This window comes from Schistocerca nitens, chromosome 1 (assembly GCF_023898315.1).
Source record: "Schistocerca nitens isolate TAMUIC-IGC-003100 chromosome 1, iqSchNite1.1, whole genome shotgun sequence".
NCBI lineage: Eukaryota > Metazoa > Arthropoda > Insecta > Orthoptera > Acrididae > Schistocerca > Schistocerca nitens.
The window spans coordinates 26,317,756-27,471,188 of record NC_064614.1 but is presented as its reverse complement, the minus strand read 5'-3'; the positions used below and the strand labels follow the sequence as shown (position 1 = coordinate 27,471,188).

At 43.0% G+C, this 1,153,433-nt stretch overlaps 1 protein-coding gene and 4 non-coding genes across 5 annotated transcripts; 3 read left to right on the top strand and 2 right to left on the bottom strand.

Annotated features, from left to right (window-relative positions):
* Positions 1-279,325: 279,325 nt before the first annotated feature.
* Positions 279,326-966,646, top strand: LOC126258469 (Down syndrome cell adhesion molecule-like protein Dscam2). Its single transcript, XM_049955646.1, has 5 exons — positions 279,326-279,403; positions 480,120-480,300; positions 556,057-556,199; positions 883,128-883,289; positions 966,597-966,646. The coding sequence occupies exons 1-5, from the start codon at positions 279,328-279,330 to the stop codon at positions 966,644-966,646; spliced, it is 612 nt and encodes a 203-aa protein (XP_049811603.1). The 5' UTR covers positions 279,326-279,327.
* On the top strand, positions 404,964-405,038 carry Trnas-cga (transfer RNA serine (anticodon CGA)). The gene has a single exon. It is a non-coding gene; the product is annotated as a tRNA-Ser (tRNA).
* Positions 573,593-573,667, bottom strand: Trnat-ugu (transfer RNA threonine (anticodon UGU)). The gene has a single exon. It is a non-coding gene; the product is annotated as a tRNA-Thr (tRNA).
* Trnat-ugu (transfer RNA threonine (anticodon UGU)) lies at positions 790,668-790,742 on the top strand. Its single transcript has one exon. It is a non-coding gene; the product is annotated as a tRNA-Thr (tRNA).
* On the bottom strand, positions 824,041-824,115 carry Trnas-cga (transfer RNA serine (anticodon CGA)). Its single transcript has one exon. It is a non-coding gene; the product is annotated as a tRNA-Ser (tRNA).
* Positions 966,647-1,153,433: the final 186,787 nt, after the last annotated feature.

Genomic DNA, 1,153,433 nt, shown 5'->3' with positions numbered 1-1,153,433 from the left:
GAAAATTATGAAGGTACTGTGACAAACAGTGTTGAACAACAATAATTTTTTTCTCGTGTTTATCATGGCGACCAAATCATAGTCACTTCTTAAATGATCTTCATTGAGCTTGAGTCCACAGCTGCGAACACTTAATGATTTGATACCGCCTGCAGCTGTCATCTTTTCTTTAGTTGTGAATTATTCTACAATTTCGGTGTCAGACCATTTTCATGTCTCTGTGCAATATTACAACATAGTTGTCTCTACACACATTCAAATATAATGTGTGCAAAGAATCCTGTTTCACTATGTGCTGTGCTGAATATTTTTTTTTTTTTTACAGAAAATAGCACAAGAGCGAAATTGTGCAACAGCACACAAATAAAGAAAAATGATTGCTGCTGGCTGTATTAGATCTTTGAAAAATTCTTGAAGTACGCCAATTACCATAATTTAATTTTTCACTGCCCTATTCACTCTCTAAATACAATAAAATATTTATTTCCTTCTTGTTGAATTACTATGAAAGTACAAGAATTCTTCGTGTTATTACACAGTTTACCGTCTTCTTTCATTTGTTTATCATCTGTTTTAGTCTCCTTTGTAAGTTTTTTAGCCAAGGTAAGAATGTTTTAATGTTGAGGCAACCACAACTGGCGACGAAATTTATGCGTTATCACTGTAACAAGCTGGGGAAAAAATCTGTAGTTGGCCAGTAACGATATAAATCGGTAATTGCCTGTACTGAATCGTACATGTGGCTGAATATGTAATCAGCACTGACTTTTCAACAGATTCTGTATCTCTTCACAGCCATTAGACTATCCCTCACAAAATTAGTCCGATTGCTGGTTAAATACTAACGGCCTTTAAATTCCCGATGACTACAATTTTTATTTCAAAACCATTAATGTAGTGTTGTAATTTATGTCTTAGAAGTAACAATATAAAAAGAATGTTTTCCACCGTTTTGTTTTCCGAGGGGTTGGAGGGAGGGTGTTGGAGAGTAGCACATACTGGTTTATTCATAAGTACTTTCAGGGTCTTACAAGACAACTGTTCTAAAACTACAAGACATGCTGAGAACAGGAATACACACCAATGGATGGGGCATCTGTCCACGTTTGTAACTGACAATAAAAGATGCTCAATACAACCTTCGGTTGTGATGTGGCAAGCATCAATTCGTGGCTGAAAATCGTTCACATGATATTGCCGGGAAGGTGCGACGGCAGCCCGCTTTGCGAATCTGGTAGTTGGGATGCCTGTTTGCAGGTGGGAACTAATTAGACGTGACGTTGGGGAGACGAAGGTTAACAATGAGACTTTACAACACAACGTACACGAAACTCTGATTATAAAATTTCTGATAACCATTAGTAGGCTTCCATTTACCAGTGGCTAATAACAAGTAGTATGTAGCACTTCTTTAGTGACCGACTGTGGGAACGTAGGTCCCGATGGTAGTCAAAAGGTGAAATGTAAAAAAGAAATATATTTATAAAAAATTCAGTATTAAAAAGTGTAGCTTTTCTTCCAATTAAAACTTGGTGCGAAAGTAATTTACATCTGCTACTTACTAAGGTCGTTTCTCTGAAGGACAAGTTGTGCGATGGCAGAACTGATTTCTCACGTTTTAGATGTATGTAACTGTTGTTACTGGCGTACCTTCGCATCCCACTTGCGTGTCAGTACGCAAAAAAGCTCGTCGCAGAATGTTAAATCGTCTGGTGCCATAGTAATACCGGGTGATCAAAAAGTCAGTATGAATTTGAAAACTGAATAAATCACGGAATAATATAGATAGAAAGGTGCAAATTGACACACATGCTTGGAATGACACGGGGTTTTATAAGAACCAAAATAATACAAACGTTCAAAAAATGTCTGACAGATGGCGGTTCATCTGATCAGAATAGCAATAATTAGCATAACAAAGTAAGACAAAGCAAAGATGATGTTCTTTACAGGAAATGCTCAATATGTCCACCATCATTCGTCAACAATAGCTGTAGTCGAGGAATAATGTTGTGAACAGCGCTGTAAAGCATGTCCGGAGTTATGCTGAGGCATTGGCGTCGGATGTTGTCTTTCAGCATCCCTAGAGATGTGGGTCGATCACGATGCACTTGCCACTTCAGGTAACCCCAAAGCCAATAATCGCACGGATTGAGGTCTGGGGACCTGGGAGGCCAAGCATGACGAAAGTGGCGGCTGAGCACACGATCATCACCAAATAATGCGCGAAAGAGATCTTTCACGTTTTAGCAATATGGGGTGGAGCGCCATACTGCATAAACATCGTACGTTCCAGCAGGTGTTTATCAGCCAGGCTCGGGATGATGCCATTCTGTAACATATCGGCGTACCTCTCATCCGTCATGGTAGCAGGTTTGCTTTCCAGCGCCATCTGCCGGACATTTTGTGAACTTTGTTTTTTTTTTTTTTTTGGTTCTAATAAAACCCCATGCATGTGTGTCAATTTTTACCTTTCTATTTACATTATTCCGTGGTTTATTAAGTTTTCAAATTTATACTGACTTTTTGATCACCCTGTATATGCAGATATGTGTTTATAATCTTTTGCATGTCGACGGATCCAAAGGGCGGAAAGTTTTGCCTTTGCCCAGTAAGAGCCGGAGGAATGAAATAAAAACACAAAAATGATCGAAAGGCCTGGTCATATCACTCTTTTCCTTAAATTTTTGTTCAAATTCCGCTCGTGTTTCCTTAACACACTACTGTTCATGTCGCTGATTGTGTCCAGCACTCAGTAGTGGGGAAGTCAAAACAAAGGGCGGCAGACTGTTTCCAGGAGTGAACCCCAGATGCCCTCCATTAGCCGTGACGACTGACGGCTCTGCTAACGCAGCTGTCGCGTGTCGGTCGGATCTGAGCGGCGTTTCTCACGCCCTATCTGTGGCGGCATCCGCGTTGGCTAGCGTGAGCGCGCGCGCCCAAGTTTTCAACCGCAGTCACGCTATCTGCTGGCGCTAGCAAGCCGTCTTCCGTTTCCTCCATTGTCTCTTCCCATTAACTCACCGTGTGGATCGTTTCTCTCGGTGGAAAACGTTTCGTTGATACCCATCACCAAGATACCTGAATTTAGTTTACTCAAACGGTTTCAGCACAGTAGAACGCCTCACGACGCAATTACTCCAGACTAGCAGCAACAAAGGAAAAGAGATGCATACATCTGAAGTTTCATGGTCCATTTTAAGCCGTTACGTTGGCCATATATTCTTGTTTCACTATCATGACTGACGAGCATCACCGTTAATACGTTTTGGCAGAGCGGTTCTAGGCGCTTTCAGTCCGGTACTGCTACGGTCGCATGTTCGAATCCAGCCTCGGGCATGGATGTGTGTGATGTCCTTAGGTTAGTTAGGCTTACGTAGTTCTAAGTCCAGGGGACTGATGACCTCACATGTTAAGTCCCATAGTGCTCAGAGCCATTTGAACCAATACGTCAACTACGAGGGTCGGTCAAAAAGTAATGCCTCCCATTTTTTTTTCTACTTAAAGAAATTAAGTTAAGTGAAAAATTTGAATTAGGCGCCATTCCTCAAACCTTCTTCTGCAATCCACTGCAGTAGTAACTTTCTGTGTCAACAGGTGGCAGCACAGCAGAAGTTTGTAAGATGGCCGACATCGATGTTCGTTTGAGACAGCGTTGTGTGATTGAATTCTTGAATGCAGAAGGTGAAACGCCCATACGCATTCATGAAAGACTGAAGAAGGTGTATGGTGTTGTGACAGTGGATGTCAGCACTGTTAGACGATGGGTTCGTCGTTGTAAGGAAGCTGAAGGGCAAACACCGTTGACTGACGAAAAGCGGAGCGGCAGGCCGGTGAGTGCAGTGACTCCACACAACATTCAGCAAGTTGATGACATCATTCGTGGTGACCGTCGGGTGACTGCAGATGAAGTGTGTCGCATTATTTCTCTTAGTAAAGGCAGTGTGATCACGATTATTAAACAATTGGGGTACTCAAAAGTTTGTGCACGGTGGGTTCCAAGAATGTTAACCGATCAGAATAAAGAGGCAAGGAAAACAATAGCCTCCCAACACTTGCAGCGCTTCCGTTTGGAGGGAGATGAGTTTCTGAAAAAAATTGTGACCGGGGACGAAACATGGGTGCATTTTTTTGAACCCGAATCAAAGAGGCAGTCAATGGAGTGGCGTCACACAAGCTCGCCGAGGAAGAAAAAATTCAAAACTGTGCGATCGGCAGGGAAAGTTATGGCAACAGTTTTCTGGGATACAGAGGGTGTGATTCTGGTTGATTTTTTGGAGCAGGGATGCACAATAAATTCTGTTCAATACGTCACAACCCTCAAACAACTTAAAGCACGTCTTCAGCGAGTTCGCCCAACAAAATCAATGGCAGATGTTCTTCTTTTGCATGACAATGCAAGACCACACACCAGTCGTCACACCTCTGACGAGATTGTCAAAATTGGATGGGAAGTTTTGCCTCATCCCCCATACAGCCCTGAGCTGGCACCATCAGACTTCCATCTGTTCGGGCCACTAAAAGAAGCTCATCGTGGGATTCATTTTGAAGATGAGGAGGCCGTCAAAACATCCGTGCGTCAATGGCTTAGGAAGCAGAGCTGTGATTTTTACCGTGCTGGGATACATGCCCTTGTTCAAAGATGGACCAAAACTGTAGAGATGGGCGGAGATTACATTGAAAAATGACAAAATGATCCTCAATGTTGTGGTTTTCAACCTATGTAATTGCTTTTAAATTTCCTGACAATTAAACGTAGAAAAAAAATAGGAGGCATTACTTTTTGACTGACCCTCGTAGAATATGAGAACGTCTGTTTCTACACTGCCTGATAGAAAAAAGAGAAGTCCCCAGAAATGGAAGAGGAAACGAGACGAAGCTTCCTTATTTGAGAGGGCATGTGATATTACTCCAGCTTACAGTGTCGAGTCAAATTTAAAAAGAAATTGGCAATGTGAGCCTAGTATGACGTTGCACTCCCTCTGTCGTGGATGGATGTACTGACTAGTTTGGGAACGACATGATGAACCCGTTATATCCTCTCCTAAGACGAAATGGCCCGCAATTATTGTAACTGGTCCTTGATATCCTATATACTGGCACTTCGTGGAAGCTGACGTCAAGAAATGGTTCAAATGGCTCTAAGCACTATGGGACTTAACATCTGAGGTCATCAGTCCCCTAGAACTTAGCACTACTTAAACCTAACTAACCTAAGGACATCACACACATCAATGCCCGAGGTAGGATTCGAACCTGCGACCGTAGCAATCGCGCGGTTCCAGATTGAAGCGCCTAGAACCGCTCGGCCACACCGCCCGGCAAGCTGACGTCCTACATGGTCCCACACATGTGCAACTTGGGCCAGATAAGAGGTTCTTGCTGGCAGCGGGTACACCTCACAAGGGAACCTCCCCATCGCACCCCCCCCCCCCCCCCGCCAGATTTAGTTATAACTTGGCACAGTGGATAGGCCTTGAAAAACTGAACACAGATCAATCGAGAAAACAGGAAGAAGTTGTGTGGAACTATGAAAAAAAATAGTACAATATACAAACTGAGTAGTCCACGCTAAGATAGGCAACGTCAAGGACAGTGGAAGTCAAGGAGCGCCGTGGTCCAGTGGTTAGCGTGAGTAGCTGCGGACCGGGAGGTCCTTGGTTCAAGTCTTCCGTCGACTTATAATTTTATTTTCGCAAAGTTATGATCTGTACGTTCGTTCATTGACGTCTCTGTTCACTGTAATAAGTTTAGTGTCTGTGGTTTGCGACCGCACCGCAAAACCGTGCGATTAGTAGACGAAAGGACGAGCCTCTCCAATGGGAACAGAAAACATTTGATCGCAAGGTCATAGGTGAACCGATTCCTCCACAGGAAAATACGTCTGATATATTCTATACGACACTGGTGACGGCATGTGCGTCACATGACAGGAATATGTTTTCGACCCACCTAACTTGTACACTTGGCGAATGGGTAAAAAGATTCTTCTACCTTGCCCGATTTAGGTTTTCTTGTGGATGTGATAATCACTCCCAAAAAAGTGATGAAAACATAAGAGTCTGACACAAACTGAAAATAAAAAATTAAAATTTTCACTTGGTGGAAGACTTGAACCGAGGACTTCTCGTCCGCAGCTGCGCACGCTAACCACGGGACCACGGCGCTACTAAACTCTAATTGGCCTTGATGTTGCCTATCTTGCCTATGGACTACTCAGTTTGTATATTTTGCTTATTTTTTCATAGTTCCACACAACTTCTTCCTGTTTTCTCGATTGATCTGTGTTCAGTTTTTCAAGGTCTTTCCACTGTGCCAACTTATAACTAAATCTGAGGGGGGTGCGATGGGGAGGTTCCCTTGTCAGTATCACGCTATTCATAGAGATAGGTGCCGCGTGTGAATGCGCATTGTCCTGTTGGAAAATGGCACCTCGATGCTGTCGGAATGAGAGGTAACACATGAGGGAGCAGCATGTCCGGGACGGACGGTTGTGACGTCATAGATACCACACTCAGTACGAGCCATGACCTGAAGCCATACCTGGTGGCTCCCTAAACTATGACGCCAAGAGTAAGCCGTTGTGCCTCTGCAAAACATTAGAGGAGGGAGTCCGCTCCCAAGGTCACTGTCTTACTCGCCAACTATGGTCATCCGAAGTAGTGCAGAGCCACGATTCATGGCTCAACAAAATGTGAAATCATTCGACATCACACCAAAAGCAGTCGTTTGTTGTATGGTGTTAACAGTAGCCTGTGGTGATGGATGACACAGAATGTTGGTTCAAATGGCTCTAAGCACTATGGGACTTAACATCTGAGGTCATCAGTCCCCTAGACTTAGAAATACCTAAACCTAACTGAGGTAAGGACATAACACACATCCACGCCCGAGGCAGGATTCGGACCTCCGACCGCAGCAGCAGCGCGGTTCCGGACTGAAGCGCCTAGAACCGCTCGGCCACAGCGGCCGGCACACAGAATGTTGCAGGGAGTCCATCTTTACTTGCTCTCGGATGGCAGACGTAGGTGTCAAGGGGTTACGATGTGCATGGTGTACTGTGTTGTGATGCTCACTTGCCCTGGTTAGAGAGGGTCGACCGAAACCTTGACGATACGATTGCTTGTCCTCCTGTTCCCATGCAATGCAGCATCGAGTCGCTGTCCGATCCGAACGTCCCACAAATCTCTATACTGCACGATTCTACCAGCCAGCCAAATGCATACCTACAATGTGCTCCCTTCCAAACATGGTCAGGTGCCAATGACGCTGTTTCGAACGAGAACGCTGCACCCGTGTGTTCTCAGTGATTGCTCAATATCTGACGCTGTTCGTGCCTCATACACCCTGCCAGACTTGATAACAACGCTAAACATGAAACACAGTGAGGCTTTATGATGGCTTTTCTACCTGTCACAGAGAACTGCAACTCTCAGAATTTACATAACCGCCGATGGTACGTATGTGTACGGCGATACGTTTGTGCCCGACGATTTCCTTTGGATGCATCCACGATGTCAGCCTTCTTCAAAGACGCAGGAATTATTGAGATTAAACGAAATCCTGTGAAGAAATTACCCATTCACCTCAAGATTTTCGTTAAAAACTGTAGCTTTGTATCACAGTGACTTATTCACGATGTAAAAAAAATTAGAGACATATATTTTAACACTTTATATTTAAATGGTAACAATTATTGAACTGTATGAAAAGAAACATAAATTAGTTTCAAACTACGGCGTGTACACGCTTTATTCAACGTGTAAAGGTCACTACAGATATTCGGTTATGACATGTTCGATATGCCTGCCATCACTGGCGAGGATGGGTGGCAGACGAATAGCGAAATCCTGCATGACCCACTGAAGTGTCAGAACATCTACGTTGTCGATGACCTAAGTGGCCGTTTTTACTTGAGAAATAGTTTTCGGGTTATTGTTGTACACTTTGTCTTTAATATAGCTCTACAAAAAGGAGTCGCATATGTTCAGATCCGGAGAGTGTGGCGGGCAATCGAAGCCCATACCAGTGGCCTCTGGGTACCCCAGAGGTTGACTGCGGTCCCCAAAGTGCTCCTCCAGGATATCAAACACTCTCCCGCTTTTATGGGGGTCGAGCTCCGTTTTCCATGAAACACATCTTGTAGAAATCAGGGTTACTTTGGATAACGGGGATGAAATCATGTTCGAAAATCTTCATGTACGTTTCGTAGTCACGGTGCCATCAACGAATATCAAATGGTTTAAATGGGTCTGAGCGTAATGGGACTTAACATCTGAGGTCATCATGTAACACTACGCTCGGGCGCACGATACTCCTTAAAGCCTGTACTATAGTAAGTTGACGGGCTTCACCTTAAGAGAAAGGATTTTTGTATAGACATTGACCGCGTGTACCTGGATGGAGGCAAATCAGACTTACACCCACTCAGTAATAACAATGGTACGTCAAGCAAGTCCGAAATGCAACTACACGTCAGGACGGACAAGAAACAACACAGAAGATGTTACCAATTTGTTAATAATACGGTCGCCAGCCTAATTAGGCATTAACTGAGTTTCTTCCCAGTACAAGTTGATGTACGTTCGAGTATAACAACACGTAGTAACACTGCATAATATGGTAAATTTTAGAACCAGAAAATCTACTGAACTGATAATTTCACTTTCTGTACCAATATGGATAAACCATAAATACACTACATTACACTATTATGTTTACTACGAAACTTCGTACTGCCTATTGGTTCAAATGGCTCTGAGCACTATGCGACTCAACTGCTGTGGTCATAAGTCCCCTAGAACTTAGAACTACTTAAACCTAACTAACCTAAGGACAGCACACAACACCCAGCCATCACGAGGCAGAGAAAATCCCTGACCCCGCCGAGAATCGAACCCGGGAACCCGGGCGTGGGAAGCGAGAACGCTACCGCACGGCCACGAGATGCGGGCGTACTGCCTATTGATCTGATTAAAATCGGGCATAGGTTACCCTAGAAATAGCACTTTCGAAACACACACACAATGTCAATTTTGATAAATGTAAAACACTGATAAATTTTGGTTTTTGTATTGGCTTTAACTTTGCTGACCTAATCAGTTTAGAACACTTCAGAATTCAAATGAATAAGAAAGAGGGGGGGGGGGGGGGGACCCTGAAACTGTTACGATCACTGTATGAAAACAATTAATTTATTGAAATCGTTAAGCTCTCAAAATTTCCACTATATGAGTTACTACTCTTTTTAGCTTATTTCCTGCTCATTTAATTACCATTATATCTGCCTCAAAATAATTAAACTTCATTACTAAACCAATTTTAAATTATCTTCCCACTTTGTCAGACCTTTGTTATTTACCTATAGATTCATTAACAAAACAGTTCTTTAAACATCATTCTAACATAGCTAGGTCTGCAAGTAATTATTATTAAACTTTAAATCTTCATCTCGGGATACTCGGATTGCACAACATGTGGAAAGGACCCTGTCTAGGTTAGTTGTGAGGATAATTAAATGATAGGACAGTTCTGGTAAAATTTAAGTTGTTATTGAACAGTATGGAACAAAAGTAACACTGGTCCACACGAATACAGTACTAAAAATTAAACCTGTTCGTATCGATGCGGCGGTCGGCAGGCAGCGAGATGGCGAGGCACAGGGCACACATACAATCACAGCAATGGCTCTTGATGTATCGGCACTTTGCTTCTTCTTAGCGTCGCAATTCTTTTCCAATTAGTGCCTATGGAATTTTGCCATGCGTCGGGAGGGCACATCCGAGGCTCAATGAAACTACGTCTTCCAGGTAGCGCCTCCTCGATCCAGAACGTGTGGGTCAGACCAATGCCCAACTCCGGCTACTACTGCTGAGCCCGTTATGCCGTGCAGCGCCCGTCTGCATTTTCCCGCGCTCGCCTGCCATCCACCTTTTACCGCTCCCCTACAGACAGGGTATTCACCAAAGGTTTTGCATTTTACATATCCCAATACATTGCCTACGTATGGACCAGACACACAGTTACAACTTTAACATCTTACAACAAATTCAACGTTTCTTACATTTCAATTCTGTTACAATATTGTTTAACATTTGACATAAACATTAATATTCACATCGAAATTTGTTTACAGTTTTCTTAACACAATGACATGAAAAGAAAAGAAATGAAATCAGAATATCGATTACACTAATTTATCGAAAATCAGAAGAAAAAAAATTATATGTACAATAGTACAGCGTTGTACAGTCCCCTAGAACATAGAACTACTTAAACCTAACTAATCTAAGGACATGACGCACATACACGCCCGAGTCAGGATTCGAACCTGCGGCCGTGGCAGTTGCGCGGTTCCGGACTGAAGCGCCTACAACCGCTCGGCCACTGCGGCCGGCCAACGAATATCGCACCGATTATTTCGTGACTGGACATTGCATACCTCTCGATCGGGAATTGCGGATTCTCAGTCCTCAAATGCACCAGTTTTGCTTATTGACGAATCCAGCAAAATGAAAATCAAACGATACAGCGCATACTAATTCCCGTCATGCCCTGCGGCCAACAGTGCAATTTGAACGTCCTAACGCAAAACGTTCAGAAATTATGACGTTTTTATTTCATACAGTTCAATAATTGTCACCCTGTATTTGCCATTGTCCAGGCATACCTGGAAACCAGTTGTGCATTTCCTTTTATAGTTTATTTCGCATTTCTTAAAATAGTAAAGGAAAAACCACTGATGCTATTGACGAATAGAGACTAATATGTATTTCTCTCGTGTTATGTCACAGATAACACAGTTTATCGCATACGTTTTGCAACTTTACGTATTACTTCACTTATTGTTGCAGCAAAGTAACACATGCTGTAATTAACATTCTATGTGTAAGCATCTGATGCCGTCTACTTAATTAGTTTTAACTTACTGATTTACTGGTATATTTCGATACACAGTTTACTGGCCTTTAAATTTCATCTGTGTTACTGTCACATTTTGATGCACATTTTTAGTCATTTACCTTTAATGTAACGATGACATTTAAAACATCTTATTTAATAAAAGTTCTTGCCTCGTTTGCAAAGAAAGTAATCCTTGTCTATTTACTCGTCAATGCGAGCTGTCTTTGGTTATTGCTTACGTCGGCCAAATGGCGACCCACAATGAGCACTTGCAAACTCTGTCACGTACTTGTAACTCTGTTTCACACTAGTGCCCGATATCTCATCACTCAACTTCTGACACTGTTCACGTCCCTCTCACGTCCTACCAGGCCTGGTAAAACACTAAACACGAACTACAGTAATTCAGTAAAGTTTCCGCTCTAACTGTCACAGAGAACTGCAAGTCCAGTCATTTACATATTTGTCAATATTGGTACGTGTACCAAGTTACAGTGACAGCCGACGATGTTTGCCGTGTGCTTCACCTATTTTTGTCAATCGGCGTGTTTTTGTTACGTAGCCTCTCTGACACGGTCTTCACAGTGATTCCATGAGTAAAGATATAAATGCAGAAATCTCCAGTGAAAATATTAATAAATCACTAAGGCAGAAACGGTAAATTGACTGGAATTCTGGGCTGTGTGATACCGGATCATGGCCACTTTATTATCTCCGCCAGTAATTCGAATGTCACAAAAGCTTCCTTCTGTGACATTCCTTTATTTAGCAATGATTAAAGTCGGCTCTCCTCCTGCTAAGAAGCAGGGGTTCAATAAAGTTATCAAGGAGTTCCCGTAGGCAATTGTCGTTGCAATTTCAGAAATGTAATAGGATTTCGCAGCTGGTGAGCAGTAATCGCGGCCACAAATCTCTCGGCCGGGTTCGCTGCCCGTGGAGTTCATGGCGCGTGGCCAGACCGAATTAATGGTTTCAGTAAATTGTCCGGCTGGAAATGAGGCCTCCAAACTGTGAGCGCCCGAATTGTGGCTCACGTTCTCGGCGAGGTGGAGGGGTCAAAGTGCCGCACATTGCATGCTGAGGTGCTCAAGCCCAAATCGGTACACTAAGGTTTGCTGGATGTATCTTGCAGTAGCTAGTTTCCAATAGATACTTGTAGATTGCAAACTTATTTTACCTCAGAGCTAATTTTCTTGACGGTAGGAAAGTCTAAGCTTCCTATCAACAACTTATGCAACAAGGATTTGTAAGCATACATCATGAACAATTCCTAAATTTGTTACTAAATCTTGGTGTGTATGAATAAATTATGAATATGATCATCTTACCTAGCGTCCATTTCTTACTTCTACGTGTGTTCTGTGTGTGATTTAGCGCTACCATGTATCATATCTGGGAAGTCGTGTGTTGCACAAATACAGTCAAACATTCCAGTAAAATTCAATCTTCATTTTTATTCCATATAATTATTATATACTAATTTATTGTCTCTCTTCACAGGAATTTAGATGTCATAGAGCAATGTGCACAAATCGACCACGAGGTAGGCTTCGAAGATGTCAGATGACCAAGATCTGAGTTTGATGATACGATCTACACCTACATTTCTACTCCGCAAGCCACCCAACGGTGTGTGGCAGAGGGCACTTTACGCGCCACTGTCATTACCTCCCTTTCCTGTTCCAGTCGCGTATGGTTTGCGGGAAGAACGACTGTCGGAAAGCCTCTGTGCGCGCTCGAATCTCTCTAAATTTACGTTCGTAATCTCCTCTGGAGGTATATGTAGGGGGAAACAATATATTCGATACCTCATCCAGAAACGCACCCTTTCGAAACCTGGACAGCAAGCTACACCGCGATGCAGAGCGCCTCTCTTGCAGAGTCTGCCACTTGACTTTGCTAAACATCTCCGTAACGCTAACACGCTTACTAAATAACCCTGTGACGAAACACGCCGCTCTTTTTTGGATCTTCTCTATCTCCTCTGCCAACCCGACCTGGTACGGATCCCACACTGATGAGGAATACTCAAGTATAGGTCGAACGGGTGTTTTGTAAGCCACCTCCTTTGTTGATCTAAGGACTCTCCCAATGAATCTCAACCTGGCACCCGCCTTACCAACAATTAATTTTATATGATCATTCCACTTCAAATCGTTCCGCACGCATACTCCCAGATATTTTACAGAAGTAACTGCTACCAGTGTTTGTTCCGCTATCATATAATCATACAAAAAGGATCATTCTTTCTATGTATTCACAATATTCGCAATGCATTACATTTGTCTATGTTAAGGGTCAGTTGCCACTCCCTGTACCAATTGCCTATCCGCTGCAGATCTTCCTGCATTTCGCTGCAATTTTCTAATGCTGCAACTTCTCTGTGTACTACAGCATCATCCGCGAAAGCCGCATGGAACCTCCGACACTATCTACTAGGTCATTTATATATATTGTGAAAAGCAATGGGCCCGTACCACTCCCCTGTGGCACGCCAGAGATTACTTTAACGTCTGTAGACGTCTCTCCATTGAGAACAACATGCTGTGTTCTGTTTGCTAAAAACTCTTCAATCCAGCCACACAGCTGGTATGATATTCCGTAGGCTCTTACTTTGTTTATCAGGCGACAGTGCGGAACTGTATCACGAGTTTCCTACAGCGGTAGCGATCCATTTTTCACGCATAATATTTAGACCACTTGTAACGTTTAAAATAAATAGAATAATGGCAACGATCGAATACTATTAAAATGTTTACTTACCTATCTGTTACGCGGTAAGTTTCATAAAATACCGTACCGACCTTGCAGAAATGCCAGGTTATGAAGGTATGTCTTTTCTTTCCTAGCACCATAGACCATGGTTTGCTTACCTCGCATCATCTAATGGTGTTTCCTAGATCTTGTCCCGATGGCTTCTTCTACATATAGACCGTTCACCAAGGCATTGTTTAACATGTCAAATGTTTTTCGGTAATTCGGTACACTATTCCACCCAAAGCGTGTTGCGTTTGTTCACTTCTGATGCAAAACTTTTAGTTAGTTACTAAACACAATTTCTTTTCGCGGCATTGTCAACCGCGACAAATAATTATCGGCATCGTATTCTACTTCATCGTCCCGAAGCATTTTGCCCCGCTCTTACCTGGTAGAAGACTCGTAGTGAGTTACAGTAACAGTTTGGCCCCTGCTTATTCAGTGTACACTTCTGATTGGTCCATCGTCCTCCACCAACAACGACTAAGTTAAAACGATGCTCTTATTTACATTTTTACTTTAGTGAATGACGCTACGAACTTATTATTAACCTATCAGTCCAACGTATGTTGAAATTATGGCTGGAGGAGCATAGCAGAGTTCATATAATAAATATTAACGAACAACATTTTACTGCTCCGCTCCACACTCCGTTTGAATTTCCGGCTGTCTATAAGGTTCTCCAGCATGACGATGACCGCTAGAAGGCGCGTTCCCACGCTCTGAAACCACCTGCCGCGCAACTCAGTGCTCGTAAGTCTCTCCCTATCTTGACGCTACTGAGTGTTCTTGTCCGACTGATAGCAAGGAGAAGTAAGTTGAAAATGTAATGCGGGCGAAAAATGTGGTAGAGACGCCACATGGTGACACAGTTAAATTTTTCAGGAGTTACGTAGTCTCTGTGGAGTCTACTTCTGCGTGCTTTGTTTTATAGTCTCCGACTTTCAGGTTTTTCTTTCCGTTTTGTATTGAAACTACGACTGATTTTCGGCTTACGGCTGGCTGTATGCGGCCATCCACAACTACTTCTCCTGTTCCGACTTCTTCATCTCAGCTCTTACAGCAGATTTGTTCCTTTATTGTTGGATATTTTCCAAACACTGCTCATTGCCTTCTCGTACGGGTTTAGCCCTCTGTGATTTACACTAAGACCAAGGAAGTTATTTCCTCACATATAACCACTTGGCCTATCGTCCTGATCCTTCTAATCACAAGGTAACCTCCCCATCGCGCCCCCCCTCAGATTTAGTTATAAGTTGGCACAGTACATAGGCCTTGAAAAACTGAACACTGATCAATCGAGAAAACAGGAAGAAGTTGTGAGGAACTACGAAAAACAATAAGCAAAATACACAAACTGAGTAGTCCATGCGCAAGATAGGCAACATCAAGGATGGTTTGAGCTCAGGAGCGCCGTGGTCCCGTGGTTAGCGTGAGCAGCTGAAGAACGAGAGGTCCTTGGTTCAAGTCTTCCCTCAAGTGAAAAGTTTACTTTTTTTATTTTCAGACAATTATTATCTGTCTGTCCATCCGTCCGACGCGAGGTAACTGCGCCGTAGTATGGGGACGCTACACCTAAACAAACATCCAAACACGCGACGTCAGTCGACTACAGCGCACGGAAGAGAGAGTATTCCTGCTAACGAGGCTCCCTGGCTGGCAGTTGACTGTTCGCTACTTTGGACGAGAGTGCATTAAATACGTGAGATGTATTCCGTGGGCAATATGAATCCAGCAAATATAGCTCGCGACTTCAATAACAAGGTCAATGAATTTTTTCCGAACTGTAAGGCATCGGAAAGTTCCTTAAGGGATCGAACGATTGTCGAACATTTGTATGATTATTTCCTACTTTTGTAGGAAATACATGGAGATGGACGTCCTTTCGTCTACTAATCGCGTGGTTTTGCGGTGCGGTCGTAAAACACAGACACTAAACTTATTACAGTGGACAGAGACGTCAATGAAGGAACGGACAGATCATAACTTTGCGAAAATAAAGAAAGTATACTTTTCACTCGCTCATTCTCCTGTTGTATGTGGTTGGGATCCACTGACTGGTTGGAGGGGGTGAAATATGCGCCGAGTTGTACTGTACCAAACGCAGCTGTGATGGAATTATCTTAAATGCAATAGCACTCTGGTAGTTAAGCGCTTACACAGCAAACATATGCCTGCAAGTTTATTCTACTGTGGCTTATGATCTGCAAGTCATACCCAAACTTTCAACAAAGTATCACACGAACAGTAAGAAAAATAACAACAAACAAATCGTACGGCTTTATTTGTGTATCAGACTATGTTATGAAATAAATCAGTTAGGCAATCGGAAAATCTCTTCAGACTGTGAGCAGATTTTGAATGTGAGGAAGCAACAGCGACGTTGAAATGGATGCTCGGTTAAGGCAACTGATCTCAATAAACCCAGGATATGTGTTTAGATTCCGAAGCGAAACATTTCCTTTTTTCGCGCCATATTAATGTGACCGAAAGGTTACCTGTCAAGTGCATCATCGGCAGTAATCACTGACTGCCAAAATCATCGGACCCTTCGGGAATATACATGTCGAGGTATCATATGTAAGTGATCAATTTTGCAACATGAGGGTTAATGTATGCGCGAGATAAGGAATTGCAAATGTGGATTGCTGGTATATTAATAAGCGTTGTAACCGCAGAAATGTTGAATGCAAGCATCCAAAAGTGCCGGATAGTTTTTGGAGTGGAGTTCCATACCTGTTCAGTTGATCCGTCAATACAGGGACGTTTAATGTTGGTTGTGGAGGACACTGGAGTTGCCGTCCGATAACGTGCCATACGTGCCCGATTGGAGGCAGATCTGGTGGTCGAGCAGGCCACAGCAACACGTTGACACTCTGTAGAGCTTGTTGAGTTACAACAGCGGTATGTGGGCGAGCGTTATGCTGGAATACTGTTTATGAATAGCAGCACTAGAGGTCGATTTACTAGTTGACGTACACATTTGCTGTGAGGTTGTGTGGGATAACCGCGATAGTTCTCCTGCTGTCATACGAAATCGCCCCCCCCCCCCCCCCCCCGGACCTTAATTCCACGTGTAGGTTCAGTGTGTCTAGCTGCGCAGAGAGGTTGGTTGCAGGCATTCAACTGGCTCCTTCTAATCAACACACGGCCATCAATGGCACCGAAGCAGATCCGGGTTTCGATATCAAACACAACATACCTCTGCCCCTGCCCTTCAATGAGCTCTCGCTTCACATCACTGAAATCATAAATGCGGTGATATGGCGCCAATAGAATGCACGGTACAGGGCGTCAGGAATATGTTAGTTCAAGAACAGCTCCGAGCCAAACATTTCGTCGTGTCACTATGGTACCAAGTTCTCCTCAAATTGATGCCGCAGATGCAGTACTATGTGCCAGAGCCGTATTCCTAAAACGATGCTCTTCCCTCTCGGTAGTGCCACGTTGCCGTCTCGTGGTCGGTCTTCGTGAACACCGCTGCCAGCAATCAATGTCCAATTTCCCATAGTCCTATTAGGCGACCTCGTTCAAACTCAGTTTTCTTTACAAAATTGTTAAGGCTTTCGTGGCCACTTCATGGAACAATTCGAAGCACAGGCACTGGACTCGGCGACTTGCAAACCTAAGGTGTGGTACAGGTACGTCGATGATACTTTCGTGGTGTGGAGCCATGGTGAAGAACAGCTCGGTGACTTCCTAAGGCACTTGAACAGCCTCCATGCCAACATAACATGTACCATGAAAGTAGAAAAAGACAAGAAACTGCCATTTCTAGATGTGCTGGTCACAAGGGACGGCGAAAACCTGGGACACAGCGTGTATCGAAAACCGACACACACGGACCGATACCTGCACAAACTGTCAAACCACCACCCGAGCCAGAAAAGAGGCATGATTAGTAAGCTCGTAGCGAGAGCAGGACGAATATGTGAGCCGCAACACCTCAAACGAGACATGCAACACCTGGAAACTGTTCTGACGAGCAATGGGTACTCCACAAATTACATTAGAAGTGTAACAGAGCCAAACACTCGGCGAAGTAAGGAACCAGAAAAAGAAATGTCGGGTACGGCCTTTCTGCCATACATTCCCAGAGTGACGGACAGAATCGGCCGTATATTGCGCAAACATGGCGTAAAGACAATTTTCAAACCGACAAGGAAGATCAAAGAGTGTCTTAGATCGGCGAAGGAGAAAAGAGACCCACTTGCAACGTCGGGAATATACCGTATACCACGCACATGGGGAAAAGTTTATGTCGGAATGACTGGACGATCCATTAACACCAGGATCAAAAAGCATAAGCGACACCGCAGGTTGGGGCAGGTGGAGAAATCGGCCGTGGCAGAGCACGCACTGAATGAGACCGACCACGTAATAAAATTCGCCGACACGGAAGTTCTGGCTGTAGAGAAGCACTATCACACGCGCTTGTTTAGAGAAGCTGTAGAAATACAAAAACACGCGAACAGTTTCAACAAGAAAGAGGAAAGCCTTAAGGTAAACGGATCCTGGCTTCCCGTACTGCAGCGAACGACCGTCGCAGGTAGCAAGAGGAGTACCGCACCGGAAATGACCGCGGAGAAGCCCTCGGACGTTGGCGCGCCAGGTACATATAGTCTGCGGCCGCGAGCTCGGCTCCAGTTCACCACCGGCAATGGAGGGTGAAGCTTTGACAATGCCAGCCACTCGTGCTGGCGAAACGTCAGAAAAATCATTAGATGAACGTCGGCCGAAGAACCCGAGACAGAAGCCAATAGGCAGTTTGTCAGTTTTCTTTCTTTCTTGAGGCGTATGTCCAGCTTCAACGCGGGGTCGGCCGTGTTGTAAGTAGGCTGTTTAGGTTTCTATATTGGTAACGCCACATAGCGCTCTGTATGAAAATCACTGGCTGTGCTGTGTGCAGTCTCTGGGTGGTAGGCATTGTTGTAATATTCGCTATTGTAGTGTTGGGCAGTTGGATGTGAACAGCGCAGTTGGAGGTGAGCCGCCGGCAGTGGTGGATTGGGGAGAGAGATGGCGGAGCTTTGAGAGCGGATGATCTGGACGTGTGTCCGTCAGAAAAAGGAAATTTGTAAGACTGGATGTCATGAACTGCTATATGTATTATGACTTTTGAACACTATTAAGGTAAATACATTGTTTGTTCTCTATCAAAATCTTTCATTTGCTAACTATTCCTATCAGTAGTTAGTGCCTTCAGTAGTTTGAATCTTTTATTTAGCTGGCAGTAGTGGCGCTCGCTGTATTGCAGTAGTTCGAGCAATGAAGATTTTTTGTGAGGTGAGTGATTTGTGAAAGGTATAGGTGACTCCACTGGCTGGGACACGTCCACCGTATGGATCCTGACAGATTACCACGTGAAATGATGCTTGGAGAGATCTCTATAGCCAAAAGACCTGTAGGACGTCGTGTATTGAGGTTCAAGGACTCCTGTAAACGAGATATGGAGAGCTTTGGAATCGACACAAACAGATGGGAGGCACGGGCTAGCATGAGACCAGAGTGGCGTGATGATATATCATCTGGAATGTCGAAGCATGATGAAGGCTTGTTAGACAGATTAAGGCAGAAAAAGCTTCGTAATGCTACCACTGCTCCTGCCTCAGCAGCCAGATACACTTGTGACAATTGCGGCAACAGATGCCGTGCTGCCATTGGCTTGACAAGTCATACGAAAAAATGCAACGCATAAACACACACACACTGCAACAATCATCTACCAAGATGTCGTGGCCAGTATATAGGTTAATGTTAGTCAGGGGCATTCTTTTGTAGGGATTATTGAAAGTCAGCTTGCGTTGCGCTAAAAATATTGTGTGTCAGTTTAGTGTTGATCAGAACAGGTAAAGAGCGAAATGTCTGAGTACGTTGAGTTCTGCTCAGCTGTTTGAAAATCAAATAACGTACGAGGTTTTACAGCACAGTCATTCATTAATTTTTCTAAGGGGACGTTTCATAGTCTTATTGCGGATTTGGCAATGTTAGTTGCAGAGGGTGGACAGATATCCTTCCTACCGCCACCCCAAACCCCCGAGGACGTAAGTAATGTACCGCAGCTGTCTGTGTATAGTGTAATCCATGATATAGTGCTAACGTGTTAAAATGTGTGCGAGTCGTGTAACGGAGGCGGAACGTGGACCAGCCCGGGATTCACCTAGCGGGATTTGGAAAACCGCCTAAAACCACATCCAGGCTGGCCGGCATATCGGCCCTCGTCGTTAAGCCGCCGGGCGGATTCGATCCGGCGCGCCTACCCGAGTCCACGAAGCAGTGCATTAGCGCCCTCAGCTAACCTGGCGGGTGTTGTGCAAACTCAGTGAGGTGTTGATAATGGCTTCCTTGATGCCTTAAAGGCATTTTTGACTAACTTCAACTCACCACTTCGAATCTCAAAGGTAACTAATGTTCCTTGTAGTGGCTCCATTAACGCCATTGTTATGCAACTGGCGCGAAAATTGAATACACATCATCTTTGAAGTGGAGAAAGACTCCTGCCAACTTTCGTTTATGTTGCACAACTCCTTCTCGGTGTTGCGGTTTTTCTTCCATTAGTGTATTTGTCAGGGGAGTGCAGGAAATGTGCAAAAAATGGCTCTGAGCACTAAACTTCTGAGGTCATCAGTCCCCTAGAACTTAGAACTACTTAAACCTAACTAACCTAAGAACATCACACACGTCCATGCCCGAGGCAGGATTCGTACCTGCGACTGTAGCGGTCGCGCGGTTCCAGACTGTAGCGCTTAGAACCGTTCGGCCATCCCGGGCGGCCAGGAAATGTGAAGTCTGTAGATTAACAGTTGTTGTTGTTGTTGTTGTTGTTGTTGTTGTTGTGGTGGTCTTCAGTCCTGAGACTGGTTTGATGCAGCTCTCCATGCTACTCTATCCTGTGCAAGCTTCTTCATCTCCCAGTACCTACTGCAACCTACATCCTTCTGAATCTGCTGAGTGTATTGATCTCTTGGTCTCCCTCTACGATTTTTACCCTCCACGCTGCCCTCCAATGCTAAATTTGTGATCCCTTGATGCCTCAAAACATGTCCTACCAACCGATCCCTTCTTCTAGTCAAGTTGTGCCACAAACTTCTCTTCTCCCCAATCCTATTCAATACCTCCTCATTAGTTACGTGATCTACCTACCTTATCTTCAGCATTCTTCTGTAGCACTACATTTCGAAAGCTTCTATTTTCTTCTTGTCGAAACTGGTTATCGTCCATGTTTCACTTCCATACATGGCTACACTCCATACAAATAATTTTAGAAACGATTCCTGACACTTAAACCTATACTCGATGTTAACAAATTTCTCTTCTTCAGAAACGAATTCCTTGCCATTGCCAGTCTACATTTTATATCCTCTCTACTTCGACCATCATCAGTTATTTTACTCCCTAAATAGCAAAACTCCTTTACTACTTTAAGTGTCTCATTTCCTAATCTAATCCCCTCAGCATCACCCGATTTAATTTGACTACATTCCATTATCCTCGTTTTGCTTTTGTTGATGTTCATCTTATATCCTCCTTTCAAGACACTGTCCATTCCGTTCAACTGCTCTTCCAAGTCCTTTGCTGTCTCTGACAGAATTACAATGTCATCGGCGAACCTCAAAGTTTTTACTTCTTCTCCATGAATTTTAATACCTACTCCGAATTTTTCCTTTGTTTCCTTTACTGCTTGTTCAATATACAGATTGAATAACATCGGGGAGAGGCTACAACCCTGTCTCACTCCTTTCCCAACCACTGCTTCCCTTTCATGCCCATTGACTCTTATAACTGCCATCTGGTTTCTGTACAAATTGTAAATAGCCTTTCGCTCCCTGTATTTTACCCCTGCCACCTTCAGAATTTGAAAGAGAGTATTCCAGTTAACGTTGTCAAAAGCTTTCTCTAAGTCTACAAATGCTAAAAACGTAGGTTTGCCTTTTCTTATTCTTCTAAGATAAGTCGTAAGGTTAGTATTGCCTCACGTGTTCCAACATTTCTACGGAATCCAAACTGATTTTCCCCGAGGTTGGCTTCTACTAGTTTTTCCATTCGTCTGTAAAGAATTCGCGTTAGTATTTTGCAGCTGTGACTTATTAAACTGATAGTTCGGTAATTTTCACATCTGTCAACACCTGCTTTCTTTGGGATTGGAATTAGTATATTCTTCTTGAAGTCTGTGGGTATTTCGCCTGTCTCATACATCTTGCTCACCAGATGGTAGAGTTTTGTCATGAGTGGCTCTCCCAAGGCCATCAGTAGTTCGAATGGAATGTTGTCTACTCCCGGGGCCTTGTTTCGACTCAGGTCTTTCAGTGCTCTGTCAAACTCTTCACGCAGTATCATATCTCCCATTTCATTTTCATCTACATCCTCTTCCATTTCCATAATATTGTCCTCAAGTACATCGCCCTTGTATAAACCCTCTATATACTCCTTCCACCTTTCCGCCTTCCCTTATTTGCTTAGAACTGGGTTGCCATCTGAGCTCTTGATAGTCATACAAGTGGTTCTCTTCTCTCCAAAGGTCTCTTTAATTTTCCTGTAGGCAGTATCTATCTTACCCCTAGTGAGACAAGCCTCTACATCCTTACATTTGTCCTCTAGCCATCCCTGCTTAGCCATTTTGCACTTCCTGTCGATCTCATTTTTGAGACGTTTGTATTCCTTTTTGCCTGCTTCATTTACTGCATTTTTATATTTTCTCCTTTCATCAATTAAATTCAATATTTCTTCTGTTACCCAAGGATTTCTATTAGCCCTCGTCTTTTTACCTACTTGAGCCTCTGCTGCCTTCACTTCTTCATTCCTCAGAGCTACCCATTCTTCTTCTACTGTATTTCTTTCCCCCATTCCTGTCCATTGTTCCCTTATGCTCTCCCTGAAACTCTCTACAACCTCTGGTTCTTTCAGTTTATCCAGGTCCCATCTCCTTAAATTCCCACCTTTTGGCAGTTTCTTCAGTTTCAATCTGCAGTTCATAACCAATAGATTGTGGTCAGAATCCACATCTGCCCCTGGAAATGTCTTACAATTTAAAACCTGGTTCCTAAATCTCTGTCTTACCATCATATAATCTATCTGGTACCTTTTAGTATCTCCAGGATTCTTCCAGGTATACAACCTTCTTTTATGATTCTTGAACCAAGTGTTAGCTATGATTAAGTTATGCTCTGTGCAAAATTCTACAAGGCGGCATCCTCTTTCATTTCTTCCCCCCAATCCATATTCACCTACTATGTTTCCTTCTCTCCCTTTTCCTACTGACGAATTCCAGTAGGCACAAGGAAGTAATTAGTTGCTGGCAGTACAACAATTTCCGTCCGACCCTCTCCGTATACCTAGGCGCTGTCCTTAACTGCTGAATAATGTAATGGTAGCGAGACTTTCTACAAACTTATGTATTATTTTTTAGTTATATGTATTTGCATCATTAAAGTGCTGAAACGTTATTTCTTGGTTGTGTCGATTCTATTGTGCATATAGATCAAGCAGCAGTTTTATCAGACATATTGCCTTGAAGATACAACAACTCTTAATGAGATAAAATTATTTGTTTATATCAGATACAACTTCAGAGTGATAGAGGTGGCCGTAACTGTTCTCGGCTATCTTCAGATCTCGATTAGTTGGATACGGTACAACACGTTACGCTCGTCATCTGGAATGACTTTCGTCGTGGCGTATTACGTTGTAACCAATCAACTGAAATCTGAGAATGTGAAAGGACCAAAACCGTTTATGATCATCTGTATCATTCAGTAACTATGACTTGTTTAAATTATCTGTTTAAAACGTTTGGTGCTTTATAACTATGTCACAATCGGCACTAAATGGGCTTTTCAAACAGAAATAGATTTTACTATCACCGATGATACTAAATTCACTGACTAAATTTCATTCATTTCATGTTGGTTGACTGAGGCGCCGAAACGAGTGGAATCTAGGTCCTAGGACCTGCTTGCTACTTACCGTGTTAATTGATCAGTGCATTAGCCGTAGGACGTGAACGACAGACCATTGCTGTAAGAAGCGCCGTGCTGAGGTAGCACGTGCATCCGGCTCAGGAGGAACTGCTGAAGTTGATCGGTCAAGTCTCACCAGCAAGTGCTCTCCTTCCATCCTCCCCCCCCCCCCCCAACTTCCCTCCCTCCCTCGGCACTCGGAACTTGATGCTTCTAATGGATTAAACTAGTCCTCTAAGTAGCTCATAAAAACGAACTTCGGCCAGTGGACGTCGTCTCAGAGACAAGTTCGGCGACCACTTATCTGGGGCGTTACTTCGCCTCCATCCAACTACGTTCGTTGGCAGAGGTTCAACCTGAGACACAGCTTCGCCTATCTGTAAGAGCAATAAACAGAGTGCAGTTCTACTGGCCAATGGATTGCTGTGTGTATGTGGAAGCACGGTCGGGACGAGTGCGGAGGTCCAGTCTGAGAGAGATTTAAGCACAGCATGCGTGTGCGAGATCACACAGATTTAAATTTCAGTGCTATTAAAAAAAATAATGTGCTGAGGGTCACGCTGGGTGTAGGCTCAGATAATTTCTTTGAAAATTCATCTTTGCAGACCATGACGCTGTTCTTTCGAGAACTGTGTGTGCGCTGTGCAACTGAAACGTCCCCTTAGAAAAATTAAAAAAATGACAATGCTGGGAAACCTCTTACATTATTTGATTTACAAAAGCTGAGCAAAACTCAACGTACTCAGACAGTTTTCTCATTACTTATTATGATCATCACTAAACTGACACACAATATTTTAGTGCACCGCAATCTGACTTCCAATAATCCCTACAAGAGAATGGCCCTGACTAACAATCACCTTTACCTTTCATGAATCACTTACATGTCAGAAAACCTTCGTTACTCGAACTATTGCAATACAGCGAGCGCAAATACTGCCAGCAAAATAAAAGATTCTAACTACTGAAGGCATAGTTAGCAAGTGAAAGATTGTGATAGAGAACAAACAATGTATTTGCCTTAATAGTGTTCAGAAGATTATATATATATATATATATATATATATATATATATATATATATATATATATATATATATATCTCCCCACATCCACCACTGCTGGCGGTTCACCTCCAACTGGACAACGCTACGCGCTGTTCACATCCAACTGCCCAACACTACACAAGCGAATATTCCAACAGTGAGTCCAACCAGCCACAGACTGCACACAGAGCAGTCAGTGATTTTCATACAGAGCGCTGCGTTGCGTTTCCAACATAAAAACCTTAACAGCCTACTTACACAACATACTGCTCTGAGTGTGACGTATGTGTCTAGAATCTACAGCCGTCGTATTTCTGACGTTTATCGAGAGAAATGAGGGAGTAAAACAATGATGCCAAAGAGCTTACACTTCTAGAATAAAACTGAGGAGGCCGTTGAACTTAATGACATCGTCAGTAAACGCAACTCCATCGACAGTACGACATGCCCTCATTCCAGAGGAGACCTGTGGATCCTTGGGTTTTAACCAAGGATAATGACAGAAATTATGGCAGATAGAAACCGGCCAGGCTATTTTGCCTCTCAGTGCTTAGCAAATATTCGTGATGAAATTTCTTTTCCACGCACAGCTCTTAACTTTTGTGGATAATGCAGGAGGCGATGGACGCTCGACGGGAAGACAGCCATCTTCTTCCTGTCCGACTTCCGTGTTTTCAACAGGTGTTGTACAGCAGATTCATCTGATTTTTTTTCTTTAAATTACACTACTGGCCATTAAAATTGCTACACCACGAAGATGACGTACTACAGACGCGAAATTTAACCGACAGGAAGAAGAGACTGTGATATGCAAATGATTAGCTTTTCAGAGCATTCACACAAGGTTGGCACTGGTGGCGACACCTACGACGTGCTGACATGAAGAAAGTTTCCAACCGTTTTCTCATACACAAACAGCAGTTGACCGGCGTTGCCTGGTGAAACGTTATTGTGATGCCTCGTGTAAGGAGGAGAAATGCGTACCATCACGTTTCCGGCTTTGATAAAGGTCGGATTGTAGCCTATCGCGATTGCGGTTTATCGTATAGCGACATTGATGCTCGCATTAGTCGAGATCCAATGACTGTTAGCAGAAGATGGAAACGGTGGGTTCAGGAGGGTAATACGGAACGCCGTGCTGGATCCCAACGGCCTCGTATCACTAGCAGTCGAGATGACAGGCATCTTATCCGCATGGCTGTAACGGATCGTGCAGCCACGTCTCGATCCCTGAGTCAACAGATGAGGACATTTGCAAGACAACAACCATCTGCACGAACAGTTCGACGACGTTTGCAGCAGCATGGACTATCAGCTCGGAGACCATGGCTGCGGTTACCCTTGACGCTGCATCACAGACAGGAGCGCCTGCGATGGTGTACTCAACGACGAACCTGAGTGCACGAAAGGCAAAACGTGATTTTTTCGGATGAATCCAGGTTCTATTTACAGCATCATGATGGTCGCATCCGTGTTTGGCGACATCGCGGTGAACGCACATTGGAAGCGTGTATTCGTCATCGCCATACTGGCGCGTATCACCCGGCGTGATGGTATGGGGTGCCTTTGGTTACACGTATCGGTCATCTCTTGTTGCCACTGACGGCACTTTGAACAGTGGACGTTACATTTCAGATGTGTTACGACCCGTGGCTCGAACCTTCATTCAGCCGGCCGAAGTGGCCGTGCGGTTAAAGGCGCTGCAGTCTGGAACCGCAAGACCGCTACGGTCGCAGGTTCGAATCCTGCCTCGGGCATGGATGTGTGTGTTGTCCTTAGGTTAGTTAGGTTTAAGTAGTTCTAAGTTCTAGGGGACTTATGACCTCAGCAGTTGAGTCCCATAGTGCTCAGAGCCATTTTCCGTTGCCCAGTAGTCCATATTATGACGGTTTACGTTACCGCTGTTGGTGAATGACACTTCGTCGCTAAATAGCACGCGTGCAAAAAATCTCTCATCGTCCCGTAATTTCTGTTATGACCAGTGGCAGAACTGTACACGACGTTCAAAGTCGTCGCCATGCAGTTCCTGGTGCATAGAAATATGGTACGGGTGCAATCGATGTTGATGTAGCATTCTGAACACCGGCGTTTTTGAGATTCCCGATTCTCTTGCAATTTGTCTGCTACTGATGTACGGATTAGCCGCGAGAGCAACTAAAACACCTGCTTGGGCATCATCATTTGTTGCAGGTCGTGGTTGACGTTTCACATGTGGCTGAACACTTCCTGTTTCCTTGAATAACGTATCTATCCGGCGAACGGTCCGGACACTTGGATGATGTCGTCCAGGATACCGAGCAGCATACATAGCACACACCCGTTGGGCAATTTGATCACAATAGCCATACATCAACACGATATCGACCTTTCCCTTAATTGGTAAATGGTCCATTTTAACACGAGTAATGTATCGCGAAGCAAATACCGTCCGCACTGGTGGAATGTTACGTGATACCACGTACTTATACGTTTGTGACTATTCCAGCGCCATCTATCACAAAGCAAATAAGTGGTCCAACCCATAACATTCATATTTCTTTACGTACTACACGAATATGTAATAAAACTGGGGGTTCATATTTTTAAAAAACGCAGTTGATATCCGTTTGACCTATGGCAGTGCCATCTAGCGGCCTACCCATAGGGCCATCTGGTTTCCCCATTCAAGCTAGACAAGTTTCGTTCTTTGTAGTTTTTTCGTTTGACGCTTATTTCGTGAGATATCTGGCCCGGTCACGATCAATGGAGCACCCTGTATACAACGTACATGCGATCTAGTCCGTTTCACTGAAATAATTTCTGCAAAGAAGCCTCGTGCAAGACTTGCACATCCGCGCACCTCTCAAACAGTGAGGCCGGCCATCAACAATTTGAGGAGTGCAGCAGCCCATCGCAGCAGGCCGTCGAAAATTCACTGCCGAGCACTACAGTCTCGACACCGGGAAGGTGACGCCTTTTACGAAGAAGTCGCCAGTCATCTGTCGTTATCGGCTCGCTGCTTCAGACCTAGGGCAAGGGAATTTCCGGTTCTTTCAAACACTGCCGGCGGTTCGGCCGAGGGTCGGCCGGCTTACGTTGGCGCTGTGGGGAAGAACCGTGCTGCGGTGGTGAGTGCCGCCGGATCTAAGAAGGTGACGTGAAAGCGGCCACTGGCCACCGCCACCAAAGCCTCTCCAGCTTCCACCTCCTCCGTGGGAGCGGGGGAGCCGGCCAGGAACAAGTCGCCGTCGAAGGCGATGAAGGCGGCTGAGGTGCCGGCAAAGAAGCCAAAGCGCCGCGCCAAAGAAATAAGACGACGCTTCCTGGAGAAGGCCTGCCCCTCAATACCACCTCCCCGCCAAGAAGAAGAAATAAGGACTGACGAAGATTTCTGCTTGCTTTCTTGACTGTTTGTATTTTCTCCTTTTCCCCTTCGAGCGCAAAAAGCACGGAACAACGTGACCGTCTTAATGTACAAGGCCATTCAATAAGAATGCAAGACATTGTTTTCTCCCCCGGTGTCAGTTTAAAAAAATCTGGAATTCGTGGTGGAACATCGTAACTATTCCTGCTTCAGCCCATATGGTTTCATGAAGGTCCGACTCGTGGACGTTATATATAGCCTTCAAAATGGCGTCTCTAACGAAGGTGCGTTCCTAGCAGAGAGCTGTCATTGTTTTTCTAATGCCTGAAAATCAAAGCGTTGTAGTCATTCACACGCGCTCAGAGAATGCCACTAAAACCTGTCAGTGAACAAAAGCACGATGAGTCGTTGGACTAGGCGTCTGTCATTATCGTAGTAACGGCGTGCGTACCTGTTCGAACTCCCGCGTGCCGACCGGCCGCACAGATCTGTGGCTCCTGCAGTGTTGGAACGTGCAGACATTCTCAGTCGAGGTCGTCTTAGTATCAGAATAAACACGTCGCTGCTCAGCTGGACGTTTCTCTTGGTACTGCTGAGGCATTCGCGCACGAGCTGGAATACTTAAAGATCTGTGCTCGCTCGATTTATCGTCACCTAACAGAAGACTGTAGAGAACAAAGAAGATTATTTGTATGGAATTGCTTGCACGTTACGAGGCTGATCATCACATTTTTCTCGATTTTTCTCGATTCGCTTCGAATCGGGAACGAAACTGTCGTTCATGGAGTGCCGCCACACCACCTCTCCTCCGAAGAAGTTCAAAGCAGCACCTCCAGCCGGTAAACTCATTCACGCTATCCAGAATGAGATTTTCACTCTGCAGCGCAGTGTGCGCTGATATGAAACTTCCTGCCAGATTAAAACTGTGTGCCGGACCGACACTCGAACTCGGGACCTTTGCCTTTCGCGGGCAAGTGCTCTACCAACTGAGCTACCGAAGCACGACTCACGCCCCGTCCTCACAGCTTTACTTCTGCCAGTATCTCGTCTCCTACCTTCCAAACTTTACAGAAGCTCTCATGCGAAATTTGCAGAACTAGCACTCCTCAAAGAAAGGATATTGCGGAGACATGGCTTAGCCACAGCCTAGGGGATGTTTCCAGAATGAGATTTTCACTCTGCAGCGCAGTGGCATGTATCCGCAATATCCTTTCTTTCAGGAGTGCTAGTTCTGTAGGTTCGCAGGAGAGCTTCTGTTAAGTTTGGAAGGTAGGAGACGAGGCACTGGCAGAAGTAAAGCTGTGAGTCGTGCTTGGGTAGCTCAGTTCGTAGAACACTTGCCCGCGAAAGGCAAAGGTCCCGAGTTCGAGTGTCGGTCCGGCACACAGTTTTAATCTGCCAGGAAGTTTCATTCACGCTACTCTGGAACTCTAAGGGGATTGGAAATAGGAAATTTTTGGTAAGGACTGTGGGACCAAACTGCTGAGGACATCGGTCGCGGTCGCTAGGCCTACGCACTACTTAATCTAACTTACGCTACGGACAACACAACACACACACCCATGCCCGAGGGAGGACTCGAACCTCCGACGGGGGTAGCCGCGCGAACCGTAGCTAGGCGCCCAAGACCGCCTGGCTACCCTGTGCGGCTCTAAAGGGATTATTCTGTTTGATGTGCTCTCTCATGGTGCAACGACCCGCTCGGGAATGTACCATGTTACCCTCATGAAATTGAAGAAACGACTTCAGCCTGGTCGCCACCACAAAAATGTAAACTAACTTCTTTTCCGTGACAGCGCGAGGCCTCACACGATTCTGCCCACCCCAGAGGGGCTCGCAAAACTTCATTGGACTGTCCTTCCTCATGCCCCTCTACAGCCCCGATCTCGCCCCTTCCGGCGTCCATCTGTTTGGCTCAATGAAGGATGCATTCCGCGGGAAGCAGTGCGCGTATAATGGGAAGACTGATGACGCAACAAGACTTTGGCTCCGACGTCAACCAATAGAATGTTACCATGCAGGCATACAGTCCCTCCCAATAACGTGACGCAAAGGCGACCCACTGAACGCTGATTACGTTCAAAAACAGGGTTTTGTAGCCAGAAAAATGCAAACTAATATGATATATTTAAATCCTGAATAAAATCAACGTGCTTTCAGGAAAAATTTTTGTTTCGTTACTTATTGAACACACCTCATACGTGTACATCCACAGATCAAACAAAAGGAACGTTCCAGATCTCAATAAATTACTTTTTTCTAATTCTTAGTTCCTGAATTAAACATAAATAATTTATTGCAGTCTAGACACTATTTCTTGGAAAAACTCTAGTGTGAGATCGCTGTGTGTGGCAGAGGTTACTACTCGCAGATGTTGTTGTTGTTGTGGTCTTCAGTCCTGAGACTGGTTTGATGCAGCTCTCCATGCTACTCTATTCTGTGCAAGCTTCTTCATCTCCCAGTACCTACTGCAACCTACATCCTTCTGAATCTGCTTAGTGTATTCATCTCTTGGTCTCCCTCTACGATTTTTACCCTCCACACTGCCCTCAAATGCTAAATTTGTGATCCCTTGATGCCTCAAAACATGTCCTACCAACCGATCCCTTCTTCTAGTCAAGTTGTGCCACAAACTTCTCTTCTCCCCAATCCTATTCAATACCTCCTCATTAGTTACGTGATCTACCCACCTTATCTTCAGCATTCTTCTGTAGCACCACATTTCGAAAGCTTCTATTCTCTTCTTGTCCAAACTGGTTATCGTCCATGTTTCACTTCCATACATGGCTACACTCCACACAAATACTTTCAGAAACGACTTCCTGACACTTAAATCTATACTCGATGTTAACAAATTTCTCTTCTTCAGAAACGATTTCCTTGCCATTGCCAGTCTACATTTTATATCCTCTCTACTTCGACCATCATCAGTTATTTTACTCCCTAAATAGCAAAACTCCTTTACTACTTTAAGCATCTCAGTTCCTAATCTAATTCCCTCAGTATCACCCGACTTAATTCGAATACATTCCATTATCCTTGTTTTGCTATTGTTGATGTTCATCTTATATACTCCTTTCAAGACACTGCCCATTCCGTTCAACTGCTCTTCCAAGTCCTTTGCTGTCTCTGACAGAATTACAATGTCATCGGCGAACGTCAAAGTTTTTACTTCTTCTCCATGAATTTTAATACCTACTCCGAATTTTTCTTTTGTTTCGTTTACTGCTTGCTCAATATACAGATTGAATAACATCGGGGAGAGGTTACAACCCTGTCTCACTCCTTTCCCAACCACTGCTTCCCTTTCATGCCCCTCGACTCTTATAACTGCCATCTGGTTTCTGTACAAATTGTAAATATCCTCGCAGATACCACTATCGATTCTCTCCTCCCATTCGTAAATGGCTCTTGGGAAGAACGATTTCGGTAAACCTTCACTTAAGCTCTATTTTCTCAGATTTTCTCGTTCTGGTCGTTTCGCGAGATATTTATGGGAGAAAATAACTCGTTACCTACTCTTTCCGGAACGCACTTTCTCGGAATTCAAACAGTAAACCTCTCCGTCATGCACAACGTCGACCAATAGAATGATAGCATCTGGGCATACAGTCGTTCCCAGTAAGGTGACGCAAGGACGTCGCACTGAACGCACTGAACGCAGATTACAAACAGGGCTATGTAGCCAGAAAAGGCTAAAATGGTCTCAGGCCGACTAAGCTATTGCGTGACGAAACGTGCCGTTCTTCGGTGGTTTTAGTCGATCTGTTCTGGCAGTCCAGCCTTGTAAGTGACCCAGGCTGATGCTCAATGCTAACAAATTGGTAGAAAACGTGCTTTGAGAGCCTCTTTTTTCGCGGGTGAATTACATTCATTTAATGTTCATCTTATGAATCTCAGCCTGACGTCTGCTTTTCTTCTTTAATGTGTTCAATCCACTTTTCGTCGCTCTGTATGGTTTGTCGTAGTAATTTTATGGTCGTTAATGTTTCCAGTAGTTTAGCACAAATTGTATAGTGAAACTTTAGTACATTGTTTGGCCTTTTTATGTGTGCGCCTGTCGTGCGACTGGATACCCCCCTGAGGGAGTACCATAGTATTGTTTGGCAGTGAGTGTATGTCCAAGATTTTTACGTGAACGTACATTTAAAAAAAATGGATTACAAACAAAAAAATCAATGTAGTCGAAATGCTAATATCGCTTATGTTTGCGGATGATATGTTGTATTAATTTAGATCCGTTACTGGTTTCCGTTGGCAGCCGCAGGACACACACAATGTAAAGTAGAAGGTAATAGGCATATATAATTTAAACAACTACAAAATCCGATGTGACGTATTTCCTAACCTAAACATAACCTGTATTTATGTATTTCTAAAAAGTTAAAGAAAAACCTCATTGATGACGCCACACCCGTGGTAAAACATGTTTGCGTTTTAAAACAAATCAATAATTGGTGTACTTCCAAAAACGCGGATCCATCTTTAATCCATTATTGTTATCGCCGTTTTCAACTACATGTTTGTGTGAACTGGACTTGCGACTTGGACTGTACAGAATACGGTACATATTAGAGCTATCTTGTTAACAGCGCTATTATTCATAACAAATTGCTATACAGCAGTCACCAAACGTTTGTGTCGCAAACTTATCAGTGTTGCAACAGTAGGCGTACACACATTTTTCCGATATAGAATAAGAAGAAGAAGAATACAATCGGTAAAATCTGTGGTGGGCTTACCAGTATCAAGTAAATACAGTAATAAAATGCAATAAGTTAAGAACATGACCAATGTTATAAGGCAATAAAGGAAATAGTTAAGTGACAATAATTCTGACACGTACTTGTGGCGAATTTTAGATGAAAATATAATGACATACCTGACAACAAGCTTACAAATTTCACAAAAAATATAAAAATGATAAAACAAATAGGACAAGAAGCCAAATGAATGAAAACAGACTGTAGTAAGTAATCAGCGCCCTCTGTCGGAATGACCGCCAGAATGCCACGTAGGCGACAAGCGGGCAGAGAAACATAACCGCCAAAGGGGCCTTCCTATCCTGCGACACGCCGTTCCAGGAAAAGAATGACAAAATACTGTACCAGTCAATTAACAAGACTATATAGTTAATGAAATATATTATATAAGTAGAGAAGAGACAAGAAAACACAAGTGTGATACCCTCAATGTAAGAAATTATGTACACTACTGGTCATTAAAATTGCTACACCACGAATATGACGTGCTACAGACAAGAAATTTAACCGACAGGAAGAAGATGCTGTGATATGCAAATGATTAGCTTTTCAGAGCATTCACACGAGGTTGGCGCCGATGGCGACACCTACAACGTGCAGACATGAGGAAAGTTTCCAACCGATTTCTCATACACAAACACCAGTTGACCGGCGTTGCCTGGTGAAACGTTGTTGTGATGCCTCGTGTAAGGAGGAGAAATGCGTACCATCACGTTTCCGACTTTGATAAAGGTCGGATTGTAGCCTATCGCGATTGCGGTTTATCATATCGCGACATTGCTGCTCGCGTTTGTCAGGATCTAATGACTGTTAGCAGAATAGGGAATCGGTGGGTTCAGGAAGGTAATACGGAACGCCGTGCTGGATCCCAACGGCCTCGTATCACTAGCAGTCGAGATGACAGGCATCTTATCCGCATGGCTGTAACGGATCGTGCAGCCACGTCTCGATCCCTGAGTCAACAGGTGGGGACGTTTGCAAGGCAACAACCATCTGCACGAACAGTTTGACGACGTTTGCAACAGCATGGACTATCAGCTCGGAGACCGTGGCTGCGTTTACCCTTGACGCTGCATCACAGACAGGAGCGTCTGCGATGGTGTACTCAACGACGAAACTGGGTGCATGAATGGCAAAACGTCATTTTCTCGGATGAATCCAGGTTCTGTTTACAGCATCATGATGGTCACATCCGTGTTTGGCGACATCGTGGTGAACGCACATTGATAGCGTGTATTCGTCATCGTCATACTGGCGTATTTCCCGGCGTGATGGTATGGGGTGCATTGGTTACACGTCTCGGTCACCTCTTGTACGCATTGACGGCACTTTGAACAGTGAACGTTACATTTCAGATGTGTTACGACCCGTGGCTCGACCCTTCATTCGATCCCTGCGAAACCCTACATTTCAGCACGACCGCATGTTGCAGGTCCTGTACGGGCCTTTCTGGATACACAAAATGTTAGACTGCTGCTCTGGTCAGCACATTCTCTAGATCTCTCACAAATTGAAAATGTCTGGTCAATGGTGGCCGAGCAACTGGCTCGTCACAATACGCCAGTCACTACTCTTGATGAACTGTGGTATCGTGTTGAAGCTGCATGGGCAGCTGTACCTGTACACGTCATCCCAGCTCTGTTTGATTCAATGCCCAGGCGTATCAAGACCGTTATTACGGCCAGACGTGGTTGTTCTGCGTACTGATTTCTCAGGATCTACGTTCCTAAATTGCGTGAAAATGTAGTCATATGTCAGTAATAGTAGAATATATTTGTCCACTGAATACCCATTTATCATCTCCGTTTCTTCTTGGTGTAGCAGTTTTAATGACCAGCAGTGTAAATATGTATAGCAGTTCTACTTCCTCTGGACCACTGTTCTATTGGCGACCATGTTGAAATTTGTGCATTCCCACAGTGCCTTCTATTCACAATATGTAACATATTCCTTTACAAAGAGGCAGATTGTGTACAACGTGGAACGTGGTCGACCACGACCTAGTGCAACAGGATTATTCCGTCTGCTCAGTTTATGGAATCCAAACTCGCTGCTGCAATCCCGGCGTCGGAATTACGGAGCGAGTTTCGTGTTTCGGGGCGATACACGCCGCATTTATCACACGCAGCATTCGTGGAACAGTGTCGACGTGTTACTAAGATAGCAAAGCGCAATAAACGTATCGCGCCGATTCCGATTCGGGAACGCCCAGTATAATTAACGTCATTTTACAGATTTAATAATGCAGGCGGAGCGTTAAATCCGTAATGCGCTGTAATGTAGCGTGAATGTTCGATTAGAGCTCGTTTCGCAGTGGAGGCGCGCGCTCTTTGCTAAACGGACAAGCAACACGCAGGGTGCGATTGCACGCACTACTGCGCACGCATCACGCCCGGCAGCGTCACAGGACACACGCGCAGCACGCAACATGCAACACGCCACCGATTTGCAGCCGCCGGTTGTAACACGCAGTCAGTGACTTCCACGCCCTCTTTCATCTCTCATCCAAGCTCTGATGACGCTCAGACATTGTTCAAGAAATGCAAAGCGCTTCCATTGATCCTTCAAAGCATTAGGGTGTCACGGCTCCTATTCTTAAAAGTCAGTTTCTGATTTATTTAAAAGTCAATTGATGTTCCCTGATTCCAAGTGCTAAAAATTAACTAAGAATTTTTTCTCTGGTAGGTCTAAATCACAGCAATAAGAAGACCAATATTAAATTCGCAGGCAATATATCATGAAAAATATAATCGTTTCCAAGAGATTCTTTCTTTCTCTGAGTTTTGTAAAATAACAAAAGTATTTTGAATTTTACCTACTACTTGCTTTTCAGTTCACGAATTTATAGTTAATGCTGATGGACTGCTTTCAAATCTACCGATTTGTCCAATTTAGTACTTGTTGCAATCGTTGCAGCTAGCTTTATATAAACCCGGCTAGTAGTACTGAGTTATCGCGGTAGGAGTATTGCGATAGATTTACGTCTCATATTGCAGTGAATAGTACTTAGAATCAGAAAAACCGTTTTTTACTACGGTTTTGCAAAATGTTAAGCTAATCAAGTCAGTTACTTGCTCGATATATCGTAAGACGTATTGATTTTTGTTTCTTTCTCCTGCATTTATTAACGTTATCTCTCTCCCATTTATTTTATGGCTCTTATTTTTTATCTTTATACAGGGTGAAAAGTATTTAAACCGACAAATTCTGGGAGGTTGTAGGAGACATCAAAACAAATATTTTTCCCTAATGTCATTTTTTCCGATGATGATTATTTAAACCGGTGGATGCCGTGTAACGCTCTTCAGTTGTTAGAGGCCGTATTACGATTTGTTAGAGGGCGTATTACGCTCTTCAGTTGCAGGCAACTGCTGTCCATCAGTGTAGTAGTGCATTGTCTCTGTTTATTAATGGAGCGATACACTTGGAGTGAGTACACTGATATGGTTGGTGCGTACTACGTAGCGCACCACAACGGACGAGCTGCACAGCGGGCTTATCAACAACAATATCCTAATCCCCGTATCCTGCATCATACGACCTTTGCTGCTGTTTACCAACATCTGAGACCGGGTCATTTAGCAGATTACTTGGACAGGGACGCCGTCGCACAGTAAGAACGCTGCAAGTTGAGGAAACTGTCTTGCAGCATGTGGAGAGGGATCCTTCACTCAGCACTCGTGCAGTTGCACGTAACATGGGGACGAATCAGACGAATGTAAGAACAGTCCTTCGAGAGCAATTGTTACGTTCATTTCAGTTACAGCGTGTCCACAACCTGGAACCAGTTGATTATCCACCCAGAGCACAGTTTTCGCAGTGGTATCTGGAACGCTGTGAAATACATCCTACATTTCCATTCTCTGTGTTGTTTACCGATGAACCAACGTTCGGGAGTGATGGAGTCACCAACATGCACAGTTCGCATGTTTGGAGTGAGGATAACCCACATGCCTCAGTTACTAGCGCTCATCAAGTGCTGTTCTTCGTTAATGTGTGGGTCGGTGTTGTTGGGGACTGTTTAATTGGGTCGTACCTGATACCTAGTTGTTGTCTCTTGGTCATAAAAAAAATGGAAAAGTGTTTGTTGGTTTAATTGATTTGCCGCCAGAGAAATCTCCCTCTACCGGTTTAAATACTCCTCATAGAAAAAAATGACTTTAGGGAAAAATATTTGTTTTGATGTCTCCTACAACCTCCCAGAGTTTGTCGGTTTAAACACTTTTCACCCTGTAGATTTCATTAACTATTTCATGAATGTATCCTTTTTATGGCTATGTTTCAACGTATTCAGTTCTATTTCAGTATTCTAATTAGAGAGTATAAGCAAATTATTCTGTGTACCATGGCATGGAAAAATTCAACAGCAGCTCTAGGAGATTCAAAAAATTTTAAAGAAAATTGTGGAGCACTATAAAAATGTTAAATTCTTTCATAACATTGGAATATATTTGGAGTCTTATTTACGGTTTATTTCCTTTTCTTTGACCAGATACAACGGTCATAAAAAATTCTGAAAAGACAGCAGTTATTGTTTAGTTTCCTGTGCAGACCCATTGTTAGATGCCAAAAATGGAAATAACAATTGCAGTCGATGGCAGAACAATTGTCATTTCAATAATTTCTTATACCCTAAGCTGTTCTTAAATGTGGTGTACTGAACTGTCGACGTTTGTTAGATCTGGCAGTGCCCTGTTTTCCAGATCTCTGCGACGTTATCTTTCTACGAGATAGCGCTAGATAGCATATTTCACGTGCTGTACTGACCGTCCACGTCATAGACAGCGTTCGACTGCTTCCCTGACCAACATATTTTGCAGGTTGCTCACAAACTGTAAACAACTGGTCATAGGTTGTCCAGACCCACGTCACTACTCGACAACTTCTACGAGTAACTGGCTCTGGAATAAAGTTGAAATAGCGTGGAATCACGTCCCTGTATCTCGCATCCAAATCGACTTCATGCCCAGCCGAATTAGACCTGTCGGTGTTACCGTAAGTGTCAGCTGTGTGTATCTAAAGAAACACTCAAATGGCTTAAACATGTAGTCACATGTTCTTCTGTGTACACACAAGAAGTACTACATCTTTGTTTGCTGTCTTTCTGGCGTTGCAGTTTAAATGGCAGAATTCACTCACTTTGTCTCAAAAAAACGTCTTTCCGTGAAACATTGTTTGGGGAGTGGGAGAAAGACACTGTGAAACGCAGAGCTTTCAAATGGTTGTGACTTTCATCCCGGGTCACCAGAAAGGATCTCAGAAATGCGTCCAAACATTATATTTGTTGCCCTGATGAGCGCCGACATCAATTTTCCCGCGCGATGAGCTACGCAGACAGCTTCTCTCGTCCTCGTCTGAAAGTTACGCAACTAATGCCGACCATTTTCGGCTATATTGTGTGGAAAGCCATCTAGAGTTTCAGAAACCAGTGGTGTATCTCTAACCTCAAAACAATTAACCATATGTTTCCATAATAAATGGTGAGAGTTACCTGAATACATTGCAGCTCAACTGCAGAAAATGATCCGTATGATACACCACTGCACTAGTGTTTTTCATCTAAATCTCAATTTACTTCAAGTCTCCGCAACACGCAATACACTGAATATTCCAAAGAGAAAGAAAGATCCCTGAGACCACACGTATTTTCTGAGCCACCCTAATGTCATCATATTCTCGTAAGCTTACTGGCTCCGAAACAGAGGAAAACATAAACATGGGCGAAGTATAGAATTCTATCTTCCGATGTTCCTTCAATGATTAAAATTAAACTGTATGCCCTGTTTGAAATGCCATAGGACTGCTAAATTTAAATGTACTGAAATACGTGATTGCGGTGTAGATTGACCAATTTCAGCTGTAGCTATCAGCATTATTTAAACATGACGGGGTGTTTTGAATCCCAGATCCCTCTGTTCGTCCATTAGATCGAAAAGGCAACGGGTAATGGCAACCATGTTTAAGCCGTGTCTCTTTATTTCCGAAATACCTTCGTTACTTTCGCCGCTGTCATCTTGTTAACTTACGAAAAATCACACCAATTTGGTGTATCTAATCATTATATAGCAATTCGTTAATTGGGAGACACCATTTGATGCGCCGGAGATATCTCCCTCCCTGTACCCTGCAAGTACAACGCGGTTATCACTATTTTAAAAATTTATGAATGACCTAGTACATACTATCAAATGCTCCGAAAGGATGTTGGCAAATAATGCATATTCGGGAATTTTACAATGGTTGTGCTCACCTTGTTTTTCTGCAAACAACAAATTAGACAGTGTCCGATAAAGGAAACCCTGCACCAATACAATTTTAATTAAATAGCGTTTGATAATTTATTTGCAGTTGTTACTTTATGATTAACATTACATAACGGGCTATATGACGACTGAAGAAATAAATTGAAAAACAAAAAAGAATTAAAATGAAAGTTGTAGTATCAGGCATACCACACACGACATTAACTCTTCATTGACGGTGATTGTAGACCAGTCTAAGTCATCATGGCTTTTTGCTGGACCAGTGATGCACGCACTTTTTATTTAGCTGTCTTTCCTCTGAGACAGAACTTTCAACAGTAAAAATAACACTGCAGAAAGAGTTCTGGTTGGCGAGGATTCGCTGCTGTGCTCACTGACAAAACTCTACATCGTTCTGGAAATCATTTCTGTAGAATTCCTGATGAAATGTACATAATAAAGATGTAACCAGAATGCAATGTACATTGGTTTTAGGAAAGTCAGTCTTCTGTTCACGATGTCGTGTGCTCACATGTGGGCTCACTGCGACAGAAGAGAGAACAGTAACTTTAGCTGCTTCGTTTGTGCGAGTTCTTCCTACGATTGCATTTCATTGGGTTGAAACTTCCAATTTTATGAAGAGTCACAATAATACGGTTGGGAAGATGGGTTTCTGTCAGGAAAATGCTCTTCGTAGATTTCCTCCGCCTGAACAGCATTAAGCTTTGCTTCGACCACAATAAATGAAAAGTAGGGATGAAGCAATTTTTCATCAAAGATTCCATTTGCTGTGCGCAACAAATCGTTTAAAAGTACTACAGTACTGTACTACGTGTACCTGCATTGTAAATAGGAACGCATTATTGCAGTTACTGTTCCGCTAATTTATACTTTCCATAGGTTACCAGCATTTCTAACTTCTCTACATTGGTGTACATTATATTCAGTCATTCAACTGAACATTGTTGATTAAATGACTGGCATGCATTTCCCTTGTGTTTTCGTTTGTTTACTATCTAATCTAGGAAGTTGACGAGATATGTTACGTCAGGTACCTGCACTGCGTGGTATAACATGAGAGATAGTCAGTTTTACTTACCCGAATGGTACACTGTGCGTTTTTGTACAAGTATTAAGGAGAAAAAGTGGATAACCGAATACGAAGTACTAGGCACCATTCAAAAAAGGCTTACTGCTTTTCATATCTTCTTGAAGAACTAAAGAAAGGGGGTCATGTTGGTTAAGATCCGCCTGGTAGCCGAACCGTATCTGCTTTGTAACTTACAGCGTGTGTATGAGCGGTTGCGTAATGTTATTTCTGCATGGAATTCTCGTGTCTACAAATGATTAAACCGACGCTTCCATTGACGTCCTACTCTAGGGATTTCCATAAAACAAAGTATCGTGCTGTGGTTTTCCTTCACTTCAGATTAGCCCATCAAACCAGTCATTCCTATAGAGGTGCTACTAGAATGAATCACAGCAGGGACACCGTAAATGATTCATTCACAAAAACATGTAGAATGCCAAAAAGTTGTGTAAATGCCAGCGGCTAACTGCTAGGGCTGAAGTTACCTCTGTATAAGACACAGCACGAGCTACGATTCCTGTTTGTTCAGTAACCAGGAAAAGAAATTCGACTCTAGTATTCTTCCATAAAGAGGCAGTTCAATGTCTGTCAGACTCAACGCAGAGGTAAAGAATTGCCACTTAGTAGCGAAATGACTTCATACGCCCCTTGTGTCAAAAGCAACACTTCTCAGAATCTAACCGCCTGATTCTCTACTGTGACTCTCGCCAGTGAGGTCTCTAGGTCGATTCTGGGAGGGAAGTGTCTTCGATCGGTCCCTGCAGGTAAGTGACTCTCCGCACCATGCACCTGCTTCCTCCTGGAGACGCGGCACCTACATTTGCGCTCAGGCGACAGAGTCCGGCGGCCATTACAAAAACATTTCCTCTCACTATATGGGTCACGAATCTGCTAGCCAATCACCTGAACTTCGTACTCCTTTCAGAAGATTTTCTGGAAGTTTCCATGTCTTCTTCTACATCCTTAGCATCCCGCCAGTCAACGATGCGTCTATGCTTTGCTTTTCGGTGGAAAGCTTGTCCCCGCTTGAGAAGATCTCTTGGAGTTCACATTGCGACCATCGTCTGTGACCCTGCACATTCCTTCACACCAAAAGTGTGTGTTTTAGCCCTGTTCTGCCTCCCATACTCTTTCGCCAGGTGCACTATTCTAAAAATTCTTTTCGTCCCTGTTTCACTGTCCACGCTACGGGGTTTCTGCTGCTCTCTCTTAGGGCAGTAAATTTCTGGCCCTGTAGAACACAACTCTCTTCCCACCCCCTCTTCAGCCTGTGAGCGTACTGGTGTGTAGTATCTGTAAGTGGTTGTTCTTTGGAGGGCGACAATGCCCAATGGCTCAGAGAGTCGCAAGCAGAGGCAGTTGTTGAGAGGCTGTGGAAGGTGTAGGCTGTGTGAGCCAAAGGCGGTTGCGTATTGAAGGATTTATCTCTATGTTTAATAGTAGTGGCACACAGTTTCAATAATAGTGTGTCTATATTTGTGCAGTGTGATACAGGAAATAAATTAAATTTTACCAGTTCTTAATGCGTCTCCATCAGTTAGTACCACACCATTGCATTTAACAATGAACGAAGTCTCGATATACACGGTCAACTACAACAAGAGGATTGTAACATAGTAATCATTAATTAACCCATATAATCTCCTAAGGAAAAGGGAGCTTATAAGCCGGTAGCGGCTTTTAAGTAATGTGTAGCCCAAGTCACCCTTTCTGTCAGTGCCCAGCCGTAGTTAACTCCCAGACATGCAGTTCTACAGAAATTGTTATTACGTGTGTAAGTAGGCTGTTAGGTTTTTATGTTGGTAATGCCACACAGCGCTCTGTATGAAAATCGCTGACTGCGCTGTGTGCAGTCTGTGGCTGGTTGGACTCACTGTTGGAATATTCGCTTGTGTAGAGTTGGGCAGTTGGATGTGAACAACGCGTAGCGTTGTGCAGTTCGACGTGAGCCGCCAACAGTGGTGGATATTGGAACAGGGAACCCAGAGTTTTTAGCGGACGATCTGGACGTGTGTCCGTCAGAAAAAGGAAATTTGTTTAATTGGATGTCACAATATATATATATATATATATATATATATATATATATATATATATATATATATATATATAATGGTTTTTGAACGCTATTAAAGTAAATACATTTTTTGTTCTCTTTCAAAATCTTGCATTTGCTAACTGTGCCTATCAGTAGTTAGTGCCTTCAATAGTTAGAATCTTTTATTTAGCTGACAGTATTGGCGCTCCCTGTATTGCAGTAGTTCGAGTAACGAAGATTTTTGCGAAGTAAATGATTCATGAAAGGTATAAGTTATTGTTATATCAGGGGCATTGTTTTGTAGGGACTGTTAAAAGTCGACTGCGTTGCGTTAAAAATATTGTGTGTCAGTTTAGTGATGATCACAATAAGTAAGGAGAGAAATGTCTCATTACGTTCAAGTTTGTTCAGCTGTTTGAAAATCAAATAACGTAGATGTTTCCCAGCACAGTCATTTTTGCCGGCCGGTGTGGCCAAGCGGTTCTAGGCGCTTCAGTCTGGAACCGCTCGACTGCTACGGTCGCAGGTTCGAATCCTGCCTCGGGCATGGATGTGTGTGATGTCCTTACGTTAGTTAGGTTTAAGTAGTTCTAAGTTCTAGTTACTGTTATAAGTAGCATCCAAATCTAACAGTAGCTGAAAACTTTCAATCTAATCACGAAAACAATAGCGTAGTAAATAATAGTAGAATAATCCCCATAGTGGTGAAGGATTAAAGCATTAACCTGTAGAGTTAGAAAATAATAGCTGCACATTGCAAATTGTAATAGTTAAAAGTAGGACCTACTATGTATTTAGGTAGTAGCTTAATTTGTATAATAATAATGATTGAAGAAAGAAATTAAAAAAAAAAAAAATTCTATGGGACTGATGATCTCGGACGTTAAGTCCCATAGTGCTCAGAGCCATTTGAACCATTTTTGAACAGTCATTTTTAATTTTTCAAAGGGGACGTTTCACGTGGTGCTGCCCAGTATCAGACAAAGAAATGATTAATAATACGGTTGTACATTGTAAACACTGATCTAATATAAATGCGAATCGAAAATAATTTACAGAATATTAAATGTATAGTGGCGAAAACTTGCCGCCTTACAGCTCGATGCATTTCTTTTTATTTTGCATCTTGAGGAAAAAACCATTTACGAATGATCGAGATAAATGGGTCACCTTCTATATCCATACTGCATTGTATTATCACACAGAAAGTTACGTTTTAAATTAATGAAGTGCTTGTATGACCTCACAGAGAACAGGAAATACGTCTACACTGAACCACGTGTATCTAGTCGTTGGGCAGAGAGAGTATGCTATGAGAGGACTGTAGGTTTGGAAAGAATAGTGCAGAGCCGCGAATTTCTTTGTCGCCCTAATGGACGTGGTACTGTCATAGATTTACAGTATGTTTTGCTGTGTAGAGCAGGAACCTAACATAGTGCCGGGATCGCAGTTCCATAGAGCCAGTGCGGAACAAAAGGCGGTAGAAATGCGGGTCCCGGGGCCTTTATGGAGCGCGTTTCCCGTACTTGTAAAAGTGGATATGGCCGGGACGGAAGTGGAGTGCACAGTGCCGGCTCTGATTTACGACGACGGCGCGGGTCTGGCGATGGCGGCCATCGAGGCTGTTATCGGCTGAGGGCCGTAAAGGGCGTTTAGGGCGCGGCGGGCGCCCTGGCCCGGGCTGGGCGTTCTTTACGACGCGGCGGGGCTTAAAGTGCTGCCCGACACTGCCGGAATAAACAACGAATTCGGTTTCGTTACCGAGCACTGCAGTCCACCTAAATGGGCGCGCCTCTCTCCTGTGCACTTAGTGTATTTGCTCGCTTCTCACCCGAGAAGAAGCTGGCGTGATGTGGGCTCGTAACCTGTTCGGTTTCCACACAGTAGGTAACAGTACTAGACACTTCCAACGCAAGCTGCAGGAGCGCTCCCCGCAGTATCGGGCCAGATCGGGATTTATTTTGTCAGGGTTGCGAATTCGGGGATCGACTCCGTGCTGACTGGTCTAACCCGAACGTTACTTGCTGCACTCTTACCTGAAGGAACTGTTTCACTCATTTATTAAATGTGAAACTTCAACACTACGTTGGCAAAAGGATAAACAAGTATTCAAAATTACGAGGGCTCTCCAGAAAGTAAGTTACGATTAATCGCGAAATGAAAATCACAGTGAAAATCAGAAATGTTTCATTTGTAACAGTTAGCTACACCTTCAGCTACTTCTCTACGTAGTCGCCGTTCTGACTCAGACATTCGTCGTAGCGTTGTACCAACTTTCCAATACCCTCATCATAGAAAGCAGCCGCCAATGCTTTTCGCCAATTCTCTACGCTCGCCTAAAGCTCGTTGTCTGTGCCAAAATGTTGTCTTCATAGCCAGCGGTTCGTTTGAGCAGAGATGAAACTCAGTGGGAGACAATTACGGGCTGTATTGTGGGTAACCAAACATTTCCAATTGAAACGATGCAGGAACATCTTCATCGCCCCTGCAGAATGATGCTGAGAATTGTCTTGAAGAAGAAACCGCATGACAGTTATGTAATGTTGGTTGCATAGCTTCAGGGGAAAATTCTCACCAGGCCCTCGTACTTGGCGGGAGACACTATTTTCTATAACATCTTTACGCCCTCACTAAGAGCTCAGGAATGAAAAGAGCGACATAATTCTACCTAGAGTCATACTAGAGACACTGCCCAACACATCTTTGCAAAGCTTTATCGGATTTTCATAGTCGTTTCCATATCGCGACCGATCGTAACTTACTTTCTGGACAGCCCTCGTATTATTTGTTATTTTTATTATTTCAGCTACACTGACAATTTTGGTTACTGGGGGCTGGTTTCGAACATGTCCGTTCGTTATCGAACCATTACCGGTTATTAATCTTGTAGGACCGATAGAAGGAATGGCAAAGATCCAACGCGTTTTGTCACAGGATCGTGTAGCCAGTGCGAAAGCTTTGCAGAGATACTGAACACACCTTACAAGGGAGGTGATACGCATCAGGGAGAAGTATACTATGAGATTTGGAGAGATTATTTTTCCGGGAGAGTCGGAAAACATTACTTTCCCCCACACACATCTCGCGAAGCGACCACGACAAGAAAATTTGAGAAGTGAGAGCCAGTACACAGCCGTACTGACAAAGATTCTTCCCCCGCGTCATTCACCACTGTAACAGGGAAGAGCGGATTAGTTAGTGATACCACAAGTACCCTCATCCACACACCGTAAAGTGGCTTGCGGAATATTGATGTACACGTAGAACTATTCTGAAGGGATTAATACAATAACATTTGTGTTTTTCCAGTTACTCAGTATTAGAATGTACTATGTCTTAGTAGGTACTTACATATTTTTTAAACGTTTATTTATTGCTGGTTTGATAAAGCAGTTAATTTGTTGCCTAAAGTGCATTGTTTGTGTGGTGTCACCGCCTGACACCACACTTGCTAGGTGGTAGCCTTTAAATCGGCCGCGGTCCGTTAGTATACGTCGGACCCGCGTGTCGCCACTATCAGTGATTGCAGACCGAGCGCCGCCACACGTCAGGTCTAGAGAGACTTCCTAGCACTCGCCCCAGTTGTACAGCCGACTTTGCTAGCGATGGTTCACTGACAAATTACGCTCTCATTAGCCGAGACGATAGTTAGCATAGCCTTCAGCTACGTCATTTGCTACGACCTAGCTAGGCGCCATTATCATTTGCTATTTATCTTGTGATGCATGTACCGTCACACAGATGTTCACCAATTATGGATTAAAGTTAAGTATTCCAGAAGCTACGTACTATTTTTGCTACTATAAAGGCCTTGTCATTTTCCAGACCTCACGCCAGCCTGCATGAGCTTTAACGCGTGCCTTTCAGCTTCACCTCATAGTGGCTTGGCTGTCTTGCCAAGTCACAACAGTTTGTACATAATTTATCTGGGAAAAGAAGGAAGTTTCATCGGTTCATGGGATGTTTCGAGGCATGGCACCTGCAAGTGCTCGGCAGTGGAGAAATCCGAGAGGTTTCTCATCAGAAAGTCTCACGGGCAGCGATCGCGCGAGTAAGCACCCGAGAGGTCGTCAGAGAACTGAAGTGAACCCATAGGTCATCCTGAAGAAGGAAACAGAAAAGCAGGGCCACCGTTACGCTCCCGTTAACAGTGTGGGAAGTGGCCTGAATTTATTCACCCAGATATCTTTCCGCCAAGCATAAGGCGAGGGCTGGTTTTTTGTCATCCGTTCCTTAACAGAGAATACAAAAAATGATGGATGAGAAAATTCTGCACGAAGAGAGATGGAGATTTTCAGTTGTCACTGTGGCAAAACTTGCAATTCTCTCCCCTCCTAATATGTTTTTGAGGACCATTCAGCGACCGCTGGGAGAGTAGAGGAGTGGTTTCCTGGGCGAGCACACAGTGGCTGCTCATGTCTCGTCGTTGCAGACTTGCTGTTCGGTGCTCGGCTTCAGGTTGGTGCACCTTTAGCGACTTTGGAGTAAGTGTCGCGTTTAGCGTTTGCATTTCTGTTTGGATTGCGTAGCTCACAATTTGCGAGTCTGTTTCGCAACTTGTCCATTTTATCGTTATTTCATTAACATACTGGGACCGAGAGTTAACGCTGACCAGAATATGCGCATTTTAGATCATGAAAGCTACCTCTTTATTTCAAGGGTGTCTAGAAAGGGCAATGGATTAATTCCAATTGCTTTTCAGTGTAGAGAATTATTTCAATTTTTAGCGAGCGTGTTGGGTCTGATTCAAGAGACTGAGAAGGTCCAAAGAAGAGTTGCAAGATTCGTGACTGGTACATTTAGCCGCCGCGAGAGCGCTAAAAAATTCATAGAAAGTATTGGAACAAATAAACCATCGGTCACAAATATTAAGTCAAAATTGACCAGCTATCGACGCTACTTTGAGCCTCGTCTTCAGAATTAAACTCACTGTTCTAAAACATAAAAGGTTGCAACCCGTGTTCACTCAGGTACGAGCAGCCCTTAGCGGCTCGCCATTTTATCTTATTTACAACTTTTCATGACGTCGCCTTTCCGGCTTAGATTTTTTTTAGAATGTGACTTGTAAGTACTGCATCTCTTGCCAGTCAGTACACAATTTAGTTTATTAATGTCTTACATACCTTTCATGTTTTAGAACAGTTAGTTTCACTCTGAAGACAACGCTCACAGTAGCGTCGAAACCTGCTCAATTTCGACTTAATATTTGTGACAGAGAGCTTATTTGTTCTAATATAATTCTGACACGGTCACTGAACCTCAGCAGCTATGTTCAAAGTTTTATCTCATAGAAAGTCTGAAGTGGGACACACTTGCAGATAAACGACGCGCTAAGCGAAAGGGTCTGCTCACTAAATTCCGAAAACCGATCTTCGCCGAGGCTGTAGAGCATATATTGTTACCACCAAATTTCAAATCGCGCAATGATCACCACTCAAAGATTATGGAAATTAGAGCTCGTACTGAGGCTTTCAGACAGTCGTTTTTCCCTCGAGCGATACGCGAGTGGAATACAGCGGGGAGGGGGGGAGGGGGGGGGGGAAATATGACTCTGGCGCGAATTGTGGCCTCCGCCACACACCGCTTGGTGGCTATCGGAGTATATATGAAGATGTAGTGTAGGTGTAGATATCAACGGAAGTATTAAGATGTATTATTACTAGGCGGAGAAAATGATATTTAGACTGTTTTTTAATGGAAACAACGGCGAGGGTGATAACAGACAGGAATCTATTCCGATGAGGAAAAATCTGCAGGTGTGGGCAAAATGGATTTTTGAACTATTATGTGTTATGTGTTAACGGGTTCTGTACATTTTAGATGGAACATTTTTTTTAATTTCCTTTCGATATCCTCTGAAGGCACAATTAAGCTTCGTAATGACAGAAGAAGGGAAACAGGCAAACTAAGAACTCTGACGCGTGGTAACACGATATGCTACACGTCTATTCCACCCCAAGTTCTGCCAAATCAAGAGATTCCACCAGCCGAATGATGGCTGCGTCTGTGAATTGTGCAATGAACATTGTGAACGACGCAACGAAAAAAAAAAAAAACTGCAGAAAGAAGAGCACTGTCAATAATAAAACTAGGACTTGAGTAATATAACTCAGCTTTATTTTTGCATTGGTACTTGTGTTAGTGTTTGTATTTGCACAATGTGCAAATTTCCATTAATAATAATAAATTTAAATTAAACTATATAATTGCGTAGACCAGATATTTGTATGATCATGAAATACAGACAAGCATTTTATAAAACAACAGCGGCGCTAGGATTTTATTCCATAATACTGAACTTTAGCAAATAGTCACATGCATAAGAGCACCTCCTAGCGCTGTGAAAGGTTGTATGCCAGTAAGGCAGAGCGCCGGCCGGTTAGACCGTGCGGTTCTAGGCGATTCAGTCTGGAACCGTGTGACCGCTACGGTCGCAGGTTCGAATCCTGCCTCGGGCATGGATGTGTGTGATGTCCTTAGGTTAGTTAGGTTTAAGTAGTTCTAAGTTCTAGGGGACTGATGACCAGAGATGTTAAGTCGCATAGTGCTCAGAGCCATTTGAACCAAGTAAGGCAGAGCAGTAATAACTAGCATGGCTGAATACGAATGAACCTGGAGATGTAGGAAGACTAATTCAGCCTGAGCCTACAATTTTACAAGGGGAAAGGGTCATTTTAATGTACGTTGTGACATTCTTCACACGACTAACTAAGGTAGAAATTTAAATGTCTCGTCTATACTATTGCAGTACGTGTCTGCAAGTCAACCGGATTTCAACAGCCGTTAGAGCACGCTGCCTGCCAAACTCACGTACTCAACACGCGAAAGACTCAATATCCGTTTCTGTGCTTAGGTAGAATAATCCAACACAGTATTCAAGTGTTAAATTGATAGATTTCACACTGCTAAATGATAATGCAGTTTAAATGTCATTATCAACGGAATAAAAATTTAATTACATTCATATCATTAGAAAGGACCCAATAACTTTCACGATTAGCAGAAAGATATACGTTTCTCGTTTAGCACCTGTATAAAATTGGAGCGACGGTCACAGAGACCGCTGTTCCGCGAGCAAGAACCCACTCACGATTTATCTTAAAAAAAAAAAAAAGAAAGAAATTAAGCGGTTGCCTAAACAGAATCAAAATGTTTTGGGAGGAAATGATTGAATGAGAAAAGTTATTTCTAATTCTACTAATTTATTTGGTCTCAGTCACTATGATTTAAATTGAGCATGGTAATATTCGAATTTATGAAAACTGAACCTTCAGAGAGGGCATCTGAATGCTCTCTGGAAGACTGTAGATTCAGATGCAAATCACTTTCCAAAGTCTGTTCAACTGACAAAATGGGCATTTGCTGATCGGCTTTAACTCTCGATCCCAGTATGCTAATGAAATAACGATAAAATGCAGTCACAAGTTGCGAAACATACTCGCAAATTGTGAGCTACGCTATCCAAAGAGAAATGCAAACGCTAAACGCGACACTTACTCCAAAATCGCTAAAGGTGGACCAACCTGAAGCCGAGCACCGAACAGCAAGTCTGCAACGACGAGACATGGGCAGCCACTGTGTGCTCGCCCAGGAAACCACTCCTCTACTCTCGCAGCGATCGACGAGTGGCTGTACACCTCAGTCCTCAAAATCATATTAGGAAGGGAGAAAATTGCAAGTTTTGCGACAGTGACAACAGAAAATCTCCATCTCTCTTCGTGCAGAATTTTCTCATCCAGAAATTGTTGTATTCGCTCATAACGAACTAACGGGTGGCAAAAAAACCAGCCCTCGCCTTATGCTTGGCGGAAAGATATCTGGGTGCATAAATGCAGCCCACTTCCCACACTGTTAACGCGAACGTAACGCTGGCCTTGATTTTCTGCTTCCTTCTTCAGGATGACCTATACGCTCTGTTCAGTTCTCTTAGGACCTCACGGGCTCGTACAGCTTTTGTATCACTCTGGCTTAAGAGACACTCAAAGGGGCATACTCGCGCGGTCGCTGCCCGTGAGACTCTGATGAGAAACCTCTCGGATTTCTGCTTTTCTCAACCCACTGCTGAACACTTGCAGTTGCCATGCCTCGCAACATCTCATGAATCGAGGAAACGCCCTGATTTTCCATACAGAAAGATTATAACATTACAAAATAAAATGATTATATACAGGGTGAGTCACCTAACATTACCGCTGGATATATTTCGTAAACCACATCAAATACTGACGAATCGATTCCACAGACCGAACGTGAGGAGAGGGGCTAGTGTAATTGGTTAATACAAGCCATAAAAAAATGCACGGATGTATGTTTTTTAACACAAACCTACGTTTTTTTACACTGAACCCCGTTAGTTTTGTTAGCACATCTGACCATATAAACAAATACGTAATCAGTACCGTTTGTTGCATTGTAAGATGTTAATTACATCCGGAGATATTGTAACCTAAAGTTGACGCTTGAGTACCACTCCTCCGCTGTTCGATCGTGTGTATCGGAGAGCACCGAATTACGTAGGGATCCAAAGGGAACGGTGATGGACCTTAGGTACAGAAGAGACTGGTACAGCACATTACGTCCACATGCTAACACCTTTTTATTGGTCTTTTTCACTGACGCACATGTACATTACCATGAGGGGTGAGGTAAACGTACACACGTGGTTTACATTCCCTATGTTTACATTCCCTATGTTTTTAAAATAAATTTCAAATACTATCGATAATCCAGCGCTTCTGCTGATCTTGCATATGAGCAAGGAATAGCCAGATTAGCAGGAGTCGCAGGAATCTAGTCTTTTGCCTATCGTCCAATTCTGTATGTCCCTTAGTAACAGAATTTTCTAACCACCTTCCAGTTCCACAGCAATGGTTACTTATAAAGTAGAGAACTAACTTTACTTTATGAAATTTATGAAGCTGACGAATAGCAAGTTAATAATTCTATATAAAATATTTCATGTTCAACCTTTAAGAAAACTTAATGTTTTTTTTTTTTTTTTAAACTCCTACCACCTACTGCCAACATGAAAGTTGAAACGCCCAGTAGTGTGTGGTAGGAATCAGGTTGACTATCACTGGTCTAGCGTATTAACGGTGGGTGATTTAGAACGCCAGTTGCAGATCATTGAGGTGTCAAATCCAACTGTTGTCAAAAGGCAGTTGGGTATTTGTAGTTCGCTAAACTTGGAAGGTACGCATGGCACCCTGATGGTACCTCTGTTGTCACCTTGGAAGATGGGACTGAATGCTTCATATTCATCTTGCAGGTGCAGAAGAAAAGGCAACACGGAGAAAATTGAAATAAATGTCTTTTATTCCAAGATAATGTGATTGTTGAGCCCAAGTTAAGGTATGGAAACCGCATGCAGATCCTCTAGCAGCTGCCAGCCTGTTTCTCTGTTGTTGAGTCCATTAGAGAGTTGCAATTTGAAAAGCGGAAAGCGCTTTGGCTAGTCTGTTTTCATTCATGTATCTTTTACAGTGCAACTGGAGAAGAGTTGAGTTGCTGATTTCATTTTCTCTTTTTATTCTTCTTTAATCGACCATTGTGCTGTCTCTATTAATTTGCCTTTCTGTGTGACCTTTGGAAATGGGGAGTGCTGTGAATACAAGACAGATGAATTGTAGAGAGTCTAGGCGAAACTATCCCCTGAGAGCAGAAGCAATTTTTCGCAGAACTGTGGGGAAGGACAGCACCAGGTAAAGCCTGCTCGACTTGTTGAGCAGGTAGTCACATCACTGAGTGATGTACTAGTATGGGGGTTACTGTGTGGTGTACAGCATGAACCACTGTGGACGGCCATGATAAAAATATTTGTTCCAGAGGATTTCAGTGGGTGGTATGTTGAAGAATCGTTTTAAGAGAAATACTTCAGCAAATAAATATCTCCCAGGCTTCCAAAAAACGTGGAAAAACAGCTGTGACATTCTAAAGGTTCAGAGGTTGCAGCTGAATTGGCGACTAGTCTTGTGGATAGTTCAACATTTGTCAGGACCTGTAGTGTGAGGCTAGTTGGTGGTTGTGACAGGAAGAGACGTTTCACCTTTTCTTGGCAGGGTGTTTTGTTAAAGGAACAATTACGCCACTGGCACGCTGTAGTGACTTGAGATGATTGGTGATAGCGTTTCACTAGCTGGGAGAGGGGTGTAAGCAGTTTTTATGAACTTGAAAAGAGACATCATGGTGGGACTTGAAGGTAAATACTTTGGCGCTGTGCAGGCGTTGCACTCAACCGGGGGAGCCATCTGGGGTCCAATGTTGGCGTCCTCATTCGACTGATCATACCAACAAACTTCATGCTAGTGAGGTGCTGTGTCTTCACTCTGTTCATATAATGATAAAGATTATGGTTATTGTATCTTACATCCCTGCACATTAAGATGAGCGAAAGTTTGTAGTTCAGATCTTTGATAGGTTTCATTGTCTCATGTGCATCACCCCATCCTCAGATCTTTGGGATTTGGTTTCCTGATTCAAACAATCTACATATACATATACATATACATGGACATTCTGTAAATCACATTTAAGTGTCTGGCAGGAGTTCATTGAACCACCTTCACGATTCCCTATTATTCCAGTCTCCTATAGCCCGCGGAAAGAACGAACACCTGCATCTTTTCGTACGAGCTCTGATTTCCCTTATTTGTTCATAGTGATCGTTTCTCCCATAGTAGGTCAGCGTAAAAAATGTTATTGTATTTGGAGGAGAACGCTGGTGATTGGAATTTCGTGAGAAGATTGCTCTGCAATGAAAGACCCCTTTGTTCTAATTATGTCCATCCTAAGTCCTGTATTATTTCACTGACAGTCTTTCCACTACTTCGTGATAATACAAAAGGTGCTGCCCTTGTTTGAACTTTTTCGATGTCAATCCTATTTGGTAAGTATGTTAAAAGAAGATGGGCAAGCATAATGTAGGCGTTATCCTTAGTAGATCTGTTACATTTCCTGAGTGTTCTGTCAATAAAACGCAGCCTTTGGTTAGCCTTCCCCACAACATTTTCTGTGTGTTCCTCCCAAATTAAGTTGTTCGTAATTGTAATTCCTATGTATTTAATTGATTTTACGGTCTTAAGATTTTACTGATTTATTGTGTAACCGATGTATAACCGATTCCTTTTAGCACCCATGTGGATGGCCTCACACTTTTCGTTATTTAGGGTCACTTATCAATTTTGGCACCATACAGATATCTTTTCTAAATCGTTTTGCGATTTGTTTTGATCTTGTGATGACTTTATTAGTCGATAAACGACAGCGTCATCTGCAAACAACCGACGACGGCTGCTCACATTGTCTCCCAAATCGTTTATATAGATAAAGAACAGCAAAGAGCCTATAACACTACCTTGGGGAATGCCTGAAATCACTTCTGTTTTATTCGATGACTTTCCGTCAATCAGTCACTGTAATCGTCTTATAGCCACACTGTAATGCATTGCACAATGTCATATATGATAATATTAAGCATATACACTCCATTGAGTAACTTTGGTAACTGATAGTCTTAGTTCTGCAGTTTTCACATTTTCATAAATCTTTTGAACTTTTTGTAACTCCAGTTTTTTTCTAATAAACAATATATTTCATTTAAATCTTGCATTTATTATCACACTTAATCCATTTCACTGATAAATATTATCTACGATAATCCCAATCCCCATCCCAAAGAAAGCAGGTGTTGACAGATGTGAAAATTACCGAACTATCAGTTTAATAAGTCACAGCTGCAAAATACTAACACGAATTCTTTGCAGACGAATGGAAAAACTAATAGAAGCCAACCTCGGGGAAGATCAGTTTGGATTCCGTAGAAACACTGGAACACGTGAGGCAATACTGACCTTACGACTTATCTTAGAAGAAAGATTAAGGAAAGGCAAACCTACGTTTCTAGCATTTGTAGCCTTAGAGAAAGCTTTTGACAATGTTGACTGGAATACTCTCTTTCAAATTCTAAAGGTGGCAGGGGTAAAATACAGGGAGCGAAAGGCTATTTACAATTTGTACAGAAACGAGATGGCAGTTATAAGAGTCGAGGGACATGAAAGGGAAGCAGTGGTTGGGAAGGGAGTAAGACAGGTTTGTAGCCTCTCCCCGATGTTATTCAATCTGTATATTGAGCAAGCAGTAAAGGAAACAAAAGAAAAATTTTAAGTAGGTATTAAAGTCCATGGAGAAGAAATAAAAACGTTCAGGTTCGCCGATGTCGTAAATCTGTCAGAGACAGCAAAGGACTTGGAAGAGCAGTTGAATGGAATGGACAGTGTCTTGAAAGGAGGATATAAGATGAACATCAACAAAAGCAAAACGAGGATAATGGAATGTAGTCGAATTAAGTCGGGTGATGCTGAGGGAATTAGATTAGGAAATGAGACACTTACAGTAGTAAAGGAGTTTTGCTATTTGGGGAGCAAAATAACTGATGATGGTCGAAGTAGAGAGGATATAAAATGTAGACTGGCAATGGCAAGGAAAGCGTTTCTGAAGAAGAGAAATTTGTTAACATCGAGTATAGATTTAAGTGTCAGGAAGTCATTTCTGAAAGTATTTGTATGGAGTGTAGCCATGTACGGAAGTGAAGCATGGTCGATAAATAGTTTGGACAAGAAGAGAATAGAAGCTTTCGAAATGTGGTGCTACAGAAGAATGCTGAATATTAGATGGGTAGATCACATAACTAATGAGGAAGTACTGAATAGGATTGGGGAGAAGAGACGTTTGTGGCACAACTTGACCAGAAGACGGGACCGGTTGGTAGGACATGTTCTGAGGCATCAAGGGAACACCAATTTAGTATTGGAGGGCAGCGTGGAGGGTAAAAATCGTAGAGGGAGACCAAGAGATGAATACACTAAGCAGATTCAGAAGGATGTAGGTTGCAGTAGGTACTGGGAGATGAAGAAGCTTGCACAGGATAGAGTAGCATGGAGAGCTGCATCAAACCAGTCTCAGGACTGAAGACCACAACCACAACAACAACGATAATGATGGAAACTGAAGAAATTAATTAAAATCTGTGCCAGAGCCACGAACGTGCGGACACCCTTATTCGAGATGATCGACGGATCACAGTCAGTCACCTCGCTGCTGAACCTGTCTTCCTCGGTTGGTCTGCACACCCGAGAGCTCACAAAACTTCATTGAACTGTTCTTCCTTATCTATATTATAGCCTAGATCTCGCACCTTCCGTATTCCATATGTTTGCCCCAATGAAGGATGCACTTGACGGGAAGCAGTGCGTGGATGATGAGGAGGTTTTTTGATGAAGCAAGGTGTTGATTCCGACGTCGATCACTAGAATGGTACCACGCGGGCGTACGGGCCATCCCACTAAGGTGGCGTCGCACTGAACAGAGGTTATGTCAAAAAAGTGGGGGATAATGTGGTGTACTGGAATCCTGAGTAAAACCAATCTGCTTTCAGAGAAAAATGTGTTTTGTTAACTACTGAATACCCCTAATATTTGCAACGTAAGTACTTAAATGTAACTGAAAGTGTGCCGCTGGTCGAATGGTTGTCGTCCTATCACCGCCATCACTGAGGACTCGTGGAGGGCGACACCGTTTCCATGTTATGTGGCCTGCACTTGTGAATCCAAGCACCGTCCCCTTTCTTCATTGCGTTTCATCAGACCTAAATATTCCTTGACTTACGGACTCGAATATGCTTGCACCAAAAACATGTAGGCCAAGGGGAGTGGTGGTTCGTGTCGTGGACTGTGAAGGGGGGAAGGGGGGGGGGAATAAGGGAGAAAGACAGAAACTCGTCACAACAGGGGCCTCCAAACGCCATTGCATGGCAACAGAAGAGGTAATTTGTGCGCCCAGCAAGTGTTGATGGGCTTTACTGAAGGCGATACTTGCACAGTACAGGCATGACCAACTGGTATCTCTAAAGAATGCTTAGCTTTCAGATGTCGAATACATTAAACGTTCATCAAGACAACACAGAATTGCTTCCAAATAGGAAATTTCTCGGCGAGTGTATCTTGTAGCGCGAGAAAAGTGGATGCTTCAGAATATCGACGAAGGATATTAAAAAAGTAATTCGAATGGCGAGACGAAGAATTTGAACTGAGCAATCATAACTGCTTTTGAGGATGCTTCGGAATTATTAGTTCTAGTGGGGCACTTCAGTATTAGGTTTCATGAGAGATTCTTCGATGCTTCGCTTCATGAGAGGTACTCTCAGTTATGCGTAGCGTGACTCACTTGAATATCTCCTCACAGCTTGTGAGAGTCTTGTTACTAACGCCAGAGATCTGGATTGTAGTCAAAGAGGCAATGCTGCTCCCGGTTTGTTGACAACAGCCGCTTGTGAATGCCGTTGCGAGACCGCTGCACACATCACATACACCACTTGGCAAATGAAATGCACTTCATTACTGTCATAAAATATTCGTTTGCCCGTGTTTCGTTTGTCTCAAAGAAACAACTGAAACCTAGGAAATCGACACAGAGGATTGTTAATATGATCGGCTTCGTAACCTATTAATCTTCCCTAATTGTGTTTCTAAAGGTAACTGATATTTCAAAACTTGCGACATAGCGCGACTGGAGCAGTGACCAGAAAATGTAGAATACATTTCTATTATTTCACGTCTATGGTCACTAACTTGTAGCTCCTCAGACTATTGGTTTAGGTCAGCAATGACCATCTTCAGATCGCCGGCCGTTGGTGGCCGAGCGGTTCTGGCGCTACAGTCTGGAACCGCGCGACCGCTACGGTCGCAGGTTCGAATCCTGCCTCGGGCATGGATGTTTGTGTTGTCCTTAGGTTAGTTAGGTTTAAGTAGTTCTAAGTTCTAGGGGACTTATGACCTCAGCAGTTGAGTCCCATAGTGCTCAGAACCATTTGAACCATTTTTGAACCATCTTCAGATCTGCAGCAAAATATGGGAAAAACGTAAATAAATACAACTAATGGCTTAAACCAATAAAATAGACCATGATGAAAAGTATTACTGACATAATGTGAAAATTGTGAGCTTTAAATATGACGAGGCATACCTATTTTATAAGAAACAAGTCCTAATATACTGGAACCAATGTGGCATCGTCAAACACTAAACCCGAAATCAGCGCCAGCATCGTCACACATACACCTGTCAGCAGCGCTACAGTTCAAAACAAACTGCCGTACAGTAGCCACAAAATGTTTGCGTCACAAGCTCGCCAGTGTCGGTACCCTAGGCGTACACACATAACTGCGCGATGTAAAATAAAAATGGAGATACAATCAATAAAGTCTGTAGTGGGGTTATACGGTGTAAAACTCATTACAGTAATAAAACGCAATAAATTAAAACACGACAAAAGTCAGATTGCTTAAAAGGAAAATCTTAAGTGACAGTAATTGCGGTACGCTCTAGTGGCGATGTTTTAGAGAATGGTCTAAATAACAAACAGCTTCCAGAGTTCACAGAATAATATAAAAATTACAAAACAATTACGTAAAGAAGCCCAGCGCATGGAAACAGAGTGCAGCAAATAATGAGCGTCCTGATATTCACTGGTCCCAGAAAAGATCTTTTCTGCCGAAGCAAAACAATTCTTTTTCTTGGAATAATGTGTGTGTGAAATCTTATAGGACTTAACTGCTGAGGTCATCAGTCCCTAAGCTTACACACTACTTAACCTAAATTATCCTAAGGACAAACACACACAACCATGCCCGAGGGAGGATTCGAACCTCCGCCGGGACCTTTCTTGGAGTAGTGGTTCGTGTAATGCAACTAATGGCAGGCTATTTGTATTTTGAAAGTAAACACTTCACTTTAATCACATTCCCATAACAAAGTGAAGCAGTCCTTTTGCTATTCCTTGTTACAATAAAATGATATTTTTTTGTGATGGGCACAATTTACAAAAATTAACCAGAAAGTAAGACCTGTATAATTGCATCAACGCATCACAACGTAAAAAGACACACAACATCGAACTATCTAATTGCAACGCAATACATTTAGGGCTTCATTTGCGCATTACGTGCCAGAGGCGACAACACTGACCGTTTATGGAATGAACACGACAATTATCACACATTAGTTGATTTTCTTCCCAATCAGGTTGACTGTGACTCCAGAGAGCACCAAAATATTTGAGCCTTTTTATTCTAGACAGATAATTATATTAAGAAAATGGTGACCAATAAATGGAACATTAACAAAAAATGTGCAAAATTACGAAACATCTCTGAACAAGATATCACCATTGATTTTCCGTAGTTAACGTAAAGAGTGCAAAATTAATGTGTAGTGTACGCTCTTTCAGCGTGCTGCAAGTGAAAAATAGGTCCGCAGCTCGTCTTATAAATGAAATAAATGGTCGTAGCTTAGTCATAAGTTACATTGAGACGTATGTATTTCTATTTATTGATAGTGGCTAGATTCGGACACCTAGCATCCATTTTCAAACCATTCGTGTTGTAAGTGTGACAAATACAGGCGATAGCCCATGCACAGAAACTGCTTTTACAGTAATCAAAAAACAGCAAATTTCAAGACAATGGACGGACATTAGAGATCAAATCTATCCTATGTGATGTAAGTTTCCGTTGTTAAGTCTGCCATATACTGCTTTGATTACTGCAGGACCAGCTTCTGCACATAGGCTATCGCCTGTGTTTGTCATACAGCACGGATTGATTGAAAATGGACGCAATAGTCCGAAACTTCAAGAAATAAAAAGTACGTAAGGGAACTATTAACAGCTAATGCGGCTACCAGAAATTGTTTCAAAGACTTTAATACTTTTCTTGAAATTTAAAAAAATATTTCTATTATGTGTCTAAGCTGTTGATGCCCTACCCGTTAAATAATACGTTCTGTAACTACGTGCACCTGTCTTGCGACACTTTATGAAAAGCAGTACTGACCACATTTTTCCATACACTAAGTGCCGTTCGTTGCTCTAGCGAACTACGATAAACTGCTGCTACAAGGCGGCCAATTCTTTCGGACAATCTCTGTAGAGCCTTACAGATGTCTCATCTGGGCCTGATACCTTTCCACTACAAAGCGATATTAACTATTTTTCTGTTCCGCGATCAGCTATCTCAATATTTGTCATTTCGAAGGTCGTACAATGATTCAAAGGAGGTCATTTTCCGTTTCTGTACTATTATGATCACTGAGTGAGTGACTAGACGATTTCGAACCGTTTACCGATTTTACGTACGACGAAAACCTCTTAGGATTTTTCTTTTTCTTTTTAGATCGCGTGACGATGTTTTATTTCCAGTCAATGAAAGCTTCTCTCTTTGCTCCCCTTACACTCATTTTCGCTTCGTGCAGCTTTTGCCTGTCAGCTTCTTTTGAAACTGTGATGAAGCCCTCTTTCCTTAATTAGTAGTTTCCTAACACAACTATTAAACTACGGGGAGTGTTTCCCACCCTTTGAGACATTGTTGTGGACGTACTTAGCCTGTTAATCTACACGCAAATATTCAAGTTTTGCAATGCCGTGCACAGTTCACACCCTCTTTGAGTCGTTGGATGTGATTTACGACGTTGTTCACGCCACGCAGAACGAAGTACTCTCAAAGCAGCAGAACCTCTCTCATTGCATGCTGGTGCGTTATCACTTTAATGCGGCTGACAGCTACTGGTTTTACGGAAATTGCGTTTTCATTTTATATGCCGCAGTATTTCTCTGTTACGCACTTAGATGGTAATTTTTCTAAAACTGAGATAATTCAGTTTCCATTTTATCGCTGATACGCTGCGATTCACACCATATCGTCCATGAAATCAGATTTTCTATAAATGAAAACGCTTTAAATTCCATTGAATTTTAGTTCAGTCCATGTATTGGAAACTGCACTTCAGTCAAATATTTTATGTGATTACTCAATTTTTGTTTCGCAGTCGTAAATGGTGGAACACGCTCTGCCTCAAATAATACATGCAAAATATAGCTCAATTTGCTGGCTGTTGTGAGCACCACAGTGCATTAGTAGTTATCCAACTCTTGATTGTGTTTCCATCTAGGGGCTACTGTGCTGAACGTGAAAAAATTCAATACAGAACTGCAGAGGCAACAGAAAGCACTGTGACTACTCACGTTGACTGGCATGTACGCAATGCGACTGTAACATCACTGTTTCGTGTCCTATACCAATTTCCATCGTTGTGCATACATAGGAAAAGAAATCCACTACTGTACAGTTACACTATTGATGACAGACAGCTGGAGAGAGCGTCTGCCGTAAAATATCTACGCGTAACTATCCAGAGTGACCTTAAGTGGAATGACCACATAAAACAGATAGTGGGAAAAGCAGATACCAGCTTGAGATTCACCGGAAGAATCTTTTTTTTTTTGCAACCTACGTCCTCAATTATTTGCTTGACGTATTCCAATCTCTGTCTTCCTCTACAGTTTTTGCCCTCTACAGCTCCCTCTAGTACCATGGAAGTCATTCCCTCGTGTCTTAGCAGATATCCTATCATCCTGTCCCTTCTCCTTATCAGTTTTTTCCACATATTCCTTTCCTCTCCGATTCTGCGTAGAACCTCCTCATTCCCTACCTTACCAGTCCACCTAATTTTCAACATTCGTCTGTAGCACCACATCTCAAATGCTTCGATTCTCTTCTGTTCCGGTTTTCCCACAGTCCATGTTTCACTATCATACAACGCTGTACTCCAGACGTACATCCTCAGAAATTTCTTCCTCAAATTAAGGCCGATATTTGATATTAGTAGACTTCTCTTGGCCAGAAATGCCTTTTTTGCCATAGCGAGTCTGCTTTTGATGTCCTTCTTGCTCCGTCCGTCATTCGTTATTTTACTGCCTAGGTAGCAGAATTCCTTAACTTCATTGACTTCGTGACCATCAATCCTGATGTTAAGTTTCTCGCTGTTCTCATTTCTACTACTTCTCATTACATTCGTCTTTCTCCGATTTACTCTCAAACCATACTGTGTACTCATTAGACTGTTCATTCCGTTCAGCAGACCATTTAATTCTTCTTCAATTTCACTCAGGATAGCAATGTCATCAGCGAATCGTATCATTGATATCCTTTCGCCTTGTATTTTAATTGCACTCCTGGACCTTTCTTTTATTACTATCATTGCTTCGTCGATGTACAGATTGAAGAGTAGGGGCGAAAGGCTACAGCCTTGTCTTACACCCTTCTTAATACGAGCACTTCATTCTTGATCGTCCACTCTTGTTATTCCCTCTTGGTTGTTGTACATATTGTATATGACCCGTCTCTCCCTACAGCTTACCCCTACTTTTTTCAGAATCTCGAACAGCTTGCACGATTTTATATTGTCGAACGCTTTTTCCAGGTCGACAAATCCTATGAAAGTGTCTTGATTTTTCTTTAGCCTTGCTTCCATTATTAGCCGTAACGTCAGAATTGCCTCTCTCGTCCCTTTACTTTTCCTAAAGCCAAACTGATCGTCACCTAGCGCATTCTCAATTTTCTTTTCCAGTCTTCTGTATATTATTCTTGTAAGCAGCTTCGATGCATGAGCTGTTAAGCTGATTGTGCGATAATTCTCGCACTTGTCAGCTCTTGCCGTTTTCGGAATTGTGTGGATGATGTTTTTTCGAAAGTCAGATGGTATGTACCTATCTTTTCCTTCCCAACTTCTGTGATGGCCCTTTTCAGAGATGTCCATTCCTCTTCAACCGTATTGCCTACTGCGCTGTTCCTTATTGCTGTATCTATAGCGTTAGAGAACTTCAAACGTATCTCGTCATTCCTTAGTACTTCCGTATCCCACTTCTTTGCGTATTGATTCTTCCTGACTAATGTCTTGAACTTCAGCCTACTCTTCATCACTACTATATTGTGATCTGAGTCTATATATGCTCCTGGGTACGCCTTACAATCCAGTATCTGATTTCGGAATCTCTGTCTGACCATGATGTAATCTAATTGCAATCTTCCCGTATCTCCCGGCCTTTTCCAAGTATACCTCCTCCTCTTGTGATTTTTGAACAGGGTATTCACTATTACTAGCTGAAACTTGTTACAGAACTCAATTAGTCTTTCTCCTCTTTCATTCCTTGTCCCAAACCCATATTCTCCTGTTACCTTTTCTTCTACTCCTTCCCCTACGACTGCATTCCAGTCGCCCATGACTTAGATTTTCGTCCCCCTTTACATACTGCATTGCCCTTTCAATATCCTCATACACTTTCTCTATCTGTTCATCTTCAGCTTGCGACGTCGGCATGTATACCTGAACTATCGTTGTCGGTGTTGGTCTGCTGTCGATTCTGATTAGAACAACCCGGTCACTGAACTGTTCACAGTAACACACCCTCTGCCCTACCTTCCTATTCATAACGAATCCTACACCTGTTATGCCATTTTCTGCTGCTGTTGATATTACCCGATACTCATCTGACCATAAATCCTTGTCTTCCTTCCACTTCACTTCACTGGCCCCTACTATATCTAGACTGAGCCTTTGCATTTCCCTTTTCAGATTATTAGTTTCCCTACCACGTTCAAGCTTCTGACATTCCACGCCCCGACTCGTAGAACGTTATCCTTTCGTTGATTATTCAATCTTTTTCTCATGGTAACGTCCCCCTTGGCAGTCCCCTCCCGGAGATCCGAATGGGGGACTATTCCGGAATCTTTTGCCAATGGAGAGATCATCATGATACTTCTTCAATTACAGGCCACATTTCCTGTGGATACACGTTACGTGTCTTTAATGCAGTGGTTTCCATTGCCTTCGGCATCCTCATGTCGTTGATCATTGCTGATTTTTCCGCCTTTAGGGGCAATTTCCCACCCCTAGGACAAGAGTGTGCCCTGAACCTTTATCCGCTCCTCCGCCCTCTTTGACAAGGCCGTTGGCAGAATGAGGCTGACTTCTTATGCCGGAAGTCTTCGGCCGCCAATGCTGATTATTTATCAAAATTTAGGCAGTGGCGGGGATCCAACCCGGGACCGAAGACGTTTTGATTATGAATCAAAGACGCTACCCCTAGACCACGGGTACTTTATCGGAAGAATCTTAAGGAAATGGAACTCATCCACGAAAGAAGTGGCTTATAAGGTGCTTGTTCGCCCGATTCTTGAGTGTTGTTTATGTATCTGGGATTCCTATTAGGTAGGACTGATGGAGAACATCCAACGAAGACAGGCGCGTTTCGTCACGGGATCGTTTAGCTGATGAGAGGGCGTTACGGAGATTGTAAACAAATTCCACTGGCAGACGTTACAAGAGAGGCATTGTGCAACACGGAGAGATTTACAATTGATATTTCGGGATAGCAGTTTTCTGGGGGAGTCGGACAACATATTACTTCCCCCCCCCCCCCCCCCCACATACATTCTGCGTATTGACCTATTGACCTCGAGTAGAAAACTCCAGAAATTAGAGCCAATATAGAGGCCTACCGATAGTCATTCTTCCTACGCACTATACGCGAGTGGAACAGGGTTGGAGGGATTAGATAGTGCGACCGAAAATACCCTCCGGCACTCACCAGTAGGTGGCTTGCGGAGTATCATGCAGATGTAGGTGTTTCAGACTTTCCAAGCAGTCTGAAGTAAGTCGTTCTTCTCATTACTAACTGCATCATTTTTAGTGCATGTACACTGTCAAGCGGCTGTGAGTATTAAGACACCATGTACTTTTGGTTGCATAACTCGAAGGGGTAACAGGAAACGGATGCCGTTATATCAACGAATAAAAGAAAATCTGGAACGTAGAAAGTTTCAGTTTACACCGAAGTCTGGAGTTGCTGCTGTGAAATGGCAGGACAAAAAAGCAGTTTGGTTGCTTTTTCTGATAAAAACGCAAAGGCCGTTGTACTTATTGGAAGGAAATGGAAAATGGTTGCAAGATAACTGTGTACTGTCCTGAAATAATATGCCATTGAAATGACAGAAAGGGAGGAGTCCACAGTTTCGGTCAGCTACGAGAGAGATACGTAATTGGCAGACCTGTAAAATGGTGGCATCGGCTATTTCATTTTTGTTGTTGTTGTTGTTATTGATTTAGATATTATGGTTCAAGCGGTTCAAATGGCTCTAAGCACTATGGGACTTAACATCTGAGGTCATCAGTCCCCTAGACTTAGAATTACTTAAACCGAGCTAACCTAAGGACAGTACACACATCCATGCCCGAGGCAGGATTCGAACCTGCGACCATAGCAGCAGCGCGGTTCCGGACTGACACGCCTAGAACCGCTCGGCCACAGCGGCCGGAGATTTAGTTATTATCAACACATACATATTTTATACGTCGAAAGTCAGATCCGATGTCCTTTCGTGTCAGATTAGCAAGACTACTGACTGATGTGTTGTCACCCAGAAGAAATATGGTGTCATTGACCACTTTCTTTCCAGCAATAAGGGTGCCAGATGATGTCTGACTAGTGCAATGGTTCCCAACCGTTGCTAATACAATCGTCCGTAAGTTTAATAAGATATTATGTAGTAACCTCTTCCCCCCCCCCCCCCCCCCCACAACACCACCACCATCACCACCGTCGTGAACATTAGCGTCTAACTGAAATTTACAATGAAAAAGAATTTTCTTTGAACAGTTTTATTTTTAAAATGAGGAGAGATAAATGATATTTACGAGGGAGTGCTCAAAAGTAATGCCTCCCAATTTTGTGTTCTGTTCTCAATATCGGCCGAGACATTACTTGTCATGTATACTACTCGGCCGACTTACCTACTTCGCTGACGCAAGTTACAACCCTCTGCCGCTAGAAACCTCTGAATGGTATCGTGTGACATGACGCTGTGTAACGAAATTATGTCGGTGCGTGAGGAACAGCAAGCTGTAATCGAGTTCTAGCCGCGCATGACGTGCCTTCAATTGAAATCCGTAGAAGAATGGAAGCTGTCTACCTTGATGAGTGTATCAAACTCAGCAATGTGCGACGATGTGTTGTTAGCGCTCGTAAGGCCGGTATTACACTATCAAATTTCTTTGTCCAATATCTTTGTCCAACATCTTTGTCAAAGATATTTGATAGTGTAATAGGGATCTTTGACAAATGTCGTCCAATATTTGATCAAATCTAGGCCGAGGCCGTATATTTGATCAAAGAAATCGCTTGTCTTCTGTTCACTGCAATGCGATATGTTACCACGGGGAGCGCTAGCATCGCTGCAGCGTTCTGTCGTCTGTAGTGTTTTTATAACCATTGCCGGGAAATGCAATTGGTGTGTGCCGACAACTACAGAATTAATAGAGATGTCTGAAGCTGATGAGGCGCTTTACAACGTGAGGCACCCTGAATACAAAATAGATTAAGAAGATTGGAAACCTAACCTAACCTAACATAACATAACATAACCCTCTCCTGTAGCAAGGAATCGGAGTGTTATAGTGAGCCTGTCTTCTGAAGATGTAGCAGTTCTTAAGTGAAAATTGTGCTTTGTGATATGAGGATACACTTCATTGAGCACATACAGAAATGTATGCTCATCCATTCTGAAGTAATTGATGTACGACTTGACGTCTTCCACTGTAAGCTCACGTAACAAGTTTTGTTGAATGCTTTTATCGTGTCGTCGTAAAACCCACGGCTTCACCCAGATTAGATTAGTTTTTCGTTCCATAGATCCGTGCTGAGGAGATCCTCGTGGATGTGGAACATGTCGATTTTTTTTAAGCTGAAATAAAAATACTAATAGTATGAATAAATACATCATTTGTTTCTATTAAAAATTTCGCCAATGGAGTAGAAGGAGTTGGCCAGTAGTAAGTCTTTCAGGCTCCTTTTAAACTGATCTTTATTTCTAACTAAATTTTTTATGTTTCCTGGCAAATTATTGAAGATGAGTGTTCCTGAGTAGTGGACCCCTTTTTGAACTAAAGTAAGTGCTTTTAAGTCCTTGTGCAGATCATTTTTGTTCCTGGTATTGTATGTATGAACTGAGTTGTTTGTTGGAAAAAGAGATATATTATTTACGACAAATTTTATTAAGAAGTAAATATACTGAGAGGCAGTAGTTAGTTTACCCAGTTCTTTGAAGAGGTTTCTGCAGGAGGTCCGTGAATTTACTCCACAAATAATACGCATTACACGCTTTTGGACCTTGAAAACTTTTGTTTGACTTGAAGATTTACCCCAAAATATTATCCCATATGACATTATGGAATGAAAGTACGCAAGCTTTATCATTTTTATGTTGCCTATGTCTGCTAACACTCGAATTGCAAATACAGATTTGTTAAGGCGTTTCTGCAGTTCTGTGCTGTGCTCCTCCCAACTGAATTTATTATCAAGTTGTAATCCCAGGACGTTTAAGACTGTCAACCTCGTATGTATGGTTCCATTTTCCCCCCCACTTCTTTTCCGCATGTGCACACAATGCAATTGGAGTACGTAGAACTGCTGCGGTTAATAATAAGTTGTTGTCAGCAATCTTGAACTTTGACGAAAAATTTGATGACAGTGTAATACCCCTTGTAGCGCTACGTCAAAGATCTTTGTCAAATATATTGGACGGAATATTGGATCACATCTTTGATCAAATCTTTGACAAAGAAATTTGATAGTGTAATACCGGCCTAACGAACGAAACTGTAGCGCTAATCTCAACCTGTGAGACAGAGCTCCGAGTTGGCGAACGCGTACGGCAACAGACGAGACTCATCAGAATCCTGTTGATCAACTCATCAGAGAAAATCGTCTCATAACACACACACACACACACACACAGCTCTCAGCTAAGTGTGGCGTATCACGATACCGTGTACAGGCCACCACCACTCCAGAGGTGCGGTACAGGAAACTGTGTGCACAGTGGATGCCTCGAATTCTCATTTTTCACTTGAAACAGAAGAGATTGGCCATATTTCAACAATTCCTTTTCCGTTTTGAGTATGAGAGCGACGGGTTAAAATGGTTCAAATGGTTCAAATGGCTCTGAGCACTATGGGACTCAACTACTGAGGTCATTAGTCCCCTAGAACTTAGAACTAGTTAAACCTAACTAACCTAAGGACATCACAAACATCCATGCCCGAGGCAGGATTCAAACCTGCCACCGGACTAAAGCGCCTAGAACCGCTCGGCCACAACGACTGGCACGACGGGTTCCTTACCAACACTTTGAAAGGTAATGAAACCTGGGTTCACCATTTTGACCCAGAAAACAAGAGAGCATCAAGGATTACGAACACCAAAAGAGTTCAAGAGCATGCCATCAGCCGGAAAAATCATGCTCACAGTGTTCATGAATGTTCAAGGTGTGGTTCCATTTGGACTTCATGCATAAATGCAGTAGCACAAACTCTTTAAGGTACAGCGCGACCCCCTGAAAACTGAAAGCACGGATACGAAGAGTTCGTTCACACATGGACCACCCTCTCCTTCACTCTGACGATGCCTAACCACACACAGGTGCTGCAACATCTGTAACAAACCTAGACCTTGGGTTCGTTATCGTCGATCATCCTCTATACAGTTCTCACTTTTCCCAATCCTATTCTTTAAAACTAAAAGGTCACCGTCCAGGATCTCACTTTCATAGTGATGAAGCGGTGCAAGCAGAGGTGCGGTTGCGGCCCCGTCAACAAAGTCGGATGTTCTACAGTGACGATATCAACCAACAACCTCTATTCGGCGGCATACTGTAAGTAGGCTGTTTAGGTTTTTATGTTGGTAACGCCATGTAGCGCTCTATATGAAAATCACTGGCTGTGCTGTGAGCAGTCTGTGGCTGGTTTGCATTGTTGTTTGCTATTGTAGTGTTGGGCAGCTGGATGTTATCAGCGCGTAGCGTTGCGCAGTTGGAGGTGAGCCGCCAGCAGTGGTGGATGTGGGGAGAGAGATGGCAGAGTTTTGAGAGCGGATGATCTGGACGTGTGTCCATCAGAGACAGTAAATTTGTAAGACTGGATGTCATGAACTGATTATATATATATATATATATATATATATATATATATATATATATATATATATATATATGTATGTATATATATGTTAGTGCCTTCAGTAGTTAGAACCTTTTATTTAGCTGGCAGTATTGGCGCTCGCTGTATTGCAGTAGTTCGAGTAATGAAGATTTTTGTGAGGTAAGTGATTCATAAAAGGTATAGGTTATTGTAAGTCTGGGGCATTCTTTTGTAGGGATTTTTGAAAGTCAGATTGCGTTGCGCTGAAAGTATTGTGTGTCAGTTTAAGCGCAGTCATGTATAATTGCTCAAAGGGGAAATTTCAGTACCAATTATTTTGTATGGTATTTACATGTAGAGTATACTTCTAGTTTGGTTTGTTGGTCTTCAAGTTTCTTTCGGGAGAGAATTTTTAGGTCTTTTATTGTACTGATACAGTGTTTATTATTGGGTTTAATCTGTTTGCTATTAATCAGCTGGTACAGTTTTATGACTGTACATTATTTTGTTTGTTAATAGTCAGTACTATTCGAGGTGATTTTGCAAGAGATGTCTAATAAATCTAACTTAGTGTGTTCTGTTGAAATAAAGAGAAAGTTCGCAACATGAATGATGTTCAATCTCCCTTTGGCCCTGTCTTTAATACGACGGATAGCCTGACTTAGATTTGTATATCACAATGTTTTTTGAGAAAACGTCATTGGTGGACAATATTTGTGATTTCTAAATCTTTCTACATGATTTTATATTGCAGTTAAAATATAATCACTAATGACAATGGGAATTATGCCATGGTGTAATGATGAGGCTTATGTTGGCTGATAATGGTCGTCGTCAATATGGAGGTAGAGGTGGAATGACAAGTACGACTATGAGGCGCTACGAAACCGCGGGTAGCGGCTAATGCTCGGTTAGGTAGAGGAAGGGATAGGGAGGAAAGTGGAGGGATGATGTGTGGTTGAGCGTCGTGACTATGGTTGGAACGAGGGACGTTATCTCGGGATGGATCTCATCGTCGATGAGTGGGAACTGGTTGAAACTGCGGCGGGAGATGATCGATAAGGCATGGTATATGGGTTAGTTTCGTAATGGGGTACCTGGGTTAACGATTAGCGGTAAGGTTTTTGGGAACTGGGACTGGGTCTTGTGGTTAGTGTGTTGGATCAAAATCTGCTCTCTGAAGAGAAGAAGAAAGATATAGAATAAATGGTATATGATGCGAGTTGAGAACGGTAATAGGCGTAGTACATTTCTTTCCAAGATTTTACGGGACTTGTGCAATTTAGAGGAGGAGGAAATACAGTCAATGTTATTATAAATGATGATGGGTTGTTTTGTGGACTGGCAAGACAGCCAATCCACTAGGACGGGAGGCCGAAGGGGACGCGTTTAAGCTCACGCAGGATGGCGTGAGGTCTGGAACAGGACAAGGTCTTTATAGTAGCAAAAATAGTACGTAGCTTCTGGAATACTTAACTTTAATCCATAATTGGTGAACATCGGTCTGACGGTACATGCATCACAAGATAAATAGCAATTGATAATGGCGCCTTGCTAGGTCGTAGCAAATAACGTAGCTGAAAGCTATGCTAACTATCGTCTCGGCAAATGAGAGCGTAATTTGTCTGTGAACCATCGCTAGCAAAGTCGGCTGTACAACTGGGGCGAGTGCTAGGAAGTCTCTCTAGACCTGCCGTGTGGCGGCGCTCGGTCTGCAATCACTGATAGTGGCGACACGCGGGTCTGACGTATACTAACGGACCGCGGCCGATTTAAAGGCTACCACCTAGCAAGTGTGGTGTCTGGCGGTGACACCACAGGTTGGAGGACAGATTTATAGTTGGTGTTAGTGGTACAAGGATGTAGGTGCAAGCAACGTGTAATGGCGCCTCTAACATGAATTTCGCATAACCATAGTACGTCCGATGTCAATCAGTATGTACATCAATATTTATCCACACTAAAAAGGTAGTAATATAAATTTCATGTAATATTACCGTTCAATGTGAAGTCCGTCAAATGGAAAAATCGCAAGTCGTACACTAGTTTTGTCACAGTACTAATAAACAACGTATTAAAAGATGTTGCTGTAACAATGGAAAAATACTCGTGGCTTGGTCAGCAGCATAAAATAAAACAGGATTCAGGTCAACGAAGTAATCGGCACAAAACTACCGTGAAAGTCCGAAGGCATAAAAAATCCTGTATCAAAACAAAAACAAATTACAGTAAAGACTACTGCATAATAAAATACTTGAACGTGGCTCAGTCACCAAGCGGCCGGCACGACGGGAACTAACAGACTATGAACGAGTAATGGCAGCTGGAGCTAGACGCATGGGACGTTCCACTTCGGAAATCGTTACGGAATTCAATACCCCCTGATCCACAGTGTCAAGAGTGTGCCGTTGTTGTTGTTGTGGTCTTCAGTCCTGAGACTGGTTTGATGCAGCTCTCCATGCTACTCTATCCTGTGCAAGCTTCTTCATCTCCCAGTACCTACTGCAACCTACATCCTTCTGAATCTGCTTAGTGTATGCATCTCTTGGTCTCCCCCTACGATTTTTACCCTCCACGCTGCCCTCCAATACTAAATTGGTGATCCCTTGATGCCTCAAAACATGTCCTACCAACCGATCCCTTCTTCTGGTCAAGTTGTGCCACAAACTCCTCTTCTCCCCAATCCGATTCAGTACCTCCTCATTAGTTATGTGATCTACCCATCTAATCTTCAGCATTCTTCTGTAGCACCACATTTCGAAAGCTTCTATTCTCTTCTTGTTCAAACTATTTATCGTCCATGTTTCACTTCCGTACATGGCTACACTCCATACAAATACTTTCAGAAACGACTTCCTGACACTTAAATCTATACTCGATGTTAACAAATTTCTCTTCTTCAGAAACGCTTTCCTTGCCATTGCCAGTCTACATTTTATATCCTCTCTACTTCGACCATCATCGGTTATTTTGCTCCCCAAATAGCAAAACTCCTTTACTACTTTAAGTGTCTCATTTCCTAATCTAATCCCCTCAGCATCACCCGACTTAATTCGACTACATTCCATTATCCTCGTTTTGCTTTTGTTGATGTTCATCTTATATCTTCCCTTCAAGACACCATCCATTCCGTTCAACTGCTCTTCCAAGTCCTTTGCTGTCTCTGACAGAATTACAATGTCATCGGCGAACCTCAAAGTTTTTATTTCTTCTCCATGGATTTTAATACCTACTCCGAATTTTTCTTTTGTTTCCTTCACTGCTTGCTCAATATACAGTTTGAATAACATCGGGGAGAGGCTACAACCCTGTCTTACTCCCTTCCCAACCACTGCTTCCCTTTCGTGTCCCTCGACTCTTATAACTGCCATATGGTTTCTGTACAAATTGTAAATAGCCTTTCGCTCCCTGTATTTTACCCCTGCCACCTTTAGAATTTGAAAGAGAGTATTCCAGTCAACATTGTCAAAAGCTTTCTCTAAGTCTACAAATGCTAGAAACGTAGGTTTGCCTTTCCTTAATCTTTCTTCTAAGATAAGTCGTAAGGTCAGTATTGCCTCACGTGTTCCAGTATTTCTACGGAATCCAAACTGATCTTCCCCGAGGTCGGCTTCTACCAGTTTTTCCATTCGTCTGTAAAGAATTCGCGTTAGTATTTTGCAGCTGTGGCTTATTAAACTGATTGTTCGGTAATTCTCACATCTGTCAACACCTGCTTACTTTGGGATTGGAATTATTATATTCTTCTTGAAGTCTGAGGGTATTTCGCCTGTTTCATACATCTTGCTCACCAGATGGTAGAGTTTTGTCAGGACTGGCTCTCCCAAGGCCGTCAGTAGTTCCAATGGAATGTTGTCTACTCCGGGGGCCTTGTTTCGACTCAGGTCTTTCAGTGCTCTGTCAAACTCTTCACGCAGTATAGTATCTCCCATTTGATCTTCATCTACATCCTCTTCCATTTCCATAATATTGTCCTCAAGTACATCGCCCTTGTATAGACCCTCTATATACTCCCTCCACCTTTCTGCTTTCCCTTCTCTGCTTAGAACTGGGTTTCCATCTGAGCTCTTGATGTTCATAGAAGTGGTTCTCTTCTCTCCAAAGGTCTCTTTAATTTTCCTGTAGGCAGTATCTATCTTACCCCTAGTGAGATAAGCCTCTACATCCTTACATTTGTCCTCTAGCCATCCCTGCTTAGCCATTTTGCACTTCCTGTCAATCTCATTTCTGAGACGTTTGTATTCCTTTTTGCCTGCTTCATTTACTGCATTTTTATATTTTCTCCTTTCATCAATTAAACTCAATATTTCTTCTGTTACCCAAGGATTTCTACTAGCCCTCGTCTTTTTACCTACTTTATCCTCTGCTGCCTTCACTACTTCATCCCTCAAAGCTACCCATTCTTCTTCTACTGTATTTCTTTCCCCCATTCCTGTCAATTGTTCCCTTATGCTCTCCCTGAAACTCTGTACAACCTCTGGTTCTTTCAGTTTATCCAGGTCCCATCTCCTTAAATTCCCACCTTTTTGCAGTTTCTTCAGTTTTAATCTACAGGTATAACCAATAGATTGTGGTCAGAGTCCACATCTGCCCCTGGAAATGTCTTACAATTTAAAACCTGGTTCCTAAATCTCTGTCTTACCATTATATAATCTATCTGATACCTTTTAGTATCTCCAGGGTTCTTCCATGTATACAACCTTCTATCATGATTCTTAAACCAAGTGTTAGCTATGATTAAGTTCTGCTCTGTGCAAAATTCTACCAGGCGGCTTCCTCTTTCATTTCTTAGCCCCAATCCATATTCACCTACTACGTTTCCTTCTCTCCCTTTTCCTACACTCGAATTCCAGTCACCCATGACTATTAAATTTTCGTCTCCCTTCACTATCTGAATAATTTCTTTTATTTCATCATACATTTCTTCAATTTCTTCGTCATCTGCAGAGCTAGTTGGCATATAAACTTGTACTACTGTAGTAGGTGTGGGCTTCGTATCTATCTTGGCCACAATAATGCGTTCACTAAGCTGTTTGTAGTAGCTTACCCGCGTTGCTATTTTCCTATTCATTATTAAACCTACTCCTGCATTACCCCTATTTGACTTTGTGTTTATAACCCTGTAGTCACCCGACCAGAAGTCTTGTTCCTCCCGCCACCGAACTTCACTAATTCCCACTATATCTAACTTTAACCTATCCATTTCCCTTTTCAAATTTTCTAACCTACCTGCCCGATTAAGGGACCTGACATTCCACGCTCCGATCCGTAGAACGCCAGTTTTCTTTCTCCTGATAACGACGTCCTCTTGAGTAGTCCCCGCCCGGAGATCCGAATGGGGGACTATTTTACCTCCGGAATATTTTACCCAAGAGGACGCCATCATCATTTAATCATACAGTAAAGCTGCATGCCCTCGGGAAAAATTACGGCCGTAGTTTCCCCTTGCTTTCAGCCGTTCGCAGTACCAGCACAGCAAGGCCGTTTTGGTTATTGTTACAAGGCCAGATCAGTCAATCATCCAGACTGTTGCCCTTGCAACTACTGAAAAGGCTGCTGCCCCTCTTCAGGAACCACACGTTTGTCTGGCCTCTCAACAGATACCCCTCCGTTGTGGTTGTACCTACGGTACGGCTATCTGTATCGCTGAGGCACGCAAGCCTCCCCACCAACGGCAAGGTCCATGGTTCATGGGGAGGGGAGAGTGTGCCGAGAATACGAAATTTCAGGCGTTACCTCTCACCACGGAAAACGACCGAGAGCAGCGGCGTTTGAATGGGGTTGTCAGTGCTAACACGCAAGCAGCACCGTGTGAAATAAACGCAGAAGTCAATCTTCGACGTACAGCGAACGTATTGGACAGGCCAGTGCGGCGAAATCTTGACTTAATGTGCTATGGCAGCTGACGACGGAGGCGAGTGTCTTTGCTAACACGACATCGCCTGCATGACCTGTCCTGGGCAGGTGAACATATCGGTTGGATCCTAGACTAATAAAATACCGTCGCTTGGGCCGATGAGTCCCGATTTCAGTCGGTAAGAGCTGATGGTAGGGTGCGATTTGCCACAGACCCTACGAAGCCATCGACCGAGGTTGTCAACAAGGCAGTACGCTAGCTGGTGGTGGCTCCATAACGGTACGGTCTGTGTTTACAAGGAATGAACTGGGTCCTGTGGTCCAACTGAGCCGATAATTGACTAGGACTGGTTATGTTAGGCTACTTGGAGCCCGTTTCCAGGCATTCGTGGACTTCATGTTTCGAAACAGGAATATAATTTTCATGACTGTCAATGAGCCATGTCAGCGGGCGATTACTCTGAAGAACGTTCTGTACAGTCTGAGTGAATGATTTGGCCATCCAGATCGACTACCGTGAATCCCATGGAACACTTATGGGACACCGAGCGAGGTGGCGCAGTGGTTAGCACACTGGACTCGCATTCGGGAGGACGACGGTTCAATCCCGTGTCCAGCCATCCTGATTTAGGTTTTTCGTGATTTCCCTAAATCGTTTCAGGCAAATGCCGGGATGGTTCCTTCGAAAGGGCACGGCCGATTTCCTTTCCAATCCTTCCTTAGCCTGAGCTTGCGCTTGTAACACTCCCTTATTATTTTTGGTGTATCCACTCGTTCGCGGATCTGAATAGCAGCCCGAATTAAGTAATTAATTCATATGACCGTGTACCTAATGGGGCTGGCAATCGGATTGGACTGCTCAGGAGATGTTACATTCCATATTGTCCTTCGCAAAATACTGTAATAATGAACTGTCTGTTGGCAAGAAGAACAACAACACAGCTTCGCTAATCAAGACCTATATTCGTATCAAAAACACCAAAAGAAGGAGACAGCCACTGCCTTTGTCATACACTGATAATAACGGCTAATCTCAGCACAGGTTTCTTCGTTATTCGTAATCGTCACACACAAAATCCAATCACTGTAATCCAACACTGCAATCCAAATAATGCCGGCGCGGTAGACGCGGAATCTCAATAACGGCACACAAATATCACTGAATCACTCTAATAATTATACTGTTTCATTTTCCCGTATAATACTAACACAAAGGGGTTAAACCGCGGCGATGGCCACTCCCTTTGTCGGTAATTCGTATCAACCACTGCTGGCTTCTGCACAGCTCTCTGCCCGCCTCGCGGGAACCCGTAACCCACACTGCTCAACTGACTCTCGCTCTCGCGACCCAACACACTATCGATAGTTGCCCTGTCGACCTGTGCTGATGCAAACGTAGTAGTAAGGGCCTGCGGACCCCTTACATCCCCGCCCTCGAAAACTTCTTTAGAGCCGCAGGCGAAAAAGAATCGGCAAGGGAATTAAACATTGCTACATTTGAACAAAGCACACAGTGTAAATAATTAATGAAATTACAATTCATCAAAATAATCCCTCGACTCCGGTAGTGGGCTGCCTCCACAATAATTCTTACAAAAGGTTATTACATCACATAAATATGGTATTGTCCAAATTACAATCTTTTATCAAGCAGCAATAGTCCTCTCTAGTCCAATATTGAATGAAACATATAACATATACACTCAAAAATCATTACTTAAACACATGACATATGAATTACTACACTACAAAATAGTTGTTACAGATTTTATACCTATTCTCAGATAATCTTCGATATGAAATATGCAATTCTAATTGTAATACATCACAAAACACAATGTAAATAAACCTTTCCTTTTTTCAAATGTTCGTTTAATAATTAAATGTTCTAAACATGTCCTACGCCACTACTTCAAGGAGCTTGAACGCTCTCAGTTCAGACATTGGCCCTAATCGAGTTCCTCTTCCTCATCTGGGCTATTTCTGCTCTCGTGTGAGTAGTACCTTTTTATGTTTTCCACATGCTCCTTACCATGCACTCTCTTTGTCCGTGCATATTCCAACTCCACAGTGTTAGGATGACCAATTTTTATAATTCTGTACGGTCCCTTATAAACGTGGTTAAACTTATGTATTTCAGAGTTTATTTTCTTTGATCTAGCATGAACCTTTACTAATACCAGGTCTCCCACTCGGTAAGTTATCGGTTTCACTAGCTTGTCGTGTCTTTCCTGTCTTTTCCTAGCCTTCTCCTTCATACTTAATTCCACCAGCTCCAATTTCCTTTCCCAGGTCAATGAACTTCCTGGTGGGTAGACTACCAACTCACAAAAATACTATCGGGTTCTTGATTGAGCAATACTTCACATGGTGCAAACCCTGTAGAATCATGTGGGAGGTGATTCTTAACCCGCTCAAATTCTTCCAGATATTCTTTCCATGAACCATGCTTCCTATGACAGTAGGTCCGGCACAAACGGTTCAATTCCTTCATTGTTCGTTCTGCTGGGTTAGAAGCTGGCCTATACCTAGAAATGGCGATTTGCTCTATTCCATGCTCATTCAGCATCCCTGTCCACTCCTTTGACCTGAACTGTGACCCATTATCACTCAAAATTCGCTTAGGAATACACACCTTTTGAAAATAGTCTTTCTCAAAATGGTTAATGATGGCTCTACTAGTAGCTTTCTTCAATGGGTAAAATTTTATGTACTTGGAAACCAGTTCTTCCACTACTAAGATTTGTGTGTAATTCCCTCGTGAGGCAGGAAGTGGCCCAAAGAGATCCACTGCAACTATGTCCTTAATTGCTGTTGGTACAATTGGATGCATATATCCTTTGTGCTGTACTGTAGTCGTTTTAGATTTCTGACAGGTGTCACATGTACACAGTATTTTACGTATACGCCTTCCCATGTTGTTGAATGCACAATCTAACTTCAACTTCTCCAGACACTTCTTCGGTCCATAATGTGCATTACTATAGTGCGTATACCAGATTAATTTTTCTACCACATGCTCAGGCACACAGAGTTTCCAGTTCTCCTCACTCTCCCTGTTTCTTTTATAAAGTATCCCATTGTGAATATAATAAAATGTGCGAATCCTTTCCTCTCCTGCACACCTGTATTTGTTTTTAATTGTCTTTAATTTCTCATCCTCGTTCTGTTCCCTACGCACATTCTTCAGGAACTTCCTTATGAATTCTTCATACTGTACTCCCCTCATCAGGTTAATTCTAACTCCTTCTCCTTCCGGCCTGTCCACCAACATTCCTCTTGAGTCAGCTGGTAATCTTGACAAAACATCAGGTATTATATGTGTTGCTCCTGGTTCATAAAGTATCTCGAAGTCATAGTCTTGTAATGCTAGGGCCCATCGCGTTAGTCTGCTATGCCTCAATTTGCTTGTAGTCAGAAATGTAAGGGCCTTATGGTCAGTCACGACTTTCACATGCCTCCCGGCCAAATAATACCGGAAACGCTTAAACCCCCACACAATTGCCAATGCTTCCCTTTCAGTAATCGAATATTTTCCCTCCCAAGCATTTAAACTTCTGCTACCGAACGCTATTGTTCTTACACTCTCACCATTTCCGCCCCGCTCTACTTGGTATAAATGTATTCCTAGTCCATAGTCAGAGCTGTCTGCTCCTAAATAAAAATCCTTGGAAAAATCCGGGTGGTACAATATATCTGCATTATATAGTGCTTGCTTGATATTCTCAAACTCGGTTTGGCACTCTGCATTCCAATGCCACGGCATCCTCGCCTTGGTCAATTCCCTCATACTCGGGGCATTAAGTACAGATCCTTTGACAAATTTTCTATAAAACTCACAAACCCCAAAGAATGCTCGCAACTGTTTCTTACCATGGGGGGTCGGAAAATTTCTAATAGCCTCCATTTTACTAGGATCAGGATAGATACCTTCCTCGGATATTATATGGCCCAGAAATTTTATCTTTGATTTGCCAAATTCCGACTTGTCCAGGTTTACAGTTACCCCTGCGGTTTCAAAAGCTGCCAAGATTGCATCCAGTCTATTTAAATGTTCTTCCCATGATTCGCTTGCTATCAAGAGGTCATCCACGTAGACGGTGACCCTCTTAAGTAACTCCTCGCCTAGTATTTTATCCATCGCCCTTATAAATTCAGACACTGACACATTTAGCCCAAATGGCAACACTCTAAATTGATAGCACCTTCCTCCATAAATAAATGCCGTATACTGGCGAGACTCTGTGGCCAATGGTATCTGCCAGTAACCAGCAGTCAAATCGATACTACTAAGCACCTTTGCTCCTCGGAATTTTTGAATCAGTTCTTCTATAGTCTCTGGTTTGTCCCTCTCCGGTTCGATGATTTTGTTCACTGTTCGTGCATCCAAAACTATCCTCACCTTTCCATCCTTTTTGTCAACGACAAATAGGGGGTTGTTGTATTGACTATTGGCCCTTTCTATAACACCAAGGTCCATCATTCTCTGTATTGCTTCATCTACTGCTCTTCGTTTCGCCTGGGGAATGGAATACTGTTTTATATTGAACGGTTTATGGTTCTTTATCTTTAGCTTACACTCCACCCCTTTCATGATACCTGGCCGTTGAGAAAATACTTTACAACGCCTGTATAATACTGTGGCTAATTTCTTCTTGGTCCTCTCATCTAGGTGTGTCATCTCCTCCAACTTTTTTCTGATCTTATCCTCTTTATGTCTATCCTCTCGTGCTAGTCCCTCAAGGTATATCAACTCTTCTTCTCCTAGTTCCTCTTCCCCGTATCTCGTGGTGGGTTCCTCTTCGTGACACAAATTTATCTTTTGAATTCTTCCTCTTCTTCGATTTCACTCCCCTCAGCAAACTTTAACCTCTTCTCTTCTCCCTTTCTTCCTTTGATCTGGATAGTACCTTCATCGAAACTCACTACTGCATCAACTTCATTCAACCAATCTATCCCTAAAATAATTGATGTGTTCAATCCGGCCACCACCAAAAATGTTGCTTCGTATTCTTCTCCCTCTATCTCGAAGGTAATCAACACTTGTTCTTTAATAGGTTTACTCCTTGCACCTAACGCGTTCACAATTCTTACTCCACTCACTGGGAAACTAGGCAAGCTAACATTTGCTTTTAGTATCTGTTCATATAACCTTTTGGATATTGCACACGCTTCACTTCCTGTATCGACTAATGCCTCGATATTCAGTCCACATAACTTGATCCCTATCATGGGTAGCCTGGGCTCTTTGGGAATCCCACTTCTCTCCTCCAGTAGATCTTCTCTTAGGTCTCCGCCATTGTCGTGTCTTAGTAGGTTTACCCTGGTCCTCGTAGCTCTCACTCCCGATCGGACCTCATCTGGAGTGTCATTCAGTTTTCCGGTCTCTCCACCTCTTCTATATGCACCGTGTCATTCATTCGCCTATCCCATCTTCTCTCATGATCTCTTGGTTCTTCGTTCCTTCTCCAATCATTTCTCCATTGACGTTCACCACCATGGTTCCTGTACCTATGACTACCACCTCTTCCTCTATAATTAGACGAATTACCAAAATGATTCCTTGGGTCATTACCTCCCCCTCGGTTTTGATCATTAGGTTGATTGTGTCCCTGTGATCGAACAGATTCTAACTGTTCCAGTATTTTCATCAAGGCCTCCCTATCTTCAATTAGGCTCCCGGATACAGTTTCTTGCATTCTCTGGCTCATTCTCCTTTTTATCGCTGATATCATTACGTCATCACTCAGTGGTTGTTCCAAGGTCTCGTTCAATTCCCACAAATGTTCGGCAAACTCTCTCAACGTTCCTCTCCATGTACTAAGTGACTTGCGATGGAGTAGGTCCTCAATTGCTGCACACTGATGGCTTTTGGACCAGTATTTTTTCAAGAATTCCTCTTCAAACTGATCATAACTAATAGTCCCTTCCTTCTTCCTGACTCCCCAAGTGAAGGCCTCACCTTCCATTCTATCTATTGCAAATTGAATCTTGTCTGAGTCCTTAAGATGTGCTGGGAAAACTCCTTTTAGCCATTTCATAAATATCATTGGGTGCAACCCTCCTTTCGGTCTAAATTTCTGCCCTGTATTACTTTGGATGCACCGATTATCACTGCTCATCAATGTAACGACCTTACCTCCCGCAATGGCTAAGGTGGCATTGCTAATTCGTTTATCCATTTCTTCCGTCTTGCTCTCCAATTGCTGCACTCCCTGTTGTAACTGCTTGACCTCCATTTCAACCCTCTTGTTATCCTCTTCTCTTTGCACGGCTATAGCATTTCTCAGATTGACAGCTAGTTGGTTTTGCCTATCTCCTATCCCCTTAACCGCATCATTGCATTGTTTCTGCATCTGCGTCACCTCGGCGATTCGATGATTGCAATTTGTTTCCACTTCGTTGATTCTTTCTCCCAATTCGGCTTTTGTTTCTTCAATATCGTCTTCTATCTTTTTTGCTAACTTTCCTTCCATCTTCTCCACGTCTCCCTGGACTTGGTCTATGCTCTTCTGTAGCTTCCTCTCTCTCTCGTCGATGTCCATCTTCAGTCGTTCTTGCAACTCCTGCATTTCCTTCTTCAAATTATATTCCATCTTCATTTGTGATGTTTTGATCTCTTGTAAATCTTCCTTTAGTGATTCTCTTGTTTCTTGCGAACTCTTCTCTAGTGATTCTCTGAGACCTTTCTCTAATAATTCTCGGGATATTCTTCCCTCTTCTCTAGTTTCTTGTAAATCTTCCTTTAGTGATTCCCTAGTTTCTTGTAAACCCTTCTCTAATGATGCGTTAGTTTCTTGTAAACCCTTTATTGATTCGTTAGTCTTCTTTATCAAGTCTACCAACATCGACCATCTATCGGCATCCTCTGAAACTGGCCTAGCTCTCGTCGTTGGTCCCGGTGTCTCGGGATAATTAGTTGAATGTGCTGATGGGCTTCCTAATGACAATCCACAATCACTGATTCCTGAATCATCTCTGTCCTCCTGTCCTGTCCCTTTCCTTTCAACTACTGCCTCACAAAACTGCTTATCTTCAGTAGACATGTTTGGTTTATTTTTAATGCACAGGCAAGTAATACAAAAATAACCTCTAATAACCCAAAACACTCCTAATTACCATGAAACTAATCAAACAGTACGTGCAATCCTTTCAGTTAATCCCCAAAATGATACAACATGCATGAGTACCGAACATCACAACTCTCAAAAACCTATTAATTTCCAATAACAATTTTCACATACACAGTTTATTTAAAAATGTTTTAAACAAGATAATCACAACACTCACAAAATCTATAAATGTAAAATCCCCAAAAACAATTACCCTTTAGACAGTGCAGTGTGCATAAATAAGTATGCTATATTTCAGAGTATGCTTCGCAAATTTTTTTCGGAAATTACCGCAATTTAGCACTTTTCCTAATGTAAATATCAGTTAAAAACTGTTTATTTATCGCGAATACTGCACACTGCAATTTACTGTTATGTCAACCAGTCGTCTTCACTCACCAACCGACGTTACCGCGAGTCGCGATGTTTTGACGTTCGAGGTGGGCGTGGCGCTGTATTGCCGCTGAAGCTCGCGTGAAGTTGAAGATCTGCTACAAGACGACGTAGTTCTCCGTCGGCCGCTCCGTGGCGCTGCAGGCGGGCGTAGTCCGTAGTTTAGCCGCTAGGTGCCAGGACTGCGCTCGGTGTTTCGAAGTCGCGTCGCTCGCCGTGGTGGGATGTCGTGTGAAATCACCTTGCGGACCGAAGCTCTTTGGTGCAACTGCTACACGGGTCTGCGTGACGTCACTCAATAATTGCGTCGCCACAACACATTGTCGTCAGCATAACAGTTTATGGGTCCACACGAAGCCGTCCGATTTTCACTGTTCAAAAAGCAATTTCAGTCGAAATACTACCACTAAACACTTTTTTAACAACTTTTGTGACGAAATCTTGGCTCGTTTCGCTATTTTACTGTTCACACGTGTCTTTCTTTAGTGTCCACTTTTCACAGTTTTTCGCGCGAATTTACGCATTTGCACTTTACAACACAGTTTATTGACACTATTGTTCTATTTAATATGGCAAGAAAAACAGTTTAGTCACAATCGTAATACATTATTACTTCGCATTGTTGAAAAATGCACTGTTCCTTGTCGCGATTTTAAGGTTTATGCACTGTCCCGATTCCACATTGAAAAATTAATTTTCTCGCGTTAAACAAGGTAAATTATGTATTGTTCTTTACTATTCGTCCGAAAATGGCACTCGTCCTTTCACAGTAAGCCAAGGGTGTAGCACTCCCTTATTACGAGGGCCGTTCAGAAAGTAACCTCCGGTTGATTTAAAAAAATACACCAAGTTAAATAAAAATATTTTAATATATACATCTTACAACTACATCTTTGCACTATTTTTCTACATAGTCTCCATAGCGATTGAGGCACTTATCGTATCTCTTCACAAGCTTTGAAATTCCTTCTGCATAAAAATCACCCGCTTGTGCCTGGAGCCAGCCTGTGACCGCATCTTTGAGTTCTTCGTCGTCATCAAACCGCTGTGACCCGAGCCATTTCTTCAAATGCATGAAGAGGTGATAATCACTTGGCGCCAGGTCTGGGCTGTAAGGTGGATGGTTGATAACGTCCCACTTGAAGGACTCAAGAAGGGCCGTTGTTCTGCGAGCAGAGTGAGGACGGGCGTTATCGTGCAAAAAAACGATACCGGATGTCAGCATACCACGGCGTTTGTTCTGTATAGCCCGTCGTAACTTTTTTATTGTTTCACAGTACACGTCTTGATTAATGGTCGTACCACGTTCCATGAATTCAACCAACAACACCCCTTTGGCATCCCAAAACACCGTTGCCATCAGTTTTCTGGCAGAAAAATCTTGCGAGGCTTTTCTTGGTTTGGTAGGCGAATTTGAATGTGCCCACATCTTTGATTGTTCTTTTGTCTCAGGGTTCACGTACTTAATCCAGGTTTCGTCACCGGTCACGATTCTGTTTAACAATGGTTCTCCTTCGTCCTCATAACGTGACAGAAAGTCTAATGCAGAGGCCATTCTTTGAGTTTTGTGGTGGTCGGTAAGAATTTTGGGCACCCATCGTGCACAGAACTTACGGTAACCCAATCTTGCTGTCACTATCTCGTACAAGAGAGTCTTAGAAATCTGTGGAAAACCAGTAGACAACTCCGACATTGAGAAACGTCGATTTTCACGAACTTTTGCATCAACTGTCTGAACGAGTTCGTCAGTCACCAATGATGGTCTAACACTCCTCTCTTCATCATGAACGTTTTCTCGTCCACTTTTAAATAAACGTACCCATTCACGGACAACTCCTTCACTCATAACTCTTGGTCCGTACACGGCACAAAGCTCACGATGAATAGCTGCTGCAGAATATCCTTTGGCTGTAAAAAACCTTATGACAGCACGCACTTCACATTTGGCGGGGTTTTCTATTGCAGCACACATTTCAAACTGCCACAAAAACTAAACTAGCGCAGGTACGACGTTCACTCGACCACGGCTTGATGCCGACTAACCTGTTGAGTGCGTGAACGCACAGATGGCGTCGCTACTCCCCCCACAACCCGCACTGTGACCAATCGGAGGTTACTTTCTGAACCGCCCTCGTATTTTTGGTGTATCCACTCGTTCGCGGATCTGAATAGCAGCCCGAATTAAGTAATTAATTCATATGACCGTGTACCTAATGGGGCTGGCAATCGGATTGGACTGCTCAGGAGATGTTACATTCCATATTGTCCTTCGCAAAATACTGTAATAATGTACTGTCTGGTGGCAAGAAGAACAACAAACACAGCTTCACTAATCAAGACCTATATTCATACCAAAAACACAAAGATAAGGAGACAGCCACTGCCTTCGTCAGTACACTGTTAATAACGGCTAATCTCAGCACAGGTTTCTTTCGCTATTCATAGTCGTCACACGCAAAATCCAATCACTGTAATCCAACACTGCAATCCAAATAATGCCGGCGCGGTAGACGCGGAATTTCAATAACGGCACACAAATATCACTGATAATCACTCTGTTAATTAAACTTTCTCACTTTCCCGTATAATACTAACACAAAGGGGTTAAACCGCGGCGATGGCCACTCCCTTTGTCGGTAATCTGCATTATTTCAACAACTGCTGGCTTCAGCCCAGCTCTCTGCCCGCCTCGCGGGAAACTCCAACACACACTGACTGACTCAACCGACTCTCGCTCTCGCGACCCAACACACTATCGATAGTTGCACTGTCGACCTGTGCAGATGCAAACTTAGTAGTAAGGGCCTGCGGACCCCTTACACGCTCCGTCTCTAATGACCTCGTTGTCGACGGGACGTTAAACACTAACCACCACCACCACTTATGGGACATGATCGAGCTGTCAGTTTGTGTAAAAAATCCTGCACCAGCAATACTTCCGCAGTTATGAACAGCTACAGATGCAGCATGGCTCAATATTTCTTCTGGGGACTGCTGCACTACGCCGGAAAAAAGGAGGTCCGACACGATCTCAGGAGTTATCCCATGATATTTGTCACCTCAGATTATAATCTACAGCGCACACTTAATTTCCTTATTCCTCTGTAATTTTGATGTAACGTTCTGTCCCTCAGTAACGAGAGGGGGGACAAGTAGCATGAGGTACAGTGTGCAGTGTTTGCTGTCCAATATGTGGCCGGTTGCGGGCTGCTAGAGGAGCTACGCATAGAGTGGCAGCGATGAATCGCTCTGGGAAGTTGGTGTGGGCGTGGTGAGCCGAGAGAGACGCTCTGCCGGCGATGAGCCCCCCTCACCCCCCCCCCCCCCCCATCACCCTGCGCCGTTCTCGCCGGCGAGGGCCCTGCGGTCTGCAGACAATCCCCCGGCGCTACAGGCGGTCTCCCGCCCTCGGCCTTTAGCCAAAGGCCGGCTCAGCTCAGACTGCCGGCTTGTGGTGGAGCGCGCCGTCCATGTGTGTGTGTGCCCTGAACCCCACCGCTGTGTACCTGCCCTCTCGGCTTCTGCGGCCATCATCCCGACAGCAACAGCGCAGCACAGACCTTGCCCCGGAAACTATCTCTGCCCAACTCGTGCTAGTATACTGACAAGGGAACCTCCCCATCGCACCCCCCTCAGATTTAGTTATAAGTTGGCACAGTGGATAGGCCTTGATAAACTGAACACAGATCAATTGAGAAAACAGGAAGAAGTTGCGTGGAACTGTGAAAAAATAAGCAAAATATACAAACTGAGTAGTCCATGGACCACATAGGCAACATCATGGACAATGTGAGCTCAGGAGCGCCGTGGTCTCGTGGTAGCGTGAGCAGCTGCAGAACGAAAGGTCCTTGGTTCAAGTCTTCCCTCCAGTGAGAATTTTACTTTCTTTATTTTTACATCGTTATTATCTGTCCGTTCGTTCATTGACGTCTCTGTTCACTGCAATAAGTTTAGTGTCTGTGTTTTGCGACCGCACTGGTAAACCGTGCGATTATTAGACGAAAGGACGTGCCTCTCCAATGGGAACCGAAAACATTTGATCGCAAGGTCATAGGTCAACCGATTCCTCCACAGGAAAACACATCTGATATATTCTATACGACACTGGTAACGGCATGTGCGTCACATGACAGGAATATGTTGTCGACCCACCTAACTTGTACACTTGGCGAATGGGTAAAAAGATTCTTCTACCTTGCCCCATTTAGGTTTTCTTGTGGAAGTGATAATCACTCCCAAAAAAGTGATGAAAACACAATAGTTTGTCACATACACTGAAAATAAAAAATTAAACTTTTCACTCGATGGAGGATTTGAACCAAGGACCTCTCGTTCCGCAGCTGCTCACGTTACCACGAGACCACGGCGCTCCTGTGTTCTTAGAGTCCTTGATGTCGCCTATCTTCCCATGAACTACTCAGTTTGTATATTTTGCTTATTTTTTCACAGTTCCACACAACTTCTTCCTGTTTTCTCAATTTATCTGTGTTCAGTTTTTCAAGGCCTATCCACTGTGCCAACTTATAACTAAATCTGAGGGGGGTGCGATGGGGAGGTTCCCTTGTGAGATGGATGGAAACTTCTGCCAAGCGACAAAGAAAAATTACTGCACCATCAACGTTGCTTGAACTGCAAAGACGCGTTATGTATTAAACACAAACTTCTCTTTGAAGAGTACAGTTCCTTCTCTAAATCCTCGCACAAGCGAAAAAATGGCTGACATCGAAATAAGTGTGCAAGGAATAGAAAAGCAACTGGAATCACTCAACAGAGGAAAGTCCATTGGACATCAAGGGAAACCAATTCGATTCTACACAGAGTACGCGAAAGAACTTCCCTCTCTTCTAACAGCCGTGTACCGCAAGCCTCTAGAGGAACGGAAAGTTCCAAATGATTGGAAAAGAGCACAGGTAGTCCCAGTCTTCAAGAAGGGTCGTCGAAAAGATGCGCAAAACTATAGACCTATATCACTGACGTCGATCTGTTGTAGAATTTTAGAACATGTTTTTTGCTCGCGTATCATGTCGTTTCTGGAAACCCCGAATCTACTCTGTAGGAATCAACATGGAATCCGGAAACAGCGATCGTGTGAGACCCAACTCGCTTTATTTGTTCATGAGACCCAGAAAATATTAGATACAGGCTCCCAGGTAGATGCTATTTTCCTTGACTTCCGGAAGGCGTTCGATACAGTTCCGCACTGTCGCCTGATAAACAAAGGAGGTGGCTTACAAAACACTCGTTCGACCTATACTTGAGTATTGCGCATGAGTGTGGGATCCGTACCAGATCGGGTTGACGGAGGAGATAGAGAAGATCCAAAGAAGAGCGGCGCGTTTCGTCACAGGGTTATTTGGTAACCGTGATAGCGTTACGGAAATGTTTAGCAAACTCAAGTGGCAGACTCTGCAAGAGAGGCGCTCTACATCGCGGGGTAGCTTGCTGTCCAGGTTTCGAGAGGGTGCGTTTCTGGATGAGGTATCGAATATATTGCTTCCTCGTACTTATACCTTCCGAGGAGATAACGAATATGAAATTAGAGAGATTCGAGCGCGCACAGAGGCTTTCTGGCAGTCGTTCTTCCCGCGAACCATACGCGACAGGAACAGAAAATGGAGGTAATGACAGTGACACGTAAAGTGCCCTCCGCCACACACCGTTGGGTGGCTTGTGGAGTATCAATGTAGATGTAGATGCAGAATGTTATTGGAAAATAAAGCTGATGTTGAAGAAAACAGTCTCAGACCTCTTACTGCGTCAATTGTGGGTGAAACCCCAAGCTTTTACGATTATTACCAACGTCTTTGTCAGGAGCAGTTGAAGAAAGCTTGAGATTGACTTAGAACTGACGCAGAAAAAAGTGCGAGAATACTTTATTCAAGAGGATCTCGAGATTAATTTCGTTCTGAAAACACTGTTATTAAACACTCCATCTCCTTGTCTTCTTATCCTTCTTATTTATAAAGATCAGAATATTCATCAATAGCAGAGGAATCATCATGATCTTCACCGTCAGTGGTCACAATCATAATGATCAATGATCCCCTTCTTCTTGTTCGTCCACTTCAAGGGATAGGGTCCTGTGTCAGGATTACTGTAGCCTTTATAACATTTTATTTTTGACGTTTTCGCACTTTATTCCCTAGTGTATCAAACATCATCTGACACTTAATTTACATCATTTTCAGTCTGGTAGCTTATGTCGCAGTTTGAGAAGTTCAAATGAGAGATTTGCTCTAGGCGATAACCGGCCAAAATGATGTAAGAAAAAACGTCTGTCGCATACTACAAGTGCATTTTCGAAGTTCATGCAGTCACACTTCAACAGCAAATGTGATGACGTTTTTACGCATTACTTCTTTACTACTGGCTGTATTAGCAACACAGTTTTCAAACAGTACCCACATGTACAACCGAATGTATCTGAAAAATAATATCATGGTAGAAACTTAGTTTAGGAGAGATGACGTCACAGACATTTAGACTAGTGTGAAAATAGTTCAAATGCAGCGCAGTGAAAGTTGAGCATCAGGCATGGTTACATCTTTACTACGAACTCTATTCGCAACGCAGTTTGCAGACAGTATCCATACAGAACACTGAAATGTGCCTGCAGAATTGTATCATTGTACGACACATAGTCCAGTTGGTGTGCTGAATGGCAGCTAAAAAGTGTGGAATAATGTAAGCTAATACGGATGGGTAGGAAGAACAAATCTGAAACGTTCGGCTACAGTATTACCAGTGTCCTGTTTGACACAGTCATGTCGTTTAAATGTCTGGGCGTAAAGTTGGAAAGCAATATGAAAGGTAACGAGCATTTGAGAGCTGTGGTACGGAAGGCGAATTGTCGACTTCAGTTGACTCGCAGGCTTTCAGGAAAGAATGGTTCACCTGTAAAGGAGACTGCATATAAGACGCTAGTGGACCTATTCTTGAGTACTGCTCGAGTGTTTTGGATATGTACCAGGTTGGACTGGACGAATACATCAAAGAAATTCATAAGCGGGCTGCTAGGTTAGTTACCGGCAGGTTCGAACAACATGTAAGTGTTATGGAGATGCTTCAGGAACTCAAATGTGAATCTCTGAAGAAAAGGTGACGTTCTTTTCGAGAATCACTATTGAGAAAATTTAGAAAACCAGCATTTGAAGCAACTGCGAAATGACTGCTGCTGGTATCATACATTGCTCTTAAGAACCACGAAGGTAAGATACGAAACATTATAGCTCATAAGGAGGCGTGTAGATGGTCGTTTTTCCTTCGCTGTATTCACAAGTAGAACAGGAAAGGAAATGACTATAGTGGCCGGCACGAAAATAGGGCTTCAAGGTCATCTCGCCTTCTTACAGCATTGCCAGTTTTTTTTAGTGATCATTTCAAATGTTATAAAAATTAAAAAAATATTGGGCAACTCTATTTTTAGTCTATAATATGATGGAGTACTTTACAAAAGAAAACATGCATCAGCTGCTAGGAAAAAAATGAAAACTAATGTTACAAAAAATTTTAGAATAAAATGATTTTTACTTCAATCTGTGTTAGTAACAGAATCACTAATGTAACTGGACTAAAACATATTAACATGCTCAAATTTTACAGATGTACAAGCTGCGTCTTTTATTTTGGAAACATAAAAGTATTCTGAGATAAAAGATAAAATATTATAAGAGGTGTGAAACTGTGCCGACTGCGTAGCGAAAAATGTAGTCGTTGACGAATTTTCGTTCTGTAGGACTGCGAAGAAACTCCCCGCGAGAAAGTTCTTAAAAAAACTACAAAATTATTTTTGGTAACATTTTAGACATCATTATTTCATCGTATCACGTACAGAAGCAAATTGCTTTCGCGATATTCCGTGCGCAGCAGCGCGAGCGTCGTTGTACGCCGTCGCCAAGAGTTTTGTTCGGACGACTCGCTTTAATAAGACCGAGAATATTCCCTACATCCCGAAAATATTTTACTGGCTGCTCATACATTTCCTTCGTCATTGCATCCATCTCCCAAAAAGCCAATATACGCTACGCAAAAGTAGTTGTAGTTATTTTGAAGCCAATATTTTCACTGACGTCGAGCAAAATAGTTGTTCGAAAGGTTTTGTGAAACCCAAGTTTTATCCAAATTTGCTGTAAGCCTATTATTCTCAGCACGCAGTACGTGCTTTGTACACAAAAATCTCGTTCTTACTATTGCAATGTCCCTGCCTTGTGTTGCAAATTTCGTCCATCATTACGAATTAAAAACCAAGTAGACGGAGAAGACAGTGCATAGAAGTGACTCACCAGAATAATCAGTTTTATCACGGAAGTTCCCCTGTATTTCTGTAACGGTTCAATACTATCCTCTGTCATACTAAACTAATACAATTGAACGTTCTAGCTCTTTGTAAAAGTCGTCAAACCTCATGGATTTCTGTGCTCTTCTCAGAAAATCAGAATAAGTACTGGGACTTTTCTCGTATTACAGCCGATACAGAAGCACCACAACGTTTTGTCATTTTATGAACTGCATTACCCTTACTACGAGACAGCCAGTAAATCCTTCTATGAAGAAAAGGAGTTAAATTTCAAATTTACAAGTAAATCGAATGCTGTAAGATTATATCCGAATGTTAAGACATTCGATACAGCTTTTCCTTGCAATGCTTCTGCATGTTTTTCGCACCTCTCCCAATCCTGTTGAGTAACATTGTCAAGAGCTTCGTGTGTTAGCTTCTCGACATCAGCAAGTTTAAAAGTAGTATTTCTTTTCGCTACTTATCTCTTCACTTGGGCCCATATCAGTACAATGGAATTATACTGGCAATGATACGGTGGTAGACGTACCAGATGGTGTCCAGTTTAGTTTGCCAGTTGGTCTAATTCGTAAGTCTTTTTGGCACCTACGATTTCTTGCTTGGACAGTAGTTGAGTCTTTATTTCATCGACTGAAAATGAAACATTCTTCCTCTTTAACCACTCCCTAGTATCTACCTTGCGCCAATTTGAACGTGGCAGCTTATCTATCTGAATGGAGTGGCAGCTTGCGTTATCCATCACGATAATTCACCCTTCTTCCAGAGCAGACAGCAGTCGAATAAACCCATTCTTAAAAACTTCTCCATTCATTTCTGAATGGTAATCGGATTGGCAAGAAGTTGTCCTAACACGAAAAACAAGTTTGGCCTCTGGTATGAAGCCTGTGGTTAATGAACCAGCGTGGGCGATGACTGATTGCCCACCTATACTAGTAGGCATTTTCAACCTCCGTTTCATTTGGAGTCGTGCCATATATACTTATTGGTGTGGTTCTATGAAACCAAAGTTTCATCCAAGTACACTACAGTCCTGGTGCCTTCAGCACGCAAGAAGGGCATTGTACGCAAATGCTTCGCTCTTGCTGCTGCAATGTCTCTGCGTTCCATTAAGAATTTCCGTCCCTCATTACACTCCCTGAGTCGGAAACCAAGGGAGCAGAGAAGACGAAGAACGGAGGTCTCTGAGCCCGAGTAATTAATTTTTTCACGGAGGTCAGTCTGTATTTTTTTATCCATTGGATATTCTCACCTATCGTAATATCCAAGTACAGTTCTACGCATGAGTTCTTTGTTAAAATCGTCAAAGTCGTTTGATTTCCGTTCACGTTCGTATCCCTTTTTTGGAGAATCGAAACACTCATTCATGTCTGGATATTCTGACAATGACACAGATTTCCTAATACGGCCTAAAGTTGACTTGGAGACACCAAACGCTTTAGCAGTAAGTTTATGAATTTGCGCAAAATTTAAGTTATTCCTTGCTTCTTCATTGTCGGGGAGATCAATAAAATACTTGAGTACATTCGACATGATAATTTTTGATAGTTTACGAATGGCTTTTCAGCCCTTTACACGCACCGACCGGAGGCGTACTACAAGTCAGCCGTTGCTCCTGCACTATTGTTCACCACCGTACACACATCAAAGCACCTTTCTACTAGAAGTTCATCAACTGAAGTATTTCTTCTGATACCCATGGTTTCTTGGCAGTTACCTTCTTTATACCTGTATTCCTCTTCCGACTTCGGCGACTGCCCTTTTCAGAGATGTCCATTCCTATTCAGCTGAACTGACTACTCAGCTGTTCCTTACCGTATTACCTATAGCCTCGAGAACTTCAAGAGTATTTGTCCATTCCTTAGTACTTCTGTATCCAACTTCATTACGCACTGATTCTTTCTAACACGTGTCCGCAGCTCGTGGTCGTGCGGCAGCGTTCTCGCTTCCCACGCCCGGGTTCCCGGGTTCGATTCCCGGCGGGGTCAGGGATTTTCTCTGCCTCGTGATGACTGGGTGTTGTGTGCTGTCCTTAGGTTAGTTAGGTTTAAGCAGTTCTAAGTTCTAGGGGACTGATGACCATAGATGTTAAGTCCCATAGTGCTCAGAGCCAGCCATTTTCTAACACGTCTCTTAAACCCCAGACTGCTCTTCATAATTATTAAATTCCGATCTGAGTCTATATCTACTCCTGGGTGTGCCTTCACAACCCAGTATCTATTTCGGAATATCTGCCTGACCGTGATGTAATTTAATTGAAATCGTCACCTAACTCCCGGCATTTTCCAAGTATTACCTTCTGTGATTCTTGAACAGAGTATTCGTTATTACTAGCAGAAGTTTATAATAGAGCTCAATTACTCTTTCTCCTCTCATTTTCTGTTCGTGTTGATATTATCTTTTACTCATGTGACCAGAAATCGTTGTCTTCTTTTCGCTCCAGTGACCACATTATATTTTGATTCAGCCTTTGCTTTTCTCTTCCCAGATTTTTAGCTTCCCTACCACGTTGAAACTTCTAACATTCTACGCCCCGATTGGTAGAATGTTATCCATTCCTTTGTTTTTCTATCTTTTGCTCATGGTCACCTCCCGTCTGGCTGTCCCCTCGCGGGGATCCGAATGGGGGGATTATTCCGGAATCTTTTGCCAGTTGAGAGATCATCATGACATTTTTTCAGTTACAGGCCACATGTCCTGTGGATACACATAGTGTTTCTTTAAAGGAGTGGTTTCGATTTGCTGCTGCGTCCTGATGCTCGTGATCGTTACTAATTCTTCCGCCTTTAGGAGAAGTTTTCCACCCCAAAGGCAAGAGTGTGCCTTGAGCCTCTATCGGATCCTCTGCCGTCTTTGACAGGGCTATTGGCGAATGAGGGTGACTTCTTATACTGGAAGTCTTCGGCTGCCAATACTGATTTTTATTCAAAATTTAAGCCGTGGCAGTGTTCGAACCCGGGAACTTTTTCGATTACTAATCAAATACGCTACCCCTACACCAGGGGTTTGTTAGAACATAGCCAACAAGTAACTCAGAACGTAGGGAGCAAATGATAATCGAAGATGAAGAGATTTTCACAACTGACGTGCGGCGGCGCGGTTCTTTCCGTCCCTTTACGATGGACCTGCACCTACCTGTGAACATTGTCTCAGCAGATCATCAGTAGGGAAGCCGAGCGAAACCCACTGTACTTCGACGTGAACCAGGCTGCAATTGAAGTCACTAATCTCCGTTTCGGGAGAAAGTTTTCACACGAAATTAGAGGTTCGAAATTTTGTCCTCAATTAATATACTCTGAAACTTAAGTGAACAAGTATCACTGCCAAGCCCGTGCTAGCCTTAACACAGTCACTCACAATCCCTTTCTCTCACGTTAGCAAGTTTATGGTGTTGCATTTCCCGAAAACGTAATAGCCACAAAAATACTGATTGTTTTCGATTGAGAATGCTCGACAAATATTAAGTCTGTCGGTACCAAATGCAATCACAGTTTTTAGCCACCGACCTGCTCAATACGCCACGCGGAATATAAGCCTTTTCTCGTCACAAAATTCACTTAAAAATTCCGAAATTCTACACACCCATCGGAATAATTATGCCGTCACTTTACCACACTTTTGATGTATGTAACACTGCTAGATCCGGCAACTTATCATTTCCATCGGAACTACACACGTCCGAAATATTTCATGGCTAGGCTCCGACTCCTCTCTAGAATACTCTAAGTCTTCTCTACCAGCAGAGAAAGGCGCACGAAGCATATTGCTTTACCATTGGTCAGTTTACTCAACAGCCAATAGCGAAACAACATTCTCCCGCGTCAGTCCGCGCTTTTCATCAATAACCAATGGCAAAATAGTAAACCTAACGACTGCACTTTTTACCGAAGTAATTATCTAATATGCTGAAGTTTTGCTTATGCATAAAGTTATTTACTATTGTTATTTATACCTGAATTAACTCTACTTTTACGATAAACTTACTTTACAAATCTATTCTACAAAAATCTCCTTTGTCCACATCCATACTTCTTCGAAATGTTCCCACACTAAATCCTACTACATAAGTTGTTAAACAATCATCTTCATATTAACCTTAAACCACACTCACGCATCATTTATACAGGGCTATTACAAATGATTGAAGCGATTTCATAAATTCACTGTAGCTCCATTCATTGACATATGATCACGACACACTACAGATACGTAGAAAAACTCATAAAGTTTTGTTCGGCTGAAGCCGCACTTCAGGTTTCTGCCGCCAGAGCGCTCGAGAGCGCAGTGATACAAAATGACGACAGGAGCCGAGAAAGCGTATGTCGTGCTTGAAATGCACTCACATCAGTCAGTCATAACAGTGCAACGACACTTCAGGACGAAGTTCAACAAAGAACCACCAACTGCTAACTCCATTCGGCGATGGCATGCGCAGTTTAAAGCTTCTGGATGTCTCTGTAAGGGGAAATCAACGGGTCGGCCTGCAGTGAGCGAAGAAACGGTTGAACGCGTGCGGGCAAGTTTCACGCGTCGCCGTGGAAGTCGACGAATAAAGCCAGCAGGGAGGTAAACGTGCCACAGCCGACGGTTTGGAAAATCTTACGGAAAAGGCTAAAGCAGAAGCATTTCTTAAACAGGAGATTGGAAAACCGATGGATCGGTCGTGGTGGAGATCATGATCAACAATTCATGTCATGGCCTCCACGCTCTCCCGACTTAACCCCATGCGATTTCTTTCTGTGGGGTTATGTGAAAGATTCAGTGTTTAAACCTCCTCTACCAAGAAACGTGCCAGAACTGCGAGCTCGCATCAACGATGCTTTCGAACTCATTGATGGGGACATGCTGCGCCGAGTGTGGGAGGAACTTGATTATCGGCTTGATGTCTGCCGAATCACTAAAGGGGCACATATCGAACATTTGTGAATGCCTAAAAAAACCTTTTGAGTTTTTCTATGTGTGTGCAAAGCATTGTGAAAATATCTCAAATAATAAAGTTATTGTAGAGCTGTGAAATCGCTTCAATCATTTGTAATAACCCCGTACTGCTGAAACACATTTATAACATTTTACCTACACAAAAAGATATAATAACACTTTATGAAAATACTAGAACAGTTTATGAAAAACATTCTAATACTTTAGGGCACTATAGTGGGCACAATCGAAACTAAAATCACAGTCCCCCTATCCAATATTGTCCTCTATCGGCTGATACATAAACTACGTGTGCGTCCAGTCTCGCATCACCATCTGTCGCTATCCAGCTCTGAGACACATCTCCCACTTAACCGCCTCCAAGGCAGGGTCGGTATACGGCGCTACGCCTGAAACGGATTAAGCCAGGATGCACGAAAAAAGTCTGGAGAACGTTTGACTCAAAAACACAAAATCTAAAAGGTATGAATAAATCAGTGTAGCCTAGAAACATACTCCTCGAGAGACTACAGGAATGCCACACTACAGTGTGCATTAGCGCCGGTGTACTGGTGCCCTCTGAGAAGCGGCCGACGACGTTTCAGCCTGGTGGCCGTTCCCATCCTCAGGAGCCTAGAGTAGAGCAGGGCTGAGACGAGGCGAGCTGCGCCCGGCGCGGCCGGAGAGAGGAGCCCCACTAAAAGCCTGCAGGAAGGAAGGGCAGCCAGCCAGGCACTCCACCAGGGTCGGGTCTGCACCGTCCCGCCCCTCTTCCTCCCCCGCTCTCCCTGAATTATTAAGGCCGTCGCAAATGCGTGGAAAAAGTGGGGGTGGGAACCACGGCTGAGAGTGGGCCGCGGCTGGGCTGTCGCCGGAAACACTCGCCCGCTTCGACTGCTGCTGCGCTGAGTGGAGCTAAGTGGGAAACCCTGCCCTGTGGTCGGAAGATAATACTTCAATCCGGTCCCTGGAACGGCACTGCGTGCGTTTGGTTTTATGTGTTCGCGCTAGCAAGGTAGGAAGAGAAAAGAGGCGAGATATAAATGGGTGAAGACGAGAGGAAGAGATTGAATTTCTTTCTTTTTTTCCAATCCATGATCACAGAAACTGTCTTCAGAATATCGATTTTGGTCATTGCTTCCCGTCTTCAGATATGCACCGAAATGGAAAACCAAATACCACTAATGGGAGGTCTACCTCTTGTAAACCATATTTACGTCAAAATGAAAACTACTGTTTACATTTAAAATTTGTACAGAGGGGCATGAAAGGGAAGCAGTGGTTGGGCAGGGAGTGAGACAGGCTTGTAGCCTCTCCCTGATGTTATTCAATCTGTATATTGAGCAAGTAGTAAAGGAAACAAAAGAAAAATTCGGAGTAGGTATGAAAATCCATGGAGAAGAAATAAAAACTTTGAGGTTTGCCGATGACTTTGTAATTCTGTGAGAGACAGCAAAGGACTTGGAAGAGCAGTTGAATGGAACGGACAGTGTCTTGAAAGGAGGATATAAGATGAACATCAACAATAGCAAAACAAGGATAATGGAATGTATTCGAATTAAGTCAGGTGATGCTGAGGGAATTAGATTAGGAAATGAGATGCTTAAAGTAGTAAAGGAGTTTTGCTATTTGGGGAGCAGAATAACTGATGATGGTCGGAGAAGATATAAAATGTAGACTGGCAATGGCAAGGAAAGCGTTTCTGAAGAACAGAAATTTGTTAATATCGAGAATAGAATTAAGTGTCATGAAGTATTTGTATGGAGTGTAGCCATTTATGGAAGTGAAACATGGACGATCAATAGTTTGGACAAGAAGAGAATAGAAGCTTTCGAAATGTGGTGCTACAGAAGAATGGTGAAGATTAGATGGGCAGATCACATAACTAACGAGGAGGTATTGAAGAGAATTGGGGGTCACAAATTTAGCATTGGATGGCATCGTGGAGGGTAAAAATCGTAGAGGGAGTCCAAGAGATGAATACACTAAGAAGGATGTAGGTTGCAGTAAGTACTAGGAGATGAAGAAGCTTGCACAGGATAGAGTGGCATGGAGAGCTGCATCAAACCAGTCTCAGGACTGAAGACCACAATAACAACAACAACATGTATACAGAATACTAGCTCCACTGCCCGGCGTTGCCCAGGATGTTTAATATCTGCTACACAAAGTGATTGGACCTGTACCCTTATTCATAGCGAATGCAAGGCGCATAGGAAACTGAAATCGCTTTAAATCGAATTGCATCTCATTGTGTTTTTGAAAATTCTTCTATTTTTTCAGCTCATTTCAAGTAGGGCTCTGTCTGAGCATGATTCGAGCTGTTAGAATAGTTTGCGTCGCAGTTCGGGAAATCTCGGGTTCTGTTCGATCTTTTGATGGGACCGTAATCTAGTGATTTCTTTTGGTACTCTATCCACGACCTGCTTAGCATTTGTATGGCACTGTGAATTTCAGTAATAAGACTTACTGTGAAACACGGACCAAAAGATGTTTTAGGGTATATGTCGTATATAAAAACTGTAACTAATCAGTAAATGTGTTTGCAGTCATATTTCTGCCAAATTCTCGAGCTTTCGCTCATCCTGCTATTTACTGACGTCTGATGATACTATCTCCAAGATAGTCCTGACTCAACTGTATTTGGTATCATGGGGATTGCGTGGATGATACTTGACTTATAAGGTATGACGTTATGTCTGCAGACTTTTGGACCCCAAATACCACCTTTAATAGTCGTTTGTTTGCCACTTTCCAATGTCTGATTCCCTATCCGATTTCTTCTTCTGTGACAGCATAGGAAACTTGCTCGTATTCGTAGAGACCTTCAGTGTATACCGTACTCTTTCCACCTATTCGCTCTCTTTGCTGCTTTTAACATCGCAATCCGGATTGCGCTCTTAATGTTTCCCCTTCTCTTTCAGTTTCATCGAAGACAGTTTATAGTTTTTTGTATCATTCCTTCTAACGAACATTTCTTTTATGATTGCTTCTCAAGCTTTTTGTAGCCATTTAAACTTGACTTTCCTGCACTTGCTATTATTTTCATTCGTAAGTGATTTAGATTGCTGTATTCCTGCCTCTGCTTGACTATTTTGGGAGTAAAGGAATGTTGAGTCTTCGACAGGCATACACAGAACAAATACTCTTCACCTTTCAGAAGAAATCCTTTGACGAGCTAGAGTACAAATACACCCACGAATACACACACACACACACACACACACACACACACACACACACACACACACACACATACACACACACAGATTCACACTGCCACACACATTCACATCTACGCACCTGCATTGTGCCGGCTGGACAGACAAAGCGGGGATGCGAGGTGCCGGGGCTAGCAGTGTATTTAACACTAAATTCTTCTAGAATCTACGTATGTAAATGATGCTCTAAGCCCCCCCCCCCCTATTCTAACTCCGACATTTGCTGTTGCACATGGATTAAAAATATACGTGAACTGACTGTAATCAACCCTGCAAGTGGAGTAGAATAGAGTTTGGCACCTGCAATAATTTAATTTGATAAATAAGTTAAATAAAGGAAGGTTTCATTAACGTAGTGAGAAATGATAGGGTTGCTCTACCGATTAACAGAATGAAAGTTCTGTCCAAAATAACAATATGATTTATTAAGACTAAACACAAAATAATAAACAAAAACACATGAAACATTTATAATACATCAAATTGGCTCAAATTGGATACTCAAACAAACGCTGTGAAGGTGAAGTTGTCCCTAAACTAGATTGTGAGGTTTATGACAAAGTGGTATGTGGAGCCAATTCCTCGCCACTCAAATCTTAAGAGAGACACACAGCTAACCCAACATTAATTGCTGCTACCCAAGACAGAACAAAGTTAGAAAAAGACGAACAGGCGCGCTCTGCTGAGCTCTGATTATCACCTAGGAAAATCCCTATCTGCCGGTGCTGCGGACATACATTACCAAACTGTCTTCTTAAATGCCAGAACACGATCTGGCGTACCGGAGGCGATGGCTGGTTGCTTCGACGTCCTGTCGTGGTGACGATAATGTCGCGAGTATAGCCCGAAACGAATTATCCTGGCCTGGTTGTTCCACACTAAAGACTTCCTAGCAATACAAATGCGCCTCTGAGGGAGACGAAGAAGGCTCGCCACACAATCACTGACGGTACAGTGATTGATTTTAACAAGCGAAGTCACACTGTAACTCTGATACAGTCAACTTTAGCCAAAACTGCTCAAGACAGACAACATAGGCCGCTTGTACGCAGAACGCTCAATTGCCAACTGTACTCGGAAAGTTACGTTGAAGTCGAAACTTCAGCAACTTCGTCAAATAGTTACAATTAAATAAAAGAATATTAGACAGCCAACAGAAGGCAGGCTGACCCGAGCAGCGAGAGCTCAGTCCTGTAACCTACTCCGACTGAAAGGCGAGAGCCGACTACACACAAGAGCACCCGTACAGGCCGAACACACAACATTCCCGCCCCCACGACAGTGGCCGTGGTTAAATGTTCCAATCAGCAACTCGAAAACCGGTGGAAAATTCCACTCTATTGCCGGAGCACTACCATTCCACCAATGGAGATTCTTGGCGCCAATTTCTGCGCTGATTTTGCTACGTCACGGAGCTATGCCCTGAGCAAGCCAATCACAGTTACTATTTTTCAGAAAGCGCGGGAATTTTCCCGCCACAACTGCCTGGGTACACAAGTCATTCCCACGATTCGCTGGTAGCCCGCCAGAAAGTGTTTTCGCTAAGTTTCTGCGAAGTAACGGAACCTCTAGCCCAGCCGCTACTTCAGGCCCCTGCGGGCGTGTCTCTTGACAATGTCGGCGTCTGGAAAGCATTCACTCGACTCCCTCACACCCGTCGGCTTAACCCTCTCGAGATCCGCAGAGCCCGCCTGTCACCGGACCACCTGGGTGACGAGAGACGCTGCGTGGGAAGTCCGCGTGTGAAGGAATAGCAACTTTTCACCGCATGCAATTAGAGACGAAAATCGTAAGATAGAAATATGAGAGGGGGCTCATGCCACCTCTCAGGGATTTCTAAAACATCTCGTCATTCGTCAATATTATTAAGTGGTGATGGAGTCTGTGTCTGTTCCTGGGTATGCCTTGGATCCAGAACCTGATTTTGGAGTCTCTGTCTCAGCGAGACGTAATCCAGCTGGAATATTCCAGTGTCTCCCGGGCTTTCCCAAGTGTTTCTCCTCTACCTATGGTCTCTGAACATCGTATTCGCTATTAAATTTACTGTAGTATTCAGTTATTCTGTAACGAAGTTCATATTCGTATATACGATTTTATAAGCTATTCTGAACAGAAGCACATATACAAGCCCTTGTGCTTTTCCTAAGGTGACCCATCATACTATAGATCAGTAATAACTCGTTTGTGGATAATAAAAGACGTCGATTCAGATGCAAATGGATCTAGTGATACCTGCAGTAATAATTACTTCCTGGTTGAAAGCTGTGGTTAGTGTCAGTACTACGATTTTAATTTGCATTAATTGAGAACAATTATCTTAATAATTAGTATTTTAAAACACTAATGATAAGTACTGGGAATGCTTTGCCTTAAACGCAGTCTCCTGTAAATAGAAGTGAAGGAAGATATTGTAAGGGCTAAGGACCCCGACCTCTTCTTCCTAGTTTCAAGCAGAATTAAACGTACGTTCTGTTTCCGTCATGTCAACTTTATATCTATAGTACAGTATTTCGTTTGCAGCGGCGAGAGTAAGTAATGTAAATACTGATAGCTGCCGCAAGGCAACATGCTGTCCTATGAAGCTTCCTGGCAGGTTAAAACTTTGAGCCGGACCGAGACTCGAACTTGGGACCTTTGCCTTACGCGATCAAGTGCTCTACCAACTGAGCTACCCAAGCACGACTCACGACCCGTCCCCACAGCTTTAATTCCGCCAGTACCTCGTCTCCTACCTTCCAAACTTCGCAGAAGCTATCCTGCGTCCTGCTGTCCTATGGTATTCCATCTGTTGGAATCTTACCATCATCGTCTATGTTTGTGCCTCACACACAAGATTAAATAACGTTTGGTAGAAAATGGATAAAGCGGGATTTGTCTTAGTTTTTTTGCAAGTGCTCAGTGTTTCGCTTGCTACAGTAGAAGTGTTGCACGTTGTTAAGATTTCACAATTTGATGAAATTCATCAATGAATTCAAGTGTAACTTTTAACACTATGGTGTATGTGACGACAACTTTTAACACTTCACAATGCTGCAGAAACGTTCCTCAGCACAGTTACAAACAATACGTTGCAGTAATCGTGACAACAAGTGAAACTACACTGCTGGCCACCGTAAATGCAACACCAAGAAAGACAAGCGGTAGCACAACAACATTTATTTTGTAGATAACTTGTTGACCAAGTATCAAATGATTACGTTTACAGACGTCTGTGACATGTCGTTCCTACCAGAATCAGTAGCCAGAGTAGCCGCCATTGTTGGAGATCACTGCTGCCACACTTCTCGGCATTGAGTCAAAGAGACGTTGGATGTGTTCCTGGGGTACAGCAGCCCAAACAGCTTCCACACGTTGCCAAAGATCATCTGGTGTGGCAGCTGGGGATGTAATTTGGGTCACTCGTTGAGCAACCATGGACCACATGTTTTCTATCGGCGAAAGATCCGGAGAGCGAGCCGGCCAGAGAAGCACTTCAATCTGGTTATTGACGAAGAACCTTTGGACAATACGTGCCACGTGTAGTCGCGCATTATCCTGTTGAAATATGGCTGTGGCCGAGCCGTGAAGGTAAGGAAGGACAACTGGCTCCAGCACCTCGGATATGTAGCGCCGGCTATTTAAAGTACCGGCAATGCGTACTAGAGGCGTGCGAGAGTAATATCCGATACCGCCCCATACCATAATACCCGGTGCAAGACCAGTGTGGCGGAGCATAATGCAGCTGTCCAGCATCCTCTCTCCACGGTGTATCCACACTCGAATCCGACCATCGTGGTGCTGCAGACAGAAGCGTGCCTCGTCAGTAAAGACAACGTCATTCCATTCTGCCGTCCACATCCGTCTGTCATCACACCATTGGCGACGGAGACGTCTGTGGTTCTACGTCAGTGGTAGACGAAGCAATGGACGTCTTGCGGACAGACCACTCTGCTGTAAACGGCGTCGAATGGTACGCGCAGACACTGGATGATGCGTTACAGACGCAATGTGCTGTGCTATGGTTCGGGATGTCACTGAGTGATCCGTCACTGCCATGCGCACAATTTGCCTATCAGCACGTGCAGTGGTGCACCGAGGTGAATGCGATCGACCACGTCGGTCCGTCGTACCCTCCTGCATCCAACGGTCACATATCCGCATTATAGTTGTTTGGTTTCGTCCAATACGACTAGCGATTTCTCTGTATGATAATCCACAATCTCGGTAAGCCACTATCCTTCATCTGTCAAACTTGGATACTTGATCAAACGATGTTTGCTGTTGTCTACGAGGCATAACTGATCGCCTTGTGAAACAACCACAAGGTAAACACACGTGCCGAACGCACACTCGTCGAAATCGCCAAGCCTTAAATGGCGCTATGAGGTGGCGCCACAGGCGCGCGTGATGTGCGTCTGCGCTGAAATTCTAATCAGTTGCATATCTCATCGCTGCAAACCCATGGTGTAAATTTCACTTGATTCGGATACTTCCTTCAGGGTGTTGCATTTACGGTGGCCAGCAGTGTATAAGTCAGGCTATATCAGGTCTCCAGTGTACCGAACAGGTTAAAATTAAAATGGTTTACAAAATTTTAGTATTATCCGACGACTGTAAATGATTTGTGGTAGTGGTGCGGAAGCAAAGGCATCAAACTAAATGGCGAGTAATCTTCCCGTGAATTACAGTCAGTATTTGTAAGCTCTACAAGGACAGTACAATTTGCAATTTTTGTTGCGTAGATGCTGACTGGTCAGAAGATAATAATATGACATATAGTTACAAGGACACAAGGGAACAGAGATTAATTTCTTTTTATTCCGCGAAAACGGAACTCTTTTAAAAGCGTTACAGGACTTTCTGAAACGGAAAAGAACTTTTGTTCACCTACATGTTATAAAAGCATATTTTCTTATCAGCAAAAGTAAAGACAAGCGAATGCCTGGAAAAATAAATTTGATCCGAACTGCAATGACCGTCCATCAACAATAGGTTACTCCAGTTTGCTGCATTAACTTGCGCGACCTTGTTGGTTACATCATTGACCGCTTCGGGCAAATGCTTGCATGTTTTTCGCGTTTCGTCAAATTCATCACAAATATTTTTGAAGTTAGTTTCAGTTTTATTGAATTTTCTATCAAGGTCGTCATGTATTTGTGTGGCGACTTTTTCTTGTATCTGATGGGCTATGGCGTTCAAATTTTCGTTTACTATTGTTGTTATATAATTTTGAATTTCAGTGGCCGCAGTTTGAAGTTTTCTATTTAAACTGTCAGTCTGAGTTTGGAGATTTGCGTCCAAACAGTCACATTTTGCAGTTTTGCATTTGAATTGTCAGTCACATTTTGCAGGCCGGCCAGAGTGGTCGAGCGGTTCTAGGCGCATCAGTTTGGAACAGCGCGGCCGCTTCGGTCGCAGGTTCGAATCCTGCCACTGGCATGGATGTGTGTGATGTCCTTAGGTTAGTTAGGTTTAAGTAGTTCTAAGTCCTAGGGGACTGATGACCTCAGCAGTTAAGTCCCATAGTGCTCAGAGCCATTTGAACCATTTGAACATTTTGCAGTTTTGCGTCTAAACTACCACTCATACTAGTTTAGATTTCAGTGACTGCAGTTTGCTGTTTTACATCTAAACTGTCTGTTACTTTTTTTCCACCTTCTATAAAGGTTGCATTGTGTGGTTCTTTTACCTTCCAAGGCGAAATTCCTACTTTTAGCCTACTTGAAGCGAGCAAAAAGGAATACAAACGTCTCAAAAACGAGATCGACAGGAAGTGCAAAATGGCTAAGCAGGGATGGCTAGAGGACAAATGTAAGGATGTAGAGGCTTGTCTCACTAGGGGTAAGATAGATACTGCCTACAGGAAAATTAAAGAGACCTATGAAGAGAAGAGAACCTCTTGCATGAATATCAAGAGCTCAGATGGCAACCCAGTTCTAAGCAAAGAAGGGAAGGCAGAAAGGTGGAAGGAGTATATAGAGGGTCAATACAAGGGCGATGTACTTGAGGAGAATATTATGGAAATGGAAGAGGATGTAGATGAAGATGAAATGGGAGATAAGATACTGCGTGAAGAGTTTGACAGAGCACTGAAAGACCTGAGTCGAAACAAGGCCCCGGGAGTAGACAACATTCCATTAGAACTACTGATGGCCTTGGGAGAGCCAGTCCTGACAAAACTCTACCATCTGGTGAGCAAGATGTATGAGACAGGCGAAATACCCACAGACATCAAGAAGAATATAATGATTCCAATCCCAAAGAAAGCAGGTGTTGACAGATGTGAAAATTACCGAACTATCAGTTTAATAAGTCACGGCAGCAAAATACTAACGCGAATTCTTTACAGACGAATGGAAAAACTGGTAGAAGCGGACCTCGGGGAAGATCAGTTTGGATTCCGTAGAAATGTTGGAACACGTGAGGCACTACTAACCTTACGACTTATCTTAGAGGAAAGATTAAGAAAAGGCAAACCTACGTTTCTAGCATTTGTAGACTTAGAGAAAGCTTTTGACAACGTTAACTGGAATACTCTCTTTCAAGTTCTGAAGGTGGCAGGGGTAAAATACAGGGAGCGAAAGGCTATTTACAATTTGTACAGAAACCAGATGGCAGTTATAAGAGTCGAGGGGCATGAAAGGGAAGCAGTGGTTGGGAAAGGAGTGAGTCAGGGTTGTAGCCTCTCCCTGATGTTATTGAATCTGTATATTGAGCAAGCAGTAAAGGAAACAAAAGAAAAATTCGGAGTAGGTATTAAAATTCATGGAGAAGAAGTAAAAACTTTGAGATTCGCCGATGACATTGTAATTCTGTCAGAGACAGCAAAGGACTTGGAAGAGCAGTTGAACGGAATGGACAGTGTCTTGAAAGGAGGATATAAGATGAGCATCAACAAAAGCAAAACGAGGATAATGGAATGTAGTCAAATTAAAACGGGTGATGCTGAGGGAATTAGATTAGGAAATGAGACACTTAAAGTAGTAAAGGAGTTTTGCTATTTAGGGAGCAAAATAACTGATGATGGTCGAAGTAGAGAGGATATAAAATGTAGACTGGCAATGGCAAGGAAATCGTTTCTGAAGAAGAGAAATTTGTTAACAACGAGTATAGATTTAAGTGTCAGGAAGTCGTTTCTGAAAGTATTTGTATGGAGTGTAGCCATGTATGGAAGTGAAACATGGACGATAACCAGTTTGGACAAGAAGAGAATAGAAGCTTTTGAAATGTGGTGCTTCAGAAGAATGCTGAAGATAAGGTGGGTAGATCACGTAACTAATGAGGAGGTATTGAATAGGATTGGGGCGAAGAGAAGTTTGTGGCACAACTTGACTAGAAGAAGGGATCGGTTGGTAGGACATGTTTTGAGGCATCAAGGGATCACAAATTTAGCATTCGAGGGCAGCGTGGATGGTAAAAATCGTAGAGGGAGACCAAGAGATCAATACACTAAGCAGATTGTGAAGGATGTAGGTTGCAGTAGGTACTGGGAGATGAAGAAGTTTGCACAGGATAGAGTAGCATGGAGAGCTGCATCAAACCAGTCTCTGGACTGAAGACCACAACAACAACAACAACAACAGCCTATTTGGTTTCAAATACATGTTATTCGGTTTCAGATGTCAACAAAACTTAGAAAATGAAATATTACGAAATATATAGACAGTAATTTACGTGCGTACCAGCTATTAGACTCTAGGCAATTTACGGAAACTGTCTGGCTCAGTGAAGGAAACCAATCGCCTTGACTGGGCGGATGACTCATTCTTATATTTTTCAAATAGTTCGTTAACTATGTATATTTATTACTTCTACTATAGCGCAAAAGCAAAAGATAATGTTCAAGCTACACTGGAAATATCTGTTAGAATTTTCCAGGATTTTATCACACATTCTCTTTTGGTGACTCATCGATAGCACACTTTCTCTAATACAACAAGTAACCAGTCCGCTGACTGCGAGGAAGTGCTACTATGAGTACTAGTTTTCCCAACAAATTGTCATGACTAATACAACAATCATCTTTCTTACGCAAATTCCATAAATTAAGCTATATTAACTATTACAATACGTAACAAAACTCCCATTATTCACTACACGTGCAACAGCTGCTCATTTCTGGGAAGTTCTTGCCGTGTCTCAGGCGAATATGGAAGACTCCAAGAGAGAGAGAGAGAGAGAGAGAGAGAGAGCGAGAGAGAGAGCACAAAAAAGTTCTTCAGAGGGTGTGGAAGCGAGCAGGGACACCTGTTGCGCTGGGAACATATTGCAGGGCGGTGACATACGCCGACTTCCGACAACTCCTGTCGAGAACGAGTTTTATTTAACCTGGTGCGCTAAAAAAAACGCCACTTAGCAAACAGTCGCGCCGCCAAACTGCCTGGAGAACCACACCAGTGTTTGACACCGACAGTCTGAAATGTAAAAGCCGTCACATACAAACTGCTAACAAAGGCGCTTCTGAAACGTGGAACAGTTATTAGGTTCCGCCGAATGGCTGGTACAAAACTTTCCGCGACGGCTATTCCGAATTAAATGAAGCTAATGTGAAAAACATTTTAATTCAGAACGTAATTTAAACTAATTCTCTCCCCTTTCAGACGGGATATATTACTCTCAGCCGCTCTGCTGTTTATAACGCCAGCCTCGTTTTATTGCTGCTCGTAATTGAATCTAATTTTCAGCTCTGTTCATCCGGACGTGTATCCTATGTTTCTCCGTTGATTACGTGCGCAGCCGTGTCGAAATTAGGAACTCGTGTGTCCTGTGCACCAATGTAGCTCATACTCATTGCGTTTTGCTGAGGGTAATGTGATACAAATGCGAATGTAGCCTTCTGTGTAGGCTGCACTGCGACACAGAAGAATGGAATTTCATTGGCAGTGAATGACCTGCGAGGGCTTATCTGCCGAAATGCAGAATTTAGAGACTCGCTGCTCAACTCACGGTGGATTTAATTCTGTGGAAACAATCTTGTTTCGCTATCACCCTGACGGTTTATTGTCATCGACAGAGGAATGTTCATCGGCTGTTACATTTGCCCGATTGCCTTGAGAATAACCTTTCATTGTGTGGAGGGAGACATTTTATTGCACCACTTACCACTATTTCAATTCCACTTGTTTCTAAACCCAGGAAGGTTGTCGCTGGCTCTTTTCGCTATGTTTTATTATTACTCGCGTAACAACAAATATATGAGATAAAATATGTTACTACGAAAAGAGGCCCGAAATACCTTTTAGTGATGCTGTGCTGTGACTTTCTTTGGATCATTAATTTTCAACAAAACAAAATATATTATGTTCTTATTATTCTGGATTTGGCTTTCTATTAAATGAACATTTTTTCGTTACTGTAACTCGCCATAAAGTTCAACATATCTTCCGTACTTTACAGTTATAGAAAAGATTCATGAAAATTATTTCGTTATCAATACTGATGTTACAGTACGCAATGATTGTACAACATCAAAATTTTGCAGTGGATTTTTGTTAACGGTAAGACCATGACTAACACGAGAACATGAGACTATTGACATAGAAAAAGATGTTTTTACTATAAGGTCTGCCAGACCAGAACTAGGCACAGCAAGATTTCTTTTGTGTTATGAAGGTAAATTATCATTTTGCACTGTTAATAATATATCATCCGCAGCCCGCGTGCACCTGTAAAACACATCATAAAATCTGCTGCTCTGCTCTGCAATTCCGAAAGCTAAAAGAAATAATTTTAGTTCACTATTACCTGCTCGCTTCTTTGCGGTATGATTGGTTTCATTTAACGCAGTTTGAATGCGCCGCGGCAGCGGCTCGTTCGTTCGTAGCGCAGCTCGGCACCACGAATAATATTTAAATAACTGAAAATGTCTTAAAGGGATGGGATAAAATACCAGGCAAGCTTATTACAAATCATAATGCAAGTTTTCACTAAGTAACTCTATTCAAAACATTTAAACAGATTAAATTATTACACAACTTTACAAATCAATGTCTAATGGCGTCCTTCTCTCAATCTTGACAAAAGAATGCTACGCAAGCGTACAATATAATGTCACAGGCTCCTACTCACGTAACTCCAAGAAGACGACAGAGAAATTAATGTTCGGTCATTACTATTTATACTACTCACATATTCTCATCTTTGATATTTAATAAGTATCGTCTGTGGCGGTTTCAGTACTCGCCGACATAGATATTACCTTTAAAAAAATCAGTACATAATTCTATACAAGAACAAAACATGACACATAATGCTTTCTCTTTATTACATAAAGCTCACACAATCGTTGTCCACGCAATTACCATCATCCAGTTCAATTATTCTTTTCTCCTTTCCTTTTTTTACCACATATAATATGTCCTTTACCAAGAGACTTTACAAGGTCCATTGCTTAAATACTTCTGTGCGCATCCTAATCAGTCCACCCCATCGGGGAGGGATATGTACTTACTTGTAATGGATTTCTAGATTCATCACTGAATGTTGGTTCATGAAAAAGCAAGACAGTTGGTGTCTCTCTTCAAGGTTGATCCACTCAACTTTGCAACATCTCCGTGACGCTGTACCATGTATGAAACAAATCTGTAACATTTCGTACTTCCTTGTATCTATACGTTCGATATTGTTGTTAGCCTTTTTAGGTACGGATCCCACACACAACTGAGCAACATCCAATGATAGGTCGCAAGAGTGTTTTTTAAGTGCTCCCCTTTCCAGATTTATTGTATTTTTTCAATAATCTACCAATGTGAAACAGTGAATCGTAGATTACCATCTGCTTTATGTTATGGTTTAAACAACGTGATCATTTATTTTAATATACATAAAAACCGTTAAACTCTGATGAGATATTCCATTTGTGATTGAGTGATAGCCATAGGACATCAATTTATTTTCGTTTCTGACGTGCACAAATTTACGTTTCTGAAAATTTAAAGTGATTTGACAATGTCTGTATCGCTTCGAAAGCTTATCAAGATTACTCCAACGTGACTGTGTCTCATTAAAGATAACTGCATCATCAGCGATAAGTCAGAAGTTATTTTTAAAATTGTGTGTCAGATGCTTGCGGATATTTTTATATTTGTCGATCGATGACTCTTCATCCAAAATAAAATGCAGCATCCTCCCTGCCAATAGTTCCTTAATCTAGACGCAAATTATGGTTGAGACGACATATGATCGTACTTTTATTATTAGGCTTGGTGTGGTACTTATTCAAATACACTTTCGTCCTGTGAAACCCACCCTCCCCTTCGCTCAATGTCACGACATACCAAACTCATACTGGCTTCGGATTATTGTACTATGTACCCCACAATTGTATTCACAGACTCTCTGTTGTCACTAAGCAGCGATTTTCGGGTATCCTATCAATAAATCGTAATGCCATTTGCTTCACGTATAGCTGCCTCTACGCGGTCGAAACATTTCTTATTGTTCACACTGACGTTTTACTCATAAATCCACAAGACATCATTGTTTCCCGAGGCTATAATTTTAAAGAAATTATTTATTAAACACTGTTGGTCACCGTATACCATGGGTGTGAAAGCTCCGCACGAACAGGCCTCGGAAAGCCCAACGGTACCGAAGGACCGCCGTCTCATCCTCAGACGAAGTGCCTCACTAGATACGGATATAGAGGGATATGTGGTCAGCACACCGCTCTTCCAGCTGCCATCAGTTTTCGTGACCACAGCTGCTACTTCCCAAACAGGGATCTCCACAGTTTGCCTCACAATGGTTGAGAGCATGCCGCTCTCCAACGGCGCTCGGCGGACGCCGATGGTCACCCATATAAGTGCTAGGGCACAATAACCCTTCACCAGCGGAAGGCATGACAAATAGACACCTAAGCCCCTTAAAGTAGGTGCAACTATATGAGTGACTTTTCAAAGCAAACAGAATTTGAGTATGGATTAAATTACGTGTTAAACAAAATCATGCAGTAAAAGCTGTAAAACAGAAAACAAAATTTAATACAATTTGCAACACCATTTAATTAAATTGAAAATATTTACAATTACTTGCCCTGAGAGATAGTGAGAAAGATCAAATAACACCCCCAATATATTTGAGTCTCGAGGCATGAACGTAAGGCTCGAGACGGATTGTGTCACATAAGCCAAACAAGACCTTACCTCAGAATCAGACAGGGCAATGGCGAGCAACTAACCAGTTTCTCCTTATTAATGGCCTCAAGAAACACCTTGAGGACCTTGCCAGGCAACGCTTCTAAAACGTAACAAAAACCAATGCATATTAAAAAATGAACATGTATTATACGAATAACACAGGTTAAGCACAAAAGAGCGGAAACTCGCATGATACTAGCATCCCGGAAGGGGAGAATATTAAGCAAATGTGACGTGGCCTGAAGTCCTTAGCTCAGTGAAATAATCTTAAACATACTACGAGGTCACTATGAAGGGCACTGATAACTTGCAGAGCAGCTTTTTTACTAATTATTTGCTTAGAACGACAAAGACCTTAACAGAACAATTACAAGTGGAAAACCTTGAGGCTATATTGAAACAAATACACACACAGTAACGGTAATGAAATGTAGCAGAGCAAAACGACGCAAGAGGAAGATAGAGGCGGCCCGCCCTAAGACCGCTAGCGGCATCAGCAACCGTGCGATTGATCGTCTCGCCAAATGCACGAGGAAACTGCAGATTCTCGCAGTAGGCACCAGGCGTCCAGTTTAATGCAGCATAAACCGACAGGAACGCCGCGGGCTGATCCACTTAGCCCATGAATGGAATGCGCCAGAAAAACATCGAGCCTTCTAGGTTCCCCATAGATCAACCCTCTACCGTAACGGTTCCCGCGTACAAGGCAACACACCGTCTAAATACAGGCACTGCCTCGTACCCCAGCAGCAGTCCCTTTCTCTCTCCGCCTCTGCCCGGATTGGACCAGTTTTCCAGTTTTCCAGTCGGTTCAGAGATCACTGTAAAACTCGCGACGTGGCGCTACCGCGCCATCTCGCGGCGCTCTAGAACGATGAAGTCACGCCATTAGGCCCCAAAGCAGCTACGGTTTTGTCCTGAATTTTGACCCCTTTAATAGACTTTTCCTTTATTTCCATCACTGTGCAATAGTAAAGCTGAGAGGCTACATCCCAGTCTTACACTATTTCTATTCCCAGCACTAGCTTCTTCGTCATCCATTCCTTCTTTTCTCTTGGTACTTGTTCATATTGTATAGTGTCCGCTTTTCTCTACCGTTTAAACCTATTTTTCTGAAAACTTAGGACATCTTGTACCATTTCACATTTTCGAACGCAGTTTTTAGACCGACAATTCCTTTGATTATGTCTTGAATTGTCTTAAGTCTTGGTTCATCTTGCACAACCTAAGTATTACCCCTCATGTACCTTTACCTTACCTAAAGCCAAACTGATCGTTCTGTAACAGGTCATAAATTTTATTTTCCATTTTCTGTACACAATTCTTCCCAGCAACTTGGATGCACTAGATTTTAAGCTGGTTGTCAGATAGTTTTCACCCTTATCTGTCCTTCTTATCTTGCCGACTGACCTGATGACAGTTATCCGAATGTCAGATGGCCTTCTCTAGCACTGCCACTTTATCGTGGCGAGGAGGTCTGTGCACCCTGCTATGACGCAGAGAGCTTCGCTGGCGGGTGCTTCAGCAAAGACGAACGGGAGCCCACCGTCCTGTGGAGACAATATTGATTAAAAGCAGGAGATACATCCATAGCCGTAGGCAGTAATCTAAGGCAGACAACCCCAAAAGAAGAATAGGTGTGCTGGGCACCTAAAATTGGCAGCCCCAATATCTGCCTAGCTACACTAACTACAGTTCGATGTCCTGTAAAGGAGAAATAGTATCACTCAGAATCTCGAGAAAGCAGAAGGCGCAACCGTCAAATTGAATACAACCTTGGCGTGCAACGCAAACGACTTGGAATAGACAGTGTGTTAAAATTCGCTACTTGGATTGCCCACCGTTTCAAAGATAAAGAAGCAAAACGGGATGTTAAATTAAATTCATAAAATATTGACTAGACCATAGCAACAAAAACCATGAAGATTCCAATGGGTCCTACAACAATACACAAGTACGACATGACCTGCAGTGGAGTCCCTCAAAAGGAAAGAGCCTGTGCTGGAGTTGTTATGCTTTAGAAAAACACTTTGACGCACAAAATGTACGTTCACACCCTCATCAATGAACGGGTAATTATCGTCGAAGTATTGATACGCAAGACGTTGTCTCTCGGTAACTGGAGATGGATGTTATGGTGTCTCTCAAGAAGTCTTCAACATTTTCAAAAGAACCCTACATAAGTTTTAAAAAAAGTTTATCTGTCGATTAAACTTATCTAGGGCCTACAATTATGAACAACTTAAACTGGAACCACCACACAGAATATGTTGCGGGAAAGGCGAACCAAAGAGGACGTAGAACACTCAAAAGATGCAACGAATATGTTACAGAGACTGTCCAAACTACGTTTCACCGTCCTTTTTCGAAGTATAGCTGCGCGGGACAGGTACCTTGCTTTAGAGGACTGACGGAAGATATCGAGAAAGTTCATGTTTTATTACTCTGGAATAGGTTGGAGAACGCCACATGCTAGGATATCTGCGCGCGTTAGCATGTCGCTTACAGGTTTTGGTGAGGCCTGCCGGCCCAGGATCGAATTCTCCTGGCGGATTAACGGCGATGGTCGCCGTGTCGACCAGCCAAAATGTGGTTCTTAGGCGGTTTTCCACGTCCCACCAGGTGAATATCGATCTGGTACCCACGATTCGTACGCATTTAGAAAACTTTCGCACACTTTCTTAGTGATAACACTAGACGTAGACAGCTGGGGTGCACAAATTCCATCTGGAGGGGGGCGGCGAAAGGGGTGCTGATGGTTCAAATGGCTCTGAGCACTATGGCACTTAACATCTGAGGTCATCAGTTGCCTAGAACTTAGAACTAATTAAACCTAACTAACCTAAGGACATCACACACATTCACGTCCGAGGCAGGATTCGAACCTGCGACCGTAGCGGTCGCTCGGTTCCAGACTGTAGCGCCTAGACCCTCTCGACCAGACCGGCCGGCAAGGGGTGCTGACAGAAAGGAGATCCGGCCACCCTTTACCGCTAATAAATATGTTTTCGGATGGGTCTGCCCTTAACAAAGCACAATTTTCTTTTTGATAAACGCGGACCCCATCTAAAAACATACGTATTGTTAAAGCAAACACGGAAAAAAGAGATTCAACCTCAAGATGATTACTTCACCAGTAACATTGCCAAAGCCATAAATACGTGTCGATTCCGCTTAGACATGGTATTATATCTCTTTAAAAAAAAATGTGTAACTAATATATTTTAGAGGAAACACTCTCGTAGTAAATTTTTTTGTCCTTTGATTTATCGTGATCTGTTACTGATTTTTAGTGAAGTTAGTTTTTACGTTTAGCTTTCAAAAAAAGACCAAAGAAATATATTAAGCAAAATTATGAATTTCGTAGGTTGCCAATTACGTATTATATCTGGTTTTATCGAGCGCCAGGCCCCCTGCAAATTACTGTAAATCCAATAGCGTAGTATTACTCAGCTCCAGTTCACTGTTCTGAAATTATTACTATCACAGAAAATAGATAAGTTTTAATAAAATTATTTCGCTGGATTCCTTCAATTAATCTCACTGAATATTTTTACATAAATTCTTCCGCTCCGGCTATCAGACATTGTGCTGTGAAAAAATATTTTTAAACGTACCGCGTAATGGCGGCTAATTGTTAACAGTCAGAGATCACTGTTACGCGCTCCGCAGCAGCTGGAAACATGCTAAATAATTTTCATTAAATATTCTTTTCATAAGTTAAATGTGGCGTGGGTTCTTGAAATAACACACGGAGATCACTTTATACTAATATATTCTTAGTAGGACACAGTTTACACCATTAAATATTTGCAATTACGTTACGACAGAAACAAATGCTAGCGCAGCAGAATAGCTTGCGTACCTTATTCCAGCTAACACCAGAACGAACAGAACAAAGCAGACTAGACAGAAGAATGAGCATTGCATTGTGTTTTATACTCTTACAAAGATAATAATACATCGTTTAATTACTTACACATTATAATCTCATACAATAAAAATAATGTCATTTCTGCATCTATCGATCTATATTGTATATTTTTACAGTTAGTGTTATTACCTTTCGCAGATAAAACGATGTTTGGAGTTCATTTTGAGTCACATACAGTCATTTTTATTTATGTTTCAGCTCGATAATGGTGCATATTGCAAAAGGGACACTACAATGGGATAAGGGCCACGAAGAAGAAGAATTACAGAGGAGGGAACGCCACGCGATTTGGGATGGCAATCATTAAAACAAAGAGGATTTTCGATGTGGCAAGACACTGCCACGAAATTCCAATTACCGGTCTTGCCTCCGAATACGAAAACATTCTCTTGATTGCAACCTCTTAAGGAGGAATGACCATCGTAATAAAATAAGATAGAGCTGGCGTGGACATATTAATTGTTCATTTTTTTACACGTACTATTCGAGCGCAAACATTCGGGAAATCGACTCAATGTGTTCTACGAACCCCGTGCCAAAGACTTACATGTGATTTCCAGATTAATGATGTAGGTACAGATATAGGATCTGCACAGGGACAGAGCAAACATTCTTGCACATTTTTGCACAGGTACTACCCGCAAATTTGTCCGTGCTGTCTGCGAAGCAATGTAAGGCAGTGTGCCTCGGGAGCACAGCTGGGAGATATCTCTGCTCCTCGGGCGCCAGCCGGCTCATCGCGTTGCAAAGTCCCCGCTGCACTGGGACCGTACGCTGATTTGCATTTTGCGGCGAGTCGCGCGTCTCTGCGGAATCACGTTGGCGAAACTCGTGGCAGGCGCCCGCCGACAGCTCCAGGGGACCCGGCGGCGCCGTTACACCAGGCTCACTGTGCGCTGCGCGCTGACAGGCAGCTGATGGGCTGGCAGCGACTCTGTGTGGCAGCGAACTGTGAGCTGGGAATGGGCGCCCGGGTCTCTGAAGGCTGGGGTGGGGGTCCAGGCATCACCATGGCAACATGCGCCCGTCGCCGGTGATCCTCTCCTGAATCCGACACCACTAGCGAAAATTACACTACTGGCTATTAAAATTGCTACACCAAGAAGAAATGCAGATGATAAATGGGTATTCATTGGACAAATATATTATACTAGAACTGACATGTTAATACATTTTCACGCAATTTCGGTGCATAGATCCTGAGAAATCAGTACCTACAACAACAACCTCTGGCCGTAATAACGGCCTTGATACGCCTGGGCATTGAGTCAAACAGAGCTTGAATGGCGTGTACAGGTACAGCTGCCCATGCAGCTTCGACACTATACCACAGATAATGAAGAGTAGAGAACTGGCGTATTGTGACGAGCCAGTTGCTCGGCCATCATTGACCAGACGTGTTTTCAATTGGTGAGAGATCTGGAGAATGTGCTGTCCAGGGCAGCAGTCGAACATTTTCTGTATCCAGAAAGGCCCGTACAGGACCAGCAACATGCGGTCGTTCATTATCATGCTCAAATGTAGGCCTTCGCAAGGATCTAATGAACGGTAGAGCCACGGGTCGTAACACATCTGATATGTAACGTCCACTGTTCAAAGTGCCGTCAGTGCGAACAAGGGGTGACCGAGACGTGTAACCAACAGCACCCCGTACCATCACGCCGGGTGATACGCCAGTATGGCGAGGACGAATACACGCTTCCAATGTGCGTTCACCGCAATGTCGCCAAACACGGGTGCGACCATCATGATGCTGTAAACAGAACCTGGATTCATCCGAAAAAATGTCGTTTTGCCATTCGTGCACTCAGGTTCGTTGTTGAGTACATCATCGCAGGCGCTACTGTCTGTGATGCAGCGTCAAGGGTAACCGCAGCCATGGTCTCCTAGCTGATAGTCCATGCTGCTGCAAACGTCGTCGAACTGTTCGTGCAAATGGTTGTTGTCTTGCAAACGTCCCCATCTGATGACTCAAGGATCGAGACGTGGCTGCACGATCCGTTACAGCCATGCGGATAAGATGCCTGTCATCTCGACTGCTAGTGAGACGAGGCCGTTGGGATACAGCACGGCGTTCCGTATTACCCTCCTGAACCCACCGATTCCATAATCTGCTAACAGTCATTGGATCTCGACCAACGTGAGCAGGAATGTCGCGATACGATAAAACGCAATCGCGATACCTTTATGAAAGTTGGAAACATGATGGGTCGCATTTCTCCTCCTTACACGAGGCATCACAACAACGTTTCACCAGGCAACGCCGGTCAACTGCTGTTTGTTACATGAGAAATCGGTTGGCTATTTTCCTCATGTCAGCACGTTATAGGTGTCGCCACCGGCGCCAACCTTGTGTGAATGCTCTGAAAAGCTAATCATTTGCATATCACAGCATCTTCTTCCTGTTGGTTAAATTTCGCGTGTGTAGCACGTCATCTTCGTGATGTAGACATTTTAATGGCCAGTGGTGTAGTACGTGTTTAAAGGGAAACATTTAGAAATCAGTAATGGAGTGAATGGCACATGATAAAGACTGGAATCGATGACTTTTTTAAAATTTCAAACAAAAAAACTATGGGTACTACAAACAAATACAAGGATCACAGGTTTTGTGGTGTCTGCCTTGCTTTCGATATAATCATCATCGGATAATGAGTATAAGAACTGGACCGAAATGACTCCATGTAATTCACATGTAGATGCTCTTCATATTTTGATTACGGTGTCATTTGGCATGCTTCTAAATTTCGTGACTCTATGGAACTCACACGTACGTCCTGTTCATACTTTGATTGTAGTTGTTGTTGTTGTTGTTGTGGTCTTCAGTCCAGAGACTGGTTCGATGCACCTCTCCATGCTACTCTATCCTGTGCAAGCTTCTTCATCTCCCAGTACCTACTGCAAACTATATCCTTCTGAATCTGCTTAGTGTATTCATCTCTTGGTCTCCCTCTTCGATTTTTACCTTCCGAGGTTCCCTCCTATACTAAATTCGTGATCCCTTGATGCCTCATAATATGTCCTACCAACCGATCCCTTCTTCTAGTCAAGTTCTCTTCTCCCCAATTCTGTTCAATACCTCCTCATTAGTTATGTGGCCTATATATTGACTATCTGGCGATAATGATATTGAAACGCGTTACTAAAGAAATTACTCAACGCAAAACCTCTGACTCCTGTAAATTTTTACAGTGTCCATAATAGGATTGTTTTTACGTTTGAAACTATTCAGAGTTGGCACTTACTTCTTAAATGACTCTGTCATAGCTAATAAAATTAATTAGCCGGCCGAAGTGGCCGTGCGGTTAAAGGCGCTGCAGTCTGGAACCGCAAGACCGCTACGGTCGCAGGTTCGAATCCTGCCTCGGGCATGGATGTTTGTGATGTCCTTAGGTTAGTTAGGTTTAACTAGTTCTAAGTTCTAGGGGACTAATGACCTCAGCAGTTGAGTCCCATAGTGCTTAGAGCCATTTTTTAAAAATTAATTACATGGTGCCGGCCTCTGTAGCCGGGAGGTTCTAGGCACTTCAAAAAATGGCTCTGAGCACTATGGGACTCAACTGCTGAGGTCATTAGTCCCCTAGAACTTAGAACTAGTTAAACCTAACTAACCTAAGGACATCACAAACATCCATGCCCGAGGCAGGATTCGAACCTGCGACCGTAGCGGTCTTGCGGTTCCAGACTGCAGCGCCTTTAACCGCACGGCCACGTCGGCCGGCTGGAACCGTGCTGCTGCTACGGCCGCAGGTTCGAATCCTGCCTTGGGCATGGATGTGTGTGATGTCCTTAGGTTAGTTAGGGTTAAGTAGTTCTAAGTCCAAGGGGCTGATGACCTCCGAAGTTAAGTCCCATAGTGCTTAGAGCCATTTGAACCATTTGATTACATGGTATCGGTGCACTATGAACGCAATCTGTGCATTTGACAGGCAGGGAAGGAAACAAAGGGGAGATTTCGAGAGGAATTTAATGTTCAGGGAGAAGAAATAAAAATATTTAAGCCTCAGTTAAAACTTCCGGGCAGCAAGGCCGTGCTCGATAGACAGGGTGGTCAGAAACAGTAAGAAAAGCTTGTATGGTTGTTTCAGGTAAGTTGGGGTCAGATACAACTGTTAAGAAAAAATAGATGTGGCACCAGTTTCAAATTAATTAGCACTTAAGGGAGCCAATCAGTCTGTTGTGTGCACAAATACGAGCGGCTCATCAGGGAACAATTAGTGTTAGTTCTTCTCATAGCGTAGATAATAGCGCACGACACTGTTCATCCTTTCGCTCGTCTTCCATCCTTACTACCATCCCATGTCTATTTTCTCTTGTTAGGTTTTACGAAACTAAATTAAGAACATGCTTGGCGACGCTGTATTTGCGTCTGCAGACGTCTGATTGGCTAAATTCGATGCTAATTAACTCGTAAACGGTGCAAAGTATTGAATTTTTTTTTTTTTGAACAAATTTGTCTCGTCACAGCTTGCCCTACATCATCCATAATAGCTTTTCAGACTGTTTCTGACCAGACTGTATGAAAGTATTTTCCTACGTTTCGTCTCTGCTGCGGGTGACATCTTCGGAGGTAAATTTTCGACTGCAAGTGCTCAAGGGTCCTTCGAATTTATAAAGGTGACGGGAGGGCACCATCACTCGTCATACAATCTGCATCACGTGACGTCTGATCTCTGACTGCGGGAGACATCTTCGGATGTTAAATTGCAACATACATCAAGTGCTCGAGGGTCCACCGAATTCATAGAACCCCGTAGTGGGCACGAGTATTCATCATACAATCGGCATCGCCTGATGAATGTTTGTATCCCGTATGGGGCTCTATAAATTCAAGGGCGTCTCGAGCAGGTAATGCAGATGCCGTTTTACCTCTGAAGACGTCTCCTGCAGTCGGAGACGAAATGTCAGGGAATATTTTTATATATCGCCACTCAGTCTGCGAACTCCGCTCATGAAATCCTACACTGTATGAAATTTTTGAAGGTTTGCCAATGATAGTGTATTTCTGTCAGTAACGACATAGAACTTGGAAGATCAGTTGAATAGTGTGTTGAAGAAAAGTTGAAAGACAATAAGAAGAATTTTAACAAAACAGAACAGTAATGGAATACAGTCGAATTAAATCTGGCGATAGTGATGGCATTAGATTAGGATATGTGACACCAATGAGCAGCATATAAGTTTTGCTATTTGCTCAGCAAAATAACTGACAATGGCTGGAGTTCGTATATACATATAAAACGCAAACAGAATATAACAATGAAAGCTGTTTCTAAAAAGCGGAGAAATTTGTTAACATCGAATATATATTTCAATGTTGTAAAGTCTTTAAAAAAATATTTGTCACAAATGAAATTTTACGTAGAAGCGAAACTAGGATGACAAGTGGCAGAGGCAAGAAGAGAGCAGAAGGTTTTAAAACGTAGCACTGCAGGAGAATGCTGGATCAGGTAGCTACTGAAGATATACTGGATCGAATGGGGGAAGTCACCGCAAATTGGGCAGAAAACAATTATAAGGCTTAACCTAAGGAAACAGGAGGATCCGGTCATAATTCACATCCTGTGACATCAACGACCGTCAATTTTAGGGAGGTGGGTGGGATGATCGAGGCTGGATTGGTACAAATGGATGTAGGTTGCAGTACCAATGCAAAGACGAAAAGGGTAGCGACTGATAGCTAATCGTGGAGACAAGTATCAAACTAGTCTTCGGAATGAGGACCACAGCAGTAACAACGCACAGAAATGCAGAACATGCACAGTAATATATGTGTTGCTTGTAATGAATATTTTTGGAAACCAAGGACTCGAATCAATACCTGATACTTATCCTGAGTAGTCGTTTACATTAACAATACGCTAGTGCTCCATTCTACACGTTCTCAAAAATCACTCTCTTACCCATTATGCCGCCACGTTACCAGGATAGCAAATGTTCTGATTAACGAGATGTGAACAGAACGGGACTTTTATTATCACTGTGTCCAAGAAAGGATCAGAAATAGCTGGAACGGAGGGGGAGGGACCAACTCATGTTAGTTTCCCGCGGAATGGCAAATTAGTTATGGGAATCCGTGAGACATGGCTCTGGAAATATTTTCTAATATCAATTGGATTTTCTGGATTGCTTCAAAGTGGAGGGGAGGGGATGTGGGTGTAGGCAGCTGCCCTTCCTTACAGCTCGCTGGCTACGCTCTTGACCATAACACTGTACTGCAGTGTATAAATGGATTAATTTTATGAAATTTAAGGCTCTCCTCAGCCACAATGTTGAAACAAACGAGTATTATACTTCAATTGGTCGGATGGAGGCGGTATTCCATCCTCCGACTTTTTAATGGACTATCAGTTTTGTGTTCAGCTTACCACTGACTCGAAACCATTGTACAAGCTGGCTGTTTTCGCGTAAGTATACTATTATCATTCTATATAAGACGGGAAGCATATTTGGTTCAGGTTCTGATTCCGATACAATATTTGCATTGTATTTCGACTGTAAACATAGCAGGGTTGAATGCTTGATGAGAAATAGTACGTATAATATTTTAACCCAAATCTAGCTATATTTAGCATTTTTACCAACAGTTTACCAAATGAAAATCAATACGAAGTATCGTAACATCCAAAGATTTATTAAGCCGTCAAACATATCCTACGAGCCTCAGAGATACTCTTTTCAAGGAAACAAGAACAATTTGGTCTCCTGTCTCAGCATCTATTTGACTTTTAACATCTATTTACTATTTTCATTGCAAAAATTATTCTAATTGCAAATATACTGCGAGATCTACAGATTTCAATTATTTATTCGCTACGGTTCTACACGATACGAGTATCTGAAGTGCAATTCAAATGAAGTTCAATGAATCACGAGCATGGCAGAAATGCATGCCGTACGCTAAGCGCATTTACAAATTAATAATTCGTATCTTTTTAATAATTCATGGAGAGCAGTTTTTATTTTGTGCGGGTGCAACTGATTAGAATTCAGTTACCCTTTATAAATAATTCATATCCATTAATGCCAAACGGCCTTTCCCTACACCTGACAAATTGTGTAGCCAGATATTTTTATTGGCGCTCCGGCAGCGGTACAGATTTTGGATTCAGCTCGCTTCTGTAACTGAAATTACACTTTACATTATGCATATTACTACTACTGTAAAATCCTCATACGGGGGAGCGAAAGATGTACGTCTTCAAGTAATAGGGATCACGTAAAGGGTATAGCAAGGAACAGCATGATAGAACAGTGAATAGCTACATCGGGTTAGGCCACTGGATCTCTATACTCGGCGAAAGTCGTTCCTATGGAAAAAAATTTAAAGTATATATCACACGACGACTTCTGAAAACGCATAAGGAATTTGTATCACTTATCAAAATATTTGTCCGACTAAGACAAGGAAACATGTGAGGTAAACAAAAGTCAACTGCTTGTTTTTCTGGGCATTAATCCAAATATGTGGCATTGGATAATGAGAGGAGCAGGCATTTCATAACACCTTCGAATTTTTAAACTAAGTAATGGCACGAAAACTGTGAAACTTGTGTCACTTCTCGAAGTAATCTTCCTACAGTCGTATACATTTTTTCCGACGTCGACGTCGACGTCGACGTCGTGAATCCATGGCAGCTGCGAACGCTTCATTGGGAATCTGGTTCAACCGCTGGAAAATCGCTGAAGCAATAGCATCACGGCTAGTGAATATGCGACCATGGAGAATTTTTTCTTCGTCGGAAACAGCCAGACTCGCAACGAATCAGGACATGTAAGCATGGAGCATGAGATCCCCTTCACAATTGTTGTCACGAATAAACTGCGACCGCAAATACGTCTAATGCGCCGGTGTGTTCTCATGGTGACAGAGCACACGAGCGTTCTTTTACGGTCAATTTTTAGCCAATGTTGGAAGGATCTCGTTTTTTGAAAACCTCTTGGTAGGTTGCACGTCACAGTAGTCCACTAAGGGACACTTTCATTGTTTGTGGTGGTGGTGAATGTATATGCTTCCATTGATCTGACTGGCGTTATAAGATTGAAAACCGATGTTCAAGTCCCATTCGTTTTCATAATACACTACAGGCCATTAAAATCGTTACACCAAAAAGAAATGCAGATGATAAACGGGTATTCATTGGACAAATATATTATACTAGAACTGACATGTGATTACATTTTCACACAATTTGGGTGCATAGATCCTGAGAAATCAGTACCCAGAACAACCACTTCTGGCCGTAATAACGGCCTTGTTACGCCTGGGCATTGAATCAAACGGAGCTTGAATGGCGTGTACAGGTACAGCTGCCCATGCAGCTTCAGCATGATACCACAGTTCATCAAGTGTACTGACTGGCGTATTGTGACGAGCCAGTTGCTCGGCCACCATTGACCAGACGTTTTCAATTGGTGAGAGATCTGGAGAATGTGCTTGCCAGGGCAGCAGTCCAACATTTTCTGTATCCAGAAAGGCCCGTACAGGACCAGCCACATGCGGTCGTGCATTATCTTGCTGAAATGTAGGGTTTCACAGGGATCGAATGCAATGTAGAGCCACGGGTATAACACATCTGTTCAAAGTGCCGTCAATGCAAACAAGAGGTGACCGAGACGTGTAACCAATGACACCTCATACCATCACGCCGTGTGATACGCCAGTATGGCGATGACGAATACACGCTTCCAATGTGCGTTCACCGCTATGTCGCCAAACACGGATGCGACCATCATGATGCTGTAAACAGAACCTGGATTCATTCGAAAAAATGACTCTTTGCCATTCGTGCACCGAGGTTAGTCGTTGAGTACACCATCGCGTTCGCTCCTGTCTGTGATACAGCGTCAAGGTAACCGCAGCCATAGTCTCCGAGCTGATAGTCCATGCTGCTGCAAACGTCGTCAAAGTGTTCGTGCAGATGGTTGTTGTCTTTCAAACGTCCCCATCTGTTGTCTCAGGGATAGAGACGTGGCTGCACGATCCGTTACAGCCATGCGGATAAGATGCCTATCATCTCGACTGCTAGTGATACGAGGCCGTTGGGATCCAGCATGGCGTTCCGTAGTACCCTGCTGAATGCACCGATTCCATGTTCTGATGACAGTCATTGGATCTCGACCAACGCGAGCAGCAATGTCGCCATACGATAAACCGTAATCGCGATAGGCTACAATCCGACCTTTATCAAAGTCGGTAACGTGATGGTACGCATTTCTCCTCCTTACACGAGGCATCACAACAACGTTTCACCAGTCAACGTCGGTCAACTGCTGTTTGTGTATGAGAAATCGGTTGGAAACTTTCTTCATGTCAGCACGTTGTAGGTGTCGCCACCGGCGCCAACCTTGTGTGAATGCTCTGAGAACCTAATCATTTACATATCACAGCATCTTGGTACTGCCGCAAAATTTTGTGTCTGTAGCACATCTTCGTGGTGTAGCAATTTTAATGGCCAGTAGTGTAGATAAAACGGAATACCATTCACGCCGTCTTCACGCGTCAACATCGCCTGGCAATATGCCACGCGCAGCCACTATCAGCGCCACTGCAAGTGTCGAAACCCCTCATCACTCATGTCTCTGCCACCAGGGTCTGTGTGCCCCACAGTGCTGCTCTCCCAAGCATCTCAGTAATTCTAAGGGGATGTCTTCCACTCCATGGACTTTGTCTCGACTTAGTTCTTTCAGTGGTCTCTGAAATACTTCTCGCAGTATCATATCTCCCAAATCACCTTCTACTTCCTCTTCACTTAGTACATTGTCTTATAGTTCACTTCCCTTGAAATGTCCTATATAGTCCTTTCATATTTCAGTTTTCCATTCTTTGCGTAGTACTGCTTTGCCATTTGAACTGCTGACATTCATGCAACTGATTGTCTTACCCCAAAGCTTTCTTTAATTTTCCTGTAGACAGCATCTATCTTTGCACTACTTATACAAGCTTCCACATCCTTCCATTTTTCCTCCCGCAAATGCAGTTTAGCCATTTTGCATTTACTGTCAATATCATTTTTCAGGCAACTTAATTCGTTTTTGACTGTTTCATTTGGTGGCTTTTTATAATTCCTCGTTTCATTTACTAAACTGAATTTCTACTACACTTCGTCTTTTTATCTATTTGATCTCCTGCTGTCTTCGTCTCTAAAAAGTGCCCATTCGTCTCCTACCATATTCCTTTTCCTTGTTTCAATCAATCATTGCTAACTCTGGTTTTTTCATTTTATCCAGGTCTCATCCCCATAATTTTATACCTTTACCCAATTTTTTTGGTTTTAATGTGTCCTTCTTACTTGACGCATACCATAACCTTATAAGCAAACAATGCTGAAATAGAAACAAGCTGTGTAATGTTTCTCTATGGACGGATTATACACTGTCCAGTTACATTAATGTGACTACCTGTCAAAAGCCTGAATAACGACCTTTTACATCGCAAACCACTTTGTGACCTGCTGGAAGTGAGTCAACAAGGTTCTGGAAGCTCTACCGACACTGAAGTGGAGCCATGCCAGTTCCAGCGGTGTGGCCAGCTGCGCTAAGTTTCTCGGTTGAGCACCAATGGGCGAGCAGTCCGGTGGAGATAGTCCCACAGATCCTCGATTAGGTTAAAATACGGGGAATCTGATGGAAAGAGGAGTAGGATAAACTCTCCCGTGTGCTCTTCGAACCACTCTGAGCTCTGTGACACGTTGTACTGTACGGCTGGTAAACGACATCGTGCTGAGGAAAAAGAAGCTGCACGTAGGTGTGGACGTGATCCCGAAGGATAGATGCATACTTGTTTTGATCCATTGTGCCTTCCAGCGACTAGGCCACCCAGGAAATGCAGTGTGACATGGAGCCTTCCAAACACTGTTGCAAGGTGTTTGCTGTCAAAACGTTTCACGTCGCACGTGCCAACGGCCATCAGTCCGATGGAGCCTAAAACACATGAGTCATCTTCCAGATGTGTCGCCACTCAGTGGACGTGTAGTTACGGTATTGGTGTTCAGACTCCAGCATTCATCGCCGAAGAACAGCAGCCCACATGAGTGTACGACCAGGCGCCTTGTGGAGAGGCCCATATGCAACGAAGTTCGCTGAACGGCGGTTGAGGAGCCACTGTTGATAGCCACATGGTTGATCCAGGTGGTCAGTTTCTCTACAGTCGCAACCCTATTGGCCTGTGCACACCTCCCCAGCCGTAGTTCACCCCTGCCTTGTGGTGCATCACAGATGCCCCGGCCCAAGTTTCGTGTAGTGCCGTTTTGCCATGCACGGTAATCCTTAACTATGGCGGCACGCTAACAGCTTTCAAACTTAGACGTTTCAGAAATGCTTCAATCCTTGGCGCGAAGGTCAATGATCATATTTTTGCGGACATCAGATAAATCACACCGTTTCTATGTTTCCATTTGAGGGCGAGGTCCCTGTTTATATTCGTATGCAACATAAGCGAGTCACTGATGCAGGTTTGTAAGCACTGATATGTACACAAGGTATTTGAGCAGTGTTGCGGCTCGTGTTGGTGCCGTTGGTAAGTTGGCATCTTGTAATAGGGACAGTGGCATGTTTTCTTCTTGTTTTTACTGGCGCCACTACGTTTGCTAGCGTTGTTTGTCCACGAAAGGCAGCAGCAGCGGTTATCGATATCTACACTCCTGGAAATTGAAATAAGAACACCGTGAATTCATTGTCCCACGAAGGGGAAACTTTATTGACACATTCCTGGGGTCAGATACATCACATGATCACACTGACAGAACCACAGGCACATAGACACAGGCAACAGAGCATGCACAATGTCGGTACTAGTACAGTGTATATCCACCTTTCGCAGCAATGCAGGCTGCTATTCTCCCATGGAGACGATCGTAGAGATGCTGGATGTAGTCCTGTGGAACGGCTTGCCATGCCATTTCCACCTGGCGCCTCAGTTGGACCAGCGTTCGTGCTGGACGTGCAGACCGCGTGAGACGACGCTTCATCCAGTCAAAAACATGCTCAATGGGGGACAGATCCGGAGATCTTGCTGGCCAGGGTAGTTGACTTACACCTTCTAGAGCACGTTGGGTGGCACGGGATACATGCGGACGTGCATTATCCTGTTGGAACAGCAAGTTCCCTTGCCGGTCTAGGAATGGTAGAACGATGGGTTCGATGACGGTTTGGATGTACCGTGCACTATTCAGCGTCCCCTCGACGATCACCAGTGGTGTACGGCCAGTGTAGGAGATCGCTCCCCACACCATGATGCCGGGTGTTGGCCCTGTGTGCCTCGGTCGTATGCAGTCCTGATTGTGGCGCTCACCTGCACGGCGCCAAACACGCATACGACCGTCATTGGCACCAAGGCAGAAGCGACTCTCATCGCTGAAGACGACACGTCTCCATTCGTCCCTCCATTCACGCCTGTCGCGACACCACTGGAGGCGGGCTGCACGATGTTGGGGCGTGAGCGGAAGACGGCCTAACGGTGTGCGGGACCGTAGCCCAGCTTCATGGAGACGGTTGCGAATGGTCCTCGCCGATACCCCAGGAGCAACAGTGTCCCTAATTTGCTGGGAAGTGGCGGTGCGGTCCCCTACGGCACTGCGTAGGATCCTACGGTCTTGGCGTGCATCCGTGCGTCGCTGCGGTCCGGTCCCAGGTCGACGGGCACGTGCACCTTCCGCCGACCACTGGCGACAACATCGATGTACTGTGGAGACCTCACGCCCCACGTGTTGAGCAATTCGGCGGTACGTCCACCCGGCCTCCCGCATGCCCACTATACGCCCTCGCTCAAAGTCCGTCAACTGCACATACGGTTCACGTCCACGCTGTCGCGGCATGCTACCAGTGTTAAAGACTGCGATGGAGTTCCGTATGCCACGGCAAACTGGCTGACATTGACGGCGGCGGTGCACAAATGCTGCGCAGCTAGCGCCATTCGACGGCCAACACCGCGGTTCCTGGTGTGTCCGCTGTGCCGTGCGTGTGATCATTGCTTGTACAGCCCTCTCGCAGTGTCCGGAGCAAGTATGGTGGGTCTGACACACCGGTGTCAATGTGTTCTTTTTTCCATTTCCAGGAGTGTATGTTTCCAATTGAGGGCGAGGTTCCTGTTTATATTCGTATGCAACATAAGCGAGTCACTGATGCAGGTTTGTAGGCACTGATATGTAGACAAGGTATCTGAGCCGTGTTGCGGCTCGTGTTGGTGCCGTTGGGAAGTTGGCACCTTGTAATAGGGATAGTGGCATGTTTTCTTCTTGTTTTTACTGGCGCCACTACGTTTGCTAGCGTTGTTTGTCCACGAAAGGCAGCAGCAGCGGTTATCGATATCTAGTACAGTGGTACTATCTTTGGAGAGACGTCACGTGTTTTCCGGATCAGTGTGTGTCAGGGAGTTCGGTTGGGATGTAGCAGCAGTGAGGTGCGGCAGCGCGGGGACATGCCAGGACCGCTGGTGGCACGCAGGCACTGCCAGATCCAGGGGCCGTAGTTGCGAGGGCCACAGCCTCATTGTGCACCGGCCCCAGGACGTTTGAGTCGAGTGAACATTAACCCAGTAGTGAAACCTCCACTATTTTGAGATCACGCCGTTTGTTCGCGTGTTGCTGCTCTCAGGGTCACTGAGACGAAGAGCAACGAGTAAGGTGTTTGGAGTTGGCGAAATTAATTAGCCATCCTGTACTGAAGATCAACCAGCGGTATTTTTCTGCCGCTAACGCCCATGTTACCTGCCCTGGAGGTTAGCGTATTTTCGCGGCAGTGTACATTTCCTCGCCTTGCCGCTGCATTCCGGTAAGGCATGCAGTTCGACAGCCTCCTTGAGTGTGGTTCTGATATTTTGTTTCTTTTGGACTACTTTGGTCGTAGTGGTTCCTTCCGCTTGTGGATGTTCTAAACACCGGATTCAGTGCTGTCTGCCGGTTCCGCCTTGCCTGCGTTATTCCATCGTTGTATTGGTTATCAGACTTTAGGTAGACTTTGCAAGAGTGTTGGTCTGCGTTTAAACTGTCACTAGTTTGAGTTGCCATCCAGTTAAGTGAATGTACCTCTTGGCTGCCTGTCTCATCGTTTACGAAGTTGACCGACTTTCCCAGGTGGATCCTTGGGGCACTGTCTGAGGCCCACTTCACTCTTGATTTCGTCAGATTGTGATGATTGTTTTTTTTTTTATTTTAATTTTGCATTATTACTATTTAGGCCTTCAGCCGACAAAGAGTTTGAATTTCTTGTTAATAAGGTCTTCAGTCGTGAGAGTAACTTGTCTTAAGAAATTTTAATTGGACAAAATATCTTAACACTGAAATGTTCATGATTGTTCTTTAAATATCTCTCGAAGAAGTTTAATTGCTTCTCAAAAATTTGCTGTTCAGGCCTTCAGCTGACAAATAATTTGAATTTCTTGTCAATAAGGCCTTCAGCTCTGAATGCAATTGGTCTCAAAAATGTTTAATTAGATATTTTCTCTTAAAAGTGAAATTTTGATGATTGTCTTTTTCAAAAATTGTTTAGTATCTCTTGGAGAAGTTTAACTGGTTCCTAAGAATTTGCTATCCAGGCCTTTAGCCGTCAATTTTTTTTTTTTTAGTTATTACTATTGGGGCCTTCAGCTGACAAACAATTTGAATTTCTGGTCAATAAAGCCTTCAGCCGTGAGTGCAACTTACTTAAGAATTTTATGATTAGACATTGTGTTTGAACAGTCAAATTTGATAATTGTTCCTTATTGTCAACTTTATTTGCAGTTGTTCCCAAGTAAAGTGTACATGAGTTTTTTTCTTTAAAAAAAGCCTGAGCAACCAACAGTAACTGATGACGGCCCCGCCCACACCGAATCCTGCCCTTTCCTAAGTATCAGGTCTCAGTGTTAGTGTGGGATTCATGTCTTCCCGATATGTGTGTGATAAGCGGAAATGTGGACTGTAGCGGCATTATTATCAGCAAATGGGTCTCATCCTCTGCGGGAGTCTCATGAGCAGCCGCCCTTAATTCCTGGTCTCTCCCTGTGCGATTATTACGCCTTCGGTCCCTTAAAAGAGGCCCTGAAGTGTCGGTCATTCCTGTCGGATGAGGATGTGCAGCAGGAAAAAAGAGACTTCTGCTCGCAACAGGACACGTTGTTTACCAGAAGGACATCTTCAGCGTGGTGCGTCGGTCAGATGATCGACTCAATATTCAAGGCGACTTTTTGCGATTGGCATACCGATTCTATCACGAAAAGCAAAACGAGGATGATGGAATGCAATCGAATGAACTCGGGTGATGCTGAGGGAATTAGATTAAGAAATGAGACACTTAAAGTAGTAAAGGAGTTTTGCTATTTGGGGAGCAAAATAATTGATTATGGTCGAAGTAGAGAAGATATAAAATGTAGACTGGAAATGGCAACGAAAGCGTTTCTGAAGAAGAGAAATTTGTTAACATCGAGTATAGATTTAAGTGTCAGGAAGTCGTTTCTGAAAGTATTTGTATGGAATGTAGCCATGTATGGAAGTGAAACATGGACGATAACCAGTTTGGACAAGAAGAGAATAGAAGCTTTCGAAATGTGGTGCTACAGAAGAATGCTGAAGATAAGGTGGGTAGATCACGTAACTATTGAGGAGGTATTGAATAGGATTGGGGAGAAGAGAAGTTTGTGGCACAACTTGACTAGAAGAAGGGATCGGTTGGTAGGACATGTTTTGAGGCATCAAAGGATCACCAATTTAGCAGTGGAGGACAACGTGGAGGGTAAAAATAGTAGAGGCCAAGAGATATATACACTAAGCAGATTCAGAAGGATGTAGGTTGCAGTAAATACTGGGAGATGAAGCAGCTTCCACAGGATAGAGTAGCATGGAGAGCTTCATCAAACCAGTCTCAGGACTGAAGACCACAACAACAACAACATACCGATTCTGAACTTTACGGCCTTCTAATGGAATTTTTTTGACCACCTCTTATAAATGACGCTACTTTTACGTACTTTGTGTGGTTTTGCCGGAATTCTAATAATTTGCATATCCGTTTTGGAGGTTGTTCCTTTCTGCCTTCATGGTCAACAGTGTATTTGTGATTTAAGTAGTTACAATGTTTTTACTTTGGAACATGACTGTCCATTAAAGTAAAGCTGACTCGCATCCGTTCCGCGCCAGTAGCGGCGTAGGCCGAGGGTTTATGCAGAGGGAGCTCTCACCCGCGGACCGCGCCGCTTAATGCTCGTTAACGGGCGGACCACGCGCGCAATTGGCGCAGCTCTGCGAGTGCGGCAGCTCCGCTCGGCACGCGGCGTCATAAGTCAGCGCTATCTGCCGCCAACAGGTCCCCCTGCGTGGCAGACGCGACCGCCATACCGGCCGGACCGAGAAAGCAGCGCCCAGAGGTAGGCCAACCCGCCGAACGCGTGCACTCTTCCTAACGCTCTCATGTTTCTTGTACTCTGCCTTGGACGATAACAGCTTAGGACAACGTACGCTTCTGTACACCAAAAGAGAACAGGATATATGTAGTTTTCGTTTCTTAAAGAAGCCTTTTCAAACACCAACCGATATGGTACACTGGGGTCCATTGTGTAATTTTATTTGTTTCTGATTCCTAAGGATCTGTCGAACCAGCTATACCTACGTATACATCCATACTGTGCAACCAATGTTATGGCGTGTGGCAGAGACTACGTAATATCGTCTGTAATGCCATGTGTCAAAATGAGTTTGTACACTTGTCCTAGCCGGCCGCGGTGGTCTCGCGGTTCTAGGCGCGCAGTCCGGAACCGTGCGACTGCTACGGTCGCAGGTTCGAATCCTGCCTCGGGCATGGATGTGTGTGATGTCCTTAGGTTAGTTAGGTTTAAGTAGTTCTAAGGTCTAGGGGACTGATGACCACAGCAGTTGAGTCCCATAGTGCTCAGAGCCATTTTGAACACTTGTCCTAGACAGCCGGCCAGAGTGACCGAGCGGTTCTAGGCGCTACAGTGTGTAACCGCGCGACCGTTACGGTAGCAGGTTCAAATCCTGCCTCGGGCATGTATGTGTGTGATTGTCCTTAGGTTAGTTAGGTTTAAGTCGTTCTAAGTTCTAGAGAACTGATGACCTCAGAAGTTAAGTCCCATAGTGCTCAGAGCCATTTGAACCATTTTGAAGATAGTAACAAAGCAGTCGGTAATGCCTGACATTTTGAGAGAAGGAGAAAGCCATTTTACGTAATTTTAAAGTTTCAAAAACCTTTCTAATTTCCTACTTTGAATGTATATATAGGTATGCGATCTATGCAATTAAAACATTTTTGAAAAAAGGCTAAATCAAAGAAATAAACAACACAATCTGTTACAGATTACAAACCACAGCAGTATTCACTCTTTACCATTAGTCTAATTTTATTCCTAGTTTATTTAATTTTTTGGAGTCCACTCGTAATAACTTATGACAAAAATAATTAATACGAATTTCTCTTTGTAATTGTAATATTAATCACTTTAATGTCTGGATGCCGTTAGAAAGTAAACGTGTAGGCAGTATTCACTTGTCTTCTCCAGTCCATATACTGACTGACCCAGCTAGTTACGAGAAACCCATCGTCCAAGGCGGACTCTGAACCACATCGCAATTTCACTTTTTCACATAATCTAATTATTTCCGGCGGTGGGAGAAATGATGAATCACAGAAAATAAACCATCGGGCACACTAAAGATTGAAACCAGGACATTTGATTTTGCAATCGTTTAATCAGTCATCGACTATTCCTTTTATTTTAAGCGCGTCTTCGTCTTCCTCTGTTTACCATTGTGATCTTCTTCGGTATGCAGCTCCAGCTGGAAACATATAGTATTCTCATGGCATCTTTTCTTTGTAAATTGACTCAGTATTAAGAAAACAGTCTTAATCGCGTATTTTATTCATTTAGTGCCGACCGGTTTCAGCCCATCGCAGGTGCCGTCTTCAGGGCGAACATATGGTCGACTGCTGGTGGCGTCACGATTAAGACTGTTTTCTTAATACTGAGTTAATTTATAAAAATCGCTGTTCCTCCACAACGATGTTGTCCAAACATCTTTGTAAACTGAGATGATGGTCCCGTTCCATGTTGGGAGCCCACTGCGTCACATCGAAAGTGCGCCGAGAACAATCACAACAGCATAAACTAATCCACATCGTTAAGGGGCTCCGGAAAGGCTCAAAATCATGAAAAGTTCAATTTTTACTTTTTTGCCTTTTCTGAATCTGCAGACTATTACCTTTTAATAGATATATAATTTATTCATTCCGAAGACTACAACTATTTTTAAATTTTTTTTGAAATGTGTTCTACATGGGCGTGACCCACTGTGGCGCTGTTAAACTGCTGTCAAATGGTGTTATTATTAACGTCCGTGTTCATCAGGTACATTTTAGTGATGTGAGATAAAGTATGTGTTGTGGCTAACCTGTGATGGTTCAATATATATCGCTGGTGTGATTGTCGATTGTTTCATGTTTATTTACTCTGTCGTTATCTCGAAAATATTCGTAATTAATTCTGTTTCTTGAGTCTCTGTTTTGTTGAAGTATAATAATGAGTAAAAGTAAAGTTATTAGAAATCCTCTGAAGATTTTTAAGAAAAGGAGAAATGTTGGAAAGCCAAAGGTATTTAGAAATATGGGAATGAAGATAGGTTCTAACATAGTACGAGCGATGCTTGCTTTAGACAAGGAACGCCTTCGGGCTGCAGACAGGGCTATAAAGAGTCTAGAGATACAAGCAAGAGTAAACAGGAGGAGGAACAAGAGGAAGCTGGAGGAGGAGTTTGCAGAGGATGAAGATAATCCATCCTATGGACCTGGAATGCACTAAAAAGTTAATCCAATCTTTGTCGCTCGATTCCCAAAACTTTTATTTTCTCATACTAATTACATGTTTTCTAAGGATCTTCCAAACATATTTGTTTCAAACTTTCAGTAAATGTTACACAGTACCTTCTGCATAATTTAACACAGCCTTTCCCCAAAAAACTGTATATTTTTGAATATATAAATAAAAAATTGCAAAAAAATGTTGTGAATTTTCATTACAATTGAAAAAAATCATCTTTAATAACTGAACTAAAATTTTGTAAAATCCCTGTGTTAAGTTGTAGCCCATATTCCAATAAATAATCTGTAAAAAGTTCAACTTCCTACCTCAAATACTTTGTGAGGAAAGATGTAATTTATAAGCGTTATTTTAACATTGCAAGTATTGGGCGTTCCGGAGCCCCTTAACAGCAAACATTCAAAATTAGAAAAACTAGTGGTGCATATTGCCGTTCTAACGGGATGACCATAGCTTCTACACCACAGCTGTACAGTGTAGCTCGCACATAAAAATTATTTATGTCGATTGTTTTAGTTATCCTGCAAAGAAAGCCGTCTACATCGCTTAATATGCAATGATGAACCAAAACATTATGATCACCTACTTAACAGCATCTTGCTCCAATTTTCGAGCACAATACAGCAGTGATTTTGTGTGGCATGAATTCGACAAGTTATCGGTACGATTCTGGAGGTATATGGCAGCAGAATTCTACAGATAGGTAACACACATCTCGGTAGTTTTTGGCATGGAGCTGGCGTCTGATAGCGTATTTCTTTGGGTTCAGATAAGGCGATTTCGATAGCCAAGGCATCAAAGAGAGTCCACAATCATGCTCCTTGAAACCACTGTGACAGGATTCTGGTCTCCTGACAAAGACAGTTATCCTGTTGGAAGATGCCACTGCCATTGAGCGTGAAGGTATGGAGGTGGTCGCCAGCAATATTCACGGCTGACATATAGGATCATATTGCCACTTCCGACCTACGTTCATTTCATTTGTTCTACTGCTCAATCTCTATGATCCTTCGTCCGCTGCAGTCTTAATTGACACTAGAGGCCGTCTGCTGTATAACATCTCCGCAGTGAACTGTGTGCTCTGAAACACTTGTGCCGGCACCATCACTGTACTCTGTCATAACATCTGCTATAGATTACTGCGTTTACGTCCAACAACTTGTCTTCTATTTGTCGTTTCAGGCTCCTTCAACTAATTTCCGTAGATGTTGACAGTGGCAGAATGCCCACAACAGAACAGCTTCCCCGTTTCCAGTATGTTCGCTCCCAGACGCTCGGACATTACAGTCTATGTCAGTGGATTGCCTTCATTTGCGGCCCACGTCGACGTCAGAATTATTTGCATTTCTTCTCTACTCCAGTTACGGAATTTCGCTACTGTGGCAGGCGCCCGTATCACCAACTGGCGACACTCAGTCTTGTGGTACGCAGAGGATGTGATATTTTCATTTATTCGGCTAGTACCATCATCAAATGAAAACTTTAAATGCATAAAATACTTTGTCAGTTTCACACCCCACGCTTTAGTCGGTCGTTAGCTACCTATTAACACCCTGCTGAGGCATAGGTTTTAACGCAACTGACACGGAAAGTTGTTTTGGGAGTAATATGTTTTGACTTCATGGTATCCATACCCGAAAAGTCGGATTAAATGGAAAATGGATACGACAAAATTTTGTACACGGCTGCACGTTCAGAGACCTTGAATTGTTATAATTGGAAGATAACAGCCCTCGGTCACTATTTTTAATGAATTAACCGGGTTTCGACACTGCTTGGAGTGTCTTCCTCACAATTTAAATCAAAGAATGGTCTATAACATGGTTATTATTGATTTAAATTCTGAGGAAGACACTCCTAGCAGTGTCGGAACCCGGTTAATTCGTTAAAAATAGTGACCGAGGGCTGTTTTCTTTCAATTATATATGGAGATGACTTTGTTCGTAGAATTTCTTCGCGACCGGGGACTCATTTAGGCAATATACAGTCCTGGAAACTGAAATAAGAACACCGTGAATTCATTGTCCCACGAAGGGGAAACTTTATTGACACATTCCTGGGGTCAGATACATCACATGATCACACTGACAGAACCACAGGCACATAGACACAGGCAACGGAGCATGCACAATGTCGGCACTAGTACAGTGTATATCCACCTTTCGCAGCAATGTAGGCTGCTATTCTCCCATTGAGACGATCGTAGAGATGCTGGATGTAGTCCTGTGGAACGGCTTGCCATGCCATTTCCACCTGGCGCCTCAGTTGGACCAGCGTTCGTGCTGGACGTGCAGACCGCGTGAGACGACGCTTCATCCAGTCCCAAACATGCTCAATGGGGGACAGATCCGGAGATCTTGCTGGCCAGGGTAGTTGACTTACACCTTCTAGAGAACGTTGGGTGGCACGGGATACATGCGGACGTGCATTGTCCTGTTGGAACAGCAAGTCCCCTTGCCGGTCTAGGAATGGTAGAACGATGGGTTCGATGACGGTTTGGATGTACCGTGCACTATTCAGTGTCCCCTCGACGATCACCAGTGGTGTACGGCCAGTGTAGGAGATCGCTCCCCACACCATGATGCCGGGTGTTGGCCCTGTGTGCCTCGGTCGTATGCAGTCCTGATTGTGGCGCTCACCTGCACGGCGCCAAACACGCATACGACCATCATTGGCACCAAGGCAGAAGCGACTCTCATCGCTGAAGACGACACGTCTCCATTCGTCCCTCCATTCACGCCTGTCGCGACACCACTGGAGGCGGGCTGCACGATGTTGGGGCGTGAGCGGAAGATGGCCTAACGGTGTGCGGGACCGTAGCGCAGCTTCATGGAGACGGTTGCGAATGGTCCTCGCCGATACCCCAGGAGCAACAGTGTCCCTAATTTGCTGGGAAGTGGCGGTGCGGTCCCCTACGGCACTGCGTAGGATCCTACGGTCTTGGCGTGCATCCGTGCGTCGCTGCGGTCCGGTCCCAGGTCGACGGGCACGTGCACCTTCCGCCGACCACTGGCGACAACATCGATGTACTGTGGAGACCTCACGCCCCACGTGTTGAGCAATTCGGCAGTACGTCCACCCGGCCTCCCGCATGCCCACTATACGCCCTCGCTCAAAGTCCGTCAACTGCACATACGGTTCACGTCCACGCTGTCGCGGCATGCTACCAGTGTTAAAGACTGCGATGGAGCTTCGTATGCCACGGCAAACTGGCTGACACTGACGGCGGCGGTGCACAAATGCTGCGCAGCTAGCGCCATTCGACGGCCAACACCGTGGTTCCTGGTGTGTACAATACGAAAGGAGTTGAATAAGTACTGCAACACATTTGGTCCTCAGCCAATTTCAACTGAAACATGCGGAATTTGCTGTGGGGAATCGTGGGATATTCCCGCTTCAGCCCCTACAGTTTCATGAAGTTCCAGTAGGCAGCGTAACTAATAGCCTTCAAAGTGGCGTTTGTAGCAGAGGTGCGTACCAAGCAAGGAGCTATCATTGAGTTTCTTTTGGTGGAAAACCGGAGCATCGTAGATATTCATAGGTGCTCCTGCAAATGTCTACGGAAACCTGGCAGTGAACAAAACCACGACGAGCCGTTCGACAAGGCGTCTGTCATCATCACAACAAGACATTCCATGTCACGTGTGCCGCCTGGCCGCACACAGCTGTGACTCCTGCAATGTTGGAACGTGCGGACACCCTCATTCGATATAACCGACGTCTCTGTTGGTAGTGGTGGCACACTCTTCTACCAGCTGGGGTAGTCAGAGGTGCGTGTGCGTTGGATTCCTCGGCTCCTACCCGCCTTCCGACATGCACCTTTTTGGTCCAATCATGGATGCACTGCGCGGGAAGCAGTATGTGGACTATGTGAATATTATTTATGCAGCAAGGCGTTGTCTCCTTTGTCAAATGGTTCAAACGGCTCTGAGCATTATGGGACTCAACTGCTGTGGTCATACGTCCCCTAGAACTTAGAACTACTTAAACCTAACTAACCTAAGGACATCACACACATCCATGCCCGAGGCAGGATTCGAACCTGCGACCGTAGTGGTCGTGCGGTTCCAGACTGTAGCGCCTTTAACCGCTCGGCCACTCCGGCCGGCGTCTCCGTTGTCAACCAGTTCTGACCCTCCCAGTAATATTGCGTAATCCTGTAGCATTGAATTGAGTTTATTTCGAAAAAAAGTGTTTTGTTGCCAAAAGAATGAGAAATAAAACCACCTTGCTTTCAGAACAAATGTGTTCCATTACCTATTGAACTGGCCTATTATAATCTTTTATTACAGTACTCGCCATTAAAATTGCTACAGAAAGAAGAAATGCAGATGATAAATGGGTATTCATTGGACAAATATATTATACTAGAACTGACATGTTAATACATTTTCACGCAATTTGGGTGCATGGATCCTGAGAAATCAGTACCCAGAACAACCACCTCTGGCCATAATAACGTCGTTGATACGCCTGGGCATTTACTCAAACAGAGCTTGGATGGCGTGTACAGATACAGCTGACCATGCAGCTTCAACACGATACCACAGTTCATCAAGAGTAGTGACTGGCGTATTGTGACGAGCCAGTTGCTCGGCCACCATTGACCAGACGTTTTGAATTGGTCAGAGATCTGGAGAATGTGCTGGGCATGGCAGCAGTCGAATTTTTTCTGTATCCAGAAAGGCCCGTACAGAACCTGCAACATGCGGTCGTGCATTATCCTGGTGAAATGTAGGGTTTTGCAGGGCTCGAATGAAGGGTAGAGCCACGGGTCGTAATACATCTGAAATGTAACGTCCACTGTTCAAAGTGCTGTCAATGCGAACAAGAGGTGACCGAGACGTGTAACCAATGGCACCCCATATCATCACGCCGGGTGATACGCCAGTATGGCGATGACAAATACACGCTTCCAATGTGCGTTCACCCCTATGTCGCCAAACACAGATGCGATCATTATAATGCTGTAAACAGAACCTGGATTCATCCGAAAAAATGACGTTTTGCCTTTCGTGCATCCAGGTAGTCGTTGAGTACACCATCGAAGGCGCTCCTGTCTGTGATGCAGCGTCAAGGGTAACCGCAGCCATGGTCTCCGAGCTGATAGTCCATGCTGCTGCAAACGTCGTCTAACTGTTCGTGCAGATGGTTGTTTTCTTGCAAACGTCACCATCTGTTGTCTCAGGGATAGAGACGTGGCTGCACGATCCGTTACAGCCATGCGGATAAGATGCCTGTCATCTCGACTGCTAGTGATACGAGGCCGTTGGGATCCAGCACGGCGTTCCGTGTTACCCTCCTGAACCCACCGATTCCATATTCTGCTAACAGTCATTGGATGTCGACCAATGAGAGCAGCAATGTCGCGATACGATAAACCGCAATCGCGATAGGCTACAATCTGATATTTATCAAAATCGGAAACGTGATGGTACGCATTTCTCCCCCTTACACGAGGCATCACAACAACGTTTCCCCAGGCAACGCCGGTGAACTGTTTGTGTATGAGAAATCGGTTGGAAACTTTCCTCGTACAGCAGGTTGTATGTGTCGCCGCCGGCGCCAACGTTGTGTGAAAGCTCTGAAAAGCTAATCATTTGCATATCACAGCATCTTCTTTCAGTCGGTTAAATTTCGCGTCTGTAGCACGTCATCTTCGTGGTGTAGCGATTTTAATGGCCAGTATGGTAACATATTTTTGTGAACTTCTGGCATCAGAGTCCTCGTTACTAGATTAACGTGTTGAATAGGTAGTGGATAGGCGTAAACTTTAGAATAGGAACAGATTCGTCTGCCTACTGATAAAAAGGAGGCAGTGTGCTTGACGGATTGTAATTTCTTTTGCGAGTGGGAACACAACGGTTCAGTGATGCCTCGGTGAAAAAGTGGTGACTGCGCTCTTCTTGCTGGTACTTCGCTGGCGCAGAACGGACCTCCTGGGAGAGAAATGACTCTCCGTATTGAGGCATATTGAGGCCCTCAGTGCTGCCTCGCGGCCCAAACTCGGAGCGAAGGACCCATAAATTCAGCGCGGTATCGGCCCTTCCCCGCTGGCACGGAGGTTGTTGCCAATACACTTCGTCTGACGAGAGCGCCGCGTCCTTCATCCTGGCAGGAAGCGAGACGAAACGGCGCACGAATGAAAAATGGATCCTGGGCACACAAACGAAACGACAGCTGCGGCGGGAAACCGCTGCCGACTGTCTTTTGCCAAGACGCAAGGCAGGGAAGAGGAACTAGATTTCCGCTAACACAGTACTGACGCACCTCCGATAGCAATAAGGTGCCTCCACGATACTTAGCTGTTACGAAAGGGGCGAATTCGAATTTGCTGTTACTGGGTTTTCTCTTTTGAAGCTAGTTAATTGCCAGGATGAGCATTACTGCAATGGGCATTAGATTCTAAAGCATCATGTTAGGGTGAAAAGCACTAAATAAATTACTTTTTCTCTCTTAACAACATGTGGGCAGGGTGGGTTCTTCCTTGGCTCAGGTATGAGGTACAATGAAACAGCATTTTTACATAACTTTTTTTGAAAGTGTTGTACAACGGTTTCCTTACTGGATGTTCTGGCTGGGAGAGCGGCAGCTGTGTCGTTTGCGAAGCCTTCTACTGCGGTAGCGGCGGCGTCTGATTACGCCTGGCGGTGTGTATCTCGTGTCGCCGTCTCGCCCAGTTGACTGGAGACGCGCCTCGTGCGGTGGCCCGTTTAATTATTGAGAACGAAGTCGTGCATCGGATGGTGATGCCTTGGATGTGGCGTCCCAGTGTTTCTCTTCTCTAAGCGGACGCGTGTGTCAGTGTTGTGAGTCGGCCAGCGGAGCGGCTCGGCGGGGGAAGGCCAGTGTCCCGGACTCGAACAACGGACTCCCACTTGCCAGTCCTCGGCTGTCAGATCTTCATCCCAGCTCACAGGTGACTGCTGATGTGAGGCCGTCTCCTTCCCGTCCTCACGAGTCAGCCGGGTACGTTACAATCAGTCTTCAAATACCTTTTAGTTCTTTCTTCTGGCGGCGAGGCTGCGGCTTGCTATTCCATCACAGCGGCGGACTTGGTGCTTCTGTGTACGACGGTTTTCTGCTCCGAAACTGAACTGAAAACTACTCCTCTTTCTTGTCGGGCCCACTGCGTCTCGCGTATTTATTCACTTCAGTTCACTGGAGGTGAACGACTTCACGGTCATTGCCTCTTCTGTCACGTTGAAAAGCTTCTCGAAGAATCTTCTTAACGTCGGTCATTGGCTCTTGGAATGTAGGTGGGGGCCTGTGATCACATGTGACGACTGAGAAACACGTGAGCCGGTCGGGCGATGCCCTGACGGCTGAATCGACAGGGCGTTGGCTTCTCCTGAACGTGTCGACTTGCAGGCGCCAGTCGTTGCCACTGCTGCTCTGCCCGCTGTTTGCCAGTGTGTAACTCTTCTAAACTAAACCAAGTTTTTCATTTATTTTCTAATTTTTACTTCACTTCACATTGATTTCGCTAATTTATTTACCTATCTTAAGTACCACTCAACAGTACAAAGTTGGTATCAATAAACTGCTGATAAATCCATTAACTTGAGATACACGTGAACCTGAAATCCGAAAATACCAATTGAGGAACTGCAGTACATTTGTCAACTACAGAACTACACACAGATGCAAGATATATATTTAAGGTTATAAAGTATATCAGTGGCGCTAACGTTAAAGTCCCAATATTTATGTGTACACAAGAACTGCAATTAGGGGTACGATAGCTAAAGCAGAAATGCTTAACGTTTTCAAACGCTCCTTCCCAAAGGAAAATCCAAGAGAACAGTCGCAGTTTATTTCCTGTACTGATGTTAGCGCCAGTGGTGCTGTGGAAGAAGTAAAATATTGCAACTGAACAAAGTTCCAGGGCCCAACGGAGTCGGATTCCGTACGGGGTTAGCGACTGCATTGCCCTGTCTTTCAGCAATACGCTACCGCAGATGCCGCGAACAAGAAATTGAGCTCAGTGGTTGGAAGGAAGCACAAGTCAAATTAGTCTAAAAGAAGGGCTCCAGAGATAATCCAGAAAAATACGGCCAGTGCCATCCCAATTCTTACATAGAATCTTAGAACATATTCTTAGCTCAAACATGACATTTCGAACATAATTACTTCTCGAATGAAATTTTCACTCTACAGCAGAGTGTGCGCTGATATGAAACTCCCTGGCAGATTAAAACTGTGTGCCGAACCGAGACTCGAACACAGTTTCAATGTGCCAGGAAGTTTCATATCAGCGCACACTCCGCTGTAGAGTGAAAATTTCATTCTAGAAACATTCCCTAGGCTGTGGCTAAGCCATGTCTCCGCAATATCCTTTCTTCCAGGAGTGCTAGTTCTGCATGGGTCGCAGGAGAGCTTCTGTGAAGTTTGGAAGATAGGAGACGAGGTACTGGTGGAATTAAAACTGTGAATATGGGGAGTGAGTCGTGCTTGGGTAGCTCAGTTGGTAGAACACTTGCCCGCGAAGGCAAAGGTCCTGAGTTGAAGCCTAGGTCCGGCACACAGTTTTAATCTTCCAGGACGTTTCATAATTACCTCTCCCCAATGACAACTAGCATGGATTCCAAAATAAAGTGGTCACGTGAAACCCAACTCAAACGTTTTTTCTGCAACACATCCTGAAAGCCATGAATCAAGGCAGTCTGGCAGATGGAGGATTTCGTGAGTTCCGAAAAGCGTGTGACTCAACACGACACCAAAGTATAATAACGAAAGCTCACTGTACTGAAGGAGACAACATGTTAACCTGGATGGAGAATCACCGACAGATGAGCAAATATCAGGCACGTCCAGAAATTAACAGTATTCAGTTGTTTAAAAATCTAGAAGGCAAAATATTTATGAAAATTTTTCAAATTCAATATGTACATCAAATACTGTGCGTCGACGTTGTCGCCTTCTTTCCTAATGCACTTTGTGAGAGCCGCGCAGGGTATCCGCGTGGTCTTCGGCGCTTTGCCACGGTTCGTACTGCTCCCCCCTCCCCCCCCCCCCCTCCCATTGAGTCCTCCCACGGGCATGGGTGTGTGTGTTGCGCTTAGCGTAAGTTAGTTTAAGTTAGAGTAAGTATTGAGTAAGCCTAGGGACTGATAACCTCAGCAGTTTGGTCCCATAGGAAGTTACCACCATTCATTCACTTTTTGAGCCAAGTAATGAGACCTCAACACCTTCTTCAGAAATGTCTTCTGCCGCCTCTGGGCCATTGTTTGAAAGCGCTCTGGACCTCATCATTGGCAGAAATATTTTCTCCACCCATCAACCCGCAAGCAACATCAGAGGATCAAAATCGGAGGGTGTCAGGTCAGGGCTGTTAGCTCGGAGGTTGATAATGTGCGAGCCGAATTAATCCAAAACGTGTGGGGACGTGGATTGTCAAGCAATAAGCACCCTCCCTTCGTTAACATGACCATTCTTTTGTTCTGTATTGTTCTCTGTAGATTTTTTGAGGAGGTTTCACAGCACCGCGCCGTTTTAATGATTATCCCCTAGGACAAAGCTTAAGAGACGAAAGTTCCTCTACGGACCCAAAAGATCTCGTGATTTTTCAAGTTGAAACACTTTTCTTTAAATTAGTTCTCTGATCGACTGGAGACAATCACACTTTAGGTGTCACTCCAGGAAGCAATTATTTAAGCTATTGCTCTGTCTCCAGACGTCAGTTCCAGCACGGAACTGCCACGTAAAGATAGCGACAGGATATCAAAGGCTACAACGCGGACGCCTCTACACGCTGCACGTCAGCGACTTCTTCAATGGAACGGTGTTGTGCCGGGAGGCATTCGTAAACTCTTCTTCACTATTTCTTCACCGCTTTGACAGTTTCGGTCCGAGTGCAGGTACCTTTTGCACAAACTTAGATAATTTCTCTGTTTCTGTCGTCGGGACTTCATCAGCGAAGTTCGACCACAAGAAATTCCAAGTGTTGTGATTCCGTTACAACTTTTGTACTTCATCCTCTGCCTAGGACTCCAAACTAACTTCTGGTTCTTGTACCAGAAATTAAACTGTTCAAGTAAGTGGGAAACTTTACAGTTCAGACTTTAATTTGATGAAACTTACGAACTTTAATTTTGTGGAAATCTGAGTTTTTCGGTTGTCGATCATTCACTTTAAGGGGATATTACTTTGTTTCTTTGGAAGTTATTGATTGTGTTACTTAGAGCCGGCGGCATCACCTGTGTCACATATATTCGCATTTAGTTTACAATAATTTTTTTTTTAATTGTGCGTCTAATATACTTTCGTGTGACATTTTCGTTGGAACGGGACAAATCAGCCCACCACTTCATTACACTCTTACTTAGACAATTTAGATTGACAAGTTCCGTTGCGATATAACTTACGTCACTGCTGTAAAAGGTTGATTTTACAGATTTACGTGCTATCCGCTTTCTGTCTCTGTATCAGTGTGGTACTGGAGAAGAATAGAAACGAAAAAAGGACAAAAAAAGTAAGAAAGTATGAATATCTGAAACCTGTTAGAAAAAAGGAATTGACTTTGAAAGATATCTTTTACAGAATCTATTGGTAAATACCATGACGCTAAAGAACATAAATTCAGAGAGGTAAGGAGAATTTGATCCATTAATTGTAAATATTTATTGATATTAAATATTGTAAATTGAAATAAGAAACTAACAGTCACCACAAACAGGATAGCAGAGCCACATTTAAACAGAGCTGTAGATGATAGCATTAATTCTTACTGGCAGAGTCCACTAAAGACCTCATCTGCCCTCACTCCTTACCTCAGTTAGTGTATTTTCCAACTAACCCACATTACAATTATTCCACATGTTCAGGTACCAAGGCTACTGAATTTCTGAAACAATAAACGTCATTGTTTCATGAATATTAGTTTTACTACCACCTTCATTGTGAAATTATGCTCTTGAAGAATATGCATAATTTCTGTTCCGAAAGACGGCTCCTGAAGTTGGCAAATAATTTTCTCGTGAGATGTGCAGCATTTATTTTCGACTGTCTATAACACTGTCTTGCCAGTCAAACACGCCTGTGAAAATCCCTGAAAAATTCTAACAGGCCCTCTTTTTGCATAGCTCGATGTCTCCATTAAATCTGGCATGGGTCTCCTGCTCTAGAGCAGTAATTCACGCATGAGTCTGCATGAAATGGGAAAATTCTAGGGTAAGGAAGTTCACTTTTGTTCAAGCCACAATTGTTACTTCACGTTTCCATACAATGTGTCGCATGAATGTTAGAAACTCACGAACTTGAGAAATATTCATATCATTTCGTCAATGATTTTGTAAAGTTCGGTACCTTATGCAAAAAGCCCTAACTTTCCTGGCTGAAAGTGAAGAAGATCTTGTAGTCCTGCTGAATAGAATGGATAAAGTTATGGGTAGAGAATATAATATGAGAATTAATAAAGCAAAAACAAAAGTAATGGCATGCGACAAAGAAGATCAAGTGAAAGCCCAAGTTCATGTAGGCAATGAACTGCTTGAACAAGTTGATAAATTTACTTATCTGGGCAGTAATATTACCAGGGATGGAAGGAGCAAGGCAGAAGTGAGAAGCAGAATAGCTCAAGCAAAGGCTGCTTTTAACAAGAACAAAAACATATTAACATCTAAGAGCATCAGCCTTGAAATCAGGAAAAGATTTTTGAAATCATATGTGTGGAGTGTGGCATGCTATGGGTGTGAAACATGGACTCTCGGGACAGAGGAAGACCAGAAGCTAAATTCTTTTGAAATGTGGTGCTATAGACGCTTGCTCAAAATAAAATGTATCGACAAGGTCACAAACGAAGTGGTTCTGGAAAGAGCAGGTGAGAAGAGAAGCTTCTGGAGTTCCATTGTTAAAAGAAGAGTGCAATTTACAGACCATCTATTAAGACATAAAGGACTCCTGAATGCAATCATAGAGGGATATGTCGAGGGAAAAAGACCAAGAGGAAGACCACGACTGAGGTACATGGATCAAATCGTGAAAGATGTGGGATGTAACACCTATAAAGAAATGAAGAGAAAAGCTGAAAGACGCAAAGAATGGAGACAAGCTGCCATTGTAGCTGTTGCAAACCAATCCTTGGATTGACCACTACAGAAGAAGAAGAAGAACGTAATAAATAAATTATTCAACGAATATCTTTGAAAGACACGGAGTGTGTTCGCTTTTCATTTATTTGTGTATTTGTTCTTACGATTTGTTGATGTACCTTTTGCAGAACGCAGGTAACATTGGCTCTTTAATAGTGCTGGTCTTTATGTGAGATGTGGCTCAAATTCAAAGATATAGTAGCAACAGCAATTGAGAGATTCATACCTCATAAACTGGTAAGAGATGGAACTGATTCCCCATGGTACACAAAACAGGTCCGAACGCTGTTGCAGAGGCAACGGAAAAAGCATGCGAAGTTCAGAAGAACGCGAAATCCCGAAGATTGGCTAAAATTTACAGACGCGCGAAATTTGGCACGGACTTCAATGCGAGATGCCTTTAATAGGTTCCACAACGAAACATTGTCTCGAAATTTGGTAGAAAATCCGAAGAAATTCTGGTCGTATGTAAAGTACACAAGCGGCAAGACGCAGTCAATACCTTCGCTGCGCAGTGTCGATGGCACTGTTACCGACTACTGTTCCGCTAAAGCGGAGTTATTGAACGCAATTTTCCGAAATTCCTTCACCAGGGAAGACGAATGGAATATTCCAGAATTTGAAACACAAACAGCTGCTAGCATGAGTTTCTTAGAAGTAGATACCTTAGGGGTTGCGAAGCAACTCAAATCGCTTGATACGGGCAAATCTTCAGGTCCAGATTGTATACCGATTAGGTTCCTTTCAGATTACGCTGGTACAATAGCTCCCTACTTAGCAATCATATACAACCGCTCGCTCACCGATAGATCTGTATCTACAGAAAGGAAAATTGCGCAGGTCGCACCAGTGTTTAAGAAGGGTAGTAGGAGTAATCCATCGAACTACAGACCTACATCATTGACGTCGGTTTGCAGTAGGGTTTTGGAGCATATACTGTATTCAAACATTATGAATCACCTCGAAGGGAACGATATATTGATACGTAATCAGCATGGCTTCAGAAAACATCGTTCTTGTGCAACGCAGCTAGCTCTTTATTCGCACGAAGTAATGGCCGCTATTGACAGGGGATCTCAAGTTGATTCCGTATTTCTAGATTTCCGGAAAGTTTTTGCACCGTTCCTCACAAGCGACTTCTAATCAAGCTGCGGGCCTACGGTGTATCGTCTCAGTTGTGCGACTGGATTCGTGATTTCCTGTCAGGAAGGTCGCAGTTCGTAGTAATAGACGGCAAATCATCGAGTAAAACTGAAGTGATATCAGGTGTTCCCCAGGGAAGCGTCCTGGGGCCTCTGTTGTTCCTGATCTATATAAATGACCTGGGTGACAATCTGAGCAGTTCTCTTAGGTTGTTCGCAGATGATGCTGTAATTTACCGTCTAGTAAGGTCATCCGAAGACCAGTATCAGTTGCAAAGCGATTTAGAAAAGATTGTTGTATGGTGTGGCAGGTGGCAGTTGGCGCTAAATAACGAAAAGTGTGAGGTGATCCACATGAGTTCCAAAAGAACTCCGTTGGAATTCGGTTACTCGATAAATAGTACAATTCTCAAGGCTGTCAGTTCAACTAAGTACCTGGGTGTAAAAATTACGAACAATTTCAGTTGGAAAGACCACATAGATAATATTGTGGGGAAGGCGAGCCAAAGGTTGCGTTTCATTGGCAGGACACTTAGAAGATGCAACAAGTCCACTAAAGAGACAGCTTACACTGCACTCGTTCGTCCTCTGTTAGAATATTGCTGCGCGGTATGGGATCCTTACCAGGTGAGATTGACCGAGGACATCGAAAGGGTGCAGAAAAGGGCAGCTCGTTTTGTATTATCACGTAACAGGGGAGAGAGTGTGGCAGATATGATATGCGAGTTGGGATGGAAGTCATTAAAGCAAAGAGGTTTTTCGTCGCGGCGAGATCTATTTACGAAATTTCAGTCACAAACTTTCTCTTCCGAATGCGAAAATATTTTGTTGAGCCCATCCTACAAAGGTAGGAATGATCATCAAAATAAAATAAGAAAAATCAGAGCTCGAACAGAAAGGTTTAGGTGTTCGTTTTTCCCGCGCGCTGTTTGGGAGAGGAATGGTAGAGAGATAGTATGATTGTGGTTCGATGAACCCTCTGCCAAGCACTTAAATGTGAATTGCAGAGTAATCATGTAGATGTAGATGTACTAAATTTCCCTTTTCCTCTTAATCTGTGCGGCATCAGCGGTGACGAATGAAAATGTGTGACAGACCGGGATTCCAACCCGGGATCTCCTGTTTACTAAGCAGTTGTGGTTTTCTTCTTTTTTCACAGAATGGAAACACTATGGAAACTACAACAGAAAGATCTATTTGCCACCACTACCTATGTCCTATGGAAAAAAAGAAAAAAGGAAACTGCACCTCTTCAGGCGTACCTAAACAAATTGCGTTAACAACTGCACCACCCGGACAAAGTGTTTACCACAACTTCTGCCGATTATCTCGACACACCCCTCGGCTGACCCACAATCCCACCTAGCGCCACCTATTTGCAGTTCCTGTCCATTCCTCGGTGCTCTATATTTAAGAGATTCCCGGAGTAGGTCGGACTCAATTGTGCATCAGCACTTACTAGGAAGGGCCAGCGGCCTTGCCGCATCGGCAACACCGTTTCCCGTCAGATCACCGAACTTAACCGCTGTTGGACTGAGCTAGCACTTGGATGGGTGACATCCGGTCTGCCGAGCGCTGTTGGAAAACGGGAAGCACTCAGCTCTTGTGAGGCAAACTGAGGAGCTACTTGACTGAGACGTAGCGGCTCCGGTCTCGGAAACTGAAATACGGTCGGGAGAGCGGTGTGCTGACCACATGCCCCTCCATATCCGCATCCAGTGACGCCTGTGGGCTGACGATGACATGATGGCCGGTCGGTACTGTTGGGCCTCCAAGAGCCTGTTCCGGAGGAGTCAGTCACTTACTAGGCAGGAGTCCCAGGTTCGAACCTCGGTCCAGCACACATTTTTACTCGTCGCCACTGATGCCGCACAAGTCTTGATGCAGCCTGCATCAATAATCCCTTCCCTTTTCTTTCATCCTCCTCCTCCTTCAGTTTGCACAATATGTTTCACAGCTGTGGTTTCCGCATGGTGTCTGTTCTTTCGGACATGTCCTAAGGAACAGACACTACACATTCATATATTTTCAGTGTTTAAACAACCAATAATGTTACATGATCCGATGATGAAAGCGTAGCTCTGCGAAACCGGTCACAGTACTAAAAAGAAATGACAATAAAATGTTGCAGGCTAATATGCCGTGGTTTCGTCCTAATTTTCGGAGGAAATTTTCAAGGGGGATCGTAGCTACTGTGAATGTCCGATTCATACTCTGGCTCCCTACTGACTACAAAATTCCTCTTTCACGTGCTTCTGCCAAATGGAGTTCAAATGGTTCAAATGGCTCTGAGCACTATGGGACTTAACTACTGAGGTCATCAGTCCCCTAGAACTTAGAACTACTTAAACCTAACTAACCTAAGGACATCACACACATCCATGCCCGAGGCAGGATTCGAACCTGCGACCGTAGCGGTCACGCGGTTCCAAACTGACGCGCTTAGAACCGCACGGCCACACCCAAATGGAGTGATGTCACATGATTTGAATGCGTGAGTGCAATTGGCCGTGGTTGACTGCCGTTGTCCGCTTTTGCTATCACCTTCCTATTGAAATTGCTGGGGTGTTTTACAATTTCCACTGCCTCTCTGTATAACCTTTCATGGTATCCACTTGTAGCTGCCGGTACTTGAGTCCTATCAGAATGAATGTGTGGCCCTCCGGCTGCAAAGCATATTTCGCAACAGCTGATCTGTCAATCTCCTCTCTTCTGCAAATACCCTTGTGTTGCTGTTTTTTTTACCGTTCTTTTTGTAGTACGCACCTACACCTCCCACAACTACACGGCATTCTATAAATTCCTGATTCTTTTTAGCGACTGGAAAGCGTCCTTGGACGATTTTAGGTGATGTTGTACCTTCCGGTTGGATTTGTTTATTACCGCGATGTTCCGCTTTTTAGAGATTTTTTTCTTTGCGGTCAGTAACGTCCTTAATGAAAGGGAGGAAAACTTCCGATTCACGGGCGCTTGAGCATCAATACGATTTCTACGCGGTGGTCTTAACGGTCTTTTCACCACAGGGAACGAATAACATCCTTCTGAAATGCACTGCTGAGATGTTTTAATTCTGCGTCAAGCAATGTCCTCCGCAGGAGGGGACGAAGCATTGGATTTTAAAGTGAAATCCATTCGACGACGGCATAATATCCCGGACCATTTAATTACTTGTGTTATTTCCGGCAGTGAAAATTTACATTTTAAAATGAAAAGAATTGCTAGCGATCTCAGCAAGCCTGATTCTTCAAGAATAACGTAACATTCTAACATTCAGACCGCCTCCAAGTTGACGCAGTGTCAGAGGTATACAACTTCATAAAAATTTTTGCATGCGCAAGAGGACATGACTTTAAACAATACCCCCACAGTTCGTAGTTTTAATTGTAAACAGCAAAAAAAAATTTTTAAATAACATTACATAAAATAACTATCACGATGAGCTCCATTTAACTTCAGAATCCCTGAGTCATAGATCATGTAACTTATAAAATGTATTTAATAACAAAAACAATTACATATTTTAAATTAAAGACAAAAGACTAATATACTGCCGCGCTGAGTGGCCGCGCGGTTTGAGTTGCCATGTCACGGACTGCGTGGTCCCTCCGGCCATAGGTTCGAGTCCTACCTCGGGCATGGGTGTGTGTGTTGATATTAGCATAAGTTAGTTTAAGTAGTGTATAAGACTAGGGACCGACGACTTTAGCAGTTTGGTCCCTTAGGAATTCACACACATTTGAACATTTTAACTAATATGCTACTTCCTGACCACCTCTGTCGTTCAGAATTTTGTACAACTGTAATACAGTAATCACCAGGTTACTAATGGGCCATGTCACACTCACGCACCACACCCTTAGCTGCCAAAAGCTCCATCAAAACTGACCAAAGGTCCTACTTAGCTGCACCCGTAATGACTACAGCCAAGTCCGAATGGAGACGGTACGGAACCGACCTAATTGATTTGCCCAAGCCGGCAATGGTGGCCGAGCGGTTCTAGGCGCTTCAGTCCGGATCCGCGCGACTGCTACGGTCGCAGTTTGGAATCCTGGACGTGTGTGATGTCCTTAGGTTAGTTAGGTTTAAGTAGTTCTAAGTTCTAGGAGACTGATGACCTCAGGTGTTAAGTCCCATAGTGCTCAGAGCCAGTGGAACCATTTTTTGACTTGCTCAAGTCTAAGAACCAGGAGTCTAAAAGCGAACCCTCGGAACACAATGTCAGTTCCAAGTCCACATCCACCAGAATGAAATACAGTCTACAATTAAGGACATCACAGTTGGCAACAGTGTGAACGTCCTGTTTGCATTGTACGAGGGTCACTCCAAAAGAAATGCAAACTAGCGGTTCTGGCGCTGCAGTCCGGAACCGCGGGACTGCTACGGTCGCAGGTTCGAATCCTGCCTCGGGCATGGGTGTGTGTGATGTCCTTAGGTTAGTTAGGTTTAAGTAGTTCTAAGTTCTAGGGGACTTATGACCTAAGATGTTGAGTCCCATAGTGCTCAGAGCCATTTGAACCATTTTTTAAATGCAAACTTTTTTTGTAGAAATACAGTTTTCATTCTGCATGTATGAAAGTTTTACAGTGTGTCGATACATCCTTCCCTCTTATTTTCAAACTTAGTTCGAGCTGTTCCCGTGAGTGACGCCGTCACAGCATGTGTTCGAGGTGGCTGCTACACCTGACGCTCGTAGAATCAACGTGCTGTCATAAAATTCCTGTGCTGTGAAAATGAGACAGTGGGAAACATTCACAAGAGGTTGAAAAAGGTGTATGGAGATGCTGCTGTCGATCGCAGTACAGTTAGCCGGTGGGCAACCAGGTTACGTAATGAAAGCAGGCACGGCAATATTGAGGATTGTCCTCGCAGCGGCAGGCCTCGTACTTTACACACTCCAGACAGTGTGCATAGATTTAACGAATTCGTGACTGCTGACAGACGCATCACAGTGAACGAATTGTCACGTTACGTTGGGGTAGGGGAAGGAAGTGTTTGCAGAATACTGAAAGTGTTGGCGTAAAAAAGGTTTGTGCGAGATCGGTTCCCAGGATGCTGGCAGTGGCCCACAAAGAAGCAAGAAAAACAGTACGCAGCGAACTTTTGGAACAGTACTAGAATGGTGGAGATGAATTCCTTGGAAGAATTGTGACAGGTGATGAAACATGGCTCCATCATTTTTCACCAGAGACGAAGAGGCAATCAATAGAGTGGTATCATGTAAATTCACACAAGAAAAAAATATTCAAAACCACGCATTCTGATGTAAAATTTACGGCTACGGTGTTTTTCGATTCCGAAGGACTCTTGCTTGTGGACATCATGCGAAGTGGAGCCACCATAAATTCTGATGCATATGTGACGACACTGAAGAAACTTCAAGCTCAACTGAGTCGTGTTCGACCACATCGGCAAAAGCAGGATGTTTTGCTGTTCCACGACAAGGCACAGCCACATGTCAGTTAAAAAACTATAGAAGCGTTCACAAAACTCGGATAGACAACACTGAAACACCCGCCTTACAATCCTGACCTGGCTCCATGTGACTATCATCTCTTTGGGAAACTGAAAGACTCTCTTCGTGGAACAAGGTTTGAAGATGACGACTCCCTCGTGCACGCTGCCAAGCAGTGCCTCCAACAGGTTGGTCCAGAATTTTACTGTACGGGTATACTGGCGCTGGTTCTAAGATGGCATAAGGCAGTTGAGAGGGATGGAAATTATGTGGAGAAAGGAATATATTGTTTCTAGAGGATGTATCTACACACTGAAAAACTTTCAAACATGTAGAATAAAAGATGGATAAAAAAAGTGTGCATTTCTTTTGGAGTGACCCCCGTATATTTTGTTGAGTAGACTACGTCTGTCAATAACACGTTCCCACCTGAAAATTCTAATATTCTTGTATTCTACAATAGATGCTCCAGTGTTACGTTGAGAGCCTCCATTTGGAACCTCTCAGCGCCGGGCGCTAATCCGAAATCCAGTACAGATGAGAACCAATTGTCTGCTGCAAGTACCGCTGTACACAGTCACGCCACTGCCTGGCCCCACTTCATGTACAGTAAAACCCCGGAAACACCGAGACCAACTCCTGCAGTCAGTTTACTATAACCTCGGGTGCATCCTATTCACAGGCTCACAACCGACTGCACTCATGACAGCTCCATCCTATCTGCTCTTCTCTGGCGCAGAGGGTGCACGACAGCACAGAGCCAAGAATAACAAGGCTCACATCAATGACAATGTGTCGCTTCCTGACACATTACGAGATGCTCATTCGCCATGTTTATCCGCACCATAATAGTTTGCTGAAATACGCTAATTTAACCTTTGTACGTAAAACAAAAAAGAAATTAAATACACTCCTGGAAATTGAAATAAGAACACCGTGAATTCATTGTCCCAGGAAGGGGAAACTTTATTGACACATTCCTGGGGTCAGATACATCACATGATCACACTGACAGAACCACAGGCACATAACACAGGCAACAGAGCATGCACAATGTCGGCACTAGTACAGTGTATATCCACCTTTCGCAGCAATGCAGGCTGCTATTCTCCCATGGAGACGATCGTAGAGATGCTGGATGTAGTCCTGTGGAACAGCTTGCCATGCCATTTCCACCTGGCGCCTCAGTTGGACCAGCGTTCGTGCTGGACGTGCAGACCGCGTGAGACGACGCTTCATCCAGTCCCAAACATGCTCAATGGGGGACAGATCCGGAGATCTTGCTGGCCAGGGTAGTTGACTTACACCTTCTAGAGCACGTTGGCTGGCACGGGATACATGCGGACGTGCATTGTGCTGTTGGAACAGCAAGTTCCCTTGCCGGTCTAGGAATGGTAGAACGATGGGTTCGATGACGGTTTGGATGTACCGTGCACTATTCAGTGTCCCCTCGACGATCACCAGTGGTGTACGGCCAGTGTAGGAGATCGCTCCCCACACCATGATGCCGGGTGTTGGCCCTGTGTGCCTTGGTCGTATGCAGTCCTGATTGTGGCGCTCACCTGCACTGCGCCAAACACGCATACGACCATCATTGGCACCAAGGCAGAAGCGACTCTCATCGCTGAAGACGACACGTCTCCATTCGTCCCTCCATTCACGCCTGTCGCGACACCACTGGAAGGGGGCTGTACGATGTTGGGGCGTGAGCGGAAGACGGCCTAACGGTGTGCGGGACCGTAGCCCAGCTTCATGGAGACGGTTGCGAATGGTCCTCGCCGATACCCCAGGAGCAACAGTGTCCCTAATTTGCTGGGAAGTGGCGGTGCGGTCCCCTACGGCACTGCGTAGGATCCTACGGTCTTGGCGTGCATCCGTGCGTCGCTGCGGTCCGGTCCCAGGTCGACGGGCACGTGCACCTTCCGCCGACCACTGGCGACAACATCGATGTACTGTGGAGACCTCACGCCCCAAGTGTTGAGCAATTCGGCGGTACGTCCACCCGGCCTCCCGCATGCCCACTATACGCCCACGCTCAAAGTCCGTCAACTGCCATACGGTTCACGTCCACGCTGTCGCGGCATGCTACCAGTGTTAAAGACTGCGATGGAGCTCCGTATGCCACGGCAAACTGGCTGACACTGACGGCGGCGGTGCACAAATGCTGCGCAGCTAGCGCCATTCGACGGCCAACACCGCGGTTCCTGGTGTGTCCGCTGTGCCGTGCGTGTGATCATTGCTTGTACAGCCCTCTCGCAGTGTCCGGAGCAAGTATGGTGGGCCTGACACACCGGTGTCAATGTGTTCTTTTTTCCATTTCCAGGAGTGTATTATACTTCATTTTTTCGTGGTAGTAAGCAAAACTTTACGACAATCTGCTGAAGCGCATGAACGACGTGGGAAGTGGAGCAATTCAATACGGTACTAAAGTGTGCGTCATTTATGACGGCGGCCGAGTTTAGGTTCGTTCTGCGCATCTGACGTTACAGAACACAGTCAGCCAATGAACAGAGAACGACATTGCCAAAGCTCGACTGCAGTGCAGAGCACAGACGAGTGTCTTCAGTTTTAGAAACTTTCAGTCATAAATAAATTGAAGCAATGTCTTGATAGCAGACTTTCTTTTAAAAAAAGTTTGGAAAAAGTATTCTTTATACCAATTGCTTCATATTCTATTAATTAATTAAACCAAACAAGCAATAAACCTCCTAATTCCGGCGATTGCAAGGAAAGATGTTTGTATCATTCTCACTAACCGCTTTTTCGCAATAAAGAACAGTGGTAATTGTTTATTTCCTATTGTACTTCGACGAAACGTGAATAATTCATAGCCATACCAACAGTGTTTGTCGGTATTTTGCGTGATATTTTAAAATTCTCCGGGAGCATTATTTAATGACGAGCTGCGTTAGCGTAATGGTTAAAGTGTATGGCTGCTAAGCGAAAGGTTTTGAGTTCAACCCTTGATCGGTGCTTAATACTTCTTTATTTAAAAACAATATCGCAGTGTCTTACTTCATGAATTTTATTCGTTTGAATGTAATTTTTTGAAATTTCTAGTGGCAACTAAAATCGACCATAGGGAAAGTATATGCTATGGACTTTTACCTCTGCAAACTCTTCAAAATTTCGTGCAATGGTTTACTACGTCTAATGCTGCACAATAACTACGTTGAACATCGAAACAAAATTAAGTCATTTATGGGGGGAAGGTATCATTCAAGAAGATGTGTAAAAATCAAATTTTTGGGCCAAATAGTGTTCGTGAAATCGAATGATAAAGTGTGTCAAAGCAGTCGAAACAGCATGTGTCTGCACAGGCGAGCAGTGCAATGATGACAAAATCGCGCACATCGCGGAATGCGGGGAGCACGTTGTGATGGTACTTGAATTACGTAACCATTATGGTACCTCATCTGAACCTCTCGATACCAGTAATATTCTACTGTTTTTCTGTTAACTACTTAACATATTTCTGAGACAACATTCAGATTTGATTTCATTTGTGATACATCGATATGTTTATATTGCAATGATAATATTCTTATATGTATTCTTTCTTTTGTCACTATGATCTGTGACGTACCTGTAACTCTGATTTTTGGGCGCGTAAGCGATAGTTAATTAGTTGTTAAGTTGTTAGAGAGTCGGACGTGGAAAAAGTCAAGTGTTGGACGTCATGTTGGAAAGACGCATAACATAGTCCGCCTATAAAATGTGAACTTTAACAGTGACTGTGAGAGAGATGTTTTCAAGTATGTTTTGTATTGTGAAGTGATGTTTGTGTGTCACGTGATATTGAAATTAAAAGGAAGTGTAACTTAAATTCGGAGTGCTGATTACTTTTTTACATCACCGTTGTCCTGCCAAAGTGTAATCTTCAAGAATGGTTTGTGAAGCGCATCTACAAAACTTTTGAATATAGCAGAATAAAACCTAGGCCTCTTTGCATCCGAGCTTGGAATCATAACCACCTAGATTTTCAACGATTGAGTCATGATTTCACGATGAGACCAGCGTGGGAAACACAAAAAGATGAGTGCCTAGTTTTCTGATTATTACATAAAATGACTTTATTAACTGTGCTCTAATGACACCTGCCACATAATATGACTGTTGTTGCCCGATAATGCAGTATTTAGCAGCGTGGTTCAAATGGCTCTGAGCACTATGGGACTTAGCATCTGTGGTCATCAGTCCCCTAGAACTTAGAACTACTTAAACCTAACTAACGTAAGGACATCACACACATCCATGCCCGAGGCAGGATTCGAACCTGCGACCGTAGCGGTCACGCGGTTCAAGACTGAAGCGCCTAGAACCGCACGGCCACACCGGCCGGCCTTTAGCAGCGTGAGCAACACCACAATCGTTATTAAAATTTTGACCTTTGTTTTGGTAAGGTTATTAGAACGTCTCTGTAGCAGCGGAAGGTTTAATGCGGTCGTGGTGGGTTTACTTCATAAACTGCGCGCTCTCCCCTAAACGTAAGTTTGCGAACTGTACTATGGCGCTGCTTCTCTTGGCGCGTACAACTGGCAACGCAGCAATCTCCCGCGTCTGGACGGGCATGCGCGAACCGCCAGGATAAAAGAATTGAACTATAGGAACTCTCCATATCAAGTCCTGCAAAATATCAATGTAAATTTTCCGCTATATTTGCAGTGCTTAGATGGCTCGTTTAATATGGGGGGGTGTTCCTGATATGGACTTCGGCGGAATTCTAAATACAAAGCAGGAACAGAGTGGTTTTATTTGGCGCGCGGCGCGGCCTGTATGGGAAGTCTCCCCCCCCCCCCTTCCCCACCCTTCGGGCCGACCGCACTGTGCGCTGTGGGCGCAACGCAGCGCAGCAGCTGTTCCGGACAGCGGCGCAGCTGCCACTAATGTATGCGGCTGGCTACACGCCCGTGGCCAGCACAGCTAATTCCAGGGGGCCAGCCGCTCTGCTCTGCGCTGTTCCCAAGATGCGGGAGTAGGGGCATTACGCTCCATTCGCTGGGGACGTGTCTCGGCACACTTTCCGTAACTCCAGTGAGGGATATTGCGACTAAAGAGGGCCGTCACCGGGATTGGTTAATCAACTGACTGTGGAGGTACCACTTCTGGAGTCCCACAAGGTTCAATATTGGGTCCACATTATTTCGCGTATCTGTAAACAGATCTAATACAGAAATGAAGATTAGTATTTTTTACAGACGTCAGTAGTAGTGTAACCAACCCAAAAATATATACGGCAACAGGAGAAAAGTACTAAATGTTATTCGAAAAGTATAATTGAGTACTTTTTCTGTAAACGGTCTCACTCTCAATTTCAAAAAGACGCAACATATCCAGTTCTGCACTGCTAGAGCTACTTGACCAACTGTAAGTCTAACACATTAAAAGAAAATAATAAGTAAGATGGATGCTTTAAAAAAAGTGGTTCAAATGGCTCTGAGCACTATGGGACTTAACATCTGAGGTCATGAGTCCCCTAGAACTTAGAACTACCTAAACCTAACTAAGCTAAGGACAGCACACACATCCATGCTCAAGTCAGGATTCGAACCTGCGACCGTAGCGGTCGCGCGGCTCCAGACTGAAGTGCCTAGAACCGCTCGGCCACACAGGCCGGCGATGCTTTAAAAGATATAGGTGTAAATATCGATCAGAATTTAAAATGAAAGAAATTGAGGTTGCCTCTTTTTTTTCTCCTAAGACAACTCAGTTCTGTTGAATTTCCATTTCTGATCATTGTAAATCTTGGGGATAGAAAAACCGCTTAAGGTAACATATTTTCATTGAATATTGTCGAATTAAATAATACTGTGTGATAACTCGTCTTTAAGAAAGATTTAAATTGCTTTGTAACGTGATGTAAGAATGACACTATTTATGGAATATTCCGTCGGTTCTTGGAAGAACATACGAGTCACTTGAATACGTGTTAATGTTCCACAATCATTTTTATTATATACTTACATGGATATACTTACATGGATAGAACAGACACCACATCGAAATAAGTATATATTTCTGGCAATAGCGGCCATGACCTTCTTCTTCTGTGCGGATGCACACATATTCCCCAAACTCTTGCGGGACTTGGTAAGAATGTCTTTCACGAGTAATGAGTGTGTTGGGGTGGGACACTATGAATGTAGTGTGTGGACATACAAGGTGAGAATGTGGGTCTCGCGGGAGGCGTGCGCGAGATAGTCACTGCAGTCGCGCTATCCTCTGTGTTCTCGGTGGCTCAGATGGATAGTGTCTGTCATGTAAGTAGCAGATCCCGGATTCGATTTCCGGTTGGGGCACACATTTGCACCTGTCCCCGTTGATATGTATCAACGCCCGTCAGCAGCTAAAGGTATTAATATAATTCTAACATCATATTTATTAGTTCGTTATGAATCGGCTTTCAGCTACTTAGGCCATCGTCAGATAAATTAATGTTGGACAGATATTCCACACAATTTCAGCGATGCAAAGCGCGAGCATGGTGAAATACCTAGAGAGACACTGATCAAATAAATCTTACATTAAAATATTTTCAAATATTAAAACTACGTCAGTGTGTAAAACAGAAAATGTGCTACAACTGAGTAATGGCACAGACCACTACGTCATATGGATAAATTGGTGAATGTGATGAACAGGCCTAATAAAGGGAGGGGGGAGGGGAAGAAAGACGTCGATTGAATGTGGGTATGAGACAGTTATAACAAGCTTATTACCTAATGGTGAGACGAATAATAACTGTGATGTCCTCCACAAAGGAACTAAAGTGAGAAAACTAACATTACTTGCAATTCTGACCATTAATAAACACCAATTAAAGAATCCAGACCTGGTCCTTTATGGCCAAACGCAGTTCCACTACTATCCTTATGAAAGTAGCAGCCAATTAATATTCCCCTCACCATTATCAAATAAGATTGTTATCACTGTTTCACACCCACATTCCATCGACGTCTTTCTTCCCCTCCCTTTATTCGCTCCTTTCATCACATTCACCAGTTTGTCCACATGACAAAGTGGCCTCTGCCATTACCGACTTGTAGCACATTTTTTATTTACACACTGACATACTTTTAATATTTGAATGTACTGCAATGTAAGATTTATCTGTTCAGTGTCTCTTTTTAGGTATTTCAACATGCTTGTGTTTTGTATCGATATGGTCACAAAATGTCACGAATGTTTGTGCAGTATTCTTCGTACAGCTATGAATTTTTGCTGACGTTGTGTGGACTATCTGTTCAGCGTTAAGTTATCTGACGATGGCCTAAGAAGCTGAAAGCCGGTTCATAACGAACTAATAAACATTACCGCGGAACATTAATACGTTGTATTCAAGTTGTCAATAACAATAGTATGTGGTGTTCGTTCACGGTCATTGTGCACGCATATTTTTTCGGATTTATGCATTGTGACCACTGCTTCACAATATAATCATTGCATCATTATTTTTCTCTTTGTATATAAACCAGTAGAATTCAAAAGAACAAATAATCCAAATAATTACAGTACCAGAAGGTGAAATGACGTTCAGTTCTCCATATTAAGGTTGTCCTTAGCACAAAACTTGTGCCGAATGCTGCCACCAACAATTTTGATCACTTACACGATGATATACAATCCGACATGCAGGAAAGTTAAATTTGTAAACAAAAAAGTCCAGTCTTTCTGTTCCTTAGACTAATTTCTATTAACGTCACATGGAGAAGGTGGTGCATAGAAATTACTAATTGACACCTGTATTTTAAAAAAACACTTGCAAATTATGAGCGTGCAGCTGTATTCACATATTAACGTGTAACATAAAAGTTCGTAAAGGGATTATTGAGTTGTTTTCAGTGAATTGTCTGTCTCTTTCTCTATTTCAAAAAGACACAATTCTGAACATCTAGAGGTACTGCATTTGTTCCACGACTTTACAATTACTCATACAACCCATTCATGAGATATAAGACTAAGCAACTAACAATTGTATTAAAATTTCCATTACGCGTTTCGGAGCGTTACAACTCCATTATCAGTTGGCTTTAAGTCTATCAATATGGATGTACTGCATGTACGACTTTCGTTATTCTGTGACAGTGCCTGGCAGCAGAAGAAACTTATGAAACTACTTTGGAACAAAACTCAAGCTTACGAAAGTACACCGATAACCCAGCCAAGGTTGCTAATTTCACTGTTACCTGTATGCGCTGTAACTGTTCATTTGCATTTCATAATACGTATAATTTTTGACAGGTTTTTTGTGTTTTTGGAAATACAATTTTGTCTATTCGGCACGATGATTTGAAAATGGGTCCCGTCCCGAAAGTATCATCGAGTAAGTAAGAAAAGCGGAATTTGCAACTTTGTCTGGTTTTTCGTTGTACTGATTAACAGAAGTTGCTGACCTGCAATGATTCCAGCGAGCTGGAAGTTTGTCAAACTTACGTGTACTTTTTAGGCAACGTCCTTGCCGCGGTGGATACACCGGTTCACGTCAGATCACCTAAGTTAAGTGCTGTCGGGCGTGGCCGGCACTTGGATGGGTGAATATCCGCGCCGACATGCACTGTTGCCATTTTTTTCGGGTGCACTCAGCTTCGTAATGGCAATTGAGGTGCTACTCGAGCGAATAGTAGCGGCTCCGGTCACAGAAAACTATCATAAAGACCGGGAGAGCGGCGTGCGGACCACACGTCCCTCCTATCCACATCCTCAGCTGGGAATGACACGGCGGTCAGATGGCCCCGATGGGCCACTTGTGGCCTGAAGACGGAGTGCTTCGCTTTTACGTGTACGTTTTAATTACGTAGACGAAGAGGAATACAAACATAAATATTTTCCAATGGCCACAGGCTCATTTTCATGTCGTGAGTTCAACATATAAACTTTCTGTACACTAAAATCAGAAAATATGCCAACAGTGACAACATTTTACGTAACTTTTTAATTAATATTATTATATTAAGTACGTATTTGTGTGTGTGTGTGTGTGTGTGTGTGTGTGTGTGTGCGCGCGCTCGAGCGCTGTGTCTGTGTGTGTCTGTGTGTGTGTGTGTGAGTGTGTGTGTGTGTGTGTGTGTGTGTGTGTGAGTGCGCGCATATATGAGAAAGAGACAGAGTTCGATTGTGACAGACCTGTAGGTGATAAAACATATCAATATACTGTATATGTATAAGGCAAAATTTGTCTATCCTGATGAAATTGTCTCTCTCTCTCTCTCTCTCTCTCTCTCACACACACACACACACGCACGCACACACAAACACACGAGCGCACACACACACACACACACACACAAACACACGAGCGCACACACACACACACACACACACACACACACACACACACACACACACACACACACTTATGATAAGTGTTCTCACTCGCTTCATCGTTTTATGTCTTGTGCCGAGTTGTACGTACAAGCAACATAATTATTTGTTGGGTGTATTCCACTCTCTGTCTTCTCATGTAGCTTCTACCCCTCTACACCTCCCTGACGTAACATGAAAGTTGTTGTTGCTGTTGTTGTGGTCTTCACTCCTGGGAGTGGTTTGATGCAGCTCTCCATGCTACACTATCCTGTGTAAGCTTCTTCATCTCCCAGTACTTACTGCAATCTACATCCTTCTGAATCTGCTTGATGTATTCATCTCTTGGCCTCCCTCTACGATATTTCCCCTCCACGCTGCAAAATACTAACACGAATTCTTTACAGACGAATGGAAAAACTGGTAGAAGCCGACCTCGGGGAAGATCAGTTTGAATTCCTTAGAAATATTGGAACACGTGAGGCAATACTGACCTTACGACTTATGTTAGAAGAAAGATTAAGGAAAGGCAAACCTACGTTTCTAGCATTTGTAGACTTAGAGAAAGCTTTTGACAATGTTGACTGGAATACTCTCTTTCAAATTCTAAAGGTGGCAGGGGTAAAATACAGCTAGCGAAAGGCTATTTAGAATTTGTACAGAAACCAGATGGTAGTTATAAGAGTCGAGGGGCATGAAAGGGAAGCAGCGGTTGGTAAGGAAGTGAGACAGGGCTGTAGCCTCTCCATGATGTTATTCAATCTGTATTAGAGATGGGGGATCCGCTCTTGAACTAATTCATAGAGTTCAATCTTTCAAAGGAGTGAACAATCAGTGATTCAGAAAAAAAGAACGGTAGCTCCAAACGTTTCCCAGGCAGAGAGAGAGAGAGAGAGAGAGAGAGAGAGAGAGAGAGAGAGACGGAGCATATCAGCAGCGCCTCTGCTGGTCAGAGCACAGTGCACGCCACACAACACAGCCAGCGCCGGCCTCTGCCCTGCTTCTACCTTGGCTGCCTGCATTGTGCAGTGCCCCATTGGATTTTGTGTTTCACATATGCCGTGCCGTCTCTGTGCGTCGTCTGCCGTGTGAACTGTGCAGTGTCTGGCGCAGCTTAACTTCGCATCGCACTCTGTCGGCGATCGTTTCAGTCGCACGTCCTGCCCTCTGGGCAGTTGATGCCAGCAACAGGACAGAGAGCCACCTAGCGGATAACATAGGAACTACTTGCAAAAACCTGCTCGCAAGGGAGCGGACGATTTGTCTCGGAGCGGGTGAGCTCCCCCCACCCTCGGAACTCGCCCGCTCAACGCTCACCCCACCGTCTCGACTCTAGCCAGAGCGTCGAGCAAAGCGACTCTGGTGTCACTCTGGTCTCTGCGGTCTCAGCTCACGCAGTAATACAGCTCGCGGCTCGACCTGCTCGACTCAGCGCCTCTGCATCGGAGTTTGTCCCCACTGGATATTGTTCTTCATAGTAATACCGCTATGTATATTACATTATTATGTTATGTATACATCAATTGTTTTTATTTTATTTTTATTTGTTTAAACTGATTAGATTAGGTTCCTGATGACTACTCTTACTATAGGATTTTTATTATGGACACTCGAATTTACGCTTTAATTACGAGCGAACCGATAAACGTATCGCAAAATGTGATACACCAATATTTTCCTTGTTTTATTCTGCGTAAGGCTATATGCAGCACTTTCGTTTTACAGTCAAATTTATATTTTTTTTTCTTATTCTGGTACGGATTTTGCGATTTTAGGCGTCTTCGAAAGGAAAAATATATGGCTTGCGATGTATTTGTATGAGGTTAATGAAATTTTAATACATTATAGCCAAATATATTGTTAATGTAAATCTCAAGTTACAACATTTTCCGATCACCCAAAAAACCACGCTAGTGCAAAATAAATCAATAATCAAAAACTTTGTCATATCGTGGAAATTTCAATAAACAATACAAAATTCTTACTCATTATCTATGTTACTTCAAAATAGGATCAAATAAGATCAAAATACAGGTATAGTACTGGAATAAACCAAGTTTAAAGGGCAATGTGCCTTTCATTTATTTTCTTTTGTAAATGAGTGGTGAGTCATGAAAAACAGCTAATTCATTTCAGGGAGTGAACAGTTATGATCCAATCTCTGAAAAGAACAGTTTTGCCCATCTCTAATCTGTATATGGAGCAAGCAGTAAAGGGAACGAAAGAAAAATTCGGAGTAGGTATTAAAATCCATGGAAAAGAAGTAAAAACTTTGAGGTTCGCCGATGACATTGTAATTCTGTCAGAGACAGCAAAGGACTTGGAAGAGCAGTTGAACGGAATGGACAGTGTCTTGAAAGAAGGATATAAGATGACATCAACAAAAGCAAAACGAGGATAATGGAATGTAATCGAATTAAGTCGGGTGATGATGAGGGAATTAGATTAGAAAATGAGACACTTAAAGTAGCAAAGGAGTTTTGCTATTTGGGGAGCAAAATAACTGATGATGGTCGAAGTAGAGAAGATGTAAAATGTAGACTGGCAATGGCAAGGAAACCGTTTCTGAAGAAGAGAAATTTGTTAGCATCGAGTATAGATTTAAATGTCAGGAAGTCGTTTCTGAAAGTGTTTGTATGGAGTGTAGCCATGTATGGAAGTGAAACATGGACGATAAATAGTTTGGACAAGAAGAGAATAGAAGCTTTCGAATGCTCAAGATTAGATGGGTAGATCACATAACTAATGAGGAGGTACTGAATAGGATTGGGGAAAAGAGGAGTTTGTGGCACAACTTGACAGGAAGAAGGGATCGGTTGCTAGGACATGTTCTGAGGCATCAAGGGATCATAAATTTTACATGAAAGTTATTGTTTGCTTTCTTAATACGTGTCCTGTCATTCAGTCCGTTCCTATTGTCAATGTTTTCATGTACCTCTCCTCACCGATTCTGCGAACTACCTCCCCATTCCTTATGTCATCATTGCACGTAATTTTCAACGTCTTTCTGTAGCACGACATATGAAACGCTTCGATCCTGTTCCTTTCCGGTTTCTTCACAGTCCGTGATTTGCCTCCATGAAATTTAGTGCTCAAGACGAACATTCTCGGCAATCTCTTCCTTCAGTATTCGATACTAGCAGCTTTTATTCAATGAGAAATGCCTACTTTGTCTATACTACTCGGCTTCTTACAACCACCTTGCTTGGTGCATAATACGTTGTTTTGCATCCATTTCTTCACTTTGCTCGATTTTGACACCTAGTTAGTCTCTAGTATTATTGGTGCTACTAGTGATTAATTTACTCTCAATCTCAACGAAAGTTGCCAGGAATCTGTGTTACCTTTATCCAGTGTGCCGACTGGGCTGTGTTGTTGCACGGAGTTGCACAGGCAGACAGAACATGCTGGCACACGTCACGTAAATAAAACACCTGCTGTCGTCGCTGCCTCGGGTGGGCTGTGGGACTCTGCTGTTTGCCGTGCAGGTCACACAGGGCGGCTGCCTCTGCATAACAAGGTGTGCGGTGTGCGGTGCGCTGTGTACAGTTCGTGTCGTCCCAGGAAATGAGGCCCTGCGGCCGACACCGCATGCGGCGGGTTGCGTGCCGCGTAGGCTACGGTTTGCTGGCGAGGACGCGAAGGTACTGCGTGCCGTGGTACGCTGCCACAGCCAGTGTCTGCACTGGCACCCACGCTGACGAGCTGCGACGTTATGACCACTGCCCACCACGACGCCGGACGCCGCCTGCAGGTGCTGCGGCAACGGGATGCCCAGGGAAAGTATGTAAGAGGGACAGGGGTGAACGAGAAAATCATTCTTGTGGTGATACGGACCGCAAATGGGGAAGTCCACTCACATAAGCTACTTTGACAGAGGGCAGACTGTTATGCCACTTGTACATACGGTCACTATCCACTTCCAAAGACCGTGCTTGATGGCTCGTAAGGGAAGTACCACGAAAAAATACGCCTCATTGATTAGTGTCCTGACGATAACATAACTATTTCTCGACTATGCGGTCCAAGCAGTAAGAATAACAAATATTGTTCACCCATAATTAAGTAATATTTTTCATGTATGTAAATAATCTATATCACTTTTCGCAATCTAAATTCCCTAATGAAATCTCCAAAAAAAATATGCTACAATTTCAGAATGGGATTATGTCCTCATCTTCTAGAATAGAACAAGAATCTAATATAGTAGCTCTGCAGAGAGTTAAACAGGCAGCTTCGAATATCTTTGGTGAATTGCCTAATAACGTAAAAGTCGAACCGACAGCGGAGGATATTTTGAAAGTAAAAATGGAAATCATATTCTCTCTTCTAATACTTCTACACTACAGAGAAATTAGCGCTTAAAAACCAGTAAATAGAAGATAAATATGTGTACATTTCTTATTAAACGGCAGGAAATTACATCGTTCACAGTGTCGTACACCAAAAGGTACATATTTTAAAAATTTAAAACGCTGTGGTATTTATTAATGTGTAATTGGTAAGCATATATAGAAAACCAAGTCATTTACACGTATAGGTAACAACCCGTGATATATTATTTTCGCAGAAATCGTAGCAATGACAGTGTCTAATTTTCACTGGCAAATTAGCCAACAACGAAACTCATTCGTTACTCAGCAAAGAGCGTGCACGCCGTCCTGTGACAAGAGCTCCCTTGTAAGAGATCATACGGTTTATGCCGGCTTGAGTGGCCGTGCGGTTCTAGGCACTGCAGTCTGGAACCGAGTGAGCGCTACGGTCGCAGGTTCGAATCCTGCCTCGGGCATGGATGTGTGTGATGTCCTTAGGTTAGTTAGGTTTAATTAGTTCTAAGCTCTAGGCGACTGATGACCTCAGAAGTTGAGTCGCATAGTGCTCAGAGCCATTTGAACTATTTGATACGGTTTATCGCACGCATCCAGTACACATAAACTCGTGCCCTGGAAATCTGTATCGGGATATAGGCTCTTATCGCTAGGAACATAAAAACAGCATGTGACCGTAAATGACATCAGAGTGGTCCTTTAACAGTAAATCGCGACGTACGATGACGTTTATAAAATATTGCAGGTGACTGAAAGCCAACAGCGTGAAGTTAAAGATGTACTCGCTGTATTCCACTGTAAATACTCTTGATAAGGCTTCTCTCTCTATACCTCGTGTGAATCGTTGCATCGATTAACAAAACTGTTATTTGGTGTTGTGAAAAACATCAGGATTCGAACAATGTGCGTGCGAAAGTGTATGTTTTCCACAGATGTAATCGACAAACACTCGATTTGGGCTGTATAGTCGCCGGCCTAGTGGCCGAGCGGTTCTAGGCGCTACAGTCTGGAACTGAGCGACTGCTACGGTCGCAGGTTCGAATCCTGCCTCGGGCATGGATGTGTGTGATATCCTTAGGTTAGTTAGGTTTAAGTAGTTCTAAGTTCTAGGGGACTGATGACCTCAGAAGTTAAGTGCCATAGTGCTCAGAGCCATTTTTTTGTTATGCCACTGGGCCTGGGAACGCACATCTCGAGAACTGGTTTGTGCTGCATTCCTATGCAAGGGCGTCCACGGAAGTTTGTCCAAGAGGGGTCAAGATTCAAAACTTGCTAGTTTTGGTGTACCTGATTCGGCGAGTTTGGAAACGAGTTGTACCATAAGAACAAAATTTGAATAGAAATACGTGAAACTTACTGTGTCTCATAAGATTGGGTAGATAAACAAACGGTGAGCATAAATCGATAGCACATCAAAGTAACTTTAAATGCGAACATTTTAACTTAAGCTTTACCGTGACTGTTATTGACATTAAATGAAACAACAATTTTACTGTTACCAGTCACTGTTTACTTATCTTCACGACGCGTTTCAAAGGTTTAAACCTCCATCATCAGCTGCATTTACATTTGTTAGTATAACATTTGTGTTTGTGTTGTGTTAAGATTTTTTCGAGGAACGTGTGACACTTTCTGGAGGAGAGACAAAACACTATTTCTGAACGTGGTTTTGGGTTACTTATGACAAAAAATTAAACGTATGTCTAACGGTAAACGTAAAATAAGTAAAACAGAGTACCTCCAGTGGTCACAGGTTCCTTTCACCGTCGTAACACATCCAATATATATTGTCAATTTGTGAACAAATATGGCACCTGGAAAGTACTGGGTATAAGGATCGTACAGCAGAAGAGAAAACATTATCACAAAGTGCAAAGAATGTACACCGTAACAACATTGTTACAGAATAAATTTTAAAGGATTTGGAGATGTTTACATTGGAGTCGATTACATGCGTTGGATTAATTACTTCAGGTTGTATATAAATCCGATTTTGACAAGTTGAAATAGCTTAAACTTCATACTCGATTATACAATTAGGTGAATTGTTACAAACTTTAAGTAAAATAATCATATTGGCTACAGTGGTAAAATTATACACAAATAACAGTTTCGGTTGGAATTCAGAGATATAAATGAAGGGCTGGAGGCAGAGGGAGATGAAGAGAAGGAGAAAGTGAGAGGGAGAGAGAGGTTGGAAAGAGTGTATGGGAGCAAACTTTACAAGGTAGGGGGTCTTAAGACTATATCTGTTACATGTATTATCTGCATAAGGATTAGGGTAACACATCGGTTAATGCTTTAAAATATGCAGATGGATGTACAGTTTGTGGCAGTAGTTGATGTACACACACACACACACACACAAATGTCATACTAACAAATTTAAACCCACCTGATGAAGGAGGTTTAAACCTTTGAAAAACGTCGTGGGGATAAATAGTGACTGGTAACAGCAAACTTGTTGTTTCATTTAGTATCAAAATAAATCTGTTTATGAATATGGGTGCCACGTTTTGTATTCTACGATTTGAAATTACATCTTCTTATAGTTAAATCAAAGGTGTCCAACGAGCTACGAAATAAGCTAAAAAATATTCACACGAATCAATTCCTCACACTGTCTTAATGCTAGGTTGAAGGTGGAGATGAAAAATATGAAATCTGAAGAAGAAGCCTAAAAGGCTAAAGTCACATTAATACCCCTCGAAGTGTCTGTAGAAGTTCACATCTGTTCACGTTAATAGATTTATTGCATTATTTCTGTCATTTCTATTTTTTAATGTCGACCGACTTTGTTACATCTGAATTCAATGTGAACTGAAAGCTATATTTTAGGATTGATTTGATGAAATATACGACTAGGTGAACGTGGTAAACTTAAAACCTTTCTCAAATATGCCGGTAAAATCAACTTTGAGCAGCGTACGACTGCACCACGGTAATCCTCGTCCCTCCAGTTTGTCACATTATTGTGCAGCCATACGAGTTGGAATGCAGAATTCATAGCTCTGTGACTGCAAGCAGTGCTGTGTTGTAGTCCATAGACTTTGATAAGATCCCAGTCCCGGAGAATTCACTACTATTTTCACCCTCTTCTACGGCAGAAAAAGGTATTTTCTTTGTTTGACTGATGCCACGTGGGATTAACATCTACAGTATAATCGGGCTGTTTTCTTCCGAGTCTGCAATGTTAAATCCTGCCGTTTAGTGGAGTCGTAGACAATAACTGCTAATAGTTCGAGATAATTGTGTAGCGAGAAAATTACAGGAGGGGGTAGATTAACGAGTAAGTGACAAGCCGTAGGAAGTCTACACCTCATCACAGAACGTGGAGATCGACAGCTCGTTCGTAGATTAGGTACTGATGTGTGGCAGATCTGACAACAATTCTAATGCAGGAGCAAGTGTGTCTGATCACACCGTTAATTGCACATTGTTCGACATGGGGATCCGCAGCAGACGACCCTTCCGTATTCCCAAGTTGACACAACTTTGTCGTTTTTCTATCTGTTGTTGACAGGAACAACATCTCGTTCCTAATTCCCTATTATATTAATTTAGTGGCTATACTTCTGTCAAATTTGCAACACTTAATATTCTCCATGTCGAGTGGTATGTCTAAGTTGGATTAGCCTGCAGTTTTCTGACGTTCTATCTCTTAGTTTCAAAACCGCTATTCGAAAACGTATCTTAATCCTTCACTCCGCTGCTTTGCACATCTGCAAGGTAGGTTACGAGGTTGATTTTCTCTGCTGTCGGTCAGAGTTTAAAATAGCCGATTGCTTTGCTTATTTGAACTGGCATAGCGGTAAGCGGATATTGATAAATGTGGCCACGTACAAACGGTTTTGAAGTATTTTATTAAACGTTTTTCCTGTATTTCTTGACCGAACCTGTAAATGAAAAAAATTATTGCTGGTCATTTATGAAAAGATCCGAATGACGCGTTACACATTTTTGAAAACATTATTGGGAAAAGTCGTCGATCACAGTATAATATTTGAAATTTACTTATAAAACCGTATAGATAGTCAGGCACTTTATTATAATGTGGCCGGTTTCGATCTGCTCATGGACAATGGCTGTGCATGAAGCAGGAACCGCTGAATGACGATAGTATAAAACATTGTCGGAATACTTGCCGCGTCGGTTCTGTGTTTTACACATAGCCCGGATGCACGGGGACGAACTAGTGAATTGCCGTCAAATTCGTAAGCTGCAATTAAAACCACAGCGCTATATGCTGTATTTTTAGCGGTATCATGACCTGTAAGTAGCGATAAAGCGCGATTCTGCGCTACCCATAGCCGGCCGAAGTCGCCGTGCGGTTAAAGGCGCTGCAGTCTGGAACCGCAAGACCGCTACGGTCGCAGGTTCGAATCCTGCCTCGGGCATGGATGTTTGTGATGTCCTTAGGTTAGTTAGGTTTAACTAGTTCTAAGTTCTAGGGGACTAATGACCTCAGCAGTTGAGTCCCATAGTGCTCAGAGCCATTTTTTGCGCTACCCATGATGATTATTTATTTCTAGTTTCCGCTACCAGTCACTTTTTTATTTTATGTTTAATCTAACACAATACAACGCATTTCGAATATTCCGTTCATCTTCAGGCGTATATATATATATATATATACAGAGAAATGTTACTTAAAAATAAACAGTCTTAAACTAGATTAATCTAGAACTCTTTGTCCATTGTTTGTTACTGTAGCGGCTGGTGTGGCATCTTGGGGAGAGAAGGGGGGCAGTGTATGGCTAGAAATCGAAATCAGTGAGGTCTACTGCTGGTTTTCTACCTTGTGGTTGACTATGTATGATATCACAGCCTGTATAGGATGCAGATAGATTTGCATCAGTTATGCCTTACGAAAATAGTGTGAAACGCTTTTATATGACAGTTGATCACTTACGATTTAATCATCTTGCTGCTTCACTTGCATCACTGGTGTAATGGCGGAGCTGTTGTTTGTCATTACACTATTGCACATTGTATACAATATCGGCTACAAGGAAGAAAACCACCAGAAACATCACTGATGTCTTCTGCTACAGTAACAAACAAAGGACAAAGAGATCTAGATTAATCTAGTTTAAGACTGTCTATTTTTAAGTAACATTTCTCTGTATGTATGTATGTATAAACGCCTGAAGATGAACGGAACATGTTCTAAACGCGTTGTATTATGTTAGATTAAACATAAAATAAAAAAGTGACTGGTAGCAGAAACTAGAAATAAATAATCATCCCGCACAGTCACGGTTCACAAACATAACCATTTCGGCTGAAAATAATAATAAATACCAATGTTGATGTCTGCGAGTATGGCGTCGGCCGACTCCAATTCTCTAGCGTCATCATGAGGGGAGCCATCACACGACTCCAATCATGTCTCACACTGATTGAGGGAACAATAATGGTACAATGATTCATCACGGACATTTGTTACCTCTTATGCGGCAGTATTGTAGTACCATTTTCCAACACGATAATGTTAGTCCACTCATGGCACGTGTCTATAAATCCTGTTGTGATGCTGAAGTACTCGCGTAGCCAACACGATCTCCAGATCCGTTCCCTATAGGACATGTGTGCGACTGTCTCGAACGTCAACTTCGTCCTGGCGCTTATATCCATTTTATGAATGACCATTTACGACAGTTGGCCCGCCTTACCTCAGGAGAGGAAAGATTATATTTATGAACCATTCCCAACCGAATCGGTGCATGCATGCAGGACACACCGGGTACAATGTCATACTGATAACGGGCCTTCTACTGTTAAGCAACCGGCCGTTGTGGCCGAGCGGTTCTAGGCGCTTCAGTCCGGAACCGCGCTGCTGCTACGGTCGCAGGTTCGAATCCTGCATCGGTCATGGATGTATGTGATGTCCTTAGGTTAGTTAGGTTTAAGTAGTTCTAAATCTAGGGGACTGATGACCTCAGATGTTCATTCCCATAGTGATCAGAGCCATTTGAACCATTTTTTACTGTTAAGCTCTTTGTAAATTTTACTCTATTGTGTAATCCTTGAAAAAAAAAAAGTTCCATATCATCTCATGCCGTGAAATATCATTCTGTTTCTTCCTCCCCTTTCAGGTGCTTCGCTTTTCATCTAAGGCAGTGTAAATTAATACTGAAAAAAAGTAGGGTGTTGTATCTCAGGTATTCACAACAGCAATTCGTGGACTAGGAAGCAGGAGTCAGACCAGGACAGCTGGGCACACTAAAGAATATGAACTAGGAATGCTATAACTGAATAATCAAACACATTTACTCATAGTGGGAGAAGCAAACGTGTAGAAATTAGCAAACATTTCCAATGTCTGAATAAATTCTTTTATCAGTTCAACAGCACACTATCTTTCCAGCTGCGCTGGTTCTCGCAGACGTAATATGACGTCCAGAAGGAGATTTTCACTCTGCAGCAGAGTGTGCGCTGTTACGAAACTTCCTGGCACATTAAAACTGCGTGCCGGACCGAGACTCGAACTCGGAATCTTTGCCTTTCGCGGGCAAGTGCTCACCATCTGAGCTGCGCAAGCACGACTCACGCCCGGTCCTCACAGCTTTACTTCTGCCAGTACCTCGTCTCCTACCTTCCAAACTTTACAGAAGCTCTCCTGCGAACCTTGCAGAACTAGCACTCCTGAAAGAAAAGATATTGCGGAGACATGGCTTAGCCACACAGCCTGGGGGATGTTTTCGGAATGAGATTTTCACTCTGCAGCGGAGTGTGCGCTGATATGAAACTTACTGGCAGATTAAAACTGTGTGCCGGACCGAGACTCGAACTCGGGATCTTTGCGTCTCGTGGGCAAGTGCTCACCATCTGAGCCCCGTCCTTGGAAGTTAGGAGACGATTTACTGGCAGAAGTGAAGCAGTGAGGACGAGGCGTGAGTCGTGCTTGGGTAGCTCAGATGGTGAGCACTTGCCCGCGAAAGGCAAAGGTCCCGAGTTTGAGACTCGGTCCGGCACGTAGTTTTAATCTGCCAGGAGGTTTCAGCTATGACGTCGGCAGCCACTGTCCGGTGGAGCTGAGCTTCTGAACTGACGAGACGATCTGGGTTGACGAACTGGACCCTCGAGTGCATTCGTCTGCTCCCTGTATGCCAGCGCCGGAGAGGGCGCTGGTGTAGTGCAGTCTTCCTGGAGAGGGGAGATGCGGCGTCTGATTTGTGTATTGTAGGAGCCCCGGTGGTTCCGGTCGCCTACGGTGGACTGGAGGCCGAGCGGTGACCTCTCCAGTTGTCAGAAAGCTAGGAAATGGCTGTAGAAGCGTCAGAAACGCCAAAGAAATATTATTAATTCATAACACCTGTATTCCTGCCGAGTACAGTGTGGCTTGGTGATATCAACGACCTTCCCCGAGTCCTCGCTGACTCGTAGCGATGACACCAGATCCGTGCCGCTTGCTAGCGCAGCGCCGCTTGCTGCGACGTAGCGGAGGAATGTCCTTACTTCGGCCGCGCGTGGCTGGCGGCGACCGGCTTGCGGCCGGCTCGGCTGCGGACAGCAAGCTGTTGCGCGTGGAATCTCTGGGTTGGAGTCCCGGCGCTGTCGGCACGAGAGGTGTTCTCGTAGTGCGGAGTGTACTCCATCCCGCCCCATCTTTTTCCCTGCTCCTCCTGGTGGCTCATCCGCAGTGGACGGGCGGAACGGGCTGCAGTCCCCCAGCGTCGTCGGCTCACCCGGTTGTGACGGCGGATGCACAGGGCCTAGGCCCCGCACGATCTCGACGACGGCTCACTGATGTGGTCAGCATTGGCGGCGAGCGAGTCTGCCGCGATGTCTGCTAATCCTGGGTCGATGATTGACAGCGGCAACAGAGAGGACCAGAGCTGGTACTGTCCCCTCACGTCTGCTGCTGGATGGGCCGCCCTTACTGCAACATCTCCTCAATAAAGATTAACATGTCGATCACCGAGCTGAGCGCTACGCGGCGACCCAGTACACACCTAACTGCAAGTCTAACTGCGAGTGCTCTGTTGCTATCAAAGCTGGCGTATTTAAAGGAAGCACGAGCGACGTCCTGACGTCATGCTCGTTTGCAATGAATGCATTCGTTCCACTTATACTGCTTATTCATCTGTCGTACTCACCCCTTAGGTGTTCTTGCGACAGAGTTACGTGTTGTTACGGCAGATTTACGCGAAGTTGTGAAATGCAGTACAGCTGACGCTATACCTCTGTCTCACACTCTACGAAAGTATCCGTCTAACACAAACCCGCGTGCTAAGCAATCCTCTCTCAGCTGTTGTGTGTAACCAGGCCATTGCCCCTGTGTGACGACACATTCTGATACATGCGCAGTCCTCTTAGCTCTTGGCTAACCTACTGCCTCTGCCTCTCGGCATAGGCAAAGGAACTTTGACAATATTCCACAACTTTTTACTACTCTGCGACACTACAGTACACTGCCAACATGGCGCCACCCCTCTGGGTCCGTAGACACTGACGTTCCCGCTGAGGACGGGGGGGGGGGGGGAGGGGCTTTTGACGGCCCGCGCATGAGTTGTCTGACGTCACATAGGAGGTGACGTGCGACTGCAAAAGTAAAACAAACAAAAAAATCACGAGAATATCAGCTACCGCGGCAGAAGGAATTGCTGAGTGGAGCCGCCGCCCAGGCTTTCAGGGTCAACATGTAGGGAGCAGAGGGGAAGAAAACCTCCTTGGCAGCTCTCGCGGTGTGCGGGTCAAGCCGTGGGGTGGGGGACAAGAGCTCTCCATTAGCGCCGCTGCTGACTGCTGCGGTCCCGCGCTCGCCCCGGCCCGGCTGGCTCACCGTAGGCTGGCAACGGTCCAGGCCGGCGCACCCCGCGTCTCTTCCGCGCTGCCTGCCGCTTGCCAACCCTGCCTCCACGGTATGCTAATACGCAGGTCCCGCCACTCTGCACGGAGCGTGCGCCACTTGACTCCCCTTGCTGCATCTCCGACGCGCGCTCGAAACCACGCTTTGCCCGGTTTCACGCGTAAGAGACCTCCGAATGCATCGAATTTGTGTTGACAGTTGTTGCAAACTGAAGATCTTTTCTTCCGTGCAACTTCTGTTTGATGTAAGATGATACATTTTCAATAGGATTGGCGTCAGGAGACTGTGAGGACCAATTCAGAACCTGAAAACCTCTCTGCTTATTCCAGTCGCTGCGAAGCTTGTTGCACTGCTTCAGATCATTGTCCCCTTGCAGTATGCACTCATCATTTTTGTTAATTAACAAACGTTTTGCAGTAGGCATCACACCTGTTTGATAAATCCTTCTGTGCGTTTTACCGGTAACCCCGTGGATACAATTAAGTGCCTCAATAAAGAATTCCAAGTAAACTAATACTTTATGGACATTGCATAAACGACCAAGACGTGCTCGAGTGGACTGCAAAAGAACTAAGGTGATATTTTTTACCAACTGTGTGTAGTGCCGACCACGCTGTTACTTAACAGGTTGTACAGTTGGCAAAATAATTAACTTTTTAACACCTACAATTTTCCCACGTTGTGACGCAGAAATGTGAAATTTAGTTCAAAGATCTTGAGGGTATTTTTGTTCTGTCGTTGCAACTACAAAAATGCATGATTTTTTCAGCAGACGCATTGAGCCTTATTAAGGTAAAGTATGACATTTCTACGGGGTCTTTGGGCAGAAATATGGTTAAATATGTTGCCAGCGAGACATCAGTAACCCACCTTACAGCTCTGTCCTTTTTTCGATTGCGCCGACACTTAGCTGTTTGAAGGTTCACCGGACCCGAAGATGAGTCACTGGACGACACGCCTTTGTACCGTTACAGAGGACAGTTGTAGAAATCTTTCAACTAAATTCTTCATTTGTGTGTCGATAGTGCCCGTAGTTGCTTTATAATTCTTGAGAGTATTTTTATTCTGTCGTTGCACCTACAAACATGCGTGATTTTTTTCAGCAGACGCGTTTCGCTCTATTAAGGTAAAGCATCATCAGTAGTCTGTAATTAAGTTATTTACATTTTTATTTGCTTTTAGGTCGAAAAAAAATTCGTTAAGAATAATACCTGCCATCCGAGACTTTTATGGACATGGAAGAGTTTACTTTCAACAAGATGGTACCCCAGCCCGCTATCAAAATCGTGTTAGGACGTATCTCGACGAAAATCTACCAGGAAGATGGATAGGCCGTAGAGGTACTGTGGAGTATCCGCCACGTTCCCCAAACTCCTCTGGACTTTTACCTGTGGGGAACACTAAAGGACGTCGTTTATCGACAAAAGCCAGGCACATTGGATGAACTTCGAGAATCCATCTACATTCATGTGCAAATATCCAACTGAACACGTTGCATTTCGGCGGCATCGTTCGTGTGTGGATGTTAATGGTGACCATTTCGAACACTTACAGTGATATCTTTAAGTTGTACTTTAAGCTACACTTTCGCCAAAAATGAGACAACTCCGTCAATTATTTTGCAAGTTATGGCCATTTAAACACTGGATACATTTTTTGGACCCCTCTGTACAAATCACTGTGCCTGTATTAACACGTTGCTCCATGTCTACACATTTGTAATATAAAATGTGTTATTAAATTAGCAGATCTTCTGATGACGTGGAACGTCCGAAACGCCTCATGAAAATAGAGGAGATTCATTAACTTCTAGTGACTACTTTTTGCGATTGACAGCTCTTTTAGAATCATAATAAAAATCATTTGAATCCAACTGCTTTCTGGTGTACTGTATCCTCTGTCACAGCTTGGTGAAACTGAAATAAGAAAATATTCTCTGGATCGATATAATGTCAAAACGTGGAATCGTATTCTGAGTTGTACTGTTGCTGTTCAGCTATTTCTTTTGTTACTGAACGACCCTCGTATCTCAAATTAACACACATACTCGAACTCAAACGTGGCAAGGCACTGCGCTCTTGATGACCATTCGTTTCTTGGCACTCCAGTCAGCTTTTTTATACAGAGACAACGTGGAAAAGTACCTGCTTCTCCTTCCTACCTTCCATCGTTAAGTTTGAAAGACGTCCGTTTATTTGAGTATATCTTTCATTGTTGTATAGCTACCAACTAGACTATATTATCATTTACATATTCCACCTTTACCGTTTTCTACTCGGACCAATGCCTATGAGAAGTGATTTGTGGCGTATTTGTTTCATTTTAATCCTAACTTTCGCTTTATGAACAGCAGACTCTCTTTCTTGAATACGCCCTGTCTTTCATATGAACCATTCTGTTACTTCGGATGTGTTTTTTTTCTGCTCTCTCCAAGCTTAGAAACGGAAGGCTGAACCATTGGACTGCACTGGACAAGGGAGGAAGGGAAGAACGGCGAAATCGAAGAAAAAGAAGAGACGATCTATCCAGCTGAATTTGTGGACATGTTTCTCCATTTGTTGACGTAAGTTTCGAAATCTTTTATGAGAGAATGACCGTTGAAATGACGAAGAAGGTCCTTTTGACAAGGGCGGATTGGGCCCGGAAATTAGAGCTGTGACTGGCCGGATGGTGCGCCAAAAAGTGGCTCCTCTGATGTGTGTAGTGGAGCGAACGTGCAGTTGAGCTAAAGGCTGGACACCTTGTAGATGCTGCTGGCCGATAGGAACTCGCTGTGTAGATGTAGCACGATACAATGATTGTTAGTTCGTGATCAGTGCTGGTTAGCAGTCCCTGTTGTTTCTACCAAACTCTTTGCGAATTGCTGAAGCTAAATTCTTTACATAACGCTATTGTAGGATGAACAGTGTGTTCGTCCTCTTGTTTCAATGACTGAAATTAGCGTCTATTTTTCTCTCTCACGGTATCGTTGTTCCGTGCAAATCAGAAACATGGCTTTCTCTCTTTTTATTTGCTCTCAGCAGTACTTATCTCTTTTACAGCATGCTGGACCATAAAAGCTTACAAAATCCTTTCCCTTGTTGTCATAGTTACGCAGCTGAACTTCCTCCTTGTAAAAAGTCTCTGTAATAAATCCAAAGGCTTAAAATTCAGTGCTTCCTTCATGTCTCCCATGTCATTTCCAGATGCATTTGGCAATGGATCATAATACACACACACACACACATATATATATATATATATATATATATATATATATATATATATATATATATATATGAGGCAGGTGTACACACACATTTATATATATATATATATATATATATATATATATATATATATATGTGTGTGTGTGTGTGTGTGTGTGTGTGCTTACACTAAAGACACAAAGAAACTGGTACACCTGTCTCATATCGTGTAGGGCCCCCGCGAACATGCAGAAGTGGCGCAACATCACGTGGCATGGACTCTACTGATGTCTGAAGTTGTGCTGGAGAGAACTGACGCCATGAATCCTGCAGGGCTGTCCACAAATCCGTAAGGGTACGAGGGGGTGGAGGTCTCTCCTGAACAGCAGGTTGCAAGGCATCCCAGATGTGCTCAATAACGTTAATGTCTGTTGAGTTTGGTGGCCAGCGGAAGTGTTTAAACTCAGAAGAGTATTCCTGGAGCCACTCTGTAACAATTATGGACGTTGTCCTGCTGGAATTGCCCAAGTCCGTCGGAATGCGTAATGGACTTGAATGGACGCAGGTGATCAGACAGGATGCTTACGTACGTGTCACCTGTCACAGTCGTATCTAGACGTATCGGGGCTCCAGTATTAATCTAACTGCGCACGCCTCACAACTATCAGAGAACCTCCACCAGCTTGGCTCAAATGGCTCTGAGCACTATGGGACTTAACTTCTGAGGTCATGAGTCCCCTAGAACTTATAACTACTTAAACCTAACTAACCTAAGGACATCACACACATCCACGCAGGAGGCAGGATTAGAACCTGCGACCGTAGCGTTCGCGCGGTTCGACTGTAGCGAGTAGAACCGCTCGGCCACTCCGACCGGTTCCACCAGCTTGTACAGTCCCCTGCTTACATGCAGGGACTATGGATTAGTAAGGTTGTCTCCATACCAGTACACTTCCATCCCCTCAATTAAATTTGAAACTAGATTCATACGACTAGGCAACATCTTTCCAGTCATCAACAATCCAATGTCGGTGTTGACGGGCCCAGGCGCGGCCTAAAACTTTGTGTCGTGCAGTCATCAAGAATACAACAGCGGGCCTTCGGCTCCGAAAGCTCATATCGATGATGTTTCCTTGAATGGTTCGCACGCTGACACTTTTTGATCGCCCAGCTTTGAAATCAGCAGCAGTTTGGGGAAGTGTTGCTTTTCTGTCACGTTGAACAATTCACTTCAGTCGTCGTTGGTCCCGTTCTTGCAATATCTGTTTCCGACCTCAGCGATGTCGGAGATCTGTTTTACCGGATTCCTGATATTCACGGTACACTCGTGAAATGGTCGTACGGGAAAATGGCCACTTCATCGCTACCTCGGAGATGCTGTGTCCCATCGCTCGTGCGCCGACTGTAACACCACGTCCAAACTCACTTAAATCTTGATGACCTGCCATTGTAGCAGCAGTAACCGATCTAACAACTGCACGAGACACTTGTTGTCTTATATAGTCGTTGCCGACCGTAGAGTCGTATTTTGCCTGTTTACATGTCTCTGTATTTGAATACGCATACCTACACCTGTTCCTTTGGCGCATATGGTTAAACATTGGGTTCGTCGATGTTGTGCTGCTTGTTCCCGTTGCATCAGGGTAAAGAAATTGTTCACTTGCCTTCAGTGCAGAAATTCCTCCTACTTGCCACGGGGCGGTAAATAAAGGAAGTGCGGTTGAAGAGTTCACACGAATGTGCATATACAAATGTTGGTTAAAAAATTTTATTGCAAATTTTGGCTCTCACGTAAGTCTCAGGGGATGATTTCTACACTTGGTGCATTAGTTATACTGATCCACACCCGCGCATTTGTTATAGTTTTTGAATTAATTATTCACTCAGACGTAAGTACAGTTTATGCTAGGCAACAAGAATTGGGCGATTATTATACTAAAATCAGTTATTCACGACACAGTTCAATCACTATTTATTGGCGTTGTTCTTTTCTTTCACACAATGAAATTAGCACTGGTGAGACGGTTTACGGTTTTACTTTAATAATAATTTGACTCCGAGCCTCCAATAGTAGTAATGTAGGCTGCTTTTTTTTTTCAGTCTACTGACTGGTTTGATGCGGCCCGCCACGAATTCCTTTCCTGTGCTAACCTCTTCATCTCAGAGTAGCACTTGCAACCTACGTCCTCAATTATTTGCTTCACGTATTCCAATCTCTGTCTTCCTCTACAGCTTTTGCCCTCTACGGCTCCCTCTAGTACCATGGAAGTCATTCCCTCATGTCTTAGCAGATGTCCTATCATCCTGTCCCTTCTCCTTATCAGTGTTTTCCACATATTCCTTTCCTCTCCTATTCTGCGTAGAACCTCCTCACTCCTTACTTTATCAGTCCACCTAATTTTCAATATTCGTCTATAGCACCACATCTCAAATGCTTCGATTCTCTTCTGTTCCGGTTTTCCCACAGTCCATAGTATAGAGTGTGACCTGGTAAAGATTGCGTCGGCATCGAGACACACCAGTGTCGAATTTGTATCTGTCCTGAGACGCCATGACCGGCCTCATTTGAACTCTTCTGTTGGGAGAGTTAATTTGGAGTTGGAACGGCTGCTTGGGTCGGGTGCGGGGGCTCATATTGGTGTGGTTCCTGTTGATTATCTCAGTAGGTGGGACTATACCAGGCACGGCCTACATCTCAACAGGAAAGGGAAGGGGAAACTGGCTGGGGTAATAGCAGGAAATTTAAGGGGGGGAGGCACTGCCATGAATGGTAAAATACCAGTGGTTACAGGTGTTGGAGCAGCACCTTTTTTAGGATAGGTAAGACAGAAAGATGTCAAGTTCTACGAGAGGTCAGGATTGAAACAAATCTTCAGTTTAGGAAAGAAATTAAACAGCACAATTCTAGCACATTGGATCACCAATCACAGCTATCAATTATAAATTTTCACCAATCACCAGAAATTTTATCTCCACCAAGTTGTATCTCAGTCCTAGGTAATTGCATTTATGAATTAAAGTCACCCAACCCAGTTGACATAATCTGCCTCTCTGAACACCGTGTGACCACTGGTATAGGAACTAGGCCTAAGCACAATGAGAAACTCAGACAGGAGAGTACTGCAAATGTTAGAATAAGGAAAGGTTCTCATAAAAGTATAATTAAAAATAATGTAAGTATATTTCATCAAAATATTGGGAGTTTAAAGAATAAAGTAGATGAGCTTCAAGTTTGTTTAGAAGATTTAGAAGCTGAGAATGAAATAGATATACTATGCCTGTCTGAGCATCACATTGTTACTGATATGGATAAGGTAAATGTAAGTGGATATAAGCTCTCTGCACATGTAATGAGAGAAAATATGGAGAAAGGAGGAGTTGCTATATATGTCAAAAGTTATCATTGTGCAAAAAGTATAGAAACAAAAAAGTTTTGTGTAGAGAAACATATAGAAGCATGTGCCTGTGAGCTTAAATTAAATAAAGGCACATTTATAATTGTAACTGTATATAGGTCCCCATCAGGAAATTTTCATCTATTTCTGAAAAATTTGGACTCCTTGTTGTGCTATCTGTCAGACAGGGGGGAAGCAAATTATTATTTGTGGGGACTTCAATGTAGATTCTCTGAAAGAGGGTAATAGGAAAAATGACCTTGAAGTATTACTCGGTTCTTTCAATTTGACACCCGTTATTGATTTTCCTACTCGGGTGGTAAAGGATAGCAGCTCACTGATAGATAACTTCTGTATAGACCAAGATAAGTTTAACCAGATAAATGCTCAGCCTGTTAAGAATGGTCTTTCTGATCATGGTGCACAGCTAGTTACAATATATGACATAGCTCCATTCAGCAATACTAAACAGTCCTCCAAAGTAGTACGTTCAGTCAACAATTTAACAATTGCAAATTTCAGGGAAAGCCTAAAGCAGTTAGACTGGGATGAGGTGTACCGTGAACCTGATGCCAATTTAAAATATAATTTATTTCATGACATTTTTGTAAATGCATTTGAAAACTGCTTCCCCAAGAAAATAGTTAAATATACTCGTAAGAAACCTTGTAACAAGCCATGGCTTACTAAGGGTATAAAAATATCTTGTAACCGGAAAAGGGAAATGTATCTGACAGCAAGAAAGAGTAGTGACCCAGAAACTATCAAAAATTATAAAAACTACTGTGTTATATTAAGAAAAGTTATTAAAAAATCCAGGAGTATGTGTATCATGTCTGAAATCAGCAACTCTGATAATAAAATTAAAACAATTTGGAATATTATTAAAAGAGAAACAGGTCAACCTAGAGCAGAGGAAGACAGTATTACCATCAAATTGAATGAAAACTTTACGAACAAAAAGTCAGAAGTGGAAAATATTTTTAATAATCATTTTCTAAATTTGGATATAGTAGGATCCAGGTGTTCATTAGAAGATGCTAGGCTGTTAATGGAAGAGGCCATACCTATGCAATTTGATACAATTGAAATCTCACCCACTTCTCCCTCTGAAATTAGGAAAATAATAAACTTGCTTAAAAGCAAAAACTCACATGGAATTGATGGCATTTCCAGCAAAATACTAAAAGCTTGTTCTCAACAGATAAGTAAGATTCTCAGCCACCTGTGTAATAGCTCTCTCGAACAGGGCATTTTCCCTGATAGACTTAAATATGCTATTGTTATACCTTTGCATAAAAAGGGGGATAGATCTGATGTCAACAATTACTGTCCAATCTCCCTTCTAACAGTTTTATCCAAAATTTTTGAGAAAGTAATGTATTCAAGAGTAGCTTCACATATCTGTAAAAATGAAGTACTAACAAAATGTCAGTTTGGTTTCCAGAAAGGTTTTTCAACAGAAAATGCCATATATGCTTTCACCAGTCAAATTTTGAAAGATCTGAATAACCGAACACCACCCATTGGGATTTTTTGTGATCTCTCAAAGGCTTTTGATTGTGTAAATCATGAACTTCTGCTAGACAAGCTCAAGTATTGTGGCATGAGTGGGACAGTGCACAAATGGTTTAATTCGTACCTAACTGGAAGAGTGCAGAAAGTAGAAATAAGTAGTTCTCGTAACATGCAAAGATCAGCACATTCCTCAAACTGGGGAACTATCAAGAATGGGGTTCCACAAGGGTCAGTCTTGGGTCCTTTGTTGTTCTTATTATATATTAATGACTTGCCATTCTATATTCATGAAGAGGCAAAGTTAGTTCTCTTAGCTGATGATACAAGTATAGTAATCACACCTGACAAACAAGAATTAACTGATGAAATTGTCAATACTGTCTTTCAGAAAATTACTAAGTGGTTCCTTGTAAACGGACTCTCACTGAATTTTGATAAGACACAGTACATACAGTTCCGTACAGTGAATGGTATGACGCCATTAATAAATATAGACCTTAATCAGAAGCATATAGCTAAGGTAGAATATTGCAAATTTTTAGGTGTGTCCATTGATGAGAGATTAAATTGGAAGAAACACATTGATGATCTGCTGAAACGTTTGAGTTCAGCTACTTATGCAATAAGGGTCATTGCAAATTTTGGTGATAAACATCTTAGTAAATTAGCTTACTACGCCTATTTTCACTCATTGCTTTCATATGGCATCATATTTTGGGGTAATTCATCACTGAGGAATAAAGTATTTATTGCACAAAAGCGTGTAATCAGAATAATAGCTGGAGTCCACCCAAGATCATCCTGCAGACATTTATTTAAGGATCTAGGGATATTCACAGTAGCTTCTCAGTATATATACTCTCTTATGAAATTTGTTATTAACAACCAAACCCAATTCAAAAGTAATAGCAGTGTGCATAACTACAATACTAGGAGAAAGGATGATCTTCACTATTCAAGATTAAATCTAACTTTGGCACAGAAAGGGGTGAATTATACTGGCACTAAAGTCTTTGGTCACTTACCAAATAGTATCAAAAGTCTGACAGATAACCAACAAGTATTTAAGAAGAAATTAAAAGAATTTCTGAATGACAACTCCTTCTACTCCATAGAGGAATTTTTAGATATAAATGAAGAAAAAAACAAAAAAATATAAAAAAATTAAAAAATAAAAATAAAAAATAAAGAAAAACAAAAAAACACAATAAAATAAAGTTGTTATATTAACTTAAGTATGTTGTTAAATTAACCTAATTATGTCATGTATTGGAAAATTCGACTCGTTCCACATCATTACGAAATATCGTATTCATGATCCATGGAACTAGTATTAATCTAATCTAATCTAATCTAATCTAACCATGTTTCACTACCATACAATGCTGTACTCCAGACGTACATCCTCAGAAATTTCTTCCTCAAATTAAGGCCGGTATTTGATATTAGCAGACTTCTCTTGGCCAGAAATGTCTTTTTTGCCATAGCGAGTCTGCTTTTGATGTCCTCCTTGCTCCGTCCGTCATTGGTTATTTTACTGCCTAGGTAGCAGAATTCCTTATTTTCATTGACTTCGTGACCATCATTCCTGATGTTAAGTTTCTCTCTGTTCTCATTTCTACTACTTCTCATTACCTTCGTCTTTCTCCGATTTACTCTCAAACCATACTGTGTACTCATTAGACTGTTCATTCCGTTCAGCAGATCATTTAATTCTTCTTCACTTTCACTCAGGATAGCAATGTCATCAGCGAATCGTATCATTGATATCCTTTCACCTTGTATTTTAATTCCACTCCTGAACCTTTCTTTTATTTCCATCATTGCTTCCTCGATGTACAGATTGAACAGTAGGGGCGAAAAGCTTCAGCCTTGTCTTACACACTTCTTAATACGAGCAGTTCGTTCTTGATCGTCCACTCTTATTATTCCCTCTTGGTTGTTGTACATATTGTATATGACCCGTCTCTCCCTATAGCTTACCCCTACATTTTTGAGAATCTCGAACAGCTTGCACCATTTTATATTGTCGAACGCTTTTTCCAGGTCGATAAATCCTATGAAAGTGTCTTGATTTTTCTTTAGCCTTGCTTCCATTATTAGCCGTAACGTAAGAATTGCCTCTCTCGTCCCTTTACTTTTCCTAAAGCCAAACTGATCGTCACCTAGCGCATTCTCAATTTTCTTTTCCATTCTTCTGTATATTATTCTTTTGAGCAGCTTCGATGCATGAGCTGTTAAGCTGATTGTGCGATAATTCTCGCACTTGTCAGCTCTTGCCGTCTTCGGAATTGTGTGGATGATGCTTTTCCGAAAGTCAGATGGTATGTCGCCAGACTCATATATTCTACACACCAACGTGAATAGTCGTTTTGTTGCCACTTCCCCCAATGCTATAATTACTAAACCAATTCGAACAGAACCACAAGTCCCTCTGTCCTTTTTGTTCTAACAGTTTCAGCGCGAAATCACAGTTCGCCATATGTAAACTTACGACGATGTATACCTCGTAAATTGTACTCACACAAATAATCGTAGCACTTCCAGTTCACCAAATATATGCTTGCACACTTGCACGCTTAAACAATACTCATTGTCGAAATAAATAAATCGGCTCGAAAAAGAATTCTCAAACGACCACATGGGCCACCCTCAAGTGGGACTCGCTCGCCACCCACCCTCCAAAACGACTGACCAACTACTGCCCATTGGTCAAGATGACCAGTTAAGGTTACAAATTTTGATACATACATCCCTCGACAGAAATAAGTGCACCATCGGAACCACACTAAAAAGTACATTCTATTTACTATGTAACATTAATTTCTAGGATTATTCTATCGCCCGTAAATCAAGTTTTAGGTTTTGCAAAATTTCGCCACTTAGTGCAAATTTGTTCGTTTACATCTGTGCTGGCACCGTTTTTATACGTAATCCATAGCGATCTACACATTGCGGTGCTCAAAATCTTCATATGTATAATGATTAATTAATTATGGGCGATAAATGTTAATAATAATTTGCAAACAATGAAAACTATTGCAAGTTAAGTGTACAGTATAACGTAACTAGTTTAAAATACGTGTGATGCCACCAAAGATATTATATAGTGCCGTTCTTTACGTCATGAATTTCCTATTGAATCTTATAAACAATTTTTTCTCAAACTTTGTTTATTGCTCTTTACGGGCTTAATTATTTATGAATCTTAACATATGACTACGGCACTCGACCCGCTATGTCGAAACGTTTTTAATGAGTGCTCGCTCATCCCTGTAAGTCGTTATTTACTGTTTTATTAATCTCTCAGTATTCGTGATACTAACCGATTTTGAGGTTACTATAACTTTTGCGTCTCGTGACTTGAAATAAATATCGATCTTTCAGAAGCTGCATATTGCCGACCACAATCCACTGCCGCATCGCTCTTCACCGTAAGTTACATAGTTTTCGCGTGATGCGCGAAAAACCAAACAATGCCCCAAGCTGCGGGCGACGTGGCCGCCCGGCGGCAGAGACCATCCCACCGACCGTTGCAAATCTTGCCCGGGCTCGCCACGCGCTTTTGCGAATCTCGCACCATGTAGCGTGCTCGCTCTCCACAAATCAATCCTTGTATACTAGAGACATTCATCTGGTAACGGGGGTTTGTACCGTCACATACTCTAACCAACCACGTTGCACTTTAGGGGTACGACACCTTCATCAGTGGACGTGACAAAGAGACAATGCGAATTAGTAGTTAAACGTATTCAAGCCCCATTTTTGTCTATTTTTCACCAAAAACACACTAGTATACCAACAGATCACTGCATGTTACCACAGCCGTACAACAACTGAAGCTCTAGGGCACCGATTTTGTTATCAGCTGCTGGAATGCTTTCGGTGTCGGCACAAGGATCGTGTGTTGTAGTCCGCCGAAGCAAAGACAGTGAACTTTTCGTTGCGAAAGAAGTCGCGATTTCGGCCCAGTGCTTGGCACTCGCCTCCTGGATGTCGCGCTGTCAGACATCAGCCTACCCCCTCTCCTCCCCGCCGCCTCATGAGACTTTGCCGGGTCGGTAGACGTGGCCGGAATTCCAGCGCGCTCGCTGCTAGATTAGACTCCGCCCTCATCAGGAGTTCTGCGCACATTCCGCAGCCGAGTCGCTACGCGTCGCTTCCCTGGCTGCCGTGCCGCGCCGCTCAGCCGCTTACTCACCGCGGCTGTCTCTGTTACGGATGGCGGCCGAGCCGTCCCTCAGAAGAAAGAAGCTCCACCGTACGCCGCTGCCTTGTTACGAGGATTTTTGTTTTAGAAAGTCAAAAGAAGCCCGGATCGTCTCGGATACTTTATCGGCAGACTCGAAGTTCCTCAAAAAGTTATCTCTTAGGGGTCTTGCTCGCTGGTGCTTCATTAAGCAAGATGACAGTGATAAATATTTGTCTACTGAGCGCCCGTCATTTTAAATTCTCCGACAAGCTGAAAACAACAGCTTCCAATGATTCCCAACGCTCGTGGTTTATACTAGAGTCGTCCTTTAAGTCGCAAAATTGAAAGAAAAGCATTTTTACAGAAATCATTTCAGTATAAGAACAGTCTTTTATTGAAATAATTCGAGACAGGTTACTGTAGCTCCCTGTCACTGTGGAATGGAATAATTTTTAGGCAAATCGTACCTAATATAAACGTTTTTAGGTTGGGCTCGACCGCTACCGTCTTGAATATCAACGGAAAATACAAGTGGCAGTAATCAGTCACATTCACTATATCGTATGTTCCATTTCGCGTTTCGGAGGATTATACAGCCATTATCAAGTGGGTTTGTATCATTTATTTACATGGCTATACGACGTTTGCCTTGCCTACGGCACAGACAGGCATACGAAAACAAAAAAAAAAAATATTTTAGTGTAGAGCTCGAAGTTAAGAGGATGTATTGATTACACAGGTGAACAGTAGTACAAATTCGAATACATGTGAGTGGTCACAGAATATTTTTTCAGTCGTATTTACATCACCTACTGTTCTCTACGGTAAGGAAGAAAGGCGTATTGAATTTGTCTCGTAATATGCCTTCTTTGCTTAGTGGTGTAAATGCCACTGACAAAGGAGCCTGTGGGCACTCAAAGGTATTTACATTTCTATTAGTGTTCGCCTGTGTAATCAAAACATCCACATAAGTTTGAGTTTGGTACTAAAACACACACACACACACACACACACACACACACACACACACACACACGCTAACACAAGTGCCACAGAGTACCTAAATGTCGTAGTAAATACAGTATATCCATGCCTTATAAACTGACAGTAATCCACTAATGTAATCCAACTGAATGTTTACACCCATTGTACGAGGGTTGGAACTTAAATAGTGGCAACTATTTATTCACAACCCATACAAAAGAGTTACATGTTTGCACTTGTTACTGTCCTTCAAAGTAGTCACCAGCGCTGTGTAGAAGGCGTTGCGAGTGATGTGGAAGGCGTAGTATACCGTTAACAGAGCCTGTTCTGTTGACGTTGCGAATGGAGCGGTCTGCTGCCTGTCGAATCTCTGGAACAGTTCTGAAGCGAATGCCACGAAGTGGTTCCTTCATCTTCGGAATCAAATCAAAACCACAAGGACTGAAGTGCAGGGAGTATGTTGGATGGTACAGTACTTCCCAGTCCCATCGACCGAACAGAGCAGCCACAGCTTGCGCTGTATGCGCCCGCGCATTGTCGTGCAAAATGATGGGTGGGTTGCGCAGAAAGTGTCGCCGCTTCTTCCTCAAAGCTGGTTGCAGGTGGTACTCCAAAAACGAACAGTAGTACTGTGCACTGGCAGTCATTCAATCGTGATCCAACTCCGTTGTTCCTGTTTCGAAAACATAGTGACACCGTTACGTTAGACCGCTCGCTCACAAATGAGAGTGTTTGCCTCGATTTTGCGCACGCCGGTGACGTGGCGAGTCCATTTGCTCGGAGATAAGGTATGTACAGGCTGTTTCAAAAATGACCGGTGTATTTGAAACGGCAATAAAAACTAAACGAGCAGCGATAGAAATACACCGTTTGTTGCAATATGCTTGGGACAACAGTACATTTTCAGGCGGACAAACTTTCGAAATTACAGTAGTTACAATTTTCAACAACAGATGGCGCTGCAAGTGATGTGAAAGATATAGAAGACAACGCAGTCTGTGGGTGCGCCATTCTGTACGTCGTCTTTCTGCTGTAAGCGTGTGCTGTTCACAACGTGCAAGTGTGCTGTAGACAACATGGTTTATTCCTTAGAACAGAGGATTTTTCTGGTGTTGGAATTCCACCGCCTAGAACACAGTGTTGTTGCAACAAGACAAAGTTTTCAACGGAGGTTTAATGTAACCAAAGGACCGAAAAGCGATACAATAAAGGATCTGTTTGAAAAATTTCAACGGACTGGGAACGTGACGGATGAACGTGCTGGAAAGGTAGGGCGACCGCGTACGGCAACCACAGAGGGCAACGCGCAGCTAGTGCAGCAGGTTATCCGACAGCGGCCTCGGGTTTCCGTTCGCCGTGTTGCAGCTGCGGTCCAAATGACGCCAACGTCCACGTATCGTCTCATGCGCCAGAGTTTACACCTCTATCCATACAAAATTCAAACGCGGCAACCCCTCAGCGCCGCTACCATTGCTGCACGAGAGACATTCGCTAACGATATAGTTCACAGGATTGATGACGGCGATATGCATGTGGGCAGCATTTGGTTTACTGACGAAGCTTATTTTTACCTGGACGGCTTCGTCAATAAACAGAACTGGCGCATATGGGGAACCGAAAAGCCCCATGTTGCAGTCCCATCGTCCCTGCATCCTCAAAAAGTACTGGTCTGGGCCGCCATTTCTTCCAAAGGAATCATTGGCCCATTTTTCAGATCCGAAACGATTACTGCATCACGCTATCTGGACATTCTTCGTGAATTTGTGGCGGTACAAACTGCCTTAGACGACACTGCGAACACCTCGTGGTTTATGCAAGATGGTGCCCGGCCACATCGCACGGCCGACGTCTTTAATTTCCTGAATGAATATTTCGATGATCGTGTGATTGCTTTGGGCTATCCGAAACATACAGGACGCGGCGTGGATTGGCCTCCCTATTCGCCAGACATGAACCCCTGTGACTTCTTTCTGTGGGGACACTTGAAAGACCAGGTGTACTGCCTGAATCCAGAAACAATTGAACAGCTGAAGCAGTACATCTCATCTGCATGTGAAGCCATTCCGCCAGACACGTTGTCAAAGGTTTCGGGTAATTTCATTCAGAGACTACGCCATATTATTGCTACGCATGGTGGATATGTGGAAAATATCGTACTATAGAGTTTCCCAGACCGCAGCGCCATCTGTTGTTGAAAATTGTAACTACTGTAATATCGAAAGTTTGTCTGCCTGAAAATGTACTGTTGTCCCAAGCATATTGCAACAAATGGTGTATTTCTATCACTGCTCGTTTAGTTTTTATTGCCGTTTCAAATATACCAGTCATTTTTGAAACACCCTGTATGTCAATAACGTGTGCTATCAGCGACAATAGTAGATTCCATTGCATAGTGTCTCCACAGCCAACCGATGGCAACTAACTGGTAGCTATATTGACCTAGGTTTCGACAGCTACCAGGGGTGTGTTCATCAGAATGAAATTCTGATAAATCGTAAACTTACATTGATACAAAGCAAGGGTCAGAGTTTAGAGCAACTATACTCAAAAGTTAAATGAAACGTTCTAGCCCTTTCCACGAGTGCCCAGCAGAGAACATCGGACTGTCAGAAGCACGCCGACAAAATTCTGCGTATCAGTTGTACACAGTCTTTCTTGGAGTTTGAGACTAAGTGACTGGTTATATTACTTGGCATTATTTCGAGTCCTGTCAATAACGTAGATTTGCAAATCCATGATTCCGATGGATGTACTTGTCTTGTAGTCATTTGTTGTACAGGGCTTCAGGCCCTCGGCTACGCAAAGATGTTTCAGGTGATCGTCTAGCGTTATAAATAACAAACACTTCGAATAATATTGGTTTATCAGTCTTCTAACCACAAAAATACATGGGATCGATTTACTAAATGACTGACTTGTCTTGCTCCCTCCGTGATTCAGTATTACGACTGTGGAACAGATACAGTTCTGACGCTAAGTGCTTTGGAAGTTTTTGCATTCTGACAGTTGAAGAGACACTGGCGCCCCTAGCAACAAGAATGCAACTTATCACTTATAGTCGTATATGTCATAAGATAGATGTTTGCTTGTAATTCTGTTTCTACTTAATTTACGAAACGCGTCCTAAGCGCCAGTAAAATAGCTTCTCCTTCTTCTTCTTCCTGCAGATTATCTCCTGTTCACGCCGCTTCTGTGCTCCCAGTCACCATCTTATTCTGTCTTGACTTTTTTTAACATTCACATTCCTTACTTCCATTGTCTCCTACACATCCTTTTATCAGTTGCGTCTTGGGCGACCTCTTCTCCTTTGTTGGGGTAGTGTCCACTGTAGTATCCTATTTGGTAACCTACCTTCATTCATGCTATTCCCATGGGGAAACAACATAAGCGGTTTTTGTTGGATGTCGTTACAGATATTTCATTTTCATCCTTTGTCAGATTACGTCATTTCTTATCCTGTCCATCCTAGTACAGCTCGACTTCCGACTTACTTGATTACGTCTCAGGCTTCTGCTCTGTTCAAAACTACGTTCCACAAACAGAATTAGTCTTATACAGTCTGTTTTTGGGTATCCTTATCTCTTTGTTCCACGAAACAGAGTTCATTACCCTTGCTAAACTCGTCTTTTTTTAATCCTATTAGTGATTTCATCACTGCCAGTTCCATGTTTATTAAGTAGTACCCCAAGATATTTCGCTTTCCACCTACAATTACTTCTCCATCAACCTCAAAACTATTTACTTTTTCCGTTCAAACAGCCAAGTGCTCACAGTTCTTCATGTTCATCTTCACGCCAACCTTATTCTATCCCTCTTCAAGCTTTCTTATGACATAGCTTATATCATCTTCATCTTCTACCACCAAAATCTTGCCATATGCAAAATATAGGCTAAATATCTTGCTGTCCTCTACTGTCACTCCCACAACCTGGCACTTTCCATGTCAAGTCTGCAGGATTGCTCCAAGATACAACTTAAAGAGTGTTGGTGACAGCTCACATCCCTGCCGCAGACGCTTATACATCACGAATTCCTCTGTCCAACTATTCCCAATCCTTACTCTCGTTGTGCTATTTTCGTAACGGCGTTTAGCAATATCTAGTCTAACACTATCTAACTTTTCCCTCAGTTTGTTTGATGGTATGTTACCGCATGCTTTCTCTAGATCAATCAATGCAACAAGCGTCTCTAGCCCAACATTTGTTTGTTTTTCATATAATTTATTGCGAAGACGTTGTCCATTACCGATCTACCACCTCGGTGTCCTGCTTGCTCTTCTTGCTGCTTATGCCTTGTTTCTTTTTCTACCAGATTTTTCAGTATCTTAGGGTAGAGTCTTCCAACGAAAAATATCACTGCCAATCTTCTATAATTATTTGGATTATTACATGTCTTCTTCTTATGCACCAGCCTTCGTAACATGTTTTCCATTCCGATGGAACATCTTCTCCATTTAATAGTCTTTCAAACAGCCTCCTTAGCGTCTCCAACAATTTTGGTAGCCGTGTTTTCCGAACAAGAAGGAAAGGTACTGGTTGTGAATATCTGTTGAAGTTCGCGCATTATTTCAGTGGAATGGACAGAAGCAGTAGGTCGAAAGCAGGATATCCGTCATTCTAAACAAACGGCGGTCTAGATATGTAGCCTCGAGGGAAGAAGTTAATGAAAGACTGATAAAGCTCAATCTTAGAGCTAGAACCAGTAATACAGCGATCGTGGGAGTGCATGCCCTTACTGAAAACTCGCCGTTGAAGGTAAAAGAAGATTTTGGAACAGATGCTGATAGAGTCTATAGACGCTGGGGCAAGTGATCATGAACTGATACTGGAAGGCTATTTTAACAGCAACGTAGGAAAACAGAGAAACAGAGAAGCTATTGGGATGTATGGGGAGGATATTACGAATGAGGAAATGGAAAAACATTGATGAATTTATTGGAGCAGTATGACTTACGAGTATTAAAATACCAAGAGACCTAACAACTCGGAAATATTAATAGAGCGAAAACTAATGGACGATATAAGTTACTGTGTATTCACAAAGATACTCTCGAAACTGCATACAACTGAAACTCATCCCTTGAAAGTAAGACAATATTAATACAGTATTACATCGATAAGGTTACATTTCTGTTGCTGACTGCTCTTGTGACTGCAGCTTTCTAAGTAACAATTTTTTACGAATTTGCTCATCATTGCACTTCATTCTACTTTAGAATTCAGAAATATGTGTTTAATGTAATTACTTCTTCAAAAGACGACTCTGTTCAAAACTTCTTAGGTTTGTGTCTGTGATGTAGCAACAAACGCGAAAGTGATTTCGTTTGAGTCGGGGAATATTTTATTATTAGTTCTGTTTCACTGTCACACCTGTAGGATAGTTTTCTACTACTATTGTGGTAGCTTACTGATACGTTAATAATGTATTTATTGTATTCCACAGCAGTTCCCTAATTTACGCATGCATAAACTGGATTGTTTCGAAGTGTAGGGAACTAAGTCTTATTGAACACTGTAGCTTCGGTCCTCTTCGCGCTGCCCACGCAGTGAATAATGAATATGAACTGGCGTATCGCGACTGTACGTATTAGACTGTGATATTACTATGTTCACTCTTGGCAAAAACGATGTAGTAACGTCTTGGAAACATACACACATCTTTCGTCTGCAGAAGCGTCTGAAAGATTCGCATTACAACTTCCCACGCAATGGCTGCTGCCAAAATAGATCCCCTAGGCTGCTGCTTATTTTTCTCCGGCTATAGGCACTCCCAAGGCACCAGACAAACCCTACATCAGAGCTACGACGTGTATCATGCCTCAAATTAAGTATCGTGTGAATTTATGATGACGGCTAATAATGCTGATGGTTCAGTGCATCCGAAAGACAGTAGAAAACACTCACGAATTGGCGGTTCTGGGCGCATTCAAATCATATTCGCAATGAACTGATAGAACGGATTTGAAAAATCCCAAAATAAAAAATAATTAACACAGGCTTACAACGAGGTGCATCAAACGATTCCCTTTGATCAGAGGGTTACAAAACTGTAATTGACTTTCGTCTGATCAAAGTATCATGAAAGTTATTCATTATAATCAAAACACTGTCTTTTAATTCAAACTATTCTTCAGAAGCGAGGTATTTTGAGATCCTGTTTCGACTGAAATACATTGACTTTATCAAAAGGAATTTGTAAAAAAAAAAGTCTAGCTTATGATGACCAATATTTTTGCATCAGGCTTTGCTGGATCAGTTGATGCTGTATCACTGAGAATAAAAGGTAGTTCTAAATTTTAGTACTTTTTAGTGACGCTGGAAGTGGTTTCTAAAAAGGGAAACAAATACGGAAACATTATCCACTTGACGAAAGCTAATAACTGTATGTAAAACGATCATACAGAGAAGCTGAAGCAGTTCAATGTAATAGCCGAAAGGGTCAGAAGCAACTCCTGTTTCGCAGAATTTGAGCTTTGAAGCACAGAGCAACTGAAGCAAATGATTTGGAATAAATCGTTTGGTCGTAATCGAAAAACACTTTTGTTTTAATGATTGCCACCCCAACTGGCGTATCACATCCATGACACTCTCCCCCTATTTAGTGATAACAAGCTGCTTCTTTGTTATAGTTGGTTCAACATTAAGGTATTTTGCAATAGTAAATAAATTTATATTCTTTTGTGACGGAATGTGTGTAATATGGACTCGGGACCGTTTTTATCTTGAATATTCAATGTCTTTTTTGCGTTACATTGAGACACTGGACCTTCTGACCAACGGATTAAACCAACATTCGACTTATAAGACTGGGGAAAGAAGGAAGTTCAGAAAATGTCATGAAAGAAAGTCGTGGACGAAGGTCATGACGCACAATTCTTTTCGGACAGGTGTAATGTTGGTCTCAGACTAGTATGCAGGACGAAATAAATGAGCCGGACGACGATCTGGACACTATGCTTGAAGCCAGTAGGCTATGTGCATTTTTTGTTCTGTGTACGTTCTTTGGTTCAAATACTTGGCTCGATGTTGAGGAGTTTTTTGTTCCTTGAGGACAAGAGTTTTGTCTCCAGTACAGCAGATGTTAGTCATACTTTAACTTCGGTTGATTTCTTTAAATCGAAGGCGATCAAAGGAATTTCTGGGTCTCAATAATCTCTGTTGTCCAATAAACATTAATGGTATTGAAGACTACTGTGAGAATATCTGAAAACGCCAAGAGCATCGTGAATGCCATTAATTAGAGAAAGATCGTTAAACAGATGCAAGCTGTCTAATGAATAATTTGTAAATTCGAAACCAGTAAACGTGTTTTTCCAATAACGTAAACCAAAACGATTGGCCTTTTAGGATATGTTACTCAAAATTTAAGGTATCCGCAATGATTTTAATGTAATATAATCTGTAAAAGCGGTATTATACTGCCAGTGTGTCATCGCCGGATGGTAAATTAGCTTCCGGAATTTTTCTTTCACTGTGTTTATTGGATTTCCCATAATTTTACCCAAGTTTTCAACAGTTAACCTTTGCGATGTGACCATACCTCACCACGAGGGAACCCAGACAAGCATTCTTGCAGTTCAGGTAGTATGTCGTAAGAGTTATGGAGGCCTGTTCCCATATCGATTTCATGTTCTCTAGAGCTAGATTTCGCGCAATGGTAGTGCAGATACACATTTATAGGTCATCAGCATGGGGAAGGAATTTTACATTGAGTTGTTTGCATTTGTTTCTAGTATTTATTACAGTTATTTCCTTTTGCGATGTTGATGATGTGTTGTATCGGAATAAACGGTAGTAGAAGAAACCATCAGCTTGTCATACGCTTAATTTGTTCTCAAAAGATTCAGAGTTTTGTTCTGTGTATTGTACTTTAGAGGCCTGGTTTGTTAAAAACGTATGAATTAAGTTAGCTGCTTTATCATACACGCTGTATTGTTTTATTACATTCCAAACCACACTGCTGTCAACCATTTATCATTTTGTCTTTGAGGAAGCCCTTGGTATTAACTGCAAGGTATTTTTATTACTTGCGGGTTTTCCGCAGTGCTTTTAACAGAGTTTGCAATAGTCGATTTATTTACACAATACGACTCCACGTTGGGGGAGGGTAGGGGTTGTACAATTACGTAGCGGGCTATTCTGTGGTTTTCTGGCTGGACGTGGAATGCACAAATAAAATATTAATTAATTAACACAAGCATTTGAGTGCGGCAGCTGCAATTATATATGTATAAAAATAGATGAGGTTTGCGCAGCAGCAGGAATGAAATACCGATACAGTATAATTACTTTTATTTCCCACGAATCATTAACTTCAGGCTGCTAAATTTTATTATGATTACCACTCTGTGAAAGCGGCGAACTTAGGCCCACAACTTTGATTAAAACTTTCTCATAATTAAATTTGTAGTTAGTAAACATCCTGGCATTTCTGTTAATAAGTATTGGAGTAATAATAGGAACAAATCATTAATCATCAGGACTTTTATTATGCCACGCAGCATAAACTTAAATATGTTGCACACTGTCTATTACATTTGTGGTGACTTTGAAATGTGTAATAAAAATCTGGGATTTATTTTTTAGATTAATAGCACCGTACTCTCCAGAGAGTTATATGAAATAATAGAAAACCTTTTACTTGCCTGTTAGACCCTATACATGATATTTGTATCGTTTTTCAGCGTAGCTATTGTAAACTTGTGTTAATTTGTGAAATATTTGAGTCTGAAGGTATAAGTCTCGTATTTGTGCCACTTATGAGTAATAAGATTAAAAATCATCAGCGGTCGTTTGACATTATTTGTTAGATAAAGGCATTCAACGGACATTTCCCTGAATTATAGTTTTCAGTTATACACACAGAGTCAGTCGCAAGAGACTTCCAATAATTACTCATCTCCCATTAGGCCGTCCCTTCTATCTTTTATGTCTTAAAATCCTACAGACAACATCTTTCGTGCATATACAATTCCAGTCACCTCCTCATAATACTGCTTGGAATAACATTGTACTCTTGTATTGCCTACGGAGATTGGCTGGAGAAATGGCAGAGGATGACGGTGGAGAAATGGGGACAGGCAGCTAGCAGTAAAGCCATTAGGAAGAGATTGCGCTCTGGTAGTTTAATTTTGAACGTTAAAAAGAAATTACGCCAACTGTCAGAGCAATGTGGAGCGTCCTGTAATTGAACGAGCAGCTAAGCTACAGCAGATTCCCCCAATTATCAAGAAGTCTAAATTATACAGAAATACATTTTCCTCAGCCAACGGTTAACAGCATCAATACATTTGTTGAAATGCGCGATGAACACAACGCTGTCTAATGTATCAGTTTATTCACGACAGGTTTCAGTCATAAGACGATTATCTCGGTGGAAACTATAATATACAAAGACAATATCACATGAAGTTTTTGCTTTTGTATGACATGAAGAACACTGCACGTCTTCAAACGCTTAAAAATGATATGTGGTCTGCGTTATAGTACTGACTTATACAACAAGTAGACAACTGATAACCCATATGAAACTTCATGGCAGATTAAAACTGTGTGCCCGACCGAGACCCGAACTCGGGACCTTTGCCTTTCGCGGGCAAGTGCTCTACCATCTTTTTTATTTATTTATTTATTCTTTTAATTTTCGTTTTAGTTCGTTGCATCTGCTCGGGGCGGACGTCGTAAGACATCCATTTAAGTTCGTTGTTGATCTGTTAACTCAGTTTTTTTTTTTTTTTTTTTTTTTTCCACAGAGGGCACGTTACCCTCTGACCGAACACGCTGAGCTACCGTTCCAGCTACCATCTGAGCTACCGAAGCACGACTCACGTCCGGTCCTCACAGCCTTACTTCTGCCAGTATCTCGTCTCCTACCTTCCAAACTATACAGAAGCTCTCCTGCGAACCTTGCAGAACTAGCACTCCTGAAAGAAAGGATAATGCGGAGGCATGGCTTAGCCACAGCCTGGGGTATGTTTCCAGAATGAGATTTTCACTCTGCAGCGGAGTGTGCGCTGATATGAAACTTCCTGGCAGATTAAAACTGTGTGCCCGACCGAGACTCGAACTCGGGACCTTTGCCTTTCGCGGGCAAGTGATCTACCATCTGAGCTACCGAAGCACGACTCACGCCCGGTCCTCACAGCTTTACTTCTGCCAAAGGTAGGAGACGAGATACTGGCAGAAGTAAAGCTGTGAGGACCGGGCGCGAGTCTTGCTCCGGTAGCTCAGATGGCAGAGCACTTGCCCGCGAAAGGCAAAGGTCCCGAGTTCGAGTCTCGGTCTTGCACACAGTTTTAATCTGCCAGGAAGTTTCATATCATCGCACACTCCTCTGCAGAGTGAAAATCTCATTCTGGAACTGAGAACCCAGATTACAAGTGCGATCTAAGAAGTCACTTGCAACCTGGATTGTCAGTATTCTAAATGCTGTTGTATGTCAGTGGTGCTACGCAGAGTACGTATCTTTTTTTACGTTTTTCAAGTCGTTCTTTGTTATAGACAGTGAAAGTGGTCTTATGACAGAAGCCGCTAGTGAATAAAATACACTACTGGCCATTAAAATTGCTACACCACGAAGATGACGTGCTACAGACGCGAAATTTAACCGACAGGAAGAAGATGCTGTGATACGCAAATGATTAGCTTTTCAGAGCATTCACACAAGGTTGGCGCCGGTGGCGACACCTACAACGTGCTGACATGAGGAAAGTTTCCAACCGATTTCTCATACACAAACAGCAGTTGACCGGCGTTGCCCGGTTTAACGTTGTTGTGAAGCCTCGTGTAAGGAGGAGAAATGCGTACCATCACGTTTCCGACTTTGATAAAGGTCGGATTGTACCCTATCGCGATTGCGGTTTATCGTATCGCGACATTGCTGCTCGCGTTGGTCGAGATCCAATGACTGTTAGAAGAATATGGGATCGGTGGGTTCAGGAGGGTAATACGGAACGCCGTGCTGGATCCAAACGGCCTCGTATCACTAGCAGTCGAGATGACAGGCATCTTATCCGCATGGCTGTAACGGATCGTGCAGTCACGTCTCGATCCCTAAGTCAACAGATGGGGACATTTGCAAGACAACAACCATCTGCACGAACAGTTCGACGACGTTTGCAGCAGCAAGGTTATCAACTCGGAGACCATGGCTGTGGTTACCCTTGACACTGCATCACAGACAGGAGCGCCTGCGATGGTGTACTCAACGACGAACCTGGGTGCACGAATGGCAAAACGTCATTTTTTCGGATGAATCCAGGTTCGGTTTACAGCATCATGATGGTCGCATCCGTGTTTGGCGACATCGCGGTGAACGCACATTGGAAGCGTGTAATCGTCATCGTCATACTGGCGTGTCGCCCGGCTTGATGGTATTTGTTAAATGGTTACACGTCTCGGTCACCTCTTGTTCGCATTGACGCCACTTTGAACAGTGTACGTGAAACGTCCCCTTTGAACAATTATACATGACTGTGCTTAAACTGTCACACAATATTTTTAGCGCAACGCAATCTGACTTTCAAAAATCCCTACAAAATGATGGCCCTGACTAACATTAACCTATGCGTTTCACAAATCGCTTACGTCACAAAAATCTTGGTTACTCGAACTACTGCAATACAGCGAGCGCCACTACTGCCAGCTAACTAAATGATTCAAACTACGGAAGGCACTAACTACTGATAGGCATAGTTAGCAAATGAAAGATTTTGATAGAGAACAAACAATGTATTTACCTTAATAGTCATAATATATATAGCAGTTCATGACATCCAGTCTTACAAATTTCAAAACTCCGCCATCTCTCTCCCCACATCCACCACTGCTGGCGGCTCGCCTCCAACTGCACAACGCTACGCGCTGTTCACATCCAGCTGCCCAACACTACAATGGCAGACAACAATGCAAACTAGCCACAGACTGCACACAGCACAGCCAGTGATTTTCATACAGAGCGCTACGTGGCGTTACCAATATAAAAACCTAAACAGCCTACTTACATACGTTACATTTCAGATGTGTTGCGACCCGTGGCTCTACCCTTCATTCGATCCCTGCGAAACCTTACGTTTCAGCAGGATAATTCACGACCGCATGTTGCAGGTCCCGTACGGGCCTTTCTGGATACAGAAAATGTTCGACTGTTGCCCTGGCCAGCAAATTCTCCAGCTCTCTCACCAACTGAAAACGTTTGGTCGACGTGGCCGAACAACTGGCTCGTCACAATGCGTCAGTCACTACTCTTGATGAACTGTGGTATCGTGTTGAAGCTGCATGGGCAGCTGTATCTGTACACCCCATCCAAGCTCTGTTTGACTCAATGCCCAGGCGTTCAAATGGTTCAAATGGCTCTGAGCACTATGCGACTTAACTTCTGAGGTCATTAGTCGCCTAGAACTTAGAACTAATTAAACCTAACTAACCTAAGGACATCACACACATCCATGCCCGAGGCAGGATTCGAACCTGCGACCGTAGCGGTCACGCGGTTCCAGACTGAAGCGCCTTTAACCGCACGGCCACACCGGCCGGCAATGCCCAGGCGTATCAACGCCGTTATTACGACCAGAGGTGGTTGTTGTGGATACTGATTTCTCAGGATCTATGGACCCAAATTGCGTGAAAATGTAATCACATGTCAGTTCAAATATAATATATTTGTCCAATGAATACCCGTTTATCATCTGCATTTCTTCTTGGTGTAGCAATTTTAATGGCCAGTAGTGTAATATACAAGACAGCATTGTGTTTATCTCGCATTTTAACAATTACACACAAAAATTAAGAAGAAAACGGCTTTTCTGTTAGGTAGCACTCATCGGCGCCTTGTACCGACGAGGCGACACGCCTCCATTGATCCACGCTCCAGTCTCGTTGATTCCGCTCCCGCTGCAATCGTTGGGTCAACATGGAAACTCGTGAGGGTCGTCTACGGGGGAATAACCTTGTTCAACAATGCGCGCCGAAAGTAGCGCTGCGAAAAACTTTTGCATGCACCAGAATTGTATTCTGTCGTCAAAAGCAACCCTTTCTATTTATGCTCTGGACAGTAAAACACGAACAGCCAAACAGCCTCACTTATTCTCAGTTGCCGGACCGTAACAACCTTCCCCTTCTTAGTCTTTTATGTCAGTGGATTTTCTCTTTCTCAGTCACTGTAGTGGGTAGAATGTCTCCCCATTAAACTCTGCTCCACGTCACGTGGCCTCAGCGTCAGCAAGTGACGAAGAGTCTCGCGTTGGGCAGTGGTCTTCACTTTTTGGATCGTCGGAGTGTTGCGACAAATACTGACCCAAGCATTTACAAAGTTAAACAACGCTCTGTCTGGAGATGCCTGTATTTCTGTGCTGAGTTCATTGTACTCATTTACGTTGGTAATATAGCCAGTTTCCATTAATGATATAGCAGTTTCCGAATTTCAGCTCTTCGGTCCGTTACAACACACTGTGGCTGTCCATTGTACTGGCTGCCTGTTGTGCCACTGATCCGTTGAACGTCCATCTGAAGAGGCCTTATCATCATCCTGCTTGCCTGATATTTCTCATAATTAGAGATAACGAGGAGCGGTCTATAATTACACTGAAAAAAATTGAACAACGAAGCTCGCATTCAGTACTATTTTCCCCTGACGACCTGCTTCAACAGTCGAGGCGGTCATCTTCTGATCTTTAAAGAAGATGTTGTTATATGTCCTGTTGCATTATTATTGTATCACACATGTCATCATGACATTATAGTGGATAGTCTGTAGCACACTCCACACAGTCCGTTAAAAACAAAAGTTGTGTCACAAATAGAAACAATTCACTTACGCAGCCTCGTGTGTAACTACACGATTTTTAGCTGCATTGTTTTTATTTGCGACGCACATGTTTATTTTCAACAAACACGTGTAGAATGTGCTACATACTATCCAATGTAATGTTAACATGGCATATGCGATACGGTATTAATGGAACAGGATGCATAACACCAACTTTTTTTCTTAACATCAGAAAACAAAAGCCTTAACTTCAGAAACCGATCACGAGCGAATAGTACTGAATGCGATATTGGCTATTAAATTTTCAGTGTAATCACAGATCTTGGCTGTTAAATTTTCTTCATTCTGCTTGCACCAAGTGTGTTATCCAACAGCTAAGCCCATAGTTGGTGATTGCACGCCACCTCTATGCCGCTGTGTCTGCTCTGGCTTGGTAACCACACACACACACTCACACACACACACACACACATATACACGCACGTCACGATTCTCATCTTTTCCTTTGGTAGTTTTGAGCCTTTCTGCTATAGAGGGGTTTCCTTCCAATCCCCCACTTATCTCCTCCAACCCCCTTCCTTCTACCGAAGATGGACTTCGCCCTCTTGTTGTTGTTGTGATCTTCACTCCAAAGACTGGTTTGAGGCAGCTCTCCATGCTACTCTATCCTGTGTGACCGTCTTCATCTCCGAGTACCCACTGAAACCTACACCCTTCTGAGTCTGCTTGCTGTATTCATCTTCCGGTATCTCTCTACGATTTTTACCATCCACACTTCTTTCCAATACGAAATTGGTGATACCGTGATGCCTCAGTTTTCTTTTGCTCAAGTTGTGCCAAAAATTTCTTGTCTCACAGATTCTGTTCAGTATCTCCTCATTATTTACGTGCTCGACCCATCTAATGTTCAAAAGTCTGTACCGTCACATTTCAAACGCTTCTGTTCTCTTTCTGTTTAAGCTATTTATTGCTCATGTTTCACTTCCGTACGTGGCCACACTCCACACAAATATCGTAAGTAAAGACTTCCTAACATTTAAATCAATATTCCATGTCAACAAATTTCTCTTCTTCAGAAATTCTTTTCTTACCATTGCCAGTCTATATATTTTACCCTCTCTACTTCGCCCATCATCAGTTATTTCGTTCCTAAATAGCAAAACTCGTCCACTACTTTAAGTGTCTCGCTCCCTAATGCCCATAGCATCACCTGACTTAATTCGATTACATTCCAGTTTCCACGTTTTGCTTTTGTTAACATTCTTCTTACATTCTCCTTTCAAGACATTCTCCTTTCCGTTCAACTTCTCTTCCAGGTCCTTTGCTATCTCTGACAGAATTACAATGTCATCGGCAAACCGCAAAGTTTTTATATCTTCTCCATTGATTTTAATTCCTACTCCAATTTTTTCTTTTGTTTCCTTTACTGCTTGCTCAATGTACAGATTGAATAACATCGGGGATAGGCTACAACCCTGTCTCACTCCCTTCCAAACCACTGCTTCCCTCTCATACCCCTCGACTCTTATTACTGCCGTCTGCTTTCTGTACAAGTTGTAAATAGCCTGTTGCTCCCTGCTACGCTCATAATTTCAAAGAGAGTATTCCAGTCAAAAAAGTCAAAAGCTTTCTCTATGTCTACAAATGCTATATACGTAGGTTCGTGTTCTCATAACATACCTTCTAAGACAAGTTGTAGGGTCAGTATTGCCGTGCGAGTTCTACATTTCTACGGAGTCCAACTGATCTTCCCCAAAGTAGGTTTCGCTCAGTTTTTACATTCTTCTGTAAGAAATTCGTGTTAGTATTCTACTACCATGGCTTATTAAACTAATAGTTCCATAATTTTCACACTTTTGAGCTATCGCTTTCTTCTCGCAGTATCATATCTCCTGTCTCATCTTCATCTACGTTCACTTCCCATTGTAATATGTTGCATTCATCTCCCTTGTGTAGACCCAATATGTACTGCTTCCACACCCACACCACTTCAGCTTTCCCTTCTTTGCCAAGGACTGGTTTCCCATCTGAGCTCTTGACATTCATACACTTGCCTTTCTTTACCCCAAAGGCCTGTTTAATTTTACTGTAGGTGGTATACCTCTCCCCTACTGAAATATGCTTCTAAATTCTTACATTTGTCCTCTAGCTAATCCTGCTTAGCCATTTTCAAGTTTTTTAAACGTTTGTATTCCCTTTCACCTGCTTCATATGCTGCATTTTTTAAATTTTCTCCTTTCTTGTGTTATCCAAGGATTTCCAGTAGTCCTTGTCTCTTTACCACTTCGATTCTCTGCTGTTCCTTTCCCCTTTACTAGTCATCTGCTGCCAAATACTCCCTCTGAAACTCCTAATAACCTCTGGTTCTTTGAACTTATCCAGGTCCCATCTCCTTAATTTCCTAACTTTTTGCAATTTCGTCCTCTTATTAATCTTAAAATCATCTTTGAGACGATTTTATTTCCTCACTCAAAAAGTATCCTGTACAAAAATGCCATTATTTTAGAATTCATTATAAATTTGCAGTTGTATAGTCATTTACAAATCATAAGATAAAACAATAAATTTTTGTCATAGGAGTATAGCGTACAGTTGTAACACAAAGGCATCTGTCCATTTTTATAAACTGCTCACATCTCTCCCACTTTTATTCCAACCTTAGCTGCATATTGCACTTCAGTCTCTTTCCTCATTTTTCTTCGCATGTCTACTAATAATTCGCAGAATGCATTCTCATACTGCTGGTCGATAATCGCTCTGCATCCCTCAGCTTCTGAGTGGTTTTCTCCGATTCTTCTGTAACCTCCTTATTTCTTACCATATTTGTCCACCTAGTTTTCAATATTGTCCAATAGCTTCACATCTCAGTCTCTTCCTAACACTCGCTTTTGTTTTAGTTTGTATACTACGTGTTCCCCAATTTTAATAAGTTTATCGATATCGTGATTTCTGCCGCTTTTCTCTCTGTCCGTATTTTGTGCTTAGTGGGCTGCAGTTTTCATTTTATAATTCTTCCCACTTAAATTACGGACAAAAATGACATCAGCGAATCTCTCCTTTGATATCGTTCCGTACTGAATTTTAATTAACCTTACCAGGCAACGGTCTTGTCACTGTGGTACCCCTGTTCCCATCAGATCTTCGAAGTTAATCGCTGCAGAGGTTGGACAGCACTTGGATGGATGACCATCCTGTCTGCAGAGCGCTATTGGCAAGCGGGGTACCGTTGTGAGGCAAATTGAGGAGCTACTTAATTGAGAAGTAGCGGCTCCGGTCACGAAAACTGACAATGACCGTGAGTCCGGTGGGCTAACCACACGGCCCTCCAAATCCGCATGAAGTGACGCCTAAAGACTAAAGACGATACAATGGTCTTCCGACACCTTTCGGACGATGTTTGATTTTTTTCCCATCTTACCAAACTTACTTTTTATTTCGTCACGCTTTTTTCTATCTATAGCCTGGGCAGTAGCGGTGAAGAACTGCAGCCCTGCTTTACACTCTTTTTAATCCAGAACTTCTCTCTTACTTTTTCATTCTTACCGTTCCCTCTTGTTTCTTGCAAATACTGTAAAATACGTATGTTTCCCTACAGCTTATACGCATCCTATTAGGATTTCGAACAAAAAATGGTTCAAATGACTCTGAGCACTATGTGACTTAACTTCTGAGGTCATCAGTCAACTAGAACTTAGAACTACTTAAACCTAATTAACCTAAGAGCATCACACACATCCATGCCCGAGGCAGGATTCGAACCTGCGACCGTAGCGGTTGCTCGGCTCCAGACTGTAGCGCCTAGAACCGCACGGCCACTCCGGCCGGCGATTTCGAACATCTTGACCATTTTAGTTTGTAATGGTTCTTTATTTACGTGACCATTACGGCACTCCAACCCCAGTTCTCGATACCAATAATCTCGTACTACTTTTCTGCGAAGTAACAAACATATTTTCGTGACAATATTCACATTTGGTTTTATTACTGTATAGGTACTCCGATGTATCGATATATTACAGAGATATGGTTCTTGTGTGTATTCATTTCTGTGAGACTGTCATAATCTTTGACTTACTTGGTCGGCCGGTGTGGCCGTGCGGTTCTAGGCGCTTCAGTCTGGAACCGCGTGGCCGCTACGGTCACAGGTTCGAATCCTGTCTCAGGCATGGATGTGTGTGATGTCCTTAGGTTAGTTAGGTTTAGGTAGTTCTAAGTTCTAGGGGACTGATGACCAGAGATGTTAAGTCCCATAGTGTTCAGAGCCATTTCAACCATTTGACTTACTTGTAACAGTTTTGGCGCGAATGTGCACAGAGCAGTCTTTGTTTCACTTTGCAGAAGTTAAGCTGTTATTTCACTTTGTAAAAGAACAGTCAAGTCTTGTGTTTGGTTAAAGTGGAAATTAAATATATGAAGATTGATACGAAACTGTTATCTTGATGATTTGGCCAGTAAGAAGAAGTATCTGTGAATTAACAAGAAGTTTAATAAAAATATGGATCGTGAACGCCAAGTCAAATATTATTTCTACCATAGCATTGTTCTGATCTGGGATTGTTTGATCATTAAGAACTTCCTCAAAAACGCATTTGTTAGGTCTTCAAATATTGCTAAAATACAGATCTGGACCTTCTAGCAGTCGAAGTGCAATCACCCTAGAATCAACAAGATGAGCCATAACAACTTCGACGAAATCTACATGGGAATCCATTCAAGATAAGTGCCAAAATTAATGACTTTTTTTACAGTGACTTCATTATTTCCATTCTGACGATACCATGCACAGTCAATAACTTTGTTGTTACCCGATAAAGCGAACATATGCTGCGTGAGTAACATTATTAATCTGATTTCTAACCTACTTTGCAAGTGGTGGTATTGTTAGAAGTTGTCGCACGTTCTGTCGAAGCCGACAAATCCTATGAAGGGAACTACACGAGACAGAATCAAGTAACGGGTCATTAAGACAGGGCCACCAATTGCGATGGTATAGGTGGTTTTCTGCGAGGACACCCTCGAATTTCAACGGCAGCAGCCTCGTTGGCACGCCAGAGGGAGGGTTTTCCCCGTCTCCACTCCCTCCACCTCCCCTCCTCCTACCCTTCCCCCACCACTCTCTCCATTCCTCCCACCCCCTCCCATCCACCCACCCACCAACTCCCACGCAATCAGACAGACTTCATTACGGCCGTAACACGATAGCGGCCCTCCAACCTTAATGCATTAGCGACACTGCCACGCCTCTTGGCCCTGCTCATTTACAAAATTTTTCCTTAATTAAATTTGAAAGTTTATTCGCGACGGGAATTTCAATGAGGATCAATTTGGCGTCACAAATACTTTTCGAGAGGTTTGCCGAGCGCAGGCTGTCGCTCCCACGCCATTTCGGCAGGGATTCGTGTTCACCGGTGACACGACACTTCCATTTGCGCGGAAAACATGCCTCGCAAGGGTTTGTGAAAAGTCTGTTGGGAATTTCAATGGTTGTTTGTGCGTCTCTCACAACCAGGAAGAAAGTGTTTTTCAAAGACATTTTCAATTCCTGCTTGAGTAACACCTCCGCACCCATCCATCATCCATTCACACACACACACACACACACACACACACACATACAAAGTGAATCACTCACAAGTGCACCCTTTTTATATCGATAACTATTTAATAGATCGAAAGGAAGCTTTTGGCATTTTATAGTATGCAGAGGGAGGTATTCAACCAAATATGATTTTTTTAATGGAGTGATATACTTTTTTCTCGGCATTAGATAGTAACGCTTGTTAACATTAACGTTGAAACTTTTCGCTGAAGTATCCGAGAAATAAGTTAAAAGTAAAAGGCAAGGAGGCTGGGAAGGGCTGCCGCGATGTAACGTGATGTCGATAAGGACAAAGGCTAAAATGAGAATGTAAATGAAAAACTACATGATTAAAACTCAGTTTCACTACAATGCCGTAGAAGAATTTGCACTGAGGAACAATAAGTTTCTGAATTTCAAAGGGAAAGCATAATTGAAAAAGGGGACTTTCTGGCTCAGATCGCATCTTTGCTGTATTTGTATCGCACACTGAAAGACAAACGGCCACGATACAGCATCAGACAGGGAGAGGTGATTTTGCGACATGTCACTGTTCGACCTCACGTCGCAATACTCATCAAAAGATACTTGGAAACTTCGAAATGGGAAGTTTCCCCACCCGCCGTATTCTCCAGATACTGCTCCCTCTGACCACCACCTTTTTGAATGAACGGCACACGGCTTGGCTGACAGCATTTCAGATCACGTGAACAAGTGCAAAATTGGATCGATTCATGGATCTTCTCAAAAGACGCCCAGTTCTTCCGCCGCGAGCCTTTCATGCTATTGGAAAGCAGGGCGAAAGTAGTAGCTAGTGGTGGCCAATAAATCGTAAATTTGTTTGTAATTTTTTCACTATAGAGCTTCGAACTTCGAGGAAAAATTCCGGAAGCGAAGTTGTAAACCTAAAAAGTTTCCCCAACTCCGCTGCCAGGAAATAGGCATGAGGATCCCTAGCGGCGAAAGTCACTGGAAAATTATACATTTTCGGGGAGTTCCATCTTTCACGGCACGAAACGATGAGATGAGTATCGTATTAGGTTATATACCGTTTCAACAGATGCAATACGCACGGTGGAATTGAAAACATTGTGTTTGGGTAAGCTACGCTGTGCATATGTGCTTCTGCGACCTTAATCATTACAAGAATAGAGTGCGACGTAGAACTGCACTTGAGACGATTATATATTATATGAATATTGAAGGAATGACGATGTCGGAGTTGTGACCAAAGACGTTGTGTAAGAAATAGCAAGACATCTAAAGTTAATAAAGATCCCTTCCTCCATTTGGAATTTTCTGTAGATACACTTAAATCAAAATGAAACCATCCAGACGAGACGGACATCACTATTGCAAAGTTGTGCAAATGAGGAAGCTATCCAAAGCATACAGTGCGGCGCTAACGGTGAAAATAGAAAATTTAAAATGTATTTAGCTAAGAGCTTCATGTCCGAAAGCTGGAGATAACAAACGTCCCAAATCGCAAATAACAGGAAGAACTGTGCACTTTGGAACACAATGTAGATACTGTAAGGACGATAAATATAAATCTCCATTTGCCAAACGAAAACGCCACGTGTTCTCCAGTTTCAATTCCGACTATAATGCACCACCCATTAGGCAATCTTCTCTGCATCCTGGTCTCCGTTAAGACCCGTGAATTGTTCTGAGGTCATTCGTAGGTGGTCGAAGTAAATTGTAGCTGTCTACACTCTTAAAAATGACGCTGTTAATCTATTTTAATATGTTAATAGAGGTCCTCAGTTCCAGAACACAGTAGTTCAGTGATACACCGCGCAACAGAATTAAAGGAACACCTTATCGAAACTCTATAACTGCCTCAAACTGCGACGCATTATTTGAAATTTGGCTCAAATCTGCCTACAACATTCCTCTGATGGTGCATAGGCATGGCGCCCTGTGACGTCATCCTCGGGCTCGACGATGCTTTGAATGATAAAGCATGTACGAAGGCAAAAAAAAAGAAAAAACGCCAATGCGTGGACATTCAAGTGAGATGTATGGTGGGTTAATTATGTCACACTGGCGCTAAGTTTTACCACAATTCTACTCAAGGCCACGACGTGTCGCATAATGAGAAGGTCGTCACAGCCCTTCCTACACACACAATGAAGCGCCAAAGAATCTGGTACAGGAACGCATATTCAAATATAGAGATATGTAAACATGCTGAATATGGCGCTGACCGAGCGAGGTGGCACAGTGGGACTGGACTAGCATTCGAGAGAACGACGGTTCAATCGCCATCCGGATTTAGGTTTTCCGTGATTTCCCTAAACCGGTTCAGGCAAATGCCGGGATGGTTCCTTTGAAAGGGCACGGCCGACTTCGTATCCCATCCTTCCCTACTCCGATGAGACCGATGGCTTCGCTGTTTGGTCTCTTCCACCAAATCAATCAGCCAATACGACGCCGCTGTCGGCAACGATTATATAACACAACAAGTGTCTGGCGCAGTTGTTAGATCGGTTACTGCTGCTACAATGCAGGCTATCAAGATTTAAGTGAGTTTGAACGTCGTGTTACAGTCGACACACGATTGATGGAACACAGGATCTTGTCAGAAGCGATGAAGTAGGGATTTTCCAAAACGACCATTTCAGGAGTGTACCGTGTATATCAGGAATAAGATAAAACATCAATTTTCCAACATCGCTGTGGCCGGAAAAAGATCCTGCAAGAACGAGATCAACGACGACTAAAGAGAAACGTTCAACGTGACACAAGTGTAACACTTCCGCAAATTATTGGAGGTATCAATGCTGGGCCATCAACAAGTATGAGCTTGCGAACCATTCAATGAAACATCATCGATATGTACCCCTGATGACTGTACGACACAAAGCTTTACGGCTCGCCTGGGCCCGTCAACTCAGACATTGGACTGTTGAAGACTGGAAAGATGATGCCTGGTCGGACAAGTTTCTCTTCAAATTGTATCGAGGGGATGGACGTGTACGGGTATGGAGAAAACCTCATGAATTCATGGGCCCTGCACGTCAGCAGGGGATTATTCAAGCTGGTGGAGGCTCTGTAATGGCGTGGTGCGTGTGCAGATGGAGTGATATGGGACCCCTGACACAACTAGACACGACTCTGACATGTGACACGTACGTAAGCATCCTGTCTGATCATCTATATCCATTAATGTCAATTGTGCATTGTGATTCCAGCAGGAAAATGTGACACCCCATACGTCCAGAACTGCTACCGAGTGGCTCCAGAAACACACTTCTGGGTTTAAATACTTCCGCTAGCCACAAACTCCCCAGACATGAACATTATCGGGGATGCCTTGCAACGCGCTGTTCAAAAGAGAGTTCCACTCCCTCATACTCTTCAGACGTTAGTCGAGTCCATGTCACGTCGTCAGGTGGAATTTCTGCGTGCAGGTGTTCCAATTTCTTTCGCTCTTCAGTGTATTTCACGCCTTCCTTTGACGTCTCTGCTGTGGAAGTCAGAACCCCGACCCCCGGAATTGAAATCACGAGATTTTCTTTATGGGTAGCTCAGGAATACGTTTGAGACGCACCACCGCTCGAATCGAAACGAAACGCCCGCAGCGAGTGGCTTAAAGGACTTTGTTGAAACCACCCATTTCATGGGAGCATTTATTCCACCACATTTCACGGTCGAAAACGACAGTTCGCAGTGCGATGAGCAACAGGATATCTTGGAAATCTTTGACACTACTGAAGCTCTCGGACGTTTCAGCCCTTCTCTAAAGACGTAATACGTCTGCATCCCCATTGAACATGGTCGTACCCCATTGGGGTGCAACGCGACCGCAATTTTTGCTCTCCTTTACATGTTGGAACCACTGGGGACCATTCAAAACCATTCGACGAAATCTGAACGTGATTCGAAGCAGCACTGGGTACTTTTAGTTTTCAACCCTCCCTTTTCCGCCCTTGTGTGGCGTAATAATGCGGGATTGTAATATTAATATCGACAAGAATGTGAGAGGAAAGTATCCTTCTAAGACTCCACTGTAGATAGTTCTTTTTTCCTTTGTGTGAAGTACAGCAGTAAGATGGCTAGTCAGTCACTTAGATAACTTGTTACATGCTCCACGGATCATTTCGCAAGCTAGATCGTAATGATGTGGAAAGAGTCATTTTACATTCACATCGCAAATAATCTGTGCAAATGGTTACATTCTGAACATTTTAAAGTATCTATTCTTTAATTTTTTTACTATTTTTGTAACATTATACAAACAAAAAAATTCGTGGATGTGAGTAATTCATACCACTTATAATACGTTTCAGTAACAGAGATTCTTCTATTGATAGAAGGCGTTGTCAAGGAGAAACGTTCTGAGATTGTTTTCAAATTTTGCTGTCTGTCAGTAATTTATATGGAAATGTAATGAGCGATCGGCGTCAGTGGCCGCGAAGCGCCTTACGGGGCAAGTAATTTATATCATAGGGTAAGGTATTAAAACTTTCTGTTGCAGGATTGTGCCCTTCTTTTTTCTGCTGAAGACAGCCTTAATGTGTGGTACAAATGTCATTTTTCCTTCTGGTATTGTACTTACGTACATCAGCGTTCGTTCTGAACTGTAGTGGATTGTTTACAAAAACGTCATGTGGGAATAAATATACTGTGAAGCAGTAGTCAGACTGCCCAACTCCTTAGATATCTACAAGATGATAGTGGGTGAGCTCCACATTTTATTCTTATAGCACGTTTTCGTGCAATGTAGACTTTCCTTCTTAAAGATGAGTTTCCCAGAGCATTGTTCCAGAGAAGGAAAATATCCAAATATGTCTGCTTACTGATTTATCTCTCCCCAATGATTGTAAGCGCAGATGTGGCTGAACTAAGTTGTTCTAGTAGTTCCGAAATGTGCTTCTGCCAATTTAAATTCTCATCAATATGGACAGTTAAGAATTTTGAAGTTTCCATCCTATATACTATTTTCTTACCATGTGTTACACTTATCATTGGTATGCTACAACTAGATGTTACTGAATTGAATACGTTGTGTCTTTTTGAAATTGAGGGCGAGATCATTAATCGAAAATCCAATGATATTTTTAAGAACTTTGCTTACCATTTCTTCTGTCATCTGCAAAATGAACGAATCCTCCATGTTGTATATTAGACGGAAGACCATTTACATAGATAAGGAACAACAGGGAACCTAAGGGTGAGGCTTGGGGACCCCATGTGTGATTACTCTACAGTCAGACTTGTGTCTATATTGGCTGAAATAATGAGTGCAGCTGTCAGCGTTCTTTTATTAGATAAGTCTGTCCATTGGATGGCTATGCCATCAGTCCCATAAAATGTTAATTTTTCTACAAGAATACTGTGATTCTTACCGTCAAAAGTCTTAGGTAGGTCGCAGAAAATAACTAACGGCGCTATTTTATAATTTGATGCTTCTCCTAATGCTTGTGATTTCTGGTGATTGAACATGTTAATGACATACTCAGTAGAGCAATCCTGAAATACAAACACTGATCTTCTTAGGACATTATTTTTGCTAAAGTGACATACTGCTTTAGAATATTTCACCTACTCGTAAATTTAGGAAAATGGTGTAAAAACTGGAACAGTTCGGTAGTTATTGACATCTCTTAGAAAAAGATAAGTTACCAGTACAAAACTAATAACCAGGGCCCTAGATTTAGCATTTGACTGCATTAAAAAATACACTTCTGTGTCAGTTAATTACCGATCACTGACTTAGATATGCAGGGTGAGTCACCTAACGTTACCGCTGGATATATTTCGTAAACCACATCAAATAATGACCAACCGATTCCACAGACCGAACGTGAAGATAGGGGCTAGTGTAATTGTTTAATACAAACCATACAAAAATGCACGGAAGTACGTTTTTTAACACAAAGCTACGTTTTCTTAAATGGAACCACGTTAGTTTTGTTAGCACACCTGAACATATAAACAAATACGTAATCAGTGCCGTTTGTTGCATTGTAAAATGTTAATTACATCCGGAGATATTGTAACCTAAAGTTGACGCTTGAGTACCACTCCTCCGCTGTTCGATCGTGTGTATCGGAGAGCACTGCAACATACATCGCGTTTCTACAGAATGATCTGCCAACGTTTCTCGAAAATGTTCCACTGGAAACGCGTCGACGTATGTGGTATCAGCATGATGGTGCACCTGCACATTCCGCAATTAACACTAGGCTGACCCTTGACAGGATGTTCGACGGGCGTTTCGTAGGACGTGGATGACGCATAAATTGGCCAGCCCGTTCTCCTGATCTTACACCTCTGGACTTCTTTCTGTGGGGTACGTTAAAGGAGAATGTGTACCGTGATGTGCCTACAACCCCAGAGGATATGAAACAACGTATTGTGGCAGCCTGCGGCGACATTACACCAGATGTACTGCGGCGTGTACGACATTCATTACGCCAGAGGTTCCAATTGTATGCAGCAAATCATGGCCACCACATTGAACATCTATTCGCCTGACATGTCGGGACACACTCTATTCCACTCCGTAATTGAAAATGGAAACCACGTGTGTACATGTACCTCACCCCTCATGGTAATGTACATGTGCGTCAGTCAAAAAGACCAATAAAAAGGTGTTAGCATGTGGACGTAATGTGCTGTTCCAGTCTCTTCTGTACCTAAGGCCATCACCGTTCCCTTTGGATCCCTACGTAATTCGGTGCTCTCCGATACACACGATCGAACAGCGGAGGAGTGGTACTCAAGCACCAACTTTAGGTTACAATATCTCCGGATGTAATTAACATTTTACAATGCAACAAACGGCACTGATTACGTATTTGTTTATATGTTCAGATGTGCTAACAAAACTAACGGGGTTCCACTTTAAAAAACGTAGGTTTGTGTTAAAAAACATACTTCCGTGCATTTTTTATGGTTTGTATTAAACAATTACACTAGCCCCTCTCCTCACGTTCGGTCTGTGGAATCGGTTCGTCAGTATTTGATGTTGTTTACGAAATACATCCAGCGCTAACGTTAGGTGATTCACCCTGTATATACAACAGATTTTCATCGGGGAGTTGCTTTGGGAAGGTGTGGGCGTGAGGTTTTCTGCTGGAAGTGGCTGGAGGTACAGATCATGTAGACAGTCAGTCTGTTGCCAGAACTCTTTATTAATGGTCGTACAAGAATGTAGACAGATAGTAGACGGTGGGCGATGACGAGCCAGCTGGTAGCACGTTAGGCAGTCGAGCCTAGTAGTACACTTTTTTTTTTTCACTGCTGCTACTCTTTGTAATAACCCGCCATCTTTATACATAAGACGGGTCCTTTCTAGCCAATGGGCTGGTCTCTTAGCCGACACACAGAGCGCTACAACCATACTCTGTGTGTCGTTGCCTGTGTCCCACCAACGTGGAGGTGGACCACTATGCCCTCTTTCTAAGTATAGATTGCAGCCATAAATACTTATTACAAAATAAATATACATAGATTTAACAAATTATAATTCTAAAGTTTAAAGTTAGTGTAAGTTAAGATATTGTATGAAATTAAAGAGTGGTTAAAGATTATGTCTTAAACATGCAGGAGTATATTGATAAAATTTTGTTTAAGTTAACTATACATACAGTTACTGTTCATTTGTCAAGAATGCAGACTTTCAATTGAGACAGACTTATTTTGTGTTCATATTAATTTGCTTCTTCTATATGACCAATCAAACTTTACCAATATTTGATTATAGGAATATAAAACTTAGGATTAAAGATATCATATGTAGCTCGTTGTTTTACATGCATTTAACACGTTAAAACCGTACCTATCTAGAATGTGATAACATAAAACTTGCTATTGACATAAATATTAACATTGAAATTGTTGTCAGTCACTAGCTTACATTTCTCAAAAACAAGTTAAAAGCTTAAAATATTATATGTTCATATTAATTGCTTCTTCTATATGACCAATCGAACTTTACCAATATTTGATTATAGGAATATAAAACTTAGGATTAAAGATATCATATGTAGCTCGTTGTTTTACATGCATTTAACACGTTAAAACCTTACCTATCTAGGATGTGATAACATAAAACTTGCCATTGACATAAATATTGACATTTAAATTGTTGTCAGTCACTAGCTACATTTCTCAAAAACAAGTTAAAAGCTTAAAATATTACTACTACGTCAATTCGTAAAACTTACAGTTAGTCAGTCATAAAACTTGCAATTAGTGCTTCATATCTGTAGTTTCTATTTATGCCGTCAGAGCATTATAACTTTACAATTCTTGGTATGCACATCGTGTTAGCTCTCATCCGTGCTGTCTCCCTCTGTTTCCTCGCTGTCACTGTCGTCCAGGAGTGTCTGTCGTTGCTGTGGCCGAATCTGCGCAGGTAGGCGTTGTCTGTCTCTTCTGTACTCTTCCTTAAGGGCTCTCGAGACTCTGTCTGCCATTTCACTGATTAGCTTCCATTTATCGGGGTCCCGCAGCGCTTGCTTCACATCGTCTTGTAGCAGTTGTAATGCCTCACCAGGTTCATGTCTATTGCGCTGGAGAACAACATGCTCTGGTGTACCCACGTTTCCGCATATGCAATTGGCATCTCTGTCCCGATGTATACGATTAAAGTACGTTGGGTACGGTCCGTGACCCGTAAGGAAGTGCATCATGCCTACGCCTGGATCAGCATGTCTCATTTTCAGGCGCTCTAGTACAACCCGAGTGATGAAGATCGAACTGCAGGTTCGACTGCGGTTGCGGGCAGCGGCCGTTGCTGGAATGTCCTCGAGGCTTGGCTTGGGCCATGGACGCGGCGGCCACGTGCCGACGGTCTCGGCCTGAATCAGTCAGACGGCGGTTGCTGCCCCACAGCTCGGAGGCGGAGCACGTAGTTGCGTCATAAGTACAGTGACGGCTCGTACGGGCTCTGCTTCACAGTGGTGGACAGCTATGCCGATGATAACGGTCTGTTCCTGGCGGTTTAAGTATACCAACACTCTTGCGTCTAGTTAGCGCAAGGGCCATGCCTCTGTGTCGCCTGCAAACTTCTGGAGGCAAGGTCGGTGATCGAGATGTGGCGGCTGTTACGTGGCAGTCTGTCAAACTGCGCAGGTGTCGGCAGCTGCCGTATTGCAGTATCAGCAAGTGCGTTGTCCGGCGGGCGGGCCGTGACTGGTCTGATGCGGCCTGCCGCGAACTCCTCTCCTGTGACAATGTCTTGATCACAGAGTAGCCTACAACCTACGTCCTCAATTATTTGCTGGACGTATTCCAGTTTCTGTCTTCCCCTGTAGTTTTTACCCTTTCCAGTTCCCTCCAGTATCATGGTAGTTATTCCCTGCCGTGTTAACATATGTCCTATCACCCTGTCCCTTCGTCGTCAGTGTTTTCCGCATATTCCTGAAATCCCTGGGCTAGCAGGACAGAGCGGATGCGGCTATATTTATGGAAAGTGTCCAAAACAAGTTACTGTCAAACTTCCTGGCAGATTAAAACTGTGTGCCCGACCGAGACTCGAACTCGGGACCTTTGCCTTTCGCGGGCAAATGCTCTACCAACTGAGCTACCGAAGCACGACTCACGCCCGGTACTCACAGCTTTGCTTCTGCCAGTACCTCGTCTCCTACCTTCCAAACTTTACAGAAGCTCTCCTGCGATCCTTGCAGAACTAGCACTCCTGAAAGAAAGGATATTGCGGAGACATGGCTTAGCCACAGTTTCATATCAGCGCACACTCCGCTGCAGAGTGAAAATCTCATTCTGGAAACATCCCCCAGGCTGTGGCTAAGACATATCTCCGCAATATCCTTTCTTTCAGGAGTGCTAGTTCTGCAAGGATCGCAGGAGAGCTTCTGTAAAGTTTAGAAGGTAGGAGACGAGGTACTGGCAGAAGTACAGCTGTGAGTACCAGGCGTGAGTCGTGCTTCGGTAGCTCAGTTGGTAGAGCACTTGCCCGCGAAAGACAAAGGTCCTGAGTTCGAGTCTCGGTCGGGCACACAGTTTTAATCTGCCAGGAAGTTTCATATCAGCGCACACTCCGCTGCAGAGTGAAAATCTCATTCAAGTTACTGTCAGTTGCATTCAACATATAAACTTTATTTCTTAAAACACACAATCACACAAGCAAGAATCAAAACTCTCAAGGTTTTAACGAAAGACTTTCTTTGATTTAATTTAGATCGGCTGAAGGTCACATGGAAAATCCAAGGCACAAGGATTAAATAACCAGTTGAGGTACAGGAGTTCTTTTGGAGATACCACTTCTTAGAAAAATTTTTTTTATCATCAAATAAAAAGCCTGAAAGCCTTAACTCAAATTTTTTCCCATAGAACTCGGTTGAAGGCCTCACATGAATCAAGAACAGTGTTGAGGCTTAAGGCCGAGACAAAGATTTTCAACTCCTGATTTGAAGAGGCTGAAAACTCGACTGACGGCCACATACCAAACAAGAAAGAATTTTTTAAGTCTTAAGGCCTAAGAGAAAAAGGATTTCAATTTTAATAAGCTAAAACTCGGCTCAAGGCCAAACAGAGTACTTAAGGGGCTCCGGAAAGGCTCAAAATCATGAAAAGTTCAATTTTTACTTTTTTGCGTTTTCTGAATCTGCAGACTATTACCTTTTAATAGATATTTTTAAATTTTTTTTGAAATGTGTTCTACATGTGCGTGACCCACTGTGGCGCTGTTAAACTGCTGTCAAATGGTGTTATTATTAACATCCGTGTTCATCAGGTACATTTTAGTGATGTGAGATAAAGTATGTGTTGTGGCTAACGTGTGATGGTTCAATATATATCGCTGGTGTGATTGTCGATTGTTTCATGTTTATTTACTCTGTCGTTATCTCGAAAATATTCGTAATTAATTCTGTTTCTTGAGTCTCTGTTTTGTTGAAGTATAATAATGAGTAAAAGTAAAGTTATTAGAAATCCTCTGAAGGCTTTTAAGAAAAGGAGAAATGTTGGAAAGGCAAAGGTATTTAGAAATATGGGAATGAAGATAGGTTCTAACATGGTACGAGCGATGCTTGCTTTAGACAAGGAACGCCGTCGGGCTGCAGACAGGGCTGTAAAGAGTCTAGAAATACAAGCAAGAGCAAACAGGAGGAGGAACAAGAGGAAGCTGGAGGAGGAGTTTGCAGAGGATGAAGATAATCCATCCTATGGACCTGGAATGCACTAAAAAGTTAATCCAATCTTTGTCGCTCGATTCCCAAAACTTTTATTTTCTCATACTAATTACATGTTTTCTAAGGATCTTCCAAACATATTTGTTTCAAACTTTCAGTAAATGTTACACAGTACCTTCTGCATAATTTAACACAGCCTTTCCCCAAAAAACTGTATATTTTTGAATATATAAATAAAAAATTGCAAAAAAATGTTGTGAATTTTCATTACAATTGAAAAAAATCATCTTTAATAACTGAACTAAAATTTTGTAAAATCCCTGTGTTAAGTTGTAGCCCATATTCCAATAAATAATCTGTAAAAAGTTCAACTTCCTACCTCAAATACTTTGTGAGGAAAGATGTAATTTATAAGCGTAATTTTAACATTGCAAGTATGGGGCGTTCCGGAGCCCCTTAAGACTAAAAAGAAAATCACTATATAAAACACAAGGAGCTGCGCTCAGAGGGTAACACTAACGCGCGTTCAGGTGAGACAGGCAGCCAGACCGACAACCTCTTAATCGGAAGGCAACCCAACCGAGAGCCAGCCGACAAACCAACCAACAAGATCAGTTCTGCTCCACCCGACCAGCAAAACGACAACAAGATGTCAACAGCACAACGTTCTGTATACAGGTGCCCCTATACAGCCAAGTCAGAATAAACGCCCAAAACTACCAACAACGCTTCAGCTGTCGAACTACACGCCGTGCTGGACAGTATCAACACGAGGAAGAAAATACACTGCCAAAAACTACGTCAACGACCAGGGCAGGTCACCGGAACGTCAGCAGCCACAAGGCAGAATATACCGCTGGTACACTTCTTTAGTGAGGGATTGAATTAAATTCGTTGTTACTCGTGGGAATCTCTCAGAAAGCGCTAACCATGATCAAACGAAGAGATGTGATAGCAGTTGAGGCTTGATAGTAGATTAACTGAGCACTCAACTTTAATGTCCAGGATCGGTGGGTGACGAACTTCGTAAGCCTCACAAGAAGTGCCTCACAACTCCAAGCACGCGTGCACGCCGCCAGCAGCTCCGGCCTGATCACGCGCCATGGAGACTTCCCCGCTGCTCTGCCCCAAGCGACCGACTGCCACACACCGCACAGCCGGAAAATATCTCCGCCACACCAAAGATAGTACAGCAGTACTAGTATCGATACACGCTGCTGCTGCCACTTATGGAGAGAAAACAGCAACTTTACGGTGGTAACAGACGAAAAAATGACATCACAAGACTACAACCAATGATCAAGGTATGACGAAAGCCAGCCATGGCTCAATTCCTTTGCCCTTCGATTGTACAGAGGACCTTCTCATCATTTACCTTATCACCAAATTCTCAACATTCTTCTGTAGCACCACATCTGAAATGCTTCAATTATCTTCCATTTCTCCAACAGTCCAACTCACACTACCATGCAATGCTGTTCTTCACATGCATATTCACACAAAAATTTTCCCCAAATTCTGACCTACGTCTGATAGTAGTAGACTTCCCTCAATGAAGAAAGCATATTTGTCAGTGCTTGTCTGCTTTTTAAGTCCCTGCTGCGTCCGTCATCCTCATGTACTTCGTGATACCCAATTCTGATGTTAAGATTCTTGCTGTTCTCGTTTCAGTTACTTCTCATTACTTTCATCTTCCTTCGATTTCCTCTCAATCCATTTTCTGTACCCAGCAGACTGCTCATTTCATTCGACACATCGTGTAATTCTTCTTCAATTTCACAGGGGATAGCAACGTCATCTACCATCTGCTGAGCAGATGTATGAGACAGGCGAAATACCCTCAGACTTCAAGAAGAATATAATAATTCCAATCCCAAAGAAAGCAGGTGTTGACAGATGTGAAAATTACCGAACTATCAGTTTAATAAGTCACAGCTGCAAAATACTAACGCGAATTCTTTACAGACGAATGGAAAAACTAGTAGAAGCCAACCTTGGGGAAGATCAGTTTGGATTCCGTAGAAATATTGGAACACGTGAGGCAATACTGACCTTAAGACTTATCTTAGAAGAAAGATTAAGAAAAGGCAAACCTACGTTTCTAGCATTTGTAGACTTAGAGAAAGCTTTTGACAATGTTAACTGGAATACTCTCTTTCAAATTCTGAAGGTGGCAGGGGTAAAATACAGGGAGCGAAAGGCTATTTACAATTTGTACAGAAACCAGATGGCAGTTATAAGAGTCGAGGGGCATGAAAGGGAAGCGGTGGTTGGGAAGGGAGTGAGAGAGGGTTGTAGCCTCTCCCCGATGTTATTCAATCTGTATATTGAGCAAGCAGTGGGGGAAACAAAAGAAAAATTCGGAGTAGGTATTAAAATTCATGGAGAAGAAGTAAAAACTTTGAGGTTCGCCGATGACATTGTAATTCTGTCAGAGACAGCAAAGGACTTGGAAGAGCAGTTGAACGGAATGGACAGTGTCTTGAAAGGAGGATATAAGATGAAAACAAAAGCAAAACGAGGATAATGGAATGTAGTCAAATTAAATCGGGTGATGCTGAGGCAATTAGATTAGGAAATGATACACTTAAAGTAGTAAAGGAGTTTTGCTATTTAGGGACTAAAATAACTGACGATGGTCGAAGTAGAGAGGATATAAAATGTAGACTGGCAATGGCAAGGAAATCATTTCTGAAGAAGAGAAATTTGTTAACGTCGAGTATAGATTTAATTGTCAGGAAGTCGTTCCTGAAAGTATTTGTATGGAGTGTAGCCATGTATGGAAGTGAAACATGGACGATAAATAGCTTGGACAAGAAGAGAATAGAAGCTTTCGAAATGTGGTGCTACAGAAGAATGCTGAAGATAAGGTGGGTAGATCACGTAACTAATGAGGAGGTATTGAATAGGATTGGGGAGAAGAGAAGTTTGTGGCACAATTTGACTAGAAGAAGGGATCGGTTGGTAGGACATGTTTTGAGGCATCAAGGGATCACAAATTTAGCATTGGAGGGCAGCGTGGAGGGTAAAAATCGTAGAGGGAGACCAAGAGATGAATACACTTAGCAGATTCAGAAGGATGTAGGTTGCAATAGGTATTGGGAGATGAAGAAGCTTGCACAGGATAGAGCAGCATGGAGAGCTGCATCAAACCAGTCTCAGGACTGAAGACCACAACAACAACAACAGCAACGTCATCTGCAAATTGTTAACATTGATAACGGTTAATGTTAAATTTTAATCCCACTCTTTGTCGTTTCTTCTATTTCTATCATTGCTTCTTCGATGTACAGACTGAACAGTAGGGGAGAAAGACTACATCCCTGTCTTACACCCTTTTTAATCCGTGCACTTCGTTCTTTTCCGTCCAATGTTAATGTCCGCTAATGACTCTCGTACGTATTGTCTATTACCCGTCTTGTCTTATAGCTCACCCCTCCTTTCCAAGAATATCGAACACCTTGCCCCACTGCCGAACGCTTTCTTCAGGTCTACAAATCCTCAGAAAGTATCTTGATTTTCATCAGGTTGCCCTCCATGGGGTGGGTGCACGCAACGACTGTGGTTATATTGGGTTAGATAGAGCAGCAATCAGTCGTAGAATTAGGTTGCTTTAATATGACATTTATAGTCACAACGCAGATCAGATTTCGACCTGTGTCAGAACTGGTACCTTTATCTTTCCTAAAGAGAAATTCATCGTCATGTACCACATTCTCAATCTTCGTTTCCATTTTTGTGTACACTATTATTATCAGTAACTTGTATATATGATCTGTTAAACTGATTGTGCGATAATTCTCGCAATTGTCGTTGCTTGCTATATTGAGATTCGCGTGAATGATGTTTTTTTTTTCGAAAGTGAGATGGTATATCGCCAGACTCATCCATTATACATATCAACGTCAACAGTCGTTTTGTTGCCGCTTCCTCTAATGGTTTTATGAATTCCGATGGGATGTTATCTATCCCTTCTGCTTTCTTTGATAAGTCTTCCAGAGCTCTTCTAAATTCTAATATTGGATCCCGTATCTCTTCCCTATCGACTCCTGTTTCTTCTTCTACCACGTCAACGGACGAGTCTTCCCTTCATAGGACTCTCGATGTACTCTACCACCTATCCGATCTCTCATCGGCATTAATAGTGGAATTCCCGTTGAACTCTTAGCTCTCTAAAAGTCTTTAACGAATATTAAAGAAAACTCCACTAGTCCCAGTGCAGCTGTATGTCTGTCAGTACAGAATGTCCTAATTTTCATGCTCCTTCCAAGGTAAAGGCGAGTTCATCTCTCAAGTGATTGTTTCGCACCCTGACCACCTTCACACGAGGTTCGCAGATACCGTATTTCGCACAACACGAGGCTGGGTGGTGGTCCAGGCGTCTTTTAAAAGGCTACGTGCCACTAATAAATTTTTCAGAATTATTAATGGAAGGGCTTTTTTATGCGCTTTGTCACTCTTATCCCACCACACAGTTTCAGATCAACTGTCCTAGTTTCACGGTTGAAATTAATACTTTAGCGTTGAATAAAAAAGAACGTATGTAATTCCAAAGTTACAAGCTTTATGCAAAATGTACCATTAGTTCGTTGTTATCGATTGAGCTGACATCGTGTCTTTTTTCAGTCACGAATTCAAACGAGTTTATTTTTGTTCCTTTAAATTTCGGTAGTGCAGCCGCAAAAATTCCCGCTGTGCGCCAGAGAAAGTTAGCGGAACAATCACTACGCAGGGAAAATATGAAGACGTTCGTGTTTATTCCTTTTCTTTTGTATTGATTTCAAAGAAACTGATGTGAACTCAGTCAGTACCACTAAAGCTGCCACAACTTGCCTTTTAGGAACGAAAATGGTGATTTGGCACTCGTAAAACGATTAAACTGAAGTCTACACTTTTGTCGGCGTGTTGGTAGCCATCTACGAACCTAGTATTCCAGTGCTGGTTTCAAGAAACGAGTTTCTCAGCTTAGTGACTCCGTCTAAAGTAGGATTTAGGATTAATCTTAGATATCACCACTAGAATTCCATTTAGTCATCAGCTTCTGAACACTATTTTCGGCATTGTTGAATATCGGGAACTGTTCACGAACATTTTAACGAGTCTTCTTAAATTACCAATTACGGTTGTAACCTTGAAGTGTACAGTTTCATTCACAGAAGACGCTACACTTAAAACTAAGTCAGAGAGGGACGAAAAGACACACAGAACTTTCTCTAGAAATATGCAGCATTGGAAATTGTGACAAATCTACATCTATATCTACTCCAATTCACTGCTAGCCAAAATTATTGTCCATGAGGAAGGGTACCTTGTACTACTCGTAAACAGATCCGGTTAAAAATGAAACTTCCTGGCAGATTAAAACTGTGTGCCGGACCGAGACTCGAACTCAGGACCTTTGGAAAGCAGGAGATGAGGTGCTGGCGGAAGTACAGCTGTGTGAACGGGGCGTTAGTCGTGCTTGGGTAGCTCAGATGGTAGAGCACTTGCCCGCGAAAGGCGAAGGTCCTGAGTTCGAATCTCGGTCCGGCACACAGTTTTAATCTGCCAGGAAGTTTCATATCAACGCACACTCCGCTGCAGAGTGAAAATCTCATTCCGGGTTAAAAATGACTGCCAATATGCCTCGATACGAGCCCTAAATTATCTTAACTTGTTTACGCGGTGCTTATTCGAAATGTACGTTTGCGGCAGTAGTATCATTCTGGAAACAGCAGCAAATGCCGGTTTTCTATATATATATATATTCCCAACAGTGGTAATGGTAGAAGCTGAAACAATGAATTAAAATTCGCGCACGGCCAGAAATTCAACCCAGGTCTCGTACTTACGAGGCAGACGTGCTAACTACTGCACCACCGTCTCATTGTGGCTACCACCCCTGCATGGACTACTCTAGTCCACTGTCCTCCCTAACACAAACTTCAATTCACACTTTCAGCCAATTTTCCCTTTTTACTGGGTGACAGTTATTGAACTAAAATATAAAATAAAATTGTCATAACTTCTGAACGGTTTGCGTTAGGACATTCGAACACCACGATTGGCAGCGGGGCATCATGGGAACTAGTATGCACACGCGCACGCGCTTTGTTACTTGGTTTAGCGACGAAGCCCAATTTCATCTGGATGGGTTCGTCAATAAGGAAAATTGTCTCGTTTGGGGGACTGAGAATCCGCATTTCGCGATCGAGAAGTCTCTTCACCCTCAAGGGGTGACTGTGTGGCGTGCACTGCCCAGTCGAGGAGTAATCGGTGCGATATTCCTTCATGGCACGGTGACTACCGTACGGTAAGTGAAGGTTTTGGAAGGTGATTTCATCCCTATTATCCAAAGTGACCCTAATTTCGACAAGATGTGGTTCATGCAAGACCGCTCGACCCCATCGAAGCAAGAAAGTGTTTGATGTCCTGGAGGAGCGCTTTGGGGACCGCATTCTGGCTCTGGGGTACCCAGAGGCCACTGGCATGGGCCTCAATTGGCCGCCATATTCTCCTGATCTGAAAGCATGTGACTCCATTTTGTGGGGCTATATTAAACACCTGGTGTACAGCAGTAACCCAAAAACCATTGATGAGCTCAAAGCAGCCATTCAGAAGGTCATCGACAGCATCGATTGTCTGACACTTCAGCTGGTGATGCAGAATTTCGCTGCGGAATTTCGTCTGCTCCATATCATCGTCATTGATGACATGAATATCGAACATGTAATAATCTAAATCCGAATATCTGTAGTGACTTTTACATGATGAAGAAAATGTGTGAAAGTCGTAGTTTGTAATTAATTTACATTTTTTTGTACACCTCAATAAGTGCCACCCTCTAACTCGCCAGTACTGCCGAGACTCTCCGACATTGGAATAGCACCCAAACTTTGTACGCAATAGGGAAATCCTGCCTGTACCTCAGATGTAAATTGTCTACTGACCTGATGGAATTTCATTTTCCAGGAGGCGATTTAAGAAGGAGAAAATTGGATGTGCAGTGTGAACTGAAGTTTGTATTACAGAGAGCATTGCACCGAGAAAGACCGTGCGCCTGTGGTAGCAACAGTGTTATTGTGGTATAGTGCTTAGTACATCTTCCTAACAAAAATGACACAAATTTTAATTCATTGCTTCAACTTCTTTCCTTATTGAAGATTAAGTTTAGACTCATGTGTCACCAGGAAAATCTCATTCCTTTGTCAATAGCGTTCGCGAAACAATGTCGTCCAACCTCCACGGATCAATCACTACCATCACATAGTTGGATGATGTGATGAACGGGAAACACTAAAACAACAGCGTGCTGCTTGTAGAGAGCAGCGACAACGTAGCTTGGACGTATTGTCTTACTACACTTCTGGCCATTAAAATTGCTATACCACGAAGATGACGTGCTACAGACGCGAAATTTAACCGACAGGAAGAAGACGCCCTGATATGATAATGATTAGCTTTTAAGAGCATTTACACAAGGTTGGAGCCGGTGGGGCCACCTAGAACACGCTAACATGAGGAAAGTTTCCAACCGATTTCTCATACACAAACAGCAGTTGACAGGCGTTGCCTGGTGAAACGTTGTTGTGATGCCTCGTGTAAGGAGGAGAAATGCGTACCATCAAGTTTCCGACTTTGATAAAGGTCGGATTGTACCCTATCGCGATTGCGATTATCGTATCGCAACATTGCTGCTCCCGTTGGTCGAGATGCAATGACTGTTAGCAGAATATGGAATCGGTGGGTTCAGGAGGGTAATACGGAACGCCGTGCTGGATCGCAACGGCCTCGTATCACTAGCAGTCGAGATGAAAGGCATCTAATCTGTACGGCTGTAACGGATCGTGCAGCCACGTCTCGATCCCTCAGTCAACAGATGGGGACGTTTGCAAGACAACAACCATCTGCACGAACAGTTCGACGACGTTTGCAGCAGCATGGACTATGAGCTCGGAGACCAAGGCTGCGGTTGCCCTTGACGCTGCATCAGAGACAGGAGCGCCTGCGATGGTGTACTCAACGTCGAACCTGGCTCCACGAATGGCAAAACGTCATTTTTTCGGATGAATCCGGGTTCTGTTTACAGCATCATGATGGTCGCATCCGTGTTTGGCGACACCGCGGTGAACGTACATTGGAAGCGTGTATTCGTCATCGCCAAACTGGCGTATCACCCGGCGTGATGGTATGGCGTGCCATTGGTCACACGTCTCGGTCACCTATTGTTCGCATTGACGGCACTTTGAACACTGGACGTTACATTTCAGATGTGTTACGACCCATGGCTCTACCCTTCATTTGATCCCTGCGAAGCCGTACATTTCAGCAGGATAATGCACGACCGCATGTTGGAGGTTCTGTACGAGCCCTTCTGGATACAGAAAATGTTCGACTGCAGCCCTGGCCAGCACATTCTCCAGATCTGGTCAATGGTGGCCGAGCAACTGGCTCGTCACAATACGCCAGTCACTATTGCTGAACTGTGGTATCGTGTTGAATCTGCATGGGCAGCTGTACCTGTACACGCCATCCGAGCTCTGTTTGACTCAATGCCCAGGCGTATCAAGGCCGTTATTACGGCCAGAGGTGGTCGTTCTGTATACTGTTCTCTCAGGATCTATGCACCCAAACTGCGTGAAAATGTAATCACAAGTCAGTTCCAGTCTGATATATTTGTCCAATGAATACCCGTTTATCATCTGTATTTGTTATTTGTGTAGCAATTTTAATGGCGAGTAGTGTACCAACGGTAGTTTTGATCATAACCTGAGATTTACAGACATCTGTAGATATTCGATTCGAGTCTGGTTCACCTGTCAGCATCCTGCACCTAGAAGGGGTTAAGCTGCACGCATTTAACGACGAATATTGCAGCTGACGTCACTTCTCGTTTCCACAAGGTTCGACAGCCGTTTCGGATGGGCATACGTGACGTCTGACGCATGGGTGGGTCGGAGAATTCTATCGGCGATATGGGGTGCGTGCTCCGATACTGCAGTCGATGGGCGCAGTCGATATTAACGAGAGAGGATAGGACGGCCCAGTGCTTTCGGTTGGGGGGGGGGGGGAGGGGGTAGTGGGCGCCTGGCCCGCGGGCACGTCTGCTTGTTAATGCCGGGACTGGGTACGGCGCCAGGCCGCACGTCGTTAGCACACAGCTCCGATGGCAGAGGCGGGATTGATTTCTCCCGCTCTGGGTCCCGGCGACCGCAGAACACAAGCCCTGCTGCGCGGCGGTCGGGCCTACGTGACGGACCCCACGGCGTTCTGGAGGTTGTTAATGCCGTTCTATCTGTCGTGTGTCGAGGGGGAAAAGTTAGAACTCCGGGCGGTGTGGCTTCTACTGCGACATGCATGATCCTCAGGCCTCTGCATCGGGCACGTCAATGAGTGGTTTGTGCCATCACTGTACATTCTCTTCCTCAATGGAGCCGGCCGCAGTGGCCGAGCTGTTCAAGGTGCTACAGTCTGGAACCGCGTGACCGCTGCGGTCGCAGGTTCGAATCCTTCCTCGGGCATGGATGTGTGTCATGTCCCTAGGTTACTTAGGTTTATGTTGTTCTAACTCCTAGGGGACTGATGACCTCAGAAGTTAATCCCATAGTGCTCAGAGCCATTTGAACCTCAATGGAGAAAGGAAATATAACTGCATTAAATCTCTGTACGTTCCAGAACATTACACTGGACAGCGAGTGATGAAAAGGAAGTTGCATTCGATGTGTCCCCCTTGCACAAAACGTTCCCAGTCACATACGTTGGATGAGTTCCAGTCTGTCTTCTTTTGTCTTCCTCTCCTTTCTTCTTGCAGTATGTTTCAAATGTTCCTTTCTTCACCGCTTTTGCCGATCACCTCCTCATGCATCATCTTATCAGTACATATAACTTTTAACTTCCTCCTACAGTATCCAATCTCAGACGCTTCGATTCTCCTTTTCCCGGTTGTCCCACAGTCTATGAATTACTGCCATACAATGCTGACCTCGAATCGTACTGTCTCAGAAATTTGTTCCTCATACTAAACACAACGATTTAATATTAGTAGAATTTTTTGGAGGGGAATGCCTCCTTTGCCTGTGCTAGTCTGATTTTTTGTCTTCACCTTGCTTTGTCCGTCATCTATTACGCTACTGGCCATTAAAATTGCTACACCAAGAAGAAATACAGATAATAAGCGGGTATTCATTGGATATATATATTATACTAGAACTCACATGTGATTACATTTTTACGCAATGTGGGTGCATAGATCCTGAGAAATCAGTACCCATATCAACCACCTCTGGCCGTAATAACGGCCTTGATATGCCTGGGCATTGAGTCAAACAGAGCTTGGATGACGTGTACAGGTACAGCTGTCCATGCATCTTCAACACAATGCCACAGTTCATCAAGAGTAGTGACTGGCGTATTGTGACGAGCCAGTTGCTCAGCCACCATTGACCACACGTTTTCAGTTGGTGATAGATCTGGAAAATGTGCTGGCCAGGGCTGCAGTCGAACATTTTCTGTATCCAGAAAGGCCCGTACAGGACCTGCAACATGAGGTCGTGAATTATCCTCTAAAATGTAGGGCTTCGCAGGGATCGAATGAAGGGTAGAGCCACGGGTCGTAACACATCTGAAATGTAACGTACACTGTTTAAAGTGCCGTCAATGCGAACAAGAGGTGACCGAGACGTGTAACCAATGGCATCCCGTACGACCACGCTGGGTGATACGCCAGTATGGCGATGACGAATACACGCTTCCAATGTGCGTTCACCGCGATGTCGCGAATCACGGATGCGACCATCATGATGCTGTAAACAGAACCTGGATTCTTCTGAAAAAATGACGTTTGGCCATTCGTGCACCCACATTCGTCGCTGAGTACAAAATCGCAGGCACTTCTGTCTGTGATGCAGCATCAAGGGTAACCGCACCCATGGTCTCCGAGCTGATAGACCATACTGCTGCAAACGACGTCGAACTGTTTTTGGAGATGGTTGTTGTCTTACAAACGTCCCCACCTGTTGAGTCAGGTATCGAGACGTGGCTGCGAGATCCGTTACAGCCATGCGGATAAGATGCCTGTCATCTCGACTGCTAGTGATACAAGGCCGTTTGGATCCAGCACGGCGTTCCGTATTACCCTCCTGAACCCAGCGATTCCATATTGTGTTAAGTCATTGGATCTCGACCAACGAGAGCAGCAATGTCGCAATACTACAAACCACAATCGCGATAGGCTACAATGCGACCTTTATCAAAGTCGGAAACGTGATGGTACGCATTTCTCCTCCTTACACGAGGCATCACAATAACGTTTCACCAGACAACCGCTTCCAACTGCTGTTTGTGTATGAGAAATCGGTTGGAAACTTTCCTCATGTGAGCACGTTGTAAGTGTCGCCACCGGCGCCAACGTTGTGTGAATGCTCTATAAAACTAATCATTTGCATATCACAGCTGCTGTTGGTTAAATTTTGCGCCTGTAGCACGTCAACTTCGTGGTGTATTAATTTTAATGGAAAGCAGTGTACATTACTTCAATGACAGCAGAATTCCTTAACTTTGTCTACTTCGTGGATTGCCGCTAATCATTTCTGTTACTCCTCGTTACCTTCGTCTCTCTCCCGCTTACACTCATTCCATATTCTGTACGCATTTAACCATTTAGGGCCGTACTGTTTAGGTTGTCGTTCGCCTCCATAGCTAAGGTTGTGTGGCGGACTTGGCTTCGATTCCCCAGTCGGGTCGTAGATTTTATCTGCCTTTGGGATGGGTGTTGTGTGGTACTCATCATCTTCGAAACGCAAGCCACCGGGGTGGCGTCAAATTAAAAGAGTTCCACTAGGCGGCCAGAAACACCATGAGGCAATACCATCATCACATTAGACTGTGGATTTCATTCAGAAAGTTCTACAATTATTAATTTTTGCTGAAGATGACAAAGTGATCAGCGAATCTTATAGTTAATATCCTTTCACATTTAATTTTAATCCCACTCTTTAACTTGTCTTCTGTCTTTGACGTATAAACTGAGAAGCAGGATGGAATAGCTGTATCCCTGTTTCACACCCTTTTTAATACTGACCATTCTTATTGTTCCCTCTTCATTTCTGCACACGTCGTATATTACCTGTCATACACTGCAGCTCACTCCGATTTTCCTAAGAATTTCGAACATTGCTAGCGTTCTACAATGTCGAATTTTTTTTCCAAGATCGGGAATTGCTACGAACGTTTGCTGATTTGTTTTAAGTCTCGCTCCCATCGTCAATCGCAACGTCAGAACAGCCTCCCTGGTGCCCTTACCTTTCCGAAAGCCAAACTGATCATGAAACAGATCGTCAATTTTCTTTTCAATGTTAGGGCTACTAATTTTATGAATACACAAATCGTTTCAAAATTATCAGTTGTTTTGAGAACAGTACATTGTCTACATTAATGATTATAAGAATGTAGGATTAATTCAGCTTCTGTATCGAAGCTAAAATTTTATTGTGGCCCATGTGGCTGACGGTAACTGCTCTAGTGGCAGGAGCTTACATGCTCGATAACTCTCCAGTTCGCTATTCATAGTGCGTAGACTCAAGATGGCGACATCCCAAAACAGAAACCCGTTTTACGTTCGCCATTTCAACAGATGAATTTCATATGTTTAAATTTCTTCAGTAAATTTTCGTTAGTTGCTCCTCTCATTATACTTTCGCATATACATAAGAAAAATATTCAACGTTGTGCTACTGCCTATTTTATTTTTGTCTTTCAAACTTGTTTTGGTCCGCCTGCATAGCTGAGTGGTCGGCGCTTCTAACCGCCATGAGGAGGACCCTGGTTCGATTCTCGGGTGGTACCAGGGATTTTTCTTGATGTGAAGACTGAAACACAGTGCACTCCGCTTCGTGATGCCAGTTGAGGAGCTGCGTGAGCGAACAGTAGCGGCTCCAGGCTCCGTAAACCGACAAGGGGCGGGAGTGCGGCGTGTTACCTCCACGCCACTCCACACCATACCACAGCAGTCTATCGGTATCGATGAGCCTGCAAGGGCATGTGGACCGAGTCTATCAAACGTTTTGCCTATTCATACTACCTATATATGTATATATATGCTCTATAATACAAAGATAGTTATTTATTTATACATATTTTGCTGGAGGTTTGTAGTGACTCCTGCCAGCTCATTTACAACTTCCACTATTTACAAATGTGTGTTGGTGGTAATTTTTTCCTTTTTTTTTTTTTTTACTTAAACTGATGTTTATGTCCATTTCGTTTATCCACAGGATCTTTATGTTGTAGATGCACGTAATACAGGTTTGCAATTGATAGATCACATTTAAGTATTTAGGAATCAGCATGTGTTTCGTAAAAGATGATCGTGTGAAACCCAGCTCGCGCTATTCGTCCACGAGACTCAGAGGGCCGTAGACACGGGCTCCCAGGTAGATGCCGTGTTTCTTGATTTCCGCAAGGTGTTTGATACAGTTCCCCACAGTCGTTTAATGAACAAAGTAAGAGCATATGGACTATCAGACCAATTGTGTGATTGGATTGAAGAGTTCCTAGATAACAGAACGCAGTATCTCATTCTCAATGGAGAGAAGTCTTCTGAAGTAATAGTGATTTCAAGTGTGCCGCAGGGGAGTGTCGTAGGACCGTTGCTATTCACAATATACATAAAAGAACTTGTGGATGATATCCGAAGTTCACTGAGGCTTTTTGCGGATTATGCTGTGGTACATCGAGAGGTTGTAACAATGGCAAATTTTACTGAAATGCAGGAGGATCTGCAACGAATTGACGCATGGTGCAGGGAATGGCAATTGAATCTCAACGCAGACAAGTGTAATGTGCTGCGAATACATAGAAAGACAGATCCCTTATCATTTAGCTACAATTTAGCAGGTCGGCAACTGGAAGCAGTTAATTCCATAAATTATCTGGGAGTACGCATTAGGGGTAATTTAAAATGGAATGATCATATAAAATTAATCGTCCGTAAAGCAGATGCCACACTGAGATTCATTGGAAGAATCCTAAGGAAATACAGTCCGAAAACAAAGGAATTAGGTTGCAGTACATTTGTTCGCCCACTGCTTGAATACTGCTCACCGGTGTGGGATCCGTAGCAGATAGGGTTGATAGAACAGATAGAGAAGATCCAAAGGAGAGCAGCGCGCTTCGTTACAGTATCATTCAGTAAGCGCGAAAGCGTTACAGAGATGACAGATAAACTCCAGTGGAAGACTCTGCAGGAGAGACGCTCAGTAGCTCGGTACGGGAATTTGTTGAACTTTCGACAACATACTTTCACTGAGGAGTCAAGCAGTATATTGCTCCCTCCTACGTATATCTCGTGAAGAAACCATAAGGATAAAATCAGAGAGATTAGAGCCCACACAGAGGGATACCGACGATCTTTCTTTCCACGAACAATACGAGACTGGAATAGGAGGGAGAAACGATAGAGGTACTCAAGGTACCCTCCGCCACACACCGTCAGGTGGCTTGCGGAATATGGATGTAGATGTAGATGTAGAAGTATTTAACTGGACTTCATACCCTCCCCTTTTCTTGAAATAAAACATTGTCCGTCATGGACTGTAAAATTTTCCGTTTATTTGCTGCTACTGGCCAGTTTCGACTGTAAAGACATTATCAAAAACATACACAGTCTCTCTATGCAAAATGCCTCAGGAGACGTGTCGCGTAAATAAACATATCAATAGTGCTTATTTGGAACCACACATCAACACTGGCATGAACGGTGCCGTTTTTGTAATATGTGGAATAACAACGTGCATTGCAGCTTAAGGACGAATTTGGCAACCACTCACTAAATAACCAAAACTTATAATAAATGAACCTCAATTTATAGACTCACTACGTCGGTGTACGTATTGATATAACGAGTATGTAAGTTCCTCCGATCTATAAGAGATACTCTAGAGACGACAGAGTTGGAAATGACGGCATGCGCAAGAAATTAAACGTATGCTAAAGGAAGGGCGCATAAGAAACGTTTACGCGCTCGTCTCACTCGTTTGTCTCTCAGAAGTCTACCTTTGAAAAGATGTAGGTCTACAGGTAAGAGTGATTGCAGAAGACTATGATGCGCTAATTAGCCTAAACTTTGAATTGAGAAATGATAAAACAATGGTATACGCTGTCTACGATAGTTTCTATTTCCCTTTGTGCAGGCGTATTCACTCCAGCGCGTTTAAAACCTCTTCGCTTCTCGTCAGCCCAGGAGTTTCGCAGAGACGCCGCACCTTCAAAGCGACGACCCTGATGAGATTCCTTTGTAGTGGCCCGAGTATGTGGGAGCTAGGTCCGGCTGGTGCCCTGGACGAGTAAAGGCTTCACATCCAATTTCTACGGTGTCATACGTGATATCCGCACTCGAATTTCGCTTTGCGTTATCGTGCGAAAGCGCTGAGGTCTCTGCAGAGTGAATTAGGTAAAGGTGTGTTTTAAGTGCCTTTCGGGTACTGATGTGTTTCATGGAAACACCTTCGCATGAGATATATAGTTAGATTTGCTATTGGACTGCATAGAGAACGCAGCACATTATTCACAGTTGCGAGCCACTCACAGACACATAAATGTGATCCACGTATTCCAGGAAAATGTTGTAGGGTAATTATTGTTCATGTTATAAACTGCAATCTCAGATCGGGCCAAAGTAAAACGGGCAAGTGTGTGGATGTACTAGCAGACAAAAACTGTGAACATTCAGTTATATCTTGGCAAAATATCTGCTCGCTACTGAGGCTCACCACTAGTTATAAATGTGCAGAAATCTTAAGTAGTGGACATCAAATTGCAAAATTCTTTGGCTGTAAAATTAATGGGTCACAGATGGAGTCAGTCATCATAGAAATATTTAGGTATATGGCTTATGTATTTGTTATTTTAATTAATTTGCGGTAAGATACTATGGGACCAAACTGATTAGGTCATCAGTTCCTAGGCCTACACATTACTTAACCTAACTTAAACTAGCTTACGCTAAGTACAACACACACACACACACACACCTATGCCTGAGGAAGAACTCGAACGTCCGACGGAGGTAGCCACACGAACCGTTACAAGGCGCTTCTAGACCATGCGGCTACCCTGCGCGGCTAGTTATAGGCTAATTCAATGATATTGGTAGTTTGCAGTTATCCTATAAATCGGATTTCTTTTCTAAAGAGATGTAGAGACCAGATCAAAAAATTGTTCTAGTGTGTGGGATGCATGTCATGTGGAATTTTAGGACTAAACCAGCGACCACTCCAAACACATCTGGGAACGGAGGGGTGTCGAATGGTTGCCTGGCTACAGGCGCCAAGAACTACTGCGAACGTTGCCTCACCGCAGGTACGTTTCAAATTCTCAATAAAGGGGGGTAAGACAGAGATTTAGGAACCAGGTTTTAAATTGTAAGACATTTCCAGGGGCAGATGTGGACTCTGACCACAATCTATTGGTTATGAACTGCATATTAAAATTGAAGAAACTGCAAAAAGGTGGGAATTTAAGGAGATGGGACCTGGATAAACTGACTAAACCAGAGGTTGTATAGAGTTTCAGGGAGAGCATAAGGGAACAATTAACAGCAGTGGGGGGAAGAAGTACAGTAGAAGAACAATGGGTAGCTCTGAGCGATGGAGTAGTGAAGGCAGCAGAGGATCAGGTAGGTAAAAAGATGAGGGCTAGAAGAAATCCTTGGGTAACAGAAGAAATATTGAATTTAATTGAGGAAAGGAGGAAACATAAATTCGCAGTAAATGAAGCAGGCAAAAAGGAATACAAACGTCTCAAAACCGAGACTGACAGGAAGTGCAAAATGGCTAAGCAGGGATGGCTAGAGGATAAATGTAAGGATGTAGAGGCTTATCTCACTAGGGGGAAGATAGATACTGCCTACAGGAAAATTAAAGAGACCTTTGGAGAAAAGAGAACCACTTATCTTAGCAGAAAGATTAAGGAAAGACAAACCTACGTTTCTAGCATTTGTAGACTTAGAGAAAGCTTTTGACAATGTTGACTGGAATACTCTCTTTCAAATTCTAAAGCTGGCAGGGGTAAAATACAGGGAGAGAAAGGCTATTTACAATTTGTACAGAAAGCAGATGGCAGTTATAAGAGTCAAGGGACATGAAATGGAAGCAGTGGTTGCGAAGGGAGTGAGACAGGGTTGTAGCCTCTCCCCAATGTTATTCAATCTGTATATTGAGCAAGCAGTAAAGGAAACAAAAGAAAAATTCGGAGTAGGTGTTAAAGTCCATGGAGAAGAAATAAAAACTTTGAGGTTCACCGATGACATTGTAATTCTGTCAGAGACAGCAAAGGACTTGGAAGAGCAGTTGAACGGAATGGACACTGTCTTGAAAGGAGATATAAGATGAACATCAACAAAAGCAAAACGAGGATAATGGAATGTAGTCGAATTAAGTCGGGTGATGCTGAGGGAATTAGATTAGGAAATGCGACACTTAAAGTAGTAAAGGAGTTTTGCTATTTGGGAGCAAAATAACTGATGATGGTCGAAGTAGAGAGGATATCAAATGTAGACTGGCAATGGCAAGGAAAGCGTTCCTGAAAAGAGAAATTTGTTAACATTGAGTATAGATTTAAGTATCAGGAAGTCGTTTCTGAAAGTATTTGTATGGAATGTAGCCATGTATGGAAGTGAAACATGGACGATAAATAGTTTGGACAGGAAGAGAATAGAAGCTTTCGAAATGTGGTGCTACAGAAGAATGCTGAAGATTAGATGGGTAGATCACATAATTAATGAGGAGGTATTGAACAGAACTGAGGAGAAGAGGAGTTTGTGGCACAACTTGACGAGAAAAAGGGACCGATTGGTAGGACATGTTCTGGGGCATCAAGGGATCACAAATTTAGCATTGGAGGGCAGTGTGGAGGGTAAAAATCGTAGAGGGAGACCAAGAGATGTATACACAAAACAGATTCAGAAGGATGTAGGTTGCAGTAGGTACTGGGAGATGAAGAAACTTGTACAGGATAGGGTAGCATGGAGAGCAGCATCAAACCAGTCTCAGAACTGAAGACCACAACAACAACAACAACAATAAAGGGGGGTTGGAACCTCCTAGGCTGCTGTCGATCTGGGGGTCCTAGAGGAAGCATTTGCCATTTTATTGGCGCATATGTCAATATCGCACTGTCCCCCCCCCTCCCCCCCCTCCCCCCCCCTACCCGACACACACACAAACACACCCGGTGATCACACAGCTGGAAGGCGCGGAACAGGAGGGCTGAAAATGTATAAGCACATTTTGCTGCATCGAAAGACGTTCAGATTTCGTCAAATGGTTTCAGTTTGTAAACGAGAGTAAAAGATGTGATCGTATTCGACCCAAAAGGGTGCGATGATGTTAAAAGGGGATTCAGCTCCACAGTGTCCTTAGAGAAGGGCTGAAAAGTTCGAGGCGCGTCAGCAGTGTCAAAGATTGCCAAGTACGTCGTCTTGCCGCCCTTCCCATTACGAACTTCCATAATTGACCTCGAAATGTATGGGAAACAACACCCGAAGCTAAGGCGTGGTTCCATTCCCATATTTAATACCACCAGCTGAGAATTTTTCGTGTCGAATCGGAGCGCCAGTGAGTCTGAGTGTTTAGTGTAAGTCATCCACATCAAAACCGCGTGATTTCAACACTGGGTATCGCCGTTTTGACCTCCATCACAGAGGCGTCAAAAGAAGGGGTGAAGGGCATGTGATGGCCTTCCCATCGTGTGACACGTTCTCTTTGGTGTTGGGCAGAATGTGATGAATTTTGGTGCAAATGTCAAATCATTAACCCACCGTATATGACACTTCAGCTTATGAGGTCAGGCCTTTTTTCACATGTGTCAACACTTTGCTGCCTGATTCGTTGTCGAGATAGAGGGCAACGTCGCAGGACGCTACGTTTTTGCACCATTACAGAGGAAGACTTTAGGCAGCTTCGAGCCAAATTTCAAACTGCTGCGTAGCAGTGGGAGACAATTATGAGCTTTGATAAAGTGGTCCTCTAATTCTGTTGCGCAGTGTATAAACGAATCAGAATATTACGAACCAAGGTCATCTTCCAGCAGTGATAGCGCCCGTTTTGTTGCTGACTATCGAATTTTGCTTTAACAGTACTGATGTTAGGGTCGTTCATTCGTGTAAGCAAAAATCGTACGTCACTGAAGTTGTTAATTTCGATTTTCCTTTCATCTGTATTCCTTTGAAAGAGATTTTAACTGCAGATAAATTTTACCTCTCAAAACACTTGATAAACTGAACAGGCAAGAAACAACCACCTGATTTCCGATATAGTACAGCGTGAGTCCAACCTCCACCGATAAATTTTCGGTGGTTTTCGTATGGGACCCGTGGTCAGACGTCGCTCCTTACAATGCAATAATGTAATTAATGGCCAGCCGGGGTGGCCGAGCGGTTCTAGGCGCTTCAGTCTGGAACCGCGCGACCGCTACGGTCGCAGGTTCGAATCCTGGCTCGGGCATGGATGTGTGTGATGTCCTTAGGTTAGTTAGATTTAAGTAGTTCTAGGATACTGATGACCCTATAAGTTAAGTCCCATAGTGCTCAGAGCCATTTGAACCATTTTTACATCCAGCAGATCATGTAATTCTTCTTCACTTTTACTCAAGATAGGAATGTCATCAGCGAATCGTATCATTGACATCCTTCTACACTGAATTTTAGCTCCACTCCTGAACCTTCTTTTATTTCCATTCATTTCATTGCTTCTTCGATGTACAGATGCGAGAGTAGATGCGAAAGATTACATCGCTATCTTAAACCCTTTTTAATCCGAGCACTTCGTTGTTGGTCGTCCACCCTCATTATTCGCTCTTGGCTCTTGTACATATCGTATATTACTCTCACCCCTATTTTCCTCAGCATATCTAACATTTTGCATCATTTTAGATTGTCGAACGCTTTGTCCAGGTCGATAAGTTCTATGAACGTGTCTTGATTCTTCTTTAGTATTTCTTCCGTTATCTGATTGCTTTTATGCGGCCCGCCACAAATCCTTCTCCTGTGCCAGCCTCTTCATCTCAGAGTAGCATCTGCAACGCACGCGCTCAATTTTTTCCTGGATGTATTCCCATCTCCCTCTACGGTTTTTGCCCTTTACAACTCCCTCTAGTAGTATGGAAGGCAGTCCTGATTCTTAATAGATATCCTATCATCCTGTCCCTTCTCCTTATCAGTGTCTTCCACAAATACCTTTGCTCTCCGATTTTGCGCAGAACTTCCTCATTCCTTACCTTATTAGTGAACCTAATACTTTAGCACCACATCTGAAATGCTTGGATTGTCTTCTGTTCCGGTTGTCCCACAGTCCGTGTTTCACTACCATACAATGCTGTACTCCGGACGTACATTCTCAGAAATTTCTTCCTCAAGTTAAGGTCTATGTTTGGTACTAGTAGACTTCTTTTGGCCAGGAATGCCCTTTTTGCCATTGTTAGTCTACTTTTGATGTCCTCCTTTCTCAGTCCACATTTGGTTATTTCACTGCCTAGGTATCTGAATTCCTTAACTTCATCTACTTCGTGGTCATCAGTCCTGATGCCAAGTTTCTCGCTGTTGTCACTTCTGCTACTTCTCATTACTTTAGTCTTTCTTCTTTTTACTCTCAATCCATATTCTGTACTCAGTACATTGTTCATTCGATCCAGCAGATCATGTAAATCTTCTGCACTTTCACTCAGGATACCAATGTTATCAACGAATAGTACCATTGATATCCTTCCGACCCCATCTTTTATTTCCATTATTGCTTCTTCGATGTACAGATTGAACATTAGGAACGAAAGACTACATCCGTGTCTTACACCCTTCGTAATCCGAGTACTTCTTTCTTGGTCTTCCACTCCTATTATTCCCTATTGTCGTTTGTAAGTATTATATATTACACTTCTCTCCCTACATCTTACACGTATTTTCCTCAGAATATCGAACGTCTTACAATATCTGACATTGTGAAACGCTTTCTTCAAGTCGACGAATTCTATGAACGTGTCTTGATTTTTCTTCAGTCTTTCTTCCATATAAACCTCAACGTCAGAATTGCCTCTCTGATGCCTTTACCTTTCCTAAAGCCAAACTGGTCGCCACACAATACATCCTCAATTTTATTTACATTCTTCTGCATATTATTCTTGACAGCAATTTGGATCCATGAGCCGTTAAGCTGATTGTGCAATAATTCCCCACCTGCCAGCTCTTGTAGTCTTTGGAACTTTCTGGGTGATATTTTTCCGAAAGACCAATGGTAAGTCGCCAGACTCATACATTCTACACACCAACGTGAAAAGTCGTTTTTTTTTGCCATTTCCCCCAATGACTATAGAAATTCTGCTGGAAAGTCATCTATCCCTTATGCATTATTTGATCTTAAGTCCTCCAAAGCTATTTTAAATTCTGATTGTAATACTGGATCCACTATCTCTTCTAAATCGGCTCCTGTTTCTTCTTCTACCACAACAGTCCAATCTTTCCCTTCACAGAGGCCTTCAGTGCATTCTTTCCACGTTTCCGCTCTGTCTTCTGCATTTAACAGTGGACTCCCCGTTGCACTCTAAATGTTATATTGAGTTTCCTGTATGCTGAATCAGTCTTTCCGACAGTCGTCTCTTTTTCTATTTCTTCACATTTTTCCTGCAGCCATATAGTCTCAACTTCCTTCACTTGCAATTTATTTCACTTTTCAGCGATTTGTACTTCTGTATTCCTGAATTCCCTTAAAATTTTTGTACTTCCTTCTTTCATCGATCGTCTGAAGTATTTCTTCTGTTTCCCATGGCGTCTTCGCATGTACTTCCTATACACCTATATTTTTCCTTTACCTTATTACCAAAACATTCAGACAGTATCACTGAATCACATCTGAAATTTTATTGGTGGAATTCAGCTTTATTGTTTATATAACTTTTTTTAGCCGGTCGGTTTGGCCGAGCGGTTCTAGGCGCTTCAGTCTGGAACCGCGAGACCGCTACGGTCGCAGGTTCGAATCTTGCCTCGGGCATGGATGTGTGTGATGTCCTTAGCTTAGTTAGGTTTAAGTAGTTCTAAGTTCTAGGGGACTGATGACCTCAGATGTTAAGTCCCATTGTGCTCAGGGCCATTTGAACCATTTTTTTATTATTTTTTTTGTACGTTGGCCAGAACTCTCGTCAAACAGGATTTAGCTGTTTACAGTTACCTGGCGTTATTAAATCGGTGAACACATAACAACTGCAAATCTGCCATTTTCCGTTCTATTAGTACCTAGATAAAAGTTTATTCTCCTTAGACTTGGGAGAATTTATGTAAGATCACCGTAACGTTCGCGTACTTGTTCCGTCCCTTTAATGGTAGTCGTATTTAATGTCCCCTGTTAATTGTATCTTCATGACGTATGTCATAAGTGAAGTTCTTGGCAGCAGAAGAGTTACACGCTGCCTCTTATTATCCCTTAAGACACTGTGCATCAATGTAACTAATTTATTTGTCCTCTACATCTACATCTACATCTATACTCCGCGAGCCACCTTACGGTGTGTGGCGGAGGGTACTTATTGTACCACTATCTGATCCCCCCTTCCCTGTTCCATTCACGAATTGTGCGTGGGAAGAACGACTGCTTGTAAGTCTCCGTATTTGCTCTAATTTCTCGGATCTTTTCGTTGTGATCATTACGCGAGATATATGTGGGCGGTAGTAATATGTTGCCCATCTCTTCCCGGAATGTGCTCTCTCGTAATTTCGATAGTAAACCTCTCCGTATTGCGTAACGCCTTTCTTGAAGTGTCCGCCACTGGAGCTTGTTCAGCATCTCCGTAACGCTCTCGCGCTGACTAAATGTCCCCATGACGAATCGCGCTGCTTTTCGCTGGATCATGTCTATCTCTTCTATTAATCCAACCTAGTAAGGGTCCCATACTGATGAGCAATACTCAAGAATCGGACGAACAAGCGTTTTGTAACCTACTTCTTTCGTCGATGAGTCACATTTTCTTAGAATTCTTCCTATGAATCTCAACCTGGCGCCTGCTTTTCCCACTATTTGTTTTATGTGATCATTCCACTTCAGATCGCTCCGGATAGTAACTCCTAAGTATTTTACGGTCGTTACCGCTTCCAATGATTTACCACCTATGGCATAATCGTACTGGAATGGATTTCTGCCCCTATGTATGCGCATTATATTACATTTATCTACGTTTAGGGAAAGCTGCCAGCTGTCGCACCATTCATTAATCCTCTGCAGGTCTTCCTGGAGTACGTACGAGTCTTCTGATGTTGCTACTTTCTTGTAGACAACCGTGTCATCTGCAAATAGCCTCACGGAGCTACCGATGTTGTCAACTAAGTCATTTACGTATATTGTAAACAATAAAGGTCCTATCCTATGGGCGATAACTGGAAAATAGATCAGCCCATTTTATTTAGATACTGCTTATGTCTTTCGACGCGCTCTGCTGACTCTCCCACTTTTCACCTCGCACCACGTGGTATCTGCTTCGTAGCCTGTAAACTGTAACTGTTATCATATGAAATTTATGAATGAAGTACGCTGCTGTGCATAATGCAAAACACTTTTGGCAGACATCGCAATCTATGCTGATGCTCGTGCAGTATCAACGATAAGTCATAAAACACATACAATTGTCATCACAACACCGCTAACAAGGCGTAGGAGCTTCTTCGCCTGACTTCGTCTACATAAATATAGAAGACCTAAAGGTCTGATGATGAACATTTAAAATATGTCGAAACCCACTCATGACTTCTAAATACTGTTCGTAAGCTTTCATGGTCGACTGGGTGTTTATTGCCTTTAAGGGCCTTCTATTAAAACTGACTTTGCATGAATCTTGGTGTCTTAATAGCGAACTGCTTTTAACATAATTACATTTATGCAAACATCCAGCACATCCTGTACGCGGATATACACCGACGTAATGGAACTTCTCCTAACGGAAAAGCGTTTAATAAACAGGATCAGAGAGTAGAGTGTTGATACCGACGAAAATGCCAGAACAGCAACATTCTTCTTACACTCACTTGAAGCACATTTGATATTACTTCCGTTTATGTATATTAATCTCGTTTCAGGATAAACTGTTGCGTCCTGGCTTACAGAAAATTTTCAGTATAAAGGAAACCTACTAACGTAATTTCCTTGGAATTTGTCTATGTGGTATTGAATCAAAAGCTTCTCGAAAACCAAGAAACATCGGATCTACTTTCTATTCATTCTATCCATAGCACTGATGGCATTATATGTGAATAGCGCCTTTGCGTTTCGCATGATTGATGTTTCCTAAACCCATGCCCACATCCAAAGAGAAAATATTCAAATACGCGTATTATAAACTAGTCGTTACTATGCGGAGAGGTAACGAACAAGCGCAGATTCAATTTGGAGTGGAGGGAGGAAGAATCATTAGTCTTCTGACTGAACTGATGTGATTCCTCTCCGTTGTCAACATCTTCGTATCACAGTATCTCTTGCATATAATGTCCTCAATTACTTGTTCGACATATTCCAATATTTGTCTTCCCATACAGTTTTCAACCACTAAAAGTCCGAAGGAAGCTATTTCTTGAATTCGTAGAATATTCTGTGCCTTTTTCTTGCCATTGCTTTTCGCATGTTGCACTCCTCACTGATTCTGCAAAGAAAGTCATCATTTCTTATTTTATAAGTTCAACTGTTTTTCAACATTTTTCTATAAGAACCACATCTCAGACGCTGCTGTTGTCGACACTTACAATTTTCCCACAGTCAGTGATGGAAAATCATGCAATGCTGTACTCCCAACAAATATTCTGAAAAGTTTCTTCCTCATACGACGGCTGACGCTTGATACCACAAGTAGTAGGCTTCTTTTGGCCACGAATCCTTCTTTGTATACACTAGTATGCCTTTTTATGTCCTCCATGCTTCGGGCATCGATTTCCTTCAAAATATTAGATTTCCTTAGTTTACTTCTGGTCACCAGTTTCGATGTTACTTTTAGCTCTAATCTCTTTCCCGAAAATCCTGATTACATTCGCCTTCCTTCGGTTTGCTCTCTACCCATTCCTTTTAACAAATCTTGGAACTCTTCCTCACTTTTACTAAGGATAGAAAAGTCGTCGACGAATGTATACAATTATCAGTTTCGATTGTTAAGCCGGCTCTTGAAATGTCTTTTATTTTTAATATTGCATCTTCAGTATATAAACTGAGTAGTAGGAGTCAAAAACTACATCCCAGTCTTCTACCTTTTCTTATCAAAGCGTGCCCTTCTTGCTACTCCATTCTTATTGTGCTTTCTCGGTTTTTGTACACAATGTATATTAATTGTATTTCCCAACAGCCTACATCTATTTGTATTGATATTCTCTAACATCTCGCGCCATTTACAATGTCGAATGCTTTTTCCTGGTCGTTAAATCTTATTATCATATCTTGATTTTTCTTAGGTCTTGCTACCAATACTAGGCACAACGTCACAATGCTTCTGAGACTGTTATATCGACTACATCGGACTATGAATCTTACAGATATGTTCCCTACAACGCAAATTGTTTAATATGCTGACTGCCGGCACGAGCGCCTAACAGGTAGGCACGCCGGCAGCCTGCGGCGTAGCGCTGGTAGTCGGCCCCGCAGGGGACAAGGGCGCTCAGCTCAGCACAAGCGGCACTGCAATTAGAGAGCTAGCGGGCAGCGCGGACAACGGCCGGGGATCGATGTTTAAATACCTGCCGATGGCGGCCGAGCGTGAGTGTGGGCCGCTGAATGGGCGCGCGCACAAAGGCGACGCCGGCGTACGTGGCCGGCACCGTGCGCGCCCATTGTGCCCTCGGCGGTGGTTCTGGCGGCTGCGCAAAAAATGCGCTAATGCCGCCTGCGGCGGCAGCCACGCTACATTTGCGCTTTTACAATAGTTAGCCCGGCAGCGCGGGGCGCCTTTGTTCCCATCACCTCGTTGTTTGCTCCTGCGTCGGCTTAACGGATCGCTTCAGTTGTTACCTCCACGGATTCCGGTCTTTAGACGATACTTCCGATATTTCGGTGACGTGTCAGTGGATATCCTTACAACTGAACTTATTTTCAATGAAATATGACGTTTACAACTTGGAGTATTGGACCTATGTCGTTACTACTTTTCTATTGACGTATCTACAGTGTTGGATGGATTTAAATCAGTTTACAAGTTTCGACTCTTACAATCATTAGATCCAAAATACGACGCGTATTCGGAAAGTAAGGTCCGATTAGGTGCGAAATGGAAACCAATGTGAAAATCGGATGGGACTTTGCACAAATGTGTTGGGCAGTGTCTTTAGTGAGCCTGTCGAACGCTTCACGTCGTTCTTTCAGTTCAGAGCGCAAAGTGATCACGTAGAAATACCTAAAGCAACAATGAGTCCCGCCATGTATCTGGTTGTGGTGAGAGATTTCATATGGAGCTATGCAGCCCACATAACATGAATGTCATGCATTTCTTTCTTCAAGACAATTTTCGGCCGTATTCTGCAGGGGCAATGAAGACGCTCCTATAACGTTTTCGATGGAAAGTGTTTGATCCGTGGTTCATTTCTGCTCGCATTAACCGCTGGCTGCAAAGACAACATTTTTGCTCAAACAACGAAAGGCAGACCAGCGAAGAGAATTGGTGGAAATTGCAGGCGGCTGCTTTCTGAGACTAGGGTACTGGAAAGTTTGTAAAACGCCACGACAAGTCTCTAAGTTGCACTATTAAGGGAGGTAGCTGGAAGGTGTGGCTAACTGTTGCACATAATATTTTCTTTTTATTTTCACTGTGAATTTCGTTTCGTGATAGATCGTACCTTACTGTCCGAACAGCCCTCGTATACGGTAAAAATTGCGGAATTACTAGTTTTTACAGTTAATGGCAACTTAAGATTATGTCATCATACGATCAGAATTATAAAGAATCGAAGATAACAAATATAAATTAGCTACATTTTACAATTTAAATAACTTTATATTTTATCAATGAAAGCGTCTTCTATCATCGTTTAATTTGGTCGTCATTAAAAATTTTATTTGTTAACCCACCATGAGCATAGCCCATCGTTACATAATTACTTTCAGAACGAGTTGAATACCTGCCAGAACAGAATATGGACCTATGTAACGTTGCTAATTTTTTATGCCTGATGATGCCTACAAAGCAGAAAAAAGTAATTAATATTAATAAAATATTTCGTGACCAAGACACTGATTTTAAATAACCTGATCAACGATGGCCTCAGGAGGTATAAAAGGCCTCATGTACCAATGTGTTAAATCATTTTCTTTGATTTTCGGATGAATACTTAAGCAAATCATTTTTTAACACGTATATGTGTTACTAGTGATTACATTAAACGGTAATGAAAGACGTGTTAAGCGTACACATAATGGTCACAAGCTACCTGAGCCACTTTATGTCACAACTGAAGCTTTGTATTTTGTCATTTCTGTATTTTTAGGTTCGATTATGTTACATAAAAGCTGAAAGCGGCTAACTGTTGCAAACTCATTCGATGAAACCAAGACAATCACAAATCACAAAAGTTGCTTCCACTTTGTTTCCTCACAAGTAGCGATGTAGAACATTCAAAAAAAATTACGAAAGTCGTTTTCAGGAGGAGCCGAGTTGGAATTCCCGTCCAAGTATTCCGATTTCAATGACAATAGAAAAACAGCCTCTGGCAGTAGTAATGGGCGACACTACACCTGAGCGAACTTTTTTTCCCTCCCGTTGACCACAGCCAACCGGTACAGTGTCGCTCTACATGTTGTTGTGGACCTACTGAGGTACGTCGGAAGATGAGACACGAATTCTTGAAGTCGATCATGTAATAAAACTTATAAAACCATAACTCCAGCCCGAAGCCATTTTACTTATTATTATTATTATTGCTAAATGCACCTGTGTTCCTAACATGCACTACGAGGACTAATGAAGCCATACTACAGCTATATTGTTCCCAGAGCCTATTTAGCCATTGCTTCATGTGTAATGGTCCTGTAGCGTAATATCTGGGTGGAATGAAGATCAAGCTGGTGGTTGTTCCGTCGTGGCCTAATTTTACAAAGAATTTATTAAACATAAAATGCTGTTCTTGACAGCAGAGTATCGAGAACAAAGTTTACCCTCACCCAATACAGTCCTTGGAAGCAGGCTTCAACAGTGGAATAAAAAATTAAATTACCTTTAGCACAAAGAAAACAAAATTCAAGTAGACTTGACGCCAGCAGGTAGAATCGGGGCAACAACAGTTTAAAATAATAGTTTACAATAAGTGCATCTTCGTTACTACTCGCAGAAGTTTTTCTCTTAAACATTTGAGTCGAAATATGACCTAGCGTTTCCGTACGAGCAGACTCAGTCATGTCCATCCGTGGTGGTTCTGTTGTTTCTGATGGTGAATCCGCAGATGCTTCCGCTGGGTGTTTCATCGACGTAGTTTCAAGACTCGGCTTCAGCGCATCGCCCATCGCGTCACCTCCGTTGCGGACGTCTCTAAGTTGGTTATTGGAAACTGTCCGACCGCGATTGCAATGTCTCTTTGAGGGTCGGATTGTTTACCAGTTGTTGCCTCGAGAACGCTAGTCTCATCTGTGCTATAATCTTCAGTTATACCAGTGGAATGGGCGTGACTATCAGGAAATGGGTCAGTATTTCCCGTTTCTAAAGCAGCCTGACTCGTTCCACGTACTCCTAATGGCGGAGAGAGACGTTCGACTGAAGCACTTAGAACACGATTTCTGTGTTCAGGCTTATTGGTTACAGTCTAGGGATCATTAACAACAAGTGAATTACTTTCAGCTGCTGCGGAATTGTTTGCTACCTGTTCACTGCTGATTCCTGCTACGAGGTCTGAAAATACAGGTTTACGCTTAGTGAGGTTCAGTTCAAGACGGAACTTTGGTGTGGGGCAGTCTTGTTTGACGTGATCTGTTTCACTACATGCGAAGTATGCAGGTACATGCCCCATGTATGCACGTACGCCTGATAGCCCCCAATACTCGTTACCGACGGGACCGGTTGTTTGATTCCATTTTGCTAGATATGGCGGGGGAAAGAATAAAAATCGGCCCAGACCTCGTTCAGAATTACACGAACGTTTCCTTAAGGCTGCAATTTGAGTTGTATGACCTGGTTTGGAACCTTGATGAGGATGTTAAAGACACGCACATTTGTGAAGATGTCTTCGACTAGACTAGCTGTAAACTTAGCGATAGAGGCTGTTGCTAATAGTAACGCACAGTGACTAGTACACTGATAGATTGCTCGCTCCTACACTAAGTTAGGCCAGATTTTGAAATAGTAAATCGACCCGTTTGTTTACAGCTGCACATTGTCTACTTGATCACTTGTTAGTTTCATACGTGTAGTTAGTTATCCATCTCTGGATTTAGAGAGCTGCTGGCCGCTCGTTCTACTTGTCGAATTCTAGTTTCACGGTATTCTTCAGAGGGAAAATTGCTGTTGTTGTTTATACTCTATACTTTTCACGTGCAGCACCGATTGCAAGCGACTTGTATACAGTGGCTGCAGCGTGCACAAGAAAACACCACTTGTCTGACCGCTTCGAACGCCGGAGCGGATCTGACCCCACTGAAGTTCTCCTGTGAATTTTGCAAGACTGGCTCTACCGTAGGAAAAGATATTGCGGAGATCGTGCTAAGCCAGAGTCTGGGGGATGTTACCAGAGGGAAATTTTCACTATACAACTTTGCAGATTAAAAATGTAAGCAAGACTAAGTCTCGAACTCGGGCCATTGTCGTTTCGCAACTTTTTTTTCTGTATTTGGATCCGACTGCCTTTTCAGAAATTTGTAGATAGTGCAAAGATTAACAAACCGGAGTGTGTGGACGTTACAATTTCCTTGTTAGGCTTCATTTAAGTAACTTGGCTGAGATTTATGAGATGGCAGTTATATGATTAGGCATTTGAATGGACACTTCGCTTTAACTTACCTCAAGACTTTGATAGTTTTATTAGCTAAATGTAGCTAAAAGGTGTTGTGTGACATGACGGCAAGTCAAATCTATGCCTGTTAAGCTAATGCAAATATGAAGTACCTGCTTTTAACACCCAAATTAAGTGACCTCGATATCGCTAAGAGAATGGGCCGTAATTTCATTAATTACCAATTTATGATGAGTCCCAATTAATTAAAAACAGTAATTTCGGTTATGGGTAAACCTAGTAAAATTTTCTATATGTCTTCTCAATAATACTTGGGAACAGAAGTAACGTTAACTAATCTATATTCCATTTCTTCATATAGGGCTCATCATCTACGTAAATAAAAATGTAAATGTATGTTTGTTCGATGTAGTATATCTCCGAAAGTTCTGCACCGTTTGTTTTGAATTTCTGACAAAGCTAAATTCGAATACGAGAGTGCTTTGATAATTTACTGGAGAGTCATATGGTATATAATAGACTTGGCCGCTATTTCTATGTTTCCATACAGTGTAACGATACGTGGAACTGTTTCAGTGTTTCGGAACGGCTGCGGTTCACTGTTTCGAAACAGTGGTGTTTCATTCCGCCCCTGTCTTGGATAACCGGACCAGATTCGATCTCGAGCCAGACACAGAAACTGTATCGTTGTTTCAAAGTAAGGCTGTTTCAGTCCACCTGTGCTTGGAACGGACTTATTGTATCGAAACAGTGATGTTTCATTCCGCTCTGTGTCGGACGAGATTCGGACTCGGCACAGGTACTGAAACACAACATACCACTTCGTGAAACACTTTCAAGAGTGTCGAAATCTTTTTGACAAGCAATATCATGAAGCTTAGGATATCCGAAATTAAAGCTTCGTTTCTATCTGACTGTCCTGTTCCGAAATGGCGTAACATCTGCTTTGTTTATTTATTTGCCTGTAGACAACTGTTGTGTTGTAATAATAAACACTAACCAAACAATAAAACAACGCATACTATTCATATTGAAAATAATAAATATGTGAAAATCATTCAGTTAAATTACACTTTTTTTATAACATACGTTTTTCTGGTCATGTACACTAATCATATTAAGAAACGCAAGTAAGCCTACAACATTTTGAATAAAAAAAGGCGTAGAGTGACAGTTTTTAGACATATACATAAATTTGATGTAGGTATAATTGCAAGCAATCTGTTTGACATATCACTAATAGTGTAATGGTGAACAGGAAGGGCTGGGAACCATGGTGAATTTATAGTAACGGTTCTAAACACCTTGAAAGACAAAACTTTTTTCTGTTATATCTTGTTATTTATTCGAATTATTTGGCATTATTTGTGAGTCTATAGTCACTGTGCCTATTATCCAGAATGATTCCCTTTGTGTGCATGGAAATTAGCAAGATGGGTATATTACCTGTACAAACGGAATGTGGGAATCCCAGTAGCATATCCGTTGTTTCTGCAGTTTGCTCCCACCTGCGGTTCCGTTCGTGGTGGTTCTTCTGTCTTCAGCTATGGCTGTCCTCAGCCAATTGAAAAGTATGAAAGTCACACGACACGAAAGCAGCGCATTTGGTTCAGGAAATACGAAACTGCCAAGACGCCTAAGTGATAGTTTCATACTTTCTCCTATATGATTAGCGCTCTCGCACCTCATTTATGTTTATATGGACATACTTATACAGTAGACATTGAAGATGATAAAATGTGTAGGTTTACTAGATTACAAAACACAAACTGTTTCACTGTTTCGAAACAGCGTATCGAAACATTGAAACGTCCCCTTTTGAACAATTATATATGACTGTGCTTAAACTGACACACAATATTTTTAGCGCAACGCAATCTTTCAACAATCCCTACAAAAGAATGGCCCTGACTAACATTAACCTATACCTTTCACAAATCACTTACCTCACAAAAATCTTCGTTACTCGAACTACTGCAATACAGCGAGCGCCACTACTGCCAGCTAAATAAAAGATTAAAACTACGGAAGGCACTAACTACTGATAGCCGTAGTAAGCAAATGAAAAATTTTTATAGAGATCAAACACTGTATTTACCTTAATAGTGTTGAAAAATCATAATATACATAGGAGTTCATGATATCCAGTATTACAAATTTCAAAACTCCGCCATTTCTCTCCCCACATCCACCACTGCTGGCGGCTCACCTCCAATTGCGCAACGCTACGCGCTGTTCACATCCAGCTGCCGCTGCCCAACACTACAATGGCAGACAACAATGCAAACTAGCCACAGACTGCACACAGCACATACAGAGCGCTACGTGGCGTTACCAGTAAGAAAACCTAAACAGCCTACCTACAACATTACATTGCACTGTTTCATTTGATTCGAAACAGTTACGTGTTTCAATTTGCCCATCTCTAGTATATAAATATATTCGAGTATATATTATATATAAAGAGGATAATTTGTTAGAAAAAATCTCATTTTCGTTTGTTCAAAATCTTAAATCTCCGAAAGTTATTCACGGATTCCTTCGAAATTTTGACATAACATCGCATTCGGATACACGAGTTTTCTTATGTACCTACGGGGAGCGCCGTATGTTATATAATTATATATATATTACATACATATTAAAAATGTTTTATATGTAACACATATAGTTATATACTATTTGGCACTCCAACGCGTACATAAAAACACCTGCGTATTCGAAAGCAACGTTGTGTCCAAATTTCAAAGGAATAGCTGAACAAGTTTAGGAGATTTACGATTTTGTTGAAACGAACATCTACACAACAACATTAAACAAAAAACATGAGATATTTGCTAACGATGTATCATCTTTATATATAATACATATATCTTTATCACCAGATGGCCGGCCGTTGTGGCCGAGTGGTTCTAGGCGCTTCAGTCTGGAACCGCCCGGCCGCTACGGTCGCAGGTTCGAATCCTGCTTCTCGCATGGATGTGTGTGATGTCCTTAGGTTAGTTAGGCTTAAGTAGCTCTAAATTCTAGGGGACAGATGACATCAGATGTTAAGTCCCATAGTGCTCAGAGCCATTTGAACTTTTTTTGTACACCATATGGCGCTTCAGCAAGTATGTAAGAAATGGGATCGTATTCGCATGCAACGTTGTGTCAACATTTCAAAGCAATCGGTCAAGAACTTTACGAGATCTACGACTATGTGCAAACGAACATTTACATCTACACAAGTAAAAATATAAATTTTCGCGTGTTAGAAATCTTAAATCTCCGAAATTTCTTCATCGATTGCTTCGAAATTATTACCCAACATTGCATTCGAACTTGGGCGTTTTTGATTTACCTGTTTTTCAAATATGTGTTACACGTACGTAACTATGTAATATATAAATGGGAACTGTTATTACCAAAAATCTCGAAAAGTTCCAGAGAAGTTTACTTTAAATATTTATCCAATACTCTTATGAATGTTTGGAAGGATGTAGACTATGTAATAAGCAGTGAACATTGTTAGGAAACGGAAAAGTTGTATTCATAGGAGATAGACATAGAGGTGGAGATATGGAGGTAGAAAGTGTAAAGAAGGAGATGGGTAGAGAGAGGGGGCAGGAAAAGAAGGGGAGAGAGGAGGAGGACAAGATGGACACAGAAATAGGGAAGGAGCTGATAGGCAGAGAGAGAGGGGAGCAGGAGGAAGAGGAGAGCGAGGAGGTTAGAGAAAGTTTGGAGGTGTGATGAACAATGCGATGGGAAAGGAGGAGGAGCAGATCAGTGTGAGTGGCAAAGGATATTAGGACTTATTTCCATTCCCTATACATATCAGAAACCTATGCTTTCTATTTATTTATTTATTTGTTTAACTAGACTGACCTATAGCAACCCGTGGCGAGAAACAGCTAGTACTATTTATATAATCATTCGCATCTACTTTCCAAGAACGCATATATTTCCTCAGGCATCTCTTTTCTAGCGTGTTTTCCGTCTTATGGGGCCGCCGTTTAAGCTATTTGTCAAATTTTCTTTTGACTTTGTGTTCGGATGTCCTTCCTGTCACCACAGGCGTAATCTAACCTAAGGGAATGTGCGCCATCTGTCTGTCAATCGAGTGAACTCTGTTCTGTGTGTATCGTATTTTCAGTGTTTATCATATTTTTTTCTGAGGTCGACCCAGCCAGCCTTTGCCCAGACAAGAATTGTTAACGTAAGTTTAGTAAACGTCCCTAGAATATAAGGTTCTTGAAATTGGGAAAACGTAAGCCTGGGTTATTATGTTGTTTTCTATAAGTGATTGTATAACAATCCATTTTGGTAGGAAACCCAGAAAACTGTGGAAAACTGTCTAAAACACACACTCAGTCTGGCCAATATATCACACTAACAATCGTTAATCCGTCGCGTGGCTTTTTTCTCGGTCTGGCTCACCTCCGTGTCTGACGGCACACACTGAGTTAAGTCATAGTATACTATCTGTAGGGGCTAAATGTAACCAGCGAATCGAAGACATGCCTACTACATAATTTGGTCCATAATATGGGACTAAGCTTTCTAAGTAAACTGACCATCGGGAGATGTTTCCATTACTCCCCTTTTACATGTTTTATTAGCAGTGTCGAATTCCAAGGTGAAATACGAAAGTATTTAAGTCCAAGTCATTGCCAAGTTATTGATACATTGTGTTTAACAGGAAATTGTTGGCGTAGATTTTAACGGTTTCTGTGACAATTTATCGTAGAGGAAGATAATTTTAGCCATATCACATTGCTATCTGAACACATTTTCACACTGGGAACAATACAGTTTGGTACCTAAACTTATATGTCCATAACTAGTCCACCAACCATCTGGCTACCACAAACTGTAATTTATTCTTTAACGCAAAAAATGTTTCTCCGTTGTTCTCGAATGTAATAACAAGATTTATTGCAACGCATCCAGTTTATGACAAGCGAGACGTCGATGCAGCGATTGTTCCTAACCAACGGCTCTTGACTGACGGAATATTTTCTTATATTTTCATACGTCCAAATGAGCAAATAGCACCCTATCTACATACATCGGATGAGGATGAATATAAATAATGATGATATAAATATATAAATTATCTAGTTGTTAATAAACAAAATGTTTAAAGTGGTAAATGGTGTTTTTGAATATGATATCGTTCGAGATATATTTGTTAGCCGGATGCAGGGTGACCAGACCATGTGTTATCACCGTGTCTGAGCTTAATTCACTTTGTTTTGTCGATATTGAACCAACATTTGGGGTATTTTCTGCTTTTTTTTATTTTAGAAAAACGTCTGGAGTCGTCTGAAATTAAATAAAAAATAGATTGCTATATCTACTTTATAGCATCTCTTGGATACATATACCAAATTAATGAGAATAAAACAAATTTTCATGACGTGATACCGAGCGAGGTGGCGCAGTGGTTAGACACTGGACTCGCATTCGGGAGGACGACGGTTCAATCCCGCGTCCGGCCATCCTGATTTAGGTTTTCCGTGATTTCCCTAAATCGCTCCAGGCAAATGCCGGGATGGTTCCTTTCAAAGGGCACGGCCGACTTCCTTCCCCATCCATCCCTAATCTGATGAGACCGATGACCTCGCTGTCTGGTCTCCTTCCCCCAACAAACCAACCATGACGTGATAATTAAATGAGACTAGTTAGCAAGAGAAAAAATTTAATTAACGTGACAAATGAAATATTTTAAACTTTGGGTAGGTTACAGAAGAATTTAAGTTATGTTACAAAAAAATGCATTTAAAATTACAGTGAAATTCCAGGCTACTGCCAAGAATATTTGAAATAAAATGAACGCAAACTGCATTTTCATAGTACATTGGAACGTTACCGCAGAAAATTTCAAAATAAGGAGCTGCCGTAAAACAGGTGATGCCATAGAACAATGCGCTGTTTTTATAATTTGCAGCCGGTGAGCATTTCGCGCTGAAACTCACTGAACGGGTCGATGTTTCCACTGCCCTATGGGATGCTGGATGGTATGAAGTCTTGCAGTTCTACCGAATCTGTTTCTCAAAACGTCTCTCTTAACCTCGGCATTCGCTGGAGAGCCGACCTGTCATTTTTCTCTTCTCACCTTCCGAGAAGTGTGGGCTGTTTGAGATCCAGCCCATTATAGCGTTCTGGTTATTTTGAGAGAGCTACCAAGTGCGCTGTTAATGTGGAAAAGTTTTTCCCACATAAAAATAAATGGGAGGTGATTACCAGTTCGGGCATTTGGTAGCAATCAAATCAGATCTAACGGAAACTTGAGTGAGAAACTGGGTGATTTTTTATTTCTTTTTTTGTTTATTTATTTATAGGACATTGGCGCAACGTCTGGTGATCAGGGATTTATGCCAACAACCCTCTCCTCCATTTGCCGACCAAATACTGGTAGCGAAACTTTTTTCCACCAACAGAACTCGATCCGGCTTACCACCAGCTCGAGCGTCACCGCAAAAGCGTGCGTTAGCGACCACGGCCAAGGAGACGGGTAAAACAATGCGGTTGGAACTACAGGTATTTTAATTTTTTAGTGAGACGCTGTTGTCCATTGATCCCAGACAGAAATTAATATATGTGTGTGAGTGTGTGTGTTTGTGTGTGTGTATGTACCGTATAGGTATGTGGGTGTGTGTCCTGTTTAATATCTCTAAAGCTTTATAGAGGACATTGTTGGTAAAGACAGCGGTAGGCAGAGGTCATTACACTGGACTCGCATTCGGGAGGACGACGGTTCAATCCCGCGTCCGGCCATCCTGATTTAGGTTTTCCGTGGTTTCCCTAAATCACTCCAGGCAAATGCCGGGCTCGTTCCTTTGAAAGGACACGGCCGACTTCCTTCCTCGTCCTTCCCTAATCTGACGAGAACGATGACCTCGCTGTTTGGTCTCTTCCCCCAATCAACCCACAGAGGTGATGTTAGTGTTCAATAAAAAATATAACAGGTAGTGTCTTACAGTTTTAAAGTCACGACATGATATTTCATAAAATTACAACAGGTTTCTACATTTTTGTTAGATTTGTCATCTCCTTCTCAGAATTATATGTTTCAATTTACAAAATTTCCTTTCTTGTTTCCTTTTTTTTTTTTTTCGTCACATTTAAAATTAATATCACGTCTCAGACAACTAAAGCGGTACACTTTTCCTAAACTTTTCTCGTACGTTATTATTCTCAATCTGACTGAATTCATCCGTTTCAATGCCTTCATCATTGTCTTATTCGCAGATATAGTTAAGTAGTATATTGCATTTTGGCTCAATCTACATACTGCTTTTTGTAAAATGACTATTTTACCTGTATAATTAAATGACTGTCAGCGTATAATACTTTAATGATATGGTACATGCTATTTGCATTTCATCTTTCCAGTTCATAGCTAGGATGTTAATATACAAATTAAATAAAGTATGCAATAGGTTACACCCTTTTGAATGCCTTGGTTCATTAAAATTTGATCCGACATTGTCGTACCTGAACTTAAGTACTTTCGTGTTTACATACAGACACTTTAGGAAATCAATAAGGTGTTTAGAAAAATATTTTATTTCTAATACTTTCCACAAAAGGGTCCTTTTTCCCTGTTAAAAGTTTTATCGTAATCGATGAAACGATAAATGCGTTTCTAAACAGAATTCCCGAAATTGTTTAATAATTTTTATTACTATAATTAATATAAACTATATTAAACTGATTTCCCAGCAATAGTTTGCTAGTTTTAGCAATGTTCCCGTAATTTTATATCCGGCGTTTGCTAAATTTAGTCCTGTATAATTTCCGGTGTCTTTCCTGTTGCCTTTAAAAAAAAAATACAGAAATAACTGTGACTGCGTTCCACTCTTCAGTTACGGAAAAGTTCTTGCAGTACTTATTTAAAAATGGAGAAAACTAAATTCTGAAATGATGCTTCCATGTGTCTCTGACACAATAATGTCCCTTCAAAATTTTTCCTTCATTCATATAACTTACTGTCATATTTGTCTTGACCGTAACTAATTCGTTAATCAAATACAATTTTATAATATGGGTAGCTACAGACGTTGACATTCGTGGTGAACCGAACTCGAGTAAACCTCAAAAAGCTGTTAAGTAATGATATATTAACGATGGTTTACATGCGTTGAAGCAGCAGCTTAAAGTTGTTCTACATACACTATGTGATCAAAAGTATCCGGACAACCGTAAAACCTTCGCTTTTCATATTAGGTGCGTTTTGCTGTCACCTACTGCCAGGTACTCCATATCAGTGACCTGAGTAGTCATCAGACATCGTGAGAGTGCAGAATGGGGCGCTCCGCGGAACTCACGGACCTCGAACGCGGTCACGTGATTCGGTGTCACTAGTGTTATACGTCTGTACGCTAGATTTCCAAACTCCTAAAGATCCCTAGGTCCACTGTTTCCAATGTGATAGTGAAGTGAAAACGAGAAAGAGTCACGCACATCACAAAATCGTACAGGCCGACCTCGTCTGTTGACTGACAGAGACCACCGACAGTTCAAGAGGTTCGTAATGTGTAATAGGCAGACATCTATCCGACCACTCAGGAATTCCAAACTGCATCAGAATCCATTGCAAGTGCTATGACAGTTAGGCGGCAGGTGAGAAAACTTGGATTTCATGTTCGAGCGGCTGCTCATAAGCCACATATCACGCTGGTAAATACCAAACGACGCCTCGCTTGGTGTAAGGAGCCTAAACATTGGACTATTGAATAGTGGAAAAACGTGTGCAGTGACGAATCACGGTACACAATGTGGCAATCCGATGGCAGGGTGCGGGTATGGCGAATTCCCGGTGAACGTCATCTACCAGCATGTGTAGTGCCAACAGTAAAATTCGGAGGCGATGATGTTATTGGTGTGGTGGTGTTTTTCATGGAATGGGGCACGCACCCCATGTTGTTTCGCGTGGCAGTATCACAACAAAGGCCTACATTGATGTTTTAACCGCCTTCTTGCTTCCCACTGTTGAAGAGCAAATTGGGGATGGCGACTACATCTTTCAGCATGATTGAGCACGTGTTCATAATGCACGGCCTATGTCGGAATGGTTACACGACAATAACATCCCTTTAATAGACTGGCCTGCACAGAGTCCTGACGTGAATCCTACAGAACACCTTTGGGATGTTTTGGAACACCGACTTCGTGCCAGGCCTCACCGACCCACATCGATACCTCTCATCAGTGCAGCACTCCGTGAAGAATGGGCTGCCATTCCCCAAGAAACCTTCCAGCACCTGACTGAACGTATTCCTGCGAGAGTTGTTAAGGATGGGTCAACACCGTATTACCGATGGAGGGCGCAACGAAGTCATTTTCTGACAGGTGTCCGGATACTTTTGATCACACAGTGTATGAAAGAAATCATACTTATATTCTATATACTAGAAAATTGATTAATTACAGACAGTAAAAGAAAACCTAATTAAAATTACTTACAGTGATGTCAGATAGGATACGGACACGACAGCAATTATAATTGTCACGTAATCCAGCCCCTTAAATCAAACCCATGTATCATCACTTTTTTAACAGCTGTCTTCCGTTTATTCAGGTTCATTTTACCATAGGTTTGTTTAATTTCCTGATGCCACTGGCCATATTCAAGAGTACTCGATTTAGAACGATAAAGAGTAACTCGACAATGTCATCGATACAAATCAGAAGTGCAAACCGAATTTGACCCGACCAACGACAGAAACGCATCAGCAATATATTAAAATAATTGTAGCAAAGACAAAGATTCAATTCAATTACGTAAGTACACCTATGACCACAGCATCTCATACTGCACTCATGCAATATGTTTTCCATCCCCTTACCTACATCAAGTTTACCTCTCTCTCCGGAGGAGCGTTGAATACTTGATGGCTCATGGCCTACCTGCCTCCACTGGTACTGGTGCGCACTCGCATCATGCGTGCCACCTTTCATTTGACTTCCCTCCAGCTTTTCTCTGCCTAACACTACTACATATTTACCGACGATTAACACTAAACAATGAGGAGCTGAAACATTTCGATAAAACATTATGCACTCGGGAGAGAATATCGTTTCGCACACGTAACTCGGCAAGGAAAATATGCAGGGTGAACCAAAAGTCCGTCGACAAACTTTCACAGGTTTTTCAGAATTGCCCCGAGCTCTGGAGGCTCATTACAGAGCTATTGCATTTGTTTTGGTTTCTTGTCCCAGTTGGCATCGTATATGTATTACATCGAAAACAGTGCACAAGAGCGCAAATGTCGACGGTATGCAGCATGTGTTTGGCTTCCACTTGCTGACGGTCCCCACCTGTTGACAACAGTAATGCCCCCCTTTATGTCCTCCCCTCAAGTTCGCATTCAATGCCGCTCGTTTCTGTCTAGGGTTTTGTTTTCCGGCTGTGTTGGTTTTGCATCAGCAGTGATACGGAGCAGTACTGTGGATTAGTATACTGATTAAGACTTGGCCGATACGCACCTCGTTTACGTTCACAGAAGGCTTACGTGAGGCGTTTCCGCACCAACAGCAAGCACACAACAGTGCTGCTGCGTCTGTTCACCTGTATCTACGAGAAATTGCATTCTTCGTTATTAGAATGGAAGATACTGCCCATGTAATGTATTCCAGAACACCCTGTATGCAAGAGAACGTCTTATATGCTATTAGCGACAATCCTACCTCGTGCGATGCACGAGCTCTGAACACAAGCTAATGAACTGTTTTGAGAGTCTTCCACGAAAAGGAGCTGCACGCTTGTTATACGCAGAATGTGCACCCTTTTCAGCTAACGGATTTCCCATTTCTAACGGCGTTTGAAAATTGGTTGCTACAGCAAGTTTCTGCGTATATAAACAATACGCAATACGCACGAACATGGATTACACTTAAATGTTCCACCTGGTAACACAAACAAATAATCAGGAATAGTTGCTGCCTTCAGAGGGAGTCTCTTTGAACAGCTGTGCAAAATAATTTGTGCACCTACACCCTTCACGGTGTTAATAACAATATTATCGACTGCTTTATACACTGTCGGGCGCGAACGCCTTCTCCTCCTATAATAACGCCTCATTTTTTTGTGTGAGCGGTCCAATGCTGTTCCACGAACAGCTGCACGATGACTGACACTTTTTTACCAAATTAATTACTTATATAGGAAAGTCCCTGCTTCTCGATGTACGCGCAGCGGACTTAGAATTTTCGCCGTCAGCCAGTTGTGCGTTATCCCGCACGACCGTATAGTCTTAATAAAATAATAAAAAAAAACTACACATTCATCTTGCCAAAAGCCGAGAAGCGATTCTCTTTAATGTTTTATCTCTCAGGGGCACTCTGGGATGTTCTCTGTGTGAGCCTTGGTCTCAGTGATTACGTAACCGCTTATCTCTGTCTGGCCGTTACATCGTCACACCAGCAGAGCACGAGGTTACACGCTCGTGCGGGATAACGCACCACTGGTCGACAGCGAACATTCTAAGTCCGCTGCGCGTACATCGAGAACCAGGGGCTCGAGGAGGTAACAGTTTTTCCTATGTACACTATGTGATCAAAAGTATCCGGATATACCTAAACTTTATGTTTTTCATCTTAAGTGCATTGTGCTGCCTCCTACTGTCAGGTACTCCATATCAGCGACCTCAGTAGTCATTAGACATCGTGAGAGAGCAGAATGGGGCGCTCCGCGGAACACACGGACATTGAAAGTGGTCAGGCGATTGTGTGTCACTTGTGTCATACGTCTGTTAGCGAGAGTACCACACTCATAGACATCCGTAAGTCCACTGTTTCCGTTGTGATAGTGCAGTGGAAACGTGAAGGTACACGTACAGCGCAAAAGGGTACAGGCCGACCTCATCTGTTGACTGAGACCGCCGACAACTGAAGAGGGTCGTAATGTGTAGTAGGAAGACCATTGCACTGGAATTCCTAACTGCATCATTATCCGCTGCAAGTACTATGAAACTTAGGCGGGAGGAGAGAAAACTTGGATTTTATAGTCGAGCGGCTGCTCATACGCCACACTCATGCAAATAAATGCCAGATGACGCCTCGCTTGGTGTAAGCAGCGTAAACATTGGACGATCGAACAGTGGAAAAACGTTGTGTGGAGTGACGAATCATGGTACACATTGTGGCGATCCGATGGCAGGGTGTGGGTATGGCGAATGTCCGGTTGAAAGTCATCTGCCAGCGTGTGTAGTGCCAACAGAAAAATTTAGAGGCGGTGGTGTTACGGTGTGGTCGTGTTTTTCATGGAGGGTGCTTGCACCCCTTATTGTTTTGCGTGGCTCTGTCACGACACAAGCCTACATTGATGTTTTAAGCACCTTCTCGTTTCCCATTGTTGAAGAGCAATTCGGAGACTGCGATTGAATCTTTCAACACGATCGAGTACCTTTTCATAATGCACGGCCTGTGGTGCAGTGGTTACACGACAATAACATCCCTGTAATGGACTGGCCTGCACAGAGTCCTGACCTGAATCCTATCGAACACTTTTGAGATGTTTTGGAACGCCAATTTCGTGCCAGGCCTAATGGTGGGCCAACACCATACTGAATTCCATCATTTCGGATGGAGGGTGCCACTAAGTTGTTATTTTCGGCCAGGTGTCCGGATACTTTTGATCACATACTAAGTATTGAATTTGGTAAGAAGGCGTCATTCTTTGTGCAACCCCTCGTGCAACAGCACTGAAGCGCTGACACAGAAAAAGCCGCGTTATTACAGGAGGAGAAGGCGTTCGCGCCCGACAGTGTATAAAGCAGTCGATAATATTGTTATTAACACCGCGAACGGTGTGGATGCACAAGTTATTTTGCACAGCTGTTCAAAGAGACTCTCTTTGAAGGCAGCAACTATTCCTGATCATTTGTTTGTGTTGCCAGGGGGAACAATTCAGTATAATATCTGTTCGTGCGTATTGCGTATTGTTTATATACGCAATGCCCAAGCAGGATCTTGCTGTAGCAATCAATTTGCTGACGCCGTTAGAAATGGGAAATCCGTTAGCTGAAATGGGTGCATCTTCTGAGAGTAATAAGGGTGCAGTTGTTGTTCATGGAGGACTCTCGAAACAGTTTATTAGCTTGTGTTTAGAGCTCGTGCATCGCTCCGACTATTAGACGCACGATTGTCGCTACATCTACATCTACATCGCTAATAGCATATAACACATTCTCTTCCATACAGGATGTTCTAGAATACATCACGTAGCCAGTATTTTCCATTCTGACACGGAAGGATGTACCTGTCAAGTCGACAGTGTTTTTGATCCGATGACGGCGTATTCCACCTGGGAGACAAGAAATGTATTGATAACGGTTTATATGTCCGCCAACACGTAGCGTAGTTGCATAGCTACCACAGCGCAGTCTGTCTCTACCCTTTAAGAAGGAATTCTCACAGCCACGAGTCTCGGCGTTTTGCAAACGTGTGAAGCAAATAGGCAATCGTGCGACGGAGGTGCAGTCGTGCATCCTACTGACAAACGAGCGAGTTTAAAAGGGATCAAACTGTGACCTCCCAGGTGATGGGATTATCCTTTCGGAGAATTGCCACACAAGTTGGATGTGCTGCGTCAGTTGTGCAATGACGCTGGTATCAGTGGTCACGCGAACATCCTCACACTCGTAGCTGAAGTTCTAGATGCCCGTGGAGCACAAATGTCCCCCAGGATCGTCATGTAGTTATGGCTGCAGTGGCATGCAGGACAGCTACCACAGCACAGAGAAGAAGGCTTGTGGGCCCAGACGTCTGAACGATATTGCAAACCGATTATTAGCAGTAGGAGTACTGTAATAATGTCGTGTGACAAGGGCCTCCCGTCGGGTAGACCGTTCGTCGGGCGCAAGTCTTTCGATTTGACGCCACTTCGGCGACTTGCGCGTCGATAGGTATGAAATGATGATGATTAAGACAACACAACAACCAGTCCCTGAGCGGAGAAAATCTCCGACCCAGCCGGGAATCGCACCCGAGCCCTTTGGATTGATTGGATTGACATTCTGTCGCACTGACAACGTTTTGTGTGTGTGTGTGTGTGTGTGTGTGTGTGTGTGTGTGTGTGTGTGTGTGAGTGTGTGTGAGATGGATCCGGTAGTGGGCTGGCGGAGGCAAGGTGGGCAGGGGTCGCGACCCGAGGCCTGGCCACGATGTCTCCTCCCTCCCATTCTGGGGATGTGATGTGGTACAAAGGATGCAGTTGGTGTATTGTTGTGATTTTTTTTAAATTTCATTTATTCATTTATTTTTTATTTTTTTTTAAATATAATTTTTTTTAAACAGTAAGGAGCTGAAAACTAGTAAATGCACTGGTTGCGTCGAGTTGGGGACGCACATAACTAAAACCATGCTAATAGTTGTAGAAAAAGGCATAAAGAAAGAGAGCAAAGTGCGGGGCGAAGGAAACCATGAAACAAAACTGAAGGGTGGAATACATACCACTATTAACCAGTGCTACATCTTGCACCGGATGGGAAACAAAAACGGCGAAGACCTTTTCGCACTAGGGACAAAAAGAGGAAATGGGGCAAATACTGCTACAGAGTGTGAGGGTTCACAACGAAACTCTCCATCTGCTGTATCATCTAGGTATGACTTCTCGTAATGAAGAAAGTAGATCCCACGTTGTACCGTGAAGTGTTCTATCATCGTCTTGTAATTTTAGCTTCTCTTACCAGTGATGTTCCAGCTACGTGGAGGGTCGTGGAACGCACTCCACAAAAAAATTGGAAAAATATTGTCGATACTTTGGGTTACGGAGGATCTTGCAATGTCGTTCCTGCAAATAGTTACAAAAGTCTAAAGTGTCCTTCGTGCCGTCTTGAAACAAATAATGCAATGCATGTCCACGAAACCACGTCATTGCATTAGTTTTAGTGCATGGATAATACGTCTCATCCGGGATAAGATAGTCTTGGGGTCGATATGATTCGGCGTTACCCGAAGGAAGTATGCTGACATTTGCCTCACTAAGTGCCACACTGCCGTAGACTCGCCACAGCTAAGACGGTGTTCATCGTCGTCTTGAACGCCACAGCTCGTGCACGTGGGTGAGTCTACCACGTGGATCGCATGTAGCCTTGATCTGGTCACCTGCTTACCGTTGACAGTGATATACCACATCGCCGTGACGTCAGTGTCCAGTGTTACGTGGTGAATTGTCCTCCACACTACTCGCCAGTTGACGTTCGGGTGCTTCCTCTCCACGACGTTATCGGGTCGTCCACGTTGCAGGACCCTATAAACCCGTCTTTGCCGTCGCCAGTTGAGTCGCTGGTAAGGCAAGTCGAACGTAAGTGAGTTCGAGGTAAAAGACACCGATGTAGAAGAGCGAGGAGGCGACGTGGTGTATCGGCACAGGTGGCAGCAGGGAGGGCGGTGCTAGTTCTTCTATTAACAAACTGGTCAGACTGTCCGGACGGCGGTGCCATAGTTTGACTAATGTGCTCACAAATAGGGCGACCGCTCTGTCATGAACGTGATAAAGGCCAAGCCCTCCCCGATCCGGGGGGAAGGGTGAGAGTCTCATATTTGATCTTGAAAAGCATTCCTGAACTCACGAAGGACCCAAAAGCCGCAAGTATACGGCGAGCTAACATCACCGGTATAGGTAATATCTGGGCGATGTGCGGAATGCGTGACGCTAAATGTGTGTTGACATACTGGGTCCTTTGGACAATGTCCAGGGCTCGTAGGCGGTTGTTGGCAATGCCAGTCCGAGCATTCCGTAAAAGCCGTCGAAAGTTGTGAGCAGCGGTCCGTCGTATATCGTCTGTAAAGTCAATGCCGAGACATTTCAAACTATCTCTGAGCTGTAAGGGGGTGACACTGTTGTCAGACAATCCGACCCCGCTGTTCATCGCCTCCGATTTTGCGACGTTGATACGACTACCAGTGGCCATGCCATATTTCGCTATCCAATTCAGTTCGCTAGCGGTGTCGTCACCGTTGCGGATGACAATCACCAGGTCGTCAGCGTACGCTTTACATCGGAAAGTGTGGCCTCGTAACGTCATACCCGTTAGTCGTTGGCGCAGGCCGCAGAGGAGTGGTTCCATGGCCACAGCGTAAAGTAAAGTGGACAGAGGGCAGCCTTGGCGTATCGATCGAGAAATGGTGAGGGGCTGCGAAGGTCGGCCGTTGACGATCACCTTGGACGTCGCGCGCCACGGAGTAGTCGCATGACGACAGTGACGAATGGCTGTGGGTACCGCATATGTTGGAGGACCGCTTCCAAATAGTCGTGGTCCACTCGGTCGAAAACTTGACTAAAATCGATTGCCGCCAGTGCACCCTTCAGACGACATGCCCTCGCCAGTGAGATCAAGTCACGATATTCACTGAGTGCTGTTTGAATATTATTGTCGCCTCCTAATGACGTTTGATCGGGTGAGTTAACATTTCGTAAGGTCTGGCGCCGCCAACAGTCGAGAAAAGATCTTAAAATCGCAGTTCAATAACGTCAACGGGCGGTGGTCCTGCAGTCGTGAGCCACCGGACGATATGTGAATAGGAATAATCATCCCTTCCACAAGGGCCGCAGGGAACGGCACGTCCGGGGATAGTAGTCCACCACAGATGTCCGTCCATCGGGAGGCTAATAAATATTGAAAAGTCCAGTAAAATTCCAAGGGGAGGCCATCAGGACCCGGAGACTTGTTGACAGCTCCTTTTCTAATGGCGTCTAATTTCGTCCATCAAGGCCGCTTCCATTGCCGGGGTGACGGTGCCGTAAATCGTCTGAGAGACGTCCTCCAGTGCTGTCGGATCAGGGGCCTGAGCGCAATAGAGTTGGGAATAATGATTGTAGAACGCTGTGTTTATGTCTTGTTGCGTGGTGAGGCGACGACCGTCCTCCGTGTCGATGAAGCGTATCAGCGCTCGTTGGCGTCGTTTACGTTCACGAAGGACGTGGAACATTGACGGGCGTTCGCTCGGAATCCGATCCTGCGTCCTCGAGCGGATGACTACCCCCTCTCGGTGGCGTCGCATATGAGCGAGGATCTGAGCCTTAGCACGGTGGGCCGCCGTTTGTCGTTCCGGAGACGGCGCCATAGCATCGCTGTCGCGCAGGATCCGGAAGTAAAAGTCGAGTGTATGTCTTCGCCAAGTAGCGTGGTCGCGACCGTAGGTTATCAACGTTCGCCTCAGTGCCGGTTTGGCGCAGTCCAACCACCAGCGGATCGTTGCGGGATATGCACGGAGTCGATTTTCACTCGAATGCCACGTATCCTCAACGGCGTGGCGGCAATCCGGGTACGACAGGTGTGCGATTTTTAATTTCCACGGGCTGAGGCTTCTCCACACTTGTTGCCGCCGCAGGGTGACGGCACAAATGTAAGCTGAGTGGTCCGAGAATGTTGCAGGCCAGAGTTCCGCATCCTGTGTTCCAGCGGCGAGAGAGCGTGAGACATAAATCCGGTCGATACGACTGGAAGAGTGACTCGTGAAGTGCGTGAATCCCGGTCGGTGGCCGTGAAGATGTTCCCAAGTGTCCACCATCTGCAGGTCTCGAATTAGCGTCTCGAGTTCCGGGCACGGATTATGTCGTGGGAATTGGTCTCTGGGTGCCAGTACGCAATTGTAGTCACCTCCAAACACAAGGTGGTCGTGGCGGTCTTGGAAGAGCGGGGCGACGTCTTCCGCAAAGAATCGTGAACGTTCGCGACGTTTGTCCGTCCCGCAAGGTGCGTAGATATTGATAAGGCGGACACCCAGTACTGTGAGTGCCATTCCTCTTGCCCCTGGCAGAAACAGGATATCGTCCGCCACTATCCCTTCATGAAGAAGTACAGCGACACCGCTGCCTGTTGGGGAAGCTGGAGAGACGCAAGCATCGTAACCGTACATGCCTGGGAAGTCGTCGACGTACAATTCCTGGAGAAGGGCTATATCGATGGAAGCAGAGTTCAACATATCCTGAAGCAAGGATAACTTAGCGCGCGTCCGTATAGTGTTGATGTTTATAGTTGCAACGCGATAAGTTTGAGGTCTATCCATAGCATCCGTGTTGGCCATCAGTACCCAGTAAGGCTGTCTCGTCACTGTAACTGACGGCGGGAAAGGATCAACACTGGTGGGGTAAGTTTCCACCCGCGTCTTCCGACGCGATGGCCAAGGAGTGTTCCTCACAGCCGTCCGCCCAGTCGCCATGAAACACCAACGGCTGTTGGTGGCTGTTAGTGGCTGCTGCGGCACTCGGCGCTGACTCCATCGTCTCTGCTGGCTGGGAATCGGCAGCGGCTGTCTGCTTGTGATAGTGCTGTTCTGTGGGTTCGGAGGGGCTGAAGCCGTCACCAAGGCGATCTGTTGAGTTTGATGTTACAGCGGTCTCTGTACCGCCGGTACCGTCGTCGGAATTTCCACAGTCCATGTCAGACGATCGCTGCAAAGACTCGTCCGATGGAGCACGCCGCCGTCTCTTGTGTTTTCGCGGGGAACGCTGTTTACGGCTGGCTCTGAGCACTATGGGACTCAACTGCTGAGGTCATTAGTCCCCTAGAACTTAGAACTAGTTAAACCTAACTAACCTAAGGACATCACAAACATCCATGCCCGAGGCAGGATTCGAACCTGCGACCGTAGCGGTCCTGCGGTTCCAGACTGCAGCGCCTTTAACCGCACGGCCACAACGGCCGGCTGCTGTTTACGGACGTGCGTTTCAGTATCTGAATGTGGGTGGATTTCTTCAGCTGCTCCGGTGTCTGGAAGAAAAGCCGCTGTCGGCACAACCCGTGGGTCAATGTCCATCCTGGCATCCACGCCTTCTTGCAAGGTCGGTCGGTGATTAACTTCAGGTGCGGGCGCCGTTGTAGAGGCCGGATCCTGTACTGCAGAATCCATCATGGTCTCGCTATCGTTGGCGGCTATCGGACTAATGTGGTCAGCATCGGAAAGGGTTGCTGCCCGTGTAACTTCGGCGTAATTGAGAGGAAGGGTCGTCACCGTAGAAGGAGTCATAGATTCACCTGTCGGGATTTGAGTAAGCCGTCGTCGGAGACAATCCGACCGGACGTGCCCTTCTTGGCCACAACCAGAGCAAGTGCGTGGCTGACCGTCATACATAATGATCGCTCTACATCCGCCGATGACAAGATATGACGGAACATGTTTGGTCAGTTCAATTTTAATCTGTCGTACCCCGTTAAGAACGGGGTACGTTGTAAAGGTGGTCCATTTTTCGGCCATATGGCTGATAAGTCTGCCGTAGGACTGGAAAGCCGCGGTGACTACGTCCGGTGATACTTCGAAAGGGAGTTCGAAGACGTGTATCGTACGGAGGCCAAGCTCCGCGTGATCGATAGAGACTGCCCGAATATGGCCATCAGAATGTTTGCATTTAAGATCGTTCGCATGTGCGCGCACGATTCTGTTGCACACCTCGTCACTTACTAGCTTGACGTAGACAACACTGCTCGTAATAGAGAGATGGATACCAATTATGTCTCGCGGTTCAATTTTAACGTCGTCACGTAGAAAACGTTCCGCTTCAAAAGCTCGCGGTCGTGCATGATCGGGTTGAAAACTGATCTTGATGGTGGTTTGTCTGTATGAATGTGCGATGTTGCGTCGGTAGTGATGGACTCTAAACTAGCGGCGACGAAGTAGTAAACAACTACGGGCACTCGCGACCGCGCGGACGGGACGTAAACAAGACGTCCTCGCCACAGCGCCGCGGAAAGCAGACTCAGCCGCTCAGCTACCGGGGACTGGCGTACTGACACGCACACCTTAGCCCGCCTTCCACTTACGCCACAGCATCGACATGCATTTCTCGACTGATGCCGTCAAGGCATCACTTGGAAGATGTAACGGCGCACCGTGGCCTTCAGCCATGTAATCAGATTCTGGCCTGACGAAAGAGATGGTCGGTAGTGTGTACGACGTAGCTCTGATGATTGTTGTCTCGTAGACTGCATTCATCCAAGACACACTGCTCTCACCCCAGGCCTTATCGTCCAAGGTACCTTTGGTTTTTCTGAGGTAACGCTTGCCAGCGCTCGGTACGTAGAAGATGTGGTTAGGTTCGTTCTTTTGCCGTTATTGCAACAGGAAGCTGTTGTTCAAGCAGGATAATCTAGCACACACACACACACACACACACACACACACACTGCCAGTGAAATTCACCGTGCTCTACAAGCCGTGCAGCAACTTCCATGACTAGCACGACCTCCGAACTTGTCTCCAGTCAGCCGGCCGGTGTGGCCGAGCGGTTCTAGGCGCTTCAGTCGGTCGCAGGTTCGAATCCTGCCTCGGCCATGGATGTGTGTGATGTCCTTAGGTTTAAGTAGCTCTAAGTTGTAGGGGACTGATAACCTCAGATGTTAACTCCCATAGTGCTCAGAGCCATTTGAACCACTTGTGTCCACTCGAGCACATGTTTGATATGACGGGACGAGAAATCATTGTAACTCAACTACGTGAGCAGGTCGAGCAAGCGTGGCGTAACGTATTCCAGGAGAGAATTCGCCCTCTGTGTGACTGACCCGCTTCAGTCTGGAACCGCGTGACCGCTACGGTCGCAGGTTCGAATCCTGCCTCGGGCATGGATGTGTGTGATGTCCTTAGGTTAGTTAGGTTTAAGTAGTTCTAAGTTCTAGGGGACTGATGACCACAGATGTTAAGTCCCATAGTGCTCATAGCCATTTGAACCATTTTGACTGACTGGATACCGGAGTCAGCACCTACATTGCCGCCCGTGGAGGCTACACCACGTACTAAATGGGTGTCTCAAATTGGAAATTTGTGGTAAGCTCTTATGGGATCAAACGGCTGAGGTCATTGGCCCCTAAGCTTACGCACTACTTAATCTACACTACTGGCCGTTAAAATTGCTACACCACGAAGATCACGAGCTTCAGACGCGAAATTTAACCGACAGGAAGAAGATGCTGTGATATGCAAATGATTAGCTTTTCAGAGCATTCACACAAGGTTGGCGCCTTTGGCTACACCTACAACGTGCTGACATGAGGAAAGTTTCCAACCGATTCCTCATACACAAACAGCAGTTGACCGGCGTTGCCTGGTGAAACGTTGTTGTGATGCCTCGTGTAAGGAGGAGAAATGCGTACCATCACGTTTCCGACTTTGATAAAGGTCGGGTTGTAGCCTTTCGCGATAGCGGTTTATCGTATCGCGACATTGCTGCTCGCGTTGGCCGAGATCCAATGACTGTTAGCAGAATACAGAATCGGTGAGTTCAGTAGGGTAATACGGAACGCCGTGCTGGATCCCAACGGCCTCCTATCTCTAGCAGTCGAAATGACAGGCATCTTATCCGCATGGCTGTAACGGATCGTACAGCCACGACTCGATCCATGAGTCAACAGATGGGGACGTTTGCAATACAACAACCATCTGTACGAACAGTTCGACGACGTTTGCAACAGCATGGACTATCAGCTCGGAGACCATGGCAGCGGTTACCCTTGACGCTGCATCACAGACAGGAGCGCCTGCGATGGTGTACTCAACGGCGAACCTGGGTGACGAATGGTAAAACGTCATTTTTTCGGATGAATCCAGATTCTGTTTACAGCATCATGATGGTCGCACCCGTGTTTGGCGACATCGCGGTGAACGCACATTGTAAGCGTGTATTCATCATCGCCATACTGGTGTATAACCCGGCGTGATGGTATGGCGTGCCATTAGTTACACGTCTCGCTCACCTCTTGCTCGCATTGACGGCACTATGAACAGTGGACGTTACATTTCAGATGTGTTACGACCTGTGGCTCTACCCTTCATTCGATCCCTGCGAAACCCTACATTTGAGCAGGATAATGCACGACCGCATGTTGCAGGTCCTGTACGGGCCTTTCTGGATACAGAAAATGTTCGACTGCTGCCATGGTCAGCATATCCTTTAGATCTCTCACCAACTGAAAAGTCTGGTCAATGGTGGCCGAGCAATTGGCTCGTCACAATAAGCCAGTCGCTACTCTTGATGAACTGTGGTATCGTGTTGAAGCTGCATGGGCAGCTGTACCTGTAGACGCCATCCAAGCTCTGTTTGACTCAATGCCCAGACGTATCAAGGCCGTTGTTACGGCCAGAGGTGGTTGTTCTGGGTGCTGACGTCTCAGGAGCTATGCACCCAAAATGCGTGAAAATGTAATCACATGTAAGTTCTAGTATAATATATTTGTCCAATGAATACCTGTTTATCATCTGCATTTCTTATTGGTGTAGCAATTTTAATGGCCAGTAGTGCATAATAGGGCTGAGCTGGAAATACAAACCCATGTCCGCTAATAAGGCCGTCGAATTCGCTTGATCTGACCCGATGGAACACAAACGACGCACTACTGGGCACTAGGATTGCGTCAGCTAACGACCGGTCAGTTATTTACAAGAATTTCGTGACCTGGGCTTAGGAGTCTGGGGCCACATTGCATATCTCTGGAGAGTTACCTTAGACTTGTCTAATCGATGCCACACGGAATTATATTGCTTTTCGATGGAGGTAGTAATGTTTTGGCTCGTAAGTGCATTCACGTATCCTCGAGCGTTCAAATCCAAATTTCATTTACAGATTTTAATTATGAAAAAATACGCGAATATTTTTGTATCATTCGAATACAGTTAAGATGTGTTCTGTGTGTTATTGTAGACGAATAGCTACTCCGTTACGACTGTTCTGTTGTCCACATTTCCCCGTACCAGAACGCAACAGGTACCAGCTTTGTGAATGTACTTGTCGCTCCAGTGTAGCCGCATTTTCTGTGCCTTAATTGGAACGGATATAAATCAATAACACAATAAAATAAACATGGTACATATGCTTGAGTTTATTTATTTGTACAGGGGCTTTTAGAGCGACATGGATTGCTCTCACGTAATGCGTTCTTGTGAAATGACCTACGTTCCCTCTTTGCTCTTCGCTTTATTGTTTTATTTCGCTTTAGCCGTGCCGCGGAAGACGTAGATAAACAAATGTTTTACGAGCGCAGAACGCTGGAGTGGAATAAAAAAATAAAAAAGATAAAAAAACAGGAAATTACACGCTAACATCCCGTCGCAGAAAAGTTAACATAGCAAATGTGGAACATCCTACATTAAAAATTTAAACCCGCTAATTAGCGCATTATTTATTAATGGCAGAAGAAATAATAAAACCGAGCAGTACAAACATGGACGGCCGCGTTAAAAATACACGGCGGAACGAGCCCGAATGTACTCGTACAGCTGCCACGGTGAGGCAACTTGACCAGGAGTGCGTGCGTTCTCAGCTCTCCCAAAAACACACACACACACACACAAGTGTTTTTTCTGCCTTTGACGGTAGCTTCATATTTCAGACTACTTTCTTCATATAATATTTAATTTCAGTATTTTCTAACGTCCCGGCAACAGCGACGTAGCCCGATGTTATGGACAGGTTCTGTCTTATTGTTAGTATGGTAAAATAAATTGGTCGTTCACCATCGTAATGTGCCACAGTTCACTTGGAGAGCTCTCTACAGTGCAGGGAATATGTACTCAATGTGTCTCACGCACTGTTTCGATTATACAGGGTGCGTCAAAAAAATGTATACACACTTTGAACTGTCATAGACAATTTATTTCCCGTTCTACAAGGTTGAATATCTATGACAAAGTAATGTTATGTTTCTTCAACGTGTGGCACCAGTGGCAAGGAAGTAACTGCAACATGGAAAACGTGCGTTTGAGCTTTGAAGCGCGGAAGCAGATAACTAAGTGGTACTGGAAGTTTGAGAATGTAGCTGCGGTTCGAAGACAGTGGAGAAGTGAGTTGGTACAGAACCACCTTCAAGTTTAACAATTACACGTCTACGAGACAAATTCGAAATTCGTGGAACAGTGTGTGATGTGCATAAAGGTCGATCAGGGCGACCTCGTACAGCTACAAGTGATGATGCCACAACTGCGGTCTTGGAACTGTTTCAGCGTTCGCCTCAAAAATCTTCAAGGCAAGCGGCACGTGAGAGTAATGTAAGTGCTAGTAGTGTGCGACGCATTCTGAAGAAAGGCAAGTTTCGTGTGTACATTCCAAGGCAGGTGACGACGATCCAGATCGAAGGTTAGAATTTTGTGGGTTCAGGAGATGGTGAGACGTTAACCAGGATTTATGGGTAGCATAGTTTGGTCGGATGAAGCCCAATTCAAACTGAATGGAACTGTCAATAGGCACAACTGTGTGTACTGGGCTGAAGATAATCCTCACATTACAGTTGAAAAGGCTGTCAATTTGCCTGGTGTAAATGTGTGGTGTGGTTTGTCTGCAAGGGGACTCATTGGGCCTTTCCGCTATGAAGGTACTGTTACTGGAGAAACGTACCTAACAATGCTTGCTGACTCCATATTCCCTGCCATTCCTGCATTATACGGTAATGATGAGTTTTATTTCGAACAAGATGGCACCCCGCCGCACTATCATAGGGACGTACGAGCATACCTGGATCACAATGTGCCAGGCCAGTGGATAGGACGCAGGGGACCAATCGAGTTTCCTGCACGCTCTCCAGACCTCACGCCGCTGGGTTTCTTCTTATGGGGCACAGTAAAAGATGAGGTGCACAAACGTAAACCACGTAACCTGGACACACTTTGGAATGAGATTCAGGCGGTGTGCGCAGAAATCTCATTGGACACTTTGGTACGATGTACGGAATCAGTGGTGATTCGTACTCAGAAATGTATTGATGCTGAAGGCCACCAGTTTGAATTAATCACATTTGCGAAGTACATCAATTGGACTGATTTCCAGAAATTTAACATTGTAGAACGGGAAATAAATTTTCTATGTCGCATCAAAGTGTGTATACATTTTTTGACGCACCCTGTATTTTTCGAAACACTGTGCCTCAGTTTTTGTAGATGATACACATTTTAGGCTGGAACTGGTGAAGGGTGTGTATAAAACTGGAATACTCCGAATTAGAAAATTTTCTGACACCATCATACTTTCTGCGACACAAGCAAATCATCTGTTAGAAAGAATAGGGCAGGATATAAAGACGTTTATCTTAAAATTAAACAAAACTATTATAACTAATAGCGATGAATCATTACCATAAAGAAATACGAAGTATGTACTAAAGGTAACGGCTGTTCGGTCATAAAAAAGTATCTTCGTTGATAAAAGACTTTACTGGCAATTTTAGATTTCTACAAACATACTTCAGTTCCTTATTCAGTCACCACTAACGTCTAGGTAATTTTATTAGAACTGAAAAACCTTCTTCCACTTCTCTGTATGCAAATGAACCAAACAGGTGTGGAGTCCGTTCTTTTGGAGATGCATGTCTGAAAGAACAGACACCATTACGTCGATCCTCAACCGTATAGACAACGAAAGAAACTGCCGAGTTTTTCTGCCACAGGACATTGAAATACTGAATGGCGACGAAAATTTGTGTGAGAACGGGATGCGAACCCGGATTAATGCATTAAAACAAGCGTTCAGTGCATAGTGCTGTGGAACGTGGAAAAAACCGCAAATTGGCGTTCATAAGAAGAAGAACAACATCAAAAATGCAACAGGAGCGTAATATGTAAGAAACTGTCCACGCAACCTGCCACTGATGATGCCTTGCAGAAAATAAAGGCGAAACGCGTATGGCATTAAAATTGTGTTTTATTCAGTTGCTGTCAGACGGTCCATAAGTAAAAATTATCAATATACCGTAATATTACACGCAACTGAGGAAGACAGGACTAAAAAAGTTGAAGATGTCAAGTAAGTGGCAGTTAGTAACCAAATATTCGCAACTTTCTCGCAGACACTCTGAATCGAACTCACGTTGAACGCAGCGTTTTTGTTTATCTCCAGCATGCTCGCGTTAAAACACGTCTATAACATTTATGTGATTACAGTAACTGATAGATGATGATGGTGATGTTTGGTTTGTGGGGCGCTCAAATGCGCGGTTATCAGCGCCCGTACAAATTCCCAACCTTCGCTCGGTACAATCTCGCCACTTTCATGAACGATGATTAAATGATAAGGACAACACAAACACCCAGTCATCTTGGGGCAGGTGAAAATCCCTGACCCCGCCGGGAATCGAACACGAGTAACTGTTAGAGTAACTGCCTTAAGTTTCGTAGAAAGTTTTATTTATTTTCTGTAGAGCAACTATTAGAGGAACTTGTAAAACTATTACCGGTGTTGCTCGTGCGTGTGCTACACTGTTTCCAAATAACGGCACTTACAAACTTGTTACAAGGAAGCGAAGTATACCACTACCACTGCAGTTTGCCTAAATATGACTTACACGCACAGTAGGTGTTACCCTCTGAGAGGATTTTGAAAGTTCTGACCGTGTGTTACCCAAAAGACAGAGGGAATAGAACGTGAATTTCGTAACTATGGCTGTTGGTAGAAATTAAAAGGACATGAATCTTCGTAAAAAATTACAGTAACAGATTTAACGTAAATGAAATAATAAACGGTCGCCAGCCTAATTAGGCGTAATAATGAGAAAACATTATTTCCAATAGATTTGTCTTTACTCTTACAAAAGGGAACTTTCATAAGTACTTTCTTTGTAAAGTGCAATGAACACATGTTACAACTAGACGAACTGCAGAGTGAGTAACAGTAGCTACCAACAGCATAAGTAAGTAATCATACAAACAAATAAAAACATATATGGAATTTATTCCTATTGACAAAAATCTTCACTTTTACCTTTCAATACCTTAGCACAGGAATTGTTCCCAAAATGACTTACACAAGATTAAGTGACATCTGATAAGAATTAAAGTTTGGACAACAGCCATATGCACATCATAAATGCAGTAAGATAACACTGAACACACACTTTTCATACATATTCTTTTAAATGATTACTTCAGGTTTCTTTAGCTAGAAAACGACTATTCAGTTTGGTTTCTTCCTTATATAAAAGAATGAAATGGGGGGCACAAAAACTATACTTTCTTTATACATGCAAGCTATACACACTTTCCCGAAACATTTTGCAGTATGATGAAAGCTGAATTACTGCCCCACTTCAGATCATTTCTTTTGCAAATTTTTAACGTTATTTGAACTGACAATACTCTCTACAACTACAGAAACGACTTCAAGTAAAATTTCAATTGCAGTTAACGTCTAGACCAGATGCTTTATAACACCACTTGTGAAGCAGGTGATTTTCACTGACAACTTTTATACTGCTGAACATTAAAACATTGATATTTGTAAAATGGAAGCAAACCGAAGCACATTGGAGATTTTCATGGATTCAGTAATATCACGGAAACTAATACTCTAACTACTCACTCCTATATATTTTCGCATTCAGAACTAACACGGGTGACTATCATTTTTTCACACACAGTGTACTCGGATATTGGTCATTATGAGGAGAGGACCCCGATAGGTACCATGAAAGGAAACAATTCATGGTTCGAACACAAAGTTTAGTATTATTTGCATTGTTGTTGTTGTGGTCTTCAGTCCTGAGACTGGTTTGATGCAGCTCTCCATGCTACTCTATCCTGTGCAAGCTTCTTCGTCTCCCAGTACCTACTGCAACCTACATCCTTCTGAATCTACTTAGTGTATTCATCTCTTGGTCTCCCTCTACGATTTTTACCCTCCACGCTGCCCTCCAATACTAAATTGGTGATCCCTTGATGCCTCAGAACATGTCCTACCAACCGATCACTTCTCCTAGACAAGTTGTGCCACAAACTCCTCTTCTCCCCAATCCTATTCAATACTTCCTCATTAGTTATGTGATCTACCCATCTAATCTTCATCATTCTTCTGTAGCACCACATTTCGAAAGCTTCTATTCTCTTCTTGTCCAAACTATTTATCGTCCACGTTTCACTTCCATACATGGCTACACTCCATACAAATACTTTCAGAAATGACTTCCCGACACTTAAATCTATACTCGATGTTAACAAATTTCTCTTCTTCAGAAACGCTTTCCTTGCCATTGCCAGTCTACATTTTATATCCTCTCTGCTTCGACCATCATCAGTTACTTTGCTCCCCAAATAGCAAAACTCCTTTACTACTTTAAGTGTCTCATTTCCTAATCTAATTCCCTCAGCATCACCCGACCTAATTCTACTACATTCCATTATCCTCGATTTGCTTTTGTTGATGTTCATCTTAAATCCTCCTTTCAAGACACTATCCATTCCATTCAATTGCTCTTCCAAGTCCTTTGCTGTCTCTGACAGAATTACAATGTCATCGGCGAACCTCAAAGTTTTTATTTCTTCTCCATGGATTTGCATTATTATTGCAAATTAATTCACACAAATACTCTGGTTCATACTCATATACAGTCCTAACCTCTGGAACCTGTTGAAGTGGTGGCGCAATAGTGTTGGCGAGCATGTGGCTGGTACCTGGTCTCTCCTTTCGCAGTAATATGCTCTATTTAGTTCTTCTTGGTGGCGTGAATATCATTTTTAGACCCATTTCCAGTGCGAGAGCACCATTCTACAGCCACAATTACACCCGAGGCCATTCCATCTACACTCCTGGAAATGGAAAAAAGAACACATTGACACCGGTGTGTCAGACCCACCATACTTGCTCCGGACACTGCGAGAGGGCTGTACAAGCAATGATCACACGCACGGCACAGCGGACACACCAGGACCCGCGGTGTTGGCCGTCGAATGGCGCTAGCTGCGCAGCATTTGTGCACCGCCGCCGTCAGTGTCAGCCAGTTTGCCGTGGCATACGGAGCTCCATCGCAGTCTTTAACACTGGTAGCATGCCGCGACAGCGTGGACGTGAACCGTATGTGCAGTTGACGGACTTTGAGCGAGGGCGTATAGTGGGCATGCGGGAGGCCGGGTGGACGTACCACCGAATTGCTCAACACGTGGGGCGTGAGGTCTCCACAGTACATCGATGTTGTCGCCAGTGGTCGGCGGAAGGTGCACGTGCCCGTCGACCTGGGACCGGACCGCAGCGACGCACGGATGCACGCCAAGACCGTAGGATCCTACGCAGTGCCGTAGGGGACCGCACCGCCACTTCCCAGCAAATTAGGGACACTGTTGCTCCTGGGGTATCGGCGAGGACCATTCGCAACCGTCTCCATGAAGCTGGGCTACGGTCCCGCACACCGTTAGGCCGTCTTCCGCTCACGCGCCAACATCGTGCAGCCCGCCTCCAGTGGTGTCGCGACAGGCGTGAATGGAGGGACGAATGGAGACGTGTCGTCTTCAGCGATGAGAGTCGCTTCTGCCTTGGTGCCAATGATGGTCGTATGCGTGTTTGGCGCCGTGCAGGTGAGCGCCACAATCAGGACTGCATACGACCGAGGCACACAGGGCCAACACCCGGCATCATGGTGTGGGGAGCGATCTCCTACACTGGCCGTACACCACTGGTGATCGTCGAGGGGACACTGAATAATGCACGGTACATCCAAACCGTCATCGAACCCATCGTTCTACCATTCCTAGACCGGCAAGGGAACTTGCTGTTCCAACAGGACAATGCACGTCCGCATGTATCCCGTGCCACCCAACGTGCTCTAGAAGGTGTAAGTCAACTACCCTGGCCAGCAAGATCTCCGGATCTGTCCCCCATTGAGCATGTTTGGGACTGGATGAAGCGTCGTCTCACGCGGTCTGCACGAACGCTGGTCCAACTGAGGCGCCAGGTGGAAATGGCATGGCAAGCCGTTCCACAGGACTACATCCAGCATCTCTACGATCGTCTCCATGGGAGAATAGCAGCCTGCATTGCTGCGAAAGGTGGATATACACTGTACTAGTGCCGACATTGTGCATGCTCTGTTGCCTGTGTCTATGTGCCTGTGGTTCTGTCAGTGTGATCATGTGATGTATCTGACCCCAGGAATGTGTCAATAAAGTTTCCCCTTCCTGGGACAATGAATTCACGGTGTTCTTATTTCAATTTCCAGGAGTGTAGAATCAGATACTGGGTGCTTAACTCGGCACCTGCGCTGTTGACTGGTCGGCCGCCGGCTACTGACTGCTTACTGTGCTATCTCGCTTCCCGCTTAGACTGAGCGCCAATTCCAGCTTTTGGCGCGCGCCAACTCGCTTCCGTTGCGGAGGGGAAGTGCTATACCTTTTTCATTGCACAGTGCAAGTTCCTAAATATGAACCAGTTTTTTACATTATTATTTCCTTTACATAAACAAACGTATTTTAGAAAGTCTCATTATTCAAATACACAGCTAGAATGCTACAAAACATACTTCGTGAAACTCTATTTCCCTACAGTAAATCAATGACACTAAGCATTAAAGAGTAAACATTTTACAATTCACATCATTAATTTCGCTGAACAACTACTCCCTATCGATCATGGTATTACAAACTGCCTTAAGTTGTGTACAAAATTTTATTTATTTATTCATGACTGGCTTGGGCAAATTAGGTAGGAACCTAAGTCTTGCATCACAATCAACCACTAAGCTATTTTGATATACAGTGATGTCTCTCTGTCAAAGTTACATTGGATGTTGCCACACTTATATGTTTTGTAGTCGGTAACTTTACATGCAAACCTGGCTGTAATACAAGGCACGTACGTCGATGAGTTGATAATGGACAAGCCGCCCGAAACTAGTCATCAGTAAATTAATAAAGCTTCTTATAAAACTCCAGTCGGTTCCTCAAACAGTTACTGCAGTGACTTTGCTTCTATTATCATATGCATTCAGCTGTCGCTTTTAATTTTCACGCATCGTGTATAAGAGCTAATGCGGATGGTGGCCGCCTAACCAAAAGTAATGCATCTATTCGTTTACAAATATTCGATGATGGCCACACAAAAACGTACAACGTATGTCTGGGTAATTAGAGTATACCCCATGTACCTAGCGTCTGCAGTAACTGACCATTGCAACGTGTTTAAACAAGGATCTGCAACAAAGTCTTTTTAGCTTAGATGGAACAGACACCCTGGCATCCAGTACACTTCTAACGTAGTACTGTAATATAAACAGTGCTGTTTTTCTGGGGGAACGCTGGGGGATGTGTACCCCTAAACGTTTTCGTCGACAAAGTAATTTTTTTACTATGTTGGGAATTTGGAAGAGTGCCAAAGATTTATTTCACTCACTCCGTCTTCAAGCCACGAGTGGCCTACCGGGACCATCCGACCGCCGTGTCATCCTCCGAGGAGGATGCGGATAGGAGGGGCGTGGGGTCAGCACACCGCTCTCCCGGTCGTAAGATGGTATTCTTGCCCGAAGCCGCTACTATTCAGTCGAGTAGCTCCTCAATTGGCATCACGAAGCTGTGTGCACCCCGAAAAATGGCAACAGCGCAAAGTGGCTGGATGGTCACCCATCCAAGTGCCGGTCACGCCCAACAACCCTTAACTTCGGTGATCTCACGGGAACCGGTGTATCCACTCCGGCAAGGCCATTGCCCAAAGATTTATTTCACGGACTTAAATTTTTTATTTCCTTTTTTCGTGTTGGTAATTGCAATACGAACGATACCAGTGCAGTTTTTGGCGGGAAAAGCGATGTCATTGACTGTTTCAAGCATTTCGAAGCTGCGGCAGCTGAATCGCTGGCAGCCAGTTCGACAAGCATGTAGTGCTCTCGCCCGCTAATAGTGGGCGATGGTAGTGCTAAACGGATATGCGTAAGATCAAACGCCGGGGTACCGATAGATGTCTCTACGGTCGCGCTACCATGATGATGTCGATGACGTCATGGCTGAAAGCAGATGGGTGGTATCCCATGTTTCAGTTATAAGTATTTTTCGCTGCATTAAATTCAATGTCGAGGTACCCTCAAACTTTTTTTTTTTTTAGAAAAAATGCACTGAATATAAATAGCAGGTGCAGTGAAGGGAGTTCTAGTCGGGCGCAAGTTCCAGCGGTCTACATGTGACGTACGCCTACCCGACGGTATGTGGTTAACAGCTGGGTGCTTGGGCCTGTTGCAGGTGCCGGCCGCATATGCTGATGGCGCTGCTGCGGGCGGACTGTCAGCGCGGCGTGCTGACGCTGCTGCTGCTGGCGGCTGCGCTGACAGGTGAGTGGCTGATGCTTACCTGCGACCCCGAGGTGCGGTGTCGGTTGTCCGTGTAACGGCACTGCGCCAGGTCACGAAGCTGTGACAGGGACATCGGTCAGCAACAGTCTAGGATGCGACGACCTGCAGGTTTGAGTGTAACTACGAACAGGAAAATATTTTTTTTGAAATTACTAACTCACAATTCAACAAGAACTGACATTTTAATCAGACAGAATGGGCATGTTATAAGCGAGACGGAACAGTTCAAGTTCCTAGGCGTACGGATAGATAGTAAGCTGTTGTGGAAAGCCCATGTTCAGGATCTTGTTCAGAAACTAAATGCTGCTTTATTTACCATTAGAACAGTATCTGAAATAAGTGACACTTCAACACGAAAAGTAGTCTACTTCGCATATTTTCATACGCTTATGTCGTATGGTATTATTTTTTGGGGTAATTCTTCTGATTCAAAAAGGGTATTTTTGGCTCAAAAACGGGCTGTTCGAGCTATATGTGGTGTAAGTTCGAGAACCTCTTGTCGACCCCTATTCAAAAATCTGGGAATTCTGACATTGCCCTCACAGTATATATTTTCTTTAATGTCGTTTGTTGTTAGCAATATTAGCCTATTCCCAAGAGTTAGCAGCTTTCACTCAGTTAATACTAGGCAGAAATCAAATCTGCGTGTAGAATGCAGTTCCTTGACTCTTGTGCAGAAAGGAGTGCAGTATTCTGCTGCATCAATTTTCAATAAGCTACCACAAGAACTCAAAAATCTTAGCAGTAGCCCAAACTCTTTTAAGTCTAAACTGAAGAGTTTCCTCATGGCTCACTCCTTCTATTCTGTCGAGGAGCTCCTGGAAGAACTAAAAAATTAAGCAAATTCCAGTGTTACATTGTTGATTGTCTTCATTTAAACTTATGACTTGTCACCTGAATATGTTTTTTTTTTCTATATTTCATTTTATCTGTTTCTAATATCGTGTTATAATTTCATGTATTGACTCGTTCCATGACCATGGAGATTTCTCCTTAATTTGGTCCCACGGAACAATAAATAAATAAATAAAAATAAAAAAAAGAAATGGGGGATACGTATGCGGGGCGCCCCCTCTGTAATGTTATGTGAGCCTCACTGCCCTTTTTTTCTAACTAACTTGTGCCTAATTTTATTCTGAGATGCCCAGTAATGTATATAAATACCGTAAATGTAAATGTGATTCAAAAAGAACATGAAGAGAAATGAAGCGCAGCTGGACAGCAAGAAACTCTTTTGCGCGCAATCCCCTCATCGATGTTGTTGTTGTTGTTGTTGTTGTTGTGCTCTTCAGTCCTGAGGCTAGTTTCATGCAGCTCTCCATGCTACTCTATCCTGTGCAAGCTTCTTTATCTCCCAGGACCTACTGCAGCCAACATCCTTCTCAATCTGCTTAGTGTATTCATCTCTTGGTCTCTCTCTACGATCTTTACCCTCCACGCTACCCTCCAATACTAAATTGATGATCCCTCGGTGTCTCAGAACATGTCCTACCAACCGATCCCTTCTTCTAGTCAAGTTGTCCCACAAGCTCCTCTTCTCCCCAATTCTATTCAATACCTCCTCATTAGTTATGTGATCTACCCATCTAATCTTCAGCATTAATCTGTAGTACCACATTTCGAAAGCTTCTATTCTCTTCTTGTCTAAACTATTTATCGTCCATGTTTCACTTCCATACATGGCTACACTCCATACAAATATTTTCAGAAACGAGTTCCTGACATTTAAATCTATACTCGTTGTTAACAAATTTCTCTTCTTCAGAAACGCTTTCCTTGCCATTGCCAGTCTACATTTTATATCCTCTCTACTTCGACCATCATCAGTTATTTTGCTCCCCAAATAGTACAACACCTTTACTACTTTAAGTGTCTCATTTCCTAATCTAATTCCCTCAGCATCACCCGACTTAATTCGACTACATTCCATTATCCTCGTTTTGCTTTTGTTGATGTTCATCTTATACCCTCCTTTCAAGACACTGTCCATTCCGTTCAACTGCTCTTCCAAGTCCTTTGCTATCTCTGACAGAATTACAATGTCATCGGCGAACCTCAAAGTTTTTATTTCTTCTCCATGGATTTTAATACCTTCTCCGAACTTTTCTTTTGTTTCCTTTATTGCTTGCTCAATATACAGATTGAATAGCATCGGGGAGAGGCTACAACCCTGTCTCACTCCCTTCCCAACAGCTGCTTCCCTTTCATACTCTTATAACTCTTACAACTGCCATCTGGTTTCTGTACAAATTGTAAATAGCCTTTCGCTCCCTGTATTTTTCCCCTTCCACCTTCAGAAATTGAAAGAGAGAATTCCAATCAACATTGTCAAAAGCTTTCTCTAAGTCTACAAATGCTAGAAACGTAGGTTTGCCTTTCCTCAATCTTTCTTCTAAGATAAGTCGTAGGGTCAGTGTTGCCTCACGTGTTCCACCATTTCTACGGAATCCATACTGATCTTCCCCGAGGTCGGCTTCTATCAGTTTTTCCATTCGTCTGTAAAGAATTCGCGTTAGTACTTTGCAGCTGTGACTTATTAAACTGATATTCGGTAATTTTCACATCTGTCAACACCTGCTTTCTTTGGCATTGAAATTATTGTATTCTTCTTGAAGTCTGAGGGTATTTCGCCTGTCTCATACATCTTTCTCACCAGATGGTAGAGTTTTGTCAGGACTAGCTCTCCCATCGATATTAGTTGTGAATCTTTGAGTATGGACTCTACAAAAAAGACAATTGATTTACTAAAAAAACAAGAGGACTGTTAATCTGTATATTGTGGAAAAAGGGCGTGTTGCTAGGCCGTCGCTCAGATCGTATTGTAACATTTAATGAATATTGATATTTTAGTGATAAAACCGAGTAAAGTGTGTGTGTAAGAGTTGCCAAACATTTATGTATACAAATTTTCTGGGAGTGAAGAATAGAAATATCTTGCTTTTGGAAAAGGAGGTGAACTTCATTGTCGTCGCCGTCTATCAATCGACAGAATTGTAAGTGTACAAAGTTCACTAAAATACAGGAAAAGAAATGCATTCTCTATAGTAACAACCTCTCATAATTTCTTCATTACAGTAATTGGATTATGTTATTGTACAACGGTATGGTGCTGAACTCCACTGACCAATTTTGATATAGCAGGACGTGTAGTTTGAAGGAAGTTTGTGTGCCAAGCAATCTCCTTTTCTCACGAAAAGCAGATTGCAGTTTTATCTTATTTCCTTACAACAGTGGTCCCTTAGGTATGAAAAGCTACGAAAACCTGGGCTCAAAGATTTCCGCAATGCGGCCAAGAAACTAACAGAGTCGTATTTTAAACCTTAAGGAATAATAACTACCTCCAAATTGTAATAATTCACCAATTTTTGCAGAAGCTGATCATTCAAGGAGGCAGCAACCAAAGTTCAGGTACCAGTTACGACTTAAAGTAAAAATCGTAATCAAAAATTTATCCATCTCTCTCTCCAAACACGTATATAAATATCCATATTATTAAGATAAACGTCATTTTATATCGCCCCCCCCCCCTTGCGGGGCCGCCCGCATTGTCACCCCCACCGCCCCCGCCAGTCAGCCCGCACGCTATTCGTTCGTTTCTTTCGTCAGTCGACTCTACTGTATCGAGTTATCGAGTAGTTGTACTTTCCTAAGTATCACGCGCGTCCTCGTATTTTATACGTTTCTGTCTGGCACATAGATAGCTAACACATACCTACGAGGAAAGTCGTGGCCATTCTAGTGATCTAGATACGTTATTGTGTCTGGCATTTGTTCGAGAAAAGTCGCGAATATTTTACTGTTTTCTTGTACAGAGAGCCTTCGATACGTAGCGTTTTAAATACGGACTATTCGCCGAATAGGAAGCTAGTTTATGTTAAGAAGCAAAAATATTAAGACTGAAGAGTGAATAAGTAAGAAGTTCTAGTTGTAGCAAGTGCAAGTGTGAAAAGTAGTCAAGAGTGAGAGTGATCAGTTATTTGTGAAGTATTAATGATAGTAATTCATAGAAATTTCTCAGTAAAAACGTTGATACGAGTTTCGTAACAATATTTTTACTAACAACGTAACACTGATGCGTATATCTCCGGTAATAGTGATTTTCGGGAATATTCCTAAAAACGCATTGTTACTACATAGGCCATCTATCGAATGCACTAGAAAGGAACGGAATTGACAGTAAAAGTTCCACACACACTTAAATTGCCGGATGACGTCATCATTGGAAACTCGCCCTTATATTATACGTCGTAAAGTACATGTTGGCTTGCTTTCACAGTATGTGTTTGTTCGCACTCCGTAAAAGTCTGGAAGCGAACATTCTGATATCGAATGTTCTCGAATCAACCGAGCCACATATGAAGGGCTTATTTCAATACTGGTGCAAGTCCTTTTTTGTTCATTCTGAGATACAGAGTCCTAAAATTAAATCAGCACTGAAAAATCTGCTGTTGAGATACCAGAAATATTCAAGTATATATACTGAATTTGTTCATTCTGCGATACAGAGTCGTAAAGTTAAATCAGCACTGAAAAATCTGCTGTTGAGATACCAAAAATATTCAAGTATGTATACTGAATTTCTTCATTCTGAGATACAGAGTCCTAAAGTTCAATGAGCGCTGAAAAATCTGCAGTTGAGGTATCAGAAGTATTCATGTATATATACCGAATTCAACTATATATACTTGAACATTGCCGGCCAGAGTAGCCGAGCGGTTCTAGGCGCTACAGTCTGGAACCGCGCGACCGCTACGGTCGCAGGTTCGAATCCTGCCTTGGGCATGGATGTGTGTGATGTCTTTAGGTTAGTTATGTTTAAGTAGTTCTAAGTTCTATGGGACTGATGACCTCAGAACTTATGTCCCTTAGTGCTCAGAGCCATTTATGAATATTTCTCGTATCTCAACTGCAGATCTTTCAACGCTCATCTAACTTTAGGCCTCTGTATCTCAGAATTAACAAAAATGGACTTGTACCACTATAAAAATAAGACCTTCATATACAAGGGGAGCAGAATAGCTGCCACGTAGTCAGCTTGAAAGCTACAATCGTCCCGTTAACTTCGAAGTGATAAAAAGTGTAAAAAGTGAACGACTGCGGTTATTGGCTATTACCACGGACTTCAGTGAGTGTTGTACTTAGTGATATTAGAAATGCGTGGAGTGTGACCGTGTGTGTTTTAGTGCTAAGTGTGCTAGTGTAGTTTTTCAACATTGCGACATACAAAGACATAGCTGCTGTCGACAATGAAGGAGGATCGACTTAATGGCTTAGCTCTGTTGAACACTCACCCTGGCATTGATTGTCCTATGGACGATGTAATTAACCAATTTAACAGGAAGAAAGGGGGCACAGAATTCATCATTTAAGGAGGAGAACTCAATTGTAGCTTTTTTATATCATAAAATGGTATTGTATATGTGTATAATCAGTTTAAACAAAGCTTTCTTAAACTTTGCATGTGACTTGATTAATTTTTATTACGGTAAAAGTAAAGGTATCTCAAGATATCTTTAGCGCCCCCTCCTTGAGGTTTTTCTGTATCCGCCACTGAAATGAACTAGGTTCGAATCCCATGCCCACACACAACTTGGTTTGGCGCAGTACTCCAGAGGCATAAAGCATTTCTTCCCATGCGAAAGAACCTCTCAGTGTTCCACAGATTACAACTGAGAAATGTAGTGATGGAAAATTAGTGCAAAAGTTGGAGACTCATTCTCCACGCGACTCTTTTCTCAGTACATAACTGTATCGAAGTTACTATGGGCTCATCCCCTTATGAATTACATGCATTAAATTAGTGTCGAGGCAACCACAGCAGGCAACCCCAAAATACATCCACAACGAGTGCACAGCAATATCTACAGTATTCTAGAGATACATTGAGAGACATTACAGTGCCATAACTTAAAAACATCACCAGGTGCTCTAAAAAACAAGTTACAGTTTAATACGCTGATAGTACGTATAGCCAGCACACAGTAAATTCAAAATAAATAAATCTGTAATATTAAAGTGTCAATGTCTGTAATAATAAATTTGTGTCAGACCTTCAAGTTTATCGTAACAGGATCTACTTCGAGGCTTCTAACCTCGTCTTCTGATGTATCGCTTCACATTAACGAATCGTAGTAAGCGAGTGAATACATAATGCAATTGCGTTACTTGTTGAGTATGCGTTAATAAAATCCTTGCCTTCTTTCGGCAGTAAGAGTAATTAATGCCCATACGTTCAATTGAAAATGTACATAAAATTAAAATTTCTTAATCGTCAGAGCCTGTACGAGTGCTGTTACAGTACTCAGTTTATTCATGGATGTCCTTGCCGTATGAACAGGATTTTACAAAGATAGCAACGGGATGATGAACTGGCTGTGATAACAGATTCGCCGGAAAACATATACAAATCAATCTCCCGCAAGTCCTGTGGCAGTATTCAATAGGCACAAACTCAGATCACTCATTTTTGAATAAACGTAAATGTTATACGCTTTGAAATTCAGAAATTCTATTCTCTTGAAATCGTGTCGTAGAATTTGTGTCGTAGAAATTGCTACAAGCCGTGATGGCAGCCAAAAACAGTATATGTATTTAACAAACTGATACGTCCGTACTGGCTGAGACTTCAAAGCAAAGTAAAGATACACTCTTTTAGTCTTTTCACTATCTTATTACGAGATTTGCTCTCCAAGGATAAGCGCTATAGTCAAAAAGCATTTAGTGCGCTCTCGCAGTTCATAAAAATCTTTCACGCTACATTACATGAATGTCATATTTTACTGTCGATGTTGACTTTGCTCTAATCCACCAGAAATTAAGTTTTTTAATTAGAAGTTTGTACATATACCGTAGGCCTAACAATAACGTAAGAAGGTATCCTTGCTGCAGGGTATATACTGTGAGGGTGTCTGCTGATATACGGGGTGTTACAAAAAGTTACGGTCAAACTTTCAGGAAACATTCCTAACACACAAAGAAAGAAATTAAATATGTTAAGTGGACATGTGTGCGGAAACGCTTACTTTCCATGTTAGAGCTCATTTTATTACTTCTCTTCAAATCACATTAATCATGGAATGGAAACACACAGCAACAGAACGTACCAGCGTGACTTCAAACACTTTGTTACAGGAAATGTTCAAAATCTCCTCCGTTAGCGAGGATACATGCATCCACCCCCGTCGCATGGATCCCTGATGCACTGATGCAGCCCTGGAGAATGGCGTATTGTATCACAGCCGTCCAAAATAAGAGCACGAAGAGTCTCTACATTTGGTACCGGGGTTGCGTAGACAAGAGCTTTCAAATGTCCCCATAAATGAAAGTCAAGAGGGTTGAAGTCAGGAGAGCGTGGAGGCCATGGAATTGGTCCGCCTCTACCAATCCATCGGTCACCGAATCTGTTGTTGAGAAGCGTACCAACACTTCGACTGAAATGTGCAGGAGCTCCATCGTGCATGAACCAAATGTGGCCGGCCGAAGTGGCCGTACGGTTAAAGGCGCTGCAGTCTGGAACCGCAAGACCGCTACGGTCGCAGGTTCGAATCCTTCCTCGGGCATGGATGTTTGTGATGTCCTTAGGTTAGTTAGGTTTAACTAGTTCTAAGTTCTAGGGGACTAATGACCTCAGCAGTTGAGTCCCATAGTGCTCAGAGCCATTTGAACCAAATGTTGTGTCGTACTTGTAAAGGCACATGTTCTAGCAGCACAGGTAGAGTATCCCGTATGAAATCATGATAACGTGCCCCATTGAGCGTAGGTGCAAGAACATGGGGCCCAATCAAGACATCACCAACAATGCCTGACCAAACGTTCACAGTAAAATTGTGTTGATGACGTGATTCCATAATTGCGTGCGGATTCTCGTCAGCCCACACATGCTGATTGTGAAAATTTACAATTTGATCATGTTGGAATGAAGCCTCATCCGTAAAGAGAACATTTGCACTGAAATGAGGATTGACACATTGTTGGATGAACCATTTGCAGAAGTGTACCCGTGGAGGCCAATCAGCTGCTGATAGTGCCTGCACAGGCTGTACATGGTACGGAAACAACTGGTTCTCCCGTAGCACTCTCCGTACAGTGACGTGGTCAACGTTACCTTGTACAGCAGCAACTTCTGTGACGCTGACATTAGGGTTATCGTCAACTGCACGAAGAATTGCCTCGTCCATTGCAGGTGTCCTCGTCGTTCTAGGTCTTCCCCAGTCGCGAGTCATAGGGTGGAATGTTCCGTGATCCCTAAGACGCCGATCAATTGCTTCGAACGTCTTCATGTCGGGACACCTTCGTTCTGGAAATCTGTCTCGATACAAACGTGCCGCGCCACGGCTATTGCTCCGTGCTAATCCATACATCAAATGGGCATCTGCCAACTCCGCATTTGTAAACATTGCACTGACTGCAAAACCACGTTCGTGATGTACACTAACCTGTTGATGCTACGTACTGATGTGCTTGATGCTAGTACTGTAGAGCAATGAGTCGCATGTCAACACAAGCACCGAAGTCAACATTACCTTTCTTCAATTGGGCCAACAGGCGGTGAATCGAGGAAGTACAGTACATACTGACGAAACTAAAATGAGCTCTAACATGGAAATTAAGCGTTTCCGGACACATGTCACCATAACATCTTTTCTTTATTTGTGTGTGAGGAATGTTTCCTGAAAGTTTGGCCGTACTTTTTTGTAACACCCTGTAAATAGTACCTCTGACAGTGAAATTATTATCAAACATTAAACTAGTGTGTACGGATTTCCGGTCTTTTAGAAATGAGCAATTGAGATGTGGTGCAAAACAATAAAAGAAGTGGTCGGTGGCCTTCTGCCACTAGACGCCAGCTTTAACCCTCCTGTGGTTGCGCCTAAAAAATTTCACAATAAGTCGCGTGAATGACAGTAGTCATCCATAGAGGTTTTAATGTTATACGAATATAAATTTATTTTTAATTTTATTAAAATATATTAGTGCTATAATATGTGACTTAAAAAGCAAGTTACGAGTTAAAAAGCTTTGTTATTGAATATATTAATCTTATAATGAACCCCTTGAGAGCGAGGTTGCAAGTTCTATCTTTCGTGCGGCTCACTTGCAAAAGTTGTGTTAACAATTACGACAGGAGAAATATTAGCACCCTGAACACTGAATGAAAAATGGCATGCCACAGTGATCACAAAGGTTCGCACCATCGAGATTGAAGACGAACTCCTTCGGAGTTACAAAATCTGCAGGTCCTTCAGGTAGGCACCCACTCTTGAAGAATGCGTACAGAATCGTATTGGCGGAACGGGGTGATGAGAATTGACGGCACGTAACCGAAAGTGGGATAATATGTTTTATAGGCATAGAAACCCCCCCATGAACCATGGACCTTGCCGTTGGTGGGGAGCCTTGCGTGCCTCAGCGATACAGATGGCCGTACCGTAGGTGCAACCACAACGGAGGAGTATCTGTTGAGAGGCCAGACAAACATGTGGTTCCTGAAGAGGGGCAGCAGCCTTTTCAGTAGTTGCAGGGGCAACAGTCGGGATGATTGACTGATCTGGCCTTGTAACATTAACCAAAACGGCCTTGCTGTGCTGGTACTGCGAACGGCTGAAAGCAAGGGGAAACTACAGCCGTAATTTTTCCCGAGGACATGCAGCTCTACTGTATGATTAAATGATGATGGCGTCCTCTTGGGTAAAATATTCCGGAGGTAAAATAGTCCCCCATTCGGATCTCCGGGCGGGGACTACTCAAGAGGACGTCGTTATCAGGAGAAAGAAAACTGGCGTTCTACGGATCGGAGCGTGGAATGTCAGATCACTTAATCGGGCAGGTAGGTTAGAAAATTTGAAAAGGGAAATGGATAGGTTAAAGTTAGATATAGTGGGAATTAGCGAAGTTCGGTGGCAGGAGGAACAAGACTTTTGGTCAGGTGATTACAGGGTTATAAATACAAAATCAAATAGGGGTAATGCAGGAGTAGGTTTAATAATGAATAAAAAAATAGGAGTGCGGGTTAGCTACTACAAACAGCATAGTGAACGCATTATTGTGGCCAAGATAGACACAAAGCCCATGCCTACTACAGTAGTACAAGTTTATATGCCAACTAGCTCTGCAGGTGATGAAGAAATAGATGAAATGTATGACGAGATAAAAGAAATTATTCAGGTAGTGAAGGGAGACGAAAATTTAATAGTCATGGGTGACTGGAATTCGTCAGTAGGAAAAGGGAGAGAAGGAAACATAGTAGGTGAATATGGATTGGGGGGAAGGAATGAAAGAGGAAGCCGCCTTGTAGAATTTTGCACAGAGCATAACTTAATCATAGCTAACACTTGGTTCAAGAAACATGAAAGGAGGCTGTATACATGGAAGAAGCCAGGAGATACTGACAGGTTTCAGATAGATTATATAATGGTAAGACAGAGATTTAGGAACCAGGTTTTAAATTGTAAGACATTTCCAGGGGCAGATGTGGATTCTGACCACAATCTACTGGTTATGAACTGCAGATTGAAACTGAAGAAACTGCAAAAAGGTGGGAATTTAAGGAGATGGGACCTGGATAAACTGAAAGAACCAGAGGTTGTAGAGAGTTTCAGGGAGAGCATAAGGGAACAATTGACAGGAATGAGGGAAAGAAATACAGTAGAAGAAGAATGGGTAGCTCTGAGGGATGAAGTGGTGAAGGCAGCAGACGATCAAGTAGGTAAAAAGACGAGGGCTAATAGAAATCCTTGGGTAACAGAAGAAATATTGAATTTAATTGATGAAAGGAGAAAATATAAAAATGCAGTAAATGAAGCAGGCAAAAATGAATACAAGCGTCTCAAAAATGAAATCGACAGGAAGTGCAAAATGGCTAAGCAGGGGTGGCTAGAGGACAAATGTAAGGATGTAGAGGCTTGTCTCACTAGGGGTAAGATAGATACTGCCTACAGGAAAATTAAAGAGACCTTTGGAGAGAAGAGAACCACTTGTATGAGTATCAAGAGCTCAGATGGAAACCCAGTTCTTAGCAAAGAAGGGAAGGCAGAAAGGTGGAAGGAGTATATAGAGGGTTTATACAAGGGAGATGTACTTGAGGACAATATTATGGAAATGGAAGAGGATGTAGATGAAGACGAAATGGGAGATAAGATACTGCGTGAAGAGTTTGACAGAGCACTGAAAGACCTGAGTCGAAACAAGGCCCCGGGAGTAGACAACATTCCACTAGAACTACTGATGGCCTCGGGAGAGCCAGTCATGACAAAACTCTACCATCTGGTGAGCACGATGTATGAGACAGGCGAAATACGCTCAGACTTCAAGAAGAATATAATAATTCCAATCCCAAGGAAATCAGGTGTTGACAGATGTGAAAATTACCGAACTATCAGTTTAATAAGTCACAGCTGCAAAATACTAACGCGAATTCTTTACAGACGAATGGAAAAACTGGTAGAAGCCGACCTCGGGGAAGATCAGTTTGGATTCCGTAGAAATGTTGGAACACGTGAGGCAATACTGACCTTACGACTTATCTTGGAAGAAAGATTAAGAAAAGGCAAACCTACGTTTCTAGCATTTGTAGACTTAGAGAAAGCTTTTGACAATGTTGACTGGAATACTCTCTTTCAAATTCTGAAAGTGGCAGGGGTAAAATACAGGGAGAGAAAGGCTATTTACAATTTGTACAGAAACCAGATGGCAGTTATAAGAGTTGAGGGGCATGAAAGGGAAGCAGTGGTTGGGAAAGGAGTGAGACAGGGTTGTAGCCTCTCCCCGATGTTATTCAATCTGTATATTGAGCAAGCAGTAACGGAAACAAAAGAAAAATTCGGAGTAGGTATTAAAATTCATGGAGAAGAAGTAAAAACTTTGAGGTTCGCCGATGACATTGTAATTCTGTCAGAGACAGCAAAGGACTTGGAAGAGCAGTTGAACGGAATGGACAGTGTCTTGAAAGGAGGATATAAGATGAACATCAACAAAAGCAAAACGAGGATAATGGAATGTAGTCAAATTAAGTCGGGTGATGCTGAGGGAATTAGATTAGGAAATGAGACACTTAAAGTAGTAAAGGAGTTTTGCTATTTAGGGAGTAAAAAAACCGATGATGGTCGAAGTAGAGAGGATATAAAATGTAGACTGGCAATGGCAAGGAAAGCGTTTCTCAAGAAGAGAAATTTGTTAACATCGAGTATAGATTTAGGTGTCAGGAAGTCGTTTCTGAAAGTATTTGTATGGAGTGTAGCCATGTATGGAAGTGAGACATGGACGATAACTAGTTTGGACAAGAAGAGAATAGAAGCTTTCGAAATGTGGTGCTACAGAAGAATGCTGAAGATAAGGTAGGTAGATCACGTAACTAATGAGGAGGTATTGAATAGGATTGGGGAGAAGAGAAGTTTGTGGCACAACTTGACTAGAAGAAGGGATCGGTTGGTAGGACATGTTTTGAGGCATCAAGGGATCACAAATTTAGCATTGGAGGGCAGCGTGGAGGGTAAAAATCGTAGAGGGAGACCAAGAGATCAATACACTAAGCAGATTCAGAAGGACGTAGGTTGCAGTAGGTACTGGGAGATGAAGAAGCTTGCACAGGATAGAGTAGCATGGAGAGCTGCATCAAACCAGTCTCAGGACTGAAGACCACAACAACAACAGGCATAGAAAAGACAAACATCCAGAGGCTGAATTTGCCCGTTTGTTCCAGGTGGCATGAATTGCAGTGTCACATACTTTTAAGGAGGGATAGCTTTCTCTAAAGGAGAATGATTTGCATGATCAGACCAGGAATGAAGCAAAGACAAGTTATCTTGACCAGTTATTGGCCAAAAGCAGAGCTCAAACGATAGCTGTAGTTGTCTTACTTCCATTTTCCCACTCTTGCTTGCTGTGACCCAAATATTCCCTATTGCCCTTGCAAGATGACTCGCACGAGAAAGAATCATAGAGGGCAGAGCACCACCAACATCCCACAGCTCAAGAAATAACTGACCACCCAATTTAGCATCCAGATTAACAATCGGCATAATTGTATACGAATGTGTTAGGGCATTGACGTTAATTGACCTTGAAACAACTCTCGTGGTATCTCCAATTCCCAGTGTTTCTTTCACACACATTTCCTCTTCAAATTCCTACTGTTCGGTGTTGAAAACGAATTTCTTACTGAACTATGGGATAAGTTTATTTATCTCGTCTACAAATTTTTTGTCGAATTCCGCAGTTTGCTGTCTATCGTCACGTTGATGCTTGTCTGAGATTACGTTATTTAACGTTTTCCATTTCTGTAGCTCTGTTTGAAGTTATGCACGCCTCCATTCCATTGAAATCACTTAATCTACGTCGAACGCGTTTTGATGAGCGTGACTTAACAAGTCTCTATCATGCACATCCTGTAAATTTAATCGAGCATCCGTGAAACATGAACACACCAGCTTTTGTAACAATTACAACTCTTTCCTCCTTTGAGTGACAGTAGTTTTTCTTAAGCACTACACGGTCATATTGTTGCGGACTTATTCGAAATCTGTTCATAATTACCCTTTTAATATGCTGCGGGCGATTTTACATGTACGTAATTTCGTTTAGACCTGCTCCTTGGACAACGATTGTCGTTTAGTACGTTGCACTGGAGACGGGATTTGTGGCTCCCTGTCCGACAAGGATGATGAACTACATGCCTCGATATCTGTTTCAGTATCACTTTCACTTGTTAATCACGTACCGTCATCACTGTATTCCTCACGTATATTGTCCACTCTGTCTAGCGTATGCCACATCACGCATTCCACTGACTCACCTTGCAGAAATGCTAATATTTCATGTGCCACTTCTGTCTCACTCTGTGAATTTCCTTGGGTTTACTTCTGACGAAATGTCAACTTCGGCAACTGTTGTGTATACAACGCAATGTTTACTTTGTTTATTGTTGTCGGTGCTCTGCTTTGCATCAACAACACTAAGGCGGTACTATCGTTGTGACTTACTTGTCGACTAAGAGTTCAACTACGGTCGGTGGGCTCATACTGTGTTCGCCATTGGATACCTTCGGTCTCGCTCGTGTTGCTATTATTAGCCAATATTTTGGTTCCATGATAGTATATGGGGCGTCCAGTGCCGTAAACATCATTGGTGTTTTGAGACCTCGCACTGAAGAGATTCCTTGTTAATTTGTACAAGTATCAGTACAAATACCATAAACTTTTCCGGATCACTTTTTTACCACAGTTAGTGTTTCCATCAATTCCTTCGAATTCCTCTAAATGAATATCCTCAATTCTGTGTCCACAGTCAGTGACATCGTCTTCTGTCTCAGATCTGTGATTGTCGGATACTGTGTTATCAATACCATAGTGACTGACGTCGGTCTCACAGTCGGGACGTTCTTCTTCTGAATTAAACTCCTCCAGCCATTTTATCCAAACATTATAGTCTGAGTTTCCACCTCCATAATGGAAGCTATAGGTTCTTCTGAAATAAAATAAGAATATAAATAGAAAACATAAAGAGTTGAATAATGTACACATCATACCGATTAAAGCTCTATGACATTGTTTCGTCAGGCAAATGTCAGTACAGTAACTAAAATTGCTGTTTCCAAGGGGAAAAATGTGCCACCTAGATAATATACAGGGTGTTTCAAAAATGACCGGTATATTTGAAACGGCAATAAAAACTAAACGAGCAGCGATAGAAATACACCGTTTGTTGCAATATGCTTGGGACAACAGTACATTTTCAGGCGGACAAACTTTCGAAATTACAGTAGTTACAATTTTCAACAACAGATGGCGCTGCAAGTGATGTGAAAGATATAGAAGACAACGCAGTCTGTGGGTGCGCCATTCTGTACGTCGTCTTTCTGCTGTAAGCGTGTGCTGTTCACAACGTGCAAGTGTGCTGTAGACAACATGGTTTATTCCTTAGAACAGAGGATTTTTCTGGTGTTGGAATTCCACCGCCTAGAACACAGTGTTGTTGCAACAAGACGAAGTTTTCAACGGAGGTTTAATGTAACCAAAGGACCGAAAAGCGATACAATAAAGGATCTGTTTGAAAAATTTCAACGGACTGGGGACGTGACGGATGAACGTGCTGGAAAGGTAGGCCGACCACGTACGGCAACCACAGAGGGCAACGCGCAGCTAGTGCAGCAGGTGATCCAACAGCGGCCTCGGGTTTCCGTTCGCCGTGTTTCAGCTGCGGTCCAAATGACGCCAACGTCCACGTATCGTCTCATGCGCCAGAGTTTACACCTCTATCCATACAAAATTCAAACGCGGCAACCCCTCAGCGCCGCTACCATTGCTGCGCGAGAGACATTCGCTAACGATATAGTGCACAGGATTGATGACGGCGATATGCATGTGGGCAGCATTTGGTTTACTGACGAAGCTTATTTTTACTTGGACGGCTTCGTCAATAAACAGAACTGGCGCATATGGGGAACCGAAAAGCCCCATGTTGCAGTCCCATCGTCCCTGCATCCTCAAAAAGTACTGGTCTGGGCCGCCATGTCTTCCAAAGGAATCACTGGCCCATTTTTCAGATCCGAAACGATTACTGCATCACGCTATCTGGACATTCTTCGTGAATTTGTGGCGGTACAAACTGCCTTAGACGACACTGCGAACACCTCGTGGTTTATGCAAGATGGTGCCCGGCCACATCGCACGGCCGACGTCTTTAATTTCCTGAATGAATATTTCGATGATCGTGTGATTGCTTTGGGCTATCCGAAACATACAGGAGGCGGCGTGGATTGGCCTCCCTATTCGCCAGACATGAACCCCTGTGACTTCTTTCTGTGGGGACACTTGAAAGACCAGGTGTACCGCCAGAATCCAGAAACAATTGAACAGCTGAAGCAGTACATCTCATCTGCATGTGAAGCCATTCCGCAAGACTCGTTGTCAAAGGTTTCGGGTAATTTCATTCAGAGACTACGCCATATTATTGCTACGCATGGTGGATATGTGGAAAATATCGTACTATAGAGTTTCCCAGACCGCAGCGCCATCTGTTGTTGAAAATTGTAACTACTGTAATTTCGAAAGTTTGTCTGCCTGAAAATGTACTGTTGTCTCAAGCATATTGCAACAAACGGTGTATTTCTATCGCTGCTCGTTTAGTTTTTATTGCCGTTTCAAATATACCGGTCATTTTTGAAACACCCTGTAAAATAGTATAGTTGGTTGCTGGTGGAAGATATAGAAAGTAGTCCCTTCCCTAAGACACAAAACAGTGACAAGAGTTATGCGAAATGTCGTGTCGATTGGAAGTGAAATGTTTCACTTAAAATGCAAAGTATGTGCAGATATAAATGGAAAATATTTTATAAGGTGTAATGATTTCTAAAAAGTGCTAAATAAATGAAGTATTGAAGGAAAACATCCAAAATGACAATATTATGAGAAGGGAAGTTGCTACCCACCGTATAGCGGGGATGTTGAGTCGCAGAGAGACACAACTAAAAGACTGTCACAATTATAGCTTTCGGCCAATAACGCCTTCGTCAACAATAGACAGACACACACACACACACACACACACACACACACACACATACACACACACACACACACACACATATACACAAACACTCGCAAACGCAACTCACACACACGACTACTGTCTCAGGCAACTGAAACCAATGTGTGGTTTCAGTTACGTGAGGCTGCAGTCAAGCGTGTGAGTTGCTTTTGCACGCGCGCGCACGCGCGCGCGCACGCGCGCGCGCACGCGTATGTGTTTGTGTGTGTGTGTGTGTGTGTGTGTGAGTGAGTGTGAGTGTGAGTGTGTGTCTGTGTCCTTAGCGGACAAAAGCTATAATTGTGAGAGTCCTTTTGTTGTGCCTATCTGTGACTCATCATCTCCTCTATATGGTGGGTAGAAACTTTCCTTATCATAGTATTGTTACCTTCCATCCTGAATTTTCCATTGTTTGATAAATCAAAAATACTTACACGAAGGGTCGCGTGGAGGACGTATGTCATCCAGTCAAAAGAAAGCAACGGACCAATTCCAACATTTGGCTCTCCTGTGTCTCAATCTCTCCCCCACAGAAACTGGTGCCTTACTCTCATTGTTGTAAAAACAAATAAGTAAAGGCAAATCTAAAAGGAGTGGATAGGAATTTTCATTGGCGTGACCACTCGAGGGTTAATGAAAGATGCCATTAATGAGGGCCGATACAATACGTACCACGTAGGGAAAAGCGCCCCGCTCGATGCGAATCGGTGACGACCCGTGGCTGGCGCGCCGCAGTGACCCAGATTTGGACGGACCATTGAACAGCGCGCTCCTTACTGCGGCTGATGGCAGCGTTTGGTTCTCACTCCAGGCGACCCCGCGGCGCTCTCCGGCACTTTGCCGCGCCGTTACGAGCGATCGTAAAACGCAACTGCCGCCGGCATCTGTTCAGGGACGCGGGCGCCGTTATCGAAGCACGCACGGCCCTCCCGAGTGGGACCACCGCGAAACAACGCCGAGGCCGGTCCTGGTGTACACCGCAGTAGCTGAGCTGGCGTCTCAATAACGGCGCGGCGGGGCCCCGCCCATCAACACAGATTCCCTCCCCGAGCGCGGCCGCAACACCAGAGACCGCACGTTACGTCTCACCATCTGCTCCGCATTGTTCCGTGCCCACCACACGTACTGCCCACAACCACCCGCACAACACTTGTTCATGTCTTGATACCACTCGACGTTTATTTGGAATGACTTTAATACAAGCCTCTCGCTAATACTGTAAAATCTCAAATCCACAATTTGTGTCTTGTTGTTATTTCAGGCACGGAGTGGGGCTGGTGATATTCTTTGAGGCATAACTCCCCCTCCAAAAATGTTCAAGTGTATGTGAAATCTTACGGGACATAACTGCTAAAGTCATCAGTCCCTAAGCTTACACACTACTTAACCTAAATTATCCTAAGGACAAACACACACACACACACCCAAGCCCGAGGGAGGACTCGAACCTCCGCCGGGACCAGCCGCACAGTCCGTGACTGCAGCGCCTCAGACCGCTCGGCTAATCCCGCGCGGCAAACTCCCCCTCCCTCCCGCCCCCCCCCCCCTCCTCAAAAAAATTATCTTTCCTCGAAGCAGTCAAGAATGCAGAACGCTTCGGCACGCGACAGGCCAACAAATATACATTGATGGATGTAAGGTCCGCCAGTTACGCAAAACACCGTTTTTCCCAAGTTCCCAAACATGTTTCAGCAGCTCCGTGCCATCATCAGTGGGTTTCTGTTTTATTTAATCTGTAACGTGAACATTTTTACTAAATTATTACAAAATTACTTGAATATTTACTTCAAGCAACAATTTGTTTCGCTTAGTTAATATCTTTGCACTCGGTTTGCTTGGATTTTCCGGACCACTTGTGTATTATTTATTACAGATAGTATGTCATCTGCAACCAAACGATGTTGACGAGAAATTTTGTTGGGAGTTAAGGGGACATTGTATGTCCTATGCCGCCAATGTTAAATTATCGAATTTTGTGACACATTATCTTGGAGACTTTTTAAGACACCAACTTACATTTTTCCATAACTATTGAATGCACCTTTGTAGATGCAATAAACTAGAATTATTACTAAAATTGTATTGTGGGGTATGTTATCTTTTCTTTATTTTTCATACACTCAATTTTTTTACAGAATTTTGTGAGTAAATGAACATAAAAACAAACAGCTAAGGGTATTTTAATTATTCTAGTTCCGTATGAATTGAATCTCACACTTGGCATGCTGTAAAAATTTCATGTCTCTACAATCAGTACATTTTTTACAAAACGGGTCATTTATTGCAAAAAATGTAGTCATAGATACTGAGGTTGAAAACATTTTTTTCTTATGCAGACTCATAGTTCTGCGTCTTTTATGCACTAGAATTGCCCTGGTCCGTAGTCTGTGTCTTCTTCAGGGTCACAACAGCCGAGTGCTTGCCTCCTCCTTTTCTTTCTTGCTTCTTTTGTCATTTGCTGAGCAGCTAACTCTGCTTCACATACTCGAAGCTCATCCAGTTCCTGCAGTCCTTTAGCTGTGTTCTGTCCATATCTTACCCCTAACTTCTCTAGAACCTTAAGTCTTTCATAGTTCCCACCATTAAAAGTTATTACAGCAGTCATAAGGCCCATAAATACATTTTTGGAGACACGGCACCTATCATTTTATGGTGTAAAAGTAATTTAGTATGTCGCGATATTCCGCACCTATATTCGTTTTTACTTGCGTTTTTGTGTGGCAAGCCCATTTTTCTCAGCATTATGAAACACACATAAATGTAACACATATTTTCACAAATATTGTCTTAAAAGCACTTTGCACTTCACCAAAACACACTGTAATCGTGGTTGTTGTGTGTGTCCCAGCCCAGTCAGTGTTCATTTCTTCACCAGTGAGTCTGGCGTCAAATTTGAATTTTTTTATACTTTATCTTTGTGTGTGTGTGTGTGTGTGTGTGTGTGTGTGTGTGTGTGTGTGTGTGTGTAGACTTTTTAGCTGTTTGTGTTGTCTTTTCTATAAATTTCCTGTAATGTGTTAAATAGTGTGCTCTTGCCGAGTGTAGTGTATTCATTTATGACCTGTTTTCTTTCTGCTGTTGCCTTCTGCCTGGGTAGAAGACGGAATCGGTTGGTGGAACACGTTCTGAGGCATCAAGCGATCACCAGTTTAGTATTGGAGGGAAGTGTTGGGGCTAAAATGGTAGAGGGTGACAAAGAGATGAATACGGTACGCAGATTCACAGGGATTTATGTTGCAGTAGTTAGTCGGATATGAAGAAGGTTGTACAGGAGAAAGTAGAATGAAGAGCTGCTTCAGACCAGTCTTTGGACCGAAGAACACAACAACAACATCGTAAAAACGACATTTTTAGCTTCGCGAACTTCCAGAATATACACAGAACAGAAGTGGTTGAAGCGAGTTTTCTGTTCAAGCGATAAATTTTCTAAACACGTATTATTTTCTTAAATCTGAAATTATTTCGGTTTGTGCTAATAGCTTATAGCTGGACACTCTTCCGTACGCTTTACTAAATTTTGTCACACAAAACATGTTTTGGGTGATAGTAAAATTTTTTAAAATGGAAGTTATGATACGAGGTAATGTTCTTAAGTCCCCAACAGTTATTTATGAAGGTGTCGTACAACCGTCTGGAGCATATAATTATGAGTGGCGTTTTATTGTTTTGGGATCAGATCTATGTACTCTTCTTTCCAAGTGGAAATTCTTATCTGGCCTTACAGATGACTTGAAATCCAAGGTGGAGATAATGTAACCTCGATAAGGAGCAAAATGTCAGTGGGAAAGAAAGAGTGTACCTAAGCTGGGCTGCGGTTTCACATTGCATCCAGTAAAGTATAACACAGTGCCTTGAGATTTGAACTCAGTGATTTAGGAATGAAGTTGATAATTTTTGCATTACATCAGTATATCTCATTTAAAAAGGCACCAGTATTATACAGATTCCTGAGCCGTTCCAGGATATTCAAAAACAAAAATGAATTAAAGTAACGACATATAGGGGTTGAACAAAAACATGAGAACACCGTCGGAAATGCATACTTGAACGTAAATGTATATGTTGGTCAACACTGCTGACTGCACTATTGTATTTGGCCACGAACGGCACATGTACAATGTCATAAATGCGTTCCAAGTGTCAGTCGTGGTCATAATAGCGGTCGTGAGAGCATTATGTTGGGACTAAGTGATTTCGAACATGGGCAAGTTGTGGCCTTTCATACGGTGAGTCCTTCCGTAATGATGGAAGCCGAAATGTTTCGTGTTTTGAAGAGCCATCGTTTCAAAGATTTATACCACTTACGAGGAAAGCGGAAATAATCGTATGCTGTCTCACAAAGCGGATAAATGTTCGTGTTGAGTAATTGTCACAGGCGATCATTGAAGATGATTGCGATGAAAAAATAACAGGACGATAGCTGCATGAGTCACTGGAGAACTGAATGTCGCACTCAAGAACCCTGTCAGCACCAAAACAATGCGTAGGGAGCTTCTTAAGTAAGGAACTGCAGAGTGATCAGGAATTATGAACGTAACACGAAAACGTGATACTGAACACGAAAACCAGGACAGTGGAGCGATGGAAGAAAGTCACTTGGTCGGTTGAGTCTTGTTGCACGCTGAAACATTGTAGGACTTCGCTGATGATTGGGGCAGACATATTGTGGTATTCCATGAACCCCAAGTTTACTCCGAAAGGTCGGACTACTGCCAAAGATTACATAACCATTTTGCCCGTTCAGGTCCATCCAATAGTAGAATGTTTGTTCCCCAATCGTGATGCTGTGTTCTAAGATGACAGGGCCCCTGTTCACAGATCTCGCATCGTCCAGGACTAGTTTTGTCTGCACGATGCCGAATTGTCGATTTTAGCCTGACCATCATATTCACCAGATCTCCATATTACTTTGTCTTTATGGTCTACTTTGGAGAGAACTTCGCATGATCGCTATACACCTCAATCATATTTACCTGAACTTGTGTCATATTTTGCAGCAATACTGATATGAGATTACCTTTAATACCGTAGAGGACCTCTGTTAATTCAATCCGAGACAAACGGAAGCTGTTTTGAATCACAACAGGGTTTTTTTCTTCACCGTATTAGGAATGGTAGGGCGTTGTCATTTCGGCTTGTCTGTATTTTTGTCCAACCCTGTAGCTAGGACGTTGTTACCATTACGTTCTTAATTTTCATGTTATTTTATGAATGAATGAGTGTGACTTTTTATTGTATTCTTTGTAATTTTTTTGTGGGCCTTCGAAGAGTCATTACTTCTTACTTGGGGTCGTCATGAAGTGTTACTTGGCAAGTACTGGGTGATCAAAAAATCAGCATAAATTTGAAAACTGAATAAATCACTGAACAATGTAGATAGAGGGGTACAAATTGACACACATGCTTGGAATGACATGGGGTTTTATTACAACAACAACAAAAAAAAATACAAACGTTCAATAAATGTCCGACAGATGGCGCTTCATCTGATCAGAATAGCAATAATTAGCATAACAAAGTAAGACAAAGCAATGATGATGTTCTTTACAGGAAATGCTCAATATGTCCACCATCATTCCTCAACAATAGTTGTAGTCGAGTAATAATGTTGTGAACAGCACTGTAAAGCATGTCCGGAGTTATGGGGAGGCAATGGCGTCGGATGTCTTTCAGCATCCCTAGAGATGTCGGTCGATCACGATCCACTTGCGACTTCCGGTAACCCCAAAGCCAATAATCTCACGGACTGAGGTCTGGGGACCTGGGAGGCTAAGCATGACGAAAGTGGCGGCTGAGCACACGATCATCACCAAACGACGCGCTCAAGAGATCTTTCACGCGTCTAGTAATATTTTTTTTCGGTTCTAATAAAACCCCATGTCATTCCAAGCATGTGTGTCAATTTTTACCTCTCTATCTACATTACTCCGTGTCTTATTAAGTTTTCAAATTTATACTGACTTTTTGATCACACGGTAGATAAACAAAGTTTCGTAATTCGTTGTATTTCTTTGTCGATACATTCAACAGTTCCTAGTACCTAAGCAAATTCCAACTTCACAGTACCTTAGGACGCCTCTAAAGTGGCCAAAGCAAACTAAGCCATCGCATTGATAGAATGTGAAGAATGGCGCCATATTGTTTTGGCTCCTCGAACTGTTTCCTACCTTACTGTGCTCCGGAGAGGTGAGTGTGTACAAGCAGTGAAAACAAGGAAAAAATTAAGTTTCCAGTTAATTAAAACTCAGTAATTATCCCCACTTGTATGTGCTGGTGGTCACTTCATTATGTAATTGGAAGAAGTATGACTTTTTTTTTTTCAATTCACTCTTCGGCATGTCCTTCTAACGCTTATTTGAGACACCACCTGGAACGCCCGTAAATTAGGTGCTGCGCGATGCGTAGTTGTAGCCCACAATAATGTCCGGTTGTCCCACAGGCGTCCTGTTTGAAGACAAATTCTGACGGGCTACACCTGGCAGTCGACCTCGCAGGTAGGGCGTATTTTACGTTTTTGCCGTCGGGGACTGCACTGTAGGAAAAATACGAGTAACGCAGCTCCGCAGAGCTGCCGGCGCAGATAAAATATTGCTCCTAGTGGCCGGTGCTCACGTGTTTAGGGAGACTGCTGCAGACGTCCGATGGCCGCTCCGTCGACTGCTTTATTACTGCCGATCTGACGTGTCGGCAGGCCGGGCCATTTATCAATCAACCTGTTGACACCGGCTGGGCGGGGGCCGCGAAAATCCTCGCAGCTGGCACCTCTCGCCTAGCGGAACGCTCCATTTTTATCTGCATGCAGTTCCCTTGTCCTTATAGGTATACTTACCGCATGACAGCGCTAAGCTAGAGTGGTTATTGTTCCCTTGGCTGTTTTTGGACGCCAATTTCTGAAGACGTAGTGCTGTTCGTATCCTCGTCCTCGGCCGATATTTTCGATCGTTGTGCCATTGGTCGGACGGAAGGGAATTGGTTAAATTGTTGGTTGGTCCTTGGGCTGTCCCTAGTTTGGGTTGCCATCCGATTATTTAACTTCACCTCTTGGCTGTCTGTATCACCTCACCTTACGTTTGAGCTACATTCTCAGGCTGACCGTTGGAACACTTGTGAGCACCACTTGTTCTGTTTGTTTTAGATTGTGATTTCATTTTAGTCTGAAGTATTGTGCGAGGCCTTCTTTTTAAGTTTTGCTTAAAGGCCTTCAGCCGTGTTCAATTAAAATTTTGAAGATTGATTTTATGTAAAAAAAATTCCTTAAAATTTGTTCTATCTGAAATTGTTTGTAGCCCACGCTCTAAGCCGTTAGTTGTTAGATGTGTTATTTGTGGCCTTCAGCCGAGGATTTACATGAACCTCTTTTAATAAGGCCTTCAACTGTGTGTATTCTTTAAAGGAAAAAAAAGAAGGAAGGGGTTTATTTTAAATTGTGTGTCTGACATGTTGTTCAGGCCTTCAGCCGTTGTTTCAAATTTGTTTGTGACCTTCAGCCGTGCAATAAGTTAATATTTCTTTAATCAGGCTTTCGGCCGTTCTGTTGTAAGTGTAAAAAGAAATTTCTTGGTTAGAAAAATTGTTTATTAATGTGTTTTAATTATAGTTGTCCTTCAGAGGTGTAGTGTAGGTCTTCAGCCACTAATTGTTTTCAATTGCATGTTTTTTTAAATTTTTACCTTCTATTTTTAAATCCTTCTGCTTTCTAAACCAGGTCTTCAGGCGTTCTTGTTTTTGGTGTGGTTTTGGGCCTTCAGCCCAGAAAGTATCTCAAGTTTTCTTAAACTAGGCCCTCAGCCGTATTGTCTGTGATCTTTTACAGCTGTATTAAGTGTATTACATTCATGCTCAGAAAAACACCTTGAACGACAAGAGACAGGACGTTGATATTCAAATGGCTCTGAGCACTATGGGACTTAACTTCTGAGGTCATCAGTCCCTTAGAACTACTCGAACCTGACTAATCTCACACATCCATGCCCGAGGCAGGATTCGAACCTGCGACCGTAGCGGTCGCGCGCTTCCATACTGAAGCGGCTAGAACCGCTCGGCCACTCCGGCAGGCCGTTCATATTCACATAGCATGTATATTAATATGTTCGGCAGAAATGATTAGCATTTGAACCATGCCGGCCCCCGGGTTCAGGATCAACATCGATATCGCAGTAAAGTGTGTCTGCAGCTCTCGTTGTCGCTGTAAACCGAAGGTACTGGATCAGCGTGACTTGAGGAGATGCGCAGAATGCCTCGCAGATGCATGCGCGAACCATAGCGTCAGAGGAATGTGTTTGAAAGGCGGCTCATTATTGGTATGAGAAAAATGCATCCATCTGGGGAACTGCTACTCGTGCGGGATGAAGGGTTTCGGCAGTGCAACGGGTGTGTGCAGAATGGTTCACGGAAGGCCGTAGAACACGACGAAATCGGTCAGGTCGCACCGCCCAGACCACCCTTCCCAGAGGGTCGACACTTCATCCTAATGGCACTGCAGGAGCGATGTATGTCCTCCTTGGCAATAGTGGAACAGTGCAGCACATCGTATACTATGAGTGGTGACAGTCCGTCGCCGTTTATTACAAAATGAGATACGTGCGCGTCGTTCACTTCTCCGCCTAGTTATGACGAATGCGCTGAAACAGTTGGACTGCAGCGGGATATGGGACGCTGTCACTGGGGACACGAATGGCATCGGATAGTGTTTTCGTGGGAATCAAAGTTCTGCTTGTTTGAAAACGATGGCCGCATTTTGGTTCGCAGCAGACGGGGGGGGGGGGGGGGGGGGGGGGGCAGACTGCATCCACGCGACACATACAGCTCCAGCTCAACGCCTTTTGGTGTGGGGTGCTGTTAAATACAACAATAGAATAGAAATCACAATTGGTGCGTGTCTAGGGCACTGTGATTAGTGTGGCGTACATGAATGACATCCTGCGATCTGTAGTCGTGCTCTTTTTGCCCAACAACCCAGATGCCATTTTTCAGCAAGAAAGTGCAAAATCACATGCTATTGCGTGAACACGTGCCTTCTTACTGCCGCAGGGTGTCAGCCTTTTTCCGTGGCCCGTCACATTACCAGATTTTGTGGGATATGGTGAAATGACGGGTGCAGCGTTGTGACGCAATGCCAAACGCCACAGGTGAACTTTGGAGCGAGGTGAATGCCGCATGGATGGCTATACCACAGGACGCCATTCGCTCCTCATACACGTCAATGCCATCACGCGCGGAACAAGTTGTCAGGGCCAGTGGCGAGCCCTGTACCTTCCAAGCAACAGGACACATGCTAAACCGAGGTGACTGAAATGCTAAGAATTTCTGCAGAACATACTAATGTACATGTCCTGGGAAGATGAACGTCCTATCTCTAGTCGTTCAAGGCGTTCTGTTCTTTTTTTCTGACCATAGTGTACTTACAGGGGAGAGGCAAAAATACGAAACACCACAATACATTACCATGCCTAATACGGCGTAGAAAACTCGCTTGCATTCTAAGAAGGTTCGAGTCTTCTCTGAAAGGATAAACACAGATTCTTTACAGTATTCAGACGAACATGTCATTATTCCTTTAAAATCGTGGCAAATTCAGACAACGATGCTGGATGTGGATAAAGCACCCTTCTTTCCAAAGTAGACAACAAGGCTCAAATATAGAAAATAAACAATTTTTTCAGCCTTCAGTTGCAAGGTAATTTTTACTCGTTTACCTAGGTTTCAATTCCAGTAATGGAATCTTCTTCAGAACCTATAAATTAAACCACATACGGACATATGTTATGTCCGTATGTGGTTTAATTTATAGGTTCCGAAGAAGATTCCATTACTGGAATCGAAACCTAGGTAAACGAGTAAAAATTACCTTGCAACTGAAGGCTTAAAAAATTGTTTATTTTCTATACATATACGGTTGCTGACGCGCTGCATTATGTTAAAGATTTGTAAAGGCTCAAATATATTGATATCGGTTGACTGTGGTGGCCGGAGTGCATTCAACAATTCATTCTTGTGCTCACAGAACCAGTTCTGGACGATACGAACTGTGTTTATCAGAGGCCCTACCTTCCTGGAATATTGCGTCAACGTTGGGGAGCAAACATATTCCATGGAATGGTGCTGATCAGCCGGAATGGTGTCATATAACTCGACAGTAATGCGACCTTGCAGAGTAACCTTTGGACTCACGGAATACCACGACATGGCTGCCTTGTTTCAGTTTTGCGACGAAGACTCGGCAAAAGGAAATTGTGTGAAACAAGTCTCTTCCTACCAAATGACTTTCTTACATTCCCCCACAGTCCAGGTTTTGTGGCTTGATATCACGTTTTCCCTTTCATTTGTGGTTTTTCAATTCCAGCCTGTCCCGGATTTTCCTACTTATGGCGTTTCATTCGTGTTATTTTGATGTGATAGGAATCGCACGTGCGATATTCATTTCTGAAGTGACGTTTCCAGCTGCATTCCTCTTATTTCTCGTCATGTTCCTCTTCAAAGATCGTCCGTCACGATAGCTAAACACACATTTGCGCTAGCGTCGCGACGCAGCGGATGATGTTCCTCCTGTTTTCGGGTACGTGGTATAAATCTTCGATAAGGCGTCTCTTGATACACCAAACAGTTCGCCTACCTTGGCTGTGGAAGCACCCGTTACATTACCACTAACAATTTGCATGCCTTCGACTACACTTAGCTCTGACATAATGCGTTCAGAAATACACAGAACACTACTTTGACCACGACTGATATTTGCGACGTATTTAGGTCATTCCACAGATGCCTTTTGTGGTCAAATACTATAGCGCCACCTGTACCGTCGGCCAGCATTTATGGTCAAGCATGCGTTTTCTTGTGGGGGGGTTCCACGTTTTTGTTCAACACTCGTATTACTCTTCTATTAGCTGTACCTTGCAACGTCGGGCACAGTAGCACGAAACTGTAGATAGGAACCCTCAAGCTACAACCGTAACAGTATGTAGACGAGGATAAGCCAAACAGTGTTAATTATTGCTCGAAACAATCAAGCTACGATCATGAACTTTGGTTATGATGTTAATTTTTCTCTACCCATTCAGTCTTTTAATACAGCATATTATTCCCAAAATGGTTGATTTGGTGAAGACATTGGTTGTAAAAAATTGCGTTTTAGCTGTTACACCTCGAAAGTCACCTCGCCGCCTGTCTAAAAATGACGACCAAGCAATAGTTTCTTATTCTAAGGAAAGAAGAGGTTGTAACACTGCTTATCCGAAATTGCAGGTCCTGAATACACGTCGCCATGTAACACGCCCGGGACTACAAACGGAGGTGTGGGACCCTTAAACTGTTTTCACTTCTGCTTTTCTAGACCATGCGCCTTGTTCACTACACTTACCTGGTAATCCCGCGGCGCTCGTACTGTTCTGCTCCACATTGCTGCTGGCTTGCCTGAAATTATCTATCTAAATATGCAAGAGGGTCTAGGGGAGCCACTCAACGTCAAGCACAACAGTGTCCTACGTCTGGTATGAACATCTATATTCTGACACGAAGAGAAATCACAGGTTACACTGTTTACACTCTAAGTCGTAAATGTTTATCTCAATTAACAACCTTGATGATTATCTGTCCACAATATCACTTGCACGAGTGTACGCGTACCGAACACGGCGCGGATGATTGTTCATGATGCGAAAGCCGAATAATCGAACGGAAGTTCTTACGCTCGCCACGCACACACAGATTTCTTTTGATACCAGTCCTCCTTGACACTAGTAATGATATAACACTGTCCGCAAAGTTAATTTTTCAGGTTTCAGTTTTCACTTGTACGAGAGTGCGCGTAACCGTTGCGGCGCGGCTGATTGTTGATAATGCGGAAACTCGATGGTCGAACGCACGTTCTGACTCTCGCTACAAGACACTGTCACTTGTTTGCACTCCTTTATGGTGACTAATTTTTGCTGATTCACATTAGTTCATTCTGAGAGACCATACACGGCGCGGATGAATGATACAGTACGGTACGACATGCAAAGAGAGGATACACAAATACGTTATCAGCAGCACTGCTCATTTTTAAATTACTTCTTGACGCACTTTCCTCTGAAAACTTGTATATTTTATCACTTTACTGTAATAACACTTGTAGCATCACTTCATCTTCCATACTAACAATGCCTCTCACATGCAGAGCTACACACTACACAACATAACAGTTCCGTGTCCCGCGCTCGACTCGACAGACGCGGCTGCCAGCAAAGATACTCCGCAACTAACCAGAGATATAACAATACGCTTTCAAGGTGAGTGGGTACCGTAACAGGAGAGTATGGAGGTTGGCAGGCAAAAAATAGGGTGTTTCGGAAATATCATCCGATTTCGCGAGACTTGAAGGGAGACAAAAACGTCGGGTCGATTTGAACTTCAGCATCTAAACTAAAAGTTTACTTTAACGCCCCTTGTAACTTGGAGGTGCATGTGGTGGTTGGTAGGGTATCGCTGGCCCATTCGCTCACTCGCCAGATCGTTCATTATCCAGTGCTCGTAAATTCGCGACTACTTTGTGTACACCCTGTCACGCAATTATACAACAACAGCGTGCTTTCGAGAGACAAAAGCCATTTAAGATCTGTAACAGACCCACGTAAGACCTTATCTTGGAGAGGAATTCAACATCCGTATCAGCTTGGTTGGGGACTGATGACCGTAGATGTTAAGTCTCATAGTGCTCAGAGCCAAATAATCAGCTTAGTTTTGAGGCTCACAAGCTGCTTTCATACCATTTTCCACTCAGTTCTGTTTGCTGTTTATTTGCAATCGAATTCTAAGCATTACATGGCTTCGTCGGCTGCCACTTAGACACATTTATAGAAATGAAATGCACACACAAGTATATCACATTCCTGTACCAGACCATTCTCTTATATTCGCTACGGAAGCAAATGCTGTGACACAGGTACTTGGTATACATGGTGATTACAAAGTCCATAAGACATTTTTAAGGTAAGGTAACTGCTAAACACGCCGCAGATGATACAACAAGTGAAAGAGTAACCGGCTAAACACGTCACAAATGATACAACAGGTGAAAGACAAATGAAGTTTTATTAACTGACTAACAGAGTAACGTGGTGGCGTATCTGTTCATAGCTGAGGGCCCACACCTGTACCATGGAGCATGTGGCATTGTGCTTAACGTTTATGACGTCATCTCTCCAGAACTATGAGTCGTACAATCTTCGGCGGTATATAAGGGTACTGTCTGTGGAATTTAAACGCCATACATGATGCTGCAGTTTTTCGCGGATCTCATTGTTTATGACGTCATATCTCCTGAATTGCGTGTCGTACAATGATATAATTTTGCATTTACAGTGCTATATGTGCGCACTGTGTGCAGAATGTGTAGCGAATATGGTTAGTAGTAAAGAACCAACAAATTATAACGCTCTGCTGATGCGGCACTTCATTTGTATGAACAATGGAAAAGTACTAAGCAACAAACTTTCTTTCCTTTCATCATTTTGTAGGTATTTGAAATTATGTGTAAAGTTTTTTTGTTTCAATCAGTTTACTAGCACATGTGGAACATACATACAAACATCAATTTTTGTAATATGCATGAATCAATTTTTTATTTTAGTTTATTGGCGTGGTGCCGGTAAGTTTGAAAAACCACCGACAGGGGCACTATTGGCCCTAATTGCAGAAAATGACAGTGAATCAGGTTAGAATTTGCCTGTTGCTAATTGGTAGTGAACGCGCAAAAAGAGATTCGTGACATGTTTCACAAGTCACCACCGGTTTACAACAGTACAGTGAAGCGGTACAAGAAATTCGAGGAGGAAAGTTGTTTGTGCCGACCAGGTGGATCAAACAGACAGTGGATGGTGTACTAGACGTGATGTTGTCAAGTCTCATAAACTCTACATATCGAGACAGTGCTGAATTGAACACCCCTATCCTAACAGTGTGGAAAATCCATTGTAAGCGCTTAAATGTGAAACAGCCATCAGTATGTCATGACGAGAAATTGCCATTTGCAGTTCTGTGTCGATATGCAGAACTATCTTCTAATTGACGACCTCAAGAGCAAATTAATTTCTATTGACCAAGCCATTTTTCGTCTTTTGGGAAAGATCAACCGACTCAAAACACGCATATGGGGGGACAGAGAATCCACGTGCAAGCGTCAAACATATCCGGCATTTCGAGAAACATAACGTCTTCCTGGCCGTATATAACAAGACAGTGTACGAATCCTTCATCTTCCTTGAAAGAACTGCCCATCTCAAATGGTTCAAATGGCTCTGAGCACTATGGGACTTCTGTGGTCATCAGTCCCCTAGAACTTAGAACTACTTAAACCTAACTAACCTAAGGACATCACACACACCCATGCCCGAGGCAGGATTTGAACCTGCGATCGTAGCGGTCGCGCGGTTCCAGATTGTAGCGCCTAGAACCGCTCCGCCACCCCGGCCGGCCTGCCCATCTCGACATGCCGCAATTATGGCACATGCAACAACTAGAAACTGATGGCAGGGATTTCATCTTTCAACAAGAGGGCGCCTCTGCACATTTCCACGTCGCTGATAGGCAATGTTGCAGCTGTCGATGCGGCCCTACTTCACCGGCCACCGTGGTAGCCAGACTAGATGCGTTGTAATTCTTTCTTATGGGGAAACATCTACTATAGCGTTTATGTTCCTCCTCTGTTGGAGATCCTCGAAGACGTAAGACTCCAAATGGGAGCAGCTTTTCTTACCGTCACTGCTGGTACGCTGGGTCAGATATGGACAGAACTGAACTAGGAGTAGATTTTGAGTCATCAGTATTCTGACTGGTTTGATGCGGCCCGCCACGAATTCACCTCCTATGGCAACCTTTTCTTTCCACGGTAGCACTCAATTATTTCCTGGGTGTATTCCAGTCTCTGTCTTAGTCTATGGTTTTTACCCTCTACATCTCCTTCTAGTATCACAGAACTTATTTCCTCATGTCTTAACAAATGTTCTATCATCTTATCCCTTCTTCTTGTCAGTGTTTCCCCTATACTCCTTTCCTCGCCAATTCTGCGCAGAACCTCCTCATTGCTTACTTCACCAATTCGTCTAGTTTTTAACATTCTTCTGTGGCACCACATCTAAAATGCTTCGATTCCCTTCTGTTCTGGTTTCCCCACAGTCCCTGATTCACTACAACACAATACTGTGTTCAAAACGTAATTTCTCAAAACTTTCTTAATCACATTAAGGCTTATGTTTGACACTAGCAGACGTCTGTTTGCGCGAAATGCCCTTTTTCCCAGTGCTAGTCTGCTTTTTATATCTTCCTTGCTCCGTTCGTCATGGGTTATTTTGCTACCAAGGTTGCAGAAATCCTTAACTTCATCTATGTCATGATCACCAATTCTCATGTAAGATTTCTCGGTGATCTCACTTTTACGACTTCTCATCACTTTCATATTTCTTCGATTTATTTCCTGACCTTATTCAGCACTTATCGACTGTTCATTCTATTCAACATACTTTGCAATTCTTAACTTTCACTGAGGATTACAATGTCATCAGCGAATCTTACCACTGATATCTTTTCAGCTTGAATTTTAATCCGGTCTTGAAGCTTTTTTAAAATTTCTGTCATTGCTTCTTCGTTGTATAGATTGAACAATAGGGGCGAAAGACTACAGCGAAAGACTACATCCCTGTCGTACACCTTTTTTAATCCGACCACTTCGATCTTGGTCACTCTCTTATTGTTCACTGTTGGTTCTTGTTCATACAGGTCTCACACCCATCTTTCCCTGTATCTTACTCCTGTTTCTTTCAGAATTTGGAACATCTTGCACCATTTTACATTGTCCAAAGCTTCTTCCAGATCGAGAAGGCCTATGAACGTGTTTTGATTTTCCTACAGTCTTGCTTCCAGTATCAACCGCAACATCAGAAGTGTGTCTCTGATGCCTTTAACTTTCCGAAAGCCAAATCTGATTGTCACGTACGAGATCCTCAATTTTTTCCATTCTTCTGTATACTATTTTTGTCAGGGACTTGGATGTTTCAGCTGTTAAGCTGATTGCGCTATAATTCTGACACTTGTCGGTTCTTGCAGTCTTAAAAATTGTTTCAATTTGTCTCATTATGAGAAAACTGAATGGCGACCTGTTTTAATTGTTAAAAAGCTATTCAAAAACCAAAATCGCACGAAATATTTTTTATTCAAGACAACCGGTTGTCATCCTCAGGTCTGAAACGTTTTATTTTGTAGCAGTGCATCAGGTCAGCGTAAAATCCTTTACTACAAAAAAAAAAAAATTGCTGGGACGATCAAAACCGGTTGTCTTGAATAAAAAATATTTTGAATGTTTTTGACCTCGGAATTGTATGAATGATGTTTTCCTGAAAGTCTGGTGGTATACTGACAGACTCATACATTCTACAACACCAACGTGAATAGTCGTTTGGATGCCACTTCACCCAATTATTTTAAAAAGTCCCTTCTGCCTTATTTGATCTTAAGTCTTTCAAAGCTCTTTTAAATTCTAATTCTAATATTGGATCCCCTATCTCCTCCCTATCGAATCCGGTTTCTTCTTCTATCGTGTTATCAGACAAGTCCTGCCCCCAACAGGGGCCTTCATTGTATTCTTTCCACCTATCCCCTTTCTCCTCCGCATTTAATAGTGGAACTGCCATTGCCTACTGTATTATTTTCTAATATTTTTTATGCCTACCGATTCTTTAAAATGTTTCATGGACTTTACAATTACGCTGTACATGTGAGTGCAATTTATTTCTACAATTGTGCCTATATGAGCCGTGTGCGGCTCGCGTTCATGCCGTTTGTTCTTTGGCGTTTTGTCACATTGAATGGTGTCTTGTTTCTTCCTTACTTACTGGCATAATGAAGATGCTGGATTGCCTCCTTGAGTGATAGCAGCAGCGCGTATCGATGCTAGTACTACTGCCGTACTATCTTTGGTGTGACTTTTAGTATTTCCGAGTGGTGATGGTGTGTGCGGTGGACAATTGGTTGGGAGGGAGGAGCGAGGAAGTCTCCACCAGGCAGGTACAGGCCGGGAGCGCTGGCGGCGTGCGTATGCTGTCGGATCGTGAGGCCCTAGGTGTGAGAGCGACAAAGTTCGTTGCCCACCGAACCTGGACCCTGAAGCTGAGTGATCAGTTATCCTGTTATGAAACCTCAACTATTGTGACATCTCTTCGTTCATTTGCGGGTTGTTGCTCCCTGGGCCATTCAGACTAGCACCAATGTATGATGTGTTGGAGTCGGCAAAATCTTGCAGCCGTCTTCCTACATTGTGATTAATTATTAAATTGACTGTTTCTTGCCAGTGAAGTGCACCAGCGGTATTTTCTGCCCTGTGGCCTTTAACGCCCCAGTTACCTGACCTGGTCGTTAGTGTAGTTTTCAGGCAGTGTGCCTTTCCTCGTGATGTTGATGCTGTCCGGCACGGCGTGTAGTTCGACAGCCTTTTAAGGTGTTTGGTTCATATTTTGCTTAGAGTGGTTATTGTTCCCTTGGCTGTTTTTGGACGCCAATTTCTGAAGACGTAGTGCTGTTCGTATCCTCGTCCTCGGCCGATATTTTCGATCGTTGTGCCGTTGGTCGGACGGAAGGGAATTGGTTAAATTGTTGGTTGGTCCTTGGGCTGTCCCTAGTTTGGGTTGCCATCCGATTATTTAACTTCACCTCTTGGCTGTCTGTATCACCTCACCTTATGTTTGAGCTACCTTCTCAGGCTGACCGTTGGAACACTTGTGAGCACCACTTGTTCTGTTTGTTTTAGATTGTGATTTGATTTTAGTCTGAAGTATTTTGCGAGGCCTCCTTTTTAAGTTTTGCTTAAAGGCCTTCAGCCGTGTTAAATTAAAATTTTGAAGATTGATTTTATTTTTAAAAAAATTCCTTAAAATTTGTTCTATCTGAAATTGTTTGTAGTCCACGCTCTAAGCCGTTAGTTGTTCGATGTGTTATGTGTGGCCTTCAGCCGAGGATGTACATGAACCTCTTTTAATAAGGCCTTCAACTGTGTGTATTCTTTAAAGGAAACATTTTTATAAGAAGGAAGGGGTTTATTTTAAATTGTGTGTCTGACATGTTGTTCAGGCGTTCAGCCGTTGTTTCAAATTTGTTTGTGGCCTTCAGTCGTGCAATAAGTTAATATTTCTTTAATCAGGCTTTCGGCCGTTCTGTTGTAAGTGTAAAAAGAAATTTCTTGGTTAGAAAAATTGTTTATTAATGTGTTTTAATTATAGTTGTCCTTCAGAGGTGTAGTGTAGGTCTTCAGCCACTAATTGTTTTCAACTGCATGTTTTTTTTAATTTTTACCTTCTATTTTTAATTGCTTCTGCTTTCTAAACCAGGTCTTCAGCCGTTCTTGTTTTTGGTGTGGTTTTGGACCTTCAGCCCAGAAAGTATCTCAAGTTTTCTTTAACTAGGCCCTCAGCCGTATTGTCTAATTGTGATCTTTTAAAGCTATGTGTAAATAAGTGGTTCTTTGGTTTGTGGGATTAAAGGGACCAGACTGCGATGGTTCTTAGAAAAATAAAGTTTTGTGTTTGATGAAGGAACTCACAGTAACTGTTTACGGCCTCCAAACCGATAGCAAATACTGTAATCAGTCGAAAGTTAGCATGAAAGCAGTGAGTGTGCACCAAAACAAGGTTGTTTACTTCTGAAAACGCCGTTATCCAGCGTCTTGGAAGCAACAAGATCTCCATCAGCGTTACCCTAGTATGGACCGTGGGAGTCCACGTTGTCGTCTTTCACTCCCTAATTATTAGAGGGGGTGCAAGACTCCACCTAGTGCGTCGACAGTCACGCAGCAAGTAGGCAGTGAGAGTGTGTGTGGCTGACCCCACGAGTTTCCTTTGCGGCTGCTTGTTGAGGCCGCGGCACACGCGAGTGCAAACACGGCCAGTGGGCCTTTATGGTGCGGACTAGCGCCTGTGTCGGCTGGGCCCGTATCGATTGACCGCTAATGAATTAACTGCAAATATCGCGCGCACAGAGCCGCGGAATACCATCAAAGGCCCGTAATTGGTTTCGTGCGGCGGCGCTAATGATGTTTGCGCTAAGTACATAATTGTCGGGTAATCTACGAGTGAGCTTTTTAATCACGCGGTCGTCGGTTCAAATTACGCAAAATCTTGCGTCGCATTTACGACCACTGCACGGTGTGGCGATTGCGACCGGATGAGAAACTACTGCCCCGCGGTCAGCGTGCGGTTTCGGGGTCAACACCCGGCGGGCACCGTGACCTGTGGCGCTCGGCGACCGCTGCTGCGCCGCTGTTGCTTAAAAATCGACTATTGAGGTAACTACACTGAATACCTAGCTCAATCGCGCGAATGATTCACGATGTTGAAAGTGACCTTCACATAGCCAGCTCATACGGGTGCAGTTTGCAATATTACTTTTTTTATTTCACACCTTTCAATTGGCAAAGGAGACGTTGCTATTAATCATACGAAATACATCGATAATGTTTCGGCATAAAGAATGTGGCATCGTTATATCTCGAAATTAATTTTTTTTCATATCGGGTAACATACCCGAAAAGTTATTGAAGGACACTTTGCCAACTTGGCTGTAGCAAAATCACTGTCTTTTATATCACTCGCAGCTGACCTAGTTTGTTTACAGTTTTCAAATGCGTATTCCTGTATTCAAATGGCTCTGAGCACTATGGGACTCAACTGCTGAGGTCATTAGTCCCCTAGAACTTAGAACTAGTTAAACCTAACTAACCTAAGGACATCACAAACATCCATGCCCGAGGCAGGATTCGAACCTGCGACGGTAGCGGTCTTGCGGTTCCAGACTGCAGCGCCTTTAACCGCACGGCCACTTCGGCCGGCATTCCTGTATTCGTGAACTTACATCGTCACGCTTGGTGAGTGTTTATATATTGCCGAACTATCAGTTTAGTAAGCCATTATTGCAAAATACTGGCACGAATTATTTACAGAAGAATGGAAGTACTGACAGAAGCTGACCTCGGAGAAGATATTCGATTCCGGAGAAATATAGGAACACGTAAGGCGGAACCGACCCAAAGATGGTTCAAAATGCTCTGAGCACTGTGGGACTTAACATCTGACGTCATCAGTCCCCTAGAACTTAGAACCACTTAAACCTAACTAACCTAAGGACATCACACACATCCATGCCCGAAGCAGGATTCGAACCTGTGACCGTAGCGGTCGCGCGCTTCCAGACTGAAGCGCCTAGAACCGCTCGGACACACCGGCCGGCCGACCCTAAGACTCATATTTGAAGGTGGCTTACGGAAAATCAAAACCTACTTTTATCGTTTTTGTAGTTTTGAAGAAAGACTTCGACACTGTCGTCTGCAATACACTCTTTGAAATTCTGAACGTAACAGGACAAAATAAAGGGAGCGAAAGGCAATGTACAACTTGTACAGAAACCGAATGGCGGTTATAGTAGACAAGGGGCATGGAAGAGGAACAATGATTGAGAAGGAAGTGAGACAGTGGTGTAGTCGATCTCCGATATTATTCAGTCTGTGCACGGAACAAGCACTAAAGGAAACCGAAGAAAAGCTGTAGAAGCAGTTAAGGTTCAGGGAGAAGAAATAAAAACTTAGAGGTTTGGTGATGACGTTGTAAACCTGTCAGAGACAGGAAAGGACCTGGAAGAGCAGTGTCTTGAAATGAATATATAAGATGAACGTTAACAAAAGTAGGACAAGGCTAACGGGATACGGTGGAATTAAATCAGGCGATGTTGACGGATTTAGATTAGGAAACGAGATACTGGAAGTTGTACATGAGGTTTGCTATTTGGGAAGCTAAATAAGTGACCATGGGCGAAGTAGAGAGGATGTAGAATGTAGACTGGCAGTGGCAAGGAAAGCGCTTCCAGTGAAGAAACATTTCTTAACATTGAACGTAGATTTAAATGGTAGGAAGTGTTTTCCAGAGGTATATGCCTGGAGTGAAGCCTTGAATGGAAGTTTGTCGTGGACGATAAACAAACAAGAAGAGAACAGAAGATTTTGAAATCTGATGCTGCAGAAGAATGCTGAAGATTAGATAGGTAGATCGTGGAAAAAATGAGCAAGTACTGAACAGATTTGGGGAGAACAGAAATTTGTGATATAAGTTCACTAAAAGAAGAACACATTCTGAGACGTCCAGGATCACGTTTGGTAATGGAGGCTAGTGTGGGAAATAAAATTTATAGAGCGACACCAAGATATGGATACAGCAGACAGTTTCAAAAGGATGTAGGGAGCAGTAGTTATTCGGAGATGAAGAGCCTTGCGCACGATATCGTGGAGAACTGCGTCAAACCAATTTTCGGACTGAAGACTACAACAACAACAAATGTACATCTATCATTTTAACAAGTCACCATTGGACTAAACACGAGCGAGACCTGCGTTACACATTCTTCAACACTATAAAATAATTTTACTGCCGCAGTGGCATATGTACATAAACAAAAAGCTCATAGTATATCTCACATAACACTGTTCTACACGGTTAGATTGGAAATTGTCCAGTTGACAGAAAACAGCTGTCCAAAGACAAAGTGGACACTGTTGTTCATGTAGAATAACATTATTTATTAAAATTAACACTCACAACCAGCGATTTTATCTGGTAAACTAATAGTATGGAGTATCCTTCCTCACGTGACCGCTACGGTCGCAGGTTCGAATCCTGCCTCGGGCATGGATGTGTGTGATGTGCTTAGGTTGGTTAGTTTTAATTAGTTCTAAGTTCTAGGGGACTGATGACCACAGATGTTAAGTCCCATAGTGCTCAGAGCCATTTGAACCATTTTCGAAGTATCCTTCCTCATCTGCCTCATCTGCACGTATAAAACTATTAATTAAATTTGCCTTCTGCAAGAAGTAAATAAAAATTCTGTACCACCTGGATTCACAGAACGAAGAAACAAGTATTCATACACTACTAGGTGTGTAAACGTAGAAACGACAAACGAACCGCTTGGTGCAAGGAACACATTTAGTGAAAAGCTTCCAATATGAAACGGGAAACTCATTTCCGGAAGTAGCTGATATTATTGGAAGAAGCCGGGCAACATTGCAGTCCACATTATCGCGATTTAGAGAAAGATAGATTCTCAATTAACAGCGGAAGAAGAGGTCAATGACACAATCTAACGGAAAGTGAACGAAATATATTAAAAGGAGAGTCAAAAAAGATCCTTAATTAACAGCCTCTGCATTGTCTGCGCAAGTTAGTGATCGGTTCGGGAAGGAAACCACACGGCCGTTCGCTATACATTTTATGTACTGCAGATTTTGGAGCTAAGATGCCGAGAACAAAACCATACATCAGGAAGATGAACAAGAAAGTGATACTTGAATTTGCTCAAGAGCATTTAAACAAGAGCACAAGTTTCTGGGACAAGATACTGTTCACCGGCGAAATCAGATTTAACGTACTTGTAAACAATCACAGAATTTTGGAATGGAGACTACCAAATACTGTGCTGGATCTCAGACACATTCAGCCGAATACAGCACGACGGTGAAGAAATTGAGCTATGGGTATGAATCGCTACATCTGGTGTCAGGCATCATGGTTTTGTTGAAGGTAACGTGGATAGATTGATTTCAGTATTTAAATGTCCTAAGGGAAAGATCTGCAAAAGTGTGTTGGCAGCTTGGGTTTAGGTACAGATTACTACTTTCAACAAGACAATGATCCTAAGCATACAGCGGAAAATGTTCGTCTGTGGTTGTTGTACCATACTCCCCATGTTCTTAAGTTTCCAGAAAAAAGCGCAGACCTAAATTCAACTAAGCATCCCTGGATTAGGCTTGAAAGAATGGTCAGCAAACATGAAATACGAAGTAAGGCTGATCTGAAACAATTTCTTCAACAAGAATGACAAACTTTTACGTCAGACACTATCAAAAACCTGGTTCATTCCATGCTAAACATTCTAACAGAAGTGATATAGATAGAAGAAATGCATACAAGGTATGAAAATTGTCCTTATATTTATGTACATTATAATTTTATTTGTTTGTATGAACGCCTGGTTGTATGAAGCGAGCTGGTACAGAATTTTTTTTAATTTCTGCAGAAGGCTAATTTAATTAAGCTTTTTTCCGTAAGTACAAACTGGGAAGGAAACTCTGAACTGTTAGTTACCAAATAACGGATATGGCTAAGGTCTACCTGAACAACGGTCTATGAATATTTTTACCAGGTCTGTATAAGCTAACAGAATGAGAAATGCTGTAATATACGTGGCTATACTTGTAAGTGCGTAGTTACGAGCCACCACTGACTTCTGTATGACATATTGGCTTAGTTAGAACAAATACATTTAAAATGTAAGATTTTCAAATAAGTTCCTATCTGAAAGAGCTCAAATGTCACTGGCACGTTTTTTCTGCTGCTGTTAGACGACATCTAACGCGCCACTCTGGTACAAGGTGGGTAATTCCAACAAGACGTTCAACTTGGATCTCCAACATCACCTGCCCTACATCCACCGTTTTTTTTTCTTTTTTTTCTGTATAGAGTCATCTCAAAACGTAAATTTACAGCTCTCCATTCATGAGGTTGACGAATTGGAGCATTGTATTGCGCAGTCTTCTCACGATTTATGAGATGATTGCTGACTAAATCATTGTTTGGGGGACGGAGTGCTCGACTCTTTTACGTGATTGCCGTGTTCTCGTATTCTTCCGTTGTGGAGGTTCACTGTTCCACTAAAATGAAATTCTGCCCCATAACTGAACACTAAACGTGTAAGAAAATAATAATTTTCCATCTCTACACCCAGAGTGGTATCACAATACTGTGCACGTAGTTGTTCATCATTATCTACAACACCTTGTAGAAACTGAATCCTGTATGGCTTGAAACACCGATGTGAGGAATTGCTGACATTTTGCTGGCATGACGACTGTGGACTAAGTGCAAAACTGGTGAACGTACTTTAAGTCTTCAACTATCACTCTCTGTTTTGCCTTACACAGATAGCAAGTGTTTTGAAATTAGCACGGCTATCTTCGTGCTTAGGAGGTGTAGAGCAGTACTCTCAAAGAAAAACATAGACACAGTTGTAAAGGAGATCTACCAGTTACCACAGAGGTCTCAAACTGCCTTTTGTTGCTGCGTTATCACCATCTAGAAGTGACGCACATTTGGCAATGTGCGAGCGAAAGAGAGAATCATAGAGCCGCCAGCTGCGACGGAGAGCCACTTACCAGTAACTACATGAACAATCAACATACAACTGGTGCAAAGGTAACATTCAGTTTCGACGCGTAGGCTAAAATTCATCCGAAGTTTCTATCTCCGTTTATGTAGAAATCTTGTGAACTCGGATGATATTTTTCAAACTCCCTGTACTTTATCGATCACTGATGAGGACATACAAATTTCTCTGCAGCCCACTACAAATTGTAGTGACGTGAAACATAACACTGGATGTAGGTAAACACAAACGGATCTCAGCGAACCACTAGCTAATCATCCGGGAAGTCGAAGATAATACAAACATAAAGTGTCCACAATGTGCCTGGACTAAAGCGTATCGCACTTGTGAAATTTGCTGTTCAGACACACCACATGAGTGGTATATTCAAGCACCGGCCTTTATCGGTGGCCGCATATAACTTGAGGCGGAAGGTTGATGAGCGAGAGTGGCATAAGGGGAACCTAGCCTTGGCAGGTAGGAAAGGTCATCCTCTGAAAGCCGCGACAGATTCTACAGTGTATCGTCGCGGTCTTTACTGAAGGTTAGTGGACTGGGCAGATACTCCACTCCAGGAGGAATTCGCGTTAGCACAGGAGGCAAAATAAGCTCACTTTGGACAGGTATTGATGGTGTCCGTGCCTAACAAACACTTCGATACAATGTAGAATTGTTGTAGGGTATCCTTTCTGGCCATATCTCAAGTACAAGAAATCTACCGCTTTGGTATCGTCAACAGCTGGCAACAAAAAACAATTTCGCTCTCCATTGGTTAACTCTGTTATTTCACAATTAAGGAGACGAACAATATATCAAAAACAATACGCCAGTAAGCTTCATTACCATACTGTACAATATCTTCACTAAAGTCAGAACCAAAGTTCAAATGGTTCAAATGGCTCTGAGCACTATGGGACTTAACATCTATGGTCATCAGTCCCCTAGAACTTAGAACTACTTAAACCTAACTAACCTAAGGACATCACACAACACCCAGTCATCACGAGGCAGAGAAAATCCCTGACCCCGCCGGGAATCGAACCCGGGAACCCGGGCGTGGGAAGCGAGAACGCTACCGCACGACCACGAGCTGCGGACTCAGAACCAAAGACATAGGGGAAAAAGAACATTGGATTTTCATCAGGCAAAGAAACAAGTTAGTTTTAAAGCGCATGCAGCACAGTGGATCAGTTGCAAGAAGCGTAAGAAACAGAAAGGGGCATCAAATACCTTGCAAGAGATTCATTGATTTCTGAGAAAACTTTTGACTTAATTTGGACAAGATCAATGCTAGCAGCTCTTGAGAAACAAGTCACTGTTTTAACATATATTAGCGTGCTGAACAATAGACAGAATGATTTGGCTAAATGGAATCAAATACCAGGAAAGGATTCCTGAAAGGATACATAGCAGAAAAGGTCATGTGGACGTATGGCCGGAAATGCGCTCTAAAAGAGGTATGTGTAGTTGGAGAAGAAAGAACTTCGGCAGTGTAGGTTTCAGAGAATGAAAGCACACAGGACGAATCTGACAATTGGGAATGTTCTGCCTGTACCAGCGTTTTCGCTTCACACTCAAGATAGCATTAATTTTGTCCATGTTGGCGGCGCGCTCAACATGTCGGTACTAAGGTCGTCGGTACATTGACCGTGCATTCGAAAATTGAGTGTTGAACATGTCGAGTTTCAGACGTCATGCTGTGGAAAAAACACGTTGGCGAGTCTTTTCCAACGCGCAAAGCAATATACTATAGCATAGCAGATATCCTAAACGTGCGTTTGCACGTTGACCAATGAGATGGCTGAACCCCACCTACGTCACGCACGCCATCGTTCTTGAGTACTGATTGCGAGACGCCATATTGGCTTTGAATTGAAGCCAGTTTTCTAAGCATCAGTAAATTGAGGATCTCTCGAAAACCCGTCGTTAATTGTCTGATTTGCTGTAGTAAAATGACGGGAAACGTTACATTGGTTGCTAAAGAACAGTTGTAACTTGTGAAGTAGGGTCGTATGATACTCAAGGTCGGTATAACCAAATGGGAGAAGACGCAGAAATGTTAGGTTTCGGGTGATGTGTCGCTGGTTGACGTCTCACTGTAGCCGCCCCCCCCCCCTTTTTTTCGCCTTGGCGATTTCTAATAGAGTCTGATACTTTCTTATTAGTTTAATGGAATTATATTCTATGACCCTCCATGTTATGTGAACATAATTGCGCTCTTTCTGACGAGTGACTTTGTTCTATTGGATTAATCTACAAGACAACTTGCACTACATCAGTAAAGTATTTTGTAGTCCCTTGTTTTAAGTTTTGTATTTCGAATCTTGTAAAAATTGTGCTGCTGAATAACAACAGTGACCAAGTAAGAACGACCTTAGGATTTTACTAAAATGTGGGAATGATATAGTACTTTTTATCTTATGTGGAAAACTATAGTAAATTTGTATTTGTAGTGGAACTTTTATAAGCCGATATCCTTAATGACTGTATATGGTACTCTCATTTTGGCCTTGTAACATAGCCACGGATACTGAAATTTTCCTTTATGTATTACTACAGACAGAACAACAACGGAGCAAATGTGCGCTTTAATAGAGTTAACGTAGGGAAATAGGGTAACGTGTCAGCCAGGTACAGCCACAGGAGCACGCTGCAACCAAGAGAAAAAAGTAGAGAACACGTATCGAATGCACAAGTCGCATCGTTTCTGAGCGTTCAGCAACACGTAGAACTAAGCACGCTCAACGTTGACGTTCGAGTGGACGGTCCGTGTGCCAACGGCTTAAGGGAGCTCAGTTTGACTGCTGCTGCCGACTCACTCTGGTGTGGGCGTGTGTCGTATAGCGCAGCGCGGAGAAACGGTGGCCCCGTGTACCAACCACGAACCGGCCGACACGGTCTTTACATACGGATAGGCCAAACGGCAATGGGCAGACGGCAGCACGACTGTACTGAGAAAGGTACTCCGGCTGTGAGCAACCTTACCATGAACCGTTTGAAACAATGTTTCGTTGTTTGTAGGATACAATCTCATCTATGGGAACGGATTGCCATAAAAGTTGGATGCGCCCAGAAAGCACACAGGCCTTGGAGGAACAGGTGTTGATGACTGTAGAACAAGGCCCCAGTGCCAGCACCAGGCAAGCGGTCCGCCAGTATGGTGGAAGCCAGACGGTGAAGTGGAACGTACAGTGTGTAAACTTTTAGATGGCAGACCTCTCCCTAGTCCTGAATCGGTAGAAGTCGGTAAACGTCTGGAGGCTTCGGTAGGTACGCAGTTTCGACTGCTGCCAACATTACGTAGCTGACTGTGTTGTACAAGGTAGCCATTGTCGTCTGCTTCGTTATTGTTTTGCGCTGTACTGTTCTGCGTGTTTTTACCGTGCAGTTGTGCAAAACATTATCAAAATGGGTGAAGAGACAGTTACTGGCCCATCTGCTGTACGCCCGTGCTTCGCAACGGAAGAAATCTCGGAAAGTTGGTGACCGATTGATTTAAAATTTTGGCACGTTTTTTAGGAATACGCCTGTGGTTTTATATACTTTTTTAACACGTTTGCGAAACGTGTTGCGAATAGTGTGTAACCTCCCCGCAGAAATTTTGAAAGGACATAATTAAATGTTAATCGGAATACAGCCAAGTGTAACCTCCCCACAAAAATGATGGAAAATAATTAAATGTGAATGGTCATCGCGCTAAACGTAACCTCCCAGCAGAAAAAAAAGAAAAGTCTATGATAATGAAAACGAGCCAAATGTTTGGTCTCCACAAAAATTATAGAATAATAATGACCCAATATAAACTCGACACAAAAATTGAGAAATGAACATTAATCATTAAACCCACAATAATAGGGCAGCATCGTTGAGCTTAGGCCCTGTGCAATAATTAATCTGATAAATTGATTCTGGCAGGAAAAGCATAGGAAATATTGTTTCAATTGGAATGATTCCTTTTTTTTTTTAATCGATTGCTTTGAAAACAAAATTATTATTGGGGCAATTCTTGAACAAATTAATTACAATTAACATACATTACATTATCAGATGCGCGCAATGCTGCTTCCACACAACTCCGACTGAGTACAACTCGCAACTGCACTGTTCCTGCCGACTCGCTACACGCAACATCCTACTCGCAACTGAACTCTCGCGCAGTCAAGCGCAGAATAGACACGATAAACAACTCTCTGGTCAGAGATTCTGTCATGACTCGCCATCGCTGGTACTGAATACATACGCGTTTCAAGTGTTAGTAGTGAAGAAATAATAGAACAAAACGTCATGCCTGACGCGGCACATTTTCATGCATCTCGATGTTTACCTCGTCATATCTCCTGAATTATATGTCGTAAAGAGACATAAATTTGCCGGAGCATTTACTGATATATGTGGATACTGTATGCGAAATGTGTTGCGATTAGAGTTAATAGTAACGAAAAAATACATTAAAACGTCATGCCTACTGCGGCAGATTTACGGTATGTACTGAGAAAATGTATTAAGCGACAACCTTTTTTCCTTTCATTATTTTGTGGCGGGTGTCAGCGAGAAAAATGTTCTTAAAGGTTTCAAATTGTATGTAACGTTGGCTGCTAGTCGCTAAGTGCTCTCATTCTCAAATAGTGGATGCATAAATCTGGGTATTTTCCCGCGGTGGCATCTCATTGTTTATGACGTCATATCTCCTCAAGAATGTCTCTTATTTCTTTTTTTTTCGGCTAGGAACCTTCGTGGGCGTACAAAGAACAAATCGCCAAAATTTCATCGCAATCGGATGAATGGTTTGAGAACGCACAGAGGGCAGACATTCATATATTCATTTTTTTATATAGAGATTGACAGTTAACGTTATACTATATGACCTGTTGAAGTATATTTAAATTTTATAATTAATAGTTTAACATTGCGGGGAATGAAATTTAAAGAAAAAGGTTACGAACAGTGGTAATCGAACCCAGGTCCACTGCATGACAAGCCTGTGCCTAATCAATTGCGCTACGCATGCTACAGTATCCTGACCTATGAAACATTTTCCATTGCTCGTTTCGGGCGTTCGGAGAACAACTCACTAAAGTTTCATTGCAATTGGATGAATGGTTTGTGAGCGCATAGTAGACAAACATATATATATGTATATATATATATATATATATATATATATATATATATATATATATATATATATATATACTCCTGGAAATTGTAATAAGAACACCGTGAATTCATTGTCCCAGGAAGGGGAAACTTTATTGACACATTCCTGGGGTCAGATACATCACATGATCACACTGACAGAACCACAGGCACATAGACACAGGCAACAGAGCATGCACAATGTCGGCACTAGTACAGTGTATATCCACCTTTCACAGCAATGCAGGCTGCTATTCTCCCATGGAGACGATCGTAGAGATGCTGGATGTAGTCCTGTGGAACGGCTTGCCATGCCATTTCCACCTGGCGCCTCGGACCAGCGTTCGTGCTGGACGTGCAGACCGCGTGAGACGACGCTTCATCCAGTCCCAAACATGCTCAATGGGGGACAGATCCGGAGATCTTGCTGGCCAGGGTAGTTGACTTACACCTTCTAGAGCACGTTGGGTGGCACGGGATACATGCGGACGTGCATTGTCCTGTTGGAACAGCAAGTTCCCTTGCCGGTCTAGGAATGGTAGAACGATGGGTTCGATGACGGTTTGGATGTACCGTGCACTATTCAGTGTCCCCTCGACGATCACCAGTGGTGTACGGCCAGTGTAGGAGATCGCTCCCCACATCATGATGCCGGGTGTTGGCCCTGTGTGCCTCGGTCGTATGCAGTCCTGATTGTGGCGCTCACCTGCACGGCGCCAAACACGCATACGACCATCGTTGGCACCAAGGCAGAAGCGACTCTCATCGCTGAAGACGACACGTCTCCATTCGTCCCTCCATTCACGCCTGTCGCGACACCACTGGAGGCGGGCTGCACGATGTTGGGGCGTGAGCGGAAGACGGCCTAACGGTGTGCGGGACCGTAGCCCAGCTTCATGGAGACGGTTGCGAATGGTCCTCGCCGATACCCCAGGAGCAACAGTGTCCCTAATTTGCTGGGAAGTGGCGGTGCGGTCCCCTACGGCACTGCGTAGGATCCTACGGTCTTGGCGTGCATCCGTGCGTCGCTGCGGTCCGGTCCCAGGTCGACGGGCACGTGCACCTTGCGCCGACCACTGGCGACAACATCGATGTACTGTGGAGACCTCACGCCCCACGTGTTGAGCAATTCGGCGGTACGTCCACCCGGCCTCCCGCATGCCCACTATACGCCCTCGCTCAAAGTCCGTCAACTGCACATACGGTTCACGTCCACGCTGTCGCGGCATGCTACCAGTGTTAAAGACTGCGATGGAGCTCCGTATGCCACGGCAAACTGGCTGACACTGACGGCGGCGGTGCACAAATGCTGCGCAGCTAGCGCAATTCGACGGCCAACACCGCGGCTCCTGGGTTGTCCGCTGTGCCGTGCGTGTGATCATTGCTTGTACAGCCCTCTCGCAGTGTCCGGAGCAAGTATGGTGGGTCTGACACACCGGTGTCAATGTGTTCTTTTTTCGATTTCCTGGAGTATATATATATATATATATATATATATATATTAAACATTATAATTAAGTTATTAGGACACAAGCAACATATGGATCAGAGTGCCTAACATTGAATAAGAAAGGCGAATTAAGAGAACTAGAAAAAAGAGAGAGAGAAATATTAAGAAAAATTCTAGGTCCTGAGAAAAACAAGGAAAACAGGTGGATTAAAAGGAGAAATGAAGACCTATACAAAAATACAGAAAAGATCACAGATACAATGGGGAAGAGACGGCTAAAATTTTATGGACATTTAAAAAGAATGGAAGAAACACGGATTCCAAAGAAAATTTTTAATTACGTTAGTAAGCTGAAAAACACTGTAGGATGGATAGAAGCAGTAAAGAAATACGCCAACAAAAGTGTTACAGAAGAAATAATACGTGACAGGAATAACTTTAGGCTACTTATAGAAAACGCAAACTATGAAGAAGATGCGCCAAAACCTCGACCCAAGTGAGTGTGGACAGGTGAGCAGAGATATATATTTTAATGGACATGACGATTTCAGTTTCGTTTACGAACAACATTTACAGCGAGTTTTACTTCCAAGCCTTTCGTCTGCTTTCGTGTAAGCGTGACGCGCAATTTGTAGTGCCAGCACTGCAACTGGTAGGCGTGCCTTGTCCCCCCCCCCCCCAGGGCTCCCTCCCCACGCCAGCCAATGCTTGCTTCCTCCTCTCCCCGCACTCCCCTCACAACTCCACCGTCTTACAGTTAACACACTGTACTCCACACGCACCACAGTCCTTATCACTGAAGGCCCTGTTACCTGCAGATATTCCTGTGTTGCAACGGTTTTGCTGCTGGCTCGTCGCACACGTCATTACAGTGCTGGGATTTCCGTCATCCACACTACTCACAGATAAGACAGACATTACAAGAGGCGGTAACGTGAAAGTTCATAAATCCACCTGTAGGCTATGGAGAATCCACATGGTGTGGTGGCAACAAAACATCACCATCAGTTCGTTCTGAATGTATGGGCGTGGATTACTAGCAACGGCCTCATGGGACCAGTCACCCTCCCACAACGCCTCAAAAAATGTTCACATGTGTGTGAAATCTTATGGGACTTAACTGCTAAGGTCATCAGTCCCTAAGCTTACCCACTACTTAACCTAAATTATCCTAAGGACAATCACACACACACCCATGCCCGAGGGAGGACTCGAACCTCCGCCGGGACCAACCGCACAGCACAACGCCTCACACGCGAGGCAAATCCACACTTCCAGTGGGTGATCCTGCCTGTCCTGCTCGAAAACGTGCCTTTGGCAGTGCGAAGGCTGACATGGCTAATGTATGAAGGTGCTTCACCTGGCTTCCGCATTTCCGTGCGGAAGCACAACATGTATGCCGCCCCATGCATCAAACGAAGTGGTCCAGTGACACGATCCGCTTGGTCACCGGACCTCAATTGTTTAGATCTCTTACAGGCGGGATGACCTGAAATAAATCGTGTATGCGGACTCCATCGCAGACGTAGAGGCACTGGAACAATGTTTTCATAGTGGCCGTGACGCTATTCGGTTGCAGAGCGGCGCATTTGAATGCGCCCCTCAGCCGCTGCTGCGTCGTGTTTGCGTATGCTTAGAAGTCAGGGAGTGCACTTCAGACAACTTCTCTAACGGTAATCTCATCACAGCATGTCGTGAACTGCAATGTACTGTACAGTTATGACGAATTAATAAACACCTGTAGCACAGACAAAATGAATTTCCAGTCACATATCCATATGATTTCCTGTAGTTATTACAGGATTTTAATTCTTCGCAAAATACTAATTTGAAGTGCAGATACTTAAGTATCCCTTAAGGGGGAAACGCAGGTATTAATGGAAGATCTTAACCACTTTATTTGTTGTGACGCCACTGCACAACTGTCTCATGAATCGGTACATAAAATGTTATGTCACTAGTTGTCAAATGGGTGATATTTTTAGCGCAACATCAATCGGTACTACATCATCTCATTTTCTAATGCTACTAAACAAGGAAACCGATCAATAAGTAGCAATACTCCACGTACTGACAACTGTATAAATGTATTTGTATCATCCTGTAGCACAACATAGCTTAAAAGTTCTATGCCCTTAGGCACCATCAAAAGTAAACACACAGCAGAAAACATGCATTGTCACAAACTCAATTCTTCTTAAGATATCTCACGCCGGCATGTTATACTCTCAATGCACAGCTGTAAATCAAAGGTAGCCTATACAGCTACCAAGGATAGTAATGTCCTGTAACACTTATGTGGCAGTCCCCAATGATGCTACTGTCATCATAAATATCTATGAACATTAAATTATGACAAATTGTAGAAAATTCTAAAACCCATTACTACCCCAACGTGAGCATCCGTAGACCAACACAAAACATAAAACCTAACACCGCTAATACGGATGAGTTGCTGGCTGCTTCCCAAGGAGGACATCGCTAAAGTGGGCCCAGAATTTCCCCTTGGACACTTCCGTCTTCTCATTTAAAACGCTTACGCATTCTAAACTTCCTCTAAATTTGGCAACAGTCGCCCTTTATCTTCAAAGTACAATACCTTCATTCTGTCTGTGAAGATATTCAACGAATTCTGCTCTATCTTGAGGTGCTTCGCCACCACCGACGAACGATGCTCTTTATTATTATGCTCTTTAAACTTTAAAGTTTATTTCAATTTCCGGCACGTACTTCATTTCACAGTCCTCACAATTTATTTCATAAGCTCCCGCCTTCCCCATCCAGTTCTCCCCTGTTCCAATCCTTTTATTTAAATGTACCATCAAAGTATACGCATAAATTCACTGATTAATTTTCAAGTTTCTCGTTTAATATTTTATCTTCATATTTTCTGACATTTGAATCTATCCCAGGTTCTTGTAACAGATCCATTTTATGTTCTTTGCTTAAATGGTGGAATACTTTGACATTTTGCTCTACTGGCCGAAATGGGTCTCCTGTAGTGTGTATATGTGTGGATATTGCTGATGCTGTGTGTGTTGGTTTCAATATATTCTGTGTACCTGAAGTTGAAATCTCGGCCTGCTGGTCCTAGGCTAAACATAAAGCATTCCTGGTACGTTATTTTGTATATTCAAGAGTCTGAGTATGGGGTCATTATTACACCTTAAGTATTACTGTTTCATGTAATTTATTCGATATAGAAAACTGATTTTTTTGTGGTTTTTGGAAATATTTGCAATCTTCTGTGCTATACTGCCAGCATGTGGGGATGGTAGATATACATTTGTTCCGGTCTTTTTCTTATGGGGCTGGTTTGTGTCTGGGTCTTTCTTCACCTTGTCTAGGACTGAGTCAAACGTGAAAGCGGCATGATCATTGGCCACTGGAATGTATTTGATTATACTTCTTTCCTGTTGCATGTTTCATTGGTTCAAAGGTATGTTAATTGCCTTATGTAGCATTGAACGTATACTGCCTGTTTATGGATGTTTGGGCGACATGAGGTTGCAAGCAGTGTGCTATCGGTCATCGTATTTTTCCTATAAAGCTGAAGACTGTAACGCGTAAAAAAGCTTAGGGATGACCTGTATCCAACAGGCGATGTCCATTAGCTGTTGCTGCTGCTAATAATGATGATAATAATTTATCATAAGTTATTGCCAACTTAAGAATTCTATCACATTCGCTGTCTTGACATTGAAGCGACCTGCATACTTTGCACATATCGTACGTAGTCACTGACCCCTCACCAGTTCATCTGAGATAGATATTTTCATAAGCATGGCTTACGACTTCATACTATGTGCGTGTAGCTAGGTCTAAGTCTTAATGAGGCGTGTATCCTTGGTTAAACGTTATTTAGGATATAGTTGTTTCAAACTGAAGACCAATTTCGCGAGTAATTCAGTACCTAAGATCTACGGACTTTCAGTTACCTCTTCATGCAAATTGGGCCTCAAAGACGATGTATGAAGTTTTTTTTGTTATTTAGCACTGGTAAACTACAAAGAAAAATGCACAAACATGTAACTGGAAAACGTGCATTATTGTGGTCATACATATCAAGTGACATCACCTTTTGTGTGTGAATCTACTATTTTATTTCGTCTGCACTCCTCACATGGAGGAGTTAATGTGGTGAATGGTTCAAATGGTTCAAATGGCTCTGAGCACTATGGGACTCAACTGCTGTGGTCATAAGTCCCCTAGAACTTAGAACTACTTAAACCTAACTAACCTAAGGACATCACACACATCCATGCCCGAGGCAGGATTCGAACCTGCGACCGCAGCGGTCGTGCGGTTCCAGACTGTAGCGCCTTTAACCGCTCGGCCACTCCGGCCGGCAATGTGGTGAATATTTTACTTTTCAATCAGATGTTAGTTAAAACGGAACATTTTTATTGAATCCAATTATATATTAATAACCTAATTCAACTGCAATAACAAGAAGCCTCTGATACGCTATGATAAGAAAGCATTAAAATACACTCCTGGAAATGGAAATAAGAACACATTGACACCGGTGTGTCAGACCCACCATACTTGCTCCGGACACTGCGAGAGGACTGTACAAGCAATGATCACACGCACGGCACAGCGGACAACCCAGGAACCGCGGTGTTGGCCGTCGAATGGCGCTAGCTGCGCAGCATTTGTGCACCGCCGCCGTCAGTGTCAGCCAGTTTTCCGTGGCATACGGAGCTCCATCGCAGTCTTTAACACTGGTAGCATGCCGCGACAGCGTGGACGTGAACCGTATGTGCAGTTGACGGACTTTGAGCGAGGGCGTATAGTGGGCATGCGGGAGGCCGGGTGGACGTACCGCCGAATTGCTCAACACGTGGGGCGTGAGGTCTCCACAGTACATCGATGTTGTCGCCAGTGGTCGGCGCAAGGTGCACGTGCCCGTCGACCTGGGACCGGACCGCAGCGACGCACGGATGCACGCCAAGACCGTAGGATCCTACGCAGTGCCGTAGGGGACCGCACCGCCACTTCCCAGCAAATTAGGGACACTGTTGCTCCTGGGGTATCGGCGAGGACCATTCGCAACCGTCTCCATGAAGCTGGGCTACGGTCCCGCACACCGTTAGGCCGTCTTCCGCTCACGCCCCAACATCGTGCAGCCCGCCTCCAGTGGTGTCGCGACAGGCGTGAATGGAGGGACGAATGGAGACGTGTCGTCTTCAGCGATGAGAGTCGCTTCTGCCTTGGTGCCAACGATGGTCGTATGCGTGTTTGGCGCCGTGCAGGTGAGCGCCACAATCAGGACTGCATACGACCGAGGCACACAGGGCCAACACCCGGCATCTCCTACACTGGCCGTACACCACTGGTGATCGTCGAGGGGACACTGAATAGTGCACGGTACATCCAAACCGTCATCGAACCCATCGTTCTACCATTCCTAGACCGGCAAGGGAACTTGCTGTTCCAACAGGACAATGCACGTCCGCATGTATCCCGTGCCACCCAACGTGCTCTAGAAGGTGTAAGTCAACTACCCTGGCCAGCAAGATCTCCGGATCTGTCCCCCATTGAGCATGTTTGGGACTGGATGAAGCGTCGTCTCACGCGGTCTGCACGTCCAGCACGAACGCTGGTCCAACTGAGGCGCCAGGTGGAAATGGCATGGCAAGCCGTTCCACAGGACTACATCCAGCATCTCTACGATCGTCTCCATGGGAGAATAGCAGCCTGCATTGCTGCGAAAGGTGGATATACACTGTACTAGTGCCGACATTGTGCATGCTCTGTTGCCTGTGTCTATGTGCCTGTGGTTCTGTCAGTGTGATCATGTGATGTATCTGACCCCAGGAATGTGTCAATAAAGTTTCCCCTTCCTGGGACAATGAATTCACGGTGTTCTTATTTCTATTTCCAGGAGTGTATGTTGTAGAGGCCCTTACCCTGAGTACCTGGCTAACCGGTTTTTTAGCGACAGGCCTTGGTTTTTGAGAAAATCGATTTTGAGGTTCATTTTGTGCTTTGTATATCCGTAGCATTATATATTCGAGAAAGTCAGCGTAGCGCAGCGGTGAAGGTTCGCGGCTACCGCGCTGGAGGTACCGTGTTCGAATCCTGCTCCCACATGTTTTTTTTTTGTGTATGCAAGAACCGTCTGGAAAATTTGGTCGTAACGTTCAAAAACGAGTAGTCGAATTAGCTGGGAAATGCACAAATGTAGTCATGTCCTGCACGAAATCCGGGAAGTTCACGAAACTGGTGTACGAAGAATTTTTGCGTTCTGCAGTTTCTACGTACATGGGACAGAAAACATTTTTGTACATTATCGATTCGTGGGGAGGGTAAACGGATTCAACTTTATACGACATTCACCGATGAAACGAAAGGGAGTACCTGCACCCTACAAATGGCCCCATCAAATTTTACTCCTTATTGCCAGCCCTGCGATGTTTATGTTTAGCGACAGGTGAAAATCTTCACGAAAATTGTTCACAATGCTCCCGACTTGATGAAAGACAATAGAGAGATCACTTCTAGGAAAGATTCGATAGAATCACATTCGGTAATCTTACATCAGCGCACCTAGTTTTGAAAGCATGATTAGATACGCATGGTTCTCATCGAAATTAGCGGATGAAAGACAAATCTTTTTGAATGCGAAAGAATTGTCTTTCCCGGTATCGCTCACGCAGAAACCATGCGCCTGCAAGACGTTTGCTTTCATAAAATGCGCGTGGTGCCGCGAAAATTTGTGCTTCGGTTGTTTCTATCATCCACAATATTGTTCTAGCACATCAAGCAACGTGGATGGTGAAAAATAAGATTTTGTAATATTCTATGACAGAAAAAGTTAATAATTTCGCACACCTTGCGCTGTTTGTTGACATTCTTTGAAATAAAATTTAAAAATTCGGTCGATTTTGGATAAAAAGTATACGAGCAGTATTCGAACACGGCACCTCCAGCGCCGCAGCCGTTAATCCTTACCGCTGCGCTACGCTGACTTGCTCAGAATGTATGGAATGTTGCGAGTATACAAAGCACGCAATGAACTTCAAAATCGATTTTCTCGAAAACCAATGCCCGTCGATAAAAAACCGGATAGTCAGTTACTCAGGCTAATTGCCTCTACAACATATTTGAAGTGCATAAAAATTAGTGATTTAATGTATGGAGGGTCCTCTTGTTAGTAATATTTTCTTTTTATTCGAACTGTTATCTTTAAATCAATACTATATGGAAATGAGTGAGGCAATAAATGGTTAGTTCATCCAGTTGAAAATAAAATGTAGTCACGAGTAATTGTACAAAACTGAGATTTCATGACAAGAGAGATGTTCAGATAGGTTACACCAGATGCAAGATTTAGTAAATGATAAAGTTCTAATCGGAAATAGAAGTGTTCTAATGGGGTTTACGGTGTGCACACAAACAAGGACGAGACTGTTTTCGTTTCAGGAGATTAGTCATTAACTTCGCAGTAAAGCTAGGGATGTGATTAATTTCTCTGAAATTACGACAGCGATCAATCCAAAGTTTGGTTGCTGCTAGCAAAAAGTATTCAGTCAACGTAGCTGTGGGAAGGAGAGGGAGCGAGAAAATCTTGCTCTTACGGTAGCGGGTGATGTGCTGTTCCGAAAAGGATGTTTCCCATGTATCTTGTTTACCTAGCGAATCACAGTAGTATCCAGCACAGTTGTCTCCCTAATTGGGAGGTGTCTCATGTAAATAAAACGAACGTAAGTGTGTGAATCGTCTGGGTAGGACGATTTGGAAAAATCTGTAATATACTTTGTAAAAGTTTACTGGATCTTGATTATAGCTTCGAATTTCTACTCTCCGTGCCCCGCACATACTAAAATGCACGTAAATAAGTTATGTATGTTAGTGGAATGCTTACGGACCGCCGAAACTTCAGCAAATGCGGAAGTCGCTAACTCTCACAGAGAGGCTTAAATCTGGAATTGTTATTGCAACATCAAAGTAAGTGCAGCCATGGTAAGAGGATAAGAACAAGCCAACGCTTCTTCCACACTTGGCTGCTTTAGAACTCCGCTTAATTCAGTTTGCTCATACGGGCAAACTTCGCTGCACAGATACCCTTGTCTCCTAAATGATTCAACGGGATGGCTGCTGCTGGAAACTGTTAAGTGGGTATTATAGTTCGTGTTTACCCTCGCGATATATCATCGACATATCAAGATGCATGTTTAGAGCGGCTAGGCTCCGAAGTTTAGATCACCTGTAGCTTCGATACTCAGGAGCGATACTTTCTTTGGTCGACATATCAGCATTCGAGACGTGGGATGAAACATGTACTTTCTACCACTGCGTTTAATTAAAACGCGAAACACATTGTGGCAATTCATTACCTGGTATTTTGCCACCGCGTTCGTTTTCAGCACTGAAGATACTTAGCAATGGAAGCCCAGAGAGAGATATTTCCCGAGTAGACAAAATAGGATTTCTAATTTGTAACATTTAAAAAACAGTTAGCAATATGCTATAACAGAGAGGATACCACAAGTGATGAATCTTCTGATGCAGTTTTCGTTCTGAATGAGCCGATAGATTCACAAAATTAACATTGGAAAATTTTTATTGAACTGACCCGTCGTGGGTATTAGCTGGAACCTTTTCTCCACTTTCTTGTTTCGCAATACACTTTTCCTCCACTGAATACATGTGAGGACTAATTAAAATTCCAATAAAAATAATATGTTTTTTCTCGAATCTGTATTGATCGTTCTTCTTAGCATCTGAGGCAAAGAAATTAACATGACATATTTTCCCTGTTTCCATTCGTTATCACTTTGGAGCTAACAAACGCTCTAGTTCCGTTCACAACACTTTATTCTTTAATACTAAGGACATATGTCGTATATTTTTCATTTCCTAATCATTTAGATTATTTTAATGCGTATTATACGTTTCCAGGTTGCGAGAGTAGTTTGCTTGGGTTATCATTATTACACGGTATATAGCTAGAGGACAAGACAAGGTCTTTGTACGATATCAGTTATTCGAAGATTGGTTGTTACTGTTGTTGTTGTTGTTGTTGTTGTTGTGGTCTTCAGGCCAGAGACTCTCCATGCTACTCTATCCTGTGGAAGCTTGTTCATCTCCCAGTACCTACTGCAACCTACATCCTTCTGAGAGTGCTTTGTGTATTCATCTCTTGGTCTCCCTCTACGATTTTTACCCTCTACGCTGCCCTACAGTACTAAATTGGTGAACCCTTGATGCCTCAGAACATGTCCTACCAACCGATCCCTTCTTCCAGTCAACTTGTGCCACAAACTCCTCTTCTTCCCAATTCTATTCAATACCTCCTCATTAGTTGTATGATCTACCCATCTAATGTTCAGCATTCTTCTGTACACCACATTTCAAAAGCTTCTATTCTCTTCTTGTCCAAACTATTTACCGTCCATGTTTCACTTCCATACATGGCTACACTCCTTACAAATACTTTCAGAAACGACTTCCTGGCACTTAAATCTATACTCGATGTTACAAATTTCTCTTCTACAGAAACGCTTTCGTTGCCATTGCCAGTCTACATTTTACATTCTCTCTACTTCGACCGTCATTAATTATTTTGCTCCCCAAATAGCAAAACTCGTTTACTACTTGGTAAGTGTCTCATATCCTAATCTTATTCCCTCAGCATCATGCGACTTAATTCGACTACATTGCATTATCCTCGTTTTGCTTCTGTTGATGCCCATATTGTATCCTCCATTCAAGACACTGTCCATTCCGTTCAACTGCTCTTCCGGGTCCTTTGCTGTCTCTGACAGAATTACAAAGTCATCGGCGAACCTCAAAGCTTTTATCTCTGCTTCATGGATTTTAATACCTACTCCGAATTTTTCTTTTGTTTCCTTTACTGCTTGCTCAATATAAAGATTGAATACCATCGGAGATTGGCTACAACCCTGTCTCACTCCCTTCCCAATCACTGCTTCCCTTTCATGCCCATCGACTCTTAGGGGCTACAACCCTGTCTCACTCCCTTCCCAATCACTGCTTCCCTTTCATGCCCATCGACTCTTAGAACTGCCATCTGGTTTCTGTATAAATCGTAAATAGCCTTTCGATCCCTGTATTGTACCCCGCCACCTTCAGAATTTAAAAGACAGTATTCCAGTAAACGGTTGGTAACGTACTTTAAATGTTCACTTACGTAGAACTATCCATTACTCAAAACACAAAACATAATCTGCTTTGAATTCAGCATCAATGAGCCAACCTTGGAATAAGTCAACTCATGAATATACCTTGACGTAACAATTGACGGTTTAATGAAACAGAGTGATAAAATACGCTTAGTCATTAGTAAATCAGGTGGCAGTGTACAAAGGTGATGCGATAGACTCGTTCTAGATACATCCCAGAATATTCATCATGTGTTTGAAACAGATATCAAATAATTTTAGAAAGAAATTTCTGAGAATGTACGTTCTGAACACATGAACACAGCTTAGTTCTGTATTGAATAATGGGGTGTGGGAAACCTGGAGAAGAGAAGCGATTGAGATGTTATATTACAGGTTGCTACAGGATGATGAAAAATATCTAGACTGGTAAGGAGTCAGGAGGGTCACCGCAAATAATTTTAGAAAGAAATTTCTGAGAATGTACGTTCTGAACACATGAACACAGCTTAGTTCTGTATTGAATAATGGGGTGTGGGAAACCTGGAGAAGAGAAGCGATTGAGATGTTATATTACAGGTTGCTACAGGATGATGAAAAATATCTAGACTGGTAAGGAGTCAGGAGGGTCACCGCAGAAAGAAATGTATGGAAAATGAAAAGAAAAAGGTACAGGATTATGGAGGCAACAATGTCGGGTAAACACTGTTGGGGGAGATGGAGTTTGGAAGAACGCAGCAAATAACTGAGGATGTAGGGTCTAAGTGCTACTCCAGGATGAAGAGGTTGGCACAAAAGAGGAAGTCGTGGGGAACCGCGTCAAACCATAGGGAAGACTAAAGATTTGAACAATCAACAGCTAAGAAGGTTATTGGACGTTTGTATTAAAAAAAAGAGAGAAGAAGAAGAAGAAGAATACCAAGGGTATTTGTTTGACTCTGTAACCTCGTATGGCGGTCGACGATATTGTGACGCTGTACTCCTTTCGCATACGCGTCTATCCAGGAGTTCACTCGGACTTCAGTTTCATGGTTGCAATGCCTGACCGCAGCGAACCGCACAAGCTGAATAGCTCTTGGAACGAGAGAATTTAGGGCGATTGGACTGGCCTGCCTGTTCCCCCGACTTAAATCCATTATTGAACTTTTGATATACATTATGGAGACGTTCTGCAGAACGTCCATGTGCACCATCTACCATTCAGCAGTGTCCAACGGCGCTGGGGGTAGTGGTGGAATGGAAAGCTCCACCACAAGAACTCCATACCGAGCTTGTGATGATGACGTTCCGTTTGTGCGGCTCTCGACTGCGCAGCTATCAGCGCCTGTACAAATACCCCAACTTTACTCACAAGGGGAGGCCACGACGTTTGGAACGCGGATATACCCCAAACTTCGTACACTCGTAGTCCTCTATGAGGACAACAAAATGTGTAAGCAGTACCGCGTACTCCTCAAGCGTTATTGAGAAAATCGCAAGATAATTTCGATCGTCAAATGTCGTCATATATATACACCTGTGCATGGCCGTTTTACCAGCAAGCGCCGGCAGCCGAGTGGTTAGCGTTCGAGTCCCGTAACATACATATTAATACGCGGATCGCCGGAAGCAGAATTTGGTCTGTCTCTAAGGCAGCGCCATCTCGTAGTGTGGAGATGGACGAGCGCTGCACCTGCGCTGTTTTGCTAAGCGGGGCGAGCTCTAGTGGGAAAGTTGTGTATGCGCTGACTATGCGGAACTATGTACACAACAGATCCATACCTAATTTTCTAACCTGATGCGTAATATTTTCTCCCATATTTATGTATAGTCATTCAGTACTTTAAGATACCTCAGTAATTTCAATTCCTCATTATCAGAGCATTAATTTAAAGAATTAGTCTGTGCAGATATACACCAATAGATGCAACTTAAAAGTTGACACCCACGCCCCATCCCTCTGCGTCATCTGCTGCTCAGGGTGGTCCTGCCCCCCGCCATCTCCCCCTGCAACCCGTCCCCCAGCCCACTCTCCACCCGGTCGTGACCATGAAACCTTTAAAGCACCCGAATGTTGACCCTTCCCCCGAAATCTCCTCCAAAAAAACCCTAATCCCCGTGACCCACCCACCCCCATGGACGCGACCCCACCCCCAGCCCCCACCACACCTGCCACCCACACCTTTGTCCTCGCCAATCCTGACCCTCAATTCCTTGATGCCCGCTCCCTCACCCTCGCCATCCGGAAATACTACCCCAATGCCCCCATCTCCCTTCTGATTCCTCGCAAGGACTCGGTCCTCATTAAATCCCCCAATGCTTCCTTCCACACCGATCTCCTCTCCTGCATTCCCCGTATCCAATTTCGCCAACGTGCAACCTTCACCACCTACCACACCCCATCCTCTCCCCATCAGCCTCAACCACCCCCACGCCCGCCGACCTTCACCGCTATGATCACGAAGCTTAGCCCCGTGATCATGGAGGCTGAGGTGTTGGCAGAACTCAACTCCAGACCCGACATTGAAATCCGCTCGGCACGTCGCATCTTCAATGATTCCAGGCCGACTTTTCTCATGCAGATATTCACTGAATCTTCCTTCCTCCCTCACCGAGGGAGCCCTCATCTACAATCGCCGCCATAAGGTGGACCCCTCCCGTTCCCCAGTCCAATCCTACCGTTGCCAACGCTGTCGCACACAACGACCATGTTACCTCTGCCTGCAAGAACCCCGCTACTTGTCCCCACTGCAAAGCTTCACACTTCCTCAAGAATTGCCCCAACTTCACCTCTCCCCCCTCCTGCAACACTTGCAACGAACCACATCCTACCTACTCCTCGAAGTGTAAAGCGAAACCTCCTCCAGTCACCCCTGAGCTCACCATCCCTGTCCATCCTGTTGATGACCCCATCCACCCCAACAACTCGTCTCCGCCCTCCACCTACTGCCGAGGACATCATCCGTTTCATAACCATTGTGCTCCAAAACATCCACCCTTCCAGCACTCCCAAACCCTTTCCCAAATCGCCCTCGCTGCCCGTTCCATCTTCCATCTTACCACCTATGCCACATACTCCCAGAACCAGGCCCACTTCACATTCACCCCCCTCACCACCCTCGTCTAACTCTCCCCTCCCATAGTACAACAACCCGACCATATCCTGTACCACAACATTCGCTCCCTGCCCACCCACAAACTCCTCTTCCTCCACACCCTCCGTCAGCACCACATGGATGCCTTTGCCCTAAATGAAACCTTCCTTCAACCCTGTATCTCCATCTCCACAGCTCCGTACACCTTTCACTGCACCGATAAACCGTACCCTCTGGCACGTGGCAGAGTTGCTATAGGCCACCTCAAGCACCTCCCTGTCCGGTCCCAACTTCTCCTTAACAATCCTGCCGAGCATCTCACCCTCAGCTTCTTCTTCCTCACTCTTACCGTCACCTGTGCCACCATTTATGTCTGCCCTCGGACCGCCATCCCGTACGATTTCCTGGCCCACATTGACAGCACCTTCTCCTCCTACGTGATTGCCGCCAACCTCAATATCCACAGCCATGATCCTGCCGACCTCCAGCGGTGGCATCAGTTTCTCACCACCCTCCAGGAAGACCTGGTTCCCCTGCCTCAGCACACCTGACCCGAATCCAACACTACTCCTGATGTGGTCCTTGCCTCTCCCAACCTCCTTGGGCGCATCACGGCAGATGTCCTTGACCTCATTGGCAGTGACCATGCTCCTGTTCTCCTCACTATCTCTAATGGTCGCCATCCCCACAACGCTCCTCGCCCCGACGTCCCTCCTAAACTTGTCCATGATTACTCCCGTGCCAACTGGGATGCCTACCGGGACTCCATTCACACCCAGGTTGACGGCCACGACCTTACCCTCCAATCTCCTGAAGACATCTCTCGCACTGCTGCCTTCCTGCACCAGACCTTGTCTGACGCCGTCGCCACCCATATCCCCACCAAAGCCATCCATCCTAACTGCCTCGCCCTGCCTCCACAGGCCGTCCTTCTCCTTCGAGAGTCGCGCCGCCTCTACCGCTCTTTTCTCCGCACTCGTGACTGGGATACACTTACCCGCCACCGGCAATTACGACGACACATCCGCAACCTGCATACTGTGAAGAAACACCGTGCCTGGCGCCAGACATGTACACAACTCAACACCACACTCTCCATAAACTCTTCCAAGTATTGGTTTGCTTTCCACCGCCTTACTGGGAACCGCTCCATCCCCCAGTACCCTCTCCTCCTTAATAACCATCCCTTTCCTGACAACCTCAGTATGGCCAACCACTTTGCCTCTCACCTCTCCAATGTTTTTTTCCATCCCAGATGATCCCCACTTTGATTATTCCCTCTTCCCTGATGTCATGGACTGTACGAATACCTCTGTTCTTCCCCTTGCTCCTAGCTTCCAGTGCTTGGGCCACACACCACCATCTGAACTTAACACTCCCATGACTACACAGGACATCAGCCTCACACTCCGCACTAAACGCAACGCTGCTCCCGGCCACGACTGCATGACCTATCGCCACCTCAAACACTGCCCTCCCTCCTTCCTTTCAATCCTTGCCACCCTCTACAATGTCATCCTTGTCACTGGCTTCTATCCCGACCTGTGGAAAACCTCCCGTATCCTGATGTTCTCCAAACCCAACAAGCCTCCATCTGATGCCTCTTCCTATCGTCCTATCTGTCTCACATCGGTGTTCAGCAAGCTCTTGGAATCCATCTTTTCCCGGCACATCCATCACCACCTCTGCCAAAACCACCTCCTCCCCAACACCCAATGTGGCTTTCGACCTTCCTTCTCTGCTGATGACCAACTCCTCCGCCTCACTCATCTCCTCTCCCTCCAGCTTAACTCCTGTTGCTCGGCCATTTTTGTCACCCTTAACCTCGAAAAGGCCTACGACTGTGTCTGGCATCCCGATCTCCTGTTTAAACTCCAAACCTACACCCTTCCTATCAACTACATCCGTCTGATGGCCTCCTTCCTCTCCCACCGCCCCTCCTATGTTACCATCCATAATGCCAATTCCCACACCTTCTACCCCTCTGTAGGTGTGCCCCAGGGCTCTGTCCTCTTCCCTCTCCTCTACCTCCTGTACATGGCAGGTATGCCCCAACCCCTCCCCCCTCCAGTGCACCTCTTGCAATATGCTGATGACACCGCATTCCTCGCCCTCGCACCTACCCTCCAACGGTCCCAACGCCTTCTCCAGAATCACCTTAACCTTTTTGCTGCATGATGTCACCAGTGGCTCCTGAAAATCAATCCTTCCAAGACCCAGGCAATCATCGTAGGTCGTACCACTCGCTCCTTCTGGCTCCTGGATTTCTCCCTTACTGTCTGCGCCCGTCCTGTCCGCCTCACCCCCACCCTCACTTACCTTGGCCTCACCATTGACCGTCACCTCACCTGGATCCCTCATCTCCGCTCCATCCAATCCAAAGCCCACAACCGCCTCCAACTCCTCAAACTCCTTTCTGGCCGGACATGGGGGTTGCACCCATCTACCATCCTCCACACCTACAAATCCTTAATCTGTCCCATCCTCTGTTATGCCAGTCCTGCCTCGATATCTGCCCCACCCCAAATTCTATAAGTCCCTCCAGATCCTTGAGCGTCATGCACTCCACCTCGCCTTCTGTATACGCCTCCCATCCCCCACGAGGATCCTCTATAATCTCATTCCTTTCCCCCATCTGCTCCTATTCCTCGAACATATCCGCATCCTCTACATCTCCCGCCGCCTTGAACCCCCTCTCCTCTCCCATCCCCGCCCCCTGCCACGTCTTCACTGTTGTGTCCCCCCTACCCTCCATCTCTACACCCTAGATCTCCATTCCCAAGGTGGCTTCCATCAACTCCCCCTCCCGGATGATGCCCTCTCTCCCTCCATTTATCCCTCCCATCAACTCTGATCCTCACTCCCCCTCCTTTCCTCTGTCCTTTTCCCGGGCTCCCTCTGTCCCCCTTCCATCCTCTTTCTTCCCCACCTCCCCCCTCTTTGCCCCCTTCTCTCCCCCGAGTCCTTTTACATTTCCCTCCTCTGCCTCCTCTCATTCCCTCTCACGGCTGCCCTTCTCCCCCTTTATTAGTCCTCTCCCTCCTTGGTTCTCCCCCTTTTTTTCGTTTTTTTCCTTCCTCCCTCCTTGTTCTTCCCCCTCCTCCAGGTCCCCCTCCCCCATCTGCCTTTGGCTCGGGAGTGTCATCTTTGTGCCGCCACTTTCGTGCAGCGTTCGACAGTGAGTGTTCTACAGTGCGTGTTTTACAGTGAGTGTTCCGTGTTGTGTTTTTTGGGAAGTGTTGCGAACGGCCATCATACTGTCGCTGGGTGTGCCTTTTATCTCTTGCGAACAGAAACCAGACTGTCGCCGTGTTTTTTTAATTCTGTGTGTACTATGTTACTTGCCTGATTCCTGTGTCTTTTATTAACGTTGCCAACCCCTTTTGCTTTCTGTTTTAACTTTCTGCATTTTTCCGCCATTTTTCACTTGATGTCACTGTTTTATCGGGTGTTTTTTCTTGTTTCTTTTCTTCTTTCGTTCTTTAAAATAAAAGTCTGTAGGCTGAAGAGCAGCGTACTAAGTTGCTGCCAGCCCCCCCCCCCCCCCTTCGGGGGGAATTGAAAATCAATAAAGGAAAAAAAAACTTTAAAGTTGCGAAACAGGTTGTGTGGGTCTGTAACTGACTTGAATAAATACAGCTACAGCAGACTATTGGACTCTCCATTGAGTTTTATATTTAACAATTTTGACACCTGTGTTAAAAGACTGCTCACTTTATGAACTGCCTATCGGTTATGTATTCCTAGAGACCACCTGTATACTTGACCGTGGCAGCTTAGGACATGTAATCTGCAGCAGGTGTTTCAGGGAGAAAAATTTAAAATAAGAGGTGGTGGGACATTCACAAAAAATGGTTCAAATGGCTCTGAGCACTATGCGACTGAACTTCTGAGGTCATCAGTCGCCTGAACAGAACTCATTAAACCTAACTAACCTAAGGACATCACACACATCCATGCCCGAGGCAGGATTCGAACCTGCGACCGTAGCGGTCGCTCGGCTCCAGACTGTAGCGCCTAGAACTGCACGGCCACTCCGGCCGGCGGAAATTCACAGACACGAAACAAGAAGGTTCAAAGTCAACTGAATTTTCATACGAATTTAACTATTACACACAATAGAATACGAGGCAGGCTTTACACCATGGGAAGACACCAGAATTACGGATGTTTTGTCTTATCATCAGTCTTCCCCAAGAATAATAAATTGTTCCTCCCTTCCATAGGGTCTAGGAAAAAAGACTTTCAGGGGAGGACGGAAAATATTGTTGACGATGGGAGGGACGAGACTGGAAGGCATAGGGCGGCGTGCGTGGCATCTCGCACCCAAATAACATCGGGGCGTGATGTGCGGCCAGCTCGCACACTACAAGCTCGCGTAATTTCGACGTTGGTGGTGGACGCCTGCATCCTCTCGCGGGAAGGTAAATGATGGAAAAAGTAAGCTGCTGTAATAATTATATCCAGATTAATGGAAAAGACAGTTGATGAGCTGATAGATAGCGATGAATTAGTATTCAGTACAGATAATGCTGCAAAATGGCTCTGAGCACTATGGGACTTAACTTCTGAGATCATCAGTCCCCTATAACTTAGAACTACTTAAAACTAACTAACCTAAGGACATCACACACATACATGCCCGAGGCAGGATTCGAACGTGCGACCGTAGCGGTCGCGCGGTTCCGCACCGTAGCGCCTAGAACCGCTCGGCCGGTATAATGCTGCAGAGAGGCAGTTATTATAAATAGAAGTAAAAAACTTTCATAAGACACGTTCATAACATTTGACACTTTCACCAACGATAATACTTAGTACAGACTTGATCAATCGTTAGCGCTGGAAGAAGCAATCGAGGAGAAAAAGGTTAAAGGCTTATGAAGACTAAAATACTGAGGATACTGGCGACAAAAAGTTACCAAGCGAAATAATGGGATTTTGTTGTGATCACAACATGTTAAGGAAAGGCCTCCGCTAGATGTTTATTCCATTTTACAGAGATCGTGCTGGCCTCGTAATACTGACAGACGCCTAGACTCGCGCTACAGCGGCCGCTGCTTCGCAGAAAGGCAGAATGCTCCTGAGCATATAAGTAACAACAAAATGTAATACGAGCCGAAAAACAGCGCCTGCAACACGCGCGCATCTCTCAGAAGCGAGGGCCTCTCAAAGGCTGCGCAGCTTATCAAATATTTGCTGGCTCTTCTGGCCCCGCTAACAAAGTTGCACAGAGAGCAGCGAAAGCGAGGGGGGTGGACAGGGAAGGAGGGAGGAAGAGAGAGAGAGAGAGAGAGAGAGAGAGAGAGAGCTGAGAAGGAAAAGGAGATGGACGCTGAGAGGATAGAGTTGCCTGCGTGCCGAGTGCCTCAGAAAGACCGGCGATGACCAGAGATCCGATGGTCGTGTTGTTAACGTCCGGCAGCTTGGGGACGAACGGACGAGGACTGCGCAGACAAAGGCTTTCATCGATCACTTCCACGAACTGGAGTATTTTTCCCTGTGACCTCCTGACGTGAGACACTCGACTGACCGCCACCCGCATCTCCGAACAACTTCTAATATTCTCTCTCTTAATTGCTCCTTACTCGGTCTTTGGTGATGCTTTACCTGATCTGTGAGATGCTACAGAAATTGTGCGAAAGGGTTTGCTCATTTTATAACAGTAGCTGGATCAACTAAGTATGTGAATGAACTGGAAAAAAGCACGGTCATCCCCATTTTCAATGTCGGTCGTCGGGCAGACGCATGGAGTATAAATATCTATGGAGCGAGGAAAGTCTACTGCGCATCAATCCGGGCTAGTCACGTCGTAATGGGACGTCGCTGCTTGTCTGCAATTTGTGGTAATGGCGAAGCTTTAATATTACACGTATTCACCTGTTTTTTACATACATTTCTACACGTTTTAATAGTAATAACAGCCATGGTTCGGTATTGTTGTTGCTACTGATGTAAAGAGAAATACGTGAAAGGAGGACCAGTTACTTTCCATAGGTACGTACAACAAATCTGTAATAGTGAACATCATATAGATGTAAGGCGCTTCATACGTTTAAAAATATCGATACGCCGTATTATAATGTCTTGTACTGTAGAACAAATTTGCGCAATTTTTTTTTTTTTTTTTTTTTTTTTGCCCATGTGTTTACGAGAGAAATGCTCGATAAACTTGCAAGTGCATTTAAGCTGCCAGTCAGTGTTCACGTATTCATGCTATGTTCATCTGTGTATAAAACAGTGTGATTAATTTCCTGCAGCTTATTCAGGTCCTCAAACCCTAGTGTGTATCGAAGTACTTCTGCATGAGACAGTTTCCCACATTATATAATTTTTGTATTCTGATTTCCCGAAGGAAGAACGGAGATTCAAAATATGGCTCCGCAAAATAAAAAGAAAGAATTTCGTCCCTACGAAATATTCGAAAGTGTGCCCTAAACACTTCGCTGAAGAATGCTTCTTAGCCGACCAAAGTGGCCGAGCGGTTCTAGGCGCTACAGTCTGGAAACGCGAGATCGCTATGGTCGCAGATTCGAATCCTGCCTCGGGCATGGATGTGTGTGATGTCCTTAGGTTAGTTAGGTTTAAGCAGTTCTAAGTTCTAGGTGACAGATGACCTCAGAAGTTAAGTCCTTTAGTGCTCAGAGCCATGTGAACAATGTGAATGCTTCTTAATTAGAACGGAAATTCGACAACATGAATAAGCGCAATAGAAAACCTAAAAAGGTATTGCTGGCTGTCACTTCTTTTCCCAACCCGCAAAAACGTAAGTAAAGTGGTACTGAGCTATGATACTGTGCCAAAAACCACAATACCCTTGCTCTTCACAGCTTTAAAACTATTTCAGTTCCAGGTATAAAATTGTTAAGACGTCTATAAAACGCATATACAAAGTTTCCGGATACTTGTGGAGATGATCTGTTTGTTCTATCGAAGTAATAACACTCAAAATACGCTAAGCGCTATTCGGACTAACATGTGCCATTCCAATACCACGTGACTAGAGCAGCAGGACAGATTTCTCGTTCCGCGCATCCGAATGCTCACTCCATAGATATTTATACTCTATGGGTAGACGCTTAGCCGGCCGAAGTGGCCGTGCGGTTAAAGGCGCTGCAGTCTGGAACCGCAAGACCGCTACGGTCGCAGGTTCGAATCCTGCCTCGGGCATGGATGTTTGTGATGTCCTTAGGTTAGTTAGGTTTAACTAGTTCTAAGTTCTAGGGGACTAATGACCTCAGCAGTTGAGTCCCATAGTGCTCAGAGCCATTTGAACCATTTTTTGGTAGACGCTTATAATTATAGGCCAAATAGCAGAGATACCCGGATTCCTCCAGGCATTTATTTATAGCCGTGCATTCACACGCATACCGCACAGCGTCTGGTTTTGTACGTAAAGTGTAGGACGCCATACCTCCTTAATTGTGTCGCACAGTAAAATAACTGGGCAGGTACATTCGCCAGCATATGTGGATGCAGTTACCAAAATTTGTTTCGAATTCACTTGGTAGCAACGACGTAATAAATTTAAACGTCATGGTTGATGCTGCAGTTTTTAACACATCTCATTGTTTATGTCGCCAAATCTCTTGAACAAAGTTTCGTACAATGATGTGATATTCTACGCACATTCAGCGGCATATTTGGTTACTGTCTGCGAAATTCATTGCGAATAGAGATAGTAGCAACGAAGAGCAGAATTTAGAGGCTTAGAGGCAAAAGAACCTTCGTAATAGGACAATGGCACAATAAAAATTGGCGACAAAGAGGTGTGCGAGGAAATAACTGGTATTTTTGGGATTTGCTGAATGGAGAAGCACCATCAGTAAAGTAGACACAATTACGCTCTAGGGACCAAAGTCGGGATAGTCTAGACAATACACCCACCAGGGCAGAAGTAGCAGAGGCAATTAAAAACCCCAAAAACAAAAGGATATAAGGTAGTAATGGTAGCTGTGCTGAAGAGATCAAGTGGGATGGGTATGAAACAGAAAGAATTACGTACAATATAATAATGGATATCTGGAGAAATAAGAAAATACCCACAGACTGGAAAGAAGCCATTATAATACCATCACACAAGAAAGACGACAAGAAAGTACTGGATAAGTACAGGGGCATCTTTCTCTTAAACATAGGGTACAAGGTCTTGTCGAGAATCTTGCTGAAGACAGTTGAAGAACAACTGGACCCGACAATAGGAGAGTACCAGTGTGCTCTTAAAAAAGGGAGGAACTGTACACAACAGATACTGGGAATAAAAAGGATAATAGAACACAGACACAGGAAAGGAAAAAAGACAATAGCGACATTTGTGGGCTTCCAAAAGGCCTACGATTCAGTTGACAGAAGTACTCTGCTTCATGTGTTGAAAGATAGAGGACTGGAGGCTAGAACACACGCAATAATGAAGGAAAGGTTAAGCGACACTGCTGCCAGGATGAGGCATCGCAGTACGCTGTCAGACAGCTTGGACATAATAACAGAACTCCGGGAAGGGGATGGACCCTCACCAGTTTTATTTAACCTGGATTTGGACGAAGTAGTGAGACAGTGGAGAAAACTAAGTAGTAACATGATGATCAAAGGTGTGCAAATGGGGTACAAGGTCAAACATAATGCAACAGTAGACTGCCTGGCATTCACAGATGGCACTCTTAAATGAGACAGAAGAAGATGCAAAGACAGCACTAAAAAAATCTAGCCGAAACGGCAGAAAAGGTCGGACTGAAGATTGCACATAAGGAGACCAAGACACTGAACACTGAGTCTGACTGGAAGATAGATGGCCAAGTGGTTGAGAAAGTCAAAAGTTTTCGTTATTTTGGAGAGAAAATAATTGGCGGTATACAGAGCAACAGTAGCGCGGTAGACAGGGCATTTGGAGAAGCTTCGCTATGCTGTGAAAACAACATACGGCAAGAAAAATCTGTCACGTAATGCCAAATTGCAACATTACACAGCAACTCCAAGAAATGCTGCTCTGTATGCATCAGAAACGATTACACTCGGCAAGAGTGCTTGTATACAGTTGGGGAAGAAGGAGCGGAACATTCTGAGAGGCATAAGGGGCACAAAACAAATGGGGATATCTAGATATACAGAAGACGACAGGAACTGTAGAAAGAGGAGGTTACGATTTGTTGGGCACATCATGAGGATGGACGAGGAGAGGTTGACTAAGAAGATATGGAAAGCAACATGTCATACGGGAAACAACTGGGCGAAGTTAGTCACGGATGACTGGAAGGCTATAGAATAAAACAAAAGGATTCTGTAGGCAGTAGTACAGGACAAAGAGAAGTGTAAACGGTTGGTGGATGGTCACAGGTGGTCGGACACCAAAATCAAATTTGTCTTAGCAGAAGAAGAAAGAAACAGAAAAAGCGAATGAAGAGGTATTGGGAAGAAATAAATAACTTTGGGTTCTGCCTTACGGCAGGTCTTGCCATGGGGGCAGCCTCGTCAGAGAGGTCCACCGCATGAGCGTCTAGGGAACTGATTCCAGTGGTGGTTTCATTGGGAAGAAAGAAGACGTGCAAAAGAAGCCACACGTTAATCTGAAGGGTCCTAACGAAGCAGAAGAAGAAGTATCAAAGAAGTAATAAATTTAAACGTCATGCATATTGCAGCTGTTTTGTCTATGGCGTCGTATCTCGTAAAGTATGTTTTTCTCAGCGAGTAAAAACGTCATAACGGTTTCAGATTATGTGTTAAATTTCTTGCAAGCGCTTAGTGCTCTCAATCTTAAATAATGGCTGAATGAAATGTAGAAATTCAAGTGACCCGCCAGGTTAGCTGAGCGCGCTTACGCGCTGCTTCCTGGACTCGGGTAGGAGCGCCGGCCCCGGATCGAATCCGCCCGGCGGATTAACGACGAGGGCCGGTGTGCTGGCCAGCCTGGATGTTTTTAGGCGGTTTTCCGCATACCCTTAGGTGAATACTGGGCTGATCCCCACGTCCCGCCTCAGTTACACGGCTCGCAGACATCTGAACACTTTCCCACTATTCCATGGATTACACTAGTCGTAGACAGTTGGGGGTACACTAATTCCTTCCCAGGGGGTACGGGGTGGAGGCAGGAAGGGCATCCGGCCACCCCTTCAACTAACATTGCCACGTCCGATTAACTATGCCGACCCTGCGTATCCGCGGGAAAAATGGCACAAGCAAAAGAAAGAAATGTAGAAATTCAAGTGTCTCGACTTACGCTACATTTTCACCCCAACCCCTTTGATAGGTAGACGGTTCTTGCCTCCACCTTTCCAGAGACTATTACCTGACAGTAAGGCATACGTGTACGAAAGCTGGATGAAATCGGTCAACTGATTTAGGAATAGATGTGGAACATACAGGGCGATAGTTATTGAACTATACGAAATAAATGTAAATTAGTTACAAACTACGGTGTGCACACACTTCATTCAACATGTAGATGTCACTACAGGTATTCAGATTTGGGGTATGACATGTTCTATACGCCTGCCATCATTGGCGATGATGTGGCGAAGACGAATAGCGAAATTCTTCATGACCCGCTGAAGTGTAGGAACATAGATCCTGCCGATGACCTTCTGAGAGGTCCGCTTCCAGTAGCTGAGTGGTCAGCGCGACAGAATGAGAATCCTAAGGGCCCGGATTCGATTCCCGGTTGGGTCGGAGATTTTCCCCGCTCGGGGACTGGGTGTTGTCCTAATCATCATCATTTCATTCCCATCGACGCGCATGTCACCGAAGTGGCGTCAAATGGAAGGATTTGCACCCGGGGAACGGTCTACCCGACAGGAGGCCCTAGTCACACGACATTTACATTTACCTCCTGAAAGGCTGTTTCCGGCTCAGCAGTAGTTTTCGGGTTATTGCTGTACAGTTGCATGTGTTCAGATCCGGAGAATGTCGCGGCCTATCGAGGCCCATGCCAGTGGCCTCTGGGTATCCGAGAGCCTGAATGCGGTCCCCAAAATGCTCCTCCAGAACATCACTTCCCTGCTTCAATGGGGTCGAGTCCCATCTTGCATGAATCACATCTTGTCAGAATCAGCGTCATTTTGAATAATGTGGATGAAATCATCTTCCAAAACTTTCCAGTCCTGTTCGTTAGTCACCATGTAATCAAGGAATATCGCACGGATTATTCCAGGACCGGACATTAAACACCACATAGTCACCCGTTGAGGCTGAAGAGACTGCTCGATCGCGAAATGCGGATTCTCAGTCCCCCAAAATAGACCAAATTTGCTAACTGACGAATGCATCCAAATGAGAGTGGGTTTCGTAACTAAACCATATTTACATACTAACTCCCATCATGCCCCGCGGCCAACTGTGGAGTTTCAACGTCCTAACGCAAACCATTCACAAGTTATGATGATTTTATTTCACATAGTTCAATAATTCTGACCCTGTACGTACACACATAATGTACGTGCATCCATTTTCATTATGGTCGATCAATAAGTAATGACCCACATTTTGTTTCTCAGAACATATTTATTGTTAAGAGTCAGTGGTGACAATATACAGCAACATGTCTTGTTCATGTCCTGTTTTTCTACGTAGTCTCCATAACGCTTTATGGCCATACTCCAACGTTGTGGAATAGCATGTATTCCCTGCTGGTAAGGGCTCCTGTCCTGTAGGCGTAGCCATGTTTTCACTGCATTACTGACACTCTCGTCATCTCAAAGAGTTTTCCCCATAAGAGAATCGAGTTGTGATACTCCGGTCGGCACGAATAATGGCATCCGCACGGTTCAGCATGTCTGGAGCAGTGACTGTGACAGGACTGAGAGCCCAATAAAAATTTTTCTTTACATAATAAACAGAGGCTTTAAAGATAAGCTTTTACACAGTACAACAGAAAAACATCTTAAGAAAACTTGAAGTATCTTGTCGGCTGAAGTCCCAAACAATTGCGGTAGCGTTCTCGCTTCCCGCGCCCGGGTTCCCGGGTTCGATTCCCGGCGGGGTCAGGGATTTTCTCTGCCTCGTGATGCCTGGGTGTTGTGTGATGTCCTTAGGTTAGTTAGGTTTAAGCAGTTCTAAGTTCTATGGGACTGATGACCATAGATGGTAAGTCCCATAGTGCTCAGAGCCTTCCCAAACAATTATTCAAGAATAATGAAATACAACCTTGAGATAAAAATTTACACAACACCGCTGAAGGCCGTTTCAAGACATCATAATAATCAAAGAGAAACTTTACAGACAAGGATTTACATATTAAAGCCACAGATTCTGAAACAAACGCTGCTGCTGGCCTAAATACAGAGCAACAAGAATTTTAAATGAAACACGGCTAAAGGCCTACCTTAAAGTTGTTATGAAGTTCGGCTGAGGGCACTATACTAAACATAAAACAAACAATATCAATACAGCTGAAGACCTGGCACAGTACCTGGGACCAAATAAAATGACAATTACAAACAACAAACAATGGTGTTCAGAATTGTTGCAAGGGTCGGTCTGGGGAGGAAACACTAACTACAGTGTAGGTGAGACAGTCAGCCAAGCTTAACACTAAACGATCTGATTGCAGCACGACCTACGAATGGCTGACGAACCAACCAATCGCTTAACCAATTCCCAGCCTGAGCTCACGCTTCCTCGATGCTCTATCGCAACCGACTGTCTGACTACTCCAGTACGCAGACAGCATTCACCTGCTCAGTGGAAATCACAGTAGCTACACACAGTTGCACGTAAGCACTTCAAGAACTCCGAAAACCCTAAAAACCAATCACCGTGGAATAACAAGGAGAAATGACGAACCACACACACACAGAGAGTTTCCATAAGGGGTCGGCGACCAAATACACGTCGTCCGATGAGACGACAGACCGAACGACCAACCAAGCTCGTCGCTACTCAAGTTACGAGTGTGGGCAACGGTAGGGCGAGTCTTGGCTGTCCGGAGCTCACTGCAGCTCCAACCCGACTCAACTCGACGTCTGTTCGGGATTAGTCGACATGGCGATCAGGGCACACTGGCCATTAAAACTGCTACACCAAGAAGAAAAGCAGATGATAAACTGGTATTCATTGGAGAAATATATTATACTAGAACTGACATGTGATTACATTTTCACCCAATTTGGATGCATAGATACTGAGAAATCAGTACCCAGGCCAACCACCTCTGGCCATAATAACGGCCTTGATACGCCTGGGCATTGAACCAAACAGAGCTTGGATGGCGTGTACAGGTACTGCTGCCCATGTAGCTTCAACACGATACCACAGTTCATCACTATTAGTGACTGGCGTATTGTGACCAGCCAGTTGCTCGGCCACCATTGACCAGACGTTTTCAGTTGGTGAGACATCTGGAGAATGTGGTGGCCAGGGCAGCAGTCGAACATTTTCTGTATCCAGAAAGTCCCGTACAGGACGTGCAACACGCGGTCGTACATTATCCTGCTGAAATTTAGGGTTTCGCAGGGACCGAATGAAGGGTAGAGCCACGGGTCGTAATACATCTGAAATGTAACGCCCACTGTTCAAAGTGCCGTCAATGCGAACAAGAGGTGACTAAGACGTTTAACCAATGGCACCCCATACCACCACGCCGGGTGATACGCCAGTATGGCGAAGACGAATTCACCCTTCCAATGTGCGTTCACCGCGATTTCGCCAAACACGGATGTGACCATCATGATGCTGTAAACAAACAAAAAAAAAATGACGTTTTGCCATTCTTGCGCCCAGGTTCGTCGTTGAATACACCATCGCAGGCGCTCCTGTCTGTGATTCAGCGTCAAGGGTAACCGCAGCCATGATCTCCGAGCTGATAGTCCATGCTGCTGCAAACGTCGTCGAACTGTTCGCAGATGGTTGTTGACTTGCAAACGTCTGCATCTGTTGACTCAGGGATTCGAGACGTGGCTGCACGATCCGTTACAGCCATGAGGATAAGATGCCTGTCATCTCGGCTGCTAGTGATACGAGGCCGTTGGGATCCAGCACGACGTTCCGTATTACCCTCCTGAACCTACCGATTCCATATTCTGCTAACAGTCATTGGATCTCGACCAACGCGAGCAGCAATGCCGCGATACGATAAACCGCAGTCGCGATAGGCTACAATCCGACCTTTATCAAAGTCGGAAACGTGATGGTACTAATTTCTACTGCTTACACGAGGCATCACAACAACGTTTCACCAGGCAACGGCGGTCAACTGCTGTCTGTGTATGAGAAATCGGTTGGAAAGTTTCCTCATGTCAGCACGTTGTAGGTGTCACCACCGCCGCCATCCTTGTGTGAATGCTCTGAAAAGCTATTCATTTGCATAACACAGCATCTTCTTCCGGTCGGTTAAATTTCGCGTCTGTAGCACGTCATCTTCCTGATGTACCAATTTTAATGGTCACTAGTGGAGCTCTTGCCCATTGGCTACGAGATCTCTGCAGAAGGAAGGAACCGACCCACGTCCGGCAAGACGACCAACTGCCGAGGTCCAGAAACGGTCAAAAGACCAAATACACGTCGCCCAATGTGTCGAGCAACCGAACGACCAACCAGCGGTCGTTCCCGCTCCAGTCTCCTTTCGTCGGGCAGTTCATGTGTGTGGTCAGAGCTCGGCAAGTACTGCCTGTCCACGCCTGACTGGCGCTCTGTCCCCGACTGCCGATCCGTCCTCGACTTCACTGCCGTTGCGTCCGGACTTGGCGTTGGGCTAGTGGCGTAGGCGAGCGACTGTAACGATGTGAGCCGCAACGAGTCGAACAGCGGAGTGCGGTGGCTGATCGTGGAGCTCTGTTTCTGTATTATCTGAGGCTGTAACTTTCTTTACCTATCGCCCAACTGTACTCCTATCAACTGCAGCATTGCCACACACTGCACACAAACTCTATGGATGTTCACCACTGTTTGGTTCAAATGGCTCTGAGCACTATGGGACGTAACTTCTGAGGTCATAAGTCCCCTGGAACTTAGAACTACTTAAACCTAACTAACGTAAGGACATCACACACATCCATGCCCGATGCAGGTTTCGAACCTGCGACCGTAGCGGTCACGCGGTTCCAGACTGTAGCGCCTAGAACCGCTCGGCCACCCCTGCCGGCTCACCACTGTTTCCTTTTTCCATACAAGAATTCAATAACAGCATGCTGCTTGTAACGTGAGTCATATGCAGACGCCATTTGGGCTCTGCACTGCGGCTCTGCCATTTGCAGAACGGTTCGGAACTTCACCGACGCACAGAACAAACATCAAATGTTAAGTACTATGTTAATGGCTTTAAAAAAGTGGGGCATTACTTATTAAATGACCCTCGTATGTATGTATAGATAACGCATTGTGATATTCCATAAAAATCAATAAGGAGTCCGCTAACAGAGACCGTCTGAAAGTCAGTTCAATCTGTTCATCCAGAAAGTCCAGACCCCCTTACACAAGGACGCTCTGCTACGTGTGTTCCTCCACATTCGGAAGGCATTCGATACAGATCTCTATAGTCGTTTACCGAACAAAATGCGAGCTTATGGACTACAGAACAAGATCTGTGACTGGATTCGGTCAGCATGCGTCACTTTGTTTTTAATAGGACAAAATCTACGGCTATAAAAATTATTTCGGGAGTATCGCAATGGAGCGTTACAAGACCGTCACCGTTGACGACGGCGTATTGAAAGGTAATGCTTCCAAATGTTTCATTCAGTTCTCAATAACGGTCGTGGTATTGAAAGTCATTCATATTAATCGCTCAAAATTCCCCTTCGCTGACGCAGTCTGAATCTTTGCCGCTAGAAGCCTCCGAATTCTAGCGTGTAACAATGAGTGATTGATGAATGGGATTGGCAGCTGACCCACCACCTAAATAAATGTAATGCAATAAAAGGCTAACGTACCTATTCCTGCTGTTTGAATCCATAGGACTCATGTGCGCAGCGTCCGTTAGATATGTAAATGGAAGAATGCAGCGATCGGTCGCGAATAATCCTATTTTTTTGCAGATAGGTTCGACTATAGGATAGCTGTCATCGGTGCATACAACACCCAATGAGGTCACCTCAGACTTTTGTTTAAGCACAGACGATGGCTACTGTATAGTCGATCCGTAATAAATTCCGCTTATTCGCGACTGATCGCTACGTTCTTCCATTTATCGATCTATTATTGGTCGATTACACTATTCGCGCCGGCCGAAGTGGCCGCGCGGTTCTGGCGCTGCAGTCTGGAACCGCGAGACCGCTACGGTCGCAGGTTCGAATCCTGCCTCGGGCATGGATGTGTGTGATGTCCTTAGGTTAGTTAGGTTTAACTAGTTCTAAGTTCTAGGGGACTAATGACCTTAGCAGTTGAGTCCCATAGTGCTCAGAGCCATTTGAACACTATTCGCGATAAACAGCAAATAGTAACAACTGTACAAATAACGATTGGTCGATGTTTACTTATAATTTTTATCCTAATGCCATAAGCTCGCATTAAAGGACGGGTGTTGTCTCATCACATTACTTCTTACGTAAGTTCACAGTTATTGTTAGTTGTAGAGGCGGCTACACAGTCTGGAACTTTGCTTCATAACACCCCTATTCCACTGTTCTGTTTTTAGTGTTACTGTGCCCAACAATGTTACTTTACACCACTATGCTAATCTCACGATGCCTCACAAGGGCGAAAAGCGTCATTGCCCAATAAAAACAATTTGCAACCAAAACTGACTTATTTGAAGACAACCGTACTATATACACGAGCAACTGACCCCTAAGACCTTAGTGGAAATATCATATAAAACTAATTTTGGAAATGTCAAAGACAGGCTCAGTTCATATGAGGAGTCTCAAGAAATTTAATTCAGACTCGAAAAAACTGAGGTACGAAGCATTTCTAAGAATCCTTCTTGAGCATTGTATATGAGTCTAGGATCTTTACCGGGAAGAATTAACCTCAGCAGTAACAACGCCTTTCCCATAATGGGACTTTACGTTCACCCTAAAAAAGGGAATAATACAAAATTCGTTAATTATTATTGACTTTTCTTAACAACACACTTCTTAAAGAGATACAGATGTACTAGTAGTGTCCTGAATATGAAAATATCCTTTATCACACTCTCAGAAACATCAATGCACCTTGAAGAACGAGTACTTCCAAGAGGGGAGGGAGTCACTTCATGCGCACTCTAACAAAAATTTTACAAACGCATATTTTTCGTTAATAGTCGTTGACTTTAAATCACAAATACTTTTTAAACAGTAATTAGTCTATAAGTAAAGTCCTGAGCTTGTATTGAAAACGACGTTCACGGGGGTAAAGTGACTTCTGCGATTTAAATTTTTGGGTTACGTTTGACGGAAAAATTTTAAGCGTTCATTGAGAGACAGGGAATATAGAAAAGAGATCGTAACGTTCCGTCATAGGATCGTTTTATTGGCATGAGACCTTCACAGAGATATTCAACAAACTCCAGTAGCAGACGCTAGAAGAGAGTCATTGTGCATCACAGAGAGACTTTTGCCGTATCGGTGGCAAGGTCGATTTCCTCGCCATCAGAGATTCTTTTGGAGTGCCGCTCTCAGGTACGAAGAGGGCGGGCGTGATGGACGCGAGTTGCGCCGTATCCGAGCTGGGGAAGAGCACAAGCAGGAGCAGTCAACCAGCTGGGGTGGTTGGAACTAGCAACGTCTTCTGAGGCCAGCGCCAGCACCACTAGGACAGTTGTGGTCGGAACAATTTGTACTTATATTAAATAAGTAAGGTACGACGACCAAAGATCCATTATTTCAGTGCATGTGCACACTAAGCCAGATGCCTTGCTATAATCCGAATTGGTGAGTGAGGATTTCATGGCTAGGTGACGCTACGCTGGGAATTTGAGTCGGATGGAAAGCGTCCGCAGATGGCCGATGCGTTTACGACGATCCCTTGTCTTACAAGGGGAAGGCCTCAGACACGGCCAACCGATTCGGCAAAAATTTGGCAGGTCGCTTGTGTACAACCTAAAACGAAGGAACCTAAGATATTTTGGGTCAACGCCCCCGCGTTTATGAGAAAATCACACCTAAAGGTCATAGCGAGCAATCGACTCAAAATTGGCGGGATCGATAGATAATTGTAAATAGAGCATTTTTCATCATCAGGTATGGGGGACCGAAAACGCATACTTTTCCAGAAATCGAGGAAAGAAACTTTTACAACTGCTGTTTCTGTAGCCACATGGTAAACGCTTTTCGCCGACAGCACCGATAGCGCAACGGCCAAGGTAACTGGCTGGGAATCGGAGAACCCAGGTTCAAATCTCGAAGAAACCTGGCGGGTGTTCTTCTTTTCGTTTGTATTTTTCCATATCTCAATTGAACAGGGATAGGAGGGTTAATAAGGTAAGTAAATCAATAAGCCAGTTACCTTGGCCGTTGCGCTATCGGTGCTGTCTGCGAAAAGCGTTTACCATGTGGCTACAGAAGCGGCAGTTGTAAAAGTTTCTTACCTCGATTTCTAGAAAAGTGTGCGTTTTCGGACCCCATATCTCATGATGAAAATGCTCTATTTACAACTATCTATAGATCCCGCCAATTTTGAGTCGATTGCTCGTTATAACCTTTAGGGGTGAATTCTCAAAAACGCGGGGGTGTTGACCCAAAATATCTAAGATTCCTTCGTTTTAGGTTGTACACAAACGACCTGCCAAATCTGAGCCGAATCGGTTGGCCGTGTCTGAGGCCTTCCCCTTGTTAGACGGGAGGCATATCGGCGTTAGAGTACCGCTCCGGCACAATTTTTCGGCTGCTACCACTGATTCATTTCAATGCCCAAATTCGGATAACGTCAAGGGCGATCGATGCGTCAGCAAATGTGGGGGGCTGGCCCTGAAGTTGCTGTAGCTAGTTGTTAAAGCGATTACCGGGCGAGACAACAGTCAGCACGGGCGAGGCTGCTATTTGGACAACAACCTAATGGAGAGGTTGCTGTGTTACCCGGACGGACGCACAGCAATTCCAGTGGAAAGTGTTCAAATGTTTGTGAATTCCTATGGGGCCTAACTGCTGAGGTCATCGGTCTCTGGAGTTACACACTACTTAAACTAACTTATGCTAAACACACACACCCATGCCCGAGGGAGGACTCGAACCTCCGGCGGGAGGAGCCCCGCAGACCGTGACATGGCGCCTCATACCATACGGCCACTCCGCGCGGCAATTCCAGTGGAGGCTAAGTAGTGGCTTCTAAGGGTCTTCAGCAGCTCTACCTGAGCGCTTTCGCAGTTAATGGTGGCATCCTGGTGGCAGTGTGGTTGAGGTGGTGCACCGTGTTATGTAAGAACTGTGAATCTGGTGTAGCCACTTCTAAACAAGTTCCTGCATGGAAGTCTGTGGGTGATTTGTAAGTAGTTCGTAAGTATTTATGGCACACGGGGTGAGCAAAAGTGTGTGCTGTGAGGCAAAGCATGCATGATTGTGGTATTACAAGCTATCGGCGTGATTGCATTATATCTCTCTCAAAATTATTTCGAGCAGTTAGTTCATGAGCCCACTCGAACAGTAAACGGTTGTGAAAACACACACTTGACCGATTAGCAACAAATATTCCTGAGCTAATATCGAGGATCAGTGAACAGGATTAGTGAACATAGGGCTGTCGTAGCGAGACTGGATACCGTATCTCCTACAGCCTCCAAAAATAAACGAAAAAAGATACCTATTTAAAAAAGCATTTAAAAATTCATTTGATGCCTTCATGCGTGGCAATCTCAACTCCTTCCAGTTTAACAATGTGAGTGTAGACCAAAAGTGGGTTGGATTGAAACAAACAGTATGGACAGCAATTTAGAGGTTTATACCAAATAAATTAACAAACGAGGGAGCTCATCCCCATTCATACACAAAACGGGTTAGAAAACTGTTGCAGAATCAACGGAACAAGCATTCCAAATTTAAACGTACGCAAAATCCCCAAGATTCGCGATCTTTTACAGAAGCTCGGAATTTAGCGTGGACTTCAGTGCGAGATGCTTATAACAATTTCCACAACGAAATTTTGTCTCGGAGTCAGGCAGAAAATCCAAAGGGATTCTGGTTGTATATAAAGTATGCTAGCGGCAAGACACTCTCAATGCCTTTCTGCGCGATAGCAACGGAAAAACTATTGGACAGTGTTTGCTAAAGTAGAGTTGCAGCCTTCCGAAATTCATTCACGAAAGAAGACGAAGTAAATATTAAAGAATTCGAATGAGGAACAGCTACCAACACGAGTAACTTAGAAGTAGATATCGTCGGAATCGTGAAGCAACTTAAAAAAGCACGTCTTCCTGTCCTGGCTGTATACCAATTAGGTTCCTTTCAGAGTATGCTGGTCCAATAACTCGATATGTAAAAATCATATACAACCGCTCGCTCGACGAGAGATACGTACCCAAAGACGGGAAAGCTGCACAGGTCACACCAATATCCAAGGGAGGAAATAGGAGTAATCTACTAATTTACAGGCCCATATCATTAACGTTAATATACAGCACGATTTTGGAACATATATTTTGTTCGAACATTATGAATTACCTCGAAGATAACGGCCTAGTGAAACACAATTAAAATTAAAATTGTATCTTCAGTTGTTAAAAATTCGGATCTAAGGAGAAGGAAAAAATGCAGTTTTTTACTTTATTTGGCAATTAGAAAGAAAATAAGTCACGGATAATCAAAAAGACGCTATGTATGGCCTTCTAAATATTGTTTGAATTGATTTTATGTGTGTATTTTCTGCATTAAAGAAATATTTATGTTTATAAATGTTCGGGCGTCAGTTTTCACATTCCTTCACTTCTCACCAAAGTGGAAAATTTACTATCGTCGAAACCATCAGTCATAAATTTTACCTCGACCATTTCTAAACTCATCACTACTAATTGCTTAATTCGTATATTCCAACATTTTGTGTCACGAATGGCAGTCCATATCCTCATTTCCGCGGCTTAATATTGGGCTAATCGAAATTACGTCGTGTTGACGATCCGTAAAGTGTGAACACTCCTCTGGGTGTGATGTAGCCGTTCCGTTGCGTTTCTCCCCGTTAACTTTCGGTATAAACTGACGTTTATTTGTCGACAGAAAAATAAAATTTGTGTTAATAACCGGTTAAATACTAATTACGTTAAGGGCCATGGAACACGGATACACTTTTACTAGCCATGTCAAAAGTTGATACGCTCCGATATTACCATTTCTATTCAGAAAAGAGAAGACTTGAAGCACAAAACTATGTGGCACTGTAACTTATAGGTAATTGTAGAAGTTAAGAACAGCTGTAACTGCACGATAACTGATGAGAAATGGGCGATAACTGCTGCGAGAACAGTGCGATAACTGGACTCGTGTCGGCGTGCAGCTGCTTAAATCATGCGTTCGGCGTATGAATGGTATCCTGTGAACTATTTGGCGGATGCATTAAATAGTTCCGCGTTTGAGTGCTCCCTGTGGTGGTAGACGTAACTACTGGAGGATGAATGGCCTACCTGAATGTCTTGTGCGAAAGCACAATTTAGTCCCTGGCATTATGGTCATCCTGGAGGCGAATGACCATTCTATTTGTGTCTCCACGCTGTGATTCCATGTTATGTGTTCCCCTATGATTCTAACGCTATGTACTGCCACTAGTGGAGACACAGCAGTGCTGTTGTGTGCGGATCGTCGCAACGCTTGAAAATCATAGCGAAATGCAGCAAGACCTTCAGAGGATCAGTGGATCTATGATAAGTGCATGGACAGGCACTTAAGTCTCTACAAAAATATAAGGTATTACGCATCATCAGGCAGAAAGACAAATTATTGTACGACTTCGAGATTGCAAAATAATCCCTGGGTGCAGTAATATCCAGTCATGCGTATGTTGTTGTTGTTGTTGTTGTTGTTGTGGTCGTCAGTCCTGAGACTGGTTTGATGCAGCTCTCCATGCTACTCCATCCTGTGAAAGCTTCTTCATCTCCCAGTACCTACAGCAGCCTACATCCTAGCAAAACTCTTTTACTACTTTAAGTGTCTCATTTCCTAATCTAATTTCCGCAGCATCACACGACTTAATTCGACTACATTCCATGATCCTTGTTTTGCTATTGTTGATGTTCATCTTATACCCTTCTTTTAATACACTGTCCATTCCGTTAAACTGCTCTTCCAAGTCCTTTGCTGTCTCTGACAGAATTACAATGTCATCGGAGAACCTCAAAGCTTTTATTTCTTCTCCATGGATTATTAATACCTACTCCGAATTTGTCTTTTGTTTCCTTTACTGATTGCTCAATATACAGATTGAATAACATCGGGGATAGGCTACAACCCTGTCTCACTCCCTTCCCAACCACTGCTTCCCTTTCCCTCTTATAACTGCCATCTGCTTTCTGTACAAATTGTAAATAGCCTTTCGCTCCTTATATTTTACCCATGCCACCTTCAGAATTTGAAAGAGAGTGTTCCAGTCAACACTGTCAAAAGCTTTCTCTAAGTCTACAAATGCTAGAAACGCAGGTTTGCCTTTCCTTAATCTTTCTTCTAAGATAAGTCGTAGGATCAGTATTGCCTCACGTGTTCCAACATTTCTACAGAATCCAAACTGGTCTTCCCCGAGATCGGCTTCTACCAGTTTTGCCATTCGTCTGTAAAGAATTCGCTTTAGTATTTTGCAGCTGTGACTTATTAAACTGATAGTTCGGTAATTTTCACATCTGTCAAAACCTGCTTTCTTTGGGATTAGAATTATTATATTCTTCTTGAAGTCTGAGGGTATTTCGCCTGTCTCATACATTTTGCTCACCAGATGGTAGAGTTTTGTCAGGACTGGCACTCCCAAGGCCGTCAGTAATGCTAATGGAATGTTGTCTACTGCTGGGGCCTGGCACGAAGTCGGAATTCCAAAAAATCCCAGAGGTGTTCTGTAGGATTCAGGTCAGGACTCGTGCTGGCCAGTCCATTACAGGGATGTTATTGTCATGTAACCATTCCGTCACAGGACGTGCATTATGAACAGGTGCTCGATCGTGTTGAAAGATGCAGTCGCCATCAACAAATTGCTCTTCAACAGTGGGAAGCAAGGAGGTGCTTAAAACATTAATGTAGGCCTGTGGTGTGATAGTGCCACGCGAAACAACAAGGGGTACAAGCCCCATCCATGAAAAACGCGGCCACACTATAACACCACGGCCTCCGAATTTTACTGTTGGCATTACACACACTGGCAGATGACGTTCACCGTGCATTCGCCATACCCACACTCTGTCATCGGATCGCCACATTGTGTGTCATGATTTGTTACTCCACACTACGGTTTTCCGCTCTTCAATCGTCCAATGTTTACGCTCCTTACACCAAGCGAGGCGTCGTTTGGCATTACCCGCATGATAAGTGGCCTATGAGCAGCCGCTCTACCATGAAATCCAAGTTTTCTCACTTTCCACCTAACTACCGTAGTACTTTCAGTGGATCCTGATCCAGTTTGGAATTCTGTGTGATGGTCTGAATAGATGTCTGCCTATTACACATGACGACCCTCTTCAACTGTCGGCGGTCTCTAACAGTCAACAAACAAGGTCGGCCCTTACGCTTTTCTGCTGTACGTGTCCCTTCACGTTTCCCCATCACTATCACATCGGAAGCAGTGGACATAGGGATGTTCAGGAGTGTGGAAATCTCGCTTACAGATGTATGACACAAGTGACACCCAATCACCTGACCATGTTCGAAGTCCGTGAGTTCCACGGAGCACCCCACTCTGCTCTCTCACGATGTCTAGTGACTAGTGAGGTCACTGATATGGAATACCTGGCAGTAGGTGGCAGCACAACGCACCTGATATGAAAACGTATGTTTTTGGGGATGTACGAATACTTTTGATTACATAGTGTTTGTAAACGTAGATGTTAAGCTTTCCTCCACTTCCACCCACGTATAGCTGTAAGGTACAATGGCCGCTTGTATGCGAGAAGTAATTTGATTAATTTATCTGCTTGACCTCTACCGCAGGGATTTTAAGAATATTCGTACTCTCTGCCCTGAAAGACGGTTCTTGAAATTTTCTAAGTATGTTTTTGCCGTATCTATGGAGTCTTTCTCCGAATTTGGTTATGGAAGCACCCACCGTCCAAGGACCATGTTAGCCCCATGGTGTTCCTGTTTTCCAACTGACAGGGTCAGTACTCACACAGACAGGATTCCCCAGGACTGGTTTTGTGAGCTCGATAAACACTTGTCGCTTCTCGCTGGCCCCAACAGTCACCACACCTCAACATTATTGAGCCTTTGTGGTCTACTTTGGAGAGAAGAGTGTGTGATTGCTATCCAACTGCATCATTGTTCTCTGAACTTGTCACTATTTTGCAGGAATAATGGTGAAAGATTCCCTTGAAAACCATACAAGATCTGTATATATGCACTCCGATACCACTGTCAAAGCTATTTTGAATGCCAACTGGTTTCCTACTCCGTATTAACGCCTAATGATATGGTTTTGGTGTTGCAATATTTTTGCCCACCTCCTGTATATCCCACAGCGCCTTATTTCCTTTGGATGCACCACCACTGTGTAAAACTAGGAAGTGAAAACAAGCGCGTGGCCGGAAGCGAAATTTTTATGACCTCTTCACGTCTGCTCCGTCAACTGGGAGCAGACGTTCCGGCATTCCTGCTCGCCACTGTTCTCTACGCTCGAACTTCGTCGCCTGCTTTGTGGCGGACACCAAATTTGGACGTAGTCTGCCATCTCTCTGCTTTTGATGCCGCGGAGGACACATTTCACCCCAGTCTCTGCGCTCCTATATCACAGCAGCTCCATCCGCAGTTAACAAACTTAGACCGCCAGCAAGTTTTTATCTGGGCGACTTCGTGCGTGCTCCTCAGAGTATAACACGTTTCCTCCCTTCTTTTTTATAAGTCGTGTAAAATTTCTCAACAGAACCTGAGATGCTAGCGAGGTTAGGGCGTCTCGTAAAATATTCCCCCACGCAATACGCCAAGCTATACATTAAACAATAAATAATACAGCAAGTGGTGACGACAGACCTGCAATAAATTCGCTATAAACCGCAGTACAAGTAATAAAATATTCTTCTCCCCTCTCTTGGTGACGAAAAACTATCTACAAATATTCCATAAAGTACAGAACGATTCGGCTCTAATATCTTGCGGAAAACACAAATTCTTTTCTTTCTTCTGTAACCTAAAATTCTCTTTCTGCTGCGCTCTGTGCGTTTAGCTAAACGAACCAGCTACTGTGAAAACTTAGACGTAGACGTTCGCACTGGTAAAGCATACGATCAAGATAGAATTTTACCAGCAAATTGCTCAAACAAAAATTGCGTTTTGCTACCTGCGCTAAAGAGAACGCTTCGTCGAACTACAGCATGAAGCAACGTACACTATTTTGCAAATGATAAACGTGATACAATACTACAGAAATATGTTTCACTCATAGACAAAGGAAAAGAAAACTGTTTTTCTCTCGACAATGGTTAAAAATATTTCATTGTGTGATAAATACAGATGTTACGATAGGAATTACATAAACCGAAATTTATAAAGGGCGGAAATTCGTAACATGAAAAGTAGTCGTATTTATACATTAGTCAGCGCTATTTTTCATACTTTATTTGCTGTCCATTTTTGGAATAGAGTTTTCAACGTTTTTCATTCTAGGTATGCTGTTTGATATTTGCCGGTATACAAAGCAATAGTCTTTTTTATGCTCATTACGTCCTCCTTTTTTCTCAGTTTATGCTTCCTTCCTTTGTGGCCAGTATTGGCTTACATCTGCTAATGTATTTCTGCATACGAGTTTGTTTCATGAGGTAATTCTCATTCTGGCAATCATCACGGAAAGGAATAAAATCGCCATTAAGACACCCATAATGAAGTTCTCAATACTGCTACTGTTTATATACACTCCTGGAAATGGAAAAAAGAACACATTGACACCGGTGTGTCAGACCCACCATACTTGCTCCGGACACTGCGAGAGGGCTGTACAAGCAATGATCACACGCACGGCACAGCGGACACACCAGGAACCGCGGTGTTGGCCGTCGAATGGCGCTAGCTGCGCAGCATTTGTGCACCGCCGCCGTCAGTGTCAGCCAGTTTGCCGTGGCATACGGAGCTCCATCGCAGTCTTTAACACTGGTAGCATGCCGCGACAGCGTGGACGTGAACCGTATGTGCAGCTGACGGACTTTGAGCGAGGGCGTATAGTGGGCATGCGGGAGGCCGGGTGGACGTACCGCCGAATTGCTCAACACGTGGGGCGTGAGGTCTCCACAGTACATCGATGTTGTCGCCAGTGGTCGGCGGAAGGTGCACGTGCCCGTCGACCTGGGACCGGACCGCAGCCACGCACGGATGCACGCCAAGACCGTAGGATCCTACGCAGTGCCGTAGGGGACCGCACCGCCACTTCCCAGCAAATTAGGGACACTGTTGCTCCTGAGGTATCGGCGAGGACCATTCGCAACCGTCTCCATGAAGCTGGGCTACGGTCCCGCACACCGTTAGGCCGTCTTCCGCTCACGCCCCAACATCGTGCAGCCCGCCTCCAGTGGTGTCGCGACAGGCGTGAATGGAGGGACGAATGGAGACGTGTCGTCTTCAGCGATGATAGTCGCTTCTGCCTTGGTGCCAATGATGGTCGTATGCGTGTTTGGCGCCGTGCAGGTGAGCGCCACAATCAGGACTGCATACGACCGAGGCACACAGGGCCAACACCCGGCCTCATGGTGTGGGGAGCGATCTCCTACACTGGCCGTACACCACTGGTGATCGTCGAGGGGACACTGAATAGTGCACGGTACATCCAAACCGTCATCGAACCCATCGTTCTACCATTCCTAGATCGGCAAGGGAACTTGCTGTTCCAACAGGACAATGCACGTCCGCATGTATCCCGTGCCACCCAACGTGCTCTAGAAGGTGTAAGTCAACTACCCTGGCCAGCAAGATCTCCGGATCTGTCCCCCATTGAGCATGTTTGGGACTGGATGAAGCGTCGTGTCACGCGGTCTGCACGTCCAGCACGAACGCTGGTCCAACTGAGGCGCCAGGTGGAAATGGCATGGCAAGCCGTTCCACAGGACGACATCCAGCATCTCTACGATCGTCTCCATGGGAGAATAGGAGCCTGCTTTGCAGCGAAAGGTAGATATACACTGTACTAGTGCCGACATTGTGCACGCTCTGTTGCTGTGTCTATGTGCCTGTGGTTCTGTCAGTGTGATCATGTGATGTATCTGACTCCAGGAATGTGTCAATAAAGTCTCCCCTTCCTGGGACAATGAATTCACGGTGTTCTTATTTCAATTTCCAGGAGTGTATTATGTACTGTTAGTTTATTAAAATTTTTCTGTCCAAGCGTAAAGAGTGTTATTAAAACGTGCTGTGTTGTTGTTTTTTCCTATCTCGGTATAGATTCGTCACTTTCACTGTTATAATGTCGTGTAAGTATTTGTATATGCCATCCAACTTCTTTTTAGTTAAGATCAAAATAAGTGGGTCATGATACGTTCCCCTGACTTGTCACTGTCTAATGAATTAAATCTATGGTGCAGTACAGCTTATAACAATACCTTCACTACCAGTTAATTAGTTCAAAAATTATCGCGTCGCGCTCTCAAAGTATGATATTTTTATTGCGCAACTAAAAGGTCTTTAATGCGGCAGGTATTGCTACAGCAACTGATTACAGTCACTGAAGAAAATTAACAATAATATCACTTGTATCACTTATCTTTCACACTTCCCAGTAATGCCCGTGTACGGGTACTCGGAATGGCAGATTAGACGCGCTCTCCGTCCCACCACAACAGCACAACCCGTGGAGACGGATGAAGTCACGGAAGAAGAGGTAGCTACTGCCTTTATTCCCTACAATGGCGCACTATCGGGGAAAATCGGCCGTATATTAAAGAAACACCGAGTTAAAACCGTCTTTTGCCCGCCCAATAAAACACGGGCATTACTGGCAAGTATGAAAGATGACCTCGGTTTGAGGAAGGCCGGCATATACCAAATTCCCTGTGAGTGTGGGAAGACTTATACCGGACAAACAGTACGCACCATCGAAGATCGTTGCCGAGAACATCAAAGGCACACTCGACTGAAATATCCAAATAAGTCGGCGGTAGCAGAGCACTGTTTGTCCGAGAAACACGAGATGGATTTTGAGCGTACCAAGATCCTGGCTCAGACCTCTAAATATTGGGACAGCGTTATAAGGGAGGCTATCGAAATTCGCACCAGTGAAGATCTTATCAACTGAGACTGCGGCTACAATCTCAGCAAGGCTTGGGACCCGGCATTGAATGTAATTAAGAAGACTCTCAGCAAGAAGTACGAACTGGCGACCAGGGCAGACGTAGCAAGCACATCGACGCTACGACAGATTCCGACGCCCACGTCTTCGCGACCGCCGGCGCGCGGGCGCGGACGGCGAAGAGAGCGGCCCGCCGGGGGAGGGGATTTACACCGGCCGCCCGTCCTCTGGAGCTGAGTTCGTCAGCGCACCTGACGATGGCGACATGTCTGATCACCGAAATAGACACTGTGAACCGGCAGTATACCCGTGGACCGTTCGAGCAACATGCGTAGAACTTTACACGTACTGTGCTGTTTATTTACACGTACATTCTTTATTTCCTGCAAGGAAATAAGAAGGATCATCATAATTACTAGGTAGTCTGAATAGCAACCTCCGCTTGAGGTTTGCGCAAAGAGTTCTACCCGATTGTTGGAGGACATATCCTTGGCTGTTCGCGGGGATAATGCACCGCTACACTTCAGTTTGGATAGCTGCAACCATCACAGTGCTGTATTTCCTGGTTGCTGGGTTGGAATGGGAGGTTCTATTCCATGGCCTGCGAGGTCAACTAACCTGAATCCCCATAAGTATTTAGTACGGCGATATCTAAAGTCACTTGTGTATGAGACCCTAGTGGATACGGAGATGGAATTATTTACCAGAACTGTAGCTGCCTGTGATTCGAAACAGACCACGGATATCTGTCCGGGTACGTAAGAATCTTGTTCGCCGATGTCATGCTTGCATTGAGATTGATGGGCGTCAGTTTCGGCACATTTTCTAAAATACAGTAGAAATGGAATGTTCATTGCGTCAATGATGGTATTCACACTTAATGGCAACTGTTGTTCTTGTTGATGTGGTCTTCAGTCCTGAGACTGGTTTGATGCAGCTCTCCATGCTACTCTATCCTGTGCAAGTTTCTTCATCTCCCAGAACTTACTGCAACCTACATCCATCTGAATCTGCTTAGTGTATTCATCTCTTGGTCGCCTTCTTCGATTTTTACCCTCCACGCTGCCCTCCAATGCTAAATGGCTCAAATGGCTCTGAGCACTATGGGACTCAACATCTTAGGTCATCAGTCCCCTAGAACATAGAACTACTTAAACCTAACTAACCTAAGGACATCACACACATCCGTACCCGAGGCAGGATTCGAACCTGCGACCGTAGCGGTCGCGCGGTTCCAGACTGAAGCGCCTAGAACCGCTCGGCCACTTCGGCCGGCCAATGCTAAATTTGTGATCCCTTGATGCCTCACAACATGTTCTACCAACCGGTCCCTTCTTATTGTCAAGTTGTGCCACAAACTCCTCTTCTCCCCAATTCTATTCAATACCTCCTCATTAGTTATGTTATCTTCCCATCTAATCATCAGCATTCTTCTGTAGCACCACATTTCGAAAGCTTCTGTTCTCTTCTTGTCTAAACTATTTATCGTCCATGTTTCACTTCCATACATGGTTACACTCCATACAAATACTTTCAGAAACGACTTCCTGACACTTAAATCTATACCCGATGTTAACAAATTTCTCTTCTTCAGAAACGCTTTCCTTGCCATTGCCAGTCTAGATTTTATATCCTCTCTACTTCGACTATCATCAGTTAATTTGCTCCCCATATACCAGAACTCCTTTACTACTTTAAGTGTCTCATTTCCTAATCTAATTCCCTCAGCATCACCCGAATTAATTCGACTACATTCCATTATCCTCGTTTTGCTTTTGTTGATGTTCATCTTCATTGCACCTACTGTGAATAAAAAAGTACGCAGCAAAGTGATTTTATTCCTATTACCTCCTTAAGCTGCCTCCTCAAACCCTAGGTTCCCTACCTCAAATTGTTCAGCAGAGCATCTTGTGTCCTTTTTTTGTACGCTCTAACGAAAACACCTTGTATATATCCAACCGCACTGTCTGTTCAACTTATAACAATTCGCTACACTTCTTGACAGTTCGTAAAGAAAAGTTCCGCTTTGTTCATAACATTGGCGGTATTCTAGAAACAATGTGGAGAACAGGTTCAGTCTGAGATACACAAAGCGGTGATGGCGCCAGATGGCTTCCATTACAGAAATTATCGTGGTTGGTCGCGAATAGCCGGCTCGGTGAGTTTAAAAAGCTGGCGCGTGCCTCTGCTGCCTCTATTCAGCATTTGCCCGCCTCGTCTCTACCCAGCGCTATTCGTGAATGTGCCTCGCATCCAACCCGCTGCGCCCCCACGTTACGCATTACGCGAGTTCTCTCGTGAATATTGCTCTTGAGGTTTCCAGGCCTGCTCATATCACCTCTCCTTTTTATCCCAGCGTCTGCGACCCTCGGATTTCGTGGGGATCTCGCAGCTGCTCGCACCGTTACGTTCTTTGTGTACAACGTAGCTCCACCTGCGGATTTCGCATCTTCATCCCGGTAGCATATACTCGTTTATCACTTGAGTCTCAAGTACAGTATTCAGATGTTTCGTCCTTTGCGTGGTATGTATCGTATTCCTTTCAGCAGTCGCCTTGTTGCATTTATCTACTCCCTCTCAGCGTATCATTTCGGCGCAAAGAACACTTCGGTACAACGTGGAGTTCATTCTTCCCTGTGCTATTTATGCGGTAAAGGCAGTAAAGTAAAATGAAGAATATAACAATTCCAATCCCAAAGAAAGCAGGTGTTGACAGATGTGAAAATTACTGAACTATCAGTTTAATAAGTCACAGCTGCAAAATACTAACGCGAATTCTTTACAGACGAATGGAAGCCGACCTCGGGGAAGATCAGTTTGGATTCCGTAGAAATGTTGGAACACTTGAGGCAATACTGACCCTACGAGATATCTTAGAAGAAAGATTAAGGAAAGGCAAACCTACGTTTCTGGCATTTGTAGACTTAGAGAAAGCTTTTGACAACGTTGATTGGAATACTCTCTTTCAAATTCTAAAGGTGGAAGGGGTAAAATACAGGGAGCGAAAGGATATGTACAATTTGTACAGAAAGCAGATAGCAGTTATAAGAGTCGAGGGGCATGAAATGGAAGCAGTGGTTGGGAAGGGAGTGAGACAGGGTTGTAGCCTGTCCCCGATGTTATTCAATCTGATTATTGAGCAAGCAATAAAGGAAACAAAAGAAAAGTTGGGAGTAGGTATTAAAATCCATGGAGAAGAAATAAAAACTTTGAGGTTCGCCGATGACATTTGTAATTCTGTCAGAGACATCAAAGGATTTGGAAAAGCAGCTGAACGGAATGCACAGTGTCTTGAAAGGAGGGTATAAGATGAACATCAACTAAAGCAAAACGAGGATAATGGAATGTAGTCGAATTAAGTCGGGTGATGCTGAAGGAATTAGATTAGGAAATGAGATACTTAAAGTAGTAAAGGAGTTTTGCTATTTGGGGAGCAAAATAACAGGTGATGGTCGAAGTAGAGAGGATATAAAATGTAGACTGGCAATGGCAATGAATGCGTTTTGAAGAAGAAAAATTTGTTAACATCGAGTATAAATTTAAGTGTCAGGAAGTCGTTTCTGAAAGTATTTGTATGGAGTGTAGCCAAGTATGGAAGTGAAACGTGGACGACAAATAGTTTACACAAGAAGAGAGTAGAAGCTTTCGAAATGTGGTGCTACAGAAGAATGCTGAAGATTAGTTGGGTAGAATTGGGGAGAAGAGGAACTTGTGGCACAACTTGACTAGAAGAAGGGATCGGTTGGTAGGACATGTTCTGAGACATCGAGGGATCACCAATTTAGTATTGGAGGGCAGCGTGGAGGGTAAAAATCGTAGAGGGAGACCAAGAGATGAATAGACTAAGCAGAATCAGAAGGATGCAGGCTGCAGTAGGTACTGGGAGATGAAGAAACTTGTACAGGATAGAGTAGCATGGAGAGCTGCATTAAAACAGTCTCAGGACTGAAGACCACAACAACAAGAAAGGCAGTGACATCTTTTTCATATGGAATGGGTGGGCAGTGTTTCAGTACGCTGTTACAGGAAAGCGGATGAATGGCGGGGAAACAATCTCTGGAGCTGTAGTGAGGATGAGCGAACACCGAGTGCCAATACTTCTCTTTTCTGTAATTTGCAATAATCGTTCGACGTCAGTGCACGATTCCATATAAAATACAGTTTTCAACTACTTTACCCGCCACTGGCCCAACTCACTGTATAGCGATATTCACATAACACGTGTAAAAAGAGGTCTGTGAACTCATATACCGAACGCAGCCGTAAGAAAAAGCACGGTGAGTCTATCTTGTTCAGAGACATGGAAGTCAGTGCGTCCATGCACGTACTCTCACATATCGAGAGCTGGAGTCACGTAATGCGCCCGGGAACACCGTCGAAAGAAGTCGTTTTGGTGGTCCGTGTGTTATGGTGTGGGGAGGCATAATGTTGGCATTGGCATACTGATCTCTGAATCTTTGAACACAGTACCCTCCTCAGTCAATGTTATTCTAAACATGTATGGGATGCATTCTTTCAGCATGTTCACACGCATCATCTACCATTCAAATGTTTCAAATTGCTCTGAGCACTACGGGACTTAACATCTGAGGTCATCAGTCGCCTAGAACTTAGAACTACATAAACCTAACTAACCTAAGGACATCACACACATCCATGCCCGAGGCAGGATTCGAACCTGCGACCGTAGCAGTCGCGCGGTTCCGGACTGAAGCGCCTAGAACCGCTCGGCCACCACGGCCGGCCATCTACCATTCAGTAGTTATCAACCGCGGTGGTAGAGAAATCGACCGCCCTACTACTGTCACTTGTACCACCCTTGTGGACAGCATGGGAGCACGTTGCAGATCATGAATTGCCGTCTGTGATGATCGCACGTTAAGGACATGTCCCACTTTTTGCATCTCCAGAGAACCGTCATAAATCGCGGTGTCTTCAGTCAAATTATTGTCTTTGCACAAAAGGGTCCTTCCCGTTTCTCCCATTGAGTATTTCTTTCAGTTGCCTTCTGTACTAAACTGTAGCAGTTCATTCTATGGTTGTCCTAGTTTCATTGAGCTACACTACTGGCCATTAAAACTGCTACACCAAGATGAACTGCAGATGATAAATGGGTATTCATTGGACAAATATATTATACTACAACTGACATGTGATTAGATTTTCACGCAGTTTGGGTGAACAGATCCTGAGAAATCAGTACCCAGAACAACCACCTCTGGCCGTAATAACGACCATGATACGCCTGGGCGTTGAGTCAAACAGAAGTTAGATGGCGTGTACAGGTACAGCTGCCCATGCAGCTTCAACACGATACCACAGTTCATCAAGAGTAGTGACTGGCGTATTGTGACCCGCCAGTTGCTCGGCCACCATTGACCAGACGTTTTCAATTGGTGAGAGGTCGGGAGAATGTGCTGGCCAAGGCAGCAGTCGAACATTTTCTGTATCCAGAAAGGCCCGTACAGGACCTGCAACATACAGTCGTGCATTATCCTGCTGAATTGTAGGGTTTCACAGGGATCGAATGAAGGGTAGAGCGACGGCTCGTAACACATCTGAAATATAACGTCCAGTGTTCAAAGTGCCGTCAATGCGAACAAGAGGTGACCGAGAGGTATAACCAATGACACCAAATACCATCACGGCGGGTGATACGCCAGTATGGCGATGACGAATACACGCTTCGATTGTGCCTTCACAGCGATGTCGCCAAACACGGATGCGACCATCATGATGCTGTAAACAGAACCTCGATTCATCCGAAAAAAATTACGTATTGCCATTCGTGCCATTCGCAGGCGCTCGTGTCTGTGATTTAGTGTCAAGGGTAACCGCAGCCATGGTCTCCGAGCTGAGAGTCTATGCTCCAGCAAACGTCGTCGAACTGTTCGTGCAGATGGTTGTTGTCTTGCAAACGGCCCCATCTGTTGACTCAGGGATCGAGACGTGGCTGCACGATCCGTTACAGCCATGCGGATAAGATGCCTGTTATCTCGACTGCTAGTGATACGAGGCCCTTGGGATCCAGCACGACGTTCCGTATTACCTTCCTGAACCCACCGATTCCATATTCTGTAACAGTCACTGGATCCCGACCAACGCGAGCAGCAATGTCACGATACGATAAACCGCAATCACGATGGGCTACAATCCGACCTTTATCAAAGTCGGAAATGTAACGGTAGGCATTTCTCCTCCTTACGCGAGGCATCACAACAACGTTTCACCAGGCAACGCCGGTCAACTGCTGTTTGTGTATGAGAAATCGGTTGGAAACTTTCCTCATGTCAGCACGTTGTAGGTGTCGCCACCGGCGCCAACCTTGTGTGAATGCTCTGAAAAACCAATTATTTGCATATCACCGCATCTTCTTCCTGTCGGTTAAATTTCGCGTCTGTAGCACGTCATCTTCGTGGTGTAGCAATTTTAATGGCCAGTAGTGTATGTTACTTGGCAGTGACACATCACGCGAAAGTTACTTTCGCCGTACGTGTTACACACCACCGTAGTTTTCGAGCTAGTGCAGGCTCATCACCCGATGGCGTTATGGGAAGATTATTCTCCAAACCACGTGCTAGCGTCATGGTAATTGATGTTCCTCGTGGTATGCATTACAGATTAACTACCATAACGTATATTTCCATCCGTTAACACACACACACACACACACAGTATTTATTGCACCTGAATATGCAAATTTGGATACGTAGCATTAATAATAGTGGATGAGTCTTGCTGTTTGGGCAGCAAAATAATAGTCAGTGGCTGAAGTAAATGAGGGTAGTTATCAATCGTGTTTTATCTGGTGGTGAACATGGGTCGGGTTATCGTTTCATACGAGTGACTGTTCTCCTTTTGATTACAAATAGCGTACTGAATGTTACAAAATTTGGCGTCCCGATATTATGTTGTTTGGAGAAAACCCGCAAAGAATCGGTGTGGAACAAATTTTATTTTCATAGTAGATTGTGTACATTTGTAAAACAGCAACCAGTTTCGTTTTCATCAAACCTTCTTCAGAATTGAATACGTCGACTACAAGAGTACCCCGCCAGTTTTTATGCAGGGTTGACCAGAACTCCACCGCCAAATTTTCAGAGATTGTTCAGCGACGTATTCTGAATAATTTGGAATTTCCGGGGAAGTATTACAGAATAATGCAATTGTATTTTACTTTGTCAGTTTTCGCAGTCACCTTTTTATTTTTGAGAACATCCTCACAACAATGAAGAAATCTGTAATACGCAATAATCAAAACGTACATCACCCAACACAGAGTATTGCAAGAACCCTCAGACAATATGCGTACACTTTTATCACAGTGTGTTTAATCTCTTCTTTCAGAGTACACTACGGGAAGTAACTAATGCAGAAGTGCTCCATTACTGGCAGTATTCAAAATGTCGACCACCGTGATCACGGCAGAGTGTACAACAACGCACCATTGACTGTGTTACGCGGCTCAAGAAATCCCGGAATTCGGCGTACCAATTCCGCGGCTGCGTTAATCCTGGTAACTAGGCCCATGTGAATATTGATCGGAATCTCTAAAGGAAGGCAATGGATCAATCTTGTTTCCAGACTAGACATACAGCTTACACCGCCAAAATTTGCACTGTGCAGTGCAATACAGATTCAAAGCTATCTGTTGCAAGAACCCAAACGAAATACAGTAACACTGTAAAGATCCGCTGTGGGTGCTGATAGGAAAATGTTCAGAAGGTATCCCTGAATAACCTCTGAAAGTTTGTCAGTGGAGTTCTTTATCACCCTTTACGCAAATATACATCTTACGTCATAGACTTATACTGTTCTATGACATTGCATGTACGGCGTATGATCAAAAAGCAACCGTAATTTTTTTTTAATTTTGTTGGCTTTGTACATCAGATTTTCAAATTTTTTTATCATTTTTGGTACACGTGCTCCTGATATTTGATCATCTTCTCAGCTGTTTCAAATATTTAGTTTATTGTTGACAGTTGAAAAGGTTATTCGTGAATTCGAGTGCTTGGCGAAGTTTTACTCTCGAAAAAAATGGATCAAGGATTTTGCATTAAATTTGGCTTGTATAATGGAATAAATTGCGGCAAGACATTCGCAATGTTTAATGTGGTTTTTGGCGAATCTGCTGTCAGTAAGACAAGAGTTTACGATTGGTGTACACGTTTCGAAGAGGGCCGAGAATACCTTGAAGACGACGACCGCCCTGGGCCCCTAGCACATCACTCATTAACGACAAGGTGGAAGAAGTAAAGAAAATGGTTATGGAAAATCGCATAGATGGAGGAGGAGGTGATTGGAGTTTAACGTTCCATCGACAACCAAGTAATTCGGGACGGAGCAGTAGTTAATGGTTCAAATGGCTCTGAGCACTATGGGACTTAACGTCTGAGGTCATCAGTCCCTTAGAACTACGTAAACCTAACTAATCTAACGACATCACACACATCCATGCCCCAAGCAGGGTTGGAACCTGTGACCGTAGCAACACGCGGTTCCAGACTGAAGCGCCTAGAACAGCTCGGCCACCGCGGCCGGCTTGGGCAAGTCAATTAGGTCGGTTCCGAACCGTCTCCATTCGGACTTGGCTGTAGTCATTACGGGTGCAACTAAGTAGGACCTTGGGTCAGTTTTGACTATATCTAGATTGAGCTTTAGCAGTGCCCTTTTCAGATTTTCTAGCTTCCCTACTACATCCAGACCTATGTCTTTCAAATGGTTCAGAGCACTATAGGACTTAACATGTGAGTTCATCAGTCCCCTAGACTTAGAACTACTTAAACCTAACTAACCTAAGGACACCACACACATCCTTACCCGAGGCAGGAATGGAACCGCCCGGCCACAGCGGCCGGCTGAGCAGTACTTCGGATTAGAGAAGGATGGGGAAGGGAATTGGCCATGCCCTTTCAAAGGAATGATCCCACCATTTGGCTGAAGCGATTTACGGAAGTCACGGAAAACCTAAATCAGAATAGCCCAAATACAAGTCCAGTGTGCTAACAACTGTGCCTTCTCGCTCGGTCGCAAAGGCGGAGAAAAACGTGAAACGATTCGCGAGAAGACCAATTGCATATAGCTTTCGAAAGCAAAAATTATTGCCGGTGTTCGGTGTGTATACTGGTGGCTTAAAGAAAGTAGCTACGGGTAAAGGCAGTAACTTTCTCGGTCAGACGTGACTTCTACGACAGCGCTAAATGCCGCACAGTTCCACTTTCTCACGGTGCGGTGTCGAACGATATCGGTGAGCGTCATCTGCTCCAGAGTCGATAGACCGCGATGTCGCGCGCTCGGCCTCCCCACGAGATCCCCGGCGGCGGTGGCGGACGGGCAATCGCAGCTCTGTTGCAGCCCAACGCGGCTCTCGGAAATGGCGCCGGAGGGGCTTACAGGGGAGGCGGCGGGGGCGGTCACAATGGAGGTATCACCGCCACGGGGGGCCGGGGGTGGCGCTCCGGGAAGCGGATTACGAGCGCGCCCCCAGTAATCCGGCGTGTGCGGCCGCCGATAGGGGCTGTGTGGCTGCGCGGTGGCGGAGGCGGGGGCGGGGATTAGCGGTCTCTGCGCGCTCCGCGGGGGGCGGAGAGCGGCGCCACCGCGGCAGATAAAGAAACTTGAGGCGGACAGGTGCGCCGCCAAACTTGCTGTGCGCCCTCGTTCCTGGTGAACGCAACCTGTCGCTGCCGCAGTTTACGCAGTACAATACAAGAAACAAACTCCGATGAACAAACGGGACATGCACCCGTCGTGGAGAACCAGGCCATAGGAAAAGTTATTGGTACCTCAGTCTCAGATTCCAGACAGTACGGTACTGAATGAATAGTTATTTTATTTCCCACTTTTTTATTATTTTACGACTGACTTTATTTCTCTTTCTCTCTTCCCCCCCCCCCCGCCCCCTCCCTCCCAACAATCTTCCTTTTTTTGTTTTTATTTTTTGCGTTTTGAGTCATTAGTCTTCTGACTGGTTTGATGCCCACACGCGAAGAATTGCAACTACAGTTGCCACCTACGTCCTCAGTTATTTCTTTTATGTATTCAAATCCCCCCCATGAACCATGGACCTTGCCGTTGGTGGGGACGCTTGCGTGCCTCAGCGATACAGATGGCCGTACCGTAGGTGCAACCACAACGGAGGGGTATCTGTTGAGAGGCCAGATAAACGTTTGGTTCCTGAAGAGAGGCAGCAGCCTTTTCAGTAGTTGCAGGGGCAACAGTCTGGATGATTGACTGATTTGGCCTTGTAACACTAACCAAAATGGCCTTGCTGTTCTGGTACCGCGAACGGCTGAAAGCAAGGGGAAATTGCAGCCGTATTTTTTCCCGAGGGCATGCAGCTTTGCTATATGACGATAAATAGTTTGGACAAGAAGAGAATAGAAGCTTTCGAAATGTGGTGCTACAGATGAATGCTGAAGATTAGATGGGTAGATCACGTAACTAATGAGGAGGTATTGAATAGAATAGGGGAGGAGTTTGTGGCACAACTTGACAAGAAGAAGGGACCAGTTTGTAGGGCATGTTCTGAGGCATCAAGGGATCACAAATTTAGCATTGGGGGCAGCGTGGAGGGTAAAAAGTGTAGAGGGGGACCAAGAGATGAATACATTAAGCAGATTCAGAAGGATGTAGGCTGCAGTAGGTACTGGGAGATGTAGAAGCTTGCACAGGATAGAGTAGCACGGAGAGCTGCATCAAACCAGTCTCACGACTGAAGACCACAACAACAACATTCAAATCTCCATCTTCCCCTACAACGTTTACACTCTGTAATCTAGTATCACAGAGGTTACTCCTGCCTTCTTAACACGTGTCCTATCATCCTGACCCTTATCCTTCTCAGTGTTTCTCATATGTTCCTTCCTTCGCTAATTCTGCTGAGAACTTTCTAATTAGCACGATGAGACTTTCAATGTGCAGCGGAGTGTGCGCTGATATGAAACTTCCTGGCACATTAGAACTGTGGGCCGGACCGAGACTCGAACTCGGGAACTTTGCCTTTCGCGGGCAAGTGCTCTACCATCTGAGCTACCGAAGCACGACTCACGCCCGGTGCTCACAGCTGTACTTCTGCCAGTATCTCGTTTCCTACCTTCCAAACTTTACAGAAGCTCTTGGCCGCGAAAGGCAAAGGTCCCGAGTTCGAGTCTCGGTCGGGCACACAGTTTTAATCTGCCAGGAAGTTTCAAATGTTTTAGTTGTTTTTTTTTTCAAAGAATGGCGTGTACATCCTTACAAGGAAGAGTTTAGTTGTTTCGAAGTAGTTTTTCCTCAAGAAGAGATTACCGAGCGAGGTGGCGCAGCGGTCAGCACACTGTACACGCATTCGGGAGGACGACGGTTCAATCCCGCGTCCGGCCATCCTGATTTAGGTTTTCCGTGATTTCCCTAAATCGCTCCAGGCAAATTCTGCGATGGGTCCTCTGAAAGGGCACGGCCGACTTCCTTCCTCGTCCGTCCCTAATCCGATGAGACCGATGACCCCGCTGTTTGGTCTCTTCCTCCAAATAACCCAACCCAACCCACCCTCAAAAAGATATTAATTTCTCGGAAGAAAAATATTATTTTTTGGTAGGAGGAGCCTTAATTTTTGTGATTTATTCGAAGAAGGGTTTAATGTTTTCTTGCGAACCTTGCAGAACTAGCACTCCTGAAAGAAAGGATGTTTCGGAGACATGGCTTAGCCACAGCCTGGGGGATGTTTCCAGAATGAGTTTTTCACTCTGCAGCGGAGTGTGTGCTGATATGAAACTTTCTGGCCGATTAAAAGGTTCGCAGGAGAGCTTCTGTAAAGTTTGGAAGGTAGGAGACGAGATACTGGCACAAGTAAAGCTGTGAGGACGAGTCGTGAGTCGTGCTTGGGTAGCTCAGATGGTAGAGCACTTGCCCGCAAAAGGCAAAGGTCCCGAGTTCGAGTCTCGGTCCGGCACACACTTTTAATCCGCCAGGAAGTTTCAACTTTCTAATTCCTTATCTTATTAATCCACTTGATTTTCGACATTCTTGTCTAGCACCACATCTCAATCGCTTCTATTCTTTTCTGTTCCAGTTCTCCCACAGTCAATAATTCACTACTGTTCTCCAAACATACATTTTCAGTAATTTCTTCCTCAAATTAAGGCCTATGTTTGACAACAGCAAAATTCTTTTGGTGAGGAATGGCCTTTTTGGCACTGCTTATCTACTTTTTATGTCCTCCTTGCTTCTTTCATCATGGGATATTTTGCTGCCAAGGAATCAGAATTCCTTAACTTCATCTACTTCGTGATCAACAATCCTGAAGTAAGGTTTCTCGCTATTCTAATTGTAAGGTGTCAGGCAAATCCAACATGATAAGCAAATCCAGTAGTATGTCACATAGCTCCGAATAAATCGTGACATTAAATTAACCAAAGTAATACGAGTAACGAGTGAGCAAATGGAATACCACAGACTAACACAAGAATGCCTAAGTGCATGTTATACCTTCCCACCGTGAGACAGACGCAGTTCCGAGGGGAGAAACGAGAGCAGAAGCCGAGAGCAGAACCGTGTTAAGTTAGAAGGCCCTACGATAAGGGACGGACACCCACGTCGCCAGCTAACCGTTAGGACCACCTCCCAGCCCATGTTAAAAGCTAGAGCCCTCCAGAAGAACAGTATAGATCTTACGATAACACAAAAAGAGCCCCCCAGCCGCATGTTTTAGCGTGAGACTTTTTCGCGTCTCTGTTACGTCAGGACCCCGCCCCAGCCCATGTTAAAAGATAGAGGCCTCCAGGAGAACAGTATAGATCTTACGATAACATTAAAAGGACCACACCAGCTGCAAGATTTAGCGTCTCTGTTACGTTGCAAACTTTAAAAACATTGCCCCACCACGAAAAGTATAACGTTTCTCATTGGATAGACAGAATTTTTGTAGGCGGAGCTTAAGGTTAACACTGAAACCCTGATTGGTCAGATGAAAACACAGCCAGATAGTTTTTTTTTAAACCAACTTCGGTAAATTGTAGTAAGGAGAAGTTAGGAGAGAGTTGCTTCCGAGACGGCGAGGTGAGCGGGGCTGTGCTGGCCGCCGCCCCCTGACGAACACCGATAAGGTAGTGAACGCACGCGATGCCGCGTAACAGCGCATAAAGCTTCACTCAGAACTGCAGAAGTCTCATCAGTTACACACTCTTTTTGGGTAATACTAGTGTCGATCGTCAATTAAAGCTCATGGTGTTCACATTTGCCACTTGAAGTAAAAATCCGAAACGCGATGATTTTTCTGTTATATAGTTATTGAGAAGCCACATCAGCCACTGTAATTTACGACAGGTTAGATGAGTAATTAAAGATAATTGAGGGTCACTGTAGACCATTTTGATAGTTTTCTCTTTTGTGAAACTTAATTTAAACCTAGATTATAGATGTGATATGGCATAGGTCATCCTTCGATCCATTGTAGAACTTGGAAACCCATTCAGGGAATATTCGTTCACATTTTTGTTGAACGCAGTTGGTTTTTACCATCCTGTATTAAAACATTTCCTTTTATCAATAGTGCAATCTATAAACACTGTTTTGTGAGTAGAATAAAATGTCCAATGGTAAACTTAACTGCTTTTTCGACGTTATTTTACCAGCTAACTAAAAATAGGAAAGCCTTGAACCTCTTCCACTAAATTTAGTTAGTATTAAGATTCTTTTACAGGGAGTGCAGTGGAGCTGACGCTGAAATCATTAAGTATTTGGTTATATCATCGCTAGTCTCACTGAGCTCTTCTGAATTCTACATGTCATGTGTGGTCTGGCGTCTCCTTACCAGCAACAGGTCCCAGGTTCAAACTAGTCAATTCCCTAAAAAAACACGCTCAGAGCGTCGTTGCGCAAAAGGTGTAGGGAGACACGATATAGAACAAACAGACACCACGCAGAATGTTAGATAATTTCTGCTACTTCTCATTACTTTCATCTTTCTTCGATTTACTCTCAATCCATACTCTGTACTCATTGGACTGTTCACTCCATTCATCAAATACTGTAAGTCTTCTTCCCTTTCGCTGATGCCAATGTCATCAACGAATCTTATCACTGATATACCTTCACCTTGAATTTTAATTTCACTCTTGAACCTTTCTTTTATTCGCTTATTACTTCTTCGATGTATAGACTGAACTCTAGGGGCGAAAGACTACTGCCTTACACACTTTTTAATTCGAACACTTAGTTCTTGGTCTTCCAGTCTTATCACTCCCTCTTGGCACTTGTACTTATTGTATGTCACCCCTCTTTCCCTATAGCTTACCCCTATTTTTCTCAGAATATGAAACATCTTGCAGCATTTTACATTCTCGAACGCTTTTTCCAGGTCGAAAAGTCCAATGAACACGCCCTTGCTTTTCTTCAGTCTTGCTTCCATCATCAACCGCAGCGTCACAATTGCCTCTCTGGTGCCTTTACCTTTCCTAAAGCCAAATTGATCATCATATAACTGATCCTCAACTTTTTTTCTTTTCTTGCCTATTACCCCTTTCACTATCTCGAAATACAAAATTTTTTGGTCTTTTGTGGGTCTTTTGTGGCTGGATGTTTGTGTATTACCTGTTGGCTATCATCTGGAGGTCTTCTGGCGACAACGATAGTTCAGGTATACATGCCGAAATCGCAGGCTAAACATGAAGAGACAGAGAAAGTGTATGACGATATTCGACAATTACGTATAGGGAGATGGAAATCTTATAGTCATTGAGAACTGGAATGTGGTTGTCGAGGAAGGGGTAGAAGAAAGTGTTATGGAAGAATATTGGCTTCGTACTAGCACTGAGAGAGGGGAAAGATTACTTCAGTTCTGTAATAAATTTCGTCTAGTAACAACGAATACTGTGTTCAAGAATCACAAGGCCGGGTGATACGGGAAGGTTTAATTTAAATTACGTCAAGCTGAGGCACAGATTCCGAAACCGGAGAGGCGATGAAGAATAGGCTGAAGTTTAGGAGATTAGTCAGGATGAATCAGTACGCAAAGAAGTGGGAAACGGAAGTACTAAGAAACAAAGAGATACGGGAGAAGCTCTGCAAGGCTATAGATACTGCGTAAGGAAGAGCTCAGTAGGCATTTCCGTTGAAGAGGAATGGACGTATCTAAACAGGACAATCACAGAACTTGGAAAGAAAAACAGAAGTACAGAAAGGTAACTGGGAAGACTCCATGGGTAAAAGAAGAAATACTTCAATTGGCCGATGAAAGAAGAGAGTACAAAAATGTTCAAGGAAATTCAGGAATACAGAATTATGACTCTTTGAGGAATGAAATAAAGTGCACGGAAGCTAAAACTGTTAAATGAAGAGGAGAGATCTGTTAGACGAAAAGACTACACTGAAGGCTTCTAAGAGGAGGAAGATTTGTCTGAAGTGACAGAAGGCGAGACAGGGGTCGATATAGATCAGATTCAGTAATAGAACCAGAATGTGAAAGAGCTCTGTAAGACTTGGGATCAAATAAGCAGAAGGAATAGATAACATTCCATCAGAATATCTAAAATCATGGAGGGAAGTGGCAACAAAACAACTATTCACGTTGGGTTGTACAACGTATGAGTCTGGCAATATAACATCCGACTTTCGGAAAAGTATCATCCACACAATTCCGAAGACTGCAAGAGTGGACAAGTGCGAGAAATATCGCCCAATCAGATTAAAAGATCATGCTTCCAAGTTTCTTACAAGAATAACATACGGAAGAATAAAAAGGAAATTGAAAATTTGTTAGATGACGTTCAGTTTGGCTTTAGGAAAGGTAAGGTACGAGAGAGGCAGTTCTGACGTTGCGGTGGTAGTGGAAGCGAGACTAACGACAAATAGAGACACGTTCATAGAATTTGTCGACCTGGAGAAAGCGTTTTACAATGTCAGATGATGCAACATGTTCGATATTCTGAGAAAAATAGGGATAAGATGTAGGGAGAGAACTGTAATACACTCCTGGAAATGGAAAAAAGAACACATTGACACCGGTGTGTCAGACCCACCATACTTGCTCCGGACACTGCGAGAGGGCTGTACAAGCAATGATCACACGCACGGCACAGCGGACACACCAGGAACCGCGGTGTTGGTCGTCGAATGGCGCTAGCTGCGCAGCATTTGTGCACCGCCGCCGTCAGTGTCAGCCAGTTTGCCGTGGCATACGGAGCTCCATCGCAGCCTTTAACACTGGTAGCATGCCGCGACAGCGTGGACGTGAACCGTATGTGCAGTTGACGGACTTTGAGCGAGGGCGTATAGTGGGCATGCGGGAGGCCGGGTGGACGTACCGCCGAATTGCTCAACGCGTGGGGCGTGAGGTCTCCACAGTACATCGATGTTGTCGCCAGTGGTCGGCGGAAGGTGCACGTGCCCGTCGACCTGGGACCGGACCGCAGCGACGCACGGAAGCACGCCAAGACCGTAGGATCCTACGCAGTGCCGTAGGGGACCGCACCGCCACTGCCCAGCAAATTAGGGACACTGTTGCTCCTGGGGTATCGGCGAGGACCATTCGGTCCCGCACACCGTTAGGCCGTCTTCCGCTCACGCCCCAACATCGTGCAGCCCGCCTCCAGTGGTGTCGCGACAGGCGTGACTGGAGGGACGAATGGAGACGTGTCGTCTTCAGCGATGAGAGTCGCTTCTGCCTTGGTGCCAATGATGGTCGTATGCGTGTTTGGCGCCGTGCAGGTGAGCGCCACAATCAGGACTGCATACGACCGAGGCACACAGGGCCAACACCCGGCATCATGGTGTGGGGAGCGATCTCCTACACTGGCCGTACACCACTGGTGATCGTCGAGGGGACACTGAATAGTGCACGGTACATCCAAACCGTCATCGAACCCATCGTTCTACCATTCCTAGACCGGCAAGGGAACTTGCTGTTCCAACAGGACAATGCACGTCCGCATGTATCCCGTGCCACCCAACGTGCTCTAGAAGGTGTAAGTCAACTACCCTGGCCAGTAAGATCTCCGGATCTGTCCCCCATTGAGCATGTTTGGGACTGGATGAAGCGTCGTCTCACGCGGTCTGCACGTCCAGCACGAACGCTGGTCCAACTGAGGCGCCAGGTGGAAATGGCATGGCAAGCCGATCCACAGGACTACATCCAGCATCTCTACGATCGTCTCCATGGGAGAATAGCGGCCTGCATTGCTGCGAAAGGTGGATATACACTGTACTAGTGCCGACATTGTGCATGCTCTGTTGCCTGTGTCTATGTGCCTGTGGTTCTGTCAGTGTGATCATGTGATGTATCTGACCCCAGGAATGTGTCAATAAAGTCTCCCCTTCCTGGGACAATGAATTCACGGTGTTCTTATTTCAATTTCCAGGAGTGTATATACTGAAGTGCCAAAAAGACGCATTCAAATTCAAAGAAATGTAAACAGGCAGAGTATGGCGCTCCGGTCGGTAAAGCCTATATAAGACAACAATGGTCTGGCGCTGTTGTCAGATCGGTTACTGCTGCTGCTACAATAGCAGGTTATTAAGATTTAGGTGAGTTTGAAAGTGGTGTTATAGTCGGAGCACGAGTGATGGGACCCAGCATCTCCGAGGTAACGATGAAGTGGGGATTTTCCCGTACGACCATTTCACGTGTGTACCATGAACATCAGAAGTCCGGTAAAACATCAAATTTCCGAGATCGCTGCGGCCGGAAAAAGATCCTGAAAATCGCGACCAATGACGACAGAAGAGAATCGTTCAGCGCGACAGAAGTGCAACCCTTCCGCAGATTCCAACGCTGGGCCATCAAGAAGTGTCGGCGTGCGAACTATTCAACGGAAAATCATAGATGTGGGCATTCGGAGCTGAAAGCCCACTCGTGTACCCTTGACGACTGTGTGATACAATGATTTACGCCTAGCGTGGGCCCGTCAATACCGACGTTGGACTCTTGATGACTGGAAACATGTTACCTAGTCGGACGAGTCTCGATTCCAATTTTATCGAGTGCATGGACATGTACGGGTTTGGAGACAACCTCGTGAAGCCATGGACAATGCATGTCAGCAGGGGACTGATCAGGCTAGTGGAAGCTCTGTAATGCTGTGGGGCGTGTGCAGTTGGAATGATATGGGACCGACCACTGATGCGTTTAGATACGACTCTGACACGTGAAACGTACGTAAGCATACTGTTTGATTACCTGCATCCATTCATATCCATAGTGCATTCCTACGAACTTGGGGCAGTTCCAGCAAGACAATGCGATATCCTACACGTCGAGAATTGCTACAGAGTGGCTCCAGGAACACTCTTCTGAGTTTAGAAGGTTTCGCTGGCTACGAAACTCCCCAGACATGAACTTTAATGAGCATCCGGGACGCCTTGAAAAGTGCTGTTCAGAAATTGATCTCCATACCTTCGTACTCTTACGGATTTCTGCACAGCCCTGCATGATTCATGGTGTCAATTCCGTCCAGCACTACTTCAGACATAAGTCGGGTCCACGTCGTGTCGCGGCACTTCTGTCTGCTCGCGGGAGCTTTACACGATACTAGGCAGGTGTACCACTTTCTTTGACTCTTCCGTGTATAATACCCACAAAAGACCAGAGGGAATAATAGGAGTGGAAGACCAAGAACGGAGTACTCAGGTTAAAAGGAGTGTAAGATAGGGATGTAGTCTTTCGCTCCCCGCTGTTCAGTCTATACATCGAAGAAGCAACAATAGAAATAAAAGAAAGGTTCCAGTGTGGAATTAAAATTAAAGGTGAAAGGATATGAACGATACGATTTGCTAATGACGTTACTATCCTCAGTGAAGATCAAGAATTGGATGATCTACTGAATGCAGTGAACAGTGTAATGAGTTCAGAACAGTGATTGAGAGTAAACAAAACAAAGATGAAAGTAAATGAGATGCAACAGAAATGAGAACAGCTAGAAACTTAACATAGGATTTGATGGTGAAGAAGCAGATAAAATTAATGAATTCTGCTACCGAGGCGCCATAACAACCAATGATGGACGGAGCAGGGAATATTACAAAAGCAGACTAGCACTTACAAAAAAAGATCATTCCTGACCCAAAGACATTTACTATTCAAAAATGTATAAAAATGTACGTTTGGAGGATAGTATTGTGTGGTAGTGACACATGGACTGTGGGAAAACCGGAACAGAAGAGAATCGAAGCATTTGAGATGTGGTGTCTCAGGCGAATGTTGAAAATTAGGTGGACTGATAAGGTAAGGAATGAGGAGGTTCTGTGCAGAATCGGAGACTAAAGAAATACGAGGTATGGCTAGAAAAAAACCGGACTAGTACTGGTGAAACAATAAAACGAATGCAATAAGGCTGAAAGTCGCGTGGCCTGTCACGTGACTCTCGCTCCGCCTACTGCTCGAGTTTCATCTGCCTCCTGCACTCAGTCTGCCCGTGGCGTCTGTTTTAAGTAGTTGACGTTTTGTCTGTGCGTCGGAAAATGTTGAGTGTACAGAAAGAACAGCGTGTTAACATCAAATTTTGTTTCAAACTAGGAAAATCTGCAAGTGAAACGTTTGTAATGTTACAACAAGTGTACGGCGATGATTGTTTATCGCGAACACAAGTGTTTGAGTGGTTTAAACGATTTAAAGATGGCCGCGAAGACACCAGTGATGACACTCGCACTTGCAGACCATTGTCAGCAAAAACTGATGCAAACATTGAAAAAATCGGTAAACTTGTTCGACAAGATCGCCGTTTAACAATCAGAGCAGTGTCTGAGTTAACAGGAGTAGACAAGGAAAGTGTTAGGCAGATTCTTCATGAAAGTTTCAACATGAACAAAGTGTGTTCAAAAATGGTTCCAAAGTGTCTCACAATCGAACAGAAGGAACGCCGAAGAATGATTTGTTCTGACATCCTGGAAAACATTGAAAGTGATCTCACCTTCTTACAAAATGTTATTACTTGCGATGAATCGTGGTTTTTTACTTACGATCCCGAAACTAAACGCCAATCGATGCATTGGAAAACTCCTGGTTCTCCACGACAAAAAGAAGCACGAATGTCAAAATCGAAATTCAAGGCAATGATGATTGTTTTTTTTTGACATCAAAGGGATTGTGCACATTGATTGGGTACCAGAGGGACAAACAGTGAATCAGCATTACTACATTAGCGTCCTGGCTACCCTACGTGAGCGAGTACGGAGAAAACGGAACGATTTGTGGAGAAAAAAGTCACGGATCCTTCACCAAGACAATGCCCCAGCTCACAGTGCGTTGTCAGTGAAGACGTTTTTGGCAAAACACAACATTCCCATCTTAGATCATCCACCCTACTCACCTGATTTGGCCCCCTGTGACTTTTTTCTTTTCCCTAAAGTCAAGTCAGCTTTGAAAGGAACTAGATTTGAGACTGTTGAAGCAGTAAAAGAAAAAGCGACGGAAGTAATGTATGGACTTACCGAAAATGATCTGCAGCATTGCTATGAACAGTGGAAAATTCGTATGGAGCGGTGTAGGGACCGAGGAGGAGAGTACATTGAAGGAGATAACATGAAATTGTAAATAATTGTAAATAAATGTTTTTTCCAGCATCAGTCCGGTTTTTTTCTAGCCGCACCTCGTATGTGGAAAACATTGTCCCGATGACAGGACATCTATTATGACATCACGGAATGACTTCTACGGTACTAGAGGGAGCTGTAGAGGGCAAAAACTGTAGAGGAAGACATAGATTGAAATACATCCACCAAATAACTGAGGACGTACGTTGCAAGTGCTACTCTGAGATGAAGAGATTCACAGAGGTGAGCAATTAGTTTCGCGCCGCATCAGTCCAGTCGCCAAGACTGAGGACTCAAAAAAATAAAAATATAATGACTAATTGCGTGGATCGAGCGCGGCGCAGATCTCACGAAGCCGTGGACTCAAGTTTTCAGCAGAGCACCTTGCAGTGTGCAGGCTGGTAGTAGTCATTGGTTGGAAGTGGCAATGTTCGGTTACTTGAAGACCATTTGCAACCGTTCTTGGAATTCATGTTCCCAGAAAAGGATGGTATCTTTATGGGTGACAATGCACCAAGTCACCGGGTGACAATTGCTCTCAATTTCTGGAGAGTTCGAACGAATGATTTGGCTACCCAGGTCACCCGACATGAATCCCAGCGAACACTTATGGAACGTGATCTAGAGATCAGGTGGTGCACAAAATCCTGCACCGGCAACACTTTTGCAATTAAGGACGGCTACAGAGGCAGCACGACTCAATATTTTTGCAGGGGACTTCCAACTACTTGCTCAGTCCCTGCCAAGTCGAGTTGCTTCACTACTCCGGGTGAAAGAACGTCCGTCACGATATTTGGCCGTAACCGATGACTTTTCTCACCTTGTAACGCCGGAAATGCATATCCTCCTTTTTCCATCTATTCTACTATAATTTTTTTTCTTGGTTTGTTACCTCAAGATATGACATTTCTGTCTCTTCATATATTGTAATTCTTTCACTGTTTGTATACACGTATATATTTATGCATTTATGTTGGTTTGTTTTGTGAATATTATTTGTATTTATACGCTGGGTCTGGCCTAGGGAAAACTATGCTATCGAACGAGTACACCGATAGGTCGTGTGGAGAACCAAAGTGTTTAGGATCTTTGGTAGTGAACTCTGCCGCGTGGAGCGCGGGCTGAGCATAGAGAGTCTGGCTGGAGGAGCGAGTGGAGCAGGTGTGTGGTGTGAAGCTCCCGCGAGTTGCCGCGCTTTCGGGGTTTGGCAGCATGTAATTCCGCTCGACTTGCGATGATAGTTTCTGACATGGTGTCGCGGACGGGAAGCATTAGCTGGCGCACATCAAGAGCCCGTTTCGTCTGGTGACCGTGTCGAGAAGAAGGCGCGCCAACATCCAGCTTCTGCAACAGCGACGGCCGACAATGAGTGACTGTCGCCACATCCTCGATCGACGGCTTCAAACCTTCAATCAACCAACAAGGAAGACTAAAAGCACGTAAAGTTTTAGAACTGTATGGCAGACCTCAGCTTTTCAAATTGTTCCATTTGCCTCGCAAAATTACAGCTACTTAGCATGAACCTTTGTTGCTCATTGTCCCAATTGCATTGCCAAGCAGGGTCCCTTCCTTTTCCGAAATGAACCAGAGTGTCGTTGAAATTCAAACGCCAGCATAATTCCATTTCACTGCTTTAATTTCAAAGTTCACTTTAAGTATTCATAGCTGGCTACAATACTTAGATTACACAAGCACAAATTAAAGAGTGCTAGTTTTGTTAACATATTTTAGCTTACCTGTGACTGCAGCTCAGCTTGGTACGTACTAAATTTTACCATTGTTAATTGTTCAGAATCATTTAATTCAAGTTCAAAGTTAAATCTATTATTTCTAAATTGCGTAGATTCAAGTAGCTTTTGAAATGATTGTTGAGGTAGTCCAAGACTAACCGTATTTTACTGAATTTCGATGTGCTTCAGAAAGAAAGCTCACTATTAACTTCAGTCACTAAATTAACTTTAGATTTTCCGGTTTTATTAATTCTTTTGCTAAATTAAGTGTAGCGAAATTTATTACTTCTGACAAACTTTCAGTTTTCACACTACACTTGTCAACCTTCAGTTGCCACGCTTCTAGTGCTAATTATATGTGTAATAATCTTTCTTTTTCAGTTACTATAGTAATTGTCCTTAGGACTGGCGACCGTAATTTCCCCCAAATATCAAATATCTAATTACTGCTAGTTGATTGTTAACGTAACGGCCGCACATTTACTTTCTTAATTAACTTTACCCCTATTTCAAAATTAATTTCCACCAGTTTCATTAGCATTTTTCCTTTCATTTAGATGTAACCGTTTCCTCCCTCTTTACCGACAAATTAACCTCGGTGACGATTGCTTTTCCCAAATTTCCATTAGGTACATGCGGTTTAATTTTTCACTGTCATTAAGGTCGATAAGAGAGGGGGAGGTTACAACCTCAGTGTATATTGCGGAATGGCAGACGTCTTCATCAGTCTCCTATGGATCACCTGATGATGACGCAGTTGCCCCTTCGAAATATCGTGCAGTGTAGTTCAATGTCCTGCTGCAAGTCCGAAATTTCTTGGAGCAGATGTCAGGAGTCTGAAACTAGAAAGATCACAGAAATGTAGTACTGAAATTTTTGGAAGACTAAGGCTAATTAAAGAGCATAATGAAATAATAATGAAATGCTAAAAGGCCTAAGTTCTGATATTGACGATGTTACCTGAATAACCTGACAATCACCCACACATAACACTTCTATCTGCAACGCTGGATACGTAATACATGACATATGAATATATTTTTAGCAGTTATCGCTTCATATCTGTTTCAGTAATTAATTTAGGAATCAGAGGTATGAAGGAATTGATATACTTGCAGCTGGCGTATCGAAAATGCTTCCACGATTAAATAACAGAGATAAGTAACTGAATGCACAGTTGGGCGGTCAGGAATTGTGTGCTTCCAGAAGCAACTAGAAGCTCTCAGGATGATTAATGACCTCCAGAGCTGGCTTATCGCCGACTTTCGCTGAAATTTCTGTGCCTCTGGCGTTCATCTCTTTCTTTAATACTCAAAGAGTTCTTGTGTACTTCTGAGCGTCACTCGCGAGGCCTGTGCGACATTAATCCACGTCACAAGCAGATAGCGGCTCTCATCAAACTGAACATAACTGCTGGGATGAGCATTTCTCCAAGCGAAATGAGAGCAGAGTTTCGTCCGGCACAAGATCCAGTTCTTACTGCCTTTTCGCAGCGACATCAAAGGCAGAAGTTGCGCAGTAAAAGAAGTGAACGAGCAGTGGTCACTGGAAAGTAAACCGAGGCAAGGGAGTACAAGTAACGCCGTTCTACCGAAGAGTGAAAGAATGGTGGTGGCTTGCGATGAATTACTTTCAAGAGAGGTCTTCTTGTAGCGACGAGACCGGAGTTACTTTCCTGCTGTGGTCAGTTATGACTCGCAATCTGACGGTTGCACTAGACAGGACTTTTTTGACGCTTTCCGCGTTCTATAATCTACTTTCTGTTTTATATTTCACTTTACTATTGTTTTTATCTCAGTATTCTGTAGTGAAATTGCGTGCTCATGGAATATCGTCTCAGTTATGTGACTGGATTCGTGATTTCCTGTCAGAGAGGTCACAGTTTGTAGTAACTGATGTCATCGGTAAAAACAGAAGTGATTTCTGTCGTTCCCCAAGGTAGTGATATAGGCCCTCCGATGTTCCTTATCTATATAAACGATTTAAGAGACAATCTGTCCAACCGACTTAGATTCTTTGTAGATAATGCTGTCATTTATCGGCTGTATTTCTTTCCCCAATTCCTGTCAACTGTTCCCTTATGCTCTCCCTGAAACCCTGTACAACCTCTGGTTCTTCCAGTTTATCCAGGTCCCATCTCCTTAAATTCCCACCTTTCTGCAGTTTATTCAGTATTAATCTACAGTTCATAACCAATAGATTGTGGTCAGAGTCCACATCTGCCCCTGAAAATGTCTTACAATTTAAAACCTGGTTCCTAAATCTCTGTCTTCTATTATCTCCAGGATTCTTCCATGTATACAACCTTCTTTTATGATTCTTGAACCAAGTGTTAGCCATGATTAAGTTATGCTCTGTGCAAAATTCTACCAGACGGCTTCCTCTTTCATTTCTCTCCCCCAATCCATATTCACCCACTATGTTTCCTTCTCTTCCTTTTCCTACTCTCGAATTCCAGTCACCCATGACTATTAAATTTTCGTCTCCCTTCACTACTTGCATAATTTCTTTCATCTCATCATACATGTCATCAATTTTTTCATCATCTGCAGAGCTAGTTGGCATATAAACTTGTACTACTGTAGTAGGCATGGGCTTCGTGTCTATCTTGGCCACAATAATGCGTTCACTATGCTGTTGGTAGTAGCTTACCCGCACTCCTATTTTTTTCATTTATTATTAAACCTACTCCTGCATTACCCCTATTTCACTTTATATTTATAACCCTGTATTCGCCTGACCAAATGTCTTGTTCCTCCTGCCACCGAACTTCACTAATTCCCACTATATCTAACTTCAACCTATCCATTTCCCTTTTTAAATTTTCTAACCTACCTGCCCGATTAAGGGATCTGACATTCCACGCTCCGATCCGTAGAACGCCGGTTTTCTTTCTCCTGATAACGACGCACTCTTGAGTAGTCCCCACCCGGAGATCCGAATGGAGGACTATTTTACCTCCGGAATATTTTACCCAAGAGGACGCCACCATCATTTAACCATACAGTAAAGCTGCATGCCCTCGGGAAAAAGTACGGCTGTAGTTTCCCCTCGCTTTCAGCTGTTCGCAGTACCAGCACAACAAGGCCGTTTGGGTTAGTGTTGCAAGGCCAGATCAGTCAATCATCCAGACTGTCGCCCCTGCAACTACTGAAAAGGCTGCTGCCCCTCTTCAGGAACCACACGTTTGTCTGGCCTCTCAACAGATACCCCTCCGTTGTGGTTGCACCTACGGTACGGCCATCTGTATCGCTGAGGCACGCAAGCCTCCCCACCAACGGCAAGGTCCATGGTTCATGGGGGTATTTGTCTATCTTCCCCTAAAGATTTACCCTATTAATCTCTGTCTAGTACCATGGGAGTTATTGCTTGATCCCTATGTTCCTGTTCGTTCCTTTTGTCAGTATTTGCCAAATGATCCTTTGTTCTGCAGATACCGCGCTATTTTTTATCTTATTAGTGTACCTAATTTTCAACATTCTTCTGTTTTACCACACGTCTAACGCATTGATTCTCATCTTTTGCGGTTTTCGCACAGTTCATGAATCAGTACTATACAGTGCTGTGAAAGGTGTCTGCTATAATCTTCCATGTAGTCTGTTTTTACGTAGTTTTCTCTTTGCTATGATATCTGTGACAGATTGATCGAATTTCGCATGTCTTTGGCTGCTTCTTTAACAAGTGTGTATCTGCCGGAGGCCGTTGAGGCTAAAGTGGCTTCAGCTAATGTCTAGTGAGGGGGTGGTCACCACATATAGCCTGCCTGTTTGAAAGGCAGGGTTTTCCATTTGCGCCGATCCGGAGGCAACGAGTATTGTGCTTGTTAGTGATGTGGAATGGTAATGACTGTGGCTGCATTAAAATATACTGAGTGAGAAAGAGTGATCCATGCATGAAAGCAGCACTGGGCTTGTATTGACGAAGTGATTTTAACAAGCTGCCCACTACGCAACCTGCTCTGCAACACAAGATATTGTGTTTCTTTACTACCAGAAGGAACTTTTCTGTAACAGTATAGTTGTTTCGAAAATGGTATCGAATGAGTAACAGAGTGGCGCTAGCAGCTACGATCAACGTACAGCAGATTACGTTTTCTGTGTGATTCGTGACTCGTTTAGCAAGCCGGTATTTCATTCATCAAATGGATTGTGTGTCATACATGATTTTCAAATGTACTTGGTAGAACTGACATTTTTATGAGTGTACTAATGACATCGCGTTCTTCGTTTAACTATAGTCGGTGTGACCTAAGTAAACTCTTGTTTGCTTGAAGCACAATAATAATCCAAAGCTAACGTAAAACATATACAATTAGTTCAAATCCATATTATTCATATATTCACTTAAACGAAGTGCAGCTTTGCGAGACAATTCATGTGAACAACTTTAAAGCCTAGCAAGTATAGCGAAGTGGAAGGAAGTAAGCCGAATAATTCCGTGGCTAATTCAATTAATTTTTTACTAAGTGTCATTTTTGCTCGTAACGAATATTCAGAACTAAGTCACTGTTTGCGTCAGTAAATTGCCTTCAGGTCACGAAAGGTAAGTTATCATCGACAGTTTCACAGCAGCTGCTGTTTCGTCGTCTCTGTGAAGTCTTTGCATTACAAGGTCACTGTAGGTAGATCATGCCAGATGCCAAGAGAATTTCCGTTGCGTTACGTACGCGTGTCTGTGATGAATAATTCCTGCTTCAGAACGCATCGGATCCTTTGAGTTTTATTCATTTGTAAAGGTGACATCTTTCATCAGATCTGTTTCAAGTGAAACTTTAATGTCCACTGCTACTAGTGAAGTCACATCCAGTTTAACAGACACCATGCGGCTCTGCTCCAAACGTACATTCCCATAAATTTCTTCCTTAAATTAAGCCCGATGTTTAATACCAGCAGATTCCTCTTGGCCAGGAATTCGCTCTTTGCCTGTGCTAATTTAATTTTCATATCCTCTCTGCTTCGTCTGCTACGTGTTATTTTGCTGCATCCCTTAACACCGTCTACTTTGTGATCCCCAAGTTTTGATATTAAGCTTATACCTAATCTCACTTCTACTATTTTTCATTATTTTTATCTATCTCTGGTTTACTCTTAATCCGCGTTCTATATTCATTAATCTGTTCAATCAGTTTAACATGTCCTGTGATTCTTCTTCACTTTCGCTGAGGATAACAATGTCATCAACAAATCTTATCGTTGATATCCTCTCAGCCTGACTTTTAATACCGCTCTCGGACGTCTTTTACTTCCGTCATCGCTTCATCGATGTACAGATTGAGCACTGTGGGTGGAAGACTATATCCTTGCCTTATGTTTAATTCGAAAGCTTCGTTCTTCAACTCCCGTTCTTATTGTAGTCTACCCTCATGATTACTGTACATATACTACACATACTTCCCTACGCTTACTCATATCCTTCTCAGAATACTTTAGAACATCTGGCATCATTTTACATAGTCGAAATCTTTTTTCCCCCTTTTGACACATCATACGAAAGTCCCTTGAGTTTTCCTTAAGTCTTGCTACCATTGTCAAGCGTAAAGTCAATCCCACATGACACTATCTGGAAAATCTTTGTAACAAGTGTGTATCTGATAGAATGAAAGTAGCACATTCGCCACAAATGGCTCTGAGCACTATGGGACTCAACTGCGGTGGTCATCAGTCCCCTAGAACTTAGAACTACTTAAACCTAACTAACCTAAGGACATCACACACATCCATGCCCGAGGCAGGATTCGAACCTGCGACCGTAGCAGTCGCACGGTTCCGGACTGCGCGCCTAGAACCGCGAGACCACCGCGGCCGGCACATTCGCCACACTTGGAGTTACATTAAGCATTACATGGATCGCTATTATGGGATCGTGCACCTTAGTGCACTGAACCACTAACTTACCTGTGTTGTACAACTGTTAACTCATGAGGACGAGCTGGAAGACTGGAGGAGTGTAGAAATATGTAGAAAGTGGACAGTCAGAAGGTACGTGGGGCATCATCAGTCACTACCAATCATACAGTCAAGCCGGCCGGAGTGGCCGTGCGGTTCTAGGCGCTACAGTCTGGAACCGAGCCACCGCTCCGGTCGCAGGTTCGAATCCTACCTCGGGCATGGATGTGTGTGATGTCCTTAGGTTAGTTAGGTTTAATTAGTTCTAAGTTCTAGTGACCTGATGACCTCAGAATTTAAGTCGCATAGTGCTCAGAGCCATACAGTCAAATACCGTAGAAGTATTTTTATTGTATAATCTGCAAGTTAATCAAAGTTAACCATGAAAACCACACGACGTTAACAGCAACAGTAGATCTGAAACAGAACTGTTATTGAGGTGCTGAAAAGGCATATGTACGAATTATACAGGGTAGTCCATTGATAGTGACCGGGCCAAATGTCACACAAAATAAGCATCAAACGAAAAAACTACAAAGAACGGAACTCTTCTAACTTGAAGGGGGAAACCAGATGGTGCTAAGTATGGTTGGTCCGCTAGATGGCGCTGCCATAGGTCAAACGGATATCAACTACGTTTTTTTTTGTTTCTTTTTTTTAAAAATAGGAACCCCCATTTTTATTACATATTCATGTAGTACGTAAAGAAATATGAATGTTTTAGTTGGACCACATTTTTCGCTTTGTGATAGATGGTGCTGTAAAAGTCACAAACGTATTAAGAACGTGGTATCACGTAACATTCCGCCAGTGCGGACGGTATTTGCTTCGTGTTACGTTACCCGTGTTAAAATGGACCGTTTACCAATTGCGGGAAAGGTCGATCTCGTGTTGATGTATGGCTATTGTGATCAAAATGCCCAATGGGTGTGTGCTATGTATGCTGCTCGGTATCCTGGACGACATTATCCAAGTGTCCGGACCGTTCGCCGGATAGTTACGTTTATTTAAGGAAACAGGAAGTGTTCAGCCACATGTGAAACGTCACCCACGAACTGCAACAAATTATGATGCCCAAGTAGGTGTTTTAGCTGCTGTCGCGGCTAATCCGCACATCAGTAGCAGACAAACTGCGCGAGAATCGGGAATCTAAAAAACGACGGTGTTGAGAGTGCTACATCAACTTCGATTGCACCCGTACCATATTTCTATGCACCAGGAATTGCATGGCAACGACTTTGAAAGCCGTGTACAGTTCTGCCACTGGGCACAAGTGAAATTACGGGACGATGACAGATTTTTTTGCAGGCGTTCTATTTAGCGACGAAGTGTCATTCACCAACAGCGGTAACGTAAACCGGCATAGTAAGCACAATTGAACAACGGAAAATCCACGATGGCTGCGACAAGTGGAACATCAGCAACCTTGGCGGGTTAATGTATGGTGCGGCATTATGGGAGGAAGGATAATTGGCCCTCATTTTATCGATGGCAATCTAAATGGTGCAATGTATGCTGATTTCCTACGTAATCTTCAAATGGCTCTTAGCACTATGAGACTTAACTTCTGAGGTCATCAGTCCCCTAGAACTTAGAACTACTTAAACCTAACTAACCTAAGGACATCACACACATCCATGCCCGAGACAGGATTCGAACCTGCGACCGCGCGGTTCCAGATTATAGCGCCTAGAACCGCCCGGCCACTACGGCCGGCTCCTACGTAATGTTCCACCGATGTTACTACAAGACGTTTCACTGCACGACAGAATGGCGATGTACTTCCAATATGATGGATGTCCGGCACATAGCTCGAGTGCGGTTGAAGCGGTATTGAATAGCGTACTTCATAGCAGGTGGATTGGTCGTCGAAGGACCATACCATGGCCCGCACGTTCACCGAATCTGACGTCCCAGGATTTCTTTCTGTGGGGAAAGTTGAAGGATATTTGCTATTCATCCACCGACAACGCCTGACAACATGCGTCAGCGGATTGTCAATGCATGTGTGAACATTACGGAAGGTGAACTACTCGCTGTTGAGAAGAATGTCATTACACGTATTGCCAAATGCATTGAGGTTGACGGACATCATTTTGAGCATTTATTGCATTAATGTGTTGTTTACAGGTAATCACGCTGTAACAGCATGCGTTCTGAGAAATGATAAGTTCACAAAGGTACATGTATCACATTGGAACAACCGAAATAAAATAATCAAACGTATGTACGTTCTGTATTTTAATTTAAAAAACCTACCTGTTACGAAATGTTCGTCTAAAATTGTGAGCCATATGTTTGTGACTATTACAGCGCCATCCATCACAAAGCGAGAAAAAGTGGTCCAACTAAAACATTCATATTTCTTTACGTACTACCTGAATATGTAATAAAAAATGGGGGTTCCTATTTAAAAAACTCCGTTGATATCCGTTTGACCTATGGCAGCGCCATCTAGCGGGCCAACCGTAGCGCCATCTCGTTTCCCCCTTCAAGCTAGACAAGTTTCGTTCTTTGCAGTTTTTTCGTTTGACGCTTATTTTGTGAGATATTTGGCCCGGTCATGATCAATGGACCACCCTGTATATCTTGCAAAATAGCAGGTGGTTAAGCTCAGTCCGAAGCCTCAAGCCCAGGCCCCGTGCTCATTACCAGCAACAAAAATATAATCACAAATAAATTTGCTAATGCGAATCTATTGGCTTGAGCTCCATTGCGCATACATATGCTAACTATTAGTGACATATGAAAATTTGTGCAGGACCGTGGCTCGAACATTTCCCGGTTGACGAGTGCTGTCACTATTAGGTAATATAATTTTACCTAATAAAGCTGAAGCTGAGATACTCGCATTAGGGAATTTGTTTGAAATTGATTTGTTACGGGAGGTGACCGGCATTAATGCCTTTTTTTCAGACGTGCAACAATTATTAAACAAACAAAGAGGGATCAAAAAAATTGTTATAAATAAATACTTTAACATAAAGATAAACCAAAAGAATTAAAAAAATCATTCCCATGAGAACGAATTATTGAAACTAAAATAGAAAGACCTAAAGCACCTTCACAAACAGAAAAAATCAAAAAAATAACAGGAAAAAAATAATCATAATCAAACTCAATAAGAAAAACAATAACCAATATAAATAAAGAAAGAACAATATATTCTAAAAAGTAAATATTACTTGCCGAGGCTGACACAAGACGATAATATCAACGGTATCTATCAATCATATTCTCATTTTCACTTATGCTGGAATACAGAGTGAAGCTGCGAGCATTAAGTGATGAATGTATAAGGATGCAGACAGCTTGACATATGGACGTTTGGGTAGGTTCGGGAGACATCCACGGATAGCCGAGGTGGTTAAGCCGATCGCTCGCCTTAAGGGGGAAATCGAGATTCTAGTCCCGGTCCGGTGGAAACTTTCATGTGTCAAAAGGTAGTATAGCTATGCCTTACAATACAGCTCATCCCGAGACATTCGCACTAGGGGGTTTATTTCAAATTAATTTCGTAAGGCTGTTAGTCGTCATCAATTTTTGCTTTTTCAGACTTCAGAGTAAAAACACAGTCTCTCCCAAAGTGGCTTGCGTCGCCTATATTAGTTCAACATTAACCATCGAATATTAGAAGACCAGTCTCTCTGTACTGCACTCTATACTCCTGACCCTTCCCAACTCACTATTTTGTAATGCCTGGTTGTTACATTTAAAAAAATTTCAAAAATTCGAGTTAATAGAGATTAGATTCCAGTATGAATGAGTGGAAACAGCAAAATGAATACAGAAAACCAGTCCATAGCACAGTGCTGACCTGCATTGTCGATAGTGCTGGGGAAACCAAACTGCTTTAACAACCCATTGGTTGTTCGATTATTTTCTCCCTCAATCAAATGAAACTAGCCACTGGAGCCACGTCAGCTGTACGAATTTTTTCGCTCTCTCCGAGTTTCAGTATTTTCATTCTGTGCGAGACAACTGATTGAAACAACTCTCTTTCGGTGAGGATAGTTACACTAATGTTTTCTCTCAGTGTCCAGATTTGATTGCAGTGATATTTTTGCAGCTGTTTCGGTAATACGCGAAACGTGGCTAGTATTGTCACTTAATGTTAAACAACGTTTGTTATTTCAAGGAGAGGTTAATAAAAAATGTTATACTTCCACAAATGTACTGTTTTCAAAATATTTGTATTTATTTACTCGAATATGAATTTTTCGTACTACTGGCATTAAATATGGATATTTGATTGGTTTTAAGATGTTAATAACTCGTGCTGCATTTAAAATTTACTTTTAAATAAATGAAGTATTACTTTGTATTTAAATTTATTGAAGCTGTGTCTCTCTCTCTCTCTTCCCATAGGTTTGCACCCGTCGCGGATAATTCACTTTCGGTAAATGCTGAGCAGAATTTATACTGCTACTTGTCGGAAATATATTTTTCGCGTCAAATATTCTTCATCACCCGTTAATATTCTTTGAAGTTCTTTAATAAATATGGTTTCGGAATATCAGTCATCACTGGCGTTATTGTATAGGCCTATGTGGCATTGAATTTATCTTGAGGATCACTTTTTATCCAGTCGTATGATTTATTCCATTTCCAAACAGCGTTGCGGCATCTTGATCTAGGTACAAAGTTCAATCTTAAGTAAATGCCTATTTATGAACAGTGAAAACCGAGCTGAAAGTTACTTATTGGTACTGAAAAAGAAACAAATATCAGAACGACAGTAACAATGACGACAAGCTACAGCGGACTATAATGATTTAGGAATGACAAACGATTGAATGTTTCCGCTCAGAACTGTATGAGCTACAGACCTAGCGACTCCAGCAGTCACTGCCAGAGGATTTGAACTATCATGCAAACTTTTCGTGAATCAAACTCCAGCAAAGAGACCTGTGTAGATAAGTATTTCGATAAACTTGTTATGCATTGTTGGCCTGGGTTTTAATTTCTTTGTGCCGCCACTGGCACGCGATGCATCAGTCATACACTTTACGACGAGGATACCAAACGAGTGGGATGATGCAAGAACCTGTATTGCGCTGGCTGGTTGATTTGGGAAAGGGGACCAAACAGCGAGGTCATCTGCCCCAGCGGATTAGGGAAGGATGGGGAAGGAAGTCCGCCGTGCCCCTTTCAAAGGGGCTGAAGCGATTCAAGGAAATGGCGGAAAACCTAAATCAGGATGGCCGGACGCTGGATTGGACCGTCGTCCTCCTGAATGCTAGTCCAGTGTGCTACCCACTGCGCCACCCCACTCGGTCACATATTGCAGCTCACACCAAAAACGCCTTCAGGAAGATACGGATCCGTGACTATCCCGTCCCCCACCCTGCGATCTTCTGACCTGTCAGAACCTGTATTTCAGGCACGGCAAGGAATTCCTCAAGGTTCGAAGGCTGCTTGTTTTCACGATAAGGCGAATACAAGAGTGTATTCGTACCTGTGGGGGTCATACTTCATTTTGATATTGGTGATTGATGAGAGTTTTCACTTTAGTCCCGAATATGTATGAGAGATTAATCGTTAAACATATGTTACGTGAAAAAAGTCTCCATAAATTTCGTTAAATGTTGCACTTTTCGAAATTTTTTTGCTGACAGCGAATTCTTTGACAGAAGCTGTATTAAATCTACTACCCAATAGTCTTGAAAGGAGGATATAAGAGGAACATAAGCAAAACCAAAACGAGGATAATGGAATGTACTCGAATTACGTCGGGTGATGCTGAGGGAATTAGATCAGGAAATTAGACACTTAAAGTAGTAAAGGAGTTTTGCTATTTGGGGAGCAAAATAACTGATGATGGTCGAAGTAGAGAGGATATAAAATGTAGACTGGCAATGGTAACGAAAGCGTTTCTCACGAAGAGAAATTTGCTAACGTCGAGTATAGATTTAAGTGTCAGGAAGTCTTTTCTGAAAGTATTTGTACGGAGTGTAGCCATGTGTGGAAATGAAACATGGACGATAAACAGTTTGGACAAGAAGAGAATAGAAGCTTCCGAAATGTGGTGCTACAGAAGAATGCTGTAGATGGGTAGATCACGTAACTAATGAGGAGGTATTGAATAGAATTGGGGAGAAGAGGAGTTTGTGGCTCAACTTGACTAGAAGACGGGATCGGTTGGTAGGACATGTTCTGAGGCATCAAGGGATCACCAATTTAGTACTGGAGGGCAGCGTGGAGGGTAAAAATCGTAGAGGGAAACCAAGAGATGAATACACTATGCAGATCCAGAAGGATGTAGGTTGCGGTAGGTACTGGGAGATGAAGAAGCTTGCACTGGATAGAGTAGCATGGAGAGCTGCATCAAGCCTGTCTCAGGACTGAAGACCACAACAACAACAACCCAATAGTGAGACACGAAAATCTGTGCCAGGCTAGAACGTCAACGAGTTTTCCTCTTATAGCGGGCGGTCACCTTAACCACTTCCGCTACCCGTGCACGCTCCCCAGACATTCTCAGGCTTCCATACGTCACACTGTTAACATCCTTCTATCGCAGTCCACCGAATTCATCACATTCGGTCCGGGGAACGTGAACAGACAGCCGAAGTGATTAAGATGACCACTCACGTTAAGTGAGAAATTTAGGTTCGTGTCCCAGTCTGGTACAAATTTCCTAATATCACTATTTGGTAGTTAATCTATGCCCAATAAAACTGATGTCAAGGAGTTCGCAGACAGGGAATAAATTTCGAAATATCTCTTACAGCTGTGGATCGTTACCAGTGTCTGCTCTTTCAGACATGCACTTAAGTAAACAGAGATAACCCTTGTGCTTTTTAGAGCAATAATTTCCGTATCTGTCAATGTATCTTTAGGTGAGAACACAATATATGAAGTCTTTCAAAGGTAGATTTCCGAAGACATTTTAGTCGTTCTGCTTTCAAATTCCTGGATTTACAACGTGTTAACGGATGTCATTCTTGTGGTAAAATATTTCTATTAAGACATACGTTTGTCCATATTAATTATATCAGGTCATAAAAGCTGGTTTAACATTATTTCTTAATACATTTCTTCCTTATTTTTGAATGACATTTAGATACTCTACACGGTACATGCCCATTACCAACATGTTGACAGATAAATTGCAGAACAGAACACTTTAGAACCAGAGAAGATGTAACCTTCATTGACTTAATGTAATCATTAGACAATGCCGACAGTTGTGTCAGAAAAATAATCCATTATTGGAAATTACTACCAAGCTTGATGTTTTTCTTTATAACACTGCTTGCACACATTAAAGTTCATGTCGATATAGTTTGACTACCAGTATTTCCGTTAGAAACGATCGATTGAGAAGTAGATGTTGTTACACGATATGAACAGTGAACAGTCATCTAAACCAGGGCTACACCGTAGTTTATCTGGCGTGTAATCTGGACGTTCCCCGCTTCGAAAGCTCCTAGGCGACAACCGGCTAGCTATGAAATCCAGCAGTTGTGCAATAATCGATCGATCACTCTCGTACGCGTAGCGTAACTCGAAGCATACGTATCTGCATCATTAAGTCGGCGGGCGGAGAGCGAACAGTAACGCTCACGTCAGCGCCAGTTGGCAGCCCTGCCCGGGGCTCCCCCGCTAACCTGCCGACTGGCGCCGTCCCGGCCCTGTCGTTCCCCCTCACACATCATTAAGCAGTCGCAGCACCCTGCGTTTTTCACCCTTTAGCAAAATGTATGACCCGAAAGAAAATCCGATTTGTTTTCCAAGCGACGGACCACCGAGCAATATGGTGAGTGTCATCAGCTTTAACGATCCGAATACATCTTTACCACATGCTTATGCGACATTTTTATTCTGTGCTCAGAGTATATGAATATGAGCTGATAGAGACAATACAAAGGAGGGTTGGCCACAACGAGATTCACGAGCTAAGTGCAGCTTTTGCCTCAGTCTAGCATAGGCTCTTATGGACTTGTCAATACTGCACGCCTGCGAAAATAGGCTGAACGTCAGCAATGGACGTATGCAGCTCCAGTACGTGATGGTGACGAATAACACAGAACAGCGTAGGTTAGAGTACAAAACGCGCTTTATTAAACACGACACGATACACATGAGAATGCACAACCACTCGCTACGAGGTAGCACACGGAACTGCCTAGTTAGCAAGAGTCTGAATCGTACCTCTCGCTCGTCAGAGATACTGCTCTTGCCACACACGAATATAATTAATACCTAGAATTGACTACGAATGATGAGAAACAAAGAAATTAGAGCAAAAATAAATACAGGAGAGATGGCTGATATTTCAATAAAGTGAATTTTGTATAATAATCACATATCTTATTCCAATATATAAAAAAAGACGTAGCTTACGGTTGTTTGCAAAATCTCAAGTAGTTTTTGACCGATTTACTTCAGAGTTTTACACGGAACTGCAAAACTCTCGAAAACTTCTTAAACGATTTACTTCAAATTTTTACACGCAACTCTATCAAACATTGACAGACATGGTCCATATATATATATATATATATATATATATATATATATATATATATATATATATATATATTCCAGAATGAGATTTTCACACTGCAGCGGAGTGTGCGCTGATATGAAACTTCCTGGCAGATTAAAATTGTGTGCAGGGCGGGGACGAGGTACTGGCAGAAGTAAAGCTGTGAGGACGGGACGTGAGTCGTGCTTGGGTAGCTCAGTTGGTAGAGCACTTGCCCGCGAAAGGCAAAGGTCCCGAGTTCGAGTCTCGGCCCGGCACAATCCTGTGCAAGCTTCTTCATGTCCCAGTACCTACTGCAACCTACATGCTTCTGAATCTGCTTAGTGTATTCATCTCTTGGTCTCCCTCTACGATTTTTACCCACCACGCTGCCCTCCAATGCTAAATTTGTGATCCCTTGATGCCTCAAAACATGTCCTACCAACCGATCCCTTCTTCTCGTCAAGTTGTGCCACAAACGTCTCTTCTCCCCAATCCTATTCAATACCTCCTCATTAGTTACGTGATCTACCCACCTTATCTTCAGCATTCTTCTGTAGCACCACATTTCGAAAGCTTCTATTCTCTTCTTGTCCAAACTGGTTATCGTCCATGTTTCACTTACATACACTCCATACAAATACTTTCAGAAACGATTCCTGACACTTAAATCTATACTCGATGTTAACAAATTTCTCTTCTTCAGAAACGATTTCCTTGCCATTGCCAATCTACATTTTATATCCTCTCTACTTCGACCATCATCAGTTATTTTACTCCCTAAATAGCAAAACTCCTTTACTACTTTAAGTGTCTCATTTCCTAATCTAATCCCCTCAGCATCACCCGATTTAATTTGACTACATTCCATTATCCTCGTCTTGCTTTTGTTGATGTTCATCTTATATCCTCCTTTCAAGACACTGTCCATTCCGTTCAACTGCTCTTTCAAGTCCTTTGCTGTCTCTGACAGAATTACAATGTCATCGGCGAACCTCAAAGTTTTTACTTCTTCCCCATGAATTTTAATACCTACTCCGAATTTTTCTTTTGTTTCCTTTACTGCTTGCTCAATATACAGATTGAATAACATCGGGGAGAGGTTACAACCCTGTCTCACTCCTTTACCAACCACTGCTTCCCTTTCATGCCCCTCGACTCTTATAACTGCAATCTGGTTTCTGTACAAATTGTAAATAGCCTTTCGCTCCCTGTATTTTACCCCTGCCACCTTCAGAATTTCAAAGAGAGTATTCCAGTTAACGTTGTCAAAAGCTTTCTCTAAGTCTACAAATGCTAGAAACGTAGGTTTGCCTTTCCTTAATCTTTCTTCTAAGATATGTCGTAAGGTTAGTATTGCCTCACGTGTTCCAACATTTCTACGGAATCCAAACTGATCTTCGCCGAGGTCCGCTTCTACCAGTTTTTCCATTCGTCTGTATAGAATTCGCGTTAGTATTTTGCAGCTGTGGCTTATTAAACTGATAGTTCGGTAATTTTCACATCTGTCAACACCTGCTTTCTTTGGGATTGGAATTATTATATTCTTCTTGAAGTCTGTGGGTATTTCGCCTGTCTCATACATCTTGCTCACCAGATGGTAGAGTTTTGTCATGACTGGTTCTCCCAAGGCCATCAGTAGTTCTAATGGAATGTTGTCTACTCCCAGGGCCTTGTTTCGACTCAGGTCTTTCAGTGCTCTGTCAAACTCTTCATGCAGTATCATATCTCCCATTTCATCTTCATCTACATCCTCTTCCATTTCCATAATATTGTCCTCAAGTACATCGCCCTTGTATAAACCCTCTATATACTCCTTCCACCTTTCTGCTTTCCCTTCTTTGCTTAGAACTGGGTTTCCATCTGAGCTCTTGATATTCATACAAGTTGTCCTCTTCTCTCCAAAGGTCTCTTTAATTTTCCTGTAAGCAGTATCTATCTTACCCCTAGTGAGACAAGCCTCTACATCCTTACATTTGTCCTCTAGCCATCCCTGCTTAGCTATTTTGCACTTCCTGTCGATCTCATTTTTTAGACGTTTGTATTCCTTTTTGCCTGCTTCATTTGCTGCATTTTTATATTTTCTCCTTTCATCAATTAATTCAATATTTCTTCTGTTACCCAAGGATTTCTATTAGCCCTCGTCTTTTTACCTACTTGATCGTCTGCTGCCTTCACTACTTCATCCCTCAGAGCTACCCATTCTTCTTCTACTGTATTTCTTTCCCCCATTCCCGTCAATTGTTCCCTTATGCTCTCCCTGAAACTCTCTACAACCTCTGGTTTAGTCAGTTTATCCAGGTCCCATCTCCTTAAATTCCCACCTTTTTGCAGTTTCTTCAGTTTCAATCTGCAGTTCATAACCAGTAGATTGTGGTCAGAATCCACATCTGCCCCTGGAAATGTCTTACAATTTAAAACCTGATTCCTAAATCTCTGTCTTACCATTATATAATCTATGTGATACCTTTTAGTATCTCCAGGATTCTTCCAGGTATACAACCTTCTTTTATGATTCTTGAACCAAGTGTTAGCTATGATTAAGTTATGCTCTGTGCAAAATTCTACAAGGCGGCTTCCTCTTACATTTCTTCCCCCCCAATCCATATTCACCTACTATGTTTCCTTCTCTCCCTTTTCCTACTGACGAATTCCAGTCACCCATGACTATTAAATTTTCGTCTCCCTTCACTACCTGAATGATTTCTTTTATCTCGTCATACATTTCATCAATTTCTTCATCATCTGCAGAGCTAGTTGGCATATAAACTTGTACTACTGTGGTAGGCTTGGGCTTCGTGTCTATCTTGGCCACAATAATGCGTTCACTATGCTGTTTGTAGTAGCTAACCCGCACTCCTATTTTTTTTATTCATTATTAAATCTACTCCTGCATTACCTCTATTTGATTTTGTATTTATAACCCTGTAATCACCTGACCAAAAGTCTTGTTCCTCCTGCCACCAAACACTAATTCCCACTATATCTAACTTTAACCTATCCATTTCCCTTTTTAAATTTTCTAACCTACCTGCCCGATTAAGGGATCTGACATTCCACGCTCCGATCCGTAGAACGCCAGTTTTCTTTCTCCTGATAACGACGGCCCCTTGAGTAGTCCCCGCCCGGAGATCCGAATGGGGGACTATTTTACCTCCGTAATATTTTACCCAAGAGGACGCCATCATCATTTAATCATACAGTAATGCTGCATGCCCTCGGGAAAATTTACGGCTGTAGTTTCCCCTTGCTTTCAGCCGTTCGCAGTACCAGCACAGCAAGGCCGTTTTGGTTAATGTTACAAGGCCAGATCAGTCAATCATCCAGACTGTTGCCCCTGCAACTACTGAAAAGGCTGCTGCCCCTCTTCAGGAACCACATGTTTGTCTGGCCTCTCAACAGATACCCCTCCGTTGTGGTTGCACCTACGGTACGGCCATCTGTATCGCTGAGGCACGCAAGCCTCCCCACCAACGGCAAGGTCCATGGTTCATGGGGGGGGGGGGGGGGATATATTTATAAAACGTGGAATGTTTCCCTCTATATATATATATATATATATATATATATATATATATATATATATATGTGTGTGTGTGTGTGTGTGTGTGTGTGTGTGTGTGTGTGGTCTGCTGCGGACCACCATGTTCGACAATGTACGATAAACGGTGTGCTCCGAAACACTTGTGCGTGCACCCACAAATCACCATCTATCTTATTTTACAGAGCAGACAAGCCTCCGAACCACACACTTTCTGTGATGCGTGGTGGACTTCCAAGAATTTTTCGCCTAGTGGTAGTTTTGATGTCCTACCTCTTCCCGTAGATGCTCACGAGAAGAGCATGTGTACATACCACCAACTTCGCCATTTTCGAGATACTCGTTCACAGGCTTTGGATAATAATAATCTGTACATTGTCAAATTCGCAAGTGTCGGAGAACTTACCCATTTCCAGCCCATATCTCCGCTAGGGTGTTCCTTATCCGTCTCTGCTGTGCTTACATACTTTTCATAGCGCATCACGTGCCGGCAACTTCACCCGGCGGCATCCAGCTTTGCGGTAGACAGTGGTCATTATGGTTTGGCTTATAATTTTATGTCCTGACTGCATGCCAAATGATAGAAGAAACAAAAAACGACCAGTTTGTAGTAACTTGGGTTCAGTGGACTGAGTCGTTATTCAGAGAAGAACAATGTCCCTGGAGTGTTATGGAGGAACAGAGAAATGTGGGGAAAAACAATTAGAAGCATTCTGTAACCGTAGATGCTGGTAAATGTGTAAATATTATTAATACTGTAAACCAGCTATCAGAGTATACTTACAATCATTACTCAATCGTTTACTTAAGCATACAACAAAACAGGGGAAAATGTTTACGAAACATGGAAGATGTTCTTCAGCTGATCCTCTTCACACGCTGTACTCTTGACAAATTTCTTTGTTTTGTTTTGGAAAAACGAAACATACGAGCACCACTGTTTTAATTAAATTTACTAGTTACATCTGCAACTCAATAGATGCTTTAGTATAAGCAATAGGTACTATATAAAATTAAATCAAAAGCACCAGTGTGATATACTGCAAACATCATACTGTGCAAAGTTTAATATCTAGACGACCATTCACTCTTTTGTATATGTTGGAATGTGAACTTTAAGCTGGTGGTGCAGAGTGCGAACAGAAACACACAAGTCAGAGCCAACTGGTAGTCTGGCTGCTGAAACACGCAACATTGCCGCTAATCTACCGTTCTTAAAACGTTCATTTTTCATTAACTGTTTACATCAGGGTAATCGTTCGTGTCAGCTTAATAACTCTAAAAAATATTTGTATAAGTTTATGCCGTTCATTTGTATTACTTATGCCTCTGACGACAACACGGGAATGACAGTTTCATAATATCTTTTTATGCCATCGGTGGGTGTTGAAATACGTCGTGACGTTATGAGAACGTGCTGTTAGTAGCAGTTTGAGAATAATTAACCATCACATACTTCAAGCTAAACATTTTCTCCTGCAGAAGCTAATGATTTAATGACAACCGCCACAAAATTACTTTTGTGCCAGATGAAATCGTAAAGTTTCGAGAAAACTGGAGTGTTTCAATGAAAGTATCTGGGACATACATTTATCCTGCAGTTACTTACCTTGAGTTTAGCTATAACCAATATGTATATTTTAATACTTACTATTTAAGTCGGTTTTGTGTTGTAGGTTACTGTGCAACTTAAAAACGCACAGTAGTTAATTATTATTCACGTATGAGCCTAAGAGGACAACACGAGGTACAATCAATCAATGTCGATTTTGATGGTTTATCTTACTTTTGTCCAAATTTGTTTCATCCTTTCAGAATGAAGTCTCTTTCTTTCACCAGACCACGGTGTTCCAGTCCGTTTTCTAATTTCCCTCTGAATGCTTTTCTATCTGTAAAGTCTGCCTGAGTTATAAAGGCTACTTTAAGGTTCTCCTTAATCGCAGCGAACCATTTAATTGACTCAGGCTTGACCTTGCTTCTGTTCCCGTAGAATACTATTTGTTTTGTCAACCTAGTGGGTGCCATTTTTTAATGTGCTCATAAAATTTAACTCTTAGTTTCCTGTTGTTACCATGCATGTCTTTGTATTCATCTGTTTCCTTATTACTTCTCAGCCTAAAACTTTCTCCATCAGTAATTTTGGGGCCGTATATTTTCCTCATAATCTTTCATTCTTTCTTTCTTTTAAATTTCTTTAATATCCATCTTTCTATTTAAAATTAAAGTTTCTGCTCCATAAAGATCTTCAAGTTTGATTACAGTGCTGTAATTTCTAAGTTCACTGCGTTTACAAAGTGATTTTTTATCATAAGTATTTTGCATTAATCTGAATGCAGTTGCCATTTATTGACAGCGAACATCGTATGCAGATTTTTCCAGTACATTTTCTTCTATTATTTCCCCGAAGTATTTAAAATTGAGAAACTCTGTTTATTTTTCCATATTTCATGTTAAAAAACTTTTGTGTTTGTTTGTTGCATATCATATATTCCGTTTTTTCGAATGATGTTTATAGTCCTACTTTTTCCGCAACTTCTTTAAGAATTTCCTCAAAGGTGGGGCAATCTATTCAAATGTCACTTCTGCCTAACTTGATTGAGTGATGTATGTTTTGACTCGACTTTTGCTCTTCCCGTTCTGTATTTACCTTTTCCAAAACACAGTTAAACAGTAAAGTGGAGAGTCCATCTCCCTGCCTAACATCAATCTTTATATCAAATGGTTCAGAAATTTCCCCCATGAATTTAACTTTAGAGATACTGTCGGTTAACGTTTCCTTAATCAGTGTTAGAGTTTTATTATCTAGCCCTTTTTCCTTTAACATACAGAAAAGAGTGTCACGACCAACTGAGTCGTAGGCCTCTCAAAAATCCACAAATGTACATATAATATTGTTAGCACAAATCCTTTGAGGCCAAACGATTAGTTTTAAATTAAGAATTTGTTCCGATCGGTATCTGTTTGGTCTAAAGGCTGCTTAGTATTCACCAGTTTTAGGTTCTGACTGTTCTTGGGCTCGATAAAGTATACATTGCGAGAAAATTTTCTATGTGACCGGAAGAAGAGAGATTCCTTGTTAATTATTAACATCGGTTCTACCCCCTTTTTTTAACAGTGGATGAATTAGGGCAGTTTTCCAGTTGCTTTATTTTCTTTAAGTATCTTAAATAGTTCAGTTATTTCGATTTTACCAAGTTCTTTAGAGTTTGGGTTGCTGTTATTTTTCTGCTGTCGTTTTAATCGATAATTCCGGACAGTTTAATACTTTTTCAAAATAATTAGCAAGCACCCTACAATTTTCCTGGCTGTTAAGAGCCAAACTGCTATTTTCATTTTTAGAGCAAAGACTGTGAGGTTGGTAACCGTTTAGTTTTATTTTGAATGTTATATAACGGTTTCTTTTATTGTTATTTATAAAAATTGGGCGTTTTCGCAGTTTCTTTTAGTCTGCCGGTTTAATTTATGTATTTCTTTTCTTACAGTTAGAAAAGTGTTCTACATATTTTCAGTTTTGTTACTATTCCAATTTTTGAATACCTCATGCCTAGACCTAACAGCTATTCCATAATCCGCGTTCCACCAAGCCACGATTTTGTTTCTTTAAAGGCGGAATTAATTTTTTTTGTGTTTTGATGAACTTCTGCCAGCTTTTGGATTGTTTGTCAAGATTGCTTGTTAGAGTTGGGGGATATTTTAGCAATGTTGTGATCAGGATAACTTTATTTGTTTTGAACGGCTTTTGAGGTTGAAGTTTTCCTTTTATTCGCGTTAAATAATGGTCAGAATCAATATTAGCTCCTTTCCCAGCTTGGATATTTAAAATTTGTTTGTAGTTCGGGTATGGAAATGCCACATGATCGATTTGAAATTCCCCAATAAATGTACTGGGTGCCTGCCAATTTTTTTGTTTAGAAAGGTTCTTTTTAAATGTGTTGATATGATTTTAGGTTAAAATTTTTGCACGTCTCAACAGGTCTGGCCATTTTGGTTTGTCCATTTACGTGTGGGAGATCCACCCACCGTTTTCTTATATTTTTTTTCTCTTTACCTAATTGAGCATTAAAATCATCCATTAAAATTTAACATGATTTGAGGGAATTTTTTAGATGATGCTAAGGTTTTCCAAGCTTCATTAACTTTTCCAGGTTTTTTTACGGTTATCCTCATTGAGGGGTAAATGGGCATTAATTATAGTGTATGCTTTATTTGCGCATGGAAGAGAAATTGTCATTAGTCTGTTAGTAATGGATTTTACCTCCGTTACTGAATTTAAAATATTTTTGGAGACTGCAAAAGCAACTCCCAGGTATGGTGTATTATTAAGTATTCTTTTATCAGTTTTTCGCTTAAAAAGGGGATAATTGCCGAAATCCATGGTGTCATTGTCCGCCATTCGTGTTTCTTCAAGTGCTAAAATTTGAATCTTCTGTTATTTTAATGTATCTCCCAATTTATGAAGTTTACTTGTCTGCGAAAGTGTTTGTGTGTTAAGTGTTGCAAATAATGTATTTGTTTTGGTTTTAAGTTTTCCAGAGGACTCTGACTTCCTCTGTTGAACCACACTGCATTTTAAGCTGTCCACCCCTTAATCCGGAAGACCAGTTCCGCCAGCAACATGGCGGTGGATTGACCACCTGAGGTAATACTGTAATTATCAAAATGCTCCATGATGACTGCACCTGGAATCAGGTGGGGTTCAGTTGACTCATTGAGTGAGCTCAGAGTGTTAAGACTGGAAGGGTTAGTTCCAGAATATAAATTTTAGCCGCACCACTGGTGAACAGACGCTGACCACTTTCCAACTTACTACAAGACAGACGCAAAGGGGATTTGGTTTTGTTTTGGCTTGGTCCGAGACTGCTTATTCTGTTAGTTCATCAGTAGTTCATCCTTATGCTGAATTATGCTCAACATGTCATTTGTTGGTGGAACACCTTTATTCCCTTAACGTTACTAGTATTATTTCAAATGTATACGAAAAAAAGCTCTTCAGTTAACTGGTAACTTTTCGATATCTTAACTTACCTTTTTTACTTGTTACAGAGAGTTGCCAGGGACCCTTATTTGTATACATCGCTGCTTTTATTATTTCAAACAGACTGTTCCCTTCTACTGGTTTGCTGCGGTCCCCCATATCTTCTCTACTTGTTGTTGCGATCTCCATTCCGAAGACTCCCTATGCTAGTCTGTCGTGCCACATTACCTCGGCATATCTATTGGAAGCTGTATCACCTTGAACCTGCTTACTATAGTCAACTATTGGTTACCAGATTTCTGTTCATTGATGTTTCCTGATGTGTCCCATTCCGCCATTTGGTCAAGAGTCAAGTTAGGTCACAGATTTGTTTTTTCCTCTGTTCGATTCAGTAACAGTTCATTGGCTATCTGATCTACCCGTTTACTCTTCACAACCACATTTCAAAACAATATTTCTTCTTCTTCTCTGTACTGATTATAGTCAACGTTTCACTTCCAAACAAAGTTACACTACAGACCGATATTCTCAGAAAAGTGTTCCTATAACGTAAATTTACATGATATTTTTAAATATTTCTGTTTTAAGAAAATCTTTTCTTGCTATTAGCAATTAGCATTTTATATGCTCTTTTCTTCGACGATCATCAGCTATTTTTTTTACCTACACAGGGAAAACATGTCGACAAGTTTCATTGCCTCATTTCCTAATTAATTCCCTCAGAGTCACTTGATTTAATTCTATTTCTTGCAACTTTTTCTTTTTCCATAACCTCTTTTCGACACAGTATCCACTCAGTTCAGTTGACCTTCCAAGTATTTGCTGTTTCCAATGGAATTGCAATGAAATCAGCGAACATTAAAATTTTTATATTTTTTAAAGTAACGCACTGCCATTTGATTCTTTTTTTTTATTATTTTAAGAACAACTCGTGCTTTGAACTTGTATGCCGTTTTCAAGTATTTGATTTTATGTCTTTAAAGTATCTGATTTTGTTTTTGACACATATATTGAAATAAAATCAGATACTTGAAAAAGACAAAAAGGCCGAAACTTGGGTTGTACTTAAATAAACAACAAAACAGTTAATGACAATGTGTTCCTTTAAAAAATGTTGCATTACTGTTTCTCAGTAACATCAAAAAATTGTTTTTATTGGGATTTCTTGAACTATTGGTTTTTCTTGAACTATAATGCCCTCTCTTAATTTATCCTTGTGTTTCCTTTACTGCTTGCTCTCTACATAGATTGAATAACATCGATGATTGGCTACAAGCGTGATTCACTCCCTTCGCAACCACTGCTCCTGTTCAATGTCTTCCTCGTTTATAACAAAAGTCTTGCTAGTGTAGAGCTACAGAAACCTTACGCTTCCCGCATTTTTCCTTGCTACCTTATGAATTCCACTCAACATTGTCAAAAGCTTTTTTTCTAGATCTATAAATGCTAAAACGTATATCTCCATTTACTTTTTCTTCTAAGGTAAGTCGTAATGTATATTTGCCTCGTATATTCCCACATTTCTGCCGGACGCAGTGGCCGAGCGGTTCTAGGCGCTTCAGTCTGGAACCGCTCGACCGCTACAGTCACAGGTTCGAGTCCTCCCTCTGCCACGAATGTGTGTGATGTCCTTAGGTTAGTTACGTTTAAGTAGTTCTAAGTTCTAGGGGACTGATGACCTCAGATGTTAAGTCCCATAATGCTCAGAGCCATTTGAACCAACCCACATTTCTGCGGAACCCAGAAGCTTAGGTTCTGCCAGTCTTTACGTTCGCTTGTAAGTAATCGGTATTAGAATAAGAAGCGTTCACATCAAAAGGTACGAAACGTAGTAACTACCAAACCGGTTGAAATATGCGTATGCCGCTTTGAGATAACGTAGTGAGACATCTAGGGACGCGAATGTAGTGTCGTCAGCTCCTCCTAAAATATTCAAAGCGCTGTCCTCAGCAAACAAGGTGATGCTCAAAGTCTTTTTCGACGTCCGAGGTCCGATACTCATCGAATTCCCCGAGCACGGAGAAACATTAACCGTGAGGTGTACTGCGAGGAACTCCGTAACGTACGCTAGCCCATCAAGAGCAAACGGCTTGGGCTGCTCACGGAGGGAATGATTCTGCTCCGGGATAGAGCGCGTCCACACACCTTCAAGGTCACGCAAAGTGTATCGGCCAAGTTCAAGTCGGAACAGCCTGAGCATCCGCCCTACAGTCTAGACACGCCCGTGTGTTTGATCACCTAAAAAACCTCCTCCAAGGGAAGCTCTTCAACTCTGACGACGAACTGAAGCACGCATTGGAGGACTGGCTACTGTCACAGCCACAGGAAGCCTTCGGCTAGTGAAGCAGCGGTGTAGTGGTTTCCAGGCCCCTGGTGATTGCGTTCGAATACAGATTTCAAGTCGGCCCACAGCGTTGCTTCGGACCTTTTATTTTGAACACCCCTCATGTATTGCAACCATGTCTTATTTAACTGTACTTCTGTGGTATTCCCATCTTTCAGCATCTGTCAGAAACGGAACTTGGAGATTATCACATCCTTCTTAAATCCTTCCATAATAAATGCAGCATATTTCTTGATAAATTTATATCCCTTTTTGAACATTGTTTCCCAAAGAAAATTACTAAATGTAACACCACAAACTATTCAAAGAAACCTTGGATTACTACAGGTATTAAACTGTCTTCACAAAGAAAAAGAAAACTCTATGAGACAACAAGAACTATTAAAGATCCAGAAGTAGTTTTACACTATAAAAATTATTGTAATATACTGAAAAAGTATCAATTAAAAAATGTTAGATAAGAAATTAACAACTCCAGCAATACAATCAAATCAGTGTGGAATGTGGTTAGAAGGGAGACAGGAAAAGTAACCACTGGTGTAGGTAGTATTTCTATTAAATAGAATGAGACCATCTCAACCAATAGTACACAGGTTGCCAATGTATTTAACAATCAGTTCCTAAGTGTAGGAGAAAAAACTGGTGAGAATAGTTCAAAAGAAAACGCCAGGCGGTACATGGAAGAGTCAGTTTTGAAAAATTTTAGTCAGATTAAATTTTATCTAACAACCTCTTGTGAAATAAGGAAAATTATTAAATCTTTGAAAAGTAAACGTTCTGTTGGAGTAGATGACATCTCTAACAAGTTATTAAAACAATGTGGAGCAATTACAGCTGATGTTTTGAGTCACATATGTAATGCATCACTGACTCAGGGTATTTTTCCAGACAGGTTAAAACATGCCATTTTCAGGCCTCTCTACAAAAAGGGGAAACCACAGATGTCAATAATTACCAGCCAGTATCCTAGCTTACAGCATTTTCAAAAACCTTTGAGAAAGTAATATACTCAAGAGTGGTCAGCTATCTCAACAGTAATGGGACACTTAGTAAATCACAGTTCGGATTTCAGAAATGCTGTTCCACTGAGACAGCAATATACAGTTTCACTGGTCACATAATAGAGTCTTTAAATAGTGAAATGTCACCAGTAGGAATATTCTGTGACTTACCCAAAGCATTTGAATGTGTGAACCATGACATTATGTTGGAGAAATTACAATTCTATGGTATAAATGTAACAGCATATAATTGGTTTAAGTCATATCTACAGAACACGAAGCAAAAAGTCTCTTTATATGCTTCAAGTGATTCAACGGAGTTTGCCACTTCATCTAACTGGGGTGAAATTACATTATGTGTTCCACAAGGTTCCATCATGGGTCACCTACTGTTCTTGATATATGTGAATGACATCCCTTCTTATGTGAAACAAGATGCTGAACTGACACTGTTTGCTGACGATACAAGCATAATTATTAACCCAGTAAAGGAAGTCCAATAGAAAATGATACAAATAAGGTCTTTGGAAAAGTTATTAATTGGTTTTCTGCGAATGGGTTTGCTCTGAACTTTGAAAAAACACGGTATATCCAATTTTCTGCTGCAAACAGTATAATTCCTTCAATAAACATAAAACATCAAAAGACGTCAGTAGCCATGGTAGAGCATACTAAGTTGTTGAGTGTAGATACAGATGAGAATCTTAATTGGAAAATTCATGTTTTGTATCTCCTAAAGCGACAAGGTTCAGCAACTTTTGCAATCAGAATAATTGCCAATTTTGAGGATGTAGAAATTAGTAAGTTAACATACTTTGCATACTTCCACTCTCTGATGTCATACGGAATAATATTCTGGGGCACTTAGGCAAAAGGTATTCACTGCTCAAAAGAAAGTAGTTAGAATAATGTGTGGGGTTCATAGTCACACATCTTGTACGCATCTGTTTAAAAGGTTAGGAATTCTTACAACTGCTTCACAGTACATTTACTCAGTAATGAAATTTTTTCTCCACAACATGGACCAGTTTAAGATCAACAGCGACATTCATGATTATAATACCAGAAAAAAGACAGACCTACACTATCCTTTACTTAACATATCTTTGGCACAGAAAGGGTAAATTATTCTGCTATAAAACTTTTTGACAAATTACCAGATGAAATAAAACGTCTGACAGACAGCAGTAATAGTTTCAAAAACAAATTGAAATCATACCTCCTTGACAACTCCTTCTATACCATAGATGAATTCTGGAATATGAGTAAATAAATCTGGAGATATAATATATGCATTTTGTGCCATTTAAGGGAATGGGATAGATAATAGAAATATATAGAAATATTTAGGTGTAACACTATAACCCAAACAAAAAAACCTTGTTTCCTGTGCACGTTTCTTGTGCATTTGACACGTTCCACGTCATAACGGTTTTCCGTGTTATTGATCAATGGAACACGTAACTAACTAACTAACTTGTCATTTGAAGTGGTCTCTACCGTCTCACATCTTACACACTAGGTGTAATACTTCTGTCATAAATGGTTCTACTAAGCACCTTATTTTAGAGGAAATATCTTCAACTCCGGATGCCTTTGGTCGACATAGGTCTTTCAGTGCTCTGTAAACTACTGATGCGGTATCACATCCTCCTACTGACTATCGTGTCCAAAACAGTCGTCAACGCACGTGACTGGTAAAGGTAGCAGCATCCTTTGGTCACAATTTTACCCTTCTGTGCCTCTCAGTCGCTGTTGTGAAAGCTGTGTTGATGTTGCAGGTGGGTTTCCAGCTGCTACAGACACCCACCCCTGCATTAACTTGTGATTTATACGGTTGTCAGCAGCGATCGGTAAACACCTCCTGTGCCAGCGCCTACGGCAAAAACGCACGGGTAGGGTCTCGAGCAACAAGTTACGGCCATGAACATCCCTGGTGTCGGTGGCAGAAGCGGAGGGGGTGGGAATACGGGGTAGGCAACAGAGACGAGGGCTAGCCAAGCGGCTTGCAACGCAATGTTCTCTACTGTCTATTCTTAAAAGCGTTTTACCAATATCGCATTGTTCTTAGATGGCGAATATATGTTACACTGAAACTTCCTGGCAGATTAAAACTGTGTGCCCGACCGAGACTCGAACTCGGGACCTTTGCCTTTCGCGGGCAAGTGCTCTACCATCTGAGCTACCGGCATGGCTAAGCCATGTCTCCGCAGTATCCTTTCTTTCAGGAGTGCTAGTTCTGCAAGGTTCGCAGGAGAGCTTCTGTAAAGTTTGGAAGGTAGGAGACGAGGTACTGGCAGAAGTAAAGCTGTGAGTACCGGGCGTGAGTCGTGCTTCGGTAGCTCAGTTGGTAGAACACTTGCCCGCGAAAGGCAAAGGTCCCGAGTTCGAGTCTCGGTCGGGCACACAGTTTTAATCTGCCAGGAAGTTTCATATCAGCGCACACTCCGCTGCAGCGTGAAAATCTCATTCTGGATATGTTAAACTGTTCGCTTAGAATATTATTAGTATTCTTTCTCTCTTTACTGCTGGAAGGATGGTTTGTCAGTGTTCTTCTGGCTCACCACGATTTCCTCATCTGTGCTACCCTCTTCATTTGAGAGTAACGCACCCAGCTCCCTCCATTGTCTTTCCCTACCGTTTTTACCCTCTACGACTGCTTGTGATACCACTGAAGTTGTTTCTTAATATCTAAAGTCCCTCTTCATGTCAGTGCTTTTCATACAGTCCTTTCCTCGCTGTTCTTTGTATGTGATTGCATTTAATTTTTTGCCTGACGAACAATCCGAACTTGCTTTAGTCTTCGGTAGGTGGAAAGTGATTGAGTTTCAGAATTAACGCTGAGGACTTTACAGTTGAGCATCCACTGTATAGGGACTCACGAGTCAGTTTGTGGAAGTTTATTGAGCACACTTGGGTTACTACATTGTAGGTAGTGCTGAAATAGTTTCTAGTTTAGGCCCATAGTGTCCTTCAGTTACAATGCATGTGGCATTTGTTTATATAAACGTAGTTCTACTATCACAGACAGTCCATATTACGCAGTGTCTTTTAGCAACTTGCTCCATCACAGTCCTACTGTGCGCTTTCAGGAAATTATGTGCAACTGGTGTATATATTGAACTGACAGCGACAGATGCGACTATCACTCCAGAAAACAGAAACGGGATTGCAGTTACTGTTGCACTACAGTGCAATCTGTGATATCAGAGCCATATTTTATATAATAATTGGCTGTCCCCAGTGAAAAGTGACTTGGTATGATATACGGTGTTATTTCTCCAACCTTTAAACTAACTTAACTAACTTACCCAAGAGTTACACTTATGTTTCACACGCACTCCAAACCATTGCGCTACTTCACAATCTTCCATTCATAGAAGTAACTATCAGAGGTGAAGGGATAAATGACATAAAATTCTAGAACTAAGTGACCATTAACTACAGAACATTGGTTTCGATGTCTGCCAAATACCACTTTAACCCTCCTACCCACACTGTCTTTTGATCCCTTAGAATAACTGTCACATAAGTACGTAATTTCTTTATCTTCACTTCGCATGAATCCAACATCATGCATAAAGCAAATAATGATTTGTTTAGGTTATGCTTCTCTCATCTTAATTTTTATCGAGTCATAATTTCACATCTCTCCTATTAACTACGGACGTTGCTGCGGTCGTTGGCTTGTGTACCTCAGCGATACAAATCCGGTATAGCAGGTACAGCCATAATGGACGGCTATTTGTGGAGAGGCTAGAAAAGGGCCAACAGTCTTTTCACCAGTTGCAGGGGGCAACAGTCAGTATAATTACTCATCCGGCGTTGTCATATTTAACCAACACTGTGTAACCTCCCCCTCACTTTTCGACCTTAATGACAGTGAAAAATTAAACCGCGTGTACCTAATGGAAATTTGGGAAAAGCAATCGTCACCGAAGTTAATATGTCGGTAAAGAGGGAAGAAAGGGTTACATCTAAATGAAAGGAAAAATGCAAATGAAACTGGTGGAAATTAATTTTGAAAAGGGGTAAAGTTAATAAAGAAAGTAAATGTGCGGCTGTTACGTTAACAATCAGCGAGCGGTAGTTAGATATTTGAGATTTGGGGGAATATACGGTCGCCAGTCCTAAGGATAATTACTATAGTAGCTGAAAAAGAAAGGTTATTACACATATAATTAGCACTAGAAGCGTGGCAACTGAAGGTTGACACGTGTAGTGTGAAAACTGAAAGTTTGTCAGAAGTAATAAATTTCGCTACACTCTGACTTAATTTAGCAAAAGAATTAATAAAACCGGAAAATCGAAAGTTAATTTAGTGACTGAAGTTAATAGTGAGCTTTCTTTCTGAAGCACATCGAAATTCAGTAAAATACGGTTAGCCTTGGACTACCTCAACAATCATTTCAAAAGCTACATGAATCTACGCAATTTAGAAATAAGAGATTTAACTTTGAACTTGAATTAAATGATTCTGAACAATTAACAATAGTAAAATTTAGTACGTACCAAGCTGAGCTGTAGTCACAGGTAAGCTAAAATATGGTAACAAAACTCGCACTCTTAATTTGTGCTTGTGTAATCTAAATATTGTAGCCAGCTATGAATACTTAAACTGAACTTTGAAATTAAAGCAGTGAAATCGAATTATAATGCTTTAATGCTGGCGTCTGAATTTCAACGACACTTGGGTTCATTTCGGAAAAGGAAGGGACCCTGCTTGGTAATGCAATTGGGACAATGAGCAACAAAGGTTCATGCTAAGTTGCTGTAATTTTGCGAGGCAAATGGAACAGTTTGAAAAGCTGAGGTCTGCCATACAGTTCTGAAACTTTACGTGCTTCCAGTCTTCCTTGTTGGTTGATTGAAGGTTTGAAGCCGTCGATCGAGGAGGTGGCGACAGTCACTCATTGTCGGCCGTCGCTGTCGCAGAAGCTGGATGTTGGCGCGCCTTCACCCCGACACGGTCACCAGGCGAAACGGGCTCTTGATGTGCGCCAGCTAATGCTTCCCGTCCGCGACACCGTGTCAGAAACTATCATCGCGAGTCGAGCGCAATTACATGCTGCCAAACCCCGAAAGCGCGGCAACACGCGGGAGCGTCACACCACACACCTGCTCAACCTCACTACTCCAGCCAGACTCCCCTCTGCTCTGCCCGCGCTCCACGCGGCAGAGTTCACACTACCAAAGATCCTAAACACTTAGGTTCTCCACACGACCTATCGATGTATTAGTTCGATAGTATAGTTTTCCCTAGGCCAGACCCAGCGTATAAATGCAAATAATATTCACAAAATAAACCAATTATAAATCGACATATATATGTATATATATATATATATATATATATATATATATATATATATATATATATATATATATATATATATATATATACAGTAAAACAATTACAATATACAAAGACACAGAAACGTCATATATTCAGGTAACAAAATATGGAAAAAATATTACAGTACAATAGACGGAAATACGAGGATATGCATTTCCGGCGTTACAACTGAATTGATATGTTGCTGCTGCGAACGGTTGAAAGCAAGAGGAAATTACAGCCACTATTTTTTCTCCGGGGCTTATAGCTCTACTGTATGGCGTAATGATGACTCCATCCTCTCCCATAAAATATCCTAGGGGTGAAATAGCCCTCCTTTCGGATCTTTCATCCTGCAATGCTGTCATCAGGAAAAAGAAAAATAGCGTTCTATGAATCGCATCGTCGTACGCCAGATCGAAGATTTCAAGTAGATTACCTAGTAGTGTGACAGACCAGATTTTGAACCGCAAAATACTTTCAGGGGCAGATGTGGTCTCTGATCACAACTTTTGGGTTATGAAGTGTAGATTAAAACTGAAGAAATTAGATAGGATGTTAAGGAGATGGGGCCTGGAGAAACTGAATAAACCAGAGGTTGTAAGAGTTTCGGAGGGATTGCTTGAAGCGAAGGACTGGAGTACAGCAAAAGACGAGTAGATAGTTTTGAGACACGAAATAGTAAAGGCAGCCGAAGATGAGAGAAGTAGAAAGACAAGGCTTGCTGAAAACCTTCGTAGCACACGAAATAATGAATTTAATTGACGAATGGGAAAAATAAAAAAAGTGCAGCAAATGAACTAGGCGAAAGGGAACACAGACGGATACAAAAATTAAGAATGACGTAAAGTGAAAAATGGCTATGCAGGTATGGCTAAGAGGTCAAATTCAGGACTGTAGAAGCGTGCATGACAAGGAAACAGATAGATGTAACCAACACCGAAGTTAAAGATATATATATCAGCAGTTTCCATTCTTGATGTCGTACTAGTCTGATATATCAAAAGCTCAGATGGCAGACTAGTACGACATCAAGAATGGAAACTTCTGTAACTTCTATTCCTCGCCAGCTGATGTTGCTTCTGTGACTCCTGGACGTTGTAATATCCAACGAGGTGCTGATGATATATCTGTACAAACAGATCCACCCAGCAGATATATTCAGGAACGCATAGACTTAAGCTGCAACTACTGAAGGAACCACAAATATATATGTCCAAAACATTGATTTATTCAGTGAAATTAAAACTCAACTATCATTTGATCCTGCGCAAATAGTCCTCGCCTGGGCCAATGACCCATTCATAGACGATGTACAAATCGGTGAATGCGAATAAGTTCTTCTCGGGGTAGACACTGCCCCGCGGCGATGACTTGTGTTGTCGTTGGGTTGCTGTTTTTCCGTTGGACTCGTCCGTCGGCGTACACGGGGATTCCTTCGGCTAATAGATCGGTGCTCCTCGACAAGTGACGCAATGGAACTGCTGGGTTCTATGGAACTGAAAATAACTGCACGCACGCACACACACACACACACACACACACACACACACACACACTGGGATAACTTGTATCTTATACAGAATAACATAAACAAAACAAACAAACTACGGGGACGGACTTCTGACTGGAAATGGAGTAATAAAGGTCATATGAATATGTGTCCGCAAACGCATCGTTGTTACGGTAGGTAGCGCTGACGAATGAAGGGTCCTCTGACCATTTTCCGTATGTGCCTTGTATGTTGCAGGCTGTGTTGTTGACGCAGCGTACTGTGAACACCAGAGCGGTCCGGTATTCAGTGTCTGGAACAAGCTGAGATGGTGTTTGTGCACGGTAATGCACGGCCACATGTCAGTCAAAAAGCCATGGAAGCGATCACAAAACTCGGATGAACAACAGTGAAACACCCGCCTTACAGTCCTCACCTGGCTGCATGTGACTATCACATGTCATAGACGTGCTGCCTCTCGACGTCCTTTAGGAACAATATTTTCATTTCTCCACATAATTTCCATCCCCCTCAACTGCCTTGCGCAATCTTGGAACCAGCGCCTGTATACCCGCACGGTAAAATTCTGGACCAACCTGTTGGAGCCACTGTTTGGCAGCGTGCACAAGGGAGTCATCATCTTCAAACCTTGTTCCACGAAGAGAGGCTTTCAGTTTCCCAAAGAGATGATAGTCACATGCAGCCAGGTCAGGACTGTAAGGCGGGTGTTTCAGTGTTGTCCATCCGGGTTTTGTGATCGCTTCCGTGGTTTTTTGACTGACATGTGGCCGTGCATTGTCGTGCAACAGCAAAACATCCTGCTTTTGCCGATGTGGTCGAACACGACTCAGTCGAGCTTGAAGTTTCTTCAGTATCGTCACATATGCATCAGAATTAATGGTGGTTCCACTTGGTATGATGTCCACAAGCAAGAGTCCTGCGGAATCGAAAAACACCGTAGCCTTAACTTTTCCAGCAGAAGGTGTGGTTTTGAATTTTTTTTTTCTTGGGTGAATTTGCGTGATGCCACTCCATTGATTGCCTCTTCGTCTCTGGTGAAAAATGATGGAGCCATGTTTCACCTGTAACAATTCTTCCAAGAAATTCATCTCCACCATTCTCGTATTGTTCGAAAAGTTCGCTGCATACCGTTTTTCTTGTTTCTTTGTGAGCCACTGGGAACCCACCTGGCACAAACCTTTTTTAACGCCAACACTTTCAGTATTGTGCAAACACTTCCCTCCCCTATCTCAAAGTAGCGTGACAATTAGTTCACTGTGATGCGTCTCTCAGCAGTCACCAATTCGTTAACTCTCTGCACATTGTCTGGAGTGTGTGCAGTACGAGGCCTGCCGCTGCGAGGAAAATCCGCAATATTGCCGTGCCCGCTTTCATCACGTAACCTGCTTGGCCATCGGCTAACTGTGCTACGATCGACAGCAGCATCTCCATAAACCTTTTTCAACCTCTTGCGGATGTTTCCCACTGTCTCTTTTTCACAGCACAGGAATTCTATGACAGCACGTTGCTTCTGACGAGCGTCAAGTGTAGCAGCCATCTCGAAGACATGCTGTGACGGCGCCACTCACTGGAACAGGTTGAACTAATTTTGAAAACAAGCGGTAAGGATGTAACTACACAGTGTAAAACTTTCACACATGCAGAATGAAAACTGTGTTTTTACAAAAATAGTGTGCATTTCTTTTGGAGCGACCCTCGTATGATTTTGTGTATCATGCGTGATAGCTACTACCACCTGCAACAGGTGCAAGGATTAGCAGCAGCGGATTTCCCTCTGCAGGAAGGATTTTGCCGATGGTTTTTTGGAGCAGACCATCACAGTTATGGTATTTCTGCCATCAGTCCTTTTTACCGACGAAGCAATCTTTACCAAAACTGGCATCATCAATCAGCATAATCTTCATCTGTGGAATACAGACAATCTTCGGGCAATGGTTCAGGCGCCTCGTCAGCATCTATTCAAAATCGGCGTGTGGGCAGGGATTCCTGGTGACGACATACTTGGGCTACTTATTATTTCTCAGCGCCTCGTCGGAGGAACGTACCTCGATTTTCGGAGGAATACTCTGCAAGGGGTGCTTGAGAATATGCCTTTGGATATGCGACACATATGTGGTTTCTGCGCCACCCCACTTCCGCATTACAGTTCGCTGACACCTGAACATCTTCCCCAAAAGTCGTATAGGACGCGGAGGCCCTATATCATTGCCTGTTAGATCACGTGACTTAAAATATCCGGAATTTTACCTCTAGAGCCATCTGAAAAGCACTGTGTATGCTCAATCAGTTTCTGATGTTCAGATCGTTCATTGTGCGTTCACAAAGCCTATGGCGCAACCGGAACGTGCGAAAGAGTGCAGCAATCCATAGTGCGACGTGTGACCAAAAACGGTTCAAATGGCTCCAAGCACTATGGGACTTAACATGTGAGGTCATCAGTCCCCTAGACCTAAACTAACTAACCTAAGGACATCACACACATCCATGCCCGGGTCAGGTTTCGAACCTGCGACCGGAGCAGCAGCGCGGTTCCGGAATGAAGACCCTACAACAGCTCGGCCACAGCAGCCGGTGACATGTGACCGTCTGCATTGCATCCCATGGAGGCCACTTTCAACATACGTTGTGACGTGGATGGGACGCAGCTCTGTATTGTGTTGCACGCAACACCGTCATTTCCGCACAAATGTTCACAGGATCGTTCTTCCCGAATTTCGATTCAAGAATCCGTCCCTGCAGTTTGCCGGTTATATTAATATTCAGCTTTTAGATATATAGTTGAACCGCGCGGTATGGAAAACAATACCGAAAAAAAGAAAGTTTCTATATTCAGCTAGTGCAATTACTGCGAGAACTACGTTTATTTATTTATTACGGATATACAACTAAACCAACTTAACCTCGTCTAAAATCAATATCTGAAGTACACACATCAAGTGCTGCAGGAAAGCGAGAGGGATGTTCCAGATTCCTACGTATCCGACATTCAGCCTAGATTTACGGCGGAGTCATTTCTACAGTGAAAAATATAGTGGAGCTCAAAATAAGCCAGTACAACCCAACGGAGCATGTTCGCAGAGCTAACAACCGCTCGCAGTGGCAAACTCTCGCGGTGCGTAATGTAATGTGCCATTACTCTCATCAAGTGTTCTCTCTCTCAACATGTGAACGTGTTCAGCTTGCAGTGCACTGTGCTACCGCGCCGAGTCCACAGACTACTAGAAATGAAATACCGCTTAGCAGCGTCGTGTTAATGAGGTCACATGTGTAGCAGCGTTATCATAAAGCTCCGTACACGAAACCCATGAACAGAAAGTGCATGGTAATATACATTATTAACACCGTAATTTCTCTTAGTACTTCTTTATCATACGACTTTCTGTGCGTCATCATTCGTGGCGTTAAGGAAATACAAATTACTTGGCTATTTTTGCAACGCACTTTTTCAGGAATCTCTCCGATACAGGGAGTTTCAAAGTGTTTGCATCAAATGTCTGGGGAAACGACTTTTGGTAGAGACAGTGTCATGGGAAACGACTTATGGCAGATTCAACATGTTCACTGACGCTTCCTAGCGACTCAAGGCGTCTTCTTTTATTGAATTCGCCAGCGTTAGCACGAAGAGATTTCGCCGAACTGCCAGGATGTATTGACCAGATGTACTGAAATCTCGTAATATCCATCTCAGTAAATTGGCAGGGTGATTTTCTGTAAGAAACTCTTAATATTGACTGTCTATAAGCGATGATAGATATTTTAGAAGCGAATAAGGGACTTAAATTTTCCCAGCCTACCCCCTTTCAAATTTGTTAACATCGAGTATAGATTTAAGTGTCAGGAAGTCGTTTCTGAAAGTATTTGTATGGAGTGTAGCCATGTATGGAAGTGAAACATGGACGATAACCATTTTGGACAAGAAGAGAATAGAAGCTTTCGAAATGTGGTGCTACAGAAGAATGCTGAAGATAAGGTGGGTAGATCACGTAACTAATGAGGAGGTATTGAATAGGATTGGGGAGAAGAGAAGTTTGTGGCACAACTTGACTAGAAGAAGGGATCGATTGGTAGGACATGTTTTGAGGCATCAAGGGATCACAAATTTAGCATTGGAGGGCAGCGTGGAGGGTAAAAATCGTAGAGGGAGACCAAGAGATCAATACACTAAGCAGATTCAGAAGGATGTAGGTTGCAGTAGGTACTGGGAGATGAAGAAGCTTGCACAGGATAGAGTAGCATGGAGAGCTGCATCAAACCAGTCTCAGGACTGAAGACCACAACAACAACAACCCCCTTTCAAGTGGTGCAAATCATCTGATTACAAGCAACACACATTGTTCAAGCACACAGGAGGGTGCCTACGCTCTGTCACCTGTCAGAGGCGTAACCAATAATAAAAGAAACCAAGCCTCATCGGGAAGTATTAGTAAAATTGTGTTTCTAACAACAGTTGTTACCCCTAACAGGATCTTTTACTCCTAGACACACTTCAAGAGTCGGATTAAAATTCACGTTGAAAGGGTATCAATGAGAAGATTCGCTGATGACATTGCTATCAACGAAAGGGAAGAAGAATAACAGGATCTGCTGAAATACGAAAGTAATGAGACGTACCAGAAGTGAGAACAGCGAAAAACTCAACATTAGAGTTGGGGATCGCAAAGCAGACGAAGCTGAGGGATTCTGCTCTGCTTGGATGGCAAAATAACCAATGATGGAGGGAGCAAGAAGAACCTAAAAAGCAAACCAGAAATGCCAAAAGGGGCATTCCTAGCCAAGAAAAACCTATTAGTATCAAACATAAGCTTTAATTTGAGGAAACAATTTCTGAGAATGTATGTCCGGAGCACAGACTTGTATGGTAGAGAAATATGAACTGTGGGAAAACCGGAAAAGAAGAGAGTCGAAGCATTAAAGATGTGGTGCTACAGAAGAATGTTGAAAATCAGTTGAATTGATAAGGTAAAACTCTCGAGAGTCTCCGTAGAACCGATGAGAAAAGGAAGATATGGAAAACACTGACAAGAAGAACGGACTGGATGAAAGGACATCAGGAAATAACCTCCATGGTAAGAGGCAGCTGTAGAGGGTAAAAACTGTAGTGGAAGACAGAGGTTAGAATACATCCTGCAAATAATTGGGGACTTCGGGTGTAAGTTGCACTCTGAGACGAAAATATAGAAAAAGGAAAATTGTAAGGAAAACAGGAAAGATCTGTTCAAAGGATTTGATGGTCTACTTTGCACAGACTACAGCTTAAGGAGGAACAAAGTACAGATGAAGCTGATGAAGAGTAGTGAAACAGGAGAACAATGGCTTGCTTAATATCAGCCTGAAACGTCCCCTTACAAAAATTAGTGAATTACTGTGCTGGTAAACCCCATACGTTATTTGATTTTCAAACAGCTGAGCAAAACTGAACGTACTCAGACATTTCTCTCTTTTCTTATTCTGATCAGCACTAAACTGACACACAATATTTTTAGCGCAACGCAATCTAACTTTTAATAATTCCTACAAAAGAATGGCCCTGACTAACAATAACCTATATCTTTCATGAATCACTTACCTCACAAAAATCTTCATTACTCGAACTACTGAAATACAGCGAGCGCCAATACTGCCAGCTAAGTAAAATATTCTAACTACTGAAGGCACTAACTACTGATAGGCATAGTTAGCAAATCAAAGATTTTGATAAAGAACAAACAATGTCTTAAACCTTAATAGTGTTCAAAAGTCATAATATATATATAGCAGTTCATGACATCCAGTCTTACAAATTTACTGTCTCTGATGGATACACGTCCAGATCATCCGCTCTCAAAACTCCGCCATCTCTCTCCCTGAGAGATTAAAACTGTGTGCCGGGTCGAGACTCAGACTCGGGTTCTTGGGTCCCGAGTTCGTCCGGCACACAGTTTTAATCTGCCAGGAAGTTTCATTGGAAGACGTACCCAATGATACAAATACATGTCTGTGTTTAACATCATGTCTGTAAATGTAAGGCACTGTTATTTCTTTCGTCTGATTTTCAGTGTATGTGATCCACCCCTTCTGGATCTCACGGATTTTTAATGTATTCTCGTGGAAATATGGGCAAACAATTAATAAATTGCCTCAAAGTACAGGACGAGTCAAAAAGGACTTCATAAATTGATATAGGTATTTATTGAGATAACTTACAGAATCTGTAGATGTGTCATTTTGTAGCAAACAATTTCAAGTTCCACATAAAAGTGTCAAGTGTCATTTTGGTTCTACGTGACTACCATTTGTGATGCGGCAAACATCCCACCAATAATAAATTTCTTCCCACACCCTTTGCAGCAAATCGGGAGAAAGTTGAGCAAAGGCCACGTTTTTTGGTAGGGGAGGAACTTACACACGACCTTTGGAGGAACCCAGACAAATGAATGCAGTGGTGTCATGTCTGGGGAGAGAGGTGGCCATGCGATCGGCCATTCACGGCTAGTCCATTGACTTGGAAAGCGATTATCGAGAATACCTCCAACTTCCATGTGGAAATGAAGTGGTGCACCGTCTTGCTGGTAGTAAATCATTCCATCTCGATGGTGTTCACCGATATGTGGAATTAAAGAGTTTCCAGATACGTCCGGGTAAAAAATAGCAGTGACATAATCATCAGCAAGCACGTGGCCTGGTGATTTATCATGTCGCAGTGAACAACCCCTCTCAACAAAATTCTTGTGCCAAGAGTAAATAGTAGACGTGCTTGGCGGTTCTTTAGCGTATTCGGTTCGAAATTTACATCTAACAATTATGTAGCAGAGTTCGTTTCATGAAACCAGTACACACACCGAACACGCTCTGCTCCGGTGAAAGTAGCCCTTTTATCTGTTCACTGCGCAGGCGCTCCTGGTGGCTGAATGGGATACTGATGCACTACGTGAATCAAATTCGACATTGTTTGCCACAAAATGACACATCTACCTATTCTGTAAGTTATCTCAATAAATTTCTATATCATTCCAAAGTTATAAAGTCCTTTTTGACTCAGCCTGAATATAAAATCATACAGAAAGGATCTCAGCCCATTGTCTTAATTACATCTGCGAAAGGCTAACATTTGAACATCAAGTAATACTAAAAAATAATGTTGATCATACTTGTGACTACAATGCTGCAACCCCTGTTTAAAAGCGTTGTAAGGGAACTGACAGTAAAATTTGTGTGCCCCCCAAACGTAGATTTTGCTGTGTGTGGCTCGTACTTTCTGGTGCTATGATGGAATCAGCAGGTACACTCAAGGTCCACTTTACATGTTATATGTTTTATGACGGGTGGATGATATATTCAGTTACGTCTAAAGATGGCAGGTGTAAAATACAGGGAGCGAAAGGCTATTTAAAATTTGTACAGAAAACAGATAGCAATTATCAGAGTCGAGGGGCATGAAAGGGAAGCAGTGGTTGGGAAGGGAGTGTTATTCGATCTGTATATTGAGCAAGCAGTAAAGGAAACGAAAGAAAAATTCGGAGTAGGTATTAAAATCCATGGAGAAGTAATAAAAACTTTGAGGTTCGCCGATGACATTGTAATTCTGTCAGAGACAGCAAAGGACTTGGAAGAGCAGTTGCGCGGAATGGACACTGTCTTGAAAGGAGGTTATAAAATGAACATCAACAAAAGCAAAACGAGGATAATGGAATGTAGTCAAATTAAATCAGGTGATGCTGAGGGAATTAGATTAGGAAATGTGACACTTAAAGTAGTAAAGGAGTTTTGCTATTTGCGGAGCAAAATAACTGATGATGGTCGAAGTAGAGAGGATATAAAATGTAGACTGGCAATGGCAAGGAAAGCGTTTCTGAAGAAGAGAAATTTGTTAACATCGAGTATAGATTTAAGTGTCAGGAAATCGTTTCTGAAAGTATTTGTATGGAGGGTAGTCATGTATGGAAGTGAAACATGGACGATAAGTAACTTGGACAAGAAGGGAATAGAAGTTTTCGAAATGTGGTGCTACAGAAGAATGCTGAAGATTAGGTGGGTAGATCACATAACTAATAAGGAGGTATTGGATAGAATTGGGGAGAAGAGGATTTTGTGACACAACTTGACTAGAAGAAGGGATCGGTAGGTAGGACATGTTCTGAGGCATCAAGGGATCACCGATTTAGTATTGGAGGGCAGCATGGAGGGTGAAAATCGTAGAGGGAGACCAAGAGACGAATACACTAAGCAGATTCAGAAGGATGTAGGTTGCAGTAAGTACTGGGAGATGAAGCTTGCACAGGATAGTGTGACATGGAGAGCTGCATCAAACCAGTCTCAGGACTGAAGACCACAACAATACGTTTGCATCCATTTTCCATTTTGTATAGCCTTGTGACGGATAGGTTACGTATCAATCTACTTTTACACACCCTGATGATGACTCAAAAGGGTAAAACGCGTTATTGAGACTAAATAACACCTCATCCAATACGGTTTTTATTCTGAAAGGAATTAAACTCTTTTTGTTTTTTTTCATTTACTCGATAGTAACTTGACTGGATTGAAGCCCTCTCAGTAAAGACATGTCCCCCAATGCTTCTCTGAAACTTGATAACTTAATAACGTACTGGAGTGTATACAGTGTTGTAACATCGCCTGTTTCGTTGCGGAGGTGCTTGTGTACCTGACTCCGGGGTCGTTTGCCTCTGACGTGAGTCTTGGATGCGCACGGCTGGAGAGGAATTTGGGGTGGCTGGTGTGGTGAGGTGGGGGGCGGGACTTGATAGTTGGATGGGCGGCGTGGCTCTCCTCGGAGCTAATTAACCTGAAGGGCCCTTAGCTGCCGGGCACGCGCTCTCCGTCTACACGAGTGTCATGTTAAGGGCTAGGGCGCCCGCAGAGCCTCCCGATATTCGCCCGGCGACCGTGTATCGCGAGATGGTCTCAGGCATCACGTTACACGATGTATCACCTGCACGTACGTCACTGACATTTGGAACATTCTGTGGAAAACTGCATTAGCTGACTCATGAACACGATTTAGTGTACTAGTGATGCCATATGGATGGAGCATTAACATGGATTAGACAATTCACCGGCAAAACGTATCAATATAATCGAGTGATTGTCATCGGAAAAGGAAGCAACTAACAATAAGAAATCTTTTCAGGGGAACAAAGAGCCAAATTTATGAATTCGTTTTCACTAAAATTTGGAACGGAAAACATACACTCCTGCTTTGCGTTACATGTACAGGGTGTTTCAAAAATGACCGGTATATTTGAAACGGCAATAAAAACTAAACGAGCAGCGATAGAAATACACCGTTTGTTGCAATATGCTTGGGACAACAGTACATTTTCAGGCGGACAAACTTTCGAAATTACAGTAGTTACAATTTTCAACAACAGATGGCACTGCAAGTGATGTGAAAGATATAGAAGACAACGCAGTCTGTGGGTGCGCCATTCTGTACGTCGTCTTTCTGCTGTAAGCGTGTGCTGTTCACAACGTGCAAGTGTGCTGTAGACAACATGGTTTATTCCTTTGAACAGAGGATTTTTCTGGTGTTGGAATTCCACCGCCTAGAACACAGTGTTGTTGCAACAAGACGAAGTTTTCAACGGAGGTTTAATGTAACCAAAGGACCGAAAAGCGATACAATAAAGGATCTGTTTGAAAAATTTCAACGGACTGGGGACGTGACGGATGAACGTGCTGGAAAGGTAGGGCGACCGCGTACGGCAACCACAGAGGGCAACGCGCAGCTAGTGCAGCAGGTGATCCGACAGCGGCCTCGGGTTTCCGTTCGCCGTGTTGCAGCTGCGGTCCAAATGACGCCAACGTCCACGTATCGTCTCATGCGCCAGAGTTTACACCTATATCCATACAAAATTGAAACGCAGCAACCCCTCAGCGCCGCTACCATTGCTGCACGAGAGACATTCGCTAACGATATAGTGCACAGGATTGATGATGGCGATACGCATGTATCGAAATTGCACTGACGAAGCTTATTTTTACCTGGACGGCTTCGTCAATAAACAGAACTGGCGCATATGGGGAACCGAAAAGCCCCATGTTGCAGTCCCATCGTCCCTGCATCCTCAAAAAGTACTGGTCTGGGCCGCCATTTCTTCCAAAGGAATCATTGGCCCATTTTTCAGATCCGAAACGATTACTGCATCACGCTATCTGGACATTCTTCGTGAATTTGTGGCGGTACAATCTGCCTTAGACGACACTGCGAACACCTCGTGGTTTATGCAAGATGGTGCCCGGCCACATCGCACGGCCGACGTCTTTAATTTCCTGAATGAATATTTCGATGATCGTGTGATTGCTTTGGGCTATCCGAAACATACAGGAGGCGGCGTGGATTGGCCTCCCTATTCGCCAGACATGAACCCCTGTGACTTCTTTCTGTGGGGACACTTGAAAGACCAGGTGTACCACCAGAATCCAGAAACAATTGAAAAGCTGAAGCAGTACATCTCATCTGCATGTGAAGCCATTCCGCCAGACACGTTGTCAAAGGTTTCGGGTAATTTCATTCAGAGACTACGCCATATTATTGCTACGCATGGTGGATATGTGGAAAATATCGTACTATAGAGTTTCCCAGACAGCAGCGCCATCTGTTGTTGAAAATTGTAACTACTGCAATTTCGAAAGTTTGTCTGCCTGAAAATGTACTGTTGTCCCAAGCATATTGCAACAAACGGTGTATTTCTATCGCTGCTCGTTTAGTTTTTATTGCCGTTTCAAATATACCGGTTATTTTTGAAACACCCTGTATCATTTGAAATTTTTGTCACTTGTTCTCTGAGAAATCTCAGTTATGATCCAAAATCAGCATTACAGTTATCTGTATTTTATGCAGAAATTTGCAGCAAACTGCATGTACGTCTCATCAAGGTATTTCAACATTATCACGGATGACTTGTCATCTTTCAAGGCGTTGCAAGTATTGCAAAGTAGAGACTGATCTGAATGGTTGTCCTACATTAGAAATTTTGTGCTCCATCCACATATCAGTGTCATTCAGTGATAGTCGCTCTAACCCACTTGAGGGAGCTGAAGTCTAAAGGAGTCTTACATCCCTTTTTTCTTTTCTTAGTGACGCTGATTTCCATATCACAAGGCATGTAGGAATATTCTGAAACTAGAAATTTCAAATCCGCATGATCAGTATAGTTCTTTGCAAGAAGGCAAATCTACACTCCTGGAAATTGAAATAAGAACACCGTGAATTCATTGTCCCAGGAAGGGGAAACTTTATTGACACATTCCTGGGGTCAGATACATCACATGATCACACTGACAGAACCACAGGCACATAGACACAGGCAACAGAGCATGCACAATGTCGGCACTAGTACAGTGTATATCCACCTTTCGCAGCAATGCAGGCTGCTATTCTCCCATGGAGACGATCGTAGAGATGCTGGATGTAGTCCTGTGGAACGGCTTGCCATGCCATTTCCACCTGGCGCCTCAGTTGGACCAGCGTTCGTGCTGGACGTGCAGACCGCGTGAGACGACGCTTCATCCAGTCCCAAACATGCTCAATGGGGGACAGATCCGGAGATCTTGCTGGCCAGGGTAGTTGACTTACACCTTCTAGAGCACGTTGGGTGGCACGGGATACATGCGGACGTGCATTGTCCTGTTGGAACAGCAAGTTCCCTTGCCGGTCTAGGAATGGTAGAACGATGGGTTCGATGACGGTTTGGATGTACCGTGCACTATTCAGTGTCCCCTCGACGATCACCAGTGGTGTACGGCCAGTGTAGGAGATCGCTCCCCACACCATGATGCCGGGTGTTGGCCCTGTGTGCCTCGGTCGTATGCAGTCCTGATTGTGGCGCTCACCTGCACGGCGCCAAACACGCATACGACCATCATTGGCACCAAGGCAGAAGCGACTCTCATCGCTGAAGACGACACGTCTCCATTCGTCCCTCCATTCACGCCTGTCGCGACACCACTGGAGGCGGGCTGCACGATGTTGGGGCGTGAGCGGAAGACGGCCTAACGGTGTGTGGGACCGTAGCCCAGCTTCATGGAGACGGTTGCGAATGGTCCTCGCCGATACCCCAGGAGCAACAGTGTCCCTAATTTGCTGGGAAGTGGCGGTGCGGTCCCCTACGGCACTGCGTAGGATCCTACGGTCTTGGCGTGCATCCGTGCGTCGCTGCGGTCCGGTCCCAGGTCGAGGGGCACGTGCACCTTCCGCCGACCACTGGTGACAACATCGCTGTACTGTGGAGACCTCACGCCCCACGTGTTGAGCAATTCGGCGGTACGTCCACCCGGCCTCCCGCATGCCCACTATACGCCCTCGCTCAAAGTCCGTCAACTGCACATACGGTTCACGTCCACGCTGTCGCGGCATGCTACCAGTGTTAAAGACTGCGATGGAGCTCCGTATGCCACGGCAAACTGGTTGACACTGACGGCGGCGGTGCACAAATGCTGCGCAGCTAGCGCCATTCGACGGCCAACACCGCGGTTCCTGGTGTGTCCGCTGTGCCGTGCGTGTGATCATTGCTTGTACAGCCCTCTCGCAGTGTCCGGAGCAAGTATGGTGGGTCTGACACACCGGTGTCAATGTGTTCTTTTTTCCATTTCCAGGAGTGTATATGAACGCGTGGTGGTTGTTTTCTCGGACATAGTAACATAACTTAACAAAACTCCTCCAACACTACTGAATCATACCGGAGCTACAATTCTTGCTATGGAGGGACTAAAGTTGAAGTTAATACTTCCCCTCCCCAAATTTAATGAAGTCGATAATTTACGTGATACTTAAAAACTATGTTGATTTGGGGTTCATTCTACACGAAAATATGAATTATGCATGGAACTATTTATCGCACTATTACACTACTGGGCATTAAAGTTGCTACACCAACAAAAAATGCAGATGATAAACGGGTATTCATTGGACAAATATATTATACTAGAACTGACATGTGATTACATTTTCACGCAATTTGGGTGCATAGATCCTGAGAAACCAGTACCCAGAACAACCACCTCTGGCCGTAATAACGGACTTCATACGACTGGGCATTGAGTCAAACAGAGCTTGGATGCCGTGTAAAGGTACAGCACCCCATGCAGCTTCAACACGATAGCCGGCCGGAGTGGCCTAGCGGTTCTAGGCACTACAGTCTGGAACCGCGCGACTGCTACAGTCGCAGGTTTGAATTCTGCCTCGGGCATGGATGTGTGTGATGTACTTAGGTTAGTTAGGTTTAAGTAGCTCTAACTTCTAGGGGACTGATGACCTCAGAAGTTAAGTCCCATAGTACTCAGAGCCAATTTTTTCAACACGATACCACACTTCATCAAGAGTAGTGACTGGCGTATTGTGACGAGCCAGCCGCTCGGCCACCATTGAACAGCCGTTTTCAATTGGTGAGAGGCTGGAGAATGTGCTGGCCAGGGCAGCAGCCGAACGTTTTTCGTATCCAGAAAGGCCCGTACAGGACCTGCAACATGCGGTCGTGCATTATCCTGCTGAAATATAGGGTTTCGCAGGGATCGAATTAAGGGTAGAGCCACGGGTAGTAACACATCTGAAATGGAACGTCCACTGTTCAGAGTGCCGTCAATGCGAACAATAGGTGACCGAGAAGTGTGACGAATGGAACCCCATACCATCACACCGGGTGATACGCCAGTATGGCGATTACGAATACACGCTTCCAATGTGCGTTCACAGCGATGTCGCCAAACACGGATGCGATCATCATGATGCTGTAAACAGAACCTGGATTCATCCGAAAAAATGACGTTTAGCCATTCGTTTACCCAGCTTCGTCGTTGAAGACACCATCGCAGGCGTTCAGGCATTCCTGTCTGTGATGCAGCGTCAAGGGTAACCGCAGCCACGGTCTCCGAGCTGATAGTCCATCCTGCTGCAAACGTCGTCCAACTGTTCGTGCAGATGGTTGTTGTCTTGCAAACGTCCCCATCTGTTGACTCAGGGATCGAGACGTGGCTGCACGATCCGTTACAGCCATGCGGATAAGATGCCCGTCATCTCGACTGCCAGTGATACGAGGCCGTTGACATCCAGCACGGCGATCCGTATTACCCTCCTAAACCCACCGTTTCATATTCTGCTAACAGACATTGGATCTCGACCAACGCGAGCAGCAATGTCGCGATACGATAAACCGCAATCGCGATAGCCTACAATCCGACCATTATCAAAGTCGGAAACGTGATGGTACGCATTTCTCCTCCTTACACGATGCATCACAACAACGTTTCACCAGGCAGCGCCGGTCAACTGCTGTTTGTGTATGAGAAATCGGTTGGAAACTTTCCTCATGTCAGCACGTTGTAGGTGTCGCCACCGACGCCAACCTTGTGTGAATGCTCTGAAAAGCTAATTATTTGCATATCACAGCATCTTCTTCCTGTAGGTTAAATTTCGCGACTGTAGCACGTCTTCTTCGCGGTGTAGCAATTTTAATGGCCAGTAGTGTATTAATTATGCACGGAAATACAGTCCTGGAAATTGAAATAAGAACACCGTGAATTCATTGTCCCAGGAAGGGGAAACTTTATTGACACATTCCTGGGGTCAGATACATCACATGATCACACTGACAGAACCACAGGCACATAGACACAGGCAACAGAGCATGCACAATGTCGGCACTAGTACAGTGTATATCCACCTTTCGCAGCAATGCAGGCTGCTATTCTCCCATGGAGACGATCGTAGAGATGCTGGATGTAGTCCTGTGGAACGGCTTGCCATGCCATTTCCACCTGGCGCCTCAGTTGGACCAGCGTTCGTGCTGGACGTGCAGACCGCGTGAGACGACGCTTCATCCAGTCCCAAACATACTCAATGGGGGACAGATCCGGAGATCTTGCTGGCCAGGGTAGTTGACTTACACCTTCTAGAGCACGTTGGGTGGCACGGGATACATGCGGACGTGCATTGTCCTGTTGGAACAGCAAGTTCCCTTGCCGGTCTAGGAATGGTAGAACGATGGGTTCGATGACGGTTTGGATGTACCGTGCACTATTCAGTGTCCCCTCGACGATCACCAGTGGTGTACGGCCAGTGTAGGAGATCGCTCCCCACACCATGATGCCGGGTGTTGGCCCTGTGTGCCTCGGTCGTATGCAGTCCTGATTGTGGCGCTCACCTGCACGGCGCCAAACACGCATACGACCATCATTGGCATCAAGGCAGAAGCGACTCTCATCGCTGAAGACGACACGTCTCCATTCGTCCCTCCATTCACGCCTGTCGCGACACCACTGGAGGCGGGCTGCACGATGTTGGGGCGTGAGCGGAAGACGGCCTAACGGTGTGCGGGACCGTAGCCCAGCTTCATGGAGACGGTTGCGAATGGTCCTCGCCGATACCCCAGGAGCAACAGTGTCCCTAATTTGCTGGGAAGTGGCGGTGCGGTCCCCTACGGCACTGCGTAGGATCCTACGGTCCGGTCCCAGGTCGACGGGCACGTGCACCTTCCGCCGACCACTGGCGACAACATCGCTGTACTGTGGAGACCTCACGCCCCACGTGTTGAGCAATTCGGCGGTACGTCCACCCGGCCTCCCGCATGCCCACTATACGCCCTCGCTCAAAGTCCGTCAACTGCACATACGGTTCACGTCCACGCTGTCGCGGCATGCTACTAGTGTTAAAGACTGCGATGGAGCTCCGTATGCCACGGCCAACTGGCTGACACTGACGGCGGCGGTGCACAAATGCTGCGCAGCTAGCGCCATTCGACGGCCAACACCGCGGTTCCTGGTGTGTCCGCTGTGCCGTGCGTGTGATCATTGCTTGTACAGCCCTCTCGCAGTGTCCGGAGAAAGTATGGTGGGTCTGACACACCGGTGTCAATGTGTTCTTTTTCCATTTCCAGGAGTGTAGTTCTAATTAACAGAGAGTACACAGAAGCAAATGGTCAGTCCAGAACATGAACTCAGCCAGTGAGAGTCTCTAATTAACATCGTCCGAAAACAAGTACCATGAAGTGAATAATAGTGCGATTTCCATTGAACCATAGCCGGATATGGTTGCGGTGATGTTTCGTCGATTACCGCTCGCCGTTACTGAATTCACTGAGACGCTTCCACTGAACTTCTGGCCTCAAGGCTCCTACTGGGGTCTTCTAGTGGGGGTCTAGAGACGATGGCCACTCCTACTACGTTCCGACCCAACCATCGGCTAATTAATAAACCGCTCTCTTCAAAACGACAGCAAATCTTTGCGGTTGCACAGCATGGAGTACATCTCAACGGCATGGCTGTGGAGACTCTATACCATCCAAAACAGGGTCCTAACAAGGATCCTGAAACCCTTCCCACGGGAGAAAATCACAGTTACGCAACAGATGTTACCGTTTGATACAGTAAAAACAGCTACTGAGAAAAAACACGGGAAAGTTTAGCAACAAAATTAATGTACTAACACAAGCAATAAATGAAATTTATACGACCCAACGGCAACTGAATAATAGATTGATAGGGATGCCTGAAGATTCGCATACAATATGTGATCAAAAGTGTCTGGACTCTTACCGTTATTGTTGTTGTGGTCTTCACTCCTGAGACTGGTTTGATGCAGCTCTCCATGCTACTGTATCCTCTGCAAGCTTCTTCATCTCCCAGTACCTACTGCAACCTACATCCTTCTGAATCTGCTTAGTGTATTCATCTCTTAGTCTCCCTCCACGCTGCCTTCCAATACCAAATTGGTGATTCCTTGATGCCACAGAACATGTGCTACCAACCGATCTCTTCTTCTATCAAGTTGTGCTACAAACTCCTCTTCTCCCCAATTCTATTCAATACCTCCTCATTAGTTATGCGATCTACCCATCTAATCTTCAGCATTCTTTTGTAGCACCACATTTCGAAAGCTTCTATTCTCTTCTTGTCCAAACTATTTATCCTCCATGTTTCACTTCCATACATGGCTACACTCCTTACAAATACTTCCAGGAACGACTTCCTGACACTTAAATCTATACTCGATGTTAACAATTTTCTCTTATTCAGAAACGCTTTCCTTTGCATTTACTATTGAATATTAACACGAGGGTTCATCCTTTTCCCCTATGATGGCTTGAACTCTGCTGACGACACTTTCCGTAAGTTGTCTGAATGTCTGTGAATCACTGACCGCTCGTTCTTCTTCAAGAGTCGAAACCAGAGAAGTTAGTGGGGTCCGGAGCGCAGTCGATGTTCTGACTCATTCTAAACGTGACCCACTGCCCTAAGTTGGGGCTCTGGGCAGGTCAGTCCATTTTAGAAATGTTAATGCCAACAAACTATTATCTCACAGATAGAGCTTCATAAGAAGGCGTTTGTCGTGCTGATAAATCATGATCTCCAAACCGTTCCTGAACTGTTCACAGTGCTGTAATATACGTTCATATCCAACCAAATTCAACGTTTTCTTAAGCACAATAAAGAAACGACAACTTTACCACGAAAACCACCCCCCTACCTAAACATCACCTCCGCCGTTACTTCACTATTGGCATTAAACAGGATCACAGGTTACTTTCTTCAGGCATCTGGAACACCCAACCCTTGTATCCGATTGCCGCAGTGTATAGAGTGATTCATTTTCCAAATCATTCGTTTCCACTCATCCATTCTCCAGTGGCATCCCTCTTTATATAACCTCAAGAGCCGCTTATCACTGACTACAGAAATGTGTGGTTTATGGGGAGCCGCTCGATCATTGCACCCCATTCTTTCTGACGCACTACGCACAGTCAATGGAATATCTGGACTGCTGGTAGCCTTCTTCCGCTGATTTCATGCGATTGTTTTACACTCGCCCTACGTACCGTTTGACTGTCCGTGTGCGTCAGTACATCAGGTCTACCTGCTATTGGTCTACCTGTGTTCCTTAGCGTTTCGCCGGCCGGTGTGGCCGTGCGGTTAAAGGCGCTTCAGTCTGGAACCGCGTGACCGCTACGGTCGCAGGTTCGAATCCTGCCTCGGGCATGGGTGTGTGTGATGTCCTTAGGTTAGTTAGGTTTATATACAAAGACAGTAACTTGTTCTCGAAAGAACAGTTATTGTTGATGACCGTGCAGCTTTTCTCTGAAATAAATGATGACTAACTGACAACCTCAGCTGCTGATAGGTGTTGTTGTTATACCTCGATGTGGACAGCTGAAAATGTGTGCCCCGACCGGGACTCGAACCCGGGATCTCCTGCTTACATGGCAGACGCTCTATCCATCTGAGCCACCGAGGACACAGATGAATAGCGCGACTGCAGGGACTTATCCCTTGCACGCTCCCCGTGAGACTCACATTCCCAACTGTCCACAATTCTACATATGTATTATACCTTTATAGACATTTGCCCACCCACTCATTACTCGCGCACGCGCTGGCGATTCCCGTAAGAGTTAGGGCAACCTGTGCGCATTCGCACAGACAAAGGTCAATGGCTGGGTAGCCTTTAACTATATATACAAAGACAGTAACTTGTTCTCGAAAGAACAGTTATTGTTGATGACCGTGCAGCTTTTCTCTGAAATAAATGATGACTAACTGACAACCTCAGCTGCTGATAGGTGTTGTTGTTATACCTCGATGTGGACAGCTGAAAATGTGTGCCCCGACCGGGACTCGAACCCGGGATCTCCTGCTTACATGGCAGACGCTCTATCCATCTGAGCCACCGAGGACACAGATGAATAGCGCGACTGCAGGGACTTATCCCTTGCACGCTCCCCGTGAGACTCACATTCCCAACTGTCCACAATTCTACATATGTATTATACCTTTATAGACATTTGCCCACCCACTCATTACTCGCGCACGCGCTGGCGATTCCCGTAAGAGTTAGGGCAACCTGTGCGCATTCGCACAGACAAAGGTCAATGGCTGGGTAGCCTTTAACTATATATACAAAGACAGTAACTTGTTCTCGAAAGAACAGTTATTGTTGATGACCGTGCAGCTTTTCTCTGAAATAAATGATGACTAACTGACAACCTCAGCTGCTGATAGGTGTTGTTGTTATACCTCGATGTGGACAGCTGAAAATGTGTGCCCCGACCGGGACTCGAACCCGGGATCTCCTGCTTACATGGCAGACGCTCTATCCATCTGAGCCACCGAGGACACAGATGAATAGCGCGACTGCAGGGACTTATCCCTTGCACGCTCCCCGTGAGCGAGTAATGAGTGGGTGGGCAAATGTCTATAAAGGTATAATACATATGTAGAATTGTGGACAGTTGGGAATGTGAGTCTCACGGGGAGCGTGCAAGGGATAAGTCCCTGCAGTCGCGCTATTCATCTGTGTCCTCGGTGGCTCAGATGGATAGAGCGTCTGCCATGTAAGCAGGAGATCCCGGGTTCGAGTCCCGGTCGGGGCACACATTTTCAGCTGTCCACATCGAGGTATAACAACAACACCTATCAGCAGCTGAGGTTGTCAGTTAGTCATCATTTATAGTTAGGTTTAATTAGTTCTAAGTTCTAGGCGACTGATGACCACAGAAGTTAAGTCGCATAGTGCTCAGAGCCATTTGAACCATTTGAACCCTTAGCGTTTCCACCTCACAAGCACGTCACCAGTATTCAATGTGGACAGTTTTAGAAGAGCTAAAATGCCCCTGATGGGTCGGCTACTCAGGGGACATCCAAAAACTAGTCCAAGTTCGAACTCACGAGAAACCGGTGAGTTCGAACTTGGACACCGGTTTCTCATGACTCATCCATTCTGCCGCCATTGCTTCTCTACTGACAACACGATAGTCCCCGCCTCGTTTCATACCAGCATATCAGCCTCTCGTTACAACTTGTAGTCAGTTCTGTATAAGTTAGGTGTCTACATCTACATCTACGTGGATACTCTGCAAATCACGTTTAAGTGCTTGGCACATGGTCCATCGAACCACCTTCACAATTCCCTATTATTCCAATCTTGTATAGCGCGCGGAAAGAATGAACACCTATATCTTTCCCTACGAGCTCTGATTTTCCTTTTTTTATCGTGGCGGTCGTTCCTCCCTATGTAGGTCGGTGTCAACAAAATATTTTCGCATTTGCGAGAGAAAGTTGGTGATTGGATTTCGTGAGAAGATTCCGTCGCAACGAAAAATATACTTTTGATCAGACAGTATGTAACCACCGAGAGATCCAAAATTAAAAGCGACCCACGACAGTGGAACCAGCAGTAGAGTTGCAACAAAACAAAAAATTAAATAAATAAATACCATGTCTAGATGGGATTACTGTAAGGTCGGCAAGCCATTTTGCTTTTTGTAAGTTATCGATGTGCGCATCAGAGAGAGAGCAACTTATGTAGTCAGTAGAGCTATGTTGGTTTGTACTTGTATCTGCCAGATAAAGAAAGATTTACTGTAACAGACAGCAACAATGAAGATGAAGTATATACTGAAAGGTGAAAAGAATATAAATTTTGAATAATGCTTTTTTTGTCAAACGAAGACGTCCGAGCTACGTTTGCAGCATTGCGCTGATTATTATCAGCTAGTTAACTGTTAACTTTGTTCACGTGTTCAGGGCTGAGGGAGAGACCACACCACTTTCCTGAGTCATCCATTAACATATAAACTCATTAAGCTGTTTGATTTTTTATAGAAATTCTGTGTTAACATTGCACCCTTTTTAAATCATAGTTCACTTTGTTAAACATAGTATTGTTCAGATCAATGATATGTTTGAAGATTACGCGAAGTTTTACTCTGTCGTTCTGAGTACATACTTCAAACTAAACTCGTTTTCTTCGAATGTCGTTTCATAGGAATAGTTATTCGCCCTATCCTGTTGCCGGCCTTGGTGGCCGAGCGGTTCTAGGTGCTTCAGTCCGGAACCGCGCGACTGCTAAGGTCGCAGGTTCGAATCCTGCCTCGGGCATGGATGTGTGTGTTGTCCTTATGTTAGTTAGGTTTAAGTATTTCTAAGTTCTAGGGGACTGATGACCTCAGCTGTTAAGTCCCATAGTGCTCAGAGCCATCAGCCTATCCTGTTGTTTAAAGAAGGTTGATCATTACGCATTACAACATTGCACCATATGGTATGCAACAGTTTGGAAACTGTTTGGAAATTTTATTTAAATAGATAAATCTAGTTTAACCTCTGCTGCTTGCTGTTAGCTGTATTGTTTTAGAGAAATTTGCAACAATGTTATCAAGATGCGAGGTAATGGAAATTTAGTTTTGAGACAGATAATTGTTTTGATTCAATTGCGCATTTAATATAAAGGCAAGTTGTATTCAGTCCAGTTACAGTTCAGTTCAAATTAGGTTCTGTTTACTCAAAGTTTAGTATACGAGTTCAAGTTGGATAACAGTTTGCGGGTTCATAGCTCTGATAATCTGTAGACATTTTGTAGGGCGCGAGCTAAATTTGGGCTACATTTCATACAAAATCACATAGTGGGGAACTTACACTGCGACTTACAATGCCTTAGCACTGAAACACCGCCGGTAAGTGAACGTAGTTATGCCGCTGTGCTCCGAAATACAGTTTCAAGATGGATACATTCGCAAGTATCTGCCCGGCAACTGAAGTGTGAAGAAGTTACTACGTTTACGGAAAACGTCCTATATGGCTTCTATTCTTCGCCAACTAGGGGACGTTCATGAACGGAGTGTCATGTCACGAAAAAAAATGTTTGGTTTTGGTGCCAGAAATTTGTTGCAGGTCAAGCAAAGCCAACGTGGCAAAGCGTGTCCACCTGAGATGACAGTATATGCGCTGTCGGATGGTTGTTTCATGAAGATCGTCGTTTTAATGCGAGGCAAACTGCACACGAACTCAAAATCTCCATTGGGAATGTGGTCGATTTGCTGCCTCGGACGGATAGATTCCTATTCCGGCACCTACAACCGGGGCAAAAAGTGAGTGCATCATGTAAAGACCAGAGAAGAAGAAAGGATCATTTCAACGTAACCCATCTCTGTTCCTCCAAGCTCCCAACTTTTCTTTTCATTCGTCAGTCTTCAGACTAATTCTATGCAGCCCCCCGCGATTTCCTCTCCTGTGACAACGTCCTCATCTCAGAGTAGCACTTGCAACCTTCGACCTTAATTATTTGCTGGATCGATCCCAATCTGCCTTCCTCTACAGTTTTTGCCCTTTACAGCTCTCTCTCGTACCATGGAAGTTATTCCGTCCTACCACCCTGATCTTTCTTCTTGTCAGTGTTCTCCACATATCTCTTTCCTCTACCATTCTGCGCAGAACCTCCTCATCCCTTACCTTGTCAGTCCTCCTAATTTTCAACATTCGTCTGTAGCCTCACATCGCAAGTTCTTCGATCCCCTTCTGTTCCGGTATTCCCACAGTCCATGTTTCACTACTATACAATGCTGTGCTCCAAACGTACATTGTCAAAAATTTCTTCCTCAAGTTAAGGCCTAAGTTTGATACTAGCAGACTCCTCTTGGCCAGGAATGGGCTTTTTACCAGTGCTAGTCTGCTTCTTATGCCCCCTTTGCTCTGTCCATCATTGGATTTTTGCTGTCTACGTAGCATGATTCCTTAACTTCATCTACATCGTGACCATCAATCCTGATGTTAAGTTCTTCGCTGTTCTCATTTCTGCTAATTGTCATTACTTTACTCTTTCGTCAATTTACTCTTCATCACTTTCATTGGTGAGAGCAATTTCATCAACGAATCTTATCATTGATATTCTTTCACCTTGAATTTTAATTCTGTTCTTTACCTTTCTTTTGTCTCCATCACTGCTTATTCTACATATAGATTGACAGTAGGGCGAAAGACTATGTCCCTGTCGTACATACCTTTTAGTCCGTAAACTTCATTCTTGGTCTCCCAAGCTTATTATTGCCTCTTGGTTCTTGTACATAATGTCTATTATCCGTGTTGCACCATTTTACGATGTCGAACGCTTCTAGTCGACAAATCCTATGAATGTGTCTTGATTTTTCTTTAGCCTGCCTTCCATTATCTACCGTGTTAGAACTGCCTCTCTGGTGCCCTTAACTTTTCTAACGCCAAACTAATCGTCATCTAACAGATCCTCAATTTTCTTTCCCATTCTTCTATGTATTATTCTTGTCAGCATCTTGGATCCATGAGCTGTTCATCTGACTGGGCGCCAATTCTCACACTTGTCGGCTCTTGAACCTTGGGAATTGTGTGGGTGACTAGTTCCCGAAAGTCTGATGGTATATAGCCATTTTCATATGTTCTACACACCAACATCAATAACCGTTTCGTTGTCGCTTCCCCGAACGATTTCAGAAATTCCGATGGAATGTTATTGAACCTTTCTGCTTTATTTCATTTTTTGTCATCTAAATTCTGATTCCATTATCCCATCCACTATCTCTTCCCAGTCGACACCTGTTTCTGCCTCTGTCACTTCATCAGGTAAGTCCTCGCCTCGGTATAGGCACTTAATGTATTGTTTCTACCTATCCGCTCTCTTCTTTGCATTTAAAAGTGGAATTGCCATTGCACGCTTAATGTTACCGTCATTGCTTTGAATTTCACCGTGCCTGACTACCCGAGCAAAATCAAAATTTTTAAACACCGCGAAAATCTAAAATCTCTAGCAGCATTCCGGTAAAGTCCCAAGCTTTCGGTGGCTGCCTCCGTCATCACAGTCAGAGTTAAATATAACGGTAGCGAAACTGGGCGGTTCTCACTTTCATGCCCAGAGGACGGCGTTTGATTGGCTACATTACGTTATGATGACATCATGGAGATGGCGAATTCTGAGGTAATGGTCCGTGTAACCTCCCCCTCACTTATCGACCTTAATGACAGTGAAAAATTAAACCGCGTGTACCTAATGGAAATTTGGGAAAATCAGTTGCCACCGAAGTTAATCTGTTGGTAAAGAGGGAGGAAAGGGTTACATCTAAATGAAGGGAAAAATCCAAATGAAATTGGTGGAAATTAATTTTGAGAAAAGGGTAAAATTAATAAAGAAAGTCAATGTGCGGTCGTCACATTAACAATTAATTGGCGTTAGATATTTGAGATTTGCGGAAAATTACGGTCGCCAGTCCTATGGACAACTACTATAATAACTGAAAAAGAAAGGTTATTGCACATATAATTAGCACTAGAAGCGTGGCAACTGAAGGTTGACACATGTTGTGTGAAAACTGAAAGTTTGTCAGAAGTAATAAATTTCGCTACACTCTGACTTAATTTAGCAAAAGAATTAATAAAACCGGAAAATTGAACGTTAATTTAGTGACTGAAATTAATAGTGAGCTTTGTTTCTGAAGCACATCGAAATTCAGTAAAATACGGTTAGTCTTGGGCTACCTCAGTAATCATTTCAAAAGCTACTTGAATCTACGCAATTTATAAATAAGAGATTTAACTTTGAACTTGAATTAAATGATTCTGAACAATTAACAATAGTAAAATTTAGTACGTACCAAGCTGAGCTGCAGTCACAGGTAAGCTAAAATACGGTAACAAAACTCGCACTCTTAATTTGTGCTTGTGTAATCTAAATATTGTAGCCAGCTATGAATAACTTAACTGAACTTTGAAATTAAAGCAGTGAAATCGAATGATATTACTTTAATGCTGGCGTTTGAATTTCAACGACACTCGGGTTCATTCCGGAGAAGGAAGGGACCCTGCTTGGTAATGCAATTGGGACAATGAGCAACAAAGGTTCATGCTAAGTTGCAGTAATTTTGTGATGCAACAATTTTAAAAGCTGAGGTCTGCCATACAGTTCTAAAACTTTGCGTGCTTCCAGTCTTCCTTGTTGGTTGATTGAAGGTTTGAAGTCGCCGATCGAGGAGGTGGCGACAGTCACTCATTGTCGGCCGTCGCTGTTGCAGAAGCTGGATGCTGGCGCGCCTTCTTCTCGACACGGTCACCAGGTGAAACGGGCTCTTGATGTGCGCCAGCTAATGCTTCCTGTCCGCGACACCGTGTCAGAAACTATCATAGCAATTCGAGCGCAATTACATGCTGCCAAACCCCGAAAGCGCGGCAACTCGCGGGAGCGTCACACAACACACCTGCTCCACTGCACTACGCCAGCCAGACTCCCTCTGCCCGCGCTCCACGCGACAGAGTTAACACTACCAAAGATCCTAAACACTTAGGTTCTCCACACGACCTATCGATGTACTCGTTCGATAGCATAGTTTTCCCTAGGCAAGACCCAGCGTAAAATACAAATAATATTCACAAAACAAACCAATTATACATCGAGATACAAATAGTAAAACAATGACAATATATAAAGACACAGAAATGTCACATCTTCAGGTAACAAATAAAGCAAAATCTATACTACAATAGATGGAAATAGAAGGATATGCATTTCCGGCGTTACAACCGCTTGCATAATCGAGTAAACTACGAGGAGCCTTTATCTGTGCTCTTTCTTTATCAAGTACACTCTTCTATATCAAACAGGAAAATTAAGTAAATGTTGCGATCTGATACAGATAATCTCGACCAGGTAGTAACAGGAATTTACAACACTTCACAGAAGTTTCTTGGTGATCTACTATTACCGGTCTCTGGGTTCAACATCAGCCTCATGTTAAATACAGGAATTTTGAAAAATAAGCGATGACTGAGCGCATCTTGTTAAATAAACACTAAATTATGAAGATACGACAATTCTGGCTCACGTTTCGAACTATCGGGACTCTGTTGTAAGCTTACCCTTCGCAGAAGATGTCGAAGCACCAAGAGTGCCGTCCACATTGACAAGTGATTTGTAAATCAACATTCGCCGGCGACGACGAAAGTAACGTTTACGCATCATTGTAAGAAGCAGTGCCTCAGTGGCTATTCACCCAAACCGAGTGAATGCGCTAGACAGAACAGTGTGCTATTTATAGCATCAGTCCTGGCGCACGCAGCGGATGTGGACTCTTATCAGCTCCCGCTATCGCACCGGAAGTGAGTTTTCCAGCAACACGGGTCTAGTAATACTAGAGCCCGTGTTGCTCCAACACAATTTGAATCACGCGCCAAAAATACAACAACCAATCAGAGACTGTGCTCGACATCTATTGAGCCGGCGAATGTTGATTTACAAATCACTTGTCAATGTGGACGGCTCTCTTGGTGCTTCGACATCTTCTGCGAAGGGTAAAAAGAACGAAATAAGACGAGTTGGTAAAACTACTCAATTTGTTCTTATTCATGGACCTACTTTATTTTGTGGTGTGAAGCTAAATTTTTCTTTAATGAAAGTTTCTTCTTCCTCCAGTTTGGGTAACGGATGGCTAACTGTAGCTTTCGTTGCTTGTAATAATGCAGGAAGAGCCGGTTTGGAATCCTTTGAAAGTCGGGAAATCTTAGCTTACCGTACTATACCAGTTTCTGAGATTATTATTGCTAGTGAGGGTTCCTACCTCTTTCCGCACGGGAGTTTGTCTTTGTCTTGTCGTAGACGTTGTAAGATAAATTCTGATTTTAGCGTTCACTTATGGGTGAAGGCTAGTGATCCTTCTTCATTGGAAGATTGTCGCACTTACCAGTGCGAGGAAGCGTGGCGTGCACTTGGTAAATAAAATGCACAAAGAGAGACTTCTCGCAGTTTGCTGCCTGATGCGAGTGTTACCGCTGTAAGCCATCCTGGACAGAGCGTAAACGTGGTCTGTGGACTTAGAAGGAGCCGTCTGTGCTTCCTCCATGTCCTCATGTAATCATGAAGTAATGCGGCGCATAAAATTGCGAGTCTCGCGATTTTCACGGCAGTCACACTTAGACTATGATGCAGGGAGTATTCGAAAGCTTGGGAAGTCATTCGAAAAGTCAACAAAGAACTTTTTGCGGGGACTCCGTCGCGAAAACTGTGTGGTAATATGTACCTATGCCTTATCAGCTTTGTTAATCTCTTTAATTTCCTGATTATACCTCTTCTTACCTATAGAATCGTAACCTAATTTGTTGAACTATCGTTGTGGTTACAAAGAAGACGTAATTTCCTCTGTGTCAAATTAAATTCGATTCTGAAAGGACTATTAGTGTCACGTAGTGGAAGAAGAAATGTGGTAAATGATATGAGTATTCGAAGTATCCTTCATCATACACAGTAGAGATTACACGTAAACGGGTTTGTAGCCTGCAGTTGCTGTTTAGTACACATTACTCAAGAGTAGAGAAGCCATCATAGAGCATTTTTGTCAAAGAGGTTTGGCTGCATATCTTTTGCGTATTACCTTGCACGAAGCTTCTGCGATTGTACACAGTGCCACGGTTGGCGAGAGCTCGTCGCTGTACCCACAAGTGCCGCCTTTCGGTGTGCGATTGCCAATAAAATCTCTGGCCCACGCCCATTTCCAATTGGCCGTCCTGGCTTAGTGCCATCCTCCGGTCTGCCTTACTGCAGCGCTGGCCCCGTATTTCGTAGATTTTTGCCGATAAGTTGAAATTATGTTCCACAACAAAAATTTACGATTTTCTGTAGAGGTTTAGGGCACTCCTTTGCCCTTGGGCTGGGAAACTGCCCCTAAAGGTGGAAGAATCAGCAATGATCAACAGCATGAGGATGCAGAAGGCTATGGAAACCACTGCATTAAAGACACATAATATATATCCTCAGAACACGTGGCCTGGAATTGAAAAAATGTCATGGTCATCTCTCCACTGGCAAAAGATTCCGGAATAGCACCCCATTCGGATCTGCTGGAAGGGACTGCCAAAGAGGAAGTGATCATAAGAAAAATATTGAATAACCGATGAAAGGATAACGTTCTATGAGTCGAAACGGGGAATGTCAGAAGCTTGAAGGCGGTACGCAAGCCAGATAATCTGGAAAGGAAAATTCAAAATCTCAGTCAGGATGCAGCGGAGGTCAGTGAAATGAAATGAAAGAAGACAAAAATTTCTTGTCAAATGAGTATGGGGTAATATCAACAGCGGCAGAAAATGGCATAGGGGTAGCAGAATTCGTTATGAATGGGAAGACAGGGCAGAGGATGTGTTACTGAGAACAGCTCAGTTACAGCGTTGTTCTCATCAGAATCGAGAAGAAACCAGCACCGACAACCATAGGTCAGTTATATCTGCCGGTGTCGCAAGCTGAAGAGACAGAGAAATTATATGAGGATATTTAATGTAAATGCAGTATGTAAAGGGTTCTGAAAATCTAATAGACATCGTGGACTGTTGTTGTAGTGGAATGAGTCGAAAAAACATGGGATTGATACTAGGAATAAGAGAGGAGAAAAACTGTGTTTTGTAATAAATTTCAGCTTGTAATAGCGAATACTCCGTTCAAGAATAACAAGAGGACAATGTATACTTGGAACAGGCCGGGAGGTACAGGAAGATTTCAGTTAGATTACATCATGGTCAGAGAGAGATTCCGAAATTAGATACTGGATTGTAAAGCCTACCCACGAGTGATATACACTTGGATCATAATGCAGTAGTAGAGCGGGCTGGTTTAACAAATTAGTCACGAAACACCGAAACGCAAAGAAGGCCGATAGAGAAGTATTAAGGAAAGAAGAGATATGCTTGAAGTTCACCAACGCTATAGATACTGCGATAAGCAAGATCAAAGTAGGTAGTACAGTTGAAGAGGAATGGACATCTCTAAAAAAGGGCAGTCACAGAAGTTGGAAAGAAAAACATAGGTACAAAGAGTGTAAGTTCGAAGGAACCATGGGTGACAGAAGAAATACTTCAGTTGATCGATGAAAGAAAGAAGTACAAAAACTTTCAGGGAAATTCAAGAATACAGAAATACAATTCACTGAGGAATGAAACAAATAGGAAGTACAGGAAGCTAAGAGTAAATGGCTGCAGGAAAAATGTGAAGAAATCGAAAAAGAAATTAAAGTCGAAAGGAACGACTCAGCGTATAAGAAAGCAAAAACAACCTTCGGTGGAATTAAAAGCAAGGGTGGTAACTTTAAGAGTGCAGAGGAGACAGCGGATAGGTGAAAAGAGTACACTAAAATTTTCAATGAGGTGGTAGATTTGTTTGTCGTGCTACCAGGTTCAAATGGTTCAAATGGGTCTGAGCACTGTGGGACTTAACATCTGAAGTCATCAGTCCCCTAGAACTTAGAACTACTTAAACCTAACTAACCTAAGGACATCACACACATCCATGCCCGAGGCAGGATTCGAACCTGCGACCGTAGCCGTCGCGCGGTTCCAGACTGAAGCGGCTAGAACCGCTCGGTCACACCGGCCGGCTAGTGCTATAAGAAGAAACGGGTGTCAATTTAGAAGAGGTAGGACATCCAGTATGAGAATTTAAAAGAACTTTGGAAGGCTTAAGATCAAATAAGGTAGAAAGGACACATAACATTTCATCAGATTTTCTAAAATGGTTCAAATGGCTCCGAGCACTATGGGACTCAACTGCTGTGGTCATAAGTCCCCTAGAACTTAGAACTACTTAAACCTAACTAACCTAAGGACAGCACACAACACCCAGCCATCACGAGGCAGAGAAAATCCCTGACCCCGCCGGGAATCGAACCCGGGAACCCGGACGTGGGAAGCGAGAACGCTACCGCACGACCACGAGATGCGGGCGATTTTCTAAAATCATTGGCGGAAGTGGCAACAAAACGACTATTCACGTTGGTGTGTAGAATGTATGAGTTTGTCAATATGTCACCTGACTTTCGGAAAAATATGACCCACACAACTCCGAAGGCTGCAAGACCTGATACGTGCGAGAATAATGCATGCAAGTTGCCCACAGGAGTAATATACTGAGGAATGAAAAATTAAAGAGAAGATGTGTTAGATGACAATCAGTTTGTCTTTAGGAAAGGTAAAGGTACCAGAGAGGCAATTCTGTACATTGAGGTAGATAATGGAAGCAAGATTACAGAGAAATCAAGACACGTTGATAGCATTTGTCGACGTGGAGAAAGTATTCGACAATGTCAAATGGTGCAAGATGTTAGAAATTATAACTAAAATAGGAGTAAGCTTTAGGGAGAGACGGATAATGTACAACATGTACAAGAGTCAAGAGGTAACAGTAAGAGTGGAAGACCAAGAACGAAGTGCAGTGCTCCGATTAGAAAGGGTGAAAGACAGGTATATAGTCTTTCGCCCTACTGTTCAATCTGTACATCGATGAAGCAATGATGGAAATAACAGAAAGATTCAGGAATGGAATTAAAATTCAAGGTGAATGGGTATCAATGAGACGATTCGCTGATGAAACAGATATCCTGAGTGAAAGTGAAGAGGAACTGCATGATCTGCTGAATGGAATGAAGAGTCTGACGAGTAAAGAATATGGACTGAGAGTAAATAGAACAAAATGTAAGTAATGAGAAATGCAGAAATGAGAACTAGAAAGTTAATATCACGATTGATGGTCACGAAATAGATGAATTTAAGGAATTCTGTTACGTAAGCAGGAAAATAACCAATGACATATGGAGCAAGGAGGACATCAAAAGCAGACTAGTGAAGGGGAAAAGATCGTTCCTGAGTAAGACAAGTGTATTAGTATCAAACTTAGGCTTTGATTTGAGAAAGATATTTCTGAGAATACGTTTGGAGCACAGCATTCGATGGTGGTGAATCATGGACTGTGGGAAAACTGGAACAAAAGAGAATCGAAGCATTTGAGACGTTGTGCTACAAATGAATGTTGAAAATTAGGTGGACTGATAAGGTAAGGAATGAGAAGGTTCTGCGCAGAATCGGAGAGCAAAGGAATATTTGGAGAACACTGACAATGAGAAGGGAGAGGGTGATAGACATTTGTAAAGACATGAGGGAATGACTTCCATGGTACTAGAGGGAGCTGTAGAGCGACAGAGGGTTAGAATGAGTAGCGACAGGGGGTGAAAACTGTAGAGAAAGACGGAGATTAGAGTACATCAGCAAATAACTGTGGACATAGGTTGCAAGTGCTACTCTGAGATGAAGAGTTTGCCACAGGAGAGATGTACGTGGTGGCTACATCAAACCAGTCAGAAGACAGATGACTACAAAGAAGAAGAAAAAAGAGAAAAATATACGACGTTCTGTGGGGACGAGTGTGTGTGTGTGTGTGTGTGTGTGTGTATGCAGAAAGAAGTCACATGTATCCATTTTATTGATGTAAAATGTTATTATGTGATAAAAGGATTACGACTATTAGAAAGAAAGGAATATAAATTACAGAAAGCATGACTGACGCAAGTCAAGTTCCAAAACAAATATTTGAATGACTAAGTAACATAAAATATTATCGAATGGCATCGAAAATACAAACTTCACGTGGGCCGAGCGTACGGAACGCTGGCGGGTTCAAGATTGTCTCAGCTTTGGTCTGTCCTTATAAGTACCCGATGCACAGCAGCAATTCATTTAATACAGCCGTGCGACATTTTTCGGTCGGCACAACTGTTTTCCGTTTGGTAGAATCATGGTGCGTAATCGACATGTAATGCAAATTTGTTATGAATCGACATTACAAGAACATGAAGAAGGAATTACAAGACTCATTTGACAACGAAAGAGCAAACAATTACAACGATCGACATACGGGATTCAATGTTGTGTACATCTAGAAGTTCAAAAAAATGGTTCAAATGGCTCTGAGCACTATGTGACTGAACTTCTGAGGTCATGAGTCCCCTAGAACTTAGAACCACTTAAACCTAACCAACCTAAGGACAGCACACACATCCATGCCCGAGGCAGGATTCGAACCTGAGACCGTAGCGGTCGCGCGGTTCCAGATTGTAGCGCCTAGAACCGCTCGGCCAACCCGGCTGGCGAGAAGTATTTTCGCGCTAAATTTTCAGGCAGGAGAGGTGAAGTGACTGAATTTAATTTCTGAAGTCACAAGCGTTATTCCACTGTTTGTTGTAACGGTTTTCGATGAGCTGAACATAGAATATGGAGAGTTTATGTACTACTGCAAAGTACGTTGGTTTAGTCAAGGGGCATGTCTGGAACGATTTTTCGATTTAAACCTCGTTATTGTTGAATGTATGAAGGAAAACAGAGTGCAGGTATGGATTGCAGACATCGCATTATAAACGGTCTTGACCTCCGCACTACTTACACCATTTGTTAAAAGTGCTAGTGAATTGGAAACTTGAAGGGATACGTACAGCACAAAAGCGTACAAGCCTACCTCGTCTGTTGACTGACAGGGACCGCCGACAGTTGAAGAGGGTCATAATGGGTAATAGGGAGACATCTATCCAGATCATCACACAGGAAATCCAAACTGCATCAGGATCCACTGCAAGTACTGTGACTACTAGGCGGGAGGAGAGATAACGTGGATTTCATGGTCGAACAGCTGCTCATAAGCCACACATCACGCCGGTAAATGCCAAACGACGCCTCGCTTGGCGTAAGGAGTGTAAACATTGTACGACTGAACAGTGAAAAAACGTGTGAAGTGACGAATCACGGAACACAATGTGGCGATCCGATGGCAGGATGTGGATATGGCGGATGCCCTGTGAACGTCATCTGCCAGCGTGTGTAGTGCCAACAGTAAAATTCTGAGGCGGTGGTGTTATGGTGTGGCCGTGTTTTTCGTGGAAGGGGCTTGCACCCTTTGTTGTTTTGCGTGGCACAATCACAACACAGGCCTACAATGCTGTATTAAGCACTTTCTTGGTTCCCATTGTTGAAGAGCGATTCGGGAATGGCGATTGCATGTTTCAACGCGATCGAGCACCTGTTCATAATGCATGGCGTATGGCGGAGTGGTTACACGAGAATAACATCCCAGTAATTGACTGGCCTGCACAGATTCCTGACCTGAATCCTATATAACACCTTTGGGTTGTTTTGGAACGCCGACTTCGCACGAGGCCTCACCGACCAACATCGATACCTCTCCTCAGAGCAGCACTCCGTGAAGAATGGGCCGCCATTTCGCAAGAAACCTTCCAGAACCTGGTTGAACGTATGCCTGTGAGAGTGGAAGCTGTCATCAAGGCTAAGAGGTGGGCCAACTCCATGTTGACTTCCAGTATTTCCGATGGAGAGCGCCACGAACTTGTAAGACATTTTCAGCCAGGTGTCCGGATACTTTTGATCACATAGTGTATTCCTATTTAAGGAGTGGAACGAAAACAACAACGTTGCTAGCACTTGTGGACTCTAATACTCGTTCGTTCGATCTCAGTGGATGAATGAATAAAATGAAAATGGTTCAAATGGCTCTGAGCACTATGGGACTCAACTGCTGTGGTCATTAGTCCCCTAGGACTTAGAACTACTTAAACCTAACTAACCTAAGGACATCACAAACATCCATGCCCGAGGCAGGATTCGAACCTGCGACCGTAGCAGTCGCACGGTTCCGGACTGCGCGCCTAGAACCGCGAGACCACCGCGGCCGACAATGAATAAAACATTTGAACTGCTGATCCGTACTAATAACAGTCCCTTCCCCATTGTTCAGTTAAAAAATAGTATGGATTAACAGAAATTGGTGTTGCATACTCTAATATACGATCTGCAATTCTCCCTGTATCTCATTACAAGAAACTTTCCTGTTCCTGACTCTCCAGAGAAGATTTATGAGCACACTAATGAACACTCAACTGAAGATGAAATCCACCCAGTTTAAGAAATGCAGACTTTACTCAGCACACTCTCCGCGATTCGTAACATGAGCAAGAGGAGCTCGATGACATTATCTGGTGTCTAGAACGTCCTAAATATAGTTCAGAACATTTTTTATCGTGTTTAAAACAGTGGTAATATCACATGGCTTCCTTGAGTGTCCAGATTAGGCAATAGAGTTAAAGAATTGAACACGGCGTCACATACTGGAACACATTGATGATCAGATAGCTCAAATGGGTGTTACGTACATACGTGGTTAATGGCGACTGTTCACTGACCTGACCCTTCAAAAAAAGTCTTAAAGCAATACTTTTACGCAATGGTAACAAGTCTCCTTCTATTTCTGTGGTGTATAGCACCTATGCAAGACAAAGGTAGCAAAATATGAGTTCCTCATAGCTGTAGATTACGCGGGATACCAGCGGGATAGCTCTTACTGAAACACTACCGGCAGTGCAAACCATATGCACACAGTACTGTAGCTTCTTGTGCTATTAGCCCGCATCTCGTGGTCGTGCGGTAGCGTTCTCTCTTCCCACGCCCGGGTTCCCGGGTTCGATTCCCGGCGGGGTCAGGTTCAAATGGCTCTGAGCACTATGGGACTCAACATCTTAGGTCATAAGTCCCCTAGAACTTAGAACTACTTAAACCTAACTAACCTAAGGACATCACACACACCCATGCCCGAGGCAGGTTTCGAACCTGCGACCGTAGCAGTCCGGCGGTTCCGGACTGCAGCGCCAGAACCGCTAGACCACCGCGGCCGGCGGCGGGGTCAGGGATTTTCTCTGCCTCGTGATGGCTGGGTGTTGTGTGATGTCCTTAGGTTAGTTAGGTTTAAGTAGTTCTAAGTTCTAGGGGACTGATGACCATAGCTGTTAAGTCCCATAGTGCTCAGAGCCATTTTTCTTGTGCTATTCGCACAAAAGTAGATCTAAGAAACAAACTCCTATAGCCAAAAATGTTATGTTTTGAGCAATGAGCGAGAGGAGAACTTCCATCGGGATGTCACACTGATGGATCAAAGGTATGTTAGAACTTTAATTATTGCTGCGTGGCGGAAATGGACACTACTTAACATTAACAGAGACAAAGTGATCATCGTAAGCTATTTTATATTCGTTACAATAAGTATCAGTCACAGAACTTAGAACTAGTCAATAAGTGCAAATTTCATTCTCGTTCTATGCGTACATAAACCACACAAAAGACATATTCTTCCACCACAAAATTCAACTTTTCGAACATTTTAGAACAGAGTATCCCTTTTATCTACACAAAGAGTAAGAGTGGAAAAAAACTAGTCACTGACTTATACCACAGAACAATACGGTAGTGGACTTAGAACGCACACAACATCTCACTGGGACGTTACTTGTAAGGCTGGTCAGATTCTGCGACAGGTAAAATGTGGTTTAGGCCTTAAAAAGTCACACTTGCACAGTGTCACCCACAAACGTGCGACAAAAATTACAAAAATTATTCCATACCTTAAGCAACAAAAGCCAAAAATTCTTATACCTGATTTTTCCACTAAATAAAAGCCAACGAATCCGAGTCTACCTTTTGTGATGGATGGTTGTTGCCAACACAGATTAACAAAATAATACAGCAAGAACAAATGTAACAAGGAATATTAGAGCATTTACAATATGTTAATTGAAGAACTCGTATGTGTGTTTTCAAAAATGGTTCATATGGCTCTGAGCACTATTGGACTTAACCTCTGAGGTCATCAGTCCCCTAGAACTTAGAACTACTTAAATCTAACTAACCTAAGGACATCACACACACCCACGCCCGAGGCAGGATTCGAACCTGCGACCGTAGCGGTTACGCGGTTCCAGACTGTAGCGCCTAGAACCGCTCGGCCACCCCGGGCGGCTGTGTGTGTTCTTAGGAAGGTATAAACTGACTTACGCGTATCACATTAGTGACATAAGTGTTGCAGGAAGTAATTTTTGTATCAGTCAATTTGCGTATTCATAAAAAGGCGAAACATTTCATTGTGATACAAATAAAACAATCTGAAACAAAACATGGCTCTTTGTTGAAGTAACCACAAAACTGTATTTTAAAATGTTTCTGCTGAAAAAGTTCCTCACGCATGCAAACTGGGTAAATGTAAACTCATCACATACAACGAACCTGCTTTTAATTTCACGCATTTTAGCTGAACAAATACAGTTAACGTGGTTTAGCTGGGGCTTTATACCACTCTTTCACTTAGCAGCTTAGCAAGCTACTCGAAATTATTAATGCTTCCTTGCAGTTTTCAAGTGCCGTACATCTAAGTAAGGGAACCACGTGGTGTGTGTGTACCTGGACCAATTTGTGTGCCTGCAGTAGAAGCTACGAAACAGCCATAACAACTGACAGGATCATGGACATGTAAAAATCTCATCTAGGTGGCGAATTGGAAATCGTCTGCACTGGATATTTCTGTCATCACAACAAAAATATTCAGAGATGACGGTGAAAGACAAGTAAAGTAATAAGAGACGGAACAGTTCGCCCATGGTAAACAAAACAGGTCAGCAACTGTTGCAGAAGCAAAGAAAAAAAGAATGTCACATGCATATATGACGGTAGTATCTGTTCCCGAAAGAACACATACCGTGGATGACCATGCAGCTTTGCTAGAAATGAAATGATAATTAAATAGACACCCTAGCTGCAAACAGGCGTTGATACACTTCACTGGGGACATGTTGAAAATGTGTGCCCCGACCGTGACCATGTAAGCAGGAGATCCCGGGTTCGAGTCCCGGTCGGGGCACACATTTTCAACATGTCCCCAGTGAAGTATATCAACGCCTGCATGCAGCTAGGGTGTCTATTTAATTATCATTTAATGTCACATGTGAAGGAAAACAAATGTTCTAATAATGGCGATGGTTTACAGAAGCTCGTAACTTAGTGCCTACCCCAGTGTGAGATGTTTCCACAACGAAAGTATGTCTGGAAATCTGCCAGAAAATACAAAGAGATTCTGGTCGTATGTAAAGTATACCAGCGGCTATACATACTCAACATCTTCACCGCGCAATAGTAATGCAATGTTACCGATAGCAGTATCACTAAATCAGACTATACTGCACAGCAAGTACGCTGATGAAGTAGCACCATTTTTAGAAAATTTACACAACCGCTTGCTCGACGAATGATCCTTATCGGAATATTGGATATTTGTGAAAGTTACACCAACACATACGAAAGGAAATGGAAGTAATCCGCTCATTTATAAACCCGTATAATCGATCTCGATCTGCAGTAGGATCCTTTTTAGCGTCTATGGTGAATGGAAAACTTCATTTTATTGGCAGAATGTACAGAAGATGAAACAACTCTACTAAAGAGACTGCTTGTACTAAGCTATTCCGTCCTCTTCTCAAATATTTCTCTGTGGTATGAGATCTTTACCACTTAGAAATGACGAAAGACACTGAAAACGTTCAAAGAATGGCAGCTCGTTTTTTACTATTCCGAAATATGACAGAAACTGTCATGTATGTAATACGCAACTTGAGATGGAATCATTAAAACAAAGGCTTTTTCTTTACAGCGTGATCTTTTCATGAAATTTCAATCACCAACATTCTGCTCCGATTACGAAAATAATTTGTTAACCCTCAGCTACTTTCATATATATTACCGTAGTAGCATAAGCGAAATCAGAGGTCGCATGGAAAGATTTAGATGAAGTACGGGATCCACGCTCCCTTAGAGATTACCATATTTCCGCTCGCACGTGTCCATGGTATCTAAATAATCGATTGTCAAGAGCCGCGAGCGCCAAATGCGTCAATGACATCGTTATCAGAGCCAGTTGGCGAATAATGTGGTTTTAATGGCGTACAAGGACTTATATCGCACGAGCTCAGATTCGCCTTGATTCTCATGGGTTGACCATCAGCAAACAGTGAGAACTATACTGGCTGGTGACAAAATGTTTTTACCAAAAATTGGTTATAAAGATAAGGAGTGCTGATAATACGCGTTCGTGTCCACTGCACCGGAAAGTGAATTACAGGGTGGATCACGTGTGCAGATTATTGTAACAGCGTGTGACGATATTTCGACGTATTTGACCTGTTTTGAGATTAGACGTGATTTGGTGTGTATGACAATGGTACTGACTATTCCATCTTGTGTTTAACAAGACTAAACTGCCTTACTTAGTGCAAACCTATACATCACCTTCGTTACTGCAAAGTCTCTGCCGCGCGGGATTAGCCGAACCGTCTAAGGCGCTGCAGTCATGGAGTGTACGGTTGGTCCCGGCGAAGGTTCGAGTCCTCCCTCGGGCATGGGTGTGTGTGTTTGTCCTTAGGATAGCTTAGGTTAAGTAGTGTGTAAGCTTAGGGACTGATGACCTTAGCAGTTAAGTCCCATAAGATTTCACACACATTTGAACATTTTGCAAAGTCTCTGTTCGTCAAATAAAATAATGACAGCCAAAATCCATTTTAAACATCTCCCTTTGCAGTTAAAATCGATCAACTTATATCTTTTAGAAACAGCCTTTAAAAGATTTTGCTGCTACATTAACTGATCACTAACAATCACAAATTTAATCGGAGGTAGTTTAGTGTTCATTTTTCCCACGTGCTTTTCGAGAGTGAGACGGTCGAGAAATATCCTTAATTTCAGAGTAGTCATTTCAAATGAGGAGTCTTGGTTCCGAAACATCATACGCGGGAAGTGACCAAGATTTTCCTATTTTTGGAAGTCACAATCATGTAGAATTATCTAAATGTTACCACTACCGTCACATTCAGGACCAGTCTAATTGTGTATACCTATGCCTAGATATCAAACCTGAATTCTGTTGAATTTTGAGGTTGACATATCTTTAACGTGCCCCTGATATTACGTTCGTGCATGTTACATATGATGTTCTTGAGATGTCCTACGGTAAGAAGAGTGATAATTGACATAGGACCATACTGAAGCATTTGGAAATGGCTACGCAGCCAAAATTGCGAACCAGCTGCTGTGGCCGAGCGGTTCTAGGCGCTTCAATCCGGAACCACGCGGCTGCTACGGGCGCAGGTTCGAATCCTGCCTCGGGCATGGATGGGTGTGATGTCCTTAGGTTAGTTAGGTTTACGTAGTTCCAAGTCTAGGGGACTGATGACCTCAGATGTTAAGTCCCATAGTGCTTAGAGCCATTTTTTGAAATTGCGATGGTATCCAAAAGGAAATAAAAGAACAGTAAAATGACGAAAATATTATCATCTAGACGAATAAAAATGGTTTTAAAATTCGGGTATGTCTTTCCTGCCTTCCACCAAGATCATTTATCAGTCAAATTCTACATTTTTGTACTGTCGATGTTTGAAGGTTAACGATCACAGAAGCACAGCTCAATTAAGGAACAATATCGTGTGACAGAGTTAGGTGTAGGCATAACCAGCGAACATGTTTGGCGTTGTTAAAGAGGAATCGGGCCAGGGAACTCCACTAATACGTTGGATATGGCGTGATTTGTACTCTTTTATGCTCAATATTAGGCTTGAAGATTCATGTGACTACAGTTGGTAGTTGAAGCGTACAGCGCATCAGCTCCAGTAAAGTGGTTTTGTAACTGATTGCAGAGATGGCTGATATTAGTTTTGTGTACTGACAAGCAAACTGAATCTGGAGGGAAGCTGGCAGTTTGTATTGGGCCATACATCAACGTAATATGCATCCCAAGCACATTACGCTTACATTATTCCTCCAACTGTTAAGAGAAAGAGGACGAATAGTACTATGACCAAAATGGACAATGGACTTGTAGCGGCACCACCGTTTCGGATAGGGAAAGTTAGTTTTGTGCGATATTCTGAGCATAAGTTACAGCCAGATGCGGGCCGGATTGCAGTGAGTTACGCACACCAACAGTTGCAAAGTAGAATAGATACCACAAGAAAGTCAAATTGCTGAAAGAGTATATGTAGCTGTTTCGCATGTTGCAAGTCGCAGGCAGAAGGGGCCCACTGGCCAACGTAGCACGTTATGAGTACGGGATGCGAAGCGGTGTGCTTGGAAAAACAGAGGTGCACAGCCAAGTATCAATAGGTGCCATTTTCTAACGAGATTCATTCAAGTGTGGCAGCTCTCCTGGACGGTAGGGCGTGTCACACCACCAACTACACGCAGCAGCAGATGGGGCACCAGCGTTCCAGTCCCCGTCGGGTCGCTGGTTCGACACTCTGAGGCTGACACGGGGTCCATAGCCAGCCATTCACAGACAGGCCACTCTTCGGCTCCCTACAGCGGGCAGGCATCGTGAGGCGAGGGCGATTTCGACGCCGGATCGTGGGAGCTTGTGGACGCCACAATCTCAGTTACACCAGCAAGGAAGGAAGCAGCGGGCCGCTAGGCAGCTCCCAGCGGAGCAGCGCTGAGTCAACAGGGAAGACGACCGCTGAGTCGGCTGCCGGTGTAGCCCTCACAATGAGCTCCTAAAAGGCCGACACACAGCAGCACGTTGCACTGGGTAGCCGGGGCAGTGGCCTGAGCATTGCGGGACCCTGAAGCGCAGACCGAGGTGAATGGGACACTGTAGTGGAAACAAATAAATCATTTGAAAAGCTCGGACAAGTCTTAATACGGTGCCTTCTACCTCTTCCCGCTACATTGGTCAACCTGATACATTCAGTGGCAGAAGTGGCCACAACAGACTGTATGGCCTTCCAACATCTAACAACAAGTGCTTGATTCTGTGGATGGCGAGCCTTCAATTAGGATGCCACTAGCTGAATATGAAATCGTTGTCGTGCACAGTGCTATGTGGAAAGTAATGTGAATGGCTATTAGCATCTTGTGTTGACAGATCCCTGCTTACTTTGAAACTCGTGTTTTTTGGAATGAATAGTTGATGCCACATTGTATCGTCGATCTTCTGTTTCTTTCACATGTAGTTTTCAGGAATTGAGCCTGTTCGACCTTAGAAGAAACGATCAGTACTGTCCACAGTTACGTACGTGTTGTTGATAGTCCCGAGGATTCAGCTGTGATGGGGCATCAAAAAGGATTTGTAGTGAACTTATGAGCTGACATAGTCCATCAGTTTTCAACTGTCGTGTACAAGGCGTTCATTTATAGTGGAAACATTGAAATATCTCGAAAAATACATATCGGTTCAAAAACAAGTTATAATTCCAATTTGTTTGTCTCGGAGGAGTACATACAATGATACCACAGTCAATCTCCATCCCCCCCCCCCTTACGAAGCGTGGGTGGTGAGTAGCTAATTTAAAATTGTCAATGGCAACTCCCATTTTTTATTGCAGATTACGATTCTACGGCAAAATCTACATACGTTTTGTCTGAAGCATTTTCTTCATTTCTCCACAGGTGGCGCTGTAATCAGAGGAATAGAAATGTTTACACAATAGTAATTTACCACATGCTACTCAATGGCCCTTGCATATCCAATGGCACGTCGGACCCCACGTCCATGCTGTGAGGGTAGGACAAGCCAGTGTTTAATAGCTTGTAATTGGAAACCCCATTCGCAACGTTGTATTCCTCCAACATATCGAACTGGGAACTACTTAACGCGCCTCTGTGGCCGTGGCCCGAGGCGAACGAAACTCTACTTTTCCAATTACAGTAAGTGTTCCGATGTTGTGCCGCCTCTTCAGTACGCTTAGAGATCCACTTTTCAAACGACCGACAGATGCATATCTGCGGGAGTGTCAGCACAGGCGTTTCTGATGTGCTCTACTAAGTCTTCACACCCTGTTGGCATTTGCTGGTATATCTTGTCTTTCAAATGTCCTCACAGAAAGAAACTCAGTGACGTGAAATCCGGCGACGTAGTGGCCCAATTAATGGGGCCACTTCCACCGACCAGTGTAAACATGGTCTAGCCCGGCGAGGAAGCGTTGTTGTGGCCACTAATCTTCAAATAGTTCAAAATGGTTCAGATGGCTCTGAGCACTATGAGACTTAACTTCTGAGGTCATCAGTCCCCTAGAACGTAGAACTACTTAAACCTAACTAATGTTACGACATCACACACATCCATGCCCGAGGCTGGATTCGAACCTGCTACCATAGCGATCGCGCGGTTCCAGACTGTAGCGCCTAGAACCGCTCGGCCACTCCGGCCAGCTTCAAATAGTTCACCGAGAAAAAGGATAACTTTCTAAATAGTTTAGAAGAATTTTACATTTTTCGAACTCTGGAAAGGGACTTACGTCACAGAAACGTCCTAGCCAATTTTGATTATTTAAGTGAATGACTTTATCCAACCCTAGCATTGCTTTTTTATTAATACAAAAGCCTTTTCATTTGTGAAAACAATTTTATTAATTGTAGGGACATTTAATTGGTTAGTGCTGGCATATATGGCCCTAGATATCGTCAGGAAGCCTTTTGAAATTGGTTATAACAGTAAAACTGATTTATGCAACTCATATACAGAGTGTATTGTTTCTTATCATTGCAGTTTAGTAATTTAAAATTTGCAGCCAGCCCCCAACATTTCAGTTAGGTTGGAGATGGCTTGAGCCCCCAATACATTTTATTATAGACCCTCGCATATTCGTGAGTCAGAAGTTTCAAATACCTGGATACAAATTATGGGAATGCTTTATTCGGTTTGATTAGAACCTTAATCTTTTGACTGTAAGTAGACTGTTTCTTGGCATCGCTAAGTTTCTGGTAAGTACTTTTATTCCTTCGTATACAGTGAAGCACTTTATGTTGCAAATCTAATTTGCGAAACAGGTCGTGTCCTCCAATCAAGAATTCTAACAGTCGCAGCGGCTTGTTTATTCAAATCACGTTAACATATCATGTTCACAATCTGCACAACAAAGAAACATTTTGGGGAATTTTGTAAAATGAAACGTAGGCAAGTGATTGGTTACATTTCTAATCAAATGCTGTACTGTACGTCAGCTAAGTACGTTAAACGTGTATGTGCTGCTTTAAGTTTTTCTTGTTCTCATCATGAGTGTTATATCTTATTCTCTCTTCTCCTCGGCGATCACAGGTCCTGTAGACCACGCGGTGCATCAACGTTCTGCTTCCACCGCCTTCTATCTCTCGCAGCCTCTCTCCACCCTGCGGAAATTCCTAATGCTGCGATGTCCTTCTCTATGTCATCTTTCCACCTTGTACGAGGTCTGCCCAATGGCCTTGTTGCTGGAGAGTTCCAGCAAAAGCTTTTTTGGTGATTCTGTTGTTTTCCATTCTAGCCACATGTCCAGCCTATTGTAGTCTCCTACCTTTTAATTTCTGGATGATAGTGGGTTGCTTCATTAGCTGATACATTTCATTGTTCTTTCGAATTCTCCAAACGCCATTCTCCAACACAGGTCTCCAGATTTTTCTCGTTACTTCTCTTTCGAAAATATTCAGTTTTTCTCTTTCATTCTTTGTAAGCGTCCAGCTTTCTGAGCCGTACAGTACGAGGTGCATTCAAGTTCTAAGGCCACCGATTTTTTTTCTAATTAACTACTCACCCGAAATCGGTTAAACTGGCGTTACTTCTCGACGTAATCGGCCTGCAGACGTACACATTTTTCACAACGCTGACGTCATGATTCCATGGCAGCGGCGAAGGCTTCTTTTAGGAGTTTTTTTTTGACCACTGGAAAATCGCTGAGGCAATAGCAGCACGGCTGGTGAATGTGCGGCCACGGAGAGTGTCTTTCATTGTCGGAAAAAGCCAAACGTCACTAGGAACCAGGTCAGGTGAGTAGGGAGCATAAAGAATCACTTCAAAGTTGTTATCACGAAGAAACTGTTGCGTAACGTTAGCTCGATGTGCGGGTGCGTTGTCTTTGTGAAACAGCACACGCGCAGCCCTTCCCGGACGTTTTTGTTGCAGTGCAGGAAGGAATTTGTTCTTCAAAACATTTTCCTAGTATGCACCTGTTACCGTAGTGCCCTCTGGAACGCAATGGGTAAGGATTACGCCCTCGCTGTCCCAGAACATGGACACCATCATTTTTTCAGCACTGGCGGTTACCCTAAATTTTTTTGGTGGCGGTGAATCTGTGTGCTTCCATTGAGCTGACTGGCGCTTTGTTTCTGGATTGAAAAATGGCATCCACGTCTCATCCATTGTCACAACCAACGAAAAGAAAGTCCCATTCATGCTGTCGTTGCGGGTCAACATTGCTTGGCAACATGCCACACGGGCAGCCATGTGATCGTCCGTCAGCATTCGTGGCACCCACCTGGATGACACTTTTCGCATTTTCAGGTCTTCATGCAGTATTGTGTGCACAGAACCCACAGAAATGCCAGCTCTGGAGGCGACCTGTTCAACAGTCATTCGGCGATCCCCCAAAAAAATTCTCTCCACTTTCTCGATCATGTCGTCAGACCAGCTTGTGCGAGCCCGAGGTTGTTTCAGTTTGTTGTCACACGATGTTCTGCCTTCGTTAAACTGTCGCACCCACGAACGCACTTTTGACACATCCATAACTCCATCACCACATGTCTCCTTCAACTGTCGATGAATTTCAATTGGTTTCACACCACGCAAATTCAGAAAACGAATGATTGCACACTGTTCAAGTAAGGAAAACGTCGCCATTTGAAGTATTTAAAACAGTTCTCATTCTCGCCGCTGGCAGTAAAATTCCATCTGCCGTACGGTGCTGCCATCTCTGGGACGTATTGACAATGAACGCAGCCTCATTTTAAAACAATGCGCATGTTTCTATCTCGTTCCAGTCAGGAGAAAAAAAATCGGAGGCCTTAGAACTTGAATGCACCTCGTACTATGGGGCAGATGATAGTGTTGTATATCTTCATCTTTGTGGTGATTGACAAAGCATTACTTTTGAGTGGGTTGCTTAGTGAGTACAGACATCTTGACCCTGACGCTATTCTTTCGTTTATATCCATTGCTATGATATTTTTACTGTTTAAGCGTGATCCAAGGTATTTAAACTGCAGAACCTTTCTGAATTCAGAATGTTGGTCAATTTCAAAGTAAGAATTTGGGTTTATGACTCGACCTATATCCATTTATTCTGTTTTCTATTGGTTAATAAAGAGCCCCATTTTGCTGGCACTGTGCCTTAGAGATTTGTACATGTCTTTCAGTTCTTCTTCAGTTTCACTCATCAACAATATATCATCTGCATAAGCCAGGAGGTTTACTTCAGTGTTTTTGAAGCGGAGACCATTGTAAAGATGTAAATTACTCTCCCAAACCACTTTCTCTAATGCACGGTTGAAGAGGACACATGAAAGACCGTTTCCTTGTCGTAAGCCTGTTTTAATTGGAAAGGCGGGGGATATGGATCGTCTGAACTTCACTGCTGCCTGGGAGCCATCCATGCACAGTTGTATCATCCGAATGATTTTACTGGGTATACTAAATTCTCGTAACGTGTTGTAGAGGCTACTTCTGTGGATGCTGTCATAGGCTCGCTGGAAGTCAATGAAGAGACAGTGGATGTTTTTGTTGAATTCCCAGTTTTTCTCAACGATCTGTCACATAGTAAACAAATTATCACTTGTGGAACGGTTTGTTCGAAATCAAGCCTGGTAATCTTGAATAATGTTTTCTGCGTAATGTTTAAGTTTCTCCAGAATGATCATTGACAGGATTTTGTATGTTATGTTCAGCAAACTGATTCCTCTGTAATTTCCACATTCCATTCTGTTTCCTTTGTGGTGTGTGGGACAAATTATTGCAATTTTCCAATCTTCAGGCAGTGTTTCATTTTACCATATCATTGTGATAAGGTTATAAATTTCTTTCTGTAGTTTGCTTCCGCCTTCTTTTAACATCTCTGCTGATATTTGGTCCTCGCCTGTTGCCTTGTTATTTTTCAGCTTTTGAATGGTGTGGATCACTTCCTGTTCTGTGATTCTATATTCGTCATTATTAACGCTGTCACTCTCAGACATTGCGTAATTGAAGGCTATGTGCGTATCAGTGGTACTTAACATTTCTGAGAAATACTCTTTCCATCTTTCGAGGATATCTTCCAGCTGTGTTAGCATATCTTGATTTTTATCTTTTAGGAATAGGTTTTCACTTTGATAACGTCACTTACTTTTCTTTGAATACTGAAACAACTTCTTTGAGTTTCCATTCCTGCTTCAAACTTCTATAGAATCTAGGACTCCAGTTAAATACTTCCTTTTCTCTGTTCGTAGAACTCTTGCTGTCTCTCTTCTAACCGCCTTGAAGGTCTCTCTCCTGTCTTCACTCTCCTTATTATGCAGCCACAGCATCTTGGCTTCTTTACTCCTTTCTTCTGCTCCTGATACTTTTCGTTGAAACATTTCTGTTTTTTTTTTCTTTTTCTTTTTCCTGCCCAGTGTTTTTTCTGCTACATCTGTTACTACAGTCTTTATTCTTTTCCAAGCTTTCTCAACACTATTTACCTCCTCAGCTTCTTGCAATGCTGTAAATCTATTATATAGTCCAAACATTTTGTTAACATATACATTTTCTGTAAACTACTCTTCATTTTGAGTAAAGACATACGTATGTCAGATTTCAATTACGGTCATGAAGCGCCGAAACTATGAAACTGCGACCAGTAGTTCCTATAGTCAAGTTCGTTCGTTTGATGTGCTGTCAGCCCCACACTTTTGTTCAAATTATTTTTCCCCATCCTGTACGAAACTTGGAGCACTAACAGTGTAATTTTACTGATTTCAGATAATTCTAGGTTCCTTTCCATCCTGTAATGCGAAGCTTTATTCTGCAGTCAAACATCATGCCATACTCGTAGGTCACATTGATCAGCAGTTTCCCGTACTTGATAATTCTTGGACGTAATGAGTAATGTGATCACATCATTACGGTATTTTTAACGATGGATCCGGTATCGGGATGGAGTCCATAATTACTGTACTCATTAATGTAGGTAAATAACATCCGTTCTATAGTTCATAATTTTTTTCATCCTTCCTTACGCATGTACGCAGCTTTTTTGGGCTGCTATTTGCATTACGATAAACTGACATTGTGCACACACATTACGTTCACGCAAATATTTTCCATCGCCCTCTAAATGCTTGTATCGACTGTTAACCACTGTTTGATCAGAGATGGGCACCTGTGACGCGGTCTATCTATTCAGCAGCCGAACAATAGCTACGAGTGGACATACGGGAATGAGTTGATCTATATGAATCGCCGCTTTCCATGATTATAAATGGCGCGCATTAAAACTGTGGGCGGTTTTTGCGAGCGAGGACGCGGCCGGAGGACGGCAAGGAATATTCATGAGGAGGCGACGTCCGCGTCATCTCGGACTCTGATTGCAGGCCGCGGCCAACCGATGGCGCTTCATTAAAGCGCCGCAGTGTCGCGTGGCAGTCAATGAATATGCACTGCGTCTGTTCCCAGCTGATGGGCTTCCTGGCGGACTTTGCAAATAGGTGCGCCGCGCGAAACACGCGCGCGGTGGCACAATTTATCGATGTGTATCAGAGCGCCGGTAGCACCGAAAACTCTCGCTACTGTCTCTCTATGTGAACCTACGACATCAGTGAAGTACTTGTCAACTGTTAACCCCGAGAGACCTCAAGGGAGTTTTATACGCCCTTGACTGCTCAAGATTTAAACTGCTTAAAAACACTTTTACGAAATTCTTGTCATCTGCGGGGTTTATGTGTATCTACATCTACATCGACATCCATACTCCGCAAGCCACCAGACGGTGTGTGGCGGAGGGTACCTTGAGTACCTCTATCGGTTCTCCCTTCTAGTCCAGTCTCATATTGTTCGTGAAAGAAAGATTGTCCGTATGCCTCTGTGTGTGGGGGGGGGTGGGGGGGCTCTAATCTCTCTGATTTTATTCTCATGGTCTCTTCGCGAAATACACGTAGGAGGGAGCAATATACTGCTTGACTCCTCGGTGAAGGTATGTTCTCGAAACTTCAACAAAGGCCCGTACCGAGCTACTGAGCGTCTCTCTTGCAGAGTCTTCCACTGGAGTTTATCTATAATCTCCGTAACGCTTTCGCGATTACTAAATGATCCTGTAACAAAACGCGCTGCTCTCCGTTGGATCTTCTCTATCCCTCCTATCAACCCTATCTGGTACGGATCCCACACCGGTGAGCAGTATTCAAGCAGTGGGTGAACAAGTGTACTGTAACCTACTTCCTTTGTTTTCGGACTGCACTTCCTTGGGATTTTTCCAATGAATCTCAGTCTGGCATCTGCTTTACCAACGATTAATTTTATATGGTCATTCCATTTTAAATCACTCCTAATTCCTACTCCCAGATAATTTATGGAATTAACTGCTTCCAGTTGCTGACCTGCTATATTGTAGCTAAATGATAAAGGATCTTTCTTTCTATGTATTCGCAGCACGTTACACTTGTCTACATTGAGTTTCAATTGCCATTCCCTGTCAATTCGTTGCAGATCCTCCTGCATTTCAGTGCAATTTTCCATTGTTACAACCTCTCGATATACTACAGCATCATCCGCAAAAAGCTTCACTGAACTTCTTATGTTATCCACAGGGTCATTTATACACTCCTGGAAATTGAAATAAGAACACCGTGAATTCATTGTCCCAGGAAGGGGAAACTTTATTGACACATTCCTGGGGTCAGATACATCACATGATCACACTGACAGAACCACAGGCACATAGACACAGGCAACAGAGCATGCACAATGTCGGCACTAGTACAGTGTATATCCACCTTTCGCAGCAATGCAGGCTGCTATTCTCCCATGGAGACGATCGTAGAGATGCTGGATGTAGTCCTGTGGAACGACTTGCCATGCCATTTCCACCTGGCGCCTCAGTTGGACCAGCGTTCGTGCTGGACGTGCAGACCGCGTGGGACGACGCTTCATCCAGTCCCAAACATGCTCAATGGGGGACAGATCCGGAGATCTTGCTGGCCAGGGTAGTTGACTTACACCTTCTAGAGCACGTTGGGTGGCACGGGATACATGCGGACGTGCATTGTCCTGTTGGAACAGCAAGTTCCCTTGCCGGTCTAGGAATGGTAGAACGATGGGTTCGATGACGGTTTGGATGTACCGTGCACTATTCAGTGTCCCCTCGACGATCACCAGTGGTGTACGGCCAGTGTAGGAGATCGCTCCCCACACCATGATGCCGGGTGTTGGCCCTGTGTGCCTCGGTCGTATGCAGTCCTGATTGTGGCGCTCACCTGCACGGCGCCAAACACGCATACGACCATCATGGCACCAAGGCAGAAGCGACTCTCATCGCTGAAGACGACACGTCTCCATTCGTCCCTCCATTCACGCCTGTCGCGACACCACTGGAGGCGGGCTGCACGATGTTGGGGCGTGAGCGGAAGACGGCCTAACGGTGTGCGGGACCGTAGCCCAGCTTCATAGAGACGGTTGCGAATGGTCCTCGCCGATACCCCAGGAGCAACAGTGTCCCTAATTTACTGGGAACTGGTGGTGCGGTCCCCTACGGCACTGGGTAGGATCCTACGGTCTTGGCGTGCATCCGTGCGTCGCTGCGTTCCGGTCCCAGGTCGACGGGCACGTGCACCTTCCGCCGACCACTGGCGACAACATCGATGTACTGTGGAGACCTCACGCCCCACGTGTTGAGCAATTCGGCGGTACGTCCACCCGGCCTCCCGCATGCCCACTATACGCCCTCGCTCAAAGTCCGTCAACTACACATACGGTTCACGTCCACGCTGTCGCGGCATGCTACCAGTGTTAAAGACTGCGATGGAGCTCCGTATGCCACGGCAAACTGGCTGACACTGACGGCGGCGGTGCACAAATGCTGCGCAGCTAGCGCCATTCGACGGCCAACACCGCGGTTCCTGGTGTGTCCGCTGTGCCGTGCGTGTGATCATTGCTTGTACAGCCCTCTCGCAGTGTCCGGAGCAAGTATGGTGGGTCTGACACACCGGTGTCAATGTGTTCTTTTTTCCATTTCCAGGAGTGTATATATTGTGAATAGCAACGGTCCCACGACACTTCCCTGCAGCCCACCTGAAATCACTCTCACTTTGGAAGACTTCTCTCCATTGAGAATGGCATGCTGCGTTCTGTTATATAGGAAATTTTCAATCCAATCACACAATTGGTCTGATAGTCCATATGCTCTTACTTTGTTCGTTAAACGACTGTGGGGAACTGTATCAAATGCCTTGCGGAAGTCAAGAAGCACGGCATCTACCTGGGAACCCGTGTCTATGGCCCTCTGAGTCTCGTGGACGAATAGCGCGAGATGGGTTTCACACGATCATCTTTTTCGATACTCATGCTGATTCCTACAGAGTAGATTTCTAGTCTCCAGAAAAGTCATATTACTTGAACATAATACATGTTCCAAAATTCTACAACTGATTGACGTTAGAGATATAGGTCTATAGTTCTCCACATCTGTTCGACGTCCCTTCTTGAAACCTGGGATGACCTATGCCCTTTTCCAATCATTTGGAACGCTACGCTTTTCTAGAGACCTACGGTACACTGCTACAAGAAGGGGGGCAAGTTCCTTCGCGTACTCTGTGTAAAATCAAACTGGTATCCCATGAAGTGCAGCGGCCTTTCCTCTTTTGAGCGATTTTAATTGTTTTTCTTTCGCTCTGTCATCTATTTCGACATCAAACATTTTGTCATCTGCGCGACAACCTAGAGAAGGAACTACAGTGCAGTCTTCCTCTGTGAAACAGCTTTGGAAAAAGACATTTAGTATTTCGGCCTTTAGTCTGTCATTCTCTGTTTCAGTACCATTTTGTTGTGATCCACCAACCGCTTTGACATAAGACCAAAATTTCTCAAGATTTTCTGCCAAATCAGTACATAGAACTTTACTTTCGAATTCGTTGAACGCCTCTCGGATAGCCCTCCTCACATTACATTTCGCTTCGAGTAATTTTTGTTTGTCTGCAAGGCTTTGACTATGTTTATGTTTGGGACCGATGACCGTAGCAGTCTGGTCCCTTTAATCCCGCACACCAACCAACCAACGTATGTTTATGTTTGCTGTAAAGTTCCCTTTGCTTCCGTAGTAGTTTTCTAACGCGATTGTTGTACTACGCTGGCTCTTTTGTATCTCTTACGATCTTCCTTGGCACATACTCATCTAACGCATATTGTACGATGGTTTTGATCTTCCGCCACTGATCCTCAACACTATGTGTACTTGAGATAAAACTTTTGCTAAACAGAAAAATCTTCCTACCTTTTTTAATATTTCTTTTTACGACTGAAATCATCGACGCAGTAACCGCTTTATGATCGCTGATTCCCTGTTCTGCGTTAACTGTTTCAAATAGTTAGGGTCTGTTAATCACCAGAAGGTCTATGTTATCGCCACGAGTCGGTTCTCTGTTTTACTGCTGAAGGTAGTTTTCAGATAATGCATTTAAAAAAAATTCACTGGATTCTTTTTCCCTGCCACCCGTTATAAACGTTTGAGTCTCCCAGTCTATATCTGGTAAATTAAAATGTCCACCCAGAAATATACAGAACTATAACATGGTGGGAAATCTACTTGAAATATTTTCCAAATTTTCCTTCAGGTGCTCTGCCACAACAGCTGCTGAGCCAGGGGGCCTATAGAGACATCCAATTACCATGTTTGAGCCTGCTTTAACCGTGACCTTCACCCAAATTATTTCACATTTAGGACGCTGTTTTTAGTAACCTCTTTTTCAATGGACTTTCGAATACAGGATATCGACTCGTAAAGCCGACTTTGCAATGACAGGAAAAATATACTTGCAGTTCTTGTGAAGTTCACCAGAGCGCACTATTTCTACAGATGTGAACGGGACTATGTGGCTTGTGTTCAGTTTCTCGGCACCCTTCGAAATGTCACACAAAATTTGGACTGCTCGCACGTGGCCACTCTGTAGGCCTGCTCCTACTTTTGGAAATGCACCTGACAGTACATACAAAATTATGAACCAGATTCCAGCCCTGAAAATCTCCGCATACACTGAGTGTGGCCCATTAACGGCGCAATCTGGCTTCTGGCTTGAAATTATTTTTTCTGAGATGGCAAAACTCTCGCAAAGGTTTGCGGAAGGTGGCCGTGGGAGTAGAGAGGGGAGAAGCGGTTTGAAATAGAACATTGATTGCAGAGTTCTTACTATACTGCCTCAAAGTGTACTGAAATCGGGCCTTATAGGTTCAATTTGCGCTGAACGAATGTGTTTGACATGTGTTCGCTATGCCGCGCGGAGTAGCCGTGCGGTCTGGGGGTCTTGTCATGGTTCTCGCTGCTTCCCCCGTCGGAGGTTCGAGTCCTCCTTCGGGCATGGGTGCGTGTCTGTTGTCTATAGCGTAAGTTAGTTTAAGTTAGATTAAGTTGTGTGTAAGCCTAGGGACTGATGACCTCATCAGTTTGGTCCCATGTGAACTTACCACAGATTTCCAAAAATTTTCTGTTGACCTGAAATTGAGTGCGTGTGTGGCGGAAGCATTGATTACGATGGGGCCGTGTCCTCCGCCGTATAACTCGTAGTTTCCTACGGAAGGTAAATGCAACGCTGTGAGCCTGTGTAGCCCAGCCCGTGAGTAGACTGCAACAAGTGAAGGGAACACGCTTTGTATCAAACAAATATTAAGTAAAAGAAACTTCCTGGCAAATTAAAACTGTGTGCTGGGCCGAGACTCACACTCTGGGCCTTTACCTTTCGCGGGCAAGTGCTCTACCATCTGAGCACACTCCGCTGCAGAGTGAAAAATCTCATTCTGGACATATTAAGTATTCAAACACATGGAGGTATGAAACACATGGCACATTTTGTGAACAGAAGAAAGCTGTAAGTTAATGACTTCGTAAAGCCTAAATATATGAAAAATGTAGCATAATTCATAAACAGAACTGACACACCAAGTCAACAGTTATGGTTAAAGAGAAAAATGGAATAAGAACATTTAGCATCCCCTCTTAACATCATGGCGCGAAAATTAAATTTACAAATTGTTGATAAGTAGCCTTGCCAAAGAGAGGCTGTATAACTAACAGGGGACATTTAACGTATACAGAGAAGGGTAGGACGAACGGTCACAGGTTTGTCTGACAAGCGGAGATTGTCACAGAAATGTTGAAAGAACTGAACCAGCATACTCTTCAAGATAGAGGTTAACTATTCCCGAGAAAGACTATTTGCAAGATTTCAAGAAAATGCTTTAAATGACGACTCTAGGAATATACTACAAAACCCTACATATCGCTCCCATAGCGATGGTGTGGAAGATATTAGATCAGTTACAGCACACACAGAGGCAATTGGGTAGTCACTGTTTCTGTGCCCCGTGCACTGCGAAAAGCCTCAACGATTGGTACGAAGGAACGTAATGCTCGGCCGTGCACTTGACACTGTTTGCATAGTTATGATGTAAATGTAGATGCTGATGTAGGCGTTATTCACGAGGAGACCGGTGCTACATACACACTTTCATGGTTTCAAGTCGTGTCAATAAGACACACATGTTCACCATTATGTTGATAGTTGTGGCTCGAATGTGTCCATATGAAACACACAAGACAAGAGTCTTAGAAGCTTCTGCTACGGAGCGCTGCCCGTGACGTAAGACGAGAGAAAATGGGCCCTGTGCTTCAAACTGCAGTAGGTCACTAACTGGAATACTCCCGCCCAGCACTCTGATCGGCGCTGGTCTATTGTTGCCACAAGAATTACCTATTCTTAACCTGTTTGCAAACTCATGCAGTTGCCACAGTGAATGTTCATCTGTAAGACAAGTGATTAACACACAGCGAGTGGTTGCACCATTTATGAAAGGCGCCCTTCAGTTTTAACACAAGAGAGGCTGTCGGCACAGAGACTCCCACAGAGGATATTTAGACACCACAGTAACGTCAATCTAACATTCAGCCGCTGTTGTGGGGCGAAAAACATTCGGGACCTGCCTCGTAGTGGTCATCTGCAGACAATATCGGCTGACGGTCGCGACCTACAAATTATGACTGGACGCTCCCCCGAGGAGAATGAAACTAAACTGCGCACTCGCTGACTCGTGGCAACTTCGAGATATGTGTCGATCCAGACAGTTGACAACGCTCCACTCGATGAATGAAGCATCTAGGCGTCTTTAACGAAAAACATTCAAACCCTCCAGTTGTCTGGAGCACAAAGAAGGTAGGCAACGGAACACCTCGATGACTACAGGTCTGTCTGAGGCCTGATGGCCGCCGTAGAAGATTGAGGAGGCAGTTCGAAATCAAGGGACGTCTTAGGTGTAGGACCACACGGGCTCAACAGCGAGGCAGGTCTGACACTTTTCGCCCGATGTGGAACGCCTCTCACCTCTGTCGTGGGTAATGTGATCGTTGTCCGGTATCGGTATAGGGACATTCAACCTATCGACCAGTCCTACACTCAACATTTTGGTGATGGGTTTGTTCTTCAATACGATAATTCACGAGCACGCTACACATGTCTCGTAAACACCTTCCCCTAGGAAGCAGGGATTCAACCGAATGCAACTGCCTGCGGTAATTGTCGAGACGAGCACTTTCGATTGCACCGTGTTGGGAACCCACTTCGCCCGTTGAATGAACTAAGAATGGCCGTAGCAACCATCTTTGGGTAGGATGAGAATGATGATCGACACGGAACAACAATTTATTGAATGCTATCCAGCAGCAACTTTTCATTTGACAGATATGCAAACACGTGTAATTTCGAATTATCTTCAACTTAAGTTTTTAATTCAGCTACTAAATCTTATCATTTCATTTACTTCTATACTTGAATCTGAGATCTACATCTACAGCTACATGATTACTCTGCTATCCACAATTAAGTGCGTGGTACAGTGTTCATCGAACCACCTTCAACCTATTTCTCTACGTTTCACCCTCTAACAGCGCGCGGGGAAAACTATAACTTAAATCTTTCTGTGCTAGCTCTGATTTCTTTAGCTTTATCATTATGATCGTTTCTCGCTATGTAGGTGGGAGACAACAGAATATTTCAGCATTCGGAGGAGAAAGCTGGTGGTTGAAATTTCACGAGAAGATTCTGCTGCAACGAAAAGCCCCTTTGTCTTAATGAATGCCACCCTAATTCACCCATCGTGTCCGTTGCATTCTCTCCCCTATTTCGTGATAATACAAAACGAGCTGCCCTTGACTGCAAGTCAAGTCTTCGAATGAAGCACTTGAGAATTAAAGACATCCAGAAACATATGGCCCCAATATGCCAATATCGATAATTTTTTAGAGGTAGATATGGGACCTGATGACGGCATAGTGAACTGCCGAAATTGGTAGCGAAAATAAAATAAAATAACATCTCAATTGCACGGCTGTTGGTGAATTTCATTGTTAAATACTTTACCAGCGCTGTGCCATGTGCACAGGGAATCAACACAGACAGGGTTACAACAGTTGTGGCCCAGCTTGCGTCAAGAAAAGATACATCCTTCCCAACCAAATCAGTGCGTGCATCTACGCCCGAGGTCGTGCAACGTCATGCTGATAAGTGCGATGGCACTGCCGAATTCTTTGCAAATTTGGCTCTATTTTGTAATCAGATGTGAAAATTCATTTCGTTCTCTCCTCCCTTTGTGAACTATATTTTCTACACGAACTGGTAACTGACCGTATAGCGCATGTACAGCCGGATAAAGCCGCTACTTTTGATTACAGTATTCAAAACGAATCACTAGATACTGTAAAAAGAGTGAGACACCAACGAGTAATCGTTTTGAGCGCTTTTAACTCAAACGGCCACATTAAACTAGTTGTAAGAAATGCAGATGTCGGGCTGAAATTAATTACAATAACCCTGGGAAAACATAATTCATCCACGAAGTAAATAGTACACAAAAGAATGACTTCAGTAAGTTCAGGCTAAATTGAAGCCAAAGATAAATTCAGCACAGGTGTACCCTTCCTGTCGGTACTTTACAGAATAACAACCATACACCAAAACATTGAGGAAGTGCACTGTATGTTATTACTCAATCGACAGTTAAAACTGTGTCAAAATACTTTACATTGTGGTTATATATGATGAAAATTTATGACACATTTTTATTAATGAATGTTATATATGCAAATTGGATCGTCCATTTGCTATACGCTGGAGATAACTAATGTATTTCTAAAGCAAGCTTTAATTTTCAAAAATTACAGACATAAAGCATATGTGTTAATATCTTATTGGCAGCAGTACTCTCTAGACTGATACTTACTAAAGAACTGTCCTAAGTCTTCTTTACACTTTGCTGTCTTTAACTTCACTGAAGACCATTACATGTTCCGAGGAAACCTATTCAGCTTCTCAACCTAAATTATTGTAGACGTGAAAATTCACGATCTGTCAAGACAATTATCCAATTGGTTTCTTGGCAGTCTATCTCTGAAAACTTACTGGTAAGTCATATCAAGGCTTCTGAGCACCAAATGAAATAAACTTCTACTTCCTACTTCTGCCATTGATTTTGTTAATTTCAAAAAACGTATCACCAGCTGATGCTACTTTGTGTTGGTTCAAATCCTTTCTTTCCATAACTTCTTTGAGTATTTACCATTTCGCTTGAAGGAGACAATACAGTAAGAAAATTAAACATATATATGAAGATGGTATCTGTTCTTTCGGACATGTCCAAAAGAACAGATACCATCTTCATTTGTACATAATTAAGGCTGACCGGCCATTCGACCATCTTCTACTGTGCAGATGCACAAACAGTGCCCGAACACTTACGGGAATCGGCACTAAAGCCGCGAGTAATGAGTATGATGGGCAGGGGCACTACGAATGTAGTGCGGGACAATAGGTTTCGAATGTGGGTCTCACACGAGGCGTGCCAGAGATAAGTCCAAGCAGTCACACTATCATATGTGTTCTCAGTGGCTCAGATGGAGAGAGCATCTACCAAGTAAGCAGAAGATCGCGGGTTCGAGTCCTGGTCGGGTTACACATTTTCAACTGTCCCCGTTGACTTATATCAACACCTGTATGCAGCTAGGGGTATTCACTTCATTGTAAAATGAAACATGTCATATTCGACGCTGTTTATATTATGACACAGAAATGAAGCTAAATTTTTGGGAATTACAGTGTATTTGTTCCACAGAGTTGCAAATACAATGAGCAGGCACAATGTTATCGTAACTTTAGTCAGCTGCAGAACAACCAGCTGCATTTCGCACCTAGCTTTCTGTGCAGTACCAGCTCTTCGTCAGGTGATCCTCTCTCCCTACCTGTTGCAGACATGTGTCGCGGGCAGTTGGGCCTGCAGGCGCCGGTGCTGGTGCAGGAGCCGCCGGCGCGGCTGCGCTTCTCCAACTCCACCGGGTCGCAGGTCAGCTGCGCGGCGCGCGGCAGCCCGCCCCCAGACGTCGCGTGGCAGCACGCAGACGGATCACCTGTCACCGCGGTGCCCGGCCTCAGGTGAGCGATGACGCCGCGCTGCCCACCTGCATAATTCAATAGCAGCACGTTGCTAATCACGGTGCGTCTGACGTGTAGGGCAGGGCGCGTCGTCAATGGCGAGGACATTAGCGACACTAATGTCCGACACTCATTTGCAAGTGGAACTGAGTTTGAACAAACAAAATTCACTCTCCACCTTTCATAATCTCGTCATACTACTGTGTCATACTACTGTGTTCAGCAATAAATGCTACATATTCAGTTTTTGTCATGTTTACTGTTTTTCCTTTCTAATTTTTAACAGGTGATATTTCGTATTGTTCATTACCCCTCCAACATACTTTTCATCTTATTTCCTTTATTTATTTACACGTCAAGTTCCGTAGGACCAAATTGACGACCAAATCTCCAAGGTCATGGAACATGAAATTACAATATAAAAGAAATAACAGTTAAAAATAAAATGTTTATGAACCCGAAAAAAGGTCAATCCATAAGTTTAAGTAAACTCAATCAACAATACAACAAGAATCAACTTAATTTTTCAAATAAGTCCTCGACAGAATAGAAGGAATGACCCGTGTGAAAACTATTCAATTTCGATTTGAAAGCGCGTTGATTAATGCTAAGATTTTTGAGTTCTAGTTGTAGCTTATTGAAAATGGATACTGCACACCATTCTGCACAAGAGTTAAGGGAGTCAGTTCCAAATGCAGGTTGGACTGCCTAGTATTAACTGAGTGAAAGCTGCTTATTCTTGGGAATAGACTAATATTGTTAACAAGAAACGACAGCAAGGAATATACCAGGTGATCAAAAAGTCAGTATAAATTTGAAAACTGAATAAATCACGGAATAATGTAGATAGAGAGGTACAAATTGACACACATGCTTGGAATGACATGGGGCTTTATTAGAACCAAAAAAATACAAACGTTCAAAAATGTCCGACAGATAGCGCTACATCTGATCAGAATAGCAATAATTAGAATAACAAAGTAAGACAAAGCAAAGATGATGTTCTTTGCAGGAAATGCTTAATATGTCCACCATCATTCGTCAATAATAGCTGTAGTCGAGAAATAATGTTGTGAACAGCACTGTAAAGCATGTCCGGAGGCAATGGCGTCGGATGCTGTCTTTCAGCATCCCTATAGAAGTCGGTCGATCACGATACACTTACGACTTCAGGTAACTCCAAAGTCAATAATCGCACGGATTGAGGTCTGGGGACCAGGGAGGCCAAGCATGACGAAACTGGCGGCTGAGTACACGATCATCACCAAACGATGCGCGCAAGAGATCTTTCACGCGTCTAGCAATATGGGGTGGAGCGCCATCCTGCATAAACATTGTACGTTCCAGCAGGTGTTTATCAGCCAGGCTGGGGATGATGCGATTCTGTTACATATCGGCGTACCTCTCACCCGTCACGGTAGCAGTTTTGCTGTCCAGCGCCATCTGTGACATTTTGTGAACTTTGTTTTTCTTTTTGTTCTAATAAAACCCCATGTCATTCCAAGCAGTTGTGTCAATTTTTACCTCTCTATCTACATTATTCCGTGGTTTATTAAGTTTTCAAATTTATACTGACTTTCTGATCATCATATATATATATATATATATATATATATATATATATATATATATATATATATATATATATATAAAAATGAGGTCAGTGTCGAAATATCCAGACTCGCAGACTCGTGAACAGGGGTCGACAAGAAGGTCGTGAACTTACACCACTTATTGCCCGAAGCGCCCGTTCATGAGCCAAAAATATCCTTGTAGAATGTGAAGTGTACCATACGACACAAGCGAATGAAAATACGTAAAGTACACTATTTTTCGTGTCGAACGATCACTCACTTCAGACACCGTTCGCATATTGCAAATGTCAGCATTATGTCTTTGAACAAGATCCTGAACGTGCGCTTTCCACGACAGTTTACTATCTGTCTGGACACCAAAAAATTTGAACTGTTCAGTTTCACTAATCATATGCACATTCTGTGAAATTAAAACATCAGGTTTTGTTGAATTGTGTGTTGGAAACGATAAAAACTGAAACTTACTGTGATTTAGAGCCATGAACTTACGTCATGAACTGCGATGTTTGAAACCGAGAAAATGTTGCACACACCATGCTTTACTACTAAGCTAGTGTCATCAGCAAACCGACGTATTTTAGAGTTACCCGTAATACTAGAGGGCATATCATTTATATAATGCCCTACATCCTCGATTCTACTGCACTAAACTGGAATAATATTGCATCGATCTTAGTTCTCACTCTGATTCTTGCTGTATCCGTTTTGTGTGACGTGACTTTGTTTCACATTTACAAGAACGTCAGCTGACAGACATATACAAGTTTACTGGTATTCCGTGGCGTCATATTTCAGTCTGTAAATATTACAATTTTTGCGTGCCACTTGCTTGCAGTGCGTACACTTTTCTTCAGATGTTGGGATTAAAGGAGGGATTATGATATTTTTCCCTCGTTTGTACAATTTTTTGCATTGGAACCACTTTAATCTTGACGATTTTGAGTATTAATGTCAGGCCTGTGATCACTTATTGTTTCTTTAATTAACAGGAATTCCTCAATTATTTTCAACCAAAGGCAAATTCGAGCGTGATTATAAAAGTGAGGCAACACGTCCTCTTCGATGAAAGATTTGTTCAAGAAGTCAAAGAAATGGACAGAGTTATAAAGGCACCGGTATAAATTGTTTTCCCGTATAGTCAATCTGACTGTCGAAACATTCGTTGCGTCGGTGAACCAGCATAAAAGAACTAAGGGTCTTGGGGTATGAGCCGCTTGGATGCACCTGAAAGTCGGCAATGATTGTCAAGTGGATGCAGGAGAGGTTTTTGTTGACAGCCCCCCCCAAAAAAGAAAATCTCTTGTTGAGAATTCCTCGCGCTATGGAGGGTGTTCCCATAAAGTCAACAGGAAACGCCGGACCAAATCGCAAGTACCGAGGCCATACATATGAAAGCGTTTTCGTACAGCTATGTAACACCTTCTGAAAGTGTTCTGAACCCATTCCAGAGTGGCAAAATAACAGGCAGTATCCTCCATGGGTGACGGAATCAGCCAGCATCCTGCATGTCCCAAAAAACTGTGATCGTCCATAACTTTCTTGTCGGGTACCGTTGTTCTGAATTTCTTATTAAACAGCAGCAATTTATCACAGATCGATTGAACAACGTTGGGTACCTAGCTACTGGAAGAAAGCGCAGTTCATTCCCGTTTCTAAAAACGGCCGTAGGACAGATGCATACAATTATAGACCTATATCATTTAGATCATTCTGTTGTAGAATTATGGAACATATTTTATGCTGAAGAATTATGACATTCTTCGAAAATCTCCTCTACAAAAATCAGCATGGATTCCGTAAACAGAGATTCTGTGAAACTCAGTTCGCTCTGTTCCTCCATGAGATCCACAGCGCCGTAGACAATGGCGGTCAGGTTGATTCCTTGTTCCTTGACTACATGGAGGCATTTCACACCGTCGAGCGATGATGTTTAGTGAAACAAAAAACGAGCTTATCATGTATCGGAGTCGATTTGCGACTGTTTTCAAGACTTTCCTTTCTTGCACACAGAAATCAACATGTCGCTTTTAAAGGAATAAAATCGACAAATGCAAAGGTAATTTCCGGCGTACCACAAGGAAATGTGATAGGTTCAAATGGTTCAAATGGCTCTGAGCACTATGGAACTACTTAAACCTAACTAACCTAAGGACGTCACACAACACCCAGTCATCACGAGGCAGAGAAAATCTCTGACCCCGCCGGGAATCGAACCCGGGACCCCGTGTTCGGTAAGCAAGAACGCTACCGCGAGACCACGAGCTGCGGACGAAATGTGATAGGATCGTTACTGTTTACAATATGTATAAATGATCTAATAGAAAGTGACAGACGCTCTCTAAGTTTGTTCACAGACGATGCCGTTGTCCATATAAGTAGCAACGTCAGAAGATAGTAACGATTTACAGAATGACCTCCAGAGAATCGATGAATTGTGCACGGTATCATACTTGACCCTGAACGTAAATAAATGTAACATATTGCGCATACATTGGAAAAGAAATCCACTGGTGTATGGCTACACTGTTGACGACTAACCGTTGGAAACAATATCTACAGTAAAACATCTACGAGTAACTATCCGGAGCGATCTTAAGTGGAATGACCATATAAAACAAGTAGTGGAGAAACGGATGCCAGACTCAGATTCATAGGAAGAATCTTAAGAAAATGTAACTCATCCACGAAAGAAGTGACTTATAAAGCGCTTATTCGACCCATTATTGAGTATTGTTCATCTATACGGGATCCATACCAGATAGGACTAACAGAAGAGACAGAGAAGATCCAACGAAGAACGGCACGTTTCGCCACGGGATCTTTCAGTACAAACGAGAGCCTTACGCAGATGCTCAACAAACTCCGTTGGCAGACGTTACAAGAGAGGCTTCGGGCATCACGGGCAGACTAACTATTGCAATTTCGAGTGAGCTCTTTCCGGAAAGATTCGGACAACATACTACTTCCCCTTACACACGTCTCGCGTAATGACCATGAGGAGAAAATTCGAGAATTTAGAGGCCACACAGAGGCTTAACGACAATCGTTCTTCTCACGCGCTATTCGCGAGTGGATTAGGGTTAGGGGGTTCAGTTAGTGGTACTAAAGGTGCCCTCCGCCATTCAGCATTAGGTGGCTTGCGAAGTATGATGTAGATGTATGTGTGTCCATGAAACTGTTGCTTGTTTCGTGTCAGGTGCGAGGATATGGTGCAGAAGTGGAACACCCTCCGCCTAATATCGCACTGATTATTGTTCGACAGATAACCGTATTCGCTTGGTTTATTCTCGTATAAGAATTGCCATGCCATCCGGCGAGAATACGTCTCCCGAGTGTCCACTGAGCTGTACACAATAACCATTACACCGTCAATGACGATGTTGAGTTCGAGTGCAGACTGCCCAGCATAAATGTGACTATCGTCTTGAATCAAGCCTTCTACATCTACATCTACATTTATACTCCGCAAGCCACCCAACGGTGTATGGCGGAGGGTACTTTACGTGCCACTGTCATCACCTACCTTTCCTGTTCCAGTCGCGTATGGTTCGCGGGAAGAACGACTGCTGGAAAGCCTCCGTGCGCGCTCGTATCTCTCTAATTTTACATTCGTGATCTCCTCGGGACGTATAAGTAAGGGGAAGCAATATATTCGATACCTCATCCAGAAACGCACCCTCTCGAAACCTGGACAGCAAGCTACACCGCGATGCAGAGCGCCTCTCTTGCAGAGTCTGCCACTTGAGTTTGCTAAACATCTCCGTAACGCTATCACGCTTACCAAATAACCCTGTGACGAAACGCGTCGCTCTTCTTTGGATCTTTTCTATCTCCTATGTCAACCCGACCTGGTAAGGATCCCACACTGATGAGCAATACTCAAGTACAGGACGAACGAGTGTTTTGTAAGCCACCTCCTTTGTTGATGGACTACATTTCCTAAGGACTCTCCCAATGAATCTAAACCTGGCGACCGCCTTACCAACAATTAATGTGATATGATCATTCCACTCCAAATCGTTCCGCACGCATACTCCCAGATATTTTACAGAAGTAACTGTACCAGTGTTTGTTCCTCTATCATATAATCATACAATAAAGGATCCTTCTTTCTATGTATTCGCAATACAGTACATTTGTCTATGTTAAGGGTCAGTTGCCAATCCCTGCACTATGTGCCTATCCGCTGCAGATCTTCCCGCATTTCGCTGCAATTTTCTAATGCTGCAACTTCTCTGTATACTACAGCATCATCCACGAAAAGCCGCATGGAACTTCCGACACTATCTACTAGGTCATTTATATATATTTTGCAAAGCAGTGGTGCCATAACACTCACCTGTGGCACGCCAGAGGTTATTTTAACGTCTGTAGACGTCTCTCCATTGATAACAACATACTGTGTTCTCTTTGCTAAAAACTCTTCAATCCAGCCACACAGCTGGTCTGATATTCCGTAGGCTCTCACTTTGTTTATCAGGCGGCAGTGCGGAACTGTATCGAACGCCTTCTGGAAGTCAAGAAAAATGGAATCTACCTGGTAGCCTGCATTTAATATTTTCTGGGTCTACATCTACATCTACATCTACATGACTACTCTGCAATTCACATTTAAGTGCTTGGCAGAGGGTTCGTCGAACCACAATCATACTATCTCTCTACCATTCCACTCCCGAACAGCGCACGGAAAAAACGAACACCTAAACCTTTCTGTTCGAGCTCTGATTTCTCTTATTTTATTTTGATGATCATTCCTACCTATGTAGGTTGGGCTCAACAAAATATTTTCGCATTCGGAAGAGAAAGTTGGTGACTGAAATTTCGTAAATAGATCTCGCCGCGACGGAAAACGTCTTTACTGTAATGACTTCCATTCCAATTCGCGTATCATATCTGCCACACTCTCTCCCCTACTATGTGATAATACAAAACGAGGTGCCCTTTGTTGCACCCTTTCGATGTCCTCCGTCAATCCCACCTGGTAAGGATCCCACACCGCGCAGCAATATTCTAACAGAGGACGAACGAGTGTAGTGTAAGCTGTCTCTTTAGTGGACTTGTTGCATCTTCTAAGTGTCCTGCCAATGAAACGCAACCTTTGGCTCGCCTTCCCCACAATATTATCTATGTGGTCTTTCCAACTGAAGTGGTTCGTAATTTTAACACCCAGATACTTAGTTGAATTGACAGCCTTGAGAATTGTACTATTTATCGAGTAATCGAGTTCCAACGGATTTCTTTTTGAACTCATGTGGATCATCTCACACTTTTCGTTATTTAGCGTCAACTGCCACCTGCCACACCATACAGCAATCTTTTCTAAATCGCTTTGCAAATGATACTGGTCTTCGGATGACCTTACTAGACGGTAAATTACAGCATCATCTGCGAACAATCTAAGAGAACTGCTCAGATTGTCACCCAGGCCATTTACATAGATCAGGAACAGCAGGGGTCCCAGGACGCTTCCCTGGGGAACACCTGATATCACTTCAGTTTTACTCGATGATTTGCCGTCTATTACTACGAACTGCGACCTTCCTGACAGGAAATCACGAATCCAGTCGCACAACTGAGACGATACCCCATAGGCCCGCAGCTTGATTAGAAGTCGCTTGTGAGGAACGGTGTCAAAAGCTTTCCGGAAATCTAGAAATACAGAATCAACTTGATATCCCCTGTCGATAGCGGCCATTACTTCGTGCGAATAAAGAGCTAGCTGCGTTGCACAAGAACGATGTTTTCTGAAACCATGCTGATTACGTATCAATAGATCGTTCCCTTCGAGGTGATTCATAATGTTTGAATACAGTATATGCTCCAAAACCCTACTGCAAACCGACGTCAGTGATATAGATCTGTAGTTCGATAGATTACTCCTACTAACCTTCTTAAACACTGGTGCGACCTGCGCAATTTTCCAATCTGTAGGTACAGATCTATCGGTGAGCGAGCGGTTGTATATGAGTGCTAAGTAGGGAGCTATTGTATCAGCGTAATCTGAAAGGAACCTAATCGGTATACAATCTGGACCTGAAGACTTGCCCGTATCAAGAGATTTGAGTTGCTTCGCAACCCATAAGGTATCTACTTCTAAGAAACTCATGCTGGCAGCTGTTCGTGTTTCAAATTCTGGAATATTCGATTCATCTTCCCCGGTGAAGGAATTTCGGAAAACTGCGTTCAATAACTCCGCTTCAGCGGCACAGTCGTCGGTAACAGTACCATCGGCACTGCGCAGCGAAGGTATTGACTGCGGCTTGCCGCTTGTGTACTTTACATACGACCAGAATTTCTTCGGATTTTCTACCAAATTTCGACACAATGTTTCGTTGTGGAACCTATTAAAGGCATCTCGCATTGAAGTCCGTGCCAAATTTCGCGCGTCTGTAAATTTTAGCCAATCCTCGGGATTTCGCGTTCTTCTGAACTTCGCATGCTTTTTCCGTTGCCTCTGCAACAGCGTTCGGACCTGTTTTGTGTACCACGGGGGATCAGTTCCATCTCTTACCAATTTATGAGGTATGAATCTCTCAATTGTTGTTGCTACTATATCTTTGAATTTGAGCCACATCTCGTCTACATTTGCATAGTCAGTTCGCAAGGAATGGAGATTGTCTCTTAGGAAGGCTTCTAGTGACACTTTATCCGCTTTTTTAAATAAAATTATTTTGTGTTTGTTTCTGGTGGATTTGGAAGAAATGGTATTGCGCCTAGCTACAACGACTTTGTGATCACTAATCCCTGTATCAGTCATGATGCTCTTATGAATAAATAAAGCGAGTTGGAACTCACACTATCGCTGTTTCCGGAATCCACGTTGATTCCTACAGAGAAGATTCTGGGTTTACAAAAACGACATGATACTCGAGCAAAAAACATGTTGTAAAATTCTACAACAGATCGATGTCAGAGATATAGGCCTATAGTTTTGCGCATTTGCTCGACGACCCTTCTTGAGAACTGGGACTACCTGTGCTCTTTTCCATTCATTTGAAACCTTCCGTTCCTCTAGAGTCTAGAGACTCGCGGTACACGGCTGTAAGAAGAGGGGCAAGTTCTTTCGCGTACTCTGTGTAGAAACGAATACAGCACACACCATCTGAAGTGAACTTGCTCGGTCACCCTGATTTTTACTCAGCTGCCACAGCTGTTCTGCCTTTAGAGAATTACTGACACTAAAACCACTGCTGTATTCATGTCACTCCGTAAATGAACATTATCTGGTGATCAGTTTCAGCTGGGGACAATTTCTTTAAACGCAAAAAGCTTTTACACATTGCACTTCAGTCGACGATCGGGTATCCGTGAACGCCTGCATCTCAGAACTCTATACCGAAACGCAGTGACACAACTACCCCCATCTGTTGGCGGTGTTCGAAGGCTCTCATCATCTCTTTTCTTTAGAAATGGAACTGGATTCGCGAAAGGTTTTTATACACCCGTGAGCATTCGTGTTACCTCACTTAATTAAGCACTCCGTTGTAACCTTCCAGGAAGACTTCTCTACAAATGGTTCAAATGGCTCTGAGCACTATGGGACGTAACATCTATGGTCATCAGTCCCCTAGAACTTAGAACTACTTAAACCTAACTAACCTAAGGACAGCACACAACACCCAGCCATCACGAGGCAGAGAAAATCCCTGACCCCGCCGGGAATCGAACCCGGGAACCCGGGCGTGGGAAGCGAGAACGCTACCGCACGACTACGAGATGCGGGCAGACTTCTCTACAGTTTTTTATGACTTCAGTTCGAGTAATAACATACATAATTTCAATGAAGCATACATTTGGCAGTTGTATACTCTTTTTATGCAGTACGAAGTCTCAATAACCCTATCAACTTGTAATATTAAAGCCCTACAGGGACAAATTGTGTTATATCTGTGGTACAATATTGTTCACTGCCATTCAAAAGTAATGAATTTATTGATTGTATAGGCACAATTATAATTTTTGGAAAACTCTAATTCTCTCGGATTTATTTTTTCTTTAATTGCATTAGACAGTGTAGTATTATCAAAATCTTTCTTTGTTTCAACATAGTTTCCTTATGCACCTCACGTTGTATATAATTAATCTAATGCGCATTATATCAGGTGACTACATCTTCAGTTTTATAACAGTGTCTTCAGAATATGATAGGTTATTTGTATCTAACAAAGTCAATTGTACAACCGTCTGCGAAATGAATTCGTTGCAAACTTCCCAAGAATTCATTCCACTCGTCGGCGTCGGCTACGAAGACGAAGGTCGGGGATTTAGCTTCCTATGGTTCATTCAAGTTTTACGTAGTGAGAACATCTGGGATCGAGTATCACCCTACTGACCCTATTGGATCACGGACAGCTTTTAGACTCGTTTTCCAAAACTTTAATGAGCTGGTTCTATTTTTCTTGATCCATATAGTTTCTACATCTTTTGGAGTCTCGTTCTTTAGCTACACACCCCATAAACACACATTTTCATAGTAGTTGCATTTTTCTGCCACCTACTACCAGGTACTCCATATCGGCGACCTCTGTAGTCCTTAGACATCGTGAGAGAGCAGAATGGGGCGCTCAGCGGAACTCACTGACTTTGAACGTGGTCAGGTGATTGGGTGCCACTCGTGTCATACGTCTGTAAGCGAGATTTTCACACTCGTAAACACCTATAGGTCCACTGTTTTCGTTGTGTCAGTGAAGTGGAAACGTGAAGGAACATGTACAGCACAAAAGCGTACAGGCCGACCTCGTCTGTTGGCTGACAGAGACCGAAGACGGTTGAAGAGGATCGTGATGTGTAATAGGTAGACATCTATCCAGACCATCACACAGGAAATCCAAACTGCATCGGGATCCACTGCAAGTTCTACGACAGTTAAGCCGGAGGCGAGAAAGCTTGGATTTCATGCTCGAGCGGCTACTCATAAGCCCCACATTACACCTTGCTTGGTGTAAGGAACATCGGACAACTGAACAGTGGAAAAATGTTGTGTGGACTAACGAATGGTATACAATGTGGCGATTAGATGGCAGGGTGTGGATAGGGCGAATGCCCGATGAACGTCATCTGCCAGTGTGTGTAGTGTCAACAGTAAAATTCGGAGGCGGTGGTGTTATGGTGTGTTCTTCCTTCAGGGTGTCATCTGGATCGGCTTTTCTGTTGACGTAGGGATATTCCAGCCTACACGTAACTTTACAAACCAAGGCATTACAACCTGAAATTACTAATTCTGAATCCTTGACGAAAAAGATTAGTCTTCTACTCCATCAACGTCGATGAATTTATAATATGAGGAAGTTTCATAAGGCAATCTTGATGCAATAATAATCTTCTGAACAATTAGTGATAGCAGCATTTGTGCGTCTATTGCCCTGTGCTGAATCACGCGATCGGCTGCCTGCGTGCGGAGTAATATAAGCAAGCATTCCCAGACTAATCTCGTCACGTAAAACAAACTTTCATCACTGAAAGACCATCTTGGTGTCATCCAATTCTTGTGCTCTGCAGTGCCTACTCAGAGGCGCGGACCTATCACGGACAAAAATGGTTTCGTTCTCAGCAACAGTACAATGTTCCTCTCCGACAGTACTGTACTAATTCCAGTGATGAGCAACTACGGTGAAACAAACAAGAGCATGTTCCACACCCACAAACGAATATGAGTGGCGTACAGGAGGAGCTTCTTGTCAAAGACTTAAGTTAGTCTCACTGAGCAGCAAAGAAGTCCCTGAAAAGTTCATGTCGATATACTAAAACAGGTTGGAGTAAGACCTCATAGGTTACAGCAAATATAATGATCGCGATACACAAAAGTGCCAAATATATTGTGAGGAAATGAAAGTGCTAGTAGGCACCTTTCATTGTCTATATTACGAGGATGAGTCAAATGAAAACCTTAAATTAGTAATAACAAATCGAAATTTCGCGCCGTTATCCTGTAAGTTGGTAAGCGTGCTACAAACAGCGTGCAGAATGGCCTGTAGGTGGCAGCATACTGGAGATGCACTCATACCGTCGCAGTATCAGTATAAAGATGGCTGCCCCACTTGCGACTTGCACCAGGGAAGAACAGCGTTCTGTTATTCGGTTTTTGCGTAGGGAAGGTGTGAAACCTATTGAAATACATCGACGAATGAAGGTTCAGTACGGTGATGCATGTTCGTCACAGCAGCAAGTCTACGAATGGAGTAGGAAGTTGGCAAATGGTGTGACTTCAGTGGAAGATGCTCCTCGTCCAGGTCAGGCACAACGAGTTGTGACTCAACAGAACGCTGGAGCAGTTGAAGCCATAGTGAAGGAAAACCGCCGAGTGACACTGAATGACATTGGAGCATGTTTACAGATTAGTCATGGGTCAGCACACCACATTGTACATGATGTGTTCCAGTTCCACAAAGTGTATGCAAGATGGGTGCCACGGCAGCTGACTCCTGAAATGAGAGAACGACGGTGCTTTGAACGAGAAGGTGATGGCTTTCTTGCAAGAATCGTTAGTGCGGACGAAACCTGGGCTCACTTCCACCAACCGGAAACGAAGAGAGCGAGCAAGGATTGACGCCATTCTTCATCACCAAAAGCAAAGAATTTTCGAACAGAACCATGAGCAGGGAAGGTTATGCTGACTCTCTTTTGGGGCGAAAAAGGCGTCAATTTGAAGCATTACATGCCTAGAGGGACCACTGTCACCAGTGCATCATACACATATCACCTGAAAAATCAGCTGCGGCCTGCAATCAAATCAGAGCGACGTGAATTTCTGTCAGCAGGTGTCCTTTTGCAACATGACAATGCAAGGCCCGACACTGCCCGTATAACAGTTGCAACAATCACAGACCCGCATTTTGAGTGTCTTCCCCATCCACCATACTTACCAGATCCCGCCCCAAGTGACTTCCATATGTTTGGACCACACAAAGACGCAATGGGAAGAAACAAGTTTCGTTCTGATGAAGAGGTACAACACGCGGTGCATGAGTGGTTGCGCGGACTACCAAAAGAATTTTTTTCTAAAGGAATTTATGCACTTTGTAAGTGCTTGAGGACTTGCATTCAGCGTGGTTGAGATTATATTGAAAAGTGATACAGCTTTGTACCACTTCTGCACTACAAATAATATTTAAAAAAATATTTAAGTTTTTCATTTGTCCCACCCTCGTATATTAAGTTAAACGTCACAAGCAGCACAATTTAGGTGCCTCGCCCTGAATTTATAGTGATCTGCAACTACGAACAAGCATCTAAAGGTATACATCGCAACAGTCCGCTTTCACGATTCTTTTGTTCTAGGATTTTTCCTATTGCGAATTTGTTTGGCGCAGTCTTCGTTCTGTCGATACTGAGCCTAGGAGTCGAGGTTACCTCTCGGCAGATGCTCGCAGAGTGTTTTGCAACTCTGATCTGCAAGTGATCGCACGCAGTGAGGGGGGGGGGGGGGGGAACAAGATACCACCGGCTAAATTAATGTAGGGAAGCGAACCGTGGCGCAGGTGAAATCGGATCGGCGGACTGAGTGACGCTGGAAATGTCAGAGGCGAGCGGATGGAAATATTGAGGGGAGATTTCCCAAGAGGGGAGGGTAGAGGAGAGGAGAGGAGAGGAGAGAGGAGACAGGCATTTCCCGATCGGCGCTGCCAGAAACAGGAGAGCCGGCCGGGACACAGAATTTCCGAAGCAGATGCGCTTCCGCGCCGCCGCGTCCCGCGGGGCAAACGCGAAATTCATACCGCCTGTTGGGACGAGACGGGACTAGACGGTACGGCGTGGACGGGGAAGGGGGAAGTCAGAGGTGGAGGCTCCGCGGAAATTCTCCTTCTGCCGCGACGCCGTGGCCGATATTTCCTCGTAATATCTAAACGTGAGTCGGCACACTGTCTTCGCTCCAGACGTCAAACTACAGAAAAAAAAAGTGACGAGACTAAGGTTGTATGAGGAAAATTGCACTGGAAGGAAGGCAGGAAAATTATGTTTCAGTGTACCGTCCACAACGAAGTCATTACAAATGGAGCAGCAGCTTGTATTGGGGAAGTGCGGGAAAGAAAATTGGCCGTTTCCTTTCATAGGGACCAACCCGACACTGAGATTTAGGGAAATCAAGAAAAACCGGAAAAGGATTAGAAACGCAGTCCTCCACACTACAAACAGTGTCTTTTTACTAGACCGCTTCTACTGCACAAATACAGTGCACAACTCAGCTTGTTTTTCTAAACCTCGAAATTGCCTGCAACCTTACTCTGTAACGATGCAAAAGAGCGACGCTCTGCGACGTTACAATCAGGCTCGGGGACGTTTCGAACATCAACCTGTCCAGTTCAGAGTTCAGAAGTTCGTGTGAGATGTAATATCGGTTATACACTTCACCGCAATTCTACCCAACGACACCTTGGACGTGCTACACACTGGGAAGGTTGTCACACCCCTTCTCATCCATATTTCAACCCTTCACCCCTCCACTACGTGACAGAGCGGAGGCACGTTGAAGAGTGTGTATTGCCGAACGCGGTGACCACACAAACTACACTGTTGTTGTTGTTGTGGTCTTCAGTCCTGAGACTGTTTTGATGCAGCTCTCCATGCTACTCTATCCTGTGCAAGCTTCTTCATCTCCCAGTACCTACTGCAACCTACATCCTTCTGAATCTGCTTAGTGTATTCATCTCTTGGTCTCCCTTTAAGATTTTTACCCTCCACGCTGCCCTCCAGTACTAAATTGGTGATCCCTAGATGCCTCAGAACATGTCCTACCAACCGATCCCATCTTCTAGTCAAGTTGTACCACACACTCCTCCCCAATTCTATTCAACACCTCCTCATTAGTTATGTGATGTACTCATCTAATCTTCAGCTTTCTCCTATAGCACCACATTTCGAAAGCTTCTATTCTCTTCTTGTCCAAACTATTTATCGTCCATGTTTCACTTCCATGCATGGCTACACTCCATACAAATACTTTCAGAAACGACTTCCTGACACTTAAATCAATACTCGATGTTAACAAATTTCTCTTCTTCAGAAAAGCTTTCCTTTCCATTGCTCGTCTACATTTTATATCCTCTCTACTTCGACCATCATCAGTTATTTTGCTCCCCAAATAGCAAAACTCCTTTACTACGTTAAGTGTCTCATTTCCTAATCTAATTCCCTCAGCATCACCCGACTTAATTCGACTACATTCCATTATCCTCGTTTTGATTTTGTTGATGTTCATCTTATACCCTCCTTTCAAGACACTGTCCATTCCGTTCAACTGCTCTTCCAAGTCCTTTGCTGTCTCTGACAGAATTACAATGTCATCGGCGAACCTCAAAGTTTTTATTTCTTCTCCATGGATTTTAATACCTACACCGAACTTTTCTTTTGTTTCCTTTACTGCTTGCTCAATATACAGATTGAATAGCATCGGGGAGAGGCTACAACCCTGTCTCACTCCCTTCCCAACCACTGCTTCCCTTTCATGTCCCTCGACTCTTATAACCTCCATGTGCTTTCTACACTACTGGCCATTAAAATTGCTACACCACGAAGATGACGTGCTACAGACGCAAAATTTAACCGACAGGAAGAAGATGCTGTGATATGCAAATGATTAGCTTTCCAGAGCATTCACACAAGGTTGGCGCCGGTGGCGACACCTAAACGTGCTGACATGAGGAAAGTTTCGAACCGATTTCTCAACCACAAACAGCAGTTGACCGGCGTAGCCTGGTGAAACGTTGTTGTGATGCCTCGTGTGAGGAGGAGAAATGCGTACCATCACGTTTCCAACTTTGATAAAGGTCGGATTGTAGCCTATCGCGATTGCGGTTAATCGTATCGCGACATTGCTGCTCGCGTTGGTCGCGATCCAATGACTGTTAGCAGAATGTGGAATCGGTGGGTTCAGGAGGGTAATAAGCTACGCCTGTGCTGGATCCCAACGGCCTCGTATCACTAGCAGTCGAAATGACAGGCATCTTATCCGCATGGATGAAACGGGTCTTGCAGCCACGTCTCGATAGCTGAGTCAACAGATGAGGACGTTTGCAAGACAACAACCATCTGCACCAACAGTTCGACGACGTTTGCAGGAGCATGGAATATCGGCTCGGAGACCATGGCTGAGGTTACCCTTGACGGTGCATCACAGACAGGAGCGCCTGCGATGGTGTACTCAACGACGAACCTGGGTGTACGAATGGCAAAACGTAATTTTTTAGGATGAATACAGGTTTAGTTTACAGCACCATGATGGTCGCATCCGTGTTTGGTGACTTTGCGGTGAACGGACATTGGAAGTGTGTATTCGTCATCGCCATACTGGCGTATCACCCGGCGTGATGGTATGGGGTGCCATTGGTTACACGTCACCTTTTGTTCGCATTAACGGCACTTTGAACAGTGGACGTTACATTTCAGATGTGTTACGACCCGTGGCTCTACCCTTCATTCGACCCCTGCGAAACCCTACATTTCTACAGGATAATGCACGACTGTATGTTGCAGGTCCTGTATGGGCCTTTCTGAAAACAGAAAATGTTCGACTGCTGCCTTGGCCAGCACATTCTCCAGATCTCTCATCAACTGAAAACGTCTAGTCAATGGTGGCCGAGCAACTGACTCGTCACAATACACCAGTCACTACTCTTGATGAACTGTGGTATCGTGTTAAAGCTGCATGGGCATCTGTACCTGTACACGGCATCCAAGGTCTGTTTGAGACAATGCCCAGGTGTATCAAGGCCGTTATTACGGGCAGAGGTGGTTGTTATGGGTACTGATTTCTCAGGATCTATGCACCCAAATTGCGTGAAAATGTAATCACATGTCAGTTCTAGTATAATATATTTGTCCAATGAATACCCGTTTTTCATCTGCATTTCTTGTTGGTGTAGCAATTTTAATGCCCAGTAGTGTACTTAGTACCATGTTCCGCTCCTAGGGGCAGGGGACCATCGTAAATCATTGTTATTTCAATGTATTTTATATTTATGTTAGGAACTGAAAACCCAAGAAGCCAAGATAGCACATGAAATCTTCTTCATTTCGATTGATCGCTAGTTTCGGCTAACAATCTAGCTATCTTCAGGTAACAAGATATTCTTGATTAGTGTTGGTGCCATTACGGCTCCGCACGTCGTTAAAGTATTTCTGAAAATGACAACAACCATATATGACATAATTAAAAACAGCTATTCGCCTTCGTGTGCATTGTAAATGGATGATGGTGATAAAACGAAGGCACTCCGTCGTTACAGCTTAGTTGCTGACACAGTCATTGATGTAAATACTGATTGTGTCAAGTGTTAAGTTGTAACGGCATAACGCCTTCGTTTTATGACCATCGTCCAATTGTAACACTGCGACGACGCGGAATCTTCGAGTATTTGCTGCACTAAATAATTATAAAAAGCGTTGTTATTAAGCTATTTTTAAACGTGTGCAGGTGTTATAAATATAAGTGTTGTTAAATTAGTGGAAGTGTTAGTGAAGTATAAAATAAGATTAAACGGTGTAAGAAGCGTATTTTTCTTCTCGCGCCTGTAGCACGAATCCTAGGTCTAATTTCACGCGCGCGAATCCTAAGTAAGCACTGAATTAAACTTATAGGTAAACGTTTCCAGTTGGTATAAATATAATAAAAGTGTTGTTACATTAGTGGAAGTGTTAGTGAAGTGTTAAAGAAGATTAAACGGGGTAAGAAGTTTATTTTCCTTCTCGCGCCTATAGCACAGATTTTAGGCTTAATTTCACGCGCGCGTATCGTAAGTAAACAGTGACTAACTTATATGTAATCACCAGTTTATTTATTCATTACTCTTTCAATTTATTTATATATGCCCGAATAGTTTCTAAAGTCCTTTGTTTACAAAAAAAATGGTTCTGAGCACTATGGGACTTAACATCTGTGGTCATCAGTCCCCTAGAACTTAGAATTACTTAAACCTAACTAACCTAAGGACATCACACACATCCATGCCCGAGGCAGGATTCGAACCTGCGACCGTAGCAGTCGCGCGGTTCCGGACTGCGCGCCTAGAACCGCTAGACCACCGCGGGCGGCTCCTTTGTTTACGAATTAGTCAGTACTTAAATCAGTTTATACGATTTCTGTTTTTGCCATGAGTGAGAAGTATGTGACATGCCGTAGGATCGTTAGTTCCGGGGTATGGTGTGATGGTGTTGTAGTTTCTTTCATTGGGGCGAATGTAGTGGCGTGGGGAATGGGGACATAAATGAGGCTCACCAGTGGTATTGTATGATCTGCAGTAGAGATAGGAAAATACTGGAACAGGAAGGGAAAATTGCAGCTCTTCAAGCTGACCTAGACAAGGCAAGGGAGGATCTGAACAGGTTAAAGAGGGAGAAGGGTGAACAGAGGTGGGAAGTGGCAACAGGTAATAGGGGGAACAGGCAAAGGAGAGCATTAGACAGCTTTGTCATAAATCTTGAAAATAGATTTGACCTGTTGCCTCAGTCAGAATCGGATGAGCCTCATGTAGCTGAAGCTGTGGAAAGGGCACAACAAGCTTTCAAGGACTTGAAAAAGGTAGGGAAATTTGTAAAGAGAAAGAAAGTTCTGTTGTTAGGTAGTTCCCATGGTAGAGGTGTTGGCCAACTACTGAAGGAAAATCTAGGTCCAGAGTACCAGGTCACAAAATTTTTCAAGCCTAGTGCAGATCTGGGTCAGGTAACAGAGGATATAGGTTCTTTATGCAAGGATTTCACGAAGAAGGATGCCGTGGTTATAGTGGGTGGTCCGGGAAACAGCATTGACAGAGAATCTGAATATTCCATAGAGAGTGACCTGGTGAAGATAGCATCAGCAACGAAGCATACGAGTGTGGGATTTGTGTCTGTGTTGAGACGCCATGATAGGCCTCATTTGAACTCTTCCGTAGGGAGGGTGAACTTGGAGTGGCTGCTTAGGACGGATATAGGGTCCCATATTGGTTTGATTCCTGTGGATGCTATTGATAGGTGGGACTACACTAGGCATGGCCTTCACCTCAATAGGAAAGGGAAGGGAAAACTGTCTGGGTTGATAGCAGAAAACTTAAGAGGGGACACTGTCACAAGTGGTAAAATACCAGTGGTCAAAGGTGTCAGAGGGATGCCTTTTTTAGGATAGGGAAGGGGGATAGAAAACGAGTTTAAGAGAGATTGGCAGACACACTCAGTTTGAGAAAACAGATGAACAGGAGTCAGATTTTAGCATACAGCCTCCATTTAAACAATGTTTAACAGAAAGTAATCAGAAACTGCCAGTTCATCTTCACCAAAGCAGTTATAATCCCATTAGTAGGCGGTATCAGTTATCTTTATTACGCCAGAACATTCCGGGACTCAGAAAAAAAGTTGATGAACTACTCATTTGTATCAATGAAATGAATTCATCTAACCAAATTGACATAATCTGCCTCTCTGAACATCAAGTGACCACTGGTATAGATATGTTAGACATTTCAGGATTTAAGCTAGCTTCCTACTTCTGCAGAGTAGATATGGATGGAGGAGGAGTTGCCACATTTATTAAAAACTGCCATGAATTCAAGAACATTGACATTAATAAATTCTGTTTAGAGCAGCATCTAGAAGCATGTGCAACAGAAGTAGAGTTCCATAACAGATCCTATATAATACTAACTATTTACCGAGCACCTGCAGGAAATTATAATCTATTCATAAATCATCTAGAAGCTCTTTTGGGTTATTTAACAGTGACTTTAATACAGAGTTTCTAATTCAACCTTCCAGTAAACATTTATTGCAGTTAGTAATGTTGTCTTTCAATCTAACTTACACTGTAAACTTTCCAACTAGGATCACTAAATCCTCAAGGACAGCCATTGATAATATTTTTATAGACAAATCAAAGGAACAAAATCATATCATAAAACCTGTAATAAATGGACTATCAGATCATGACATGCAGCTCCTTGTTTTAGATGTAAATTCTAAGCAGATTATCAAGACTGTTAAATCTGAGTACAGGAGAGTATTCAATCAACCAAAAATTGAGTGTTTTAGAAAACTGCCCAAAGATATGAATTGGAAAGATGTTTATAGTGCTCATGACATGAATGAAAAATATAATATATTCATGAACAATGTCAGTACCATGTTTGAAAACTGATTTCCTCTAAAAGTTACTCAAATTAAACAGAAGTCTATAATAAAACCATGGATCACACAAGGAATAAAGATTTCCAGTAAGACAAAAAGGAAAATGTATCTGTCGACCAACAATAGTTCCAATGCTGATGATTTAGCTAAATACAAGGAATACTGTAAAATATTAAAAAAAGTTATTCAGACATCTAAACAAATGCACTACGAGAAGAAGATAGCAATGTCAGGGAACAAAATAAAAACAATATGGGATATAGTGAAAGAGGAGACTGGTAGAACCAGAAAGGAACAGGAGCAAATAGCACTAAGGGTAGATGACACATTAGTAACCGATGGGCATAGTGTGGCAAATCTATTTAACAAGTACTTTATATCCGTTACTGATAGAATGGGATTGTCAGGATCAGTAAATAATGCCCTTGAATATCTGAAACTAGCCTTCACAAATAGCTTCAGCTACATGAATATGTCACTCACTTCACCAAAAGAAATAACTTCCACAATAAAATCTTCAAATACAAAGCATTCTAGTGCTTATGATGAAATATCAACAAAGTTAATTAAGGCATGTTCTTGTGAGTTTAGTACAATTCTAAGTTACTTGTGTAACCAGTCAATTATAACTGGGACATTTCCTGACTGGCTGAAATATGCAGATGTCTCTATTCAAGAAAGGGGATAAAGAGATGCCATCAAACTACAGACCGATTTCACTTTTGCCAGCATTTTCAAAAATTTTAGAAAAAGTAATGTACAGGCAGCTTCTCAACCATCTGACCACAAATAACATATTATCAAGAACACAGTTAGGATTTCTGAAGGGTTCTGATATCGAAAAGGCTATTTACACCTACAGTGATTTGTCAAAGGCATTCGATTGTGTAAACCACAACATCCTTTTAAATAAATTAGAATTATATGGTGTCACGGGCAGTGCTGCAAAATGGTTCAAGTCATACCTCGCTAACAGGAAACAAAGGGTGTCAGTGCAAGGGACTAGTGAATTACATCAGTCATCATCAGAATGGGAAGAAATTACATGTGGTGTCCCACAAGGATCCATCTTAGGGCCATTGCTTTTTCTTGTATACATTAATGATCTCTCATCAGTTACACTGCCAGAAGCAGAGTTCGTTTTGTTTGCAGATGACACAAGTATTGCAATAAATAGTATGTCGAGTGTAGTTCTAGAAAGATCTGCCAATGATATTTTCATGGATATTAATAAATGGTTTAAAGCCAACTCACTGACATTAAACTTCGAAAAGACTCACTATATGCAATTCAGAACCTGTAATAGGTTTCCACCCAGCATATGCATAAAGTACGAAGAAGAGCAGATAGAAGGGGTTGACAGTCTTAAATTCCTGGGATTACAACTTGATTATAAATTCAGTTTGGAGGAGCACACCACAGAACTGCAGAAACGCCTTAACAAATCTGTATTTGCAATTCGTGTGTTAGCAGACATAGGCGCCATAAAAGTGAAAAAGCTTGCATACTTTGCCTACTTTCATTCCATAATGCCATATGGTATAATATTTTGGGGTAACTCTTCAAGTCAAACAAAAGTTTTCAGAGTCCTAAAGCGTGTAATACTTATTATTTGTGGAGTAAACTCACGGACGTCTTGTAGAAACCTCTTCAAAGAACTGGGTATACTAACTACTGCCTCTCAGTATATATATTCCTTAATGAAATTTGTCCTAAATAATATACCTCTTTTTCCAACAAACAGCTTAGTTCATACATACAATACCAAGAACAAAAATGATCTGCACAAGGACTTAAAAGCACTTACTTTAGTTCAAAAAGGGGTCCACTACTCAGGAACACTCATCTTCAATAATTTACCAGCAAACATAAAAAATTTAGTTACAAATAAAGATCAGTTTAAAAGGAGACTAAAAGACTTACTACTGGCCAACTCCTTCTACTCCATTGACGAATTTTTTAATAGAAACAAATGATGTATATATTCATACTATTAGTATTGTTATTTCAGCTTAAAAAAAACGTGACATGTTCCACATCCACGAGGATCTCCTCAACACGGATCTATGGAACGAAAAACTAATATAATGTAATCTAATCTAATCTACAATGGACACGAACGATTAAATGATCTTTTTAATTGTGTCAGGCATGGACGCTGTCATTTTAAGAAAGACGTTAACCGTGCGGAGCCATAATGGCACCAACACTAATCAAGAATGATATGACGAGGCCTAGATTGTTAGCCTAAAATAGTAATTAGTCCAAATAAAGAAGATTTCATGTGCGACCCTGTCAACATTGCTTTTCACTCCCTAATATAAATTAAGAAAAATTTCAGATAGCGTATTCCCTGGTTGACAGTGTCAACAAACTTTATTCATTATAATTATTTTCTTTGTACAAAAGTGTCGTTTTTGTTCGTTATTCCGAGTTTCATTCAGTTACCTTCTCTACTATACTGTAGCAGTCCTTTCTGTGTATGGTCTAAGTTTTATCGACCTATGGTACTTGGCATAGTTTCATGCGAAACTTACTATCGTCATTAAGTTTCGCGCACCAGTGTATATTACAGCTTTGAGACGACGACACAGATTCCAAAAAGTGAAATCTCAAGGTTATTGTTAGAGACAAAATATACGTCCTTTCTTATTCCTATGCAACAGGCGGCTCCTGTGGATAAATCATCGTAGTATATTGGATTTAGCTATCTCGTGTAATACGACCTCTTTTTATTCCTTGTTGAGGAGCAATACTGCCGACTTCAGTTCCTGCGTGGATTCGATTGAGAGAAGTCTGTTGCAGACCAATAAGCCAATCTGTAACTGTAAGGAGCGGCGAGTTGTCTACTTTCGAATGTGAGGTTCCTTTATCCTCCCAACATATCATAACAGTTACTATTTCTTTTTTGGCATTTTTAAACCCACTTTCAGTTTCGCTGCATGCAGCAACAGCTCATTAAGCTGTATCCAGCAGTAAAAATAATTTCGGCCTGCCCGCAATGGCCTATGAATAATCGTTGTTGTTCACGTCGTGCGCGCGTTGGGCGTGTTATTTCAGTTAATACCGGTTGGTCGACAACGCGCTTGAGATGCCAGAAGCATCGAGGAATGTGTTTCAGTGTAACATGGATGAATCTCACCCACCTTGAGATTAAGTTCAGTGTAATCATTCGCACTGTGTTTACAGTATACCTGAAGTTTTACTTTGAAGAAGTAGTTTATTTGATGTGGCGTAATGTATTTTTCTGAATCAAAATGCGGTTTAAATTAACTTTGGAGAAAGAACGATTCCTTCAGTAAAAAATATAATTTATAATTCGTCATTAATTGTAATTAAGTAAAGTCTAGAGTCGTGATTACGAAGGCTTTCCTGGCGTAATAATTGACAATATTCTTCTCGGGTGTGCAGCCGGATCATAACGTCATCTTGACAAGATGACGTTATGATCCGTCTACACACCCGAGAAGAATATTATCGAAGCCTAGAGTCGAAATCACGCAGTTTTTTATGGGTGGACAAGGATAACTTTTGAGACCCACCGCTGTGTATCGACACGAATGTTTCTGAGTTGGTGGTATAAAGGGCGACAATGAATCCACTCCTTCCCTTAGGGCTTTGATTCCCACATATCTGAGGTCGGAAACGACAGTTAGCAATGTGCTGAGCTACAGGACTACGTTCATGGGAAACGTTTGCTCCGATCACACCCCCACAACGACTCGACCCTTCTCTAACGACTTCGTGGACCTGCAACCCCAATGACCGTGAGCTAATCCCTTTCGAGAGCAACCGCAATTTTTGCTTTGGTGTACAAAATGGAATCAATAGGGACCCTTCGAAAAAATTCGACGAAATGTGAATCTGATCCGATGAACCATAGGATATTTATGCTTTTTCAGCTCGCGCCATCTTGCGACATACATGCAAAATCCAAAGGCTCCCTCTAAAATACCCCCGCTCCAAGTGCATCTTTAATGAGCTGTTAAAAATGTACCACTGAATACTAAGAGCCAGCATGACAGGCATTCCTTTCAACACCCCTTATATTTCGCATGCAGCTAGCAGCCTTCGTTGTGCGATTTCCGCCACTCAGCTCAGGGTATCGAAATGGAATTAACGCCCTAAGGTAAGGGATGGTTTCACTGAAGCCTTTCATGGCATCCTCTCAGGCCTTTTCATGTCCATATTGAGCGTTGGTGTGTCTGAAATGTTTTCATCGCCACCCACAAGAAAACCACTTGATTTCATAGCTGGGTGTCGCTGTTCTGACCTCCATGACAGAGGCGTCAAAAGAATGGGTGAAATGGGGGTAAGCCAATCGAGAGTAGAATGGCAGCGAAGTAGTATGAAAATAGTTCGATGGAACCCTCTGCCAGGCACTTAAGTGTTGCAGAGAAACCATGTAGATGTATGGAGTGTGATAATTTTCGCCGGCCGCTGGTGGCCGAGCGGTTCTGGCGCTACAGTCTGGAACCGCGCGACGCTACGGTCGCAGGTTCGAATCCTGCCTCGGGCATGGATGTGTGTGTTGTCCTTAGGTTAGTTAGGTTTAAGTAGTTCTAAGTTCTAGGGGACTTATGACCTCAGCAGTTGAGTCCCATAGTGCTCAGAGCCATTTGAACGATTTTTGTGATAATTTTCCCACCGTCTGACATGTCCACTGTGGCTCTGGGGAGAATTGTGGTGAAATTTTGTGCTAATATGACATCATTGACTCATCTTACGCCTCTCTGAGTTCTGGTCTATTTCCCACATATGTCGACGCCTTGCTGTCGAAGCGTCACAGCCCAAGCCTGACGCAGGGCGCCACGTTACAGAAGAAGATTGTAATCACCTTTGAACTAAATTTCAAACTTCTGAATCGCATTGGGAGACAATATAAGTTACTCACTTATAATACCTTTGTTCACATAAATTACTGAACGATTTCAAGATGAGCGACAAGTCGGATAAGAACATTAAGCCGCTAAGTCGAGAACTCAGTACGTTGTTTCCGACGTAAGTTTTACACAAAAAACAAAGCCAGAGGCACCACAGTCCACTTTCATAAGTCGAATATTGCAGGCAACTTCTTATCTGGGAGGAAGTTGAGAATAAGAGAATATAATTGGCAGAGAGACGTAAATTACAGAACTAACAGCGCACAAAATTCATGCCGATTGCTGTGTAAGAGGGGCAGTCGATAAGACAGCAGAAGTCTTCCTTCCTCTTATTTGCACGATATTTCTTCGCAATATCTCAGTGATACTTCGTTCACTCTCTTTACTCGAGAAAGCCGCGCGAGGTAGCCGTTAGGTCTAGGGCGCCGTGCCACGGTTCGCGCGGCTGCCTCTATCGGAGATCCGAGTCCTCCCATGGGCATGGGTGTGAGTGTTGTCCTTATTGTAAGTTAGTTTAAGTTAGATTAAGTAGTGTGCAAGCCTGGGACCGATGACGTTAACAGTTTGGTACCATAGGAACTGACCACAAATTTAAAAATTTTTACTCGAGATGCTGTATCACACGTCCGCAAAAATCTAACAGAACTAGAACTGTAGTAGCAAGGCAATAGCACTTAAGTCACTTTTTTTGTTTTGTTTAGTCGTCGTTGAATCTGTAATATCTCCATTACTACAATCGCATTGTTAAATACGATACCGTAGCATTTTGAAACATTTCGTCCATGGAAAACATCTCGCTTACAATGCAGTGGACTTTGTGCTCGTACGAGTCTGTCAGAAACAGCTGGTTAACTTGCAACAAGTAGTAAAAATAATCTTGGCCTGTTCACATCTACGAACTATCGTTGTCGTGCGCATTTGCGCCAGATGAGCGCGTTATTTGAATCAGTACCACTTCGTCGGCAGAGCTCTTGAGATGCCAGAAGCGTTGAGGTATGTGTTTCAGTGTAACAAGAATGAAATTTTATTCTCGAGGTGATCCATGTTCAGCGTAATTATTCGCTCTGTGATTACAATAACCTTAAGTCTTAATGTGAAGAACTACATTATGTGGTGTGGCATACAGGACTTTCGTGAATCAGAATGTCGTTTAAATTAATTTTGAACAAAGAACAATTCCTACAGTAAAATAAATTTTGCCATTGTTCATGAACTGCGATGAACTCAAAATGTTTAAATGTGTGTGAAATCTTATGGGACTTAACTGCTAAGGTCATCAGTCCCTAAGCCTATACACTACTTAACCTAAATTATCCTAAGGACAAACACACACACCCATGCCCGAGGGAGGACTCGAACCTCCGCCGGGACCAGCCGCACAGTCCATGACTGCAGCGCCCCAGACCGCACGGCTAATCCCGCGCGGCCGCGATTAACTAAAGTCTTTATTTCCCATATTATAATCCGCTACTGGAGGGACACGTAAATTATTATTTGACTAAATGGCTCTATTAGTTTTGATCGTCGGTGGGAGAAACGAGTATGGAGTGCAGAATTAACTTAGAACTGTTGGTAGTTTTAAACTGGGAGTGATAAACCTGCGCATAGCACGACCGCTATTAATTGCTGAAAGTTTGGACTTCTTAGGCATGGGGATTTGCAACATTTCAGGCTTATTGTTGACAGTTTGTGGAGAAGTGGTAACTACGTCAGCCTTTCAGGTATTATGGCTACAACAATCCTTACACCATAATACCTTCCTCGATAATCAATTAGGAGTCTCCGGTAGACAGTACCAACAAAGCTGGCACCTTTTTGCTACTTTATTATGATCTTTAGCACAATGAGAAACTTTTGATTCGTTTGCGCAGGTCAACACTTTAGAGACATAGTTTCCGTTGTTCCCACATAACTGGTTTCAGTGAGAAGTGGCTCGTTGGAAGCGGACATTGGAGTAAGGTGATCGCTGAATTGTGAGAATAGCATTTGCATTCATCGTATTTATTCTATTTTGATTATTTTCCACTTTCTGTCTTCACATATAGATTTTATACTCTACATGTACCTAAAGAACCATGTAGGTTCTTTTCTGAGGTCTTAGTATATGTCCTCTTATTCTGCCCTCCTCCTTGTTAGTGTTTTCCACGTATTTCCTTCCCCGCCAATTCTGTGGGGAACTTCCCCATTTCCCATCTTATCAGTCACTCTAATTTTCAACATATTGTTGCAGAACACATTTCAAACAATTCCGCTCTCTTCCATTCTAGTTTTCCCACAGTTCTTAATTCACTTCCAAACAATGCTGTACTCAGACTGAACATTCTCACAAATTTATTTCTGCCGTTAAGACCAACGTTTGATACTAAATGCCTGCTTTTGACCAGAAATAACATCTTGAAAAATCGTATATTTTTAAATGGACTGAAGTCAACTGACACACATTTGTCGGAAATTACTTCTTACTACCGTGTTTCTTCACATTTTTATTTAACCTGATGTAAACGTGATTCTTTTACAAAATCTGGATTTCTAATTTAATAGGGTCAGGATTTTCACCTAGATCGAGATGCCTGGGTGTTTGTGTTGTCCTCTTCATTTCATCATCATTCATGAACGTGGTGGGATTGGACTGAGCAAACGTTGGGAATTTGCATGGGTGCTGAAAACCGCGCAGTTGAGCGCCCCACAAACCAAACATCATCCTAATCTAATGTAATATTAAAGTAATGTAATCAATTGTTAAAAATTGAAAACTAATGGTTGAAAACTAAGGCCTTAGAAAAATCTCAAACTATATATCATTTTCACTCATGTTATCGTTATCTTTATAGCAGAAAATATAACGTTCACTGTTCTACATTATACAATAGTTATGCACGATTCTACAACTAAAATCGATTTTTCACAGTCCTTTTGCTCGTCGTCTTGGTTGTCGTTCGTTACTGGCCACTTCAGAATTTCTTTATAGAAAAACGTGGTCTTCCTACATTTCTTCTTCCAGTGCAGTTGTAATTTAGACCCTTTTCCAGGAACCTTTCTCCACCCGTATGGTAAACATATTCCTTCTATTTTCTCACAATTCCCTTTATTGTCTCGTTTAGGTTATATATTTCTATATCTGTCCTTGTATTTTCATTTCTTTTTCGATCTTCCGTTGTACATGCTTCCATTCATCTTAGAAAAATCGTTTCTTGAGCCTGTATTCTGCTTTCTTGTTGTCTTATTGTTGCTCACTCTTCAGTTCCATAGGTAAGGGTTGGTACTTACTGTTTCACGAAACTTCAGCTGGGTTTATTTTCAGAATTTACTGTGCAAACTTTTTACGATTGTTCCAGATATGAAAATAAATAAATTTAATTTTTGGTTCACGTCATGGCTGTGTTTGTAAGTGAAGTCGAATCCTAGATATTTAAAAAGTTTTACTTATTCCATGACGTTATTATTCAATACTATTTTAGGTAGTACTGGTAGTCTGCCCTGAAATACCATCCCTTTCGTTTTACCTACCAACAATGTTAGGTTGTTATTTGAGGCTATCACTTTCATTCTCTGTAATCGGAGTTAGATCATCTGCATATAAAATTAGATTTAGTCTATTGTCACGATCTAAAAGAACTCTATGTACATTCAACATTTTCTATTTTCTTATAACTTCATCTATGTATAAGTTGGAGAGTGTTGGAGGAATATGGCATCCCTGTCATACTCCTTTGTTTGTGTTGAGTCGCTTTGTTCTATTTCCCATACCTGTAATGACTTCGGTGTTTGTGTATAGACTCATAGTAACGTTTATGAGGTGGAATGGATAACTTCACTCAGTGATGATATTCCATAGCATTCCTCTGTTCACATTATCGAAGGTTTCTATGACTTGTTGCAGTGTAAAAGCATTGCCAATAGTTGATTGTCCTTTTGCAAAATCTGATTGTTCTTCAGATATTAACTTTTACTTGATATTTTAAAGTCTTGCATTCAGGATTTTGGCATATAATTTATAGACTGAATCCAGGAGGTTTATACCTTGATAGTTACCACATTTATCTTTATCGCCCTTTCTAGAGACACATATTACTTTGGCTCTCAGCCAGTCTTTTGGTACCTTCTTATTTCACCAAAATAGATTAAGTATGTGAAGAAGTCTTCGACGCAGGAATAGCCCTCCATATCTCCACAGTTCCATCTCAGTACCATCTAAACCAGTGGCTTTTCTATTTTTTGTAGATTTCAGAACCTCCGTCATTTCGCTCATATCAATATCGTCCAGGTCTTTCTTGTCATTTAGTTCAGATAATGTCAGAATTAAAATATCATCATACAACAATATTTTATAATGACTTATCCATTCATTCTTTCGTATATTATTAATGAATATAGGATTATTTTCTTGTCTGTGGGCTGATTTCATCATTTTGTAAGCCATAGTTTGTCTGTCATGTAAATCGTTGGACTTTATTGGAACCTTTTCCGATGGGTAACTAGTTTATTGGGCGTTGTGTACGGTGGAATCCCTGAAGAAGATTGTGGCTAATAAATTCTAAAGGTGGCAGGGGTAAAATACAGGGAGCGAAAGGCTATTTACAATTTGTACAGAAACCAGATGGCAGTTATAAGAGTCGAGGGACATGAAAGGGAAGCAGCGGTTGGGAAGGGAGTAAGACAGGGTTGTAGCCTCTCCCCGATGTTATTCAATCTGTATATTGAGCAAGCAGTAAAGGAAACAAAAGAAAAATTCGGAGTAGGTATTAAAATCCATGGAGAAGAAATAAAAACTTTGAGGTTCGCCGATGACATTGTAATTCTGTCAGAGACAGCAAAGGACTTGGAAGAGCAGTTGAACGGAATGGATGGTGTCTTGAAGGGAGGATATAAGATGAACATCAACAAAAGCAAAACGAGGATAATGGAATGTAGTCGAATTAAGTCGGGTAATGCTGAGGGTATTAGACTAGGAAATGAAACACTTAAAGTAGTAAAGGAGTTTTGCTATTTGGGGAGCAAAATAACTGATGATGGTCGAAGTAGAGAGGATATAAAATGTAGACTGGCAATGGCAAGGAAAACGTTTCTGAAGAAGAGAAATTTGTTATTATCGAGTATAGATTTAAGTGTCAGGAAGTCATTTCTGAAAGTATTTGTATGGAGTGTAGCCATGTATGGAAGTGAAACATGGACGGTAAATAGTTTGGACAAGAAGAGAATAGAAGCTTTCGAAATGTGGTGCTACAGAAGAATGCTGAAGATTAGATGGGCAGATCACATAACTAATGAGGAAGTATTGAATAGGATTGGGGAGAAGAGAAGTTTGTGGCACAACTTGACCAGAAGAAGAGATCGGTTGGTAGGACATGTTCTGAGGCATCAAGGGATCACCAATTTAGTATTGGAGGGTAAAAATCGTAGGGGGAGACCAAGGGATGAATACACTAAGCAGATTCAGAAGGATGTAGGTTGCAGTAGGTACTGGGAGATGAAGAAGCTTGTACAGGATAGAGTAGCATGGAGAGCTACATCAAACCAGTCTCAGGACTGAAGACCACAACAACAACAACAAGCCCACTGATCGTCGTAGAAGCTCTGGTACTATCAAATATAAAATGGGAAAAAGTGCTACCAGAGGAAGTTATCTTTCCTTGTCTTTCGCTATTTTGAGCTTCTTGCAAAATTATGGTCTTCCTGAAATACAGTGGCCACCATGACTTGAAGTCTAATATCTCAATAGCACCAATTTCTTAAACAAGAAATTTACCTTTCATCGAACTTGTAAGATTCACCTCTACAACATCACGCACAGTATACAATCTATCGTGATTTTTTAAATAATCATACAATACCTATCATAGCGCAGAAAACTGTGCCGCTCAAACGAAAGTATTGCTGCATTTTGTTGAGTCTCCTATGATTGATTAGGTACAACAAATATCTGCTGAGGGTGCCATTCTTATTTTCAGGTGAACAGTTGTCTGAAAAGAGATAATGTTCGGTGTATTTTTGTGGTACAGCCCTCATATAATCTTATATAAATGAGCCTGCTTCATTTGAACTTTTGTTGCCTTCATTTTCACGGCAGACGTATATTGTACTTATGTCAGCCGTTATATTATGTATGCAAAATACGTTAACAGTATGTTGTCTTACATAAAACGTATCGTGCACTGGAAGTGTTAGCAGAAAGACGTTCTGCATAAAATCTAAAGACAATGAAAGAATCTGGTCTTCTAATAGACCTGATTCCTATTTCTCTCACATTCAGAACACTGTGCTGTATCATTTAGTATAGAAGACTTCAGTTGAACACTTAGCTCTTCACAAGTGCAACAAGTGTCTATTTGTGACCTTAAAAATTTATAATTAAAGCTGTCCTTGAAGAATGTCCAGTAAAAGTACCACCTTACATTTAACGAAACTAGTAGAATCGAAGCTATGAGGACGGATCGTGAGTCGTGCTTGGCTACCTCAGAAGGTAGAGAACTTTCTCGCGAAAGGCATAGGTTCCGAGTTCTAGTCTCGATCTGGCACTCAGTTTTAATCTGCCAGGAAGTTTCATATCAGTGCACACTCCGCTGCAGAGTGAAAATCTCATTCTGTAACTTACTTCTTTCTTGAGGATGTTTCTCAAGGAATCAGTTTGATGTTGAGGTCAACATCTGGGTAATATCGTGTTGGTCCACCTACATAATGGCATTCTTTACGTGGAAAGGATGGTATATGATCTCGCACTATATAGTGGACTGCTGTTGATAGGCTGAGGGATATATGCTTCCTCTCTTGTTCTGCCAGCAATTTTCAATGCCTACAGTCTTTTTATTGTTTTCAACCTGACTCTGAAAGCTCCTCCAAAAGCATCGAAGCATACTCTCTCTGTTGTAGTTCCATTGGGTATGTGCCACTTAAGGCTGGTCGACTTAATCCTTGGAGCGTAATTCCTTGGGCGCCTCTGCTTCATATGACGCATGTCAATCTGCTGTTGAAGATATATAACTTGATCATTTTTTGCTGTAATATTGTGAAACTGTGTAAATATATACGGGCAGGATTCTTCTCAAATTTTTCCCAAGCAATTTTGTGCACACATGTATTATTGTTAAGATCTGTTTCAATTAATGCAAAATATACACGAAAATACAAATTATATACCTATTCCTACGTAAAATGAACGTATTTCATTATATAGCGTTGTTTACTGTAAAATATTCTTGTAAGGCAATATTACTGACATATTTTGGAGTAAACGGTACAGGTTAAGTAGAGTCTGAATTAATGACAGCATGGAACTTAAGAAATGTATTGTACATTAAACATTCGTGTATTCTAAATAAAAGCTTGGCACACAGAAAAATAAAGGACACAAGCAAAGAAACATCGAATTATTCACATTCTTTTTACACTATTTGCTGTTTCAATTAGCTTACAGTCATCATACAGTACTGACTATGCTCTTCACGGGTATGCTGCCGGATATAATCGTCTTCAGTACACGATATTTCGGCGTTCCCTGTGGCCACCATCTTCAGGCGCGATCGCTGAGACACAATCACGCCGGAACTCAGCGATCGCACCTGAAGATGGCGGACAGATGGATCGCCGAAATATCGTGTACTGAAGACGATCATATCCGGCAGCATACCCGTGAAGAGCATAATGAAATAAGACTCCAGGAAAACCTACGGGATCACATTATACATTACTGTTATCATGTGAACGGATTATAAAATAAGATAATAGGAAAACAAGAAATACGTAAATATCAAATTCCGCCCTTGTTGGTAAATTTATAGTATGAAAATTACGAAGCACAACTAGGATTTAGGTAGAATAATATACAAAGCATAAAGGAGTATATAAGATAAACATCAACAAGAGAAAAACGAGTATTATGGAATGTAGTCGAATTAAATCAGGTGACGCTGAGGCAATTAGATTAGAAAATGAGACACTTAAAGTAGTAAATGAGTTTCGCTTCTTGGGGAGCAAAATAACTGATGATGGTCGAAGTAGAGAGGATATAAAATGTAGACTGGCAATGACAAGGAAAGCGTTTCTGAAGAAGAGAAGTTTGTTAACCTCAAGTATAGATTTAAGTGTGAGGTAATCTTTTCTGAAAGTATTTATATGGAGTGTAGCCATTTATGGAAGTGAAACATGGACAACAAATAGCTTGGACAAGAAGAGAATAGAGGCTTTCGAAATGTGGTGCTACAGCAGAATGCTGAAGATTAGATGGGTAGATCATGTAACTAATGAGGAGGTAGTGAATGGAATTGGGGATAATTGGAATCTGTGGCACAACGTGACTAGAAGACGGGATCGGTTGGTAGGACACGTTCTAAGGCATCAAGGGATCACCAATTTAGTATTGGAGGGCAGCGTGGAGGGTAACATTCGTAGAGGGAGACCAAACCATGAATACATTAAAAGGATTCAGAAGGATGTAAGTTGCAGTAGTTACTCGGAGATGAAAAAGCTTGCACAGGTAGAGTAGTATGGATAGCTGCATCAAACCAGTCTCTGGACTGAAGACCACAACAACAACAACAACAACATCAACAATAATAATACATGTAAAGAAGAACAAATTACATCTCTGTGCAAGTTGGCCTATGCCATATCTTTCTGTCAAGATCTTTGTTACAAGCAACAGTTGTAAAGCGCATGCTGGATGCTGGAAAAGTCTCGCTGTCATAGTGTAATTAATATAGTTTGTGTGGAAGTCTGTGTAGTGATACAACAACTGGACATCAGAATGGAGGCAGACAGATCGACACTAACCAAAAAAAGCCTCCTGTACTGTCGCAGTAAGTAAAAAACTAAATTTACATCCATATCGACAGGTAAGCTATAGTCATGGCGATACATTAAAGTGTGATCCATCTTTTTGTCATAGAGCCAGCACCCAGCATTATGCTAGCAATAATGATGTACCTTCCTGAAACCATCTGAAGATGAACCTGAAAAGGTTCGAAAACCGGTTCATGGAATAAAACAAAATTATTCAAAAGTGACTGGTTGCAGTTTTGTATAACTTATTTACATTCAATATACAGTCACGATTCTAAAATATCCGTAATGGATAAGCATAATATATTATTGATTTACTAAGACACTACAAAGCTGCTACTTACTTGCAAGTGAATGCAGCTATTTTTGCTCGGATACTTTTCCTTGGGGTTCACATGCGTCCCACCTTCTATACTTGTAGATTTCATTTTGTTGGCTTTATAACATTCTGATTGTTTAAACTCCTTTCGCTTTTACGAATCACCAGCCTTGCTATGCAATATTAGTATCACTCTTGGAAGCACTTATTGTATGATAAAATACTCTGTAAACACTAATGTCAACATATAATGTAATGCACGTTGAATTGTGTTAAAGACAAGGACAACAATGAACAATAGTCCAGACAGTTGCAGTATATTGTTTAAGTGTCAACACTGCCAGTAATGCCACCTAGTGGTGCGATTAGAGAGCGTTACAGATTTGCAACGTCAGTTCGTGCTGTCACTTAAGTTTCATTTTCAAAGGGGCACGAGTGAAAATTCGTGGTTCTTTCTTTAAACCGTCAGGAGTCATTGACTGATATCACTATAAAAATAAAACTGTTTTCAGTATCTCATAAAATACTCACTAACTGGTGGACTGCAGCCCTTTTAATGTCACTCGGTGCAGGTATATACGAAGTATTTAAGCAATAGTAAACTAAAAATTACCACATTTCTGACTCGTGCCCATTTAATAACATGTGATTCCTTTGCTTGTGCTTATCTGCTTTTTATGTCCCCTTCCTTCACCTGCCCAAAACGACTCCAGCAACACATTGCAAAACCTGCCGGAACAGCAGCGAAAATACCCATGACGGCTCTCAGGATTGACACCCAGGTTCTGGAGAGGAGGTGAGAGGAGAATACAATTGCAATCTGCGACTCCTTTGCCCCACCCCAGAACCGAACCCCGCCCTGAGCTAAGCTACGTGCCACCACTGGTCCTCAGGTGTTATGCCCTGGCGCCCTGGGCGACAGTGGCGCCTCGCGGCGGCGGATGCGGCGTTGGCGGGTTGCGACCGCGGTTTCGCCCGGGCTGATTGTCAATTAATTACGGCGAGTTTGCTGGCAATGATTGGATGGTTTCACGCTCGTTATGGGCGCTGATGAGGCCGAGATGGGAATTTGTCTGCGCCCACCACCTCCGCACAGGGCAGGTTTAAGAAGCAGTATAGCAATGGGAAACGATGATTTCGAATATTAGGTCAAGACACCCAGTGAAGCATCACGGAACGGGTATCTCCGTGTGGTGTAACATCCCGTCTCATCGCTTCTCACAATGTGTGTGATATTAAGCAGTTATTGCTAGCTACTCCACTAACAAAGAACGGGGCTCCGGCGAAAAAGCGACCAATTTGCATCATAAACAAGTCATAAGTAGAGTAGTAACATCTACAGCTAAACATGTACAGCGCAAAACCATTGTATAAACCACATAGCAGGAAACACTTTCAACAATTGCTAGTCACTTCCACTCACTCGGGAACGGAGCGATGGCAAATTACTGCCAGTATACCTCTGTTACGAATTGTAACCTCCCTTAGCTTGTTCTTAGCGCCCTTACGCGAGATACACATTGTAAGCACAAGAACCGATCAGGTCCTTGACGCAGATGTAACTTCTTTAAACTTTTTCCAACAGTTTTGCACAAAAAGAACATCTGCTTTCCTTCTAATGATTCCCATTTAGATTCAAGGAGCATTTACGTAAAGTAGCGCACTTAATGTATCTAGCATTACATCATTGAATACTTTCAGTTTCTTTCTGTAATCCTAGCTGTTGGGGATTCCAAACGTCTAGCAGTATTGAAGAAGCCGTCACAAGTATTCTATATGAAGTTTTCTTTACAGATGCGCTGCCTTTTCCTAGATTGCTCATAATAATGCTGTCAGCCTTCTGCCTTACCTGCAACCTTATGTGGCTGTTCTATTTAATGCCGTTTCGCAACATTACGCCTGTGCATATCATTAATGAGAATTCGAACTTTACAGGTATCTTTGTCTCAGGAAGCATTTATCCACGTTTAAAACAAGCTGCCATTTACCACACCAAATAAAAATCTCATATTGTTACTTAACGACAATACTTTCCCGAACACAACAGGGTCACCAGTAGGTCTAAACATTTTCAGATTACTGTATTCTCTATACAATAGATCGTTTACGTTCTTAAAGAGCACATACGGTCAGATATTGACTTATAGGTGGAGTTCTGACGGTAGCTTTGTAACTGATGAGCACTTGCCATTCATTCCAACGTGCCTGGTACTATTAGTCTAAAGGTTTTCGAGTTAGTGAGGTATATGTTGTCGTAGTTTTTGCCGTCTGACATATTGAATAGTGACGCACGCTTTTCGGAAACATAACAATACAGTAATATGGAATCTACCTGCTGTCCTACACCAATAACTCGCACCACATAAGACGTGGAAAGGACGTGCCGTGGTTAACAAGAACTCGCTTTAGAAATATTAACAGGAGGACAGAATCGACGTTGTGGCATTGACATAGAAGGAGAACAGTAACGGGAGCAGGAATGAGCCCCGTGGCACTTATGAAAGAGCATGTTTCCATGACAACCTTTGATTCCCACCGACTTAAACACATGCAGCAACACGAAAATACAGACGATGAGATGTGGGCGATTCTTAAATTGGCGAGAGTGTTCTCGTGTCACTAATGCAATGGAATAGCTAGGCATGTCACGTAACTTGCTTGCGTTAGTCGGTGGTCCAAGAGTTGAGTGCAGAATCGATGCGTTGCGCAGCATCACGTGCACATCATGGGTGTCAGGTACATTGGTCACTCCACAGTCGTGCAGGTACCAAACCACCGACTGAAGGTAGTACCGTGAGTATCTTGCGTGGCTCAGCGTTATCTGCTACGTCCAACAACATGTTGCTGGCAGGGGTTTGTTTCGACCGTTGCGAATTGCAACAGTGGGTAGATGGGTCAAAGCCAGTCGTAAATTCGATGTTAGACAACCACAGGTGAGCAGCCACATTAAACAAAAGCTATGGCGTATTGGAGTTAATATCTCGAAGTACGAGACAACACATACATGTTTGCTTATAAAACTGGACGGCTGAAGAGTAGGAAAGATGAGTCCAGTAGTCACAGAAATTTTTTTCTTTGTGGGGGTCCATAGCCTCAACATATTTTGAGACTGAAATTATGGCCCAAGTAGCCTATAGTCTGCTTATTATCCGAGAAACTGGCCAATTTCAACCGTGGGTTATTTTCAAACGCATGTTTTAATTTTCATGTATTACATTACTGGCCATTAAAACTGCTACATCACGAAGATGACGTGCTACAGACGCAAAATTTAACCGACAGCAAGAAGATGCTGTGATATGCAAATGATTAGCTTTTCAGAGCATTCATACAAGGTTGGCGCCGGTGGCGACACCTACAACGTGCTTACATGAGGAACGTTTCCTACCGGCGTTGCCTGGTGAAACGTTGTTGTGATGCCTCGTGTAAGGAGGAGAAATGCCTACCATTACGTTTCCGACTTTGATAAAGGTCGGATTGAAGCCTACATTGCTGCTCGCGTTGGTCGAGATCCAATGACTGTTAGCAGAATATGGAATCGGTGGGTTCAGGAGGGTAATACGGAACGCCGTGCTGGACCCCAACGGCCTCGTATCACTAGCAGTCGAGATGACAGGCATCTTATCCGCATGGCTGTAACGGATCGTGCAGCCACGTCTCGATCCCTGAGTCAGCAGATGGGGACGTTTGCAACACAACAACCATCTGCACGAACAGGTGGACGACGTTTGCAGCAGCATGGACAATCAGCTCGGAGACCATGGCTGCGGCTACCCTTGACGCTGCATCACAGAGGGGAGCGACTGCGATGGTGTACTCAACGACGAACTTGGGTACACGAATGGCAAAACGTCATTTTTACGGATGAATCCAGGTTCTGTTTACAGCATCATGATGGTCGCATCCGTGTTTGGCGACATCGTGGTGAACGCACATTGGAAGCGTGTATTCGTCATCGCCATACTGGCGTACCACCCGGCGTGATGAAAATGTTCGACTGTTGCCCTGGCCAGCACATTCTCCAGATCTCTCACCAACTGAAAACGTCTGGTCAATGGTGGCCGAGCAACTGGCTCGTCACAATTCGCCAATCACTACTCTTGATGAACTGTGGTATATTGTTGAAGCTGCATGGGCAGCTGTACCTGTACACGCCGTCCAAGCTCTGTTTGACTCAATTCCCAGGCATATCAAGGCCGTTATTACGGCCAGAGCTGGTTATTCTGTGTACTGATTTCTCAGGATCTATGCACCCAAATTGCGTGAAGATGGAATCATATGTCACTTATAATATAATATATTTGTCCAAGAATACCCGTTTATCGTCTGCATTTCTTCTTGGTGTAGCAATTTTAATGGCCAGTAGTGTAAAATGTGAAATGAAGGGTGAAGCTTAAAATACGTGTTTGAAAATGACAAACAGTTGAAATTGGCCGGTTGCACAGATAGTAGATTACAGCTTAGTTAGAATACCTTTTCATTCTCTAAACAGTAGTCAGTAACTGGACGACAGGATACCACTGTGTAGACAACAACATAATTCAATGCGTCCCGCTATCCAGCACGCAACTGTTCAGGCGGATAGTAGCATTCTATTTGAGATACGTTGACGTGGGATAAAATGGGATTGGTGATATGTTTGCCACTGTCAGTATCTGGCGATACAGGGCCACAGTGTCTGATGTTGGTTCGCTTATCGGATCCTTGAACGTTCCCTCGTATTTAGTTAGCATCATTGCACCTACTCGTCACCTGCTACTTGTGTAGAAATAACCTGGTGTGTCATGTTCTTACTGTAGCGAATGACTCTGTGCTAGGTAAAGTTCTAAGGACGGTGATTTGGAAACTGGTAATTCTATAAATGACAGGTGCATGTGTGATTTCAAATTGTGATTTAAGTGTTGTAATGGTTTGAGGAACATGAGGTGTTACAATGGTTTGAGGAATATGTGGCTCTTCATGTCATCTAAGTTCATTCCTCTTAGATTCCTCTTGTAAGCTATTAAGCAAAACATACAATATTTGGAGTCATCTGTCCTGAATCAGGATGGGTCCTCAACACTTTTCATTGCTTGTGGTGTCTGTGTGTCAATGTATTGTTGATTTGTCAGGTTCACTAGGCAGATAAATATGAAGGTGGATTAGGGACTAGCGCGTCATCGAAAATGTGGTTATTAGGAACAGAGCACAAGCTCGCATTGAGTAATGAAATCTAAATTATTCTAGACGATGTTATCATCCTGACATTTGTCTGAATCGATCTTGGAAAATCTACAACAGAATTACCAGACGAGCAACCGAATCAGTTTCCTCTTGAAAGCAATGCAGTGCCATAGCGTCGCACCGCTATTCTTGGTACAAGATCTAAGCAACGTTTATTGTTACAGTGAAGTAGTCACAATAAACTACCAACACCTTACACTTGTTTTGCCTGATGAGTCTGCTAAAAAGTCTAAGAAAAAGCTTGAAATTTTCTTAAGCGGCTTCACTGTTATCTTGTAAATGACAGGTTGTTTTCGAGAGAAGGTTTTATTTCGTAATCCAAATAATTTTTATGATTCTTGAATTAGTGGATCTCCCTAAGCTTATGTGAGACAGTAATGTGGTGGAATGAAAAACCTGATACAACATTCCATTTGTACGCCACCGGTTTTCGGTGTCTTACGGGCGCGACTTTTTGGAAAGCCCAAACATTGTATCCATTGGACACCGAGAACCAGTATTACACCTGTGGACATTCTGCCAACAAAAAATGGTTCAAATGGCTCTGAGCACTATGGGACTTAACTTCTGAGGTCATCAGTCCCCTAGAACTTAGAACTACTTAAACCTAACTAACCTAAGGACATCACACACATCCATTCCCGAGGCAGGATTCGAACCTGCGACCGTAGCGGTCGCGCGGTTCCAGATTGTAGCGCCTAGAACCGCTGGGCCACCGCGGCCGGCATTCTGCCAACAAATGCGCCGGAAGAAGGTAAGGACTCATTTTATGCATTTTATGCAATGAGAGTCAACGCTACCGGGGTGAAGACTAATCCGAGGGTCGGACAAGATAGATGCCGCCGCCGCAGTACCAGGCAGCATCAGCAGGTACGAATATTTGGCGGTCGAACGCGGCGGGCGCGTTGTTTGCGCTTAATTTCGCGGGCTCACCGGCGAGGGCTATGATCGCCGGCCTGTTTACTCAGCCGGGCTGCAGGCACGCTTTAGCCAGCCGGCGGTAAACAGCACGGGGGGAGGGGAGAGGGAGCGGGCGGTGCTCGACGAAACGTGTGGCGTGTCAGAAGAGCTAACAAGCCGCCACGGTGGCGGGCTAAGCTTGCCAGGCGGAAAACATGCCCGTTATTCTTCCTTCTCTCTAAAGGCATTCCACATGTCTAATGCTTTGGAGATTCCCATAAACAGGCTGATGTTTATCAAAATAACAGATATCCTTGAACTCACAACATTAAGAGAATGCGAGGTGCCTATGATACAGCGTTATCGTATGCAAGGCTTGTCGGTATTTACAAATAACATTCTTCTTGAGTATCAGCTTTTCCCAGCTACACGTTGCTGTGTCTCAATCTGTTTACACGTAAAAGAAAGGAGAAATGCGTTTCTAATATGTATGGGTATTGCATACACCTCTTAATCTCCTTCTAATCCCTGTCTCTGTCCATCTCATACTCATCTTCTCTTTGCATATCTCCTCCTATTTCCTACCTCCTTCTACTCTCCCCTGTCTCTCTCCATCACCTCGTCCCTTTGTCCCTGTAGGCTACATCGTCTCCTCTCCCTCTCCCTCCATCCTCTTCTGCCCTCTCTCGCCAATCTCGTCGTTCCCACTTTCTATTTCCATTTCCTCCCATCCATCTCCTAACGCCCTCTCTCTGACCTTGAGTGTTATATTTTATTATTGCAAATACCGATTTTGTAGCTGGCCGTGGTGACCGAGCGGTTCAAGGTGCTTCAGTCCGGATCCGCGCGACTGCTACGGTCGCAGGTTCGAATCCTGCCTCGGTCATGGATGTGTTTGGTGGCCGGAGGTTAGTTAGGTTTAAGAAGTTCTAAGTTCTATGGGACTGATGACCTCAGATGTTAAGTCCCATAGTGCTCAGAGCCATTTGAACCGATTTTGTACAAGTATTCTAATGTTCAAATGTGTGTGAAATCTTATAGGACTTAACTGGTAAGGTCATTAGTCCCTAGCCGGTCGGGGTGGCCGAGCGGTTCTAGGCGCTACAGCCTGGAACCGCGTGACCGCTACGGTCGCAGGTTCGAATCCTGCCTCGGGCATGGATGTGTGTGATGTCCATAGGTTAGTTAGGTTTAAGTACTTCTAAGTTCTAGGGGACTGATGACCTCAGAAGTTAAGTCCCATAGTGCTCAGAGCCTTTTCATTTTTTCATCAGTCGCTAAGTATTCTAATCATGAGCCGATAAGCCCAGTTACAGTTTATTGTTTACTAGTCGGAAGATTGGTTTGATGCAGCTCTCTATGCCACTCTGTCCTGTGCATTTCCGAATCACACTGCAACCTACGTCTGTCTCAGTGTGCTTACTGTATTTATCTCTTGGTCTTCCTCTATGATTTTTATCCCGATCCACACACACACACACACACACACACACACACACACACACACACACACTCGTTCCTCCAATATTAAATTGGTGATCCCTTAATGTCTCAGAATGTGTCTCATCAACCGATCCCTTCTTCTAGTCAGGTTGTGACACAAGTTTCTTTTCTTCCCAGTTCTGTTCAGTACCTCCTCAATAATTATGTGATCTACCCCTCTAATCTACAGCATTCTTCTGTAGCACGACATTTCAATAGCTTCTATTATGTTCTTGTCTAAATTGTTTACCGTCCATGTTTCACTTTCGTAATTGGCCACACTCCATACAATTACTTTCAGAAAGGACTTCCTAGCACTTGATTTCAACAAATTTCTTTTTCTTCAGAAACCCTTTTTTTGCCATTCCCCAGTACATTTTACATGCTCTCTTCTTTGGCTATTATAAGTTAGTTTTTCTGTTCAAATAATATAACTTATTTACTACTTTAAGTGTCTCGTTTCCTAAGCTAATTCCCTCAGCATCACCTGATGTAATTCGTCTATATTCCGTTATCTTTCTACCAGTAGTTTCGCCCTTGTGTTAGGGTTACAATGTTTTAATGTTGAAAAACCGGGGCAATTCAGATAATGAGATTTATTTCACATGTTTTTCTTCATTTCCTTGGACATTTTCTTGAGAAGTCTTTATACAGGCAATTCTTTCACAGTACTGAGCACGTGTTACATTTTTCATGTTGTACGGTACAGTAAACAACAGGTTTACATTTTCAGCAGTAGCTTATTCCATTGATCCGTCCACAGAACTTTTATCAGAGAAAATCACTCTCTCTACAGCCGCATTATTCCAATAAACCAATGTAATCAATACTATTGCTCATCTATTGGGGCCATTTCTCAGCTACTTTTTTTCCCTAACAGTGTTGCAGAATTCATCATGTAGTATGTTTTTTAAAGCATCGAAGGGTACAGAGTCTTCAATAACAATATTAACGCCTCTTAAAAACAAGTTTTTTTCCACTCCTTCCCGCTGTGGCTCTTTCTCCAGAGTTAACCATTGAAATACAGACATACCAATGTATTGAGTCATCCATTTATTAATATAATATTAACTAACAGTGTTAATATAATTCTGACAGTGTAAAAATTGTACATTTCACTTTCAAAGTGCTTAGCAAAATTCCGTTTCCACATTTAGTAATAAACTTTAAGCAGAGTTCAGCAAAGAACCGCTAGAGAGGAAACGAATCATGGCATGATATATTTACAAAGTAAAAAACTTTCTGGAGCCAAGATCGCAAAAATATGTCTTCATTTTTGAAGGACATCATCTTTACGCCAGTGACTGTTATAAGTTTTTATTACACACTGTTGCAATTTCGGCCTTAGGCCATCATCAAGTGCTGATTCTGCGGCTTTAAGCCATTTCAACGTAATGTAAGCTGACACATTTGTATGTCGTTGTTCGTCAACAAACATGTGCATTTATAGATTATGTTGTTTTACCATGTTTGAATACGTGTGATAGCACTGTGCAACAATGACACGAATGTATTTAACAAGATTGACAACGACATACAAATGTGTCAGCTTACATTACGGTGACAAGGCTTACAGCCGTAATATCAGCACTTGATAATGCTTCAAAAAGTTTGTTATGACTGTGAAGCCCAGCTAAAACAAGTGTATTCATGTTTCTTCATGTACACCACCCGGTTTCGGCAGACTTCGCTAACCCCACGCCATGTTGTCATGTTAGTGGATAAAATGTAACAAGTTACGCAAATATTTGTCAGTAATAAAACATTTACAATCACTAAGCAGCTTGTTTACATGGCCATGTTCGTACACTTAGCGCTCACAGATGACTGTTACGTCACAAAAATCACAATATACAATAAAATGCACATATGTTTACATTCTACACAAGCATCTACACGGATACTCTGCAAACCACATTTAAGTACCTGGCAGAGGGTTCATCGAACCACCTCCACAATTCTCTATTATTCAAATCTCGTATAGCGCGCAGAAAGAACGAACACCTACATCTTTCCGTATTATCTCTGATTTCCCGTATTTTATCGATGTGATCGTTTCTTCCTTTGTAGGTCGGTGCCAACAAAATATTTTCGCATTCGGAGGAGAAAGTTGGTGATTAGAATTTAGTAAGAAGATTCCGTCGTAACGAAAAACGCCCTTCTTTTCATGATGTCCAGCCCAAATCCTGTATCATTGCAGTGACACTCTCTCCCACATTTCGCGATAATACAAAACGTGTTCGACTGATTACTGCTGCACCTTAAACAGCGTACATGGTACAACTGTATGAGTTGCAACATTTTACCCACTGACATGACAACTTGCCGTGAGTTTCCATCTTACAATGAACGCGGTTTTTAACTTAAATTTTGAAAACCTGAAGATGACAGCAAAGTCTATCGAAACCGATTGATGAAAATAGAGAAATATTTATGTAAATCTTGGCTTTAGAAAGCTTTTTAACAAGTGAAACAGAAAGCTCCTCCTCATTTCTCAACATGAGGAAATTCAAACATTTACAATAATGTTTCTTCAAGGGTGATAAATGTTCTAGATGACTGGTGTTAGACCCAGGGCAGGACTCTACTTACATTGAAATGATAAGCAAATAATGCATTTTTATTGTGTACTAAAACCCTGCAAACCGCAAACTGCAAACTGAGTGAGGGTTCAGGCAACGGTTTCAGAAACGAATGGCCCCCGGTAAAAATAAATAATATGGTAGCCCTTCCTTCTAAGTTGAAACAAGGCCCCGGGAGTAGACAACATTCCATTAGAACTACTGATAGACTTGGGAGAGCCAGTCCTGACAAAACTCTACCATCTGGTCAGCAAGATGTATGAGACATGAGAAATACCCTCAGATTTCAAGAAGAATATAATAATTCCAATCCCAAAGAAAGCAGGTGCTGACAGATGTGAAAATTACCGAACTATCGGTTTAATAGGCCACGGGTGCAAAATATTAACACGAATTCTTTACAGACGAATGGAAAAACTGGTAGAAGCCGACCTGGGGGAATATCAGTTTGGATTCCGTAGAAATGTTGGAACACGTGAGGCAATACTGACCCTAACACTTATCTTAGAGAATAGATTAAGGAAAGGCAAGCCTACATTTCTAGCATTTGTAGACTTAGAGAAAGCTTTTGACAATGTTGATTGGAATACTCTCTTTCATATTCTGAAGGTTTGCGTAGAGTTTTCATTGGTAAGAGACGAGCAATATTGCGTGAAGTAACAGCAGAAATCGAACGTTTCCGTTAGGACAGGGCGGCGAAGTTGAGCTTTAATGGTCTATGGCAGCAAACGGCCGATGCGAGAGCTTTTCCAATAATACGACATCGGCTGCCACGCCTCTCCTGGGCTCGTGGCTATACCGGTTGGACTGGAAAACTGTGGTCTGGTCATATGAGCTCCGATTTCATTTGCTAGGAGCTGATAGTAGGGTTCGATGTGGCGTAGACCCCATGAAGCCATGGACCCATATTGTCAACAAGACATTTGTAACCGCTCAATGTCATTCAATACGCTCACGACGACACCCCTCGATCGACGTTAACACTCGTGGTGTCACTCGCCTTCATACACGGCAGTGGACGTTTGAAAATTCGTGGCGCTAGCTCATTGGTCGTCAATTGATTTAAATGTATTTCCCGGCTGACTCTTAATTCAATTACTGGCACGGGGGTGAGGAGAAAGAGCACATCCTGGCGGTACCAGCATTATGCGTATTTAGATGTTCCATTAATCTGAATGGTTTGCAATGTTCCAGAGATTCTATTCGAACTCTATGTTGATGTACCGACAAGGGCCATTTTCGCAGATAAACATGTAAGTACGTAATGGATGTTCAGATTCTCAATATAGTTCGTCGCACTCACACATTATACATCCGCTGTAAGAACAATTTCATGCATTTACATTTTTGGTGTCCCACAATATTGGTTGGCTAAATATTATGACGATACTTCCACAGATATTGTTTATCATGTAGTCAAGACTATGTAATGAAGCTGAAATCGTGGATAAAATTGAAATGTAGTTTCCTTATTAACGCTTCTCTTTTCACTAACAAAATATGAAATATGAATCGGGATTGGAGGTGATGATCCTATCCTGTTTTAGTATTTTAGGTCCCCGTTCATTAATATCTGGTAGTCAATAAGCGAACTATTTTTATGCTGGCGCGTTGTTTGTATCAGTTACCCCCGCAACCGTCCAAGGATAAGATTCTATTAATGTTCCGCGCACACGCGTTTCACCATTTTATAAAATGCAGAATTACGTTAACTATAGCTTTCCGTTGCGCACAACTTTCGTGCGTTCCACAACCATAATAGTTTCCCAAGAGTATTTTTCCCAGCTAACACGAAGCAAACAGCTTGGTGGAATGACACAGACAAGGCAGCCTGTAAAAGGAAAAAGAAGGCGTATCAAAAATGGCTACATACTGGAACTCAGGTAGACAGAGAAAGTTATGTTGAAGAAAGAAACAAACAGATAATTGCAGCATCCAAGAAGAAATCTTGGGAAGACTTTGGAAACAGGTTGGAGACTATGGGTCAAGCTGCTGGAAAACCATTCTGGAGTGTAATTAGCAGTCTTCGAAAGGGAGGTAAGAAGGAAATGACAAGTATTTTGGACAGGTCAGGAAAACTGCTGGTGAATCCTGTGGATGCCTTGGGCAGATGGAGGGAATATTTTGAAGAGTTGCTCAATGTAGGTGAGAATACGATCAGTAATGTTTCAGATTTCGAGGTAGAATGGGATAGGAATGATGATGGGAATAGGATCACATTTAAGGAAGTGGAGAAAATGGTCAATAGATTGCAGTGCAATAAAGCAGCTGGGGTGGATGAAATTAAGTCGGAACTCATCAAATACAGTGGAATGTAAGGTCTTCAATGGCTACACAGGATGATTTAAATGGCCTGGGAGGCGGGACAGGTTCCATCAGACTGGACAAAAGCAGTAATCACACCAATCTTTAAACATGGAAACAGAAAAGATTGTAACAACTATAGAGGTATCTCTTTAATCAGCGTTGTGGGTAAAATTTTCTCAGGTATTGTTGAAAGGAAAGTGCAAGCATTAGTTGAGGACCAATTGGATGAAAATCAGTGTGGGTTTAGGCCTCTTAGAGGTTGTCAGGACCAGATCTTTAGCTTACGGCAAATAATGGAGAAGTGTTATGAATGGAACAGGGAATTGTATCTATGCTTTATAGATCTAGAAAACGCATATGACCGGGTTCCTAGGAGGAAGTTATTGTCTGTTCTACGAGATTATGGAATAGGAGACAAACTTTTGCAAGCAATTAAAGGTCTTTACATGGATAGTCAGGCAGCAGTTAGAGTTGACGGTAAATTGAGTTCATGGTTCAGAGTAATTTCAGGGGTAAGACAAGGCTGCAACCTGTCTCCACTGTTGTTCATATTATTTATGGATCATATGTTGAAAACTATAGACTGGCTGGGTGAGATTAAGATATGTGAACACAAAATAAGCAGTCTTGCATATGCGGATGACATAGCTGTGATAGCAGATTCGATTGAAAGTTTGCAAAGTAATATTTCAGAGCTAGATCAGAAATGTAAGGACTATGGTATGAAGATTAGCATCTCCAAAACGAAAGAAATGTCAGTGGGAAAGAAATATAAACGGATTGAGTGCCAAATAGGAGGAACAAAGTTAGAATAGGTGGACGGTTTCAAGTACTTAGGATGCATATTCTCACAGGATGGCGACATAGTGAAAGAACTGGAAGCGAGGTGTAGCAAAGCTAATGCAGTGAGCGCTCAGCTACGATCTACTCTCTTCTGCAAGAAGGAAGTCAGTACCAAGACTAACTTATCTGTGCACCGTTCAATCTTTCGACCAACGTTGCTGTATGGGAGCGAAAGCTGGGTGGATTCAGGTTCCCTTATCAACAAGGTTGAGGTTACGGATATGAAAGTAGCTAGGATGATTGCAGGTACTAGTAGATGGAAACAATGGCAGGAGGGTGTCCACAATGAGGAAATCAAAGAAAAACTGGCAATGAACTCTATAGATGTAGCAGTCAGGGCGAACAGGCTTAGATGGTGGGGTCATGTTACACGCATGAGAGAAGCAAGGTTACCCAAGAGACTCATGGGTTCAGCAGTAGAGGGTAGGAGGAGTCGTGGCAGACCAAGGAGAAGGTACCTGGATTCGGTTAAGAATGATTTTGAAGTAGTAGGTTTAACATCAGAAGAGGCACCAATGTTAGCACTGAATAGGGGATCATAGAGGAATTTCATAACGGGGCTATGCTCCAGACTGAACGCTGAAGGGCATAATCAGTCTTAAATGATGAAGATGGTGAACACAAAGTTCGAATTATGTTATAGGATTCATTTTCACTTCACCAGACAATAAGCATCTCTGATCACTTCGTCACACGTAATCTATTTTAAACGTGCTTGAAGAGTCTTTAAATAATCTCCTTAACGAATTTCGCAGTCGCGTACCACTTTTTCATCGACTAGCCCGATCGCGATAACTGAAGGTAGAGAGCTCAATAACGTGTTAAATGTTCTTTTATATGTATTAAAAAACAAACGCGCTCCTATATCTTTCTGTCCCGCTTCGTCTTTGCTACTTTGCTTTTTATTACTTTTCATTATATTGCTTGTTAGTAATACTGTGCAGTTATTAAAAGTTTCATATTACTTTCCCGTTTTTAATTCTTCCCCGATTTTAATTAATATGATGCTAATTGACACACCTGCCCGCAAAGTACCGTTTTACATTGCACAAATTGGTGGTGACTCCATAATGCTGTGAGCTGTGTTTACGTGGAATGGATTGGGTCCTCTCGTCCAACTAAACCTATCATTGACTGGAAACGGTTGTTTTCGGATACCTGGAGACCAAGCCATTCGTGGGCTTCACTTTCCCAAGCAACTACGGAATTTTTATGAATAGTAATTCTCTATGTCATCGGGCCACAATTGTTCTTGATTCGCTTGAAGAACATCGTGTACAGTTCGAGCCAATGATCTTGCCACGCAGATCGAGCGCCCGACAGGAATTCAATAGAATATTTACGAGACGTCATCGAGAGGTTATTCCGTGCACAAACTTCTGCACCGGCACATGGACGGCTGTAGATCCACCATTGCTCCAAAGATTTGTTGGGTGCATGCCTCGTCCAGTTGCTGCACGATATTAGTTCAATGAATTCGAAAGTAAAGTTCTATGTACTGACTTGGCAGATAATCCTGAGAAATTTTGGTCTTAGGTCAAAGCGGTAGGTGGATCAAAACAAAATGCCCAGACACTCTGTGACCAAAATGGTACTGAAACAGAGGATGACAGACTAAAGGCCGAAATAATAAATGATTTTTCCAAGATGTTTCACAGAGGAAGACTGCACTGTAGTTCCTTCTATAGATTCTCCCACAGATGACAAAATGGTAGATATCGAAATAGACGACAGAGGGATAGAGAAACAATTAAAATCGCTCAAAAGAGGAAAGGCCGCTGGACCTGATGGGATACCAGTTCGATTTTACACAGAGTACGCGAAGGAACTTGCCCCCCTTCTTGCAGCGGTGTACCGTAGGTCTCTAGAAGAGCGTAGCGTTCCAAAGGATTGGAAAAGGGCACAGGTCATCCCCGTTTTCAAGAAGGGACGTTGAACAGATGTGCAGAAGTATAGACCTATATCTCTAACGTCGATCAGTTGTAGAATTTTGGAACACGTATTGTGTTCGAGTATAATGACTTTTCTAGAGACTAGAAATATACTATGTAGGAAACAGCATGGGTTTCGAAAAAGACGATCGTGTGAAGCCCAGCTCGCGCTATTCGTCCAAGAGACTCAGATGGCCATAAATACGGGTTTCCAGGTAGATGCCGTGTTTCTTGACTTCCGCAAGGCCTCCGGTAAAGTTCCCCAGAGTCGTTTAATGAACAAAGTAAGAGCACATGGACTATCAGGCCAATTGTGTGATTGGATTGAAGAATTCCTAGATAACAGAACGCAGCATGTCATTCTCAATGGAGAGAAGTCTTCCGAAGTAAGAGTGATTTCAGGTGTGCCACAGAGGAGTGTCGTAGGACCGTTGCTATTCACAATATACATAAATGACCTTGTGGATGACATCGGAAGTTCACTGAGGCTTTTTGCGGATGATGCTGTGGTATATCGAGAGGTTGTAACAATGGAAAATTGTAGCGAAATGCAGGAGGATCTGCAGGGAATTGACGCATGGTGCAGAGAATGGCAATTGAATCTCAATGTAGACAAGTGTAATGTGCTGCGAATACATAGAAAGATAGATCCCTTATCATTTAGCTACAATATAGCTGGTCAGTAACTGGAAGCAGTTAATTCCATAAATTATCTGGGAGTGCGCATTAGGAGTGGTTTAAAATAGAATGATCATATGAAGTTGATCGTCGATAAAGCAAATGCCAGACTGAGATTCATTGGAAGAATCCTAAGGAAATGCAATCCGAAAACAAAGGAAGTAGGTTACAGTACGCTTGTTCGCCCACTGCTTGAATACTGCTCAACAGTGTGGGATCCGTACCAGATAGGGTTGATAGAAGAGATAGAGAAGATCGAACGGAAGCAGCGCGCTTCGTTACAGGATCATTTAGTAATCGCGAAAGCGTTACGGAGATGGTAAACTCCAGTGGAAGACTCTGCACGAGAGATGGTCAGTAGCTCGGTACGGGCTTTTGTTGAAGTTTCGAGAACATACGTTCACCGAGGAGTCAAGCAGTATATTGCTCCCTCCTACGCATATCTCGCGAAGAGACATGAGGATAAAATCAGAGAGATTAAAGCCCACACAGAGGCATACCGACAATTCTTCTTTCCACGAACAATACGAAACTGCAATAGAAGGGAGAACCGTTAGAGGTACTCAAGATACCCTCCGCCACACACCGTCAGGTGGCTTGCGGAGTATGGATGTAGATGTAGGTGTAGATGTAGAGGTATCTCATGACTTTTGTTACCTCAGTGCACGGTAACCCGACCGTCTGTAGGTAAATTTTGTCTAGTTTGCAAACTGACAAGGGACAAGTTGCCATTGCCAGACAGCGGCGGACGTTTCTGGACAGTGGGCGCCATCTGTCGGCGAGGCAGACGTGACCATTGAGCATCAGGCACGTACAGCAGGTGGAGAACCCGCCGGCGTGAATAGTACAGTGCGCAGTGTGTGCCCGGGCTGCCCTCGGCAGGACGTGACTGGCTACCTGGGGCCGGCCAGCAGGGACTCGTAAACAGCCGACAGTCGTAAACAGCGATCGGCCGCCGCGCATATTGCATGCGCGCGGCGTATAGCTGGGCCGCTCGCTGCCCTGGCCGGCGGTCGCCATTCCGCATTCTCCGGCCAGCACAGCTCCTGCGTTTACCCCGCTACTGCAGCGCGCTCCGTAGGCAATAGCCTTCCTTCTTCCTAAGAGCTAAGCCGTATTCCGGCTGTGAGTTCGTCTGGGACGTGATAACTACCTACGGAAATGGCGGCGCACTTCTATGGCCCAGAAAGCAATACGCAGTAGCTACCACCGAGCTGTTCGTTATTTATACACGATTTGGTGCAATAGCAGACAACACCAAGAGCAGAAGAAGTCTCAAAAGCGTGTTTTTCCAGATGTGCATGAAAATAACCGAATCGTCCCATGCAAATTTGGCAGTTCACCTTTGTAGCAGTGTTCGATAGTGTCCAATAAGATGGTCATCTGTTGTCTTATAAAAGCGTTTATATAAGGATTTCTTCGTAGAGTGCTAGAATATTAGCATATCAAAGATGAGTTTTTAGTTCTATCACTCAAAGAAATGTTTTAGTTCCAGAATGAGATTTTCACTCTGCAGCGGAGCGTGCGCTGATAGGAAACTTCCTTGCAGATTAAAACTGTGTGCCCGACCGAGACTCGAACTCGGGACCTTTGCCTTTCGCGGGCTAGTGCTCTACCATCTGAGCTACCGAAGCACGACTCACGCCCGGTGCTCACAGCTTTACTTCTGCCAGTATCTCGTCTCCTACCTTCCGAACTTTACAGAAGCTCTTGCCCGCGAAAGGCAAAGGTCCCGAGTTCGAGTCTCGGTCGGGCACACAGTTTTAATCTGCCAGGAAGTTTCAAATGTTTTAGTTTTTTTTTTTTTTTCAAAGAATGGCTTTTACATCCTTACAAGGAAGAGTTTAGTTGTTTCGAAGTAGTTTTTCCTCAAGAAGAGATTACCGAGCGAGGTGGCCCAGTGGTCAGCACACTGTACTCGCATTCGGGAGGACGACGGTTCAATCCCGCGTCTACCCATCCTGATTTAGGTTTTCCGTGATGTCCCTAAATCTCTCCAGGCAAATTCTGGGATGGTTCCTCTGAAAGGGCACGGCCGACTTCCTTCCCCGTCCTTCCCTAATCCGCTGAGACCGATGACCTCGCTGTTTGGTCTCTTCCTCCAAATAACCCAACCCAACCCACCCTCAAAAAGAGATTAATTTCTCGGAAGAAAAATATTGTTTTTTGGTAGGAAGAGCCTTAATTTTTGTGATTAAGTGCTTTAACTTTATTCGAAGAAGGGTTTAATGTTTTCGAAGCAGGGCTGTCATAGACCGAATACGATTTATTAGTTTTCGTAGGAGCAACATTACTTCTTCCAATACTAGCTGCTCAGTTTTTCGAAGAATAACTTACTTCTCTGTTTTTCGAAGGAGTATTATTTTTCTTCATTTTCGAGAAGTGACTTCTACTGTTCAGGATGAGTGTCTTGATTCGGAAACAGGATTTATCATTACCAAATTTTTTATACTTGTTCAGAAGGTCTTTCTTAGATCACCAGAAACTTTGTTTTTAAGTTCAGGAAGATTTGTTTGCAGTTTTCAACAAAATTTCTTTATGAAAATACAAGAAAAAATAATAAGTAAAAATAACTGCGAGATCAGCGTAAATAATTGCCTTGAAAAGGCAGCAATGCCAGTGAATTTTCCTTGCTAGGAGCATTACGCAACTGAGAACTCATATAAATGGGAATTAACGGCAAGAACTAATGGAAAACTGAAAAAGACGGGAGAGTGATATGTTCAGTTCTTGTAATTTTTTTAAGTAAGTAGGAATCACTTAGATCCCGGCATGCGCAGCGACCGTTGAGTATTCAAATTTAATGAAGGACACCAGTCAGTCGCGAAATTTATTGAAGCAGATCTGGATTTCGGCTGTTACACAGTCATCATCGATGCAGTTACCAAAGAGCGACGTAGGTTTGTCACAGTCACGTTAACGCTTGTCATTTATTAACGTTTACGCTCGGACATGTTGGGTCCTATGTCATACTTTGGTTCAAATGGCTCTGAGCACTATGGGACTTAACTTCTAAGGTCATCAGTCCCCTAGAACTTAGAACTACCTAAACCTAACTAACCTAAGGACACCACACACATCCATGCCCGAGGCAGGATTCGAACCTGCAACCGTAGCGGTCGCGCGGTTTCAGACTGTAGCGCCTAGAACCGCTCGGCCAGCCCGGCCGGCCACACTTTGGTAACTGCACCTATGATGACCAAGCAAAAGTCGAAATCTACAGCTGGTCCTATAAATGACACATTTTGGAATGGTTGATATTACCCTTCCAATACTTAATTTTTTCATTTTTTTATTTTGGATCATCAATATCATGACTGGCCTGATCCGTCCCAGCATGACTTGCTTTTCTGTGGTACCCTCTAAACTTCTGCAGTTCTCTCTAGTATCACGGAAGTGTAGCGTCAGCGAAGCTATCCCCTGATATATTAAGACATGTCCGATCATCCTATCCCTTCCTCTGGACAGTCTTTTAAAGGTCTTTCCTTCCATTGCTTCTGCGGACAATCTCTTCATACCTAACCAGTTCACGCCATTTCCAGTATCCTTCTATAGCATCTCAAACCATCAGCTTCTCCACTTTTACGATTTTTACACAGTCCACGATTCACTACCATACAACGCTGTGCTCCAAACGTACATGGTGAAAGGGCACATTACCGCCCGACATTGAAAATAGGTACAACATTCTTCGTTATTCTTGTCAGAACAACATTTTTTTTTCTAATAATAACTCAGTTTCACTTAGTACACCGAAGCCGGATACCAGTGTAGGAAAGATGGAGAATTTATTAATTCAATTGATCACATGTGCACTCCCACAAAATAAATCCCTACATCCAATTTGGTGAGATCTGTGAAATGAATGAATGTATGGTCGTCTGCTAACCGCAGATAGTGAATGTGCAATATATGACCATCTTTGAGACGGTCCTTTGGTCACCTTTGGTGGAACCAAAGAGATGAAATTTACCTGAGCTTTGAGCGCCTGAAATGTGGCTGACCAATGGGTAGCATGGTCTTCCCCCACCTCGACGGAGATGCGAGATGACCTGAAGAACGGCCATGTTTCAGCATTTCTGGCGCTGGATCTTGTGTTGGTAAGACCTGTCTTAGGTGTGGTCCGTAAAGACAAAAGAGTGGACAGAATGGTATGCATGTGGAATACTTAAGAGTAGCTTGGAATAATAATTTCTCTATTTCAGGAACTTTTGTGGGGAGAATTAAATGTCAGGCAGGTAATATTAAGGGGATCGTAGTAATCTTCGGAAGTGACCAACGGTCACAATGAAACCACGTGTAGCAATAAGTTGAAATACTTCCGAGTGCATAAGTTAAGCTGAATTACTGGCGTGTGTACTATAAGTTGGAAATATTTAAGAAATGGCGTGTGCAGGACTTGAAATTAAAAACGAGTACTTCCACGTGGTGAGTACTGTGTGAGTCTCAATCTGTGTATGAGACAAAGGATAAGGAGAAGTACTCGTCCATGGTATCAGTTGAGGACTCGCGTGTGTGATGAATATGTTCTTAATATTACTTTGCCTGTTATGTTTCCGTGTGACGCTTGATTCAAACTATAATACCCTGAGAGTGAAGCAAGGTGAGTCAGCCGTCTATCCAGCAACGCCACTTGGCTTGCATGCACAGGAAAACGTGCATATATCCTCCAGAGTTCATAGTAGGAAAGAAAAGTTACGAGGTTGGGCAGTGTCGTGTGAAACTGGGATGAATACTAATTGAAGTGGGAAAGTTGAAAGTGATATCATTATAACGTTGTGACTATTCCTTTTGTTGTATTCCATGTTGCCAGTGTGGTGTGTTTCATGCATGGGAGAGTAGCAAGATAGGTCCAGAGGTAGTGGGTTATGCATGTTCCTTTTTGTACCGCTCGGTCTGGAGGAAATTTTCGTGATGATGGGTGTGAGAGTCGAAGTGTGAGATATAGCAAAAGATCCACCATCCTATCCAGAAAGTGCGCTGTAGTGTTAGATAATTACGAGACCATAAGATAGAGAATCACCCATGTAAAGCCATGCCCACTGGGCGGAGTTTCTCATGTGCAATTGTTGTAGAAAATGTAATGGTGTCTTTAGGTTATAGAATTTACCGGAATAAAAAAGATAGTGAAAAGAAAAAGATTGGTGGCCTATTCCTTCGAATAGTATGTTGTCATGATATCCAGAATTTATAATGTGTGCGCCATTCATATTCAGTGCGATGGCCACGTGTTTATCAAAGCCGTTGGGTAAGAAAGAAAATGTGGTATTGCCAGTGCGTAGTGAACAGTCATAGTTGTGTAAATTACTAATAGTCAGATGTGCGTTATCCGTTTCCGTTGCATAATATTCAAACAGGAGAATAATTTGTAACTTAATTGTGAGTACTAGAGCTCATGTTACTCGATAAATAAGAATGAATCCACTCGCTTGGCAGACCACTCATCTTGCAGGCCTGACTGCTTGATGCCACAGTATGAGCAAGGCATGTGGGTGCCTCTCAATACTCAGAAATTTCTTCCTAAAATTAACCCACTTTTTGACACTAGTATACCTTTTCTGAGTAGGGATACTTTTTATGACCACCTTGCTTCGCCCTCCATACTTTTTCTAAACTTAACAAGTCCTTTTATTTTTCCCCACTTTAATTGCAGATAACACACCTATCAGCGAATCATGACTGAGATACTTTCACCCCAATTTTAATCCTCCTTCGTTTTATTTTCATCATGACTTCTTCGATGTACAGACTGAACAAAGCGGCGAAAGACTACATTCCTGTCATATACCCCTTTTTTAATCTGAGAGTTAGTTCATTGTCTTCCATTGTTATTGTTTCCTCTCGGCTTTCGTACACATCGGTACGCATGCAACAGCATGCACTACCTAATATGTTCCAAACGCCGCACATAAAAACGGGATTCTGCCGGGAATACCTCGCGTTCCATTGGAGATAGAAAGGTAGGGTCAAGTGTTTGGGATAGCCCTTGATCTAGGAACGATTTGTATGCCCAACAGAAGGATCGTCTGAGTGTCACTATATTACAGTATAGGACCAAAATGTGAAAATTACAAACGTCCCCCTGTTTAGTAAAATGGAACAAATAATTTGTTTCTTTTCGCGTTCCGTGTAGTCCACAGTGGGTCTCAAGGTGCTTATGGAGGCATCATTAGTTCATGGTTGGTTCTTTAGAAACACCCGGAAAAGGTTTTTTTTTTGTTGTACAAAACCGAACGGTAAATGACAAGACGGATATGCACTGCAAATAGCTGAAATTTTTACGATATTTTCCTCAGATGTCGATCTCGAACAACCTTGAAAATTTTATTAATATCTTTAACTATTTCCGAAATTCACTAGCTCATGAGTGGTTCCTTAGAAAGGAGCGTCTTTTTACTACTTTTCTTCACCAACAACGGAGACGCGAATCCCAAGACGGCTATGCACAGCATATGACAATTTATTACGGTATATTCCTAAGATCCCGATATAGAACAACCTTGCAAATTTTATTCATATCTTTATCCGTTTCTCAGATTAAGAGGTCCGAAGTTACCCTACTTGTACACGTAAAATACGCACGTAAAAATCCTGCGTGAAACGAAAACGTAGTTTATAAAGTGACGTATTACGGAGAAATATGCTGTATAGCGTCTCCGTTATCATTAGAAGGGTTCTGGGAACCACATGTCGTTGTGTCGAAGTACATGCAAAATTTTTATGCAGGTTAAATCCGGTTTGAGATGTAAAATTAATTTTACGTTATTTCAATTTCACGTATGTGAGGTATCAAAATTTTACTGTCCCAAAAAGTTCTTTTCATGTGAGTGACATGCCCTGATGTGACAGGGAAAAGAAGGGAAGAAGGGAACCAGCGATGAAATGCTCCTACCAGAGTACAAAAAGGAGAAAACTGAAGTAGGTGGAAGCCAGTAATAATGAGACAGTTTATGACAACGAAGAAGAGAGAGATCGTGACAGTGTGACGAGACTGCATGAATGGGAGGGAAGGAATGAGATAGTTGCTGTACAAACGTGCTTATCCAATTTACAGAATAACCACAGAAAATGCTTTCTAAATAAAAGTGAAACCCGTCTGATACAGTTCTTTTTAATCAGATTTCATCATAATAGTTAAGTGAACTAGTTGAGAGCACAGCGCAACAACAACTATGTAGGGCTTACCATGGTGCAGTAGGGTCTAAACTGTTTTATTATTGTTGTTATTATTATTATCATTATTAGTGACTAACGTCATCCACAAAGCATTGGCAGTCTAAAGTCTTCTAACTTTTTACAATTCAAAACTAAGGAGTTCAGCAATCAAGCGACTTACAAACAACAGGTCTACGTAAAGAGGATGAAAATCCAATAGTCGTAGAGGATTGGAATGTGGGTGTAGGAAAGGGAGTAGAAGAAAGGATTACGGGAGAACATGGGCTTGGTAGTAGGAATGAAAGACGAGAGGGGCTACCTGAGTTCTCCAATAAATTTCAACTAGTAATAGTGAATACTCTATTCAAGAATCACAAGTGGAGCAGGTATACTTGGGAAAGGCAGGGATATATGGGGAGATTTCAGTTAGATTACATCTTGGTCAAGCAGAGATTCCGAAATCAGATAGTAGATTGCAAGGCGTACGCAGGAGCAGATACAGGCTAAAATCACACTTTAGTTGTGATGAAGAGTAGGCTGAAGTTTAAAACGCTAGTCAGGAAGAATCAGTCCTCAAAGAAGTGGGGTACGGAGTAACTAAGGTATGAAGAGATAAACTTGAAGTTCTCCAAGGCTAAAGGCTATAGATACTGCCATAAGGAATAGCTCAGTAGCCACTTCAGTTGAAAAGGAATGGCCATCGCTAGAAAGTGCGATCATAGAAGTTGGAAAGAAAAATATATATTGAAGAAGGTAACTGCGAAGAAACCATGGGTAACAGAGGAAATTCTTCAGCTGATCGACGAAAGAAGTAAGTACAAAAATGTTCAGGTAAATTCAGAAGTACAAGTCAGTTAGGAATGAAATAAACAGGAAGTGCACGGAAGCTAAGGTGAAATGGCTGCAGGAAAATATGTGAAGAAATCGAAAAATAAATGATTGTCGGAAAGACTGACTCAGCGTATAGAAAAGTCAAAAACAACCTTCAGCGAAATTGAAATCAAGGATGGTAACATTAAGAGTATAATGAGAATTCCACTTTTAAATGCAGAGGAGAGAGCGGATACGTAGAAGGAGTAATTTCAAAACTCCTTTGGGAGGTAACACTTTTATAATGAGTTGATGGAAGAAAGAAAATGATAGTCGATACAGAAGATACAGGGGATCCAGTATTAGAATCAGAAGAGCTTTGGAAGGCTTAAGATCGAATAAGGCAGAAGGGATGGATAGTATTCCAACAGAATTTCAAAAATCAATGGGGAAGTGGCATAAAAACGAGTAATCGTGTTGGTGTGTAGAATTTATGAGTATGGCGATACGCCATGTGGCTTTCGGAAAAGTATCATCCACTCAATTCCGAAAAATGCATGAGCCGACAAGTGCGAGAATTATCGCGCAATTAGCGTAACAGTTAATCCATCCAAGTAGCTGACAAGAACAGCATACAGAAGAACAGGAAGGGAAATTGAGGATTTGTTACGTAACGATCAGTTTGGCTTTAAAAAAAGTAAAGGCATCAGGGAGGCATTTCTCACGTTGCAGTTGATAATGGAAACAAGACCAAAGAAAAATCATGACAGGTTCATAGGATTCGTCGACCTGGAAAAGACATTTGGCAATGTAAAATGGTTTACGATGTTCGAAATTATGCGAAAAATGGAGGTAAGCTATAGGGATAAACGGGTAACATACAATATGTACATGGGCCAAGAGATGATAATAAGGCTCGAAGAAGAAGGAAGTGCTCGGATTAAAAAGGGTGTAAGACAGAGTTGTAGACTTTCGCTTCTACTCTTCAATCTGTACGCCGAAGAAGCAATGAAAGAAATAAAAGAAAGGTTCAAGAGTGGAATTAAAATTCAAAGTGAAAGGATATCAACGATATAATTCGCTGACAACATTGCTATCCAAAGTGAAGACGCAGAAGAATTACTGGTTGTGTTGAATGGGATGAACTGTCCAATGAGTAGACAATATGGATTGAGAGTAAATGGAAGAAAGACGTAAGTAATGAGAAGTAGCAGAAACGAGAACAACAAGGAACTAAACACCATGATCCGTGAACATAAAGTAGATGAAGTTAAGGAATTCTGCTACCTAGGCAGGAAAATAACCTAATACGGTCGGAGCAAGGAGGACATTAAAAAACAGGCTAGCACTGGCAAAACAGTCATTCCTGGCCAAAAGAGATCTACTTCTATCAAACATGGGCCTTAATTAGAGGAAGGAAATTGCGAGAATGTACGTTTGGAGCACAGCATTATGTGTTAGTGAAACATGGACCTTGGTAAAACTGGAAAAAGAGGATAATCGAAACATTTGAGATTCGGTGCTACAGAAGAACGTTGAAAATTAGATGGACTGATAGCGTAAGGAATGATGAGGCTCTCCAGAGTATCAGCGAGGAAAAGAATAAATGGAAAAAACTGACAAGAGGGGCAGGATGGTAGGGCATCTGGTAAGACATCAGCGAATGATTTCCATCCTTCTAAGGCGAGCTGGGTGGGTAGAAACTGTAGAGGAGACAGCTATTGTAATACATCCAGCAAATAATTGAAGAAGTAGGTCGCATCTCTGAAATGAAGAGGTTGACACACAAGAGGAATTCGTGGCGGGACACATCAAACCAGTCACATGACTAAAAAAAGAAAGGTCTAACAAGGGAACCTCCCCATCGCACCCCCCCTCAGATTTGGTTACAAGTTGGGACAGTGGATAGGCCTTAAGAAACTGAACACAGATCAATCGAGAAAACAGGAAGAAGTTGTGTGGAACTATGAAAAAATAAGCAAAATATACAAACGGAGTAGTCCATGCCTAACATAGGAAATGTTAAGGACAGTACCAGCTCAGTAGCGCTGTGGTCCTGTGGTTAGCGTGAGCAGCTGTGGAATGACAGGTCCTTGGTTCAAGTCTTCCCTCGAGTGAAAATTTTAATTTTTTATTTTCAGACAATTATCAAAGTTCAGGCACACACACACAATCAACTTCGCTCTCCAAAGTTCCAGGACATCTTCAGATTTGCTTGGACATATGTAGGATTTGACGGTGTACACACGGAAAAACTTGAAAACGTTAAAAACATATGTTTTGACAGAGCACAGGGAAAACTGTGCGACTGTGAAACTGTTGCATTCATTTGTTGCAGTTTATGAGACAAACTCTTGTGATTTCATCACTTTTTTGGGAGTGATTATCACATCCACAAGAAAACCTAAATCGGGCAAGGTAGAAGAATCTTTTTACCCATTCGCCAAGTTTACAAGTTAGCTGGGTCGACAACATATTCCTGTCATGTATCGTATAGAATATATCAGACGTGTTTTCCTGTGGAGGAATCGGTTGACCTATGACCTTGCGATCAAATGTTTTCGGTTCCCATTGGAGAGGCACGTCCTTTCGTCTACTAATCGCCCGGTTTTGCGGTGCGGTCGCAAAACATAGACACTAAACTTGTTACAGTGAACAGAGACGTCAATGAACGAACGGACAGATCATAACTTTGCGAAAATAAACTTTTCACTCAAGGGAAGACTTGAACCAATGACCTCTCATTCCACAGCTGCTCACGCCAACCACGAGACCACGGCGCTCCTGAGCTCACACTATCCTTGATGTTGCATATCTTTGGTATGGACTACTCAGTTTGCATATTTTACTTATTTTTTTCATAGTTCCACACAACTTCTTCCTGTTTTCTCGATTGATCTGTGTTCAGTTTTTCAAGGCCTATCCACTGTGCCAACTTATAACTAAATCTGAGGGGGGTGCGATGGGGAGGTTCCCTTGTAAGTATAGTGCGTACCTTTTAACCTGGTTCATTTTAAATGAGTGTGTATTGTGTGGGTGAAGCAAGTGCCGCTAAGGAGGAAGATGCTTCAGAGGGAGCATGTTTTGTACCAAGTGTCTATCCTCAATGTGAGTCGTTAACTTCCGTTTTCTTAGAACGTTGGAGGTAGCACTCACGATGCACTACAAATTGCTTCACCATCCCATGAAAAAATTTGTTAGAAGGAAGTAGTAGCAATTGTCTCACAGACTCATTAGTTGGTGGTTTAATAAAACAGCTACAAAAATTAAATATCGATTAGCTTTCGTCATTTTGATAATGGAAGAGTTCAAAGAAAATTCTTTTACAGTTTAAAGTTTTGATAGGCGCTGTCGACGATGGATGGTGGGAGTAATAGTCTCAGAGAGATTGAAAACTACTACTCTAGATTTTTGTTTGTTGTTGTTGTTGTGGTCTTCAGTCCTGAGACTGGTTTGATGCAGCTCTCCATGCTACTCTATCCTGTGCAAGCTTCTTCATCTCCCAGTACCTACTGCAACCTACATCCTTTATTTTTGTTTATAGCACTATATATTGTAGATATTATTATTCTGTCTTTCTCCCACGTTTCAAAAAGCCACACGGTAGATGAATGATAAACATTATGTGCGATGAGTTTATTGGCATCCAGGAAAAGCCGTTGTAAAGCAGTCGAGGAACGCAGACTGCCTGTACTTGGTCCGAGAATGCCGAGACGCAAGCACTTTGTCGGACGCCGATTTTGTGGCTGCCATGGCGAAGCTCGTATGCGAACGGATATTTGGCTGCCTTGCTAAAAGCAAGCCTCGTCGACAAAGCAGGAGTCACAATATTGTATGACGGTTTTTCCATTTTTAACGTGAATTCGTAATATGCAACTTCATTCAGGAGTTTCTCGACCCCTGGAGGTGCTTTCTGAGAACAAAATACTCGTCTTCAACGTACGAATATTTTTAGAAAAATGAGTGTACACTGACCTTTTCTTCAGAAGGCGAAATGGCTTTACGAAGTTCTGCAGAATTATGAACAGCACACCAGGAACAAAGGTACGTGTAGTTCAAACCACATGTGATGTGGGCGAGTCTACTGGCCGGAGAGAGACTCCAGAACGAATGAAATCCGTTACGCGCCCGCGCCCGCCGGCCTCAAAGGAACAATGCCGGCTGCAGACAATGGCGGCCGCTTCCGTCGGTATCCGCTCGCGAGATCTGCGCTGCGCGCCCGCATAGCGCCTTATCTGCTGGCTCTGCTGCGGACGTAACACCATGCGAATGCTCTTGTAACTGCTCTCCGCCCACGGAGGAGCTGAGAGAAACGTGCTAGCAGGGCCGGCAAAGACTTGTTGTTGTTTGTTTGGAGAATCTGCTGCAATTCAACGCACTGGCAATGCTGGACATCGGAGCGACAGAGTGCCTTACAGGCAACCAAAGTTTGACTCCTGCGTGTCGTAGGCAACGCTCTTCCATTTGAGTCTGTCAGGGTACTATTGGCTCTGAAATCCAATTGCTTTAAACATGAAATAATTTTAATTCTCAAGTGCATTGTTGCGATAAATTACTAACAAAAGTACTGAAACCTGAAACGCCCGCCAAACCCGCAGGGCAGAACAGGTCATTAGGATTGCGGAAAGGGCCAAATAAGGTGTCGGTCAGGTTCACTCAAAATTGTAATTTACTATAATTTAATAACACCTTTAAACCAAAGCGGCACATAGCCGAACCCTTAGAACTACGAGTTTCAAAAAGGCAATTATTTCACGGCCGAGGGCCTCCAAACAAGAAATCTTAAAAGTCAACAAAATAAAAATGCAGTTAAAATAGCAAATAAAATAATTAAAATATATATGGTATCGCAGTTAGGCTGGAAAGCCTCAAGGCAAAAGTAGGTAGAACAAACATAAGCAAGGTGCAAAACAAGCGGCTGAGGGCCACAATTTAATTTGAAAATTTTAAAATATACTACCATAATCTTTTAAGGCAGAAGGCCGCAATGTTTTTGCTTAAGGGGTAATTTCAAGATAAGGTTTTAAAGCGGCTTAAGGCCCACAATTGATTTTCCAAAATTCGGAAATACATAAAGTCCAGCAAAAACAAGAATCTTTAAATCATTGGCTATGATAGATTAGAAACAGACAATTAAACACCAGTGAGAAGGACAGTAAAGAAAACAGCACTCAGAAGCCTCCATGGAGATCGGTCTGTCCTCTTTTCCTTAGGTGAGACAGGTGGTGAGCCCACTACACTTGATCCGTCGGAACCCAACCAGGGGACAGCCACGGACCGACCGACAACGACTTGGTTTCCACCAATCAGTACATGAGAACTCAAACACGAAAAGTTACGAACATGTTAATCCACAATGAAGTATGTATTAGCTGTCAAAACTACACACCATGTTGGACAGCGACAACAAGTGAGGAAAGGACTCTGCCTGAAATTACTTTATTGGCCAGGGCAGGTAACCAGAACACTAACGGTCACAAGGCAGAAAATTCCGCTGGTGCACTTGAATTGTAGTCAACCAATATAGTTAATTGCACCGCATGGAGGCCACATTTCAGCAATAGAAATACTAGGTGTTGCTCACAGGAAAACCTCCCCAACAGCGAACCACCGAAACAAACCACCACAACATGAATGGACGTGGTTTGGGTAGGTGAAACCACTACTCAGCTTTGACGTCCTGGGTCAGTGAACCACGAAGCTCGTAGCGATCGGACAGCTTCACATACGCTCCGCCACTGCGCAGGGACCGCCAGCGGACTCAGCCGACTGCGCCGCGCGGAGGTAACTTCCCTGGTCCGCAGCAACCGACCGACTGGACTGCTGGTCCGTCCACGACTGCTGCTCCGTCGCGACTGCACTGCTGGTGCGTCTCCCACTCACTTCCAGACAGACGACGGCGGAAATACTGGCTCGGACCCCACCATGCAGAGGAAACACGCCCACTGGCTAAACAACATCCCTGCACCAGGAAAGGACCGACTCAAGTTCCAGAAGATGGTAACTGAAGGGGGCCGGAAGCGCTCAGAGAACCAGTTACACGTCGCCCGATGAGACGACCGACCTATCAGAGGCAGTACGCCGACAACACTTAAAATAACTTGTCAAAGGAAATTACGCCAACTGCACACACAACCTGACTAACACTTGCACGAAGACCTGAACGATACCCAACAGTAACAAAGCACGGACGAAGACAAATCGGGAGTCGATGCACACACTCACACACAGCCGACTCTGAACGATTGGCGAGCCAAAACGCGTCGTCCGGCAGGACGACCGACTGACGATCCACGAAGGCCGTGGCCCGGCTCAAGTGATGCGTGCTGATAATGGTCGGGCGAGCGATGACGACGCAGACCTCACTGCTCCAACGCAACTGCAATAGTGCCGCATTACAACTCCACGACTGGCAGGTCCGGACTGCGCTCCAGACGCGTTCCAACACACTGGCAGCCCTACCTTGAGACCCGAACTCGCTTGCGACAGACAGCAATCAAGCAAAGATACTACGAGAGGGGATATATCGATACACGCTGCTAGCACTGGTCACAGTCAGGCAAAGCAGTAACTCAGTGACAGTAGTAATTTAAATTAAAATAGTACGGTGGAAGTACATTAAAACAGGGTGTAAAATATATGATGGTGGGAACACGAGCCACGCACGGCTCAAAACCTTATTAAAATTTGTATAGGGAAAATATTTAATTTATTTGTAAGCCTCTATGGTGTATGTAACATATAGCATGTGTAGGTGTCGTTGCCTAATGTTGTCTCAGCAGTGGAATTCTCACGCCTATAAATGATTAAAATGCCCCTGCCTTTGACAACCTACACCTGTCTGTCGAGGTCTGAAGAAGGTAACATCGATTACCGAAACCGGCTGTTGAGGATAAAAACCAAAAAACTAAACTCCGCCCGAACAGGCCTTGTAAAGCCCACCGGACCGACCGGCCGCCGTGTCATCCTTAGCCCCCAGGCGTCACTGGATGCAGATGCACGCCGCACCGGTGTTACCACTGCGGGAATGCCGTTGGCAGTTTCGACAGTGGCAGAACATATTATGTTTGACTTCTCTTAGACCACACCCACTATTATTACATGGACACATACTGATTGGCGGTGGAAAACAAAGGAGCCACAACCTGACTGTCACTTTCAGAGCCGGCCGCTGTGGCCGAGCGGTTCTAGCTGCTTCAGTCCAGAACCGCGCTGCTGCTACGGTCGCAGGTTCGAATCCTGCCTCGGGCATGGATGTGTGTGATGTCCTTAGGTTAGTTAGGTTTAATCAGTTCTAAGTCTAGCGGACTGATGACCTCAGATGTAAAGTCCCATAGTGCTTAGAGCCATTTGAACCATTCACTTTCAGAAAAATCTCAGTGGACAAGCAAATGGGTTTCGGAAAAGACGGCCGTGTGAAATCCAGCTCGCGCTATTCGTCCACGAGACTCAGAGGGCCATAGACACGGATTCCCAGGTAGATGCCGTGTTTCTTGACTTCCGCAAGGCGTTTGATACAGTTCCCCACAGTCGTTTAATGAACAATGTAAGAGCATATGGACTATTAGACCAATTGTGTGATTGGATTGAAGAGTTCCTAGATAACAGAACGCAGCATGTCAATCTCAATGGAGAGAAGTCTTCCGAGGTAAGAGTGATTTCAGGTGTGCCGCAGGGGAGTGTCGTAGGACCGTTGCTATTCACAATATACATAAATGACCTTGTGGATGACATCGGAAGTTCACTGAGGCTTTTTGCGGATGATGCTGTGGTATATCGAGAGGTTGTAGCAATGGAAAATTCTACTGAAATGCAGGAGGATCTGCTGCGAATTGACGCATGGTGCAGGGAATGGCAATTGAATCTCAATGTAGACAAGTGTAATGTGCTGCGAATACATAGAAAGATAGATCCCTTATCATTTAGCTACAATACAGCAGGTCAGCAACTGCAAGCAGTTAACTCCATAAATTATCTGGGAGTACGCATTAGGAGTGATTTAAAATGGAATGATCATATAAAGATAATCGTCGGTAAAGCAGATGCTAGACTGAGATTTATTGGAAGAATCCTAAGGAAATGCAATCCGAAAACAAAGGAAGTAGGTTACAGTACGCTTGTTCGCCCACTGCTTGAATACTGCTCAGCAGTGTGGGATCCATACCAGATAGGGTTGATAGAAGAGATAGAGAAGATCCAACGGAGAGCAGCGCGCTTCGTTACAGGATCATTTAGTAATCGCGAAAGCGTTACGGAGATGATAGGTAAACTCCAGTGGAAGACTCTGCAGGAGAGACGCTCAGTAGCTCGGTACGGGCTTTTGTTGAAGTTTCGAGAACATACCTTCACCGAAGAGTCAAGCAGTATATTTCTCCCTCCTACGTATATCTCGTGAAGAGACCGTGAGGATAAAATGGGAGAGATTAGAGCCTACACAGAGGCATGCCGACAATCTTTCTTTCCACCAACAATACGAGACTGGATTAGAAGGGAGAACCGATAGAGGTACTCAAGGTACCCTCCGCCACACACCGTCAGGTGGCTTGCGGAGTATGGATGTAGATGTAGAAATGGAACTGTTCACATTTACTGCAGGTGTTTTCCCATTCGCCGAACCGGAGTGCGCATACAACCTATTGAAGTACAGGCAGATGTTGTGCCGCACAGGTGTTCTGCTTATTGGAGAGTTGGGCGCTGTACAGATGATGTACGTGGCGTACCTGTAATTCTTTCCCTACAGATTGGGGGCATATGCCGTCCACAAACTCCTGTGGCAGAAATTACCTCAGTGCTAGACAGAACACAAGATTTCGCATTGCTCACCAGCTAGGGACAGAAATTCGACTCAGGTATTCCCTCATAAAGAACCACTTCAATGTGTTTCAGACTCCACAGAGAGATAAGGAATCCTCATTCGGATAAAAAGAATAACAACTCTGTTCACACAGAAAGGACTCAAGTGCTCCTTGCGTCACAAGCAATGCTTCTCGAAACCTAACCACCAGATTGTCTGCTGTGGCTCTTGCCAGTGTAGTCTCTACCTCCATCCTCAGAGGGAAGTGTCTTCTATCAGTCCCGGCAAAGAAGTGCTCTCGATCGATCCCCACAGGGAAGTGCCAGCCCACGCCATACCGCACTCCCTCCTGTACACACGGCGTCGAGGTTCGTGCTCTGGTGGCAAATCCCAACTGCCGTTAAAACACATTATCTCCAACTAGATAGGTCATAAATCAGCCACACGATTACCTGAAGCTCATACTCCTTTCAGAAAATTCTCTAGAAGTTTCTATTTCCCTTCCTACACCATTAGAACACTGCCAATCAAAATGTGTCTCTTCTTTTTGGCAGGAAGCGTGCCCCAGCGCCTCTTATGAGAAGATTCCTTTGAGGTCGGATCGTGACCATTCCTTCACATTAAAACGACGTCTTTTCGACTTTTTCTGTCCCTGAAGTTCTTTCTCCCGGTATGCTATTCCAAAATTTTCTTCCATTGCGCCAGAGTGCAACCACCCACCCACACTGTACGCGCTAAGGGGTCTTGCGGCCTTCAGTATTGTAACCCGCCGACTCCTCACTCACCTCTCTCTTAGGGCAGTAAATGGCCGCCCCTGTAGAACATGGGATACCTCGTCTCAGCCCCTTTTAACTGATAGCGGATTCTTACAAGGGAACCTCCCTATCGCACCCCCCTCATATTTAGTTATAAATTGACACAGTGGATACGCCTTGAAAAACTGAACACAGATCAATCGAGAAAACAGGAAGAAGTTCTGTGGAACTATGAAAAAATAAGCAAAATATACAAACTGAGTAGTAAAAGTGTAAGATATGCAACATCAAGTGCTATATAAGCCGAAGAGCGCCGTGGTCCCGTGGTTAGAGTGATAAACTGCGAAACGAGAGGTCTTTGGTTCGAGTCCTCCTTCGAATAAAAATTTTACTTACTTTATTTTCGCAAAGTTACGATCTGACCGTTCATTCATTGACGTCTCCGTTCACTGTAGTAAGTTTAGTGTCTGTGTTTTGCGACCGCACCGCAAAACCGTGCGATAGTAGACGAAAGGACGTGCTTCTCCAATAGGAACCGAAAACATTTGATCGCAAATTCATAGGTCAACCGATTCCTCCACAGGAAAACACGTCTGAAATATTCTATACGACACTGGTGACGGCATGTGCGTCACATTACAGGAATATGTTTTCGACCCACCTAACTTGCACATTTGGCGAATGGGTAAAAACATTCTTCTTCCTTGCCCGATTTAGGTTTTCTTGTGGATGTGATAATCACTCCCAAAAAAGTGATGAAAACATAAGAGTTTGTCACATAAACGGCAACAAATGAATGCAACAGTTTCACAGTCGCACAGTTTTTCCCTGTGCTCTGTCAAAACATACGTTTTTAACGTTTTCAAGTTTTTCCGTGTGTAGACCGTCAAATCCTGCATGTGTCCAAGCAAATCTGAACATGTCCTGGAATTTTGGAGAGCGAAGTTGATCATGTCTGAGTGCATGAACTTTGATAATTGTCTGAAAATAAAAAACTAAAACTTTTCACTCGAGGGAGGATTGAACCAGGGACCTTCCGCTCCGTAGCTGCCCTCGGTAACCACGGGACCACTGTGCGTCTCGCTGTACACGTACCTTGATGTGGCTTATCTTAGACACGGACTACTCAGTTTGTATATTTTGCTTATTTTTTTCATAGTTCCATACAACTTCTTCCTGTTTTCTCGATTGATCTGTGTTCAGTATTTCATGGCCTATCCCTGTGCCAACTTATAACTGAATCTGAGGGGGGTGCGATGGGGAGGTTCCCTTGTTAGAAAAAGCATGGCCCACGTGCCCTTCTCTCAGTGCTCAGCTCTATTTAAATCCCAGACACGCAGTACTGAAGTAATTGTTAGTACCTGTTGCTAGCCAGTATCAGCCATTGAAATGATTAATAATCGAACAGCCAATGAAGTGACTAACAATCCGATGCGCATCGTAAAAAGCGATCTAATACCAACATAAATCGAAACGAATATAGCACTCCGTCTTCAGGCCAAAAACGGCCCATCGGGACCATCCGACCGCCGTGTCATCCTCAGGTGAGGATGCGGATAGGAGGGGCGTGTGGTCAGCACACCGCTCTCCGGGTCTTTATGATGGTCCTCTTTGACCGTAGCCGCTACTATTCGGTCGAGTGGCTACTCAATTGGTATTACGAGGCTGAGTGCACCCCGAAAAATGGCAATAGCGCATGGCGGCCTGGATAGTCACCCATCCAAGTGCCGGCCACGCCCGAGAGCGCTTAACTTCGGTGATCTCACGAGAACCGGTGTATCCACTGCGGCAAGGCCGTTCCCGAAAAGAATATACAGAATATTACACGTATGGCGGCAAAATCTTGCCACCTTATTTATTTAAAATAGGAACAAGAAAATGAAAGATTTCTTTTTTGTGTGTTTCGTATGACGATACATGACTGAGAGCGGATGAAGAATGATAGGAGCCGACAGAAGGGCAACCTATCAACATTGTAAAGAATCCAGTGAGGTGAATGTAATTATTCTCAGGGTTACCGAGGGCAGCACCTCTGCATCTTTTAATCTTTTTAAGATTTTTGAAAGCTAGATTCTCAAAGAATTACTTTTTACTCCCAATGAAAATGAAATATTTTCACTGCGTGTGTAGGGAATTGCGTAACTGGAACGTTTGTTTCTAGTGTTTAGTGTGTTATTGTAACTGTTATTTTGTAGTACTTCTGTTCTGTCTTCAGTGTGAGAAAATTATGGCTAAGACAGATGTATGAAAACATGTAAAAAAGTATATTAAGTGAACGAAAGTAAGTACAATGCAAAAAGTTAATTGATATCGTTAAAGCTTTGTTAGTGAAGAGCATTATTTTGAACAAAAAGTAATAATTTTCCGAATTAGGTAGTTTACAAGGAACTTTTAAACTACTGCGATTGAAAAAACGACTGCGACAAGATATCTTAACAATTTTCTATTTCTGAGATTTGTATAATAGTGACTATTTTGTTTTGTCGTATGTGATCAAGAATAACTGATTGGTTTTGTCTTATGAATTTTAATAAATGTGTTACAAGATAACAGAACCAGTTCACTTTTGTTATTTAAAAGAAAAGAGAAATAACATTGTAAACGTTATACACTCCTGGAAATGGAAAAAAGAACACATTGACACCGGTGTGTCAGACCCACCATACTTGCTCCGGACACTGCGAGAGGGCTGTACAAGCAATGATCACACGCACGGCACAGCGGACACACCAGGAACCGCGGTGTTGGCCGTCGAATAGCGCTAGCTGCGCAGCATTTGTGCACCGCCTCCGTCAGTGTCAGCCAGTTTGCCGTGGCATACGGAGTTCCATCGCAGTCTTTAACACTGGTAGCATGCCGCGACAGCGTGGACGTGAACCGTATGTGCGTTGACGGACTTTGAGCGAGGGCGTATAGTGGGCATGCGGGACGCCGGGTGGACGTACCGCCGAATTGCTCAACACGTGGGGCGTGAGGTCTCCACAGTACATCGATGTTGTCGCCAGTGGTCGGCGGAAGGTGCACGTGCCCGTCGACCTGGGACCGGACCGCAGCGACGCACGGATGCACGCCAAGACCGTAGGATCCTACGCAGTGCCGTAGGGGACCGCACCGCCACTTCCCAGCAAATTAGGGACACTGTTGCTCCTGGGGTATCGGCGAGGACCATTCGCAACCGTCTCCATGAAGCTGGGCTACGGTCCCGCACACCGTTAGGCCGTCTTCCGCTCACGCCCCAACATCGTGCAGCCCGCCTCCAGTGGTGTCGCGACAGGCGTGAATGGAGGGACGAATGGAGACGTGTCGTCTTCAGTGATGAGAGTCGCTTCTGCCTTGGTGCCAATGATGGTCGTATGCGTGTTTGGCGCCGTGCAGGTGAGCGCCACAATCAGGACTGCATACGACCGAGGCACACAGGGCCAACACCCGGCATCATGGTGTGGGGAGCGATCTCCTACACTGGCCGTACACCACTGGTGATCGTCGAGGGGACACTGAATAGTGCACGGTACATCCAAACCGTCATCGAACCCATCGTTCTACCATTCCTAGACCGGCAAGGGAACTTACTGTTCCAACAGGACAATGCACGTCCGCATGTATCCCGTGCCACCCAACGTGCTCTAGAAGGTGTAAGTCAACTACCCTGGCCAGCAAGATCTCCGGATCTGTCCCCCATTGAGCATGTTTGGGACTGGATGAAGCGTCGTCTCACGCGGTCTGCACGTCCAGCACGAACGCTGGTCCAACTGAGGCGCCAGGTGGAAATGGCATGGCAAGCCGTTCCGCAGGACTACATCCAGCATCTCTACGATCGTCTCCATGGGAGAATAGCAGCCTGCATTGCTGCGAAAGGCGGATATACACTGTACTAGTGCCGACATTGTGCATGCTCTGTTGCCTGTGTCTATGTGCCTTTGGTTCTGTCAGTGTGATCATGTGATGTATCTGACCCCAGGAATGTGTCAATAAAGTTTCCCCTTCCTGGGACAATGAATTCACGGTGTTCTTATTTCAATTTCCAGGAGTGTATATACATGCACATATACCAGGTTTCTCTCCTAAAAGTAGTCAGGCTCGTTTTCTCTGATGCTTCGGAACATATTTGCAGCCTAGTTTTTGCAACGTGTAGCTGCAGTCAACCCAAATAAATAATGCTCATTACGTCCTTCATGCGATGCCCTGATCTGACGGAGAGCGTCGGTTTGTTTCCCATTACACCGACAAACAAAATGATTTTTGAAACGGAATTTTACGTGGTGGTCACAGGTTAGTCTATAACGATACTCGTTTTATCAGTTCGTATCAAAGAAATGTCAAGAAACGATAATAACCCGTTCCCCTGCAGCGGATCAGTTTCGGCCTGGTCCGCGTTGACTGTTGCTACGATGCAGCAGTGCTGCTCAGTCACTGCTTGAGTACTGGGTGTTCATCGTGATTTAATATTCCTGTCAATGCATATCGATGTAACGAATATCGCACTGGATTACTTTGGGACTGCTGTATCGAACGGGAACGTAACATTCCATGGTAAAAATCATTTTGTTTTTAATAGGAAACTCACCGACACCTCCCGTCGACGGTGTGAAAGACGAGACGAGCAGTATTTGTTTGGGCTAACTCCAGCTATACACTGCAAGACCTAAACTGCAAATATCTTCCAAAACAACACAAGAAACACTCCTGACGACTCAGGAAAGACACCCATGTGGTGCTTCATTTGTAAAAAAAAAGAGGTTCTGGTACTGAGAACTTGCACAAGTGGCAGGGTGGGGGGGATGGAGGTGTTTTGAAATTCAGACCTCCTAAATCGTTATTTTAAAGCTTTTCTGTACATTTTTAAACTGTTAATACAGTCTTTCTATTGGTATAAAGTAAATTTCTGTCGAACTGTCGCAGGTTCGAATCCTGCCTCGGGCACGGATGTGTGTGATGTTCTTAGGTTAGTTAGGTTTAAGTAGTTCTAAGTTCTAGGGGACTGATGACGTCAAATGTTAAGTCCCATAGTGCTCAGAGTCATCTTTTTGTCGTACTGTGTCACAAAATTTCGAGCTCAATTTTTTTTTTCCGTCAGAGGTACCGGTGTGGTACCAGGGAATAATGGTTAGTACCGCCACAAAACAAGCACTGTATGTAAGGGGTGTTCAAAATTACAGCGACAAATTTCAAGGGGGTGTAGAAGGTGTCCTGAAGAACGTCATCCAAGGACGGTGCAGACCCTATAGCCACAGGTGCCTGGATGTAGACGTATATGCAGGGTGATTCCCTGACGATATTACAAACTTTCAGGGATGATGGGGAAGGATAAATGTATCAATTTGAGGTAAGACACCTTGGTTCGCAAATGAACAAGTCGAAAGTTACAAGCGAAAATCGTTCTGATGCTTCTGATAGTGGAATAACGTAAAGATACCGTTTTTGCTAAGATTTTAGGGTAGGTAACTTTTAGAGGTAGTAGTGTGAACCAAAACAAGAAAAAAGCCCAGTAATCATGGGCTCTAAAATACATACCTCAACAGCTATGAGCACTTGTTCAATAGGGGAGATGTGTACCACAGCAGCGAAGATGAACAAGTGCTCCTGTATCCTCGATGTTCACAAATTTCTGTTTTTCAGAAACACTTTCCTTGCCATTGCCAGTCTACATTTTGTATCGTCTCTACTTCGACCATCATCAGTTATTTTGCTCCCCAAATAGCAAAACTCCTTTACTACTTTAGGTGTCTCGTTTCCTAATCTAATTCCCTCAGCATCACCCGACTTAATTCGACTACATTCCATTATCCTCGTTTTGCTTTTGTTGATGTTCATCTTATATCCTCATTTCAAGACACTATCCATTCCGTTCAATTGCTCTTCCAAGTCCTTTGCTGCACTGACAGAATTACAAATGTCATCGGCGAACCTCAAAGTTTTTATTTCTTCTCCATGGATTTTAATTCCTACTCCGAATTTTATCTTTTGTTTCCTTTACTTCTTGCTCAATATACAGATTGAATAACATGGGGGAGAGGCTACAACACAGTCTCACTCTCTTCCGAACCACTACTTCCCTTTCATGTCCCTCGACTCTTATAACTGCCATCTGGTTTCTGTACAAAATGTAAATAGCCTTTCGCTCCCTGTATTTTACCGCTGCCACCTTTGTAATTTGAAAGAGAGTATTGCAGTCAACATTGTCAAAAGCCGTATTCGTTAGAAGGTTGATTTCATTCGACAGATCCTGTAATTCTTCTTTGCTAGCAGTGTCGTCAACAAATATTAAAAGGGCGATTTAAAAGTTTCCTTTCGAAGAAGGTACAATCCAGAATCGGTATGCCAGTCAGGCAAAATCGCCGTGAGCACCAGATTGAAGATTCCCGTTTGTTAAGTCCGCAACTGCCTCCTGCGGATCATAGTCCGACAGGAAACCTCAACTCTTTAAGTGCTTTATTAAGGGGCCTAAGGCGTGAAAATCGCGTGGGGAGAGATCAGGGATATCGGGCAGTTGCTCTAGTTCTTCCCACTTGAGTTGGTGCAATTTCTAGGTTACGACATTTGCATTATCATGAAACAGCACCAGCCTGTGGCAGTTTTTCCATGACGGTGGTTTTCGACAAGCTTGCTGCCACATACGCATTCTTCATTCCCCAATGGATGTGTATCCTTCGGCAGTACTTGGTAATAATGTCGCCATAATTCACGTTTCCGCATTTATTGCACGCACATTGCAGTGCCACACTCACCCCTTGCCTTCACGCCGGTGCTTATATACCCGCGTCCTCAAGCGTAAACTTCGTGAACGCCTTTTATATCATCTATTTTCTTTCACTTTGAGTTTTCATACATCCGTCATTGCCACTTCACTGTATACACTGAACAGTAGGGGCGGATATCTGCATTCCTGTCTTACACCCTTTGTAATCTGAGCACTTCGTCCTTTGTCTTCTATTCTTATTGTTCCAACTTGGTTGATTAACACATTGCATCTTTACGTAATTTTCTCAGAATTTCGAACATCTCGAATTATTTCAGTTTTCCAGTTCGACAGATCCCAAGAGCGCCTCTTGTAGTTTTTTCTTCAGTCTTCTTCAGTCTTGCTCAGTCGGGACTGGGTTCGAGTCTCAGTCCGGCACATAGTTTAATCCTCCAGGAAGCGCGTCAGGACCGTCCAAATGGTGCCTTTACCTTTCCTGAGGCCGTACATCATCTATTAGATCCTCAATTTTCTTTTTCATTCTTCTGTATATTATCTTTGTCGTCAAGTTGGATGGATGAGCCGTTAATCTATTGTGCTATAGTTCTCACACTTATCGGCTTTTTCTATCTTCGGAATTGTGTGGATGATATTTTTCCCAAAAGTCTGATGATATGACGCCAGTGTCACAGATTCCACCACACTACACTGAATAGTCGCTTGCTTGCCAGTTCCCCCAATGATTTTAGAAATTCCGGCGGAGAGCTACCTATCACTTCTGCCTCATTTAATCTTAAGCTTTCCAAAGCTCTTTTAAATTTTGATTCTGATACTGGATCCGCTCTCTCTTCCTTATCGACTCGTGTTTCTTCTACCACGTCAGCAAACAAGTCCTTCCCCTCATAGACGCCTTGAGTTTACTCTTTCCACCTCTGCGTATAACTCTGGAATTCCCATTTCACTCCTAATGTTGTAATGTTGCACCCCCCCCCCCTTCCTTGCTTTTAAATTTTTTTTATGCATGGGTATACTGAAAATATTAAGTGGTCTGTTGCTCTCCCAGATAAAACACAAAATGTTATTTTGATTTTTGCTCTAGATTTCTTTCCATTGTAAGGTACAACGGTAACACTGAAGAATTTTGAATTGTTGTGAAGTTAGTCAACGAAATGCTACAGCGTCGAAATCTTCCATAAATCTAGAAAGACAATCTAGCTGTTGACGTATGCCTACTATATCCAAGATAATTCTCCTCGGATAAGGAAATGTTTCATGAATTTTTTCCCACTTCTAGAGATTACCACTTTACTGTTTGTTACGTAATAGAACATTCAAAACCGCAAGCAAAATTGGCTTTAAGAGACTGATGTGGTGATGGTGTGTGTGATCAGTCGTACCTTGTTAGGTCATTCGGATGGGTTATTGTCCACGAAATGCTACGGTTCTTGCATTGTCATCATTACCAATCTGACATTTACATCTAAATAAAGGTCTCGTTTAGAGTGCCCCATTCATCATGAAATTCAGCAATACTCTCTCATATTCATCCTGTATGAAATCTAATACCATCTACACAGTTTCCATATGTCCGTTGCCTCTACATTTTCGTTTATCTGGGAATCTAGTAAAAAAACTCCATAATCCATGGCTTCCATGTATTAGACTGGCTTCATGTCCTGTCAGCTGATTTTCATTTTAATTACAATCAGAATAACAACTGATATCCAATTTTTATTTGCCGTATAAATTCGTAACAATGCTCGCTACCCATTAGAGCGAATCAGTCAAGTGACTGCTTACTTTATAAGCTACGGATAATCTTAAAGAGCGTCTCTGTTACCATAGTTACGAGAGGAGAGTGAACTTTCCCATTGTCATCCGGCAGTTTTACAAGCATCATTCAGCCCTCTTCACTTAGACAGAAACAGTGACTAACTATGGACTTCTTCCCATTTCAGGCAGACCCTCGGCAATGGCACGCTATACTTTCCACCATTCCGAGCTGAAGACTACAGGGAGGAAGTACACTCTGCCACATACCGCTGCAAGGCATCCAACCTGGGTGGCGCAGTTCTCAGCAGAGATGTCGTAGTCCGAGCTGGTGAGTACCGAATGACCACTCTACCAATCCGCCGACAAGCAACGTCTTCTGAAGGAGCACTATTCATCAAGATAAGTGTGGTTCTTGTAGATGATCACTAATGCAGTCATCATAATGAATTGTTAACCATCACAATGAACGACCAACGAAATATACCTGCATAACTTCAAAAAGGGTCGTCTTTTTAAGAGAATGCGAGGGCTATCTTCAGCTGACATTTTAAAATATCACCTCCGTAATTGTAACTGATTAGTCACACAATTATAGTAACGAATCTGTGATTTAAGGAGCCACCTTGAAGTTTCAAGAAGCGCAATGGAACAAGATACTTATTTGAGAAAATAATGCTGTTCTTTTATTTTCTGATGTACATAAGGACGATGCTACGCTGTTAAAAGCTCTGGTGTTAATAATATTGTAAGTGGGCTGCTCGTGTGTTGGCAACGCTGTGTAGCGCTTTGCACTAGATCTCTGACTGCGCTTTCTTTGTAAGAGACTCTGTGGCTGGTCGGACTCGTTGTTGGAAGTTAATCGCCAGTAGTGTTGTGCAGTTGGAAGTTAGACGCCAGCAGTGACGGGAAGTACTGTTGGGCAGTTGGAGGTGAACAGCCAGCATTGGTGGATGTTAAATGTGAGAAGTTAGCATTGATGGTGGTTAGATGCCTGAATTGTTAACGTAGGCTAACGATCTGGAAGTATTCGACTTGGAGATAGAAAATTATTCATGAGTATATATCTTTGTACTGGATGTCAATGACGATTTATATTCGTGTTTGAACTAGTTGTCACATTATTAAGGTAAAAAAATACATTATTTGGTTTGCAACGAAATCTTCCCTTTGCTAACCACATGCCTATTAGTAGTTAGTGGCTTTAGTAGCTAAAATCTTTTATTTAGCTGGCAGTTTTGACGCTCGCTGTATTGCAGTAGTTCGCGTAATGAAGATTTTTGTGAGGTAAGTGCGTAATGAAATGTATAGGTTACTGTCAGGATTAGTTCTTATTCAGGGCCATTCTTTTGTATTAATTATTTGAAGTCAGGTTGTAATTTGTTTTGAGCAGTCGGATTGCGTTGCGCTCGAATATTGTGTCAGTGTTGACATGATAAGAAAAAGCAAAGAGAAAGTAGGGTCAGTAGGTTCAGTTTTACTCAGCTGTTTCAGAATCAAATGACGTAGAAGTTTCATCTTCTCAGTCATTCAGCGATTTACGTACAGCCACACTCATTTAAATAAATAAGTTTCAATATTACGTGTAACATGTGTAAAATAATAGTGAATGGACTAAAGGGGGGAAATTAAAACTGCCTGATAGTCAGAAAGGGGCGCTGAAGGCTCTAGCTAATTAGCAACATGAGCAATAACAAATTGAATAATACAGCTAAATGTCCTCTGGTGAGAAACAAGGATTGTATGAAACAGCCCAGGGGTTATCTCAGAGATCTGCTTAACCCTGCCTCAATATTTATGCCACACAGCAGATACGAAGCACAAAGATTTAAAGAGAGAAAGTAGTATGACACATTGTATCAACTCATAAGACAGAACCGTCACTACGTCTTAAAATACCCACCGTCCGCGGCTTGTGGTCGTGCGGTAGCTACCCGCTTCCCGCGCACGGGATCCCGTGTTCGATTCCCGGCGGGGTCAGGGATTTACTCTGCCTCGAGATGACTGGGTGTTGTGTGTCTTTCATCATCTTTTCACCTTCGTTCGCTCGCAAGTCACCGTAGTGGCGTTAAAGAACTTGTGGAGTGGCGGCCGAACCGTCTCCCGGCCACCACTGCCGTACGCCCATCATTATTACAATACCCACAGTGGTCTAACGTGGCGTTCCAGATAACCTATGTAAGCAAAGGAAATCATGTAAACACCACGAAATACGAATTGTCAGTGTGAATTCCAACGACTACATGTAGCAAAGAACAGTACTCATGTACACAGAACAGGCAGCTGAAAAACAGCATATCGCCATTTGCAGACACAGCAGGAAATTTGCGAGTGGAATTTAATGAAGACCAATGTTCACTGTTTGCGAGCGAGGTCGTAAACACACTCGTAAAATAACTGAAACGATCATGTGGACTACGTCATTACTCACTTTCTCCGAATGTAAAAAATGGCTCTGAGCACTATGGGACTCAACTGCTGAGGTCATTAGTCCCCTAGAACTTAGAACTAGTTAAACCTAACTAACCTAATGACATCACAAACATCCATGCCCGAGGCAGGATTCGAACCTGCGACCGTAGCGGTCTTGCGGTTCCAGACTGCAGCGCCTTTAACCGCACGGCTACTTCGGCCGGCTCTCCGAATGTAAATCGTTACCCAGAAATTTTCACGGGAAATGATTTCCAGAAGTCATATACACTACTGGCCATTAAAATTGCTACACCAAGAAGAAATGCAGATGATAAACGGGTATTCATTGGAAAAATATATTATACTAGAACTGACATGTGATTACATTATCAGGCAATTTGGGTGCATAGATACTGAGTAATCAGTACCCAGAACAATCACCTCTGGCCGTAATAACGGCCTTGATACGCTTGGGCGTTGAGTCAAACAGAGCTTGGATGCCCATGCAGCTTCAACACGATACCACAGTTCATCAAGAGTACTGACTGGCGTATTGTGACGAGCCAGTTGCTCGGCCACTCAGACGTTTTCAATTGGTGAGAGATCTGGAGAATGTGCTGGCCAGGGCAGGGTGCATTCACGGGTCGTAACACGTCAGAAATATAACGTCCACTGTTCAAAGTGCCGTCTATGCGAACAAGAGGTGGCCGAGACGTGTAACCAATGGCACCCCATACCATCACGCCGGCTGATACGCCAGTATGGCGATAACGAATACACGCTTCCAATGTGCGTTCACCGCGATGTCGCCAAACACGGATGCCACCATCATGATGCTGTACACAGAACATGGATTTCCGAAAAAATGACGTTTTGCCATTCGTGCACCCAGGTTCGTCGTTGAGTACACCATCGCAGGCGCTCCTGTCTGTGATGCAGCGTCAAGGGTAACCGCAGCCATGGTCTCCGAGCTGATAGTCCATGCTGCTGAAAACGTCGTCGAGCTGTTGGTGCAGATGGTTGTTGTCCTACAAACGTCCTCATCTGTTGATCCAGGAATCGAGACGTGGCTGCACGATCCAATACAGCCATACGGATAAGATGCCTGTCATCCAGACTGCTAGTGATACGAGGCCGCTGGGATCGCTCACGGCGTTCCGTATTATCCTCCTGAACCCACCGATTCCATATTCTGCTAACAATCATTGGATCTCGACCAACGCGAGCAGCAATGTCGCGATACGATAAACCGCAATCGCGATAGGCTACAATACGTCCTTTATCAAAGTCGGAAACGTGATGGTACGCATTTCTCCTCCTTACACGAGGCGTCACAGCATCGTTTCACCAGGCAACGCCGGTCAAATTCTGTTTGTGTATAAGAAATCGGTTGGAAACTTTCCTCATATCAGCACGTTGTAGGTTTCGCCATCGGCGCCAACCTTGTGTGAATGCTCTGAAAAGCCAATCATCTGCATATCACAGCATCTTCTTCCTGTCGGTTAAATTTCGCGTTTGTAGCACGTCATATTCGTGGTGTAGCAATTTTAATGGCCAGTAGTGCAAAACTGCCTGACGGTCATAAAGGGGCACTGAAGGCTCTAGCTAACTAGTAATATGGGCAATAACAAATCGGAAAATAATGTTAAATATCCTTTGGTGGGAAACAAGGACTTTACGAAACGTGCTTAACCCTGTCTCAATACTCATGCCACACAGCAGATACGAAGGACAAAGATTTAATGAGAGAAAGCAGCTTGACACATTCTACAAAACTATAAGACAGAACCAGCACTACAACTCAAAATAACCACCGTAACACACTGGTCTAACACAGCGCTCCATATAACGTAGGTAAGCAAAGGAAATCACGGAAACACCACGCAATATGAATTATCAGTGTGAATTCCAACGACTACAAGAAACTCAATGACAGCTCTCTCCTTGGCACGCACCTGCACTATGTACGCCATGTTGCGACCTACGAATGGTGCCACCACCTATCGGAACTTCATAACACTATAGGGGCTGAAATGGGAATATTCCACTGTGGCCCATAACAAATTCCGCATTTTTCAACCGAAACTGGCCGAGAAAAAAATGTGTTGCATTAATTATTGAAAACCCGTTGTATTTTGTATTACCCAACTATACAACAGTCATCCTCATATTCTGGGTGGTCTAACATAGCTCGGTGTTGCTCCAAGGTATCTGCTCATTAGTTAGGTTTTTGTATCACGCTTATTAAATTACTCCGGACTACTATGCCGTGGTCATTTCGTCCCATCTTACGGAGGATATCTTCAGGGGAGATTTTAGTTTCTATGAGTGTCCTATTCACACCCTGGCTCGATACTGACTGCAAGTTTCCAGGCTGTGAGTCGGACATGCTTAAAAGCTACAGTGCTTCGAACTGTTTCTTATCCATTCCCCGGGCCACACCCATTAATACTGATAATATGGGAGAAATTAAGTTAAGAGTACTGCTGGATGTGTATTAATAATGCAAGAACTCGTTCAATTTCGAGAGCCTCCGTAGCCGAATGGTAAGTGTCGCTGCTTCCGGTGTGGAAAGACCCGGGATGAATTCCCAGTATCTCCTCGGAATTTTCCGACATAGGGAGGCGTGGAAGGGGGCCATTCAGCCTGGTGAGGACAGATGAGGAGCTGCAGGGACAAGGACGTAGCAGAGACACCTGACAAAAATGGCTGCAAGAACTGGCGACATGCTGATCTCATGTCCCATGATCATAGATTTCTCCTCGATCTGCCTTGTAGCTAGGAGTCAGCCAGTGTTAACAGGCCAAAGACCTAATCCATGAATGGTGTTTAAAGTCTTTCCATTGTTAAAATGAATACTTGATTTCAGATACAAATGTGAAAAATTGTAACCATCTCCTCCACTTCGTGTAGTGCATAGGCAGAAACTCTGCTGTTTGCCCTCCGCCACAATTTAGACGTTGGTTTCAAACCTTAAGACGGCAGAGTTAAGAGCGTGCGAGGTCTATACCTATCTGTGGTCCCTTGGACTTATTGGTGGTTAAATACCGACGAACAATATGCGTTACCTCATCCGACACCCTACTGCATACTAAAAACACACAAATTCACAGAAGCATCACTATAACTCTCAAACATATAAATTTATTTCTAGAAATTGGGTATGCAACAGCCGTGTCCTGTTGTTTCAGTACAGTTTAACAGCACCTAAATACAACAACCTTTCATCATACCAACCAGACATCAAAATGGCTCTGAGCACTATGGGACTTAACATCTATGGTCATCAGTCCCCGAGATCTTAGAACTACTTAAACCTAACTAACCTAAGGACATCACACAACACCCAGTCATCACGAGGTAGGGAAAATCCCTGACCCCGCCAGGAATCGAACCCGGGAAGCCGGGCGCGGGAAGCGAGAACGCTACCGCACGACCACGAGCTGCGGACCCAACCAGACGTCGACAAATCATCAGTGAAAATCATAAGTAACATACGATTTTCTAGTAATCTGATAATAAGAAACGAATTCGAAAACTTACGATCCCATGAGCTAATCTTGCGTTCATATATCTGCCAGCTCTGTGGATAGTCTGTGATTTACAAAGGAAGTATTTATCCGCCCGCAGTCTCGTTCAGTGGGCATGAAACGCAAGAAGACATAACTTACGCCTTACAGAGTTTAATAGAAACATAAACTACGTATTTTCAAAAATGGCTCTGAGCACTATGGGACTTGGCTCCAGAATGAGATTTTCACTCTGCAGCGGAGTGTGCGCTGATATGAAACTTCCTGGCAGATTAAAACTGTGTGCCCGACCGAGACTCGAACTCGGGACCTTTGCCTTTCGCGGGCAAGTGCTCTACACTTTCCCGCGAAAGGCAAAGGTCCCGAGTTCGAGTCTCGGTCGGGCACACAGTTTTAATCTGCCAGGATGTTTCACTATGGGACTTAACATCTATGGTCATCAGTCCCCTAGAACTTAGAACTACTTAAACCTAACTAACCTAAGGACAGCACACAACACCCAGTCATCACGAGGCAGAAAAAATCTCTGACCCCGCCGGGAATCGAACCCAGGAACCCGGGCGTGGGAAGCGAGAACGCTAAACTACGTATTTTGTTTTGTCATTACTGTATATTGCTGTAGCGGGAAAAATGTGAGCCCTTAGTCCACAAGCTTCATTCATGGTTGCCTATGAGTTCGTATGTGTAATGCTATTACTGCATTCATATTTATCTGTAGAGAAGCAGTGATGCACTTCTAGGACACAAAGGTAGGCTACCGTTAAGAAATAAAAAAGTAAAAAAAAAGAATAGTCTCGCAGTTGTGCTTCGTAAGCGGCTTATCGCACGCGCTCTACTTCCGATACGCATTGCATTTACTGCAGCCATGAAACTGTAATAAAAGGCCGAGGGGTTAGCTCTTTTCACTCGTTTAATTTCAGCTCTCTCTGCTCTCATTCCGGTTGCTCTTTTGTCTGCCCTTTCTCTCATTCTCGTCGCAGGTGTTACTTTAATCAGGCTTCGCTAAAACTCCAAATCCATTTCGCCACTTTTAGGGCTCTTCATTTAGTTACTGTTTCTGAAGGTTTTTCCGCGCCTGACGTTTCTTTGGTGAGCTGAACGACTTTGCAAGAACACCATTACGCGAAGAGCAGATAATGGTGCTTTCCACAACGCTCGCCTGTTGATCAGTTCTTCGGTTACTTGAATAGGTCGCTCGTCTTACGCGCAGGCGACAAATCCTCTAATAAGTCTTTGAGCGACCAGGGCACGCTACTCTTCTCTGGGAACTAAGTGCACACCGATCAGCAAGTATCCGCTTTCAACACTGAAGATGTGCCATTAACGAAACCCACGTATCGAATAACGGAGCAAGTTTTCTGAGAGAGGAATTCTGCTTCTCGTGTACCTCGTTGCTTGTATAGCTAGCAGTAAAAATACTTATCAACGTTCAACAACATTACATTTCACGCCACAGCTACTCCATTCACATCATATCAAAATGATCTAGGTATACTCACAGTTCCAACACCAGGACCACAGAACAGAAGTCTGACACAGTAAATACCTTATCACTCAGAATTCTCCTAGAACCTAATAGACATGCATTGTTTTTATTTCGCGGTGATACTGAACTTAAACAACGTAAATCTTTAGTCCAAGAAGTCTGTAAATAGTTAATCAATATCTATATACCTCATACATTCTCTAGAAAAATTATATCCTCGTGCCACAACAATACCATTCAAATTTCAACGCATTTGTGGCAGTTCAAAATATTGTTCATTTAACAGGTCATAAAATTAAATAATAAATATTTACCTATAAGATATGGTATTGTTCATTTCAGAGGTCCTAAGCGTAAGGATCATCCAGGAAGTGGAATAATTCAAAAATCTGTGTCATATTTTCATTTAGAGTTTAACACCGAACTTACCGTAAACCAGCTGATACAAGTACACTCATGTACATGATACGTATAAATGGCATTAACAAATCGCATTACTGTACAGAAGACGTGTAGAAGTCAGATTAACTAACAATCACATTATTTGATGATGTTCAATGTATATTTATCACTCAGGTATAGTAAGTAACATATTAGTGGAGTAAGAGTTTAACACCAACATATCTCCAGAACTGTATCGAATTAGTATTGAAGCTTTTATGATTATTGGCGAGTTACTGAAAACTGAATAATGGATACCATTCTGCACTATTATTGTTATTTCTAATATTGATTGCATTAACTGAGCAGTTGAGATGAAAAAGAGATATTATTTATGACAAATTAAATTATGAAATAGGAATTCCTCTTCTGTGCCAAACTCTTCATCTCAGACTACCACTTGCAATCTACATCCTCAATTATTTGCTGGACGTATTACAGTCTCTGTCTTACTCTACAGTTTCTGCGCTCTACAGCTCCCTCTAGTGGAAGTCATTCCTTGATGTCTTTAAACAGGTGTCATATCATCCTCTCCCTTCTCCTTGTCAGTGTTTTCCACATATTCCTTTCCTCTCCGACTCTGCGCAGAATCTCCTCATTCCTTGCCTTATCAGTCCACCCTAATTTTCAACATTCTTCCGTAGCACCACATCTCAAATGCTTCGCTTCTATTCTGTTCCGGTTTTCCCACAGTCCACGATTCACTACCATACAACGTTGTGTTCCGAATATACATTCTCAGAAATTTCGTCCTCAAATTAGGGCCTATGTCTGATACTAACCGACCTCTCTTGGCCAGGAATGCCGCCCTTTTTGCCAGTGATAGTCTGCTTTTTATGGCCTCCTCGCTCTGTCTGTCTTGGATTATTTTGCTGCCTAGGTAGCAGAATTCCTTAACTTCATTTGCTTCGTGATCACAAGTCCTGATCATAAGTTTGTCGCTCTTTCCATCTATGCCACTTCACATTAGTTTCGTCTTTCTTCGATTTAATCTCAGTCCACATTGAGTACTCATTAGAATGTTCATTCAATTCAGCAGATCCTGTAGTTCTTCGCTTTCACGGTGGACATCAAGTCATCAGCGACTCTTATAATTGGTATCATTTTACCTTAGATTTTAATTCCGCTTTTGAACGTTACTTTTACTTCCGTAGTTGCCTCTTCCATGTACGTATTGAAAAGTATGGACGAGAGATTACATCCTTCTCTTACACCCTTTTTAATGCGAGCACTTCGTTGACTCTACGGAATTAAGTTAAGTTTCTTAAAATTTTTTATTACCTATGACTAACAACAATCGTATTGTGAGAAAGATTTATTTAGCTGTTATGGATGTTATGTGATACGCTCCTCGTAGATGAATATCTTATGCAGTAGAAATCCTGATTAATTTAAAACTGCCAACCTTTTCTATTTACTTTTGTATTTTAGACGTAGCGAACTGCGTTATGCAGGTCTTGGACTCACCCACGTTCATCTAGAAAGTATTTACTGAGGTTAACGTAGGCGATGTAGGCCTGATGTACTCGACGATGCCCTTTAACTACACTGTCTAAAGGATCGTCCTAAGAAATACCAAATTAAGATCAGCCTGAAGATGCCTAAATAAGGTGATAAATAAAAAAAACTAAATTTGCAATCAAGACTGTTTTCAACTAATACTAATAATATCATTTCCAGTACCTTCTAGCTTATGTAACTTTACTGCCCGTAAGGACGCACTAACTGCGAAAGAGTATGAACACATTTTACAGCGTCGCGTACTCCGTACAGTAGAGGAACAGTTTATAAAGCAGCATCCCTGATCCGTCATTTTGCGTACGATAACATTCCTGAAATTGACTGGCATGCCCAAAGTCCCAGTCTGAACTCAGTAGAACATCATTTGGATGATTTAGAACGTCGACTCCCTCCAGACTTCAACGTTCAACTTCGCCGGCCTCTCTGGTTTCGGCTCTTGAGGAAGAATGGCTGCCACTCTTTCGCACGCATTCCGGTGGCTCATTGACAGTGTCCCCACTAGAATTCAAGTCGTCGTAAAGGAGAAGCGTGAAGACACCCCATATTTACCTCCACTATTTGTTTCCATAGACTGTCTCGGCCTACTGCCCGACCGGGTCACGCTCTATTGACACACACTCGACACGGATTTAGAAAACATCTTGTGAAACACAACCAGATCTTTAGTCACACGAAGTGTTGAGTGCTGTTGACAAGGGATTTCGAACGGATTTCGTATTTCCAGATTTCCAGAAGGCTTTTGAAACTGTACCTAACAAGCGGCTTGCAACCAAATTGCAAGGCTGTAGAATATAGTCTCACTTATGCGACTGGATTCGTGGTTTCTTGTCAAAGGAGACAAGTTCCTAGTAACTGCCGGAAAGTCGTCGAGTAAAGCGGAACTGATTTCCTGCGTTCCCAAAGGTAATGTTATAGGACCTATGCTGTTCCCTATCGTATAAAGGATTTAGAAGACAATGTGAGGAGCACTCTTCGGTTGTTTGCAGATGATGGTGTCTTTTATCGCCTAATAAAGTCCTCCAAAACAAATTTCAAAACGATTCAGAAAAAATGTCTGTATGGTGCGAAAATTGGCAATTGGCCCTAAACAATGAAAAGTGCGCGTCCATCCACATCTGTGCTAAACGAATCCGTTAAAATTCGGTTATAAGACAAATTAATCAAATGTAAAGGCCATAAATTCAACTACATACTTAGCACTTACTTCCATGTATGGAAGTGAAACGTGGACGATAAATAGTTCAGACAAGAAGAGAATAGAAGCTTTCGAAATGTGGTGCTACAGAAGAATGCTGAAGATTAGATGGGTAGCTCACATAACTAATGAGGAGGTATTGAGTAGAATTGGAGAGAAGAGAAATTTGTGGCACAACTTGACTAGAAGAAGGGATCGGTTGGTAGGACATGTTCAGAGGCACCAAGGGATCACCAATTTAGTATTGGAGGGCAGCGTGGAGGGTAAAAATTGTAGAGGGAGACCAAGAGATGAATACACTAAACAGATTCAGAAGGATCTAGGTTGCAGTAGCTACTGGGAGCTGAAGAAGCTTGCACAGGATAGAGTAGCATGGAGAGCTGCAACAAACCAGTCTCTGGACAGAAGACCACAACAGCAGCAACTTAGTAATTAAAATTACAAACAACTTAAATTGGAAAAACATATGGAAATTGTTGTGGGGGAAGCAAACCATAGAACAACAGAATGAGATTTTAACTCTGTAGCGGAGTGTGCGCTGAAATGAAACTTCCTCGCAGATTAAAACTATGTGCATGACCGAGACTCGAACTCGGGACCTTTGCCTTTCGTGGGCAAGTGCTCTACCATCTGTGCTACCCAAGCACGACTCACGCCTAGTCCTCACAGCTGTACTTCTGCCAGTATCTCGTTCTCATTCTGGAAACATCCCCCAGGCTGTGGCTAAGCCATATCTCCACAATATCCTTTCTTTCAGGAGTGCTGGTTCTGCAAGGTTAGCAGGAGAGCTTCTGTAAAGTTTGGAAGGTAGGAGACGAGGTACTGGCAGAAGTAAAGCTGTGAGGACGGGGCGTGAGTCGTGCTTGGGTAGGTCAGTTGGTAGAGCACTTGCCCGCGAAAGGCCAAGGTCCCGAGTTCGAGTCTCGGTCATGCACACAGTTTTAATCTGCCAGGAAGCTTCATAGAAGAACACTTAGAAGATGCAACGGACCTACTAAACAGACTGCCTACACTATACTTGTCAGTCTTCTTTTGGAGTACCGCTGAGCGGTATGGGATCCTTACTAAATAGGATTAACGGAGTACACCGAGAAAGATTATTGAAGAGCAGAAAGTTTCGTATTATCGGTAAATAGAGGAGAGAGTGTCGCTTACTTGATACAGGGTTCGCGAGTGGACATCATTAAAACTAAGGCGTTTGTCGTTGCGGCGGGATCCTCTCACGAAATTTCAATATTCGGCCTTCTCCTCCGAACGCGAAAATGTTTCATTCGCGCCGACCTACATGGGGAGAAACGATCATGATAAATAAAATAATGGAAGATAATAGCTCACAAGGAAAGACAGAGGTGTTCTGCTTTCCCGTGCGCTGTTCGAGAGTGCTGTAACAGAGAATTATTCTAATGTTGGTCCGATGAATCCTCTGCCAGGCACTCAAGTGTGATTTGCAGAATATCCATGTAGTTCCAGATTCCCACCTAGCGCCAGCTACCCGCAGTCCCCGTCCATGTGCTCCATGCTCATTAATTTTAGATTCCCACTGGAGTTCAAAAGTAAATGTGGTTCAAATGGCTCTGAGCACTATGGGACTCAACTTCTGAGGTCATCAGTCCCCTAGAGCTTAGAACTACTTAAACCTAACTAAGCTAAGGACATCACACACATCCATGCCCGAGGCAGGATTCGAACTTGCGACCGTAGCGGTCGCGCGGTTCCAGACTGTAGCGCCTAGAACCTCTCGGCCACTACGGCCGGCAAAGTAAATGTGCATCTGCATTTGTGGGGCGGCGAGTAAGTTACTTCACTGGTTTCAAGTTTTGATGCCGTCTTTAATCACGTGAGCCTGGCGAATTAAAATTGCGTTATGTTCGATTGAAAACAAGTCTTTCAAATCTAACAGCACCTTTAGCAGTTCAGAGGCGACTTCTGCGGTAACTTCCTACCATATTGTTTATCGCCCTGACTAACATCACTCAATTGAAAGTTCGCAATAAATTTTCAAACATTAATGCTCGCCATAAAAGTAGAAATAAATTCACCACTTGCCACGCGGAATTGAAGTTCACACGGACGCCACACTAACAGTTATTTTATCGAATTCTAAACGATCCAGGACGGCGTACAGTCCTCGCGAGTTCACTATCCGTTTTCACTGCCAAATACGTGCTTGTCACAGCCCGGCTGTGACGTCATCCGAGGCAGAGCGCGACCAGACGTTTAACTGGCGTGGACCTCACAGTGTCTGAGAGCGAAGTGAACCTTCCTGCTGCTTCAGGGGCTGTATTTGTAAGGTGCCGGTGCAGAGTGCGGAGAAAACATCTGTTGTCACTGTCTATTTACATAAGGCGGCAGTCTACAAACGACCGCTATCTCGGGCACATAATCTTTAATAATATAGTTACCAATTACTTCAGAAACTTCTTAATTTTTGCTGGTATGCCGTTAAGCAGTTTGAAAGCACGTAGAAAGTTTCAGCTCTCTAGAATGAAAACTTTGCTTAATAGAATTTATTTAGTGGAACTAACGGTAGACTGTTACCTCTGAACGATACATTTGCTAAGACTTATCATATCAGTTGCTATTTACGTTACAACTCTTAAACTTGGTGTAGCTGTATTATTTGATATATTTGATCAACTGGTTCAACCAAAATCCTCTATCATTAAAATTTCAAGTACTTAATCTACAACACTTAGGTACATTTTAGTTACAAAATTAGTTTTTATTTAATTACTCAGAAACTATGAGAGGTAGATTAACGTGGACTCTCTGTTATTATTTTCGGGGTGTACTGAAGCATAAAACAAATTTGCAAGTTTCTAAGTCCATTATTTTTGCGCATCTCATTTTTCCGAAAAACGTGGATTCTGGCGTTAATTTTTGTTTTATGGTTTTCGAAAGCAGCATCACTTATTTATAACTTCGAACTGCACCTTCTGACCAAATGTGTGGCTTCCTAGCGTCATTATTTAGCGCCTCTGATTTTTCTCTTAAAACGGCATTTTTCCGTAAACTATTAAGTTTAGAACATCAAGACATGGTATTTGGAAGATTATTACACTAAACTATAATTTAACGAAGTTTTAAATATAAATTTTTATTATTAATTTCATACTAAATTGTAGTGCAATACTTGTGCGCTACATGCAGACGCGTTAAGGTGACGTGGCGCTACCAGCAGTGAACTGGTGTAAGTCCCAGAGCACTCGCTCGCCTCTGTATCTCACACGTGACACAGCGCTTGGTTTGCTTCACATTGAAGGCTGGGGCTTAACTGCCCATCTAGGCGAATCAGTTATATGAATGCATGGTGTCTGTCGTTTCGGACATGTCCGGAAGAATAGACACCTCACAAAATCCACACCTGTGATACAAATTATGTAATTTAAAGGTGGAGGTTGGAGAAAGGAAAGGAATGGGAAGGAACAAATGACATCAGCCTCATTGTGATTTCGTGCAGAATCAACGGCTACGAGGAAAGACGTGTGCCGGCCAGGCTCTCGAATGAAGCATCTCCCGCTTACTAAGCAATTCGTTAAGTACACAGTGTTTATCACAGCCGACCGGAGTGGCCGTGCGGTTCTAGGCGCTACAGTGTGGAACCGAGCGACCGCTACCGTCGAACGGGCATGGATGTGTGTAATGTCCTTAGGTTAGGTTTAATTACTTCTAAGTTCTAGGCGACTGATGACCTCAGAAGTTAAGTCGCATAATGCTCAAAGCCATTTGAACCATTTTGTTTATCGCAAATGCGCGGACTACCTCGGCATGCTCCCCAGCCGACCTGTCCGAAAGGACAGTCATTAAGCATTCATGTTGTTGTTGTTGTGGTCTTCAGTCGTGAGACTGGTTTGATGCAGCTCTCCATGCTACTCTATCCTGTGCAAGCTTCTTCATCTCCCATTACCTACTGTAACCTACATCCACATCTTGGTGTATTCATCTCTTGGTCTCCCTCTACGATTTTTACCCTCCTCGCTGCCCTCCAATACTAAACTGGTGATCCCTCGATGTCTCAAAACATATCCTACCAACCGATCCCTTCTCCTAGTCAAGTTGTGCCACAAACTTCTCTTCTCCCCAATCCTATTCAATACCTCCTCATTAGTTATGTGATCTAACCATCTAATCTTCAGCATTCTTCTGTAGCACCACATTTCGAAAGCTTTTATTCTCTTCTTGTCTAAAGTATTTATCGTCCAGGTTTCACTTGCCTACATGGCTACGCTCCATGTAAATACTTTCAGAAATGACTTCCTGACACACCTATACTCGATGTTAACAAATTTCTCTTATTCAGAAACGCTTTCCTTCCCATTGCCAGTCTACATTTTGTGTCGTCTCTACTTCGACCGCCGGCCGAAGTGGCCGTGCGGTTAAAGGCGCTGCAGTCTGAAACCGCAAGACCGCTACGGTCGCAGGTTCGAATCCTGCCTCGGGCATGGATGTTTGTGATGTCCTTAGGTTAGTTAGGTTTAACTGGTTCTAAGTTCTAGGGGACTAATGACCTCAGCAGTTGAGTCCCATAGTGCTCAGAGCCATTTGAACCATTTTTTTCTACTTCGACCATCATCAGTTATTTTGCTCACCAAATAGCAAAACTCCTTTACTACTTTAAGTGTCTCGTTTCCTAATCTACACTCCTGGAAATGGAAAAAAGAACACATTGACACCGGTGTGTCAGACCCACCATACTTGCTCCGGACACTGCGAGACGGCTGTACAAGCAATGATCACACGCACGGCACAGCGGACACACCAGGAACCGCGGTGTTGGCCGTCGAATGGCGCTAGCTGCGCAGCATTTGTGCACCGCCACCGTCAGTGTCAGCCAGTTTGCCGTGGCATACGGAGCTCCATCGCAGTCTTTAACACTGGTAGCATGCCGCGACAGCGTGGACGTGAACCGTATGTGCAGTTGACGGACTTTGAGCGAGGGCGTATAGTGGGCATGCGGGAGGCCGGGTGGACGTACCGCCGAATTGCTCAACACGTGGGGCGTGAGGTCTCCACAGTACATCGATGTTGTCGCCAGTGGTCGGCGGAAGGTGCACGTGCCCGTCGACCTGGGACCGGACCGCAGCGACGCACGGATGCACGCCAAGACCGTAGGATCCTACGCAGTGCCGTAGGGGACCGCACCGCCACTTCCCAGCAAATTAGGGACACTGTTGCTCCTGGGGTATCGGCGAGGACCATTCGCAACCGTCTCCATGAAGCTGGGCTACGGTCCCGCACACCGTTAGGCCGTCTTCCGCTCACGCCCCAACATCGTGCAGCCCGCCTCCAGTGGTGTCGCGACAGGCGTGAATGGAGGGACGAATGGAGACGTGTCGTCTTCAGCGATGAGAGTCGCTTCTGCCTTGGTGCCATTGATGGTCGTATGCGTGTTTGGCGCCGTGCAGGTGAGCGCCACAATCAGGACTGCATACGACCGAGGCACACAGGGCCAACACCCGGCATCATGGTGTGGGGAGCGATCTCCTACACTGGCCGTACACCACTGGTGATCGTCGAGGGGACACTGAATAGTGCACGGTACATCCAAACCGTCATCGAACCCATCGTTCTACCATTCCTAGACCGGCAAGGGAACTTGCTGTTCCAACAGGACAATGCACGTCCGCATGTATCCCGTGCCACCCAACGTGCTCTAGAAGGTGTAAGTCAACTACCCTGGCCAGCAAGATCTCCGGATCTGTCCCCCATTGAGCATGTTTGGGACTGGATGAAGCGTCGTCTCACGCGGTCTGCACGTCCAGCACGAACGCTGGTCCAACTGAGGCGCCAGGTGGAAATGGCATGGCAAGCCGTTCCACAGGACTACATCCAGCATCTCTACGATCGTCTCCATGGGAGAATAGCAGCCTGCATTGCTGCGAAAGGTGGATATACACTGTACTAGTGCCGACATTGTGCATGCTCTGTTGCCTGTGTCTATGTGCCTGTGGTTCTGTCAGTGTGATCATGCGATGTATCTGACCTCAGGAATGTGTCAATAAAGTTTCCCTTTCCTGGGACAATGAATTCACGGTGTTCTTATTTCAATTTCCAGGAGTGTAATTCCCTCAGCATCACCCGACTTAATTCGACTACATTCCATTATCCTCGTTTTGCTTTTGTTTGTGTTCATCTTATATCCTCCTTTCAGGACACTATCCATTCCGTTCAACTGCTCTTCCAAGTCCTTTCACATTCATATGATTCCAAAGTACGCCGTTGCCTCGCCTGTAACTCCGAGTTCAGTAATAGGTCTTCCTCCTGTGCCCTACAGGCTCGGATTGTGTCTTCTTCGGCTGCGACCGTGTAACCGAGAACAACGGACTGCTGGCTAGAGGTGCTGTACCGCCGATGGCTCGTTTGTGCTCTCTCGGCCTGAGCTGATATTACAAGGAACACGCAGGCGGCCGGTCTCAAAAAAACCGCGCGCTGCCGGCTTCAAAGCGCAGTAAAGGTCAACCGCCGGAAGCGGGCGGCGTCGCGCGCGCCCTACACACCTGCCGCCGGCGATGCACGCATGTGAGGCCACACGTGAAGCTGGACTAACACGGCCCTCCGGTACCTGCGGCTCCCTCTGTGTCTGTGTGCGGACGTGCGTGTTCGTGAGGCTCTGGCGGAAAGCTCTAAAACTGAACTGTGCAGACTGCTGCGTGTCTCGGTATTTACCCTGCGCTGACACGAACGTCACCGAAATATGCGAAGCGTTGAAGTAAACAGACGGTCGTATTTGTCCAGTCAGTCGTTTCTGCGCTTCTGATTATACGTAGCTTATACGCTCACTGGAAAAAAAATGTCACTTCTACCCAGGCTGGCAGTACGTTATGGAGAATACTGATGGCCTGTACGGAGCTACATTTCAGTGCCCCATATTATTACGTATTTTATTTTATTTACTTATTTGATCTGATTAGCGCCTTCAGGCCCTCTCTTATGGTACATAGGGCCAGGGTTTCTCACACACAGTATTTTTTTTACTTCGTATTTACCTAAGAAAACACAATAATTTTAATGTGGCAGGTAGTAATGAAACAGCATTAATACACCTAGAAATGAAATGATAATTAAATAGACACCCTAGCTGCAAACAGGCTTTGATATACTTGATTGGGGACATGTTGAAAATGTGTGCCCCGACCGGGAGCCCCGACCGGGACTCGAACCCGGGATCTCCTGCTTACATGGCAGACGCTCTATCCATCTGAGCCACCGCGGGCACAGAGGATAGTGCGTCTGCAGCGACTTATCCGTTGCACGTTCCCCGTGAGATCCACATTCCCAACATGTCCACAACACTACATTCGTAGTGCGCCTAATAGATGTTTGCCCATCATACTCATTACTCGTGGCAGATTAATCTACCAAGTCCCGTACGAGTTCGGGCATAGCGTGTGCGTTCGCACAAGAAGGTCAAAGGCCGGGAACCCATATTTCATTTCGAGCAAAGCTGCATGGTCAATCGACGGTAACTGTTCTTTCGGGAACAGATACTACCGTCATATATAGTTACACCTAGAAATACTGTACTTTGGATGTGTGTAGAGAGAATGTGAATAAATAGTGTGGGAGACTGTTCTACATGGAGGATTTCTAGGAACACATGTTTCCTGATCCGTGTTTCGGTCGAGTGACTGATTTTAGAATCACATGTAAGACAGGCGCACTAGAAACCACCATTCAAAATGCGTTAATCCTTTAAGGTCGAAAAAACAGTGAGCATCGACTTGGGATAGAGCCTGATATGCTTTTTTGGGGAATGGGATTTTTTGGCAGTTCAATGTGACTGAACGTTTGCCTCGGCAGCCATTAAAGTTTTAGCTCTCCTTTATGGTTCTCTGCAATAATTTTTCATTGTCATTGGCTCGTTGAGTTTCTGACAAACAACCATTCCATTTTATTTCCGTTCTCTCATAAACAGCATAATGCTTTGTTATTACTAACACTCTTGGAACTATGTGAAAACGTTACGTGCTGTATTCATGCCAATTCATGTGTAACAATCGGTCTGTTCTTTTATACGGATAACAGACTAAAATAAAATAGCAAATAAAATAAAAAAATAAATAAAATGGAAAACGTTATTTAGTCATCGAAAATGAAACAGATTTTGCTGTAACTCGTCACCTGTTCAACTTTTCAATTAAAATTTCATGGAATGGCCCAGTTGAGACGTTTTCTGCAATTTCTCTGTCATCAGTCACCTGGCGGTTTGCGCACGACACATTTTTGATTTTCTAAACGTGTTTCGGATCAGCTGCAGGCCGTGCTGGTCGAGCAACGTCTTCAGTTCACTGATGAATACTTCTAAATCGTGGAAACCGTTTGTAATATTGTGTACAGCCCACAGCATCATCTCCATAAGCTTCCTTCAAAAGTTGAAAAGTTTCTGTAAAAGTTTTGCCCAGTTTCACGCAAAATTTTAAGTTGCATTGTTGCTCTACAATATCGCATATTTCAAAAATCGCCACTTAACAACTAAACACATTGCACTAGAATAACAATATCACTAAAATTAAACGAAGCAGCTGTGCTTCGAAAAGAACGGATGTGGGACAGTCGGTTTGTATTTAAATGATTTCAATTTTACTTTTAATTTCCAGTTTACTCCAGTTTACAAGACCGCATCTCAGCCAGCTGAAACTGAAATAAAATATTATAACTCTAAATATGTAATCCAAATAAGCTAGGAACTACGCCGATAAATGAAAATCTATTTTAGATTAACAATTAATGTTAATGTTTTGGAAATCAATAATAGTTTTCCTGTCATAATCAGCATTCGATACAAAATGGTTCAAATGGCTCTGAGCATTATGGGACTAAACATCGAAGGTCACCAGTCCCCTAGAACTTAGAACTACTTAAACCTAACTAACCTAAGGACATCACACACGTCCATGCCCGAGGCAGGATTCGAACCTGCGACCGTAGCGGTCGCGCGGTTCCAAACTGAAGCGCCTAGAACCGCTCGACCACAGCGGCCAGCCATTCGATACATTTCAGAGACGATGTCTACCCGACGTTCCAAGTATTACTAATTATCGCTCAGTCTGTTAATTAAGCTCAGTTCATTGCTCGCCATAAAAGTGGTAAATAAACTGCGCCACTTGCCACGCAGTTTTCTACAACACTACAGGTGGCACAAAAAATGAAATATCTCAACTTAAGCACAGGGTTTCTAATACGGCAATAATCCATGCATGATCACTTTTACACATTTGCACAAAATGTGCGCGATAACTAATTCAACCAAAAAACTCTCAAATCAGTCGTTTTTAGTGCCTTCCGAGGCGTAGCGAATGCGAACGTGGGCAGAATTACGAAACATTGTCGGGCGACTGACGACGAATGACCTCCTCTATACCACTACAGTGGTCCTTTCCCTGTTAAGATATCAAGCTTTACACGAGGAAATGACGTCCATGGTACTAGAGGGCAAAGTATAGGGTAAAAATTATAAAGGAAGAAAGAAACTGGAATACTTCCAGCAAATAACCGACGATGACCGAATGGCCTAAACTTCACCACTACAGTTGTGCTTTTCCTTTTGAGGCATCAAGGAATAACATCAGTGAATAAATTCCATGGTACTAGAGAGAGCTGTAGAGCGTAAAAAAATAACATTGTGATATTGTCGTAAACAGTTGCGATAGTTGATCTCGACTGAAAATATAAAAGGAAACCGTTGGATTGTACTAATTAACGGAAGTCAATGGCGTCAGACAAAGACAATTTGGAGTATAAGAGTGGGTTAACATGCAGTCAGTCGACGTTTGTAGCAGATTTGAGGCGGTTATAACACCGTCATTTTTAACATCACTGTTTGAAAAAGAGCGTTCCCGTGATGTGTACCTCCATGTGTTTCTGATGCAAACCTAATTGTGGAGACGGAAAAAGTTATATTATTATTATTATTATAACGATTGTTCCCCTTTAGGAGAGCGATTGAACTTGAATTCATAATTTCATCTTCGGATGTTTTTTTTCTTTGCTTCCCAAAACCTCCTCATCCTCTCAGAATGCTCCTTCTTCCGTTCCTCTGTCCATTTTTTACCAGGCTGACGCGATGTTCTTTCCCCAAACTTCACACTTGTGATTTTATGCCGGCACTCGGTGCGATCTTCGAGATTTTTTATGTTGATCTGGTGTAGATCCCTCTGGACTTCTTTCAGCCATTCCGTGTCACATTTACTCCTTGTTATAATATTGAATAATTTCTTTGCTGTTCTGGAGTCTTCCATCCTGTAGATGTGTGTATAAAATTTGGCTCGGCGCTTTCTGATTTCATCTGTTACTATGTTGATCTTTCTATAGAGCTCGTTTTGTGGTCTCTTCAGCCAAATGCCATTTTTGTTGATTGGACCGTAAATCTTCCTGAGAATTTTTCTTTCCTGCTTTTCTATTTCCTTAATTTTAGAATGACCATCAATCACCATTGTTTCAGCTGCATAGATTGCTTCTGGAAGAATCACTGTTGTATAGTGCCTTAATTTTGCGTCTGTCGAAATGCACTTCTTGTTGTAATGCGTCGATGTTAGCTTGTAGGCTTTCTGGAGCTTGGTGATTCTTTGTTCATTGGCAATTCGGTTTAATCCTGAGGACTGTATAGTTTCACCGAGGTATTTAAAATGGCAGACTTGTGCAATTTTACCATATTTTGTTATTAAAGGGGATTTATTTTCTGGCTGCCTTTCCATATATTGGGTTTTTTCATAAGATATCTGTAGCCCGGTTTTTTGTGAAATTTCGTGTAGTTTTTCCACTACGTGAATCGCTTCTGTTCTGTTATTGGTGATAATTGCAATATCGTCAGCGAAAGCAAGGCACTTGACTTTAATTCGGTTCTCTTTCTTGATACCAATTTGGATACCCTTTACGTGAGGTTCCCATTCCCTGATTATCTTTTCTAGAACAATATTGAAAAGGATTGGGGATAGTCCGTCCCCCTGTCGGACTCCAGATTTGATTTCAAAGGGTTCTGATACTTCGCCCATGAATTTCACTTTGGACGTTGTTCCTGTAAATGTCTGTTCTGTGATATTTCGTGTCTTTCGGTCGATCCCAAATTCTTCCATGATTTTAAACAGGTTTACACGGTCCACTGAATCATATGCTTTCCTGAAGTCGATGAATGTAACTACTGTGTTTCTGCATTTCCTCATTTGTAAAATTGTCTTTAAGCACCAGATCTGTTCCGCACATGAGCGTCCTTTTCTGAATCCGGCCTGGTATTCACCAATTAGTGTATCTGCTTGGGATTCTATCCTGTTTAAAAGCGCTTTGGAAAGGATTTTGTAAGCGACTGGGAGCAGGGAAATTCCTCTGTAATTGTTCATGTCTGTCTTGTCGCCCTTTTTGTGTAGCGGGTGAATTAGAGCGCATTTCCAGTCCTCTGGTATCTGCTCCGTTATCCATATGTCTGATATTATACGGTGTAATTTCTGCATAAGTATAGGATCGTTTAGTTTCCAGAACTCAGCAATGATCCCATCTTCTCCTGGTGCTTTGTTATTTTTCAACTGCTTGACTATCTCCATAATTTCTTCAAGATCCGGCGCATGTGAGTCTGGGTGTGTGAATACTGGAGAAGAGAAGACAAGTTTTTCTTGGGGTGGTTCGCAGTTGAGGAGGGAACTGAAATATTGGGCTAAGATTTTGCAGTTATTTTTCGTGTTGGTTTCCAAAGAGCCATCGGGTTTCTTGAGGCACAAGCTAGGCGCTTGGTATCCCTGTAAGTTTTCTCTGAAAGTCTTATAAAAATTTCTTGTATTATTTTTGATGAAATCCTGCTGGATTTCAGAGAGTCTGTTGTTGCCGTATCCCCGTTTTTCTTTTCTAATTAGTTTTGTGGTCTGTTTTTGAGTTTTAAGAAAGTTCTCCCAGTTTTCTTCAGTTTTGTGACTGCAAAATTTTTTCCATGCAGTTATTCGGTTGTCGACTGCCTCATCATAGGTTGCATTCCACCAGCGATGTTTCCTGTTGCGAGGGGGTTGTCCTAATTTGAGGGCTTCCTGAATTTTCTCTGTTAGTTTCTTCCAGTCTGTTGATTTTTCTTGATTAATTTGCATGATGATTTTTTCTTTGTTGAGTTGCAGATATTCCGGATCTGGTTTGGTACTTTTGGGTGGCCTCTTTAGCATTCTGTTGGGTTGGAATTTTGTTTTTATTTGGAGAAGATGATGATCTGATTCAAAGACACCTTTGCGAGTTCTGATGTTTTGAATTTCTTTTATGTTTTCTTTGGAAATTGCGACATGGTCTATTTGGTATTCACCCTGTCTAACACTGGGTGATCTCCATGTGGTTAATTTATGTGCAGGTTTTTGAAACTGGGTACTCATTATTTTAAGTCCAAAGTTTCTGCAGAAGTCGATTAGTTTTTCACCATTCTTGTTGGTACGTTTGTGTTTGGTGTGGGGTCCAGTGGTATCTCTGAATTTTTTTTCCTTCCCTAATTGTGCGTTAAAATCGCCTACTAAGATTTTCACATGGTGCCTAGGTGCTTTATTTGTTGTTTCTTCTAGTGTTTCTCAGAAATTGTCCACTGTTTCAGGGTAGATTTTATTGTGGTGATTTGTGGGGGCGTGCACATTGATCAGAGTGTATGCTTTATTAGCTGATTTTACTGATAACAGGGAGACTCTTTCATTGGGAGACGTGAAGTCAATAACTGAGTCGAGTACGGAAGTGTGTACGGCGAATCCTGTTCCGAAAAGTGGTAGTTTGTCTCTTGCTTTTATGGCAGGTTTGCCCTTGTAGACCCTGTAATTCTCTGTGTTAAAGTGTCCTTCATCTGTGAATCTTGTCTCTTGCAGTGCAGTGATTTTCAGGTTAAATTTTCCCATTGCGTTGGTAAGTTGCTTTAATTTGCCTGTTTTAGTGAGGGTGTTCACATTAATTGTACCAATAAAATTTTTACGTTTCTTTTTGAGAGTGTGACGAGTTTTTGAGTAGCTCCGATTCTTCTCCGCATGGTGTCCCTGATCCCCCAGAATCCGATGATCAGGTGAATCCAGTCTATCGACTGGTGCCTGGGGTAGTGACTCTGTGGTCGTCTTTTCCATCATGCGTTCAAGTTGAATTTTAGTTTTTGTGGTTGTGGTGTCACCGCCAGACACCACACTTGCTAGGTGGTAGCTTTAAATCGGCCGCGGTCCATTAGTACATGTCGGACCCGCGTGTCGCCACTGTCAGTGATCGCAGACCGAGCGCCACCACACGGCAGGTCTCGAGAGACTGACTAGCACTCGCCCCAGTTGTACGGACGACTTAGCTAGCGATGCACACTGACGAAGCCTCGCTCATTTGCAGAGCAGATAGTTAGAATAGCCTTCAGCTAAGTCCATGGCTACGACCTAGCAAGGCGCCATTAACCATTTCAAGATAGTCTCACTTATTATCATGTGTAGGGGTGCAAACGTACCGTGTGATAACTGTTGTGGCGTAACAAGACAGCTACGCCACACTGAAGTAGCCGAAAGGCACGCGTTAATCTCACGTAGGCTAGAGAGAGGTCTGAAACAGGATACGTAATGAATGCTATAAAGAAAAGTACGTAGCTGCTATAATACTTAACTTTAATCCATCATTTGTATACAGCATTCTTGATGTGGCGACACGCGGGTCCGACATGTACTAATGGACCGCGGCCGATTTAAAGCTACCACCTAGCAAGTGTGGTGTCTGGCGGTGACACCACAGTGGTGATCTCTGTTGAGACCACAGGTATACGACTCGATTTTTGAGTTCGAGAAGATTTTGTGCAGCCGCCTCAACTAGAGGAACAGACGCTGGCCACTGGCCGCCAGATGCTGAACGGACACCACTCGGTTTATTGGTTTTTGGTCCGCCCTGGGTATTTCATTTCCCCAGTACCACCTATATCTAGGAAGCTTTCCCCTATCCGCCACCCGGGGAGGCGCCCGATGGGGGTACCAACAACCCCACACTGGGATAAAGGAATATATATTCGTCTCCACAATTATGTATATATATATAGCGCGCCCTCATGACTGAATAGTGTGCACACACTTTCTCCATAATTCACTGAATTTTTAACTTTGGTTTTTCTTTCCAGGAATTATACTTAACATTGCTAACATTTAGTGATTGCATAACTCGATTCAGACAGTTAATTTTTCATACAATACGAATAAATTAAGTCCTCAATAACCAACTGTTACTTTCTTTCTCTGTTGTTTCATCGTGGATACGGGTCAGCAGCTGGTCAGATATTTACCAAAGAATAACCGTCAAACAGTCGTACGTTTTCTGTAGTCTTTGACATCTTGTCGAGTCTTCGAAGTAAACACTCCAGAAACGAATTCACGGAATCCAGATACTGATGACTCCAGTTAAGCAAGTACCGATGTTTCCAGAATGAGATTTTCACTCTGCAGCGGAGTGTGCGCTGATATGAAACTTCCTGGCAGATTAAAACTGTGTGCCCGACCGAGACTCGAACTCGGGACCTTTGCCTTTCGCGGGCAAGTGCTCTACCAACTCAGCTACCATAGCACGACTCACGCCCGGTACTCACAGCTTTACTTCTCCCAGTACCTCGTCTCCTACCTTCCAAACTTTACAGAAGCTCTCCTGCGAACCTTGCAGAACTAGCACTCCTGAAAGAAAGGATATTGTGGAGACATGGCTTAGCCACAGCCTGGGGGATGTTACCAGAATGAGATTTTCACTCTGCAGCGGAGTGTGCGCTCATATGAAACTTCCTGGCAGATTAAAACTGTGTGCCCGACCGAGACTCGAACTCGGGACCTTTGCCTTTCGCGGGCAAGGTCAATTTGATAATATTGTAATAATTTCTTTTTATTTTTTTTACCAGTATCAATGTCAAGTCATACTGCTACTGTTTCAAGTACCGATGTATCTGATTCTCTATACATAGAGTGTGTAGGGGACTGCAGATGGCATTAACTAGATGGCGGAACTGCTCGTATAAACAAAATCACTTGAGAAAACATATGGCTGTTTGGCAGTTTGCATTAGTTTTTTCTCACCTGCACAAAATCTGATTCGAGATACACACTACCCAAAAAATATCATCTTCATTTGCGTGTCCGTATCATCTGAGTCAATTTGATAATATTGTAATAATTTCTTTTTATTTTTTTACCAGTATCAATGTCAAGTCATACTGCTACTGTCCACGTGTTACACACATCAAAAAAAGGTTTGTATCACCTCGGTTCAGAGAGTTGCGGAACCTGTACAGAAAATTGGAATAGAGATCAACATAAACTACATTTCCGCCCTTTCGATTGCTCATGAACACCACACATTTCATGCTGTAACACCATACAGCGAGAGCTTCAGAGGTGGTGGTTCAGATTGCTGTAGACACCGGTATCTCTAATACCCAGTAGCATGTCCTCGTGCATTGATGTATGATTTTATTCGTCGTTGCATACTATCCACAAGTTCATCAAGGCACTGTTTGTCCAAATTATCCCACCCCTCAACGGCGATTCGGCGTAGATATCTCAGAGTGGTTGGTGGGTTATGTCGTCCACAAACAGCCCTTTTCAATCTGTTATCCTGAAGGAAGTCATTCAAGAAGTGGGCGATGGGGGCGCGAATTGTCGTCTATGAAGACGAATGCCTCGCCAATATGCTGTCGATATGGTTTCACTATCGGTCGGTTTGTGAATCGTTGACCGGCCGTTCTCTGCTGCATTTTGCTGGTTGGAAGGCAAAAAGTTTACTGACAAATTTCACAAAATGAAAAGGGGGACGAAATCTCTCCCACTGGAAGTTCATGTTGTTTTATTTAAATGTTTACAAAATCAGGTAAAACGAACAGTGAGGTTGTCAGTATAAGCACATTACTGTAGTCAATATGATGGTGGACTGCCCAGGGCCTGTAATGATACAGGGCCCGTTTAGGTCAGGCATATTGTATACAGTAGTGAAAGAGAGAGCACCACTAAATTCTACAATCCGTATGCATTGCATACGCACAGAAATTACTGTTACAGTGTACTTATGGGGCCCAATGATTGAATTGCGTATTTTCCGGTGAGAAAAATGGTTCAAATGGCTCTGAGCACTATGGGACTTAACTGCCGTGGTCATCAGTCCCCTGGAACTTAGAACTTCTTAAACCTAACTAACGTAAGGACATCACACACATCCATGCCCGAGGCAGGATTCGAACCTGCGACCGTAGCGTTCACGCGGGTCCAGCCTGTAGCGCCTAGAACCTCACGGCCACTCCGGCCGGCCCGGTGAGAAGGAGCACTGACAAACAGTCTTCGCTACATTAGGTTACTTACACTGGTGTCACTCTGAGCTAGAATTTATGGTCAGCGACTATGCGTCAGGTAAATGAGTCGGATGAGGTTTTTGCAACTGTGAAATACTTTCTACATTATAGAAGCGAATATTAAATTTGAACTAATATTGCGAAAATTTCTAACTTGGATATCTTAGAATGAAAATCTTTATGTTTATTGCAAAGGCAGCGACGTATATCGGAAGGCAGTAAGATGCCTTGGCTTTTGGTTTGGCAGTATTCGACAGCCATTTCTAGGCGCAAATAAATGAAGAAAGACAGCGCGTTTTTGTTATCAAGTAACGTCTTCATCAATTATTTTAGTTTTAATGTAATCTACGAGTAATTGCTGATGTTTGATATTAACATGAAAAGGATTCCGTAGACAGAGAAAGAGCCTCTTCTTGGGCAACTACTTCTATAATAACCAAAAGGCATTAAATGATCTTCAAGCACATGTGTTCCAGCAGCGGTATGAAGAAAATGATATTAATAATGATGGTAATAATCGAATAATCCGGTAACTTCACACTTCACAGTTGATTTTTTCGAACTAAGAAATTTGCTGAATTAGTAAAAATTTCAAAATGGTTTCACATCGAGTCTATGATGCCTAGAAGAGTCTTTACATCCTGCTGACATGAGTATAGCATAATCTCCACGTCAGAAGCTCGCTTCTACTTAACCATTTAATAGACTCGCACTTTTTCCACAATGACTAATTTTGTAAGCTAAGCACCTCATCCATTACAGCACACTCCTGGGGCTGGAAAATGTGGCCACAATGGTATGGTGGCACGAATTATCACAGGTGCAATGCGTGGATTTGGACATTTACTTTTAAGAGGCACAAACAGATTTACTTTACCTCTGGTAACCTTAAAAGAAAGACGGCGTAATCTAGAATCCGCATTAAACATCATGTTCCTTCATTACCAACTGGGTAGAGCCGGTTTACGTTGAGAAACGACATAGGCGGAAGTCATGGTAAACAGAAATACTGTCGCCAGTAAACTTACTTACATTAGTAAATTTTATTTTATTTAATGAACCGATAGCCATTTAAAGGAGCAGGGCTCTTATTTTACTTGTACTTGATTGAACTAGAGACGTTGAAAAATTTGGTGCTGGACTGTGATTCGAATTCGTATCTCCTCTTTCGAGGATCTGAATCTCTCGCAACAGTAAAGTTCAATCATTTCGTTCCTGTTCCCAAGACGGCAATCTCCTCTAGGTCTCCTCCGAAGGTAAGTGTGTGTGAAATCTTATGGGACTTAACTGCTAAGGTCATCAGTCCCAAAGCTTACACACTATTTAAGCTAAATTAGCCCAAGGACAAACACATACACCCATGCCCGAGGAAGGACTCGAACCTCCAAAGGTAGGTATGTGGGTCCGAATACTGACCCAATACAAAAATATTATATAATTTCATTTCAAGCCCTATCACATGCACACCGGCCTGCTAGTGAAAATTAACGTGCATTTTTAATGTCTGCTAATGTGCTGCCAACAATCGCAATAGGTGTCATTATTTCTGGTCAAACACGCACACTTCTTACTATTAGTGAGTAAGCAATTGATACTTAAGCTATATTCGTGGATCATAAAGAAGGACGGTAGGTGTGCGCTTCGATTGCCGCTCGGGCACAAAAACTTTTATCCTTATTTTAGATTCAAACACCTAGCACCTGTTAAAAAAAACCGATACATAACATTTGATTTGACTTAGTTAACAATCCATTTAAGTGTCACATCATGCGCTTCATCTTTAAATCCATGCACACTTTGTTACTTCTGATTGGAGGTATATCAGACATCTTTCGTGGTTAGCTAACAGGGACGAATGGGTCTTGATAGGAGTCACGGTTTATTACAAAACCAGTCGTCTTTTATTTTCAAGTTTAGATTTGGTTACTGATATTGGCGAAAATTTCGGTAATTCATGACTCTTCATGGCTAGTCAGCAATATGATTAGATTAGATTAGATTAGATTAGATTAGATTAATACTTGTTCCATAGATCATGAATACGACATTTCGTAATGACGTGGAACGTGCCATTTTAATGAAAGATTTTTTTACATACCATGATTCAATTTTGTTACAACAATTTGTTACTCTCTCTCTCTCTCTCATTCTTTTTTATTTTTATCTCACTCTCTCTCTCTCTCTCTCTCTCTTTCTCTCTTTCTCTCTCTCTCTCTCTCTCTCTCTCTCTCCCACACACACACAGAGACACACACACACATGCACACACACACACACACATACACATTCTTTTATTTATTTATTTATTGTGCTCGACTATTGGTAAGGCACGAAAATGTCCTTGATTGAGTTTCTTAATTTTGAGTACACTTACGAAAGAAATATAAAAACAACTGTGAGAGTTACTGATTTATGATGCTTAGTTTGCAGTCAGTTCTGAGTATTATTAGCAACTACGCTCCAGTCCCTAAACCTAGTTACAGAAATGCGAATCGGACGCATTACATATTCCAGGCCATAGCAGCCGCATCTCTGAGACGCCAGCTATGCTCATTTCCTAGCCTGCTGTAGGATCACATCGGTTCCTCCTGCTGGTACTGTAACTGAGATTTGGCAACAAGGCAAGGTATGCTTGGCAACTCTGTGATCGACGAGTTACTTCCTGGTGTGCACGGAATTAAGCCTCAAAGTTAAAAAAAAAAAATGTTCAAATGTGTGTGAAATCTTATGGGACTTAACTGCTAAGCTTACACACTACTTAACCGAAATTATCCTAAGGAGGAACACACACACCCATGCCCGAGAGAGGACTCGAACCTCCGCCGGGACCAGCCGCACAGTCCATGACTGCAGCGCCCTAGACCGCTGGGATAATCCCGCGCGTTCCTCGAAGTTCACTTCGTTTTTCCTGTCATTTCCATTGAATTATCTGAGTTATTATCGATTGAGGTGTAACAAAAGATTGTAAATTTTCGGTTTTCAGCCTAGGAAGGTCGTTGAACGCGAAAATAGCAACTAATCTCGTCCTTTAAATAGCGGTTTACGAATTCTAGCCACTAATGGCCTCGTAATAGGAATCGCAGACACATACTTCTTCGCTAGCTCTGTGGTGACGTGCTGAGCGGTAAAAAAAGCGTCTGTTTTAGTTCGCGGTTCCAGTCTAGCTGACTGTGACGGTTTTATCCCTTCTGTGAAAGAGCTACAAGCAGTCAGATCAAACATCGATAAGGAAATCGCAAGAAAATACTTTCAGCTCATAGGGCAATGGTGAAAAACTTACAATGCTGCACAATAGGTCATGCCTGTTTCCGCTGCTGACAAGCAAATTTTGAGTTTCTGGGAATACATAACTTCACTTTGAAATGCGCATTTGCAACCCTCTTCAGTATGACACAGCATACCAATTAAACACACACCCAATCGAAATCTAAGTGAGCAGTACTTTACTAATTCATGCGGATAGAGGCACGCTTGTGTACAGATACAAAACATGAGAGAGAAATTAATCATCAACGATATATTCGAATTCTCTGATGTTATCTATAACAGTCTGACAATGCACATACAGTTTATTGATTACATGCATGTAGAAAACTTCTTCTGAGTTAAAACTGTCAAACAAGGTTTGAAGAAGAATAAAATGCCACTACCAGACGACAGCTAATGTAGAAAATACTTTCCTCACATATTTTGGCACGATGCGCTCTCCCCATACATAATACAAAAGTTTCGAGATGCATCTGCTGCCTGGCCGTCTATTAAACCCGAAAAGAACAAAATATCGCAGAAGTGTGCCCTTTTTCCACATGCGACTATGCGACTATTTTGGGTTGAGAAGTGAAGGGAATTATGTTCAAAGTTCATTTAAATTGATAACTTCAGCAGACAGCAGAATTGCGTTTTAAAAAATGTAGCTAGAACGTACTCGAACTATCGACGTCTTACCTAGAGCACGCGATGCTTACCGTTCCACTACTAGGTAACATGTAGCTACAGCAGCTCCAGCAGTCAACAACAGTTCCGCCAGAACTTCCGCATTATACAGTGCTGAGAGATAATACATATGGCTGGATCTAGACATCTGAGAGGCGGACAGTTACAGCTTTTCTTTTGCACTGAATGACGTTTTCAACAAACAGATAGCGCAATAGAGTAGCTCAAGTGGAAAGGAACACTTCCTATTGAAATTTCTGCATCCTACGCTGTTGACATTTCTGTGTAGTTGGCAGTTACGTGACTTTATTTTGGTGATTACAAAGTAGAGTCGAATGAATGCACTGGGTAGCTGAGGCAGCTACTTCATGGCGATTCAGTCAACGAAGTAACTGAATGTACTAAACATGTTGCAAACCACTACAGGGGGCCTGTGTGTAAGAATTCTCAGCGAGTGTGGCGCAACGGTGGTATGATAGAAAAATGAGTGAGAGAGAAGAGGATTTTGTGGTCCGTTGGATCGATGATAGGTTCATATACTTATGGCCTGGGTTCGATTCCTACTTCTGCTGATGATTTTTGATAGGGAGAGACAGATTCTATTCTCTTCTGCCTATGCCGAGTGAAGAAGGTATAATGGCATTGTGGTCTGAAATTCACATTAAACTTGATATTCCTTCTCTACCAAGTAAACGTTAGGTTGAACCACAATTAAGTCAGGAGTGGCGACATTTAGAAACTATCACCAGTAACCTTTCTTATACTACTTATTTATTTCTAGTGAAGAAACAAACGCTGTGTAGGGTCACAGGACACTTATTCCATCTTTCATTTGAGCTTCTGTATGTCGATAAAATTGGTTCTGAACTGGGAATGCAACTCGGACCGCCCTTAACATGGAATTTGACCCCTTCGTGATAATACAGCTCGACTACAATTTGTTGTTTGTTCAAAACTGCAGATTACTCAACATTTCCACATATTGTGCGTGAATGGGTTCGAATCCTGGCCCAGCACTAAAGTTTTGATTTTGTATTGTCAAGCTCTAGCATGAGAACACCTATCTGCTGGTGGACAATAATTTTGATTTTTAATGTATTTTCATTTGTTGTCAACACTAACGATATCTGACATTTTTGACTACCAGTGAGACACAGAACTATTTGAGAGATCACTGTAAGTGCCCGCATCTCGTGGTCGTGCGGTAGCGTTCCTGCTTCCCACGCACAGGTTCCCGGGTTCGATTCCCGGCGGGGTCAGGGATTTTCTCTGCCTCGTGATGGCTGGGTGTTGTGTGCTGTCCTTAGGTTAGTTAGGTTTAAGTAGTTCTAAGTTCTAGGGGACTGATGACCATAGCTGTTAAGTCCCATAGTGCTCAGAGCCATTTGAAATCACTGTAAGTTCCAGGATATTATTCCGAGCTGCTGGATGAGAAAAGTTTGGTAGCTGACGTCTCTTTGTGTGTAGTCAACAACGATATGTGTGGGGTTCGATTCCCAGTCAGTAGTGAACTCTTCGTTGTATTATTTCTAGTTCAAACATGCTCACATGTCGCTTCTGGTGTAATAAACGCATATCTAACTTTCGTTTTCTCTAGAATATAACAGCGATAGGTGCCGGGTTGGAGTCCAGGGAAGGAAAAAATTAATGTTTCGTCTCGTCATTTCAGTTAAAACATGTAGCTACTGCCGAGAAAATACGATATGTCACAGTTGATTGTGCTTCGACATCTATCCGATTAGGTTCTGGGTTCGAATCCCTGTCCAACATAAAGCTTTACCTCACGGCATTTCAAGTAAGTTACTTGTGAAGAAGCAATAGTTGACATCTCTCATAGCTCATTAACAGGAATGCTGGGTAGGAATTCGCGTCCGTTAAATATGTTTACGTTATGTAATTTAAAGTTGATATTTGTAACTAATAGCGTCAAAAATCGAGGTATATGACTCTCTGTATGCCTAGTGAGGAATGACTGTTAGTTTCCGTCAGTCACGAAATCTTTGCTTAGTCGGCATGACCTGGGTTTGAATACATATGCAGAACGAGACGGTTCGTCGTGTCATTTGAAGTTAATACATATTCTCAACTAGCTGCTCATGAATAACTTAAATTTTTATTGTCGTGTTGTGTTAAATAATAAGCACGGTATGTTACTTTGAAGAGGAAATCACGAATACGACGAACTTACTATGTGCATTACCTACCTGACGTAATAATGAGAGAGGTAACATTTCATATATGTCATTTATTATAATAAATGTGAGCTTACAAGCCTTAAGGACAGTCTTATCTGTGATAAAGTGTTCCCTGATATTTGTAGTATCGTGGTATTACTTTACATCCTGAGTTATTGCGATACAGAGCAGTGTTTTCTAGTGGTGACTTGTTGGAACCATTTTCAATAGTCAAACGACTGTACTAAGCCGGGCGGAGTGGCCAAGCGGTTCTAGGCGCTACAGTCTGGAACCGCGCGACCCCTACGGTCGCAGGTTCGAATCCTGCCTCGGGCATGGATGTGTGTGATGTCCTTAGGTTAGATAGGTTTAAGTAGTTCTAAGTTCTAGGGGAATGATGACCTCAGCAGTTAAGTCCCATAGTATTCAGAGCCATTTTTTTTTGACTGTACCAAGGAGCGATTAGAGAACCTGCTAGACAACTGCATTATGCGGGTTGCATGCGGATAAGGCGAAATGCAATGCAGGTCGTTCGGATACTTGTGAGCATGACTGTACATTGTGTGTAATGGAAAAATAACAAACACGTAGGAGACCATGGGTACAGGGCGTCGTGTTTCAGCAGTTGTATGGTAGCATGCTGGGCGTGTGGATGTTTCCTCTAATAGTGATAACTATATTGATTGTTTTCATTTATACGCCATGAGTGTGTTTCATTTTGTATGTTCCATTGTAAAGAACGTGATCTCATTATCAGTCTGCGAGTGCGAAATATTTTATTTATATCATTTTATCGAAAAATATCTTGTTAGCCGGCTGCTGTGGTCGAGCGGTTCTAGGCGCTTCAGTCCAGAACCACGCGGCTGCTATGGTAGCAGGTTCGAATCCTGCCTCGGGCATGGATGTGTGTGATATCCTTAGGTTGGTTAGGTAGTTAGTTAGGTAGTTCTAACTCTAGGGGATTGATGACCTCAGATGTTAAGTCCCATAGAGCTTAGAGTCATTTGAACCATTTTTTATCTTGTTATTTTACTCTCTGAGAGAGGTCTGATTGTACGTCTAGTGTACAGGGAACTATATTAAGAAACCTGCTCAGAGAGGCCTGTAGACTGCTGATAGTTGCTTTGCTTCAGCACCTAGTTGGTGATAAGACTGGTTTATATTTTGTTGAGTAGTAATCTAAGTAAAAATTTCATCCGAACATGCCGGGAAGGCCCAGTGGTACCGACCGACCGCCGTCTCACCGTCAGACTATAGGCGTCGCTGGATGTGAAGGGGCATATTTTCATCACACAGTTCTCCTGGCCATTGTCAGTTTTCGTGGCTGGACCTCTACTTCTCTATCAAGTAGCTCTTCAATTGGCGTCACACAAGGGCTGGATGCACCCAAATTGCCTACTAATTATATCAGAGAGTTGTCATCTAGCTGGCTGTTTTTTCATTAACTGTGTTTTCATATTGCTGCCCGTGGTCAGTGGCCATATGTTAACAATAATTGCCCAACGCTGTCTTTCGGAGCAAGTCTGAATTTTGTTTTCATTCTGCTAAAGAATTGTCCTGTTGATCTCTACCTCCAATAACTGAAATGGACTGTCAATTTTGCAATCATTTCTCTATTTGACTGATGTTTCTTAGAATTAGAAATGTAATTTTAATCTGCGTGGAATGTACACTTAAATGTTAACGTGACAAGACGAATGAACGCACAGTGGAACATGACGTACAACCAAATGCGAGTTCAACAGCAATGGGTACAGTACTGCTAAATATTCAAAATGTTTGTCAACCTAAGTCTGAGTTCATCCACAAACGGAGGCGTATATATATAATATTGAAGCTAGACTGTGTGTCCTTGTCTTCCTTGAGTGGGCACTGGAAGGCGTTTACACACACGTATTATGTTTCTCATAATTAGAAATGTAATTTTAATCTGCGTGGAATGTACACTAAAATGTTAACGTGACAAGACTAAAGAACGGACAAAGGAGAATGACGTACAACCAAAAAGGTTTTTAAAGATCTGAGGATGACAGTCTACCTGTCGAAAGCGGGCACTAAAAAAATAAATTTAAAAAAAATCAAGTGAACGCTATCTTGGCTACAAAAAACTTCTTTTAATATTTCTGTATTGTTGTTGTTGTTGTGGTCTTCAGTCCTGAAACTGGTTTGATGCAGCTCTCCATGCTACTCTATCCTGTGCAAGCCTCTTCATCTCCCAGTACCTACTGCAACCTACATCCTTCTGAATCTGCTTAGTGTATTTATCTCTTGGTCTCCCTCTACGATTTTTACCCTCCACGCTGCCCTCCAACACTAAATTGGTGATCCCTTGATGCCTCAGAACATGTCCTACCAACCGATCCCTTCTTCTGGTCAGGTTGTGCCACAAACTTCTCTTCTCCCCAATCCTATGCAATACCTCCTCATTAGTTATGTGATCTACCCATCTAATCTTCAGCATTCTTCTGTAGCACCACATATCGAAAGCTTCTATTCTCTTCTTGTCCAAACTATTTATCGTCCATGTTTCACTTCCATACATGGCTACACTCCATACAAATACTTTCAGAAATGACTTCCTGATACTTAAATCTATACTCGATGTTAACAAATTTCTCTTCTTCAGAAACGATTTCCTTGCCATTGCCAGTCTACATTTTATATCCTCTCTACTTCGACCATCATCAGTTATTTTGCTCCCCAAATAGCAAAACTCCTTTACTACTTTAAGTGTCTCATTTCCTAATCTAATTCCCTCAGCATCACCCGACTTAATTCGACTACATTCCATTATCTTCGTTTTGCTTTTATTGATGTTCATCTTATATCCTCCTTTCAAGACACTGTCCATTCCATTCAACTGTTGTCAAAAAGAAAATTTAATGTTCAACGTGAGCACAACCCCAGCCTGAACACCACTCCACCAACCAGGATCACACAACGACTACAATGAACAGTGACCTTTCAGAAAAGTACCCTCCAGTCCTGAAACTCTTTGTTTATTGCTTGTTCCAGCATACATCGTATGCTTCCTCTTTTAGTTTTCTGAAAAAGCCTTCCTAATTTATAAAATTAACCGCAATTTCTAGTACTGATCTGCATTCAGGCCTCTCACCAGAGCTACTGCCATAGCCGAGTGGTAGCCGGTAGAACTGCTGAAGCTAACGGCGGACGTCGTTCCACGGGCTGTCGGTCTCTAGTGCAGAGCGCATGCGCGCGGCGTTCAGTGGACTTCCCTCCCGACAGCAGGCAGTGCGGAGCCGACTTGGAGGGCCGCTGATATTACACTCAGCTGTGCAGAGGGTAATTGGACTAATTCCGGTACGCGGCCGCACCTGTTGCCTCGAAAATTAACATCCCGGCCACGTAATACAATTACACCCAGTTTCCTGTTGCCGAGTGGCCCGGCTTGTAGTGGCACAGAGCCACCATACTGCACTGACGCGACTCGCCCCACTGGCTGTACCCACAGGCGTAACACGCCCTGCCTTACAACACAAGCTCTCTCTTTAAATTCACCACCGTAACTTCCTGTGCTCACTAACACAGTTTTTAAGCACTTCTCACATTTCGTTAAGAGGCCAATGAAACAGAAAATTCTAGAAAAATAAATAACTAAAGTTTAACCTTTACGACCTCTTGGCGGTCGAAGTGGATTGTGTTCACAATTTACGTAGTTGGCACTTTGATATGAACATGCGCTTCAAAAGAATACGTGCAATATTGCTTCTGTAATCCCGGTAGATGCGAGATAAATGATAAATGGAAAATTTTGTCGGTCTAGTCTCTTATTATAACTACTTCGGCACCTGTTTGCAACATTGCTCCGTTGTTGTTGTTGTGGTCCAGTCACTGGTTTGATGCAACTCTCCATGCTACTCTATCCTGTGCAAGGTTCTTCATCTCCCAGTACCTACTGCAACGTACATCCTTCTGAATCTGTTTAGTGTATTCATCTCTTGGTTTCCCTCTATGATCCCTTGATGCCTCAGAATATGCCCTAGCAAGCTATCCCTTTTTCTAGTCAAGTTATGCCGCAAATTTCTCTTCTCTCCAATTCTATTCAATACCTCCTTATTAGTTATGTGATCTAATCTTCGGCATTCTTCTGTAGCACCACATTTCGAAAGCTTCTATTCTCTTCTTGTCTAAACTATTTATCGTCCACGTTTCACATCCATGCATGCCTACACTCCATACAAATACTTTGAGAAACGACTTCCTGACACTAAAATCTATACTCGATGTTAACAAATTTCTCTTCTTCAGAAACACTTTCCTTGCCATTGCCAGTCTACATTTTACATCCTCTCTACCTCGACCGTCATCAGTTATTTTGCTCCCCAAATAGCAAAACTCATTTACTACTTTTAGCGCCTCATTTCCTAATCTAATTGCTGCAGCATCACCCGATTTAATTCGACTACATTCTCGTTTTGCTTTTGTTGATGTTCATAATATATCCTCCTTTCAAGACCCTGTCCATTCCGTTCAGCTGCTTTTCCAAGTCCTTTGCTGTCTCTGACAGAATTACAATGTCATCGGCGAACCTCAAAGTTTTTATTTCTTCTCCATGGATTTTAATACCTACTCCGAATTGTTCTTTTGTTTCCTTTACTGCCTGCTCAATATACAGATTGAATAACATCGGGGAGAGGCTACAACCCTGTCTCACTCCCTTACCAACCACTGCTTCCCTTTCATGCCCCTCGACTCTTATAACTCCCATCTGGTTTCTGTACAAACTGATAGTTCGGTAGTTTTGACATCTGTCAACACCTTCTTTCTTTGGTATTGGAATTGTTATATTGCTTCGAAAAAAAATTAATCAGCTGAAACCAACACAATAGCCTTAGTAACGAGGTCACTTCAAAAAGTAAGGTACACATTATTATGCCGGGCTAAGTAATATTTTTCAACAGGGTGGCCAGATTTCTGTAAACAACGGCCGGAACATTCTATCAGTTGTTGAGTTCCTTGACGACAAATATACGCTCCGTGGTCACGGAGCCATACGAGAACCAATATGTTCGAAGGGAGGGATTTGTCATTGGTTAATAGGAAAATCTTTTGCAGTCAGGATAGCTTGGTATTTTTATTTTATTTCTCAATTGCCGGTTTCGATAGAATTTCTGTAATCATCAGATCTACAATGTACTAAAAGTAAAGTCATTACAATAGCAACTTATCGCTGTATCCACTTCCGTAAATCAGGGATAAGAAGTACATAAGAAGTAGTTCACATAATTTCGGGAAATACTTATTAACAGGCATATATGTCATCAATGCAATGAGAACACTTTTCTCTCGTAGCAAACGACACCACACTGGCTTATCAACTACATCAAAGAATATATGAAATATCCATTGCACTACCAGTGGGCCAAGAAGTGGAGCTGAACAAAACAGAAAGTACATTCGTAGTCCAGCACTTCAGAGGGAAAACAGAGTGGGGAAGCAGCCTACGCCGGAGCGATCCGTTACATGGAAGGTCGACAATTGATGTACGTGTACACATATCGATACTTGACATTATTACACAAATACATTGGAGAATTATTAATTGACATTCTGACAAATACTACACTGGAGATAGATTACATCATGGCAACCAAAAATTATTATGCACCCAGTATTTGACGTCTACATAGATACTTACGGCAAATGCTGGCAGCGCTAGTGTGATTAGGTAGAACACACGGAGTATCGTAGTATAGTATACCATGATTCACCCACCTTAGAGTGGGTGAGAAAAAAACAGACCAAAAGTCCATGTGTACAATTTGATTACCAGACAATAACTTGGGTCATAAAAACCAGCTTGCTGCGTACATAAGTACATGCCCATACACGTCACATTTATTAAAATTTACAATTACAAAAATATTTTGGAGTACAATTACAAAACTTTTTCAAAATTTTACAGACTTTTTTAGACAACTATTTCAGAAATTTTTCAAAAACCTTTTTAAAAATTTCAGACATTTTAAATAAACATATTTGGAAATTGGGTCATACAGATATAACAAGAAACTTTTTTGAAAGACAATGTAACAAACCGTAAAGTGATAGCATACACCATAAAGCCATAGACACACAAGAGTACCAAGAATAAGAATGTGATATCTGGAAACTGTCACAAGTTAGCAGGTTGTAAGAACTTGTAGCCAACGAGATGGAAATGGCGGACAAGAACCACTTCATTTATTAGTACAGTAATTGAGCGGCAGCACATAATAACCGACAGCAAGTTGGCATACTAAAAGGCCAGTTGGTGCAATGGATATTTTATACACTCATTTTTATGTGGTTGATAAATGAACGTGGTTTCGTTTCTAATGATATGAAAGTTTGCTCAATGTGTTGGTGGCATGCATACATGTTAACAAGAATTTTCCGAAGGTATGTAAACTAATGATTACGTACTACTTATCACTTACGTACGGGTTTGTACACAGTGATAAGTTCTCTTTGTAGCGACTTTACTTTTGGTACAGTGTAGATCCGGTGATTACAGCAAGATTCTGTCGGAACCGGTCATTTCTAAATGAAATAAAAGTACCAAGCGATCTTGCCAGCAGAAGATTTTCCTATGCACATAAAAGAACATTTGTGGAAAACCTCCGATTGCCACTAATAAGTTCCCCGATTGCTTGGACATTGCTGTTTGTGGTCGGTGTCGATGGCCTTGCTTCTCGATTAGCAACATCGGCATCTGTGGCCTTGGTCAAACTTTTGGCACAATTCCACCACGCCTGGACGCGACATTTCAGTTGTTCCATATACCGACAGAATCTGACTTTGAATCTGTGTGCAATTTACATATGTTACGTACAAGAATCGTACTGAAGAGCGTGCTTCAACTTTGGGCTGCTTTTCCAGTTGCCGCACCATTTCACTTGCTCACTTTGAACCTCTTGTTAAGCTTACTGCAGGAGAACTGTCTCTACGGAAACCGATAACGTGTGGTCTTTTCTGAAACTGCGCCACTTTTGTTGCGCAATGGTGTTACGATGCGACGATATTCGTAATTTACATCTTGAAGTCTCCTCGCATAAACATATTAATAAAAGGACTGTCAAGGACCGCTGACACTGCAAGAAAAACTCACTTGATTAATCAAGGTTCAGTCTTTGCTATGCTATAACAGACGATGTGACGAATTTTCTGGCGAAGCCAGATCATCCTTTGCTTTAACGACGCCGAATTACGACACTGCTTTTAATGACAGTCATTTTTGCATCCTGTCCTTTACCGATCATTACACTTTCTTAGCAAATACGGAATTTGTTTGCTATTGCCTTCTTCCGGCATTTTATGCCAGCTGCCAGGTACATCGTAGGCCCGCCCTTTAGGCTGTACCTTACGTGGAGTACAGACGCAGCAGAAGATAACTCATCCACCGTATCCCTTCCATAACTGAGGTTAGAAGCTTCTTCTGCCTTCCAGGTCAGCTGAGACACTTTTCCTTTTATATTTCTTTAAGAAAAGAAAGGTAAAGCGTCCACCCTTCGTCTTTCTAATCCATGCTTTGGACTGAAAACGTCGAAGTTGCTAAACGAAAGGAAACTTTTACTACTAACTAATATAATCATGGCTGAACTTTGATCTTGTGCGTAGTTTTGTACAGATGTGAGTCGTGAAGAATGACAAAAGTGGATCACAAGAAAATTTATTCTTTTGTAACGTTGATTTGCAGAAGGATCTAGAGGATATCATGAGCTGAAAAAGTACAAAAGAAAATAATAAATCAGATAAAAAATAATAAAAATAACAAAAAATATGACTAAAATGTCTTCGGAGATCAAAAATCCCAGGTGAAGGTAACGTACTTTGGACATGTCATCTGAGCATAAGACCGACTACAAAATACTGTAATACTCGGAAGAAATGCAATAACGTTGAAAAAAGCGAAACGATGGATAAATAACATCTGAGAAAGCTCCCGAAAGATGCTGAAAGAACGGAGTACCGAAATAACGTGCAAGAGTTCATGGAATGAAATCGTTATGTAAGTCACCAGAAGTCGCGGAGACGATTTCATGGCTCTGTAACATTGGAAAGCGACTTTGAGAAAGGGATTGAACGACATGGCGTGATTCGAGTGTAGGCTGTGGGAACAAGAAAAAGAGTCGTAGAACTCAATGATTCCGTGCGTGAGGCAGCAATAACGATACCTGATTCGAACTCCAACTGACGGACTCCAGTCACGTGTTCGTCACAGAGGGTGTAGGATTGGCTGACAGAGATGCTGAGAAATGACAGTTGCATTTGATACATTTATTGTCCCAACGTATCCAGCATAAGTTAGAACTAAGATATATTGTACCTTCGTTGGTCGGATACTGGGTTTTCGTTCGACGGCTGCGGCGTTGAGTTCGCGCTGGCCAGCTCCAAACCATGACTACATGAGGCAGCTACTGGCGTTGCATTAATCCACTCAGCACAATGTGGGGTTGTCCTACATAAGGGTCCTAATGAAATGTCTATAATGACAAGGTGCTCGATGATTTTATAGTACGATTGCATTGGTTTACATCGTGAATGCAATTGGGTTTTAAGACAAACTCTTTTATGCCTTTTATCGTTAATGTTGCGGCAGCTGTTTGTCGTACCACACATAATACGACCTAGACCATACATAAATAACTATGTATTCTGACATGGTTGTCACATTTTCTTGTATTTTAATTTATTGTATTGTTTACAGAATGAGATTTTCACTCTGCAGAGGAGTGTGCGCTGATATGAAACTTCCTGGCAGATTAAAACTGTGTGCCCGACCGAGACTCGAACTCGGGACCTTTGCCTTTCGCGGGCAAGTGCTCTACCATCTGAGCTACCGAAGCACGACTCACGCCCGGTACTCACAGCTTCACTTCCGCCAATATCTCGTCTCCTACCTTCCAAACATTGCAGAAGCTCTCTTGCGAACCTTGCAGAACTAGCACTCCTGAAAGAAAGGATACTGCGGAGACATGGCTTAGCCTGGGGGATACTGGCGGAAGTGAAGCTGTGAGTACCGGGCGTGAGTCGTGTTTCGGTAGCTCAGATGGGGAAGTCTGCGTTCGGCAGGGCACCAGTGCGCACCGCGCTCGGCCGTCCACGCCGCTGCACGCGCGGAGTGTTTTGTTTACTTCCTCGTCACAGCGCTTCTCAGTCGAACAAGCTGTAATGGCCAACTCTTACAGGAAGAACACTCTTAAGTTCACCTTCTCAAACGAATACGCACGACCCAAAGCACTGGCCGTCGAACGCTTCCTACGCGAAGACGTGAAGATCCCGCGTGACGAACTCATCGGCATTCACCTATCGATCATTAGCAGTGTCGTTTATGTTAAGATGACTTCCGACGCTGCCTGCAACGAGATCATTCAAAGGACGCGACATGGACTAAAATTTCGGCACTCCGACGGAAACGTTGGGCCTGTGGATGTCGACCATGCAGGACTTGGCCTTCGGACGATCCGTGTATTCGAACTGCCTTTCGAGGTGAATGAAGATGAAGTCATCGCGGCGCTAAGCCCGTTCGGAAAAGTCCAGAGCCACGTAGCCGAGACATGGGCGCAGTTTACGACGTATCCGGTGCTTAATGGTGTGAGACAAGTCCGAATCGATCTCAAACGGCACGTTCCATCGTACATTTCTATCGGCGGCTGCCGTGCGGTGGTCATTTACGACGGACAACCTCGAACATGTTCCGGTTGTGGCAAAGAAGGCCACGTCCGTAATGAATGCCTGCAACGCCGCATCACACAACTAAGGCCCGACGATACGAACACCGACAGAACCACGACCACCCTTCCAGTCACCTATGCGGCGACACTGCACGTCCAGCCCTCACAAGGCGCCGTTCATGAGCGTCTCTCTGGTCCGATACACCCGGAGGCGTCCCAGCACCTTGACACCGGCGATGCCGCCCGTGAACATGTCCAACAGCCGGACACACCCCCGTTAGAAGATCACAAGGATACCAATGAGAGTGTTCTGGAGAATGAAGACCGCATTATAGCACCCGCAGCTTTTGTAACGGAACGACGTGACTCTCTTCCTTTCTCAGACACCGAAACTCATTGCCGAAAGCAGAAGTCGCCCAAACGACAAAAAAAAAACGCCGCAAGACGTCAGATTCGACCATTGAGCCCCCTCCGCAGGACGAAGAGATGACACATCACTCCGACGGAGAACACGATAACACTTTCTCCTCTGCCACGGAGACGCGCCATCCACAAGATGGTGAACCGTCCAACAGAGATCGTGCGCAAACCCCGCGCCCAGAAGCCATGGAACATAGCACGCCTGTTGTCACCGACGCCATTGAGGCGACACGGCCAGCGCTGCCACCTCTCGCCGATGTCAAACCTGTCGGACACCTTTCATGGGCGGATGACACGGATTTCCCACCTCCATCTGATGCGGAAATGAGATCTGTTTCTCCGTTAGACCAACACTAAAACGGGGGAAGTTTCTTCGGCGACTCCTGCGACTTCTATGGACTTCCAGCATCCACCACAACATTCTTCACCAGCTACGAACCTATCGGCAGCACGGATCTCCCATCAGGCGTACCGAATAGCTACTATCAATACTAATAATATCGGCTCCCACGTTGAACTTCAACTGCTCCGTGACACGCTAAGAGCAGCGGACATCGACATCGTCCTGTTACAAGAACTGAGGACAGCGACTTGGACTGGGTGTTATATATATGAGACGTACGCCGCCCCTGCAGCTATGGAACACTCAGGCGCAGCCATCCTCCTCCGAGAAGGAATTGCAGTTTCCGATGTCGCATACCTCCCAACATCGCGAGGGGTGGCCATAACAGTTCAAGGACTCAAAATCATAAATCTCTACGCCCCATCGGGCACTGATAAACGGAGGGATCGCTCCCAGTTCTACGCAGAAGATATCACGCCTTTATTCCTCGGTCGATACGATCATCTCATCGTAGGTGGAGATTTCAACTGTGTTCTCGAGCGCACAGACCAATACCCCCATTTCACCACATGTCCCGAACTTCGCTTCCTCGTCCGCCGCCTTTGTCTCCTCGACACTTGGCGAGTGGTACACGGCGTCCGCCCGGGGTATACACACATCACGAGCCACTCCGCCAGCCGACTTGATAGAATATTCATCTCTAACGCTCTAAAATCAGTTCTCCTCGACGCAGAACGTTGGCCGTCTGCCTTTTCGGATCATGACATCTATATCTGTACCATGAACCTACGTCGACAATCTATATGGCGCAGTGCAGGACCTTGGAAACTCAATGTCGCGCTACTGCGGGACCCTGAATGTCGACAACAGGTCACCGACACGTGGCACACCTGTGTTCAACGCATTATGCGTTACGAGACCACACTGCAGTGGTGGTTGCTGTGCGCCAAACCGGCCATCCGACGCACATTGACACACTATGGCAGAGCCAAAGCCAGGTGGAATCACCATACAACTGATTTCTACTATAGCGCTCTACGTGAACTCATGGATCATCCTCCATCCCCGGATCGCCTCAAAGAAGCTCAACGCATCAAGGCAAAGATTTTATCCTTGACCAGATGCCGTCTAGAGGGAGCATTGTACGAGCCCGCAGCCAAGACAGGATTAACGGTGAAGACACTTCTATGCATCATATTGTTCAAAATGTTCGTCGACGCCGACAGGCTTTAATGACAACTTTAGACTTACCTGATGGACGACGGCTGACTTCGCAAGCTACCATTGCGGATGCATTCACAACGCACTATAGACTTTTCTATCAAGAAGTACCTGCCGGTGCAGAGGCCATTGCTGAGGTTGCCCAGGAGACACTTGGTACTCTAAACGCAGCAGCTGCAACCCTCATGACTGCTGAAGTGACCACCGACGACGTCCAAGGCGCTGTGGCCAAGGGGTCTCTGAATCGATCTCCCGGCCCGGATGGTTTACCTCTCGAATTTTACAGAACCTTCCAAGATTTGATGATGCCACGATGGAGGGACATGTACTGGGAACTTTTGTCCGGCGCGGCGAACCCGCCACCAATGTTCATGGAAGGCTTACTTGTACCAGTCCCGAAACCCGCAGGAGGAACACGACTCGACAGTTATCGGCCGATCACGTTACCCAATTCGGACTTCAAGATTTTTACACGCCTTCTAGCAGTGCGACTCAAACGTGTCTTACGGGACATTGTTTCCCACGAACAAACATCCTTAGGCGGCGATCGTAATATACAGACAGCCCTCAGTGAATATCGAGATGTGATCGCTGTGGCAACACACTCGCGACTGCCAGGCGCTTTAATCTCCATCGACTTCCAACAAGCGTTTGACCGCGTCAATCATGCATTCCTCAACGCAGTGATGGACCGAATGGCAATTCCCCCGACGTTCACGCAAGTGATTATGCGGCTCCTTCGTGGAGCAACGTCCAGACTTCTCGTCAACGGCAGACTTGCAGAACCTATACGGATTGAACGCTCAGTACGGCAGGGTTGCCCTTTGTCGACGGTGCTTTATGCCATTGCGATGGAACCACTCATTTGCGGATTACGGCGACGTTTGACAGGTATTCCACTCCGGGATCATATGTTCCGCTGCCGAGCTTACGCGGACGACTTGGTCCTCGTCGTACGTTCAGCGGCTGACGTACAAGCTGCGATGCAGTGGATTACCCGTTACAGTGCAGGGGCAGGAAGCGTTATGAACGTGGCAAAATCATGCGCCATGAAGATCGGCCGCGGCCTTCCCGCAGACAGCGTAGTTCCATTTCAACTGGTGGACACCCTTCGTTGTCTCGGATTGGTGTACACGCGAGACATTCGCCGCACCTCGGCGATCAATTTTCGGGCGCTGCTGCAACGCATCCGGGCCAACATACAAAATCACATACTACGCCCGCTGAATATGTGCCAGAGAGTCACCTTCGTCAATACCCATCTGGCAGCTCGGATACCCCATATAGCGCAGATTCTGCCCATCACTGCGACAATGGCGGCCAGATTACAGGCGGCATTCGGCTACTTCATTTGTTCTGGACACATCTTCAAAGTCCAGTATGAAGCTCTCACCTTACCGAAGCGGGATGGTGGCCTCGATCTGGTTAATGTGAGAGCCAGGACTACGGCACTTTACACCAATACTATGCTCCGGTTATGGAAAAGCCAAAATGGTAGTTTTACTGGAATGTTGACCACCGAGTTCGCACCTGTTTCGAGACGCCCACCGACGTCTTTGGCACACATCCCACCTCCGATGTCACATATCGGCCGTTTCTTTTTGGAGTACAGCTACATATGCACCGAGCTCCCCAGGACCAGGAAGACGACCACCCGCGACATCTACCGCCTTCTCCGAAAGTCTCCACCCCGCAACCCCGTCGAAACACGTCACCCCCAGGTTTCATGGCCTACAGTTTGGAAAACGATCCACCAACCATATCACACCACTGACACCACCTCTATGTGGTACCTTCTAGTCAACGGCAAGTATACTACAAGACAGAAACTGCATCGCATCGCACTGGTGGACTCACCCCTGTGCCTCAAGTGCAATGTCGAAGATACAGATTTACATCGTTTTGAGTGTGGGCAAGCAGCAGCCGTCTGGACCCTCGTACAGAAGATTGTGGCTTTCTACCTCCGATTACCACCACATCACGTTTCTCCCACTATGTTGATCCATCCCGACACGACCTACTATCCATCGGCTAAGTGGCACGCCATCACATGGATCAGTGGCATGGCTGTCAACTACCTCTTCCGGGACGACATCGTCGATCCGGCGGACTTTTGGACACGCCTCCAAGTACACCATCACACCCTTCGCCGGCATCGACACTATCGGGCCACTTTCGCGAACTATTTACAGAGCATTTTCACCAACCCGCCTCAAAGCTGGAATCTCAACGAACCGTGCCAGCCAAGACTGGACGATCCCACGTTCCCCTTCAATGATAAATGATAGAATGCATTTTGTTCTGATGGCGCGCCAAAGTGGAGCATGGCGCGGAAAGTATTCCTATTTTATTTAACTTCTCTTTTCCCCTCCTCTTCTAAGTTTTTTTTTCTCCTTACACATGTTTATCCTTTTCACACATAGCTCTCTATCTGCAGCCTATTTTTTCTCTTTCTCTTGTTCTCCCAAAAAGAAAAAAAAACAAAAATTGCTGCTGATGGTGAGACTGCATACTCATTTATGTTAACAAAAAAAAAAACATAAAAATACAAAAGAAGGCCGTTGCGGAAATATAGCTACCTTTTATGTTTTACGTTTTCAAAGGATATTATGTTATTTTATGAAGAACGTCGTCTTTTATTTTCATACCCAAGAGGTTTTTATTTGTTTTTCTAAAAAAAGTGTGTTAATTTAAAAAAAATAAAAAAAGAGCGGTCTGAAAAAAAAAGTTGGTAGAGCACTTGCCCGCGAAAGGGAAAGGTCAAAAAAACAAAAAAAATAATAATAAAAAAAAAGATGGTAGAGCACTTGCCCGCGAAAGGCAAAGGTCCCGAGTTCGAGTCTCGGTCGGGCACACTATTTTATTGTTATTTATATTGGTTAATTTTTATTAAAAACATTCTTCCACTGTTCCGCTGGACATACGAATGTATGCAGTACATCTGATGTGTTGGATGGCCTATTACAACTGTGTGTTACGGTTTTATGAATAATAGCGTACACATATGTTCATATATCATGCTTTATTTGAGTAAAGCAGTGAAAACTATTAACAACAGCATGACATAGGCAGAAGCACATGTGCCCTAATGTTACATATAGTTTTAATGGTATACAATATATCTCTTTGAGCCACTTAAATAGTTAACATGATACGTGTCAATTGTTAACGTATGTTCCATATTTTTTATAATTTTTTATAATAGTACATTTCTTCTATTCACTGTACAGGGACCTGAAGATGGCATCAATGTAATGCCGAAACTGGTAGCACATAGAAGTTCATAAAATAAAATAAATTTCTACAATACATACGGCTGTTGGTAAATTATTGCATCAAGAAGTTCATGCCAGCCGTCGTCACACGATCCATAATGGATCAACGAAGATTAGTGTATTATTATCCAGTGAACAAAATTGTCTTTGTCGTTCCACTACCTATCTCGCTGACGTCAAATTTTTAATTTTGCAATATCAATTGTAATAGACAATTTACAAAATAATTAAAGGCAGAAATGAATTCATAAAGTAAGACTTATTAGAATGCGTGAAGACATTCGTGCAATGTCTGCAAAATTAAAGAAAAACCGTGAATAGCAATTGCGGTCGCCACGAATTCAATATTACCAGCAGATATTGAATGTGATCCGCTTTCTCCGCGATGCGGAAAATTTCTGAGATACGCGGTTCGCATCGCGTAATATGTCAGATGCAGGATTTCTTCCCGTCTGTTTGCATGCCATCTAAGGCGAACCGAGTTTACTGGCGCCAGGGTATTAAGCCGAGGCCCTCGCCGTGGGACGGAGAGCGGTGGGAGGGGGAAGACGGGCGAAGAGCAGGCGGAAGGGAAACAGTTGAGCCCCTTTTGTTGCCAGACCCTCCCCCCACCCCGCTTCGGGCCCTTCACAGAGCGTCACAGAAATGGCAAACTCATCTGGCGGGCCGCGGGAACGTGCTGACGGCAGCTGCGGGTTTTACGGCGCGCCCGTCTCAGCCGGCGCCGCTGTCGATATGAGGGGAGAGGCGGAGGTGCGCGGCCGAGATAGTCTGGCGGCCGACGACGTCTGCCACCGGAAGGAGGTGCGGCTGGCGCCTGACGTCACCAGGTGCAGGCCTTCGTACCGACGAGGCGGCAGTGCATTTTGTCATCAGTTCGCTGACTAGTCTGAAGCGGCTCGCTTCCACTTCGTCTCCTGTGCCGACTTGTTCATCTCAGAGTGGCTTTCACCAAAGGTCCTCAATTGTTCATCCACAATAAAACCCGCTACATTTGTAAAAATTATTCATTTCTAAAAGGAAAGCACAACCCGGTTCCAGGGCGTGTGTGTATCTCATCTTCAGGTGCACATTAAAATGTGAGTCCACAAATTATCCACCACTGAGGTGCACGCCACGTGCAAGGGATGCACTATTTTAAGGGGGGTCGGACGTCAAACGGGCCGACATGGGTCAGGAGAGGCATCACAGGACATGTTATTTTCCAGTGTCTATACTTTTACAAACAAATTCATAAAACTTTGTCGGCATCACCAGGAACGATTCAGGATTCACACTCATTGCAGTGGAAGTTCGAAAACATAACAAAATAATTTCTTTTACGTGCGAAATTTCATAATTTTTCACTTACTAATGGCTGCATTTGTTGCTATAGGTACACTTTTCTTCATAAGTTACAGAGATTCTTCGATGAATTTTGCACAGCATACATACCATACTTACAGGTGTATGAAACTGTAGAATTTATTTAATTTATGAAAAAACGAATGATCTGTTGTATTTCAAACTTCATGTTTAGGAAAAACACAAATTTTGTAGTTAATTAGCTCAATTTTTACCACATTTTTCAATAGATTTGGAAAATTCTAGAGTTTCATACACCTTTAAGTATGGTTTGTATGCTGTGCAAAATTCATCAAACCATCTCTCGTACTTATGAAGAAAAGTGTACCTATAGCAATAAATGCTGCCATTACTAAATGAAAAAATTATGAAATTTCACATCTAAAAAAAAATTACCTCGCTATGTTTTCGAACTTCCACTGCTATGAGTGTGAATTCTGAATCCGTCCTGGTCATGCTGACAAAGTTTTATGAATTTATTTGTAAAAGTATAGACAGTGGAAATTAAAATGTCCTGTGGTGCCTCTCCTGCTCCAAGTCGGCCCGTTTGACGTCCTACCCCCCTTTACATATTTTAATCTCAGTTATATATCCTTTGTGGATTCACATTTCAATACGCAGCTGAAGATGGGCTATATGTCATGAAACCCGGTTGTGGGGTTTTCATTTTCAGGAATAAATAATTTTTACAACTGTAGCGGATTTTACCTTTGGCGAAGATTACCAGTTGTAGATGTCTCGTCAAGAGCATCGTGGCTCAAAAGAAAAACACTCTCTGTGGTACTGAAACAAATTAAAAGCACTGGCAAAGATTATCAGAAGATCGTTAATGATGATACCAACAAATGGAGAGTCAGCAGCTCGTGGTCGTGCGGTAGCGTTCTCGCTTCTCGCGCCCGGGTTCCCGGGTTCAATTCCCGGCGGGGTCAGACATTTTCTCTGCCTCGTGATGACTGGGTGTTGTGTGATACCATTAGATTAATTAGGTTTAAGTAGTTCTAAGTTCTAGGGGACTGATGACCAGAGATGTTAAGTCCCATAGTGCTCAGAGCCATTTGAACCATTTTGAACAAATGGAAAAACATTTTTCATCGCCTTTTAAATATTGCACTATTTTTAGTACAGCAAAACTTTTCGCAGACATTGGGAAGACATTCATCAGAAAACAGAGGAAATTTCTTATATCTGGTGCAATTTATGGCAAAATATGATCCATTATTGAAAGACCATTGTTTAAGAATTTTTAACATCGTTCAGCCCCGTCAGCAACTGTGATAATTAAACACATAACACGTGAGCCTCGGTTGCAAATAGAAACCAATCTTTACCTAGGTTTCAGCCAAAATAATTTGGCCTTCTTCAGAAGCTATTGACACTAAACTATTGCATGCGAAAGATTGGCCATGTCAAGTATGAAACTATAGCACCGTAGTAACCAGTCATAAATCTACATTACCTGAGCAGGAGAGAAAGAGCAGGACCCACTGCGCGGACGAGGTCGGTAGGCCGCTAGAGATGCGCCGGGACTAATCGCAGCGAGCAGCTGTGTACCGAACACCGCTAGTGGTCATGCGCATGCGCACGTGGAAATATAGATGCTTAACAGTACCTACCTTTACGTTAGGAATTGGATTAATATAAGGATTAAAACTACGGTGCTACAGTTTTATACTTGACATGGCCAAACATTGGCATGCAATAGATTAGTGTCAAAAGCTTCTGAAGAAGGCCATATTATTTTGGCTGAAACCTACGTAAACATTGGTTTCTTCTATTTGCAACTGAGGCTGACGTGTTATACGTTAAGGATTGTTAAAACTCGAAGAGTCCGCTAGTGGGTCATCGACATTACATTCTTCAGTGTCAAAGGGGATACAAAATGTATCTACATTTTGGGTGAACATGTTAAGGGAAAAGTTAATAGAGATATAAAAGAGGCAAAATTTTACAAGATAATTTTTGACAGCACTCCTGATGAAAGCAGAACTGACCAAATGAATCTATTAGAAACGTACACGCCTAGGATGACACTGTGAAAGCTCTAGAATCCTTCATATGGTTTTTTGTAGGGAAGACTGCAGAAGATATGTCCAAAGATATTTAACAGCAGTTGGAAAAAGATGGGCTGAATATTGCGTTGTGTAGGTTATGACAATGCTGCGCCAGTGTCACGTGCACATGGAGAAGTACAATGGAAAATTCGACATGTCAATCGAAAGGCTGACAACACCTTCAATAGAGACGGTGTACTGCAGCTGAGTACAGCGTGGGCTCCGGTGTTGAGGGAGTTGAAGCTGGCCCGGCGGTCGCGCGGCCAAAACATTGCCGTATATGGTGCGGGACTGAGCACCAGTGACGTCACGAGCGACGTGAGGAGCGACGGCGCGGCTGTGTAAGCACGCCATTGACAACCACACGACAGTCACCCACTTGACAATGGCAGAGGAGATCTCTGCCGAAAGCTCGTGGGCAGTAAACCACTTGAAGCGGCTTGAAACCCGAGAATGTTTTATAAACGGACATCGCCGCGAAAGCATGCATTCGTACATGATCGAAAGGCTTTGTTCAGTCCCTGCGGTAATCATTGTTAATCACTCCTTAAATCTTTGAGGAGTTCATGCATTACCTGTAGAGAGGCTATAGTAATTCTTCTCGTCTTTTACGTATAGATGGGAGTTACTTGTAGAAAAACGGGAAAAAGTTTGAAACGATTGTCTGACACTCGCTGGAGTGCTAACCTCAATTCAGCTGAAGTCATAAAAGAAAACGTGGAAACAACTGTGAGCTTTTTCGAAGATATGCATGATCCATCCAAAACAAAACTTGATACTAGATCTGCAGCAAGCTTGCTCCTTGCAGCTACATGTGATTTTGCCTTTTTGACTCACATCAACTTTTGGCACACGATACTGTAGGAAGTAAATGTAGATCAGCAATATCTACAGGGTCCAAAAATGACTTCGGATAAATGACTTTCCAACTTAGAAGCCCTGAATGAGTGTTCAGTGAGGAATCGAACTACAATAATAGGCAAAGCAGTTATTTTTGGTACGAAACAGTGCTCTGATATGGACTGTAACACTGACTGATGAGAAAGTAGGAGGTTAGATAAAACAATGTCGGGTGAGCTAGGTCATGACGCTGAACAATCAACTCAAGAAGAAGTTCGTCGATCATTGTTTGAATACATAGACCGATTTATAAAATAAATGTCACAACGATACATAGCTATTAAGGTAATCACTAAAATTTTCCAAACTTTTGAGACAAAATTCACGCCTGGAGATTCCAATGATGTTCTGGCTGCAGCATTGGAGAATCTGGTAGAAATTTACCATGAGTTTGATAATAAACAGGTACTGCAACAACCAAAAAGGTATCGTAGGCATCTACGTGCAACCGATGCGAGTGTGGACGTTGCTGTTGGATGGACAGTGCAAGAAACCCTTGAGGTTATACACTCCTGGAAATTGAAATAAGAACACCGTGAATTCATTGTCCCAGGAAGGGGAAACTTTATTGACACATTCCTGGGATCAGATACATCACATGATCACACTGACAGAACCACAGGCACATAGACACAGGCAACAGAGCATGCACAATGTCGGCACTAGTACAGTGTATATCCACCTTTCGCAGCAATGCAGGCTGCTATTCTCCCATGGAGACGATCGTAGAGATGCTGGATGTAGTCCTGTGGAACGGCTTGCCATGCCATTTCCACCGGGCGCTTCAGTTGGACCAGCGTTCGTGCTGGACGTGCAGACCGCGTGAGACGACGCTTCATCCAGTCCCAAACATGCTCAATGGGGGACAGATCCGGAGATCTTGCTGGCCAGGGTAGTTGACTTACACCTTCTAGAGCACGTTGGGTGGCACGGGATACATGCGGACGTGCATTGTCCTGTTGGAACAGCAAGGTCCCTTGCCGGTCTAGGAATGGTAGAACGATGGGTTCGATGACGGTTTGGATGTACCGTGCACTATTCAGTGTCCCCTCGACGATCACCAGTGGTGTACGGCCAGTGTAGGATATCGCTCCCCACACCATGATGCCGGGTGTTGGCCCTGTGTGCCTCGGTCGTACGCAGTCCTGATTGTGGCGCTCACCTGCACGGCGCCAAACACGCATACGACCATCATTGGCACCAAGGCAGAAGTGACTCTCATCGCTGAAGACGACACGTCTCCATTCGTCCCTCCATTCACGCCTGTCGCGACACCACTGGGGGCGGGCTGCACGATGTTGGGGCGTGAGCGGAAGACGGCCTAACGGTGTGCGGGACCGTAGCCCAGATTCATGGAGACGGTTGCGAATGGTCCTCGCCGATACCCCAGGAGCAACAGTGTCCCTAATTTGCTGGGAAGTGGCGGTGCGGTCCCCTACGGCACTGCGTAGGATCCTACGGTCTTGACGTGCATCCGTGCGTCGCTGCGGTCTGGTCCCAGGTCGACGGGCACGTGCACCTTCCGCCGACCACTGGCGACAACATCGATGTACTGTGGAGACCTCACGCCCCACGTGTTGAGCAATTCGGCGGTACGTCCACCCGGCCTCCCGCATGCCCACTATACGCCCTCGCTCAAAGTCCGTCAACTGCACATACGGTTCACGTCCACGCTGTCGCGGCATGCTACCAGTGTTAAAGACTGCGATGGAGCTCCGTATGCCACGGCAAACTGGCTGACACTGACGGCGGCGGTGCACAAATGCTGCGCAGCTAGCGCCATTCGACGGCCAACACCGCGGTTCCTGGTGTGTCCGCTGTGCCGTGCGTGTGATCATTGCTTGTACAGCCCTCTCGCAGTGTCCGGAGCAAGTATGGTGGGTCTGACACACCGGTGTCAATGTGTTCTTTTTTCCATTTCCAGGAGTGTAGTTAACTGGGACTTCAGTGAATCATTACCCTGCACATCACTTACAATCTAATATCCCTTGGCCATTTGTGTCTCAGTGGCACCATGCGGGGAAAATTATTTTAAAATTAAAACTAATAAAAAAATTATCTCTGTGCTGAAATGAATCAAAAACGACTAGCCAATCTGTCCATTTTAACAACTGAACGAAATGTATCAAATGAAATAGATTTCAACGACGTTATTGAGAATTTCAGGAAAATTAAAGCACTAGGAAATGCACTATGATAATCTCAGTAATAACTACCGTCTCGCACTGTATAACTGTACAAGCTTCGTTTCGAGACATACAAAATAAAAGGTATTTTTTATTCTATTCTTTGTTATTTCTTTGAAGTTTCCCTGACGTATGCTAAATGCTAATCCGGATTCTGAGTTTCTCACACACATCTTTAAAGGTGCGTTTACACCTGTGCAACTTCCATGTGCACCAGGCAATGAGATACGTGGACCGGTGCAAAGTCATGCATGCTCTGAACTGTGCGCTCGGGCCAGGAGATTCGTGAAATAGTCGCGCCCCTGTTCGTAGTTCTCTCCGTTTGGTATATATTTCATTTATTTTTCTATTTTTTTATTGCGTCTCCCGGTAAAAAGATTTATATCACCAATTTCAATTTACCTTTGCGTTATCAAGTTGGCCAGGTGGTGTATTGAGAAACACATAGCGTTTGAACAATTCTAGCGTGCATTTCAGTTTCTTTCTTCTGGTGGCTTAATTCCTTGGATTATAAATACAAAGTGGCACTAAATAACTGGTTACAGTTCCTCACAAATAAGAACAATCTGGAAACACAAAGGGAAACATGAACAAAATAAAAAGCTTTCGTTTCTACTTCCGACGAATACATGTTGACGAAGAGGGTGATCGTGGGGCTCTTAATGCGGCGAAGCCGTCCTGTTTCCTTTAAGAACCGCCATGTTTCATAAATAGTTCGTATCGATAAGAGCAAACAGAAGAACACCGAAACCTCCATGAAGTTCTTTTTGATTTGTAACTGGAATCGGAGACCCAACATCTAATGTATGGTATTTTTTCATTAGCCATCAGCCAGTCCTTATATGTTGCAGACCCATATACTGCAGAAACTGTTTCCTTCTACGGTTCAGGAATGTGGACTCGCAATTCTAATATCAAATTTTATTACGGAAATGAGTGTGTCAGAGACTGTGCTGTGTTTAGGAACGAAAGACGTTACTTCTTACATAAGAAAAGCGAATATCATCTTTGCATTATCTCTTGTTTTTATTATCTCCATTGTCGAATGTAATGTTCAGGACTCCGATTTTTTTCTTGCTCTGATAAAGGCGAAGTGAACTTGTAATTGTGAATATTACATATTACAAATTCATATTCAAAGAAGCAATAAACGGTTGCTCATCTCTGATAAAATAATTCTAATTAAAATAGTTAGTTTCAGCTACACTAGTCGATGTGGATTTGGAGAGACGCTGGGGAGATTGACGAACGAACCTGCAAATAAAGAAGGCGACTTTGAACAGACTTAAGTGCACGCAACAAGAGATCTGCCATAGCTGTTTACCAACATATTACAACAAGACAAAACACAAGAGGAGAGTTTGGTTTCAATGGACGTTTCAATACACCATCCAAAAACCAAGAATACATGCTAATCTTGTCTGTAAATGCATAAAATGAAATAAAAATAACATACAATGCAGCTGGTTTCGCCAGCGAATGGAATTCATCTGAGCATTATTAGAATGTCCAGACGTTTCGGACTCTTTCTAGTACTTCAGTTTACGACTTCTCCAAATGAAGCGAAAATATGCGTTGATGATATAAATTGAAGGACTTTACAAGCAGTATTAGATGTAAACAGTCTTGGTTGCAATTTCAGTTTTTTTATTTATCAACTACGCGTTTCACCTTATTTAGCCATCTTCAGGCTGATCTTAATTTGGTATTTCTTAGGACGATCCTTTAGACAGTGTAGCTAAAGGGCATCGTCGAGTACATCAGGCCTACATCGCCTTCGTTAACCTCAGTAAATACTTTCTAGATGAACGTGCGTGACTCCAAGACCTGCATAACGAGTACACGTTCACAGGAGCTAATTACAGAATAAGAGGGGGATTTAGTAGCTAACTACTAAAATTAGCTCCTGTGAACGTGTACTCGTTATGCAGGTCTTGGAGTCACTCACGTTCATCTAGAAAGTATTTACTGAGGTTAACGAAGGCGATGTTAGCCAGATGTACTCGACGATGCCCTTTAGCTACACTGTCTAAAGGATCGTACTAAAAAATACCAAATTAAGATCAGCCTGAAGATGCCTAAATAAGGTGAAACGCGTACTTGATAAATAAAGAAAACTAAAATTGCAACCAAGACTGTTTTCAAATAATACTACTAAACACTGGGTTGCTGATTCGTGTCACAGATGGATCGGAATAATTTCTACCTTACAAGCATGTTGATTCGGTGAGTGTTACTTTTTGTAATGTGAAGTTTTCTCGTATTTAGAATTCAACATTATGATCAAACATTTTGTCAGATAAATAAAACACATGATCTTACGTATCCTTCACCTATTGATTGATAAAGTGCATTTTTCTCCACACAGTAAGCCTTATAAGAATGGTAGGTGGTCCTCAGCCTGCCTTTAGACATGCCACGTTTACGCTGTAGCCTCGCTGATCGGCTATCACACAACGCCCGCCAAACTGGCTGTCTCCCGCTGCCAGGCCTCAAAGGCTCATTTAACTTGCAACTGCACCTTGATCACTATATCAGCATGCGTGTTTCTCTCTAGGTGTGAATGGGATCACTAGTGCGCACACACTAAGGAAGAGGCATGCAGCTATGCGCGTGCCTCCACTTGCGTTTGGGACAAGCACAGGCTGAAGGCGACTAGGTGCAAGGCGCACGGGTGTAAACATACCTTAATTACATATATTACAGTTACTAGAGCGTAGAGTACACACATTATAATTACTGGATTTTTTTGTCAGTGTAACGCCCCAAGGTCAGAAAACCCCAACTAACAAACTTTGTGAAAACTTAAAGAAGCGAAGTGAGTCATCATGACAGTGACAACAACTATTGATGATAAAAAAGTTAATTACACTGATAATGTTTTCATTAACAACTATTACACTTAAATACTGTGGGTAACATACAAAAGAGGAGATAAAAGGAAAGGGTTGTCATGCATTATCTTTTAAACATCTATAGAATAAATTTAAATTCATATGAACGAAGGTTAAATCCAAGGAGGTACTTCGGTCAAAGATAACATTTACCATGGAACAAAGTTGTAGCAGCATCGAAAAGGAAATTCAATGCGCCTACAATGCAACTCGAGTATGAAAATGTTTAGTTAGTTGCTCTTGAGTTGCTCTAGAGTACTATTGCGATAGTCTTCTGGAAGCAAACGCTGTTAGATTGTTTCAGTTGTGGAAGTTCGGTAGTTCGGGAGAGAGAGAGAGACTAAAGCCATAATCAGTCATTCGACTGAATAAAGTAATCTTTACCGTTATCAACGCGACGGTGATTTTAATTGAGTGATACTGATTTACGGGACTTAACCTACGGACTGAAGAACAGTTGCGACCTTGATAGTAATGGATCAGTGACAAGAAAACTATTCGTAGTCTTGAGTAGGACACAATAATACAAAGTCATGAAGAAAACCAATACGCCGTTCAATCAAAAGTTGTTGTCAACGTCACGATTACTGGATTGATGAGAAGTTAATCTCGAATGACATATCGGTGTGTGTGCGTGGTAGGGACAAACAATTAACTACAAAAAGATTAATAAACTGTTAGTCAAGAGATAACTCAGATGTGTCGCCTACATGATTCAAGGAATAGTATTACGTATGTTCATACCAATGATTGAGTCACTTAAACATTTTAAGTGAGTGTGTGAAGACAGGAATAACAGATCATGAAAGGTGAATAATATAAAAGTCGGCATTACGGCTTGTTACAAGGACGTTACTTCAACATAAGGGAATCTGGAGTTACGTTGGACCGTTGTTAATAATTTGACGTAGCAAGGGAACAGCAACGGAATTACGAACAGCAATTATTAATCCTCGCTAAGGATGATGAGAAAAACGACCGTAATGATAGGATTAAGAACAAAGATTTCACTGTTCAACGAATGTAACCGGGCATAAGATGAAAGATAAACAATTGATCAGTTAACACAAACTGATGATACTGTTACAGACGAACAATAGAATATTTCTTAACTACGCGAGGAGCTGTGTTTTATGAGAGTGACAGGTGCTGTTCCACCTGTTTCTAAGCAGACCGAAGGCCTCATGTTGTTTGCTGCCTCGGGCCCCTGGCAGGTTCAGTCTGCCACTGCGTAGTGGCCATCTTCTCTATCTACCACCGTTCCGTGATCTTGTGTAGCAAGGTGCCACCTTTGCCTCGACCAGCTGTTGCACATTATGCAATTTGCCTTTAATTTAATATATCAGATAGCTCCCCTTACTCCTAAAAATACGTCCCTACGTCCCCCGTTCTTATGTGTGCTAGTCTCAATAGGAAACGTTAAGTCTTAACGTCGGTCTCTGAGAGGAGACATGCTGTGGTTAAATCTATATAGTACAGGGTGATTCAAAAAGAACACCACAACTTTAAAAATGAGTATTTAATGAAAGAAACATAATATAACCTTCTGTTATACATCATTACAAAGAGTATTTAAAAAGGTTTTTTTTTCACTCAAAAACAAGTTCAGAGATTTTCAATATGGCCCCCTCCAGACACACGAGCAATATCAACCCGATACTCCAACTCGTTCCACACTCTCTGTAGCATATCAGGCATAACAGTTTGGATAGCTGCTGTTATTTCTCGTTTCAAATCATCAATGGTGGCTGGGAGAGGTGGCCGAAACACCATATCCTTAACATACCCCCATAAGAAAAAAACGCAGGGGGTAAGATCAGGGCTTCTTGGAGGCCAGTGATGAAGTGCTCTGTCACGAGCTGCCTGGCGGCCGATCCATCGCCTCGGGTAGTTGACGTTCAGGTAGTTACGGACAGATAAGTGCCAATGTGGTGGCGCTCCATCCTGCTGAAATATGAATTGTTGTGCTTCTTGTTCAAGCTGAGGGAACAGCCAATTCTCTAACATCTCCAGATACTGTAGTCCAGTTACAGTAGCACCTTCGAAGAAAAAGGGACCAAAAACTTTATTGGCTGAAATGGCACAGAAAACGTTCACCTTAGGCGAGTCACGTTCATACTGAGTTGTTTCCCGCGGATTCTCAGTGCCCCATATACAGACATTGTGACGGTTGACTTTCCCGTTAGTGTGGAAAGTTGCTTCATCACTAAACACAATCTTTGAAACGAAAGATTCATCTGTTTCCATTTGAGCAAGGATAAAATCACAGAAATCGATTCTTTTAATCTTATCAGCTGCAGGCAGTGCTTGAACCAATTTCAGACGATAAGGTTTCATAACTAACCTTTTTCGTAGGACTCTCCATACAGTTGATTGTGGAATTTGCAGCTCTCTGCTAGCTCTGCGAGTCGATTTTCCTGGGCTGCGAACAAATGCTTGCTGGATGCGTGCTACATTTTCATCACTCGTTCTCGGCCGTCCAGAACTTTTCCCTTTGCACAAACACCCATTCTCTGTAAACTGTTTATACCAACGTTTAATACACCACCTATCAGGAACAACTGTCGTCGATTCATTTCTGCCGTACTCAATAACACAAAAAGCTTTCTGTTGAGCGGTCGCCATCTTAGCATGAACTGACGCTGACGCCCAGTCAACAGCGCCTCAAGCGAACAAATGTACAACTAAATGAAACTTTATAGCTCCCTTAATTCGCCGACAGATAGTGCTTAGCTCTGCCTTTTGTCGTTGCAGAGTTTTAAATTCCTAAAGTTGTGGTATTCTTTTTGAATCACCCTGTATATTGGCTCATACTGCGTAAACGTAAGTATTTATAGTGTTACCTTGATGTGGCTAGTTTTACCTGGTAACTGATACATATTCAAATCTTGGTAGGGCAACCTCATTCGACTCTAAATCTAATTGCTAACATTTGTTCTTTTTCCTTTTCGGAGTACTGTGATTGAATTAACGGGCCTTGATCACCATTGCATACTGTTCGACTATAAGTTGTTCGCTATTACACATTAATAGTTTTTTTAGGATCTTGCAAGTGATTTTCATGTTAATTGAAGTTCTATTAGTAATACTATGCCTTCCATTTATTAAAGTTGCTTTATTTATGTAACTTCTTTTAAGTATCGTAGTCACCGTTTTTCTATTAATTATTGGATCATGAGTTTGTTCATAACAAGGCATAGCTTCACCAATTCCCCTTAAACTAGCAATTTAACCACAAAAGTAGCGGCCACTTTATATTAGACCGTTCTTGTTCCTAATGACCACGACGTCGACGGGAGGACATTCATCTAGCTTCCTTCAGCTCCTTGGAAGCATGACATTAAAGAAAAAGTTGGACACTATAGTTTTACGGAGGATACGCTACGCCATGTATTCAACCTACAAGGCAAATGCCGCATCGCGTTATCTGTATGACGCAGAGCGTATTCCGATAGTAAGAACGGCGTACAATAGCAGAGGAACACGAAGTTTCGCGTGCTGTTCCCCGATAGACCGAACCTCACCAAGCACGTCAGCTTCACTAGATAACTGCACCAAAGATATACGAAGAAGTTTGCAGTAAAATCTACGAAATACGAGGAAAGGATAAAAAGGACTCGGTATCTCACGACGATAGTGTTCTTATTCTACGTTTTTGTTTCTTTTAAGTTGGTATAGTGGCGCAACAAAATCCTTCAAGAGTCAACTTGGCTTGCAGCAAAATTTATTTTAAACTGATTTTTAAAATAGCGCGATATGGGTGTCTGATTCAGTTGTATGAATTTATTTAATATTCCGTGATTGTGAACGTATAATTTGATATACGTGTAGTGTTCGCAGTTAATTTCTCTGATGGCTATAAATTTTTTCGTATCGATTACAACTTGAAAACAGCAACCAGCGAAGAATATGGTATAAAATGTTTATTTACATTTTACTCTCACCGGTTTCAGATTAATGAAAGTCCATCATCAGAAATTTCTGATAAGCTTCCATGCTGAGGTCTCGTATTGTCGTCGTTAATTCTTTGGTAGTACGTTGCATGTTGATGAACTAATAATTCGTGAAAACTTGCTATTTTATCTTTCTAAATTTTGCTCTTTCCCCACGCATTATGGATGAACTGCGCAATGGACAAATTATCAATTTAGTAAGCACCACTAAGTTCCAGTGAAACAACATTCACTCATGGGGACTGCACTGCATGCGAGAAGACTGTTCAAATGTATAGGAGCTTTATGAGGTGGGACTAGCAAGGTACCCGGGCGTGAACAAAGAAGGGCAGCCAGAGGGGTCACAGCCTTGTTTGACTGGCGGCAGAGTAACACAAATATTGAATAGTGTTAACCGTCAGACCCTCTAAGATGGACGTAATTTGCTTAGAAAAATTCAAGAACCCTATTTCAACCCCATAAGTTTCTGTCCTGAAGAGATCGTGGAGATAAAAAAGGCAAGTACAAATTTGTACAGAGGCGTGCAAGAATTATTCTCACGTTCCATCTTTCAGTGGAAGGGAAGAACTCTGTAATATGTGGTAGGAGAGAGTGCTGTACACTTTTCAGACCTTCACCCTTAATTCAATTTTAATACTGCATTCTTACTGCATTTGCAGGGTTCATACCTCAGTCAGTAAAAACAGCAACCCTTACAGGATCATTTTGCTGTCTCTCCGTTTGTCTGTCTATCTGTCCGATTGTTACAAACCTTGTTTCTCACGAACGGCTGGAAGTATCAAGTTGAAATGTCACGTATGAAGGTCTACGTCCCTTGGCACTATAAACAAGTGAAGTTTCTCATTGAATGCAGTCAAGAGGTGCGGCCATTTATGTCACGTATTTTGATACTCGAAAATTCACTCATAAAAACCTACAGGGTAATTCACATTCACCTAGAATCATGAAATGTGGCAAGAAGGAAGGTTTCACACTTCAACCTAAGGAAAACGATTCCGAAAATTTTTAGTTTGTAGTTATATTACACGAAAAAAGTTTGTTGTCGTTTGTTATCTGTCTGTTCGTCTATTAAGATCCATTTTTCTCAGGAACGGGTATATTTATCAAGTAGAAATTTTTGTCACATACTACAGTGTATGGTCGCTTGACGGTATAATAAACTTTATCTTTGCGGCGCGGGATTAGCCAAGCGGTCTAGGGCGCTGCAGTCATGGACTGTGCGGCTGGTTCCGGCGGAGGTTCGAGCCCTCCCTCGGGCATGGGTGTGTGTGTTTCTCCTTAGAATAATTTAGGTTAAGTAGTGTGTAAGCTTAGGGACTGATGACCTTAGCATTTAAGTCCCATAAGATTTCACGTCACACGTTTTGATGCTCTTAAGCCCTCTCTTGAAACCTATCCGGTACTTCCCCTTGACGTAGAATCTTTAAACTTGGCAAGAAAAATAGTTTCACATTACAAGTAAAACGAAAAATCAGAAAAGTGTTAATTTGTAATTATATGACGCAAAAAAATATTTCTTTTCTCATTTCTTATCCGAATTCAGACTTGAAACTAAAACACTCTCGAAAGTCTTGAAATCCCTAGAACCGATGCCATGCCAGTATTAATATCGATAACAGGCAAAAATCGTTGAAACTCTCGATTCCCAAAATGGGTGAACTGTCGACGCACATAATTAAGTTTGTACAGAGCCCTCAGTGCGCGATTCCTACGCGCATCTGGCCAGTTATTTTTAAATGATGTAATTCCCTTTTTAGGTGCTACACTCTTTCTCTGAAATTGCAAGAATTATTCCCGAAAATTAAGCTTTTTCCACATGCAAAAACTTGTTCCAAGAAACAACTTGGACATCTAGCTAGTAACAAATAATAAATACTCTACGGAAATTGAAAAGTGCTGCAATCTAAAAAATCTTGCTAATATTGTATTTAGTCGGCTATCTATTACATTGTTACACTACTGTAACCAGTAATCAGAGATAACGGTAGGCAGAACTATTATCAAACACCAGTAACAAGTTAAATACAATTTGAAACTGAAGCTATTGGAAACTAACATAAATTCCCATTATCAAGACTGGTCCAATTATGAAGACATTGACGAAATACAGTTACTTTACGAATCTCCCATGTCCCATGGTAAACGACATTGTTTTGTTTCAACGTACCATTTACTTCATAACCAACCAAGTGTATCTTTACTATACACAAGTTACGTAACTAGTTTTAAAAATACACTGAAGAGCCAAAGAAACTGTTACACCTCCAGAATTACGTGTAGAGCCTCCGCGAGCACGCAGATGAGCCACTGCACGACGTGGCATGGACTCGACTAGTGTCTGAAGTAGTGCTGGAGGGAACTGACACCACGAACCCTGCAGGGCTGTCCATAAATCCGTAAGAGTACGAACAGGGTGGAGATCCCTTTTGAACAGCACGTTGCGAGGCATCTCAGATATGCTCAATAAGGTTCATGTCTGGGGAGTTTGGTGGCCAGCGGAAGCGTTTAAACTCAGAAGAGTGTTCCTGGAGCCAGTCTGTTGCAATTCTGGATGTGTGGGGTGTCGCATTGTCCTGATGGAATTGCCCAAGTGCGTCGGAATGCACAATGGACATGAATGGATACGGCTGGTCAGACAGGATGCTTACGTACGTGTCACCTGTCAGAGTCGTATCTAGACGTATCAGTGGTCCCATATCGCTCCAACTGCAAACGCCCTTCAGCATTACAGAGCCTCCACCAGACTGAACTGTACCTGCTGACGTGCAGGATCCATAGATTCGTGGGGCTATCTTCATACCCGTACACGTCCATCCGATCGCTACAATTAGAAACGAGACTCGTCCGACCAGACAACATGTTTTCAGTCATCAACAATTAAATGTCGGTGCTGACGGGCCCACGCGAGGCTTAAAGCTTTGTGTCGCGCAGTCGTCAAGGGTACACGAGTGGACCTTCAGCTCCGAAAGCCCATATCGATGGGTTGGGTTGGGTTCTTTTCGGAGAGGAGACCAGACAGCGAGGTCATCGGTCCCATCGGATTAAGGAAGGGGAAGGAAGTCGGCAGTGCCCTTTCAAAGGAACCATCCCGTCATTTACCTGGAGCGATTTAAGGAAATCACGGAAAACCTAAATCAGGATGGCCGGACGCGGTATAGAACCGTCGTCCTCCCGAATGCGAGTTCAGTGTGCTAACCTACATCGATGATGTTTCGTTGATGATGTTTCGTTAATGGCCCTGCATATCTGCTGCAAGTTACGGTAGGGTTGCACTTCTGTCACGCTGGACAATTCTCTCCAGTCGTCGTTCGCCCCGTTCTTGCCGGGTCTTTTTCCGGCCGCAGCGATGTCGGCGATTTGATGTTCTACCAGATTTCTGGTGTTCTCGGTAAACTCGTGAAATACTCGTCCGGGAAGATCTCCACTGCATCGCAACCTCGGAGTTACTGTGTCCCATCGCTCGTGCGCCGACTATAACACCACGTTCAAATTCACTTAAATCTTGACAACCTGTCGTAGGAGTGGTAACCGATCTAACAACTGCACCAGACATTTGTTGTCTTATATAGGCATTGCCGACCGTAGCTCCGTATTCTGCCTGTTTACATATCTCTGTATTTGAATACGCGTGCCTACACCAGTTTGTTTGGCGCTTTACTGTATACACAGGGTATCTGTCCCATGAGTCCTCGGATGCATTTTCTCTGATGCTTCAGCAGATATTTACAATTAAACTGATAGTGCTAATCACGTCTTTCGAGTGAAGCTAATAGTGGACAGAAACGATCCTTTTTTTCCAATTATAAGCAAAATTATTTCTAAAGCTGCATTTTACGTGTCTATTTGTGATAGCACACGCAGAATGGTCTAGCGCGATATTTGTTTCATCGATATGTTTTAACAGGGACCGTAAATCACGAACAATAAACAGCAGTCCACCAGCGACTGAGTAGCGCTGCAGGCTTGGCGGCAGAAGTCACCGCGCCAGGGCAGTGCTGTTGGAGTAGTGTCTATTCTTCGAGTTTTACTGTCCCTCATAATACATATCGATGAAACAAATGCCGCGCTAGACTAATCTGCGGGTGCTATCACAAATAGGCAGGTAAAATGCAGCTTTAGAAATCGTTTTGTTCTAACCGACACATTCCATCGATAACAGGCGTCGCATGAAAGATGTGATAAGCAGTATTTGTTTGGACTGGCACCAGCTACACATTGCAAAATTAATTTCAAATATCTCCTGAAACCCTAGAGTAAATGCGCCTGATGACTCTTAGTAGAGACACCCTTTAGAAATTCATTGACGTAAAACTCTGGCACTAAAAACGTAGCTATATATTCCATATAGCTGTCATATATTACGCACCACATAAATGTCCATAATTCTAAATATTTACAAATGCTGCACAAGACACAAGCTCATGTCTAGCAGCAACAAAATCTGTAGAAAATAGTGGAAACTACTTATGGCCATATCCACAGTTTTTCCTTCATGTGATTCAGTCTCTAGGCTGAAGTTCCGACCAAAAAACATCACGTGTTCCTAGGGATACTCCAGCACAACACTTTCCTTTACAATAAACAGCACTCTTTGCCACGCACTACAACGTGTTTCTCAAGTGTAGGTTTAGGTAATTAAATTGGATTCGTGCTGTGAGAAACTTATGCAAAGCTTGTAGAAGACGACGCACATTTTGCCTCCGCACTGATTTTATTAAATGTCACTGAACGAAGAAACGCTGTTGTCTTCCCGACTAAGTCTCGAAGAGTACAGTGGCAGAGCTAATCTCAAGCGCTGGCGATATTAAATTTATTACACTCAGAAATCTGGTCACGACGCGACGTAACGAAAGTTGGCTCCCGGAATACAAACATCGCTGCCTATTCATGAGAGCGAAGAGGCTGGCGCCTGGTTTTGAGGGCGGACAAACAGCTCCTGCGGGTCTTCTTTACGACCATCCATCACTTCCCGCTAGCTGGCGGGAGATCCGCGCTGCCAATTAGCAGCTGCCAGATTGTGTGGTGGCGGCGCCAAAGCTGAAGCCGAAGCCAAGGCTGTTCTCCACGACCACCTCCCGTCGTCGCCTTTGATGGATTGCCCTTGTTCTTGGTTAAAAAGTCCGCCTCGTGGCGAATGCAAAGTTTGTCAGCCCGCGAAGCACGGCGAGGAAGAACGGATATACTGATAGGCTTCTCAAGGCCTCGTTTAGTCATCAGTATACTGTATCCTATTGGATGGAATGGTGAGCAAGATGTATGAGACACGCGAAATACCCTCAGACTTCAAGAAGAATATAGTAATTCCAATCCCAAAGAAAGCAGGTGTTGACAGATGTGAAAATTACCGAACAATCAGTTTAATAATTCACGGCTGCAAAATACTAACGCGAATTCTTTACAGACGAATGTAAAAACTAGTAGAAGCCGACCTTGGGGAAGTTCAGTTTGGATTCCGTAGAAATACTGGAACACGTGAGGCAATATGACCCTACGGCTACGTTTCTAGCATTTGTAGACTTACAGAAAGCTTTTGACAATGTTGACTGGAATATTCTCTTTCAAATTCTGAAGGTGGTAGGGGTAAAATATAGGGAGCGAAAGGCTATTTACAATTTGTACAGAAACCAGATGGCAGTTATAAGAGTCGAGGGGCATGAAAGGGAAGCAGTGGTTGGGAAGGGAGTGAGACTGGGTTGTAGCCTCTCCCCGATGTTATTCAATCTGTATATTGAGCAAGCAGTAAAGGAAACAAAAGATAAAATTCGGAGGAGGTATTAAAATCCATGGAGCAGAAATAAAAACTTTGAGGTTCGCCGATGACATTGTAATTCTGTCACAGACAGCAAAGGACTTGGAAGAGCAGTTGAACGGAATGGACAGTGTCTTGAAAGGAGGATATAAGATGAACATCAACAAAAGCAAAACAAGGATAATGGAATGTAGTCGAAATAAGTCGAGTGATGCTGCGGGAATTAGATTAGGAAATGAGACACTTAAAGTAATAAAGGAGTTTTGCTATTTGGGGAGCAAAATAACTGATGATGGTCGAAGTAGAGAGGATAAAAAATGTAGACTGGCCATGGGAAGGAAAGCGTTTCTGAAGAAGAGAAATTTGTTAACATCGAGTATTGATTTAAGTGTCAGGAAGTCGTTTCTGAAAGTATTTGTATGGAGTGTAGCCATGTATGGAAGTGAAACATGGACGATAAATAGTTTAGACAAGAAGAGAATAGAAGCTTTCGTAATGTGGTGCTACAGAAGAAGCTGAAGATTAGATGGGTAGATCACATAACTAATGAGGTGGTGTTGAATAGGATTGGGGAGAAGACAAGTTTGTGGCACAACTTGACTAGATGAAGGGATCGGTTGGTAGGACATGTTCTGAGGCATCAAGGCATCACCAATTTATTATTGGAGGGCAACGTGGAGGGTAAAAATCGTAGAGGGAGACCAAGAGATGAATACTCCAAGCAGATTCAGAAGGATGTAGGTTGCAGTAGGTACTGGGAGATGAAGAAGCTTGCACAGGATAGAGTAGCATGGAGAGCTGCATCAAACCAGTCTCACGTCTGAAGAGCGCAACAACAACAACAATTGGATGGAAGAATTTTATGATACCGGAGCGACCGACCAGCGAGGTCTTTGTTTTCAGACAAAAATACGGTAATATTTCGTCGTCGTCAGATCTGTGATCAATGGACGATGTCTCACAGTTTGGTTTTTTTTTCACAGTGGGTGTTTTCCCTACCTGGAGCACGATTTTGAAAGGTCAGTATAACGATCTCACTGGCAGATTATCCGCCACGCACGTGAAAGAGCACATTGGTTGCTTTGGACCGCTGTAGCTGGTGCGGAACTGGTACCTTTGGTCATGTGATCCTCCACCGTGACGTATGTCATGACGGTGAAATGGTGTGCATGGACAGGCGAGAGGCATGAAATAAGCGCTGTAAGTTGGATCATAGTGCAGACTTGACAGACTGCTTGTGTTGCAGTCATGTGTTATTCGACACTTTCTTTGAATTGTCAAGGCTGTACGCCTGGTTGGTTAGGAAGGAGTTGAAGTTTGTGATGTCTGAAGATGGGTCTAATCCCGAAACGCGTAACATGTTCTAATAAAGGAGTCAGTTGAAGAAAAGTGTCAATTGAACGTCTCACGACTTTATTGCCATGACTTTATTGCGATTGTACATCATTGGTAGCCAATTATTAACATAAAAATGATCGTAGCCCTCAAACGGGAGTTTATGTCCTGTATATAAGAATGGAAGAAAAGAGCTGCAGTGTTGGTGGTTCCTATGACCACATCGTGAACGAAGTCGCCTGATTTGTTGGTGCATCAGGGCGAACTCCCCCACGTGTACGCACGGAATGGTGTACAGCTCGCAGCTATGTAGCATCGCGTACGAACAGTCATTTTAAAAAGATCCTAACCATTCGGAAAGCAGGCATCAGGCCCTCTCACTGAGACCCCGTTTCAAACTAGAAAGGAATTGCTTCTGTCAGTATAGGAAGACCCGTTTCAATCAGTTTCCGAGCCAAACTTGCGCGGTAAGCGGCATGCAGTGGACATTTGGAGTCGGGAACCTGGGGCAGGACTTGTCTGATAACTTGAAAGAATAAGAAACAAGAGTCGATAGAGAAGTCATAGGGGATCCAGTATTAGAATCAGAATTTAAAAGAGCTTTGGAAGGATTTAGACCAAAAAGGGCAGAAGGAATAAATGACGTACCATAGTAACTAACAAACACATTGGGGAAAGTGACAACAAAACTGCTATTCAATTTCGTGAGTAAAATGTATGAGATTGGCGATATATCATCATGTTTCCGGAAAAACACCATCCACATAATTCCGATAGTAAAAACGCTGACATTTTCGAAAATTTTAAACAGCTCACGCATCCGACTTGCTGACAAGAATGACACACAGAAGAAAGGAAAACAGATTTCGATGCCTGTTGGATAGAGATTAGTTTGATCAGGGGTAAAGGTACCAGAGAGGCGGTTCTGACGTTTTGATTGATAATGGAAGCAAGACTCAAGAAAATTCAAGATACTTTCATAGGATTTGTCAACCTGGAAAAAACGTTCGACAGTCTAAAATGGTTCAAAATTTTGAGGAAGATATGGGTAAGCTACAGGAAAAGACGGGTAATATTCAATATGTACAAGAACCACGAGGGAACAAAAAGACTGGAAAACTAAGAACGAAGGGCTCGGATTAAAAAGTGTCTTAAGACAGAGAAATAGTTTGCCGTCCCTGCTCTTCAATGTACAAATCGAAGAAGCAATGACGGAAATAAGAGAAAGCCTCGAGAGTGAGATTAAAATTCAGTGTAAAAGCATGACAGTGATAAGATTCGTTGCTGACACTCCTATCCTGACTGAAGGTAAAGAAAAATTACAGGATGTGATGAATGATGGGACGAATACTGTAATGAGTATAGAATATGGATTACCAGTAAATCGCAGCTAGACGACAGTAACGAGAATTAAGAGAAATGAGAACACGGAGAAAGAAGGCATCAGAATTGAGGATCACGAAGCAGATCAAGTTAAGAAATTCTGATACCTACGCAGCAAAATAACCCATGACGGACAGATAAAGGACGACATCAAAAGCAGACTAGCAACGGTAAAACGGGTATTCATGGTCAACAGAAATCTACTAGTATCAAACATACGTATTAATTTGAGGAAGAAACTTCTGAGAATGCACATTTGGAACACAGCGCTGTAAGATAGTGAGATATGGACTGTGGGCAAACCACATTTCAGATTGGTGCTACGGTATAAAGCTGAAAGTTTGGTGGACTGATAAGGTAAGGAATGAGGAGGTTCTCCAGAGAATCAGCGAGGAAAGAAGGGAAAGGATGGTAGGACATCTGTTATAACATTACGATATAAGTTCCATGGTACTAGCAGGAGATGTACAGGGTAAAAACTGAGACTGGGAATACATACAGCAGCAAATAACTGAGAACATAGGTTTACAGTCTTATTCTGAGAAAGAAAAAAAAAACAGACGCAGAAACAGCACAGTAGCTGATTGGACGCGTTTCCGTGCCCCTCGAAGCGGGCTTTTACGTATTTTCACGTTATGCAAGGCGTCGAGCACAACAGTGGCCCAGAGCGACGTTTAATCCGCCGTGTGCGGAAGATATTGACGAGGATGGAAGTAGTGCTGTGATGTTTCGGGACTATTCATTCAGCTTACCTGCCTTTTCTCCTCCCTCTTTTTGTTGAGTATGCAATCGACAGACCCGTCTTCCACTGCGTCAGGGTTGCACTAATAAATTCCTGACATGACAAACACTTCGAAGGCAGCCTGTAGCACCTGAAATTCAAAAAGGGATTGTACATGCTTTGCCATGGATATCTGATAACAATCACGGACGTTCTGCCATTTCAAAATAAATTTAGAGCTGCAGTCTTTAGTCTAGTGAGAAAATCCAGTTCTAGAGTGATTGTCAAAGAAGAAGCAAGATATACATTTCCTATCACGAGCTCAGTAAAACAAGAATGCTGACGCACTCTTCGTCGACCCATTACTACGCAATATCTCGACCTGCACGGTCTGACTGGGGAACTTGAGCACGGTTTGTGGTCTTCAGTCCAGAAGCTGGTCTGATGCAGCTCTGCATGCTACTCTATCATGAGCAAGCTTCTTCATCTTCGATTAACTACTGCACTCTGCATCCTTCTGAATCTGCATAGTATATTCACCCCTTAGTCTCCTTCTACGATTTTTACCGTCCATGCTTCCCTGCAATACTAAAATTGGTGATCCTTTGATGCCTCAGAACGTGTTCTACCAATCGATCCCTTATTTTAGTCAGGTTGAGCCACAAATTCCTCTTCTCCCCAATTCTATTCAGTACCTCCTCATTAGTTACGTGATCTACCCATCTAATCTTCAGCATTCTTCTGTAGCACTACATTTCGAAATCTTCTATTCTATTCTTGTCTAAACTATTTGTCGACCATGTTTCACTTCCGTACATGGCTATACTTCATACAAATACTTTCAGAAAAAGTTTCCTGGCACTTAAATCTATACTCGATGTTAACAAACTTCTCTTCTTCAGAAACGCTTGCCTTGCCGTTACCAGTCTACATTTTATATCCTCTCTACTTCGACCATCGTCAGTTATTTTGCTCCACATATAGCAAAACTCATCTACTACTTTAAGTTTCTCATTTCCTAATCTAATTCCCTCAGCATCCCCTGATTTAATTCGACTACATTCCATTAACCTCGCTTTGCTTTTGTTGATGTTCATCTTACATCCTCCTTTCAAGATTTTGTCCATTACGTTCAGCTGCTCTTCCAGGTCCTTTGCTGTCTCTGACAGAATTAAAATGTCATCGGCAAACCTCAAGTTCTTTATTTCTTCCTCGTGGATTTTAATTCCAACTCCAAAATTTTTCTTTTGTTTCCTTTACTTCTTGCTCAAAATACAGATGGAACAACATCTGGGATAGGCTACAAGCTCGTCTTACACTCTTCTCAATCGCTGCTTCTCCTTCATGACTCTTATACCAGCCATCTGGCTTCTGTACAAATTCTAAATAGCCTTTCGCTCCCTGTATTTTACCCCTGCCACCTGCAGAACTATTTATAGGCGTCGAAAACCTGAAAAAACTAAAGGAAGTTTTAAATTTATGTAAAAGGGCATTGGATGCAGCGACAAAGACTAAGAAAACTTTGTTCATACCCATAAGGACAAACACAGGGTAGGTCCAGTGGCCTTGGTACGTAATAAAACACAAACATAAAAACCTAGGAATACAGGTGCAAGCAAATACTCATCAAGTGGCAACTTACGACTGGCGAAGAATACTATATATATTCTAACAGGGCACTAACAAAAGCAAGCGCGGCAAGGAACCTGGCGTTGGCAGAGAAGGTGAACTTAATAAACATGCATTTACCATCAAACCTACCGGCAGAAGTGGATCAAGCTATTGTACAAGTGGACTCTGGTTACTGTGACATGCATACACTACATGTACTCTACAATCAGAAGGAGAAGACGTCGGCCTTGTAGAGTGTACGTCTAAGGGCGCTGCTCTGCTCATTTACAGGACATTCAAAATCGTAGACGAGAACCTGGCCAGTCCGACAGTGGTCTTGTTCGACAAATACAGATCAGAGTCCGAATCAGCGCCCTTGGACCACACAAAAATTCAAGTTATCCTCAACTACATGCGACAATACTACGTACAGAAGAGCTACACAGTAGAAAGTGCCCTCAACCCCGGAGAGAGACTGCAAGGAAAATATAGGACGAAGTCAGAAGCAGTGTGCTCAAGAATACCACTGAGTCGAAATTTCCACAGTACCGGTGGAACATCCTATGCCAAAACGTCTCAGATTGTTTTTTATCTTTGCAAGTCTGCAGCACGTGGTATAAGGGTGTTAACAGGACGATTCCGAGCGATGAAAAGCTAGGAGGCATACATCTGATCAGGACAAATGCCTGCGATATGTGCAGTGAAACAGACGATCTGGTGCACAGGATTCTGTTTCTAACAATCGTAGAGGTCGGAAAACTAGTAACCATTCACTCAGCCTGATGCACAGACCAGCGCAGAACCATTTCGCAACAGCTATAATCATGACATCGGACTTCAAGTCGTTCCCTGAATGCAAGAGATCTCCCGTCACGTGGATAGTCGCTCACACATCTGCAACCTGCGACACACTGAGATACAACATTTTGTGAGTTATCAATGGGACCAATGGAATAAAACAAGCAAAATACCAAAATATGAAGAAATTTTTAGGTATTTTTTAGTCATTGCATTAGACTCAGTACTTAAATAAAACTGTAGTGGATGCCGGTCAACAATCTGTTTAGCAATAACAAACCGATGGGTTCCTATCAACATTAAGACGCACCAATACTGTACGTCAAGACTTAAGAGTCATAAGAGTTACACCAGCCGGATAAGCGAGCATCCCTCTACGCAGAGTCGCCCTCCCAGTAACAGCTAGTTACTATATAACCTCATAACATAAAAATAAATTTCATTAAAACAGAGGACAAACGTTGTTATCAGCATTCCCGTGCTTTGCTAGCACTTTGAATCTAAAGAGTGGCATCAGCTGGTTATGACACAACGGATAAACTTGTGGAATCTCATCCTCTCCGAATTGACGCCATTATCAAGGCTAGTGGCTATATTACCCGGTATTCCCATGATGTACTTATCTAACTATGATTGACGTGACCTCCACACTTGGCTTAAAGCTATTTCAGTCATAAATTTCTTTATATGGTGGAAGAGAAGAAAGCCAGTAGGTGCCAAATCTCGTCGTCATCATGCCTTCATGTTTCTCAAGGTAGCGAAGACAATGGGTGGACTACTGTAAACTCGTATGGCGCACTGCAAACTTCTGGGATACACCGCGCTGCCTACAAAACATAAATATTACATTATTTATGAAACTCAAATAACTTCACACCCAGGAAATCCTGATAGAAATAAAGATTCAGTACCTCAGTAAAGTATCGTAAGGAAGGACAATCACAATTTTTTTCTTACAGTCGCACACACCAGCCATGTGGTTCGAAGAAGTAAACAATGTGTTCCTCCCGGGTGAAAAGTTGCACAAGATAAAAGTTAGACCAAATCCTACTGCCAATATTGCCAACTAATTGACATGCTGCAACACAATCTTAGTTGCAAGGATCAAATTTAAAAATGGGGATGCGTAAGCAAGAAACTGGCAATAATATCCAGGAAAGAACTTGGAAGAACAGTTGAATGGTATGGATAACATCTTGAAGGAGGTTATAAAAAGAACATCAACAAAATTAAAAGAATGGTAATGGAATGCTGCCATATTAAATCAGCTGATCTTGAGGGAGTTAGATGAGAAAATGAAACGCAAAAAGTAGTATATGAGTTTTGCTATTTCGACAGCAAAATGACATGATGGCCGAAGTACAGACGATAAAAAATACAGATTTCCAACATAAGAAAATGATTTCTGAAAAAGAGAAATTTGTGAACATCGAATATAAACTTTAGTGTTGCAGTGGTCGATAAATGGTTCTCCAAAGAAGAGAACAGTTCTGAAAAGTGTCGAGTAGGCGAGTGCTGAAGAACAGATGGATATATCGAATAACTGATGAGGTATTGATAAAAAATAAAACACCGTCCAAAAATGTCTTGTCAGCTCAACGGTTCCGACCGGATGTGGGTAAGGAGGGGCATGTGGTCAGCACATCACTCTCCCGGCCGTTGTCAGTTTTCGTGAGTGGTGCTGCTACGTCTCAATGAAGTAACTCCTCAGTTGGCTTCAGAAGGGCTGAGTGCATCCCGCTTGCCAACGGCGCTAGGCAGACCCAGAGGGTGACTCATCCAAGCGCTAACCAAGCCCGACAGCGCTTAATTTCGGTAATGTACTGGGGGAAAAGAAACTTACAGTGTAATCTGGCTAAAAGATGGAATTGGTTGATATGGCACATACTGAGGCAGCTTAAAAACGTTAGTTTGCTTAAAGAGGGAAATGTGGGAGAAGAGGTTAAAACACTACAAAAAGATTAAGGCTTAAATACAGTGAAGAGGTTCAGATGGATGTAGTCTGCAGTAGATGGAGAGACTTTCACACGGTAGACTAGCATGGAGAACTGCACTGAACTAATCAGACTGAAGATCACAACGAAAACAGACGCAGATGCAGTGAGCCACAGTTTATTTGGAATACATTCTATGACCCAACAGGACAGTAACTAATAACAACAGTTTCGTGGGTAATGGTAAACATCACAAATTGTTCAGTAAAGGTTTATCCTCAGTAGATTTTCCGCAGATAATATGGAGTGAATATTTTATAATAGTAATAAGTTAGCTGCCTATCTGCAACATATAGAAATAGAATTTTCTGAAGCTTAGAATTTTCTAAAGCTTAGCTGTTTAGAAAAAAGCAACATTTCATCAACTACTTAGTGTTGAACACGCTGAAGTCGAATGGCTTATATTTTTCATTCGCACAGTTTCACTGAGTTTATTCCTGTAAAAGCATTTACAGACACTGTTTTATCCTGACAGGGTCGCCATGTGTGGGGATTATTGGTTTCCTTGGATTGTTTACTGACAAGTATTCTCCCAATTCCTTTACTTTCCTCAGACCTGCGATACTACTTGTCAGCGTGCAAATTAATTTGCCCTTGTTACAAGACACCAGCTGACGTCACCGTGAACTGGGCCACACCTGAGAACGTTCGTCAACTCTCAAGAGACAGCTAACAGTGAGCTCTTGGAGCACGGTTTTCAGCAGTCTCACGTCCGTATTGCCTCCAACTGGAGGCGCCCGCTAAATCACTATCTCACCACAATACACGCCCCTTCCTTTTGTTGTAAGACTACATTATTCCGTTAATGTTATTAGAGACATACGTCTCTCTTCATTAAGTATTTGACAGTTCCTTTTTTTCTTTTTATTTATTTTATCAGATCGGTAACTGTGCGTATTACTTGTAAATTAAGGAATTGTGATTTCCCACCTTGGAGTCTCCCCATTGTTACGGCAGTTCGTTTAGAAATCTTTTCCTCCCGTGGGACGATGCTGGGAGGAACAGCTTGCCTGTGCCACAACGGTCGTTGTAGAGAAAACAGTGCAGGTACGTACCATCCTGGCTCACTGCCAGCACATGTTCCCTCCAGCCTGGCGCCACAGCCAGCTGGTCTTACACGCCGCAAGCGCTCTCGCTGTCTCGTTATTTGTGTGACAGTTTTCTGAGAATAAGAATGGTATTATTTTTAAAAAGTATTGGCTATCGAATCTTTTTCCGTTTTTAATCACATCAGTAAGGGAAATTGAAGCAAGACTGAAACAGGAAGTGAGGCAAGAAACCTGAACGTAAAAGGCAAAAGAAGACGCAAAAAGCGATTTGAAAGGATGGAGTAAACAGCAGTGCACAAAGGCCCAAACAAATTGTGATAAAGTACATGCGTCTTGGATTTTGGTTCGAATCCCTGTCGTACTTAAAGTTTTGACATTCCAGAAATTTCAGTTACTTTAAGCTGAATTTTCTCATTAATTGTAGAGTTTACAACAAACATCTACCTAAATTTTTGTATTGACTGGAGTCTGTTGCCAGTGTCTCTGGAAATTCTGGGCTGCCAAGAGTCTTCTTCAGCTACTAAATTTCTGGAGAGTATGACTTAAGAGAAAAAAATGAAGCATGTAATCTGTCGCAACAAATCCGTATCAGAAAAAAATAAAACTCGTCGTAACAAAACCATACTACTTTCATTTGAAGTGCTCAAAAAACTCTTATGTTTGCAAGAAGATTGTATGTCCCCAGTTTACTGAAATTCTGAGATACCTTGATGTACTTAGAAGCAATAAAGTACCCACCTCAGCCGTCCTTTCCGCTGGCGGTCTCTTTTCCTTTCGTACCTCTTTTTTAAATACGCGAATCCAGTTTTAATGAGGCACAGAACTCTTGAAGAGCACTCTTTCCCTTTCGCTTTCGAGAGCTCCACACGCTGCTGGACGTTTCAGCATGTTGCGAGGGTAGCAACAAGCTACTTCTCGTAGTGAATGGCCGTGTGAGAGACCTCAAGCACTGCACTACAGCGGAGACGCGAAAGACTTGTTAGGTCGTGTGACACAGAACTTAAAGTAGCAGTACTTGGTACTTTCCTTTAATTAATATCAGTACTGTCAGCAGGAACTGCGTACTCAATGAATCAGTTTCCATTTTCTTCAAATACTTCGTAGATGTTCATATAAGACAAACGAGATACCCCAATGTCTAGTAATCGTAGGATCCTGAGATATATTCTACGCAGGAACATTAAGTTGCAGAATGTCAACTCGGATTTGGAACGCACCATTCAGGTGAAACACATCCTGGTCTTTCCACATGCGATCATTATGAAATTTTTCCACCAATCTTCCGTCTAATTTGATTCGTCTCACCACGACTTCCTCTACTGTGTTTTAAAGGACATCACATTCCTCGTTGACTGTAGAAATTATTAATTTCGGTGTAGCAGCTTCGGCCTTTGGGCCATTTTCAAGTGTTTCTACAAATGATTTTGCATCAGCACCTGTAAGACTCTAAAACCCTCCGACATATATACATACGACTTAATAAAGGCAAGACCTCCGGTCCAGATTCTATACCAGCCAGGTTCCTCTCAGAGTATGCTGATAAAATACAATACTGGCCGTTAAAATTGCTACACCACCAAGATAACGTGATATAGACGCGAAATTTAACCGACAGGAAGAAGATGCTGTGATATGCAAATGATTAGCTTTTCAGAGCATTCACACAAGCTTGGCGCCGGTGGCGACACCTACAACGTACTGACATCAGGAAAGTATCAAACAGATTTCTCATACACAAAAAACATTTGACCGGCGTTGCCTGGTGAAAAGTTGTTGTCATGCCTCGTGTAAGGAGGAGAAATGCGTACCATCACGTTTCCGACTTCGATAAAGGTCAGATTGTAGTCTATTGCGGTTTATCGTATCGCGACATTGCTGCTCGCGTTGGTCGAGATCCAATGACTGTTAGCAGAATATGGAATCTGTCGCTTCAGGAGGGTAATACGGAACGCCGTGCTGGATCCCAACGGCCTCGTATCACTAGCAATCGAGATGACGGGCATCTTATCCGCATGGCTGTAACGGATCGTGCAGCCATGTCTCGATCCATGAGTCAACAAATGGAGACTTTTGCAAGACAACAACCATCTGCACGAACAGTTCGACGACGTTTTCAACAGCATGGACTATCAGCTCGGAGACCATGGCTGCGGTTACCCTTAACACTGCATCACAGACAGGAGCGCCTGCGAACCTGGGTCATTTTTTCGGATGAATCCAGATTCTGGTTACAGCATCCTGATGGTCGCATCCGTGTTTGGCTACATCGCGATGAACGCATATTGGAGGCGCGTATTCGTGGTATCGTGTTGAAGCTGCATGGGCAGCTGTGCCTGTACACGCCATCCAAGCACTGTTTTGACTCAATGCCCAGGCGTATCAAGGCCGTTATTACGGCCAGAGGTGGTTGTTCTGGGTACTGATTTCTATGTATGCACCCAAATTACGTGAAAATGTAATCACATGTCAGTTCTAGTATAGTATCTTTGTCCAACGAATACCCGTTTATCATCTACGTTTCTTCTTAGTGTAGGAATTTTAATGGCCAGTAGTGTAGTTCTATATTTCGCAATTATATGCAACTACTCGTTCACAGAAAGATCCGTACCTAAAGAATGGGAAATTGCTTAAGTCACACCAATACCCAAACATGGAAGCAGGAGTAATCCGCTGAATTACAGGCCTATATCACTAACGTCGAATTTCAGTAGGGTTTTGGAACATATACTGTATTCGAACATTGTTAAATACCTCGAAGAAAACGATTTATTGACACAGCACGGATTCGGAAAATACCGTTCTTGTGAAACACAACTAGCTCTTTATACTCATGAAGTAATAAGTGCTATCGACAGGGGATGTCAAATTGATTCCATATTTTTAGATTTCCAGAAGGTGTTCGACACCGTTCCTCACTAGCGTCTTCTAACCGAACTCTGTGCCTACGGAGTATCGCCTCAATTGTGCGACTGGATTCGTGATTTCCTGTCAGAAAGGTCACAGTTCGTAGTAATAGACGGAAAGTCATCGAGTAAAACAGAAGTAATATCCGGCGTTCGCCAAGGAAGTGTTATATGGCCTCTATTGTTCCTGATCTATATTAACGACATAGGAGACAATACGAGTAGCCGACTTAGATTGTTTGCAGATGATGCTGTCATTTACCGTCTTGTAAAGTCATCAGATGATCAAAACGACTTGCAAAATGATTTAGATAAGATATCTGTATGGTGCGAAACGTGGCGATTGACCTTGAATAAAGAAAAGTGTGAAGCTATTCACATGAGTAGCAAAAGAAATCAGCTAAATTTCGATTACGCGATAAGTCACACAAATCTTAAGGCTGTAAATTCAGCTAAATACTTAGGGATTACAACTACAAATAACCTAAATTGGAACGAGCACATAGAAAACGTTGTGGTTAGAGCCATCCAAAGACTGCGATTCATTGGCAGAACACTTAGAAGGTGCAACAGGTCTACTAAAGAGACTTCTTACACTGCGCTTATCCGCCCTATTCTGGAGTATTGCTGTGCGGTGTGGGATCCGCATCAGGTGGGACTGACGGATGACATCGAAAAAGTACAAAGAAGGGCAGCTCGTTTTTTATTATCGTGAAATAGGGGAGATAGTGTCACAGACATGATACGTCAATTGGAGTGGTGATCATTAAAACAAAGGCGTATTTCGTTGCGACGGGATCTTCTCATAAATTTTCTCCTCCGATTACGAAAACATTCTGTTTGCACCCACCTACATAGGGAGAAATGATCATCACGATAAAATAAGAGAAATCAGGGCTCGCACAGAAAAATTTAAGTACTCGCTTTCCCGCGTGCCGTTTGAGAGTGGAACGGTAGAGAGACAGCTTGATGGTGGTTCGTTGAACTCTCTGCCAGGCACTTTATTGTGAATAGCAGAGTAATCACGTAAGTGTAGATGTAGATGTCACAGTCAAAAATAGGCCTTTTCACAGTATAAGTACAGTAACATTAGACAAGTGTGAAGCTGTGTACGTTCTTAAATGATATAAATTATGTGAATTATTACCAGTGTTAATGTCATTAACGTAAATCGTTAATAATTAAATAAATAATTTCTACGGTCAACGGCGAATACAAAGTCCTTTAAAAATTTTACATGACTGTGAATCCCCGCCTCCCTTACTGTGTCCACTTCTTCGTCTGAGTAGAACTTACGCCGAATGTCCTAAATTATTTGTTGACTATATTACAAAATTATCATCCCCTGCACATTTTCACTCTATAGCTCCCTCTACGTAAATCGTTAATAATTAAATAAATAATTTCTACGGTCAACGGCGAATACAAAGTCCTTTAAAAATTTTACATGACTGTGAATCCCCGCCTCCCTTACTGTGTCCACTTCTTCGTCTGAGTAGAACTTACGCCGAATGTCCTAAATTATTTGTTGACTATATTACAAAATTATCATCCCCTGCACATTTTCACTCTATAGCTCCCTCTACTCCCATGTAAGCTGTCCTCAGATATCCAGAAACCTTCATACACAGCTCAAACGCTTCAGTTCTACTTTTTACAGTTAATGATTCACTACCATGCTACGCTGTGTTTCAGACGTATACTCTCAGAAATTCCTTCCTCCATTTAAGACCTACGTTTGAAACTAGTAGATTTAATTTTTGAGGAGTGCCCTCTTTTCCGAATTCCTCTTTGCCTTTACTTCTCTATTTCTTAATTCATTCTTTCTTCGTCCATCATACCTTCTTTTTCTTTCAAGACAGCAGAATTTCTTCACGTCAGGTGCTGCGACGTCCCAAATTTCGGTGTTAATTTTATCAACAATCTCATTTCTCCTACTCCTACTAATTTTGTCGTCCTTTTGGTTACTCTTAATCCCTGTTTTCTGTTCATTAATTATTCTATGAGATTCAACAGGTCCTGTAATACTGCCCACCATTCACTGAGGATAGAAATTTAGTCAAGGAGAGAAGCTTATCATAGATACCTTGAAAACCGTCTGCTAAAAACGACTTTCATAACATGTGTTCGTACGCGAGGTGCTAAGCACTTGTGTGACTCAAAGACACTACGGACAAGATTTCCGTATGCTAAGAGTAACTTAATGTTTGGTTGGGCAGTGAAAAGCATGTGTCTATCGAGTGCTCTGAGCGTAGACCCCGAGGTCTGAGTTCGCTAGGGTTTGGAACCATGAACTTATTCCACTCGCTGCCGACTTGTTAAATATGGATATTTATTTTGTGGTGTTGAAATGGACATTTTGAAGTCGTCCAGAATTATTGGTGAGGCAGTTGCTTGCTCGAGCTGCACTGGCGTAATTAGATGCGACAGAGTCCCATGAAGTGAATCCTCAGCATTCTAACTCGAGGATGAGGATTGGCGGATACAGAAAAACATCAGTGGGGGTAGGGCGCTAAAGATATCTTGAACTACCTTTACTTTTACCAAAATAATAAATAATCAAGTCACATGCAAAGTTTAAGGAAGTTTTATTTAAATTTATTCTTTCTACATATCGAAGGTTCTCTGTACAAGAAAACAGTAGAATATTCGCGACTTTTCTTGAACAAATACCAGACAGAATAACGTATCGAGGCCACTCCTCCTAATTTTTTCTTTCTTGTGGTTACTCTCAATCCCTATTTTCTGTTCATTAGTTGGCCTCTTCGATTCGACAGGTTCTGTACTTCTCCCGACCATTCACTGAGGATAGCAATTTAGACAAGGAGAGAAGCTTATCATTGATACCTTGAAAGCCGTCTGCTAAAAACGACTTTCATATCATGTATTCGTACGCAAAGTGCTAATCACTTGTGTGATTCAAAGACACTGCGGCCAAGATTTCCGTGTACTAAGAGTAACTTCATGTTTGGTTGGGCAATGAAAAGCATGTGTCTATCGAGTGCTTTGAACGTAGACGCCGAGTTCTGAGTTCGCTAGGGTTTGGAACTGTGAACATATTCCACCCGCTGCCGACTTGTTAAGTATGGATATTTATTTTATGATACTGAAATGGGCATTTTGAAGTCGTCCAGAATTATTAGTGAGACAGTTGCTTGCTCGAGCTGCACTGGCGTAATTACATGTTCCGTGTTTTTTCACGATTATTCACGGGACGTACTTTGCAAATGTGGTTCACGTTAGCAATGTTACCACTTTGTTCGATACGCTTTTTTGTTATCAGCATAGCGGTGGCTTATCGTATTAGAGTCCCACTCATTCCACGAATTATTCTGAATATGGGATTACGTTTCTGCCTTTAGTAAATGCGTGACTGTGTGCATTCACGTCGTCCATTATTGGACATTTGTATGCTTCATTCATGAGCATTTACGTCTACTTTCTGAATAATAACTTAGTTTAAATATTCAGTTCTGCAATGACTTCTTCCCACTCCCCTCACCCGAACTAATTTTCCAAGCCTCAGATCTTCGATGGCACTTCTTTTCATTCCAGAGTTGCTCATGAAAGTACCATGCTCACGTGCAACGCATTTGAAATATTTCTTGAGCTGCGTTCAGGAGATGCGACATTTCATAATCTGCCACCGGCGGCAACATTACTTTCCAATCTTATGGTGGGTGACTGCGAGTTGAATAGCGAAAAATACATCGATACTTGCTTTCAAATGACTAATTTTCCAGTTTATCTTCATAGCAAGTATCACTTCTACAAGGAGTGATTCATTAATAATGTCATGTTCTAGTAGAACAGTCCAAGGTATTTGTTATAATTTATTTTGATTTAAGTTACGTAAAATGATATTTTATTATTCCTTCCATCTTTAAAAGTTAATGCGTATTTCACTAACAATGGACAAATCACACTATTTTTACTCAAGGGACAAATTTTATACCATAGGGAGTGTTTTCAGGGCACTAATACGCTATGTGCTCGTAGGTGGAAAGTTGGGAGGTAGCGACAGCTTTCAATCTTCATGCTGAATTTTAATTCCACGCCTTGGATTTCCAAGTAGAAACGTGGTACTCCCTTTTTCATTCCCTCAGAACTATCTCTCTTCCATTCGTATTGTTCCCACATGTTTCTTGTACATATTACCCGCCTTCTTCTACAGCTTATGTCAATGTTCCTGAGAATTTCAAAGTTACACACCATTTGTCAGCAGCTTTTTCTCGGTCAACTAACACTGTGCAAGTTCTTTGAAATAGTCTTACATTGTTATTAAATACTGTGTCAGAGTTACCATTCTGGTACCTTCAGTTTTACTAAACCAGAACTCATCGTCTAATAGGTTGGTAAAAACTTTCTAACGCCAAAATCACATAAATATTTCTTTGTTTACAACAACCGATTTCGGCAGACTTTGCTGTAATCTTCAGGTCTTCAAAAATTTTTGTTAAAAGTCGTGTTCGTTTTGAGTTTCAACCTCACGCCAAGTTCTTATGTTAGTGGCTAAAATGTAGCAGTCAGTAATTTCTTTATCAGTTAAGAGATACGTCTCGTACTAGTAGATCACATTTCAGGACTAATGCTCTCTTTATCTGTGCTAGACTTTATTTAAGTCATCCTTAGGTCATCTTTCAAGAGTTATTTTGCTAACAAGTAAACAAAATCCCTTGGCTTTGCTTGCTACGTGGCACTCAGGTTGTGTGCACTAATATAAATTTCTCCTGCTCGTCATTACTTCAGAAATTCTTCGGTTTTCTCTCAGTCCATATTCTGCATTCAGTAGAAATAGTTATTCCGATAGAAACAGTTATTCCGACTACTAACACACAGCAGAGAGTACTTGACTGTCGTGGACCGAGGAACGGCCAACTGTATTGCGAGCGCTATGTCTGTTCCTGTACAGCACTGGGACTTTACGGAGACCAACCTCATTGCTGCAGGCACTGCCGTTCTACAGAGGTGTCGCGTCGTGCGGTTAAGTGACGACACCTGAGGGAAATAACGCGGACTTCAACACGGCGGAAATCCCGAGAAGGCAGGCAGCTGGGCTTGGCTGGCTGTCGTCATAAGAACAAACGGTCGACATGCAACACGGAGGGGTTTCTGCTTGCACGAGTTACACCTACAGTACCGTGTGTAGCTGGCATTCTGTTAAAGGTCCTGTAAATGCACTACTGGCCATTAAAATTGCTACACCAAGAAGAAATGCAGATGATAAACTGGCATTCATTGGACAAATATGTTGTACTAGAACTGACACGTGATTACATTTTCACGTAATTTGGGTGCACAGATCCTGAGAAATCAGTACCCAGAACAACCACCTCTGGTCGTAATAACGGCCTTGATACGCCTGGGCATTGAGTCAAACACACCTTGGATGGCGTTTACAGGTACAGCTGCCCATGCAGCTTCAACACGATATCACAGTTCATCAAGAGTAGTGACTGGCGTATTGTGACGAGCCAGTTGCTCGGCCGCCACTGACCAGACCTTTTCAATTGGTGACAGATCTAGAGAATGTGCTGGCCACGGCAGCAGTCGAACATTTTCTGTATCCAGAAAGACCCGTACAGGACCTGCAACATGCGGTCGTGCATTATGCTGCTGAAACGTAGGGTTTCGCAGGGATCGAATGAAGGGTAGAGCCACGGGTAATAACACATCTGAAATGTAACGTCCACTGTTCACAGTGCCGTCAATGCGAACAAGAGGTGACCGAGAAGTGTAACCAATGGCACCCCATACCATCACGCCGGGTGATACGCCACTATAGCAATGACGAATACGCGCTTCCAATATGCGTTCATCGCGATGTCGCCAAACACGGATGCGACCATCAGGATGCTGTAACCAGAATCTGGATTCATCCGAAAAAATGACGTTTTGCCATTCGTGCGCCCAGGTTCGTCGTTGAGTACACCATCGCAGGCGCTCCTGTCTGTGATGCAGCGTCAAGGGTAACCGCAGCCATGGTCTCCAAGCTGATAGTCCATGCTACTGCAAACGTCGTCGAACTGTTCGTGCAGATGGTTGTTGTCTTGCAAACGTCCCCATCTGTTGACTCAGGGATCGAGACGTGGCTGCACGATCCGTTACAGGCATGCGGGTAAGGTGCCTGTCATCTCGACTGCTAGTGATACGAGGCCGTTGGGATCCAGCACGGCGTTCCGTACTACCCTCCTGAACCCACCGATTCCATATTCTGCTAACAGTCATTGGATCTCGACCAACGCGAGCAGCAATGTCGCGATACGATAAACCGCAATCGCGATAGGCTACAATCCGACCTTTATCAAAGTCGGTTACGTGATGGTACGCAGTTCTCCTCCTTACACGAGGCATCACAACAACGTTTCACGAGGCAACGCCGGTCAACTACTGTTTGTGTATGAGAAATCGGTTGGAAACTTTCCTCATGTCAGCACGTTGTAGGTGTCGCCACCGGCGCCAACCTTGTGTGAATGCTCTGAAAAGCTATTCATTTGCATATCACAGCATCTTCTTCCTGTCGGTTAAATTTCGCGTCTGTAGCACGTCATCTTCGTGGTGTAGCAATTTTAATTTCCCGTAGTGTACAATGGGTAGATAATACGACTCATAGTACAACAAATCACAAACTAGTTAAGGAACTTGTAGGATTAGACGATAATCACACATATTTTAATTTCCTGCAAAAATCATGTGTTGAAGTTTCATCAGTGTAGTGACTAACACGGGCATATGAGTATTATTATCCCAATAACGTCATTTTCATTTCTTTTTTTACGCCGACTAATGGAAGAAACTTGTATGGCACTAGATAATCGCTCACAAGTAACTTAAGTTATCCTAGATACAACCAGCGATGCACCTTCGATCAAAATTCAGCTTATTGTAAAAATCCAGTTCGATAAAAGTTCAATTGTAACAGTCTCAACTGCAGCTGAGAAACCCGCATTTCTCATGACTACATGCAATTTTCTTTCTTCTATTTCGGCCAACTGTGGATCACATGTATTGACTTCGTCATGATTTTGTCTTCTTTCCTAATTTTCGGTTTTTCCAGTATTTATTCTTTCAACGTGATCATTTCTTCTTTCCTCTGTCTATTAACAGAGATGCGCTTTATGACCTTTACCTGAAAACCCCGGAACTTTCTAATCTTGTTTCGGAAAGTTGGCAGCCCTGCAGCTAGGAAGACGCTCGCATACGAAGCTCTCGCTAAGTTAAGTGAGTAATACTGAAATAAGAGCTAATTTAGTTAATATTACGTTTTAAACTAGTGTATTTACTTCTTCTTAGGCTATCTATTGAAGTTTTCGCTTTCCTGACCGTATTTAGACCGAAAAAGAAGTATTTCGTAAAGGACGGTAGTCGCTAGTTTTGTTTACGTTTTTTAGGCTTAAATTTCGCGCGAGTGTAGATTTTTGTTTTTGACTAGAGTTATCGCTTCAAAGCCAAATTAATTCGTGTCTGTCATAGAGAGTTTAGGTAGTTAAATCTAACGGAAGTAAGTTGAAAAGTTTGTTCACATTAGTGTTCATTTACGGATTAGTACAGGTTACGAAACAACTGTGGTCTTGCGCCAACATATTCTCTGCTTTTGTGTTAAGTTTATCTACCAAACCAAGTGTAGCAAATGTCGTGGTTGCCGTAGAAATTTGAAAGAGGGAGTGTTCTGTGTATACTGTAAGTTATGGTTTCATTGGGGCGAATGTAGCGGCGAGGAAACGAGGGTAGAAAATGAGGCTCTTGCACGGCAGTGTAGGTTACGCGGAAAAGTCATAAAAATTGCCGAAGAGGAGGCAAAAATTTGTGCGATAAAGGCTGAAACAAAAAACGCGAACTTTTTTGAGAAATTAATGTACTCAAGAGTAATTAGCCATCTCAACAGTAATGGGATACTTAGTAAATCACAGTTCAGATTTCAAAAATGTTGTTCCACTGAGACAGCAATATAGTTTCATTGTCCACATAACAGAGTCTTTATACAGAAAAATGTCACCAATAGGAATTTTCTGTGACTTGTTCAAAGCGTTTGATTGTGTGAAGCATGACATTATGTTACAGAAATTACAATACTATGGTATAAATGGAATAGCATATGAGTGTTTTAAGTCATACCTACAGAACAGAAAACAAAAAGTTCTTTTTATGTGGGTCAAGTGATTTAAATAAGTTTGCCACTTTATCTAACTGGGGTGAAATTGCATTAGGTTTTCCACAGGGTTCATTCATGGGTCCTCTTCTATTCTTGATATATGTGAACAACCTCCCTTCTCATCTGAAACAAGAAGCTGAACTTACGCTGTTTTCTGATGATACAAGCATCATTATTGATCCAGTAAAAGAACCTCTAGTTGAAAATGATACAAATAAGGTCGTTGTAAAAGTCATTAATTGGTTTTCTGCAAATGGGCTTGCTTTAAACTTTGAAAAAGCACAGCACATCCAATTTTCTGCTGCAAAAAGTACAGTTCCTTCAATAGATATAATAGAACAGAAGTCAGTGGACAGGGTAGAGCACACTTAGTTTTTGGATGTACATATAGATGAGAATCTTAATTGGAAAATTCATATTTCAAATGTTCTAAAGCGACTAGCTTCAGCAACTTTTGTAATCAGAATAATTGCCAATTTTCAGAATATAGAAATTACTAAGGTAAAATACTTTGCATACTTTCACTCTCTGATGTTATACGGAATAATATTCTGGGGTAACTCAACACTTAGGCAAAAAGTATTCACTGATCAATAGAAAGTGGTAAGAATAATGTGTGGGGTTCATAGTCGCACATCTTTTAGGGATCTTTTTAAAAGATTGGGAATTCTTAAAACAGCCTCACAGTACATTTACTCACTAATGAATTTTGTTCTCAACAACAAGGACCAGTTTAAAAACAACAGTGACATTCATGATTATAATTCCAGAAAAAAGAAAGACTTGCACTATCCTTTACTCAACCTATCTTTGGCACAGAAATGGGTAAAACACGCTACTATAAAATTGTTTGACAAATTACCAGATAAAATAAAATGTCTGACAGATAGCAGTAATAGCTTCAAAAATAAAATGAAATCATATCTCCTTGACAACTCCTTCTATACCAGAGATGAATTCTTGAATAGGAATAAATAAATCTATAAAATAGTATATGCATGTTGTGCCATTTACAAATACTAACTTTAACACTGTCCTCTAATATATAAAAAAATGTTGTTTCATATGTGCATTTCTTGTGCACTTGTCACGTTCCACATCATAACGGCTATCATACCATTCCATTGAACAATGGAACACACAACCAACCAACTAACTTACTAAGTAACTAACTGAGTAGAATATCTGCTTTCGTAACTTTAATTTCTGTTCAGTACTTTATTATGTCACAGAAACAGCTGATTTGCGTTTTGGATTCTTTTTTGAAATGGTCAGATATTATTTAGTCGATCTTCCCAGGTTCATAAGAACCAAGCTACCATAAAACGAAATTCTCGTTTCCCTGAGAGCATCAGATAGATTTTCAGTGTGGGAGTAGATTTCTTCATTACTTCTTCTTATCCACGTACACCCACGTTTTCTTGGCCCGAGTATTGCCCATGGTATCTTTCTTTCTCCGATACTTCAATTTCACCCTTTTTGTTAAATGACAGTGTTGCAATGCTGAAATTTTGGTTTTACTGAGAGTGATTTTGTAATTGTAAATGTCCTTAAGTGATAAGCAGTGTCTACTTTACAGGCTCTACCTCAGTTTGCTCCTTTATCTCCCCCCTCCCCCCCCCCCCCCCACCACCCGCCCACCAAAGTATGTAAATTTATTCATTCCATGCATGTCTTATCTCGCACCTAGAAATTTTGTCTTCTCGAAAAACAATTATAATCCAGCCTTTTATGCTGTCTCTTTCAACATGTTGAATCACACACCGACGTTTTCGGAAAATATTGCTACCTAATGTGCAATGGCTAGACAGTTTAGTGTGACGTTTGTGTTTTTGTATATCAATCTGAAGTACAATATTCCATTTCATTAGGTGTCTTCTCCGGAAAACAGCTGAAGAGCGTTGGGGAGAGATCGTCACCTTACCTTACACTACTGAATTTTATTTTGGAATTCGTTCTGGCAATGTTGTTTTTAGTTGCAATCGTTTTTCTGTCTATAGACTCGTAGAGTGTCTTGAAGTCTAAATTACTTACGACTACATTTTTTTCTTGTTAGACAATAATTCCTTATAATAGGTTTCAAATTCATAATCTCTTCTACGTAGGACTGGAACTTTCTAAATCCCCCTTGGTATTCACCTAGTTGCTGGTCTGATTTCTCTTCCACACGATTTCGAAGGGCGTTAGGATTTTATAGGTGACAATCAAGAAAAAGATCCCTATATTTTTGTTAGCATCTGCTTATCTTATTTCTCGTGCAAAGGATGTATGAAAGTAGTATAACAAGTTCCCGGACTTCTTGCCGCGGCAGTTCAGGGCAAAACCTCGAGCTTTCGACGATCTCCACCATCGTCTATGTCAGGAGCAACTGACTGTCAGAGCTGGTGCTGTGTTGGTCTTTTATAGTCAGAAGAACGCTTCTGATTGGTCGCTAGTCACGTGATGATGTCGCAGATGATGTCAACATCTGTGCTGGTGGTGGCACCGCTCCCGCCATAGCGTAGACATTGCGACGAATATCGCTGCCTCTTCTCTGAATCGAGAGCTCGCTTCCATGCACCGCTAAGATTATATCCGCCGTCGTTGCTGAAAGTTTTCTCACACATTCTTACTTCTGCAGCCTCTTCAATTATAAAGTCCCAGTTTGCGGGGTCCTGGGACAAAACTTTTGTTTCGTCAAACATATACAGGGTGTTACAAAAAGGTACGGCCAAACTTTCAGGAAACATTCCTCACATACAAAGAAAGAAAATATGTAATGTGGACATGTGTCCGTAAACGCTTACTTTCCATGTTAGAGCTCATTTTATTACTTCTCTTCAAATCACATTAATGATGGAATGGAAACACACAGCAACAGAACGTACCAGCGTGACTTCAAACACTTTGTTACAGGAAATGTTCAAAATGTCCTCCGTTAGCAAGGATACATGCATCCACCCTCCGTCGCATGGAATCCCTGATGCGCTGATGCAGCCCTGGAGAAGGGCGTATTGTATCACAGCCGTCCACAATACGAGCACGAAGAGTCTCTACATTTGGTACCGGGGTTGCGTAGACAAGAGCTTTCAAATGCCCCCATAAATGAAAGTCAAGAGAGTTGAGGTCAGGAGACGTGGAGGCCATGGAATTGGTCCGCCTCTACCAATCCATCGGTCACCGAATCTGTTGTTGAGAAGCGTACGAACACTTCGACTGAAATGTGCAGGAGCTCCATCGTGCATGAACCAAATGTTGTGTCGTACTTGTAAAGGCACATGTTCTAGCAGCACAGGTAGAGTATCCCGTATGAAATCATGATAACGTGCTCCATTGAGCGTAGGTGGAAGAACATGTGGCCCAATCAAGACATCACCAACAATTCCTGCCCAAACGTTCACAGAAAATCTGTGTTGATGACGTGATTGCGCAATTACATGCGGATTCTCGTCAGCCCACACATGCTGATTGTGAAAATTTACAATTTGATCACGTTGGAATGAAGCCTCATCCGTAAAGAGAACATTTGCATTGAAATGAGGATTGACACATTGTTGGATGAACCATTCGCAGAAGTGTACCCGTGGAGGCCAATCAGCTGCTGCACACGCTGTACATGGTACGGAAACAACTGGTTCTCCCGTAGCACTCTCCATACAGTGACATGGTCAACGTTACCTTGTACAGCAGCAACTTCTCTGACGCTGACATTAGGGTTATCGTCAACTGCACGAAGAATTGTCTCGTCCATTGCAGGTGTCCTCGTCCTTCTAGGTCTTCCCCAGTCGCGAGTCATAGGCTGGAATGTTCCGTGCTCCCTAAGACGCCGATCAATTGCTTCGAACGTCTTCCTGTCGGGACACCTTCGTTCTGGAAGTCTGTCTCGATACAAACGTACCGCGTCACGGCTATTGCCTCGTGCTAATCCATACATCAAATGGGCATCTGCCAACTCCGCATTTGTAAACATTGCACTGACTGCAAAACCACGTTCGTGATGAACACCAGCCTGTTGATGCTACGTACTGATGTGCTTGATGCTAGTACTGTAGAGCAATGAGTCGCATGTCAACACAAGCACCGAAGTCAACATTACCTTCCTTCAATTGGGCCAACTGGCGGTGAATCGAGGAAGTACAGAGCTCTAACATGGAAATTAAGCGTTTCCGGACACATGTCCACATAACATCTTTTCTTTATTTGTGTGTGAGGAATGTTTCCTGAAAGTTTGGCCATGCCTTTTTGTAACACCCTGCATTTTATGTTTGTTTGTGACGCTGTGCTCAGCAATTGCACATTTCTCCAGTTCTCGATTTTTAATATTCCGTTGATGTCCTATACAGCGGTCGGAAACGGTGCGGATGGCCTGACCGATGTAATTCCTTCCGCACTCATAAGGAATGTTGTAAATCTCAGGAATCCTCAGGCAAAGACTGTCGTTGACAGGGCGTAGCTTCTGCTTTATCTGCTTAAGAGGACGGAAGACAGATGTGGTGCCTCGTCTTCCCAGAACTCTGCCTATTTTACTGTGTGTAGCGCCGCAGAAGAGAAAGAATGCATTTAGTGACACATCACGTGAATGTTCAATGTTTTAATATTTTCACGTTGCCTTTTTCTTGGAGAACGCTGACCTGGTGTCACGAGACCCATAGCCTTTCTTTCGGAACACATACTTCAGACATTTAATTTCGGAATCGAAGTGGTCTTTGTGAGAAACGTTTTTGCTCTGCATACCATCGTTCTTAAAGTTGCTCTCTTCTGGATTTAATGGTAACACTGCTGGGCGTTAAGATATAAATCAATGTGTGTCGGCTTGTGTGCCGAGACGTTCATCCGAGTTTCGTTGTACGTCTAAAATGGCAGTCTTCCTTCTTTCTCTGTCTTCTCGACGGTCAAACAGATGATTGGATGCATGATTTTCATCGTTCCTGGGAGTGCTCAAGAGCTATAAACGTGTCGTCCACATAACGATAAATTGAAGGTGGACGAAGAGGAACTGAATTTATGTTCCATAAAAGAGTTGATGATTGCTGGGGGTTACGGAGAACCCATAGCCATTCCGTCAGTCGTTTCACAAAATTTACCACCGTACAAGAAGTAGATGGTCATCGTAACATGTGGGAACAATTTTATCGTTTCAGGAGAAAAATGCTCTGCCAACAGTTTCAACGTGTCCTCGACAGGAACTTTTGTAAATTGTGAGACCACATCCAGACTGACGAAAATATCGTTTGGGGCAACTATAATTTGTATAGGTTCTTCAATTAACACCTGAGAATATTTAATGTGATGTTCACAGCTGCCAACTATTGGAGTCATCAACTAATTTAAATATTTGGCCGTTCTGTGAATAGGAGAATAATGGCGCACTAAATTCATTTAATCGTTATATGACAACGCGTTTATGGTCTGACCACATGGCGCAGAAGCTCTTGGGCTCTTTCAGGAACATACGAAGAGCATGCACCCAATGACCTGGAGAACTGTCGAGACAGAGAAAGAAGGAATGTCGCCGTTTTTGGATATTCTGCTACAACGAATGACGGATGGACGTCTCGGCACGCAAGCCGACAGACACTGATTTATGTCTTAGCGCCGAAAGTTCTCACAATCCATTCCAGAAGAGAGCAGCTTTAAATACGATGGTACGCAGATCAAAAATCTTTTCTGACGAGGACCAGTTGGATTCCGAAATTAATCTGCTGAAGTACGTGTTCCGAAAGAACGGCTATAGGTCACGCGGAACAGGTCAGTGTTCTCCAAGAAACGGAAACGTGAAAATATTGAACATTCACATGGCGAGCCACCAAATGCATTCCCTCTCTTCTGCGACGGTACATCCAGTAAAATAGGCAGAGTCCTGAGAAGATGAGTATCAGATCTATTATCCCGACCTCCTAAGCAGATAAAGCAGATGCTACACCCTGTTAACGACAGTCTTTGCCTGAGGATTCCTGACATTTACAACATTCCATATGAGTGTGGAAGCAACTACATTGTTCAGTCCATCCGCACAGTTTCCGAACGCTGTACAGAACTTCAACGGCATATAAAAATAGAGAACAGGAGAAATCTGCAGTTGCTGAGCACAGCCTCACAAACGAACATAAAATATTGTGTGACGAAGCAAAAGTTTTGTTCCAGGCTCCCGCATACTGGCTATCTGTATTTGAAGAGGCTGTAGGAATAAGAAAGTGTGAGAAAACCTTCAACAGCGAAGGCGGATATAACCTTAGCGGTGCATAGAAGCAAGCTGTCGATTCAGAGAAGAACTAGAGATATTTGTAGCAATGTCTACGCTATGGTGGGAGCGGCGGAGCCACCAACACAGATGTTGACACCACCTGCGACAGTACGACGTAACTGCGGACTAACCAGAAGCGTTTTTTGGACTATATATGGCCATCACAGCAGCACTTTTGACTACCACCATCTCAAACACTGTCCTCCCCCATTCCTTGCAGTCCTTGCCGCCCTCTACAATGTAATCCTTGCCACCGGCTTCCACCCCGACCTGTGGAAAACCTCCCGTATCCTATTGTTCTCCAAACCCAACAAGCCTCCATTTGATGCCTCCTCCTATCGCCCTATTTATTTCACCTTGGTATTCAGCAAGCTCTTGCAATCCATTCTTATCTGGCGCATCCTTCACCACCTTCACCGACACAAACTCGTCCCCAACACCCAAATATGGCTATCGACCTCCCTTCTCTGCAGATGATCAACTCCTATGCTCCACTCATCTCCTCTCCTTCCAGCTTAACTCCCGTCGCTCCGCCATTTTTGTCTCCCTAGATCTCCAAAAGGCCTATGACCGCGTATTGCATCCTCGTCACCTGTTTAAACTCCACGCCTACACCCTTCATATCAACTATGACTGTCTGATTGCCTCCTCCATCTCCCACCACCCCTCCTACATTACCATTCATAATGCCGATTTCTGCACCTTATACTCCTCTGTGGTTGTGCACCAGGACTCGGTCCTCTCCGCTCTCCTCCCCCCTCTGGTCCACCTGCTGCAGTATGTTGATGACACCGCCTTCCTTGCCATCGATCCTACCCTTCAACGGTCCCGATGCCTTCTCCAGAATCACCTTGACCTTTTTGTCACATGGAGTAACCAGTGGCTCCTCAAAACCAATCCTTCCAAGACCCAGGCAATCATTGCAGGTCGTACCACTTGCTCCTTCCAGCTCCTTGATTTTTCTTTTACCATCTGCACCCATCCTGTCCACCTCTCCCTCACCCAAATTGGACTCACCATTGACCATCCCCCATCTCTTCTCTATCCAATCCAAAGTCTACAACCACCTCCACCTCCTTAAACTCTTCGCTGGCCAGATATGGTGTTTGAACCCCTCTACCATCCTCCACACCTACAAATCCTTAATCTGTCCCATCCTTATTCCAGTCCCGCCTGGATATCCGCCCCCTCCCAATTTCTGTAAGTCCCTCCAGATCCTCAAGTGCCATGCACTCCACCTCACCTTCCATAAACGCCTCCTGTCCCCAACTCGGGTCCTGTATGACCTGATTCCTTTCCCCATCTGCTCTTTTTTCCTCGAACATATCAGAGTCCTCTACACCTCCCGCCGATTTAATCCCCCTATCGCCTGGTTGCTCCTCTCCTCTCCAACCCCTACGCCTTGCCACACCTTCACCATTGTGTCCACCCAAGCTACCTTAACCTTCCGTCCGCCATCTCACCAGTAGGGCATGGTATAGATTTGACGGTGCCTGAACCACAAGATGATATAAATTCTATTCCAATAGAAGTATTTTCTGATGTACAATCTGATTTAGATGAACCAGATGATGATGAATTCCGGTGTATTACAGAAAGTCTGGAGCCCAAATTGTTTACTCAAACCGAGCTTAAAAAAAATGGTTCAAATGGCTCTGAGCACTATGGGACAACATCTTAGGTCATCAGTCCCCTAGAACTTAGAACTACTTAAACCTAACTAACCTAAGGACATCACACACATCCATGCCCGAGGCAGGATTCGAAACTGCGACCGTAGCAGTCCCTCGGTTCCGGACTGCAGCGCCTAGAACCGCACGGCCACCGCGGCCAGCCAAACCAAGGTTAAAGGTTATATTAGGGATCTGGGCTTAACGAAAGAAAATGCTGAATTGCTTGTCTCTGGATTAAAAGAAGAGAACTTATTGGCAGTTTAAAGCAGCATATACACGTACAGAAAGAGAGAGCAGTAATTTTCTAAGTTTTTTAACAAGAGGGTGATTTGGTGTACTGCTCTGTCATTCGCGGTCTGTTGAATGAGTTTGGTATCGAATACAAAAAGAAAGACTGGAGGATGTTTATTGATTCATCCAAAACTAGTTTAAAGTTTGTTTTATTACACAATGATAACATGTAAGCATCTATACCTGTTGGACATTCTGTACATATGAAAGAAAGCTATGAAAACCTAGAAATAGTGCTAAATAAAATAGGCTATTCTGTTCGAGGTAGGATGATATGTTGCAATCTAAAAGTAACATGCATGCCCCTTGGTCAACAAGGTGTCTTTACCAAATTTCCATGTTTATTGTGTGAATGGGACAGTAGGGCTAGGGATCAACACTGGTTCAGGAAGAACTGGCCTGTGAGGGAGTCATTAAAACCTGGTGATAAGAACATTCTACGCAAAAATCTTGTAAAACCAAAAAAAGTACTCCTACCACCTCTACATAGAAAGTTAGGCCTAATGAAACAGTTTGTAAAGGAGAATGAGATTTTCACTCTGCAGCGGAGTGTGCGCTGATATGAAATTTCCTGGCAGATTAAAACTATGTGCCCGACCGAGACTCGAACTCGGGACCTTTGCCTTTCGCGGGCAAGTGCTCTATCAATTGAGCTACCCAAGCACGACTCACGACCCGTCATCAAACTGGCGGAAGTAAAGCAATGAGGAACGGGCGTGAGTCGTGCTTCGGTAGCTCAGATGGTAGAGCACTTGCCCGCGAAAGGCAAAGGTCCCGAGTTCTAGTCTCGGTCGGGCACACAGTTTCAATCTGCCAGGAAGTTTCAGTTTGTAAAAGCTTTGCCAAAAGATGGACCATGTTTTAAGTATCTCTGCCAAAAGCTTCCACACCTTTCAGAAGCTAAACCAAAAGAAGGCGTCTTTGTCGGACCTGACATTAGAAAATGGCCATAAATGAGAAAGAAGCATAGGATCATTCAAGCAAATCGTTACAAAGTTCTTATGACATGAAAAAGACCCAGAATATATTTCTATTATAGCTACAATGTTAAAGAAATTTAAAACTTAAGGATATTTAATTAGCATGAATGTTCACTTTTTGAACAGTCATCTTGATTACTTCCCAGACAATATGGGAGATGTTAGCAAGGGGCAAGGAGAGAGTTTTAACCAGGACATTAAAGTGATGGAAAAACGCTACCAAGGCCGCTGGAACATCAACATGATTGGGGGGGGGGGGGGGGGCTAATGTTGGTCACTTCACACTTCACACTTCACTGAGAAGTTCAGCAAGCGATTCATCGTAGAAAAAGCTACACAAGAAGCTTCAATGAAAAAAGAGAAAGAAAATACCAACCAATTCCAGCTGACAAGTGAAACCTCTATTAACACATATCATTGTTTTAAGTAGTTTACTGTAAATCCAAACCATGCATATGTTGTAACAAAGCGTTTCATTAAGTTCCCCATTTACTGTAAAGCATAGGATATTTATATTATATAGTAAAGAGCATATTACTGGAAACTATGGGTGACAAAAAAACTAAGGCTAGATTTGGAATCAGCTCATAAATTCTGCAAAGAACAGCTATCAAAGTAAAAGAAGTTTTTGAAACAAAATTTTTCGTTGGTCTGTGTAATTATTCTCCACCGCCAAATATTAATCTGTGGTTACTAAATGTTAATGTAACTTTAAGATTGAATTAATTTGTTGATCTGACACTCAGCCATTATTGACACATATGTCATTTGTCATGTTGTTGTGGTCTTGAGTCCTGAGACTGGTTTGATGCAACTCTCCATGCTACTCTATCCTGTACAAGCTTCTTCATCTCCCAGTACCTACTGCACCCTAAATCCTTCTGAATCTGCTTAGTGTATTCATCTCTTGTTCTCCCTCTACGATTTTTTCCCTCCACGCTACCCTCCAGTACTAAATTGGTGATCCCTTGATGCCTCAGAACATGTGCTACCAACCTATCCCTTCCTCTAGTCAAGCTGTGCCACAAACTCCTCTTCTCCCCAATGCTGTTCAATACCTCCTCATTAGTTATGTGATCTACCCATCTAATCTTCAGCATTCTTCTGTAACACCACATTTGGAAAGCTTCTATTCTCTTCTTGTCCAAACTATTTATCGTCCATGTTTCACTTCCATACATGGCTACACTCCATACAAATACTTTCAGAAACGACTTTCTGTCACTTAAATCTATTCGATGTTAAGAAATTTCTCTTCTTCAGAAACGCTTTCCTTCCCATTGCTAGTCTACATTTTATATCCTCTCTACTTCGACCATCATCAGTTATTTTGCTCCCCAAATAGCAAAACTCCTTTACTACTGTAAGTGTCTCATTTCCTAATCTAATTCCGTCAGCATCACCCGACCTAATTCGACTACATTCCATAATCATCGTTTTGCATTTGTGGATGTTCATCTTATACCCTCCTTTCAAGACACCGTCCATTCCGTTCAACTGCTCTTCTGGGTCCTTTGCTGTCTCTGACAGAATTACAATGCCATCGGCGAACATCAAAGTTTTTATTTCTTCTCCATGAATTTTAATACCTCCTACGAACTTTTCTTTTGTTTCCTTTACTGCTTGCTCAATATACAGATTGAATAGCATCGGGGAGAGGCTACAACCCTGTCTCACTCCCTTTCCAACCACTGCTTCCCTTTCATGGCCTTCGATTCTTATAACTGTCATCTGGTTTCTGTACAAATTGTAAATAGCCTTTCGCTCCCTGTATTTTACCCCTGCCACGTTCACAATTTGAAAAAGAGTATTCCAGTCAATATTGTCAAAAGCTTTCTCCAACTCTACAACTGCTAGCAACGTAGGTTTGCCTTTCCTTAATCTTTCTGCTAAGATATGTCGTAGGGTCAGTATTCCCTCACCTGTTCCCATATTTCTACGGAATTCAAACTAATCTTCCCCGAGGTCGGTTTCTACCAGTTTTTCCATTCGTCTGTAAAGAATTCGCGTTGGTATTTTGCAGCAGTGACATATTGAACTGATAGTTCGGTAATTTTCACATCTGGCAACACCTGCTTTCTTTGGGATTGGAATTATTATATTCTTCTTGAAGTCTGAGGGTATTTCGCCTGTCTCATACCTTTTGCTCACCAGATGGTAGAGTTTTGTCAGGACTGGCTTTCCCAAGGCTGTCAGTAGTTCTAATGGAATGTTGTCTACTCCTGGGGCCTTGTTTCGACTTAGGTCTTTCAGTGCTCTATCAAACTCTTCACTCAATATCCCATCCACCTTTCTGCTTTCCCTTCTTTGCTTAGAACTGGGTTTCCATCTGAGATCTTGATATTATATCGATGGCAATCTAAATGGTGAAATGTATGCTGATTTCCTACGTAATGTTCTACCGATGTTACTACAAGATGTTTCACTGCATGACAGAATGGCGATGTATTTCCTACATGATGGATGTCCGGCACATAGCTCGCGTGCAGTTGAAGCGGTACTGAATAGCATATTTCATGACAGGTGGAATGGTCGTCGAAGCACCATACCACGGCCCGCACGTTCACCGGATCTGACGTCCCTGGATTTCTTTCTGTGGGGAAAGTTGAAGGATATTTGCTATCGCGATCCACCGACAACGCCTGACAACGTGCGTCAGCGCATTGTCAATGCATGTGCTAACTTTACAGAAGGCGAACTACTCGCTGTTGAGAGGAATGCCGTTACATGTATTGGCAAATGCATTGAGGTTGACGAACATCATTTTGAGCGTTTATTGCATTAGTGTGGTATTTACAGGTAATGACGCAGTAACAGCATGCGCTCTCAGAAATGATAAGTTCACAAAGGTACATGTATCACATTGGAACAACCGAAATAAAATGTTCAAATGTACCTACGTTCTGTATTTCAATTTAAAAAAACCTATCTGTTAGCAACTGTTCGTCTAAAATTGTGAGCCATATGTTTGTGGCTATTACAGCGCCATCTATCACCAAGCGAAAAAAGTGGTCCATCTAAAACATTCATTTTTCTTTACGTTCTAGACGAATATGTAATAAAAAATGGGGGTTTCTATTTAAAAAAACCGCAGTTGATATCCGTTTGACGTATGACAGCGCCATCTAGCGGGCCAACCATAGCGCCATCTGGTTTCCCCCTTCAAGCTAGACAAGTTTCGTTCTTTGTAATTTTTTCGTTTGACGCTTATTTAGTGAGATATTTGGCCCGGTCAGGATCAATGGACCACCCTGTATAACATTACGGGTTGCATAAAGCGACATCGATAGGGGAAGCTGAATATCACATTATGAAGAAACTTGCAGAACCTCACCCTAGTCGTGCTGAAGTAATTATCAATGGTATATGCGATGTGAAGCAGAATTACTGCGATGTCTGCTATTCGTGAATTATCTTTTGTCGGTTTGCTTACGAGAGACGTTGTACGGAGCCTCTGCTACTGCTTCTGCTGGCAACCCCGCTTTTGTGCAAAGAGGCTGGTACATATTGGCTCCAACTCAGCTCACGTACGCCTTTGACACGGCTCTACATATACCTGGCCGAGCGGGCTGCAACAACATGCCGTGCGCTGCGTTCGCATACGAGTGGATGTAGCTGTACGGCGTGCGAGTAATTAATTACCACCGGGACTGCTGCTTGCAGCAGAACAAACAAACGCGCCACACGTGTGTGCGCCCGTGTTTGAAAAAGCCGGGGAGGACCAAGCACTGCGCTCCCCGCACCGCAAGCCTGAAATCCACGGCGGTGCCTTGTGTTGGCAGCTCGCCCTGCGGCGCAAGTTTCTTGATTTACGGTTCCAATTAACGCGGCGAATGCTATGCATACTGCTAGACGGGACACCAGTTGCACAGCGGAGGATTTTCCAAACAGTTCACGCTACTTTGCTGCCGAAATGTCGTTCACAACACTGAACTGAAACCGAAGTCTTGTTTCTCCGAAAAGAATACCGTCACCTAGTCAGTCTAGGGCAGGGCTTAACAACTGGCCGGTTTTGAGCGCGAGTACTCGCGTCTGCTCAGGCACGTGCTCGCGAGCAGGTGCACGGTCGCGGAGTAGGGAGGGAGGGGAGGGAGGGGAAATGCGCGCGCATGTTTGAATGTGATCTCGCGTTCTTAGAAGATTTAACTAGCCATCTGAATGCTTTGAACATTTTACTACAAGGCAAAGATCTGCTAATTACTCATTTCATAGATCGAATACGAGCTTTTAAAATGAAATTGACACTTTGGGTGAGTCAGCTGGAAACAGGAAACCTAGCTCATTTTCCTAAATTATCATCCATGCAATGTGTTCAGAAAGACTGTGAACGTTATTCACATACTTTAGTTGATCAGCGCTTTCAAGATCTGACAGCACTAGACAGTGAGTTTGATCTGTTCTCTCCATATTCAGCGAATATTTAAGAGATTCGTCCTGAGCTTCAGCAAGAAATTATTGACCTGCAGTGTGACAGCGAATTGAGAGACAAATTTCAGAACAAGAAAAACATTTTGGAATTCTACAGACACTTCCCTCAGGATAGATTTCCTCGTTTGCACAAACTGGCGGCTACAATAATATCAATGTTCGGTTCCACGTGTGTTTGTGAACAACTGTTCTCTGCAATGAATTGTAACAAGACACGCCTGAGAAATGCATTGTCTGATCGAAATTTAAACTGCACGCTGCGCCTAAAATGCACAAGAACAATTACTCCGAACATAGACGCAATTGTAAAGGGCAAAAAGTACAAGGTAACCGAGAATCCCACACTTCAGTGACACCTTTTATTGTGTAACAGTTCACAAATTAATGCGAATGTAGAGGCATACACTAAGCTAATAAAATTATGTGGCATGTGTACATTCTCCTTTATTTGTTTCATTTGTCGCAGTAATATTTCGTGAGTGATATCCCTGCAGGTGGCCGCGGATTTACATTGACTGGCGGCAGCTGTTGTGTGCCCCACGTGACTTTCCCCACTCTCCGCTCTGGTCCGGTAGTGGGGGTAGCGTGCTCGCGCTGCTCCGTGCTCGCGCCTTGCTGCTCGCAGCTTGCTCCACGAGCACGTATGTTGTGAAGCCCTGGTCTAGGGCATGGGTTCACAGGAGGAATGCACCGCGACCAGAAGGTGAACGCAGGCCTCAGAGCTGCAAATGGTGTATCCCGTTCTCCGTCGTCACAGGGAATAGTGTTGAGGCCCACGGGAAAGACATGCCGTGGGGTGTACGTCACAGCACGCCATTCAACGGGTCTTACGAGCGCCAACAGCCGTCTCCGACGGAGAGTGGGTTAATACACTACTGGCCACTAAAATAGCTACACCACGAAGATGACGTGCTACAGACGCGAAATTTAACTGACAGGAAGAAGATGCTGTGATATGCAAATGAATAGCTTTTCAGAGCAATCACACAAGGTTGGCGCCGGTGGCGAAACCTACTACGTGCTGACGTGAGCAAATTTTCCAACAGATTTCTCATACACAAACAGCAATTGACCGGCGTTGCCTGGTGAAACGTTGTTTTGATGCCTCGTGTAAGGATGGAAATGCGTATCATCACGTTTCAGACTTCGATAAAGGTCGGATTGCAGCCTATTGCGATTGCGGTTGATCGTATCGCGACATTGTTGCTCACGTTGGTCGAGATCCAATGCCTGTTAGCAGAATATGAATCGGTGGGTTCAAGAGGGTAATACGGAACGGCGTGCTGGATCCCAACGGACTCGTAACACTAGCAGTAGATATGACAGGCATCTTATGCGCATGGCTGTAACGGATCGTGCAGCCACGCCTCGATCCCTGAGTCAGGACGTTTGCAAGACAAGAACCATCTGCACGAACAGTTCGACGACGTTTGCAGCAGCATGGACTATCAGCTCGGAGACAATGGCTGCGGTTACCCTTGACGCTGCATCACAGACAGGAGCTCCTACGATGGTGTACTCAACGACGAACCTTGGTGCACGAATGGCAAAACTTCGTTTTTTTTTCTGATGAATCCAGGTTCTGTTTAAAGCATCATGATGGTCGCATCCGTGTTTGGTGACATCGCGGTGAACGCACATTGGAAGCGTGTCTTCGTCGTCGCCATACTGGCGTACCACCCGGCGTGATGGTATGGGGTGCCATTGGTTACACTTCTCGGTCACCTCTTGTTCGCATTGACGGCACTTTGAACAGTGGACGTTACATTTCAGATGTGTTACGACCCGTGGCTCTACCCTTCATTCGATCCCTGCGAAACCCTACATTTCAGCAGGATAATGAACGACAGCATTCTGTACGGGCCTTTCTGGATACAGAAAATATTCGACTGCTGCCCTGGCCAGCACATTTTCCTGATCTCTCACCATTTGAAAACGTCTGGTCAATGGTGGCCGAGCAACTGCCTCGTCACAATACGCCAGTCACTACTCTTGATGAACTGTGGTATCGTGTTGATGCTGCATGGGCAGCTGTACCTGTACACGCCATCCAAGCTCTGTTTGACTCAATGCCCTGGCGTATCAAGGCCGTTATTACGGCCAGAGGTGGTTGTTCTGGGTAGTGATTTCTCAGGATCTATGCACCCAAATTGCGTGAAAATGTAATCACATGTCAGTTCTAGTATAATATATTTGTCCAATGAATACCCGTTTATCATCTACATTTCTTATTGGTGTAGCAATTTTAATGGCTAGTAGTGTATTTAATTGATGAAAGGAGAAAATATAAAAATGCAGTAAATGAAGCAGGCAAAAAGGAATACAAACGTCTCAAAAATGAAATCGACAGGAAGTGCAAAATGGCTAAGCAGGGATGGCTAGAGGACAAATGTGAGGATGTAGAGGCTTGTCTCACTAGGGGTAAGATAGATACTGCCTACAGGAAAATTAAAGAGACCTTTGGAGAGAAGAGAACCACTTGTATGAATATCAAGAGCTCAAGATGGCAACCCAGTTCTAAGCAAAGAAGGGAAGGCAGAAAGGTGGAAGGAGTATATACAGGGTTTATACAAGGGAGATGTACTTGAGGACAATATTATGGAAATGGAAGAGGATGTAGATGAAGACGAAATGGGAGATAAGATACTGCGTGAAGAGTTTGACAGAGCACTGAAAGACCTGAGTCGAAACAAGGCCCCGGGAGTAGACAACATTCCATTAGAACTACTGATGGCCTCGGGAGAGCCAGTCATGACAAAACTCTACCATCTGATGAGCAAGATGTATGAGACAGGCGAAATACCCACAGACTTCAAGAAGAATATAATAATTCCAATCCCAAAGAAAGCAGGTGTTGACAGATGTGAAAATTACCGAACTATCAGTTTAATAAGTCACAGCTGCAAAATACTAACGCGAATTCTTTACAGACGAATGGAAAAACTGGTAGAAGCTGACCTCGGGGAAGATCAGTTTGGATTCCGTGGAAATGTTGGAACACGTGAGGCAAGACTAACCTTACGACTTATCTTAGAAGAAAGATTAAGAAAAGGCAAACCTATGTTTCTAGCATTTGTAGACTTAGAGAAAGCTTTTGACAACGTTAACTGGAATACTCTCTTTCAAATTCTGAAGGTGGCAGGGGTAAAATACAGGGAGCGAAAGGCTATTTACAATTTGTACAGAAACCAGATGGCAGTTATAAGAGTCGAGGGGCATGAAAGGGAAGCAGTGGTTGGGAAAGGAGTGAGACAGGGTTGTAGCCTCTCCCCGATGTTATTCAATCTGTATATTGAGCAAGCAGTAAAGGAAACAAAAGAAAAATTCGGAGTCGGTATTAAAATTCATGGAGAAGAAGTAAAAACTTTGAGGTTCGCCGATGACATTGTAATTCTGTCAGAGACAGCAAAGGACTTGGAAGAGCAGTTGAACGAAATGGACAGTGTCTTGAAAGGAGGATATAAGATGAACATCAACAAAAGCAAAACGAGGATAATGGAATGTAGTCAAATTAAATCGGGTGATGCTGAGGGGATTAGATTAGGAAATGAGACACTTAAAGTAGTAAAGGAGTTTTGCTATTTAGGGAGTAAAATAACTGATGATGGTCGAAGTAGAGAGGATATAAAATGTAGACTGGCAATGGCAAGGAAAGCGTTTCTCAAGAAGAGAAATTTGTTAACATCGAGTATAGATTTAGGTGTCAGGAAGTCGTTTCTGAAAGTATTTGTATGGAGTGTAGCCATGTATGGAAGTGAGACATGGACGATAACTAGTTTGGACAAGAAGAGAATAGAAGCTTTCGAAATGTGGTGCTACAGAAGAATGCTGAAGATAAGGTGGGTAGATCACGTAACTAATGAGGAGGTATTGAATAGGATTGGGGAGAAGAGAAGTTTGTGGCACAACTTGACTAGAAGAAGGGATCGGTTGGTAGGACATGTTTTGAGGCATCAAGGGATCACAAATTTAGCATTGGAGGGCAGCGTGGAGGGTAAAAATCGTAGAGGGAGACCAAGAGATCAATACACTAAGCAGATTCAGAAGGATGTAGGTTGCAGTAGGTACTGGGAGATGAAGAAGCTTGCACAGGATAGAGTAGCATGGAGAGCTGCATCAAACCAGTCTCAGGACTGAAGACCACAACAACAACAAGTGTATTTCAGATGAGTATAATATTTCTTCATTGCGTCTTTAAACGCTTGCAAGTTCCCGATAGCACACGGTAAAATTAAGATCTTTATAGGGTATTTTTCCAATTAAGTATTGATTTCTCGTGAGCCCTGCACGGAGCGAGCGCTCGCGAAGTGTGGCAGACGAGCAGCGTAGTGTGACGTCATACGTTCGTTGCAGGGCCCGTGTATCTCGTGGGCCTGGGAATAGTGTCGAGGTCCGTGAAGAGACTTTCGTAAATAACTCAGCCTTCTACATCTATGTGGACACTCTGCAAATTACACTTAAGTGCCTGGCAGGGGGTTCATCGAACAACCTTCACAATAATTCTCTATTATTCCACTCTCGAAAAGCGCTCGGGAAAAACGAACTCCTATATCGTTCCGTGCGATCTCTGATTTCCCTTATTTTATTATGATTGTCGTGTCTCCCTGCGTAGGTCGGCGTTTACAAATTATTTTCCCATTCAGAGGAGAAAGTTGGTGACTGAAATTTCGTGAGAAGAGTCCGCCGCAACAGAAAACGCCTTTGTTTTAATGGTGTCCATCCCAAATCCTGTATTATGTCCGTGACACCCTCTCCATTATTTCGCGATAATACAAAACGTGCTGTTCTACTTTGCTGTTCTCCTTTCTCTCACATAATGGTCAGTAGTGTATGTATTCTAACGCCAGCCCTGGCGATCGATAATGGTCTCCCTTGAATAGAAAATAACTTTCTATCGGCCTCAGCAGGGCCCACAATCACAAAGAAATCTTTTTTTGTTTTTTTCCATTTTTTTACGCTCGAAACGTCAAAACAAAATTACAACTAAAATGGTGAATTTTTGATTCACAGTGTCTTTGGTTGAGGCGTAGAAGCGCTTCCACAACCGACTCAGCACCTCATAATCAAGTAAACTCTGCAGAGAAACCTTGAGATACCGGTATACAGTATACGGCCGGCCGATGTGGCCGAGAGGTTCTAGGCGCTTCAGTCCGGAACCGCGCGACTGCTACGGTCATAGGTTCGAATGCTGCCTCGGGCATGGATGTGTGTGATGTCCTTAGGTTAGTTAGGTTTAAGTAGTGCTAAGTTCTAGGGGACTGATGACCTCAGATGTTAAGTATCATAGTGCTCAGAGCCATTTGAACCATTTTTGTACAGTATACGCTGAAACAGCTGGTTACTACGTGAGCCACTGTATTAAAACAAGCACCTATCATTCAGCCACTGCAGCAAAAACACAGACTAGAATAATTTTAATTTTCTAGGCTGTTATTTAAGAGAAATAGTACACAGTGATTCATCACCCGTTAACCATAATTAAGCCACATTACTCGGGCTACATAATTTAGTGCTCACTTGGGAGACCAACGCCAATCCAGAGACAAAAATTCATCCCACTAAAATAATTGGGCACAGGTTAGAATTGAATACAATAATTCGTGACTCGTGCCTCAGACATGAACGAGAATTACGATTTGAAGTTCTTTTAAACTCCGAACTGAGTCACCAAAATTCCGTGAGGGAAAAAGATGGTATGTATAAGAACACAGTAACAGCCAGGGCTGCTTAACACCGGTGGGATCCTCCTTTCAACAACACATCAGTTGCAGGCCAGTAAAATAATGCAATATGATTGTAAACATTCTTACACACGGCATACCAGAACAAAAGTTACTGTACACAACTTGAAAGCCTCACAGAATCAAAATTTCACAAAAAAATGCTCAAATGTGTGTGAAATCTTATGGGACTTAACTGCTAATGTCATCAGTCCCTAAGCTTACACACTGCCTAACCTAAATTATCCTAAGGACGAACACACACACCCATGCCCGAGGGAGGACTCGAACCTCCACCGGGATCAGCCGCAAAATTTCACAGATCTTAATGTCAACTCGCTCTCTTATGCGCAGGAAAGCCACCACAACCTAACACCATGGAGATGATAATGCCCCCCTCCTCTCCCCACGAGGAGCCACACTCGATTCAAAGCCCTGTGGTCAAGGATCAGAGACAACTAAAATCAAAGTCGACATCGCCCGATAAACCGCCAAAATCGCTTTGAACAGACAATCGGAAGCGAGGGAGAGAAATCATGTTGGCTGTCGGCCACTGCTGGAGGGAAAACGTGCTGACCAACAAGCCACTATGCATAGTTTTGAAATGTCCGCAGGAAGCAAGAGAGAGAAACAATGTGTTGGCTGCCGACCGCTGCTGTAAAGTCGGACCAAGGCCGAAAGCTCTCTCTAGCAAGGGCTTTCACCAGGCAAACGCATGAATTATCTGCTCTTCCTGGTTGTTTTTCGGACTTCGTTTCGTCATTAGAACCAAATCTTTCCATGATCACCTTCAACGGATAATGTTCGCGAAGGCTGACTCTGACGCACTCAAATGTATTCCGTATCAATTATATTAATACAGTTTCAAATGAAAATGAAATGTCGTGTGGCTAAGGCCTCCCGTCGGGTAGACCGTTCTCTTGGTGCAGGTCTTTCGAGTTGACGCCACTTCGGCGACCTGCGCGTCGATGGGGATGAAATGATGATGATTAGGACAACACAACACCCAATCCCTGAGCGGAGAAAATCTCCGACCCAGCCGGGAATCGAACCCGGGCCCTTAGGATTGACATTCCGTCACGCTGACCACTCAGCTACCGGGGGCGGACTAGTTTCAAATTATCTCTTTATTTAAAGAGAACTCCATTCGGACACCCACATCCTCCTTCATCCTTGCCATGATCCGCTCTGACTTCCACAAAAGGTCATTAAGCCTGTATCCGATGTTGTAACAAGTCTGTAAGTGACATTTCAGCCATACTAAAGCGACTCATGTCGACTCATTTGATTCTGAGGTGAGAATGCGAAGGAACAGTCACAGCTGTACCGAAACCAAGCACACCTCACAAGGGCCATCGAGCGACGGTGGTTGTAAAATGTCTCGTGCAATCAGCTGAATGATTCACTCGTGAGTTCCAAAGTAATATCAGCACTCCAGCTAGAACAACGACTGCGTGTAGGGATTTAAAAATAATGGGGTGCAATGGATGAGCAGGTTCGCCAAGCCACACATTTCTGCAGACAATGCAAGCGACACCACTGCACAGTGGATTGTTGGAAACGTGCGGTTTTTGGAGTGTTATATGTGTCGTGAGAAAAACTACCTAAATTGTGGCCCTTTTCCCCATTTGTCTGATGTGCTCGGAAGCAGCGAAACTAAATGATAAACTTCTGTTCTCAGTCTTACAAAAATTAAATAGTGAATTTATCTATATTTCATATAAACACATCTCTCAATATCAGGCTATCATTCCATTATTTCAAAAGTGTTAATTACCAGCAGAATACTAAACAATTGCCAAATGAAAAGGCAGACATAGCACTTCGGAGATCTCCGGGTCGCCCCTAGCTTAGATATCGGGTGAGGTGGTTCAGCTTTTAGATCAGAGCTGTCTCAGTGGACATACGCATTGTCTGCAGCTGTCGGTACCAGTAAAGACTTCATTAGCAATCTCTGGTTTATAAATGTAGGAGCTCGATCGGCAGTTAAGGTGACAAAGATTTTGTCTGCTGCAGTCGTTACCGGTTAAGCAGTCTCTGGCTTTTGGACATGTAATTGAGAACTAATTTGATAATAATTACGTAAAAACACAGATCGTTATTTTATTTATTCTCTGTGGAAGTGTGAAGAACGGAAATTCTTTTGATTCATAAAGGGACTATATTTGTGGAATTAAAAGGAAGGTCATCTTCGGTGCTGTAGACATTAAACTCAGACATTGGTATCAAGTTATCAATATCCTTTTAATTTTACATACGTGGTCGTTGTGCACACAGCACTCCATGGAGTCGCCAATCAATATATTTGCGGAGTCTCTCATACTCGTCTAATAAAGGCCGTTTAAACAAACCAGTTGAAAATCTAATTATTTATGCGATACCAATCACTCGCTGTTTATAACAGCCTCAAGGTAGCGAATTCATTATCTACGTGCTGGTTTTTGCACAGAGGATTACAACTATAAAAGACTGCAGATTGGTGAACATTATTCAGAACTTACGCATTCCACTCAAGGTGGTGGAAGTTACTAGGCCCTTCGCTTGCACTGCAGTCTTAGTTCAAATGAGTTCAGCGACACGACATCTGTGGTAAAAACAGAGGAGGTATGAAGGTAGGAAATATTCGAGGAAGGGGATTTAACATACTCTCCACCTCCCTCTTTCACTTGCCGTAGCCTTACTGTCGCCAGCCATATGGCTCGATAACCACGACTTATGGTCTGGGGCGCCTTTTCTTTTCATAGCAGGACCCTTTTGCTTGGCAACCGTGGCTTCCTTACAGTACGGCGGTTCGGTAACGATATTCCGCAACCCATTCTGTTGCACTTTATGCCAGGACATTTGAGCCTACAACCCTACAACCGGCGCGGGAGTTCGACCATCTAATGCGCCAACTGGACAGAATTTGGCATGGCTCCTGCGAAACGCAACTCGCCCTTTTTTCACATGATATCTTGAGAACCATGGATGAAGGGTATCAGACGGATGCCATATTCCTTGACATCGGGAAAGTGTCGACTCGGTGCCCCACTGCAGACTCCTAACTAAGGTACGAGCATATGGGATTGGTTTCCAAGTATGTGAGTGGCTCGAAGACTTCTTAAGTAATAGAACCCAGTACGTTGTCCTCGATGGTGAGTTTTCATCGGAGGTGAGGGTATCACCTGGAGTGACCCAGGGAAGTGTAGTTGGTCCGCTGTTGTTTCCTATCTACATAAATGGTCTTTTGGATAGGGTGGATAGCAATGTGCGGCTGTTTGCTGATGATGCTGTGGTGTACGAGAAGGTGTCGTCATTGAGTGACTGTAGGAGGATACAAGATGACTTGGACAGGATTTGTGATTGGTGTACAGAATAGCAGCTAACTTTAAATATAGATAAATGTAAATTAATGCAGATGAATAGGGAAAAGAATCCTGTAATGTTTTAATACTCCATTAGTAGTGTAGCGCTTGACACAGTCACGTCGATTAAATATTTGGGCGTAACATTGCAGAGCGATATGAAGTGGGACAAGCATGTAACGTCAGTTGTGGGGAAGGCGGATAGTCGTCTTCGGTTCATTGGTAGAATTTTGTGAAGATGTGGACCGCTTATAAAACACTAATACGACCTATTCTTGAGTACTGCTCGAGCGTTTGGGATCCCTATCAGGTCGGATTGAGGGAGGACGTAGAAGCAATTCAGAGGTGGGCTGCTAGATTTGTTACTGGTAGGTTTGATCATCACGCGAGTGTTACGGAAATGCTTCAGAAACGCGGGTGGGAGTCTCTGGAGGAAAGGAGGCGTTCTTTTCGTGAATCGCTACTGAGGAAATTTAGAGATCCAGCATTTGAGGCTGACTGCAGTACAATTTTACTGCTGCCAACTTACATTTCGCGGAAAGACCACAAAGATAAGAAAAGAGAGATTAGGGCCAATATAGAGGCATATGGGCAGTCATTTTTCCCTCGTTCTGTTTGGGAGTGGAACAGGGAGAGAAGATGCTAGTTGTGGTACGAGGTACCCTCCACCACGCACCGTATGGTGGATTGCGGAGTATGTATGTAGATGTAAATGTAGACATCTCTCAGGAAGATATCCATCAACTGTATGAATTAAAGCCAAGCCGAATAACTGCTTGCAAAACGGACAGATGTGGACCAACGCGTTATTGTTTTGCTCAGTTCGAATAAATCATCCAGTTTTTCTGAAATCGTAACGATTTGTTTGTTTACACTTGTACATCACATCTATCGATTTCCGTCCCATTCGAATAATTCCTTCGTGCTGCGTCTTTTATTATTTTTTTTTCTTCGATTAAAAGCGGCCGGCCCTCGTCCAAAACTGAAACGGTCTGCCATCAATTCATTCTGACATCAGCGTCTGTCGTGAGTCCGACTATATTATAATTGGCTCCTCCGAGAGTGCCCTTAGAGTACCGAGCGGCACCGTATTGCACTGTATGTGTCTGTGCCGGCTGTAGATCGTCATTTCCCTGACAGCCGCGACACACACATCAGTGAAAAACGACGCGAGCCGCGCTACGGAAGCGTCGCCTGCGGTCGCCATCAATCAGCGCGTACGGCGGCGGGCGGCATACGTGGCGGGCCGTGATTGGCGAGGCGAGGGCACACAGCGGGGCCGTTACTCGCGCTGACCAATGCCTGCTACTGTACTGTACACACACCGCAGCGCGCTGCCTGAGTTACGGCGCGGCCTCTGGCGCCGCCGACCGGCGATAAATCCGGCGCGCCTCGGCCTGTATTACCTGCCACGCGATAAGTGCCGCGATGGTCGCGGACAAAACAATACGGCGCTGATAAAGCCGTGTTTGTCCGAGCCGGAAACTGCATTTATTGGAATTTTTCACTGCAGTTTTATCGGACACTCGGGCTCGTTTAGTGCACGTCCATCGTACAGTATACTACCATACAGTATGATACACAAACATTTGCTTCTCAGACTGCATCCCGAATAATCTGAAGAGCAGTATCCTGAAGCGCAATTGCTTTTCCATAATTCACAAATATGTCTGCTACTACATCTTCTAGCGTTAAAAGGTTTTTGATTTTCACATTTAACCAAATACAACATTGATGATGATAATTTATGGCAATGTTTGCCGACAAGATAAAGAATGCAACCTTTAATACTAGATTGCATACTCACGGCAGTTCTCCTTGGCCGTTTTTCGGTACGACTTGGAAAGAGAGAAAAATTAATGAATGATCGCCGAGGCATCGGTTCTCGATTGTGTTCAGCAGACGTACAGATTGATTGCGCGGAAATAGTTTCTCAAATGACCTCTTAACCCGGATTGCTTTCACGCAATCAGACTCTTCAATGAAATTACCTAAGGGACCTATTTGAATAATAAAAAAAAATTGGAAATGAATGCAAAACAGTGAAATTTTGTAAAAATATTGTCACATCGGAAATTGAACACATTAATGGTCTCCCAAATACAATCGAGACAACGCGATAAAGAGCGAACCTGTAAGAAAGTTCATTTAAACATAAACATTATTTCTGGTTAATTTAAAGAAAAGAATAAGCGTAGATTTTCTGTACAGTGAAGCATCAATATATTCTCAAAGAACAAGGGCGTTAAACTATAAACATTAACAAATTTACAATGAATACAAAACGTACATTTTTATGTTTTTCTCATACATGTGTGATATTTTGTAAAAATTAAATGTCCTGGCGTGCGCGTAAGTATTTTTTATCGTCACAAGGTTTACAAAAGCGTTTCTTTTTTCTTGGTATAACGTGGTTTTTCACACTAAATGAAATATAACTTGTAGCGGTGCTACACAACACGTCTTAAGAAGTCGGTGACCAAACATCAAAGGTAATGAAGTACATGTTAACATATCGGCGACCAGAAGTACAACTAACTATAAAGACTCTAGAATTTTCCTAACAAATGATAAATTGTTCTTTCTTCTATTTCGCAGCTTCTTGCTATCAAGCGCTGCGGCAATGATTTTAAATATCTGCGCCCAGCGAGTCATAGTGTTTAAAAGCACCTTTTAAACGCTGGCCGCGCGTCTTGGTATAGGCGCACGTTATAAACAGATTTCGTTTCTTTACTCTCGTGTTGTCATGCTTAGTATCATTACAAACTACAGCTCGATGGCTGTCCTCTTCTCATATGCAAAAATGTCTGAAATCCAATAATATCACACTCTGTGGTATGCAAACCATAGCGAAGTGCATGGAAGAGTGTAGTTCCTCCTGTACGACAAAATTATATAGTATAAAATAGTCACCCTCATGAGCCATGGACGCACTCATATCGATACCTGTGCTTGCGGAACCTCTTTGGGTTTCGTTCCTTGGCATCGGTTTCTCTGGGGTCTCACGAGGTAGCGCATTTGCGACGTCTCGAAGGCCTTTTAAGCGCTCGTGCTCCTCACACTGGGTTTATCTGCTAGGGGTTGAAGAACTAGGAAGGATCGCGGCCTAGGCTTGCTAGTCGTGGATCTTCGCTCGTCGGATGTGGATGGCGAATGTTTGTATGGTGGGCGAGCGTACTGAAGAGTCACCACTTCGCTCAGTTATCCTCTGGAATCGGACCAGCTCTGCTTCCTGCTGCCTACGTGCACAGGAACAATAGTGAGCGTCATGCTGGTAAGTGTTTGCCGCGGTTCGTGAAATCTCGAGTTCATTTGTTATTGAGTTTCGTTTGGTGTTTTCCCCTCAAGCTGAACCGATTTATTCTGCTAGCCGTAAATTGTCGATGCTTTTTACGTGGATCAACAGCCCGGTACTAGGAATGTGTACGGGTTAAGCGTTGACTATATTGTAAGGACTGTTTGCGAGGCTTTTGTTTTACGAGGCGTGTTCAGAAAGTAAATGTACTAGACACTTACATTTTGTAGAAAAAGTATGTTTGAAAAAAATTACAGGACATTTTTGATACACTTTCTGACTATTTTTCCGCATCTCGTTAAATGCGTGTGGTGACCCAGCTCCTTCCCCTACTTCAGACCCTCTTTCTGAATCTCCTCATTGGTTGAAAATTTGATTCCACTTATGTGTGCCTTCAAGCACATGAAAACGGGATAATCCAGTTGCAAAAAGCTAGGAGAATACGGCGGTGGGGGTAGTTCAAAACATCCCGACCAAATCAGTCCAACAATGCCTTGGTTCCTAAGGCTGTACGAGGACAGATGTTATCGTGCAACAAGCATGCCCCTCTCGTCGGCATTCCCCTCCTTTTGTTTTGAGTGACTTTTACTGTCTCACAATATCATTGTGCGTTGATGGTCTCGCCCTGCTCCAGAAATTCGACCGTGATGATGCTTTTTCGGTCACAAAGCGAAGAGGCAAGATTTTTTATTCCAACAATTTGGTTCTGAATTTTTTGGCAGATATAGAACTAGTGTGACGCCACTATGACGACTGTCTTTTCGTCTCTCAGGCGTGTAATGAGTAACCCACATTTCATCTCTAGTCACAATAATGTTCAGAAAATTTTCACTTTCTGCTTCAAATGGCTCAAGACACTCGCTGGCGCTTCTGTACTTATTTTTCTTGCGCTGCTCTATCATCTCCTTTGGGATCTATTCACAATGATATTTTGAGACTCAGAAACTCAAAATGACCATTCAAAACAGGGTATCCCAGCGTTTCTGTAAGTGTCTCGTATAAGAGGGTTTCGGAAACACTGAAGATATTTCATCCGCTGTAAATCGGCAGTCCGATGTTTTGCACTAACTCGTCGGCCAAAGAGGAAGGTATTCCACTCTCCTGTTTCTCATGAAGATTTGTTCTGCCTCTACTAAACTCCCTACACCACTTTAACACACTCGTCATGGCCATAAACAGTTTTGATTCGCGAAAAAATTTCGGTAGGTGTTACTCTCCGCGAGTAGAAAGCGGGTTAAAGCACGTAGCTCGCACTTCGCAGCATTGATTACCGACATCTTTCACCCAACTGGACTCTACTACGTGAGTAGGCGTACTACCTTGCCCCTCGGTCTACCACTCAGTGTTGCCAACCCTCAAGAATCGAAACACCGCTGCCCGCTATGCCATAGTACACTACTTTCTGAACATGCCTCGTATGTGAACTATTGGTGCATGTGCGCTGTTGGTGCATGTAGTTTTCTAAGTTTTGTATTTTTACATTTTTTACTGTCAGTTTACCTTTATCTAAGAAAATTTACTTGCACTGCTGGTGCATTCATTTTTTTAAGTATACGTATCTTTAACTGATATTGCCAATTACCGGTGAAAGACCTGGGTGCGTGTTGTACTTAATTCAGTTGCGTAAATTTCTAATCTGCAGAAGTACTTTATCGAAAGAACTTAGTTGTCTGTTCTCATTTCTTCTGTCGTGTTTGGCCCCAGCTGCTATTTGCCACTTGCGCTACGGAGGTTCAATGTAATTTATGTGTGTATATTTTAGAGCCTGTACTGAACTAAGCAACTGTACGGGGTGCAGGCCGAGCTCAAGCTGTTTACCGTGTGCTGGTTAATACCGGCATTTAAGCCCCATTATTTTGGATTTATCCTAGCTGAATTATGATAGGTAATTTAGTAAAGCTCACCTTTTATTTTAAAGCGAGTATTGTTGTCTTATACGGGGTAATTCAGTTGCCCCTATCGATCCGTTTTATGCAACCTGCACTACGTTTGTATCAGGAGCGGTATTCAGACTGGCGAGACCCCTGTAATCGATGTGTTCCCTGTCAGAGCTTTGGACGTGTGTTAGTGGACAGAAACATAGTGTAAAAAACGCATTTGAAGACTGGCCACGAAGTAAACGGTATTTATGGACCAAGATACACCTTACTTCTGTCATAGTTATCCAAGCGTCTCCAATCTTTCTTTGTGTGTTTGTCGGTGTAGTGATACAGGTTTTGGATGTTTCTGTAAGTTTATTCCTCTTATAGTAGCTAATCTTCGATAAATGGTTCAGAAATGTTGGCTTATAAAGTATGTTTAAGCATTTGATACAACGAAATTAACGGGGGACATCAAAATGGTAAGTGTGGAACAAACATCTTTCCGGTGTATAACTCTGTTGTACTCTGGACAAGCCCTCGTCCGCAGGAAGTGAGGCTGGTCTTGGTGTTCTTCAAGTCCGCACTGCATAATCGTTGCGAGACACCAATTCTTTTCTCGAATAAAATATGAAATTCCTCGCAGAAGCCCTTTTAGTCAGATAAGAGGTCTCTAGGCTGGTGTGGCTTCTCTCGAGGCGTGTGAATGTTCGTTACGATGTCTCTGAGAAATGTCCGGGTAAAACGTACGAATACAATCTGCCCATTAGCTCACGCTGTCATTTTCGACAGACCCCGCATTTTTGCGCTGGACCTACGTGCTGAGTCGTTCTTTCGTGATTTTCAGAATGAAATGGGAGTAAGCTCCAGGCTCTAACTTCCAGCCTCTGAGCGATTTGCTGAGATATAATGAGACAAAAAAGAGTAGCAGATTAATACTGTTACGTATTTCTCATTCGCCAGTACTCGGAATCTCCGCAGTCATTAGCGGCGATTTATAATTCTGGCAACAAGACAACCGAGCTTCAGACAGCTATTAGAGAACACACTTTGCTTTAGGCTTTTGAAACTCCACTTCTTCCGAAGTCTTGTAGAGAATATAAACTACAAGTTAGGACAGGAGAGATGATGGATGAAACGAGCTTTGATACCACTGGAAGGATGTCTGTACTTCAGCACCAAGTACAGAAAGAGGGCTGAAATAACATCTTCCAGCCGCTGCCGCCATCAGTCCGTTTATCTGTGCACTGCCCGATTGGTAAGATGGCACATCGTCGCTGCCGCCGAAGCAGTTTAGAAACGAATCTGCTAGGGATCTGGAGAAAATGATTACAAAATTCGAGAAATTGGATTCTTTTGAAGTGCAATGTGACAGAGGGAAGAAAACAGTTGATACGACGTCTGTCGAAGATGAGGCCACAACACTGAAAGAGCAATCGAGCGGTGGTGTGCAAATACGCAGTGCAAGGAGCATTTCCCGAACGTTGGACATACCTATGCAAACGGAGCATAAAAGCCTACAAAACATTCTGCATTGCTATCCATACAAAATCATCCATGTTCAGGAGATGTTTCCCGCTGTCCTGCCAGCAAGACAAACGTTCGCTCTAGAATTTCTTGCTCCCGTGGAAGTGGACAACGTATGACCATGGAACATTCTGTGGAAAGGCGAAACCCATTTCTATCTCCAGAAGATGTCAATACGTCATGGTCGTCCACATCACCTGATCTTAATCTGTGTGACTTCTGGCTGTGGGGTTCTCTGAAAGATGTTCTGTTCAGTGCTCTAATTACGACGTTGCTGATTGAAGGCACTTACTGCGCGAAGCATTCTCAATGTGACCTCCGAGACACTCCTATCTGTAGGTTTATAATTTATATAAAGAACAGCTACCAGCCACATGTATGGCTTAAAAAGGTTTATTATCTTCAGACCATGACCGGTTTCGGATTTTTCTTTACAAATCCATCTTCAGATGGCAGATTACAAGCATTCTTAGTTGGACCTAGTTTTGTTTGTGTTATTCGTTTGCTGCACTGGGAAAGGAAAGAAATATGTTGTCATATCGGTAATGGTATTTTTACGAAAGATTTACTTCTTTTACAAGATCTAATTGCTCATGAGATGGTTTTTATAAACATTAGTAAACTTGCAGGTTAGTGTACTTACGAGCTGTGTAGTTCTGCCTGACAAAATATTCGTGCGTTTATGTTTTCGAACGCAAGCTTAATACACTTTTCAATATGTATGTAATTTTATTTATTTCGTTTTAGATTAATTTCATACAATAGCAAAGAGATATTTTACTATGTCAGTGCTATTCCAGTTAATGGACGTCACTTTCAACCTCATCATCTTAATTACACACGCAGCACACACGAATAACGTTTACAAAACAATATTTGCAAAACAATATTTGCAAAGAGCTTACAGTCATAACGATGTTAACTTACAGATGCTGTATAGTCGATATGGGTACAGTAAAATATCTCTTTGCTATTGTATGAAATTAATCTAAAACGAAATAAATAAAATTACATACATATTGAAAAGTGTATTAAGCTTGCGTTCGAAAACATAAACGCACGAATATTTTGTCAGGCAGAACTACACAGCTCGTAAGTACACTAACCTGCAAGTTTACTAATGTTTATAAAAACCATCTCATGAGCAATTAGATCTTGTAAAAGAAGTAAATCTTTCGTAAAAATACCATTACCGATATGACAACATATTTCTTTCCTTTCCCAGTGCAGCAAACGAATAACACAAACAAAACTAGGTCCAACTAAGAATGCTTGTAATCTGCCATCTGAAGATGGATTTGTAAAGAAAAATCCGAAACCGGTCATGGTCTGAAGATAATAAACCGTTTTAAATCATACATGTGGCTGGTAGCTGTTCTTTATATAAATTATAAACCTTAAGTACAACACCCACGTTTCTCAACATGTCGACTTTCGACAAAATAACTCCTATCTGTTGTGGAACATACTGTTTCTCGGTTACTACTTGTGGCATAAAACGGTGGAGAGCACATTGAACATGTCTTACGCCAGTCTCACGAAAATTTTTTATGGTTTTTGGGGTCAGGACAGTTAAAAACAGATTTTTGCCGTCCTATGAGGTACGACGTAGCCGTGACAGGAGGGCTTAGCTAACTAACAGCGTTGACTGCCGAACTTGTGCAGACATATTCAGTGAACAGTACGGATGGTGTAATGAGCAACTGAAACCATAGGAGTCGTATTGCGATTTATCTGTCATTTGTCGCCGACCCCATTTTCATTAGAACGTTTACTGTGCCAACTGTTAGTAAAATTTTCGATTTTTTCCATCCGTTTCCTCATGCGTCAGTAACATGTTGTTCAAATTTGTCATCATCGTTTTGAAACTAGAACTTCAACTGTGGACATCCTGTATTTGTCCATACGTTACACATAGCTTTCCAAACTCTTCGCAGACTTTCAGCTTGCAAATGTTTGTTGCAATAACTGATAGTCCTCACAGAATGTATGCACATATCTTGTCTATATGCACCAATTAAAGCAAGAACAATCTCTTTACTGGAGATATTCATGGTAATTAAGATGTACTGTAATGTCAAGTTCCTGAATGGTAATGCACTTGTCTGAGCCACCAGTATAATTTTGTCATCTGATTATGCAGTTAGAGGTAACCCACTCATGAGACCTTTGGTATGAAATACACATTATAAGTCAAGATTTTAAAAGGCATACACAGTGGCAACGCAGTGGAACTGAGAAACGTATCTCTCAAAATCAATGCGTAGTATCCCGTCTCTTCTACTCCACTCCGTAACACCGTTATTGCGCAAACAACACGATAAAAAAAACCACGAAAATTTGCATATTGGTAGCCAATTTCGTGATTCCTTTTATGGTAATAAATCCCCTTGCTCTCTTCCTTCCAATATTTTGAAAAGTTTTATTTTTTTCTATTATTATTTTGACTGTCATGTACGATTATCAGTAAGGTTGTTGAATCTTTGACTGCTACATGCTACTATTTTCAAACAACTTTCACTGTGATGAAGCATATTTTAAATAATTGGTTGAAACAGGAGTATTGTATTTCGAGGTTTAATCCGAGCAGCCTGAAGCGCTGCAACTACAGCCTTTCCGGTAGGAATTCATAAATGCAATTACTGACAATTTTTGTAGTTCAATTGCAATGATCGATCTCGATGTTACAAGCATTTCCTGGTACTAGGTCAGAATTGGCAGTAGCCATTTTAAAGGTTTATATTTATTGAGCTATTTGTAATTTTGATGTGCTACGTAACATACTTTTAACGTTTTGGCTGAAATTTATGTATTGAGTTATTTCGATTTGTGTCACTTCCTGTGTTAGAACCTACCGGCTTTGCAGTGTAACAACTGCAGACTTGTTCATATAACCTGATTTCTTTACAAATAAAATTTATTTATATATACATGGGATTTTGTAATGATGTGACAAACTCCCAAAGACGTGGAGAAGGGTACATGTATTACATACACCCAAACCTCCAGATATCAGACACTCAGATCAATACCAAACGTTGTATGACGTTACAGTCTCAACCAAAACTTCGATTTAGTAATAATATTATCTTGGAACTCTTCCATTTGGTCCGCGTTTGCATAGAAAAACAGTAATACCACAAATTGAGTCCGCCTTGATGCAAAACACCATGTTATTCGTTTATTTCTTTACTATCCCAGACTAGCTTCGGCGACTAATATCACCATCATCAGTGGGGTTTTTCAATCTAAAACATGCAGAAAATGGTATGGTTGTGCAAACACAGTAAAACATTATTACATCTTTACAAATCGTCTTTTGAAATGTAGATTTATGTTGATACTTCCATACTACCTTATTTATTGTATGCTACAGCAGATTTTAAGCAATTATTGGCGCTGTTTGTGACATATTTTCTGTGCCGTCGTTTTACTTAGCGAACATCATGTCATCTGCAGCCATGTGAGCAGCTGTTAGTAAAGAAATACTCAAAGGTGAACTTCGTATGTCAGCGGTAACTACTTTGGGCTGTGGTAGTGTTGTGGAAACCAGTTATTTTGGTGTGTAGTTAGCTGTTACTTAGCTAGTCGTGTACTCACATTCGTTGGATGGTGTGTGCCTGCTTTTACACAGGAAACCAAAACTTTTGCACTTTGTTTCTGATCCAGAATATTACGCCATCTTGCTGATCACGTGTGTCGCGAGAGGCGTATCGCAGGTGGCGAGAAAGGCTATGAAAAACTGTTGCGCGAATTACGACGACTTCTTTATTTATGTCTCTGTGTGTGATGGGGAAGTGGTTCTTTTGCGTGTGTGTGCTTTCTGTTCTGTGTCCTTGTTCAGTTCTCTCAGAGCGGTAAAGAGTGTGTTGTTGCAGAGCGTTGTGTTTTCATTTATTACATTTTTCCCTTCGACTATAGCCTTTTGTATGTGGTAATTTTCTTCTATTGTTAGTTGTCGGTATAGACTGTTGCTGTTCCTCAGAATGCGTAGATCGTTTTCGATATTACTGGGGCTATGGTTTTTGTTCATTAGATGTTCTGCAAAAGTTGAATGTGAGCTGTCACTTCTTAGAGCTCTCAAGTTCTCTGTGTACCTCGTTCGGAAATTTCTGCTTGTTTGTCCTATGCAATGGGCCTGACAAGAGTTGCAAGTGAGTTGATATAGTCCAGCGTTGCTGAATTTGTCTGAGTTTTTTCTGACTGGTCTTAGGCTTTTCTGAACTGTATTTTTTGTTTTGAACGTTATTGGGATCCCTAGCTTTTTTAAGATGTTTCCTGTTCTATGTGATATTTTGTTATTGTATATTAGTGTGTACCATCTCTCTCTTTATTCTGAAGTGGTGTGGTCTGCTGTGTTGTCTGTGTGTGCCGCATGTTTCCGTTTTGCCTTCTTGTTGAGTTTGTTTATGATGTCTGTTTTGTAGTCGTTTTCAACAGCAATTTGTTTGATTATGTTTAGTTCCTGTGTGTAGTTTCCTGGTTTAAGAGGTGTTCTGTTTATCCTGTGGCGCATGTGTGTGAAATTGGCATATTTACGCACTGTCTGGTGGTAGTATGAGCTGTGGATAACAGTACTCGTGGATGTGGGTTTTCTGTAGATGGAGAATTCATGTTGTGGTTGTTTCTTGTGATTGTGAGATCCAAGAAATTTAATTTCTTGTTCTTTTCCATTTCCATTGTGAAGTGTACTGTGTTTATGTTGCTGTGGAGCTCTTCTATCCTGCTGTGTGTTTCATCTACAAGACAGATTATGTCATCCACATATCGGTACCAGTTGATTATTTTGTACCCTCCTTGTTTTACAATGTTATTGAATATTGTGTTCTCTATATGGTCCAAGAAAATGTTGACTAAGATTCCACTGATGGGGGACCCAATGGGAAGCCCCACTTGTTGCAAGTAGAAGTTGCTGTTCAAAGTGAAGTAGTTTTGTTCTGTGATTAGCTTTTCCTGTTCTCCATAGCTCTGGTGATACTTTCTGTTACCGTTCACGCATGTTTTACTAGACGACAGCACTAGCACGAACTAAATCGGAGGTTTGATTCATACACTATCGACAAAAAACGTTTGGTACCGATCTGAGTGTCTGACATCCGGAGGTTTGGGTGTCAGAGGTAAGGGGCCCTGGTGTGGAAACGACCGAGTCGAAAGTTATAAGCGAAAATCGCTCTGATACCTCTGATAATGGAATACGTGCTGCTAAGACTGTAGGGTAGGCAACCTTCATAGGACGATAATAAGAAAAAAAAAGTCCAGTTAACTTAAGCTCTAAAATGCATGCCTTAACACCTATGGGCACTTCTTCAGTATACATTTTAGAGACATATACTCATTAGATTTCTTTGCTTCGAATGAGCCTTCCAGCCATATCCTTTAATTTGTCCATTCCTTCTGAAACACACTATATATCCCATGAAACTTCCTGGCAGATTAAAACTGTGTGCCCGACCGAGACTCGAAATCGGGACCTTTGCCTTTCGAGGGCAAGTGCTCTACCAACTGAGCTACCGAAGCACGACTCACGCCCGGTACTCACAGCTTTACTTCTGCCAGTACCTCGTCTCCTACCTTCCAAACTTTACAGAAGCTCTCCTGCGAACCTTGCAGAACTAGCACTCCTGAAAGAAAGGATATTGCGGAGACATGGCTTAGCCACAGCCTGGGGGATGTTTCCAGAATGAGATTTTCACTCTGCAGCGGAGTGTGCGCTGATATGAAACTTCCTGGCAGATTAAAACTGTGTGCCCGACCGAGACTCGAACTCGGGACCTTTGCCCGAGTCTCGGTCGGGCACACAGTTTTAATCTGCCAGGAAGTTTCATATCAGCGCACACTCCGCTGCAGAGTGAAAATCTCATTCTGTATATATCCCATGTTTAATAGACTTTTTTTATTATTTTGGTCCGTTCTGCCACCCTGAAAGTTTGTCGGTGGAGTTCTATTCAACATTTTTATTTGTGCACCATTTTTAGTAAACGTTATTGTATGTTTGCCTGTGATCTTTGTAATTGTCATACTACCACAAACGCTAACTGCCGCAAAAATTGTTTACTTTATGCCATGTCGAACTGCTTGTATCTGTTTAGGCACTGACGATAATACGGAATGGAGTAGAAGAATGACGTAGGACACGACAGGCTACTTTTTATAGGCAGCTTCAATGCTTTGTTGCAAAGCATACCTTTTAAAATCTTGTCTTATACACTCCTGGAAATTGAAATAAGAACACCGTGAATTCATTGTCCCAGGAAGGGGAAACTTTATTGACACAGTCCTGGGGTCAGATACATCACATGATCACACTGACAGAACCACGGGCACATAGACACAGGTAACAGAGCATGCACAATGTCGGCACTAGTACAGTGTATATCCACCTTTCGCAGCAATGCAGGCTGCTATTCTCCCATGGAGACGATCGTAGAGATGCTCGATGTAGTCCTGTGGAACGGCTTGCCATGCCATTTCCACCTGGCGCCTCAGTTGGACCAGCGTTCGTGCTGGACGTGCAGACCGCGTGAGACGACGCTTCATCCAGTCCCAAACATGCTCAATGGGGGACAGATCCGGAGATCTTGCTGGCCAGGGTAGTTGACTTACACCTTCTAGAGCACGTTGGGTGGCACGGGATACATGCGGACGTGCATTGTCCTGTTGGAACAGCAAGTTCCCTTGCCGGTCTAGGAATGGTAGAACGATGGGTTCGATGACGGTTTGGATGTACCGTGCACTATTCAGTGTCCCCTCGACGATCACCAGTGGTGTACGGCCAGTGTAGGAGATCGCTCCCCACACCATGATGCCGGGTGTTGGCCCTGTGTGCCTCGGTCGTATGCAGTCCTGATTGTGGCGCTCACCTGCACGGCGCCAAACACGCATACGACCATCATTGGCACCAAGGCAGAAGCGACTCTCATCGCTGAAGACGACACGTCTCCATTCGTCCCTCCATTCACGCCTGTCGCGACACCACTGGAGGCGGGCTGCACGATGTTGGGGCGTGAGCGGAAGACGGCCTAACGGTGTGCGGGACCGTAGCCCAGCTTCATGGAGACGATTGCGAATGGTCCTCGCCGATACCCCAGGAGCAACAGTGTCCCTAATTTGCTGGGAAGTGGCGGTGTGGTCCCCTACGGCACTGCGTAGGATCCTACGGTCTTGGCGTGCATCCGTGCGTCGCTGCGGTCCGGTCCCAGGTCGACGGGCACGTGCACCTTCCGCCGACCACTGGCGACAACATCGATGTACTGTGGAGACCTCACGCCCCACGTGTTGAGCAATTCGGCTTACGTCCACCCGGCCTCCCGCATGCCCACTATACGCCCTCGCTCAAAGTCCGTCAACTGCACATACGGTTCACGTCCACGCTGTCGCGGCATGCTACCAGTGTTAAAGACTGCGATGGAGCTCCGTATGCCACGGCAAACTGGCTGACACTGACGGCGGCGGTGCACAAATGCTGCGCAGCTAGCGCCATTCGACGGCCAACACCGCGGTTCCTGGTGTGTCCGCTGTGCCGTGCGTGTGATCATTGCTTGTACAGCCCTCTCGCAGTGTCCGGAGCAAGTATGGTGGGTCTGACACACCGGTGTCAATGTGTTCTTTTTTCCATTTCCAGGAGTGTATGAATGTTTCACACCACAGATATGTTGTTGGGGTTATCACAAAATGCATAAAGAGACGATAAAAATTATATTGGAGAACAAGACACGATTATTACCATTCAGTACTAAAGATGATCCCAGTTATGCCGAGAGGCTTCTTGTCTAAAGTGATGAAAAAGGCTCGAGTTTTCTAGAGTAGTTGTGCACTCATATGTCGACGCCAAAAGCACTGTTGACTGGGCAGTCAGATTGCATTCACTGAATCCTACAGGTAGTTATTTAGTTAGTTAGTTAAATGTTCCATAGATCGTTTGAACAATTCTTTTATCGAAATGATGTGGAACGAGTTAGTTTACAGGTTCAAATGGTTCAAATGGCTCTGAGCACTATGGGACTCAACTGCTGAGGTCATTAGTCCCCTAGAACTTAGAACTAGTTAAACCTAACTAACCTAAGGACATCACAAACATCCATGCCCGAGGCAGGATTCGAACCTGCGACCGTAGCGGTCTTGCGGTTCCAGACTGCAGCGCCTTTAACCGCACGGCCACTTCGGCCGGCCTAGTTTACAGGGTATGTATACAAGATTAGTGTTAACAATAGTTAACAGATTATTATTTTTAGTCCTACTCTTGCAACTACACTTATTATTTTCCTGGCTACCTGTTTTTAAGTAGAAATTCATCAGTGGAATAGAAGGAGCTCTCTTGGAGAATGATTTTAAATCATATTTAAAACTTGCTTCGCTACTTGTTACACATTGTACGTTAATGGTCGACTATTCACCAAATTTTGTTGGTGCATATTGAACTGGTTTGTGATCCATTAAGAGCTTTAATAATGGGTAATAAAGGTGTTCTACTGTCGTAGAAATGTACACCACTTTTCAAATTGTGATGGATTCCTTATGACGAATTTCAATAGCGGATATATGTATTGTGACTCCGCTGTTAGAATGTCTAGCTCCTTGAAGAGGTACCTGCATGACGCCAGTCGGTGAACACCACATATTATTATTCTTACTGTTCACTTTTATGCAGTAACACTTTCTTTGAAGGTGATGAATTATCCCAGAAAATTATTCCATACAAGGTAATTGAGTGTACATGTGTCAGCAGATGGTTACATTTGTTCCCAACATTAGCAGTTGTACGCAGAGCAAAAGTAGCCGAACTTAATTGTCCAAGAAGCATCCTTCTTCCAATTCAGATATTCATCAATACGTGCAACCTAAAATTTGAAGCATTCTGCCCTATTTACTGACTCCTGCTCACGTGCTATATGAGTTGTTGGTAAGATTCTATTTGATGTACAGAACTGATTGTAGTGTGTTTTTTTCAAAATTCAGGGAAAGTCAATTTTCAGAAAACCACTTAATAATTCGTTGGAAAATATCATTTATCAAATCTTTGTTTTTCTCTTACTTGGGTTTACTATAATGTTAGTATCGTCTGCAAAAAATACAACTTTTGCTCGTTGAATGTTAAATGGAAGGTCATCCGAATGTAAGAGGGATAGGAGTGGACCCAAAATTTAACCCTGTGGGACTCTCTTCGTGATTCTTTTTCCCCAGTCACTGAAATTTTCTACCTTTTCCACATTGTCTAAACTATTCAACAAGTGTGATTCAAACCAGCTATGTGTAAGGCCGTCAAGTCCATGAGATGTGTGTTTCCCTCAGCGTAAAGTGCGATAGTACCGTTACCTACATCGTAGAACGTGCTAAGCTCCACACAGGGGAATGCTTCATAGCCAACAGCACGTATTATCGTCGTGAGAACCACCGAGTAAACTTAGTAGAACGTTCTCGGCATGAGACGGGCTTCAGAAGCACCGAGTGTGGCCAGGTAGCAACCGGTGAGTTTCCAACCTGTGATGCAGTGGAGACCGCGACAGCCCCACCGCGTCCAGCAAATCTCGGCCGATACTCGGGGCCAGGGCTGGGGGCAGCAGGGGTCGCCCGGCAGGTGAGCCTCGCGATCAACGCAGCCTCTCCCCACAACCCCTCCTACCCCACTCCACCCCCACCCCAACCCACGCCTCCGCAGCTGGAGACACCCTAATTGGGCCGCAGGACGCCATGTCCAGCCGAGCGCGGCCTAATTACCAACTTGGTCATGCTGCACCGCACGGCTTCCTGCCAGGTCACGCGCACAGGGAATGGGCGGAGGCAGTTGCCGTATACAGTCCCACCCTGCATTACTCTAATTATCCAGTAGTGCCTCCTCTTTGAATTGCTACCAGTATATGGCGAAGTGTCTCTGCTGTGTATCAACAAACTACTTTTTTTTTGAGTCATCGCTCTTCTGATTGGTTGGATGTGGCCTGCCACGAATTCCTCTCCAATGCCATCCTTTAGGTCTCAGAGTAGCATTTACAGCCTACGTCCACTATCATTTGCTGGATGTATCCCAATCTCTTCTTTCCTCTACAATTTTTACCCTCAACAGCTCCCTCTAATACCATGGAAGTTTTACTTGAGAGGTGGCAGAAGCCCCCTCTCATATTTCTATCTTACTCTGAGTAATTCGATTTTCCTCTCTAATTGCATGAGGTGAAAAGTTGCTATTCCTTCACACACGGACTTCCCACGCAGCGTCTCTCGTCACCCGGGTGGTCCAGTGACAGGCGAGTTCCACTGAGCTCGAAAGGGTTAAGCCAACGGGTGTGAGGGAGTCGAGTGGATGCTTTCCAGAAGCCGACATTGTCATAAGAGCGGGAGCGACACGCCCAGATGCGCCGGAAGGGGCGGCTGGGCTAGATATTCCGTTACTTTGCAGAAACTTAGCGAAAACCGTTTCTGGCGGGCTACCAGCGAGGCGTGGGAATGACTTGTGATCCCAGGCAGTCTTGGCGGGCAAATTCCTACGTTTTCTGCAAAATCGTAACTGTGATTAGCTTGCTCAGGGCATAGCTCCATGACGTAGCAAGATCGGCGCAGAAATTGGCGTCAAGAATCTCCATTGGTGGAATGGTAGTGCTTCGGCAATAGCGTGGAATTTTCCGCCGGTTTCCGAGTAGCTGATTGGAACGTTTAACCACGGCCACTGTCGTGGGGGCGGGATTTTCTGTGTTAGGCTTGTATGGGTGCTCTCGCCTTTCGGTCGGAGTAGGTTACAAGACTGAGCTCTCGCTGCTCTAGACAGCCTGCTTTCCGTTGGCTGTCTAATATACTTTTATTTAATTGTGTTTGACGAAGTTGCTTTAGTTTCGACTTCAACGTAACTTCCTGAGTACAGTTGGCAATTGAGCGTTCTGCGTACAAGCGGCCTATGTTGTCTGTCTTGAGCAGTTTTGGCTAAAGTTGCCTGTATCGGAGTTACTGTGCAACTTCGCTTGTTAAAATCAATCACTGTACCATCAGTGATTGTGTGGCGAGCCTTCTTCGTCTCCCTCAGGGGCGCATTTGTTTTGCTAGGAAGTCTTTAGTCTGGAACAACCTGCCTCGTGATGACTGGGTGTTGTGTGATGTCCTTAGGTTATTTAGGTTTAAGTAGTTCTAAGTTCTATGGGACTGATGACCATAGATGTTAAGTCCCATAGTGCTCAGAGGCATTTGAACCATTTTTTATTCTGGAACAACCAGACCAGGATAATTTGTTTCGGGCTATACTCGCGACATTATCATCACCACGACGGGCCGTCGAAGCAACCAGACATCGCCTCTGGTACGCCAAATCGTGTCCTTGCAGTTAAGAAGAGAGCTTGGTAATGTACGTCCACAGCACCGGCAAAGCAGGCAATTTTGCTAGATGATAATCAGAGCTCAGCAGAGCGCGCCTGTTCGTCTTTTCTTTGTTCTGTCTTGGGTGTTCATTGTCTGAGTTCTCACTACTGTAGCAGCAATTAATGTTGGGTTGGCTGTGTATTTCTCTTAAGATTTGAGTTGCAAGGAATTGGCTCCATATACCACTTTGTCATAATTGTCACAATCTAGTTTAGGGACAACTTCACCTTCACAGCGTTTATTTGAGTATCCAATTTGAGCCAATTTGATGTATTGTAAATGTTTCATGTGTTTTGTTTATTATTCTGAGTTTAGTCATAATAAATCATATTATTATTTTGGACAGAACTTTCATTCTGTTAATCAGCAGAGCAACCCTATCATTTCTCGCTATGTTAATGAAACTTTCCTTTATTTAACTTATTTATCAAATTAAATTATTGCAGGTGCCAAACTCTTTTCTACTCCACTTGCAGGGTCGATTACAATCAGTTCGCGTTTCTTTTTAGTCCATGAGCAACAGCAAAAGTCGGAGTTAGAATAGGGGGGGCTTAGAGCATCATTTACATATGAAGATTCTAGAAGAATTTAGTGTTAAATACACTGCTAGCCCCGGCACCTCACATACCCTTAAGTCTTAACAGATGCCCTATCACCCTGTCCGTTCTTCTTGTCAGTGTCCTTCCCTCGCCGATTCTGCGGAGTACCTCCTCATTCCTCACCTTAACAGTCCACCTGATTTTCAACATTTTTCTGTAGCACCACATTTCAAACACTTCTATACACTTATTTTCCGATTTTCCCACAGTCTATGTTCCTTTACCATACACGGCTGTGCTCCAAAAGTACATTCTCAGAAATTTCTTCCTCAGATTAAGACATATGTATGATACCAGCAGGCTTCTCTTGTCAATTTTGTGTCAGTGTTAGTCTCCTTTTTATGTCTTAGCTCCGTCCATCATGAGTTATTTAGCTGCCTAGGCAGTACAATTCGTTAATTTCGTTTTCTTCGTGATCCCCAGTTCTGATGTTAAATTTCTTGCTATTCTCATATGTGCTTCTCTTTCCTTTTGTCTTTCTTCGATTTACTCTCAAGCCATATACTGTACCCATTAGACTGTTCATTCCATTCAACGGATTCTGTAATTATACTTCACTTCGCTGAGGATAACAATGTCATCAGCGAATCTTATCATTGATATCACTTCCCCGAATTGTAGTCCCATTATTAAATCTTTCTTATATTTCCGTCATTGCTTCTTCGATGTAGGGAAAGGCGGGGCAAGACGGGGAGGTAGGGTAAGACGGGGAAGGGCTATAAGCTACAGTTGGAGTGATGCCATCTGTGGAAAGCTACGTCAACATCATCAATGCACAGGTCCCAGTGTGTTGACACTGCTGAACCTTAGTTTCGCGGCGGTTTCTGTGAGCTTTGCAAGGTACGTACTATTGTTATACTGATTTGCAATGTTTTACACCCTTCGAGGTCCTAAAACATGTCTTTCGTGAACATTTGTCCAGACTGTATATATAGCACTGAATAGTACGTCTCATTAAGAGCAAACTGCTATGTCAGTAGTCATTCTTTCGTGAACATTTGTCCAGACTGTATATATAGCACTGAATAGTACGTCTCATTAAGAGCAAACTGCTATGTCAGTAGTCGATGTTTACTAAATAGTGTTCATGTAGGCGTAACGTAACCTGACAGAATGGTAGGGGGCAAGACGGGGTGGGGCAAGATGGGGAGCTTCCCCGTCTTGCCCCTACTATTTGTCCAACCATTACGTTCTTATCCTCTCATGTGTTTATCTCGCTGCGGGTTTTGAACACGAACATTATACGTTGAATACAATTGTAAATAGAGTGGGATCGGTTATTCCAACGTTTCCTGATTAATTACAAAGTATACCTTAGGCTATATGGTGAATAAAAATACACAAAACGTGCAAAGTCAGTATTCTTGCTATGCTTTAACGACTGACTATTGGAAGTATGGTATTTACTATTTAATATAGATTACCAGGAATGATCTGACTCAATAGTACGTTCCACGTGTTTTATTTCAGATGGTTCGCAAGTATCCGCGACAAACGTCTAGGCAAGTTTGGTCATTGGAGTCAATGGAAGGCGCTGTAAATGCTGTTATAGAAGGTCATATGGGTTCTTTCAGGGCTGCTCGACAGTTCAACGTGCCACAGACAACGATTGAACGACATGTGGCAAAGAAAAATGCGAATCCTGGCTATACAGTTGTGAAATGGTTAGGACCAATCACTAGTTGGTTTACCCCAGAACAATAGGCTGAACTTAAAGATTACTTAACACAGATGGAAGGACAGTATTTTGGCCTAACACTTAAAGAACTTTGTGAACTTACTTTTCAGCTAGCTGAACGAAACAACATCAAACAGCCAATTAATACTGCAGCCAAATCTGCTGGAAGAGATTGGTTAAATGGGTTTCTTGCACGAAATCCTACCTTAACAATACGAAAACTAGAGGCCACATCAATCGCACGAGCAATGGGGTTTAATCGAGTTGCTGTAGATCGGTTTTTCGATCTGTTAGGAAGTGTACTATATGAAAGTAAGAGGCCTGAATAAAACGTAATACCTGATTCTGCAATTTGTAGAACCATGTTTCGAAACCTTATCATCACATGATTTCGTTACTCCAGTCCTTATTTAAGCTTTAGAGATGAATTCATGCTAGTTCCCCATCTAACCCGCATATGGGGCAAGACGGGGAATTGGTAGTTTATGTTTCAAATCGAGATATTTCTAACTAAATGGAACAAGTTTGCAGGTTTCATTGCATGCTACTGTTATTCAATGGTTAAGTAAACAAATTATGATCAAACCTACTTGAATTTGTTTATTTTTGTCCCTTTTGTAAGGGTTTAAAGTTAGCTACCCCATCTTGCCCCGCCTTCCCCTATATTGACTAATATGAGCGAAAAACTTCGTCCCTGTCTTACACCCTTTTCAATCTGAACACTTCGTTCTTGGTCTTCCAGTCTTATTGTACACTTCTGGTTCTTGTAAATGTCGCATGTTACCTGTCTTTCCCTATAGCTTACCCCTATTCTTCTCAGCATTTCTAACATATTGCACCATTTGAAATCGTGAACACTTTTTTCCAGGTCTAAAAATCCTATAAACGTGTCCCGATTTTTCTTCTAGCTTGCTTGCATTATCAATCGCAACTCATAAAAGCCTCTCTGGTATCTTCAACTTCCGTAAATCCATTCTGATCGGCATCTAACTCATCCTCAATTTCCCTTCCCACCCTCTCTGTATTATTCTTTTCAGTAACTTGGATGTATCTGCTATTAAGCTGACTGTGTGATAATACTCTCCATTGTGGGCTCTTGGTATCTTCGTAATTGTGTAAATAATGTCTTTCCGAAAGTCTGATGTATATTGCCAGTTTCATACGCTCTACATATCGACGTGAATAGTCGTTTTTTTTGCCACTACACAATGCACTTATATCCCACTTGCGTAATCATTCAAAATATCAAGTTCCAATTTCAGTTCTTCGTGTTCTTTAGCAAACAATGAGAAATAAGAGACTGACAGGCTGTCTTATGACACTGAAGAATATGTATGTCGTTGCTACAGCCTTGCTTCATCAGAATAGCAGTAAATTGAAAATTGAGAGAGAAGTCTGGAAGAGGTAGTCTAGATCACCAAAACTATTCGCCATGGTGTGTAAGGTTGCTGACCTAATATGGAATTTTGGGTTAAGTATTTGAGGAATCAACAATTATTGGTGCAGTCCAGAATAGAGTTACAGCCTTCAGGTAGTTGAATTGCAGTTTATTTAAACTAACTAAACGTGACGAGAAAACAGAATTGAGCTAAACCCGGTTTGAATACAGGATTTTTATACGCCCTATAGTATTTCATAACTTAATTCAAAAAGGTAGAAATTATTTATCATACCTGATTACCTGATATGAATGACAGACACTTGGTTACAGTCGTATTGGAATTTATGCTGTACTTTTCATTTATGTATTGAGTTTTAGTGGAGGTTTGGTCTGCGTGGTTAAATGCAAACATACCTACCGCCTTTGCATCCCGGTGAGGTTCCTGCTTAAAACTTGTTTTTATTTACAATGTTCTTATTTAGATAAGCGTTGGCCAAGAGTGTTTCTTCTTTCCTCAATTCTTCAGTAGCTTCTCATAAGTTATTCGATCAACTCCTTTACCTTTCTCTGTAGCGCCACATGTCGAAAAGTTTTTTTCTTCTTATTGTATTCATCGTATATCGTCCGCATTTCATTTCATTTCCTACAACGCTATACACAACACAAAAACCTCCGGAAAATAATCCCTAATATTTATTTTTTCATTCGATGTTAGCAAATTTCTCGTTTTTAGAAACACGTTTCTTACAGTCGGTCAGCATTGTACATCCTCTTTCTTTGGTCACTTAGTTTCCTCTCGAAAGATCAAATCAATCACGTTTAGTGTCGCACTTTCTAATCTAATTGTAACATGATAAGCTAATTTTATTCCATTCAACTGCCCTCGTTTTTCTTTTATTGATGTTCATCTTATAACCTCTTTTTAAGACACTATCCATTCCGTTCAGCTGATCTACCAAATTCTTTGCCATCTTTGACAGAATTACGTCATCGACTCATCACAAAGTTTTAATTTCTTCACCCTGAACTTTGGTTCCGTTTCTACGTTTCTTTACTTCACTGGTTGCTCAGTGTACAGATTGAATAACATTATGTATAAGTTAGAACTTTGTCTTACACGCTTCTCCACTCCTGCTATCTTATTATGCCCTTCGACTCTTATAGCTGCAGTTTAGTTCCTGTACAAGTGGTAGGTAATTTTTGCTTCCTGTGTGTTGCCCCTATTGCCGTTAGAGCTTCTAAGAGTCATAATTGTCACCAGCTTTCTCTAAATCTACGAATGGTATAAAGGTAGTTTGCTTCCTTCAGTCAGTATTCACGTAATGCAACGCATAAAACATCATCCGAAATTGTGCTAAACGCATTCTCTGAAAATTATTTCGACCAGTTAGTTCATGAGCCCACGCGAATAGTAAACTGGTGTGAAAACGCACTTGATCTGTTAGCAACAAATAATACTGAGTTAATAACGAGCATCAAAACGGATACAGGGATTAGTGAACACAGGGTTTTCATAACGAGATTGAATATTGTAACCCGAAAATCCTCCAAAAATTAACGAAAAATATACCTATGCAAAAAATCAGATAAAAATTCACTTGACGCCTTCCTGAGAGACGATCTCCACTCATTCCAAATTAATGATATAAGTGTAGACCAAATGTGGCCTGAATTCAGAGAAATAGTATCGGCAGCGACTGAGAGATGTATACCAAATAAATCAACAAACGACTGAGCTGATGCTCAGCGGTACTTAAAACGGGTCAGAACACGGTTGCAGAAACAACGAAACAAACATGCCAAATTTAAACAGACGCAAGATCCCCAAGATTGGCGATCTTTTACAACAGTTCGAAATTTAGCGGTGACTTCAGTACGAGATGCTTAGAACAGTTTCCACAACGAAACTTTGTCTCGAAACCTGGCAGAAAATCCAAAGCGATTCTGGTCGTATGTGAAGTATGTTAGCGGCAAAAAATAGTCAATGCCTTCAATGCGCGATAGTAATGGAGATACTATCGAAGACAGTGCTGCCAAAGCAGAGTTACTAAACACAGCCTTCCGAAATGCCTTCACAATAGAATACGAAGTGAATATTCCAGAATTCGAATCAAGAACAACTGACAACATGAGTAACGTAGAAGTAAATATCCTCGGATTAGTGAAGTGACTTAAATCACTTAATAAAAGCAAGTCTTCTAGTTAAGACTGTATACCAATTAGGTTCTTTTCGGAGTATGCTGATGCATTAGGTCCATACGTGACAATCACATACAACCGCTCGCTCGACGAAACAACCGTACTCAAAGACTGGAAAGTTGCACAGGTCACACCAATATTCAAGAAAGGTAGTAGGAGTAATCCACTAAATTACAGGCCCACATCATTTATCTCGATATGCAGCAGGATTTTGGAACGTATATTGTGTTTGAACACTGTGAATTACTTCGAAGAAAATGGCCTATTGACACACAGTTAATATGGATTTAGAAATCATCGTTACTGTGAAACACAACAAGCTCTTTGCTCGTATGGAGTGTTGAGTGCTATTGACAAGGAATTTTTGGAATTCCGGAAGGCTTTTGAGACTGTACGACACAAGCAGCTTATAGTGAAATTGCGTGCTTATGGAATATCGTCTCAGTTATGTGACTTCCTGTCAGAGAGCTCACAGTTCGTTGTAATTGACGGAAAGTCATTGAGTAAATAGAAGTGATTTCTGGCGTTCCCCAAGGTACTGTTATAGGCCCTTTGCTGTTCCTTATCTATATAAACTATTTGGGAGACAATCTGAGGCGCAGTCTTAGGTTGTTTGCAGATGATGCTGTCGTTTATCGACCAATAAAGTCATCAGAAGATCAAAACAAACTGCAAAACGATTTATAAAAGATATCTGAATGGTGTGAAAATTGGCAGGTGACCCTAAATAACGAAAAGGGTGAGGTCATCCACATGAGTGCTAAAAGGAATCCGTTAAACTTCGGTTACACGATAAATCAGTCAAATATGAAGGCCGTAAATTCAACTAATTCTGAGGAAATATCTGCTCTGTGAAATTCACTTTAGGTCTTTCAGCGCTCTGTTAAATTTTTCTCGTAGTGTCTTATCGCCTGTCTCATCATTTACTTCCTCTTCTCTCTCTACAATATTGTCTTCCAATAAGTTTCGCTTATATGGACCCGCCACGCAATGCTTCCACCTTAAACTTGTCTTTTTTGGTTTTCCATCTGAACTCTCAGTAATTGTAAAGGTGTTTCTCTTTTCTGGAAAGGTGTCTTTCATTTTGCTGCATGTATCTTCCCCCTAGTCATCCAAGTTTCGACATCCTTACATTCGTCGTCCAACTATTCCCATTTGCCACTTTGCAGTTCCTCTCAATCTCATTTTTAGACATGTGTATTCACTTTTGCCTGTTTCATTTGCTCCAATCTTATATTTTTCCTTTCATCATTTAGAGTCAATATATCGTGAGTTATCCAAGTATTTCTACTGGGCTTTGTCATATTGTCTGTTTGAGCCCCTGATGTCTTCATTATTTCATATCTAAAGGCTACGCATTCGTATTCTAGTGCGTTCCTTTCCCCTGCTTCAATTCATCGTGGCTTAATGTACCCTTTTAAATTCTCAACAACCTCTCGTTCTTTCAATTTATCCAATTCCCTTCCTTCAGTTTTAACCTGCGGATCAGAACGAATAAATTATGGTCAGAGTCCATTTCTGCTTTCAGAAAGGTTTTGCAACTAAAACTGTTTCGTCAACTCTCTTTCATCATTACCTAACATATCTGAAACGTTCTTATGTCTCCAGGTCTCTTCCACATTTACAGACTTCTTTCATGATTTTTAAACCAAGTACTAGAAATGATTAAATTGTGCTTAGTGTAAGATTCTACCACGCGGCTTTCCCTTTCATTCCTTATCAGCAGACCTGTTCTCCTACCATTTTTCCTTCTCTTGATTTTCCTGCTATAGAATTTCAGTTCCTCGTAACGTTTTCGTTTCCCCTTAACTATCACCTCTTTTTATCTTATCATACCTTCTTTCAATCTCTGCATCATCTGCGTAGCTATCAGGCAACTAACCTGTGCTTCTGGGGTGGATGTTGGCTCCGTGTTCATCTTGGGTACGATAATGTGTTTACTATGCTATTCATAGTAGCTTAACAGGATTCCCAGGTTCTTACTCAGTATTGGACCCACTGCAACACGAGCCGTATTTGATTTTTTATTTACAACTATACACCCACCTGACCAGAAATCCTAGTCATCCTACCATCATACTTCATTAACCCTTACTGTCTTTAACTTCAAATTATTCATTTCCTTTTTTAAACTCTCTAGCCTACTTGCTCAATTCAGGGACATAACATTCCACGCTTAGAACCCCTGAACGCATGTTTTGTGTAAATATTCCCTATCTGAAGATCTGAATAAGGGGAGATTTAACTTCAGAATGTTTTACCCACGAGAACAGGATCATCATTTATCCACACAAAAGAGCAGTATACCCTCCAGAAGAATGTAGTTTTCTCATAGTTTCATCCGTTCGCGATTCAAACATTGCAAAACTAAAGCGTCAGATCAATCATCCAGATTGTCTCCGCTACAGCTACAGAAAAATCTACTGCTCCACTTCAGGGACTACAGTTGAGTCTGGTCTTTCCAAACGAAACACTGAGTCATGATTACACCTATAATACAGTACGACTCGCAAGCCACCTCATCTCGGGAAGATCCATGGTTAATGAGCAGTGTGGAAGCAGTCGGAAAGTTTACGACTTGGAACAGGTGGCGCTGTATGGACGCCCCGTGTCGTGGACGAGAGTTACTCAGGACGACAGTTTCCCTAGAGTGGTGGATCCGAGAGAATTCATCAGCCAGAACACTACAGTCTTCAGTCTGGTCATTGTCTCTAATCAACATACTGCACGCTTTCGTCTCCTGGACAGTGGATCTATCACTCCGCTCTCCATCATGCACATTTGTACGGGCGCTTCTAAAATCTTGACACCACTGTATAACCTTTCCTTTACTCATTAATGTAGCCCCATAAATTCTGAATTACTCCTGATGATTATGAGCAGCTGTAGATCCTTTCTTGCACTAATGTAGAACTACTGTACGCACTTCCCAACTTCCGAGAACAATGATTCAGAAGTTCTTGTTGTTTTCTTTCTCTTGTAGTTGAAGGACAATTGAATAAAAAGAATGACTTCCGCGGCTTCGTGAACAATCAGTAGATGACGCTCCATTCCTGCAAATTTGTTATGCGATGACATTTTTTAAATATAAGCAAATGGTCCTTACTGTTCGAATATGTCTAGTACATTCGGAGTAGCAGATCATGTGTGCTTACGGAATCTTCATCATTATGTATTGTCATGCATCCAGTCTGTGGTGTGAAGTTCCTCTTGGACGCAGTGTCTCTTGCAGTCGTTATTGTACATTGCTAAAGGACTCTGCACCTTCCACGTGACGCGGTTTCAACTATTTCTCAAAACAGCCCCTTCTCTCTCCTCTGCCGGCCGATGCACTAGACTTTGGAAATAACCAAAGATTTTCCCCACAACACGTCCGGCTTCGCTGTCGATCTTACCGCCTCGCGCTCTCTCGCCTTCTACTGCAGAGGAAGTCCCACGACGTGACTCGGGAGAAAATCCGGCTTCTCTGCAACACCCACGCCTCTGCCCAGCTACACACACACGCGCGCACACACAAGCGCGCGCCCACACACAACAAACAAGACGAGTCAATCTTTTCGGCGGACGCCGAAATAGCTTCACGAACCAAGTTCGGCGGAAAGTGAGAGAAGGAGTATATCTGATGCAATCTGTCATGCAGCATCGTTTCCGATGGAGAAAGCTGCAGATGCGGACAAAGTGGATTGCCGGAGAGGCTGGCGGCTGTTGGAAGTTGTGCGCTGTTCTCTAGTGCGAACCGAAATCACATTTGTACGGAGACTTCATTTTATGTTGTTCCTTGTAAACGGTAATGGTTTGATTGTTTACAGTGCACCACAGGGGGTGTAGAGACACCTAGGACACCTGCGCTAACAAGGTGGTAAAGTAGCTCAAATTGGCCTACAAAAACCACTTAAGGTACAGAGCACGTACGTCGTGCGAAATTTTCATATTCTCTCGCTCTCAGCCGGCCGGCTTGGCCGAGCGGTTCTAGGCGCTGCAGTCTGGAACCGCGCGATCGCTACGGTCGCAGGTTCGAATCCTGCCTCGGGCATGGATGTGTGTGATGTCCTTAGGTTAGTTAGGTTTAAGTAGTTCTAAGTTCTAGGGGACTGATGACCTCAACAGTTAAGTCCCATAGTGGTCAGAGCCATTTGAACCAATTTTTTGAACCCAACCTTACAATTCCCCCCCCCCCCCCCAAATGGTCAGGATTTTTAGTATAATATTCATGGCACTCCCTCCTACCGAGGTTCAAATATTTGCAATGGCTTACCTGCTGCCTCTCTTCATCGGATAATTTTTTTCTCTTTTCTGTCACTTGTATGTTTCTTCATATCACCCGTTTCTCAATATTACTTCTTGTAGGGTGTCGGTTGTGGTCGGACCATACCTCTAGGACGCACAAGACGAACTTATTGTGCCAAATAGGATGAGGAACCACCCCAAATGACTTTTACTAACTTGTACTTTGTAGTGGACTGACAAGGCAGCCAGTCCACAGTAGCCGAAAGGGCACGCGTCAACTCACGCCGTCTGGCGTGAAGTCTGGAACAGGATAAGTTATGAATGTGATAAAGAAAAGAACGTAGCTACTAGAACACTTAACTTTTATATTGTCCTTTGGTATACAGCATTCTTGATGATACAAGTGACTATCTTGAGATACATGCAATGGTACAAATGGCGCCTTGCTAGGTCGTAGCCATTAACTTAGCTGAAGGCTATTCTAACTGTCTCTCGGCAATTGAGAGAAAGGCTTCGTCCGTGTAGTCGCTAGCAATGTCGTCCGTACAACTGGGGCGAGTGCTCGTACGTCTCTCTAGACCTGCCGTGTGGTGGCGCTCGGTCTGCGATCACACAGTGGCGACACGCGGGTCCGACAGGTACTAATGGACCGCGGCCGATTTAAGCTACCACCTAGCAAGTGTGGTGTCTGGCGGTGACACCACATACTTCAAGTAGAGGGTACGTCAGACTCACCACATGCAAAGGATCTTCAGAATCTTCATCTTTAACATCTGTTGCCTCTTCACCTTTCTTCAGAGAAAAGAATTCCTTTTAACTGTAATGTTAACTCTTCCTTCATTTTCTTCTTATATTCAGAAATTCTTCTTAATTTATTTTCTTGCCTCTTCTGCTTTTTAATTTGGCTTTTGTGCATAAGCAGATCTGCTAACCCAATCTGATGCCGTCCAACAAAATGGTTCAAATGGCTCTGAGCACTATGGGACTCAACTGCTGTGGTCATAAGTCCCCTAGAACTTAGAACTACTTAAACCTAACTAACCTAAGGACAGCACACAACACCCAGCCATCACGAGGCAGAGAAAATCCCTGACCCCGCCGGGAATCGAACCCGGGAACCCGGGCGTGGGAAGCGAGAACGCTACCGCACGACCACGAGATGCGGGCTGCCGTCCAACAGAACCCACTTCCTCTCTTTGACCTTTCAGAAACGCTAGTTCTTTGACAGGGAGCTTCACGTCCTTAGAACGGGGGCAGGAGATGTGCTCTTCATGTTTACAGTTAGCATCACTTTAAGATGGACCCTCAAATTCTGAACATAGCTTAATCTCACACTTGCTATGAAAGCATCTTTCACTTCCCCTTTTCCTCTACCCTCTACCATCTTCTTCAGGACTCTGACTCTGGAATTTAAGATTGGTACCACAGAACAGCTATTTGCTAGCCGCCACTTCTCAAGCACTTTTGGATAAATATCCTCTGCAGGGGTGGATGCTAGGTAATTTCTGACATTCTATCCATTCTGCTCAGTTAGCGGAAGCTCACATCTTAGAACATCACGCAGCGTAGGGAGTTCAGAGAGCAGCATTTCTCGACCAGCTGCAACAAAGTTACTCACATGGGTGGTAGTTGCCAGCCTTGTCTTCTTTTTACTAGCCATGCTTGCGAATTTTCAGATTTTGAAAGTGGAAGAAACTATTTGGCTTGCAAAAAGAAAAACAAGAAATTTTATTTGTGTGATATTAAGAAGATAAGGAAAAGACACTCTGGTGCAAATAAGTATTGCTAGTTTAAAAACCTCTACGAGTGGTTTAAAATGATCACAGATTTTATAGTTGATTTTTACCCTTAGAGCAGAAGTACAGACAGAAGCCAGTAGGCAGTTTGTCAACAAGTGGCCACGAAAGCCTCAACAATTTTGTACAGACAGAAACACTGATGAGAAGGGAATTCTTGAACGAAGAGAGTTTGATCGAATTATACATGATACGTCAAAATGTTGTTAAACTGAAGGAACTATTTACCAACCAAAATAACGTGACTGCCGTTTCTTGTAAATGTAATTGGGGATTACTAACCAAAACACAACTTTATGCCCCCCCCCCCTAACTTTTTCAAAAATGAAGTCAATATATTTGACACTCCCTAACAAAATATTCCAACTTATGCAAAGTAATTTATGGTCCACGCATTCAAATGCTTTTGTTAAAAGAAAGAAAGTAACTACTGTCGAACAAAAGAGTAAAGTACCTGAACCTTGTCGGTGACGAGTGGGCCATGCACCGGGCACATACCATCTGATAAAGATCACATGCGCTGACTTTGCGTGTCTGTCACATTCTCTTTTCAGCAGAGCATCAAACTCAAGGTAAACTGCTCATTGAGGTGGTGGAGTTGTAAGATTCGGGAGGACGTTTCAGACCGCCCTCCACCACACAGGTTTAGGTTTCAAGCGACGGTCCCTTTGACAGGACACAGTCGAGTCATTTCTCAGCATCCGGGCTTGGGCTCTGTCTCCTTGCACCTCATCACCGTTCTTGTGGAGCACGACGGGCTCTTTATTCACAGAGAGTAATAAGTGACATCGAGAGGGATCTCACGTTGACGAAATAAATCAAGGTGAACAGCCTGGTATGAGTGTGCATAGGACAGAATATTTCGGCAATCGACCACGTTGCCATCATCAGGTGCGCTTCATGGCGCCGGCCCACCGCCGGTCAGTGCATCAGAAATTGAAGAATCGGATCTCACGCTGATTCCATATTTCTAGATTTGCATAAGGCTTAGAAAATGTAACAGATCTACTATGGAGATTGCTTACACTACGCTTGGCCGTCCTCTTTTAAAATACTGCTGTGCGGTGTGGGATCCTAACCGATAGGATTGACGGAGTACATAAAAAAAGTTCAAAGAAGGGCAGCACGTCTGTATTATCGCGAAATATTGGGGAGAGTGTCGCTGAAATGATACAGGATTTGGGCTGGACATAATTAAAACAAAGGCGTTTTTCGTTGCGACGGAATCTTCTCACGAAATGCCAATCACCCACTTTCTCCTCCGAATGCGAAAATATTTTGTTGACACCGACCTAAACATGGAGAAACTATCACCACGATAAAATAAGGGAAATCAGAGCTCGTACGGAAAGATATAGGTGTTCCTTCTTTCCTCGCGCTATACGAGACTGAAATAATAGAGATTTGTGAAGGTGGTTCGATGAACCATCTGCCAGGCACTTAAATGGGATTTGCAGAGCGTCCATGTAGATGTAGATGTAGATGGCTTTTGGCACCACTCGTCTCAAGTGACTTCTGATCAAATTGCTTGGCTATACAGTATTGTGGCATTGTCCAGCCGGCCGGTGTGGCCAAGCGGTTCTCGGCGCTTCAATCTGGAACCGCGCGAACGCTACGGTCGCAGGTTCGAATCCTGTCTCGGGCATGGATGTGTGTGATGTCCTTAGGTTAGTTAGGTTTAAGTAGTTCTAGGTTCTAGGGTACTGATGACCTCAGATGTTAAGTCCCATAGTTCTCAGAGCCATTTGAACCATGTTTTGTCATTGTCCGCTGTGGCTCTAGATTCGTGATTTAGTGTCAGAAAGGTTACGGTCCTTAATTATTGACAGGAAGTCAACTAGTGAAACTGAAGTGATATCTGGAGTTCCCCAAGGAAGAGTTGTTATCCTTCTTCTTAATGTACATAAACTATTTCGGTGACAGTCAGAGCAACCCTTTTGGATTGTTTTTAGATGGTGCTGTTGATTGTCATCTAATAAAGTCATTATAATATCAAAATGAATTGCGAAATGATTTAGATGAGACATCTGCATGGTGCGATAAGTGAAACCTGATCTAAAAAAAGTGTGTCGTCCTCCAACCTCCAAATGAGTAGTAAAAAAATATTTCGTTAAATTTCCGTTATACAATTAATGACAGAAATTTAAAAAACGTCAATTCAACCAAATACTTAGGGATTACTATTACAGATAACTTAAACTGGAACTATTAAACTGAAAATTTTGTGCCGAAGGTGAACCAATGACTTAATTTTATTGGTAGCAAACTTAGAAGATGCAACAAATCCGCCAAAGAGATTGCGTACATGCTTGTCCGTCCTCTTCTGGAATACTACTGCGCAGTATGTGTTCTTACCAGATAGGATTGACGGAGGACACGGGAAAGGTTAAACGAAGGTCAGCTCGTTGAGTATTATCGCGAAGTAAGTGTCACATGTATGATAAACGAGTTGGCCGCTGATCTATAAAGCAAAGGCATTTATCGTTGTGGCGAGATCTTTCCAAGAAATTTTAGTCCAATTTTCCCATCCAAATGTCAATATAATTTGTTGACTCCCACCTACATAGGGAGAAATGGCGGTAAGAATGAAATAAGAGAAAGCTCGTACGGAAAGATTTAGATGTTCGTCTTTCAAATGGTTCAAATGGCTCTGAGCACTATGGGACTCAACTGCTGAGGTCATTAGTCCCCTAGAACTTAGAACTAGTTAAACCTAACTAACCTAAGGACATCACACACATCCATGCCCGAGACAGGATTCGAACCTGCGACCGTAGCGGTCTCGCGGTTCCAGACTGCAGCGCCAGAACCGCGCGGCCACTTCGGCCGGCATGTTCGTCTTTCGTGAGTGCTATTGGAGAGTGGAACGGTCGAGAAAGAGTCTGAAAATGATGGAACGAACGTTTTGCTAAACACATAGGTGTGAATTGCAAAGTAATCTTGTAAATGTATAGATACAGAAGTGACTTTAACCCAACTCTTTCTTACAACGTACGGCATTAAACCAGTGAAAAAGAGATAACTAAGTCTAGCATTGTTAAATTCGAAACAGCATGCAAGACTGTCACTGAACTCTACAATAAGAGAAATGTTAGCAGGAATGCCGAGATCCGTTACTTCACTACTTCATGCTGCAGAGAGGCGCTCATTTGGTGAGAAAGACCTACTCGACACACTGGAGCTAACAAGGGGAGGCCGCCAATTGTGAAATTCAGATTCGATTCATACTGCGCATAATAAAAGCTCATGGCCAGAGGTGTAATGTGGCAAAGCATCAAGATGCACTTCTCAGCCGTTGTCGAGAAAATCGACAGTTAAAAGAAACCGTTGCGGTGAAATACTCTGTACGATTAATAACTTTCTACAGCGTCGTGGCGCAGCGGTAAGCGCTCCGGTTCGTAATCCGAAGGTCGTCGGATCGAATCTCGCACCATGCAATTTTTTTTATTATTAGTCTTTTGTAATTCATATATATATATATATATATATATATATATATATATATATATATGAATTGCTTATGCATGTTGGAGAATGCGGATCGCTCTCCAATTGTACCGCCTCCATTTTTCCGTTTCTGTAACAGGGTGTACCAAAGCTCTCCCGTCCGCACTGATTTTCGACGATGTTATAAGTTGCGCCAGGGACCGCATCTACCTTCTTTCGAAGTTAGCAGGCAACTACGCTGTTATACAGCGGCTCGTTTCGGCCCATTCAACATCTGTCCTTCAAGTTTAACGACCGAGTAACGGAGTTTATATTTCATACCTGCCACAGCGAATTTGTGTTCGTGGGGTCTCTATTCTAATTCGAACGTTTGACTTACGCTATACATATTCGTTTCGGAATATCGTTTCTACGTCTTACGTTAACTATACGTGGTTAACTTTATGAAGACAATTAATAACGTTTGTGAAATACAACTTTGTTTTCGGAAAACATAATGATGTTCGAAGTCGCCAGTTTTTCCACGACAAACGACTTTCAACAACTTATTATATGCATAATTGTTGCAATATATATATATATATATATATATATATATATATATATATATATATATATATATATATATATATATTTGAATTACAAAAAACAAATACTAAAAAAAATGTTTCATGGTGCGAGATTCGATCCGGCGAGCTTCGGATTACAAACCCGAGCGCTTACCGCTGCGCCACGACGCTGTGGAAAATTACGAATCGTAGAGAGTATTTCACCGCAACGGTTTCTTTTAACTGTAGATTTTCTCGACAACGGCTGAGAAGTGCATCTTGGTGCTTTGCCACATTACACCTCTGGCCATGAGCTTTTACTATGCGCAGTATGAATCGAATCTGAATTTCACAATTGGCGGCCTCCCCTTGTAAGAAAACGCCTATTTATCAGAAAAATAAGAACCGTGAGGTGCATGGAAGATCGGGAGCAATATGGAAGTGTATAACACACTGAACCCCTGAGTGAACTCATCGGGAAGCGACGCTTGAAATTTTATGGTAGTGTAAAAAGCACGCACTCCTGCAGATTGAAAGGATAGTGATTCACTATGCATATATCGGTTACGTTGACAAAAATAGAAGACTTGCCGCAGTCCGTCAGTACACAGGACGCTATAGAGCATAGGACTACATACACACTATAACATGGCCATTTCTCGCTGAAACTGTCCACTAACGTATCTCAGAAGATAATATGCAAATTCTCTTGATCGATTAGTCGTTCATAACATTGCTTCTTATGTTCAGGTCTAGATTAGCATTGCCAGTGGCCGCTTTTCGCTTCACTTCTGCCTTACATATGTAGTCGGTGTTGGTTCCAAAGACTGGAAAGGTCATAAGATGGATGCGTGGGATTACATTCTCTGTTAAGAGGAATTTGCTGCTGTAAAACCTTGGACAGAATCTCGTCGGCACGTAGCGATCTGGCGTTGTCATCCACAAGCATACTTTGCAGAGAGGATGGAGAACAGACATTCCTCTGGCGAAAGAAACAATGAATTCATGGCAGAAACCCTTCTAGGCATGTAACAGATCTCTAGGCAGGTGTAACGTTTCTCAAAGTATGAGAATGTTCGTCACAATGCCTCCGAGTATAGTTCAGTTTAAACTTTCAGAATACGACCTCTTGATTGCCTCACGCTGCCAGTTTCGGCATTTCCCGCGTATCTGCGCCGGGCCTACGCTACGTACAGAGCTTTTCATTTGTCTAATTTAATATCACGTCATGGAGAAATCTCCTAGCTCTAGCGACTAGCTGAGATGGGAGATTGTTTAAGGCTGTTACGAATTTTTTCATTCGTTGGAAATCGAAATCCATGCGCTCACTGGGCAGCGATTTCCAGTTATGGCAGAAAGACAGACGAGTTTCAGATGGCTCTAAGAGAACTTTTATCTTGTCACGTTACTGTAGAGTAAGCATTTTGCTTTAGACCTTCGTTCATTGATGACGTTGCTTATGATTGGTGATACGAGCCTTCTACCTCTAGAAAGATGTCTGTATTCAGCTCTAACTACTAAAGGAGGTCTGAAATCATATCTAATAGCCGTTGCTGCTGCCACCCCGTTTACGTACGCACTGACCGATTGCTAAAACGACACATCGTGCGCCCTTCTAAGCAGTTTAAAAACGCATGTCCCTCGGTCCACTCAGGAAGAGTGTAAGCAAACAGGGAAGGGATTCGAATCTCACTGTGGTCATATAAAATGCCCCCCCCCCCCTACCTCACTTACACAGAACACGCGGATCTGTTCTCGGCCCATTGCTTTTCCAACGGTAGTCTAGCAGTCTGTCAAGTCGACCATTTTAAATTCTTAGGACAGTTATAATAAAAGCAAGACTGAAGAAAATTCAAGATACTCTCATACAACTTGTCGATCTCGAAAGACGGTGTGAAATGTTACAAGATGCCCAAAATTCTGAGAAAAATAAGGGTTAGCTACAGGGAAAGGCGAGTGATAAACAATATGTACTAAGATCAAGAGGAACAATAAGATTGGAAGAGCAATAGCGAAGTGCTGACATTAAAAAGGATGTAAGACAGCAATAGAGTCTTTCGCCTCAACTGTTCGGTCTAAAAATCGAAAACGGAAAGACAGACATAAAATAAGGGTTCAAAAGTCCGATTAACATTCAGGGATATAGGATATCAGTGATAAGATTCGTTGACGACATTGCTTTCCTCAGTGAAAAAGACGTAAGAAATGAGAAGCGGCAGAAATGAGAATAGCGACAAATTTCGTATCAAAATTGTCACGAATCACACGAAGATAAAATATACCGTTAACTTGGAAGCAAAATAGCCAATGACATATGAAGCATGGAGGACAAAAGAAACAGATTAGCATAGGACATTTCTAAGAGAGGACTACTGGTACCAAACATAGTCCTTAATTTGAAGAAGAAATTTCAGAGATTGTACGTTTGGAGCATAACACTGCGTGGCAGTGAGTCATGGACAGCGGGAAAACCGGAAAAGAAGAGACTCGAAGCATTTGAGATGTGCTGCTAGAGAAGAATGTTGAAAATCAGGTGTACTGATAAGATAAGAAATGAGGTTATCACAAAAATCGACGAAGAAGGAACATAACGAACATACGGAAAATACAGACAACAAGAAGGGACAGGCTGATAGGACATGTGTTAAGGCATTGGGGAATAACCTACGTGACGTTGAAGGGAACGGAAGAGGGCAGGAACTGTGGAGGAAGACAGAGATTTGAATACATCCAGCAAGTAATCGAGCTGGTAGCTTGTAAGTGCTACTCTGAAATGAAAGGGTTGGCGCTGGAGAGGAATTCCCGGCGAGCCGCATGGAACCAGTCAGAAGATCAATGAAAAAACAAAAAGGAAGACAGAGAATATATGGAAGTATCACTTTCTATAACTTGTGCATAATCTGAATGTTGCTGCCTTACTATAGGTATTATCTCCAATGACACTGTGACATGAAGCCTTTATTTGCTTACTTTCACTCTTTTACGTCGTTCGGTGTCATATGTTGGGGCGGCTCTGATTACTCACCAACAACATTCTGAGCCCACAAACGGGCAGTCACACAGATCTGCGGCCTCAGTTCGCGAACTTTTTATAGGCCGGTAATAAAAGCGTCCCGTAATTCTAACTCCCTGAACATATATTCCATCATGGAATTTGTTAACAAAATTCACTCATTCGTAATAAACTGCATCATTCATTTCGCGAACAGTAATATGAGAAATGATGTACACTTGGATAACAGTTTCTTAACCCGTTCACGCCGGAGCTGTGAATTGTATTTATCGCTATGGGGCAGCGTGCGTATTCGTGCTTTCCCTCATGTAGCGGCATGCTTTTCCGTTTCTCGCCGTGGAGCGGTGGTCGCATTCAAATGCCCTAGGCTACTGTTTTAATATACTGACCTTTTATTTTGAAAGTCAATTCTTTTAAAACAACGTAAAAGAATTTTACGCAAAATTAATTTGAAATTGTGTTATATCTCATTTGTTCAGAGCGCTTTCTCGCCGAAGGGTCAGGCAAAATTGTACTCACAGCTGTTCCTTCCGCCTGACTGATTGTTAGTGCATCATACTTTAATGTACTGCTGGTAGCATAATTGATAGAGTTGAGCGTGACCACTGGTGATACACGCCGCCCCATGGGAGGGTCTAGCATGAGTCACCAGTGGTACCGGTGTAATTGTTAAGCGTTTGAACAGGAATGCGTGCCCTTATCAGCAGGTTCCATTTTCAGTAGTCTTCCAACACAACTAAACAAAAAAAGTCGAATAATAACTCTCAGCATTAAAATCTAAGACGAACTGTTTCGTCGTAGCACATTCTTCGTTTTCTCTACAGGGTGTTGTTCACAATAGTTGAAGACTTTTCTCTCTGATGACTTAATTATAATGCATACTTTGATTTTTCGTGTTTTATTAATTCTTTGCTCTAAATTTGCTAACCAGCACACTGTAAACTATGTACTGACTCGTTCCAAGGCGATGTCGATTTGAGCTGAATGCTCCCGCAGAAACTGATAAATATACACACCACTGGCCATTAAAATTGCTACACCACGAAGATGACGTGCTACAGACGCGAAATTTAACCGACAGGAACAAGATGGTGTGATATGCAAATGATTAGCTTTCCAGACCATTCACACAAGGTTGGCGCCGGTGGCGACACCTACAACATGCTGACATGAGGAAAGTTTCCAACCGATTTCTCATACACCAACAGCAGTTGACCGGCATTGCCTGGTGAAACGTTGTTGTGATGCCTCGTGTAAGGAGGAGAAATGCGTACCACCACGTTTCCGACTTTGATAAAGGTCGGATTGTAGCCTATCGCGATTGTAGTTTATCGTATCGCGACATCGCTGCTCGCGTTGGTCGATATCCAATGACTGTTAGCAGAATATGGAATCGCTGGGTTCAGTAGGGTAATACGCAACGCCGTGCTGGATCCCAACGACCTCGTATCACTAGCAGTCGAGATGACAGGCATCTTATTCTCATGGCTGTAACGGATCGTGCAGCCACGTCTCGATCCCTGGGTCAACAGATGGGGACGTTTGCAAGACAACAACCATCTGCACGAACAGTTCGACGACGTTTGCAGCAGCATGGACTATAAGCTCGGAAACCATGGCTGCGGTTACCCTTGACGCTGCTACACGGACAGGAGCGCCTGCGATGGTGTACTCTACGAGGAACCTGGGTGCACGAATGAATCCAGGTTCTCTTTACAGCATCATGATGGTCGCATCCGTGTTTGGCGACATCACGGCGAACGCACATTGGAAGCGTGTATTCGTCATCGCCATACTGGCGTATCACCCCGTTTGATGGTATGGGGTGCCATTGCTTACACGTCTCGGTCACCTCTTGTTCGCATTGACGGCACTTTGAACAGTGGACGTTACATTTCAGATGTGTTACGACCCGTGGTTCTACCCTTCATTCGAACCCTGCGAAACGCTACATTTCAGCAGTATAATGCACGGCCGCATGTTGCAGGTCCTGTACGGGCCTTTCTGGATAAAGAAAATGTTCGACTGCTGCCCTGGCCAGCACATTCTACAGATCTCTCACCAATTGAAAACGTCTGGTCAATGGTGGCCGAGCAACTGGCTAGCCACAATACGCCAGTCACTACTCTTGATGAACTGTGGTATCGTGTCGACGCTGCATGGACAGCTGTATGTGTAAATGCCATCCAAGCTCTGTTTCACTCAATGCCCAGGCGTATCAAGGCCCTTATTACGGCCAGAGGTGGTTGTTCTGGATACTGATTTTTCAGGATATATGCAACGAAATTGCGTGAAAATGTAATCACATGTCAGTTCTAGTATAATATACACTCCTGGAAATTGAAATAAGAACACCGTGAATTCATTGTCCCAGGAAGGGGAAACTTTATTGACACATTCCTGGGGTCAGATACATCACATGATCACACTGACAGAACCACAGGCACATAGACACAGGCAACAGAGCATGCACAATGTCGGCACTAGTACAGTGTATATCCACCTTTCGCAGCAATGCAGGCTGCTATTCTCCCATGGAGACGATCGTAGAGATGCTCGATGTAGTCCTGTGGAACGGCTTGCCATGCCATTTCCACCTGGCGCCTCAGTTGGACCAGCGTTCGTGCTGGACGTGCAGACCGCGTGAGACGACGCTTCATCCAGTCCCAAACATGCTCAATGGGGGACAGATCCGGAGATCTTGCTGGCCAGGGTAGTTGACTTACACCTTCTAGAGCACGTTGGGTGGCACGGGATACATGCGGACGTGCATTGTCCTGTTGGAACAGCAAGTTCCCTTGCCGGTCTAGGAATGGTAGAACGATAGGTCCGATGACGGTTTGGATGTACCGTGCACTATTCAGTGTCCCCTCGACGATCACCAGTGGTGTACGGCCAGTGTAGGAGATCGCTCCCCACACCATGATGCCGGGTGTTGGCCCTGTGTGCCTCGGTCGTATGCAGTCCTGATTGTGGCGCTCACCTGCACGGCGCCAAACACGCATACGACCATCATTGGCACCAAGGCAGAAGCGACTCTCATCGCTGAAGACGACACGTCTCCATTCGTCCCTCCATTCACGCCTGTCGCGACACCACTGGAGGTGGGCTGCACGATGTTGGGGCGTGAGCGGAAGACGGCCTAACGGTGTGCGGGACCGTAGCCCAGCTTCATGGAGACGGTTGCGAATGTTCCTCGCCGATACCCCAGGAGCAACAGTGTCCCTAATTTGCTGGGAAGTGGCGGTGCGGTCCCCTACGGCACTGCGTAGGATCCTACGGTCTTGACGTGCATCCGTGCGTCGCTGCGGTCCGGTCCCAGGTCGACGGGCACGTGCACCTTCCGCCGACCATTGGCGACAACATCGATGTACTGTGGAGACCTCACGCCCCACGTGTTGAGCAATTCGGCGGTACGTCCACCCGGCCTCCCGCATGCCCACTATACGCCCTCGCTCAAAGTCCGTCAACTGCAGATACGGTTCACGTCCACGCTGTCGCGGCATGCTACCAGTGTTAAAGACTGCGATGGAGCTCCGTATGCCACGGCAAACTGGCTGACACTGACGGCGGCGGTGCACAAATGCTGCGCAGCTAGCGCCATTCGACGGCCAACACCGCGGTTCCTGGTGTGTCCGCTGTGCCGTGCGTGTGATCATTGCTTGTACAGCCCTCTCGCAGTGTCCGGAGCAAGTATGGTGGGTCTGACACACCGGTGTCAATGTGTTCTTTTTTCCATTTCCAGGAGTGTATTTGTCCAGTGAATACCCGTTTATCATCTGCATTTCTTCTTGGTGCAGCAATTTTAATGGCCAGTAGTGTAAATAGGCTTTTTGTGTGGCAAGAGTGTGCCAAGGGCGTACCGCGAGCACATTGATTCAAAGGAAACCACCAAGGCCAGCATTAACTGCTGCAATTGATAACATAGTGATGGCCAGGGTTACCGTCGACTATTGCATCCAGTAACAGCGGACTGACGGGGCGGGAGCATATGGGGCACGGAAGATAAAGCCCCACACGTGTACCTTTGCAGACCCCAAGTTACTAGGGAAAGGCATCTGACCCAGGAACGCTAGGTGCATGTACAAAGGTCACTTGGATTTAAAAAAGGGCGGTACATTAATATGCTGATGTTGTTATTTGTGGTTACGTATTCCTTGAATCGAGTATGTGAATTGCACTCCGTCTGCGATATGTCTAATCTGTTATGGCTAGTAATCAATAAATGATCCCCATGATCTCCCACTTCCTTAAATGTAGACTGAGTGTGCGCTGTAATGTGAGTGAAACCGGTGATTTTGAGCGTCTGCCTCAATCCTGTCTGGATATTTCAGCATAATGTATTCTACATATACTGAATGTCCAGCAACAGCTGTATTACAGCGAGACATCTGTCATTTGGTGTCATCAATGATTCTGACGGCGAATTAAGTAGTGTTTACGAAACATGAGTACTGGATACAGCTTCATAGACTGAAGCTTCACTTGCCGTCTTCATTTGTTGCGAGGTAGGCACAGCTTTCTTGCATGCATCTTGTATACACTTCACTTCACAGAGTCACTTTTTGTGTGAAGACGTGTCCGGAAAATGCGAGGTTGGTGCGACGTGTTGAAGATCTCATTATGTGTCAGTATGCGGCAGCGGGCTGAAACCGACGACATCCATTTGCTGCTCTCAGTAACCTTGAAGTGATGACCTGGGCGGCTTAAAGATTCATTCCATCCCCTACGTTGACTGACCGCTGGCTACAAGCCTTCAGGAAGCCTTCAGCGGCAGCTGAAGTGCCATTCCTCTGTCTACGCCTCCGGCTATTATTCGCTGTAATTGTCTCGTAGAGGCGGTGTTAGCGTAATATTTGGACGATAGTGTCAAACATAGATAAGTGCTGTTGAATACGTGAAGATCCAAGTATCGGACCATGAGGTAAAGCTATTCAACTTTGAGCGGGAAGAGAAACCTTTAAAACTCTGACAGCAGTATATCGATTTCTACCAGACACGAGCTCCATTGATACCTCCCTTCCCTAGAGTAATCCCCTCACACGCCGGTAAAATGCATTGCAGTGTTGTGTCCTCTTGATAACATCTGGGTGCATTCTTCCATTTTCCTTTATCACCCTTCCCAGATATTTAAAGTCATCCAGAATTTCAACATCCTGTCCTGTAATGTTAATTTACACCTTGGCTTCTCTCTCCTCAAGAAACCAACATAGTTTTGCTTTTCTCCACACTGAATTTGATTCCATATCTCCCGCTTTTATTTACGTCTATTTGTCTTGTACCTCTTTACAAGACATATGCATCGGAGACTTCCACAATGACACGAAGAGAGGAGAGTAGAATGCACAACGATGAAAAGAAATTCCTCAGAACTATGTCTGGGAAAACGACGAGAGGCAAAGTAAGAAATGAAGTTGATAGAAACGAAATTGGAGTAAAAAATCTGAATGGGAGAACTGAGGAGAACAGTTTTACAGGGTCTGAACATGCAAAGAGAATGGAAGATGTAGGAAAGATAAATTTATTTCATTTCATTAACAGTACAGAGTAACCCACCGCCTTGAAATGTAAGGTGGGTCGGATGCTTCTGAATCTAGTAGCAAAGAGTTCTCATTGTTACAGTCTTATTGGCATACAGTTGTTAATGATTTTTTTAAATAATATAAAGAACATAATATTTAAGTTTCTCTGAGGTTACAGCGAATTCAATGGTTAACAATTGTCAAAATGGTTCCATATGATTTGTTACTACCTAGTGGATGAGAATATAATTTATACAATGCAAATATCAAAGAAAATAGAAAAAAATAAAATGTAATACAATGAGCGTCGTTAAGAATAATTTGTAATATAGAGAGAGCATGTTGGTTAGTAATGGTCTATTTCTATCTATTTCATATGAGAAGGTCTCGGTACAACCTCGAGCTATTCTCATCTGAAATGGTTTGCGCTAATGTATGTTTACACAGATTACACAGATTAAATGCTGTTTGTGCACTTCATACACCGAATACATGAATTTCAGCTTCACATGAGAAATACACTTATGTTTGTAACTTCTTAGTTGAAATAGAATATAGTTCATTGCTACTTGAATGCATTATTCCTTAAATAACTTAATACATTTCTGATATATGAAATTCATTGATTATAGCTTTGAATAGAGAAGACAATACACTCCTGTCCGCACACAATAGGACAAGTAATACATTACTGCTTGTGTGCTACGTGGGAAGATTGAGTAGAACATGTTAAGATGGATTGAATATGTAAAGAGAATGTAATATGGAAGAACACCAAAACAAATGATGGAGGCCAAGTTTGAGGGCAAAAGGGAGACCTACAGCAAGATGGGTTGATTTAATAAAGACGAGTCTAAGAAGATGCAATCTAGACTGGAACAAATAAGTTACAGAGCAAGAATGCTGGAAAGACAGAGGAAAGTGGAGAAATACCATAAATAGTCCCAAACCTGCCTGATGCTGGATAAAGGAGAAATTAAGACGATGGTGGCCAGACGCAAAGGATTATCACATTAGAAAAATTCGAACTCATACGGAACCTTATCGGCAGTCGTTCTTCCCGCGCCCCACATAACACTACTGTCCGCCACTGCTATACCATAACGTCAAAGCTGGAGGCAGTTCGTATAATGAAATTATTTTTATTCAAGTAATTATAGTATGAAGAAGCAGAGCAGTGTTACCCTCTGAAAGGATTTTAGTTGTGTTGACCGTGATATACCTAACGGAGGTGGCTTATCGGAAGTGAAAGTCAGAAGTACGTAAATATTTAAACAGTGATAAACAATATTTAACCTATCCACACTGTTCAAAAGATAAAGGAAACCGTCGCCAGCCTAATTAGGCAAGAGAATGATTGACATTCTTGTTCAAGGAAATAGGTTTGAGTAACTTTAACGGACAAACACAACGTATACTTTGCCACACGCGAGTGCAGTGAACTCTGGCACCTGAATACAGTACGTTCACGTTAAGGTTGGAGCTAACAGATCAGAACAAACTATTTACATAAATATAACAGATAACAAAACACACTATTACCTTGAGGACTTAGTCAAGCTGAATGGTCTCAATAATGTTACTATTAATATTCACTGCATGATCATAAATTGGGCATGAGTTCAATATTACTTTTCAAACATTTTCCTATCTGACAAAACTTGTAAATTTATTTCACTGCAAAATTATAAACTGGTCATAGGTTAAGTCCCTCACAGCTAAATACCTTTTTATTTTGAATGAAAGTTAAATGGAATTCACTAACAGATTACTTCTCACTGTCTTTTGAATAAAGAAACTATTGTTTTCATAGATAGTGGCCTTTCCATTAGTCGTTATCTAGCATGAGCACAATAGAGTGAACTGTTGATCCTGTTACACCATTAATATGAACTTTTAATACAAAAGGGGAGTCCAAGGTTGTACAAAGTTCACTTGACTAGGAAGAGTAATTGAAACTTGCTATAATTAAGTAACTTTGTGCATTTAAACTACTTTCAGTGGAGGGGGGCCCTTAATCTCGACCACTGTAGCAGAGCATACTAAACACACTTTCAATACACTAAAGAAACAAGCCCTTAACAAGTATGAACATGTAACCTTCAACAGTATTAGTTCTCAACTCTTACCGCAGTAGAACACAACTTGATGTGGTTATAAGACAATAGCTCACCTTTGGGGTGATTTTCAACGGACTGCACTTTGATCACTTACTAAGCAAAACTCTGTAAGACTCAGTTTTGAGAACTTTCACTTTAGAAGTTGGCAAGAAAATTTTAATAAGAAGTTCTAATAGAAAAATTATTTTCAGCAAGCATTATTCACTATATTACTCAGTTCTGCTAAAACACTGATCATTAATATTCATTCAACAAGGACACTCGGTAATCACTTTAGCGTGGGAAGGACCCTAAGTGGTTGTGTGACTAGGGATAAAAAATCAAGGTAGGTATAACAGTTCGAGTATAAGTTATCTTATATTTGTGCACACTAAAACATCCAGTGAGCTAATCCTTCACTGTACATTACTATAGTGCTCCATTACAGTGATTGCGCAATGTGGTGGCGATTGCATGTTGGTAGGCGGATTTGCAAGTAGAATTGCTGGACTCGGTCATTTCTTGGTGGCGATGATAGATATCAATTCCAGAATAGTTCCAGGTCTTTATCCATCCATCCAAGGCATTGTACAGCGGCACGGGAAGCCTCTCTCAGTACCAGCACAATATACAACTTTTACATGAGCAGTTGATAGTTTGGTAGCTCGTCCCCGACTGACTCTTGGTTCCACCTTTTCTACCTAGGCCAACCACAAATTGCGCGCTACGCAGTTCCGTTCCCGAGGGGAACCACAACACCTTTCACATACAAATTAACTAAGAACACTAAGTGAAGGTCAGCAGTTTACATAACAGCAAACAAACATTTTTAATAACACAGAACATTTGTATATATTGGTAGTTATACACAAAATTATTTAAATAAAATTATTTAATTTTAGAGATAACCGAAGAGATTATATGAGAAAGGCGAAAGATCATTACAGAGATTATACTTCATTACAATATCGAATTAATCATACACATTAATTACAGAAGTTCAACGATGGAATGTTGAACAAAATATGTAGTGTCTAAGCAATAGTTTTACACTCATTCGCGAAAAGAGCAGAGAAGGGGGAAGTGAGAGATGTTTCACGAATTAACCTTCGCCACTTACCGTGAGGCGGCTAGTGGCAGACGTAGCTCAAGGTGCTTTTTTAATATTTCCAGGACAATACGTTTCCAGTAGCTACGTCTGGAATGGGAAAGAAAGATGAGTTTTGCAACCGCGGGGTCGTTCATTTACTGGCTACAGATCCGACAAATGTGTTTAGGCAGAGTAAGCCATTCTGTAAAAGCGATCGTCCGCAGTTACCTTTCTCGCCGCAAACGGGCCGCGGCGCCGTTGTCGAACGTCCGGGGGCCAATTACTCAGACACCCGGCGAGGGCGCGGCGCGCCAGCCAATCGGCTAACAGCGGTGGCTGCACTGGTCGGCGGTCCATCGCGAGATTAGCGTTCTTCCGGAGCAGCCGCCACGTATCAAAAGGCCGCCTCTCATTCACCGCGAGCGCCAGCACCGCATAAATTTCCATAGGCGGCCGAACGGAAGCCGCAGCGCCGTGTTACATGCGAATTGCCCGCGCGCCGATACCGATGAGTTACGACGCACTCCTCGCGTCGCGTCGCCGCGGGAACCGTATTTCACCGGAGCGACGACCGGCAAATAAGATCGACTGCCAATTGTAAAAGAGACTCTCGCTAGTAATGCTCCAAGTTTGATTCAGGGCACGGCCACTCCAATTAACGATATTCGCTCGGTTACGTCGCTCACTACTTACAGGAGTGGCGGTTATTCTGAGGTAGCCCCTGGCACTTGTAAGAGTTGTTGCTATCGACAGTAAAATGTACGCCTTACACCTCGCTGGTTCTACGGAACATTCGGAGTTGAGCATGCATTTTCGGCAGGACACATATACACTGCTGGCCATTAAAATTGTTACATCACGAAGATGACGTGCTACAGACGCGAAATTTAACCGACAGGAAGAAAATGCTATGATATCCAAATGATTAGCTTTTCAGAGCATTCACACAAGGTTAGCACCGGCGTCGACACCTACAACGTACTGACCTGAGGAAAATTTCCAACCGATTTCTCCTACACAAACAGCAGTTGACCGGCGTGGCCTGGTGAAACGTTGTTGTGATGCCTCTTGTAAGGAGGAGAAATGCGTACCATCACGTTTCCGACTTTGATAAAGGTCGGATTGTAGCCTATCACGATAGCGGTTTATCGTATCGCGACATTGCTGCTCGCGTTGGTCGAGATCCAGTGACTGTTGGCAGAATATGGAATCGGTGGGTTCAGGAGGGTAATACGGAACTCCTTGCTGCATCCCAACGGCCTCGTATCACTAGCAGTCGAGATGACAGGCATCTTATCCGCATGGCCGTAACGGATCGTGCAGCCACGTCACGATCCCTCAGTCAACAGATGGGGACGTTTGCAAGACAACAACCATCTGCACGAACAGTTCGACGACGTTTGCAGCAGCATGAACTATCAGTTCGGAGACCGTGGCTGCGGTTACCCTTGACGCTGGATCACAGACAGGAGCGCCTGCGATGGTGTACTCAAAGACGAACCTGGGTGCACGAATGGCAAAACGTCATTTTTTCCGATGAATCCAGGTTCTGTTTACAGCATCATGATGGTCGCATCCGTGTTTGGCTACATCGCGGTGAACGCACATTGGAAGCGTGTATTCGTGATCGCCATACTGACGTATCACCCAGCGTGATGGCATGAGGTGCCATTGGTTACACGTCTCGGTCACCTCTTGTTCGCATTGACGGCACTCTGTACAGTGGACGTTACATTTTAGATGTGTTACGACCCGTGGCTCCACCCTTCATTCGATCCCTGCGAACCCTACATTTCATCAGGATAATGCACGACCGCATTTGCAGTTCCTGTACGGGCCTCTCTGGATACAGAAAATGTTCGACTGCTGCCCTGGTCAGTACATTCACCAGATCTCTCACCAACTGAAAACGTCTGGTCAATGGTGGCCGAGCAACTGGCTCGTCACAATACACCAGTCACTACTCTTGACGAACTGTGGCATCGTGTTGAAGCTGCATGGGCAGCTGTATCTGTACACACCGTCCAAGCTCTGTTTGACTCAATGCCCAGGCGTATAAAGGCAGTTATTACGGCCAGAGGTGGTTGTTCTGGGTACTGATTTCTCAGGATCTATGCACCCAAATTGCGTGAAAATGTAATCACATGTCAGTTCTTGTATAATATATTTGTCCAATGAATACCCGTTTATAATCTGCATTTCTTCTTGGTGCAGCAATTTTAATGGCCAGTAGTGTACGTTCACTGTTCGCGCATGGATCTCAGATGAGGGATACATTCCGAAACACGTCACACGAGTAATAAAGTCATTCCTTGTCTGACGTTGAACATTTACAATTATGACCCAGTCAGTCTGAATGCAGACCTAATGACTGTTTTGATTTCAAATTTGACGTCACATAACAAATGATAAAAGATTTTTTTCGTGTGATGTAATTACAGACTAACAATTTTTTGTTTGTTTCCTTTACTTGTAGTATGAAATCTTGCTTCGTGCCAAATTTCATGAGTCTAGGTCAACGAGAATTACCCTATACGTTTTGATGAGCGAGTTTGCGAGAGTAGTGACATGAATGACCGTATCTTTTCACAGCATAGACTTAGAAATGTCTTACACCGCCAAAGGACCAAAGACATAAATTTCAACTTGATACGTCTATCAACTCATGAGAAAAAGGGTTTTCAACAGACGGACAGAAAGACAACAAACTGATCCTATAAGGGTTCCGTTTTTACCGATCGAGGGTCGTAGTCCTGAAAAGTTATAACATTTCGCGCACGATTATGTGAAACTTGTAGAAAAGTGTTTCTACAAAGATGGGATCGAAGAATTAATAGATAAAACTGTAGAGTGTGTACTGGGCTTTGGAAAAAGAAAAGCACAGAGACTGGTGGGGGGGATGGATGGAAAAAGTGTCAAGGCGTTATCTTTTGTTTCTACATGAATATCTGCAGTTTGATCTTCACAAACTATGAACGAAGTCCTGCTTAAAATGACACGTGGGTCGAAGAATCCGAACGCCACATTATTACCAAGGAACCTTATTGACTTGCGGGATGTAAGCATGGTTCAACGCATTCGTGTGGAAAAATCATTGTTTAGTATCTGTTTGCATTACCTGTTATCCGTACGTCATCGACATTCTTGAGGAGTAGGAATCAAATTCCCATCTCTCCATCCACAGTCAGACGTTATATAGTTCCCACAAATGAGATGAGATACTTTTTCAACAGGAGACTCCCTGATTCCTTATTTTTGCCAAAAGCAGGCGTCTGCCCATCTGTAATGTCTTTCTATTGTGAGTGGCACATCTGACCTCCATGCCCGATGCCAAGGAGTCAATTGAAAGGTGGGCCTTGTTCTGTCAACGTCTTGGCGACGGTGTTTCCAGTTCATTCCGACGCGTTTAATTAACGTAGAAGCTTTTACGTTACCGGTACTCGTAAAACCCCGAATACAACAAGCCGATGATGAACTTGGTGGGGCACAATCAGTTTTACTGGTCCCCCGCGTAGGACCATCCACGGCGATACGACCCGGCAGCCCCTTCTTGGGCCACGCCCTGAGATCCCACCGCCGCTGTCAGACGTGACGTATGGACACTTCCAGCCATTAGCGTAATCGTTGTGCAAGAGAGAGCAGCCTAGCACACACTTTGAATATTGCGGAAGAGGTTCGGAGGGAGTCGGTATTTATACGGCGGCTGTCTCTGAGAGATTGGATAAGGTAAGAGGGCCTGGAGTAGAAGGACTGTATTTGTGACCTCCCGTAGTCATCAATATCAGTTTGAAAGAACGAAACAGAAAAGCTTGAGGAGACATAACATTTGCTTCACTTTTGAGAGGGAGAGACATGGATATACATGTTCAGTTTGTAGAGAAAAGTTATGAATAAAAGTTCGGTTAGAGTATTTTGAAAAAAGCATTTTTGCGCCATCAGGTGCAAAATTGTAAATGTATACTCTTCCTGGCAGATTAAAACTCTGTGCCGGACCGAGTCCCGAACTCGGGACATTTGTCTTTCGCGGGCAAGTGCCTTACAACTGAGCTACCCAAGCACGACTCACGACGCGTCCTCACAGTTTCAATTCTGCTATGACCTCTTCTCCTACCTTTCGAACAGTCTGACGGTGTCACCATGCGCAGCCCTCTGTCTCCTCTGGTGGCTAATCTTTTTATGGAGGATTTTGAGGAGAGAGCACTTGAATCTGCGGTCTGTAAACCAACTGTTTTTTAGAGATACGTCGGCGACACTTTCACAGTGTGGCCCCACGGAGAAGTTAAGTTAACGGAGTTTTTTCATCATCTAAACTCCATCCATGAGAATATTCGATTTACTATGGAACTGGAGAAAGATGGTTGCCTTCCACTCCTGGATGTTTTGGTTAAGGGGCTCCGGAAAGGCTCAAAATCATGAAAAGTTCAATATTTACTTTTTTGCGTTTTCTGAATCTGCAGACTATTACCTTTTAATAGATATATAATTTATTCCATTCCGAAGACTACAACTATTTTTAAATTTTTCTTTTTTTTGAAATGTGTTCTACATGGGCGTGACCCACTGTGGCGCTGTTAAACTGCTGTCAAATGGTGTTATTATTAACGTCCGTGTTCATCAGGTACATTTTAGTGATGTGAGATAAAGTATGTGTGGTGGCTAACCTGTGATGGTTCAATATATATCGCTGGTGTGATTGTCGATTGTTTCATGTTTATTTACTCTATCGTTATCTCGAAAATATTCGTAATTAATTCTGTTTCTTGAGTCTCTGTTTTGTTGAAGTATAATAATGAGTAAAAGTGAAGTTATTAGAAATCGTCTGAAGGCTTTTAAGAAAGGAGAAATGTTGGAAAGCCAAAGGTATTTAGAAATATGGGAATGAAGATAGGTTCTAACATGGTACGAGCGATGCTTGCTTTAGACAAGGAACGCCTTCGGGCTGCAGACAGGGCTGTAAAGAGTCTAGAAATAGAAGCAAGAGTAAACAGGAGGAGGAACAAGAGGAAGCTGGAGGAGTTTGCAGAGGATGAAGATAATCCATCCTATGGACCTGGAATGCACTAAAAAGTTAATCCAATCTTTGTCGCTCGATTCCCAAAACTTTTATTTTCTCATACTAATTACATGTTTTCTAAGGATCTTCCAAACATATTTGTTTCAAACTTTCAGTAAATGTTACACAGTACCTTCTGCATAATTTCACACAGCCTTTTTCCAAAAAACTGTATATTTTTGAATATATAAATAACAAATTGCAAAAAATGTTGTGAATTTTGATTACAATTGAAAAAAATCATCTTTAATAACTGAACTAAAATTTTGTAAAATCCCTGTGTTAAGTTGTAGCCAATATTCCAATAAATAATCTGTAAAAAGTTCAACTTCCTACTTCAAATACTTTGTGAGGAAAGATGTAATTTATAAGCGTTATTTTAACATTGCAAGTATAGGGCGTTCCGGAGCCCCTTAAACGGAAGAGTGACGGCTTGGTGAGTTATTCTGTTTATCGTAAGCCCACTCACACTGATTTGTACTTGCATTCTTCAAGTTGCCATCACCCATCCAAAACCATGAGTATACTTAAAACCCTTCTGCACAGGGCACATACGGTGTCGGATGCAGAAAATTTGCCTAAGGAACTTGCACATTTAAGGACGGTGTTCAGAAACAATAGATACTCGACCGGGCAAATCAACAGGGCCGTCCCAACTAGAGCCAGGAACCGGGAAGGGGATAAAGAAGAGAATACGCCAGCCAAGTCCCTAGCTTTTCTTCCATTCGTTGGAAATATCTCCTTCAAAATGGCGAGGATTCTTAATAATTTTCATGTGATAGTGGTTTTTCGTCCACCTTGTAAGATTTCGAATTTGCTGGGATCGGTGTAGGCTGATTTGTTACTGCGGAAGGCGGGAATTTACAAAATACCGTGTCAGTGTGGTATGGCCTATATGGGACAGACAAGGCGTACAGTGGAAGAGCGTTGCACTGAACATCAACGTTGCACTCGCCTACTGCAACCCAGTAAGTCTGCAGTTGCGGAACACGTGTTTCCAACGGACATTCAATGGAGTACAACAAAACTTCGATTCTGACCACAGCAACATCTTTTTGGGACTCTGTTATCAAAGAATCAGTTGAAATACGCATCGCGGGAAATCTAATGAACCGTGACAGTGGTTACCAATTGAATAACGCGTGGACTCCCGTCATATCCGAAATTTGCTCGAGACGAAGACGCCAGAAAACTTCGATAGCTGCAGCCAGCGACAATGCCGACGGCAGCTGAGTCTTGCAGTTCCACCAGCGAGGGCGCTGTCACTGGACGGTGTGGTCCTTCTGTCCCCACGACTGCAACGCATGAGTGGCAGTACCATCAGCGCACTATATAAGACGGAGCGGATAACGTCTTCGTCAGTCCTCGTTCGGCGCACCTGAAGATGGCTGGCAGTCGTCCAGCCGAAATATCGTGCAATGAAGTTTAAGACGACAGGCGGCAGTCCCTAAATGCTTTTCAAAAGTTGATTCGCCGGGAAAATTTCAGATTTTATGGAAACAGGTTGTTTGTCGGGCCATCAGGCAGCGATCATTGGTTTGCAGCGCGATGGCAGCTGCGTCATAAGAATGGAGGTGTCGTAACTGTGCTGTTGTCCGACTCGTCAAAGCCCAGCTGTACTGTTGATGACTGCGTCAGTAGAACATTATCGATAACATAATGGCCACCATCATGTGGCACGCATCGTAACATAGCCCTGCATGCTGACGACCGACTCAGCTGGGCTGGAGGTTTAAATACAGCTGCTTGGGGCCTTCCACGAAGAAGACACACTGCCGCGTTCCTGTGTCACGTAGAAGTTTCCAATTAGGGAGCAGTGTCTTGACACTGGCTGACGTCACGCGGAAGGTGGTCAGCATTGAAGCAGGTACACGGCGGTGGGTTGCTGCGGCACTGCGTCTTGGCATTCGCCTGTGCCTTTCCAATATAAACGACAGTACGACAATTATGCGACATTCAGCCAAGAGCTCTTTCGTCAAACTTACTGTCATGGATTATACACAGAAGAATTAAAAAGAGGCCGGCCGCTGTGGCCGAACGGTTCTAGGCGCTTCAGTTCGGAACTGCGCTGCTGCTACGGTCGCAGGTTCGAATCCTGCCTCGGGCATGGATGTCTGTGACGTCCTTAGGTTAGTTAGGTTTAAGTAGTTCTAAGTTCTAGGGGACTGATGACCTCAGAAGTTATGTCCCATAGTGCTCAGAGCCATTTGTATCATTTGCTCCAGCTGTCATGGGAATTGGCTCTTCTCTGATGAACAATTCTTAAGATTTTACGGAGCATTTTAGATTGGTATCCCTACAAGATTCAGACTGTGCAACAAATGAATCCCCGAAAATAGGCTGTGACGCTATGACTTCGCCATTTAATTTTTGGGACACGCAGGGAAATGGATGACATGTGGCGGCGTAATATTCTTTTGGCGGACGGGGCACATTTTACTCTGCACGTCGCAGAACTGTTGCTTATAGGATTCTACTCCACCACTTGGATTTTGCAGGAACATCCACTGCAATCAGATTATGTAACTTTTTGGCGTTGTTTTACAATCTCCTTCATTCTCGGTCCGATTTTCTTCGGAGAGATGACACCTAGCGAGCATGTTAGGTGTACAGTGACGACTGGACGTTATAAAGACCTGCCTCTGTAAGACGACTTTTCTAGCTTTGCCTGAATGCAACGCGTCTACACTACTATTTCCATGCAAGATAGAGCAACACCACCTGTCACTTGCCACGTGAAAGATTTGCTTCGAGAAACCTTCGGTAATGACCGCATAATCTCTAAGCAATTTCAAGATGTGAGACCTTCTAGACCCACCTGTAACCTCCCCCTCACTTATCGACCTTAATGACAGTGAAAAATTAAACCGCGTGTACCTAATGGAAATTTGGGAAAAGCAATCGTCACCGAAGTTAATCTGTCTGTAAAGAGGGAGGAAAGGGTTACATCTAAATGAAAGGAAAAATGCAAATGAAACTGGTGGAAATTAATTTTGAAAAGGGGTAAAGTTAATAAAGAAAGTAAATGTGCGGCCGTTACGTTAACAATAAACTAGCGGTAATTAGATATTTGAGATTTGGGGGAAATTACGGTCGCCAGTCCTAAGGACAATTACTATAGTAACTGAAAAAGAAAGGTTATTACACATATAATTAGCACTAGAAGCGTGGCAACTGAAGGTTGACACGTGTAGTGTGAAAACTGAAAGTTTGTCAGAAGTAATAAATTTCGCTACACTCTGACTTAATTTAGCAATAGAATTAATAAAACCGTAAAATCGAAAGTTAATTTAGTGACTGAAGTTCATAGTGAGCTTTCTTTCTGAAGCACATCGAAATTCAGTAAAATACGGTTAGTCTTGGACTACCTCAACAATCATTTCAAAAGCAACTTGACTCTACGCAATTTAGAAATAAGAGATTTAACTTTGAACTTGAATTAAATGATTCTGAACAATTAACAATAGTAAAATTTTGTACGTACCAAGCTGAGCTGCAGTCACAGGTAAGCTAAAATACTATAACAAAACTCGCACTCTTAATTTGTGCTCGTGTAATCTAAATATTGTAGCCAGCTATGAATACTTTAACTGAACTTTGAAATTAAAGCAGTGAAATTTAATTATATTATTTTAATGCTGGCGTTTGAATTTCAACGACACTCGGATTCATTTCGGAAAAGGAAGGGACCCTGCTTGGTAATGCAATTGGGACAATGAGCAACAAAGGTTCATGCTACGTTGCTGTAATTTTGTGATTTGAACAGTTTGAAAAGCTGAGGTCTGCCATACAGTTCTGAAACTTTACGTGCTTTTAGTCTTCCTTGTTAGTTGATTGAAGGTTTGAAGTCGCCGATCGAGGAGGTGGCGACAGTCACTCATTGTCGGCCGTCGCTGTTGCAGAAGCTGGATGTTGGCGCGCCTTCTCCTCGACACGGTCACCAGGCGAAACGTGCTCTTGATGTGCGCCAGCTAATGCTTCCCGTCCGCGACACCGTGCTAGAAACTACCATAGCCAGTCGATCGCAATTACATGCTGCCAAACCCCGAAAGCCCGGCAACTTGAGGGAGCGTCACACAACACACCTGCTCAATCGCACTACTCCAACCAGACTCTGCTCTGCCCGCGCTCCACGCGGCAGAGTTAACGCTACCAAAGATCCTAAACACTTTCGTTCTCCACACGACCTATTCGTTCGATAGCGTAGTTTTCCCTAGGCAAGATCCAGCGTAAAATACAAATAATATTTACAAAACAAACCAATTATACATCGACATAAATGCATATATATATATATATATATATATATATATATATATATATATATATATATATATATATATATTCCTCGAAATTGAAATAAGAACACCGTGAATTCATTGTCCCAGGAAGGGGAAACTTTATTGACACATTCCTGGGGTCAGATACATCACATGATCACACTGACAGAACCACAGGCACATAGACACAGGCAACAGAGCATGCACAATGTCGGCAGTAGTACAGTGTATATCCACCTTTCGCAGCAATGCAGGCTGCTATTCTCCCATGGAGACGATCGTAGAGATGCTGGATGTAGTCCTGTGGAACGGCTTGCCATGCCATTTCCACCTGGTGCCTCAGTTGGACCAGCGTTCGTGCTGGACGTGCAGACCGCGTGAGACGACGCTTCATCCAGTCCCAAACATGCTCAATGGGGGACAGATCCGGAGATCTTGCTGGCCAGGGTAGTTGACCTACACCTTCTAGAGCACGTTGGGTAGCACGGGATACATGCGGACGTGCATTGTCCTGTTGGAACAGCAAGTTCCCTTGCCGGTCTAGGAATGGTAGAACGATGGGTTCGATGACGGTTTGGATGTACCGTGCACTATTCAGTGTCCCCTCGACGATCACCAGTGGTGTACGGCCAGTGTAGGAGATCGCTCCCCACACCATGATGCCGGGTGTTGGCCCTGTGTGCCTCGGTCGTATGCAGTCCTGATTGTGGCGCTCACCTGCACGGCACCAAACACGCATACGACCATCGTTGTCACCAAGGCAGAAGCGACTCTCATCGCTGAAGACGACACGTCTCCATTCGTCCCTCCATTCACGCCTGTCGCGACACCACTGGAGGCGGGCTGCACGATGTTGGGGCGTGAGCGGAAGACGGCCTAACGGTGTGCGGGACCGTAGCCCAGCTTCATGGAGACGGTTGCGAATGGTCCTCGCCGATACCCCAGGAGCAACAGTGTCCCTAATTTGCTGGGAAGTGGCGGTGCGGTCCCCTACGGCACTGCGTAGGATCCTACGGTCTTGGCGTGCATCCGTGCGTCGCTGCGGTCCGGTCCCAGGTCGACGGGCACGTGCACCTTCCGCCGACCACTGGTGACAACATCGATGTACTGTGGAGACCCCACGCCCCACGTGTTGAGCAATTCGGCGGTACGTCCACCCGGCCTCCCGCATGCCCACTATACGCCCTCGCTCAAAGTCCGTCAACTGCACATACGGTTCACGTCCACGCTGTCGCGGCATGCTCCCAGTGTCAAAGACTGCGATGGAGCTCCGTATGCCACGGCAAACTGGCTGACACTGACGGCGGCGGTGCACAAATGCTGCGCAGCTAGCGCCATTCGACGGCCAACACCGCGGGTCCTGGTGTGTCCGCTGTGCCGTGCGTGTGATCATTGCTTGTACAGCCCTCTCGCAGTGTCCGGAGCAAGTATGGTGGGTCTGACACACCGGTGTCAATGTGTTCTTTTTTCCATTTCCAGGCGTATATATATATATATATATATATATATATATATATATATATATATATATATATATATATATAGTAAAAGAATTACAATATATAAAGACACAGAAATGTCATATCTTGAGGTAACAAAACAAGGAAAAAAATTATAGTACAATAAATGGGAATAGGAGGGTATGCATTTCCGGCGTTACACACCGACATATTCCATGTGACTTCTGGCTGGGGTGATAGCTGAAAGATTGTGTCTAGAAGGGATATGTCCCGACTCTTCCTGGTCTGAAGTGTGGCATAAGGTGACATAACACTCTGATTACAATGGATATGTTGCGATCAACTGTCGATTATGCCGTGTTAAAGATGTAGCATGTTTCTGAGTCGGGAGACCGTACTGAACACATGTTGTAACTTGTGACCAAATCCTAATAAATGCGCCAGAACCACCATTATCACATGTATGAAGTCCGTCCCATTTTCCTGCACCCACACTACGTCCTGACTGCTTACAGCGCCATATTTTCACCTGCTGGAAGAAAGTGGATTTATTGCGTCCTGCGATGTATTCAGCCTCCACCGTAGCACTTGGATCACCACCAGTTTTGGCTTCCAAGGAAGGAAAGAAAGCCAATGTGCACTTCGTGTTCGTACCGGGCGGAGTCATTCCAGACGTGGAACAGGTCCTTCTCGATGCCATGAAGAGCACACGGTGCAGCCAGTTGCACGTGGTGCCTCACGCCGGTACCAATGATGTGTGTCGCTTTGGCTCGGAAGACATTCTCTCTGGTTTCGAGCGGCTAACAAAAGTGATTAAGGCCGCCAGTCCTGCTTGCGAGATGAAAGTAGAGCTCACCATTTGCAGCATAGTTGACTGGACCGACTGTTTACCTCTGGTACAGAGCACAGTGGAGGGTCTGAATCAGAGGCTCAGACGGTTCTGCGACCGTGTAGGCTGCAGATTCCTCGACTTGCGCCATAGGGTGGTTGGGTTTCGGGTTGCGCTGAATATGGCAGGAGTCCACTACATGCAGGAGACGGCTACACGGGTAGCATGGGCTGTGTGGTGTGGACTGGGCGGTTTTTTAGGTGAGAGTGTCTCAGGAAAACACAAGATGGGCTTCAGCCACAAAGCGTGCAGGCCGAACACAGGAAGAACGAAGATACAGGATCCATCGGTATAACGATTGTAAACTGTTGTAGCTGTGTTGGGAAAGTACCAGAGCTCCAAGCGCTAATAGAAGGCACTGAAAGATGGCTAAAGCCGGAGATAAGTTCAGCCGAAACCTTTGCGAAGAACTTAACGGTGTTCCGAAAGGATATGCTTAACACTGTTGGCGGTGACGTGTTAGTTGCTGTTATAAGTAGTTTACCTTGCAGCGGAATTGAAGTAGATACTTCCTGGGAGTTAGTATGGGCAGAGGCCATTCTTGGAAACCGGAATTAAATAATAATTGGATCCATTTACCGACCTCCCAACTCAGATGATACAATTGCTGAAAGGTTCAAAGAAAACTTGAGTTTAATTCCAAACACGTACCCGACTCATACAATTATAGTTGGTGGTGACTTTAATTTATCCTCGATATGTTGGCAAAAATACATGTTTAAGTCTGGAGGAACGTATAAAACGTATTCCGGAACTGTGCTAAACACATTTTCTGAAAATTATCTCGAGCAATTAGTTCATGATCCCATGTGAATAGTAAACGGCTGTGAAAACACATATGACCACTTGGCAACAAATAATCCTGAGCTAATGACACGCATCAAAACGGATACAGGGATTAGTCAACATAGGGTTGTCGTAGCGAGATTGAATACTGTAACCACCAAATCCTCCAAAACTAAACGAAAAATATACCTTATCAAAAAAGCAGATGAAAATTCACTCGCCGCCTTCCTGCGAGACACCCTCCTCCCTTCCAAATCAACAATGTAGGTGTAGACCAGACGTGGCTTGAACTCAAAGAAATAGTATCGACAGCAATTGAGAAATTTATAGCAAATAAATTAACGAACTACGGAGCTGATCCTCCTCCTTGGTACACAAAAAGGGTCACAGCACTGTTGCAGAAACAACGAAACAAACATGCCAAATTAAACAGACGCAAAATCCCCAAGATTGGCAATATTTTATAGAAGATCGAAATTTAGCGCGGACTTCAATGCGAGATTCTTATAACAGTTTCCACAACGAAACTTTGTCTCGAAACCTGGCAGAAGATCCAAAGAGATTCTGTTCGTATGTGAAGTATGCTAGCGGCAAGGCACAATAAATGCCTTCCCTCCGCACCAGCAATGGAAGTACTAATGACGACAGTGCTGCCAAAGTAGAGTTACTAAAAACAGCCTTCCTAAATTCCTTAACCAAAGCAGACGAAGTAAATATTGCAGAATTCGAACCGAGATCAGTGCCAGTATGTGTAACTTACACGTTACAAATAGATATCCTCATAGTAGTGAAGCTACCTAAATCACTTAATAAAAGAAAGTCTTCTGGTCCAGACCGTACACCAATTAGGTTCCTTTCAGAGTATGCTGATGCAATAGCTCCATACTTAACAATCACATACAACCGTTCGCTAGACGAAAGACCTGTACCCAAAGACTGGAAAACTGCACAGGTCACTCCAGTATTCATGAAAGGTAGTAGGGTAGATGAAGATGAAATGGGAGATACGACACTGCGTGAAGAGTTTGACAGAGCACTGAAAGACCTCAGTCGAAACAAGGCCCCGGGAGTAGACAACATTCCATTACAACTACTGATGGCCTTGGGAGAGCCAGTCCTGACAAAACTCTACCATCTGGTGAGCAAGATGTATGAGACAGGCGAAATACCCTCAGACTTCAAGAAGAATATAACAACTCCAATCTCAAAGAAAGCAGGTATTGACAGATGTGAAAATTACCGAACTATCAGTTTAATAAGTCTCAGCTGCAAAATACTAACGCGAATTCTTTACAAACGAATGGAAAAACTGACAGAAGCTGACCTCGGGGAAGATGAGTTCGGATTCCGTAGAAATTTTGGAACACGTGAGGCAATACTGACCTTACGACTTCTCTTAGAAGAAAGATTAAGGAAAGGCAAACCTACGTTTCTAGCACTTGTAGACTTAGAGAAAGCTTTTGACAATGTTGACTGGAATACTGTCTTTCAAATTCTAAAGGTGGCAGGGGTAAAACACAGGGAGCGAAAGGCTATTTACAATTTGTACAGAAACCAAATGGCAATTATAAGAGTCGAGGGGCATGAAAGGGAAGCAGTGGTTGGGAAGGGAGTGAGACAAGGTTGTAGCCTGTCCCCGATGTTATTCAATCTGTATATTGAGCAAGCAGTAAAGGAAACAAAAGAAAAATTCGGAATAGGTATTAAAATCCATGGAGAAGAAATAAAAACGTTGAGGTTCGCCGATGACATTGTAATTCTATCAGAGACAGCAAAGGACTTGGAAGAGCAGTTGAATGGAATGGACAGTGTCTTGAAAGGATGATATAAGATGAACATCAACAAAAGCAAAATGAGGATAATGGAATGTAGTCGAATTAAGTCGGGTGATGCCGAGGGAATTAGATTAGGAAATGGGACACTTAAAGTGGTAAAGGAGTTTTGCTATTTGGGAAGCAAAATAACTGATGATGGTCGAATTAGAGAAGATATAAAATGTAGACTGGCAATGGCAAGGAAAGCGTTTCTGAAGAAGAGAAATTTGTTAACATCGAGTATAGATTTAAGTGTCAGGAAGTCGTTTCTGGAAGTATTTGTATGGAGTGTAGCCATGTATGGAAGTGAAACATGGATGATAAATAGTTTGGACAAGAAGAGAATAGAAGCTTTCGAAATGTGGTGCTACGGAAGAATGCTGAAGATTAGATGGGAAGATCACATAACTAATGATGAAGTATTGAATAGAATTGTGGTGAAGAGGGGTATGTGGCACAACTTGACAAAAAGAAGGGACCGGTTAGTAGGACATGTTCTGAGGCATCAAGGAATCACAAATTTAGCATTGGAGGGCAGCGTGGAGGGTAAAAATCATAGAGGGAGGCCAAGAGATGAATACACTAAGCAGATTCAGAAGGATGTGGGTTTCAGTAAGTACTGGGAGATGAAGAAGCTTGCACAGGATAGGGTAGCATGGAGAGCTGCATCAAACCAGTCTCAGGACTGAAGACCACAACAACAACAACAGTAGGAGTAATCCACTAAATTACAGGCCAATATCATTATCGTCGATATGCATCAGGATTCTGGAACATATATCGTGTTCGAACATTATGAATTACGTTGAAGATAACGGTCTTTTTACGTATAGTAAACACGGATTTAGGAAACATCGTTCTTATGAAACATCGCCAAAGAATTTCAAGTTGATTCTGTATTTCCCGGTTTCCAGACGGCTTTTCACACTGTATTACACAAACGGCTTGTAGTGAAATTGCGTGCTTCTGGAATATCGTCTCACTTATGTGACTGGATTCGAAATTTCCTGTCAGAGACGTAACAGTTTGTAGTAATTGATGGAAAGTCATCGAGTAAAGCAGAAGTGATTTCTGGCGTTCCCCAAGGTAGAGTTACAGGCCCTCTGTTGTTCCTTACATATATATACAATTTAGGAGATAATCTGAGCAGCCATCTTAGATCGTTTGCAGATAAAGCTGTCGTTTATAGTCTAGCAAAGTCGGCAGATGTTCAAAATAAATTGCAAAACGATTTAGAATAGATAAGTGTGTGGTGCAAAAATTGGCAATTGACCCCAAATAACGAAAAGTTTAAAGTCATCCACAAAAGTGCTAAAAGGAACCAGTTAAATTCCCGTTATAGAATACATCTGTCGAATCTAAAAGCAGTAAATTCAACTACCTACCTAGGAACTACAATTACGAACAACTTAAACTGGAAAGAACATATAGAAAATGTTGTGGGGAAGGCAAACCAAAGACTGCGATTTATTCACAGGGCACAGAAATTTTAACAGGTCTACTGAAGAGTCTGCCTACAATAAACTTGTCCGTCTCTTTTAGAGTATTACGGAGGTGTGTGGGGCCCTTACCAGATAGAATTAACGGAGTACATCGAGAAAGTTGAAAGATGGAGAGCACTTTTTGTATTATCGCGAGATAGAGGAGAGAATGTCACTGAAATGAAATAGGATTTGGGGTGGAAATCACTAAAACAAAAGCGTTTTTCTTTGCTGCGGAATGTTCTCACAAAATTCCAATCACCAACTTTCTCCTTCGAATGCGAAAATATTTTTTCAACGGCGACCTACATTGGGAGAAACGATCATCATGATAAAATAAGGGAAATCAGAGCTCGCACGGGAAGATATACGTGTTCGCTTTTTCCACGCGCTGTTCGAGATTTTCTAATAGGGATTTATTGTGAAGGTGGTGCGATGAATTCTATTCAAGTCACTTTAGTGTGATTTGCAGCGTATCCATGTAGATGTAGATGTAGGTGTAATTATAACCACCTAGTGGCCATCCTTAGTGAAAGCAGTAACAAGTAGCAGACATTAGATTAATGAATTGAAGGCATTCCGTTATCTTTGAAGAAAAATAACGTTGAACGGACAAAGCGAGGAGGACATGAAAACCATACTGTTATAGGCAAAGATGGTATTCCTGACAAAAGACGCCTGCCACGATCGAACATAGTCTTTAATTTGAGGAAGACGTTTATGAGTACGTTTGCAGCACAGTAATGTGTAGCAGGGAATCATCGACTGTAGGAAACGGGAAGGGAAGAGAATCGAAGAAATTGAAATGTGGTGCTACAAAAGGATTTTTAAAATTAGGTGGACTGATAAGAAATGAGGAGATGCTCTGCAGAATTGGCGAGGAAAGAAATATGTGGAATAATAGCGGCTGGCCGATGTGGCCGAGCGGTTCTAGGCGCTACAGTCGGGAACCGCGCGACCGCTACGGTCGCAGGTTCGAATCCTGCTTCGGGCATGGCTGTGTGTGATGTCCTTAGGTTAATTAGATTTAAGTAGTTCTAAGTTCTAGGGGACTGATGACCTTAGATGTTTAGTCCCATAGTTCTCAGAGCCATTTGAACCATTTTTTGAATAATAGGGACGGAGTTCAGAGACTATCTTTCATGGAACTACAGTGAGATGTTGAGGGTAAAAATTGTAGGAGAAGACAGAGATTCTAGGGGACTGATGACCTTAGATGTTTAGTCCCATAGTTTTCAGAGCCATTTGAACCATTTTTTGAATAATAGGGACGGAGTTCAGAGACTATTTTTCATGGTACTACAGTGAGATGTTGAGGGTAAAAATTGTAGGAGAAGACAGAGATTGGATTAAATCCAAAAAATAATTAAGGATGCTGGATGTAAGTGCTACTTTAAGATGATGAAGTTGTGACAGGACAGGAAGCTGTGGCGGGCCGCATCAAAACAGACAGTGAAAGGGTCATTTGATATGGAGGTATCAAGGATCTTTTAATTTAGTAATGGTGACAGCCTACCCCCATGAACCATGGACCTTGCCGTTGGTGGGGAGGCTTGCGTGCCTCAGCGATACAGATGGCCGTACCGTAGGTGCAACCACAACGGAGGGGTATCTGTTGAGAGGCCAGACAAACGTGTGGTTCCTGAAGAGGGGCAGCAGCCTTTTCAGTAGTTGCAGGGGCAACAGTCTGGATGATTGACTGATCTGGCCTTGCAACACTAACCAAAAAGGCCTTGCTGTGCTGGTACTGCGAACGGCTGAAACCAAGGGGAAACTACAGCCGTAATTTTTCCCGAGGGCATGCAGCTTTACTGTATGGTTAAATGATGATGGCATATTCTTGGGTATTCCGCAGGAATGTCGGAACACGTGAGGCAATACTGACCCTACGACTTATCTTAGAAAATAGATTAAGGAAGGGCAAACCTACATTTCTAGCATTTGTGGACTTAGAGAAAGCTTTTGACAATGTTGACTGGAATACTCTCTTTCAAATTCTAAAGGTGGCAGGGGTAAAATACAGGGAGCGAAAGGCGATTTGCAATTTGTACAGAAACCAGATGGCAGTTATAAGAGTCGAGGGGCATGAAAGGGAAGAGAGTGAGACAGGGTTGTAGCCTGTCCCCGATGTTATTCAATCTGTATATTGAGCAAGCAGTAAAGGAAACAAAAGAAAAATTCGGAGTAGGTATTAAAATCCATGGAGAAGAAATAAAAACGTTGAGGTTCGCCGATGACATTGTAATTCTGTCAGAGACAGCAAAGGACGTGGAAGAGCAGTTGAACGGAATGGACAGTGTCTTGAAAGGACGATATAAGATGAACATCAACACAAGCAAAACGAGGATAATGGAATTTGGTCGAATTAAGTCGGGTGATGCTGAGGGAATTAGATTAGGAAATGAGACACTTAAAGTAGTAAAGGACTTTTGCTATTTGGGGAGCAAAATAACTAATGATGGTCGAAGTAGAGGGGATATAAAATGTAGACTGGCAATGGCAAGGAAAGCGTTTCTGAAGAAGAGAAATTTGTTAACATCGAGTATAGATTTAAGTGTCAGGAAGTCGTTTCTGAAAGTATTTGTATGGAGTGTAGCCATGTATGGAAGTGAAACATGGACGATAAATAGTGTGGACCAGAAGAGAATAGAAGCTTTCGAAATGTGGTGCTACGGAAGAATGCTGAAGATTAGATGGGTAGATCACATAACTAATGATGAAGTATTGAATAGAATTGTGGTGAAGAGGGGTATGTGGCACAACTTGACGAGAAGAAGGGACCGGTTGGTAGGACATGTTCTGAGACATCAAGGTATCACAAATTTAGTATTGGAGGGCAGTGTGGAGGGTAAAAATCTTAGAGGGAGACCAAGAGATGAAGTTGCAGTAAGTACTGGGAGATGAAGAAGCTTGCACAGGATAGAGTAGCATGGAGAGCTGCATCAAACCAGTCTCAGGACTGAAGACAACAACATCAACAATGGTGACAGTGTGGCGATGGGCGGGGTAGGGGGTGTAGAGCAGAAAAATTGTAGAAGAATGCCTAGCTTTCAGATTAATATGAACGTGGGCTGCAAACGTTAGGCAGAAATGAATAGACTTGCAGAGGACAAGCGGTAAGAGCTACATATAACCGGCCTTCGGACAGAAGAGCAGAACAATAACATCGTCATTATGTTTTGGATGTTAACGGTTATTTATTTTACAGAAATACAATGGCCTCTTATTACTGATTCGTCTCCCATTGCGGTAGTAACTATACACCTCTACTATTCTAGGACGGCATCGACGCAAATGACTGAATTTCAACGACAGTTTAAATAACGTGATGAGAGCTGATAAATATGAGCAAAATGACTTTTTAAAAACGTGAACATTTATGTTACGATAAGCCAGCAGTTTTCTCGATTGATTGAATTAATGTCCGGAGAATTCAACAGAATTGTCACACACTGTCCAGTAGCATTCTGTATGTGTTCTCTTTTATTGTTGTAAGTAATTCATTGGCCTACTTAAGTATTCACCTGCTTGTGGCTATCACGTACCCCGAGTTTCGTTGACTGCTATTATATACCTCTCTGTGCAGGGCATCACAAGTGTCTCGCAACATTAGTCATCCTAGTGCAGTTGAACACAATACGCTACACCAGACACGATACCATTTTCCACTGTACGACTCTCGTTGGAGGCAATCGAGAGTGGGTCACGTGGAACTGTTTGCTCCTCTGCTGGTCTCGCATAAGCGGCGCGCCCTTTATGATGGACCCATAAAAACAGCCGGCCGCGATCTCTGCGAGTTGGAGCTCTAAAAGGCAGGCGGCTATTGGCCAACTCTGCCGGATGCCGCTCTGTTTTACGGTGCGCCACGCTTTATAGCCTCCCGCTTTGCTTGCCAGTTACTGCTCCGAACGGTAACATAACGTGACCTCTGCCCTGGACACCGTTCTCGGGAAGTGGTGTTTCACTACCGCAGTGTCTGCCGTTGAGAAATTAACTAATCGCCGGTGGCAGCATTCGGTGTCTGCCAAAATCAAGAGGCTCGTTAGAGACAGTCTAAGTGTCTAACACTTTTCCGTCTCGGGTATTCGAGAGCGTCAAGTTTTGACTCGCAGAGCGGTGTGAATCAGGCTCGATCGGTCGATGGACGAGCAGTTGCTTGGACTGTCTTGACAATCCCATTTATAATACAGGGTGTTACAAAAAGGTACGGCCAAACTTTCAGGAAACATTCCTCTCACACAAAGAAAGAAAATATGTTATGTGGACATGTGTCCGGAAACGCTTAATTTCCATGTTAGAGCTCATTTTATTACTTCTCTTCAAATCACATTAATCATGGAATGGAAACACACAGCAACAGAACGTACCAGCGTGACTTCAAACACTTTGTTACAGGAAATGTTCAAAATGTCCTCCGTTAGTGAGGATACATGCATCCACCCTCCGTCGCATGGAATCCCTGATGCGCTGATGCAGCCCTGGAGAATGGCGTATTGTATCACAGCCGTCCACAATACGAGCACGAAGAGTCTCTACATTTGGTACCGGGGTTGCGTAGACAAGAGCTTTCAAATGCCCCCATAAATGAAAGTCAAGAGGGTTGAGGTCAGGAGAGTGTGGAGACCATGGAATTGGTCCGCCTCTACCAATCCATCGGTCACCGAATCTGTTGTTGAGAAGCGTGCAGGAACTCCATCGTGCATGAACCACATGTTGTGTCGTACTTGTAAAGGCACATGTTCTAGCAGCACAGGTAGAGAATCCCGTATGAAATCATGATAACGTGCTCCATTGAGCTTAGGTGGAAGAACATGGGGCCCAATCAAGACATCACCAACAATGCCTGTCCAAACGTTCACAGAAAATCTGTGTTGATGACGTGATTGCACAATTGCGTGCGGATTCTCGTCAGCCCACACATGTTGATTGTGAAAATTTACAATTTGATCATGTTGGAATGAAGCCTCATCCGTAAAGAGAACATTTGCACTGAATTGTTGGATGAACCATTCGCAGAAGTGTACCCGTGGAGGCCAGTCATCTGCTGATAGTGCCTGCACACGCTGTACATGGTACGGAAACAACTGGGTCTCCCGTAGCACTCTCCATACAGCGACGTGGTCAACGTTACCTTGTACAGCAGCAACTTCTCTGACGCTGACATTAGGGTTATCGTCAACTGCACGAAGAATTGCCTCGTCCATTGCAGTGTCCGCCCCACGGCTATTGCCCCGTGCTAATCCATACATCAAATGGACATCTGCCAACTCCGCATTTGTAAACATTGCACTAACTGCAAAACCACGTTCGTGATCAACACTAACCTGTTGATGGTACGTACTTATGTGCTTGATGCTAGTACAGTAGAGGAATGAGTCGCATGTCAACACAAGCACCGAAGTCAACATTACCTTCCCTCAACTGGGTCAACTGGCGGTGAATCGAGGAAGTACTGTACATACTGACGAAACTAAAATGAGCTCTAACATGGAAATTAAGCGTTTCCGGACACATGTCCACATAACATCTTTTCTTTATTTGTGTGTGAGGAATGTTTCCTGAAAGTTTGGCCATACCTTTCTGTAACACCCTGTATATCATTTCTGTTCGCTTGGGTAGTATAGTACTTCTCCAGCTTCTGGAGGAAAGGATCCTTTGTCCGACATGGAAATTATGATTCCATAATTTATGAAAAAGGGTTGTGATTGGATCCTACTGCGCTGGTTTAAAGGCCCATGCCTTTTCCATGCCAGCAGATCGTTCCACCACCTGTTGGAAAGAAGCTTCAGGAATGTCGAGCTGAACGCGTTTGGCCCTCCACCATATAGTGAATAATTACGTGAGAGGCAGGCGGAAATCGTGAACAAAAAGATATTTGTACACTTGGTACAAACGAAAAGGGAGGAGTAGAGGACAATGAAAGAAGCAATCCATATACGATACGCGTGGAAAGCAGTAGTCTGTCCGATACGCAGTAACGCCATTGTTACAACTCCGTTGGAGATACTATTTCTTACAATGAATAGCAAACTCAATTTCGACATGTAGCATCTTAAGTGGTTGCCATGTCTCAACACAGATTCCCAAATGAAGAAATGGCTGACCTTCATGTACGGGAGTGGTAATGACATAGCACGTGAGGCACGGAGCATATTTTCAAAAAAGAGGAGACATCAGAATCCACTAGGTCCCATCACCGCCTCCTAGAGACCATTTCCATTATACCTTTTGTCATATTACATGCAAAGGTGGTAACATTAGGAGTGCAATCTGAATCCCACTTTGAAATGCAGAGGACGGACCGGATAGGTGGGAAGAGTCCAATGAAGGGCCCTTTGAGGGGGAAAAGACGTGTCTCATGACATGGAAGAAGAAGGAACAGAAGTCGACGTAGAGGAGATAGGGGATCCAGTAATAGAATCGCAATTTAAAAGAGCTTTGTAAGACTTAAGATTGAATAAGTCAGAAGGCGTAGATAAAATTCCACCAGAATTTCTTAAATCGTTGAGGGAAGTGGCAACAAAACGATTATTAAGGTGTAATGACAGGGGCACTACGAATGTAGTGTGTGGATTATAAGTGGAGAATATGGGTCTCACGGGGAGCGTGCCGGCGATAAGTCCCTCTGCAGTCGCACTATCCTCTGTGGCCTCGGTGGATCAGATGGATAGAGCGTCTGCCATGTAAGCAGGACCCCTGGGTTCGAGTCCCCGTCGGGGCACACATTTTCAACTCTCCCCGTTGATGTATATCAACGCCTGTCGGCAGCTAATGGTATTAATTTAATTGTATTTCATTATTAAGGTTGGTGTGTAGAATGTGTTACTCTGCCGATATATTGTCTTACTTTCGGAAAAATATCATCCACACAATTCCCAAGACTGTAAGAGCCGACAAGTGCGAACGTTATCGGAAAATCAAATTAACAGCTCATGCATCCAAGCTGCTGACAAAAGTAATATACAGAAGAATGGAAAAGAAGATTGAGAATGTGTTAGATGTAAATCAGTTTGGCTTTAGGAAAGGTAAATGCACTAGGGAGACAGTTCTTACGTTGCAGTTGATAATGGAAGCAAGAAAAAGGAGAAACAAGACACGTTCATAGTATTTGTCGACTTGTAAAAAAGCATTAGGCAATGTCAAATAGTGCAAGATGTTCGAAATTCTGAGAAAAATAGGGCTAAGCTATACGGAAAAATGGGTAATATACAATAGCTATAATCGCTAAGAGGGAATAATAAGAATGGAAGTTCAACAACGAAGAGCTAGGATTTTAAAAAAAAAAGTGTAAGACAGGGATGTAGCTTTTTGCGCCTAACGTTGAAGAAGCAATGATGGAAAAAAAGAATTGTTCAGAAGTGGGATTAAAATTCAAGGTGAGAGAATATCAATGATCAGATTCGCTGATGTCATTGCTACACTCAGTGAAAGTGAAGAAGAATTACGGGTCCGAAAAATGTAATGAACAGTCTACTGAGAACAGGATATGGATTGAAAGTGAATCAAAGAAAGACGAAAGTAGCAGAAATGAGAACAGCTAGAAACTTAGTTGAACTGGTAAGGCAATGTATAAGGAAGAGACGGGATGGTAGGACATCTGTGAAGACACCACGGAACAACTTTTATCATACTAGAGGGAACTGTAGAGGGTAAAAACTGTAGAGGAAGATAGAGATTGAGAACGTAGGTTGCAAGTGCTACTGTCTGAGTGAAGAGTCTGGCGCAGGAGAGGGAGTCATGGTTGACCGCGTCAAAAAAAAAAAAAAAGTGTGTGAAATCTTATGGGACTTAACTGCTAAGGTCATCAGTCCCTAAGCTTACACACTACTTAACCTAAATTATCCTAAGGACAAACACATACACCCATGCCCGAGGGAGGACTCAAACCTTCGCCGGGACCAGCCGCACAGTCCATGACTGCAGCGCCCCAGACGGCTCGGCTAATCCAGCGCGGCTGACCGCGTCAAATCAGTCAGGAGACCGATAACTCAAAAAAGAAAGCAACATGTAGGTGGACCCTGAACAGAGCCAACACCGCGAATGGAAGCACATTTATTGCAAGCAGACGCAATACTGGGTACCAGTACCACAAGAACTGCTGAAGCAGAACGCTTTTCTCCCTCCACCAGAGGACGGATAATTACTTGATGGGCAGTTGTCTGGTGTGAACTGATCACTGTCTCAATAACCCATGGATATCAGGGCACACGCGCTCCGATTGGCCGTGGGATTGCCCTGTTGCCATTCGTCGGTTGACGGGCAGCGCTACGGTGGTCGGTTCACACATGCAAACGTCCCTCGCCCCGTCACTGCCCCAAAGTGACACGCACACGTGTCGAGTAGCTCTTGCTGTTTGTCTCCACCTCACGTCAGAGGCAGTCATATGTAAGCCTCGCTTCGGAGCACACACACGTCACCTGCGATTTAGTCGGTAAGCATGGCAGCACAGAATTCGTTCGAAGAACAATGAGATGTGGTTTTTGTTTATGGACTAGCTGACGGTAATTCGTACGAAGCTCGATGGTTGTATGAGGAACGGTACCCATCAAGACGCCACCACACCTGCAAACGTTTACAGCAGTTTACCGGCTACTGGGCCAAACAAGCTCGTCAGCGTGATATCAGCGTGAGGCTGGAAGACCTCGGGCACGACGGGATGCTGCATTTGAAGACTGTTCTCGAGCGCACCGAGGAAGCACCTACGACAAGTACACTCCTGGAAATTGAAATAAGAACACCGTGAATTCATTGTCCCAGGAAGGGGAAACTTTATTGGCACATTCCTGGGGTCAGATACATCACATGATCACACTGACAGAACCACAGGCACATACACACAGGCAACAGAGCATGCACAATGTCGGTACTAGTACAGTGTATATCCACCTTTCGCAGCAATGCAGGCTGCTATTCTCCCATGGAGACGATCGTAGAGATGCTGGATGTAGTCCTGTGGAACGGCTTGCCATGCCATTTCCACCTGGCGCCTCAGTTGGACCAGCGTTCGTGCTGGACGTGCACACCGCGTGAGACGACGCTTCATCCAGTCCCAAACATGCTCAATGGGGGACAGATCCGGAGATCTTGCTGGCCAGGGTAGTTGACTTACACCTTCTAGAGCACGTTGGGTGGCACGGGATACATGCGGACGTGCATTGTCCTGTTGGAACAGCAAGTTCCCTTGCCGGTCTAGGAATGGTAGAACGATGGGTTCGATGACGGTTTGGATGTACCGTGCACTATTCAGTGTCCCCTCGACGATCACCAGTGGTGTACGGCCAGTGTAGGAGATCGCTCCCCACACCATGATGCCGGGTGTTGGCCCTGTGTGCCTCGGTCGTATGCAGTCCTGATTGTGGCGCTCACCTGCATGGCGCCAAACACGCATACGACCATCATTGGCACCAAGGCAGAAGCGACTCTCATCGCTGAAGACGACACGTCTCCATTCGTCCCTCCATTCACGCCTGTCGCGACACCACTGGAGGCGGGCTGCACGATGTTGGGGCGTGAGCGGAAGACGGCCTAACGGTGTGCGGGACCGTAGCCCAGCTTCATGGAGACGGTTGCGAATGGTCCTCGCCGATACCCCAGGAGCAACAGTGTCCCTAATTTGCTGGGAAGTGGCGGTGCGGTCCCCTACGGCACTGCGTAGGATCCTACGGTCTTGGATTGCATCCGTGCGTCGCTGCGGTCCCGTCCCAGGTCGACGGGCACGTGCACCTTCCGCCGACCACTGGCGACAACATCGATGTACTGTGGAGACCTCACGCCCCACGTGTTGAGCAATTCGGCGGTACGTCCACCCGGCCTCCCGCATGCCCACTATACGCCTCGCTCAAAGTCCGTCAACTGCACATACGGTTCACGTCCACGCTGTCGCGGCATGCTACCAGTGTTAAAGACTGCGATGGAGCTCCGTATGCCACGGCAAACTGGCTGACACTGACGGCGGCGGTGCACAAATGCTGCGCAGCTAGCGCCATTCGACGGCCAACACCGCGGGTCCTGGTGTGTCCGCTGTGCCGTGCGTGTGATCATTGCTTGTACAGCCCTCTCGCAGTGTCCGGAGCAAGTATGGTGGGTCTGACACACCGGTGTCAATGTGTTCTTTTTTCCATTTCCAGGAGTGTATTTGAACGGTTGGGCACGACATGGGGGTCACTCTCATCGGTTATTCCGGGGGGGGGGGGGGAGGGGGGTTGAAGAATGACGGCCGGCATCCATTTAGTTTCCACCCCCCGCAAGACCTAAATGCTGTGGCGGACTATTAACACAGGCTAGGGTTTTGTCAGTGGTTTCTGCGACGCGGTGCAGGAGATTCCAACTTCCCCGCCATTATGTTATTTATCGACGAGTGCACCTTCATTCGGGATGGCCTTTACGATACTGGAAACGTTCAGTATTGGGCAAGGGGAAATCCTCATGTCACGTACGTCCACAGACACCAGGAACAAAAAATGGTTCAAATGGCTCTGAGCACTATGAGACTTAACATCTGAGGTCATCAGTCTCCTAGAACCTGTTGTTGTTGTTGTGGTCTTCAGTCCTGAGACTGGTTTGATGCAGCTCTCCATGCTACTCTATCCTGTGCAAGCTTCTTCATCTCCCAGTACCTACTGCAACCTACATCCTTCTGAATCTGCTTAGTGTATTCATCTCTTGGTCTCCCTCTACGATTTTTACCCTCCACGCTGCCCTCCAATGCTAAATTTGTGATCCTTTGATGCCTCAAAACATGTCCTACCAACCGATCCCTTCTTCTAGTCAAGTTGTGCCACAAACTTCTCTTCTCCCCAATCCTATTCAATACCTCCTCATTAGTTACGTGATCTACCCACCTTATCTTCAGCATTCTTCTGTAGCACCACATTTCGAAAGCTTCTATTCTCTTCTTGTCCAAACTGGTTATCGTCACGTTTCACTTCCATACATGGCTACACTCCATACAAATACTTTCAGAAACGACTTCCTGACACTTAAATCTATACTCGATGTTAACAAATTTCTCTTCTCCAGAAACGATTTCCTTGCCATTGCCAGTCTACATTTTATATCCTCTCTACTTCGACCCTCATCAGTTATTTTACTCCCTAAATAGCAAAACTCCTTTACTACTTTAAGTGTCTCATTTCCTAATCTAATCCCCTCAGCATCACCCGATTTAATTTGACTGCATTCCATTATCCTCGTTTTGCTTTTGTTGATGTTCATCTTATATCCTCCTTTCAAGACACTTTCCATTCCGTTCAACTGCTCTTCCAAGTCCTTTGCTGTCTCTGAACCTAGAACTACTTAAACCTAACTAACCTAAGGACATCACACAAATCCATGCCCGAGGCAGGATTCGAACCTGCGACTGTAGCGGTCGCGCGGTTCCACACTGAAGCGCCTAGAGCCGCTCGGCCACAACGGCCGGTGCACCAGGAACCATTTTCGCTCAACATTTGGGCAGGCCTTGTGGGTAACCATCTGATTGGACCTGTCTGTCTACCCCCTCGACTTACCAGGGCAAATTACCTTTACTTTTTGCAAGAAACTCTACCTTGTCTGCTGGAAGATGTTCCCCTCGACATACAGCGACGCATGTGGTTGCAGCGTGATGGAGCGCCCACACGTAACGGTCATCCTGTGCACGGATATTTAAATGAACTATTCGACAGCCGGGTAATTGGCAAAAGTGCACGTAGGACATGGCCCCCTCACGTCACCGCATTTTTTCCTGTGGGAATTCTTCAAGGTTCTAGATCACCCACCCGGAAGCGAATCACCTAGAGACGAAGAGGAATTAATTGATCGCATTCAACATGCCGCCAATCACATCAGGGCAATGCCAGGAATCTTTGAAAGAGTTGGCAAAACACCTTTCAGTGTTACCAAGCCTGTGCCGCGTCAGAGGGTCGTCAGTTCGAGCACCTGCTTTAAGTACACAATGTCCCAGCTACAGAAAAAAATGCGCTTTTCAGGGCCGAAACAATTTTTAAAAGACATTCTGTGCGTGAACTAACAGCTGTTGACGGAATTGTTACCGGTACGCCTTACCATGAAACTACGATGGATGTGTCGGATACCCGGCGGATTCGACCCCAGCCCCCCAGGATGGAAGGTTGGCGCATTGCCACCGAGCGTGCGGTAGTTTAAAAATGGCGCCTTGTCGACCTACACAACCTTAGTAATTTTCTTTCCTACTGGCATGAGCTATTCAGGATTAAAATTTCGTGACACAATTTTTCTCCACCCTGTATATATACAGGGTGGTCCATTGATCGTGACCGGGCCAAATATGAAATAAGAGTCAAACGAAAAAACAACAAAGAACGAAACTTGTCTAGCTTGAAGAGGGAAACCAGATGGCGCTATGGTTGGCCCGCTAGATGGCGTTGCCATAGGTCAAACGGATATCAACTGCATTTTTTTAAAATAGGAACCCCCATTTTTATTACAGGCTTGTGACATCAGTGAACGAGTGAGTCATGGCTTGAATATTTACCTGTGACCTTTCATGCATTCGTCTTCAGATCTCGTTTTGTGTTCAGTTAGCATTTGTCTACTGTATTTTCACTCTTCTTATATCCTCTGATATAAACGAAGGTAATTACAGTAACATTTCCTACATTAGAAACCATAAAAGCAATACGCGAATCGTTTGTAAGCTTATTTACAGCTACGTTTCATCCGCACCACACATCTATGAAAATAGACTGTCGTGAATTTAGATCCTAGTTACAGAAAATTAAACTGATTCTATGCTGTGAAATGCTTCTTCTAATCAAGAATGAAGATTGGAGATAATTCAACAAATTATCTGGAAAACGTTAGCCGCTGAAATAATTTAATTATTTCCGCTGACATGCACATGTAGGATGATTAGTAAAAATACGCAATGTGGCGGAAACTGTTTAAGCACACATTTGAAAGTAACAGGTATATTGTTCACTTACTTTTGGTTGATTTTCTCTAGTCAGACGGATCATACTGACATTCGTAAATACTCCTTTTAAATATATGAGAATGAAGGCTATCTACTCAGATCAGCCACATCCTGGATACATCATTTGGACATAAAACCGCTTCATCTGTAAGTACTTTATTTGTAAGCACGCCTGGTTTCGCAGTATTTTAGTTTCATCATTAGGTGCAGTAAAATTAAGTCATGTTCTGATCAAAAAAGAGAATGAAGAGCGATGCAGTGTTCATAGTCACGCCAGGTCATCTCATTCTCTTTTTTGATCACAATATGAATTGATTTTGTTGGACCTGATGATGCAGCTAAAATGCTGCGAAACAGGTCGTGCTTATAAATAAAGTTCTTACAGCTGAAGCAGTTTCATCTTCAAATGAAACTGTAAGAAGACATCATGGAGGCGCCATAGGCACCCGCAAGAGGGGCCACATTTCCCTGCCCCTCTCCCGTCGAACATGGAGTACATAGTTTTTATTCATATTTTGAATGGATAATCATGAATTCTCTGAGATGTAGTAAGTTTTTTGCCACCTACAAAACTCAGTTCTTATGGAACGACATGTCTCGAAACGGACCAACTCATTTATAACACAAATGGCAATTTTAGAGCGTGCCCCCAGGCACTCTGGAAAAAGTTCTGTCGATGCCCATCTTTCCATGGCAGATGAATTTCTGGTTGATCGTTTAATGAATTGCTGGGAAGAGGTTACAAAAGAGAGATCAAAGGATTCAATATTTGGAGGACACTACGATGCAGATTAAGTAGCTACCATTTCTAGAGTTTCAAACAGAACTTCAGTAACGGGTGGTAGCCTGGGTACCGCAGTGTCAAGTAGACCAGCTGGTGAAACGTCTAGCATAGATGCAAGATGCAGGAGGCTGGACGTACTGTTAGCCTGTGCTTGAAGACTGTGAAACTGACTCTGATAATGGCGTGGCTGCAAATGTGGATTTATACACATGGTCTAAAATTGGTTGTAAGCTCATGTCCTTTGCGAAATGTCTTCCTCTTGAGTCCATATGTTTACCAGCAGAACTTGACATTACTAATTTCCTGTACAATTTTTCAGATTTTATCAGCGCGGATTTTGTTCTCCTGATTTATTCGTATGGATATTTGCCATACCATAACTCATGGCATACTTAGAAATGTATAATACGTTGAGCATTCTCATTGACTATTAGTTGAAAAGAGTACAATATGCTGACATGCACACACCTCTGCAGAACTTAAAAACGAGGTACATAAGGTAACACAACATATCTAACTATTCGGTAGAAATGAATGAAAGTGCGAGAGCATGCTTCCAGAGGTCACCCAGTCGACCACATAAAGATAAATGTCACAGGATCTGAGGTCAGCGTGACTATAGCGCCAAATGGGCCTGGACCCATGGCACGAGACAGTTGAACGAATGGGAAAAGACAGCGTGTGTGTGTGTGTGTGTGTGTGTGTGTGTGTGTGTGTGTGTGTGTCAATCAGCGAGCAGTTACGGTGAACTAAGGTGATGTTCTTCATTACTACACTGCCCGAACACAACAATCGGATGACTTCATATGGAGAAGAATCAGCAAGCAAACCGGAAGAAAAACGAAGTGCGGCGAGTGCAGTCAGCAGTCTGGTATTTCTCACAGCACAGTTTAATGTGAATGGGTAGCGCTTAGATCCACATGCACTGCTACCCCAAGGGGAGAAAGTGGTCGACCACAGTCAATTAGAGCAGCAAATGACCGCTACATTGTATAACTGTCAAGGAGGGACCCACGTTAAACTGCGGGATGTAATACAGCCACACGTAACAAGACTGCAAGGCAGACAATCCCCACGCTCCACAGTAGCACAGGGACTGCTTGGGGATGGTCTCTTTGGCCGGTGGCCAATACATTTGGTACGTGGTACTTACTGGAATTAAGGAAAACGTGGGAGGGAGGACCCACCAGTATAACTTTCTTAACACACAACCTGTTTATTTAACAATATATCACCATAATTTTTTTTTACAAAATGAACAAATTTGCAAAATTTTGATGACCTTAAACTTTAAGATGACTGCGCTTTTGCAAAAGTAATCAAAACAGCAAACAATTCAACAATGATTACATGATGGCCGTGCATGGAGGACGCCCGTTATCGGGTGAAACAGCGGCGTTTACTACCGCGCAGGACACAGCCTCCCTTATTAAATGTCTTTCTGAAACAGATGAAAACTACATAAGCACCATTAATGACAAAAGTTATTCAATTACTCGAAAAAGTTTGAAAGCTGTATGTCGAAAGTTTCGGGGTTAACATGGGCACCAAGGTTAAACAGATTAGGAACCAATATGACAATGATAAGGCCTACTTCAAAGCAACCAACCTCTTAATTTCAATCGGCAGCCATGGTGCGATTGGATCCCAACCCGTCCCTTCGGACAATTTTATTTTGACTAAACTCCTGGTGACAGATGGCTGATAATACACTCAAAGTTAAAATGATTGTCAGTTATTAAGACCGCTCTGAAGGAACATCTTAAAACATGACTTGTGAACACTTGCTACAAGAGAACTCACTCGGCCGAAACACAAGATCCAGCTAAAATACATTAATAATGGCCCGGTCTCTCAAACACAGAAACGAACAGTTTAGTACAACAGGTTGTTCAGATTATAACTGTGGCGTCACCGCCAGACACCACACTTGCTAGGTGGTAGCCTTTAAATCGGTCGCGGTCCGTTAGTATACGTCGGACCCGCGTGTCGCCACTATCAGTGATTGCAGACCGAGCGCCGCCACACGGCAGGTCTAGAGAGACTTCCTAGCACTCGCCCAGTTGTACAACCGACTTTGCTAGCGATGGTTCACTGACAAAATACGCTCTCATTTACCGAGACGATAGTTTAGCATAGCCTTCAGCTACGTCATTTGCTACGACCTTGCAAGGCGCCATTATCAGTTACTATTGATATTGATTCATGTACCGTCAAGACCGACGTTCTTCATTAACGGATTAAAGTTAAGTATTCCACCAGCTGCGTGAGCTAAAACGCGTGCCTATCGGCCTCCTCTAGTAACACGGTGTTGGCTCTCCTGCCAACGAAAACAAAAACTAACGACTGAGAAATGCAATTACAGTCAAACAATTGAACCAGTTAACAGCTAAATGTAACCACGAGGTCCCTCTTTAACGGCAACCTGTGCCTTAGTACAATTGTTCCTGCTGTGTTTACGACCAAGAGCTGATTAATTAGAGCATTAATGATCGGGTACAAACCAGAAAGGAAATGCCATATAAGAGCGGGACAAATTTTCAAACGACAACTAGTATCTTAGTACAATACTACTGCCTATATTTACGACCAAAGAGCCGACCGAGTAAAACTCTGAGGGTCGGGTAAAAACCAGAAAATAATAAAGAGGGCAGGTAGACAATGAAACAAATCACCACGATGATTACAGAATGTTACTCCCCTTTATCAGCAAGCCGTTCCATGGATCCACGGTGCGTCGCAGCGGCTACTGAGTGGTGCCGATGAAAGCCAGGTAGAAGAGGACAGCAAGGCCACGAGCGGTCGTCCGACACGAATGTTGCCAACCAACCGACGGGATGTCGGCCTGCTGCTTGTAGTCGACGCTGACCCCGGTGAGGTACTCCGGTATCTTCGCTCAGCGCAGGCCCTCCTTGCGCAGCTCTTTGCTTCGGCCGCTCGGACCTCGTGACCACATCTTGTCGCGACGCTACCGCCAATCCCCGAACTTCGTGCCTCTCTGTCGGGCCAGCGAACCCCGTATATATATCGACAAGCAAAGACAGATATCAACTCTTCTATATATATTGGCAATGGGGCCACTACTCAAATTATTACTATTATTTACTATTAAATACAGTCTTGATCACGATTTATTTATCAAGGTGACCGGTTTCGACCACTACTGCGGTCATCTTCAGACCATTGAGTAGGAACCTCTTTCTGTTGGAGAATCACCACTCAAATTATTACCATTATTTACTATTAAAAACAGTCTTGATCACGATTTATTTATCAAGATGACCTGTTTCGACCACTACTGCGGTCATCTTCAGACCATTGAGTAGGAACCTCTTTCTGTTAGAGAATCACTACTCAAATTATTACTATTATTTACTATTAAAAACAGTCTTGATCATGATTTATTTATCAAGGTGACCGGTTTCGACCACTACTGCGGTCATCTTCAGACCATTGAGTAGGAACCTCTTTCTGTTGGAGAAAGTGATTCTCCAACACAAAGAGGTTCCTACTCAATGGTCTGAAGATGACCGCAGTAGTGGTCGAAACCGGTCACCTTGATAAATAAATCGTGATCAAGACTGTTTTTAATAGTAAATATTAGTAAGGTATTCATTAGGTGAAAAATATTTTTGGCAATTGTTCGTGAACAGTTCAAGTACCTCTCTGATAGGATCCAACTTGTCAGTCTCTCTGCGAACATCTCTATTACGGATATTATCAAATCTAAGACATCTCAACAGAAACCTGAATCGGTTTTCACTTATGCATAAATAACAATATTCAAGTCCGTTTCCCTTTGAACTGTCCCACAATTTCTATAAACTCTTCCTAGAACATCTCAAAGATCTACATAGATATAACAAAGCAATGAAAGCTCTGATATCTATCGCATCTGTTTCTTCAGCACCCCTTTCCCTAGAGAAGTTACCAAGGACTTCACTGATGGATATGTTAGTGCACGTTGCGATAATGCGTATTATGTTTTCATCCAAGAACAAATTGAAAATTTCTATTTCTGTCTTTTTTATACGAGCTTGATTTTTTGGTCCAGGCAAATGCGTAATAATATTACAAGATCTGCTTCTAAAAATGGTAGGATATTTATTTTTCCTCCGCTTAGTTATTCCATCTTTCCCTAAAAGAAATGCATCCTCTTGAGTTACTTCTTTCTGGAACCCATATTCATCATTCTCTGGCACTTCTTGTTCTGTTCCTGAATCATGACCGCTTTCATGAACAGAATCCTCAGTCTCTGCGTCAGCGCTATCACTGCGAGCTTCTTCATCACTCAGCTCATTGAACCATTCCAACCATACATTAGGAGCTCTACTAAACTCTGTCCGAGGTTTTTTTGCTTTTGACATTTCTTCCACAATCTAAAAATAAAGAGAATACTAGGAAACACGGAAGGTTTCAATAAGTCCAAATTTACGCACATGAAAAATGGTTCAAATAGCTCTAAGCACGATGGGACTTAACTTCTGAGGCCATCAGTCCCCTAGAACTTAGAACTACTTAAACCTAACTAACCTAAGGACATCACACACATCCGTGCCCGATGCAGGATTCGAACCTGCGACCGTAGCGGTCGCGCGGTTCCAGACTGTAGCGCCTAGAACCGCTACGCACATGAAACATCGACTGAATCTAGGAAAGCAATAAAGTAATACTGACTTACTTTGTTTCAGATTGTGGCAGCAGAGCTCGCGCGGATGACTGGTGTCCTCCAGATTATAATAATGTTTCACAAACAATGTAACTTCCGTAACTGAAAGCCAACAATGATTAGAGCTAACTGTTGGATAGTTAACAGAAAGGTACTGAAAATGGCGCCATCTCAGTCCTGCCCCCGTCAGACTAAATTAAGCGGAAATTCATGTGGATGACGAGTGTCATCCGCGCGAGCGACGGACGGCTATATTTTGCACACCAATGTATTTCATTATTCCGTTGCATATCTTAAGAAGAATTCTTTTTTTTTTCCATTTGCCAATATTGTACGAGGGCGGTTCAGAAAGTAACCTCCGATTGGTCACAGTGCGGGTTGTGGGGGGAGTAGCGACGCCATCTGTGCGTTCACGCGCTCAACAGGTCAGTCGGCATCAAGCCGTGGTCGAGTGAACGTCGTACCTGCGCTGGTTTAGTTTTTGTGGCAGTTTGAAATGTGTGCTGCAATAGAAAACCCCGCCAAATGTGAAGTGCGTGCTGTCATAAGGTTTTTTACAGCCAAAGGATATTCTGCAACAGCTATTCATCGTGAGCTTTGTGCCGTGTACGGACCAAGAGTTATGAGTGAAGGAGTTGTCCGTGAATGGGTACGTTTATTTAAAAGTGGACGAGAAAACGTTCATGATGAAGAGAGGAGTGGTAGACCATCATTGGTGACTGACGAACTCGTTCAGACAGTTGATGCAAAAGTTCGTGACAATCGACGTTTCTCAATGTCGGAGTTGTCTACTGGTTTTCCACAGATTTCTAAGACTCTCTTGTACAAGATAGTGACAGCAAGATTGGGTTACCGTAAGTTCTGTGCACGATGGGTGCCCAAAATTCTTACCGACCACCACAAAACTCAAAGAATGGCCTCTGCATTAGACTTTCTGTCACGTTATGAGGACGAAGGACAACCATTGTTAAACAGAATCGTGACTGGTGACGAAACCTGGATTAAGTATGAGAACCCTGAGACAAAAGAACAATCAAAGATGTGGGCACATTCAAATTCGCCTACCAAACCAAGAAAAGCCTCGCAAGATTTTTCTGCCAGAAAACTGATGGCAACGGTGTTTTGGTTCAAATGGCTCTGAGCACTATGGGACTCAACTGCTGTGGTTATCAGTCCCCCAGAACTTAGAACTACTTAAACCTAACTAACCTAAGGACATCACACACATCCATGCCCGAGGCAGGATTCGAACCTGCGACCGTAGCAGTCCCACAGTTCCGGACTGCGCGCCTAGAGCCGCGAGACCACCGCGGCCGGCCGGTGTTTTGGGATGCCAAAGGGGTGTTGTTGGTTGAATTCATGGAACGTGGTACGACCATTAATCAAGACGTGTACTGTGAAACAATAAAAAAGTTACGACGGGCTATACAGAACAAACGCCGTGGTATGCTGACTTCCGGTATCGTTTTTTTGCACGATAACGCCCGTTCTCACTCTGCTCGCAGAACAACGGCCCTTCTTGAGTCCTTCAAGTGGGACGTTATCAACCATCCACCTTACAGCCCAGACCTGGCGCCAAGTGATTATCACCTCTTCATGCATTTGAAGAAATGGCTCGGGTCACAGCGGTTTGATGACGACGAAGAGCTCAAAGATGCGGTCACAGGCTGGCTCCAGGCACAAGCGGGTGATTTTTATGCAGAAGGAATTTCAAAGCTTGTGAAGAGATACGATAAGTGCCTCAATCGCTATGGAGACTATGTAGAAAAATAGTGCAAAGATGTAGTTGTAAGATGTATATATTAAAATATTTTTATTTAACTTGGTGTATTTTTTCAAATCAACCGGAGGTTACTTTCTGAACGGCCCTCGTATATACCTGCTGTGGACAGTGAAATTACATTTCGCTGTTTGGTGACGTAGTGTGCAATTCTGCGAAGCAATATTGCTGGTTGTGCCGGCGGCCCCATTGTCGGCTGATTATTCGGCTCTGCCGCTGTGACTCGCCGGGCCGTTACCAGCAGCCGCCGCCGGCCCTAACTAACTGCGCGGCGCTCATTTACGAGTTGCAGCCCACAGCCTGATGATAACCGCCAATACGGAGCGACCGGAACGCACAGACTGCGCCCATATTTTAGTGCAGGGAAGTTGGTTCCCACGGGGCTCCTGCGGGCAGAACTGTTCCACGGCCAGTAGAGTGCATCACCCCATGAAATTAACGTACACCGGTCATTATTGAACCATAGCTCTGACCGAATGTACTGGCAACGGACGATATCACATATTTTTCCTTGGGTAAGGCCAGGAATCAGGTTCCCACATCGCTGAGCCGTAGTAAAGTTAGCTTCGAAAAGGGCGCCGCAGCGCGTAGAGTGAAACACTAGCCCTCCGTCTTCTGGCGGTGGCACCGTTGTCGCAATTGAAGGCTTCGGTGTCTCCCTCTAGCGGGAAAGGGGACAAGTGGGCTGTTCGCATGGGTTAAAGAGTTGGCTGTATGGACCCTCGTGGAGAGTTGGCAGTGTGGCGGCATCAAGAAGCGACTTCTCTGCCGGTGCTAGAGGGACAGCACGCAGACCGCGGCATCAGCGTAAGCGACGCGAGCAGCGGCTCCGTGGTATGGGGCGTTAACTGCTCGTCGCGAAAGGAATCTTCCTGAACGCAAGGGGCCTAATCTGCAGTTCGGCCGTATGCTGTCGAACGGCGAGGAGGTTCTGAAAATCGGGGTGCCTTGCTGCGTCCGTTGGAACGGCTGGCAGCGGGCGGCTCGGCAGAGCATTAGGGGGTGCTGCGTTGGTTCAGTCCTCGGAGTCGTAACGCACCAGAAGTTGAGTATTGATTGTTAACAGATTTTATGAAGTTTAACTGAATTCAATTTACTTATTCTTGTTAATTATACCAGCCGTATACTTTGGGGGTTTCCCGCCATTCATTCTCGTCTGCCCACCCGCGGGAAGGTGGTAATATTAGAAAGGGTGGTCCGTTTGTCCCCTTTTGAGGGCGAAAGGGGGGGGGGGGGGAGTCAGAGTAAATCTGTGGTTTGGATTGCTTCTTTTCCCTCCCAGCTTACCTACGGGTTATTCGACTTTTAGCCTCTACCATGTCTGTGGAAGTCTAAGGCACCAATGGCTGTACTGTTTAAAATGCTAGGCACTAAGACCTGATCCTTTCTCTCGCCTGCCATATCTAGTATTACTAAACTCAATGTAAAAGGTACTCTAAGAAAGAAAAAAAAATCCTTTTACCTCGTGGTAAGAACTAGTCAACTGCATAACGAATTCCTGTTCATCTGTAACTTAAGTAAATTTGTGTTTATGTGTATTTGGCTATAATCAAGCAAGGTTGTTAATGTACGCCGTAGTGGATTTTTTTATATTGTTTCTAGTCAGTAAAAACTGTTGTGTGTTTTTTCCAATTTAATACCTTTTAAGGCTTTTACTCAACGTGCTTATGTGTTTTATGCAGGTAGTTGGTTATTAGTGTGTATTTTTGCCATGCAAAAGTTTGCCATTTCATTACGGGTAGAAATTGCTGCCTTGAAGGGAGAATGTTGTAAAAGTTCTCAAATCCTACCTTGCGAGCGCGTGTGTTTGCCGTAAGTTAACTGGCAGAAATTTGTAATATTAGTTTTTTTATATATGTTGGAAATGTTAATGTTATTAACTGTGAGTTAATCAGCGACGACGAGTGAAAATGTTTACCGGGTTTACCGGGCTAGGATTCGAACCTGGGATCTCTTGCTTACTAGGCAGATGCGTTAACCACTGCGCCATCCGGGATACAGTGTTCTCGCAACTATGTCGGCACGCCTCAGGGCTGATCCACATTCCCACTGAGAGCCACCTATCCGCAGTCCCTGCAATTTTCTCCACGATCGCTAGTCAGAGATTACCGCATGACATCGGACGTACTTGTGCATCCGCTTTGAAGAAGGTGGATCTGTTGCCCAGCTAGGCGTATTATCCTGATGGAAGATGCCATCGCCGTCGGGGAAGATAACAAGCACGAAAGGAAGCAGATGGTCCGCAATAATGTTCATACGTTGAACACCTGTCGCTGTGCCTTCGATTATTATCACATGAAAGCCCAGTTGAACGTCCCCCATAGCATAACACCGCTTGCGTCCGTGGTCAATCCATTTTTCGAGATGCCGTTCATCTGGATGATGTCATATCTGGACTGCCACCATAAACCTGCTGTAACAAGAATGATTCTTGTAACCAGGCAACACGTCTCCAGTTATCCATGGTCCAGCCTCGACGGTTCTGCACTCACCGCAGCTGTAAGTGACGCCGTCGTCCGGTCAACATGGGAATACGCAGGGTTCGTGTGCCTTGGAGACCCACATTCACCACTGTACACTGAACGCTGTACTCCAATATACTTGTGTCTGCACCAGCTATGTGCCTCCTACCAACTGAGGTAGGAGACCAGGTACTGGCAGAAGAGAAGCTGTGAGGACGGGGCTCGGGTCGTGCATGGGTAGCTCAGTTGGTAGAGCACTTGCTCGCGAAAGGCAACGGTCCCGAATTCGAGTCTCGGTCCGGCATACAGTTTTAATTTATCAGTAAGTTTCATATCAGCGCACACTCCGCTGCAGAGTGAAAATCTCATTCTGGAAACATCCCCCAGGCTGTCGCTAAGCCATGTCTCCGCAATATCCTTTCTTTCAGGAGTGCTAGTTCTGCAATGTTCGCAGGAGAGCTTCTGTAAAGTTTGGAAGGTAGGAGACGAGGTACTGGAAGTAGTAAAGCTGTGAGGACGGGGCATGAGTCCTGCTTGGGTAGCTCAGTTGGTATAGCACTTGCCCGCGAAAGGCAAACGTCCCGAGTTCGAGTCTCAGTCCGGCACACAGTTTTAATCTGCCAGGAAGTTTAACTAATGTATGCTTATTTTACCATTTGCAGTACATAACGTCACTAGAATGATTCCTCATTCGTCTCTGCAAGTCTTAGGTACTTTCTATACTGCGTCACTCGCGCGCAAAGACATCAGGAGACATTCTCTCTTTCATCGGGCAGTGGGAACAATCTTTTACTGGCTCTTTTTTTTTATTTTTTTATTTTTTTCTTTTTTCTTTTTTTGGCTCATCAGTGTATTGGGGTTTCTTCCCAATCCATTCGCTTATATAGAGCGGGAAGAATATCTACTGAAATGCCTCTGTATGCCTTGTAATTGACTTGTCTTCGTGGTCGATACTTGAGCGATACGTAGGCTGTAGGGTATTCACACAGTTATGACTTTGCGACGGTACTTTACGTTACTGCTGCTGAGCTGGTCTTCTAGACAGCTTCCCATACGAATAAACCAGTTACGTTTTTACCTTCCAGTGCTCTGTTTAAAAAGAATAGCTCGATGCAGTCATAGGGTCGAAACGCGCAGCCGGCCGTGGTGGTCGAGTGGTTGTAGGTGCTTCAGTCCGGAACCGTGCGACTGCCACGGTCGCAGGTTCGAATCCTGCCTCGAGCATTGATGTGTGTGGGTCCTTAGGGTAGTTGGGTTTAGGTAGTTCTAAGTTATAGGGGACTGATGGCCTCAGGTATTAAGTCCGATAGTGCTCAGTGCCATTTGAACCATCTGGACCATTCGAACCGCGCACGTCTGCTTCCATGCTCTACAGCTAATACACTGCAAACAATATCCTGTAGCCGTGATCATGCAGTCTAATAGTCTGCGTATTGGTTTGAATTGCGAGTTAATAAAATACACAACAATATAAAAGACGAGTTAAATGAACAATTTAATAACGAGGATTCTATTGTATCTCTGAAGTTGATGTAGACGATAAAGAACTATGAGAAATAATGTTAATTGAAGAAAGGACATCTCAGGTAAACGGGTAGTGGTCCTATGACATTCAGTTAACATACAAACAGAAAATACCCCTGTCAATTGCGGTGAAGCAACGTTGTGAGTGTTACGAGAATGGCAGCGAAATCTCCTAATTAAATTTTAATCGCGGAAACTAACTCCATTTCGTAATCACAATACACGAAATATTCACCAGCTCAACACAGGCCAGAGTTCAAAATGATGATTTACAAATTATCATAAGCAGTACAAAGAACAGTAACTCATACTCTGTGTATCCTCACTTCCATAATACAAATGGAAAAAAGTTAGTCTTGCTCTGGAACACGTCCAGATCTCTCGAAATATAAATTCCCTTCAAAAGTTAAAGTGTTACACTGGCCGTTCACCGCCCAGAATCTATCACCCACTGGATAAAATGTCACCCAATACCAGAGGCAGGTTTGCCTTCTTTCAGAACAGTCCCACCCCCAAATGACTCTCGTAACGTTACACTACTGTCTGCTTTTTCACTGACTGACGTCTGTCCCCACCAAAAACACATCGTTCCTACGTCCTGCAGACATCATTTGACTCAACATGACCACTGCCTGGACTACATTATTTAAATAAGGAAATATAAACATTCCGTCACACTCAAATCATTTACAATAATTACAAATAAATTATTGTTCATGAATAAATAGGCTCGCAGTGTTGCGCAAGTGCGCTCACATTAAACGAGAATGAATTATTTTTAAATATTATTTAAAAAGTTATTTATGCCTTCTTCACAGAAGTGTCTTTTCGTTCTTTTTTCGAACTGTGGTGTCCGTTAAAACATGTGACTGACCACTTTTAAATTAGCATATTTCTCAATACCAAAAAAATGGTTTAAATGGCTCTGAGCACTATGGGACTTAATATCTGAGGTCATCAGTCCCCTAGAACTTAGTACTACTTAAACCTAACTAACCTACGGACATCACACGCATCCATGCCCGAGGCAGGATTCGAACCTACGACCGTAGCGGTCGCGCGGTTTCAGACTGTAGTGCCTAGAACCACTCGGCCACTCTGGCAGGCTCTTAATAACATTTGCAGTCAAAATTTACATAAAGTAACTGGGAAAATAGTATAAGTAGTGCGCACTACTTAGCAGCGTTACGAATGTAACGGGTGATCAAAAAGTCAGTATACATTTGAAATAATAATCACGGAATAATGTAGATAGAGAGGTACAAATGTAGATAGAGAGGTACAAATTGACACGTATGCTTGCAATGACACGGGGTTTTATTAGAACTAAAAAAAATACAAAAGTTCAAAAAATGTCCGACAGATGGCTCTTCATCTGATCAGAATGGCAATAATTAGCATAACAAAGTAAGACAAAGCAAAGATGATGTTCTTTACAGGAAATGCTCAATATGTCCACCATCATTCCTCAACAATAGCTGTAGTCGAGGAATAATGTTGTGCACAGCACTGTAAAGCATGTCCGGAGTTATGGTGAGGCATTGGCGTCGGATGTTGTCTTTCAGCATCCCTAGTGATGTCAGTCGATCACGATACACTTGCGACTTCAAGTAACCCCAAAGCCAATAATCGCACGGACTGAGGTCTGGGGACGTGGGAGGCCAAACATGACGAAAGTGGCGGCTGAGCACACGATCATCACCAAACGACGCGCACAAGAGATCTTTCACGCGTGTAGCAGTATGGGGTGGTTCTAATAAAACCCCATGTCATTCCAAGCACGTGTGTCAATTTTTACATCTCTATCTACATTATTCCGTGGTTTATTAAGTTTTTTAAATTTATACTGATTTTTTGATCACCCGGTATATAACAGCAAATGACAACGACAGATAAATGTGATAGCGTGTATGAAGTTGACATGGCTTAAAGCCAAAACATCTGCACTTCATACTGGCCTAAGGCCAAAATTGCAATAGTGGAAATAAAAAGTTTAACAGTCACTGGCGTAAACATGATGTCCTTCAGAAAAGTGTGGAAATATTCCACAGACCTCTGGTGAACGCAGCGACATACTATCGATACACTGTGCCCCAGAAGTGTAGCAGTCTGCCGATAAGTCCATTCAATTTTCCGAACACCGACAACGCGATTCCATTCGAAAGGCTGAAGATGTTCATCAGGAGAACGTACTCGTAAGTGGGGCGTGGTTGTACCCTAGAATGAATGTTGCAAATACTGTTCAACGCTAAACTCAGCGCAGCTACTGGCTGCAGATTCAAAACGGAGTGTGTATAGATACATCTCCTGAGCGCCGTATGATTGCAGATGACAGTTACAGAGGAGTCACTAACACTACATCTCCTCAGTATGCACTTATTTAACTCGTGTGCCACTGAACACAGTCCTCAAAGTTGTTGAATTTTTTTCTGGAACTGTAACTTGTAAGCCATGAATACTGGCTACAATCATCCCACCTCCAAAATCCGATTGCCTAAGGTATAGTGATAAACAAATAGAGAGGGAATATCTCTTTCGTTGTCTTCCGGGATATCGTCTTCCTTGTGGTCTGTAGTTCACTGCTTTGTGGTGTTATGCCTCATCACTGCCCATACTTATTACATTTTTGTAACTATGTATTAATGCGCCCGCCCAGTTAGCCGTGCGGTCTAATGCACGGCTTTCCGGATTGGGAAGGAACACCTGGTCCCCGGCACGAATTCGTCCGGCAGACTTGTGTCGAGGTTCGGTGAAGCAGCCAGTCTGTCGATGGTTTTTAGGCGGTTTTCCATCTGCCTCGGCGAATGCGGGCTGGTTCAGCTACACTATGTCGGCGATTGCTGCGCAAACAGGTTCTCCACGTACACGTACACCACCATTACTCTACCAAGCAAACATAGGGGTTACACTCGTCTGGTGTGAGACGTTTCCTTGGGGGGGGGGGGGGGAGGAGGGATCTAGCGGGGGTAGAACCTCACAATAAATCTGAAAGAGTGGTTCGGTGTGGGGCAGCGGAGAGCTGAAGTAGACTGCGGTAGACGTCGTGGGGTTGTGGACCACTGCGGCTGCGGCGGGGACGGAGCCTCTCCGTCGTTTCTAGGCCCCCGGTTACCATACAATACAGTACAGTGCACTAATTCCAACGTGAAGACATCCACCTTACTCACGATGGATTAAAAATATCTTTACCATTACACAATAAGCCAATTAAACACAATGCTTAATTATTTCTTCTGTGAGGCTTGATGTTCCAGGATAGCTGCCTATGTGCAATGGCAGCGTACACATTTATATAAATTACTCTTAATAAAACTGTACCTGTGGCCAAAAATGAATTGGAAAATATTACAAGAAGCCGTTTTGTATTTATTGAGATTATTTTTTAATACTTTTAGCAATAAATGACTATTAAAATAGCATATATCTTTTAATTATTAATGGCGTCGCTACAACAATGACCCTACACAAAATGGCCAGGACAACATTTAATTATTTTGTAACTAAATCATGGGCAGGAGAGGTATTTGCTACTGACAAAAACACAATTTTGAATTATTATCTTTATATATATCCAAAATATTACTAGTATTATTACAGATAATTGTATTAGTTACAGACCGTTAACAATAAGCGTCCGTCAGCTAGAACATCAGAACCAAGAAGACAATGAAACAAAAAACGTTCATCCCTTTTGTACGAAATGTCAAAGATACTACACATTCCTTTTCTGAGAGCGCATTAATGTTGTGTATCGATTAATTTATACTCTTTTTTTTTTCTCCGGAGGCTATGCTATAACTGTCCACAATAAAATCCGTAAAATGTATCAGCTGACGCGGTCGAAGGCTGCCTCGTGCGATTAGTTCAAGAAACAAACCCATGTTTTATATTATACCTCTTCCATTTTATATGATTTTTTTCGTATTACAGTAATATTTCCCCTACAAGTTCCTTCCCTCTCTAAAACCATTCCCCTGATCTAATGGTGGTGATCCGGTTATGGTTTTAAGAAGACTGTCGGTTATTCGTTTCTACGGTTATTAAGAAGAGTCATTACAAGTTCCTTTTCGCTGTTATTACAATCTTTTTTCCTCTTTCCTAACGGCGCACTTCGGCCATTGTACAAGAGTCAGGATTTGCATTTATTTTCCAGCAAGTATTCATTATTTTCGATATGAGTATTTACATTAATGGTTCTCCATTTTTTACTAACTTTACTCCTTCCTGTCGCTTTTTTATTTTTCGGCATTCGTAGGACTTCATGTAAATCATGTAAATCGAGGTGTAGAGTGTAAACATCTAGGATTCTCCATTAACATCCACCAGACTGCAACGCAAAATTGCCTTCATATTTTGTACGTGTGTGTGTGTGTAAGAGAGAGAGAGAGAGAGAGAGAGAGAGAGAGAGAAACAAAACACAAATACAGTCCCCGGCAATATCACGGCTCTTCCTCAGTAAGGAGTCCATTTAGGGGAAGGTAAGTGAGAAACGCCGGCGAATGGAGACTCCGAATAGAGAATAATATTTTTCGCGCAGCGGGAGCCTCCCGAGGGAAATCAGAAGCAGCGGCGTGTCCCCAGGCTGGGCATGGGAACGGGACAGTACCCTTGCATCCCACCTGTCCCCACTGCAGCCCCCTCCACCTGTGTCTGAGAGCTATGTTCGCGACACTCTGCGACCCTACACAGGCATCGCGTAATTTGCTGCCATGTTCCCTAAGTTCTCCTACCGCCTACTCTGCTAGTCCTTCCTCCCACAGGTACCCTACTGAAGCTATTCGGTAAAGGAAGACGCTCGTGACACATCATCCCGAGCCAAGAGTAATTTTCTGTTTATTTATGCCTCACAGAGCAGCGATAATTCTCCAGGGCGTTCTTTTTTTACCCTTTTCGCGGATTTTCTAAACCCAACGACACGTTCTCCACCTGCTGGAGGTGAACATACAGCTCAGCAAGCCGCATCGCATCTCTTACATTCTACCCTTTTTATTGTCTTTTGCAGGCCCACTACCACAAACTGTATCAGCTAGTGCTCGAGCATATATCACAGTATCTTATAACATACCTATTCCATCCTTTTTGATATTCGTTATCTTCACTTTTGGTTGATAAAAATGTTTATTCACAAAATCCGCAATTGCAATTTTGGTTGTAAGTAGGCTGTTTAGGTTTTTATACTGGTAACGATATGTAGCGCTCTATACGAAAATCACTGACTGTGCTGTGTGCAGTCTGAGGCTGGTCGGCATTATTGCAATATTCGCCATTGTAGTGTTGGGCAGTTGGCTGTTAACAGCGCGTAGCGTTGCGCGGTTGGAAGTGAGCCGCCAGCAGTGGTGGATGAGGGGAGTGAGATGGCGGAGTTTTGAGAGAGGATGATCTGGACAGAGACAGTAAATTTGTAAGACTGGATATATATATATATATATATATATTACGACTTTTGAACACTATTAAGGTAAATACATTGTTTGTTCTCTATCAAAATCTTTCATTTGCTAACTATGCCTATCAGTAGTTAGTGCCTTCAGTAGTTAGAATCTTTCATTTAGCTGGCAGTATTGGCGCTCGCTGTATTGCAGTAGTTCGAGTAACGAAGATTTTTGTGAGGGGTAAGTGATTTGTGAAAGGTATAGGTTAATGTTAGTCAGGGCCATTCTTTTGTAGGGATTATTAAAAGTCAGACTGCGTTGCGCTAAAAATATTGTGTGTCAGTTTAGTGTTGATCAGAATAAGTAAAGAGAGTAATGTCTGAGTACGTTTAGTTTTGCTCAGCTGTTTGAAAAGCAAATAATGTAAGAGGTTTATCAGCACAGTCATGTATAATTTTTCTAAGGGGACGTTTCATGGTCATTTGGCATTTTCAAGCGTATGTAACATTACCCGTTCGTAGGCGAGGTAGTCCACCACCCAGAACCGCTCAGAGGTATAATTTACAACAAAATATTAATGCAAATCTGAATTCAATATCTTTAAAACTACAGAAGTTAATAATCGCGGTGAATAAACATTTACGTAATGAACCTCCGAATTAATAACTCTTAAATACTACATGCGATTTCGGCATACAGTATCTCGGATGATAGCATTCTACTATAGCTGTACCTGTTTCATTTATTCGATTTACGATGTCTTTTATATCCTTTTCATTATGCAAATGTTTGTCACAATATCGTATTCTCCATGTTTACACAGCAAATGGTCACAGCAGCAGTACCTCAAATTTTGTCATACCTGTATTTTTATTTAATGAACAGATTACTGTTTTCCCAGTAACTTTATTTAAATGTTGACAGCAAGTTGTATTAGAAAACTGTGCTGATTTAAAAGTGGCCAGTCGTGTGTGTTAGCGGACACCACAACTGAATACAGAATCAAAAGACGTTTCTGTCAAGCAGACCTAAATAATTGTTTAAACCAAATATGAGAACAATGTATTTTCATTTAATGTGAGTGCTCTTACGCAAAAATGCTGGCTTATTTATGTACGACCAAAGTATTACTTACATTTAATGTAAAAGGTCTGGTTGTAATTACACTCCTGAAAATTGAAATAAGAACACCGTCAATTCATTGTCCCAGGAAGGGGAAACTTTATTGACACATTCCTGGGGTCAGATACATCACATGATCACACTGACAGAACCACAGGCACATAGATACAGGCAACAGAGCATGCACAATGTCCGCACTAGTACAGTGTATATCCACCTTTCGCAGCAATGCAGGCTGCTATTCTCCCATGGAGACGATCGTAGAGATGCTGGATGTAGTCCTGTGGAACGGCTTGCCATGCCATTTCCACCTGGCGCCTCAGTTGGACCAGCGTTCGTGCTGGACGTGCAGACCGCGTGAGACGACGCTTCATCCAGTCCCAAACATGCTCAATGGGGGACAGATCCGGAGATCTTGCTGGCCAGGGTAGTTGACTTACACCTTCTAGAGCACGTTGGGTGGCACGGGATACATTCGGACGTGCATTGTCCTGTTGGAACAGCAAGTTCCCTTGCTGGTCTAGGAATGGTAGAACGATGGGTTCGATGACGGTTTGGATGTACCGTGCACTATTCAGTGTTCCCTCGACGATCACCAGTGGTGTACGGCCAGTGTAGGAGATCGCTCCCCACACCATGATGCCGGGTGTTGGCGCTGTGTGCCTCGGTCGTATGCAGTCCTGATTGTGGCGCTCACCTGCACGGCGCCAAACACGCATACGACCATCATTGGCACCAAGGCAGAAGCGACTCTCATCGCTGAACACGACACGTCTCCATTCGTCCCTCCATTCACGCCTGTCGCGACACCACTGGAGGCGGGCTGCACGATGTTGGGGCGTGAGCGGAAGACGGCCTAACGGTGTGCGGGACCGTAGCCCAGCTTCATGGAGACGGTTGCGAATGGTCCTCGCCGATACCCCAGGAGCAACAGTGTCCCTAATTTGCTGGGAAGTGGCGGTGCGGTCCCCTACGGCACTGCGTAGGATCCTACGGTCTTGGCGTGCATCCGTGCGTCGCTGCGGTCCGGTCCCAGGTCGACGGGCACGTGCACCTTCCGCCGACCACTGGCGACAACATCGATGTACTGTGGAGACCTCACGCCCCACGTGTTGAGCAATTCGGCGGTACGTCCACCCGGCCTCCCGCATGCCCACTATACGCCCTCGCTCAAAGTCCGTCAACTGCACATACGGTTCACGTCCACGCTGTCGCGGCATGCTACCAGTGTTAAAGACTGCGATGGAGCTCCGTATGCCACGGCAAACTTGCTGACACTGACGGCGGCGGTGCACAAATGCTGCGCAGCTAGCGCCATTCGACGGCCAACACCGCGGTTCCTGGTGTGTCCGCTGTGCCGTGCGTGTGATCATTGCTTGTACAGCCCTCTTCAGTGTCCGGAGCAAGTATGGTGGGTCTGACACACCGGTGTCAATGTGTTCGTTTTTCCATTTCCATGAGTGTATATGCTTATGACCCTTCTTTATTTAAATATTCTTGTAATATATTAGTTTAGTCCAGGAAGTGTCTGTAGAGCTTAAGGACGATGTATTTGTGGTGGTGATGGCCTTCAGCGGGACACTACAGAAGTCAAGTGAGACTGGGACTTTTCGAGTGAAGAGCTCAGAGGGTCGCTTCAGGACACTTTCATATTTGTGCTGGAAGAAGACAGGCCTACCTGTGGTAAAGCGTGTGAGTCGGACGTATAGGTGGCAGATTCTGGCCGGTGAAAAGCCGTTATAAGACTTTGAGGAAACTTTCCTCTTACATGTTGAAGGACGACGGCCGGTGTGGTCGAGCGGTTCTAGGCGCTACAGTCTGGAACTGCGCGACTGCTACGGTCGCAGGTTCGAATCCTGCCTCGGGCATGGATGTGTGTGGTGTCCTTAGGTTAGTTAGGTTTAAGTAGTTCTAAGTTCTAGGGGACTGATGACGTCAGCAGTTAAGTCCCATAGTGCTCAGAGCCATTTATTTTTGAAGGACGCATTGTGGCGACTTCTGAAAGGAAGCAGACCTGTCTGCAGTAACGTGTACGATTCAGTCGTGTAGGTGATTGTTTCTGCGCAGTGAACGGCCGCTACAATACTTTAACATTTGAATGACTTTATAATTCGAGAGGTCTGAAAGTGATCCAGAGTACGTCTTAAACTTTCGCTGCTTGATTTACGGAACTAAGAATAGGCAGAGAATGAGTTACTATTCTTCATATTATGTGTGTTAATTCGTGAATGATAATGTCGAAATCTGAACTATATTGAGCTGGTGAATATTTCGTTTGTTGTGATTACAAAATGCACTTAACTTTCGTAAGTGTTTGATGATAATTTAGTTTGGAGATTTTGCTATCATTCTCGCATCGCTCTCAACATAACATTACTGCATTTGATGCAGGTATTTCCTGCCGGCATTTTAGCTGAATATCGTTAAGACCACTTCCCGTTTACCTGAGATGTCATTTCTTGAATCATTTCTTAAATAAACATTTTCCAACATAATTCTCTGTCGTCTTCAACAATTACAGACGTTAGAATAGATCCCTTTTTATTAAATTGTACGTTTATCTTTTGTTTTACATTTCTGTGTATTTTATTAACTCGAAGCTCTATCCAGTGCAAAGACTATGAGACTGCAGGCTCACAGTTATTATCTGCAACGAATTAGCTGCGGAGCATGAAGACAGACGTGCGCGGTTCGATTCTGTAGCTGCATCGAGCTATTCTTTTTCAATAGAGCCGTGCATAGCCCCAATACCTATAAGACGAGTACCCGCAGGGAAAATTCCAACTTATTTTCTCGAATTAGATGCTGTCTGGAAGAGCAACCGCTGAGTAACGATTAGGTACCGTCGCACATATTGCATTAAAAAAATTTACGCAACATGTTACTATTGTTGATATTTTTTATGAATAACATTTAATCAAAACAAAATTTCACCGTTTAATGGAAACTCCCGTCGAACAGTTAATACAGGATGACACACGGGAGACGGACGGTTTTTAATGAAATAATCCTCAACCAACTTTAAAATTAATGCATGTTTATTTACACAAAATCAAAGCTCATTATTTGCATTTTAGTTAATAAAGTTATTTGTGAAAAATAATGTCGTCAAGGTGATGTCCATCATTTCGAATGCTGGACTCAAGTCTCTTCTCAAAATCCTCCATCACACGGACTAAAATCTCTGCGCGGATGGCAGCAATTTCTTGAATGATTGCATTCTTCAACTCGTCCAAATTTTGTGGTTTGTGGTTATAGACACAGTTCTTAAGCTTCCCCCACAGAAAAAAGTCACGTACCGACAAGTCGGGAGACCTGGGAGGCCACGGAACATTGCCAAAACGTGAGATAATCCGGCCACGAAACAGGCGTCTAAGAACTGTCATTGAAGTATTTGCGGTGTGCGATGTTACCACATCCTGCTGGAACCAAACGCGTTTTAAAGGGATTCATCGTCTTCTTAGTTCTGGTTTCAAGAATGTTTTAAGCATACGAATGTAACGAACCGAATTAACAGTAACTGTGGCCCCGTTCTCTTCAAAAAAATAAGGTCCAATAATGCCAACAGAGACAGACCACACTAGACTGCTACTTTTTCTGAGTGTAGAGGTCACTGGTGGATAAAGTGTGGATGCTCTGGAGCCCAGTAACATAGGTTTTGCTTATTCACGGTCCCGTTTAAATGAAAATGGGCTTCATCGCTCATCAATAAAATTTCCCAAAATCACTTGCATTCTGTAAGTGAAGTTTGCTCATACAGCAAAATCAGTTTCCTTAAGTTGTTGGACAATGAGCATTTTGTAGGGATGGAATTTTAATTCTTTATGCAAAATTCGTCTGACCGGTTCACAATTGATTCGTAACTCACTAGCATGACGTCTATCTGACCGCCCTGGGCTTCTGACTGCCGCTTGCCTTACCCTTTCAACATTTTCTGGTGTCGTTACTCTGCGTCTCGGGCCAGGATGCTTCTTATCCAGTATGTTTCCAGTTGATCTGAAGTTTTCCACCCATCTGAGGATGTGTTACGGCTCGGAACAGCTCCATGTCGACTGACATTAAACCGCGCACGAAACAATCGCTGCGCAGTAATAATAGACTCACCTCTTTTCACGAAACTGTCATAGACAAACACTCGACGTTGCAAGTCCCACTGCTCCATAGTGACTGAGTAAATGAAATGGCGTCTTGTGTGGATCAGAACTATCCCCACCACGACCATCTCCCACCACCGCGCCCTCAGTACTACGCAGTTCAAAACCGTTTGTCTCCCGTGTGTCACCCTGTATTTCAAGTGGAAGGCTGCTGCTCGCGTTGATTACAATCCCACAATTTTCAATCGAATTTGTTTCTTTCTGACTAGTTTATTGTGGGCCACCATGAATTCCTCTCATGTGCCAACCTCTTCATCTCAGAGTAGCATTTGCAATCTATGTCCACAATTATTTGCTGGATGTGCTTCAATCTCTGTTTCATCTACAGTTTTTACCATCTACAGCTCCTTCTAGTACCTTGGAAGTCATTCCCTGATGTCTTAACAGATGTCCTGTCATCCTGTCTCTTTTTCTTGTCAGTGTTTTCCACATATTCCTTTCCCTGCCGATTCTATGTAGACCCTTCTCATTAGTTATCTTATCAGTCCACCTAATTTTCAACATACGTCTGTAGCGCCACATCTAAAATGCTTTGATTTTCTTCTTTTCAAGTTCCAGTACATGTATCACCACCATACAACGCTACACGCCAAACGTACATTTTTTAAAATTTCTTCGTCTAATTAAAGACTGTGTTTGATACTAGTAGACTTCTCTTAGCCAGGAACGCCCTTTTTGCCTCTCCTAGTCTGATTTTCATGTCGTCCTTGCTCCGTCCGTTATGGGTTATTTTACAGCCTAGGTGACAGAATTAATTAACTTCATTTAGTTCGTGATCATCAAGCCTGATGTTGCGTTTCTCGCTGTTCTCATTTCTGCTGCTTCTCATTACTTTCGTCTTTCTGTGACTTTCCATGTTCTGTACTCATTAGATTGTTCGTACCATTCAATACATTCCTTAATTCTTCTTCACTTTCACTGAGGATAGCAATGACATCAGCGAATCTTACCCTGGATATCCTTTCATCTTGAATTTTAATTCAATTTTCTGATACTTTCTTTTCTTTTCGTCATTGATTCTTCGATGTACAGATTGAAGAGTAGAGGCTAAAGACTACATCCCTGTCTTACACCCTTTTCAATCCGAGCAATTCGTTCTTGGTCTTCCACTCTTATAATTCCCTCTTGGCTCTTTCTTTTTCCTGGTCGACAAATTCTATGAATGCTTTTTTTATTTTTCTCAGTCCTGCTTCCATTGTCAACCGCAACATCAGAATTACCTCTTTGGCACCTCTACCTTTCCTAAGGCCAATCTCATCGTCATCTAACACGGTATCAATTTTCTTTTCCATTCTTCTGTATGTCATTCTTGTAAGCAATTTGAACGCGTGAACTGTTGAACCAGTTATGCCATAATACTCGCGCTTGTCGGCTCTTGAGATTTTCGGAATTGTGTGGTGATATTTTTCCGAAAGTTGGATGGTATTTCACCTAACTCATACATTCTACACACCAACGTGATTAATAGTTTTATTGCCATTCCCATTGATGCCTGAAATTTCTTTTTGTTTCCACTTCTCAGCGATATCAGAATTTCTGATGGTTTGTTATTTATCTCTTCTGCCTTATTTGACTTTACGTCTTCTAAAGCCCTTTTAATTTCTGGATCCCTTATCTATTCTATATCGCCTCCTGTTTCTTCTTCTATCATGTCATCAGACAGCCGGCCGTTGTGGCAGGCGTTTCAGTCCGGAACCGCGCTGCTGCTACTGTCACAGGTTCGAATCCTGCCTCGGGCATGCATGTGTGTGATGTCGTTAGGTTAGTTAGGTTTAAGTAGTTTTAAGTCAAGGGGACTGATGACCTCACATATTAAGTCCCATAGTGCTCAGAGCCATTTGAACCATTTTTGTCATCAGTCGAGTCTTCCCCCTCATAGAGGTTTTCAATGTTCTCTTTCCGCCTAACCATTCTGTTCTCTGGATTTAACAGTGGAATTCCAATTGCTTCTAATTTCACCGAAAATTGTTTGCACTTTTCTATATGCTGAGTCTTTCCTTCAGACAATAATTTATATTGCGATTTCCTCACATTTTTCATGCAGGCATTTCGCGTTAGCTTCCGTGCACTTCCGATTTATTTCACTTCTAAGTGACTTGTACGTGTCTGTATGCCTTAATTTCCCAGAACATTTTTGTTCTTCCTTCTTTCATCGACCAACTGAAGTATTTCTCCAGTTACCCGTGGTTTCTCCTCAGTTACCTTCTTTGTACCTACGTTTTTCTCTCCAACTTCCTAACTAGTCTACTAAACTTCAACGTAATCTTCATAACTACTAAATTGTGAGTTCAGTCTATATCTACTCCTCGATACGGCTTATATTCCAGTGTTTGATTTCGGGAACTCTGCCTTACCATGATGCAACCTAAGTGAAATCTTCCCGTACCTTCCGAGCTTTTCCAAGTTACAACTTCCTCTTGTGATACCTGAACAGAATATTCGCTGTTACTACATGTTTTTTATTGTAGCACTCAATTAGCCTTTCTCCTCATTCATTCCTACTATCTAGGCCATATTCCCCCGGAACACTTTTTTCTATTTCTTTCCCTGCAACAGCATTCCAGTCTCCCATTACCATTAGATTTTCACCTACCTTTACGTACTGAATTGCCCTTTCAGTATTGTTATATATCTTCTCTACATCTTCGGCTTGCGACGTCGGCATGTATACCTGAAGTATCGTTGTCGGTGTTTATTTGCTGTCGATTCTGATGGGAACAACCCTGTCACTGAACTGTTCACAGTAGCTGACGCTCTGTCCTACCTTCCTATTCATGACGTGTCCTACTCCCGTTATAGCGTTCTCTACTATTGTTGATATTATCTTACAGTTATCTGAGCAGATTTCCTTGTCTTCTTTCAGTTTCACTTCACTGACGCCTACTAAGTCTAGACTGAGCCTTAGCATTTCCCTTTTCAGATTTTTCAGCTCCCCTACCACGTTCAAAGTTCTGACATTCCAGGCCTCGACTTGTAGAACGTTATCCTTTCTTTGGTCAATGGCAGCCCTCTACCGGAGGGACTGGTCCGGAATGTTTTGCACTGGGGAAATCAGTGGATACACATTATATGTCCTTAATGCAGTGGTTTCCATTGCCTTCTGTATCCTCAAGTCATTGATCGTCGTTGATTCTTGCACCTTTTAGGATCAGTTTCCCAGCTCAAGGGCAAGAGAGTGGCCTGACGCTCTGTCCACTCCTCCACCCTCTTTGACAAGACCGTTGGCTGCATGCGAGTGACTTCTTATGCCGAAAGTCTTCGGCAGCCATTGCTGACGATTTTTATTCAAAATTTAAGCCGTGCTGGGGTTCGAACTCGAGAGTGAGGACGTTTTGGTTACCTATCAAAGACGGTATCCCTAGACCATTGGTGAAAACTCTTATGCGCATATGAATAACAATGGATTCACGAAGAACCTAACACTATGCATGTTTGAAATTGCTGCTGTACAAGGTAACGTTGACCACGTCACTGTATGGAGAGTGCTACGGGAGAACCAGTTGTTTCCGTACCATGTACAGCGTCTGCAGGCACTATCAGCAGGTGATTGGCCTCCACGGGTACACTTCTTTGAATGGTTCATCCAACAATGTGTCAATCCTCATTTCAGTGCAAATGTTCTCTTTACGGATGAGGCTTCATTCCAACGTGATCAAATTGTAAATTTTCACAATCAACAAGTGTGGGCTGACGAGAATCCGCACGCAATTGTGCAATCACGTCATCAACACAGATTTTCTGTGAACGTTTGGGCAGGCATTGTTGGTGATGTCTTGATTGGGCCACATGTTCTTCTACCTACGCTCAATGGAGCACGTTATCATGATTTCATACGGGATACTCTACCTGTGCTGCTAGAACATGTGCCTTTACAAGTACGACACAACATGTGTTCACGATGGAGCTCCTGCACATTTCAGTCGAAGTGTTCGTACGCTTCTCAACAACAGATTTGGTGACCGATGGATTGGTAGAGGCGGACCAATTCCATGGCCTCCACGCTCTTCTGACCTCAACCCTCTTGACTTTCATTTATGGGGGCATTTGAAAGCTCTTGTCTACGCAACCCCGGTACCAAATGTAGAGATTCTTCGTGCTCGTATTGTGGACGGCTGTGATACAATACGCCATTCTCCAGGGCTCCATCAGCGCATCAGGGATTCCATGCGACGGAGGGTGGATGCATGTATCCTCACTAACGGAGGACATTTTGAACATTTCCTGTAACAAAGTGATTGAAGTCACGCTGGTACGTTCTGTTGCTGTGTGTTTCCATTCCATGATTAATGTGATTTGAAGAGAAGTAATAAAATGAGCTCTAACATGGAAAGTAAGCGTTTCCGGACACATGTCCACATAACATATTTTCTTTCTTTGCGTGTGAGGAATGTTTCCTGAAAGTTTGGCCGTACCTTTTTGTAACACCCTGTATAAAGCATAGATACAATTCCCTGTCCCGATGTGTGTAAGTCATTAATGTGGACAACTCGTTCAGCGCGTGTTGCTGTTTATCCAGCGCTGTGTTGTCGGGTAGAGTGGTCCCGCAGTGGTCTAGGAGTGACAGCGAGCGTGGACAGCCTGGGGTCCGTGCAGGCGAGGCACGGCGGGGGCTCTGCCAGCCGCGTCAGCTCAGCGCGACGCACCGGCGCCTCGGGCTCACAGAGACGCCGGCGTCGGGGCGGCGGGCGTCCAAATCCTGCGCCGCGGGCTGCAGGGGACGGGCCGGCCGCGTCGCGCCGCATGCATTATGCAGCAGGGCGCAGCGCAGACCTGAGGGCCGAGGGCCGAGGGCCGGACGAGCCCTGGGAGCGGCCAGCTGGCGCTAGCGCCGGGGGCGGTTCACCCACGGCGGAGCGTCCCGCCTCTGTGGACGCGGGCCAGACAGCCGCCTTGACGAATCTCGCCCCCCCCCCTCTCTCTCTCTCTCTCTGGCGCATGTCCTCCTCTCGCCACCCTTACCTTGCACTTCCCGTGCTGGCGCACTATTCTCCGTTGTGAGATGAGAGGTGCTGTCAACTCTTTTACGAGCATCGTTCAGTAACAAATTCAACACTTATTCTTTATTTTTATCTGAAAGCATGTTGGTTTTATTCAGGACTCCGATACACCATATTCTTTCACATTCTTTTGGCTACTATAACATCCCAACGACCCCCTTAAAGTCAATTAAGACAGAATATCATAATATGGTTGGTGGTTAGTGTTCTAGGGGACTGATGACCACAGATGTTAAGTCCCATAGTGCTCAGAGCCATTTTTGATAATACTTCCGAACTCTGCAAATTTTGGACGCAGGTGAGAGGAACGAAGAAGCGGCGCCTCGGAAGCCACGCAGGCTGGGTATTTCCAAGGATTTTTAGTCAGAAGCGTACCATTGTACGAGTATAGGTTTTTCCTCGCAAACTTTCCGCGCTGGACGACAAAAGACTAAAATATGGTCTAATGACCCGTCGACAACGAGGTCATTAGAGACGGAGCGCAAGCTCGGGTGAGGGGAGGATTGGGAAGGAAATCGGCCGTGCCCTTTCAAAAGAACCATCCCGGCATTTGCCTGGAACGATTTAGGGAAATCACGGAAAACCTAAATCAGGATGGCTGGAGACGGGATTGAACCGTCGTCCTCCCGAATGCGAGTCCAGTGTGCTAACCAAATATCATAATATGAAGTAGGTAAGAGTTATCTTGGCAAATACGACATCTTTCCCGATAAGCTGCCACCAAGAAGTTTTTATAACAGCAACATTATATTGGGTTAGATAGAGCAGCAATCAGTCGTAGAATTAAGCTGCTTTAATATGACATTTATAGCCACAACGCAGATCAGATTTCGACCTGTGTCAGGTCATTATCAATGCAGTGCGCAATTGTAGCAGTTGCTCGTGCTCAAGTGAATGCTTACACAGTTCAGCCAGGGCAACTTGATGAACAACATTATACATCACTGAGAGTTTTTGTTATGAAAAGAGGAGGAAGAAATCTCAGATTTAATTATTGGACAAATATCCAAGTGATAATTGCAATTAATATCTTGAAAGCTAAGTCCAAGGTGATGTTAGGCAGAGATAACTTTTATGTGCAAGAGAGCTGTAAGCGCAACAAAGAAATTCAATGCGCATACAATACTATTTCACAGAAGAAGTCGCTTGCTGGCTCTCGTCCTGTAAATAAGTGCGAGAACAATTCTTGTCTTAGTTATTGAGAGTACGGAACGCGACGAGACTGTTTTGCGTTCAGAGGTGTTTCTTGCGTGACGTGATTCACGAACTTCGGAAACTGATTTTCTAAGCAGAGACAGGAACTGATAGACGCATTTAACCGTGCATAACGGGTTAATTGAACTTTATTGACGAAACTAGTGAATATTGGACTTGACTTTCAAATACTTGGAACTAAAAGAAGAGTGGATAGTATATCAGAGGACTATACTTAATTAGTCTCGAGTAGGACACAATTACACGACTTCGCGAAGATAATACAATTACGCTGAAGAGTCCAGTTGTCGTAATTGTCAAGAAATTTAATTTTAATAGAACTGACTTTACCAACCAACTGCGTGTACGTGTGGTGCGAAAGTGTAAGTAGGCTGTTTAGGTTTTTTTATTGGTAACGCCACCTCTGTATGAAAATCACTGGCTGTGCTGTGTGCAGTCTGTGGCTGCTTTGCATTGTTGTAATACTCGCCATTGTAGTGTTAGGCAGCTGGCTGTGAACAGCGCGTAGCGTTGCGCAGTTGGAGGTGAGCCGCCAGCAGTGGTGGATGTGGGGAGAGGGATGGCGGAGTTTTGAAATTTGTCATGAACTGCTATATATATTATGCCTATTAAGGTAAATACATTGTTTGTTCTCTATTAATATCTTTCATTTGCTAACTATCCCTATCAGTAGTTAGTGCCTTCAGTAGTTTGAATCTTTTATTTAGCTGGCAGTAGTGGCGCTCGCTGTATTGCAGTAGCTTGAGTAGCGAAGATTTTTGTGAGGTAAGTGATTTGTGAAAGGTATAGTTTAATGTTAGTCAGGGCCCATTCTTTTGTAGGGATTATTGAAAGTCAGATTGCGTTGCGCTAACAAAATATGGTGTGTCAGTTTAAGCACAGTCTTGTATAATTGTTCTAAGGGGACGTTTCAAAAGTTATAAAGTATTTAGTGGCCAAGGAACTATAAACTGTTCGTTCCCAGTGAAATATCAAGCGTGAACTACATTATTAAGTGATTTAATCAATGATAGTTAACCAACGACGGTTCAGCAAGAACAATTTAATCTGAATGTCAAAATACCTACTTCATTAATTGAAAAGAGAACTCTTGAACATTTTTTTTAACATTACGGCGTAGGTTCACTCAGACGTGATCAAAGAGTATCTGTGGATCTCGCTTCATACAGGTTCAACAACTCCATAGCAACGAGCCAACAACGTAGGAGAAGACTGATAATTACGATAGTTCCTCGCAATTGGTGGTGTGTACGATGCGGATCAGAGAAGATTTAACAACTACTGCACATCCGGACAATGAATCATTCAATCTTAAATCAGAGGAAGCATCCATCATACGAGTTCGCATTTCTGTCTCCCGTTCACCAACGGTGACCTACGTCATCGGCCGGCCGGTGTGCCGAGAGGTTCTAGGCGCTACAGTCTGGAACCGCGCGACCGCTACGGTCGCAGGTTCGAATCCTGCCTCGGGAATGGATGTGTGTGATGTCCTTAGGTTGGTTAGGTTTAAGTAGTTCTAGGTTCTAGGGGACTGATGACCTCAGAAGTTAAGTCCCATAGTGCTCAGAGCCATTTGAACCTACGTCATCGCGCATCGTGTCTCAGCTCCACTGCGAGAGCTGTGGCACTGGCAGCTCTACCCCCGGCGCCGACAATATCAGCTCGCGGTTGGAGTGTGGGGACGCCACACTACAAACCCCTATTTTTCAGCATAATCTCCGTTCAGTGCGACGGACTTACGAGGTGCGACAATAAAGTAATGAGACTCATGTGAAAAAAAAAAAAGTTGCTTGCCGTTTTAGTCAAGTTTAGTAGTTCCCTTCTGATTGCACACACTTTTTGCAGCGCTTCTGCCATTAATGGTAACATTTCTGGAACTCATCTCCTGTAATAGCCTCCAAGACCCTCGTCACACCTTTTTGGACATCTTCTGTTCTTTGAAAATGGTGTCCCTTGACCGCCATTTTGACTCTTGGACATGGAAAAAAGTCGCACGGAGCGATATCTGGTGAATAAGGTGGCTGTGGTAGTACTGAAATTTGTTTTGAGGTTAAAAATTCCTGTACTGACTGAGCAGTATGGGATGCCGCATTATCTTGATCCAGAATCCACTTATCAGCAATGTTGGCACGGACACGAAGAACTCTTTTACGAAGTCTTTCTAAAATTTCTTTATAGTAATATTGGTTAACTGTTTGTCCAGGAGGCACCCACTCTTTATGAACAATTCCCTTGGACTCAAAGAAGCAGACAAGCATGCATTTCACTTCTGCATTTCTTTTTTTGGTCTGGGTGATCCCTTTGAGCACCATTACGAACTTTGGCGTTTTGTCTCTGGATCGTACTGAAAAAACCAACTTTCATCACCAGTGATACCACGGCTCAAAAATTCTGGATTATTTCCGTTTGCTCTCACAGATCGGCTGTCACATTTTTCCGTGTTTCTCGGTATTGTGGAGTGATATGTCTGGGGATCATTTTTGCACAAATCTTTCTCATACCAAGATCTTCTGTTATTACTAGACGAACCGTTTCTCGATTGATGTTCAGTTCTTCTGCAATCATTTTCACGGATAATCTTCGATCAGGTCGTAAGAGTTCACGCACCCTGGCCAAGTTGACATCCGTCCATGAGGCCGATGGTCGTCCACTGCGGTCTTCATCTTCAACATTCGTTCTGGCTTCACTAAACATTTTATGCCATCAAAAAACTTGAGATCTTGACATAACCTCCTGTCCAAAAGCCTCCTGAAGCTTACTGTAAGTTGTCGTCGCGTTTTCACCCAGTTTAACGCAAAAAGAAATGGCATACCGTTGCGCAGTATTATGCGGTTCCATTTCTGTGACGAGAGACACAAACACGTGTTAACTCATTAGAGCACAACTCACCACTGAGCAGTTGCATCGATGTGCCACTTGGACTACAAGCAGCATATAGACCAAGGTCAAAGACATTGTGCCTACGCAAGCCTGCAGGTTTGCCACATCTTGCAAAGAAAATCAGTCTCATTACTTTATTGTCGCACCTCGTGCACCACCTTACTGGGAGGGACTGCATGATCGCATGTAAAACGCTACTGGTCGGCGTCGGAGCCAACGTCTTGCTGCATCAACAACCTCCTCATCATCCACGCACTGCTTCCTGTGGAGTGCGTCCTTCATTGCACCAAACAGATGGGTGTGAGGTCCGAGCTGTAGGGTGAATGAGGGAGAACAGTCCAATGAAGTCTCTGTATGTCCATCTTCTACATCTACATCTACATTCATACTCCGCAAGCCACCCAACGGTGTGTGGCGGAGGGCACTTTACGTGACACTGTCATTACCTCCCTTTCCTGTTCCAGTCGCGTATGGTTCGCGGGAAGAACGACTGTCTGAAAGCCTCCGTGCGCGCTCTAATCTCTCTAATTTTACATTCGTGATCTCCTCGGGAGGTATAAGTAGGGGGAAGCAATATACTCGATACCTCATCCAGAAACGCACCCTCTCGAAACCTGGCGAGCAAGCTACACCGCGATGCAGAGCGCCTCTCTTGCAGAGTCTGCCACTTGAGTTTATTAAACATCTCCGTAACGCTATCACGGTTACCAAATAACCCTGTGACGAAACGCGCCGCTCTTCTTTGGATCTTCTCTATCTCCTCCGTCAACCCGATCTGGTACGGATCCCACACTGATGAGCAATACTCAAGTATAGGTCGAACAAGTGTTTTGTAAGCCACCTCGTTTGTTGCTGGACTACATTTTCTAAGCACTCTCCCAATGAATCTCAACCTGGTACCCGCCTTACCAACAATTAATTTTATATGATCATTCCACTTCAAATCGTTCCGCACGCATACTCCCAGATATTTTACAGAAGTAACTGCTACCAGTGTTTGTTCCGCTATCATATAATCATACAATAAAGGATCCTTCTTTCTATGTATTCGCAATACATTACATTTGTCTATGTTAAGGGACAGTTGCCACTCCCTGCACCAAGTGCCTATCCGCTGCAGATCTTCCTGCATTTCGCTACAATTTTCTAATGCTGCAACTTCTCTGTATACTAAAGCATCATCCGCGAAAAGCCGCATGGAACTTCCGACACTATCTACTAGGTCTTATCTTATCAGAGATGGTTGCGAGACTCGGCTGTTCGGTACAGGATGCAAATCAAATACCTTTCAGCCGTCTAGTTTCCAAACTTAGTGTTTTTGGCTACCAGTTTCGACGATTTTCTACGCTATCTTCAGGCCCTTGACCGACGTGTAGTAAGATTAGACCCCGGTTCTAGTCAAAATATGGGCCAGCATTCGAATACTGGTATTTGAAGGAGCATGCTACAGCGATCAATTCAACCACACTGCCGAAGTCGTTTATTCAATTTCTGAGGGTAGCAAAGTACATTTCACAGTTGATCGTGGCACCAGAGGTAGTGTAAGTGGGCTGTTTAGGTTTTTATGTTGATAACGCCACGTAGCGCTCTGTATGAAAATCACTGACTGTGCTGTGTGCAGACTGTGGTTGGTTTGCATTGTTGGAATATTCGCTATTGTAGTGTTGGGCAGTTGGATGTGAACAGCGCGTAGCGTTGGGCAGTTGGAGGTGAGCCGCCAGCAGTGCTGGGGGTGGGGAGAGATAAGCCAGAGTTTAGAGATGTTAATATGAGCGGACGATCTGGATGTGTGTCCGTCAGAAAAAGGAAATTTGTCAAACTGAATGTCACAAATTATATATATAATGACTTCTAAACACTATTAAGGTAAATACATTGTTTGTTCTCTATCAAACTCTTTCATTTGCTAACTATATGCCTATCAGTAGTTAGTGCCTTCAGTAGTTAGTATCTTGTATTTAGCTGGCAGTATTGGCGCTCTCTGTATTGCAGTAGTCCGACTAACGAAGATACATGTGAGGTAAGTGATTCACGAAAGGTGTAGGTTATTGTTAGTCAGGGCCATTTTTTGTTGGGATTATTGAGAGTCAGACTGCGTTGCGCTAAAAATATTGTGTGTCAGTTTAGTGATGATCAGAATAAGTAAAGAGAGGAATGTCTGAGTACCTTCAGTTTTGCTCAGCTGTTTGAAAATCAAGTAACGTAAGACGTTTATCAGCACAGTCATTCATAATTTTTCTAAGGGCATGTTTCAGTTGTACATCGAACAGAAGAACCTCTTCAGAGTCCATGACTTTACCGGCTGAGTGTGCGCCTTTGAATTTTTTCTTTGGAAAAGAGGCAGTGTAGCGCCGCTCCATGGATTTCCGTTTTGTTTTCGGTTCGAAATGATGAACCCATGTTCCATCGCCTGTAACGACGTTACAGAAGAACGTAATAGTCAGTCTCGCAATGCACAATCAGTTCCACAGATATAGTCCTTCGTTGATCCACAAGGTCTTCTGCAATGGGGAGAATAATCCAGCGGGCACACACCTTTTAGTATCCCAACTGGTTGACGATCCTAAGGCCCCTTCCTGCTCCAGACGCGTGTATAATGAATGTGCGCAACGGAAAATAATAAATGCTAAAATGAAGATTTGGCCCTGTCTGACTACCGCCTGAAGCAGATCTTAGGATCTCTTAATGGACATTAACATACACTCCTGGAAATGGAAAAAAGAACACATTGACACCGGTGTGTCAGACCCACCATACTTGCTCCGGACACTGCGAGAGGGCTGTACAAGCAATGATCACACGCACGGCACAGCGGACACACCAGGACCCGCGGTGTTGGCCGTCGAATGGCGCTAGCTGCGCAGCATTTGTGCACCGCCGCCGTCAGTGTCAGCCAGTTTGCCGTGGCATACGGAGCTCCATCGCAGTCTTTAACACTGGTAGCATGCCGCGACAGCGTGGACGTGAACCGTATGTGCAGTTGACGGACTTTGAGCGAGGGCGTATAGTGGGCATGCGGGAGGCCGGGTGGACGTACCACCGAATTGCTCAACACGTGGGGCGTGAGGTCTCCACAGTACATCGATGTTGTCGCCAGTGGTCGGCGGAAGGTGCACGTGCCCGTCGACCTGGGACCGGACCGCAGCGACGCACGGATGCACGCCAAGACCGTAGGATCCTACGCAGTGCCGTAGGGGACCGCACCGCCACTTCCCAGCAAATTAGGGACACTGTTGCTCCTGGGGTATCGGCGAGGACCATTCGCAACCGTCTCCATGAAGCTGGGCTACGGTCCCGCACACCGTTAGGCCGTCTTCCGCTCACGCCCCAACATCGTGCAGCCCGCCTCCAGTGGTGTCGCGACAGGCGTGAATGGAGGGACGAATTGGAGACGTGTCGTCTTCAGCGATGAGAGTCGCTTCTGCCTTGGTGCCAATGATGGTCGTATGCGTGTTTGGCGCCGTGCAGGTGAGCGCCACAATCAGGACTGCATACGACCGAGGCACACAGCGCCAACACCCGGCATCATGGTGTGGGGAGCGATCTCCTACACTGGCCGTACACCACTGGTGATCGTCGAGGGGACACTGAATAGTGCACGGTACATCCAAACCGTCATCGAACCCATCGTTCTACCATTCCTAGACCAGCAAGGGAACTTGCTGTTCCAACAGGACAATGCACGTCCGAATGTATCCCGTGCCACCCAACGTGCTCTAGAAGGTGTAAGTCAACTACCCTGGCCAGCAAGATCTCCGGATCTGTCCCCCATTGAGCATGTTTGGGACTGGATGAAGCGTCGTCTCACGCGGTCTGCACGTCCAGCACGAACGCTGGTCCAACTGAGGCGCCAGGTGGAAATGGCATGGCAAGCCGTTCCACAGGACTACATCCAGCATCTCTACGATCGTCTCCATGGGAGAATAGCAGCCTGCATTGCTGCGAAAGGTGGATATACACTGTACTAGTGCCGACATTGTGCATGCTCTGTTGCCTGTGTCTATGTGCCTGTGGTTCTGTCAGTGTGATCATGTGATGTATCTGACCCCAGGAATGTGTCAATAAAGTTTCCCCTTCCTGGGACAATGAATTCACGGTGTTCTTATTTCAATTTCCAGGAGGGTATAAATTACAACCTAACATAATTAAATAATTAGGGAAACTAATACTACTAAATGATAAACATTGTTCCTGCTTATATATTTATTGTAGATTAAAAAAATTGCTGTATTACAAAGTTTATATTTCCTAAGTAAAATTACTAATCAACTGCCAAACTCTGCCCCTTATTATGACTGCGCAGTTTAATATCACTAACGCGAAATGACTGACATCATCTACGTACCAAACATTAGAAGACATTACTTTCAAAGATGATCTATGGTGGCGTGGAATCTCAGCGGAAATACACTAACGTGATCACAGCTGTTTAGCTTTTATAGCCCTAATAAGCCGAAGCAGTTTGTGATATCACCGTATGTACTGCGTCCGGTGTGTCGAAGTGATGGTTCTCGTACTAGTCTGCGACGATGGAAGAACTCCAGCCACAAATAAACTCTTTCCAACACTAGGACTGCAGAAGGCGGTCCTCTGACTAATATGCTCTAATACTGTCTTTACATCTCTGTGTTCTGCAGACGAGAAACGCGAACTCCCAGCCACAAGGACGGAGTTCAGATAACGTCTCACCGTAAGTATAGGCGGAAGAGGTGCTCTCAATTGCTGAACGCTGCGTACTCAACGACGACTTCAAACTCGGAGGTGAAGTCCAGAATCGTATAGGTCCGCAACAGTACAGTGCCTGACTGTTCTAACTACACTCCTGGAAATTGAAATAAGAACACCGTGAATTCATTGTCCCAGGAAGGGGAAACTTTATTGACACATTCCTGGGGTCAGATACATCACATGATCACACTGACAGAACCACAGGCACATAGACACAGGCAACAGAGCATGCACAATGTCGGCACTAGTACAGTGTATATCCACCTTTCGCAGCAATGCAGGCTGCTATTCTCCCATGGAGACGATCGTAGAGATGCTGGATGTAGTCCTGTGGAACGGCTTGCCATGCCATTTCCACCTGGCGCCTCAGTTGGACCAGCGTTCGTGCTGGACGTGCACACCGCGTGAGACGACGCTTCATCCAGTCCCAAACATGCTCAATGGGGGACAGATCCGGAGATCTTGCTGGCCAGGGTAGTTGACTTACACCTTCTAGAGCACGTTGGGTGGCACGGGATACATGCGGACGTGCATTGTCCTGTTGGAACAGTAAGTTCCCTTGCCGGTCTAGGAATGGTAGAACGATGGGTTCGATGACGGTTTGGATGTACCGTGCACTATTCAGTGTCCCCTCGACGATCACCAGTGGTGTACGGCCAGTGTAGGAGATCGCTCCCCACACCATGATGCCGGGTGTTGGCCCTGTGTGCCTCGGTCGTATGCAGTCATGATTGTGGCGCTCACCTGCACGGCGCCAAACACGGAAACGACCATCATTGGCACCAAGGCAGAAGCGACTCTCATCGCTGAAGACGACACGTCTCCATTCGTCCCTCCATTCACGCCTGTCGCGACACCACTGGAGGCGGGCTGCACGACGTTGGGGCGTGAGCGGAAGACGGCCTAACGGTGTGCGGGACCGTAGCCCAGCTTCATGGAGACGGTTGCGAATGGTCCTCGCCGATACCCCAGGAGCAACAGTGTCCCTAATTTGCTGGGAAGTGGCGGTGCGGTCCCCTACGGCACTGCGTAGGATCCTACGGTCTTGGCGTGCATCCGTGCGTCGCTGCGGTCCGGTCCCAGGTCGACGGGCACGTGCACCTTCCGCCGACCACTGGCGACAACATCGATGTACTGTGGAGACCTCACGCCCCACGTGTTGAGTAATTCGGCGGTACGTCCACCCGGCCTCCCGCATGCCCACTATACGCCCTCGCTCAAAGTCCGTCAACTGCACATACGGTTCACGTCCACGCTGTCGCGGCATGCTACCAGTGTTAAAGACTGCGATGGAGCTCCGTATGCCACGGCAAACTGGCTGACACTGACGGCGGCGGTGCACAAATGCTGCGCAGCTAGCGCCATTCGACGGCCAACACCGCGGTTCCTGGTGTGTCCGCTGTGCCGTGCGTGTGATCATTGCTTATACAGCCCTCTCGCAGTGTCCGGAGCAAGTATGGTGGGTCTAACACACCGGTGTCAATGTGTTCTTTTTTCCATTTCCATGAGTGTATAAACTCTCCTGCGAGCAAAGGCAGCAAGTGCGCCTGCACCAACAAAGCTGATACTTGGAGACCGTCACACACGGGCGCTCACAAAGGAAGACTTCGTCTCTCCATCACTGGCTTCCCAGCGAGGCTCAGTTCCCCACCATCGTAGTCCCGAAAACGAATCATATTCCCGAAACCACGGAATATTCTCCGTCTCTACAGATTCTTCCGAACGCCGACCAACCATATTTTAGTCTTTTGTCGTCCAACGCGGAAAGTTTGCGAGGAAAAACCTATACTCGTACAAAGGTACGCTTCTGAGTAAAAAACCTTGGAAATAACCCAGCCTGCGCGGTTTCCGAGGCGCCGCTTCTTCGTTCCTCTCACCTGCGTCCAAAATTTGCAGAGTTCGGAAGTATTATCAAAAATGGCTCTGAGCACTATGGGACTTAACATCTGTGGTTATCAGTCCCCTAGAATTTAGAACTACTTAAACATCACACACATCCATGCCCGAGGCAGGATTCGAACCTGCGACCGTAGCGGTCACGCGGTTCCAGACTGAAGCGCCTAGAACCGCACGGCCACACCGGCCGGCGAAGTATTATCCCGTTATCCTTCTGGCCCTACTACAATAGCGGCCGCCCGTCATACTATTGTGCTCCAGAGCTCAGGTACCACGACGTCCGTCTGGCTACTTCCTGTGTTTAAGCCGGACCAACACCTGTGCTGGCCTTCCACCCAGAGCCTGAGTTCTGCGTGCCGTTTCATCTCCATTGGCGTTCCAACCTCTACTAGTATAGGCAATCATTCATTACGCCGTTTTTATATAAAGACACCCCGTGACCTTTCATGCAATAAGCGTTAACGATTATTACCAAGTTGTACGTGACAATGTCAGTCTCCTTTAAATATTCATATATACGATGTACATCCTATCACACGATACCTAATTGTGTTTGTAGATCACGGCAAAGTATGTGGATGGGTGCCTGTAAGGTGTTCATTTATAGCCACCTTACACCCTGACCGATGTGCAGGAAGATTACACCTCGGTTCTAGTCAAAATAGGGGCTAGCATTCGAATACTGGTATCTGCAGATTTCTGCATGCTATAGCGATCACTTTAACTATCATGTGCCGAAGTCGTTTATTAAACTTCTGAGGGTAGCAAAATACATTTCATAGTTGATCGTGGCACCAGAGGGAGTACATCAAACAGAATAACCTCTTCATTGTCCATGACCTTACCGGCTGAGTGTGTAACTATGAATTTTTTCTTGGGAGGAGAGGTAGTATGGCGGCGCTCCATGGATCGCCGTTTTGTTTCCGGTTCGAAATGATGAACCCATGTTTCATCGCCTGTGACGATGTTACAAAAAAATGTTGTAGTCAGCCTCTTAACGCACAATCAGTTTCACACATATGAGCCTTCATTTCTCTTTATGGTCCTCTGTTATACGCCGAGGAATCCAGCGGGCAGACATCTTTTAGTAGCCCAACTGGTGGACGAGTGTGTCTGCACTACCGACAGAGACGTCCAGTTCTGCAGAGAAGTGTTTGATTGTGATTAGTGGGTCACGTCGAATGAGAGTGTCCGCTCGTTCCAACATTGTAGGAGTTATAACTGTGTGCAGCCGACCGGGGCACAGGAGATCCGACAGATTGGTGCGACCTTGTTCCGATGATGACAGACACCTCGCCCGACGACTCGCCGTGCTTTTACTCTCTGCCAGCTCTCCGTAGGCATTGTGCAAGCGTCTATGAGCATCTGCGAGGCTCTGGGTTGCCGCCAAAGGAAATTCAGTGACAACTCTCTGTTTCGAATGCACGCCGCCAGCCACTGGAACTTCATGAAACTCTATCTACATCTACATATATACTCCGCTAGCCAACAAGCGGTTTGTGGCACAGGGCACAATTCGCGCCAAAGTCATATTACCCGCCCCTCTATTCCAGACGCGGATACGTCTCAGTACGACCTCTAATTTCCCTTACCTTTGAATGAGGCTGAAGCGGAAATATTCCACGATTTCCCACAACGAATTCCACATTTTTTCTTCGAAGTTGGCTAAGGAAATAAATTTGCTGCATTACTTAGTAAACGCCCATCTTGTTACCATTGAGATGCGTGTGCCCCATGATAGGTTATTAGAGAACCAGTGGGAATTATTGCTATCTATCAATATCTCAGTGGTAAACGGAAGGCTGCAAATGGTTACGACTTGCACATGTAAGTGCTGCTCTCTTCAAGATCCATTACTCTGCTCCACTCTGCTCCATATTGTAGCATCGAATTAGTTCACGCCAGCAGATAGGTAACCAAACGAATACATTTGCAAAGCGGGCTACTCTCATGGTTTCTGGAATAATATGTATCAAAGAATCGCATCACATATTTACCTTCGCCACCTCACGAACAGGGCCCATACTGAGTTTCTATAATGTCAATTAAAATCTTGGTAGATGGCAGTCGTGGCGTACGATCACATTCTAAAGGGGCTCTGTCAAAAGCAACAGCAGTTGCTGCGTGTTGTTCTGGATTCACTGCAGAGATATTTTCGTGGTGTCTGCTTGATACTTTGGTTAAAATATCATGTTTTTTAGTTTTAATTCGATGCGAGTCTTCTGTGATGTTAAGCTTACGTTTAACGAACATCTATTTGTCGTTAACAGTCTCGTGTTTTCGCATCAGCCTGCCGTCTATAAGTTTTCTGCACAATTCATCGAAATAAAAGTTATCACTAATTATTACTTTATTACAGTTTACGTGTGCGGTAATCCTTTTTTAGTTTGTTATAAAAGTAGCGGCATGTGTGACAAATGAGTATTTTATTAGTTGAAAACAGTCTTGGTTGCAATTTCAGTTTTTTTATCGTAAGTGGTGCTCTTGAGGGTACTGGGTTATTTACTGAGGTTAACGAAGGCAATGTTGGCCTGATGTACTCGACGATGCCCTATAGCTACAGTGTCTAAAGGATCGTCCTAACAAATACCAAATTAAGATCGGCCTGAAGATGCCTGAATAAGGTGAAACACGTAGTTGATAAATAAAAACACTAAAATTGCAACCAAGACTGTTTTCAACTAATACTATCAAACACTGTTTTGCTGATTCATGCCACAGACGGATTGGAAGACTTTCTATATATGAGTATGTTCCCATAGGTTAATCAGTATGGGAGAAACCTGTTAGTAATGTTGGCTGATGTTTCACTGAGGCGACTGTAGCGAGGAAGCCAGAAAAATGTCAGATGGGCTTTCAAACGGAATATTTGATTATGTAGTCGAGGCAAGAATACAGCGGAACAGGAGACCAAGATTTGAGCCCCTCGGGCAGAATCATAAAAGGCGTATTTTCAATTTGATAGGCTGAAGGGGGTAAGAGACAGTTGGAGCTGGGAGAAGTTGACAAGTAACAGGCACAAACAGTCACCCTCAGTAGTCACATTTAAAACTCCAGTTAGTAATTAGTTCGAATTGTTACCTTAAATAGAAGAAAAGCCTCAATCAGTATTTTAGCGAAATATGAGGCGTATTCAGAAAGTAAGGTTCGATTGGAAGTGAAATGGAAACGACTATGAAAATCCGATGGAACGTTGCACAGATGTGTTGGGCAGTGTGTACCTGTAGATCCCTTGACGTCGCTTTTTTCAGTTCAGAGTGCAAAGTGATCATGTAGAAATGCCTCAGACAACAGTGTCTCCCGCCGAGTATTTGGATATGGTGAGACATTTCGCCTGACGCTATGCAGCCCACTTAACGTAAATGTCATGTGTTTCTTTCTTCAAGACAGTTATTTTCAGACGCATTCTGCATGGGCAATGAAGACGCTCCTGAATCGTTTTCGATGGGAAGTGTTTGATCATCCACAATACAACCCTTTATTGGCTTCCTACTTGTTCACTGCTCACATGAATCGCTGGCTACGACGACAATGTTTTGGCACAACCAACGAAAGGCAGACCAGCGTAGAGAATGGGCGGAAAGCACAGGCGGCTGCTTTCTGTGACGAGGGTACTGGAAATGTCTAAGTCAGAGTGGCGACTATTTAGAGAGGTAGCTGGAAGGTGTGGCTTACTATTGTAAATAAAAAGATTCTGATTTTCACTGTGGTTTTCTTTCTTCCACCGATCGGACCTTACTTTCCGAATAGTCCTAGTAGAATCCAGCTGACTCATAGGAACGACCTTAAAGTTTGGTCGGTAGAATAGTCAAGTAGAAAAAAAATAGTCTTGCTGCTAGGTAGCAGTCACAAGAGAGGTGTCGGCCAATTGCCAGAGTAAAAGTTAGGTGTAGAGTACTACGTCACAAGCATTGTGAAACCTAGTATCAAACTTAGCTAAGTTATGGAGAACATAGTTGCCTTGTGCAGAGATTTTGGTGCAGAGGATCGGGTGCTTGTTGTACAAAGAGCAGGTAACAGTTTGGCTAGCATCTTGGAATATGTTATTAAATGTGACTAGGATAAAATAGGAGCAGTAACAGAAAGCACTCTGTCAGGTTCTGGAAGTTCTACATCATCATGACCAGCCCTGGGTTTACATGGCTGTTAGCAATGTAAGCAAAGGGCTGAATTGATTTTACTGAAACAATGGGTCATATCTCCGCCATGCATATTGTAGTGGTTTGGAGATGGTAATATACGAACCATGTACAGCACCTGAATATGAGGGGGAATGGCACACTAATTGAGCATCATACAGAAGGTGTAAGGGCGCCATAGGCACACAAGACAAAATCCCTGTGTTTACTGGAGTCACAGAGGCTCATATCTGAGGATAGAGTCAGGTTACAGAAAAAAACCATAGAAATAAATTAGACCAGAACAGGACCATAGTACGTGTAACTGTTTCCAGGAAAATATGTTAGGAAGTTGAAAAACGAGATATATGAGCTTTTTGTGTGCCTAAAAGACGTAGAAAATTATGAATGAATATATGTTCCTCTCTGAGCATCATGAAATCATAGAGATAAAGGAGTTACATGTCACAGATTATGGCCTAACGTATTTTCATGTAAACATGGAAAAAAACAGATGCAACATTTGCAAAAGTTGAACATAAAGTCAAAAATATTCAGATAAATAGTTTTTGTGTAGACCATAATCTAGAAGAATGTGGTTGTGAGTTGTTTCTGTATAATACTTCTCTAGTAATTGTAACAGTCTAAACTGTTCCTCCAGGAACCTTTCAGCTACTTGTAATAAAATCTAGGTGCACTATTCAGCAACCTGTGAGACAAGAAGAAACAGTTAATAGTTTATGTAGGTTTCAATGAACATTTCATAAAAGATATGGACAGGAAAAATGAACTGGAAGCATTATTGGGATCTTTCCATCTAATTTCAGTTGTCTGTTTTCCATGTAGTGTATAACAAGATAGTAAGACACTGATGGATAACATTTTTATAGACAGTACTCATGCTGAAAAGAATTAACGTGTATGCAATTGTTAATGGACTATCTGATCATGGTGCATATTTAATGGAAGTAAACTATATAGCACCTTATGAGACACGTTCATGTAAACCAGTAAGGCTTATTGATGAGAAGAGGCTACACTGTTGTAATAGTAAGTTAAAAGAGGTGGTATGGGACTTGAAGTATATATGCAGATAGATGCTAATGTCGAACGCAGTTTGTTCCGTGGCAAATTAATGTCAAAATTTGAAGCTTGTTTCCAAAAAGTTATTCAGAAAATTAATTAAAAAACAAATAAGCTGTGGATAACTTGGGGAATTAACAGCTCATGTAAGAGGAAGAGAGAAACTTATATAAAGATCAGAATAAGTCAAGATCTCATATTACTTGCACCCTAGAAAAAAATGCTGTAATATTTTAAGGCAAATTATATGTCAAGACGTTTATTTGTCCTGGCAGAAATAAATAATGCAGACAAAAAGATCAAAACTTTAGGTGACATTGTCAAATGGGAGACAGGACGGCAAGTCAGTGTACAAGATACCCCAAAAATTAAACTAAATGACAATGTCGTGACCGATAATTCATAAGTTATGAGTACTTTTTGCACATTCTAAATATAGGAGCAAAACTAGGGTTAATTAGTTCAGTTGAAGAAGCAAAAGAATATATAAGAAAATCACTTGCTAAATTCAGTAAACCTGAATGTCTTTATGGAGCAGAATTTTAATTTTAAATAAAACGATGGATATTGAAGAAATTCAAAGGAAGGAAAGAAAGATTATTAGGAAAATATTACGCTGATGGAGTAACTAATAGGCTGAGAAGTAGTAAGGAAATAAAAGAATACACAGACATACATGGTGACATGAGAAAACGCAGACTTAAATTTTAGGGGCAAATTAAAAGAATTGCACCCACAAGGTTGACAAAACAAGTAGTAGAATTCTACGAAAACAGAAGTAAGACCAAAACTAAGCCAATGAAATGGACTGCTGCGACTAAGGCGGATCTTAAAGCAGCCGGTATAACTCAGGCAGACCTTACAGATAGGAAAACATTGATACAAAAGATATTTGATTGGAAAGTTGGTCAGAGGGCAATCAGAAAACGGACTGGAACATCCGGGCCTGATGAAAGAAAGAGACTTCAGTCTGAAAGGATGAAACAAATGTGGGCACAAAGTAAGGCCAACCATCAATGGATTGTACCTCGCGTGGTCCTACTGGGCCCATGCGAGGACAATAATAACAACATCAAAATGTCATTCCCCAGAACTTAAAGCAACTAGAAGTAGCACCAGCATGCCTCACTGAAAAATTTGGTGTTGATGGAATTTCAAATAGAATTCCGAAAAGTTGTTGTAACTTAATAAGTAACGTCCTTAATGATATATGTATCACATCACTAGCACAGGAAATTTTTTAGTTTAATGTCCAGGTTGTGGAAAATCTTAGTGACGATTCTGGAAGAAGATGTCCACACCAGTCGCATTTTTCTTTTTATTTAAAACCACAACTGGTTTCGGCCACCAAGGCCAGTATCTGGTGGTACCTACGTAGTATCAAACACCAAAGAGCAACAGAGTTACTCAGATGGTAGCAATAAGCATCACAACAACAATTCAGAGACGTAAATGTTCAAAAGAATTCGTCCACACACTTCATAAAATCAATAAAGAAACATAATGTTTTGTGAACTCTTTAACTACTGAAATGGATATACTGTACGCAAATTAATGTTGAATGTCAACGGACATCGTAAAAACGTTATAATAACACAAATATTGTTAGAACTCGGTTAAAATGTAGGATAGAGGCATACGTCTTCTGAACCTACAAGTGAGGCTTTCCATTTCGTTTCACTGACCACCCGCTATATATAGGGTTAGCCAGTTCATTTCCGTTTTCATATTTTCTCAGTTTCCTACAACATTCAGACTTCTGAAGGAGTCCGTGATTGGCACTCGCTGGTGATACACCGCGTCTTGTATTCGTCCAACGCGGTGCTCGGTGTCGCAGCACAAAGTTATAACACCTGATGATTGGCATGTAAGAGCCCGAAACCGGTCGCCTTGTTACTACTGAAAAATGAAAGAACCTTGTGACTGAAACGGTATTTTCAACCTCTGCTATAATGCTCATTTGTGGACGTCTGTGCATTACCGGCGTCTCCATAAAAGCTGATCTATCTCTGACGCCTCTCAGCCCGATCCTAATCTTCTATCTGCAAACAACGCTTCTTTTCTCCACAGTGGTCCAGATTCAAGTCCCAGTTGGAGGCACAGCATCCACTTCAGCCTCTGTCCTGTCACTCAGCGCCTGTAGTCACAAGCTGCCTCTCATCCTCTGTCACCATCAACACTTCGAAATTTCGTTGCTAGTATATTTGTATAGCATACTGAAGGATACGTATAAAAGATTGTACTGGATTAAAAACAAGACACAGTTTTGGCATAGGGACTTCTCGTCAGAAAGAAATTAAAGCTACTCGTCTTTAGTTCCCGGAACGACATTTTTATCTTGTCAGAGTGTATCAACAGTATGGGGTGAAAAGTGCAGTGAACTTGGGAAGAAGGAAAATACCACCTTAGCTGCAACCAAGCAAATTCGAGATGGTGAGACCAACATTGTTTAAACTCGTACAATGAATAAGGAGAAATTAATATTCTCTCACATATATAACACGGTAATTAGATGTTGTCTACAGTCGGGACGAACGGTGTAGCAGCGTAAATATTGGATTTCGCAACGTGAACTTCGGTCCTTTGACTTATCAATAAGCCTTCGTTGTATTCTCCTGTTGATATAGTCCTGTTCATATATTTGCGAATGTGTGATTTTATCTAACAGCCTTTGTCTTGGACTACCCCTTCTTTTCATCCCATCAATGTTCAAACACTTTACATTACGTAAGCATATTGAGTTAACAAATTTTGTAACAGTTTACAGTGCTATGGTCGATACTCCACCCAGTTCCCCAATTCCTGCATTATACCTTCCTTTGTCTTTGTGTATATTCTCTAATAGTTATAGATATATGATGATACATTTCTTCTCTGTCCATTTCTCACCTCCATATAAAACTGCTGGTTGGATTATTGTTTTATACGTTTTGATGCTGAAGTAAGGTTGCGGCCGAGTAATTTATTCAGTACAAAATGTGCCTCTGGCCAATATTTCACGATCCATTAAGTTTTTATATTCTGACGGTCCATGAAGGTACCTGAAACTTTCTACTTTTTCAATGGCTGTTTCAACGGTTTATAATTTACGATCATTGGTATTGCTTCTAACAACAGCGAACTGGTTCATTTCCTTTTTCCTGTTTTGTTTCTCGGGTCGGCTTATTTGGTCTTCCTTATTAATATTCCCAACAACTGTTTGAATCCCTCATCATTCATTCAAGATCCATAAGACTAGGGCACAGTTTGGGACAACGAATAATTACCTAAAATTGAAATATATTTAGAGCACACTTGGAAACAGTAACATACCAAAAACTAATCTTAACTTGTTTGTAGGTGATGCCGTTATTTACCGTCTAGTAAAGTCGTCGGGGGATCAAAACCAGTTTCGAAATGTTTTGGACAAGATATGTGTATGATGCGGAAAGTGAGAATTGACTGCAAATAATGAAAAATACGAGGTCAACCACATGATTATTAAAAAGAATCCATTAAATTTCGTCGCATGATAAATCATGCAAATCTGAAGATCGTCAACTCAATTAAATACCGACGAATTACAATTACGAACACCTTACATTGGAAAGATTATATAGATACTGTCTCTAAATCTGGCAGAAAACACAAAGAGATTCTGGTCATACATGGAGCACACCAGTGACAAGACGCAATAAATACCTTCACTGTGCGATAACAACGGTGAAGTCACTGATCACAGTGCCACTACAGCAGAGTTATTAAACACGGTCTTCCGAAACTCCTTCTCCAAAGAAGACGAAGTAAATATTCCTGAATTCCAAACAAGAACAACTGCCAAGACGAGAAACATAGAAGTAGATATCCTCGGAGTAACGAAGCAACTTAAATCACTTAATAAAGGCAAGGCCTCCGGTCCAGATTGTGTACCAGTCAGGTTCCTCTCACAGTACGCTGAAAAAATAGCTCCATATTTAGCAGTTATATACATCCACTCGCTCACAGAAAGATTCGTACCTAAAGACTGGAAAATTTCTCAAGTCACACCAATACCAAAAAGGGAGGTAGGAGTAATTTACTGAATTACAGGCCTATATCACTAACGTCGATTTGCGGTACGGTTTCGGAACATATCCTGTATTCGAACATTATGAAGTACCTCGTAGAAAACGATTTATTGACACATAGTCAGCACGGTTTCAGAAAATATCGTTCTTGTGAAACACAACTAGCTCTTTATACTCATCAAGTAATAAGTGCTATCGATAGGGGATGTCAAATTGATGCCATATTTTTAGATTTTCAGAAGGCTTTCGACACCGTTCCTCAGAAGGGTATTCTAACAAAACTGCGTGCCTATGGAATATCGCCTCAGTTGTGCGACTGAATTCGTGATTTCCTGTCAGACAGGCCACAATTCGTAGTAATAGACGGAAAGTCATCGAGTAAAACAGAAGTAATATCCGACGTTCCCCAAGAAAGTGTTATAGGCCCTCTATCGTTCCTTATCTACACTCCTGGAAATGGAAAAAAGAACACATTGACACCGGTGTGTCAGACCCACCATACTTGCTCCGGACACTGCGAGAGGGCTGTACAAGCAATGATCACACGCACGGCACAGCGGACACACCAGGAACCGCGGTGTTGGCCGTCGAATGGCGCTAGCTGCGCAACATTTGTGCACCGCCGCCGTCAGTGTCAGCCAGTTTGCCGTGGCATACGGAGCTCCATCGCAGTCTTTAACACTGGTAGCATGCCGCGACAGCGTGGACGTGAACCGTATGTGCAGTTGACGGACTTTGAGCGAGGGCGTATAGTGGGCATGCGGGAGGCCGGGTGGACGTACCGCTGAATTGCTCAACACGTGGGGCGTGAGGTCTCCACAGTACATCGATGTTGTCGCCAGTGGTCGGCGGAAGGTGCACGTGCCCGTCGACCTGGGACCGGACCGCAGCGACGCACGGATGCACGCCAAGACCGTAGGATCCTACGCAGTGCCGTAGGGGACCGCACCGCCACTTCCCAGCAAATTAGGGACACTGTTGCTCCTGGGGTATCGGCGAGGACCATTCGCAACCGTCTCCATGAAGCTGGGCTACGGTCCCGCACACCGTTAGGCCGTCTTCCGCTCACGCCCCAACATCGTGCAGCCCGCCTCCAGTGGTGTCGCGACAGGCGTGAATGGAGGGACGAATGGAGACGTGTCGTCTTCAGCGATGAGAGTCGCTTCTGCCTTGGTGCCAATGATGGTCGTATGCGTGTTTGGCGCCGTGCAGGTGAGCGCCACAATCAGGACTGCATACGACCGAGGCACACAGGGCCAACACCCGGCATCATGGTGTGGGGAGCGATCTCCTACACTGGCCGTACACCACTGGTGATCGTCGAGGGGACACTGAATAGTGCACGGTACATCCAAACCGTCATCGAACCCATCGTTCTACCATTCCTAGACCGGCAAGGGAACTTGCTGTTCCAACAGGACAATGCACGTCCGCATGTATCCCGTGCCACCCAACGTGCTCTAGAAGGTGTAAGTCAACTACCCTGGCCAGCAAGATCTCCGGATCTGTCCCCCATTGAGCATGTTTGGGACTGGATGAAGCGTCGTCTCACGCGGTCTGCACGTCCAGCACGAACGCTGGTCCAACTGAGGCGCCAGGTGGAAATGGCATGGCAAGCCGTTCCACAGGACTACATCCAGCTTGTCTACGATCGTCTCCATGGGAGAATAGCAGCCTGCATTGCTGCGAAAGGTGGATATACACTGTACTAGTGCCGACATTGTGCATGCTCTGTTGCCTGTGTCTATGTGCCTGTGGTTCTGTCAGTGTGATCATGTGATGTATCTGACCCCAGGAATGTGTCAATAAAGTTTCCCCTTTCTGGGACAATGAATTCACGGTGTTCTTATTTCAATTTCCAGGAGTGTATATCAACGACATAGAAGACAATCTGAGTAGCCGTCTTAGATTGTTTGCAGACGATGCTGTCATTTACCGTCTTGTAAAGTCATCAGATGATCAAAACGACTTTGCAAAATGATTTAGGTAAGATATCTGTATGATGCGAAAAGTGGCAATTGACACTGAATAACGAAAAGTGTGAAGTTATTCACATGAATACTAAAAGAAATCTGCTAAATTTCGATTACGCGATAAGTCACACAAATCTGAAGGCTGTAAATTGAACTAAATGCTTAGGGATTACAATTACAAATAACCTAAATTGAAACGATCACATAGATAATATTTTGGGTAGAGCAAACCAAAGACTGTGATTCATTGGCAGAATACTTAGAAGGTGCAACAGGTCTACTAAAGAGACTGCTTACACCACGCATGTACGCCCTATTCTGGAGTATTGCTGTGCGGTGTGGTATCCGCATCAGATGAGACTCACGGATGACATCGGAAAAGTACAAAGAAGGGCAGCTCGTTTTGTATTATCACGAAGTAGGGGAGACAGTGCCACAGACATGATACATGAATTGGAGTGGCAATCATTAAAACAAAGGCATTTTTCGTTGCGACGGGATCTTCTCATGAAATTTCAATCAGCAGTTTTCCCCCCCGATTGCGAAAACGTTCAGTTGGCACCCACCTACATAGGGAGAAATGATCATCACGATAAAATAAGAGAAATCAGGGCTCGCACAGAAAAATTTAAGTGCTCGTTTTTCCCGCGTGCCGTTCGAGAGTGGAACGGTAGAGAGGCATCTTGATTCAAATGGCTCTGAGCACTATGGGACTTATCTTCTGAGGTCATCAGTCCCCTAGAACTTAGAACTACTTAAACCTAACTAACCTAAGGACATCACACACATCCATGCCCGAGGCAGGCTTCGAACCTGCGACCGTAGCGGTCGCGCGGTTCCAGACTGTAGCGCCTAGAACCGCTCGGACACCCTGGCCGGCGAGTGATAGCTTGAAGGTGGTTCATTGAACCCTCTGCCAGGCACTTTATTGTGAATAGCAGAGTAATCACGTAGATGTAGAAACGAAAGACTGCGTTTTATTGGCAGAAAGTTTATAAGATGCAACAGATTCACTAAATAGAATGCCTACACTACGCTTCATCCTTTTCACTGTCAGTATTTCGCCAGCAAAGTGGGGGAAAATTAGTGTCATAAAATTTCTGATCACCAAACATTACGCCAGTGTCCTGGTTTAAGTACCAAATCTCTCCACCTTGTCTGATGAAGTAAGGGCATGGGCCACTGTTGATGGTGATCTGTTCGTCGGATTGGGTCTTAAGCTTCGCGAGGAATAGGCTACGTGCCGATACGATTCACCCTCTCCCTTTTCTTGTCGTCATCATCATCATCATCATCATCAGCAGCAGCAGCAGCAACAGCAACAGCATACCACACAAACATTACACTACTCTCCACACATACACAATACATATATGCAGTGTTACAAATATGGCAAAGCAGCATGTTGGACATAAATAAACAAAAAGAAACTACGCTTCTCCGTCCCTCTCAGACTGCTGTTGTGCAGTATGGGATCCTTACCACAATGGATTGATCACTACATCGAAAACGTTCAGAGAATGGCAGCTCCTTTTTTAATATCGTCAAATAAGGGAGACACTGTCACACTTATGATAAGTGAGTTGCGGTGGCAATCATATTAACAAAGGGTTTTATTGTTGCAGAGAGATATTTTCACAAAATTTCAATCTCCAAGTTCTTCTAGGAATGGGGAAGTATTTTGTTGGCATCTACATAGATAGGGAGAAATGATCATTGTAATAAAATAAGAGAAATCAGAGCTCGCACGGAAAGGTTTAAGTATACGTTTTCCCCTCGCACAGTTAGAGAGCAGAGCGGTAGAGGAACAATGTGAATATACTTACATGGATATGGTGGCTGTTCTTTCGGACATGTCCGACAGAACAAACACCAAATCCATAATAGCATATAGTTGTGGCAATACCGGCCATGACCTTCCTCTACTGTGCGGATGCACACATGTTCCCCAACTCCTACGGGACTTGGTAAGAAAGTATTCCACGAGTAATGAGTGTGTTGGTGTGGGACACTACGAATGTAGTGTGTGGACATACAAGGTGAGATGTGTGTCTCGCGGGAGGCGTGCGCGAGATAGTCCCTGCAGTCGCACTATCCACTGTGCCCTCGGTGGCTCAGATGGATAGAGCGTCTGCCATGTAAGCAGGAGATCCCGGGTTCGAGTCCCGGTCGGGGCACAAATTTTCACCTGTCCCCGTTGATATATGTCAACGCCCATCAGAAGCTGAAGGTATTAATATCATTCTAATTTCGTTCTAGACAGCTGCCGGTCATCAATGGCGTCTGTTCTTTCTGACAAGTCCTAATTTCGAACAATGTCGTTCGATGAACCCCCTGACTGGCACTTAATCGTGTATTGCAAAGTAGTCATGTAGATGACGACGTAGAGCGTAAATGTGTACTACATTAAAACTGGTTTCTCCTGGCACAAGGCTTAACACAGAGTAATTCTCAATTCACAGTAACTGGGTCCTCTTGTATTCGCAGTGGAGCGAAAATAGTTCTCAGCGTAGTGGAGGAGTTCATCGCGCAAACTACGCTGGAGGCCAAACAAGAGGAAAGATAAAGTTATGTACACGTTAACAAAAAATAATCTGTTGGTAGAATTTTTTGCCGATCCGTTTGAAACAAATTTTGTTGTTACTTCTGTGAGCGAGAAAATAAAAATTAATACCCAGTTACAATGCTGCGAGGAGGGGGAGTGGGCGCCTAGGGCTTAGGCCGGAAAGGGCCTGCGGGCGTCACGGAGAACTTTATGGAAATAAATTCCAGACAGCAGCGAGTGCCGTCGCGCCAAGAGTCAACTGAGGGGCTCTAATGAGGCGGTATAAAGAACGGAAGTTAAAACAAACACAATAGCTGTGACGACGGAATGCATGTTTCCAATGTAAACTATTTTTAATTACGGGCGAGAGGAGACAATAACTTACTTCTGGCAAAGGAGCGTCTAGTAACTGAAAAAATTCCCCTACTTTTCAAACGATAATGACTATGCTGTACAGAAACCAACTGATGTTCTACTACTGTGAAACTCTGGTCAGCGAAATTCACCAAAAGACGCAGCACGCTTGTTAAACATAAAAACAAATTTCACTCAGTAGGAAATTGCGCCCCAAATTTTTGCGCATATAAATTGATGAAAATGTGACACGGAAGGAACCCGTCACGTACACTGTATGACTCGATCTCCACTAAAGAGTAATATTCAAAACAGATTCAAATCCTTCAGTGTTCGCGAAACTAGCTCTGACAGTGTAAAGACAATAGCAAAAAATGTAATTTGCACTTACAAGAAATTTAGTGGGTCGGAATCACACACTATATCCTTGTGAAATTTTTTTTATTGGATCTTCGTTTACTACATGGTATTCACATTTAAGTTCCTGAATATTACATTTCACTCCCTGTCCTAATTATAATAAAAATAATAACTAAAAATAGCTTGCACGGGGCCACCCATTTTGTTTTTCCCAATTTCCTCACATTATTTATTCCTGAGGTGTTTTCTGCCAGTTTAAATCTGTCACTATGTGGGAGAAATTTCAGTATTTAGCAGCTCTAAAACTTTTACAAAGGTGTGTGCATGGAAAGACTCAAAACTGTAAGGAAAGTTACAACTCTCTGATAACGAAACCATATTCCAAGACAACATTTGTTTCCACAACTGCTGGTGGAGAAAAGCCCAAAGATTTTTTTCACAGAAATTTGGAGAGCCGCAAGAGTCTAGCTAAACAAGATATCAATATATTCTGTTCCACAGATATTTGTAATAATAGTATATCAAGCTTTGTGTAAAAATACATTAATTTCGTTCTGACAGATTTTCCAAAAAAAAGAACATTTGTACTTACCTTCATGAAAAAATTACTTTTGTTTGTAATTAAAAACTTGCAACTTCAATAACTTTGAAAATATATATATGAATTGATATAATATTTTTTAACGACTGTGTGAAATTTAGTTACATTGCATTGAATACTTTGGACTTTATCAAGTTTTTTTTTTCAAAGTATTGCAACTTCGTATACGTCCCCACTTAAATTTAAATTGATATTTAGTTTACATACCTATTCGCGGAAATCTTCTGTTTTCGACTTTAGTTCGTGTATAGTTCGATTGTCTGCTTCTTTGTATTCCAAGTTTCTCCTTTCATGCAGTAATTAAGTTTGCTAATGGTTTTTCTTCAGGGGGGATACAGGAAACACTATTTTGTGTTGACTTAACTATATCACTTACTAAACGCCGTTACACACACACACACATCTTTCGCAGAACCTCACTTTCACATCGCGAATAAATCGAACAAGAATATCTTCTCAATAAGGTAAGGATCGGAAGGAACCTACTTGGTGTTGTTGTCGGGTGGAATGTAACTGCAACAGGACTGATGACCATAGATGTTAAGTCCCATAGTGCTCAGAGCCATTTGTAACTGCAACACTTCGATTATAAAGTGCTTGTTATTAATTGTTCAACTTCATAGAAAAGCACAGTCACTGGCAAGCCTTCTACAATTTTATCCTACGAAAATTACGTAGATCTTACTTCCCTCGTTGTCGGTGGATCGACGGAAGTCTACGGCGGCGACAGAATGTGGCAGCGGGCTTTTACTGTTGCGACTTGGGCCCAAAGTGCGCTTCACATTTAAGTCCTCGTTTCTTCAGCACTATGCCCATTAATCCATAATAATTTCCCCGGCTATGCTTCTAGATATGCCGACCATTACTTTCCCGTCGTACTTAGAGCCACACACTAGCCGTTGGATGTAACACAGCTAGGACTAGCAACACTCGACTGTACGTCTTACTCCGAGCACGGCGTCACTGCTACTACTGCCCGCTGGCGCGCTCCCGCGCCCAGAGGCACGACAAAACAATCTCTCTGGCTTCAACGTTAACTAAATATGCCCTGACTTGCCACTGTTAAATATTACATAATTTAAACATAGTATTTACAATACATATTTACACTAGACAATACATCGTATACAAACAGTTTCATGTGTTAAGTAAGCGAAAAAATTAATAGCAAGGACTGCGTTGTAGCGTCACAAGGTGATTTGCGGTTGGAGTCATTTCGCCACATGACGCTACACACACGCCATCTAGTCTCCACTACGACACCACGGTGTGTGCTTAGTTTAGGGTGTCTCATCCTTGCTGACTCTGTGATGTGAGGACTTGTTTATTTCTGCGTTATTAGTAACGAATCTTCGTACGCTTGGAGAAATTCGAGTTAAGTAAATCTTCTGTTTATTGTGTTAACTTGCTCGCTTATTATTTCTGCTCCTGTCCAGCTTTCCTATGACGAAAGTTTTGCCTTGAACAATTAGTTCATGAGCCCACACGAATTGTAAATGACTGAGAAAACACACTTGACCTCTTACCCACAAATAATCCTATCAGAGAGCGTCATGACGGATACGGGGATTAGTGAATACAAGATCATTGTAGCGAGGCTCAAAACCGTATCAACCAAAACCACTAAAAATAAACGCAAAATATATCTATTTAAAACAGCAGATAAAAATTCGCTTGATGCCTTCGTAAGAGAGAGTCTCCACTTCTTCCAAGCTAATTATCTAAGTGTAGACCAGATATGGCTCAGATTCAAAGATACAGTATCGACAGCAATAGACACATTCATACCGCACAAGTTAATAGGAGACGGGACTCATCCACCGTGGTACACAAAACACGTCAGAACACTATTGCCAAAGCATCGAAAAAAGCATGCCAAATTCAGAAGAACGCAAAATCCCCAAGATTGGCTGGGTTTCACGGAAGCTCGAAATTTATTGCAGACGTCAATGCGAGATGTTTTTAATAGTTTCCACAATAAAACATTGCCTCAAAATATGGCAGAAAACCCAAAGAGATTCTAGTCGTATGTAAAGTACACCAGTGGCAAAAAACAGTCAATACAGTCACTGCGCGATAGCGATGACGGTGCCACTGAAGCGGAGTTACAAAGTACAGTTTTCCGTAATTCTTTCACGAAAAGAAGACGAAGTAAACATTCCAGAATTCGAGTGACATAAAAGTAGATATCTTAGGTGTTGCGAAACAACTCAAATCACTTAACAAGGCAAGTCTTCCGGTCCAGATGGTATACCAATCAGGTTCCTCTCAGAGTATGCAGACACAAAAGCGCCTTTCTTAGCAATCATCTACAACCGCTCACTTGACGAAAGGTCTGTTCCTAAAGGCTGGAAAGTAGCACAGGTCACACCAATATTCAAGAAAGGAAGTAGGAGTATTCCACTGAATTACAGACCCATATCACTGACTTCAATTTGCAGTAAGATTTTCGAGCATATACTATACCTAAACATTATGAACCACACTGAACAAAATGACTTATTGATACATAACCAACACGGATTCAGAAAATATCGTTCTTGTGCAACACAGCTAGCTCTTTATTCCCAAAAAGTTATGAGTGCTGTCGATAAGGGATCTTAGATCGATTCCATATTCCTAGATTTCCAGAAGGCTTTTGATACCGTTCCTCACAAGCGACTACTAATCAAATTGGGTGCATATGGAGTATCGTCTCAGTTGTGTGACTGGATCCGTGATTTCCTCTCAGAGAGGTCACAGTTCGTAGTGATAGAAGGTAAATCATCGAGTAGAACAGAAGTGATATCTGGTGTTGCACAAGTAGTGTCACAGGCCCTCTACTGTTCCTGATTTACATAAATGATCTAGGTGATAATCTGAGCAGCCCCATTAGATTGTTTGCAGATGGTTCAAAATGGTTCAAATGGCTCTGAACCCTATGGGACTCAACTGCTGAGGTCATAAGTCCCCTAGAACTTAGAACTACTTAAACCTAACTAACCTAAGGACAACACACACATCCATGCCCGAGGCAGGATTCGAACCTGCGACCGTAGCGGCCGCGCGGTTCCAGACTGTAGCGCCAGAACCGCTCGGCCACCAGCGGCCGGCGTTTGCAGATGACGCTGTAATTTACCGTCTAGTAAAATCATCAGACGATCAATTCCAATTACAAAATGATCCAGAGAGAATTTCTGTATGGTGCGAAAAGTGGCGATTGGCACGTAACAAAGAAAAGTAAGAGGTCATCCACATGGGTACATAAAGAAATCCGATAAATTTTGGGTATACGATAAATCTCACAAGCGTAACAGCTGTCAAGTCGACTAAATACCTAGGAATTACAATTACGAGCAACTTAAATTGGAAAGACCACATAGATAATATTGTGGGGAAGGCGAAACAAAGACTGCGCTTTGTTGGCAGAACACTTAGAAGGTACGACAAACCCACAAAAACCGAGCGAGGTGGCGCAGTGGTTAGACACTGGACTCGCATTCGGGAGGACGACGGTTCAATCCCGCGTCCGGGCATCCTGATTTAGGTTTTCCGTGATTTCCCTAAATCACTCCAGGCAAATGCCGGCATCATCTGAAAGGGCACGGCCGACTTCCTTCCCCATCCTTCCCTAATCCGATGAGACCGATGACTTCGCTGTCTGGTCTCCTTCCCCAAAACCACCCCCCAAACCCACTAAAGAGACACTTGTCCGTCCTCTGATGGAATATTGCTGCGCGGTATGGGATCCTTACCAGGTAGGACTGACGTAGGACATTGAAAAAGTGCAATGAAGGGCAGCTCGTTTCGTGTTCGCGCGCAATAGGCGTGAGAGTGTCACTAATATGATACGCGAGTTGGGGTGGCAGTCTCTGAAACAAAGGCGATTTTCTTTGAGGCGAGATCTATTTCAATCACAACTTTCTCTTCCGAATGCAAAAATATTTTTTTGACACCCACCTACGTAAGTAGAAATGATCATCACAGTAAAATAAGAGAAATCACAGCTCGAACGGAAAGATTTAGGTGTTCCTTTTCCGCAGGCGCCATTCGAGAGTGGAATGGTAGAGAAGTAGTATGAAAGTGATTCGATGAACCCTCTGCCAGGCACTTAAGTGTGAATTGCAGAGTAACGATGTAGGTGTAGATGTAGAAAGTTGGCGCACCACTCTGTAGCGCACATCTCCTTACCGTTATGTACAAAGTCGAACACAACAAGTGTTATAAATGCGAAGATGTGTTTGCCTGTAGCCTTTTCGCGACTAAACTGCTGAAATGATTTTGATGCTATTTCGTAAATAGATAGCTTAAAAACTGAGAAAGAGCATAGGGTACTTTTTATAGTTTGTATTACAGGATATTTAGTTATTTGTAGAATGTTGCCGGCCGGGGTGGCCGAGCGGTTCTAGGCGCTACAGTCTGGAACCGCGTGACCGCTACGGTCGCAGGTTCGAATACTGCCTCGGGCATGGACGTGTGTGGTGTCCTTAGGTTAGCTAGGTTTAAGTATTTCTAAGTTCTAGGGGACTGATGACCTCAGATATTAAGTCCCAAAGTGCTCAGAGCCATTTGAACCATTTTGTAGAATGTTGCGCGAATTAGGGAAACATATTTACTCATTTAAAAAGCTAAATTTCCTTGACTTTTTAAACTGATCGTATTTATGAAGAAGCTTTTATTGTTTGATGTGTTCTACATCATACGATTCAGCCACATTAACACAATGCTGTTATAATTCTCAACATGTTTAATTCATACTTCCATACCATAATAGTTGTGAATTTATATTTCGATGAAAGGTGCTTTGGAGATACCTCGAACGCTGAAAAAGAACATACGACTACCTTGGATAGTAAGAAAGAAAAATCGACACTTAAAAGTGTAAAGCAGGGGATGGAAACATGTTTAAAAGTTATTAAATTTCTTGCATAATGTACAAACTGTGTTATGGACAGCTACTTCAATGGTGCGATGCATAGATGCGCGCACCTGCCCACGCCTGTCTGCATGCACCGCTCAGCAGCAGCGCTGAATGCGTGTTGGGGTAATTGGTGCTGAGGGGGGGAGGGCGGGCGCATTTATGCAATGTACTACGCTTGCCCGAACAGGGTGACACGTGAAAGCAGCTGAGTTATTGCACATACGATAGGTTACTTACCGACCATAACTCATCATAACAAAACTACTGATATGCGAGCTTAGCCATGGGTAAGAGCTAGTTACTAAAAGTCGACATCGGTGACACAGAATTTATTTTTAATATTTTACCATGAGGGACCGGTATGTAGGCACATGTTCATCTTCACCTTCATGACAAGTAGTGGTACGGAGTACCCTCCGCCACGTATCTGTGTAGATATAGATGTCAAACGTTGATGGTGTAGAGACAGCAACCAGCCACAAATTTATTTTCAATTCCTTTATTCCAAAGGAACAATTACCGATTTCGAATCATTACGATTCATCTTCAGACGGTTTTCATGCTTTAATTACATGTGGTGCGTTTTTTTACAAATTCATTGTCCTAAAATATACATAATACATAATTATAAGTACGCCAGACACATGGTTACGTTACAGATTTGCATTGGATGTGACTTACGTGAAATGTTGGTTTGTAGTATTTGTTTTGATAGTTTTCGTCCAACAGATGTGAATATATTCCCACTGCATTCTTATCGTTGCACACGTAAATTTTTCTCACTGAACGCATATGAGTGTCAAAGATGCTATGATACATCGTAACATTATTAAGATGTCCCATGTTTGGAAAAAGATCATATATTCACTTATGCAACTGAAACGCCTTTTACACTAGTACAGAGAGACATTGATTTTGTGAGTTTTAGAGCGAATACTGTGACATTAATTGTAAAGTTGTTCCATTTTTTTAGTACTGTATAGGTAAGACAGTACATTATTTATGTACGTTTAGTATCATGAGAATTGTAGTAACATATAAATTTGCTCCTTGATCTGCAGATAGGCATGGGAGTATTATTTGCTTTGGAGAGTGGAAAATAATTTTTGGAAATTTTTCAGGAAAGGGGTGTTAGCCAACTCGGTTTGTTCATTAAGGATATAGTCTGGGGTTCTGTTTTTGTGTGTGTGTATTTCTATATTGTTCTCGGTGTTTTTCACTGAATGGTTTTCTTCAACAAATGCACTGCAAATGAAGATTTGTTCAAGTTGCCAAGCCTTAAAGCATTAATGTGTTCGTTGTATCTAACTTCAAAACATCTTCCCGTCTGTTCAATGTAGAATTTGACATGTATCACATTTGAGTTTGTATATTCCTGATTTACCACGGGGACTCTTGGAGGTATTTACATCATGGTTCACTTTTTGTTGTAATTTGGGTTTATATACATTATTATGAGGAACTGTTTTAATTACATTGATTTCATTATGTTGGTCTGTGTCACTCATTGGTACTTGTTTAATTCGGTGTACCATGGCTCTGAAATATGCCATTTTCTGTTGGCAGGGGTGGCAAAATGAGTTGTCAGTACTGACATCTGTGGTGGTAGGTTTTCTGAAAATACTAAATTGATGTTAGTGGTCACTACTGCAAATCTTCACGTAATGAGAGTTATTGATTTTATTAGTTTCATGTGCAACTGTGAATTTAATGTTTTTGTGCATTTTGCATAGATCTGCTGCTAATGTATCAATTTCATTGTTTGTACCATCAAAAAGTAAGATTGTATCATCAAAATATCTTCTCTAGTAGACTATTTCGTTCGTGATGTGCTGGTTGGTTGAGAAGAATTTTTGTTCTATATGGTTGATGTGAATATCAGCCAATAACCCATCTAAGCTACTTCCCATTTGCAAACCATCATGTTGTTGGTTCAGTTTGTTGTTGAAGCTAAAGTAATTATGCTCTAGAATAAGTGAAAGTAGACCTCTGCAATATTAATTTTCTTATATTTAAGCAGATTGTTTCTTATAATGTTAATAGTCTCTTTGACAGGGATGTTCGTGTATAGGTTGACTATGTCTAGTGATGCTAATTTAGCTGTTGGTAGGATGTGGATGTCTTTAATTAAGCTTATGACTTCATGTGTGTTATGTGTGATGTAGTTATTACAAATATATAGTATTTGATAATGAGGCCTTTTAGTTTACGGCTTATGAAGTATGCAGGACTGTTTCTTGAGTCAACAATCGGGCTTTTACTATGACTGCTTTACTTCCAGATAGTTTGTTGTCAATATTTTTCAAATTTTAAGTTCAGTGTTTTTGTAGGTATTATTTGTTTGAAGTTGTTTCGTTATCAGTTTACTTGTCTTGTATGCAAGTGCATTTTTCTCACATGTGTCTAGTTTTTCTGAGTCACGAGCAAGTTTTCTGCAGGCTATGAAATTTTCAACACTGTGATTATTGAGATTTGCCCCAAGATTATGTTTCAGACCTTTATTTAGTGAAGTAAGTTCACTGTTACTGAACTGGATGTCAGTTGTATTAATAACTCTGTCAAAAAATTTGTGTTGGCTTAGCTGTTTGTTTTTATCCCACTCGGAATTGTTCATTGATTTCAAGGCTTCTATTTTCTTTTTGCGTTTGGAGAAGATAATCTTTTGTTCTTTATCTACTTTATCATCTATGTGCTGTAGGATGTGTAATATACAGGGGGTCCATTGATCGTGACCGGGCCAAATACCTCACAAAACAAGCGTCAGACGAAAAAACTACAAAGAACGAAATTCGTCTAGCTTGAAGGGGGAAACCCGATAGCGCTATGGTTGGCCCGCTAGATGGCGCTGCCATAGGTCAAACGGATATCATCTGCGTTTTTTAAAATAGGAACCCCCATTTTTATTACATATTCGGGTAGTATGTAAAGAAATATGAATGTTTTAGTTGGACCACTTTCTTCACTTTGTGATAGATGGCGCTGTAATAGTCACAAACATACGGCTCACAATTTTAGACGAACAGTTGGTAACAGATAGGTTTTTTAAATTAAAATACAGAACGTAGGTACGTTTGAACATTTTATTTCGCTTGTTCCAATGTGATACATGTACCTTTGTGAACTTTTCATTTCTGAGAAGGCATGCTGTTACAGCGCGATTACCTGTAAATACTGCATTAATGGAATAAATGCTCTAAATGATGTCCGTCAACCTCAATGCATTTGGCGATACGTGTAATGACATTCCTCTCAACAGCGAGTAGTTCGCCTTCCGCAACGTTCGCAGATGCATTGACAATGCGCTGACGCATGTTGTCAGGTGTTGTCGTTGGATCACGATAGCAAATATCCTTCGCCTTCCCCACAGAACGAAATCCGGGAACATCATATCCGGTGAACGTGCGGGCCACGGTATGGTGCTTCGACGACCAACCCACCTGCCATGAAATATGGTATTCAATACTGCTTCAACCGCACGCGAGCTATGTGCCGGACATCCATCATGTTGGAAGTACATCGCCATTCTTTCACGCAGGGACACATCTTGTAGTAACTCTACGTAGGAAATCAGCATACATTGCACCATTTAGATTGCCATCGATAAAATGGGGGCCAATTATCCTTCCTTGCATAATGCCGCACCATACATTAACCGGGCAAGGTCGCTGATGTTTCACTTGTCGCAGCCATCGTGGATTTTCCGTTGCCCATTAGTGCATGTTACGCCGATTTACATTACCGCTGTTAGTGAATGACGCTTCGTCGCTAAATAGAACGCGTGCAAAAAATCTGTCATCGTCCCGTAATTTCTCTTGTGCCCAGTGGCAGAACTGTACACGACGTTCAAAGTCGTTGCCATGCAATTCCTGGTGCATAGAAATACGGTACGGGTGCAATCGATGTGGATGTAGCATTCTCAACACCGACGTTTTTGAGATTCCCGATTCTCGCGCAGTTTGTCTGCTACTGATGTGCGGATTAGCCGCGACAGCAGCCAAAACACCTACTTGGGCATCATCATTTGTTGCAGGTCGTGGTTGACGATTCAAATGTGGCTGAACACTTGCTGTTTCCTTAAATAACGTAACTATCCGGCGAACGGTCCGGACACTTGGATGATGTCGTCCAGGATACCGAGCAGCATACATAGCTCACGCCCGTTGGGCATATTGATCACAATAGCCATACATCAGCACGATATCGACCTTCTCCGCAATTGGTAAACGGTCCATTTTAACACGGGTAATGTATCACGAGGGCTAGTAGAAATCCTTGGGTAACAGAAGAAATATTGAATTTAATTGATGAAAGGAGAAAATATAAAAATGCAGTAAATGAAGCAGGCAAAAAGGAATACAAACGTCTCAAAAATGAGATCGGCAGGAAGTGCAAAATGGCTAAGCAGGGATGGCTAGAGGACAAATGTAAGGATGTAGAGGCCTATCTCACTTGGGGTAAGATAGATACTGCCTACAGGAAAATTAAAGAGACCTTTGGTGATAAGAGAACCACTTGTATGAACATCAAGAGCTCAGATGGAAACCCAGTTCTAAGCAAAGAAGGGAAAGCAGAAAGGTGGAAGGAGTATATAGAGGGCCTATACAAGGGCGATGTACTTGAGGACAATATTATGGAAATGGAAGAGGATGTGGATGAAGATGAAATGGGAGATACGATACTGCGTGAAGAGTTTGACAGAGCGCTGAAAGGCCTGAGTCGAAACAAGGCCCCGGGAGTAGACAACATTCCATTGCAACTACTGACAGCCTTGGGAGAGCCAGTCCTGACAAAACTCTACCATCTGGTGAGCAAGATGTACGAAACAGGCGAAATACCCTCAGACTTCAAGAAGAATATAATAATTCCAATCCCAAAGAAAGCAGGTGTTGACAGATGTGAGAATTACCGAACAATCAGTTTAATAAGCCACAGCTGCAAAATACTAACGCGAATTCTTTACAGACGAATGGAAAAACTAGTAGAAGCCGACTTCGGGGAAGATCAGTTTGGATTCCGTAGAAATACTGGAACACGTGAGGCAATACTGACCTTACGACGTATCTTAGAAGAAAGATTAAGAAAAGGCAAACCTACGTTTCTAGCATTTGTAGACTTAGAGAAAGCTTTTGACAATGTTGACTGGAATACTCTCTTTCAAATTCTAAAGGTGGCAGGGGTAAAATACAGGGAACGAAAGGCTATTTACAATTTGTACAGAAACCAGATGGCAGTTATAAGAGTCGAGGGACATGAAAGGGAAGCAGTGGTTGGGAAGGGAGTAAGACAGGGTTGTAGCCTCTCCCCGATGTTATTCAATCTGCATATTGAGCAAGCAGTAAAGGAAACAAAAGAAAAATTCGGAGTAGGTAGTAAAATCCATGGAGAAGAAATAAAAACTTTGAGGTTCGCCGATGACATTGTAATTCTGTCAGAGACAGCAAAGGACTTGGAAGAGCAGTTGAACGGAATGGATGGTGTCTTGAAGGGAGGATATAAGATGAACATCAACAAAAGCAAAACGAGGATAATGGAATGTAGTTGAATTAAGTCGGGTGATGTTGAGGGTATTAGATTAGGAAATGAGACACTTAAAGTAGTAAAGGAGTTTTGCTATTTGGGGAGTAAAATAACTGATGATGGTCGAAGTAGAGAGGATATAAAATGTAGACTGGCAATGGCAAGGCAAGCGTTTCTGAAGAAGAGAAATTTGTTAACATCGAGTATAGATTTAAGTGTCAGGAAGTCGTTTCTGAAAGTATTTGTATGGAGTGTAGCCATGTATGGAAGTGAAACATGGACGGTAAATAGTTTGGACAAGAAGGGAATAGAAGCTTTCGAAATGTGGTGCTACAGAATAATGCTGAAGATTAGATGGGCAGATCACATAACTAATGAGGAAGTATTGAATAGGATTGGGGAGATGAGAAGTTTGTGGCACAACTTGACCAGAAGAAGGGATCGGTTGGTAGGACATGTTCTGAGGCATCAAGGGATCACCAATTTAGTATTGGAGGGTAGCGTGGAGAGTAAGAATCGTAGGGGGAGACCAAGAGATGAATACACTAAGCAGATTCAGAAGGATGTAGGCTGCAGTAGGTACTGGGAGATGAAGAAGCTTGCACAGGATAGAGTAGCATGGAGAGCTGCATCAAACCAGTCTCAGGACTGAAGACCACAACAACAACAACAGTGTATCACGAAGCAAAGACCGTCCACACTGGCGAAATGTTACATGATACCACGTACTTATACGTTTGTGACTATTACAGCGCCATCTATCACAAAGTTTCCAAAGTGGTCCAACTGAATCATTCATATTTCTTTACGTACTACACGAATATGTAATAAAAATGGGTTTTGCTATTTAAAAAAAGGCAGTTGATATCCGTTTGACCTATGGCAGCGCCATCTAGCGGGCCAACCATAGCACCATCTGGTTTCCCCCTTCAATGTAGACGAGTTTCCTTCTTTGTAGTTTTTTCTTTTGACGCTTATTTCGTGAGATATTTGGCCCGGTTACTATCAATTGACCACCCTGTAGATGTACGAGTACATCGGCACACTACAAGTGAAGTTACGTCACGTAAATACGTATTAAAGACGTATTCTACAAAGACAGCAGCGGTCAGCGTCTTCAACATTTTTATATTTCTGGCCCGTTATTTGTTCAGCAGATCAGCTGAGGTCGAGTTCTGTTCCGGAGCGCCGTTCCGTAACCGCATTGAGGCGCAGTTCGCCGCCGGAGTGGCAGCGAGACGATGCCGAGGCAGTGGCCAGTGGGTCCCGGTAATAAGCAGCGCGGTGCCCCGGGAATTGGGGCAGTAATGGGGACAGGGATTGACCAGGCCGGCCGTGCCCGGGGAGCGCACTTCCTCCCTATTTATCGGTTGACGGGATCCCGGCCGGGCCTGTCCGAACTCGTAATGAAATTCCGGGATTCTGGCACAGGCTGCCTGTCCTCCCCGGCGCCGCGCAGCTTATTGGCGATTGCGCTCCGCCCCGCCCAACCCCGCCTGCTGAATATGAAACAGCTCTGCGAATTAAGACCGCACAAGGGCCCTCTCGCTCCGAGGTTCGTCAAGCGGATCGGTCTCAAACAGACATCTGCATACGCTCCGGCCTGCAGTCAAATACTACGCAGTGTGTACCTGTCACTTAAAGCTTCAAGCATTTGGTACATCCACATCTACATACATACTCCGCAATCCACCATACGGTGCGTGGCGGAGGGTACCTCGTACCACAACTAGCATCTTCTCTCCCTGTTCCACTCCCAAACAGAATGAGGGAAAAATGACTGCCTATATGCCTCTGTACGAGCCCTAATCTCTCTTATCTTATCTTTGTGGTCTTTCCGCGAAATGTAAGTTGGCGGCAGTAAAATTGTACTGCAGTCAGCCTAAAATGCTGGTTCTCTAAATTTCCTCAGTACGATTCACGAAAAGAACGCCTCCTTTCCTCTAGAGACTCCCACCCGAGTTCCTGAACTATTTCCGTAACACTCGCGCGATGATCAAACCTACCAGTAACAATTCTAGCAGCTCGCCTCTGAATTGCTTCTATGTCCTCCCTCAATCCGACCTTGTAGGGATCCCAAACGCTCGATTCAGTACTCAAGAATAGGTCGTATTAGTGTTTTATAAGCGGTCTGCTTTACAGATGAACCACATCTTCCCAAAATTCTACCAGTGAACCGAAGACGACTATCCGCCTTCCCCACAACTGCCATTACATGCTTGTCCAACTTCATATCGCTCTGCAATGTTACACCCAAATATTTAATCGACGTGACTGTGTCAAGCGCTACAATACTAATGGAGTATTCAGACATTACAGGATTCTTCTTCCTATTCATCTGCATTAATTTACACTTATCAATATTTAGAGTTAGCTGCCATTCTTTACACCAGTCACAAATCCTGTCCAAGTCATCTTGTATCCTCCTACAGTCACTCAACGACGACACCTTCCCGTACACCACAGCATCGTCAGCAAACAGCCGCACATTACTATTCACCCTATCCAAAAGATCATTTATGTAGATAGAAAACAACTGCGGACCTACCACACTTCCCTGGGGCACTCCAGATGACACCCTCACCTCCGATGAACATTCGCCATCCAGGACAACGCACTGGGTTCTATTACTAAGAAGTCTTCGAGCCACTCACATATTTGGGAACCAATCCCATATGCTCGTACCTTAGGAGTCTGCAGTGGGGCACCGAGTCAAACGCTTTACGGAAGTCAAGGAATATGACATCCGTCTGATACAATTCATCCATGGTTCGCAAGATATCATCAGAAAAAAGGGCGAGTTGCGTTTCGCAGGAGCGATGCTTTCTAAAGCCGTGCTGATGCATGGACAGCAACTTCTCTGTCTCAAGGAAATTCATTATATTCGAACTGAGAATATGTTCGAGAATCCTGCAACAAACCGATGTTAAGGATATTGGTCTGTAATTTTGAGGATCCGTCCGTCTACCCTTCTTATATACAGGCGTCACCTGTGTGCTTTTTTCGCGATAAATGCAAGCTAAGTAAGGAGCCAATGCAGTACAGTACTCTCTGTAAAACCGAACTGGGATCTCATCAGGACCTGGCGATTTATTTATTTTCAACCCATTCAGCTGCTTCACAACCTCAGGGATATCTATCTGTTGTGTCGATTCCCTAAGGTCTCGACACAATGAGTGGCTAGGTGCACGCGAAACTAACGCAGACGGGCGTAACTTCTGAAACAGGAGACTGGATGAAAACTATAAAGAAAAGAAGAGAGATTTTAATATACTTAACTTTAATGTAGTCTTGTTCTTGTTGAAATACATCTCTTGCATAGTAGTAAGCAATTAGCAATGATACACATGGCGCCTTGCTAGGTAGTAGCGATGGACTAGCTGAAGGCTATTTAATCTGTCTCTCGGCAAATGAGAGGAATACTTGGTAGGTCTAGTCGCAAGCTATGTCGTCCGTACAACTGGGGCGAGGTCAAGTCCGTGTCTTGTGACCTGCCCTGTGGTGGCGCTACGTTTGCGAATACACAGTGGCGACACGCGGGTCCGACATGTACTACAGGACCGCGGCCGATTTAAGTTACCACCTAGCAAGTGTGGTGTCTAGCGGTGACACCACATTCCTCCCCCGCAAATCGGCGAACGGTCGTGAGATAAGGCTTCCGCCCGCCGTGGGGAGGACCCCATGTTGACGTATGCGATGAGGTGGGGAGCCTAACAACAGGCGAGGCTGTGCCACCCGCACCCGGCCATTCGGTCCGAGGGGAGCTAGGAAACGCCTGCAAACCTAGTCCAGGGTGCACGTCAACATGAGGTGTTTGCGCACGGAATGATATAAGAGGAGCCGCGGGGTCGACCTCCATGTGGTCGGAGCACCCGACGGGCGAAGACGACATCTGGTCCGGAGCGGGCAAGAGGTCCATGGCGGAGGACGGCTGGTCACGGGAAGCAAGCGGCGGCGCGTGACCCAGGGAGGCGCGAGGCGGCTGCAGCGAAGCGTCCGCTGCTGGCGGCGCCGGCGGCGGCTGCGGCGGCGCGACGCCATGAGGCAAAATGGAAGGCATCGTCGGTAACACCTGGGGATGAGGCGAGCCAGTAGATGGGTCCCCAGGGCGCTGACCTGACGGCTCCGTCGCTGAAAGCAGACGGGGAGCGGCAGAACCCAGGCGACGACAGAGGCGCAGCTGATTGAGATGCCGACGCACCTCACCAGAGGCCCCCAAAACCAAATACATCGCGCGGCCGAGGCAGCGAAGAATGCGCCCTGCGAGCCAACGCTGTGAACCGCGATAGTTGCGATAATAGACAACGTCGCCAGGAGCAAAAGCAGGAGTCTGCCGCTGCACAGGAACCTGATGTGGCGGATGCAGCAAAGACATCAGAGTTCGATGAGGACGACCATGGAGCAATTCAGCCGGCGAGCGACCATCGCGGGGCTGAGAGCGAGAGGAAGACAAAAAGAGCAACAAAGCGTCCTCCCGAGAATGCGACTCTTTCAACTTCAACATCTGTGACTTGAAAGTCCGGACCAATCGTTCCGCGGCACCGTTTGACTGAGGCGAAAACGGCGCGGATGTCAGATGTTGAATACCATTGGCCTTGCAGAACGACTGAAATTCTGCGGACATGAATTGTGGGCCATTGTCGGAAACAATAGTCTGCGGAAGACCTTCAATGCAAAAGATAGCAGACAAGGCTTGGATGGTGGCCGAAGACGTCGTGGAAGACATCCGGACAACAAAAGGAAAAGTACTGAAAGCATCGACCACAACCAACCATCGAGCATTCCAGAATGGACCAGCAAAATCGATGTGCAAGCGTTGCCAAGGGGAAGTGGCTTTCGGCCAAGCAAAGAATTTCCGCGGCGGTGCGGATTGTTGTTCGGCACACGCCACGCAAGAGGAGCACATATTCGTAATCGCAGCATCGATTCCGAACCAAGTACAGTGCTGTCGAGCAAGTTGTTTCGTTCGCACTATACCCCAATGACCTTGGTGAAGAAGCTTTAAGACAGAGGACTGCAACGAACGTGGGACCACGACTCTGGATTGATCATTATCGGAACGCAACAACAAAACACCACGTCGTACAAAAAGTCTCTCCTTGTGAGCAAAAAAACGGCGAACCAAAGGATCCTCGATCCGTGACTTTGACAAGGGCCATTGCGTAGCAACAAAACGCAAAACGGGAGCAAGGACAGGGTCAGCAGCTGTGGCTGTAGCTACACGACGAAAATCAATCGGAAACGATGCGACCACGTCATCGGCTTCCGAATCAATGAACATGCAAGCAAGTTCGGAAGAATCGAATGCCTTATCCTCAGCAACAGGCAAACGGGACAACGCATCAGCGTTGCCGTGCTTAGCAGTGGACCGATACAAGATATCGTAGCGGTACTGCGAGAGAAAAAGTGACCAGCGAATGAATTTCTGCGCTGTACGTGGAGGTACAGGCTTGTTCGGATGAAAAAGTGATGTCAACGGTTTGTGGTCCGTGATGATGGTAAAGTGACGACCATACAAGAAGTCATGGAACTTGGTAACACCAAACACGAGAGCTAAAGCTTCCTTCTCTATTTGTGAATAATTTCTTTGCACAGATGAGAGCAATTTCGACGCAAAGGCAATAGGGCGATCATGCGAGCCATCCTTGTGCGCAAGCACAGCACCGATCCCGAAATCCGAGGCATCTACCATCAACAAAAGGGGTTTTCGGGGATCGAATGGCGTAAGGCAAGTATTTGAAAGTAACGCCGATTTCAACTGGCGAAAGGCGCGTTCGCATTCCGTCGTCCAGACGAACGGAACACCTTTACGGCGTAAGCGATGAAGCGGAGCTGAAATGGAAGAAGCATTGCGCACAAATCGGTGATAATAATTTACCTTACCCAGCACACTCTGTAGCTGGTTTAAGTTCTGCGGCGACGGCAAGGCCTGAATGGCACGAAGGTGCTCTGGACTCGGATGTATACCTTGGGCGTTAAGGACATGGCCCAGGTACGGTAAGTCACGAGCAAAAAACACACATTTGTCCTTCCTCAAGCGAAGACCATTCTGACGCAATACCTGAAATAATGTTCGGAGATTTTGCAAATGTTCTGCTTCTGTCTTTCCTGAGATTACAATATCGTCCAGATAGTTCGCAGCCGTAGGGACCGACGCACAAATAGTTTGTAAACATTGCTGAAATAAAGCAGGGGCGGATGCACACCCGAATGGCAGTCTTTTGAAGCGATACAAGCCAAGATGCGTGTTGACCACTAAGACGCGCTGGGATTCTTCGTCCACAGGTATTTGCAAGTACGCATCTGCTAGGTCCAATTTTGAAAAATATTTTCCCGGGCACAGTTTGTCAAAAAGATCTTCCGGGCGGGGCAAAGGAAAAGTAGCAGTCACAAGTTGTGGATTCACAGTGGCCTTGAAGTCCACACAAAGTCTCAATTTTCCGGAAGGTTTTGGCAAAATTACTAAGGGTGAGGCCCAGAGAGAAGCCTGCACACGTTCAATGACACCTTGAGATTCTAATTCGGCTAATGTTTTTGCGACCTCATCACGCAATGCGTGGGGAACATTGCGCGCTCTGAAAAATTTCGGTTGCGCGTTGTCTTTCAGTTCCAAATGCGCTGCATAGTTCTGAGCGCAACCAAGGCCCGGTGCAAAAATGTCTGCAAATTCTTCACAAAGACTAGAAACACTGGCGGAAGGCACAGTCTGATTCACTGATAGGACCTGATTTACAATAGACATATTAAACAATTGAAACAAATCTAAACCAAACAAGTTCACTGCACTAGAGGAACGAAGAACATAAAATGACACAAGTTTTGTCTGTCCCTTGTATGTTGCAATAAGGCTGCACTGTCCTAACACAGGTATGTGCTGTCCTGAGTAACTAGTTAACGTAACATTTGCGGCACGCAATGGCGGTTTGCCCAGTTGTTTGTACGTGTCGTGATTGAGCAACGAAACTGCAGCTCCGGTATCGAGCTGGAATGGGATCACTTTGCCTGCAAAGTCTAGGTCCACAAAAAGTTTATTGTCCTGTTGACGACAAGAGCGACTGTCTCGTGCAATTTGAACTGATACAGGTCCAGAAGCACTTGCAACTTTACGGGATTTCCGGCGACGTCGACGCACACTTTGGGTGGGACGAACACAGGCACTGTTAGCTAAAGTGTCACTGGACGGGTGGGAATGAACCACATGAATGTCCATGGGCGAAGGTCCACGAGCCTGATTGTCCTGGGTTCGATTCCGGCGCGAAGCAAAAGGCCTGGAATTTGTGTGATTGTCTGATCTTAACTTTTTCCGGCAAACACTTTGTACATGTCCTTTCTTGTGACAGTAAAAGCAAATAGCTTGGCGTGACGGGCAATTTTCACGCGAATGTCTAGTTGCACACCGCGGGCAAGATTTCACTGCATTTGCTTGCTTACGCGGCGCACGTGGTTGCAACCTAGGCGGCCGCTGCGAAGTCGGGCGCGAGGGCCGCTTAGCGTCCCGTGCAGCGGGCCCGGCGGGCCGATTAATGTGACACACTGCTGGCGAAGTTTCAAATGATTCCTGAGCAAAGTCAAGTGTGTCTTGCCTGTCCAATATGTCTATCACTTGTTGCAGGGAGGGATTAACTAGCTTCAAAATCTGTTCCCTTATGCGAACATCAGAAACGTTCTGTGCAATTGCATCACGCACCATAGTATCTGAATATGGGAGGCCACATTCACAGGCAAACGCGCAGTCTCTAGTAAGTCCTTGCAAAGTTGCTACCCACTCCCTATTAGTCTGACCGGCCGTACGTTTTGTACGAAAAAACGTATACCGTTTTGCAACTACATTTACTGTTTCTTTGAAATAGGCATCTAAAGCCGACAAAATTTCCTCGTAGGTCAGAGTTGCTACGTCGCGTCGGGGAAACAATTTCACTATCACCCGGTAGGTAGACACACCGACACAAGAAAGCAAAAACGGCTGCCGCTCTTTACCTTGAATTCCATAAGCTGTGAGGTGGAACCGGAACTGATCGGCCCACTCAGTCCAGCTTTCGGTTGTGGCCTCGAAGGGCCTAAATGGCGGTGCGACAGCGTTGTGTGGCTGCGGTAGCGAAGAAGCGGCTGCCGCCGCATCGGTTTGCAGCGCACGTTGACCCTGGACGAGCTGTCCAAGGGCTTCCAATAACGCCTGCGTCTGCTGATTCTGCAAGCGAAAAAAGTCGGACAGTACATCTGGAGAATGCGGCGAAGCCATGACACAAGCAAATTAGAGCAAGTATAACACAAAGACTGCAACGTGGGCGCGGCATCCCATCCTCGTCGCCAAAATATTGTTGTGTCGATTCCCTAAGGTCTCGACACAATGAGTGGCTAGGTGCACGCGAAACTAACGCAGACGGGCGTAACTTCTGAAACAGGAGACTGGATGAAAACTATAAAGAAAAGAAGAGAGATTTTAATATACTTAACTTTAATGTAGTCTTGTTCTTGTTGAAATACATCTCTTGCATAGTAGTAAGCAATTAGCAATGATACACATGGCGCCTTGCTAGGTAGTAGCGATGGACTAGCTGAAGGCTATTTAATCTGTCTCTCGGCAAATGAGAGGAATACTTGGTAGGTCTAGTCGCAAGCTATGTCGTCCGTACAACTGGGGCGAGGTCAAGTCCGTGTCTTGTGACCTGCCCTGTGGTGGCGCTACGTTTGCGAATACACAGTGGCGACACGCGGGTCCGACATGTACTACAGGACCGCGGCCGATTTAAGTTACCACCTAGCAAGTGTGGTGTCTAGCGGTGACACCACACTATCACTATGTCCTCCATACGGGAATCTGTACGAGACTCAAACGGCGGTATGTTTGTACGATCCTCCTGCGTGAAAGATTTCTGAAATGCTAAATTTAAAATTTCAGCTTTCGTTTTGCTGTCTTCCGTTGCCAGGCCAGACTGATCAGTGAGTGACTGGATGGAAGCCTTCGACCTGCTTACCGATTTTACGTGAGACCAGAATTTCCTTGGGTTTTCAGCAAGATCTTTTGCTAAGGTATGACGATGGTAGTGGTTGAATGCTTAGCGCATCGCTCTTTTTACAGCAGCACGAATCTCTACAAACTTCTGCCTGTCCTCATTCTCCCGATCTTTGTTGTACCGCGAGTGCAACTGCCTTTGCTTCCTGAGCATTCTCCGAATTGCGCTGTTAAACCACGGTGGTTCTTTTCCGTCCGTAACCCACTTTTTCGGCACATGCTTGTCCAATGCGTGATTTACAATGTGTTTAAAATTTGCCCATAATTCTTCCATGTACATCGTACCGGAAGTAAATGAAGTCGATTCATTTACTAAGTGGGATGCTAACAATTGCTTATCTGCTCTTTCTTGTAAGAATACTCTACTAGCCTTCTCGACCGACTTTTTAACTTCTGTAACCATAGTCGTAATGACAACATCATGATTAGCAAGATGTTACTTTCTACGAACTTGAAAGTTTCCACTCACGGGCATGCACTTGTAAGCTGAAGTTGGCCATTTGAAGACTCCAGTGAGTGGAAACTTAAAAATTACAAAGAAATACCCCCAGAATTACTGTATAAGCCACACAATGGGCATAAAAAGGGGTAGCACTTTGCTCTTTCGTCTGTTGTCTTTCCGACCAGATGTTGTAAATAGATCGAAAAGCGATCAGAGACTGTCAACCCAGTAATGTCAAAGACATTGTAAAAATAACTAGACTCACTGAGGGCGCTGCAGGTGCGGGATATTTTGAAACTTCGCCTTACTTACTTAACACTAATATACACCACTGGCCATTAAAATTGCTACACCATGAAGATGACGTGCTACAGTCGCAAAATTTAACCGACAGGAAGAAGATGCTGTGATATGCAAATGATTAGCTTTTGAGAGCATTCACACAAGGTTGACGCCGGTGGCGACACCTACAACGTGCTGACATGAGGAAAGTTTCCAGCCGATTTCTCATACACAAACAGCAGTTGACCGGCGTTTCCTGGTGAAACGTTGTTGTGATGCCTTGTGTAAGGAGGAGAAATGCGTACCATCACGTTTCCGACTTTAATAAAGGTCGTATTGTAGCCTATCGCGATTGCGGTTTATCGTATCGCGACACTGCTGCTCGCGTTGGTCGAGATCCAATGACTGTTAGCAGAATATGGAATGGGTGGTTTCAGGAGAGTAATACGGAACGCCGTGATGGTTCCCAACGGCCTCCTATCACTAGCAGTCGAGATGACAGGCATGTTATCCGCATGGCTGTAACGGATCGTGCATCCACGTCTCGATCCCTGAGTCAACAGATGGGGTCGTTTGCAAGACGACAACCATCTGCACGAACAGTTCGACGACATTTGCGGCACCATGGACTGTCAGCTCGGAGACCATAGCTGCAGTTACCCTTGACGCTGCATCACAGACAGGAGCGGCTGCGTCCGCAGCTCGTGGTCGTGCGGTAGCGTTCTCGCTTCCCACGCCCGGGTTCCCGGGTTCCCGGGTTCGATTCCCGGCGGGGTCAGGGATTTTCTCTGCTTCGTGATGACTGGGTGTTGTGTGCTGTCCTTAGGTTAGTTAGGTTTAAGTAGTTCTAAGTTCTAGGGGACTGATGACCATAGATGTTAAGTCCCATAGTGCTCAGAGCCATTTGAACCATTTGAGGAGCGGCTGCGATGGTGTACTCAAAGACGAACCTGGGTGCACGAATGGCAAAACGTCATTTTTTCGGATGAATCCAGGTTCTGTTTACAGCACCATCATGGACGCATCCGTGTATGGCGTTATCGCGGTGAACGCACATTGGAAGCGTGTATTCTTCATCGCCGTTGGCGTATCATCCCTCGTGATGGTGTGGGATGCCATTGGTTGCACGTCTCGGTCGCCTCTTGTTCGCATTGACGGCACTTTGAACAGTGGACGTTACATTTCAGATGTGTTACGACCCGTGGCTCTACCCTTCATTTGATCCCTGCGAAACTCTACATTTCAACAGGATAATGCACGACCGCATGTTGCAGGTCCTGTACGGACCTTTCTGGATACAGAAAATGTTCGACTTCTGCCTTGGCCAGCACATTCTCCAGATCTATCACCAACTGAAAACGTCTGGTCAATGGTGGCCGAGCAACTGGCTCGTCACAATACGCCAGTCACTACACTTGATGAACTGTGGTATCGTGTTGAAGCTGCATGGGCCGCTGTACCTGTACACGCCATCCGAGCTCTGTTTGTCTCAATGCCCAGGCGTTATTACGGCCAGAGGTGGTTGTTCTGGGTAATGATTTCTCAGGATCTATGCCCCATAATTGCGTGAAAATGTAATCAAATATCAGTTCTAGTATAATATATTCGTCCAATGAATAGCCGTTTATTATCTGCATTTCTTCTTGGTGTAGCAATTTTAATGACCAGTAATGTACAACCGTTCGCTCGATGAAAGATCCGTACCGAAAGACTGGAAAGTTTCTGAAGTCACATCAATATTCAAGAAAGGTAGTACGCATAATCCACTAAATTATAGGCCCATGCCATTGACGTCGATTTGCGGCACGAGTTAGGAACATGTATTGTGTTCGAACGCTATGAATTACTTCGAAGAGAACGGTATAGCGACACACAGTCAACACGGATTTAGAAAACATCGTTCCTGTGACACACTCTTTACTTACACGAACTATTGAATGCTATTGTAAGGGATTTCAAATTGATTCCGTATTTCTAGATTTCCAGAAGGCCAATGACACTACCATACGAGTGGCTTGTAGCGAAATTCCGTGATTATGCAATGTCGTCTCAGTTATGTGACTGGATTCGGGATTTCCTGTCAGAGAGGTCACAGTTCATAATAATATACGGAAAGTCATCGAGTAAAACAGATGTGATTTCTGGCTTTCCCCAAGATAATGTTATAGGCCCTTTTCTGTTCCTTATCTATATAAACGATTTAGGAGACAATCTGAGCAGCCGTCTTAGGTTGTTTGCAGATGGTGCTGTCGTTTAGCAACGAGTAAAGTCAAAATGTGTGCGAACACCTAAGGGATCAAATTTCTGAGGTCATCGGTCCCTAGACTTACACACTACTTAAACTAACTTAGTCTAAGAACAACACACACACCCATCCTCGAGGAAGGACTCGATACTTCGGCGGGAGGGGCCACGCAACTAGTAAAGTCATCGCAATATCAAAACAAATTCCAAAACGATTTAGAAAAGATATCTGTACGGTGTGAAAATTGGAAATTAACCCTAAATAACAACAAGTGTTAGCTCATCCACATAAGTGGTAAAAGGAAACCGTTAAACTTCGGTTACAAACCCAAAGGCTGTAAATTCAACTAAGTACTTAGGAATTGTTGTTGGTGTGGTCTTCAGTCCTGAGACTGGTTTGATGCAGCTCTCCATGCTACTCTATCCTGTGCAAGCTTCTTCATCTCCCAGTACCTACTGCAACCTACATCCTTCTGAATCTGCTTAGTGTATTGAACTGTTGGTCTCCCTCTACGATTTTTACCCTCCACGCTGCCCTCCAATGCTAAATTTGTGATCCCGTGATGCCTCAAAACATGTCCTACCAACCGATCCCTTCTTCCAGTCAAGTTGTGCCACAAACATCTCTTCTCCCCAATCCTATTCAATACCTCCTCATTAGTTACGTGATCTACCCACCTTATCTTCAGCATTCTTCTGTAGCACCACATTTCGAAAGCTTCTATTCTCTTCTTGTCCAAACTGGTTATCGTCCATGTTTCACTTCCATACATGGGTACACTCCATACAAATACTTTCAGAAATGACTTTCTGACACTTAAATCTATACTCAATGTTAACAAATTTCTCTTCTTCAGAAACGATTTCCTTGCTATTGCCAGTCTACATTTTATATCCTCTCTACTTCGACCATCATCAGTTATTTTACTCCCTAAATAGCAAAACTCCTTTACTACTTTAAGTGTCTCATTTCCTAATCTAATCCCCTCAGCATCACCCGATTTAATTTGACTACATTCCATTATCCTCGTTTTGCTTTTGTTAATGTTCATCTTATATCCTCCTTTCAAGACACTGTCCATTCCGTTTTCCAAGTCCTTTGCTGTCTCTGACAGAATTAGAATGTCATCAGCGAACCTCAAAGGAATTACAATTGCGAAAAACTTAAATTGGGAAGAAAACGTAGGAAATGTTGTTGGGAAGGCTAACCAAAGACTGCGTTTAATTGGCAGGACACTTAGAAAATGTAACAGATCTGCTAAAGAGACTGCCTACACTACGCTCATGTTTTACAATAGTGCTGCGTCTTGTAGGATCCTTACCAGATTGGATTGACGGAGTACACCGACAAAGTTCAAAAAAGGACAGCACGTTTTCTATTATCACCAAAGAGGGGAGAGAGTGTCACTGAAATGATACAGAATTTGGGGAAGACATCACTAAAACAAAGGCGTTTTCCGTCGCGGCAGAATCTTTTCACGAAATTTCAACTACCAACTTTCTCCTCCGAATGCAAATATATTTTGTTGACGTGACCTACATAGGGAGAAACGATCACTATAATTAAATAAGGGAAACCCGAGCTCGCACGAGAAGATATAGACGTTTGTTTTCTCCGCGTGCTGCACGGTATTAGAATAATATAGAGAACTATTGTGAAGGTGGTTCGATGAACCCTCTGCCAGGAACTTACATATGATTTGCTGAGTATCCATGTAGATATAGATTTCGACGCCAAAGTGGCGGTAAGAATCTGAAAGGTTAAAGTGTATTTTGGCTTGAAAGGAGACAGATCGATCACCATATGTTTATTTGTTCGTACATACAGAGTTCGTTGTCGTAACTGCACTGCTGACATATTCTAGTTTAGGCGAAGAAAAACTGCCAAGAGCTGCGCAACGTTTAACTGCACGAATAAATTCGGGAAAATAATCAATATTATCTTTTACAGATATGTGCATATGTGTAGATGTTTAATGTCCTGGACTTCCAGTCATAGCACTTACATTTTCTGATGAGGTACATAACTGGTTTCGCATTGCTTTTGTAATAGTTTGGCTTCACATTATGTTTTTAATAGTAGATGCTGTGCTTGACAGTACTGGTGCATTTGAGGCTCGAAAATGATACATTTCAATTAAAAAATTTGGAACTCTAGACAACCATATGCTACAGTTCGCGCTCACGGTAATGTAATAAGCTGCATTTAAATAAGCATTTATGGCAAATTTCTTGTAGATCATAAAAAACATATCGGTAAACAGTGACTGATTGCTGTTTGTTCATAAATTAATTGCTATCTTGTAGTTACATACCAAAATGAGACATTGTGTTTATGACATAACGCCAAGGAAGATATGTTATAAACAAAGGCTCGTAAGTTTATCGTCAAAATGGCCGCCTTGCAAACTGCCCGCTGTTCACATAGACCACATAAGGCATTGTGGGGCCTTGTGCACTGTGTAAAAGTTGAACAATTTAAGCGCGCTTTGCCACTCATTTCAGCGCTTCAGTGAGCTTTCTGTATCTGTGATTGAGAGCTGCTTTCAGTATTTTGGCTACCTGAAGTAATGTTCGCTGTTTATCGGACGTGAAACACACGCTTTCTCTAATACAATGATGTTAGATAATTTACTGAAAATACTGTCCTCCGCAGCTACAAACTTTCCCCACTTTTCGGGTAACAAATGTCTTCCGCGAAAAAAATTCAGGTTCTCTTGAGATGATTCACTAATGGAGCCAGTTTTCGAGAACTTTAAAAGATGTGAAGTGTTGTTCAGGAAAGTCATGCTGCGTGGATCGAAACAAATGGTAACTGGGAGGTACGATGTCTGGTGAATACGGCGATGGGGTAAGACAACCCAGTGCAGTCCCTTCAAGGTTTCTTTTCACTCGGTTTGTAACATACGGTTTGGCATTGTCATGATTCAGGAAGAGTTTCTCATGTCTCTGAGCATATTGCTGCTTTTTGTCTTTACGTACGCGATCCAAATTGAGTAGCTGTCTTTAGTAGCGTCCAGCATTCACCGTTTGACACCCGGTAGCAGCAACGCATCGTGCATCACACTGACCAGCTCGTACTTCGTCACTCACATTAAAATTGTTGCCTTGGATCGCCGAAACCAACCTCTGCATGTTGTTTCCGACACAGCATGTTCTCCATCCGTTTCCATTAGCAAACAATGGCTTCCCACAGCATATTTCTTGAGACGAAAGCATAAGAGTAACACTTCCCACAAATATTGTTTTGTAGTTACAAAACCCGACACATATAAGGCATTAAACCGGATGTTCTTTCCACTCCACTCCTAAGTCGCGTACGGATCTGAAAGCTTAATGTTACTACACTGGGAGCAGGTTTGCTACAATCTTCATCACTCAAATTAGATTGTAAGCTAAAAAGATATTACAAGTTGCTTGACTTAACTGCTCTCTTTCTTTAGCTTGACATCTTCATGAAATACATTAATGAAAGAGTTTCGATTATACACTACTGCCTATTTAGTATACTCTGCCTTCTGTGATAGATTACCTCTCCAACTTCCCTCTCATATCCTTATACTGTGGTTTTTAGCATACAAGCGAGTTTCCAACCCAACATTACTGAATTTATTGTCAAAAAGTCTATTTTCAATCTTTAATATTAAACTGATGCTCAATTTTAATAGAATTAACTTTCAGTGAGAGCTTTACTGCAGTGACCAAAGGTCCTTCAAGCAAATAACACCTTTGATGTCCATTTTCTTGCAATGTTAATGTCATTTTTCTCCACATAAATTGTTAGTTTTGCTGAGCATTTCGAATAGAGGAAAGTAAAGCTCTATTACACATGCATCGTCTTTTACAACCAATCAGATAGCAAACGAGATACTTTTTGGTATGGCTTTAATTAGAAACTTGGTAAGAGGGGCGAAAACATGCCTATTCAGAAAAGCAGATAAAAATTCACTTGACGCCTTCCTGAGAGGCAATCTTCACTGCTTCCGAATTAATACATAAGTGCAGGCCAGATGTGGCTTTAATTCAAAGAAATAGTATCGGCAACAATTGAGAGATTTACACCAAATAAATTAACAAACGACAGAGGTAATCCCCCTTGGTACACCAAACGGGTCAGAACACTGTTGCAGAAACAACGAAACAAACACGCCAAATTTAAACAAACGCAATATCTCCAAGATTCGCATTCTTTACAAAAGCTCAAATTTAGCGCAGACTTCAATACGAGATGCTTATAACAGTTTCCACAACGAAACTTTGTCCCGAAACTTGGCAGAACATCCAGAGAGATTCTGGTAGTATGTAAAGTATGCTAGCGGTAAAACACAATCAATGCCCTCTCTGCGCGATAGCAATGAAGATACTATCGAAGACAGTGCTGCCAAAACAGAGTTACTAAACACAGCCTTCCGAAATGCCTACACAAAAGAAGACGAAGAAAACTTTCAAGAATTCAAATCAAGACCAGCTGTCAACATGAGTAACGCAGAAGTAAATATCCTCTGAGTAGTGAAGCAACTTAAATCACTTAATAAAAGGAAGTCTTCTGGTCCAGACTCTATGCGAATTAGGTTCCTTTCAAAGTATGCTGATGCAATAGCTCCATACTTAACAATCATATACAATCGTTCACTCGACGAAAGATCCGTACCCAAAGACTGAAAAGCTGCACAGGTCACACCAATATTCAAGAAAGGTTGCAGGAGTTATCCATTAAATTACCGGCCAATATCATTAACGTCGATATGCAGCAGGCTTCTGGAACATATATTGTGTTCGAAAGTTATGAATTACCTCGAAGAAAACAGTCTATTGACACACAGTCAACACGGATTTAAAAAACATCGTTTTTGTGAAATACATTTAGCTCTTTACTCGCACGAAGTGTTGAGTGTTGTCGACAAGTAATTTCAAATTGATTCCGTATTTCTTGGATTTCAGGAAGGATTTCGACACTGTACCACACAAGCGGCTTGTAGTGAAATTCCGTGCCTGTGGAATATCGTCTCAGTTAGGTAACTGGATTTGTGATTTTCTGTAAGAGAGGCCACAGTACTTAGTAACTGATGGAAAGTTATGGAGTAAAACAGATGTGATTTCTGGCGTTCTTCAAGGTAGTGTTAAAGGCTCTTTGCTGTTCCTTGTCTACATAAACATTTGGGAGACAATCTGAGCGGCCGTCTTTGGTTGTTTGCAGATGACGCTGTCGTTTATCGACTAATAAAGTCATCAAAAGATGGAAACAAATTGTAAAACGATTTAGAAAAGATATGTGTGCGCGCGAAAATTGACAATTGAGCCTAAATAACAAAAAGTGTGGGGTCATCCACATGAGTGCTACGAAGAATTCGTTGAACTTCGGTTACACGATAAATCAGTCTAATCTAAAAGCCGTAAATTCAACTAAATACCTAGTTAACACAATTACGCAAAACTTAAATTGGAAGGACACATAGCAAATGTTGTCGGGAAGATTAACCAAATACTGCGTCTTATTGGCAGGACACTTAGAAAATGTAACAGATCTATTAAGGACACTGCCTACACCAAGCTCGTCCGTCCTCTTTTGGAATACTGCCAGATAGGATTGACGGAGTACATCGAAAAAGTTCAAAGAAGGGCAACACGTTTTGTACTATCGCTAAAGATGGGAGAGAGTGTCACTGAAATGATACAGGATTTGGGCTGGACTTCATTAAAACAAAGACGTTTTTCGTTGCGACGGAATCTTCTCACGAAATTCCGATCACTAACTTTCTCCTGCGAATGCGAAAATATTTTGTTGACGCTGACCTACATAGGGAAAAACGATCGTTTTAAAATACGGGAAATCAGAGCTGGTACGGGAAAGATATAGGTGTTCGTACTTTCCGGGCGCTATACGAGATTGGAATAATAGAGAATTGTGAAGGTGGTTCGATGAATCATCTGTGATTTGCTGAGTGTCCATGTAGATGTGGATGTAGATGTAGACTCAAACACTTTTGTGTGTATTGACGACAATATTTATTCACTTGTGCCTTACGCGTTTCGGCTTTCGCCATTTCCATAGGCAGAAATACACATTATCATTCGTGCGTAATAGTTAAATGGATCTGTTCAATACAGGCACAAAGTATCCAGTCAACATTGAGTGGCGACAGGCAAGAGCAGTCTGTTTCCACTTTCTTGTTTTTCACTGAAGGTGGGCTGTATACTTTATGTCCATATTGAATACATCGAGTTGGCTTTTTACACACGAACGATATTATATATTTCTGCGTTTGAAAATAGCGAAAGCATAATATAAGTAAACTTCCACTTCGTCGGCCAAAAGGTTCAGGTTCTTTCCGTTACTCCTTGGAAGAGCAAGATACTTGCTTACATTTCCTACAAGCTCCTAACCACAGGCTTAGCAAAAAAAACTGTTATCAGAAGATATAAGATTTCCATTTTGTTGCCTATATACTCTCTTCTTTCATTTTGAATTTTCTGCTATCATGATGGAGGTGAACTGCTGTAGCACTTACTGAACTACTAAGGTGACAAAAATCATGAGAAACCTCTTCATGTCATGTCGGACCTCCTTTTTCCCGGCTTAGTGCAGCAATTCGACGTGAGATGGACTTAACTAGTCGTAGGAAGTCCCCTGCAGAAATATGGAGCCATGCTGCCTCTCTAGCCGTCCATAATTATGAAAGTGTTGCCGGTGCAGGATTTTGTGCGCGAAACAACTTCTCATTTATGTCCCGTAAATGTTCGATGTGATTCATGTCGGGCGATCTGGGTGACCAAGTCATTCGCTCGAATTGCGAACACTTGTTGCCCGGTGACATGGCGCATTGTCATCCATAATAATCCCAGCGTTGTTTTGGAACATGAAGTCCACGAATAACTGCAAATGGTCTCCAAGAAGCTGAACATCCAGAGGATCCAGTCCATTCCACGTAAACACAGTCCACACTATTGTGGAGCCTCCAGCAGCTCCGTGTCATGTTGACTTCTTGGGTTAATGGCTTCATTGGGTCTACGCCACATTCGAAAGCTACCGTCACCTCTTACCAACTAAAATCGGGACTCATCTGACCTGGGCACGGTTTTCCAGTCATCTAGGGTCCAACCGATAGTCACGAGCCCAGGACTGGCGCTGCAGGCGAAGTCGTGTCCATTATAATTATCCGGGCTGTTATGCCGTGGTCGGTTGATGAATTCTGAGGTGATTCCCAACGTTTCGTCTCCGACTGCGGGAGACATCTTCAAGGGGGTCCGTAGCTTGATGGTCCAACACACACACTGGCTCGCTACTGACTGCCGCTAAATTCCGTGTCCGCGCGCCCCCGCGCCGCGGCGTGACGTCACGTGTTTTGAAAACGTCAGTGCAATTGGCCACTGTCCGTCGCCGTCGATCGCCGTTGCCATCACCCAGTAGTGGACGAGTGGTACACATCTTCTTTAACACCGGCATCCATATACCGTTTAATTTGACGCCCTCCTCCTTTCGGTTGAAATTATTTGGGTGTTTAGAGATTTCGATTGCCTCCCTGTAGAGCCTTTCGTAGTATCCGCTCGTGGCCGCTAGTACTTGCGTCTCCTCGAAACGAATATTGTGGTTCCCTGGCTGGAAAGCATGCTCCGCAACAGCTGATCGTTCCGTTTCTCCTCTTCTACAATTTCCCTTGTGCTCTTCCAAACGTTTAGAAACAGTTCTTTTGGTGGTACCCACATAAACATCACCACAGCTGCATGGGATCCTATACACTCCAGATTTTTCCAATGGTTTGCGAGCGTCCTTGGCAGGCCTAAGGTATTCCTGTATCTTCCTGGTGGGCTTGTAAATTACGGTAATATTCCGCTTCGTCAAGATCCTCCCTATTCTTTCCGTTACATTTTTAACAAACGGCAGGAAAACCTTAGATTTTGCAGTAGCCTGTACGTCAGTATGATTTCTGCGTGGCTGCCTCAACGCACGTTTTATTTCGGCGGACGAATATCCGTTCTTCGTTAGTGCATTGTGGAGATGTTCCATCTCAGCGTCGAGCAACTCAGGTTCACAAATATTTCTAGCTCTGTCCGCTAACGTCTTGATAACACCCCGCTTCTGTTGTGGGTGGTGGTTCGAATCCCGGTGCAAATAACGATCCGTGTGCGTGGGTTTGCGGTACACTGAGTGGACCAAACTACCATTTTCGTTTCTAAACACAAGCACATCGAGGAAATGTAGTTTGCCGTCTACCTCCTCCTCGTCCACTACTGGGTGATGGCAACGGCGATCGACGGCGACGGACAGCGGCCAATTGCACTGACGTTTTCAAAACACGTGACGTCACGCCGCGGCGCGGGGGCGCGCGGACACGAAATTTAGCGGCAGTCAGTAGCGAGCCAGTGTGTGTGTTGGACCATCAAGCTACGGACCCCCTTGAAGATGACTCCCGCAGTCGGAGACGAAACGTTGGGAATCACCTCAGAATTCATCAACCGACCACGGCATAACAGCCCGGATAATTATAATGGAAATTATATTTCCGGCCGTGAAAGTTTACATTTTAGTATCAGGCGAAGTCGTGTTGTTGGCAAAGGCACTCGGGTTGGTCGTCTCCTGCCACAGCCCATTAACGCCGGATTTCGCCACACTGACCTAACGAATGCGTTCCTCGTACGTCCCACATTGATTTCAACCATTGGTTCACACAGTGTTGCTTGTCTGAGTACAAATGACAGATCCGCCAATGCACTGCCTTTTTATACCCTGTTTCCCGATATTACCGCCATCTGTATATGTCATATCGCTGTCCTATGACTATTGGCACCTCAGCGTATATTTTGGAAGAACAAACAGCCTACAGGACGTCCGTAAAGTCACCTTATCATTCAAAAAATGGCTCTGAGCACTATGGGACTTAACTTCTGAGGTCATCAGTTCCCTAGACCTTAGAACTACTTAAACCTAACTAACCTAAGGACATCACACACATCCATGCCCGAGGCACGATTCGAACCTGCGACCGTAGCGGTCACGCGGTTCCAAACTGACGCGCTTAGAACCGCACGGCCACACCGGCCGGCTCCTTATCATTTCACAAAATCATAACTTGGAAATCATTGAGCCGGCCGGGGTGGCCGAGCGGTTCTAGACGCTACAGTCTGGAACCGCGTGACCACTACGGTCGCAGGTTCGAATCCTGCCTCGGGCATGGATGTGTGTGATGTCCTTAGGTTACATCCTGGCAGATTAAAACTGTGCGCCCGACCGAGACTCGAACTCGGGACCTTTGCCTTTCGCGGGCAAGTGCTCTACCAACTGAGCTACCGAAGCACGACTCACGCCCGGTACTCACAGCTTTACTTCTGCCAGTACCTCGTCTCCTACCTTCCAAACTTTACAGAAGCTCTCCTGCGAACCTTGCAGAACTAGCACTCCTGAAAGAAAGGATATTGCGGAGACATGGCTTAGCCACAGCCTGGGGGATGTTTCCAGAATGAGATTTTCACTCTGCAGCGGAGTGTGTGCTGATATGAAACTTCCTGGCAGATTAAAACTGTGTGCCCGACCGAGACTCGAACTCGGGACCTTTGCCTTTCGCGGGCAAGTGCTCTACCAACTCACGCCCGGTACTCAGGAGAGCTTCTGTAAAGTTTGGAAGGTAGGAGACGAGGTACTGGCAGAAGTAAAGCTGTGAGTACCGGGCGTGAGTCGTGCTTCGGTAGCTCAGTTGGTAGAGCACTTGCCCGCGAAAGGCAAAGGTCCCGAGTTCGAGTCTCGGTCGGGCACACAGTTTTAATCTGCCAGGAAGTTTCATATCAGCGCACACTCCGCAGCGGAGTGAAAATCTCATTCTGGTCCTTAGGTTAGTTAGGTTTAAGTAGTTCTAAGGTCTAGGGGACTGATGACCTCAGAAGTTAAGTCCCATAGTGCTCAGAGCCATTTGAACCATTTTGAAATCATTGTAGACACAGCATCATGGTTCGTTGTAAGACATTTAATAGCTCTTAAAGTCTTTTTTCTTATTATATCGGTGTTGCAATGTGTGCACACTCGTCGCTCGTAGAGAAGAAAGGCGATATTTGAGTTACATCCGCGTCAGCATTGCAACATCAACAGTTCTGATTGATTCATTCTCGAAGAGTAGCAATGTCATTCACTGGTGTGGTGTACCCACAGTCCTTGAAGTAACCCCACAGAAAGAAGTCCAGTGTCATGATAGCCTTAGAGTGCTGGACCCAAACGATGGAACCACCACGACCCATCTTAGGTAATATGTCATTCAGCTCTTCTAGCAACGTTCAGAATCCAATGTATAGATGCACAATCAAGCTGGAGGGTCATGGACGACTGCAGGTCTTCGATGCGTGAAACATGAACTGTTCGATCATGTCCAGATAAACATTTCCCGTTATGGGTTTCTCTGCGAATAAAAGTGGTCCCACCACATTATCGTACATTGCGCCACACCAATTACTAAGTATCAGGCTTTCACGGATGTGTTATCGTTTGTTGTGTGGTTTTCCTGATGTTGTGACGATTCATATGTCACGATCAGCATCTATGCGGGCCAGCGTGGAACGCGCGAATTTTGGCTGGAATGCATGGAGAATTTGTACTTTGTACCCAAAAAGGAGTAACCGGTTATGTAACACTTGATTATGCTTTCTGCAATTCTTGTGATGCACGACAAATAAAGGGTCTGTGGTGGAATGAAGTCTGTACTCTGGCAACAAGTGATTGAGACACATCAGGACGTCCACTTCGAGGTATGTGTTTGACACTGCTTCCCACTTTAAAGTTTTCAACCAAATCATTACAACTAGTTTTGGCTGTGGCACCCTCCTAAATTGGCATTAATAGTTCACAGATCTGTATTCTGCCTAGCAGATGACTCCCGTTCTGTCGCCGTTTTGATGGCACTGCAAGTCAAACATGCAACGAAGAACAAAGGGAAAAACTTTGAGAGTTGCTAAAGGTTTTACTTCAATCACGATGCTCTGTCTTTAATAGTTTCCAAGTTATCATTTTTTTTTAAATGATAGCGGGACCTTGTAGACCTGTATATTTCTGCATTTTCAGGTATCTAAAACGGGAACGTTGTAGACCTGTATATTTCTGCATCTTCAGGCATCTAAAACAAATGCTAATCAGCGTCAATAATACTTTATATTTTAAACATTTTTGGCTGTGTGCTCAGCAACCGAGTATACAATTATATAAAGTGTAGCAGCAGCCAACCGCTTGCACACAACTTCTTTAAAAACACATTCACCAGGTTTCGGTAGCTCTAAGACTATCTTCATCAGAATGTAACTTTTACTATTCTGGTGAAGATAGAGTTATCGAAACCTTGGTAATTTGTGTTAAAAAAAATATGTGTGCAACTGATTGGCTGACTATTACACTTTATATACTTTTTACAATCCTTGCGAATTACGAACTAATTCATAGGGGCTCTGGATTCCAGCGTAAAGAAACTGATGTTCTTTCATAAGCACCAAAATGTATTTTTTCTTATTTTTATTTTTCAGTCACTTTTTTCATTTGGCTGTCTGCTTGCCAGGAACCGTATCTGATGCTAAAAGACACAAATACATGACCGAAAAAATAACGACAATGTGGATAATAGTTTGTTTGTCCGTCTTTCGAACGAAATACATCACTGAAATTCTGCTTACCAGAGATCCGACAGTTTGTCGGTAGGCTTGTGGAGGCGATGATGGTTCTCGACAGAGACCTAGGTGTGTTACAAAGGATTTACATCAGGCGAATTTAGTCGCCGAGACGTCAACGTGAGTTCATTATGATGCTCCTAAAACCACTGCACCACGGCTCTCGCTCAGAGACATGAACAATTGTACTGCTGAATGACGTCATCGCCGTACACACCTGTCAACGTGTCTCTGATTACTACCACAGGTCCCATGCAAGCGCAGGAGAACGTCTATCATAGCATAATTCTGCTCCCAACGGCTTGCGTTCGTGGCGCGCTGCACGTTTCGAGCCGCCGTTCACCTCGATAATGGCGTTTGTGGTGGCGACTTTCGACCTTGTGTTGCAAAAATGTGATTCAGCCGAAGAGCCGACTCGTCTCCATTGATCGATGGGCGAATCCCGACGATTCCGTGCCCACTGCAATCGTGACTGATTATGTTGTTGGGTGAACTTGTGGGGTGGACTGCTGCAGAGTTCCAATTCCAACCATGTACGATGGACGATGTGTTGCGAAACACTTGTACGTGCACTAGCATTTAGCTCTTTCTGCAGAGATGCCACAGCCCACCATCTGTCCTACATTACGAAGCACATAAGCCTCCGAACCCCACATTCTGGAAGAGTCGTGGACGTCCGATCACTAAGCGCCTAGTGGTAGTTTCACTGTCCTTCCACCTCTTTCCAAAAATGCTTACGACAGCAGCACGTGAACATTCGACCAACTTCACTGTTTTGAAGATACTCGTTCACAAGCCCTACGTAATAATAATATGTTCTTTGTGAAAGTCCCTCATCTCAATTGATTTCCCCATTTGTAGCCCATATCTTCGCTGGGGCGATCCCTCATCTGTGTCTGCTCTGCTGACATACATTTGTTAGCGGGACTCGAGCCCGCGACGCCACAAGGCGGCATCCATCGTCGTGGTGGGCAATGGTCGTAATATTTTGGCTTATCAGTGTAAACTGATAATTTGTGGCGCAAACAGTACTCAATAACCTCATCTCCGTAGGACACAAAAGATTCCACCACAGCTAATAAAGTAGTATCATAACAGTATATTTTCAGTGGTGGGTTAGGGATCGGGAGTCTGGTCACACAGGCTCATAAGGGTGGTACCTGCCATGACAGTGAGAAGAGTACAAAGGAACATGCTGCTAAGATCTGTGGGGGCTTATAGAACATCCCCAAGAAGTGCCCTATTAGTGTTAATGGGGTTCTGTCCTCTGGATATTAAAATTGGAGAGCAAGCAGCATGGTACTGGGCTAAGAAAGGGAACGACATGAAAATAGAAAATATACTGGGAGTTCTGGCTAGGGACAAGGGAGAGATACGGATAAGGGGTGAGAACGTATGGCAGGAATCTTGGGAAATGGATGAATCTGGCAGAAAAACATTCAGACTCTTGCCAAATGTTAAAGAAAGGTTAGGCATGAGGTACTTCGAACCAACCCGGGGTCTAATTCATTTTCTCACTGGTCATGGGCCCTACCCGACATATTTATGTCGGTTTGGGAAAAGGGCTGCACCTGAATGTGACTGTGGCGTTTCGGAGGGTACTCCCGACCATGAGGTTTACGAGTGCCCCCTTTTCGATGCTTCAGCAGTTACATTAAGACAACAACTACCAAACAACAACACGTACGACTTGGTTCAAATGGCTCTGAGCACTATGGGACTTAACATCTCAGGTCATCAGTCCCCTAGACTTAGAACTACTTAAACCTAACAAACCTAAGGACATCACACACATCCATGCCCAAGGCAAGATTCGAACCTGCGACCGTAGCGGTCTCGCGGTTCCAGACTAACGCGCCTAGAACCGCTCGGCCACACCGGCCGGCCGCACATACGACTTATTAACACACGAAGAGACTTCTGAAACCTTGAACAACCTGGCAAATAAGGTACCACGTAAAGTTCTGACAGCATACCTGAGGGACTTTCGCGATTAGAACCAACTACTGAACGTGTCCTAATACCCCAATCCTGTACCGCCTGTGCGTGGACAGGTCGACTTGTTAGTTGGAATCCACCACGTGCAGGGATAGGGGGACTGGGGTCCACCTATTCACGATTATGACAGCACCGGATTTGACGTATGTTACCGGGTGATCAAAAAGTCAGTCTATAATTGACACATATGCTTGGAATGACATGGGGCGTTATTAGATCAAAAAAAAAAAAGTATTGCTATACGCGTGAAAGATCTCTTGCGCGCGTCATTTGGTGATGATAGTGTGCTCAGCCGCCACTTTCGTCATGCTTGGCCTCCCAGGTCCCCAGACCTCAGTCTGTGCGATTATTGGCTTTGGGGTTACCTGAAGTCGCAAGTGTATCGTGATCGACCGACATCTCTAGGGATTCTGAAAGACAATATCCGACGCCAATGCCTCACCATAACTCCGGACATGCTTTACAGTGCTGTTCACAACATTATTCCTCGACTACAGCTATTGTTGAGGAATGATGGTGGACATATTGAGCATTTCCTCTAAAGAACAGCATCTTTGCTTTGTCTTATTTTGTTATGCTAATTATTGCTATTCTGATCAGATGAAGCTCCATCTGTCGGACATTTTTTGAACTTTTGTATTTTTTTTTTTTTTTTGTACTAATAAACCCCATGTCATTCCAAGCATGAGTGTCAATTTGTACCTCTCTATCTACATTATTCCGTGATTTATTCAGTTTTCAAATTTATACTGACTTTTTGATCACCCGGTACTTATGTCGGTTTGGGAAAAGGGCTACACCTAAGTGTGACTGTGGCGCTTCGGAGGGTACTTCCGACCATGTGGTTTACGAGTGCCCCCTTTTCGATGTTGTAGCAGTTACATTAAGACAACAACAACCAAACAACAGCATAGACCTATTAAGACACGAAGAGACTTTTGAAACCTTGAACAACCTGGCAAACGAGGTATCACGTAAAGTTCTGACTGCATACCTGAGGGACTTTCGCGATTAGAACCAACTACTGAACGTGTCCTAGTACCCTAATCCTGTACCGCCTGTGCGTGGACTGGTCGACTTGTTCTTTGGAATCCGTCACGTGCAGGGATAGGGGGACTGGGGTCCACCTATTCACGATTATGACAGCACCGGATTTGACGTATGTTAGTTAGTGGTTAGTAGGATTAGAAGTAGATACTAAACTAGAAACCTGGAGCGACAAGTAGTTTTTGGCCTGCCCAGTGTCAGGGGCACGCTCATCGGGATTAGCTCGATGAGCAAGGCCTTGAAGTAGGTTTATATCTAGGCTGACACACCTGTAACGCTGCAGGCAGTTAGGATTACTAACAAGTAGGTAGTAGTGTGTAGTTTAACAAATCGCAATTTGCCTATCAACATGGACTGTGTCGCACTGTCTGTAGCCCACAAATTAACTGTAATAATTGTAATAACTGTAATAGCTGCAAATAACATATAATATTGTATTAACATTAGGACCCACTAATCATTAAGGTGGTGGGTTAATTTGTATAATTATTATTGTTATTGCAATAAAGATTTTTTTAAAAAAATGACAAAATATACTTCGCAAAAAAAACATTACTCTTTGCTGTTGTCACGATTAGGATTAACGCGGTCGTGCTGGTTATTTTACAGCTTATTAACAGTATTATTATTGTAAACCAATGCTTGCGTTTACATTAAAACTTCATCCTTTTTGTACCTGTTCGTACGCTGCTATGTACTATCCACTGGTGTTATGTTTTTTTTTTTTTTAAATTTTAATTTAAAACTAAATTAAACGTAGCAATTAAGATTCATTCTTCCCATACCGTAGTAACTCTCTCAGGAAGATTTAGCTGCAGGTGTAATAAATATGATGCGTCTTTTGTTTCCTTTTGTGCCAAACCACGCTGAAAACCGAGTAGTTCAGGGCAAACGGCTCAGACGGGGCAAGACTGCGGCGATTTGGCAAGCACTGGGCAGAAGGCACTCGCAGAAATACACAGCGTCCATAAATCCTTCCTGGAGGTGACACTGCGGAGGAACCTTCAGCCCCGCAGACGAAATAACGCGCGGCGGATTTCCTTCCGCAGACGGAGGCGGCGGAGGAGATAAGAAACCGAGGAAGCGGCAGGGGCAGCGGCGGAGAAGAGGTAATGAAAAGGAGGGAGAGGATGAGGCGAAGACGGGGCGCGGAGGACGTCCCGTCTGTATCGAATGGGAGTCCACCGTAAACGAGGTATTAATGGAAGCTGGCGCAGCAGCGGTTCTTGCCCCGAGTTCTGGCCGATGCATAATGCAGTGGGAGGGAACGCGGAGCGGAGGAGGGGACAGAGGAAGGGGAGAGGGGGGGGGTTAACATATATCACTGGGAGAGGAAGCAGCAGCGGACGTGGGTCCGCTGTGGAGCGTATACGGCCTACTGTCGGCCTAATGGCCCCGCGTGATGTGTACTTCGTTGTGCCGACTCCGGACTGGCCTCATAAACCACGTAGCTTTCGCCGTTTGTCGCAATATATATTCCCGAGAATTCTGAAATAAAACTACACTTTCTGAAGCGATAAAACAAATTCAGATGCATTTTGTAGGAGTGCATTAGCTATTTTTGTGGGGTAGTGAACTTTAACGATAGGATGCACGAATGAAGCAAGTAGACGGTGCTGTGAAGGAAAGGTTACTGCAGCTGAAAAAGGTCGTTGACCTCCTCAGGAGCGCAACGAAGAAAATCAACTCTATTGGACGGGGACAAATGTTCGGTTGGACTATGTTGCATCAGGTGGCAGGGAAGAGCTGCGTAAATTGTAAATTTTACCAATTTTGAGATTACATTATAGCGTAAACAGTAAGTTACGAAATTACACTACTGGCCATTAAAATTGCTACACCAAGAAGAAGTGCAGATGATAAACGGGTATTCATTGGACAAATATATTATTCTAGAACTGGCATGTGATTATTTTTTCACGCAATTTGGGTGCATAGATCCTGAGATATCAGTACCTAGAACAACCACCTCTGGCCGTAATAACGGCCTTGATACGCCTGGACATGGAGTCAAACAGAGCTTGGATGGCAAGTACAGGTACAGCTGCCATTGCAGCTTCAACACGATACCACAGTTCATCAAGAGTACCGACTGGCGTATTGTGACGAGCCAGTCGCTCGGCCACCATTGACCAGACGTTTTCAATTGGTGAGAGATCTGGTGAATGTACTGACCAGGGCAGCAGTCGAACACTTTGTGTATCCAGAAAGGCCCGTACAGGACGTGCAACATGCGGTCGTGCATTATCCTGTTGACATGTAGGGTTTCGCAGGGATCGAATGTAGGGTAGAGCCACGGGTCTTAACACATCTGAAATGTAACGTCCACTGTTCAAGGCGCTGTCACTGCGAACAAGAGGTGACCGAGACGTGTAACCAGTGGCACCCCATACCATCACGGCGAGTGATACGCCAGTATGGTGATGACGAATACACGCTTCCAATGTGCGTTCACCGCGATGTCGCCAAATGCGGATCCGACCATCACGATGTTGTAAACAGAACCTGGATTCGTCCGAAAAAATGACGTTTTGTCATTCGTGCACTCAGGTTCATCGTTGAGTACACCATCGCAGGCACTCCTGTCTGTGACGCAGCGTCAAGGGTAACCGCAGCCATGGTCTCCGAACTGATAGTCCATGCTGCTGCAAATGTCGTCGAACTGTTCGTGAAGATGGTTGTTGTCTTGCAAACGTCCCCACCTGTTGACTCAGGGATCGAGATGTGGCTGCACGATCCGTTACAGCCATGCGGATAAGATGCCTGTCATCTCGCCTGCTAGTGATACGAGGCCGTTGGGATCCAGCACGGCGTTCCGTATTACCCTCCTGAACACACCGATTCCATATTCTGCTTACAGTCATTGGATCTCGACCAACGCGAGCAGCAATGTCGGGATACGATAAACCGCAATCGCGATAGGCTACAATCCGACCTTTATCAGAGTTGGAAACGTGATGGTACGCATTTCTCCTCCTTACACGAGGCATTACAACAACGTTTCACCAGACAACGCCGGTCAACTGCTGTTTGTGTATGAGAAATCGATTGGAAACTTTCCTCGTGTCAGCACGTTATAGGTGTCGCCACCGGCGCCAGCGTGTGAATGCTCTGAAAAGCTAATCATTTGCATATCACAGCATCTTCTTCCTGTCGGTTAAATTTCGTGTCTCTAGCACGTCATCTTCGTGGTGTAGAAATTTTAATGGCCAGTAGTGTATATCAATAATGTCATCTTCAACCTCAGGACAATCTTCTTGGTACCTGATTTTGGGAATGGAAATTCTGACAAAAATAAATACATTATGCTCAATTTTGTAAACGTCTGGAAGTGCATGAAATGCAAAATGTGGATTCATGCAAAGAGTGCACGTGATGGGGAAAGGAATGAGAAAGTTTTATTGTAAAGTGTGCAAATAGTGATATAAGGGACATAGTTTATAAGGCTGGTACAAGTTATGTAACCACTGGAACAAATTAGGAAACCATGTTTCTAAAATGCGCCATGGGTGGCAAAACTGTACCAGGCTGTCTTTAAAGATACTAGACTAAGACTAAGTTCCATATTTTGGTGCAGGCTGATACTTTCAAAGAAAGAGAGAGCAACCGGCCCCTAGTGTTATTTATTTCAGTAAATAGTGCCGTAGCCTGTTTCGAACCGACAGAATCATCTTCAGACGGCTGATCACGTTACGGCGATGTTTACTTCCATATATAGCATTACCAATAGTGGCTAATTGCTGTCTTTTCTTCTAAAGAATCAATCTACATTTTGCACACAGCCACGGTCTCACATTGTTAGCTGTCGAAAAAATTGTAGATCTTACATCGCTGTTTCCAGGTTTTGCAATGTAACTTCGTCCTTCCATCCCCAACCCCTGCACACTTACACGAATCCACTTTTTGCATTTCATGCATGTGACGATTTCACCCTCTCCATCTTCCTCGCACAGCTCACTATACCATCCCGCTTGTGTAGGTCGTGAAGGTTTGTTGGTAGCTTTCGTCGTTTCCCTCGAATTCAGCGATATTTCTTGGATGGACACTTTCAACATCTCAATTTTCACTTGCTTTGGTTTCTTCTGCATTAAAATAAAGGGCAAATCCGTCGCATTCCGTGATATCGGAGTTTTCTTTCGTCGACATGCTTACACTGAATCTCATCTCTTCAAATGTAAGTATATGCTCTTTCAACCGCAGCCAAAAATTTTCAAATTTTGTTTTCAGCGCACCTTTTAACTGTTGGCTTTGGGCTATTCTATATACCTGTACCTTTATTTAATCAGTGATCCCTATTTAAATATACTGTTACAGTTCAATGTGATTCATTTGTGCTCTACTTCCCATAACGCCATTCTGTTGCACATAATGAAGTACAAAATAATTAGTCGATAATCTAGGATAAAGAACGCAACAGAAAATTTACCACATCATTTCTGAACATTACACTACATTAATAAAACTAAATGCATGTTTTAAAATGATTATACGAACGAATTTCTGAAAGTTTAGCTGTATAATATCGAAAAGTTATAGCGGTACATTGTAGGCAGCGTTTCCATTTTCTCTTTGACAGTTCCCCACTAACGAACCACATCGAATACATCATGACTGTCTGAAAACTAAGGTTATTTCATTTCTATTCACCCACAAATAAAACGTGATGTTGCCACTTACCTCATAATAGTGGTTTCTTCGCTCCGTGCACAAAAAGGTTTGATGCAAACTACATCTAAGTCATTGTTCTCCTCAGACGATCTGTTCGTCGACATGCAGAAGTCATAGCACAAAATATGTCTGCAAGAAGTACGTAGTTCATGTTTACCTCATTAAAAATCGGATAGTACAAGTGGTACGAATCTTAGGGTAGTGGTACAAATTTGGAGCAGGTACAATAAAGAGAATTCTCCCCTACAATGCGAACTCAGGCTGTAGCCGTTTAAACTGTGAAAATGATTAATACTAGTCAAAGCAACACAGGACCAGGCGCTGACGAATTTTCAGTTGAATTACACGTGAAATGTGCTACGAAATTAGCCCCTTTCGTATCAAAACCTTATCGACTTCGCCCAGCGAATAGTCCACCGTGACTAGAAAAGAGCGCATGTCACTCCAGGTTGAAAGAGGGCAAAACAAATTATCCACGGAACTACACTTCTCAAAGCGAGCAAGGCAGCAGGTACCGACGCAATTCCTATTAGATTTTACCTTGTATACTCTGCGGAATTTTCCTCTTTCGCATTAAATACCTATCGACAATCTGTCAGGCAGCAAATAGTCTGGAAAAAATTGCAAGTCGCTTTGATTAAGAAAAAAGGATGAAATAACGGATGTATAGAACAGTGACGAATGTTGCCATCATTCACCTATTGTAGTGTCCTCGTTGGTATACTAAATTCAAACACAGTGATCTTCCTCTTGGAAAAAAAAGTTTCTCTCGAATAACAAGCACATGCAGTTAGAAAAAAACAACTCGTGTAAAAAGCAGTTCGTGTTATCAGAAAATATCATCTTGACGACAGTAGGTGCAGGATTCTGGGTCATTCCTCTCTAAAATAGCGCAAAGCGACCCAACGTGCCGCGATGGTTATCACAATGAGATTGCAACTTTGAGTAGTAACACAGCTGTCGATACTATAATCGCCTTCTGCTCCAGTAGATTTGTGACTAATGTGAAAATAGAATTTGGTCACTGACAATACACTGCTCAACAAGAGAATTTGGAATACTATTGTAAAATGGAGTCTACGATACCAGAGATCTCATTGACTTCATGCATTATCCAGTTAGAGCCCATATATTGGACGGTGTTTACTGCAGGCGTGCTTTATGGCCGTTTAGCAGTCATCTGAACACGCGGCTGCCACAGCGGAACACCGCGAGCAGTCCAGTATCAACAACAGCTTAACTCAGTTTGTGTTCAGCACTGCAGTAACACGACACGTAGAGGCACATAATACACTACTGGCCGTTAAAATTGCTACACCACGAAGATGACGTGCTACAGACCCCAAATATAACCCACGGGAAGAAGATGCTATGATATGCAAATGATTAACATTTCAGAGCATTCACACAAGGTAGGCTCCGGTGACGACACCTACAACTTGCTGACATAAGGAAAAGTTTCCAACCGATTTCTCATACACAAACAGCAGTTGACCGGCATTGCCTGGTGAAACGTTGTTGTGATGCCTTGTGTAAGGAGGAGAAATGCGTACCATCACGTTTCCTACGTTGATAAAGGTCAGATTGTAGCCTATCGCGATTGCGGTTTATCGTATCGCGACATTGCTGCTCGCGTTGGTCGAGATCCAATGACTGTCAGCAGAATATGGAATCGGTGGGTTCAGGAGGGTAATACGGAACGCCGTGCTGGATCCCAACGGCCTCGTAACACTAGCAGTCGATATGACAGGCATCTTATCCGCATGGCTGTAACGGATCGTGCAGCCACGTCTCGATCCCTGAGTCAACAGGTGGGGACGTTTGCAAGACAACAACCATCTGCACGAACAGTTCGACGACATTTGCAGCAGCATGGACTATCAGTTCGGAGACCATGGCTGCGGATACCCTTGACGCTGCATCACAGACAGGAGTGCCTGCGATGGTGTACTCAACGACGAACGTGGGTGCACGAATGGCAAAACGTCATTTTTTCGGACGAATCCAGGTTCTGTTTACAACATCAAGATGGTCGCATCCGCATTTGGCGACATCGCGGTGAACGCACATTGGAAGCGTGTATTCGTCATCACCATACTGGCGTATCACTCGCCGTGATGGTATGGGGTGCCACTGGTTACACGTCTCGGTCACCTCTTGTTCGCATTGACAGCGCCTTGAACAGTGGACGTTACATTTCAGATGTGTTAAGACCCGTGGCTCTACCCTACATTCGATCCCTGCGAAACCCTACATGTCAACAGGATAATGCACGACCGCATGTTGCACGTCCTGTACGGGCCTTTCTGGATACACAAAGTGTTCGACTGCTGCCCTGATCAGCACATTCTCCAGATCTCTCACCAATTGAAAACGTCTGGTCAATGGTGGCCGAGCAACTGGCTCGTCACAATACGCCAGTCACTACTCTTGATGAACTGTGGTATCGTGTTGAAGCTGCATGGGCAGCTGTACCTGTCCACGCCCTCCAGGCTCTGTTTGACTCAATGCCCAGGCGTATCAAGGCCGTTATTACGGCCAGAGGTGGTTGTTCTAGGTACTGATATCTCAGGATCTATGCACCCAAATTGCATGAAAAAATAATCACATGTCAGTTCTAGTATAATATATTTGTCCAATGAATACCCGTTTATCATCAGAATTTCTTCTTCGTACAGCAATTTTAATGGTCAGTAGTGTACTTGGACAGAGTCAGGATAGTGGCTTTACTCTCATTGGGTAAAGCAAGACATTGACTATTGGTTGCATGTCACTCAAAGTGGTGGGTCTAAGGTGTGCAGAGAGTACAGAGAGAGGGGAAATGTGAACGATAGACCTCGCAGTGGTCGTCTTCGTATGACAGCAGTAATGCAGGATCGTTTCCTCCAACTGTCGGCTCATAAGCGCCCTGTATGAATTGTCAGAAATATTGGAAATGACTTCTCCTGGGCAACAGGGTTCGCATCTCAGACCAAACAGTGCGTAGAAGATTGCATAAGGGTGGTCTTTATTCTAGTAGACCAATGAGAAGTTTTGCACCGAACCAACGGAAGCTGGGTTCTTACGTATCGAAATTGGACCATTAGAGAATGGAGTTCAGCCGGCCAGAATGACCGAGCGGTTCTAGGCGCTTCAGTCTGGAACCACGCGACCACTACGGTCGCAGGTTCGAATCCTGCCTCGGGCATGGATGTGTGTGATGTCCGTAGGTTAGTTAGGTTTAAGTAGTTCTAAGTTCTATGGGACTGATGACCTCATAAGTTAAGTCCCATAGTGCTCAGAGCCATTTGAATTATTTTTGAAGGGATTTCAAATGTTGAAATGTGTGTGAATTCCTAAGTGACAAAATTGCTGAGCTCATTGGTCCATAGATTTACATACAACTTAAACTAACTTATGCTAAGCACAACACATACACCCATGCCCGAGGGAGGACTCGAACCTCCGGCGGGAGGGGCCGCACAATCCGTGTCATGGCGCCTTAAACCGCGCGGCCACTCCGCGCTGCCACAGTGGAGTAATTTTATGTTCGCTGACGAGACGGTGATTGCTTTGCGACCGGTCACCAGACGTTTTATGGGTTGGCGAAGTGGTAGATGACCACAGGAACGTCGATACTTTCAGGAAGTCCTTCGGCTTGCAAAAATGGTTCAAATGGCTCTGAGCACTATGGGACTTAACTTCTGAGGTCATCAGTCGCCTAGAACTTAGAACTACTTAAACCTAACTAACCTAAGGACATCACACACATCCATGCCCGAGGCAGGATTCGAACCTGCGACCGTAGCGGTCATGTGGTTTCAGACTGAAGCGCCTAGAACCGCACGGCCACACCGGCCGGCGTTTGTCCGTCTGGTCATTAGCATTGTTGCATGGCCTTTTATCAGTACATTTAATGACTAGTAATTATTATGCTTCTTTGACGTTTAGGTTTTTCTTTACGTGCCTCTGACAGTTGATTTCTGAATGTCCCAGCTGGTGTCTGGACCTTCGCTTTCAAAATTGCTGTTGGGCGCCTTAGCCCACTAAGACGTCTGCTTTTGCTTCCATCGTGTCACGATTAACAAACGTAGCACAATAAAACGCCTGGCGGATTTGTCTAGTGCAGCAATACTATATTACACATACAGCCCTTCCCCGAAAATCAGCATATTTACCAATGAAAGCGGAATCAAAATCCCTACAGTAGTTCCTGAGATTAACGATCGCATACAGACAGAAAACCGCAGCGGGGAACTTCAATTTATTAATTTGTATAGATGTATGAAAACAATGTAACACGCCCGGGGGTACAGTTAGTAGGGGATCCCTTAAACTGGTTTCGCTTCGAGTATGCGCCCTGTCCACACCACGTACCTGATACTATCGCGGCGGTCGTATTGTTCTGCTCCACACTGCTGCTGGCTTGCCTGAAATTATGTATCTAAATATGAAAGTGAGTTTAGGAGAGCCACTCAACATCAAACACGACAATGTCTTACATCTGGTATGAACAAATACATTCTGAGACGATAAGAAAATTGCAGGTTGCACTGTTTACACTCTAAGTCGTAAGTGTTGATGCCAATTAAAATTCTTGATGATTATCTGTCCATAAAATCACTTGGATGAGCGTACGCGTAACCGACACGGCGCGGGTGATTGTTGATGAGGCAGAAGCCGAATGATCGAATGAAAGTTCTTACACTCGTCACGCATACACAAATATCGGGAACCAGTGCTCCTTGACACTATTAATAAAATTAAATTACAGTTCTCAGTTCTCACTTGTACGAGCGTGCGCGTAACCGTCGCGGCGCGGCTGATTGTTGATGATGCGGAAACACGATGACTAAACACATGTACTCAAGCTCGCTACAAGACACTGGCGCTTGATTACTCTCCTTTGTGGTAAACTATTTTACTGACACACATTAGTTCATTCTGGGAGGCCAAACACGACGCAGATGATTGATGTTGTACGATACAACACGCAACGGCCGGATACTCAAACACGTTATTGGTGGGACTGCTCATATTTACTTACCTGTTTACGCGCTTTCCCTGAGTCCACTTCCATATCTCATTACTTCACTGTAATAGCACTTGTAGCAACACTTGAACATCCATAATGATGTCTTTCTGATGTAGAGCTACCCACAGCACAACACAACAGCTCCGTGTCCCATGCTCAACTCTGCAAAAAAGCAGCTGCTGGCAAAGATGCTACATCTACATCTACATCTACATCTATACTCCGCGAGCCACCTTACGGTGTGTGGCGGAGGGTACTTATTGTACCACTATCTGATCCCCCCTTCCCTGTTCCATTCACGAATTGTGCGTGGGAAGAACGACTGCTTGTAAGTCTCCGTATTTGCTCTAATTTCTCGGATCTTTTCGCTGTGATCATTACGCGAGATATATGTGGGCGGTAGTAATATGTTGCCCATCTCTTCCCGGAATGTGCTCTCTCGTAATTTCGATAATAAACCTCTCCGTATTGCGTAACGCCTTTCTTGAAGTGTCTGCCACTGGAGCTTGTTCAGCATCTCCGTAACGCTCTCGCGCTGACTAAATGTCCCCATGACGAATCGCGCTGCTTTTCGCTGGATCATGTCTATCTCTTCTATTAATCCAACCTGGTAAGGGTCCCATACTGATGAGCAATACTCAAGAATCGGACGAACAAGCGTTTTGTAAGCTACTTCTTTCGTCGATGAGTCACATTTTCTTAGAATTCTTCCTATGAATCTCAACCTGGCGCCTGCTTTTCCCACTATTTGTTTTATGTGATCATTCCACTTCAGATCGCTCCGGATAGTAACTCCTAAGTATTTTACGGTCGTTACCGCTTCCAATGATTTACCACCTATGGCATAATCGTACTGGAATGGATTTCTGCCCCTATGTATGCGCATTATATTACATTTATCTACATTTAGGGAAAGCTGCCAGCTGTCGCACCATTCATTAATCCTCTGCAGGTCTTCCTGGAGTACGTACGAGTCTTCTGATGTTGCTACTTTCTTGTAGACAACCGTGTCATCTGCAAATAGCCTCACGGAGCTACCGATGTTGTCAACTAAGTCATTTATGTATATTGTAAACAATAAAGGTCCTATCACGCTTCCTTGCGGTACTCCCGAAATTACCTCTACATCTGCAGATTTTGAACCGTTAAGAATGACATGTTGTGTTCTTTCTTCTAGGAAATCCTGAATCCAATCACAAACCTGGTCCGATATTCCGTAAGCACGTATTTTTTTCACTAAACGTAAGTGCGGAACCGTATCAAATGCCTTCCTGAAGTCCAGGAATACGGCATCAATCTGCTCGCCAGTGTCTACGGCACTGTGAATTTCTTGGGCAAATAGGGCGAGCTGGGTTTCACATGATCTCTGTTTGCGGAATCCATGTTGGTTATGATGAAGGAGATTTGTATTATCTAAGAACGTCATAATACGAGAACACAAAACATGTTCCATTATTCTACAACAGATTGACGTAAGTGAAATAGGCCTATAATTATTCGCATCTGATTTATGACCCTTCTTGAAAATGGGAACGACCTGTGCTTTCTTCCAGTCGCTAGGTACTTTACGTTCTTCCAGAGATCTACGATAAATTGCTGATAGAAAGGGGGCAAGTTCTTTAGCATAATCACTGTAGAATCTTAAGGGTATCTCGTCTGGTCCGGATGCTTTTCCGCTACTAAGTGATAGCAGTTGTTTTTCAATTCCGATATCGTTTATTTCAATATTTTCCATTTTGGCGTCCGTGCGACGGCTGAAGTCAGGGACCGTGTTACGATTTTCCGCAGTGAAACAGTTTCGGAACACTGAATTCAGTATTTCTGCCTTTCTTCGGTCGTCCTCTGTTTCGGTGCCATCGTGGTCAACGAGTGACTGAATAGGGGATTTAGATCCGCTTACCGATTTTACATATGACCAAAACTTTTTAGGGTTCTTGTTTAGATTGTTTGCCAATGTTTTATGTTCGAATTCGTTGAATGCTTCTCTCATTGCTCTCTTTACGCTCTTTTTCGCTTCGTTCAGCTTTTCCTTATCAGCTATGATTCGACTACTCTTAAACCTATGGTGAAGCTTTCTTTGTTTCCGTAGTACCTTTCGTACATGATTGTTATACCACGGTGGATCTTTCCCCTCGCTTTGGACCTTAGTCGGTACGAACTTATCTAAGGCGTACTGGACGATGTTTCTGAATTTTTTCCATTTTTGTTCCACATCCTCTTCCTCAGAAATGAACGTTTGATGGTGGTCACTCAGATATTCTGCGATTTGTGCCCTATCACTCTTGTTAAGCAAATAGATTTTCCTTCCTTTCTTGGCATTTCTTATTACACTTGTAGTCATTGATGCAACCACTGACTTATGATCACTGATACCCTCTTCTATATTCACGGAGTCGAAAAGTTCCGGTCTATTTGTTGCTATGAGGTCTAAAACGTTAGCTTCACGAGTTGGTTCTCTAACTATCTGCTCGAAGTAATTCTCGGACAAGGCAGTCAGGATAATGTCACAAGAGTCTCTGTCCCTGGCTCCAGTTCTGATTGTGTGACTATCCCATTCTATACCTGGTAGATTGAAGTCTCCCCCTATTACAATAGTATGATCACGAAACTTCTTCACGACGTTCTGCAGGTTCTCTCTGAGGCGCTCAACTACTACGGTTGCTGATGCAGGTGGCCTATAGAAGCATCCGACTATCATATCTGACCCACCTTTGATACTTAACTTAACCCAGATTATTTCACATTCGCATTCGCTAATAACTTCACTGGATATTATTGAATTTTTTACTGCTATAAATACTCCTCCACCATTGGCGTTTATCCTATCCTTGCGGTATATATTCCATTCTGTGTCTAGGATTTCGTTACTGTTCACTTCCGGTTTTAACCAACTTTCCGTTCCTAATACTATATGCGCACTATTTCCTTCAATAAGAGATACTAATTCAGGAACCTTGCCCTGGATACTCCTGCAGTTTACCAATATTACGTTAACTTTTCCTGTTTTTGGTCTCTGAGGACGGACGTTCTTTATCAACGATGATAATGTTCTCTCTGGTAAGCCGTCAGGTATTTTATCGTTTCGCCCAAGGGGGGGTCCCTCTAACCTAAAAAACCCCCGTGTGCACGCCACACGTACTCTGCTACCCTAGTAGCTGCTTCCGGTGTGTAGTGCACGCCTGACCTGTCTAGGGGGGCCCTACAGTTCTCCACCCAATAACGGAGGTCGATGAATTTGCAACCATTATAGTCGCAGAGTCGTCTGAGCCTCTGGTTTAGACCCTCCACACGGCTCCAAACCAGAGGACCGCGATCGACTCTGGGCACTATGCTGCAGATATTAAGCTCAGCTTGCACTCCGCGTGCGATGCTGGTTGTCTTCACCAAATCAGCCAGCCGCCGGAAGGAACCAAGGATGGCCTCAGAACCCAAGCGGCAGGCGTCATTCGTTCCGACATGTGCTACTATCTGCAGCCGGTCACACCCAGTGCGTTCAATAGCTGCCGGAAGGGCCTCCTCCACATTACGGACGAGACCCCCCGGCAAGCACACCGAGTGCACACTGGCATTCTTCCCCGACCTACCCGCTATTTTCCTGAGGGGCTCCATAACCCGTCTAACGTTGGAGCTCCCTATAACTAATAGGCCCGCCCTCTGTGACTGTCGGGACCTTGCCGGAGAATCGGCCACTGGCCCAACAGGCGAGGCATCCTGTGGTGGCTCGGAAACGATGTCATCACCACTAGGAAGCACCCCGTACCTGTTGGAAAGGGGTAAGGCAGCCGCCACGCGGCCAGATCCCACCTTCGCCTTTCGGCCAGGCACGCGCGAGCCCACCACTGTCCGCCATTCACCCTGGAGTGATGGCTGACCGGTAAGATGCTCACTGCCGGAAGACGCAGCGACATCAGGGGTTCCAGGTGATTCCAAGGCCACCGAAGTAGGCATAGGTCTCACCACAGTTGCCCCAACGCCACTACGAGCCGACGCCTGCGCCTCGAGCTCGATGAGCCTAACAGACAAAGCCTCCACCTGTCCCCGAAGAGTGGCCAATTCTCCTTGCGTCCGCTCACAACAACCACAGTCCCTACACATGACTATGTTTACCCTACTCTATACGGTGACAATTTCCCAAGATAATCTTCTGATGAGCTACTCTGATAATCAAGAAACACTCACTGAAATACGAGACGCGAAAACTACGCTAGGTTTTCCCAGAAAAACTATTTAAAAGCTAAGCGCAGCAAATAAGTACAAAAACACTTATTGAAATAAAAGGTTCTACCTAGTAAGCACTCGAACACGCAAGAAATTACAAAAATAAACTAGTAATTACACAGATAACTGAAAATAAGTCGCTGCTGTTTGTAAAATATGTAAGAAGCAAACGGTGTACTCGCCTTAGTAGTAGCAGGAGCTAGCGATGCGCTCTCGCTGACGGTCTAACTGACTACGCAACCAAGTCAGCGATATGACAATAAGCTTGCAACAGTACAAAACATAAGGGAACATTTCATAATTTTACCACTCGATGTTTACTATAGGTGGCGCAAACAAAAATAGTGGAGGTGATTTCCTGAAGAAATATGGAAACGGGGCGTTACAATACTAGCAAATAGATTACGTCCGCTTAATTTCTGAAATACATTTTACGTTGCACCGAAGTTCATAAATGTGGCGAATGGTTCTGAGAAATTTGAGCTAGTAGAACCAAGAACACTTTGATGGATCACGACTGCTCAGTAGAAACTAAAATAACTGGCGACGCCATAGTGACGTAATGGGGCCGCAAATGTTCGTAGCATACACAGACGAGTTTAAGATAACGAGAAGCACTAGAAGATTTTTCACTGACGGTGCTATTGTCTGCAGACGAGTAGGCTATTGCCGCTCAGTTGACGTATGAAAACGCAAATAAACTTGGACTGTTTTTCACTTACTGAAATAATTAACAACTCTCTTTTAATGTTGATAAATGATGTATGACGAGATAAAAGAAATTATTCAGGTAGTGAAGGGAGACGAAAATTTAATAGTCATGGGTGACTGGAATTCGTCAGTAGGAAAAGGGAGAGAAGGAAACATAGTAGGTGAATATGGATTGGGGGGAAGAAATGAAAGAGGAAGCCGCCTTGTAGAATTTTGCACAGAGCATAACTTAATCATAGCTAACACTTGGTTCAAGAATCATAAAAGAAGGTTGTATACCTGGAAGAATCCTGGAGATACTAATAGGTATCAGATAGATTATATAATGGTAAGACAGAGATTTAGGAACCAGGTTTTAAATTGTAAGACATTTACAGGGGCAGATGTGGATTCTGACCACAATCTATTGGTTATGAACTGCAGATTGAAACTGAAGAAACTGCAAAAAGGTGGGAATTTAAGGAGATGGGACCTGGATAAACTGAAAGAACCAGAGGTTGTAAAGAGTTTCAGGGAGAGAATAAGGGAACAATTGACAGGAATGGGGGAAAGAAATACAGTAGAAGAAGAATGGGTAGCTCTGAGGGATGAAGTAGTGAAGGCAGCAGAGGATCAAGTAGGTAAAAAGACGAGGGCTAATAGAAATCCTTGGGTAACAGAAGAAATATTGAATTTAATTGATGAAAGGAGAAAATATAAAAATGCAGTAGATGAAGCAGGCAAAAGGGAATACAAACGTCTCAAAAATGAGATCGACAGAAAGTGCAAAATGGCTAAGCAGGGATGACTAGAGGACAAATGTAAGGATGTAGAGGCTTGTCTCAGTAGGGGTAAGATAGATACTGCCTACAGGAAAATTAAAGAGACCTTTGGAGAGAAGAGAACCACTTGTATGAATATCAAGACCTCAGATGGCAACCCAGTTCTAAGCAAAGAAGGGAAGGCAGAAAGGTGGAAGGAGTATATAGAGGGTTTATACAAGGACGATGTACTTGAGGACAGTATTATGGAAATGGAAGAGGATGTAGATGAAGATGAAATGGGAGATAAGATACTGCGTGAAGAGTTTGACAGAGCACTGAAAGACCTGAGTCGAAACAAGGCCCCGGGAGTAGACAACATTCCATTAGAACTACTGATGTCCTTGGGAGAGCCAGTCATGACAAAACTCTACCATCTGGTGAGCAAGATGTATGAGACAGGCGAAATACCCTCAGACTTCAAGAAGAATATAATAATTCCAATACCAAAGCAGGTGTTGACAGATGTGAAAATTACCGAACTATCAGTTTAATAAGTCACAGCTGCAAAATACTAACGCGAATTCTTTACAGACGAATGGAAAAACTGGTAGAAGCGGACCTCGGGGAAGATCAGTTTGGATTCCGTAGAAATGTTGGAACACGTGAGGCAATACTAACCTTACGACTTATCTTAGAAGAAAGATTAACAAAAGGCAAACCTACGTTTCTAGCATTTGTAGACTTAGAGAAAGCTTTTGACAATGTTAACTGGAATACTCTCTTTCAAATTCTGAAGGTGGCAGGGCTAAAATACAGGGAACGAAAGGCTATTTACAATTTGTACAGAAACCAGATGGCAGTTATAAGAGTCGAGGGGCATGAAAGGGAAGCAGTGGTTGGGAAAGGAGTGAGACAGGGTTGTAGCCTCTCCCCGATGTTATTCAATCTGTATATTGAGCAAGCAGTAAAGGAAACAAAAGAAAACTTCGGAGTAGGTATTAAAATTCATGGAGAAGAAGTAAAAACTTTGAGGTTCGCCGATGACATTGTAATTCTGTCAGAGACAGCAAAGGACTTGAAAGAGCAGTTGAACGGAATGGACAGTGTCTTGAAAGGAGGATATAAGATGAACATCAACAAAAACAAAACGAGGATAATGGAATGTAGTCAAATTAAATCGGGTGATGCTGAGGGGATTAGATTAGGAAATGAGACACTTAAAGTAGTAAAGGAGTTTTGCTATTTAGGGAGTAAAAACACTGATGATGGTCGAAGTAGAGCGGATATAAAATGTAGACTGGCAATGGCAAGGAAATCGTTTCTGAAGAAGAGAAATTGTTAAAATCGAGTATAGATTTAAGTGTCAGGAAGTCGTTTTTGAAAGTATTTGTATGGAGTGTAGCCATGTATGGAAGTGAAACATGGACGATAACCAGTTTGGACAAGAAGAGAATAGAAGCTTTCGAAATGTGGTGCTACAGAAGAATGCTGAGGATAAGATGGGTAGATCACGTAACTAATGAGGAGGTATTGAATAGGATTGGGGAGAAGAGAAGTTTGTGGCACAACGTGACTAGAAGAAGGGATCGGTTGGTAGGACATGTTTTGAGGCATCAAGGGATCACAAATTTAGCATTGGAGGGCAGCGTGGAGGGTAAAAATCGTAGAGCGAGACCAAGAGATAAACAATACCAATACCAAAGACTTTGCATTATTTCAAAGAGACTTAGCGATCAACAGTTATTCATGGTGTGCGATCGTGTGTGAGGCAGAGGGAGGGCAGTGGTGGTGGAAGCTGTACGCTGACAGTCGAAGTAAAAAAGTACATTCTGAGATCAAAGGTAAACGTCTAGAAATATGTATTCATATCTCCCTCTGTCTCTTCCTCGATATTTCTCCTTTTTCTTTTTCTAGTTAATTTACTAACAATCTTTTACTGTCTCTGAAAGATAGAAACCGTAATTCAGGTATTGCTGAATTTACTGAAACTTGTTGAAAGAGTTAAAAATCATACGAAAATATGTCAATGAGTTCAATTTTTTCATGTACGTCAGCTTATATTAAGTTTTCTTTTTTTTCATTTTCAGTACCACAGTCCCATATTTACTGAAAAAAATTCTGTTTTTCACTTTAGCTTTTATATGATAACTATCATTTATACCTGGATCTGTTGATTTCGGCTGTTTGCCGTTTTCAAATGCGTACTGCTATACCCGCAAATTTACACGGTCATCAAAAAAAATGGTTCAAATGGCTCTGAGCACTATGGGACTCAACTGCTGTGGTTATCAGTCCCCTAGAACTTAGAACTACTTAAACCTAACTAACCTAAGGACATCACACACATCCATGCCCGAGGCAGGATTCGAACCTGCGACCGTAGCAGTCGCACGGTTCCGGACTGCGCGCCTAGAATCGCGAGACCACCGCGGCCGGCACACGGTCATCCTTTGTGTGTGTGTGTGTGTGTGTGTGTGTGTGTGTGTGTACAAACGTATGTCTGCGATTGTAATACGTAACAGCTGTTGTAGTAAACACGAGCGAGAATGACATTTCATATTGCGTTGTCGAAAGCAAATAACACAAACGAAACGCGTGCCTGAAAAGATTAATTTAGGTCGGAGGGCGGGAGGTGTAACGTTACAGTATGTTGGCTTCTTGGCCGTAGTCCCCTTCAGTAAAGCTTTTCTCGGTATTTGACAAGCGAAAACAATAGGAGAGAAACCAGCTTTCACGTTGTTGAACTCCATTACTCTGTACAACAATTGCCGATAAAGTGTTTGCTATACACTCACCTACCTACCACGCCATCTTGTTTTCTCTCTTCTTCAGGAGTTTTGACGGCAAAATTCATCAATATACACACCTTTCACAGATTAATAAAGTGAAAAAGGCTAGAAACAGCAGTCACACTATGTTTAAGAAATAATTACGAACGTTTTTCTCAAAGTCGCATATGTTGCAAACCAAGTTATTTGTTTCCAAAATTACAGCCCTACATACTACTCTAAGGAATTATAACACATTTTGAAAATCCGATGAAAGAAATGAACATCGTTATAATAACAGATTTAGCATCAAATTTTATTCATTTAATCGTATGGTGATTTTATACAATATACAGTTGATATAAGGCAAATGATTTTATACAGTATACATATAATATAAGACTAGATTAAACCTTAAAGTCCGTGTTTTTCAAGCAGTCAATTAAGCTGGGTGTGAGAGTGAACAAGTCATCGGGAATTCCAGGGTATGAATGAAGTGGACAGCGTTGGACTAAATGTTCAGTTGTCTGCTCTTCTTGATTACGTTCACACATTGGTGAACTGATCCAGCCCCATTTGAACCTGAAGTAGCTACAACAACCATGTCCAGTCCTTAAACTGTTGAGGCGGCACCAAAGTTTCCTCGGTAGGTCAAAACCTTTTGGCTTCTTTGTGGGATCAAGGTGATGGGCTCTTGTTCCCAGTGTTTTTGTTGACCATTCACGCTTCCAGCTTTCATTTAGATCAAAACCATCCGCGATGAGTTGCCCTGCAGTAACACTTGCTGGTCTTCTTGATCGCAAACATTGCTGTGGCGCATGACAGAATTCCTGGTGCAGTGATAGGGAAGGTGATGCATAGATGCCTCCACCAGTAGAGCTTGTTTCCGCCTTACGTGAGGTGGAGGGATGTGACTCAGTACAGATAACCACTGGTATGGGGTTGATTTGATGGAACGAGTAATGCAGCGCATTGTGTCAAGTTTTGTGTCTACCGTCTTCACATGTACACTTTCCAACCACACAGGTGCACAGTACTCGGCAGCAGAGTACACAAGACTGGTGCCAGTTAAACGCAGACAGTCAGCAGAGGTTAAGGGACACAGGAGAAGTACAATAGTTAATGAAACACTTTTTTTTTCTCGGAAAATTTTGATTGAGAAAATGCGGAATTACTTGTGGGACATCGTGGATTATTCCCGCTTCAGCCCCTATAGTTTCATGAAGTTTCGATAGGTAGCGGTGCTATACGTAGCCTTCTAAATGGCGTCCGCAACAAAGGCGCAACCCAAGCAGAGAACTGTCGCTGACTTTCTTTTGGAGGAAAAGCAGAGCATCGCAGATGTTCGTAGGCCCTTGCACAGTGTCTACGGAGACCTGACAGTCAACAAAAGCACAGTGAGTCGTTGGGCGATGTGCCTGTCATCATTGCAACAAGGTCGTGCAAAACCTGTCCGTGCACCCGCGTGCTGGCCGATCGCACACAGGTGTTATTCCTGCGATGTTGGAACGGACGGACACTCTCATTCGAGGTGATCGACGGATCGCAGGCGAACACCTCGTTACTCACCTGGACATCTCTGTTGGTAGTCCTGACACACTCGTCCACTAATTGGGGTACGCGGTGGTGTGTGCCCGTTGGGTTCCATGCTGCCTAACAGAAGAGCGTAAGAACAACGAAGGACCATCTGTGCAGACTTTCCCGCGGGTTACGAGGCTGATCGCGGCAGTTTCTCGTCGAACGTCGTCACAAGGGATGAGACATGAGTTCATCAATTCGAGCCGGAAACAAATCGGCTTTCCGTGGAGTGGAGTCACACCATCTCTCCTCCGACGAAGAAGCTGAAAACCACAACCTTTAGCTGTCAAAGTCAAGGTAACGCCTTCTGGGATTCTGAAGAAGTTATTCTGTTTGATTTCCTCCCTCATGGTGCAATGATTAACTGTGAAGTGCACTGTGCTACTCTAAGGGAACATGAGTAAATGACTTCAGCGTGTTCGTCGGCACAAAAATGCAAACGAATTTCTCCTTCTCCGCGACAACGTAAGGCCTCGCCAAAATATGCGCACCCGAGAAACCCTCACACTTCATATATGTTTGACAATGCATCAGTGCGGGTGAGACCTGAAAGTTACACTGTTCTTGAAGAATCAAGTTAGCTAACGTGGCTAGCAGTTCCTTTTCATTACTGTGAACATTTTCGACAGATCTACGCTGACATCATTGGATTTTTTAAATTTTATTAGTTGTACATGCATGTTACAATACTGTGACTTTGGCCCAATGTAGGCTGCTCTCCCCAATAGGGTTTTCTAGCCAAAGAAGTCGGGAATAGTAAGGTGTATTAGAATCCTGAATAAAACCAGTCTGCTTTCAGAAAAGACTGTATTGCGTTACTTATTGAACGCCCCCATAGTTAAAATACCAGCAATTCCACTTTTAGGTCAAAGATACCATTTGAAGGACAGTTTTAGTCCAAATGACATAATGGATTTACTAAATTTCCCGTACAACATAAGGGACACGGGACATGACTAACCAAATGTGACAGTGAAGTTCATCGCCAAACTAATTACACATCTGTACGTGTTCTTTTACTCACTACTAAATGTCTTTTGTAGTGAAATGCAGACTAAATCCATGAGTGACAGTTGACAGAACCGATATGTGTGTGGTAAATAGTGAAGAAATTGTACAACATGTTTATCAAGGCATATTCGTCAGCAAATTTTTGTGAAATACTTATCTCCCATACATTCGTTTAACAAGTTACTTGGAAGCTGCTACCAAGCTAGATGGCCCAGTATCCAAGACGCAAGACTTTTATTTGGAAGAAACGTGACTCAAACTGTTGTAACTGACAATTTGCAAGTTTTTACAACACAACTTTTATTTACGCAAGTCTACATGAAAGTGACCGAATAACAACGAAAAGTCACAATCACAAAGCCAGTAAGAATTTCCTAATAGAGCCAACAAATGATAACTTCTAACTTTTCGCACAACAGTCCGAGGTAACACACATACACTTAATTCCCAGTCCTATTCCGATAGTGAAGACTTAGTCTTCCGTGGAGACGTCCTTGAGGTCGGTATTCGGCGTGAACTGGCCTCCGGTGCTGGTTCTAGCCTTTAAATAGTATTGGCCGGCCAATCAGATGTTGGTCTAGTAATACTTCGTGCAGGCCATCTCGAACTCCGTCCGCAGGAAGTAGCACGCGGAATGTGTTTCCAAAACAGCCGATGTTTACCATTGCTTACGCCTTGGGCATAGACAACCACGGTCCTGAATGGTGTTAGATGTGTTGCCGATCCACAGGGGTTACCTTGGCGACGGCGTAACGCAAACCACCCTCACCTAGGCGTTTCTGTGGCTTCCCTAAAACCACTTAAGACGACAGTAAAAGAGGGGCATTATCGTTTCCCTTCTTTGGCTTCATACAGTGCGACCTCGTGCTCCGTCTCCAACATTTTTGCCTTTCCGAATCTGTAAAGCTCGGAAAGAGTCTCGAAACAATGAAGTCTCCATAGCGAAGATTGAAACTAGGAAGTCTCCCAATCACAGAGGGTGTTCAGTTTTATTGGCTAAATAGTTTTTAATCAGTGGGCACCATCTTCTCGTTTGGATGAGCTTGTGCAGTACACGTCGAAGGACGGAAGAGTAGGGTTTAACGCCACGTCGACGTCGACGTCATTCTAGTCGAAGAAAAGGCTTGGGCTGGGGCAGGACACCGAAGAAGGAAAACGGTTATGGTCTTCTCAAAGAAATCACCCAAGTAGTTCTGCGGCTGCACAGCAGGGCGACACACCGAATTCACCAGCGCGGTGGAGTGGAGCGATCTCGTAAACAGGGCCTAGCTGCAGTGGCGGTGGAGATACGGACCGTACTTGGCGGTGATCTGGTTGAGGTGGCTGCCCAACGATAAACCCACCTTAGCCTTTTTTTTTTTTTTTACTTTATTGTAATTTTAAAACCTGTACAAATCAGGTAGGCTGGCAGCGGCACACTACGCCGCTCTTCAGCCAAAGCGTTTTACAAGAGTATAAAAAATGGTGAATGACAATGAACAAAATGACGGGCAAAAGAGAGAGGTCACAGAGACACAAAAAACACGGAGTCGTTCACATGTGACGATAACAACACTGAAAACACGTTGGCACGGCGCACAAAACACTGATGAATCGCCGGCCGAAGTGGCCGTGCGGTTAAAGGCGCTGCAGTCTGGAACCGCAAGACCGCTACGGTCGCAGGTTCGAATCCTGCCTCGGGCATGGATGTTTGTGATGTCCTTAGGTTAGTTAGGTTTAACTAGTTCTAAGTTCTAGGGGACTAATGACCTCAGCAGTTGAGTCCCATAGTGCTCAGAGCCATTTTTGAACTGATGAATCCGACGGCACAAGTGAACGTAGTAGTGGGACGGCGGACACCAAAAACACTATACGACGTCACACACACGAGACACAGAAGGCGACGATCTCCGGCGCGCAAATGTTCACTATGCGTGTGCGAGTCCGGGGACCTGCCAAGAGAGGAGGAGGAGGAAGGGGAGTGGGAGAGCGAGAGGGGAGAGCAGAGATGCCACGGGCAGGGGAGATAGGGGGGAGGGAGGAAGGGGGAGAGGAAGCCCGGGGGAAGAGGGGGAAGGGAGGGGACGGGGAGATGGAAAAAGAAGGGAAGAGAAGAGAAGGGAGGGAGGGTGCCGAAAGGAAAGGACACGGGAAGTGGGGGGGTGGGGCAGGGTCAAAGTTGATAGGAGGGGTAGATGGAGGGGACGAGGACATCATCAGGGAGAGGGAGCTGGCGGAAGCCACCTTGGGAGAGGGTAAGGAGGGTGGACAGATGGAGACCGGGCGGGACGTGGGAATACAGGCGCGGCAGCGGGCGGGGGTGGGAGAGGATCGGGGAGACGAGCGGGTGAGGAGGATCAAGTTTACGGGAGGTGTACAGGATCCGTATCCTTTCAAGGAAAAGGAGGAGGTGGGGGAAGGGGATGAGATCATACAGGATCCGCGTGGGGGAGGGGCACCTTAGCCTGCTATTGGGCCAGTTATATTGCCGTCTCCGTAATTCCCCAAGCTGCTGACTTACGTGACCATCACTTGGGGCCGTTACCACCGCGCGAGACGGAGCGTAGACTTACTACGAGTATAACTACACCACTCACTGGCGCTAGCATAGCGCTCCCACAGTAAAGCCGCCATTTACAGGGCAACACTACGTTTTCACTTACAACGGGAGGCCACGACGTTCGGATTACGAATTTACTTCAAATTTTGTACACCTTTGATAGCCCAGTGGGACAAAATAATGTGGAAGTAGTAAAGCGTACTACTGACTCGATTTCGAGAAAATCGCAAGAGAAGTTTTACGCTTCAGTGCGGCATCAGTGCGTTGTGATCCTCAGCACGAGATGTCGGCTGACATGTGATTAGCGCTCAAGCTCCGTAATCGGTGGATCGCTGAATCGAGTCCCGCTCATGTTTTCGTACACAATACATTTGAAAGGTAATATCATGAAGAAACACGTGTATTTTCTTGACCTTTTTTCTATAGAATTTTCAGTGTCATATAGCTTATGCTACTTCTTAGGGTACCGGACCTCCATTAGTAAAAACGGAAACCTTATATAATCACATTGTTCTCCATTTGTCTGTATATCTGTCTGTCTGCCCGACTATTAAAAACCATTTTTATCAGGAATGGGTAGACGTATCAGGTTGAAATTTATGTCACACACTAAGATCTACAGTCTGTTGGTGGTAACAAATGGAAACTTGTAAGTCAATGCAACAAAAGATAGCGTCATTTATATCAAATATTTTGTGTTTGTTTGTGTGGCCATCCTCCGCAGCAAGCATATAAATACTTGTTTTGTAAATAAAACTGCCTTTTCCTGCTGCTAGTTACTTTATTTATCCCATACGCGTTTCGCCTTTTCCTATTCTAAGGCATCATCAGTGGGATTTATAAACGATACAGTTTTGTTAGTTTCAGATTGTTAAACAATTCACTTCGCGATTTTTTTGTAAAAAGGTAATTACTTACGATTTGCTGATCTGCATTTCCTCACATCTGGTCTGGAGGTTTGGTACTCGATACAAGTATTTCGTCGTACACTGTTTTTCACACCGTAAATATTGCGACTCCATTACGTCTTTCATACTCTTTGGTATGTTTACCTATTTGTTGCCAACCTAACAAAGTATATGTTCGAAACTAACTTCTATTTATGGTTTTTATACCGGGTGCGAGTATGAGTGAGAGAGAGAGAGTGGAATAGAGCCAACGATTTTTTGGGGGAGGGGGAGGGGAGGAGGGGAGGCGTGTACTGGCTGTTAGTGAGTGGTTGAAAAAGCTGATTTGACTTTTCGTTTCAATATTCTGTGGAGGGGTTCATCGATGAGTGAGTGCGAAGATGTTGGGTCTATTATTATTATATTGGACAGTATTATATTAATCCTTTTCGCGAATGTTATTCTAATATATTATTTATTGGTGTAAATAAAGAACTGCTTGGCATGTGTACTTGGTCATTCAACAGGAGTTTCCTTTCTGCTTTGGTTTTCTGTATGTGGTAATTTTCTTGCATGGTTAGGAGGTGTTTTTTACTGTCGATTCTAATTATTTTCATGTCATCTTCTCTAGTAGTTGATTTGTGGTTATTTTCTCTTACGTGTTCTGCAGATGTCGAGTGGTTTGTCCCATATTTCCAGGTTCTCATGTGTTCTTTGTATCTGACATCAAATGTTCTACCTGTTTGTCCTATGTATCTGCCTTCACAAGTGTTACACTGTAGGTGATATATACCAGTTTTCTCACATATGTGTCTGTTTTTTTTTGTCAGTTTTGTGGTGTATTTTTGTATAGAATTGTCTGTTATGTACTCCATTTTATTCCCTATTTTTTGAAAATGTTGGTGATCGTGTGGGTGAGTTTGTGCTTGTATTCCATTGTGTACCATCTTGTGCTTTCTTTCATATTTTTCTGAATATCCTGTTAGTCATTATCAGACTGTGTGTTTGTGTATGTTTCTGATGTGTTGTTGACTGTGGTCTGGAGCTTTCTGCTTTTACTTTACTTTTAATTTTGTTGTTTAGCTTTGTGACTGTGTTATTATTGTAACCATTATTTTGTGCTATCTGGATTATTATGTCCAGTTCTTTTTGGTAGCATTCATTGGTGAGTGGTACTGTGTTGTGTCTATGGAGCATGGGTCTAAATTCTGCTTGTTTTTGTGCATGTGGGTGGTTCGAGGACTGGGGAATAATAATGTCCGTTGCTGTAGGTTTATGATAAAATTCAAATATTTGCTTATTGTTTTGTTTTTTGATTGTTATGTCCAGAAAGTTAATTTGGTTGTTCTGTTCTCTTTCAATTGTGAATGTTATATTTTTATGCATCTCTTTGGTGTCAGTACATATTTTTTCCATTTTTATTTGTGGGTCGTTTATTAAGTAAAGGATATCATCCATATATCTGAACCAATAAAAATATGTTGTATTCTTTTACTACTATTTTTGTGAACATGATCTGTTCAGTGTGGTTTACAAAAATATTTGCTAAGGCTACTGAAACTAGGTATCCCATTGATAATCTATCTTCTTTTAAATGAAATTCATTGTTGAACTCGAAGTAATTTTGTTCTGTTATGCGCTTTATTAGTGTGCGTATTCCTTAATCTATTCATCAGGGAGTTGACTATAGGTTTTCTGGTTCATATCTACAATTTCTATTGTTTCTCGTATTGGTACGTTGGAATACATGCTTTCTATATCAAATGAGAGGAGTGTTGCTGTGCCTGGGCTTTTTATATCTTCTGTTTGTTGTAATAGCTATGTAGTGTTTTAATGGTTCTGTCTTCTTGTACTTTGAAATTTTCAGACAGTAATTTAAACATGTATCCTGCAAGCTTGTCAGTGGGGTATTGTCTGAAATCTAATATTGGCCACACAGGAAGTTTCAGTTTGTGGATTTTTGGTTGGCTTCAGAGAACCGGTTCAGTGGGATTGATCTGTGTCAACTTTCATTTCTCTGTGTTATCCAGTATTATGTCAATATTTTTCAGATTGTTTATTACTTTTGTCTGGAATCTATTTGTTGGTGATTTTAATTTTGTAATGTTATTTTGTGAGACGAAATCTTGTTTTTTCAATGTATTGTTCTTTGTCTATCAGTACTACAGTGTTCCCTTTGTCTGCTTTTGAAGTGAAAAAATTTTCATTTTGAAGTTTCCTCCTAAGTTTTCTGAGTGTTGCAAATTCTGTGTTTTTGTTGTTTTTGTGTTATTATGTTTTTATACAGGTTATTATATTCTGGGTTTCTTTTTTTACTAGTTCTCTAGTTAATCCAATGTTGAAAATGCTATTTTCATTCCTATCTCCCCTTATCAAAACACTTTCTGCTTCTACAATTAGATTTTCTAAGTCATCTACAGTTATTTCTGAATTTACATTACACTTCACCACATGCTCCATAGACACAACACAGTACTACTCACCAATGAATGGTACCAAAAAGAACTGGACATAATAATCCAGATAGCACAAAATAATGGTTACAGTAATAACACAGTCACAAAGCTAAACAACAAAATTAAAAGTAAAATAAAAGCAGAAAGCTCCAAACCACAGACAACACATCAGAACCAAACACAAACACACAGTCTGATAACAACTACACAGGATAATCAGAAAAAGATGAAAGAAAGCACAAGATGGTACACAATGGCATACCCATAAAATCACCAACATTTTTAAAAGACAGGGAATAAACATGGCGTACATGACAGAGAATTCTATACAAAAATACACCCCAAAACTAACAAAAAAAAAACAGAGACATATATCAGAAAGCAGGTATATATCAACTACAGTGTTAACACTTGTGAAGGCACATACAGTGAACAAATAGGTAGAACATTTTATGACAGAGACAAAGAACACATGAGAGCCTGAAAATATGGGACAAACCACTCCTCATCTGCAGAGCACCTAAGAGAAAATGACCACAAACCATCCGCTAGAGAAGATGACATAAAAATGATTAGAATCAACAATAGAAAACACCTCCTAACCACGCAAGAAAATTGCCACAATCAGAATACCAAAGCAGAAAGGAAAATCCTGTTGAACGACCAAGTACACATGCCAAGCAGTTCTTTATATACACCAATAAATAAAAATTAGAATAAAATTCACAGAAAAGAATTACTTTGATAACACTGTCCAATATAATAATAATAGAACCCAAAGTCTCTACACTCACTCATCCACGAACTCCTCCACAGAGTATTGAAACGAGAAGTCAGATCAGCTGTCACCAAAGCTTTCAAACACTCGCTAACAGCTTGCACACCCCTCCCGCCTTCGCCTCCCTCCCCCCTCCCCCCCAAAAAAATACCTCGTCGGCTCTATTCCCCTCTATCTCTCACTCATAAACGCACCCGGTATAAACACCATAAATAGAAATTAGTCTCGAACATATACTTCGTTAGGTTGGCAACAAATAGATAAACATACCAAAGATGATGAAACACCTAATGGAGTCGCAATATTTACCGCGTGAAAAACAGTGTACGACGAAATAGTTGTAGCGAGTGGCAAAAGAACAATATTGTACCACAAGAAAGAGTGAGAAACATGGTGAACAGTGTGAGGATGGCCAGAACACAAAGTTGTGATTGTATGGCAGTGATAAAAGTGGTAGTGCGACCTTCAGACAGATGTGAGGAAACTCAGATCAGCAAATCGTAAGCAATTACCGTTTTACAAAAAAAAAATCGCGAAGTGAGCTGTTTAATGATCTAAAACTAACAAAACTGTATCGTTATAGATCTCACTGATGATGCCGTAGAACAGGAAAAGGCGAAACGCGTATGGGACAAATAAAGTAAGTAGCAGCAGGAAAAGGCAGTTTTATTTACAAAACAAGTATAAATATTTTACACTCTAAAATTTGCTTATCAAAACCTATAGGGTACTTCCCGTTCACGTAGAATCGTGAAATTTGGTATCAAGCAAGGTTTCGCAATTCAACCAAATGAAAAAATTTTACAACTGTCGATTACACTTTTATTTCTGGATGTCTGTCTTGGGCTTTCCAAGACTGTCGCTCGTCCTAGACACCTGTGTCTGCAGAGATAAGCGTCCAGCTACAAATTAGTTCTCGGTACGTTACACTATTGTGGGTATAACTGATTTTGGAAATCACGACAGGGATTTTCAGAAAAACTTCATGTGTTTGATTGTTTAGTTACCGATAGCTATAAATAAGATATTTGTTGTGATAATAAAAATTAGCAAACAACCAAGTAACACGGGAAAATCATTAAAAGTTCATGCAAATACACATTTCTTTTCATCTTATTACCTTTCAAATCTATAACGTGTGTGATAATACGAGTAGCGTTGAAAAAATGTAAATTAAAAAAAAAAGAAAACATGAGCGGGACTCGATTCAGCGATCCACCGATTATGGAACTTGAATGCTAACTGCATGACTACTGCCATCTGGTGCTCAGGGTCTGCACGCGGTGGTAAGCGTTATGCTCCTCTTGGATTCGAAATCACCCAAGTAGTACGTCTTACTACTGCACTTTATATTGTCCTAATGGACTAATAGAAGCGTACCAAGTTTGTACTAAAACCGTGACACGAACGTCGCGGCCCCCATTGTTGGTAAATTATGTCAAATATCCGATAAAACGTTGCATATACCGTAACCTACCAGAAGCAAATAACGTTCATAAGGACTCCGTATCCCTGTTTAAAAAAAGTGTGAAAATGAAGTGCCTAGTTCAAGTTGTATGGAAGTTTATAGTTATTCAAAATACAATTCTGACAAATAAGGTAGATATAGAATATAAGGTAGATATAGAAAATAAAACCATACAAAAGTAAATTGAAGGCTGAAAAGTAATCACAAAAGACAGCCGAAGAGTATGAGCCAGGAAATCTAAACACGAACCGAAAGCGAAATTCTTAGTGAATGATAAACTAACCTCACTATCTGCTACTTTATAAGTTTCATGCAACCATCTTGAATCGAAAACTTGACTCATTTTGCTCATAGTTGTAAGAAACGAACTATATCATTTGCCCGCGAAAGGTGAAGGTCCCGAGTTCGTGTCTTGGCCAGGTACACACTTTTAATCTGCCAGGAAGTTTCATCTTTTATTTTGTTCTTCGGTTTCCTTTCGTTGTTGGTCGTATTCTTTAAACCACAGGGCAGTATTCATATTCGTCTCTGCAAATGGCGGTCTTCAATTCGAGAACAGTTTTCTCACTTCCTCGCAATGGTGTGGTAGCGCCTTGTGGCGGAGCCGCGGAACCTACCCAGTCCCTGGTCTTTTAACATCGACAGTTCTTCGTCCATTGTTAGTAAAGATATAGCATACCCACACTTCCGTCCTGCGCCCTCTGTGAGTTAAGTTTTTTCAGTCCTTGTGCTGTCCTGCAAACAACATTAAATCTCCTGGTGAAAAGTACCTCTGAATTTTTCCTTCCATGTAACCAGTGTACCAATAACTACAGGGACTAAAAGAAAGTTTAGAACTTTAAGAAAATACTGTAGTTTCTAAATGTCGCGAGAGAGAGATATTATTAGATTGCCTGAGCAGTTAACAACAATAATTTCGTGTCTGATGCCGCAAACATTCTACTTTGGATCAGAGATTATTCCCTTCTGGTTCTGAAAAAGTACAGTAGTAACGAATAAACTTCAATGGTCTTCTACAATTCGCTTAAGAAATGTAGAGAGGCGAGCCAGATTTGAAGAATGGGAAAGAACCACCATGTTAAAAAAAAAAAAAACAGAGGATATCAAAGATTCAAACGAAGTCAAAGCATTGCTGACGAAAAATTTGGAAAAGCCAAAATGAGGGTAAGAAATTTGCTGCTGATTGTTGCCCACCGTCCTATTGTTGGCCCCTCTAACTAAGACGCCATGTTGCATCGTTGGATGACGTTACCGAAGATGTGTTTTTATCATTAATTTGTTCCTTAAGACACCCTCTGCGGCTTCTCCCAGTCTGTTGCTGTAATTTTGTCACTCCCTGTAGATGTATTAAAAGGAACTAACAATGTCTTAAGGGGAGGTTTACTATCTTTGGCCCGAAAAAACATTTTATTTGAGAATTTTTTTCTCGGGATTTGTTACAGATATCAATCTCAAATTTGATCACAATATTTATGGATATTTCCTCTACAAACTGGAATTTTTTTCGACCGAAAATGTCGAAGAGCAAAGGCGGAAGTGCCGTCGGATCGTAACAAAACTCCGATGTAGACCTCCACGCGCGGTATGTCACAGGTCAGCCGGCTCGTCTGAAATCAAAATTGAGTTGACGTTAGCGAAGTATATAAGATTCTTCAGGAGTTGTACCTCGCTTAAGTTATGTGGAGCTTAGGAAACAAAATGGCGACCATTTGAAAAAAAAGGGTTTTTTCATAGATTTTTTTCGTCGGCCAAGTAAAAATATTTATAGTTGGTGGATGGAAATAAAAGTGGTACATCTCCTAGACAATTTAGTTAGCTTCGTCGGAAACAAAGAATCGTGCCAATCGATTCAGTAGATTTGAAGTTACCATACCGCACAATAAAAAAGTCATTTCGAGAAAAACGCGTTTCAAGTTTTGACTACATATAAATGCAATATTGTGCAACTTACGTTCAACCTGCCATTCCGGGTCCATAAACTAGTCCTTCCTTTTCCTCATAGAGGGCGTTCTTCACTATCTGGGCCATCCTGCGCTGCTTTCGAGCAGCTCGTACGGCCGGTGACTAGCGGTTTTTCGGCCGCTTAAATCCGGTGGTCGTCCGAACGCTTAGTGAACTGCGTCGAATAGAGCCTCATAATGAAGTCCATCGTTGTCATGGTCTTCAGAATTGCTGAATACCCTTCGTTGAAGCTGCTCACTGCCAGGAAAGTCACAATCTCCACAGTCTTCCCACCAGAATACAAATGCTTGGGGGCTAACATCCAAACACACGCGTTCAAACTTTCATTTGTATTTTGTGTGTTTCCTCCCAAGCGCCGGTACAATAACTCGTCCTCCGAAGGAAAAAAACTGGTGCGTGAAAAAGGCCGATTTCAAGCAGGTACATTTTTTTGTTCAACCGCGAATAACAAACATTTCCGTTCCGTATTCGAAAAAACCGTTTCAGGGGTGGATTCTAAACACTTTCATGGATACCAAAATGCAATTTTAAAAAATCGATTTTTTTGAACCAAAAGATAGTAAACCTCCCCTTAAGCAGCCTTTAAATAGCTACTCATGGTTTTGACAGCATAAAAAAGAAGATCCATGTTATGTCTGTCTTTGACACACTCAAATGATGGAAAAACGCCTCGCATTTTTTTGTACTCGTATTAGCAATGGAGGAGATAATAACAATAGCCTCAGATGATGAAGTCAAGAGCGTGCATTGCTTTCATAAATCTTCCACGCCGACATTGTGCCAAGCTAAGTTTCCGCCTAATTGAGTGGAACTCCTCGAGTTTCTCCTCCGAAGAGCGTCCAGGCACAACTTCGGCCTACGCTTCGATTAAGGTCGGATTTTAGTTGCGCTTTAACATCGGTTGTAATTTGCCGGTTATTACTATATTTCCGTCGACAGCAAATTCATCCAAATGAAACAATAATAACTGAAGAGTTGTTTCGCTATATCTATTACGATAAGAGAATAAGGCGTTGTCCTTGCAGAACTTCCTACATTTAAGGAACTAATTCCGCTTCCTATTTCAAGTATAATTAGCGTGTAATAACAGCAGACAAATCACCTTACTATATGTGTTGTGCGTTTCTGAGCAGGCTGTCAGTAACAGAGCAACAACACATTTTAGCAACCCAGTTTGCGTTTAGAGCAGCAGTTTGGCTTCGGAGAAGATGCATCTGCAGAAAATGCGCCATCTGGTGTGGGTTTCCGAGTTCCACTTACTAGGTGAGGAGTCCAATACACGGGAAGCGGGGTCGGTGTGGAAGGGACTGGGCGATTTTTTACGTTAGAGGGTCTCAGGAAACCACAGAAAGGGCATCCGTCCTAAAGGGGGCAGGTAAAACACAGTAAGGTAGTTGGGGAAACAATCGGTGTTGTAGTTGTAAATTGCCGTAGCTCTGTTGGGAAAGAACCTGAGCTCCAAGCAATAATAGAAAGCACTGAATCTCAAATAGTTAAAGGTACGGAAAGCTGGCTAAAGCCAGAAGTAAGTTCAGCCGAAATTTTTTCAAACGGCCTAACAATGTTCAGAAAGGACAGATTAAATGCAGTTGGTAGTGGAGTATTTCTTGCTGTCAGAAGCAGTTTACCTTGTGGTGAAATTGAAGTAGACAGTTCCTGCGAAATACACTACTGGCCATTAAAATGGCTACACCACGAAGATGACGTGCTACAGACGCGAAATTTAACCGACAGGAAGAAGATGCTGTGATATGAAAATGATTAGCTTTTCAGAGCATCCACACAAGGTTGGCGCCGGTGGCGACACCTACCACGTGCTGGCATGAGGAAAGTTTCCAACCGATTTCTCATACACAAACAGCAGTTGACCGGCGTTGCCTGGTGAAACGTTGTTGTGATGCCTCGTATAAGGAGGAGAAATGTGTACCATCACGTTTCCGACTTTGATAAAGGTCGGATTGTAGCCTATCGCGATTGCGGTTTATCGTATCGCAACATTGCTGCTCGCGTTGGTCGAGATCCAATGACTGTTTGCAGAATATGGAATCGGTGTGTTCAGGAGGGTAATACGGAACGCCGCGCTGGATCCCAACGGCCTCGTATCACTAGCAGTCGAGATGACAGGCATCTTATCCGCATGGCTGTAATGCAACGTGCAGTCCTGTGTCAACAGATGAGGACGTTTGCAAGACAACAACCATCTGCACGAACAGTTCGACGACGTTTTCAGCAGGATGGACTATCAGCTCGGAGACCATGGCTGCGATTACCCTTGACGTTGCATCACTGACAGGAGCGCCTGCGATAGTGTACTCAAGGACGAACCTGGGTGCACGAATGGCAAAACGTCATTTTTTCCGATGAATCCAGGTTCTGTTTACAGCATCATGATGGTCGCATCCGTGTTTAGCGACATCGCGGTGAACGCACATTGGAAGCGTGTATTCGTCTTCGCCATACTGGCGTATCACGCGGCGGGGTGGTATGGGGTGCCACTCGCTACACGTCTCGGTCACCTCTTGTTCGCACTGACGGCACTTTGAGCAGTGGATGTTACTCGTACTTTTCAGACGTGTTACGACCCTTCATTTGATCCCTGCGAAACCCTACATTCCAGCAGGATAATGCACGACCGCACGTTGCAGGTCCTGTACGGGCCTTTCTGGATACAGAAAATGTTCGGCTGCTGCCCTGGCCAGCACATTCTCCAGATCTCTCACCAATTGAAAATGTCTGGTCAATGGTGGCCGAGCGACTGGCTCGTCACAATACGCCAGTCACTACTCTTGATGAAATGTGGTATCGTGTTGAAGCTGCATGGGCAGCTGTACCTGTACACGCCATCCAAGCTCCATTTGACTCAATGCCCAGGCGTATCAAGGCCGTTATTACAGCCAGGGGTGGTTGTTCTGGGTACTGATTTCTCAGGATCTATGCACCCAAATTGCGTGAAAATGTAATCACGTCAGTTCTAGTATAAGATATTTGTCCAATGAATACCCGTTTATCATCTGCATTTCTTCTTGGTGTAGAAATTTTAATGGCCAGTAGTGTAGTACGGGTAGTGATTATACTTGACAATAGGACTAAACTATTAATTGGGTCGTTTTGCCTACTAGCCGACTCCTAAGATACAGTTACTGAACAGTTCAAAGTAAACGTGAGTCCCATTTCAAGTAGGTACCACAAACATAGTCGGTGGAGTCTTCAGTCTACCCTCAATATGCTGGAAAAAGTATACCTTTAAGCCGTCTGATACCACATGAGTGTAACCCCAAATGTTTGCGTGGTAGAGTAATTATGGTGTACACGTATGTAGAGACAGTGTTTGCGCAACAAAAACGGTTCAAATGTCTCTGAGCACTATGGGACTTAACATCTGAGGTCATCAGTCTCCTAGAATTTAGAAGTAATTGAACCTAACTAAACTAAGGACATCACACACACCCATGCCCGAAGCAGGATTCGAACTGCGAACGTAGCATCGGCGCGGTTCGAAACTGAAGCGTCTAGAACCGCTCGGTCACCATGGCCGCCTTTGCGCAGCAATCGCCGATATGTGTAACTGGGGCAAAATAAGGGGAACCAGCCCGCATTCGCCGAGGCAGATGGAAAACCGCCTTAAAAATCAATCACAGACTGGCCGGCACATCACACCTCGACACTAATCCGCCGAGCAGATTCGTTCCGGGGACCGGCACACTTTGCCGCTCGGGAAGCAGTGCGTTAGACCGCGCCGCTAGCCGGCCGGACTGACGTAATGTATGGCGGAGTTTTTATGAGGCCAGACAAAGGGGGCGGGAAAGTATATACGACCCACTTTCGTAAGCACTTCCTCAACGGAAATTGTTAAATTTCATGTATATCAACTTTTCACTGACATCTCAAAATCGGGAAACACCTTCCTCCACCGCCATCTTTACTTATTATGGAATTTTTGGATGCACTTTAACCTCTTAGAAGATTTCGAAATACACTCCTGGAAATTGAAATAAGAACACCGTGAATTCATTGTCCCAGGAAGGGGAAACTTTATTGACACATTCCTGGGGTCAGATACATCACATGATCACACTGACAGAACCACAGGCACATAGACACAGGCAACAGAGCATGCACAATGTCGGCACTAGTACAGTGTATATACACCTTTCGCAGCAATGCAGGCTGCTATTCTCCCATGGAGACGATCGTAGAGATGCTGGATGTAGTCCTGTGGAACGGCTTGCCATGCCATTTCCACCTGGCGCCTCAGTTGGACCAGCGTTCGTGCTGGACGTGCACACCGCGTGAGACGACGCTTCATCCAGTCCCAAACATGCTCAATGGGGGACAGATCCGGAGATCTTGCTGGCCAGGGTAGTTGACTTACACCTTCTAGAGCACGTTGGGTGGCACGGGATACATGCGGACGTGCATTGTCCTGTTGGAACAGCAAGTTCCCTTGCCGGTCTAGGAATGGTAGAACGATGGGTTCGATGACGGTTTGGATGTACCGTGCACTATTCAGTGTCCCCTCGACGATCACCAGTGGTGTACGGCCAGTGTAGGAGATCGCTCCCCACTCCATGATGCCGGGTGTTGGCCCTGTGTGCCTCGGTCGTATGCAGTCCTGATTGTGGCGCTCACCTGCACGGCGCCAAACACGCATACGACCATCATTGGCACCAAGGCAGAAGCGACTCTCATCGCTGAAGACGACACGTCTCCATTCGTCCCTCCATTCACGCCTGTCGCGACACCACTGGAGGCGGGCTGCACGATGTTGGGGCGTGAGCGGAAGACGGCCTAACGGTGTGCGGGACCGTAGCCCAGCTTCATGGAGACGGTTGCGAATGGTCCTCGCCGATACCCCAGGAGCAACAGTGTCCCTAATTTGCTGGGAAGTGGCGGTGCGGTCCCCTACGGCACTGCGTAGGATCCTACGGTCTTGGCGTGCATCCGTGCGTCGCTGCGGTCCGGTCCCAGGTCGACGGGCACGTGCACCTTCCGCCGACCACTGGCGACAACATCGATGTACTGTGGAGACCTCACGCCCCACGTGTTGAGCAATTCGGCGGTACGTCCACCCGGCCTCCCGCATGCCCACTATACGCCCTCGCTCAAAGTCCGTCAACTGCACATACGGTTCACGTCCACGCTGTCGCGGCATGCTACCAGTGTTAAGGACTGCGATGGAGCTCCGTATACCACGGCAAACTGGCTGACACTGACGGCGGCGGTGCACAAATGCTGCGCAGCTAGCGCCATTCGACGGCCAACACCGCGGTTCCTGGTGTGTCCGCTGTGCCGTGCGTGTGATCATTGCTTGTACAGCCCTCTCGCAGTGTCCGGAGCAAGTATGGTGGGTCTGACACACCGGTGTCAATGTGTTTTTTTTTCCGTTTCCAGGAGTGTATATAAATATTCCTACGTAAATCCTAATGTTTAGTTGAACGGTCAGCTTGCATCGAAAAACACACACTATTTTGATTGTACAGCATCTCGTCTAAAATTATTAAAATTAGTCCATTCCATTTAGATATTAACGTTGGTAATTGCTTATGTGGAACTATGTACCATGTTACCATACGTGTAATGTATAACTACCCGCCGGCCGTAGTGGCCGTGCGGTTCTAGGCAATGCAGTGTGGAACCGCGAGAGCGCTACGGTCGCAGGTTCGAATCCTGCCTCGGGCATGGATATGTGCGATGTCCTTAACTAGTTCCAGGTTCTAGGGGACTAATGACCTCAGAAGTTGAGTCCCACAGTGCTCAGAGCCATTTGAACCATCTGATTCAATATCCTATTACTCTGAATCGCCCTGTGTTTGATCTACACGTACTTGAATCAATTGTGGGTGCTGTCACAGGGCAATATCAAAGAGAAAACTTATTACTACTGCTTTAAAGCTAAATTAATAGAGCGTCACCACGCTAAGAAAAAGAGGTGAGATATTCCCTAATGTTTTATACTGCGTTGTTGTAACTGAGATCAATCAGTGGGTTAGATAGATGGAGCTCTCCATTGCTGTCGCTTACCAGCTCTTGCTTGAAGCATAAATACTTCATCCAACGTAATCAGACGTGTCTTATACAGGGTGATCCATTGACAGTGACCGGGCCAAATATCTCACGAAATAAGCATCAAACGAAAAAACTACAAAGAACGAAACTCGTCTAGCTTGAAAGGGGAAACCAGACGGCGCTATGGTTGGCCCTCTAGATGGAACTGCCATAGGTCAAACGGATATCAACTACGTTTTTTTTGTTTTTTTTGTTTTCTTTAAATAGGTACCCCCATTTTAATTACATATTCATGTAGTACGTAAAGAAATATGAATGTTTTAGTTGGACCAGTTTTTTCGCTTTATGATAGATGGCGCTCTAACAGTCACAAACATACAAGTACGTGGTATCACGTAACATTCCGCCAGTGCGGACGGTATTTGCTTAGTGATACATTATCCGTGTTAAAATGGACCGTTTACCAGTTGCGGAAAAGGTCGATATCGTGTTGATGTATGGCTATTGTGATCAAAATGCCCAACGGGTGTGTGCTATGTATGCTGCTCGGTATCCTGGACGACATCATCCACGTGTCCGGACCGTTCGCCGGATAGTTACGTTATTTAAGGAAATAGGAAGTGTTAAGCCACATGTGAAACGTGAACCACGACCTGCAACAAATGACGATGCCCTAGTAGGTGTTTTAGCTGCGTCGCAGCTAATCCGCACATCAGTAGCAGACAAATTGCGCGAGATTCGGGAATCTCAAAAACGTCGGTGTTGAGAATGCTACATTAACATCGATTGCACACGTACCATATTTCTATCCACCAGGAATTGCATGGCGACGACTTTTAACGTCGTCTACAGTTCTGCCACTGGGCACAAGAGAAATTACGGGAGGATGACAGATTTTTTGCACGCGTTCTATTTAGTGACGAAGCGTAATAGTGCGGCATTATTTGAGGAAGGATAATTGGTCCCCATTTTATCGATGCCAACCTAAATGGTGCAATGTATGCTGATTTCCTACGTAATGTTCTGCCGATGTTACCACAAGATGTTTCACTGCATGACAGAATGGCGATGTACTTCCAACATGATGGATGTCCGGAACATAGCTCGCGTGCGGTTGAAGCGGGATTGAATAGCATATTTCATGACAGGTAGATTGGTCGTCGAAGCACCATACTATGGCCCGCACGTTCACCGGATCTGACGTCCCCAGATTTCTTTCTGTAGAGAAAGTTGAAGGATTTGCTATCGTGATCCACCGACAACGCCTGACAAAATGCGTCACCGCATTGTCAATGCATGTGCGAACATTATGGAGGGTTAACTACTCGCTGTTGAGAGGAATGTAGTTACACGTATTGCCAAATGCATTGAGGTTGACGGACATCATTTTGAGCATTTATTGCATTAATGTGGTATTTACAGGTAATCACGCTGTAACAGCATGCGTTCTCAGAAATGATAAATTCACAAAGGTTACCAACTGTTCGTCTAAAATTGTAAGCCATATTGTAACCTCCCCCTCACTTATCGACCTTAATGACAGTGAAAAATTAAACCGCGTGTACCTAATGAAAATTTGGGAAAAGCATTCGTCACCGAAGTTAATCTGTCGGTAAAGAGGTAGGAAAGGATTACATCTAAATGAAAGGAAAATGCAAATGAAATTGGTGGAAATTAAGTTTGAGAAAAGGGTAAAATTAATAAAGAAAGTCAATGTGCGATCGTCACGTTAACAATTAATTGGCGTTAATTAGATATTTGAGATTTGGGGAAAATTACGGTCGCCACTCCTATGGATAACTACTATAATAACTGAAAAAGAAAGGTTATTGCACATATAATTAGCACTAAAAGCGTGGCAATTGAAGGTTGACACGTGTTCTGTGAAAACTGAAAGTTTGTCAGAAGTAATAAATTTCGCTACACTCTGACTTAATTTAGCAAAAAAATTAATAAAACCGGAAAATTGAAAGTTAATTTAGTGACTGAAATTAATAGTGAGATTTGTTTCTGAAGCACTACGAAATTCAGTAAAATAAGGTTAGTCTTGGGCTACCTCAACAATCATTTCAAAAGCTACTTGGATCTACGCAATTTAGAAATAAGAGATTTAACTTTGAACTTGAATTAAATGATTCTGAAGAATTAACAATAGTAACATTTAGTACGTACCAAGCTGAGCTGCAGTCACAGGTAAGCTAAAATATGCTAACAAAATTCGCACTCTTAATTTGTGCTTGTGTAATCTAAATAATGTAGCCAGCTATGAATACTTTAACTGACCTTTGAAATTATAGCAGTGAAATGGAATGATATTACTTTAATGCTGGCGTCTGAATTTCAACAACACTCGGGTTCATTTCGGAAATGGAAGGGAACCTGCTTGGTAATGCAATTGGGACAATGAGCAACAAAGGTTCATGCTAAGTTGCTGTAATTTTGTGATGCAACAATTTTAAAAGCTGAGGGCTGCCATACAGTTCTAGAACTTTACGTGCTTCCAGTCTTCCTTGTTGGTTGATTGAGGTTTGAAGCCGTCGATCGAGGAGGTGACGACAGTCACTCATTGTCGGCCGTCGCTGTTGCAGAAGCTGGATGTTGGCGCGCCTCCTTCTCGACACGGTCACCAGGCGAAACGGGTTCTTGATGTGCGGCAGCTAATGCTTCCCGTCCGCGACACCGTGTCAGAAACTATCGTAGCAAGTCGAGCGCAATGACATGTTGCCAAACCCCGAAAGCACGGCAACTCGCGGGAGGGTCACACAACACACCTGCTCCACCGCCCTACCCCAGCCAGACTCTCTCTGCTCTGCCCGCGCTCCACGCGGCAGAGTTAACACTACCAAAGATCCTAAGCACTTTGGTTCTCCACACGACCTATCGATGTATTCGTTCGATAGCATAGTTTTCCCTAGGCAAGACCCAGCGTAAAAATACAAATAGTATTTACAAAACAAACCAATTATACATCGACATAAATGCACACATATATATATATATAGTAAAACAACACAGAAATGTCATATCTTCAGGTAACAAAATAAGGAAAAATCTATAGTACAATACATGGAAATAGAAGGATATGCATTTCCGGCGTTACAATATGTTTGTACCTATTACAGCGCCATCTATCACAAAGCGAAAAAAGTGGTTCAACTAAAACGTTCATATTTCTTTACGTACTGCACGAATATGTAATCCAAAATGGGGGTCCGTATTTAATAAAACGCTGTTGATATCCGTTTGACTATGGCAGCGCCATCTAGAGGGCCAACCATAGCGCCATCAAGCCCTTCAAGCTAGACGAGTTTCGTTCTTTATAATTTTTTCGTTTGATGCTTATTTCGTGAGATATAGGAGCTGGGTTGGGCAGTCATTCTGTACCCGTCTTATTCACCTGATCAAGCGCCCTCTGATTTTCTCCTTTTCCGCTCTCTGTCGAACAACCTTTCTTTACGGACGAATTTGCGCTCCGAAAATGGCTCGTCGTGTTCTTCGCTTCAAAACCATGCGATTTTTATAGTCGCGGAATCGTAAAAGTACCTTGGCGTCACCCTCGACCGTCGCCTCTCCTGGACTCCCCATCTCCGGACAATCCAAGCCAAGGCACACTCCCGACCCCATCTCCTCAAGCTCCTTTCCGGCCGTACGTGGGGTCTGGACCCCTCCACCATCCTCCACGCCTATAAATCCCTCATCCGCCCTATCCTTTGTTACGCCCATCTGGCCTGGATCTCCGCCTCCCCTACCTTTTATAGATTCCTCCAAATCCTTGAACGCCATGCTCTCCGCCTCGCTTATCACATCCGTCTCCCCTCCCCCACGCGGATCCTGTATGATCTTATCCCCTTCCGCCACCTCCTCCTCTTCCTTGAAAGTATACGGATCCTGTACACCTCCTGCAAACTCGATCCTCCTCAGCCGCTTGTCTCACCCATCCTCTCCCACCCCCGCCCGCTGCTGCGCCTGTATTCCCACGTCCCACCCGGTCTCCATCTCTCCACCCTCCTTACCCTCTCCCAAGGTGGCTTCCGCCAGCTCCCCCTCCCTGATGATGTCCTCCTCCCCTCCATCTACCCCTCCTATCAACTTTGATCCTCCCCTCCCCACTTCCTGTGTCCTTTCCTTTAGGCACCCTCCCTCCCTTCTCTTCCCTTCCCTTCTCTTTCCTTTTCCCCCGTCCCCTCCCTCCCCCTTCCTCCCTTCCCCCTATCTCCCCTGCCCTTGGCATCTGCTCTCCCCTCGCCCTCTCCCACCTCCCCTCCTCCTCTCTTGGCAGGTCCCCGGACTCGTACACGGTTAGTGAACATTCGCGCGCCGGCGATCAACGCCCTGTGTTCTGTGTGTGTCGTCGTTTTGTGCTTAAGTGGTTCAGTGTTATTCGTTTTTGTGCACCTGGGTTCACGTGTAACAATATTCGTCTCTGTCCAAGTGTCTGAACAAATTTTATCTTGGACTCTACGCCCGTCAACGGCTCCATGTATTTTAAAAAGTGTTTGTCTCCGTTTCTATGTCCCCCATGTTTTTTCTCTCGATGTCTTCATTTGTATCTTGTGTGTTCTCTGAGGCCAAAGAGCGGCGTAGGCATGCTGCTGCTGGCCTGCCTGTTAACAGGTTTGAAAATAACAATAAAGAGAGAGAGAGAAAAAAAAAAAGGAATCGTAAAGTTGCCACATCGCTGGCAGACTTGTAATTAGTGAAGGGGGATGCATTATTGATGACTAAAATCTCTGTTATGTGTATCTGTTGTATTAAACTTACGTAAAAACGGTAGGCACTTATTCACCAACCAATCCACAAGTTTTTTTACCACATTGTCAAGCTAGATAGAACCAGACCCCTCATCTGTTTTTATGTATTTTTCCCCGTGACTTGATTCTGAAGATACCGGTAAAAGATAGAACGCATTAATAAGGTTTCTTCTGTCATTGCAACCTAGATTGCTTCCTTACTGAAAATATATCACTAAGGGTGTTGCACCATGGCCATAGAGTGGCAGGATTTATTCGTAACTAAGCCTTCCGTTTTTGAAACACCCTGTGTAGCATGTACAGCGGATAGGCAAAATAAAGTGACATCTGTACTTACTTAGGAATGGCTTATTAATAATGGGTTGAACCCCCATTTGCCGATAATATAGCTGCGATTCTTCTTGGGATACTGGCATATAATGATTGTGTAGTCTCCAGTGGAACGTATTCCACTCTTCGTTCAGAACCTCTTCTAACTCCTGTTGTGATGATGGAGGAGGAAATCTGCCCCGGCGTCTGCGCTCCAGTACCGCCCACGAAGGTCCGATAATGTTCAACTCTAGGGACTGTGCTGGCCAGGGAAGAAAATGCAGTTCACTTGCATGCTCCTCACACCATGATTGTACTGTCCTGGCTGTGTGAATGGGTGCATTATCGTCATGAAATATGGCATCACAACATTTGAATCATGTGGTGCACCTGATCACCTAAAATGTTCACCTAATCGATGGCTGTAACACGGCTGAGAGTAATGATGGGACGAGCAGAATACCATGATTGGCTGCCCACATCATCACACTTCCACCTCCATGCTTAACCGTTGGAATCAAGCAATCTGGATTATAGGCTTATTTAGGCGTTCTCCAGACGTAAACCCGACACGATGTTGGAAATAACGAAAACGTTGACTCGTTGGACCATATGACGTGTTTCCACTGGTCATCTGTCCAGGATTTATGCTCCTGACACCAATTTTTACACTTCTTTGCGTTAGTTGTCGACACTAATTGTTTCGGTATAGCAGCTCGTCCATGAGTATTCGTTTTACGGAGTTCTCGGCGGACAGTGACAATAGCTACCTGGTCTCGAAGATGACTGTTGAGCTTTGCAGTCGGTTAACCTTCCGTACTTTTGTGTTGTTTTGACACAATTCGTGTTATCGTATGACGAACTCTGTCATTTTGTTCTGATTTGCTCCCAGGATCCCAGGTAGATGCCATTTTCCTTGACTTCCGGAAGGCGTTCGATACAGCTCCGCACTGTCGCCTGATAAACAAAGTAAGAGCCTACGGAATATCAGACCAGATGTGTGGCTGGATTGAAGAGTTTTTAGCAAACAGAACACAGCATGTTGTTCTCAATGGAGAGACGTCTACAGACGTTAAAGTAACCTCTGGCGTGCCACAGGGGAGTGTTATGGGACCATTGCTTTTCACAATATATATAAATGACCTAGTAGATAGTGTCGGAAGTTCCATGCGGCTTTTCGCAGATGATGCTGTAGTATACAGAGAAGTTGCAGCATTAGAAAATTGTAGCGAAATGCAGGAAGATCTGCAGCGGATAGGCACTTGGTGCAGGGAGTGGCAACTGACTCTTAACATAGACAGATGTAATGTATTGCGAATAGATAGATAGGAGCCTTTATTGTATGATTATATGATAGCGGAACAAACACTGGTAGCAGTTTCTTCTGTAAAATATCTGGGAGTATGCGTACGGAACGATTTGAAGTGGAATGATCATATAAAATTAATTGTTGGTAAGGCGGGTGCCAGTTTGAGATTCATTGGGAGAGTCCTTAGAAAATGTAGTCCATCAACAAAGGAGGTGGCTTACAAAACACTCGTTCGACATATACTTGAGTATTGCTCATCAGTGTGGGATCCGTACCAGATCGGGTTGACGGAGGAGATAGAGAAGATCCAAAGAAGAGCGGCGCGTTTCGTCACAGGGTTATATGTAAGCGCGATAGCGTTACGAAGATGTTTAGCAAACTCAAGTGGCAGACTCTGCAAGAGAGGAGCTCTGCATCGCGGTGTAGCTTGCTATCCTGGTTTCGAGAGGGTGCGTTTCTGGATGAGGTATCGAATATATTGCTTCCCCCTACTTGTACCTCCCGAGGAGATCACGAATGTAAAATTAGAGAGATTCGAGCGCGCTCGGAGTCTATCCGGCAGTCGTTCTTCGCGCGAACCATACGCGACTGAAACAGGAAAGGGAGGTAATAACAGTGGCACGTAAAGTGCCCTCCGCCACACACCGTTGGGTGGCTTACGGAGTATAAATGTAGATGTATTACACGATTATATCTTTCCGTGTTTTGTGTAGGCTGTCATGACTGTTGAAACAGTTGCTCTTGAAACATTCAATAAGTTTGCTGTCTTGGTTACTGATGCCCCAGCTATTCAGACCACCACAATCTGCCTTCTTAGGAACTCTGTTAGGTCTTTCATTGCACGTCGACGTCGGCCTCTGAATGCAAATACGAAGTGTGCACTACTAGTAAACAACCTGCACTGAAGCACAGTCCTTACCGAACACAGCGCGACACGTGACGTACCTGCGTTGTTGACCGTCAAACACAACCATCCCATTACTACTACTGTTCATATTATTTAGTCTGTAGATTCCGGCTACGTAAATCGACAACTCATTTACTCAACTGGGACCAAAACAAAATTTAAAACATTATCTCCTAACAGAGGAAGCAGCACTACTGCCTATATCGATAAAAAGCGAAACGGAAAAAACATAACGGATGCCGGAGGGGCTTATCACGCTCGTGACGTCCTGAATCTCGCCTGCAGACGGCAGAATTACGTATGGGGCGATATTCTCTACGTCAGTCGCACCGGCAAAAAAATTATTGGACGTCACTCATAGCGGAGGGGATAAAACCGTACTCGGTGCCAGGTTTATGCCGAGCTTAGCGCCGGCTCAAAAATGCGGAGAGGGGAGACACCTGTCACGTTGAATGGTCGGACGCGGGCGGCGGCTTGGCTGGCCGCCACCTCTGCCCTCGCCACCAGCGCCGCTACGCGTTGTGTCCTGAGACTCCCGGTATTAACTGCTACGGCTCGCGAGCCCTTTTTAGGATATTACTCTGCACCTCCTGCAAAAAGGAGTCTCCGGCTAGCTGCTCGCTTGGTTTAGGTGCAACGAAGCAGGACCGAACCGGGGGTATGGTGAGATAGGCACCTGCCAATGGCGCAGGCACAGAGTTCTCTTACTGCTCGTGTTCCTGTATAAGGAAAGAAGCCTTTCCATTGACCCCCGAGTGTAAACGCCTGCGACGTCACAGTGCGCTTCCAATGTGTCATTTCGTCCAAGTAGCATCATAAACTAACGAACGGATGTCTATCGCTAACTTACGCTTTGTTCACATACCTACACAACTCGATCGTATGTAACACTGGAATTCCTGGTACTACTTCGCTACGATATAGTAATACCTCAAAGGCTGGAGATCAGGTGTTGAAGCAATTACGCTATTTGGCGGACGGCTACCGTCTTCTGCAGATTTCTGCCAACGGAGGGATTGGACGGAGTCGCTACGGTGGATGAAGCAAGCAGAAAATGTAGACGGGATATGAAAATTTCGTACTCCTTCAATGACTGCTTATGCTTTTCTCACGTTTCAGTTGGAACAATCTGCCGTGTAAATAAAAGACAGCCGCGCGGGATTAGCCGAGCGGTCTTAGGCGCTGCAGTCATGGACTGTGCGGCTGGTCCCGGCGGAGGTTCGAGTCGTCACTCGGGCATAGGTGTGCGTGTTTGTCGTTAGGATAATTTAGGTTAAGTAGTGTGTAGGCTAAGGGACTGATGACCTTAGCAGTTGACTCCCATAAGATTTCACACACATTGAACATTTTGAAATAAACGACAATTCAGAGAAGGTTTCCAGAATGAGATTTTCACTCTGCTTCAATTCAGAGAAAGCCTTGTGTAGTTGAACAACAACATTACGGGAGTAGTTGTCCCTATGGACAGTAATTCGGTGTTCACCTAAACAGAACACGTGTGTAAACAAACATATGCTCTCCCAACGGTCAGCGGCTGCATTGCCCAAGACCACTGAAGTTTGCCTTACTTATATATTCGGTATTTATTGTTCATAATGGCTCTAGGCACTATGGGACTTAATATCGGAGGTCCACAGTCCCCTAGACTTAGGACATCACACACGTCCAAGCCCGAGGCAGGATTCGAAACTGCGACCGTAGCAGCCGCGTTGTTCCGAACTGAAGCGCCTAGAACCGCTCTGCCACCGCGGCCGGCATTTTATTGTTATTCTAGCGCGAATCAATGAAACACACTAAACCAGAAAGTGAAAATTTCTTTCTTAATCACTGAGCTACAACTTTGACCCAATTAACGCCAGTATCATGTCTGACAGGACATTCTGTTTTGCTGTCTCCATATCGATGTCTCGTTCTCATGCGCGTATCCGAGCGGATGACAGAGATGTGGGCAGCGCTGATGTAGGTTAAATGCGTTGGCAATTGGTGCGTTTCGTTAGCAGACAGGTTGTATCCACAATTCTAGGTGACTGTACACGAAAAGGAGAAACTGTTTGAGCTAGAATGCTTCAAACTACTTGTAGCATCACTAGTGAAATTAAAAACACATCTCAAATAATCATACAATTTCTACAAATTTTAATTTTCTGTCAGGAAACGCTTAAATAAGAGTATCAACAGGGTGGGGCAAATGAAAATGGACCAGACGAATGGATACCTTGCGCGGCAGCATTGGTTCGTTGGTTTGAGGGAGAGTACCAAACACCGAGGTCATCGGTCCCATAGGATTAGGTAAGGAAGCCGGCCGTGCCCTTCCTGCAATTACCTGAAGCGATTCGGGGAAATCACCGAAAACCTAAATCACGATGAACCGTCGTCCTCCCGAATGCGAGACCAGTGTGCTAACCACTGCGCCACCGCGCTCGGTGTGCTGTGGCAGCATTAACGGAAGAGGAAAAGACCTACGCTTACTTCCAACAGGATGGAGCAACAGCCGACCGAACCTTGGAGCACGTTTACACCATCTCCACGCCTAACAGAGTTGTTAGCAGAGGTTAGTCTGCTGGCGGCCCTACCTCGTCACCCAGATCTCCTGGTCTGTCAGGGTGCGATTACGTCTCAGGTGTATCGTTGCAGTCTTCGTACTCTTCAGCAGCTGAAGCAGAACATTTCAGTCGAGACTGGAGCAATTACAGCAATTACAACAGTCCAGTTGCCTTCAGAAACTTGCTGACCAGTGCCCGAAAGAGTGAAGAGATGAATGGTCAAAAATGGCTCTAAGCACTGTGGGACTTAACATCTGAGGTCATCAGTCCCCTAGACTTTCAACTACGAGGGTTGCCCAGTAAATAATGCCCCATATTTTTTTTCTCCAGAAGTATTTATTCCACAACAATCAAATTTACATATGTGAAAGACTGATGTTTTGTCTACTTGCTTTATTTTTCCACATAATCTCCTTCAAGTTCGACGGCCTTTTTCCAGCGAGACACAAGAGCGTGTATTCCCTGCCGGTAAAAATCTTTACTCTGCCTACGGAGCCAGGTTGTCACTTCGTGAATCACTTCTTCGTCATCGGCAAAACGTCTTCCACGAATGAAATTCTTCATTGGCCCAAACAAGTGAAAGTCTGAAGGAGCCAAATCGGGGCTGTAGGGTGGATGGGGTAACACTATCCAACCCAGTTTCGCGATGTGTTCACAAGTCCTCAAACTTGTGTGAGGACGAGCGTTATCATGCTGAATCAAAACATCCTGTGGGTTGACATGACGCCCAAGGCGCCGGAAGCGCTGCTTAAGTTTGTCTAATGTTTTGACATAAGCCTCTGAATTAATGGTACTGCCTTTTGGCATCACATCAATGAGAATTACGCCCTCGCAATCCCAAAACACAGTCATCATGACTTTTCCGGCTGAAGGACCTGTTTTGAATTTTTTCTTCTGTGGAGAATAAGCATGACGCCATTCCATCGATTGTCTTTTTGTTTCGGGCTCAAAATGATGCACCCAAGTTTCATCACCTGTCACAATCCGTGACAAAAAGGCCTCCCCGTCAACGTGAAAGCGTCGCAACAAATCGAAAGAAATGTCTTTTCTTTGGGATTTGTGATCGACAGTAAGACACCGAGGAACCCATCTTGCACACACTTTTGAGTATCCAAGCTGATTGATAATCACATCCACACTTCCTTTGCTTACTGACAACTCCAGTGCCAATTGTCGAGTCGTAATGCGTCGATCCCGTCGAATGAGAACATCAGCCCGCTGCAACATGTCAGGCGTGACAGCCGTGGGAGGCCTTCCCGACCGCGGCAAATCTCGGAGCTCCGCAGCACCGCCCTCTGATGCTTTCACCCTCTGTGCCCAGCGACCAACAGTACTCCTATCGACTGCAGATGTTCCGTAGACGTTGCACAAGCGTTTATGGATATTGCCCACGGTTTCTTCCTCTGCTACGAGAAATTCAATCACTGCACGTTGTTTCTGACGGATGTCACTTGCAGACGCCATTTTAGAACATTCCTACACCACCGCTCTCTGTCGGAGGAAATTGAAACTTTGCGTACACACGCGGGAAACTTCAAATAATCGCACCTAAAGTTTCACATTTCTAATATTTTTTATTTCGGAGAAAAAAAATATGGGGCATTATTTACTGGGCAACCCTCGTACTTAAACCTAACTAACCTAAGGACTTCACACACATTGTTATTCTAGCGCGAATTAATGAAACACACTAAACAAGAAAGTCGAAAATTTCTTTCTTAATCACTGAGCTACAACTTTGACCCAATTAACGCCAGTATCATGTCTGACGGGGCAGTCTGCTTTGCTGTGCCCATATCGATGTATCGTTCTCATGCGCGTATCCTCTCCAAAAGCCTTCGTCGCGTTTGCACCCAATTTAACGCAAAAAGAGATGGCATACCGTTGCGCAATATTATGCGGATCCATTTCCGTAACGAGAGACACAAACACGTGTTAACTTATTACAGCACAAGTCATGACTGAGCAGTTGCATCGATGTACCGCTTGGACTAGAAGCAGCTTATAGACCAAGGTCAAAGATATTGCGCCTACACAAGCCTGCAGAGTTGCCACATCTTCTAAAGAAAATCATTCTCATTAATTTATTGTCGCACCTCATATGTGGTCAGCAGTTTTTGTTCTTTAGCTGCTCCTTGTGTTATAAGGAAAAAAAATAGCCATAGGCATCCCCATTAACTTTGGATATTCATTTAGCAGCGTAGTTGGCCTTAGCAAACTGACTAGCAAAATTTCACAGCCTCACGGCAATAACAATGGGTTCGCGACATGGGTGTTTGTTACCCCAGTGCAGGAGCAAGGACATCTTTACAAGACATCGTGTGGCTGGACGATTACAGATGTGGCAGAGTAAAAATAGGCGCATCACATGCCTTGCATTTCCAAGTACAAATTGGAATAGTTACACACTATCTTTTGTAACAGAGAAGGGGGAATGAATACTCAGAGCGCATGTTGTACTGGGCACTGACTGTTGTATTCGGTTGCTCCAGGCGTTCATTCCGTCGCAGGAATTTTAATTTAATCGCCGTATTACGCATTTGGAGCGGATTAAAGTGTGATGTGCGACCGTGTAACCCAAATCGCACGTAAAGCAGATTCCATGGATGGAAGGATGCGGAAGTGCTATCCACCCACGAAAGAAGAAGCTTACAAAACCTTCATGCAACGACTACTCGAATATTGTTCGTCTGGGATTGAACCTTACAGGATTGACAGAGGAAACACAGAAAATCCAAAGAAGAGCTGCGCTTTTCGGCACTGGTTCATTTGGTGAGCTCGAAATCGTTACGGGGATGCTTACCCAAGTCCATGGCACACACCACAAGCGAGGCGTACTGCATCACGATGTGGTTCACGGTTAAAATTCCAAGAGCGTACGTTCCTATAAAAGTCAAATGACATCCTACATGTGACCATGGAGGTCCTATTAGAGAGAATCAAGCTCACACGAAGAACGACAGTGGTACAGAAAGTACCCTTTGCTACACACCATAGGGTGGCTTGCGGAGTAGAGATGTAGATCTAATTTAATATTTCTTTATTTAATATTTCTTTCACTGAGCGACTGGATATATGATTTAGATCCACTTATTGACCTTACATAAGACAAAGGCTTCTTAGGAATTTGTATGACTCCCTGTCTTTCCTAGGGATTTCCTGCATGCAACTTTCCACGTGACACTGGATAACACTCAGTTTTCAATACGATATATTGATTTTACGTGGTTTTAGTTTTATTATGTATGATTTTCAGAGTTGTTGACACAGATTGAATCAACGTGTTGATCCCTTTGCACTGTTTAATCAGATTTTATTGAAATAAAGACAAAATCTTCCTAAGAATTTTTGTATCTCAAACACAGTAGTAGTTGATACTCGTCACCTTATCTTTAATTTTGTTCTTGAGTTTCCGTACCTCCCTAAAGCTAAACCAATTTCTACACCCTGATGTCTCCTCACCTAATGTTTTACCTGTTTTCATGGTGATAATTTTAGTGAAAATCTTGTACGTTATGGACGCTACCCTGTTAGGAAAGACATACAGTAACTATAGATCTGTGCAGTCCTGGGAGTTCTTTCGCCACAGGCATTTAGTAATTTTGCTGATTCCTTTTATCTTACATTTCCTTCGGCGTTAATCATTTCTATTGAAAGACATCGAATAATTCCCTACACGTCACCTGTCGTGATTTCCGGAACGTAGTTACTTTCCTTATTAATGATTCTGATTTATCAACTGACGAAGGATAATCAGCCGTGTCAAAATGGTTCAAATGGCTCTGAGCACTATGGGACTCAACTTCTGAGGTCATTAGTCCCCTAGAACTTAGAACTAGTTAAACCTAACTAACCTAAGGACATCACACACATCCATGCCCAAGGCAGGATTCGAACCTGCGACGCGGCGCCTAGAACCGCACGGCCACTTCGGCCGTCTCAGCCGCGTCAATTGTGTTATGCATTGTTATTCTGTTCGGAGTCAAACTTCATCAGAAAACGTACAGTGTAGTACAAGTAATATTGGTGTGCGCAAATAACTTGTCCAATACGTGCTCCCGCGGAATGGAGAAATTATAACGCAAATGGACAAGAAATTCTGGTGTAAAAAGTGGTGGAACTGACTATTCTGCTTTCAAATAATTACAACATCTTGTCTCATGATATTTGAGAATAAACTTAAGACGCAGCTAGACAGTTTCACAGTCACCTATTATCAACATTTAATCCTAATCAAAATTGTTAACTATCAATACAACAAAGGAGCTTGCTTTCATTAATTTTTTTTCATTTTAGCTATAGCAGAACCGTAACATAGTAGATCAGTCACAAGTTATGTTACTGCTTTAAATGAATAACAATGAAACAGAGTGAATAAGGACAATAATAATAGCATAATAACAACAATCAAGTTATACAGAAAGGTGTTAATTTAAAATTACTTGTCATGGATATGCAACGGAGAAGCGGACTGCCAGGGCCTACTTTTGTCAACCATCATCACATTTAGTTGGAATGGGGTGAGAAATGATTGGAAATTAAAACCAGGAAGAGTTGATGAGGCAAAAATTTGCCTCTTGATTATAAAACGAACATTTCCTCATTTATCTACGTTTTAAGAAAATTACAGTAATAAAATTCAATTATAAATGGACCTAGAAATAAGATTTTGGAAACGAAAATTACTTCAAGTGGATCTGAAAAAGTTGTTGAAAATTTACACTGCAGTGTAGCACGTATTTTGTCCTCAATTGACAAAACACACACACAGAAATACATTTTACTTTTTGATAACTTATTCAATGATGATCTTCATGCTGTTCATGAATTAACATCACATGTTACCTGTGTCATTTGCGTCTGAAGTAAATGGCCCCACATTATTATGGTTTGTGACATCAGAGAGTGCAAGAACATCAAATAAATACCTTAAGGCTATTAAAAATTATAGTTACTAACGATTTTTTCAACTTTCACAAGACGTCATGAATTTCTGTTTTCCCTTTTAGATTTCTTTCGGTTCTTTATTCCCATAAAGTTGTATCTCACACACGTAATGCGACTATTCTAAGGGAATAGAAAACCACTCTCGTCGGAGTTATGAGAAAGAGTTATTGAAACTGAGTTAGCCTATAGGAAAAAAAGGAATACTGAACAATTCCCAATTTAAATGCTTACGTCAGACGTAAGTTCCTTGTATTCATCACAGAGGCAATGAAGTGCTCCTATTTTTAACACAGATATTATTTTGGATCTGTTTCTACAGGACGAAATATTTTTGAGTATCTATCAACAAATAATACGTTTCTCATCACTATGATAAATCGAAGATGACTGTTTCATGTCAGTTGGTATACTACTGAAAGTTTGGTAATGAACTTCTATCATTATGTATTCACATTACATACAGGACAGCCCTGTGTGCAGTGCAGTTATGTAAACGGTCTCAAAAATTTGTCTGTTACGTAATTCTGTTGAAATATGCGCCCTTTTTGTCACTGGAGCTACACATTATCGATTGCTTCCGACAAAAGGCTCGTTGCTCATCATAGCCCACATTTCTGCGTAATAAAAATTGGTTCTTTCCGTAACAATGTAAAATTACTTGAAATTATGCGTCTATTTTCATAATCGTCTTTTACCCATACTTATTCCACAAGTCACTCTATCACTGCTCATCGCAGGAGTCTTACGATTTCCTGTTTAGAAACTACCTGTAATCCCTTCACCCCGAATTCTTTAAAGAATCGAACTCACATAAATTTAAAAAAATCACACGCCCGATTGCTTTACAAGTGAGTTAACGTATTACATATTTGACATTCAGCATGTGGAGCCTGTAATGATTTAAAATGCAAAACTTTAATTATATTGGTTTTATTAGTTTCTGACTTCTCAGTCACAGACCAATGAAAAAGTTGAAACCGAAACAGGTAGGGTAGATTAAGACAGCATTCCAATTTTTCCTGAATCGTTCAAGAAGTATATGAAATAATGCGAATCAAATTTTTGTTTCAACTGGAATTCGTTAGATAAGCAACCACCTTCCTTCGTTTCATTATTTTTTGGGAGGTGTCAGCCAAAGAAAGATTCAGAAAGGTTTGAAATTATGTATAAAGTTTGTTGCAAGACTCAAAGCGCTCACACTCTCACGTAATGAAGAGTATATTCTGGATAATTTGCGCGCTGTGACACGCTGCCTCAAGATATATGAACAATTTCTAACTTTAATACTTGACTGTCCCTCTTAACGAGTGGGAGTATGACAGCATACCACAATTTTAAATTCGGTCAGTTATTACATGAAATACTGAAAATCAAATTTTTGTTTGCTGGAAGACGTTCGACAGCAACCATCAACTGGACTCGTGCGCCATGCAGCGGCCTAGCCATTTAAGTGACACTCATGTCCGACATTGCTAACATTCATTCGTAGTCAGAACCAGCTCTCATTAACAGAGACGTAATACGTTTTATGGAAGGATAGCTTCCCTGAACTAATCCCTCCAAGCCTCGTATGAGTGCAGTGATGAAATTACGTTTTTGACGCTATCTTTAAAAAGTGTTTTAAACCAACAGGTGGTGGCTCACTGTGCTGTCAGTCTCACTACCTTTCTCACACACCTCGTACAGTACAGCATTCCATTACTTACTACAAGAACCGATGCCATCTAAAATCATCGCTAACTCTGCTCGCATTCGGGAGGACGACGGTTCAATCCCGCGTCCGGCCATCCTGATTTAGGTTTTCCGTGATTTCCCTAACTCACTCCAGGCAAATGCCGGGCTGGTTCCATTGAAAGGGCACGGCCGACTTTCTTCCCCGTCCTTCCCTAATCCGATGAGACCGATGACCTCGCTGTTTGGTCTCTTCCCTCAAACAATCCAATCCAATCCATTAAAAGTTCATGTCCCACTGCCATGAGTAAAAATTGATAATGCACGATGCTAACTCCGCGACGTTTCGGCCATAACTCGGTACTCCGTCTTCTGTTGCAGTGGTGCGGCAGGACTACGAGGTGCAGGTGTACCGCGCGCATGCGCTGCTGGGCAACACGGCGGTGCTGCGCTGCGTCATCCCGCCCTTCGTCCGGGACGACGTCTCCGTCTCCTCCTGGTTCCGGGACGACACCATCATCCTGCCGGGCAGCCACGATGCAGGTCAGTTAGAACTACTGCCCATCTACACTCTGTTCATCGTAACCTTAACACAGAAGTAAACACTGTGCCCAGCGTTTGTTGTCACCTCACTCGAATCTCCTGCCCGCGAAAAGTAATCAGACATTGTCGAGTAAAATTGCATTTTTATTGTATGCTGCGCACAGCACGGTCACATGACAAAGTGTCGAGTTTGGACGACACGTGTCGTTTTCGTCTGGGGCAAAATCTGTGGCAAGGACGGGGTTACAGTGCATAGAGTGGTGCTTTTTGTTTTAAAAAGAGGTGGAGCCGCTCCACGCCCACACCTGCATGGTGGCCAACTCAATAGGTCTACTGCCATCTCTGCAAAAGGGTTAGTATTCACTAAAGTGAGGTGTCGCAGGATGTGGGTGCTGCGACGTTTGCGTACGTCTGGTTAAGGTTAACCATTACTACGCGCTCATCTGGAGATAGATTGGATCGAAGTCGAACGAAGGGTAGCGGTTTGAAGGGCAGAGGAAAAAATGTGCCAAGGCAAGAGCCAAGGGAAAAAAACCTCTGCGGTAGTTAGGTCGGGTGGTAAGAGCAGTAGGGGATGTCTTCCTGCCTGCGATAGGTAGTACAAGGGTAGGCTTTGTTAGTAGTGGGTATCATGCATGTCGATACCTTTGACGTTGTGCGGTTGTGCTGCGCGGAGGCTGCTGTTGGGTGCCGGTGTAGAGCTCTCGTTCACCGTCAGCAACCTGCGACAGTTAGGTTTACTATCGTTTTTGTGTCCGATAGGTCATATATCGGAAGCACAGTGTAGGGTGATGTGGGCGGTTTGTTTGTGCGTCAGTGGGCGAGCTCGTCGGTGTCCCTGCTGTGGCCTGTTGGTCGGCTCTAATAGCAGCTGGTAGTTACCAGTCAGTGTTGCTGATATGCAGGGGCTTGCCGACGTTTGTCGCTTGTTTGTGTATGCGAGTTTAGCATAGGTGGCTATGCCCTAGCTAGTAGTGTCTTTGGCCGCTTGTGCTTCCACCTATGGTTGTGATGGAGTGGTGGTAGGTAGAGAGAACAATACATACATTATTTTCATTTATTTTCTTTTGACAACCTTACCTTCCACGAAGGCGTGAGGCACAGACACAATACGCTACTGTTATCATCGAATCTGAAATAGTTGCAATAATTTTAAAAAAAAAAAAGAAAATATATAATGTGAATGAAATTTCAGGATAGCAATTAAAAAATATCAGTGACTTGTTTTCAAATTTGAAAAGTTGGAATAATTTAAAAATAAGAAATAAAATACATAATATCAATGAATATCTAGAATGCGAATGAAATATCAGTCGCTAGTTTTCCTTGTTAGAAACTAACAGGCACTAGGATTTAGCAACATCAGACATCAATTCCAAAAACATTACAGTACATGCGCACAGTCACAGTTCAACGCCTGTAACCATACTATTTGGTTCCTAACAGCTTTCCTTACAACAGTTTCAACTTACCTTGTCAACTCAACTTCGCATATTTTTCCGAAGCCTGTTAAAAATGGTTCCTGATGCCAATAAAAGGTCATTTCACATTCGACAGCTCAGATTTTCATCGATTGTTGCCAAACTAGAAGGAAAACGGTTACAAATGAAAAGCCGACAGCGCCCGCATCTCGTGGTCGTGCGGTAGCGTTCTCGCTTCCCACGCCCGGGTTCCCGGGTTCGATTCCCGGCGGGGTCAGGGATTTTCTCTGCCTCGTGATGGCTGGGTGTTGTGTGCTGTCCTTAGGTTAGTTAGGTTTAAGTAGTTCTAAGTTCTAGGGGACTTATGACCACAGCAGTTGAGTCCCATAGTGCTCAGAGCCATTTGAACCATTTGAAAAGCCGACAGCAGTGATTTGGTCCGAATTTCATTTATCGCTAACACAGCGACCTCTACCAATGTTTCTAATTACACTCTGATCCGCTGGCCGGTGTGGCCGAGCGGTTCTAGGCGGTTCAGTCTGGAACCGCGTGACCGCTATGGTCGCAGGTTCGAGTAACGCCTTGGGCATGGATGTGTGTGATGTCCTTAGCTTAGTTAGGTTTAAATGGTCCTAAGTTCTAGAGGACTGATAACCTCAGATGTTAAGTCCCATAGTGCTCAGAGCCATTTGAACCATTTTGAACTCTGATCCCTGATCGGCCGAACAGTAAACACGTCAAATAAGCCCTAACCACCCAAGCCAAGTCATGTGCTACGGCAACGTAAAATCACAAATTTCTTGATCGGACCTCTTCACGGGGGAATTCTACAACAGTAGTAACCCAGTTTAACGTATTTAGCTTCACCCAACCACCAAGAACACAAGGACATGTATAAGTGTAACTTCTTAGGTAGCTACCATACGCCAAGAGATAAACAACTGTAAGTAGTCCGTAACTGACACATGAAAAGACCACTTCAGCTTGATGACTTAACTAGAAAGCTCTTTCCATCAGACCACTGCTTCGGCGCAACTGACAAGTATCGTAAGGGCTTCACTTTTATTTTCCATTGAATGAAAGGTTCTTTTTTCCTTGGATGTAGAAACAGAGGTACCGTTCAACACCAGCGGCAAGAAAGCCGTACAATTTGAGAACAATCGAACCATTGCAACAGACAAGTTCATAATATACGAGGGGCGTTCAGAAAGTAAGCTTCGATCGGTCGCGAAATGGAAACGACTATGAAAATCCGATAAAGCTTTGCACAGATGTGTTGGGTAGTGTCTCTAGTATAACCCCAGTTAGCATCACGTCGCTCTTCTCATTTCTGAGCTCGCAGTGAGTGCGTAAAGATGTCTAGAAAATAGTGTCTGCCGCCAAGTACGAGGGCCTGGTGAGAAATTTCGCCTGAAGCTATGCAGCTAACATTACATAACTGTCGTGCTGTTTCGTCTTCAAGACAATTCTCAGCCGCATTCTGCAGGGGCAATGAAGATGCTCCTGCATCGTTTGCAAATGGAAATGTTAGATTACCCACAATACAGTCCGCAATTGTCTCCCCCTGAGTTTCATCTCTGGTCACATGAACCGCTGTCTTTGACGACAACATTTTGACACAGACAACGAGGTGTAGGCCAGCGTGGAGAATTGGCGGAAAGCACTGGCGGCTGCCTTCTATGATGAGGCTATTGAAAAGTTGGTACAACGCTATGACAAAAGTCTAAGTCAGAACGGCGACTACGTAGAGAAGTAGCTGAAAGGTGTAGCTAATTGTTACAAGTAAAACATTTCTGATGTTCACTGTGGTTTCAATTTGGCAATCAATCGGAGCTTACTTTCTGAACAGGCCTCGTACATCGAATTCACAAGACTCTCAGAGCCTAGGACAAAATGTTCATTAAGTTAGAAATTTAGTACTCACGGTAGAGTACTTACGGAAGACACAATATTTAATTCCTAGCTGTTTGCACCAAATGATACGTTTCACTCCAACTCATTCCAACGTCATTCTGCCCTGTCTTCTGTACCGACAATTTACCCTCATGCGTCCACATCCTCACAGCCAATTCCCGCACGCATCCTCCGTTCACCTCAAGTCAGAGTGCAGTTTACGTTCATTCCTTCCTGGACGACGGCCGGAATTGCCATCAGCTGACTCCTTGCTGAGCGCCGAACTGCCTCGCCTCATCCACCACGTGGCCCTCTTTCGCCGCTGGCGGACAGCCGCGGTCTGCTCAGTCGCAGAACGCGGCGGGAATTTCAAACAGCGGCCCTGGGTGTGACGCCGTAGTCACAAAAATGTTTAGTCCAGGTCATAACGACGCACGCTTCACGGGCTGTAGTCGCGTGACCACGCTATCTTCGGTGTAGATACTTTGTAACACCGAAAATGCAGGATACATGACACATACTACCGATATATAACTTTTTTTCTAATTGTATGTAAATATATAATAAGCAAAGAAGGGAAAGCAGAAAGGTGGAAGGAGTATATAGAGGGTCTATACAAGGGCGATGTATTTGAGGACAATATTATGGAAATGGAAGAGGATGTAAATGAAGATTAAATGGGAGATATGATACAGCGTGAACAGTTTGACACAGCACTGAAAGACCTAAGTCGAAACAAGGCCGGAGGGAGTAGACAACATTCCATTAGAACTACTGATAGCCTTGAGAGAGCCAACCCTGACAAAACTCTACCATCTGGTGAGCAAGATGTATGAGACAGGTGAAATACCCTCAGACTTCAAGAAGAATATAATAATTCCAATCCCAAAGAAAGCAGGTGTTGACAGGTGTGAAAATTAGCGAATTATCAGTTTAATAAGTCACGGCTGCAAAATACTAACGCGAATTCATTACAGACGAATTGAAATACTAGTAGAAGCCGATCTCGGGGAAGATCAGTTTGGATTCCGTAGAAATATTTGAACACGTGAGGCAATACTGACCCTACGACTTATCTTAGAAGCTAGATTAAGAAAAGGCAAACCTACGTTTCTAGCATTTGTAGACTTAGAGAAAGCTTTTGACAATGTTGATTGGAATACTCTCTTTCAGATTCTGAAGGTGGCGGGGTAAAATACAGGGAGCTATTTACAATTTGTACAGAAACCAGATGGCAGTTATAAGAGTCGAGGGACATTAAAGGGTAGCAGTGGTTGGGAAGGGTGTGAGACAGGGTTGTAGCCTCTCCCCGATGTTATTCAATCTGTATATTGAGCAAGCAGTGAAGGAAACAAAAGAAAAATTCGGAATAGGTATTAAAATCCATGGAGAAGAAATAAAAACTTTGAGGTTCGCCGATGACATTTTAATTCCGTCAGAGATAGCAAAGAACTTGGAAGTGCAGTTGAACGGAATGGATAGCGTCTTGAAAGGAAGATACAACATGAACATCAACAAAAGCAAAACAAGGATAACTGAATGTAGTCGAATTAAGTCGGGAGATGCTGAGGGTATTAGATTAGGAAATGACACACTTAAAGTAGTAAGGGAGGTTTGCTATTTGGGGAGCAAAGTAAGTGATAATGGTCGAAGTAGACAGAATATCAAATGTAGACTGGCAATGGCAAGGAAAGCATTTATGAAGAAGAGAAATTTGTTAACATCGAGTATAGATTTAAGTGTGAGGAAGTCATTTCTGAAAGTATTTGTATGGAGTGTAGCCACGTATGGAAGTGAAACATGGACGATAAATAGTTTAGACAAGAAGAGAATAGAAGCTTTCGAAATGTGGTGCTACAGAAGAATGCTAAAAATTAGATGGGTAGATCACATAACTGATGATGAGGTATTGAATAAAATTGGGGAAAAGAGGATTTTGTAGCACAACTTGACTAGGAGAAGGGATCGGTTGGTAGGACATGTTCTGAGGCATCAAGGGATCACCAATTTAGTACTGGAGGGCAGCGTGGAGGGTAAAAATCGTAGAGGGAGACCAAGAGATGAATACATCAAGCAGATTCAGAAGGATGTATGTTGCAGTAGGTACTCGGAGATGAAGAAGCTTGCACAGGATAGAGTACCATGGAGAGCTGCATCAAACCAGTCTCAGGACTGAAGACCACAACAACAACAACAACATGTAAATATTTGTAATTTAAATGCTTTCTTTTGATAAGTAAGGACATTGCTTCACTGTATGTGTACATTTAGGTAGAAGTCCGTTGACGTTTCATTGTATTTGTCTGTCTTTTTCCGTGAAACTTATAAACTCTGAGAAAAACCAAAGGAATTATTATTTGCATCGACTAGCAACGATAATAGCAGTGCTTGTGCGTTGTAAAATCTTTGGGTAGGTAGTTGTTGCGCAGAGCGCGCAGAAAGAGTGGGAGACGGATTCCGGCGCTCGTAGTGTGGAGAAGTGTGGTGTTAACGCTCTCGCAGTAGAGAGTACAATTTTCGGCGGCATCATGTACGCGCGTTGGACAGATGTCTAGAGCCGGAGTACGGACAGTGGACGGGTGGAAGAGGCTGTATTAATTACGATTGCCCGTTCCTATAATTAGCCGTGGCTCCACAAAATGCTACCGTCTTCAACAACAGCAGCAGTTCCAGCAACACAAATCGCCGTCAGCTCCGAGTTTCGTCGTATGCACAGGAATGACGTAAGACTGTTCATTGGTAGAAAGTATTAACGGCTAACCCAGCAGCACAACTGAATGTGATTTGATTGATAAGATTTATTTAAATAATAATCAGTTACACTCAGGGCTATTGTGTCCTCATTGCCCCCAGACATTGTTACCAAGCAGGATCCTTGTTCCTTTTTTTCCCTAATATGCTAACTGAGTGTCATAAGAAACAAATTGAATAGCTACAGCCTGTTTATTAATGAATAATTTCTCTTTTAAGAATTTTAGCCTTAGTTTATTTTCAATTAACTGTTGCACAACAGAGGCTTCAGAATACGACTAATGTAAAGCAATTTCAATTTTCAAGTTTGAGAATCAATCACTGAAAAAAAATTCAAATCTAAAGAAATGCACAAATTAAGAGTGCGGAAGTTTTATTTATTTTCATGTAGTTTGGACCACATGGCTGTTCGGTTTGGTACGCATTCTAGTATTTAATTCTGTTCAAGTCAGTAGAAAAGGCTCAGTTATTCAGACAATAATATGAAATTCAATTTTCAAAATAAGTAACGGCAAAGTAAAAAGTGCTTGCTTTTTTTTTCTAAAGTTCTTTGATGACGTTATGCTGACGTCACTGAAAGTCATTGTTCGCGTAACGAAGTTCATTACTAACATACAGATTAATTGCATATTTTCAAATCATTACTCGGTTGCCTTTTTCAAAATTTAATGCCAAACATAAGGTAACAGTGAATTCTCAGTTTTCTTTATTATTACATACTCACTTAAAATTAGTGTTTAATAATGCATGTTTTTCTTTCCCAGCATGTTGTACAGGATTATGGATGTAAATTGCCCTAGTGGGCTGGCGACCGTTAATTACTTCCTATTCGTTCATTAGTGTAACTTTTGGATTCGTGATCAGTGGTGCCCCTTTCTATCCAGTGTTGTTCGTGAGTGAATGCTCGAAATAACTTCCATTTTCCAAATTATAGTCCTGTTCGGTTTAATTACTTCTATTTTTCGTAGACTTTCCATCAGAAGGATCGGTTGTACACTTTCCTCCTACTTATCGGTATCACTTCTTCGGGAAAGATAGCCTCATACAATTAGAAAAAATCCGTTAGGTATACACGCGATCCACGGTCATATTTTATATCGCAAGCAGAATAGGCCGATTAGTAAGAGGGAGGTTACAACTTAACAGACGTGAAATGATTCGTCGCTGAGATTGCGGGAGCCGGTGCACTGTTAAGACATTGGAGTCTTATTCTGGAAGACAGCGATTACTGCACTTGTCCGGCCAACTGGATTCAGGTTTCCTGCGATATCCCTAAGTGAATGTCATGACGATTCTTTCGAAAGGACACAGCCGATTTCCTTCTCTGATGACCTCGTCGTCTCGTCGACGGGACGTTAGAGACTAATCTCTCCTCCTGTCTTCGTAGATGACCCTAAACAGGTTGTGGCCGTTTTGTTTTAATAAATAGGAATAATCTATAGGCTCACGCAGAATATACTTAGCCGAAAAGAAGGCAGTATCACTTCCGTACCTACATAGGCAGTACCGTCTTCCTCTCCTAAGAGCTGTCAGGCTCATTTTCTCCGGTGTTTCGACAGATATTTGGAATTTCGTTCTTCAATATGTACTTAGAGTTTGGCCAAACAAATTCTGCCTGCCACTTCTTACATTCTATGCCCCGCGTCACGTAAAGCGTCGTTTTGTTTCCCATTACAGACAAAATGATGGAGCGGTCCAAAATTAGTCTAGTGCGGTGTTCGTTTCAGCGGGTGTATATTAAAGTGACAGCAAAACATAAAGGACTTCCCCCGTCTCATGCAGCGCCCCACCCCGTGTTGTCTGCTACCGCCACGCAGCAGCGCTACTCAGTCGCTGATGCAGTGCTGGTTATTATTCATGTTTGTCTATCCTTGTTAACACATATTGCTCAACCGACTATCACACTGGACGAATTTGGGGCAGCACTCTAAGTTTTCCGTTGACACTGGGCCTCTCATGAAACACATGATGAGCAGTATTTCTTTGGCCCGATTCCATGCACACACAGCAAAAACGAAATTACAGACATCTGCCGAGGCACCAGAGAAAATGGGCCTGACCATTCTTAAGAGGGACACCCAATACATTAAAAAAATTATACTTTATATTGAAAGTTGTGGCTTTTGTTATAATGGTGTAATCAGAATAATGTACTTGTTACACAAATTATATCGCATATTTGTCCACTTACTTTTACATAATTTGGTTATGTAATACATTGTTGAGTATTCTTCCGGGTTGTATGGCCGTGGTCCATGGAACTCTTCTATCCCTGACGTTTCGTCCAAGGCTGCGTTGGACATCTTCGGAGGTACCCCTGGTTGTGCTGAGTCTTGCCGACTGACGAGTCGGACGTCGAAGAGCGGTCTAAATACGTGGAAAGTGGGCGTGGTCTGGATTTCACGAGATAGCAGTGATAGACCTTGTCAAAGATTAAATATAACCATCAATCTTAGTACGCCAAAGATAAAAACTTCTCATCGATTCTGTAGTGCCACTGTCCATATATCGCTGAGCTTCATGGCTTCTTCCTTTCTCTTAAAATTATCCCCATGGTTATATATTTTGATGGCTTCTTATACAGCCGTTGATAATAGTTAGTCATAGTACATAAAACTTCAGTTTCAGAAAATTTCACTACGTGATCACCTGACTGAAGAGCATGTTTCGCCACAGCTGATTTGTCTGTTTTCCCTAGTCGGCAAAGACTCTTATGTTCATTCAACCCTGTATTAATAATTCTCTTTACAGTTCCAATGTAGACCATACAACACGTACACGGAATCTTGTGTACTCTTGCAGACAGGGGGACTGGACCATAGCACTGTATGGAAGTGAAATTTGGACCATCATAAATACGAAGAAACTGGAGCATATGAAATGTGATGCTATCGACAGTAATAAAATTTAACTAGACAGATCAAGAACGAAATTACGAACTACATGCGTAGATGAGCAAAGGCGTCTATGGAAAATCCCCACACGCAGAAGGGAGAGAATATTTAAACGTGTGCTACGTTTAAGTTCAAATTTAACTTCTGCCCCAAATAAAGTATTAGCTTCACTGCCAGTCACTCGTCAAGAAAATGAATTTTTATCCCCTAAATGAACATACATCAGGAAATGAGAATTACCTATTACTTATCTGAACTGCTGATTCACACAAGATATCTTTGCTGTCGGAGTTCATTCTACACCTTCTCGGCTATGCAGCTGTGACAAGTACTTAATCTACTTAAGTTGTAACAATAAAATAAAAACATTATTTACTGATTTCTTTTCCTGAAGAACATTTTTCCCCGAACTAAACTACAACATACTTTATACTAGTTTGCTGGTACGAAACGTCTTATTCTTAGAACAGGGTGACAATCTCGTAATACTGACAGCTCCAACTGACCACCTTAAATATTATTCTTTCTGAATTTTTTTTTTACTTAACATCTCAACATGATACTATTTTCATATTACATGAAACACATTTAATTGCAGGCAGACCTAATGAAAAGACTGCTAAACTTTAAGCTTTCAGGCAAAGAAGTCCTTCAGAAGCAGAAAACACACACACCCTTGAAAGTGCAACTCACACACACATGATAGTTATGTACGGTCGTTCTCTCTCTCTCTCTCTCTCTCTCTCTCTCTCTCTCTCTCTCTGTGTGTGTGTGTGTGTGTGTGTGTGTGTGTGTGTGTGTTTTCCTGAGCGCGTGTTTTGCTTATGAAGGAAGACTTCTTATTCCGAAAGCTGGATGTTAACTATCTTTTCACTGTCTCTGTCTGCGCCACAGCGCCTCTGTGTGTTGAGTCGCAATCTATCCTTTTTGTGTTGTTTTTGTTTCATTGTTAGACTTTTTCTTGTTTGACATTTGTGTTTAATGTTTCTTTTCCTGTTTTACTTATGAAGGAAGACTTCTTCTCCCGAAAGCTGGATGTTAAGCAATCTTTCCATTGTCTCCATCTGCGCCACAGCGCCTCTGTGCGTTGAGTCACAATCTATCTTTTTTGTGTTGTTTTTGTTTCATTGTTAGACTTTTCGTTGTTTGACGTTTGTATTTAATGTTTCTTCCATTTGTTTTAAAACTCACTAAGTCCTGCTTCCAAACGATGCTTCGATTAACTCTGTTGCAGTGTTGCCTCTTCCTACTACAAAACGTATATTTTAATACAGCATTAACAAAATATTAAACCTGGTAGTTTAATACTGACAAATAGAATAACCTAATCCTCTAAATTTCTTATTTTCACCCTTAGGCTGAAAGCCAATTTGTTAACAAAGTTGTCTATCTGTTCACAACACTTGCTTTTTCTTACATGTATAATTTCAAAACTTTATTATCGCTTGTTACATTTCCATATTATTTCCATCTACTGCAATAAATTTTAGTAAAACTGCAATTCTTCTTCACTACAAGTGTTGTTATTTAATTTTATGTTATCAGCATTCGTTATTACAGTATTGAACATACACTTATTGCCCAAAAGGCACAGATGTATTGTTAACTGTGAGTTGGTCCTCTGCGAAAATCTTAAAACTGCATAGACTCTTAAGTTGCTGGCATCTCCAAGGTGTTGGTGTCTACAAGGTTTTGGTATCGTTCTAGCGAGATACTGATGCATTCGTCTTGCAAAGCTACTCACAATATTCGCTTTGTAAATGGCCACACAAACAAACCTGTCCTATTATTATATTTCAATTATTTTTTTCATCTAGCCCCACAATATATCTTTGTGAAGCAGCCAGAATGTGTCTTAAATAGATTTTTTTTTAGTGAACGGAATTTAGTCCATATTCGTCATTACGATTATGATTATATATAAAGATCATGATGTAGCAAAGCATTTTTTCTACTGGCCTGAGATGCATTATATTACACAGTAAATATTTAAAAGTACAGATAATATATTTAAGTAAATTTTACCAGCTGCAGGTGTTTTCTTACCTTGACATTATACAAGAGCAAAGTACTAAAAAGGCACACGAATTTTAAATAGAGAGTGTGAACTGTTTACTATGTAATTAAAGAGTAAATGAGCTACACGTCATAGCTTCTAGATGTCTAACAGGGGGAAATACTTACTATGTATTTAAGTTATAAATGATCATAGTTGTTACAAGAGTGAGAATACATAATTTATGCAGGAGGATGAATATGGTTTTTTTTCCTGGTATTTTTGGTGCCTGGATTCTCGAAGAATCATGTCACATATTGCTCATCATGAACACTTTTCGTGATATTAACAACAATCTATCTGTTCTACACATTGTTAAAGAAGGGTTAAACATGGATTTCCTTGAAGTTCTTAACGAACAAACTCAGTTATAGCAGATCTCTTTCTTCCAGATTTTCCAAGACAACCTGGCACAAAAAAAGCAAAAGAAAAACGACGATAAGACATATTCGTCCTCCTGCAACTATATTCTTCCAGTCTTGAAGCAAATAAGGCATTCTGTAACTTAATTACATAGTAAATATTTCATCCTCTTTGTCATATAGCAACTATGACATGTTGTAGCCTATTCACTATTTAGTTTAGTCTCTTTGTTTATCTTTCCTGTATCTTTTTAATCCATATTACTTGTATATTGTCGATATAAGGACACACCTCCTGCTAGGAAGATACACTTAAATATATTATGTGTACTTTTTATATTTGCTAGTGAAACATTGACTATAAATAGTTTGGACAAGAAGAGAACAAAAAGAGAAGAGAAGCTTTCGGAATGTGGTGCTACAGAAGAATGCTGAAGATTAGATGGGTAGATCACATAACTAATGAGGAGGTATTGAGTAGAATTGGGGAGAAGAGGATTTTGTGGCACAAATTGACTAGAAGAAGGAATCGATTGGTGGGACATGTTCTGAGGCATCAAGGGATCACGAATTTAGTATTGGAGGGCAGCGTGGAGGGTAAAAATCGTAGAGGGAGACCAAGAGATGAATACTCTAAGCAGATTCAGAAGGATGTATGTTGCAGCAGGTACTGGGAGATGAAGAAGCTTGCACAGGATTGAGCAGCATGGAGATCTGCATCAAACCAGTCTCAGGACTGTTGACCACAACAACAACAGCAACAACAACAATGGAATATAATGCACCTCAGCCCAAAGATTATGATGGAGTGAAGTTTTATGTCTATTGTATACATATGCTTTGTATTCACATCCAGTGTTTACATTTCGTGAATAAGTGTGATACCAAGTGCAGCTACATACTGTGCGTATTTGTTGGTACACCTGCTAATGTCCATTACGGGGAATGGACTTGCTATGGCTACCACAATGTAGTGCACTGTAAGTACCCAAAGCGTAATAACACTTTCGTTTCAGAAAAGTTTAGTTACCGATTGCTAAATTTCCGCCTTTTCAGCTCTGTCAAAACTACAGCGTCTAGCAACATTTGATCGACGATGTAATGTTCTTACAACACCCAACACCTCCATCAGATGATGAGACAAATGACTCGAGAACCAGTTAGGACAATAAATCGTATCTAAAATCAAAAGAGGGACTGGTTGCATATTTATACCCAGATAAATAACCAACTTAAATTACAGTTGCAATTAGTCATTGTGGCGTGCTGTGGTATTCGTGGCTTGATTATGTGTTGTGCTATTTCAGCAAGATCACCAGTAACACCGGTTACCTATTATCAACGTAACAAGTCGTTTCATTTCAACATTGTTCAAAAATGTTCAAATATGTGTGAAATCTTATGAGACTTTACTGCTAAGGTCATCAGTCCCTAAGCTTACACACTACTTGACCTAAATTATCCTAAGGACAAACACACACACCCATGCCCGAGGGAGGACTCGAACCTCCACCGGAACCAGTCGCACAGTCCATGACTGCAGCGCCCCTGACCGTTCAGCTAATCCCGCGCGGATCAACATTGCTTTTCCCGTCTAATAATCGTCACTTTGCTAAAGAAATCTCCACCTGAGATATGTGTGGCAATGTTGTCTGAAATGTAGTGTAAATGGCACTAAATTGAAGATCGTTTATCAAATTTAATACTACTGTTATATGGGGTGGAAGCACTTCTCTTTCCCAAAATGAACAGTTTGTCACAGAATACTACACGCGCACAACACTGGGGTATTTTTCCTGTTAAAATATTTCACGAAACTAGTGCGAAATAATCAGGCTTCATACATCAGGAGACAAGAATTTATATAACGTAACGTGCTGTCTGCACTGTATTTAAAGATGCAATCTAAGTTAAATTTTTCTTTTCAAAGTAGGTTCTGAGCTACCAACCCACAAGTATTATAGTAATTATTTATAACCAACAACATTTGTGTCTGATAAAATTTCTATTGAAAACTCCCACTGCAGTATTTTACTAAGATGGCGGCTGACATGAGACAATCACTTATCGATTGTCGCTTCAGATCCTATTTTACCACAAACAAATAATATATATTAATTCAATTTGGTTTAGCCTTAATATGCATTGACATTTGAAAATATTCTCAATGAAAATTGCTTATTACTTTTCTACAATTTACTCATAAACTGCGCTGTAAATCACTAACGCTAATGGCTGCGCTCCTTAGCAGCTGAGAGGGAAAATTAACACTTACATAGGATGAGAATTACAATGGATTTAACTTTGAAATAAATAAAAATCATTTCACATCCAAAGTAACTATTTTGAAAATATTAATTAACAATACATCACAGTTTCTTACAGACCTCAGTGTTACATCAATCGCGTCCAGTCAGTTCAATGGTTCGAAGAAGAAGCGTCCTTGATCTACAATTAACACAGATAACCAAAGATGATTTGCATTGTCTATTTTCCATGAACATTTGTAATGCCAATTCCTCGGACGAGATATAAAAATCAAAAATTAGCTCCCAATACCCCAAAGATTTCCCCCCAAGTCCCAAATTCCCAGAAAAGTGAATAAGCGAACGATGTTCCATTTATCACTATTATTAGGACAATAACAAGTAATTAAATCAGGAATCTAAGACTTGACAATTTAGCAATCTACGACAGAGAGATTAAATTTCAGTAAAATTAAAATCAAAATCATAATAAATCGCAAAATTAGCATAAATTAACATTCATAAAGTAGAACCAACGATCCCAAAGAATACTCCGTGTGAGTATTCTTTGGGAATCGTGAGTAATGACGAAGTACAATTCAATGCATTGTCACTACGTTACGAGAGTTAGCCGAAGCAGGTCATATACGAGGTGCATTCAAGTTCTAAGGCCTCCGATTTTTTTTTCTAATTAACTACTCACGCGAAATCGATGAAACTGGCGTTACTTCTCGACGTAATCGCCCTGCAGACGTACACATTTTTCACAACGGTGACGCCATGATTCCATGGCAGCGGCGAAGGCTTCTTTAGAAGTCTGTTTTGACCACTGGAAAATCGCTGAGGCAATAGCAGCACGGCTGGTGAATGTGTGGCCACGGAGAGTGTCTTTCATTGTTGGAAAAAGCCAAAAGTCACTAGGAGCCAGGTCAGCTGAGTAGGGAGCATGAGGAATCACTTAAAAGTTGTTATCACGAAGAAACTGTTGCGTAACGTTAGCTCGATGTGCGGGTGCGTTGTCTTGGTGAAAAAGGACACGCGCAGCCCTTCCCGGACGTTTTTGTTGCAGTGCAGAAAGGAATTTGTTCTTTAAAACATTTTCGTAGGATGCACCTGTTACCGTAGTGCCCTTTGGAACGCAATGGGTAAGGATTACGCCCTCGCTGTCCCAGAACATGGACACCATCATTTTTTCAGCACTGGCGGTTACCCGAAATTTTTTTGGTGACGCTGAATCTGTGTGCTTCCATTGAGCTGACTGGCGCTTTGTTTCTGGATTGAAAAATGGCATCCACGTCTCATCCATTGTCACAACCGACGAAAAGAAAGTCCCATTCATGCTGTCGTTGCGTGTCAACATTGCTTGGCAACATGCCACACGGGCAGCCATGTGGTTATCCGTCAGCATTCGTGGCACCCACCTGGATGACAGTTTTCGCATTTTCAGGTCGTCATGCAGGATTGTGTGCACAGAACCCACAGAAATGCCAACTCTGGAGGCGATCTGTTCAACAGTCATTCGGCGATCCCCCAAAACAATTCTCTCCACCTTCTCGATCATGTCGTCAGACCGGCTTGTGCGAGCCCGAGGTTGTTTCGGTTTGTTGTCACACGATGTTCTGCCTTCATTAAACTGTCGCACCACCGAACGCACTTTCGACACATCCATAACTCCATCACCACATGTCTCCTTCAACTGTCGATGAATTTTAATTGGTTTCACACCACGCAAATTCAGAAAACGAATGATTGCACGCTGTTGAAGTAAGGGAAACGTCGCCATTTTAAGTATTTAAAACAGTTCTCATTCTCGCCGCTGGCAGTAAAATTCCATCTGCCGTACGGTGCTGCCATCTCTGGGATGTATTGACAGTGAACGCGGCCTCATTTTAAAACAATGCGCATGTTTCTATCTCTTTCCAGTTCGGAGAAAAAAAAAATCGTAGGCCTTACAACTTGATTGCACCTCGTATTTGATTGCTCGTACATGTAGGCGCGCTTAGATTGTTTATGAGATTGAATAATTGCGATCTATTGTGACGCAGTAATACGATCTTCTGACTTCAAATACCACGGCATTAGAATTCGAACGGAGGACTTTTACCTACTAGAATAAAGTGAACTTTTAACTAGATAAATGAACTAAACATTACTTAGACAGTGATTTAGGTGACGAACACTGATAGGCAATTTTCATTCATAATAGCCCGTGGTTTATGGAACTTCAGTGATAGGTCCGAAGCATATGATTTAAATCCCCCCAACACCTGGGAAAGTTTTCTTTTCAAGGCTCGGTTAGGAAGTGACTGATTTTGTTGTTGTTGTGGTCTTCAGTCCTGAGACTGGTTAGATGCAGCTCTCCATGCTACTCTATCCTGTGCAAGCTTCTTCATCTCCCAGTACCTACTGCAACCTACATCCTTCTGAATCTGCTTAGTGTATTGATCTCTTGGTCTCCCTCTACGATTTTTACCCTCCACGCTGCCCTCCAATGCTAAATTTGTGATCCCTTGATGCCTCAAAACATGTCCTACCAACCGATCCCTTCTTCTAGTCAAGTTGTGCCACAAACTTCTCTTCTCCCCAATCCTATTCAATACCTCCTCATTAGTTACGTGATCTACCCACCTTATCTTCAGCATTCTTCTGTAGCACCACATTTCAAAAGCTTCTATTCTCTTCTTGTCCAAACTGGTTATCGTCCATGTTTCACTTCCATACATGGCTACACTCCATACAAATACTTTCAAAAACGACTTCCTGACACTTAAATCTATACTCGATTTTAATAATTTCTCTTCTTCAGAAACGATTTCCTTGCCATTGCCAGTCTACATTTTATATCCTCTCTACTTCGACCTTCATCAATTATTTTGCTCCCTAAATAGCAAAACTCCTTTACTACTTTAAGTGTCTCATTTCCTAATCTAATCCCCTCAGCATCACCCGATTTAATTTGACTACATTCCATTATCATCGTTTTGCTTTTGTTGATGTTCATCTTATATCCTCCTTTCAAGACACTGTCCATTCCGTTCAACTGCTCTTCCAAGTCCTTTGCTGTCTCTGACAGAATTACAATGTCATCGGCGAACCTCAAAGTTTTTACTTCTTCTCCATGAATTTTAATACCTACTCCGAATTTTTCTTTTGTTTCCTTTACTGCTTGCTCAATATACAGATTGAATAACATTGGGGAGAGGCTACAACCCTGTCTCACTCCTTTCCCAACCACTGCTTCCCTTTCATGCCCCTCGACTCTTATAACTGCCATCTGGTTTCTGTACAAATTGTAAATAGCCTTTCGCTCCCTGTATTTTACCCCTGCCACCTTCAGAATTTGAAAGAGAGTATTCCAGTTAACGTTGTCAAAAGCTTTCTCTAAGTCTACAAATGCTAGAAACGTAGGTTTGCCTTTCCTTAATCTTTCTTCTAAGATAAGTCGTAAGGTTAGTATTGCCTCACGTGTTCCAACATTTCTACGGAATCCAAACTGATCTTCCCCGAGGTCCGCTTCTACCAGTTTTTCCATTCGTCTGTAAAGAATTCGCGTTAGTATTTTGCAGCTGTGACTTATTAAACTGATAGTTCGGTAATTTTCACATCTGTCAACACCTGCTTTCTTTGGTATTGGAATTATTATATTCTTCTTGAAGTCTGTGGGTATTTCGCCTTTCTCATACATCTTGCTCACCAGATGGTAGAGTCATGACTGGCTCTCCCAAGGCCATCAGTAGTTCTAATGGAATGTTGTCTACTCCCGGGGCCTTGTTTCGACTCAGGTCTTTCAGTGCTCTGTCAAACTCTTCACGCAGTATCGTATCTCCCATTTCATCTTCATCTACATCCTCTTCCATTTCCATGACTGATATTGTGCAATAAAACACCCTCTCGTGCCAAGTCGTGCATTTGTGATATCAAATTATTGACATGAAACTGCAGAGTAATAATTACGCGCAGTGATAATATTTGACTGTAACGCTCGGCGCTTGTGTAGAATCTTTGACTCAAATAACAAGCCCACTGTTACGATTTCTTAGATACTTGAAATTACAACCAGCTTGTAAGGAATTTGTTGTAGATGTGACTGTATTGGTTTTATCAATAATATTTCATCATAAATCAGCTAATTTCGATTACGAACGATTAATTACGATTCTTGGTGAAGTAAATATCTCACGCACGTCGACATTTCGATTCAGCACTGTTATTTTGTGTAACGTCGTCTTCGTAACTTGATAACGATCTCAACACTTTTCCGACTGTCGCCGAGTTTTAGCCGAGGCCAAGTACAAATCAAACCAAATCATCAAGAAGAAGAGGCGTTATACATTGTCTGAGATATTATTGACACAGAAAATTAAATTATTACACAAATAATAATTAATTATATATTATTTTTTAGTGTCGATGGAGTCCTTTTGATTGATAACACGATATTTTCCGATCAAATTCCACACACAGTTCTGTCGTGAAAATTATTCTGAGTAAAATATAGTCGTGGATATTACATAATCCATTACGAATATACTGAAAGGTTTATGACAAGGCAGGAAACACGGACTGTAGCATCTAGCCAGTCGAAGGAGTGACGAGTTAACAGAATGCTTAGGCGCTGCAGAATAGCCTCGGAACGCTGGTCAGAAGACGTGTGTTGCCCCCTGGTCAGTCTCGGCCATCACGTCCCGGCTTGATGCGTGCACTCTGCAGAGGGCAGCGCTCGGGTCTCGTATGCTGGGCGGCGCCTGCCGTGTTTGTGCAGCCATCCAATCTGGGCCGGGATCGAAAGAGCGAGCCGAGCCGAGCTTCCGGCCCTGGAGAAAGTAGTCGCCGCCGCGTCGGCTCCTGCCGGGCGAGGAGAAGAGCCCGACGCCGTTCCATCACCCACCGAAGACGGAAGCCGAGCAGGCTGTCGAAACTTCCGTCCCTGTGTGCTGCGGGTGCGGAGCCGAATATGCCAGCTTATGATGGCAATATTTTCCCTAACACTCCTTGACTTCAAGCAGTACCCTGCTCTTCAGTACACTCTTGTTCCTAGTGATGGAAATTGTGGCTGTCAGCTGTAAAATATGAGGCGTGTTTTATTAAGTAAGTACCGTTTTGAAATTTAAAAAAGACGTGATAAGATATCTACATCTACATCTACATGATTACTCTGCAATTCACAATTAAGTGCTTGGCAGACGGTTCACCGAACCACAATCATACTATCTCTCTACCATTCCACTCCCGAACGGCGCGCGGGAAAAACGAACACCTAAACCTTTCTGTTCGACCTCTCATTTCTCTTATTTTATTTTGATGATCTTTCCTACCTATGTAGGTTGGGCTAAACAATATAATTTCGCATTCGGAAGAGAAAGTTGGCGACTCAAATTTAGTAAATAGATCTCGCCGCGACGAAAAACGTTTTTACTTTAATGACTTCCATCCCAACTCGCGTATTATATCTGCCACACTCTCTCCCCTATTACGTGATAATACAAAACGAGCTGCCCTTTTTGCACCCTTTCGTTGTCCTCCGTCAATCCCACCTGGTAAGGATCCCACACCACGCAGCAATATTCTAACAGAGGGCGAACGAGTGTAGTGTAAGCTGTCTCTTTGATGGACTTGTTGCATCTTCTAAGTGTCCTGCCAATGAAACGCAACATTTGGCTCGCCTTCCCAACAATATTATCTATGTGGTCTTTCCAACTGAAGTTGTTCGTAATTTTAACACCCAGGTACTTAGTTGAATTGACAGCCTTGAGAATTGTACTATTTATCGAGTAATCGAATTCCAACGGAGTTCTTTTGGAACTCATGTGGATCACCTCACACTTTTCGTTATTTAGCGTTAACTGCCACCTGCCACACCAAACAGCAATCTTTTCTAAATCGCTTTGCAACTGATACTGGTCTTCGGATGACCTTACTAGACGGTAAATTACAGCATCATCTGCGAACAACCTAAGAGAACTGCTCAGATTGTCACCCAGGCCATTTACATAGATCAGGAACAGCAGAGGTCCCAGGACGCTTCCCTGGGGAACACCTGATATCACTTTAGTTTTACTCGATGATTTGCCGTCTATTACTACGAACTGCGACCTTTCTGACAGGAAATCACGAATCCAGTCGCACAACTGAGACAATACCCCATAGGCCCGCAGCTTGATTAGAAGTCGCTTGTGAGGAATGGTGTCAAAAGCTTTACCGGAAATCTAGAAATACGGAATCAACTTGAGATCCCCTGTCGATAGCGGCCATTAATTCGTGCGAATAAAGAGCTAGCTGCGTTGCACAAGAACGATGTTTTCTGAAACCATGCTGATTACGTATCAATAGATCGTTCCCTTCGAGGTGATTCATAATGTTTGAATACAATATATGCTCCAAAACCCCACTGCAAACCGACGTCAATGATATAGGTCTGTAGATCGATGGATTACTCCTACTATAATAATTTTATTTTTACATGAAAGCCTGTACCTTAAACTACGCACTGATGCAATTACAGTCTGATTCTTCCTTGTTTACGTTGTGTACTGAGTATTTAAGATGCCTCCGATGATCGTGAGTCCAAATGTTCAAATGTGTGTGAAATCTTATGGGACTTAACTGCTAAGGTCATCAGTCCCTAAGCTTACACACTCCTTAACCTAAATTATCTTAAGGAGAAACACACACACCCATGCCCGAGGGAGGACTCGAACCTCCGCCGGGATCAGCCACACAGTCCATGACTGCAGCGCCCAGACTGCTCGGCTAATCCCGCGCGGCATCGTGAGTCCCACCGACTGCGAAGTACGGGCTGTTATAAGATTTCTTGGTGCTAAAGGCCTAAAAGCGATCGATATTCATCGTGAGATCTGTGCAGTTTACGGGGAAAACATTATGAGTGATGGAATGGTAAGAAAGTGGGTGAGAGCATTCAAAGATCGCCGCACAAATGTGCATGATGAACAACAGAGCTGGCGTCCTTCGGTCGTTAATGAAAGTTTGGTGCAGGGAGTGGACAATGAGGTGAAAGAAAACAGACGCTTTACGATTTCCTCCTTGCGGGATGACTTCCCTAATGTTTCTCGTAGTGTTTTGCATGGCATTGTGACCGAGCACTTGAATTACCGAAAATTGTGCGCACGTTGGGTACCGAAAATGTTGACGGATGTGCACAAAACCAAACGTTTAGACAGTGCATTGACTTTGTTGAGCGGTACCACAACGACGGTGATGATTTCGTAAGCCAAATTGTTACGGCCGATGAAGCATGGGTGGCCTACGTCACACCAGAATCAAAGCAACAGTCCATGGAAGTTGAGCAAGGGCATCGTTTTGCTGCAAGACAATGCCGGTAGGCATGTGGCGAATCAGACCAAAGATCACATCACTTCTTTTCTATGGGAAACTCTAGATCATCCGCCGTACAGCCCCGATCTTCCGCCCAGTGACTACCATCTGTTCCTGCATTTGAAGAAACACCTGGGCTGTCAACGTATTCAAGACGATGACGAAATCAAAACAGTGGTGATGCAGTGGTTAACAAGTCACGCGGCAGACTTCTATGAGGAGCGTATTCAAAAACTGCTACAACGTCTTGACAAGTGCCTCAATTTTGACGGAAATTCTGTGGAAAAGTAGATGAAGGTACAGGCTTTCATGTAAAAATAAAATTTTTGAGATATCTTAGCACGTCTTTTTTAAATTTCAAAACTGTACTTACTTAAAAAACACGCCTCGTATTTCATTATAGGGAGTAGATGGTGTGAGAAGATAGGTGTGAGCCGTAGGGAAACGCAGACGGTAAACAATCTGAAAAGCAGAAAAATAATAGAAGACAAGAACGAAGGTCTCAGCTTAGGAAGGGAATGAGACAGGGATGTAGTATGTAGCCCCTACTGATCCCTCTATATATGGAAGAAGTAATAAAGGAAACAACGACATGTTCAGTCGTGGGTTAACTGGTACTGGGTATCAAAGGAAGGGATAGGGAAATGGTAAGGGCTGGTTAGCCAGAAAAGAAATATTTTTGTTAATTTACACTGAGTGGGTAAAAGTCATGAAGTACCTCCTAATGCCCTGCCGGAGCTCCTTTTGCCCGGTGTAAAAAAAAAAAAGAAGAAAAAATGGTTCAAATGGCTCTAAGCACTATGGGACTTAACATCTGAGGTCATCAGTCCCCTAGACTTCGTCATCGTCATCGTCATCAGCCAATTCAATCATTAGATGATGTGGCCTCTTCGAGTTGTGGATTCAGGTAGGCTGTCAGAAGTCTTCTCCAAGTGGGACGGTCTTGGGCAGTTCTCTGCCAGGTGTTACCAGCGATCTTCTTGATGTCTTTGTCCCATCTGTCTGGTGGTCTTCCTCTAGGCCTCCGGTGCTCTCTCGGACTCCACTCCAGTACTAGCTTCGTCCATCTGTTGTCTTTTCTTCTTGCAACGTGGCCAGCCCACTGCCATTTCAAGGAACCTACTCTCTCTAAGATGTCATTAACCTTCGTCACAGACCGGATCTGCCCTTTTCCTGTCCTTTCTTGTATAGCCCAGCATTGATCTCTCCATGGCTCTCTGTGCTGTCCTAAGTTCCCCTTTTGTGAATGAGTTCAGTGTCCATGTCTCGCAGCCATACGTCATCACAGGAAGAATGCATTGATCAAATACTGCTTTCTTCAGATTTACTGGCATTTTTGATCTGAATACTTTTGAATTCTTCCCAAATGCTTGCCAGCTAAGCTTGATGCGTCGATAGATTTCTGGCCTTATGTCTCCCTTCATATTTCCGAGTCCGAGAGAGCACCGGAGGCCTAGAGAAAGACCACCAGACAGATGGGACAAAGACATCAAGAAGATCGCTGGTAACACCTGGGAGAGAACTGCCCAAGACCGTCCCACTTGGAGAAGACTTCTGAAAGCCTACCTGAATCCACAACTCGAAGAGGCCACATCATCTAATGATTGAATTGGCTGATGACGATGACGATGACGAAGTCTAGGGGACTGATGACCTCAGATGTTAAGTCCCATAGTGCTTAGAGCCATTTGAACCATTGCAGGTTCGAATCCTGCCTCGGTCATGGATGTGTGTGATGTCCTTAGGTTAGTTAGATTTACGTAGTTCTAAGTCTAGGGGACTTAAACCAACAATAGGGGACTTATTGTTGGTTTAAGTCCCCTAGACTTAGAACTACGTAAATGTAACTAACCTAAGGACATCACACACATCCATGACCGAGGCAGGATTCGAACCTGCAGCCGCGTGGTTCCAGACTGACGCGCTTAGAACCGCTCGGCCACCATGGTGTAGTGCAGCAATTCCACGTAACATGGAATCAACAAGCCGTTCGAAGTCCACAATAAAAATATTGAGCCTTGCTGCCTCCAGAGCCGTCCACAATTGTGAAAATGTTGCCGGGGTCGAATGGGATTCAGATCGGCCGATCTTGGTATCCAAATCGTTCGCTCGAACTGTCCAGATTGTTCTTCAAACCAGTCGCGAACCGTTGAGGCTCAGTGACATGAATTTTTTGACAACATAGCTGTGTGGAGTTAATAGCGATTGATTTATTTTATAATCAGTTATTCAAAATGACAGTCACAACCGCATTATTTATTTTGCCGCCAATCGGTTTCAACCCGCGATGGGGTCATCTTCAGGGCAATTCACACCATTTGGTCGCTCGCTGGAGTCGTCACCCTGCCCGTGCACGGTTGGTACCTATGCACACCGTGCACAGGCAGGATGACGACTCCAGCGAGCGACCAAATGGTGTAAATTGCCCTGAAGATGACCCCATCGCGGGTTGAAACCGGTTGGCGGCAAAATAAATAATGCGATTGTGACTGTCAAAAAAATGGTTCAAACGGCTCTAAGCACTATGGGACTTAACATCTGAGGTCATCAGTCCCCTAGACTTAGAACTACTTAAACCTAACTAACCTAAGGCCACCACACAGATCCACGTCCGAGGCAGGATTCGAACCTGCGGCCGTAGCAGCAGTGCGGTTCCGGACTGAAGCGCCTAGAACCGCTCGGCCACAGCGGCCGGCAGTGACTGTCGTTTTGAATAATTGATTCAGTGACATGACATCGTTGTCTTGGGAACGAAGTGCATGAATGGTTCCAGGTGGTTTCCAAATAGCCGAATATAGCCATTTCCAGTCAATGATCTGTTCAGTTGGACCACAGAACCCAGTCCATTCCAAGTAAACAGCATTATGGAACCACTACCAACTTGCGCAGTGCCTTATCGACAACTTTGGCACACGGCTTGGTGGGGTCTGCGCCATGCTCGAACCTTACCATCAGCTATTACCACTGAAATCGGGACTCGTCTGACCAGGCCACGGTTTTCCAGTAGTCTAGAGTCCAACCGATGTGGTCACGAGCCAACGAAAAGTTTTGTGGGCAACGTCGTGCTGTTAGCAAAAGCACTCGCGTCTGCCGTCTGTTACCATGGTCCATTAACGCCAAATTTCGCCATAGATATGTTCGTCGCACGTCCCACACGGATTTCTATCGTTAGCTCACGCAGTGTTGCTTCACTGTTAGCATGACAACTCTACGCAAACGCCGCTGCATTCAGTCAAGACCGTCGGCCACTGCTTGTTCCGTCGTGAGAGATGTTCTCAGCACACTCTTAACACAATGGATCTCAGAATACTGAACTCCATAACGATTTCCGAAATGTAATGTTCCATGCGTCTAGCTCCAACTAACATTCCGCGTTCAAAGTCTGTTTATTCCATTCCTGAGGACACAATCACGTCGGAAACCGATTCACATAGTCACTTGAGTACATATAACAGCTCGGCCTGTGCACAGCCCTTTTACACTGAAGAGCAGAAGAAACTGGTACACCTGCCTAATATCGTGTAGGGCCCCCGCGAGCAAGCTTAAGTGCCATAAAACGACATGACATGGACTCGACTAATGTCTGAAGTTTTGCTGGAGGGAACTGACACCATGAATCCGGCAGGGCGGAGTGGGGGTGGGGGTCGAGATCTCTTCTGAACAGTACGTTCCAAGACATCCTAGATATACTCAATAACCTGCATGTCTGGGGAGTTTGGTGGCCAGCGGAAGTGTTTAAACTCTGCAGATTGTTCCTGGAGCCACTCTGTAGCAATTCTGGACGTGTGGGGTGTCGCTTTGTCAAGCTGGACTTGCCTAAGTCCGTCGGAATGCACCATCGACATGAATGGATGCAGGTGGTCAGACAGGATGCTTACGTATGTGTCACCTATCAGAGTCGTATCCAGACGTTTCAGGGATCCCATATCATTCCAACTGCACATGCCCCACACCATTACAGAGCCTCCACCAGCTTCAACAGTCCCCCGCTGACACGCAGGGTCCATGGATTCCTGAGGTTGTCTCCATATCCGTACACGTCCATCCGCTCGATAGAATTTTAAACGAGACTCGTCTGACCTGGAAACATGTTTGTTGTCATCAACAGTCTAATGTGGGTGTTGATGGGCCCAGGCGAGGCGTAAAACTTTGTGTTGTACAGTCACCAAGGGTACACGAGTGGGCCTTCGGCTCCGAAAGCCCATACCGATAATGTTTCGTAGGATGATTCGCACGCTGGCACTTGTTGATGGCCCAACACTGAAATCTGCAGCAATGTGTCGAAGGGTTGCACTTCTGTCACACTGAACGATTCTCTTCAGTCGTCGTTCGTCTCGTTCTTGAGGATCTGTTTCCGGCCGTAGCGATGCCAGAGGTTTGATGTTTCACCGGGTTCCTGATGTTCATGGTAGACACGTGAAATGGTCGTACGGGAAAATCCCCATTTCATCGCTACCAAATGGTTTAAATGGCTCTGAGCACTAAGGGACTTAACGTCTGAGGTCATCAGTCCCCTAGGACTATCTAACCTAAGGACATCATCGCTACCCCGGAGATGCTGTGTACCATCGCTCGTGCGCCAACTATAACACCACGTTCAGACTCACTTAAATCTTGATAACCTGCTATTGCCATTGCACTAATAGATCTAACAACTGCGCTAGACGCTTGTTGTCTTATATAGGTGTTCCCGACCGCAGCGCTGTATTCTGCCTGTTTACATATCTTTGTATTTGAATACGCGTGGCTATACAAGTTTCTTTGGCGCTTCAGTGTATATTATCTGTACGCGATGCTACCGTCACCTGTATTTTTGCATATCGCTATTCCATGATATTTGTCGCATCACTGTGTTCCCAAAGTCGTTTTTTTTTCTCTTCCATTTCGTTATAAAAAGGAAATTACTTACTGTAGTAACCCTTACATGAAATCACCTCTTCAGTAACAATAATCAAATCACCAGACTAATGCACTGCACTCAGTTATTACTGCCTGTACCTAATTTTTAAATTAAAAGTTTTAGCTAAAGAAAAAAATGGAATTTAAAAATATGTAGCCTGTTTTAACGCAAGTGGACTTTCATCAATCTCTTAACATTCAATACGAATTTGCACAATATTAAATTATCCAGATAAACAAACTGCCTATTGGCTTCTGTCTCCGGTTCTTCGGCCGACGTTCATCTAATGATTTTTCTGACGTTTCGCCAGCACGAGTGGCTGGCATTGTCAAAGCTTCACCCTCCATTGCCGGTAATAAAATTCGCCGACACGGAAGTTCTGGCTGTAGAGAAGCACTATCACACGCGCTTGTAAAGAGAAGCTGTAGAAATACAAAAACACGCGAACAGTTTGAACAAGAAAGAGGAAAGCCTTAAGGTCAACGGATCCTGGCTTCCCGTACTGCAGCGAACGACCGTCGCAGGTAGCAAGAGGAGAACCGCACCGGAAATGACCGCGGAGAAGCCCTCGGACGTTGGCGCGCCAGGTACATATAGTCTGCGCCCGCGAGCTCGGCTCCAGTTCACCACCGGCAATGGAAAGTGAAGCTTTGACAATGCCAGCCACTCGTGCTAGCGAAACGTCAGAAAAATCATTAGATGAACGTCGGCCGAAGAACCCGAGACAGAAGCCAATAGGCAGTTTGTCAACAAGTGGCCACGAAAGCCTTAACAATTTTGTATACAGATAAAATTTAAGACTCTGAAAGCATTACTATTTTAGTTTAAACAAGCTCCTAATCCAATTAACAGGACATTCATCTGTTACACGTTGAGAAAATTTAATAATAAGAAACACATGACCCAAATTGTTGAATGAACTGGATTCTTTACGAAGGGGCGAAACGGCACGTTGCTGCTTCCATCTTACACGGTCGCCCGACCGTTAATAGTAGCTAGAACCAGAAAAGGAACCAAACAGCACTTGCCTTACTACAAGATAGCGAGAAAAAAAAAACAAGTTACCAGAACGGCCATCACAGCTAACAATAGATACTCCGGAATTGCGGAATCAAAACAGACACAAAATTATGCCATTGTTCTGTAGCATTTACATTGGAGGGTAACTGATGCAGAACACGAATTCAGAAACTGACTGCTTGAGGTAACGTCATAAAACACTCAAGTAAATATAACACCTGACGGCTTAGCATCCTTCAAATGTGTACAGTGTTTCACTGTGGAAGAAGACTTTGTTGTTGTGGTTTCAGTCCAGAGACTGGTTTGATGCAGCTCTCTATTCTACTCTATCCTGTGCAGAGCTTCTTCATCTCCCAGTACCTACTACAACGTACATCCTTCTGAATCTGCTTAGTGTATTCATCTCTTACCCTCCACGCTGCCCTCCAATACTAAATTGGTGATCCCTTGATGCCTCAGAACATGTCCTACCAACCGATTCCTTCTTCTAGTCAAATTGTGCCACAAATTTCTCTTCTCCCCAATTCTATTCAGTACCTCCTCATTAGTTATATGATCTACCCACCTAATCTCCAGCATTCTTCTGCAGCACCACATTTCCAAAGCTTCTATTCTCTTTTTGCCTAAACTATTTATCGTCCATGTTTCACTTGTATACAAGGCTGCACCCCATACAAATACTTTCAGAAACGACTTCCTGACACGTAAATCTATACTCGATGTTAACAAATTTCTCTTCATCAGAAACGCTTTCTTGCCATTGCCAGCCTACATTTTATATCCTCTCTACTTCTTCCATCGTCAGTTATTTTGTTCCCCAAATAGCAAAACTCATCCACTACTTTAAGTGTCTCATTTCCTAATCTAATTCCCTCAGCATCACCCGACTTAATTCGACTACATTCCATTATCTTCGTTTTGCTTTTGTTGATGTCCATCTTATACCCTCCTTTCAAGACACTGTCCATTCCGTTCAACTGCTCTTCCAAGTCCTTTGCTGTCTCTGACAGAATTACAATGTCATCGGCGAACCTCAAAAGTTTTTATACATTCTCCATGGATTTTAATACCTACTCCAAATTATTCATTTGTTTCCTTTACTGCTTGCTCAATATACAGATTGAATAACATCGGGGATAGGCTACAACCCTGTCTCACTCCCTTCCCAACCACTGCTTCCCTTTCATGCCCCTCAACTCTTATAACTGTCATCTACTTTCTGTACAAATTGTAAATAGCCTTTCGCTCCCTGTATTTTACCCCTGCCACCTTCAGAATTTGAAAGAGAGTATTCCAGTCAACATCGTCAAAAGCTTTCTCTAAGTCTACAAATGCTAGAAACGTAGGTTTGCCTTTCCTTAATCTTTCTTCTAAGATAAGACGTAGGGTCAGTATTGCCTCACGTGTTCCAACATTTCTACGGAATCCAAACTGATCTTCCCCGAGGTCTGCTTCTATCAGTTTTCCATTCGTTTGTAAAGAATTCGCGTTAGTATTTTGCAGCTGTGACTTATTAAACTGATAGTTCGGTAATTTTCACATCTTTCAACACCTGTTTTCTTTGGGATAGGAAATATTATATTCTTCTTGAAGTCTGAGGGTAAGTTCCCTATCTGATACATCTTGCTCACCAGATGGTAGAGGTTTGTCAGGGCTGGCTCTCCCAAGGCTATCAGTAGTTCTAATGGAATGTTGTCTGCTCACAGGGCGCTTGTTTAGACTTAGGTCTTTCAGTGCTCTGTCAAACTCTTCACGCAGTGTCTTATCTCATCCTCTTCCATATCCATTATATTTTCCTCAAGTACATCGCCCTTGTATAGACCCTCTATATACTCCTTCCACCTTTCAGCTTTTCCTTCTTTGCTTAGAACGGGGTTTCCACCTGAGCTCTTGATATCCATACAAGTGGTTCCCTTTTCTCCAAATTTCTTTTTAATTTTCCTGTAGGCAGTACCTATCTTACTCCAAGTGAGATATACCTCTACATCCTTACATTTGTCCTATAGCCATCCCTGCTTAGCCGTTTTGCACTTCGTGGAAGAAGATAGCGTGGAGGAAATAAATGTTAAAGCACGCTCACAGGCATTATAAGAACTCGAGGGTCTGAACACTGTCATAAGATTTTCGCGGAGATAGATGCTCACGAGTTTCAATTACCGTGGCACAAATACAACATGTAATAGTCAAAAGCACTCTCTTGGCAGCAATCCTGGACAAGCAATCACGCAACGTATAGCGTACTCAGGAGCGACTTGGACCTAGAACTTCCATCACACATCACACGAAGTGGCGCTGCCAGCAGTGCTTGGCTGTCCAGCCGTGTTTCCATCCACCAACAGCTGCCCCGGTATCTTAAACAGGAAGCGGCCGACTCTGCTAAGTATTCGTTTATTGCCACGCCCTTAGTGTCACTTGAGGACCAGTCAAAACACAGGTGCAACAATGATATCAAGTATCTGATCGGCGCCGGAATCAAATCGAGCCGTCACATGGCTCACTGAGATTGAAATTCAGGACGACAGCACTGCAATGATAAGATTTGCTACTGAGCAATGATAAGTTTCGCTGATGACTTCGATATCCCTAGTGAAAGTGGGAAAGAACTGCAGGACCTGCTGAATGGACTCAACAGCATAATGGACACATCCTATGTACTGAGCGCGTTTACGGGAGTAATGAGTAGTAGCAGAAATGAGACTATCGATAAAATGAACTGCAAACTTGGAGACCACAAAGCGGACGAAGCGAAGGAATCCTATTGTCTTGGAAACAAAAAAACACATGATGAGCAAAACAAGAAGGATATAAAAAGCAGACTAGTACAGGCAAAAAGGGCATTCCTGGCTAGAAGAGGTCTACTTCTATAAAACGAGTGCCGTAATATGGGGAAGAAATTTCTGAGAATATACATTTACAGCACTACATTGTATGGTAGTGAATCATGGACAGTAGAAAAAAATGGAAAAGTATTCGAACTGTTTTAGATACGTTTCTATAGACAGATGTTGAAAATTAGGTGGACTGATAAGGTAAGGAATGGGGAGGTTCTCCGCAGAAACAAAGCACAGAAATCATATTTCAAATTCTAGGCATTTAACTGAAGTAGGAAAAGAGCCTTAACTCGTTTTTTGAGGAAAGTAGTATGCAGCAGACTTGTAAGAACAAATTTAAGGCTAAGTCGGTAGTACAAAGAAAAGAGTCCTGTTGCTATGTAGGCATCACAGGAGGGGTGCAGGCCACATGCTACAGCTAAAGCTAGGTGTAAAATAACATGTCACAAGAACTGTGAAAGCTACTGCAAAGCTTAGTTAGGCGACAAAGAACACAGAGGACTTGGCAGAGACTTCGATGAAAGAGACCAGGAACTTATTAAGAGAGCGCACAATACATCTGGTCGAGGAAATATTTCGACATTGTGCTACCTGACCGATGAGAAGAAAAAGAGAGCAGTTTGTTGATATTTCATGGTAAATGTCTATAACAGGAAAAATGAACTACAGTCGTTATTTGGCTGTTTCAATATGGTTTCAGTAATTAATTTTTCAGCCTGCTCGCAGCAAGGAAGGAGGACTCTAATTCATAACATTTTTGTAGATAGTGGTCAACCCGAAACAATGTGTATCAAATTGTTTGTGGAGTATCTCATCACGATGCACAATTAATGGAAATAATGTAGCACCTTGCCGGTGTGAGTTATATTCATACAAAGTAGTGAGGCTTTCTAACTACGGTAGAAGTAAAAATAAGCTATGTGGGATCAAGTACGTATAGAAAGAGATGCTAATGTGAAATTCAGAACATTTCATACTAAAATTGTGAAAGTACACTCCTGGAAATGGAAATAAGAACACCGTGAATTCATTGTCCCAGGAAGGGGAAACTTTATTGACACATTCCTGGGGTCAGATACATCACATGATCACACTGACAGAACCACAGGCACATAGACACAGGCAACAGAGCATGCACAATGTCGGCACTAGTACAGTGTATATCCACCTTTCGCAGCAATGCAGGCTGCTATTCTCCCATGGAGACGATCGTAGAGATGCTGGATGTAGTCCTGTGGAACGGCTTGCCATGCCATTTCCACCTGGCGCCTCAGTTGGACCAGCGTTCGTGCTGGACGTGCAGACCGCGTGAGACGACGCTTCATCCAGACCCAAACATGCTCAATGGGGGACAGATCCGGAGATCTTGCTGGCCAGGGTAGTTGACTTACACCTTCTAGAGCACGTTGGGTGGCACGGGATACATGCGGACGTGCATTGTCCTGTTGGAACAGCAAGTTCCCTTGCCGGTCTAGGAATGGTAGAACGATGGGTTCGATGACGGTTTGGATGTACCGTGCACTATTCAGTGTCCCCTCGACGATCACCAGTGGTGTACGGCCAGTGTAGGAGATCGCTCCCCACACCATGATGCCGGGTGTTGGCCCTGTGTGCCTCGGTCGTATGCAGTCCTGATTGTGGCGCTCACCTGCACGGCGCCAAACACGCATACGACCATCATTGGCACCAAGGCAGAAGCGACTCTCATCGCTGAAGACGACACGTCTCCATTCGTCCCTCCATTCACGCCTGTCGCGACACCACTGGAGGCGGGCTGCACGATGTTGGGGCGTGAGCGGAAGACGGCCTAACGGTGTGCGGGACCGTAGCCCAGCTTCATGGAGACGGTTGCGAATGGTCCTCGCCAATACCCCAGGAGCAACAGTGTCCCTAATTTGCTGGGAAGTGGCGGTGCGGTCCCCTACGGCACTGCGTAGGATCCTACGGTCTTGGCGTGCATCCGTGCGTCGCTGCGGTCCGGTCCCAGGTCGACGGGCACGTGCACCTTCCGCCGACCACTGGCGACAACATCGATGTACTGTGGAGACCTCACGCCCCACGTGTTGAGCAATTCGGCGGTACGTCCACCCGGCCTCCCGCATGCCCACTATACGCCCTCGCTCAAAGTCCGTCAACTGCACATACGGTTCACGTCCACGCCGTCGCGGCATGCTACCAGTGTTAAAGACTGCGACGGAGCTCCGTATGCCACGGCAAACTGGCTGACACTGACGGCGGCGGTGCACAAATGCTGCGCAGCTAGCGCCATTCGACGGCCAACACCGCGGTTCCTGGTGTGTCCGCTGTGCCGTGCGTGTGATCATTGCTTGTACAGCCCTCTCGCAGTGTCCGGAGCAAGTATGGTGGGTCTGCCACACCAGTGTCAATGTGTTCTTTTTTCCATTTCCAGGAGTGTATTTGATGGAAGTTCTCCTAAAACGTTATCCAGAGAGGTCATTAAGAAATTAAGCCGTGGGTAAATAAAGAGATTAAAATATTACGTAAGAGAAAAAGGAAGATTCATTTGAGGCCAGAAGAAGTTAAAATCAGACGTTACGTGCATTCAACAAAAAGGCTGTAACACTTTTAATGGGTTTAGTGAAATGCTAGATGCCTTGTAAGGTTGTCACAAGTATATTATTATGCTGTTACTTTTATCTAACAGTTTTGGCTATCCTCTATTAAAAGAATTTTGACTTTTCACGACTTGCGATTAATCAGGTTTGATGATGATCATTGCATGTGATCGATACCATTTATCATGCGTGGCTATTTGCAACTGAGACTGTTATTATAAATATTTTAAAAAATCTCTTATTTTTTACTGCTTTGTCGAGTGTAGTACTTAATATCTAGATATAACTTCTAATCCATCTATCGTCCATTTCTGATTTTCGGTTTTGAGATAGCAACTACAAAACCTGTAAGTAAATAGGTTTCCAACTAAAGTGCATACACAATCTTCACAGACATATACATGGTACAGCACGTGAAAATGTGAATTAGTTTCTGAAAAATAATAACGTAATTAGTGCTATATATTTGTATTTTTGGAGTGTCCAGTAATATGCATATTTATAGAGCCACCATTTCACTACGAACTTTGACAGAGTAGCATAATGAGCAAGTAGTCGAGTGCAACGTGCAATAGTTATGTCATGGCCAGTCAGAACTTGTTTCATTTTCTGGAAAGAACTGCTGCTTTGTTCAGTTCTGCAGGGAATTCTTTGAGAGATGTTCCACTCATCGCCAATTCGACAACCCCACGGAAGAGAGCCCTGAATTTTATCTCGGTTTCTGCTGACAAGATTCATTTCGTCTACGTGGTGACTAAACGTGACCCAATGGCATTGCTCTCTTCAAAAGAAACACCGTTTAACTACCTGCAAATCTTTCAACATGGCTGCAAGTAAGTGTCATCATCATATCTGATATTATTGACGACTCCATTAACTTTCGCTTCTTGGTAGTTTCCATCAGAGGAAGCTGTAGAGGGCAAAAACTGTAGAGGAAGACAGAGATTGGAATACATCCAGAAAATAATTGAGGACGTAGGTTGCAGATGCTACTCTGAGATGTAGAGGTTGGCACAGGAGAGAAATTCCTGGCGGGCCGCATCAGACCAGTCAGAAGACTAATGACAAGAAAAACAAACAAAGAAAATTGAGATAAACATCGCAGCATCGGTGACTCAGCACCTGAAGACTGATTAATGCCTCTCTTGCCGCAAAACCACTCCTGAATACAAACTGAGAGTATCCAGTGCACTCCTCGCATTTACGGCATATTCTCATATGCAGTACTTCAAGGAATTGCTTCAGGGCACGACTGTTTAAATTGATCATTCCGGAGTCATTCACCTGCATTTTACATGTAAAAGATGCTTCAGGTACTAAAATCTTCCTGTGATGAATGTCCGAGAGGTAAACTTTTAACGTGGAGAGGTTAATTTAGTATTAATTAAAATACTGCCCTTTCCTTACATTACACTGCCTGTACCAAGGTATCATATCATCGATCGTTGTCTGCAATGGAACATCCACTCTGATATGACATGTAATAAAAGTGATGTAATACGACACGCGCAGATTACCACACGTCAGGTGTGATGTATCAGCTTAATGAAGCAGTCCATTACAAAGCCTGTTACGTCACTGTGACCTATGTGACCTGCTGTCTTCCAATAAATGTTAATATGATTTGGTGTGTACACAAAACTGAGAACTGAACGCCAGTATTAGATTTAGTCGTTGACATCCACATTAAGTATAGATAGTTATTGCGTCTGGGATGATATTAAGTATAATTAAATCAAACTTAATGTGTTGTGAGAATTATGCTGCGTTCAATCGAAATTTGGCTGGAAAAGTGCGTAAATGTAGACTATAAGCTAACGACATTTCATTCTACATGCATACGTTAGTAATCGACATTGTACATGGACAAAACGTAATTTGTGTAAATCATTGGAATCCAGCAGAAGCGTGTGTGAGTAGGGGCAAGACAGAGAATATAAGAGACTTTTGGAGGAAAGAGAAAAGCAACATGAATACGAAGAGTTAAGACGGTCAGTCAGTCGTAAGTGACGAAGGGAAAGCTGAAAGCTCGAAGGAATTTACAGAAAGGTTATCCAAGGCAAATGAACTGGAAGACAATATTATAGGAAGGGAAAATGAAGCAAATAAAGATACGATGGGAGATACGCAACTGCGAAAAGAATGTGGCATGGCACAGATATACCTAAGTGTGCAAGATATCAGACTGCCGAAACACCTCTTACTTCAAGAATAACGTAATAATTCCAATTCCAAAGAAGGCAGGTTCTGAAAGATGTGAATACCACTGAACCATCAGTTTAATAAGACATGATTGCGAAATACTGAGTGAATTATTTGTAGAAGAATAGAAAAACCGGTAGAAGGCGACCTCAGAGAAGATTAGTTTGTATTCCTGAGAACGTAGGAACAAGCAAAGCATTGTTGACCTATCGCAGGAGACTCATAGAAAGCTTTAGACATTATTGATTGGAATATTCTCTTTGAAATTTTGTAAGTAGAAGGGATACAATACTCTGAGCTAGCGGTTATTTACAGCTTGTACAGAAAGCAGATTACAGTTATAAGAAAAAGACAAAAAATGGTGCAGTGTCTCAGAAGGGAGTGAGACAGGGCTGTGGCCTTGCAAAATACCGGTTGGAGTTATTATTTTATTGACTGTCCTCTGACTCGTGCGTGCATATGTGAAATACCACACTGTTCCCTCAAGCTGAAAGTTTGATGGACCCACGCAAGGATGTGACAGCCTCACTAAAGTAATGAATTTGACCCTGTGACATTCAGTTAAGTTCCGATAACGAACACAAATTACTCGTCCTCCTAAATATTTGTGATAATGCATCCAAAACTAAACTAAACTCCCCCGAAGAGACAATGAAGGCCCAAAGGATACCGACCGGCAGCCGTGTCATCATCAGCCCACAGGCGTCACTGGATGCGGATATGGAGGGGCATGTGGTCAGAACACCGCTCTCCCGGCCGTATGTCAGTTTCCGAGACCGGAGCCGCTACTTCTCAATCAAGTACCTCCTCAGTTTTCCTCACAAGGGCTGAGTGCACCCCGCTTGCCAACAGCGCTCGGCAGACCGGATGGTCACCCATCCAAGAGCTAGCCCAGCTCGCCAGCGCTTAACATCGGTGATCTGACGGGAACCGGTGTTACCACTGCGTCAAGGCCATTGGAAATAATGCATCTGACTTACATGAATTGAATTTGGTACTTTTCATCTGACTTACTTCAACATAAATTTATCACGTCTTGGAATTTGTATTCATAAAACACGAAAATTTCAAAGATGGATAGTGCTGCAACTTGAAGCACAGATGTTACGTTCACTGAATACAGTTTAATTTCAACGCATAAAAATGGACACTGGATGTGGTTTCAACAGCTGCTGATCACATTAAACATGAACTAAAAGCTCTATTAAAAAAGAAAAAAAGAATGAATTTAGCTGAATTACTTGACGTCTGTTTCGATACGGAGAAGGGAAATAGAAATTAAAAGATTTCCTCTTGACTTAGGTGAACTGTCCTTCCTAAATAAGAATGAACGTGCATTACAAATGTTAACGAATATTGTGCATGCTTTAACGAGAACGGAAAAAAAAGCTATCGAACAGAAAGAAACCAGGCTGGGTATTGTCACCCACCCGACTTCCCTACGAAACAAAAGTTGAGCGGTACTGTACCACAGTGAGTGATTGTGAAACGTCCCCTTTGAACAATTTTACACGACTGTGCTTATCCTGACACACAATATTTTTTTTAGCGCAACGCTATCTGACTTTAAATAATCTCTACAAGAGAATGGCCCTGACTAACATTAACCTGTACTTTTCATAAATCACTTACCTCACAAAAATCTTGGTTACTCCCACTACTGCAATACTGCAAGCGCCACTACTGCCAGCTAAATAAAAGATTCAAACTATGGAAGGCACTAACTACTGATAGGAATAGTTAGCAAATGAAAGATTTTAATAGAGAACAAACAATGTATTTACCTTGATATCATCATATATAAATATAGCAGTTCATGACAAATTTCAAAACTCCGCCATCTCTCTCCCCACATCCACCACTGCTGGCGGCTCACCTCCAACTGCGCAACGCTACGCGCTGTTCACAGGCAGCTGCTTAACACTACAATGGCGAGTATTACAACAATGCAAAGCAGCCACAGGCTGCACACAGCACAGCCAGTGATTTTTTTATGCAGAGGTGGCGTTACCAATAAAAAAACCTAAACAGCCTACTTACAATTGTAGTTCAGGGTCGCGGCCACGACGACTGGCGCTGCTCACTGTGCGTTCTGCATATCGGTTTTCTTTGTATCTCCACAAATCATTACACCATCAGCTAGCACTAGGGTTTGCCGTCCCTTTACGACGAACATGCACCTACCTGCGAACATTGTCTCAGCATATCATCAGTAGGGAAGCCGAGCGAAACCTACTGTACTTCGACGTGAACCAGGCTGCAGTTTAAGTCACTAATCTACGTTTCGGGAGAAAGTTTTCACACGAAATGAAAGGTTGGAAATTCTGTCCTCAATTAACATATTCTGAAACTTGGCTGAACAAGTATCACTGCCAAGCCCGTGCTAGTCTTAACACAGTCACTCAAAATCCCTTTCACTCACGTTAGCAAGTTAATGGTGTTGCATTTCCCGAAAACGTAATAGCTACAAAAATATGGAATGTTTTTGATTGATAATGCTCGCCAAATATTAAGTCTGTCGGTACAAAATGCAATCACAGTTTTTAGCCACCGACCTGCTCAATACGCAACGCGGAATTTATGTCTTTCCTCGTTACAAAAATCGCTTAAAAATTCCGAAATTTCTACAGACCAATCGGTATAATTATGCCGTCACTTTACAACACTTTTGATGTATGAAACACTGCTAGATCCGGCAACTTATCATTTTCATCGGAACTACTACTACACACGCCCGAATTGTTTCTTGGCTAGGCTCCGACTCCTCTATAGAATACTCTAACTCTTCTCTACCAGCAGAGAAAGGCGCGCGAAGAAAATTGCTTTACCATTGGTCAGTTTACTCAACAGCCAATAACAAAACAACATTCTCCCGCGTCAGTCCGCGCTTTTCATCAATAACCAATCGCAAAATAGTAAACCTAACGACTGCACTTTTTACCGAAGTAATTATCTAATATGCTGAAATTTTGTTTATGCATGAAGTTGTTTACTTTTGGTATTGATTCCTAAATTAACTTTCCCTTTACCTTCAACTTACTTTACAAATCTATTCTACAAAAATCCCTTTTGTCCACATCCATACTTCTTTGAAATGTTCCCACACTAATCCTACTGCAGAACTCGTTAAACAATTATCTTCATATTAACCTTAAACCACACTCACGCATCATTCATACTGCTAACACACATTTATAACATTTTACCTACACAAAAAGACATAATAACACTTTATAAAAATATTAGAACAGTTTATGACAAACATTCTATTACTTTAGTGCATTCTAGTGGGCACAATCGAAACTAAATCAGCTCATATCCAATATTGTCCTCTATCGGCTGATAGATAAACTACGTGCGCGTCCAGTCTCGCGTAATCATCTGTCACTATTCAGCTCTGAGACACATCTCCCACTTAACCACCTCCAAGGCAGGATCGGTATACGGCGCTACGCCTCAGGTTCCTTTATCTTTTTGACGATATTATCCATCACAATGATGAGCAGTGGAGATCAAGCATTCCCCTCGTTTGATCTTAAATAATTTGCTCTCGCCATTTCCTTCTCGAACACAACTGACACATTTTCTGTAGAGCAACTGTACTTTCTCAGCCGGTGCATTTGGTACGATTTCTCAGGATCTTTGCACATTGTCATAGGCTTTTTCTACGCCTAGGAAGACTAGTGCAGTGCTTTTATCTTTTACCAGATAATTTTAGAGTAGTGTTCTTCTTGGAAATATCATATCAGTTACATTCTCTTTACTGAGATCTTCTCCAAAATCATTAATCCATGTGAAAGCAATCTTACACCTCTGTAATTTTGTTTCTCGTGAGTCTTAATGTTCCCAGATATTCCCAAGAGGAAACTTAACAGATAACATAACATGAAATATCTATCGAACTTTACGTCCTTTAAGCAGGACCTTGTGTTCACCATTTTGTTCACAAAAATGCTTTCAGCTCAATCCAGTAACGTAATGTAAATTTTGCGAAGTACAACAGTCGTATCGTTTGAATATTGTGTCACGCACTGTAAATATGTAGGCTTAACGTTTGAGGATTTTCTTGCTGCCCATTGTTCTGCAACAAAATTCGCCAAATGACTGCTTTGTGGTCACATTTACTCTGGGCACACAGACCTTTCCGGCTGCGCCCGCATAAACGAATATCATTTGCGGCAGTAATTAATATGTATTGCCCACAACAATAAACATATTTCACAAAGGCTTAGAAAGCAGTAGTTGGCGGGAGAAACACCGCGCAATTATCCGTTTGAACGCACGCAATTTTAAACCGTGATAATAGAGGGTTTAATTGGCGACCAAAGCAAAGTTAGTTTGTATACTTTTTTTCATATTTTTATGTACAGAGATCCCTTTATTGTAAACGTGTAGGTTAGCTACGACCTGAGTCCAAAACAATAAAGGACTTCAGAACAGTGTCTGAGACAGTTCTACTATGGGACAATCGTCTGAGGTGTCAAAGTAGGCACACCTGAGAGGCCCTTTGGGCCACGACGAAGCCCTACATCAAATGACAGATGTGTCCAAGGCGCGCATATCTTACTCGATGGCGACTCAGATTCGCCCAAGAGGACTGAAATTAAGTAACCTGGAGGACTACGCAAGTACCCGTACATCTGTCTTCCCTGAACGAATCTGACATCATTAGAAGCTACGGAATAACGCATCGTCTTGTTCAAGATGCGGGTGACCTTTTGGGTGCTGTAGTGGTACAAAAGTAGATTTCATTGGCGTTCTCCCGTAATGTACGTGCCAGGTTTCCTAATCCTGTCAACACATTTCCCACTCGATAGTAATAGACACCTCAGGCGAATGTCTTCGAAGAAGTAGAGAGTGCGGGAACAGTCCTCTCATTGCCCCTTTCCAGCCCGCGGCTACTTATGATCTCTGTTACTGGCCGTCGGAGAAATATTGCCTTGCTACTAGGCTTACCTGTCAGTGTTGTTTTGTTGTGTTTCGTTGTTTACGGTCTCCTATTTTCTGTAATCTTTTATGTACAGCACCGTTACCAAGGAAATAGCACATACCCTTTGTAGCCAAGAAAGATACGACTAATTCCAACCATTACCGATGTTTTAACTGTTTGAAATGAAATATGTATCATGTCCAAAAAGGTATTTCAGCTGCATATATAGTACCAGTATAAGAAACCATTATTCAATAGCCGCAGATACCATATAGACACAAATGGAGAATTTAGATTGTCACAGGCATTAATTTAGTTGGCTCAGGATACAACCCTCCATCCAGCCTAGTTAATTATAATGAAAGAACCGGTATAAGATCCAAATAAATGTCCTCAACAGGCCATAGTATTAAAATTAACAAACAAAGCATTCTAAACAAAGTTCCAGGCTTTGAAACGCTCCTAAAAGTCAGTTAAAACCGACCACCCGACTCAACTCCAGATGTAAAGGAAAACTTTAGACAAAACTACGAGGTGTGGCTAGAAAAAAACCGGACTAGTACTGGTGAAACAATAAAACGAATGCAATAAGGCTGAAAGTCGCGTGGCCTGTCACGTGACTCTCGCTCCGCCTACTGCTCGAGTTTCATCTGCCTCCTGCACTCAGTCTGCCCGTGGCGTCTGTTTTAAGTAGTTGACGTTTTGTCTGTGCGTCGGAAAATGTTGAGTGTACAGAAAGAACAGCGTGTTAACATCAAATTTTGTTTCAAACTAGGAAAATCTGCAAGTGAAACGTTTGTAATGTTACAACAAGTGTACGGCGATGATTGTTCATCGCGAACACAAGTGTTTGAGTGGTTTAAACGATTTAAAGATGGCCGCGAAGACACCAGTGATGACACTCGCACTGGCAGACCATTGTCAGCAAAAACTGATGCAAACATTGAAAAAATCGGTAAACTTGTTCGACAAGATCGCCGTTTAACAATCAGAGCAGTGTCTGAGTTAACAGGAGTTGACAAGGAAAGTGTTAGGCAGATTCTTCATGAAAGTTTCTCCTAGATAGCATATTAAAGGGTTTTTCCAGTCCCCATCTTGTCTCGTGACCCCACAGCATCAACTACAAGAAGAATTTTGTTCGACGGTTATTCGGTATTTTAATATTTTTTATTGTGAACCTTTACTTCTTCAAATACCACGAGCTATTAAACAGTAGTAGAAAGAATTTCTTCAACGTTTAGTTCTCATCTGCGGAGGACATCTTCAAGGGAATAACACTCTCTCTCGCTGTTGATAGCAGTAAAATTTCATTTCCTCGTGCACGCACGCTTTGGTGTAGCGTCACATATTTTCAAAATGATCCAAATGGCTCTGAGCACTATGGGACTTAACATCTGAGGTCATTAGTCCCCTAGAACTTAGAACTACTGAAACGTAACTAACCTAAGAACATCACACTCATCCATGCCCGAGGCAGGATTCGAACCTGCGACCGTAGCGGTGGCGCGGTTCCGGACTGAAGCGCCTAGAACCTCTCGGCCACTCCGGCCGGCACATATTTTCTAATTTCGAATTCATTATTGAGCTTTGCCGATTACTCCACGGTGGAAGACTTCAGCGTTAGAATCCATAGAACCGTTAGTTCCTCCTCCTTCCTGTTAAAGTTGATGGCGTTATTGCTAATCTTAGTTACTTCTTTATAAAGCCATTCGTGGTACACGCATGTGGAAGTGGGGACCTGAGTCGAATCTGATGGTCTCCTAGCTGCATAGTGCATTTCGCGGCAGCTAATCTGTTTCTCCTATTTCACAGCTGTCCTTATCTTGTTGTAGTCGTTTCTCCGCCGATATTTTTGTAGCGCCCACACACTCATCTCTGTAACTGCATGGTATCTTATGCACTCCTCGTTTTTCCAGCAGTTTTCCGGCCTCAGGGATCCGAAAATCTTTCAAATGGGTTTGTAGACAGTAGGCTGTGCTCTATGTGTGTGTGAAATCTGATGGGACTTAACTGCTAAGGTCATCAGTCCCTAAGCTTAGACACTACTTAACCTAAATTATCCTAAGGACAAACACACACACCCATGCTCGAGGGAGGACTCGAACCTCCGCCGGAACCAGCCGCCCGGTCCATGACTGCAGCGCCCTAGACCGCTCGGCTAATCCCGCGTGGCACTGTGCTCTGTAATGCCTTTAATAGAAGGTAGGAAAACTTTGGATTTTGCAGACGGCTGTGCACCACTATGATTTTTAGATGGTCTTGGCGCTCCGATCATGTCGGCGCACGAATGTGCTCCCCAATATCCAACAACATAATGATGTGACACTCCAGTTCCACGACGATCAGCTCAGATTCGCAATGTTCCTCGTTCTATTCGCTAAACTACTTGCGTTTTCCATGAAAACATCCCAATTGCTATACACGTCTCCACAACACAAATGTATCGTCCACGAACAGAAGCAGATGTTCGAAGTTTTGGTGGCAGTGCCCAGTTCATGGTTTTCGAAGTTTTCCGTAAGGAAATTTTCTGCCATTGGGCTTAAGGACCTTCCCACAAACATAACACTCATCTCATTCAATTTAACTATGTATGACTCCACATCCCTGAGCGGTAACAAGCCGAACCCGAATATGTCCTTAGTGAAGAAACTACATCCTATCTTAAATAAAGTTACGGCCCACGTAATGAATTAATGACCGTAACCTGAATGCAGCACAAAATGAAAGAAAGTTGAGTAGCTCTCTCTTACTTTCAATAGCGCAACGGCAAATAACTGGCATAGAAATGTGAAACTGAACATAAATGAACATGAAACATCATCTCTCTAAGACATCAGCAGTCGTGAATGAATTTTAGCAAAAAATGGTTCAAATGGCTTTGAGCACTATGGGACTTAACGTCTGAGGTTATCAGTCCCCTAGAACTTAGAACTACTTGTTGTTGTTGTTGTGGTATTCAGTCCTGAGACTGGTTTGATGCAGCTCTCCATGCTACTCTATCCTCTGCTAGCTTCTTCATCTCCCAGTACATACTGCAACCTACATCCTTCTGAATCTGCTTAGTGTATTCATCTCTTCGTCTCCCTCTACGATTTTTACACTCCACGCTGCCCTCCAATGCTAAATTTGTGATCCCTTTATGCCTCAGAACATGCCCTACCACCCGGTCCCTTCTTCTTGTCAAGTTGTGCCACAAACTCCTCTTTTCCCCTATTATATTCAATACCTCATCATTAGTTACGTGATCTACCCATCTAATCTTCAGCATTCTTCTGTTGCACCACATTTCGAAAGCTTCTATTCTCTTCTTGTCCAAACTGGTTATCGTCCATGTTTCACTTCCATACATGGCTACACTACATACAACTACTTTCAGAAACGATTTCTTGACACTTAAATCTATACTCGATGTCAACAAATTTCTCTTCTTCAGAAACGCTTTCCTTGTAGTTGCAGTCTACATTTGATATCCTCTCTACTTCGGCCATCATCAGTTACTTTGCTCCCCAGATAGCAAAACTCATTTACTACTTTAAGTGTCTCATTTCCTAATCTAATTCCCTCAGCATCACCCGACTTAATTCGACTACATTCCATTATCCTCGTTTTGCTTTTGTTGATGTTCATCTTATATCCTCCTTTCAAGACACTTTCCATTCCGTTCAACTGATCTTCCAAGTCCTTTGCTGACTCTGACAGAATTACAATGTCATCGGCGAACCTCAAAGTTTTTATTTCTTCTCCATGGATTTTAATACCTACTCCGAATTTTTCTTTTGTTTCCTTTACTGCTTGCTCACTATACAGATTGAATAACATCGGGGATAGGCTACAATCCTGTCTCACTCCGTTCCCAACCACTGCTTCCCTTTCATACCCCTCAACTCTTATAACTGCCATCTGGTTTCTGTACAAATTGTAAATAGCCTTTCGCTCCCTGTATCTTACCCCTGCCACCTTTAGAATTTGAAAGAGAGTATTCCAGTTAACATTGTCAAAAGCTTTCTCTAAGTCTACAAATGCTAGAAACGTAGGTTTGCCTTTCCTTAATCTTTCTTCTACGATAAGTCGTTAGGTCAATATTGCCTCACGTGTTCCAACATTTCTACGGAATCCAAACTGATCTTCCCCGAGGACGGATTCTACCAATTTTTCCATTCGTCTGTAAAGAATTCGCGTTAGTATTTTGCAGCTGTGACTTATTAAACTGATAGTTCGGTAATTTTCACATCTGTCAACACCTGCTTTCTGTGGGATTGGAATTACTATATTCTTCTTGAAGTCTGAGGGTATTTCGCCTGTCTCATACATCTTTCTCACCAGTTGGTAGAGTTTTGTCAGGACTGGCTCTCCCAAGGCCGTTAGTAGTTCTAATGGTATGTTGTCTACTCCCGGGGCCTTGTTTCGACTCAGGTCTTTCAGTGCCCTGTCAAACTCTTCACGCAGTATCGTATCTCCCATTTCATCTTCATCTACCTCCTCTTCCATTTCCAAAATATTGTCCTCTAGTACATCGCCCTTGTATAGACCCTCTATATACTCCTTCCACCTTTCTGCTTTTCCTTCTTTGCTTAGAACTGGGTTTCCGTCTGAGCTCTTGATATTCATACAAGTGGCTCTCTTTTCTCCAAAGGTTTCTTTAATTTTCCTGTAGGCAGTATCTATCTTGCCCCTAGTGAGATAAGCCTCTACATCCTTACATCTGTCCGCTAGCCATCCCTGCTTAGCCTACTTATACCTAACTAACCTAAGGACATCACACACATCCATGCCCGGGGCAGGATTCGAAACTGCAACCGTAGCGGTCGCGCGGTTCCAGACTGAAGTCCCTAGAACCACTCGGCCACTCCGGCCGGCCTGTGTTTTAGCAACTCGACGTATAGTCGGTCAAAGCGCAAGGCGAAAGTAAAACCCCGAACTGTAATTATCGCAGTTATACAAGGTGACGAAAAAATGCCGCACTTGGAGGTCGGCATGCGATTCCTCATCCAGATTAAAGACGAACGTTTATCTAGTAACAATGCCGCACCATGCAGCGCATCGAAATTTACAGAGAAATTTGTATCGCCCCAGACTACCTTACCAGCCCTCGTAGCTCATAGAGCAGATCGCCGTCAGCGACTCACGTGTCAGCCACACGGACCGCTGTTTACGTCTACGCCCAGGAGTGCTGCGCGCGCGAGATTGTTTACATCTTGTGTTTCTCGCTAGTAATTACGTTGTCGACAAAACATGGCTCACTCATATAGAATGTTAACCATCCAGATCAGCTTCGCTATTGGATTTGGGCAACCCAAAACTTTCGAAATTGAAAGATTCGTACGGGAACATATCAAATACATCCACCTCTCTATTACCAGTAGTGTGGTTTGTCTTAAACTGATCAACGATATAGTATGTGATAAAATTGTGCGTGACCGTAACAATGGGTTGAAATTCAAACATTCTGATGATAATGTGGGGGCAGTGTCAATCGATCACGCGGGACTCCGCACTATTAGAGTTTTTGAAGTTACTTTATGGATTCCGGAAGATCGTGGTCAATGCTTTACAAACATGTGGACGCGCACTCGTCCACCTCGTAGAAAAACGGATCACTTTTATGACACAATACGTTGTTAACGGTGTGAGGCAAGTTCAGATCGCGCTTGCACGGCATGTCGCCTCTTACCTCCTTATTGGTGGCTGTAGAGCGATAATTATATATGACGAGCGTCCCCGCTCGGATTTTGGCAAGGAGGGTCATGTACGCCCAGAGTGCGTCCAAGGACTATAATTCAAGTACCAATGGGCGAAGCTGTACCCACGTTCAGGACAGCATCCATGCCTCTTATGTACGCTGCCGCCTTCCGGAGAGATTGCCCCTTGCACATTCCCCAGTATCAAATGATGGACGATTCCATGGCGCAGTCGACACACGACAATGACAATACGTCCAATAAGTCGGGGGAGGAACCCCCGTCCCCGCCGCTGAGTAGCTGGAAGTGATGTCCGATGTCGCAGGAACGGAGACAAATATGGAAATCGTCCGGCTAGTGGTACCGACATCTTAGACGACGGGGCTTCCAAACAGCATTAGAGCCTGGATATGGAAGTACGACAGCGCAAAGAGAGGTCACCAAGACGGCGAAAGAAAAGACATCACACATTATTTTTCTGCATGCAGGAGTAGAATATCGCAAACAGATGTGCAGAAGTATAGACCTATATCTCTAACGTCGATCAGCTGTAGAATTTTGGAACACGTATTATGTTAGAGTATAATGACTTTTCTAGAGATTAGAAATCTACTCTGTAGGAATCAGCATGGGTTTCGAAAAAGACGATCGTGTGAAACCCAGCTCGCGCTATTCGTCCACGAGACTCAGAGGGCCATAGACACGGGTTCCCAGGTAGATGCCGTGTTTCTTGACTTCCGCAAGGCGTTCGACACAGTTCCCCATAGTCTTTTAACGAACAAAGTAAGAGCATATGGACTATTAGACCAATTGAGTGATTGGATTGAAGGATTACTAGATAACAGAATGCAGCATGTCATTCTCAATGGAGAGAAGTCTTCCGAAGTAAGAGTGATTTCAGGTGTGCCTCAGGGGAGTGTCTTAGGACCGTGGCTATTCACGATATACATAAATGACCTTGTGAATGACATCGGAAGTTCACTGAGGCTATTTTCGATGACGCTGTGATATATCGAAAAGTTTTAACAATGGAAAATTCTTCTGAAATGCAGGAGGATCTGCACCGAATTGACGCATGGTGCAGAGAATGGCAATTGAATCTCAATGTAGACAAGTGTAATGTGCTGCGAATACATAGAAAGAAAGATCCCTTATCGTTTAGCTACAATATAGCAGGTCAGCAACTGGAAGCAGTTAATTCCGTAAATTACCTGGGAGTACGAATTAGGAGTGATTTAAAATGGAATGATCATATAAAGTTGATCGTCGGAAAAGCAGATGCCAGACTGAGATTCATTGGAAGAATCCTATGCAATCCGAAAACAAAGGAAATAGGTTACAGTACTCTTGTTCGCCCACTGCTCGAATACTGCTCAGCAGTGTGGGATCCGTACCAGATAGGGTTGATAGAAGAGATAGAGAAGATCCAACCGAGAGCAGCGCGCTTCGTTACAGGTTCATTTAGTAATCGCGAGATGACAGAGAAACTCCAATGGAATACTCTGCAGGAGAGACTCTCAGTAGCACGATACGGGCTTTTGTTGAAGTTTCGAGAACATACCTTCACCGAGGAGTCAAGCAGTGTATTGCTCCCTCCTATGTATATCTCGCGAAGAGACCATGTGGATAAAATCAGAGAGATTAAAGCCCACACAGAGGCATAACGACAATCCTTCTTTCCACGAACAATACGAGACTGGAATAGAAGGGAGAACCGATAGAGGTACTCAAGGTACCCTCCGCCACACACCGTCAGGTGGCTTGCGGATTATGGATGTAGATGTAGAGGTAGAACAGACAGACGATGACGATGCCACAGTAGAGAAATGCTGAGGCCTCCGACAACTACCGACGTTACACCATGGAATGCGATGGCCTTCTCTACACCAGCGAGACCTTTAATGCAAATCCCCAGGAAGTCCCAGAACTCGGCCTAAAAAGCTGAGGTTGAGATGGTCCTGCAATAGGATTGGGCTTTGTAGCAATGGGCCGATGACAGTGAGGAAATCCCAGCGGCCTGCAACTGCGGGCATAACGGAAGAGCCCACGTTATAACTAACAATGGTTTATTCAATAACCTCACCGACGGAGACCGCACCGACAGGGCCAAAGTGCACCTCAAATGCACTCCCCCCAACACGAAGGAAATCAACAGGCGTTCTGGACTGCATATATTAATAGCAGGACCATACGATCACAGAGCAAGACGACCTTACCCAAAGACATGCTACATGCGGCAGATATTCATAATCATCTTGTGGTGTTGCAGATCTTCTTGTTATGTCCGTGCTTGCTACGAAATAAGATAAGGAATTACGCCTTATGCAAGACGCCTTCTTTTGCTTTGCTCCACCCAGACATGTTTCAGCACCTTTTGTGCTACCTCCAGTGGGTTCTATTTTATTTTCTAACTGTAAAATTTTTGTTACATATTAACATTTAGCGAAACTTTTGGTACATCATATTTACAATTGTTAATGAATAATTGTTGTAAAATATTATACATCATTTGTTCATAGTTCACAGTTGAGATACGTATTAACGTGAGGTGAAAGGGAGTACCAAGAAAATCTAAACTAAGTGCTGCAGGTAATCACGAATAGGAACAGGGGCCTTGCACAATGTATAGATTAGGTTAGATTAATACTTGTTCCATAAATAATGAATACGACACTTCGTAATAATGTGGAACGTGTCAGATTAATAAAAGGTGTCTATACAAGGTATTTCATTACACAAAATATTACATGACACTCAATATTTTTTTTGTTTTTTTTTTTTTTTTTTGTTTTTTGGTGGGTTGGGGAAATTACCCACTTACTATATCCAAAAATTCATCTAACGAGTAGAAGGAGTTGCCATTAAGAAATTCTGTTAATTTCCCTTTAAATGCTATATGGCTATCTGTCAGACTTTTGATGCTATTAGGTAAGTGACCAAAGACATTTGTGGCAACATAATTTACCCCCTTCTGAGCCAACGCTAGATTTAACCTTGAGTAGTGAAGATCATCCTTTCTCCTAGTGTTGTAGCCATGTACACTGCTATTACTTTTGAATTCATTCGGATTGTTAATAACAAATTTCATAAGTGAATATATATATATTGTGAGACTATAGTGAAGATCTCTAGCTCTTTAAATAAGTGTCTGCAGGATGATCTTGGATGAGCTCCAGCAATTATTCTGATTACACGCTTTTGTACAATGAACACTCTTTTAGTCAATGATGAGTTACCCCAGAATATGATGCCATACGAAAGCAGAGAATGAAAATGGGAGTGGTAAGCTAATTTACTCAGATGTATATCGCCAAAATTTGCAATGACCCTAATAGCATAAGTAGCTGAACTCAAACGTTTCAGCAAATCCTCAGTGTGTTTTTTCCAGTTCAACTCCTCATCAATGCATACACCTAGAAATATTGAATATTCTACCTTAGCTACCGATTTCTGATCGAAGTCTATATTTATTAATGGTGTCATTCCATTTACTGTGTGGAACTGTATATACTGTGTTTTGTCAAAGTTTAATGAGAGCCCATTTGCAGAGAATCACTTAATGATTTTCTGAAAAACATCGTTTACAATTTCACCAGTTAATTCTTGTCTGTTGGGTGATAGCTATACTTGTATCATCGGTAAAAAGTACCAGCTTTGCATCTTCGTGAATATAGAATGGCAAGTCATTAATATATATTAAGAAGAGCAGACCTCACGTTTAGTGGACCATTTATGACAAGCGTACATTCCTTTAAGTCAAAGGCATATTCAACCACAACGGAACGTCATTTTTGTGTGCTTCACAACTTCTTAAGTATCAGTGTCTATGGATGTTACAAAATATCGATGCGCGCAGATTTAAAGTCGATGTTTCAATATCGATTATGAAGTGTCTGAAAATCTGACGTTACAGACAATATGTGGAACTTCGATGCTGGCCGAAAAAGGGCCTAGCTGTTACCACCGCCTAATTATTTTGTCATTTTTACGAATCGTTTTGTGGCTGTATCTTACAAGGGTACCAGACCAATACATTTGCGACTTTTCAAATATGGCAAGGAGGGGAGGGGGTTGGTTGAAAGAACTAAGACAGGAACGATGTTTGTCGTTGTAGCTGAGAGAGCTCAGCGTTGATTAATGTCTTTCATTGTTAAGTTCATGCTTGCATGGTATCAAGTAGTGTGTGCCTATATTGTCACGAATGTTTTGTTGATATTAAAAATGACACTTCGAATTATGTAAATATGTTTACTGTTTACGATCCGTAAGGTTACGTTTGATCCACCTAAATATAGGTACTTATACAAGCAAAATCAACATGACAACAGTTTTTTCAAACGCTGAGATTGTGTCAGTTCTCAAATAATTTTACTCTTTTCGTTGCTTACTTTAATTCTCGTTCTCACCTGATTTGTGATATGATGAAAGATGATTACACAATGATATAGCAATTTAAGGACTGGTATTCGCCGAAGAGCGAAATCAACTGTTGTTGATATTTTAGTTTTAATTTTTAACACTTACTTTGCCATGAATCGCACTACAAAAATAGAGGCAATTTCCATTTACGTTAAATGTGAAGTGTGCAGTAAGAATCAGTTTATATTTAGATCGTTGATGGAAAACCGAGTAATAAAAAAAAACATTACAGGCTGTAGGTAAACAGTTGTGGGATAAATAATTTAAGTTTTTCTGTATTTATTGATTAATAAGTACTATATTAGATGTATTTTGATGTTGGTTTTTGCGCCAGTCTATTATTTCACGTCGATGTTAAAAATATCGGGTTTTGAGGTCCACTATTATCAGCTCTCAACGTTAACACGGTGATAGCTAAGTATAAAACAGTATCGATGGTATGCCAACATCGCACATCCGTATCACTGTCAACATTAGCTGCTCTACATTTGGACTGCCGTCGCCGTCGGGTATTATTTTCATCTGCTCCGACAGGTGGCGAAAGTCCTGCTCGCAGAACTCCATTGGATATGAGCAGCGCCAGCGCGAAACATATTAACACACGAGCTGTTATCTCGCGTAAAAACTGTGAATAGATATCCACGCTTTAGAGAGGCCCGCCACAACACTGAGTGTCCACAGACGCAGAACGCACGCAACAGCTTGCGCGCCTTATCTTACACGGGCGCTTCGCGATGTATTCACGTTGAGCTGGATGGAAACCAAACAACGGCGGTGCGCTCTGTTTATTTACATGGGGACAGTCCTCGTTCGGGACGCGAGTGGTCAGTGGAGCGGAAGTGCGCGAGCGATCGCCAACGAACGCCCGCCAAAGTTTGCTTTAAGCAAGCACAAAATATCGCTCTCGAACACCTCTCCATGTAGTACGGGAGCTGTGTGCAATGCGCAAATATAAAGCAATATACTGGGTGCGTTTTCCAACGCTTTTTCAAATCAGTTTTGCTTTATTGGTAGCTACGATGACCAGCCCTTCGTCGTCGTGTCTGATAGTAGAAACCTCTCTTACAGCCCCTGGTGATTGATGATATACCAACTTTTCCACAATGTGAACTTCCACGACCGGAAATAACGCACTTATTAAATTATTCTGGACTTTATGCCGTGCTAAAAATGGTTCAAATGGCTCTAAGCACTATGAGACTTAACATCTGAGGTCATCATTCCCCTGGACCTAGAACTACCTATACCTAACTAACCTAAGGGCATCACACACATTCATGTCCGGGGCAGGATTCGAACCTGCGACCATAGCAGCAGCGCGGTTCCACACTGAAGCGCCTAGAACCGCTAGGCCACAGCGGCCGCCTATGCCACGGTAGAATGAATTTTTGGAGAAATCTGATCTATCGTCCCTCTTTATAGAGAAGATAATTAAATGCAATCAAACAAACAGCATCAAACAATAATTAGCCTTCTACTTTGGTGGACTCCACAAAGCACAAAAAGCAGAAACAACAGGTTCACTCTCTTCTTTACCCTGTTCCCCACCCACAACCCCAAGAACGCAACAAATGGCGCACGATTCCATTTATAGGAAAAGTCTCACTGAATGTAGCCATGAACCTGAAATCCATAATCTAAAAAACTTCGCAGTATGTGCACAACATTGTCGGATACGTTTTGTCCGACTTGAAACTTCTTAATACAATATTTGCGTAAACTGCTGAGTGAAATTGAATTCAAGTGTCACTTTGCTAGTCTTTATCCTTACAGCACTGTCCTACCTGAATTTGTCGCACAAACAGAACTCAGACTTTTCGTATTCATTAATTACACTCAACATACAAAGGTAACGCGATCTAACTGCTGCCAAATTAACTCAAAAGGTTGGCCCTGACTAAAAATAAATCCTAACAGTAAACTATACATTTCATTAAGCACTTAGTTCACAAAAATCATCATTATGCGAACAACTGCAATACAGCGGGCGCCAATACTGCAAACTAGATAAAGTATCCAACTACTATAGCCACTAACTACTAATAGGCATGTGGTTAGCAAAGGAAAGATTTTGTTGCAAACCAAATAATGTATGTTTTTACCTTAATAATGTGACATCCAGTTCAGACACGAATATAAATCGTCATTGACATCTAATACAAAGGTATATAGTCATGAATAATATTCAATCTCCAAGTCGAACATCTACAGATCGTTAGCCTACGCTAACAATTCAGACCTCTACGTACCCTCCATCAATGCTAACTTCTCATATCTAACATCCATCACTGCTGGCTGTTCACCTCCAACTGCCCGACAGTACTTCCATCACTGCTGGCGACTAACTTCCAATTGCCCAACACTCCTGGCGATTAACTTCCAACAACGAGTCCGACCAGCCACAGAGTCTCTTACAAAGAAAGCGCAGTCAGAGATCCAATGCAAAGCGCTACACAGCGCTGCCAACACAGAAGCAGCCCACTTACAAGTTATAAAGACAAAACTCCAGCTTTTGAAAATAGTGGAAAATATAAAATTACTTGTAACTTTGCAAGGTCAGTCTGGCAGGATAGTGTGGACCCGTTTGAGGAAACACCACGGAAGTTGGAAATTTAGAAAAGGAGACTGCACTTTTGAAGACTACCTGCTTAATGAAGGCCATATTTACAAGGTGTAACATCAAGTGTTGGAGGAAACTTCTTAGAATTCCATGGATTGCAAAGAGAACCAACAGATCAATACTGGAGCAAAAAGAAACAGATTTCTCCCTGGAAGGTCTAATGTTAAAACAAAAGCTGACCTACTTTGAACACACAATGCGAAGGCATGCCTCGCCGAAAAAAAAAAAAAAAAAAAAAAAAAAAACATGAATGCTAGGAAAGATTGAAGGAACTAGAAGAAGAGGACGTCAGAGGATGAGATGTATCGATGGCATCACAGAAGCAATGTGTTCCAACCTGGAAGGTCTACGGGAGAAAGTGCAAGACAGGAAAAAGTGGCGTGATTTGGTTCATGGGGTCACGAAGAGTCGGAACCGACTAAACGAACAGAGAGAGAGAACATGAAGTATCAATAACATCAAGGAAGGAAGATGAGTTACTTGAAATAATATAAATTAGTAAACAAGCTTAGTACTGCGTGACCAGACTCAGTTCCCTTACACACCACTTCTAGCTGCAGACGCTATCCATAATCCCATCCAGGTCATGTTGTTAATTACCCCTCTTACTCACATGCCCCATTTTCCTGTATTTCAGTTATTATAATTTCTCTCTTTGTGATAAAAAAATTTATTTCGTATAATCACAGCTTCTTCACTTACCTGTGTGCTACCTGTAAGTAACTGAGAACCTGCTAAAGGCAAGATTATATTCTTCAATCGTACCATTCGAACATATCACCAAAGTTTATTGTTCAATTTATTTTCTTCTACGAACAATTGTTGTAATTTGTGTATAGTTCATAAGCTAATGTGTCACATATTTTATCTTAGTTGAATAATTTTACACTGAAATAATTTCTCTCGTTTCATTTGTAAATTTAACACTTTTCATCTCTGGAAAAGGAGATGTACTGTAGATGCACTAGTTTGATCCTACAAAATATCGCCGCTCCACATATTTATCTTTGTACCTGATGATGGCATAACAGACTTACGAAATAAATAATAAATATTGCAGAATATCTCTTTGAGTTTTCGTTCATAATGCGTAAAATATTCTACAAAAAACAGACGGAACAGTCAGTCAGTGCAACCTTCAAGGGAGGTTACAGCTCGAAGGTTCAGAGGTGCCGGCCAGAGTGGCCGAGCGGTTCTAGGCGCTACAATCTGAAGCCGCGCGACCGCTACGGTCGCAGGTTCGAATCCTGCCTCGGGCATGGATGTGTGTGATGTCCTTAGGTTGGTGGATGTCCTTAGGAAGGCGAGTTGCCTTAGTAGTTCTAGGGGACTGCTGACCTCAGAAGTTAAGTCCCACAGTGCTAAGAGCCATTTGAACCATTTGGCTCAGAGGTCAAGTGCAATACCGCAAGTCCAAAAAAGTCTCGGGTTCGGTCCATGATCAGCTCTAGGATATTTATGTGTCAGTTAATACTTCTTTCATATCTGGCAACGTTAGTTGATGAGAAAATTGCCGAGTCGTAACGTGGTTCGGAGTCAACGTTAAACTGTTGGTCTCTATATAACGGTGGGTAAGTAAGTTCAAAGGTCAGAGGCAGGTAACGGTGTATCACTGCCAACAGGACCGTACCCAGTAAAGTGCTGTGATGTTCAAAACAATCTTCGGACTGCTGACTGCTTTCCTTAGCTTCTATAAAGCTCCGATACAAACCTTGATTAAGGACTAAAGCAACTTTCGCAAGTGTCACTGACAAGTAACATAGCTAGGTGAAGCTTAGACCATACGTGGAAAGAACTGCAGCATTATAGTGCCAGCTGGAAAATGCTCCTATCGCAGCACAAAAAATGCGAATATGTTCTAGTTTATTTAAAAGACTGACTGAAAAGTGGGGTACCAGCTGCCTCAGTTTACCTTCGTTAGCGTATTTAAAAACTTTTCCTCACAAGTTTGGTATGCATACATATTGCGCTTTTCGTAACACGCAGCTCACTTCAAACTCCCAAAAGCTCCCGTAACTGTAACTCATTCACACTCATCGTCCATATCTCATTCCCATACACTCCGAGTTGCCTTTTCTCACTCACTCATTCGACCCAACTCATTGTCATTATCTCTTTGCGTCTCTCTGTCGTTTCCTGTGTGAAAGCTACATTCCTCTTCGTTTTGTCATTCTACCTTAGTCTCCTCTCACTGTCGTTGTCACCATCTTGCCCTGTCTCACTACTAATATCTCATTCCTTTCTTCCTACTACTGCTGTCTTTTGTACTATTTCTCTCTCCCTCGTTGTCATCGTCAAATACTCTTTGACTCATTATCACTGGCTCTCACCCACTTCCACCCCCCCCCCCCACCCTCCGGCATTATCTCCTTCTCTCTCTTCCTAGCACTATTCTGTCACTGTAGACTATGTTCCACTGCCACTGTGTACCTCTCTTTTTCTCACACTACCGTTGTCTCCTTTGCTCTTTCTAAGCCACAACCACCGTCTACTATCTTCCAGTAATTATAATTTTTCCGTCTCTCTGCCACTGCCACCGCTTCATCTCCCTCAGCATAAAAAAGCGCGAACACATTGACAAGCCAAAACTTTTGAGAAAATTTTTAAAGGTGCCGAGAAAGAATGACGAGGCGGGTACCCCACTCTTCAAACAGAGTGTTTTAAATAAACAGGAACATATTCGGCATTTTTGCTCCGACAGTAGCCTTTCTCCGGTGGTTCCCTGGAACAGTAGGGCATGACATTGGCCAGCAACATTTTGATAGTTTACGTATGTGAAATTGAAATAACACAAAACTAATTTTACACCTCAGGCCGAATTTTACGTGCAAAAAATTTGGCATGTGCTTCAGTACTACGATATGGGGTTCCTAGATGACAACGGAGACACTTAACCATGTTTCTCTGTCCTAAATCACGTTGTCACTTTGCAAACTACGTTTTCGCCTCACACTGGATTTTACGTGCGTATTTTACGAATACAGAAAGGATAATTATGAGACTCTGTACCGCGGAAAAGGATAAAGATGTGAAGAAGGTTTTCGAGCCTTATCGGGATCCCAATATTAGGAGAACATCGTAAAACTTGCAGCCATTTACTGTACATATCCGTCTCGGAATCCGCAGCCAGGTTTTAGTACCCAATACAAGTTTTTGCGGTGTTTTCCGATAACTGATAAAGAGTTTCGAAAGTAGGGAGGTGGTTCTTGTAGTTAAATGCCTAGAGAATATTCTGCGGTTGTTTATAATTTAGATTTTTCCTCCTTCTGTATTATACGTGTCGAAGTAGAGTAACTTTGAATCTCTTTATCTTGGAAACGGATCAATGTATCAAGAAAATTTTCTATGTTGTTTGGGATCGGTATGTTAGGAAAATGCTATATAAATTTCAGCCATTTGATTTCCATAGCCGGCTTGGAATTCTTGGTTTGGCCGCACGTGTCAGGAACAGGATATAGAGTTTTTCTAGCGTACAGTAGCAACCATCCATAATTTGGTTTTGGTTTATTTCATTCAAACAACGCTGTTACCCGTTCCGAATTTAGACTCTCAGACGGATTGAATGCTTAAATTAAAGCACGTCGTTATAGGTGAGTTGCCGTCAGACAAACATAATTTTACTGTCCCGAAAGTGTGACATTGATGGTTCCGTTACGAACTCGTGTTATAATTTTGATTACAAGAAATGAGCGACTGGAACATTTCACTTGTGGTGTTCCTCTAGCTGCCGAGCAACGCGGTGCAGTGGTCCTCGTATTCGGGAGGATGACCGCTAAGATCCCCATCCAGCCATACAGGTCCAGGTTTCCCGTGGTTTTCCTAAATCGTTAAGGCAAATGCCGGAATGGCTCCTTCTAAAGGGCACAGCAGATTTCCTTCCGCGTCCTTCCCCAGCCCAAGCAGCAGGTCCGTCTTTAAATACGTCATCGTCGGCGGGTCGTAAAATAATCTTGCTTCCTTTCTCCAACAAACATCATTCATTATTCACGTTCGTGGAACTACATGAATTACATTAACACATGACGTGTTTTGACGCAAATGGTTCAAATGGCTCTGAGCACTATGGGACTTAACATCTGAGGTCATCAGTCCCCTAGACTTAGAACTACTTAAACCTAAATAACCTAAGGACATCACACACATCCACGCCTGAGGCAGGATTCGAACCTGCGACCGCAGCAGCAGCGCAGTTATGGACTGAAGCGCCTAGAACCGCTCGCCACAGCGGTCGGCGTTTTGCCTCACTCGCACGAGAATAAATACAGAATAGTTGCAAGGTAAATGAACGTCGATGATGGTGTGATAAAGAGAAACAGCACTAAGATAAGACATTTCACGAAAAGGGGGCAAATGTTGCTTCTAAGTTATACGCAAGCTAATATTTAAGATTAATCAGAGGTTGTTGGAGAAATAGAGGGCAATAAAATGGCATATAGGAATATCCATCGTAATTACGTACTTTATAAAATATAAATAGGAAGTAGAAGTAAATCTGATTACGAAACCATATGAACTATTTGAATAGTGCTGTTAAGTGTACATTACAAAATTGTTATATTTTTAGTGCTATAAAATCGTATTGACCACACCGGAGAAACATAGTGTTGTGAGATTAATGGCGTGATCTGCATATATGCGAAGAAACTCTGTCACGCAAGCCGGCCGAGGTGGCCGAGTGGTTCTAGGCGCTTCAGTCCGGTACCGCGCGACTGCTACGGTCGCAGGTTCGAATGCTGCCTCGGGCATGGATGTGTGTGATGTCCTTAGGTTAGTTAGGTTTAAGTAGTTCTAAGTCTAGGGGACTGATGACCTCAGATGTTAAGTCCCATAGTGCTCAGAGACATTTGAACCATTTCTATCACGTAATACCCTTGGTTCTCTAAAACAGCGAACAGGGAACGCTTCTGGCTCTGGCTGCGGTGCTGCAAAGTGAACATCCTGTTCTAAAGAGACTGCATTTCTCAGTATCAATGACCGTTACTAACAAGACAGATAATAATTTCTATTTTCTTTCAGATGACTCAAGTGTCATCGAAAAAATATAACTGATTTAACAAATAGAGTTCTGGTTAATATTAGCTTGGGGCTGAAAGGTTGCAGATTGTCCGTTAACAGTAACCTCCAAAAACTACAACTTCTATGTTCTGATTCCTGCTACGATCTGCGCCAGAATAAGTGGAATTCCTAAGTAGTTTCCATCAGGCTTTTAATTAAAATAAGATGCTTATTACTACCAGCAAGTAACGATCGTGCGCTATTTCTCAAGTGTTCAGATCATCGTCGTAATACTTACGAAAGAGAAATCACATTTCGTGCTTAAACACCCTGATGGTTTACGCAGACCTTCATACACTGATATTGTTATATTGATTATTTTGTCCTTATTCTCGTATTATATTGTCTTTTACTGTCGTTAGAGAATCTGTTTTCAAAAGAAGCTGAGGCACGTGGTTCACTATAAACACAATCATGCACTGCCCAGTTATCTGCCATGTTTAACAACCAAAGGACGCGCATTTTCAAAAAAAAAAAAAAAAAAAAAATGGCTCTGAGCACTATGGGACTTAACATCTGAAGTCATCAGTCCCCTAGAACTTAGAACTACTTAAACCTAACTAACCTAAGGACAGCACACAACACCCAGCCATCACGAGGCAGAGAAAATCCGTGACCCCGCCGGGAATCGAACCCGGGAACCCGGACGTGGGAAGCGAGAACGCTACCGCACGACCACGACATGCGGGCAGACGCGCATTTTATTCAACACTCTACGGAGTGTTAAATGTGCTGCTACGTATATTTTTCGCAACAAAAGTACAAGAAACAATAGAACTGAAATTTTATTATACGTTTTTATATACATTAAAAATTCAACGTCCGTTGAAAAACGTCGGAGAATGATTCGATACTCAGCTTATAAGCTAAGTCGGCGCAGCCACTACGGTGATAGCATGAATTAACAACTGCACACAACACATGGGCTTTCGACTATTCAATTATGAACAAGCAGTGTTTTGTAGTTGACGTGCGGAGTAGTGTTCAAATGCTTCAAATGGCTCTAAGAACTATGGGACTTAACATCTGAGATCATGAGTCCCCTAGACTTAAAACTACGTAAACCTAACTAACCTAAGGACGACACACACATCCATGCCCGAGGCAGGATTCGAGCCTGGGAACATAGCAGCAGCGCGATTCCGGACTGAAGCGCCTAGAACCGCTCGGCCACGGCGCGGGGTACTGTATTAAACGCAACACAGTAGCGAACTGAACATCTCTGAATCAAGTGTTGAAGACATTCTTCAGAATAATCTGAAGAGGAAAAAAAGCTTGAGCAACGTTTATCCCAGACACCTTGACTGTCGCACAAAAACGGCGACGAATGGACGCCAGACGCTTCTTGTTCGAAATGAAAACTGGGGAGATTTCTATTTCGGGAAAAAATTATCACAGTTGACGAGAGTTCTTGTTACCAATACGAAAGTACCACAAAACGAAGAAGCGCAGAATGGGACTCTGATGTTCCGCCGAGATCGAAGAAGGTGCGAATGTGATGCACGGGTTGGACATTCCAAAGAAGGACTCTTAAGACTTTCATGTGGTTTTATCACCGTTCTGCACGCAAGTGAGGGTGAGGGGGCGGGGGGGGTGGAGGGGCGGGGGGAAGTACTACGTTTCTTCGTTTTCCTTTTTTCCCTTCTTTTCGTTTTTTAAAAATGTTATGGATCTAAGAATGACAGTCGTCGAAGATCGGAATAAGGAATGGTATAACTATTAAGAAATAATAATTATAACGTCCCCTGTACGATGTAATGTTCTAAACCATTTATGAGCAGTGCTCCCTAACTTTTATGTATTAGATGAATACATTACGAAACCACCAAATCCGCTGTACTGATTATATTTATTTTGGCCATATATTGGTTCAAATGGTTCAAATGGCTCTGAGCACTATAGGACTTAACATCTGAGGTCATCACTCCCCTACAACTTAGAACTACTTAAACCTAACTAACCTAAGGACATCACACACATCCATGCCCGAGGCAGGATTCGAACCTGCGACCGTAACGGTCATGCGGTTCCAGACTGTAGTCATAGAATCGCTCGGCCACCCCGGCCGGTATATATCGCTCTCCAGACGAAAATTAGTAGCAACATAAAATATTACCATACCTATAGCTGCTTTGATGGTTCAAATATGTTAATTTTCATATTAAATGAACTTTAAAAATATCCTTTGCTCTCTTTCATGTGTTTATAAGTATGCAAGAACCAGACGCACGAAAGCAAAACCATACGCATGGGAGCAACACTGAAATTCCCACGGATCTACAGTGATGACGATGAAGATGATGATGACGATTTCTAAGGGAGCATCATTATATGAGTTCCTCACTACGTTTCGCAAACCGTGCAGAGGTCTGCGCGGCTCCGCACGAGAACAAATTGAAACACGCTGCGTCGGCGCGGAAATTGGTGTCCGTACTGATCTGGAACAGAAAGGTCATTCCACTCACTGACTTCGTGCTCGAGATGAAAAAGTGACCGGTGACCTTTACTGTGAAGCACTGCGGAAACTGGAAAGGTCCACTCAGGGTGAGGGTAGAGGTGTGCTCAATGCGACAACCGTGCCAGTCCACGAGACCCGTCTCCCACATACGGCTCCGCACGGAAGGCAGTTTCCGCAGACCTATTCTCCCATCACTGTCATAAGCATTTCAGTATGTTTATTTATCGACACCCCATAAACGTAAATAGGTTGTCTCAAATCCGCAACTTCAGTGGACAAAATATTTAGCTTTTGTTATTCATCATCGTTGTCTCGTCTACAAGTACAATTCATTAAATTTTCCTCACATTAGAGGTAGTCTATATCACCTACATCAATACCTCGCAAGCCACCTGGCAGTGTGTGGCGGAGAGTACTTCAATTACTTGATTCCACATTTTTAGATTTCCAGAATGCTTTCGACACCCCAACTCACAAGCGTCTTCTAACCAAACTGTGTGCCTATGGAATATCGCCTCAGTTGTGTGACTGGATTCGTGCTTTCATGCCAGAAACGTCACAGTTCGTAGTAATAGACGGAAAGTCATCGAATAAAACAGAAGTAAATCCGGCGTTCCACAAGGAAGTGTTATAGGCCCTCTGTTGTTCTTGATCTATATTAACGACATAGGAGACAATCCGAGTAACCGTCTTAGGCTGTATGTAGATGATGCTACCATTTGCTGTCTTGTAAAGTCATCGGATGGCCAAAGCGAATGGCAAAAGGATTTAGTCAAGATATCTGTATGGTGCGAAAAGTGGCAATTGACCCTGAATAAAGAAAAGTATGAAGTTATTCACATGAGTACTAAAAGAAATCACCTAAATTTCGATTACGCGACAAGTCACACAAATCTGAAAGCTGCAAATTCAACTAATACTTAGGGATTGCAATTACAAATAACATAAACTGGAAAGAGCACATAGATAACATTGTTCGTAGAGCAAACCAAAGACTGCGAGTCATTGGCAGAACACTTAGAAGGTGCAACAGGTCTGCTAAAGAGACTGCTTACACCACGCTTGTGCTCCCTGTTCTGGAGTATTGCTGTGCGGTGTGGGATCCGCATCAGGTGGGACTGACGGATGACATCGAAAAAGTACCAAGAAGAGCAGCTCGTTTTCTGTTTTAGCGAAATAGGGGAGATAGTGCCACAGACATGATACGTGAATTGGTGTGGCAATCATTAAAACAAAGGAGTTTTTTGTTGCGACGCGATCTTCTCGTGAAATTTCAATCACCAGTTTTCTCTTCAGATTGTGAAAACATTCTGTTGGCACCCACCTACGTAGGGAGAAATGATCATCATGATAAAATAAGAGAAATCAGGTCTCGCACAGAAAAATTTAAGTGCTCGTTTTTCCCGCGCGCCGTTCGATAGCGTTTCGAGAGTGGAACGGTAGAGAGACACCATGATGATGGTTCATTGAACCCTCTGCCAGGCACTTTATTGTGAATAGTAGAGTAATCACGTTGATGTATATGTACTACTCGCGAATGGCGCTTTAGAGGAATGGCCGTCGGTAAACGTCTGTATCATCTGTAATTTCTCGAATTTTCTCATCGTTGTTATTTCGCGTGATGTATGTGGGAGGAAGTAGTAGGCTATCCAACTCTTCCCGAGAAGTACTCTCTCGCGATTTCAACAGTAAACTTCTCCGCTTTGCACAACGCCTCTGCTCTGCTGTAGCGCCTGCCACTGCAGTTTGTTCAGCATCTCTGTTACGCTCTCGCGCCGACTAAACGGTCCCATCACGAAACGCGCCAATTCTAGTTAGATCTTTTCTATCGCTTCTGTCAGTGCTACCTGGTAATGGTGGCAGATTCATGAACAATACTCAAGAATCGGTTGGAAAAGAGGCTTGTAACCAACTTCTTTATTGGACGAGTTACATTTCCGTAAGATTCTTCCTATGAATGTCAGTCTGGCATCTTCTTTTCTCGTGTTTGTTTTATGGGGTCATTCCACTTGAGGTCGCTCTGGACAGTTACTCCCAGTTATTTTATGGTAGATACTATTCCAGCAATCTGTCATCAACAACGTAGTTGTACAATAGTGGATTTCTTTTCCTACGTAGGAGCAGAATGTTACATTTGTTTACGTTCAGGTTCATGGGCAAATGCTTGCACCATTCATCAATCCTCCGTAGAATATTCTGCAAATCGATACTGTCTTCTGGCCTCGCCAATTTCTTATGGACAACCATATCATCTGTGAACAGTCTGAAAGAGCCTTTGCCGATTTCTACTAAATCATTTACATACGTTGTAAACAGTGACGTTCCTATCACACTTCCGTTGGCTAATCCGGTGATCACCGTTAGAGCAGTCGATTTTGTTCCGTTAAGAGCGACAGGTTGAATTCTGTCTGCAAGGAAGTCTTGAATCCAGTCGAAAATCTGGTACGAAAAATTCGTTTTTTTTCCCCCCACTAGACTGCAGTGCTGGAAGGTGTCAGACGCCTTCCTGAAGTCAAGGAACATGGCATCAAACTGAGCGCCGTTGTGTGCAGCGCTATGAATCTTATGGAGGAACAGAGCGAGTCGAGTTTCACAAGTTCTCTGATTGCGCAATCCATATTAATTTTTATATATGTAATTTCCGTTCTCCAAAAAACGTCATAATTCTTGAACTTACGTGCCCCATAATTCTTTAACAGGTACCAAATACCAATACCGGTACGTTTCCACATGTGTACTTAGCGTAAGGGATATCAAACAACACTGTTTCCCAAAACATTTGTTTATAATCGACCAGGCTACAAGAAACTAATTGGTCATCTGACTTGTATGATTCCTGGACTCGGGCAGGCGCGCCAGACCCAGATCGAATTCGCCCAGCGGATTAACGACGTGGGCGCATGTGCCGGCCAGCCGGGATGTGGTTTTTTAGGCGGTTTTCCACATCTCACTAGGTGAATACCGGGCTGATCCCCACATTCCGCCTCAGTTACACGACTCGCAGACATTTGACACACGTTCGCACTATTACATGGTTCACACTTAGGCACAGACAGCTGCGGTACACTGATTCTGTCCCGGGGGAGGGGGGGGGGGAGGGGAATGGGGGGCGGCTGGAATATGGAGTGGCGGCAGGAAGGGCATCCGGCCACCCCTTTAAATTAACCACGCCAAGTCCGATTGCAACTAAGCTGACCCTGCGCAAACTGCGGGAGAAAGGCAGGAGCTAAAGAAGAAGACATCAGACAATGTGTGGCCCAGCAGTCATGTCTACACTTTCTCGCAGTGACTGATTAATGGTGAGCTTCTGGGTGTTCAGTCAACTTACCAATTCCATTTTCCTATGCGACAGATCGACTATCGATCAGTCTTTTCATGATTCTGTGAACTGCACTATTATGCGTACTCACTGTCTCGACTCAAGCCACAGTGTGAAGTACTGAACGTTTACACTGATTTGTAACACAGGTTTTTCTGAATGGCGCGTACACAGTGCAAAAAATCGACAATAACTAAAAAAATACTTCATACCAGACTTTCTTCAGTTTTCTACGGACCGTAGGAGATATGAAACAGTACATTACATAACAGCTTATTTCCAAGTCGCTAATAACGTACAGATATTTACTGAAGAATATCATTTTCGCTTAAGGAAAAAAAATGTCTAGCAAACAGCAGAATACCTGACCTTTAACAAAAATACGTCGTAGTCCTACAGATCAACGTGAAGTTCAGTTCGCTACACTTCCAGTGAAGTCAGTGAAAGTAAAACGTGGGAAACTTGTATCGCACGTAATACCAAGTAAGCCACCACAGCTGTAGCTGAAGAGAAGACCATACAGACGTGATAATAAAAGGTCAGAAGCAGTCAAACAATTTCGCAGTATTTCTTGATTTCCGAATGCATTTGACTCAGTACCACACCTACGCTTATGATCAAAACTACAATGATATGGGGTATTAAGGGAAATTTGTGGCTGGATTCAGGACTTCTTGGTAGGGAGGACAAGCATGTCTTCTTGGATGGAGAATCACCGACAGATCTAGAAGTATCTTCAGTTGTGCCCCACGGCAGAATTTTGGGTCCCTTGCCGTTCATATTGTACATTAATGACCTTGTGGACAATTTATTAATAGCAAAGTCAGATTTCTTGCAGATGATGCAGTTATCTTGCAATAATATTCAGTCAGATCTCGATAAGGTTGCAAAGTGGTGCGAAGATTGGCAACTTGCTTTAAATGTTCAGAAATGTAAAGTTGTATACCTCAGAAAAAGAAAAAATGTAATGTCCTATGCCTATAACATTAATGAGTCACCTTTGGAATCGGCCAACTCATACAAATATTTGGGTGTTATACTTTGTAGGGATATGAAATTCAATGATTACATACATTCATACTTGGGTAAAGTGGATGTAAACTTCGGTTTATTGGTAGGATACTGCGGCAGTATAATCCCGCTGCAAAGGAGATTGCCAACAAATCTCTCGTGCGACCGGTTCTAGAATATTGCTCAAGAGTGTTGGGACCCAAACCAAATAGCAATAACAGCGGATATTGAACGTATACTGAGAAAGGCAGCACGTATGATCACAGGTTTGTCTGAACCGTGAGAGAGTGTCACAGAGATACTGAAGGAACATAACGGCAAGACTCCTGTGAGAGACGTAAACTATACAGAGAAAGTCTACTAACAAAGTTTCAAGAACCAGCTTTAAATGATGGCTCTAGGAATGTACTAAAATTCCCTTCGTCGCTCCCATAGGGCTCGTGAGGACAAGATTAGTTATAGTACGCACAGAAGCATTCAATCAATCATTTTTGCCGCGCTCCATACGTGAGTAGGACGTGAAAAAGCCCTAATAACTGGTACAATGGGACGTACCCTCTGCCATGTACTTAGTAGTGGTTTGCAGAGTACGAATGTACATGTAGATGTAGAAGAAACCAATTCTGCAGTTGTTTCTCTCACTGAGCCACAAAAAAAAAAAAAAAAAAAAAAAAAGGCTCTGAGCACTATGGGACTTAACTTCAGAGGTCATCAGTCCCCTACAACTTAGAACTACTTAAACCTAACGACATCACACACATCCATTCCCGAGGCAGGATTCGAACCTGCGACCGTAGCGGTCGCGCGGTTACACACTGAAGCGCCTAGAACCGCTCGGACACTCCGGCCTGCACTGAGTCACAAATGTTAAGAATATTCACCACAGTCGTCTTTTAAAGAAAAGGTGGATGTGTGTGATGTCGTTAGGTTACTTAGGTTTAAGTAGTTCTAAGTTGTAAGGTAATATTTTCAAAAATATTCGTGTATCAGCTAGTCGACTGAATTATAACAAAGTGCGAATCATAATTGTCCATACAAAATTAATATGTGTCAACAAAAGTGGCGATCATAATAAGAACAGGCAGCAGCAGAAATATATGCTTCCCATGCATGAAATACTGTGTTTATATTCTACAAAAAAATTATTATATGGTGATGTGTAGAGTACAAATAGGTGTACAAATTAATTTTCATTATTAATGTAAAATGACTAGTTCAATATCATAACGATTTATGGTGCAAAATGATCCATGGAACATGAAAGCAACTAACTAACTAGCTAACTATCGCTTTCAAAGGAGGAAACTGCATTTATATAAATATTCACGAGTATTATGCTGGTGAATAAGTTGGTTGCATTTTTGTTTTGCGTGTTACTATTCATGTTGCTAAAGGTTTGTTTATCGCTTGTCATTCTCACCTGTAGTTCACTGTTGCTATTTCAGTTACATATTGGCATTTTTCGTGTGGAGATAGTCAGAGGAGTTGTGGACGTTAGAAAATGGAGTGCCAAGCGGAAAAATCGAAACATTTCCGACACATTCCTGTGTTAGAGTTCACTAGAGGGGTGACACCAACAGAGGCAGCCGGAAACACGTGAACCATGTATGAGGATAATGTCACTGGACACAGCACGGCAAGAGAAGCATCGTATTGGTATTAGTGACTTTCCACGTTCAGGAAGACCTTCGAAGTTTTTGGCGAAGGTCATTCAAGCACATTGACACACAGTGATCCATGTCAGTGTAATCAAGAACTGTCAGATGTGATGAACTGCGATCATTCCATCACTGTGCGACTTTTGCATGCAATCTAATGTATGCCTACATATGCTCTAAGCCAAAATCACAGAAATCAGCGGGTGGCGATACATGCATCTCTTCTTGTTCGTCATCAATTGGTTTCTGAACAACACCGATCATTCCTATCCTGTATCATCATTGGTGACTAGAAATTGTGTCTTGACAGAGCACTGAAAGATCTGAGTCGAAACAAGGCCCCCGGAGTAGACAACATTCCATTGGAACTACTGATGGCCTTGGGAGAGCCAGGAAACTGGCGAAATACCCTCAGACTTCAAGAAGAATATAATAATTCCAATCCCAAAGAAAGCAAGTGTTGACAGATGTGAAAATTACCGAAGTATCAGTTTAATAAGTCACAGCTGCAAAATACTAACGCGAATTCTTTACAGACGAATGGAAAAACTAGTAGAAGCCGACCTCGGGGAAGATCAGTTTGGCTTCCGTAGAAATACTGGAACACGTGAGGCAATACTGACCTTACGACTTATCTTAGAAGAAAGGTTAAGGAAAGGCAAACCTACGTTTCTAGCATTTGTAGACTTAGAGAAAGCTTTTGACAATGTTGACTGGAATACTCTCTTTCAAATTCTGAAGGTGGCAGGGGTAAAATACAGGGAGCGAAAGGCTATTTACAATTTGTACAGAAACCAGATGGCAGTTATAAGAGTCGAGGGACATGAAAGGGAAGCAGTGGTTGGGAAGGGAGTAAGACAGGGTTGTAGCCTCTCCCCGATGTTATTCAATCTGTATATTGAGCAAGCAGTAAAGGAAACAAAAGAAAAATTTGGAGTAGGTATTAAAATCCATGGAGAAGAAATAAAAACTTTGAGGTTCGCCGATGACATTGTAATTCTGTCAGAGACAGCAAAAGGACTTGAAAGAGCAGTTGAACGGAATGGATGGTGTCTTGAAGGGAGGATATAAGATGAACATCAACAAAAGCAAAACGAGGATAATGGAATGTAGTCGAATTAAGTCGGGTGATGCTGAGGGTATTAGATTAGGAAATGAGACACTTAAAGTAGTAAAGGAGTTTTGCTATCTGGGGAGCAAAATAACTGATTATGGTCGAAGTAGAGAGGATATAAAATGTAGACTGGCAATGGCTAGGATAGCGTTTCTGAAGAACAGAAATTTGTTAACATCGAGTATAGATTTAAGTGTCAGGAAGTCATTTCTGAAAGTATTTGTATGGAGTGTAGCCATGTATGGAAGTGAAACATGGACGGTTAATAGTTTGGACAGGAAGAGAATAGAAGCTTTCGAAATGTGGTGTTACAGAAGAATGCTGAAGATTAGATGGGTAGATCACATAACTAATGAGGAGGTATTGAATAGGATTGGGGAGAAGAGAAGTTTGTGGCACAACGTGACCAGAAGAAGGGATCGGTTGGTAGGACATGTTCTGAGGCATCAAGGGATCACCAATTTAGTATTGGAGGGCAGCGTGGAGGGTAAAAATCGTAGAGGGAGACCAAGAAATGAATACACTAAGCAGATTCAGAAGGATGTAGGTTGCAGTAGGTACTGGGAGATGAAGAAGCTCGCACAGGATAGAGTAGCATGGAGAGCTGCATCAAACCAGTCTCGGGACTGAAGACCACAACAACAACACATGCTAACATAAGGAAAATAAAGGTATGGTTGAGCTCCAACTATGCAGAAGCTCCCCCTAAAAAAGAACAGCGCGCGTCCATAAAAGATAATGTTTCACGTCTGTCGGAACAGTGACGGTGTGGTGTATTGCGAATTGCTTTCCCAAGGTGCAACCATCACTGCTGATATTTTTTGTCAACAACCGAGACGTCTTGCAGACGCAGTCTAAGGACAACGACCACGAAGGCTGCGTGAAGTGATGCTAGTCCACGATAACGTCCACCCGCATTCTGATAGACTGACAGAAACACTATACAGGAGCTGGCTTGAGAAGTTCTTCACGTGATCTTGGACCTTCAGATTTTCACATTTTCCGCTCTCTAACAACCTTCAAGGAACTTCCTTTCCGGATGAAAATGCGCTCCGAACATGGCTCTACGAGTTCTTCGCCTCAAAACTTGATTTCTACAGGAGCGGAATCGAACAGTTACCCCAGTGTTGGCAGACTGTTGTAAATAGTGAAGGAGAATATATTATTGATGACTAAAGTATCTCTTATGTGTATCTGTTCTGCTTATTATATTTATAGAAAAAGTCTACGAACTTTCGCACCAACCCAACATTTCTTCAAGGATAAGTTGCAGTTTATGTCACTGAATCACTGTCATTCATTTATTTCACCATAATTCATGTCTATTCATAATTTACTACTGCTGGGAACACAAAAGCACATTAACTATTTATTCAATTAAGAAGAACATAATTGAAAACAAACATTAATCTTACGGCTGACTTTCTCACAGCTAGGAGCGCTGTTGTCGTTCTAGCTGTCAGACGATAAGAACTTTCACAGTAGTGAGTTTCGTGACTGTTTATGTTAGACTGTGGACTGTGTTTACTTACAACACGCACATTCTCTCAGTATGTACCAGTTCTGGTGAAGAGATTTTGATTAATCGTTCAAAAATGGCTCTGAGTACTATAGGACTTAACTTCTGAGGTCATCAGTCCCCTAGAACTTAGAACTACTTAAACCTAACTAACCTAAAGACATCACACACATCCATGTCCGAAGCAGGATTCGAACCTGCGACCGAATCAGTCGCACGGTTCCAGACTGAAGCGCATAGAACTGCTCGGCCCCTGACCCCGTCCAAAACTGTGAAACTCCCGTGCTTCTCACTTAGCGTCATGTTATTTCTACAGTTAAATATTTTCCGCATTGTTTGTGTTGGTTTGCGTGTGTAATGTGCGGCAGCACGGTCGCCGTATTGTATAAGCTTTAAATAGGATTATGCACCATTCTGATGACGTCACGGGTCAATGCCGATGTGTAGTACTGTAATCTTCGATATTCCCCCGCGGCTAAAACCGAAGGTACCCTCGTTCATCAAGGCTGCTCGGAAGTGTATGAGGACCACTGAGACGACCAGCTAGTACGCCTAATCACACATTCGCAGTTGTATCAAAAGGGCTGTTTTGGGCATCCGTGTTTCCTCAAGGTTGTTGGCTCTATTATCGTATCGTGTGTGCTTCCGCTATTAATTATGTAAGACCCTGACTATAGACACCAGCACTGAAGATTGGATGGGTGTATTTGTGTCAAAAGGGCTGTTTTGGGCATCCGTGTTTGCTCAAGGTTGTTGGCTCTATTATCGTATCGTGTGTGCTTCCGCTATTAATTATGTGAGACCCTGACTATAGACACCAGCACTGAGGATTGGATGGGTGTGAACGAGTAATGGCTATGAATCAGTAACCCGGCAACGCAGGACAGTTATTTGATCAGCAACAAAAAGAAGGCGTACGAGGAATAAAAAACAACTATAGATTAACTGTACAAGAAAAAATGATTAATGCATTTGCCACTTCTACTTAATAGGATCTAGCAGTATTATGCCTTTCTTTGAAAGCACTACACAAATCAAAGACAAAATAACAAAAACATCGTGTACTTCAGTACGAGCTCTTAGAACTCGCAGAAGTGTGATTAAAACCGGTAAAATACCTAGTTAAAGCAGCGTAAAGCGTGACATTTTTCTTTCAGAATGTCGGAAAAAAAGCGTTCCACACGATACACAATGTCCAGACACTCTGTGACCAAAATGGTACTGAAACAGAGGATGACAGACTAAAGGCCGAAATACTAAATGTCTTTTTCCAAAGCTGTTTCACAGAGGAAGACTGCACTGTAGTTCCTTCTCTAGATTGTCGCACAGATGACAAAATGGTAGATATCGAAACAGACGACAGAGGGCTAGAGAAACAATTAAAATCGCTCAAAAGAGGAAAGGCCGCTGGACATGATGGGATATCAGTTCGATTTTACACAGAGTACGCGAAGGAACTTGCCCCCCTTCTTGCAGCGGTGTACCGTAGGTCTCTAGAAGAGCGTAGCGTTCCAAAGGATTGGAAAAGGGCACAGGTCATCCCCGTTTTCAAGAAGGGACGTCGAACAGATCTGCAGAACTAGAGACCTATATCTCTGACGTCGATCAGTTGTAGAATTTTGGAACACGTATTATGTTAGAGTATAATCACTTTTCTGGAGACTAGAAATCTACTGTGTAGCAATCAGCATGGGTTTCGAAAAAGACGGTCGTGTGAAACCCAGCTCGCGCTATTCGTCCACGAGACTCAGAGGGCCATAGACACGGGTTCACAGGTAGATGCCGTGTTTCTTTACTTCCGCAAGGCGTTAGATACAGTTCCCTACAGTCGTTTAATGAACAAAGTAAGAGCATATGGACTATCAGACCAATTGTGTGATTGGATTGAGGAGTTCCTAGATAACAGAACGCAGCATGTCATTCTCAATGGAGAGAAGTCTTCCCAAGTAAGAGTAATTTCAGGTGTGCCGCAGGGGAGTGTCGTAGGACCGTTGCTATTCGCAATATACATAAATGACCTTGTGGATGACATCGGAAGTTCACTGAGGCTATTTTCGATGATGCTGTGATATATCGAAAGGTTGTAACAATGGAGAATTGTACTGAAATGCAGGAGGATCTGCAGCAAATTGGCGCATGGTGCAGGGAATGGCAATTGAATGTCAATGTAGACAAGTGTAATGTGCTGCGAATACATAGAAAGAAAGATCACTTATCATTTAGTTACAAAATAGCAGGTCAGCAACTGGAAGCAGTTAATTCCATAAATTATCTGGGAGTACGCATTAGGAGTGATTTAAAATGGAATGATCATATAAAGTTGATCGTCGGTAAAGCAGATGCCAGACTGAGATACATTGGAAGAATCCTAAGGAAATGCAATCCGAAAACAAAGGAAGTAGGTTACAGTACGCTTGTTCGCCCACTGCTTGAATACTGCTCAGCAGTGTGGGATCCGTACCAGATAGGGTTGGTAGAAGAGATAGAGAAGATCCAACGGAGAGCAGCGCGCTTCATTACAGGATCATTTAGTAATAGCGAAAGCGTTACGGAGATGATAGATAAACTCCAGTGGAAGACTCTGCAGGAGATACGCTCAGTAGCTCGGTGCGGGCTTTTGTTGAAGTTTCGAGAACATACCTTCACCGAAGATTCAAGCAGTATATTGCTCCCTCCTATGTATATCTCGCGAAGAGACCATGAGGATAAAATCAGAGAGATTAGAGCCCACACGGAAGCATACCGACAATCCTTCTTTCCACGAATAATACGAGACTGGAATAGAAGGGAGAACAGATAGAGGTACTCAGGGTACCCTCCGCCACACACCGTCAGGTGGCTTGCGGAGTATGGATGTAGATGTAGATGTAGATACAATTAATTGCATACGGCCATTTGTAACATGAAACCAACGACATGTAAAACTGCACTTCCCTCTTGACCTCGACATCGGTGGAGTTCGGAGACCCGCAGATAGATCTGTCACCGGTAGGTTCGCCAAACATTTAAGGGTGCTCCGTGAACACAATTAGGAATCAGTGGAGAGAAGAATACTTACTTTTCGCGAACACCACTGACAAAGTGTACAGGGCTGCCATTTGCGACAGACTCAAGAATAATTCTTCTACCGCCAACGTACAGCTCGAGTAACAACAAGAGGAATCATACGGAAGCATTTCGACAATCCTTTAAATCTATCTATAGTTGGCGATGGAATTGGAAAAGGAATGAGCAGCAGTGGTATTCGTAAAAGGTAACCTACACCTTGCATCGCATCGTGGTTTTTAGAGTTTTTATGTATGAGGGCAGTTCAATAAGTAATGCAACACATTTTTTTCTGAAACAGGGGTTGTTTTATTCAGCATTGAAATACACCAGGTTATTCCCCAATCTTTTAGCTACACAACACTATTTTTCAACGTAATCTCCATTCAATGCTACAGCCTTACGCCACCTTCAAATGAGGGCCTGTATGCCTGCACGGTACCATTCCACTGGTCGATGTCTAAGCCAACGTCGTACTGCATCAATAACTTCTTAATCATCCACGTGGTGCGTCCCACGGATTGCGTCCTTCATTGGGCCCAACATATGGAAATCCGACGGTGCGAGATCGGGGCTGTAGGGTGCATGAGGAAGAACAGTCCACTGAAGTTTTGTGAGCTCCTCTCGGGTGCGAAGACTTGTGTGAGGTCTTGCGTTGTCATGAAGAAGGAGAAGTTCGTTCTGATTTTTGTGCCTACGAATACGCTGAAGTCGTTTCTTCAATTTCTGAAGAGTAGCACAATACACTTCAGAGTTGATCGTTTGACCATGGGGAAGGACATCGAACATAATAACCCCTTCAGCGTCCCAGAAGACTGTAACCATGACTTTACCGGCTGAGGGTATGGCTTTAAACTTTTTCTTGGTAGGGGAGTGGGTGTGGCGCCACTCCATTGATTGCCGTTTTGTTTCAGGTTCGAAGTGATGAACCCATGTTTCATCGCCTGTAACAATCTTTGACAAGAAATTGTCACCCTCAGCCACATGACGAGCAAGCAATTCCGCACAGATGGTTCTCCTTTGCTCTTTATGGTGTTCGGTTAGACAACGAGGGACCCAGCGGGAACAAACCTTTGAATATCCCAACTGGTGAACAATTGTGACAGCACTACCAACAGAGATGTCAAGTTGAGCACTGAGTTGTTTGATGGTGATCCGTCGACCATCTCGAACGAGTGTGTTCGCACGCTCCGCCATTGCAGGAGTCACAGCTGTGCACGGCCGGCCCGCACGCGGGAGATCAGACAGTCTTGCTTGACCTTGCGGCGATGTTTTCACACGCTTTGCCCAACGACTCACCGTGCTTTTGTCCACTGCCAGATCACCGTAGACATTCTGCAAGCGCCTATGAATATCTGAGATGCCCTGGTTTTCCGCCAAAAGAAAGTCGATCACTGCCCGTTGTTTGCAACGCACATCCGTTACAGACGCCATTTTAACAGCTCCGTACAGTGCTGCCACCTGTCGGAAGTCAATGAAACTATACGAGACGAAGCGGGAATGTTTGAAAATATTCCACAAGAAATTTCCGGTTTTTTCAACCAAAATTGGCCGAGAAAAAAAATGTGTTGCATTAGTTATTGAACTGCCCTCGTAGATCTACCGAGCGAGGTGGCGCAGTGGTTAGCACACTGGACTCGCATTCGGGAGGACGACGGTTCAATCCCGCGTCCGGCCATCCTGATTTAGGTTTTCCGTGATTTCCCTAAATCGCTCCAAGCAAATGCTGGGATGGATCCTTTGAAAGGGCACGGCCGACTTCCTTCCCCATCCGTCCCTAATCCGATGAGACCGATGACCTCGCTGTTTGGTCTCTTCCCCCAAACAACCCCAACCTATGTAGATGTAGACTGAAACATTTTCTGTGCATGTTCCAGCCCCGTGGACAATACCACCAGTTCACCTACAGAGACAACATACACTGACGGAAAGGATACTCAACACCAAGAAATAATGAATGTAGAGTATTGAAATTACGGGAAGGCATTTATCCAGGTAACATATTGTGATTAACGTTGAAAAATCACAGGTTGATGTAAGCGCGAGAAAAGCCGTTGCAATTCTGAAATGCTGGTATAGAATGCAAGCACGCAAACATGAATACACTGTGTCGTACGTCGGATGTCAGTTTGTGGGATGGAGTTGCATGCCTGTTGCACTTGTCGGTCAACACAGGGATGCTTAATGCAAGTTATGGATGACGCTGGAATTGTCGTCCGATTACGTGCCAGGTTGGAGACAGATCTGGTGATCAAGCAGGCCAAGGCTCCATGCCGGCACTCTGCAGAGCATGCTGGATTGCAACAGCGGTATGTGGGCGAGCGTTATCCTGATGGAAAACACCTCCTGTAATACTGTTCCTGAATGGCAGCACAACAGGTCGAATCACCACAGTGACGCACAGGAAGATCTGCAGCGGATAGGCGCTTGGTTCAGGGAGTGGCAACTGACCCTTAACATAGACAAATGTAATGTATTGCGAATACATAGAAAGAAGGATCCTTTATTGTATGATTATATGATAGCGGAACAAACATTGGTAGCAGTTACTTCTGTAAAATATCTGGGAGTATGCGTGCGGAACGATTTGAAGTGGAATGATCATATAAAATTAATTGTTGGTAAGGCGGGTACCAGGTTGAGATTCATTGGGAGAGTCCTTAGAAAATGTAGTCCATCAACAAAGGAGGTGGCTTACAAAACACTCGTTCGACCTATACTTGAGTATTGCTCATCAGTGTGGGATCCGTACCAGATCGGGTTGACGGAGGAGATAGAGAAGATCCAAAGAAGAGCGCCGTTATTTGGTAACCGTGATAGCGTTACGGAGATGTTTAACAAACTCAAGTGGCAGACTCTGCAAGAGAGGCGCTCTGCATCGCGGTGTAGCTTGCTCGCCAGGTTTCGAGAGGGTGCGTTTCTGGATGAGGTATCGAATATATTGCTTCCCCCTACTTATAGCTCCCGAGGAGATCACGAATGTAAAATTAGAGAGATTAGAGCGCGCACGGAGGCTTTCAGACAGTCGTTCTTCCCGCGAACCATACGCGACTGGAACAGGAAAGGGAGGTAATGACAGTGGCACGTAAAGTGCCCTCCGCCACACACCGTTGGGTGGCTTGCGGAGCATAAAAGTAGATGTAGATGTAGATGTCCAGTTAGGGTGCGTGCCATAACCACGAGACTGCTCCTGCTGCCAAAAACAAAATCGCACTCCAGGTATAGCTCGAGTGTGTCTAGGCCGCAGAGTTTGCTTGCAGGCGCTCACTTGGCAACACACTTCCATCACTGGCAACGAGGCAGAACCAGCCTTGATCAGAGAAGATAACAGACCCATACTTCACCTTCCAAATGAGCCCTCGCTTGACACCGCTGAAGTCGCAAAGGGCGATGGTTTGGGGTCACTGGAATGCGGTCGTTGAAGTAACCAATTTGTAACAGTTCGTTGTGTCACTGTGGTGCCAGGTGCTGCACGAACTGCTGCTGCAGACGCGGTACGATTGTCCACGACCATTCGCCGAACACGGTAGTCCTCCTTCTCGGTAGTGCAACGCGGCCGTCCGGGGCCCGGTCTTCCTGCGACTGTACGTCCTCGTGACACCAAGCCAGAAGTGATGTACAGTAACTAAAAACATGCAAAGTCTTTCGGTAATGTCATACAGCTTCTCCAGCCCTACTACACGACCTCGTTCAAACTCAGTGAGTTGTTGAAAGTGGCGTTTTCGTAGTCTTAAAGGCATTCTAGACGAACATCAAACTCAAAGGCAACTAACGCGCATAACGGTTATAGGACGTATTTAAGGAAAAACTGATTTGTATCCCCATAGTGGCGTTACTAGCGCCACTGTTATACGACTGGCGCAAAATATGAATAGACGCCATCTTTCAGATGTAGGAACACGCCTACCAACCTTCGTTTGCCTCGCACAACCCCTTCTTGGTCTTGGGATTTTTCTTTGTCTTCCATCCGACAGGAATTCTAGTCTGCTGTATCAGTTCGCCAGTCAACTTTAAAAAGTGATGAAGCAATTTAGCTTCCGTTATTCTCTGTGCCACCTGATACGATAGCGTCGCGCGCCCAAAACACATGCTCATCCTCATAATAACGCAGCTGCTCTCTGCAACCGAACGAGACATACAGTCCAACATTTTTTTGGCACCTTACGCATCGCTGGTATTTTAAATATATTTTGAAAGCGTGACCTGCCATCTACATCTATGTCCCATCGTTATTAATTTGTGCAAATAACATAAAACTGCGCAGGAACCGTATATGTCGGATGCATATATATCGAGAGAAAAAAGCAATAAACGTAAATAGACGCTAGGAACAAACAGAACTGTTAACGACCATATCAACAGCCGCGCCACATATTAAACATTGTTCACCTGCTCTCCAAACCGGTAACGCCAATTTATTTGCTGAATGGAGGGGGGAATGGGAACCCAATCTGTCGCTGCACAATACAACTGGAACGCGTTATTTTCGACGTTTGTCAACAGCATTTTGGTAACATGCGTAAAAACAAAAGGAGGTATTGCAATGTCAGTGAATGCCGCAGGAAATCGCACAGCGTTATATCAGTGCTGAGAACCACTAACTCATCTACAGGTCGCGGTTCAAAGCGTCTGTGCAGTGAAGCAGGAAACTGAATACAAATTCGTGGGGGACCACGGACAGTATCATTTTGGGGATCAGGCAGAGTCATTATAAAACACTAAAGCAGCTAAACTGACGACTTTTCGATCGACTTTCCAGCGATTCTCTTCAGGGCTGTTAATTAATGTCTATTTCGGTTATCTGATAACTACCGAAGTCACATATCTGGGATGTCATCAGGTGATTTGGAGAGAGGATCCTTTGCAGGAGAGATGGCTGTACAGTAGGCTACTGCTGTGATGACTTCCTTGCACGCTGCCGGCCGCTGTGGCTGAGCTGTTTATAACACTAATGTCTGCTACTGTTATACCATAACCTCAAAGCTGGACACAAATTGTATCACGTAATTATTAGTCAAAGCAGTTATAGTATAAAGAAGTAGAGCAGTGTTACCCTCTGGAAGGAATTTTGTTATGTTGACCGTGATAAACCTAACGGAGGTGGCTTATCGGAAGTGAAAGTCAGAATTACGTAAATATTTAAATAGTAACAAACAATAATGTACCTATCCACAGTGTCCAAATGATAATAAAAACGGTCGCCAGCCTAATTAGGCATACAAATGAGTAACATTCTTGTTCAAGATAGTGAAAATAAATAACTTCAATGGGCACACCCAGCCTATACTTTGTCACACGAGAGTGCAATGAACTCTGGCACCTGCATATGTTAACGTTAAGGTTGGAGTTGCCAGTTAGAGCAGAACAAACTATTTGCATAAATATAATAGATAACGATATACACTATTACATTCAGGGCTTAGTCAACTGAATGGTCTCAATAATATTACTATTAATATTCACTGTAGAATCATAAATTGGACATAGGTTCAGTTTTACTTTTCAAACAGTTTCCTATCCTACAAAAAATTGTAAATGTAGTTTACTGCAAAATTATGAACTGTGCGTAGGTTCTCTCTCTCAGCTAAATACTTTTGTATTTAAAATGAAAGTTAAATGTATTTCACTAACAAACACTTTCTCACTGAACTTTGAATAAAAGAATTTATTGTTATCATAGGTAGTGGTCTTTCTATTAATCGTTATTTAGCTCAGCACAGTAGATAAACTGTGGGTCCTATTACACTATTAATAAGCACTTTCAATACACAAGAGGAAACCAATACTGCACAGAACTTGACAAGAATAGCAGGAATAATTAAGTGACTTTGTGCATTTGGACTACTTTCAATGGGAGGAGGGGGGGGGGCGCTTAATCTTGACCACTGTAATAGAGCAAAATAAACGCCCTTTCATTAAATTAGTGAAACAAGCACTTAGCAAGCATGAACATGTAACTCTCAAGAGTTGCAGTTCTCAAATTTTACTGCAGTGAAACAACTAAATTGAGATATTTGTAAGATCCTTTCAAGAAACAATGCTGCCTCCACAGCCGTACATAATTGCGAAGGAGTTGCCGGTGCAGGATTTTGTGCACGAAATGACCTCTCGATACGTCCCGGAAATTTTCGATTGGGCGCCCATATCACTCGCTCGAATTAACTGTGTGTGAAATGTTATGGGACTTAACTGCTATGGTCATCAGTCCCTAAGCTTACACACTACTTAACCTAAATTATCCTAAGGACAAACACAGACACCCATGCCCGAGGGAGGACTCGAACCTCTGCCGGGACCAGCCGCACAGTCTGCAGCGCCTCAGACCGCTCGGCAAATCCCGCGCGGCTCGAATTAACTGGAATGTTCTTTAAACCAGTGGCCCGCTGACATGGTGCACTGTCATCCATAAAAATTCCATCGTTGCTTCAGAACATGATGTCCATGGATGGCCGCAAATGGTCTCCAGGTAGCCAAACAGAACCATTTCCAGTCAATGATTCACGTAAATCATTATGAAGCCAACAACGGCTTGCACAGTGCCTTGTCCACAACTTTGGACCGTGGCTTCGTGGGGTCTGCGCCACACTCCAGTCCTACTGTCAGCCACAACAAATTGACGTCAGAATTCACGTGACCAGGCTACGATTTTTCAGTCGTCTACAGTCCAGCCGATGGGGTCATCAGCCCTGGAGAACCGCTGTAGCCGACGTCGTGCTGTTAACAAAGGCAATCGCGTCGGTCGTCTGCTGCCGTAGCCCCTCAACGTAAATTGCGTCGCACTATCGTGACCTATACGTTCGTCGCATGTTCCACATTGATTACTGCTGTTACTTTACCTAGTGCTGCTTCTCTGTTAGCACTGACAACTCTACGCAAACGCCGCTGCTGTCAGTTGTTAAGTGTAGGTCGTTGATCGCTGCATTGTCCGTGGTCAGAGGTGTAACGTGTTGTTATTTTGAGTGAAGTGCTGCGGGGTAACGCTATTTTGTGATCACGCTCAAGTGGATAACGTATCTTAATGTCTTCTCAAGCCCAGGTTGGTAAAAAGACATTCTACATAGCTAGTAATTTTGGCCCTGTACTACCGCTAAGGCATTTGACAATGTGGTTTGGAACAAGCTGGCGATTATGATCAGGGAAAAGAGAGTGGACTCGAAAACCAGAAGACTTGTAAACTCATTATATCTTAATCAAAAAGTTTCAACTAAAGTGAGAGGAGAAAGTACAAACTGGATCGGAGTAGGAAAAGGAGTAAGACAAGGATGGTGTCTATCACCTACTCTTTTCAACCTCTACTTGGAAAATATGATTGACCAATGCTCATTAGATGACAAAGGCGTAGAAATTGGAAGAAGAACAGTAGGGTGTTTGAGGTTTGCTGATGACATGGTCCTTCTAGCCACAGGGGAAAAAGAATTACAGGATTTGGTGGACACCATTGAAACTAATGGAAAAAAATATGAAATGAAAATTAACACTAATAAAACAGAAGTATTGGCACTAGAAGGAAATAAGGAAATAAAAATTATGTTGAATGGAAACTTACTAGAACAGGTGCAATATTTTAAGTATCTTCGAAGCAGGATGGACATCGACTGGAAGTGCACCACAGAAATTAAAACAAAGATAGCAATGGCAAAAGAGTCGTTTTATAAGAAAAGGAGAATTTTCTGCAGCGGTCTGAACAGAGAACTCAGGAAGAGACTCGTAAAATGTCTTCTGTGCAGTGTTCTTCCATATGACGCTGAAACATGGACTATGAGGAAGAAAGACAGAGAAAGGCTGGAGGCTTTTGAGATCTGGACATGGCGGAGGATGGAAAGAATAAGTTGGATCGACAGAGTAAAAAATGAAGAGGTACTGAGAAGAGTGGGAGAGAAAAGACAGTTACTAGATGTAGTAAAGAGAAGAAAAAGAAACTGGATTGGGCATATATTAAGAAAGAATAACGGACTGATAAAAACAGTTTTAGAAGGTTATGTAGAAGGAAAAAGCAAGCGAGGAAGGAAGAGATTTCAGATACTGGATGACGTGATGGACGGTACGGCATACAGCAGCCTTAAGAAGGAAGCAATGGATCGCAGAAAATGGAGAGGCAAAGGACCTGCTAATATAGCAGATAACTGATGACGATGATGATGATGACTACCGCTAATGTTAGGTGCGGATCGTCTGAAATTGATAAGAAATTGTGCTGTGGCATAACAAGAATGCACGAATTGATATAAATGAGAGTTTGGGATTTTTTTCTAAAATGACAACACAACCTCTGCGTTTTTCATTCTACATGTAATTTATCACTGCTTTCAGGGTTCAAGTGATACACAACAAGCAAGTTCAATTACTTTCAATTACTCAACAAAATAATTAACAATTAGACACTGAATATGTGATTATTAAATCTTTATATATGAGAATGTTATAACTAGCAAAACAATTAAATCTTCGTCAGTGAAATTTACATCTACGTTGTCGTAGCTGTTCAATGGACTAACTTGGTGGAGAATGAAATTTTATCGTTTAAACTAATCAAATTGTCATGTACTCGGTGGAGGGTATGTTAGTGTTCAACTCTTGAAATTCTATATTCAAAGAATACGCAGGTTGGAGTGACCAAACTCTCGACAGCATTTAATGTCGCATAATGCGCGTTGGTACATTACCAATCGGGAACTGCGGCTTTGTCTCCGTGCTGGATATGAAACGGTAATTCCCTGCTCTGGCCTTGACTGAATCACTCAGTCTCGACTTCCCTGTGTTCCGTAGAATGTTAAATTTCCCCATGTCGAAATAATGGCTATTGCACACTCGCTAAGGGATGGAGCGAAGTGCACAATGCTCTGCCCGGAAAAATTCTAGCAGGAGTAAGAACTACCGCTTTACATCTGTCGACACAATACGTGAAGCGTACCGCCCTCACTTCGCAGACGTAAAGGCCTCAACGTCTTCGCTATTTTTACACACACACGTGTGGCCTGCTGCGAGATAAGAGAGCTCTGTTAATTTAGATCTCAAAAATGTTTTTATATGACGTGACTCTCCCCACCGTGTCTCTTCTACTCGTATGTCGCACAGTATGGCTTCAGCCGACCGCTTGCTCGTTATAGGTGACCTTTTTTTTTTTTTTTTTTTGCCAGGTCGCCGCTAGCCTTGTTAATGCTGTCTAGCCACTTACCCAGTCTCGGCTGTGTTTATTAAAAAGGTGTTATATTGTTCTCGCCTTTTTTCTTTCTGTGCTGCAGCTGGGCCTTCTTTTGTTAATGTTAATTGGGGTTTCCCAATGCCATTAGCCACGTGCACAGTCCGCCTCCACACTGCGTTCACTTTGTCTCATTTACGCATGCCCCTGTCGTCATAAGGGTAGATACTGTTTTGTTATTTGGTACATGAGATTATTACAATTGTTTCCTGTTAACAATATAGAGTTATTTTCTGGGGATTTTATTCTGTATCGTAATTATGAAGCTCATGTTAGGTCTGAAAAATGCGGACGCCTTACAGAGGTAATGCCAGAAATTTGGTATTCTCAGCACACTCTTGACTCTGTGAATACCCTATTCCCGAAATGGAATGTCTGGCTCCAACTATCATTCCCCGTTCAAAGTCTGTCAGTTCCCATCGAAAACCGTTTTACACGAATCACCTGAATGCAGATAACAGTTCCGTCCATGCAGTGCCCTTTTACATCTTGTGTATGCGAGACTACCGCCATTTACATATTTGCATATCGCAATCACGTGACTTTTGTCATCTAAGTATGTATGTGGCGCACAGGTGTGCCATTGTTGTGATGGCTCCCTGATATCGACAGGTGGCAGATATGGCCGCAGCATCCTTAGAGTGAGGACTGTCGCCTGGCTCGTGGCGACGTTGAATCTGAGGCGCCACATCGTCGATCATGAATCCGGTGAGTCGCCCCAAAGCTGGACGTTCATGCTGCAGGTGAACAGCGCCAGCTCTGTGCACGACACCCGCGCCGCCTAGACAGTGTATGTACATGGAGTACTGCGAGGGGCCGAGTACCGACAGGTTCGGCGCCCCCTGAAGTACCTACCACTCTGTTGGGTCCTGCCCACTCGTCTCGTATAGGGTGCCTAAAGGAAATAGATGACATTCCATCAGAATTTCTAAAATCATTGGGGGAAGTGGCAACAAAACGACTATTCACGTTGGTGTGTAGAATACATGAGTCTGCCGACATACCATCTGACTTTCGGAAAAGCATCATCCACACAATTCCGAATACGGCAAGAGCTGACAAGTGCGAGAATTATCGCACAATCAGCTTAACAGCTCATGCATCGGAGCTGCTTACAAGAATAATCTACAGAAGAATGGAAAAGAAAATTGAGAATGCGCTAGGAGACGATCAGTTTGGCTTTAGGAAAAGTAAAGGGACGAGAGAGGCAATTCTGACGTTACGGCTAATAATGGAAGCAAGGCTAAAGAAAAATCAAGACACTTTCATAGGATTTGTCGATCTGGAAATAGCGTTCGACAATATAAAATGGTGCAAGCTGTTCGAGATTCTGAAAAAAGTAGCGGTAAGCTATATGGAGAGACGGGTCATATACAATATGTACAACAACCAAGAGGGAACAATAAGAGTGGACGATCAAGAACGAAGTGCTCGTATTAAGAAGGGTGCAAGACAAGGCTGTAGCCTTTCGCCCCTATTCTTCAATCTGTACATCGAGGAAGCAATGATGGAAATAAAAGAAAGGTTCAGGAGTGGAATTAAAATACAAGGTGAAAGGATATCTATGATACGATTCGCTGATGACATTGCTATCCTGAGTGAAAGTGAAGAAGAATTAAATGATCTGCTGAACGGAATGAACAGTCTAATGAGTACACAGTATGGTTTGAGAGTAAATCGGAGAAAGACAAAGGTAATGAGAACAGCGAGAAACTTAACATCAGGATTGATGGTCACGAAGTCAATGAAGTTAAGGAATTCTGCTACCTACGCAGTAAAATAACCAATGACGGACGGAGCAAGGAGGACATCAAAAGCAGACTCGCTATGGCAAAAAAGGCATTTCTGGCCAAGAGAAGTCTACTAATATCAAATACCGGCCTTAATTTGAGGAAGAAATTTCTGAGGATGTACGTCTGGAGTGCAGCATTGTATGGTAGTGAAACATGGACTGTCGGAAAGCCGGAACAGAAGAGAATCGAAGCATTTGAGATGTGGTGCTATAGACGAACGTTGAAAATTAGGTGGACTGATAAGGTAAGGAATGAGGAGGTTCTACGCAGAATCGGAGAGGAAAGGAATATGTGGAAAACACTGATAAGGAGAAGGGACAGGATGATAGGACATCTGCTAAGACATGAGGGAATGACTTCCATGGTACTAGAAGGAGCTGTAGAGGGCAAAAACTGTAGAGGAAGACAGAGATTGGAATACGTCAAGCAAATAACTGAGGACGTAGGTTGCAAGTGCTACTCAGAGATGAAGAGGTTAGCACAGGAAAGGAATTCGTGGCGGGCCGCATCAAACCAGTCAGTAGACTGATGACAAAGAAAAAAAAAAAAAAAGGATGCTGGATGCTCCGTTCTCGGAATGCTATACAACAAATCAAGCAAATAACATGAGTTGTTTTATCAGTACAGCAGATTGACAATACTTAACTTTAGATTTAGAACATGTGTCGCAATACATGGACGAAAGGCAATATAAATCGGAGTCCTGTGATATATGTAATGTCCAGGCACGTCTGCCGCACAGCACTCACTGCTAGGCCATGCTAATACTCCGCGAGTACTTTCCACTAATGTCCGGCCGGAGCAGGTAGGAGCGGCGCTTATATTCACTTCTGGCAAGTGTCATTCCTGTTTTGCAAAAACAGACATAATGTCTGATGGGATAACCGCAATCAATGGTTTTTCCAATGTTATATATAATCCGTCTTGATTGGAAAAAAATGTTTATTCATATGAGCGGTTTCGGTTCCTCTAGAACCATCTTCAGATCTGCAATTTCGGTTACAGGAATAACCCGTCCATACACAGCAACCTTCACACCGACACCGAGACAGTAGCGGCCTTTACACGAAGAGAACATAAGCGCCGCGCCGCCTAACCGTGGCCCGTGTTGAAGAGGAGCCGTCCTCCGAACGCTACAGCAGTGACTTATGAATTGTCTTGTTTAGCTTTCATTGGAATTGTTTATACTTAAAGACACTGATTATTTGCAAGTCGCCATTTGCTTGCGACACACCGTTGTGAATAGGCAAAGTTAAGTATTATGAACTTATCTTATTGTGATAAACTCCGTTAATACGATTTACTTCAATTGTTGTCTAGCGACCCGGGAAAGCAGCTTTCCTAGGTACCCTATATTAGACGAATGGGCAGAACACAACACTAACGATCTAGTTGATCTGATATATATAACGAATAGTAGCCTCCTTCAGGTCGTTAAAAGATGACAACACCACACGTACATATGAGTTGGACTTCGATCGCCACTGAGAGTGGATCAGTATAATTCGAACTCCAGTCAAACATCTACCAGTGACTATAGTTTCTGAGCAAAACAACAATAGTTAACAAGTGATACCAAACCTAAAGCAGGAAGTCCACGGGAGGTTAATGTCAAAGGAGGCGAAGCCCCTGGTGGCGGTGGCTGGATGCTTGTTGCGGATGACGTGGTGTGTCTCCAAGGTTGATGCTGCAGCTGGAATAAGCGACTCCATGACTATGATCCGTTCACCATAAGACTAAACCTGATGTAAACATTGCATTATGTATTCTTGCGCGTTTGCTGGAACCTCATTGGATTTCCGCTTCACGTGGGACTGCAGACAAGCTGTCTCGACTAGTACGGTAATAAGGGTACGTATTGTGCTGTGCTTCACTTGCACATCGACTTAGCGATAATACGGGACAACAGCTTAACCGGCGCATTTAACTTGGACAGTACTGGTCGTTCAGCGGGTACAGCTAACCTGCAGTTATGTGGCCAGTTGCAGTTCACACGTAAAAAGAGACGAGCAGAGGAGCAATACAGCTTCGAATGCCATTTAATTTTTAAGGAGAATGAAATAACACACTGCAAATCTCCCACAATGCGTTCCTTAGACGAATACACGAAATACGCAACATGTTATCGTTTTTAGCTAACGTACTATTGTAATGAAAAACAAGAATGATGAAAATTTCTAACTTAACCACAGGGTAATTTTTCTGCACTAGCTGTGTGTAACGTAAGAGAGAATTGAAGTATATCACTGTATAGTTAAGTATTGAAGCCAGTGAAGGTATTACTTACAGACAGTCGTCTGGTAATCTCTCAGCTTCTTCCTTATCCGAAACAGAGAAACATATTTTAGTTCTGGAAGTGTCACCTGCTACGTTGTTAACGAGCCTGTCAACAACAGAATCCACGAAGCCAGCTAGGCGCAGCATTTTCTCTTCTTCTTTCATGACGAGCCGTTCTATATCCCGCCAGCGTTCTGTAGTGACGTCTGAAGAAGCTGATTGCGTGTAGTTCCAGTACGTCTGGCAGCTTAACAGTCTCGTCACTTCTCGGGCCAAATCCCGCAGCTTGGCCGCAGATCAGTTCTGTCGAGTTCATATCGTTATGGTACAGTAGCAAATGTAAAAATACAGCCGGAATGAGATTTTCACTCTGCAGCGGAGTGTGCGCTGATATGAAACTTCCTGGCAGATTAAAACTGTGGGCTGGATCGAGACTCGAACTCGGGACACACTCCGCTGCAGAGTGAAAATCTCATTCTGGAAACATCCCCTAGGCTGTGGCTAAGCCAAGTCTCCGCAATATTTCCTTTCTTTCAGGAGTGCTAGTTCTGCATGGTTCTCAGGAGAGCTTCTGTAAACTTTGGAAGGTAGGAGACGAGGTACTGGCAGAAGTAAAGCCGTGAGGACCGGACGTGAGTCGTGCTTGGGTAGATCAGTTGGTAGAGCACTTGCCCGCGGAAGGCAAAGGTCCCGAGCTCGAGTCTCGGACCGGCACAAAGTTTTAATCTGCCAGGAAGTTTCGTAAAAATACAGCATTTGTACGATGTGCTCGATGCTATGAAAATGATTGTTTTTCATGTTTCTACGCCACGTATCTACGTTTGTGATATAAAACGATGGGCATAGTCCAAATAATGAGGATTTGGTTTGTCAATTTTGCTTTAATTAATTAAATTGTCACGTTTTCTTAATTTCAACAAATTTTATGAACAGTCTTTCATAAAACATTGATAATTAAGAATTTGTTTTGGAAATGGAAACAGCAATTTCGTGTCCAATATGTAATTAGAAACAAGAAGTCGTGCATTGTTTAAAAATGTAGGTATTTCAAATTAAACGAGAAAAAAATGACAGCAGCGAGGTTTGAACCACACAACGAAAAACCGCATTTGATTTACATTCCATACACTTTAAACCGGAGCTCGAGTATGTACTGCAGTATATAAAGCACTGGGAAAACTTCCAAACCGATTATCTTCGTCAACTGATGAAAAACATTAAGAACAGCCTGTATATCGGCACTTTTTGACAGTGTCACACGCGCGTGTTTCACTACAGAAGAGAAAGCAGCCTCGGACGTTTTTATACTGCATATTAACAGCGCGACAATCAGAGCACAACGCTGCAGAGTCTGTGACTGTACACCATTTTTGAAGTAAAAACTACGTAGCCAAGGCGTGATTAAGAAAAACGTTGTTGGCTGTTAATACATTTGAATAACTTGAAGTTTCATTTAACGTGACTTAGTAATAAGATATCTAATACATACGTAGGACCTACTTCCAAGAGCGTAAAAACACCAGTGTACGTGTGCTACGGCTTCTGACCAATCATCGCGTTTGTGTTTGTTTACATCAGGCTTATTCTTACGCTGAACTGATTATAGACAGGTGTTCAACTACAGCTCAACTGGACCAATAATGGACAGTCTACTTGACGGCATGTGACAAATGGAAGCAAATACACTCCTGGAAATGGAAAAAAGAACACATTGACACCGGTGTGTCAGACCCACCATACTTGCTCCGGACACTGCGAGAGGGCTGTACAAGCAATGATCACACGCACGGCACAGCGGACACACCAGGAACCGCGGTGTTGGCCGTCGAATGGCGCTAGCTGCGCAGCATTTGTGCACCGCCGCCGTCAGTGTCAGCCAGTTTGCCGTGGCATACGGAGCTCCATCGCAGTCTTTAACACTGGTAGCATGCCGCGACAGCGTGGACGTGAACCGTATGTGCAGTTGACGGACTTTGAGCGAGGGCGTATAGTGGGCATGTGGGAGGCCGGGTGGACGTACCGCCGAATTGCTCAACACGTGGTGCGTGAGGTCTCCACAGTACATCGATGTTGTCGCCAGTGGTCGGCGGAAGGTGCACGTGCCCGTCGACCTGGGACCGGACCGCAGCGACGCACGGATGCACGCCAAGACCGTAGGATCCTACGCAGTGCCGTAGGGGACCGCACCGCCGCTTCCCAGCAAATTAGGGACACTGTTGCTCCTGGGGTATCGGCGAGGACCATTCGCAACCGTCTCCATGAAGCTGGGCTACGGTCCCGCACACCGTTAGGCCGTCTTCTGCTCACGCCCCAACATCGTGCAGCCCGCCTCCAGTGGTGTCGCGACAGGCGTGAATGGAGGGAGGAATGGAGACGTGTCGTCTTCAGCGATGAGAGTCGCTTCTGCCTTGGTGCCAATGATGGTCGTATGCGTGTTTGGCGCTGTGCAGGTGAGCGCCACAATCAGGACTGCATACGACCGAGGCACACAGGGCCAACACCCGGCATCATGGTGTGGGGAGCGATCTCCTACACTGGCCGTACACCACTGGTGATCGTCGAGGGACACTGAATAGTGCACGGTACATCCAAACCGTCATCGAACCCATCGTTCTACCATTCCTAGACCGGCAAGGGAACTTGCTGTTCCAACAGGACAATGCACGTCCGCATGTATCCCGTGCCACCCAACGTGCTCTAGAAGGTGTAAGTCAACTACCCTGGCCAGCAAGATCTCCGGATCTGTCCCCCATTGAGCATCTTTGGGACTGGATGAAGCGTCGTCTCACGCGGTCTGCACGTCCAGCACGAACGATGGTCCAACTGAGGCGCCAGGTGGAAATGGCATGGCAAGCCGTTCCACACGACTACATCCAGCATCTCTACGATCGTCTCCATGGGAGAATAGCAGCCTGCATTGCTGCGAAAGGTGGATATACACTGTACTAGTGTCGACATTGTGCATGCTCTGTTGCCTGTGTCTATGTGCCTGTGGTTCTGTCAGTGTGATCATGTGATGTATCTGACCCCAGGAATGTGTCAATAAAGTTTCCCCTTCCTGGGACAATGAATCCACGGTGTTCTTATTTCAATTTCCAGGAGTGTAGTATCGTGCCTGTTGTGCTCATAGCGGCAACAGAAGCGTCTGCTGTAGCTCACACTAAAATGAACCAGCGTAGGGAATGTCAGTCGGATGATTATTTTGATCATTCGAGACAGCGTCGCCCCATGGAACAAGCGCTACTGCAACCCGCCGGATACATCTGTATTGCTGGTGGACGGTGAGTTGTGATACAGGAGAAATGCGAAGGAACAGACATACAAGGTAGGATCAGTCGAACCGAAACTAGTGACTGGCAGCGAGCATCACCCATTGTGGAGGGTGGTTGTAAAAATTCTCAGCACAAGCCATCATTCGTGAGTTCCAAAGTGCTACCAGCAGTCACAGTGACTATGAGTGGGGAGCTAAAAAGATTGCGTGCAATGGTTGATCAGTTCCTCACAGGTCACTCAGAGCGACGCCACTGGGTAGCAGGTGTGTGGAACAAGTGATTTTGAGTAATGAATCACACTATGCCCCACGGAAATCGGACGATTATCTGTCATCATGTGTGATGCCAACAGTGTAGTACGGTGTTTTATTCGTGGTTGGTATGTGATCTTCTTGTCGTACTTTAAAATAAACGCTACGTACTGAAGAACATTAACACATCGTACGTCACTGTCCACTGCACGCAATAGCGAAACAGTTCGGAAATGGCGAATGTTTCAGCGTGAAAACACATCCAGTCGCCGGCCGGTGTGGCCGAGCGGTTCTAGGCGCTTCAGTCTGGAACCGCGCGACCGCTTCGGTCGCAGGTTCGAATCCTGCCTTGGGCATGGATGTGAGTGATGTCCTTAGGTTAGTTAGGTTTAAGTAGTTCTAAGTTCTAGGGGATTGATGACCTCAGAAGTTAAGTCCCATAGTGCTCAGAGTCATTTCAACCATTGTCAATACCCAGTCAGAAAGCAGTATCCTTGAGGCAATGGTTTGTGGACAGTTAAATTCCTGAAATGGACTGACCTGCACAAAGTCCTGACCTGAACTCACATCCCTGTCGTTTCAATGAAGTAGGTCCGTGCTGCCGTAAGAATGTAATGTTATACGTTGGCTCTAAATTATGTTCCCTTTAATACACCAAGTTCGGCTGCCGCTGGGCCTTCATTTTACTTGGTACGCTCTACGGTTTATTGGGTTTCGTATGTGTTGCAAGCAAAACAAACAAAATTCTCGTATAGCTTTACATGATTCTTCCTGCGTGGTAACGTGGCATGCCATCACACCGGTGATTATCGGCTATCTGTTCATTGACATATTTCGTTGAATCGATACATATGTGATTAGTTTCTCACGTACATCTAATAATGCAATGTTTATTACGAAATCCATCTTGTATATTGTATGATTAATCAGCATCAAAAAGGTTCAGCCTAAGGAAGTCTGTAATCTTGCGCCTGTTGTTGTGTGGTCTTCAGTCCGAAAACTGGTTTGATGCAGCTCTCCATGCTACTCTATTCTGTGCAAGCCTCATCATCTCCAAATAACTAATATAACCTACATCCTTCCGAATCTACTTACTGTATTCATCTCCTGGTCTCATACGATATTTACATTTACCCCCCGCCCAACGCTTCCCTCCAGTACTAAACTGGTGATCCCATAATGTCTCAGATTATGTTCTACCAACTGATCTCTTCTTCTAGTCAGATTGAGCCACAAGTTTCTTTTCTCCCTGGTTCTCTTCAGTACCTCCTCATTAGTTACGTTATCTACCCACCTAATCTTCAGCATTCTTCTGTAGCATCGCATTTCAAAAGCTTCTATTGTCTTCTTGTCTAAGCTGTTTACCGTCCATGTTTCACTTCCATACTTCGCTATACTTCATACAAATACTTTCAGAACAGACTTCCTGAGACTTAAATCTGCGATACTAACAAATTTCTCTTCTTCAGAAACGATTGTCTTGCCATTGCCAGTCTACTTCATATGTCCTCTGTACTTCGACTATCATTAGTTATTTTACTACCCAAATAGCAAAACTCATCTACTGCTTTATGTGCCTCATTTCCTAATCTAATTCCCTTAGCATTACCTGATTTAACTCGACTACATTCCATTACCTTCGTTTTGCTTTTGTTGATGTTCATCTTATATGCTCGTTTGAAGGCTTTGTCCAATCCGTTGATCTGCTCTTCCAAGTTCTTTGCTGTCTCTGATAGAACTATAATGTCATCGGGAAACCTCAAAGTTTTTATTTCTTCTCCCTGGACTTCAATGTTTCTTTTATTTCCTTTACTCATTGCTCAGTATACAAATTGAATAACGTCGGGAATAGCCTACTACCCTGTCTCTCTCCCTTCTCTACCACTGCTTCGCTTTCATTCCCCTCGACGCTTATAATTGTCACCTGGTTTCAGTAAAAATTGTAAATAGCCTTTCGCTCCCTATATTTTACCGTGCTACCCTAGAATTTGAAAGAGATTATTCCAGTCAATATTGTAAAAAACTTTCTCTAAGTATACAAATGATATAAACATAGATTTGCCCACGCAGGGCCGCATATCCAATGAAATAGTCATTATTTCAAAATAACATAATAGCGTTCTTTAAGTTTTTAAACACCATAGAGGGTGCTTACAATGTGGAAACGTTCAACAAACACTGCTGCCAGTTATATTTAGTGGGGTCGATGTTTGCAGCTACAGATATTTAGAGTTCTGGTGCAGATAGTAAAAAGTGTGTCTAATTTCACTAGTCATTTCTCCTCTACGTTTTAATAGCACAATGGTCGCTCAAACTTTCATGTTTACCTGCACAGTGTCGATCGCAAAGCAAATGAAGCAAGTACAGTAGCCACATTACGAGTGCACTGGTTTGAGTGGCTCGACTCTCACAGCAGCAGCTGCCGCTGTACGGCACAATTCCATTTCGATATCTGGCACGGCGCACGGCACAGCGGACATTGTGTCATAACTCGCGAACGCCGGCCCGGGTGGTTAAAAGCTCGCATCGGCCCGCGCCGGGTTGTAAATAGAGGCACACGGTGGACGGCGGCAGCGCGATGCGGGCGCGGATAAGCAGCGGAGCAAACTGGCGGCCGTTTATCTGGCGCCAGTAATACGGCAGGGGTCGCGCGGGAGCACGACGATGGCGCCAGTTGTAGCGCCAGCCGTAACTCAGGAGCCGGCGTCGGCAGATAACGTGACGAGACGCAGCGCGTCGCGACTCCGCCGGTCGTCCGTCACGGACTGCCACGCCGGAGGCCTCCCGCGGCAGTCACGGCTAATCCACTTGTCCCTGCGACACGCAGCACTGTTTACGCTAGGCCGCTGCTCCGATTATCACACCAACACGCCACGATACGCAACCAACTCCTACTTTTGGGAGTCGGATTTTCTGCAGCGTATATATCCAGGCACTGAAGGCAGTTAAATGAAAACCAAACACCTGCCACAAAAGGAGCATGGAATGGTTACGTTCAAAAGAAATCGTGCATTAAAGCAGGTTTTCAAGTGGTTTCCATATTCCTGTGTTTGCTGTAATTTAACGTCTAGTAAGGTTATCCGAAGACCAGTATCAGTTGCAAAGCGATTTAGAAAAGATTGCTGTATGGTGTGGCAGGTGGCAGTTGACGCTAAATAACGAAAAGTGTGAGGTGATCCACATGAGTTCCAAAAGAAATCCGTTGGAATTCGATTACTCGATAAATAGTACAATTCTCAAGGCTGTCAATTCAACTAAGTACCTGGGTGTTAAAATCACGAACAACTTCAGTTGGAAAGACCACATAGATAATATTGTGGGGAAGGCGAGCCATAGGTTGCGTTTCATTGGCAGGACACTTAGAAGATGCAACAAGTCCACTAAAGAGACAGCTTACACTACACTCGTTCGTCCTCTGTTAGAATATTGCTGCGCGGTGTGGGATCCTTACCAGGTGGGATTGACGGAGGACATCGAATGGGCGCAAAAAAGGGCAGCTCGTTTTGTATTATCACGTAATAGCGGAGAGAGTGTGGCAGATATGATACGCGAGTTGGGATGGAAGTCATTAAAGCAAAGACGTTTTTGGTCGCGGCGAGATCTATTTACGAAATTTCAATCACCAACTTTCTCTTCCGAATGCGAAAATATTTTGTTGAGCTCAACCTACATAGGTAGGAAAGATCATCAAAATAAAATAAGAGAAATCAGAGCTCGAACAGAAAGGTTTAGGTGTTCGTTTTTCCCGCGCGCTGTTCGGGAGTGGAATGGTTGAGAGATAGTATGATTGTGGTTCGATGAACCCTCTGCCAAGCACTTAAATGTGAATTGCAGAGTAAGCATGTAGATGTAGATGTAGATGTAGACGTAGATGTAGATGTTTTATGAGTAGGATTTTCTGCAGAACATATATCCAGGCAGTGAAATGAAAACCAAACACCCGCCACAAAAGGAGCAAGGAACGATTACATTCAAAAGTAATCACGCATTAGAGCAGGATTCCAAGCGGTTTCCACATTCCTATATTTCAGTAAAGCATTTCACGGGGTCCCACACCACCGACTGTTAACGAAGGTACGAGCAAACGAAACAGACTCGCAGGTATGTGAGGGGCTCGAAGACTTCTTAAGTGACAGAACCCATTATGTTGTCCTCGTCGTTGAGTATTCATCAGAGACAAGAGTATCGTCGGAAGTGCCTCAGGGATGTGTGATAGGACCGCTGTTATTTTCATTATAGATAAATCATCTGCCGGATAGGATAAGCAGCAGTCTGAGACTGTTTGCTGAGATGTGTGGGGAGGGTGTCGTTGTTGAATGTATAAGGATACAAGATAACTGAGACAAAATTTCTAGTTCGTGTGATGAATTACAGCTAGTTCAAATGGCTCTGAGCACTATGGGACTTAACATGTATGGTCATCAGTCCCCTAGAACTTAGAACTACTTAAACCTAACTAACCTAAGGACATCACACAACACCCAGTCATCACGAGGCAGAGAAAATCCCTGACCCCGCCGGGAATCGAACCCGGGCGCGGGAAGCGAGAACGCTACCGCACGACCACGAGCTAATTGCAGCTAGTTCTAAATGTAGAAAAAACGTAAGTTAATGCAGTTGAGTAGGAAAAACAAACCCATAATGTTCGACTTCAGTATTAGTAGTGTGTTGCTTGACACTGTCACGTCGATTAAATTTCTATGTGCAACGTTGCAAAAACAACATGAAATGGAATCACACGTAAGGACTATAGTAAGGAAGACGAATCGTCGACTTTTTATTTCACCAGTACCAAAATTTGTAAAACGATTTCTAGAGACAATCTATCGTTAATATTCATAACAAGATTCCCAGTCATTAATGATTGATTCCCGAGCGCGGCAAAAGTCACAAAAATGCTCGTTATGATATTTGAATCAACATAAGATCGCAAAAATATGTTTTCCGAGGCAACTTCAATAATCAACTCTGCACCTCACGCTAGTTAGCGTGTTGCCACCTCAAAAACCGATCGTAGACTGCCTAGATTAACACAACATCGCACAAGACGTAATCCGAAGCAATTTTTCAAGAAACTGTTCCATCTTTACATGAGGTCATATTTTATACACGGATTCGTAACCTCCTCGAAAACCGATCGTAGACTAGTAATGAGCTATCTTTGCAGTTTGGCGCCTGCACTCTCAGGGCGCACATGTGATTGGTCCTTCCTTTCCGTCAATAAACACTGATAGTAACTACAATTTGTAATTAACATTTCCTGATGAACTGAGTGATATTGAAATTATTATTAAGAAGTTGGCAGTACAAGTATCGTTGGAGCTGTATATTAATATTTAAACAGTAAATATAAATATTAAAAGATTCGGTCCTTAGCGCCCACCGTTGTAGGGCGCAACGAGACTATCTAGCGCGTCGTTCGATGAGTCTGCTTTCTGATCTTACCGACACGGTAGCCTCCCGTAGCAAAATCTTCCTGTACTGTGCATTAAAACATAGCAACAAAAATGTAATAAACTTGGACAAGGATGTAGCATAAACGCCATACGTGGTCAACGCATAAAACTTTCTCCAAACGTTTCATCTCTGCAGTTGGAGATGAAACTTCAGGAGGAAGTTTATTATACATCGACCGACGGCCTGTCAGTCCGAAAGTTTCAAGTGAAGTTATGTCGGCAACTGATTACTGGAGGCTGAGTTGAGATCTCGTATTTCCATGCGTTGTTTACAGCTCGCACGGTGTCACAGACAAGAGAGGCTTACATGTTGTAGAGCCAGAGTCAAGGTGGAATAATGAGTAGCATTCTACTTTTGTGGAAATCAGATAAATGCCCAGATGTTCGCAGACGACCTGGTGAAAGACCACAGCAAGCAGCTGTTATAGAAATCCGTACCTCTCGAACTCCTTTATCATGGCGTGAAGAACTATCGGATGTGACAAAATGAATGATAAGGTAGCTGTTGAAAGGAGTATGAACGCTCAACAGTATACATGGTGATTTTGTGATGACATCACAAACCTTCATTGATGGTGGGGAAGGATAAATGTAACAGTTTTGGATAATGGATACTGATCCGGAAACTACCTAGTCGGACGTTATGAGCGAAGATTGATCTAATACCTCTGACAGTGGACTTCTTATGTTGCAAACTCTTTGCTTTCCGTACTTTGAGAGGAGGTAGTATGGACCAAACAAGGGAAAAATGTCCAGTAAACGTGGGCTCTAAAGTTTGTACCTTAACAGCTATAAACACTTGTTCATACTTGCTGCTGTAACACACATCTCTTCTACTGAACAATTGCGCGTAGCTCCTAAGGTAGGTCATTTTGAAAAAAATAAGACCGTTTCAGCTGTAAGTCCTGTATTTATAGGCACGACCGTTTTCAAAACATTTTAGCTATATCGTCAGGTGCAATAAAATCAATTCATGTTCAGATCGGAAAAAGAGAATGGGATGACCCATCTGTCATAATCAGCAAATTTTCGCTAAGTAGCGGTCGTCAAAGCAAAATCACAAAGAACGCTCCCGTGATACCACGAGAAACAGTATCTGGTTAGCTAGCAGAGTCATCATATGACAGTGGCGATCAAAGCACAGGCTGCCTGTGATTATCTGCGGAATAGCGTAAAAACTGAGCTGTTAAGAGTCCTTCATTTGCCTGAAATGAAAAAGAAAACGTTTGGTAGAGACCCAATTATTCAACCTAAAACTGTAGTTAATTGAATAATTGCTTCTTTGCAAATATGTTTTTTTTAATTATAGTTCATGATTTCATTGCAACTTATGAGTCAGCTAAAATGCTGTGAAACCGGTCGTGGCTATAAAGGACTTGTAATCACAGTGATATTATCTTTTCAAAATGATATATTCAGGTTATGCCTGCCCTAACGTCAAAGTCTGCTGCTTAGGGTATGTATTTTAGAGTCCGTGTTTACTAGACAGTTTTTTTGTCCTTACTACCTTCTCCAAAAATATGGAAAGCCTTTGCATGCAGCAATACAGATCCATTGTCAGAGCTATCAGAATAACTTTCGTCTATAACTTTCGACTCGCTAGTTTCCGGATCAGAGTACCTTAGCTCAGATTGATACATTTACCCTTCTGTCTATCATCTCTGAAAGCTTCTAGCCTCATCACTGTATCACCCTGTACAGTAAGAATGGTAAACCCTCTTGTCAAACCTTTCATAGCCTCGCTGTCTGACGGCTTATTCCAGACTCAAGACACTACAGTTATGCACGCAACAAACGCCCTTAGTAATGTAGGAATACTTGACTTGCCAACTCGTCCAATGATTTGTTACCCATTTTTATGTCATACCAGTGTCCAGCCAGAAATCGTTACGAACAGAGACAGCCTGAGTTTCAGGCATAGAAAGAAAATCCTCAATATGGCATTCGGAGATCGCCTGATTCCACACAATAACGAACACAACGTATCTGTGCCCACAGAGGTCACACATGATACTGACGTAGACGATGAACACCAGTGCCGCGTGGAATGAATGTTTAATTACTTAACACGTGGTATGTAACGAATACTCCACAAAATTCGATAAATACTGGCGAGGTACTTATTGATGTAACACTTTCGTTCCCCGTCAGTGTAATAAAAGAAGCATATAACCATTCATTCGAAATATGTAAAACATGTTGCTACATGTAGGTAATAAGTTGGGACATTTTATATCTATTAATACATGCTGAACGACGATCACACGGGTATCAGAAAAGGCAAAGGTACCATACTAGCAATTCATACTTTGCACTTAGTAATGGAATGATGACCCCACACACAAAAAAAAATCAACATTTGCGCATCTAAATCCGTGTTCTGTAAATCACTATGAAGTGACAGATGTGCTTCTCATTCGACTACATATTGCGCGCATAAAATGCGAGATTAATGGTTACTTTAATGCCTCTGTCTGCACAGTAATTTATGTAATTGTAAGTGTCTGTATGTTCATCACAATGTCCTTCAGGTATGCACCCAAGTCTGAAACAACAGACAATGTTTGACGATTACAGCTATTGTAAACAGATAGAAATCGATTCGCAAATTGCGAGTACATATTGGCGTCAGCTGTACGGTTTACTGGTGACACATGCAGATTTGTGCAGAACCGAGACTGGAACCCGCTTACTTCGGTATCCGTGCACTGCTCCCAGACTGACCCCAAACTTCCATGCATGCATGCATGCATGTCTGAAGGACGTTGTAATGTAGCATACTGACACTGTATAAACATAGACATTGTAAAAACCATGGGTAATATGCCGCGACAGCCTAAAATGACAATACGAAAAAAATTTGCTCTCCCTGTGCGGGAATCACAAAGTACGAGGATAGGGGTTATGGACAACATGATATATGGAAGTTTGGGCCGGTCTGGGAGGCGTGAACGGATAGCCGAAGTGGTTTCCGCTAGCGCTGGCGATAAGCGGAAAATCTCCGTTGCAGTCGCGGTTTGGCACAAATATACAGCTGATGTCAGTTCGTATTTGCAGTTTGCGAATCCATTTTGTACTAAAACGAAATGGTTGCAGGAAAAATGTGGAGAAATCCAAAAGGAAATGATCTATGGAAGGACACAATTTTTGTAAAGGCGTCCACAATATGAGTGCAGAAGTAATTCTATTGTTGAACGCACAAGATGGGGCAAATAGGTGAAAAATAATATTTTAATGACCGTTACGATGGAAAGCAGAGAGTCTGCTGACATGAAAGAAGAAGAAATGGGAATAGATTTGGAAGACATTGTGAATTTTGTGTTAGAAGCACGTCTTGGCAGAGCTTTCGAAGACTTGCAATCAAATAAGTCAGAAGGAATACGTAATTTCTAAACTCATTGGGAGAAGTGCCAACAAAACGTTTATTCAAGCTGGCATGCCGATTCTATGAGAGTGGAGATTTTTGGAAAAATATCAATCCCGAAGATGGCTAGGGCAGATAAATGCGAGAAATGCGACACAATCAGCTTGACATCTCCTCCGTTAAGGTTTCTAATGGGAGTAATATACAGAAGAATGGAAAAGAAAGCTGAGGATTTGTTATATGACGATCAGGTTGGCTTAGGAAATATAGGGCATCAGAAAAGTTGTAAGCTACAGTGAAAGGCAGGAATTTTACATTATGTACAAGAACCAAAAAGGAACAGTAATAATGGAATATCAAAGGAGAAGTGTCCGAAACAGTATGGGCGTGAGGCAGGGAAGTATCATTTCTCCCCTGCTGTTCAATCTGTACCTCGAAGAGCAATGACGGAAATAAAAGACACGTTCTGGAATGGGATTTAAAATTCAGGTTGAAAAAATTGATGAGATTCTTTGATTGGTACCCTAAGGGAAAGAAGGAAAATTACATGAACTGTTGAATGGAATGAACGGTCTACGGAGCACAGAATGTGAATTGAGAGGAAACAAAAAAAAAAAAAGGATAAGGATAACAGAAATAAGGTTAGCGATAAACTAAATATCAAACTGGTGATCACAAAGTAGACGAAATGAAGGAATTCTACTTGTTGGAAACAACACTACACATTGTGTACGAAGTGTAGAGATTATAGCACACAGACTTGCTCAGGATAACAGTACACTTTTCGTCAAATAAGACCTGCTTGCCTCAAACGTATTCTATAACTGGAGGAAGAAATTACTGAGAATGTGCATTCTGAGCACAGCATTGTATATTGCATGGAAGTGATTCATCGACTGTAGGAACATCGGAAACAAAGAGCAACGACGTGTTTGAGAGGTGATTCTATGGAATAACGCTGAAAAATAGGTGGACTGATAAGAAATGAGATTTTCAGCAGAATGTTCAAGGGAATGGGTGTTTTAAAACGAGACAGAATATTGTTACATTTGTTAAGACACCATGTACTAGATGGAATTGTAGAAGGTGAAAACTGTACAGGAAGACAGAGATTGAAATACATGCACAAATAATTGAAGACGTTGTGTGTAAGTGCTACCCCGAGCTGAAGAGGTTTGCACACGAGAGTAAATTGTGGTTCGCTTGAAACCAGTCGGAAGACTAACGACGCAGAAAAAAAAGAAAGTAAGTGACCACAGAGAGCCTTCGACAAGGTGAAATAATATATAAAGCGATCACAGTTCTGAGTTTGAAGTCTGCATGACCAGAAGTCAGCTTTATTAGATTATTTAGCTATTGCATTTGAGCTCTTATGAGAATTGTACGTCTCACGATTTTACACCACAGTTGTTTCCAAGTGCCGTCACAATACGTAGCAGAGATTCACTACAGAACAGATTAACGATAGCACAATTACAATGAAAGCTGTGTGTGAAACGAAATGTCATCAGACTTTCGTTTTTGAGAGTTTGTCTGCCAGGCTGCTTGCTATAAACGTTAGAGGTAAAATACCATTAAGGTCATCGGAGAACGACTGCTAACTCAGTTCTGGAAGTAGATGAAAACTAACCAAGCGCTATCCTACACTGATTTAGGGAAAACCTGCAAATCAAAAATTAGACTGACCAGTAGGAGATACTAGCAGTGGTTGTCCAAATTTGTGTCCAGTGTAATACCCAATGTTCCACCTCCCTTAGTGTGATACTTGTTCTTATTCCCGGGTACACTGATTCACTGATTCCGACGCCTTCAATACTCCTACAATGGCAGGGGGTAGTACCGACCACATTCTGTTCGCCTGCAGATACGTAAATGTCAGTTTTTTACAGGAGGTAGACTCAAAATACACTGTTTCTTCCTGCGTTGCGATGACTACATAAATTCTGGGTATCATGGAGCTTGAAGTTGTCCTTTTGGAATACAAGAAGTTTAAAGTCATACAGCACATATTTTAGAAGGAGACAGCAGAGAACAAACCGAATAAAACATTCCATATAACTTATGTTTTATTGGTTACAGAGGTACAGCTGTTTACAAAAGTTCTCTGTCGCGTTAGTACTACATTTACTATGGGCTTAATTTTCTGATTGTCATTTTTGTTTGAATTTCAATCTGTTCTTGAATTTACAAAATGGAATTTTCAACTGTGTCTCTGACTGTGATTTGTTGGCCAACCCTAATTAAAGAGATGCAGTGGCGTAGGATTCCGAAAGCTGACATGGATAGGCTGGCGGTGAGTGAGGTGAAGTTGTGTCTACTCTTCTGCATTTCGACCAAAGAAGCAAAATTGTAGATAGCAAAAAGAGAAATATAGGTGTAACTCAGAACTCGCCATTGTTGACCCTTCTCTGAAGGAAGAAGATAAATCTCTAGTTCAGTTGCAATTTCGGGAAAATCCTGCAACACACTTTGTTTCCAATAATAAACAGCTGGAATGGAAATTTCACCCTACATCTCTTGATTTAATACTTTCCACTAATTACTTTACATTCACTGGAAAAACATACAGGCAAGACGTTGTATTAGCAGTGGAGAGTGCCCTTAGTAGATTCAAAGTTTTCAGTAATAATGCTGCTTAAAAGACGCTTCCGGCCAAAACCCTCAAAGCCACAGTGAGAAAGAAAGAACTTACTTTCTAAAAATATTTCCACAAATAATGAGTCTAGTAATACAGAAATAAATAAGTATTCACTGTTATGAACAAAACGTAATTTAGAATCAATCACCCACATATGTTATGACCAAAACGCAATTTAGAATCAATCACCCACATATTAATAATGACCTAGTCGTCGAATTATCATTCTCACAAATGATCAGCTCGACTCCAAAATGGTATACAAGCAATTCTTTCATTTCTAGTGTTTTTCTGCTATTTCGATGCTTGACAAGCACTGACATTTGCTCTGAATCAAATTGTACGACATGTAGCTTGTTCATTCTCATTTTACAATTACTTTCTTCTCATTACTTTCATCCAACGTTTCTGTGAAACTTTTTAGCATGAGCATTCGTACATTTGAACATCCGTTTGTGTTTTGAAGTTATATTTAACTTATTTCGTTCCCTCTTTGGTATACAGGTGAAGGGCAAATATGTTCATACTTTCATGGTTTCATAAGCTGCAGAAGGGAATATCAAAATACAGTAAACTAACAAACCAGAAACTGAGCCAATGTCGTACATAACATTGTAAGCGTAGAATCTCACCGTACATCAGACAGATTTCCATGTGGCCTCACGAAAACACGAGGCTCATCAGCTCAAAGAACTCTCTTAGACTGTGCTCCCTCTATTTCGTGGTATGAGGGAGAAGGCAGAGCATAAAGGCAGTCTGGTACTTCACTTCTTTCATTTTCATTTTATTCTTCTTATGATTCTGTATCTCCTGACACAGAGCCGTATACTCTTTGTATGAGTGCCTATTTCCACCACAATAGACTCTTGTTGCCTCAGAGAGTAACCGACCATTCATCCAGCTTCTACGTGGCTGCCTCAGGCTTTTCCCATTTCAGTACCGCTATATATCAACTGTGCTTTGCCTTTACCTTCTCTTTTCCTGGGTATTTAGTTCAATATTTGCAGTGTTTCCGCGTGGATGTAGTTCTCGTTAGTGTCCTTCCTCATACATTCATTGATCAGCCATGAAAAGCATACTACGTCTTGCGTAGCCATTCATTTTCATGTTTTCTACAGTGACATCCCCACTTTCCGCGTATAGGCAGCTATTTTTTTATGTCGACTGTTCTTCACAACTCCTGCCTTTATAGCGGGAAACAGTTTGGATAGGAAAGACACAGGAATTAATTTAGTCGCTAGCATCTGACTATTTATGGAATCCCACCAGGCCCCATGTTGGGTCTTTTTCTTCTCTTCCTTGTCTATTTTAACAAACTTTCGTCAGTAACATTACCAAATATTATATTTATTTTGTTTGTGAGTGACACAAATATTCCAACAAAAAGGAAATTAGGGACAAGTTTTGAAAATGCTCTTAATGAAAACGTAATGCGCGTGAAGAATTGGTTTCCCACATAGACGACATTAAACTTTGCAAAGAATCACTACGTGCAGTTCACAACATTTAAGGCCTTCTGCCAGCATACTGCAGAAACCTGAGGCCGTGCATATGTAAGACGACTATATAGTCAAATTACTGAAGTCGCAACGTGTTAACAAGTTCAGTTGGGAGGATCATACCACATAGCTGCTGAAACTAGTAAATAAATCGTTATTTACACTGATAATACCGTCAGGAAAACGAGATATGAAATTATAATTGCTTAACATCTTTGTTTATTTCATTCAAAAATGTCATACGCTATTTCAGAGCCATTTCTATGTTGAGCTCAAGTTTTCCGAGTGCAACGGATAATACGAATTATTTTTTCTGTGAAACCACGTATTTCTTTCAGAAATATGTTCAAGGAAAAAGGTATACTATCTAATTCTTTCCAATACATTTATTTGTTTATTAATGAAATTTTCAGTAAATAGCATATTTCAAACGAACATGTCATAGGATCAGTACCAGGAATAATAAAAAGCTATATAAAGACACTTACCTAGGCCCAACACGGTGTTTATTATACCGGAACACACATTTTAAATAACTTGCTCATAACCACAAGGTGCTCACCTTCGAATAAAGGGCAGTTTAAGGTGAACGTTTAAAGATTATTCGTCACCATGTCCTTGTACTCAACCCACGAATTTGGAAGCAGAACTAGCTGATATTCATATTATTAATAATATTATATGACATGGCTTCTGTGAAATCTCCCGGTTCTGGACCTATTAAATTTAGTGTAAGTAAAGAAACTCTTTTTTCATTATGATTGGAGACAATTTTGTAGAAATTATTTTATGCACTTTAGAGCGCTGATGATATAGTAGAAGAAGCCACAACACTGGAATTGAGTCGAGGGCTTAATGATATAAAAAAATGTGCCATCTTGTAAGCTACATGCAGACCCTTAGAACAGTCAACCAAATCAAGAGTTTACTTCCGTTGATATTGCTTTACTTGTAGATACAATTAGGTTCTAGTTCGTTTGACTAGTACATCAAGAGTGAATAACATTTTACTTAGATCTTCAGAGCGGTCGTTACGATCTACACCGTAGATCTAAACAGATTAATTCTTGCGTAGACTACATATTGTGTTAATGACTGTATTTTTCCTTGTTTTCCACGAAAATTTTCTCATTAACAGTGTATGAAACGAATCTGATCTAGTCAACTCGTATGTGAAGTATTTTAGTACAAACTAAGCTGTGCCCACACTAACAGTTCTGCTAACACGTCTGTCTGTTATTGACTCTTGAATGCATGATGTAGGACTTTGAAGCCACAAAATGAATTAATCATCCTTTAATCGTATTAAAAACACATATAATTTAACCCTGTTTTATAGAACTCTTAAAAATACGTCTAGGATTAAGAAACGTGATAAAATTGTATTTAATATAGCAAAGATCGTAGGAAAACTCTGTTTTCTTAATGCTGTGCCCATAATACATGAAGGTGGTTTTTCAAACCTATTGTAATCTAATGCTTTGGCAAGCTACTTTCTCCCAGTCTGTTAATGCTGGTACCTGTGATGTTTTTGTACTGGCAATTGTTGCACGTGCTAGACTCCAGCAAAAACAATAATAGACTTCCTGCTCATTATTGAAGTTTTCCCCCAGAAGTAAAAGGTATTGCTCTCATAGCTGAAGTAATTATGTTTGTTATTCTCTCTGTTTTTCTATCTTTTCTCTTTCTCTGACAAAGTAACTAGTTAGACTCTCTTTCGAAACAAGTAACGTTCGTTTCTTACTGAATGGAATCATCTAATACTTATCGAAAAAGAAAACTTACTTATACTATAAATGTAGATGATCCAAACGCTTGAACGATTATTTCTGAATGGTTGGACAAATGTGACTGCAGTATTGCTTCATAAGATGAAACTGATGCTGCATATACACCTATGTCCGACAGCTCGGAATCTGAAGGAAGTAGTGATGAATCTCGGACTACATGATGTAGGCTCATCAAGGATAGCCTGGCAGCCTACCAATTCAAATAATGTAGCAACTGCACACCAGACTGCAATTACAAATGACACACCAAACACAACCCGGCCTGAAAATGTAAATAATGCAGCAAGTCCAGCCCAGTCTGTTACCTTTTTTATATGATGTGATGGAACTCAGTGGAACAAAACAACACCACCTTCTGCCAGAATGCTGATTCGTAACATAACGAAAGCTTCTCTTAGTTCTGTTTCGCCAAAAATACACAAATGGCGAAAGATGTTTGAAATAACTTCATCGCAAATAATGTTTTGGATGAAATAGTTCATTACACGAATCTGGAAGGACTACACTCCGCAGCCATAATATGTCAGACATAGCGTACTGTCAAAAACGAGAAAATCAAAGCACATTTGTGATTCTCCTATTTACTGGCAATTACAGAAATTGAGATGTTTCTATAAGAGAATTATTTCACGACTTTACTGGTAATCCTGTTTGTATGGCAACTTTTTCTATAAAAAGGTTTGAAGACATAAATAGAGCCGCAATCTTAGACGATTGACACGCCTGACAAGCAACGATCCAATATGATAATATGGAAGTTTTCCGCAATTGCTCATTAACAGCTGCAGACAAAGATTTCATCCAAGAGAGAACTCCACAACAGATGAGCAAATTTCTTTCAGAGGGCATTGCAGACTTCTACAATTCATTCCAAGCAAACCAGGAAAATGTGGAATAAAGATATTATGACTCTGCGACTCTTTGACATGATGTGCAAGAGATGCACTAGTGTACTGGGGAAAAAATCCAGATCACCCTCGTCAATCTAATATTGCAGCTCATATGGTAAAGACTCTGGCAAAGACACTCAGAGGAAACTCAACCAATATCAGAACCGACAAGGAGATGGCCTTGTGTTTTATTGGATAATGTAATGGATGTTGCAGCTATAAATTCATTCTGTTATTCACAAATACACATCCAGAATATGACAATGGAAAACCACATAAAAGGAGGATTTTCTTGAAAGACTTGTCCTAGAACTTACTCGTCCACGTACGGAGCCCAGCGCCAAAACTCCAAACTTGCAAAGAAATACCCTACAAGCCTTGGCTATACGGGACGTCAAAAGAAGACAGGAAATGGATATCATCCATCAAAGGAAAATTCCCAGAAGATGATGCCTTTTGGGTCCATGGGAATTGGAAAGGAAAACTTCTCACTGTTGTTCAAAATGTTCTAAAAGTTATCCAATGAAAGGAGTGTGTTTGTTTGTGACAATTGTTTCCAGTAATGTGTAGACGTTGGCGAAAGGCAGTCTAATTTTTGGATAAAATGTTGTGTAGCTTCTTTTGCCTACGTGCAATGTAGCCATTTTTTTCTTTTGTGCTTGGATGGTTTGTGCATATTGATTTGCAATATACATCACCAATGTGTAAATCTTAATTTACATGAATGCTAGCAGAAGTTATTATATGCCAAAAGAATAGAATTACTAAAGATTAAATTGAAAATTATTAAATTGAAATTAATGTCCAAACCGTTTCTTTCATGTTTTCCTAATTTGGAGTAACTGCAGATATATTTTATAGGATTGTGTGCACTTGCTTCCAAAAGTAATTTTTCGTAATAAATATAACAAGACTGAAAAATAACGATATTTATAGAAATCACATAGGGGGGGGGGGGGGCTTCTGAAGCCCCCATTATGTATTAACGTCAGTCCGAACACTAATGCATCCAAGGGTAATCATACCGCGCTGTGAAGTATTTACTACGAATGGTAAAACAGTAATGTTAGAATTTAACGTCCTTAGGCGCAGATCTAGGAGTTACAGGAAAGAAAATCACTCCTGGCACTGTTGAAGAAATCGTCCCAGAATTCGAGTGAACTGATTTAGTGAAAACCAGTTAACGCCTCGTCTTCCATTCTTTAAAGAAACGAACTACGAGCTTTGCATAAAAGACCTTCAGACATCTGAGTACTTCGCAGACGAGCCAATGTGTGTAAGTATCTGCCATTAATCGTGTGAGGTTTACAAACAAATGCTAGTTCTTTACCCGTATGAACGTTTATGGCGCCACATCTCCTGAATCATGCGTCGTACAATGATCCAGTTTTGCATGAACATTCGGAGGTATATGTGTATATTGCCTGCAAAATGTTTTGGAAACAGAATTAGTAGTAAACAGTAATACACGCATCACCCAGGACGTTATGTTTACCTACGTAATAGCTGATATGTCCACCTTTGGCACGGATAACAGCTGCGACGCATCGTGACATGGAAGCATCGAAGCCTTGTTACGTCACTGGAGGAAGTTCGCGTCACATTTCCACACAAAAGTCACATAATTCCCGTAACGTCCGGGAGGGATCTGATGAGCTCAGAAGCCACGTTCAATCACATCCCAGATGTGTTCGATCGGGTTCAGATATGGGAGGGGGGCAGTAAATCATTTGAAACTCGCCATTGCGTTCATGGAACCACTCCATCACAATACTGGCATTGTGGTATGTCGCATTATCGTGTTGAAGAATACCACTGGCGTCGTGAAACACGATGGTCATGAAGGGGTGTACGTGGTCTGCAACCACTGTACGACACTCCTTGGCCGTCACAGTGTCTTGCACGAGCTCCACTGGAGCCAGGGATGCCAACGTGAATGTTCTCCAGAGCATAATAGAGCCGCCGCCAACTTGACTCCGTCCCACAGTAGAGGTGTCAAGGAACTGTTCCCGTGGAAGACGACGGATTCGCTCCCTCCCATCGGCATCATGAAGAAGGCATCGGGATTGATCAGACCATGAAACGCTCTGCCACTGCGCCAACGTCCAGTGATGATGGTCAAGAGCCCATTTCAGTCGTAGTTGCCGACGTCGTGGTATTAAATTTGTCACATGCATGGAGGCCCATTGTTAGGCGTATTCGGTACTCTGTGTGTTCACACACACTTGTTCTCTGCCCAGCATTAAACTTTGGTGTTATTTTGACCATAGTTCGCCACATGTGCTGTTTTATCAGTCTGTCCAGCCTACGACGTCCAACATCTGTAATGAGAGATGGACGCCCAACCCCAAGATGTCTGGATGTAATTCCACCTTGATTTCGCCACGTGTTGGCGACATTCACCACAGCACTCCTCGAATATCCGACAAGTCGTGCAGTTTCCGAAATGATCTGCCGAACCTTTGAGGCCATCACGATCTGCCCTCGGTCAAACTCTGGTAGATTGCGCACCTCACCCATTGTACACACGGACAACACTCTCACTGATACTACATGCACTGTGCCTGTGACGCAGTCATTCCTGGCCAGGTGACGCTGCTATCCCCTGCACGGGTTTACATCGATAGCAGGTCAGTGATCATATTGTTCTGGCTGATCAGTGTAAATTAATGTCTGATGCTGAAATTTTTCCGCGTAAGCAGCAAAAATGTAGTAATCTATAAAATTTTTTCCTTACGTCATTTTGTGTCTGGCTGGAGGGAGGGGGCAGGTAAAGATGGTTGGAAGTCGCTAACCGCTGTAGTCTCATAAACTGAATGAATACAGTCTGGCTAATTTGTGGGTCGTGAGTTAAGCTGCCTCAAAAAATATACACAATTTCTAGGTGTAATACACTCATGCACAGAAAAAGCAGAAGACTTTGAAGGACTAGAGATAGGAGGCTCATATTCACAGGATGTACATACGTATGTTCTGCACAAATGATTGGCATTTCAGTCATCTCGGTTTGTAAGGTGTCAGCCAAATCCAACACCTTCCATGAAAACCCTGACATGATAAGCAAATCCAGTAGTATGTCACATAGCTCGGAATAAATCGTGACATTAAATTAACCAAAGTAATACGAGTAACGAGTGAGCAAATGGAATACCACAGACTAACACAAGAATGCCTAAATGCATGTCATACCTTCCCACCGTGAGACAGACGCAGTTCCGAGGGGAGAAACAAGAACAGAAGCCGAGAGCAGAACCGTGTTAAGCTAGAAGGTCCTACGTTAAGGGACGGACACCCACGTTGCCAGCTAACCGCCAGGACCCCCCCCCCCCAGCCCATGTTAAAAGCTAGAGCCCTCCAGAAGAACAGTATAGATCTTACGATAACACTAAATGGGCCACACCAGCTGCAAGTTTTAGCGTGAGACTTTTTCGCGTCTCTGTTACGTTGCAAACGTTAAAAACATTGCGCCATCACGAAAAGTATAACGTTTCTCATTGGATGGACAGAATTTTTGTAGGCGGAGCTTAAGGTTAACATTGAGACCCTGATTGGCCAGATGAAAACACAGCCAGACAGTTTTTTTTTTTTTTTTTTTAAACCAACTTCGGTAAATTGTAATAAGGAGAAGTTAGAAAGGAGTTGCTTCCGAGACGGCGAAGATCGAGCTGCGCCGCCCGCTGCCCCCCTGAAGCTGCCTAACCAACGACAAGGTAATGAACGCACGCGATGCCGCATAACAGCGCATAAGGCTTCACTCAGAACTGCAGAAGTCTCATCTGTTACAGCCCCGTTTTGCGTAATACTAGTGTCGATCGTCAATTAAAGCTCATGGTATTCACATTTGCTACGTAAGTTAAAATCTGAGAAGTAATTATAATTGAGGGTCACTATATCCCATTTTGATAGTTTTCTCTTTTGTGAAACTTAATTTAAACCTAGATTATAGATGTGATATGGCATAGGTCATCCTTCGATCCATTGTAGAACTTGGAAACCCACTCAGGGAATATTCGTTCACATTTTTGTTGAACGCAGTTGGTTTTTATCATCCTGTATTAAAACATTTCCTTTTATCAATAGTGCAATTTATAAACAATGTTTTGTGAGTAGAATAAAATTTCCAGTGGTAAACTTAACTGCTTTTTCGACGTTATTTTACCAGCTAACTAAAAATAGGAAAGCCTTGAGCCCCATCCACTAAATTTAGTTAGTATTAAGATTCTTTTACAGGGAGTGCAGTGGAGCTGACTCTGAAATCATTAAGTATTTGGTTATATCATCGCTAGTCTCACTGAACTCTTCTGAACTCTACATGTCATGTGTGGTCTGGCGTCTCCTTACCAGCAACAGGTCCCAGGTTCAAACTACTCAATTCCCTAAAAAACACGCTCAGAGCGTCGTTGCGCGAAAGTGGTAGGGAGACACGACATAGAACAAACAGACACCACGCAGAATGTTAGAGGTTCATCACGTCTCCTGTAGCCTAGTAGGCACAAGGTCCACCATGGACCCTGATAACCTGTTCCATGCGTGACGGCATCGACGCGTATAAGACGACCTATTTATCCTATGATACAGCCTTCCACGTTGCATTCACCTGGCTCGAAAGTTCATCTGCGGTGGTTGGCATTGGGTCACAGTGCTACACCTATCGTTTCGCCATACCCACACATTTTCGATTGGCCACAAGTCTATTAATCTGACGGGCCAGGGCAAAATGGTGACATTCTGTGACACCAAAAAGGCACATGTTCGTGCAGCAACATGTGGTAATGATTTGTTTTCCTGAAAGGTGGCGTCTGGACTGCTCTACAGAAAGGGGTATGGCTTCTGGTTACACTGGTCACAGTGCTCTGGACACGCACCACCTGTGATTTCTCGTTGTACCCAATAGCACTCCTCACCATAAGGCCTTGATTTGGCGTTGTATGTCTTATGTGAATGCAGTCACTGTGATGCCACTCCCCTTTTCTGCAGCAAACCAAATTGCAACCATCATTTTTAAACAGAACCTGGATTTTTCCAAAAGCACTGTGTGACGCCATTGTCACTATTCCACCATGGATGCATCACACTATCATGCCAGTAATGCGCCCTCTTTCAAAATTCACTTATTTGACGGTACGGTTAGCGCATACCTCTGCGAGGCATCCTGCATGGCTGCTCAAGTCACACTGATCAGTTACATCCGGTCTATAGCGGCAACGAGGGCCACAGGCGCATTTTACCGATAGGTCGTGTTGCGACGCCATATCGACCTTGAACCCACCGGCTGACATGATTGGTTCAAATGGTTCAAATGGCTCTGAGCACTATGGGACTTAACATCTATGGTCATCAGTCCCCTAGGACTTAGAACTACTTAAACCTAACTAACCTAAGGACATCACACAACACCCAGTCATCACGAGGCAGAGAAAATCCCTGACCTCGCCGGGAATCTAATCCGTGAACCCGGGCGCGGGAAGCGAGAATGCTACCGCACGACCACGAGCTGCGGACGCTGACATGATTCAAACGCTACTCATTTCTACAGAACTTGCTAATCTACATGTACTGTGAATGTGATTGTCCTATCTCTAGTCATATAAGCTGTTCTGTTTCGCCGGCCGAAGTGGCCGTGCGGTTAAAGGCGCTGCAGTCTGGAACCGCAAGACCGCTACGGTCGCAGGTTCGAATCCTGCCTCGGGCATGGATGTTTGTGATGTCCTTAGGTTAGTTAGGTTTAACTAGTTCTAAGTTCTAGGGGACTAATGACCTCAGCAGTTGAGTCCCATAGTGCTCAGAGCCATTTGAACCATTTTGTTCTGTTTCTTCTGAACACAAGTGTACTTGCGAGTGCAGGCTTTCTCAGCTAATTTCATATATGCAGTCTTAACGGGTTGTCAGGCGAGTAGCGTCGTCGTCTCGTAGCAAAGTTTCGATGGAATGCGTCTCCATCATCTTCGCCTGAAGATGATGGAAACGCATTCCATCGAAACGTTGCTACGAGACGACCACGCTACTCGGCTGACAACCCGTGAAGACTTCATATACAAGTGCACTTGCCTTAGTGTTAAACCTTTTATGCAAGATTGTATCTCTTAGTGTGTAAATAGTAGCATCGTTTAAAATTCGGTCAATAATCATATGAAATATTGAAAATCAAATTTTTATTGCCCCTGGAAGCAGTTAGTTAGGCAAACTGCAAGTGGAAACTGTGCACCATTTCGTTTATTAATAAAGATAACAAGAAATTGGGGGAAGGATGGCTGAATGGAAATTTGAGCGCCGCTTTGAGTCAGACGATAACAGAGGTTAAAGCGTACTAAAGTCAGAACCACAGTAAATTCTAAATTTCACTGGCTGCACAAAAAAAAAATGGAGCAATGTCTTACAAAGGTATCCACTGCTGTTAACAGAACTTAAATGTCTCTAGCGCGAAGAAGTGGGACAAGTTAAAATAAATATTTAATGTTTTTCTTGCGTTCGCCATGTAACCAAGTAATGTGGAAGCTTTTGACAGCAGCTGAACAAACAGCTGCCGGTGACAGAAGTTATCTTCACCAGCTAAACGTGAGTTCACACAGCCACTGTGTGTTTAAGGCCAGACCTAGGTGGCCCGTTTCTGTTATCACACCACTTGCCAAGCGATATTTCTCGAACATTCTGCTAATTATCGCGATGTTTTCTACGCAATTCTGTTCGCTAAGTAAATGAGAACTCTGAAAGCTCGTTAATGGAAACTGCAAGTGTGGTTCCCCACTCAAAATTGTTCGCCGGTACGATCTCTTACTTGTTTAGATAAGAGAACAAAGATGTCGCTCAAAAAGCACTACTGAGTGAGACGCCTCTCCTCCGCAATAAAGTAAGGAGGAATTGAATAAAACTGAAGAGGTTGTGGGGTGGTAAAGGAAAGGGGAATAATTACGAGACATAAAATATAGAGGCCGGCGAAAGCAAAGTGAGACAGCATCAAAAGAAACGGATGCTGATTCGTGTAGTAAACAAAACGGTTCCTTTACAAACGACAGTAACTAATAGAAAAATAAGTTTACGTGTGAATTCAAACATTTGTTTCTGGAAGTAAAACATTTGATGTGAAAAGCCGTATATTATTTGACATATACTGTGGAGACTGGATGCTTTTTGCTGATGAACTTGACTAACGGTTTTGTAATAGTCTCCTTAGCTCTGCCCCCTAATACACTCTTCCCACACCAGCCCACGATTCCCCACGCACCACAAGTCAATAGTATAACAAAATCCTTATACAGGGTGTTACAAAAAGGCACGGCCAAACATTCAGGAAACATTCCTCACACACAAAGAAAGAAAATATGTTATGTAGACATGTGTCCGGAAACGCTTACTTTCCATGTTAGAGCTCACTTTATTACTTCTCTTCAAATGACATTAATCATGGAATGGAAACACAAAGCAACAGAACGTACCAGCGTGACTTCAAACACTTTGTTACAGGAAATGTTCAAAATGTCCTCCGTTAGCGAGGATACATGCATCTACCCTCCGTCGCATGGAATCCCTGATGCGCTGTTGCAGCCCTGAAGAATGGCGTATCGTATCACAGCCGTCCACAATACGAGCACAAAGAGTCTCTACATTTGATACCGGGGTTGCGTAGACAAGAGCTTTCAAATGCCCCCATAAATGAAAGTCAAGAGGGATGAGGTCAGGAGAGCGTGGAGGCCATGGAATTGGTCCGCCTCTGCCAATCCATCGGTCACCGAATCTGTTGTTGAGAAGCGTACGAACACTTCGACTGAAATGTGCAAGAGCTCCATCGTGCATGAACCACATGTTGTGTCGTACTTGTAAAGGCACATGTTCTAGCAGCACAGGTAGAGTATCCCGTATGAAATCATGATAACGTGTTCCATTGAGCGTAGGTGGAACAACAAACTAAAATGAGCTCTAACATGGAAATTAAGCGCTTCCGAACACATGTTCACATAACATCTTTTCTTTATTTATGTGTGAGGAATGTTTCCTGAAAGTTTTACCGTACCTTTTTGTAACACCCTGTATACACTGACGGAATAAAAGATCGCAGAACCAAGAAGGAGGTGTGCGGAAACGACCGTTGGTAGGAGTGTTCCTACATCTGAAAGATGATGTCTCTACACATTTCGCGCCAGTCACACAAGAGTGGTGATAGTAGCGCCACTATTAGGTTGCGGGTCAGGTTGGCTTTAAATACACGCTGTAAACGTCGTGAGCGATAGATACCTTTGTGATTGAACGTGGTGAGTTGACGTTAGTCAAGAATGCCTTCAAGGCGACAAACATTCAATTGTCAATACCTCACTGAGTTTGAACGAGGTTGTGTAATAGGGCTATGCGAAGCTCGATGTTTCTTCTGCGATATTGCAGAAAGACTTGGCAGGACTGTAGCCCTGTAAAAGATTGCTGGCAGTGGTGACCGCGAGAATGTACGGCCACAAGAAGACCTGGCTATGGACGACCACGTCGCACTACCGAGAGGAACGCCCATTGTGTTCGGAGCATCTACATCTACATCTAAATCTACATGACTACTCTGCAATTCACATTTAAGTGCTTGGCAAAGGATTCATCAAACCACAATCATACTATCTCTCTACCATTCCACTCCCGAACAGCGCGCGGGAAAAACGAACACCTAAACCTTTCTGTTCGACGTCTCATTTCTCTTATTTCATTTTCATGATCATTCCTACCTATGTAGGGTGGGTTCAACAAAATATTTTCACATTCGGAAGAGAAAGTTGGTGACTGAAATTTAGTAAATAGATCTCGCCGCGACGAAAAACGTCTTTGCTTTAATGACTTCCATCCCAACTCGCGTATCATATCTGCCACACTCTCTCCCCTATTACGTGATAATACAAAACGAGCTGCCCTTTTTTGCACCATTTCGATGTCCTCCGTCAATCCCACCTGGTAAGGATCCCACGCTGCGCAGCAATATTCTAACAGTGGACGAACGAGTGTAGTGTAAGCTGTCTCTTTAGTGGACTTGTTGCATCTTCTAAGTGTCCTGCCAATGAAACGCAACCTTTGGCTCGCCTTCCCCACAATATTATCTATGTGGTCTTTCCAACTGAAGTTGTTCGTAATTTTAACACCCAGGTACTTAGTTGAATTGACAGCCTTGAGAATTGTACTATTTATCGAGTAATCGAATACCAACGGATTTCTTTTGAAACTCGTGTGGATCACCTCCCACTTTTCGTTATTTAGCGTCAACTGCCACCTGCCACACCATACAGCAATCTATTCTAAATCGCTCTGCAGCTGATACTGGTCTTCGGATGACCTTACTAGACGGTAAATTACAGCATCATCTGCGAACAACCTAAGAGAACTGCTCAGATTGTCACCCAGGTCATTTTCATAGATCAGGAACACCAGAGGTCCCAGGACGCTTCCCTGGGGAACACCTGATATCACTTCAGTTTTACTCGATGATTTTCCGTCTATTACTACGAACTGCGACCTTCCTGACAGGAAATCACGAATCCAGTCGCACAACTGAGACGATACCCCATAGGCCCGCAGCTTGATTAGAAGTCGCTTGTGAGGAACGGTGTCAAAAGTTTTCCGGAAATCTAGAAATACGGAATCAACTTGAGGTCCCCTGTCGATAAAGGCCATTAATTCGTGCGAATAAAGAGCTAGCTGCGTTGCACAAGAACGCATGTCTCCGGCGCATCGTACTGCAGCTTCAGAAGCAATTTGAGCAGAAGTTGGCACCACGTGACACCACGAACTGTTAAAAATCTGTTTTTAAGGACAGCTCCGAAGCAGATTCCTTGTAGTGTGCATTCTACTGACCCCAAACCACCACCGTTTGCGACTTCAACGGTGTCAGGCGACAGCTCATTGGTGGGCAGGGTTGAGGTTTGTTATGTTTCCGATAAATGATGGTTCTGCCTCGGTACCATTAATGGCCGTGTGTTGGTTAGAAGGAAGCCAGTGCGGGTCTGCAACCAAACTGTCCGTGTGCTAGGCTCAATGTACCTGCTGAAGTGCGATTTTGTATGACTTCAGGAGATCTCACGCGGTTATCCCACGCACCCTGAGTGCAAATTTGTATATCAATCTGGTGATTCGACCTGTTTTGCTGCCGTTCATGAACAGCACTCCAGATGGTGTTTTCCAACAGGATAACGATTGCCCACATACCGCTGTTGTAACCCAACATGCTCCAAAGAATGTGGACATGTTGCCCCGGTCTGATCGATCACCTGGTCTGTGTTCAATCGAGCACATATAGGACATTATCGATCATCGGACGACGACTCCAACGCCATTCACAATCAGCATTAACGTTCCCTCTATTGACCAACCAATTGCTACAAGTTTGGAACTCCATTTCACAAACTGACATGTGCCACCTGTACTACACAATGCATGGACGTTTGCATGTTTACATTCAACATACTGGCGGCTACACTGGTTATTAATGTGCCAGCATTTTGCGTTTACAATGGCATATAGCGCTCTTACATTAACCTACCGCCGTGCATTGTTAATCACTTAAATATGTTACCTATACAAATGTACTGTCGAAATTTCATTGTTGTTGTTGTTGTGGTCTTCAGTCCTGAGACTGGTTTGATGCAGCTCTCCATGCTACTCTATCCTGTGCGAGCTTCTTCATCTCCCAGTACCTACTGCAGCCTACATCCTCCTGAATCTGCTTAGTGTATTCATCTCTTGGTCTCCCTCTACGATTTTTACCCTCCACGCTGCCCTCCAATACTAAATTGGTGATCCCTTGATGCCTCAGAACATGTCCTACCAACCGGTCCCTTCTTCTTGTCAAGTTGTGCCACAAACCTCTCTTCTCCCCAGTCCTATTCAATACTTCCTCATTAGTTATGTGATCTACCCATCTAATCTTCAGCATTCTTCTGTAGCACCACATTCCGAAAGCTTCTCTTCTCTTCTTGTCCAAACTAGTTATCGTCCATGTTTCACTTCCATACATGGCTACACTCCATACAAATACTTTCAGAAACGACTTCTTGACACTTAAATCTATACTCGATGTTAACAAATTTCTCTTCTTCAGAATCGCTTTCCTTCCCATTGCCAGTCTACATTTTATATCCTCTCTACTTCTTCGATCATCAGTTATTTAGCTCCACAAATAGCAATACTCCTTTACTACTTTAAGTGTCTCATTTCCTAATCTAATTCCCTCAGCATCGCCAGAGTTAATTCGACTACATTCCATTATCCTCGTTTTGCTTTTGTTGATGTTCATCTTATATCCTCCTTTCAAGACACTGTCCATTCCGTTCAACTGCTCTTCCAAGCCCTTTGCTGTCTCTGACAGAATTACAATGTCATCGGCGAACCTCAGAGTTTTTATTTCTTCTCCATGGATTTCAATACCTACTCCGAACTTTTCTTTTGTTTCCTTTACTGCTTGCTCAGTATACAGACTGAATAACATCGGGGAGAGGCTACAAACCTGTCTCACTCTCTTCCCAACCACTGCTTCCCTTTCATGTCCCTCGACTCTTATAACTGCCATCTGGTTTCTGTACAAATTGTAAATAGCCTTTGGCTCCCTGTATTTTACCCCTGCCACCTTCAGAATTTGAAAGAGAGTATTCCAGTCAACATTGTCAAAAATTCATTACTATACATTAATTATTTTTTGATGTTGCGATTTTTTTCCGTCTGTGTACTCAACATCCGATTTATAACTTACTGACAGTTTGTATACAACATTTTTCTCCGACACGAACTAGAAGGAAACATTAGTAACGAGTTCATGCACCATATAAAAAAAGTAAACATTCGCGAACTCAGACGTAACAGCACAGTTCCTCACACGCTAGTAGTACAAAAATGTCCCTATCTAAATTTTGTCCCACACACAAATTTTCAGGGTCCACCGCCGTTGCCATGTGTTGATTGCGACAAACCTTGACTTGTGGGGTACCGTAAGGGATTTTTTTTTTTTTTTTTTTTTTTTTTTTTTTTTTTTTTTTTTTTTTTGGGCGCACTGAGCTTCATGTGCCGGCTGAGTTGTTACCTGACTGTGAGGCAGCGACTCCTAGATTAGAATCTCGACAGATGCCGGGAGCGCGTTGTGCTGATACCGTGCTTGCCCATACCGCACCTGATGATGAATGACAGGATGACACGGCGGTCGGTTCACTGTTGAGTTGTCGTCAGGGCCTGATCGCAGTTTTCTTTACACATTTGCTGGAGGACATGGACGTCAAAGAAGTGCAGTTTGGCAACAGTGTAATCACGAATACGACAAGTACCTTCACTCAAAATTCTGCAGCTCTACTGCACAGCTAGTGCATCGGACATAGTTTTAAATTATAAAACACGATTCTGAGAGGTCTAGTCCAGGATTAGGTGTATTTACTTATTATTTACTAAGATGGTATCTGTTCTTTCCGAAAGAACAGATACCATCGGTGACCAAGCAGCTCGTTAGAATGAAATTACAATGAAATGAACACCCTTAGCTGCTTACAGGCGTTGACATACGTCAACGGGGACAAATGAAAACGTGTTCCCCGACTGGGACTCGAACCCAGGATCTCCTGCTTACGTGGTAGACGCACGACTGCAGTGATTTATCTCTGGCACGCCCCCCGCGAAACCCACATTCTCAACGTATTGTCCCGCACTACATTCGTAGTGCCCCCACCCATTATACTCATTACTCGCGTCGCGTTTCCGATTACCGTAAGAGTTCGGGCACTATTTGTGCATCCGCACGGAAGAAGAAGATTGTCAAGTGGCCGGTGAGCCTTAACTACACTCCTGGAAATGGAAAAAAGAACACATTGACACCGGTGTGTCAGACCCACCATACTTGCTCCGGACACTGCGAGAGGGCTGTACAAGCAATGATCACACGCACGGCACAGCGGACACACCAGGAACCGCGGTGTTGGCCGTCGAATGGCGCTAGCTGCGCAGCATTTGTGCACCGCCGCCGTCAGTGTCAGCCAGTTTGCCGTGGCATACGGAGCTCCAGCGCAGTCTTTAACACTGGTAGCATGCCGCAACAGCGTGGACGTGAACCGTATGTCCAGTTGACGGACTTTGAGCGAGGGCGCATAGCGGGCATGCGGGAGGCCGGGTGGACGTACCGCCGAATTGCTCAACACGTGGGGCGTGAGGTCTCCACAGTACATCGATGTTGTCGCCAGTGGTGGGCGGAAGGTGCACGTGCCCGTCGACCTGGGAGCGGACCGCAGCGACGCATGGATGCACGCCAAGACCGTAGGATCCTACGCAGTGCCGTAGGGGACCGCACCGCCACTTCCCAGCAAATTAGGGACACTGTTGCTCCTGGGGTATCGACGAGGACCATTCGCAACCGTCTCCATGAAGCTGGGCTACGGTCCCGCACACCGTTAGGCCGTCTTCCGCTCACGCCCCAACATCGTGCAGCCCGCCTCCAGTGGTGTCGCGACAGGCGTGAATGGAGGGACGAATGGAGACGTGTCGTCTTCAGCGATGAGAGTCGCTTCTGCCTTGGTGCCAATGATGGTCGTATGCGTGTTTGGCGCCGTGCAGGTGAGCGCCACAATCAGGACTGCATACGACCGAGGCACACAGAGCCAACACCCGGCATCATGGTGTGGGGAGCGATCTCCTACACTGGCCGTACACCACTGGTGATCGTCGAGGGGACACTGAATAGTGCACGGTACATCCAAACCGTCATCGAACCCATCGTTCTACCATTCCTAGACCGGCAAGGGAACTTGCTGTTCCAACAGGACAATGCACGTCCGCATGTATCCCGTGCCACCCAACGTGCTCTAGAAGGTGTAAGTCAACTACCCTGGCCAGCAAGATCTCCGGATCTGTCCCCCATTGAGCATGTTTGGGACTGGATGAAGCGTCGTCTCACTCGGTCTGCACGTCCAGCACGAACGCTGGTCCAACTGAGGCGCCAGGTGGAAATGGCATGGCAAGCCGTTCCACAGGACTACATCCAGCATCTCTACGATCGTCTCCATGGGAGAATAGCAGCCTGCATTGCTGCGAAAGGTGGATATACACTGTACTAGTGCCGACATTGTGCATGCTCTGTTGCCTGTGTCTATGTGCCTGTGGTTCTGTCAGTGTGATCATGTGATGTATCTGACCCCAGGAATGTGTCAATAAAGTTTCCCCTTCCTGGGACAATGAATTCACTGTGTTCTTATTTCAATTTCCAGGAGTGTATATATACACTAAGATGGTAATGGGCGGGGGAAATACGAATGTAGAGGGACAATACGTTGAGAATGTGGGTTTCGCGGGAGGTGTGTCCGTGATAAATCCCTGCAGTCGCGCTATCCTCTGTGTTCTCGGTGGCTCAGATGGATAGAGCGTCTGCCATGTAAGCAGGAGATCCCGGGTTAGAATCCCAGTCGGGGCACACATTTTCATCTGTCCCCGTTGACGTATGTCAGCGCCTGTAAGCAGCTAAGGGTTTTCATTTCATTGTAATTTATTTACTTATTATTTTCTAATTTTATTCTGCCCAGTAATGCTGTATTCGACACTGTTTTTACCGCGCAGGGTAGCCGTGCGGTCTCAGGCGTCTTGTCACGGTCCGCGCGGCTATCCCCGTCGGAGATTCGAGTCCTCCCTCGTGCATGGGTGTGTGTGTGTCGTCCTTAGCGTAAGTTAGTTTAAGTTAGATTAAATAGTGTGTAAGCTTAGGGACCGATGACCTCAGCAGTTTGGTCCCATAAGACCTTACCACAAATTTCGAAATTTTTAACACTGTTTCTTAAACGATATACCTTAAAATAATGGTTCATTTGACGTTGCTAATAACAATTATTGGTCAGACATTAAAAAGCAAATTACCTGTGACAGGACAGAAGAAGCACACATACTACAATCAGTTGCAATATTAGGTTGGTGCAGCAGATAGTAGCATTTCTCCATAAGTTTAATAAACATAACAGATACACATAACAGAGACTTTCATCATCAATAAAATATTTACCTTCACTATTTAAAATAGTGATATCTTTTCGATTCCGCGTCGGTAGAAATCACGTACTTTTCAGGCGAAGAACTCATCGAACCATGTTCGGAGCGCATTTTCAACCAGAAAGGGATTTCCTTGAAGGTTGGTCAATAGAGAGCGGAAGGCCAGGTGAATAAGGTAGGGTCGGAATTGTTTTCCAACCCATCTCCCGGATAGTATTTTTTGTCATTCTAGCGGAATGCGAGCGGGCATTATCGTGGAGTAGCATCACATCACGCAGTCTTCGTGGCCGTTGTACTTGGACGGCGTCTGCAAGGCATCTCAGTTGTCGACATATGTCAGCAGTTATGGCTACACGTGGCGAAAGCATTTCGTTGTACACCACACCGTCGCTGTACCACCAGATGCATAACATTAAATTTTGTGATTGCGTCCAGGTCTTTGTAAAGGAAATTGCTGCTTTGTTTTGGCCTCAACCATTCCTTTATTTTCCTTGTTGTTGTGGTCTTCAGTCCAGAGGCTGGTTTCCTTATGTTAGCGTAAAGACATCATTTCTCGTCACTAGTAACGATATAAGGTACGAAGGGTCGTCGTTGTTCACAAGCCATTTGATGAAGAGCTAGCAGAATGGACACATAGCCAACCACCGATTTTTGTGATTTTGGCTTAGAGGAAGCGGTACCCATATACCCGATTTTTGAACCATCGGCTTTGCACGCAAATGTCGCACTACGGTGGAATTACCATAGTTCATCATATTTGCCAGTTCTAGACTACACTGACATGGATCCTTGTGCGTTAAACCATCTTCATCAAATCCTGAGGGGCTTCCTGAACATGGAGGTTCACTAATGTCAAAACGATCCTCCTTAGACAAGAAAATCACTTTCTTACCGCGCTCTGTCCAGTGTCATTATCCTAACATACGGAGCAAATCTTTTTGCCTGCTTTCGCTGCTGCCACCTCTCTACTGAACTCTGAAGAATACGTCGGAAATATTCCGATTTCTCCACTCGGCACTCCGTTTTCTAGGGTCCACAGCTCCACTTACTATGTTCAAATGACAAAATGACAGTATGTAAACTCAAATAGCTATAGTGAATAAAAAACGACAATCGATAAATAAACCCCTAACAACCGGAATACCAACATGCAAAACAGAAAACCTAAGAACTTATGCACCAACCTAGTATTATGAAGACACTATCAGTGACACTTTGACAATGGAATTGATCCATGGATCGGTGTTGTGTGTCGAAGAAAACAGAGTAAACGTTGAAGGGCAAATTACAGCTTGAAAAGTGGAAGACAAAGGTGACTGTACTCTTAGTTCTCTGTTAGAATTAAATAACTGTATGCGTTTTGTACAAGAATTGTTGTAATTGCTGCATAGCTATTAAGAAATCATATGACATACCACGCTGTCTGAAACTATAAAAAAAAACTTAGAGGTACACGTGGAATCGGACTCTCGAACTTAAGAGTTCTAATACAGATCTCTACCTGCTGTACTATCTGTGCACCACAGCTACGCAATACTGAATGGAAATATTTGCCCACACATGATTACAATGTTGCCAAACTACCTTTGTTTGAAATCCAACGAAGACGTGCACTGGTAGAGACATTTTTTTATTGATAGTATTCAAGCAATCGCACTGTGGTGTCCGAGTGTGCGATTCACCCTATATATCAGATATTATTCTGCCCTGCCACATGAGAGGTAAGACACGAGGGCGCAGAATGCACGTGACGTACGGTTGTGCTGTCAGATTTCTGTCAATCACAACCGCCCTGACTTGAAGTCATACCCAATGGCTCTACATATCAAGACGCCAGGAATAACGCCGCTGTTCCTTCTACATTGGAAGAGTAGATCCTCTCACCAGTACTCGCTGGCGATCATCCGAGATGGTGCATAATCGCGATTCATCGTTGAACACAATGCGACCCCATTCATCAGCATTCCATGCTTCCCGGTTACGATACCATTCCAAACACAGCTTTTCGTGTTGTGGTGGTAATGGTAGCCTACGTACGGCATGGAAAATCCCTCGTCCAGTTGCTGCTAGTCACCACCCAATGGTGCAGGATGATGCAGTATATCGTATGGAGTCCGTTACTTGTTCTCGCATTGCAGTTTCAGATAAGGCCTGGTTACGATGTGGTTGGTGCACAGTAAGGCGATCCTTCTTTATGGTGATCGACATGGTCCACCACAACTTTCAAGGATATGCCTGCCCTCAGTCCAGTACCAAGCCACAGTCAGTTCCGAATACAACATAAATCAGGATATTACACTATTCGACAAGCCAGCCAAAACGATACCCACAGAGAGGTCCCTTTCAGTCTCTGTCAAGCGCTGATAACGCTGTCTCATAAAAGTCTGCAGCACCCCCGTGTCCATAGTGATCACTCAGCATCTGACAACGTTTACGCCCTTTAAATAACCTACCTGGCCTGGTAACAGCTCTAAAGGAAAACAACACTAAAGAACTCTGGTGACCATTCTACCTGCCACAGAGAACTGCAACCCTACAGGGTGTTTCAAAACAAATGTCCAGTTTAACGCTTTGTAACATTTATTACATTCAACTTACAATTATAAATAACACATCAAGTGGAAGAGCAACTCAGTTTTTCTTACTAGTGTTCAATTTGAGCAACATTCGTCACACGGCACACATCGAATCGATAGGGAAGTTCTCCTCAAAGCTTGAACAACGACTCTGTAATAATTCTTAAAACAACTGCTTCACTCCTGTTTCTTAAGTCGGGTAGATCAGGTGGTAGCGGAGGTTCAAATGGTTCAAATGGCTCTATGCACTACGGGACTTAGCATCTGACGTCATCAGTCCTCTAAACTTAGAACTACTTAAACCTAATTAAACTAAGGACATCACACACATCCATGCCCGAGGCACGATTCTAACCTGCGACCGCAGCAGCCGCATGGTTCCAGACTGAAGTTCCTAGAACCGCTCGGCCACATCGGCGGCCGGTAGCGGAGGCACATATCCAAAATCCTTTACGAACGCCCCCCCCCCTCCCCAAAAAGTAAAAATCACATGGTGTCGGATCGGATGAAAGCGACGACCATGTAAAACAAGCCATCATCCGATCCCTTGCGGTGAATCCAGAGGTCGGGTACAATATCGTTAAACCAATCGCTACTGAGTTATGCCAGTTGCAGTTGCTTCACAGAAAAAAACAGCCCATAATCTTTCCACCGGGATGTGATATAAAAAACATTCAACTTGGGGGGGTGGGGTGGGGGGGGGGGGGAGGTCTCGTTGATAGTGCACCATCCCGTGGGAATTTGCTGACCCCCAATGCGCATGTTATGTGTTCACATTTCCACTTCGGTAAAGTTTCATTTCAGTACTGAAGACTACACGATTCCGAAATTCGCCAACTTCATGCAGCAACATTTCGTTTCGAAATTTGGCACGTAAGCTGTACTCCGTACGCTGTAGATTGCAATCGATAAGGATGTAATTGTAAGCATCTCTGTAAGTCTCCACACATACGTCATTGGAATTGTTAATTCACGACTTGACCTATTGAACTGATTTCTTGGACTTGCGTCTGAAAGACTGTCTCACTCTTTCACTTTGCTACTACCGCTTTCTAACGGCAGACAGATGAAACAATTGTATTGAATCACATTATTTTTCTTTCTTTTCTTATATATAAGCTATATGTAATCTAAATGAGCTATAAACCAAAGACACAGCCAAAAGTAAATTAAAGAGTTGTTTTGTGGCAAGGATAATGCTTTGATATATCGTTAAATATCTGTATGAAACAAAGTAAGAAATAAGCTCTTCAATTTATTAATTCATGTATCTTCACCCTTTTGTTTCGGGAAGTGGTAGCGTACGGACGTATGCTTGGATCCGTCGTACCAGCATTGTTAAAAATGTGAATTTTAACCATTCGTTAAAAGTATTATAAAACGTTATTAGAAAAGGAATATTTATTCGCACGGTTATAAGTTTAACCCCCATCATGTTCATCAATCCACTCGCCGCAGAGATCCTGTATTCAGAGGTTCGTTGCACACAAGAATAATTAATGACGTATCTGTAGGAGCGTTCCTGTCTCGACATTGTCACACTCAACACTAAACATAATGGAATCAATGTGAAGATAATGATTAGACTTGATAAGCACCTGTTGAACTTGGTTCACTTATACTAAAAATATAGTGCTGCGTGTGTCTAAGAATTTATAGAGATACCTACAATTTCAATGGTTGCGGTGATTATGTGGCACCGCACACTACTGGAAGCAGCAATACGTAATGGAAATTATGTTTATTGACCTTGAATGTAATGATATTCAAGGTCTGTTGATATTGGTATCAGTTAAAGTTCACCCAAGTTTGTGCTTAGACTCATAAATTACCTTCAAGATTTTCTCAACTATTCCTTCCAATCAATTCTTCCAATTATTCAAGGAATTATTAATCAGTTTCCATTATCCTATTCACAATGCATGCGCTCAGGTATACAAACAAAACTGTTTGAGTTACTCGTTACAATTATTGTAAGTTGAATGTAATAAATGCTCCAAAACGTTAAAATCCTGACATTCGTTCTGAGACACCCTGTAGCATTCACATATCTGCCGATGATGAGTACATGTAGGAAGATACATGATATCCGACTATGTCTTTTGAGAGCAGGCACTGGTAAATATGTTCTGAATAAAATTATGGAAGGTTAATGGCTGTTTTACTATCAGTAAACATTGCTGAAGCTTGTAAAAACGAGTCTGGATAGCGATTACCGATCGAGATGGCGTAAACCTAAATTACTGGTCTGCCATTCGTTAGGACTGCAGTTCAAAACCCCGTCCGGCCATCCAGATTTTGGTTTTGCGTGATTTCCCTGAACCACGTAAGGTGAATGGTGAATGCCAAGGAGGTTCCTTCGAAAGGGCACGGCCAATTACCATGATCATTGTGGCTCTGCCACCTCAGATGCACGTAGTCTGACACAAGAACTGGATCATCTAAAAGCTGTGTTCAAGCAGAATGGTTATACTGACAATCAGATTTGTCGTGCTCTACAGCTTGGACCCTCGCGGGAACCAACAGAAGATACAAGCAAACTGGTGGCATTCCTACCTTTTTCAGGGAGCATATCTTCAGAAATAGGAAGAATTTTAAAGAAATTTGATATTAAAAGTGTAGCGGTATTCCATCCACCAGCTAAGACCAGAGCTCGGCTGGACTCAGTGAATGATGGTTTGGATTTGAGAAAGCCCAGGGTCTACAAGATTCCCTGCCATTCTCACATGATATCTTGCGAACCATGGATGAAGGGAATCAGATGGATGCCATATTCCTTGACTTCCGGAAAGCGTTTGACTCGGTGCCCCACTGCAGACTCCTAAGTAAGGTACGAGCATATGGTATTGGTTCCCAAGTATGTGAGTGGCTCGGAGACTGCTTAAGCAATAGAACCCAGTACGTTGTCCTCAATGGTGAGTGTTCATCGGAGGTGACGGTATCATCTGGAGTGCCCCAGGGAAGTGTGGTAGGTCCGCTGTTGTTTTCTATCTACATAAATGATCTTTTGGATAGGGTGGATAGCAATGTGCGGCTGTTTGCTGATGATGCTGTGGTGTACGGGAAGGTGTCGTCGTTGAGCGACTGTAGGAGGATACAAGATGACTTGGACAGGATTTGTGACTGGTGTAAAGAATGGCAGATAACTCTAAATATAGATAAATGTAAATTAATGCAGATGAATAGGAAAAAAAAATCCTGTAGTGTTTGAATACTCCATTAGTAGTGTAGCGCTTGACACAGTCACGTCGATTAAATATTTGGGCGTAACATTGCAGAGCGATATGAAGTGGGACAAGCGTGTAATGACAGTTGTGGGGAAGGCGGATAGTCGTCTTCGGTTCATTGGTAGAATTTTGGGAAGATGTGGTTCATCTGTGAAGGAGACCGCTTATAAAACACTAATACGACCTATTCTTGAGTACTGCTCGAGCGTTTGGGATCCCTATCAGGTCGGATTGAGGGAAGACATAGAAGCAATTCAGAGGCGGGCAGCTAGTTTTGTTAATGGTAGGTTTGATCGTCACGCGAGTGTTACGGCAATGCATCAGAAACTCGGGTGGGAGTCTCTAGAGGAAAGGAGGCGTTCTTTTCGTGAATCGCTACTGAGGAAATTTTGAGAACCAGAATTTGGGGCTGTCTGCAGTACAATTTTACTGCCGCCAACTTATATTTCGCGGAAAGACCACAAAGATAAGATAAGAGAGATTAGGACTCGTACAGAGGCATATAGGCAGTCATTTCTCCCTCGTTCTGTTTGTGAGTGGAACAGGGAGAGAAGATGCTAGTTGTGGTACGAGGTACCCTCCGCCACTCACCGTATGGTGGATTGCGGAGTATGTATGTAGATGTATATGTAGAAGCCTGTATTGGACAAACCGATGCGTACGGTCCAGGTTCGTTGCGTGGAGCATCAGCGCCACACGCGTTTATTTCACCCAGAAAAATCTGCAGTGGTGAAACATTGTCTTACCGAAGTACATAAAAAGTTGTTCGATGAGACAAGTGGTTGCCCCTGCTTCGCGGTACTGGGACTGTGTAGCGAAAGAAGCCATTGAAATCCGGCTATCCGACAATATTATAAACGGGGATAAGGGGCATCCTTTACGTAAGAGTTGACATTAACAAACGACGGTCCTTGTTTCGGTCACCAAAATCTGTCAGTAGTGTCTGATATCAATTTATCGTTTCCGCAAGCTGCTGTGCCTTGCGCTAGAGGGCAGTTAAGTTCGCGCACGCACGGTGGACCCACGGTCAGTCTATAAAGGAGCTGCAGCGGCGTGTTTTATTTCAGTTCCGGCGAGTTAGTGCGGCAGCCTACTCATCTTAAGATGGCGACCAGGTGGTCCGCCGAAATATTGCGTCCAGATGACGATACGTTCCGGCTGGAGGGCAGACATGAATACTACCGTGACGATTCTTCACAAAATCTATCTCGTCTCTAATAATGTCCTCGACAGGACGTTAAACCCTAATCTTCCTTTCTACGTCCCTACGTCCTTGTTACTAATACTCGAGTCGCAGCTCTATTATTGGCATCAGTTTTTATAGATTAATGCTTCAATGTTGTGCTGACCCACAAAATAGTCACCAGCATTCTGTATAGGCTGCCGCCAGTGGTGTGGAAGTCGTAAGATACTTTCAGCTGCGCCGGTGTCGATAGTTCGCATGGAGCGAGCTGTTGTACGACGAATCTCTGTAACAATTTAGCAGCTATCACAAAGTGCTTCCTTGATCTTAGGAATCAAGCTGAAGTCACTAGGGCTTAAGTCTGGGAAATATAATGGATCGTACAGACCTTCCCAACCCCATCGACAGGACAAATCAGTCCCAGCTTGCATTTTAAGCGCCCGAGCTTCATCCTACAAAGTAGTGACTGGCTTACGCAGAAACTTTCGTCCCCATGTACTGAAAGCTGGTCGCAGGTTGAGTTCCGAAAGTCAGTAGTAATATAATTCAAGGACGGCCTGCCGCTGGAGAACGCTACGGTTTGGAATAAAACCATCGCACTCGTACATGATCATCATCTTACACATTGCTGGGCTTCTGACGAACTTCCGATCGTCGCGGTGATACGTAATGAAACCATTCGTTTCACTGACGTTTTAGTTTTGATTGTGGCTCCTACGATTCGGACCTATTTCATCCAGCGTAATTATTCAGCCTAAGAAAGTCTCTGCTTCACGTGAGCAGCGTTTCAAATGGTTATGAACAATTTCGTACCGTAGCCAGTTCTGCAATTCCGGCATATGATGGAAACCTATCGTGATGCAGTTTTTCTCATGACCAGGTGCTCCTTCAGAATGTGAAACACAGTCCGTCTGAGGCAATCCTGTCCCTGGAGACAACTCACATATCGTATAAAGTTACCGCCCATCACTACCCAATAATGCAGCAAGATCAGATACTTCCTTCTTCACTAACACGGGGAATACCTGTCCGGCGAATGTCGACCACATTCTGGCGTTCCTCGTGGAAAGATTTTGCCCATCTTGCCATTGTTCGATAAAGCAATGCCTGTTCCCGCAACCCTTGAAAACCTTGTAAGACAGTCACCATCTCATCCTGTGGTACATTCAAGTCCGTTGTTGTTGTTTCGAAAGCATCATGACAGCACTACACAAAATGGTTCAAATGGCTCTGAGCACTACGGGACTTAACATCTGAGGTCATCAGTCCCCTAGAACTTAGAACTACTTAAACATAGCTAACCTAAGGACATCACATACATCCATGGCCGAGGCACGATTCGAACCTGCGACCGTAGCAGTCACGCAGTTCCGAACTGCAGCTCCTAGAACCGCGTGGCCACCGCGGTCGGCGACAGCACTACAGTAGACCGTCTTCTACACGAGGCTCGTGATGGCTGGGTGTTGTGTGATGTCCTTAGGTTAGTTAGGTTTAATTAGTTCTAAGTTCTAGGGGACTGATGACCATAGATGTTAAGTCCCATAGTGCTCAGAGCCATTTGAACCATTCTACACGAGGCTCTGTTCTCATAACAGCACGTACATGTGGTATAGGAACCGAAAATCCATTTGGCTGCGTTAAGGTGTAGACGTATGCAACTCGCATGACATACGCGACATTATTTGATACCGTTGCGGTTGTGTCTCCACGGCAGTGTTCGGAGTATTGAAGTTCCAACCCTACTATTTGGGTACCAAAGAAAGCAAATTATGAGTTGATGAAAACGATTTTAATGCATTTGTCTGGGTAGTTGACCAACTGGAAGACCAAGATTGGGGGACCATGTGAAAAATGCTTCAAATGGCTCTAAGCGCTATGGGACTTAATATCTGAGGTCATCAGTCCCCTAGAACTTAGAACTACTTAAACCCAACTAACCTAAGGACATCACACACAGCCATGCCCGATGCAGGATTCGAACCTGCGACCGTAGCGGTCGCGCAGTTCCAGACTGTAGCGCCTAGAACCGCTCGTCCACCACGGCCGGCCATTTCCGTTGGTTTTTATTTGCTAAAAGAAGTCATTTGCCTTCCTAGAGCAGGTTTTTGTTTGAAAAAGGCACTTGATTTCATTTCATTCAGCGATTACCTAATTTCGCTGCTTTGTATTGTAAAGCTACATCACCTAATACTTATTTTGTACTTAAAGCACATCATGATGAATGCAGCAGCGGGCATCACAGGAACACAGCTCAACTATTGTAGAAACAGGCTCAATTATCACAAACGTAAAGCTCTACATGTAGAATGAAACGAAAATCGTGTAAGCTATGTGCGGGTTTTGTCACTCTATCAGCATTCACAACACATGGAAATAGGTTAGCTTAATGCGAGGTATATATCTCAGAATCAGACATTAGTTTCATGTGTTGCATCTTTGAGGACCAGTTCTCTGATCCACATAATATATTTGGACCACCTGTTAGGACTGATCTTGAGTCCAGTAAAGACTCCGTAAAACATTCAAGAGAGGACATTTAAGCTTGGACTTTGGCTGTAGTAATTACAGAGAAATTTTGTCGCTCTATATACGAAGGCTGGACAACATCAAAGCCTCAAAAAGTCTAATGACAATCAGGAAATGTAAAAAAGTTATGTAAAAGCCTTAAAGAGTATGTGTGATTATCCTCTTATTGCTTTGGATATTAAGAAAGTTTGCTCCCTTAGATACTCTGGATTTCTATTGTATGTGATTTAGGCACTGTTGATGTATTGCTATTCATTCCTTCGAATCGTAAAACCTTGTTCTAATTGACGAAGTTTCGGCTGCTATGCGGCAGTCCCTGTGAAGTTAGAATACGCGTTAATAGGTACGCTGGTTCATTACTGGCGTGTCACTCTTGTTCTTTTGCTTCCTCGTGATGAAGATGTAATTCAGGTGCTGTAACACCTGTTCCATGACAGCAGGCAGTCTAGAGTTCCGCTACGCTCTTATCGATCAACTGGCGAATAGCGCTCGCAACACGCTCCATCTCCGGCTCACTTCAAAGCCGGTAGTACTCATTCATTAGTGGCATAATGCAGCCATTATAACACTACATCATGGCACTGCCGCGCGATGACGAAATAATTTCGCCGCTAACAGGGTTTCGCGCCATTAATCAAGTCCCAAGCGACTGAGAACATCTATACTCACGTTTGATTCCGCAAGTCGCGGCATGCGGTAATACAAAGCGCGCTTTGGTCCGTCAGAGGTAGGTGTCCCACACCGAACTTCCATCGGGAATAGAATACCATGTTTGGTTTATTCGAGTATGCGATATGTCTACTCGAAGCAATGAATGAAATCTTGCAAAATATGGCTTCGTGTTCATTTAATATTTTAAAACAAGTTTTACCCCTAATTTTGGCCAAATTTTAGACACGGATCCCTGAAACACAATCAGATTCGAAAATTCTAATAACAATAACAGTACTTTTGCAAGCGCAACGGCGAATTTCATTTTATATTTCCCGAAATAACCATTTTCGTAATCTGTTCACAATAAAACTGATTATTAAAACCTGACTATGTGATGACTTTCACCTCAGAGACAAATATCGTGCTGCAAAATGTATTTGCCATTTGCATACTGTGAAGTTAAGTACTAGGAATAAGAACTTTCAGCTCCTAACAAACTATAACGAAAGTTACGTCGAAGAAAGTCTTTTTGAGTGTCATTGCCCTGAACTGCATACATCAGCAAACCACGACTTGGTGACTTGCCTGATAGCTGTAAATAGCACGAAAGACAGCAGGGTAAAGCATGACAAAGTAAGTACAGTTCGTTTGTTAAAGTGGTGAAACAATAAAAAGGGGTGGGGTACTACAAGGAATCACTATATTCGTGCAATAAAATAAAGCGCAAGTCAAAGGAAACCGTTTACTATGGTGACGATACGAAACCCGAACTGTGCTTGTAACGTGCGCGTGGGGCACACAATACTCATTAAAGCCTGTACTATGGTAAGTGAGTGGGGTTTACCTTACGAGACAGGATTTTCGTATAGATATTGACCGCGTGTACCTGAATGGTGGCAAATCAGACTTACACCCACTCTGTAATAACAATGATCCGTCAAGTAAGTCCGAAATGCAACTACACGTCAGGACGGACAAAAAACAACACAGAAGATGCTATCAATTTGTTAATAATACGGTCGCCAGCCTAATTAGGCATTAACTGAGTTTCTTCCCTGTGCAAGTTGGCAGATATTCGTGCAAAGCAACAAGTAGTAACACTGCATAATATAGTAGAATTTTAGAACCAGAAAATCTATTGAACTGATAGTTTCACGTTCTGTACTGATATGGAAAAACCATAAATACATAACACTACACTATAATGTATACTACAAAACTTCGTACTGTCTATTGATCTGATTAAAATCGGGCATAGGTTACCCTAGAAACAGCACTTTCGAGTCACACACACAATGTCAATTTTGATAAAGATAAAACACTGATAAATTTTGGCTTTTATATTGACTTTAACTTTTGCTGGTCAAATCAATTTAGAACACTTCACAATTCAAATGAATAAAAAAAAGAGGGGGGGGGGGCCTGAAACTGTTATGATCACTGTATTAAAAAAATTGATTACTGAAATCATTATGCGCTCAAGATTTCCAATATATGAGTTACTACTCTTTTTTTTTCTTATTTCCTGCTCATTTAAATACCATTATATCTGTCTCGAAATAATTAAACTTCATTACTATATCAATATTAAAGTTATCTTTCAACTTCGTTAGACCTTCGTTATTCATTTACTGGTTCATTAACAAAACAGTTCTTTAAACACCATTCTTACATAGTTAGGTCTCCAAGTAATTATTATTAACACAAATTTTAATTTTTCATTTCGGGACACTCGGATTGCACAACATTTGGAAAGGACCCTATCTAGGTTAGTTGTGAGGATAATTAAATGATAGGAAAGTTCTGGTAAAATTTAAGTTATTATTGAATAAGTCGTTCTCTGATCCATACGAATACAGTACTAAAAGTTTCAACCTGCTAGTATCGATGCGGCGGTCGGCAGGCGGCGAGATGGCGAGGCACAGAGCACACATACAACCACAGCTATGGCTCTTGATGTATCGGCACTTTAATTCTTCTTAGCGTCGCAATACTTTTCCGTTTAGTGCCTATGGAATTTTTCCATGCTGTATGGGCGTTGGAACGGCATACCCGAGGCTCAATGAAACTACGTCTTCCAGGAGAGCCTCCTCGCTCCAGAAGGTGTTGCTCAGACCAGTGCCAAACTCCAACTAATTACTGAGCCCGTTGTGCCGTGCAGCGCCCGTGCGCATTTTCCCGCGCTCGCCTGCCATCCACCTTTTACCGCTCCCTTACAGACAGGGTATTCACCCGAGGTTTTGCATTCTACATATCCTAACACATTCCCTACGTATGTACCAGCTGCACAGTTACAATTTTAAACATCTTACAACAGTCTCAACATTTGTTACATTTCAATTCTATTACAATATTGCTTGACATTTGACATAAACATTGATATTAACATTGAAATTTGTTTACAGTTATCTTAACACAATGACATGAAACAAAAAAGAAATGAAATCAGAACATCGATTACACTAATTTATCGAAAAATTTACTTATATGTACAATAGTACAGCGTTGTTGTTGTTGTTACATGCTACAAAGAGATTCTAATGTTTGCAAATATTGTGCACAATACATAACTTCATAAGGGTGGTTAAAATGGGTTTTTAACTCCACACATCAAAATGTATGTCACCGGATCAAAAATATTACAATAAAATTGTCTTGAGGTCTTTGTTAGAGAGAGAGAGAGAGAGAGAGAGAGAGAGAGAGAAGGGGGGAGGAAGAGGGAGAGGGAATTTATTTGCTAACGGTGATTATATTATGGTGTGATGTGATGTGATTATACCGGGTGATCAAAAAGTCAATATACATTTGAAGACTTAATAAACCACAGAATAGAGAGGTAAAAATTGACACACATGTTTGGAATGACATGGGGCTTTATTAGAACCACCCCATATTGCTAGACGCGTGAAAGATCTCTTGCGCGCATCGTTTGGTGATGATCGTGTGCTCAGCCGCCACTTTCGTCATGCTTGGCCTCCCAGGTTCCCAGACCTCAGTCCGTGCGATTATTGGCTTTGGGGTTACCTGAAGTCGCAAGTGTATCGTGATCGACCGATATCTCTAGGGATGCTGAAAGACAACATCCGACGCCAATGCCTCACGATAACTCCGGACATGCTTTACAGTGCTATTCACAACATTATTCCTCAACTACAGCTATTGTTGAGGAATGACGGTGGACATATTGAGCATTTCCTGTAAATAACATCATTTTTGCTTTGTCTTACTTTGTTATGCTAATTATTGGTATTCGGATCAGATGAAGCGCCACCTGTCGGACATTTTTTGAACGTTTGTATTATTTTGGTTCTAATGAAACCCCATGTCATTCCAAGCATGTGTGTCAATTTGTACCTCTCTATCTATATTATTCCGTGATTTATTCAGTTTTCAAATTAATACAGACTCTTTGATCACCCAGTACTAAATGAACATCGCCCCCTACTGGGTCACACGGTGCCGATCTAATTACAAAGAAATTGAAGTATTCGTCGCCGGCCGCGGTGGTCTAGCGGTTTTAGGTGCGCAGTCCGGAATCGCGCGACTGAAACGGTCGCAGGTTCGAATCCTGCCTCGGGCATGGATGTGTGTGATGTCCTTAGGTTAGTTCGGTTTAAGTAGTTCTAAGTTCTAGGGGACTGATGACCACAGTAGTTAAGTCACATAGTGCTCAGAGCCATCTGAACCATTTGAAGTATTCGTCATAATTTGAACAAACAGTCATTACGAGAATATATTCCGCATAAACAATATTCAAAAGAACATGATCTGCAAGATCTGCAAGATATACGTATGAAGTGCATCGATTAATACAAAAGCATGCAGCGATCTCACCCAAGTACGTGAAACCCCTGATCTGCAGCCAGCCCAAGGGCGCCTTTCTCTTCAGACCACTTTGTCTCAACTTGAATCTTAGTGGCATCGCCTCTGGTTGGTCCTCGCAGGGCAAAGACTGTGTTTCACGAGACACACGACGTGATACTGCCAAGCGATACCGCACAAGCCGGCAAGAGCAACAGCACCTGACACTTATCGTTAGACATAGCCATTGAGTAGACATGAGCGAAATGAGTGTTGCATTCTGCGCTTGTTGTCAACATTAACCAGAAATTGTCACGTGATTTGGGACCCCGCTGTTTAAGGCCAGTTCATATCGGCCGTCACGTCACGTTAACACATCGCACAACTGTAAGAAATTGTATTGTGGTTGTATCGAATAATGTTAAAATATACACTACTGGCCATTAAAATTGCTACACCACGAAGATAACGTGCTACCGACGCCAAATTTAACCGACAGGAAGAAGATGCTGTTATATGCAAATGATTAGCTTTTCAGAGCATTCACACAAGGTTGGCGACGGTCGCGACACCTACAACGTGCTGACATGAGCAAAGTTTCCAACCGATTTCTCATACACAAACGGCAGTTGACCGGCGCTTTCTGGTGAAACGTTGTTGTGATGCCTTGTGTAAGGAGGAGAAATGCGTACCATCACGTTTCCGACTCTGATAAAGGTCGGATTGTAGCCTATCGCGATTGCGGTTTATCGTATCGCGACATTGCTGCTCGCGTTGGTCGAGATCCAATGACTGTTAGCAGAATATGGAATCGGTGGTTTCTGGAGGGTAATACGGAACGCCGTGCTGGATCCCAACGGCCTCGTACAACTAGCAGTCGAGATGACATGCATCTTATCCGCATGGCTGTAACGGATCGTGCAGCAACGTCTCGATCGCTGAGTCAACAAATGGGGACGTTTGCTATGACAACAACCAGCTGCATGAACAGTTCGACGACGTTTGCAGCAGCATGGACTACCAGCTCGGAGACCATGGGTGCGGTTACCCTTGACGCTGCATCACAGACAGGAGCGCCTGCGATGGTGTACTTAACGACGAGCCTGGGTGCACGAACGGCAAAACGTCATTTTTTCGGATGAATCCAGGATCCGTTTACAGCATCATGATGGTCGCATCCGCGTTTGGCGACGTCGCGGTGAACGCACATTGGAAGCGTGTAATCGTCATCGCCATACTGGCGTATCACCCGGCGTGATGGTATGGGGTGCCATTGGTTACACGTCTCGGTCACCACTTGTTCGCATTGACGGCAGTTTGAACAGGGACATTACATTCAAGATGTGTTACGACCCCTGACTCTACCCTTCATTCGATGCCTGCGAAACCCTACGTTTCGACAGGATAATGCACGACAGCTTGTTGCAGGTCCTGTACGTGCCTTTCTGGATACAGAAAATTTCCGACTGCTGCCCTGGCCAGCACATTCTCCAGATCTCTCACCAACTGAAAACGTCTGGTCAATGGTGGCCGAGCGACTGGCTCGTCACAATACGCCAGTCACTAATCTTGATGAAGTGTGGTATCGGGTTGAAGCTGCATGGGCAGCTGTACCTGTACACGCCATCGAAACTCTGTTTGACTCAATGTCCAGGCGTATCAAGGCCGTTATTACAGCCAGAGGTGCTTGTTCTGGGTACTGATTTCTCAGGATCTATGCACCCAAATTGCGTGAAAATGTAATTACATGTCATTTCTAGTACAATATATTTGTTCAATGAATACTCGTTTATCATCTGCATTTCTTCTTGGTGTAGCAATTTTAATGGCCAGCAGTGTAAGTACGCTGATAAACTGCGGTTCGTGCCGCGTCAGGCGCTGTGTCCGTGGTGGTGCGGACCGCAGAGGGAGCGCCTAGTACAACGTAGGCGTAAATACCGGATTCGTTCCACACTGGAATCAGCATCAGACAGCACTTGAAGAAGACTGCGAGTCGCGCAGTTGAAATATCGAGTAGGCAGAACCCGATTAGTCAGCATGACAACGCCTCGCATGGAAAGCTTGAAGAGTTACATATTGAGAATAAGATAACATCTAACGAATAATTTCCTTGCAACCTCGAACGCTGCTGTTTTTCTAAACGTGGGAAACGCATATAATAAGGTGTGGCCTCATAACCTGTTACGAAAGATGAGACACCAAACAACGATCCCAGACAACTAACTACATTAAGCTCATAGCAAGCTTTCTCTCCAACACAAAAATGTGAGAGCGATCTGAAGGCATCAAATCGGAGATCAAACTCGTAAAGACTAGAATTCCGCGAGGCTCGATATTGTCGTCTCTCCTGTTTACGATCTACGTCAACGACACGCCTACTACTGTAAACTGACACTGCTCGCTCACGACACTGCGCACATTACGAGTGGACTCCAACGTAACGTTAACATAAGAAAACCGTAGGCACAACTCAAACTCACCAAAGACCACTGCAGACATAACAAGGTTAAAAGTAGCCCGGCTAAAACAACGGTAGTATACTTTAGCAAAAAACATCCACAAGTAAACACAAACCTTACTAAATAAGGACAAGACGTACCATGGGGCTCAACTGTCAAGTATCTGGCAACCACACTGCATTGGCACCTTTTTTTTTCCATAGACACGTGCAAGATCAGAAACTTAAAATCTCTGGCATGGAGAGGGAACTGATGCCCATTATTTCGCAGTAGGGAGCTCAACATCTCAACGGAAGGTAGACTCTACAAGGCCACATCAAAAAACCTTTATGGGAGCACATCACGGGGCCTCGCTAGACCGGAATACAGCACATCCAGGTGTTACAAAATAAAGTCCTTCGATGAATACTTAGTGCTTTACAGTACTCTCGCATCCAGACACAGCTTGAGGAGCTCAGTGTGGAACTTATTAAGGAAATGATCGAACTCATGTCTACAAAAATTCACGAGAAATTAGACAAATTCAGCATGTCATGTGTCACATTCGAGGAGTACGTACCACCAGAGCCGAACCCTGGTATCAGTATAGGATCCCCAAGGCTTTAGTTGAATTGGAAATTAGAAATGAGACACTGCAGATAATGAAACAAACCCTCTGAGGACATACGGACCTGTGGCCATTACGAGTTCTCCCCAAGTGCAATAAATAAAGTGGTGAAAACTAAATATTATCCTGTTACCGAGAAGCGGAGACCGCTGAAGAAGCTGTGGGGCTTCAAAAAACATAAAAATAGAAATAACTTTCTGTGAAAATATAAATTTACCTATTTTAGTACGGCAGACTCCAGTGAGGAGAGATACATCGACTTGGCATGATCCTATTAAGCAATAATATGTGTCAGTGGCTTGGCCGTGTGTATCAACATCAATGAGTACTTGTTTCTATCGAGAACATTACTCTTATTGTGGCCGGCCGAAGTGGCCGAGCGGTTCTAAGCACTCCAGTCTGGAACAGCGCGACCGCTACGGTTGCAGGTTCGAATCCTGCCTCGGGCATGGATGTGTGCGATGTCCTTAGGTCTGTTAGGTTTAAGTAGTTCTAAGTTCTAGGGGACTGATGACCACAGATGTTAAGTCCCATAGTGCTCAGAGCCATTTTTGAACTCTTATTCTATACAACTCAGTACGATAGATGTACCTTACCGCACTACCTGGGTATGTATACTACAATTATTAAGTGTTGATGATGTAAATAAACTTATTAATGTGTTATCTTTTTGTAGATGTCTGACTGTCTTTATTGGCCACCTCTATTAACGACGTATCATTCTGCACGAAGAATTTCACGTGAGCGAGTTTTGTGCAAGATGGATTCTGACCCTGCTCAGGAACGAATTCGCTCAATTTCAAAACAGTTTTTGGGGTGTTTCCGTAAAAAAAAAAGTGGTGTTATGCGGACATGTGACAGTGGATGTAACATGGATTCACAACTACACGCCAGAATCAAAAACAGCAGTCAAAACAGTGGACAGAACCCGGTTCATCTCCAAAGGCGGCAAAGACGAAATGACATCAAAGAGAAGTACTGAATTGGACAGGTGTGATTTATTGTATAGTGGTTGGCCTTAATAAGTTGTGGATTGGTATAATGCGTCCTTTCACTCCAAGAAGGTACGTAAGCAACAGTTATATTTATTTTGGGACTCAAATATTGGTAAAAGTACGTCAACTGAGAAAGTAATTGGTCGCAAGTACGATATGTTTATGGCCCCTTATTTTGGGTCCGGTTTCTGGAGCTATTATAATAGGGTTCATAAATTAATTTTGTTTGAGGAATATGAAAGCATCCGTTGGCGTCAGTAGTCATATATTTTGAAGTGATCTGTTGAAGATAGGCAGGTTGATGTACACGTTAAGAGTAAGTCCGACCTGACAATTTCGCATAGTGGTTTATTGATATTTATGTCCAATGAGGTTTCTATCGGTGATGAGGCTTTGTTGTTACTTTTCAATGTTGGACATGCGGATTGTCATATTGGTCATTGTATTGTTGTTAAAGGGAGATATGGACACCATGGAGGATTGTCCCGACGAGGCAGTCCCGATTTTGGAGATTTCTTCGGGCAAAGAGAATGAGTATATACCGTCCGAGAAGGGTGTTTCAAGGCCCGTATTTGTTCGTATGTGTAAATGGCGTACGGAATTTACAGAAACGTATATAATTTAGAGTTGAAGTACGGCAAAAGTGGTGATAAAGAATACTTTGACAGTAAAACTAAAGGCTTTTCTAGTTTAAGACATTGTGATATTAAGTACGAATGTGCGTTTTTTTGGTAATGAGTGTAATAGCTCAGTGATTATTAACAAAATTGTAATGTATGTTGGAAGGGTACATTAACGTACTGAACGTATTACTAATGATAATGAAGCCAGTAAAATTTTTTTGAAGAACAAGGGCTTATAGAGAAAGTACGCACAGTATGTAGTAATAAACTGGGCGAGTTTGGTGTTCAAGGGTTTGATTGTACAGGTGTTCCATACAGAAAGTATATAGTGAAATAAACAAATGGAAATTTGCTACCTATTCTAAAGCTGAGACGCCATGTGAAATTAAGGAAGCTAAGGCTTGGCCTACGATGGAGAAATTGCGTAAAGCAAAGGATATGTTGTTTCAGGGTGCAAATCCGTTTTATATTGATGTACTTGTTAATGATTTGCAGCCTAACGCTGATGATGATGTGCAAAATGAATTTAAGCATGTCTCATGTATGGTTCGTAATCGAGTTTATATGACTTTCTGCAAACGTAAAGGTAATATTACTTTCTGAAAAGGTTTCACTTATAGCATATGTCGGCTCTACGGTTCTTTTTACTCCAACTGGGATCACATCCTTTACTAACCAGATGATCCAGATTGGCTTTCTTGGTATCTATTGATGCCAGACTCGACAAGTCAGGACTTACATTTTACGGAAGCATGAGAAACGCTTCTGCATCAGTGTTAGTATTAGAGGAGCTGTGATGTTGTTGTTGTTGTGGTCTTCAGTCCTGAGACTGGTTTGATGCAGCTCTCCATGCTACTCTATCCTGTGCAAGCTTCTTCATCTCCCAGTACCTACTGCAACCTACATCCTTCTGAATCTGCTTAGTGTACTCATCACTTGGTCTCCCCCTACGACTTTTACCCTTCACGCTGCCCTCCAATACTAAATTGGTGATCCCTTGATGCCTCAGAACATGTCCTACCAACCGATCCCTTCTTCTGGTCAAGTTGTGCCACAAATTCCTCTTCTCCCCAATCCTATTCAGTACCTCCTCATTAGTTATGTGATCTACCCATCTAACCTTCAGCATTCTTCTGTAGCACCACATTTCGAAAGCTTCTATTCTCTTCTTGTCCAAACTATTTACCGTCCATGTTTCACTTCCATACATTGCTACACTCCATACAAATACTTTCAGAAATGACTTCCTGACACTTAAATCTATACTCGATGTTAAGAAATTTCTCTTCTTCAGAAACGCTTTCCTTGCCATTGCCAGTCTACATTTTATATCCTCTCTACTTCGACCATCATCAGTTATTTTGCTCCCCAAATAGCAAAACTCCTTTACTACTTTAAGTGTCCCATTTCCTAATCTAATACCCTCAACATCACCCGACTTAATTCGACTACATTCCATTATCCTCGTTTTGCTTTTGTTGATGTTCATCTTATATCCTCCCTTCAAGACACCATCCATTCCGTTCAACTGCTCTTCCAAGTCCTTTGCTGTCTCTGACAGAATTACAATGTCATCGGCGAACCTCAAAGTTTTTATTTCTTCTCCATGGATTTTAATACCTACTCCGAATTTTTCTTTTGTTTCCTTTACTGCTTGCTCAATATACAGATTGAATAACATCGGGGAGAGGCTACAACCCTGTCTTACTCCCTTCCCAACCACTGCTTCCCTTTCATGTCCCTCGACTCTTATAACTGCCATCTGGTTTCTGTACAAATTGTAAATAGCCTTTCGCTCCCTGTATTTTACCCCTGCCACCTTTAGAATTTGAAAGAGAGTATTCCAGTCAACATTGTCAAAAGCTTTCTCTAAGTCTACAAATGCTAGAAACGTAGGTTTTGCCTTTCCTTAATCTTTCTTCTAAGATAAGTCGTAAGGTCAGTATTGCCTCACGTGTTCCAGTATTTCTACGGAATCCAAACTGATCTTCCCTGAGGTCGGCTTCTACTAGTTTTTCCATTCGTCTGTAAAGAATTCGTGTTAGTACGAGGCCTGTTCAGAAAGTAAGCTCCGATTGATTGCCAAATTGAAACCACAGTGAACATCAGAAATGTTTTACTTGTAACAATTAGCTACACCTTTCAGCTACTTCTCTACGTAGTCGCCGTTCTGAGTTAGACTTTTGTCATAGCGTTGTACCAACTTTTCAATAGCCTCATCATAGAATGCAGCCGCCAGTGCTTTCCGCCAATTCTCCACGCTGGCCTACACCTCGTTGTCTGTGTCAAAATGTCTTCAAAGACAGCGGTTCATGTGACCAGAGATGAAACTCAGGGGGAGACAATTGCGGACTGTATTGTGGGTAATCTAACATTTCCATTTGAAAACGATGCAGGAGCATCTTCATTGCCCCTGCAGAATGCGGCTGAGAATTGTCTTGAAGAAGAAACAGCACGACAGTTATGTAATGTTTGCTGCATAGCTTCAGGCGAAATTTCTCACCAGGCCCTCGTACTTGGCGGCAGACACTATTTTCTAGACATCTTTACGCACTCACTGCGAGCTCAGAAATGAGAAGAGCGACGTGATGCTAACTGGGGTTATACTAGAGACACTACCCAACACATCTGTGCAAAGCTTTATCGGAGTTTCATAGTCGTTTCCATTTCGCGACCGATCGGAGCTTACTTTCTGAACGACACTCGTATTTTGCAGCTGTGGCTTATTAAACTGATTGTTCGGTAATTCTCACATCTGTCAACACCTGCTTTCTTTGGGATTGGAATTATTATATTCTTCTTGAAGTCTGAGGGTATTTCGCCTGTTTCATACATCTTGCTCACCAGATGGTAGAGTTTTGTCAGGACTGGCTCTCCCAAGGCCGTCAGTAGTTCTAATGGAATGTTGTCTACTTCGGGGGCCTTGTTTCGACTCAGGTCTTTCAGTGCTCTGTCAAACTCTTCACGCAGTATCGTATCTCCCATTTCATCTTCATCTACCTCCTCTTCCATTTCCATAATATTGTCCTCAAGTACATCGCCCTTGTATAGACCCTCTATATACTCCTTCCACCTTTCTGCTTTCCCTTCTTTGCTTAGAACTGGGTTTCCATCTGAGCTCTTGATGTTCATACGATTCTCTTATCTCCAAAGGTCTCTTTAATTTTCCTGTAGGCAGTATCTATCTTACCCCTAGTGAGATAAGCCTCTACATCCTTACATTTGTCCTCTAGCCATCCCTGCTTAGCCATTTTGCACTTCCTGTCGATCTCATTTTTGAGACGTTTGTATTCCTTTTTGCCTGCATCATTTACTGCATTTTTATATTTTCTCCTTTCATCAATTAAATTCAATATTATAAGCCAAACTTCGATGCCTTGATAATGCAGTTTAAAGAAGTAGGAAATTGCAAAACCCATGTAACGTCTACTTGTGTCCCCCCAGAGTGAGTTGATGTGGAACGACCACATAAAACCAGTCCTAGTTACAGCAAATGTAAGCGTGAGATTCACTGGAAGAATGTAAGGAAATGCAATTTACCCAAGAGAAAGGGACAAATAACTTGCGGGAATGCTGCCAGGTGACATCTTCGACAGCCGCTGATATTTCGAAAGGTGCACTCCTTTTTATTTTCAAGGCACAAATGCAGCAAGGAGGTGCTGTGCAAGGTAATTTTAAGCTTCGGTTTGCAGAGCACATCCGGGAAGATAATGAAATCCCCTTGCATGAGGTTGAAAAGGAAAAGGACACATGGAAGGACAGATCCACGATAATCACATTTTTCCTTTTGACAGTTCACATTTATCTACAGAACGCATTACACTAATAAACGCAATACAATAACAACCATGTCAGTTTAAGCCACTGATCAGAGGCCTCGATGTAGTGGTTCCACCTGCTTTTATTTATTCGTCGATTGATGTTTGTTGATTGTCCTCAATGTCTTCGTACTGCGTTGCTACACTGGCTGAAAAATGGGTTGTGGATTCCGACACTAACTACTTTAAATGTGTAGCCGATAGATGCACAGTTATATTTTACAGTACTTTAATTTTCACTTTGCACAACCCCCTAATAATACACAGTTATACGTGTATGGCCAGTGCACTATTGTTTAAGCTTTGCATAAGCCTCATTAACAGTTAGCAGGCGTAACTCCACATACTGCTACAACAGTTTCTTGTTGAACATCTACGAGCAGTAAAACCTAACCACAAAGTTCGCAGTTCTTGAAGCGTAATCAGGTACGTATGGAGCAGACACTGTCACTGGTTTTTACACACGGCCTAATTGTTTAACACTTTTTTCATAGTTAATTTGAAGCATTGTTGATGTTCTAACCAGCACAGGTTACTCGTCTGAAACTCGGCCGTGGACTGACTGACTCGTGACCAAAATTCGGGCCCTTATATATCATCACAATAATCGGTACTGAAACTACACATTGTTCTAAGTTAAATTTACAGAAGTTACAACTAAAACTTAACTCATTCAATTAACTGAATACATCGAAAAATTCCGCCTTTTTAACAGTTTCTTCTATTGCAAGGGTTAAGCCGAATTATTTGTTTAAATCATGAAAATAAAAAATATCGTTATGCAAATAATACTTTTGACAAAACTTTTAATTACTTCGGAATTAATTCAGGGCTGGTTTTGCTAACATGTTTTCGAATATAGCCAAATAGATACTTTAAGATTACTAGCATTTCGTTTTAGAAACGTTTATAATCGGAGCAGAATTTATATTTGTTTACATGTCAACAATAGAATTTAAATTACGAAACAATTACTGATTTCCCCCTACAACAAACGATACTAACCAAGAATAGTTAAAAGAAATTAGAAAATCAATTACATACATAAAACTAAGCACGAAATTAGATCTGCTGTTATATTCTTTAAAACTGGGGGCTAATCTTTCTCTTTTACGAAAATACAGATTATATTCACTTATGTTAATGGTAAACTGTAAAACGTGAAAAAACAAATTTAAGGAGGCAAATGGCAAAACAAGACGGGAATTAAAATTAAATTATCCCAGATTACTTCGTCACACGAAGCCAGAAGTAAATGATCAGAGGTGTTTGCTCTGTGCAGTATTGAGTAACGTTACCGTTTGATTATTATGGCCGATATGAATGTTTTTTGCTATTAATTTTTTAAGGCGTGGACAAATTAAATTTTCTTAACATGTATCCTTTAGCTGACGTTTCACTTGAGTGGTGTTTGTTAACAGCTCTTAGTTTCACGAGTTGTGGGTCCGATGTTTTTGGCGGCGCAACAACTTAACAAGCCAGACTTGCCAAAGAGCCTTTTGAACAATTTAACAGTACTAAATACCCAATTTCATTTAACTCTAGCGTAACGACAAATGCCCTGACAGCTCACAGGAATATAACACTGATTTGAAAGCCACCAGATTTTAAGGTACCGGACAGTTTGTGGCGTAAACAAGTAACAGTGAGGCAAAATTTCAAGCACCACCGTTATAAGCGCGGAACAAGCACTAACCATTAAATGAATCAAGCTCAAACATATCAGTTATGGATAGCAATAAGTACAACAGGTCAATTTTTTTTTGAGACCCATAAAGTGAGAGTCATAGGGAGGGCATATCAAAACGCGAGCGATACCGACCATTTTTTTGTATTGTATGTTAACCCGGGGCCTAGAAACGACGGAGAGGCTCCGTCCCCGCCGTAGCCGCAGTGGTTCACAAACCCACGGCGACTACCGCAGTCCACTTCACCCCTCCGCCGCCCCACACCGAACCACTTTTTCGGGGTTATTGTGCGTTTCGGCCCCCGGTGGACCCCCGCAGGGAACGTCTCACACCAGACCAGTGCAACCCCTATGCTTGCGTGGTAGAGTAATGGTGGTGTACGCGTACGTGGAGAACTTGTTTGCGCAGCAATCGCCGACATAGTGTAGCTGAGCCGGAATAATGGGAACTAGCCCGCATTCGCCGAGGCAGATGCAAAACCGCCTAAAAACCATCCACAGACTGGCCGGCTCACCGGACCTCGACACAAGTCCGCCGGGCGCTTCTTCCCAATCCGGAAAGCCGTGCGTTAGACCGCACGGCTAACCGGGCGTGTGATACAGACCATGCTGCACCAAGAAGTCGTTATCTCGTAATTTCAGCTCAATGCAAAGCGCCAGCATGCAAAAGTGCACAGCATGGATATAAGGGAAGACAATTCAGCTGGAGCAAAATGAAGGGCATTGGTGGAAACTTCGATGGAGCCACTAACAGTACAGTTACAGTCAAGCTGTCTTCGCAGAAACAGGATCAATGGTCCACAAGTCGATGAGTCAACCACTGCCCGTGTTGCCCTCTCACCACGTACCCAGACATTTTCTACTCGACACGCTCCGCCGTGTTTACAAGATTCCCCGCTAGCGATAACGCACAGGAAGCTAATAGTAATTCATGCCAGGCCACCTAGAGGGGCAGCAGTAAATGAAGGGGAAAAAAGGATGAAATGAAGCCGCCACGGCTCAGATACAACGCAAATTTATACACAAGCCCGCACGGGAGAGAGGAGGAGGGGTGGGGGTGGGGGTGGGGGTGGGGTTGTTAGTCTACCTAAATAAAGACATCAGAAAACCTAATAAAGAGTTACAGAGGTTTCAATTTAAATAACGCTTGGGGTCCGGCATTCATTTTATTAAAATCTCACCGGCCATCACATTCACCAGACTTGGGAAACGCAGAGAGAAATTGCTTTCCACGCATGGAGGTAAAAAAAGAAGGGAGCTGATGTTACGTCATAAACTTGAAGTCAACGTCCGCCCTGTTACATTGTCCAAAACGGTAGGTTCACCGCATTTATGCCTCACCAGTTCGCAGCGGTGTCCATTCCCGTGATGTCACTCTTACGTACCCGTGTCCAGTTTCAAAAGTTAGCGACTGGTGCCTTGATCGTGTGACGGCGTAGTTGTTTCATTATAAATGCCAGCCTGCGTCGTTTACGGATGTACTAATCGATGAGATCGTAGTATAAAGTTTAAAGCAACCGCATTTCATTCGTAAGTGGAGCACCGGTCTCCGAGTTCCAGCTTCATTTACAGTCAATACAAATACAGTAAATGTGGAATTAAATGGATCACGAAAGCATGCTTTCCTTCTGGTCTTGGTTATTCGAAATATATCAAACAAAAAAGTAACGTCATCGAGGCCAAATGCATCGTATTACTACAGCAAAATGGAAACAACAACTCGGTAGAACACACGGCGGTATACCATTAGAAATAAGTCATGTTCAAAATCCGTGCAAGAGGTGACTGACTTCCAATGCTTCCGTGACACGCTGTTCTCCATGTGACCGGGTCTCTACTGTTTTCTCGCTTCTTCACGAGGAGGTGATCCGCCACTTCATTCGTCGCCACTCACAATTGTTCTACCACATTGGAAGCGTGTGCGCATCTGAGTGCTATATCATATGATGTTGTAGTGTGCCGCATACTTCCGCCAACTCACCATGGTTTGTTGCAGCCCTAGTCCCCTTCAACCAGAAAAAACAAATTACTGTACCACGCGATGCTCCATTTCATTAAGGGGCGACTCCATTCTAAAAGTTGATGATTACCCATCACACAAGGGAGATGCTGTGCATCAGGAAGACACTGATATACCAAAATTCATCGGATAGCGATATGCACATAATCAGATGGTGGTAGTATAGTGTATACAAGGTATAATAGGACAGTGTATTGGCGGAGCTGTCATTTATACTCATCTACATCTACATCCATACTCCGCAAGCCACCTGACGGTGTGTGACGGAGGGCACCTTGAATACCTCTATCGGTTCTCCCTTCTATTCCAGTCTCGTATTGTTCGTGGAAAGAAAGATTGTCGGTATGCCTCTGTGTGGGCTCTAGTCTCTCTGATTTTATCCTCATAGTCTCTTCGCGAGATATATGTAGGAGGGAGCAAATACTTCTCGACTCCTCGGTGAAGGTATGTTCTCGAAACTTCAACAAAAGCCCGTACCGAGCTACTGAGTGTCTCTACTGGAGTTTATCTATCATCTCCGTAACGCTTTCGCGATTACTAAATGATCCTGTAATGAAGCGCGCTGCTCTCCGTTGGATCTTCTCTATCTCCTGTATCAACCCCATCTGGTACGGATCCCACGCTGATGAACAGTATTCAAGCAGTGGGCGTATAAGTGTACTATAACCTACTTCCTTTGTTTTCGGATTGCATTTCCATAGGATTCTTCCAGTGAATCTCAGTCTGGCATCTGCTTTACCGACGATCAACTTTATATGATCATTCCATTTTAAATCACTTCTAATGCCTACTCCCAGATGTTGTTGTTGTTATTGTGGTCTTCAGTCCTGAGACTGGTTTGATGCAACTCTCCATGCTACTCTATCCTGTGCAAGCTTCTTCATCTCCCAGTACCTACTGCAGCCTACATCCTTCTGAATCTGCTTAGTGTATTGATCTCTTGGTCTCCCTCTACGATTTTTACCCTCCACGCTGCCCTCCAACTACTTGAATCCAACTATCCTAAGGACATCACAGACATCCATGCCCGAGGCAGGATTCGAACCTGCGACCGTAGCGGTCGCGCGGTTATAGACTGAAGCGCCTAGAACCGCTCGGCCACAGCAGCCGGCATTTGCAGCCATTCATGGACTTCACGTATCCAGACAACGATGGAACATGTTCCCAAACTACGATGGAATTTTTATACATGACAATGTGCCATGTCATTAGGCCACAGTTCGTCACAGTTGGTCTGAAGAAACTTCTGGAGTGATTTGACCACCAAGGTCGCCACACACGAATCCCATCGTACATTCGTGGTACATAATCGAGAGCCCAGTTAGTGCACAAAATCCTGCACCGGCAACACTTTCGCAATTACGGTCGGCTATAGAGATAGTATGGCCCAATATTTCTTCGGGGAAATTCCAGCGACCTGTTGAGTCCACGCCACATCGAGTTGCTGCACTGCGTGTGGCAAAAGAAGGCCCGGCACAACATCAGCACATTGGGAGGTATCCCATGACTTTTGTCACCTCTGTGTAGGTTTACTGTTGGAATCACTAAAGTGAACGTTCAAAGAAGAGTCGGGAAACGTACACTACTGGCCATTAAAATTGCTACACCAAGAAGAAATGCAGATGATAAACGGGTATTCATTGGACAAATATATTATACTAGAACTGACACGTGATTACATATTCACGCAATTTCGGTGCATAGATCCTGAGAAATCAGTACCCAAAACAACCACCTCTGGCCGTAATAACGCCCTTGATACGCCTGGGCATTGAGACAAACAGAGCTTGGATGGCGTGTACAGGTACAGCTGCCCATGCAGCTTCAACGCCATACCACACTTCATCAATAGTAGTGACTGGCGTATTGTGACGAGACAGTTGCTCGGCCACCATTGACCAGACGTCTTCAATTGGTGAGAGATCTGGAGAACGTGCTGGCCAGGGCAGCAGTCGAACATTTTCTGTATCCAGAAAGGCCCGTACAGGACCTGCAACACGCGGTCTTGCATTATCCTGCCGAAATGTAGTGTTTCGCAGGGATCGAATGAACGGTAGAGCCACGGGTCATGACACATCTGAAATGTTACGTCCACTTTTCAAAGTGCCGTCAATGCGAACAAGAGGTGACCGAGACGTGTAACCAATCGCATCCTATACCATCACGCCGGATGATACGCCACTATGGCGATGACGAATACTCGCTTAAAATGTGCGTTCACCGCGATGTCGCCAAACACGGATGCAACCATCATGATGCTGTAAACAGAACCTCGATTCATCCGAAAAAATGACGTTCGTGCACCCAGGTTCGTCGTTGAGTACACCATCACAGGCGCTCCTGTCTGTGATGCAGCGTCAAGGGCAACCGCTGCCATGGTCTCTGAGCTGATAGTCCATGCTGCTGCAAACGTCGTCGAACTGTTCGTGCAGATGGTTGTTGTCTTGCAAACGTCCCCATCTGTTGACTCAGGGCTCCAGACGTGACTGCACGATCCGTTACAGTCATGCGAGTAAGATGCCTGTCATCTCGACTGCTAGTGATACGAGGCCGTTTGGACCCAGCACGGAGTTCGTATTACCCTCCTGAACCCACCGATTCCATATTCTGCTAACAGTCATTGTATCTCGACCAACGCGAGCAGCAATGTCGCGATACGATAAACCGCAATCGCGATAGGCTACAATCGGTCCTTTATCAAAGTCGGAAACGTGATGGTACGCATTTCTCCTCCTTACACGAGGCATCACAACAACGTTTCACCAGGCAACGCCGGTCAACTGCTGTTTGTGTATGAGAAATCGGTTGGAAACTCTCTTCATGTCAGCACTGTAGATGTTGCCACCTGCGCCAACCTTGTGTGAATGCTCTGAACAGCTAATCATTTGCATATCACAGCATCTTATTCCTGTCGGTTAATTTCGCGTCTGTAGCAAGTCATCTTCGTGGTGTAGCAATTTTTATAGCCAGTAGTGTATAAGTTCCTTTCAGATAATGTCACGCAATGAAGATGACAATAAAATTAGAGACATTAGAGCTCATAACGGAGGCCTTCCGCTAATGGGACTAGTAACTGGGTGATCCGGTGTGTTGTTGGCGATGGTGTGGGAGGGGTAGGAACACCATTGGTACCTGAAGAAACGTCCACCACACACATTAATGTGACTTGCGGATTGTTCGTGTAAATGAAAAAAATTTATAAAGGCAGCATTTCTCTCAACTGGATACACCAAGTCCGGCTGAATATACGCACGTCAAAAAAAGTTTTGCATCGCTTTGGTTCCGAGAGTTCCGGAACCTGTACAGAAAATTGGAATAGAGATCAAGATAAAGATCATTTACGCCCTCTTTATTGCTCATGAAAACCACACATTGGATGTTGTACCACCATACAGCGAGACCTTCACAGGTGGTGGTCCAGATTGCTGCACACGCCGGTTCCTCTAATACTCAGAATCACGTCCTCTTGCATTGATGCATGCCTATATTCGTCGTGCAATACTATCCACAAGTTTATCAAGGCACCATATTGTCCCACTCCTGAAAGGCTATTCGGCGTAGATCCCTCAGAGTGGTTGGTGGGTCACGTCGTCCATAAACAGCCCTTTCCAATCCATCCCAGGCATGTTCGATAGGGTTCATGTCTGTAGAACATGCTGGCCACTCTAGTCGGGTGATGTCGCTATCCTGAAGGAAGTCATTCATGAAGACGAATGCCTCGCCAATATGCTGCCGATATGGTTGCACTATCGGTCGGAGGATGGCATTCACATATCGTACAGCCGTTACAGCGCCTTCCATGACCACCAACGGTGTACGTCGGCCCTACATAATGTCACCCGAAAACATCAGGGAACCTCCACCTTGCTGCACTCGCTGGACAGTGTGTCTAATGCGTTCAGCCTGACCGGGTTGCCTCCAAAGATATCTCCGACAATTGTCTGGTTGAAGGCATATGCGACACTCAGGGGTGGAGAGAACGTGATTCCAATCCTGAGCGGTCCATTCGGCATGTTGTTGGGCCCATCTGTACGTGGCTGCATGGTTTCGTGGTTGAAAAGATGGACCTCGCCACGGGCATCGGGAGTGAAATTGCGTATCATGCAGCCTATTGCGCACATTCTGAGTCGTAACACGACGTCCTATGGCTGCACGAAAAGCATTATTCAACATGGCGTTGCTGTCAGGGTTCCTCGGTAGTTAGCGGTCATCCACTGCAGTAGTAGCCCTTGGGCGGCCTGAGCGAGGCTTGTCATCGACAGTTCCTGTCTTTCTGTATCTTCTCCATGTCCGAACAATATCGCTGTGGTTCACTCCGAGACGCCTGGACACTTCCTTTGTTGAGAGCCCTTCCTGGCATAAAGCAACAATGCGGACGCGATCGAACCGCGGTATTGACCGTCTAGGCATGGTTGAACTACACGAGCAATATACCCCCTTCCTGGTGGAATGACTGGAAAGGATCGGCTGTCGGACCCCCTCCACCAAATAGGCGCTGCTCGTGCGTGGTTTTATATCTCTTTGGGCGGGTTTAGAGACATCTCTGAACAGTGAAGGCGACTGTGTCTGTAATACAATATCCACAGTCAACGTCTATCTTCAGGAGTTCCGGGGACCGGTGTGATGCAAAACTTCTTTTGATATGTGTAAATCAGTCAGGTCGCTACCACAAGTAACTGCACCATTATGCCGTTGGAATTCCAGAGAAATTGCTTGATGGATAAATTTAAGTCGCGCGGGATTAGCCGAGCGGTCTAAGGCGCTGCAGTCATGGACTGTGCGGCTGGTCCCGGCGGAGGTTCGAGTCGTCCCTCGGGCATGGGTGTGTGTGTTTGTCCTTAGGATAATTTAGGTTAAGTAGTGCGTAAGCTTAGGGACTGATGACCGTAGCAGTTAAGTCCTATAAGATTTCACACACATTTGAACATTTTGATAAATTTGAGATATTTAAACTGAACGTCGAATTGCTTTATAGCGCACGCACAGGATTCTCTAGTAAGCTACACACTCCATTTTCCTTTCTAATGCAACAATTTCACTGCCTTAGCTAATCATCAGCAAAAACCACCGCTTTCGATGGAACGCAGGATGCTGTGGCTTTGATGTTACTACTAGTACCCGCCGTAATGCTGTCGGTTCGTTATCTCGAAACAGCCAACAAAGACACTCAGTTTATATCCCAATTTGGAATCCTCCAGACTGCCCGTCACTGCCCATTCTAGCTGATACCTAGCGGCGCTGCAGAGCATGTGCCGGCTGCAAACCGCTTGCACAGCTGCGGGTTAATATGATTGGCTGTCCGCCGCTGCAGACAGCTGCTGGTCAGTTGGCGGACATTGTGTTCTTGTGTGTGGTCTCTGGTAATCATATCAACGTACTGCACACAATAGCTTCAACTCGCCGGTTCACATTTACCTAGCGCTCTAACGGTTACATTTTCGCCCGGGAACGTCTCGTGAATGGCACCCAGTGCAAATACAGCATCTGTTACGTTTGCTGTGTGTAAGCGTTGCAATTTATTCTATGAGTAACAATGAGAAATTTACACAAAGCATTCGACTGTGTAGCAGTCTATTGGAGTAGCTCCGTTGTTATTTACATTAATGCTATGACAGCTTACGTCTTGTTTAAGAGGAATGACGCAGGATATTTTATCGTCAGCTTCAAGCAATTTGCAGTAGAGACTCACTCAATTTACCTGGAAATAAATTAGCGTCTGTCAAGATTTGCTGTACGTGGAAGAGAGATACCTAATTACTTTGTAAACCAAATGCAAAACTATTTTCTGTTGCACAACAATGCGTATCGTATTTCAAACGCAGAAACAGCATTCAGTACGCTGTGATTCTTTTTTCAATGATACTAACTGATTTCTTTCAAATCGTCTTGCTCTGAACTACAAACAGAATGTTCATATTTATAATACAAAAGTCAGACTCTTTCCGTCAAGGGCACAGGGTCGGAGTGGTTAGTTTAAGGGGTGGTCAGATGCCCTTCCTGTTGCCATCCTGGTACCGCCTGGGACGGAATAAGTGTTCCCCAACTGTTTGCTTGTAGTGCTATTCGCTATAAAAGTAAGCGAGAGTTTTATAAATGTTTGTGAATGGTGTAACTGAGGCGGGACTTGGGTGGTTGTTGTTGCTGCTGTTGTTGTTGTTGTTTGTTGAGGTCGTCAGTCCAAAGACTTTTTTAATGCAGCTCTCCCTGCTACTCTATCCTGTGTAAGTCTTTTCATCTCCAAATAACTACTGTAACCGACAATTCTGAATCTGCTTAATGTCTTCAGCTCTTGGTCTCCCTCTAGATTTTTACACCCGACACTTCCCTCTAATAATAAATTGGTGATTTTGGTGATTCATGTTTCGGAAGTGTCCCATCAGTTGACCCTCCTCTCAGTCAAGATGTGACACAAATTTCTTTTCTCCTCAATTCAGTTCGGTACCTCCTTGTTAGATACACGACATACTCATCAAATCTTCGGAATTCTTCTGTAGCACCTCATTTCAAAGTCTTCTATTCTGTTCTTGTCTAAACTGCTTATGGTCAGTGTTTCACTTCCGTAGGTGGCTATACTCCATATAAATACCTTCAGAGAACACTTCCTAACACTTTAACCTGTATTAGATGTCAACGAATTTCTTTTCTTCAGGAACACTTTTCTTGCCATGGTTAGTCTACATTTTATACCTTCTCTACAAGAACAGACTTCCTAGCGTATACATCTAAATTCAGTGTTAACAGTTCCTCTTCTTCATAAACGCTTTTCTTGCTGTTGTGAGCCTACATTTTATATCCTCTCTACTTCGGCCATCATCAGTTCCTTGCTGCCCAAATAACAAAACTCAGCTATTACTTAAAGTGTCTCGCTTCCTAAGCTGATTTCCTCATCACCACCTGACGTTGTTCGGCTACATTCCATTATCCTTGTTTTGCTTTCGTTGATATTCATCTTATATCCTCCTTTCAAGAGACGGCCCATCGCGTTCAACTGCTCACCCAAGTCCTTTGCTGTCTCTGACAGAATTAGAATGTCATCGGCAAACCTCAAACTTTTCTTTCTTCTCCATGAACTTTAATTCCTACTCTGATTTTTTTATTTTATTTTCTCTTCTCCTTGCTAACTTTCAGATTGAATAACATTGGAGATAGGCTACACTCTGTAGCACTCCCTTCTCAATCACTGCTTACCTTTCATGCCCCTCCACTCTTATAACTGCCAACAGGTCTCTGTACAAGTTGTAAATAGCCCTTCACTCCCTTTACTTTACCTTTATTACCTTCAGAATTTCAGAGAGAGTTTTCCAGGCAACAGTGTCAAAAGCTTTCTCTAAGTCTACAAATGCTACAGACGTAGGTTTGTCTTTCCTTAACCCATCTTCTAAGACAAGTCGTAAGGTCAGTGTTGCCTCACTTAATCCTACATATCTCCGGAATCCAAAAGGAGATTCCCCGAGGTCGGCTACTCAATTCTTCTAAAAACAAATCGTATTAGTATTTTGCAGCCATTACTTATTAAATTGAGGGTTCAGTAATATTTACACCTGTGAGCTGCTGCCTTCTTTCGAATTGGAATTATCAGATTCTTCTTGCCGCCTCCGGTTTCAAAGCCGATACTCACCTTGTGCGACGTGGGAAACCGCCTAAAAGCCTCATCCAGTCCGGCCGGCACGCCGAACTTCGTTGTTAATTTGGCGGGCGGATTCGATCCGCGGCAGGAGCATCTCACCGCCCCTGAAGCGGTGCTTTAAAGCGCACAGCTATTCGGGCGCGTCTATCCTGTGGGTGTATTGTAGTTAATTATTCACACCAGCATCAATAACGCAAAAATGTTTGTTTTCTTCAATTATAATACATATAAGTACAACTAAGGTGGCTAGGAGCAGTCATAAAAACCGATAGTAGTTGTTAAATAAAAAAATAATTCTGCACTATTAGATTTATCAAATAACAATAGACCCAGACAGGTCCAACACTAAACATGGGCCGGCCGCGGTGGCCATGCGGTTCTAGGCGCTGCAGTCCGGAACCGCGGGACTGCTACGGTCGCAGGTTCGAATCCTGCTTCGGGCATGGATGTGTGTGATGTCCTTAGGTTAGTTATGTTTAAGTAGTTCTAAGTTCTAGGGGACTGATGAGCTAAGATGTTAAGTCCCATAGTGCTCAGAGCCCTTCTTCTTATAGCACTGTAGTCTTCTGTAATACACAAAATGTTGAACTCTTCATGATTTGACAGGTGTAATTGTGCCTGTAGGTACCCTACGTATGTCGGTATAGTCTATTCAAAAATGCATCTTTATTGAGTTCTCAGCAATTCTAGTAACGTTCTGATGCAACGTATTTTTTAGACTTGCGAACGATCCTATTCAGGGTGGACAGGCAATGTAGTGTCGTGATACAATACTGATACTTGGAATACGCGGTCTCGTTAAGAATAATATTATAGTTTCACTGGCAAGAGAAAACATTATGACTATTTACCTAATAGCATGTTGGTCAACGTCTGGAAAGCAGTACAACAGCGCTTCTAGATAACATGGATTCGACAAGTTCTTCTTCATAACAGTTGCGCAATGTTATTCTGTATTAATACTGAGTGTAGAGTCAAAGACAGCTTTTGCAGCACAGTTTTTCTATGACGTATCTGGTCCGGGCTGCTTCTCCAAAACTGTAGGGGATGATGTTAGATGTGTCAGCCTAACCCCGCAGCTTTTTCGCTTACTTCAGGTAAAAGTAGATGATGATAAAACAGAAAAAAGACAAACTGAGGAGACGTTGCACCAGACATGCTTGCAGCAGTGGGGAAGGTAGAAAACGAGAGACTATCAGTTCGTGAAGCTGCAGTTGAGTATCAAATCAATTCAGGTCAAATCATCTGTAGGAAAAATCATGTCTCCCATCATAGCATAGAAGGACTCCATTACGCCATTCCGCTAGATCGAATTGAATAGTTTCCCCCACGTTGCACATAGAAACTCCAGCCTCTTGATCGCACGGTCTATGGACCTTTGAAGAAGTTATTCAACTCAGCTAGTGACGACTGGGTGACACACAATCTAAGGGAGGAGATAACACTTTAAGATACACCACCACTTGTTTCCCACACCCCTTTGCAAAATAATTCTTATGCATGTGAATTTTAAAATTTTCCATGGAAATGAATGTTCGAAGAAATTTCGGGCTTGCAGCCGGTCCGAGTGGTCCACATTCCACGACATTTCTACAGGGCACCTGCCAGTCATCCTTAAGTGAGCCATCGAATAACGACAAAGACGTTCTCCGAGAAAATGGTTTACTACCCATCCATACTGCCGACGTATTGTGAACATTAAAGAAGATTTTGTTCTTTTCAATAACTTTACTTATGTCTTGACCACACTTTTATTTTTCATCAACCTTACACGTTTCGACTTTCCGTCGTTTTCAAGGGCATTGCTATGTCAGTCATACAAAAACATCAGATATATTGTCTCACGTCAACATTCTCGTCCACGAGACAAGTGCAAACTTGTGCAATGTTTTTATATGGCTGACATAGCAACACCTCTGAAAATGACGGAAAGTTGAAACGCGTAAGCTTGATGAAAAATAAAAGTGTGTTCAAGACATAAGTGAAGTTATTGAAAGTGCATCCAGATAGCCGTGTCATGTCATAGCATTTTCATGGAAATTGCGGGATACTTTGTTATTGCAGAATGCTGTAAATTATAAAAACCTTCCGAGTTTGGAAATTTGTGGTAAGTTCCTACGTGTCCAAACTGCTGAGGTCGTCGGTCCCTAGGCTTACACACTACTTATTATAACTTAAACTAACTTACGCTAATGACAACACACATACCCATACCCGAGGGAGGACTCGAGCCTCCGACGGGGGGACGGGGGGACGGGGGAGCCCCCCGAACCGTGGCAAGGCGCCGAGACCACACGGCTACCCCGCGTGGCCCTTCCCAGTTTGTTATCACTTATACAGCATGGTCGCTAACAGTCTGAAAAGCTTGTAAGGGTATTACAGGGTAGGTTTTGCTGATAAGTAACTGTTAAGAAAAATATTCGATACGTTGCACCGTTTCCGAGTTAATTAGGCAAGTTAGCGAAACAGGTCGTTGCGCGCACATTTAAGTGGCCCGCCAGATACGGTGTCGACAAACGCGTGCTTCCTTTGGTTTCCTAAGAGAGCGAGACAACAACTGCACATAAGACGGTAGAAAGGATCGAACCTGAGCCAAAGGCTGTACAATGCCCTCAATGGCATTTTAGCGAGAAGGAAGCGACTCTGCCTTACTTCTCTGGTCGCTGTATCACTAACGTGGTGTCTTGCTGCTTCGGTAGTCCCTCGTCGCACAGTAGCAGCGCTCAGGCGCCAGGTTCCATGTAGGTTTTGATCCAGCTGAAGTGGAGTGTTTCGTGGTGCCAGTTGTTAAATGTCAACAATGATTTGTACTATACCCGTTTTAATAAAGAAAATACTGTGACACACACATCACCGAATTGGCAATATGGAGGCTCTGGGCCACGCCGTTGTTCAGCCCTTTACAACACATTAACACCTTTCTGACTTTCCATAATCGTGATACACACTGCACACGACACGTGGCGTTCACTGATAACTAATACTTTCACTTTATATCTTTTTTACAGCTGAACTGTTTACTCGTGACTGTTCTTTTAGCGCCTCCCCGGTTACTCGACCGTGCGTTTTGAGTGGCGCCTCACGTCGAACTCGCCCTCTCTTTCCGTCTCTTCCCGACGGCCAAGAGAAACCCCACCTTTCTCCCTTAGCCCATAAGAAGACGTAGCTCGTTTTATATATATATATATATATATATATATATATATATATATATATATATATATATAGCCATTAAAATTGCTACACCAAGAAGAATTGCAGATGATAAACGGGTATTCATGGGACAAATATATCATACTAGAACTGACATGTGATTACTTTTTCACCCAGTTTGGGTGCATAGATCCTGAGAAATCAGTACCCATAACAACCACCTCTGGCCGCAATAACGGCCTTGACACGCCTGCGCATTGAGTCAAACAGAACTTGAATGGCGTGTACAGGTATAGCTGGCCATGCAGCTTCAACACGATACCACAGTTCTTCAAGATTAGTGACTGGCGTATTGTGACGAGCCAGTTGCTCGGCCACCATTGACCAGACGTTTTGAGTTGGTGAGAGATCTGGAGAATGTGCTGGCCAGGGCAGCAGTCGAACATTTTCTGTATCCAGAAAAGCCCGTACAGGACCGGCGACACGCGGTCGTGCATTATCCTGCTGAAATGTGGGTTTTCGCAGGGATCGAATGAACCGTAGAGCCAAGGGTCGTAGCACATCTGAAATGTAACGTCCACTATTCAAAGTGCGAACAAGAGGTGACTGAGACGTGTAACCAGTGGCACCCCATACCATCACGCCGGGTGACACACCAGTATGGCGATGACGAATACACGCTTCCAACGTGCGTTCACCGCGATGTCGCCAAACACGGATGCGACCATCATGATGCTGTAAACACAACCTGGATTCATCCGAAAAAATGACGTTTTGCCATTCGTGCACCCAGGTTCGTCGTTGAGTACACTATCGCAGGCGCTCCTGTGATGCAGCGTCTTGGGTAACCGCAGCCATGGTCTCGGAGCTGATAGTCCATGCTGCTGTAAACGTCGTTGAACTGCTCGTGCAGATGGTTGTTGTCATAGCAAACGTCCCCATCTGTTGACTCAGGGATCGAAACGTGGCTGCACGATCCGTTACAGCCAAGCGGATAAGATGCCTGTCATCTCGACTGCTAGTGAAATGAGGCCGTTGGAATGCAGCACGGCGTTCCGTATTACCCTCCTGAACCCACCGATTCCATATTCTGCTAACAGTCATTGGATCTCGACCAACGCGAGCAGCAATGTCGTGATATGATAAACCGCAGTCGCGATAGGCTACATTCCGACCTTTATCAAAGCCGGAAACGTGATGGTACGCATTTCTCCTCCTTACACGAGGTATCACAACAACGTTTCACCAGGAAACGCCGGTCAACTGCTGTTTGTGTATGAGAAACCGGTTGGAAACTTTCCTCATGTCAGCACGTTGTAGGTGTCGCCACCGGTGCCAACCTTTTGTGAATGCTCTGAAAAGCGAATCATTTGCATATCACAGCATCTTCTTCCTGTCGGTTAAATTTCGCGTTTGTAGCACGTCATCTTCGTGGTGTAGCAATTTTAATGGCCAGTAGTGTATATATCCAAACTTTCAGTCAATGGGCGTTCAGATCGCTGTTGCTAGGCGGATCTGACGTCCCGTTTGCGGACAATGTGACGGAAATTTGTCTCGGAACACTGTCCCAGATTGTAAGATCCTACTCCCGAATAGTCGGATCTGGTACCTCCTAAGGTTGCACAACATTAGCTCCTACGATTTCATCACTAATGCACCTTGCTGACGCTTAATTGTCAAATGTACATGTCGCCTGGCTGCTACTGAGCATTCCCGATCGCGTAAGTATGCACAATACTTGGCTTACACACGTGAAGGGAATACACGTATGCATTACAGCTGAGCATCTCGTGCGCTATCACCTACGCTATGAAAACAACTGACACTGTATCTGGTCGGCCGCTTGAATTTAGTCGATCGATGGCCTGATTGGCTAACTCAATGCTAACTGACTCGGAAATAGCACATCGAATTGATTTTTTTTCTCAACAATTATTTCTGAACAAAACCTACCATGAACCAGACATGCAAGCTTTTCAGACTGTTTCTGACCACACTGTACAGGCCAGAACAAACGCACCTTGAAAGAACGCTGCATCGAACACCCAGACTATGCTCGCCTCCTGCAGCCAAGCATATCTGCCGTTGCTGAAGATTACATCTCCCCTGTCATTCAGTGGAGTTTGATAATAATTTTGGCCACAGTAAGATCTTCTTAGGACTCCACTATTAAAGAATCCGTGGACATACGCTTGACAAAAAATATGAACCGTGTTGGCAGGCTATCAGTTGGATTGTACGTGCAACCCTGTCTATCTATCGCTTGAGACTTGTCCCGCGGCGGCCGGAGTGGCCGAGCGGTTCTAGGCGCTACAGTCTGGAGCCGCGCGACCGCTACGGTTGCAGGTTCGAATCCTGCCTCGGACATGGATGTGTGTCATGTCCTTAGGTTAGTTAGGTTTAAGTAGTTCTAAGTTCTAGGGGACTGATGACCTCAGCAGTTAAGTCCCATAGTGCTCAGAGCCATTTTTGAACCTTGTCCCACAGTTACGCAGTGTCAGCCATTGTTAACCAGATTTGGCATGTTGATGGTTAACGGGTGGCCGGATGCCCTTCCTGCCGCCAAACTGTACCCCTGGGACGGAATTTGTGCAGCCCAACTCTCTGCATCGAGTGGAACCCATAGAATAGTGCGGATGTATCCAGAAGTCTGCGAGTAGATAGGAAATGTATGTTCTGGCTCAATTGCCAAAATCAGTCATTTAAAGCCATTTTTATGCTATTTTTAGACCATTTTACATCGAAATCACCTATTATCCATATTTTTACTATGATACAACCAAAAAATTAGGGAAATGCATAAAGTGTCTCTTTTAGATAGTACTATATACATTTATACAACATTGATAATGGTGTTGAATATTAAAAATATATACATATATACAATTATAGATGGTGTTGGTTAATCTAAATATATACATATATACAATTACAAATAAATATGTTTACATAATATATACATAATATATACAATATTTACAATAAACTATAATGTCCAAGTGGTAATGTATTTATTCCGTCATTCAGAATGTGTCTTTTATCATCATTTGCACTTAATGCTATTTTATTTTATTTTACTGTATATTTCATGTTTATAGCTTCTAATTAAATTCATTGATCTATAAAATTCACTATTATTGAATAAGCAGTCTTTATAGTCATCCATTGATATTTTATTCATTACTACTGATTTCTTAACACCTTTAGATTTTTTATTTTCTTTTTCACCAACACAATATGCATACATTTTAGCTCTCAAACCAACAAATTCAGTCATTATTTTATCATTACATTCATCTTTCATTTTACCTAATACTTTTTTATTCATTTGTGGTATATTATATACATTATTTGTTTCATAATCACTTGTATCAAAATGTTCAATCATATTTTTCATATCCTCATAAAAGTCATCTGTTTTTAAATTGTATATATAACTATCAGTATCTTGAAAACATAACTCAATATTTGTACCATATTTAGGTTTCATTACATCATTATGGAAACTATACATTAATTCTTTTGATAAATCTAATATACTCATTCCAACATAAATTGGTTTATTAAATTTAATTTCAGTTTTATTCATATGAATAGCTACCAGATTTTCATTAAGTATTGTTCTATGTTTGAAATTTGGTTTAGCTATTAATTTATCACATTTTTTACCATCTAATACTAATTTTATATTAACTCTGTTTTTTATATTTTCCATTGTTTTTCCAAACACACTATTGTTCATTAGTTTAAAGAAATCTTTTTCAAAATCATTTTTAGCTTTTGTTCTCATTTCTGTATTTAAGTCAATGTACTTTTTCAACCAATCACTTTGTCTGAATTTCAGTGCACAATGTATTTTTGTTAATTTCAATCCTAATTTTATACATTGTTTTAGGTTTCTATAATGTACAACATATTTATATTTATTGTTTAATGTTGTTAATAATTTATGTCCATTTTCTGGTGCTAATGGTAAATCTTTATGTTTATCATGTAATTCAATTGGATATTGTAAATCAACTTCTAATATATATCCATATTCAGATTTATCTGGAATGTTCATTACATCAATATTTAAATTATTTTCCCATTCAAATCCACCATATGGTAAATATTGTGACATTGCATATCCATATAAATTATTAGCATCTAAATACATTAAATAATTTGATTCTTTATTTTTATTGTAATCTTTCATGTATTTATTATTTTCTTTAACATATCTTTTACAACATTGTGCTTTACCACCTCTAATGCCTTTTTCAACCATTAATATCATATCATAATCATGTAATAATTCAAGTGGTTGTTTAGTCATTTTTAACATTGCATCCCATGATAAACCAGGTGCTGTATAATACCATGCTGGATCTAAATCATATGATTTCATACATGTATCTCTAAAGTTCTCAAATACATCAGCTAATAATAACACATCTGTTTTCAAATATAAATCATGGTATTCACCCATATTTTTTATATTAAATTTATTCCATACTAATTTTGCATGCTCATAATCATCATAACTTATATTACATTCATTTATCTTACTATAGAATTCATTTTTAGGTGGTAGTTGTGTTTCATTGAATCTATCCCAATTACCCATATAATCATATGGGTAAACACCTTTTCTAATAACTAGATCTACTTTATCTTTTTGAAAGAATAATTCAATATTTTTCATTTTATCTTTTGACAAATTAGATGATAGTTTATCTAAAGATGATGCCATGAATCTAAATGTATCAATAAATCTCATTTTTAAGTTATTTGTTTGTTTACCAAAACTTATATATTTTTCTTCATTATTTGGAATCAATTCAATTTCTTTTTCATCATAACCAAGTTCTTTAATAAACAAATGTGAATCATAACCAGTTAGATTGTGTAAGAATATAGGCACAAATGTTGGTTGTTGAAGTTTAAGATTACATTCATTACATAATGGTGCTATATAATTACCAGTTAAATGATCATGATGATGTACTTTTTTATTATTTGGTGTATATGGTGATTCACATAATGTACATCTTCTAGATTGGTATGTATTTTTATTTGATCATGTGTTAACTGTTTCATTGGTTCTATTTGTGAATATATATGTCCCATTTCTTCAACTTCATTTTTAATCATCTCAATAAATTTAGTTTTAGCATTTGGTCCTCTATAAACAACAGGATATTTATAATGATTATGAATGTATTTCACATAGTAACAAAATCCAGATGGTTCATGTTTTTGATATTTCATTTTGTACGATTCATTTGGATTTGGTTCACATGTGTCCATTTTCAATAATAAGCTTTCAAAATCAGCATATATGACAAATGGAACAGGCATTGTACGTTTATAATTCTTAAATGTTATGTATTCACCTTCATTTGGTATTCTAATTTTAATTGATTCATTTTTAGAACAATCTTCTTTATGTACATTTAGTTTACTTTCTGAATTAAAGTGTTGTAGGCACATTTTACATAGATGAATGTTTTCAGTACGTTTTGTACACTGAGATCTAATTAATCGAGATAGATTTTTAATCCAACAATAATGTGAATTATTATTATTTTTCATGTATAATAAATCAATATGTGTTGATTTTTCATCTTTAGTTATCTTTAATGAATATATTTCATATTTTTCATCATAAGCATACACATTAATCGATATATTAAGTTTACATTCATATTTAGGTATATTATCAATTTTAACTGGATATTCAATTTGACCAATTTTAGTTTCTAATTGTTTCACACATTCTATATAGTTACTAGTTCTTTCTGCATTTTTACCAACTGGATTTAATGCTGATGCTATTGACCACAAGAAACATTTTTCATCATTATTCTTAACATTTACACATGCTTTTTCATCTTTTATTATTTTTGGTAGTTCAATATATGATGAACCAATAAGTGGTGTATATTTGTTAATTCCTAATTGTAAACCAATTACACTATTTAACATCCAGCCTGATCCTCCATCTTGAAAATTTTGCATGTGTGTTAATATTTGTTGTTTACCTTTTGTACAAAATTTATTTAGATCTTTTTCATTTGTGATTGTATAGTTGTATGTTGAGAATCTAAATTCTTTTATTTCATTAGTAGTATTCAATTTGAATTCACAGTACAATATTAGATTAACTTTTAATCCATTGTATATTTTAAGATTATCTTTTATTAACTGACTTACAATAGGTTTTGCTGATGTCATAATGTGTTGTGGATCTATAATTTTTAAGTTGTTTTCAATATTGTATGTTTGTAATCTATTTTGGAATACTTTTTCAGTTGAATGATAAACATGAATTTTTCGTTCATTAGGATGTTCAAATATATCTGTAGCAAATGGAAATAGTGTTTGAGTATTTTGAATTAAATTCAATAGATCACTTTTATGTAATTTAGAATATCCACTTAGATTTAAATGTTTAGCTATAGTTTTAAGTTCACTAATATTCATTGTTGATGGATCTTTATCTTCTATATTAGCAATAGACACATTTTTAGTTGATCTCTTTCTTTTATTAGATTCCTTAGCAATATCAATTGTATGTGGAAATAATAAATCCATTAATTCATTTTTATGCATTTTAGAGTAACCTTTAATCTTTATGCATTTAGCTATTGCTCTAAGTTCATTCATCTTCATCTCCATTATGATAGCTCTATTTATTAAGGAAGAAAACTATTATTTTTGTTGTCTATTTACTTATGTAATTATTATTCAGAATATTTGGTAACTGTATTCTTACAAATAGATACAGCTATATCTATTTATTAGGGATAAAAGGTAAACTAATTGTTGTCTGTATGTGTTGTCTCTTTTGTGTTTTTTTATATTACATGACTAATATTTATTAGTCTTATTTTGATAACTAGCTATATCTATTTACTTATATAATTATTATTCAGAATATTATACTCTATAGAACATATGGTTATATAATCGATAAAAAATACATTATAAGAATTAGTAGATATTTATAGATTCTTTTTCTTTTATAAGATCAGAATGAATTAGTGATTTTTCATGCTGTTTAAGTTTACATCTAGCTACAATTCTACCACATTCACATGCTACCTTTTCAAATAATTTATCTTTGTTTGCTTCATAATATCTTTTAGTATAATAACATGCACACTGGTTACATACTCTACGATGTCCATTTTTTACAAATTTATCAAAATGAAATTCATTAATATTTTTATCTTCTTTACATCTACAACATTTCTTAGTTGTATCCATTTATTACACTTAAAAACTCTATTGTTGTCTAAATTCTAATACATGTACCTTTTTATCTGATCTGTCAATCATTCCTTTATATACAATATTACAACCAATTATAGTTGTACAATCATCCCAACCAATCATTTTTGCATATCTATCTGGTAGTATTACATTAAATTCATTATTAAGTTCAATAAATGTTTTAAAACCTAATTTAGTATTTTTGATTTCTACATTTGTAATATGATACACTTTATCCACTTCAATGTCACATAATTTCACCAATGGTGTATTTTTATTAACACTATTAAGTCTAGTTAATAGTTCCATTTATATAGAAGAAAAATGTTTTAATTGTTGGATTGTATTGTTTAGTACAATTATTAGTTCTGATATTAATGAAGATGATTTAATACAATCTATACCAAATAGTGATAAATCAAATATACCATACTTTACTACTTTTTTGGTTAATTCATTATATTCATAAAAGGCATCATCTCTAAAAAAGTACAACATACCATTAATGTACCTAAATACTGAATTTATACCAGTTGGTAATCCAGAATATTCTCTACTTATAATACCACGTACTTTATATTTAAAATTACATTCATCTATTTCAGCATAGAAAAAGTCATTAAAGAAAATAAATGTTCTACCAGAATAAGTGTTCACTATACCATTTAATTTGAAATTATTGCGTAAACCTGTACTAGATATTGGTTTTGGATATCCTGATATCAATTGTAATGTATGTAAATGTATCATATATATCATATTATTGAAAAATATAACAAGTTCACCACTAGGTCTCTGATATATAGCATCTATACGGTTTACATCATTTGGTAAAAATGTTAACCAATCAGTTATTAATTGTGATTTTGGTATTGTATTTTGAATTATCCACACCCATTTCTGATAAAAAACATATAAAATCCCATTCATAAATAATATGTGATCAATATGTTTAGTTTGACATAATGATATAGGTTCTGATTGTATAGGTGGTGAAATTGGTTTAATTGGTAATTGTGTTGGTTGTGTTGATTGTTTACCATATAAACTTTGAATAGCATCAATATCATCTTGAGATAATTCTAAATGTGATCCATTATAGTATGCATAAATTATTGAACCATAATCATCTGAATGTTGTAGACCTAATGAATGAACAATCTCATGTATTAATACTTCAAATAGATTTGGTTGTCCTTTTGGTGTATTTGTATTCATCTCTAAATACCATATTTCATCATCATCCATATGTATTTCTACAGGATTATTATTCATATCTGGAAAAAATGCATGACCTAAAACATTACCTTTACCATCTAAATCCTTTGCACTATGTATACTTTTATCAATTTCAAATTTATGTTTACGTCTTTTATTTGTAATTAAGATATCAGGATTATTGCTATCATGTTTAAACTGAATATCTATTTTATCTTGCCATATTTTAAATGCTGCATCAGTTAATTGTAATACTTTTTAGTAGCACCTTTATAATACCATATGATATGTTTCTTATTCCATTTATACAAACTAGTTCTATAGCTACCAAATTCATCTTTTACACCACATCTAGGCATGTTCATAAAATTTAAAGTATCATCACTTAATTCACCACTTATTTCAAGATTATATGTTAACTGAAATAACATTAATGCTTCTCTAAATGTATCATCACTAACATGAGTATTATCATTAACATTTGTAATATCTAAATATCCATAATAACTTAAATACTTTATTGCTTTACTCTTATCATTGGCATATATAATTTTAAAGAACAATAAGAATATCATTGTTTTCATTTATATGTTGTTGTTGTGGTCTTCAGTCCTGAGACTGGTTTGATGCAGCTCTCCATGCTACTCTATCCTGTGCAAGCTTCTTCATCTCCCAGTACCTACTGCAACCTACATCCTTCTGAATCTGCTTAGTGTATTCATCTCTTGGTCTCCCTCTACGATTTTTACCCTCCACGCTGCCCTCCAATGCTAAATTTGTGATCCCTTGATGCCTCAAAACATGGCCTACCAACCGATCCCTTCTTCTAGTCAAGTTGTGCCACAAACTTCTCTTCTCCCCAATCCTGTTCAATACCTCCTCATTAGTTACGTGATCTACCCACCTTATCTTCAGCATTCTTCTGTAGCACCACATTTCGGAAGCTTCTATTCTCTTCTTGTCCAAACTAGTTATCGTCCATGTCTCACTTCCATACATGGCTACACTCCATACAAATACTTTCAGAAACGACTTCCTGACACCTAAATCTATACTCGATGTTAACAAATTTCTCTTCTTGAGAAACGCTTTCCTTGCCATTGCCAGTCTACATTTTATATCCTCTCTACTTCGACCATCATCGGTTATTTTACTCCCTAAATAGCAAAACTCCTTTACTACTTTAAGTGTCTCATTTCCTAATCTAATTCCCTCAGCATCACCCGACTTAATTTGACTACATTCCATTATCCTCGTTTTGCTTTTGTTGATGTTTATCTTATATCCTCCTTTCAAGACACTGTCCATTCCGTTCAACTGCTCTTCCAAGTCCTTTGCTGTCTCTGACAGAATTACAATGTCATCGGCGAACCTCAAAGTTTTTACTTCTTCTCCATGAATTTTAATACCTAATCCGAATTTTTCTTTTGTTTCCTTTACTGCTTGCTCAATATACAGATTGAATAACATCGGGGAGAGGCTACAACCCTGTCTCACTCCTTTCCCAACCACTGCTTCCCTTTCATGCCCCTCGACTCTTATAACTGCCATCTGGTTTCTGTACAAATTGTAAATAGCCTTTCGCTCCCTGTATTTTACCCCTGCCACCTTCAGAATTTGAAAGAGAGTATTCCAGTCAACATTGTCAAAAGCTTTCTCTAAGTCTACAAATGCTAGAAATGTAGGTTTGCCTTTTCTTAATCTTTCTTCCAAGATAAGTCGTAAGCTCAGTATTGCCTCACGTGTTCCAACATTTCTACGGAATCCAAACTGATCTTCCCCGAGGTCGGCTTCTACCAGTTTTTCCATTCATCTGTAAAGAATTCGCGTTAGTATTTTGCAGCTGTGACTTATTAAACTGATAGTTCGGTAATTTTCCCATCTGTCAACACCTGCTTTCTTTGGGATTGGATTTATTATATTCTTCTTGAAGTCTGAGGGTATTTCACCTGTCTCATACATCGTGCTCACCAGATGGTAGAGTTTTGTGAGGACTGGCTCTCCCGAGGCCATCAGTAGTTCTAATGGAATGTTGTCTACTCCCGGGGCCTTGTTTCGACTCAGGTCTTTCAGTGCTCTGTCAAACTCTTCACGCAGTATCTTATCTCCCATTTCGTCTACATCTACATCCTCTTCCATTTCCATAATATTGTCCTCAAGTACATCTCCCTTGTATAAACCCTCCATATACTCCTTCCACCTTTCTGCCTTCCCTTCTTTGCTTAGAACTGGGTTGCCATCTGAGCTCTTGATATTCATACAAGTGGTTCTCTTCTCTCCAACGGTCTCTTTAATTTTCCTGTAGGCAGTATCTATCTTACCCCTAGTGAGACAAGCCTCTACATCCTTACATTTGTCCTCTAGCCATCCCTGCTTAGCCATTTTGCACTTCCTGTCGATTTCATTTTTGAGACGTTTGTATTCCTTTTTGCCTGCTTCATTTACTGCATTTTTATATTTTCTCCTTTCATCAATTAAATTCAATATTTCTTCTGTTACCCAAGGATTTCTATTAGCCCTCGTCTTTTTACCTACTTGATCGTCTGCTGCCTTCACCACTTCATCCCTCAGAGCTACCCATTCTTCTTCTACTGTATTTCTTTCCCCCATTCCTGTCAATTGTTCCCTTATGCTCTCCCTGAAACTCTCTACAACCTCTGGTTCTTTCAGTTTATCCAGGTCCCATCTCCTTAAATTCCCACCTTTTTGCAGTTTCTTCAGTTTCAATCTGCAGTTCATAACCAATAGATTGTGGTCAGAATCCACATCTGCCCCAGGAAAAAACCTGGTTCCTAAATCTCTGTCTTACCATTATATAATCTATCTGAATCCTGTCAGTATCTCCAGGCTTCTTCCATGTATACAGCCTCCATTCGTGATTCTTGAACCAAGTGTTAGCTATGATTAAGTTATGCTCTGTGCAAAATTCTACAAGGCGGCTTCCTCTTTCATTCCTTCCCCCCAATCCATATTCACCTACTATGTTTCCTTCTCTCCCTTTTCCTACTGACGAATTCCAGTCACCCATGACTATTAAATTTTCGTCTCCCTTCACTACCTGAATAATTTCTTTTATCTCGTCATACATTTCATCTATTTCTTCATCATCTGCAGAGCTAGTTGGCATATAAACTTGTACTACTGTAGTAGGCATGGGCTTTGTGTCTATCTTGGCCACAATAATGCGCTCACTATGCTGTTTGTAGTAGCTAACCCGCACTCCTATTTTTTTATTCATTATTAAACCTACTCCTGCATTACCCCTATTTGATTTTGTATTTATAACCCTGTAATCACCTGACCAAAAGTCTTATTCCTCCTGCCACCGAACTTCACTAATTCCCACTATATCTAACTTTAACCTATCCATTTCCCTTTTCAAATTTTCTAACCTACCTGCCTGATTAAGTGATCTGACATTCCACGCTCCGATCCGTAGAACGCCAGTTTTCTTTCTCCTGATAACGACGACCTCTTGAGTAGTCCCCGCCCGAAGATCCGATTGGGGGACTATTTTACCTCCCGAATATTTTACCCAAGAGGACGCCATCATCGTTTAATCATACAGTAGAGCTGCATGTCCTCGGGAAAAATTACGGCCGTAGTTTCCCCTTGCTTTCAGCCGTTCGCAGTACCAGCACAGCAAGGCCGTTTTGGTTAATGTTACAAGGCCAGATCAGTCAATCATCCAGACTGTTGCCCCTGCAACTACTGAAAAGGCTGCTGCCCCTCTTCAGGAACCACATGTTTGTCTGGCCTCTCAACAGATACCCCTCCATTGTGGTTGCACCTACGGTACGGCCATCTGTATCGCTGAGGCACGCAAGCCTCCCCACCAACGGCAAGGTCCATGGTTCATGGGGGGAGGTTCATTTATGTAGACTTAAAAAATTCAATCTTAATATTCTCATTCTTATCACTAAAATATAAATCAATAATATGGTTATCTATAGTTGAAGAAAATTCCCAATCAGCTGATGTAATTGATTCTTTAAAATTTAGAAATATCTTTTCATCATAATTATAAATAATGATTCTATAAGTCGTATACAACATTTTTTCATATTTAATATAACCAATCCTAAGATTAGTATGTCAATAAAAATCAATGTTTAATTCTTCAAGCTTAGATAAGACTTCAATCAGCCTCATTTATTAAATTCAAAAATAAACAGTTTGTTTCTTAAAATATTCATAAACAACACATATTTCCTCACCATTCAGATCATATACATAATTCAAAGATTCGTCATTTAACTGATTAATGAATATAGATACATCATCATCAGGATAACAGACAGATAGAAAAAACATAAGTGCAAACTTCTTCATTTATATATATATATATATATATATATATATATATATATATATATATATATATAAAAATTATTCACGTAATTATGTTTTCCTTACTGACCCAACTATTATGTGAATTATCAAATCCTAACCATTTAACATTTACTTTATCACCTTTTTTCCTTAATACTTTTTCAATAAGATATACATCTGGATATTTTGTTTTCTGTATCTCATGTTCATAGAAATTACCTTTAATATCTTTCAATTTGTATGTAATTGGATCTGAATAAATAACATCTTCAATTTCAAATAATTCTGTTGACCAATTAGCAGTATATCCTTTTTCAAATATTCCTTTTAATTTACTTATTCTAACTTGATCACCAATACAATATTTAGCATTATGTGGATATATTACAGTAGCAGATGGTTTATAATTTTTATCATTAACATCTATTGGTTTCATTTTTATTGTACTATGTTTAGTATTATTATAGTCATTTACTAGTTTTTGTAATATATCAACCCATTTATAGTTACCTTGAATATCAAATTGTTTCCACATTTTCTCTTTTAGTGTTCTATTAAACCGTTCTACAACTGATGCTTTAATTTCAGTAAATGTAGAATAGTGATTAATATTATATATTTTCATTAGTTTATTAAAATATTTATTATAAAATTCTTTTCCATTATCTGTTTATAAATGTTTTGGTGATCTAATTTTAAATATATTATCAAATGCATTTGCTACATTTTCATCTGATTTATCCTTAATTGGAATAGCCCATGCATATTTAGATTATACATCAATAACAGTTAACATATATTTATATCCTTTATTTATTTTTGATATACCTTTTAAATTACCTGAATCCATTTCAACTAAATCAGCCTGCCATAAATCATCTATTCCAAATGATTCTACTTTTCTTCTATTATAATTTTTCCTCATTGGTTTATGTAGTTCATTTATTATATTTTCTCTACTTACAATTAATTTTTTTTTTAAATTTACTCTTTTTTGTTTTACATATTGCACATATACCCTCAATTCTATTACGTCAATTTTTAGTTATTGATCTATGTAGGTCATGTGTATCTGTAAATGTTTTACACTTTAAACAATATATGTGATCATTCATTTACATAGCTTAAAATTGTTATTAATCATCAGGGAATGTAAATAAATCGCCAAATACATAAACCTTTGCTCTATATGGCTTAAATTGAATTGGTCCATCATAATGTATACATAAACTTTCATTACCTTTTATCAACTGTGGGAAATCAGTGAAAGGTGTAGTTGATTTAGGAAATATAGACATTTTAAAGCTTTTAGGATTAACAATTACATCTTCAACAGTATATGCATTTATTATAACTTTCTTGACCATAAGCCAATATGGAATTACACATTTCTGACACTCAGTAGAATCGTTAAAAGTAATGTCAAAAACCAATTTATCATGTATCTTATTTTCAAGATTATTTATTTTATTTATGTATGGTGATAAATCTGACTTTGAGAAATAATCTGAAAAAGCTTTTTCAATCTCCTTTTTTGTAAAGTAATTTGTTAGATCTGGTACTTTTTCATTTAATTCCGTTTTATTGACATAATTATTAAATTGTGTTAAAATAGACATGTATTCAGGTTTCGTAACATATTCTTTTTCTAAATACTGTTTTGTAACTGCATCATAACCACTAACTGGATCTTTTATATTTACTAGTCGTCTACCTTTAAAAGTAATATAAGTTTTGGTAACACCAAAAATCTTAATCAAATCATTTTGAAATTCCTTAACTAATTGATTTATTTGTTCCTTAACTAAATTTGTCATTTTTGATTCAATTTTTTCTTCTATTTCATTCCTCTTTATTTTTCCATTATTTTGCTCATTTTTAGGCCACAGTTTGTTTCCAAAAATGTCCATTTATTAGATTCAAAATATCACTGAATTTATAACCATCTGATAATAGCTTTAACACAAATATACATAAATGCCCACATATTACTTCATCATAATTTTGTATTCTCATTGCATTATAGTATAATTCATTTTCACCTAAATACTTAACTAGTTGATATGGTATATTACCACCAAATGAATCAAACACAAATTTAACAACATTATTCTTATAGTAACATATCCAATGTGTACCAACATGATGAGATGTATCTAAATTTACTATTCCCCATTCATTATTTTTAGGTTTATTAGATAACTCATCTATCATAAAAACACCTTTAAAATGTTTAATTTTTAGTTTTTTAGCTATATTTTCTAAATCAAAATTACTCAATGCTTTTGGATACATTTTCATTATTTTTTGCATCGTTTTTTTAACCCCGTACCTTTTTTCTCCATTTCCATATTATGCCTCTTTAATTCAGCTAATTCAGCATCATTTTTCTTTTTATTCATAACTGAACTAGCAACAGCTGCAGCACCACCAGCTATTGTACCAATTGATGCTAAATATGGTAATGCAGCTAATAATAATGGTAAAAATCCACCTTCATGTTGTGTTAATCCTCTACCTTCTTTCTTTTTTGTTAGATATTCAATAATCTTTTTCACAACTGGAATACCTAGTGTAATAAGTAAATTACCACCAATATTTTTATCTCTCTTTCTTTTTTGAGCATTAGTTAAAAATTATCAATACTATTTAGTTGATCATTATTGGCTTTAATTTTAAGTGATTTTGGTTTAATTTTTCCACTAGGTAGTAAAGTATAGTCAATACTAAATGTATTCATTTATATAGATTAAAAATCCCATCTATCTCATCAAGATAAAGTCCCATTCCTAATTTCCGTTTTCCATACATTATTCCTCTAACAGCAGTAGAAGCTAATTTTTCACCTAATGATGCATCTGAACTATACATTCTCTCTTTTGCTACATTTTGTATTATTTTATCAGCTATATGTCTTTTTTATATATCTTTATTTTCCCTATATGCAATATCATGCTGTTTACATGCTTCATCTAATGGATTTATACCTTTATGCCCTCTAGATAACCTTTCATCTAATTTTGTACCTGGTCCACAATAATTATAACCAGGCAGATGCATTTCAAATGGTAATTTATTAATTAATGTATTTATCAAGCCTTTACCATATTTTTCATTCTTCCAAAATGTATGTGGTATATTATTCAAGAACCTAATTAAATATGGAATACCTTTTGGATCATTAATTATAAAATCATTAAATTTATTTGTTAACATTTTAGTTATTCCTACTTTTTCATTGTAATAATTATTATTACCAGCCTTTTCTTCACCATGAATTACTGCTAATCTATCAATGAATTCACGTACATCATCCATCCAAACATATTCAACTGGTTTTTCACTATGTTTTTTAATAAATCCTGTACCTGATTTGGTTGGGGACACATCTGAATAATCTGATGAATCTATAGTTTGTTGTCTTTTTTGGGGGAAATAAACATCAACAATTTCTTTTATCAAATTATTGTATTTAACACCTTTACTTGATTTTATTTTATTTGGATTTTTATCAGAATATAATGCATCTGAATTGTATAATATATCTGCATAATTTGATAGATCAACAGGATAAAATTCATCATTCAAATCATCCATTGAAATATGTTTTTTAGTTAAAAGGTTCATTAATCCATCTGTACCATCATATTCATGTCCACCAATGAGTAGTTTATCCCCTTTGAATTCTACAGGTAATTTACCAATATACTTAAACATTCCAACAGGTCTTAATCCAAAAACTGGATCATCACTATGATTGATATATTTTAACATTCTTTCACTTATATTAATTTTTTTTAATTTTTTCTCTTCTTCATATTTACTCAATACATCATGAATTTCTGATTCATTTAAATCACTGTAGTTATCATATTGTGTATATTTGTGGTATATGATATGGAATCATTTGTTTTTCTACCTCTCTATTTTCTTCAATAGCTTTCAGAACATTATCCCCTATTCCTCCAAGCCCTTGTTTTACTTGTTCTATAGCATCAATAACAGGTTGATCCTCTTTTTTATATTTTTCATATTCTGTTCTTGGTTGTTTTTTCCATGTTTTAAATTGTTCTTTTAATTTTTCTACTTTTTTTCTATTACGTTTAGCTTGTTTAACTATAGCAGGATCATATTTTGTAAACATTTATTTAGAATGAAAATGTGTTTATGTTGATGTTTGTGTTGACGTTTAACGTTTGTGTTAACGTTTATGTTTATGTTTAACATTTATGTTTTATGTTGAGATTTATGTTTATGTTTCTATTTAAGGTGAAAGATTCGTTACCTTATGTTCTTATGAAATGTTCTATTTTATTTCTATATTTTCCATTATTATATTTTCTTGTTATATCTATTGTTATAAAACCAAATTCATCATTCCAACATTTACTACATATTTCTTTAAATTCATTAAATTTTAAATCACCACCAACAAATTCATTATAAACATGATGTAGATTTGTATCATCCTGTCTAAATATATATAAGAAATTCAGATTATCTCTGACTAACTGTTTAGGTATTTTTGAGTAAGTTTGAGCTAAATAAAAACAATCAATTCCTTTATGTCTACCTCTAGTAAAATATTCTCTTACTATATCTTGATTTTCTAATATAAAATCATCAAATATTACAATTGAATTATCATCACAATCATCTAATGGTACAATGTCATCATTGCTACTAATAAATGATGCTAATGAATCACCTGTCATATCTTCAATTTTATTACATTTTTTAATTAGTTGTTGATATTTTGATTGATCTAAGCTTTTAGAATAAATATATACATGGTTTATTTTATCCCAATTTAACCATCCTGGTGCTAATAAATAGTTATCAATCATTAATGTTGTTTTACCACATCCACTTGGTCCTATAATTGCACATCTAATTGAATTAGGTAACAGTTTACCATGCTTATTTTTTACCTTTTTCTCTGGTATTCTAATTTTAGGTTCCCAATCAATTTTGTTCATTTAATTAATAATAAATGAGTAGATTATTTCAATTGAGTGGTAATTCATCAGTACTTAAAAAAAGATTAAATGTGCCTATTAGAGATAACTTTAATAGTGTAGCATTAGTTGGATTTTATACAACATTTTTAACACCTAATATAACATCTAAAAATAATAAATTATATTGTGATGGTGAAACAATTGTATTTCCTATTGGTCAATATAATTTAAAAAATATAGAAAAATTTATTCATACAAAAAACCCTAATATAAATATTAAAGCAGATGAAATTTTAAATAGAGTTGTTATTGAGAGTGATAAAAAAATATATATGGATATACAAAAAGAAGATAATATAGCACCTCTGTTAGGTTTTAGTAATCAAACAATTAATCTAAAACAAAGAACTGTTGCTAATGATGTACCTAAAATTATACCATTTGAATTAATTAATATTAATTTTAATTTAGCTGATGGTATGTATATAAAGCATAATGATCATTTTCATAGAGAAACTAATATTACTGCTTCTTTTAAACCAAATGTTGAATTTGGTGCACCAATAATATATGAACCATCTCATCCATTATTTGTTCCTATTCATGATAAAATATATGATTTAGAAGTAACTATAACTGATGACAATGATAATTTAATTGATTTCAATGGGGCACAAATAACAGTTATATTGGAGATGAAATGACACATTTTTCTTCTTAATAAATGAAGAAGATTGAAAGCTATCAATTTCAATCATTTCCAGTGAATGAAAAAACAAAAAATAACCTAAATATTCCCAATAAGGATATAGAAATTAATATACATGTTGGTGATGGATGGTTGCATCCTAATATGGCTCAATTGTACATGAATTTTAGTATTATTAAAAATGATGGAACTGATTACCCAACATATGATGGAAAATCCAATAAGATGCTAATTGATAACTATGTAGCAAAACTATTTGACTTTATAACCATAAGAAAGGGCAATCATGTTTTATCTAGAATTGAATATCCATTTATTTCATTATCAGCTCTGTTGAATTTAACATCATGTGTTACTGATAAAATAAGTATGGAAGGACATATAGTTAACAATGAAAAATTAAGAAAGAAGAAAAATGAAGTATTGTATCCATTGGAAATGTTAGGTGGATTTTTTAATGATTACTTAGAAATGATGTTTGAAGGTGATCTTACTGTATGTTTCACATGGTCATCAAGTGCAAATAATTGTATTTTGAGTTGGGCTGATTATAATAATGCTGGAGTTGAAATTAAAGATACACTTCCAAGTGAAGGTAAAATCATAGTTGAGAATATGGAAATTCGTGTACCTGTTGTTAAATTTGAACCTAATTATGAACTTGAACTACGAGAAAATATACTGAAAAATCCAAAAATTCTGATATCATTCTATGAATTGCAAACTGTAGAAGTAGCTGGATTAAATGGTAAGGAAAAATTCGAATTAGACATCACAAATTATTATAACTCAATGGAATTTGATATGCCTTACTTTATATTTGTTGTATTTCAAACTAATCGTAAAAATAATCAATTGCTTGATTCATCATTATACGATCATGTTATGTTACAAAACCTATATCTGAAAAATGGAAGAAATGAATTATTTCCTCAAGAAATGTGGAATTTAGATCCACCATACGATTATTTGAAAGCTTATGATTCATTTCATGATTTTAAAAGGCTAAAACAAAATGGAGATAGAAATGTTGATATTAATCCATGTAATTATATAACAAATTATCCTATTTATGTAATTAATATGGCACATAGAAAAAATACAGTAGTTACTCAAAAAACAATTATGAAGTTATGTGCTACTTTTAAGGATAAAATACCTGATATTACACTAGCCTACATAGTCATGTATGGAAAGAAAAATCTCACTTATGATGCACAACACAGAATACTGACAGAGAACTTTTAATCCCATATATCAATATCTTCATCTTCATCTTCTTGTTTCTTATTCTCATTTTCTTCATGTTTCTTTTTCTCATTTAAAAATTGTTCCCATATACTAATATTACGTTTTGTGTTTTGTATTTTTATTTGATGTTCAATATTTAATAGTTCAGCTATTTTTGCAATTATATATTTGTATGGTAATGACTTACCTTTGTAAAAGTGATTAAACATCTCAAATAATTCTATAATACGATCCTTTTCATAACCAGTAAACATATCAACAATTGCACCATTTTCTATAGTTATACGTAAGTTCATTAAATGTTTATTAAAATATTTAAATCTATATTTTTTATTATTATGAACACTTACTTTATCAGGATTACAAATATAACATCTTGTACCATCAATACTCCATTGTGAACAATTTTGACAATATTCAGGTGCATAATATTCAGATGGATAATGTATATTATCAGGTATATCAATTTGAACTGCTTTTTCGAATTGTTGAACTAGTCTACTATCATCATTTTTTACATTATTCTGAATGTTACTGGTTTTCTTTGTATTATATCTATTTTTTCTATCTTGATTAATACATTTCTTACATATAGATCTTGGTTTACCTAATTTCATTCCATATTCTGATATATCTTTTATCATCTCACATTTAGTACATTTTTGTACTGTTTCATTTTGAATGTTACTGGTTTTCTTTGGATGATATCTATTTTTTCTATCTTGATTAATACATTTCTTACATATAGATCTTGGTTTACCTAATTTAAGTCCATATTCAGATATATCTTTTACCATATCGCATTTAGTACACTTCTTTGATATGTTGTCCATTTATTATAGAAAAAAATGTAAGTATTTGTTGTCCACTATTTGTTGTCTATGTTTTATATATGTAAATATATTGTGTATTATTGTTTCATCATCATTCATTGTATATATGTATATATTTAGATTAACCAACACCATCTATAATTGTATATATGTATATATTTTTATTATTCAACGCCATTATAAATGTTGTATAAATGTATATAGTACTATCTAAAAGTGACACTTTCTGCATTTCCCTATTTTTTTGGTTGTATCATAGTAAAAATATGGATAATAGCTGATTTCGATGTAAAATGGTCTAAAAATAGCATAAAAATGGCTTTAAATGACTGATTTTGGCAATTGAGCCAGAACATACATTTCCTATCTACTTCTGCGCGCCGTGTAACTGAGGCTTATCATGGGGACCAGACCGGTATTCACCTATTGGGATGTGAAAAACCGCCCGAAAACCACATCCAGGCTGGCCGGCACACCAGCCCCGTCGTTAATCTGCCGGGCGGATTCGATCCGGGGCCAGCGCGCCTAACCCAGTCCAGGAAGCAGCACGTGCAACCCTAAAATCTTCCATAATTTGTTCGAGTCGAAGAGGACAGATTACGCCGCTCACGAAAGCAGTCCAATCAATGTGAGTTGCCTGAACAGGAGCCCTGTAGTCTTGGAACACAGCATCACCACTGAGGAAAGAACATTGTTCCTTGGCATGGACCTCGTCAGCCAAAATGTCACATAATCCTCGGCAGTAAAGCCACCGTCCGGTGTAACAATGGAGCCCATGGAATACCACGAACTGGCTACCAAAATCATCACCGAAAATCCGCCATGTTTAACTCTGAACGTAAACTCTGCCAGAAGTTGAAAAAAGTGTGCAGTAAGGCTCATCCAAACAAATGACATTCCAGAATGAGATTTTCACTCTACAGCGGAGTGTGCGCTGATATGAAACTTTCTGGCAGATTAAAACTGTGTGTCGGACCGAGACTCGAACTCGGGACCTTTGCCTTTCGTGGGAAAGTGCTCTGCCAGTTTTAATCTTCCAAGCGGTTTTAAATGAGATTCTTCCACTGCTCCGTCAGCACGTTTCCCTGTTACGGGCGTTTGCATCACTGATCAGTGTTTCTGGAATTCCAGGTCGCGGTGCAAAACCAAACCATGTGGCGCAGTGGTTAGCACAGTGGACTCTCGGCCGGAAGGACGACGGTTCAAATCCGTGTCCGGCCATTCAGATTCACGTTTTCGCGATTTTTTTTAAATCGCTCCAGGTAGTTGGCGAGATGGTTCCCTTGAAAGAGCACGGCCGACTTCCTTCCCCATCCTTGAAACAACTCGACCTTATACTCCGTCTCCAATGACCTCGATGGTGAGGGGACGTTAAACTCCAAGCTTTCATACTTTCTCGCCCTGAAATTCTCTGCTTCTGCAGCTCCCTTCGTGCTGTTTTGACGCTAACAGGATTCGCGAGTGCCACATTCAATTCTGCAGAGACTTTTGCAGCTGCTGCCCTCTTATTTTTCAGTCGCAATCCTCTTGAACGGCCGTCGTAGAGACCACTCAGCACACACTTTCGTAATCTTTGCGAGTTAGCGGATGACGTTTCTCTGCTTTCTCTGTACATGGTATAAATCTTCGATACAGTACCTCTTTAAATACTAAACGCATCGGCTACCTCGGTTCCAGAACCACCCACCATACGAGGACCAACGATTTTGTTCACATTCGAATTTACTTACCTCCGATATGACACAAAGCACTGTTTTGATCACGACTGACATTTGCAACTTACTGAGAGCATTGCCTAGTTGCCGTTAGTGGTGAAATACAACAGTACTAGTTACAGGTTTGATCAACGTATGCATTTTTGTTCGAACATGCATTTCTCAAATGGGTAAAACAAGGTGAAGTAAATAGTGATGCTGCTGATATTGTATTATAAGCTTTAGGCCATGGCCAAAGCATAATTCTCTGCTTAATACTTCGTCTTCCAAAGCTGGAGACATCGTCAGAGACTTTAATGTGAAACGTCCCCTTTTAACAATTTTTTACAACTGTGCTTAACCTGACACACAATATTTTTTTTTTTAGCGCAACGCAATCTGACTTTCAAAATCTCTAGAAGAGAATGGCCCTGACTAACATTAAACTATCTCTTTCACAAATCACTTACCTCACAAAAATCTTCGCTGCTCAAGCTACTGCAATACAGCCAGCGCCACTACTGCCAGCTAAATAAAAGATTCAAACTATGGAAGGCACTAACTACTGATAGGGATAGTTAGCAAATGAAAGATATTAATAGAGAACAAACAATGTATTTACCTTGATATCATGACAAATTACAAAACTGCGCCATCTCTCTCCCCACATCCACCACTGCTGGCGGCACACCTCCAACTGCCCAACGCTACGCGCTGTTCACAGCCAGCTGCCTAACACTACAATGGTTGAGTATTACAACAATGCAAAGCAGCCACAGACTGCACACGGCACAGCCGGTGATTTTCAAACAGAGGTGGCGTTACTAATAAAAAAACCTAAACAGCCTACTTACATAGCCCCCATGCTCCCCACAAAAAATTTTACAAATTTTGTTGGGCACTGGCCAATACATATTTGTTAAAATTTTTTTTCACAATTACAATAACAAAGAAATCAAATGCACACACTTATTGATACAATGTTGGTCAAAAGCTAAAATTTTCTCACAGTCCATAAAGACAGTCCTGATCATTCATCACATTGCAGTGTTTTTCTCAAAGTCTGAGCAGTAAAAGAAAATGCACACGGAAGTAGTGGATTTCCATGCAGTCTTGAAGAAGTATCGTTGTCCTTCCAACGGAAAGACAGTGCTGACTCTCGACATGCTGACAGGTAATTGGCCACAAGAGAGCAAACCCACAGCGGAGTCAGTCGAAGTTTTGAAGAGTATTGGTGGGTAGGTCATCACAGAGCAGACCCACTGTAGTCCTGGTAGAGATTACGGTATTGGTGGGCCACCAGAGGTGCAGACCCACTGCAGTCCTTGTAGAAATAATGGTATTGGTGAGTCATCAAAGGTGCAGACCCACTGCAGTCCTTGTAGAGATAATGGTACTGGTGAGTCAGCAAAGACGCAGACCCACTGTAGTCCTTGTAGAGACGGCCAGCAGCCATCTGTTGCGACTGTGCAGGTGCACAATCACCATCGAAGAGTCTTGCGGATAATGTAGCAAGTCCATAACCACCACTTGTGCACTCACAAAGTTTTTGGAATTGTCCTCAGAACCAGCAATGCTGTTATCCAGTCCCTTGCTGAATTATTAACACACGTGCAAACACTAACAGTCCCTACTTCTCACATATTGTCCATATACTATGACCAATAGAAACGTGTGCAGTGAAATGTAACTTACAAGTTACTTAATTTGATGACCTGGTGTCAACTACAATTTTATAACATAAGAACACAATAACAAAGGTACAAAACACATCATTCAAGAACATAACAATACAAATAACAGTTGCGGTAATAGGGGCTTTACAAAAGAATAGAAATAAACATATACATCAGTGTTACAGGAATTATGACATAATTTCATACATAAAAGATCAGAATAACTTTTGAAACATCAACTTCACACCTAAGCATTAACACAGAACAGATAAATGTCTAATCATCTTTACAAAGTAAATAACATATTATCAATGCAAATTATATTTGAGGATCACAGTATTCCTCATCATAGTGAATGTAGCTTAGTATTAGAAGAAGAAAAAATTCTATGAAACTACACAAAGACAGGAAGAAAACAAATACACAAGGGTACACAAACACATAGTGGGATAACACAATGGAAAGGACAGGATTCGTTTTCAGTGTAACTTTTGGTACTGCAGTCCAACCTAAAACTTCATTCCATAGATCTTTCGTCTTATTTCCACATTTGTTTCCACCAAAAAAATCCTATTCAAGCATGCTTTCTGTATATATATATATATATGTTCACATATTTCTTACCTCATTATTTATTTTCCATTATCTTACTTCATCATTTATTTCCAAGAAAATCCTACCTAAACCTGTTGTCCCTAAACCCTACTTTTTTTTGGTTCATATCCTATTTCAAAATACTGTTTTGGCCAAACCATTTTCTTATAGATTTTCAATGTATTTTTTCCAATTCATCATAGTTAGTTTCTTATATAGTCTACCCCCTCTGAAGCTAACTTAAATCTACTGAGCTCAGATATATATACCAAGGGACGAGGCAATGCAGCATCACATAAAACAATTAATATAAACAGCAATGAAAAAAAAACGCAGATTTGCGAAGCAAGCAGTATTAAGAAATTAGCAAAGCAATTGTAATATTACAACTAATCTAAGGCAATGTGCAGCAAACAATAAAAATATAAAAATAAATCATTAGTAAAACTGGCTTAACAGAATAATACAAAATCAAATTCAATAACACTATGCCTGGCAAACAGCAGCAACTTATACCTAAATATGACATAGCTCAAGCAGAAAAAATAGTACACTAAAGATAACAATGCAGATAAGGGAAATGTATAATCACATCTTAATGTCTAAGTAATTAAAGTGGTGCACCACAAAAACTAATTCTACAAAAAATTACTCAGTAGTTGAAAAGAAAATTATGTATGCAGTTCCTGGTATTAGTCCCTTCTTATTGTTCTTTCCATTCCAAGAGCTCCTTTTTCGAAGAATGTGGATTACAAAATTATTATTTAATAGATCTGCAGACAGAAAATATTTATATTAGTACATCTATAAAATTTTATTTTAACCAGTGCTGCAGTGCAGCTAGAAACTAGATATTAAACAAAATGGGCAAAGCAAGGCGTGAAACGTCATTCACTAGCCATATGGCATTTCTCTCAATTAGCACGACAATAGCCGTGAAATGTTGCGATGCTTTCTACAAAGGAACGTCAATAGCGATTATAATGGCCTCTTTTTTCTTCTACCTGTGCCGCTGGAAGGCTAATGGTTTTTTTTTGTTCGGGCGGCTGTCGCCCAGGTGTCTGACACAGCTGTGTGCCCACGACGTATTACGTGCAGGTGGTCACTTAACTTTCGTACGGAAATATTTACGACAGCAGTTTCCGCTACAATGGCAGTCTTAAATAAAAATATTTCACAGGTCAAGAATTAGCGTTGCAAACCTGTAAAAACAAAATCCCATGAATATAACAGTGTCCAAAAAATTTTCGTCGGCATTGTGATACATTCACGCATTTACACACATTTCATAATTCTAAAAGTACGATTCTCGGTTTCCAACATACGTCTTCACAAGGCAGAGTTCCTAACCGCTACTCATTACTCCTTACCTTATTACACATATACAAATTCGTCGACGCTTCTTCAATACTTCATCATTAGATACATAGCATAATCAAATTCTTCATATAACATTAGCTTACTAATCATAAACATACCTCAACAACATAATACACATCGTCGTCGTAAAAAATAACATCATAACACCTCAGTCAAATCTCAAAATCGTCGTAGCTTCCTCCAATAGTTTCAAAACCTAAAAAAAATTCTCTGCTCATTTCAAAAGTGTCATCTGCCTCAAACGTACTTTAAAATCATGATTCCATACCAAACACATCATTCAAAGCTCACATTGTATCACAATGGTTCCGAAAAAATATGAACGGTTTACAAAGTACAGACAAAATACAATTTCATACGTATGAAGTTATTCAACTGTGTAATTACGTAAACATCTGTCACTGACGTAGTAAAAAAAATGTTTGTCTCTCTCAGTTAAGTGATCTGATAGCTGTGTAATACTGTGTTGGAGAAATATGGTACCGATGTGTAAAGTGGTATAAGCAAATACCATATTAGCTAGGGTTCCTTGTGGTTGCCACACACATGGTACACAAAGTAAGCGTGTACCCCCCTGAGGATTAATGTAATTATACCCTCAGGTGTTACAGATTACAGCAATGGAATGAAATGTATCACGGAAAACCTTCTTTGTAATTAAAAAATCTTTAAAAGTAAGTGTTTTAAGTATAAGATTAATCACTCAAATGCGTGTACTGTAGCGCTAAACTGTGCGTCTTGTCGCAACATAATCTCTGTGGAAGTGTCGTAGTTATCGTCCTCCGAAAGCTAAGTTCTGCAGAAGTCAATGTACTTACCTCATGCTAAACAAAAGTGAAATGCTTTGCGTATAGATATCTTAGTTATTACGCTTATTGTTGTGATGAAGAAAGTACTGTACTGTAACGTATTGTTGTGCCACGAAAAAGGCTGTCTCATTGTTGCCATACCACAAAAGTTACTACTAAAACATGTTTTTCTTTCCTGAAGAATTCAGAAAACTGTGCAGATATAAAACAGATACACCGCAAAAGCAACAAGATGAATTGTGTCACACATTAGTAGCGTCGTGATAAAATCGTGTAGCTGTCACATAAACTAACCACTGTGTCATCTGGTATCTCACAGAAAGTACTTTAAACCCAGAATGTATTTTCAAGTAAACCAAAATGTTGCATTAAAAAAAAAAAAAGCAGATTATCTTTCAATAAACGGTTTTACGTGTGAAATGTGGTGTAAACCTTTACTCTTCCTAGTACGCAGAGTTTCAACTTCAACGCAATTATCATGTGGTATACGTCGGATTCTGTAAGGTCCATTGTAAACTAGAAAGAATTTGTGACTCAAGTGTTTCTTCTTATGTGACAATGAATGAGCTTTAATGAGAACTTTCTGACCAATATACAATTTCTTTGCATTTGCTTCACCGTGTAGTTTTCTCCTTTTATCTGCTGCAGATTTTATATTTTTAAGAGCCAAATCAATTATGTCTTTGTGTCGAAGTTTACGTGTATTCGGGAAAGGTACAAGCTCTCTGATTCTGTTCGGTGGTTTTTCATTCTTCAGTACAAGAGTAGGTGGTAAAGCAGTGGAGTCATGAGGCATTTCATTCAGCACGTTTTGAAATAAGTGTAAATATCTGTCCCAATGCTGATGCTTTCTGTGACAATAAAGTCTGCAAAGCTTATTGATTTCTTTCATAATCCGTTCGGAGGGGTTACAATGTGGTGAGTACAATGAAATAAAAACAGGTTTGATTTTATGGTTGCGAAGCATACGAGACCAAACAGCAGATCTGAATTGCGGTCCGTTATCTGAAATGACTTTAGCAACGTGGCCAACTTCACGTAAGAAATTTTTAACAAAGGCGTTGGATACAGATCGTCCAGTGGCTTTACGTAACGGAGTGAAAGAAACAAATTTGGAAGTAAGTTCAACAGCGACTAGAACGTACGAAAATCCATTCGATGTTCTGACAAGGGGTCCCAATAGATCAACTGCAGCAAATTCTTTTAATTTAGAAGGAATGATAGGAAACAACGGAGCACGATGTGAGACAGTAGATGGTTTCGCCTTTTGACAAAGTTTACAAATAGACAAGACTCTTCGAATTCTCTTTTCCATATTGTTAAAATAACAAGTCGTTCGAAGAATATGATAACATTTTCGTGGACCAAAATGTGCGTAGCTGAAATGAATGTACCAAATGAGCTTATTAACAAAATCGTCAGGAATGCAAAGTACCCATAGCTTGTCATCAACAGTGCAGCGTTTGAACAGTATGTTGTTTCTAACCAGATAATAATGCCGAATCTGTGTGTGTGTCTTTTCATGCCATTTGCTTTTGATGTCTTTCCAAATCGGATCTTTATCTTGTTCATGAGCAATGTCCTTTAAAGATGTGGTGATGAAGTTTTCAAAGGCGACTTTCTGAATGTAAAGAATACTGAAATTTTTCTCGAGGTTGCCTTCTGTGTTACTTTTCTCAAGCCCAGCCGGTGCGCGTGACAGTGCGTCCGCAACAATGTTCTCCTTGCCGGGAATGTAGACTATTGTGAAGCGGAATTCTTGCAGAAACAATGCCCAACGTTTTAACCTGTCATGATTTAATTTTGAAGACATAAGAAATTGTAATGCACGATGATCACTGTATACTTTTACGTGCTTACCAGAAAGAAAGAAACGGAATTTGTTAAATGCCCAAACGATAGCTAAAGCTTCTAATTCAGTAACGGAATAATTTTTTTCAGATTTTGTTAGCACTCGGCTAGCAAAAGCAATGGTTTTCTGAACAGTAGTGTCATTTTCTGTGGCTTCTTGAAATAAATGGGCACCAAGACCGACTTTAGAAGAATCCGTGCTAAGGCAGAAATCTTGTGACAGATCTGGATGAGCTAGAATTGGCGCGTGTCGTTATTGGGATTAGGAGACCTAACTTCTACAAATTCGTCGTGACGAGACGGCCCTGCCCTGCTTAAATCCCGCCAGTTCTGATGCAATTCAGGTCTGTCGTTACGATCACATCGTCTGTCGTCATGTTGGTAGTTCCTGTAGTTTCTTTCTTGTCGGTTAAGTGGTGGAGAATTTCTCCCTGAATCGTAGCTGTGCGCTGAACTGTTGCGTCTGAAGTTATTCTGTCTCCCTTGATAATAATTGTTTTGGTTCCCATATTGTCTGTTTCCATGGTAATCTCTATCATATTCACTACTATGGAAGTGCAATCTTTCTCTGTACCTATTATTCTGCCAACGGTTGTCATATGGGTGGTGTCTTTTTTGGTCACGATTTGTGTTGTGAGAATAGCCTTGTCGCGTCCAGTTATTATTTCTTTCATCGTGGAATTGCGACAGATATGACCTGTAATTGTAGTGTTCCTGTTTCCGCTTTCCGCGATTGTCAGTGTCCAGTTCTTGTAACAGTCCCTGAAAAGCATCAATGTCGTCTTTGCAACGTCCTGCCAAAATAATATGTCGTAAATGTTCAGGTAATTTGATTAAGCAAATGCGGATGAGTTCTGAGGGGCTGTATGGGTTTGACAGGTACTGATTTTTGTGCAACATGTCTTCAAAATATTTCACAAGACTGGAAAATTCAGATTGTTCGAAATGTTTCATCATTATGATGCTATGTTTTACTCGGTCTTGTGTGGCTTGAGACCAATATGCTGAGAGGAAGGCATGATAAAAATCTCCTTCACTGTGACAATCGTGAATGACCGATCGCATTCTTACAGCTGGTTCATTCTCCAAGTAGCCACACATAAATTCTAATCTGTGTTCTAATGACCAGTTGGGGGGAAAACAATGAGAGAATTGATCGAGCCACGCTTGTGGATGAATGTCGTTGGCAGAATTCTTAAACGTTTTGAATTTACGTGTAGTAATGAACAGCTTATAGTCAAAGTCATCATGTCGGCGAGTCGCATATCGCTCATTGTTAGGTCGTGTCGGCCGTTCCATCTCAAAATTCGGTGCGCATTGCCAGTTTCTTTCATAACTTCCGAAATGCCCTGTGTTATTATTTTGTGGCTGTTCCGTATTTCTAAGTCCGTCTTCCCGTGTTGGGGCGCGAGTGTCCTCTGAAATACGTAATTCTTGTATTACCTGTGTCAGCTGATCTTGTACTTCGCGGATTTCTCTTTTGTACTGTGTATTGATTTGATTTTGATTTTGTTTGAATTTTCTAATTTGTTCATACTCTTCTGTGTCAGTGAAGGTTACAGGTCTTGTGCCATTCAGATCATCATCTACCTTTGTAGATAAGTTAGTGACCTGATCCGAAAGTTCGCCTACTTTCTCCGATAGTGAACACATTTCCTCAGTGTGTTTTTCTGAACCAAGTTTCAGAGTGTCCATTTGTGTTGAAATCGAATCTACTGTGTCCTTCAAGTTTTCCTGAGTTTTTGCAAGTTGCATAACCGAATCGGTAGATGCAACTGAGTCAAATTTAGCTTGCAAGGTCTCATGATTTTCATGAACAGTAGTTTGCAGTTCTTTTATGGCTGCTTCGTGATTCTGTAGTGCATTTTCATGACGCGAAAAAATAGGTTGGAAATGCTCACAAATTTGTGTTTTTACGTCATTACAGACTTTTTGACATTTCGATTCAATGTGATGTAACTCATTAGTTAAATCCTCACGTGTTTGTTCAAGTGTGGTGTCTAACTTTTTGAGATTTTGTTCCACTGTGTCTAACTTTCGAAGATTTTGTTCCATTGTGTCTAACTTTTGAAGCTTTTGTTGTGTTTGTCCCATTTGTTGTATTAATTGTAATAACAATGCACTGGTGTCTGGAACATGTTCCTCAGTGCTTTTCGGCAGTGAATTTGCACCGGAAACATTCACATTTTGACAAGCAGAAAATGTGTCTTGACTTATTTGAGAAAACGGTGAGGATCCAAAACCTGAATCTACAGTATTTGCGAGATCGTGTCGCGTCATTTCGGATTCCTGAGCCGAGCTATTGCCGACCGATCGATCGATAATGCTTCCCTCTTCACTAATTGTTTCACTGTCCACGCCATTGTTTGAAACCCGCTCCATTTCCCTATGCGCAATTACCAAATTACTACTATTAACATTAGTTAATTCATTATTCTGCGGCGCTAACATATTGCTTTCGTCTTCACTGTCATTTCTCAATTTACTTTGGAGCCTAGTGTTACGTTTTTCACACGCCATTATTGTCACAGTATTTCACACGACAACACAGAAAAACTCAATTTGAAGAGCAAAAATAAGAGAACACATTAACATAACACTGAAAATAATATCTAGTTAATTGCAGCTGCGAAATACTTGGTGCAAATCTACATGCATACCACAACTGTTTTACTGTACAACAATGAAAAACTACAACTACAATGGAAATTCTCTCTACAATTACGCACTAGCAATAAACAAAATCTACACTAATTACACAAACTATAAGAAAAAATCAGAAGATTCCAGTGAGGTATCCTCGGCTAAGGGTCGACATATGAAACGTCCCCTTTTAACAATTTTACAGGACTGTGCTTAACCTGACACACAATATTTTTTTTTTTAGCGCAACGCAATCTGACTTTCAAAATCTCTAGAAGAGAATGGCCCTGACTAACATTAAACTATCTCTTTCACAAATCACTTACCTCACAAAAATCTTCGCTGCTCAAGCTACTGCAATACAGCCAGCGCCACTACTGCCAGCTAAATAAAAGATTCAAACTATGGAAGGCACTAACTACTGATAGGGATAGTTAGCAAATGAAAGATATTAATAGAGAACAAACAATGTATTTACCTTGATATCATGACAAATTACAAAACTGCGCCATCTCTCTCCCCACATCCACCACTGCTGGCGGCACACCTCCAACTGCCCAACGCTACGCGCTGTTCACAGCCAGCTGCCTAACACTACAATGGTTGAGTATTACAACAATGCAAAGCAGCCACAGACTGCACACGGCACAGCCGGTGATTTTCAAACAGAGGTGGCGTTACTAATAAAAAAACCTAAACAGCCTACTTACAAATGACTCAGAAAGCAGTTAAAGACACAAACATGATCAGAAAGCCGTACTGTTTATATGTATACAAGAATGGATCGGTTTGGGACGTCATCAGCTTTCGACACAAAAAGCTCCATAGCATAGGTCGGCGCTACTCTGCGATCTTAGGCAGCAGTCTGATGACGTCACGAAGTGACGGTTGCGTGGATACATGTACACAGTTCATCTTGCTGAACTTTCCTGAATCTATAACTCCTTTCTGAGTCATTAAGGGCTCTGATATTGCGTCCAGCATTGGAAGACGAAATATTAGGTGGAGAATTATGCCTTAGACCATTATCTAATATCCGGAAAATATCAGCAATATCGCAAATACTGGACGTCAAAGCCTGCATACTAAGATTGAAGAACACAGTTTGCAAGGCTCTGGAAGGAATACCGAAATTTTGAGATAGGGAAGGTACAGGCGACTTATATATAAGATCAATGTTTTACAGGTTGATGGATCGTTCATAATGGTTCAAATGGTTCTGAGCACTATGGGACTTGACATCTGAGGTCATCGATCACCTATAACTTAGAACTACTTAAACCTAACTAACCTAAGGACATCGCACACATCCATGCCCGAGGCAGGATTCGAACCTGCGACCGTAGCAGTAGCGCGGTTCCGGACTGAAGCGCCTAGAACCGCTCGGCCACCGCGGCCGGCGTTGATGGATGAAGTGCACGAGTCCACTTGGATAGCAGTTCTATATTGCTTTCGCGAACACGCAAAATGCAGACGTCGGCAACGAAGGTCTCCCCCTTGTCGACCATCATTGCGAAAAATGTGTCACACTGAAGGACTGATGTGATGAGAAAAGCTCAGACCATCACCAGTTTAATGGTGGCAGATTGATTTTCTCAGGGTGATAATTAAAAGATTATGACTACCCCTTGTGGATTCGAAGCTCCTCCAGTGCTGTGTTATGGTACTGAGGTGCAGTGCTTTCAATTTCTACCAGGACTGCAGACTTATACTTGGAAACAAACAAAAACCAAAAATCCATCTTTTCGAGATGATAACTCAGACGCTACAACTAGCTTCAAAAATAAGAAAGCAGCGTCTATTGCAAGTGTTTTATCTTTTCGAGATGATAACTCAGATGCTACACCTAGCTCCAGAAATAAAAAACAGCCTCTATTGCGTTTTATTAATAAAGACATGTTTCGCGCTGTTAGTGCATCTTCAGATTACCTTGAATAGCGGAGAGCGCATAAGTCATATTTGAAAGCCACTGATATGACGACTGATGATTTGAAGATGCGCTAACCGCACGAAACCCGTCATTACAAACAAAACACTTGCAACAGAGACTATTTTCTATTTTTGGAACATTCAACCACTACTGCTGCATCAGACCAAAATGGAGGGCAGTAATGTGCCTCCAACTAGCCTTCATAGTTTGATATTGCGGTCCACTCGCGCAGCTGCAAAGTAGGGCAATTGTCGTCTGCCATCACATTAAAGTAATTTTTCAGGATTTTTTTTCTATTTTGGAACTTATGTTTTGCAGCAGTCATCCGTTTCTTATCTGACGGTGCTGAGCGTCGTTGCTTTTTGCAGCCGCGCGGGATTAGCTGTGCGGTGTAGGGCGTGCAGTCATGGACTGTGCGGCTGGTCCCGACGGAGGTTCGAGTCCTCCCTCGGGCATGGGTGTGCGTGTTTGTCCTTAGGATAATTTAGGTTAAGTAGTGTGTAAGCTTAGGGACTGATGGCTTCAGCAGTTAAGTCCCATAAGATGTCACATACATTTGAACATTTTTTTTGCTTTTTGCAGGTGGCGGCCGCTTCGTGGTGACGAGCACCGGGGACCTGCTGGTGAGGAGGGCGACAGCGGCGGACGCCTCCTCCCGCTACAGCTGCCTCACGCTGCACGCCCTCTCTGGGGAGCGGCGCAGGAGCACCCCGGCCCAGCTGCTCACCGTCACAGGTGCGTAGATAACACCAGGACAGCGGCTGGTGCTGAGAGGGCATCGAAAAGTGTGGTCAGATCGCATCACACATTTCACGATATTCTGTCGTTGTTACCTGACTGTTGCGAGCTTCTTGTAACTGTAGGTTGTCACCAACTGTTCTGTCCGCGGTAATAGAAAGTGAATCAGATACTGGAGTTATCATTTGTACTACACTCATGCTCATAAGTTAAGGATAATTGCAGACTGTGGTGCCACACTACGTGGCACTACGCAAAACTGGCGCTAATAGCTTAAGCACATAGAGAACACCCACGACACAAATCTGTAAGTCCACGGTATACATGATAAGTTGAGAAAACCGTCCCGAAACACGTGTGCTACAAAACGTCATTGTTCCCTCCGCATGTACCCCGACAGTAATATGGGATATGATCACCATGGACACATACACAGGCCGCACAAGGGGTTGGCATATTCTGGATCAGGTGGTCGAGCAGCTGCTAGGGTATAGCTTCCCATTCTTGCAGCAGTGCCTGTGGGAGCTCCTGAAGTGTCGTAGGGGTTTGAAGGCCTGCAGTGATACGTCGAGCGAGAGCATACCAGACGTGCTCGATGGGGTTTAGGTCTGGGGAATAGGCAGGCCACTCCATTCGCCTGATATCTTCTGTTTCAAGGTACTCCTCCACGATGGCAGCTTGGTGGGACCGTGCGTTATCATCCATCAGGAGGAAGGTGGGACCCACTGAACCCCTGAAAAGGCGGACATACTGGTGCAAAATGACGTCCCGATACACCTGACCTGTTACAGTTCCTCTGTCAAAGACATGAAGGAGTGTACGTGCACCAATCATAATCCCACCCCACACCATCAAACCACGACCTCCATTCAGGCCCCTTTCAAAGGCATAGGGGGATGGTATCTGGTTCCTGGTTCACTCCAGATGAAAACCTGGCGAGAATCACTGTTCAGACTCGTCCATGAACATAACCTGCAACCACTGTTCCAATGAACATGTACTGTGTTCTTGACACCAATCTTTATGGGCTCTCCTGCGACCAGGGGTCAGCGGAAGTTCAATGCACCTTGCAGGTCTCCAGACGAATAAACGATGTCTGTTCAGTCGTCTGTAAACTGTCTCTGGAGACAACTGTTCAAGTGGCTGTGGTTAAGTCCCGAGCAAGGCTATCTGCAGTACTCCGTGGCCGTCTGCGGGCACTGATGGTGAGATATCGGTCTTCTTGTGGTGTTGTACACTGTGGACGACCCGTACTGTAGCGCCTGGACACGTTTCCTATGCTGGAATCAAAAATGGCGTTGAGCACTATGGGACTTCACATCTGTGGTCATCAGTCCCCTAGAACTTAGAACTACTTAAACCTAAGTAACCTAAGGACATCACACACATCCATGCCCGAGGCAGGATTCGAACCTGCGACCGTAGCGGTCACGCGGTTCCAGACTGAAGCGCCTAGAACCGCACGGCCACATCGGCCGGCTGTGCTGGAATCGTTGCCATAATCATGAGATCATACTTTGTAGCACACGGGGGGCCCATGCTACGACCTGCCGTGTTTGACCAGCTTCCAGTCGCCCTAGTATTCTACCCCTCATAACGTCATCAATATGTGTTCTTTGAGCCATTTTAAACACACAGTCACCATTAGCACGTCTGAAAACGTCTGCACACTTACTCGCTGCACCGTACTCTGACAAGCAGCAACACATTTCTGCGTATGTGGACTGCTGCCAGCGCCATCGTGAGACGACTGGAGGTCAGATGCACCGCGTGATCATACCCCGAGGTGATTCAAACTTGCAAACTGCCCATCAGAGCGTTGTTTCACCATGTATCAGCATTATCCTTAATTTATGAGCATGAGTGTATATCACAGTGCATCACTCTATCTACACCAAGGTGACAAAAGTCATTGGATATCGATGTGCACATATACTGATGGCGGTAGTATCGCGTAAGAGAAGTATCAAAGGGCAGTACATTGGTGGAGCTGTCATTTGTACTCAGGTGAATCACGTATAAAGATCACGTGTGTGTTTGGCCTGGCTGCCGCTGACAACTGATACCGCCAAGCATCCTCCTAATTGAAATTCTAGATGATTCACCTGTAATTCAGCCACTGCACAAAGCCAGTTATCGTTATTGCATCAGGATATCCGAGAACTGAGGGGTAAGCTTAATGCGTTTCTTGTTAGTGTTGAACAAGTAGAGTTGAGCAAAGCAGTTGATATAATCTGCCTCTCTGAACATCGTGTGACCACTGGTATAGATATGTTAAACGTTATAGAATTTGAGTTAGCCCCTTATTTCAGCAAGAAAATATGGAGGGAGGAGGAGTGTCCACATTTGTCAGAAACCGTTTTAATTTCAAGAATGCTGAGGTTAGTAAATTTTGCTCAGAGCAGTACTTAGAAGCTTGTGCAATAGAAGTAGTATTTCATAATAACTCCTTTGTAAGAGTAAGGATATACAGACGGTCTTCAGGAAACTTTAACCTCTTCATATAAAGTTTGGGATCTCTGTTATCCCACCTCACAGTCAAAAACAAGGAAACAGTGCTTGCTGGTCATTTTAATGTTGATTTATTCAAAAGCTCTGTCAGTGAACAATTATTGTAGTCAGTAACTCTGTCATCCAATTTAATTCCTTCTGTGAGCTTTGCAACTAAGGTTTGCAAATACTTTGAGACTGTTATTCATAATATCTTTGCAGGTAAATCTAGAAAAAAAGTCATATCACAGCCAATAGCAAATAGGCCATCTGATCATGACATGCAGTATCTTACGTTAAATGTTGAAACTTGTGCACATATAAAATCTGTTAAATCTGAGTACAGGAATGTCATAAATCAGCCAAAATTGAGGATTTTATAAGATTGCTCAAAGTCATTAATTGAATAGATGTTTACAATATTTCTGAGTCAAAATGAAAATGCAAATCATTCATTAATGAAGCTGCTTCCTCATTTGAACATTATTTTCCCCTAAATATAATTCAAATCAGACAGAAGTCTAAAAATAAACCATCGATTAAACAAGGAAAAAAACGTATGTGAGGCAAAAAAGAAACTGTACCTACTACCTTGTGACAGATCTGATGTTGGCATTGTAATGCTTTACAAAGAATACTGCAAAATATTGAAGCAAGTGATGCAGAAATCTAAGAGCTTTATAATGAGGAAAAGATCATTACATCAAGTAACAAAATAAAACTATATGCGATGCAGTGAAGCCAGAAACAAGTGGGACCAGAAAGGAAGAGGAACTGATAGTCCTAAAAATAAATGACAGATTGGTAACAAATGCAAGTGGTATTGCAAACTTCTTATGCAAATACTTTGTTTCTGTTACTGACACCTAGGGGTTAGCAGGTTCAGTAAGCAGTGCAATGGAATATCTGAGACCAGTCTCTACAAATAACTTCAATAAAATGAAAATGACACCTACTTCCCCCAAAGAAGCAGCATCCATAATAAAATCCTTAAAATCAAAGTATTATAGTGGTTATGATAACATATCAACGAAGTTAATCAAAGAATGTTCACGTGATTTGAGTTCTAAGATTTTTGTGTAGTTAATCTCTTATCAGCGGAACATTTCCAGACTGGTCAAAATATGCTGACGTTAAGCCTCTTTACTAGAAGGAGGATAAAGAGATACCATCAAACTATCAACCAGTTTGACTTTTGCCGGCTTTTTCAAAAATGTTTGAAAAGGTCGTGCTTAAGCATCTTCGTACTCATCTAACCGCAAATAATATATTGTCAAAGCCACAGTTTGGGTTCCTTAAGGGTCTGAATGGAGAGAAGGCTACTTACATATACAGATATTTCTTTAGATAACAAATTAGAGGCTACTGGCATTATCTGTAAGGTGTCAAAAGCCCTTGATTGTGTGAATCTCAGGATTCTCTTAAGTAAATTAGAATGTTATTGTGTCACTGTCAGTGGAGCAAAATTTTTTGAGCCTTACCTAGGAAACAAAGAGCGTCGTTGCAACATACCCGTGGAGTAAGCAACAACTTCATCTGATTGGGAATTATCAAAATGTGGTATTCCTCAATGTTCCGTCATGGGCCCGTTGCTTTTTCTTGTGTATGTTAATGACCGCTCGTGTGTTACATCGTCAGTTGCTAAGTTTGTTTGTTTCCAGATGATACAAACACTGCAATAAATAGCAAGTTAAGTACATGTTTAGAAATGGCTGCTAACTAAATTTTCACTGGTATGAATAAATAGTTTAAAAATAATTCACTGTCACTATTCTTTGATAAGATTCAGCATATGCAGTTCAGAAGCTGTAAGAGTATGTCAATAATATATGAAGACATGCATGTAGAAGAGGTTGACAGAGTTAAATTTCTGAAATTACAACTCGATTATAAATTCACTTTGGATGGGTATGCTACAGAATTGCTGAAATGTCTAAACAACTCTGTATTTTCAATGAAAATGATGTCAGATGTAGGAGATAAAAATATAAAAACAACTTGCATCCAGTGCTTACTTTCATTCTGTTATGTCGTATGGGGATCATATTTTGGGTCAACTCGTCAAACCGAGAAAAGTTTTTAGAGTACAAAAGCTTGTGATAAGACATACTTGTGGTGTAAATTCAAAAACATCATGCAGAAACCTGTTCAAGGAAGTGGATATTCTAACAATTGCTTCCCTGTCTTTTTATTCCTTAACGAAATTTGTTGCAAATAAAGTGTCTCTATTACCAATCAATAGCTCCCTACATAGAATCAACACTAGTAATAAGACAAAGTTGCACAAAGACATAAAATCACTTACCGTAGTCTAAAATGGGGTCCAATATTCAGGAGCACATATTTTCAATAATTGCCAGAAAGCATGAAAAACTTTGTTCCCAATGAAGCACAGTTTAAACAGAGTTGGAAAGACTTTTTTGTAGGAAACTCCTTCTGCTCTATAGAACAGGGACTTTTAGAACAACTTAAGTAAAAATATCTGTTGGATTTCAGTTTTTACAGCACTTGGTCACAACAGTCAAGATTAGGTATTTTGCTTGTGATAAATTTTTTACAAGTGCATAGTCATGTTTCATTCTGATAGCTTCTGACAGCTAATTCTGTAAATATTGGGATTTCCGGGTTACTTTAATGTATTCACATACTTTGACAATCTTCTGAAAAATGATCAGGGAAGTATAAAATCAAATGTTACATGTTTCTTATGCTATACTTTCTGACATGTTCCACAGCCACAAGAAACGTCTCATTTTTGGGTCTATGGAATGAAAATGGAATCTAATCTCTTCTAATTTATGGCTCCTCTGGTGTCACGAAAGTGTTGAGTGGAGGGATGAATTGTGCTCTGTAACATTCAGAGATGAGTGTAGGTTCTGTCTGTATGTGAGGATGGACGTACACATGTATGGCGTGGACCTGGTGAGCTGCCTATTCCAGACAGTATTCGTCCTTGACACACACGTCCCATCCCATGTGTACAACTATCCGAACTGTATGATTTTATTGTCAATGTTCGTGTAGCTTGTAACCTCCCCGCAAAAATTAAAGAAAAGTCAATGATAATGGAAATGAGCGAAATGTTAAATCCCCACAAAATATCGTTAAATTGAAATGGAGCCAAGCGTAAACTCCCCACAAAATTAAAGGAATGAAAATTGATCATAAACCCACAATAATATTAATTAAATAATGAACCATGAACTGAATGTAACATCTCTACACAAATAATTAAACCTGTTAAATTTTATAAGGACAGCAGCGCTGACCTTCGGCCCTGTGAAATAATTAAACCTGATAAATTTTATAAGGGCAGCAGCGCTGACCTTCGGCCCTGTATTCTGAATAAAAAGCAAAAAATTCTTACCTCAGTAAAACTGCATCTATATCTGCTCTTAATTAAACATTCTTCTACACAGCTTCGTGCAATGCTGGCGTATATTTAATTTTGATTCTTGAAGGAAATGCATAGGAAATATTCTTTGAATTGAAATGAATCTTTTTCTTTAAAATAGTTACTTTATATAAAAAAAATTATTATTACAGGATTTTTTTAACAAATTAATTACAATTAACATACATTATTAGATTTGCGCAATGCTGCTTCATTACGTTCAACAACAATACACATCGTCCACCACAATTCTGACCAGAGTCGCAAGAAGAGCACGCCGTCGACGCATGCCGATGCCCGCTCAGTACAACCGTCCACTCGCTACCACTGTCGACTGACTACTGCTTCAGCCGACCGACAACACACAACTATACCCGCCGACTCGCTACGTGCTGCTGCGATAAATAACTCTCTGGTCACAGATTCTGTCTTGCCTCGCCATCGCTGGTAATGAATACATATGAAACATAAGTGTTTCATAACCCTCCACTGGGGGGGGGCAAAAATTTGGCAGCGATGGTGAGTCATTTGGACTTGCCATGAGCAACAAATTTTTCTTAACTAACTTTACAATCACAGAATATACAGATATATAGGTGTAGAACATGAAGTAAATATAGTGCACATGCACCGAGTACAGAACATATCAGGTAATGACAAAATATATATAGAATGAGTACAAAACATATTAACAAATGACATAAGTGCACATGCACTGAGAAACTCTTTAGCATTTTCACAACAAATAAACATAATGAGTACAAATCATATTGACAAATGATATAAGTGCACATGCACTGTAGTTGAGAACATATCAGCAAATCAAAAAAATGTGTATGCAATGAGTAGAAATCATGTTAACAAATGACAAAAGTGCACACGCACTGTAGTTCAGAACATATCTGCAAATCACAAAAATGTATAGGTTTGAATACAAATCATGTTAGCAAAAATGATTTTCACTATGTTACAGGAATTAGGATAGGAAAGGGAAGGATTGCATCATGGTTGTAGCACTTTAGGTTGCACGCAGCTGCACTGAAACTCCATATCTTTCTACAGAAGCACAACACCAAGTGAGGCAATCTAGCCGGCCGGTGTGGCCGTGCGGTTAAAGGCGCTTCAGTCTGGAACCGCGTGGCCGCTACGGTCGCAGGTTCGAATCCTGCCTCGGGCATGGATGTGTGTGATGTCCTTAGGTTAGTTAGGTTTAATTAGTTCTAAGTTCTAGGCGACTGATGACCTCAGCAGTTAAGTCGCATAGTGCTCAGAGCCATTTGAGGCAATCTAAAGTTCTTTTCCCATAAGTATTAATCAGCGTAGCCAAGACACTGAAATGCTGTAGTAATATTCCATGTTATCCTTTTGGTAGTACATTAGGTACACCAAACAGTGGGACCATAATAGCATCTCCATCACTCATGGTGGTGGACAGCATGTCGAGTCAACACCACGTTCTTGTCTGGTACACCAACGTAGAATTAGTGCAAAAACCAAATATAGTGCTCCATGATCATGAGGATATACAGGACAAACGGATATTGCAGTAATTCCAGGTAATTAGGTTAGAATGTGAAGGACATTAAGTCACATACTAGTCTTCATTAAGAATTACACTAGTAATGGGTGGCACTCATTGCCCAGATATTGAACATTTCTGTACCATGTGTGTAGTATTACAGAATAATGTTCATGAGTAGTTTTACAGAGAACATTGGCATTCATTGCCTAATTACAAACCATCAGAAGTCATCATTGAAAACAGGAGCTAATAAATGACATAGTATTACATAATAATATTCATGAGACGTTTTACAGAGAACATTGGCATTCATACCTAATTGCAAACCATCAGAAGTCATCATTGAAATCAGTAGCTAATAAATGGCATAGTATTACATAATAATATTCATGAGACGTTTTAGAAAGAACATGGGCACTCATTGTCTAATTACAAACCATCAGAAGTCATCATTGAAAACAGGAGCTAATAAATGACATAGTATTACATAATAATATTCATGAGACGTTTTACAGAGAACATTGGCATTCATACCTAATTGCAAACCATCAGAAGTCATCATTGAAATCAGTAGCTAATAAATGGCATAGTATTACATAATAATATTCATGAGACGTTTTAGAAAGAACATGGGCACTCATTGTCTAATTACAAACCATCAGAAGTCATCATTGAAAACAGGAGCTAATAAATGACATAGTATTACATAATAATATTCATGAGACGTTTTACAGAGAACATTGGCACTCATTGTCTAATTACAAACCATCAGAAGTCATCATTGAAAACAGGAGCTAATAAATGACATAGTATTACATAATAATATTCATGAGACGTTTTACAGAGAACATTGGCATTCATACCTAATTGCAAACCATCAGAAGTCATCATTGAAATCAGTAGCTAATAAATGGCATAGTATTACATAATAATATTCATGAGACGTTTTAGAAAGAACATGGGCACTCATTGTCTAATTACAAACCATCAGAAGTCATCATTGAAAACAGGAGCTAATAAATGACATAGTATTACATAATAATATTCATGAGACGTTTTAGAAAGAACATTGGCACTCATTGTCTAATTACAAACCATCAGAAGTCATCATTGAAAACAGGAGCTAATAAATGACATAGTATTACATAATAATATTCATGAGACGTTTTACAGAGAACATTGGCATTCATACCTAATTGCAAACCATCAGAAGTCATCATTGAAATCAGTAGCTAATAAATGGCATAGTATTACATAATAATATTCATGAGACGTTTTAGAAAGAACATGGGCACTCATTGTCTAATTACAAACCATCAGAAGTCATCATTGAAAACAGGAGCTAATAAATGACATAGTATTACATAATAATATTCATGAGACGTTTTAGAAAGAACATTGGCACTCATTGTCTAATTACAAACCATCAGAAGTCATCATTGAAAACAGGAGCTAATAAATGACATAGTATTACATAATAATATTCATGAGACGTTTTACAGAGAACATTGGCATTCATACCTAATTGCAAACCATCAGAAGTCATCATTGAAATCAGTAGCTAATAAATGGCATAGTATTACATAATAATATTCATGAGACGTTTTAGAAAGAACATTGGCACTCATTGTCTAATTACAAACCATCAGAAGTCATCATTGAAAACAGGAGCTAATAAATGACATAGTATTACATAATAATATTCATGAGACGTTTTACAGAGAACATTGGCATTCATTGCCTAATTACAAACCATCAGAAGTCATCATTGAAAACAGGAGCTAATAAATGACATAGTATTACATAATAATATTCATGAGACGTTTTACAGAGAACATTGGCATTCATTGCCTAATTGCAAACCATCAGAAGTCATCATTGAAAACAGGAGCTAATAAATGACATAGTATTACATAATAATATTCATGAGACGTTTTACAGAGAACATTGGCACTCATTGCCTAATTACAAACCATCAGAAGTCATCATTGAAAACAGGAGCTAATAAATGACATAGCATTACTGAATAATGCACATAATTAATCTAATTATAGTAATCATTGGCCAGTTACAAAGCATTTTATTTTTTTCTAGCAATGCATTGCGTTGGGTAATTACTGGAGAATGAAAATATTTGCTTTTGAGTTGTTGCGGCAAATGAAGATGTGTAACGTCAGTCGTCATGAGTCAGCTGTAGCAAGATTTAGAAACAAGTAGAGTATATGTAACCACATTCATAAATGACATGGGTTTAATAAACAACTGCTTATAGCACATTAATTTCATAAATAATTTCTCCTGCAAAATATACAAAAATGGATTATTAAACTGAAAGAAGAAACGCATTTTATGCTGAAAAGTAGTGAACTTCGAATTAACAGGTAGTGAAACGTGTATAAAAAAATGTGTTCCCTATCTGTCCTTTCCAAAACCTTCAGTCATCATACTATGCAATATAACACATACTGTCAAAACGAACTGCAACAAAAACTTAAATAACTACGTAGCATAAATACATAAACTTCAACATCATCCTCATCTGTAAAGAAAAAAATTTCATTATCCATCACTTCATTATCGTAACTCCATTATTATCATCACCTGTAAAGAAAAACTTCATTATCCATAGTAGCATATTCTTCATCATTATTCATCACCATTCATTATCATCTGCAAAAAAAAATTACTTCATTATTCATTACACAACTATTCCTTATTTCTAGCATATTTCCTCACTAAAACTAAGATGTGTAGTTCTGTCTGACAGCCTGCATCAATCACCTTGTATTCTGAAAGAAAAAATTAGTTAAGACTGCTATTCTACGATGTGTATAGTATATTCTTGTTAATGCTTGTTAATCCTGATCCATTTACTCTTCCTCGTGAGGTATTACATCTTCTTTTGATCATTCCGAAGGTGAAATTCCCATTTCTGTTTAATTCATTTCATTTACACGTTATTTTTTTCTGAAAATGATGAACAAAGATTAATGTCTTGCATTTAATTCATATACTCACTAAATAAAAACTGGTTTATAGTAACATAATTGAGCATACAGCATACCATGACAGAAAACGTAATATGTGAAAAAAAATAGACAGTGTTCAGAAGCAAAAATGTACCCAGTGTATCACAATGTAACAGCAAAAAAAGAAGTAAAGTAGTCACGATATTGAGATAACATAAGGCAAAAATGTCAAAGTCAAATGGTGTTTGCTATATCTTAACTATTTCATAGTGCATACAAACAAAACATGAAAACAATCGTACATACATAAAAAATGATGACAAGAAATGTGACCTTCTTTGTGTTCAGCTTGTATGTTGTGTAGTTAATAGAGGCGAGAATTAAAGACCTTAATGGAGAAAGAATTTAATAAAATTAATATGTCACTATACAAAATTGCATAATTATTCATAAGATACGTAAGTTTATCTGGAAAAATGTGCACTGTCTGATGTGTAACGACAAGTAGAGCGACCTGCTAATCTTACCTTGCCCGGCACTTGCCAAGAAAAAATACGACAATCATCAGTAAGTATTCATGTGAATATAATTGCATAAGTGGTCATAAAAATTAGGAAATGGCACTACAGCATGTTAAATCATAAAGTATCTTCATTCAATAAAAGGTTTGACATTCGATATGTGGTGGTTTACTTTGGATTTTCTGATTCTCAAAGTTTCGACGTGTACAAAATTGGGGTGAGGAATGGTGCGAATCCGATATGGACCTGCGTATAGAAGTTCAAATTTACTACACCTACCTTTTATTCTGTTGGATAAATAGTGTGTACGAACTAATATCTTCTGCCCAACGTGAAAGTCACGGCGTGTACAAACCTGTTTTTGCTGTCTTCTCCGGCGCTCTGCGGCACGTTTGATGTTGTTCAGCGCAATGTCAATTATTTCATGGTGTCGTAGTCGACGAGATGTAGGAAAGTTTACTAATTCTTTAATTTTGTTAGGTGGTTAAAACATTTTTCAGTATAACAGACGGAGATAGCATAGTGGATTCATTTGGTATGGAATTAATTACATCCTGGAATGAGAGTATGTGTGTGTCCCAATCTATATGTCTCTTATGGCAGTATATTCTACACAGTTTACCAATTTCTTTCATTAATCGTTCACAAGGGTTCGAAGAAGCATGGTACCTGGATATATAGATCGGAGAAATGTTTCTAGCTCATAACAAACGTGTCCATATAGCAGATCGAAACTGTGATCCATTGTCGGAAATTACTTTCAACACATGCCCTACGTGAAATAGAAGTGTTTTATAAATGCTCTCGAAACAGTTTTAGCAGTAGCTTTGCGTAACGGAGTGTAGGTAACAAATTTTGAAGTGAGTTCAACAGCGACAAAGGTGTAGCAAAAACCTCTATTAGTTCTGGGAATCGGACCAAAAATGTCTACAGCGGCCATATGTCTCAATTTAACAGGTACAATGGGATTTAATGGAGGAATATGTGAAGTTGTGTCTGACTTAGCTTTCTGGCAGATTTTACATGACGCTAAAACTCGTCGTATACGTTTCTCCATGTTGGAAAAATAACAGTTCTGTCTCAGTATAAGAAAACATTTTTTTGGCTCCGTAATGTGCGTAACTTAAATGAGTATACCAAATTAATTTGTTAACAAGTTCGTCAGGAATGCATAATAACCAATTGTTGCTGTCAGGATGAGAGCGGCGAAATAGAATGTCATTGCGTACAGTTTAATGGTTTCTAATCGTAACATTATTCCTATCTTGCCAAAGTTGTTTAATCTCTTTCCACACGTTGTCTTTATTCTGCTCTTGTGCTATGTCCTGTAATGACGACGAAATGAAATTTTCAAATGCAACTTGTTGAATGTACATGACGCTGAAATTTGCTTTGCAGAAGTTGGTTGCGATGTCTTGCTGATTTTTGCTGAGAGAACGAGATAGTGCGTCTGCTACAACATTTTGTGTGCCGGGAATGTGAACAATTGTAAAATTAAATTCCTGCAAGTAAAGTTTCCATCTGCTTAATCTGTCGTGTGTGAATTTAACCGAAAGTAAAAATTGTATCGCTCTGTGGTCTGTGTAAACGGTAGTGTGTCTTCCATAAAGAAAATGCCTAAATCTCGTAAAAGCCCAAACAACACATAATGTTTCCAGTTCTGTAACAGAATAATTTCTTTCAGCAGGTGACAGAATGCGACTTGCAAATGCGATGTTTTTAATTACTGTAGAGCCATCTTCTTCAATTTCCTGAAAAATATGTACGCCTAAAGCGGTGTTAGAACTGTCAGTGGCAATGGAAAAATTTCTAGTAAGATCTGGGTGCTATAAAAGTGGTGCATTCAACAAGGCGTGTTTCAAATAACATTCTCGTGAATAAGATTCTGCGTGTCAAAATTATTGCTTACGTTACTGGAATATGCAACCTGTAACGTATCTGGTCAAATTCTATCGGACGTACTATTATTTTCAGGAGGATTCTGTGGCATTACCACTATTTGTACTATTCTATTATTTCTTCCTGACGTATTACGCTCTGGATGACACCTATTGTCTGGTTCATTCATGATAATATGTTGTTACTGAAGTTCTTACTGCTGATAAAATCGACTGTTATTAAATGTACGCTGAGAATTGTGCTCATTATTTTTACGTCTATCATGATAGTCACTTCTATACGGTGCATTGCGATAGGAATTGAAATAGTGTGTTTTCTGTACGTAGTCATTTCCTTGTTGCTGTGCGTTACCATTTGTTGGAGCTGAGACTATACGTGCACGCGGCGAAACATTAAAGCTTGGTTGACCTTGTACATTACATTGTTGGTTAGGTATGCTAACCGGCTGTCTTTCATGCTGTTGCGGAGAAAAACATCTATTGTTATCAAAATGCAGTTCCTGTTGCTGTTAATTTTACACATACTGATGATTAAAATTTATTTTATATTAAAGTTCTCGTGGTTGTTCTGGAGTGCCTAATGAAAATTGTCACTTTCGGTAAAATTTGTCTTATCGGGTTTTCATTATTCATTCTTAATTCTATATAGAGCAATAGTTAAAGAGCTGTTTTGATAGATATAAAGGATAGTAGAAGAAAAGGCAGCAGTGCAGAAAACTAAAGATGAAACAGCACTACTACAGCTCGGAGCCCTGTGCACGCTACGGCACATATTCATTAAAGCGTAATGAATCCCCTGAGGTTAATTACGCACTGCAAATAAATTTTAGCTTTTGCGTTGCAGGCAATGCCGGTAAAAGTTCAAAAGAAAATTGTAGAATCCAGTCCAAAGCTAGTTTCTGCATTACAGGTAATGCTGATGAAAATGCAAAAATAAATTGACGTACCCAGTTCAAAGCATGTACCTGTGTTCTGTCATTATTAAATTCCTTAGATTTTCTTACGGATAAAAATTGTTTGTAATCAAAATTATCGTCTCTGTATGTCGGAACAGGTTCAGGATTGTATGAGAATCTGTTTGACTGTGACTGTTCGGAATCTAAGTCGCGTACTCTCTGTAAATTACCCAAATTATATTGGCTGTGTGAGTGTGAGAAATGTTCAGAATGTGGCGTCTGCTGTGACGTGTTATTAACTGAAATATTTTTTATCTCTGTCACTTCTTGCTGTCAAGTTGACAATTTTCTACGTAATGTATTATTAGACGAATCTATCTCATTAATTGTCTGCTGTAGATTTTGGAATTCAGGTGTTTGGTTAAACAAAATCGGTGCAGTATCGTCTGATTTGCTGTCATTATTACTTTCGATAACATCAATACGACTGGCCAATTCATCATATTTTTCAGTCAGTATTTTTACCTGACCATCGTTTTTAGTGTCAGAAGCATTAATTTGTTTTTGTATTTTACGTGTGGTTTCGCTCAATTTTTTAACGTCTGCTTTAATGACATCGGATTCCTGTGTTAGTTCTAATTGTGCGAGTCTGTCTGTCACTGTCTAAAAGTCTGCTGTGTGTGTGTCCGTTTTTGTTTTTAGATCAGAAATTTCATCACGCAATTCTGTGTTCAACTGTTTTATTGTATTAATTTCGTCTGACACTGTAGCAATATTGTTTTCTACGTATGTTTTTGCCTTCGCAAACAATTCACGTTTATCTTCCTGTCTGTGCGGTAATTGTTTCCATGACTTGTCGCTTTACTTTATTCTGTTCCTGTATAAATTTACGGAAACGCGTATCACTGTTTTGTAGGTGGTGATTAAAACGTTCGTCAATTTGACTGTTCTGTTGGTCGAATTTCGCGTCTATCTTTGCATCCATTGTGCGCGAAAGTTCTGCTGTCATTAATTTAAACTCGTCGCGTATTTGTGTTGCTTTTTCAGAGCATTGTTTACCGACTGCACTAATTTCGTCTCTAAGTGTTTCTGTTGTAGCTGTTTGCATATCCCTTAATTCTTGAGCAACAGATCTAATTTCTTCACTACTTTTCCTAGCACAAGCCTCAATCTCCTCACGTAATTGTTCTTTAGTATCATGACATTGCGCGGCAACAGTTGTAATCTGTTCACTAAGCTGTCTGGAATTGTTGTCTAATTTTTCATTCAACTGTCTGGAATTGTTGTCTAATTTTTCATTAAGCTGAGTGTTTGAGATTTTCGTTATTTTCATTAAGTTGTTCATTAAGTTGTTTGAGATTTTCGTTATTTTCATTAAGTTGTTGTTTGAGATTTTCACTAAGTTGTTTGTGATTGTCGTCTTGTCTTTCATTCTGTTGTTTAGAAATTTCATTAAGTTGTTGTTTGAAATCTTCACTAAGTTGTTTGAGATCTTCACTAAGTTGTTTGGACTTGTTGTCCTGTTTTTCATTCTGTTGTTTGAAATCTTCCCTAAATTGTTTGTTATCTTCATTAATTTGTTTGTTTGATTCAAGAACTTGTAGCAATAATGCCATCATTTGATCCAAGCCAAAATTAGCATTTCTATTCTCTGTGCTGTTTGATGGTGTACCTGCAATTGTCACGTTTTGTGTATCCATTTAGATATTCTGTGATTCTTGAAAAGGTTTGCTAATCGGATGTGCACTGTTAATCACTACCTCGGAATTAATTAAATCCGACGCATTCTGATTACACTGTTCGTTTTCATAAAAAAAATCTGTCCGTTCGTCACGTAAATGCTGCATACCAGGTGTGTTAAGCTGGGCAGCGCTCATTCTAACAGAACGCCCCGCGTCATCAAATGTCGTCAAATTAACAGAGGACACAATTGAATTCGTTTGTTCAACGTTAGGATCAAAATCATTACAAGTGGTTGGTACGCACTGATTGTCAGTAAACGGAGGATTGTCATCATTACACTGTGTGTCACTAGTACTATCGTTCAAATTATTAGAATCGGCTATTTCATTCATTACACATCGCGATGTACTGTTAGCAGTTTTTCGCGGCATTTTTACACAAATCACAACTATTCACAAATGAAACAAAGACAATGCAAAATCCAACAAACATAAATACAACAGAGAGCAACGAATTGCCGATGATCTATGAAAGAAAGTGACAAAATTAGTAAATGCGTTGCGCCAAATGCTAATTACATTAAGTAAATAAGAGAAGATATTTGACTACTTATCAGAAGATTCACAAAGAAATACGATCCTGGCCGGATGTCGCCCAGTGTAACCTCCCCGCAAAAATTAAAGAAAAGTCAATGATAATGGAAATGAGCGAAATGTTAAATCCCCACAAAATATCGTTAAATTGAAATGGAGCCAAGCGTAAACTCCCCACAAAATTAAAGGAATGAAAATTGATCATAAACCCACAATAATATTAATTAAATAATGAACCATGAACTGAATGTAACATCTCTACACAAATAATTAAACCTGTTAAATTTTATAAGGACAGCAGCGCTGACCTTCGGCCCTGTGAAATAATTAAACCTGATAAATTTTATAAGGGCAGCAGCGCTGACCTTCGGCCCTGTATTCTGAATAAAAAGCAAAAAATTCTTACCTCAGTAAAACTGCATCTATATCTGCTCTTAATTAAACATTCTTCTACACAGCTTCGTGCAATGCTGGCGTATATTTAATTTTGATTCTTGGAGGAAATGCATAGGAAATATTCTTTGAATTGAAATGAATCTTTTTCTTTAAAATAGATACTTTACATAAAAAATTATTATTACGGGATTTTTTTAACAAATTAATTACAATTAACATACATTATTAGATTTGCGCAATGCTGCTTCATTACCTTCAACAACAATACACATCGTCCACCACAATTCTGACCAGAGTCGCAAGAAGAGCACGCCGTCGACGCATGCCGACGCCCGCTCAGTACAACCGTCCACTCGCTACCCCTGTCGACTGACTACTGCTTCAGCCGACCGACAACACACAACTATACCTGCCGACTCGCTACGTGCTACTGCGATAAATAACTCTCTGGTCAGAGATTCTGTCATGCCTCGCCATCGCTGGTAATGAATACATATGAAACATACGTGTTTCAAGCTCAAGAAATAATTAAGATGACTTATTCTCAGTATCAATGGTAAATGCAGTTGTAAATGCAGAATACTCAGTTCTACTAACACGTAATGATTATCTCTGATATGAAAGGTTGCATTTTAGAAAGTGCAATACCATTAAAGCCACATTAATGGAGCTTTGCTGTTTCCAGTAAAAAGAAATGTACTTCTCTTGGGCGCCTTGGTCCCAGACACTTTAGATTTCTGAGGGCCTGTCGTTTTTAGAGTATTATGTTTCACGTTCCTTTCGTCGTTTTCAGACGCGAAGTTCCGCTCTGCAACACCAAGCTGGAATGCTGTGTTAAAGTGCACCAAAATCTGACAGTTACGGGAAAGGCTTTGATTGTTGTGCGAGTAATGTCAATTTCTTTTCGACTGCGAGTTTAAACAACCTAGCATGTTGGTGTTTAACGTATTAGACATGAAATGTAGCAAAGCCAAATGTCGCGCACATTAATATCCGACCAGCTTCATTGTCCATGAGAAGAGACTCTGGGCTTTCTGTGAGGTTCGCATTGAAATCTTGTTATTGAACTGACTAAAATTCTTCGAAAGCTATTTTCTATTTACATCTGAATTACAATTATTTTTTATGTAGTGAATCGTGTGAGAGCTGATCCGTGCTAACTGGCCCAGGCTAACTGTTTCTGTAATGAAATATTAAATCACTTTCAAGTGAAACACTGAAGCAGATAATTCGCTTAGTGGCAGCTGAAAACTTCTTTGGCAAATTGTTCCCATTTTTTTGTTTTGGATTTCAATGCCTCTCTGGCAGATTATTTTTACATGTGCATAGAAGTTTTGTTTTCCGTCAATCTTAATTCCATGTTATCTATATACTTTACAAGTTGGTCATTTATTCTGATTGGGGGATTTCCCTTTATTTATAATGTGCTGCTACGATTAGTTCGCTTGATACCCACCAGTTACTTAGTCTTTCAAGAACTACCCTATTTTCCTCTAATTTAGCCTTTGTGTTGGCAGATTCAAAAATGGTTCAAATGGCTCTGAGCACTATGGGACTTAACATCTGTGGTCATCAGTCCCCTAGAACTTAGAACTACTTAAACCTAACTAACCTAAGGACATCACACACATCCATGCCCGAGGCAGGATTCGAACCTGCGACCGCAGCAGTCGCGCAGTTCCGGACTGAGCGCCTAGAACCGCTAGACCACCGCGGCCGGCTTGGCAGATTCTGTAATTAGCAGATCGTCTGCATACGCGATGCTGTCTCTAGAAGTCTGTACCACAAACAGAGCCCTGTGGGTAACCTTTAGTGAAGTCTTTCACAATTTTCCTTCCAGGACATTCTAATTATACATGACTGTCAGCGCAACAATCTCTCAGACTGTTGAAATGACACCTGGGGGAGGCCACTGCAAATTATCTTATGTCCAGCTACATCAATCATTATGCCTACAATATACTTGTCATCTGAGGTGGTCAAAATATTCATTGCGTGATTCATTGCATCCTGTTTGTTGCAGGTTTGTATGGAAAACAAACATCGTTATCATTTGGTCCTTAATGTACGCCTCCCATTTATCTACTTCTGTTCGGTGTAGACTTTCTATACATCGTTGCTCGACTGTGTGATAGCAATTCAGCCTTCATTGTCGTTCTGTTTCCCCTAAGTATCATTGGTAGTATCTCCTCGCCTGCCTTGCCCTGCGTCTTAAAGGTGTGTAAGGCGAGTTTCATGGAATTTTATAACCTTTTATCTTCCTAACAAACGATGGGATCGCCTTGTCTTATGCCATCTGCAAAGGCCAGCATTCAAACACTGGTATCCGTGGATTTTTGGGATGCGATCACTTCAGACATCATTTGCCGAATGTTTGAAATAAGTGATTATTTCAAACATTGGCAAATGATGTGATGTCTCAAAAATCTAAGGATTTTGACTGAACTAAAGGTGGGAATCTTCCTACACCTCGATCAGGTGGTCTGACGATGGCATAATGTATCACCGAAACTGGTAGCCCAATAAAATAACAATTTGGAAACCAAACATCTGTGAAAAGACAGACATACAGAGGCGCCTCTTAAAGGCGTCGTCAAGTAGAGTCTGCAGTTCCAATATATGTGTAGAGGACATTTGCTACAACTCGCGGTCGCATTTGATGTTTGTGTAGAGTAAGATAACCAGTGTCCATTACATTGCACAGGCTGTTATCTCGTCCTATAGCATTTTCTTCGAAACGATGGTAATATAGTTTTTCAGCAGGACAATGCCCGTCCACATAGTGCTGTTGCGATGTTACGTGCTCTTAGTGGCGGACAGCGGCTGTACTGGGCCGCAGAATCACCCGGTCTCTCGGCAATTGACAAGCATGGACATGATGAAGCTGGAGCTTACTCGTTCTCCAGCTTCTGCAAGAGCCATTGCCAAACTGTAACAAATGGCGCAATATATTTCGGAGAATCTGTCACAGAGTCATAATCAATTCCTGTTGCATCCACAGTCTCTAGCATAGCATGTGGTCACCAATTGATGCGCTGCTTTTGCATCTATTAACATTCCTGGCGTAACGGGTATAATCTGTCGCAGGGTCCTAGTTAAATCTTGCCACATCCGCAGTCATGCCATTTTCGCAGCTACGTTTCAGAGTCATAATCAACTCCTGTTGCATCCACAGTCTCTAGCATAGCATGTGATCACCAATTGATGCGCTGCTTTTGCATCTATTAACATTCCTGGCGTAACGGGTATAATCTGTTGCAGGGTCCTAGTTAAATCTTGCCACATCCGCAGTCATGCTGTTTTCGTATCTACATTTCATCTACATATCGACAGTCTCTAGCATAGCATGTGATCACCAATTGATGCGCTGCTTTTGCATCTATTAACATTCCTGGCGTAACGGGTATAATCTGTTGCAGGGTCCTAGTTAAATCTTGCCACATCCGCAGTCATGCTGTTTTCGTATCTACATTTCATCCACACAGCACAGTAGGGTATGATTCGTTAATAAAGCTCAATACACTCTTTCAACTGCGAGAGAGCGATGCACGTTGTTGACGTAGTTATTTATAAAGCATGACGCCACTAATGGCAAGTAATGCGATGGATTATATATGAGTAAACAAGACAAATGCGCGTAGGACGCGCCCTCTGAGGGTTACATACAAAACTTAATAAGAGCGCCCATCCCCGGAGGCAAGGGAGGCGGGGCCGTTGTTTCCGTCCTCTCCTCCATTGCTCTCAGGGGAAGGAAAACGTATAGTGATCAGGTGTTTTTCTTTCGAAAAAATGATTTAAAGACGTAGAAGTTCAACAATAAAATATTTTTATATTGTGTTTTTACACTCATTCTAAATCTTTTTATGTGCGTTCAAACGGTTTTAAGACGCGGCGTACAACGAGAAAGAGCGCTCAAGCTGAATGTCCATGACGAGTCATTCCCCCTCGCCAACCGTACGAAGATCACGCAACAATTCGACACAACAATGTAACGAGTCAAAACCGAGGTTATTCAGTATAGGTTTATGTTTTCTCCCATCTGGTCTGGATTTACTTTATGGTATTCAGTCAGTATAATTAATTATTACATACTTGTAACTAAATTGGTGAAAAGTGTAAATATCAGTAACATAACTGTTACTATATACTTCAGATTATTTCCAATTTTATTGACTAACAAAGATCCTTATAAATAATACTTACTACTGTTTCTAATGATAAAAGTCGCTAAATTCTTAATTCGGTATACAATGGCAGTTTAGAGATCCTTTTAAGGGTATAACATTGGCAAATGAAGTGATGTCTCAAAAATCGAAGGATTTTGACTGAACTAAAGGTGGGAATCTTCCTACACCTCGATCAGGTGGTCTGACGATGGCATAATGTATCACCGAAACTGGTAGCCCAATAAAATAACAATTTGGAAACCAAGCATCTGTGAAAAGACAGACATACAGAGGCGCCTCTTAAAGGCGTCGTCAAGTAGAGTCTGCAGTTCCAATATATGTGTAGAGGACATTTGCTACAACTCGCGGTCGCATTTGATGTTTGTGTAGAGTAAGATAACCAGTGTCCATTACATTGCACAGGCTGTTATCTCGTCCTATAGCATTTTCTTCGAAACGATGGTGATATAGTTTTTCAGCAGGACAATGCCCGTCCACATAGTGCTGTTGCGATGTTACGTGCTCTTAGTGGCGGACAGCGGCTGTACTGGGCCGCAGGATCACCCGGTCTCTCGCCAATTGACAAGCATGGACATGATGAAGCTGGAGCTTACTCGTTCTCCAGCTTCTGCAAGAGCCATTGCCAAACTGTAACAAATGGCGCAATATATTTCGGAGAATCTGTCACAGAGTCATAATCAATTCCTGTTGCATCCACAGTCTCTAGCATAGCATGTGGTCACCAATTGATGCGCTGCTTTTGCATCTATTAACATTCCTGGCGTAACGGGTATAATCTGTCGCAGGGTCCTAGTTAAATCTTGCCACATCCGCAGTCATGCCATTTTCGCAGCTACGTTTCAGAGTCATAATCAACTCCTGTTGCATCCACAGTCTCTAACATAGCATGTGATCACCAATTGATGCGCTGCTTTTGCATCTATTAACATTCCTGGCGTAACGGGTACAATCTGTTACAGGGTCCTAGTTAAATCTTGCCACATCCGCAGTCATGCTATTTTCGTATCTACATATCCACAGTCTCTAGCATAGCATGTGATCACCAATTGATGCGCTGCTTTTGCATCTATTAACATTCCTGGCGTAACGGGTATAATCTGTTGCAGGGTCCTAGTTAAATCTTGCCACATCCGCAGTCATGCTGTTTTCGTATCTACATTTCATCTACATATCCACAGTCTCTAGCATAGCATGTGATCACCAATTGATGCGCTGCTTTTGCATCTATTAACATTCCTGGCGTAACGGGTATAATCTGTTGCAGGGTCCTAGTTAAATCTTGCCACATCCGCAGTCATGCTGTTTTCGTATCTACATTTCATCCACACAGCACAGTAGGGTATGATTCGTTAATAAAGCTCAATACACTCTTTCAACTGCGAGAGAGCGATGCACGTTGTTGACGTAGTTATTTATAAAGCATGACGCCACTAATGGCAAGTAATGCGATGGATTATATATGAGTAAACAAGACAAATGCGCGTAGGACGCGCCCTCTGAGGGTTACATACAAAACTTAATAAGAGCGCCCATCCCCGGAGGCAAGGGAGGCGGGGCCGTTGTTTCCGTCCCCTCCTCCATTGCTCTCAGGGGAAGGAAAACGTATAGTGATCAGGTGTTTTTCTTTCGAAAAAATGATTTAAAGACGTAGAAGTTCAACAATAAAATATTTTTATATTGTGTTTTTACACTCATTCTAAATCTTTTTATGTGCGTTCAAACGGTTTTAAGACGCGGCGTACAATGAGAAAGAGCGCTCAAGCTGAATGTCCATGACGAGTCATTCCCCCTCGCCAACCGTACGAAGATCACGCAACAATTCGACACAACAATGTAACGAGTCAAAACCGAGGTTATTCAGTATAGGTTTATGTTTTCTCCCATCTGGTCTGGATTTACTGTATGGTATTCAGTCAGTATAATTAATTATTACATACTTGTAACTAAATTGGTGAAAAGTGTAAATATCAGTAACATAACTGTTACTATATACTTCAGATTATTTCCAATTTTATTGACTAACAAATATCCTTATAAATAATACTTACTACTGTTTCTAATGATAAAAGTCGCTAAATTCTTAATTCGGTATACAATGGCAGTTTAGAGATCCTTTTAAGGGTATAACATTGGCAAATGAAGTGATGTCTCAAAAATCGAAGGATTTTGACTGAACTAAAGGTGGGAATCTTCCTACACCTCGATCAGGTGGTCTGACGATGGCATAATGTATCACCGAAACTGGTAGCCCAATAAAATAACAATTTGGAAACCAAGCATCTGTGAAAAGACAGACATACAGAGGCGCCTCTTAAAGGCGTCGTCAAGTAGAGTCTGCAGTTCCAATATATGTGTAGAGGACATTTGCTACAACTCGCGGTCGCATTTGATGTTTGTGTAGAGTAAGATAACCAGTGTCCATTACATTGCACAGGCTGTTATCTCGTCCTATAGCATTTTCTTCGAAACGATGGTGATATAGTTTTTCAGCAGGACAATGCCCGTCCACATAGTGCTGTTGCGATGTTACGTGCTCTTAGTGGCGGACAGCGGCTGTACTGGGCCGCAGGATCACCCGGTCTCTCGCCAATTGACAAGCATGGACATGATGAAGCTGGAGCTTACTCGTTCTCCAGCTTCTGCAAGAGCCATTGCCAAACTGTAACAAATGGCGCAATATATTTCGGAGAATCTGTCACAGAGTCATAATCAATTCCTGTTGCATCCACAGTCTCTAGCATAGCATGTGGTCACCAATTGATGCGCTGCTTTTGCATCTATTAACATTCCTGGCGTAACGGGTATAATCTGTCGCAGGGTCCTAGTTAAATCTTGCCACATCCGCAGTCATGCCATTTTCGCAGCTACGTTTCAGAGTCATAATCAACTCCTGTTGCATCCACAGTCTCTAGCATAGCATGTGATCACCAATTGATGCGCTGCTTTTGCATCTATTAACATTCCTGGCGTAACGGGTATAATCTGTTGCAGGGTCCTAGTTAAATCTTGCCACATCCGCAGTCATGCTGTTTTCGTATCTACATATCCACAGTCTCTAGCATAGCATGTGATCACCAATTGATGCGCTGCTTTTGCATCTATTAACATTCCTGGCGTAACGGGTATAATCTGTTGCAGGGTCCTAGTTAAATCTTGCCACATCCGCAGTCATGCTGTTTTCGTATCTACATTTCATCTACATATCGACAGTCTCTAGCATAGCATGTGATCACCAATTGATGCGCTGCTTTTGCATCTATTAACATTCCTGGCGTAACGGGTATAATCTGTTGCAGGGTCCTAGTTAAATCTTGCCACATCCGCAGTCATGCTGTTTTCGTATCTACATATCGACAGTCTCTAGCATAGCATGTGATCACCAATTGATGCGCTGCTTTTGCATCTATTAACATTCCTGGCGTAACGGGTATAATCTGTTGCAGGGTCCTAGTTAAATCTTGCCACATCCACAGTCATGCTGTTTTCGTATCTACATTTCATCCACACAGCACAGTAGGGTATGATTCGTTAATAAAGCTCAATACACTCTTTCAACTGCGAGAGAGCGATGCACGTTGTTGACGTAGTTATTTATAAAGCATGACGCCACTAATGGCAAGTAATGCGATGGATTATATATGAGTAAACAAGACAAATGCGCGTAGGACGCGCCCTCTGAGGGTTACATACAAAACTTAATAAGAGCGCCCATCCCCGGAGGCAAGGGAGGCGGGGCCGTTGTTTCCTTCCCCTCCTCCATTGCTCTCAGGGGAAGGAAAACGTATAGTGATCAGGTGTTTTTCTTTCGAAAAAATGATTTAAAGACGTAGAAGTTCAACAATAAAATATTTTTATATTGTGTTTTTACACTCATTCTAAATCTTTTTATGTGCGTTCAAACGGTTTTAAGATGCGGCGTACAACGAGAAAGAGCGCTCAAGCTGAATGTCCATGACGAGTCATTCCCCCTCGCCAACCGTACGAAGATCACGCAACAATTCGACACAACAATGTAACGAGTCAAAACCGAGGTTATTCAGTATAGGTTTATGTTTTCTCCCATCTGGTCTGGATTTACTTTATGGTATTCAGTCAGTATAATTAATTATTTCATACTTGTAACTAAATTGGTGAAAAGTGTAAATATCAGTTACATAACTGTTACTATATACTTCAGATTATTTCCAATTTTATTGACTAACAAAGATCCTTATAAATAATACTTACTACTGTTTCTAATGATAAAAGTCGCTAAATTCTTAATTCGGTATACAATGGCAGTTTAGAGATCCTTTTAAGGGTATAACATTGGCAAATGAAGTGATGTCTCAAAAATCGAAGGATTTTGACTGAACTAAAGGTGGGAATCTTCCTACACCTCGATCAGGTGGTCTGACGATGGCATAATGTATCACCGAAACTGGTAGCCCAATAAAATAACAATTTGGAAACCAAGCATCTGTGAAAAGACAGACATACAGAGGCGCCTCTTAAAGGCGTCGTCAAGTAGAGTCTGCAGTTGCAATATATGTGTAGAGGACATTTGCTACAACTCGCGGTCGCATTTGATGTTTGTGTAGAGTAAGATAACCAGTGTCCATTACATTGCACAGGCTGTTATCTCGTCCTATAGCATTTTCTTCGAAACGATGGTGATATAGTTTTTCAGCAGGATAATGCCCGTCCACATAGTGCTGTTGCGATGTTACGTGCTCTTAGTGGCGGACAGCGGCTGTACTGGGCCGCAGGATCACCCGGTCTCTCGCCAATTGACAAGCATGGACATGATGAAGCTGGAGCTTACTCGTTCTCCAGCTTCTGCAAGAACCATTGCCAAACTGTAACAAATGGCGCAATATATTTCGGAGAATCTGTCACAGAGTCATAATCAATTCCTGTTGCATCCACAGTCTCTAGCATAGCATGTGGTCACCAATTGATGCGCTGCTTTTGCATCTATTAACATTCCTGGCGTAACGGGTATAATCTGTCGCAGGGTCCTAGTTAAATCTTGCCACATCCGCAGTCATGCCATTTTCGCATCTACGTTTCAGAGTCATAATAAACTCCTGTTGCATCCACAGTCTCTAGCATAGCATGTGATCACCAATTGATGCGCTGCTTTTGCATCTATTAACATTCCTGGTGTAACGGGTACAATCTGTTGCAGGGTCCTAGTTAAATGCCGGCCGAAGTGGCCGTGCGGTTAAAGGCGCTGCATTCTGGAACCGCAAGACCGCTACGGTCGCAGGTTCGAATCCTGCCTCGGGCATGGATGTTTGTGATGTCCTTGGGTTAGTTGGGTTTAACTAGTTCTAAGTTCTAGGGGACTAAAGACCTCAGAAGTTGAGTCCCATAGTGCTCAGAGCCATTTGAACCATTTTGAACCTAGTTAAATCTTGCCACATCCGCAGTCATGCTGTTTTCGTATCTACATATCCGCAGTCTCTAGCATAGCATGTGATCACCAATTGATGCGCTGCTTTTGCATCTATTAACATTCCTGGCGTAACGGGTATAATCTGTTGCAGGGTCCTAGTTAAATCTTGCCACATCCGCAGTCATGCTGTTTTCGTATCTACATATCGACAGTCTCTAGCATAGCATGTGATCACCAATTGATGCGCTGCTTTTGCATCTATTAACATTCCTGGCGTAACGGGTATAATCTGTTGCAGGGTCCTAGTTAAATCTTGCCACATCCGCAGTCATGCTGTTTTCGTATCTACATATCGATAGTCTCTAGCATAGCATGTGATCACCAATTGATGCGCTGCTTTTGCATCTATTAACATTCCTGGCGTAACGGGTATAATCTGTTGCAGGGTCCTAGTTAAATCTTGCCACATCCGCAGTCATGCTGTTTTCGTATCTACATTTCATCCACACAGCACAGTAGGGTATGATTCGTTAATAAAGCTCAATACACTCTTTCAACTGCGAGAGAGCGATGCACGTTGTTGACGTAGTTATTTATAAAGCATGACGCCACTAATGGCAAGTAATTCGATGGATTATATATGAGTAAACAAGAAAAATGCGCGTAGGACGCGCCCTCTGAGGGTTACATACAAAACTTAATAAGAGCGCCCATCCCCGGAGGCAAGGGAGGCGGGGCCGTTGTTTCCTTCCCCTCCTCCATTGCTCTCAGGGGAAGGAAAACGTATAGTGATCAGGTGTTTTTCTTTCGAAAAAATGATTTAAAGACGTAGAAGTTCAACAATAAAATATTTTTATATTGTGTTTTTACACTCATTCTAAATCTTTTTATGTGCGTTCAAACGGTTTTAAGATGCGGCGTACAACGAGAAAGAGCGCTCAAGCTGAATGTCCATGACGAGTCATTCCCCCTCGCCAACCGTACGAAGATCACGCAACAATTCGACACAACAATGTAACGAGTCAAAACCGAGGTTATTCAGTATAGGTTTATGTTTTCTCCCATCTGGTCTGGATTTACTTTATGGTATTCAGTCAGTATAATTAATTATTTCATACTTGTAACTAAATTGGTGAAAAGTGTAAATATCAGTTACATAACTGTTACTATATACTTCAGATTATTTCCAATTTTATTGACTAACAAAGATCCTTATAAATAATACTTACTACTGTTTCTAATGATAAAAGTCGCTAAATTCTTAATTCGGTATACAATGGCAGTTTAGAGATCCTTTTAAGGGTATAACATTGGCAAATGAAGTGATGTCTCAAAAATCGAAGGATTTTGACTGAACTAAAGGTGGGAATCTTCCTACACCTCGATCAGGTGGTCTGACGATGGCATAATGTATCACCGAAACTGGTAGCCCAATAAAATAACAATTTGGAAACCAAGCATCTGTGAAAAGACAGACATACAGAGGCGCCTCTTAAAGGCGTCGTCAAGTAGAGTCTGCAGTTCCAATATATGTGTAGAGGACATTTGCTACAACTCGCGGTCGCATTTGATGTTTGTGTAGAGTAAGATAACCAGTGTCCATTACATTGCACAGGCTGTTATCTCGTCCTATAGCATTTTCTTCGAAACGATGGTGATATAGATTTTCAGCAGGATAATGCCCGTCCACATAGTGCTGTTGCGATGTTACGTGCTCTTAGTGGCGGACAGCGGCTGTACTGGGCCGCAGGATCACCCGGTCTCTCGCCAATTGACAAGCATGGACATGATGAAGCTGGAGCTTACTCGTTCTCCAGCTTCTGCAAGAACCATTGCCAAACTGTAACAAATGGCGCAATATATTTCGGAGAATCTGTCACAGAGTCATAATCAATTCCTGTTGCATCCACAGTCTCTAGCATAGCATGTGGTCACCAATTGATGCGCTGCTTTTGCATCTATTAACATTCCTGGCGTAACGGGTATAATCTGTCGCAGGGTCCTAGTTAAATCTTGCCACATCCGCAGTCATGCCATTTTCGCAGCTACGTTTCAGAGTCATAATCAACTCCTGTTGCATCCACAGTCTCTAGCATAGCATGTGATCACCAATTGATGCGCTGCTTTTGCATCTATTAACATTCCTGGTGTAACGGGTACAATCTGTTGCAGGGTCCTAGTTAAATGCCGGCCGAAGTGGCCGTGCGGTTAAAGGCGCTGCAGTCTGGAACCGCAAGACCGCTACGGTCGCAGGTTCGAATCCTGCCTCGGGCATGGATGTTTGTGATGTCCTTGGGTTAGTTGGGTTTAACTAGTTCTAAGTTCTAGGGGACTAAAGACCTCAGAAGTTGAGTCCCATAGTGCTCAGAGCCATTTGAACCATTTTGAACCTAGTTAAATCTTGCCACATCCGCAGTCATGCTGTTTTCGTATCTACATATCCGCAGTCTCTAGCATAGCATGTGATCACCAATTGATGCGCTGCTTTTGCATCTATTAACATTCCTGGCGTAACGGGTATAATCTGTTGCAGGGTCCTAGTTAAATCTTGCCACATCCGCAGTCATGCTGTTTTCGTATCTACATTTCATCCACACAGCACAGTAGGGTATGATTCGTTAATAAAGCTCAATACACTCTTTCAACTGCGAGAGAGCGATGCACGTTGTTGACGTAGTTATTTATAAAGCATGACGCCACTAATGGCAAGTAATTCGATGGATTATATATGAGTAAACAAGACAAATGCGCGTAGGACGCGCTCTCTGAGGGTTACATACAAAACTTAATAAGAGCGCCCATCCTCGGAGGCAAGGGAGGCGGGGCCGTTGTTTCCTTCCCCTGCTCCATTGCTCTCAGGGGAAGGAAAACGTATAGTGATCAGGTGTTTTTCTTTCGAAAAAATGATTTAAAGACGTAGAAGTTCAACAATAAAATATTTTTATATTGTGTTTTTACACTCATTCTAAATCTTTTTATGTGCGTTCAAACGGTTTTAAGACGCGGCGTACAACGAGAAAGAGCGCTCTAGCTGAATGTCCATGACGAGTCATTCCCCCTCGCCAACCGTACGAAGATCACGCAACAATTCGACACAACAATGTAACGAGTCAAAACCGAGGTTATTCAGTATAGGTTTATGTTTTCTCCCGTCTGGTCTGGATTTACTTTATGGTATTCAGTCAGTATAATTAATTATTACATACTTGTAACTAAATTGGTGAAAGGTGTAAATATCAGTAACATAACTGTTACTATATACTTCAGATTATTTCCAATTTTATTGACTAACAAAGATCCTTATAAATAATACTTACTACTGTTTCTAATGATAAAAGTCGCTAAATTCTTAATTCGGTATACAATGGCAGTTTAGAGATCCTTTTAAGGGTATAACACTTAACTATTCTAAACTTAGCTTTCTTTCTTCCACACTAAACTCTCGTTAATCCGGCTTTCAGTAGACTGGCCTCTCAGTAATCAATCCATAGTGGCGCACAACAATTAATTACCGTGCACAACAATGTTTTTAGTGAATTGCAATGGTACACAGCACTATATATATATATATATATATATATATATATATATATATATATATATATATATATATAAACCCCCCCCCATGAACCATGGACCTTGCCGTTGGTGGGGAGGCTTGCGTGCCTCAGCGATACAGATAGCCGTACCGTAGGTACAACCACAACGGAGGGGTATCTGTTGAGAGGCCAGACAAACGTGTGGTTCCTGAAGAGGGGCAGCAGCCTTTTCAGTAGTTGCAAGGGCAACAGTCTGGATGATTGACTGATCTGGCCTTGTAACAATAAACAAAACGGCCTTGCTGTGCTGGTACTGCGAACGGCTGAAAGCAAGGGGAAACTACGGCCGTAATTTTTCCCGAGGGCATGCAGCTTTACTGTATGATTAAATGATGATGGCGTCCTCTTGGGTAAAATATTCCGGAGGTAAAATAGTCCCCCATTCGGATCTCCGAGCGGGGACTACTCAAGAGGATCTCGTTATCAGGAGAAAGAAAACTGGCGTTCTACGGATCGGAGCGTGGAATGTCAGATCCCTTAATCGGGCAGGTAGGTTAGAAAATTTAAAAAGGGAAATGGATAGGTTAAAGTTAGATAAAGTGGGAATTAGTGAAGTTCGGTGGCAGGAGGAACAAGACTTCTGGTCAGGTGACTACAGGGTTATAAACACAAAGTCAAATAGGGGTAATGCAGGAGTAGGCTTAATAATGAATAGGAAAATAGGAACGCGGGTAAGCTACTACAAACAGCATAGTGAACGCATTTTTGTGGCCAAGATATATATGAAACCCACACCTACTACAGTAGTACAAGTTTATATGCCAACTAGCTCTGCAGATGACGAAGAAATTGAAGAAATGTATGATGAAATAAAAGAAATTATTCAGATAGTGAAGGGAGACGAAAATTTAATAGTCATGGGTGACTGGAATTCGAGTGTAGGAAAAGGGAGAGAAGGAAACGTAGTAGGTGAATATGGATTGGGGCTAAGAAATGAAAGATGAAGCCGCCTGGTAGAACTTTGCACAGAGCACAATTTAATCATAGCTAACACTTGGTTTAAGAATCATGATAGAAGTTTGTATACATGGAAGAACCCTGGAGATACTAAAAGGTATCAGATAGATTATATAATGGTAAGACAGAGATTTAGGAACCAGGTTTTAAATTGTAAGACATTTACAGGGGCAGATGTGGACTCTGACCACAATCTATTGGTTATGAACTGCAGATTGAAACTGAAGAAACTGCAAAAAGGTGGGAATTTAAGGAGATGGGACCTGGATAAACTAAAAGAACCAGAGGTTGTAGAGAGTTTCAGGGAGAGCATAAGGGAACAATTGACAGGAATGGGGGAAAGAAATACAGTAGAAGAAGAATGGGTAGCTTTGAGGGATGAAGTAGTGAAGGCAGCAGAGGATCAAGTAGGTAAAAAGACGAGGGCTAGTAGAAATCCTTGGGTAACACAAGGAATATTGAATTTAATTGATGAAAGGAGAAAATATAAAAATGCAGTAAATGAAGCAGCCAAAAAGGAATACAAACGTCTCAAAAATAAGATCGACAGGAAGTGCAAAATGGCTAAGCAGGGATGGCTAGAGGACAAATGTAAGGATGTAGAGGCTTATCTCACTAGGGGTAAGATAGATACTGCCTACAGGAAAATTAAAGAGACCTCTGGAGATAAGAGAACCACTTGTATGAACATCAAGAGCTCAGATGGAAACCCAGTACTAAGCAAAGAAGGGAAAGCAGAAAGGTGGAAGGAGTATATAGAGGGTCTATACAAGGGCGATGCACTTGAGGACAATATTATGGAAATGTAAGAGGATGTAGATGAAGATGAAATGGGGGATATGATACTGTGTGAAGAGTTTGACAGAGCACGGAAAGACCCAAGTCGAAATAAGGCCCCAGGAATGGATAAACATTCCATTAGAACTATTGACAGCCTTGGGAGAGCCAGTCCTGACAAAACTCTACCATCTGGTGAGCAAGATGTATGAAACAGGCGAAATACCCTCAGGCTTCAAGAAGAATATAATAATTCCAATCCCAAAGAAAGCAGGTGTTGACAGATGTGAGAATTACCGAACAATCAGTTTACTAAGCCACAGCTGCAAAATACTAACACGAATTCTTTACAGACGAATGGAAAAACTAGTAGAAGCCGACCTCGGGGAAGATCAGTTTGGATTCCGTAGAAATACTGGAACACGTGAGGCAATACTGACCTTACGACTTATCTTAGAAGAAAGATTAAGGAAAGGCAAACCTACGTTTCTAGCATTTGTAGACTTAGAGAAAGCTTTTGACCATGTAGACTGGAATACTCTCCTTCAAATTCTAAAGGTGGCAGGGGTAAAATACAGGGAGCGAAAGGCTATTTACAATTTGTACAGAAACCAGATGGCAGTTATAAGAGTCGAGTGACATGAAGAGGAAGCAGTGGTTGGGAAAGGAGTAAGACAGGGTTGTAGCCTCTCCCCGATGTTATTCAATCTGTATATTGAGCAAGCTGTAAAGGAAACAAAAGAAAAATTCGGAGTAGGTATTAAAATCCATGGAGAAGAAATAAAAACTTTGAGGTTCGCCGATGACATTGTAATTCTGTCAGAGACAGCAAAGGACTTGGAAGAGCAGATGAACGGAATGGATGGTGTCTTGAAGGGAGGATATAAGATGAACATCAACAAAAGCAAAACGAAGATAATGGAATGTAGTCGAATTAAGTCGGGTGATGTTGAGGGTATTAGATTAGGAAGTGAAACATGGACGATAAATAGAGAATAGAAGCTTTCGAAATGTGGTGCTACAGAAGAATGCTGAAGATTAGATGGGTAGATCACATAACTAATGATGAAGCATTGAATAGAATTGGGGAGAAGAGGAGTTTGTGGCACAACTTGACAAGAAGAAGGGACCGGTTGGTAGGACATGCTCTGAGGCATCAAGGGATAACCAATTTAGTATTGGAGGGCAGTGTGGAGGGTAAAAATCGTAGAGGGAGACCAAGAGATGAATACACTAAGCAGATTCAGAAGGATGTAGGTTGCAGTAGGTACTGGGAGATGAAGAAGCTTGCACAGGATAGAGTAGCATGGAGAGCTGCATCAAACCAGTCTCAGGACTTCTAATAAACTTGCACAAAATACCTAATCTTGACTGCTGTGACCAAGTGCTGTCAAAACTGAAATCGAATAGATATTCTTACTTAAGCTGATCTAAGAGTTAAGATATCCGTTACTACCAAAAAGTCTTTCAAACTCTATTTAAGCTGTGCTTTACGTGAAACCAAGTTTTTAATGGTTGCTATCAATTTATTGAAAATATCTGTTTCCAATCCCAAAGAAAGCAGGTGTTGACAGATGTGAAAATTACCGAACTATCAGTTTAATAAGCCACGGCAGCAAAATGCTAACGCGAATTCTTTACAGACGAATGGAAAAACTGGTAGAAGTTTAGTCTGGAAGAAGTTGAGGCAAGAAGAGAATAGAAGCTTTCGAAATGTGGTGCTACAGAAGAATGCTGAGGAGTAGATGGGTAGATCAATGGTTCAAATGGCTCTGAGCACTATGGGACTCAACTGCTGTGGTCATTAGTCCCCTAGAACTTAGAACTACTTAAACCTAACTAACCTAAGGACATCACACACATCCATGCCCGAGGCAGGATTCGAACCTGCGACCGTAGCAGTCGCACGGTTCCGGACTGCGCCTAGAACCGCGAGACCACCGCGGCCGGCTGGGTAGATCACATAACTAATGAGGAGGTATTGAATAGAATTGGGGAGAAAAGGAGTTTGTGGCACAACTTGACTAGAAGAAGGGATCGGTTGGTTGGACATGTTCTGAGGCATCAAGGGATCACAAATTTAGTATTGGAGGGCAGCGTGGAGGGTAAAAATCGTAGAGGGAGGCCAAGAGATGAATACACTAAGCAGATTCAGAAGGATGTAGGTTGCAGTAGGTACTGGGAGATGAAGAAGCTTACACAGGATAGAGTAGCATGGACAGCTGCATCAAATCAGTCTCAGGACTGAAGACCACAACAACAACCACATCAGTTTCTGATATCATTCGCACTGAAAATGAAAACTTGTTTAGACGTAATTCTGTGGTATGCCCTTTCAAACTGAATTTAGTATCGACTTGTAATCGCAGAAATTTAACACTGTCAGTCTCTCCTATCTGCTCGTCTTCATATGTTACACATATGCTGGAAGAAAAACTCTTACAGGTTCTGAACTGCATATAGTGGATCTTTTTTGGGTTCAGTGATAATGAATTATATTTAACAGTACTGCTTAAGATTATTGTAACTACGTTAGCATTAGTATTAGTTAATCGTAACAGTAAACTCAGTAAATCATATCACTGCGCTGGATTTCGTGTTTCATCACTAGTCAGAAGCTTCCACTGTCTGTAGGACTGCGTGATGTGTCGGTGGAAAATTGTTGCACATCCCTGTAATGTGGCTTTTTATAGTTGGCACATACATATTATATCAATGTGGGCACTAAGATATTTTGGCTCTGTTTTCAATGCGCCCAGAACCAGTGGCATCATTTACACTGGTTTACGCCAGAGTTGTCTCTCGTCGAATCTGCTGTCGCCTGGGAGGGTAACATCAATTATCCACACTTCCTTTACCTCTACAATTACGATGTTTGTTGTATTGCGTTCCAACTTTCGATCTATTTGAAGTGAGAAGTACCATAGTAATTCTTCATGTTCGCTTTCGACAAATATCTTTGGCCTGTGACCCCATCTGTTCTTTCCCGTTGGCAGTTGGTAATTTTGGCGTAAGTTCCAGTGGATCGTCTGTGTCATAGGGTAGTGCCTCTGTTCGAAATCAGTCTGAGCTCTCCTATGCAACAACTCTAGATGAAGTTCGTATTTCCTCTGCTTCTTTGCGCCGTCTGCGCTTTAGATCTCCTACAGTTTTCTCGATTCTGGATTTGGTGGCATTAGTTAAGATGGCTGGTTTCTGTCCAGCAAAACTCACTCCTTCAGTTTCCTTATTAAAGCTTTCGCAGGTCCGCCACGACCAGATCTTTTCCTCATCTATTTGCTTTCGATCTTCTCCGAAACTGTCCAGGCAATGCTTTACTGCGCGAACTGTCAGTCTGGCAATGGAGAGCAGCTTTCTGGAATTGATTCTTGGTCTGACGTACTTTGAGAAGCTTCTGTAGTTGACTTCAGTAAAACTAGAAATTTTCAGTCTTGTGTAACGAATATTTTTATGGTACAAGGATATGTCATTGTCTGTGATATGACATTGTGTACAACGACGTAGAAACGATGTAGCTAAACATATTGTTGTGAGATAGTCATAAAAACTAACAACAATAGCATATTTCGGAACATTCATTCACGTTTCAATTTTTGGGGTAAATAATTGAAAGTTTTTTTTTGCGATCAGAATGTGTAGATGGGTTAGTGAAGAGTATACGTGAAGAACTAATTTTAAAATTGTAAATAATTTAGTACGTATGAGCGTGTGTACGTTGTTGTCCAGTCATGTAATGAATCAAATACCCTGCACGAAGGGCGGCATATATCTAGATCAAGTAATATCTTTAAGACAGTCCTTCAGGCCAACACGAAGATACCGTTGTTTACAGTTTGTCTGTCATTCTTCAAGCATAATACTAGAAGTAATTTAAGGCTTGTCATTGGTTGTCCAGGGGAAGTAGTAAATTATAAGACGACAAAAACAACGCTTATGAAGCGTATTTTGTCTCAGTCAATCAGAAAAGAGGGAGGTTCCACTTTTTGGAGAGGGTAGCTTTACTACATGGACGTAATATGGCAGAGTTAGATCTAGTTTTCATCTAGGAACAATATATCATTAAAGACTCGTAAGTCTTTAGTAACTTATTTAGTTCAGGGACCATGTTTCAGAGGACGGTATGAAGTGGATATTATCATTAATATCCGATTTGGAAGGTTGTACCGAGAGTTTTGGTACCTAAATTGCGTATCTCTCAAGGGGAGGCCGCCAATTGTGAAATTCAGATTCGATTCATACTGCGCATAATAAAAGCTCATGGCCAGAGGTGGAATGTGGCAAAGCACCAAGATGCACTTCTCAGTCGTTGTCGAGAAAATCGACAGTTAATAGAAACCGTTGCGGTGAAATACTCTCTACGATGTATGACTTCCTATAGCGACGTGGCGCAGCGGTCAGTGCTTGGGTTCGTAAGTCAAAGGTCGCCGGATCGAATCTCGCGTCATGCAATTTTTTTTTTTAGTATTTGTTTTTTGTAATTCAAATAAATATATATATATATATATATATATATATATATATATATATATATATATATATATATATATATATCATGGGGTCTCTAATTCGAACGTTTGACTTACACTATACGTATTCGTTTCGGAATATCGTTTCTACGTCTTCCGTTGACTACACGTGTAAACATTATGAAGACAATTAATAACATTTGTGAAATACAACTTTGTTTGCAGAAAACATAATCATGTTGGAAGTCGCCAGTTTTTCCACGACAAACTACTTGCAACAACTTATTATATGCATAATTGTTGCAACTGATTGCCGGGAATTTTATATATATAACAAATAACAAATACTAAAAAAAAAGTTGCATGGCGCAAGATTCGATCCGGCGACCTTCGGATTACGAACCCGAGCGCTTACCGCTGCGCCACGACACTGTAGGAAAGTACAAATCGTAGAGAGTATTTCACCTCAACGGTTTCTTTTAACTGTCGATTTTCTCGACAACGGCTGAGAAGTGCATCTTGGTGCTTTGCCACATTACACCTCTGGCCATGAGCTTTTATTATGCGCAGTATGAATCGAATCTGAATTTCACAATTGGCGGCCTCCCCTTGTCAGTACAGGTCGTATTACCACGTGGCGTGCTATACAGCCTCTACTTAGACGCTACACTGCTGAGAGGTAAAGTAGTGTGACTATTTGGCGAACAAATCTAGTCAGTGAGTACTGCAGACATACTCGTCTTAACTGCAGTTTCTAAACGGTAGGTCGTTGGTTCGATATAGATGCCGACAGTGATACTGTGCAGTTTAAGTGAGCTGAACAGTAAAAAAAAAAAAAACAACACACTGAAAGGTTGACAGCAAGGTGCTGGGAATGGAGGTGCCAGACAACAAAATATTTAAGCCAAGAAAACAATTTATTTCATTTTCTAAAGTCAGTATCTGCACAAATTTGTAGCCGTGAGGCTTAACAATAATCACGTGCCGCATCGCACTTAAAGGGTTTATAACGACGTACTTTACTCGTGCGATTTATAATCAGGAGTGGCCGTGTGGTTCTAGGCGCTTCAGTCTGGAACTGCGTAACCGCTACGGTCGCAGGTTCGAATCCTGCCTCGGGGATGGATGTGTGTAATGTCCTTACGTTAGTTAGGTTTAAGTAGTTCTAAGTTCTAGGGGACTGATGACCACAGATGTTAAGTCCCATAGTTGTCAGAGGCATTTGAACCATTTATAATCAGGAGCCGGCCCCAGTCACCAAGACCGAACGCGCTCTCTGCCTGGCAAACTGGCCGTACCCGTTAGCAACAAGGTTTAAAAGGGAATTCTTATTAAACAAGGGTGAATTGAAGATACACAATAATATAAATATAAAAACAGGGTACTGAAGATTACACAGAGTGTATGTAGAAACCATCAACAGAACTCTGAATGTACATTAATAAAAATTTGACAATATTAAGTGAAAGAACAGTTAACACTTAAGAAACCAGTCAACAGGCAGTAAAATATAGTGATAGCAAAGCACAGTCACCCATATACATATAGACATTCTGGAAAGGGAGCAAAGATCATCAGAACACAGCAAGAGCCAGACCGCGTTGCCACTACATTGAAATCAAATAAAGCTTGGCTAGTTACATAAATGTTATGTTCAAACGAATTTCGCGAGTGCAGCCCGTCGTCGATCAATTCATTGCACGATATTTCGACTGGGCACTTGCGACTCATCTTCAGGTTCACCTACCCAGCCGAAATATCGTGCAGCCGGCAGGAGTGGCCGAGTGGTTCTAGGCGCTACAGTCTGGAACCGAGCGACCGCTACGGTCGCAGGTTCGAATCCTGCCTCGGGCATGGATGTGTCTGATGTCCTTAGGTTAGTTAGGTTAAATTAGTTCTAAGTTCTAGGCGACTGATGGCCTCAGAAATTAAGTCGCATAGTTCTCAGCGCCATTTGAACCATTTTTTTGAAATATCGTGCAATGATAATCGACGACCGGCTGCAAGCCCGAAATTTCTTTGAACATTCCATTCGCCCGGAAAATTTTAAGATCCACTATACAAACGTTAGTTAAAATACGTCAGCCATTCACTGAAGTCCGTCACTATGAAACACAGGCAACTGAAAGCGTTTGTTCTACAAGGCTTCTCAGCAAAGTAATTGTCTACGGTGGTCCGCTGTCGGTGTAGTGGATGAAGTCCCCAAGAGCTAATCCCTAAGGCGCTAATGGCCTCGATCTGTCACTAGCCCGATCTTTAGGACTATAGCATGTCTCCTCAGACGCTAGTGTGAACAGTGCGACGCGCCGCAGCGACCGTACAGACTCGTCAACGGCAGCATGAAGGCTCCAAGGCACGCTCGGAGGAACACAGACTGACAAGGGAACCTCCCCATCACACCCCCCTCAGATTTAGTTGTAAGTTGGCACAGCAGATACGCCTTGAAAAACTGAACACAGATCAGTCGAGAGAACAGGAAGAAGTTGTGTGGAACTGTGGAAAAAATAAGAAAAATATGCAAACTGAGTAGTCCATGCGCAAGATAAGGAACATCAAGGATAATGCGAACTCAGGAGCGCCGTGGTCCCGTGGTTAGCGTGTGCAACTGTAGAACGAGAGGTCCTTGGTTCAAGTCTTCCCTCGAGTGAGACGTTTACTTTTTTTATTTTCGCAAAGTTATGAACTGCCCGTTCGTTCATTGACGTCTCTGTTCACTGTAATAAGTTTAGTGTCTGTATTTTGCGACCGCACCGCAAAACCGTGCGATTATTAGACGAAAGGACCTGCCTCTCCAATGGGAACCAAAAACATTTGATCGCAAGGTCATAGGTCAACCGATTCCTCCACAGGAAAACACGTCTGATATATTCTATACGACACTGGTGACGGCATGTGCGTCACATGACAGCAATATGTTGTCGACCCACCTAACTTGTACACTTGGCGAATGGGTAAAAAGATTCTTCTACCTTGCCCGATTTAGGTTTTCTTATGGATGTGATAATCACTCCCAAAAAAGTGATGAAAACATAATAGTTTGTCACATAAACTGCAACAAATGAATGCAACGGTTTCACAGTCGCACAGTTTTCCCTGTGCGCTGTCAAACATATGTTTTTAACGTTTTCAAAATTTTCGGTTTCGGTTTAGGTGTAGCGTCCCCATACTACGGCGCAGTTACCTTGCATCGAACGGACAGATAATAATTGTCGAAAAATGAACAATTAAACTTTTCACTCGAAGGTAGTCTTGAACCAAGGACCTCTTGCTCCGCAGCTGCTCACGCTAGCCACGGGACCACGGCGCTCCTGAGCGCACTTTTCATTGATATTGGCTATCATGCACATGGACTACTCAGTTTGTATATTTTGCTTATTTTTTTCATAGTTCCACACAACTTCTTCCTGTTTTCTCGATTGATCTGTGTTCAGTTTTTCAAGGCCTATCCACTGTGCCAACTTATAACTAAATCTGAGGGGGGAGGGGGGGGGGGGCGATGGGGAGGTTCCCTTGTGAGAGCGAACATGACCGGTCAACGCTCCGAAAGCAACAAGTTACTCACTCTAGCGAGACGCCATAGCACTCGTCAATAAAACTCTTCTGGACTGTTTACCGCGTTGAAGCAGAAATGTCCAAGAATTTGAGAGCACGGTGGCAGAAGTCGGCATTAGCGGCGCAAATACCGCCAAGCAGAGCTCTCGCGCTACACAGTGTCAGAATGGCAACACATCTGCCTGTTTACTTGTGTGCACAGCAGGGCGGCTCATTTCTGCTTCAACATTCGTTGCGTGCAGACATGTACACCAACGAAGAGAAGTTGGATATACCATTTCCATATGGTGAATTGAAAATAAATGCCGTAAAAACAGTCCAGCGGTATAGGGCTATTTTTACGGATCGGCAACGCCCGATGCGCCAGGTAACTGCACGACTTATTAAGACACTAGTGTGGACAGGCTGCTTTAACGTCAAAAAGAGGACAAGAAAGAAAACGGCGTCTGACAGAGAACACGAAGGAGCTATTCTGGCTACGACGTTGAACATCTGCACAGTGATACGAGACATGTTGCCAAGGAATGTGGAATTAGGCAGACGAATGTCATTCGCATCCTGCATCGACAGAATTTCCATCCTTATCATCTGTCACTATATCAAGCACTTGACAACCATTATTTCGAACGCCGTACAGAATTTTGTCGGTCTGTCCTCCAGAGAATGTTCAAATGTGTGTGAAATCTTATGGGACTTAACTGCTAAGGTCATCAGTCCCTAAGCTTACACACTACTTAACCTAAATTATCCTTAGGACAAACACACACACCCATGCCCGAGGGAGGACTCGAACCTCCACAGAGACCAGCCACATGTCCTCCACAGACGACCATACGTTTCTCCAATGTGTGCACTCAAAGATAAAGTCTATGACGAAGCCGCAACTACGCCAGACAATATGTGTCGTCGAATCGCCCGTGCCTGCTCTGCCGTATCATCCAGTGCAATTACATCTCTTCATCGTTCTTTCGAACGGCCATTGCAACTGTGGTTTTCAGTGCATCGTGGCCAAAAGTTTGAACACGTGCTTAAATAAAGGATAGAGTATTTTGTAGAATACAAAATTTACGTTATGTGAATTGGGCTACAAAATCATCATTAGTGATTTCTCTATTTACGTGTGTACGAAACTGCATTGCAATTTCAAGTAAGTCTACAGCGTGTATTGCACGCAGCTGTTATGCGCGGCAGCAATTGAGAGATTTATACCAAATAAATTAACAAACGACGGAGCCGATCCTCCTTGGTACACAAATAGTTATGCGCGGCAGCAATTGGGAGATTTGTACCAAATAAACTAACAAACGACGGAGCTGATCCTCCTAGGTACACAAAACGGGTTAGAACACTGTTGCAGAAACAACGAAACAAACATGCCAAATTTAAACAGACGCAAAATCCCCAAGATTGAAATATTTTACAGAAGCTCGAAATTTAGCGCGGACTTCAATGCGAGATGCCTATAACAGTTTCCACAACGAAACTTTGTCTCGAAACCTGGCAGAAAATCCAAAGAGATTCTGGTCGTGTGTGAAGTATGTTAGCGGCAAGAAACAATCAATGCCCTCTCTGCGCGATAGCAATGGAGATGCTATCAAAGACAGCGCAGCCAAAGCAGAGTTACTAAACACTGCCTTCCGATTTGCCTTCACAAAAGAAGACGAAGTAAATATTCCAGAATTCGATTCGAGAACAGCTGCCAACATGAGTAACGTAGAAGTAAATATCCTCGGAATAGTGAAGCAACTTAAATCACTTAATAAAAGCAAGTCTTCTGGTCCAGACGGTATACCAATTAGGTTCCTTTCGGAGTGTGCTGATGCATTAGCTCCATACTTAAGAATCATATACAACGGTTCGCTTGACGAAAGATCCGCACCCAAGGACTGGAAAGTTGCACAGGTCACACCAATATTCAAGAAAGGTAGTAGGAGTAATCCACTAAATTACAGGCAAATATTGTTAACGTCGATATGGAGCAGGATTTTAGAAGATATATTGTGTTCGAACATTATGAATTACCTAGAAGAAAACGGTCTATTGATACACAGTCAACATGGGTTTAGAAAACATCAGTCCTGTGAAACACAACTAGCTCTTTATTCACATGACGTGCTAAGTGCTATTGACAAAGGATTTCAGATCGTTTTCGTATTTCTGGATTTCCAGAAGGCTTTTGACGCTGTACCACACAAGCGGCTCGTAGTGAAATTGCATGCTTATGGAATATCGTCTCAGTTATGTGACTGGATTTGTGATTTCCTGTAATGGAGGTCACAATTCGTAGTAATTGACGGAAAGTCATCGAGGAAAACAGAAGTGATTTCTGGCGTTCTCCATGGTAGTGTTATAGGTCCTTTGCTGTTCCTTATATATAAAAACGATTTTGGAGACAATGTGAGCAGCCGTTTTCGGTTGTTTGCAGATGACGCTGTCGTTTATCGACTAATAAAGTCATCAGAAGATCGAAACAAACTGCAAAACGATTTAGAAAAGATATCTGAAAGGGGCAGTTGACTCTGCCAGGCACTTGAATGTGATTTGCAGAGTATCCATGTAGATGTAGATGTAGATACGTTCAGCATGGAACGTTATTTCGTTAAGACGAATATTTATTTTGCGATGTACAGGTAGTCACGAAAGTATTTTTTATAAAATGTTTAGTTCGAAGAATGTATCCCACATGATATAATTTAGAGCAGTGTAGATAAAAAAATGTTTAAATGTGTGTGAAATCTTATGAGACTTAACTGCTAAGGTCATCAGCCCCTAAGCTTACACACTATTTAACCTAAATTATTCTAAGGACAAACACACACACCCATGCCCGAGGGAGGACTCGAACCTCCGCCGGGACCAGCCGCACAGTCCATGACTGCAGCGCCTAAGACCGCTCGGCTAATCCCGCGCGGCTGCAGTGTAGATAGAGACACTTGTCCGACAGTGCGTATTTTACCTCTAAGAAGCACGCAGCCAAGTAAGCACATAGGTCTGAAGAGCTATCGAATGTAGTTATAAAACGGTTAGGGTTCCATTTTTTAAAAGAAAGTACTTCAATATCTCAGTTGATAACAGCGCTAAAAGCATTAACCAAACGAAAACATGCCCCTTGACATTTGCCGAAAACCACGTTTCGCTGTGTGTGTTTACGAAATAAAAAGGGTTGTCACGCCTTGCCTGACTCGCCCTGAATAAGACAAGAGTAAATTAAGTAATGGTATCGGGAATTAAGGCTATGATCCCTCGGGGTGTTGAATGTACGTTTAGCACACTTTTGAATTATATTGTTGCTTTTTTCATAGTAAATTACTTTTCTATGACTGATGGTCCTACATATACTATAAACAATGGTACTATCGAAATCTGAAATATTTCTAGCAGAAAAGTTGCAGGCAAATAAACACCTACCTACATCACAGTCAGTATAAGCAGCACTATGTTCACAGGTCGAATTCTCAGCTCGCAAACTGATAAACCGAAGACTAACTTCCGAAAAATGCTGTAGGCATGCTCCCAGCACAAAAGAAAACGATCTCTGCCTTGCACCTCTGTCCTGAGTTTTGTCACGCGGTACACTACTCTAGTCAAATTAATACCCATATACCTGATCATCATTCGTTTAGAAACACTTTTCGCAATCAGGTTACCTTCCAGTCGGAAAATTGGTGCACTCAGCGACTGTTATGTGGCTTATAAATTATAGAGTGCAGCAAACACTCGCCCTTGCACTGATTACTACACTCTATAATTTATAAAACTTTCCTCAATATTTAGATACTTCAACTAAACACATTATACAATTCTCTTCATAGTTATTTCTACCACATACTGTTACATTTTCGTATTACAGTTATTCTTATTTTAACACATTGCATGAACCATAACAGCAATCGCTCGTCAAAACAACTACTTTATTGAAACTTCCTGGCAGATTAAAACTGTGTGCACGACCGAGACTCGAACTCGGGACCTTTGCCTTTCGCGGGCAAGTGCTCTACCAACTGAGCTACCGAAGCACGACTCACGCCCGGTACTCACAGCTTTACTTCTGCCAGTACCTCGTCTCCTACCTTCCATACTTTACAGAAGGTCTCCTGCGAACCTTGCAGAACTAGCATTCTGGAAACATCCCCCAGGCTGTGGCTAAGCCATGTCTCCGCAATATCCTTTCTTTCAGGAGTGCTAGTTCTGCAAGGTTCGCAGGAGAGCTTCTGTAAAGTATGGAAGGTAGGAGACGAGGTACTGGCAGAAGTAAAGCTGTGAGTAGCGGGCGTGAGTCGTGCTTCGGTAGCTCAGTTGGTAGAGCACTTGCCCGCGAAAGGCAAAGGTCCCGAGTTCGAGTCTCGGTCGGGCACACAGTTTTAATGTGCCAGGAAGTTTCATATCAGCGCACACTCCGCTGCAGAGTGAAAATCTCATTCTGGAAACTACTTTATTCTTTCTAGCCCGTTTTGCATTATGTTATTCAAATTCCTCTACTATTACTGAAACATGGAAGGTAGGTACTCATAGAGCGCACAGGATAAGGTTACAATTGTGGATGGGGCCGTTAACAGTTACTGTGAGTTGCACAATCAAACACACAACTTTACTTTTCTAAGAACCACTTATTTACACACTGCTTTAAAAGATCACAATTAGACAATAGGCTGAAGGCCTAGTTAAAGAAAACTTGAGATGCTTTCTGGGCTGAAGGCCCAAAACCACATCAAAACAAGAACGGATGAAGGCCTGGCTTCGAAATCAAAAGCAAATAAAAGTAGAAGGTAAAAATTAAAAAAAAGAACATGCAATTGAAAATAATTATCGGCTGAAGGCCTACACTACACGTCTGAAGGACAACTATAATTAAAGTACATTAATAAACAATTTTTTCTAACCAAGAAATTTCGTTTTAGTCTTACAACAGAACAGCCAAAAGCCTAATTAATGAAATGTTAACTTATTGCATGGCTGAAGGCCACAAACCAATTTGAAACAACGGTTGAAGGCCTAAATACCAAGTCAGAAAAACAATTTAAAATAAACTCCCTTTCTTCTTATTAAAAATTCTTCTTTAAGGAATACACAGGGCTGAAGGCCTTATTCAAAGAGGTTCACGTAAATCCTCGACTGAAGGCAGAGCATAACGGATTGAACAACTAACGACTTAGGGCCTGGATTACAATCAGTTTCAGATAGAACAAATTTAAGCAAAAAATATTTTTAAGAAAATCAATCCTCAAAATTTTCATTTAACTCGGCTGAAGGCCTTTATGTAAAATTTAGAGAGAACAGAATTAATACACGGCCGACAGCCACGCACAGTACTTCAAACTAAAATGAAAATCACAATCTAAAACAAACAGAAGAAGTGGTGCTCAGAAGTGTTCGGCCTGAGACGATAGCTCAAACGTAAGGTGAGGCGAGACACGCAACCAAGAGTTGATGTTACGTAATCGGATCGTAACCCAAACTTGGGATGGCCCAAGGACCGACCAAAAATTACCCAATTCCCTTCCGTCCAACCAACGGCGCAATGATGCAAAATATCCGCCGAGGACGAGGATACGAACACCACTGCGTCTTCAGAAATTGGCGTCTAAAAGCAGCCAAGGGAACAATAACCACTCTAAGCAAAATATGAACCAAACAACTTAAAAGGCTGTCTAACTACACGCCGTGCTGGACAGCATCAAAATGACGAGGAAAGGCACACTGCTGGAAAACTACGCTAACGACCAGGGCAGGTAACTGGGGCGTTAACGGCCACAGGACAGAAAATACCGCTGGTGCACTTCACTGGAAAGTAACAGTCAATTTGACAATTAATCACAGTATAGGAAGACGGCTGCAAGGTTTCGCCAACTCCAACACAACATACTTTGCTGCTAGCCCGAATGGCCCAGGGAGCAACAATCCGCAAATGTCACAATAGCTGAGGTTTCATAACAGGTTAACTGCTGACTCAACGTCAGCGTCCAGGCTCCGTGAGCAACGAACTTTGTCGCACTCGCAGGTAGCCCCTCACGATCCGACAGCGAGTGCACGCCACCAGCGGTCCCAGCTTGGCCCCGCGCTGTGGAGACTTCCTCTCCGCTCCGTCCCAACCGAATGACTGCCGCACACACCACCACCACCCGGAAGTACTAGCAGTCACACCAAATATAGTACGGCAGTACTAGCATCGATAAGCGCTGCTGCTGCCACTCGAGGAGGCAAGCCAGCAACTTCGTTACACCAGTAAGTAACGGAAACAAGACGCCACTCGATGTGACAAAATGCCAAAGAACAAACGGCATGAACGCGAGCCGCACATGGCTCAATTACTAATACATAAATTTATCATTAAAGAAATATATGCACTTAAATATCAGTATAAATCACCAATGCAGAGGCTAATAGCTTTATGTATTTGTGGAAAACCCGTTTTAGGGAACCTAGTCCAGAATTGTAGAACAAACGTACTGCAAACTAATAGTCAGAGGCACCTACAGTGCATTTAGTGTTTTACAGCATTTCTTCAATTCTTCTTCTTCCGTATCCGGATGCACCAATTATACGTATCTTCCCTTCCCAGTAATTAGCAACGTAGGTTGCTTTGTCATGGACTTTCAAAATACGAGGACAGTTCAATAAGTAATGCAACACTTTTTTTTCTCGGCCAATTTTGGTTGAAAAAAACGGAAATTTCTTGTGGAATATTTTCAAACATTCCCGCTTCGTCTCGTATAGTTTCATTGACTTCCGACAGGTGGCAGCGCTGTACGGAGCTGTTAAAATGGCGTCTGTAACGGACGTGCGTTGCAAACAACGGGCAGTGGTCGAGTTTCTTTTGGCGGAAAACCAGGGCATCTCAGATATTCATAGGCGCTTGCAGAATGTCTACGGTGATCTGGCAGTGGACAAAAGCACGGTGAGTCGTTGGGCAAAGCGTGTGTCATCATCACCGCAAGGTCAAGCAAGACTGTCTGATCTCCCGCGTGCGGGCCGGCCGTGCACAGCTGTGACTCCTGCAATGGCGGAGCGTGCGAACACACTCGTTCGAGATGATCGACGGATCACCATCAAACAACTCAGTGCTCAACTTGACATCTCTGTTGGTAGTGCTGTCACAATTGTTCACCAGTTGGGATATTCAAAGGTTTGTTCCCGCTGGGTCCCTCGTTGTCTAACCGAACACCATAAAGAGCAAAGGAGAACCATCTGTGCGGAATTGCTTGCTCGTCATGTGGCTGAGGGTGACAATTTCTTGTCAAAGATTGTTACAGGCGATGAAACATGGGTTCATCACTTCGAACCTGAAACAAAACGGCAATCAGTGGAGTGGCGCCACACCCACTCCCCTACCAAGAAAAAGTTTAAAGCCATACCCTCAGCCGGTAAAGTCATGGTTACAGTCTTCTGGGACGCTGAAGGGGTTATTCTGTTCGATGTCCTTCCCCATGGTCAAACGATCAACTCTGAAGTGTATTGTGCTACTCTTCAGAAATTGAAGAAACGACTTCAGCGTGTTCGTAGGCACAAAAATCAGAACGAACTTCTCCTTCTTCATGACAACAAAAGACCTCACACAAGTCTTCGCACCCGAGAGGAGCTCACAATACTTCAGTGGACTGTTCTTCCTCATGCACCCTACAGCCCCGATCTCGCACCGTCGGAGTTCCATATGTTTGGCCCAATGAAGGACGCAATCCGTGGGACGCACTACGCGGATGATGAAGAAGTTATTGATGCAGTACGACGTTGGCTCCGACATCGACCAGTGGAATGGTACCGTGCAGGCATACAGGCCCTCATTTCAAGGTGGCGTAAGGCCGTAGCATTGAATGGAGATTACGTTGAAAAAATAGTGTTGTGTAGCTAAAAGATTGGGGAATAACCTGGTGTATTTCAATGTTGAATAAAACAACCCCTGTTTCAGAAAAAAAATGTGTTGCATTACTTATTGAACTGCCCTCGTATAGTCTTTAGTGCATGTTGTAGACATATCTGGGCAAATCAATAAGTGGTCCAAGTCCCATATTGCTCCGCATTCACACCTATCGTTATCACTGTAACCCCATTTAAATAGGATTGATTTGCACACAGTTTCTCCAGTGCGCAGCCGGTTTAATGACCTCCAAGTTGTAAAAGGTAGTTGAAATCCTGCAGATCCCTCCTCGAGTAGTTCCATTGTGGAGTGTGGCACCATTTCTTCCCAGAGAGATAGCCGCCTTGCGACGGGCTTGGTGGCGATCTCATCAGTAGTTTCAATGAAACTCCTGCGGGATTTCAGCCGGACACGTTGTTTTCGGTGCATATGCATCGGGTGTCGAGGATCATGCTTTTGTTGTGATCTTTCGATCTCGGCGGCTACTTGTCTACGGATAGTGGGTGGTGCTATGCCTATGATGGGATAAATTTTGTCTTTGGGAGTTGGTTTGAGGCATCCTGTGGCAATACGTACAGTTTCGTTTACGGCGACGTCAACTTGCTTAGTGTGAGCAGAGTTCCTCCAAACTGGCGCCGCGTATTCCGCTGCTGAGACGCTCAGCGCCAGACCCGTGGTGCGCAAAACGTGTGGTTGAGCTCCCAACGATGAACCTGTTAGCTTCCGCAGTATCTTCTTCCTGGCACAGACCTTTTTTTTTTTTAGTGTTGTGACAGTGCTGCTTAAAAGTAAGCGCTCTGTCCAATGTTACTCCCAGGTATTTTGGGCTGTTTGTATGGTTCAACTTTGGCTTGTTTGTTCCTAAGATGGAAGGCGGATACTTGAGATTTACTAGGGTTTGGTTTCAGATTATTGCATTCGTAATAGGTAGCAAGTTCTTTTAAGGCTCCTGTGAGATTCTCCTCCACTTCTTCAAAGGTTTTATCCTGTGTGGCCACTGCTGCATCATCGGCATAAATGAACATTCGTGTCTGGTGGCTGATGTGAAGGTCATTCGTATAGATGTTAAATAATATTTGAGCCAAGACACTACCTTGTGCAAGTCCATTTTTTTGTGTCATCCATCGGCTGTTTTTAGATTGTAAGGTTACATAGTAGCGTCTGTTCTGTAGCATGCATTGCACGAGCATAGAAAGGGTGTAGTCCCTAGTGACATTATATACTTTCTCGGTTAGCAACTTATGGTTAACTGTGTCATATGCGGCACTGAGATCCAGGAATGCGACCCCAGTTACTTCTCCTCTCTGATAGCCGTCTTCGATGTACTGTGTGAGATTAAGGATTTGGCCACAGCATGATTTTCTTGGTCTAAATCCAGCTTGTTCGTTAATGAGGGCTTTGTCCATATAATCAGTTACATAGTTTGTCCTGCGAGACAAGATAGCCGAGTTGTGGAGCTTACAGACATAAATGCGCAAAGAGAGAAAAAGTAAACCGTGCCTCCGCAAGTCTGTCCATGACTGAGACCTATGGTTCGAATAGTTCCTCAGAATATGATAAGCCGGCCGAAGTGGCCGTGCGGTTAAAGGCGCTGCAGTCTGGAACCGCAAGACCGCTACGGTCGCAGGTTCGAATCCTGCCTCGGGCATGGATGTTTGTGATGTCCTTAGGTTAGTTAGGTTTAACTAGTTCTAAGTTCTAGGGGACTAATGACCTCAGCAGTTGAGTCCCACAGTCCTCAGAACCATTTGAACCATTCCTCAGAATATGATAAACAAATTTTAAAATAAGTGTTACAAAGAATTTAAGTAGCAATTTCTGTCTCGTTTGTTTACAGAGGCGACGGGCGGCATGCCCCCGCGGCTGACGCAGCGTTCGGTGACGTCACTGACGGTGGAGCAGGGCCGTGACGTAACGCTGAGCTGTGCCGCCCAGGGGAACCCGCCGCCCACCTTCACGTGAGTAACCATCGCTCTGGGAGATTCCTGGGTCATCCAGTGTCCTCACAAGTCTGATGCTGACCACCATGTCATTGATAACTGAAAGTATTTGACATCTGCCTGTTGTAGAACCTTAGAACATATCCTGCGCTCAAACGTAACGAGGTATCTCGAACAGAATCACGTCCTCCATGAGAACCAACATGGATTCCGAAAACGTGGCTCATAAGAAAACCAACTCTCGCTTTTCCCGGATGATATCCTGTAAGTCATAGATCGCAGCACTCAGGCACATATATTTCTTGACATCCAACAAAACGAAAAAAGCGTACCAAATTTAAAAGAACGCAAAATCCCCAAGATTGGCAAAGTTTTACAGAAGTTCGAAATATGGCGCGTACTTCAATGCGTCATGCTTTTAATAATTTCCACAACAAAATTCTGTCTCGAAATCTGGCAGAAAAGCCAAATATATTCTGGTCATACATAAAGCACACCATTGGCAAGACGCAATCAATATCTTCACGCCGAGATAACAACGGTGAAGTCACTGATGACAGTGCCACTAAAGCAGAGTTATTAAACACGGTTTTCCAAAACTCCTTCACCAAAGAAGACGAAGTAAATATTCCTGAATTACAATCAAGAACAACTGCCAAGATGAGAAACATAGAAGTATATCCTCGGTGTAACAAAGCAGCTTATATCACTTAATAAAGGCAAGGCCTCCGGTCCAGATTGTATACCAGTCAGGTTCCTCTCAGAGTATGCTGACAAAATAGCTCCATATTTAGCAATTATTTACAACCACTCGCTGACAGAAATATCCGTACCTAAACACTGGAAAATTGCTCAAGTCAACCAATACCCAAAAAGCGAAGTAGGAGTAATCCGCTGAATTACAGGGCTATATCACTGAGAACCTTCAACATCGCAGCGCGTCAGCAATCGTTGGTTAATATAGTAAAAAACTAAAAACCCGCCTCGATTGCGAAAAAGCACCTAGTGTTAAGTGTTAACCCAGGTTTTTTTAACATTGTTGTTCTGAAGAAGGTGTATTTATCTACGCCGAAACCTGGGTTAACACTTAACACTAGGAACCTTTTTCGCAATCGAGGCGGGTTTTTACTTTTTTACTATATCACTAACGTCGATTTGCAGTAGGGTTTTGGGACATATACTTTATTCGAACATTATGAAGTACCTCGAAGAAAACGATCAGCACGGATTCAGAAAATATCGTTCATGTGAAACACAACTAGCTCTTTATACTCAAGAAGTAATAAGTGCTATCGACAGGGGATGTCAAATTGATACCATATTTTTAGAAGGCTTTCGACACCGTTCCTCACGAGCGTCTTCTAACCAAACTGCGTGCCTACGGAGTATCGCCTCAGTTGTGCGACTGGATTCCTGATTTCCTGTCAGAGAGGTCACAGTTCGTAGTAATAGACGGAAAGTCATCGAGTAAAACAGAAGTAATATCCGGCGTTCCCCAAGGAAGTGTTATAGGCCCTCTACTGTTCCTGATCTATGTTTATGACATAGGACAAAATCTGAGTAGCCGTCTTAGATTGTTTGCAGATGATGCTGTCATTTCCAGTCTTGTAAAGTCATCAGATGATAAAAACGACTTGCAAAATGGTTTAAATAAGATGTCTGTATGGTGCGAAAAGTAGCAATTGACCCTGAATAAACAAAAGTGCGAAGTTATTCACATGAGTACTAAAAGAATTCAGCTTAATTTCGATTACGCGATAAGTCACACAAATCTGAGGGCTGTAAATTCAACTAAATACTTCGGGATTACAATTACAAATAACCTAACTTGGAACGATCACATAGATAATATTGTGGGTAGAGCAAACCAAAGACTGCGATTCAACGGCAGAACACTTAGAAGGTGCAACAGGTCTACAAAAGAGACTGCTGACACCACGCCTGTTCGCCCTATTCTGGAGTACTGCTGTGCGGTGTGGGATTCGCATCAGGTGGGACTGACGGATGACATCGAAAAAGTTCAAAGAAGGGCAGCTCGTTTTGCATTATCGCGTAATAGTGAGATAGTGCCACATTCATGATAGGTTAATTGCAATCATTAAAACAAAGGCGTTTTTCGTTGCGATGGGATATTCTCATGAAATTTCAATCACCAGTTTTCTCCTCTTATTACGAAAACATTCTGTTGGCACTGACCTACATAGGGAGAAATGATCATCACGGTAAAATAAGAGAAATCAGGGCTTGCACAAAAAAATTTAAGTGCTCGTTTATCCCGCTTGCCGATCGAGAGTGGAACGGTAGAGAGACAGCTTGAAGGTGGTTCATCGAACCCTCTGCCAGGCACTTTATTGTGAATAGCAGAGTAACACGTAGATGTAGATAAAAAAATTAGCTGTGCACCACGTCCACATTTATGTACGAATGTTCGATCATATGGTATACCAAACGAAATTTGTGACTGGACTCAGGATTTCTTGCTACAGAGTCCGTGGCATGTAATCTTGGATGGAGATTCATCAGCAGGTATAGAAAAAGCCTTTAGCGTTCCCCAGGAAAGTGAATTGGGACCCTCTCCGTTCATGTTGTTTATTAATAACCTAGTAGATGCTATTGACAGCAACCTCGGACTTCTCGCGAATGCTGCAGTTATCAGTAAAATCTGAAAAAAAGTAAGCTATGTCACATTATCAGTTACGCTAAGCTATGATCAAGCCGGCTTTCGGCTGTTATCAAAGACATGAACTATGCGATGTGTGGTGTCACCGCTAGACACCACACTTGCTAGGTGGTAACTTAAATCGGCCGCGGTCCTGTAGTACATGTCGGACCCGCGTGTCGCCACTGTGTATTCGCAAACGTAGCGCCACCACAGGGCAGGTCACAAGACACGGACATGACCTCGCCCCAGTTGTACGGACGACATAGCTTGCGACCTGACGTATCAAGTCATTCTCTCATTTGCCGAGAGACAGATTAAATAGCCTTCAGCTAGTCCATCGCTACTACCTAGCAAGGCGCCATGTGTATCATTGCTAATTGCTTACTACTATGCAAGAGATGTATTTCAACAAGAACAAGACTACATTAAAGTTAAGTATATTAAAATCTCTCTTCTTTTCTTTATAGTTTTCATCCAGTCTCCTGTTTCAGAATTTACGCCCGTCTGCGTTAGTTTCGCGTGCACCTAGCCACTCATTGTGTCGAGACCTTAGGGAATCGACACAACAATATTTTGGCGACGAGGATGGGATACCGCGCCCACGTTGCAGTCTTTGTGTTATATTTGCTCTAATTTGTTTGTGTCATGGCTTCGCCGCATTCTCCAGATGTACTGTCCGAATTTTTTCGCTTGCAGAATCAGCAGACGCAGGCGTTATTGGAAGCCCTTGGACAGCTCGTCCAGGGTCAACGTGCGCTGCAAACCGATGCGGCGGTAGCCGCTTCATCGCTACCGCAGCCACACAACGCTGTCGCACCGCCATTTCGGCCCTTTGAAGCCACAACTGAAAGCTGGACTGAGTGGGCCGATCAGTTCAACTTCCACCTCACTGCTTATGGAATTCAAGGTAAAGAGCGGCAGCCGTTTTTGCTTTCTTGTGTCGGTGTGTCTACCTACCGGGTGATAGTGAAATTGTTTCCCCGACGCGACGTAGCAACTCTGACCTACGAGGAAATTTTGTCGGCTTTAGATGCCTATTTCAAAGAAACAGTAAATGTAGTTGCCAAACGGTATACGTTTTTTCGTACAAAACGTACGGCCGGTCAGACTAATAGGGAGTGGGTAGCAACTTTGCAAGGCCTTACTAGAGACTGCGCGTTTGCCTGTGAATGTGGCCTCCCATATTCAGATACTATGGTGCGTGATGCAATTGCACAGAACGTTTCTGATGTTCGCATAAGGGAACAGATTTTGAAGCTAGTTAATCCCTCCCTGCAACAAGTGATAGACATATTGGACAGGCAAGACACACTTGACTTTGCTCAGGAATCATTTGAAACTTCGCCAGCAGTGTGTCACATTAATCGGCCCGCCGGGCCCGCTGCACGGGACGCTAAGCGGCCCTCGCGCCCGACTTCGCTGCGGCCGCCTAGCTTGCAACCACGTGCGCCGCGTAAGCAAGCAAATGCAGTGAAATCTTGCCCGCGGTGTGCAACTAGACATTCGCGTGAAAATTGCCCGTCACGCCAAGCTATTTGCTTTTACTGTCACAAGAAAGGACATGTACAAAGTGTTTGCCAGAAAAAGTTAAGATCCGACAATCACACAAATTCCAGGCCCTTTGCTTCGCGCCGGAATCGCACCCAGGACAATCAGGCTCGTGGACCTTCGCCCATGGACATTCATGTCGTTCATTCCCACCCGTCCAGTGACACTTTAGCTAACAGTGACTGTGTTCGTCCCACCCAAAGTGTGCGTCGACGTCGCCGGAAATCCCGTAAAGTTGCAAGTGCTTCTGGACCTGTATCAGTTCAAATTGCACCAGACAGTCGCTCTTGTCGTCAACAAGACAATAAACTTTTTGTGGACTTAGACTTTGCAGGAAAAGTGATACCATTCCAGCTCGATACCGGAGCTGCTGTTTCATTGCTCAATCACGACACGTACAAACAACTGGGCGCCCCGCCATTGCGTGCCGCAAATGTTAAGTTAACTAGTTACTCAGGACAGCATATACCTGTGTTAGGCCAGTGCAGCCTTCTTGCCGCATACAAGGGACAGACAAAACTTGTGTCATTTTATGTTCTTCGTTCCTCTAGTGCAGTGAACTTGTTTGGTTTAGATTTGTTTCAATTATTTAATATGTCTATAGTAAATCAGGTCCTCTCAGTGAATCAGACTGTGCCTTCCGCCAGTGTTTCTCGTCTTTGTGACGAATTTGCAGACATTTTTGCACCGGGCCTTGGTTGCGCTAAGAACTATGAAGCGCATTTGGAACTGAAAGACAACGCGCAACCGAAATTTTTCAGAGCGCGCAATGTTCCCTACGCATTGCGTGATGAGGTCGCACGAACATTGCACGATTTAGAATCTCAAGGTGTAATTGAACGTGTGCAGGCTTCTCTCTGGGCCTCCCCCTTAGTAATTTTGCCAAAACCTTCCGGAAAATTGAGACTTCGTGTGGACTTCAAGGCAACTGTGAATCCACAACTTGTGACTGCTACTTTTCCTTTGCCCCGCCCGGAAGATCTTTTTGACAAACTGTGCCCGGGAAAATATTTTTCAAAATTGGACCTAGCAGATGCGTACTTGCAGATACCTGTGGACGAAGACTCCCAGCGCGTCTTGGTGGTAAACACGCATCTTGGCTGGTATCGCTTCAAAAGACTGCCATTCGGGTGTGCATCCGCCCCTGCTTTATTTCAGCAATATTTACAAACTATTTGTGCGTCGGTCCCTACTGCTGCGAACTATCTGGACGATATTGTGATCTCAGGAAAGACAGAAGCCGAACATTTGCAGAATCTCCGGACCTTCTTTCAGGTCTTGCGTCAGAATGGTCTTCGCTTGAGGAAGGACAAATGTGTGTTTTTTGCTCGTGACTTACCGTACCTGGGCCATGTCCTTAACGCCCAAGGTATACATCCGAGTCCAGAGCACCTTCGTGCCATTCAGGACTTGCCGTCACCGCAGAACTTAAAACAGCTACAGAGTGTGCTGGGTAAGGTAAATTATTATCATCGGTTTGTGCGCAATGCTTCTTCCATTTCAGCTCCGCTTCATCGCTTACGCCGTAAAGGTGTTCCGTTCGTCTGGACGACGGAATGCGAACGCGCCTTTCGCCAGTTGAAATCGGCGTTACTTTCAAATACTTGCCTTACGCCATTCGATCCCCGAAAACCCCTTTTGTTGATGGTCGATGCATCGGATTTCGGGATCGGTGCTGTGCTTGCGCACAAAGATGGTTCGCATGATCGCCCTATTGCCTTTGCGTCAAAATTGCTCTCATCTGCGCAAAGAAATTATTCCCAAATAGAGAAGGAAGCTTTGGCTCTTGTGTTTGGTGTAACAAAGTTTCACGATTTCTTGTATGGTCGTCACTTTACAATCATCACGGACCACAAACCTTTGACATCGCTTTTTCATCCGAACAAGCCTGTACCTCCTCGTACAGCGCAGAAATTCATTCGCTGGTCTCTTTTTCTCTCGCAGTACCGCTACGATATCTTGTATCGGTCCACTGCTAAGCACGGAAACGCTGATGCGTTGTCCCGTTTGCCTGTTGCTGAGGATAAAGCATTCGATTCTTCCGAACTTGCTTGCATGTTCATTGATTCGGAAGCCGATGACGTGGTCGCATCGTTTCCGATTGATTTTCGTCGTGTAGCTACTGCCACAGCTGCTGACCCTGTCCTTGCTCCCGTTTTGCGTTTTGTTGCTACGCAATGGCCCTTGTCAAAGTCACGGATCGAGGATCCTTTGGTTCGCCGTTTTTTTGCTCACAAGGAGAGACTTTTTGTACGACGTGGTGTTTTGTTGTTGCGTTCCGCTAATGATCAATCCCGAGTCGTGGTCCCACGTTCGTTACAGTCCTCTGTCTTAAAGCTTCTTCACCAAGGCCATTGGGGTATAGTGCGAACGAAACAACTTGCTCGGCAGCACTGTACTTGGTTCGGAATCGATGCTGCGATTACGAATATGTGCTCCTCTTGCGTGGCGTGTGCCGAACAACCATCCGCACCGCCGCGGAAATTCTTTGCATGGCCGAAAGCCACTTCCCCTTGGCAACGCTTGCACATCGATTTTGCTGGTCCATTCTGGAATGCTCGATGGTTGGTTGTGGTCGATGCTTTCAGTACTTTTCCTTTTGTTGTCCGGATGTCTTCCACGACGTCTTCTGCCACCATCCAAGCCTTGTCTGCTATCTTTTGCATTGCAGGTTTTCCGCAGACTATTGTTTCCGACAATGGCCCACAATTCATGTCCGCAGAATTTCAGTCGTTCTGCAAGGCCAATGGTATTCAACATCTGACATCCGCGCCGTTTTCGCCTCAGTCAAACGGTGCCGCTGAACGATTGGTCCGGACTTTCAAGTCGCAGATGTTGAAGTTGAAAGAGTCGCATTCTCGGGAGGACGCTTTGTTGCTCTTTTTGTCCTCATATCGCTCTCAGCCCCGCGATGGTCGCTCGCCGGCTGAGTTGCTCCATGGTCGTCCTCATCGAACTCTGCTGTCTTTGCTGCATCCGCCACATCAGGTTCCTGTGCAGCGGCAGTCTCCTGCTTTTGCTCCTGGCGACGTTGTCTATTATCGCAACTATCGCGGTTCACAGCGTTGGCTCGCAGGGCGCATTCTTCGCTGCCTCGGCCGCGCGATGTATTTGGTTTTGGGGGCCTCTGGTGAGGTGCGTCGGCATCTCAATCAGCTGCGCCTCTGTCGTCGCCTGGGTTCTGCCGCTCCCCGTCTGCTTTCAGCGACGGAGCCGTCCGGTCAGCGCCTTGGGGACCCATCTACTGGCTCGCCTCATCCCCAGGTGTTACCGACGATGCCTTCCATTTTGCCTCATGGCGTCGCGCCGCCGCAGCCGCCGCCGGCGCCGCCAGCAGCGGACGCTTCGCTGCAGCCGCCTCGCGCCTCCCTGGGTCACGCGCCGCCGCTTGCTTCCCGTGACCAGCCGTCCTCCGCCTTGGACCTCTTGCCCGCTCCGGACCAGATGTCGTCTTCGCCCGTCGGGTGCTCCGACCACATGGAGGTCGACCCCGCGGCTCCTCTTATATCATTACGTGCGCAAACACCTCATGTTGACGTGCACCCTGGACTAGGTTTGCAGGCGTTTCCTAGCTCCCCTCGGACCGAATGGCCGGGTGCGGGTGGCACAGCCTCGCCTGTTGTTAGGCTCCCCACCTCATCGCATACGTCAACATGGGGTCCTCCCCACGGCGGGCGGAAGCCTTATCTCACGACCGTTCGCCGATTTGCGGGGGAGGAATGTGGTGTCACCGCTAGACACCACACTTGCTAGGTGGTAACTTAAATCGGCCGCGGTCCTGTAGTACATGTCGGACCCGCGTGTCGCCACTGTGTATTCGCAAACGTAGCGCCACCACAGGGCAGGTCACAAGACACGGACATGACCTCGCCCCAGTTGTACGGACGACATAGCTTGCGACCTGACGTATCAAGTCATTCTCTCATTTGCCGAGAGACAGATTAAATAGCCTTCAGCTAGTCCATCGCTACTACCTAGCAAGGCGCCATGTGTATCATTGCTAATTGCTTACTACTATGCAAGAGATGTATTTCAACAAGAACAAGACTACATTAAAGTTAAGTATATTAAAATCTCTCTTCTTTTCTTTATAGTTTTCATCCAGTCTCCTGTTTCAGAATTTACGCCCGTCTGCGTTAGTTTCGCGTGCACCTAGCCACTCATTGTGTCGAGACCTTAGGGAATCGACACAACACGATGTGTATATATAATCGCTGGCCAGAGTAAGGGAGAGAGGACAGTCACTCAGTGAGATGGAGGTGGATAGTCGGTAAGAAGTGAAGCTCTGAAAGTGACAGTCGTCACCGACAGACAATGTGCAGCTGCGCCCACAGGTGGGGGCCAGTGTGAGGGGCCTGCCATTGGAGGCGAGGGGACCAGTATAATGACGAGAGCCTTCCTGGGGGAATGGCCTGAGTACTTCCTTGCAACAGTTACGATACCAATAGAGAAAAAGAGAAACACTGAAAAATGTGAAGAGAATCGGACCATCAGTCTAATTTCTCATGCAGCTAAAGTCTTCCTGAGAGTGTTGAATATATGGCAAGCTGAATAGAGGGATTGCAGAGGAGCAGTTCGGATTTAGAAGAGGAAAAGGAACAAGAGATGCTATTGGCCTGTTAAGAACTATGGCGGAAAGACATATGGAAAAAGGTAGAGATATCTTTGCTGTTTTTATAGATTTAGAAAAGGCTTTTAACAGAGTTCAGTGGAACAAGCTGATGGATATTTTGAAGAGGAAAGGAGTAGATTGGAAAGAGAGACGACTGATACAGAATCTATATTTACACCAGAAAGTAAGGATAGGATTGGAAATGAAATGTCAGAAGGAAGCAGCATTGGCTGAGGTGTTAGACAAGGTTGTTGCCTTTCCCCACTGTTGTTTAACGCATACCTTGAAGAGATTATTGCGAAAGGCTTAGATGGGAAAAGAGGAATATGTATTGGTGGAAAGAGAATAGAATGTATAAGATTTGCTGATCACATGGTATTAGTGGCAGAAAATGAGCGGACAGTGAATAACATGCTGAAAGATCTGAATAAAGCTTGTGTGGAATATGGGATGCAAATAAACACAGCAAAAAAAAAGAGTATGGTCATCAGTACAAGACGCAGACTGTCCAATATTAAAAAAGGACGATCTACCATTAGCCAAGTAAGTGCATTTAAATATCTTGGAAGCATAATAACTGAGGACTTGAGATGTCACCAGGAGGTGAAAACTCGAAATGCCATGGTGAAGGAGGCATTTAACAGAAAGAGGAGACTCTTATGTGGCAAATTAAATAAAGGTCTAAGGAAAAGGCTTGGCAAATGTTTTGTCTGGAGTGTGGCACCATATGGGACAGAAACATGGACGCTGAGACGAGAGGATGAAAAAAGGTTAGTAGCATTTGAGATGTGGATGTGGAGGAGAATGGAGAGGATAAGCTGGATGGAAAGAGTGAGTAATGAAAGAGTATTGGAAAGGGCTGGTGAGAGAAGATTTCTGCTGAAGGTTGTGAGAGAAGGGAAAAAGAACTGGTTGGGACACTAATTGAGAAGAGAAGGGAGTGCTTGCTAGCAGATGCTTTGGAAGGATTGGTTTGTGGGAGGAGACTGAGAGGAAGAAGGAGATACAAGATGATAGACGACATAAAGGGAAGAGGAAATTATGCAGACCTGAAGAGGATGGCAGAAGACCGGACAGCCTGGAGAACTACCATGTGGAAACCTGCCTTTTGGCAGAACACTGATGATGATGATCCCGTTGGTAGCAGCGCCAAAGGCCTAGATGACGGTGGATGGATCCGCAATGCATCCACCAGGAATGGTGAACACTGGAGCTGCCCACCGACAACGTTGCGAAAGCGAACGTTACTTTAACCTTGCAAATCTTCAAAAGGCGATGTGAAGATTTAAAGCCAGGGTATCGATGTTGTGATACACCAGCAGAAAGCCTTTATGTTCGAGTACATAACTGGATTGCATTAAGCGTAACACATACGACAAAGAACTAGTGCGCTCGATGTAATTATAATTAAAACGCAAGATAAGACAAGCTACTCCAAACTTTGAGTCTTGTTCACTAGCACATCTCGTTAACGTCAAGACCAGAGAGAGAGACGATACTAGAACTGCCGGGAACATCACCGATCAAAAAGTAAGGGAATAAATTAAAAAGTTAGCTTAATTTTTTAAATTGTTCGTTGTATTGCTCGGTTTATGTCTTTGATAACGGCCGAATGCAGGTTCGATCATAACTTAGCGCAATCGATAATGCGACACGACTCAAAAAGCTTCACACATATTCAGTTAGGTCTCGATAAGAGTTGAAGGTTGTTCTCGCAAACATAAAATCTTACACTTCACAAAACGAAGAAAGAGAAAATATCCTTTGAGTACAATATCAGTGGGTCACAATTGGAACCAGTCAGTCAGTCATCTGGATCTAACAATCTGTAGATATACAAGGTGACCCAGCTGCCCCTACCTGTAGGTTTTAGGCAACCTGCAACGTCATCAAATAACATGCACAACGTTTTCATACTACACTACTGGACATTAAAATTGCTACACCAATAATAAATACAGTCGATCAAAGGGTATTCATTGGACAAATCTATTATACTAGAATTGACATGTGACTACATTTTCACGCAATTTGGGTGCACAGATGCTGAAAAATCAGTACCCAGAACAACCACCTCCGGCCGTAATAATGGCTTTGATACGCCTGGGCATTGAGTCAAACAGAGCTTGGATAGCGTGTACAGTTGCAGCTGCCCATGCAGGTTCAACACGATACCACAGTTCATCAAGAGTAGTGACTGGCGTATTGTGACGAGCCAGTTGCTCGGCCACCATTGACCAGACGTTTTCAATTGGTGAGAGATCTGGAGAATGTGCTGGCCAGGGCAGCATTCGAACATTTTCAGTATCCAGAAAGGCCCGTACAGGACCTGCAACATGCAGTCGTACATTATCCTGCTGAAATGTAGGGTTTCGCAGGGATCGAATTAAAGGTAGAGCCACGGGTCGTAACACATCTGAAATGTAACGTCCTATTTTCTAAGTGCCGTCAATGCGAACAAGAGGTGATCGAGACGTATAACCAATGGCACCCCATACCATCACGCCGGGTGATACGTCAGTATGGCGATGACGAATACACGCTTCCAATGTGCGTTCACCGCGATGTCGCCCAGCAGGGATGCGACCATCATGATACTGTAAAAAGAACCTGGATTCATCCGAAGAAATAACGTTTTGCCATTCGTGCACCCAAGTTCGTCGTTGAGTACACCATCGCAGGCGCTCCTGTCTGTTATGCAGCGTCAAGGGTAACCACAGCCATGGTCTCAGAACTGATAGTCCATGCTGCAGCAAACGCCATCGAATTGTTCGTGCAGATGGCTGTTGTCTTGCAAACGTCCCCATGTGTTGACTCAGGAATCGAGACGTGGCTGCACGATCCGTTACAGCCATGCGGATAAGATGCCTGTCATCTCGACTGTTAGTGATACGAGGCCGTTGGGACGCAGCACGGCGTTCCGTATTACCCTCCTGAACCCACCGATTCCATATTCTGCTAGCAGTCATTGGATCTCGACCAACGCGAGCAGCAATGTCGCGATACGATAAACCGCAATTGCGATAGGCTACAATCCGACCTTTATCAAAGTCGGAAACGTGATGGTACGCATTTCTCCTCTTTACACGAGGCATCACAACAACGTTTCACCAGGCAACGCCGGTCAACTGCTGTTTGTGTATGAGAAATCGATTGGAAACTTTCCTCTTGTCAGCACGTTGTAGGTGTCACACCTTGTGTCAATGCTCTGCAAAGCTAATCATTTGCATATCACAGCATCGTCTTCCTGTCGGTTAAATTTCGCGCCTGTAGCACGTCATCTTCGTGGTGTAGCAATTTTAATGGCCAGTAGTGTATCTAGCTCGCTACGCTACCTACGCTAGTCCTAGAGAAAAATGAATGGCGTCTTTTTGTAGTATATTTAATATACAGAGTAGTTAAAATTTGTACTGGGATAGGTTTTTGCTAGATACCGTAATTTTCGAATTATTCATGACAAATCTACAAAACTGACCTTCCAAAGCGTTTTACGTAAATAATTCGGGAACCGAGGCCTCCAGCGGAAACGTATCCCAATACGAAATTTAACTACATTAAATTTCCTACAAAAAGATCACGTTCATTTTTTTCTGTAGGACAAATGGATCGCGCACAGCAAGCAAGAGAATATGCAGATCTATTGTGGGGTTTTGAAGGCGTTGCGAGTTACATAAAACATAGTAGGAGAAGCTGAGTCACACTGTATGAAATAAAACGATCACATAGCCGCTGTCGTAGGTAAGGTATGTGGCGGATATCAGCTCATTGGTAAAATCCTATGGAAATGCTGTTTCTAAAAAGGGGACTGATTCATAATGCTTGTACGACAGGTCCTAGGAGTTGTCGGACACAAACCAAATAGGATTAATAGCAGATATTGAATGTGTACATAGAAGACCTATAGAAAAGGTCACAGGGCTATTTCGACTCACGGAAGAGTGTCAATGAGACGCCGAACTGCCCCGTGGAGTGGCCGCGTGGTTTGAGGCGCCATGTCACGGACTGCGGGACCCCTCTCGCCGGGCCTTCGATTCCTCCCTCGGGCATGTGTGTGTGTGTGTGTGTGTGTGTGTGTGTGTGTGTGTGTGTGCGTGCGTGTGTTGGCTCTGAGCACTATGCGACTTAACTTCTGAGGTCATCAGTCGCCTAGAACTTAGAACGAATTAAAAGCTAACTAACCTAAGGACATCACACACATCCATGCGAAAATATTTTGTTGAGCACAACCTACATAGGTAGGAATGACCATCAAAATAAAATAAGAGAAATCAGAGCTCGAACAGAAAGGTTAAGTGTTCGTTTTTCCCGCGTCCTGCTCGGGAGTGGAATGGTAGGGAGATAGTATGATTGTGGTTCGATGAACCCTCTGCCAAGCACTTAAATGTGAATTGCAGAGTAATCCAGTAGATGTAGATATGCAGAACCAGTTAGGCTGGTCACCAGATGGTAGCGTAGGTGACCGTTGTAGTGTAGGCTTCCGCTGTGAGTCCACAGCGCCCCACTATCCTGACGTCAACAATTCCGAACTATGTGCACAGATTGGCACATAGCTCTGTTTTTCGTCAAGTTTCTTTTCTAATTCCAACACTCTCGTAATTACTTGGCAAGTGGTTGTCGCAAGCGTTTCCACTTCCCTCTTTTTCTCTTCGCAGGTATTAGCCTGCTTCCTCACTTTAGTATCTACTTCGGATACTAAAGCCTTTAAAGTTTCCACCTTCTGTTGATCCTCTTTTTTCACTAATTGAATTTGTTCCGTCACCTTATTCTCGATGATCGGAGCGACTGCTTCTCCTACACTTTTCTCGATTCTGCTAATTTCGGAATCAAAACGAGTATTTATGCTCGCAATATCCGCCTGAACGCCTTTCATTTCCTTTTTAAGATTACCGATTTCGGTATTAATCACAACAATATCTTCTTTGATTTTATCAACTTTTGTGTTAACAACTCCAACATTGTTGTTAACAACATTAATGGCTTTGTTCTGACTGTCTAGCTTCCTGTCAATTTTTTTCAGACAGCTTTTTGCTTGGCAGACTGAGCTTTAATTTCTGCCGATTGAGTTTCTATCTTGCTAGACTGAGCCTTGATTTCGTTAATCAAAACATTCAATAAATCAGTTAAATTCCCTGAAACCAGCGGTTTTACTTCCACAGCGGGTGCCTCTTTAATTGCCCCCTGTATTCGTCATCAAGGGTTTCAGATTTGATTTTCACTTCCGATTCCGAAACATTTTTTAAAGTTTGGAATTCCATTTCTCTCTTTGTTGCGTTTCGGCGGTCGCGTCTTTCATGCTAGCCGCCTGCCCCTGAACAATGGGTTCCGCGGTGCGCGTTTCCCACTGTTCGACCGATTGTTCCGTATCCAAGTCTACCAAATTTTGGTAATTGTTGCCTTCACTAATTTTAATAATTTTCAATATAAATGCCAAATCTCAAATCTAATTGCGATTCCTCCCACTACTTATTCTCGCTGATGTAACGACCTGTTTGTAACCAGTACTTTGTTACGAGATTTGCACAATGCAAAATTCGTGTCCAGAACAATCTCAAATCCGAAGATTGTCCTGTCACCAGGTCGCCACGTGTAACCTCCCCCTCACTTATCGACCTTAATGACAGTGAAAAATTAAACCGTGTGCACCTAATGGAAATTTGGGAAAAGCAATCGTCACCGAAGTCAATTTGTCGGTAAAGAGAGAGGAAAGGGTTACATCTAAATGAAAGGAAAAATGCAAATGAAATTGGTGGAAATTAATTTTGAGAAAAGGGTAAAATTAATAAAGAAAGTAAATGTGCGGCCATTACGTTAACAATTAATTGGCGTTAATTAGATATTTGAGATTTGGGGAAAATTACGGTCGCCAGTCCTATGGACAACTACTATAATAACTGAAAATGAAAGATTAATGCACATTTAATAAGCACTAAAAACGTGGCAACTGAAGGTTGACACGTGTTGTGTGAAAACTGAATGTTTACCAGAAGTAATAAATTTCGCTACACTCTGACTTAATTTAGCAAAAGAATTAATAAAACCGGAAAATTGAAAGTTAATTTAGTGACTGAAATTAGTAGTGAACTTTGTTTCTGAAGCACTACGAAATTCAATAAAATATGGTTAGTATTGGGCTACCTCAACAATCATTTCAAATGCTACTTGAATCTACGCAATTAGAAATAAGAGATTTAACTTTGAATTGAATTAAATGATTCTGAACAATTAACAATAGTAAAATTTAGTACGTACCAAGCTGAGCTGCAGTCACAGGTAAGCTAAAATATGGTAACAAAATTCGCACTCTTAATTTGTGCTTGTGTAATCTAAATATTGTAGCCAGCTATGAATACTTTAACTGAACTTGGAAATTAAAGCAGTGAAATGGAATGATATTACTTTAATGCTGGCGTTTGAATTTCAACGACACTCGGGTTCATTCCGGAAAAGGAAGGGACTTTGCTTGGTAATGCAATTGGGACAATGAGCAACAAATGTTCATGCTACGTTGCTCTAATTTAAAGAGGCAAATGGAACAATTTTAAAAGCTGAGGTCTGCCATACAGTTCTAAAACTTTACGTGCTTTTAGTCTTCCTTGTTGGCTGATTGAAGGTTTGAAGTCGTCGGTCGAGGAGGTGGCGACAGTCACTCATTGTCGGCCGTCGCTGTTGCAGAAGCTGGATGTTGGCGCGCCTTCTTCTCGACACTGTCACCATTCGAAACGGGCTCTTGATGTGCACCAGCTAATGCTTCCCGTCCGCGACACCGTGTCAGAAACTATCATAGCAAGCCGAGCGCAATTACATGCTGCCAAGCCCCGAAAGCGTGGCAACTCGCGGGAGCGTCACACAACACACCTGCTCCACCGCCCTACTCCAGCCAGACTCCTTCTGCCCGCGCTCCATGCGGCAAAGTTAACACTACCACAGATCCTAAACACTTTGGTTCTCCACACGACCTATCGACGTAATCGTTCGATAGCATAGTTTTCCCTAGGCCACACCCGGCGTAAAAATACAAATAATATTTACAAAACAAACCAATTATACACCAATATATATATATATATATATATATATATATATATATATATATATATATATATATATATATATATATAGTAAAACAGTTACAATATATAAAGACACAGAAACGTTATATCTTCAGGTAGCAAAATAAGGATAAAATTTATAGTACAATAGATGGAAATAGGAGATGCATTTCCAGCGTTACACGAACACCTGGTTGAAAATGACTTACAAGTTCGTGGCGGCCTCCATCGGTAATGCTGGAATTCAATACGGTGTTGGCCCACCCTTAGCCTTCATGACAGCTTCCACTCTCGCAGACATACCTTCAGTCAGATGCTGGAAGGTTTCTTGAGGAATGGCAGCCAATTCTTCACGGAATGCTGCACTGAGGAGAGGCATCGATGTCGGTCGGTGAGGCCTGGCAACGAAGTCGGCGTTCCAAAATATCCGAAAGGTGTTCTATAGAATTCAGGTCAGTCCTGTGTCCAGCCCAGTCCATTACAGGGATGTTATTGTCGTGTAACCACTCCGCCACAGGCCGTGCATTATGAACAGGTGCTCGATCATGTTGAAAGATGCAATCGCCATCCCCGAATTGCTCTTCAACACTGGGAAGCAAGAACGTGCTTAAAACATCAGTGTAAGCCTGTGCTGCGACAGTGCCACACAAAACAATAAGGAGGGCAAGGTGGCAGCACAATGCACCTAATATGAAAAACGTATGTTTTTGGGGGTGTTCGGATACTTTTGATCACATGGTATATGTCATGGCCAGGGGAATGAAATTAGTTTATAAAAAGATGTGGAGTGTTTGGAGATGTAGGAATACAGGCGCAGCAGCAGACGCTGATTTTCAAGGATGGAGCAGACTGTACGATTTTGGGATACATTTGCGGGAGGTGTTAGAAAAGCCGACGGAGGAAGTCTGAGTATGTAATGGGACCCTAGAGAATATGATTGGGTAATTAGACATGGAAAGTGAAGCGGAGAGCATGCTTCTCCAGGATTCAAAGGATGTGATGAAACTTAGGAGGTGAGGAAGTCTGTGCTATGTTGGCATAAGTAAAGACGAGGGCTTTTTATGTTATGGCCGTAGGATGTAATTCCCACGTACGGCTGTAGTATATATTTAATAGTTCTACTCTATTGACTGCTTTCTTTAGGATGTGGTGAAGGTAAGCGTTGGCCGTAATATTGATGGTTTTATTGACAGCAAAATCGATTTACAAAAAACAAAGTGATCGTCTTCAGTGCTGTGGTGTACAAATTAAACTCATAGGCACTGGTGATAAGTTATTATCAGTAACCAAAGATCGTTTCATAAGCTTTGGTTACTGATAATAACTTGACACCAGTGCTTACGAGTTTAATTTGTACATCACAGCACTGAAGATGATCACAATGTGATTGAAAATCGATTTTGCTGTCAATAAACCATCAATATTACGTCCATCGCTGACCTCGTCTCTAATAATCCAGAATGTTCGTTAAACGAATCTTGAACAATTGTGACCCGGTGCCATGGCGCATTGTCAAAAATCCCATCGTTGTTTGAGAACATGATGTCCATGAATGGCTGTAAGTAGCCGAACATAACCATTCCTATCCGACGATCGGTCCAGTTCCACGTAATCACGACCCACACCATTGTGGAGCCACTATCAGCTTGCACAACGCCTTATCGACGACTTGGGTCCTTGGCTTAGTGGGATCTGCGCCACAATCTAACCACACCATCTGCTCTTAGCAACTGAAATCTGGACTCATCTCACCAGGCCACGGTTTTCCAGACGCCTAGAATCCAACTCATATGGTCACGAAGGCGACGTGATGCTGTTAGCAAAGGTATTGACGTTTGTTGTCTGCTGCCACAGCCCATTAATGGCACATTTCACATCGCTGTCCTAACGGGTACGTTTGTCGAATGTCTCACATTGATTTCTGCGGTTATTTCGTGCAGGGTTGCTTGTCTGTTATCACTGACAACTCTACGCAAACGCCGCTGTTCTCGGACGTTAAGCCATTGTGTTGTCAGCGGTGAAAGGTAATGCCTGAAATTTGGTATTCTCGAAACACTCTTGAAACTGTGGATGATGGCATACAGAATTCCCCACCGATTTCTGAAATGGGATGTCCTATAGTCTAGCTCCAACTACAGGGTGTTTCAAAAATGACCGGTATATTTGAAACGGCAATAAAAACTAAACGAGGAGCGATAGAAATACACCGTTTGTTGCAATATGCTTGGGACAACAGTACATTTTCAGGCGGACAAACTTTCGAAATTACAGTAGTTACAATTTTCAACAACAGATGGCGCTGCAAGTGATGTGAAAGATATAGAAGACAACGCAGTCTGTGGGTGCGCCATTCTGTACGTCGTCTTTCTGCTGTAAGCGTGTGCTGTTCACAACGTGCAAGTGTGCTGTAGACAACATGGTTTATTCCTTAGAACAGAGGATTTTTCTGGTGTTGGAATTCCACCGCCTAGAACACAGTGTTGTTGCAACAAGACGAAGTTTTCAACGGAGGTTTAATGTAACCAAAGGACCGAAAAGCGATACAATAAAGGATCTGTTTGAAAAATTTCAACGGACTGGGAACGTGACGGATGAACGTGCTGGAAAGGTAGGGCGACCGCGTACGGCAACCACAGAGGGCAACGCGCAGCTAGTGCAGCAGGTGATCCAACAGCGGCCTCGGGTTTCCGTTCGCCGTGTTGCAGCTGCGGTCCAAATGACGCCAACGTCCACGTATCGTCTCATGCGCCAGAGTTTACACCTCTATCCATACAAAATTCAAACGCGGCAGCCCCTCAGCGCCGCTACCATTGCTGCACGAGACACATTCGCTAACGATATAGTGCACAGGATTGATGACGGCGATATGCATGTGGGCAGCATTTGGTTTACTGACGACGCTTATTTTTACCTGGACGGCTTCGTCAATAAACAGAACTGGCGCATATGGGGAACCGAAAAGCCCCATGTTGCAGTCCCATCGTCCCTGCATCCTCAAAAACTACTGGTCTGGGCCGCCATTTCTTCCAAAGGAATCATTGGCCCATTTTTCAGATCCGAAACGATTACTGCATCACGCTATCTGGACATTCTTCGTGAATTTGTGGCGGTACAAACTGCCTTAGAAGACACTGCGAACACCTCGTGGTTTATGGAAGATGGTGCCCGGCCACATCGCACGGCCGACGTCTTTAATTTCCTGAATGAATATTTCGATGATCGTGTGATTGCTTTGGGCTATCCGAAACATACAGGAGGCGGCGTGGATTGGCCTCCCTATTCGCCAGACATGAACCCCTGCGACTTCTTTCTGTGGGAACACGTGAAATACCAGGTGTACCGCCAGAATCCGGAAACAATTGAACAGCTGAAGCAGTACATCTCATCTGCATGTGAAGCCATTCCGCCAGACACGTTGTCAAAGGTTTCGGGTAATTTCATTCAGAGCCTACGCCATATTATTGCTACGCATGGTGGATATGTGGAAAATATCGTACTATAGAGTTTCCCAGACCGCAGCGCCATCTGTTGTTGAAAATTGTAACGACTGTAATTTCGAAAGTTTGTCTGCCTGAAAATGTACTGTTGTCCCAAGCATATTGCAACAAACGGTGTATTTCTATCGCTGCTCGTTTAGTTTTTATTGCCATTTCAAATATACCGGTCATTTTTGAAACACCCTGTACCATTCCACGTTCGCAGACTGTTAATACCGTCGTGCGGCCATACCCACGTCGGAACCTGTTCACACGAATCACCTGAGTACAAATGACAGCTTCGCTTATGCACTACCCTTTTATACCGTGAGTACACGAGTCTGCCGCCAACTGCATGTGTGCATACCGCTTACCTCAGTGTAATTCCTGTCGGTGAAGATACATTAGAATGCAGTCTTAGGCTGGACTGGCCTTCGCCGTACTGCAAGAATCAGCATTCGTCACTCGCCTTCTTACGAGAGCGGAGCGAGCAGGCAGTCTACGTGACGAGTTCCCACTCTGAATGCGGCCGTCTCGTGTTGCCCCTGAAAGCAGGCAACCCAACGGGCAGTCTATTCAGGCGGGCTGTGGACACGGCAGGCGCGCCACCTTTCAAGGGCCGCTTCTCCTTTCCTGCCCTCTCGTCGGCGCCCGCGTCCGGTGAAAAGAAACTCGAGCTCTGGCCGCGTAACAGGAGGCCGGCGCCGGCAAACAACTTCCCGGCGCCAGTGCGCGGCGCTCGCTACAGCTGTTGTGCTTCGTCGCAGCAGAAAGTATTTCCTCCTCTCGCACGCGTCAGCCGTTTACACAATCTGCCTCTTATTACAGCGTGGGTAGCATCTATCTCTATTCCTACTCGCCAATCATCCCAACGACACCGCCAACTCCATCTCGACAACGTCACCTTCTGGAGTAAACTGTGGTACTTTTAGATCAATCCTGCAAAAACGAAGGCAATAATAAGAAAAATCACCTCAGTGTTTTGTTTCTGAAACTTTTATCTGACGATCCACAACAGACCAGTCCCCTAACTGGCAAAGTAAAATGACCTAGAACCTTCACCACATCCTAAAGAAAGCAGTCAATAGAGTAGAACTATTAAATAGATACTACAGCCGTACGTGGGAATTACATCCTACGGCCATAACATAAAAAGCCCTCGTCTTTACTTATGCCAACATAGCACAGACTTCCTCACCTCCTAAGTTTCATCACATCCTTTGAATCCTGGAGAAGCATGCTCTCCGCTTCACTTTCCATATCTAATTACCCAATCATATTCTCTAGGGTCCCATTACATACTCAGACTTCCTCCGTCGGCTTTTCTAACACCTCCCGCAAATGTATCCCAAAATCGTACAGTCTGCTCCATCCTTGAAAATCAGCGTCTGCTGCTGCGCCTGTATTCCTACATCTCCAAACACTCCACATCTTTTTATAAACTAATTTCATTCCCCTGGCCATGACATATACCATGTGATCAAAAGTATCCGAACACCCCCAAAAACATACGTTTTTCATATTAGGTGCATTGTGCTGCCACCTACTGCCTCGTTCTCCATATCAGCGACCTCAGTACTCATTAGAAATTGTGGGAGAGCAGAATGGGGCGCTCCGCGGAACTCACGGACTCCGAACGTGGTCAGGTGATTGGGTGTCACTTGTGTCATACGTCTGTACGCGAGATTTCCACACTCCTAAACATTTCCCGTTGTAACGTTTCCGATGTGATAGTGAAGTTGAAACGTGAAGGGACACGTATAGGCCGACCTCGTCTATTGACTGACAGAGACCGCCGATAGTTGAAGAAGGTCGTAATGTGTAATAGGCAGACATCTATCCAGACTATCACACAGGAATTCCCAACTGCATCAGGGTCCACTGCAAGTACTATGAAAGCTAGGCGGGAGATGACAAACTTGGATTTCATGGTCGAGTGGCTGCTCATAAACCACACATTACTCCGTTAAATGCCAAACGATGCCTCATTTGGTGTAAGGAGCTTAAACATTAGACGATTGAACAGTGGAAAAACGTTGTGTGGAGTGACGAATCACGGTACACAATGTGGCGATCCGTTGGCAGGGTGTGGGTTTGGCGAATGCCCGGTGAACCTCATGTGCCAGCGTGTCTAGTGGCAACATTAAAATTCGGAGGCGGTGGTGTTATGGTGTGGTGGGTTGTTGCGCACACAGCACTCTATGGAGTCGCCAATCAATTCTTGTCTATTATAGTAAATGATTTGGTCACAAAGACCGACCGATATGAACCCCACCGAACACTTATGGGACGCAATCGAGAGGTCATTTAGTGCACAAAATCCTGCACCGGCAACACTTTCGCAAATACGAACACCTATAGAGGCAGCACGGTTCAATATTTCTGCAGGGGACTCCCAACGACTTGTTGAGTCCATGCCACGTCGACATGCCGATCTACGTCGGGCAGAAAGAGGTCCTGACACGATATTATAAGGTATTCCATAACTTTTCTCACCTCAGTGTATAACGGGAGTTCAACTTGGTTCGATCGTGTATCCACTGCTTCTCTAAAAGGACCAGCAAGGAATCATAACTTGCCTTATTCACACACGATTCTTGTAAATGGTAAATGCAAGTGATCAGGTAGATTCCTTCTTCCTAGATTCCCGAAAGATATTCGACACTCTACTACATCGTCGAGAAATCACCAGGATGAACGCAGTAACTTCCGAGTTGTAGCTCTCGTTAATTTGAATAAATTCCCGTAACAAAGAGAAATGTTAGCCTTATTTATGATGAGCATTTTCTCTGCAAGACAACGATGGGATTGTACCAGTCAGGATCTCTATTAACGATCCATATATTTCAGGTGTTACTCTGACTTTCCCGGGATATATTATCCCTCTACAGAGTTGCAAAGCACCGGGCACCTTCAGGACATATGAGAGTACCAATTCTGTTGGTTGGGATGATACGCTAAATATAGGGTGCGAAAAGAGTGTAATGTACACTACTGGCCATTAAAATTGCTACACCACGAAGATGACGTGCTACAGACGCGAAATGTAACAGACAGGAAGAATATGCTGTGATATGCAAATGATTAGCTTTTCAGAGCATTCACAGAAGGTTGGCGCCGGTGGCGACGCCTACAACGTGCTGACATGAGGAAAGTTTCCAATCGATTCCTCATACACAAACAGCAATTGACCGGCGTTGCCAGGTGAAACATTGTTGTCATGCCTCGTGTAACGAGTAGAAATGCGTAGCATCACGTTTCAAACTTTGATAAAGTTCGAATTGTAGCCTATCGCGATTGCGGTTTACCGTATCGCGACATTGCTGCTGGCGTTGGTCGAGAACCAATGACTGTTAGCAGAATATGGAATCGGTGGGTTCAGGAGGGTAATACGGAACGCCGTGCTGGATTCCAATGGCCTCGTATCACTAGCAGTCGAGATGACAGGCATCTCATTCGCATGGCTGTAACGGATCGTGCAGCCACGTCTCGATCCCTGAGTCAACAGATGGGGACGTTCGCAAGAGACAACAACCATCTACACGAATAGTTCGGCGGCGTTTGCAGCAGCATGGACTATCAGCTCGGAGACCATGGCTGCGGTTACCCTTGACGCTGCATAACAGACAGGAGCGCCGGCGATGGTGTACTCAACGACGAACCTGGGTGCACGAATGGCAAAACGTCATTTTTTCGGATGAATTCAGGTTCTGTATACAGCATCATGATGGTCGCATCCGTGTTTGGCGATATCGCCGTGAACGCACATTGGAAACGTGTATTCGTCATCGCCATACTGGCGTATCACCCAGCGTGATGGTATTGGATGCCATTGGTTACACGTCTCGGTAACCTCTTGTTCGCATTGACGGCACTTAGAAAATAGGACGTTACATTTCAGATGCGTTACGACTCGTGGCTCTACCCTTCATTCGATTCCTGCGAAACCCTACATTTCAACAGGATAATGCACGACCACATGTTGCAGGTCCTGTACGGGCCTTTCTGGATACAGAAAATGTTCGACTGCTGCCCTGGCCAGCACATTCTCCAGATATCTCACCAACTGAAAACGTCTGGTCAATGGTGGGCGAGCAACTGGCTCGTCACAATACGCCAGTCACTACTCTTGATGAATTGTGGTATCGTGTTGAAGCTGCATGGGCAGCTGTACCGGTACACTCCATCCAAGCTCTGTTTGACTCAATGCCCAGGCGTATCAAGGCCGTTATTACGGCCAGAGGTGGTTGTTCTGGGTACTGATTTCTCAGGATCTATGCACCCAAATTGCGTGAAAATGTAAGCACATGTCAGTTCCAGTATAATATATTTGTCCAATGAATACCCGTTTATCATCTGTATTTCTTCTTGGTGTAGCAATTTTAATGGCCAGTAGTGTATTTCCCATGTGTAATGCATCCTAAACCTACCACCATTCTTGCAGAGAAAGATCGTGGTAAGCAAACGAAAAGTTTGCAACAGAAACTGACATTACACTCGTATTCACTGTATCTTCAACCAAGCCGTAGGTCTCCTTGAATGTGAAGAATCAATCAACAGATGTTTCAAGTTGTCTCCGCCGCCTTCGCCCATCTCTTAAACCCAAGAGCACACTTGGCCGAAAATTTCTTTTTCAATTTAACACTCCATTTTATAACTCTTAAGCAATACCCATAATTTTTTTCCAATAAATCCTTCCAGATGTGTGACGGTGCCATTACGAGATAAAACTATACCGAGGTTAGGGTGCTGTCGCAGGCAATCTTCATCAGACTGATTTTCACTCTGTATTAGTCACCCAGCATCGTCTGAGTAGTAACTGAAACGTTGGTAGTTTTATCACACACTGACGCAGACACGCACCCGAAGAATTTTAATGAAATGGGCTCCTGTCGTGAAAGAGTATGTTCTTATACAACACTCATAACGTTTAAATACGCAAAATTCAAAACAACCACAGTAAAATTCTACAAATTCATACACTCCTGGAAATTGAAATAAGAACACCGTGAATTCATTGTCCCAGGAAGGGGAAACTTTATTGACACATTCCTGGGGTCAGATACATCACATGATCACACTGACAGAACCACAGGCACATAGACACAGGCAACGGAGCATGCACAATGTCGACACTAGTACAGTGTATATCCACCTTTCGCAGCAATGCAGGCTGCTATTCTCCCATGGAGACGATCGTAGAGATGCTGGATGTCGTCCTGTGGAACGGCTTGCCATGCCATTTCCAGCTGGCGCCTCAGTTGGACCAGCGTTCGTGTTGGACGTGCAGACCGCGTGAGACGACGCTTCATCCAGTCCCAAACATGCTCAATGGGGGACAGATCCGGAGATCTTGCTGGCCAGGGTAGTTTACTTACACCTTCTAGAGCACGTTGGGTGGCACGGGATACATGCGGACGTGCATTGTCCTGTTGGAACAGCAAGTTCCCTTGCCGGTCTAGGAATGGTAGAACGATGGGTTCGATGACGGTTTGGATGTACCGTGCACTATTCAGTGTCCCCTCGACGATCACCAGTGGTGTACGGCCAGTGTAGGAGATCGCTCCCCACACCATGATGCCGGGTGTTGGCCCTGTGTGCCTCGGTCGTATGCAGTCCTGATTGTGGCGCTCACCTGCACGGCGCCAAACACGCATACGACCATCATTGGCACCAAGGCAGAAGCGACTCTCATCGCTGAAGACGACACGTCTCCATTCGTCCCTCCATTCACGCCTGTCGCGACATCACTGGAGGCGGGCTGCACGATGTTGGGGCGTGAGCGGAAGACGGCCTAACGGTGTGCGGGACCGTAGCCCAGCTTCATGGAGACGGTTGCGAATGGTCCTCGCCGATACCCCAGGAGCAACAGTGTCCCTAATTTGCTGGGAAGTGGCGGTGCGGTCCCCTACGGCACTGCGTAGGATCCTACGGTCTTGGCGTGCATCCGTGCGTCGCTGCGGTCCGGTCCCAGGTCGACGGGCACGTGCACCTTCCGCCGACCACTGGCGACAACATCGATGTACTGTGGAGACCTCACGCCCCACGTGTTGAGCAATTCGGCGGTACGTCCACCCGGCCTCCCGCATGCCCACTATACGCCCTCGCTCAAAGTCCGTCAACTGCACATACGGTTCACGTCCACGCTGTCGCGGCATGCTACCAGTGTTAAAGACTGCGATGGAGCTCCGTATGCCACGGCAAACTGGCTGACACTGACGACGGCGGTGCACAAATGCTGCGCAGCTAGCGCCATTCGACGGCCAACACCGCGGTTCCTGGTGTGTCCGCTGTGCCGTGCGTGTGACCATTGCTTGTACAGCCCTCTCGCAGTGTCCGGAGCAAGTATGATGGGTCTGACACACCGGTGTCAATGTGTTCTTTTTTCCATTTCCAGGAGTGTATTTTAAAAAAGACAGTTCATAAGTACGCGCACAGCAACCTGCGCCCAACAGGTTAAACGTCAAACTCTAGAAATCCATTCACTAATCTGCTGTTTGTGGTTAATCTTAAGTATAAAGGTAGATTACATGCTTTAATATCCCTAGCGTCATATTCTGCATCAGCATTGGCCACACCACAATGTTGCTGTTACTGCATGGTGAACGTTCGATTAATCGAAAAAATATGATGCAGAAACTCACACTACAATCTCCTAAGTGCGTCGTGATCACATGGGCGGATGCCAGCTGCCACTAACGGGTGATTGTCGGCCATCGTTCTTCCTCCATCGACAGGAAAAAATAACACAAATTTTTGTGATCTTGACAGACAGTCACGAGTGGAAATGTTTTCAAAACTTTTGCTATTACTGGTTACTCATAAAGTAAAATACATTATCAATGAGCTTCCATCAAACTGATTCTTTTAGAACATATGATTACATCAGACTGGTTTGACCACATACAGTTTAAAGAATCAAGGGGACAGCGGGCTCGAACTTTTGACTTTGTGTTCACTCTGTGTGATGTTTACCACTAGACCACTACGAGGTTCATTATCGTAACAGATCGAGCGAATGACAACATCTTCTTCAGAAACTTCCGCACCCCGCAGTGCTGTCACCTCATGAAAATGACCCAACTCAGGATTCTGGGAGACAGCCAGCGCTATTGCCGTCTTAAGTGAACGACTCGGATTTAATCTGCAGCGGCCGACCAATTCTGGTTATGTGTCAAATGTTGCATATTATCTCCGATGGATCCACCCATAGTATACCACGCAGGCCACGAGAATCGCAACCTGCTCCCTATAAAGGACGGAGTATAAACTTGGCACAAATTTGTCGCGTTCTCCTATGCTCACTGATCTAGCAGTTGGGACTTAACACAATAGACTTCGTTCGTCACTGACCTTGCTTAGGGGCTCTCTTTGTAAGAGTTCTTGTCGTGGATGTGTTTATTCGATACCAAGTGAACTAAGTCCTGGCGAGTGGCGATGCTCCAGAAAGTAACCGACCAACTGAAGACTCATTGCATTGTATTAATAACTCTGTAAATTTATTTACTGAGCTGTTTACTACGTTCTGTGCCTGTTAAAAGAACGACATCCTACGCAGACATAAAAGTGTTCAGGCGGACGACGGTTCAAACCTCTCTTACCTCCATAGGTTACGTTCCTGTGGTTTCCCAAAATTATTTCAGTTCCATTACGGCTTTCGTCCTTATCACACGTCCTTTATTTTCTAAAATTACTAAAGAGGCACTCCTGCATATTTGCTCTGATATTGTATTTCGTCTGCATACGTTTTACGCTGGCGCTTTTATAGTACTGCATCTTCACTGTAGTTTGTAAGATAAACTGTTATGATGCTGCGCTTCATAATGGAGGGAGGAGTTAGGCAAAATAAAGACACCTTCACAGCGTCTGTCGATCTAGATAAACTGTTCGGCAATGGATAATAGTCACTTCATATGACTTGGCGGTCTAGAAAAACGTAACATGGTGAAAATATTCTAAATGCTCAAAAAATTTAATATAAGTTATTGGGAAAAATGAGTAATATTCACCGTGTATAAAAGGGATCAATAAGACTGTGGGACCAAGGACGAACTGCTCGGATTAGAAAGGGATGTAATCCTTCACTACCACTGCTCAGTATATACATGAACGAAGCAATTAAGGAAACAAAATATAGGTTCAGATGTGATATTAAAATTTAGGATGAAAGAATATCAATGATAAAATTCACTCATGATATTACAATCGGGAAAGGTGAAGTAGTTTTGTAAGATCTACTAAATGGAATTAACGTGAGCACACACTACAGACTGAAGGTAAACCGAATAAAGACGGAAATAATGAGCAGTATCAGAAACGAGACTAGCGGTAAACTAGACATCAAAACTAGAAAGGAATTCTGCTGTTTTGAAAGAAAAATAACCCATGGCGAAAATAAAATGAAATGTAAACATGTACAGGCGAAGAGGGCATTCTTCGCCAAAGGAAGTAGACTAGTATAAGATATCGGCCTTGAGAAAGAACTTGCTGAGAATATAGGTGTGGATAAAGCATTGGATGGAAGTCAATCAAGGACGGCAGCAAATATGGAAAAGAAGAGAATCGAAGCGTATGAAATAAGGTGTTACGGACTGATAAGATACGAAATGCGGAGGTGTTCCGCAGAATCGACGAAGAAAGGAAAATAAGGAAAACACTGGCAGGGAGAAGGGACAGAATGATACATTTGTTAAGATATCAGGGAATAACGTCCGTGGTTCTAGAGGGGGGGGGGGGGGGGAGCTTTAGATGGAAAGTTCTGTGGAGGAAGACAGATATTGGGAAAAATTCGACAAATAACTTGGGGATGTTGTGAGAAAGTGCGACTCTGAGATGAAGAAGTTGCCATAGGAGGGGAATCCGTGACGGGCTGCATGAAACCAGTCAAAAGACTGGTGTCTCGGAAAAAGAAAGATAAGCCTCTCTCTCTCTCTGCTACATTTATAGTCGAAAGCTGAGAAAGCCCCTGTTAACAGTACAGATTAAGAAGGATGAAACACCCTTGGAAATATCCCTCGTAATTGGTATTAGCGCAGTTGAATTTTCTTTGAACGAACGCTAACGAGGAGAAAGTATTTAAAAGGATGTTTGCTTTTAATCATTTCTAAAAATGCAGCTTACGTAATATCCATCTTTTCGTAACAGCTTAGGTCTCATTATAATAGAATTCGTTAACGAAAAATTTATCACGGAGAAAATTTAAAAAAAGCAATAAATTAGTATGATATTGACGCGACGGAAAATTGAACGAAATAAAGCCTTTATACCAATCTTAACGGACTTCCAAATATTCTGTCAGTTGTAAAACAGGGTGCTCAGTGACATACGAGAACAATCAGGAACAATTTTCCCCTCGGAAGTGGTGAGTACAGAGTGCTTCGTTCAACAAACTTCCACTCAAGAGGCGTGATTGTAGCCTCTCATGAACCTCAGTCGGCAACAGCGAAAACCAGATTCAATCTTAATGTCATATATGACCCCCTACAAGTATAATGCACTATCGCTGTAGATATCAAGGTTGCGCTGCAGAATTCTGATACTGTCAGATAGAAAGCAAGTCGACAATTTTCATATTTTCGGAGCGGCAGTGATGTAGAATTGCCGCCATGCTAAAGCTGTTACCATCTGACTGGCGTTTCATTTTCTTTTTGTATTTTACAATGATCATGCAGGCAACACATACAGATGATCATCAGCACCTCATCACAACGTTACAACAGAAACAAAGAAAAGTCGTATCGTATATACTGTGTGCGGGTAATGTACCGATACTGCCTTTTTTGGTACTCTCTCCTCCATTCTTCCCTAGTTATCTAGTTCCGTATTATAATTGCGCGCTCGACTATGTAATTTTTATGCAAAGGATGTATCGAAGAGAAAAATGAGGCACAATGTCAATTTTGTTAATTTGCAGTGATTTCTGCCCTTAGATGCAAATTAGTTGCACAGGTTTTTAGGTGATTAACGTATCACTTATGCTTGAATATATTTTTTCTGTTTATACTTATTATATTTGTAAGATTCCATTTCTCATTCTGAAACTTGTGCTGCAAGTAAGATCCTATTACCAACGACAGTAGCGAGGTCCCGAATGCCAAAGACATACTTTGCCTGAGACGTCAGTGTAGACTTTTGAATGATTCTTGTGCAGAGTTGGGGACAACCTACATCTTACTTCCACTTCACACTGTTTCATCGGTGACGATGAAACTACCGAAGACATGGATTTGGTGCAAATATTGGTAGCATTTTCCTGATAGGTTTCTGGAAATTAAAAGTCAGGAGATTGCTCTAATTTCCTGCTCTTACGATGTTGAATTTTTATATAGATATAACACACCACATAAAGTGGAAGTGGCACGATTTTCGCTGTACGTTCAAATTTTGCGTATAATGTTCTTGAATTTATTGTTTCTTGTGTTTCTCTCATTTTTTATCCTGTCACTCTACCTAATATTCAACATCCCTTTCTTGGATTCTCTTCGTTTTTCCGAAAGTCTATGATTCATTAGCAGAAATTCTGTGCTGGAAACATTCATTCTCATAAACCTCTTCCACACATTAAAGCTGGTGTTTGATACTAATTGACTTCTTTTAGCCAGAAGTGGCCTCTTTGTCCGTGTTAGTCAAACTTTTACGTTCTCCTTGCTTCTACCGTCATGTGCTATTTTGCTTCCATAATAAATTTCTTAGGTTCGTCTACTTCGTGGTTTACGTTGTAGAACGCATTGTAGGAGTCGAGAAATCTTTTGAATGTGTCTTAATATTTTCTTCTCTTGCTTCCATTATGAAACTGCTTATAAATTTTCTGAAGCCACAACGGTCATCTGAAAGAATTTTTTTATCTTTTTCTATATATTATTCTGCGCCATTAAGCTGACTGTGCGATAGTTATCATGCATATCTGCCCTTGCTGTCTTTGGGATTCTGCGGATGACGTTTGTATGCAAGACTGATGGTATGACTCCAGACTCCCACTCCAACATTAATTGTCGTTCGGTTACCACTCTCATTTCAGAATCTGAGTCTGTCCATGACGTAATCCAGGTGGAATGCTTTCGTGTCTCTATGTCTTTTCCAAGAATACATCATCCGCTTGAAAATTATGACCCTGCATTCGCTATTATGAGCTGAAATTTCTTGCCGAACTCAATTAGTCTTTCTCCTCTCTCATAGCTGCTACCGAGCCCATATTCTCCTCCAGATCTGTTTTGTTTCCTTCCCTCTTATAACTTTCCAATCACCTATGATTCTCCGATTTTCATCCACCTTTTAACTCAATTACAAGTTCAATATAGTCAAATACTTCCTCTGTCTCTTCACCTTCTACTTATGACGCCGTCATGTAAACCTAAAATATTATTATTGGTGTCGGTTTGCTGTCGATTCTGAAGGAATTATCTTGTCACTGAACTGTTCATAGTAAATCACTTCACCACCATTCCTATTCATGAAGAATCCTACTTCTGTCAAATCATTTTCCGTTACTGTTGATATTGCCCAACATTTGTCTGACTAGAAATCGTTACTTCGCTGATCCCCACTAAATCTTAAGTGAGAATTTCCTTATGATTTTCTATCTTCCCTAGCATTTTCAAACTTCTTACGCTCCACGCTCCGACTCGTAAACTATTACCCTCTCTATGGTTATTCCATTTTTTTCTTATGGTAGCCCCTCCCTCGGCAGTCCCTCCATGATATGAATGGTGGACTAATCCGGAATCTTTTGCCAATGGAGAGATCATCATGATACATTTTCAGTTCAGGCCATATGTCTCGTGGAAACACATTTTAATGCACTGGTTTCGATTGCCTTCTTCATCCTCATGCCGTTGCTCATTGCAGATTTTTCGCGTTTTAGAGGCGTTATCCCAGCACAAGGGCAAGAGATTGCCCTGAAACTCTGTGTGTTCCTCTGCCCTCTTTAAAAAGGTCTTTGTCAGAACGAGGCTGATTGCATTTTCCAGAAGCCTGCGTCCACCACTACCGGTACATTTACTGAAAATTTAAAAAGTGGCTGTGACATAATCAAGAAGTTTTAATGTCTGGTCGAAGACGTTACCCCTAAGCTAAAATTGACCTTAGTGCTAATTAAAGCAAACACCAGTAACTGCTTCTCAGTACAAGCTCCGTAACACACATTGACGCTAATCCGCGATCTTAGGCAGCGGTCTTATGACGTCACCTA

Coding starts and splice junctions, on each gene's coding strand:
- LOC126258469 (XM_049955646.1), top strand. CDS start 279,328: ATGCTGATGGCGCTGCTGCGGGCGGACTGTCAGCGCGGCGTGCTGACG. Junction 556,200..883,127: donor AGATGTCGTAGTCCGAGCTG/GTGAGTACCGAA, acceptor CTTCTGTTGCAG/TGGTGCGGCAGGACTACGAG. Junction 883,290..966,596: donor GCCGGGCAGCCACGATGCAG/GTCAGTTAGAAC, acceptor TTTCGGTTACAG/GAATAACCCGTCCATACACA.